This window comes from Ovis canadensis, chromosome 10, assembly GCF_042477335.2.
Source record: "Ovis canadensis isolate MfBH-ARS-UI-01 breed Bighorn chromosome 10, ARS-UI_OviCan_v2, whole genome shotgun sequence".
NCBI lineage: Eukaryota > Metazoa > Chordata > Mammalia > Artiodactyla > Bovidae > Ovis > Ovis canadensis.
In genome coordinates, this window is record NC_091254.1 from 58,363,856 (window position 1) to 59,517,288 (window position 1,153,433).

General features: G+C 36.5%; 1 protein-coding gene and 2 non-coding genes across 4 annotated transcripts; 2 read left to right on the plus strand and 1 right to left on the minus strand.

The window, feature by feature from the left end:
- Positions 1 to 132,051: 132,051 nt before the first annotated feature.
- KLHL1 (kelch like family member 1) lies at positions 132,052 to 682,555 on the minus strand. 2 transcript variants are annotated; one of them, XM_069602311.1, is made up of 11 exons: positions 682,053 to 682,555; positions 459,999 to 460,181; positions 443,163 to 443,299; positions 410,186 to 410,382; positions 332,886 to 333,098; positions 272,607 to 272,793; positions 240,235 to 240,459; positions 183,789 to 183,951; positions 158,599 to 158,811; positions 140,595 to 140,766; positions 132,052 to 132,290 (listed from the first exon to the last, which is right to left on the minus strand). In XM_069602311.1, exons 1-11 carry the CDS (start codon positions 682,553 to 682,555, stop codon positions 132,231 to 132,233), a joined length of 2,253 nt encoding a protein of 750 aa, XP_069458412.1. In that variant the 3' UTR covers positions 132,052 to 132,230. The 2 variants fall into 2 exon arrangements, with proteins under 2 accessions (XP_069458412.1, XP_069458413.1); XM_069602312.1 differs by lacking the exon at positions 459,999 to 460,181.
- A 58,355-nt stretch (positions 682,556 to 740,910) lies between these two features.
- Positions 740,911 to 741,036, plus strand: LOC138447032 (U6atac minor spliceosomal RNA). The gene has a single exon (XR_011259664.1). It is a non-coding gene; the product is annotated as a U6atac minor spliceosomal RNA (small nuclear RNA).
- Positions 741,037 to 1,059,790: 318,754 nt separating this feature from the next.
- On the plus strand, positions 1,059,791 to 1,059,935 carry LOC138447030 (small nucleolar RNA SNORA48). Its single transcript, XR_011259662.1, has one exon. It is a non-coding gene; the product is annotated as a small nucleolar RNA SNORA48 (small nucleolar RNA).
- The last annotated feature ends 93,498 nt before the right edge of the window (positions 1,059,936 to 1,153,433 follow it).

Here is a 1,153,433-nt window from a genome sequence, read left to right on the forward strand (position 1 = left end):
AAAGTTAGTGGAGGTGATGAAATTCTTATTGAGCTACTTCAAATCCTAAAAGATGATGCTGTTAAAATGCTGCACCCAGTATACCAGCAAATTTGGAAAACTCAGCAGTGATCACAGGACTGGAAAAGATCAGTTTTCATTCCAAACCTAAAGAAAGGCAATGACAAAGAATGCTCACATGACCACACAGTTGCACTCATCTCACACACTAGCAAAGTAATGCTCAAATTTCTCCAAGCCAGGCTTCAACTGTACATAAACTGAACTTCCAGATGTTCAAGCTGGATTTTAAAAAGGCAGAAGAACCAGATATCAAATTGCCAACATCTGTTGGATCAAAAAAAAAAAAAAAGAGGCAAGAGAATTCCAGAACAACATTTACTTCTGCTTCATTGACTATACAAAGCCTTTGACTGTGTGAATCACAACAAATTGTGGAAAATTCTTCAAGAGATGGAAATACCTGACCACCTTACCTCCTTGCAGAGAAATCTGTATTCAGGTCAAGAAGCAACACTTGGAAGTGGACATGGAACAATGAATTGACTCCAAATTGGAAAAGGGATATATTAAAGCTGCATATTGTCACCCTGCTTATTTAACTTATATGCAGAGTACATCATGCAAAATGTTGTGCTGGATGACACAAGCTGGAATCAAGATTGCCGGGAGAAATGTCAATAATCTCAGATATGCAGATGACACCACACTTATGGCAGAAAGTGAAGAACTAAAGAGTTTTTTGATGAAAGTGAAAGAGGAGAGTGTAAAAGCTGGCTTAAAACTCAAAATTCAAAATAAGATCATGGCATATGGTCACATCCACTTCATGGCAAATAGATGGGGATACAATGGAAATACTGACAGACTTTATTTTCTTGGGCTCCAAAATCAATGTACACGGTGACTGTAGCCAAGAAATTAAAAGATACTTGCTCCTTGGAAGAAAAGCTATTACCAATCTAGACATCATATTGAAAAGAAGACATATTACTTTGCTGACCAAGGTCCATCTAGTCAAAGGTTTGGTTTTTCCAGTAGTCCTGTATGAATATGAGAGTGCCAAAGAATTGATGTTTTTGAACTGTGACGCTGGAGAACAATCTTGAGAGTCTGTTGGACTGCAAGTCTGATTGACTGCAGATCAAATCAGTCAGTCTGTAGGAGATCATTCCTGAATATTCATTGGAAGGACTGATGCTGAAGCTAAAGGTCCTGATGTGAAGAACTGACTCATTGTAAAAGATGCTGATTCTGGGTAAGATTGAAGGCTGGAGGAGAAGTCTAAATAGCAGTCACAATGAACGTAGGTCTCACTCTAATTCAGTATGATCTCATTGAACTTGATTACATCTGCAGAGACTCTATTTCCAAAAATTCTAATGTTTCCATGGGAATGAATATTGAAGTAACTCTACTAACCCAGAACAGTGCAGGGTGGAATAAGAAGAGAGAAGTCTTTTGTAGAATAGGTATGTGCATATCATTTAGAAAAAGTATCCATAAATAAGTACTATAAAAGTTGGCTAGTTTTTAATATTTAGGAATGTCAATGAAGGGTACTTATTGAGATGGGGAAAACTACTGTGGCCAGTGCCATAGCTGAAAGTAATCTTATCATAGTAAATTTTGAGGGAACTTTTTTTTAATGTCAAGATTATGTTTCTCAGCAAATTGATTTTTATTCATTTTTGAATATGTTATTCATGTTGGATTTGATTTTTGAAATGTAAACTGTATTTACTAACCTGCAAAACTAGTGTAACATCAGCTTACTTATTCTTTAAAGTATAAAATAACTTCAGTTTATAAATTCAACATAAAAATATAAATGACCATAAAAATGCATAATATCAAATAAGACTTCATCTCAAGATGACCAAACATAAAACTTAAGAGTTGCTTATTAAACTTGAAAATGAGTCTACAGACATTTCTGAAACTTTGTCACTTTCCAAAATTTGTTTTCCTCTCCTCAATAATAAACATTCACATTATCCTTTTTGTCAATCTTAAGAACTGACATACCTTACAACCAACATCATGGTTTTTGAATGAAGTAAAATGCTAAATGAAAACTGTTTATGTCATAGAGGTATTAAAAATTCAATCTGTAAATATTCAATCAGTATAAATTATGTGTCATACCTAGGGCTAAATACTTGAAACGTAATAAAAAATTATATAACGTGATAAATAATATAATACAGCCATCAAACATCTTTGATTACTTCCTTCTTCTTCCCTGACTTGCCATATCCTATGTATAGATGGGCTGCTGATTATAGTTAAAAATTTCCTCTCACAATCAGGTTAGCCTTTTTTGTGCAAAAATGTTCATCACTCCAGTTCAGTTCAGTCACTCAGTCATGTCCAACTCTTTGCGACCCCAAGAATCACAGCAGGCCAGGCCTCCCTGTTCATCACCAACTCCCTGAGTTCATTCAGTGATGCCATCCAGCCATCTCATCCTCTATCCTCGTCTTCTCCTCCTGCCCCCAATCCCTCCAAGCATCAGAGTCTTTTCCAAAGAGTCAACTCTTCACATGAGGTGGCCAAAGTATTGGAGTTTCAGCTTTAGCATCAGTCCTTCCAAAGAATACTCATGACTGATCTCCTTAGAATGGACTGGTTGGATCTCTTTGCAATCTAAGAGACTCTCAATAGTCTTCTCCAACACCACAGTTCAAAAGCATCAATTCTTCGGAGCTCAGCATTTTTCACAGTCCAACTCTCACATCCATACATGACCACTGGGAAAACCATAGCCTTGACTAGATGGACCTTTGTTGGCAAACTAATGTCTCTGCTTTTCAATACTCTATCTAGGTTGGTCATAACTTTGCTTCCAAAGAGTAAGCATCTTTTAATTTCATAGCTGCAATGACCATCTGCAGTGATTTTGGAGCCCAAAAAAATAAAGTCTGACACTTTTTCCACTGTTTCCACTGTTTCCCCATCTATTTTCCATGAAGTGATGGGACCAGATGCCATGATCTTAGTTTTCTGAATGTTGAGCTGTAAGCCAACTTTTTCACTCTTCACTTTCACTTTCATCAAGAGGCTTTTTAGTTCATCTTTACTTTCTACCATAAGGGTGGTGTCATCTGCATATCTGAGGTTGTTGATATTTCTGCCGGCAATCTTGATTACAGCTTGTGCTTCTTCCATCCCACCGTTTGTCATGATGTACTCTGCATAGAAGTTAAATAAGCAGGGTGACAATACACAGCCTTGAAGGACTCCTTTTCCTATTTGGAACCAATCTGTTGTTCCATGTCCAGTTCTAACTGTTGCTTCCTGACCTGCATAGAGGTTTCTCAAGAGGGAGGTCAGGCGGTCTGGTATTCCTATCTCTTTCAGAATTTTCCACAGTTGATTGTGATCCACACAGTCAAAGGCTTTGGCATAGTCAATAAAGCAGAAATAGATGTTTTTCTGGAACTCTCTTGCTTTTTCGATGATCCAGTGGATGTTGGTCATTTGATCTCTGGTTCCTCTGCCTTTTCTAAAACCAGCTTGAACATCTGGTAGTTTATGGTTCATGTATTGCTGAAGCCTAGCTTGGAGAATTTTGAGCATTACTTTACTAGCGTGTGGGATGAGAGCATTTGTGCAGTACTTTGAGCATTCTTTGGCATTGCCTTTCTTTGGGATTGGAATGAAAACTGACCTTTTCCAGTTTTATAGCCACTTCTGAATTTTCCAAATTTTTTGGCATATCGAGTGCAGCATTACACAACATCTTCTTCCAGGATTTGAAATAGCTCCACTGAAATTCCATCACATCCACTAGCTTTGTTCATAGTGATGCTTTCTAAGGCCCACTTTACTTCACATTCCAGGATGTCTGGCTCTAGGTGAGTGATCACACCATCATGATTATCTTGGTCATGAAGATCTTTTTTGTACTCATTTATGAACCAAATGATGGGAACTTGAAAAGCATCTGTCTAGTCTTGCCATAAGTATATTAGAGAGCCATACATGAACTTTATTTAAGTTATATTGGGATAGTTCTTTGTAGTAGGTCATTTCCCGGAACACGAAATGGGCAGTGGCTGTGGAATAGTATTTAATTGCTGTTATTTTCCAAGAATGTTTGGCTCAGATAAAATTCAACATTTTCCGGGGAAAGCTAAACCAACAGAAATTTGGGGAATCAACTAATACATGAAAAATAATCTGTCTTTGTTTTTGCTGTTCAGTCACTAGGTCATGAATGACTCATGTCCGATCCCATGGACTGTAGTATGTCAAACTCCACTATCTCCTGGAGTTTGTTGAAATTCATGTCCACTATCTAACCATCTCATCCTCTGGTGCCCTTTTTCCTTTTGTCACAGCATCAGATTCTTGCCTAGAGAACCCCATGGATGGGTAGTATGAAAAGTTAAACTCTTAACTGAACCCTTGGTCTTTAGATAATTAAACTCCATCATCCATTTCAGAAGGTCAACTGCATTGCATGCAATTATTATATTGTTTTATATTCCATGTGATCAAAATGGACATTTTTTCACTTTAATTTTTTTTTCAGTTTTTGTTCTACCGACAATTTACAAAAACATACATCTTGTTACAAAAGTACCATATAAATCAGATTATTAGATATAATGCCTTCCTTAGGAAGAACCAGTGCTTCCCTGGTATTTCAGCTGGTGAAGAATTTGCCTGCAATGCAAGAGGCACTGGTTCAATTCCCTGGTGTGGAAGATCCTCCAGAGAAGGGATAAGCTACCCACTCCAGTATTCTTGGGTTTCCCTGGTATCTCAACTGGTAAAGAATCTGCCAGTAATGTGGGAGACCTGGGTATTCTCCATATTCTTGCCTGGAGAATTCCATGACTGTATAGTCCACAGAGTCACAGAGTTGGACACAACTGAGTGACTTTCACTTCACTCACTAGGAAGCACACCAATCTTAATAGTAAATTCATTAAGTAAAAATTATTTTTTCTGTCTTGAATTCTAAATTCTCTTTCTGTTGGTTAATATAATTTTATGTTCTCTGTGGTTCAACCTGCTTACAGAAAAACACATAAAAGATAACACATACATTACTGCAATTTAATAGTCCAATTTCATCTTTTAAATATCATATTGCTTTTCCCACTATTATTTGCTGAAATTGAGTTATGCATTATGAAAAATTTATATTTAAATGCATTAAAACAAACATTTAATGTCAATTTCCATATTAGATTTAGGAAATATTTTTTTCTAGTCTTATTGTGAGACACGTAACAATTTCTTTCTATGCAGTTCATTAGAATTCATAAATCTTAATGCATTACTTAACCATTGAAAAAAGAGATGGTAATTAAGGCTGAAAAAGAATGAACTCAAATTACACTAAAAGCTATGTGCCCAGAAATAAGTGGTGGGGTCATGATACTTACTACTACACCTTAGCAAAATTCCTGAAGTTGATATTTCCAGAGACCTTTTTCTATATACTTATAGCTGCAAAAAGAATGTAAGAAACTATTTTTTAGACATAAGATTAATTAAAACAAACATACAGGAGATTATTTCATTAAAACCTTGTGTGTATAAAAAAATGCTCACTAGAGATTTAACAACTATGAGAGAAAGAGGTATTTTGACCTATAAGATTTGAGAAAGTTTATAGAAATAAACTTCCCTTTGGCATGGAATAAAAAACTCTTCACCCTTACACCCTTTGGGGATTGGCAATAACCAGTGTAGAATAGTTGCAGTCATAGCTTTGCCAAATGCACTCTATAAGGGGAAGAAAATATATTATAAGTATAAGAATCAACAGTTAAACAAAACTCACAAACAAAACAGCTGGAGGGGAGAGTATAAAGAATAATTCAAACTACATTGTCCATCTGGAAAAAGACTTCAAGGCTCTCAGAAGTCGTCCTTAATGTTTCTAGGTACTTTTTGTTTCTTCCTTGCTTGTGAGTTCAATTTATAGAGTGTCTGCTATTTCCGTTTTATGCTCTGAGGGATGAAAAAGAATGAGATGTGTTACAAAAAATAGTAACTAAAATCAAGACATGAAAATATATTTTTTGAACATGGGAAATAAAACTAAATCTGACCATACTGTCTTCATTTTATATTATTTGATAACACAAAGTTAATAATCAATCTACATTTCTGATATAAATTCTTATTTCTAGTTTAATGTAATTCTTATGTCTAGTGTAACCATGACAACCTTCTAACTACATAGTTTACACACTAGCCTTCATGATATACACTCCTGAAAATCAAGGTGGTTTCTGACATTCTTTCTTGTTTTGCCATGTAAAAAACTGGTTAAATATTGTGATTCTGAAAAGGTACTCAAAAACTGAGCATTTTATGCTCAAAGGGTAAAAAATATGGAAACATATATCCAGAGCTAAGAGTAAATCACGCAAGGCTTTGCGATATTTCTGGGCCATATCTTAGCATATGATCATTCTGGCTACAATTATAAGAGAAGAAAACTTGATTTCAACCAGCTTACAAACAAAAAAGTCACTTCATCAACTGCCTTTATTTTCTGTATTCTTATTCGGTATCACATAGTAGTCCTTGATCAAGTACTACCTATGTCAATAATTCAAGCTTTGGGAAAATCTGAAATGGTTTCAGTTCAGTCAATCAGTTGTGTCTGACTCTTTACGACCCCATGGACTGCAGCACACCAGGATTCCCTGTCCATCAACGACTCCCTGAGGTTACTTAAACTCATGTCCATTGAGTCAGTGATGCCACACAACCATCTTATCCTCATTGACTACAAATAAAATCTTGAATTTGTTTTGATTTCTAAATACCGAAGCTTAGAAATTTTCATTAAGTAACTGGAAAAGCAAAAAATTACAGGTAATGTGAAAAAGAAAGCAACTAAGATTCTAAATTTTTGGATCAATAAAAAAGAAACCAAGAATCACACACTTAACTTGCGAGCCCTGTGACCTAACTTCAGGCATATCAGGCATTACAGATTCAGTTCATTTTTTTTTGGGGGGGGGAAGCAATCTTGATCTTGAAATGATGCATCACTTGGTTGTTTTCAGAAATCAGGGGGAGAACAATAAAGCATGATCACCCATCAGTGTTTTAGTTATTCAAATATACTTTAAAATATATTTGAACCATGCACAGTAGTTGAGTGTATATATATATATAAATATTGTTTATATATATATAATACATATGATAAAGAAGTAAAATAATATTTTACTTTTAAAGTTTTTATTATAGGAAAGATATGTATTTGAACAAAGCTTTTCTTAAGTTTGATTAAACTTGACTACCCTTAGTTTAGACTACCCTTTCAAAATGTGTGCTTTTTAAAATTTTTGCACCCTCTGGCCAGCAGATGAAAGTATAAACATGTGGCAAAGAGTAATGCCACTTCCAAGTAAGAATTCAAATATTTTGCTTTTGATACAAAAGTAAATATTACCTGGAAATCTGTGAGATGCTTCTGTGTTTAAAAGCTTTTGTCCATACAAAAACAAATCTTTTTAGTTGTTAAGGGGAAAAAAACAGCATTGTCAAGATTTGTCTTTTATATTTTAGTACGAGTTTAAATACATCTGCAGCTACTCTATGTATTCTTCAAAATAGACATGAGTTTGCGTTTGTAAAATCATAACCTTAAAGCACTTTATAGATTTAAATTTCTGTAACTTTTAATTACATAATTAGCCTGTGAATTTGAAAGAGTTTCCCACTCGACCAGATGTATGTTTGAAGTTTTATTCATTGCAAAATTCAGACTTAAGAAGAAAAACCACTAGACCATTCAGGTATGACCTAAATTCAATCCCTTATTATACAGTGAAAGGAACAAATAGATTCAAGGGATTAGATTTGAAAGATTGGCTGAAGAACTATGGATGAAGCTTCATGACATTGTACAGGAGGCAGTGATCAAGACAATCCCCAAGAAAAAGAAATGCAAAAAGACAAAATGGTTGTCTGAGGAGCCCTAACAAATAGCTAAGAAAAGAAGAAAACTGAAAGGCAAAGAAGAAAAGGAAAGATTTACCCATCTTAATGCAGAGTTCTGTAGAAGAGCAAGGAGAGATAAGAATGCTTTCCTCAGAGATAAATGCAAAGAAATAGAGGAAAACAATAGAATGGGAAAGGCTAGAGGTCTCTTCAAGAAAATTTGAGATACCAAGGGAATATTTCATGCGAAGATGGACACAATAAAGGGCAGAAATGGTATAGACCTAAGAAAGGCAGACAATATTAAGAAGAGGTGACAAGAATACACAGAACGATATGAAAAAGATCTTCATAACCCAGATTACCATGATAGTGTGATCACTCACCTAGAGCCAGACATCCTGGAATGTGAATTCAAGCAGGCCGTAAGAAGCATCACTACAAACAAAGCTAGTGGAGGTGATGGAATTCCTGTTGAGCTATTTCAAATCCTGAAAGATAACACTGTGAAAGTGCTGCACTCAATATGCCAGCAAATTTTGAAAACTCAGCAGTGGCCAAAGGACTGGAAAATGTCAGTTTTCATTACAATCCAAGAACTTCCAGATAGCCAAGCTGGATTTAGAAAAGACAGAGGCATAAGAGATCAAATTGCCAACATCTATTGGATCATTCATAAAGCAAGAGAGTTCCAGAAAAACATCATCTTCTGCTCCATTGACTATGCCAAAGCCTTTGACTATGTGGATCACAACAAACTTTGGAAAATTCTTCAAGAGATGGGAATACCAGACCACCTTACCTACCTCCTGAGAAATCTGTATGCCAGTCAAGAGGCAACAGTTAGAAGCGGACATGGAACAATGGACTGGCTTCAAAGTGGGAAAGGAGATGTCAAGGCTGTGTATTTTCAGCCTGTATATTTAATTTCTATGCAGAGTACATCATGAAAAATACTGGACTGGATGAAGCACAAGCTGGAATCCAGATTACCAGGAGAAATATCAATAACCTCAGATATGCAGATAACACCACTTTTATGGCAGAAAACAATGAGGAACTAAAGACCTCCTAATGAAACTGAAAGAGGAGAGAGTGAGAAAACTGGCTTAAAACTCAAAATTCAGAATAAGAATATCATGGCATCCTGTCCCATAACTTCACAGCAAATAGATGGGTAAGCAATAGAAACAGTGACACTTTATTTTCTTGGCTTCCAAAATCGCTGGAGATGGTGACTGCAGCCATGAAATCAAAAGACACTTGCTTCTTGGAAGAAAAGCTATGACCAACCTAGAAGGCATATTAAAAAGCAGAGACATTACTTTGCTAACAAAGGTCTGTCTAGTCAAGCTATGGTTTTGTCAGTAATCATGTATGAGTATAAGAGTTAGACTATTAAGAAAGCTGAATGCCAAAGAATTGATGCTTTTGAACTGTGGTGCTGATGAAGATTGTTGAGAGTCCATTGGACTGCAAGGAGACCAACCAGTCAATCCTAAAGAAGATCAGTCCTAAATATTCATTGGAAGGATTGATACTGAAGTTGAAACTCCAATACTTTGGCCACCTGATGGGAAGAACTGACTCATTGAAAAAGACCCTGATGCTGGCAAAGATTGAGGGCAGTAGGAGAAGGGAATGACAGAGGAGGAGATGGTTGGATGACATCACCAATTTGATGCACATGTGTTTGAGCAAGTTCTAGGAGTTGGTGATGGATAGGGAAGTTGGGTTTGTTGTAGTCTATGGATTGCAAAGAGTCAGATACTACTGAATTACTGAAATTAGCTGATTTATATAAAGTGATTTGTATAAAATTTATTTAAAATATGGTATTTTTTCTCTCCTTTTCTAAGGAAATAGTTCAAATATAAATTCCTCCACAAAAATGTAACCTATTAAAACACTGTGAAGATGCATTGTAATTTTAGAAGAAAACACACTTATTTAGCAACTTCTGGTAGAAAGTTGTTTTCACTCATTTTTTCAATTTATTGTATCTCATTCTTTTCATGACAAGGTAAAATGCACAAAAAAATAATTAGGATGGTTGAATATTTTCACCTCAGTCCCAGAGTTTTAGAAAAACTTATCATTGTTGAGTATACTTATTGAGGTCACAAAAGGGACTGAGTCACAAATAGTTACCATTTTTCACTCATTAGAATGCATAGATTTAAAAAGTCTAATAGTGCTGTTGAAGTTGTGAAGGAACTGGAACTTCATACTGCTGGTGAGAGTGGTAAGTGGTACAAACATTTTGGAGAATTGCTTGACATTTTTAATGGTATAACAAAATAGTATATTATTATTACATAAAATATAATTTATGTCTGCATATGGCTCATAAAATACATATATACATATTCATATGTACATAAACATGTATCTTATGAGCCAGAGGTGTATATACATCTTTTAAGCCTGAAATTTCACTTTCACACATTTACCCAAAAAGCAGTGGAAATATATATTCTTAAAAACACTGATAAAAGGATATTTCAATCCAGTTCAATCACTCAGTCATGTCTGACTCTTTGCAGCCCCATGGATTGCAGCATGCTAGGCTTCCTTGTCGATGGAGCTTGTTCAAACTCATGGAGCTTGTTCAAACTCATGTTTATAGAGTCAATGATACCATTCAATCATCTCATCCTATTAGTCCCCTACTCCTCCTACTTTCAGTCTTTCCCAACATCAGGGTCTTTTCCAATGAGTCAGCTCTTCTCTTCAGATGGCCATAGTATTGGAGCTTCAGCCTCAGTTTCAGTCCTTCCAGTGAATCCTCAGGACTGATTTCCTTTAGGACTGACTGGTTTGGTCTTCTTGCTGCCCAAGGGACTCTTAAAGTCTTCTCCAACACCACAATTCAAAAGCACCAATTCTTCAGTGCTCAGCTTTCTTTATGGTCCAACTCTCACATCCATACTAATACTAAAAGTAATTTTAGACCATCCTTATTCATAATAGTCAAAAACATGAAAAAACATTAATGCTCATTAACAGAGAAATTGACAAATTGGATAACGGCTTGTGATATTCTCAAAGAATGCTTTACTTTCTGCCCATAAAAAATGAATACACTCAGTTCAGTTCAGTTCAGTCGCTCACTTGTGTCCGACTCTGCGACCCCATGAATCGCAGCATGCCAGGCCTCCCTGTCCATCACCAACTCTCGGAGTTCACTCAGACTCGCGTCCATCGAGTCAGTGATGCCATCCAGCCATCTCATCCTCTGTCGTCCCCTTCTTCTCCTGCCCCCAATCCCTCCCAGCATCAGAGTCTTTTCCAATGAGTCAACTCTTCGCATGAGGTGGCCGAAGCACTGGAGTTTCAGCTTTAGCATCATTCCTTCCAAAGAAATCCCAGGGCTGATCTCCTTCAGAATGGACAGGTTGGATCTCCTTGCAGTCCAAGGGACTCTCAAGAGTCTTCTCCAACACCGCAGTTCAAAAGCATCAATTCTCCAGTGCTCAGCTTTCTTCACAGTCCAACTCTCACATCCATACATGACTACTGGAAAAACCGTAGGATTGACTAGACCAACCTTAATCGGCAAAGTAATGTCTCTGCTTTTGAATATGCTATCTAGGTTGGTCATAACTTTTCTTCCAAGGAGTAAGTGTCTTTTAATTTCATGGCTGCAATCACCACTTGCAGTGATTTTGGAGCCCCCCAAAAAATGAAGTCTGACACTGTTTCCACTGTTTCCCCATCTATTTCCCATGAAGTGATGGGACCAGATGCCATGATCTCTGTTTTCTGAATGTTGAGCTTTAAGCCAACTTTTTCACTCTCCTTTTTCACTTTCATCAAGAGGCTTTTTACTTCCTCTTCACTTTCTGCCATCAGGGTGGTGTCATCTGCATATCTGAGGTTATTGATATTTCTCTCAGCAATCTTGATTCCAGCTGTGTTTCTTCCAGTCCAGTGTTTCTCACGATGTACTCTACATATAAGTTAAGTAAGCAGGGTGACAATATACAGCCTTGACGTACTCCTTTTCCTATTTGGAACCAGTCTGTTGTTCCATGTCTACTGGTACTCAAAATAACATGGACAATTTTCTTTACTAAAAAATCAGTCTAAGATGTCAGACAGAAAAGAATAAATATTGTATACAATTGACCTTCGAACAACATGGGTTTAAACTGCATAGGTCCACTTGTACATGGATTTCTGTCCCCAACAAATATGCACTCCTGAACTACAGGATCCACAGCTGGTTGAACTCACAGATGCTGAAGAGAGGATGGTGGACATGCAGGGCTGACTCTAAAGTTATATGCAGATTTCCACCCCCTGGGATTTTGCCACCCCATCCTCCCCCAGTATGTTCAAGGGTCAAATGTGTGAGCTTTATGGAACTCAAGTAACAGATAGTCTTTGGTAATAGGAATAAGATGAGTATCTGCAAGGAGGGAGGTGTGAAGGGGTAGGATATGGGAGACAAAAAGTAATTTTAGAGCATGATAAAAATTTTCTATACCTAGCTGAATATGATAGCTACAGGGTTGAGCTACTATGCTAAATACATGTAAAATTGACTGCCTAAGTACAATTCAATTTATTAATATGTTAATTTTACCTCTACAGAAATATGAATCTAAAATATAGCAGCAGCAGTAATAATGATTCCTATTTCTCACAGCACAAGGAATAATATTATATTCTTTATTTAAGAAATCAGATGAAAAGAGAGGATATTTAATAATATATGATGTCTTCATTGAATCTTAAAATATCTATTTGAAATTATAAAAGTAATATATAATCATAGTAAAAATGTGTTTTTATTTATTTTTTTTTTTTTGGTTTTTAGAAGTATAGAGAGGTAAACAGTGAAATAACACCCTTCCTTCATCTTCATTGTTTACTACTAATGCTAAATATATAATGGTAAAGCTTTTTTTTTTTCCTAGAAAAGGAAATTATGTCAAAATTAATTTGAGTACTTGCATGACTGCAAATTTTTATTGTATTCCCATACTGAAGTCTAAATTTAAAACTATTTTCCATGTGCATAAGAAGACACTAATTCATTTTTTCTAGAATGTACATTAGTGCTGGTTAGAAGGAAGATGACAGTCTGATTCTCACTCATTTCAAGGCCACCAAACTACTCTCTTCTTTCCCATTTTTTTGGATAATACTTACTCTTTTCAATCAAAAATTAAAGCACAGCAATATTGATTAGGTTTGTTTTCTCATTTGTCATCTCCTGAATTGTTTCAAAGAATATTTGAAGTATTCAGGTCAGGGGAAATATACTTAGTTCTTAATTTTACCTGATCCACTCTCTCTGTCATTTTTATGACATGGAAATAGAAATTAATGAGATATTCTCTTTCCATTTTATGTGTATTTTTTAATAATAAAAATAGCTGTAAGATAATTTATTAAGCATTTATCAAAAATGAAGCATCTTAAATTCTTTGGATGGATTATTTCATTTAAACCAACAAGCTATTTTATGAGGTAAATATTTTATTTAAACCAATTTTAGAATATTAGAAAGCAGAGTATTTATAAGCATACACAGTATTGTAAAGCAATTATTCTCAAATAAAAATAAATTTTAGAAAAAAAATTATACAAGATGACATGTTCAAAAAATCATAGCATCTTGAAAAGATTAGATGAACTGTACAATCATTAGTCTTTTCCTTTTTTATATATGTAAATTCTCCTAAACTTTATTTTATAATTATCAAATTTGATCATCACTAACTTTTATTATTAATCAGCATTTCCAATGAAATATTTGCTTTATCTTTCTTTATTGAGATATAATTTATACAAATTAAGATGCACAAATGTTAAGCGTACATTTGGTAGCATATGATAAATGTGTATATCCATGAAGCCAAAACCCATTTTAACATACAGAATATTTCTATCACTACAGACATTTCTATCATTCTCATTCCAGTCAGTCACTGGAAGGAGTCACTACCACTGCTGCTGCTGATGATGCTGAGTCGCGTCAGTGGTGTCTGACTCTGTGCGACCCCATAGACGGCAGCCCACCAAGCTCCCCCGTCCCTGGGATTCTCCAGGCAAGAACACTGGAGTGGATTGCCATTTCCTTCTCCAATGCATGAAAGTGAATAGTGAAAGTGAAGTCGCTCATTCGTGTCTGACTCTTAGTGACCCCATGGACTGCAGCCTACCAGGCTCCCCCGCCCATGGGATTTTCCAGGCAAGAGTACTGGAGTAGGTTGCCATTCCTTCTCAGACATCATCTGCTATAGTTCTGTGAAAAAAAAAAAAAAAAAAATATATATATATATATATATATATATATTATTTACATAAGAATTGTGTTGACTCTAAAGATTATTTAGGTTAATAAAGTCATTTAAACAATATTAATTCTTCCAATCAATTAATATTGTATGTCTTTCCATTTGTTTTTGTTGTCTTCAATTACTTTTATCAATGTCTTATAATTTTCTGAGTACAGATATTTTATATCCTTAGGTTTATTCTTGTGTGTTTTATTATTTTGAAGCAGTTGCAAATGGGATTTGTTTTTATTTGCTCTTTATCATTGTTTATTTTTAGTATATAGAAATGCAATAGATTTCTTTATGTTAACTTTATATCCAGCAACTTTACTGAATTTATTTCTTAGCTCTAATGGTATTTTTGGTGATGTCTTTAGATTTTCTCTGTATAGTTTCATTTAATCTGAAACAGTGACAGTTTTACTTCTTTTACAATTTGGATTATTTTTACTGCTATTTCTTGACTGATTGTCTTGGTGAGGGTTTCTGGTACTATGTTAAATAAACGTAGTGTAGGTGACATCCTTGTCTTGCTCCTAATCTCAGAGAAAATGCTTTCAGCTTTTCATCACTAAGTGTAATGTTAACTATATATGTTCTTTATTATGTTGAGGTATATTCTTTCTAAATCCACTTTGTTGAGATATTTTATCATAAATGGATGTTGAATTTTGCTAAAGGCATTTTCTACATCTTTTGAGTTGATCATATGTTTTTTATCCTAAATTTATTATGTAGTATATTACATTGACTGACTTTTGGATACTGAAGTATCTTTGCATCCCTGAAATAATCCCACTTGATCATGCTGTATGAACTTTTTTAATGTATTGTGGAGTACAGTTTGTTTAATATTTTTTGAAAATTTTGTCATCTGTATTCATTAGTGATATTGGTCTGCAGTTTGTTTCTTTGTGATATGATTGTCTGATTTAATATCAGGGTTATGCTGACCTTATAGGATGATTTTGGAAGCATAATACATTCTGCAAATTTTTGAAGCAGTTTGAGAAAGATAGGTGTTATTTTTTCAAATGTTTGGTAGAATTCACCTGTGAAGCTGTCTGATCCTGAGCCTCTGTTGGGAGTTCTTTTATTAACAGATGAATTTCACTTTCAGTAATTGGCCTACACAACTTTACATTTCATCCTGATTAATTTTTGGGAGAATGTACACTTCAAGGAATTTCTTAAGTGATCTATGTTACTGGCATATAATTGTTTGTAATAATTTTTTATTATCCTTTGTGGTCCTGTGGTATGTGTTGTAACTTGTCCTCTTTCATTTCTGATTTTATTTTGGTCCTCTCTCTCTCTTTTTTTTTTTTTCTTGATATGAGAATTGCTAAAGGCTTATCAGTTTTATTTGCTCTTTTAAAGGATCAGCTCTTATTATATTGATCTTTTCTATTGACTTTAAGTATCATTTTTCATTATTTCTGCTCTGAACCTTATGGTTACATTTCTTCTAATAGCTTTGGATTTTATTTATTTTTCCTTCTCTCATTAATTGAGAGGTAAATTTTGATTATTTTAAACTATTCTCATTTTTTAAAGAAGGCTTGTGTTGCTATTAACCACTCTTTTTAAATTTTTTTTGCTGTGCCTCACTTTTGATAATTTTATTTTCATTTTTACTTGTCCACAAGGTTTTTTTTTGTTGTTGTTGTTGTTTTAAATTTACCATTTGATTTATTCAGATTTATTGGTTACTTAGTAGCACATAATTTAAGCTCCAAGTGTTTATTTTTTGAAGTTTTTTATTTTTATTTTTTTTTATTTTTTTTTTAAATTTTAAAATCTTTAATTCTTACATGCATTCCCAAACATGAACCCCCCTCCCACCTCCCTCCCCATAACATCTTTCTGGGTCATCCCCATGCACCAGCCCCAAGCATGCTGCATCCTGCGTCAGACAGAAGTTTTTTTTTTTTGTTATCATTGGTTTGTATGATTAGAAATTGTAAAGTAATTAACCTCCAATTAAAATAAATAAATTTTAAAAAGAAATGATGCTTGATATGATTTCAAATTTAAATTTACTTATACTACTTCTTTATTTTATTTTTGCTAGCTTTTAGTAGAACTCTATAACTTGTGCCAGATGGTTCATCTTCTCCAGTGCTTCTCTCATAATATTCCCTGTCTCCTATTACCTTCTGCGTGCATGTACATGCCAAGTCACTTCAGTTGTGTTTGACTCTTTGCAACTCTATGGACTGTAACTTGGCAGGCTCCTCTGTCTATGGGATACTTTGGGCAAGAATACTGAAGTGGGTTGCCATGCCATCCTCCAGGGAATCTTTCTGACCCAGGGATTGAACCTGCAGCTCCTGCAGCTCCTGCATTGCAGGCAGACTTTTTACCACTGAGCCACCATGGAAATTGTGGCACAAAGCACATTGGTGTGCATCTGCTTGTGCTTTTGTCTCCTCTTATCCAGTAAATACTATCACCAACACTGATTCCTTGTCTTCTCTTCTTACCATTATAATCACAAGTAATAGTATAAATAGGCAAAATATGCTAAGAAATTACCAAGTGTCAGAAATTATTCTAACCTTTTAATATATATTTGTACCTCATTACAACTCTATGTCAGGTACTATAAATGTGGCAATTTAACAGCTCAGGAAATGAAAACACAAAATGTTGAAATTATTTGCTCATGGTCACAAAAACCAAGATAAAAACAGCAGCTTCAGAGCCTGGCCTCTTAATCACTATAAAGCCTGGCTGCTCATAGCTGTTCCAAGTAAATGGTTTTCTAACATTGCAAATATAATTGAAAAAATAATCTATATCTTTGAAATCACACTTTAGTTTCATGAAGCATTATTTTGTTTCAAGTTAGTTTCATAATAAATTGTATATAAAAGAAAAGTCAAATAGGAATTTGAAGAATTATATAATCAATGTAGTTAATGAAGACAACTAAATTGTATGTTTTTTTATTTCCAAGTACTTCAGAATACTAAATAGTTTTAGGAAAATGAGAGAGTTAAATCTTAGGCAGGTTGACAGGCAGTCCAAGGCCCCTTGTGGAGGTAAACATTCCTTTATAGGTTTTTTTTTTTTTCCTTAGAGTAAGACATGTTTCTTTTACACCCTATTCTGATATTGCAACAATGTATCTCACTTGAGACTTGGCCTTTCATTAAGTTGGGAGTTGATGGTTACACACCATGTCTTACTTATGAATATGCTTTTCTTAGGCTCTATGTTAATGATTATAATTGTAACAAATCTTACCTGGGAACCTGTTTCTCAGCAACAGAATACCTCGCCCAGAGACTTGTTGCCTGAAACACTTTCCTTCTGGTTAATCTTGTAGCGAAGTTATCACAGCATGTATGCCTTGGGAAAGGGTTTGGTGGAATTTTTACAACCTGAAGTATTATTTTCATCTTTTCTAGAAGCCAATTGAAAATTACATAATGCCCTATTTAAACTAGTGAGGTGGGTACTCTTTCTATCTCCTTCTGATGTCTATGTCAGATGCTTTCTCTATCCTTTAATAAAATCTTTGTTGCATAAAGCTCTAAGCAACTGAAACTGTGTCTTTGGTACTGGAGTAGAGTGAAATCTTCTCCTTCAGAGGCCACAAACCTGACACCAACCACCATAAGCTATCAAACATGTACTAGACTATAACAGTAAAGTAGGAAATTATAGCATTTATTCAAGATGGGTTGAATGGGAAAACCTCATATTTAACCTTCATTTCACACACTAGAAAGGTAATGATCAAAATCCTTCAAGTTAGATTTCAGCAGTACATGAACAGAGCTTCCAGATGTACAAGCTTGATTTAGAAAAAAGTATAGGACGCAAAGAACAAATTGCTAGTCTCCACTGGATCATAGAAAAAGCAAGATAATTCCAGAAAAAAAAAATCTATTTCTGCTTCATTGACTACAATAAAGCCTTTTACTGTATGAATCACAACAAGTTGTGGAAAATTCTTGGAGATAGGAATACTTGACCACCATACCTGCCTCCTGAGAAACCTGTATGCAGGTCAAAAAGCAACAGATATAACCAGACATGGAACAACACACTGGTTCCAAAATTGGGAAAGGAGTACATCAAGTCTGTATATTGTAACCCTGCTTGTACACATTATGCAAAATCGAGGCTAGATGAATCACAAGCTAGAATCAAGATTTCCAGGAGAAATATCAACAACCTCAGATACACAAATGATTCCACCCTAATAGTAGAAAGCAAAGAGGAACTAAAAGACCTCTTGCTAAACATGAAAGAGGAGAGTGGAAAAGCTGGCTTAAAACTCAACATTCAAAAGACTAAGATCATGGCAACTGGTCTCATCACTTCAAAATAAATAGATGGGGGAAAATGGAAACAACGATAGATTTTATTTTCTTGGGCTCCAAAATCACTGCAGATGATGACTGCAACCACGAAATTAAAAAAAAAAAAATTTGCTCCTTGCAAGATAAAGTATGATAAATCTAAACAGCATATAAAAATTAGAGACAGCATTTTGCTGACAGAGGTCCATAGACTCAAGCTATGGTTTTCTAGTAGTCATGTACAGATGTGAGAGTTGGACCATAAAAATGTCTGAGTGTTGAAGAATTGATCCTTTCAATTTGTGTTGCTGGAGAAGACTCTTGAGGTCTGCTATACAGCAAGGAGATCAAAGCAGTCAATCCTAAAGAAAATCAACCTTGAATATTCATTGAAAGGACTGTTGCTGAAGCTCCAATACTTTGGCTACCTGATGCAAAGAGTCAACTCATTGGAAAGACCCTGATGCTGAAAAGATTGAAAGCAGAAGGAGAATAAAGTGGCAGATGTTGAGATGACTGGATGGCATCATCAACTCAATGGACATGAGTTTGAGCAAACTCTGAGAGATAGTGAAGATAGAGAAGCCTGACATGCTTTAGCCCACGGTTTCACAAAGAGTCAGGCACAAGTTAGTGACTGAACAACAATATATAATGAACATACAAGAAAAGCAAAGCAAACAAAGTAATTCAAATTGACTAAAACACATGAATGGAGAAAAGGAAACTATGAAAACAAACTTCATACATAAGGAAAAGAATCTTGGCAAGTTGGAAACACTAAGAGTGTCAAGAGGAGTGATGGATATAGTTCTAGGGAAGTAGGGGATGTCAGGTTTGGAGATAAATTATGACAAGTATTTTAAGGACTCTTCTAAAGAGTGAGTCTGGTATTTTTCAGAAAGAAAAACCAGAGTTTTCAAGCAGTCTTTACCGACATAGTTTCAATGGCTAGGTTCCTGTAAAAGCTGTCCATACTTTAAAACAAAAAGCATTTAAATATGTATGCTTGGGGGCTGCAAAGGGTCTTTTCTCTTTTTAAAAAATTAAAGTATAGTAGATGTATTATGTTGTATTAATTTTAGATGTACAGCAAAGTATTTTTCAGATTATTTGGCCTTATAGGTTTATTACAAGATACTCAATACATTTCCCTTTGCTATACATTAGGACCTTGATGTTTATTTATTTTATATATAGTAGTGTATATCTGGTAATTCTGATCTTTTAATTTATTTTTTCTCCTTTGATAACCATAAATGTGTTTTCCATGTCCATGAATCTAATTCTTTTTTGTAAATAAATTCATCAGTGGATATTGACAAAGATAGATTTTGACCCTGCTTTGCTTATCTAGTGGTGGATACAAATGGTTACAGCATAATAGAAGAACTAGAAGAGAAGATATTACACCAATTTGAATGGCTGTTATTTTTTCAAATAAAGGAACATATTTTACAGCCCCTAATTTCCAACAATGGAAAGAGTAATAATCTTCTTGTAGTAATAGTTTTAACAGAAAATTAGAATGAACAAATAAAAATTTCTTGTCTAAAATGGGTAGATAAGACCATGAAGGGCTGGTTATGTGCCTTCATGAATGTTCTTACATTCACCATGAACATGGGTAGAATTAAGGGATGTCCACACTAGATAGATTTTTCCATTTTCCTGGAAGATGTGAGGAAGAGGGAGAGGGGAGGATGACAGTGCTCTTCCACAAGTCAACTTTTTTTCCCCCTACTCCATACAATGGTCATATGATCAGGGCTGCAATGGCCAAGGCTGGAAGCAGGGTTTGCACTTAATCAAGAAACTGTTTTTAACTTTTATGTCACAATATCAAACGTCCTGAAAGGGCAGGATATGCCTTCACTCCATCTGCAAAATGAGGCTGATAGTGAAGAATGACTGCTAGTGAAACTGTGTATCCATAAAACTGAATTTCTCTGCTAAGTTTATGATCAACCACACTATCCAAAGCTTTTCCATTTCTTGTCCCCTGGGCTAAATGAACACAATAATGCACCAGAGTCAGATGACTAAAATTGCTGTAGTTTGTAATATCATTACTGTACTAAAATTGCTGGTTTTGATGATATCATGAATGCACAGACTCAGGTTGTTTTTCCAGGAAAAGATGAGCTAACACACCCCAAGGTCATGGGCCACCAGACAGGAGACTTGTAAAGTGTAGACATCCTGACTTCAAAATCTATAATTAAGAAATACCACAAGCAACTATGTTCTGAGATGGACTGCATTTGGCCCATGGAATGTGTCTCTCTCTAAATAGTCCACTTCAACCTAAGAAAAATTCACCTAAGGAAAAATCACTTCACAATGATTAATTTAGCTTCTTTATTCTTCATCTTTAAAAATATCCCCAACTCAAAGACCAGGTTGGAGGAGATCTTAAGTTGTTTTTATTCCACTATTTTGCTTAGTGCCCTGAAACAAATCCTTATTTTACTCTGAATGCTCACTGTCAGAATTTGGCTTTTTGTGCCATAGGAATGCAAGCCCATTCCTCTTCCAATAATTTAATCAATTGCCCTTTTGTAATGAAGCCTCCATAAAATCCCCAAAACAAAAAGTTAGGGTTTCTATGTTGGTGCATAAGTAGAGATTTGGGAGAGTGGCATTCTCAAGGAGCATGAAAGTTTCCCATGAATGATATTTTATACATACTTGCCTTATTCATCTCTTCCATCTGGCTGTTGCTGAATTATCTCCCTTTACACTGGGCACATTTGATGCACAGCTGTCCATCCATAGTGCAGGTAATGACTTGGACTAGTGATTGGCATCTTGAGATGGAGAGGGTCTTAGGGACCTCCAATCTGTAGCTAGTAGGTTAAATGTGCAAATAACCTGGGCTTGTGGTTGACATCTGAAGTGGAGGGCAGTCTTTCAGATTGAGCCTTCCACCTATGGAATGTGATCCTATATCCAGAGAGGTGTGAGGGAAATGTCCCACCCTCTCAAATAGGAATCAGAGGCAGAATGAATTAACTACACAGTATATCCCAATTTCCCAATTTTCAGTGGTTCACAATGTATATTATCATATTCAGAGATCTAAGAAATTCTGAATTAGGTCAACCTATTTATTTCTGTTTACCTCACAGTTTCCTAATATTATTTGCTCCTGAAATACTACCCCCTTCACATCACCAGTAACATCTCACAGAATTCTTAACTATGGACTGTACTTTAGAAGATTGTAATCTTTTCTTCATATGATAGACATTCTTTAGGAATTGTATACCCCTCAAAGTTAATTATATCTTTCAAATGTTTGACTTCACAATCCAGAATCTGTGTTTGGAGAAGAGCTGGATGACTCCAGTATCATTCTTCATTGCAATGTTTGTAAGCAGCCTTTGACATAAAAAAGTTCTTTGCAGGAAAGAATTTTCTGAAAAGGCACTCCTATGTCTTGTCACTAACCTTCAACCAGGCACCTCCATGTTCTACTCATTTCTACTGTTGGCACACCTTTCAAAACTTTTGATCACACAACACTTTGCCTGGCATTTTCTCTCATAGATTGAAGATGTAGAAAGGAAGAATAAGTAATTAACTGATGACCAAATCTCTTTCCTAGCTTCCCCTTCAGTAATCTCACAAAGAAACCATATGAACAAGATAGCATCTAAAGGCAAAGGTCCGTATAGTCAAAGCTATGGTTTTTCCACAGTCATGTACAATGTGAGAGTTGGACAATGAAGGCTGAGCACCAAAGAATTGAGTCTTTTGAATTGCAGTGCTAAAGGAGACTCTTGAGAATCCCTTGGACAGCAAGGAGACAAAACCTGTCAATCTTAAGGAAATCAAACCTGAATATTCATTGGAAGGACTGATATGGAAGCTAAAGCTCAAATATTTTGATCACCTGATGTGAAGAGTCCACTCACTGGAAAAGACACTGATGCTGGGGAAGAATGAGGGCAGGAGCAGAAGAGGAGAACAGATTATCAGATGAATTAATGGCTTCACTGACTCAATGGACAGGAATTTGAGCAAACTCCAGGAGATAGTGAAGGATAGAGAAGCCTGGTGTACTGCAGTTCATGGTGCTATAAAGAGTTGGACATAAGTTAATCACTTTACTTGAACAACAGCAAAGAAATATTATAAAGAGTTGACAAGTCTGCATACAGGTCTACAGACAAAGGGCAATGGTGATGACTCTGACACCCTATCTCAATGATTAATTGAATTACTTCTCTGTTTCTCTTAAAAAACTTTCATGGCCGGGCAGAATCTTTGGGGGTAGTTTTGTGAGAACTCTGAATATGCAATGTCTCCGCAGATTGCCAACAATCTGATAAAAGCACATTTCTTTTCTACCAACATTTTGAGTGTTGATTTTATAAGGGGAAAGTAGCAGAGCCTGATTTAATAATATGTTCATGATATGTGCCCCATGTCTGCTTTCACATGGTTGTGTTCAGTAGTTTAATGGGTACTAAGTCTATTCAATAACCTCAAATATGCAGATGACACCACACTTATAGCAGAAAGTTGAGAAGAACTAAAGAGCCTCTTGATGAAAGTGAAAGAGGAGCATGAAAAAGTTGGCTGAACATTCAGAAAACTAAGATCATGGCATCTGGTCCCATCACTTCATGGTAAATAGATGATGATACAATGGAAACAGTGACAGACTTTATTTTAGGGGGCTCCAATATCACTGCAGATGGTGACTGCAGCCATGAAACTGAAAGATGTTCGCTCCTTAGAAGAAAAGTTATGACCAACCTAGAGAGCATATTAAAAAGCGGAGACATTACTTTGCCAACAAAATTGTCTAGTCAGTTATGGATTTTCCAGTAGTCATGTATGGATGTGAGAGTTGGACTGTAAGGAAACCTGAGCACTTAAGAATTGATGCTTTTTAACAGTGGTGCTGGGGAAGATTCTTGAGAGTCCCTTGGACAGTAAGGAGATCCAACCAGTCCATCCTAAAGGAAATCAGTCCTGAATATTCATTGGAAGGACTGATGCTGAAGCTGAAACTGCAATACTTTGGCCACCTGATATGAAGAACTGACTCACTGGAAAAGACCCGGATGCTGGGAAAGATTGAAGGCAGGAGGAGAAGGGGACAACAGAGAATGAGACGGTTGGATGGCATTGCCAACTCAATGGACATGAGTTTGAGTAAGCTCCAGGAGTTGGTGTTGGACAGGGAAGCTTGGCATGCTGCAGTCCATGGGGTTGCAAAGAGTGAGACACGACTGAGGGACTGAACTGAATTAAATTTAAGTCTGTTCAGGAGATTAGAGAAAGATATGGGTCATGGAGGTAATATTGTCTTCTTCAAATTGAGTAAAACATTTATGTAATTACCTTCTCAACAAGAGGAAGAATAAGAATTAATTATTGTCTACTTTCATGCTTGCTTTGTAATCTCTGTCACATCAAAGGCAGAGCAAGCACATTTAAATAAGAGAGATTGGTACCATGGGTACTTTTTACTGCTCTAGTTTCTAAATGAAAAACAAGTAACACATTTTTAGGACATATGAAAAATAAGGGATTAAGAGAATATCACTACAGAAAAAAAATTTTTATATGAAATAAAATAATTATCAGTTTTCAAAACTACTTTTAAATTATGTAGGCCAACATATATCAGATCCACGGAAAATGAACAAAGAGTATTCCAAGAGAAATGTAGATACAAAACAGAAAGACTTGAATTGTAAACAGTTTAATCAAATATTTTTCTCCAAATGGACTGTTGATTTGTGCATATTAGGCAAAGGGTTCTTTTAAAATATGAGGGAGATGTTTCACCTTTAAAAAAAATTAAATTACTGTTGATTTAATTTTAATCTAGGTTTCTAGATGAATAGTTTCTTAGCTCTCTATACCAAAAACCTGTAAAATAAAAATCTTTAGTGTTCTGCAGCACTAAAACAGCAGATTGGTTCAAAATTGGGAAAGGAGTAAGTCAAGGCTGTATATTGTCACCCTGCTTATTTAACTTATATGCAGAGTACATTATGCAAAATGCTGGGCTGAATGAAGCATAAGCTGGAATCAAGGTGTCACAGAGAAATATCAGTAATCTCAGATATGAAGATGACACCACCCCTATGGAAGAAAGTGAAGAGAAACTAAAGAGCTTCTTGATGAAAGTGAAAGAGGACACTGACGAAGCTAGCTTAAAGCTCAACATTCAAAAAAAGAAGACCATGGCATCTGGTCCCATCACTTCATGGCAAATAGGTGGGGAAACAATGGAAACAGTGACAGATTTTATTTTCATGGACTCTAGAAGCCTCTAGAAAAGAATCCTTCTTCGCTTCTTCCTTCTGATAATTGCTAGAAATCCCTGATATCCTTTGTCTCTTAGTTCCATCTCTTGAATCTCTGTCTGAATCATTCATGGCCTTTTTTCCTGTGTTCTCTTTGTATCCCTATACCCAAATCTCCCTTTCCTTTCTCTATGAAGATATGAGTTAATGAATTGAGGGTTCACTCTGAACCAGTAGGCCCTCATTTTGATTAAATATGGAAAGGCCCAATTTCCAAAGATGAAATTTCTGGTGGACGTGAATTTTGGGGTGGCGTAATGGTGACAATGGTAGAAAGGTTGATATGACACTCTTGACCTTCAGGATCCCTGGATGGCCAACTATGTTTTTCTTAAGGACAAGGTAGTTGAGCAGGCATTGAGTGTATTTATTGGCTCCTATAATAAAGAAACTTAAAATATGGGGAAACAGAAGATTGATGACAATTATCAAAGTGCAAATAACAATTCTTAATCCAGTTTCCAGACCTGAAACATTCCTCATACCTAAGTGCTTTTTATTTAGGAGAGACAAGGGGCTTTTTGAAAAATAGGAATTTAATGCTAAAATATGTATGTCCTAAGTTGCTTCAGTCATGTCCGACTCTTTGCAGTGATATGGACTGTAGCCTGCCAGGCTTCTCTGTTCATGGGATTTTCCAGGCAATACTGAAGTGGGTAGCCATTTCCTACTCCAGAGGATCTTCCTGATACAGGGATAAAACACACATGTCTTACTTCTCCTGAATTGGCAGAATTCTTTACCACCAGCACCACCATAGTAGTAATTATTCAACTATATCTCAAGGATATATTTCAGTTTAGTTCAGTTCAATCACTCAATCATGTCTGACTCTTTGTGACCCCATGGATTGGAGCACACCAGGCTTCCCTGTCCCTCATCAACTCCCAGAGTTTACTCAAACTTGTGTTCATTGGGTTGGTGATGACATCAAATCATCTCATCCTCTGTCATCCCCTTCTCCTGTCACCTTCAATCTTTCCCAGCATCAGGGTCTTTTCAAATGAGTCAGCTCTTCACATCAGGTGGCCAAAGTATTGGAGTTTCAGCTTCAATATCAGTCCATATCAATGTATATTCAGGACTGATTTCCTTTAGGATGGACTAGTTGGATCTCCTTAAAATCTAAGGGACTCTCAGGAGTTTCTCAAACACCACAGTTCAAAAGCATCAATTCTTAAGCGCTCAGCTTTCCTTATAGTCCAACTCTCACATCCATACATGATTACTAGAAACACCATAGCCTTGAGTAGATGGACTGTATCAAAATTATTCATTGGAAAGACTGATGCTAAAGCTGAAGCTCCAATGCTTTGGCCACCTGATGCAATGAGCAAACTCATTAGAAAGATCCTGATGCTGGGAAAGATTGAGGGCAGGAGGAGTAGGAGACAACAGAGGATGAGATGGTTGGATGGCATCACTGACTCAATAGACATGAGTTTGAGCAAATTCTGGGTATACTGAAGGGTAGGAAAGCCTGGCAGGCTTCATTCCATGGGTTCACAAAGAGCTGGACACAACTTAGCGACTGAACAGCAGTCTCAAAGAAATTTATGGCCATTCACCAGAGCAATTGTATACTGGAGAAAGAGAAATACATAAATAGTTCAAGGTTTGATCAGTATACTTTGGGCTGTTATTGACTAGGGACCCTTATTTAGAGTGAAAGTCTTAAATTCCATATAATAAGTGAAGTACTACTCCAAGTCCATCTCACAGTGTGTAAAATGGCCCTTGATACTGTAGTCTACATAACCAAGAGAACAGCTAATCTTACGGAAATTTGGGATGGACACTTAAAGCCATATTTAAAGGCTCATATGATATCTTTGTCATTTGGGAAATGTTTTTTGAGATGAAAAGTATACTAGGGCTCAACAAACAGTACAGGCTGATTCGTCTCATTCCATGGAATAGATAGATTTGGGAGTCCAAGGGGAAGTAGAAGGGACATTTTACAATCATTATCAGAGAATCATATATGGAACATCTATCTTTTCTTTCAGTAAATGTATGCTTTGCTTGCTTAAATGTCCTGATCACTGCAAGTTATTTTTCCTCAAGGGAAAAACAGTAGGTTGAAGCTATGGCTACTGCCTGGTCACTTTGAGATTCTTATGCTAGGAAACCAAAGAGTTACTATCCTACCTGAAGGAACTGATTATTCTATTATATAAAGCATAGAGAAAAACAATGTCTAGAACTCATGAGATTGGTGTCCCCAGTCCCCATGATAACTGAAAATGAATGATTTTATCAGTTATGGCTTCACATGGATAGAAGCTTCAATCCTACGATGGTAGTAACTAAGACCAGCAAAACTACTGGGTGTGGATTAGTGGAGTCTAGGAAAGTTGTGGTAGACATTTCTGCATTTGAACCAAGTTAAGCAGTGAGTATTTTGGACATCTTATAAATGTTCTGCTTTGTTTTGTTTTACGAAAATTGACAAGTCAAAAATTTGAATAATTGTCAGACACAGTGGTCCTGCCACGACGGTTCGGGTGTAAAGAATCCATCAGCAATACAGGAGACAGAGGAGATATGGGTTTGATCCCAGGGTTGGGAAGATCCCCTGGAGGAGGAAATAGAAACCCACACCAGTATTCTTGCCTGAAAAATTCCATGGACATAGGAACCTAGTGGGCTATAGTCCAAAGTGTTGCAAAGAGTTGAACACAGCTGAGCATCCAAGCATACACACACAGAAGGAGAGAGTAAAGTTAACTTGCTATATAAGTAGACATGTGTGATACAACTTGTGCATTTTATAAGACAGGAAAATGTAGCCTTGTTATATTACTTCTAAAGTGATATAAAGAGGAAAAACTCACTGTAATGTTGCTATTATCTAACTACCATTTGGCAACATATGAGATAAATATATTTATGCCAAATATTTGAATATTTCTGAAAGTAGAAGACATGCTAGAAAAGCTCGGAAACACACAATGAATAGAGGTTGCAGAATCGTATATTCTAGGAAAAGAAGGAACAGAAAAATACTCTCCCAAGTTCCTGTAACTCTCAGAGTCTTCAGAAAAAGATGAAATTCTCTAAGAATAACAGCAGCAATGGACCCTTTATGAAGTTAACATTGATTTCCATCTCTTCAGAATACCATTTTGGGGGTAGTGACAAGTAACAAAGACAGCCAGACTAAATCAAACCTATACCCAGACCATTCCACCATTGATATGTGCCTAGTTTTTAAAATCTTTGTCATGCCCTTTTTTTCCTTTCCTGCCCACATCAGAGGAGATGAACCCAGAAGCAGAGGAGAGTAGAACAGAAATACCCACAAAGACAGAGCTCCAATGCACTCATCTCCACTGTAAAGATTGAAAGAACTGATCCTACCTCTTTTTCACTCCAAATTTTTGGGTTTCAAACAATCAATCAGTTGTTGGTTGCAAAAAGCTGATATATGACTTAGATTGATTTTTTTTAATTTTTATTTTTACTTTATTTTACTTTACAATACTGTATTGGTTTTGCCATACACTGACATGAATCCACTACGGGTATACATGAGTTCCCAAACATGAACTCCCCTCCCACCTCCCACCCCATATCATCTCTCTGGATCATCCCCATACACCAGCCCCAAGCATCCTGTATCCTGCATCAGAAATAGACTGGCGATTCGATTCTTACATGATAGTATACATGTGTCAAAAGAAAAATGAATTAAAAGAAATGAGGACAATCTCAGAGACCTCCAGGACAATATGAAATGCTCCAGTATTCAAATTATAGGAGTCCCAGAAGAAGAAGACAAAAAGAAAGACCATGAGAAAATCCTTGAGGAGATAATAGTTGAAAACTTCCCTAAAATGGGGAAGGAAATAATCACCCAAGTCCAAGAAACACAGAGAGTTCCAAACAGGATAAACCCAAGGCGAAACATCCCAAGACACATATTAATCAAATTAACAAAGATCAAACACAAAGAACAAATATTAAAAGCAGCAAGGAAAAAACAATAAATAACACACAAGGGGATTCCCATAAGGATAACAGCTGATCTTTCAATAGAAACTCTTCAGGCCAGGAGGGAATGGGAAGACATACTTAAAGTGATGAAAGAAAATAACTTATATCCCAGATTACTGTACCCAGCAAGTATCTTATTCAAATATGAAGGAGAAATCAAAAGCTTTACAGAGAAGCAAAAGCTGAGAGAATTCAGCACCACCAAACCAGCTCTCCAACAAATGCTAAAGGACATTCTCTAGACAGGAAACACAAAAAGGGTGTATAAACCTGAACCCAAAACAATAAAGTAAATGGCAACAGGATCATACTTATCAATAATTACCTTAAACATAAATGGGTTGAATGCCCCAACCAAAAGGCAAAGACTGGCTGAATGGGTACAAAAACAAGACCCCTATATATGCTGCCTACAAGAGACCCACCTCAAAACTAGACTGAATTTTAACTGGAGATTTAAGTACAAGGCTATCCAGAGATGAATAACAGAAAGTGTATAGAAGATGTCATATACTCTTATAATTAAGGAATTTATTAATCATTATAAAAGTGAGATTATATGTTATCCACTTGGAATTAAATGAAAAAAATTAAGAACCAAAAAATAAAACGTGTTTAAACTTACACATATTTATAAGGGCAATGCCAAAGCTTTTCCAAACTACCACAAAATTTCACTCATTTCACTTGCTAGCAAGGCAATGCTCAAAATCCTTCAAGTTAGGCTCCAGTAGTACATGAACTGAGAACTTCCAAATGTACAAGTTGGATTTAGAAAACAGAGAGGAACCAAAGATCAAAATGCCAATATCCATTGGATCATAGAAAAGCAAGGGAATGCCAGAAAAACATCTACTTCTGTTTCACTGACGACGCTAAAGCCTTTGACTGTGTGAATTGCAACCAACTATGGCAAATGCTTAAAGAGCTGGGAATACCAGACTAGCTTACCTGCCCCCTGAGAAACCTGTATGGAGATCCAGAAGCAACCATTAGAACAAGACATGGAAAAATGGACTGGTTCAAAACTGGGAAACGAGTACGTCAAGGTATGTATATTGTCACCCTGTTTATTTAACTTATAAGCAGAGTATATTATGTGAAATGCTGGGCTGGATGAAGCTCAAGCTGGAATCAAGATTGCCAAGAGAAATATCAGTAATGTCATTTATGCAGATGGCATCACCCTAATGACAGAAAGTGAAAAAGAATTAAAAAAGCAAAGAACACCTTGATGAAGGTGAACGGGGAGAGTGAAAAAGTTGGCTTAAAACTCAACATTCAGAAAACTAAGGTCATGGCATTCAGTATCATCATTTCATGACAAACAGATGGGGAAAAAAAAGTGGAAATAGTGATAGACTTTATTTTCTTGGGCTCCCAAAATCACTGTAGATGGTGACTGCAGCTATGAAATTAAAAGATGCTTGCTCCTTGGAAGAAAAGCCATGATAAACCAAGACAGCGTATCAAAAAGCAGAGACATCATATTGCTGACAAAGGTCAGTTATAATCAAAGCTATGGTTTTTTCAGTATTCATTTATAGATGTGAGAGTTGGTCTGTAAAGAAAGCTGAGCACTGAAGAATTGATACTTTCAAACTGTAGTGATGGAGAAGACTCTTGAGAGTCCCCTGGACAGCAAGGAGGTCAAACCAGTCAATCCTGTAAGAAATCAACCCTGAATATTCACTGGAAAGACTGATGCTGAAGCTGAAGCTCCAATACTTTGGCCAACTGATGTGAAGAGCTGACTCATTGAAAAAGATCCTGATGCTGGTTAAGTTGAGGGCAGGAAGAGATGGGGGTAACAGAAGATGACATGGTTGGATGCCATAATTGACTCAATGGACATGAGTTTGAGCAAACTCTGGGAGATAATGGAGGACAAGGAAGCCTGTCATGCTGCAGTCCATGTGGTCACAAAGAGTTGGACACTACTGAGTCACTGAACAACAACGCAAACACGCTGAATCTGCATTGTTCAATCAGCCAGTCACACACCTAAAATCGAAAAGGCTGTAAAACAGATATCAGAAGACTCTACATCTATTATTTTTATGAGTAAAATTAGTGATAAGTAAGGCATATTTACTTGACTAGTACAAGGTAACCTGCATCACTTGTTAAAGGTTGTCATTATTAGGATTCTCTCAAGACACTATCCTTGGCCCTTCCCTATCCCAGATTACACATTTGCAGATTCAGGCAAGGACTGATGAAAAACATTTTAAAAAGAAAAATCTCAAAAAAAAGAAAAGAAAAGAAAAGAAAAATCTCCAGAAAGCTCCAAAAAGCAAAATTTGCCATAGTTTACATAGCATTTGAATTATACTTACAACTCTTTAGTTAGCATTGTATTAGGTATTATAAGTGACCTGTAGATGATTTGAAATATATGAGAGAATGTCCATACATTATATGCAAATACCTTTTTATTTGAAAACCTTTTTATTTAAAAACTTCAGCCTTTTCAGATTTTGGTGTTCCTTTAAAGCCTAGAACCTATCCCCTGCAGATACTGAGACAACTGTAGTTTAAATGCGAGTAACTTATTGAGAGTTAATCCTGTGTTACAGGAATATGAGCAGTGAGACTTAAAAGGGAAAGAAACCTATTCTCCCACCTTATCCTCCACCCTTTATTTGACACCCAGAGAATTATGGTCAGTTATTTACAACTCTGAAAACTCACTCCATTCTACATTTTCCCTAGTCCTTAAGAAAAAAAAAAAAAAAGGCAAAGAAAAGTGCTAGATATATGGTAAGGGTGGCAGAGTTACGCTGCCTCCTAACAAGTTGTTCTAGTTGTCTACTACTGGTATCAATACATCCCCCAAATTACTGGTTTATAACAAGAAGAGTCTTTTTTTTTTTTTTTTTTTTGCTTACATATCTGCAATTTGATCAGGGCTTTGTGGGAATTCTATCTCTGTTATATTTCTAATCAGCTAGAGTGCCTGGGCTGGGGCTGGAAGATGCATTTTCAAAGAGGCCAATCAACATGACTAGAATGTTGGTGCTGGTCACTAGCTGGGTGCTCAGCTGAAGGACTGGAATGAGTTCCCTGACACAGGAGGGTTTCCATGGAGTTGCCTGGGTTTCACACAGCATGGTAGCTTAGGTTAGCATAACATGACTTCCCTCATATTCCACTGGTCAAAATATTAACACAGTTCTGGGATATTCAGAACTGTAGAAGGAACATAGAACGTCCTGTTTTTGTGGAAGGAGAGAGAGAGATTCTGATACTGCAATAAGCCCAGAGGTAGATGCCCAGTTTTTTTTGTGCTCTCTTTTAAATGAAGGATGAGACCTTAATCTACCTTAGTCCTCAGTGGAGTAACACTTAAGAAGCCCTAAGCAACAATAATTTTTCAACCATTTAAATGTATTTGCCCTAGTTTAAAAGGGACAGAGTCATTTCATGAGCTGTATTAAAAATAATTTCAACTTTATTTGTATGTTTTATCCCTTACAAATCCTTTTGGTCCACATTAGATTCATTGTTTTAAGAAATTTATAATCCTCAGAATTCAATTATCTATAGAAAAAAAAAAGAGGTATAAAAGGAAATATCTTTAAGCTCTCAATATACTTCTTCAGCAAATCAAAATTTTGCTTTATGATGCAGCTATCAGCTAAATCAGACCTATCAGTTTGAATTTCTTCATGCCCTGTTCTTTTCACTTGATTGCCCTGTCTTACTGTGTTTTCAAATCATGACTGATATGTTCCACCTTTTTGACAGCTTCCTTTGTCACTAGTAAGGCTTGAATCTGATATTGAACATAGATATGACCAAGGGGACACTCATTTGTCAAGAAAATACCCTAAATTGGAGTTTTCTTGTTTGTGCACTTAAATATGTTTTATCAGATGGTTTTTCCTGTCTTCTTCCTAGGGAGAGAAATAGCCTTGTGTAGACAAGTCTGTGTCTGAATAAAAGCAGGATTAGTTATAGGGGAAATCATTTGTGTGCTGAAATGAATTCTTCTCTGTAACTTTATTTTGAACTCTATTACCAATATTCCTCACAAATACAAAGTTGGACAGCTGCGTTTCATATCATTTTGATGAAATGGATAAATTCAGTGGGGACTACCACTGGTGCTGAGGATCTCCAAGATAGGAAAGCTTGTGGGTATTTTGAAGAGTTATCAGATAAGAACAAAAGACAAGTCCAAAAGGCAAGCTGATTTCATGTTGGCCTCAGGCATACCAAACATTCATTGTTGATTTACTATTGAATTGTGAAAGTAAAGGCTATAAAAGAAAAAACAATCTTTGTTCTTTCCTCACTGCCCCCCTCCCTCCCCACATTGTGGTTCCTTGATATCCTAAAGTAAATATTATTTGCTATGGATGATGTGAAGAAGAGCTGGTTAGACTTACAGTTCTGGAAAATTTCAACCATTTTATTGTTGTGGACATGAGTGTTAAAAAAAAATCAAACTATCTCTGTGACAAAAGTTGGAAATATTTTTATAAAGACAGGAGAATTGAGTTTCAGTAATCTCTTTCCACTTTAGTGTCATTGTAAAAGCTGTGAAGTTAAGGTAAAACAATAACCCCACAAAATGTTAGTACTGCTATCCTGGCATTTCTTTAGAAGGGCATAGCTTTATGAAACAATAATTGCAATGATCAAAGAGGTAAATAATATTTACATGTTATTTCCTTTCTTCCTGAGAATGAAGATTTTTTTTTCTTTTGAGTGAAATATCCCAATCAATTAACATAAATTGTGAGAAAGTCAAAAATTTAAAGTAGTGTTTCTCTCTCCAAATTGAGTAAAGATTATAATTGTCCTTTCTTTATTGAAAAAAAATGAGAAAAATCATAATATTTTATACTTTATAGCAATTTTACTAAGCTGATATTGCAATTTGCTGTTGTTCAATCAATCATGTCCAACTCTTTACGACTCCATGGACTGTAGAACACCAGGCTTCCCTGTTCTTCAGTATCTCCCAGTTTGCTCAAATTCATGTCCATGGAGTCAGTGATGCCATCCAACTGTCTCATCCTCTGTCACACCCTTCTTCTCCTGCCCTCAATCTTTCCCAGCATCAGGGTCTTATGCAATTGTCTCTTTGCATCAAGTGGCCAAAGTATTGGAACTTCAGCTTCAGCAGCCATCTTTCTGATGAATATTCAGGGTTGGTTTCCTTTAGGATTGACTGGTTTGGTCTCCTCACTGACCAAGGGAATCTCAAGAGTCTTCTCCAGTGCCATGTTGTGAAAATATCAGTTCTTTTGTCCTCAGCCTTCTTTAAGGTCCAATTCTTATATCTGTATATAAATATTGGCAAAACAAAGCTTTGACCTATGCTGCCAAGCTCCTCAGTTCATGGGTTCTCCAGGCAAGAATATTGGAGTGGGTTACTATGCCCTCCTCCAGGGATCTTCCTGACCCAGGGATCAAAACCATGTCCTCTATGTCTCCAGCATAGGCAGACAGGTTCTTTACCACTAGCACCAAAAAGAACCAAGGTCATCCTGCAGAAGCTGCAGGGGATGGTTCCAAGATCCCCTCTGATATAAAAATCTGAGGTTGTTCCTCTGTTACGTAAAACACTATAGTATTTAAATGAAACCCATGCACATCCTTCTACATATTTAAAATCTCTACCTTTATAATCTAAATGCTATATACATTGTTATAAGTTCAATGTAAATATTTACCATCATGTGGCAAATTCAAGCTTTGCTTTTTGGAACTTTCTGGAATTTTTTAAAAGTATTTTCAATTTACAATTGTTTAAAACTGTGGATTGAGAATCCTCAGGTATGGAGGCTGACTGTAGCCTAAAAGCAGTGCCTGAATTGTGACAAGACATGTAAATTTGAAACCACGATCATAAAAGCAAACACAAAATTGTACATACTCACATAGACATCAATATTCCAACAAATACCCCCAATATTTCAGCCTATATAGTCTTTCACTTCATTGTTTTTAGCTGATCTCTGCTGCATGATTTCTATATTTTATGGGTTTAATTTTGTCCGCTCAAAAGATATGTGGAAATTTTAATGGCTGATACTTCTGCATGTAACCTGATTTGGAGATCAGATCTCTGCAGACTTAATTAAGATGAGGTTATACTGAAATTGAGTGAGCCTTTAATTTAATACAAACAATATCCTCATAAGTATGGAGAAGAGACACACAAGGAAAGCTCCATGTGAATACTAAACCAGGTTTGGTAGTGATGCATTTGTAAGCAAAAGAATGGCTAGAATTGCCCTCTGTCACCAGATGCTAGAAATAAGTCAGGGGACAGCCTTTCCATCAGAGCTCTTAGAGAGAAGCAACACTGTCAATCTCTTGATTTCAGATTTCTATCCTACAGAATAATCTTTTTCTGTTGTTTTTAGCCACCAAATTTTTGGTAGCTCTTATAACCGCCCTGAAAACTTACAATATGTGACCCTGGATATATGAAACTTCAGAGAGCTCCATGGTTATAGCTATTTAATCTAATATAATAAAGGATCTGGTTTATTATATTATTTAATTCAAAATGTAGCTATTACATGCTTAAGATAATGTTAAAGTTATTTAGGATTTCTTCTCTTTACCTACTGGGAGAAATATATATTAAAACTTTTTTTCTTATGATGAGAACATCATGTAAATGACTGATAATTTTAGAAACAGTAGGAGCTATAATGTAGGAAAGAATTATCAGATTTTGAGGTCAGTAATATAGGGATCTTAAGCTATCATTGGCCTTTTTCCTTCTCTTCTGCTAATTTAGGTAAATCTTTCTGGGTCTCCAGTTCCTCATGTGACTCATGATATTGTTGATAAGATATATAATTGTTACTGAGTCCAAGCCCTTTCTGCTGGAGGTTGAGCAGTTGGGGCAAGGAATAATGAAGCTGAATCTGGCTTCTGTACCCCAGTTCAGTTCAGTCTCTCAAGTCGTGTCTGACTCTTTCTATCTTTAGGATATGCTTTTGCATTATCACTATGTACATGTGAAAGTCATTCAGTCATGTCACACTCGTTGTGACCCCGTGGACTGCAGCCTGCCAGGATCCTCTGTCCGTGGAATTCTCCAGGCAAGGATATTGGAGTGGGTTGTCATTTCCATCTCCACGATGACTTAATATTTATTTTTTTCCAATCACTGACTCTGCTATAACCACACATATTTTCCCTTCCCCTTTGATGTTTTACAAATATTCTTTCTCCCAGTTTATAGTTTTAGCTCTGGCTATTTGTATTATCAAGAATGTTCTTCACCTATAAAAATAAAAAAAAAATGCTTTTCATATTTTAACTTCTTGATCATGTCTAACTTAACCTCATATCTTAAATTACAATCTAACACATTTTCTCAAAATTTTTGTTCCTCTCAATCTTGTTTCATTCTCTTTTATTTGATATCATTTATGATGTAAGCTATAATTTAGTTGCTTACTATAAGACAGTGATAAATTATTTATTGTCTATTATTAAAATGTAAGCCTCACTTATACAAGAAACTTTCCTATCTTGTTCACTGAATGTATCCTAGTGAAGAGATAAATGTTTGGCATATAATTAGTTGTCAATAAATATTAATTGAAGTAAATATGGCTAAATAAATGAATTCCCTCTACTGAAATTTTCATACATACTTAAAAATTAAAGATACTTTCCTTTTGTCTTTATAATGCAAACCTCATAGATCTAGCACAGTCTTTGTAATCAAGTTTCAGTGAAAAACACAAGCACCCATATTAGCTTTATTTGCAGTAGAATTAATTTTTCCTCAATATAATATACTCAGAATAGCTTGCATTTCCATGTTATTTTGATAAGAGCTTATATAAATAATAGATATTTTAGTGGCCAGGATATTCTAAAGGAGCCTTTATGATGCATATTCTATTTTGTGAAAGATGGTAATTTTGTTTTAAATTTTCTATAGCTGTGAAAATAAAATCAATTTTAATAAATAACTACCTAAGTAGTAATCCAGTTCACTTTGTTAATTTTTATCATAACACTCTTCTGGGAGAACTTAAATCATCCCCAAACACTAATTATCCTAACCTAAATAGAAATATCTCTAAAGATATTAACAAAGAATTTCATTCAGTCATTCAAAAAATCTTCAACAAACATTTATTGAGCTACTGCAATACTATACTACTTACTAGTCTAACCCATGGAAATATATCATTTAAAAAATATGAGTCAACAGCAAATGTTGGCAAAGATGCATAAAATTAATGTATAATGCATATATTGCTAGTGGGAATATAAAATGATACAGCTGGTGGTTTCTTATAAAACTAAATATGCAGCTATCATGTGACATAGAAATTTCATTCTGGGACAATTATCCCACAGTAATGAAAAATGTAAGCTCACACAAAAACTTGTACATGAATCTTCACAGCAGCTTAATAGCCAAAAACTGAAAGGAAAAAAAAAAAAAAAGATTCCCTTCAAAGGAAAAATGGTTCTATCAACTGTCGTACAGTCAGGACAAGAAATACTAATCAGTAATGAAAAACAATGAACATCTATGTACTTAACAACTTGATGAGTCTCCAGAGAGTTATGCTGATTGAAAAAAAAAAAAAAACTCCAAAGATCTCACACTGTATGATATCATTTATATTATGTTTGTGAAGTGACAAAATTGTAGAAATGGATAACAGACCAGTTGTTGTCAAGAATGGGGGTGTGGAAATCAGATGTGGCTTTTCAATGGCAACATAAGGGATCCTTGTTCTGATGGAACTATAGTATTTTTCCTATGTCAAAATCCTGGTTGTAATAGTACACTGTTGGTTTGCAAGATGTCTCCATTGGGGAACTCAGTAAAAAGTACATAGGATATTTCTGCTGTCTTAATTACAATTGCATGTGAATATACAATTTTTTCAAAGAAAAAGTTGGGTTATTATTATATTTTTTAATGGGTCCTTTTGGGCAAAGAATTGGATAATGGTGTTAGTGAAGAGTTATATTCTACAGAAGTTCAAAATGATTGGATAGAATGTTGCAGAAGGATGTGGTCCCTCTCTGCTGCTGTAAAACTGTGGAGCTATTCACCAAACAAAAATATGTCAAGGGGGGAAAGTGATTTCTGAGAAATGATAAACTTTGATTTTGGAGTGCTAAGATTGAATCTCCTGGGATACATTTAAGTAGCTGATTTAGAATACAGATGTAGGTTCAGAGCTCAGGCAAGAGATCAGAGACAGAAACATAACCTTAAAGTTATTATCATATCAGGAGAATAGTCAGGAAGAGATTATCTAGCAGATGTGACCTGAAATCTGGACCTAGGCAGATGGAGGCTCCCCACCTCCTCCCCTATCTTTGGAATGCGTATTGCACACTTGCTTCCCCATTGTCAGAAGCTTCCCCAAGGATATAGTCTTAAGATAGAAACGTGGCATTGAGACTATCTAGATGTAATGAGTTCAGTTCAGTTCAGTTCAGTCACTCAGTCGTGTCCAACTCTGCAACCTCATGAATCACAGCACGCCAGGCCTCCCTGTCCATCACTAACTCCCAGAGTTCATGAAAACTAATGTCTATCGAGTCAGTGATGCCATCCAGCCATCTCATCCTCTGTGGGCCCCTTCTTCTCTTGCCCCGAATCCCTTCCAGGATCAGGGTCTTTTGCAATGAGTCAACCCTTTGCATGCGGTGGCCAAAGTATTAGAGTTTCAGCTTTACCATCAGTCCTTCCAGTGAACACCCAGGACTGATCTCCTTTAGGATGGAATGGTTGGATCTCCTTGCCGTTCAAAGGACTCTTAAGAGTCTTCTCCAAAACCACAGTTCAACAGCATCAACACTTTGGAGCTCAGCTTTCTTCACAGTCTAACTCTCACATCCATACATGACCACTGGAAAAACCATCGCCTTGAATAGACGGACCTTAGTCGGCAAAGGAATGTCTCTGCTTTTCAATATGCTATCTAGGGTGGTCATAACTTTCCTTCCAAGGAGTAAGCGTCTTTTAATTTCATGGCTGCAATCACCACCTGCAGTGATTTTGGAGCCCCCCAAAATAAAATCTGACACTGTTTCCACTGTTTCCCCATCTATCTTCCATGAAGTGATGGGACCAGATGCTATGATGTTCGTTTTCTGAAAGTTGAGCTTTAAGCCAACTTTTTCAATCTCTACTTTCACTTTCATCAAGAGGCTTTTTAGATCCTCTTCACTTTCTGCCATAAGGGTGGTGTCATCTGCATATCTGAGGTTATTGATATTTTTCCTGGCAATCTTGATTCCAGCTTGCGCTTCTTCCAGCCCAGCATTTCTCATGATGTACTCTGCATAGAAGTTAAATAAGCAAGGTGACAATATACAGCCTTGATATACTCGTTTTCCTATTTGGAACTGTCTGTTCCATGTCCAGTACTAACTGTTGCTTCCTGACCTACATACAGGTTTTTCAAGAGGCAGGTCAGGTGGTCTGATATTCCCATCTATTTCAAAATTTTCCACAGTTTATTGTGATCCACACAGTCAAAGGCTTTGGTATAGTCAATAAAGCAGAAATAGATATTTTTCTGGAACTCTCTTGCTTTTTCGATGATACAGCAGGTGTTGGCAATTTGATCTCTTGTTCCTCTGCCTTTTCTAAAACCAGCTTGCACATCTGCAAGTTCATGGTTCACATATTGCTCTTGCCTGGCTTGGAGAATTTTGAGCATTACTTTACTAGCATGTGAGATGAGTGCAATTGTGCGGTAGTTTGAGCATTCTTTGGCATTGCCTTTATTGGTGATTGGAATGAAAATTGATCTTTTCCAGCCCTGAGGCCACTGCTGAATTTTCCAAATTTGCTGGCATATTGAGTGCAGCATTTTCACAGCATTGTCTTTCAGAATTTGAAATAGCTCGACTGGAATGCCATCACCTCCACTAGCTTTGTTCATAGCGATGTTTTCTAAGGCCCACTTGACTTCACATTCCAGGATATCTGGCTCTAGATGAGTGATCACACCATCGTGATTTTCTGGGCCGTGAAGATCTTTTTTTGTACAGTTCTTCTGTGTATTCTTGCCACCTCTTCTAAATATCTTCTTCTTCTGTTAGGGCCATACCATTTCTGTCCTTTATTGAGCCCATTCTTGCATGAAATGTTCCCTGTGTATCTCTAATTTTCTTGAAGAGATCTCTAGTCTTTCCCATTCTCTTGTTTTCCTCTATTTCTTTGCATTGATCGCTGAAGTAGGCTTTCTTATCTCTCCTTGCTATTCTTTGGAACTCTGCATTCAGATGCTTATATCTTTCCTTTTCTCCTTTGTTTTTCACGTCTCTTCTTTTCATAGCTATTTGTAAGTCCTCCTCAGACAGCCATTTTGCTTTTTTGCATTTCTTTTCCATGGGGATGGTCTTGATCCCTGACTCCTGTACAATGTCATGAAACTCCATCCATCATTCATCAGGCACTCTGTCTATCAGATCTAGTTCCTAAAATCTATTTCTCACTTCCAGTGTATAATCATAATGGTTTTGATTTAGATCATATCTGAATTGTCTAGTGGTTTCCCCCACTTTCTTCAGTTTAAGTCTGAATTTGGCAATAAAGTGTTCATGATATGAGCCACAGTCAGCTCCTCGTCTTGTTTTTGCTGACTCTATAGAGCTTCTTCATTTTTGACTGCAAAGAATATAATCAATCTGATTTTGATGTTGACCATCTGGTGACGTCCATGTGTAGAGTCTTCTCTTGTGTTGTTTGATGAGAAGATTGCTATGACCAGTGCTTTCTCTTGGCAAAATTCTATTAGCCTTTGCTCTGCTTCATTCTGTACTCCAAGGCTAAATTTGCCTGTTACTCCAGGTGCTTCTTGACTTCCTACTTTTGCATTCCAGTCCCCTATAATGAAAAGAACATCTTTTTGTATGTTAGTTCTAAAAGTTCTTGTAGGTCTTCATAGAACTGTTCAACTTCAACTTCTTCAGCTTTACTGGTTGGGGCATAGGCTTGGATTACCATGATGTTGAATGGTTTGGCTTGGAAACAAATAGATATCATTCTGTCATTTTTGAGATTGGATCCAAGTACTGCATTTTGGACTCTTTTGTTGATCATGATGGCTGCTCCATTTCTTCTAAGGGCTTCCTGTTCACAGTAGTAGATATAATGGTTATCTGAGTTAAATTAACCCATTCCAGTCCATTTTAGTTTCCTGATTCCTAGAATGTCGATGTTCAGTCTTGCCATCTCCTGCTTGACCACTTACAATTTGCTTTGATTCATGGACATGATATTCTAGGTTCCTATGCAATATTGCTCTTCACAGCATTGGACCTTACTTCTATCACCAGTCACATCCACAACTGAGTATTGTTTTCGCTTTGACTGCATCCCTTCATTCTTCTTGGAGTTATTTCTCCACTGATCTCCAGTAGCATATTGGGCATTTACCAACCCGGGAAATTTCTCTTTCAGTATCCTATCATTTTGCCTTTTCATACTGTTCATGGGATTCTCAAGGCAAGAATACTGAAGTAGTTTGCCATTCCCTTCTCTAGTGGACCACATTCTGTCAGACCCCTCCACCATGACCCATTCGTCTTGGGTCAGTGAATGATTCTAGTTAAAACCTCTAGATAAATTTTAAGATTTGAGTGATAAATGTGGAAAACTACTCATTTTGTGGCCACCCAAAACAAGCTTGTAAGTTTCCCTGCTTTTATGAAACCTGCCACCTACCAGTCTGTAGTCGTCTGCCTCTTCTGTCTCTTCCTGCCCTCAGCACAAGGGGGATTTCAGATCACACATTGGAAGCTTCTGAGGAGTTTTCCACTTACCAAAGTATGTGTGCAAGAAAGATTCTTTATATGTCACTTTTAGAAAGTAGGAGTAAATGAGGAGATACACACACACCCTTCAGTTCCCTATGATGTGTTTGTCCATCTTTGCAATATGGAGCAGAATAAAAATGAGTGCAATAAATATTTATTGAATTTAAATATCCCTACTTTATCTGGCATTGTGTTAAGTATTTTTAATAATAATAAACATATTTTTCTGAACTTTATCAAAATGGATAAATATTTGTCTAGTTTTCCAATTATTCCCATGATATACTCTAATAAATAAAATGCCATAGTCAACGGTATAAACATTTTGAGACTGATATATATTTCCAAATAGATTCTCCCAAATATTTTATCAATTTATATCTCCACTATCTTTTAGTATGCAAGAGCTCTACAAATTTCATTATATATATATTTTTTTTGTTTGTTTGTTTTTAATTAAGCTAATTTGAGGGGCATGTCAATTCTTATGGCCTCTCTAGTTATAATCTAAATTTTTGGATTTCTAAAGGTGGTGAAACTATTTTTTTTCATAGATGTTACTATCTAAGCATTTTAATTTTTAAAAGATTGTCTGTTCATGTCTTTTGATGCAGATTATACTTCTACTGTGAAGAAAATTAAAGAATGCAATATGACTTTCAAATTAAGAAAACGTTCAGCTACCTATTTAGTTAAATAAATAATTATAGTTGTCTACAGTAAGCACTGACATTGAAAATCACAAAATGTCCTGTGTGAATACTATGAAATTTTAAGAGTAAATTAATAATTTATAACTAGGTGGTGAGAATATATATATGCATATGTTTAGAGTTATTCAATATATTTTTAGTGTGGTATGGTAATACTATCTCCTTGTTTATCATCCTTTCCAAATGTTAATTACTAATGTATACAGTAAAATTTAAAATGCATCCATAAATTGAGTTGAAACTGTCAGGCGAGTTTATGCTTCTCAGATCTGTCTCATCACAACAATGATTTGGAGTGACAGACATTAAAGCCCCCTTTGCATATCATAGCTCTCGGGACTTGGACAGTCCGTGTTAGAGCTATCAGGTCTTGAATGGACCATGTTATAGCTCTTAGACAAATCAGTGTTACAGCTCAGTGTTACGGCTCTATTTTATTTAGATAATAGCAGGGAAATCCATCTTCGAGGTGTGAGGGCATGTAGACCCAAAGACATGAAGAGAAGAGTGCCCCAGAGAACGGGAGAGAGAGAGAAAGAGCAAGAGAGCCCCAGCCTTTCGACTCCTCTTTTTATATGTCCCCCTACCCCTACCCCGGGCCTGCCCTATGTAAATTGGGTTAGCCAGGAGTGTTGTTTGTTCTGCCCGAGGTCCTTACTCTGATCCTCGGACTTTCCTTTGTTCTGTTTTCATGAGGTTTTCTCCTCATCTTTTAGCCACCACCATTCTGGACTCCTTTTCCTTATTTTAACGAATAAAACTAAATCTACTTAATTCTGCCTGAAAGATGAAATCATGTGTGATGGCTTTACATTTTGCCTTAGACTTCTACCACACTGCATCACAGTCATGTTTTCTGAAGATAGTATGTGTCATGATTCTCTATGCCACTAGCAATTTCACCATAGAATACTGAACCTAATTCATTCACAATTTGTATACAATTCCATTAATTATGGTGTTTTTATGAAGACTTATTCCCATGTCAGCATTATTTATGCAGCTTTTTTTCTTTGATGTGGAATATTCAACAAAGGATTGTCACAACTACTTTTATTTCTCATATTTTCTGATATATCATATAGGTACATTCATAAAATGAACCAAAAGTAAATCACATTTTATTGGTGTTACCAATTCTCTTCTTAATACAATTATTTTTTTCTCTTCTGTTTTTCTGATTTCTTGCCTTGCCAACTCAAATTGCTCTCTACAAGGGGTTTATTCAATGAATCTAAATTCAAGTAGTAGGAAATGCACTATCCAGTCACTTCTGTTTATTTGTTCTGCATTTTCATACTTGATTACCCAGAAAAACTGAATTTAAACAAAGAAAATTATTTGTATAACGTGATAAAAGTTTGAGGAATCAGGTTGAAAATTTCACTAGTACAATATGTATGAATAAATGCAGATACGTGTGTGTGTGTGCATGTGTGTGTATGGTGTTTGTGTGTGTGTGTGTGTATGGGTAGGTAGATCAATAGTTAGATTTTCCTTTTTACTGGAAATTTACTATTTGCAGTTACCCAACTCTCTTGATTCATGTTTACACTTTGACCATTTTCTCTGTTATATTTTACATAACTATAGCCAAAATAGTAAAAAAAAAAAAAAAAGTATGATTTAATTTTCAAGCCTGTAATTACTAAGAACATCTTTGAACAATTTACTAATATTTGTCTTTAGTCATTCAAAGGATGGGAAAGTATAGAAAATAATAGCATATATAAATCATGAGTGATGAAGAATATCAGTTTATATTTTCTTCATCATAATTTTAATGTCCATTGCAATATTAAACACAGTAACTATTTATAAGCAAAATGAATGATTATTCTTTGAATTCATAAAATTTAGAATCAAGAAACACTCAAAGACAAGTCTGGCTCAGTCTCTATGGGTCTCCTGGTGCACACAACGTTTTGTTTGAGCCCTCTGATCATCTCTGACAGGTATGGGATTTGATTCTAATTGTGATTTTTCACCTCTTACTGTCGTTCTGTGGCTTCTCCTTTGCCCTTGAAGGTGGGTGTCCTTTTTTGGTGAGATCCAAAATTCTCCTGTCAATGGTTATTCAGCAGCAAGTTGTAATTTTGGAGTTCTCACATGAGAAGATCAGCACAAGTCCTTCTACTCTGCCATCTTGTAGTATATCAGTCCATCAGTGGCCTGCTACAGCACAGGGGCTCTGGGTGCAGCAGACTTTGGTATGACATAAGCCCTCTTTGAGGAGGTTGCCATTAACCCCACCATAGATCCACCAGAATTTACACAGGACTGGGGAAACAGACCTTTGGAGGGGACAAACAAAACCTTGTATGCACCAGGACCCAGGAGAAGGGAGCAGTGGTTCAACAAGAGAATGATCCAGACACACCCATGAGTGTCCATGAGTTTCCAGCAGAGGCGTGGGTCAGTGGTGGCATGGTTCAGGGCCGTGGGCACTGAGTACAGCACTGTGTGCATGGGACAGTTTGAAGGAGATCACCATTATCTTAATTACCTCCACCATAGTTTGGCTTCAGGTCAAAAAACAGAAAGGGAACCCAGCCCCAATTGTCAACAGAAAATTGGATTAAAATGTTACTGAGCATCAGTCCAATTCAGTTCAGTCACTCAGTCATGTCTGACTCTGCAACCCCATGAATCACAGCACGCCAGGCCTCCCTGTCCATCACTATCTCCCGGAGTTCACTCAGATTCATGTCCATCGAGTCAGTGATGCCATCCAGCCATCTCATCCTCTGTTGTCCCCTTCTCCTGCCCCCAATCCCTCCTAGCATCAGAGTCTTTTCCAATGAGTCAATTCGTCTCATGAGGTGGCCAAAGTACTGAAGTTTCAGCTTTAGCATCATTCCTTGCAAAGAAATCCCAGAGCTGATCTCATTCAGAATGGACTGGTTGGATCTTGCAGTCCAAGGGACTCTCAAGAGTCTTCTTCAACACCACAGTTCAAAAGCATCAATTCTTCGATGCTCAGCCTTCTTCACAGTCAAACTCTCACATCCATAAATGACTAGTGGAAAAGCCATAGCCTTGACTAGACAGAATTTAGTCAGCAAAGTAATGTCTCTGCTTTTGAATATGCTGTCTATGTTGGTCATGACTTTTCTTCCAAGGAGTAAGTGTCTTTTAATTTCATGGCTGCAGTCACCATCTGCAGTGATTTTGGAGCCCAAAAAATAAAGTCTGACACTGTTTCCACTGTTTCTCCATCTATTTCCCATGAAGTGATGGGACTGGATGCCATGATCTTCATTTTCTGAATGTTGAGATTTAAGCCAACTTTTTTTCTCTCCTCTTCCACTTTCATCAAGAGGCTTTTTAGTTCCTCTTCTCTTTCTGCCATAAGGGTGGTGTCATCTGCATATCTGAGGTTATTGATATTTCTCCTGGCAATTTTGATTCCAGCTTGTGTTTCTTTCAGTCCAGCGTTTCTCATGATGTACTCTGCATATCAGTTAAATAAGCAGGGTGACAATATACAGCCTTGATGTACTCTTTTTCCTTTTTGGAACCAGTCTGTTGTTCTATGTCCAATTCTAACTGTTGCTTCCTGACCTGCACACAGATTTTTCAAGAGGCAGGTCAGGTGGTCTGGTATTCTTATCTCTCTCAGAATTTTCCACAGTTAATAGTTATCCACAGAGTCAAATGCTTTGGCATAGTCAATAAAGCAGAAATAGATGTTATTCTGGAACTCTCTTGCTTTTTCAATGATCCAGTGGATGGTGGCATTTGATCTCTTGTTCCTCTGCCTTTTCTAAAACCAGCTTGAACACGAGAAAGTTCACAGTTCACGTATTGCTGAAGCCTGGATTGGAGAATTTTGAGCATTACTGAGCATGGCCCCACCCATCAGAAAAAGACCCAATTTCCCCCACAGTCAGTCCCATCAGGAAGCTTCCATAAGCCTCTTATCCTTATCCATCAGAGGAGAGACAGACTGAAAACCACAATCACAGAAAACTAATCAAACTGATCACATGAACCACAGCCTCGTATAACCCAAAGCAACTATGAATCATGCCTTGTAGGTCCACCCAATACAGACGGGTCATTTTGGAGGGTTCTGACAAATGTGGTGCTCTGGAGAATGGAATGGCAAACCACTTCAGTATTCTTGTCTTGAGAACCCATGAACAGTATGAAAGGCAAAAATATAGGACACTGAAGAGATGGAAATACCAGACCACCTGATCTGCCTCTTGAGAAATCTGTATGCAGGTCAGGAAGCAACAGTTAGAACTTGACATGGAAAAACAGAGTGGTTCCAGATAGGAAAATGAGTGAGTCAAGGCTGCATATTGTCACCCTGCTTATTTAACTTATATGCAGAGTACCTCAGATATGCAGATGACACCACCCTTATGGCAGAAAGTGAAGAGGAGCTAAAAAGCCTCTTGATGAAAGTGAAAGAGGAGAGTGAAAAAGTTGGCTTAAAGCTCAACATTCAGGAAATGAAGATCATGGCATCTGGTCCCATCACTTCATGGGGGCTCCAAAATCACTGCAGATGGTGATTGCAGCCATGAAATTAAAAGACGCTTACTCCTTGGAAGAAAACTTATGACCAACCTAAATAGCATATTCAAAAGCAGAGACATTACTTTGCCGACTAATGTCTGTCTAGTCAAGGCTATGGTTTCTCCTGTGGTCATGTATGGATGTGTGAGTGGACTGTGAAGAAGGCTGAGCATCGAAGAATTGATGCTTTTGAACTGTGGTGTTGGAGAAGACTCTTGAGCATCACTTGGGCTGCAAGGAGATCCAACCAGTCCATTCTGAAGGAGATCAGCCCTGGGATTTCTTTGGAAGGAATGATGCTAAAGTTGAAACTCCAGTACTTTGGCCACTTCATGCAAAAAGTTGACTCATTGGAAAAGACTTTGATGCTAGGAGGGATTGGGGGCAGGAGGTGAAGGGGACTACAGAAGATGAGATGGCTGGATGGCATCACTGACACGATGGACGTGAGTCTGAGTGAACTCCGGGAGTTGGTGATGGACAGGGAGGCCTGACGTGCTGCGATTCATGGGGTCACAAAGAGTCGGACACGACTGAGAGACTGAACTGAACTGAACTGAAAGATGAACTCCCCAGGCCCCAATACTACTGGTTTAGAGTGGAGAAATAACTCCAGAAAGAATGAAGAGGAGCCAAAGTAAACACAACACACAGTTGTGGATGTGACTGGTGATGGAAGTAAATTCTGATGATGTAAAGAGCGATATTTCATAGGAACCTGGAATGTTAGGTCCATGAATCAAGACAAATTTGAAGTGGTTAAACAGGAAATAACAAGAGTGAATATCAACATTTTAGGAATCAGTGAACTAAGATGGACTAGAATGGGTGAATTTAACTCAGATGTCCATTATATCTAATGCTGTGATTAAAAATCCCTTAAAATAAATGGAGTAGCCATCATAGTCAATAAAAGAGTCTGAAATGCAGTGCTTGGATGCAGTCTCAGAAATGACAATATGATCTGTTTGTTTGCAAGGAAAACCATTCAATATCACAATAATCCAAGTCTATGCCCTGGCCAGTAATGCTGAGGAACCTGAAGTGGAATGGTTCTATGAAGACGTATAAGACCTTCCAGAACTAACACACAAAACAGATGTCCTTTTTATCATAGGGGACTGGAATGCAAAAGTAGGAAGTCAAGAAACACTTGGAGTAACAGGCAAAATTCGCCTTGGATTACAAAAAGAAGCAGGGCAAAGGCTAATAGAGTTTTGCCAAGAAAATGCACTGGAATAGCAAACCCCCTCTTCCAAGAACATAAGAGAAGACTTTACAGATGGACATCACCAGATGGTCAACACCAAAATCAGATTCATTACATTCTTTACAGTCAAAGATGGAGAAGTTCTATACAGTCAGAAGTAAACAAGACTGGCAACTGACTATGGACAAGACCATGAGCCCCTTATTGCAAAATTCAGACATAAACTGAAGAAAGTAGGGAAAACCACTAGACCATTCAGGTATGACCTAAATCAAGTCCCTTATAATTACACAGTGAAGGTGATAGAGGTGACAAACAGATTCAAGGGATTAGATATGATAGAGTGCCTGAAGAAGTATGGACAGAGGTTCATGACTCTATATAGGAGGCAGTGATCAAGACCATCCCCAAGAAAAGGAAATGCAAAAAGGCAAAATGGTTGTCTGAGGAGGCCTGATAAATAGCTGAGAAAAGAAGGGAAGTGAAGGCAAAGGAGAAAAGGAATGAAATATCCATTTAAATGCAGAGTTCCAAATAATAGCAAGGAAAGAATAGAAAGCCTTCCTCAGTGATTGATGCAAAGAACTAGAGGAAAACAATAGAATGGGGAAGATTAAAGACCTCTTCAAGAAAATTAGAGATATCAAGGGTACATTTCATGCAAAGATGGGTACAGTAAAGGACAGAAATGGTATGGCTAAAGATACTAACAATTCGTGGCGAGAATACACAGAAGAACTATAAAATAAAGATCTTCATGTTCCAGACAACCACGATGGTGTGATCACTCACCTAGAGCCAGACATCTTGGAATGCAGTCAAGTGGGCCTTAGGAAGCATCACTACGAACAAAGCTAGTGGAAGTGATGGAACTACAGTTGAGCTGTTTCAAACCCTAAAAGATGACGCTGTGAAAGGGCTGCACTCAGCATGCCAGCAAATTTGGAAAACTCAGCAGTGGCCACAGGACTGGAAAAGGGAAGTTTTCATTCCAATTCTAAAGAAAGGCAATGCCAAAGAATGTTCAAACTACTGCATAACTGCACTCATTTCACAATCTAGCAAAGTTATGCTCAAAATTTTCCAAGCCAGGCTTCAACAGGACATGAACTGTGAACTTTCAGATGTTCAAGCTGGATTTAGAAAAGGCAGAAGAACCAGAGATCAAATTGTCAACATCAGTTGGCTCATCAAAAAAGGAGAGTTCCAGAAAAATGTCTATTTCTGCTTTATTGACTATGCCAAAGCCTTTGACTGTATGGATAACAACAAACAGGAAAAAAACTCCAAAAGATGGGAATACCAGATCACTATCCCTGCCTCATGAGAAATGCATATCCAGGTCAAGATCTGACAGTTAGAACTGGACATGGAACAACAGAGTGGTTCCAAATCAGGAAAGGAGTACATCAAGGGGGTATATTCTCACCCTGCTTATTTAACTTATATGCAGAGTACATAATGGGAAATGCCAGGCTGGATGAAGCACAGGCTGGAAATAAGATTGCTGGTAGAAATATCAGTAACCTCAGATATACAGATAGCACCACCCTATGGCAGAAAGTGAAGAAGAACTAAAGAACCTCTTAATGAAAGTGAAAGAGAGAGTGAAAAATTTGGCTTAAAACTCAACATTCAGAAAACTAAGATCATGGCATCCAGTCTTCACTTCATGGCAAACAGACAGGGATACAACGAAAACAGTGAGAGACTTTATATTCTTAGATTCCACAGTCACTGCTGATGGTGACTGCTGCCATGGAATTAAAAGATGCTTGCTCCTTGGAAGAAAAGCTATGACCAACATAGACAGCATTAAAAGGCAGAGACATTACTTTGTCAACAAAGGTCCATCTAGTCAAAGCTATGGTTTTTCCAGTAGTCATCTATTAATGTGAGAGTTGGACTGTGAAGAAGGCTGAGTGCAGAAGAATTGATGCTTTTGAAGTGTGGTGTTGGAGAAGACTTTTGAGAGTCCCTTCGACTGCACGAATATACAACCTGTCAACTCTACAGGAAATCAGTACTGAATATTCATTGGAAGAACTGATGCTGAAGCTGAAACTCCAATATTTTGGCCACCTGATGCAAAGAGCTGACTCATTTGAAAAGACCCTGATGCTTGGGAAGATTGAAGGCAGGAAGAGAAGGGGACAACAGAAGATGAGATGATTGGATGGCATCACTGACTCGATGTACATGAGTTCATGTAAGCTCCAGGAATTGGTGATAGACAGGGAAGTCTGGCCTGCTGTAGTCCATGAGGACACAAAAATTTGGACATGACTGAGTGACTGAAATCACTGAACTGAGCATCAGGAGAAAGAGAGCAGCTAAAAAAAAGAATGTCTAGTTCTCTAAGGCATCACTAATCCCTGAGTCTCTCTATTCTTTCCTCTTTATTTTTTTAGCCTCACCTCTGACTGTTAGAAGATTTTCAAGATGAGAGTAGAAGTGTTATAAGCATTCTGTTACACAGCCTTAAATTTATTTTGATAGAAGGAAATCACTGCACATAACATTTAATCTCTCTGTTTTCAAGATGATCTTCTTGAAAACCTCATGTTAATGCATGTACATATTACTCTTATTGTAGATCTACTTTATAACCCCTGGAGACTGTTTTCTGCTATCATAGACATACATTATTTTTTTCTGCAAATTTCTGGTCTATTGCACAATTCATTCACAAATCTCATAGGGAAAAATGCCTGACTCAAGCACAGGTAATTCAGGTGCAGAAAAAAAAGAGAGAGAGAGAGTTAGATTTCCTTTCTCCAGCATATTTTTCTTCAAGCAGCAAGATTCCTGGTGGATATTTACTTATTTGTGTCATTCTCATTGTTTTAGAGCACTTATAAAAACAGAGCAGCTGTAGGATCTATATTATATCAATAATTGATAGTGCCATATGGACACTATGAAAGATTTTTGTCTCCAAATGGATGCGCTTGGTGGGGGGGGGGGGGGGCGGGAATCCAGATCTAAGTAGTCTTGTTCAGATCTCTAACCAAGTAAACAAAGGAAAGGAACATAAGACACTGGAGAAAAGCTGATTTCAACAAAGCAATGTTTGAAAAACAAGAGAAGTTCCAATCAAAGATTGTAAATTTATAAGTAACTTCAGAATTCCTTGAATACAGAATTACCTGAATATCTAATAAATATAAATAGAAAACTTTTCTAGATAAAAATATATTTTTGAATGTGAAAATGAAAGTCCGTCTTTGCAACCTCATGGACTATTCAGTTCATGGACTTCTCCAGGCCAGAATACTAGAGTGGGTAGCCTTACCCTTCTCCAGGATATCTTCCTAAACCACAGACCAAACCCAGGCTTCCCCCATTGCAGGCAGATCCTTTACCAGCTGAGCCTCAAGGAAAGCCCTAAAAAATATTTTTAGAACTAAGTATTTCTGCGTTTCAAAAATAAAGTACTACTACATAATTCAGGTCTGAGTACCCCACAGTTTATTTACCTAAATGCAGTCTTTCTCATTTTTATATGCATTTGACTTCTAGTTTGTTTTTTACTGATTTGTCCAATGCTGCAATAAACAATTTAATGTCTACTCATGAATTATTAGGTCTACTAGTTAAAATTAGCAAGCCCCCCCTCCATGGCATATATCTAAGAGTAAAATTACTGATCAAACCAGTCAATCAATCCTAAAGGGAATCAACTCTGCTGCTGCTGCTAAGTTGCTTCAATCGTGTCCATATCTAAATATTTATTAGAAGGACTGATGCTGAAGTGCCAACACTTTGGCCACTTGATGTGAAGAGTTGACTCATTGGAAAGGACCCTGGATGATGAGAAAGATTGAAAGCAAGAAGAGAAGAGGGTGGTAGAGGATGAGATGTTTAGATAGCATCACTGACTCAATGGACATGAATTTGAGCAAATCCTGGGAGAAAGGAACAGGGAAGCCTGTTACACTGAAGTCCATGGGGTCACAAAGAGTGAAACATGACTTTGCAACTGAACACACACACACAAAATTACTGGGACACAGATTTTATACATATATATATATATATATATATATATATATATATACACGTGTGTGTGTGTGTGTGTGTGTGTGTACATACATATCTATTCAATTTCACAAAATGTGTATGAGAGCTATATGGAACAGCATGGATTACTGGCAGAAATATAATGTTTTGTGAAAAACAAACCTGATTGTAGAATAATACACACAAACTTTAATACAATGTTTTACAAAAACACAATAACGCTAAAACTTTCAATAGTAGTGACCTTTGGGGAGAAGAAAGAAAAAATGGGGAAGTTTGCACAGTAAAGTTATTTTCAGGGTTCTAGTTGTGAGATTAAGTGGTTGGATTAGGAGTATTATCTTATTATGTTTTATAGCAAGTGGATTGTGTGTAATACATTTACTTCTTAAAATTAAATTAATTATTATGGTTTATGAATGATTCTTCTGAAATAACATACAAAGAAAATTCCTATAAATAGACGACCAGAAAACTTGAATGAATGAATGTCTAAAATAATATTAATTTAGTAATGTATTTGGGATGGTAAATTAATAAAATCTGTAAAGCGATAAGGACCATAGGAGTATTTGATAATGATAGAAAGTATCTTGCCATCCGTATTTTTTAAGCAATGGATGCTCAGTTGGAAAGAAGCTAAGCATAAAGCCCAGTTACAACTGTTTTTCTGTGGATCCATAGAAAGTAGACGAGAGTGCTCAAAAAGAAAAGATCTATAAAGTTCATTTTCCCTTAAGGATCCACTGCTCCAAACACAGGGCCACCAACAACACCATAGGATCAATTCTATGACCGGCTAGACATCAGTTTACTAGATGAAAGTAGCCAAAAACTAGAAACAGTCAAGCTGAAGAGGGAATACATAGAAAATCTTTGAAGTAGAGTTTCAGCATGTTTGCTTTTTGTAATGGTGATTTCTAAATACTAAAATAATTTATCCAATGTAATCCTTGAATAGTATTTTCTATTGAATTCAGATTTCACCTTAAAAACCTGAGGCTTTGTCATCTCAATGTTTTGAATACCTCATGTACCAAATAAATCTAAGAGAGTTAGAGTTTCTTCTATTTTTGAGCTATAAATACAATAATTAACTACATACTAATTCTGTTACCATAGGCTTTTTTATATATATTCAGCAAATCAACCAAGTGATTATTTCGTAGTTGTTGATATAATAATTTTTTAATAAAAGAAAGCCAAAACTTTACTGAAAATCTTTGAGGTTTAAGAATTTCTCTTCCTTTTACACACACACACACACACACACACACACACACAATTTTACCTCTCAGAATAATATGGTAATTGCAGGTTCAGCTTATCAGTTCAATTCAGTTCAGTCACTCAGTCATGTCCGACTCTTTGCAACCCCATGAACTGTAGCACGCCAGGCCTCCCTGTCCATCACCAACTGCTGGAGTTCACCCAAACTCATATGCTTCGTGTCGGTGATGCCACTCAGCCATCTCATCCTCTGTCGTCCCCTTTTCCTCCTGCCCTCAATTCCTCCTAGCATCAGTCTTTTCCAGTGAGTCAACTCTTCACATGAGGTGGCCAATGTATTGGAGTTTCAGTCTCAGCATCAGTCCTTCCAATGAACACCCAGGACTGGTGTCCTTTAGGATGGACTGTTTGAATGTCCTTGCAGTTCAAGGGACTCTCAAGAGTCTTCTCCAACACCACAGTTCAAAAGCATGAATTCTTCGGCACTCAGTTTTCTTCACAGTCCAACTCTCACATCCATACATGACCACAGGAAAAAACATAGCCTTGACTAGATGGACCTCTGTTGGCAAAGTAATGTCTCTGTTTTTGAATATGCTATCTAGGTTGGTCATAACTTTCCTTCCAAGGACTAAGTGTCTTTTAATTTAATGGCTGCAATCACCATCTGCAGTGATTTTGGAGCCCCCCAAAATAAAGTTTGATACTGCTCTTCCATGAAGTGATGGGACCAGATGCCATGATCTTCGTTTTCTGAATGTTGAGCTTCAAGCCAAGTTTTTCACTCTCCTCTTTGACTGTCATCAAGAGGCTTTTTAGTTCCTCTTCCCTTTCTGCAATAAGGGTGGTGTCATCTGCATATCTGAGGTTATTGAGATTTCTCCCAGCAATCTTGATTCCAGCTTGTGCTTCTTCCAGCCTAGCATTTCTCATGATGTACTCTATATATAAGTTAAATAAACAGGGTGACAATATGTAGCTTTGATGTACTCCTTTTCCTATTTGGAACCAGTCTGTTGTTCCATGTCCAGTTCTAACTGTTGCTTCCTGACCTGCATATAGGTTTCTCAAGAGGCTGGTCAGGTGGTCTGGTATTCCCATCTCTTTCAGAATTATCCACAGTTTATTGTGATCCACACAGTCAAAGGCTTTGGCGTAGTCAATAAAGCAGAAATAGATGCTTTTCTGGAATTCTCTTGCTTTTTTCATGATACAGGGGATGCTGGCAATTTGATCTCTGGTTCCTCTGCCTTTTCTAAAACCAACTTGAACATCAGGAAGTTCACATTTCACGTATTGCTGAAGCCTGGCTTGGAGAATTTTCAGCATTACTTTACTAGCATGTGAGATGAGTGCAATTGTGTGGTAGTTTGAGCATTCTTTGGCATTGCATTTCTTTGGGATTGGAATGAAAACTGACTTGGCCAGTCCTGTGGCCACTGCTGAGTTTTCCAAATTTGCTGGTATAGTGAGTGCAGCACTTTCACAGCAACATCTTTCAGGATTTGAAATAGCTCCACTGGAAATCCATCACCTCCACTAGCTTTGTTTATAGTGATGTTTTCTAAGGCCCATTTGACTTCACATACCTGGATAGTTCAGCTTATAGAAAATATAAAAACTCTGTCTTCAGGGGTAGACATTTCATATATCCTATTAAGATTTTACTTTTGTGCTTTTATTGCTATTCTCTGATGGGAAAAAAAAAAAAAAAGGAAGAAGAAGAAGAGAGAGAGAGTTACTTTCAAAAAGCCAAACTTGCCAAGGTTTTATGGACCTCACTGTGTTGCCTGTTGTTTCAATATCCATGAAATTTTGGAATCTATCCACAAAATGTATAAATAGGAAAAAATAAAACAGAACTTCTAAGATTGGTGTTCAAGAGTTATTCAGTTGCAAATAAACACTATATTAAGAGCTCTATTAAGATGTATCAATGTAAGAGAAAAGCATTTGCTTATAGACTTAGATATTTGACAAAACTATTGAGTGATCATTTTGTTTACTTTGACTTGGGACTTAAATAATAATTATACCTACACAGGTCATATCTTTTCTCTTTATGACACTTTAAAACATACTGAAATTAAAGAATGATTGTATCCTACTTTTTATCATTTGAATTTTTTTCTTTTGCTAATGATTTGAACAATTCCAATAATTAACTTCCCAAAGCATATCTTAGTGTACAATTGAGTTTAAAGCAGTTGCTTCATTATTAAGGTATGTAAGACACCTACATGCCTCAGGAGAAAGAAAGGGGATGAAAAACAATCTTTTCAAAAAAATATTTATATATATCTATATATATATATTTGTTTAATGTGCTGGACAAACATTCTTCTAAATTATGTTTTCCAGGTTTATTGAGATAAAATTGATACACAGTATTGTATGAGTTGTGTCTTTCCCAAGTTTTTGCTCTATTTTTTGGCATAATAGGGCTTTCCTTGTGGCTCAGACAGTAAAGAATCTGCCTGCAATAAGGGAGACTGGGTTCAGTCCCTGGATTGAGAAGATGTTCTGGAGAAGAGAATGGCTACCTACTTCAGTATTCTTGCCTGGAGAACTCCATGGAGAGAGGAGCCTGTTGAGCTATAGTCCATAGTGTTGCAAAGAGTTAAACACGAGTGATCAATTAACACTTCCACTTTCTTTTCACTTTTCATTCACATAATTACAGACTGAAAAGTATATTGTTACAGTGCTTATCTTTTTTTAAGATCCTCATAGATGAGACTAGCAAGCATTTAAAAATCAAACAAACTGCTCACACTGAAGAGAAGAACTGATGCAGAGAAGAACTGATTTTGTGGGGTTTCTCAAGTTAAAAATATAAGACACTAACAGTCTCTATGTTACTTCAAAATAGTGGAATATGATGGTTTTTTGTTACCATCACTTTTCTTTTTAAAAGGGAACACAGATATCATAGAAATTATAGGAAAACTTCCCAACATCTACCCTAATTTTCTCCCAGAGCATACCCTAGAATACATCAAAGCAACTGTTATGTGCACTTCTAGTTAAAGCCAGCTGAGGCTTGACAAGAACAATCTACTTGAAGTGATTTTTCTCTTCTCACATTTTGTATTTATCACTGTCAAGTAGGTATTATCATTGACATGTGGTAAGATGTCAGAATTTATTATGTAGTTTAACACCTGCCATGGTTTAGGCATAAGACTCAGAAGTTTATTAGGAATTGCTCAAATTAATTACTGTTTAATGATTTTATAGTAGTCTTAAGAGCACAGACCACATAATCTATTTTAAGAGTCACATATCACCACAATTAAAATATTTTTCCATGAAATAATAATAATCTATACAATATTCACCATTGTCAAATACTAACACATTTACTTTTCTTATTTCTTTGTAACTAGTTCAGATTTCTGGTCTTCTTACATTTATTTAATTTCTACTACCAAAAGAAGTAGAGGCACAGTCATTAGGAAAATTCCTCAGACAGAACAAAAGTCATGTATGTTGTTATCTAGATTTTTTTTTTTCATTTATTACTCCTTATGTTATAAAATATATTAGCTGAATGAAGAGTGTGACTAAAATAACACAGTTTGTAATATGTGTCAATTGTTCTTAATATTTTACCTACATTGTAGCCATTAGTTTTATGTTTGCAATTTTTTATTCTTCACTGAAACTGAGAATTCACAAGCTTCTGGAGTTCAGCTCCAGCAGCTAGGGAATCAGCCTGAAGGGATGAGCGGTGTCGGTGGACGATGATGTAGCCTCTGACTCATAGTATGGAACTACATCTGCTGAGGATGATGTAGTCTCTGACTCATGGTAGGAAACTACATGTTTATTTCAAGCTTCAGGTTCTCTTTTATACTTTGACAAAAGCATTAGGTCAGAGGTGTGACTTTTTTTGATTTCCCCCACCCAGATTTACTGTACTTAATTTGTGATTACATTGTAACTCATGCTACATTCCTCAGTTTATTTATCTTTCTAAATCCTGTTTGCCCCTAACATCTTAAGATCATTATCTTCTAAAAAGGCTTCTAGCTATTTTTAGTTATTCTTAAACCCTAAACTCAGCAATCTTCTTTTGCCATAAATATTTCCCTCACAAACAAGTCTCAGATAACAGTCCTTCCCATGGCCTCAAGCTGCAGCCTACATGCTCATCCTGGAACATTCTTTGTAAAGATCTTTGAACGAATGTCAACAGTAACTTTATAAATTATTTTCTGGGCACAACTGTAGAAGGCTTTGTGCTTTCTCATGCTTCTCTCAAGCACCATAACATTCTTTCCAGCCAACTCAACCAAAGAAAGGAAAGAAAAAGTCAGAATCACAAGGCCTAACTCCTTCATCCTGGGGCTGTGCCTGCAAGATGAGGAGAGGGGGTTGGGGCTGTGCCTCTATTTTGTCAGTAATGCCTAACACAGCTCCCGACAACAAGCTATTCCATTTTCTTCTCCAAATGTAAATTCAACATATATGGAGTAGATATTTGAGGATTACTGAAAATATACATCTTCCTTAACTTCAGGAATACCAGGGATTATTTAAAGATTTTGGCAATCTTGACTTTTCTTATATTGAAAATCAAAATATCCCTGTAGGATCCTGTTATCTATAGTAATCTTTCTATCTCTAGCAATCAGAATGCTTTTAGTTTATTTACTTTAAATTTCATGATTAATAATTATTCTCTAATGTTTAACTTCATTTGTTAAAATTTTAAAAAAAATTAGGATAATGTTGCTTATTTGGAGTCTTTTGTAATTGCATAAAAAAGAATTAGGATATTTATTTTTTGTGAAAATATGCCATTGGAGGGACTTCCCTGGTGGTCCAGTGATTAAGAATCCACTTTGCAATGTAGGGGATGGGGGTTTCAATTCCTGTTTTGGGAACTAAGATCCCATATGCTATAGGGCAACTAAGCCCTTGCACCACAATTAAAGAAGCCCTTGTGGGCTTCAATGAAGAACTCTTATGCTGCAAATAAGACCTGACACAGTCAAATAAATAAATAAATAAATAAATATTTTTTCAATGTCGTTGAAATTTTTCAAAAATGTTACTGTAATTCTGAAAAGGATTGCATTGCACCTATAGATGTTTTATGTAATATGAACATTTTAACAACATTAATTCTTCCAATCCGTGAAAATGGATGTTTTCCCATTTGCTTGTTTTCTCTAACATTTTTCATCAAAAGTTTGTTTCCATTGTATAGATGTTTCACTTTTGTGATTAAAATCATGACTAATATAATGCATTTATATTATATTATCTTTGCTGGGATTTAATGAGATTGTTTTCTTTATTTTTTTTCAGATACTTTGTTGTTAACATTTAGAAATAAAATTAATTCTATATATTTATATTATATCCTGAATTTTACTAAAATCTTTGATTAAATACAACAGTTGGATGATGGATTCTTTAAGGTTTTCTGTGTATAAGATTATATCCATTGCAAATAGTTACAATTCTACTCCTTCCTTTCCAATTCAGATACCTTTTATTTCTTGGTCTTATCTAATTCTTCTAAATATACTTCTAGTTCTGTGTTGAATAAGAACAGTGAGAGTAGACACCTTTTCTTTGTTTTGTTCCTGATGTTAGAAGAAAACTTTCAACATTTTACTATTGTGTATGATATTCACTGTTGATTTGTTGTATTGAACCCTGAATAGCAAAGCAATACTGAGAAAGAAGGACAAATCAGAGGCATTACACTTCCTGGTTTCAAGCTACATTTCACAGCTATGGTAACTAACAGTATGGTCAGGCATAAAAACACACATAGAACAATGGAACAGAATAGAGAGTCCTAAAATAACCCATGTGTATATGGTCAACTAATATTGGACAAGGGAGTAAAGAGTACACATGGAGAAAGGATACTTCCTTCAATAAATGGTGTTGGAAAGCTGGATAACCACATGGAGAAAAATGAAATCAAACCATCTTGCATCACAAAAGTTAACTTGACATGAAGTAAAAACTTAAACATTAGACATGGTACCTTAAATTTCTGGAGGAAATCATAGGAGAGGAACACTTTGACACTGGTCTTGGTAATGATTTTTTGGATATGACCCCAAAAGGTCAAGGGACAAAAGCAAAAGTCAACAAGTGGAAATACATCAAACTAAAAAGCTTCTGCACAATGAGAAAAACAATCAACAAAATGGAACCTATAAAATGGGAGAAAATATTTATAACCACATGTCAGGTAAAGGGTTAATATCCAAAATATGTAAAGAAGTCCAACAACTCAGTATCAGAAAAATAATCCAATTAAAACATGAGCAAAGAAACTGAATAGACATCTTTTCCAGAGAAGCTATCCAATGGTCAATAGGATCCTGAAAATGGGCTCAATATCAGGAATCATCACGGTAATGCAAGTTAAAATCATGAGATCCTATCATCTCACAGATGTTAGAATGGCTGTCATGAAAAAGATACAAGATAACAAATGTTGGTGAGGATGCAGAGAAAAGGGAACACTTGTGCACTGTTGGGGGGGGGTCATGTATATTGGTTTAGACACTATGGAAATAAAGATGGAGGTTTCTCTGAAAATTAAAAATAAAACTACCATGTGATCTAGCAATTCCATTTCTTGGTATATATCCAAAGGAAATAAAAGCAGGATATTTGTACGTCCATGTTCATTGCAGTGTTATTCACAATACCCAAAATGCAATCTAAGGGTCTGTCAGCAAATGAACTTAAAGGTGAGCATTATTCACCTATGAGAAGGGAATCCTGCCATTTGCAACAACATGGATGGACCTTAAGGGCATAATGCTAGGTGAAGTAAGTCAGAAAGAAAGCTACAAATATTGCATGATAACGGATATAGGTGGAATCTAAAAAAGGCACGTTTGTAGCAACAGAAAGTACAATGGTTGTTAGTAGAGCCTGCAGAATAGGGATATTATGGAGATATTTAAGGGTACAAACTTGTAACTAGAAAATGAAAATAATCCTGGCAATTTAATGAACAGTCAAGTGATTATAATCAAATACTATATTATACACACCAAAATTACTGGGAGTAGATCTTAATTATTATCACCACATAAAAGAAAATAAAATTATGTGAGGTGATAAAGATGCCGGCTAAGGTTATTGTAATAATCATATTGCAAAATGTAAATGTATCAAATCAACTTATTTTATACCTTAAACTTACATAATATTATGCCAATTATATCCTTAAAAATTGAGGAAAGCCAAGGCAAGTTCAATGAACTTTTTTTTGAACTCAGAAAATGGGTTGGATTCAGGTAATTGACTGTAATGAGTGAAAGAATCATAACAAGCAGAGAAACAAGTGTCACTGATTATGGCACATTCTTTATAAACTCTCTTTGAGGTAACCTTTTGTAAAGTTTTTTACCCAATCCGTGTACAGTTTGGCCTGATTGATGAAAATTTCATAAATCTGTGACTTAAGTAACCACAGTTAACAACAGAAAAGGTTTTTGACAGTAGTGCAAATATTTTAAAGCCTTCATGTAGTACTACAGCAATATTTTTATATCCCTGGATATATTTAATCCTGTATATATTAAATTTAAATATCTTTGGTAAAATAACAAAACAAAAAAGAAATATAAACACAATACTTTTCATAGCTTTCTGAATTTTTTAAAAGAATTGTCTAAATGTATCCTCCAAACAATCTATGTAAACAATAGATTTGAATAATGCCAAATTGCTTCAGTTGTGTCTGACTCTATTCGACCCAATAGATGGCAGCCCACTAGGTTCCTCTGTCCCTGGGATTCTCCAGGCAAGAATACTGGAGTGGGTTGCCATTTCCTTCTTCAATGCATAAAAGTGAAAAGTGAAAGTGAAATTATACTCAGTCATGCCTGACTCTTAGCGACCCCATGGACTGCAGCCTACCAGGCTCCTCCGTCCATGGGAATTTCCAGGCAATAGTACTGGAGTGGATTGCTATTGTCTTCTCCGATTTGAATAATAGAGAATGTTTAATCTGAACTCAGCTATATCATATAAATTAAACACCAAGAAAAAACCAATAGAGTAACACTGTTTTGCATTACAAGAAAAGAAAAATTCTCAAAGTTGTGCTTTTCAAGATAAAGATTCACAGTAGCTTTACTTTAGCACACATGGATCTCTGTATAAGGTCAAAACATATATGTGATATTTTTCAAGCTTTTCTTCTAGATTTCCAGCACTTTATCGTATGTCCACATTAAACCTGCTTCCTTCTTTCTCCCTTTCTCTTTCCATTTCTTTCATAATTTAATGTTCTATCTAGTTTTCTATTCACACACGAATAAATAATCATTGTATTTCTATATAGATACATATGCATAACATGGTATTTTTCATATATAACACTATATATTACATATGTATATGAGACATTTATTGTCTACTTCAGTTAAACTACTGAAAACTGAAAGAAAAATTAGACAGAATTAGACACTTCTACTAAATCCAATCTGTCTACCACAAACTAGGTAGCTTATTCTTTAAGAAAACTCCAATTTTTAATAGAAACATTTTTAAAGGAAAATTCTGTCTATTGTGTATAAAAACACTGAAAGAATAAATAGCATTATGAAAGTGAAAAATCCAGAATATTAAATTAATAAAAGAATTTAGAAAAGGCAGAGGAACCAGAGATCAAATTGCCAACGAATGCTGGATCATGGAAAAAAGGAAGAGAGTTCCAGAAAAACATCTATTTCTGCTTTATTGATTATAACAAAGCCTCTGACTATGTGGATCACAATAAACTGTGGAAAATTCTGAAAGAAATGGGAATACCAGACCATCTGACCTGCCTCTTGAGAAACCTATATGCAAGTCAGGAAGCAACAGTTAGAACTGGACATGGAACAACAGACTGGTTCCAAATAGGGAAAGGAGTACGTCAAGGCTGTATATTGTCACCCTGCTAATTTAACTTATATGCAGAGTACATCATGAGAAACATTGGGCAGGAAGAAGCACAAGCTGGAATCAAGGTTGCTGAGAGAAAACTCAATAACCTCAGATATGTAGATGACACCACCCTTATGGCAGAAAGTGAAGAGGAACTAAAAAGCCTCTTGATGAAAGTGAAAGAGGAGAGTGAAAAAATTGGCTTAAAACTCAACATTCAGAAAACGAAGATCATGGCATCTGGTCCCATCATTTCATGGGAAATAGATGGAGAAACAGTGGAAACAGTATCAGACTTTATTTTTTGGGGCTCCAAAATCACTGCAGATGGTGACTGCAGCCATGAAGTTAAAAGACACTCCTTGGAAGGAACGTTATGACCATCCTAGATAGTGCATTGAAAAGCAGAGATATTACTTTGCCAACAAAGGTCCATCTAGTCAAGGCTATGGTTTTTCCAGTGGTCATGTATGGATGTGAGAGTTGGACTGTGAAAAGTGCTGAGCGCCAAAGAATTGATGCTTTTGAACTGTGATGTTGGAGAAGACTCTTGAGAGTCCCTTGGACTGCAAGGAGATCCAACCAGCCCATTCTGAAGGAGATCGGTCCTGGGATTTCTTTGGAAGGAATGATGCTAAAGCTGAAACTCCAGTACTTTGGCCACCTCATGCAAAGAGTTGACTCATTGGAAAAGACTCTGATGCTGGAAGGGATTGGGGGCAGGAGGAGAAGGAGCTGACAGAGGATGGGATGGCTGGATGGCATCACCGACTCGATGGACATGAGTTTGAGTGAAATCCAGGAGTTGGTGATGGACAGGGAGGTCTGGCGTGCTGTGATTCATGGGGTTGCGAAGAGTCGGACACGACTGAACAACTGAACTGAACTGAATATACTTTAATTTGTGTTTGAAATACTACAGTATTTTAAGTAAGAATGATGTTTCTTTGATTCATGCTTAAAATACTGTGGAAAAGAGGATCACCTTTAGAAAAATACAAAATTATATTTGATATGCTCTTTATTAACTCAAGAAAATGCTGCTGTACCTACTAATATGAAGAGATAATTTATTCATGTATTCAATTAAAAGGTGATTATTAGGCATCTGAAATTAAGGTCAAAAGTATAAGTATTCTCATATAATTTTATTTTCAAATAATCCAAAGAACACAGTAGGCTTTTGAACAAATAGAATATAATTACTAGAAAATAAAGACATATACTCATAGCAATGTGGCAGAATCAAAAGCTTCAACATGGTAATAATGAAAAAGGTTAGAAAAACTAAGTGGGCTGTAGATTGTATTCTGTCACAGCTTATGTATACTATCTGTGAAACAAGAAAGCTGATTTAATTTTCCTAGTGTTCTTCTCAACCATTAAAACACTATGGTGTTAAAAATTATTTTTGTGCATTTTTTTGTGTTCAACCATATAGTAATCACCTTAGAAGAATCAAGAATTATGTTTTATAATAATAATACAAGAACCATCAAAATAATAATAGTTCATTCTCAATGTTTATAAACAATATAAATATACATACATACATGGAAATCATATTTATTGTGGTGACAAAGCTAGGCATTTTCCTTGATCTCATAGAGTTTAGAATATTGAGACAAAGTTAATAATAAATACACAATTAAAATTTAATGAAATAGAAGTGAATGTATATAGTAGAATTCTGAGTTTCTAACTTCAATTTGCAAGTGGTGCTATCATTTGTTAAAGTTAGTAAAATAGATTTTTAGCAGGAAAACAGTGATTGCCACATTCTGTTCATTTAGAAATAATGGTGAGTTAACCAATTCATCAAGTAGAAAGCTGGATACATGTGTCTGGTACAAATTATTTAGGTTTTTGATGGAGAAACCTGCATTAATTTGTCACCATACATTTGACATTGAAACCCATGTAACTGATGTTATTAACAAAAATAGCAAAAATAGTGCAGATATAGAAAATGAAAAAAAAAGATTAGGTGTGAATGTCAAAATGGGAATAAGAGATGTAATCAGAAGAGTGATAGAGAGGCAGCATATGAAGCCCACATGCTCCATGAGTCAAAAGCTAGAGAGGAAGAAAGGAGTAAGAAACTTTTTCTTCTATAAGAAAGGAATAGTTAATCCTGTCATGTGCAACTTAGACATTGAGTAGAAATTATTCATTTGGCCGATATTGATTGTGTCCCTTTGCATGCCAGACACAATCATAGGTCCTAGGACACACCAGTGAAGAAATCAGTCCAGGTTCCTCCCTTGTGGAGTCCTCTTTCCCTTCCCTAGTTAGGGGAGAGGGGATAATATAAGTAATAAATGGTAATTATATAAAATCATCAAGTATTTTGGAATTGTAATAAATGCTATAAAAATAAAGTTGACTAGATAAGGTATTTTGTGAGTGTATCAGCCTAGCAAAATATAGTGAAGGATGAGGTTAAAAAAATAATAAATAGTATTTACTATGAGTTTGAGCAGAGGAGTGACATGTTATGAGTTGTATTTAAGAGAATTATTCCTGTAACTCTGCTAAAAACAAGCTCAAAAGGGATGGTGTAGAAGCCATATTTCTAGTTTAGAGATTGGATTACTACAAGAGAACTTTTGGTGATGCCTTTACCAGAGTGCATAAGGATGGTGAAAGGTGCTTGGCTTTAGCAAAGATTTTAAAAGAAGTACCAATAATCTTTTCTCCCCTCCCCACTCTGCTCTCATTCAATAATGAGAATTCAAGGACAGTACTAAGATTTTTGGCCTGAGCAATTAGAAGCATAAGCTGCCATCAACTGAGGTATGACAGTCTGAGGCTACACAAGATTTTGAGCAGTTTCAGAAGTTCAGTTGTAGACTTTTCAAGCTTAAGATGTTGATTAGTCATCCAACTAGAAGCATTGTTGGAAAAAGTTGTCAATATGAGCTGGAGATATAATAATTATGGACATTTTAAATACTTTGATAGCATTTAAAAACATAAGACTGAATGTAATTATCTAGAGAGTGAGTGTAGATAGAAAAGCTATCTGGGACAATGCAAAATCAATATGTGAGGGAGAAACAAAGGAGGTGTCAAAAGATGATGCTTGACTTGGCTACATGTGAAGGGATGATGATTTGTATGTCAGAGACATGTCCTCAGTCACAAAGTAAAAAGCAGGCTATTAAGAATCATAAAGTGAAAACTCAATATATATCACCTCATTAAATTTTCTCAGCATTGCTATTAATGAACTGCATAATTATTTATACTCATTGATTAAGTAACTGTCAAATATTATAGAGTTTCTAACTGCTTTTGTTGTTTATCTGCTAAGTCGTGTCCAATTATTTTGCAACCCCATAGACTGTAGTCCACCAAACTCCTCTGGCCATGGGATTTCCCAGGCAAGAATACCGGAATGGGTTGCCATTTCCTTCTCCAGGGGATCTTTCTAACCTCAGAATCAAACCTGAGCCTCTTACATTGGCAGGTGTGTTGTTTACCACTGAGCCACCAGGGAAGCTCTTTTAACCTGCTGCTGCTGCTAAGTTATTTCAGTCGTGTCTGACTCTGTGCGACCCCATAGATGGCAGCGCACCAGGCTCCCCCGTCCCTGGGATTCTCCAGGCAAGAACACTAGAGTGGGTTGCCATTTCCTTCTCCAATGCATGAAAGTGAAAAGTGAAAGTGAAGTCGCTCGGTCGGTCCTGTCCAACTCTTCGCGATCTCATGGACTACAGCCTACCAGGCTCCTCCGCCCATGCTAGGCTATTACATTGCTCTTGGATTGATCTCGCTTTTAAAAAGAAAATGAAGGAAAAGAAAGAGAAAAAAAATTTTCTACTAAATTATACATTGATTGTGCATTTTCAACTTATTTTTTCAATGAATAAGTATATTATTTGTTAATTGAATAAGACATGTAATACATTATGGTTGGGAATTTAAAAGGATGGCCTGTAACTCTTTGAATCAAATATTGAAAGTTCTAATCAGCTAAATGGGATCTAAATGATCCCATTACTTTAGTTTCTTTTACTCATCTTGCCTTACTCTTCATTATGTTTTCATTTGATTATTCTTTACTAAATAGTAACTTCTGATTTCCACCTTAATTTTCTATACATACTCTTCTTCTCTAGATGTTCTCAGATGCTAAGTTGTCTGACTCTTTTGCTGCCAGATGAATTGTAGCTCACCAGGCTCCTCTGTACATGGAACTTTCCAGGCAAGGATACTGGTGTGGGCTGCCATTTTCTTCTTCAGGAGGTCTTCCATAGCCAGGGATTGAACCCATGTCTCTTGCATTGGCAGGCATGTTCTTTACCACTGGTGCAACCCAGGGGCTTCTCCTCTAGAAAAGCCTTTTCTTTATTTGAAGCAGTTTCCAATACTTCTGAAGTCTCAACTATGTTGTTTATTTATATTCTTTCATCTGATTTGTTACTTTTTAAAAACATTTTATAGAGTAACAAAATAGATGCTAAGACAGACTAGAGACAAACAAATGAACAAGCAAAACTAGGAAAGTAGCAGTATATACATGAGACCAACAGAGAAAGGTAATATAATATGCATTTAATCCTAAATATGAAACTAATTAGATAAAAAGGAAATATTCCAAAATTCTGCTAGGAAATGAATAAACAGATGGCTACAGAACGTGATGCTTGAGAAAATCTCTCCTGAATAAATGACAACTCAGAGTGTTTTTGATCATGTGTATCTATAAGTTTAATTCTTTAGAGTTTTAATTCTGTGGAAAACATGACAGCAATATGCTATATATTTAATGCTTAATTTTAGTCTTAATAATTTTGTTCATGTTTGAACATAGCAGTGTTTTGAACGTCATTTGTTTGTTATTCAAAATGAATGGGTGACCCATTTTTGCCATGAAAATTTACAATCTAATTAATTGAGATAACATTTCTAAATAATTTTTACACTGTAGGACTATAGCAGATGGAAAAATACAAATGGCTTTCCTCCTCATTCGATTCACATCTAATATGTTATGTGGTTTTAAGAAATATGAGTGGGACACAGTGGTATTTTCCACTCTCACTAATTCAATGAAATGAGTAGAGTTTAAATATAAACTTATTCTCTATTAGCTATGTGTTTAAAAGACTTACTGGAAGGAAACACTGAATAACTCCTTACAGTAACTGAATAACTTCACCTGCTTATGAAGGCTCTTAGTTCAAAATATGATGTATCAGATCTCCAAATGGACCAGACCACTCTTTTGTTTTTATCAGAAGACAGAGGAAACAGAGAATCCTTTCTTGCTACTGTCTAGTCTGGGGAGCTAAGTTCTTTTACATGCCTCTGGTGAGTGACGATTTCATCAGCTACCTTTCAGGATCCTGAGGATGACCCAACAACATTCTTTTTAGAATGCTAAAAGTGTAGCCTGCTGGCAAGAACAAACTGACAAGCTGCAAAAATTACAACCTTTTAAAGGCTTTATCTTCTAAAATTTCCATCTATATATCCTTGAATCTTATTCCAGATAATCACTACTTGTTTTTATTTAAAGTAACATTAGTTTAACAACAAAAGAAAAAATTATGTTTCCTCTCTTCTAACGTGTTCTATCTAAACTGGACTTAAAATTATTTTTCAAATTTAAGCTCTATTATTGTACATGAATGACTTAACAAACTTACAAATGACCATGTCACAGCCAGTGTCTGAGATTTTGTTCTTGACAACTAAACACTCTTTATTTACACTTACATTTGGCTAACCATTGCAAGAACACCCAACACCTTGAAAAAATGAGAGTCAAAGTGTTAGTCTCTCAGTCATGTCCCTTTCTTTGCGTAGCCATGGACTATAGCCCACCAGACTCTTGCGTTCATGGAATTATCCAAGAAATAATACTGGAGTAGATAGCCATTCATTTCTCCAGGGGATCTTCCCAACCCTGGGATTGAACCCGGGTCTCCTTAATTGTTGGAGAAGGCACTGGCAACCCAGTCCAGTACTCTTGCCTGGAAAATCCCATGGACTGAAGTGCCTGAAGGCTGCAGTCCATGGAGTGGCTAAGAGTCAGACATGACTGACCGGCTTCCCTTTAACTTTTCACTTTCATGTATTGGAGAAGGAAATGACAATCCACTCCAGTATTCTTGCCTGGAGAACCCCAGGGATGGGGGAGCCAGGTGGGCTTCTGTCTCTGAGTCACACAGAGTTGGACACGACTGAAATTTAAATCAGATGACCATTATATCTACTACTGTGAGCAGGAATCCCTCAGACGAAATGGAGTAGCCATCATGGTCAACAAAAGAGTCTGAAATGCGGTACTTGGATGCAAGCTCAAAAAAGACAGAATGATCTCTGTTCATTTCCAAGGCAAACCATTCAGTATCACAGTAATCTAAGGCTATGCCCCAACCAGTAACGCTGAAGAAGCTGAAGTTGAATGGTTCTATGAAGACCTATAAGACCTTTTAAAACTAATACCCAACAAAGATGTCCTTTTCATTATAGGGGACTGGAATACAAAAGTAGGAAGTCAAGAAACACCTGGAGTAACAGGCAAACTTGGCCTTGGAATGCAGAATGAAGCAGGGCAAAGACTAATAAGAGTTTTGCCAAAAAAAAAAAAAAATCCACTGGTCATAGCAAATACCCTCTTCCAACAACACAAGAGAAGACTCTACACATGGACATCACCAGATGGTCAAGATAGAAATCAGATTGATTATATTCTTTGCAGCCAAAGATGGAGAAGCTTTATACAGTCAACAAAAACAAAACCAGAAGCAGACTGTGGCTCAGATCATGAACTCCTTATTAACAAATTCACACTTAAATTGAAGAAAGTAGGGAAAACCGGTAGACCATTTAGGTATGACCTAAATCAAATCCCTTATGATTATACAGTGGAAGTGAGAAATAGATTTAAGGGCCTAGATCTGATAGATAGAGTGCCTGATGAACTATGGAATGAGGTTTGTGACATTGTATAGGAGTCAGGGATCAAGACTATCCCCATGGAAAAGAAATGCAAAAAAGCAAAATAGCTGTCTGGAGAGGCCTTACAAATAGCTGTGAAAAGAAGAGAAATCAAAAGCAAAGGAGAAAAGGAAAGATTTAAGCATCTGAATGCAGAGTTCCAAAGAATAGCAAGGAGAGATAAGAAAGCCTTCCTCAGCGATCAATGCAAAGAAATAGAGGAAAACAACAGAATGGGAAAGACTAGAGATCTCTTCAAGAAAATTAGAGATACCAAGGGAACATTTCATGCATATGGGCTCAGTAAAGGACAGAAATGGCCTGGACTTAACACAAGCAGAAGATATTAAGAAGAGGTGGCAAGAATACACAGAAGAACAGTACAAAAAAGATCTTCATGACCCTGATAATCATGATGATGTGATCACTAATCTAGAGCCAGACATTTTGGAATGTGAAGTCAGTAAATTATTGCATAGTTACCTCCAAATGTTATCTTTTTGTTTTATAAAAGCAGAACTTTTTACTCAACATATGACTGCTCAGAAAAAAAGAGTATATTTCCCAGTGGCCTTGGAACAAAGTTCTGGTCAATCAGATGAGGTGCAAATTTCACATGGTAGCTTCTGGTAAACTTCTTGTCTTAGACAAATTGTATCAAACAAAGTTCAATAAGCAAGATAGACTTTATTTAAGATTATTGGAATTGTAGAGAGATCTTGGCCTCTATTGTGTTGAAAACAAGGCAGGAGGATGTTTAAACTCTGTGGTGTGTAGTGGAAAATTTGTGGAAGACAGGACAACAGTGGGGGCAAGTTGATAGTGGGGATTTATTGAGCACAGTGAATTATCCCTGAGTTTCCAAATGTTTTTTCTCTGTAATTAGGATCTGTTTTTCCTAATTGACATAAATCAAAGTTAGGCTCCTACACTCCCACAGAAACTGAGAAATAGAAGAACTACCTTTCTCGAAGTTTTCATTTGAAAGCAATGACTCAAGGTGCTTCAGAAAGACATTCTTTGGTTGTGAAACTGGCTAGAGACTGGCAGAATATTTATAACCATTTCAGGGGTTTTGCTAGTGGTCATGTATGGATGTGAGAATTGGACTGTGAAGTAAGCTGAGTGCCAAGGAATGGATGCTTTTGAACTGTGGTGCTGGAGAAGACTCTTGAAAGTCCCTTGGACTGCAAGGAAATCCAACCAGTCCATTCTGAAGGAAATCAGCCCTGAGATTTCTTTGGAAGGAATGATGCTTAAGCTGAAACTCCAGTACTTTGACCACTTCATGTGAAGAGTTGACTCATTGGAAAAGACTCTAATGCTGGGAGGGATTAGGGGCAGGAGGAGAAGGGGACAACAGGGGATGAGATGGCTGGATGGCATCACTAACTCGATGGACGTGAGTCTGAGTGAACTCCAGGAGTTGGTGATGGACAGGGAGGCCTGGCGTGCTGCGATTCATGGGGTCACAAAGAGTCAGACACGACAGAGCAACTGAACTGAATTAGGTTATGAAGAAAAGGGAACCATTGTGCACTGCTGTTGGGAATGTAAATCGGTGCAGTTATTATGTAAAACAGGGTTTAGTTTTCTCAAAGAAAGAAAAATAGACCTAACATAATGCAGTTATTTCCCTTCTGAATTTTGTCTGAAGAAAATAAAAACACTAGCTTAAAAAGATATGTGCCTGCTCTCCATGTTCATTATGGCACTATTCATCATAATGCATTAAAATGATATAATTTCTAATAAATAATAGAATATTTTTCAGCCATGAAAAGGAATAAATCATTACTATTTTCAATAATATGGACCTCAATGACTGAAGTGAAATAAGTCAGACAAAGATGAATATTGTATGTGAAATCTAAACAAAACAAAAATAATGAAAGACAAGATATAGAGAATGATTGCCATAAGTGGGGATGGGGAATTGAAAGAAATGGGTGAACGGGGGTCAATGGTGGAAAAACATTACTTTGTTGGAGTCAGCAGATAATAATAATAATTTGTGGTCCTGGATCACACTGACACCATTTTGAGCCTGAGTCCTATCTCTTCCCTTTGCTGCATGACTGAACTCTAACCTAATCACAAGAAATGCATGCAAGTCAAATAAGTTTCCTATAGTCTTTAACCCTTGACTTTATCTGATATTTAATCCTTTGCTGATGCAGATTGTTAATAGTCCATTAAGAATAATAGTCATGAGATCCCCAGGGAAGGAAAAACTCCTGATTCTCACTGATGTGGATTTGCTTTTTCCTTTTTGGCCAGATTCTACATTTATCCTTGATTCCTTGATTCCTTTAAATTGCCCTATCTCCCTTTCAGGGACAGAGTGTAGCTACAAATGCCTCTGAATCACCATCTAACTGTATATAAGTTACTATAATAAATTTCACAATTAACTTAATTGTGTTGCTTGCTTTGTTTTCTGGTCTCAAAACTCTCAGTTGGAGAGATATTATTCAATATCCCTGCCTCTTAAATAACATTGGCTACCCCCTTCAGTATTCTTGCCTAAAGAATCCCCATGGACACAGTAGCCTGGTGGGCTACAGTCCATGGGATCACAAAGAATAGACTGAGCGACTAAACAACTACTCTTGAAATCTAACTTTTGTAATTGTTAGAGTAACAGCTGCTGCAACAGTTAAGCCACAAAATTCCAGGTGTGGAACACAGCGGGTTTTCCTGGTAGCTGGGCAGATGACCTTCTTTGGTGTGGTAATCCGGGGACCCAGACTCCTCCAAACTTTTGACTCAATCATCTTTTATGTTCTTAAAGCCCTTTGTATGAAGCCAATGGAAGAAGGGAGATTATACAGAGAAAAGACACTCACTTTTCATTTAAATCATCATAGACAACACTAAGATTTTATCTGTTATCTTATTAAAACACACACAATCACACACACACACACATCTACACAATAAGGAACATGGATGTGCATATAAGAATTTGAAAGAGGCAAAAACAAAAAGAACCTACAGCCAACATCATATCTCATGATGAAAGTCTAAATATTCTTCCCCTCATGAATGGGCATATGGTGAGGCTATCTGCTCCTTCTATTTCTCTTCTACAAATTACTGGAGGTTCTAAGCTGTGCAATCAGGCAAATAAAAGAAATTAAGGGTGTAAAAATTGGAAAACAAGATGTAAAACTGCTTTTATTCATTGTTGACATGATTGTATATTTGTAGAGAATCTTAAGGAATCTACAGAAATATAGACAAAAACTAATAAGTGAATTGACAAGGTTGAAAACAACTACTACCTCACAGTAAAAAAGAGGGTCAGAGGCAAAATTTTTAATTACAAGTTAAATGTTTTAACAAAAAAGAGATGAGGGACCTACAGTTAGGAGGAAATTTCTAAAATTTTGGTCAAGCCAAGAAGAACATCAAGGCAGTCTTGGTTATTCTTTAACAACAACAAAAAAAGGTAAGTAACCTTCTCCCCTTATTCATTTCTTTCTCCATCCAGATATCTGAAGTTGCTTTTTTTTTTTTTTTTTGGACTCTGTGAATATGGGTTATAGCCTAAGGATAGCTTAACCCTGAACTGAAGAGATTCAGAATCTGTGAGGACTTTGTGGAGCAGAGATGCTATATCAGCACACTTCCAGATATTTTGACTGTTGAAATCATTGTGGAAGTTGGATGTATTTACTCTCAGTTGAACATAATCCTAATTTTGTCACTTGGTTGTTGAATTTCAGTAAGTCCAAATGGGTTCCCAAATAGTTTCTCTGAACTCCACCAACACATATGAGTGATTTTAACCTTAAAATCTCTACATTTGTTTACTTTCTGTTTTAATTTATTGTATTTTATATACAAATATTTTACTTTCCCAACTTAATTCAAAGCTATGTCTCATTTTGCACACCATTTAGAGGATAATATGATAACTATGAATTTTCGGTCATGTAATATTTGCTGGAATGATTATTTCCTTGTTTTAATTTATTTATTTTTAATTGGAGGATATTACTATATAATGTTGTGCTGGCTTGTGCCATACATCAACATGAATTAGCTATAGGTTTACATATGTTCCCTCCCTTTTAAAAATCCCTCCCACTTCCCACCTCATCCTACCCTTCTAGGTTGTCAGAGACCCTGAATTGACCTTCCTATGTTATATAGCAACTTCCTATTAGCTATTTCACAGGTGGTAATTCATATATTTCAATGCTACCCTTTCAATTCATCACTCTCTCTTACCCCTTCTGTGTCCATGAGTCTGCTTTCTATGTCTGAGTGAGTCTCTATTCCTGCCCTGCAAATAGAGTCATCAGTACCATTTTTCTAGATTCCATATGTATATGTTAATGTATGATATTTGTTTTTCTCTTACTTGTATAACAGGCTCTGGGTTCATCCACCTCACTAGAACTGACTCAAAATCTTTCCTTTTCGTGGCTGAGTGATATCACATAGTACATATATATCACAACTTATTTCTCCATTCATTTGTGAGTGGACATCTAGGTTTCCTCTATGTCCTGGTTATTGTGCTGCAATGAACAGTGGGGTACATGTGTCTTTCAATTATGGTTTTCTCACAGTATACACCAAATATTGGGATTGCTGAGTCATATGATAGTTTTGTTCCTAATACTTTAAAGAAATCTCCATACTGTTCTCCACAGTGGCTGTACCAATTTACATTCTGATCAACAGTGCAAGAATGTTCCCTTTCCTCCACATCCTCTTCAGCATTTATTGTTTTCTTTGATAAAGGAGGCACAAACATACAATAGAGAAAAGATAGACTCTTCAATAAGTGGTGCTGGGAAACTGGACAGCTATATGTTAAAAAAAATGTAATTAGAACACATCCTAAACCATACACAAAGATAAACTCAAAATGGATTAAAGACATAAATATAAAACCAGAAACTATAAAACTCTTAGAGAAAAACATAGGCAGAACACTCTTGGTGTGAATCACAGAAAGATCCTCTATGACTCACCTCCTAGAGCAATGGAAATAGAAACAAAATTAAAATGAGAACTAATTAAACTTAAAAGCTTTTTTCATAGAAAAGGAAACTATAAACTATATGAAAAGACAACTCTCAGAATGGGAAAAAAGAATTGCATATGAAACAATTGACAAAGGATTTATCTCCAAAATATACAAATAACTCATACAGCTCAATACAAGAAAAACAACAACCCAATCAAACAATAGGCAGAAGACCTAAACAGACATTTCTTCAAAGATGTTATTATTGTTCAGTCACTAAGCCATGCTCAGGCTTCCCTGTCCTTTACTATCTCCCAGAGTTTGCTGAGTTTCATGTCCATTGAGTCAGTGATGCTATCATCTAATCTTCTGCCACCTCCCTTCCCTTTCAGCCTTCAGTCTTTCCCAGCTGCAGGATATTTTCGTAAGTCAGTTCTTCACATCAAGTAGCTAAGTATTTGGCACTTCAGCTTCAGCATCAGTTATTCCAGTGAAACTCAGCGTTTCCTTTAGGATTGATTGGTTTAATCTACTTCCTGTCCAAGGGACTCTCAAGTCTTCTCCAGGACCACAGCTCAAAAGCATCAATTATTCAGTGCTCAGTCTTCTTTATGGTCCAACTCTCACATCCACACATGTGATGTGACATTTACATGACATGTAACAGCAAGATGTGTTTATAGAACTCCCTCAGAGCTGGAGGAAATAGAGGCTCCTGGAGGGCACAAACAAAATCTTGTGTGTACCAGGACCCAGGGGAACAGAGCAGTGGCCCCGTAAAAGATTAAGCCAGACTGAGTGTTTGAGGGTCTCCTGCAGAGGTGTGGCTCAGAAGTGGCCTGCCACAGGAGACAGGGAATAATATCTATGCAAAATGTAAAAAGGATATAAAAGAATTTTTCATGCTTTAGAAATCTTTGAAGTTATTTGGCTCAAGTTTTCTTATTTCCTTTCTTCAAATACAATTTTAAATAATTCAATATACAGAGAACATCAAGTTTAAAAATAATAGCCTTTCAAATTTAATAAATAGAATTTTTTCTCATTTTTGTAAGTAATTTAGTGAAACCATTAAAACTAATATAAATGATGTCTAAGCTCAATGAAGAAATGTGGTCTAAATAGATACTAAATAACAAGATAATAATGATAATGATTTTTTCATTGAGGACAGCTTTTGAGTTTTTGATTCACACAAACTGTTAGCTTGAAGCACTAATAGAGTATTGATTTTATACAAGTGCTCTAAATAACAATAAAGAGCTTATCACAAACGAAAAACATCACATGAGAGACTTTCTAATTAAAGTTATAATTTATTATTATAAAAATAAATGTTATTGCTGCAATTTATGATCACTATACCTGAATAACTCTGATTGTGATCAACACATATTGACTAATTGAACTGAGTTTGGTTGCAATATTTTCCATGTATGCAGACCCAGACACATTTGTAAACACCAAAAATGCCTTTCCTTAATAAATACACCCTGCTAGCAAAAATAAAGTAAATATACAATAGAAAAAAACAATTTGACTACCAGCCTGATTATATATGAAACTTAATTCAGATTGTGATGTATATTTACATACCCGAAAGTCAATTTATATATATCAAATAAACTTAACGAAGTAGAATGGGAGAATAGCCTTGAAAAATGTTATCTCAAAATAGATGCAACATTTTAAATGTATTTTTGGTTGATAATGAGAACAATACAGAAAAACCGGTCACTTCCTATTGCTAGATAATGATCAACTTTATTTTCTTTCTTTTTCTTTTTTTTTAAATTTTACTTTATTTTACTTTACAATACTGTATTGGTTTTGTCATATATCAACATGAATACGCCACAGGTGTACATGCGTTCCCAATCCTGAACCCCCTTCCCACCTCCCTCCTCATACCATCTCTCCAGGTCATCCCTGAGCACCAGCCCCAAGCATCCTGTATCCTGCATTAAACCTAGACTGGCGGCCAATTCATTTGTAAATCAGAATAAAGACTTAATTACATTCATATTGCTAATTTTATCTACAAATATGTATGTGTATATATATATGTATATATACACATGTACATATATATATATATATATATATATATATATATCACTCTGTGCTGAGCACTGTTCTAACATGGGGAGGATCCTATGTTTATCATTATCTCAAAATATAACTCAAGACTGTGTGAAAAATAGAGAAGAATAGAACCAGTGCTGTCTTTCAGTTCTCATAGATCAGATGTCACATTTCAGGGCCACTATATGAACTTTGCTATTTAACCTTGGCATGTATCTGCTTCTTTTACTCCAACATTAAAATAATTATAAGAATTTGCTGAGGTGCAATGGCTAAGTGAGGTGACATGAAAAGTATGTTATAGAACCCAACAGACAGCTTAATATAACTAAATAATAAACAATAATTGTAAACCTTTATAAGCACTAACAAAATTTTTTGTTGATCAAAATATGTGAAGATCAACCTTCAGTGTTTCTCATCTCATTTCAGTACAGAACCTGCACTACATACAACATTCCAAAATATGTGTATGTTGTAACTCATATGTTCATGAGATTCCCTATGATAACATCTAGCCAAAACCATTGATAGTCCAACATAGACAACTTCATATGCAGGCAACTATCACTTCCTAAGATAAGTTTAAAGGAAAAGAGATCCCTTTGTTGATACAGTGAGTATCGCTGCCTTAGGTTGATCCAATCACTATTCTTGATGATGCCACAGAGCAATCACTTCACTTTTGATAAATTATTATTTTTTAGCTAATAATACCAACTTCAGAAAAACTTAGGCTGTCGAAAGCTGTGTGGTGGTCATTGGTGAAACTGAAAGAGAGTATCATGACATGTAGACTGCATTCTATCAGAGAATAATCAAAATCCTGCCACTTGCATCTTAAATTTTAGAATTTTCAATGAATTGGTTCTTTTAATTTACAACACTTACTATGAAATTGTCACGTGGGCTTTGTATGTTTGCTAAGTGGCTTCAGTCATGTCTGACTCTTTGCGACCCCTTAGACTGTAGCCCACTGGGCTCTTCTGTCCATGGGATTCTCCAGGCAAGAATACTGGAGTGGGTTGCCATTTCCTCCCCCAGGGGTCTTTCCAACCCAGGGATCGAACCTAGGTCTCTTATATCTCTTGCATTGGTAGTTGGGTTCCTTACCACTAGTGGCACCTAGGAAGCCCAGTAAAGCTAGTGGAGATGATGAGCAGCTGAGCTATTTAAAATACTGAAAGATGATGGTGTTAAAGTGCTTCACTCAATATGTCAGTAAACTTGGAAAACCCAGCAGTGGCCACAGGAATGGAAAAGGTCAGTTTTCACTCCAATTCCAAAGGGCAAGCTAAAGAATGTTCAAACAACTGGAAAATTGAGCTCACTTCCCATATTAGTAAGGTTATGCTCAAAATCCTTCCAGCTGGGCTTCAGCAGTTCTTGAATTGAGAACTTCCAGATGCACAAACTGGGTTTGGAAAAGGCAGAGGCATCAAAGATTAAATTGCTAACATTTGTTGGCTCATAGAAAAAGCAAGGGAATTCTAGAAAGACATCTACTTCTGTTTCATTGACTACTCGAAAACCTTTGAGTGTGTGGATCACAACAAACTGCAAAAAATTCTTAAAGAAATAGGAATACCAGAACTTCTTACCTGTCTCCTGAGAAACCTGTATGTGGGTCAGGAAGCAACACTTAGAACCTTGCATGGCACAACTGACTGGTCCAAAATTGGGAAAGGAGTAAGTCAAGGCTGTATACTGTCATCCAGCTTATTTAACTTATGTGCAGAGTACATCATGCAAAATGCTGGGCTGGATGAATTACAAGCTGAAATAAAGATTGCTGGGAGAAATATCAACAACTTCAGATATACAGACAATACCACTCTAATGACAGGAAATGAAGAGGAACTAAAGAATCTCTTGATGAGGATGAAGGACTAGAGTGAAAAAGCTGGCTTAAAACTCAACATTCAAAAAAACTGATCACAGCATCTGGTATCATCAGTTCATGGCAAAAAAAAAAAAAAAGAGGGAAAAAGTAGGAGCATTGATAGTTTTTTTTTCTCTTCTTGGGCTCCAAAATCACTGTGGATGGTGATTGTAGCCCTGAAATTAGAAGATACTTGCTTCTTGGAAGAAAGGCTATAACAAACCTAGACAGTATATTAAAAAGCAAAGACATCACTTTGCAGACAAAGATCCATATTGTCAAAGCTATGGTCTTTTCAGTAATCATGTATGGATGTGAGATCTGGACCATAAAGAAGACTCAACACCAATGAATTGATGCTTTTGAATTGTGGTGCTGGAGAAGACTCTTAAAATTCCCTTGGACTGCAAGGAGATCTTAATGGAAATCTTAAGAGAAATCAATCCTGAATGCTCATTGGAAGGACTGATGCTGCAGCTGAAGCTCCAATACTTTGGCTACCTGATGTGAAGAGCTGACTCACGGGAAAAGATCTTGTTGCTGGGAAAGATTGAAGCAAAAGGAGAAGAAGGTGGCAGAAGATGAATCACCAATTCAGTGGACATGAACATGGGCAAACTTTGACTATGGTGAGTGACAGGGGAGCCTGGCATGCTGCATTCCATGGGTTATAGAATCAAACAAAATTTAGGGATTGAAAAACAGCAGCTATGAAATTGTATGATTTTCTAATCTACTGTTTAATTTATGTTTCTGACTTCTTAAGTGATATTTATGATTGTTGTTTCTTATCTTCTAATTTCATCAGCTGTGTATGTTGAATGGCATTATTACTGGAATATATATTTTTGAAGTGGTGTCAAATAAATAGTCTCAAGATTTCTGCTAATGAAACATCCAAGACCACAGTATTTTTCCACTTCAGCTAAATGTTGCCTATTTCCCTATTTAAATTTTGAACAATCTGTGTATATTTTGTCAGTGTTTCTCAAAGACTGATACAGAAAACATTAGACCCACAAGATTTTCAGCTAGAATACAAAGTCTTGAAGATAGGCAGTTTTGTCTCTTTTGTTCATTGCTATATTCCTAATGCCTAATAAACTGCCTTGTATTTGCAGATATTGAAAAAAAAATTAAGACTGAGTAAATGAATGAGCAAATGGATGAAAAAATAGAAATTTCTGAGAAAGTATTGAAAACTCTATCCTAACCTTAGAGATTCATGGTACATATTCATGTATTAAAGACTGTGAATGATCATTCATCATATAAAACTATTTACCTAAATTTTTATATTCAATTTCCAACAGCAACTTTTCAAACATGTAAAAATCAATTGGAATATATGTTCTAATGTGTATATTTTTGGAAAACCAAATTGTTTACACAATTTCAACTTACATAAGCTCTTCAAATTGACTAAAACTGATTTTTAAAAACACTATTAATATTGTGGGTTTTGTCATTTAGAACGCCAAATTTCACTTTTAATTTAGATAAATTCATAATTTTATCATTATGAGAAAATATCACTATTTTAAATGGATAAAATTATTTGCTTCTCCCTGACTGCTTTCCTGTCGTCTTTACTTTAAACTGATGAGCTAGACTGAATGTCTTCATTTCTGATCCTAACTTACTTATCTAGAGTTAATTTCCTGGTTATTTCCTTTTAAGAAATGTCATTTCCATTTTCACAAAATTCCTTAATGTTCTTTTAATATACATTTGCTAAGGGTTTCTCGCTTAGTATCCCCAGAAGAGCTAGGAACAGGTACCTGACTCTTTTCGTGTGAGACATCACTTAAAGAGCAGGACCTGGCTCCTAGTTTCTGCTCTTTTTTCTGATTCCTAGTAACCTAACTGGAAATGTTGCACACAAATTGGCATTGACTGACTACTCTGTTAGGCTTCATAATGAACTGCAAAAGGGAGGCATAGTCTCCAGTTCAACTGTTTTCATCTAGAAAAATTAGGGAATTCATTGATCCCACAGGGACAAAATATCAAGCACTCAGAAAATCCAATTCACTTAAAAAATTAAGGTTGCATTGTTTTTCAGTCAAATTTTCATTTTATTTCTAGAGACACCTTAATATTGGACAACTACTCAATACTTTGCAAGCACTTTACTGTAGTAAAAAGGTTTTTGCATTGACAAATTAAGCAATGCTTCCTTTCTTTATTCTATGCCTTTGTCTTCCTTTCACTTGTTCTCTTATTAAAAATGATAATGAAAAGAATAAGCACAGTTAGAGGTAAATATTTTACTTCAACAATTCATGTAAAGATTTCAAAGGCAATCATAAATTACTTTTAAATAGAACAATTTCTCAATACATTTTTTATATGTCAGAAAATTCAAGTGCATTGATTATGTGAACTGCTATATAAGAAGGAGGATTACAGAGCTAGGTCTTGAATATGAGTAGATTTAGTTGCTTACAGGTTGGATGATCTTTCTCAAAATATCTGCTCTTCATCTACATGTCTGAAATGGGAACATTAAAATCTTTACTGGCTTAACAGATTATGCTAATTTAGCTCATGTATGTGTGTATGTTTAAAACAGGATTTTGTAACAAAATGTTTATAGTTAATGTTCTATATATCTGCAATAAAATAAGATTTTAAATTATAATAACACAATTATTTAAAATAATTGAAAAATTATAATAAAATACCAACCAATTTATTTTTCTATCATTAAATTATATCTGTCAATGATTCTCTTAAACGTTATATTCACAATATGTAAGGTATAGGATACTAGAAGGAAGTTGCACCAACATTTTCTATCAAACAATACATAATTTACAATCTAATCAATTATTGTAAATCAATTTTTGCATTTTACTAAAGAAGCAAATTTATAGTAATGCCATTAAGATGATGACATTCACTGAAAAATATAGTTTTAACTCCCTTAGTTCAGTTCGGTTCAGTTTTGTTGCTCAGTTGTGTCCAACTCTGCAACCGCATGGACTGCAGCACTTCAGGCCTCCCTGTCCATTATCAACTCCCAGAATTTACCCAAACTCATGTGCCACTGAGTTTACCCAACTCACTGAGTTGGTGATGCCATCCAAACATCTCATCTTCTGTCGGCCCCTTCTCCTCCTGCCCCCAATCACTCCTAGGATCAGGGGCTTTTCTAATGAGTCAACTCTTTGCATGAGGTGGCCAAAGTACTGGAGTTTCGGCTTTAGCATCAGTCCTTCCAGTGAACACTCAGGACTGATCTCCTTTAGAATGGACTGGTTGGAACTCCTACCAGTCTGAGGGACTCTCAAGAGTCTTCTCAAACATCACAGTTCAAAAGCATCAATTCTTCAGTGCTCAGCTTTTTTTACAGTCCAACTTTCACATCCATACATGACTACTGGGAAAACAAATGCCTTGACTAGATGGACCTTTGTTAATACGTAATGTCTCGGCTTTTTAATATGCTGTTCAGGTATGTCATGACTTTTCTTCAAAGGAGAAAGCATCTTTTAATTTCCCTGGCTGCAGTCACTGTCTGCAGTGATTTTGGAGCCCCCAGAAATAAAATCAGCCACTGTTTCCACTGTTTCCCCATCTATTTGACATGAAGTGATGGGACCAGAAGTCATAATCTTAGTTTTCTGAATGTTGAATTTTAAGTCAACTTTTTCACTTTCCTCTTTCACTTTCATCAAGAGGCTCTTTAGTTCTTCACCTTCTGTCACAAGTGTGGCGGCATCTGCATATGTGAGGTTTCTGATTTCTCCCAGCAATCTTGATTCCAGCTTTAACTCCCTTAACTCTAATATCATTCTCATTAAACATTTGAGGTAACTAAACTATTTTTTGAGCAGTCTCTCAGAGCTATCTGAGATGCTGCCTCCTGTGCCGCAGTCCTCATTTAGCACCAAATAAAACTTAACTCACAATTCTCAAGTTGTACATCTTTTTTTAGTTGACAGTTATGGCGACTGATGAAGCGTCCCAGGATGGACTTCCTTCCTTCGACTGGACTCCATGAGAAACTGGAGCTTTGGTACCAGCAATGGCCTCTTGCACTTACCAGGCTTCTCAGGGAGTACAGGTGAATTTCAGGATATTGTTAAGGATGATTCACTCTTGGCAGTGACTTCTCTTCTTTGTCCTTTGTGAGAGAGATTGGACAAGAATTATTATTTCCATGTTATGGATTTGGAATCAAAGGCATAGGAATCAGAAGCAGAGATGAGATCATCATACTGGGTTGCTCCCCAGTCCAAGACCCTGTCTATCTAACATTTCATGCTCACACTGACCACTTCAAGAGGCAGTTATAATAAACTCTGAATGTAGATGCATTCACCCATCAACAGAAAATTGAATTCAAATTGACTGAGTGTGGCCTTGCCAGTCAGAATAAGACCCAGTTTCCTCCTCAGTCTCTCCCAACAGGAAACTTCCATAAGCCTCTTATCTTTCTTCATCAAAGGCAGGCAAAATGAAAACCATAATCATAGGAAACTAACCAATCTGATCACACAGACCACAGCCTTATCTAATTCAATGAAACTATGAGCCAGGCCATGTAGAGTCACCCAAAATAGAAGGGTCATGGTGGAGAGTTCTGACAAAATGTGGTCCACAGGAGAAGGGAATGGCAAACCACTTCAGTATACTTTTCTTGAAAACCCCATGGATAGCATGAAAAGGCAAAATATAGGACACTGAAAGATGAACTCCACAGGTCGGCAGGTGACCAATATGCTACTGGAGATCAGTGGAGAAATAACTCCAAAAAGACTGAAGAGACTGAACCAAAGCAAACTAAATATCCAGTTGTGGATTTGACTGTCCATAGAAGCAAAGTCTGATGCTATAAGGAGCAATATTGCATAGGAATCTGGAATGCTAGGTCCTTGAATCAAGGCAAATCGGAAGTGGTCAAAAAAGAGATGGCAAGAGTGAACATCGACATTTTAGGAACCGGTAAAATAGAATGGACTGAAATGGGTAAAGTTAACACGGATGACCATTATATCTACTAGTGTGGGTAAGAATCCCATAGAAGAAATAGAGTTGCCCTCATAATCAACAAAAGAGTCCAAAATGCAGTAATGGATGCAATCTCAAAAACGACAGAATGATCTCTCTTTCCAAACCAAACCATTCAATATCATGGTAATTCAGGTCTATGACCCAAACAGTAATGCTGAAAAAGCTGAATTTGAATGGTTCTATGAAGACCTGCAAGACCTTTTAGAACTAACACCCAAAAAAGATGTCCTTTTCATTATAGGGGACTGAAATGCTAAAGAAAGAAGTCAAGAAACACCTGCAGTAACAGGAAAATTTGGCCTTGGAGTACACAATAAAGCAGGGCAAAGACTAATAGAGTTTTGCCAAAAGAATTCGCTGGTCATAGCAAACACCTTCCAATGACACAAGAGAAGATTCTTCACGTGGACATCACCAGATGGTCAACACCGAAATCAGATTGATTATATTCTTTGCAGCCAAAGATGGAGAAGCTCTATACAATCATCAAAAACAAGACTGGGTGCTGACTGTTGCTCAGACCATGAACTTGTTATTGCCAAATACAGGCTTAAATTAAAGAAAGTAGGGAAAACCACTAAACCATTCTGGTACGACCTAAATCAAATCCCTAATGATTAAACAGTGGAAATGAGATATAGATTCAAGGTATTAACTCTGATAAACAGAGTGCCTGATGAACTATGGACAGAGGTTTGTGACACTGTACAGGAAACAGGGATCAACATAATCCTTAAGAAAAATAAATGTGATTTAAAAAATGGCTGGTTATCAGGCCTTACAAAGAGCTAAGAAAGGGTGAGAAGTGAAAAGCAAAGGAGAAAACGAAATACCCATTTGAATGAAGAATTCCAAAGAATAGCAAGGAGAGATAAGAAAGCCTTCCTCAGTGATCAGTGCAAAGAAATTGAGGAAAACAATAGAACTACTGCACAATTGCACTCATCTCATGCGCTAGTAATGTAATGCTCAAAATTCTCCAAGCCAGGCTTCAGCAATACGTGAACCATGAACTGCCTGATGTTCAATCTGGTTTTAAAAATGGCAGAAGAACCAGAGATCAAATTGCCAACATCTGCTGGATCATTGAAAAAGCAAGAGAGTTCCAGAAAAACATCTATTTCTGCTTTATTGCCTTTGCCAAAGCCTTTGACTATGTGGATCACAATAAACTGTGGAAAACTCTAAAAGAGATGGGAATACCAGATCATCTGACCTGCCTCTTGAGAAATCTGTATGCAGGTCAGGAAGCAACAGTTAGAACTGGACATGAAACAACAGACTGCTTCCAAATAGGAAACGGAGTACGTCAAGGTTGTATGTTGTCACCCTGTTTATTTAACTTATATGCAGAGTACATCATGAGAAACGCTGGGCTGGAAGAAGCACAAGCTGGAATCAAGATTGCCGGGAGAAATATCAATAACCTCAGATATGCAGATGACACCACCCTTATGGCAGAAAGTGAAGAGGAACTAAAAAGCCTCTTGATGAAAGTGAAAAAGGAGAGTGAAAAAGTTGGCTTAAAGCTCCACATTAAGAAAACGAAGATCATGGCATCTGGTCCCATCACTTCATGGGAAATAGTTGGGGAAACAGTGGAAACAGTTTCAGACTTTATTTTGGGGGGCTCCAAAATCACTGCAGATGGTGATTGCAGCCATGAAATTAAAAGATGCTTGCTCCTTGGAAGAAAAGTTTTGACCAATCTAGATAGCATATTAGAGATAGCAAAAGCAGAGACATTACTTTGTCGACTAAGGTCAGCCTAGTCAAGGCTGTGATTTTTCCAGTGGTCATGTATGGATGTGAGAGTTGGACTGTGAAGAAAGCTGAGCACCAAAGAATTGATGCTTTTGAACTGTGGTGTTGGAGAAGACTTTTGAGAGTCCCTTGGACTGCAAGGAGATCCAACCAGTCCATTCTGAAGGAGATCAGCCCTGGGATTTCTTTGGAAGGAATGAGGCTAAAGCTGAAACTCCAGTACTTTGGCCACCTCATGCAAAGAGTTGACTCACTGGAAAATACTCTGATGCTGGGAGGGATTGGGGACAGGAGGAGAAGGGGACGACAGAGGATGAGATTGCTGGATGACATCACTGACTCGATGGACGTGAGTCTGAGTGAACTCCGAGAGTTGGTGATGGACAGGGAGGCCTGGCATACTGCAATTCATGGGGTCGCAAAGAGTCAGACACGACTGAGCTACTGAACTGAAATGAACTCAACAGAATGGGAAAGACTAGAGATCTCTTCAAGAAAATCAGAGATACCAAGGAAACATTTCATACAAAGATGGTCTCAATAAAGTACAGAAATTGCATGTACCTAACTGAAGCAAAAGATATTAAGAAAAGGTGGCAAGGGTACACAGAAGAAGTATACAAAAAAAAAAAAAAAGAAGAAGAAGAAGAAGAATCTTCATGACCCAGATAATCACGATGGTATGTTCACTCACCTAGAGCCAGACTTCCTGGAATGAGAAGTGAAGTGGGCCTTAGGAAGCATCACTATAAACAAAACTTGTGGAGGTGATGGAATTCCAGTTGAGCTATTTCAAATCCTAAAAGATGATGCTGTGAAAGTGCTGCACTCAATATGCCAGCAAATTTGGAACACTCAGCAGTGGCCACAGGACTGGAAAAGGTCAGTTTTCATTTCAATCCCTAAGAAAGGCAATGCCAATGAATGCTCAAACTACTGCACAAAGTAGCTCAGCTCCCTGGTAACACTCTCAGGTCTATATGTGCCCTCTCAATGCTTTCTCACATTCAAACCTTCCTGACTACAAGAGGAGACAGAACTTTTGAATGACATATTTTAGACTCCAACCTCAATGATATTCCTTTTAAATCAATGGACTATAACTAATCAGGGAGTCATATCCCATCACATTTACAAATTATTCCTTACTACAAGAGAAAACACAGTGATATGTGAGCATCATATTCACAAAGTATTCCTTAATACTACAGAGCACTGTAAGGCCATCTCTGAATTCTGTCTACCATAATATGTATGTGACGTTTTAAGTCATGAAATATTAGTTATATATGAAGTCTGCAAGCTGGTTTTTACTTTACTGTGGACTATACTTTGCTTGAATTTATACTGGGAGTCACATTCTTATTGGCAGTCAGGTCTTCTTTGTTTTGATTAACAGCAGGCAGAGTAATATTTTGAAAATATACATTAAATCACCAGCCATTTCCTCCACTAAAAATACCTCTATGGCACTATATTTATTAAAATAAGTAATGCCCATTGACCCTAAGGTTGACAAATCCCTATCACAGCAGAACCTCAGCACCTCAAGTCCCACTTGCTCTTACACTTTGGTTTGCTATAAGCTAGGAACAGGCTATGTGTGCTTCCACCACAGAGCATGGTGCATGCAAGTCTCTCTCCTTAGAGAGTTCTCCTAAGTAAATTACATCCATTCTTCATTAAAAAGCATTAGTGTCTCAGACAATTTTTCTCAGACTTCTGTATCTGTCAGATTCTATTGATAGACCTTTACAAATTGCAATTTTCTGTCCATTTGTGCTAGTAAAGTAATGCTCAAAATTCTCCAAGCCAGGCTTCAGCAATAGGTGAACCGTGGATTTCCAGATGTTCAACTTGGTTTTAGAAAAGGCAGAGGAACCAGAGATAAAATTACCAACATCTGCTGGATCATCAAAAAGCCAAGAGAGTTCCATAAAAATATCTACTTCTGCTTTGCTGACTATGTCAAAGCCTTTGACTGTGTGGATCACAATAAACTGTGGAAAATTCTAAAAGAGATAATACCAGACCACATGACCTGCCTCTTGAGAAACCTATATGCAGGTCAAGAATCAAAAGTTAGAACTGGACATGGAACAACAGACTGGTTCCAAATAGGAAAAGGAGTATGTCAAGGCTGTATATTGTCACCCTGCTTATTTAACTTATATGCAGAGAACATCATGAGAAACGCTGGGCTGGAAGAAGCACCAGCTGGAATCAAGATTTCTGGGAGAAATCTCAATCACCTCAGATATGCAAATGACACCACCCTTATGGCAGTAAATGAAGAACTAAAGTGACTCTTGATGAAAGTGAAAGAGGAGTGAGAAAGTTGGCTTAAAGTTCAACATTCAGAAAATTAAGGTCATGGCATCTGGTCCCATCGCTTCATGGCAAATAGTTAGGGAAACAGTGGCTGACTTTATTTGGGGGGGGGGGGGCTCCAAAATCACTGCAGATGGTGATTACAGCCATGAAATTAAAAGGTGCTTACTTCTTGCAAGGAAAGTTGTGACCAAACTAGACAGCATATTAAAGCAGAGACTTGACTTTGCCAACAAAGGTCCATCTAGTCAAGGCTATGGTTTTTCCAGTAGTCACGTATGGATGTGGGAGTTGGACTGTGAAGAAAGCTGAGTGCAGAAGAATTGATGCTTTTGAACTGTGGTGTTGGAGAAGACTCCTGATAGTCGCTTGGACTGCAAGGAGATCCAACCAGTCCATTCTAAAGGTGATCAGTCCTGGGTGTTCATTGTACAGACTGATGTTAAGCTGAAGCTCCAATACTTTGGCCACATGATGCGAAGAGTTGACTCATTGGAAAAGACTCTGATTCTGGGAAAGATGGAGGGCAGGAGGAGAATGGGATGGAGGAGGATGAGATGGTTGGATGGCATCACCAAGTCAATGGACATGAGTTTGGGTGAACTTGGGAGTTGGTGATGGACAAGTAGGCTTGGCAAGCTGCAGTTCATGGGGGTCACAAAAAGTCAGACATGACTGAGACTGAACTGAACTGAACTGTGTTTTTACAGTATGTACTTTGTTTTCAGCACTAGATTGTGTGTTCCAAGAGGGAAGTAGCCTTTATGACTATGGTTTTGTTTTCTTTTTTTACATTATTAAGTTGTAATAATAATTTATATAAATAAAATATTAAAGAAAGTTAAGAAATCAGAGTCTCAAAGATCAAAAATCTTCCCTGGAAAACTTTACATCTATATTTTAAGATATTTCTTTATTAATTACAGTTTAAAGATAATACCAGGAGATAATTCTCACTGGATTTCTGTTTTCTGCATATTTCATGTCTTCTATAGGAAAATAAATATAAGGTATATTAAATGTAGAGAACATATCATTCCCTAGACACATTTCAGAATAGTAAAAAGTCCCCTCTTCTTGCTGAAGAATATTTGCTTGTGTTCTACAGTAATAATAAACTTACACAATCCATCTTCTGAGAGACAACAATTAAATTTCTGGATAATAATCATGAAGCCCTTCTAATTCTCATACGAGGAGATTCATTGATCTTTCTGATTAAGAACGAAGTCTCTTTCCTTTTCTGGAAGAGAAAATGGGTAGGTACACCAGCTGCCCTATGTAAGCACTGCTGCTGCTGCTGCTAAGTTGCTTCAGTTGTGTCCCACTCTGTGTGACCCTATGAATAGCAGCCCTCCAAGCTCCTCTGTCCGCAGGATTCTCCAGGCAAGAATACTGGAGTGGTTTGCCATTTCCTTCTCCCACGTAAGCACTAGGTATTTCAATTTTGGGGTACAACTACTGTGATGTAAACCCACTGCATGCCAAATTAATACCAAATACTGTGTGCAATAAACAAAATTTTTGTATTCCTCTCCAAATTCTTGTTAACATATTAACCACAATGTGAATATTAGAAAGTGGAGCCTTTGGAGGTGATTAAATCAAAAAGGTGGGCCCCTTTATTAGTGTTCTTATAAAAGAAGCCTTGTAGATCTTCCTTTCTGCTTCCATTGTGTGAAGACATAGCAAGGAGACAGCTGTCTATGAACCAGGAAGTGGGCTCTTACGAGACACCTAGTCTGCTAGTAGCACCTTGATCTTGGATTTCTTGGCCTCCACAAGTGTGAGAAACAAAATTTTATTGTTTATAGGCCACCCAGTCTATGATATTCTGTTATAAGAGCCTGAACAGACTAAGCCATTGCATCACCCAATGAGGATTGGGTGTCAAGGAATGGGGATTAAGATGTTTCTCCAGTGTGTTTGATCTAATACATGGTTTGTTTCTCACATCCAGCAATCTACTATTTCTGTCAGAATATACATAAAATTGTATAGACTAACTTAACTTACAAGTAAAACCAAGTATTAGACTTAATGTATACTGCATAAAATATTTTCTTCCACACTTTCTGATTTAACCTGCAATGTGGCATACCTGGGCTTGATCCCTGGTTGGAAAGATCCTCTGGAGAAGGGAGGGGTTACCCACTCCAGTATTATGGCTTAGAGAATTCCATGGACAGAGGAACCTGGTGGGGCTATAGTCCATGGGGTCACAAAGAGACACAACTGAGTGACTTTCACTTTCACTTTTCTGATTAAACATATATTATATAAAATATTCTACCAAAAAAAAAAAAGGTATTTGTACTAAAACAGGATTTATAGCATTTGCAAGCTTCAGTGTCCAGAGTTTTTACTGGAGTTTAATTCAGCTCAGTTCAGTCGTTCAGTCGTGTCTGACTCTTTGTAACTCCATGAAACACAGCACTCCAGGCTTCCCTGTCCATCGCCAACTCCCAGAGTCCACCCAAACCCAAGTCCATTGAGTTGGTGAAGCCATCCAACCATCTCATCCTTTGTCGTCCTCTCCTCCTCTTGCCCTCAATCTTTCCCAACATCAGAGTCTTTTCCAATGAGTCAGCTCTTTGCATCAGGTGGCCAAAGTATTGGAGTTCCAGTTTCAACATCACTTCTACCAATAAACACCCAGGACTGATCTCCTTGAGGATGGACTGGCTGCAGTCCAAGGGACTCTCAAGAGTCTTCTCCAACAACACAGTCAAAAGCATCAATACTTCAGCACTCAGCTTTCTTCACAGTCCAACTCTCCCATCCATACATGACCAGTGGAAATGTCATTCATTTAATGTCAAATGTCAAATGTCATTCATTTAATGTCAAATGTCAAATGTCATTCATTTAATGTCAAATGTCATTCATTTAATGTCAAATGTCAAATGTCTTTCATTTACCGGAAAAACCATAGCCTTGAGGAGATGGACCTTTGTTGGCAAAGTAATGTCTCTGCTTTTTAATATGCTGTCGTTTGGTCATAACTTTCCTTGCAAGGAGTAAGCATCTTTTAATTTTATGGCTGCAATCACCATCTGCAGTAATTTTGGAGCCCAGAAAAATAAAGTCAGCCAATGTTTCCACTGTTTCCCCATATATTTGCCATGAAATGATGGGACCAGATGCCATTTTCTTAGTTTTCTGAATGGTTTCATTAAGTGGGAATAATTAATTGGATCATTGACCAAGAGATTAAACTCAGTCTCCAGCCATCTCCCCTCCAAAAAGATCAAACAGACCCTCTAATTACTTGAGTGGTCCTTTTGAACTGGCTTGTATCCTGAGTCATCTCGGGTTATCATTAACAGTGTAAGGGCTACCATTAGTCACACATCACTAGTAGGATTGTCTGAAAGGTGTACCAGGAGCAGAGATAGGCATATCATGTGGAAATGTCAAGAATTTAGAGGTAAGCTCCCAGGAGCTGGGGGAAAAGGCCAGCTTACTTTATATAAAATAAAGCTTTACGTTATATAAAGTCCAAGTCTTTGTGACTCCATAGACTATACAACCATGGAATTCTCCAGGCCAGAATACTGGAATAGATAGTCTTTCCTTTCTCCAGAGGATCTTCCCAACCCAGGGATTGAACCCATGTCTCCTGTATTGCAAGCAGATTCTTTACCAGCTGAGTTACCAGGGAAGCCCATACTTTATGTACTATGTATATTATTAATAAAATAAACATGGAAATAAATCTATTTGATAGTTTATGTTTAATATGTGTTTCATTAAGTAGTGCCAAGATCTTCTTGAAAAGATGTGGCATGTCCTATAGGAATGTACTTACTTCCAAATCTATTATCTTCTATAAAGAGTCAGGTGTCATCCTATTGTACCAAAATAATAATACCTATTTTAAAAGTATCATTCTGTGTCTATAAATCCAAGAAAATATCAACACTTGAAACATCCAGACAGAAACAGTATAGCTATTATCAGTTAAGATGGTGGGTTAGATAACTTCTAAAATATTTTTTTTTGCTCTTAAGAACATATTATTTTGTAATTTAGGAACATAGTAATGCTGTGTATTGCATTCACTCCAAAAATATGTGCAATATTGATTTCAAAATATGATCCTCTTTCAGTTCTTTCTACCTTAAATGAATGACAGCCATATGTAGTCAGTTTCACCAGCTTATATACCCAAAGAGAAAATTGAAAGTTAGTAGCTCAGTCACTCTTTAAGATCCCATGGGCTATAGCACACTAGGCTCCTTTGTCCATGGAATTGTCCAGGCAAGAATACTGGAGTGGGTTGCCATTTCCTTCTCCAGGTGATCTTCCCAATCCAGGGATTGAACTCCAGTCTCTTCATTGCAGGCAGAATCTTTACTGTTAGAGCCATCAGGGAAGCACACGCATCACTCTTTATTTCTCCCCTACGTATAGAATGCATCACTGAACCCTTTTAATACATGATCAAAAAACAAAACCAATTTGTCCAAACTAACCTTATGCAAGGTACAGTCTTCTCTAGACAACAGAATTACTTCTATCTGAACTCCAAATGTGACGTGACAGTAAAGTTACAACATGAGAAAATACATATTTTGAGCACTAAAGCCAATCGTAGAAAAATAACCGGTGTATACCACTGTGAGTTTTATACCCCAGTGGGGTATAAAATACTTCTTTTAGTATAGGAATTTTATAGCTCCAATGTCTAATCCTTAAAACGGTAATCTAAATCATGGCATCTAATATATCCTAAGCCAAGTTGTGATTCTTTCTTTCTTTTTTTTGTCCTTGATCTGGTTACTGGGGAAGAAAGAGCAGTTTTACGAGAGAAGCAGAAATGACTGTGTGTGACTTCTTAGCAAAAGTCCTTAAGAAGTTAAATCTCTCTTTTTTCAATACTTTAAATTTTCAGATATTTTCAAATTAATGTAATTATTTTCTTTCTCACAGTGGCCCATTTGGATTAGTGAATTCCACTGATAATGATTTTAACAACTGTGACCTCATACATTTTATTAGGAAAAAATACCCTCCAGGAGTGTTTGAGCAATAGCCTTTTAATATTAGTTTTTTGAAGGGCATATATTATCAAAGTCCATCCTGAAATATAAAAAATGACCATGAAACTTGTCAATGGAGTACTTTATCCATCCCAGAAGTCATATGCTTTGTCAAGTTAAAATGATGAGTGTATCCTCCTTCAGTCTCTTCAGGAAATGGCACTATTAAGGAAATGATTGCCCAGTTATGTCATAGTTACTGAGGCAGTGAAGTGAGCTTTATCATTCATATATAATTGAAAGAGTCAGTGAACTGTGTTAAAATTAAATCTACATTTATTTTCTTGAATAGACAAAACAAGAGCAGAAAATCACCTCAGCTAATTCCAATTTTTGGAAAAAAATTCATTACTTCTTTACTGTTTCAAAAATTTTGAAGGTCAAATAAAATTTAGATAAAATTTTTAAAGTGATAAATCAAGTTCATAATTTCTGGGAACACTTTTAAACACCAAATGGAATCTATATAAAAATGTAACAGATATGGCTTGCAATTTTCTTTTTCCTTTTTTTGAATTAATAAAACTTCACAGGATAAAAATTTCATTTTGAAACCTCTCATGATGTTAAGTGTGGTCATGTATCTAAATTTGGGTAATAGGATAAAAACAGAAGTGTCATATTTCAGCTGCTTGGAATTCCTTCAATAGATAGCAAGAATGTTTTCCTACTTTAATTTATTCTTTCCTGGTTTGTTTGTTCTTTTTTTCTGCTTCCTTTATATAAATGTAACGACAAGTGCTGGATTCATTTCCCATACAGAAAACCAGTAGAGTTTAAGTACATCAACAAGGAAGATGAAAAAGCCTAGGTATCTAGGGACTCCAAAAAGGAAAATTGCCACACCAGTCCTGACATGCATAGCTTCAGACTTTACATGAAACAGAAAAAAAAAAATACTTGTAAGAGCTCTTATTTATGACACTTTGATCTTGGAGCTCCCACAATATCTAATCCCAACAGGTACAGTGGCATATCAGTTCAGTTCAGTTCAGTCACTCAGTCATGTCTGACTCCTTGTGATCCCATGGACTGCAGTATGCACAGCTTCTCTGTCCTTCACCAACACTCAAAGCTTGCTCAAACTCATGTCCGTCGAGTTGGTGATGCCATCCAACCATCTCATCCTATGTTGTCCACTTTTCCTCTTCAATCTTTCCCAGCATCAGGGTTTTTTCTAATGAGTCAATTCTTCGCATCAAGTGGCCAAAGGGTTAAAGCTTCAGCGTCAGTCCTTTCAATGGATATTCAGGACTGATTTCCTTTAGGATTGACTGGTTTATTCATGAGTAAATGTTTGATAAATTGCAGGCTTTATTTTTAGAGAGCTAACAGTGACCTATCCATGGTAATAAATATATTCAGTTCAATGTAATAGGCTATACATTATTGATCACAGGTCTTTAACAAAATAAGTACAGAAATGGAAATAAACATTTAGAAATTTTAAGAACAATTAACATTGACATAATGTCTTTACATATTCATCTGCAATAGATTGAAAAAAAATGTAATAAGGATCCTTATTACAGATAATTTGAGACTGCTTATTCAACATATATTATGTATGCGTGTGTGATCATTATTTCCATTTATGAGTGAATATCTGATAAAGTAAATGTTTTATTTGTAGAGAGAATTAAAATTGTTAAACAGATATGAAATCATTCTGTGTCAGTTCTCAGTATCTAATAGCCTTGAAAGATAATCAGGAACTCACTTTATTTACATGTATTTATTTATTTATTTACATATTTATTTATACATTTATAATTATTGCTTCAAATATGTTCCAAAAACACAGACATGGAAGACTGCTAAGGATCAATGTGAATCTTGAGACTCTAAAAGAGATGCTAAGAATATCTCTAAGTGGAAAGCATGGTCCTAGGATCACCAAAGTTCAGGATATGAGCATATAGTGAGAGAACCAACTATGGAGAACAATCTACAGTTCTACAATTTCTTGAATTGGCCAAGAAAAAGATGATGCAAATGATGGTTCTGGAATAACCCAAATGTTTGGAGTTAAAGGTAAAACATTTTCCTAAAATAAGTTGAATGGCATTACTGAGGAATAAAGATGAAGATGGGGGAAGAGAAGAATGGGAAGTGGAAAGAAGAAAAAGAAGAGAGTTCAGTTCAGTTCAGTCACTCACTTGTGTCCAAATCTTTACTACACCAAGGACTGCAGCACTCCAGGCTTCCCTGTCCATCACCAACTCCCAGAGTTTACACAAACTCATGTCCATTGAGTTTGTGATGCAATCCAACCGTCTCATCTTCTGTTGTCCCCTTCTCCTCCAGCCTTTAATCTTTCCCATCATCAGGGTCTTTTCTAATGAGTCAGTTCTTCGCATCAAGTGGCCAAAATCTTGGAGTTTCAGACTCAGCATCAGTCTTTCCAATGAATATTCAGAACTGATTTCCTTTAGGATGGACTGATTGGATCTCCTTGCCATCCAAGGGACTCTCAAAAGTCTTCTCCATCACCACAGTTCAAAAGCATCAATTCTTCAGTGCTTAGCTTTCTTTATGGTTCAACTCTCACATCCATACATGGCCACCAGAAAAACCAATGCGTTGACTAGACGAACCTTTGCTGGCAAAGTAATGTCTCTGTTTTTTAATAGGCTGTTTAGGTTGGTCATAACTTTTCTTCCAAGGAGTAAGTGTCCTTTAATTTCATGGCTGCAGTCATCATTTGCAGTGATTTTGGAGCAAAAAAAATCTGTCACTGTTTCCATTGTTGCCCTATCTACTTGCCATGAAGTGATGGGACCAGATGCCATGATCTTTGTTATCTGAAGGTTGAGCTTTAAGCCAACTTTTTCACTCTCCTCTTTCAATTTGATCAAGAGGCTCTTTGGTTCTTCACTTTCTGCCATAAGGGAGGTGTCATCTGCATATCTGAGGCTATTGATATTTCTCCCAGCAATCTTGATTCCAGCTTGTGTTTCTTCCAGTCCAGTGTTTCTCATGATGTACTCTGCATATAGTTAAATAAGCAGGGTGACAATATACTGCCTTGACATATTTCTTTCCCTATTTGGAACCAGTCTGTTGTTCCATGCCCAGTTCTAACTGTTGCTTCTTGACCTGCATACAGATTTCTCAAGAGGTAAGTCAAATGGTCTGGTATTCCCATCTCTTTCAGAATTTTCCACAGTTTATTGTGATCCAAACAGTCAAAGGCTTTGGCGTAGTCAATAAAGCAGAAGTAGATGCTTTTTTTCTGGAACTCTCTTACTTTTTTGACAATCCAATGGTTGTAGGAAATTTGATCTTTAGTTCCTCTGCCTTTTCAAAATCCAGGTTGAACATCTGGAAGTTCATGGTTCCTATACTGTTGAAGCCTGGCTTGGAAAATTTGGAGCATTACTTTGGTAGCATGTGAGATGAGTGCAATTGTGTGGTAGATTGAGCATTATTTGGAGTTGCCTTAAAAAGAGAGAGAAATTTGCTGTTTCAGAACTTTACTGTTCCTGGGATGTCACATAAGAAGAAGTTTCAGTGGGGATATAGTAAATTTATTAATATTTTGTGTGACACTTTAGCAAAAAGGTGAATAAAACTTAATGATGATCACTGTTTTTCTACAGAAAATATTTTCCCCCAAATAGCCTTTACAATAGAAAAAATAAAAGCAAGTGTTGCATGCTCCAAAAGCAACAGAATTTCCTTCTTCATTGTCTTCCTGATTTTTCAAGCAATGTGCAATTCATTTCAATTTTGTTGCTTTATTTATTGCTCAGTTTTGCGTCTTTCTTATTTGCTATTGAAGGTTGCTTTATAAAGTCTATCAAGTATACAATTTAATGAGGTCTGCAGCCTCTCTTTTTACTGCTGATCATGAACAACACAGGAAAAAATAGAGAGAGAGAAAGAAGCAGTTTTATTACTACCTACGGCCACTTGAAGATAAAATATGGCTCTGTTATTAGAGGGAACTAGATTTCTTTTCCAATAATATATGGAGAGAATATAATTCTTGGGGGTAAATAACATTTAACTAGGAAAAAAGTATAAACATAATTAAATTTTGAATTCTCAAACAAAACAGTGATGCTTCTTCTATAAACAAAATAGACATTTAAACAGCAATGATGTGTAGCTGAGATATTTTTAAGATCAAAATTAAATCAAATTTAATTAAAAATTAAACAATATGTTTATTGTGCTGACTGGATTAATCTAATACAGTTAAAGACTATTCTTTATTATGCTCTCTGTTCCAGGTACTATATTAAATTATATGAATGTAGAAACAATATGTTAATGAGTAATAACCTCATTTCACAGATAGGGGTGCTTGAATCTATTTTACATGGCTTTCAAATAAGCAAGCATATGCTAGGAAAAAAAAAAAAAGAAAGAAAGGGGATAGAACAAATTATTGTTTAAAGCAACAACAACAAAAACAAATTTGAAGGATCCAGAAATGAAAATGTAGGGGAGTGAGATATCTTTCAGCTCTTAGGGTCCCTGGCTAGATCTGAAACTTAAACTGACAAAGACATTAACAGGGGAAAAACATACAAATTGATTTAAGTTTTATGTGACACAGGAGCTCTTAGAAAGAAATTAAGACCCAAAGAAACAGACATGCATACTTTTAGGCTAGGTTTGATGATGAGCAGACAGTTGTGGAAGAATAAGGTAAGGTAAGGAGTGTAAGGTAATTGTAGTAAACTGGGAGAAACTTAACAAGGCCTGTGTGTTAAGACTGTTCTGGGCTTTCATTTGTCTTCTGAGATAAGGATGCTCCTTTCTCCTGGGTATGGGAAAAGCACCTCTCACTTGAAGTTTTCCTAACTTGTTTCAAGAAAAATGGATGAGGGGCTAAAAGAGAATAACTTTCCTCTTTCAGCTCTTTTCTCAAACTTCTTCAGCTTAAAATATTAAATATGCCAAGGTTCCATCTCTTAGGAAAATGTAGCTTGAACCCCTTCAAAAACTAACTTTTTTTCCTAGTGTTAGGTAAATATTGAATACTGGGAGATGTAACAGGGAGGTTTTATTGTAAACTGAAATGCCTCTCTAATGTTGGTACGCATTGAAGCTTCAGTTTTCTCCCAGGCTACTGCTACTGCTGCTAAGTCACTTTAGTCGTGTCCAACTCTGTGTGACCCCATAGATGGCAGCCCACCAGGCTCCCCCGTCCCTGGGATTCTCCAGGCAAGAACACTGGAGTGGGTTGTCATTTCCTTCTCCAATGCATGAAACTGAAAAGTGAAAGGGAAGTCGCTCAGTTGTGTCCGACTCTCCGTGACCCCATGGACTGCAGCCCACCAGGCTCCTCCGTCCATGGGACTTTCCATGCTACTACTATACCTTAAAAAAAAAAAAAAAGTTCAGGGATCTGACAGGATTACCAGAGTTCCAAGTAAACATTATACCACTAACTGGCTTCCATGATGGCTTAGACAGTAATGAATCTGCCTGCAATGCAGGATACCCAGGTTTGACCCTTGGATCAGGAAGATCCCCTGGAGAAAGGCATGTCAATCCACTCTTGTAGTCTTGCCTGGAGAATTCTATGTACAGAGGAGACTGGCGGGCTACAGCCCATAAGGTCGAAAGGAGTCAAACATGATTGAGCAATTATCACACACATTTTAACAAACTGAAAACGTTAAAATACCTTCTTCAATACCAGTATCTCAGTTGTAACAGGGATATCAAGCTTGTTACTCCTTTTAAAGATGATCATAAGAAACAACAAGATGACGAAGTTGGAAATAAGAAAAGAATTTGGAAAATCTACAGTATTTAAAAAAAAGATACTTTGGAAAATACTGCTATATTCAGCCAGTAAATATAGCTATTTCCATAAGAATGCTATTTGAGTTTAAAGTATAAGATTATGTTTAATGCCTTGATAATTTTGAACAATCAACATGACTTTGTCTTCTCTTTTATCTCTATTGTATTAAAAAAGAGATTTTAATAGAGGAAATCTTATTGAGGATTAATACAGGAAGGAAGATGGCAAAAGAATGAGTTTAATTTGTTTGTTAATTAGAAGCAATTAATAAGTGAATGTTGAAAATGGGCTTTCACTGGTCAAATTCAAGGTGTTTAAATTTTGTGGATATTGAAGGAGGCCAGGACATGACCTCCCATTGTCCTTTGAGCTGATAACCAGAGGCTCCTCCCCTTTTCCTCGGTTTCTGGGGTGTATACTTTGCCTACCTTTCTCACAGTGGGAGGTGTTCCAAGGACGTAGTCTTAGGAGAGTTAGATGTTTTAGACCATCTGGACTAAATACTTGACCAAACCCTGTTAAGGTCTCTACATAAACTTTTAAAATTTGGTGGGTGGGTATAGAGATCTACCAGGCTTCCCCAGTGACAGTCGTAAAGAGTCAGCCTGCAGTGCAGGAGTCACAGGATTCAGTCCTTTGGTCAGGAAGATCTCCTGTTGGAGAGCATGGCACCCCACTTCAGTATTCCTGCCTGGAGAATCCCATGGACAGTGTAGCTTGGTGGGGTACAGTCCATAAGGTTGCAAAGAATCAGACATCATTGAAGCAACATAGTATGTGCACATATTGTGTTTACCCAAGATAAGCCTCATAAGTAAATTCTCTTGCTTATTAAAATTGAAATTTACCAATTTGGAGCACTCTGTCTCTGTCTTTGGTATCCCTTCCCTATGTGTAATTTGCAAAACCATATTGGATTAGCTAAAATATTTCAGAAACAATGTGCACACTTGCAAAAGAAACAGTGAAGAATCTATTAAGACCTGCAGACTATATCTAAAAGGTAGTAAATGAGGTTTAACTTTTACAATCCTGTGTTCATTCATTGTTACAAAAATAGTTCTGGTGGTCCAATACTAACAATAAATGTACTGCATTTCTGGCTTCAGAAGCTTGTCTTTCATCTGTTCCAGTTTTCACTCAAGGAATTGGTCACATCTACTAAAAAGACAGGTCAGATCGCTGGACTTCGTTGCCTCTACTGTTAAAAAACAAGACAACAGGCCCCAAATGGAGTTGCTTACACTAAGCCTCACATCCTCAAACCAAGGTCTAATTGCAGATAAGTTTAATTGTAATACATTCCTGACTCTCCTAGGAATGGACTCTTAAACCAGTCAATCAGGAATCACCTGATCAGCACTAGTTAGGTAATCTGTCTGACAGACCCATATTATCCCCTAAAGGAAAGTTGCACTGCAATAAACAACCCACTTTCTTGCCTAGTATAAATTCCCTGTTTCCACTCCCTTCTGCTTATAAAAGTCTTTCATCTTGAACAGCTCCTGGGGACTCCTTTATATTTGCTAAGTTGGAAACTTCCTTATTCAATAGATTTTTACTCAAATAAATCCTTAAAAATTTTAATATGGTTCAGTACATATTTTAACACTGTGTAAAATGTTGGGTGAACTTTGTGTCTGTGTAGATGATATTTCCTTAAGAAACATGTAGTGTATGGAAAAATTCACTTTGAAACTTACTTAGAAAAAAAAGAAAACAGCAAGTGTACAAAATTATGGCTATCAATACTTATCTAACTCAAATTCTCATTTGTCTATCTATCATTATCTAGCCCCTTTCCCCACAGGAAAACCTCTATTAGTCATCATCAAATTAGTAAAGGATAGTTCCCAGGATTTCAATTTAAATAATTTACTTGCTGTTTGATTTTTATAATATTTTTAATTTTTTTTAAATTTTACTTAATTTTACTTTACAATACTGTATTGATTTTGCCGAACATTGACATGAATCCGCCACGGGTATACATGAGTTCCCAATCCTGATTTTTATAATTTTTACTATAAAATTATGAAAACCTAGTTAAATATATAAAAGTGCTAAAATGTATAAGGGAACTGGCCTTTTCATATTTTACTATTTTTACTCCTACCCCTTACAATTCAAGTATAACTAGAGAAAGCAAAATATACTCCCCAAACATGAGATGCCGCTTTTCTAGTTAGCCCCCTTCTAGCTTTCCCTCTTCCTACAAATCCCAATCAAAGGATGCCTCAACCTTTAACTATAGATTTCCCACTTCCCTGCTTATATTTGAGTTCTTCAAAATGCAAGTGATGGAACACCATTGTTTCAGCACTTTCTCACTCTTGTGTGGATAATCATCATTTATGACAGGTGCAATAAGAATCTGTTCTCTGTTTTATCAGGATATGATAAGAAAGATTGATATGCAACCAATGACTTGCCTGAAAGGTCATCAAAGTTGAGTCCCCCTAAAACGGAGTATCCCTGCCTAGTTTGTGATTAACCTCTCTACTCAAAGTTTCATTCTCTTTCTTGTTCCTTCTGATCACAGTCTTATGCCAACTGAACATTAATTAATCAGTCAGATAATTAAGATTGCTATTATCTATAATATCATTATATTATTTATAATATCAAGGACTTCCCTGATGGTCAGACAATAAAGCATCTGCCTACAATGCGGGAGACCTGGGTTCATTCCCTGGGTTGGGAAGATCTCCTGGAGAAAGGAATGGCAATCCACTCCAGTATTCTTCCCTGGAAAATCCCATGGACAGAGGAGCCTGGTAGGCTACAGTCCACGGGGTTGCAAAGAGTTGGACATGACTGAGTGACTTCGTTTTTACTTTCATAATATCATTGGGCTTCCCCATTGTCTCAGTGGTAAAGAAATGGCTTGCAATGCAGCAGTCATGGGAAATGCAGCTTCAATCTCTGGGTTGGGAAGATCCCCTTCAGGAGAGCATGACAACCCACTTCAGTATTCTTGCCTGGAGAATCCCATGGACAGAGGATACTGTCAGGCTACAGTCCATAGAGTGTCAAAGAGTCTTGCAGGACTGAAGAGACTTAGCATGGATGCAGACATGAATAGCATCATTACTGTGTTAAAAATTCTGTTGTTGACAGCACCATTAATATACAAGCTCAGTTTTTTCTCTTTAGAATAAGATGAGATAATTGATCCCTGGTTTATGGACCACAAAACCAGAGACTCATAAAATGCAGGCATCTTGACTTTCAAACCTATGATTAAGAAATGTCACAAGACAATGTTTAAATGGTTAATCCTAGCTTTTTAATTCTTTCCCTTTAAAAAATCAGTAATTCAAGGACCACGTTGGAGTGGGCCTGAGACTTGTGCTCCCTACTCCTTTGCTAGGTGCCCAGCAATAAATCCTTACTTCACTGCTAACACCTGAACTCAAGTTTTGGCTTTCTGCACCTCAGGCACACAAGCCCATTGCTTGAGTTCATCATATCTGAATAAAATACTGACTGCCGGGGTCCAGCCCCGGTGGATCCAGGGTGATTGGAAGGTGGGGGGACGGAGTCGGCGTCTTTGGAAAAATACATATTTAATCACAGATATAGAGAGATTAGAAATGGATAGTGTTGTAGGAAGATTAGTGGAGAAAAGGAGGCTGAATAATTTGGATTACGTGGAATAGCATCCATGCTCCAGATGGGAATTCAGCCAGAAAAACGGGAGCAAGAAAGAAGCGACATGGGGGAATCAGTCTTTCTGGAAACTGATCCGATTTCTTTATTTTTGGGTTTGCTTATATACCTTTTGTTACACATAGGGATGAATACAGAGTCACGCGGGGGTCAGCAGTCCTGACCTTTATCAAAATCAGGTGCTTCACATAAATGTATAAAAAAAGGTACATCATCTTCTGGCCATGAGTGAGACCTGCTGACATTTTATGATCTTTTCTTTCTGATAACCAAAAAACATTTCTTCCAAGGGTGTTTTTTCTTAAACCAGGCACCACCCTCCAAATAAAGTTACATTCCTATAGGGTGAGGGTGTAGTGAGTTACAATCAAGAAAGGAATTTATTTAACCCGAGGTTAACATGATTAGTCTTAAAGGTTAATACTTATTTCTCCTATATGCTTAAAGGTTAATACTTTTTTCTTCCTATATGCTAGTTATATTCATTATAAGGGTAGGGAACATGGAGATTTAGCAGCAAACATCAGCCCAACAAATGAAAATCCTTTCACCAATGCTCCCCTTAAGATCTATTTAGTCTTAAGATATGATAAAGTTACATTCTTACATAGCAGGGACACAGTGATTTATAACAAAATACAGTGATCTATTACCAAAGAGAAAATCCATTAACTCAAAAAGTCTAGTATTGCTAACATCAAAAACTACCATATTTCCTTTGCTATATTCCAAATACATTGATTAATATATTCCCAGGTGCCTAAGGATATGGAGGCCTGGCAGTAATCATTGACTCAACAAGAAGAAAAAGCCCTATGCTAATTAAGACTCTCAAAATACTCCAAAACTCTCTGTGCTATTTATGGTTAAGAGGTAGTAAACAATCATGTGGTAGTGGCAGCAGTATGGATAATCCTGTCACATAAGCTAGTCTGTCAGCAGAGAGGTTTGACCTGAGACATCCTTGTCCCACCCAGAGCAGGGAATTAGCAACAATTATTGACACAACAAATGAAGAACCCTTCACCAATATAATTCCTAACCAACACACTATACTAATAATTTCCAACTCCCCAAAAGAATTTGCCTTTAGTAAGTCTAAAACATCTCGTGCCTCTCATGTTAGGAGGCTGTAGACAATCACATGTAGCCGGACAAACCTATACAGGCAGGCTAGATAACCTTCAGAGGAGTCCGTAAGCTGAAACACTCTTGTCATGCCCAGGAATTTTTATTGCCTTGAAGCTGCACGTTTACTCCTTCTCCGAGAGAAACGGTTATGGGGGAGAGCCACCCGTAAAGTCAGACGTGTAGGTGAGAGCATAAAACAGACTCTGGTTTTGGGGTTAGATGCTCGGGAACAGGGGGTTTCCTGAGGCTTGATCACGCCTTTGCATATGCCAAGCCTCCTTCCTCATGACATTTGCCATGGGCGGAATTCCTCACGCTGGCCCCCGGCAACTGACTTAGTCAGATATGATCAGATACCTTTAAGAAACTAAGACTGAATTTATGGAGCCAGTGCTTACAAAGTTATCTTGTAAAAACTGGTTTGTTACCTGTGTTACAGGATTCCCTCTCTTACATGTGATTAAATAAGTAGGTCTAGGAACATGAAGATATTTTGGCAGTCTTGAAAAGAGAGAATTCAACCAAATTAATAGGTATTTAAATTCTTGGCTTGACTTCCTACTAGACTCACAAGAATTTTAAAAATCCTGTCTGAGAATCTCCAATGTGAGATTCTAGCAAAGCAAATTTTAAAAGACCATGGTAAATTATTCATATTTACTATACCTATGAAAGTAACAGGGCATACCTAAGGATATCAGCCTTATTTTATAATCAATAATAACCATTTAAAATTACTTTTTCTCAAAAGGAAGATGGGAGAGAGTAGAGAAAATTTTAATGTTTCAATGGAAAACAGTCCTCCCAGGTTGTCAGACTCTTTCAGTTCACTGTCTTAAGCTATTTTGCACCATTATATAAATTTCAGAAAACTAATGGATTTGCAAAGGTTTAATTTCACCCTATGGATTTAATTTCACCTCTTTGAAAACTTGAGTGGATCTTTTTAACTTGCTCAGATGTTTAGATCCTCATTTCCTTCAATATCTGGCTAAAACTATCCATGTTATTGTTTGTAGTTTTCTTCTTCCCACTTGATTCACTGTCACTAAAAACTAAAACTTGTTTTTATATCCCTATCAGAATATATCATATCCTGTGAGCTAAACCCTGAAAACCTGATAAAACTCTTGTAAGACTTACCATTTAGAGCAGATCATGCCTTGGCCAAATTTACCCCTGGATAAGTCTCTGTGGGGTGACTAAGGAAGTCTAGCAAAATATTTGCATCCTTTACATGTAACCTTGTTCAAGAGATATCAACGACTGTGCAACCTCACTAAAGGCATTGACATTCTATCTCTTAAGAGCATCAAGAACCTCTAAACAACTGTGTTAAACAGCCAGCTGATTCTGGCCTCCAGAGACAGTCAGAAACAACTAATGTATGTTTGTTTCTTGAAACTTATCTGTCATCTCCGTGGTCAGCAATCATATTTGAAATGCTAATGAAGATATTCACAGAATGTTTACAATTATTCTGACTCTTCCAGTTAAAGAATTTCCTACAGCAACCTCTTAGAATCCACTGGTTTGGTGATGCATAGGATTCAGTTGCTGAATGTTTAATACAAATTTAACTACACACAAATGCACATATTCTTTTTATGCATTCGTCTTTTAAGATGCCTGATATACAGGACTTTAAAACAATTGACCTATGATGTTATCACTGAACAGAGAAGACTGATGAGGTAGCAAAGAGTCAGACACAACTGAGTGACTGAGCATGCAATATAGAAAGTGAGGAAGCTCAGAAATAAAGAAGTTAAGCAATTTGCCCTGAATAAAGGTAGAGCCCAGATACAAGACTGTGTGATCTAAATTCAAATTTAAATCTTAACAGTTAAGAATGCTTTGTGAATGTTTAAGAACCTGATTTCCTTTTATTGGCATTCATGAATGGTCAAAAGACCAATTGAGGAGTGATCAATCCATTGGGAATCAGTAATATATATTTTCAAATTTGCTACTACTTCATAATAGTAGTAGTGAGGAGCTGAACCCTGCCCAGATAAAAGATAGACACCACATATTTCTCATTCTCCAGGTTAAGGAAAGCTTCCTGACTACATATGCACAGACTACACTTGACCTGACTACACACTTGACCTGACTACGCACTTGACAGGTGATGTCAAACAACCCTTAGATTCCTTTGCTAGAATTTGTCTTGGCTAAAACAAACAAGTTACATACTCAGAGACAGGCAAGGCAAGATGATTGGCCAGAGGAAACCGAGAAGAAATGCCTTGTATAGGTGAATCAAATTACCATAAGGACTGGCTCTCTTGGATCCCACCCCCATGTCTACCCACACATATCCTTTTCCCTTCAAATAATTACTTTACTTGTTTCACTACTTCCTGTCTCTTTGTGGAACATCGTTTCTACAAAGCTGATGATCCAGAACCTTGTCATTGGCCCCTGGTACAGTGACTAAGATTCAGCACTCTCATTTCCATGACTTGACTTCAATCCCTGGTCAGGGAACTGAAACTCTGCTTCAAGTCACTGCAGGCCAAGGCTCCCTGAGATCAAGACGTCTGTTGTATTTGGCTTCAATTTGTTGCTACCTCAACCCACTCCAATATTCTTACCTGGAGGATCCCAGGGATAAGGGAGCCTGGTGGGCTGCCGTCTATGGGGTCACACAGAGTTGGACATGACTGAAGCGACTTAGCAGCAGCAGCAGCATCAAATTCTTTTACATCTGGCTCTTAAATCTACCCCAACATTTATTCAGGGTACAGGAGTTATTTGCTCTTAAGTGTGTTCTTTTCACTGTTATGACTATGGAGAACAAATTTGTTGTTTAAAATTATGTCCCCAACATCAACTTATATTCCTAGAGTTATAAAATGGTATCATTGAATATTTGACAAATGAATATGTTGCATTATGAGTATATTGCATTTAATTTATGCTATAAATTATAGATAAAAATATTTTATTATGGATCTTTAATGTGTATATTCTTACATAATGTGAAGCCAATTGAAGAACTGAGATTTTTCAGCAAGTTTCTGAATTGTAATGATAGGTGTTCAGTTCAAAATAATAGCATAGTATATGAATAATAGAATTAGTACACAAATAATGTCACTAAAATAATCTTTTATGACCATAGAGGTAATTTATTCTAGTTGAAATGCATATCAAAGAATGTGATGTTTTTATTAAAGAAATATTTTTATATATGTGCTAAACCACTTTATAAGCAATACATACATAGAAAATTAGACAGTATCTATTGAAACATAAACATTTTGTTTATTGGTGTATCTACTTTCCTGTATCTACTCTTTCTGATAGTAAATAGATGTTGATTTCCTAGGATTTAGAAAACTCAGTGTACCATATTTGAATGTAAAAATAAGACACCTCTTTGACTTTGAAATCACCTTAGCTTTCCTTTTACTATATTCATTGATATTATTTTGCTAGATCGGTTCCCATAGCCAAGCTTTTAGTTTCCATGGTTACTTTTGGAAACGTAATTTGGTGAGAGGATCAGAGTAAAAATCAATCATGGCAGTGCTTGGGCATGCAATTCAGCTATTCTCCCTAATGTGTACACTTCATGATCTGTTTCCTAGAGTCTTTTAGGAATTTTCTTAATTCTTTGACTGATATCAAACTAGCTTCAATCTAATCTCTCTTTTCAATGATTTAAATTAAAAAGAAATTCTCTGTAAGTAGCTTTAGAACTAGTTAATATGTAAATGCTATTTGTGTTAGTTAATTATTACACGTCATTTATGTTTGGTAACAGAAGTGATGGAAAAGGAGATTTTGGACATTTAGAAAAATATAAGCATTCAAATACCTATTATTTTTTAAAGAATATCAACAGATTTGTGCATGAGATATAATTCTGAATTTCTAAAAGCCACATTTTATTTTTCTAAATTATTACTAAGCAAAATAGAAGTATTTGAATTTAGCTTAAATTATCTAACAGAAGTGACTTGTCCAAAGGTGGGGAAAAAATGAAATAGAATACAAATGCACTTATATTAGGTTATGATATTAAGATATAATAACTAAATCATTATCTAAATACAATAAAAACACTTCAAATTTTTTACTGAAAATAATCTAATATCCATAAGTTAGTTTAATTTTTGAGTCAATATGAAGCATTTTCTCAAACACTTATATTTAACAGCATATTTAAAAAATGGATAGTCAGATTTATATCATAAAATATATTTTTAGTTCTATAATGGATAGAGTATAACTCTGAAGGAACTGCTAATTTCAATATGGAGACATTGATGAATTAATAATAGATATGGAATACTGGAAATAAAAGCAAAAATAAACAAATGGGATCTAATTAAAATTAAAAGCTTCTGCACAACAAAGGAAACTATAAGCAAGGTGAAAAGACAGCCTTCTGAATGGGAGAAAATAATAGCAAATGAAACAACTGACAACCAACTAATCTCAAAAATATATAAGCAACATATGCAGCTCAATTCCAGAAAAATAAATGACCCAATCAAAAAATGGGCCAAAGAACTAAATAGACATTTCTCCAAAGGAGACATATGGATGGCTAACAAACACATGAAAAGATGCTCAACACCACTCATTGTCAGAGAAATGCAAATCAAAACCACAATGAGGTACCATTTCACACCAGTCAGAATGGCAGCGATCCAAAAGTCTACAAGCAATAAATGCTGGAGAGGGTGTGGAGGAAAGGGACCCTCTTACACTGTTGGTGGGAATGCAAACTAGTATAGCCACTATGGAGAACAGTGTGGAGATTCCTTAAAAAATTGCAAATAGAACTGCCTTATGACCCAGCAATCCCACTGCTGGGCATACACACCAAGGAAACCAGAGTTGAAAGAGACACGTGTACCCCGATGTTCATCACAGCACTGTTTATAATAGCTAGGGCATGGAAACAACCTAGATGTCCATCAGCAGATGAATGGATAAGAAAGCTGTGGTACATATACACAACGGAGTATTACTCAGCCATTAAAAAGAATACATTTGAATCTGTTCTAATGAGGTGGATGAAACTAGAGTCTATTATACAGAGTGAAGTAAGCCAGAAAGTAAAACACCAATAACAGTATACTAACACATATATATGGAATTTAGAAAGATGGCAATGATGACCCTGTATGCAAGACAGCAAAAGAGACACAGATGTATAGAATGGACTTTTAGACTCTGTGGGAGAGGGAGAGGGTGGGAGGAGTTGGGAGAATGGCATTGAAACACGTATACTATCAGGTAAGAAACGAATCACCAGTCTATGTTCGATACAGGATACAGGATGCTTGGGGCTGGTGCACGGGGATGATCCAGAGAGATGATATGGGTGGAAGGTGGGAGGGGGGTTCAGGATTGGGAACTCATATACACCTGTGGCTGATTCATGTCAATGTATGGCAAAACCAATACAGTATTGTAAAGCAAAATAAAGCAAAAATAAAAATTAAAAAAATAATAATAGATATGGAAATACTTTATAAATATTAAAACTTTTTTTGTTTTTTAAGTTGAAGAAAGATTATTAATAGCTATTATTTACATACAAAAAATCAACTTAATACTAATTCTATAAACAAATCACATTTTCCTTAAGTTTCTAAATTGAACTTTCAGAGTCTTAGCAGTTTTGTTATAAATCTATGAAAATATTAATAATTTTTTAAAGGCTCCTTGATTAATATGTGTGCATATAAATGTAATTACATTAAATTTCCTTTAACAGTCTCATCTATAGCTTATTTAAACTTCCTCTCACATTTTACTCTAAACTAATAAATAGAATATACTTGTATTTTAATTTTGTGAAGAATTTATCCTGATAGGAAACTTTTCAAAACATTAGTCAGCACTAACAAATATAGCATTAAAATTATAAATTCAATTTTTTAATATTCAAATATTGTTTATAAACTTTATTTCACATAAATCTTTTGAAATCTAAAATTAATGTTGTTTACTACATTAAAATGTCAATTAAAATTGAGCTTCTGACACATCAAAATCAATTAATATTGATAATTAAGCAAAGAGGCCATTAGACTGAGGGGGAACCAGTGCATGGGTAGCCTATGAAAGCAAACACAAATCTAAGCCTCTAAATGCCTCAAAGTTATGAAATTAAATGGCTAAAAACAACGAATCAAACCAACTAACTTTAAGCTGTATCCAGTCAAATACTCTTTTTGCTTCTTCACCTCCTCTGTTTACATCTCTCTTCTAGCTCATATAAACCGAGTACCCCTAACTGTTTCCAGTTCCGGGCTGTTTGATTAGAATTAATTTTTTCTTGAATAATCACTTAAATTTTTTAATGTGCTTTTGTTTATCTTTTAACTACACAAACTTTTTCTTTTTAATTGGATCATAATCACTTTAAGATGTTGTATTAGTGTCTGCTGAACAATGAAGTGAGTTTGCCATATGTATAAATATGTCCCTTTCTTCTTGAGCCTCCCTCCCTCCCAAATCACCATCTTACTCCTCTAGGTCATCACAGAACACCAAGCTGATCTCCCTGTACTATACAACAGGTTCTTGCTGGCTATCTATTTCACACATGGTACTCATGGTACTGTATATATGTCAATAATACTCTTTCAGTTTATCCCAGCCTCTCCTTCCTGCCCTGCGTCCAGAATATCATTCTCTATTTCTGTGTCTCTATTCCTTCTCTGCAGATAGGTTTATTAATGCTATTTTCTAGGTTCCATATGTATGTGTTAATATAAAATATTTGTTTTTCTCATTCTGATTTACTTTACTCTGTATAACAGACTCTAGGTTTATCTACATCACTACAATGGACTCCAGAGAAAGCAACGGCACCCCACTCCAGTACTCCTGCCTGGAAAATCCCATGGAAGGAGGAGCCTCATAGGCTGCAGTCCATGGGGTCGCTGACAGTCAGACATGACTGAACGACTTCACATTCACTTTTCACTTTCATGCATTGGAGAAGAAAATGGCAACCCACTCCAGTGTTCTTGTCTGAGAATCCCAGGGATGGGGGAACCTGGTGGGCTGCCATCTATGGGGTCGCACAGAGTTGGACACAACTGAAGCGACTTAGCAGCAGCAGCAGTAATAATGGACTCAATTTCATTCCTTTTCATGGCTGAATAATACTCCATCGATATATGTACCATATTTTCTTTATCCATTCATCTGTTGATTAAGAGCTATATTTCTTCCATGTCCTGGCTCTTTCAAATGTTCTACAATGAACATTGGAGTGCATGTGTCTTTTTAAGTTATGGTTTTCTCTGGGTATATGACAAGTAGTGAGATTGCTGGGTCATGTGCTGCTGCTGCTGCTATGTCACTTCAGTCCTGTCCTACTCTGTGTGACCCCATAGATGGCAGCCCACCAGGTTCCCCCGTCCCTGGGATTCTCCAGGCAAGAACACTGGAGTGGGTTGCCAATTCCTTCTCCAATGCATGAAAAGTGAAAAGTGAAAGGAAAGTTGCTCAGTCGTGTCCGACTCTTCACGACCCCATGGACTGCAGCCCACCAGCCTCCTCCTTCTATGGGATTTTCCAGGCAAGAGTACTGGAGTGCGGTGCCATCACCTTCTCCGAGGTCATATGGTAATTCTATGTTTATCATTTTAAGGAACTTCCATACTGCTCTTCACAATGGCTATATCAATTTACATTCCCAGAAACAGTGTAAAAGGTTCCCCTTTCTCAACACCTTCTCCATTATTTATCATTTGTAGATTTTTTGATGATGGCCATTCTGACTGGTATGAGGTGATACCTCATTATAGTTTTGATTGATATTTCTATAATAATAAGTGATGATGAGCATCTTTTCATGAGCATCTTGGCCATGTTTAGATCTTCTTTGGACAAATCTCTATTTAGATCTTCTGCCCATTTTTTTGTTTGAGTTGTTTCTTTAAATATATTGAGCTACATGAACTCTTTGTATACTATGAAGATTAATCCTCTGTTCATTGTTTCATTTGTAAATATTTTATCCCATTCTGAGGGTTGTCCTTTTGTTTTACTTATGACTTCCTTTGCTGTACAAAAGCTGCTGCTGCTAAGTTGCTTCAGTCGTGTCCGACTCTGTGCGACCCCATAGATGGCAGCCCACCAGGCTCCCCCATCCCTAGGATTCTCCAGGCAAGAACACTGGAGTGGGTTGCCATTTCCTTCTCCAATGCATGAAAGTGAAAAATGAAGTGAAGTCGCTCAGTCGTGTCCAACTCTCAGCGACTCCGTGTACTGCAGCCTTCCAGGCTCCTCTGTCCATGGGATTTTCCAGGCAAGAGTACTGGAGTGGGGTGCCATTTCCTTCTCCAGTACAAAAGCTACTATGTTTAATTAAGTTTCATTTTTTTATTCTTGTTTTTAATTTCATTGCCTGAGGAAGTGGGTTAAAAAAATTCTTGCTGTGATTTTTGTCACAGAGTGGTTTTCCTGCTTTGTCTAATAAGAGTTTTATAGTGTCTTACATTTAAGTCTTTAATTCATTTTGAGTTTATTTTTGTGTATGGTGTTAGGCAGTATGCTAATCTCATTCTTTTACATGTAGCTGTCAGATTTCTTAGGACCACTTATTAAAGAAGATGTATATATTTTTTACATTATATATTCTTATCTCTTTTCTCATAGATATAGATATGAGATTCATATGTTCATAGATAGGTTCATAGAGTAAGTGAACATAGGTGTGTGGATTTATCTCTGGGATTTCTATCCTGTACCATTGGTCCTTATTTCTGCTTTTCAGCTAAGACCATCTGTTTTATTTAATGTCGTGCTGTAGTATAGTTTGAGTTTAGGAGCCTGATTCCTCCAGCTCATTTTTGTTTCTCAAGAATATTTTGGCTCTTCAGGGTCTTTTGTATTTCCAAACAAACTGCAAACTTCTAAACTTTTTGCCCTAATTTTGGGAAGAATGCTATTGATAATGTGGCAGGAATTGCATTGAATCTGAGATTGCTTTCAGTTCAGTCACTCAGTCATGTCCAACTCTTTGTGACCCCATGAATCGCAGCACGCCAGGCCTCCCTGTCCATCACTAACTCCCGGAGTTCACCCAGACTCATGTCCATCAAGTCAATGATGCCATCCAGCCATCTCATCCTCTGTCGTCGCCTTCTCCTCCTGCCCCCAACCCCCTCAGCATCAGTCTTTTTGGAAAACCAATGAGTCAACTCTTCGCATGAGGTGGCCAAAGTACTGGAGTTTCAGCTTTAGCATTACTCCTTCCAAAGAAATCCCAGGGCTGGAGATTACTTTAAGTAGTATATTTGTTTTCACTATATCAATTCTTTCCCATCCAAGAGCATGGTGTATTTCCCCATCTGTTTGTGTCATCTTTGATGTCTTTCAGCTGTGTCTTATAGTTTTGGGCATACAGGTCTTTTGTCTCATTAGATAAATTTATTCCTAGATATTTTATTCTTTTTGATGCAGTAGTGATTGAGATTGTTTCCTTAATTTCTCTTTCTGATTTAGTGTATAGAACAAGAGATTTCTGTGTATTAAATTTGTATTCTGCAGCTTTACCAAATTCATTGATTAGGTTCAATCGTTTTCTGGTGATATCTTTAGGATTTTCTATGTATAATAACATGTCATATGCAAAGAGAGATTGCTTTGCTTATTTTCCAATTTGTATTCCTTTATTTCTTTTTCTTAATTGTCATCATAAGGAATTCCAAAACTATGTTGAATAAGAGTGGTGAGAGTGGGCAACCTTGTCTTGTTCCTGATATTAGGAGACATGATTTCAGTTTTTTATCATTAAGAATGACAGTTTTCATGGGTCTGTCACACATGGCCTTTATTATGTTGAGGTAAGTTCCCTCTATGCCCAGTTTCTGGAGAGTTTTCATTGTAAATCAGTGTTCAATTCTGTCAAAAGCTACTTTTTCTGCATCTGCTGAGTTGATTATATGTTTTTATTCTTCAATTTGTTAACAAAGTGTATCACATCAAATGATTTGTATGTATTGAAGAATCCTTGCATTACTGGGATAAAGTCCACTTGATCATGGTGTATAATCCTTTTAATATGTTCCTGGATTATGTTTGCTAGCATTTTGCTGAAGATTTTTGCACTTATATACTGTCTATAATTTTCTTTCCTTGTGATAGCTTTGTCTTGTTTTGGTATCAGGGTGATGGTGGCCTTGAGAATGAGTTTGCCTCTGCAAACTGCCTCTACAATGTTTTGGAAGAGTCTGATAAAGACGGATGTTAGCTCTTCTCTAAATTTTTGATAGAACCTGTATGTGAGGCCATCTGGTCCTGGACTTTTCTTTGTTGGAAGGTTTTAAATTACAGTTTCAACTGCATTACTTGTGATTGCTTTGTTTAAATTTTCTAATTATTTCTAGTTCCCTCTTGGGAGGCTGTGCCTTTCTAAAAATTCATTCATTTCTTCCAGATTGCCCATTTTGTTTACATATAGTTGCTTGTACTAGTCTCATGATCCTTTATATTTTTTCATTATTGGTTGTAACTTTTTTTATTTCTAATTTGAGTCTTCTCTATTTTTCCTAGACGAGTCTCGCTGAAGGTTTATCACTTTTGCTTACCTTCTCAAAGAACAAAGTTTTAGTTTTATTCATCTTTGTTATTATTTTCTCTGTTTTTATTTCGTTTATTTCTGTTCTGATCTTTATGATTTTTTTTTTCCTGCCTCTGACTGGGTTTTCTTTGTTCTTTCTCTAGTTGCTTTAGGTGTAAGGTTAGATGTTTATTTGACATTATTCTAATTTCCTGAGATTGAATTGCTATAAATTCCCTCTTAGAATTGCTTTTGCTGCATACCATAGGTTTTGGATCGTCTATTTTCATTGTCATTTTTTCTATGTATTTTTAAATTTCCTCTTCATTTTTTCTGTGATCTCTTGGTTATTTAGCAGATAACTGTTTAACCTCCATTTATTTAGGCTCCTTTTTTAATTTTTTATTTTTAAATTGAAAGATATTTCCTTTACAGAATTTTGTTGTTTTCTGTCGTACATCAACAAGAATCTGCCATGGATATACCCATCTCCCCTCCCTCTTGAATCTCCCCCCTATCTTCTTTCCAACCCCATCGTTTCAGATTGTTACAGTGTCCCTGTTTGAATTCCTTGAGTCATGCAGCAAATTCTTATTGTTTATCTATTTTACATATGTTATTATAAGTTTCCATGTTACTCTATCCATACATCTCACCCTCACCCTCCTCCCCTCCTCCTGTGTCCATCTGTTCTCTAAATCTGTTTCTCCATTGCTGCTATGCAAATAAATTCATCAGTACCATCTTTCTAGATTCCACATATATACATTAGTATATGATATTTACATATATCTTTCTGATTTACTTAATTCTGTATAATAGGCTCTAGGATAGTGCACCTCATTAGAACTGACTCAATGTGTTTCTTTTTATGGCTGAGTAATATTCCATTGTATACATGTACTGCAGCTTCTTTATCCTTTCATCTGTCAATGGTCATCTAGTTTGCTTTCAAGTTCTAGCTATTGCAAATAGTGCAGCAATGAATGTTCAGGTACTTGTGTCTTTTTCAATTTTGGTTTCCTCAGGGTAAATGCCTAAGATTGGGATTGCTGGGTCATATGGTGGTTTTATTCCTAGTTTTAAAGGAATCTCCATACCATCTTCCATAGTGGCTGTATCAATTTACATTCCCACCAGCAGTGCAAGAGGGTTCCCTTTTCTCCACACCCTCTCCAGTGTTTATTGTTTTTAGACTTTTTGATGATAGCCATTCTGACCAGCATGAGGTGGTTTCTCATTGTACTTCTGATTTGCATTTTTCTAATAACAAGCAATGTTGAGCATCTTTTCATGTGTTTTTTTTAGAAGTATGTCTTTGGAGAAATATGTGTTTAGATCTTTTCCCTGCTTTGTGATTGGGTTGTGAGTTGTTTGCTTTTAGGTATTGAGTTGCTTGTATATATATTTTGGAAATTAACTCTTTGTCAACTGTTTCCTTTACTATTATTTTGTCTGATTCTGAGGGTTGTCTTTTCACCTTGTTTGTATTTTTCTTTGCTGTGCAAAATATTTTATGTTTACTTAGGTCCCACTTGTTTATTTATCTATTTATTTTATCTCCTTACTGTAAGAGTTGGAGCATAGAGGATCTTGCTTGATTTATGTCACTGAGTGTTCTGCCTGAGTTTTCCTCTAAAAGTTTTATAGTTTCTGGTCTTACTTTTAGGTATTTAATCCATTTTTAGTTTATCTTTGTGAAGTGAAGAGGAGCTAAAAAGCCTCCTGATGGAAGTGAAAGAGGAGATCGAAAAAGTTGGCTTAAAGCTCAACATTCAGAAAACGAAGATCATGGCATCTGGTCCCATCATTTCATGGGAAATAGACCAGGAAACAGTGGAAACACTGTCAAACTTTATTTTTGGGGGCTTCAAAATCACTGCAGATGGTGACTGCAGTCAAGAAATTAAAAGACACTTACTCCTTGGAAGAAAACTTATGACCAACTTAGATAGTATATTCAAAAGCAGAGACATTACTTTGCCGACTAAGGACCGTCTAGTCAAGGTTATGGTTTTTCCTGTGGTCATGTATGGATGTGAGAGTTGGACTGTGAAGAAGGCTGAGCACCGAAGAATTGATGCTTTTGAACTGTGACGTTGGAGAAGACTCTTGAGAGTCCCTTGGACTGCAAGGAGATCCAACCCGTCCATTCTGAAGATCAACCCTGGGATTTCTTTGGAAGGAACGATGCTACAGCTGAAGCTTCAGTACTTTGGCCACCTAATGTGAAGAGTTGACTCATTGGAAAAGACTCTGATGCTGGGAGGGATTGGGGGCAGGAGGAGAAGGGGACGACCAAGGATGAGATGGCTGGATGGCATCACTGACCTGATGGACGTGAATCTGTGTGAACTCCGGGAGATGGTGATGGACAGGAGGACCTGGTCTGCTGTGATTCATGGGGTCGCAAAGAGTCGGACATGACTGAGCGACTGAACTGAACTGAACTGATGGTATTAGGAAGTGTTCTGATTTCATTCTTTTACATGTAGCTGTCCATTTTTCCCAGAACTACTTATTGAAGAGGCTATCTTTGCTCCATTGTATATTCTTACCTCCTTTATAAAAAATAAGGAACCCATAGGTGTGTGAGTTTATCTTTTAGATCCCTATCCTGTTCCATTGGTCTCTATTTCTGTTTTTGTGCCAGTACCACACTGTCTTGAAGACAGTATATTTGTAATAGAGTTTAAAGTCAGGAAAGTTGATTCCTTCATCTTCATTCTTCTTTCTTCAGGCTGGTTTGACTATTTGGGGTCTTTTGTGTTTCCATATAAATTGTGAAATTTTTTGTTATAGTTCTGTGAAAAATGCCATTGGTAATTTGATAGGGATCACATTGAATCTGTAAGATTGCATTTGGTAGTATAGTTATTTTCACAATATTGATTCTTCCCACCTAAGAACAAAGAATATCTCTCCATCTTTTATGCTGCCTTTGACTTCTTTCATCAGGGTCTTATAATTTTCTCTATACAGTTCTCTTATCTCCTTAGGTAGGTGTATTTCTATATATATTATTCTTTTTATTGCAATGGTGGATGGGATTGATTTCTTAATTTTTCTTTCTGATTTTTTTCATTGTTAGTACATAGGAATGCAAATGATTTATGTGTATTGACCTTGTATCCAACGACTTTTCTAAATTCACTGATAAGCTCTTGTAATTTTCTGATAGTTTCTTTTTGGTTTACTATGTATAGTATCATATCATCTGCAAATAGTGAGAGTTTTATTTCTTCTTTTCTGATCTGTATTACTTTTATTTCTTTTTCTTCTCTAAGTGCTGTGGTTAGGACTTTCAAAACTATGTTGAATAAAGTGGTGAGAGTGGATGCCCTTGTCTTGTTCCTGATCTTAGGGGAATGCTTTCAATTTTTCATCACTGAGAATAATGTTTGCTGTGGGCTTATCAAATATTGCCTTTATTATGTCGAGCTGGTTTCCTTCTATACTCATTTTTGAAGCTTTTTTTTTCATAAATGGGTGCTAAAATTTGTCAAAGGTGTTTTCTACATCTATTGAGATGATCATATCGTTCTTATCTTTCAATTTGTTAGTATAATGTGTTACTTTGATTGATTTGCATATATTGAAGAATCCTTGCATCCTTGGAATAAACCTGACTTGATCATGGTGCCTGAGGTTTCTAATGTGTGGTTGAATTCTGTTTGCTAGAATTTTGTTGAGGATTTTTGCCTCTATGCTCATCAGTGTTATTGGTCTGCAATTTTTTTTGTGTGTGTTGTCTTTGCCTGGCTTTGGTATCAGGGTGATTCTGGCCTCACAGGATGAGTTTGGAAGTGTTCCTTCCTCTGAATTTTTTTGGGAAGAGTTCTAGAAAAATAAGCATTAGCTCTTCTCTGAATGTTTGATAGAATTCCCCTGTGAAGTCATCTGGCCCTGGGCTTTTGTTTTTGAGGAGATTTTTGATCCCAGTTTTGATTTCAGTGTTCGCAATTGACTTGTTCATAATTTCTATTTCTTCCTGGTTCAGTCTTTGTAGGTTGAACTTTTCTAAGAATCTGTCCATTTCCTCTAGGTTGTCCATTTTATTAGCATATAGTTGCTCATAATATTGTCTTAGGATCCTTTGTATTTCTGTGTTGTCTGTTTTATGTAACCTCCCCTTTCTCATTTCTAATTTTGCTGATTTGATTTTTCTCCCTTTTTTTCTTGATGAGTCTGTCTAGTGATCTGTAAATTTTGTTTATCTTCTCAAAGAGCCAGTTTTTAGTTTTATTAATCTTGCTATTGCTTCCTTCATCTCTTTTCCAATTGTTTCTGCTCTGATCTTTATGATGTCTTTCCTTCTGTTGACTTTAGGGTATTTTGTTCATCTTTTTCCAGCTGCTTTAGATGTAGAATTAAGTTGTCTATTCGATGCTTTACTTATTTATTGAAGTAGCATTATATTGCTATAAACTTCCCTCTTAGAATCGTTTTTGCTGAATTCCATAGGTTTTGGATGATCATGTTTTCATTGCCTTTTGTTTTTAGAATTTTTTTTTTAATTTCCCTCCTTATTTCTTCAGTAACCTCTTCATTATTTAGTAATGCATTGTTTAATCTTCATGAGTTTGTGTTTTTTTTTGCTTTTTTTTTTTTTCCTGACTCTTTGTTACCCCATGGACCATAACCTGCAGGCTTCTCCATCCGTGAGATTTTCCAGGCAAGAGTACTGGAGTGGGTTGCCATTTCCTTCTCGAATGAAAGTGAAGTTGATCAGTCGTGTCTGACTCTTTGCGATCCCATAAACTGTAGTCTACCAGTCTTCTATGTCCATGAGATTTTTTCCTGTAGTTGATATCTATTCTCATAGCATTGTGATCAGATAAGATACTTGATATGATTTCAATTTTCTTAAATTTACTGAGCTTGGGCTTGACTTGCAGCCCAAGATGTGGTCTATCCTGAAGAATGCTCCATGTGCACTTGAGAAGAACTTTTATCTTCCATATTAAGATGGAAAGTCCTGAAGATATCAATTAGGTCCATTTGGTCTAATATTTCATTTAATGTTTGTGTTTCCTTATTGATTCTTTGTTTTGATAATCTGTCCTTTGGTTAAGTGGGGTGTTAAAGTCCCCTACTATTACTGTGTTACTGTTGATTTCCCTTCTTATGCTTGTTAATGTTTGGCTTATGTATTGAGGTGCTCCTATGCTCGGTGCATAAATATTTACAATTTGTATGTTTTATTCTTGCATTTGTCCCTTGATCTTTATGTAGTGTCCCTCTTTGTCTCTTATAATAGTCTTTATTTTAAAGTTGACTTTGTCTGAAATAAGAATTGCCACTCTGGATTTTTGTTTGTTTGTTTGTTTTTATTTGTAGGGAGTATCTTTTCCCATCCTTTTTGTTTCAGTCTGTATGTTTCTCTAGGTCTGCAGTGCATCTCTCTTTGGCAGCATATATATCAGTCATATTTTTGTATCCATTCAATAAGTCTGTTTCTTTCCATTTGTGCATTTAATCCTTTTACATTTACAATAATTTTGTGTGTGAGTGTGAGTGTGTGTTCCTATTGGCATTTCTAATTTATTTTTTGGTTTCTTTTCATAGGTCTTTCCTTTCTCTTGTGTTTACTGACTATGTAGTCCCTTTAGTATTTGTTGTAAGGCTGGTTTGGTGGAGATAAACTCTGTTAACTTTTCATATCTGTGAAGATTTTTATTTCTCCATCAATTTTGAATGAGATCTTTAATGTGTAAAGTAGTCATGGATGTAGATTTTTTTTTCTTTCAGTACTTTAAATACTTTGTGCCATTCCCTTCTGACTTGCAGATTCACTATTAACTGAATGCATTTTCCCTTGTATGTTACTTGTAGCTTTTCTCTTGCTGCTTTTAATATTATTTTCTTGTGTTTAATCTCTGTTGGCTTTATTAATATGTGTCTCAATGTGTTTCTCTTTGAGTTTATCCTGTAAGGCACTCTCTGTGCTTCTTGGCATTGAGTATTTCCTTTCCCATGTTGAGGAAGTTTTCAACTATAATTTGATCATAAATTTTCTCAGTGCTGTTCTTTTCTTCTTCCTCTGGGATCTCTATAACTCAAATGTTTGTGTGTTTAATATTGTCCCAAACATCTCTGAGGCTATCCTCAATGCTTTTCATTCTTTTTCTTTATTCTGCTCTTCACTAGTTATTTCCACCATTCTATCTTCCAGCTCACTTATCCATTACTCTGCCTCAGCTACTCTGCTATTGATTCCCTGTAGAGTATTAATTTTAGTAATTGTGTTATTCATCTCTATTTGCTTCTTCTTTATTTTTTCTATGTCCTTGATGATTGCATTAACTGTGTTATTTGTTTCTTTCATCTTCTCCATTCTATTTTCAAGTCTTTGGAGCATCTTTACTAGCATTATTCTGAATTATTTTTCAGGTAATTGGCTTATTTCCTCTTCATTTATTTGGTTTTGTGATTTTCTGTCTTTTTCTTTCTTTTGCACTGTATTTCTCTGTCTTTTCATTTTTTTGTTGTTTTCCTAACTTGCTCCAGTTGAGGTCTCCTTTCCCAAGGCTTTATGGTTGTATTCTTTTTTCTTTTTGGTTTTTGTCTTTGGAGGGAAAGGTTTTTTGAGTGCTTTGTGTTGACTTCTTGTTAGGAATGACTTGTGCCTGTGTTCTAGTGGGAGAAGGTCGAGTAGGCAATTACAGAAATAATGGGACATGTACACACACTTCAACACAGAGTTATAACCAAAGTGTTTAAAAGAAAAGAATATAGGAGATTGACTTGGTGAACAAGGGAAACCAAAAGTGATATCAACCAATTAAAGCAGAGCTAATTAACACTCAATCTGGAAAACTGAGCCTGAGAAGGTTGCCAATTGAGGAATACAGCAAAGAGAGCACAACAATTCAACTTACATGGTAAAAAAAGAGAAGGTAAGGAAAGAAAGGAGAAGAAAAATAGAAAGAAAAACAGGAGAGGAGCAATAAAAGAGAAAAGGAGGGGAGAAAGAGAGGTTATAAAAAGAGAGAAAAGAAAAAAATAGAAAAGCAAAGATAAATAGACGTATGTGAAAGAGACTTTTATATATTCAGGAATAGCTACAAGTGGTAAAGAACTAGAAGAAAAGCAGTCAAATATATAAAAAACAAAATCAGAAAAATCACAAACGTGGAAAAAAAAATCTTATTTTTTAAACAAGAAAACCAAAGAGTAAAACACCACAAAAGGCTAATGTGAAGGTAGAAATATGTAGGAGAAATAAACAGTGTGGTTTTTAAGAAAAAAGAAAATGAGAAAAAGTTCTCAAAATCATATTTCTTCTTGGTTGTGGAATCTGCCCCTGTGGATGGGTTTGGGTTAGTGTCCTGTGGGGTGTCTATGGATTTTGTATGTCTTTGAGCAGTCTTTTTAGCTTTGGCAATGTTAGGCATGTCCATTTCTGCAGCCACATGAAAGTGGCCCTCTCAGCATATCCTTACTGCCACCAGCCCCCTACTTGTCCCTGTAATCTTTGCTGGTGCTTCTGTTCCCTGACCGTGCCCTGTACTGCAGGCTGAAGTTTGCTAAGTAAGGACTTGTGTGGATCTTTTCTTGGCTATCAGCCTTGCCCTCAGCATCACAGAGACTTCCGTGGGCTTCCCTTAGCTCTCTGAGCTCACTCTCTGTGTTGCAGGGCTTGTGTGCACTTATTTCAGCTCACTAAGTCTTCCTTCTATGTCCTGGAGCTTGTGTGCATTTGGTTTGGCTCACTGGGCTCACCCTCTATGTTGCAAGGTTTGTGTGTTCTTCTTTCATCTCCCTGGACCTTCTCTCTGCACCACAAGGGTTATGTGTGCTGCAGAGATTTGTATGCCATGCCTCACTTGACACCCTGGCCCACCCTCTGCACCACGGGACTTCTGTGGGCTTCTGTTGGTTCCCTGAGCCTGCCACTTGGTCAGGGCCATCGTCTGTGAGCTGTTTATAGACTGAGGAGTGCAGCTTTCTCTGTTTTTTTGCCCTCTAAGTTCCAGCTTTGCCTGGCTTTCCCAGATTCTGCAACTCCTCTTTGGGGCCCCCTGTGAAGGAGTTGCTCAGTGCACAGGAACTCTTCCTGTTTCACAACTCCCTCCTTCCCTTGGGGCACAACACCCATCCAAAAGTTCTCCATCTTTTCCCTTTCAATGTCTCCATTGTCTCTCCTAGCTTATTCCAGGGAGCTTAGCCTAAGTCCCCTGGAGGCCTGCAGTCTTCTGCTATCACCTAGAGGTTAATTTGTAGGAATTGTTCTGAATCTTGATGAGTTTTTGGAGGTGGATTTTGGAGGTGGCTGGCCATCTCTCCATCTTACTCCTCTGCCATCTTTTTCTGTGCTCTATTTAGGTTTTATTTATTTATTTATTTTCCCCTGTACCTGATTTGTAATCTCATAGCACTGTGCTTTTAAAAGATGCTTCATCCGATTTCAATTTAGTTACATTTTCTGTGCGTTGATTTGTGACCCAAGATGCTGTCTATACTCGAGACGATTCCATGTGCACTTTAGAAGAAAGTTTATTTGAATACTTAAGATTGACTTGTCCTATAACTATCTGTTAAATCTATTTGATCTATTGTGTTATTTAAAACTTGTTTTTCATTATTTATTTTTTGTTTGGATGATCTATTGGTGTAACTAGAGTGTTAAAGTCCCACACTATCATTGTCTTACTGCCAATTTCTCCTTTTATTGTTAGTGTTTGTCTTATGTATTTAGATGTTCCTATACTAAGTGCATAAATATGTATAACCACTATCTCAGCTTCTTGAATTGATCCTTTGATCAATATCCTGTCTTTATCTCTTGTAATAGTTTTTATTTTAATGTCTATTTTATGAGTATTGCTATTTCAGCTTTTTTTAAAATTTCATTTTGCATGGAATATTTTTTTCATGCTCTCACTTTCAGTTTGTATGTGTCCCAAATCTGAAATTGGTTTCTTCTAGGCAGTATATACACAGGTCTTGTTTTTGTATTCATTAAGTCAGTCTGTGTCTTTTGGTTTGGGTATTTAATTTACTTGCATTACTTTAAAGTTTTTATTTCACATGAGAGTATAGCCAAATAACAATGTTGGGATAGTTTCAGGTGGACAGCAAAGGACTTCAGTCATGCACATACATGTATCCATTCTCCTCTAGATTATCTTCCCATCCAGGCTGCCATGAAATATTGAGAAGAGTTCCCTATGCTATACAATAAATGCCTGTTGGCTATACATTTTAACACAGCAGTGTGTACATGTCGGTCCCAGACTTCCTAACTATCCGTTTCCCACATCCTTCCCACCTGACAACCACAAATTTGTTCTCTAAGTCTGTGAGTCATTTATGTTTTTTAGTTAAATTCTTATGCATCATTTTTTTTTTTTTAGATTTTTGCATACAAGGGATGTCATATGGCAATTCTCCTTCTGTCTGACTTACAGTAAAACAATCTACAGGTCTACTCATTTTACTTCAAATGGCATTATTTCATTTTTAATGGCTGAGTATTAGTCCATTGTATATTTGTACCACATATTCTTTATCCATTCCTCTGTCAATGGACATTAAGGTTACTTCCATGTCTTGACCAATTTCAGTGTTGCATTGAATGTTGGGCTGTTTGTATCCTTTTCAATCATATTTCTCTCCAACTATATGCCCAAGAGTGATATTGCAGGGTAATAAGGTAGCACTATTTTTAGTTCTTCTAAGGAATCTCTATACTGTTCTCCATAGTGGCTGTACCAATTTACTTTCATGCCAACGGTGTAAAAGGGTAATCCATTTACATTTAAGGTAATTATTGATATATATATTCCTGTTGCTATTTTCTTAATTATTTTAGGTTTGTTTTTGTGTCTTTTTCTTCTCTTGCATTTCTTGCTTAGAGAAGTTCCTTTAGCATTTGTTGTAAGTCTGGTTTATTGGTGCTGAATTTTCTTAGTGTTGGCTTGTCTGTAAAGCTTCTGATTTATTCATTAAATCTGAATGAGACCCTCGTTACACAGTGTAATCTTGGTTGTAGGTTTTTGCTTTGTGTTTTTTGTTTTTGTTTTTGTTTTTATTTTTTAATTTTCATCACTTTAAATATATCCCAACTCTTCCTTCTGGCCTGAAGGGTTTCCTCTGAAAAATCAGCTGATAATTTTGTGGGGATTCTCTTGCATGTTAGGGCTTTCCAAATGGCACTAGTGGTAAAGAACCCACCTGCCAATCCAGGAGACATGAGAAACATGGGTTCACTTCCTGGGTCAAGAAGATTCACCGGAGGAGGGCATAGTAACCCACTCCAGTATATTGCATGGAGAATCCTATGGACCAAGGAGTCTGGTGGGCTACAGTCCATCGGTTGACAAAGAGTCAGACACAACTGAAGCAACTTAGGGAATGTGTGCACAAACATGCACACACCCCTTGTATGTTACCTTTTGCTTTTCCTTCATTGCTTTTAATATTTTTTTCTTTGAGTTTAATATGTGGTACTATCATTAATATGTGTTTTGTTGTTGCTCTTCTAGGGCTTATTCTGTATGGTCTCTGCTTTCTGACTTGGCTAGTTATTTTATTTCCTCTCCCCATGTTATGGAAGTTTTTGACTATGATCTTTTCAAATTTTCTTAAACCCTTTCTATTTCTCTTACTCTTCTGGGACCAGTATAATTTAAATGTTGATGCATTTAATATTGTATCAGAAGTCTTTGAGACTGTCCTCTATTCTTTACATCTTTCTTGTTTGTTCTGCTCCTCAGCAATTATTTCCACCATCCTATCTTTTAGCTCACTTATCTGTTCATCTGCCTCAGTTATCATGCAATTTATTTCTTTTAGAGTATTTTTAATTTCAGTTATTGTGTTGTTCATCTCTGTTTATTCTTTAGTTCTTTTAGTATGTGGTAGAGGTGGTAGTCACTCAGTCACGTCCAACTCTTTGGTACCCCATGGACTGTAGCCCACAAGTCTCTGTCCTTGGGATTCTCCAGGCAAGAATACTGGAGTGGGTTGCCATTTCCTTCTCCATAGGATCTAACCAACCCAGGGATCAAACCTATGTTTCTTGTGTCTCCTGCATTGCAGGGAGATTGCTTACCCACTTAGCCATGAGAGAAGCTATGTGGCACTAGTGGTAAAGAACTTGCTGGCCAATGCACAGACATAATGAGATGCAGGTTAAATCTCTGGGCCTGGAAGATCCCCTGGAGGAGGGCATAGTAATCCACTTCAGTAGTCTTGCCTCGAGAATCCTATGGACAGAGGAGCCTCAGATCCACAGGGTCGCAAAAAGGCAGACATGACTAGAGCAACTTAATTCTTCCAGGTGTTCATTAAGTGTTTTGTGCATTTTTTTTTCCATTTTATCTCTGCTATTCAGGATCATCTTTACTATCTTTACTATAAATTATTTTCCAATTGAGTTACCTATTTCTTATTCATTGTTTTGGTTTTGGAGGCTTTACCTTGCTTCTCTATCTGTTACATTTTTTTTTTCATTTCATTTATTTCTTTTTTGTTTGGATAGGTGGAATGGTGTTCTTGTATTACAGGTTTTTTGGCCTGAGGTTTCCAGCACTGGTGTTTGAACGTACTTGGTTAGAGCTGTCTCAGTGTTGAGATGTGGATCTCTGAGAGACCTCACTCCAATTAATATTCCCTGGGATCTGAGGTTAGTCCAGTGTTTCAAACTAAGTGCCCTCACCACAGGAGCTCAGCCCAGTCCCTGGCCCTTGAACTGAGATCCCACATGCCACACAGTATGACACAAAGAAAAATAGAGAATGAGAGAAAAGGAGAACAATAACAAAGAATAAAAAATAAAATAAATCTGGAAACTAACAGATGTATTAGAAAAATAAGAAGATATATGAAAACACCATCAAAAGTAAAACAGAATCCCAATAGCAAAGAACAAAAGTAAAGGAAAAACAAACAAAAAACCCAAAAAACAAACCCCGTCCAAGATAATGTCAGGAGAAGTGTTGCCTGTGAGCAGCAGGGCTTAGGTGGGGGCGTGGTCTAGGCTCAGGATCCATGATGCCAGAAAAGTGTCTGGGCAAAGGTCGTTCTGTGTGTGCAGGGGCAAATCCGAGCCTCAGCCTGACTCAGAGGGGCTCTGGAGTACCTCTGACTTTGGATGATGAGAAATCAAGCACAGGCTGCAGCTGAGGAAAGTCAGATGGCAAACCCAACACCCCAAAGTTTAAAGGTCTCTCCCAGTCCATCGGATTCCTCCTCTTCCCTGCTCCAATGGCACCAGGCTCCACACAGGCAAAGGGAGATCAGAGGGCATAGTTCCAGGCCTGGCACTCCAGCAGGCTCTGTTAGCCAAGTGGGTAGAGGAAACACCAGGGATGTTATTCCCAATCCTTCAAGCCTCAAGGGCCCCTCCTTCCCCACTGAGTCACCCTGAGGTAAATCTGCCACTCCAGGCATGTGAACACCCTCCTCTTGCCCAGCTGCCACTCAGATGTGCCAGCCTAAACCCATCTCCATTTCTCCCACTACTTTCTCCCCTGATATCCTACTGCTCACTCGGTGATCCTCCCATCAGCCTCGCTGTTGTGGTCCCTTCACCAGCATCTGGCAAATAGCCTAATTCTGGGGAGATGTGAACTCTGCGTCTTCTCTTCTGCCATCTTGGCTCCCAACACAAACACTTTAATAGTGCCCCTCAGTTTAATACAAAAGATGTTGATGCTGTGGGTTTTATTTTATTCATTATTTATATGAAAGTGAAAATTGTGCAGTCATGTCCAACTCTGCGACCCCATGGACTATACAGTCCACGAAATTATCCAAGCCAGAATACTGGAGTGGATAGCTGTTCCCTTCTCCAGTGGATCATCCCAACCCAGGGATCGAACTCAGGTCTTCCACATTGCAGACAGATTCCTTAGTAACTGAGACACCAGGAAAGCCCAAGAATACTGGAGTGGGTAGCCTATCCCTTCTCCACTGCATCTTCCAGACTCAGGAATCAAACCAGAGTCTCTTGCACTGCAGGTGGATTCCTAATCAACTGAACTAGTATACTAATTCTAAACATAATTTATTTTGAAAATACAAGTTTCTCAGTAGGCAAGGGAAGTGGTTTGCCTTTCTAAGTGTTAAAATGAAGACTGTAGGCCTAAAAAAGTATTACTTGTGCTAAAGTCCGTGATACCAAACATAGATTTAATACTTAACCTAATTGGCATTTTGACTTTCAGAAACGTAATTTTAATCAAGCAGTTCAGAATTTCCTGATCATCACCAATGGAGTAATCTCTCAGGTAAGAGTTTTATCATTCCCAAGGGAAAGAAGAGGCAATCTGCCTAATAAAACCTATGATATTTCCTCCCCCTACCAAAGACAGCATTTTGGCCTAAACATAATTATTTCCTTTCTTTTGCCAATAGCTCCCTTGCCTTACATCCTTCCTATAAAGTGCTTCCATTTTGTATAACCCTCTCTGAGCTTTCCTTTAGTTCCTAAACGGGGTTCCACCCAGTTCACGAATCACTGAATGAAGTTAATTAGGTCTTCAAAATTTATTTGGCTTACTTTTGTTTCTTAACACAAGCAAGCTGATAGTTAGTTCCCAAGCAAACTTGCACTTATCATCTTAGGAGAACGAAGGTGAATAAGAATCGTAAGCCAAATTTGGCTCCTTGAGACCAGGAATTACTTCTGTCCTATCCAGTCTCAGTAAGACTAAAACAGATTATAAATGGTTATAAAAGACTGAACAGATTATAATGGGCATAGAATGAACATACAATTTATCTTGCATATATCTTCGTTTTAAAAAATTGTAAAGTTTTGTAATTGGAATTCTCTGCTTATCATATACACATTTCACCTAGTTAACTTTTGCTGCTTGGGCTTGGAGGGAATCCAATGTATAGCACAATCCTCATCATTTAGTTTTTGAACCCACTGAAAAATTAGACAAAATGAAAGTAGATGAGAAAAAAATTACTTTTATTCCTAATAAAGTTTATCCTGGAGTACATGGATTTCGTATGAGAACTAGACAGGATTACTGACTCCTTAGTTGGTACCTTCATTGAGAAAACTGAGATGGAAATAGAGTTTACAGAGAAATAATGGCTGAAATTGGTGTTCAAATTTAACAAGTCACATTAGTGTTTTTTTTTTGTTTGTTTGTTTTTGTTTTTTAAAGCAACTGCTGGGTAAAGTTAGGATGAACTATGTGACAAATGTTCAGTTCCTCTTACTTAAGAAGTAAATATTGTTTATTTTGAAAAAAAAAAAAAAGTGTCTAATGAGTTGTGTCTGCTTGGCTACAGAAAAGGATGAGCTTTCTATCTTTGCCACCTCCTAGCATGTTATGTGTGATATGTATTACATTCTGGTTTTATGCTTATTAAATAATAAAGGTTTTTTTCTAGTATTTTTGTTGCAAGGTTTTCTGGATTGGAGAAGTTTTTTGTTTATTTATTTTCCCACCACTATCACTAATCTATTGCAATACTACTGGTTCACTATCATTTAGAGGAATAATGAACAGTGAAAAAGACCAAGAGTGTTAGAAAAAAAAATCATATAGCAGTGTAATAGGAAACAAGTATTCTTTTACCATCAAAGTCTTAAGGATTTAGAGATATCACATTCATAAAATAAAGTGAGATGATCATCACCTGTGTGAATGAAAAATTGTCACTCAACATCTTCTTTGACAAGGATGAAGTCCCTTGCCACTGCAGTCACTGAACTTAAAAATCACTCTGAAATATATTTAGGGCAGTGATCATGAATGAGGCATTCTGTGCTTTGGGAAAACCTGACAAAACAGGTCTTTACATAGTTAGATATTTTCAGAAGATTTTCTGAGCCTTTTTTTTTAATCTTCTCATATCTAAAAGCAATACAATCATTAACAAAGCTTATCATTTTAAGTTAAAGACAAAAGAAGATACTGGAGTTGGAGAAGCCACTAGTGGGAGCAGTAAAATCACAATAATTAGGGTAAGGTGGCTAATCAGATTTGCTTTTTCCATTGTTAAAGTCTCTAGATATTTAGTCATCATCCTCTTCCTGTACAGAGAGTGAGATGCCCTTACAAATGGAATTTCTCATGTAAATACAAATGTCTCTAACAGTATGTCTACCTAGTTTTCAGAGATTTTCCTGTGTCTGCTGTTTCTTAAAAAATAGCCAGTTCAAGATAATCCTTATGTCCAAATACCCCAAAAAAGGTGTTTTGGGGATAGCAAATTGTTTCCCTTCTTGCCAAAAAGATGAAATTTGATTCTTATTTCTGTTGTTACTTCTATTGCTACTTTCATGTCTTTTAAAATACTAAAACCACTATGCATAGTTTTTTAAAGTGACATGGATATGTTGAGTTCCCAAAAGCCTCAAAATCTTAAAAATTTTATAGCAACATTTCAATCTAGAAATATGACTAGATATTTCAACATTATGTTTTAGCTTCTATTTAAATGTAATTTTTAAAAGTTATTGTTGTATTATAGATTTTAGCAGATTACTTAAATATTTTATTTTCTAAATAGATTTTTTTGTTTTCTTCAAGCAATACATAAAATAATTAATAATTTAACCTCCTTAGACATTCTCAGCTGATTTCAATAATGCTTCTAGTCTTATTTGGTCTTTGTTGAAGTATCTACCCAGGAGAAACTTACAAATATTATTTTTTATTACATTCAAACTGTAAATTTGTGTTATATTGGGTTTTAATGTGTGACATTAAAAATTTCAGTACTACTATGTATGGACGCTTGAATGTGATTGCATATTTTATAAATAATTTTGAACTATAGTTAACCCTTGAACAACATGGATTCTAACTGCATGGGTTAACTTATATATGGATATTTTTTCAATAAATACAGTACTACACAGTCTGAAGTTGATGGGACCTACAAATGCAAATCATGACTATGGGTCTTAAGCATCTACAAACTACGATACACAGGGGAGGTCCTTGGCCAATGCCCCACGGATATGGTGGGACAATTGTATATTATATATTCCTAGTATCATTAATAGTAATCATTAACATTGAAAATATTTGCAGATTACACAGAGACTTCCTGGTGGTCCAGTGGTTAAGACTATGCACTTCCACTGCAGGGTTTGCAATTTTAATCCCTCATCTGCAGAAATAAGATGCCACATGATATGTGGTGGGACCAGGAAAATTAAAAAATAAAAGAAAACTACTAAATTTGAAGATTAAATAGAGCTACTTATAGAAATAAGTTATGCTTCAGAGACATCAATATTATAAAAAGCCTGAACAGTATATTAGAAAAACTAGCAATGTTGATAGTATATTCTATTAACATGCTTCTTTTCTTTAGGTATACCTTATTAGTTAAACAGCCAAATAGTAAGTCCTGTCTTTAGCAGAAATTTCACCCCAAAGTGGGGTCCTTAACATAGCTGAATTACCAGTTGACAAAGTTAAGTTTCAAGAATCCTGGATTGGAGTCATGGCAGGGTAGATGAGTACATCCTGAAACTCATTTAGCATGTAACTTTGGTGGACAATACATTTTTTAGTAAATGACACAATAATATCCATTCTTCTTATCTCATATAAGCTTTGAGTTTATTATCCAAACTGCTCTTCAACGTCCTTGACTGGTAAATTTGGTGTGCACACTCACAGTATGAAATGCAAGCAGCAGCAAGCTAATATGTTTCACATATTGAAAATATTTGGTTGGATACAGCAAATTTGTTTGGTGGAATATATCTCTTTGGGGAAAAAAATCATTTGTAAAAACATTGATAAATGTATTAACCAAGTTTTAAATATGACTGCCACAAACTTTTAATGGTTGAAAAATAGATATACACCATTTCACTTTCCCCTCTATTATTTAACATTTCAAGTATAAGCTGTCAACTCCAGTTAGCTGATATTATCCACATGTTCTATGTATTGAAGAGAAAGTGAAAGTGAAGTCGCTCAGTCATACCCAACTCTTTGCGACCCTGTGGACTGTAGCCCACCAGGCTCCTCGTCCATGGGATTCTCCAGGCAAGGATACTGGAGTGGGTTGCCATTTCCTTCTCCAGGGGATCTTCCCAACCCAGGGATCAAACCCGGGTCTCCTGCATTGTAGACAGACGCTTTAACCTCTGAACTACCAGGGAAACTGCACAATTTGAAATGGCTAAAATATGCATTTCATGCTATATATCTTTTAACTACAATTAAAAAATCACTGATACTTCCTTAACATCTTGTATTATAATTATGTTATTTTTTGTATGTCCGATAACATTTGATCACATATACATATTGGAAAACATTGGATTTCCTAATATTTCCTTTACACAAACTATCAATATTTTCTTGGTTTCTAGTATTTTTCCTCTACCCAACAATAAAACTCAATTACATGTTTTACACTGACTCAAAATGAGGGACTTCCTATTGATAGTTCTTGCACGATTATCAGCATTTTCATTATGGGATATGAATTTTCTAAGCATTATTGCTAAATGTCTCAAAAAAATCAATAAAGATTCCACTTTGTGTCAGCATAGTATTTAGGAAGAAATAAGCTTATTTTGATGAAAACACATACTCCTTGATTTATGAAATGTCAAGGAACAAAACTTGCCTATTTTTGCAGAATAACTTGTCAAGTTTTTACTGTGTTCTGAATTAAAATTTATTGAAGAAAGGTACACTGATAAAAGCAAATTTTCTATTATTTATTAATTATATTTAACATTTACTTGGATCTATTGAAGACATTGTATAACATTTCCACTATATGCTTTAAACAATTACAAACATTTGGCATAAAATAATGTGCTTATCAATGTAGCAAGTTTGAAAAGTAGGGAATGAGGGTCTGAAGTCTGCCCTCCTTCTGACAATGGCCATTAACACTGCAAATGAATGTATCATAGATTTCTCCCTCAATTCTAAGATGTTTTATGAACAAAATTCTAAAGGACTTCAACATGCAATGGATATATATATATATGTATATGTATATATGCATATATATATATAAACATTCAGAATAACTGGTTTCCATGCTTACACTGAACTCATCATAAGGCAAAAGCCTTTAATTTTATTGATTCTCAGTGTGATCAAAAAGCAAAGCAATATGGGAAGCTTAATGAAAACAATCCTTTGTGTTTGCCAACTTCAAATTGCTAATTCAGTTGCAATAAAATTCAACTATCCTCCTGGATGATATATGCAGCTTTGATTTGTTTTCTGAGTGCAAGAGGCAAGCATGAATCTGTTTCTTTAATTATCTTCATAGTTTAGGAAAATTAGGAAAAAGCATGTTTGTTTAATAAAGCATCATTCCACCTCCTGGTATGACCATATCTGATTAAAAATTAGGGCAGAATCAATGACATTCTGTCAGATGAAATATCATGTCTTCTACTCTTGGCAACCTCTGGAATATCATCACAGATTATAAAACATTGAATGAGCTTTAGTCATGAAATTATCCATGTCACAAATCTTTCTCTCTCCTTTTAACTGACCAAGAAAAACGAGCCTTTGGTAACTCTAGTTATTGTATGCCTCAATACAAAACAAATTACCAATAACCATTCCTGAACTAACATAGGACCAGATAGTGTTCCCACAGCGGTTTGATGTTCTCTTGTTTCCCATAATTCTGTTTCATCTTCTACCTCTTTTGATCTCAGTAGGTAAATCTACCAAAATCTTTTTTCTTGAAGAATTTTCATCTCCAAAAGTTCTCATTCCTGCCCTCTGATATAAAAATAACCACTCCAGCAAATAAAATCTCTCCAAAAATATAAGTCAAGGTTGCTTGATGACTACTACACAGGCACCGGCTCTCCCAATATTCAAGGAAGCCATCTGTTGAAAAAAATGAAATATGATTTAAGAAATATTTTATTGTTATGGAAAATATACAGATTATAATGTACTTAAATCATTCATTCATATCCATGAAAATCATTAATAAATATGATTATCATTTCCCAATGTATCTGCAAGTAATACAATAAACATGGAAACAATGAAAATGGCATGTATATAAAATAATATGAATATTGAAGTATTTAAAATCTATTCTTATTTGTGGAATTTTTGATAAAAGTAATAAATTCTTTCATGATATTTAGTGAAGTGAAGCTTCTATAGGAAAGTTTTTAGCAAAGATTTTTTCTGGAGCTTGCTTGGACACATTTTTGATGAAATTTCAAATTGATAGCTTGGAGTATGTTTTAGATGAAATAGCTGCTTCACTATTCAAGTCACTGGAAAGCCATTTCCAAAGATATTATACTGAATAAAATGTGCTATTAATTCATTCTAAAGAGAGGCATTTAATGATGTGATTTCAATATGCTGTCATCATTAGAACATAATTATAATTGCTACAGGGCTTATTTTAAAATCAATATTATGAGTGTTATTGATGAGATTGAGATTTTTAAAAAATAATCCTGAATATGAAATTGGCTAGAAATATATTGAAAGCAATGATTTTAAAGAATTTGTAATGAAAATTTATTTCATGGAGGTAAGCTAAGAATTTAATAATTTGAACTTTTTAGATCAATGATTTTTAGATACAGTTTTCTAAGACTAATTCATTTACATAAGAATATCAGGTAGACTAGAAATTATAGGATATTATTTCAAACTGAAGATAAAATGAATCAAGTGTAGCAAATGAAGTAGCTGAGAGCAAAATAACTTCAGATCACACACACTATCTTATTGATTGAGAAAGGACACTATCTCACCCTCTACATATGAAAATTACCACCATTATCTAATTACACATTATTTCTTTTAATTGTGCTTATTGTCACCTGCCATCTTTCTATAGATTAAAACAAGTAGAAAATTTTCTCATATCATTTTTATACTTTTCATTTAATACAATATCTTCTTTTAAAAGGTTACTGTTATGTCTCTTGTGTTTTTCACATATATTTGCTCAAAGTGAAAGGCAAAAAGGAGCATGTGATATATTGATAGCATATTGTGTATTAAGAATAATTTTTGTTGATCACCACAGTCACTTTTATAATCCCATCATATGTTGTCATCCCTATATTACAGTGAATGGACTATGAAATGATATAAATCTAGTAACATTTAGGTCTACAATTTGCAATATTTCTGACTTCAAATTGCACACTTTCCATTGTCTCTCTTTTAGTTTCCAAAGATTTTCAAGTGTTGTTTCATGTCAGAGCCATCTAAAGAGCTTTTACAAAATATAAGTACTCAAGGCCTACCATTCAATAGCAATGACATGAGTTCTGAGCAGTATTTTTGAAGAGTTCCCAGACGCTCTCTATTTTCATCCAGCACTGAAAAGTCCTATGCCTAGTTCCAGATGAAGTATACCTCTATCTACTTTTGCATCTATGTCTCTATACATGCTTATATTTGCATGTAAAAATGAATCGCTGCTTCCTCCATCCTCCCCTCCACTGCCCCAAGTTTACTCTTCTTTCTGTTATTTCTTTTATCCTTCTACTCAGTTGCTCAAGACATGAACCTAGAGCATATCTACAGCCTTTAGTTTCATTTCCCTCAACCTGACAGCTGAATAACATCAAGTCTTATAATTATCTCTCCTACCAACTGAATTATACCATTCCTACTATCTTCAACTAGTTCAGATTACAATTTCACCTTGAATGTGAAAGGGGAGTAGAATAACCCACTCCAGGATATGCCACTTTGGCACGTTGATTATTTCTAATTAAAGATACTTGAGTGATACTTCATGCAGAAGGGGCACTGTGACCTTCCTTTGACCCCTTAAAGCAGGAGATAAATGTTTCATGTGAAATGGTACCCTCTCTCTACTAGGAGTGTAAAAAGCATCCTTACCACCAGACATAAGGAATTTAGGGCCAAGAAGGCTGTGTCAGAAAACCTTGTAACTTCTTCATTAATTTACTACCTAATCCCAAACCACTTTGTCTTCTAAATTCTTTATGTATTTATTGTTTTTTTTTGTCTAAAACAGTATAAGAACTTCCTGCTTTTGGCCACTTTTTTGAGTCCATATGGGGTTTCTATATGCCCAAAATTAAATTTTTGTTTTTCTGTTAATTTGTCTTATGTCAATTTAATTGTTAGATTAGAAAAAAAAAAAAAAAAACCTAGAAGGAAAGAAGGAAAAATTCCCACCCATGCAGTGAATTAGCGAAGTATATCCTAATAAATTTCTGATCTTGCTTTCCCCTAATCATATTTCCTATCCTATGAAGTGCAATCATTTTAAAACACAATTCTGATTATTTACTTTCCCTGCCTAAAGTCCTTCATTAACTATCGTTTTGGTTCATGGTAAAGTCAAGATTCTATAACATGGTTTCTTACCTTATGTCATAAAGACCCATTTTCTCTCTCCAAACTTATTCCTCATCACTTTATTTCTTGCTCAATGAAACATGCCATGTGTTCTCTTTCCCATGACTCTAAAAATTCTGTTTCTTAAACCAAACCACTCCCCATATTTTTATGTTTATTATTTATTTGCCATGCCACAGTCTATTTATATAATTTCTTGAAAGAAGATTTCTCTACCTAACACACTTAAGTTCTAGCATAGTGTTAAGTATTTCTCTTATCTCAGCATTTATCATTCTATTTTAAGCATTTGATGTATTGTACATAAGTACATTTTAAATATTTGAGAGGTTTCCCTCTCTTCCCCTTGGTTCAGTTTTATCTTAATACATATTTTGACAATCTGCCCTTTTCTCTCTCCAGCATTATACCTTTCAGTAAACTATGATAATCTAAAAAGGTTGGCATAGTATCAGTTATTAAACAGCAATCCAAGATGCAAATATCTTACCAGATTTCCCTGAAACTCATTCTAAATATCTTATAGATTGATTGTATGCAAATAAACTAAACCCATGTACAACAGAGTAAACTGAGCTGCAAAAATAATTCACAATTTATTCACTTAAGAAAGTTTCACACATCTCTTACCCATGCTAGCAACTATGCCAGTCTTTGGATATATGACTGTAAATGACATATTGTATTTGGTTTTCATAGCTGCAGGTAGATGCAGCATGAGAGCACTTATGACCATGTACCAAAGAAACACATGAAAGGATGATTTTACTCAGGCTAGAGGAAACAAAGTTAAAATTTTCTTTCTATGCTTTAAAGCACACATATTTTATTTCAAATCATATGCAAAAAAAATTAAGTGGCAAAATCAAGTTTATTTATTTATTTATTTATTTATTTTTTGGGAAAATGAATACTTTTTATTAGAAATATATCTTTATGATGATACGGGCTGTATTAAAGGAGTTACAATGAAAAGTGACCCTGTTTATTTACCTCCGTACTTTATTTATTTATTTTTTAATTTAAAAAAAAATTTTTTTTTTAGTTTTTTATTTTTTAAATTTTAAAATCTTTAATTCTTACATGCATTCCCAAACATGCCCCAGGTCAAGTTTATTTAAAACACAAATACACACACTCATGCTAGCATGTATGTGTGTCTTCTGTATGTAACAATGTAAGACATGTATCTGGCAAATGTTCCCTCATGTGTTTTCATTATTTCCAATTGTAGCTAGCTTGGGAAGTTTTTTAAATATACATTTTATATATTTTAATATAATTTGCTTAATGCTTGGCCAGTTGATGGTGTCAATAACAAATGAAACAACTAATTGGTTTTGTCCATCTGTGGAGTAAGTGAAGGGGAAGTGACAGGCAATACACAGCAAATATGAGAACTTTCTCTAGTAGCCTGGAATCCTGAAAATTTTCCAAACTGATTTTGTGTGGGTTTCCTGATGGCCCCTTGAAAGTCTTAAAAATACAAAGAATGAAAAGATATGGTTGTAAAATCTTAATTTACAAATTTTAAAATTAATGTCTATTATATTAAAATAAATTTGTTCTAAAACATTTTAAATATCACTTTGCTATTTGTAAAATAGTAAATGATCCAAAAGAGTATAATAAAGCATAGATGACGGAGAATGGCTGTTGGAAGTTTCTACCCATTAGTACTACATGCATTATTCTGACTTCAATTTTAGAGGAATGATAAGCATAATGGCTCATTACTATAAATATGTAATGAAAATATTATGTCATTTATATGTTCATAAGCCTCCTTTATTTAATATTCATTTGTAAAAGTAGTTCATTTAAGATATGTAACATTGAATTTGTACTTCCTTAGCAAACCAAAAATAATTCATGCATTGCTCCCTTTATAAAACTAGGAACTTGGGAATGTAAGGAGTTAAAATATATCTTCTAAACTCTCAGTGCAATAATTATAGCTTATTGTATGTTTTCTTCTCCCTGAATAAGGAACACTACTTTTTCAGAATTAAAGTTAAACACAGAAAATCACAGAACGTAGTTCTCCAAATTTACACTGGTCTTTCCTCCATTCTACCTGTTTTCTTCCTCCTTTGTCAAATGCATCTATCTTCACTGAAATCAAAGAATTTCCCCTTAGGAAAGAGTGAGAGTCATAAGGCAGATACTTTAGCCTGACCATGATGACTTTGATTTTGTACTTCCAACTAAGTCTATTTAATATTGTAGTTGAACACATATCAAGAAAGAAGTTATATATCTTTAAAAGTAAGAATTTCTTTCAAACATTTACTTCAATCAATGTTCAAGTTCTTCATATAAATTTTAGCCAATCTCTTGTGATCAAAAATAAAGCCCTCTATACATTAAGGAATACAAAGAGACAAGGTTATTATTCTTCTTCAACTAAGTAAGACATTGGAATTTAAATGTACCCATTGGTGCAAAAACTGTTTGTTTGAACTGTTTCTTGATTTTAAGTTTTGATAAAGCAGAGAGATAAGAAATATTGAGAGATTTGGAAAGAAAAAAAAAAAAACTTGAGAGAAACAGTATTAAAGCAAGTCTGAAAACATACCCATTCCCTTCATCACAAGCAAGTCTATAGTAACTGTAAGCATAGGTATTTTCCACCTTACTTAAGGTGTCCTACCCTTATATTTCCCCAACCCAACACACATTCTCCAGATATTTGACTGGTTTGGAAGCTTCTCTGAACATGATCCTGAATCTCTAATTGCTTAACTGAAGGTTAACCTAGTTCAGTTCAGTTCAGTCGCTCAGTCGTGTCCGACTCTTTGTGACCCCATGAATTGTAGCACGCCAGGCCTTCCTGTCCATCACCAACTCCCGGAGTTCACTCAGATTCATGTCCATCAAGTCAGTGATGCCATCCATCCATCTCATTCTCTGTCGTCCCCTTCTCCTCCTGCCTCCAATCCCTCCCAGCATCAGTCTTTTCTAATGAGTCAACACTTCACATGGGATGGCTAAAGTACTGGAGTTTCAGCTCAAGCATCATTCCTTCCAAAGAAATCCCAGGGCTGATCTCCGTCAGAATGGACTGGTTGGTTCTCCTTGCAGTCCAAACGGCTCTCAAGAGTCTTCTCCAACACCACAGTTTAAAAGCATCAATTCTTTGGTACTCAGCCTTCTTCACAGTCCAACTCTCACATTCATACATGACCACAGGAAAAACAATAGCCTTGACTAGATGGACCTTTGTTGGCAAAGTAATGTCTCTGCTTTTGAGCATGCTGTCTAAGTTGGTCATAATTTTCTTTCCCAGGAGTAACCATCTTTTAATTCCATGGCTGCAGTCACCATCTGCAGTGATTTTTGAACCCCCTAAAATAAATTCTGACACTGTTTCCCCATCTGTTTCCCATGAAGTGATGGGACCATATGCCATGATCTTACTTTTCTGAATGTTGAGCTTTAAGCCAACTTTTTCACTCTTCTCTTTCACTTTCATCAAGAGGCTCATTAGTTACTCTTCACTTTTGCCATAAGGGTGGTGTCATCTGCATATCTGAGGTTATTGATATTTCTTCCAGCAATCTTGATTCCAGTTTGTGCTTCTTCGAGCCCAGCATTTCTCACAATGTATTCTGCATATAAGTTAAATAAGCAGGGTGAGAATATACAGCTTTGATGGACTTCTTTTTCCTATTTGGAACCAGTCTGTTGTTCCATGTCCAGTTCTAACTGTTGCTTCCTGACCTGCACACAGATTTCTCAAGAGGCAGGTCAGGTGGTCTGGTATTCCTATCTCTTTCAGAATTTTCCACAGTTTCTTGTGTTCCACACAGTCAAAGGCTTTGGCATAGTCAGTAAAGCAGAAATATATATTTTCCTGGCACCATCTTGCTTTTTTGATGATCCAGCAGATGTTGGCCATTTGATCTCTGGTTCCTCTGCCTTTTTTGAAACCAGCTTGAACATCTGGAAGTCCATGGTTCACGTATTGCTGAAGCCTGTCTTGGAGAATTTTGAGCATTACTTTACTAACATGTGAGATGAGTGCAACTGTGCCGTTGTTTGAGCATTCTTTGGCAATGCCTTTCGTTGGGTTTGGAATGAAAACTGACCTTTTCCAGTCCTGTGGCCACTGCTGAGTTTTCCAAATTTCCTGGCATATTGAGTGCAGCACTTTCACAGCATCATCTTCCAGGATTTGAAATAGCTCAACTAGAATTCCACCGCCTCCACTAGCTTTGTTCATAGTGATGTTTTCTAAGATCCACTTCACATTCCAGGAAATCTGGCTCTAGGTGAGTGATCATACCATCATGATTATCTTGGTCGTGAAGATTTTTTTTGTAAAGTTCTTCTGTGTATGCTTGCCACCCCTTCTTCATATCTTCTGCTTCTGTTAGAGCCATAACATTTATGTCCTTTATCTAGCCGATCTTTGCATGAAATTTTCCCTTGATATCTCTAATTTTCTTGAAGAGATCTCTAGTCTTTACCATTCTGTTGTTTTCCCCTATTTCTTTGCATTGATTGCTGTGTGTTTCTTATCTCTTCTTGCTATTCTTTGAACTCTGCATTCAGATGCTTATATCTTTCCTTTTCTCCTTTGCTTTTCACTTCTCTTCTTTTCACAGCTATTTGTAAGGCCTTCTGAGACAGCCATTTTGTCTGTTTGTATTTTTTTTTCCATGGGGATGGTCTTGATCCCTGTCTCCTGTACAATGTCACAAACCTCCATCCATTGTTCATCAGGCACTCTATCTATCAGATCTAGGCCCTTAAATCTATTTCTCACTTCCACTGTATAATCATAAAGGGTTTGATTTAGGTCATGCTTGAACGGTCTAGTGGTTTTCCCTATTTTCTTCAATTTAAGTCTGAATTTGGCAATAAGGAGTTCATGATCTGAGCCCCAGTCAGCTCCTGGTCTTGTTTTTGTTGCTGTATAGAGTTTCTCCATCTTTGGCTACAAAGAATATAATTAATCTGATTTTGATGTTGACCATCTGGTGATGTCCATGTGTAGTCTTCTCTTGTGTTGTTGGAAGAGGGTGTTTGCTATGACCAGTGCATTTTCTTGGTAAAACTCTATTAGTCTTCGCCCTGGTTCATTCCATATTCCAAGGCCAAATTTACCTGTTACTCCAGGTGTTTCTTGACTTCCTACTTTTGCATTCCAGTCCCCTATAAGGTTAACCTAAGATCAGCCAATTATTTTTCTCCATCTTCTTGAACAAAGTGTTCATCTAGGAATGAATGTGTTATACAACAGACTATTTAGGCCTCTTTGCTATTTGTTCTGGGGGCCTTTTTGAACAAAGTTCTTTTGTTTAATGATTATGGTTGTGAAGAGTTTCATTTGGAGTTTCCAGCAGCACCATCCTATGGAATATTCTTTCTGCCATAGATAGCAAGGAACATAACAAAGACAGTCAAGCAAAAAATGGGAAGCAGAAAGCTAATTTCTACAAGCTTCTATCCACTTGATTTTGTTATCTCTAAAACCAAGTATAGTTAAATTTTTGTGAACAAATATATTTCACTTTTATTTTTTGTTTCAGTTGATTAAAATTCAGTCCCTGTCCCTTGGTATGACTTAAAATGGAAATCCCACTGAAGCATAAATTTCACTTTCTAATATAAATTTTATTGAAGTATAGAATACACAATAGAAAAGTATACAAATGTATATGATTTAATAAACTTTTTATAAAATGAACATGAAAATAAACAAAAATCAGTCACTTTGAGTTCAGAGTATGTATACATCTCCTCCACAGGAAGCAAATGAAAAAAAATAATTTTTATATGTGAAGTAACTTATGCTTGCAACATTTTTACCTGGGTCCATTCATTAGTTTGTGGATCGTAGGATTCCATAGTGTTGAGGTACGTCTGGCCGTCATAGCCACCAACAGCATATAATCTGTCACCAAGGAGACAGACTCCAACAGCATCTCTGGGCATACTCAAAGGAGCCACCATAGTCCATGTGTCTGTTTTGGGATCATACCTAAAATAAAAGGATGATAGGATATAACATTCTAATCACATTCAACTTTACTATTGGATATTAATGATGCACTTTCAAAACAAGCCATGGAAAGAAAACTTAGCTTTTTCCCTAAAGCTCAATTATTTGAACAGATGTTGCAGAGCCAATATCCACAAAGTTGGGCTTTATATTGTTTAAGGTATTTTAAAATATAGCTAAACTCTTAACTAAATTGATCCAGAGTCATCTCACAAAAATGAATATCATTATTTTTCCCAAGAAAGACAGATGAAAATAAATATTTTCTACAGTGGAATGAGGTTCTTTCAAGAGAGTACAAAAAAGTGATGATTATGAAACAGAAGTAATGGTTAAAAATCTGGGAGAATTATAAAATTATTCAGTTTTGAAATCTTCTTTAAACAAGGTATGAAAGTCTATCCTAAATTTGCTAGAAAAAATGAAGATATTTGCACAAAAGATCACAAGTGCTAAAAAAAAAAATCATGGACAGCTTTGAGAAAATTAGGTGTGCAGTGTGTTTAGGATCAAAGGTATAAGAAGAAGCATTGTTTAAAAGATGATATTTGATCAGCTAATAGATTACTTGATTCCCAGAGTATGAAAGTATTTCATGTTTCTTCAATAGAAAAATAAGAAAACTTGAAACTTGAGGAAACACAACATGAATAGAACTATGTTTCAGTGACAGTTATTTGGCATTCACTTGAGGGGAGCAATTGGTAAATCAAGAGATTGAAGCAGAGGGTTCAAGTTGTTATTTTTAATTTTAACCAAATATTCAATTTTCAGATAGTCTGATTCAGTTCAGTTCAGTCACTCAGTCGTGTCCAACTCTTTGTGACCCCACAAATTGCAGCATGCTAGGCCTTCCTGTCCATCACCAACTCCCGGAGACTCAGACTCACATCCATCTAGTCGGTGATGCCATCCAGCCATCTCATCCTCTGTCATCCCTTTTTCCTCCTGGTCTGAATCCCTCACAGCATCAGAGTCTTTTCCAATGAGTCAACTCTTTGCCTGAGGTGGCCAAAGTACTGGAGTTCCAACTTTAGCATCATTCCTTCCAATGAACCTCCAGGACTGATCTCCTTTAGAATGGACTGGTTGGATCTCCTTGCAGTCCAAGGGATTCTCAAGAGTCTTCTCCAACACCACAGTTCAAAAGCATCAGTTCTTCGGCGCTCACTTTTTTCACAGTCCAACTCTCACATCCATACATGACTACTGGAAAAACCATAGCCTTGACTAGATGGACCTTTGTTGCTAAAGTAATGTCTCTGCTTTTGAATATGCTATCTAGGTTGATCATAACTTTCCTTCCAAGGAGTAAGTGTCTTTTAATTTCATGGCTGCAATCACCATCTGCAGTGATTTTGGAGCCCCCAAAAAAAACCATCTGAAACTTTTTCCACTGTTTCCCCATGAAGTGATAGGACTTGATGCCATGAACTTCGTTTTCTGAATGTGGAGGTTTAAGCCAACTTTTTCACTCTCCTCTTTCACCTTCATCTAAAGGCTTTTTAGTTCCTCTTCACTTTCTGCTATAAGGGTGGTGTCATCTGCATATCTGAGGTTATTAATATTTCTCTAGGCAATCTTGCTTGCAGCTTGTGTTTCTTCCAGTCCAGTGTTTCTCATGACATACTCTGCATATATGTTAAATAAGCAGGGTGACAATATACAGCCTTGACGAACTCCTTTTTCTATTTGGAACCAGTCTGTTGTTCCATGTCCAGTTCTAACTCTTTCTTCCTGACCTGCACACAGATTTCTCAAGAGGCAGGTCAGGTGGTCTGGTATTCTCATCTCTTTCAGAATTTTCCACAGTTTATTTATTGTGATCCACACAGTCAAAGGCTTTGGCATAGTCAATAAAGCAGAAATAGATGTTTATCTGGAACTCTCTTGCTGTTTCCATGATCCAGTGGATGTTGGCAATTTGATCTCTGGTTCCTCTGCTTTTTGTAAAACCAGCTTGAACATCTGAAAGTTCGTGGTTCATGTATTGCTGAAGCATGGCTTGGAGAATTTTGAGCATTACTTTACTAGCATGTGAGATGAGTGCAATTGTGTGTTAGTTTGAGCGTTCTTTGGCATTGCCTTTCTTTGGGATGGTCTATTACCATACATTAAATACAAATATTTTATAGGTTAGGTAGTAAAACCACAAAGAATTCCTTGCTTAGCGTGCTTAGCTTCAGTTTAGAAGGAATGGTTAATCCACTTTTTTGCTTTTAACCTACAATTACAAGTTCATATACAAAAACATCTAGTAAGAACCTAGTAGAGTAAGTAAATATAAAAGAAGAATGGATGGAAGTTTTTTTATTTTTATTTTTTTATTTTTTACAAAGCTATAATATATATACAAATATATTCCTAGTTTGTTTTTCTACTCCAGTCTTATTTTGAAATTTTCAAGCTACAGATCCCCAAAACAGACAAAAGAAATAAACAGGCGAAACAAACAAACAAAAAACACAAAAAGCAAAACCTATAATTTATTGAAAATTAAAAAGTCTGTTACAAAATAAATGACTGGGAAGATCCCAAGAATCTAGACTTTGTATTTCACAGAGAATATTTCACCCAGGACATTACATATATTTACACACTATGGTTGGAGAAGTTGTGACAGCCAAGGTAATATACGTGAAATGAGAGATTGATTGAAAGCCTGCAAAACCAGAACCACGTTAAAGCATAGGCTGTTAGGCAAATAACCAAAGTAATCTTACATGTTATACTTAATAAATGTAAAATGTCACAAATAGACACTGGCACACATAGACACAAACACAAATATGCAATCTATGCCAGCAAAATCTTTAAGGTATTTACATTTCTACCATGAGTATTTTGAAATATATAAACATAAAAGTGGAGGAAAGAAAGGAGAAACACCAAGAGGAATCAAATTGGACAATACACAAAGTAAAACATTTTACAGATAACTTGACAATTTTTCAAGAAAAAAAAGTAATAAAATGAATAACTAGAAAGAAGTAGCTGTTATAAATTAAATGTGGTTTTAAAATGTAATGAAATAAACTGAGTGAAACTTACTTGAATTCCAATTTACAGAACTATGAAAAGATGCTTAAGATATTTTGGAAATTTTAATTCTGGGTATCAGTTTTTAATAAGAGATTATTTAAATTTTTTATTAATTGCAATTAAGCTGAAAAAGTAAAGTTGTGATCATATTTCATTGTTTCTGGGATGAATTCAGAAATGCTTTGAGCTAAAATGACATGTTTAAGAAGTACTTTAAAATACTTCAGGAAAAAATACTGTAAATGTGAAAGGATGAAGCAAAAATGGCAAATCAGTGATGGTGGTTGAAGCTGGATAAAGAGTGAATTTTTATCTTATTTATTTTTTTGCCAGGAAGTTTTTGTAGTGAAGATAACCTTAAAAGGAAGAAGTGTAATATATCTTAATTTTAGTGAAATGTGAACATCTTTTATTCCTTCTCCATTAGAAGCTAGTCTGCCTTTTGCCACAATTGCTTCACTTAAATAGCTTTCTCTGAAGTCCTATTTCAGTCCCCATATGATTGGTATTCAGCTCTATAGGATTTTTTTTTTCAACTACTATCTACACAACAGACTTTGTTGATCACGTTGCAGAAAAGGAGAAAAACTGAGGCAAAATCTAACACTAATTGCACTAAAGAATAATAAATGCATTTTTGAAGTCTTCTGAAATTTTAAATAAAGCTCAAATAATGAAGACATTCTCATACACTAATACCACAGGAAAATTAAGAAAACACAAGTATATCTTACGGGGCTTCCCTTGTGGCTCAGCTGGTAAAGAATTCACCTGCAATGAGGGAGACTTGGATTCAATCCCTGTGTTGGGAAAATTCATGGATTTGGACGAGAAGGGAAAGGCTACCAACTCCAGTGTTCTGGCCTAAAGAATTCCATGGCCTATACAGAGGGCTCAGACAAACCTTATGGGCACCAGGACCCAGAGACCCCACAGAGACTGAGACAGAACTGTGTTTGAGTATCTCCTGCAGAGGTACAGGTCAGCAGTGGACTGCTGCAGGGGTAGGGGCTCTGGGTGCAGTAGACCTGGATATGGCATAAACCCTTATGGAGGAGGTCGCCATTAACCCCACCATAGAGCCATCAGAACTTACACAAGACTGGGGAAACAGACTCTTGGAGGACACACACAAAACCTTGAGTGCACCAGAACCCAGAAAGGACCCCACAAGAAACTGACCCAGACTTGCCCCGGAGTGTCCAGGAGTCTACAGTGGAGGCATGGGTTGGAGGAGTCCTGCTGCAAGGTTGGGGGCACTGAGTGCAGCAGTGCATGCATGGGACTTTTTGAAGGAGGTCACCATTATCTTCATTACCTCCACCATAGTTTGGCCTGAGGTCAAATAAGAGGGAGGGAACACAGCACAGCCCATCAACAGAAAATTGGATTAAAGACTTACTGAGCATGTCCCTGACCATGCTCAAGACCCAGTTTCCCTCTCAGTCAGTCTCTTCCTTCAGAAATCTTTCATTGCCTCTTATCTTTCTCCATCAGAGAGCAGAGAGAATGAAAACCACAGTCACAGGATACTAACCAATGTGATCACATGGGCCATGGCCTTATTTAGCGCAATGTAGCTGTGAGCCAAGCCATATAGGACCACACAGGGCAGATGGGTTGTGGTGGAGAGTTCTGATAGGACTTAGTCGACTGGAGAAGGGAATGGCAAACCACTTCAGTATTCTTGCCTTGAGAACTCCATGAATGGTATGAAGAGGCAAAAAGATAGGACACTGAAATATGAACTCCCCATGTCAGCAGGTGCCCCTCATGCTACTGGAGATCAGTTGAGAAATGACTCCAGAAAGAATGGACAGACAGAGCCAAGGCAGAGACAACACCCAGTTGTGGATGTGCCTGGTGATGGAAGTAAAATCCAATGCTATAAAAAACAATATTGCATGGGAACCTTGAGTGTTATGTCCATGAATCAAGGCAAAGTGGAAGTGGTCAAATAGGAGATAGGAAGAGTGAACATACACATTTTAGGAATCAGTGAACTAAAATGGTGGAGAATGGATGAATTTAACTCAGATGACCATTAAATCTACTACTCTGGACAAGAATCCCCTAGAAGAAATGGAGTAGCCCTCATAGTCAAAAAAAGAGCCTGAAATACAGTACTTGGATGCAATCTCAAAAGCAAAAGATTGATCTCAATTTGTTTCCAAGGCAAACTATTCAATATCACAGTAATCCAACTCTATGCCTGAACAGTAACTCTGAGGAAGCTGAAGTTGAACGGTTCTATGAAGACCTACAAGACCTTATAGAATTAACATAGAAGAAAGATGTCCTTTTCATTGCAGGGGGCTGGAATGCAAAAGTGGGAAGTCAAGATATACCTGGAGTAACAGGCAAATTTGGACTTGGAATATAGAAATGAATCAGGACAAAAGCTAACAGATTTTTTTCAAGAAAACACACTGGTCATTGCAAACACCCTTTTCCATCAACACGAGAAAACTCTACACGTGGACATCACCAGATGGTCTATATCAAAGTCAGATTGATTATATTCTTCACATCCAAAGATGGAGAAGCTCTATAGAGCCAGCAAAAGCAAGATCAGGAGCTGACTGTGGCTCAGACCATGAATTCCTTATTGCCAAATTGAAATTTAAATTGAAGAAAATAGGGAAAACCGCTAGACCATTCAGGTATGACCTAAATCAAAACCCTTATGATTATACAGTGGAATGACAAATCCTAAAAGGTGATGCTGTGAAAGTGTTGCACTCAAATGCCAGTAAATTTGGAAAACTCAGCAGTGGCCACAGGACTGGAAAAGGTCAGTTTTCATTTCAATCCCAAAGAAAGGCAATGCCAAAGAATGCTCAAACTACCACACAATTGCACTCCTCTCACCCACTAGCAAAGTAATGCTTAAAATTCTCCAAGCCAGGCTTCAACAGTATGTGAACTGTAAAGTTCCGAACGTTCAAGCTGGTTTTAGGAAAGGCAGAGGAACCAGAGACCAAATTGTCAACATCCATTGGATCATCAAAAAAGTGAGAGAGGTTCAAAAACATCTACTTCTGCTTTATTGACTGTACAAAAGCCTTTGATTGGGTGGATCATGACAAACTGTAGAAAATTCTTCATGAGATGGGAATATCAGACCACCTGACCTGCCTCCTGAGAAATCTGAATGTAGATTAAGAAGCAACAATTAGAACTGGACATAGAACTGCAGACAGGTTCCAAATCAGGAAAGGAGTACAGCAAGGCTGTATATTGTCACCATGTTTAGTTAACTTCTATGCAGAGTACATCATGAGAAATGCTGGGCTGCATGAAGCACAAGGTGGAATCAAGTTTGCTAGGAGAAATATCAATAACCTCAGATATGCAGATGACACCACACTTATTGCGGAAAACAAAGAAGAACTAATGAGCTTTTTCAGGAAAGTTAAAGAGGAGAGTGAAAAATTTGGCTTAAAACTCAACATTCAGAAAACTAAGATCATGGAATCTGGCCCCATCACTTCATGGTAAATAGATGGGAAAACAATGGAAACAGTGACAGATGTTATGTTTTGGAAATCAAAAATCACTGCAGATAGAGACTGCAGCCATGAAATTAAAGGACATTTGCTCCTGGGAAGAAAAGTTATGACCAATCTAGATAGCACATTAATAAGCAGAAACATTAGTTTGCCAACAAAGGTCTGTGTAGTTAAAGATATTGTTTTTCCAGTAGTCATGGATGGCTGTGAGATTTGGACTATAAAGAAAGCTGAATGCGGAAGAATTGATGGTTTTGAACTGTGGTGTTGGACAAGACTCTTGAGAGTCCCTTGGACTGCATGGATATCCAATCAGTCCATCCTCAGGGAAATCATTCCTGAATATTCACTGGAAAGCCTGATGTTGAAGCTGAAACTGTAATACTTTGGCCACCTGTTGTAAAGAACTGACTCATTTGAAAAGATCCTGATGCTGGGAAAGATTGAAGGTGGGAGGAGAAGGGGATGACAGAGGATGAGGTGGTTTGATGGCATCATTCATCAATGGACATGAGTTTGAATACACTCCAGAAATTGGTGATGGACAAGGAGGCCTGGTGTGCTGCAGTTCATGGGGTTGCAAGGAGTCAGACATGACTGAGTGGCTGAACTGAACTGAACTCAAGTGAACTTAATTGAGTACATCTTATATTTAGGTAAAATTTAGAAATAATGTCCTATGCTTAGAAACAGAAATCATTCTTTTCTTATTTTACTAAATTTCTAAGGAAAATTTTAAATATTTAGTGTATTCTCCCAGAAGATCCAGATCTTTGAATTAGGCATATCTGCTTTCATGGATTGGTAATTGTTTAATAGAAATCTTTTCAGTTGCATCAGGCAATTGTGATGGTATTTAAACATATAGAGCTGGAAAATTAAACCAAATCAAGACAAAAAATGTGTCTTAACCCTGATCCCTCTGACATACTTTTTCTTTCCAATAGATATTTTGAAGTAATCACACAAATTTAAAATTAGTCAATAATGTTTATCATTGTTTTCTCATTAATGAATCAAGATTGATTTTTCTGTTTATAGAAGTCCATGGATCCACCTCTTAGCCTGGTGATACATATAATTGTTACCTTTCAAAAGAAAAAAAAAAAAACAAAACAGCTTTTGTTAGCTTAGGAGAAGACCACAGATGTATAAGCACTTTCTGACTATTATGAACAGTGAACTCTATCTTTATCAGTTTATGTTTTTGACAAAATTTTCTTCTAAGCATTTTTTTTTTGCCTCAGATTGCCTGTTTACAGAAAAGAAAAGAAAAAGCACGCAGGGGAACTGTGTTTATGTGTTTAGCTGTCTGCCTTTCCTACATTTCATCTTAGCCTTCATGGTCAGAATGTGAGCTTTGTATCAGGGACTCCGTTGAAGTTTATAGACCACAGGCAAGAGATTCATCAGGAAATAGTGGCTAAAATTGTCTGTAAAATGAAAACTTGCTGAAGGAACATGATAACCACAGAACAAAAGATGTCTGCTCCTTATTTCAACATTTTTTGCTTCAGTTCAGTTCAGTTCAGTTCAGTCGCTCAGTTGTGTCTGACTCTTTGCGACCCGGTGAATCGCAGCACGCCAGGCCTCCCTCTCCATCACCAACTCTTGGAGTTCACTCAGATTCACGTCTATCGAGTCAGTGATGCCATCCAGCCATCTCATCCTCGGCTGACCCCTTCTCTTCCTGCCGCCAATCCCTCCCAGCATCAGAGTCTTTTCCAATGAGTCAACTCTTTGCTTGAAGTGGCCAAAGTACTGGAGTTTCAGCTTTAGCATCATTCCTTCCAAAGAAATTCCAGGGCTGATCTCCTTCAGAATGGACTGGTTGGATCTCCTTGTAGTCCAAGGGACTCTCAAAAAAATATTTTTTTTTAAGTTAATTTCAACTTTTCAATGAAGGTGTAAGAAAAACTCTATTTTGATTTAGGTCATCTTCTCAAATAGAAAAGAATCTGCCTGCAGTTCAGGAGAGCTAAGTTTGATCTGTGGGTAAGGAAGATCCCCTCTAAAAAGGATTGGCTACCCATTCCTGTATTCTTGCTTGGAGATTTCCATGGACAGAGGAGCCTGGTAAGCTATAGTCTATAGGGTTGCAAAGAGTCAGACACAACCAAGTGACTAACATTTTAACGTTCACCTTCATATTCCACTACATCTATTCTTCAAGGTTGTTGTGATTCAGTCACTCAGTCCTGTCTGACTCTTTGCCACCCCATGGACAATGGCATGGCAGTCTTCCTTGTCCTTTACTATCTCCTGGAATTTGCTCAAACTCACATCTAATGAGTCAATATTACCATCCAAACATCTCATCTTCTGCTGCCGAGTTCACTTTCTGCCCTCAATCTTTCTCAGCATCAGGGTCTTTTTCAGTGAGCCAGCTCTTCCTATCAGGTAGCCAAAGTATTGGAGCTTCAGCTTCAGCATCAGTCCTTCCAGTGAGTATTCATGGTTGATTTCCTTAAGATTGACTGATTTGATCTCCTTGCTGTCCAAGAGGTTCTCAAGAGAGAACCAGTTTGAAAACATCAATTCTTCTGTGCTCAACCTCCTTTTTTTTAAAAAAAAAAATTAACTTATTTATTTTAATTGGAGGCTAATTACTTTAAAATATTGTAGTGGTTTTTTCCCATACATTGACATGCATCAGCCATGGGTGTACATGTGTTACCTAGCCTGAACCCCCATCCCACCTCCCATCCCACCCCTCAGTGTCATCTCAATGCACTAGCCCTGGCCAACTGTCTCATACATCGAACCTGGATTGGTGATCTATTTCACAGAAGATAATATACATGTTTTAATGCTATTCTCTCAAATCATCCCACCCTCGCCTTCTCCCACAGAGTCCAAAAGTCTTTTCTTTACATCTGTGTCTCTTTTGCTGTCTCACATATAAGGCTATCATTACCATCTTTCTAAATTGCATATATGCGTTAATATACTGTATTAGTGCTTTTCTTTCTGACTTCACTCTGTTTAATATGTTCCAGTTTCATCCACCTCATTAGAATTGATTCAAATGCATTCTTTTTAATAGCTGAGTAATATCCTACTGTGTATATGTACCACAGCTTTATATACATTCATCTGCCAATGGACATCTAGGTTGTTTCCCTGTCCTGCCTATTGTAAACAGTGCTGCAATGAACATTGGGGTACACGTGTCTCTTTCAATTCTGGTTTCCTCAGTGTGTACGGCCAGCAGTGGGATTTCTGGGTCGTACGGCAGTTCTCTGTACAGTTTTTTAAGGAATCTCCACACTGTTCCCCATAGTGGCTGTACTAGTTTTCGTTCCCACCAACAGTGTAAGAGGGTTCCTTTGTGCTCAGCCTTCTTTGTGGCCACCTGATGCAAAAAACTGACTCATTTGAAAAGATCCTGATGCTGGGAAAGATTGAAGGTGGGAGGAGAAGGGGATGACAGAGGATGAAGTGATTGGATGGCATCACCGACTCAATGGACATAAGTTTGAATAAGCTCCAGGAGTTGATTATGGACAGGGAGGCCTGGCGTGCTGCAGTCCATGGGGTCACAGAATTGGACATGACTGAGAGATTGAACTAAACTGATCTGACACGTCGGGAAGTTCTCGACTCCCATACTGTTGAAATTTTGCTTAAAGGATTTTGAGCATTACCTGAGAACATGTGAAATCAGTGCAATTGTACAGTAGTTTCACCACTGTTTGACATTGCCCTTCTTTGGGATTGGAATGAAACCTGATCTTTTCCAATCCTGTGGCCCCTGCCGAGTCTTCCAAATTTGTTGGCATAGTGAGTGAAGCACTTTCACAGCATCATCTTTTATTTTGAAATTGCTCAACTTGAATTCTCTCATCTACACTAGTTTTGTTTGTAGTAATGCTTCGTAAGGCCTACTTGACTTCATGCTCCAAGATGTCTGACTCTAGGTGAGTGACCACACCATCATTTTTGTTCATAAGATCTTTCCTTCTATAGTTCTGTGTATTCTTGCCACCTTTTCTTAATATTTTCTGTTTATGTTAGCTCATTTCTGTCCTTTATTCTGCTCATCTTTGCATGAAATTTTCCCATAATCTCTAATTTTCTTAAGAGGGAAATAAAGATTCTCTTATTTCTTAAAGAGATGTCTAGTTTTTCCCATTCTGTTCCTTTCCTCCTTTTGTTAGTATTATTTACTTAAGAAAACTTTCTTATCTCTCCTTGCTGTTCTTTGGAACTCTGCATTCAGATAGGTATATCTTTCTTTTCTCCTTGCCTTTACTTCTTTTCATTTCTCAGCTTTTTGTAAGGCTTCCTCAGACAACCATTTTGCCTTTTTGCATTTCTTTTGCTTGAGGATGGTTTTGATCACTGCCTCCTGTACAATGTTATGAACCTCTGTCCATAGTTCTTCACACAGTCTATTAGAGTTAATCCCTTGGATCTATTTGTCACTTTTACTACATAATCATAAGGGATTTGATTGAATGATCTATTGAAGATCTAAAAGATCTTCTACAATTATCACACACAAACACACACAAAAAAGATGTCCTTTTCATCATACGGGACTATAATGCAAAAGTAGGAAGTCAAGAGATACCTGGAGTAACAGGCACATTTGACCTTGGAATACAAAATGAAGCAGGGCAAAGGCTAACAGTCTATTGCCAAGAGAATGCACTGGTCATAGCCAATATCCTCTTTCAACAACACAAAAGATGACTCTGTGAATTGATGTCATCAGATGGTTAATACTGAAGTCAGATTGTTTTTATTCTTTGCAGGTGAAGAAGGAGAAACTGTATACAGTCAGTAAAAAACAAGACCAGGAACTAACTGTGGCTCAAATCATGAACTTCTTATTGCATAATTCATACTTAAATTTAAGAAAGTAGGGAAAACCACTAAGCCATTCAGGTATGAACTAAATCAATTCCCTTCAAGTTGAGGGGAGGTTAACTGAACCAGAGAAAGTAAGGATCTGATAAGTAACTCTTTGACTCCTCTCTGGTGCAGTTTTATTATTAGAGTTTTAACAATTATTTAAGCTATTGTCAATAAACAGAACATATATTATTCTTAGGCAATCTGAATGCTAGTAAAATATAACTTTTAAAATAAATACCTTTAACAGTTCAAAACTAAGAAGAAATAGAGTCTTTTATGTATTGATAATTATTTTATCTGCTCATATAACAGAAAATTATTACTCGTGTTGTGAGCACGCATTATGTATTTTTAAATAGTTGTCTCAACATGAAAATAAATCTTATAGTTTGATACCAAAGTTGATATCCTTCCATCTGTATAAGACATCATATTTTGTATTTTCATGTATGTATACCTTCAAAGCCAGCATTCTAGGCTGAGACAGCAGATTAATCTGTCACTCCCCATGTCCATCTTTTCACTCCAAAGATAACACTGGCCTCACAAACCATTGAGAAAAATATCTAATCACAAACATAAAGTAGTATAGCTATGGCCTAGGTTAATAATTATTGCATCTACATATAAAGTAGGGCCCCTGTTTTTATGTAGGAGGATCTCCATCTATTGTATATATTTCTATAAAAATTTGAACATAATTAGCTATCAAAGAAATAGCAAAGATTATACATGCACAATAATAGAAAAGCGATGGCAAAAAACCCAGTTAGTCTTTTCATGCTATACTCATTTGACTGGCTCCAACAATAATATTTTAAGGAGAATAAAAATTAATACTTATTAAAAAGTGCAAAAGTGTCTACCTAACATTTTAACCTTAAACAATTCAACTAATCACATTTTTGTAAAAAAAATCTCATATATATATACAAATATTAATTAATATATGAATACACCATATAAAGCCTAAGTATAACTAAGCATCCTTAATTAAAATTAAAATAAGTCTCTCCTTTATCATCTATCTTCAGTGCTCAGAAATTCTTGGATCATATCAAAACCAGAAGGTTACAATGAGAAATCAGGAGAATGAAAGAATTCAAAATTCAATTCTTGCTTTACATGTTAATATTTATGGTACTTTTAAAATAATTACTACATGTAAAGACAGCAAATCTTGTTATTTTATTTTTTAACAAAAATCTAAAGATGATACAATATTGTAAAGTAATTAACCTCCAATTAAAATAAATAAATTTATATTTTTAAAAATGTATATAAAGTTAAAAAAAATCGAGTCATAAGATGCCAGTTCCCAGCTCACCTGGGAAGATGAGCTTCCCGGGTGGTGCAAGTGGTAAAGAAACCACCTGTCAGTGCAAGTTAGATATAAGAGACGCTGGCTGGGTCAGGAAGATACCCTGGAAGAGGGCATGGCAACCCACTTCAGTATTCTTGCCTGGAGAATCCCATGGACAGAAGAACTGTGTGGGCTACAGTCCATGGGGTCACACAGAGTTGGACACAACTGAAGTGACTTAGCATTCACACATGCATGATGACAGTAATGAATTCCTATGGACAGAAGAACCAGGCAGGCTACAGTCCATGGGGTCATGAAGAGTTGGGCCTGACTAAGCACATAGCACACTGTTATTTTTTATGACTTTTTCAGTTATTACTGTAGTAGAGTTTGCTAGATTTTGAACAAAAGTTGTATATTCATTATAAGCAATATATCAAAAATTGTGAGCATTGTTAATAGTGTTTGATAAAGTACAATATAATTTTCAACTAATACATGAATAATGCTTACTTAATATTTTCGTCTCATCAAAATTTTTCTATTAAAAGTATGCCTAAAATATACATATAAATCAAGAATCCCCGGCTTATGATGATGGAAATGGCTATTCACATGCAAATAGAGAAATAAAAAGTCAAAATTTATCTACATATATTTCCATCAGTCCATCTAAACAGCCATCCATCCATTTCTTTTAAAATCTATCTTTCCTTCTGACTACCTATTTACAGTATATCTCATGAGATTTTTCCTTGGATAAATTTGAGGGTTTTTTTTTTTTTTAACTTATTGTCTAATGACTCAATAAATGTTTGTTGAGTGCTAAATCAGTGCCAGAAATTGAGCCAAGTGGAATAATATAGGCATAGACAAGATAATCTTGACCAGCACATAGAATCTATTTTAGTGGGAAAATTGTTGCAAAACAAATTAGTTTTTATTATGTTGATACAATTGAAACAAAGGAAAACTCCATTGCACTTCCAGGCCAATTCTGCATCATGAAAATATTCTTCTGGCTACTCTAAGGAGAAAGATTGGAGGAAACAAAGTAGATACTGCAAAGGTGAGTTTAGGAAGTTCCTTTGATCTTGGCACCCCTTTCCTATTATGTTTCATTACTGATATGCAGATTTAAAGGACAAAGATGGTCCTGATCTGTTATTAGCTAGCAATGGTACTCATGTCTTTGAACATATTTTCTGATCCTTTGCTTGATTTCTCAATTTGTTTGTCATCTTAAAGTTATAATTATTCATTTCCTTATCTCTTTATTCTTAAACATTTTAATATCTATCTAGTACAGTGAGAAGTACACACAAAACAATATTTATTGAATAAGTAAATAGATGGATGAATGTGCTCTTTCTAATGAATTGTACTTTCTGAATCTAAATTCTGCTAGAACTTAGTGCATTTTTGGATACTGATTTTGTTCACTAGGACGTTATCACTAGAATGAGGCTTGTCTGCAACATTAGATTTTACTCTTCCATTAACTATTCTAGATTTCCTGTCTTACTCAGTCCCTGCTGTCTTTTCTGTTCTGTTTTGAGATGCCAAGGTTCCTTGCACTTAAGAAAGCCCAATTCTACAATTTTTGATAGAGGTTATATAACTGTACTTTACTAGTTTATAATGTATTTACATTTTTATAAGTAGAGAAGAAAATGGCAACTCACTCCAGTATTTTTATCTGAAAAATTCCGTGGACAGAGAAACCTGGTGAGCTACAGTCCATGGGGTCACAAAGAATTGGATACAAGTGAGCATGCACACATACACACTTCTATAAAAAATCACTGTAAAATAATTTTGGTCTGTGTATCTATTTATTTATCTATAAAACAGCATTTACACTACCTGCTATTCCTGGTTTGTTTGCCTATGGTTATACACTAAGAAACATTCCTTACATTATATGTGCAAAGTAATTCTACCAGAGCAACATTATGTATCCTGATTTATTGGTGATTTACATGTGAAATCATCAATATAGAATATATCTCATAAAAAGTGCAAAAATGTTATCAACCTGACACATGGTATGAGCTTGGATAAGAATAATAATGGTTCTGTGTGCTTCCGCATTACTTAAGCTATTCATTCTTACTGTACTCCTATAACTTAAAATAACTATGCTTATTTAAATATAATTTTGCATGATAAATGTATTCCTAGACTGTATTATTTATGCCTCTGTTCTCAAACATCATTTTAATACATTAGAGAGTAAACTTGGGAAAGAATATGTGTATGCAATATCATTTAATTAGTGGCATTTATATATAAGATATTTGCTGTGAAATTCAAAGCCTTGTCATATTCCTCTTCTTTGTCATTTTTTCCCAATTACAGAGGAAAATGTGAATAAACTGCCATTCTGTTGGCAGTATTTTAAAATAAATGATTATATGTTTGTGTGTATAAAAGTATACATCAGTTAATTTGTATTCTGGTCACCATCCTCGCTGTAGTACCTATAGTTCCCAATTTCACTGGATAAGATAATGGTGGAATGAAACTATGGTGAGCTTAATGCTATTCTTTATCTATATCTATATCTATATCTATATATATATATATATATAGATATCTACAGTCCATTTATAGAGTAACAATATTGTTAGACATGTTTTTGTATTTTATCCAAGAAGTACCTCAAGTCTGAACAGAGCCTGTTTTCTAAAAACTATCTCTTTCCAATGACTTTATTCTCAGTAAAAATGCTCATGTATTTTTAGAAAAAAATCATAAAGGAGAGAGAGGCACCTTCTCTCACTGTCTATTCTACTAACAGACATAAATATAAATGATTTGATCTCCTAATATTAAGATAAAAATTGCTATATTCATCAGCATGATATGCTAGGCATCTCTTGTTCCTCTCCCAGGTACGTCAGATTATGTCTTCCCACAATCTGAAAATTTCGGTGGCCATGAGATTGAGTTGTCAACAAAGCATAAGTAAAGGAGAATTATATTTTTAATATTTGAAGGTTGAATCTTTATGAATGGATGAACATTGTAGTACTACTCTCTAGCTTTTCCCTTCTGACATTGAAACCAATAAGTGCTCGTATTTTATCTTATATCTCATTCTGAGTACCAGAGTAATAAAATCATGGCTCTCATAGATATGCGGCATGAACAAGAAAAAGAGTTTACAGTGTGAAGTCACTGAGAATTTTGAAGTTATTCATTACAGTAGAATTACTTATCCTATTCCAGCTGATTAAAAAAATAATTTCAATATTCTCTAATCTCACTTCTTCATATATGATCATGTTTCCTTATGTAATCAGTTCAGTTGCTCAGTTGTATCTGACTCTTTGAGACCCCATGGACTGCAAGACAGGGTTCCCTTTCCATCGCCAACTCCTGGAGTTAACTCAAACTCATGCCCAATGAGTCGGTGATGCCATCCAACCATCTCATCCTCTGTCGTCCCCTTCTCCTCTGGCCTTCAATCTTTCCCAGCATCAAAGTCTTTTCAAATGAGTCAGACCTTCGCATCAGGTGGCCAAAGTATTGGAGTTTCAGCTTCAGCATTAGCCCTTCCAGTGAGTATTAAGGACTGATTTCCTTTAGAATGGACTGGCTGGATCTCCATGCAGTCCAAGGGACTCTCAAGAGTCTTCTCCAACACCACAGTTCAAAGCATCAATTATCTGGTGCTCAGTTTTCTTCATAGTTCAACTCTCACATCTATACATGACTACCGGAGAAAACCAAAGCTCTGACCAGATGGACTTTTGTTGGCAAGTCTGCTTTTTAATAAGCTGCTAGGTTGGTCATAACTTTTCTTCCAAACAGCAAGAGTCTTTTAATTTCATGTCTGCAGTCACCATCTGCACTGATTTTGGAGACCAAGAAGATAAAGTCTGTCAATGTTTCCATTGTTTCCCCATCTATTTGCCATGAAGTGATGGGACCATATGCCATGATCTTAGTTTTCTGAATGTTGAGCTTTAAGCCAACTTTTTCACTCTCCCCTTTCACTTTCATCAAGAGACACTTTAGTTCTTCACTTTTTGCCATAAGGGTGGTCTCATCTGCATATATGAGTTTATTGATATTTCTCCCAGTAATCTTGATTCTAGCTTGTGCTTCATCCAGCCTAGCATTTCTCATAATGTATTCTGCATATAAGTTAAATAAACAGGGTGACAATATACAGCCTTGATGTACCCCTTTTCCAGTTTGGAACCCGTCTTTCATTCCATGTCCAGTTGAAAATATAAATATCATTAAAAGTCTCTCAAATTCTTACTGCACGTGACATAATAGTGCTAAGTGATGTGCAGCTATGAAAGAGAAATTTGTTATAACCATGCCAGAAGTGTGTCCACTGTTGGACTAAGACTGAAGCCAAGGTGACTTTTCACTCCAACCTCTGCACCTGGCATTTTTAGGAACAGTTAAAAGAGAATCTATATTTCTGTTATACTTCAAGATTATAGAGAATACAGTTTTAATAAATCTGTCTTACATTGCAAAAGGTATGGCATTAAACAAAGCTCATAATTCATCTTTGCAAATTTGAAGTGAGTAGTAGAACTAATAAGACAGGATGAATAAAACAAATAAATGAAATATTCAATTTTTAAAAGAAAATTAACAAGCATTCATACATTTAAAAAGTACTTACAGCTTTATTTTATTTTTTAAAATATAAATTTATTTACTTTAATTGGAGGTTAATTACTTTACAATATTGTATTGGTTTTAAATGAGCTTTTAACATATATTCATGAGAAGTTTAAAGATTACTTTAGGATTATGTGAAAAAAAATTGTAAGGTTTCAAAAAATATTAGTTGAAAAGGTAAGAAAGAAAGAAGGAGGGAAGGAGTGAGGATGATGAAAGAAAAAATAAAACATCATATAGTGTGTGTGTGTGTTTGTGTGATACACAAGCAAGAGAAAGAGAGAGAAGGAGAAAGAAAGAGACTAATGAAACAGCTTTAGGAGTACTTTCTTAGCTTAGGCAGATTGAGCATATTTTGTTGATATGGTCACTTGCATTAAGTATCAATTTAATTCACATTCTGTCTTTCATTTTAACCGTGTATTGGGTTCTCACCTTTCTACATAGTCTAGTAGCCGAGAACAGTGATTTGAAGCAGGAGCATCATGACCTCCTACTGCATAAAGGAAACCATCGCATGTGGCCACTCCTACACCCCCTCTCCGCTTACACATTGGAGCACACATATTCCACTTATTTGTGTGAGGATCATAATATTCCATTGAACTCAAACAGGAGCTTCCGTCACGACCGCCAACTGAATACAACCTAAAAACACAATTGAGAAAACATGATTTAGTATTTCTGTCTATATGACAAATAGAGGAAAGGAAATTCCTTGAAAAATAAAATTTCAACCACAACCTGAGCCTCCAATGTGTTAAAAATGTTGCTTCACATGGAAATTTCTGTTAAAGGTCCTCTATAACTAATTTCCTATACCTGGACTTCCTATGATTCTAATATACTAGATGAAATTAAAACTACTATAGTTTTCTAACTTCTACTATTTCTAGAATATTAGATTAAAACTGTTTTTACATATGTAATTAAGTAATCAATATATTATTTTAATAAATATCAAGGAATGTCTATTTTAAAAGTAATAAGATATTTATCTTCAATTTTTCTTGAGATTGAGGATAATCAGAAAAAAACTCAATTATTTCACTTGTTGTTCAGCAATTGATTTTTCCAGTATGTAGATCATGCTTACTTCTTGTGATCTGTATTCATAGTTTAGAACGCTAAATAAATGAAGTAATTTATACACATATTGTCATACTATCTTAATTAGTGTCTATACTAATAGCTAATGTTTTATCTGGACAGACAAAATGTTATAGGAAAAAAGAGTACAACAATATTAGCCTGAGTAAATATTGCTGAAACTTACTTGATGGACTTATTTTGCTATTTCATTACTGAGAGTCATGATTAGAACCCAGGAAAATAAATATTACAGCATAAATTTTACATGAAATACATTCATAAATACAGAAGTAGAAATACATTGTCTATTCCTAATAAAAATAATTTTTGCTTATTTAATCCTAGTCATGAAGATTGCATCACATTAATATACAGAGTTGTATTTATTTATTTACCCATTTATTCAGCACATGATTTTGAAGGCCTGGTATATGTCACATACCATGCAAAATTTTGTGAATGTATCCATGAACAAAACAAGAAGAAAATTCCCTGCACTCAATTCTACTGGAGGGTATACAGCCAAAATACACACTGTTGACAGAGCAGGAAAGTGAGATCAGGAGTGAAATTGGTGGGAATGGGAATTAGAACTGTAAATATCTATTACAACTGAAATGTGGTCACAATTTTAAACACCAGAAAAGGTCTCATTGGGAAGATGAAGTTTGTCCAAGAATTTCATGAGAATAATAGTGGTTGGAGGAGAGTTCAGGAACTTCTAAGAGGGGAAAATTTGAAGCCAGCTAAGCAGAGGAGGCTGGCAGTCCATGTTGTCATAAAGAGTAGAACATGACTGAACGACGACTAACACTTTCACGTTCAAACAGATGAGTACAAAGTTTCAAGGGCAGCAGAAGTCAGAGCACCAGGAGCAGAGATTATGGGCAGTGTGGCAGATGGGCTGGTGGGTTCAGGTACAGGGACATCACATAGGTGTTTAGATTTTGTCTATCCTCTAAAACAAATGTAGTCATTGATCCTAAGTGAAAGAGGAAGCCATAAGATGATTTAGAGTGGAAAAGGGTTGCGGCTTGATTATGTTTAAATAAGATTAGATGTCATGAATTGTTTGCTTTACTAGTTAACATTATGAATAATATTGGCAAATAGACTCAATTCTATACTTTTCAGGTTCTAATAAAGCAAAAGCATAAAAAGACATTACTTAGTCTATAAAATAGTTTTAGATCATAGATTTAAAAATTCATCCTCTAGTATCCTTTCTAAGTCTAAAATGTGATTTTTAAACTGATTTTAAATCCTGGAGAACTTTAAAAAGATGTTTATGCTGCTCTAAATGCCAGCCATGATGAAATATTTTTGATTGTCCAAGTGTTCTCTTTATGGATATAATGTCTCTTTGCTTGATTACTCAAAAGTTGCCTGGCAGCTCTCAGTCTTACAATATGTTGAAATTAACCAATAGGGGCAATTTAAAGGACAAGTAATGGACAGTTTAGCTAGCAAAAGCATCCAGAAGGGAAATGAGCATTCACTAGAAAGTTTTTATCATCTTAAATGCTTTACAAAATCTGACTTGCATTTCTGTTTCATTTAAATTGAAAATCTAACTCAAAAGAAGTATGCTGTAATACTAAGGTATTATTATTAAAACTTAATTAAATATTGCTTTTGCAGAGATTTTATTTATTGGTAAGTGTCTTCATGAAGGGCACCTAGTATAGTTCTTGGTACATAGTTTATATGTAAGAAAAGTTTCCCACTTTTTCTTTTCCATTGTTTTAGTGGAATAATTGACTTCAAGCTACTCTATTTCTTTATACACATTAAAGTGACAAATTATACTATTGATTTATCTGAATCTAGTGTTGCTCAACCAATTAATAAAATCACTCTATACAATAATTTGTCATAGTTTTGACATTATTAAAGAATGTGAACATATACAAATATATAGCTAAATGCGTATGAAAATGTTGCTGCTTAGTCATTAATTTGTGTCCAACTCTTGTGACCACATGGTCTCTTGCTTGCTAGGTTCCTTTGACTTTGGGATTTCCCAGGCAAGAATACTGGAGTGGGTTGTCATTTCCTTCTCCAGGGAATCTTCCTGACCAAGGGATGGAGCCTGCCTCTCCTGAATTAGAAGGCAGGTTCTTTACCACTGAGCCACCAGGGAAGCTCATATGAAAATAATGATAACATGATAATTAAGCATATTGATCACATTATAGAAATCAAATATAGAGCCTATTAGCATAACCTTGTATTTGGAAATAAAATGTAACTAAAAGTTCACAAGTTATAGCATCATTGACTTTTTAGTGTAATCATGTATGTTATAAACCACTATTCATTCAATCTGTCTTTTATATGAACCCTCTCCTAATAAAACTCAATAACACACAGTCTGTACAAAGAAGTTTATGCAACATTTCAATAAAAATGACATTATATTTGACAACTTCTCTTGTGAATTAAATATTTGATATACAGTAGCTGTTATTTTCGGAGAAGGCAATGGCACCCCACTCCAGTACTCTTGCCTGGAAAATCCCGTGGACGGAGGAGCCTGGTAGGCTGCACTCCATGGGGTCGCTGAGGGTGGGACACGGCTGAGCGACTTCACTTTCACTTTTCACTTTCATGCATTAGAGAAGGAAATGGCAACCCACTCCAGTGTTCTTGCCTGGAGAATCCCAGGGACGGGGCAGCCTGGTGGGCTGCCGTCTATGGGGTCAAACAGAGTCGGACATGACTGAAGCAACTTAGCAGCAGCAGCAGCAGCTGTTATTTTATAATTTACTGAAGTCTAACCTAGGTCATCAGTATTTTATTTCACCTGGTAAAAGCCCATTTTAATGTTCTTTACAGTATTATGTAGTCCACAGATTAACAATGAAATTACTTTTGTTTTGATAATGCAATAAAAATTATTAATACTAGGGCAAAACTGCTGGAAAATAATAAATATACTACATTTTTTCCTTAAAAAATCTTCAAAAAAATGAGAAAATTCTATAGAAAAGATAATAGTGTCATTGTGGGCTGCTTTATTGGTGTCTTTATTAAAACCAACAGATGTATTTCAACACTTGAAAAGATTTTGCAGTTAGAAAACAGTGTAATGCACACACAAAAATTTGTCTGCAATTATCCAAGGTTATCTTCTCAGGTGTCCTCTGACAATCTATTTAATCATAGTTTAGAATGGTTCCCTACTTTATTTCACTGCAATGACAAATTAGATGTTGAGAATATGAAGACCAGAGAGGAATCTGATACTAGAAGTAAAGGCACTGACAACATAAAAAGTGACAGCTGACAGTTTCATATCAAGGAAGGAAACATGACATTTTTAACTTAAGAGTTGAACGATGAGTAGGAATTTGTGAGATGAAGAAATAGGGAAAACTGTTATATACAGGGAAAGCATTATATGTAAAGACAAGGGACATGAAAGGTCATAGCACATGATAAATAAAGAGTGGCAAGTATGTCATATTGGTGGAATGGATTGTAGTAAACAAGGGGAAAGGAGAGATGGCTTCTAGGATGAAAAGGACTGACTGAAAATGAAGAGCATTTTATGCTGTGCAATGGAGTTGGAATTTCATTCAGAGACAATAAGGACAAAAAAAAATAGCATTCTCAGGAGACATTAGTGTCATAAATCAGTTTGCGATGAATATTGATCAGCATGTCCCTCCTTGCATGCAAAAATTTGCAGGAGGTCAAAAATAGCCTTAAGTAAACTCTTCTAGAATTTTGCGGAGAATGAATGAAACTTTCATACCATTTTCCCAGAATTATGTGTTTATTCAGCTTAACAGAAAACTTTTACATAAACTTTAGTAAGCAGGTCTTCCTACTTTGAGATCTAGTTGCCAGGTGCTCATCTCAGTGCCATATATTTTAAATTCTAGTACAGGCATATGTCATTTTATGTATAATTTATGCATTTTTTGCTTTTGATTGTGCTCCACCTTATTGCATTTTTCAGATATTGCATTTTTTTATAAAACAGAGTTCTTTGTCAATTCTGCATTGTCAAATAATACTTTTTAAAATTAAGATATGTAGACTGTTTGTAAAGACATAATGCCATTTCACACTTAATAAACTATGGTTTAGTGTAAATTTGCTGACAAAGGCCTATGTAGTCAAAGCTATGATTTTTCCAGTGGTCAGGTTCTGATGTGAGAGTTGTACCATAAGAAGGCTGAGCACTGAAGAATTGGTGCTTTTGAACCGTGGTTCTGGGGAAGATTTCAGAGTCCTTTGGACAGCAAGCTGATTCAACCAGTTAATCATAAGGGAAATGAACCCTGAATATTCGTTGAAAGGACTGATGCTGAAGCTGAAACTCTAATACTTTGGCTACCTGATGTGAAGAGTGTACTCATGGGAAAATACCCTAATGATGGAAAAGACTGAAGGCAAAAAGAAAAGAAGATGGCAGAGGATGAGATGGTTGGATAGCATCACTGACACAATGGTCATGAATTTGGTTGAACTCTGGGAGATGCTGTGGTATAGGAAACCTGGTGTGCTACAGTCCATGGAGTTGCAAAGAGTCAGGCACGACTTAGCGACTGAACACTAGTGTAAGTATAACTTTCATATGCACTGGGAAACAACAAACAAACAAAAAATGTATGACTCCATTTATTGCAATATATGCTTTATTTGCAGTGGTCTAGAATAAAATCTGCAATGTCTTTGGGCTACGATTGTCCATACAATATGGCAGTTGAAGGAAATAAATTCTGCATTATTTAAAGATATGGGTTCAAATGTAAAGAAGGTTTGCATATATGTTGAGATCCAGGCTGCTTCCAACTTTCAATCTATCATCTGTAGGATGACTTATGCACTAAGCTGTGTGTGACTCTTATCACCCCAAGGACTGTAGTCCACCAGGCTCCTCTGTCCATGGAATTCTCCAAGCAAGAATATTGGAGTGGGTTGCCATTCCTTTCTCCAGGGGATCTTCCTGACCCAGGGATCGAACCTGGGTCGCCTGCATTGCAAGCAGTTTCTTTACTGACAGAGCCACTGGGGAAGCTAGGATAGACCCTTTATCAAGAATTGTGAAAAGTCTGAAGTTCTACCCTACCTGAAAGTTAACAGATTAACCTACTTCAGTGTCATAAATGTTGGTAAAAGGCACAAGATAATGGGACCAGAGAGAAGTGCCATAATTTCTCACGCACAACAGGCAGAATGAGCTCCCTGTTAATGTGAATTCTCCCAGTGCCCCCTAGTCCCACAAGGGTGATGCAGAGAGATTCAGGTAAATAATGTTTACTTGGAGGGCTTTTTTCACATCTGGAGTTTTTAATTATCATCTTTAAAGGGACTGCCAGCAAACTTGTTGCTCTGAAGGGCAATATTGCGTTTATTATTTCAGTCAAAGAAAATCTGCTCTCTGTCCCTCAAAAAGACATTGCTATCTCGCAAAGCTATTCCATTTACAAATAACCTTGAAAATATTTTGAAAAATAAGTTGTCATTTTTTTTTTGCCTTGAAAATGTGTAACAATATTAAAACTTCGTGGAGAATTTTCTACAATTCCTCTTGTCCTGATGGTGGAATTCTAACTATCACAATAGTTCAAACAGAAAGATAGAGGAGAAGTGGAAGAAGGAACATAATTCTTTCCCTTTAAGAATTCATCTTTTAAGCTGCACAACTCACTTTTTATCTCCTGTTGGCCAGAACTTAGCTACATGACGATACCTGATTGATCAGGTACTGGGAAAAATTGTCTTTATTTTAGGTGGTCTCTTGCCTAGCTAACAGTGCTGTGCATACTATCATATAAAAAGGAGTAAATGAGTATTAAGAGGCAATTAGAAGCTTCTGTGATAGCACTAGATACTTTCCAGCCCTGTGTGCCATTGTGGATTCTGTCCTAGGTAACTTGTTATTATATAAAGTAGGTTACTGTTCATTTTTCTCTCATTAATCAGTTAAGGTACGTCTCCACTAGAAAGTCTTTTTTGATCCCATTTTGTTTTCCCCAGAAATCTGTTATTTATAATCTGTATCCTAGGGAAAGTTATTTAATATGTGGCATATTTTATCACTGGCTTCCCTGGCGGCTCAGATTATAAACAATCTGCCTGCAATCTGAGAGACCCAGGTTCAATCCCTGAGTTGGGAAGGTACCCTGGAGAAGGGAATGGCAAGCCAGTCCAGTATTCTTGTATGGAGAATTTCATGGACACCGGAGCCTGGCGAAATACAGTTCATGGGGTGGCAAAGAGTCAGACATGACTGAGAGACTAATACACACACATACTTTATCATAGCTCAATGATACATACATAACTTAAGGGCTGGTTATAGAAATTGTGGTATATATAACATCTTAGAAATAACCGTAAATCCAGAACTTTGTTTGGTCTTTTATTTTTCAGTTGATGGAGAACTATTTCATCTGACCATAGGCTTGTCATACCTGCTACCAGAATACTCCTACATGTGCCTTTTAGTGAGTAATTTCCATGAGAGGTTTTTGAGGAGTGTCTGACAATACAGTGAGAGGGATTTCAGTAAGCTCGCACAATAGGCTGCATGACTGCTTTTATTCCCACTTGAGACAGGCCTAGAATCTGGGATGCTTTGCTGCAATGTGGCGGTGCTTGCACCTGGATATAGCTTGAGTAACAAAATGTAGAGAAACTCTATCAGACTAAAAATAACTGCACACATGTACAGTTAGGACAAATGCTGGACAGAAGATACAAAACAACCTAATTGCCACTTTTGAAGAGCCTGGAGAAAAGCAGGGTATTGTGCATGCCCCTGCTTAAAACTTTGCCTCAGGGGTGGGCAAATAGGTAAACTGCCCCTCTGGCCCATCCCCTGGACTTGGCCCTACCCTCACTCTGTGTAAGGAAAGAGCTTGCCCCCCACTGGGACCAAGCCAGCAAGGGAATTTATTGTTTATTCTTGTTCCCCACTGCTGCAGCAGGAGCCTCAATAAAGCTTTGACTGAATTTTTTGTCTGGCTGCTAATCAATTTCTAATAATTGTAGAAGGCCAAGAACCCTCTTTGGTAATGTTGCCAAATGTTGGTATGTGTGGCAAACTCAATCTCAGATGTTGTTGTGTATTGGTTTACTATAATTTCAAATCCATTTGTTCATCCCCAAAAAGCAAAGTTGTTTCCAGAAGAAAAGTTACTTTGATATAAGAATGAAGTAAGTTGTGTCTGGATGTTATCATCTCATCTGTTCTAACTGTAAACAGTAGCTCAGCTGCTGAGGGAACCTAGCTGGGGGTTTTTCAATAAAAACTGGTGGACAAGCAACTACAGCAAAGGGAACATTTGGACTATAAACACAGAGTTTGTGAGAGTTATCCCAGCGTTTCCTCCTGAACCAAGCCAATCTAGCTCTCCAAAGACCTTGAGCATTAATTTCTGTCACAATAAAGGTGACTATTTTATCAGCAGCAGTGAAAAGTCAGTCAAGAACCCCAGGAATATCAGCCTGCCCTTCAGTACAAACACCATCAGGGTTCCCTGCAAGGTGCTCTAGTAACTGAGGAACATTCCATTTTTCACTGCCCACTGGGCATTAGCTCTTGGTTGGCAAAACTGCCCCAGTGGGCATAGTTGTTGGTTGGCAAAACTACCTCTTCCAGAAACCTAAACTCAGAAAGAATATATTTCAACTAAATTTAGACTGTATTTTTACCTTCTCCCCTTGCCTGGAACAATGGTATATTTAATCTAACATGGGTTTGTTATTTATTTATTAGCTTATTAAGAGATATCACCCTGTATGCTGTCCATTTGTGAATTTCCTACAGGGATCTTGTGTTTAAAATATTGGTAAAGACAATCTCAGTTCCTGAGCATAATTCATTGCCCCAAACATAATGGACTTATTTTTATTATAGCAGATGACTAAGGTAAGCCAGAACACTTACCTTATTTTATTAGAAAGTGGCTATACTTTCAAAAAAAATCTCTGAAGATTATAAACACAGAAATTAATTTAGGTTTATGAGCTACATGCCACAGCCTGATAGAGTTTACTAACTCAAAAGGGGCAGAAACAGTCACTTCAATTTTAATCCCTCAACATTTTCTTACCAAATCTCACTCTATGCCTGTCACAATTCTAAATTTCATTCCTCTTCTATTTGTTATTCCCCATATTAAAAATGTAAGTTCTCTGAGGGTGGGTTCGATTTATTTTCTTTGATATATCATCATAGCAAGTATGTATTTGTAATTTTTAATGAATAAAGCAAAGCACTCATTTCTAATTGAGAAAGAATGATTTACAAATGATGTTTGTCAAAGAAAAGGCACCTGTTTAAGTTCCACTGAAATAAGATATTGACAAATTGCAGAGAAAACTATCAAGCATGTGTCTTAGGAATGCAAAAGATGGAAAGGTTTTATATATATATATATATATATATATATATATATATATATATATATTTAGACATTTAATCTAGTTCCCTATGCTATATAGTAAATCCTCATTGCTTTTATACACACACACACACACACACACACACACACATAACCTTTTTTGGCCACACTGTGAATGTGGGATCTTAGTTCCCTGACCAGGGATTGAACATGTGCTGCTGCACTGGAAGTGCAGAGTCTTAACCACTGGGCCGCCAGGGAAGTCCCTAGAAAAAGATTCTTAAATGAGTGGATTTTAAAAGGGTTCATGGAAAAGGTGTAAATTAAATTAGGTTTTGAATGATGGAGCTATTATAAATGATCTCATTTAGGTTTTATTTAGTTAAGGGTACATTTTAATATATTTCAATGATTTCTTACACTATTGTTCTCAAGTAAAATAAACTGAATCCTATTAGTACCAATCTTGCCACATGGAACTTAATGCATAGAGAGATGCAGAGTTGTGACAGGCTATCAATCGAGAAAATTTCCAAATGTATCCAATGACCAGATGAAAATCTGAGGAGAGAAACTAAGTGGACAGTGGACAGTCACAAATTACTAAGGAAAACATGGAAGGGAAGTTGATGCAGATAAATGAGTATTTGAAAATGCAAAAGAGTGTGAACAATCAAGCAGTTCATTATGCCTTGATGTAGAGTGCTTCTAAGGCAGATGTTTAAGAGTGAAGACTGGAGAAGGAAGGAGAGGTCTATTTCAGGAAACCACTGTATTTCAGATTGAGGAGTTTGGCAGTGGCTGTCAGACTTTATATTTTTGGGCCCCAAAATCACTGCAGATGGTGATTGCAGCCATGAAACTAAAAGACACCTACTCCTTGGAAGAAAAGTTATGACCAACCTAGATAGTGTATAGAGAAGCAGAGACATTACTTTGCCAACAAAGGTCCGTCTAGTCAAGGCTATGGTTTTTCCTGTGGTCATGTATGGATGTGAAAGTTGGACTGTGAAGAAGGCTGAGCACCGAAGAATTAATGCTTTTGAACTGTGGTGTTGGAGAAGACTCTTGAGAGCCGTTTGGACTGCAAGGAGAACCAACCAGTCCATTCTGACGGAGATCAGCCCTGGGATTTCTTTGGAAGGAATGATGCTTGAGCTGAAACTCCAGTACTTTAGCCATCCCATGTGAAGAGTTGACTCATTAGAAAAGACTGATGCTGGGAGGGATTGGAGGCAGGAGGAGAAGGGGACGACAGAGAATGAGATGGATGGATGGCATCACTGACTTGATGGACATGAATCTGAGTGAACTCCGGGAGTTGGTGATGGACAGGAAGGCCTGGCGTGCTACAATTCATGGGGTCACAAAGAGTCGGACACGACTGAGCGACTGAACTGAACTGAACTGATGCTCAAACAGGGAAACAAGGACAAAAAAGGACTGGAAGCTGACTATTGCTCAGATCATGAACTCCTTATTGCCAAATTCAGACTTAAGTTGAAGAAAGTAGGGAAAACTACTAGATCATTCAGGTATGACCTAAATCAAATCCCTTATGATTATACAATGGAAGTGAGAAATAGTTTTAAGGGGCTAGATTTCATAGAAAGAGTGCCTGATGTACTATGGACATAGGGTTGGGACACTGTACAGGAGACAGGGATCAAGAACATCCCCAAGAAAAAGAAATGCAAAGAAAACAAAATGGCTCTCTGAGGAGGTCTTACAAATAGCTGTGAAAGAAGATAAGTGAAAGGCTAAGGAGGAAAGGAAAGATATATCCATTTGAATGCAGAGTTCCAAAGAATAGCAAGAAGAGATAAGAAAGCCTTCCTCAGTGTTCAGTGCAAAGAAATAGAGGAAAACAAAAGGATGGAAAAGACTAGATATCTCTTCAAGAACATTAGAGATAATATCAAGGGAACATTTCATGTAAAGATGGGCTTAATAAAGACCTGAAATGGTAGGGATTTAACAGAAGCAGAAGACACTAAGAAGAGGTGGCAAGAATACACAGAAGAACTGTACAAAAAAGATCTTCATGACCCAGATAATCACAATGGTGTGTTCACTCACCTAGAGCCAGACCTCCTGGAGTATGAAGTCAAGGGGGCCTTAGGAAGCATCATTATGAGGAAAGCTAGTGGAGGTGATGGAATTCCAGTTGAGCTATTTCAATTCCTAAAAGATGATGCTGTGAAAGTGCTGCACTCAATATGCCAACAAATTTGGAAAACCAGCAGTGGCCACAGGACTGGAAAAGGTCAGTTTTCACTTCAATCCCAAAGAAAGGCAATGCCAAAGAATGCTCAAACTACCACACAATTGCACTCATCTCACACACTAGTAAAGTAATGCTCAAAGTTCTCCAAGCCAGGCTTCAATAGTGCATGAACTGTGAACTTCCAGATGTTCAAGCTGGTTTTAGAAAAGGCAGAGGAACCAGAGATCAAATTGCCAACATCCACTGGAACATTGAAAAAGCAAGACAGTTTCAGAAAAACATCTATTTCTGCTTTATTGACTATGCCAAAACCTTTGACTATGTGGCTCACAATAATCTGTGGAAAATTCTTAAAGAGATGAGAATACCAGACCACCTGACCTGCCTCTTGAGAAATATGTATGCAGGTCAGAAGCAACAGTTAGAACTGGATTTGAAATGACAGACTTGTTGAAAATAGGAAAAGGAGTACATCAAGACTGTATATTGTCACCCTGCTTATTTAACTTATATGCAGAGTACATCATGAGAAACACTGGGCTGGAAGAAGCACAAGCTGGAATCAATGTTGCTGGGAGAAATATCAATGACCTTAGATATGCAGATGATACCACCCTTATGGCAGAAAGTGAAGAGGAACTAAAAAGCCTTCTGATGAAAGTGAAAGAGAAGAGTGAAAAAGTTGGCTTAAAATTCAAAATTCAGAAAACTAAGGCATCTGGACTCATCATTTCATAGCAAATAGATGGGGAAACATTGGAAACATTGGCTGATTTTATTTTTTTTTTGGGGGGGGCTCCAAAATCATTGCAGATGGTAATTACAGCCATGGAATTAAAAGATGCTTACTCCTTGGAAGGAAAGTTATGATGAACCTAGACAGCATATTAAAAAACAGAGACATTAATTTGCCAGCAAATATTAGTCTCATCGAGGATGTGGTTTTTCCAATGGTCATGTATGGATGTGAGAGTTGGACTATAAAGAAAGCTGAGCATTGAAGAATTGATGGTTTTGAACTAGAGTGCTGAAGAAGACTCTTGACAGTCACTTGGACTGCAAGGAGGTCCAACCAGTCCCTCCTAAAAGAGATCAGTCCTGAGTGTTCATTGGAAATTGCTGAAGTTGAAACTCCAATACTTTGGCCACCTGATACAAAGAGCTAATGCATTTGAAGACCCTGATGCTGGGAAAGATTGAAGGCAGGAGGAGAAGGGGAGGACCAAGGATAGATTGTTGGATGGCATCACCGACTCAATGGAGATGAGTTTGAATAATCTCTGGGAGTTGGTGATGGACTGGGAGACCTGGTGTTCTGTGGTCCATTGGGTCACAAGGAGTCAGACATGACTGAGCAACTAAACTGGACTGAAATGAACTAAACTGTACTGAACATACATCTGATTATAGGAGACTGTATTATGGAAGACATGTGCAACAGAGCCTGCTTTTATGTAACTTGCAACTGTCAATCAGCCTTAAGTATATGCCAATTTTCATTTTTTTCCTGATTGGTGGTGAGTAGAAGCCCTATTTTGAACAGAGTACAACCAAGAGAAGGAGACAGGAAGTAAAAAGGAAAGACAAGTAGTCATCAGGACTCATTCAGGGTTGCCCCACTCCATGTCTTGGAAGATCTGTCTACTTGAGCTGTAACTGAGCTGTAACTTGTCTCTTGCTTTAAACTTCAGTCTTTTGTTCCAAATCTTTGCTGTGATGAGGCAAGAATAGAGGAAGATAAATAAACTGGCTTGACATTTCCATTCATGTAGAGATAAAAAGTTGCAGAACGGATAATAACATTTGACTTGGAAGTTTACAGGAACATTGCAGCCTGACATCCATGGACAGCTGCAGAAAAAAAGCATGTCAACACTAAGAATTTTGAAACAACAAACCATACCCCTCCTTCACTTTGCTTTTAAAAATGTCTTGCTGAAATCCATCAGGGAATTCAAGGTTTTGGGCTCGGAATGAGCCACCTATCTCCTTGTACAGCCCTGTATTAAACCTTTCTCTCCTCCATATCCAACGTTTTGATTTGGCTTCACTGTGCCTTCAACACATGAACTTGTTTTGTAACATGTATATAGTACAAAATCATTTATAATTTGTGGTTTCATTTTTAAGAAAAATAATACCAAAATTTGGATGCAAAAACAGAAATTGTCTTAGCACCATGTAAGTGACAAGTGCAAGTATGGTGATAGATATTGGACTGTACTGGAAAAACAAGAGACATGATTCATGTTCTCATACTATTTCAAGTTCAAAAAACTTAAGATTGCCCAGAAACAGTAGCTTCCTTATTAACATGAGGTTTTGAATGACTGAGTGAATCAGTTTTGCTGTGGTTTATCATTAAAAAAAAAAAAAAATTCAGGTGTTTTCGTCTGTTTTCCAAATTCTTTAGGGACTGTAGCACACATTCGTTAAAATTTAAGCCTATTTATGGATGCAATTAGGGAGTATGAGTATCTGTTTTATGAGCTAACTCAAGAAGTAAAGAGAAAAAAAAAAAAAAAACAAAAAACAGAAAGTCCTTTCAGCTACAAAACAAAACTTGAAAGAACAAAATTAAGGCAAAGAATAAATAAGAAACAAAAAGAATTATTAGTGTAGACATTATTTGGAGAGCTTGAGGTTTAATATGGTCAACACCCACACCAGAGTGTCTATTCACTGTTTTGTTGTATTTCCTTTATACATCAAATAAGTCTGGGATGGTGCTGGCCTGAGATGTATATCTACCATTTAGCTCAATCCGTCTCATTGGGAGACTGACCAAAATGTTTTATAAAATTGATGTAATTTTGCTCTTGAGTTCATCAAAATATACTAATTAATTTTAAGTGGTGAACCAATGTCATGTTTTTCCACAACAAAGGTTATTAAGAAGACTCTAAACTCAAGAGGGCTACTCACTGACTTTTATTATCCTTATTTGGGAAAATTATTCAAAATAATGTTCAAAGAAGCAGCAGTCAGGTTAGAATGGCACATTTGTCAGATGTGAGACTAAAACAAGAGGGAAAAAAAGCTATGTCATTAGAAGTGAGAGAAAAATAAACTATAGTCAGAGGGTGATATTGAAACAATTTTCTGATATGGGTCTGAAGTAAAGGGCACTTTATAGTGATCATTTTCTTTCTCTGAGTAAAACAGGAAAAACAACCGGACATTAAGAGACAGTCATTAAACAACAGAATTTTGAGACAATTAAATCATATTCAGGAGAATTAAACAAAATAACCCAAATGACATATATGTTAATCTGAGTTAAAAGAGAAAGATTATTTGAAGTAAAATCAAAATCATTTCAAATATTTTCTTAAAATGGGATTAAAATTTGGGAAAATAAACAATTGAAACATAAACAATTTTTAGAATAAAAATTTTAAATACTCTCACACTATGATATTTGATATAAAGAATATTATTAGAGTAAAATAGGACCTTTTGGATATTACATATTGTAGCTGATTTAAAAAAAAAAAAAAACAAGTGAGATAGGGGATAGATGGGCCCCTGAGCTGGACATCTGGTGTGTTTTAAGTGGAATAAAATTCAAGCTTTGTTCTCACCCAGACACTCCAAGGAGAAAGCTAGTGGCAAAAGCTGAGCTCTGCTAAAGTAGAGATAAGATGCCCACTCCTGAGGTCAAGGAAGACTTCCTGGTCTGCATATGGCACAGGAAAGCTTCTTTGGACTCAAAAAGGGAGTGGGGCCCCACCCAATAAAAAATGTGGACATGCACCCATAGGTCTGTGTGGTGGAATCTATCTTAGAAAAAAGTTACAAATGCATCTTGAGGAAGATCCATGAACCTGTCAGATGTGAAGAGAGAAACAAAATAATTGACCAAAGGTAAATAAAGACCGGGAAGGACTGGCCTATGTAAGTGATTTACCTTTAAGATTCATCACCTCTTTGCTGCACTCCTCCTTGCTCAGGATGCCAGTACTCCTCTCCAGGTGTGTGTCTTTGTCTATTTTCTGACTCACTGTGCTCCTCTTCATTAGCGACCAAGTTCATACGCTTTCTCTCTATTTGTGTATTTCTACCTAGCTTCTGACTTAAACAAATTGTTTTTCTGTACACTCTCCTATACACTGTGCTGTGTCTCTAACAATAAACTTTGTACCTTTTTTTTTTTTTTTTTTTTTTTTTACAGTTCTTGCCTCTTTGAAACATTCTTGCTTTCAAACGAGGGAAAGATTCAGGGCCACTTTGCTTCTAGCCTCTAGCCCCTGGTGGTTTAGTGGTTAATATTCCCGGTTTTCATCCAAACTACCTAGGTCCAATCTCTGGGCAGGGAAACAATATCTCTCTTCAGGAGCACTCACTGTTCTTCTTCCAAGATATCAAGGACCACACAAAAACACAAATAATGAATTCCTGTGTAGTCGATTTAAAGGGAAGGAAATTGGATAAAAAATTATTATAATGAAATGTTAAAATTTATGAAAAGGTTATTCATTAAATATTTTATTTATTAACAATTTTATCCCATATATTCCTGATTAAGTTTGGATTTATAATAAAATACACACATACATAGATAGGTAGAGATAGGTAGATAAATGAGAAGACACACATACACACACATAAAGCACACAGATGTCATTTTAAAGTTTAAAGCCCACTTCAGTTTTCTTGCTTGGAGAATCCCATGGACAGAGAGAGGTGCCTTGTGGGCCACACAGTCTATGGGGTTGCAAAGAGTCAGACACACTGAGTGACTAACACTAGATCCTGACCACTAGAAGAAGATAAATAATGTTAAACTTTAAAATGACATCTGTGTGTTTTGTGTGTGCATATGTGTGTCTTCTGCTCAAAGATAAAAGTAACAAATGAATAATATAGTGAAGTGCAGATATTTCTCATCTCAAGCAAAGTTGCTGTGAGATACCTATTTTTTGAAGGATACAAGAAATGAATCTATTATCATCAATGTAAGTGATAAGAAAGTCACTAAATGTGTTCTCAAAAAATTTTTTATAATGTATAGATTTGGAAATATAAGATATTTTTAAGAAAAACACTAAGAGAGCAACCCCAATTGAAGTAAGATGAATATGAGTACAGAAATAGAGATATCAAAAAGTATCACATAAAGAAAAAATGAAAAAAAAATGTGTCTGCATTGGCAACAGTAAAATTCACAAACAAAATGGCAAAAATTAAATATGAAATATGAAATCAATTTCCCAAGTTAAGTGGAAAAGAAATAAAATCACCGGGGAGGAAAGGTGCTTATGGAAAAGAAATCAGTGCTCAAGACTACACATAACCATTAACATAAATACATACTAAAATACATATCCCCAAACCAAAGAACTAGAATAATGGAAAAAGAATCAAACAAACAAAAAATAATCCTCAGTAGATAAAACCTTCCTCAGTCAAATAAAGACATGATTGAGATTGTTCAAATGAATTTCCAAATATTAATTTAAAAGAATGAAAGGCAGCTATCAGGTTATACTCTGGTAAACATTTTAAAATTGGAGAAGAATATGACAGCAGGTAACCTACTATTTCTCAGCCCCACATTCTCTATTCTGTACTCTGCTTTTTGATGTAGGGGCTGAAACTCAGTGAACCGCTTTTCTGTCTTGCCACCTGGTTCCTTCCCTCTTTAAGATGTGACAATGTACAGGTGCTAGAGAGAGATTGAAAGGTGCTAGAGGAGGAAGGGTCTTGCTCCTTTTTGCTTGTTTCCCATTCCTATGAGTGTCTCCCCATCTTTTCCTTTTGCATCCTGTTGCATTCAGTTGCCATTTTTAAAAATTTAATATGAGCCTTATTGAGACTCAGAACTATCAGCAGGAGCAGACTGGCACCACCACCTCCTCAGAGCTCCAGATCACAGGCCAAGGAACCCCTCTTTCACATCAGAGATACTAGTTCTAGCTGAGCAGGGATCTAATCACAAATGTCTGGATTTCAGCTGCACAAGGTTTCTCCTCTGATTTTCTAAATCTTAATAATTACAATCCCCTCTTAATTTTCCAATGCTAGGGACAATAGCTGTTTCCTTTAGTAGGTACATTATGGTATAGTGTTCTCTGAAACAAAGTGAAGTCGCTCAGTTGTGTTCGACTTTTTGTGAGCCCATGGGCTGTAGCCTTCCAGGCTTCTCCTTCTGTGGGATTTTCCAGGTAAGAGTACCAGAGTGGGTTGCCATTTCCTTTTCCAGGGTATCTTCCTGACCCAAGGATCAAACCTGGGTCTCCTGCATTACAGACAGACGCTTTACCCTCTGAGCCAGCAGGAAAGTGCATAGTGTTCTTTAGTTAACTTTTATATCTACTTAACAAATATTTATATTAGATTATCTTTATTTAGAATAACTGATAAGTGACTGCTGTGGTTTCTGTCACTTGACTGTACCTTAACTGATAGAAAAAAATCTCTGTAAGAATGCAAGTCTGAAATTTAAAAACATATTAAAAGTGAAAAACTTTGGACTTATCACACATCTGGCTAATAAAAAATGGCAGCAGATTAGTAATCATTGTTTAATTTTAATAATACATGGCTTTGACATTAAACTAGTCAAACCAATTTACAACAAATGATTGAAAACATAAGAAAGTTTAATATACATATAATGTCTAATAAATTATATAATCAACATATCCCCCCTGGAAAATAGTAGTAGTAGTAATATGCTACTACTAATAAAGTAAGATGCATTTACCCAGAAATAATTTCTAGAACACATGAAGAACTATACAAAGCAAAATGAAAGAAAAAATAAAGAAACTCCTCCCATGGAAACAGGAAAAATACTTAAGCATACATTTTAGTCAGAAAAAATAAACAGATAAGTACATTAAAAAGTGTTCAATCTTAGTCATTAGTTGAATATTATTGACTAGAATAGAACAAACCATAAAAGATAAAACAAGCATTACCAAATCAGTAGGATATGGAGTATCTAGAATACTTATACACTGTTAATACGTACATAAATTAGGAAAAGCACTTTCAAAATTTATTACAGTTAAACACATGTGTACTGGATAAACTAGCAATTGTTGTTCCATGTCCAAACCTAAATTGTATATGCATGCTCACAAAGGACATATATATTTGAAGATGCTCACAGCAGCACTATTATTAATAAGCAACAAGTGGAAACTATTAAAATGACAATTTTGTTATGCTAAGGCAAAACAAACTACAAGACAATTATTAATACTATTTTGTGAAATTCTGAATTTCAAGACAAAATAAATAAAACTAAGCACATGTTAGCAAGATAATGCTCGAAATCCTGTAAGCTAGGCTACAGCAGTATGTGAACTTAGAGATGCCAGATGAACAAGCTGGGTTTAAAAAAGGCAGAAGAACTAGAAATCAAGTTGCCAACATCCATTGGATCATAGAAAAAGCAAGGAAATTACAGAAAAAAAAATCTATTTCTGCTTCACAAAATTCTTCATGTAGATCACAACAAACTAGAAAATTCTTAAAGAGATGGGAATACCAAGCCAGCTTACCTGCCTCCTGAGAAACTTGTATGCAGAACAAGAAACAACAGTTGGAATTGGACATGGAACAACAGATTGGTCCAAAATTGAAAAAGGAGTACATCAAAGCTGTATATTGTCACCCTGCTTATTTACCTTATACACAGAGCACATCATGTGAAATGCTGGGATGGATGAATCACTACCTGGAATCAAGATTGCTGAGATAAACATCAATAGCTTCAGTATGCAGATGATACCATTCTAATGACAGAAAGCAAAGAAGAACTAAAGAGCCTCTTGAAGAGGGTGTTAGAGGAGAGTTTAAGAGCTGCCTTAAAACTCAACATTCAAAAAACTAAGATCATGGCATCTAGTCCCTCTACTTCATGACAAATAGTTGGGGAAAAAGTGAAAACAGTGAGAGATTTTCTTTTCTTGGGCTCCAAGAAAATCACTGTGCATAGTGGCTGCACCCATGAAATTAAAAGATGCTTGCTTCTTGGAAGAAAACTTATGACAAATACAGACAGCTTATGAAAGCAGAGACATTACTTTGCTGACAGAGGTCTGTAGAGTCAAAGCTATGGGTTTTCCATCAGTCATGTATGGATGTGAGAGTTGTACCATAAAGAAAGCTGAGACCATAGAGAACAATTGTGGTGCTCAAGAAGACTCTTGAGAGTCCCTTGGACAGTAAAGAGATCAGACCAGTCAATTTAAAAGGAAATCAACCCTGAATATTCATTGGAAGGACTAACGCTGAAGCTGAAACTCCAATACTTTGGCCACCTAATGCAAAGAGCTGACTCATTGGAAAAGACTATTTCTAGGAAAGACTGAGGGCAGTAGGAGAAGGGGAAGACTGAGGATGAGATGTTTGGATGGCATCACAGACTCAGTGGACATGAATCTGAGCAAACTTCAGGAGCCAGTAAAGGACAGAGAAGCCTGGTGTCTGAGTCCATGGGTTCTCAATGAGTGAGACAGAAACTGAACAACAAACCAAGTTCAAATTAATGAATAAGAAAACAAGAGGGAAAACAAGTAGAGCTTCATTCTATGCACATATTTGTTTAAAAAGAGAAACAAAAACAGAATAATGACACTGAGAAAACCTAAGACAAAATGAATAATAATGTTAACACCTAAATATAAGAAATTAGGAGGATAATAGCAGTACAAAAGTAGATATAACAACACACAATCAATTATTTTATTAGTCATAGAATTGGAAGTAATGAAAACTGCTTTCTTTTAAATATTAGAATCTCAGTAAAATATAATTTTTAAATGGAATATATGTGATTATATATATAATTTTTCTATAATTTCTCATGCTCAAATATTTATACTCCTCATGTTTGTAAAAACATAACAGATATGTTATAGAAAGCCTCTCAATCTATAAGAAAAGCTTCATATCATCATGGAAAATGTTAGGAAACTGATTTTCAAAACGATTAGTTCATGTAGACCAAACAGATTAAAAGTAGACTATAGAATGCAGCAAAATATTAAATGAATAATTAAAAAAGGATGAGTTGGTTTTATTTTGTGCATATAATAATGATTTATAATCATGATATTTATTTAAATTACCATATAATAGAAAAAATAAGAAAACATCTTTTATACATTTTAAGAAAACTTAATAAAACATTATACTAAATATGATATTTTAAGTAAAATTTCCATTAATGAAATTATAGACAATGATAAGATCTGGCCCTTAAAATCACTTGGTATAAGTATCCCAAATAACAATTAATGCTACACAGACACCAAAGTTTTAAAGTTTTCCCAATTAAAAGACAGTTGAGGTCACCTGATATTGATATTTATGTTGTTATTCTAAAAATAAAAGGAATTCATTAAAAAGAAGATAAGCATACATATCAAGAAATAAGAAAAAAATTTCATTTGCATTTAGTTTACCATGTTTATCTTCTTAGAAAATCTATTATTATAAATGGAAAAAATACATATTTTGAATATATTTATAAATTAAAAAATAATATAACTGACATGTTCATTTTAGTAAGGTGGCTTACTATAAACATAAATACTTAAACTTTCTTCTCTACTGCACTATTAATGCATAATTAATACATACAAATATGTAAACCAGAATATATCTGCAATGTTCAAAAATACAAACGAATGCGAATAAAGCTCAGAAAGAATAATATTAAACCTATACTCAAATTAAACCACTAAACTACATTGGGGCTTCCCAGGTGGGACACGTAAAGAATCCTTCTGTCAATGCAGGAGATGCAAAAGAGGTGAATTCTATCCCTGGGTTGGGAAGATCCCCTGAAGTGGGAAATGACAACCCACTCCAGTATTCTTGTCTGGAAAATTTCATGGACAGAAGAGTCTGGCAGGCTACAGCCCATGGGGTCACAAAAAGTAGGACAAAGGTGAGTGACAGAGCATAAACACATGCACAAAATAGAGACTAATTTTTAGAGATAAAAGTAAGGTTGTATTATCAAATGAAAAGATTTCAAATGTATAGATCTAACATTTTCTCTAATTACTCTGGAAATATTTATTTCTAGGCAAATTCCTAAATGGATTCGCAGGAAGTATATATGACATTAAGAATATAATTTTAAGATGTTAGTTGATCAGGCATGTGTGGCTCTGTGACCTCATGGACTCTAGCCCATCAGGCTGCTCTGTCCATGGAATTCTCTAGGCGAGAATATTGGAGTGGGCAGCCATTCACTTCTCCAGAGAATCTTCCCACTCCAGGGATCAAACATGAGTCTCCTGCATTGTAGGCATTTTCTTTACCATTTTTACCAATGGATCTTTACAGTTGCAAGCAGATTCTGTACCAGAAAGTCCTAATTTTAAGTGCACAATAAACCTAAATGAAAACTGACTCCTAAGACTAAGGAAATCACAGATTGATAAATATATAAATATGAAATTTGAAAGTCCAAAATATATGCAATTAAAATCATAAATGGGCATAATATGTTAATATTGATGAAAGTAGAAAATATTGCTATAATTTACAATACATATACACACATTTGATGAAACAGAATGAGTAATTTACTCAAACTTAGCCTCACACTAATAAAAACATTTTGCATTTAAAATGATTATTTTTCAAAGAAAATCATGATATTAAGTTATCAGTCAGGATGCAAGACATTTTTGCATGATACTATTGAAAAAGCATTTTGGTGACTCCTACGAAAGACAGGGCTCCCCAGGCGGTTCTAGTACTGAAGAACTGGTCTGCCAGTGCAAGAGACATAAGAGATATCAGTTCAATCCCTGGGTAGGGAAGATACCCTAGAGAAGGGAATGGTAGCCCATCCAGTATTTTTGCCTGGAGAACCTCATGGACACAGGAGTCTGGTGGGTTACTGTTCCTTGAGGGTCACAAAGAGTTGGACATGACTGAAGCGACAGCATGCATGCATGCATCAAAGACAAAGTTTAAATTAAAATAGTCCTTTGAAGCTAGAAAATATTTCAGTCTCTATTGTCTTGCAATTCATTTTGTAGAAATTCTTCCTAAGGGTACAGTTAGGAAAGTGCCCCAAAGGTTATATCTAATGGTATTCAATGTGTCTTTTCATGTATAATATCTAAATTTGGGGATTGTTTTAGACACACATCACTGTAGATATGTGTTTTAGATATATTTAGATATTTTGGATCAGAGAAGGCAATGGCAACCCACTCCAGTACTCTCGCATGGCAAATACCATGGACACAGGAGTCTGGTAGGCTGCAGTGCATGGGGTCGCTAGGAGTCAGACATGACTGAGTGACTTCACTTTCACTTTTCACTTTCATGCATTGAAGAAGGAAATGGCAACCCACTCCATATTCTTGCGTAGAGGATCCCAGGGATGGGGGAGCTGTCTATGGGGTTGCACAGAGTCAGACACAAATGAAGCAACTTAGCAGCAGCAGCAGCAGATATTTTGGATATTAAAAGTCAGAGACTAGTGTAAATAATTTATAAGCAGAAAACTCAATTAAAGACAACTGAGAGATCGAAATGAGGAGACCTTACACCCTATGATAATAGCAGAGCCCAAAAGGAAGAAAGGCTTCCCACCTGCCAATGAAGGAGATGCAAGAGATAAGGGTTCCATCCCTGAGTTAGGAAGATGCCCTGAAGTAGGAAATTGGCAACCAGATCCATTATTCTTGCCTGGAGAATCCCATGAACAGAGAAGCCTGGCAAGCTACAGTCCATGGGGTTGCAAAGAGTTAGACATGACTCTATACACACACACACATACACAACAGAAAGACTTTTCTTTTTCATGAAAACGACTGAGCCAAGGAAAATACACTTTGTTTACTCTAACCTTCTCAACTTACTTTTTCTCTATAAAAGCTTTCTCTTCCACTTACCCTTTGAGACATGCATATGTTCACCATTATTGTAGATACAAAATTGCAATTCTGTGCCAATTCTGAATAAACCTGCCTTTGCTGGAGTCATATTTGGCAGTCTGCTTATTTCAGATCAGTACTAGTTACTTAAATTTATACTGTTCACTTACATTTATCATGTTTTGTGTGTTTTTGTGGGAATTTTTTGGCATAAAATAAATTACTGTATAGCCATTAAAATATGAATTTCCTAGAGTTTTTAAAGCCAAAGAGTGCATATATGTACAATTTAGCTGAGGGAAGCAGTTTATTTATATTTTAACAGTGGGATATAATAATAACTTTATAGATACATATATTTAGGAAAAATTTGTCAAAGAATTAAATTCTCAAAAGTTATTACTTAATTGGATGTATAATTCTTTCAACACTTATTCAGTAAATAGATTGAATGTGCATTATGCCTAAGGATACAATAATGAATGTTGCAGACAGATATCAAGATTTATTGACCATGTATACCTAGTAAAAATAGAAAACAATAGTGTATGTAATTTTATGAACTGCAAATAATTTGGGATAGTGTGCAGGGTGGTTTATTTTAAATAAGAATAAGAGTAAATAGCTGTGTATGTGGACAGATTTTGAGATGAAATTTGAGCAGTGTTAAAAGGCCAAGCATGTGAAGATTGCAAGAAATAACATTTAGGCAAAAAAAAAAAAAGAGTACTGTCAAAGGGATTGAGTGGAATTAGATTTGCTGTATTTGAAGCAAAGATGAAAGGGCAATTGGGCTGATGTATTGAGGACAAAAATGTAGAGTAGGAAGAAACAAGATCCAGTGGATGATTTTAGGTAGAAATAGGCATTGTATTCTAATTTTAAAATGTTCTTGAAGAGAACTGATATGTTACCTGTATTTGTAAAGCACCTCTGGCTACATTAGCAAATGGACTTTAGGGGGAAGAGAAGGAAGGAGACTGGAAACTTCTGCTGTAGTTCATGTCAGAGGTGTTATTATCTTTGTTTAGGGCAGAGTTTCTCGGGTAGTGAGAAGGAGTGTATTTTGCCAACCGAGAGGATATATTCGGCAATATTTGGAGACTTCTTTTGGTTATCACATTGGGCAGGTGGGTACAGCTGGTATCTAGTGGATAGAAGCCAGTTTGCTGCTAAACATTGTATATGCACAGGGCAGAGCCTCACAGCCAACAAAGAATTATCTGACTCAAAATATCAACAGTGTTGAGTTTGAAAATCCATGACTTAGTGTGATAGGAATAGAAAAGGAGAAATGTAGAGAGATTGATACAATCAGGCAAAAAATATTAAGTACCAAACTTTTGGTAGTCTTTCAAAAGGCTCCTCAGACTATTTCACCAGAAATGGTAAACTATGCAGTTCACATAATTTTCATGAAATATATTTATTACTTTTAAACAAGCAATTAAGATTAAGAAATTTGAGGATTTTTGTTGTATTTCGTTTTCAATTTTTTTTGGCTATTCTTAATTTTTATTTTATGTTGGAGTTCAATCCCTGGGTCAGGAAGATCCCATAGAGAAGGAAATGGCAATCCACTTCATTATTCTTTCCTGGGAAATCCCATGGACAGAGGAGCTTGGTGGGCTACAGTCCATGGTGTCTCAAAAGAGTCAGACACAATTTAGGGACTAAATAACCACAATAGTTAGCAATATTTGTTTCAGGTATGCAAGAAAATGATTCACTTATGCACATACATGTATCTTCTTTTTCAAAATTTTTCCCATTTAGATTATTACAGAGTATTGAGTAGAATTCCTTATTCTATATATTTTTGGGGTTTGGGGGATATTTGGTCATTTTTGTTATTTTTGTTTAGTTTTTCTTTTATGGGAAGTGATAATCGGAAAAATACGTAGTCTTGAACTGTCAATAATCCACGAAGACTAAACTTAAAAAAAAAATTGAAACCTAAAATTTTAAAAAAGAGGTTTTTTTTTTTTTTAAAAAAGCAGTTTGCTAAATGTTATTTTAAGAGAAATTCACTCAAAATCTTTTTTCAGATTAAGAAAAAAAAGAAAGTCTACTCACTTGCCATTCAATGCTGCCACCCCAACTGTGCTTCGGGCAATTGACATGCTAGCTACAAATGTCCACTGCTGACTCTGAGGATCCCACCTCTCCACTGTGTTCAGATAACTCCAGCCATCATGGCCTCCCACAGCATAGATAGGGCCTTCCAGTACCGTCACACCTGCAGTAAAGGAAAGATAAAAAGTGAATGAATCATGACACAGTGAGGTTCTCAAATCAAATTAACAGTAAAAGCTGTTATTTAGCTGTTATGTCATTCAGGATAGCCTCTATCAGTTAACAAATGATTTCACTGAGGTAGAAACTAATCACTATTAATTGAACCATTTCATTCACATGAAAACATAAAGGAATCCATCTAAATATTATGACCTATATGCTTTATGAAGGAAAATATATTTTCTTATTTATGATCATATAAAGATTCAAAATCTAAAAGTCAGAGATGATGCATCTTATGCCTCTACTTTTGAAGACTGTTTTTACACTGCAATTTAAAGTACTTTTTTTTTTCGCATTCAGAAAAATTGCATTAAGCAATGTAATATAATTAGTTTGAATTTCAGGCTAGGGTCCTCTAAGTTTTGGCTCCCCTGTCAAGACATAATAAATGTATCTAAAGCTTAGAGAATACAATATCTCTTTTCTTATAAGCTGAAATTATTAAACACAAGCATTTAAATTATTTATGAGTCATCAATAGATGATATATACAAATTTTACACAGTTTCTTTCCTGTCAATTCACTTCTATATTAGATGAGTTTTCTTAAATGTTAAATAATCACTAAGTATTTAAATATTATGTTTATATTTACTGAATTGGTCTCATTATCTATTAGGGGAATTCTGGTTAATTTTCTACAAGTTTCAAAGCACAATGTCTGATTGTTAAGAACTCTGAATTATCTGTGATTCTTACCCTATTTCCTAGCTGACAAGTTAAACTGTCCCAAATGTATGTATATTGAGAGAAGACACAAGGCTCCTGGGTCATAGAAGAAAGATAGTTATTACCATAACAATGGCAATAGTCAGAGTATCAACTTTTTTCTTTTTTAATCAGTTCTCCAAGCCCCAATTTCCCAGTCTTGGTTATGCCAAGAGAACTTTAACATCTCTTTCATGTTGACCAGACTTGAGACAGGATTCTCCTGCCTCTAGAATCGTGACCTCACCTTCCTTAAAGCACTTACTTTAAACAACTTGTAATTGCAAATTGAAAGTTTTCTGTCCCTTTGAGAAGTTAGTCTTTTAAAATACCTATTGCCAGTGTTACAGCCAAATACTTTCTTTCTCAAGAACCTAGGAATATAATCAGCAAGAAAGTTAGTGTTTATATCTCCCAGTTTCTGTGCAAGAGTAGGAGCTTAACTTCAACTGACACCTTGCTTCAAGTTGTACGTCTACCTCTTGTTTGGAAGATAGTAAATTCAATTTACCTTTATTTAAATAAGGCCAATTTGCAAATGTAGACTACCTATGATCCACCCATGCATTACAGCTCTCAGAAACTCCCTCCTCCCCTTTGTTTTAGTGGAGGTGCATTCAGCCTCAATTCTGGTCTCTTTTCCTTATTGCAATAGTATTGAATAAAGTCTTCCTTGTCTGTTTATCTATTACACTTTTTTTTTTGCTTTGACAATATTTAGATGAGATCTGAACATTCAATAGGTTGTAAGTTAACTTGAAGTTGGAAGCAAATTAATATATAATGGACAACAAACTTATATACCCGTTGCTCCAGAAGGAGACATTCTCTTCATGCTTTTAAGTATGATTGTCTTTTACTATGGAGAAAAGAACTATCTTTATCTTATTATTATTATTCTGTTATAAAAATTTAGAGGAGGGGAAATTACTGTCATTTAAAAGTTGTACAAAATGTGAAAGAATCATGGAGAATTGTATCTCAACACAGATGTGAAAGTAAAATGATACTTTTAACCTATTCATGGATTCATTAACTTATTCAACTAATGTTTATTGAGTGTCTACTATTAGAATTTTTCTTATCGCCAAAGTTCCAAGAACATATAGGTGAATAAGAAAAAGGCCCTGCCCTCATTAAACTTACATAGTCATTAAATACTTAACATAAATGGAATAAGTGTTACAGAACCCAAGGGTCTGTCTGCTTGCTGCTCAAAAGCCATCAAAAAGGCCAGGTTGGTGGAAAGTTTGGTTTATTTGAATGTCAAAACCAAGGGACAGGGTGAGAAGGGCAGGTACCTGTCCAAGTAACCTATTACCCCCATCCTCACAAGAGCTTTTATAGTGGAAGGAGGGAGTTATTTGCTGAATCACCACAGTCAGTTTTGACTGGAGTCTTGAAGTTGGTTACCAGTGGTCTGACCAGCATCATCTTGATTGCTTTAAATATAGTTAGTCTTAAGTTCCAGGGTTGTTCTGTTGCATTTCTTGAGGCCAGTTCTCAGAATTGTGGCAATTTATGTCATGACTACAGTCTGGTCATCATGTAGTTAAATTCTCCACCTGGTGGAGTTTTCAGTATTTCTAAGATAGCTCAAAGATATGGTTCAGAATATTACCTATAGCCCTGCAGAAGGAGGTAAATGTCTTTGATTATGTTTAATGACTATATTTTTATTGGTCTCCTTTGATTGTTTTCCCTTGTTTTGCATGTTTTCACTTATCTGATTAAACTTATTATTTGACAAAAGTCAGGTTGAGGACATGGGAGGGATCAAGGATCATAGGGTCCTACTTCATTTCATAAATACATTATTCACAGCAGCAAAGTCTTGAGTGGCTCCAGTATCAATTATAAGAAAAAAAGGACAAAGAAGACAAAGAGGAAATGTTTTGATGGGTTGGAGAATTTTTCAGAAGCTTCTGGTATCTGAAAATTATGAACAAAGAGTGTTTCTAGGAGGATGGGTCAATTATTTGCCTGCCTATTTCTTACCAAGTCCAAGTTTATATTGGATATGTAAAGAGAGAAGTTGCTGTTGACTTTGAAAGTGGGTTCCATACCAGTACTATAGTTCATTTCGTTTATTTGCTCAGTCATGTCCGACTCTTTGTGACTCCATGAACAGTAGCACTCCAGGCTTCCCTGTTCATCACCAACTTCCAGAGTCCACTCAAATCCATGTTCATTGAGTCAGAAATGCCATCCAACCATCTCATCCTCTGATGTCCCCTTCTCCTGCCCTCAATCTTTCCCAGCATCGAGGTCTTTTCCAACTAGTCAGTTCTTCGCATCAGGTGTCCTAAGTATTGGAGTTTCAGCTTCAACATCAGTCCCTCCAATGAACACATAGGATTGATCTCCTTTAGGATGGATTAGTTGGATCTCAACTAGTCCAAGAGTCTTCACCACAGTTAAAAGCATCAATTCTTTGGCTCTCAGCTTTCTTCACAGTCCAAATCTCACATCCATACATGACCACTGGAAAAACCATAGCCTTGACTACACGGACCTTTTTTGAGAAAGTAATGTCTCTGCTTTTTAATATGCTGTCTAGGTCGGTCATAACTTTCCTCCAAAGGGGTAAGCGTCTTTTAATTTCATGGCTGAAATCATCATCTGCAGTGATTTTGAAGCCCAGAAAAATAAAGTCAGCCACTGTTTCCACTGTTTCCCCATCTATTTGTCATGAAATGATGGGACCAGATGCCATGATCTTAGTTTTCTGAATGTTGAGCTTTAAGCCAACCTTTTCACTTTCCTCTTTCACCTTCATCAACAGGCTGTTTAGTCCTTCACTTTCTGCCATAAGGGTGGTGTCATCTGCATATCTGAGGTTATTGATATTTCTCCCAGCAATCTTGAATCCAGCTTGTGCTTCTTCCAGCCCAATGTTTCTCATGATGTACTCTACATATAGGTTAAATTAGCAGGGTGACAATATACAGCCTTGAAGTACTCCTTTTCCCATTTGGAATCATTCTGTTGTTCCATGTCCAGTCTAACTGTTGTTTCCTGACCTGCATACAGATTTCTTAAGAGGCAGGTCAGGTGGCCTGATATTCCCATTTCTTTCAGAATTTTCCACAGTTTATTGTGATCCACACAATCAAAGGCTTTGGTATAGTCAATAAAGCAGAAATAGATGCTTTTCTGGAACTTGTTTGCTTGTTCAATGATCCAGCAGATGTTGGCAGTTTGATCTCTGGTTCCTCTGTCTTTTCTAAAACCAGCTTGAACATCAGGAAGTTCATGGTTCATGTATTGCTGAAGCCTGGCTTGGAGAATTTTAAGTTTTACTTTACTAGCGGGTGAGGTGAGTGCAATTGCACAGTAGTTTGAGCATTGTTTGGCATTGCCTTTCTTTGGGACTGGAATGAAAACTGACCTTTTCCAGTTCTGTGGCCATTGCTGAGTTTTCCAAATTTGCTAGCATATTGGGTGCAGCACTTTCACAACATAATCTTCCAGGATTTGAAATAGCTCAACTATAATTCCATCACTTCCACTAGCTTTGTTCATAGTGATGCTTCCTAAGGCCCACTTGACTTCCAATTCCAGGATGTCTGGCTCTAGGTGAGTGATCACACCATCGTGATTATCTGGACCGTGAAGATCGTTTTTGTACAGTTCTTCTGTGTATTCTTGCCATCTCTTCTTAATATCTTCTGCTTCTGTTAGGACCTTGCCATTTCTATCCTTTATTAAGCCCATCTTTGCATGAAATGTTCCCTTGGTATCTCTAATTTTCTTGAAGAGATCTCTAGTCTTTCCCTTTCTATTGCTTTCCTCTATTTCTTTGCACTGATTGCTGAGGAAGGCTTTCTTATCTCTCCTTGCCATTCTTTGGAATTCTGCATCCAAATGGGTATATCTTTCCTTTTCTCCTTTGCTTTTTGCTTCCCTTCTTTTCACAGCTATTTGTAAGGCCTCCTCAGACAGCCATTTTGCTTTTTAGCATTTCACTACACAAGTTTTAATTTGTCTGGTGACTATTTATTCAGTTATGCACTCTATAAAAATACTTAATCTGTGATGGTTTTAATTTTGAGGGTACAGTAAGTTCCCTGCATACGAACCTTCAAGTTCATATGTATGAACTTGCCTGGGAAGAATTCTTGCCTGGGAAATCCCTGTAGCCTGCCAGGAATTTTGTATTTTATAATGCTGTTTAGTTGCTCAGTCATGTTCAACTCTTTTGCAACCCTATGGACAACGGAAGAATTTTATAGAAGAGGATATATGAAAGTCCTATGAGCATATAAAATGTTTAATATAGCTGGTAATCAGAATAATCAGGATATAAAAACAAAACATCTTTGAGAGAAAGATTTTGACAACCATACTTTACTATTTTTAAAATTTTAAAAGTGTTTTAATATCAAAAACTCTTATAAACATTGGATCATATATTTTTATGATGAAATTGTCATTTAAGTATACCACTTTGGAAATAAATTTAACAATACTTTGCGAAAGTATTATGATCTAGTTTTTATAAAATTTTAAATGCATTATAATATTTTAATGGGGAATATACACAATAAGTATACAAACATAATTGAATGATTTTATATATTAAAATTCTTTAATTAATCAAGTTATTTTGAGTGAGAATATCAAGGCTAGGTATAGGAAAAAAATATTGTCTTCTCCCTTTCAAGTTATGTTTATAACATTCATTCAGGTTGTTAAGTGAGGCACTCATTTATTATTTTCCATTGCATATACTATTACATTGTATGAATAAGCAACTTTTGTAGGTCCATTTCTTTGTTATCATAAATGTTGATAGAAACAGCAGAAGATATTTGTTGGCAACATTGACAATAGAGGGTAATTGCCTGAGCTCAGATTTCATTCTGTTTCTACCAGCTGTGTGACAATGAAAAAAAAAAAAAAATCCCTTATTTCCTGCATCTCAGTATACTTATCCTTTAAGAGTGCCTCAGTTCAGTTCAGTCATTCAGTTGTGTCCGACTCTTTGCAGCCCCACGTACTGCAGCAATGTCTGGTTTCCTCATCTATCACCATCTCTTGGAGCTTGCTCAGATTCATGTCCATTGAGTTGGTGATGCCATCTTCTGTCATCCCCTTCTCCTCCTGCCTACAATCTTTCCTAGCATCAGGGTCTTTTCCAATGAGTCAGTTCTTGGTGTCAGATGGCCAAAGTATTGGAGTTTCAGCTTCAGCATCAGTCCTTCCAGTGTTTATTGAGGACTGATCTTTAGAACTGATTAGTTTGATCTTTCAGTCCAAAGGACTCTCAAGAGTCTTCTTCAACACCACATTTCAAAACCATCCATTCTTTGATGCTCAGCTTTCTTTATAGTCCATCTCTTACATCTATTCATGACTACAGGAAAAACCATAGCTTTGACTAGATGGACCTTCGTCAGGGAAGTAATATCTCTCTTTTTAATATGCTGTCTAGATTGGTCATAGCTTTCTTCCAAGGAGCAAGCAGCTTTTAGTTTCATGATTACAGTCACCATCTACAGTGATTTTGGAGTGCAACAAAATAAAGTCTGTCACTGTTTCCATTGTTTCCCCATCTATTTGCCATGAAAGGATGGGACCAGATGAAATGATCTTTGTTTTCTGAATACTGAGTGTTAAGCCAACTTTTTTCATTCTCCTCTTTCACTTTCATCAAGACATTCTTTAGTTTTTCCTCAGTTTCTGCCATAAGGGTGATGTCTTCTGTGTATTGTTGATATTTCTCCCAGCAATCTTAATTCCAGCTTGTGTTTCATCCAGGCCAGCATTTCACATGATGCACTTTGTATATAAGTAAAATAAGCAGGGTGTCAATATAGCTTTGACATATTATTCTTACCTTTGAAAATTCTGCAATATAATATTAGAAAATTTTGTGTAATTTTTCTTTAAGATAGTTCAATGAAGGCATCAATTCACTACTAATTATCAGGTAAAACACCACAAGTAAAAGCTGAAAACTTTCTGTATGGGCTTTAGAGCACAGATAAATGCAATGGATATTAAGATCTTTAAATATAAAGAGTGATCTTGGCGGCAGTCACTTTGACAGGTAACTCCTGCAAAAAGTTTAGCTTAAAAGTAAAATCTACTGCTTACATAATTTACCTCAAAATATTTGTTTTACTGTTTTTATATTAATTCAACTGATATATTAATTTGTTCTCTTGAGAAAGAAATCATCTGTCCATGTTACTATTATCCATTCAAAATATTGCTAACTTTATTCTAAATTCTCAGTCCTTCCAATTTAAAGAGAATATATATTCTAATTATGAAAAATAATGAAAATCTTAAAGTACTTTTTAGTATTGTTAAACTTTTATATATTTACCATTATTTACATATTTAAAAATAATGAAATTGTGAAATATGAGATTTCCTTTTGCTTAGGTAGAGAAATTTATTTTTATATGAATAATACCAGTACTTTGGCCACCTCATGCGAAGAGTTGACTCATTGGAAAATACTTTGATTCTGGGAGGGGTTGGGGGCAGGAGGAAAAGGGGACGACCAAGGATGAGATGGCTGGATGGCATCACCAACTCGATTTACATGTGCTTGAGGAAGTTCCGGGAGTTGGTGATGGACAGGGAGGCCCGGTGTGCTGCAATTCATGGGGTCGCAAAGAGTAGGACACAGCTGAGCGACTGAACTGAACTGAACTGAATAGTGCATTTAAATGTACTTTAACTTAATCACTGAGTTGAATAAATATTCCTTAATGGAAGTCACAGAATATATCTAACTCATCAGTGGCTTCATAATATGCATATGACTTTCTGAGCACAAGTTATTTTTTATTTTATTTTCTAAATTCTTTTTTTATAATCATCACCAAAGTTATAGTAGTATCTATTAAATATTTATAACTAACCATTGAAAGTGAAAGTGAAGTCGCTCAGTCGTGTCCGACTGTTTGCGACCCCGTGGACTGTAGCCCAAGCTCTTCTGTCCATTGGATTCTCCAGGCAAGAGTACTGGAGTGGGTTGGCATTTCCTTCTCCAGGGGATCTTCCCAACCCAGGGATGGAATGCAGGTCTCCCCCATTGCGGACAGACGCTTTAACCTCTGAGCCACCAGGCAACTGTCTACCTAACCATTAGAGAGACTTAATTCTGCTATAATTATATACTTTAACTTCATGAGCAATGAATCACTAAGCAATAGCTCATAAGAATGAACATTTTATAGTTGCTCTGTGAAAAGAATTAAAGAAACAAACAAAAAAGCCTTGTGCAATGGGGAATATTGAAATAGATAAGCATATATTTTACTCACATTAGTCTGTAAAAATCTCTTAAAAATATTAAATACCTCTATTTATATATTCATAGAAAAAGAGAAAAAGAGGGAGAGAAAAGAAAAAGGTTGTGAAACTTTTCCCAGTGTTATAAATGTATATAATTATGCAATTTTCACTGTTGTTCAGTCGAGAAGTTGTGTCTGACTCTCCTGTGACCCCATGGGCTGAAAAACCATGCCAGGCTTCTCTGCCCTTGGAACTTTCCAGGAAGGAATACTGGGGCGGGTTTCCATTTCCTTCTTCAAATATATATAATACCCTCTCTATAAATATCTTTATATAATTATGATGTAAAATACACATTGGTTAATGCAAATATATTTTTAAAATGTTGGCCACAGGTAGAAAAAGATGGACTAAGTTACTAGGTATATTTTACATGCACTCTTACAAAATCACTTAGGGTTAAAATATTATTTTCTTGATCCACAAGCAAAAAGAAAAAGCACAATTTGTACTGATGCATTTCACTCTTTCCTTCACTGAGATAGTCTTGACTGTCCATTGAAATCATTTAGAAACTTTCAAAACAAGATATTAGTGTCTGAATTAGCGAGATTCTGATTTCACTGTACTGGGCTTAGGTCTAAACTCAGGTATGTTTAAAAAATTTTTAAACATATGTGTGATTCTTATGGAGAAGGCAATGGCAACCCACTCCAGTACTCTTGCCTGGAAAATCCCATGGACGGAGGAGCCTAGTAGGCTGCAGTCCATGGGGTCGTTAAGAGTCGGACATGATGGAGTGACTTCACTTTCACTTTTCACTGTTATGCATTGGAGAAGGAAATGGCAACCCACTCCACTGTTCTTGCCTGGAGAATCCCAGGGACAGGGGAGCCGGGTGGGCTGCCGTCTATGGGGTCGCACAGAGTTGGACATGACTGAAGCGACTTATCAGTAGCAGCAGCAGTGCTTCTTATGTGCAGTCAAGATAGACTGCCACATTAGAAAGTGACTACTGTACTAGCACTATGGCAGAATGTCTCTCAATAATAATATGCCAAACTTGCAAGTTTCTTAAGATTTTTCACTCATGTCTTGTGTATGTGTGTACTGTGTATTTTATGTAGATATATGAAACTGAGGTTGTCATAGAAGTTTAGCAGTCAGCTAATCACAATTTCACTGTTATACAAGTCCATTTTCTGGATTTATTCACCACCCAAACAGTGACCATGACAGTGACAGTGAAAGTCACTCAGTTGTGTCTCACTCTTTGCAAATCCGTGGACTTGGAATTCTCTAGGACAGAATATTGGAGTGGATAGCCTTTCCCTTCTCCAGGGGATCTTCCCAACCCAGGAATTGATCCTAGGTCTCCCACAATGAAGGTGGATTCTTTACCAGCTGAGCCACAAAGGAAGCCCAAGAATACTGGAATGGGTAGCCTTTCCCTTCTACAAGTATCCTCCCGACCCAGTAATTGAACTGGGGTCTTCTGTATTGCAGGCAGATTGTTTACCAACCGAACTATCAGGGAAGCCCACCGCCCAAACAGCTTTCCAATAATTATGGTATAGCTTCTGTAAGACATATCTGCAATGTACAGTGGGTGGGGAAAGGGGAGGTGTACGTCAAATGGGTACTAACTTAGTAACAGTCTACATGATGAAAGGAATGACTCTTGTCCAAAGTGAACAAGTCATGGTTGGGGGAAGATTAGGATTCATCAGAGGTGAGAAATTCTTCGAAGAAAGAACATTGGTGTAAAGGCTTTACGGCAGGAAGAAGCAGACTATGTCCGAGGAGCTGCAAGGCCAATATGACAAGAAAACTGGAGAATTAAGAAATAGGCAGTAAACATTAATGTTGAAGAATAAAAGTACTACATATCATGGGGCTCTGTGTACAAATAAGTATTTTTTTTAATCCCAAGAAAACTGTGAAGCTACCAAAATGTTTAAATCAGAGATGTGATAAAACGATACTTTTTTTGCTGTACATCTTACTAGATGTAGTATGGAGAAATTAGAATGTGTGAGTCCATGCCAGTGGTATGCAAGAGAAATTACAGAGTCCTGTAGTAATGCGGCAGAAATCGATATGAGAAAAAAAGAAAGACTTAGGAAATATTTTCAAATACTGAGGATGTATTTATAAATCTCTTTTCTTATACCCCTCCTTCAATTATTTCATCAACACATTCTTTTAAATATATATTCCAGTTATGTGAAATATTTCTCTCTTGTGCTTCAATTAACTGATGTGTATACTTGAGCTAGTTATAGTACCTAACATATAGGGCTGTTTCAAGTTCATTATTTAATGAACTAATATATGCAAAGCACTTAGAGAAACATCTGAAACATTTTTAACATTACTCTAAAATCACTGCAGATGGTGACTGCAGCCATGAAATTAAAAGACACTTAGTCCTTGGAAGGAAAGTTATGACCAACCTAGATAGCATATTGAAAAGCAGAGACATTACTTTGCCGACAAAGGTCCATCTAGTCAAAGCTATGGTTTTTCCAGTGGTCATGTATGGTGAGAATTGGACTCTGAAGAAAGTTGAGCTTTGAAAAAATTGATGCTTTCGAACTGTGGTGTTGTACAAGACTCTTGAGAGTCCCTTGGACTGCAAGGAAATCCAACCAGTCCATTCTGAAAGCGATCAGCCCCGGGATTTCTTTGGAAGGAATGATGCTAAAGCTGAAACTCTAGTACTTTGGTCATCTCATGTGAAGAGTTGACTCACTGGAAAAGACTCTGATGCTGGTAGGGATTGGGGAAAGAAGGAAAAGGGGACAACAGAAGATGAGATAGCTGGATGGCATCACCGACTCGATGGATGTGAGTCTGAGTGAACACCAGGAGATGGTGATGGACAGGGAGGCCTGGTGTGCTGCAATTCATGGGGTTGCAGAGAGTCAGACAAGATTGAGCGACTGAACTAAACTGAAGTATTCAATTTGATAAAGATAATGACAGCAATACAATCCGACCTTTGGTTTTCTAATCAAACTTCAACCTGCATTGTCATTTTAGGGGAAATGGAAGAAGTCTTGTGAAGGAGCAAGTTAAAAATTTAAGTATACTCCAGTGTGACACATTGCCTCTACTTCTGAGGACTCCATCTATATTTGATTCATTGAGGCAATTTAAAGTTATGGTACAAAATCTTCCACACAAAAAATGTCCTCTCTTAGTATTTTGCTAAATAAATATATATTTTATCTTATGAAAATCCAAAGAATGATTTATTATAATCCTTAGTTATTATTTTAAATGATATTGTTTAAAAATTGTTTTATTTTCCATTTTAGTTACCTGTTGTCAATCATGGTCTAAAAATATTAAATAGAAAATTCTAAAATTAAACCATTCCTAAGTTGCAAATTGTGTGCATTTTGAGGAACATGATAAAATCTCATGCCATTCCAATCTGTCCTTCCTGAGATCCCTAAAGATAACATAGCCTTCTTCTGACATCCAACCACAAACATCCTTGTGACTCAGTGGGCTACTTTTACATGTAAGAAATGCAATTGTAATAGATTTTGAAGTGCTACTTTTCTAAATGCCAGCTTTCCTGTAGCTATGCATTATTGACTTTTAAAGCAAATATTGCGATTAAGATAAAATAGAGAAGTAATGCAGAGACTATGGATTGCAATTGCATGATCAGAGAAGATATCACAAGAGATAAGATAAGTGAATTAGGATGTAAAGGTTGACTAGAATATTGACAAACAAGAAACAAGACACAAGACAATGTGTGTGTGTGCTCACTTGCTTCAGTCATGTCCGACTCTTTGCAACCCTATGGACTGCAGCCCGCCAGGCTTCTCTGTCCATTGGATTCTTCCAGCAAGAATACTGGAGTGGGTTGCCATGCCCTCCTCCAGGGAATATTCCTGACCCAGCATCTCCTGCATCTCCTGCATTTTGGACAATTTTTTTATTGCTGAGCCACGAGGGAAGCCTGCCAGACAATCTAAGTGAAGGGAACTGTTTGAACAAACCAGAAACAAAAAAACAGGTTAAGTATAAAAAAGAGTGAATACTTTGTGTTTTTTTTAGTTGTTGTATCAACTATAAAAATATTCTACTCATAACTGACTACTTCCTGTTTGGAGAAGACTCTCGAGAGTCCCTTGGACTGAAAGGAGACCCAACCAGTCCATTCTAAAGGAGATCATTCATGGAGGTTCTTTGGAAGGACTGATGGTAAAGCTGAAACTCCAATACTTTTGCCACATCATGCGAACAGTTGACTCATTGGAAAAGACTCTGATGCTGGGAGGGATTGGGGGCAGGAAGAGAAGGGGACGAAAGAGGATGAGATGGATGGATGGCATCACTGACTCGATGGACGTGAGTCTGAGTGAATTCTGGGAGTTAGTGATGGACAGGGAGGCCTGGCATGCTGCAATTCATGGGGTCACAAAGAGTTGGATACAACTGAGCAACTGAACTGAAATGAACTGAACTGTCCCTATCCACCATGGAACTTGCGCCAAGACCACACTTGCTATTGACCACTCTCTGACACTGATTGCATGTGAATGTATTAGTTGCTCAGTTGTGTCCAACTCTTCACAGCCCAGTGGAATGCAGCCTGGCAGACTCCGTTGTCCATGGAATTTTTCAGGCAAGAATATTGGAATGAGTTGCTGTTTCCTCCTATGGGGGTTCTTCCTGACCCAAGGTTCAAACTTGAATCTCCTGCATTTCAGGCAGATTCTTTACCATCTGAGCCACCAGGGAAGCCCTGATTGCACATGGGGCTCCTGGTATTGCAGATTTATCTTTAGGCTTCTGTATTGGCCTGGCCAAATTTTAAAACTGAATCTACTGATAATATAGTCATAAATTATTCAAATCAGTAGTTGCTTCATTGTTAATGAAGTTTTAAAGACTATACCAATCCTTTGATATGAAATAGGGAAAAGAATGAAAAGCAACAGAAAATAAATATCCAGTGAAAACCAAAGAAGCATATTAAAGCTTGCATTAGAATATTTTCTTAGTATCAGAAAGACAAGTTTATCAGTATTTTTTCATGCTGGCCTATACCAAGGTATACCAATGATGTTAAGTGCCATATTCTTTTTTTTTTTCCATTTCTTAAATAAGTACTTCATTTCTATAATACTGAATAAAGTAATTATTTTAAAATAATCATTTCAAAAAAATGTCAAATGACATTTCTGACCTTCAGAAATTAATGTAAAATCAAGAAGAAAGATTCCATAAGTGAAGAATTATGGACAGCTGATTAGCTTTACCTATGTTGCTTTGCTTTTAAACAGATTGGAGTCAGTACATCATTTCAGATATGTATGTAAGACTGTTTACAGTCTTTAATAAGAAGCGTGAAATGAGCAGAAAAATTTTTTTCTAATAATAATATCACTGTAATTATTGGTGTAATAATTAGTGTTTCATCTATGTGACACATATTTTATCTTTCATGACTCTCACGTTTCATACTGTAAAAGGCCTTCCTCTATGGTAGCATATCAAACTTTTACCCATCGTTAAAACTCCACCCAATTATCTAGAGAAAATTTCCCTCTTACTTATAAAGTTTCTGGCTTAAATCTCAACTTTCAAAAAATGAAGATCATGGCATCTAGTCCCATCACTTCATGTCAAATAGATGGAATAGGAACAGTGACTTTATTTTGGGAGGTTTCAAAATCATTGTAGATGGTGACTGCAGCAATGAAATTAATAGATGCTTGCTCCTTGGAAGAAAAACTATCTCTAACTTAGTGTGTTAAAAAGCAGAGACATTACTTTGGTGACAAAGGTCTGTATGGTTTTTCCAGTAATCATGTACAGAAGTGAGAGTTGGACAATAAAAAGTTTGAGTTCTAAAGAATTCATGCCTCAGTCTGTAGTGCTGGAGAAGACTCTTAGGAGTCTCATGGACTACACGGAGATCAAACCATTCCATTCTAAAGGATATCAGTCCTGAATATTCATTGGAAGGACTGATGCTGAAGCTGAAGCTCCAATACATTGGGCATCTGATGAGAAAAACTGACTCATTGGAAAAGACCCTGAAGCTGGGAAAAATAGAAGGCAAAAGGAGAAGGGAACTACAGAAGATGAGATGGTTGGATGGCATCACTGGCTCAGTAATTGTGAGTTTGAGCAAGCTCCAGGAGATGGTGATGGACAGGGAAGCTTGGTGTGCTGTAGTTTATGCAATCACATAGAGTCAGATATGACTGAGTGATTGAACAACACACCAAGTTGCAAATAATGCAACCATGATTTACCAGCTTTTAAAAATGTTTGTATTTATTTCCAGATAGTATTAAAGTAATTTAGAACTTGTATCTGGGAATATACGATCTTTGTTAAAGTAACATTTTTTTTCTGATTAATTATTACATCTCACAGAGCATCTACAACTGTGATATGGCTTTTATGAACACTCAATAAAAGTGTTTTTGCTAGGAGTCTGAGTGTATAAAGCATGGGGAAATAAAGAAAGAAGGACATAACTGATTAATTATGCAAACTAAGGCCTAAATAACAAATTAATTATATTCACTGGTTTGAAATGCAGTATGATACTATGGATACCTAATGGCATAAAAAGTATTGTGTAGTAATCTGAAAGAAAATGAAGATATAAAACTTTAGGAAAACACCTTCTCTGAGAAAATTTTACTGATTCTTGACCACATTAAATTTTAAGGTACAAATACTAAAACATTAAATAAATGTTAATTATTTCAGTTCATTTTAGTTCAGTTGTTCAGTCGTGTCCAACTCTTTGTGACCCAATGAACTGAAGCACTCCAGGCCTCCCTGTCCATCACCAACTCCCAGAGCCTACCCTAACACATATTCATTGAGTTGGTGATGCCATTCAATCATCTGATCCTCTGTCATCCCTTTCTCTCAGCCTCATTCTTTCCAAGCATCAGGGTCTTTTCAAAAAGTCCACTCTTCACATCAGGTGGCCATGGTATTGGAGTTTCAGCTTCAACATCAGTCTTTCCAATGAACATTCAGGATTGATCTTTTAGGATGGACTGGTTGGATCTCCTTGCAATTCAAGGGACTCTCAAGAGTCTTCCCCAACACCACAGTTCCAAAGCATCAATTCTTTGGTGCTCAGCTCTCTTTATACTTCAACTCTCAAATCCACACATGACTACTGTAAAAACCATAGCTTGACTACACAGACCTTTGTTGACAAAGTAATGTCTATGCTTTTTAATATGCTACCTAAGTTGGTCATAACTTTCCTTCCAAGGAGTAAGCGTCTTTAATTTCATGGCTGGAGGCACCATCTGCAGTGATTTTGGAGTTCCCAAAAATAAAGTCAGACACTGTTTCCACTGTATCCCCATCTATTTGCCATGAAGTGATGGGATTGGATACCATGATCTTAGTTTTCTGAATGTTGAATTTTAACCCAATAATTTCATTCTCCCTTTTCTCTTTCATCAAAGGCTCTTTAGTTTTTCTTACCTTTCTGCCATAAGGATGGTGTCATCTGCATATCTGAGGTTATTGATATTTCTCCCGGCAATCTTGATTCCAGCTTGTACTTCCTCCAGCTCAGCCTTTCTCATGATATACTCTGCATATAAGTTAAATAAGCAGGGTGACAATATACAGCCTTGACATACTCTTTTTCTTATTTGGAACCAGTCTGTTGTTCCAGGTCCAGTTCTAACTGTTGCTTCCTGACCTGCATACAGATTTCTCAAGAGGCAGGTCAGGTGGTCTAGTATTCCCATCTCTTTCAGGATTTTCCACAGTTTCTTGTGATCCACATAATCAAAGGCTTTGGCATAGTCAATAAAGCAGAAATAGATGTTTTTTTGGAACTCACTTGCTTTTTTGATGATCCAACAGATGTTGGCAATTTGATTGCTGGTTCCTCTGCTTTTTCTAACACCAGCTAAAACATCTGGAAGTTCACGGTTCACATATTGCTGAAGCCTGGCTTGGAAAATTTTGAGCATTACTTTATAGGTGTGTGAGATGAGTGGAATCATTCAGTAGTCTGAGCATTCTTTGGCATTGCATTTCTTTGGGATTGGAATGAAAACTGACTTTTCCATTCCTGTGGCCACTGCTGAGTTTTCCAAATCTGCCGGCATACTGAATGCAGCACTTTCACAGCATCATATTTTAGGATTTGAAATAGCTAAATTGAAATTCCATCACCTCCACTAGCTTTGTCGTAGTGATGCTTTCTAAGGCCCAGTTTACTTCACATTCCAGGTTATCTGGCTTTAGGTGAGTGATTACACCATCATGATTATCTGGTTCTTGAAGATCTTTTTTGTACAGTTCTTCTGTGTATTCTTGCCACCTCTTCTTAATATCTTCTGCTTCTGTTAGGTCTATACCATTTCTGTCCTTTATTGAGCCCATCTTTGCATGAAATATTCTCTTGGTATCTCCAATTTTCTTGAAGAGATCTCTAGTCTTTCCTTTTTTTTTTTTTTTTTTTTGTTTTCCTCTATCTTTACCTTAGTTGCTGAGGAAGGCTTTCTTATCTCTCCTTGCCATTCTTTGGAACTCTACATTCAAATGGGTATATCTTTCCTTTTCTCCTTGCTTTTCTCTTCTCTTCTTTTCACAGCTATTTGTAAGGCCTCCTCAGACAGCCATTTTGACTTTTTGCATTTCTTTTTCTTAGGGATGGTCTTGATCCCCTTCTCCTGTTCAATGTCACAAACCTCCGTCCATAGTTTATCAGGCACTCTGTCTATCAGATCTAGTCCCTTAAATCTATTTCTCACTTCCACTGTATAATTGTAAGGGATTTGATTTAGGTCATACCTGAATGGTCTAGTGGTTTTCCCTACTTTCTTCAATTTAAGTTTGAATTTGGCAATAAGGAGTTCATGGTCTGATCCACAGTCCGCTTCCGGTCCTTTTTTGCTGACTGTATAAAGCTTCTCCATCTTTGGCTGTAAAGCATATAATCAATCTGATTTTGATGTTGACCATCTGGTGATGTCCATGTGTAGAGTCTACTGTTGTGTTGCGGAAGAGTGTCTTTGCTATGACCAGTGCATTCTCTTAGCATAACATTATTAGCCTTTGCCCTGCTTCATTCTGTATTCCAAGGCCAAATTTGCCTGTTACTCCAGGTGTTTCTTGACTTCCTTCTTTTGTGTTCCAGTCCCCTATAATGAAAAGAACATCTTCTTTTGTGTTAGTTCTAAAAGAGCTTGTAGGTCTTCATAGAACTGTTCAACTTCAGCTTCTTCAGTATTACTGAACAGGGCACAGACTTGGATTACCATGGTTTGCCTTGGAAATGAACAGAGATCATTCTGTCGTTTTTGAGACTGGATCCAAGTACTGCATTTTGGACTCTTTTGTTGACTATAATGGCTACTCCATTTCTTCTAAAGGATTCCTCCCCACAGGACTAGATATAATGGTCATTTAAGTTAAATTCACTCATTCCAGTCCATCTTAGCTTGCTGATTCCTAAAATGTCGATGTTCACTTTTTCCATCTCCTTTTTGACCAATTCCAATTTGCCTTGATTCATGGACCTAACATTCAGGGTTTCTATGCAATATTGCTCTTTACAGCATTAGATCTTGTTTATATCACCACTCACATCCACAACTTGGTGTTGTCTTTGCTTTGGCTGCATTCCTTCATTCTTTTTGGAGTTATTTCTCCACTTATCTCCAGTAGCATGTTGGGCACCTACCGACATGGGGAATTCATTTTTCAGTGTCCTATCTTTTTGCCTTTTCATACTGTTCATGGGGTTCCCAAGGCAAGAGTACTGAAGTGGCTTGCCATTCCCATCTCCAATGGACCACATTCTGTCAGACAGATGACCCATCCGTCTTGGGTGGCCCCACACGGCATGGCTTAGTTTCATTGAGTTAGACAAGCTGTGGTCATTGAGTTAGACAAGGTCAGGGGCAGTGGTCAAGAGGAGTTACCCTGCTTCCAAGATAAGGAGCAGTGGCTGCACTTTGCCAGAGCAGCTGTGAAGAGATACCCCACGTTCAAGGTGAGAGAAACCCAAATAAGATGGTAGGCACTGAGATAGGGCATCAAAGGGCAGACAGAATGAAACCACAAGCACAGTCAACTAACCAATCTGATCACACGGACAACACCTTGTTAATTATTTAATAAATGCTTACAGAATAAACTTCCAAAATATTGAGTAAAGTCACTAAAAATTAGAACTAAATACGTAACGACATTATTTTGATTATGGATCTGTTCAGTTCAGTTCAGTAGCTCAGTCGTGTCCGACTCTTTGTGACCCCATGAATTGCAGCATGCCAGGCAATAAAATTTTCATATTTTTAAAACTGAGAAATGCTTATTTTTCCCATATCCCAGATACAGCAATCTGACTTATTATCAAAGAAAAGGGAAAAAAGAAAAGTAATTTCCATATTAAAAAAAAGTAGTTGGAAAATAAATATTTCAAGTCAATATATTTTGAATTACATGTGAATCACAAAATTTTTCACCAATCATTTTAGGCAATTACAAAGAATGCTCAAACTATCACATAATTGCACTCATCTCTCATGCTAGTAAAGTAATGCTCAAAATTCTCCAAGCCAGGCTTCAACAGTACATGAACTGTGATCTTCCAGATGTTCAACCTGGATTTAGAAAAGGCAGAGGAACCAGAGATCAAATTGCCAACATCCGTTGGATCACTGAAAAATCAAAAGAGTTCTAGAAAACACATCTACTTCTGCTTTATACACTATGCCAAACTCTGACTGTGTGGATCACAACAAAATGTGGGAAATTCTGAAAGAGATGGGAATAACAGAACACCTGACCTGCCTCTTGTGAAATCTGTATACAGATCAGGAAGCAACAGTTAGAACTGGACATGGAACAACAGACTGGTTCCAAATTAGGAAAGGAGTACATCAAGGCTATATATTGACACCCTACTTATTTAACTTATATGCAGAGTACACCATGAGAAACGCTGGGCTGGATGAAGCACAAGCTGAAATCAAGATTGCCGGGAGAAATATCAATAACCTCAGATATGCAGATGATTCCATCCTTATAGCAGAAAGCTAAGAAGAACTAAAGAGCCCCTTCATGAAAGTGAAAAAGGAGAGTGAAAATATTGGGTTAAAATTCAACATTCAGGCAACTAAGATCATGGCAGCTGGTCTCATAAACTTCATGGCAAATAGATGTGGAAATAGTGAAAACAGTGACAGACTTTAATTTGGGGGGCTACAAAATCACTGTAGATGGTGACTGCAGACATGAAATTAAAAGACACTTGCTCCTTGAAAGAAAAGTTATGACCAACCTTCTGCTGCTGCTGCTAGGTCACTTCAGTCGTTTCTGACTCTGTGCGACCCCAGAGATGGCAGCCCACCAGGCTCCCCCGTCCCTGGGATTCTCCAGGCAAGAACACTGGAGTGGGTTGGCATTTCCTTCTCCATATGACCAACCTAGATAGCATATTAAAAAGCAGAGACATTACTTTATCCACAAAGGTCCATGTAGTTAAGGCTATGGTTTTTCCAGTGGTCATGTATGGACGTGAGAGTTGGACTGTGAAGAAAGATGAGCACTGAAGAATTAATGCTTTTAAACTGTGGTGTTCCACCAAGAGTGTAGGAGGGTTCCCTTTTCTCCACATCCTCTCCAGCATTTATTGCTTGTAGATTTTTGGATTGCAGACATTCTGAATGGTGTGAAGTGGTACCTCATTATGGTTTTGATTTGCGTTTCTCTAATAATGAGTGATGTTGAGCATCTTTTCATGTGTTTGTAAGCCATCCATATGTCTTCTTTGGAGAAATGTCTATTTAGTTCTTTGGCCCATTTTTTGACTGGGTCGTTTATTTTTCTGGAATTGAGCTGCATACGTTGCTTGTATATTTTTGAGATTAGTTGTTTGTCAGTTGTTTCATTTGCTATTACTTTCTCCCATTCAGAAGGCTGTCTTTTCACCTTGCTTGTATTTTCCTTTGTTGTGCAGAAGCTTTTAATTTTAATTAGATCCCATTTGTTTATTTTTGCTTTTATTTCCAGAATTCTGGGAGGTGGATCATAGAGGATCCTGCTTTGATTTATGTCTGAGAGTGTTTTGTCTATGTTCTCCTCTAGGAGTTTTATAGTTTCTGGTCTTACATTTAGATCTTTAATCCATTTTCAGTTTATTTTTGTGTGCGGTGTTAGAAAGTGATCTAGTTTCATTCTTTTACAAGTGGTTGACCAGTTTTTCCAGCACCACTTGTTAAAGAGATTGTCTTTACTCCATTGTATATTCTTGCCTCCTTTGTCAAAGATAAGGTGTCCATATGTGTGTGGATTTATCTCTGGGCTTTCTATTTTGTTCCATTGATCTATATTTCTGTCTTTGTGCCAGTACCATACTGTCTTGATGACTGTGGCTTAGTAGTAGAGCCTGAAGTCAGGCAAGCTGATTCCTCCAGTTCCATTTTTCTTTCCCAAGATTGCTTTGGCTATTCGAGGTTTTTTGTATTTCCATACAAATCTTGAAATTATTTGTTCTAGTTATGTGAAAAATATCGCTGGTAGCTTGATAGGGATTGCATTGAATTTGTAAATTGCTTTGGGTAGTATACTCATTTTCACTATATTGATTCTTTAGTACAACCACTATGGAAAACAGTGTGGAGATTCCTATATGCAATCCCACTTCTGGGCATACACACAGAGGAAACCAGAATTGAAAGAGACACATGTATCCCAATGTTCATTGCAGCACTGTTTATAATAGCCAGGCCATGGAAACAACCTAGATGTCCATCAGCAGATGAATGGGTAAGAAAGCTGTGGTACATATACACAATGGAGTATTACTCAGCCATTAAAAAGAATACATTTGAATCAGCTCTGATGAGATGGATGAATCTGGAGCCGATTATACAGAATGAAGTAAGCCAGAAAGAAAAACACCAATACAGTATACTAACACATATATATGGAATTTAGAAAGATGGCAATGATGACCCTGTATGCAAGACAGCAAAAAAGACACAGATGTGTATAGCGGACTTTTGGACTCAGAGTGAGAGGGAGAGGGTGGCATGATTTGGGAGAATGGCATTAAAACATGTATACTATCATGTAAGAATCAAATCGCCAGTCTATGTCCGATGCAGGATACAGCATGCTTGGGGCTGGTGCACAGGTATGACCCAGAGGGATGTTGTGGGGAGGGAGGTGGGAGGGGGGTTCATGTTTGGGAATGCATGTACACCTGTGGAGGATTCATGGCAATGTATGGCAAAACCAATACAGTATTGTAAAGTAAAATAAAGTAAAAATAAAAATAAAAATAATAATAAAAAATAAACTGGTGTTGGAGAAGACTCTTGAGAGTCCCTTAGACTGCAAGGAGATCCAACCAGTCCATTCTGAAGGAGATCAGTCCAGGGTGTTCTTTGGAAGGACTGATGGTAAAGCTGAAACTCCAATACTTTGGCCACCTCATGCGAAGAGTTGACTCATTGGAAAATACTTTGATGCTGGGAGGGATTGGGGGCAAGAGGAGAAGGGGATGACAGAGGATGAGATGGCTGGATGGCATCACTGACTCGATGGACATGAGTTTTAGTGAACTCCAGCAGTTGCTGATGGACCGGAAGGCCTGGCATGCTGCGATTCATGTGGTTGCAAAGAGTCAGACACGACTGAGCGACTGAACTGAACTGAACTAAAGGTTAATTTTCAACACATTTGAACACAGTTTATGTTTTTGTTACACATTTAACTTGAAGTGACATGATTAACAATCCACCTAATAATTTTAATAGCTTCATCAATTAAGATCCTGTCTATACTTTTATGTTTGTTAATTTTTAATTATTTTTTGCTTGATCTGCAATTCCTGAATTTTTTCTAGGTTCTATTGACTATATATATATATATATATATATGTGTATATATATATATATATATATATGTTCACTTGAGCTTCAGGTATATTGATATATGGAAATTAAGCCAGTGTGAGTTTTATCTTAAAAGGAAACTATTTTTTTAAATGGGTCTTTAATGATTTTCTGTGTTCAATCAATAATCTGTTCAATCAATTTTCTGTATTCAATCATCAATTGTGTTCAATCAATGATAGCATCTTCTACACACTTAACCAAGTTCTAATATGATCTGGCAATATTTTAGGAACTTGTAGGCAGTTAAATAAAAATGAACATGACATTGTTTCATTCTCAAAGCTAATTAGCTATGTATGATAATTAAATAAGTGTGATCCATAGTTGTTGGTGACATAATAAAACCACTATGTACCAGGAATGCAGAAAAGAGAACAACAAGCATTGTGAAGGATGGTAAAGGAGGATTTTATGTAGAAAATGACGTTAGACCCATATATTATGATATGAATAAGAATTCGCCAGTCAGGAAATAGAGGAGGAGACTCAGATGGTAAAGAATCTGCCTGAGATGTAGGAGACATGGCTTCAGTTCCTGAGTTAGGAAGATTCCCTGGAGAAGGAAATGGCAGACCACTCCAATATTCTTGCTTGGAGAATTTCATGACCAGAGAAACCTGGTGAGCTAAAATCCATGGGGTCACAAAGAGTTGGACATGACTGAGCAACTAATACTCTCACCCTTTCAGTCTGGGTGGAGGCAACACCTTGTTCACCATAAGCTGTAAAATAGCTGTGTGTTTCCGGCTTGTTAAAATATTTAGTGTTATATATCTCAGAGTCTAATAGTAGAGGGAAGTAGCAGAGTTTATGATAACACTAGGTAAATATTGATGAGCTATGAATGTTATGTTAAAGAGTTTGTTCTTTCTAATTAGATAAATAGATGATCAGATTTGTGTTTTATAGGGTTAACTTTGGTAATAAGGGAGATTAATTGAAGGGTAGAGACTAAGGTAGTTAATATCTCCTGTACAAGAGAAACAGAGAAGGCAATGGCACCCCACTCCAGTACTCTTGCCTGGAAAATCCCGTGGACGGAGGAGCCTGGTAGGCTGCAGTCCATGCAGTTACTACGAGTCAGACATGACTGAGCGACTTCACTTTCACTTTTCACTTTCATGCATTGGAGAAGGAAATGGCAACCCACTACAGTGTTCTTGCCTGGAGAATCCCAGGGATGAGGAAGCCTGGTGGGCTGCCATCTATGGGGTCACACAGAGTCAGACACGACTGAAGTGACTTAGCAGTAGCAGCAACAACAGTACAAGAGAAAAACACATGAGACCTAATTATTTTATTTCTTTCTAGTGGATCCTCGCATAAGTTTGTTATTTATGTTTTACAAGCATGTAGGACATAAACACATAGAAAACGTATAATCTTCAGAATAGTTGTGGGGAAGCTGTAATTGGCTTATCTCACTGCTGTTAAGATTTGGCCCTCAAAACAATGTTGATCAGCTGCCACACATGCCTTCTGGCTTTACCAATCTGTTCCTCACCCCATAGGTCTCCACATCAAGATTCTTCCCCTAATCTACACTAGCTGCACATTCATCTCCTTTGTGTCCTCTTCTGTGTTTTGCAGACTCTTGTTCTGTGTTGCATGTTTTGCATTCCAGCCTGTTCTCTCTAAGCTATCATCTAATTTTGTGTGCTGTTAGCAACTTTCAAAGATAAGAAAAAAGCAAAAACAAACAAACAAACTAAAACAGTCAGGGTCTTTACCTTTTAGAATCTTATAACACTGGTAACATTTTATTTTTAATCTGTTGTCTTCAAAATTGTTGTTAAGCAATGGAAATCAGCTGCCTCAATTTACCTTTAATGAACCACTTGTCTTTACCCTTCCATCTTAAATCTTTTAAGAGGATGCACACAGGTTAATGGGCTTCCCAGGTGGCTCAGTAGAAATGAATATGCCTGCCAATGCAGGAAACATAAGAGGTGTGGGTTTGATCCCTGGGTCTTCCCAAGAAGATTGGGAAGATTCCCCTGAAGGAGAGCATGACAACCGACACTAGGATTATTGCCTGGAGAATCCCACAGACAGAAGTCTGGTGGGATACAATCCATGGGGTCACAAAGAGTCAGATATGACTGAAGTGACTTAACATGAATGCAGATGGGTTAATATACCTCCATAAATTTCTACATGTAACAGCCAAGGGTAGAGATCCACTATAGACATTTCCTCTAAAAACCATTTTCTGACATTTCATGCTAACATATACTAGAGTCAGACATGACTGAGCAAGTAACACTTTCATTGACTTTTGTATACTGGCAGCAATTGACCTTTGTTAGTTCAAATTCATACTAGCTTCTTGTAGTCAAAAACAGGTATAAAAGTCTAAAAATGAAAACTAGATACACTTCTTTGCCAAAGTCTACCTGTAAAAGGATTTGGGTTCATAGCTTCAGATCTTAGGTCTTCCTGAATGCTGAGATAGAGGGTTTATATATTATAAAATAATTTTTCATGAATTCTATTTGACCACAATAAGGCTGTAACATTTCTTTTACTCTTTGATGAAATGGTCACAACTGCAAAACATGTGAATCTAATTGTGGAGCTTGCTTGCCTGCTAAGTCACTTCAGGCATGCTCTACTCTTTGCGACCACATGTTCTGTAGTCCGCCAGGATCCTCTGTTCATGGGATTTCCAAGGCATGAATACTGGACTGGAATGCCATACCCAAGGATCAAACCTATGTCTCCTGTGGCTCTGCATGCAGGCAGATTCTTTACTGCTGAGCCAAATGTGGAGATAAAACTCCAAAAGAGCAAATTGCACTAAGCCTATTTGTATGCTTTTCAACATTGTAAACTTATGAATGAATGTGTAAAGTATATAAAATAATTGCATTAAGATAGGAATCCATCACTTTATTGTGATGGATCTTTAGAGTTTTTTAGAGTTTTTAATACTAGAAATGCTATTTTAAGAGAAGAGAAAAGCATATTGATTTGCTTCTCTCAGTTCTGCTAGTCCTATGTAGCTATATTTAATTAAATGGAAACAAATGTATATAAAAGTAATAAAAGTAAGCAACTGTAGAAGTTGAAAATTACTGCTGACAAATTCCTAAAATGTCGTATCTTCTTGATCCCTGTTTTATTCAATCAGTTAGGGCAAATATCATTCCATTAAAATTTCTTAGGAATTGACTCATTGCATAGGAATATAGTTCTCCTTGATATTTGCAAGGTGGCAGTTCCAGGCCCACCTCCTCTGAGATCAAAATCTGAGGATGATCATGTTCCTTATACAAAATGGCATAATATTTGCATACACCCTAGGCACATCATTCCATATACTTTAAATCATTTTTAGATTGCTTCTAATACCTGGAAAAGGTCAGTTTTCATTCCAATCCCTAAGAAAGACAATGCAAAAGAATGTTCAAACTACCACACAATTGCACTCATCTCACACACTAGCAAAGTAATGTTCAAAATTCTCCAAACCAGGCTTCAACAGTACGTGAATGCTGAGCTTCTGGATGTTCAAGCTGGATTTAGAAAAAGCAGAGGAACCAGAGATCAAATTTCCAACATCTGTTGGATCATCAAAAAAGTAAGAGAGCTTCAGAAAAACAACTGCTACTGTTTTATTGACTATGCCAAAGCTTTGACAGTGTGGGTCACAAAAAACTGTGGAATATTCTTAAAGAGATGTGAATACCAGACCACCTGACCTTCCTCTTGAGAAATCTGTATGCAGATCAGGAAGCAACAGTTAGAACTGGACATGGAACAACAGACTGATTCTGAATTTGGAAAAGAGAGCATCAAGGTTTTATATTGTAACCCTGCTTATTTAGCTTATATGCAGAGTACATCATGAGAAACGCTGGGGGGAAGAAGCACAAGCTGGAATCAAGATTGCTGGGAAAAATATCAATAACCTCAGATATGCAGATGACACCACCCTTATGACTGAAAGTGAAGAAGAATTAAAGAGCTTCTTAATGAAAGTGAAGGAGGAGAGTGAAAAAGTTGGGTTAAAACTCAACATTCAGAAAGCTAAGAACATGGCATCTGATACCATCACTTCATGGCAAATAGATGGAGAAACAATGGAAACAGTGATAGATTTTATTTTTTGGCTCCAAAGTCACTGCAAATGGAGATTGCAGCCATGACATTAAAATATGCATACTCTTTGGGAGAAAAGTTATGACCAACCTAGATAGCATATTCAAAAGCAGAGACATTACTTTGTCAACAAATGTCCATCTAATCAAAGCTTTGCTTTTTTTCCCAGTAGTCATGTATGGATATAAGAGTTGGACTATAAAGAAAGCTGAGTGCCAAAAAATTGATGGCTTTGAACTATGGTGTTGGAGAAGACTCTTGAGAGTCCCTTGCACAGAAAGGATATCCAACCAGTCCATCCTAAAAGAAATCATTCCTGAATATTCATTGGAAGGACTGATGCTGAAGCTAAAACTCCAATGTTTTGGCCACCTGATGCAAGGAATTGACTCGTTTGAAAAGACCCTGATGTTGGGAATGATGGAAGGTGAGAAGAGAAGGGGACAACAAAGGATGAATAGTTGCATGGGATCACTGACTCAGTGGACATGAATCTGAGTAAGCTCGGGGAGTTGGTGATGGACAGGGAGGCCTGACACATTATCCATGGGGTCGAAAAGAGTTGGACAGGACTGAGTGACTGAATTGATCTGAAAACTTAATACAATGTAAATGATATGTAAATCATTGTAAATACAATGTAAATGCTATGTAAATAGTTGACTGCTCATGCAAGTTCAACGTTTGGTTTTGGGAACTTTCTGGAATTTTTGTCAAACATTTTCAGTCCATGGTTGCCTGAATCTGCTGATACAGATCCTGTGTTTATGGAAAGTGCACTCTAGGTGATTGACATGAAGGTGTTTTCCAAACTATAACCCGAGCAGACAATTAATAAAGAGATCACATTAAAGCATGGAATTGGATGCAAAAAGTGTTGAGTGTCTTTACAACAGTAACTCAGTTATTTTATTTGTGTCAGTTTTCTAATCTGCAAAGATAATGTTAATAAAGCTACTTACCTCAAGCAGTTATTGTGGAAGTTAAATAAGAATTAACTTAAATTTCTTTGGCCCATTTTAGCACTTAAAAAAAAAAAAAAAAAGTCTTTCCCTGGTGGCTCAGATGGTAAAGCATCTATCCCTTGGTCGGGAAGATCCCCTGGAGAAGGAAATGGCAATCCGCTCCAGTACTATTGCCTGGATAATCCCATGGACAGAGGAGCCTGGTAGGCTACAGTCCATGGGGTTGCAAAGAGTCGGACATGACTGACCGACTTCACTTCACTTCAAAAATAAATGTAACTTTTAGTTTACTGTGATTTCATATACTGAGGGTCAAAAAACTGGGTAAGGTTAAAACTTTGTCTCAGAAGAAAAAAAGAAATGATCTGGATTCACATTTCAAAATTCAAAGTTCAATTACCTTTTCACCATTTTTCTGTTGTTTCTCTCTTTATCTTAGTTATAAATTCAACATTCAGAAAATGAAGATCATGGAATCTGATCCCATTACTTCATGGGAAATAGATGGGGAAACAGTGGAAACAGTGTCAGACTTAATTTTTTGGGGCTCCAAAATCAATGCAGATGGTGACTGCAGCCATGAAATTAAAAGACGCTTACTCCTTGGAAGAAAAGTTATGACCAACCTAGATAGCATATTCAAAAGCAGAGATATTACTTTGCTGACTAAGGTCCCTCTAGTCAAGGCTATGGTTTTTCCAGTAGTCATGTATGGATGTGAGAGTTGGACTGTGAAGAAGGCTGAGAGTCGAAGAATTGATGCTTTTGAAATGTGATGTTGGAGAAGACTCTTGAGAGTTCCTTGGACTGCAAGGAGATCCAACCAGTCCATTCTGAAGGAGATCAGCCCTGGGATTTCTTTGCAAGGAATGATGCTAAAGCTAAAACTCCAGTACTCTGGCCACCTCATGCGAAGTGTTGACTCATTGGAAAACACTTTGATGTTGGGAGGGATTGGGGGCAGGAGGAGAAGGGGACGACAGAGGATGAGATGGCTGGATGGCATCCCTGACTCGATGGACTTGAGTCTGAGTGAACTCCAGGAGTTGGTGATGGACAGGGAGGCCTGGCGTGCTGCGATTCATGGGGTCGCAAAGAGTCGGACACGACTGACTGACACATTTCTAATGCTTAGCAGTTATTGAGATTCAGCATAAAGTTAGCACTTAAATATGTTGAGTAGTCATATATTTTTATTCATACTGACTTATGGAATAGCCAACTGTTTTGTCATCATCAAAGTAGGAAAAATCAATCTCAATATTTATTTTGATTGTGTTTATTATAATTAACATAATCTTAATGAAATGTAAGTATTTTATGATATGGATAAAAATGATAGGCTGTATTTTAGGATAAAATTAATGGCCATTATTGTTTAAATGATGATAAAAGCACTAAAGAAAAAAATTATATGCCAAAGCATTTTTTTTTTGCTAAAAATATGAGAATCTATATATTTAACATAGATAATATGTTAAAAGAAGTTGTTTTATTCATAAAAGTCTAAAAGTTCTAATTATATTGTCCCTATTGTAGATGATGGTGACATACTGAATATAATGTATTTTAAATTCTTCAGTCTTTATGGAGAGACTCATTAATTAATAGCATAATTATTTTTATCTAAAATAAATATTGGAGAGTAGGCATCAAAGAAGCATGGTTACTTTATTTAAACAACTCTAAATCATAAGTTCAGTTTCAGGTGTAGAATATTACAAGCATATCATTGATTTTAATCCTTCACTATTTTTTCATATAATCAGTAATAGAAATTTTTTGCCACTTAGTAAAATGGGTGGTCTTTAATATACGTGCCTAAGAAGAAATATTATTTTTGCAAACACCTCTGTCCTTATGTCAATATTATCTGATTAAAGAAGAAGGTCATAAATTATACTCATAAAACATTGTTCAGTAACCTGTTCAAAACAAAGGCCTTTTCTTTCAAGAATACGGGTTTTCAGGTATGCCCAAATATGAGAATTCAATAGCCTAGTTTAAATCATAGTTTTAGTTGTATTCCATAACAAGGAGCTGTGCTTGGTTTAGCTTATATATCAGCTGATATGACTAGTTTTGTTTCTGCCTAATTTGCAGAAAAACACCTTATGTGTGCATCAGAATTTGATCCATCAACTTTGACCCCAATCACATAGACAATAAGGTTGCGCTGGCAAAAATTATATTCCACAGCTACTATAGCCTACAGATAGATACTAAAGAAACTCTAAATTTATATATATATAAATTTGTATTCTCCCAGGGACATTCATCATTTTGCATTATTGGCAAGCACACATATTATGTAACACAGTTTTCATAGGAAATTTGTTACTTCTTTTTAAATTTGACAGCACAAAAACCTCAACACTGTAGAGTATTTAATACAGTAATATACACATTTTATTTTTAAGTATAGTATTTCTTTATTTAAGTAAAGCCAAAGAAAAGTTTTCCTAAAATCAAAAGTCAACAGCTACTCCATAGTTTTCTGTTACCTTGCTAAACCCAAAGCAATATAGGAACAGGATTATATTTGTTCACAGTTCTCTCTCTGGCACCCAGGGACGTTCTTGGCAATACATTTGTTGAAAGAATAAAGTCTTGTCTTAAAAAAATCTCAATCTTATATACTAAAGCACCAAGTTGAACTTCAGTTCAGTTCAGTTCAGTCGCTCAGTCATGTCTGACTGTGACCCCATGAATCTGCAGCACGCCAGGCCTCCCTATCCATCACCAACTCCTGGAGTTCACACAAATTCATATGCATCGAGTTGGTGATGCCATCCAGCCATCTCATCCTCTGTTGTCCCCTTCTCCTCCTGCCCCCAATCCCTCCCAGCATCAGGGTCTTTTCCAATGAGTCAACTCTTCACATGAGGTGGCCAAAGTATTGGAGTTTCAGCTTCAGCATCAGCCCTTTCAATGAACACCCGGGACTGCTTTAGGATGAACTGGTTGGATCTCCTTGCAGTCCAAGGGACTCTCAAGAGTCTTCTCCAACACCACAGTTCAAAAGCATCAATTCTTCTTCACTCAACTTTCTTCACAGTCCAACTCTCACATCCATACATGACCACTGGAAAAACCATAGCCTTGATGAGATGAATCTTTGTTGGCAAACTAATGTCTCTGCTTTTTAATATGCTGTCTAGGTTGGTCATAACTTTCCTTCCAAGTAGTAAGTGTCTTTTAATTTCATGGCTGCAATCACCATCTGCAGTGATTTTGGAGCCCCAAAATATAAAGTCTGATACTGTAGCCACTCTTTCCCCATCTATTTCCCATGAAGTGATGGGACTGGATGCCACAATCTTCGTTTTCTGAATGTTGAGCTTTAAGGCAACTTTTTCACTCTCCTCTTTCACTTTCATCAAGAGGCTTTTTAGTTCCTCTTCACTTCTGCCATAAGGGTGGGATAATCTGCGTATCTGAGGTTATTGATATTTCTCCCAGCAATCCTGATTCCAGCTTGTGTTTCTTCCAGTCCAGCATTTCTCATGATGTACTCTGCATATATGTTAAATAAGCAGGGTGACAATATACAGCCTTGACGTAGTCCTTTTCCTCTTTGGAGCCAGTCTGTTGTTCCATGTCCAGTTATAATTGTTGCTTCCTGACCTGCATATAGGTTTTTCAAGAGGCACATCAGGTGGTCTGATATTCCCATGTCTTTCAGAATTTTCCACAGTTTATTGTAATCCACACAGTCAAAGGCTTTGGCATAGTCAATAAAGCAGAAATAGATATTTTTCTAGAACTCTGTTGCTTTTTCGATGATCCAGCAATGTTGGCAATTTGATCTTAAGAACGAGCTTTAACATCTGGAAGTTCACGGTTCACTTATTGCTGAAGCCTGGCTTGGAGAATTTTGAGTATTACTTTACTAGTGTGTGACATGAGTGCAATTGTGTGGAAGACAAAATGACTGTCTGAGGAGGCCTTACATATAGCTGTGAAAAGAAGAGAAGTGAAAAACACAGGAGAAAAGGAAAGATATAAGCATCTGAATGCAGAGTTCCAAAGAATAGAAAGGAGAGATAAGAAAGCCTTCCTCAGTTATTAATGCAAAGAATTAGAGGAAAACAATAGAATGGGAAGGACTAGAGATTTTTCCAGAAAATTAGAGATACCAAGGGAACATGTCATACAAAGATGGGCACAATAAAGGACAGAAATGATATGGACCTAACAGAAGCAGAAGATATTAAGAAGAGGTGACAAGAATACACAGAAGAACAGATAATCACGATGGTGTGATCACTCACCTATAGCCAGACATCCTGAAAGGGAAGTCAAGTGAGCCTTAGAAAGCATCACTACAAACAAATCTAGTGGAGGTGATGGAATTCCAGTTGAGCTATTTCAAATCCTGAAAAATGATGCTGTGAAAATGCTGCAATCAATATGCCAGCAAATTCGGAAATCTCTGCAGTGGCCACAGGACTGGAAAAGGTCAGTTTTCATTCCAATCCCAAAGTGACATGATAGTTTATTATAAGAATAACAAAAATATTAACTATCAAAGATAACTTTTTCCTAAAGCTTTTTATTTTATTTCCCTGTATAATAAAGAAAATACTAATTAAGCACTGAAAAGAATAGCAATAATTCAGCATTATTCCTTTTAACATACATGGGGTCCTAATGATTAGATCATTCTGATTAAAGATAAAAATAATCCTAATGTACTGTTCTTTGTAAAAATATACAGATTTATATAATGTTGCAAGATGCATCAAAATGTCTAATTAAGAAAATTTTATCCAAGTTTGGCCTGAGAGTACAAATATCGAGTTGCGCATATATATAGTGATTCATTTTATTAAAATGTAATATATTGTGCTTTTTCGTGTAGTACCTTAAACTGCTAATTATTCTACATTTTTGTCATTATTTAAGAATGTTAAACAGTTCAGTCTGGCAAAATAATGAAAAAAATTTTCCTTTTTTTCACCCTTCAACCAAGCATAAAATGTTGTATGAGTTAATTTTTGCATTACTTGCTTTAACCCTAAAGTTTAAAGTGCAATGTGACTTTAACTGATTAAAAACATATATACATAGCCTACCTCATTCCATTCAATTGGAACATTAATGCTATAATATTTTCTCACATATTAACTTTTCAGAAACTGCTAGTTCTGAAGAATCACATAACTGAGTACTGATGACTTGTTTCATTTTTAAAGTCACCATTAAAGCCACTTCCAAATTCTATTTGAATTTCCACATTTAAAACTACTTTTTAAATGAAACAGCCAGAGAAGGAAACTTGCTAGGATGTCATTTTTCATCTTTATTGTTTCTTGAATAGAGATTCATGTATTGTGAAAAGGTAAAATGCCTTTGAAATTAGCTTTTGTCTGTATTTAACCTGACAATCTAATCTCTAAAAGAAAAAGAATACAATGGATTTTTGTTTAATATTTTCCTGGTAGTGCTGAATGATGAATTCATCTTATGGAGCTAATAAGTCACTATTAACAGCACAACTAGCTCCTTGAACTTAGCATTGCTAATGCACTCAAGCCTCAATATTTGGTGTCTTAAAATGTTTGAGGTGTTACAGAAACAACACTGAAAAAGGCAGAGTGAATCCACACTGCTGGTCAATTGCCATAACAAAAGATACTAGTAAATAAACATCTATTATGATAATATTAGTCACATAAATAATTAGTTTCCATGTCAATGCCTTCAATTTTATATGATATACTCTGAATTAAGAATAATAATTTATTCAAAAATATTTGGTTTTCTATATGTGTTGAGTGCTTAAGACATCAAACAACAGAAATTCTAGCAATGGTAATTAGAATAAAGAGACAAAGAAGACTGATTTGATCTCATCTAAAAATTTAAAAAATATCATTTCACTTTCATTATAGATTTATTTGGAGTAATTTAAATAAAATATATTTTCTGAATTCCTAATTGATTATAGTAGAAAAATTTAAAATATCCCCTTAATAAAATAGAAAATAGGGGCATTTTCTTAGTGTCAGAACATTAGCTATGATAGTGTTTTTTAAAATAAATATTTGGTCTCATGCTAGCTGTTAGTATTTCACAAATCTCTAGACTTGTATAAACAATGGTTTGACTGATTTAAAAAGTTTAGCAATTTAGTCACTTTAACAAATATTATAAACATGCAAACATGCATATGTCTTAGTATTTTATTAATGAAGTGTATAGGCTACTATGCTTATAGTTTTTGTATATTACATGAAAAAAGAAAACAGTTTTTATAAAATTATTAACTGATATAGTCGTTTTTTAGTTATAGTAAAGCATTATTTTATTTTATTTTTGGTTATCCATTTTTTTTAATTTATATTTATTTATTTTAATTGGCTAATTACTTTACAATATTGTATTGGTTTTGCCATACTTCAACATGAATCCGCCACGGGTATACACATGTTCCCCATCCTGAATCCCCCTCCCACTTCCCTCCCTATACCATCCCTCTGGGTCATCCCAGTGCAACAGCCCCAAGCATCCTGTATCCTGCATTGAACCTGCACTGGTGATTCATTTCTTATATGTTATTATACATGTTTCAATGCCATTCTCCCAAATCATCCCACACTCTCCCTCTCCCACAGAGTCCAAAAGTCTGTTCCATACATCTGTGTCTCTTTTGCTGTCTCGCATTGAGGGTTATCATTACCATCTTTCTAAGTTCCATATATATGCATTAGTATACTGTATTGGTGTTTTTCTTTCTGTCTTACTTCACTCTGTATACTAGGTTCCAGTTTCATACACCTCATTAGAACTGATACAGATGTATTCTTTTTCATGACTGAGTAATATTCCATTGTATCTATGTATCACAGCTTCCTTATCCATTCATCTGCTGATGGACATCTAGGTTGATTCCATGTCCTGGCTATTATAAACAGTGCTGTGATGAACATTGGGGTACATGTGTCTCTTTCAGTTCTGGTTTCCGTGGCCCAGCAGTGGGATTGCTGGGTCATAAGGCAGTTCTATTTCCAGTTTTTTAGGGAATCTCCACACTGTTCTCCATAGTGGCTGTACTAATTTGTATTCCCACGAACAGTGTAAGAGGGTTTCCTTTTCTCCACACCCTCTCCAGCATTTATTGCTTGTAGACTTTTGAATCCCAGCCATTCTGACTGGCATGAAATGGTACCTCATTGTGGTTTTGATTTGCATTTCTCTGATAATGAGTGATGTTGAGCATCTTTTCATATGTTTGTTAGCCATCTGTATGTCTTCTTTGGAGAAATGTCTATATAGTTCTTTGGCCCATTTTTTAATTGGGTCATTTATTTTTCTGGAATTGAGCTACAGGAGTTGATTCATGAACATGGTATATTTCTCCATCTATTAGTGTCCTCTTTGATTTCTTTCACCAGTGTTTTATAGTTTTCTATATATAGGTCTTTAGTTTCTTTAGGTAGGTATATCCCTAAGTATTTTATTCTTTTTATTGCAATGGTGAATGGAATTGTTTCCTTAATTTCTCTATTTTCTCATTATTAGTGTACAGAAATGCAAAGGATTTCTGTGTGTTGGTTTTGTATCCTGCAACTTTACTATATTCATTGATTAGCTCTAGTAATTTTCTGGTGGAGTCTTTAGGGTTTTCTATGTAGAGGATCATGTCATCTGCAAACAGTGAGAGTTTTACTTCTTCTTTTCCAATTTGGATTCCTTTTATTTCTTTTTCTGCTCTGATTGCTCTGGTCAAAACTTCCAAAACTATGTTGAATAGTAGCTGTGAGAGTGGGCACCCTTGTCTTATTCCTGACTTTAGGGGAAATGCTTTCAATTTTTCACCATTGACGATAATGTTTGCTGTGGGTTTGTCATATATAGCTTTTATTATGTTGAGATATGTTCCTTCTATTCCCGCTTTCTGGAGAGTTTTTATCATAAATGGATGTTGAATTTTGTCAAAGGCTTTCTCTGCATCTATTGAGGTAATCATATGGCTTTTAGTTTTCAATTTGTTAATGTGGTGAATTACATTGATTGATTTGCAGATATTGAAGAATCCTTGCATCCCTGGGATAAAGCCCTCTTGGTCATGGTGTATGATCTTTTTCATGTATTGTTGGATTCTGATTGCTAGAATTTTGTTAAGGATTTTTGCATCTATGTTAATCAGTGATATTGGCCTATAGTTTTCTTTTTTTGTGGCATCTTTGTCAGGTTTTGGTATTAGGGTGATGGTGGCCTCATAGAATGAGTTTGGAAGTTTGCCTTCCTCTGCAATTTTCTGGAAGAGTTTGAGTAGGATAAGTGTTAGCTCTTCTCTAAATTTTTGGTAGAATTCAGCTGTGAAGCTGTCTGGACCTGGGCTTTTGTTTGCTGGAAAATATCCATTTACAGTTTCAATTTCTGTGCTTGTGATAGGTTTGTTAAAAGATTTTCAATTTCTTCCTGGTTCAGTTTTGGAAAGTTGTACGTTTCTAAGAATTTGTCCATTTCTTCCAAGTTGTCCATTTTATTGGCATATAATTGCTGATAGTAGTCTCTAATGATCCTTTGTATTTCTGTGTTGTCTGTTGTGATCTCTCCATTTTCATTTCTAATTTTATCGATTTGATTTTTCTCCCTTTGTTTCTTGATGAGTCTGTCTAGTGGTTTGTCAATTTTATTTATCCTTTCAAAGAACCAGCTTTTTGCTTTGTTGATTTTTGCTATGGTCTCTTTTCTTTTGCATTTATTTCTGCCTTAATTTTTAAGATTTCTTTCCTTCTACTAACCCTGGGGTTCTTCATTTCTTCCTTTTCTAGTTGCTTTAGGTGTAGGGTTAGGTTATTTATTTGATTTTTTTCTTATTTCTTGAGGTATGCCTGTATTGCTATGAACTTTCCCCTTAGCACTCCTTTTACAGTGTCCCACAGGTTTGGGGTTGTTGTGTTTTCATTTTCATTTGTTTCTATGCATATTTTTATTTCTTTTTTGATTTCTTCTGTGATTTGTTGGTTATTCAGCAGCATGTTTTTCAGCTTCCATATGTTGAAAAAAAATTTTTTAATTTTAAAATATTTAATTCTTACATGCGTTCCCAAACAATTAATAGTTTTTCTCCTGTAATTGAGATCTAATCTTACTGCATTATGATCAAAAACCCACCTCAAAACAGGGTACGCAATACAGACTGAAAGTGAAAGGCTGAAAAAAGATATTCCATGCAAATAGAGATGAAAAGAAAGCAGGAGTAGGAATACTCATATCAGATAAAATAGACTTTAAAACAAAGGCACAGATGTGTATAATGGACTTTTGGACTCAGAGGGAGAGGGAGAGGGTGGGATGATTTGGGAGAATGACATTCTAACATGTATACTATCATGTAAGAATTGAATCGCCAGTCTATGTCTCACGCAGGATGCAGCATGCTTGGGGCTGGTGCATGGGGATGACCCAGAGAGATGTTATGGGGAGGGAGGTGGGAGGGGGGTTCATGTTTGGGAATGCATGTAAGAATTAAAGATTTTAAAATTTAAAAAATAAAAAACTAAAAAAAATAAAAAATAAAAAAATTTAAAAAAAGAAAAAAATAAAAGAGACAAAGAAGGACACTACATAATTATCAAAGGATCAATCCAAAAAGAAGACTACAACAATTATAAATATATATGCACCCAACATAGGAGCACTGCAATATGTAAGACAAATGTTAACAGGTATGAAAGGGGAAATTAACAATGACATAATAATAGTGGTAGGCTTTAATATCCCACTCACACCTATGGATAGATCAACTAAACAGAAAATTAACAAGGAAACACAAACTTTAAATGACACAATAGACCAGTTAGAGCTAATTGATATCTATAGGACATTTTACTCCAAAACAATGAATATCACCTTTTTCTCAAGCACACACGGAACCTTCTCCAGGATAGATCACATCCTGGACCATAATCTAGCCTTGGTAAATTCAAAAAAATTGAAATCATTCCAAGCATCTTAACTAACATAATCTTGAATGGGCTTCCCTTGTGGCTCAGCAGTAAAGAATCTGTGTCCCAAAGTAGGAGACACAGGTTTGATCCCTGAGTTGAAAGTTCGCTTGGAGAGGGAAATGGCAAGCCACTACAGTATTCTTGCCTGGGAAAACTCATGGACAGAGAAGCTTGGAGGGCTACAGTCCGTGGAGTCACGAGTCACAAAAGACTTAGTGATTAAATAATAACAATACTCTTGAATACGATATGAATTCATATGTAAAATAATGCCATTAGTGATTTCCATAAAAAGAGAAACACATCAACTTATGTATTCACTAAAGCAAAATATAATCTTCGAGTAAATGTTGGTAATATTGCTCATCGAGAAAAGAATTCCTGTGAGGCTGATGAAGCTTAAGGCTTAGCAGTCCTCTCTCACCAGACTCCTTTTGAGGCCCATGAAATGGCTCTAGCAATGTTTTCAGGCAGCTATTATATTTTTATTTCTTAAGAAAAGCCTCATCTTTAAGACTCACAAAACCTTGCTCACCCCTGGACTCATCATACTGCAAAAAATAAACTAGATTTACCCTAGAAATAATAATCTGCAAATAATCAGAATGAAGTAGAAAATCAGTGCAAGTAGCAAAGCAGAATAAAACAAATCCCAAATTCCTGGAGAATTCCAAACCAAACTATTAATAAACTGAATAAACTTCTGCAACCTACTTATTCTTTCTGAACTTGTTTTCTCAAGTGTCAAAATAGCATTCTGAAGTCTCTTAGCCACTCTTTAGATTTAGATATCTATTAAGCTACACCTTTTTTTTTATTTTTTATTTTTTGGTTTTGCTTGCTCTAGTGTCCCATTACTACCAGCATATTGAGATGGAAATTATTAAAAATGAAGACATTTTCTATTAAATGTAATTTTAGCATGCATTTTAAATTGGAACATGGAAAATTCATGTGATCATTCAGGTTGAAGATATTTATGAAAACAGATAAAATATAAAATATGAAAACTTTAAAATAAAATAATCTCCCCAGATAAAGCAAAAGTAAGCAATAAATTAGCTGTTATAATGAAAATAACAAAAACTGAAGTGGTATAGTTTCTGTAGTTGATTTAATACTTTTCCTTTTCTGTTAACAGCTATTTTTCTGTGATTCACCTGAGTGACCAAACTGCACTCATGTTTTCTAAAAATCCCATTTCATTTATTTCCTATTCAACCTGAGAAAAAGATATCAGGTGAATTTATGCCTTTTATTTTTTTGATATCTGAGCTAAATTCAAATATACCAACCCAATGATGCACAAGAAATTACCTCAAAATAAATATTTTGCTATTAAATTTTAAATTCCAATTAAATATTATTATAAGTGAGATTATGGAGATCATATTATGTATGCTCCTACATCTCTTATACAGCAGATTAAACATGAAGACAATTATATTTGTTATATTTTAAAATATATCCATGAGATAATCCAACACCAGAAAATTTGTGTTCAATAACCTTGTGGTTTGCTACTCAAATATTCTATGCTTCTTTTTCACATTGGTATTTTTACATATTTTTTTTTGTTGTTGACTGAACTGTATTTTTTGTCTTCAATTTGCCTGATTATTAATACTCTATAGTTAGTTTCATCATCGCTTTTCTTTAGAATCCTTTTTGACCTACCCATTTTGACTTAAAAGAATATGATCATAATACTCTTACTTATTGTATTAATACTGACAGCAGTTCATTTAAATTGTCTTTTAACATTTTTGGTCTCCTTACTCATATGTAAGATCCTTAAGTATAATATTTCATTGAACTTTTTTATTCTAACATAAGCATGTAGTAGTACAATTTTAATGCTACTTGAATGATGAAATAACTTAATAAATGAACATTCTTACAAACAATTTCTTGGATTTAACTAGACCAGTTCTTCTAGCCTCATCTTTAACTTAATACTTCATCTTATTATTGAAAAATTAAAGTGATTCCAAAAACATGTGAAATAAGGATGGATATATTTTAGTAAAATTAGATGATAGGAAAACAGTCAAAGAAAGATAAAATAGAGCCCAACATGAGATTGCTACAAAAAAATGCATGCATGTTTGTTACATTTAGAATGCAAATTTAATTCTAGACTTTATAACATTTAATTCATAGAGGGAAACATAATTAGCCACATTATCCACAATGTTCTTGAAACAGAAAACTCACCAATTACTCAAAGAGAGAAACTTAAAACTGTGACTCAGATCAAACAAGTACATTTATCAAAGTTTCTCATAATGAAGAAGCTTGGCATTTAGATCTTAGTTTCAAGGGTCAGTGTTCTCACAGCAGTCACCAACCTTAATGGCACCAGGGACAAGTTTCATGAAAGATAGTTTTTCTATGGATTGGTGAGGGGGATCATTTAGGGATGATGCAAGAAGGTTACATTTACTGTGCAATTTATTTCTAGTATTATTACATAAAAGCCTTACTTCAGATTATCAGGAGTTAGATTTGGAGGTTGGGAATACCTGTTCTAGAAAATCTATTAGTCTTTAGCATTTTGTCAGAGTACAGTATAGTAAAAAGAATTCTTCATACTCAGTTCACAAATTTTTTACACTATTGAAAGTTGCTCAGTTGTGTCCAACTCTTTGTGACTATACAGTCCATGGAATTCTCCAGGCCAGAATACTGAAGTGGGTAGCCTTTCCCTTCTCGAGGGGATCTTTCTAACCAGGGATCAAACCCAGGTCTCCCACATTGCAGGAGGATTCTTTACCAGCTAGCCACCAGGGAAGCCCAAGAATACTGGAATGGTAGCCTATCCCTTCTCCAGTGGCTCTTCCTGACCCAGGAATTGAACTGGGGTCTCCTGAATTGCAGGCAGATTTAAGAGATAGGATATATACAAATGGCAGGGGAATTATGTTAAGGACCAGTCAATTTGTGATATAAAATTTTACTGCAGAAATGAGTAATAGAATAAGATATTATATAACAAACCCAACACAGAATCTCTGTGCCTGGATTAATGATTTTTATTTGTAAGAGAGCATTCACAACTAGTATTTACAACTAGTGTGTACAATATTGAAGGTCATTTTCTCTCTTACATATCTCTTTATCCTCAACACTAATTGAATTCTTAGCACAAAAACATCTTCAATAAAAGTTTATTTAAAAAAAAACATAATTCAGTGGAAAGAGATCAGAGAATATCTAAGCTTAGAATTCAACAGCTGATAGGACCACAGAAGACTGAATATATAATGAGGATTTCACTAATATTTAGAGTTTATAAATCACAGTTTATAAGTGCACATTCTGTTGAAAAGGTGTTTGTTGTTATTTCTTGTCTTTTCTTTATCCTTCCCTTCTTTCTTTTCCTTCTTTTTTCCTTGCGTTACTAATGTTCTAGGCATGATATTTCCAAGAGGAACTGCTAAACTAAAAGTTAAAAAAAAAATTAAAGTCTCTAAAATGTTATTTAAAGCTGTATACACATGTCTGTGTCTATATTACATCTGTTGAAGTAATAAGAAAACTGTTGTTATAAGTTTCTGTTTACTCAAACATTAAAGTTTTAAATGAAAATGGTAGCTATTTGCTCTAAAAACTTCTTGTTATATACCATATCATGATTAGAACATTCCCTGTTTTATGAATCAGACATGCATATGTATTTAAAGTTGTGGATCTGTGTACATATTTGTGTACATGCATTTGGGTATATAGTATCAAAAGAGAATTTTTTTTTTTACATTGTCAACTTACTCCATTATATTTATATGTATTTTTTCTTTTCACAATGTCTTTTTAAAAATCTGATATATAAAAGTGAGCTGGCACTTTTGAATTGTATTTACTTGTGAAAATTGCCAAACTTTTAAAGAAATGTAGACACCTCAGTTTTTTGACAAATGTTATTTTTTAAGTAAAAGAGACATGAAGACGACAGATACATACTGATATAATTAAAGCAGCAGAGGCTAAGCTGAAGCAAGTGCTCCTTCTAAGACAATGAAAACTGACAGATTAAAATGAAATTTTCTAGACTAATGGTTCATATCACAAACAAATTCAAGGTTTTATTAGGCTGCTATTTTCTTCAGTCCATTCATTACTTGTTATAAGTATAGATTCTAAAAGTCAGGGTAAACACTGATAATAGATGTCACTTTGGGTTCTTTTTCTTCATACTTATATTCAAGAATTTTATTCAGTTGTATTCATGACATTGTTTTGAAAATTGTTTCTTGATATTTTAATTTTAACTTTACATTTCCCCTGGCTAGTTTATGAAACTTCATTTGGTTTATTCTTTTGGCAGGTGAGCATTTCTGGATGCGTATATGTAGATACCCTGTGCTTTCATCCCAGTTCACCCTCAGTTGTAAATGAAGCATCCTCAGATGGTTTCAGCAATTTTCCTTTAGTCAAGTGTAACAGGCCAGAAGTGGAACCGTACTTCTTAGCAACAAATAGGAGTAAAATCCAGTGTTATATTAGGACTCACTAAGCGTCTGCAGGTGGGAAATAACCCTGTGTTTGCTCTTGGCAAAGAGATCATATGATGAGATATTTCTTCCATGAGATCAAGAACTCTGTGAAAGCACAACTGTTTATCCTCTATCTTTCCTGATAATGAAGGAGATCTTTGAATCCTAAAATTAGATTATTTTTTCTTAAGATGCCTCTTTCTTTTTTCAGTATTAAGTTTTGAGAATAGATTTTGAGGTTCATATCCTTGCTGAAATCAGCAGAATCAAAATGTCTGAAGATGTCTTTTTTTTTTTTTCCTCCTTGCATAGCATGCGGAGTAGTTTGGCGAGACATAAATGAGTTGAAAACCTTTATGCATCAGAAGTTTGAAGAATGCTTTCATTATCTGTGGACAATGCATTGCTATTAAGAAGCCTGACAGCAATTTGGTCATCCTTCCTTTTCTGTGGACTTTGGTATTTTATTGCAGTTATTTCATTGTTATTCATACATGGCTATTGTTCTCATTAGCTTAAGTGTGTTATTTCCCTTTTGGGGAGATATGTAATTATTCCTTTATCTTTGATATTCTGCAATTTGATATAGATAGAGCAAATTTTCTCTTTTTTCACTCATTTTTCTGATTGCCCTCTGGACAACTCGTTCTAGTGGTATGAAAAATTAAATAAATAAAAACCTCAATAAAATAGAATTGAGAGAACAGCAGGGGAAGCTCTCACACCTGGTAACAATAAAGTGAAGAAAGTGAAGTCGCCCAGTGGTGTCCAAATCTTTGCGACCCCGTGGACTGTAGCCCATCAGGCTTCTCCGTCCATGGGATTCTCCAGGCAAGAATAATGGAGTAGGTTGCCATTTCCTTCTCCAAGGGATCTTCCTGACCCAGGGATCGAACCCAGGTTTCCTGCATTGCAGGCAGCTGCTTTAACCTCTGAGCCACCAGGGGAACCGCAAATATTTCTTTGAGCCCCTTTTTTGGGGGGCTGGGGGGTGGCAAGAATACTGGAATGGTTTGCCGTTCCCTTCTCCAGGAGATCTTCCCGACCCAGGGACTGAACCCGGGTTTCCCACACTGTAGGCAGATGCTTTACTGTCTGAACCACCAGGGAAGTCAATAGAGGAGCCCAACAGGAAGACAATCTCTTTCCTGGCAAGGATTCAGCCAATTAAAATTCAATTAGTAGTTTGATAAGAGAAAGCTCTGGTTTGGACTAAATACCAACTCAGTCCTACTAGGAACTCTAAAATTTACAATCTTAATAACAGTACATGCATTAAACAACTGGTCTACTGACAAAATAAGAGTGTTCATGAATCAATATTGGTGGGGAAATTTTTAAAAAGTTACAAACTGTGCCTACCTCACTTGTTTCATCTGTGCAACATACAACCTGGGGAAACCTGTATGTACTGCTCCCAAACTTTTAACTTTCCAATGGACCATTTGAGTTCTGGCAAATGAATTTCATACAACTTCCTCGGTCTTATGGATATAAATATATTTTAGTTGTAGTTTGCATGTGTTCACACTAGACTGAAACCTTCCCTTGCTTACAGACCTTCTTCTACTGCTAAAATCATTTTTTAAAATATTATCCACACCTGGCGGAATGCCTCTCAAACTTCATAGAGAGGAAATCATTTTCTTGGCCAGGTACTTCTATAATTCTGCCCCATTTGGCTTGTTGTGCAACGATTTCACTCTGCTTACCACCCTCAATCCTCTGATTAAGTCCAAAGCATTAACAATATTATGAAGGCTCAACTGGCAAGATTTGTAGAGAACCTCCAAACACCTTGACCAAGAGCATTGCTGTTGGTCCTACTAAACTTCAGATTCACTCCTGTGGGAATTTATAAACTCTCACCCTGTGAGATAATCACAGGAAGTTTAATATACTTGCCTTCTATTTCTTTTAATCCACAACTGATAAAAGATACTCCCGTATTGCAAAAGCATAAATACTTCTATTAAAGATAACCATATTCTGGTACAGAAATACTTTCACAGTGTGCTCACGATGAAGACATTAAGCATTACATCTTGCAACCTGGAAATTTTATTAATTAGAAAATACCAAACTCTCTTTATACTCTCTGGGTACTGCTAACTAACCCTTGTGCCAATAAACTTCAAGGAAAAGGTTCTTTGATTCATATGATACACCTAAAGAAAGTACTGAACACTGACTGGAACTGCACATTATCTGGTACCCTGAAAGTAAACATTTTCTACAACTGAAGCAGAGAACATCTGAGGAGATAACTTCAAGCTATCAAGATGAGGCCTATCATAAATGTGTCTCCCAAACTTATGATGATGATGTAATGCTTCAGATGAGCTCCAATGATGATGATCTTGATAATATATGGACTTAAGACAGAAAGTGATTTCAACTCTTCTTTGTTACGTGAACGTGATCATAATAGTTTTCCAATCAGTGCACTTTCTTCTGACATAAGACAGTACACCTTGGAAAGTCCTTCCTGATGTTAGGGGCAAAAAGTATCTGAAACTAGATGTGAGTCTTGACCAACACTGAATTTAAAAAAAAATTTTTTTTTTTATTAAAGGGGAAAATGTAAAAAAAAAAAAACACACACACCGACAAACAGGAATTTCAATTAGCTAAAATTGGGACACCAGCAAGGGGAGCTCTCAGATTCTGAGACAGTAGCAGAAGGATTCCTCTTCTTTCCTGGCAAAGATCCAGAAAACAAAATGTCATGGACTCTTTACTATAATCCTCCCAACTTCCTTTTCCTCTCCATAAAAAAGTTCTCCTTCATTTGTTATGTGGGAACTTGCACATAGCTCACCATAGCAATTCTTTGTTGGCCCCACTAAACCCATCTTTGTTAGAGAAATATCTGGTTATTTACTTCAGGTCAGCAGAGGCCATGTGTTACACTTTGGAGAAATTCTCTCAGATTATTTCTTATTTTCTCTCTCACTTTCTCAATATTTTTTATAAATTACCCTGAATAAAAATATCATACTGATTATTTCTTTGTCTCATCTGTTTTGCCATAATTTTAATTTATTTCCTCAGCGATTTTTAGAAATTACAATTTTATTTTTTTCAAAATTCTATCTACTATTTCATTTCAACAAACATCTTAAATTAAAATATATATATATATATACTTTTTCCTGTTTTTATATAACTGATTATTTCAAGACTGAATATCTTTGATGACTAGCAAAGAATACCAAATACATTTGTGTTCCTTTTGCTTTTGGTATTTTGTGATTTTTTTTTATTTTTTTAAGTTAAAATTGAACCATGTCTGTGTTTTCAGAGAAGTTGCATTATATATATATCTTTCTCTCTCTCTTTTAATCCCTGAATTATTCCAGGAATTCTTGATGGTTTGTGAATCTGTAGCATCACTGACTCGAGGGATGTGAGTCTGAGTGAACTCCGGGAGTTGATGATGGACAGGGAGGCTTGGCGTGCTGCGATTCATGGAGTCGCAAAGAGTCGGACACGACTGAGCTACTGAACTGAACTGAACTGAATTGAATATTAGGTAGTAAGTTCCTAGAGTCTATATACATAGACGGTTTTTGTGCTAGGAAGGCTAAATGGGATACCAGCCTATAAAACAGATAATCCTTAAATGACAGAACATAGAGACTTTTGGTCCTGATTTATTAATTCAAATTGTATCATTTTAATATATCTAAATCATTGATATGAAAATAACAAACATACCACCATCAGCATTTTCCCTTTTCACTCAGTGAAATTGAGAAATTCATATAAATTAACACAGAACTTTATCTATCTATCTAGTCAATTTCTTTACCTATTCATATACTTATTCATTTGTCTATATCTAAATCTATGTCTGTATTTCAAATCTGAAATACTTGGTTGAATCCTTCCTCAAATTTTTTCTATAGAAATTTTCACAATCAAACATGCTAACAGTTTCAGACACTCAGACACTAAACTGATATTTTTGTGTACATGTCTTTTAATCTGTGTACATAAAATGAGAGAATGAGTCTTAATTAAAAAATAAAATAAAAAAATATATAAATATAATATGAGTATCATATTAGGTGTTAGTTCTAGAAGATATCATAGGTATTCATATAACTCTTCAACTTCATCTTCTTCAGCATTAGTGGTTGGGACATAGACTTGGATTACTGTGATGCTAAATGGTTTGCCTTGGAAATGAAGTAAGATCATTCTGTCATTTCTGAGTTTGTGCCCAACTACTGCATCTTGGACACTTCTGATTATGAGGGCTACTCCATTTCTTCTAAGAGATTCTTGCCCACCATAGTAGACATAATGGTCATCTGAATTAAAATTGCCCATTCCAGTTCATTTTAGGTCACTGATTCCTAAAATGTTGATGTTCATTCTTGCCATCTCCTGCTTGACTGTGCCCAATTTACCTTGATTCATAGACCTAACATTCCAGGTTCCTATGCAATATTGTTTTTGCATCATTGGACTTTGCTTTCACCACCAGACATATCCACACTGAGCAATGTTTCCACTTTAGCCCAGCCACTTCATTCTTTCCTGAGCTGTTCCTGTGCCCTTCCTTAGTAGCATTTTGGACAGCTCCTGACCTAGGGGGTTCACCTTCCAGTGTCATATCTTATTGACTTTTCTTTGCGTTCATGGGGTTCTTGAGTCAAGAATACTGAAGTGATTTGCCACTCTCTTCTCCAGTGGGCCATGTTTTGTCATGCCCTGACTACCAGGGACATGTCCTTCAGCCACTGTTTGTAACTGGACAGACATGTCCTGCACCCTGGTTGTCCAAATGCTGGTCCTTCATTAGCCCTTGGGCATGTAAACCTTCACTCACCACTGGGTGTCAGTCAGTGTGCCACATGGGGGCTGGCCAAAGGACCTGTGGATTTTCTGGGAAGGGGGTACAGGGAAGGCTGGAGTTGAGGTTGGAAGATTATCATGAACTGAGGGCTCCTTGGTCTCACTGTTGATGCTGGCTGTCCTGGGAACTTTCTACCACCCACATGGCCCACCACTGGCCAATGACTGGCCACCATCTTTCCTCTTCTCTGGCTCTTCAGAGTTATTGTCCAGGTCTGACAAGCCCAGCTGCCCCAAGGTGGTGAGAAGTGCTTTATAGCCTCCTGCCCCACCACATTAGAAACTCAGAGCTCTGGTAACTACCCTGCTCCCACCATGGAACTCCACCAAACACCAAAAAGATGTTTTTTTTTAAGAGGAGACTGGAATGTAGAAGCAAGAAGTCAAGAGATACCTGGTAAATTTGGCCTTGGAGTACAAAATGAAGCAGGGAAAAGGCTAACATAGTTTTGTCAAGAGAACATACTGACCATAGCAAATATCCTTTTCCACCAATGCAAGAAATGACTGTGGCTCAGATCATGAACCCCTTATTGCAAAATTCAGACTTAAATTGAAGAAAGTAGGGAAAACCACTAAGACATTGAGGTATGACTTAAATCACATCCCTATGATTATATAGTGGAGGTGTGAACAGATTCAAGGGAGTAGATTGGAGTGACTGAGTGACTGAAGAACTATGGATGGAGGTTCATAATATTGCATGGTGACCAAAACCATATCCCAAGAAGAATAAATGCAAAAAGGCAAAATGGTTGTCTAAGGAGCCCTTGCAAATAGCTGAGAAGAGAAGAGAAGTGAAAGGCAAAAAAGAAAGGGAAAGATATTCCCATATGAATGCAGAGTCCTAGAGAATAGGAAGGTGAGATAAGAATGCTTTCTTAAGTGAACAATGCAAAGAAATAGAAGAAAGCAATAGAATGATTAGACATCACTTCAAGAAAAGTGGCGATACCAAGAGAATATTTCATGTAAAGATGGGACAATAAAGGACAGAAACAATATGGACCTAACAGAAGCAAAAGATGTTAAGAAGAGGAAGCAAGAGTGCATGGAAGAACTGTAAAAAAAAAAAACAAAAACAAAAACAAAAAACCTTAGTGATTGAGATAACCAAGATACTGTGGTCACTCACCTAGAGCTAGACGCCTGAGTGTGAAGTCAAGTGGGCCTTAGGAAGCATTACTATGGGCAAAGAGAGTAGAAATAATGAAATTCCAGGTGAGCTGTTTCAAATCCTAAAAGCTGATACTGTGAAAGTGCTGCACTCAATATGCCAACAAATTTGGAAAACCCGGCAGTGGCCACAGGAATGGGAAAGGTCAGTTTTCATTCCAATCCCAAAGAAAAGCAATGCCAAAGAATTGTCAAACTACTTTACAATTGCACTCATTTCACATGCTAGCAATATTATCCTCAAAATCCTTCAAGTGAGGGATCAGTAGTACATGAGCCAAGAATTTCCAGATGTACAAACTGGATTAAAAAAAAAGGTAGAGAAACAAGATCTAATTTCTGACATCCTCTGGATGATAGAAAACAAGATAATTGGGGGGAAAAATCTATTTCTCTTTCATTGGCTACACTAAAGCCTTTACTATGTGAATCACAACAAACAGTGGAAAATTCTTCAAGAAAAGGGAATACCAGACCACCTCACCTGCTTCTTGAGAAACTTATATGCAGGTCAAGAAGCAACAGTTAGAACCAGACACGGAATAATGGACTGGTTCAAAATTTGGAATGGAGTAGGTCAAGGCTGCTTATTTAACTTATATTCAGAGTTCATCATACAATATTCAGAGTACATCATGTGGGTCTGGATGACTCACAAGCTGTAATCAAGATTACCAGGAAAAATATCAACAGCCTCAGATATGTCACTTTAATGGCAGAAAATGAAGAGGAACTAAAGAGGCTCCTGATGAAGGTGAAGGAGGAGGCTGAAAAATCTGGCTTAAAACTCAACATTCAAAAAACAAAGATCATGGCATCCAGTCTCATCACTTCAAGGAAAATAAATGGGGAAAAAGTGGAAATAGTGGCAGATTTTATTTTCTTGGGTACCAAAATCACTATGGATTGTGACTGTAGCCATGAAATTAAAAGACATTTGCTCCTTGAAAGAAAAGCTATGACAAACCTAGACAGTGAATTGAAAAGCAGAGACATTACTTTGCCTACAAAAGTGATACTTATAGTTAAAGCTGTTTTTTTCCAATACAAATGTAGATATGAGAGTTGGACCATAAAGAAAGTTGAGCACTGAAGTTAATACTTTGAAACTGATGTGGCAAAGACTCTTGAGAGTCCCCTGGACAAGAACAAAATCAAACCAGTCAATCTAAAAGGAAATCAACCCTGAGTATTCATTGGAAGGACTGATGTTGAAGCTGAAACTCCAATACTTTGGCCACCTGATGTGAAGAACAAACTCATTGGAAAGGACCCTGATGCTAGGAAAGATTGAAGGCAGGAGGAAAAGGGGGTAACAGAGGGCAAGATGATTGGATGGCATGACTGACCCAACAGACATGAGTTGAGCAAGCTCTGGGAGATAGTGAAAGGCAGGGAAGCATGGCATGCTGCAATACATAAGGTTGTTCAGAGTCAGACATGACTTAGCAATTGAAAAACAAAAAATATTTGTTATTATTATTAATTTATTGGCAACAGCATGTTATATTAGAAAAAAATGACTTTGGAGCCAAAAAAATAACGAGTATAAATCTTCCTTACAAGGTGGGTGACATAGGGAAAGTTAATTGGCCACTTGGTCCATAATTTTTTAAACCTTAACACTGCAAAAATGTCTAAATTATAAGGTAGTTGTGGTTTGCAAGGAGATCCAACAAGTCCATTCTAAAGGAAATCAGTCCTGAATAGTCATTGGAAAGACTGATGCTGAAACTGAAACTCCAATAATTTGGCCACCTCATGCGAAGAACTGACTCAGTGGAAAAGATCCTGATTCTGGGAAAGATTGAAGGCAGGAGGAGAAGGGGACAACAGAGGATGAGATGGTTGGATGGCATCAGCGACTCAAGGGACATGAGTTTGAGTAAACTTCGGGAGTTGACGATGGACAGGGAGGCCTGGCATGCTGCAGTCCATGGGGTCACAAAGAGTCGGACACGACTGAGCGACTGAACTGAACTGAACTGAACTGAACTGTGAGTATTTAATCAGTTAGTAAATGTCGAGTACAGATTTAACTTTTTTTTTTACACTAACTCTGAATGGGAATATCCTTATTTTAAGAATGTACGCACATGTGATCAGCCATTTGAAGCAGCGTTGTGTACCATGATAGATGACAACAGTTTGAGTTACTTCTTATTCCTGATTAAAAAGCTAAAGTCAGTGACTCAGAGCTATCTCACAGATCTCTAGAGTGAGTAGAAGCAACGATGCCAGTTGGGGCACCAGTACCTTTCCTGGAAGCATTTTTGTCCTTATCAGACTTTCCAAGGGGTATCATTTTTCACTTGAATTAACAAGCCTGTCTCAATTTCAGCCATGTTCCAGGACATCTAATCAATTTCATAAGCTAAACATTATGTTTATTGGTTTTTCAGTTGTTGGTTTTCTTTTGTTTGTGTACAGCCTGAAGTTTCATACATTATGTTTGTCCATTATGCATGTGTCCTTTTAGCTCTCAAAGGAGGCTAACTTCACCATCTATGGGGAAGAGTCATTGTTCACCATCATAGCTGACGAAAGACCAACATCAGTGTTATTCTCATTGCTTTTAAAATGTTTTCCTGTGCTGATGGCTAGACCATATAAGACATCTGTAAAGTTTTAGTAGCAATTATGTTTTCAAAAGACTCCTTTTCTTATGGATTAGCCAGTTCTTTTTCTATTGTACCCACATAAAAACCATCTCTATTGTTGACATCTGCAGCAATGACAAAATAAAAGTATAATGAGAACACTGACAAAATGTTTCAAAATCAGAACTCTGAAGGTGAAATAAAAATATTAAATATTTGAAGAGATTTATTCAAGAAAAAATAAAAACAGCTTAATCTACTTAAGAATAATGAGCTTATTCCAAACACCTTTTCCCTAACTGTGCAGTAATCTTGAAAACCAACAACCTCATGATCAAGGTAGTGATGAAATCTAAAAGCATATCAGCTAATTGAGGGCTCTGGACAGATTTTGGAGAGTCCTCAGAAGTCTCATTCTTAGGAAATTGCTATTATTCTGACGGGTCTGGTAGTTCTCTGGAAACCTACACTTGCAAGAGTTTGTTGTTTCACCTGATTAAGGCTTCTTCTTACTGAGAATGCTCCAGAATGTGTGTCAAGAAAAAGAAAAAAATCAATGGCAATTACTTAATGTCAATGCAGCCTGAGGTGGTGAAAACAGTTAAAGCAAACAAGAAGCTGAAAACAAACACACAAACAAACAAACAAACACAACAATAACAACAACAGAAGAACTGGGGAAAGGATGTCCATGGAGAAATTTGAAAAGATTGACATATTCCTGGTACTCTTAAAGGTCATGTGCACATGCACAGGTAAAATCTGTGAAGGTAATAAGTTTTTATCTCTATCTGACTTTGAGAATTTGTGTAAGCAGGAATGAAAGATAAGTCATGAAGAATCTAGCTCTTTCTAAAAATCTACTTATGATGTTTTAAACTTGATCATAAGCTATTACAAAGGCTTTACCTGGCAGGTCTCATAGGGGAAAGCTATTATCCCAACACCAATCTTGATGTAAAACCAAAGTACTGCAAACTTTCAAGAAAGTGGCAGTGAAGGACTCAGATTATCTAGCTGATCATGATCTTCACATATTTGCATTTCTCTCCCTACCACCTTTCATCCTAAGGTACCCATGTCTGAGTCTTGGCAAGAGGTCGTCTTCAGGCTCTTCTGCCAAGACGTTTATGAGGAAAGGAGAAAGAAAATTTGACTTTGCTTAGGGGCCAGTGTTCATGTTGGGGCAATCCTTCAAAACTTCAGTGGTCAGTTTACAACTCTGCCTTATCAGGAGCTCAGCTGAGCTGGGAGATAGCTGGGTTCAAGAACCTGTAAGTAAGATAAACTCAAAACTAGGCACACATAGGCATATCACAAACTGTTAAAAGTCAAAGTGAGAATCTTATAAGTAGCAAAAGAGTAGCAACTTATCAGGCACAAGGGATTCTCAAAAAGATTAGCAGTTCATTTCTCATCAAGGAAACCAGAAGACATGGTATGGCATATTCAAAATGTTAACATAAAAAGACTATTAAGAATTTTATGTCCGTTAAAAATAAAGGAGAAATGATCATATATCAAATTTTAAAAAATAAACAAAACATAAAGGGAATTTGTTGCTAATAGATCTTCCCTGAAAGGGGTCCTTTGGGTTAGGTGTAGACATTTCTAGATAGCAACATAAATTCACAAGAAGAGTAAAGAACTCTATTAAGGTAATAACTGTATTTTTAATAATTTATAGCACTTTATTTTCTTCTGTCATTATAAAGACATATGCATAAAGTAATAATTTTAGAACTGTATGGAAATGGATGTATAATGTATAAATATGCAATTTGTATGACAATAACATATATGTGGCTATTAAACAGTCCTGCATGGACATCTAGGTTGTTTCAATGTCCTGAAAGTAAGCCAGAAAGAAAAACACCAATACAGTATACTAACACATATATATGGAATTTAGAAAGATGGTAATGATGACACTGTATGCAAGATAGCAAAAGAGTCACAGATGTGTAGAGTGGACTTTTGGACTCTGAGGGAGAGGGAGAGGGTGGGATGATTTGGGAGAATGGCATTGAAACATGTATACTATCATGTAAGAAACGAATCGCCAGTCTATGTTCGATGCAGGATGCAGGATACAGGATGCTTGGGGCTGGTGCACGGGGATGATCCGAAAGAATGATGTGGGGTGGGAGGTGGGAGGGGGGTTCATGTTTGGGAGCTCATGTACACCCGTGGCGGATTCACGTCAATGTATGCCAAAACCAATACAGTATTGTAAAGCAAAATAAAGTAAAAATAAAAATTAAAAAATAAATAAATGAACAGTCCTGTATAAGTCAGAGGGATGAAATTATCCAATTTCAAATCTTATTACAGAGCTACAGTAATCAAGGCAGTGTGGTATTGGTGTCAGTATAGGCAGGGTTATTAATAGAGTATAACTGAATGTCTATAAATAAATCTTCATATTTATGGCCAATACATATTTGATGATGCACCAAGATAACTCAATGGAAAAGAAAGATTTTTTTTCAACAAAGAACAGTGAAACAACATGCAAAAATGATTTTGAACTATTAGCTCACATCATATTAACAATAGATTATGTTTTTAAATTTAAGACCCAAAAGTATAAAATTTCTAAAATATTAGCATAAATTTTATGATCATCAATTAGACAATATTTTCTCTTATACTCCACCGAAAGCAGAAGAAACAGAAGAAAAGAAAATAAATTTAACTTTAGTAAGTCAATAGTTTTTGTGCTTCAAAGGGTCCTATCAAAAAGTTAAATTAGAACCCATAGAATGGGATGAAATATTTGCAGTATTATGTCTGACAGAAAACTCATTGATAAAAGAAAAAATAACCTGAACAAAAGTTATACATATTTATCCAGAGAAGGTACAAATGGTCAATAAGCTCATGAAATATTTCTCAAAATTACTCAGTAGAGAAATTTTTATAAAATCATGAGATACATTGTGATCATTATAATAGAAAAAGAATAAACAGTAACAAGTGTTGTCAAGGATATGGAAAAATTGGCACCCTCATATTTGGCTGAGGAGATGGAAAATGGGACAGCCATTCTGGAAAATAGCTTGGCAGTTCTTCCAAAATTTAAAAATGGAGCTACCGTGTAATTCAACAACTTTTCTCATATGTACATATCCCACAGAATTTAACATATATATTCATACAAAAATACATACATGGATGTTCATTTTAGTTTTATTAATAATAACCAAAAAGTGGAAACAAATCAGAAAACCACACATTATATGATTCTATTTAGATGAATTATCTTGAGTTGGCAATTTCACCAGGACAGAAAATAGTTTAAGTTTTGCTAAGTGGGCCAGGCAGATGGGACAATGGTGAGTGACTGCTATTGATTACAGGGTTTCTTTTTAGGATGATAAAAATATTTTGGAGTTTAATAGTGGTGATGACTACACACTCTGTGAATAGACTCAAAAATAGTCAATTCTACACTTTGACACTTGATTTTATCTCAGTTGAAAACTAAACAAACAAAAACAAATCCTATCATATATTTAACATACAACACAAAGCATGGCATATAGAAAATCCATAATCAACAAAGCTATATTACTATTTTATCAATTTTTCCTAAAACTACTTATTTGCAAATAGTGTATTGTAAGAGTGACTTATTCAATTTTATACAAAATAAATGTTGTGGGAAAGAAGATATGATTTATAGAACTATGTGTTTCACAGATAAAATGCCAAAATAAAAACTCAGCATGTTGAGGCAATTGTGGTCTTAATTAGCTTCATTCCCTAAAGAGATGCATTACTCCCTGATATTACAGACTTAACGTGAATACAGTTTTATTTGCTATTTTATCCAGCAGAAGAATCAGTCTTCATTTATTGATATCTATGAAATGTTTTTGATATCTATGAATGTTTTGACATCTTCAACTTTAACAACCAAAGAACTCATGTGGCTTTCTAATATAATCATGTAAGGATTTTTTTAAAACAAATCTAGGTGGGGGAAAGCTATATAGGCCAACTAAATTATTTTGAGTTTTTATTTTATATTAAAATTTTACTTTAGCTTCTTGTTACTTGGAGTTTAATATGAGATACATGGGCAATATTGTAACCTCACTGCATATCACAAAGCAAGATATTTACCAACAATGACAAATAAAATAAAAATCAGAAAACTGATCGAAGTGGAGGTAAATCAGAACAAAAAGGCAAGTTGTTTTAATTCAGAGCTATTTTAAAGTTTGTCTTAGATGATGGCAGATATGAATTATATTGTAGTGCTGAAGACCTTAAACTAACATTAATTTTTGTTTATTTAAATGCTCTATGATTTTGCTTTCCTATAAAAGTCTGGATCAGTAAATTTGCAATTAGACCTCAATACCTTTCTAATGTATATTTCTAACTGTACTTAGCCAACTATCTGACATATTTCAGGTCTTCAAAAAGTTACTAGGACTTTTTACAATCCACAGGATGAGAAACACAAATTCAGGGTCTATATTATATTACTCTTTTTCAAATATTTGTTGAGGACTTTATAATTTACAAGTGATTTCACATTCATTATCATCATCCAATTTTAATCTAATTCATAACCTTGAATTGGTGGCAAATGAAGAAATGAAGGCTCATAGTTTAACTGTTGGCCCCAAATCAAGCCAATATCCCATGATAGATTGAAAACTCACACCTAGAACTTCTGAATCCAAATACAGTTCACCCCATCTCCAGGTTACTCCCTACTGAAGATCAGTTAAATCCTATGATATTGATTTCTAGTGCCTATTGATGAGTCACTCTTTTCCTAAATCTGTTCTGCTCTCTCCCCATGGGCTTTCAAGATGGCAACAATTAAATGCAAAAATTTGACTATTCACTAATGCTAGAGAAAACCACATTAAATGCTTTCTCAGTTCATATTAACTGTTATTTCTTCCACATTGTATTACTCTGGTCTTTCCATGATAGTTGTGCATTTTCTCTTCATAGTAGATGAATGTTACATGCTGTATGAGTATCAAATTTTGAAAGCTGAGAATAACTTGAGGTCTACTCATCTAGGTATATTTTTTACAAGTCCTTGCCTTTACTTTATTTAAGAAAATGAAGTAAAATTAATACAGCACATTAGTTTCCTATACAAATAATGATGCAATGTTTCTATATTTTGCAGAATGATCACCATAGTAGTTCAGTTAACATCCACCTTGACATGGTTGCAGTTTTTCCCCATGTGATGAGAACTTTCAAGATCTATTCTCCTACTTCTTTCAAATATGCAATACAATATTATTAATTATAGTCACCATGCTGTACATTATATCCCCATGACTTACTCATTTTATAACTGGAAATTTCTAATGTTGAGTTCCTTCACCCATTTCACCCATTGTCAAAACACTGCCTCAGGCAACAACCAATCTTTGCTCCAAATCCATTTTTTTTTTTTTTTCAGATTCCACATGTAAGTGAGGCCATATGGTTATTTTTCTCCATCTAACTTATTTCACTAGGGATAATTCCCTCAAAGCCCATCCATGTTGTTGTAAATGGCAAGATTTCATTATTCTTCATGGCTGAACAATATTTCATCATGTATATGTATCACATTTTCTTTTTCCATTCATCCATTGATGGAAACCAAGGATAGTTCATCTTGGTATATTTAACATCACTCTTTTAACAGTTTAATGAACATTGATCAATACAGAAAAATGCCAAGAATCTATCCATCTATATATATGTTCATATAGATATATATATATCAACACATATATACATCAATATATATACATATATATGTTCCAAATTAGTTCACAGCTTACCTCAAGTTAATGACAATTGATCAAAATAATACTATATTTGAACACACATTCTTACTTTCCCTGGTGGTTCAGACAGTAAAACGTCTGTCTATAATATGGGAAACCTGAGTTCAATCCCTGGGTCAGGAAGATTCTCTGGAGAAGGCAATGGCAACCCACTCCAGTACTCTTGCCTAGAAAATCCCATGGATAGAGGAGCCTGGTGCAGGCTACTGTCCATGGGGTCGCAAATAGATGGACATGGCTGAGCAACTTCACTTTCTTCCACTTTCTTACTTTCAATAAAATACTTTCCAAAAATGATATCAATAAAGAAGAATCTTACCTAGACCATGTCTATGTGTTGACATTGGTGGTAAAACAGTCCAGGTCTTGGTTTTGGGGTTGTAACATTCAACAGTGTTCAATGTCTTCAAGCCATCTCGACCTCCAATTACAAAGAGTTTGTCATCAATAACAGCCACACCAAACTGCAATCTCCTGCCATTCATCATCCCTGCCTGGATCCACAAATTTGTTCTGAGGTCATATTTCTCTATGGTTGTAGCTCCTGATAAAACATAAATCAAAGAGTTGCTGTTCACTATAAATCCAAAAAAGAATCTTCCCGAGACACTGCACAAATTGGGATATGAAAACATTCTTATCACATTCACTTTTCTTGATGAAAAATATGGCAAGAAAACAAAGGGAGTGTTAATTTAAGTGCCTTATTTTCTCTTCTTTCAGAGAAGACATTAATGATTAAAGTAGACACAAATGTTCAGCTTATTTGAATTATATAATGATCTCAAGTTAAACTACTGACTCAATGGAATCATTATTTAGCATGACAGTTTTTTACATTTTATAGCTTCCCTTTATCATTATTTGCTATAAAAAATGTAATATAAGCCTAGCCTAAAAAGGAAATATATTAAAGTCCTTTTAAATAACTAAGTTACACATGCAATCTGTATAATTTCTGAGACTGAAGAGAGGTTAATTTAGCAAATTCTTTGCCAAATTGCTTTAAAACTTGTCTTATGTCTTAAATAACAAAGGTTTTAAAAGTCAGCTTTAAGATAACGCAAACAAATGTTAGCTGTGCTTTAAAAAAAAAAAAAAAGAAACAAAAAAACCTTATTTTTAATAAAATGCATCCAGGGAATAACAATAGAATTTAGAGACATGAAATGATCTCTTATCCTTATTAATTATGTTATAATCTAAATAAAATAGCTTATCTTTCCTAAAAGCCTTTTAATGTATAAGTTTGAGAAATGCAGTGAATCTGACTAGTAAGATTGAAATTGAAAGAATAAGCTTAATCATTGGTGACATATATTTTAAGGGGTCCAGTTAAACATTTCACATTAAAAATATCTACCTTGAGCTAATTCACAAATGTTTAAGTCAGTAAACACTGATCTTGCTTCAGTGTTTCATCATAATGTTTAGACTCATATTTATCAATGTTGCATTTTTAATGATTAAATATCCCTACATTTACAAGTCAATATTTTGTGTACTTTAACTTATGCACTAAAAATTATTTTACTTGTAATATATTACAAGTTTGCAAACTAGGGAAGACATTCTTCAGAGGTCTCATTTACTCATAGAACCTAATAAGCAATGAACTAAACAAATATAAACAACTTGGCAGGAAAAATTCTACTAACTGAAGTAAAAATGGTGTAATTTATGCTCAATTTTTATTCAAAAGTGACAAAGCAGTAATAATATAAATACTGAGCTAGAATGAATTAAATTTGGCTTTCTGATGTTGTTAAATACATGAGCTGAGTTTCATACAGCTAAATATGAAGTATTATAGTACTATTAACATTGTTAGAGTAAAAATGAACTTTAATATTCATGAAAGTCATTTGATACAGTTTGTTAACTTAAAATATTATTGAAATAAATCTGCTTATTTTATGCTTAATGTAATTATTATGAAAGTGAAAGTCTCCCAGTTGTGTCGGACTCTTTGTGACCCCATGGACTATACAGTCCTTGGAATTCTCCAGGCCAGAAGACTGGAGTGGGTAGCCTTTTCCCTTTTCCAGGGGATATTCCTAGCCCAGGGATTGAACCTAGATCTCCTGCATTGTAGGTGGATTCTTTATGTTTTATAATAAAATTTTATTCAAATACATAAAAATTGAAATCCCAAGGTGAACTAAAGTTTTAAACAATTTCAAGGTCATCTGAATTATCAAAGGTTAATAGCATGGGAATGCCATGAATGTCTCAAAACTGAGTTGTATGTTATATGCAAATGCCTCTCTCTTATGACTAACTCTTGACAAATCATGACAGAAGAAACAGTGTAACCTAATTGTAATCAATCCATTGCTAAGAAACATATTTTGCAGATCTAGGTACGCAAGGAAATAAAGGTATGAACAATGATTTTCTTAATCTCTAAAAGAGTGATCAAATTTTCTGCAGGGAATCTAAAGTATAGTCGTCTTTCTAAGAGAAAAATCATTGAAAATATGTGAAGTAAATGGCTTCTGAACAACCAAAGATGATGCTATTCAAAGGGAAAATTGAGAACTTGACTTGAGATTCAAAGTCTCATTCAAACAAACTAGGTATGTCTTAAACCTCAACACATGGCAGGATTCTTAATTCTTACAGTGTTTTTTCTCTAGCTACAGTTTTCAAAGGTGACCTATATATTTTTATTCTAAAGTAAGCATTTAAAAGCAGAGACATTACTTTGCGAACAAGGGTCTGTCTAGTCAAGGCAATGGGTTTTCCACTAGTCATGTATGGATGTGAGAGTTGGACTGTGAATAAAGCTGAGCACCGAAGAACTGATGCTTTTGAACTGTGGTGTTGGAGAAGACTCTTGAGAGTCCCTTGGACTGCAAGGGGATCCAACCAGTCCATTCTCAAGGAGATCAGCCCTGGGATTTCTTTGGAAGGAATGATGCTAAAGCTGAAACTCCAGTACTTTGGCCACCTCATGCAAAGAGTTGACTCACTGGAAAAGACTCTAATGCTGGGAGGGACTGGGGGCAGGAGGAGAAGGGGACGACAGAAGATGAGATGACTGGATGGCATCACCGACTCGATGGATGTGAGTTTGACTGAGCTTCGGGAGTTGGTGATGGACAGGGAGGCCTCAGTTCAGTTCAGTTCAGTCACTCAGTCATGTCCGACTATTTGCGACCCCATGAATCGCAGCACGCCAGGCCTGCTTATTTTACTTATATGCAGTGTACATCATGAGACACGCTGGACTAGAAGAAACACAAGCTGGAATTAAGATTGCAGGGAGAAATATCAATAACCTCAGATATGCAGATGTCACCACCCTTATGGCAGAAAGTGAAGAGGAGCTAAAAAGCCTCTTGATGAAAGTGAAAGAGGAGAGTGAAAAAGTTGGCTTAAAGCTCAACATTCAGAAAATGAAGATCATGGCATCCGGTCCCATCACTTCATGGGAAATAGATGGGGAAACAGTGGAAACAGTGTCAGACTTTATTTTTTTTGGACTCCAAAATCACTGCAGATGGTGACTGCAGCCATGAAATTAAAGGACGCTTACTCCTTTAAAGAATAGTTATGACCAACCTAGATAGCATATTCAAAAGCAGAGACAATACTTTGCCGACTAAGGTCCGTCTAGTCAAGGCTATGGTTTTTCCTGTGGTCATGTATGGATGTGAGAGTTGGACTGTGAAGAAGGCTGAGCGCCGAAGAATTGATGCTTTTGAACTGTGATGTTGGAGAAGACTCTTGAGAGTCCCTTGGACTGCAAGGAGATCCAACCAGTCCATTCTGAAGGAGATCAACCCTGGGATTTCTTTGGAAGGACTGATGCTAAAGCTGAAACTCCAGTACTTTGGACACCTCATGCGAAGAGTTTTCTCATTGGAAAATACTTTGATGCTAGGAGCAATTGGCGGCAGGAGGAGAAGGGGACGACTGAGGATGAGATGGTGGGATGGCATCATGTACCGATGGACGTGAGTCTGAGTGAACTCTGGGAGATGGTGATGAACAGGGAGGCCTGGCGTGCTGCAATTCATGGGGTCACAAAAGTTGGACACGACTGAGCTACTGAATTGAACTGAACTGAACTCTGCATATAAGTTAAATAATCAAGGTGACAATATACAACCTTGACATACTCCCTTTCCTATTTGGAACCAGTCTGTTGTTCCCTGTCCAGTTGTAACTTTTTCTTCCTGACCTGCATACAGATTTCTCAAGGGGCAGGTCAGGGTTCTGGTATTCCCATCTCTTTCAGAATTTTCCACAGTTTATTGTGATCCACACAGTCAAAGGCTTTGGCATAGTCAATAAAGCAGAAATAGATATTTTTCTGGAACTCTCTTGCTTTTTCCATGATCCAATGGATGTTGGCAATTTGATCTCTGGTTCCTCTGCCTTTTCTAAAACCAGCTTGAACATCAGGAAGTTCACTGTTCACTGGCATTCTTCAATTCATGGGATCGCAAAGAGTCGGACACGACTGAGCAACTGAACTGAACTGAGCTGAACTTCATCAGAAATAGGAATGCATCCCTGTATTCATTATGTAAAATTTTAAAGTTGTTTAAATTTACTATGGCTATTGTAAAAAATTATCTCAAATTAGCAGCCTAACAAACACATATTATCTCTTAGTTCTGAAGTTCAGGCGTTCAAACTAGATCTTGTGTTAAAATCAAGGTGTTGGGGGTTCTTTCTTTCAGGAGGCTCTAGTGAAGCGGTGCTTAGGTCTCACATCTTCTTTGTGACCTCTCCTTTGATCTTCAGGTCCTGCAACATAGTGTTTCTCTGACAATAATTCTTGTGATTATAATAGGCTTACCCAATTTAATTTGAGTTAATGGAGAAAAATCTAAGGTCAGCTAATTAGCAACCTTAATTCCCTTCACAACCAGCCCCTTTCCTGCACTTACTATGTAAACTAACATACTCATATCCTGAGGATTAGGTTTTAGACATCTTTACATACATACATAAATGTTAGTCACTCAGTTGTGTCTGACTCTGAGATTTAACAGACTGGAGCCCGCCAGACTTCTCTGTCCATGGGACTCTCTAGGGAAGAATACTGGAGTGGATTTATTCCCTTCTCCAGAGGATCTTCCTGACCCAAGGATCAAATCCAGGTCTCCTGAATTGCAGGCAGATTCTTTACCATCTGAGCTATAAGGAAGTCTCATAGATATCTTTGGGAGGCATTATTTTCCTACCTCAGAAACCAAAGTCTATGTTCACTCTACTCTTCAGTTTTAATTAGTTAAAAAAAAGAAATTTTAGTAATATAAAACAAGTATTTCTTGATTTGTAGAGTTTACTATAAGCTTCCTAGGTGGCTCAGATGGTAAAGTGTCTGCCTGCAATGCGGAAGACCCAGGTTCAATTCCTGGGTCGAGAAGTTAGTAGTCAATAAATTATTTCCTCAGTTAGTCAGCATGTAATATAAATCTTTTATCAATTTTGTAATCGTCATGAAGTTAAAAATATGCCTGTTCTTTTTTAATGAAAGTTATTAATAATAATATTCTGTAAGGAATTTTCTCACCAACATATCTCATTAGTTGTCTGTATAAACTTCTTGTGTTATACTTGTAAAAATTTATCAACTTTTTTTTTCTTTTGAGTCCTGTTGTTTCCTTTTATGTTTCCCCTTAGTGGTTTCCTGAGTCAGAGGAAGGATGAAGCCATTCTGTCTAAGCAATATTACCTTGTGTCATTCCTTAAAGTAAAGACAATGTTTGTCATTACATAAATTAAAAACAGAATATGTATAAGAGTGAACTGCTATGTTCGATCTCTGGATTGTGAAGATCCCCTGGAGAAGGGCAGGGCATGGCAACCCACACCGTTATTCTTGCCTGGAGAATCATCATGAACAGAGGAGCCTTGTGGGGTTGCAAAGAGTCAGAGACGACTGAGCAACTAAGCACAGGAAGTGTTGGTTAGTAATGCATTTGAAAGAAATTAAAAAGGAAATTTTATTTTAAGACATATTTACTCTGGGGTTCCTCTGATTATGAAACCATCGTTGGTTATTTCAAATGCCTGCAAAGTGGAGGCACAACTTTAAAATATGTGACTGCAGGCCAAATAGCAGCCTATTTTTGTAAACTCTCATTTAGTAATCTGTATGACATTGGAAGATGGCTTCCAGCTTCAGATGAGAACACAGCCTTGCCAGCACCTTGCTTTCTAGCCTTTTCAGATCTTGAGCAGAGAAACCAGATATGCCTTCCTGGACCTGTGACCCACTGTGAGCTAAAAGTTGGTACTTGTTTTAAAAAGTATTTATGTCAATGTGTTACAGCAGTAATAGAGTATAGTTTATTTTAATTTGCATTTTAAATGTATATATTTTTCAACTTCAATAACATAACTAGAATATATTAGATACAATACAAACACAAAAGTGTTTTTCTCATGACAAAACAAACAGCAAACTCCTTTCTTAAAATATAAAATTGAGAAAAAGTGCTCAATAAAGTGTGGTTCTAGGTATCTTTGGAATTGTTCATACATACAGTCAAATGTGATTGTAAATTACAAATGGTTTATTTCATATCTATAATTCAAATATTTAGCAATGATACTTATCTTGAACACTGCACAGAATAAAAGTACGGGAGTTTTCTAAAGACAAAATAGATGTCATAAAATATAAAGAAGTTAAAGATTTTCATTCAACTCAATAGAAAGGACTTCAGGTATCACAGAGCGTTTTTACTATAACTGTGTGCCTGCTAAGTTGCTTCAGTCATGTATGACTCTGCGACTCCATGGACTCTAGCCCACCAGGCTTCTCTCTCCTTGGGATTTTGCAGGCAAGAATACTGGAGTGGGTTTACCATTTACTCCTCCAAGGGATCTTCCCTACCCAGGGATCCAATCCAGGTCTCTTGCATCTCCTGCTTTAGCAGGTGGGTTCTTTACCACTAGAGCCACCTGGGAAGCCCACACTGTAATTTTAATATAATATTAATACACTTAGTAATAGGGCTTCTGCAATGGCTCAGTGAAAAAGAATCCACCTGCCATGAGAAACTCAGAAGAAACAGTTTCCATCCCTGCGTCAGGGAAAATTCCCTGGAGGAGGAAATGGCAGACTCGCTCCAGTACCCTTGCTGAATAATGCCATGGATAGTGGAGCTTGGTGGGCTATAGTCAATAGGGTCATAGAGTTGGACATGATTGAGCAGAGAGAGCACAAGCTTAGTTACCTGATTTTCAATACTTTTTACAAACCTGCAAATGAAAATGGTCTAAGACAGTTGAAAATACCAATAGCTGATAGTGAAGGAATAACCAGGGGAAAAATGCATTGTTTTAACTCAGAACAAGCATTTATGGCTATTACAGCAAAATACATTATATAATGACCAAGAACATCATGGCCCAATAATAAGTAATGTATCCTGATGCCATCAAACTTTTGGAAAGGTTAAATTAGTCAGAATATATATATATATATATATATATATATATATATACATATATATATACATTTTTATAGAAAACAATAAATATTAAGAAGCATTTTGGAAAAAATTTAAAGCATTGGATACTTTTAAAGATACTTAAGACCTTAAACTTTTTTAAAAATATCATTATTAAAAATGATATATTTTGAAGTTTTCATATAATAAAAATTTCATGTATCTACATGCTTATGAAAAATATAACTTCAAGAAAACATTCTTATACTTACAAAAAAAGTATTATTGCAGAGAAAATATCTTTCAAGGACAAATGAGTCTTTACTTTTTAGGTAATCCCTTATAAATTTTTAGGATGGCATTGCAAGCATTTCATAATCGCCATAGCACTTTCATATGTACCAAGCAAACAACCAAGGGAATTCTAGGTCCCCCAATATAAATAGTTGTAAAATGATAAGAAACTGACCTGTAGCTATATAAAGACAGTCCCCATCTGTGTTTCAATGGTTTGACTTAATGATTTTTCAGTTTATGATGGTGTGAAAGTGGTATGTATTCAATAGAAATCTTAGGCTGAATTTTAATCTTTTGCCGAGCCAGCAATATGAAGTACAATACTCTCTTGTGAAGCTGGGCAGGGCAGTGAGAAGCAGTTCACATGTGGCCACATCATCACAAAGTTAAACAACTCTTACAACCATTCTACTTTTCACTTTCAGACAGTATTCAATTTCAACACTCTACTGTGAAATAGGCTTTGCATTAGATGGTTTTACCCAATTGTAGGTAGACTGAGCACACTTAAGGTGGGCTAGGCTAAGTTCTGATGTTCTATAGGTTAGTGTATTAAATGCACTTTCAACTTACTATACTTTGGACTTACAATGGATTCAAGAGGTAAATTATAAATTGAGGAAGAGTTGTATAGAGATATAAATATATAGGGGCTTCTCTGGTAGGTCAGATGGTAAAGAATCAGCCTGCAATGTGGAAGATTAAGTTTGATCCCTGTGTTGGAAACATACCTTGGAGAAGGGAATGCAATCCCTTTTATAAAAATCACATAAATTGTATAAAGAACATAACTTATTTAAATAGCACCACTAAAAGTAAGTTATCTAAAAATGAAGTCAGCAAGATAGGTTCCAACTCCAGATGAAAAAACAATAAAAAAAAACTTGATTGAATAATGTTAATTTAAATGAATGGAGAGAATCATATGACTTTTGAATGAGATAGTTTGCTATTATGGAAACCATAATTATCTTAAACTCACAATTTATATAATGATGATATTTGTACAAGGTATTTATAAAATTGTGCTTGTGTTTCTCTGAACATGCAAATGTCAAATATTAGGAAATACATTTTTGAAGGTGAGACAATCTCCAATACAAAGGAATCCTGAGGAAAAATTGGCCTATGAAATATTAAAAACTATTGTATAACCTTAGATAATTTAAAAATGTGGCTATGAAATTTAGAAAGATGGTAACAGTAACCCTGTATGTGAGACAGCAAAAGAGACACAGATGCATAGAACAGTCTTTTGGACTTTGTGGGAGAGGGCGAGGGCAGGATGATATGGGAGAATGGCAGTGAAACATGTAAAATATCATGTGAAACAAATTGCCAATCCAGGTTCGATGTATGATACAGGGTGCCTGGGGCTGATGCACTGGGATGACACAGAGGGATAGGATGGAGATGGAGGTGGGAGGGGGGTTCAGGATGGGGAACACATGTACACCCATGGTGGATTCATGTCAATGTACGGCAAAACCAATACAATATTGTAAAGTATAAAAATAAATGAATAAATAAAACTGAAGAAAAACGTGGCTTTATGATGAAATAATATGGCTATATTAATGAACATGGAAAGAAAGTCAGAAACAACTCTAAAATGTGTGAGTATAACATGATAAATGTGGCTGTTCAAATCATTAAAAAAACATTTTACTATTCAGATGAATAGTGTTGGGGTAATCAATTGTTTGGAGAAAAAGTCATTGAGATTCTTGTCTTACTCTTTTTAGAAAAATGAGGTTTAGGTGTGACGTGGGTTAAAGCACAGCAAAGAGCGATATAGAACTAGCATGTTTACTGTGTGCTTCTCAGAGACATGGTAATTTTTGGTAACCTGCCTTTGGTCACATTCTACTAAAACCTTAAACATCCTAGAAGATGAAAATATAGTTGATGAATGTTCAATTCTAGGTGGGCCTAAGAACAATAATTCATGAGGAAAAACCTCTAGACTTAGAATTTTTTGTCTACATAATCACTAACCACTCAAATAATATAGTTACATCAAAAATAAAGAAACAAATTAAAAACAAAAATAGACTGACAGCAAGACTTAATGAAACAAAATTTTTAAAAAATAGGAAAAACTTTTTACATAAATGTTGGTATATCAAAGCTTTTATAAACTAAGACATTAATTACAAACATTAAAACATCTTTAAATATGTAACTTATGTTTAATATGTTAAGAGAAATATGCTAATGTCATTAGCAGACAATAGAAAAGCAGTATGAATACAACCTGCATATTTAAAGTTTACATAAGCATTTCTAAAATTAAATTATTTTATTAAACTTCCAAAACATTTAGAAAACGTTTAATTTTGATAATTCACATCAAAACACAGTTCAGTTCAATTCAGTCACTCAGTCGTGTCCGACTCGTTCACCCCCATGAATCGCAGCACACCAGGCCTGCGATTCAGCTTTAGCATCATTCCTTCCAAAGAAAGCCCGGGGCTGATCTCCTTCAGAATGGACTGGCTGGATCTCCTTGCAGTCCAAGGGACTCTCAAGAGTCTTCTCCAACACCACAGTTCAAAAGCATCAATTCTTCGGCGCTCAGCCTTCTTTACAGTCCAACTCTCACATCCGTACATGACCACAAGAAAAACAATAGCCTTGACTAGACAGATCTTAGTTGGCAAAGTAATGTCTCTGGTTCTCAATACACTATCTAGGTTGGTCATAACTTTCCTTCCAAGGAGTAAGCATCTTTTAATTTCATGGCTGCAGTCACCATCTGCAGTGATTTTGGAGTCCAAAAAAATAAAGTCTGACACTGTTTCCCCATCTATTTCCCATGCTGGCTGATATTAAATAGATTCAAGTATGTTCTAATAGAAATTATTAAACATTATTTCTTTATTTTTTCATTTTCTTAATAAATGTTCACTGAGCATAAACATTAACCTAGATGTCCATCAGCAGATGAATGGATAAGAAAGCTGTGGTACATATACACAATGGAGTATTACTCAGCTGTAAAAAAGAATTCATTTGAATCAGTTCTGATGAGATGGATGAAACTGGAGCCGATTATACAGAGTGAAGCCAGAAAGAAAAACACCAATACAGTATACTAACACATATATATGGAATTTAGGAAGATGGCAATGACGACCCTGTATGCAAGACAGGGAAAGAGACACAGGTGTGTATAACGGACTTTTGGACTCAGAGGGAGAGGGAGAGGGTGGGATGATTTGGGAGAATGACATTCTAACATGTATACTATCATGTGAATTGAATCGCCAGTCTATGTCTGACGCAGGATGCAGCATGCTTGGGGCTGGTGCATGGGGATGACCCAGAAAGATGTTATGGGGAGGGAGGTGGGAGGGGGGTTCATGTTTGGGAATGCATGTAAGAATTAAAGATTTTAAAATGTAAAAAATAAAAAACTAAAAAAATAAATAAATAAATAAATAAATTTAAAAAAAAAAAAAACCATCACTATGAAAAAGAAATGCAAAAGGCAAAATAGTTGTTTAAGGAGGCCTTACAAATAGTGAGAAAAGAAAAGACATGTAAGACAAGGAGGAAAGGAAAAGATGCACCCATCTGAATGCAGAGTTCCAAAGAAAAAGCAAGGACAAATAAGAAAGCCTTCCTCAGTGATCAATGCAAAGAAATAGAGGAAAGCAATAGAATGGGAAAGACTAGAGATTTCTTCAAGAAAATCAGAGATACCAAGGGAACTTTTCATGCAAAGATGGACACAGTAAAGGAAAGAAATGGTATGGACCTAAGAAAAGCAGAAGATATTAAGAAGAGGTGGCAAGAATACACAGAAGAACTGTACAGAAAAGATCATGATACAGATAACCAAAATGGTGTGATCACCCACCAAGAGCCAGACATCCTGGAATGCAAAGTCAAGTGGGTCTTTAAGGAATTATCACTATGCACAAAGCTAGTGGAGGTGATGGAATTCCAGTTGAGCCATTTCCAGTCCTGAATGATGATGCTGTGAAAGTGCTGCACTCAATATGGCAACAAGTTTGGAAAACTCAGCAGAAGCCACAGGACTTGAAAGGGTCAGTTTTTATTCCATTCCCAAAGAAAGGCAATGCCAAAGAATGCTCAAACTATCACACTATTACATTCATCTCGCACACTAGCAAAGTAATGCTCAAAATCCTTCAAGCCAGGCTTCAACAGTACATGAACCATGAACTTCCAGATACTCGAGCTGGATTTAGAAAAGGCAGAGGAATCAGAGATCAAATTGCCCACACTTGTTGGATCATCAAAAAAGCAAGAGTATTCCAGAAAAACATCTGCTTCTGCTTTATTGACTCTGCCAAAGCCTTTGACTGTGTGGATCACAACAAACTGTGGAAAATTCTTAAAGAGATGGGAATACCAGACCATCTGACCTGTGTTCTGTAAAATCTGTATGCAGGTCAAGAAGCAACAGTTAGAATTGGACATGGGATGACAGAATGGTTCCAGATAAGGAAAGGAGTATGTCAAGGCTATATTGACTTACTTGTATGTACATCACCCTGCTAATGTAACTTATATGAAGAGTACATCATGAGAAATGCTGGGCTTGAGGAAGCACAAGCTGGAATCAAGATTGCCAGGAGAAATATCAGTAACCTCAGCTATGCAGATGACACAACCCTTAAGGCAGAAAGTGAAGAAAAGTTCAAGAGCCTCTTGATGAAAGTGAAAGAGGAGAGTAGAAAAGTTGGCTTAAAACTCAACATTCAGGAAATGAAGGTTATGGCATCTGGTTCCATCAGTTAATGGCAAATAAATGGAGAAACAATGGAAACAGTGACAGAATTTTTTTTTTTTTTTTTTGCTCCAAAATCACTGCAGATGGTGACTGCAGCCGTGAAATTAAAAGACACTTGCTCCTTGAAGAAAGGCTATAACAAATGTAGACAGCATATTGAAAAACAGACATTACTTTGCCAACAATAGTCCATATACTCAAAGCTATGGTTTTCTAGCTGTCATGTATGTATGTGAGAGTTGGACTATAAAGAAAGCTGAGTGCTAAAGAATTGATGGTTTTGAACTGTGGTGTTGGAGAAGACTATTGAGAGTCCCTTGCACTTCAAGGAGATCCAACCAGTCCATTCTAAAGGAAATCAGTCCTCAAAATTCATTGGAAGGACTGAGTTTGAAGTTGAAACTCCAATAATTTGGCCACCTGATTCACAGAACTGACTCATTTGAAAAAGACCCTGATTCTGGAAAAGACTGAAGGTGGGAGAAGGGGATGAAAATGTATGAGATGGTTGGATGGCATCACCGACTCAAAGGACATGAATTTGAGTAGTTTCTGGGAGTTGGTGCTGAAAAGGGAAGCCCGGAGTGCTGCAGTCCATGAGGTCACAAAGAGTCAGACACAACTGCGTGATTGAACTGAACTGAGCATAAAGTCATACTTGAAAGTTTTCCATTAAATATTTATTTTTATAGCTAATGTTTGTCTAATATTAGCCAAGTTTTTGTAATTTATATTGTTATTAAAATGCCCTCTTAGGTAACTTTTTAAAAAAGTTTTAAAGTTTCTTTTTAGAAATGCTTTCCTTATAATCCTTATTAGAAATTTTCTAACCTTTGTTGAAAATGTCAGCACTGATGAATGAAAGGAAACATGGCTATTTGGACAATTGGGTTCTAGTTATAATATTACTGGCTGTATGACACAAATAAAAGTCACTGAAATGCCTTTTCATAAGTGTAATTAAAAATTAAAAAAAAAACACGAGATTTCACTGATCTCCACCTAAATTATAAACTCTTGGAAAGTACGTTTTTATCTTTTTCATTAATGAGCACCTTCCCTTATAAAGATATTTTAATTGAAGGCTCTTTGTGATCTACAATGTTTACTCATTTCAAATTGAGGGTTTACATTAGTACCGCATGAACAGGAAAGCACAATATCTTCTACATATCTCTCAGTCTTTTACTTCTCATTCTCTATGAGTCTTTACCATGGAAGTAAATTGAGTTAGCCCTGCGAGGTCTATTTCCCCTTGTTAGTGAAGAACCACACATTGGAGTATTAAGATCTGGTACATATGAAATGCACACAAACACACACTGGCTTATTCCCACGTGGGTGTCTAAAAAGATACTTGATTTAGAAAAAGGATGCACTTATGTACAGTATATTCACTGGGAGATTGACTAGGAAAATATACCCAGTACTCAAGAATCTATAATTATGATGGCATTTTTTTTAATCACAAAACACTAATTTATTATTCAATCCATATTCTTTGAAAGACCCACACTATGTACAGATAATTGACCCAAATTCTCTGACTACTAAAAGATAAAATAAAGTTTTCAGTAGACTAAATTTGGAAGAATTTAGCTTATAATTTTAACCCTGATCCATCCTCAGAAGAGACTTTAGAAATGACTAAAGCCAAGTAGCAGCAGCAGCATAACCAAGTTAGTCACTAAGCTTTGTCTCTTTCTACTGAAGAGGAGGCTATGAAAGAAAACTTCACCAACAGGTGATTCACTTTTGACCTGAGAGACCCTTCCTTCTCTTGTCATAATGCAACATAGCTTCTGTGGTGTGTGTGTTTGGTTGTATCCAACCCTTTGTGACCTCATGGACTGTAGACTGCCAGGCTCCTCTGTCCATGGGATTGTCCACACAAGAACACTAGAGTGGATAGCCATTTCCTTTTCCAGGGCATCTTCCTGACCCAGGGATTGAACCCACATCTCTTGCATCTCCTGCACTGACAAACAGGTACTTAACCACCAGAACCATTTGGGAAGCCCCAATATTACTTCTAGAAGCTGAAATTCTTTATAGACTCATTGGCAGTTGCATAAAAAAACCAGGATTTAATTTAACACATGAGCATCTTTCCTGACTCTAAAGATTGTTATGAAAGCAGATACCTTGACTTTACATAGTTCTTCCCCTGAGAGTCTTGGAGAAGTATGATGCTCCCCTTAAAATATCTCTTGTGAAAGTGAAAGTCTCTTAGTTACGTCCAACTCTTTGGAACCCCATGGAGTGTACAATTCATGGAATTCACCAGGCCAGAATACTGGGGTGGGTAGCCTTTCCCTTCTCCAGGTGATCTTAGCAACCCAAAGATCAAACCCAGGTCTTCCACATTTCAGGCAGATTCTTTACCAGCTGAGCCACCAGGGAAGTAACAAGAATACTGGAGTGGGTAGCTTATCCCTTCTCCAGTGATCTTCCCAACCTAGGGAATGAACTGGGGTCTCCTGCATTGCAGGTGGATTCTTTACTAACTGAGCCTTATATATCAGGGAAGCCTGGTAATTCAACATCTATCCCCAAAATCAATTCTTTGTTTAAGAAAAACAAAAACAAAACCAGGTTTAGGCTGACACGATGTTATTAGTGATTTTGAGTTGCTTCTACACCTTGATTAAAAACTGATGACAGTGTTTTGCCTATGTTCTCCTCTAGGAGTTTTATAGTTTCTGATCTTACATTTAGATCTTTAATCCATTTTGAGTTTATTTTTGTGTACGGTGTTAGAAAGTGATCTAGTTTCATTCTTTTACAAGTGGTTGACCAGTTTTCCCAGCACCACTTGTTAAAGAGATTGTCTTTACTCCATTGTATATTCTTGCCTCCTTTGTCAAAGATAAGGTGTCCATATGTGTGTGGATTTATCTCTGGGCTTTCTATTTTGTTCCATTGATCTATGTGTCTGTCTTTGTGCCAGTACCATACTGTTGGTGGGAATGCAAATTAGTACAGCCACTATGGAGAACAGTGTGGAGATTCCTTAAAAAATTGCAAATAGAACTACCTTATGACCAGCAATCCCACTGGTGGGCATACACACCAAGGAAACCAGAATTGAAAGAGACACATGTACCTCAATGTTCATCACAGCACTGTTTATAATAGCCAGGACATGGAAACAACCTAGATGTCCATCAGCAGATGAATGGATAAGAAAGCTTATCCATTAAGAAAGCTTATATGTGTGGTACATATTAAGAAAGCTTATATGTGTGGTACATATACACAATGGAGTATTACTCAGCCGTTAAAAAGAATTCATTTGAATCAGTTCTGATGAGATGGATGAAACTGGAGCCAATTATACAGAGTGAAGTAAGCCAGAAAGAAAAACACCAATACAGTATACTAACACATATATATGGAATTTAGGAAGATGGCAATGACGACCCTGTATGCAAGACAGGAAAAAAGACACAGATGTGTATAACGGACTTTTGGACTCAGAGGGAGAGGGAGAGGGTGGGATGATTTGGGAGAATGGGAATTCTAACATGTATACTATCATGTAAGAATTGAATCGCCAGTCCATGTCTGACGTAGGGTGCAGCATGCTTGGGGCTGGTGCATGGGGATGACCCAGAGAGATGTTGTGGGGAGGGAGGTGGGAGAGGGGGTCATGTTTGGGAACGCATGTAAGAATTAAAGATTTTAAAATTAAAAAAAAAAAAAGGAAAGTCGCAATTAAAAAAAAACAAAACAAAACAAACAAACAAAAAAAAACTGATGACAGTGAACTGATAATCTCCATAGATATACTTCAAGTTCATAAAAGGTACTGAAGTGGAACCAAAGTGACCGAATGGAGTTATTGAGGCAGACATCAAGTAGAGCAGTCCTCAAAAGGGTAAAGATGAAATAATAAGCTGTCTTTTATTATATTACTTTTCTTCAGAAAAAGTCATACAGCATTTTAAAGTTATTTCCCCCATCTAACTGCAACTGCTCAGGTTTCTCTGACACAGAATCACAAGTGAGTCATTTTCTTAAAGCTGTATGATGATCACTATTGTGTTAAATGCTTTAGAAATTATACAGCTTCAGAATTTCATTATGAAAAGCTGTTCTTTAAAAGTCCATGATAGTGCAGTCTGTCCAGTTCAAGCCAAGGAAGTAAAAATCAGGTCAAGATGGTTAATTCCACCTATCTATTCAATTTCCATTTTTGTCTCTCAACAATACTGACAATGATGAAAAGTATGATGAGACAAATCCAGAATAAAATGATCTAGCTATGTATTTTGAATATAGAGAGAAAAATATCAGTTTATCCCTGCTGCTGCTGCTAAGTCGCTTCAGTTGTGTCCGACTCTGTGCAACCCCATAGACAGCAGCCCACCAGGCTCCTCTGTCCCTGGAATTCTCCAGGTAAGAATACTGGAGTGGGTTGCCATTTCCTTCTCTAGGTTTATCCCTACAGTTAGATAATTTTAAAATTTTACATATACGAAAATCTAAAGATATATCATAAAACATGCTCAATAATAGGATGATTCAATAAGGAAACTCAAGGAAATTAAGTTTATATTTCATAGTTAATAATTAATGTTTTCTCTCCATTTATGATCTTATCTTTATTAGTTATATTAAGAAATTTGCTTTTCCTTCATATGAAAGATGTTGATCTATCTGATCATGCACCTGGCTGTAAGTGAAAATCAATAACTGACGTGTGGCTGCAAGGAGGTTGTCAACAAGGAGGCAATGCAAACATTTAGAATAAAGGATGGTTTTAATTCTTTCCCCTGTTCACTCAGTCAGTCACAATCTAAGGGAAGAGACTGCTGCTGTGATTTTGACATGTCATCAGCATGCTTGCTATAGCTTTAATAACGAATCATTTGATATTCACTGCTACCATGTATAAGATAAGCAAAACAATGTAATAATGTGATTTTCTTATTCCTTCTATTTTACCTCCAAAATATATCAATTTGAAAGACTATTACCTTTTAATTATTTGTTGATTCTTTCTTTTGAATGTATAGTCTCTCTTTTTAAAAATTTTCTTTATTTTTTAATTGGTGGATAATTACTTTATAATATTATAATGGTTTCTGCCATATATCAACTTGAGTCAGCCATAGGTGTATATATATATATATATATATATATATATATATATATATCCCCTTCTTCTTTAAATTTCCCTCCCATCTCCCTCCCCATCTCACCTCTTTTTGGGTTCCCTGTGTCCTACAGCAAATTTCCACTGGCTAGCTATTTTACACAAGGTAACATGTATGTTTCAATGCTTTTCTCTCAAATAAGCCCAACTTCTCTTTTCTCACTGTATGCAAAAGTCTGTTCTCTATGTCTGCATCTCCATTGCTTCCCTGTACATCAGTTCATCAGTACTTCATTTCTAGGTTCCCTATATATGTGGATACAATATATATAATATATACAATATTGTCTTTCACATTCTGACTTCATTTTGTATAAAAAGCCCTAGGTCTGTCCACCTCATTAGGAACTTGCTCAAACGCATTCCTTTTTATAACTGAGTAATATTCCATTGTGTATATTTGCCACAACTATTCATCTGTCGATGGACGTCTAGGTTGCTTCCATGTCCTAGCTATTGTAAATAATGCTGTAGTGAACACTGAGGTATGTGTGTTGTTTTCAGTTATGCTTTCCTCAGGGTATATGCCCAGTAGTAAGATTGCTGGGTCTTACAGTAGTTTTATTTCTAAGTTTTTAAGGAATCTTCATACTGTTCTCCATGGTGACTGTCTCAATTTACATTCCTACCACCAGTGCAAGAGGATTCCCTTTTCTCCACATCCTTTCCAGCATTTATTGTTTGTAGACATTTTGATGATGGCCATTCTGACTGGTGTGAAGTGATATCTCGTTGTGATTTTTGTCTGCATTTCTTTAATAATAAGCAAGATTGAGCATCTTTTCACCTGTTTATTACCCATCGGTATGTTTTCTTTGGAGAAACATCTGTTTAAGTCTTCTGCTCACTTTTTGATTAGGTTGTTTGTTTTTCTAGTATTAAATTTCATGAGTTACTTGTATATTTTGGAGGTTAATTCTTTGTCAGTTGTTTCATTGGCTATAATTTTATTCCATGCTGAGGGCTGTCTTTTTACCTTGCTTTTATTTTCCTATATTGTTCAAAAGCTTTTAAGTCTCTTAAAATGCCTTAGTCTAAGCCAGAGTGACCTCTGCTTGCCTACTGACAAAGTTGTACAATGGGACTGCTTTGTGTCAAGAAGAGAAGAGTGCCTCTAAGACTTTAACTGAAGCAAAAGAGGGCTTCTTATTTATAAGTTTGTGCCTTTCAGTCTCCTACCCTAACATTCTAGTCCCTTTTCTCTGCAGTATGATTCTGCAATATCTCCTCAAATACAGATAATCCTAGGTTTGCATAATTCTAGCATGAATAAATTTCAGTTATCATGGTTTAGTTAAATAAAACATTTGGCCCCCATGTTTTAGTTAGCATAACAAATTATGAATAACAAGTACAAACTTTGCTACTAGCTCTTCAGTTCCCAAATCACTACTTAATAACAGATATACTTTGTGATCAGTAACAAATCACCTCACCTCTTTCAAACTCTGCAGGTGATTGGTCACTACATTTTTGTTGCTGAATTCACCCACAGGCCCTTGGATGTTTTTATGCCTCCTATGATAAAACCCTGATGGCTCAGATGGTAAAAATTTTGCTTGCAATGCAAGAAATGTGGGTTCAATCCTTGGGTCAAGAAGATCCTTTGGAGAAAGGAATGATAATCCACTTCAGTATTCTTGCCTGGAGAATTCCATGGACAGAGGAGGCTAATGGGCTACAGTCCATGAGGTTGCAAAGAGTCAGACAGAACTGAGTGACTTACACTACGACTACTATGATAAAGCCACAGCCATTTAAAAAAAAAATGATTATTGAAGAGAGAATTTACCAACAAAGATGTAAGTGGAGCATATAAAGAAAAAACCAAGATCATTGGAATTGATATTACAGTAAAATCCCATACTTTCATACCCAGTTAGTTGCGGATGGTTCCTGCAGCTTAGTTTGCAGAGTTGGGCTTCCTATGAAAAGAGCAGGCAGTCTGACCTTGCTCTCAGTACCTCAAAGAATGTTCCTAGGCAGATTAAGCAGGTTGACCAGGAAGATGCTTATGGTGGGACATTGTAAACATATTATAAAAATTGCCCACTCCAGGTGCCAGTAAATTAGAGTTGGGTCAAGTAAATAATACAGTTGGCACCACAAGCATTCTAGAAATATAATCTATAGCTTTACTTTCTTCTATAACAGAGTTTGGAAACCTTTCTTCCATGAAAGGCCAGATAGTAAAAAGCAGATCTTTGTGGGTTTTTCTAAGGGTCTATTTGTTGCAACCATATGGGCATTATAGAGTGAAAGCAGCTGTAAACAACAGATAAACAAAATGAATGAGTCTCAATTAAACTTTATGGACACTGTGATTTGAATTTCACAAAATGAAAATGTTCACTAAATGAATCATAATATATTATTCCTTCTTTGATTACTTTAAAATATTATAATGTAAAAATTGAAACCATGTAAACAAACTGGTCAGTTAGTTTTGGCTTGTAGGCCGTACTTTGCTAGCCCTTACTCTTAAAATACCAATAAAATATAAATATTTGGATAAAAAGAAACATAAAATGTTTATTAATCATAATAAAACAAAGAAATGTTCTTTTTAGGAAAAAATGACTGAATTTCCAGGTATAAGTTTGTATATCAAATTTAATTTATGAATGTGGCCTTCCTCAGCCAACATTAATGAAATAGCAGCACTATTCCCTCATCTTGTTCCTCTGATGTTCTTTTTTTGTTTTTACTTTATATTTCTTGATAACTAATCATCACACATACTAAACTAACTGTATATATTTTTTTGGTCTGTTGAATATAATTTAAATTACCACAGACCAGGGACTTTTGCTGTTTGGTTTACTAGCACCAAGAATAATGACTAGAGATTAAGAAGAACTCAACGAATATTTGCAGCAAATTAGATAATCCAAAAAGGATGAAATTATGATCTGGGAACCCAAAAAATATTGAGGAAATGGCAGTAGAATGGATACAATTGCAACCCAATTTTATAATTAACACTTTCCAATTTGGGAGGCAGAGATTAATTTTTTTTTCCTAATTTGGGGAATGAAACAATATTAACAGAACTATCGAACAGAAAGTCAAACTTTTCTATTCAACATGTGAGCATTTAATAGAATTGCAATTAGACTGCTAACCTTATGAAACCCTTGTTATTCTTTCCCATGGTTCACAGGTAGACCTTGAAAATGGTCACTTTTACAGATTTCTGTAAAGAAGCCACTTGGAGGAAACTGAAATTATGTACAACAATAATGCCTCTAACTAGAATGTTATTGCAACAGACTAAGATTAAGAATAGTATAATATGTGAACATAATTTATTTGTATAACTGGCATAAAGTATAACTGTTTGATTAAAGAATAATAACAGTTTTAAAATTCTTATGTGATAAAGATTAAATTGTACTGACATTGAAATGTTGATAAATAAAAAATGTAGAAAACAATGACTCATATACAAGATTAAATTATATATGTGCAAATCAGATGTGCAAAAGCATAACTATGTATTTTTACACATGTACTCATTTTGTACATAAACTTCCTTTCCAAAGAAACTTTCTCTAAAAATCAAAAGCTTACTAATGACAACACTCTTGGATGGATTTGTTCTGAGAAACATACATGCCTCAATCCCAAAGACTAGATGTTTAAGTGTGAATAAAAATTTCCAGCAATAAATAGTATGTAACAAATCATAAGATTGCATTGCCATCATTTATTGATTTAGGATGCAGTTAAGTTTTACATATATCCTTGTCTAGATATTTCTGAGTATCTCAAAAGAGTATGTGTTATTATTTCCATAATATGTGTCAGGAACACCAACATTTGGAATATTTAATTATCTTGCTAAAGGATACAAGACACACAACTCTAATTGCTTTAATTTTACTAAAATAAGCAATTTTATCAAAATAAAAGGTATCTGGGGTTTCCAATGAGGAATTAGGCCTTAAAACCTGTATGTCAGCCAAAAAAATCTTAATTAAAATTGTTTTATTAAAAATTCTTTATATTTCTATTAAATGCACATTAATATGGACTTAAATTTGCAAAAGATATATATCTATATATATTTTTTAATTTAGGGAGATATCTTTTTTGGGTGTTTCATTGTTATTGATACAAAATAAGGTATTAAGTTTTCTTTTTTTATAGCTTGCTGTCATATAAAATAAAAAGTAAATAATAAAATGCATTACTCTACTCCTTGTACAACACAGACACTGGCATTTTCTGAGGTATCAGCATTTTCATTTCTCCCATTTCTCGCTTAAGCCATGGAAATTGAGGTTGACATCACCCTCATCATTGAAATCATTACCCCTATCTCCCTCGGAATATATGGTTAGATTCCTTGGGTAATATGCATAGTTAATATGACTCAACTGTGATAGAGTAAATTAAATGTGCTTATTCCCTATGGTATTTATTCATGAATTTTGCTCTTGGTATTAAATCACCTCTTGACAGGTATATGATTACGTGTGTAGATCATTATCTTCAAGTCCACATTAGTATTTCTGAAATGTGTTAACGCTTCATGATCTTAAAAGGGTTTTTTAAAAGTTAAGCTATCAAAACTACCTGAGTGTTAAACAGAACTAACATAAAATTCTTAAAAATTTTTGGCATTACATAAAAATACTTCCAATAATTTCAGTATATTTAATATGCAAAAAAAAAATCTCCAAAAGCTCAGGTTGCTACCTAACATGTGACATGTCATTATTAGTAGAATAAAAATCACAAACAAGTAAATAGGTTTAGTAGTGATCAGCCATAGTGAAAACAGCACATTTTTGTGATTTATTTGCTCATATATTTGTATTTTCCTCAAGACACAAGGAGATATTTTTGTGATGCTTTCCACTTGCATTTTTGGAAAATCATATGCTTTATAACATTGGTTTTGTGTCTCTTATACATGAAAGTGCAGTGATCACAAAAAATACTTGTGCATGGCTGCTCACAGAGTTTTATTTATAATAGCTAAAACTGGACATATCCCAGATGTTCATCAAAAGGAAACTGGATAAACAGACTGCTATTAAGGAATTAAAAAAAAAAAAAGAATGAACTATTGATATGTACAATGCCATGGGTATATCACTAAAATATGCTGATTGATAGAAAGTTTAGATAAAGAGATATAAAATGTATGATTGCATTCATATGAAGTTAAAGAACAGGCCAAACTAGTTCAAAAAATTCAGAAAAATAGTTGTCTTAGAGATGTTGAAGCTGGTGACTAACTAGGAAAGGATATGAGGGAACTTTCTTAGGTAATGACAACGTTCTCAATCTTTGTTCTTCAAAGTTTAGACTTAGAATTACTTAGGTAATATATTTGTCAAACATCATTTAAAAGTACACTTAAGATTTCTGGATTTCACTGTATGCTAATATTGCCCCAAAGCTCTAAAAATGTTGAAACTTTGTTAATAATATTCATAAATGTGTCCAGAATTAAGCATATTTATGTCTACAAGTTTGAAATGCATTGAAAATATGAGCCATGAGTAGAAGAATAATAGCTAAATAAATATGTGACAAAGCAAATGAAGCATAATTTTAACTGTATAATATAGGTGAGTATGTGGAATTTAACTATATGATTCTTTTAACTTTGATCTATGTTTAAAAACCTGTATTATTTTCTGCAAATGAAAATTAATGAAAAAAGATGTATTCAATATAATGACTGGTGTAATAAAAATGGCAAACACACATGCTAAGATATTGTAGAACAAGGATCAAATAAGGTTAACTGAGATACCATGGGAGGGAGAATATTACAGTAGGTTTAGACAAGCAAAGAGAAGTATACAATGGAAAAAGATACTAAAGCGTTAGACAATGTATGTGTGTGGGTGGCAGTGCAACCAATATAATGCATCAAATCTGAGGGAGTGAATGATGAAACTTGATCACAGTAAAAGTATCATTTGAGATACTTGTGAATCATTCAAGACATTTGTGATGGACACAAAATAGGAAAAATTTTCTGGTTAAATTTGGAATGACAGGTAATAAAGATATTGCACTTAAGATTCATGTTGATGTATGGCAAAACCAATACAATATTGTAAAGTTATTAACCTCCAATTGAAATAAATAAATTTACATTTTAAGAAAAAAAGAAGAATATTAAGCTCTACCTGGGAGATGGGGGCCTAATGAAGGTTTTTATTGTTTTATTTATATCTTTGTATTTTAAAGATCATGCTAAAAAGTTATGATAAATTAACTCAAAAATAATGAGCTGAATGAGTAGGATTGGAGAGAAACTGGAGGTAAGGAGATAATTCTCTGGTTTATTAATGTTTTGTCAAAAAATGATCCATTTGATAAACACATGCATTTACATGTGTTACATAAACAGAGACATAAGATAATAAAGCTTCAACCAAAGTACGAGAAATGCTGATGTAAATCAGACAATCCCTATAGCTGATTAACTACAGAGGACAGAGTGATTCTAATGACTAAAGTTTGAAGCCAAATTAAATGAAATATTGCTAATAAGATATATTTGAGATATTAATATTATTTTTATAGTAAGAAATATAATGACATTGTGTTGAGCTATAGAACTTTTATTTAATAATTATACTATGTATTTTAGCTGAGAAATTATCTCATAAAAATAGGATTTATACGTTTTATGCCTAAAAGATGACTTTTTCATATGGCTAAAATCACTGCAGATGGTGATTGCAGCCATGAAATTAGAAAACGCTCACTCCTTGGAAGAAGAGTTATGACCAACCTAGATAGCATATTCAAAAGCAGAGACATTACTTTGCCAACTAAGGTCCATTTAGTCAAGGCTATGGTTTTTCCAGTAGTCATGTATGGATGTGACAGTTGGACTGTGAAGAAGGCTGAGCACCAAAGAATTGATGCTTTTGAACTGTGGTATTGGAGAAGACTCTTGAGAGTCCCTTGGACTGCAAGGAGATCCAACCAGTCCATTCTGAAGGAGATCAACCCTGGGATTTCTTTGGAAGGAATGATGCTAAAGCTGAAACTCCAGTACTTTGGACACCTCATGCGAAGACTTGACTCATTGGAAAAGACTCTGATGCTGGGAGGGATTGGGGGCAGGAGAAGAAGGCAACGACCAAGGATGAGATGGCTGGATGGCATCACGGACTGGATGGATGCGAGTCTGAATGAACTCCGGGAGTTGTTGATGGACAAGGAGGCCTGGTGTGCTGCGATTCATGGGGTCGCAAAGAGTCGGACACGACTGAGCGACTGAACTGAACTGAACTGAATTTGTTCTTTGAGGAAATAATATACACATGAAAACTGAACTAAAAAAAAGACTGTTTTAGGACATGTGATAAGATTTTAATTTTCAAAACTGTCCTGAATGTGAGTTTCAGTTCAGTTCAGTCGCTCAGTCGTGTCTGACTCTTTGCGACCCCATGAGTCGCATCAGGCCAGGCCTCCCTGTCCATCACCAACTCCCGGAGTTCACTCAGACTCACATCCATCGAGTCGGTAATGTTATCCAGCCATCTCATCCTCGGTCGTCCCCTCTTCCTCCTGTCCCCAATCCCTCCCAGCATCAGAGTCTTTTCCAATGAGTCAACTCTTCGCATGAGGTGGCCAAAGTACTGGCGCTTCAGCTTTAGCATCATTCCTTCCAAAGAACACCCAGGTCTGGTCTCCTTCAGAATGGACTGGTTGGATCTCCTTGCAGTCCAAGGGACTCTCAAAAGTCTTCTCCAACAGCACAGTTCAAACGCATCAATTCTTCAGCACTCAGCCTTCTTCACAGTTCAACTCTCATAATCTGTATTCAAATATATATATTTTCTCGAGATTTAAGTATATACATTTTATGAGCACTTAAAAGTACTAATTTAATAGTTTTCCATGACTATCCTAAACATAAAATTTGAAAATATATTCTGAATTTTAATGCAATGCCTGTTATATTTCAAAGATATTCTAGAAAGAAGTAAAGCTCATGATAAATTGATCAAATAGAGAATTTAAATTAGGGAACATTTTAAAAATATTTATAATTGTGCATGCTTAAATGTAATTTACAAAACATGAAAGAGAAATAAATATAGAGAGCATTTTCTAATTTTTTCAATTATTGATCCTTTCTGTTTCTTAAAATAAAAAGTTTATTTACCTTTCCTGGGATTATCTGTTAATCCTGTACACTACAGAACTAGTTTCAAACTTCTATAAAATTATAACCAAAAATCACATATTAAGAATTAAATATATGTCAGAATTTTATGCTGATGTTTTAAAAAGTCACTATGTTTACATCTCATCATGAATAGGTTTTAGGTCAGAGAGAAAAATTAGACAAATGTTAACCTCTGTCAAAACCAAAATGTTCTCAAATAAAATTTGTTATACAATGTAAATCGAAAATTTTTATATAGTTGTGCTTGAAAGCTGGTATTTAAAGTAATGATATTGGAGGGGGCAAGATGGCAGAATGAAAAGATCCTAGGTTCCCCTCCTCCCACAAAAACACTAAAATTACAATTACATATACAGAAACTAACTCAGAATGGCAGGAAAACTCACAGACACTTTTTCTGTTGTTGTTTTAACGACTAAGGATGAAAAGAAGCCACGTTGAAATGGGCGGAAGGGTACACATACAGTCTGGCCGGGACTCCAGACACTGGAAACCAGAGGTGAAAGGGACATCACAGCTTTACTAGTTATCCTTGCAGAGCAAAGGTTTTAAACCTTTCATGAGTCTTCTGAGGCCTGGGAACTTGCACTGGGAAGACAAGCTGCCACAGTGTCTGACTATGAAAATAAGTAAGATAGCTGGATGGAAATTAAGAATTTGCTCTTAAAGGAACATGAAAAACTCATTTGCTCTGAAGCCCAATGCAGAAAAAAAGTACCTGCTTCATAATGAAGAAATCCATTGATTAATTTTAAGGTGATATAAGGTGTGTATCTGAGAGACTGGGATTTTTGGAACTTTCTCTGGATATGGAGGAGTGGCAAGTGCCAGTAGTGTTTTTTTTTTTTTTTCCTATCCTCCTCTACTTAGTTGTTTAGTGCCATTTATGACTCTTGCCATGTAACTTACTAGCACAACAACCCACCAAGGTAAGTTCACCTGTGGACATGATGAAGACTATGCGCCTCCAAAGTCGCTACCTACCTATTAACAGCCACCTTTAATTGGCTGTAGACATGATCCAAAGTAGCTCCTTGGACCACCAGTCCAGGCAGGTACACTTGACTGGCAGTAGAGCCAGACCTGGCAGATGCCCTTGACCAGCACTGGTGTTTCCTTGAAGGGGTGCTCACACCAGGACTCAGTCACATACAACAGAGTACATGCAACACTTGTGGCCAGGCCTTTCAGCTATATGAGTGGGGGTCAGTCCCACACATTAGCTGTACTCAGAGAAATCACAGCCCAGCCACAATAGGAGGGTACATACATCCCACATATGGGAAAATCCTGTAGCACTTAGCTCTGGCACTGAGGCAGGACAGTGTTACTGGGTGCAGTAAGACATCTTTCACTCAAAGCCACTATTTCAGAAGATATAGCTGATTTACATAATACATAGAAACGAACGCCAAGAGTTAGACAAAATGAGACAAAGAAATATGTTGCAAATGAAAGAAAAACAGAAAACCTCAGGGGGAAAAAAGCTAAATAAAATGGATATAAGCAATATTATAAATATATATATATATTACTGTTTAAATTTATGGTCATAAAAATCCTCACAGAGCTTAGGAGAAGATGAATGAACACAGTGAAAACTTCACCAAATTGATAAAAACATAAAAAAAGAACCAATTGGAATTGAAGAATATATTAACTGAATGAAAAATACACAGAGAAAATCAACAGCAGATTAACTGATACAGAACAATGGATCAATAATCTGGAAGATAGGCTTAGTGGAAAAGAAAAAGAAACCAAACGATGAGGCTAGCTTAAGAGACTTCTGACACAACACCAGGCATACTAATATTAGCATTATAGACTTCTTAGAAGGAAACAAAAAAAAGGGACAAAAAATACTATCAGAATGAATAATGGTGAAAGCAACCCTGAACTGGTGAAGGAAACAGATATCCGCATCCAGAAAGCACAGAGAGTCCCAGAGATGAACCTATACTAAAACAAAATTACAGTCATCTCAATAGATGCAGACAAATCTTTTGACCAAGTCAACATTCTTCTAAGATATAAAAACTCTCAATGAAATAGGTGTGGAGGGAATATAACTGAACATAATAAAAGTTATATATGACAGTATCATAGACACACCGTACTAAATGATGAAAAGCTAAAAGTATTTCCTCTAATAACAGGAAGAAGATAAGGATGCCCACTCTTGCCACTTCTATTAAACATATTATTGAAAGTCCTAGCCATGCTGGTCACACAAGAAAAAATAAATAAAAAGTATTAAAATTGAAAGGAAGCAAAATTGTCACTGTTTACAGATGACATGATATTATAATTAGAAAACCCTGAAGACTCCACTAAAAATATTAGAACTTATGAATTCACTAAAGTAGCAGGATATAAAATTAATATACAGAAATATGTAGTGTTTCTATGCAGTAATAATTTTGTATCAGAAAGATAAATAAAGAAAACAACTACATTTACAATTGAATCAAGAAGAATAAAATACATAGAAAAAAGTTTAACCAAAAAAGTAAAAGATCTGTACTCTGGACACTGTAAGACACTTATGAATTTAAAAAAAATACAAAAATATAAATATAAACTAATTAATATTGTTAAAATGTCCTTACTACCCAAAGCAATCTATGGACACAATGACATCTCCACCAAAATATCAACAGCATTTTTCACAGAACTAGAATAAGTAAACCTAAAATTTCAAATAATCAAAATAATCCTTAGAAAGAAGAACAAGACTGGAGTATTATGGGCCCTGATTTCAAATTATACTACAAAGTTATAGCCATGAAAACTGCATGACATTGGCATAAAAACAGACACATAGATCAATGGAACTGAGTAGAAAGTCCAGAAATAAGCTTACACATATACGCTCAGTTAATCTATAGCAAAGTAAGCAAGAATATAACTTGTGGAAAAGACAACCTCTCCAATAAATGGGGAAACTGGACAGCTATATGCAAAATAATCAAAGTGGGTCACTTTCCCTTCACCAAATACAAAAACAAACTCAAAATGGATTACAGGCTTAACCTATATGTGAAACCTGAAACCATAAAATCCTAGAAGAAAACATGGGCAGTATTCTTTCAGACATCAATATTAGCAAGATTATATCTATATCTATCTATCTATCTATCTATATAGATGTATATGTCTATATATATACATGTGAAGTGAAATGAAAGTCAGTCATATCAAACTCTTTATGACCTCATGGACTATAGAGTCCATGGAATTCTCCAGGCCAAAATACTGGGTTGGGTAGCCTTTTCCTTCTCCAGGGGATCTTCTCAACCCAGGGATTAAACCCAGGGCTCCTGAATAGCAGGCAGATGCTTTACCAGCTGAGGCACAAGGGAAGCCTATATATATATAGGATATATATATATATCCTCAGACAAAGTAAACTGAAATGAAAATAAACAAAAAAGATTACATCAGAGTGAAAATATTTTGCAAGCTTTTGCACAGGGATGAAAACTATTAAGAAAGCAAAAAACTAATCTATTGAATGAGAGGTGATATTTGCAAATGATATATTCAATAAAGGGGCTTACCAGGTAGCTCAGTGGTAAAGAATCTGCCTGCAATTCAAGAGATGCAGGTTTGATCCCTGGGTTGGGAAGATCCCCTGGAGAAGGTAATGGCAACCCACTCCAGTATTCTTGTCTGGGAAATCCCATGGACAGAAGAGCCTAGCAAGTTACAATCCATGGAGACAAAAAGAGTCAGACACAACTTAGAGACTAAACAGTAACATATTGAACAAGAAGTTAAAATCAAAACTATAGAAACAAAACATAAAGCTCAATATTAAAAACATATATCTTATTAAATAATATGCAGAGAACCTAAATAAATATGTTTCTAAGTAAAATATATTAATGCCCAGGAGACACATGAGACAATGTTCAACATCATCAGGGAAATGCAAATCAGATCAGTGTCCTATCATCGTACACCTGTCAGAATGGCTGTCATTTAAAAGACAACAAATAACACATATTGGTGAGGGTGGAGAGGAAAATGAATCTTTGCACGATGTTCTGGGGAATGTAAACTGGTGCAGCTACAATGAAAAACACTATGAAGTTTCCTTAAAAAATTAAAAATAGAACTTCCTTATTATCTGACAGTTTCACTTCTTGGTATTTACCTGAAAAAAATAATACTTGGTATTTACCTGATTCATGGGGTCTCAAAGAGTTGGACACCACTGAGTGACTGAACTGAATTGAACTGAATGTCTAATTATCCTTTAGATTTCAGCTAAGAACAACAACAACCAACACTTTATCTGTACTTCTCCACTTTCCTAGACTAGACTAAGTTAGCACCCAAGCATTATAGATATTGTACTCACAAACTCATTCTTCTCAAGATCATTTTATTCACAAATATTTTGTTTACTGTTCACTTTCCCGGATTAACTTGGCAGCTCTGTGAGGTAGGGGAGCTTGTGTGCATGCTTAGTCGCTTCAGTTGTGTCTGAGTCTGTGAGACCCTATGGACTATAAACCCACAAAGTTCCTCTATCCATGGGATTCTCCAGGCAAGTATATAGGACCGGGTTGCCATTTCCTCCTCCAAGGGACCTTCCCAAACCAAGGATGGAACCTGCCTCTCTTGTGTCTCCTGCATTGGCATGTGGGTTCTTCACCAGTAACACCACATGAGAAGCCCATGAGGTAGGATTAGTAATTCATAATGTTCAATATGGTACACAAGTTCTTAACGCGGAGCCTGGAACAAAATAGATGTGCAGGAAAATACATCACCGAAGGATCCACGTGCTTCCATGTGAATGTAAGCAGAAAGGAAGGGAAAGGAGAGAAAAATGCTTGGAAGTTTTGCAGTGTTTACAGAAAATCTACAGGGGTTGTACTCATAGCTTACCAATACTGTGGAATATCACCTGAATCCCAGTAATTATGAAACTGAAGAGGAACTCAACAAAATGTTTTTATAGCCTTATAAGGCACAATATAAATATGTAAAAAATTCCAAAAAATATGCTAAGTATTCTATATCATTGTATTCTAACATATTGTGTCATTATGATTGTGTTGCTTAATTTTTCAAATTAGTCATACAAAATAAATTCTAATTTTTGCTACATTTTTTTCTTTTGATTTCTCTGCCTCTTATTACATTTTAATTTCCTTTTCCTCATTCTCTTTCAAGAAAAGAAATAACAATTTTAAGATAAAATCCTAATGGTCATTTAGAGATAACACAAGTTAATAAGGTGTAGAAAACACTCTTTAAGTAGTAAAAGCACGATGCAAATACAATGATTACCTTGAAAATGTCCTAGTTGTTTAAATCTCTTGAAACACTGGCTTCTCTAAGTTTCTGCTACAGCAGGAAAACTAGGTTCTCTGAGATTTGGTATTAAATGTTGGATTTTTTCCTAAGTTTGGGATATATTTAACATCTAATCCCTAGAGGGTTGTGGGTATGGTAAGAATTCCTAAAGTTTCCATCATTTTTTTTTTCCCTGTTTCGTCTCTGACTTAATCAGGAATGCTTTTTTAAACCCTTTGTTTTATCACACTCTTTTAATCCTTTGCACCAGTGATCCCCAACCTTTTTGGCACCAGGGACTGGTTTTGTGAACCAGGATTGGGGGGATGGTTTGGGGATGATGGGAAACAGCTTAACTCAGTGTACTCCCTGTACTCATGCTACTTTATGCTATGGCAATTGTATTTAAACTCACTAAATTTTTAAATTTAAATTAGCCATGTCTTTTGGCTAATTAACAGGATAATAATTTTTATATTAATGTTAATTTGTAAATTGATGTTAATTGTTTACTGTTTAACCCTAGCCACAGGCTTGTTCTTCTTGTCTTTATTTTTAAATGATATGTGCAGAGGTACAAATGGAATTGATCTTATATGGGCATTCTTTCTGTAGAATGCAGTGTTCTTTTAAAGCAAATATCATATATTTGAACTTAAATTTTTATATACATGTATAAAATCACTGCCCATTTATAAAATCTGAGACTTACTATAAAGTGTACCTGCTTCTGTTTTAAGAAATGGAAAAATGTTTCATGTGGAAAAAAAAAAGAAAATTAAACTTGAAAATGATACCTGCCAAGTCAGTACCCTCATTGATAATTGTCTATTTTTCCAGCTTCTGTGCGTGTGTCTGTGCTTTCACTTCAGTCACGTCTGACTTTTTGCAACGCTATGAATGGTAGCCCACCAAGCTCCTCTGGCCTGGGATTCTTCAGGCAGAATATTGGAGTGAGTTATTACCATGCCCTCCTTCAGGGGATCGTCCTAACCCAGGAATGGAAACCAATTCTCTTATGTCTTCTGCGTTGGCAGGCAGGTTCTATACCACCGTGCTACCTGGGAAGCCCTCTGGCTTCTGTAAGAGATTCTAAATTCTTCAAAAGCAGAGAATCTTTTTCATAAATGTTACTCTCAGCAAGCATAGGGCTGACACAATGCATTTAGAAATAGAAATACATTTTACTTTACTTAGACTAGAATAGAATATAAATATACTTACATAGAATAGAAATACATTTTTCAAGATATCCAACAAATCATTTGGTCTGTGCTTTGTAAGTAAGTGCTTTCAATCTCTCTTTTTTTAAAATTTCATATGAAATCTTGTACATAATGCAAAGAGATAAAAGATTTAAAGATGAAAAAAACAGAAGCAGTAACTACTTCTGAAAAAAAAGGAAAAATGAGGCATCATAATTTTTTCCTAAATCTAAAATTTTAATGAGTAAAGCTAAGTTTCTGTGAAGTTTGTTGGTATTACACAAATTACAATAGTAAATTCATGTTATGGTATGATACCAGGTGAATATTATTAAAGATCTGGAACTAAATACCTTTGTTGTTATCCATTCCTCCCACAGCATACAGAGTTCCAACTGTAGATTTTCTAGGTTTAGTTCTTGGACTTTGCATTAAAGTTCTTCTTTCTGGCAACAGATGGTACTTCATTGCTTCTAGAATCAGCTTTTGACATTCCAAATCATTCTTAAATAATGCATGGTTTTCTAGGTCTGCCAATATCTGTGAATAATACATATTCATGTTAATAATGTTTTTTATAGTATGAGCATATCTAATTAGAAAATTAGAAGCTTAGTAACTTTGATATTGCCCTTATACTGACAGGGACGAAAAATATAATAAGAATTGATTACATTGAGAAATAAATATGAGTTAAATGCATGGCTAAGAAAAATAGAAAATATATTATTTTTGATTCCATACTATGTATTATTTATTTTGTCATTCAGAGTATAAAGAAACTTCTAAATATCACTTTTCAGTTTCATTTCCTTTTTATAAAATCTGTTCATAAATCAAATATAGCTGCCTTTTTGGCCATAAAAATTTCTGGTAAAGTAGATTAAAAAAAAATTTTTTTTCAACAAATTAAGCCCTAACAAACCTATCATAAATATTCACATACTTTAATGTATTCCAAGCATACTTTAAAGCTTTTACAGTTTTAAAAGACATCATAATTTAAGATGTTCAAGCATAGTTTAAATCCCTTTCAAATTAAAACAATTCAATAAAAATAGAAAATTATGCTCATAACACCATTTTAATTATGCAAACCATTGAAAAACTCTACTTCAAGTAAAGTAATAGTTTCCAATAGTGAAACTAAAATAAATAAGTAAAAATTACCAAAAATCCAGCACCTGAGGGAGACCAGAATTTTATGTTATATTATTTCTTTTATTTAACTATAAAAAGTTATCATCTCCACAAATTCTTTTTCTGTACATTTCTTTGAATATATCCAAAATATCTTTTATTTTCCTCTTTCTCTGCCTTTCTTTGCATTTTCTTTTTCCTTGACTCTTTCAGTATCATATTCTCTTTTTCTGTTCATGAAACCTATTTTATTCCAAGAGAGTTAAATATGTTGCATGGATTTAGGAAATTTATAAGTAGAAACATTAACGTTGACTCACTGAACTTTTCTTCCCATTGGTAAGACCCTGTTTCACATTGGTACATAAATGCTTATTGAGTGAATAAGTTAATAAATGATGACAATATATAATTTAGAAATTTATTTGAACCATATCAAATAAATTTATCTAACTATTGCAATATATAAATTACTGTTGGAAGTATAAGAGAGAACACAAAAACTTATCAGTTACTTGATTATTCTCCAATTTAAAAAAAAGGTGCTATGAAGTAAAAAAAAAAGTATTAGAATTACTAGGTGCTTTGGAATATACAAAGAAGATGTTTAATTAGAGTCTTGCTTGTACTTTTTGTCTTATATACTAAAACTTTGTTGCCTTCCTACCCATTTCTTAAGGGACTTCTATTTTACTTGTAAAATATTAATAAATAGAAACATTAATGAAATAGATTTGGGGAAATAGCAGAGCCCAAAAGGAAAAAAAAAATAAAAGTAAATAAGATTTAGTTCAAAATTTTTATAAATTTAAAATTATAAAAGAAAATGAAAGGAATTCTGTAAAAATGGAGTTTCAGAGAACAGTCAACTCCGAGTGCCTAGGTTTAAAATACTTTCAAGTGATAATTTCAAATGGGAAATTAATTTCTTAATGTTGATAGATATATCCATAAAAGCATATTATATACTATTTATTTTGAACTATGTCCTAGAACTTGAAAAAGAATACCTATATATTTATAACTGAATTGCTTTGCTGTGCACCCGAAACAAACACATTGTTAGTTGATTATACTCCAATATAAAACAAACAAACAAACAAAAAAACACAAAAAAACTTAATGTCAATAAAAAGAAAAATAAACGAACTCCTTATAGCTAGAACTTAGACCTCAGACTCTCTAGATCTCACTGCATATGTGGTTGCCCATTTAGTTATGAGTAAGGCTTGTCTTAAGTTTCAAATTTTTATTTATGGGCTGACTTCTCCAGATCTCTTCAGTGCCCAAAGGCCTCACCTATCTGCACATATCACAATGGTTCGGAAATAGAGATGAAGCCAACAGATTTAAAACTTTACACAGAGGGCCTGGCAAAAAGATCAGCTGTTAGAAAGAGAGTAAAGTTGGTTTTGGTTTAATGCACCTCTGCTTCATTCTCTCTCCAACTATCCAGGCCACATGTCCTAGGGTTCCTGAGTAAGAAGGGCTGACACTTCCCTGGACATCCTTCATCCCATCATGAGTCTGGCAAGTTTGCTCTGTCACTAATCATATTCACCAACATCTCCCTGTTTTGTTTCTTGGTTCCACCTCCAAATGTAAACTGTCTAACATGATGAATTAAAATGATCTAAATGATCTAAAAGTGAGAAAGCCTTTCTCAGAAAATACATGGTTTACTTAATTCTGGCCTTCTGAAGAAAATATCCCTGTTTTTCTTGTTTCTTTAAATAAATATCAGCTCATAGCAAGTCCAAAGGGGAAAGAAAAAAAATTACCTGAAAGATATACAAAATAAACTTAAAATTTGTACTTTATTTCTAAAAAATGACCAAGATATTTTGTATTTAAATGATATTTTCCATTTTATTAACAAATAATTCTGTAAAATTTCTTAACTTTGGTGTACTCAACCAGTTGACAACATTCTTTATTTGGAAAGAAGTTAAATTCTTCTTAATCACCGTACTGTTTTCAAACTGTTTCAAACTGTAACTTGTAAATATTTCTCGCTTATGGGTACTATATCACTTGGGTCTGTATTTCATATTGCATGACAACAGTTTTTAGGATTATTCCATTCCAAACTCAGGTCCAAATTGAGAGTAATAGGTAGTTAAGCTGCTTCCTAACCTTGAGCTATTTTTAGATTTTTTGAAATGATCCAAGATTAACACAAATTTTACTCCTCCCTATGCAACGGAATTCCAGTTGAGCTATTTGAAATCCTGAAAGATGATGCTGTGAAAATGCTGCACTCAATATGCCAGCAAATTTGGAAAACTCAGCAGTGGCCACAGGACTGGAAAAGTCAGTTTTCATTCCAATCCCAAAGAAAGGCAATGCCAAAGAATGCCCAAACTACCGCACAATTGCACTCATCTCACATGCTAATAAAGTAATGCTCAAAATTCTCCAAGCCAGGCTTCAGCAATACGTGAACCGTGAACTCCCTGATGTTTAAGCTGGTTTTAGAAAAGGCAGAGGAACCAGAGATCAAATTGCCAACATCCGCTGGATCATGGGAAAAGCAAGAGTTCCAGAAAACATCTATTTCTGCTTTATTTACTATGCCAAAGCTTTTGACTGTGAGGATCACAATAAACTGTGGAAAATTCTGAAAGAGATGGGAATACCAGACCACCTGACCTGCCCCTTGAGAAATCTGTATGCAGGTTAGGAAGCAACAGTTAGAACTGGACATGGAACAACAGACTGGTTCCAAATAGGAAAAGGAGAACGTCAAGGCTGTATATTGCCACCCTGCTTATTTAACTTATATGCAGAGTACATCATGAGAAACGCTGGACTGGAAGAAACACAAGCTGCAAGCAAGACTGCCGAGAGAGATATCAATAACCTCAGATATGCAGATGACACCACTGTTATGGCAGAAAGTGAAGAGGAACTAAAAAGCCTCTTGATGAAAGTAAAGGAGGAGAATGAAAAAAATTGGCTTAAAGGTCAACATTCAGAAAACGAAGATCATGGCATCTGGTCCCATCCCTTCATAGGAAATAGATGGGGAAACAGTGGAAACAGTGTCAGACTTTATTTGGGGGGGCTCCAAAATCACTGTAGATAGTAACTGCAGCCATGAAATTAAAAGACACTTATTCCTTGGAAGAAAAGTTATGACCAACCTAGATAGCATATTCAAAAGCAGAGACATTACTTTGCCGACTAAGGTCCATCTAGTCCAGGCTATGGTTTTTCCAGTAGTCATGTATGGATGTGAGAGTTGGACTGTGAAGAAGGCTGAGCGCCGAAGAATTGATGCTTTTGAACCGTGGTGTTGGAGAAGACTCTTGAGAGTCCCTCGGATTGCAAGGAGATCCAACCAATCCATTCTGAAGGAGATCAGCCCTGAGATTTCTTTGGAAGGAATGATGCTAAAGCTGAAACTCCAGTACTTTGGTCACCTCATGTGAAGAGTTGACTCATTGGAAAAGACTCTGATGCTGGGAGGGACTGGGGGCAGGAGGAGAAGGGGACAACAGAGGATGAGATGGCTGGATGGCATCACTGACTCGATGGGGTGAGTCTGAGTGAACTCCGGGAGTTGGTGATGGACAGGGAGGCCTGGCAAGCTGCGATTCATGGGATCTCAAAGAGTCGGACACGACTGAGTGAATGAACTGAACTGAACTGAACTGATGCAATGGAAGTTAGTTTTTTGCATTTTTTAATTTTTGAGAAACTTAACTGCTCTGACATTTCCTTTGCTCTGTCCTATTTAGAAAAATACATCAATATGTTTCAATAATTGTCTACTACTTTGAAACACACTCATGTTTATATATCAGAATTTGTATAGTAATTATCTATAAATCAGAGTTTATTCTTAGGATATTATATAGTAATATTATTTCCAGTCAAAGATAATCATCATTATAACTTTGTTTACAAAAAGTATACTTGGAAGTTTATTAATATCTTTACACTTTACACTTTACAATGTTCTTACACTTAAGGTAACCAATAGCTATGTCCTTATAAATTACTTGGGTATAAACCTCAAGAAAAAAAAGAAAATCCCACTATGTACAAAATAATGTTTTAGAATATGTTATTATGTAGAAGATATGCCAGAGATAAAAAACATCCTGACAATATGAAGGATAGCATAGGGCATATTAACAATTAACATTGTGTGAAATACTAAGAGGTTGTTCCATCCAAAGATCCACATAAGCTAGGCAGCTACTTTGTAAATATGATCTATCTCTCTATAATCTTGGTCATTTTCCTTTGTGAGTAAATAATAACCAGTAAGTTGTAATGTAACCCTATAGCTTCAGAATATAACTGGATTAAGAAACATCCAGGGAAACCTCATGCATGATATTCAGAATTGATTAATATTAAAAACTAGAATAATGTATTCATTAAAGCTAGAGTACTCAATAGTAACTCAGTTAGAAGGTTCCAGTTGCCAGATATGCTATAAACTTTTAATTAGAATAAAGATGCTCATTGCAGTTGTTATATTAAAACAGTATTGCTTTATTTTTCTCAGCTCAAATTTTCACTTTATCACTGATTTTATTTTAATTATGAAAAAACAAAAAAGAAATGGTTATTAAAACAATATTTCTTTCAAATGACCATTACATTTGTTATTAAAATACAATTTGTTAATGTTTCAGAAATTGAACCTCATATTTAGCAACATAAAAATATTTAATATGTTTTAATCTGCATTTTTATACATAGATAATAACTTGAACTGCATTTTCCAAAATTATTTATTGAATTAATTTCAAATGCTTGCCATAAATTAGAAATTATGATTCTGAAAATATTACTCCATTAAAATGAAATGTATTATTCAAGTATCTAGATTTGCACTGTTTTTCCAACCTCTAAATAAGAAAATATTCAAAAATATTGTCTCATTTCTGTATAACTTATAACTTAATGTTTCGAAGAAAATACCCTCTTGGCTAGAATCTTTGTCTTGATTTTCTGCAGTAACTTGCAAGTATAAGTGCTACCTTAAATTGTAACATTGTAACATTTCATGACGGTGGTGGCTTAGTTGTTAAGTCCTGGCTGACTCTTGAGATCCCGTGGACTGTAGCCTGCCAGGCTCCTCTGTCCATGGGATTGTTCAGGCAAGAATACTGGAGTGGGTTGCCAATGCCTTCTCCAAGGGAGCTTCCCAACCCAGAAATTAAACCTGGGTTTCCTGAATTGCAGGCAGGTTTTTCTGAGCTATGAGGGAAGACCCAACATTTCATCATGAGCAAACAAAGTCAAACACACAAATTATTTTTGCTGTACAACCTATTTTTACTACACAGAGAGCATACAACTTTAATTTTTCAGTAAATCAGAAAATATCTACATTACAGAAATATGCATTATATCTAGACTTCTTAAAATATAAAATAAAGATATTAGAGAAATATAAATTATAGCAACACTTTTCTATAATGTTAGTGGCTGGAAGTAAAAACAACTGTATTAAAAGGTATTCTTTAAGTAAGAGTAACATTGTATTGAAAAGCACAGTAACCAACAGAATCTGTAGAAAGCATTGCAAATACACCTTTCTGTACCTTATATCTGACTAAAGATCCATTGGAAAATGGAATGCAATATTGAATAAACAAAGAAAGATAAATTTGCACTTACTGTGGACCAAAGAATGTATTAACTCTTCTAACCCTATATCCTTGGGCTGTCAAAGTTATGAACTTTCTTACATTCATGAAAGTGAAAAAATTTCATATATCTCATATTATTTCACAGTACTTGAAACTCACTTTGCTATTAGGTGTTATGCTAAAATAATCAACTCACAAAATTTGAAACTATGAAACAAAGTTAATTCCTATTAGAAGTGACAGTCCCTACAGAACAAATGACAGCCTCATACATGGTCTTTCAATTTTCTGCTTGACAGAATAAATAAGAAAAGTGGTAAAATAGCATATTCCATAAACTACAGGAAAATTATTTTTACTTCAATGTCTTATAAATAGGGGATGCAAATAAAATACTTTTTTTAATTTTTATGTGGTTTATTTATCTAAGATATTCTACAAGGAAACAATGATTTAGCAGTCACACTGAGAGTGACCTTGAACCTTGAGCCTCTTGTCAATGTATGGCAAAACCAATACAGTATTATAAAGTAAAATAAAGTAAAAATTAAAAGTTAAAAAAAAATGAGTGGAAAGTGCTGGTCAAAGGAGAGACTTTATTTATCACAGAACTTTGTGACATCACAATAAATAAACAGGATTCATAGGAGAGCTCTTAGATAGGGCTGTCCCGCCCCTCAAGGGAAATCAGAAGTTGTTTCATGCCTGGAGAAGTTTTCTATATATTTCCAACCTATTTGATAGATTTTCAAAAAGAGAGAGGAAAACGGACAACCAGGCTCAAACATTGTTTCACTGATTTTTGCAGTCCATCATTAATTACTTCAATATCTGCTTGTGACTGAAACAACCTACGCTTGTGCAAGAAAACTAGATCAACCGTGGCCAGCCTAAAAGTAACATCTGCCTGCAGCTTAAAAGAAACTCACCTATATAAGCAGCCAGACCCACATGTTTCACCTAAAATCCCATTAACATTAGATGAAGAGAATTTTAACAAAGAATAGAATCATGAAATTTTAAGAAAATGAAATATCTTCTAGTTCTTTCCACTGGGACACCAGTGATTCTGAATAAAATGGGAGGATGTTATTTTTATTTTTAACTAAGTGAAGAAAGTAGACATACTAGAGCTTTTTATGTTCTCTTTCAGTGCTATCATGTCAAAATGAAAACACAATTACTAACATGCTAAAATTACTAACATGCTAAAATTACATCTGATATATCCAAATGATACATTTGAATGATTCCTGCTCATGTATTTGGAAGAAACCATTTACAAAATGAGAAGCAGTTTCATTAATGTTATTCTGAACACAGAAATATTTGATTGCTTTAAGATGAAAAGTAATTGGCTAAGCTGACAGTACAAATAGACAAGAATAATGACAGAATCAAAAGAAGCAAAGCTCATAAAAATTAACTCAAATGATAGTTCCTATTAGTGATAAGTGTAAATAGATTTCATGAGTTCATGATTTAGCATTAACTTGCATTTATTTAACATGGATTTGCATTTCTAAAGTGGTTTGAAAGGTCAGCATTTCTAAGGCTCAAAGAAGCAATCCTGTGTTCTGCATGCACTCCACTTTCATCCTGAAAAGTTTTATTGCATCCTATGTAGGCTCCAAACCTTGTATTCATTCATACATTAATTTAGTAAGTAGTTCACACCTATTTATTTAGTGAATGTTTTGTGCCAGGTGCTATGATCCAGATCCTGGATACCTGCAGCTTCTCTTATCACTAATCTATTCTACGCAAGCCCACCCTTCTCTCCACCCCTTAGAACACCTTCATTAATTTACTCTTATCTAGGTTATATTCAAAACCTGCTTTAATTTCTTATTGTTTGCAAGACATTATTCAATATCCTCAGACTAGCAAGCCTTAAATTTTATGCTATAACTTCATTCTAGCTATTCAGCCACTTTCTCTAATAACTTAGGGCACATTATTCTGTATTTAATAATTTAGTTCTTCTGATATCTTCCTCTTATCTGAATATATTTTGGCTTTAGAAAGCAATGATATAATGCCTTTACCTCTGATGCTTTCATTAAAATATTACTCAATCTTCAGAATCTAGCTTAAGTCCTATTACTTCCACAAGGATTTACCTAATTACTCAGGCCACAGTTGACACAATTTGTTTTTAATTGGTCATATTAGACTTTAATCAATTGCCATCTGTGTAGTTGATTAAAGGCTTCATAGTCATACTGACTCATAAACTTATAGAAAATCAAGAAAAATGTGTGGCATCTCTTCTTAGGTGTGATTAACAGGGTTAAAGCTCCTATGAACTGTTCAATAACTATTTAAGTGATTGATAATTTACTATAATTAAGAGTATCTATTAATTTATTTTAAATAATATCTTCAGTACTGAAACTTGAAAACATACAGCACACAGGCAAAAATATATTCACTATCACATCTCAAATTACTTGCATGTCAATCATCTTCACAAATACTTATGGTCTTTCAGAAATATCTTTGCTTATCAACCAACCAAACATATATTTCTAAATGATTTATCCCAGATCCATGCTTATTTCCAGTCATAAAAATGAAAGTTGCTCAGTCATATCTGACTGTTTCAACCCCATGGATTATACAGTCCATGGAATTTTCCAGGCCAGAATACTGGAGTGAGTAGCCGTTCCCTTCTCCAGGGAATCTTCCCAACCCAGGTCTCCCTCATTGCAGGTGGATTCTTTACCAGCTGAACCACGAGGGATGCCCAAGAATGCTAGAGTGGGTAGCCTATCCTTTCTCAACCAGATCTTGTTCACCCAGGAATTGAACCAGGGTCTCCTGCATTGCAGGCAGATTCTTTTCCAACTTATCTGTCAGGGAAGCCCTCTTTCCAATCATGGTTAATAGTAGAATTCTATTACACAAATAATTTGGGATCTTGGACATTATGTTAATGTCATTTTGACTCAATTAAGAAGCATAACTTGAATGTTCCACTAATAATTCAAATCATACATTTATATCTCAACTTGTTTTTTCTTATTATCATTTTCCCATCTGTAATGGCTTATGTCTTCTACTTTTCATTGGTGGTACAGGGTATGTATTTTTGTATCTGTACTTATGTTTTAAGCCACTTCTATTTAATCTGATTTCAACTAATTTGGAAAATATGGTATCAATTAATAAATACTCCTCAAATTTTTCTTCCTGTCTGTGATAGTAGATCCACTGGTAATTCTATTTAGCAAAGTTTCTTATTTTCTCAGTTAACTCCACATCCACAGCATCGTCAGATAATGTACATTATTGTAATATTGCCTAAAACCCTTCTATTTAATTATTCTCTTTCCTTTCCAAAAGTCATTTTACTGGTTGACAGTCTTATTAGTTCTTTTCTGAATATCTGAGAATGATTCATAATTTCAATTGTTGTATATGGTACAAGCAATCATATACAGAATTCATGGTACTCTCACATATTGTCCTAAAATATATATACTCAGAATGTATTGTCTTGCTATCTTGTTTTAATTTCTTACAACTGAAAGTATTTCCTGACGTAATTTAAGTACCTAGTTCAAGCTCATTATACCTCGACCAGCCTTCTACCTTGACAAGTTACTAAAATCATAATCTGATTTCAAACAATTTTGTGTTAAGTAGAATGCTCCTGAAATAATAAAATTAATTGTGATCTTCAGTGTTATCCTGGAATTCTTTAAACTTTCTATAAGAAATTTCTCTGACTGAAGAGGTAACACAGACGAAGAGGTAACACAGACTAACCATAGCCAACAAGTGCAGTCCACTAAGTGTAAGGGTTATTCTCAAATAGCCTTCCTTGACAGGGCTATTGCAGCAGGTTGGCCTACACATTACCATAAGCAACTGAAGAGACTGCATTCATTTATTGCCTGGAAAACTGGATTCCCAAATTTCAATAACAGGAGCCTAGTATTACATTTTTGTTTTGTGCTAGCCCTAACTCAATTTTCTTTAAATAAGAACCTTTCTAACTTTCTCTCACACTAATTATAAGGTAGCAGTCAGTATTTTCCTTTCCTCATTTCACTAAGAGAAGATGGAGAAAGAATTTTAATCATAGCATATTTGCAGATTCCCAGCTTTCTTTAGATTTGCTCTGATCAAAGCCCAACATACCTCTTTTGATCATCATCAGTGAAATAAGTCCCTGTGAAAACATCAAGGTGGATGCATCTTGCAAGTCAATAAGGGATTTAAATAATTCTCCCAAGTAAAGCTAATTCCACTGTGTATACACTCTGTCTGTAGAGTTTCTAAAGTCTAGGTATAAAATGAGTGGTTCAAACATCCTGACTGAACAAACTTCAGGGATAGGGAAGATAGATGCTTATTAATCTTACTACTAAAGGCATTAAAATAATTGAAAAGTGTCAAATAGTATGCCAGACATTTGGTATATAAAGTAATATATCACTGCCTAACTTAATTTATAATAGAATTTGTATTATAATGGAGTAATCTATACTATAATTTATAATATATTATATATTATAATGGAGCATATGGCAATTATTTTCCAGTGCTTATAGTTAAGCAAGTGTATTAAGCTGACAATTTTTTTATCTAACAGTCCAATTTTCAGTTGGTTGACTTTTTCAAAACGGTAATCATTAGACTATTTACTCTTCTGATTTTTACAGATAATCCTCTGGGACTTGCATGACAGTGCCATGTCATTGCAAAAAATTACATTAATCATTTTAATGTGCAGATACATGCTGGAAGAGAATTGTTTAAAGTGATATTCACCAGATTTAGCAATTCCACTTCTGGGCATTTTTCCAAATGAAGTGAAAACACTAACTTGAAAAGATATCTACACCCACATTTTCATTGCAGCATTATCTACAATAGTCAAGAGATGGGAGAAACATAAGCATTAATGATAGATGAATAGATAAGGAAAAGGTGAGATATATATATCTATATACATATTCTCTCTCTATATATATATGTGTGTGTGTGTGTATATATATATGTGTGTGTATATATATATATATATGTATGTATATTTGCTGTTGTCTTTTAATCATGTCTGATTCTGTTGAAATTCTGTGGACTGTAGCCTGCCTCCTCTGTCTATAGGATTTCCCAAGCAAGAATATTGGAACGGGTAGCCATTTCCTCCTCCAGGGTATCTTTCAGACCCAGGGATCGAACCCGTGTCTGTGTCTCTTGCATTGGCAGGCAAATTCTTTACCCCTGAGCCACCTAAGAAAACCCATATACATACATCAACTTTTGCTCATCCTCTGAATTCTGCCAAGAGACTGTACCAGTCATAGCAAACACCCTTTTCAAAAACACAAGAGGCAATGTTACACATGAGCATCACCAAATGGTTAATACAGAAATCAAATTGATTACAGCATTTGTAGCCAAAGATGGAGAAGCTGTATACAGTCAACAAAAACAAGACCTGGTGCTGACTGTGGCTCAGATCATCATCTTTTCATAGCAAAATAATACAGGCCCAAATTAACAAAAGTGTGGAAAACCACTAGGCCAACCAGTTATGACTTAAATCCCCTATGAATATGCAGTAGATGTGAGGAATAGTTTCACGAATTAGATCTAGTAAACAATGGACCTGAAGAACTATGGACAGAAGTCCATAACATTGTACAGGAGGCAGTGAACAAGCCCATCTCAAAGGAAAAGAAAAGGAAGACAGCAAAGTGGTTATCTGAAGAGGCTTTACAAATAGATGAATAAAGAAGAGAAGCAAAAAGCAAGGGAGAAAGGGGAAGATTTAGTTCAGTCACTCAGTTGTGTCTGACTCTTTGGGACTCCATGGACTGCAGTACGTCAGGCTTCCCTGTCCATTATGAACTCTCAGAGCTTACTCAAAGTCAACTAAATGCAGAGTTCCAGAGAATATTGATAACATTCCTTAGGCAGGTTGATAGGTAGTTTCCATGGGCCCAGTTACATAGTCACTCATGTTTTGGAATTTATGGCTGTTTGGAATTTATGGCCAATTACCCACAACAGAAGTGAGACTGGGAAATTGATTAATTGATAATAAAGGCACCATAGGAACAGGCTCCAGGATGACCAAACTTCCTCACAAGATCTAAGGGAAACAAACTGACCTAATGTTAAGTGTGCAATCCTATACAATAGTTATTTTTAGTAACAGGTCAAAAAGTATATAATAAGATGTTTTAAAGGCTGAAGATAGGACTTTCCCTACCCTCTTCTTGTGTCTATACCAGAGACATCTCTGTTACTTCTTAACTCTAAATAAAACTGTTACTTTGCTGCAAAGACATGAGCAACTGTGTTCCTTTGGTCCTGGAGTGAATTCTTTGCTTCAGAGACTATGAACCCATAGCCACATCAAACATTGCTGAACAATAGCAAGAAGAGACAAGAAGTCCTTCTTCAATGAACAGTGCAAAGAAATAGAGGAAAATAACAGAAAAGGAAAGACTAGAGATCTCTTCAGGAAAATTGAAAATATCAAGGAAATATTTTACCCAAAGATGGGCACAATAAAGGACAGAAATGGTAGACCTAGTAGAAGCAGAAGAGATCAAGAAGAGATGGAAAGAATACATAGAAGAACTATACAAAAAGATCCAAATGAACCTGATAATCACAATGGTGTGGTCAGCTGTCCAGACCCAGACATTCTGGAGTGTGAAGTCGTGTGTGACAGCAGGAAGCACTGCTGTCAATAAAGCTAGTGGATGTGATGGAATTCCAGGAGAGCTATTTAAAATCCTAAGAGATGCTACTACCAAAGTGCTGCACTCAGTATGCCAGCAAATCTGGAAAACCCAGCAGTGGACACAGGACTCGAAAAGATCAAACCTAATCCCAGTGCCCAAGAAGGGGAGTACTAAAGAATGCTCAAACCAGTGGACAATTGCACTCATCTCCCATGCTAGTAAGCTCATGCTCAAAATTTTGCATGCTAGGCTGCAACATGACATGAACCAAGAAATCCCAGATGCCCAAGCTGGGTTTAGAAAAGGTAAAGGAACAAGAGATCAAATTGCCAACATTCACTGGATCATAGAGAAAGCAAGGGAATTCCGGAAAAGCATCTACCACTGTTTCATTGATACACTAAAGCTTTTGACTGTGTGGATCATAACAAACTGTGGACAACTCTTAAAGAGATGCGAATACCAGACCATCTAACCTCTCTCCTGAGAAACTTGTATGTGGGTCAAGAAGCAAAAGTTACAACTCTGTATAGGAGAACTGATTGGTGCATGATTGAGAAAGGAGTACAAGGCTATTTTTTGTCACCCTGTTTATTTAACTTATACACTGAGCACATCATGAGGAATACCAGGCGGGATGAGTCAAAATCTGGAAACAAATTGGTGGGAGAAATATCAACAACATCAGATATGTGGATAATACCAATCTTACAGCAGAGAGCAAAGAGGAACTAAAGAATCTCTTGATGAAGACGAAGGAGAAGAGTGAAAAAGCTGGTGCAAAACTAATATTAAAAAAAAAAACAAACTTAAATCATGACATCTGGCTCCATCATTTCATACCAAATAGAAGGGAAAAAAGTGGAAGTAGTGACATATTTTCTCTTATTGGGCTCTAAAATCACTGCAGATTGTAATGGCCACCATGAAACTAGAAGATGGTTGTTTCTGGCAGGAACCCTAGACAGTATGTTGAAAAGCAAATATATCACTTTACTGACTAAAGGTCCATATAGTCAAGGCTATGGTCTTTCCAGTTGTCACATATGGATGTGAGAGTTGGACCATAAAGAAGGCTGAGCACCAAAGAATTGATATATTTGAACTGTGATGCCAGAGAAGACTCTTCAGAGTCTCTTGGGCAAAGAGATCAAACTAGTCAATCTTAAAGGAAATCAACTCTGAATACTCATTGGAAGGACTGATGCTGAATCTGAAACTTCAATATTTTGGTCACCTGATGGGAATGGAAAATACCCTGATGCTGGGAAGTGTTGAAGGCAGAAGGTGAAGAGGGCATCAGAGGATGAGATGGCTGGATGGCATCACCAATGCAATAGACATGAACTTGGACAAACTCCAGGAGATGGTGAGGGACAGGAAGGTCTTGTGTGCTGCAGTCCATGGGGCTGCAAAGAATCGAATAGGACTGGGTGACTGAACAACAACAAATGTATATGTTTATATACATACAACCTTAAAAAAGAAGAAAACTGTGCTATTTATGACAGATGGATGGACCTTGAGAGCATTAGGTTAAGAGAAATAAGTCAGAAGGAGAATAAAGAGATATACTATATGATCCCAATTATATGTGAGTCTAAATAACACACAAGCAAGAAATGAATGCATAGGTCCAAATTACTGATGGTAGTTTCCAAGGCACAGGGGAAAGTGGAGACATGGATGAAGGTGATCAAAAGGTACAAGCTTCCAGTTATGAAATATATAAGTCCTTACAGCAGTAAGAGGAGAAGGCAATGGCAACCCAATCCAGTAATCTTGCCTGGAAAATCCCATGGATGGAGGAGCCCAGTAGGCTGTGGTCCATGGGGTCGCTAAGAGTCGGACACAATTGAACATCTTCACTTTCACTTTTTACTTTCATGCATTGGAGAAGTAAATGGCAACCCACTCCGGTACTCTTGCCTGGAAAACCCATGAACGGAGGAGCCTGGGAGGCTGCAGTCCATGGGGTCGCGAAGAGTCGGTCGAGACTGAACGTCTTCCCTTTCACTCTTCACTTTCATGCATTGGAGAAGGAAATGGCAATCCACTCCAGTGTTCTTGCCTGGGGAATCCCAGGGATGAGGGGGCCTGGTGGGCTGCGGTTTATTGGGTCTCACAGAGTCAGACACGACTGAAACGACTTAGTAGCAGCAGCATTAAGGATGTAACTAAAACTCTTTTACGGTTAGTAGAAGGATGTAATGTAATGCACGGCGACTATAGTTAATAACACTCTATCATATAGTTGAAAGTTTAGAATCCATCAGGACCCAGACTACAGTGGGTGAAAAGAAGCATCTCTATCATTGTAAAGAAATGTAATCATCCTCCTTCAACAGGCACCATCAACGGAAGGAAGAAGATTGGTGTGAGACCCGGTGACAGGAAAAGACTGCCCTGAACAAGAACTTTAAACTTCCAACTGACTGAATAGTCACCTGAAAGTTGTAGTTATGAACCATATAATTTTTTAGCTTTTCTAAATACTAAGTATAAATTATTCTGCCATCACGAGGAATAGAAACAAGTTGACATCAGTTATAAAAATTAAATGACTTCTCTCTTTGTAGAAATGTGAGTTAAAATGATTGCTTCTGACATCCAGGAGAGGCCATTTAATTAACTGATGCAATAAACACTCATCATGTTCATACTGTTTTAGAGACTCTGTCTTAGGAACATAATCATAAATAGAATTATTTTCTGAACTGAAAGATATCGTAATTTACAAAGAAAAATAAATGCAGCAGTAAGAATATAACTAAACCCTTTAAAACTCTTTAGTAAAAGGTTACTAACAGATATAGAAACAAAATACTCTAGGAAACAGGAAGATGCAATGAGTCAGTAGCTATGTGGTAAAGAAATATTTACAATGGTAGGTCTTCCTTAACTGAATCAATACAAATAGATACCTCATTGTCAAACATGAAAAAGCATGAAAGATGTTTCACTAAGAAAACTCATAGACCGGAGGAATGAAGGAAAATCATGTATAACATCTTGTGTACTGAGATGTTATTCTTTATAAAACACACCTCCTCTACCTCTCCCTCATCTCTTTTCTCTCATCTTTATTTATATTTCACTCATCTAACCATTTATCCATCCACTCACCTTAATCCTTATATCTGAAGTTATATAAACACATAACCTGGACATACTATTGCATTCTCTCATTCTACCTTTCAGATCCACAGGACAATACTTTTAATTTGAGCTTAAAAATAGATCCTGAATATATTCACTACTACCACCCAGGGACAGTCTCTCACCATCATCACCTGGAGTATTGTAATACCTTCTAACTAGTAAATCTGCTTCCAGGTTTCCGTCTTAGTGTTGATTATTTCTCATTTGCTTTCCCATTGTTTATTTTGCATTATTATGTCCTTTTCAGTTCTTTAAAATACTGAACCTTCTGAAAATATATCTCCTTGCTGCTTTCGGACTTGCTCTTGTTTGGGTCCAACCAATGGGATTTACAAGCAGAAAGGGGAAGCAAAGATGAGAACATGTCTTCTCTACTTCCTGTGTGGTATGACTATCTCTTTATGAGGAAAGTTAAAGTAGGGGAGCCCCTCTGCCATAGCCCCAGTCACTCTGGACTTTGTAATAAAGTTTCCTCCATCGTCCCCATAATTCAAGGCCTCTGAGTCCTCAATATTCCTTGGTCATTTCTTCAAAACTGGCCACATCTTTGTAAGTAGTGCCTTTATTAATATTTTTCATAAGAATCATCATCAATGAATTTTAACTCATGCTGGAATATTGACTATTTCTATACTATATATTTATTTTTCAGACATTAACTAGAACAATCCTTTAAAGATCTAATTACTCTCTACTTTTGAATCCATTGGAACGTTTCCATAATAAAAATTAAGAAAAAATATAATGCATGTGTGTTCTTCACTTAAAATCCTACAGTATATTTCTTATTAATTAATTAAGAGTTAAAGTATGTATGATTCACTACAAGCCCTATATTATCACTTTCTTGTCACTGCTGACCTCATCTTCTGCGCCCCTGGTACCTTGTCCAAAGAACTCTAGTTATCTTGCCTCTTTGTTGTTGTTGTTCAATCTCTGACTTTCTGGGACCTCATGGACTGTAGCACACCAAGTTCTTCCATTCTATGCTATCTCATGGAGTTTGCTCAAATTCATGTCCATTAAGTCTGTGATGCCATCCAACCATCTCATCCTACGTAGTCCCCTTCTCCTCACACTTTCAGTCTTTGCCAGCATCAGGGTCTTTTCAGATGAGTCAGTTCTTTGCATCAGGTGGCCAAAGTATTGGAGTTTCAGCTTCAGCACCAGTCCTTCCAATGAACATTCAGGACTGATTTCCTTTAGGATGGACTGGTTGGATCTCCTTGCTGTCCAAGGGGCTCTCAAGAGTCTTTTGCAACACCACAATTTGGAAGTATCAATTCCTCAGTGTTCAGCCTTCTTTAAGGTCCAATTCTCACATTCAGACATAAATATTGCAAATATCAAGAAAAATATCAACAACCTGAGATATGCAGATGATACCACTCTAATGGCAGAAAGCAAAGAGTTACTAAAGTGCCTCTTGTTGAAGGTGATATAGAAGAGCAAAAAAGCTGCTTAATCAACATTAAAAATTTAAGATCATGGTATCTGGTCCCATCATTCACAAAAGTATTTGGGGAAAAAGTAGAAAACAGTAACAGATTTTCTTTTCTTGAGCTCCAAAATCACTGAAGACGATGACTGCGGCCATGAAATTAAAAGATTCTTGCTTCTTAGAAGAAAAGCTATGACAAATCTAGACAGTGTATTAAAAAGCAGAGACATCACTTTACTGGCAAAGGTCCATATAGTCAAAGTTATTGTTTTTCCAGTAGTCATATACAGATATGAGAGTTGGACATAAAGAGGGCTGAGTACTGAAAAATAGATGCTTTTGAATTGTGATGCTGGAGAAGACTCCTTGAGAGTCCTTTGAACAACAAGGAGATCAAGCCAGTCAATCCTAAAGGAAATCAACCCTGATTATTCATTGGTAGGGCTGATGCTGAAATTGAAGCTCCAATACTTTTGCCACCTGATGCAAAGGGATGAATAATTGGAAAAGCCCTCAATGCTGGGAAACAGTGAGGTCAGGAGGAGAAGGGGAAAGCACGGGATCAGATGCTTGGATGGCATCACTGACCCAATGGACACAAGTTTGAGAAAACTCCAGAAGAGGGTGAAGGACAGGGAAGCCTGGTGTGCTGCAGTTCTTGGGACCACGAAGGGTCAGGCACACAAATGAAAAACAAAAGGAACTGGAACAACTATAGCTTTGACCATAAGGATACTTGTTGGCAAACTGATGTCTCTGCTTTTCAATGCACTGTCAAGGTTTGTCAAATTTCTTTCCAAAAAGCATGAGTCTTTTAATTTCAAGGCTGTAGTCCATGTCTGCAGTGATTTTGGAGACCAGGAAAATGAAATCTGTTACTGCTTCCACTTTTTTCTCCATCTATTTGACATGAAGTATATGCCAGAAAATTTGGAAAATTTAGCAGTGGCCACAGGACTGGAAAAGGTCAGTTTTCATTCCAATTCCAAAGAAAGGCAATGCTAAAGAATGCTCAAACTACCACACAATTGCACTCATCTCACACGCTAGTAAAGTAATGCTCAAAATTCTCCAAGCCAGGCTTCAGCAATACGCTAACCGTGAAAGTCCAGATGTTCAATCTGGTTTTAGAAAAGGCAGAGGAACCAGAGATCAAATTGCCAACATCCGCTGGATCATGGAAAAAGCAAGAGAGTTCCAGAAAAACATTTATTTCTGCTTTATTGACTATGACAAAGCCTTTGACTGTGTGAATCACAATAAACTGTGGAAAATTCTGAAAGAGATGGGAATACCAGACCACCTGACCTGCCTCTTGAGAAACCTGTATGCAGGTCAGGAAGCAACAGTTAGAACTGGACATGGAACAACAGACTGGTTCCAAATAGGAAAAGGAGTACGTCAAGGCTGTATATTGTCACCCTGCTTATTTAAGTTATATGCAAAGTACATTATGAGAAATGCTGGGCTGGAAGAAACATAAGCTGGAATCAAGATTGCAGGGAGAAATATCAATAACCTCAGATATGCAGATGACACCACCCTTATGGCAGAAAGTAAAGAGGAACTGAAAAGCCTCTTGATGAAAGTGAAAGAGGAGAGTGAAAAAGTTGGCTTAAAGGTCAACATTCAGAAAACTAAGGTCATGGCATCTTGTCCCATCACTCCATGGGAAATAGATGGGGAAACAGTAGAAACAGTGACAGACTTTATTTTTTGGGCTTCAAAATAACTGCAGATGGTGATTACAGCCATGAAATTAAAAGACGCTTTCTCCTTGGAAGGAAAGTTATGACCAACCTAGATAGCATATTGACAAGCAGAGACATTACTTTGCCAACAAAGGTCCGTTTAGTCAAGGCTATGATTTTTCCAGTGGTCATGTATGGATGTGAAATTTGGACTGTGAAGAAAGCTGAGTGCAGAAGAATTGATGCTTTTGAACTGTGGTGTTGGAGAAGACTCTTGAGAGTCCTTTGGACTGCAAGGAGATCCATCCAGGATGGACATCCTAAAGAAGATAAGTCCTGGGTGTTCATTGAAAGGACTAATGCTGAAGCTGAAACTTCAATATTTTGGCCACTCTTATGAAGAGTTGACTCTTTGGAAAAGACTTTGATGCTGGGAAGAATTGAGGGCAGGAGAAGGGGACAACAGAGGATGAGATGGCTGGATGGCATCACCAACTCGATGGACATGAGTTTAGGTAAACTCCAGGAGTTGGTGATGGACAGGGAGGCCTGGTGTGCCTGGTGTGATCCATGGGGTTGCAAAGAATTGGACACAACTGAATGACTGAACTGAACTGAACTGGATGGGATGGGATGCCATGATCTTTGTTTTTTGAATGTGGAGTTTTAAGCCAGCTTTTTCACTCTCCTTTTTCACCTTGATCAAGAGGCTCTTTAGGTCCTCTTCACTTTCACTTTCTGTAATTGACTGGCATCATCTGTATATCTGAGGTTGTTGATATTTCTCCTGGCAATCTTGGTTCCAGCTTGAGATACATTCAGACTGGCATTTCACATGATATACTGTGCTTTCAAGTTAAATAAGCCAGATGACAAACAATATACAGCCCTTGATTCACTCTTTTCTCAATTTTGAACTAGTCAGTTGTTCCATGTCCAGTTCTAACTGTTGCTTCTTGTTCTGCATACAGGTTTCTCAGGAGACAGGTGCTTTCCTCGGTAATAATTTTCCATAGATTGTTTGATGCACACAGTCAAAGGCTTTAGAGTAGTCAGTGAAGTAGAAATCTTTGTTTTCCTGAAATTTTCTTGCTTTCTCCATGAATCCAATGAGTCTTGGCAATTTGATCTCTGGTTACTCTGCCTTTTCTAAACCCAGCCTGTACTTCTGGAATCTCTCAGTTTGCATACTGCTGAAGACGAGCCTGAAGGATTTTGAGCAAAAGCTTACTAGCATTTGAAGTGAGCATAATTGTATCATAGATTGGATATATTGCCCTTGTTTGGAATTGGAATGAAAGCTGATCTTTTCCAGTATTCTGGAGTTTTCCACTACTGCATTTTCCAAACTTGCTAACATGTTGAGTGCAGCACTTTAGCAACAACTGTAAATTGCTGTAAATAGCAGCAACTTTAAGGACTGTAAATATCTTGGTTGGAATTCTGTTACCTCCACTAGCTTTCTATGTAGTAATGCTTCTTAAGGCCTATTTGACTTCACACTCCAGAATGTCTGGCTGTCTGGCTCTAGGCGAGTGACCACACCATCATGATTATCCCAGTCAATAAGAATTTTTTTGTAAAGTTCTTGTCTGTACTCTTGCCACTTCTTGTTAATCTCTTCTGCTTCTGTTAAGTCCTAATAGTTTCTGTCCTTTACATGCAAATTGTTGCATGAAACATTTCTTTTCCCTGATAAAAATCTGTTTTTCTCATTTGATTGTTTAACTCTATTCTGTGGAATTCAGCATTCAGTTAGGTATATCTTTCCCTTTTGCTCTTGTCTTTTGCTTCTCTTCTTACCCAGCTATTTGTAAAGCCCTCTCAGACAACACTTTGCTCTCTTGCATTTCTTTTTCTTCAGGATGATTTTTGGTCACTCCATCCTGAACAACATAACAAACTTCCATCTATAGTTCTTCAAGCTCTTCCTACTTGTGCATTCCACTCATCTATCATGTAAAGGATAATTTTTTTAAATGTTAATTTTGGAAGATATGGTAGGTCTTCATGGACCCATTCAAATTCAGCGTCCTTGGCATCAGTTATTGGGGGCACAGATTGGATTGCTGTGATGTTGAATGATTTGATTTGGAGAAGAACCAAGATCATTATTTCATTTTTGCAAATGCACCCAGGTGCTCATAGTTTTCATTCCAACTCCAAAGAAAGACAATGACAAAGAATGCTCAAACTACCACACAATTGCACTCATCTCACACGCTAGTAAAGTAATGCTCAAAATTCTCCAAACCAAGCTTCAGCAATACATGAACCGTGAACTTTCAGATGTTCAAGCTTGTTTTAGAAAAGGTAGAGGAACAAGAGATCAAATTGCCAACATCTGCTGGATCATGGAAAAAACAAGAGAGTTTCAGAAAGCATCTATTTCCGCTTTATTGACTATGCCAAAACCTTTGACTGTGTGGATCACAATAAACTGAAGAAAATTCTGAAAGAGATGGGAATACCAGACCAGCTGACTTGCCTCTTGAAAAACCTGTACACAGGTCAGGAAGCAACAGTTAGAACTGGACCTGGAACAAAAGACTGGTTCCAAATAGGAAAAGGAGTCTGTCAAGGCTGTATATTGTCACCCTACTTATTTAACCTATATGCAGAGTACATCATGAGAAACGCTGGACTGGAAGAAGCACAAGCTGGAATCAAGATTGCAGGGAGAAATATCAATAACCTCAGATGACACCACTCTTATGGCAGAAAGTGAAGAAGAACTAAAGAGTCCCTTGTTGAAAGTGAAAAAGGAGAGTGAAAATATTTGCTTAAAGCTCAACATTCAGAAAACTCTAAGAGCACGACACCTAGTCAATAAGAAGTCAATTACTTCATGGCAATAGATGGGGAAACAGTGGAAACAGTGGCTAACCTTATTTTTGTGGGCTCCAAAATCACTGTTGATGGTGATTGCAGCCATGAAATTAAAAGACATTTACTCCTTGGAAGGAAAGTTATGACCAACCTAGACAGCATATTAAAACACAGAGACATTACTTTGTCAACAAAGGTCTGTCTTGTCAAGGCTATGGTTTTTCCAGTGGTCATGTGTCGGTGTGAGAGTTGGACTTTAAAGAAAGCTGAGTGTTGAAGAATTGATGCTTTTGAACTGTGGTGTTGGAGAATACTCTTGAAGAGTGCCTTGGACTTCCAACCAGTCCATCCTAAAGTAGATCAGTCCTTGGTGTTCATTGGAAGGACTGATGTTGAAGCTGAAACTCCAGAACTTTAGCCACCTGATGCGAAGAGCTAACTCATTAAAAAAATCCAGATGTTGGGAAAGATTGAAGGCAGGAGGAGAAGGGGACGACAAAGGATGAGATGGTTAGATGGCATTATCGACTCAATGGACATGAGTTTGGGTAAACTCCGGGAGTTGGTGATGGATAGGGAGGCCTGGTGTGCTGTGGTTCATGGTGTCACAGAGAGCTGGACATGACTAAACAACCCAACTGAACTGAATTGAACTACTCCTTGGAGGAAAAATTATGACCAACATAGACAGCATATTGAAAAGCACAGACATTACTTTGTCAGCAAATGTCCATCTAGTCAAGGCTATGGTTTTGTCAGTGGTCACGTATGGATGTGAGAGTTGGAATATAAAGAAAGCTGAGCACTGAAGAATTGATGCTTTTGAACTGTGGTGATGGAGAAGACTCTTGAGAGTCCCTTGGACTGCAAGGAGATCCAATCAGTCCATTCTAAAGGAGATCAGTCCTGGGATTTCTTTGGAAGGAATGATGCTAAAGCTGAAACTCCAGTACTTTGGTCACCTCATGTGAAGAGTTGACTCATTGGAAAAGACCCTGATGATGGGAAAGATTGAGGGCAGGAGAAGAAGGGGACGACAGAGGATGAGATGTTTGGATGGCATGACTGACTCGATGAATGTGAGTCTGAGTGAACTCCGGGAGTTGGTGATGGACAGGGAGGCCTGGTGCACTGTGGTTCATGGGGTCACAAAGAGTCAGACACAACTGAGCAACTGAACTGAACTGAGGATATATAAAAAAGTTATTCAAGATTCTTTTATTCAAAAGTATATTTTCAAAAACAAAGCTTTTTTAACAGTAACATTTTTATGTGTCAAAGTTAATTTTATTGCCATTAAATATTCCTTATGACCATCAGATTATCACAACTCACTAAGGTAAGCATAAACATAAACTCAATACAAAGTGAATTTTTTACATGGTGTTATGGAATAAATTGTACCCTCCCCATATTTATATATTGAAGCTCTAAACATAAAAATGACTTCAGTTGAAGACAGGGAATTTATGAAGATAATTAAAGTTAAATGAAGCTTTCCTTGTGCCTCACCTGGTAAAGGAACTGTCTACAATGTAGGCGACCTGGGTTAGATGACATCATAAAGATGTCATAAACGTTAAATGACATCATAAACATTAAATGACATCATAAAGATGGAGCCCTGACCAGAAAGATCTTTTGTCCTTATGTCTGTAAAAGAAGAGGAAGATACATCAGAGCATATGCAGCCTCCTCCCACTCTCATCCCTCTGCGATAAAAGGCCATGGGGGAACACAACAGGAAGATGATTGACTGTCTGGAAGCCAGGAAGTGATCTCACCAGAATTCCATTTTCTGGTACCTTGATCTTGGACTTATAGCCTCTGGAATTATGAGAAAATAAATTCCTGCTATTTAAGTCACATAGACTGTAGGGTTTTCTTATGGCAGACCAAGCTAAAAGATAAATTTGGATAACAAAAATCAAAGTGAATGAGTGCTGCATTTCACTCATTTTATGTGTATTGTCAGCTACCTTTAAAGATTATTTCCAGCTTTGCAATTTAATTGATAAATGTTTTATTTTATTATTATGAAATTTCTTAATGACTTGCTATCAGGCACATGAAAGTTCTTATTAATTGGTTTTATGCAATTGTGTTACAATTATTCATTTTCTTTGTGTTTTATTTTTCTCTGATGTGTTCCAATTGATAACTCAGAAAAACTGAAAGAATGGGATACTTCATGATTGCATTTGAAAATAAAACTTTTGGAAATATCCTAAACAAAGTTTCAGGCCTAGGAAACAAATAGAAGGGTAGAAAATTATAAATTTGAAAGAAGCTGGGTGCTGGGTGCTTAAAAGATAAGATCATGAACTGTTTATTACCAAGTTCAGAGTTAAATTGAAAAAAAAAAGGTAAAACCACTAGACCATTCAGGTATGAACTAAATGAAATCTCTTATGATTATACAGTGGAAGTGACAAATAGATTCAAGGGATTAGATATGATAGACATAGTGGCCTGAAGAAATATGGATGGAGGTTTTGTGACACTTTACAGGAGGTAGTGATCAAGACCATCTCCAAGAAAAAGAAATGCAAAAAGGCAAAATGGTTGCCTGAAGAGGCCTTACAAAATAGCTATGAAAAGAAGAGAAGTGAAAGGCAAAGGAGAAGAAGAAAGATATATCCATTTGAATGTTGAGTTCCAAAGAATAACAAGGAGAGATAAGAAAGCTTTACTCAGTGATCAGTGCAAAGAAATAGAGGAAAACAATAGAATGGGAAAGACTAGAGATCTCTTCAAGAAAATTAGAGATACCAAGGGAACTTTTCATGAAAGATGGGCACAATAAAGGACAGAAATGGTATGGACCTAAGAGATGCAGAAGATATTAACAAGAGGTGACAAGAATACATAGAAGAACTATACGAAAAAGATTTTCACGGCCCAGATAATCATTATGGCGTGATCACTCACGTAGAGCCAGAGAGACTGGAATATGAAGTCAAGTGGGCCTTAGGTAGCATCATTATGAACAATGTTAGAGGAGGTGATGGAATTCCAGTTTAGCTATTTCAAATCCTAAAAGATGATGCTGTGAAAGTGCTGCACTCAAAATGCCAGCAAATTTGAAAAACTCAGCAGTGGACACAGAACTGGAAAATGTCAGTTTTCATTCCAACCTCAAAGAAAAACAATGACAAAAAATGCTCAAACTACCACACAATTGCACTCATCTCACATGCTAGCAAAGTAATGCTCAAAATTCTCCAAGCCAGGCTTCAAGAGTACATGAACTGTGAACTTCCAGATGTTCAAGCTGGATTTAGAAAAGGTAGTGGAGCCAGAGATCAAATCACCAACATCTGCTGGATTATCGAAAAAGTAAGAGAGTTCCAGAAAAACATCCACTTCTGTTTTATTGACTATGCCGAAGTGTTTGACTATGTGGATCAGCATAAACTGGAAAATTCTGAGAGGTGGGAATGTCAGCCCACCTGACCTGCCTCATGAGAAATCTGTATGCAAGTCAGGAAGCAACAGTTAGAACAGGACATGTAACAAAGACTGGTTACAAATCAGGAAAGGAGTACGTCAAGGCTGTATATTGTCACCCTGCTTATTTAACGCATATGCAGAACACATCACAATAAATTTTGGACTGGATGAAGCACGCCTGGAATCAAGATTGCTGGGAGAAATATCAGTAACCACATATATACAGATGACACCAACATTATGCCAAAAAGCCAAGAAAAAGTAAACAGCCTCTTGATTAAATTTAAAGAGGAGAATGAAATGTTGACTTATAACTCAACGTTCAGTAAAGTAAGATCATGGCATCTGGTCCCACCACTTCATGGCAAATAAATGGAGAAACAGTGATAGACTTTATTTTTGTGGGCTCCAAAATCACTGCTGATGGTGATTGCAGCCATAAAATGAAAAGACACCTACTCTTCAGAAGGAAAGTTATGACCAACCTGGACAGCATATTAAAAAGCAGAGACATTACTTTATCAACAAAGGTCTGTCTAGTCAAGGCTATGGTTTTTCCAGTATTCATGTATGGATGTGAGTGTTGGACTATAAAGAAAGCTGAACACCGAAAAATTGATGCTTTTGAACTGTGGTGTTGGAGAAGACTCTTGAGTTTCCGTTGGACAGAAAGGAGAACCAACCACTGCATCCTGAATATTATTGGAAGGACTGATGTTTAAGCTGAAACCTAATACTTTGGGCACCTGATATGAAGAACTAACTCATTTGAAAAGTCTCTGATGCTGGAAAGATTGAAGGTGGGGGGAGAAGGGGCCAACAGAGTATGAGATGATTGGTTGGCATCTTTGACTCAATGGACATGAGTTTGAGCAAGCTCTGGGTGTTGGTGATTGACAGGGAGGCCTGGAATACTGCAGTTCATGGGGTTGCAAAGAGTCGGACACCACTGAGCAGCTGAACTGAACTGAATATTAAAAGAAAGATAGACAGATGTAAGCAAAATGCAAATTACTGATAGGATATTTCATTTACCTCTTGTTATTCTCTATGGGGAGAATTTGAAGTTGAATGGATGCTGTAAACAAATTACATGGAAAGCTTAAGACGTGACCAAAAAGGAAGGACTCAGCTAAAAAAAAAAGGAGGGGGGGACTTCAATTTGCAGCACTGCTTTGTATTTGAAGTTACAATGTTTATCACATTTTATGATCCCTAAATAAGATAATCTTTATTATCACAGAAATACTAAGTGAATGAATTATCTGATTTTGTTTCAGCTGTCATTTTGACAATGCAAATACTCACATTCCATTTCTTTTTTTTTTTAATTTTTATTTTTACTTTATTTTACTTTACAATACTGTATTGGTTTTGCCATACATTGACATGAATCCACCATGGGTGTACATGCGATCCCAAACATGAACCCCCCCCCCCCCACCACCTCCCTCCCCACAACATCCCTCTGGCCATTTCTATTGAATGATGCAAACACCCACTTTCATTTGTTTTTGCAACACTGGAATTGCCTTTTCCTGCTGATTCCTCTCAGAACATTTTTATTTGAATATTATGCACTCACCTCATCTTAATAGTCAAAAAAGCTTAATGAACAATGCAGTTATGTGTATTAATATTTGTTTCAGTCAAAGGACAGTCATGAAACACTCAAGCATTATCTTGAGTCAATGTTATTATTATTTTAATTTTTTAATTGATTTTTTAAATTGAAATTTTATTTTTTTACAATACTGTATTGGTTTTGCCATGTATTGACATGAATCCACCACAGGTGTACATGAGTTCCCAACCCTGAACCCTCCTCCCACCACCCTCCCCATATCATCTCTCTGGGTCATCCCAGTGCACTAGCCCCACGCATCCTGTATCTTGTATTGAACTTAGACTAGCGATTCATTTCTTACATGATAGTATACATGTTTCAATGCCATTAGCATTCTTTTTCTCAAAAAGTAGTATTATTTTTCTGATATTTTCCTCTTAATCTGTGGACTTTATATATGCAAAGAACATGGTCTTGTGTATGTTAAAAACTGTGAAGATCACAGCAAGGAGAAAATGGATTCCTTCTATTCTTTAAAAAGGAATCATAGAGCTTGATATTCTGTGCTATTAATTATCTGACAGAATAAATTAAAATGCTAGATTAATAAGAAAAACATTAATTATATATGTTCTTTTCATATATAAATATGCTCCTGGACCCAAGGATCAAACCTGCATCTCCTGCAATGCAGCAGACTCTACTGCTGAGTCACCTGGAAACCCATACATATGCATAAAAAAATGAAAATGAAAGTGCTAGTCACTCAGTTGTGTCTGACTCTTTGCAACCCTATGGACTGTAGCCCACCAGGTACCTCTGTTTGTGGGATTCTCCAAGGAAGATACTGGAATGGGCAGCCGTTCCCTTCTCCAGGGAATGTTCCTAACCCAGGAATTGAATCCACTTCTCCAGTATTTCAAGTAAATTCTTTACCATTTGAGCCACCAGAGTAGCCCGTATATCTATTTGTCCATCAACATATGGGCTTCCTATGTAGTGTTAGTGGTAAAGAACCCACCTGCGAATGCAGGAGACATAAGAGATCCTGATTTGATCTCTGAGTCAGGAAGATCCTCTGGAGGAGAGCAAGGCAACTCACTCCATTATTCTCTCTTGGACAATCCCCATGGACAGAGGAGGCAGATAAGATGCAGTCCATAAGGCCTCAAAGAGATGGACATGCCTGAAGCGACTTAGCACACATGCACATCAATACATACATATGCATATATACACACAAGGACTCTCCTTGTTGTTCAGAGGTAAAGAATCTACCTGCAATGTAGGAGACACAGGTTTGATTCCTAGGTTGGCATGATTCCTAGGAGAAGGAAGTGGCAACGCTCGCCATTATTTCTACCTAGGAAATTCCATAGAGAGGATCCTGATGGGTCACAATCCATGGGGACACAATAGTCAGACATGACTTAGCAACTAAATCACCATCACTATATATACATTAAACAACAACAACCAAAAAAAAACCACTGAAATTCCTGTAAAATATGCTAAAATAAAGCCATTTCAAACTGACCAAGTTTTAATTGATTAGCATTCATCATGATGAATTAAGATATATTAATATTTCACTTGTGGTTTATATGTTTTTGAATATTTAAACCTAGCTTTTCATAAAAATTTGATTTTAATTTTTTCAGATACATTTATTGGTTTAAGAAAAGAGTCACACCCAGAAGATAAAGACTAGTTAGTAGGGTTCAGAGTAATCTGTTTAAAATTTGATTATAAAAGACATTAATAAGCAACTATTTAAAAAAATCTTTTGCATTGCAAGAGACAGTGTTTAGGTATCCAATGTGTGTCAGAAACTGAAGATAAAATCTTAAGGAATTTACATGGATTAGGCCACATAAACACATACCTCTAAGTAACCTGAATAAAATGTTACTAGTGCTAGGAATGGAGTTAAAAAGGGGTACTATAAGAGCATCTTAAGGAGCACTCATTTCTAAAAATGAGTAGAAGTCATCAGGGAGGTGCCTCATAGTATATTCAACCCCAAATTGAGTTTTTAATGGTGAAGCAGGTAAGCTAGTCAAGCACATAAATGTCTGAGTATGAGGTTCAGATTATGGATGTAAAGTTAAGAAGGCTTGTCATGTGTTAAACCAGAAAAAAAAAAAAAATTAAAAATATTCTGCTGCTCTGAACTAGTAGACCAGGAACTATAGGAAAGAAGATTGTAACAAAGAATGTAATGCTATGGATAATATATGCTATATATGTATCTGCCGTGTGTGCTCCAAAGCCAACGAATATTGTACTTAAGTTTGTGTTTTAAAACGTTCACTTTGAAAGCATTGTGAAGAATAAATATAAGGCGGGAAGTAGATGGCCCCCTCCTGGTAAAGTGATTACAGATTCATTCCCTGTGAGACAAAACTCATTCATTCCCTGTGAGAATAGCAGGACAATAAGAGAGGAGGCTGGGTCATGCCCAGACCACATATTTCTCATTCTCAAAGTCAGGAGACCTCAGTGACCACACATGTGCCAAAAGACTTTGGAGGTCAAAGGGGAATGATGCTAACTAATGTCAGGCTACCCATAGGCCTTTCCCATAGGATCCATTTTAGCTAAGAGATGCATGTATACACATGAGAGGATCCTGAGATATACCAAACTCAGACTGGGAACTAGGCAAATTAAGTTGATTGGCCAAAGGAAAGCTGGAAGAAATGAGGCATATCAGTAATTCAAACTTTCATGAGGGTTCAACTCAGTGACTTTCTCTCTGAGTCCACCAATGTGTCTATCCACAGGTACTGTACTCTTTTTCTTCCTATAAGTACTTTACTTGTTTCACTACTTTCCCTCTTTGTGGGAATTCTTTCCTGCAAAGCCATAGAGCTAAGACCTTTATCACTGACCATTGGTCTAGTGTCTAGGATCTGCTGCTCTCACTGCTACAATCCAGCCTCAATCTGTGGCTGGGAACCCAAGCTCCATTTCAAGCCTGTGCAGGCTGAGCCCTCTTGAGATCAGGTACACATAGAGAAAGATATCATGGAGTTAAGCAATTAAGATGGAATCCTTTGCAAAAAAAAAAAAAAAAAAAGGTGAAGCATAATCTAAAGACAGTGATAGTATACAGGGAAAGGAGACTGATGGTTTTGTAAAGAAAATGTATGGACTTCCCTGGTGGCTCAGATGGTAAAGAATTCACCTGCAATACAGGAGACCTGGGTTTGATCCCTGGGTTGGGAGAAGGGAATGTCTACCCACTCCAGCATTCTGGCCTGGAGAATCCCATGGACAGGGGAGCCTGGTGGGCTATAATCCATGCTGTTGCAAAGAGTTGTACATGACTGAGTGAGATACCTATATATAAATAAAAAAATCCACTCTCCTAAAAAATTGACCAATAGTGGAAATGGACTTGAATCTTTTAAATAGATCATATTTATTAGCATGAGGTGGAAACCAATGGTCAGAATCAAGTTCATCTTTTCCTCTTGTAGCACATGAATATTATGAGTGACTACTCCCTCAGACCAGATTTCAGGTGTTCATTGTGATTAAATATTCATCACTCTCTAAATCCTTACCATATATTTGCCATCTCTTGTTCTTAACCTCCTCTTAAAAAGAGTACAGCACTCATGATGAATTTGTAGCAAATTGGGAAGTTGTTTAATGGTTTGGAAAACTCCCACAGCTGACTGAACCAAGAACACACTCATTATTATTTATGACTCTATTTCCAGGGTCTCTATAGGTCAGCTTATTGAATTCACTGAATATGCTGCTTTTACAGTTCAGCAAAGCCAATTTAGCAGACTACTTTGTTGTAGACAGACTCATAGAAATGAAAGAAAGCCAATTTCTTTAAATATAAACACAGCTTAGAACACCCTTAATTTAGGATAATTTACTCCAAATGAAAATCCATTTTTTATTGACCTTTGCCCAGTGGCAGATTCATGTTAATGTATGGCAAAACCAATAGAATATTGTAAAGTAAAAAAAAAAAAAAAAAAAAAAAGAATACATAGAAGAACTGTAAAAAGAGAGAGAGAGAGAGAGAGAGAATTCTTAACATTCATAAATAAAACCACTCAGAACAGTGCTTCCCTACATGTTCAGTAGATCATTCTTTCCATGACTTCAATAGGCTTTACTTGAAATAAGTATGCTTCAGAAAAGTCAGTGATTCCATGACAGAATTATGTGACTTTCTTTACTAATGTACTCTTGTGACAATCTTCACTGTTAAATTTTAAAATAGGGATATAGAAAGATGGGTTTACAATTTTTTTTAGCATAAAACATTTTTGTGATATATACCTTTAAATACTATTAGTCCAGGAACAACCACTGGGAAATGCTAGTCTAGAGCGATTCATTGAAAATATTTCAGAGACCCAATGCAGAGGTAATAAGAGGGTTTAATCATAAAAAATGCACCATGTTTTTGTTGCTGTTTTAGTAATTTTGTAATTTCATCCTCAACACCAACAGTTTCCCCCCTCCCCTGTGGGAAATATGGGTTATTTTAGCTTCAAAGATCACATATTTAATTCTTATACTTATTTAATATGTATTTAATCTGGCCAAGTATTCAGTGAGGCTACCCTAGAGGCTCAGACAGTAAAGAATCTGCTGCAATGATGGAGACCTGGATTGGGAAGATGGCAACCCACACCTGTATTCTTGTGTGGAGAATTCCATGGACAGAAGATCCAGGTGGGATACAGTCCATGGGGTCACAAAGAATTGAACATGACTGAGAGACTAATTACACACACAAGTATTAAATAATATGTAACTCTAAGCTGTCTGAGGTACTTGAAAAAAAAAAAAGTGTTAACCATGGAACTGTGAAGGATTTGAATTTTGGAGAAGTACCACATTTGAAATGTATACTATGTTTTATTAAAATCCAAATGGAAACAAAAAAAACAATTAAAGAAACAACACAGCCTATTAAATAATTTTATGTGAAATAACATTTTAAATATTATTGAAAATAAATATGCTTTTAAGTATAGTAGTGCTGGTCAGGAATTCTATAATACATGATAATTTTAAAATAAATAATGAAAATATTAATTTTTTATCTACTTTTTCTTCTGTTTTCACATTTTGTATGTCACTGATTAACTCTCACTGCCTTCTCACACAATCCTGATTTAAGTTATTTTAGCTCCTAATCATAGCAGGAAAATGAGACATATAAATGTAGCCCTGTCCTTTGAACCATAGCAGAAAAGACTTTACTGATAGCCTATAACTTATATAGTATCTATTTTAAAAAGTTATTTTTTCACTTAGGTGATATGATGTTCATTTTTAAAAGTTACTTGGAAGAAAAAGAAATATTTTGCTTTAAAGATAATAATAAAATTTTATTCTTTAAACATCTATTTATTAAATCATTATACCATGCCAAATGTAGATTTGTAGTGGAAAAAAAAAATATATCCTCAGAAGCATACCTGAAATATTTAACTTATCACATTAACATTCTTAGATTATTGTTCTATAATTTTTCTATAATATTGTTCTAAGAATTCTAACATTCTATTAGATTATTGTTCTATAATATACAAATGCATTAAAAAAGTTACTAAATATTTTCCAGGCAGAATCCCTTTTCTACTATACTTGTCTTTGGGTGATTTAATGAAGTTTCAGTTTCCTCAAGTATAAAGTAAATATCTGCAGTATAATAATTAGTATGTGGTGAAACATTTAAGGATATAATATGCATAAAGCATTTAGTATTATGCCAAATACACTGATGGGGAAACAGTAAGAGACTTTATTTTTGGTGGCTCCAAAATCACTGCAGATGGTGATTGCAGCCATGAAATTAAAAGACGCTTATTCCTTGGAAGGAAAGCTATGACCAACCTCGACAGTATATTAAAAAGCAGAAACATTACTTTGCCAACAAATGTTCGTCTAGTCAAGGCTATGGTTTTGCCAGTGGTCATGTATGGATGTGAGAGTTGGACTATAAAGAAAGCTGAGCACCGAAGAACTGATGCTTTTGAACTGTGGTGTTGGAAAATACTCTTGAGAGTCCCTTGGACTGCAAAGAGATCCAACCAGTCCATCCTAAAGATGATCAGTCCTGGGTGTTCATTCGAAGGACTGATGTTGAAGCTGAAACTCCTATACTTTGGCCACCTGATGTGAAGAGTTGACTCATTGGAAAAAACCCCGATGCTGGGAAAAATTGAGGGCAGGAGGAGAAGGGGATGACAAAGGATGAGATGGTTGGATGGCATCACTGACTCAATGGACATGAGTTTGGGTAGGCTCTGAGAGTTGGTGTTGGACAAGGAGTCGCAAAGAGTTGGACACAATTGAGCAACTGAACTGAACTGAACGGATACACTATATTTTAACATTAAATAAATCATAAAATAGACATCATGACTATGGAAAATCTCACTAAAAGTAGACATATACAGATTATATGTTTAAAATGAATGATTGGCAGTTTAAAAGTATAAATATGATGGTATTAATTTTATTAATTATGCAACATGATACATTTAAACATAGCATTTATAGAAATAAATACAATATATGAAAAGATTTAGATAGTTGTAAAGAACATTGAGAAACTGAATAAATAATTATATGATCATAAATTTCAAAAAGCATTTATAAATGACAAAATATTATTTAATTATTCATTTTTTTCTTTGAATTACAATAAAATTAGTCACTGTGTTTTAAATTATCTAGATTTTTTCTTGACCTATAAACAGAAAGTTGAGATATGCAGTATCTGTAATGTCATTTCTGCACTAGTGTCATGATGATAGTTTATACCTCAATTTTTTGTTTGAAACTTTGTTCTCATGGGTGGAAAAAGTATAATTTTAAAATTAGGATTTCTAAATTTCATTTTACACAAATTTATGAGTAGTTAAACTAAAAATATTACCTAAACTGGTTGTCTTTAATCCTCATATCTTAGTTTCTGTTGGCAAAATATTAGAAGACTGGTTTTGAAAGTCTTTAAGACAATAAAAATCAATAAAGGTAAGGAACGAACAGTTTTATTATGGCATTTTGTAATCATTCACATATCTTCCTTGGAAATTGTAAGAAAATTAATTCAGGCTAATTTATATTGGCCTGATAAGGAAGCTAACAACAGGTTGAGTGTTGAAATAAACACAACCTCAAATTTACAAGTTAAAAAAAATCACACAAATATTTCATAAATGATCCTCTGGTTCAAAAAATAAATTCTATTTGATGAAGCTAAGTAACAGAGGAGTAACAAATGTTTCTAATAATAGCCATACATATGAAAAGTAAATAAAATGCCCAGTTTTTAGAAGTTGAATTGGAAAATTTGATGTATATATGAGAAATATTAAATTAACATGTGCTCCATTTTCTTAGTGGTTAAAATATTGAAACTGCACTATAGTCAACACCAATAAGATAATGTTCCTTTATATTTTGGAAAGGGAAATATTGGTTCAATAAAATTTGAATATTGGCCAAGATAATATACAAGTATTTATTATTTTTAACCTTAACAGTGTGTTGTTATTTTAATATTATTAAAGTGATCATTTTTATTTTGGGTGATGTCTAAGTACTTTTCACTTAATTCAAATGAAAAAGAGTGTATGTGCCTAATTCTTTAGATAGTCATCAATGTTAAGTTGCTCTTCTCTAGGGAGTATTTTTTTTTCCATTTTCAGAATCGTTAAAATAATAAACTATTTCATTTATCTGATACTCTTGGAAATTATAATCATAATATACCTACCAGGCTACTCCCTCCATGGGATTCTCCAGGCAAGAGTACTGGAGTGTGTTGCCATTTCCTTCCCCAGTTTCTGTTCTATGTGTTCTCTGTCACGTCTGACTCTTTGCAAGCCCCAAAGTTATAGCCAACTAGGCTCCACTGTCCATGGGATTTTCCGGGCAAGAATAGTGGAGTGGGTTGCATTTCCTTCTCCAGGGAATCTTCCCAATCTACAGACTGAACCCATGTCTTCTGTACTGTCAAACAGATTCCTTACCACTGAGTCAGCACATGTGTGATAAATTCTAATTCATTTGTGGTTTCTTCACATAGTTTAAGTTTGCTTCCTCCCCATTAGGAACACTTTAAATTATTAAGGTTTGCATTGTAATACTAACAGTTTATTTTTTTAAGTTTGGTGTTGTTGTTGTTTTCTTTTGATTATTTAAAAGCTGTAAATGATGACTTAGGGGAAAATGACTACAATGGTGGGCTTCCCAGGTGATGTTAGTGTTAAAGAACCTGTCTGCCAATACAGGAGACATAAGAGACATGGGTTCAATCCCTGGGTCAGGAAGATCCCCTAGAGGGAGAAATGGCAACCAAATTCAGTATCTTTGCCTGTAAAATCCCATGGACAGAGGAGCCTGGCAGGCTACAGACTACAATGGAAGGAATCTATATTTCAAAGAAGATCATTTTTTTTTTTTTGCTGAACAAATGTCATTCTTCAAGTCGTGTTTTGCTTTGCATTAATATACTTTGAATAAATGAAAAGTTCATGAGAGTTTGGAAACATTTTTTTTAACATGGGTAGGAATACATTTCTTAATTCTCTATAAACTTATCTATGTTGCAGAATTTTGAGCAGGCTTTAATTCTTAGGAAATTAAAACCTATTCTCAAGAATACGGTGTGACTCTCAAAAGGGATATTTCCATCTCCTTGCCCTAAAGTGGAAACTAAAGTCTAATGAAATCAAATATACTTTCTATGATCAAACACTGAATTGATGCCAGAGTCAATTTAGGATCCACCATTGCTTGCTCACCTAACGCACTTCTGCATGCCCATGTTTTAACTTTTCATAAATTTCCAATTTGTTTTTCAAAAGCCAATCTTCCCTCTTGTGCATGAAATCATACCTATGGTAGTACATTCAAAGAAAATATTTGGCTAGGGAGGAGGTACCAAAATGACAGAGAAATAGGGAGGGGAGACCAATTTCTCCCCCACAAATTCATCAAAAGATCTTTGAATGTTGAGTAACTCTAAAAAACAACTTCTGAAAGCTGGCTGAGGATACCACCACCCAGAAAGGCAGCCCAATCTCTTCAAAAGGAGGTAGGACAAAAGATAAAAGACAAAAACAGAGAACAAAAGATTTAGGGATGGAGAACCATCCTGGAGAGGGAGTTGTGAAGAAGAAGTTTCCACACAGTAGGAAACCTCTCACAGGTGTGTTTGTGGGGAGTTTTGGAATCACAAAGGGCAACATAATTGGGAGATAAAAACATAAAAATAAACCTCAGAATATGTGCCTAATCACAGCTGCTAGCAGAGAAGTGGCACAGACGCTCACATCCACCACCAGCAAGTGGGGACTGGGCAGGGAGGTGTGAGTTGCATGATTGGTTCTTAGGGTAAGAACTGGGCTTGAAAGCCCTGAAGACAATCTGAAGGAGCTTATGTGAGATAGCAACCCAAACAGTGGGATAGCCAGAGAGACAAAAAGAAAAAAAAAAAAAAAGGAAAAGACCTTTGCTGCAAAAGGCTCTAATGCATCATGATGACCCCTGCTGCACTCTCCCCAGAGTCAGAGAGACAGGCCTGCAACAGCCAGAGACAGAAGGCAAGGGTCTACTGCAATCTTGGCTCCAGAGCCACCAAACTCTGAGCAGTTTCCCAGTTGCTAATCACATCTTCCTGGAATTCTGGACTGTTGACATCTGCCAGGAGTATCACAGCCTGAGATCAGCTCCCCAGGGGAGACATACGGAACACCTAGGTTTGTGATCTCATGGCATACCTGGGAAACCAAGCAGCCAGGACCAGGGAGATGAATAAAATGAATGGCCAACCTAGAACAGCATGCTCGCCAAGCACCCTGAGGTGTTTGGACCTGGGAACAGCACAAAACTCACAGTACACCTGAGTACATGCTCCTGATAGCATCCAAGAACCTGAGTGGCTTAATCCTGGGAACTGGATGAAATGCAGGGCCCACTTGAGACAGCACCCCTGCAGAGCACCCTAGAGACTAAGCAGTGTAGACCAAGGAAGTACATGTTACCTTGGGCTGTGGCAAGCCAGTGTGGTCCATCCACTGCAAGTACTCCCTACACACACCAGCAGTATTTGTTTGTAATGTCCCTTCCTCCCCACAACATAACTGAATGAATGAGCCTAAGTGGCCACCTTCACCCCCTGTATCAGGGTGGAAATTAGACCCTGAAGAGACTGGCAAACAGCGGAAGCTAAAATAAACAAAGAAGGGGGAACTGCTCTGGAAGTGACAGGTGCAACAGATTAAAACCCTGGATTTAATATTGGTTACTGTGTATTTGAGGGGCATCTATAGCCATTGAGAATAAGTGCAAGTGGAAACTAGGGACTATCTGACAATGAACTGGCCCCATACAGTCCACAACAGCTCCAGAGAAGTTCCTATATACATTTTTACGATTATCACTTCTTAATTTCTTATAAAATAATTTAGTTCTTTATTATCCCTTTATCTCTCGACTATTACTATTTTAAAAAACAAATTCCATATATATATATATATATATATTTTATTTTTGTGGTTTATTATGCTTTGTATTTTCTATACTGTATATTTGAGAGTCCAACCTCTATTCCAGGTTTTTAATCTTTGCTTTTTGATACTGGCTATCAATTTTGTACCTCTAAGGATCTAATCTTCACTATCCATTTTCATTTAAGAATTTGATTAATGGCTTGATTGCTCTCTCTCCTTTTGACTCTCCCTTTTCTCCTTCAGGTCACTGCTATCTCCCTCTTCCCTCTTCTCCATATAACTCTGTGAATCTCTCTGGGTGTTCCTGGTTGTGGAGAATTGTTTCACCAATAACCTAGCGGTTTTATCTTCTATGCTGTATGGATGGAGAAATTTGAGACTACTGTAAGAGAAGGACTGAAAGCAAGAGTCAGAGGCTTAACTCCAAAACTTTAGGATATTAGAGAATTTATGACTCCAGAGAACATTAATAGAGAAGAACTCACTCAAATATCACCACACCTACACTGAAATCAAGCTCCACCCAAGAACCAACAAGTTCCAGTGTAAGACACAACATACTAATTCTTCAAAAAACAAGAACACAACTCTGAACATAAAAAGATGGGATCCCCGAAGCCATGCCAAATGCAGAGACACCCCAAAACTAAATACTGAACACTTCAGTGCACTCCAGAGAGAAGAGATCCAGCCCCACCCACCAGAACACAGAAGCAAGGTCCCCCAAACAGGAAACCTTGACAAGCGATTAGTCCAACCCCACCCACAGGGAGCAGACTTCACAATTAAGAACTTCCAGCCTGCAGAAAGGGCACCCCAAACACAGCAATCTAAGCAAAATTAAAAGGCAGAGAAATATTAAGCAGGTGAAGGAACATGGTAAAATCCCATCAAATCAAACAAAAGAGAAGACAGGGATAAATAATTCAGAAAAATGATAGTCAAGATGATCCAAAATCTTGAAAACAAAATGGAGATACAAATAAATAAATGAGAGACAAGTATTGAGAAGATACAAGAAATGGTTAACAAAGAACTAGAAGAAGCAAAGAAGAATCAATTAACAATGAATAAGGCAATAACTGAGATAAAAAGTGCTCTGGAGGGAAACAACAGTACAATAAATGAGGCAGAAGATAGTATTAGTGAGGTGGAAGATAAAATGGTGGAAATAAATGAAGCAGAGAGGAGAAAAGAATTGAAAGAAATGAGAACAATCTAAGAGACCTCTGGGACAATGTTAAATGCTCTAAAATTTGAATCATAGGTGTTCCAAAAGAAGAAGACAAAAAGAAAGGGCATGAGAAAATACCTAAGGAGATAATAATAAAAAATTTCCCTAATATGAGGAAAGAAATAGCCACCCAAGTCCAAGAAACCCAGGGATTTCCAAAACAGGATAAATCCAAGGAAAAACACCCCAAGACACATATTAGTCAAACTAACAAAGGTCAAACACAAACAAAAAATATTAAAAGCATCAAGGGAAAAGCAACAAATAACACACAAGGAGATCCCCATAAAGATAACAGCTGATCTTTCAATAGAAACTCATCAGGTCAGAAGAGAATGGCAGGACATACCTAAAGTGATGAAAGAGAAAAACCTACAACCAATGTTACTATACCCAGTAAGGATCTCATTAAGATATGAAGGAGAAATGAAATGCTTGACAGATAAGCAAAAATTGAGAGAATTTAGCACCACCAAACCAACTCTTCAACAAATGCCAAAGGGTTTTCTCTAGACAGGAAACAAGTAAATGGCAATGTGACCATACTTAGCAATAATTACCTTAAATGTAAATGGGTTAAATGCTCCAGCCAAAAGACAAAGACTGGCTGAATAATACAAAAACAAGACCCTTATATATGCTGTCTAAAATAGACTCACTTAAAACCTAGGGACACATGCAGACTGCAAATGAAACACTGGAAAAAGATATTTCATGAAACCGTGAACCCCCCCAAAAAAAAGCAGGAACAACAATATTCATATCATATAAAATATACTTTGAAATAAAGACCTTGATAAGAGACAAAGAATCACACTACATAATAATAAAAGGATCAATCAAAGAAGAAGATATAAAAATTATAAATATATATGCACCCAACATAGAAGCACCTCAATATGCAAGGCAAAGAGTAACAAGTATGAAAGGGGAAATTAACAGTAACACAATAATAGTGAGGGTCTTTAATACCCCACTCACACCTATAGATAGATCAAACCAAACAGAAAACTAGTAAGGAAACACAAATTATAAATGATACAATGGATCAGTTCTACCTAATTGATATCTGTAGGGCACTTCACCGAAAAACAATGGAATTCATCTTTTTCTCAAGTGTATGTGGAACATTATCCAGGATAGATCACGTTCTGGGACATAAATCTAGCCTTGATACATTTAAAAAAGAAATTGAAATCATTTCAAGCATCTTTTCTGATCACAACACAATAAGATTATTTGTCAACTATAAGGAAAAAAAAACTATTAAAAATACAAACATATGGAGGCTGAACAACACACTTCTGAGTATACAAACAGATCAGAGAAGAAATCAAAAGGCAAATCAAAATATGCCTAGAAACAAAAGGAAATGAAAACAAGACAACAAAACATCTATGGGATTCAGTAAAAGCAGCGCTTCTGCTGCTAAGTCACTTCAGTCGAATCCAACTCTGTGCAACCCCATAGACGGCAGCCCACCAGGCTCCCCCACCACTGGGATTCTCCAGGCAAGAACCCTGGAGTGGGTTGCTATTTCCTTCTCCAATTCGTGAAAGTGAAAGTGAAGTAGCTCAGTCGTGTCCGACTCTTAGCGACCCCATGGACGGCAGCCTGCCAGGCTCCTCCGTCCATGGGATTTTCCAGGCAAGAGAACTGGAAGGCAAGAGAACTTCCATTGCCTTCTCCAAAAAAGCAGTGCTAAGAGGGAGGTTCCTAGCAGTACAAGCCTACCTCACAGAACAAAAAAAGCATCAAAGAAACAACCTAACTTTACACCTAAGGCAACTAGAAAAAAGAAGAACCCAAAAAGTTAGTAGAAGAAAATAAATCATAAAAAACAGAGCAGAAATAAATGAAATATAAGCTACAGAGACTATACCAAAAATCAGCAAAATTAAAGCTGATTCTTTGAGAAGATAAATAAAATAGAAAAACTGTTAGCCAGACTCATCAAGAAGAAAAGGGAGAAGAACAGAATCAATAAAATTAGAAATGAAAATGGGGAAATCACAACAGACAAAACAGAAGTACAAAGGATCATAAGAAACTGCTTATCAGCAACTATATGTCAATAAAATAGGCAGCTTGGAATAAATTGATAAATTCTGTTGTATAACCTTACAAAACTGAACCAGGAAAAAACAGAGAATCTTAACAGACCCATCACAACCACAGAAATGGAAGCTGAAATCAAAAACATTCCAACAAACTAAAGCCCAGGACCAGATGGCTTCACAGGTGAATTCTACCAAAATTTTAGAGAATAGCCAACATCTCCCCTTCTCAAACACTTCCAGAAAATTTCAGAGGAAGGTAAACCCCCAAACTCATTCTATGAGGCCACCATCACCTTAATATCACAACCAGACAAAGATGTCAAAAACAAAGAAAACTATAGGCCAATAACACTGGTGAACATAGATGCAAAAATCCTCAACAAAATTCTAGCAAACAGAATCCAACAGCATATTAAACAGATCATACATCATGACCAAGTTGGCTTTATCCCATGGATGCAAGTACACTTCAATATTCACAAATCAATCAATGTGATACACCACATTAACAAATTGAAAGATAAAAACCATATGAATATCTTAATGGATGCAGAGAAAGACTTTGAAAAAATCACAACCATTTATGATACAAACTGTCCAGAAAGCAGGCATAGAAGGAGCATACCTCAACATGATAAAAGCCCTATATGACAAACCCATAGCAAACACCCTCAATGGCAAAAAATCAAAACCATTTCCTCTAAAATCAGAAACAAGACAAGGGTGCCCTTGGTCACCACTACCTTTCAACACAGTTCTGGAATTCTAAGCCACAGTAATCAGAGAAGAAAAATAAAAGCAATCTAGATTGAAAAGAAGACGTAAAACTCTCGCTGTTTGCAGATGACATGATCCTCTACATAGGAAATCCCTAAAGAAACCATCAGAAAATTATTAGAGCTAATCAATGAATATAGTAAAGTTGCAGGATATAAAATTAATACACAGAAATCCCTTGCATTCCTGTACACTAGCAATGAGAAAACAAAAAGAGAAATTGAGGAAACAATCCCATTCACCATTGCAATGAAAAGAATAAAATACTTAGGAATAAATTTACCTAAAGAAACATCAGACCTATATATAGAAAACTATAAAATACTGATGAAAGAAATCAAATATGACACAAATAGAGGGGGAAATATACCATGTTCGTGGATTGAAAGAATCAATATAGTAAAAATGAGTATACTACCCAAAGCAATTTATAGATTCAAGGCAATCCCTATTAACCTATCAATGGTATTTTTCACAGAACTAGAACAAATAATATCACAATTTTTATGGAAATTTAAAAAAAAAAAACAAACCTCCAATAACCAAAGCAATCATGAAAAAGAAGAATGGAACTGGAGGAATCAACCTGTTTGACTTAGGACTACAGTACAAAACTACAGTCATCAAGATAGTATGGTACTCGCACAAAGATAGAAATACAAAACAATGGAACAAAATAGAAAGCCCAGAGATAAATCCAAGCATCTGTGGACACCTTATCTTTTGCAAATGAGGAAAAAATATACAATGGAGAACAGAAAATTTCTTTAACAAGTGGTGTTGTGAAAGCTGGTCAACCACCTGTGAAAGAAAGAATGAAACTACAACATTTTCTAACACCATACACAAAAATAAACTCAAAATGGATTAAAGACCTAAGTGTAAGATGAGAAACTGTAAAACTCTCAGAGAAAAACATAGGCAGAACACTCTCTGACGTAAATCACAGCAAGACCCTCTATGAACCACCTCCCAGATTAATGGAAATAAAAACAAAAAAAATAAACAAATGGGACCTGATTAAACTTAAAAACTTTTGTGCAACAAAAGAAACTATGAGCAAGGTGAAAAGGCAGTCTTTAGAATGGGACAAAGTAATAGCAAACAAAACAACTGACAAAGACTTAATCTCTAAAATATACAAGCAGCTCATGCAACTCAATATGAGAAAAATAAATGACTCAATTAAAAATGGGCCAAAGAACTAAACAGATATTTATATAAAGAAGACACATGTATGGCTAACAAACACATGAAAGGATGATCACCATCACTCATTATCTGAGAAATGCAAATCACAACCACAATGAGGTACTATCTCACACCAGTCAGAATGGCTGCCATTGCAAAGTCTATAAACAATAAATGCTGGAGAAGGTGTGGAGAAAAGGGAACACTCTTATGTTGGTGGGAATGGAAACTAGTATAACCACTATGGAGAACAGTGTGGAGATTCCTTAAAAAACTGGACATAGAAGTGCCATATGATTCAGCAATCCCAGTGCTGGGAATATACACTGAGGAAACCAGAATTAAGACACATATAACCCAGTGTTCATTGCAGCACTGTTTACAATAGGTTTGACATGGAAGTAACCTAGATGTCTATTGACAGACAAATGGATAAGGAAGTGGTGGTACATATACACAATGGAATATTACTCAGCTATAAAAAAGAACTCATTTGAGTCAGTTCTAATGAGGTGGATGAATCTTGAGCCTATTATACAGAGTGAAATAAGTCAGAAAGAGAAACACCAATACAGTATATTAGCACATATATATGAAATTTAGAAAGACAGTAAGGATGACCATATATGCAAGACAGCACAAGAGACACAGATAAAAAGAACAGACTTTTGGACTATGTGGACAAGGTGAGGGTGGGACGATTTGAGAGAATAACATTGAAAATGTATATTACCATATGTAAAATAGATAACCAATGCAAGTGTGATGCATGAAGCAGGGCACTCAAAGCTGGTGCTCTGGGACAACCCAGAGGGATGAGGTGTGGAGGGAGACAGGAGGAGTTCAGGATGGGGAGATACATGTACACCCATGGTTGGTTCATGTCAATGTATGGTAGAAACTACCACAATATTGTAAAGCAGTTAGCCTCCAATTAAAATAAATTAATTTAAAAAAATTTTAGACAATCCTTCCCTCTCTCATACATCATCAAATTTCCCTCTCTTCTGGATCATACCTGTTAGTATATGAACATGCTTGACTCCACCCCCCCCAGTTTTACAATTAATATCATTTTATTAACCCCTAGTTCCAAAATCATTCTTTTAGGTTATTTTTTTTTAATATCTAGGTCCTTTAAGTAATTTTTCTTTGCCAACCAGCACTAAGTAAGCATTGACATAGAGGACTCAAAAGTGACATTGCAGATTTTGTTTCCTGGTATGAGCCCACTTAGCCACTAAATAACAATAATGTGATGATTTGCCTGCAAGTTCTCCAATAATTGCCTCTTGTAGTGCATGCTGGCCAGAAGAAGTTAGAAACTGCCTCCAAAAGACTCCTCAGGTGATTTTTGCAGTAGGGTGTCTCTTTGGGGACATGTCAGGAAGATTTCTAATAAGTTCTAGAGAACAGGTTTCTCTCTAGTTCTGCCATTATTTTACTAACTTAGTGACTTTTCTACCATCTAGAAAGCCATGTTTGTTTCCTCTTCAAAGAGATCCAGATCTCAGTTCTGGGCATTGGTATTAGCCTTAAAGGTAGTAGTTACTCCTTATATCTGCTATTTCTATATTAGATTTATCTTGATTTCTTACTTTCCTTAGCTAAATATTTGTTATAATTAATGATTATTTATTTAAATTTTTATGTTGAACTTTCAATGTTTGTTTCTTATCAGTTGACCCATGCTGACAATTCCAGCCATTTTTTTGGTTACTTTTTCAGTCCAGTTTTGCAGTTTTAAAGATTCTATGCATTTATACTTTAAACACCAGTTTTTTGATGTTTTCTTAGCTCTATTCCACAGAAAATAATCTTGTCAAAGTCATCAAAGGCCTTCATTTTGTTAAGTTCAAAAATCAATTATTAGGCATCAGTCTATCTGATCTCTGAGCAGTATCCACACTCCTTTCTGATGGTATATTCCCTCGAATTCCAAGACATTAAGCTCCTTTGGTTTTCATTGCATATAATTAGTTTCTTCATTTAAGTCACTAGGCTCTTTCTTCTTTTTGTCTCCACTTTTGTAACACTTCAAGTCCTAGAACATCAGTCTTCTTTGCCTTTTTTTGGTACAGATTTCTTTTGTGAAACCATATCATACCATGTTTTTAAGTTATATTTGTGTCAGCAGTTTCTTAGTTTTTAGCTTCTCTGGTGGCTCAGACAGTAAAGAATCTGTGTGCAATGCAGGAGACCCTGGTTTGACCCCTGGGATGGGAAGATCCCCTGGAGAAAGGAATGGCAACACACCCCAGTATGTGTGTGTGTGTGTGTGTGTCTGTGTAGATTTCCATGAACCAGAGAACCTGCTGGGTTGCTTTCCATGGGGTCACAAAGAGTCAGACACAACTGAGTGACTAACACTTCCTGGTTTTTATCTCCTGGCCATTTCCCCACAACTCCTAAATGATGTATTCAATACCTACTCAACATCTGCACTTATAGGCCCTATAGAAATCTTAATAGTACATCCTTCCTCAGTGCAGATTAAGCCAACAACAACAATAACAAAAACAAATGATAATCTCTCTGATTTCTCTCTTTTTTCACTCTCCCAACTAACTCACTCTATCTTAAAATATATCCAGAATTAAAACGCTTCTATTTTCATTGCTACTAACTCATTACCCTCATCTGACTTCTTCAAAAATTCTCACCTCTAAACTTCTATTACCTGCTAACTGATTTTCTTTTTCTTCTCTTGTTTTCCACTAGTGTGCTCTTATCACAGTAACAAGAGAGAGTCCATTGAACTATGTACATTAGATCAGCCTCTTCACCATTCTGAACTCTGCAACAATTTTCATTATGCTCCAAGGTAATTCCAAAGTTTATAGAACATGTTTCTATACACTTAATGATTTGCTTTAAATTTCCAGATTTGCAGAAAGAACGAAGGGACGGAGCCAAAGCAAAAATAATACCCAGTTCTGGATGTGACTGGTGATAGAAGCAAGGTCTGATGCTGTAAAGAGCAATATTGCATAGGAACCTGGAATGTTAGGTCCATGAATCAAGGCACATTGGAAGTAGTCAAACAGGATTTGGCAAGAGTGAACATCGAAATTCTAGGAATCAACGAGCTAAAATGTACTGGAATGGGTGAATTTAACTCAGATGATCATTGTATCTACTACTGCAGGAAGGAATCCCTTAGAAGAAATGGTGGAGCCATCATGGTCAACAAAAGAGTCTGAAATGCAGTACTTGGATGCAATCTCAAAAATGACAGAATGATCTCTGTTCATTTCCAAGGAAACCATTCAGTATCAAAGTAATCCCAGTCTATGCCCCAACCAGTAACACTGAAGCAGCTGAAGTTGAACGGTTCTATAAAGACCTACAAGAACTTTTATAAATAACACAGAAAAAAGATGTCCTTTTCATTATAGGGGACTGGAAGGCAAAAGTATGAAGTCAAGAAACACCTGGAGTAACAGGCAAATTTGGCCTTGAAATACAGATGAAGCAGGGCAAAGGCTAATAGAGTTTTGCAAAGAAAATTCACTGGTCATAGCAAACACCCTCTTACAACAACAGAAGACTTCTCTACACAGGGACATCACCAGATGGTCAACCCCAAAATCAGATTGATTATATTCTCTGCAGCCAAAGATGGAGAAGCTCTATACAGTCAACAAAAACAAGACCAGGAGCTGACTGTGGCTAAGATCATGAACTCCTTATTGTCAAATTCATTCTTACATTGAAGAAAGTAGGGAAAACCACTAGACCATTCAGATATGACCTAAATCAAATCCCTTATGATTACACAGTGGAAGTGAGAAATAGATTTAAGGGACTAGATCTGATAGATAGAGTGGCTGATGAACTATGGAATGAGGTTCGTGACATTGTACAAGAGACAGGGATCAAGACCTTCCCCGTGGGGGGGGGGTGGACTGCAAAAAAGCAAAATGGCTGTCTGGAGAGGCCTTATAAATAGCTGTGAAAAGAAGAGAAGCAAAAAGCATAGGAGAAAAGGAAAGCCATAAGCATCTGAATGCAAAGTTCCAAAGAATAGCAAGGACAGATAAGAAAACCTTCCTCAGTGATCAGTTCAAAGAAATAGAGAAAAACAGCAAAATGGAAAGACTAGAGATCTCTTCAAGAAAATTAGAGATACCAAGGGGACATTTCATGCAAATATGGGCTCAATAAAGGACAGAAATGGTATGGACCTAAGAGGAGCAGAAAATATTAAGAAGAGATGGCAAAAATACACAAAGATCTTCATGACCAAGATAATCACAGTGGTGTGATCACTCACCTAGAGACAGGCATCCTGGAATGTGAAGTCAGGTGGGCCATAGAGAGCATCACTACAGACAAAGCTAGTGGAGGTGATGGAATTCCAGTTGAGCGATTTCAAATCCTGAAAGATGATGCTGTGAAAGTGCTGCACTCAATATGCCAGCAAATTTGGAAAACTCAGCAGTGGCCACAGAACTGGAAAATGTCAGTTTTCATTCCAATCCCAAAGAAAGGCAATGCCAAAGAATGCTCAAACTACTGCACAATTTCACTCATCTAACATGCTAGTAAAGAAATGCTCAAAATTCTCTAAGCCAGGCTTCAGCAGTATGTGAACCGTGAACTTCCAGATGTTCAAGCTGGTTTTAGAAAAGGCAGAAGAAGCAGAGATCAAATTGTCCACATCCCCTGGATCACAGAGAAAGCAAAAGAGTTCCAGAAAAAAAAGAAAAATCTAATTCTGCTTTATTGACTATGCCAAAGCCTTTGACTGTGTGGATCACAAGAAACTGTGGAAAATTCTGAAAGAGATGGGAATACCAGACCACCTAACCTGCCTCTTGAGAAACCTATATAACAGTGAGGAAACAACAGTTAGAACAGGACATGGAACAATAGAGTGGTTCCAAATAGGAAAAGGAGTCCATCAAGGCTGTGCATTGTCACCTGCTTATTTAACTTATATGCAGAATACATCATGAGAAATGCTGGGCTAGAAGATGCACAAGGTGGAATCAAGTTTGCCAGGAGAAATATCAATAATCTCAGATATGCAGATGACACCACCTTTACGGCAGAAACTGAAGAGGAACTAGAAAGCCTCTTGATGAAAGTGAAAGAGGAGAGTGAAAAAGTTGGCTTACAGCTCAACATTCAGAAAACGAAGATCATGGCATCTGGTCCCATCACTTCATGGGAAATTGATGGGGAAACAGTGGAAATAGTGTCAGACTTTAGTTTTGGGGCTCCAAAATTACTGCAGATGGTGATTGCACCCTTGAAATTAAAAGACGCTTACTCCTTGGAAGGAAACTTATGACCAACCTAGATAGCATATTAAAAAGCAGAGATATTATTTGCCAACAACAGTCCATCTAGTCAAGGCTATGGCTTTTCCTGTGGTCATGTATGGATGTGAGAGTTGGACTGTGAAGAAAGCTGAGCACCGAAGAATTGATGCTTTTGAACTGCGGTGTTGGAGAAGACTCTTGAATGTCCCTTGGACTACAAGGACATCCAACCAATCCATTCTAAAGGAGATCAGTCCTGGGTGTTCTTTAGAAGGCTGATGCTAAAGCTGAAACTCCAATACTTTGGCCATCTCATGTGAAGAGTTGACTCATTGGAAAATATTCTGATGCTGGGAGAAATTGTGGGCAGGAGAAGAAGGGGACGACAGGGGATGAGATGGATAGATGGCATCACTAATCGATGCACATGAGTCTGAGTGAACTCCAGGATTTGGGGATGGACAGGGAGGCCTGGTGTGCTGTAATTCATGGGGTTGCAAAGAGTCGTACACGACTGAGCGACTGAACTGAACTGAATGATTTGCTTTTTCACCTTCTTTGAATTCTGGAAACTCATCAGTTGCATCACCTCTAGGCTGCCTTATTGTTCCTCAAATAGTAACAAGCAAAAAATTTTGTTATAAAAATAACAATGTGGACAAGAGCATGCAGGAATATATCTATTTTATGTATTGCTGTTGTTGTTGTTAACTTGTTCAGTCATGTCCAACTCTTTGTGACCCCATGGACTGCAGCACACCAGCCTTCCCTTTCCATCACCATTTCCTAGAGCTTACTCAAACTCATGACCATTGAGTTGGTAATGCCATCCAACCATTCCATCCTCTGTCTTCCCCTCCTCTTCCTGCCTTCAGTTTTTCTGAGCATCAGGATATTTTCCAAAGAACTGGCTCTTTTCATCAAGTAAGTAAAGTATTGGAGCTTCAGCATCAGTCCTTACACTGAATGTTCAGGATTGATTTCTCCTGGGATTGACTGGTTTGATCTTGCAGACCAAGGAACTCTCAAGTCTTCTCCAACACAACAGTTCAAAGGCATCAGTTCTTCAGCATTTATTCTTTTTTATGGTACAACTCTCATATCCATACATGACTACTGGAAAAATCATAGCTTTGACTAGAGTTTGGAGCCCAAGAAAATAAAATCTATTACTATTTCCATTGTCTCCCCATCTATTTGACAAGAATTGATGGGGCCTGATGCCATGATCTTTGTTTTTTGAATGTTGAGTTTTATGTATATCTCAAACAAATCACTTATCAAAATTAAAGAATAATTCTATAATTGGACCAGTGTAACTTTTCTCTTCATAGGCTATAGCCTTGAAATTTGCTGAAAGTTCAAATGTTCTTAAGTCTAAGGATCCTGTTTTAATCTCCAGATTTCATCTCTATAAACTCTATGTGCTGAAATATTAAGATAGCTTTAATAGTTCATTTAAATTCCTCCAAATCATAAATAAAAATTATTTGAAAAGTTTGAATGATTTAAGTGGCTTATGCTTTATTAAAAATGTTCCACAATTTTTCTTAGTCCTCTTACAAATTAATATATTCAATTTTAATTTTATCATCCTTATATAATAGGCATGAACAGAAAGAGAAATTCTTTTTTTAATGTTTAACTGAGAAAAGTAATTTTTCTTGCACTGTGTGGCCTCTTGATAAATTCTATGTATATTATTTAATATGTACAAAAATGCTTGTGAGGTAGTTTTATATTTAATTTGAGTTTTCCTTTCTTTGTGGAATGAACTTGTCTTGCCGGTTTATTATGCTATACATGAAAATGAAACCAATTTTTCTTAAGACATTTTATTTTTAAATACACAACTAACATGTATTACTCATTTTTATAAATTTATTTTATTAATTTATCTAACAGAATAAAGAGAGAGGTCAGATCCTATTTAAGACTGGCCTCCCATTGTCCAATCAATAACATATTTTTTTAGCAAAATCTGAATCAATATGCTATGATTCCCCTTGATGACAGTTTTCCTAGTATCCACGGTTAGCTTGATGGTAAAAAACTGACACATGGGCTTCTCTGGTGGCTCAGATGGTAAAGAATATGGCTGCAAATCAGGCGACCTGTGTCTGGAATATTCCCTGAAGAATGGAATGGAAAACCACTCCAGTATCCTTGCCTGGTTAATTCCATGTAATTAGCCTGGCAGAGTACAGTCCATGGGATTGCAGAGTTCTACATGACTGAGCAACTAGTACACAACACACAACAATCAAACACAGTGCTTTCTCTCACATTCCAAACAAATCATACAGCAACAGACAGCTAGAATATAGTTCAGTTCAGTCACTCGTGTCTGACTCTTTGTGACTCCATGGACTGCAGCAGGCTAGGCCTCCCTGTCTATCACCAACTCCCAGAGTTTACTCAAACTCACATCCATTGTGTCAGTGATGTCATCCAACCGTCTTATTCTCTGTCGTCCCCTTCTCCTCCCACTTCAATCTTTCCCAGCATCAGGGTCTTTTCAAATGAGTCAGTTCTTTGCATTAGGTGGCCAAAGTATTGGAGTTTCAGCTTCAACATCAGTCCTTCCAATGAATATTCTATAATAAATGAAGCCAAAATTCCTAGGACCTAACATAAACTTTCCATTTGTTGATTCAGCAAATACTTATTGAGTATCAACTATGACAGGTACTTTGTGAACAAGAAACTCAAGTCTGATTTTCTGAAGGGTTATCAGAAAAGAGGTAAAAACAAATAAACTATTACTAAGCAAGAAAGCAATAATGAAAGTGCTAAGAAGACACATTGAAGGTGAGATGTATTTAGATAAAAAAAAAAATGAGTTAGTGATGCCATGATAGGGCGAACATCTTCTAGGCAAACAAGGGCCAGAAAAGGTGTGTGATGGGCAGTTGTACCCAGGAGGTAGGAAGTTATTTCTAGCTTTGCTTAGAATTGTCAAGGTATCACAATGATAAAAGTAGACCAATGTTAAATCAGTTTTATTGTTGCCTTTAATTATCTATAGACTATGCTTCCCCTTTCATTGCTTACCCCTGAGAAAACTGTATCACCACTCTCTTCTATTGGGTACCACAGTTTCTAATCCCCAGAATCAGCTGGTACAACTGTACTAGAGATGAAAGAAACCTCACATGCTCAAGAAACAGAAGATATGTCAGTGTGTCTGTAGTGTCCTGAGAGCTGATAAGATATCAGTTCAGAGGAGTGATCATGGGACAGTTGTAGGGTCTTATAGGGCAGGTATACTAAAATTGTGTTCTAACTATCTAAATCTGTTTTTAAAGTAATTAATTAATTAAATTTGGGCTCTATTGGATTTTCAGTGCTGTGTGTGGGTTTTCTCTACTTGCAGCAAGTGTGGGCTACTCTTCACTGTGATGCACTGGCTTCTCATTGGGGAGCACAGACTCTAGGTGCATAGGCTTCAGTAGTTGCTGTGTGTAGGCTCTGGAGTGTGGGCTCAGTAGTTGTGGTGCATGGGCTTAGTCGCCCCTCAGCATGTGGGATCTTCCAGGATCAGGAATTGAATCCGTGTCCCCGGCATTGGCAGGTGGACTCTTACCCTTTGCACCACCAGGGAAATTCTAAGTGTCTAAATCTTAAGTTCGATATTAATTGATTCATACTGCAAAATTCTGTTTGCTGAATGGAAGTTATGGCAGCAGTTAAGCACAAAAGTTAGAATAATAAAGAGCAGGCTATTTCAAGTGTAGGAGAAAGTCTCTGGTGATGTATTTTAGGGTTTGATTATAGAGATGTATTATACAGATTCAGGATATGGTTTAGAATGAGTGAAAAGGACATCCTGAGGAAATGAATGTTAAATGCAATGCAAAGTAGAGAATTAAAAACGATTCTAGGAGTTAGGTCTGGACAACTAAGTGATTAGTAGTGATATTTACTAAAAATTGGAAGTACAGGGTGGGGGAGACTTGGGAATTTGAAATCTTTCATTTTGGAAATGTGAAGTTTTAAATAACTATTGAATATCTAACTAGAAATGTCAAGTACTTAGTAGGGTATTTGAATCTATCTTTAAGGAAATCTTTAAAGCTAGATATACATAATCAGAATTCATAATTGACTCCCAGATAGTATTTAAAAGTAAAGAAGTAAATGCTATTTTCATGTGATGCCCCAGGTCATTGCAACATCAGAAAGTAAAAAGAATGAGCAATTATTGAGTAAGAGTGGCCAGATAGTGTCAAAGGCTGCTGAAAAGCCAAGTAATATGAAAACACAAATAACAGCACTCTTTGGAGTGATCATGATTATTTCAAAGAACTTTTATAACAGAAAGATGATTCTGACTAAGTAGATTTAGCAACTATAAATGATGACTACATATTTTTGCTGGGGAAAAAAGAACAGGGAACTGGAGTAGTTGGTCAAAGGAGTATGAGATATTTTGTTTTGCTTTAGTATGTCTGAAGCAATGAAAATTTGTAGGTTGCTTGGAATTATCCAACATAGAGTAAAATTCATAGCAGAAAATGTAGAAGGTGTAATTGCAGTAGAGAAGGTTCAGTTTAAGGAAAGATTGGAATAAAACCAGAAGCACTGTGATCAACCCTTTTTTAAGGCAGAAACACTTGATATACCGTAGCAAAAATAAAGGCTTTCAGAATAGGTTACAACTTCGCCTCCATGTATCTTACTTGGCCAAAGGTAGTAACATGAGTGTATGAGTTTGTGCATGTGCAAATACTTTTTTAAATTAACAATATTTTGACTTAAAAGTTGCTGAAATAAAAAGGTCTTGTATTTTCTTAACTTTGTAACTTAAACTGCGAATGCCATAGTAGATCAAATGAAGCTAAATAATATTTAAGATACATCTATTAGATTTCAGATGTATATATTGTTTGTGCATTTCTGCTTTAAAGACACTGTTTGAAAACAGGTATCTTTTGAAGAAGAATAACTTTAATATACAGCTTTTAAAAAAATTCTTATACTCTAGTATTATGGAAAAAAACTATTTCTTTCATAATGACCTTCTATAATCATTAATTAATCATATGGCAAGCAAATCAGAGAGAAAAAATAGGAAAAAATGAAGAAGTAACAAATACTGGTAATCAGTCAGCTCAGTGATCTCTATTCAGTTGCTCAGTAGTATCTGACTTTTTGCAACCCCATGGAGTACAGAATGCCAGGCTTCCCTGACCAGCACCAACTTCCAGAGCTTGTTTACTCATGTCTATCGAGTCAGTAATGCTATCCAATCATCTTATCCTCTATGGTCCCCTTCTCCTCCTACCTTCAATCTTGCCTAGCATCAGAGTCTTTTCCAATGAGTCCGTTTTTTACATTAGGTGGCCAAAATATCGGAGCTTCAGCATCAGTCCTTCCAATGAATACTCAGGACTGATTTCCTTTAGGATTGACTTGTTTGATCTCCTTGCAATCCAAGGGACTCTCAAGAGTCTTCTCCAACACCACAGTTCAAAGGCATCAATTCTTTGCATTCAGCTTTCTTTATGGTCCAACTCTCACATTCATACCGTACATGACTACTGGAAAAGCCATAGCTTTTTGATTTCTTTATAACTACTCTTTTCCCATTGATTCATTCATTGTCATTTTCCTTGCTTTTAATTAGTGTTTTTGTTTTTTTAATTGTGGCTATAATTTTTATAGAAAAACAGTTTTTGTGTTTCTTGTATCTCATCAGTTGTCACACATTCAGTGGGACAAATGGTTGAGGACCTCTCCCCTCTTGTATTGCTGTAACTAACATTAACAAAATATTTTGGAATATATTTCTTATAGCTTTGCATAAAGATAATTAATTTTTATAGGACAGAGGTAATATATGGTTCCTTAAGGTAAACTCTTCTGTCTCCTTGTTATTTTTAAAATTTTAATTTTCTGATTATAAATGATGCTCCTCTAAACCTAGGTCATATTTTGTTATCCACTGCAACCTGTTTGTTTGGTTTTTTTCTTTCACATTTTGCTACAGAAAATAAATATTTATACACATAGACATTACTATTTATTTATGTTAAGAGTCAGTAGGTATGCTTGTTAGAAAGTTTTGAGAAATGATTCTCCTTGTTGCCTCAAAAGAAATAAACAATACCAGTTCTAAGACATGAAACAAAGTCTATCTGTATATCTCCAAACTTTTAAATAATTTCTGACTGTGGTAAAAGTGAATTTACCTGAAGACTTTTGGTGTGATCATACATACAACTGTATTTTTTGAGAGTACCATGCTTCTACTTACTAAAATATCTCATTAGAAAAGAACATATCAAAATGGATACCTCTATGTCTGACGCAGGATGCAGCATGCTTGGGGCTGGTGCATGGGGATGACCCAGAAAGATGTTCTGGGGAGGGAGGTGGGAGGGGGGTTCATGTTTGGGAATGCATGTAAGAATTAAAGATTTTAAAATTTAAAAAAAAAATAAATAAAGTGAATGGAAATCTACACCATAAAAAAATAAAATAAAATAAAATAAAATGCACCTATAACAAATAAATATATATGTACCTATTACAAAGATCCATTCTACTAAATTAGTTAAAACCAGTGGAAGCAATAGTTATAAAATGTTAAAACTTTTTTTTTTCGCTTAGCAACATGTTCTTATATTGTGTTTTTAAAAAAGGAAATATAGAAAAATAAATGAATCAAACTGAGTAGCCTCCTTGTGATATGTATATTGTACACATAATCATCCAATCTTTAAAATGAAATTTCCATATTTTTCCAATTCCTTTGAAATTATAACTCCCCTGAGTATATAAGAAAACATGAAAAATATTATGCAAAATTCTGTTCCTTACTTATTTAAAAAGATAATAGAAGTCATTCACCATTTCTTAAAGTATATCTCAATTATGTATTTCTTTGATTTGGCCTTTTCCTCCTGTTCTTTCTATAGCTAAGTCAATTGAATTTATTTCAGTATTAGCAATTCTACTTCAATAGAGAGTAAAAGAAGCATTATTGCTTCTGAAGTTTTTAAATGTCTTTTCTTCCATTCTTTTCTGAAGCTCATTTTGTCTGCCACTGTTCTCAATTAAGATTCATAGCCTCTACCAAAATTTGCTTCTTCTTTTTGTTTTTCTAATCCAAATTAATATAATTTATACTTCATAATAGCATGCAAAATTTGAATAATAAAGAATATCAGGACATAAGAAATAACTTCTAAAACATTATAGACTTAGTAACAAACGTAAGAATGCAGATTGTGAGACATGAGGAACTGAAATATGGTTAAGTGAATTTGGTTAGTTGCTTCATGACTAATTAATAAAAGCAAACTCTTACTGCAGTCTACATTTATGCTTTGGCTCTAATCAATATTTTAACATGCTTTCTTTTCTGCTAAAACTTCCATCCTTGTGTTTACTTTTCTTTTTACTTTAGAATTTCTGTGTGTGTGTGTGCACTCACTAAATAGAAAAAGAAACTGCTAACTATGTAAAAACTTATAGGTTATTTAGTTTAACTTTACCCTAGAAGGTACATATCCCCCCTTTTTTTTAATTTTAAAGATTGCTAAATCCCCTTTGACCTTGCATTCTTGTCTTGGTCAGTAGTTTATTATGTTTTGCTTAATAATACTATAAGCAGCTCATATCTGGCCTTCCGAATATTGGTCTGTCACTAACATGAAATGTATCATTTAAATCTATAGGAATTATAAAATGATAAGTCAAATTCTTCTCTCAAATCTCCCTGAAGAATCAATCCAAGGACTATTTCTTTTTAAAATAAACCCCTAACACACTAGGAAAATGTAGCTTCTTCTTCCTTTAAATATTTTTAGTATTTTAAAATATTACTTATTATGTAATTTTATGTAAATATATATGTCTAGTGATGAATCTGCCTGCAATTCAGGAGACCCTAGTTTAATTCTTGGTCAGGAAGATCCTCTGCAGAAGGGAATGGTATCCACTCTATCTAGTATTCTTGCCTGGAAAATTCCATGGATAGAGGAGCCTGGCAGACTACAGTCTATGGGGTCACAAAGAGTTGGACATGACTGATTGACTGACACTTTCACTTTCAAATATGTGTATAATATATATAATGTATAATATAAAATGCAGTATAATCACATAAATAATGTAATAAGATACATAGTATATACATACAAGTCAACTGAAGGTTAAAAAAAAAAAAAAACTCCATACGTTAATCACTGTCAGAATTAAGAACAAAATCTGTATTTACTGGTTCTAAAACCCATCAAGAAAAAAGTGTCTTCTGATCAACATATGGCTTTTCTGAAGAACCTTAAGATGTTTAGCAGCTTTGAAAATTCATATAAAGGCTGGAAAAATTTAGATTTAATTCAACTTTTTAAAACTCTGGTTGGACACTGAGGTAAATAGGAAACTAACAGCAGAAATAAACATTGCACTTATTCCCCACCAGAGAGAAAAGAAACAGTATCAAAGGCAACTAGAGTAGTCTGAGTTATACAACTTACTGGAAAGATGATTATCATGTTGATTCTCAATTTACTCATTTGTTAAAAGATAATAATGTTTACTACATAGGGATATTATAGACATTAAATGAGATAAGTTTGGTGACTAAAGAAAGAAAGAAATGTATGTTAGTTCCAATTCCCTCACTCTTCCTTTCCCAGCCTTTTTTATAAGAATCTTCAGAATTGCTATATTCAGAATATTTTAATGATCTTCCAGTTTAGACAGTAAATAAGGAAAGAACATATACTCACAGTAGAAATGTCTCTGTATATGTTCATATCTAGCCAGCCCAGATTTGGAGGAAAACTGGATTTTCACTAGCTCTATGACTTTGAAAAATCACTTAACTTTTTTGAACCTGTTTATCTCTCTGCAGATTATCTTGCAATTGTGCTTTTTAGGATTAGAAATATTGTGTGGAAAGTGCTTATAAAGGCATGTAATTAATTAATATTATTTATGGAAGTGATAAAGTCTCCTATATCTAAAGACACATTTTTTTGTGAAAATAAAATGTTTTACTCTTTCCTCCTGCACATCTGCTGCTTCAAAATATACATAAACTTATGCTTGTAATGCTCCCAGTTTGAGAGATGAGGAATGGAAAGTAGATAAATGATGTATTTATGTCTATCAGGCACTGTGATAAAAGGTGAAAGTCTTTACTAGTTAGTTTTAGGAAAACACAATAATAATTTATTTTCTGATTTTATTAAATATTGCTTCATTAATCAAAGTAAAGCAGTTGTACCAGTCAGAATTAAAAACCTATGTGTAAAGCATAGGCTTAGGAACAAGCCAATAGAATGTACATCTTTGTTCTGACATAACAGTGAAGAAGATATAAAAATATATAGAGATGTAAATGTAGGAGGAACTCCCACTCTTAACGACAAAAGAGTAGACAAGGAGTGTATGAACAAAAGGCATATTGTGAAAAGATGGGACTCTGGTCATGTTTTGGGCCTCCTCTGGTATGTGTCCTATTATATATGATGATTTTTGAGCACCAGTTTGACTCCAAGCTCTATACATTTCAACAAAAAAGCTGAAATGGGTGGGCAGGATCAAAGTTAAGAATTACCACATTATCTATCATAAGTTAATGGCTACCTGCTTGTTTTGGCTACTCGTGATGATTGTCCATTTCTATTCAGAGAGGTGTCCACGCTCTGAGAATATCTGGTATCAGAACCTATCTGGGATTTAGACAAATCCAGTGCATGGCTTCACAATCCATTCTTTATCAAGTTACCAAAATGCCTGTTCAGTTCAGTTCATTCGCTCAGTCGTGTCCGACTCTTTGCAACCCTGTGGATGGCAGCATGTCAGGCCTCCCTGTCCATCACCAACTTCCAGAGTCTATTCAAACTCATGTCCACTGAATCAGTGATGCCATCCAACCATCTCATCCTCTGTCATCCCCTTTTCCTCCCACATTCAATCTTCCCCAGTATCAGGGTCTTTTCAAATGAGTCGGTTATTTGTGTCAGGTCGCCAAATTATTGAAGTTTCAGCTTCAACATCAGTCCTTCCAATGAATATTCAGGACTGATTTTCTTTAGGATGGAATGGTTGGATCTCTTTGCAGTCCAAGGGACTCTCAAGAGTCTTCTCCAACACTATAGTTCAAAACCATCAATTCTTCAGCATTCAGCTTTCTTTATAGTTCAGATCTCGCATCCATACATGACTACTGGAAAAGACAAAGTTTTGGCTAGATGGACCTTTGTTGGCAAAATAATGTCTTTGCTTTTTAATATAATGTTTCTGCTTTTTAATATGCTGTCTAGGTTGGTCATGACTTTCCTTCTGAGGAGTGTCTTTTAATTTCATGACTAAAATCACCATCTGCAGTGGTTTTGGAGCCCCCCAAAATAAAGTCTCTCACTGTTTCCACTCCTTCCCCATCTATTTGCCTTGAAGTGATAGGATTGGATGCCATCATCTTTGTTTTCTGAATGTTGAGCTTTAAGCCAACTTTTTCACTTTCCTCTTTCACTTCATCAAGAGGCTCTTTAATTCTTCTTCACTTTCTGCCATAAAAGTGGTTTCATCTGCATATCTGAGGTTATTGATATTTCTCCCAGCAATCTTGATTCCAGCTTGTGTTTCTTGCAGCCCAGCATTTCTCATGATGTACTCTGCATATAAGTTAAATAAGCAGGGTGACAATATACAGCCTTGACATACTCCTTTTTCTATTTGGAACCAGTCTGTTGTTCCATGTCCAGTTCTAACTGTTGCTTCCTGACCTGCATGCAGATTTCTCAAGGGGCAGTTCAGGTGGTCTGGTATTCCCATCTCTTTCAGAATTTTCCGCAGTTTGTTGTGATCCACACAGTCAAAGGCTTTGGCATAGTCAATAAAGCAGATAAGATAAATTTGCATAATTCATTTAGGTGGGATTTCCATAAATTTTCTCTTTCCTTTTACTTTATTTGAGTAACCAAATGAAATACAATTATTACTTTATTCATAAATGTTCATTTAAATCAAAGTTTTGGCACAATATTTTCTTTTTCTTAACTGTCCATTTTTAATCTGTGACCCTACTTCCCTCTCTCTTCACTTTTTAGTATTATGTGAATTGTTGAAAATGTCGATGGTGATTTGGATTCAAATGGACAGGCTCCTAATAAACCTCATACAAAATGTACATCCCCCCCACACACACAGTTTTATCTATCATTTCAGAGGGCAGAGCCACCTTCAAACTTATATTTGGATGCCCTGAAATGCTAGACTACACTCTGAGTTAACAATGCTATTCATGGATGATTTTTCAGCATTAGAAGTTAATTTACAGACACAAGACTCTGAATCAGGGAAAATTAATTATGCTTTTTCTTATAAGTTGAATGAACTTGAGATTTTATCATATTACCTGTGTCCTGCATAACTCGTCAATAAATTGAGGTGGGTCGTACATTTGGTGTGTGGATTTTCTTTAGCTCCAATTCTAAAGATTTCATAGTCTCAATTGCCAAATGCTGTTTCTTCACAATTCTCTGCCATTCAGTAATATATCTTATCCTTCTGTAAAGGTTTGAAATCCCATGATTTGAGCTTTTAAGAATATTCTAGGGAGATTTATTTTTCAGAAAATGATCATGCTATTGTATCTTACTTAGAAGGCTAGATACTAGACAGACAGGTAGTTAGATCAATCATCAAAACAGGGAAGTGGAGAATTAATAATTGCAATATTCTAAAAATCTTTAAAATATTCTATTGATATTGAGTACTTTACATATATTATCTAATTTGAGCCTCATAAAATTTTTGTGTAGTAGTATAATTTGATTTGATAAAGAAATTAAACCAGAGAAATTAACATTCCTACAGTCATATAGGCATTATTTAGTAAGTGGCAGATTTGGGAATCAGAACCATCACCTATCAAATAATAGTAAAACATTGGCTGTAATATTTAATTTTAGCACAGAATTTTTCAGTCAGTCTTAACTATGAAAACAGCATCTAATTACCTGAGGTGGAAGCAGTGGCAGTCTTATGAAGGCCAGAAGCATACTCAAGTCATTGCATCTCCTCTGCATGTCATATTTGACCCACATCATTAATGCATGGAAGATGGTTTCTTCATCGGGAACATTGACATCATCACTGGCCAGGAGTTTATGGAGCTCCTCAGCTGGAAGCAGTAGAAACTCTTGATTTCTTATAACTTCCATTATGTTTTCCTAGAGGGAGAGACATAGTTTGGCATAAATTTGGCCTCAGTTTTATTTAGCTAGCAAAGCCTCCCAGAAAGAAATGAGAAAAGTAGTCAATAACCTTTGATTTCATTATAACATAATCCTTGAGACGTAATCATTCAAAAGCTAGAAGCTGTTAAGATGAAAGCATTGTAATTGTAATTGAAGTGTAAATGTATCTGAGAGAGCACAGATCTTGTAATAACTGTAGGATTATAACATTGAGCTTTGTTATGCAGGCAGAATATACTAAGTGATTAAATGTTCAAGTTTCAAGTGGACCGCTATGTAAGATTTGGTGAATATGAAAAAAATAGCATTTCAATTTATTAAAAGCTTGACTATATATACATCAATCAGAAAGTGGCAATAAAATTACACAGATCTAACACTATAAGATGCATCACTGTTTACTCAAAAAGGAAAGAAGAGAACAGAGCTTAGAAAGTCACAAAATCCCATATATTTCACCTTCCTAATAGCTCTCAAACCTCTCTCCTAACAGTTTCTCTGACTGAATTTATATTTCCATTTATTTTATAGCAGATTGCTGCCATACTCGCTAATGACTCTGCCTGACTCTATCCTTAGCTTCTCTAGTGGTCCCACTGTATTGTTGTGAGAAGGATATTTCTAAAACATAAATATGCTCTTGACACTATTCTAAACTTTCGTTGTGTGCGTGTGTGTTTTTTTTTTTGTTTTTTTTTTTGCTTCAAATCTTTTGGTTAAGCATATTGGTTCTTTATGACCTGACCTCTTCCTGATTCTAAATATTATGTTTCCAAACTTGTTGGCACTTCTGCCACAAAATTACTCATTAGATTTGCCTTATTCTCACTACATTGCTTAAAATGGCTATTAGCCATCTTTGTTGTCCTAACTGCTTTCATTTTTCAAGATTCAGTTCAAAAACTAAATATGGATATGTATATAACCATATATATATATATATATATATATATATGGATATGGATATCTATATATCTCTCTCTACACACACACACACACACACACACACACACACACACATATATATATATATATATATATATATATATATATATATCAAGAGCTCTCTGTTCACTCCCATTTGATCTGGCTGCCCTATCTTATATGCATGCACAGTGTATGGTGCATGACATATCAGTTACCAAAGTGCTGTGTAATTTTTGGTGTACTTAGGGATCTTATCACAAACTTTGAGTTCCTTGAGACAAAGACTTTAAATTAACCTTTTATATCTAGATTCTGGAACATAGCCAGTGAACAGTATAGATTTATTGAATAGATGTATTTATGATCTTAGAGAAAAATAAATTTTGAGATAGTGAACTTCAGTGCAATGTTTTTCAAACACTTTAAAAACTGCTTGTTGAAAATCTTGCATTTCCTCACAGTGTCTTATGTGTCTAATAAATGTAAGAGAAGACAAAGATTTGACTGTTGGCCTTTACTTTTGTTCCACATTCCTCCATGTCTCCTGAGACAACCCCAAGGAAGATAACTAAGACTTCTCAGATGATAGTGTTAAAGCCACAAAGGTGGCAGAAATCTCAAAAGGATTATTTTTTTAATGTAAAACTTGAATCAGTGCACTTCTCTTCCCCCAAAACCTTGGTGACTTAGTGTCCTGCTAAAACATAGCAGAAGAGGCAGCAAGTGCTGATTCATCTGTTTGTCAGAGCAAATTCAAACCTGTTTGCTCAAGACCTGACACATGTTGTGAATGTGTTCTTAGAATCAAATCCAAGGCTTGAAGGGCCTTCAGCTATCACAAAAGCAAATCAACTTTTACTTTCAGGTCTTTAGCTATTTTTTTCTTACATTTTACCTCACAGAATAGCTGATTTCATGAAGTAATTTTGCTCCCTGTGTTTCCTGTTTGCCTAATACAATACTGTGAAAATTCAAAAATCTTTATAGTAAAAGCTATGTTTTATCCAGCAGTAGTAGTACTGTTAGTGGCTTGATTGTGGCTGACTCTTTGCAACCCTATGGACTGTAGCCCACCAGGCTCCTCAATCCTTGGGATTCTCCAGGCAAGAATACAGGAGTGGGTTGCATTAATATTTGAGAACTGGACCATAAAGAAGGCTGAGAGCTGAAGAACTGATGTTTCTGAAATGTGGTCCTAGAGAAGACTCTTGAGAATCCCTTGGCCAGCAAGGGATCAAACCAGTCAATCCTAAAGGAAATCAATTCTGAATATTCATTGGAAGAAATGATGCTGAAGCAGAGCATACTTTGCCCATCTGATGTGAAGAGTTGACTTATTTGGAAAAGACTCTGAAGCTGGGAAAGATTGAGGACAAAAAGAAAAGAGGATGGCAGAGGATGGCAGAGGATGAGATGATCCGATTCTATCATTGACTTGATGGACATGAGTTTAAGCAAACTCTGGCAGATAGTGAAGGATAGGTAATCCTGGCATACTGCAGTCTGTGAGGTTTCAAAGAGTCAGACACAAGTAAGCAAGTGAACAACAGCAACAAAATAGAACAGAACCACCTGCCAATGCAGGAGACATAAGAGATAAGGGTTTGATTCTTGGGTCAAGAAGATTCCTGGAGGAGGGCAAAGAACCCACTCTAGAATTGTCACTTGGAAAATACCATGGATAGAAGAGTTTGGCAGGCTATAGTCACAAAGAGTCAGAAATGGCTGAAGCAACTTAGCACACACGTATGCACGATACCTATTTACTAAATGAGCCAGCTGTGTGCTCTGAGATTTAATGCTACCAAATTTCTCTAAAGAGCTGCAATAAGATAAATAAATTTCCAAAGAATCTTTGAAAGACTTTTTGTTCATCTATTATTCCAGTTACTTAAAAATCTATGCCTCTTTTAAACTACACATGGAATTGTATAGCTAGACCATCAGTGTATAGTGAGGGGTACCATAAAAATAAGTTCTGTGAAACTTTTAGCAGTGCCTATCATAAAGACATTGTTCAAGGATTTCATTGAACAATTTTATGGTGTACTCTTATGATGACCCTTGGGAGAAATTTCTTTCATATTTTAGTAACAAGAATACTTGCACTTCTCCTATGTAAATTGGTTTGCTTTTATCATGGATGTTGTAAATTGTGAAATTGATCAGATTCATCTTTTTATTTGGCTTCTAAAAAACTTTGAGTCAAATTGAAATCTAGCAGAGAGTAAGGCTATAGCCTTTTATGGTTTGATTTCTTTTTCAGACAGCTCTGGTAATAGCGTCATTTAATATTACTACAGCATATTTTTTTTTTCTTACATCTAATCTAGATTGCATTCTTATAATTTTGTATCTGCATAAATTATACTATATCTTTAGGAAATAAGAAATATTGTTTTTAAATATTGCTATAAATAAACTATACATTGGAAGAAAATATTGGATATTGCTGAATTCATCATACTGACACATAGATTATATTGGTTTTTTTTTATTTTTGTTATATATATATTGGCATTCTGAAGTTCTTTTAGATTTTTTTTCTTTTCTTATCCATCAGGTCTCCCTCCAATGATAGCTTGCCTAATATTTCCTGTGTTGTTTGCAATTTAGCTTCTAGAATCGAATAAACTGTGTCATTAGTTTTTATTCACTAAAGAAGAAAAAATATCTTTTCACACTAGCTTCCTTACATCTTAGCTAACTCTCTGTTGCCTGAGAAGATCAAGTAATGAGAGACATAAGTACATTTTGAGCTGTTTATTTTTTGTATGTTATTTTTATTATAAGTTCACTCAATCATTCATTCTACACAGATTTATTGAACACCTAACATTTATTCCTGGATAATTGTAGTGAGAAGAATGAAATCAATTTTCATAAAATGTTTACCACACATGGGATAGCTAGACAATGTGCAAAGCATGGGAAATGACTGTCCTCGTCTGTAAAAGCTTGTTTTTCAAAAAGACCTGAAATATTAGGTAGGAGCATAAATTAGAAAATGAGAAACAGGAAGAAATATTTTCTGACGGGGGGAGACCATATAAACAAAGGTATAGTAACACATAGATAAAGGGGCAGAGGTAAAAGTCAAGCTGCCAAAAGCCAAGGAATGGTAAGGATTGCCAGCAACCACCAGGAGTTGGAAAAGGCAAGGAAAGATTTTTCCTAAACTTCAGAGAGAGTCGGGCTTTGCCGGCATCTGTATTTCAGAATTTTAGCCTCTAGAATTGCAAGAGAATACATTTTCATTGTTTGAAACTACCCAGTTTTTGGTACTTTGTTATGGGAGCCCTAGGAAAATAACATATAAGAGAAATTCTAAAAACAATTATGCTAAAATCTCTCACATAAACCTGAGAAAACATGGCAATTATTACCAATCTTTTGAATAAACTCTTTATTTTATGGAATGATATCTTTAAGAAATATCAGTTTTCCAAGGGGAAGATCTAACTAGCAATTTCTCCAAAGACATATCACTCGTTATTAGATAGATGCAAATTAAAACTATAATGAGTTGTCACCTCACACTGGTCAGAATGGCCTTCATAAAACAAACAAACAAACAAACAAACAAAATTACACACATTGAATGTTGAGAGGATGTGGAGAAAAGGGAATCCTCCTAAACTGTAGGCAGGAATGTAGATTGGTACATCCACTATGAAGAACAGTATGGAGTTTCCTTTAAAAAACTAAAAATAGAACTACCATGTGATCCAGCAATCCCACTCCTGGGCATTTACCCAGAGAAAACCATAAGTCAAGAGTACACCACACTCTACATTGCAGCATTATGATGATAGCCATGATGATAGACATGGAAGCACCCTAAATATCCATCAACAGAAAAATGGACAAAAAGACATGGTACATATATACAATGGGTAATATTAATATTAATTTGGCCCATAAAAAGGACCAGAATAGTGACATTTGGAGATATGTGGATGGCCCTATAGATTGTCATACAGAGTGAAGTAAGTTAGAGAAAAAATCCTAAAATATCACTTATATGTGGAAACTAGAAAAATGGTTCATATTAACTTATTTGCAAAACAGACAAAGAGAAATAGAGTCAAAGATGTAGATAACTAATTTATGGTTACCAAGAGGGGAAAGAGGGGTGAGATGAATCGGGAGCCTGGGATTCATTTATATATAGATAAATAATGAGAAGCTACTGTTTATTACAAGAAACCCTACTCAATGACCTGTGGTGATCTAAATGGGAGGGAAATTTTATTTATTTTATTTTTTATGTTTTTTAATATAAATTTATTTATTTTAATTGGAGGTTAATTACTTTACAATATTGTATTGGTTTTGCCATACATCAACATGAATCTGCCACAGATATACATGTGTTCCCCATCCTGAACCCCCCTCCTTCCTCCCTCTCCATACCAACCCTCTGAGTCGTCCAAGTGCACCAGCCCCAAGTGTCCAGTATCATGCATCAAACCTGGACTGGCAATTCGTTTCATATATGATATTATACACGTTTCAATGCCATTCTCCCAAATCATCCCACCCTCTCCCTCTCCCACAGAGTCCAAAAGCCTGTTGTATACACCTGTGTCTTTTTTGCTATCTTGCATACAGGGTTATCATTACCATCTTTCTAAATTCCATATATATACATTATTATACTGTATTGGTGTTTTTCTTTCTGGCTTACTTCACTCTGTATAATAGGCTCAAATTTCATCCACCTCATTAGAACTGATTCAAATATATTCTTTTTAATGGCTGAGTAATACTCCATTGTGTATATGTACTACAGCTTTCATACTCTAACCCTAACCCTAAACCTAACCCTAACCCTTCATCTGCTGATGGACATCTACGTTGCTTCCATGTCCTGGCTATTATAAACAGTGCTGCAATGAACATTGGGGTACATGTATATCATTCAGTTTTGGTTTCTTTGGTGGCTATGCCCACCAGTGGGATTGCTGGGTCAGGAAATTTAAAAAAATAAAATAAAAAGGATATATGTATATGTGTAACTGATTCACTTTGCTGTACAGCAGAAACTATCACTACATTATAAAGCAACTGCTGCTGCTGCTGCTAAGTCACTTCAGTCGTGTCTGACTCTGTGTGACCCCATAGACGGCAGCCCACCAGGCTCCACCGTCCCTGGGATTCTCCAGGCAAGAACACTGGGGTGGGTTGCCATTTCCTTCTCCAGTGCATGAAAGTGAAAAGTGAACGTGAAGTCACTCAGTTGTGTCTGACCCTCAGCGACCCCATGGACTGCAGCCTTCCAGGCTCCTCCATCCATGGGATTTTCCAGGCAGGAAAATGGAGTGGCCACACCACTGGAGAGGTGTGCCATAAAGCAACTATATTCCAATAAAATTAATTTCAAATAAAAATGAATAAAACCAGTTAAAAAAAGAGAAATATTAGCTAGCTTTCCCATGACCCAAATGAGTGTCAGGGATAGGAAAAAGTGGTCTGATCTCTGGATCAACTTCTCTTTACATACGTTTCCCCCATCCCCTCTAAAATTTAAACTTTCTAAAAATGCAGAGCAGGGAGAGATAATTCTCTCCCAAGTTATCAGGGGCTAAGAAGTAACACCTTAAAGTTGCCACACTGGTTTTACTGTCAAGACTCTAACCTTTCAGGTTAAAACCAATTTTCCTGGGCTTTTGATTGTTTGGCTTCTGTAAATTTTTAATGCTTGTGTCAAAGTTGCTGCCTAAGCTCTTGAGCACTACCTCGGAGTTCAAAGGGAAGGGATTCATTAGGAGATAGTCACACCTTGTTACTTTACAGATAAGAATCCTGGGGCTCAGAGGCACTCATACATAGTCATACCATTAGTCAAGATAGGGATGAGATTAGGAATTCAGTCTTTCATCTTGTTGTATTACCTGGGCTATGCATCCTTCTGTTATTTCTTCTTCTTCTTCTTCTTGTTCTTTCTGCCCATCTAGTTTAGACTTGCTTACTTACTTAGATCTATGCAATGTTATGCACCCCGATTCCTGAGTGCTTACTTGAATCATGTTTCCAACTCGTTCTTGGTATAACTGGATCCCATAATGTAGCCTGGTAATTAGGGAGACTCAATAGATTAGTATTGACTTAGTAAATTGGTCAGGATTTAGATCCTTACCTGACTATCTGCTGGCTGCACATTAGGAATTTAGGTTTCTTAGCTGTTTTTGTTTATTTGCTAAGTCGTGTGTGATGCTTTTTCAACCCCATGGACTACAGCCTGCCAGGCTCCTCTGTCCATAGGATTTCCCAAGCAAGTTTGGGATATCCTTCTTCAGGGGATTTTCCAGGGGCTGAACCCATGTCTCCTGCTTTGGCAGTGGATTATTTACCACTGAGCCACGTGGGAAGTCCCTTACCTATAAATGAGGATAAAAATAGTAGCACTACTGTGAGGATTAAGTGTGCTAAGTCGCTTCAGTCGTGTCAGATTCTTTTCGACCCCATGGACTATAGCCCACCAGGCTCCTCTGTCCCTGAGATTCTCCAGGCAAGAATACTGGAGTGGGTTGCCATTTCTTTCTCCAGGGTATCTTCTCCAACCATGGATCAAACCGGTGTCTCTTGCATCTCCTGCATTAGCAGGTGGGTTCTTTACCACTAGCACCACCTGGGAAGTCCTGTGAGGATTAAGCTTGGAGATTAATATTTTTCTTAGAAAAATACCTGATACATAGCAAGTATTATATAAGCATTAGCCAGTAGCTGTTCTGCATCAGAGCTTACCCTTCCTTTTAGGCTTTTACTGGAGCTGCATTCAAGTTCATAGTTCTTTATCTTCCCTATTCTCTTTACTAATATTCAGTCAACAAACTTTTATCTTTTTTCTATGCTTAGTATGTGTTTAATACTAAGAATAGAAGGACAAGAAAAATAATAAAGAAAAGGATTCCGCCTCCTAATACACTTACTTTCCAATGAGGAAGACAACATGATGTTGAAAGAGAAGTATATACATTTTATGACAAAAGAACAAAATTGAGAGATTTCATGAAGTCCAGTGGATGAAAATGCACATGAAATAAAGGAGGCCAAGGAGGAATTTGAGTTGGGAGATACATAATTTTTCTCTATGAAATAACAATTCCAAAACAAGGAAATATTTCTCATAGAACCATAGATATGGAGAATACTAAATAATGTTTATGTTATCCAGTCTAATACTCATATCATTACTTAGCAGGGTTAAGAAATAAAAATTTCTGTGACTTCACATCATCTCAAAATGGAAGCAATCTTTGAAGTCACTTAATCTGCACAGTACATAATGTTGTGCAATGCTTGCCCTATGATTATGTTCAGCAGTAGGAAATCTACCACTGGAAGAAAACTTATACTACTGTTGAATAACTGTCAGAAAATTGAACTCATTTTGAAGTAAAATTGTCTTTCTTGCAATTTCTCACATTGTTTCTAGGGCAAATATATTATTATTGTATTGATTATCATTACACATACATGAAGGTTAATATTTAATTCTGATTTACATGTTATAAAGATGAAATAATTATTACTTTTTAATCTCTCTGAATGATTTTAATCCTCAAAATCAGAAAAGTAAGCCAAGGAGAAGACATAATTTTCACTGAATTTTCTCTGAAATATCTGCTTTCATTTCCTTTGTTGTGGTTGTTTAGTCCATAAGTCATGTCCAATTCTTTTCTGACCCCAAGGATTGTAGCCTGCCAGGTTCTTCTGTCCAGGCAAGAATACTGGAGTGGGTTGCCATTTCCTTGTCCAGGGGATCTTTCCTACCCAGGGATCAAACCCATATTATCTATAGTGCAGGCAGATTCTTTGCCACTAAGCCACCAGGAAAGACAACTAAAATGAAAATTTGCGTTTTCATAGTTAATTTTTACCACCCACTAAATATGTCTTGGAGAAGGAAATGGCCACCCACTCCAGTGTTCTTGCCTGGAGAATCCCAGGGATGGGGGAGCCTGGTAAGCTGCCATCTATGGGGTCACACAGAGTCGGACACAACTGAAGCGACTTAGCAGCAAATATGTTTACTTTGTTGATAGAATTTTTTCCCAAAATACTTGAGCAACAAATTTCAAAAGAAGCATTTTATAATAACCCCCAAAATTTATCCAGCATCAAAAATGGTTTCCGATGGTCATCTTTCAAGTTTATAAGTGGGAAAAGATAATTTTGTTATAAGTTCCTTAAGAAATACATGTCTATGACTGGAAGTATTTTCTGAAAAAGTGCTGCTAAAGAGATAAGATGCATTAGAAATTTTGGTGGGAAGATTTTTTTTTTTTTTTTTTGGTAAAAAGAATTGGATAAACCCTCAATTATAATACTTCCTAATCATGATTTTCTAGGCAAAGACATTTAATTGCTCTGATATATCATCTCTTCACCTTGAAAATAGGTTCTATAACAAACACCTACCTAGGAAACTTTTTTAACTTGCTATCAAGCAAATTAGGGCAAAAAAATTAGGAGGAAAAAAATTCCTAAGTCATGCAATACTATGTAAAGTATGTGCAAAATTATTTTGGGGTGATTCTTGAAATTCTTGATTTTGTCTACTTCTGCTTCTGAAGGCATACTATTCAAGAATTGTAATGTGTGATACATATTATCTACTAATTAACTTAAGGAAGTGTTTAGAAATAATTTATAAAACTTTACCACCAAGAAGGAGCTTCCCAAGTAGAGATAGTGGTAAAGAATCTGCCTGCCAATGGAAGAGATGTAAGAGACATGGATTTGATCCCTGGGTCAGGAACATCCCTTGGAGGAGGAAATAGTAACCCACTCCAGTATTCTTGCTGGGAGGACCCCATGGACTGAGGAGCCTGATGCGCTACAGTCCATATTGTCACAAACAGTTGGACATGACTGAGCATTTATGCACACCACTAAGAAAAACAAACCCAGTTAGCTAAACAGGTATACATCCATTTTGTTGGGGAGGGAAAGGTTTGATATTACTATTGTCAAACATGTAATTGCTTTGTAAACTATGTAACACTGCTTGCATAAATTATTAGAGTAATAGTATTGTTTTTTATAATTATTAACATTAGACACATTTACTCCTTAGCAGAGGCCAAACCTGTCTTTTTCCCCCTTCTTCATAAATTGCCCTGCATCAGTATTTGCCAGGTTTCTTTTGGTGTCTTATAGAAATAACTGAGAATGGCAGCAGCAGGAAAAGTTAGGAGGAAAGTAAAAAATCTCTGGACAGTCTTAATGAAAGCCAGATGTTTGTGTCTGTTCTGCAAGAAACAGTATTGTTGCCAAATTAACCATGAGAATTTAGCCTACGTATGTATTCAAACTTTATTTATTTATTTATTTTTTTGGTTTCCATTTTTCCCCCCATTTGTTTGCCATAAAATGATGGGGCCAGATGCCATGATCTTTATTCTTCTTCTTCTTCTTCTTCTTTTTTTTTTTTAAATTTTTGTTTTTACTTTATTTTACTTTACAGTACTGTATTGGTTTTGCCAAACATTGACATGAATCCACCACGGGTGTACATGTGATCCCAAACATGAACCCCCCCACACACCCCTCCCCACAACATCCCTCTGGGTCATCCCCGTGCACCAGCCCCAAGCATGCTGTATCCTGCATCGGACATAGACTGGTGATTCGATTTTTACATGATAGTATACAAGTTTCAATGCCATTCTCCCAAATCATCCCACCCTCTCCCTCTCACTCTGAGTCCAAAAGTCCACTATACACATCTGTGTCTTTTTTGCTGTCTTGCATACAGGGTCATCATTGCCATCTTTCTAAATTCCAAATATATGTGTTAGTATACTGTATTGGTGTTTTTCTTTCTGGCTTACTTCACTCTGTATAATCGGCTCCAGTTTCATCCATCTCACTAGAACTGATTCAAATGTATTCTTTTTAACGGCTGAGTAATACTCCATTGTGTATATGTACCACAGCTTTCTTATCCATTCATCTGCTAATGGACATCTAGGTTGTTTCCATGTCCTGGCTATTATAAACAGTGCTGCGATGAACATTGGGGTACACGTGTCTCTTTCAATTCTGGTTTCCTCTGTGTGTATGCCCAGCAGTGGGATTGCTGAGTCATATGGCAGTTCTATTTGCAATTTTTAAAGGAATCTCCACACTGCTCTCCATAGTGGTTGTACTAGTTTGCATTCCCACCAACAGTGTAAGAGGGTTCCCTTTTCTCCACACCCTCTCCAGCATTTATTGCTTGCAGATTTTTGGATCGCAGCCATTCTGACTGGTGTGAAGTGGTACCTCATTGTGGTTTTGATTTGCATTTCTCTAATAATGAGTAATGTTGAGCATCTTTTCATGTGTTTGTTAGCCATCCATATGTCTTCTTCAGAGAAATGTCTATTTAATGAACCACTCCACTATTCCTGCCTGGAGATTTCCATGGACTGAGGAACCTGGCAGGTGAGGTACATGGGGTCACAAAGAGCAGGATATTATTTACCGACTAACACACACACACACACACACACAAAGGTGTTCAAAGGCATTTCTTTCATTGTAGCAAAGCATCCAGGCCATCTGATCACATAAGTGTTTTCTGCAATAAATTACATTACTTGATGAAAATATAAAAATAATAATCCTCTACAACTTTGAAAGAAAAAGAAATTTTTATTTCTAGATATTTCTGTCTTCGCTCAACTTGCAGCAGGTTGACTTTTAGAATCTACTTTGACACGTAAGGATGTATATAGTCTGGTAGTACATAGTCTGTACTTAGAACAAACTGAAAGAAAGTTTATCCTTTTCAACAGCAAACAGGTTTGTGCTTTTTTTTTTTTTTTTAGGACAAAACAGGATTGTTTTGTCAACCGAGATTTATATAGTCTTTTGTTGTTAAGCCTGTAAGAATAAATGACTATTATATGCATAATCTGAAATACTCAAAAAACTGGGGTAAAAATTATGTGTAGGAAAGAAAGCAATTGGTATGGATTTTGCTTACATAATCACATTATTTAGCAGTGAATATCAGCGTTAGCTTTCCCCATACATTACAGGTTTGCAATATTAAGGTCTAAATTGTCTCTACAGAAGCATGTGAAATTTTAATTGTAATTCTTAATACATGTATGGCTTAATAAAATGATTTAGACTATTTCCATTCTGAAGTATACTAATTCATAATCAATGTTAAAAAAATCACAGCAGAGCAACTTCACTTGTATTAATCTATTTTTAAAAAATTTAAACAGCAGACATAATCATTGTTAAAAAAATCAAGTAAAGTTCAAAGCTATAAAAAATTCTTCCAAAAAACAATGAAATGGAAATTAATGAAAGAGAATACATTACTTTATGCAAAATAATTGGGATAATGAAAGATAATCCTGTTAGTAGTTGTTCATATATGTAATAATTGTCCTCTGATTTTGCCAGATAATAACTTGGCACATGTCATTGATTTACGTCTCAGCAAATAAAATAACCATTAGCTGCATCACAACATATATTGTTACATGCAATCATTAAATATACAAGTTGGTGCCAAGCATAATTCCACAGAATATTATTATAAATGAGATGCAGCAAAGTGAGACAAGAACTGTTGTGAAAAAACAGAAGTTCACACGTCACAGACTATGTGCATTGCCATCCCAGAGAGTTTCAATATGGAAATGGTCATTTGGGGCTGGTGCATGGGGATGACCCAGAGAGATGTTATGGGGAGGGAGGTGGGAGGGGGGTTCTTGTTTGGGAATGCATGTAAGAATTAAAGATTTTAAAATTTAGAAAATAAAAAAACTAAAAAAAAAAAAAGCTGAGGTGAAGAATAGACAGGAAAAAAATAAAGAGTGAATTTCAATTAAAAAATATGGAAATGGTCATTCTTTATTTCTAAAAATACTCTAAATATACATTTTTACATTTAATAAAACTATTAAATAACTATTTTCTGATTATTTAACATAAATTTTTTTTGTATATTTATTTCCTATCACTGCTGTAACAAATTTTTTGGCTTCACAAAAACATCCATTTATTATCTCACAAGGGCTTCCCAGGTGGCTCAGTAGTAAAGAATCCTGCCAATTCAGGAGATGTGGTTTCGATTCCTGGGTTGGAAATATTCCCCTGGAAAAGAAAATGGCTACCCACTCCAGTATTTTTGCCTGGAAAATCCCATGGACAGTGGAGCCTGGCGGGATCGCAAAAGAGTCAAACATGACTTAGCGACTGAAAAACATTACCTGATAGTTCTGGAAGTCAGAAGTCCACGAAAAGTTCAGCTGAGCTGATTCTCTGCTCCAGGTTTCACAAGAGCAAAATTAAAATGTAGACAAGGATCTATATGTTTGGAGTGTTTGAGAATGAATCTATTTAGAAGTTCATTCAGGTTGTGGGAGAATTCAGTCCTATGTGGTTTTGGGATCCAGCTTCCCATTTCCTAGCTGCCTCTTTGCTGGTCATTCTCAGCTTCCTGCTTTGTTTACCTCATACTCCTTCCTCCATCTTTAAACACAGCAAAGGCAGGTTAAGTAAGTAATTAAAGTCACACAGTCATGTCCGACTCTTTGTGACCCTGTGGACTGCAGCCCACCAGGCTCCTCAGTCCATGGGATTCTCCAGGTAAGAATACTGGAGTGGGTTGCCATTTCCTTCTCCAGGGGATCTTCCCGACCCAGGGATCGGACCCAGGGATCGAACCCGGGTCTCCCGCATTGGAGGCAGATGCTTTAACCTCTGAGTCACCAGCGAAGCCCTAATCAAAGGCAAGTTGAGTCTTCACATTGCCAGTCTCTTCTACCTGCCCTCAGCCTCAACTTCATTACTCTGCCACTTCTCTCTGACTCTCCTGGCTTTGTTTTCGTGTTTAGTCACTCATGTCATGATACAATGATCCCAGATAACTCTATCTTAAAGTTGGTTGATTAGTCAACTCAGTTCAATCTGCTAAGTGCCTTCAGAGCAATATCTAGATTAGTGTTTGATTGAATAACCAGGCGATTTTGGCAGAGAAAGGCATTTTTAAAATTCTTCCTACCAGTTTCCCTGTCAGGTTTATCAATTTTTCATGCTTGCTATCTATTTAAGCACTTAGTGGTTAAAGCTGGTGGATGAATCATGACCCTCACCAAATCTGTCATTCAGCTAAATTTACTGCACATCTAAATATATTAAATTATGTATCAGGAAATTAAATATAAAGGTGAAAATATGTGGCCACACCCCCATTCAGTTCAAAATATTGTTGAGGTTTATTATGATTGAAGAAATGAGAAGGAAAATTTGGTTATCTGATCAACAGAAAATTAACATTATCTAGTTGAGTTTAAAGTTCTCAAAGGTGATCATCTATTCATAACTAATTTAATTAGAATTGAATGATAAGACATTATTTAACAAATTGTTTACAGAAAACTTTCAGTTCTTAAGGGGACCACTGATCCCTCTCTTTAGTTAGCCCCTAACTCCCTGGTCAGGGCTTCCCTGGTGGCTCAGATGGTTAAGAATCTATCTGTAATGTAGAAGCCCCATGTTCAATCCTGGGTTGGGAAGATCCTTTGGAGAAGGGAATAACCCACTATAGTATTCTTTCCAGGAGAATTCCATGGACAGAGATGGTTGGAGGGCTATAGTCCATGGTGTTGCAAAATGTTGGACATGGCTAGGTGACTAACACACACACACACACACAGACACAGACACACAGACACACACAAGTCCCTAGTCATACTTACCTGTGAGTCAAATTAGAAACCCCAAAATAGTATTAGAATGCTAGGAAAACAGCCCCTGACTATTCCTCATGGTCCTATGGTAATGAGGCCCCAAACCATTGGATCCTTATACTGGGTTGCATCAAGTTATGCTGTAAGTTAGCTCTAAGCTGTCCCCTGACAAAGACAGACATCCTGTAATGCAGTGAGTAATTAAGGCTTATGACTTTAGTGAAAATGTATGTGGAGCCCTCCAAGATCAATTCATTTTAGAGCCTGAAGAGATCTTTGCTGTTCTTGTTTAGTCGCTTAGTTATGTCCAGCTTTTTGTGACTCCATGGAATACAGCACGACACACTTCCATGTCCTTCACTATCTCCCAGAGTTTGCTCAAACTTATGTCCATTGAGTCAATGATATCATTGGACCATCTCATCCTCTGTTGCCCCTTTTCTTCTTGCCCTCAATTTTTCCAGCATCAGAATCTTTTTCAATGAATTGGTTCTTCCCATAAGGTGGCCAAAGTATTGAAGCTTCAGCTTCAGCATCAGGATTGTTTGCTTTAGGATTGAATGGTTTGATCTTGCTGTCCAAGGCACTCCCAGAGTCTTCTCCAGCATCACAATTCAAAAGGATCAATTCTTCAGCTCTCAGCCTTCTTTATGGTCCAACTCTCACATTGGTACATGATTACTGGAAAAACCAGTCGCTTGAATATAGGGACCTGCTTTGACTATATGGACCAGTTTTAACTATACAAACCTTTGTCAGCAAAGTGATGGCTCTACTTTTTAATACACTGTCAAGGTTTGTCATAGCTTTTCTTCCAAAGAGCAAGCAACCTTATTATAATGGCTACAGTAACTGTCTGCAATGATTCTAGAGCCCAGGAAAATGAAGTCTGTCACTGTTTCCATTTTTTCCAGATCTATTTGTCATGAAGTTATCTGACCAGCTGCCATGATCTTAGTTTTTTGAATGTTGAGTTTAAGTCAGTTTTTTTCAGTCTCTTCTTTCATCTTCATCGAGACTCTTTACTTCCTCTTAAATTTCTTCCATTAGCATGATGTCATCCACATATCTGAAGATAGTGATATTTTACCCAGCAATCTTGATTACAGCTTGTGAGTCATCCAGTTGGGTATTATGCATGTTGTACTCTATAAAATTAAATAAACACGGTGACAATATACAGCCTTGATGTCCTCCTTTCTCAGTTTTGACCAATCCACTGCTTCATTTCCAGTTCTATTACTTCTTGACCTCCATACAGATTTCACATAAGGCAGGTAAGGTGGTCTGGTATTCCCATTCTTTAAGAATTTTCCACAGTTTGTTGTGATCCACACAAAGGCTTTAGCATAGGCAATGAAGCAGAAGTAGATTTTTATTTTTTTCCTGGAATTCTCTTGTTGTTCTTATGATCCAGAATATTGGCAATTTGATCTCTGGTTCTAGCTTGCATATCTGAAAGATCTCAGTTCATGTACTGTTGAAGCCTAGGTTTGACGGATTTTGAGCATTACCATGCTATCATGTGAAATGAGAAAAATTGTGCAGTAGTTTGAACATTCTTTGGCATTGCCTTTCTTTGAGATTGAAATGAAAACTGATCTTTTTCCCAGTCCTGTGGCCTCTGCTGAGTTTTTCACATTTGCTTGAATATTAAGTGCAACACTTTAACAGCATCATCTTTTAGGATTTCAAATAGCTCAACTGGAATTCCATCCCTTCCACTTGATATGATCATAGTAATGTTTCTCAGGTCCACTTTACTTCACACTCCAGGATATCTGGCTCTAGGTGAGTGAACACACCATCATTGTTATCCAGGTCATTAAGACATATTTTGTACAATTTTTTCAGTGTGTTCTTGCCGCCTCTTCTCAATCTCTTCTGCTTCTGTTATATTCTTTCCATTTTTGTTCTTTATTGTTTCCATCGTTGAATGTAACATTCCCTTGGTATCTCTCATTTTCTTGAAGTGATCTCTAGAATTAAATATTTACTGAGCATTGCTTTGGCACAAGAGCAGGACTCAGTTTTATCCATAGCCTGGCTCTTACATCAGGAACCTTGCAGAAGACTCTTATCCTCATCCATCAGAGGGTAGACAGAATGAAAGCACAGTCACCAAAAACTAATAAGAATCCTCATATGGATCATAGCTTTGTTTAACTCAATAAAACAATGAGCTATGTCATGCAGGGCCACCAAAGATGGATGGATCATGGTAGAGAGTTCTGACAAAATGTGATCCACTGGAGAAGGGAGTGGTGAACCACTTCAATATTCTTGCCTTGAGAAACTCATGAACAGTATGAAAAGGCAAAAAGAGATGACACTGAAAAATGAGCCCCCCAGGTTGGTAGGTGTCCAATATGCTACTGGGGAAGAGTGGAGAAATAGCTCTATAAAGAATGAAGAGGCTGAATCGAAGTGGAAACTTATTCTTGCCTGGAGAATCCCATGGACAGAGATGCCTGGTGAGCTACAGTCCATAGTGTCACAAAGAGTCAGACACGACTGAAGCAAATTACCATGCATGCATGGGCAAGAATCCCTTAGAAGAGACGGAGTAGCCTTCATAGTTAACAAGAGTCTGAAATGCCATACTTGGGTGCAATCTCAAAAATGACAGAATGATCTTGGTTCATTTCCAAGGCAAAACATTTAACATCACAGTAATCAAAGTCTATGCCCCAGCCACTAATGCCAAAGAAGCTGAAGTTGAATGGTTCTATGAAGACCTACAAAACCTTCTAACAACAACAACAAAATGATGTCCTTTTCATCATAGGGGACTGGAATGAAAAATTAGGAATTTAAGAGATATCTTCAGTAACAGGCAAGTCTAGCCTTGGAGTACAAAATGAAGCAGGGCAAAAGCTAACAGACTTTTGCAAAGAGAATGCACTGGTCATAGAAAACACTAACTTCCAACAATACAAGAGATGACTCTACACACGGACATCACCAGATGGTCAATACTGAAATCAAACAGATTATATTCTTTGCAACTGAAGATGGAGAAGCTGTATACAGTTAGCACAAACAAGACTTGAAGCTGACTGTGACTCAGATCATGAGCTGTAAAACAGATCCTTACTGTAAAATTCAGACTTAAATTGAAGTAAGGGAAAACCACTAGACCATTCAGGTATGAAAGTGAAAGTGAAAGTGAAGTTGCTCAGCCATGTCTGACTCTTTGTAACCCCATGGACAGTAGCCTGCACCAGGCTCATCCATCCATGGGATTTTCAAGGCAAGAATATTGGAGTGGGTTGTCATTTCCTTCTCCAATAGATCTTCCCGATCTACTTTATTGGTCTTTTGGATAGGAGGGCACAGGTGACTTTGATGCCTGAGTCACCTGTCACCATGATGGGGAAACAGATAATGCTCTCTGGGTTTGAGTCTAAAGCCACAAACCCTGGGAGGGCTCTTGTTCAGTCCTGGCTAAGAGTGGATCCTTTTGAAACTCTCTATCTTTTATTATTATGGATCCTATTAATGAATGCACTATTGGTATGAATGTGTTCTCTATGTGTACTCCTGTTCACCTTTGTTCTCAAGCCTTAATGGGAATTGCTCCAGTTAAGACTGTCTTAGTGGGATATAGGGATGACTACGAACCAATCCAGCTACCAATGTCTAATGACACTGTCTCCCTAAAGCAATAGCAGATGAGGAGGGTAGGAAAGAAATGCCAACTGTTATTTCTGAGCTTAAGGAAACCAAATTCTTCTGTGAGACTATTTCTCCATTCAATAGTCCTATCTGGCCTGCATGAAAGCCTTTAAGATTCACCACTTGTCGAAGGCAATTCAATACTGTAATCAAGACAATAACTGGCATGGAGAGTGTCATAGAAGCTATTGTTCAAGCTGAAAGAATGCAGAAGTTGATGTAAGTGCCTTCATCAGCATGGTTCTGCACCCTGATGATCAAGCTCAGTTTTCCTTTATGTGAAATGGAATTCAAGACAACTTTACCTCTACTAGGCAACTGAAATCCCCTGGCTACTGCCTGCCATCTATTGAGATGTCATGATTTAGAAAAACTATCTGCTCCAAGAGAGAGGATTAGCCTTTCTCTTTATCGGTGACATCTTCCTGGTGAGTTGAGAACAAGGGCCATACCCAGCAGGGGCTGGGAACCCTACTGCCCACATATAGCAAAATAGTTGACATGCACAAGTTTTAAGAACTTTCAACTTAAGTAAAATTCCTGGGTAAAATTTGGGAAGAAGCATGATATTTAGAGGACTAAATAAGACTTTCATTTAGAGGAGAGGACAGCCAAGAATTTGACCCTCTGTCTTGGCAGATGGAAGGGGAATTTGGAGAGAATGGATAGATGTATATGTATGGCTATGCCCTTTTGTTGTTCACCTGAAACTATCACAACATGTTAACTGACTATACCCCAATACAAAATAAAACATTTTAAGAAAAGGAGGCCCAGTGATTGGTAGACCTATTTGGTTATTGAGGCTCTTACATTCCCAATGAAGAAGATCTGATGATACTTATCTCCTGGGTGACTAAAAAGGCCACTGGCTTTGAGTGGGGCCCTGAACAATAGTATACCCTGGAGGCTCTCCATCAAGCTACTTAGTATGTTCTTTTCTGGGATCCTCCCCCCCCCCCCACCCCCCAACTCACATTTGCCATTAGAGTTACAGATCACAGCAACATCTCAGTTTATCAGTTAGAACCTATTACGAGTTGCAAACTACCCTTTAGTCTTCTGGACACATAGGATCCTAGAAGTGGCTAAAAGGTAAACATCTTTTGATAGGCAATTATTGGCCTGTTATTGGGCCTGGTGGCTAGTGACAAGATTCATAGTCTTAAAGTAGTATTGATTTTGGAAATTCCAATCATGTCATGGGTCTGAAAAGAAACTTCAATTTACCTGGTAGAGGAGGCTCAAGTCTTCTCTTAGTTAGTTAGTTAGTTAGTTCAGTCGCTCAGTTGTGTCTGACTCTTTGCGACCCCATGAATCACAGCACACCAGGCCTCCCTGTCCATCACCAACTCCCGGAGTTCCCCTAGACTCAAGTCCATCGAGTCAGTGATGCCATCCAGCCATCTCATCTTTGGCCGTCCCCTTCTTCTCCTGCCCCCAATCCCTCCCAGCATCAGAGTCTTTTCCAATGAGTCAACTCTTGGCATCAGGTGACCAAAGTACTGAGTTTCAGCTTCAGCATCATTCCCTCCAAAGAAATCCCAGGGCTGATCTCCTTCAGAATGAACTGGTTGGATCTCCTTGCAGTCCGAGGGACTCTCAAGAGTCTTATCTAACACCACAAGTCTTCTCTAGTGAAGTGCAAATGGTAATTTCTGGCCCAGCTGCTGTCCCATAGCTCCAAGGGTAGGTCCCAGGAATGCTCCCCTGCCTCCCAAGAGGAGATAATCTCCACTAGTCCAATGGGGATTCAGACACAGTGACTTGTTGAAACCTTGCATGGGACTGATTTACAGATGTCTCTTTCCAGTTAAGAAAGTGTGGCTGTAATCCAATTGGAAAGAGTCCTGTTGGTTGCTGAAGAGAAGTGAAGGAGATGTGGAAAATGGGCAGAGCTTCATGGTTTTCCAGGCCACCACAAAATGTACCATGTTACAGTTTCAAAGAGTGTGGCTAATGGTCTGCTTATTTAGTTGAGATTGGCATCAGAATGGCATATAAGTAAGCCTTGTAACCATTTCTTTGAGGACAAGAGATTTAGGTCAATTTAGGTATTACTAATAAGCTTTTGTGTTAAATCTATAGATGCTCACCTCTCCACTAAAACAGGGAGAATGAAAGAATGAGTAGTGCAGGACTGTCAGCTAAACATGGAGAATGAGTTGTTCTCTTTCTCAGAGTAAATAGATTAATTGGGATCTATGGAGGACAGCCAAGGAAATTCAGATTGCATCCAAACTGGGCCTGTAGACTGCCACTGCTGTCAGAAGGTGCCACAACAGCATGGAAAAGCTATCCCACCTAACAGATAAATCCCATGGGCCTTCTCATCCTATCTGGAGAGGTCCCACTCAACTTTGAGTGTAGTTGATACTTTCTCCCAGTTTGGCTTAACCATTCCTACCTGCACATTCCCCTAACTTAGGCCATAATATCCAAAACATACTTGCTGCTGTTTAGTCACTAAGTCAGGTTTGAATCTTTTGAGAACCCATGGATTATAGCAATAAGGAGTTCATGATCTGAGCCACAGTTAGCTCCTGGTCTTGTTTTTGTTGACTGTAGAGAGTTTCTCCATCTTTGCCTGCAAAGAATATAATCAATCTGTGCCGGGAGCCAGGGTGAGGAATCCCACCAGTGACAAGGTCATGAGGAAGGAAGCTGACATACGGAAGGCATGCTCAGACTTCAGGGGCCCCTCTGGAAATTCCTAAGCATGTACCCCAACAAAAATCTGCCAGTTTTTGTGCTCTGCTTTTCCACTCTTCTGACATTCTCTGGGAAAAGTCAATTCAGGGCTTTAGTCTTCTGCATTTGAAAGAGTGTTTCAATCCAAAAACCCCTTTGATGGCTTTCTAGCCTGCCTGCAGGACTCGTACAGCTGCGCATGTGATTGTTTGAGGCCTCCTGACCTAGGAAGCTTAAAACATCTTAGGAATGTAGGGGCTTCCGAAGAGTCAAAATCTTTAGAATAGGACTGATTAAAAGTTTCATTTGTTGAGTCAAAGCTTGCTGCTAAGTTTTCATATCCTTTATTTGTAGATATAGTTGGTATATAGAAAAACAAGTAGTAGACCTGGTATTAGCAACATTAGATTTTTGAGTTAAGTACCTTCTTTGTTATAACCCACTGCACCTTTGTTCTATAGAGATGTAACTTTAGCGCTTTAAGGAGATGTAGATTAAAGAAAAACACTTCAGGGGAAACAAAATTAACATTCATTAAGGAAGAGAGCCTAAGGAAGAAGTTAACAAGCCTCTTGGCCAGAAGATAATGTAAATCACCTGAGACCTTTTGTATACAAAATGATATACAGAAAGAGTCTGGCTTGCGAACGCTACATAATTTTGTGTTACCCATTGATCTCCATGTTTTATCTAAAGTATAAAAGGCCTTCTGAACAATAAAGGATTGGACCAGTTTCTCGGACTAGTCTCTCGGCCTGGTTTCTTGGGAATCTGGCTCCCTCCATGTCTCTCTCTCTTCTTCTCTCTCTTTCCCTCCCTCTGCTCTTTACTTTAATTTCAGGCTGAATTTCCACCTGGGGCGCGGAGGCCTGCCACGTATACTTACTTGCCCTGGCTGTTAAGACCTGCACAAAAGGGAGCCTAAGGCGAGGCACCCTTAGATATTCAAGCGAGTGCCGGTGGCCCAATGGAGATGGTGCAAATTTCTTGTCTGGAATTTTATTGGTCTTCCAAGTAATCCAAGCTATTCAGCCCTCTTCCTCCACTTAATTCTCCTACTACACTATTTCTTCCTAATCTAATCTTATATCAATCAATAAATAAGTTTTTCTCATGCCAACGCCATCCACCCTTCGAATTCCCTGGATCCACCGGGGCTGGACCCCAGCAAATCTGATTTTGGTGTTGATCATCTGGTGATGTCTATGTGAAGAGTCTTCTCTTGTGTTGTTGGAAGAGGGTGTTTGCTATGACCAGTGCATTTTCTTGGCAAAACTCTATTAGTCTTTGCCCTGCTTCATTCCGCATTGCAAGGCCAAATTTGTCCGTTACTCCAGGTATTTCTTGGCTTCCTACTTTTGCATTCCAGTCCCCTATAATGAAAAGGGCATCTTTTGGGGGTGTTAGTTCTAAAAGGTCTTGTAGGTCTTCATAAAACTGTTCAACTTCAGTTTCTTCAGCGTTACTGGTTGGGGCGTAGACTTGGATTACCATGATATTGAATGGTTTGCCTTGGAAACGAACAGAGATCATTCTGTCGTTTTTGAGATTTCATCCAAGTATTGCATTTTGGACTCTTTCATTGACCATGATGGCTACTCCATTTCTTTTGAGGGATTCCTGCCCACAGTAGTAGATATAATGGTCATCTGAGTTAAATTCACCCATTCCAGTCCATTTTAGTTTGCCGATTCCTAGAATGTTGATGTTCACCCTTGCCATCTCTTGTTTGACCACTTCCAATTTGCCTTGATTCATGGACCTGACATTCCAGGTTCCTATGCAATATTGCTCCAAATTCAGACTTAAATTGAAGAAAGTAGGGAAAACCACTACACCATTCAGGTATGACCTAAATCAAATCCCTTATGATTATACAGTGGAAGTGAGAAATAGATTTAAGGGCCTAGATCTGATAGATAGAGTGGCTGATGAACTATGGAATGAGGTTTGTGACATTGTACAGGAGACAGGGATCAAGACCATCCCCATGGAAAAGAAATGAAAAAAGCAAAATGGCTGCCTGGGGAGGCCTTACAAATAGCTGTGTGCTGGGGTCCAGCCCTGGTGGATCCAGGGAATTCAAAGGGTGGACGGAGTTGGGGAGGAGAACTTATTTATTTATTAATAAAAGATTAGATTAGGAAACAACAGTATAGTAGGAAAATTAAGTAGAGAAAGAGGGCTGAATAACTTGGATTATGTGGGAGACCAATAAAGTTCCAGACAAGGAACTTGCACCATCTACATTAGGCCACCAGCATCTGTTTGAATATTGGAGAGTGCCCTGCCTTGGGTTCTCTCTCTTACGGATCTTAGAAGCCAGGACAAATAAGTAGACATGATGAGCCTCCCTGCTCCAGATGGGAATTCAGCAGTAAAAAGAAAAGAACGACATGGGGAAGCCCAGCATCAGTGCAAGACTGCAAAAACTATTTTTCAAAATCAGCTTATATACCCCAAGTTGTACATAAAAAAATAGAGTTATGCAGGGGCAGTAGTCCTGACCCTCATTGAGACAAGGCTTTCTTTTTTGCATATCCTCCCTTATACAAAATGTCTCAGGTGGTTTACATTATCTTCTGGCCAAGAGGCTTGTTAACATTTTTATGGCTCTCTTCCTGGATAATTGTCCAGCAATATCCTTTCCCCTAGAAGTGTTTTTTCTTCACTCTGCATCAGGCTTAAAGAACAAAAAAGTTACATTCCTATAGAACAAAGTGCAGTGGGTTATAACAAAGAAAGTACTTAACTCAAAGGTCTAGTGTTGCTAATACCAGGTCTACTACCTGTTTTTCTATATACAAACTATACCTAAACATACAAGATATGAAAATTTGGCAGCAAGTATTGGCTCAACAAATGAAACCTTTAATCAGTCCTATTCTAATGATTTTGACTCCTCAGAAGCCTCGACATTCCTAGGATGTTTTAAGCTTCCTATGCCTCCCGCAGCAGTCGGGAGGCCACAAACAATCACATGCGCAGCTGTACGAGTCCTGCAGGCAGGCTAGAAAGCCATCAGAGGGGTTTTTGGATTGAAACACTCGTATTATGCCCAGGAGATTTATTATCTAAAAGCTCTAATTTTTTTCCAGAAAAAGGTGGTGGGGAGACAGCCCCATGTTAATGACATAAGAGTAGGTGGAAAGCATAACATATTAAAGCAGGCAGATTCTGGTCTTTGGGGGTGGATGCTCAGGAATTTCCAAGGGGAATCCCTGAAGCCAAACACGTCCTTGCCTTTTGTCAGGCTTCCTTCCGCATGACCTTGTCACAGGTGGGAACGCTCACGCTGGCTCCCGACAGCTGTGAAAATAAGAGAGGCAAAAAACAAAGGAGAAAAGGAAAGATATAAGCATCTGAAGGCAGAGTTCCAAAGAATAGCAAGAAGAGATAAGAAAGCCTTCTTCAGCAATCAGTGCAAAGAAATAGAGGAAAACAACTAAATAGGGAAGACTAGAGATCTCTTCAAGAAAATTAGAGATACCAAGGGAACATTTCATGCAAAGATGGGCTCGATAAAGGACAGAAATGGTATGGACCTAACAGAAGTAGAAGATATTAAGAAGAGGTGGCAAGAATACACGGAAGAACTATACAAAAAAGATCTTCACGACCCAGATAATCATGATGATGTGATCACTAATCTAGAGCCAGACACCTTGAAACGTGAACTCAAGTGGGCCTTGGAAAGCATCACTATGAACAAAGCCAGTGGAGGTGATGAAATTCCAGTTGAGCTGTTTCAAATCCTGAAAGATAATGTTGTGAAAGTGCTGCACTCAATATGCCAGCAAGTTTGGAAAATTCAGAGTGGCCACAGCATTGGAAAAGGTCAGTTTTCATTCCAATCCCAAAGAAAGGCAATGCTAAAGAATGCTCAAACTACCACACAATTGCACTCATCTCACATTCTAGTAAAGTAATGCTCAAAATTCCCCTCCAAGCCAGGCTTCAGTAATATACGAACTTCTAGATGTTAAAGCTGGTTTTAAAAAAGGCAGAGGAACCAGAGATCAAATTGCCAACATCCGGTGGATCATGGAAAAAGCAAGACAGTTCCAGAAAAACATCTATTTCTGCTTTATTGACTATGCCAAAGCCTTTGACTGTGTGGATCACAATAAACTGTGGGAAATTCTGAAAGAGATGGGAATACCAGACCACCTAACCTGCCTCTTGAGAAACCTGTATGCAGGTCAGGAAGCAACAGTTAGAACTGGACATGGAACAACAGACTGGTTCCAAATAGGAAAAGGAGTAAGTCAAGGCTGTATATTGTCACCCTGCTTATTTAACTTATATGTAGAGTACATCATGAGAAACGCTGGACTGGAAGAAACACAAGCTGGAATCAAGATTGCCAGGAGAAATATCAATAACCTCAGATATGCAGATGACACCACCCTTATGGCAGAAAGTGAAGAGGAACTAAAAAGCCTCTTAATGAAAGTGAAAGAGGAGAGTGAAAAAGTTGGCTTAAAGGTCAACATTCAGAAAACGAAGATCATGGCATCTTGTCCTATCACTTCATGGGAAACAGATGGGGAAAAAGTGGAAACAGTGTCAGACTTTATTTTTTTGGGGCTCCATAATCACTGCAGATGATGACTGCAGCCATGAAATTAAAAGACGCTTACTCCTTTAAAGAAAAGTTTTGACCAACCTAGATAGCATATTCAAAAGCAGAGACATTACGTTGCCAACTAAGGTCCGTTTAGTCAAGGCTATGGTTTTTCCAGTAGTCATGTATGGATGTGAGAGTTGGACTGTGAAGAAGGCTGAGTGCTGAAGAACTGATGCTTTTGAACTATGGTGTTGGAGAAGACTCTTGAGAGTCCCTTGGACTGCAAGGACATCCAACTAGTCCATTCTGAAGGAGATCAGCCATGGGATTTCTTTGGAAGGAATGATGCTAAAGCTGAAACTCTAGTATTCTGGCCACCTCATGAGAAGAGTTGATTCATTGGAAAAGACTCTGATGCTGGGAGGGATCGGGGGCAGGAGGAGAAGGGGACGGCCAAAGATGAGATGGCTGTATGGCATCACAGACTTGATGGACATGAGTCTGAGTGAACTCCGGGAGATGGTGATGGACAGGGAGGCCTGGAGTGCTGCAATTCATGGGGTCGCAAAGAGTCAGACACGACTGAGCGACTGAACTGAACAGAACTGATGGATTATAGCTGCCAGGGTCCTCTGTCCATCGGGTTTCCCAAGCAAGAATACTGAAGTAGGTTACCCTTTCCTTCTCCCATTCTGGGATCGAACACCCATCTTCAGCATTGGAAAGTGGATTCTTTACCACTGAGCCTCTTGGGAAGACCCAAGCCCTAATAGACAATGTTATATCCTGTTCAGCTTCCATTGTTGTTGTTCAGTTAGTCAGTCCTTTCTGGCTCTTTGCAACCCCATGCAATGCAATACACCATTTCCCTGTCCTTCACCATCTCCTGGAGTTTGCTCAAGATGATATCCAGTGAGTCAATAATGCCATCCAAACATCTTGTCCTCTGTCATTCCCTTCTCCTCCTACCTTCAATTGTTTTCAGCATCAGGGTCTTTTCCAATGAGTTGATTCTTCCCATCAGGTGGCCAAAGTATTGGAACTTCAGCTTCAGCATCAGTCCTTTCAATGAATATTCAGGACGGATTTCCTTTAGGATGGAGTGGTTGGATCTCCTTGTAGTCCAAGGGACTCTCAAGAGTCTTCTCCAACACCACAGTTCAAAACCATCAGTTCTTTAGCACTCAGCTTTCTTTATAATCCAATTCTCACATCAATACATGACTGCCGGAAAAACCATGGCTTTGACTTGACAGACTTTTGCAGCAAAGTAATGTCTCTGCTTTTTAATACTGTCTAGATTTGTCATAGCATTTCTTCCAAGGAGCAAATATCTTTTAATTTCACAACTGCAATCACCATCTGCAGTGATTTTGGAGCCCAAGAAAACAAATTCTGTCACTATTTCCCTATCTATTTACCATGAAGTGATGGGACCAGATGCCATGATCTTTGCTTTTTAAATGTTGAGTTTAATCCAGCTTTTTCACTCTGCTTATTTACCTTTATCAAGAAGCTATTTAATTCCACTTCACTTCTGCCATTAGGGAGGTATCATCTGCATATCTGAGGTTATTGATATTTCTCTTGGCAATCTTGATTCCAGCTTATGCTTCATCCAGCCTGACATTTCACATGATGTACTCTACATATAAGTTAAAATAAGCAGGGTGACAATATACTGCCTTGATTTACTCCTTTCCCAATTTTGAGCCAGTCCATTGTTCCATGTCTGGTTCTAAATGTTGGTTCTTGATCTGCATACAGAAGGCAGGTAAGGTGATCTGGTATTCCCATTGCTTTAAGAATTTTCCACTGTTGTGATCCACAAAGTCAAAGGCTTTTGTGTAGTCAATAAAGCAAAAGTACATGTTTTTCTGAAATTCTCTTATTTTTTTTCTATGAGCCAATGGATGTTCGTAATTTGATCTCTGATTCCTCTGCTTTTGGAGAAGGAAATGGCAACGCACTCCAGTATTTTTGCCTGGAGAATCCCAGGGACAGAGGGGCCTGGTGGGCTGCCATCTATGGGATCTCACAGAGTCAGACATGACTCCTCTGCTTTTATAAATCCAGTTTGTACATCTGCAAGTTCTAGGTTCATGTACTGTTGAAACCTAACTTGATGAATTTTGAGCATTACTTTCCTAGCATATGAAATGTGTGCAACTGTGCAGTAGTTTCAAAGTTCTTTGTCTTTGCCCTTCTTTGGGATTGGAATGAAAACTGTCCTTTTCCAGTCTTGTGACCACTGTTAAGTTTTCCAAATTTGCTGGCATATTGAGTGCAGCACTTTCACAGCATCATCTTTTAGGATTTGAATACCTCAGTTGGAATTCCATCACCTCTACTTGCTTTTTTTTGTAATGATGCTTCCTAAAGCCCCATTGAGTTTGCAATCCAGGATATCTGGCTCTAAAGAGGGACCATACCTTCGTGGTTATCTGGGTCATTAAAATATTTTTGTATAGTTCTATGTATTCTTGCCGCCTCTTCTTAATATCTTCCAGGGGCGATTACATCTGATAAAAAACCTAGATCTGTAGCCTACATCAATGGGTCTAATTGGAGCATATGATACACTCAACATGCTGCCTATCATTTCCCAAGCCATGGGGTGAAGGTGGGGGATTCACTGTTTTAATGGAAAATAAAGGATGGGTTCAAGTGGTTTATGGGCAGGGACAAGATAACGGCAGTCACCTTATTTCAAATCCCTGGAGAAGGAAATGACAACCCACTCCAGTACTCTTGACTGGAAAATCCCGTGGAAGGAGGAGCCTGGTAGGCTACAGTCCATGGGGCCGTGAAGAGTCGGACACGACTGAGCAACTTCACTCACTTATTTCAAATAAATGCACTCTTTTTACAACTGCAGATACTTTAGTCTTTACGGAGTTTTCCTGTAAGACTTTTCCATCCACTTCATCCCTGTTCCAAAGATTCAAATAGATTGTCAGTGAGGATGGCTATTAAAATACACGACTTGAAAGAAAATGAAAGTTAAGTCATTCAGTTCTATCCGACTTTGCGACCCCATGGACTGTAACCTACCAGGCTCCTCTGTCCATAAAATTTTCCGGGCAAGAGTACTGAAATGGGTTGCCATTTCCTGCTACAGGAGATCTTCCTGACCCAGCGATTGAACCTGGGTCTCCTGCATTGCAGGCAGACTCTTTATGTCTGAGCCATGAGGGAAGCCACAAGACTTGAGAGACAAAAATCCCCTCCTCCTGAGTGAACCACTCAGATGCAGAAGATGAGTTTTTGCCTATGGTTACCTCCAATTTGACTCACTACCTTGCCACTCTTAGCCCTTCCCATTCTCCTATTCTTTGACCCACCACTCAATAAAGTAGCAGGAGTCTTCTGCTGGAGGTTCCTTGGTAATGAGTGAGAGAAACTTCCCAATCTATGCTGATCCACAGCTGGATCGGTACCTCACCTGGTGCCATTCTGTGGGGGATAGCTGAGAGGAAGCACCACTTTTGGTCTCTTTCTTGCACTGTCAGAGTAAATGAATAAAGACCTTTAAAAATTACTATTGGATAATTGCTTTACAATATTGCATTAATTTCTGCCATACAGTGAAGTGAATCAGCTATATGTACACATAGGTCAGTGGAAACAGTGGCTGACTTTATTTTGGGGGGCTCCAAAATCACTTCAAATGGTGATAGCAACCATCAAATTAAAGGACGCTTGCTCCTTGGAAGGAAAGTCATGACCAATCTAGACAGGATATTAAAAAGCAGAGACATTACCTTGTCAACAAGGTCTGTCTAGTAAAGGCTATGCTTTTTCAGTAGTCATGTATGGAAGTGAGAGTTGGACTATAAAGAAAGCTGATCACTGAAGAATTGATGCTTTTGAACTGTGGTGTTGGAGAAGACTCTTGAGAGTCCCTTGGACTGCAAGGAGATCCAACCAGTCCATCCTAAAGGAAATCGGTCCTGGGTGTTCATTGGAAGGAGTGATGTTGAAGCTGAAACTCCAATACATTGGCCACCCAATGCAAAGAGCTGACTGAAAGATTGAAAGCAGGAGGAGAAGGGGACGACAGAGGATGAGATAGTTGGATGGCATCACCAACTCAATGGACATGAGTTTGGGTAAACTCTGAGAGTTGGTGATGGACAGGGAAGCCTGATGTGCTGTCGTTCATGGGGTCACAAAGTGTCGGACACAACTGACTGAACTGACCTGAAATGAACACATAGATCCCTCCTTCATGGACTCCTCTCCCACCCCTCCCCAAAACCTGCCACACAGAGCATCAAACTGAGCTTCTTGTGCATTGTACCATGTTCCCACTAATTATGTATTTTACACATGATAGTTGTATATATTTTGATCCTAGTCTCCCACTTTGTCCCATCCTCCCTTTCCTTCTCTGTGTCCAAGTGTCTTTTCTCTACTTCTTCATCTTTATACCTGCCTTGGAAACACTTTGTTATTTTCAGTTTTTCTCTTTGTCCTAATTTAATGATCATCTTGAACAAGTCTTTTTTTTTTTTTCCCTTATAATTTAGTGCATTTTTTAAAAAAAATTCCTTCTAACTACTGTATCGGCTTCCCTGGTAGTTCACTGGTAGAGAATCTGCCTGCCAGTGTAGGAGATGTGGGTTAAATCCCTGGGTGGGGAGTGTCCCCCAGAGAAAGAAATGGTAACCCACTCCAGTATTCTTGCCTGGGAAACCCCATGGACAGAGGAACCTGGCAGGCTAAAGTCCATGGGGTTCCAAAAGAGTTGAACACAACTTAGCTACTAATCAGCAAACAAGATACAGTTCTTAATCTTGTGAGTACTCTTATAATAGATTTGGATTATGCAATATACAAAGAAAGTTTTATATTTTTTATGAAGCATTTTTATATAAAGTACTGAAACCAAGCAGTGTCCCGTGGGCATCCCAGGCATGAAAACCTTTCTGTTCTCCATTTCTTATATGCAAAACTCCAGCCATTATAATCTTCAATGAGTAATAAAGGGTGGATTTGATGAACAGGTGGGCATTCCCAAGTGATGCAGTGGTAAAGAATCTGCCTGTCAATCTTGATCCCTGCGTCAGGAAAAAAAAAAAAAAAAAACCTCGAGTATAAAATGGCCCCCTCTAGTATTCTTGACTGGAAAATCCCATGGACAGAGGAATTTAGTGGGCTACAGTCCTTGGGATCTCAAAGAGTTGGACATGGCTAAGCACATATAGTCTTCCCCTCTCTGCTAATCATAGAAGGAGCAGCCAAGAAATCACCCAAGGAAACGTTAAAGGGACAGAGAAGCTCATCAAGGTAAGGAGAACAAGTTCTTTGGGGATGATAATTTTTTGAGGCAGAAGTCCAGTGTCTATCCCTTTGTTGGCAAAGCATTAAAGCTATTATTTTCTATTTCACCCAAGTGTACAGCACACAGGTACAGAGAAACAAAGCTTTTGGGCATCAGATCATATTTTAAATACTTGACATATCCTAATGCTCTTAATTCACAATTGCTATTTTTTATCTTTACTTAGTAACTACCTGTGCATTTCTGTTATTGTGGATTAAAAATAATTGCAAGATGGCTGGCCATATTAGGAACTTGCAGCAATATGAAATGCTTTTGGTTGAATTACTACATCTAAAGGAACTAAAAAGCCTCTTGATGAAAGTGAAAGAGGAGAGTGAAAAAGTTGGCTTAAAGCCCAACTTTCAGAAAACTAAGAACATGGCATCTGGTCCCATCACTTCATGGGAAATAGATGGGGAAACAGTGGAAACAGTGTCAGACTTTATTCTGGGGGGGGGGGTGTCCAAAATCACTGCAAATGGTAATCACAACCATGAAATTAAAAGAGGCTTACTCCTTGGAAGGAAAGTTATGACCAACCTTGGCTCAGAGGTTAAAGCATCTGCCTGCAATGCGGGAGACCTGGGTTCGATCCTTGGGTTGGGAAGTTCCCCTGGAGAAGGAAATGGCAACCCACTCCAGTATTCTTGCCTGGAGAATACCAAGGACGGAGGAGCCTGGTGAGCCCCAGTTCACAGGGTTGCAAAGAGTCCGACACGACTGAGCGACTTCACTTCACTTCACTTAGATAGCATATTCAAAAGCAGAGACATTACTTTGCCAACAAAGGTCCATCTAGTCAAGGCTATGGTTTTTCCAGTGATCATGTACAGAATGTGAGAGTTGAACTGTGAAGAACACTGAGTGCAGAAGAATTGATGCTTTTGAACTGTGGTGTTGGAGAAGACTCTTGAGAGTCCCTTGGACTGCAAGGAGATCCAACAAGTCCGTTCTAAAAGAGATTGGTCTTGGGCGTTCTTTGGAAGGAATGATGCTAAAGCTGAAGTTCCAGTACTTTGGCCACCTCATGCAAAGAGTTGATTCATTGGAAAATACTCTGATGCTGGGAGGGGTTGGGGGCAGGAGGAGAAGCGGACGACAGAGGATGAAATGGCTGGATGGCATCACTGACTTGATGGACATGAGTTTAAGTGAACTCTGGGAGCTGGTGATGGACAAGGAGGCCTGGGGTGCTGCAGTTCATGGGGTTGCAAAGAGTCAGACACGACTGAGCGACTGAACTAAACTGAACTGAAGATTAGCCACTGCAATAGCAAATTCTATTAATAACTCTATTTACAATTTCTAGATCAATGTACATCCACATACCTGAATATGTTAATTTAATGGGGTAATAAGATTCTTTGAAAAGTATATACAATGAATATAGACACAAGTGTATGTAATAAATTTCCCTCTGATTTTACCCCAAAGGGATCTTCAGATTTTGCTAAGAGTAGATGTGTACAGAGAAGAGGTAACCCGACATCATTAAAGACTGTTTGATTTGGGCTGACATCGAAATGCTATGATGGTTCTCTTGTTATAGTGGGACCTTAGAGGCTGCACAATAAAGTGAGTTTCATAATGAAGTTTCATCTCAGTGCAGATACAATGGTTCCATAAACCATCTCTGTGATTATCTCCAGAGAAATTAAAAAATAGCAATAATTGAGATATACTAACAGCTGGCTGAGCTCTCTCTTTGATTCCCTGATGTGTTAGAACAGTGGTTCTCAAATTGTTGCATATCTCAGAATCTCCTGATTCTGGCAAGCTTGGCTACACTTTGTGAGGCATGAAGCAAAGTGAAGATGTACAATCTCTTGTTCAAAGAGAAGGAGAAAAGGCTCTATAAGGTACATACTAAGCTTTTTCTTTTCTATCAGAGCATTTCTTTTAATTTGTCATGGTGCTTTTTCTTTTCTTTTTTTCTTTTTTATTATTTTTTTAAAATAAATTTATTTATTTTAATTGGAGGCTAATTACTTTACAATATTGTATTGGTTTTGCCATACATCCACCGCAGGTATACACCTATTCCCCATCCTGAACCCCTCTCCCTCCTACCTCCCCATACCATCCCTCTGGGTCGTCCCAGTGCACCAGCCCCAAGCACTGGGCTTCCTTCATAAAGAATCTGCCTGCAATGCAGGAGACCTGGGTTTGATTCCTGGGTCAAGAAGATTCCCTGGAGAAGGACATGGAAATCCACTCCAGTATTCTTGCCTGGAAAATCCCATGGACAGAGGAACTTTGCAGGCTTCAGACCATGAGGTTGCAAGAGTTGGACATGACTTAGCAACTAAACCACCACCACCAATGTCATTCTAAATAAAGAAAACTTTCAACTACTAGCATGAATTTGACTCTTCATCTTTATTTTGTATAATGCTAGTTTTAACTGTCAATAGCAGAGAATTTAATTCACATGAAGAAGCATAAAAGTACCGATCTGTTTTCTGTGGCTGCCTTCTGAAGAGTGCCCAGAGCTGGCGAGAAGAAACAGAGGTTTGAAGCTTAGAAGGAGAAAGACTGTATACCCTCAGGCATGGAGCCACCCTAAAGTGGTGCTTCCAGGTATGGGAAGACTCTCACAGTTGCCTGAAGCATTAGTATGTAGCCATGGACATGACAAATGCTTTTCTCTGAATATTCATTACCAAAAAAGAACATAGGAGTTTGTCTTTATATAATAAATGTGGCATTATGCTTTAATAATCTTGGAGCTCTTGTTGCAATGTGATTATATTCTTTGCCCTGATATAGTCTACAGAAACTGGCTTAAAACTCAACATTCAAAAAACAAAAATCATGTCATCTGGTCCTATCACTTCATGACAAATAGATGGGGAAACAATGGAAACAGTGACAAACTTTATTTTCTTGGGCTCCAAAATCATTGCAGATGGTGACTGCAGCCATGAAATTAAAAGACACTCCTTGGAAGAAAAGCTATGACCAACCTACACAGCATATCAAAAACAAAGACATTACTGACAAAGGTTTGTCTAATCAAAGCTATGTTTTTTCTATAGCTTGGGAAAAGTATGGCAAGTATCCATAGAGTCATGTATGAATGTGAGAGTTGGACCATAAAGAAAGCTGAGCACCAAAGAACTGATGCTTTTGAACTGTGGTGGTGGAGAAGACACCTGAGAGTCCCTTGGATAGAGGAGATCAAACCAGTCAATCTTAAAGGAAATCAGTCCTGAATATTCATTGGAAGGACTGATGCTGAAGCTGAATCTCCAATACTTTGGCCACCTGATAAGAACTGACTCATTGAAAAAGACGCTGTTGCTGGGAAAGATTGAAGGCAGGAGGAGAAGGGGATAACAGAGGATGATATGGTTGGATGGCATCACCAGCTCAATGGATATGAGTTAAAGTGAGCTCCAGGAGTTGTTGATGGAAAGGGAAGCCTGGCATGCTGCCGTCCTTGGGGTCACAAAGAGTTGGACATGACTGATTGACTTAAATGAACTGAACTGAGTCTACAAAAACTTTGCTTTCCTGACATTCCATGAGCCATCAAAGAAATCCACTCTATTGATAATATATACATGAAAATTTGCTTTGGTGAACAGGAAGTGGTGGTTATTCTAGATAAATTAGCAAAACACATGTATGTCAGAAGTTGAGACCTGAATCCCTATGAAGTTTTGAGGATCTGCTGCATCTGTAGACTTTTCAATAACCTCATGGTCTAGATTGTAATGGGAGAACCAACCAGCCAGTGAAAATGAGGCACAGAATTTATTAGGTTCCTTTGGATTTTTAAGGCATATCAGAATATGATTCAAATTTATTTATTGTTCAAATCTATTCAGGCTATTGGTTTCTAATGGTGCTAGTGTATGCAAGTCCCAGTTGTTGGGTAAGTTTTCCCTGCCATTTGTGATATAGGATTGAAAATTAGTTCTGGGAGTGGATAAGAATTGGGGGCAGAGAACTAATGGATAAGAATGTGTGGAAGAGAACTAACAAGTGTCAGTGGTTAATACCATTGCTCAAGCTTCTTAAGTTTTATAGGAAAACTACCCTCTGTTAAGGGGGCTTCCTAAGTGGAACTAGTGGTAAAGAACCAGTCTACCAAGGAAGGATATGTAGACGATGCAGGTTCAATCTCTGAGTCAGGAAGATCCTCTGGAGAAGGGCATGGCAACCCACTCCAGTATTCTTGCCTAGAAATCCCATGGACAGAGAAGCCTGGTGGGCTAGAGTCCATAGGGTCACAAAGAGTCAGACATGTCTGAAACAACTTAGCATGTGTTTGTGTGCATGCACACACACACACACACACTCTGTAAATAAGACTTGAGCTAGGTCTGGAAAAAAAAAAAAAAAGCCAACTATCAGAGCACGGTTGGGCTCACGTGGTAACCAAAGTTCTTATCATGGAACATCCAGTGACTGAAAATTGTTTATCCATTGGCTAATGATGTGAAGTAGGCATCTAGCCCAGCCATTGCAATCATTAAATGGAAGCATTGTCTTCTAACAGGTCTAAAAGGCACTGGTAAGTACATTCCTTTACTCAAATGGGGTTCCTTATAATAAATTTATGGGAAAAAAAAAAGGATTGAGTTCTAGTTTAGAAAAGGGTTGGCATGCTATGCTGGTACTAACCAAGACCACGATGAAAGAAAATCCTTGTCATAGTCAAAGCTGTGTATGGTACACTTGGATGTATACTTTGTATGAAGAGAGAGAAGTCTAAATTGTGCATGGCCTTCTGAGCACAGGAAAACAGCTTAGCTGGCTGATAAGAGGCCTGAAAGGAACAATAGGGAAAGATTGGTTGCAAAGAAATCTGGCATAATCTAATGTCAATAGATCCATTGGAGTGACCATAAAATAAGGATCTTTCTTTAATGCTCAGCATATTACATCTGTTACAGAGGAGTCTCTCAATAACCAGGTAGACAGTTACTTGAGTCATGCACAACAGCTATCATCTTTCCTTAGCCATCATGTTCCTACAATGGGACTATAAAGAGATCACCAATATAGCAAGGATGGGAGCTATGCCCAGGCTTGAAACTATGAACTGTTTCTCAACAAATTTGATCTAGCTGTGACTTCCTAATACAGTACAATTCTTTGGGGAAGACCAGCTAATCAGCAGGTGAAAGTGCATTACATAGGTCCCATTCTATGTTGCAGGTGACAGAATTTAATCTTTCCTGAAACAGCAACATATTCTATACTTAGATTTACCTTCTTTCCTTGTCAACATCATTTAATGGTCTAGGGAATTCCTAATTCATTGATATAGTATGATTGACAACATCATGAATAGGCTTTTGAACACAAGATTCATTGGTCTTACTATATCACTGATAACTGTCTGGCCTGAAGAATAGTAAAACAACATATTATGGGTTTGGATGCACCAGCTTTGGACACAGACCATGCGTGTTTGGGGCATGTTTCTCTAAATTATAGTATATGCATTGAATCAATGTTGGTATTTAATCCTGCATTCTCAAGTGCTAGAATTCATGAGCCAAGAAAATAAGAGATACATTTAGGATTGGTCTTTGTCAGTATTATTCTCAATAACTCAATCATGAAAGTGTGCTTTAGTTTTCTACAGCTCAAGAACTGGTTGAGCAAACGATCCTAGATTCCAGTGAAGGGGATGCTTTTGCCAGTAGACATTGGAACAGTTCCACTGAACTACATTCTGGGACTACTAACTGGATAAACAGAGCTGGTTAACACAATTTTGAAGAGACAGAAATAATGTACAGTGGTACAAACTCTGACTCATAAACAGAAGACAAGATGTGTTGACAGATAATCCTTTCTTTTTATCTTCTGGATGAATAGATCTGAGCCACAGTGGTTCTACATGGGCTGTTTTGAAGACATTCCTCATTGTTCAACTACTGATTGTGTTTTGTTGTTAGATTGTTAAGAGCTCAGTAATGCACTACTTTGCATTTTCCTTTCCTGTTTTCTAGCATACTTTTTTTTTCCCCTCAATTTTGAAACCCTGATTGCATATCCCAGTAAAGCCTTGGCCCAAGATCACCACAAATACAAAAAAGAAATTCATGGAACATTTAAATTTGTAAGATACCGTGCATGCAAACAGTTGAGTAGAATGGATATAACATTTACAAATTATTAATTATATGTGGAGGCTTCTTTAGTTGTTTTATATTATGGTGTTTCATTTACATATTTAAATGCCTAACTGAAAACAGAAAAAAAAAAATGAAAGCATGAATCATTAGGAAATTGTGTACAGCAATAAAAATAAGTGCTACTAGGATTTGTCTCACCATGTCAGGCACTTTACTCATATTTTCTTATTTGATCGTATTTATGCACAGAAGTAATGAGACTCATAGAGAATAGGAAATGTATTCAAACACACACACATAGATGTTAATTTAAATCTAGAATTATATATCTTTTAATGACATGAAGCTCCTTTATTTTCTATTGACGTATAGTTGATTAACAATCTTGTGATTGCTTCAAGTGGACAGCAAAGGACTCAACCATTCATGCAGAATGGTATATCTTTAAGCCATTCCTCTTTGCATATAACTTTGTTTCTCGTGATGGTATTAATTTATCAAGGACTAAGAAGAGGTGGAAAGAATACACGGAAGAACTGTACAAAAAATATATTCACGACCCAGATAATCATGATGATGTGATCACTAATCTAGAGCCAGACATCTTGGAATGTGAAGTCAGGTGGGCCTTGGAAAGTGTCACTATGAACAAAGCCAGTGGAGGTGATGGAATTCCAGTTGAGCTGTTTCAAATCCTGAAAGATGATGATGCGAAAGTGTTGCACTCAATATGCCAGCAAGTTTGGAAAACTCAGTAGTGGCCACAGGACAGGAAAAGGTCAGTTTTCATTCCAATCCCAAAGAAAGGCAATGCCAAAGAATGCTCAAACTACCACACAATTGCACATGCTCATCTCACATGCTAGTAAGGTAATGCTCAAAATTCTCCAAGCCAGTCTTCAGCAATACGTGAACCGTGAACTCCCTGATGTTCAAGCTGGTTTTAGAAAAGGCAGAGGAACCAGAGATCAAATTGCCAACATCTGGTGGATCATGGAAAAAGCAAGACAGTTCCAGAAAAACATCTATTTCTGAATTATTGACTATGCCAAAGCCTTTGACTGTGTGGATCACAATAAACTGTGGAAAATTCTGAAAGAGATGGGAATACCAGACCACCTAACCTGCCTCTTGAGAAACCTGTATGCAGGTCAGGAAGCAACAGTTAGAACTGGACATGGAACAACAGACTGGTTCCAAATAGGAAAAGGAGTTCGTCAAGGCTGTATATTGTTACCCTGCTTTTTAAACTTCTATGCAGAGCACATCATGAAAAACGCTGGGCTGGAAGAAACACAAGCTGGAATCAAGATTGCCGGGAGAAATATCAATAACCTCAGATATGCAGATGACACCACCCTTATGGCAGAAAGTGAAGAGGAACTAAAAAACCTTTTGATGAAAGTGAAAGAGGAGAGCAAAAAAGTTGGCTTAAAGCTCAATATTCAGAAAACGAAGATCATGGTATCTGGTCCCATCACGTCATGGGAAATAGATGGGGAAACATTGGAAACAGTGTCAGACTTTATTTTTTTGGGCTCCAAAATCACTGCAGATGATGACTGCAGCCATGAAATTAAAAGACACTTACTTTTTGGAAGAAAAGTCATGACCAACCTAGATAGCATATTCAAAAGCAGAGACATTACTTTTCCGACTAAGGTCATTCTAGTCAAGGCTATGGTTTTTCCTGTGGTCATTTATGCATGTGAGAATTGGACTGTGAAGAAGGCTGAGCACCGAAGAATTGATGCTTTTGAACTGTGGTGTTGGAGCAGACTCGAGAGTCCCTTGGATTGCAAGGAGATCCAACCAGTCCATTCTGAAGGAGATCAGCCCTGGGATTTCTTGGGAAGGAATGATGCTGAAGCTGAAACTCCAGTACTTTGACCACCTCATACAAAGAGTTGACTCATTGGAAAAGATTCTGATGCTGGGAGGGATTGGGGGCAGGAGAAGAAGGGGACGACTGAGGATGAGATGGCTGGATGGCATCATCAACTTGATGGACGTGAATCTGAATGAACTCCGGGAGAGGGTGATGAACAGGAAGGCTTGGCTTGCTGCAATTCATGGGGTCGCAAAGAGTCAGACACAACTGAGTGACTGAACTGAACTGAACTGAAAGTAGGCAAGGACTTTCCTGCTGGCTCAGACGTCTACCTACAATTCGGGAGATCCAGGTACAATCCCTGGTTCAGGAAGATCCCCTAGAGAAGAAAATGGAAACCCACTCCAGTACTCTTACATGGAAAATCCCATGGACAGAGGAGTCTGGTAGGTTATAGTCCATGGAGTCTCAAAGAGTCGGACACAACTGAGCTACTTCACTTTTACTTTCAAAGTAGGCAGACACATTTCCATGAAAGACTTAGCCAATGAATTAACCATAGTGAAAGAACTGCAACAAATTTGAAAGGTAGAATTGTGTATAGAATGCTTGGGATACAATGGTAATTCTGATCAAGGGTAAACAGATGACAAATTTTGGAACACCAAAAGTAAACAAAGTAGACTAAACAGAGTGAGATCAGGTGCAAGTGACTTAATGACAACTTAAATTTGACACCAATTTGCAGTTTGATAGTCAAATAAATTGACAATACCTTTGGCAGAAATGGAGAACATTTAGAAAGACTTAACATCTAACAACGTACAAGTTCTTACATGACTCACTATTGAAGTGATAAAGCACACTATATGGCAAATATTAATATGTGACAGGAAGCTAGAAATGTAAGTGCATGAAAAGGTAAGTCTTGGATAGACAGGATTCGAAGTCATTTTAATTAGAGAATTGAATTTCTTTTGTGGTTTGGCCAATATGGCTGATCTAAGGAAAAGGAAGAAAAGATATATCTATGAGACAGCATATTAGAAAGCAGAAACATTACTTTGCTGACTAGTAGGTCAGTCAGCAAATGTCTGTCTAGTTAAAGCTATGGTTTTTCCAATAGTCATGTATGGATATGAGAGTTGGAATAAAAAGAAAGCTGAGTACCAAGGAATTGATGCTTTTGAACTGTGATATTGGAGAAGACTCTTTAGATTCCCTTAGACTCCAAGGATATCAAACTGGTCAATCTTAAAAGAAATCAGTCTTGAATATTCATTGGAAGGACTGATGCTAAAGCTAAAGTTCCAATACTTTGGCCAACTGTTATGAAGAGCTGACTCAGAAAAGACCCTGATGCTGGGAAAGATTGAAGGCAGAAGAAGGGGATGACAGAGGATGAGATGGTTCCATGAACATTAGTCCAAGAAAGCTCCAGGAGTTGGTGATGGACAGAAATGCATGGCATGCTGCAGTCCATGGGGTTGCAAAGAGTCAGACATGACTAAGCGACTGAACTGAACTGAAGAGTCAGAGAGGCAAATGAAAGAAAATTTTAAGGAGAGTTTAATTAGGAAAACTAAAAATTACAGTAAGTTCAAAGGGAATGAAAACAGAAAGCCCCATAGATTTGTTGTTAGTTTCCTTAAAAAGCATTTCCAGTCAATTGGTGGGTAAAAAACCTGACTGTAGAAATTGAAAGCATGAATAATATAATGCTAGCAGAAACAAATTATGTTTTGGAGAACTACAACACTGGAAAGAGAGAATTCAATACCATAATTTTATAATATTTATTGTTTGCAAAGTTAAGACTCATCCTTGACTCCTTGATAATTATTTTAAAGCCTGGAACAACCTAGGTACTCAAAATATTTCTTAGAATAAATGCATATAATGACCCTCTTCCTAAGCAGATGGAAGAGTCTTTGAGAAGAAACTGAATGCAATCATGAAAAGAAAACTCAAATGGGGGTAATGAAAGTGCAGAAGCAAATGAAAGACTGTAAAATAAAATGCTTCCTACACAAGAAAGATTAATAGTGATAACTGTAAGCAAAAGTTCAAAAAACTAATCAATATGTTAAAACAGTTCCCTGGATTTTAGTTTTGAGAATTTATTACTAGACATATATAGAACTGTAAAGGATGGAGGGTGAAAAAATATGAACGTACACAGACCAACACAAATAAAATTGAGAGAAGTAAGATACAGATAACATAATATAAAGAGGATATAGATCATATATGAAAATGTACAGCCGAAACATAATGTTTTGTTATCAATGATCATGATATTATGTTTTTAATGTTCTTATTCATTTAAAGGAATGCTTAACACATGTTCCATGTGTTTGAAGAAAAATACTCAAAATTATCAGCAATACCATATTTAGTTTAGATTTAATAAAATAAATGTAACATCTACATAGTCTTAGATTTTGATGTACAGGACAGAGATTTTTCATTTTTTAAACTGAACACTAAAAAAGGTCTTAGAAGAAATTTATGAAAAATTTAAGAAAATTAATGACATTTATAAAAAATAAATTTTATTATCATTATTTCATGAGAAAAATGCGTTAAGATTAGAGTTTTGAACTTTGCTGAAATCAAGAAATATGAAACTCAAGCAACTCTTGACAAAGTTACCTTGCTTAAATTTTATTTTATGAGTCTCAACTAGGGTATTTTTAGGTATAGGTAAAATTATCATTGTGAAGATTCTCACCTTGAGAATAATACAATATGAATGTTAGAAGAAATGTACATACAAAAATGCGATGTGTATTTAAACTGTATTTCTATTGTGTGAACCTCTTTGCAACATCCTTACAAATCTTCAACATAGTCATTTTTCCCATCAGTGAGAACTTTCTACCAATTGAAGAAGGTGATATTATTAAAATAAAAAAAAATTCTTTATACTCAATTCAAAGCATTCTTCTTGCATCTTATTCCCATTGGTCCTGGTACCATATGAGGACAGAACTCCATATAACAATTAAAGAACCCACAATAGAAAAAATAGTAGAAAAGAAGAAAATCCAGAAACCTGTTCGAACATCTATATTTGCCATTTGAGGAAACTCGAGCAAAGAGAATTTAAGTAAATAGTCCATGCTTATGCAACTTTATGTGATTGAGAAGAGCAACCAAGGATTTTAAATCTGGCTCTAGCATTCACTATATCTGGCTCCACGCTGAACTATATTGGGTTTGATATGATCATGATCAATTATCATGATATGATTTTTACATTTATTGGAAGATTTACAACCTATGATTTTTAGTTAATGTGTTCTCTATGATAGCTCCCATAACTATACTTCCTACAGTAACGGAATGCCTTACTAAAATAGCTACAGTAAATAAAACTGGCTATATCACGGTTATCCTGAAAAAAATAAATTGACAAGGCAGTTAAAATTGCTATCCTTACTTTTCTTCCGTTTTGAGTAAATTCACTTTGTTTGCAACCTCTAAATTGTTTAGAGCATACAAACACTTGTCTGGATTGGTTTAATTCCAACTTTGTACAGATTACTCTCAACATAAGCCCTGAAGCAATGAGGCTGACTAACTCGACAGAATATAAACATGAACAAAAGTTGGTTCCTCAAATGTGATGTGAAAATAATGTGCCTACATGCAATAACAATGTTGATAATATGGCAAATCTATTTGATGAATTTCAATCACTTCTTCTTAATTCTGAACTCAACTCTTAAAATTACATGACAAACAGAACAGCATATACTGTAGCTTGGGACCTTTCCTTTTCATGCTCTAAATTAATCAAATTCTTGAACTAGTATCATTTATAGCTATTGATATTGAAAATTAGACGATGATTTCTCCTTTTGACCAATATTTAAACATTTATTTATAATTCACTCTATGACAAGCCTTTATGTCAAATTCTGGGCATCAGAGAGGAGGTAAATGTTTTGATTTCAATCCCATGGATGGAGGAGCCTGGTGGGCTTCAGTCCATGGGGTCGCTAAGAGTCGGACAAGACTGAAGGACTTCACTTTCACTTTTCACTTTCATGTATTGGAGAAGGAAATATCAACCCACTCCAGTGTTCTTGCCTGGAGAATCCCAGGGACAGGGGAGCCTGGTGGGCTGCCATCCATGGGGTTGCACAGAGTCGGACATGACTGAAACGACTCAGCAGCAGCAGCAGCATACACAATCTTGAGCTTCCCTGGTGGTTTAGATAGTAAAGAATCTGCCTGCAATGCGGGAGGCCTGGGTTCGAACCCTGGGTTGGGAAGATTCCCTGGAGAAAGGCATGGCAACCCATTCCAGTGTTCTTGTCAGAATGCCTGGTGGGCTGCAGTCCATGTGGTCACAAAGAATCAGACAACTGAATGACTAAGCACAGTACAGCACATACAAAATCTTAAATTCCAGCCAATTCAGTATCATTTGAAATAATTGCAACTATGTAAGTAATACAGTTGTGACTTCATCCTTTAAATTTCTAAGATATTAAATATGCTATTTAATATTTACAACTCAATGAGGTAGATAGTATAATCATACCCCTTTTAAAGGTAAGTAAAGTGAGTCACAATGAAGTTGCTTGGCTTGATTGGCTTTCCAAAGTGGTCATATTAAAAATGCAAGCAGTTGGAGTGTCCCTGGTAGCTCAGCGGTGAAAAATTGACCTGCCAATGTGGGAGACATGGGTTGGATTCCTGGTCCTGGAAGATTCCCACATGCAGCTGAGCAACTAAGCCTGTGCTGCAACTACTGAAGCCCATGTACCCTAGAGCCTGTGCTCTGCAAAAGAAGTTACAGCAATGAGAAGCCCATGAGCCACAACTAGAGAGTAGCCCTGCTCTCCACACTAGAGAAAAAGCAACTGCAGCAAAAAGACTTAACACAGCCATTAATTAAATATATAGTTAATATCAAGCAGTCTGCTTCCAAAGTCCTGTTATTAATCCCGTGCCACACTATCTCCTTGCCAAAATAATCCCTGATAAGTGGCTGGGTGCAAAACACTGGACTAAGTAAGTTGAAGTTTTACAAATGTATACTGTCACAGTGCCCCCAGAAAATTATTAAACAAGATTGCCACACTAATCAATTAATGTCCCCAGATTAACCCAGTGTATCAAAATCTCCCAGGAAACAAAAGTAACTGGCATAAGAATCTTGATTAGTAAAGTGGCTTCACATAGTGAATTTTTAGTAGGTAAATAAAGTATGTGTTTTCTTTCCTTGTTAACATCCTACGAGAGTCACCACTTATTAAACAGTCACTGAGGTTACGCAGGATTCAGTTAATAAGTATTTTACAGGACTGGACATTTTAATTACAGAAATGAGGCTAATTCTATGACTCAAGATTCCTTGGAGAACTTTCATTAACTACAAACTATCAGAACAATTATGGAGCCCAGTCTTTGATTTTATTCAGCAACGCAATGAAAAGGGGACTCACAAAGTAGTTTTACAGGGGCACTTGTGAGAAAATGCTGTTTTTATTGTCACTTCAAGGCCCACTTGATCAAAATATGGTCTGTATTTTAATAATATTTAGACAAACAGGGCTGGAACAAAATATTTTAATATTAAAATTGTCTTATACTGGTGAAAATTTTAGTGTTTTTCTTTGATTTTTTTCTTAGTTTGAGGTTTTCCAAATTTCCTGTAATTAGTCTTTTTTATATAAGATAACTTATAATCTCAAAATTATATTTTTTATAATCTTAATTTTATCTTGAATACAAAGCCTTTGTGAATATGGTTTAGTTCTCATTCAATCATTCTCTTTGGTACTAGAAAAGAATTTTTCTAAGGAAAGAGGCAATTTCTATCTTGATTTTCATACATGACACTTCTTCATTTGTAATGAAAATTTATTTGACTGTAATTACTACACATGCTATTACCATTCTGTTCCATCTTGTCAAGACTACTTAAGTAGTCTTACTTTCAAGGGACTAGAAAAATTATATTCATTTGGATTTCAGCTTATATTAGCAAACTTTCTCAATTGTTAAGAATATTACTGTATTACCATATTTTGGTAACATCTTGTTATTCTGCAAGAAATTAGCTTTTATTGTTCTGATTTAAATATTTATTTTCACATTCAAAATACCATCTGATTTTCAAACTTTCATTAAATCTCAAAAGGATAAAACATTTTTGCAATCTTTATCATCTATTTCTTCAGAGTTCTGCCATAATCTTTACCTCATTGAAAACAAACCAACAAACAACAAAAACAAGAAAAGAACAATTGATAGATTTTCAGTGTTGGTCCATTGGGGACCAAAATTTTGGGGTAGACTTCTAAAACACAGTTTTTAATATTTACCTGATAATATTTCAATTAAAAAAATTGACCATTTGAACATGTAAATAAGTATACTTTACACATAGATTCATCATGGTTACTAAAGCTATAGTGTGCTATGCCTGCATGCCTGCTAAGTTGCTTCAGCCATGTCTAGTTCTTTGTGAGGGTTTGTAGCCCCTCAGGTTCTTCTACTCATAGGAGAATAGGCTCATGCCTATTCTCTAGGCAAGAATATCGGAATGGGTTGCCATTTCCTCCTCCAAGGACTCTTCCCAACACAGGGATAAATCCCGCAATGCAGGCATTCCACTGAGCCACCCGGGAAGCCCAAATTGTGCTATATTGATGATTGAAATATAATACTATGAACAACATTGACACAGACACTGCAAGTTTCTGATATGGCAAATATCCATGGTCATGTCCAATGCAGTAGGTATTTACAATCTTCCTTCTATTCATATGATAGTTGTCTTTGAAAAATTCCTAGAAAATTTAAATGTATATAAAATGTCAAATATATTTTGTGTTTTATGTAAATTTTGCTTTTACTTTCAGATAATTCTGAATATCTGTTTATTTACTTGAATGCCTGACTAGATATTTGAAAATCATAGGTAGACATGAGTGATTCTTTATTGTGCAGGACTAGCAATGCAGCAAGAAAGTTAATTGCAATTTAGGTAGCATATTCTGTGGGAAAAATTGGAGAGGATAGAGGACATAGATATAACCAGAAATATGAATTAAACAAAATAAAGCATTGCTAAAGAGTGCTTTGGGAGATTTGTAGGGAGTTGGGGCTTTATGTTATAAAGAATTTAAATCAATTTGAGGTTTCTACATAAAAGAAGATTATATTAGTAGGATGCAGGGTAGATTAGAATGAAGTAATATGGAGACAGAAATTTTTAAGGCATTTGAAAATAAGAATTTTCATACATGGAAGTTAAACACTAGGAATAAAGAAGGAAGAATCTGTTTCTACCATGAGTTTAATAACCTATGTTACCTTGTAGATAGTGAACCATTATGCTCAAACTACCACACAATTGCACTCATATCATATGCTAGTAAAGTAATGCTCAAAATTCTCCAAGCCAGGCTTCAGCAATACGTGAACTGTGAACTTCCAGATGTTCAAGCTGGTTTAAGAAAAGGCAGAGGAACCAGAGATCAAATTGCGAAAATCCACTGGATCATTGAAAAAGCAAGAGAAGTTCAGACAAAATCTATTTCTGCTTTATTGACTGTGCCAAAGACATTGACTGTGTGGATCACAAAAAAACTGTGGAAAATTCTCAAAGAAATGGGCATATAGGACCACCTGACCTGCCTCTTGAAAAACTTGTATACAAGTCAGGAAGCAACAGTTAGACCTGGACATGGAACAACAGACTGGTTCCATGTAGGAAAAGGAGTATGTCAAAGCTGTATATTGTTACCCTGCTTATTTAACTTATACGCAGAGTACATCATATAAAATGTTGGGCTAGAAGAAGCACAAGCTGGAATCAAGTTTGCCGGGATAAATATCAATAACTTCAGATATGCAGATGACACACCCTTATGGCAGAAAGGGAAGAAGAACTAAAGGGCTTCTTGATGAAAGTGAAAGAGGAGAGTGAAAAAGTTGACCTAAAGCTGAACATTCAGAAAACTAAGATCATGGCATCTGGTCCCATCACTTTATGGCAAATAGATGGGAAAACAGTGGAAACAGTGGCCGACTTTCTTTGGGGGGCTCCAAAATCACTGCAGATGGTGATTGTAGCCAGGAAATTAAAAGACACATGACCCTTGGAAGGAAAGTTATGACCAACCTAGACAGCATATTAAAAAGCAGAGACATCACTTTGTAAACAAAGGTCCATGTAGTCAAGGCTATGATTTTTCCAGTAGTCATGTGTGGATGTGAGTTGGACTATAAAGAAAGCTGAGTGCAGAAGACTTGATGTCTTTGAACTGTGGTGCTGGAGAAGACTCTTGAGAGTCCCTTGGATTGCAAGGAGATTCAACCAGCCCATTCTAAAAAAGGTCAGCCTTGGGTGTTCATTGGAAGGACTGATGTTGAAGCTGAAACTCCAATACTTTGGCCACCTCATGTGAAGAGCTGACTCATTTGAAAAGACCCTGATGCTGGGAAAGATTGACGGTGGGAGCAGAAGAGGATATCAGAGGATGAGATGGTTGGATGGCATCATCGACTCAATGGACATGAGTTTTGGTAAGCTCCAGGAGTTGGTGATGGATAGGGAGGCCTGACATGCTGTGGTTCATGGGGTCACAAAGAGTCGGACATGACTCAGTGACTGAACTAAACTGAAAAGTGCAAGAGTATATGTTAGAAAATATAATTAGTTTAATTCCAACACAGCAGCTATCAGTGGGCTTCCATAGTATCTCAGAGAGTAAAGGATCTGCCTGCACTGCAGGAGACCAGGTTGATCCCTGGGTCAGAAAGATCCCCTGGAGAAGGGAATGGCTACCCACTCCAGTATTCTTGACTGCAGAATTCCATGGACAGAGGAGTGTGGTGGGCTATAGGTCCATAGCGTCTCAAAAAGTTGGAGACCACTGAGCGACTAACACAAACAACTATCAACAGTTATACACAGAGATTGAGAACTGAGCTCTGGAACTGAGAAGTGAGGTCTCAGTTTAATAATAATTATTGAAGCCATAAGTGATGGATATATTGGGAGACAGTATAGATAAGTAAGAGAATAGGGCAAAGACAAGAACCCTGCTGTCAGGGGATGTTCAGCTTTAAGGGATCCAATATGTTCTTCTTTTTTGTGCTGTTTCTCAAGGACTCTATTCCTTATCAGTTCCTGGAAAACAAAAGTGAGCAGAGCTGCACGCAGTTCTCAGGACTGAGATCCTGAGAAAGGACACCTGCTTGGATTCCTTTCAGTGACTCCCTTCAGTGTCCTTACTTAAATGTAATCAATTCAGTTATGCCCCTCTTACTCATGATATGGAATACTTTCTGGCCCTTTGAAGACTGTTATTTGCTTGGCTTTGTTTTTGCTCAATATTTTTACTGCCTAAAGCTGCCTTGTATGAAGATATATAAACATGCATTTCTGCAAATAAAGCACCCTTGTTTCACTTGAGACTTGGGTCCTAGCCTTCTTCACAGTCCAACTCTCACATCCATACATGACCACAGGAAAAACCATAGCCTTGACTAAATGGAACTTAGTCAGCAAAGTAATGTCTCTGCTTTTAGTGTTATAATATAAGCAGTTATTAGTGTTATAATTTAAATCTGAATATGGTAAAGAAAGGAGAAGGAAATGGAAACCCACTCCAATAATCTTGCCTGGAAAATCCCATGGACAGAGGAGCCTGGCAGGCTACAGTACATGGGGTTGCAAGAGTTGGACATGAATTAGCAGCTAAAGAGAGAGAGAGATGGTAAGGAAATGGTATAAGAGAAGGGTTTACAGACTAATTTGTTCCTTGGGTAGCTATTCTTTCTTCCTATGATATGATTCAACATTTCAATTGGTATATAAACTGGGAAGTTACACAGTTTCACAGTTCTTTTCTTCCTTAAATTTATAGTGTAAGAATTTGAGGAGGAAATTGTAAAAAAATACTTTTATTAAATAGACAATTTTTTGTTGATAAAATGAAATATGTCATACATGTAATTTATGAATTACTCATTTTCAAGCTGTATAGCTTATACAATTATACATGAATCAAAAGTGATAGCTATACATTATACTAACTAATTTAGACACTAGTTTATAAAGATATAGATGGTGTTAGTTTATTTTATTTATATTTGTTTCTTTTAGCATATTTAGACTTTTCAGTCACTATGATTATTTTTCTGATGGTGAGAATTAGAAAGAAAACCTTAATGTACAGAGGCTTCTTCATTAAAGCCAAAATACTTCTCTAATAGTTTATCAAATAAAAATGACGTATATTGATAAAATTATATTAGCCATTGAATGGATGATTTGGGGGTTTTCCTAAAAATTACTTAAATAATTTTTAGGTTTTTTTTTAAATGAAAGATAAATCTTCATAGTTTAGGACATAGCTATGTGATGAGGAAGACTCACAAAATTGTATTTTTTTTTTCAATTTGACCAGTATAATAAAAGATAAAATATTTATCAATATTTTTTCTGAATTGATCAGCTAATATAAAGCTAATTACAGAATGTGCCTATCATTTTACAGTATTAAAATAGAGTATTTGCTATTTTTTGCACTATTATAAATTAAATATTATTAATATTTAAATTAAATGTTAAAATATTTTGAAAAATAATCTTCAGTATTAATGTCTTAATGTGCTATATGTGATGTTGTTTAGTCACTAAAGTTATGTCTGACTCTGTGACCCCATGGACTATAGCCTGCCAGGCTCCTCTGTACATTGGGCTTCCCAGGCAAAAATACTGGAGTAGGTTGCCATATCCTTCTCTAACTACACATGATACATATTGCTAATTTAAAATTACTTATTCCATTTAAATATTCATTCTAAAATTAAGTTTCTAAATATAACACCATATAATTTATGACAATTTCTAATTACTACATTAAATAATAAAATTATATGCATATGATACACAAGCATACATACACACACTATATATATGTGTGCCAATGAAATAGGGGAATAATTTACTGAATGTTCAAGATAGAAGGAGAAAGAAAAGTGAATAAAGTTGCAAGTTGATGCTTGCTTGACACATTTTAGCCCAGAGGAAATTTTAACTGCCTCTGCTTTATGATGAGACTTGTGCAGAATAAGCATACTTTTACATGCAGAGAGAATTTATCCCAAATGTATCTCAGTCAGTTCAGTCAGTTCAGTCACTCAGTCGTGTCTGACTCTTTGCGACCCCATGAACTGCAGCACGCCAGGCCCCCCTGTCCATCACCAACTCCTGGAGTTCACTCAGACTCACATCCATCGAGTCAGTGATGCCATCCAGCCATCTCATCCTCCGTCGTCCCCTTCTGCTCCTGCCTCCAATCCCTCCCAGCATCAGAGTCTTTTCCAATGAGTCAACTCTTTGAATGAGGTGGCCAAACTACTGGAGTTTCAGCTTCAGCATCATTCCCTCCAAAGAAATCCTAGGGCTGATCTCCTTCAGAATGAACTGGTTGGATCTCCTTGCAGTCCAAGGGACTCTCAAGAGTCTTCTCCAACATCACAGTTCAAAAGCATCAATTCTTCAGCACTCAGCTTTCTTTACAGTCCAACTCTCACATCCATACACGATCACTGGAAAAATCATAGCCTTGACTAGACAGACCATTGTTGGCAAAATAATGTCTCTGCTTTTCATATAAATAGTTTTTCTAGAGTGAAAATATCACCTTGTTGTAAAATAGTTTACATACTATTATTCTAAGGAATTTTCTTCAAAAATTGGAGTTTGAGGGAGGGTAAAACAGCAAATATCTAAGGTAAAGGAAATAAAGTACACAAAATATCAATAAACAACATCATTATTGAGCAATTCAGAGCAAAATATATTCAGATTTGGCAGTCATTATTGTTTTTATGGTGGAGAGAATTAAAAAGAAAATCTTATCTTAATCTCCAGATGTATTCTCATTATCACCAAACTATTTTCCCTATAGTTGACCAAATAGCAATTTATCAGATATTTATCAAATATCAATAAAATTATATTGGTCACTGCATGAATGACTTTTTGGGTTTGGGGAGTAATTTTTAGTTTTTTCTTTTTAATTGAAAATAAATCTTAATAGTTTAGGATATAGCTAATAATGAGCATAACTCACAAACTGTATTTTTAAACACTGAGTTAATAAATAACGTTATGAAGCTAGTAAAAGCAGTGTATTAACCTGATATTATCAGTAATTAATTCTTATTATATTCTTCATTTGTTGCTATTCTTCTTTTCTTCTTCCCTTTCCTTCCCTTCTGTTCTCTTTTCCTAGTCTCAGATCAAGCATTAAGTTATCTGTGGTTTTCCTTAAGTTCCTCAGAGTCAACGGTCCTTTATTTTGTGAGTCCCAAATAGTCTGTCAAATTTCACAACACTGAAAACTTTATGCAGTAAATACTAATAAATATTGTCAAATTCACTGTTATATCATCAGCTATAACAAGGTACCTGGATTAGCAAGGTCTTAAAGTATATTTATCACAGCACCCTGGCCTCCAAAACTTAAGATATTTTCAGATATTTTTCATGCTTTTGTAAAACATGTGATGTATGGTCAATAAACCACCGATAAATAATTTTCTGCAAAGTTAAATACAATACATTAAAAGATTCATTGAATAATTTAGATAACAATGAAATATAACATTTAAAGAAATAGGTGAAAAATAATAATTTGATATCAGTGAGGAACAGCAACATGAATCATGCAGAATTTGGGATCGAAGTCGACCTAAAGGACCCAATTATTTCATGCAGATATGAAGTAATTTAATTTCATTTACTGCACACCATTTGGCCAAGCCTAAAGCTTGCCCCACCCTTAGTCTTTTCAGTTATATGAACCAACTTTCAAATGGGTATTTCTTTCCTTTCACCAAAATATAGCCTGCTTCTTTTGGAACCAAAATTTTGCTAATATCTCACTCTAATTTTTTCTTGAGATGTTGTTTTACTCTCAATAAGTTTCAGATTGGATGTATAAATTCCTTGGCAAATAGTATCACTGGCGTCTACTTTTCTATGAGTGAAGAATGAAGCACTGTAAATTTAGTTTCAACTTATTTTAAGATAATTTTTTTTTCAATTTAAAAGTTTCCTGGGACTTCCCCGGTAGTCTAGTGGTTTAGAATCTGCCTCCCAATGCAGGGTTCAAGAATTTGATCCCTCATCTGGGAAGTTCACACATGCCATGGAGGATCTAAGTCCCATGTGCCAGAACTACTGAGCCAGTGCTCTGGAGCCCATAAGCCACAACCACTGGGCCCCTGAGCTGCAACTGCTGAAGCCCATGCACCTGAAGCCTGTGTTCTGTAACAAGAGAAACCACTGAAATAAGAAGCCCATGCATCGCGATTAGCACCCCCCACCTGCCCCCCGCCGATAGCCACAATTAAAGTCTGTGCACAGCAATGAAGACCAAGCAGAACCAAAAATAAACAAATGAATCTTTTAAAGAATTAAAATATCCCTGACTGATTTTACATAGCATTTCCATGCCAGTTATGCACCAGGTGCCACCATCTTGGGAAGTACTAAATGGCTGGGTCTAGGAAAGCAAGTGAAGTGAAGTTGCTCAGTCGTGTCCGACTCTTTGCGACCCCATGGACACCAGGCTCCTCCATTCATGGGATTTTCTAGGCAAGGGTACTGGAGTGGGTTGCCATTTCCTTCTCCAGGGAAATTCCCAACCCAGGGATAGAACCCAGGTCTCCCACATTGTAGACAGATGCTCTACCATCTGAGCCACCAGGGAAGTCCAGGAGTATCAAATCTCTCTGGGTTTTCCAAGTGATTCAGTGGTAAAGAATATGCCTGGCAAGCAGAAAACATGGGCTTGATTTTTGGGTTGAGAAGATCCCCTGGAGAAGGGCATGACAACCACCTCCAACATTCTTGCCTGGAGAATTCCGTCGGCAGAGGAACTTGGCAGGCTACAATCCATGGGATGACACAAGAGTTAGACATGACTTAGGGACTTAATGTTAGTCATGTCCAACTCTTTGTGACCCCACGAGCTATAGCCCACCAGGCTCCTCTGTCCATGGAGTTCTCCAGGCAAGAATACTGGAGTGGGTTGCCATTTCCTTCTTCAATAAAGGGCTCAGGAAAGAAACAAAAATGCTTCTCTTATGCAAGATACTTTATTATTAAGGTAGTAATAATGTGTTAGTAGGAGGAGAAAGAGTATATTCAAAAGACTAAGGGACTAAACAACAACAAAAATTATATCTCCCTAATCCACAGCATCCAGTCTCTGATGCTGTAGGATTCCCTGCCTTCTTGCTTTTCTTTCCTTCAGCTGCTATTTACTGTGGCAGCCCCTTGGCTTATTCCTCGAGGAACTTCAAGCTCCTTTAGGACCTCTGTGAGGCTACCAACTTGCTGTGTAATCTCCCTCCAAAGGGAGTAGCCTTCTTCAACAGAACCATGTGCTTACTGGTCTTGATTAATTTATTATTTAAATTAATTAAGACTGACAGTGGCTGATTGGGAAATTTGACTGTGGCTGTAGGTAAACAAGATGTGCTACAAGCTCAGGATCTTTTCTTGGCCTCAACATTCTTGTCATCAGTGAGCAGGTCATCTAAGATCAGCAGCTAGTCCCTAGTGAGGATAATGCATTTAACAGACTGGGCCCTAGTATTTCTTCACCCCACTGCACTTTTGGACCTCACAGTGACCATATGACATCAGAGATTTGATGTAGATGAAGATCTTGTCAAACTGCATGTTGTCCTTTATCTCCCTCATGGTTCAAGTCCCTGCCCCCACCCCATCCTGTCCCTAACCTGAGGTGGCATCCAAATCTAAGAAAAAGCTTGATGTTTCATACACAGTCAGCCACTTTTTCAGCCAGCTTCCTAGACAGGGCTCAGTACTGCTCAAGGTCAAGGAGGCCAATGTGCTTTTCCAGCCACAAATGTTACTTTGGCTGGAGACCAGTCTCCAAGCCAACCAGTGTTATCCAGGTCCATAAGAAACAGCATGAAGGGCAACTTGCTGACCCAGGCGGTGGGGAGAGGTCCATGTCTGGATAGTTCTGGGGACATGGGAGCTCTATGAGCCAGATGGGAAGAAAGGGGGCCACTTAGGAAGAGAAGGTGAGCCAAAAATGCACTCCAGGTCTGTTGTTTAATTCAGTTTTGTTTTTCCATATGGTTTTACCATGTTTTTTTTTTTTAATTTGTGGACTTGTCTATAAAAATACTTTGTAGATATGGCTTATATTATTGAGCAATGGTTTTGTTAAAACTGTTAAATATTTCCTCCCTAAATGTTGTGTTCACTTTATCTTATATAGCATGAACTTTTAGATACAGACTGTTCATTTTTGTGTGATCATGAAATTGAATGTTGTAGGAGAAAGAAAACAGTGGATGACTTCCCCCTTCTTGCTTATCTTTCTTTCTTTGCTGTGTGCTGTGCTTAGTTCCTCAGTCATGTCTGACTCTTTGTGACCCCATGAACTGCAACCCACCAGGCTCCTCTGTCCTAGAACTTCATGAAAGGCTATCTCATGCTGGTGCTGCTAACTCGCTTCAGTCGTGTCTGACTTTGTGTGACCCCATAGACGACAGCCCATCAGGCTCCCTGTGCCTGGGATTCTTTAGGCAAGAATACTGGACTGGGTTGACATTTCCTTCTCCAATGCAGGAAAGTGAAAAGTGAAAGTGAAGTTGCTCAGTCGTGTCTGACTCCTAGTAACCCCACTGATTGCAGCCTACCAGGCTCCTCCGTCCACGTCCATGGGATTTTCCAGGCAAGAGCATTGGAGCGGGTTGCCATTGCCTTCTCCATTATAATAGCTAGTTACATTTTTTTTTTATAATTGAATATGTTTCATCAAAGCACAAGCTTAATATAGCTTAGAGTCGACCACAAAAGCACAGCTCAAAGATCAGGCTCAGTGGGATTTAGTTTTCTATTTTCATCAACTGTTTTTGCCTCTGCAACATTTGTTTCATACTCAGCCTATCTGTTAGAGTCTAGATGCAACTGTTTCATAAAGAACAGTATTGCAATGGCCTACAGCAGTTCTTCTGGTTTCTAGTGTGTGTCCTTCCTTTAATCAATTAACTATTACCTCCTCTCCATCATCTTTGTAAAGCACAGTTGTGTCATTCTCCTACATAAAAGCTTTTCAATATTCCCATTTAATTATAGGAAAAATATGCAAAGTATTTATTATGATGTTAGAGTCCCTTCACATTGATCATATCCTAATTTTCCAGCTATTTATTCAGACACTACTTCTCACATGCCTTGTGATCAAACATATAAGCTATTCACAATTTTCATCAATATTTTGTGCCTCTAGGAATTTCTGAAATATAGTTTAAAAGTCTTGGTAACATATGCTTGAAATATGAATAAGTGTGTCTTTCACCATCATGAACTAATCTGGCATGAGCAACCAGTTGAGAGCTGGTTATTTTACCTTTTGGAGAAGGAAATGGCAATCTACTTCAGTATTCTTGCCTGTGAAATTCCATGAACAGAGGAGCCTGGCAGGCTACAAAGAGTCGGGCACGACTGAGCGACTTCACTTTTACTTTATTTAACCTTTAATTGTTTTACTCAATGAAAAGAGCTCGGGAAATTATATTTTCTTTCTTATACTAAATAGGATATTCTTTCAAAGAATCTACATATTTTACACACATATGCATTTCCTCAATTTATCTGTAGAATATATGCTTGTTGTTAAAGATGATGATAATATTGATGAGTTTGATGGTTATTATTAAAAGTAAACATTTGTATCTAGAACTCCTAGATACCCAGGATAGATGCTGCAGATATTCCTAAACTGGAACCTCTTTTTCACCTCACATAGCTTGAATTTTATTGAGTTTAAATTGGGTGAAAGTGAAAGTGAAGTCACTCAGTCGTGTCCAACTCTTTGCAACCCCATGGACAGTAGCCTACCAGGTCCCCGGTCCATGGGATTTTCCAGGCAATAGTACTGGAGTGGGCTACCATTTCCTTCTCCAGGGGATCTTCCCAACCCAGGGGTCGAACCAAGGTCTCCTGTGTTGCAGATAGATGCTTTACCATCTGAACCACCTTAAACTGGGTACTTAGATGTTAATTTGTGCTGGTTTTTTCAGGTGTGAAGTTTCTTGGGTGGGAAAATAAAAATAAATAAAATAAAGCAAGTTTTAGAAAAAGGCATGCTGAGTATGTTAATGCCACAAATTTTCTCTACAAAGAGATGGAATCCCCTATCACAAAGGCAGAGTCAGCCCTGAAGGAAAGTCTAATAATATATATGTCAAATTGGTGCTTCCCTTTTTATTTTTTGGCTAAATTTACTTATTTGGCAAATTTTGTCCTTCACAATTTACATTATTGACTTAATAATTATCTAATTCAAATATGGGCACATTTCTTCTTAATTTCTATTTTCATCCATTCATTTCAAAGAATTTTATAAAAGGGGCTGTGAAAAGAGTGCTTACTGCTTATCATCTTTATCAGAATTCCCCTTCATTTAAACCATATGTGAGATTGTCAACTGCCCAACATCTGACTCCTAGATTAACATCATTTTAAAAGAAAATTAGGGTAGTTAAATAAATATTAAAAGTTATAAAGCATTAGTCCATTTGTAGTTGACAATGTTACTTTAACAGATAATCAGGCAGTACTCATGAAATGGTTATAATAAAAGTGACATTTCTAAGTCAATGTCACCATGTGGACTCCTACATTCAAAGTTACTTCACACCTATCAGAAAGAAAGAGAAGGCAAAAATTAAAGTAAAGTTATTGAACTAATAACAAATAAGATGGCTAAATTGATGAGTAATAAGTAAGACATAACTAGGTTTTCTTGAGCTTTTGTTTGACACGTCCTTAAGAATATTAGATTTTACATACATTTATGAAAGCCTAGAGCTCTTTATCTTATGGAAACATACCTTTTCATACTAAAAATAGTCACAGAACAAAGTCTAATGATGAATGTAAAGATTCTTTTTCATTTGAATTTTTCATTTTAACATATTCTTTAGGGAAAAAGAGAGAGGTCAGCAAACATGTTTTTGTCCATATATTATCTCTGACACAAAATCCTCACAAACATTAATTCTCTTCTGTATGAAGTCATAAAGTAAAGGCTGCACAGGAAATGAACAGAAACATTAAAAATACAAATGCATAAACAGTCATAAATGTTAAATCCTATGTCATTTTAGCATATTCATAAAGTCCATTTATGCATAACAATTAATGGCTCATGCTGTTTTAGCACCAACTTGGCAGATAACTAGAGGGCTTTTGTATTTTAAAATGTAAATGAACTTACTGATCAAATAACTGGGAGCATATATTTTTCTGCCATAAGAAAACCTAGTCAATGAAGAACTAAAACAGAGCTGCAATTACAGTAACATTTCCTTTGGAAAAAGCTGAAGACATCTTCCTTCAGTGAAAAGAAACTTTATCAAATACCTAACTAGTAATCTGATAATGTAAGGTGCAGAGCAAAATAAATCACTTCCATTGTCTGCAAATTTACAGGCAAACCTAGGTGTGGTGATAAAAATATTATGTTTTCCATTAGCCTTGAAATGTATACTTCTGATGCACTTTACATATTTGGCTCATGTTTGATATTTATCTGGCTTCCCTGGTGCCACAGTGGTAAAGAATCCACTTGCCAATGCAGGAAATGCAAGAGACTTGAGTTCAATCCCTGAGTCAGAATGATCCCCTGCAGTAGGGATGGCTACTCACTCCAGGACAATCCATGGGGTCACAAAAGAATTGGACAAGACCTAGTGACTAAACAACAATGACAACAACAATTGATATTTATGGCTTTTCTGATGGCTCAGATGGTAAAGAATCTGCTCTGCAATGCAGGATACCCAGATTCAATCTCTTGGTTGGGAAGACCTGCAGGAGAAGGGAATGGCAACCCACTCCAGGATTCTTGCCTGGGGAAATCCCATGGACAGAGGAGACTGGTGGACTACAGTCCATGGAGTTGCAAAGAGTCAGACATGACTGAACGACTAACATTTTCACTTTTCTTTTCCACATTATTTAACCTTAAACTAAGGCCCATGTATCTGTTTTCTTTGTTGCTTTTTTTAAAAAAAAATCACTTTTGAAAAAAATTACCTTAAATTTTGGATGATATATTCTTTCCAGTAAAGTGATATTTATCAGTTTAATCTAAGGCAGTGGACAAAATGGTTCATACTTGTGTTCAAAAATTCAAAATTCAAGATCTACAATTCATTCACTGGGTGACTTTGTGCAAGACATTTAATCTTATTGTGTCTTCAATTTCTCATCTGTAAAATAAGAACAATATTTTACCTATTTCATAGGGATGCTGTACTAATGTGTGTAAAAACACCTAAGTCAAACCCAGGGAAAGGCCTCAAGAAATGTTAACAAGAAATGTTATTCTGTGTTAGGTCCTTGGCATTTCAGAAATTGTGCAAATACTTCCTTTATCTGTGATAGATTGATAGCTGAAGATATTGAATACTATAAACATAAATTAAGCATATAATTATAAAAAAGTTGTTTTATTAAATGAATCATAAAATTTTTGTATACATATATGTGTATCAAAATAATATATATTTGACATATACTGCTATCAAGAGAATAATTATTATGCTAAATGGTTATTATGCTAAATTCTTATTATGCTATATTATCATCATTTGGCTAAAATGATGATAAAAAATTTTATTTTTCTGCCTAAAATCTTTATTTTGGTAGTTTTGCTATAGGAAACAATTCCTTCTTTTTCTTCACATGTTTTAATAATAAACAGTAGTTTCTAAATACAATTTGTGTTACTTTTACAATGAAGTATTTGAGTGCTCTAGTCTTTCTAAAGATTTACATTGAAAAAAAAGAAGCAAAAATATAAAACACACTGGTGCATTCTTTATGGTCTAACCCTCATATCCATACATAACTACTAGAAAACTATAGCTTTAACTATTTGGACCTTTATTAGCAAAGTGATGTCTCTGCTTTTTAATACACTGTCTATGTTTGTCATAGCTTTTCTTCCATAGGAAATTTGTTCTCCTTTAAATCTATATAATATTTCATATATTATCAAAATATAGATATAATATTTCACATAGTATACAGATTTAAGGAGAACAAAATTTTTCTATAGATACCTACTTGAAAAGATGCCCACCATTTTTTTTAGAGAATGAATACATGTATTATTTAACTGTCTTGTCACACCAATTAATATTTTTTGATTAGTTCTTGTTCATCAACTCCAGTGTGTTTTATATGTTTGCTTCTTTCTTTCAAATCAATAACTAATCAAAATCTATATATATATCTATAATGTCTATAATATATGGAATATTATATTCATACTTGTCCTATGGAAGAAAAGCTCTGACAAACCTGGACTGTGTATTAAGAAGCAGAGACATCACTTTGACAGAAAAATTCCATATAGTCAAAGCTATGTTTTTTTCAGTAGTCATGTATGGATGTGAGAGTTGGACCATAAAGAAGGCTGAGTGCTGAAGAATTGATGTTTTTGAACTGTGGTGCTGGAAAAGACTCTTGAGAATCCCTTGAACATAAAGGAAATCAACTCAAACTTAACGGAAATCAACTCTGCATATTCATTGGAAGGACTGATGCTGAAGCTGAAGCTCCAGCATTTTGGCCAACTGATGTGAAGAGACAACTCATTGGAAAAGACTCGGATGCAGGGAAAGATTGAGTGCAAGAGGAGAAGGAGGTGACAGAGAATGAGATGGTTGGATGGCATCATCAGCTCAATGGTCAAACTCAAGGAGATAGTGAAGGAAAGAGAAGCCTGGCATGCTGCAATTCATGGGGTCACAAAGAATTGGACATGTCTTAGAGACCAAACAACAACAATATTCCATAAGTTGTAAATAAAAAATGAATATACATTTTAATTTAATTTTTTAGCAATTAAAGCAACTATTAATAATGGTAGACATTTAGTTTAATTTTGGGACATGCTTTTCACCATCTTAGACACATATTTCCCATGGTGTGATTGAACTCCAAATTCCAGGGGTGGCATATTTCTCACACCTAACCAATGGTAGTTTTGAGTTAAAACAGCTAAAAACTAATATTTGCAGGGAATTATGTATGTTTAAAATCTAATTCTAGTGTACATTATATTGGCTTTTTCTAAGTAACCAAAGGATACTCCAGATTGCTATATCAGTTTTTGGTTTTATGATCAGTAAGATACATTTATTTTCTCAGCCATGAAATTAAAAGAGGCTTACTCCTTGGAAGGAAAGTTATGACCAATCTAGATAGTATATTGAAAAGCAGAGATATTACTTTGCCAACAAAGGTCCATCTAGCCAAAGCTATGGTTTTTCCAGTGACGATGTACAGATGTAAGTGTTGGACTGTGAAAAAAGCTGAGCACCAAAGAATTGATGCTTTTGAGCTGTGGTGTTGGAGAAGATTATTGAGTCCCTTGGACTGCAAGGAGATCCAACCAGTCCATCCTAAAGGAGATTAGTCCTGGGTGTTCAGTGGAAAGACTGATGCTGAGGCTGAAACTTCAATACTTTGGCCACCTCATGCAAAGAGTTGACTCATTGGAAAAGACCCTGATGTTGGGAGGGATTGGGGGCAGGAGGAGAAGGGGACAATAGAGGATGAGATGGCTGGATGGCACCACTGACTAGATGGACATGAGTTTGAGTAAACTCTGGGTGTTGGTGATGGACAGGGAGGCCTAGTGTGATGTGAGTCATGGGGTCACAAAGAGTAGGACACGACTGAGCAACTGAATTGAACTGAATGTTTAACATTGAGGAATATCACTGAATGAAGAGTTTATGGTTGTACTCTATTATGCTCTTCACCCAAACTGAATCTTGGAGTCAGTAAGTTTTTCATCTGTTGATCTATTAGAATTTTCTTTTTTTTAATTTTGGCATGAAAACTGAAGATTCATCAATTTCCAGTTCCATGGCCTCAGCTATCAAAAGATGAATATACTATTAGTAGTTTGTAAATTTTGTTCTTGTTTAGCTTAAGTTATGTTTATTACCAAGTTTTATTTCTACTAAGCTGGGATATATCACTCATATTTATGCCATCTTGAAAAAAATAAGGCAGTAATTCTCAGAGCATTTCATGATTTTAAAAGAAGAAAAAGAGAGTGTCAATTTACTGTGATAGATTTCAAGTGAGTTCATCAGACTGTCCATTTTTCAGCCTAAATTCTCTAGTAAAATAATATTCTTTCCTATGCCAAGTGATGCTTAAATCTACTCACAACCAAACCATCACAAATCACTAAAGGCTTTGAAACAGTCTGTTAAATATATACCAAGTGGTTGGATAGCTACAAACCAAGGTTTAGAGTTTTGGACAGTATTGAGACTTTCAAATTTTTAATATTTAATGAACAGTATGAAAAGGCAATATGATAGGATACCAAAAAAAGAACTCCCCAGGTCATTAGGTGCCCAACAGGCTACTGGGAATCAGGGGAGAAATAACTACAGAAAGAACAAAGGGATGGAGCCAAAGCAAAAACAATACCCAGCTGTGGATGTGACTGGTGACAGAAGCAAGATCCAATGCTGTAAAGAACAATATTGCATAGGAACCTGGAATGTCAGGTCCATGAATCAAGGCAAATTGGAAGTGGTCAAACAAGAGATGGCAAGGGTGAATGTCAACATTCTAGGAATCAGCAAACTAAAATGGACTGGAATGGGTGAATTTAACTCAGATGACCATTATATCTACTACTGCTGGCAGGAATCTCTCAGAAGAAATGGAGTAGCCATCATGGTCAACAAAAGAGTCCGAAATGCAATACTTGGATGCAATCTCAAAAATGACAGAATGATCTCTGTTCATCTCCAAGGCAAACCATTCAATATCACAGTTATCCAAGTCTATGCCCCAACCAGTAATGCTGAAGAAGCTGAGGTTGAATGGTTTTATGAAGACTTACAAGACCTTTTAGAACTAACACCCAAAAAAGATGTCCTTTTCATTATAGGGGACTGGAATGCAAAAGTAGGAAGTCAAGAAACACCTGGAGTAACAGGCAAATTTGGCCTTGGAATGCAGAATGAAGCAGGGCAAAGACTAATAGAGTTTTGCAAAGAAAATGCAATGGTCATAGCAAACACCCTCTTCCAACAACACAAGAGAAGACTCTACACATGGACATCACCAGGTGGTCAACACCGAAATCAGATTGATTATATTCTTTGCAGCAAAAGATGGAGAAACTCTATACAGTCAACAAAAACAAGACCAGGAGCTGACTGTGGCTCAGATCATGAACTCCTTATTACCAAATTCAGACTTAAATTGAAGAAAGTAGGGAAAACCACTAGACCATTCAGGTATGACCTAAAACAAATCCCTTATGATTACACAGTGGAAGTGAGAAATAGATTTAAGGGCCTAGATCTGATAGATAGAGTGGCTGATGAACTATGGAATGAGGTTCTTGACATTGTGCAGGAGACAGGGATCAAGACCATCCTCATGGAAAAGAAATGCAAAAAAGCAAAATGGCTGTCTGGGGAGGCCTTACAAATAGCTGTGAAAAGAAGAGAGGCAAAAAGCAAAGGAGAAAAGGAAAGATATAAGCATATAAATGCAGGGTTCCAAAGAATAGCAAGAAGAGATAAGAAAGGCTTCTTCAGGGATCAATGCAAAGGAATAGAGGAAAACAACAGATTGGGAAAGACTAGAGATCTCTTCAAGAAAATTAGAGATACCAAGGGAACATTTCATGAAAAGATGGGCTCGATAAAGGACAGAAATTGTCTGGACCTAACAGAAGCAGAAGATATTAAGAAGAGGTGGCAAGAATACACGGAAGAACTGTACAAAAAAGATCTTCACGACTCAGATAGTCATAATGATGTGATCACTAATCTAGAACCAGACATCTTGGAATGTGAAGTCAAGTGGGCCTTAGAAAGCATCACTACAAACAAAGCTAGTGGAGGTGACGGAATTCCAATTGAGCTGCTTCAAATCCTGAAAGATAATGCTGTGAAAGCGCTGCACTCAATATGCCAGCAAATTTGGAAAACTGAGCAGTGGCCACAGGACTGGAAAAGGTCAGTTTTCATTCCAATTCCAAAGAAAAGCAATGCCAAAGAATGCTCAAACTACCGCACAATTGCATTCATCTCACATGCTAGTAAAGTAATGCTCAAAATTCTGCAAGCCAGGCTTCAGCAATACATGAACCATGAATTCCCTGATGTTCAAGCTGGTTGTAGAAAAGGCAGAGGAAACAGAGATCAAATTGCCAACATCTGCGGCATCATGGATAAAGCAAGAGAGTTCTAGAGAAACATCTATTTCTGCTTTATTGACTATGCCGAAGCCTTTGACTGGGTGGATCACAATAAACTGTAGAAATTTCTGAAAGAGATGGGAATACCAGAGCACCTGACCTGCCTCTTGAGAAATCTGTATGCAGGTTAGGAAGCAACAGTTAGAACTGGACATGGAGCAACAGACTGGTTCCAAATAGGAAAAGGAGTACATCAAGGCTGTATATTGTCACCCTGCTTATTTAACTTCTGTGCAGAGTACATCATGAGAAACGCTGGACTGGAAGAAGCACAAGCTTGAATCAAGATTGCTGGGAGAAATATCAATAACCTCAGACATGCAGATGACACCACCCTTATGGCAGAAAGTGAAGAGGAGCTAAAAAGCCTCTTGATGAAAGTGAAAGAGGAGAGCGAAAAAGTTGGCCTAAAGCCCAACATTCAGAAAATGAAGATCATGGCATCCCGTCCCATCACTTCATGGGAAATAGATGGGGAAACAGTGGAAACAGTGTTAGACTTTATCTTTTGGGCTCCAGAATCACTGCAGATGTTGCTTGCAGCCATGAAATTAAAAGATGCTTACTCCTTGGAAGGAAAGTTATGACCAACCTAGATGGCATATTCAAAAGCAGAGACATTACTTTGCCAACTAAGGCCCGTCTAGTCAAGGGTATGGTTTTTCCAGTAGTCATGTATGGATGTGAGAGTTGGACTGTGAAGAAGGCTGATCACTGAAGAATTGATGCTTTTGAACTGTGTTGCTCGAGAAGACTCTTGAGTGTCCCTTGGACTGCAAGAAGTTCCAATCAGTCCATTCTGAAGGAGATCAACCCTGTGATTTCTTTGGAAGGAATGATGCTGAAGCTGAAACTCCAGTACTCTGGCCACCTCATGAGAAAAGTTGACTCATTGGAAAAAACTCTGATCCTGGGAGAGATTAGGGGCAGGAGGAGAAGTGGACGACTGAGGATGAGATGGCCGTATGGCATCATTGATTCGATGGACTTGAGTCTGAGTGAACTCCGGGAGATAGTGATGAACAGGGAGGCCTGGCGTGTTGTGGTTCATGGGGTGGAAAGAGTCGGACATGACTGAGCGACTGAACTGAACGGAACTGAATGTCAACTTTTCCCAAGTCTTTCTGAATAATTAAGAAAATAGAATTTTCCACATTATTGTTTCAAAGAAAAATAAGTTCATTACTACATCCTCAAATGATATCTGTGGCACATATGACAGGGCAAGCCTAACTAATGAAGATGATATCCTAATTATTTTTTATATTTTTATGCTTCTTTTAGTCATTTGTCTGAAATGTAAATTTTTTAATATAAAAAATATTATGATAATGGTGATGATGATATATGTTATATGTGTAGTAAATGTCACTATCTGAAGCCATATAAACAAGAATTATTACAGAGTTTACTACTTAAAATACAACCTTTCTTCTGATTAATATTTGCAATGGTATTAAAGATATGTATTTGTATATATAAATGGATTCATATATCTTAATCACTACATATAATAAATCTAATTTTAGCTTCATCAATTTTCTTCTATTTCAATTACAATACATTTCTTTTGAAAAGTATGTACTTTTTCTAAATTTCCTTTAATCCTGTCTTTTTGTCTCTTAGTTATCTTCATTTATTATTTTCCCTATGCCAGAAGTAAAAATAGAAACAATGCTTCATACATTAATAATCAGGTCAGTTTCCTTTCAAATAGAACTGGAGAAGAAATGAATTCCATCTATACCCATATGTTTACAATCTCTTCTTTTCCCTCTAACTCCAATTAAACTGCAAATCGTATTTAACAAATGTTTAGAGTAGTATATCTGGCTTTAGTAATCTGAGTCTTTAAACAAATCTACTTTGATTTAGGATAGAATAAATAGTCCATTTTGTTTAAAAATGTTTAAACTTCATAATTTTTCAGAAAGCTTTTTACTAATTATAAATTATATAACTCTAACAAAACTAAAATAGGTTTTTTGTTGTTCAAGTAAAGATTGTAGGAGGGTTCAGGAGTGGGAACTTATGTACACCTGTGGTGGATTCATGTTGATGTATGGCAAAACCAATACAGTATTGTAAAGTAACAAAAAAATAAACAATTAAAATTAAAAAAAATACAATAGGACACTTATTGGAATAAAACTCATCATCTAAAGTAAACTATTTATTTAATTTATTTAGGTCAGGATTTTAATCTCCTTTATTAAATCTTTGTAATTTCAGCTTTCTGTCATCTGGAAACTTTTAATTATGTATTATTTTATATAATTAGCTATCATATGTGACAATTGGATACACTTGGCCTACTATTTTTAGTAGTACAATTCTTTCTTTGTAGTACATATTTTTTTCTATTTTTTGTAGTACATATTCTTTCTATTAAATCACAAGATTTTATATGTATTTATGGATATCAAGAGGATCTTCAATAAAATTAAATTTAAATGAACATTTTTTATTATAAATAATAAAAAATATTGAATATAGACCTTGAATATGAAATAGGTCCACTGAAAACTCAATTAAAAAATATACATACACAGTAGGTGGAACAAAAAATGTTACTTATTAAAACGTTTAGAAATTATTGATTAAAAACACAGCTAACGAACTTTGAGATCATGATACATTCTATAAGCATTTACTATTTATTTATTTATACATATTTTTAATAAAGAGATATGAAAAGTAAATTTGCTGCTGCTGCTGCTAAGTCGCTTCAGTCGTGTCAGCACCATATAAATATTTTTTATTATTGCTGGTAAGAGTGCTGTTGCTTAATACTGAGTTATGTCTTTGCAACCCCCGTGGACCAGTCTCCTCTGTCCACAGGATTTCCCAGGCAGCAATACTGGTGTGGGTAGCCATTTTCTTCTGCAGGGGATCTTTTCCACAAGGGGGTCTAACACACATCTCCTGCTTGGCAGACGGTTTCTTTACCACTGAGTCACCTGGAAAGCTCAGAGATAATATGTATCACTTCAAATTATTAACATTCATATTTAATTTAAGTTGGCAAATTTTAATAGTATTTCAAATTATTAATATGTGGAAGAACTCATTTATTCTTTCAAACATCATTTATTGTGTGTCTACAATGAGAAAGATGCTATCCTAAGAATTAAGAGTATAGCAGTGAACAAGTCAGATGTAGTTTGTGCCTCATGGAATATTAAGTCCACCTCTGTGCAGAAAATTTAACATATTTAGAGTAACTTGGGGTCTGGGAGGAACATCCAGTTCTCTATTAGAAGCTATTTTTTGTTGAGTTGTGTCTAGTTTTACATTTCTGAAAGTATTATTTTAAGGTAATGATCAGCCCCAGCTCTATGCTGCCTTGTGTACAAAGGGCAGCCTGGGCTTCCCCTCTGGCAAGGATTGATTTAGCATGTTTCTTGTGAACAATAATCGATCCCTCTTCCTTTTATTACTCTTTTAAAAAGTACTATTAAAGATCTTTAAGCACATGTGTAGTCCTTAACAGAAGTGACATTGAAAGCAAAATCTAAATGGAAGCGTAAAAAGAAATTAGTTCCCTGGTGAGTAATTCATTAACTCATCAGAAAATATAAATATTCTATAACATTAGTTCATAGGTGCAAATTTTTGTAATAACGTGAAACTTTCATATGCATAGAAAATCAGGTTTTCATAGGCATGTAAAAATTCAGAAGAAAAGCAAGTTATTTATTTCATTGTTGAAGAACTGATTTGCAAAATGAAAGGCACTATAGCCAAAAAGTTCCTGGCTTTTCCTTCTTCTGATGTCACCTAGCAAGCCCTTTTAGAATTATTCTAACAAAGTAGAAATATTATTTTTCATAGAATGAAATTCTATGGATTAAATAATTCAAATAATTAAATACTACTTACAAGTGACTCTGAAAATCCTTTAGATTTGGGTTTATAGGAATTTTTTTTTGACATTAATGTTCCTTCTTGGAATTTCATTCATTGTATTGTTCCACAGAATCAATTCATGATATAGCAACTCAACAAAGATTTAAATCTGGTAGATAACCCTATGGACCATAGGCCACCAAGCTTCTCTTTCCATAGGATTCTCTAGGCAAGAATACTGGAGTGAGTTGCCATGCCTACCTCCAGGGATCTTCCCAACCTAGTGATCAAACCTGCCTCTCCTGTGTCTCCTTTGCAGGAGGATTCTTTTATCAGTATAGCCACCTGGGAAGCCCCAAATAACTTAATACATTTTAATAATTTTAATAGTAGATTTTGCTTGTGTGTGTGTGTGTGTGCAAGTGGTGTGACTTTATACAGCTGTGTGCCAAATCATTGTATTTTAGAAATAGCTCAGTAAAATAAATGAAAATAAAATCAGAGTATGCAAATGAAAGAATTCCTACAATGAATGGAGTGTTTTTCAAGTAGGTGAATATTATCATCTTCACCATTATCAACAACAAAGCAGAAGGATGTATTTCTTAAAATAGAATATCTTCCATTTGAATATGAAAACCTAAAATAGAAACATATTCAAAGAGCATCTGAATAGAAGAAATGGACTTTGTCTGAAATGAATCCTTAAAAAGTTTACAATTTTCCTTGGGTCCTCTTTGAGTATGCTTAATTAGTCTTTGAAATGGTCATAAATGGACATTTTAGTGTGGTTATTTTCTAGAATCCTAACAATTAAAAAATTTATATAGTCAAAGCTGCAATTGCATAAGTGAATATTTATTTATTATATTACTATTTATTATACATTTCTGTCAGTTTATCTGGTATAATCTGAATATCCTCTTTGTGCACAACACTAAGCAATTTAAAGACAATTTTTTAAAATTCTTCCACTCAAATCAACTTCCAGTTGTAGGCAATAGACTAAAATTTTACTAATGACTGTGAGTAATAACTCAAACTAAAACTACCTGTGAAGAGTTGTCAGTCTAATTTAGGGGCAAAGCAAGTAGAGGAAAGCATAAACAAAACAAGATGAGAGGAGGTTCCTTTCTATAGAGGCCTCTGCATGCTTCTCACTGTTTGTGAGGATTAAATATCGGTGGTGGTCGTCCTTCAAGCAACTTATTACACTCACTCAACACCTTCACTTCAATTTACAAAGAAATTCTGAAAATCAAATTTGGCTAAGCTTCAGGTTGATATTTACATACTGATTTAAACTCATTATTCATACCATGTTTGTAAATGAGATATTCAAAGGGACTAACACAAAGCAATGAATGAAAAACAGACAGAAAAAAAGTTCACAGCAAATTTTAGTACTAATACATCACATAGGAGTCCTGAGGAGAATATGGATGAAGTGAACTTTATTTTGACAATGTAGGAAAACAAAGACATTTAAATTCCATTTGCTCTCTAAAAGCAAATTCTAGTTTATGTTTATTTGTTGGACTTTTGGTAAAGATTAAAAAAAAATGCTGCTGATTAGAAATCATGAGAAATGTCAGATATTTCAAAACCATAAACAGAAACCATATCAATAAAGTTTATTTTCTCTGGCATTACTTTTACAGCTCTAAAGGACACGTGAACTACGTACAAGAGCTTTTGGGTTCTGGCCTTTGAAAGGGCTGCTGTTCTTATACTGAGTTTGGAAGGCTTCATGCTCCATCTGTGAAACACCTGGTTTTTGAAGCTACTGACTGATCATAGCAGCCTTCAATTGGTTTTACTGAAACTGCTTCTGCTTCTAGGGTAAACATTGTGGAATCTTTCAAGGCATGATGGTAGCGCTGGGTAGAAAGTAAGGGTGAAGCAAACAGGGAAATGATAAAACTGAGGAGCAAAATCTTAATGGAATTCTTTGATCTCATCCATGCTTCAGGTTTATAGTGTCCATTTGTCTCAAGTAATCTATGCCTTGTAATATTCTGGATATCAGGAATCCAACTTGATGTTCTGGTAATATGTAAATTAATTAGCACATTAAATAGAGCTTTGAGTTTGTAGTAAGACACTGTCATATTTAAATCTCCATTCTAGCATGTTTCACTATTCTTGAGTAGGTTATTTAGCCTCCCTAAACCTTCAGTTTAGTTCAGTTAAGTTGCTCAGTCGTGTCCTACTCTTTGCAACCCCATGAACCACAGCATGCCAGGCCTCTCTGTCCACCAACAACTCCCGGAGTTTACTCAAACTCATGTCCATGAAGTTGGTGATGCCATTCAACCATCTTATCCTCTGTCATCCCCTTCTCCTGCCCTCAATCTTTCCCAGCATCAGCGTCTTTTCCAATGAATCAGCTCTTCACATCAGGTAGCCAAAGTATTGAAGTTTCAGCTTTAACATAAGTCCTTCCAATGAACACCCAGGACTGATCTCCTTTAAGATGGACTGGTTGGATCTCCTTGCAGTACAAGGGACTCTCAAGAGTCTTCTCCAGCACCACAGTTCAAAACCATCAATTCTTCGGCACTCAGCTTGCTTTATAATCCAACTCTCACATCCATACATGACCAATGGAAAACCATAGCCTTTACTAGATGGACCTTTGTTTGCAAAGTAATGTCTCTGCTTTTTAATATGCTATCTAGGTTGTTCATAAATTTCTTTCCAAGGAGTAAGCATCTTTTAATTTCATTTTAGAATGAATATAACACATACTTTGCCAGAGTTGTGAAAAGATTAAATTTTAAAAGTTTGTTTAACATGTAGAACAATGCTTGATATATTGTTGTTGTTCAATTGCTTAGTAATGTCTGACTCTTTGTGATACCGTGGACTGCAGTACACCAAGCTTCCCCCTGGCCTTCACTATCTCCCAGAGCTTGCTCAAACTCATGTCCACTGAGGTGGTGATGCCATCCAACCAATTCATCGTCTGTCATCCCATTCTCTTCCTTCTTTCAATCTTTCCCAGCATTGGAGGCCTTTTCTGAGTCATCTCTTCACATCAGGTGGCCAAAATATTGGAGTTTCAGCTTCATCTTCAGTCCTTCCAATGAATATTCAGAATTGATTTCCTTTAGGATTGACTCGATCTCCTTGCAGTCAAAGGGACTCTCAAAAGTCTTCTGTAGAACCATAGTTCAAAAGCATCAATTCTTCAGCTCTCAGCCTTCTTTATGGTCCAATGCTCACATCTATACATGACTACTGGAAAAATCATAACTTTGACTCTACAGACCTTTTTTGGCAAAGTAACATCTCTGCTTGTTAATATGCGGCCAAGCAAGTAAAGGGAAACATAGAAAAAAAAAGTCTGGTATATACTATGTATTTAACTTTTGCACCACCAATACCAGTAGAGATAAGCATTGCCATCAGGCAAAATGTCAGGAGCTACCTGAGTTTCTCTTTTTCTTTCTCACTCACCCAGTATATGTAAATATACATATTTTTATATATAATATAATCTTATGAAGTACTAACCTTATTCTTGGTCTTCTTCTTGCCTTCTCCTCAGGCCAATCTGAAGATTAGTCTTAAAATTAAATCTTGGCTCTCACTTGCTCAGAAATGTTCAATGCTATATCCTTGTTTTAATATAACATCACAAATCTTTAACAAAGTCTCCTTAATCCTGCAAAATTTTGCACTGTCAAAGCTTTTCCTCTTTTGATCTCCTATATCATCCTACAATTTCATTGGAAAAGACCCTGATGTTAGAAAATATTGAAGGCAAAAGGAAAAGGGGGCAGCAGAGGATGAGATAGTTAGCATCACTAACTCAATGGATATGAATTTGAGAAAACCCCTGAAGATAGTGAAGGACAGGGGAGCCTGGAGCACTAAAGTCCATGGGGTTACAAAGAGATGGATACAATCTAGTGACTGAATAACAAAGGCAACATATGTTTATTTTGGTCAACATTGTATCTTTCTACAGCTCCTGGTACAAAGTAGTCAACAGTAACTTCCCCTTTCAACAAGGAATGCTATGAAGAGACATCTATCTAGGTTTCCAAGCTATAGGAAGTTAAATAGATGCTATCTAGGAGATACCATATTATGGTGGAAGTGAACAACAACAACCCTTAACAAAACATTAATGATACGAAACAAGAATGCTGCTGCTGCTGCTGCTAAGTCACTTCAGTCATGTCCGACTCTGTGCGACTCCATAGATGGCAGCCCACCAGGCTCCCCTGTCCCTGGGATTCTCCAGGAAAGAACACTGGAGTGGGTTGCCATTTCCTTCTCCAATGCATGAAAGTGAAAAGAGAAAGTGAAGTCGCTCAGTTGTGTCCGACTCTTAGCGACTTCATTGACTGCAGCCTACCAAGCTCCTCCGTCCATGGGATTTTCCAGGCAAGAGTACTGGAGTGGGGTGCCAAAAGTACACTAAAGGATAGAAAACCATTTAAGGAAAGAGAGACTTTTGAAAGTAATGTCACATTTAATAGGATATTCAGAGAAGAGATTTCTGTCTAAGTGACATTTGAGCAGAATGCTGAATAAGGCAGAGAAAAGATATAAATATTTGGTAGAAGAGCATTTCCAGCAGAATTAAAAAGAACAACACAAAGTTCATCTGGTGATAGTACGCTTGCTGTAGTCAAAAAATAGCAAGAAGAACAGTGTGGCTGGAACTGTGTGAATAAGAAAATAATGATAGGATATATCATTAGAAGTTAGAGGAAAAACATGGATAGTCTTGCTGAATAACTGAATTTGGGAGATCTGAGAATAGTAATTCTAAATATCCATGGGAACTATCAGTTCAGTTCAGTTCAGTCACTCAGTTGTGTCCGACTCTTTGCAACCCCATGAATCACAGCACACCAGGCTTCCCTGTTCATCACTGTCTCCCAGAGTTCACTTAGACTCACGTCCATCGAGTCCATGATGCCATCCACCCATCTCATCCTCGGCTGTCCCCTTCTCCTCCTGCCCCCAATCCCTCCCAGCATCAGAGCCTTTTCCAATGAGTCAACTCTTCTCATGTGGTGGCCAGAGTACTGGAGTTTCAGCTTTAGCATCATTCCTTCCAAAGAAATCCCAGGGCTGATCTCCTTCAGAATGGACTGGTTGGATCTCCTTGCAGTCTGAGGGACTCTCAAGAGTCTTCTCCAACACCACAGTTCAAAAGAATCAAATCTTCAGCGCTCAGCCTTCTTCAAAGTCAAACTCTCACATCCATACATGACCACAGGAAAAACCATAGCCTTGACTAGACGGAACTTAGTTGGCAAAGTAATGTCTCTGCTTTTGAATATACTATCTTGGTTGGTCATAACTTTCCTTCCAAGGAGTAAGCGTCTTTTAACTTCATGGCTGCAATCACCATCTGCAGTGATTTTGGAGCCCCCCAAAATAAAGTCTGACACTGTTTCCACTGTTTCTCCATCTATTTCCCATGGAGTGATGGGATCGGATGCCATGATCTTCATTTTCTGAATGTTGAGATTTAAGCCAATATTCATGACTTAAATCAAATGGAAACTATAGGAATTAGTTAATATATTACACATGCAGGTAAATACAAATCTCAATGGAGATTTTTTGGGAAAAACAAATCTCAGTGGAAAGACCTTTTCTCTGTCACAAAGAAGTTACAACGTAGTTGTGAAGTCAGTCATAAAGACATAAGGGATAATTAACTGCATAAGAAAATGTATGGTGACACCATATAGTGCTAACAAAAGGAATATTAAGAATTTAAATAAGACAGAGACTGCCATGAAAAATTTTAAAATAATACTTAGGCATGGGTGAACTTCAACTGGGAAGTGAGGGTGGTTATTTAGAATTAGATACTAGGGATTCCAGATAAAAGAACTATCATGAGTAAAGAACAAGTGAAAGGAAGTCATGGACATACTGAGAAGTGGTAAAATTAATTCAATTTATTTTTTTAGGAAAAATGCCCAGGCAGTTATTCAGAAGTTAGGTGGGGAGAATTACATCTATCAAAATGTGGAGTTTAAATCTGCTATTTGGGGGTATGTGTTTAAGACATTGTTCAATTAAAAAACAAACAAACAAACAAACATGTTTTCTACGTAAAATAGATTTTGGATAGGGAATTGGGGACCTAAATATCTGTTGAAAGAGCTGTGGAAATGAAGGTCAGGGAACTTTCTGCTAATGATCTCTACCTCTATTCAATATGAACTGTTCTGACAAGTACTCCACAAATGCACTGAACTCAAGAACCTCCAGAAATCTCCAATCAACTGTCTCAGTCTACAGCAATGAAGCCAATTGCTTTCAAGTGCTCACTTAGAAGTTACTTCATGTTTCCATTCATCCACATATTTGCCTGCATCTACATGTGCAGAAATAATGGATTCTCCTTCATTTCCACTTTCTATACCTTGCATAAATGTTTTTAATTGTCAAAGTCTAAACCAGAACCATATGGAGAGAATTTCTTAAAAATGAAGATCCAGGAGTCTCCTCTAAAGTCAGAGCTGATCTTGGTAGGAAGTGATGTTGATGATTAGTAGAAATAGACAAGCAGCAGAGAAAGAAAAATCACAAGATGGAAGGAGACTCCAAACCCTTCATCTATCATCACACAAGCACTTCAACTCCAATATTATTCTTTCCTATGATATTTAAGTTGAAAGAAGTTTACGTTTATACTACTAAAATTAAAAACGGATTAGAAAACACAAACGGTGATGTTTCAAACAAAAACTCATTCTATCAAATACACAAAGATATCTATTTCCATGCCCTGATATTAGTCAGCCAAAGGAACCAAATCTTTTAAATTTTTCTTTATATTTCATGGTTATAAAATTTTGCTATTATAAATTCTCATCTACTTCTGTTTGTTGCTCTCTAATTTTTTTTAAAATGAGATGCCCAGAATTAACAACAGCTTTCATTTTGAACTGTAATAAAGTAAAAGGAACTATTTTCTTCAATTTTCTTGTTGGTATCTGCATATTCATGCACCCAAAATGTAAATTAATGTTTCAGAATTTATTTCACACTTCTGTCTAATATTGGCCTCGTAATCAAAATTTTCCAATATTTCTCACATGAACCACTGCCAAGCAAAGTCACTTTCCCTGAATAGATTTGAGAATCACACAAAATCAATAGCTGAATTAAAATAAGTGAAATTTCCAAAGGGAATAGCAAAACATATAGAAAGCAAAGGCATACACTCAGCAAATTAAGATCTGAATGTTGAAAGATCAAGTTCATATCTAAAATATTTTGATAAGGAAATTGAATTAAAACAAGAATGCCATGTATAAAAGAAGCAAAGAAGGTATATTTATAACCAATAAATATATTAATTTAGTACCGGAGTTTACTCAGTAGAAACCCTGAGATGTTTTGCTACTGAATGAGTTACAAAGAAGAAGAAGAAGGGGAAAAAAAAGCTTAATAAGTTTGTTCTTTAAGCATAAATTAAATAGATTACATGAGGAGATATGCAAGACTAAACATGGATCAGAGGCTAATATATGGTAAAAAATTATAATATCAGATACATTCATTTTAAAGCATTAGAACTGAGGCAAAATAATACTCTAGGAAGACAACTGGTCAGAAAATGTTTTCCAGTAAAAGAGTAACCCATGAGCATCTGGAGCACACTGGACCTTCATGTTTCCAACAGAAATTGAAATCATTTTGACAAGCATAACGCAACACATGATCAATCCATAGTCTAAAAAATAAGTTAAGATAGAGTTGTTTAGAATGTTGAGTATCTTAGCCAGGACATTCCTATTTCTTTTTACATGTGTATTTTACTGCAAAGAATATTTTTAATGTGTTTAAAAACTATATTGATACTATTGTGTCATAAATTCTAGATCAGTTCAAGCAGCTGCAAGGTAAACATTTTGATTATTAAATTAATAATTTCAAACCAGACCAGAAGGGACCATTATCCCACTGGATATGGAGGCATATTGTTCTTTGGCTTAGCTAAGCCAGGAACTCCGACGTGTAATGAAATGTGCATAATTAAATGACAGCAGTTGGGTTTTGATGTTTTGGTAGATGAAGTATTTGTTTACATTATATGGTTCATATAATTTGAATAGTAATACTGTGCCCTGTCATAGAATATTTCAGAAAAAGAATTTGACAATAGAAGTACAAAGCATGCATCTTCTTTCTTTATTTCTACATTTTATTTAATTTACTAATCTGCTTAAAGGATTAAAGAAGAGAATTAAAATAACATTGAGATTCTCTCTAAGAATAACAATAAGGAGACTTAAATGGCTGATAGTCATTAGTAATTTTAAAAGGTGCTAAATCCCAAAATAAGAGTTTCTAAGTAAATAGCAACTATAAAGCTTAATGAGATTTATTTCATATAAATTACTCCTTTCAGTTGCAAAGAGAGTTATATACTTTAGAGTTGGTTGTTCCAGTGATAAAAATCAAATCATTAATAATATTAATAATAATAGTAAAAACAGTTAACATTTTATATAGTGCTTGCTATATTCTAGGCACTCTATTAAGCATTTTTAGAATGATTGTTTTTAGGATATAAAATGATCAGTATGAAAATGTTCTAACTGACTATTCAATTCTAAAATGAAGATAACTTTTAAAGAACATACTATAAAGTCTACCCATTTAAAGTGTACACTTTAAATGATTTTAATCCTTCTGTTAAAATATCTACATATATAATATGTCTATAAATACAGCAATAAATCAAAGAGAAAAATATAAAATAGGCTTATAGTATTACAGGATTATTTACTGACTGATAATCAATTTACACCTTTTATGAAAAATGGTACAGAAAGACAAATTTAAAAAACAAACAAACAAACATCATTTGATTTACATACCTAAATATTTTCCCTTTTAGTATAAAAGTTCCCAGGAATACTGAAATCCAATATTCACTATCCCAATAAATACTTTAAAATATACTATCACTATATTTTTTTCTCCATAAATCATACAGACAAATGCATACCTAATATATCATGCTATGATAAAAAGTTTACTAGATATCTCAGGCTTCCATAACAAAATACTGAAGACTAGGTGACTTAGACAACAGGAATTTATTTCTTATTGTTTAGTAGGATGAAAAGTTTAATATTAAAATATAGTGTTACTGGGTTCTCTAAGGACTCTCTTCTGAGCTGTCAGATGGCTATCTTTTCACTGTGTCCTCACATGAAAAAGAGAGAGGGGAAGCAAATTCTACAGTGTCTCTTCTCATAAGGGCATCCTGAGGGGCCTGTTATGATGACCTCACCTCCAAAGCTTCCATCTCCAAACACCCATCACATTTGGGGTAGGATTTCAACACTGAATTTTGGTTAATACACCTCAGTCCATGGGCTTTCCAGGTGGTGCTAGCGGTAAAGAACCTGCCTGCCAGTGCAGAAGACTTAAGAGTCACAGGTTCAGTTCCTAGGTCGGGAAGATCTCCTGGAGGAGGGCATGGCAACACACTCCAGTATTGCCTGGAGAATCCCCATGGACAGAGAAGCCCGATGGGCTACTGTCCATAGCATTGCAAAGAATCAGACATGACTGAAGCAACTTAGCATGCACAAACCTGAGTCCATGGTAGAGAGGTTGTTTGAAAAATGCAAAAGAAAAATTTTTGTGACAGAAGCTGCTAGCTCTTAACTAGAAAGAAAAGGTGGGGAAAGGCAACTGTGGAAGGAGACGTAAAAGATAGATATCCTGGGAGAAATTAAGAAAAAATTATTTTAAGAACCATTTAAAATCCCAAGCAGTCAATATCTATATCTATATTGTCTATAAAATGTAAATGGAGCCATAATAAAACCATTGTGTGATGTCTTTTTCTACTTTGAGGTTCTTAAATACTATACAGTACATTGTGTCTCATGATAAAAATGTGCCACTGATTCAAAACAAATTTTGGGTTTTAATTTTGAATGCAATGGCTGTAATTATTTTAACCTCTGACAATACAGTTATGTTGCTATTATTAAAAAATTACATTTCCTTACCATCGTGTAGCTATGGGCCACCTTCATTAATTCAATGCATCCTTGAGCATCTGCAAATGCTCGGATTCCTAAACAGTTTGATGGATGCAAGAGCTTCATGAGGAAATGGCAGCACACTTCCACTACTTGAGGAAGCTGAAGAAGGCAAGCTGCTGCAAGAAGGTTTTCAATGGTTTCTTCCTTTAATTCCAAGCAACCTAAATGTTAAAAGAATTATGAAACTGTTTAAAGCATGAAATAATATGTACCAGTCTATTATTCAAAACATTAGGCCAACCTTCTAGAAATGATTGAACCTAAATTGATAATCCACATAAATATAACTCATGAAAGGTCAGTAATTGCTTCCAGCATCTTGCATTTCTTAATTTGTATTATATTCAAAATCATCCAAACACAAACAGAGCTTCCTCTGAAATACATGTATCCTATTGAACAGGAATTATGGTTGTTCCTTCAGCTGTGAATTAAGTAATTAAAAAAAAAAAAAGAAAGAAAAGCTAGAGAGAGAGAGAAATATTTTACAACACATGTCTTTCCAGGAGGCTCTAGTAGTAAAGAACCACCCTGCCAATGCAGGAGACACAACAGAAGAGGGTTCAATCCCTGAGTCAGGAAGATACCCTAGAGGAGGAAATGGCAATCCACTCTAGCATTCTTTCCTGGAGAATCCTGTGGACAGAGACACCTGGTGGGTTATAGTCCATAGAGTGACAAAGTGTTGGGCACAACTGAGGCATCTTAGCATGCATGCACACACACACTTTTATAAGCTTAGGAGAGCAAAGATGCACTAAGTTTCTGACAATATATACACTGTTTATATGAATATGGAATATTTATGTGACTTTAATTAACATCTGTATATATATTTATAACCACACAGGTTGTGTGTTTGCTAATATTGTATTTAACTCACTGTGTCTATAATTTCCTATAATATTTCTTTCTTTATGGTCGGTGTTGTGTGTCTCAGTCATGTCCAACTCTTTGCGACCACATAAACTGTAGCCCGCCAGGCTCCTCCATCCATGGGTTTCTCCAGGCAAGAATACTGAAGAGGGTAGCCATTCCCTTCTCCAGGGGATCTTCCTAACCAGGGAACAAACCTGGGTCTTCTGCATTGCAGGCAGATTCTTTGCCATCTGAGCCACCAGGGGAGGAACTTTCCTTTTCTTTCTGGTCGGTTAACCTCAAAATTGAGCTCTTCAGTGTTTCTTTTCTTTTCTTTCTTTCTTTTTTTTTCCTAACTACTGGTATAACTTGTTAAATAGTGGAGCTATTTCTGGAGTGTTTATAAATTTCATCTGTGTAAATATCTAGGCTTAACTATTTAGGTTTTCTTTCATGTAACAATTCAGCACATCTTTAGTAGTTTAGTTCCATTCAGGTTTTCTATTGCTATTGGGTGAGGTTTTCTAGGTCATGTAGTCTCAGAAATGATTTATATCATCTTAACTTTTGTGATATGCATGACTACCCTTCACTAGAAATATCTGCACTAATTTTTCCTGAACATGGAGTCAAGTCACATATTAACATCATGACACATGTCATGGATGTGTGTTGCTACCACATCAACATTTATGATATGACTGTGCCTCACCCCTACACTTTCTTTTCTACCAGCTAAGTGTGCTTTGTGCTCAATCACTCAGTTGTGTCCAACACTTTGTGACCTCATGAACTGAAGGCAGCCAGCCTCCTCTGTCCATGGAATTTTCCAGGCTAGAATGCTGAAGTGGGGTGCCATTTCCTGCTTCAAGGGATCTTCCCAACCTAGGAATCCAACTCACATTTCTTGTATCTCCTGCCTTGGCAGATAGATTCCTTATTTCTGTGCCACCTGGGAAGCCCACAGGCTAACTAAGGCCTACATAAAAGCCCCAGTGGATGAAAGCTACATGGGAAGCAAGAAGCCTAAGCTCTGAATCCACACTCAGAATTATTAGCTTCAAACAACAACATGCAATATATAAACTATTAATACTCCAAAAATAAATTAAAACTTATACTTGAATTGAAAGCTGTCTCAAGTGTCTAAATTGAACCTCAAGTGTAAAACCATAGGGAATATAATTGATTAATGCTTATATTATTATGTTGCTACCTAATTAAAATTTAGAAAGATATTCTTGCAAGCTGGAATACGTTTTTTAACTTGGTGATGATAGTGTAACTTTTTTTTTCCTTAGATGAATCTTTATTTCATAATCAATATTCGTTTTTATCACATTCTAAGAGAAGTTGTTTACTTTCAAAAATTCAGCTTTTAAGGACAGGATACTTATTAAGGAAACTCTTCATAAACAGAATGCCTTTATTTTTTTCCCACATCAAAAAATTTATTCTGAATTTTTTAAATTTCAATACTTTACAATAATAATACAATAAGCACTTAAGTACCTTTTCCTTAACTTCTCTAAGAAAAACACAATCACAAAGTGTTAACATTTTCCTATATTTATGTATATGTTTGTGCGTTTATGCTATAGTTGATGAATTATTTTATAGTACTTCTAATCAACACATATTTCACTTCTGAATACTTCAGTGTGCCTCTCTTTAAAAACAACAGCATTCTTTAAATAGCCACTTATGAATTTAATTTTTTACACTCAAGAACAATAGTATTTGCCCTAATGTAGATTTCCACCTCTTGATAAACCTATAAGCAAGTCAGGAAGCAACAGTTAGAACTGGACATGGAACAACAGACTGGTTCCAAATAGGAAAAGGAGTATATCAAGGCTGTATATTGTCACCCTGCTTATTTAACTTCTATGCGGAGTACATCATGAGAAACGCTGGGCTGGAAGAAGCACAAGCTTGAATCAAGATTGCCGGGAGAAATATCAATAACCTCGGATATGCAGATGACACCACCTTTATGGCAGAAAGTGAAGAGGAGCTAAAAAGCCTCTTGATGAAAGTGAAAGAGGAGAGTGAAAAAGTTGGCTTAAAGGTCAACATTCAGAAAACGAAGATCATCGCATCTGGTCTCATCACTTCATGGGAAATAGATGGGCAAACAGTAGAAACAGTTTCAGACTTTATTTTTGGGGGCTCCAAAATCACTGCAGATGGTGACTGCCATGAAATTAAAAGACGCTTACTCCTTGGAAAAAAAGTTATGACCAACCTAGATAGCATATTCAAAAGCAGAGACATTACTTTGCCAACAAAGATCTGTCTAGTCAAGGCTATGGTTTTTCCAGTGGTCATGTATGGATGTGAGAGTTGGACTCTGAAGAAAGCTGAGCACCGAAGAATTGATGCTTTTGAACTGTGGTGTTGGAGAAGACTCTTGAGAGTCCCTTGGACTGCAAGGAGATCCAACCAGTCCATTCTGAAGGAGATCAGCCCTGGGATTTCTTTGGAAGGAATGATGAGGAAACTGAAACTTCAGTACTCTGGCTACCTCATGTGAAGAGTTGACTCATTGGAAAAGACTCTGATGCTGAGAGGGATTGAGGGTAGGAGAAGAAGAGGATGACAGAGGACGAGATGGCTGGATGGCATCACTGACTGAAAGGACATGAGTGTGAGTGAACTCTGGGAGTTGGTGATGGACAGGGAGGCCTGGTGTTCTGCGATTCATGGGGTCGCAGAGTCGGACACGACTGAGCAACTGAACTGAACTGAACTGAACTGAACTGATTTTATTCAGCATCTAATCAAGGGCTTCCCAGTTGGTGCAGTGATAAAGAATCATCCTGCAAATGCAGGAAAGCAGGAGATGCAGGTTCAGTTCCTGGGTTGGGAAGATCGCCTGGAGTAGAAAATGTCAACCAGCTCCAATATTCTTGCCTGGAAAATCCCACGGACAGAGGAACGTATGGGCTACCTATGGGGGTTGCACAGAGTCAGACACGACTAAGTGCGTGCGTGCCCATGCACACATGAACGCACACACAATGAAGTCTTATACATAATTTAGTTGCTACATCTCTTTAGTCTTCTTTAATCTGGAACAGTTTGCCAGCTATTTTGTCATTCATGACATTTATATTAGGGCAGTTCAGACAAGATGTTTTGTAGAATTCCTTGATGTGAATTAGTCATATTTTCCCTCCATTATTAGATTTAGCCAACACCTTTTGGTAGGGAGACAATACAAGTGATGTTTTTCATTCCATGTATACAGAGTGAGTGATAATGGCAGTATATCCCACTCTTGCTGGTGTTAAATTTGGTATCTTGTTTAAAATAGTGTCTGCCAGATACTTTTATTTTAAAGAAACTTAAATTTCTACAGAAATATTTCCCTTTATAATTAATAAGTCATATGTTGTAGAGGGATAATTTCACTTTAAAATGTGACATTTCATCCATAACTTAACATGTTTAATAGATGAAAAGCATTATGTTTCATTTATGAGTTTCATTGAAAGGATGAAAGCAACGAAATCTAAAGCCTGCTTCCCAGTATAGCAAGGGATTTGATGAAGAAAAGAGAGAGGTAAATTCTATTTACCTTGGGATATAAATTCAAAGGAAATTAAAATCATTTTATTGCATATTAATTGCTAATTAAATTAACTACCTAAATTTTAGCTTGGTATAAAAGAGGGACATTATCAATAATAAAAGTTATAAACAAATTTTCAACATTTTAATAAATGCACAAGGACCCACTTCAGATACTATCAACTAGTACAATATTGAATATCATGATCAATTTGACAGAGGACACATTTGCCAATAGCGATAAAATTTTTGAGGTGTTTATATTTCACATTATCAGTAACATTGTCATTCAATAATAATGTCAAACAACCAGTCTAAATGACTTTGACTAATTATATTAGTGTAATTATACATATATATGTTAAAGCTTATGGAATATTCAGTTCAGTTTAGTCGCTCAGTCATGTTTGACTCTTTGCGACCCCATGAATAGTAGCACGCCTGGCCTCCCTGTCCAAATATACTATGGAATATTAATAAACATCAAAATAAATATTCTAAAAATTGTAGAAACCTATATTTTATGTAGATTTCATATGCTTTATTAAATATGTACCCATACACTTATATCAATAAAAATATAAAATATAAGGAAGATAAAATGTGTACAATAAAATCTGTTATTATTTACAATTGATTATAAGACCAACAATTATATATACATATATATGTATGTGTTTAAAATTTTGTCATGATTTTATATCTTTGGAGGAAATATATCTAAAATATTTCAATAAGATTCTTAAAAATGTGCTTGTTTTTTTTTTAACATTGATCATGTGAAATCAGTTTAAAAAGGATACATTCAGATGGTATGATCTTTATAGATTCTATTTTTATTGTGACTTCAGACCATTAGGAGAGTGACTTTAATTTTAATTGATTATTGTTCTCAGTAGCATATGTGCAGAAAGAATTAACAAATTAACACAGCAAGTCTGAATTGCTCTTATTGAAAAGGCATGCCCACAAGATTTGCCCTTGATTGGTATCTGAAAGCTTAGATTTCAGGAGGGTTCCCACTATTCAGTAGTATATATGGCTCACTGTGCTTAAACTATTTATGTAAACATTATGGCTTGTGCTTAACAACTGCTTTCCTTCTTGGAGTCTTGAATTTTGGTATATACTAAGCAAAAGCTGCGTCAATAAAAACTCTCCCTTGTTGACAACAACTCACAGACTTTGTCACAACTCTTTGCAGAGGAAATTAAGTGTACCCTGTGCTTTTCCATTTGAAATGCCAACCTTGGAAGCTTGCTCCTGATTTCCCCAAGACTATGCCCTGTACAATATTTCCCTTTCCTCATTATGCTCTGAATCTTTTTGATAAATCAGTGCCATTGGTTTTATGCTCAGTCCTGTGAGTCATCCTCTCATGAATCATGAAACCTGGAGTGTCTGTCTTGAGGATATCGCAATACAGCTTTCTAATTAGAACAGTTGAGGTGTTGGGTGAAGTTTAAGATATACTGTGTCCACAAGCTGGAAGATACAATATTATCAGGATTGAAACTGACCCCAAATTAATCTATAGTTTTATTATGATTTTATTCAATACCCAAGCAGACATTTTGTAGAAATTGCAAAAGTGATTCTAAAGTTCACACGTATATGCAACAACCAAGAATGTTCTTTGAAAAAGAACAAATGTAGAAATAATGACACTATAGATCTTAAGACATTTTACACAGCTGTAGTGATTAAAATGTATGGCTATCAGTCTAAATATAGACAAATAGATCAATAGAACAGAATGGATTCTAAAAATACAACCAATCATATATAAAGTTTTGCAAAGGTGCAAAAACAATTCAATTGAAAATGCACAGTCTTTGAATAATGAGTACAAGCAGATATCCATGTACTAAAACTTATGTTTTAGTCTACACAATACATAAAATTTACTCAAAATGGACCATAGTCCTAAATTTAAAACTTAAAATTACAAACCTTCTCTAAGAAAACATAGAAGTCTCTATAACTTTAAGTTAATTAATTATTTCTTAGATAAAATGTCAAAAGGCATAATCTACAGAAAAAAAAATGTTAAAAGTCACTAAGTGACAGTAGTAAAGGAAAAAAAATGAACCATGAACTAGGAAAAAATGTTTGCAAAATCATATATCTGATAAAGTACTTGTGTGTAGAATACATAAAGGACTTTCACACTCAATAATAATAAAAATCTTATTATATAAAGCTTATATAAAAATGCTTGTAAAAAATGGGTAAGTGATCTAAGCAGACAGTGCACAAAAGAAGATACATGACTCTAAAATGCTCAACATAATTAGTATTTAAGAGAATGCAAGGTGAAAAGCACAGTGAAATACCACTACACATGCATTAGGACTGCTGATGGGAATGTGAAATGGTATAACCATTTTGGAAAGTAGTTTTATACAATTTTGCTTTTAAATGACTTAGCCATCCCACTCTTAACTATTTACCCAGGAGAAATAAAAAAATATGTTAATATAAATCATTTTGCATGAATGCTTATAGTAGATCTATCTTGTAATGACCAAACCCTGAAAACAACCTAGATGTTCAACAACAAGTGAATGGAAAAACAAATTATAATCTATTCATTTACAGGAATACTGTTCAGTAATAATTTAGAACTATTGATATGTGCAATATCTTGGTTAATTATGCTAAGTGCAAAATTATGCTGAATGTATAAAATCAGACAAAGAAAAATTTATGATCCAGTTTAATTAAAATTCTTAAACATATAAACTTATCAATTATGAGTGACACAAATCAGATCATTAGTACCTGAGCATGGGGAGGGATAAGGAGATGCAACAAAATGGATCATGAAAAGAGGTGACAGATATATTCCTTATCCTGATTTTGGTGATGGTTTTACATGTTTGTGTGTTACCCACTCAGTCATATCTGACTCTTGATGATCCCATGGACTGTGGCCCACCAGGCTGCTCTATCCATGAAGTTTCCCAGGCAAGAATACTGGAGTGGGTGGCTATTTCCTTGTCCAGGGAATCCTCCCCACCCAGGGATCGAATTTTTAAAATGCTTTACCATCTGAGCTACTAGGGAAGCCTTTCTACATGTATACACATGTCAAAGTATCACATTATACATCTTATGTATGTGTAGCTCATTGAATGTTAATTATTCATTAATAAAACTTTAAAAAAGAATACTCAAATGTTAACCAAGATAATTTGAGTTGACTACTAACTGTAAATACTTTCAGATGGTTTTAATTCAAACTTTACTAACAAAATCACAAAGATAGGATATGACAACTTAGAGAAATTATGGTTATATGTTCTTATTTCTTTTTTCTTAAGCTTACAATATATAGATCATATTATTATGATCATGGAAACTTCATATAACCTATTGCCAATTTAAAATGCTTGACCAAAGTACTGTATAAAAAATCTTATAAATGTAAGCCTAACATATAAAATGGTGTATGTGTGAGTGTGAACATGTTAGTATATTTACCTCCCCAAATCAAACTGTTTCATAGATATTATACATTGAAATAAGTTACAGGGTATATAATAAAAATAATTACTCAATCCAAATTCAAATGCTGGCTCTAACATTGTACTTTAAAATAATTTAGGTAAAATATTAGCAGGGCATCTCACCATTCTTTCTTGTTAAAAAAAGAAAAGAAAGGGAGAAACTAAATTTTCACAGGTTATCTGTAGACTAATTTTTAAAAGTTACTTAGTGATAAATTTGGGTGTAAATTTGGAGGATCAAAGTATTGTTTGTTTCAAAGAGTTAAAAATATTCTATTTTTTTCAACTTGGAATATATCCAATGAAAGGATACATTTGTAAAAGCCAGAAGGCATAAATGGAATATAGTTAGTGTTGAGCTTGAATGCACATAAATTGAGTTATCTCATGCATGATCTACTTTATATCTATAAACTGGCTATTTCGCTGGCAGATTTAGATGGTAGAAAGGTATTTGACTTAAAAGTGAACCTAAAAAAGATACAACTGGCGTTAATGGGGCGGGGTGGGGGGGGGGAAGAAAGCAATTCTGTACATTCACTAAGTCAACTTTTAAGGCATTAATGTTCACAAAGGGCTTTAACATTTATTGAGAGGTAAAGTCTGTATGCCAACAAATTTGGAAAACTCAGCAGTGGCCACAGGACTGGAAAAGGTCAGTTTTCATTCCAATCCCAAAGAAAGGCAATGTCAAAAAATGCTCAAACTACCACACAATTGCACTCATCTCACACGCTAGTAAAGTAATGCTCAAAATTCTCCAAGCCAGGCTTCAACAATACGTGAACTGTGAACTTCCTGATGTTCAAGCTGGTTTTAGAAAAGGCAGAGGAACCAGAGATCAAATTGCCAACACCCACTGAATCATGGAAAAAGCAAGAGAATTTCAGAAAAACATCTATTCTGCCTTATTGACTATGCCAAAGCCTTTGACTGTGTGTATCACAATAAACTGTGGAAAATTCTGAAAGAGAGGGGAATACCACACCACCTGACCTGTCTCTTGAGAAATGTGTATGCAGGCCAGGAGGCAACAGTTAGAACTGGACATGGAACAACAGACTGGTTCCAAATAGGAAAAGGAGTACATCAAGGCTGTATATTGTCACCCTGCTTATTTAACTTACATGCAGAGAAACACGGTACTGGAAGAAACATAAGCTGGAATCAAGATTGCAGGAAGAAATACCAACAACCTCAGATATGCAGATGACACCACCCTTATGGCAGAAAGTGAAGAGGAACTAAAAAGCCTCTTGATGAAAGTGAAAGAGGAAAGTGAAAAGTTGGCTTAAAGCTCAACATTCAGAAAATGAAGATCATGGCATCTGGTCCCATCACTTCATGGGAAATAGATGGTGAAACAGTGGAAACAGTGTCAGATTTTATTTTTTTGGGCTCCAAAATCACTGCAGATGGTGACTACAGCCATGAAATTAAAAGATGCTTGCTCCTTGGAAGAAAAGTTATGAGCAACCTAGGTAGTGTATTCGAAAGCAGAGACATTACTTTGCCGACTAAGGTCCATCTAGTCAAGGTTATGGTTTTTCCAGTAGTCATGTATGGATGTGAGTGTTGGACTGTGAAGAAGGCTGAGCACTGAAGAATTGATGCTTTTGAACTGTGGTGTTGGAAAAGACTCTTGAGAGTCCCTTGGATGCAAGGAGATCCAACCAGTCCATTCTGAAGGAGATCAGCCCTGGGCTTTCTTTGGAAAGAATGATGCTAAAGCTGAAACTCCAGTACTTTGGCCACATCATGCGAAGAGTTGACTCATTGGAAAAGACTCTTATGCTGGGAGGAACTGGGGGCAGAGGAAGAAGGGGACAACAGAGGATGAGATGGCTGGATGGCATCACTGACTCGATGGACGCAAGTCTGAGTAAACTCCAGGAGTTGGTGATGGACAGGGAGGCTTGGCGTGCTGCGATTCATGGGGTCGCAAAGAGTCAGACATGACTGAGCGACTGAACTGAACTGAACTGAAAGACTGTATGATTTTAGTTTAGGTGCCACTTAAAATTAGCTTAAAATATCTGATAGGCAAATTAAATTTTAGATAATTAAGAAGCTGATAACTATAGCAGTAGAAAACCATGAGAATTTTTACTTAAATAATAAGGAAACATTTATAATCTTTCTTGACAAGTCCAAAGGATGAGAGCTGATTAATTGATAAAGCTCAACACATCATCAGGAAACTGCCATCTTCTCAAGAGCCTTGCTATTTCTCTCACGGTTGTATAGTTTTAAGCTTCAAATTCAGACAAGAAAACACCCATCAGAAGAGAAAGTATCCCTTCATGTAGAGTTCTTTTGTGTCAGTGAAGATAACTTTACTAAAACTTCCCCAAAGCGCTTCTTTATGTTACCTAAGAAAAAATTTTATGATGTGATCATAAAATGATCAGCAATATTTAACCAATAATTACCAATGAGGTAAAACCCCAGTTACTGACTTTAACCCTACACAAATTGCATCAATAGAATCACTCTCTGTTTAGTCGACTGGTGGAGTAAGAAGGTACTAAGTTTTGAATAGAGTGCCTCCAATGTGTGCTACCTTTCAGTTCAGTTCAGTTGCTCAGTTGTGTTCGACTCTGTGACTCCATGAATTTCAGCACGCCAGGCCTCCCTGTCCATCACCAACTCCCGGAGTTCACTCAAATTCATATGCATCAAGTCAGTGGTGCCATCTAGGCATCTCATCCTCTGTTGTCCACTTCTCCTCCTGCCCCCAAATCCCTCCCAGCATAAGAGTCTTTTCCAATGAGTCAACTCTTCACATGAGGTGGCCAAAGGACTGGAGTTTCAGCTTTAGCATCATTCCTTCCAAAAAAATCCCAGGGCTGATCTCCTTCAGAATGGACTGGTTGGATCTCCTTGCATCCAAGGGACTCTCAAGAGTCTTCTCCAACACCACAGTCCAAAAGCATCAATTCTTCGACACTCAGCTTTCTTCACAGTCCAAGTCTCACATCCATACATGACCACAGGAAAAACCATAGCCTTGACTAGATGGACCTTTATTGGAAAAGTAATCTCTCTGCTTTTCAATATGCTATCTAGGTTGGTCATAACTTTCCTTCCAAGGAGTAAGCATCTTTTAATTTCATGGCTGCAGTCACCATCTGCAGTGATTTTGGAGCCCCAAAACAGAAAGTCTGACACTGTTTCCACTGTTTCCCCATCTGTTTCCCATGAAGTGATGGGACCAGATACCATGATCTTAGTGTTCTGAATGTTGAGCTTTAAGCCAACTTTTTCAGTCTCCTCTTTCACTTTCATCAAGAGGCTTTTTAATTCCTCTTCACTTTCTTCCATAAGGGTGGTGTCATCTGCATATCTGAGGTTATTGATATTTCTCCCAGCAGTCTTGATTCCAGTTTGTGCTTCTTCCAGCCCAGCGTTTCTCAAGATGTACTCTTCATATAGGGTAACAATATACAGCCTTGACATACTCCTTTTTCTATTTGGAACCAGTTTGTTGTTCCATGTCCAGTGCAACCTTTACCTCACATTAAATAAATGCTAAAGCTACTGACTAATCCAACACATACAAGTAGACTCAAATTCTGATTTCCTGAAAGGAAATATAGTTAAATTTATGCTGTAGTCTAGTGAAAATATGTAAAATATAATGGGAAAAAATTGACTGTTATAGAAGAATATGAATCTATGTTGTTTACATTTTTGATAGACAAGCTGTATTCTAACAACTATGCTGTACAACCATATTTCATCCATTAAGTCAGTTATTTTGAAAAAAATAATACATTTTACCTTGGAAGGGCAAGAATTGCCTATAAAATACATAAAGTAAATTAAAATAATCTATCCACCTCTCATCTGTCTCCATGTTTCTTCATTGAAAAAATATAATGTCATTGCTACGTTAGAATTAAAACAAAGTATAAAAATGACAGTTTAGAAATTTATAGAGGATTAAAGAATAACTTTTTTCCTAAAATACTTTAGATTTACATAAAATTTGCAAAGGTAGCACAGACATTTTTCATATAGCATATGCTAGTTTTTCCTAGTTAATATTATATGATCCATGTTATTAAATAAAGTTCATTCTTTACTCACATATGCTTTTTTTTTTTTTACCTATTATCCTTTTTTTCTGTTCCAAGATCCCATGTAGGATACCATATTTCATTTAGTCATTATATTTCCTTAGGAAACCCTTGGCTGTGACAGGTTTTGTTTTGTTTTGTTTTGTTTTTTTTGTATAGTGTCTTAAGTTTTGTCTGACCCTTTCTCGACCCTATAGACTACAGCCTGCTAGACTTCTCTGTCGGTGGGATTTTCCAGGCAAGAACTCTGGAGGTGATGGTCTCTTAGACTTTTCTTATTTTTAATGACTTTGACAGTTTTGAAGTACTATTTAAGTATTTTGTAGACCGTCTTTCAATTGGGATTTTTAAAATTATGATTACACTGAGATTATGGGTTTTGGGGCTTATCACTTCATATCAAGTGTGCAAATTATCAACATGACATCACTGTTGATGTCAATTTTTATTACTTGGGAGAAGTAGTGTTGTCAGGTTTCTGAATGCTGAAGAACTCTTCCCCTCTCTGGAAGAAAGATATAATGCACAGCCACACTTAAGGAACAGGGAGTTATGCTCTATCTCTTTGAGAGCAGATTAATTATGTAAACGATTTAGAATTTGCTTATTTATATCAATAAATTCCTAGGGTTGTTTCTTTTTTTATTTTAAGGCAAGAGAGCTAAGGTAATGTTGGTTTACATCATTTTATTACATTCAGTAGGTTTACATATATTTTAAACAATTACCAAAAGAAATTGATTTTTACTGAAGTTTAGACTTTTGCTGCCATTAGTTACTCCTTAATCTAATATGCACCACATTACTGGCACCCTAGTCTCCTCTCTGTTTCTCTCTCTTTCACTTTTTTCTCTCTTCCTCTCATCTGGAGGAAAATCTTGTCACCTGAAAATTGCAGCAAATACATTTTGTAAAAAAATGACAATACATACTTCAGAAATTTTATGACCTTAGAATTTATTAATTAATAAATAACATCTTTCATGCATTCTAGCCACAAGACAAGAGCTGATTATGCTCTTGAGTACTAAATATACTTCAGAATTCAAGGACTCACTGTTAGAAAAATTAGAGAAATATCTGCTCGAGGATCAGTGAAAAAGTTATGACAACAAAAAGCACAATTTTTCCATTTTTTCTCTAGGGAGTACACCAGGATTGAGGACAGAACCAAAAATGTCAATAGTTCTAATTTATTTGATGCTGCTACTGCTTTCACTTCAGCCATGTCTGACTATGAGTGACGCTATGGACTGTAGCCTGCCAGGGTCCTCTGTCTATGGAATTCTCTAGGCAAGGGTACCAGAGTGGGTTGCTATGCCCTTCTGCAGTGAATTTTTCAGACCAGAGGATGGAACCCAGGTCTCCTGCATTGCAGACAGATTCTTTACCACTGAGCCACCACGGAAGCCCCTCATTTACTTAAATTGCATTAAATCTACTATTCTTACATATCCATCATTTGGACGAACAAGAACTTGTTTGCTGAGTAAAAACCTTGACTTCGGATATTTCCAGATCCATGTACAGGTGTTTAAACTCCTTGAATTGAAGGGTAAAGTGTCATCACTCATTTTTAATATTGTCATTGTTCAGTATCTCAGTCCTCTCTGACTCTTTGTGATCCCCATGGCCTGCAGTACTCCAGGCTTCCCTGTCATTGACCATCTTCTGGAGCTTGTTCAAACTCATGTCCATTGAGTTTGTGATGCCATCCAAGCATCTTGTACTCTATCATCCCCTTCCTCTCCTACTTTCAACCTTTCCCTGCATCAGTCTTTCCCAATAAATTGGCTTGCATTGGGTGACCAAAGTATTGGAGCTTCAGCTTCAGCTTCAGCAACAGTTCTTCCAATACATATTCAGGGTTTATTTCCTTTAGGATTGATTTGAATTCCATGCAGTTCAAGACTTTCAAGAGTCTTCTTAAAAACCACAGTTCAAAAACATCAGTTCTTTGGTACTCAGCCTTCTTTACAGTTCAACTCACATTCATGCATGACTCCTGGAAAAACCATAGCTTTGACTATATGAGCCTTGGTTGGCAAAGTTTTGTCTCTGCTTTTTAATATGCTTTACAGCTTGGTCATAGCTTTTCTTAAAAGGAGCAAGTGTTTTTAATTGCATGGCTGCAATCACCATCCACAGTGATTTTGGAGTCCAAGAAAATAAAGTCTGTTACTGTTTCCATTGTTTCCCCATCTGTTTGCCATGAAGTGATGGGGCCAGATGCCAGAATCTTAGCTTTTTAAAAAAAAAAAAAATATTTGTTAATTGAAGTATAATTGCTTTACAGATTTTTGTTGGTTTCTGCCAAATATCAACATGAATCAGCCATAGCTATATATGTTTTTGAATGCTGAGTCTTAAGCTGGTTTTTTTCATTCTCCTCTTTCACCCTCAAAAGAGACTCTTTAATTCCTCTTCACTTTCTGCCATAAGGGTGGTAGTATCTGCATATCAGAGGTTATTGATATTTCTCCTGGCAATCTTGATTCCAGCTTGTGATTCATCCAGCCAGCATTTCACAAGATGCAATTTGCATAGAAGCTGTATAAGCAGGATGACATTATACAGGCTTGACATACTCCTTTCCCAATTTTGAACTAATCCATAGCCCCATGTCCAGTTCTAACTGATGCTTCTTGACCTGCATACAGGTTTCTAAGGAGAAAAATAAATTCACTTTAGTTGCTCAATCATGTCAGACTCTTTGTGACCCTAGGGACTGCAGCACGCTAGGCTTTCCTGTCTATCACCAAATGCCAGAGCTTACTCAAACTCATGTCCATCGAGTCAGTGATACCACCCATCCATCTCATCCTCTGTTGTCCCCTTCTCCTACCACCTTCAGTCTTTCCCAGCATCAGAGTCCTTTAAATGAGTTAGTTCTTCATATCAGGTGGCCACAGTATTGAAGTTTCAGCTTCAGCATCAGTCCTTCCAATGAATATTCAGGACTGATTTCCATTAAGATTGACTGGTTGGATTTCCTTGCAGTCCAAGGGACTCTCAAGAGTCTTCTCTGACACCACAGTTCAAAAGCATCAATTCTTCAGCACTCAGGTTTCTTTATAGTCCAACTCTGACATCCATACATGGCTACTGGAAAAACCATAGCTTTGACTAGATGGACCTTTGTTGGTAAAGTAATGTCTCTGCTTTTTAATATGCTGTATAGCTTGGTCATTACTTTTCTTCCAAGGAGCAAGCATCTTTTGATTTCATGGCTGCAGTCACAATCTACAGTGATTTTGGAGCCCCCCAAAATAAAATATGTCACTGTTTCCATTGTTTCCCCACCTATTTGCAATGAAGTGATGGGATGGGTTGCCATGATTTTAGTTTCCTGAATGCTGAGTTTTAAGCCAACTTTTCCACTGTCTTCTTTCAGTTTCATCAAGAGGCTCTTTAGTTCTTGTTCACTTTCTTCCATAAGGGTGATGTCATCTGAATATCTGAGGTGGTTTATATTTCTCGTGGCAATCTTGATTCCAGCTTGTGCTTCATCCAGCCCAGCATTTCTCATGATGTACTCTGTATATAAGTTAAATAAGCAGGGTGACAATATACAGCCTTAATGTACTCCTTTACTGATTTGGAACCAGGAAATACAACCAGAAAACAACCAGTCTGTTGTTCTGGTTCTAACAGTTCTAACTGTTGCTTCTTGACCTGCATGCATACAGACTTCTCAGCAGGGATGTCAGGTGGTCTGATATTCCCATCTCTTTAAGGATTTTCCAGAGTTTGTTGTGATCCACCCAGTCAAAGGCTTTGGTGTAATCAATAAAGCAGAAGTAGATATTTTTCTGGAACATTTTGTGTTTTTTGATGATCCAACAGATATTGGAATTTGATCTCTGGCTCCTCTGCCTTTTCTAAATCCAGGTTGTACATCTGGAAATTCTCAGTTCATATACTGTTGAAACATAGCTTGTAGGATTTTGAGCATTACCTTGCTAACGTGTGAAATGAGTCAATTGTGCGGCAGTTTGAACATTCTTTGTCATTGCCTTTCTCTGGGATTGGAATGAAAACTTGCCGTTTCCAGTCCTATGTCCACTGCTGAGTTTTCCAAAGTTGCTAGCATACTGAGTGAAGCATTTTAATAGCACCAGTTTTTAGGATTTGAAATAACTCAGCTGGAATTCTATCACCTCCACTAGCTTTGTCCATAGTGATGCTTCCCAAGGCCCACTGACTTAACACTCCAGAATGTCTGGCTCTAGGTGAGCGATCACACATCTTGGTTGTTTGAAACATTAAGATCTTTTTTGTGTAATTCTTCCGTGTATTTTTGCCACCTCTGTCACTAATAAACTACATAGAGTTATTTCCCACTACAAGGACTTGCTATAGAGCTTAACCTAAAGCAGTCTGCCACTCAATACTCAAGCAAATTTTGGCTATGAGCAAAACAAATATATATATATATATATATATATATATATATATATATATACACACACATACATATATATATATAAAAGATCAACTCATTGTTATACAAGTTATCCAATCATCTACTTTAGGCAACATAATTTGGCAACCTGTATATGTCAAGCCTATCATATATATGTTCATTTGGCCACTGCAAAGTTTAATAATTTAGAACATCTTTACATGGAAAGTGTACACTTAATTTCAGCATAGGTAACAGCAACCAACCTAGATAGCATATTAAAAAGCAGAGACATTACTTTGCCAATAAAGGTCCATCTATCAAGGCTATAGATTTTGCAGTAGTCATGTATGGATGTGACAGTTGGACTGTGAAGAAAACTGAGTGCTGAAGAATTGATGTTTTTGAACTGTGGTGCTGGGGAAAACTCTTGAGAGTCCCTTGGACTGCAAGGAGATCCAACAAGTCCATCCTAAAGGAGACCAGTCCTGGGTGTTCATTGGAAGGACTGATGCTTAGGCTGAAACTCCAATACTTTGGCAACCTCATGCAAAGAGCTAACTCATTGTCAAAAACCCTGATGCTGGGAGGGATTGGGGGCAGGAGGAGAAGGGGACAACAGAGGATGAGATGGCTGAATGGCATCACTGACTCGATGCACATGAGTTTGGGTGCACTCTGGGAGCTGGTGATGGACAGGCAGCCCTGGTGTGCTGCGATTCATGGGGTCACAAAGAGTCAGATATGACTGAGTGACCGAACTGAACTGAACAATCTCTTCAAATTAAATGTTTTTTGAGCCCAAGAGAGTTTGATCCAAGGATTTTAATAACTGTTTTATACTGAAATTATTAATAATCTGTGCTTCTGGACATTATGCTTTGAATTCAAATCAGACAACAGAAAAAAAAATAACAGTTATGTAATGCATTATAATATCTACTCCTGGCACATTAGTGAAGATGTCTGAAGTACACCATTCTGGTTTTCAAGTATTCAAATACACAAAAATATTTCTCTCAGATATTAATATCAGTAAGCTTTATTTATGTTGAGTAAATATTAATTTTGATTTTAATAGCATAACTATTAGCCTTTTTTCTTTGTCTTAGTGACTGAGAAGTTAAAACAAAATATTGGTATGTAATTTCTATGAATGCAAACTGAATTTTAAGACACTTAGGATGCAAATCATTCCATGAAAAAGACCATGATGCTGGGAAAGACTGGAGGCAGGAGGGGAAGAGGGCAATAGAGGTTGGCATAGTTGGATGACATCATTGATATAATGTGCACGAACTTGAGCAAACTCCAGGAGACAGTGGAATGACAGAGAACCCGACACGCTGCAGTCCATGGGGCCACAAAAAAAACAAACACAGCTTAGCGACTGAACAACAAATGTCCTTTTTTGAAAGTGACTATACTACCCAAGGTAATCTACAGATTCAGTACAATATCTATCACATCACCAATGACGTTTTTCACAGAATTAGGGCAAAGAGTTGTGCAGTTTGTATGAAAATACAGAAGAGTCTGATTAGACAAGGCAATCTTGAGAAAGAAAAATGGAGCTGGAGGAATCAGGCTCCCTGACTTCAGACTACACTGCAGTGTCATAGTAATCAAAGCAGCATGGTACTGGAACAGAAACAGATCTATTGACCAGTGGAACAGGATAGAAAGTCCAAAGATTATCCCAGGCATCTATGGTCACCTAATCTATGACAAAGGAAACAAAAACATACAATGTAGATAAGACAAGGCTCTTTAATAAGTGGGGCTGGGAAATTTGGGCACTGATATGCTTACAAATGAAATTAGAACATTCCCTAGCACCATACACAAAAATAAACTCAAAATGAATTAAAGAGATTACTATAAGGCCAAAAACTATAAAATTCTTAAAGGAAAATAGGCATAACATTCTTTGACATAAATCATAGAATATCTTTTTTTGATCATATATATAAACAAAAATAAACAAATGTGATCTAATGAAATGCATAAGTTTTCCCACAGCAAAGAAAATCATAAGCAAAACAGAACAACCCTCAAAGGGGGAAAAAAAAAAATCCAAAAAAAAAAAAAAAAAGCAAACAAAACAATGAGTAAGGAGTTAATCTCTAAAATATTCATAGAGCTCATGCAGCTCAATATGAAAAAAGCAACCTAATCAAAAAATGCACAGAAGATTTAAGTAGACATTTCTCCAAAGAAGATATACAGATGATCTTATTTAACTATTTTAGTTTGAAGTCATTTTGTGAAATAGAAAATTTAAATTAAATAAGTATAAGAAGCAATGTTTGTACTTCAGGTTTAAATATGCTTAATTTAATTTGATAAATAAAATAATCTACCCCAAAATACAAAAAACCATATTTTATAAAAAATGTCCATTTATCATAGACTACATTGCCCAGAAAAACTTGTAATAATTAATGACATATATTTCAAAGTATTGCTACTCTTCACGGACATGAATGCATAAAAAAATAAAAGATGTTACATATTAAGTAAAATGTAAAGTGATCTTTTGGAGTATCCCATGGACAGATGAGCCTGGTGAGCTACAGTTCATCAAGTTGCAGAGAGCTGGACATAACTGAAGTAACAACATACATGCATAAAGTGATTTTTTATAACTCTTCTCACAGGATTATATTTCCATTACTAGTCTAGATTTTCTTTATTAATTTTTTTTTCTATTCTGCTTTAACATTTCTCCAAAGAAGAAATAATGGAGTTGGAACATGCATCAGACATCAGATTCACATCAACACCATCTGGATAGTGTTTTCTCTGGCTGAGGAATGTAACGGGAGTTCAGAGGTAGCAACAATGTGTCTGAGAAGAGAGTTTAAGCACACAATCTAAAGGGTCAGAGATAAGATGCTCCTTTGGGATATTTTGAGCAGGCAATCTACTTTATGGCTGAAATTTGTTTTTCTTACAGGAAGACCTTACCATCTGTTATCTGAACAAGAAAAAGCATTTAAAATTAAAGTGCTTAGGATTCTCATTATAAATTTCTTTTCTTGAGCATGCAAAGGAAGTAAGTCCTCATAAAGATGGTGAACCATACACAATGGTAATTTATAGAAATTGAAAAAGGGTGCAGTAAAGTTTCAGTTTTTTTTTTCTTCTTCTTGTTTTTGTTCCTTTATTGTTTTTAATTGTGTTTAGTTGTTTTTGGATACAGTCTACAAAGAGTATCAGCTGTTTAAATTTTGAAATGCCAAGTATTGAGCCATAGTCAAAATTCAACAAAAAGAGTACTTTAAAAGATATGTATTATTTAGAAACATACAAAGCTGGTGTTACAGCTTTCCCAGTGTCAAAATAAACTTGAGTATCATGAGACATAACTAAGATGTGTGTGAAACATCCTAAAACAGTAAATATTAAAATGTGCAGTATTTTTTAATAATAATATTTAGATACGATAATAAAATAAAGTTTTACCTAAAATTGCAAAATTCTGAAAGTGAAGCCTTAGCCTCTCCTGTCCAAGCCTTAGGATAATTTCAGTTCAGTTCAGTCACTCAATCGTGTTCAACTCTGCAACCCCATGAATCGCAGCATGCCAGTCCTCCCTGTCCATCACCAACTCCCGGAGTTCACTCAGACTCACGTCCATTGAGTCAGTGATGCCATCCAGCCATCTCATCCTCTGTCTTCTTCTTCTCCTCCTGCCCCCAATCCCTCCCAGCATCAGAGTCTTTTCCAATGAGTCAACTCTTTGCATGAGGTGGCCAAAGTACTGGAGTTTCAGCTTTAGCATCATTCCTTCCAAAGAAATCCCAGGGCTGATCTCCTTCAGAATGGATTGGTTGGATCTTCTTGAAGTCCAAGGGACTCTCAAGAGTCTTCTGCAACACCACAGTTCAAAAGAATCAAATCTTCAGCGCTCAGCCTTCTTCAAAGTCCAACTCTCACATCCATACATGACTACTGGAAAAACCATAACCTTGACTAGAATGACCTTAGTCGCCAAAGTAATGTCTCTGTTTTTGAATATGCTATCTAGGTTGGTTATAACTATTCTTCCAAGGAGTAAGCGTCTTTTAATTTCATGGCTGCAGTCACCATCTGCAGTGATCTTGGAGCCCAAATAAATAAAGTCTGACACTGTTTCCATTGTTTCCCCATCTATTTCCCATGAAGTGATGTCATTATCTTCGTTTTCTGAATGTTGAGATTTAAGCCAACTTTTTCACTCTCCTCTTTCAATTTCATCAAGAGGCTTTTTAGTTCCTCTTCACTTTCTGCCATAAGGGTGATGTCATCTGCGTATCTGAGGTTGTTGATATTTCTCCCAGCCATCTTGATTCCAGCTTGTGTTTCTTCCAGTCCAGCATTTTTCATGATGTACTCTGCATATAAGTTAAATAAGCAGGGTGACAATATACAGCCTTGATGTACTCCTTTACTTATTTAGAACCAGTCTGTTTTTCCATGTCCATAGTGCTAAATAAACAATCAGTTTTTCCCATTGGGGTGGCATCTACTTTCTTTCTAAAGTATGTAACCTACATGCTATAAAGCATATACATAATTATTAAAACATGTATTAGTTTCAGGTATATAGCTAAGTGATTCAGTTATACATACAGATGTATCTATTCTTTTTCAAATTATTTCCCCATTTAGCTTGCTATATAATATTGAGTAGAGTTCCCTGTGCTATAAAGTAGGTCTTTGTTGTCTATCCATTTTAAATATTGCAGTGTGTACATGAAAATAACCTTCCACAGAAAGGAAAAAAAAATTGTATTTTATGCCAGTTGATGTTAAGGCAATGGAAGTTCACATTATTCACACTATGTGGACATTACATAAGTACATATAAACAACATTCCCGCTCATATTAATCAGCCATAGTGTTCAATAACTTTGCTGCTGCTGCTGCTGCTAACTCGCTTCAGTCATGTCCGACTCTGTGCGACCCCATAGATGGCAGCCCACCAGGCTCCCCTGTTCCTGGGATTCTCCAGGCAAGAACACTGGAGTCGGTTGCCATTTCCTTCTCCAAATCTTGAAAGTGAAAAGGGAAAGGGAACTAACTCAGTCGTGTCCGACTCTTAGTGACCCCAAGGACTGCGGCCGACCAGGCTCCCCTGTCCATGGGATTTCCAGGCAAGAGTGCTGGAGTGTAATGCCATTGCCTTCTCGGTCAGTAACTTTCATTTCAGTTCAGTATAGTTACTCAGTCGTGTCCGACTCTTTGCAACCCAGTGAATCGCAGCACGCCAGGACTCCCAGTCCATCACCATCTCCCGGAGTTTACTCAAACTCAGGTCCATCGAGATGGTGATGCCATGCAGCCATCTCATACTGTGGTCCCCTTCTCCTCTGCCCCTAATCCTTCCCAGCATCAGGGTCTTTTCCAATGAGTCAACTCTTCGCATGAGGATGCCAAAGTATTGCAGTTTCAGCTTTAACATCAGTCCTTCCAATGAACACCCAGGACTGATCTCCTTTAGGACGGACTGGTTGGATCTCCTTGCAGTCCAAGGGACTCTCAAGAGACTTCTCCAGCACCGCAGTTGAAAAGCATCAATTCTTTGGCTCTCAGCTTTCTCCACAGTCCAACTCTCACAGTCTTACATGACCACCGGAAAACCATAGCCTTAATTAGATGGACTGTTGTTGGCAAAGTAATATCTCTGCTTTGAATATACTATCTATGTTGGTCATAACTTTCCTTCCAAGGAATAAGCGTCTTTTAATTTCAGGGCTGCAATCACCATCTGCAGTGATTTTGGAGCCCCCCAAAATAAAGTCTGACACTGTTTCCACTGTTTCCACTGTTTCCCCATCTATTTCCCATGAAACAATGGGACCAGATGCCATGATCTGTGTTTTCTGAGTGTAGTGTTGAGCCAACTTTTTCAATCTCCACTTTTACTGTCTTCAAGAGGCTTTTTACTTTCACTTCACTTTCTGCCATAAGGGTGGTGTCATCTGCATATCTGAAGTTATTGATATTTCTCCCACCAATCATGATTCCAGCTTGTGCTTCTTCCAGCCCAGCATATCTCATGATATACTCTGCATATAAGTTAAATAAGCAGGGTGACAATATACAGTCTTGACATACTCCTTTTCCTATTTGGAACCAGTCTGTTGTTCCATGTCCAGTTCTAACTGTTGCATCCTGACCTGCATATAGGTTTCTCAAGAGGCAGGTTAGGTGGTCTGGTATTACCATCTCTTTCCGAATTTTCCATAGTTTATTGTGATCCACACGGTCAAAGGCTTTGGCATAGTCAATAAAGCAGAAATAGATGTTTTACTCAAACTCTCTTGTTCTTTTGACAATCTAGTGGATGTTGGCAATTTGATCTCTGGTTCCTCTGCCTTTTTTAAAACCAGCTTGAACATCTAGAAGTTCATATATTACTGAAGCCTGGCTTGGAGGGGAATTTTGAGCATTACTTTACTAGCGTGTGAGATGAGTGCAATTGTGCGGTAGTTTGAGCATTCTTTGGTATTGCCTTTCCTTGGAATTGGAATGAAAACTGACCTTTTCCAGTCCTATGGCCACTGCTGAGTTTTCCAAACTTGCTGGCATATTGAGTGTAGCACTTTCACAGCATCATCTTTCAGAATTTGAAACAGCTCAACTGGAATTCCATCACCTCCACTAGCTTCGTTCGTATGATGCTTTCTAAGGCCCACTTGACTTCACATTCCAGGATGTCTGGCTCTAGGTGAGTGATCACACCATCATGATTATCTGGGCCATGAAGCTCTTTTTTGTACCGTTCTTCTGTGTATTCTTGCCACCTCTTCTTAATATCTTCTGCTTCTGTTAGGTCCATACCATTTCTGTCCTTTATCAAGCCCATCTTTGCATGGAATGTTCCCTTGGTATTTCTAATTTTCTTGAAGAGATCCCTAGTCTTTCCCATTCTGTTGTTTTCCTCTATATCTTTGCATTGATCACTGAAGAAGGCTTTCTTATCTCTCCTTGCTCTTCTTGGAACTCTGCATTCAAATGCTGATATCTTTCCTTTTCTCTTTTGCTTTTCACTTCTCTTCTTTTCACAGCTATTTATAAGGCTTCCCCAGACAGCCATTTTGCTTTTTTGCTTTTCTGTCCCATGGGGATGGTCTTGATCCTTGTCTCCTGTACAGTGTCACAAACCTCCGTTCTTAGTTCATCAGGCACTCTATCTATCAGATGTAGTCCCTTAAATCTACTTCTCACTTTCACTGTAGAGTCATAAGGGATTTATTTAGGTCATATCTGAATGGTCTAGCAGTTTTCCCCACTTTCTTCAACATAAGTCTGAATCTGGCAATAAGGAGTTCAAGATCTGAGCCACAGTAACTTTAGATGTGGTTAAAAAAAAAAAAAAAAAGCAAATTTGGAAAACTCAGCAGTGGCCATAGGACTGGAAAAGGTCAGTTTTCATTTCATATCCAAAGAAAGGCAATGCCAAAGAATGCTCGAACTACCACACATTGCACTCATCTCACATGCTAGTAAAGTAATGCTCAAAATTCTCCAAGACAGGCTTCAGCAATATGTGAACATGAACTCCCTGATGTTCAAGCTGGTTTTAGAAAAGGCAGAGGAACCAGAGATCAGATTGCCAACATCTGCTGGATCATGGAAAAAGCAAGAGAGTTTCAGAAAAACATCTATTTGTGCTTCATTGACTGTGCCAAAGCCTTGACTGTGTGGATCACAATCAACTGTGGAAAATTCTGAAAGAGATGGGAATAACAGACCACCTGACCTGCCTCTTAAGAAATCTGTATGCAGGACAGGAAGCAACAGTTAGAACTGGACATGGAACAACAGACTGGTTCCAAATAGGAAACAGAGTATGTCAAGGCTGTATATTGTCACCCTGCTTATTTAACTTATATGCAGAGTACATCATGAGAAACGCTGGACTGGAAGAAACACAAGCTGGAATCAAGATTGCCGGGAGAAATATCAATAACCTCAGATATGCAGATGACACCACCCTTATGGCAGTAAGTGAAGAGGAGCTAAAAAGCCTCTTGATGAAAGTGAAAGAGGAGAGTGAAAAAGTTGGCTTAAAGCTCAACATTCAGAAAATGAAGATCATGACATCTGGTCCCATCACTTCATGGAAAACAGATGGGGAAACAGTGGAAACAGTGTCAGACTTTATTTTTGGGGGCTCCAAAATCACTGCAGATGGTGACTGCAGCCATGAAATTAAAAGATGCTTACTCCTTGGAAGAAAAGTTATGAGCAACCTAGATAGAGTATTCAAAATCACAGGCATTAGTTGGCCGACTAAGTTCATTCTACTCAAGGCTATGGTTTTTCCTGTGGTCATGTATGGATGTGAGAGTTGGACTGCGAAGAAAGCTGACCACCAAAGAATTGATGCTTTTGGACTGTGGTGTTGGAGAAGACTCTTGAGAGTCCCTTGGATGCAAGGAGATCCAACCAGTCCATTCTGAAGGAGATCAACCCTGGGATATCTTTGGAAGGAATGATGCTAAAGCTGAAGCTCCAGTACTTTGGCCACCTCATGCAAAGAGTTGACTCATTGGAAAAGACTCTGATGCTGGGAGGGATTTAGGGGCAGGAGGAGAAGGAGCCAACAGAGGATGAGTTGGCTGGATGGCATCATGGACTCGATGGACCTGGGTCTGAGTGAACTCCAGGAGATGGTGATGGACAGGGAGCCCTGGCATGTTGTGATTCATGGGGTCAGGGAGCGTCAGTCATGACTGAGTGACTGAATTGAACTGAACAAAAAAAAAAAAGCAACTATGAACTGTCATTGGAGACTAGATTGTGGCTTTACCTCTGTGCTATTTTGATGACCTCTGGGTTTTGTGTTTATATTTCTGAATCTGACAGTAAAATTTGATTAATTATCATCTCAGAATGTTACAGTGTGAATCAGATAAGATAAGATAATAAATGTAATACATAATACAAACACACCTCAAATACATAAGGTAGCAAAATTGCAAGTCAGTGGGTGTAATAAAACATGTAGCACTAAAAATGTACATAAAATCATACATATTAAATATAAATCATATTGTATACTGAAGCATATAATAAATTGGATTCAAAAGTTATGAATGTTTGTTAAAAAATGATTATTCTTTCCCCAGTTCTTAGCCTTTATATTCATTTTTTAATGGCAGATTATGCCAGAGATTTGAAAAAAAACATAAAACATTTGAAAAACATCATGTACAGTCATCATTATTGAGTGCATACAATATGCTAAGTGTTATGATAAACTTATTTTATTTTATTAGTTTATTTATTTCTTACAAGAATCCTCTCAGACATCATCATTTTTCCCTTCTTATAGTTGAGTTATTTTAAGACTCTATGAAGTTAAGAAATTTGACTAATATCCTTAACTGTACAATGAGGGAGACCAAAGGCTATAATCTACATTTTTAAGGGGGAGTAAGCGATAGGCAGTGCTAATTAGAATAAATGCCCAACAATCTAATGAACATTGGATTGCCCACATCATGATGAATCTTGGTAGAAGTGGTCCTAGGTAAAGACAAACTCAGTTATTTCTGACATTAAATTCAACATATTACACTATATGGAGCCACTGCCCTTCAAATACAACAGAATCAAGGGTACAAATATTTGGGGATTAGAGTGAAGGTAAAATAATTCTGAGAAAATTTAACCAAATATAATGTTAATGGTATAAAAATACATAGCATGGACACGGCCCAGTTGGTATAGTGGCTTATGATTTAGTTCATACCTTCCCAATATCCAAAGCAGAGGAAAATGTAGAGAATTATAAAACTGAAAACAACAGTAAAAATCAAAGCAGGTATTTTTTAAAGAAAATTAAAGCTGATTACAAGACGAGACGTGAGAGATTTCCCCTATTTGGAAATTCAGAAATTAAGTGTGAGTTACAGTACAGAAGAGACAAAACCTTTCCTGTCTAGCTGGTAAATATTGAATTTCATATTGCCTTTTCATTTTTAGTCTATTTATGGAATCCCATAGCATAAAGCAAAAGTGTATTTCAATAATAGCAACCAAAATTACACAATATATATATAAACTATGCATCATTTTAAATTATCTATTTGATACAATAGTGTTCCCCCAATTAATTTCATATTATTTAGTGTTGCATGAATGCACAGATGTGCACACATATACACACACACACATACAAAATTTCCTGGTAACATAGTGGAAAGGTAGGAGTATGATGGCAATACACAACTGATCTGTTTTGCTATTTTTACTTTTTTCTTACTGATTTCTACAGGTTATTTCAACATCTTATGATAATTATTCTCAATATTTTTAACAAATTGGTAATAGCAATATATAAAACCAGTATTTTAAGGCTCAATTTCTTAAAATGGGAAGATAATTTTCTCATCTAGCAAAAGCCATAAGTTTAAAAATAATATTGCATATTCATACCACTTGAATTAAACCAGTAATAAAAATAAGACAATAATTTTACCATAAAAATTCAGAAGGGAATTTAGAATATTTAGCCCAGGCTGTGTATATTGATGTATATCTTTTAATATTAAGGCAGAACAGTAAACTTGTTAGCTCCTGTGTATGTATATTTTCATACCATTCATGGTATTTTATTCAAATGTTTGGTACTAAGCAGAAACTATCCTACCATTCCTTAGCATGTACTAAGGCTTTAATTAACTTCAATGGCACACAAACCTTTTTTGTTGTCTTTTAAGGAAGTTAACTCTTCAATATGATTAAAATTTTGCCACTTGGCAGTTTAATTTTCTGCCCTTCTTTTTAATATCACTACTAGATGGACAGTTTCCTTTATTTAAACCTTGTCCTTATCAGTTCTCTACAGGACCTGATACTTTGTTAGTAACCCTGCAATCCAATCACCTATATTTGTTGAAAATTTATTTTCTTATGCATCAATGAACACAGTATATTTTCAAGTATGTCAGGATAAACTGGAAGGATATTTCTATCAGTCTGATGGCAACTTTAAACTACAGTGAATCCCAAAGCATCCTTTTCAAATATATTAAACTTCCTCTTTCATATTCACAATGTGATCATTTATTTCTGGCTAAAACTGATATTCACACAATCAGTATAGTAACCTTCAAAATTCGCTTTACACCATTCTCTAATGAGGAAACACTAGGCTGTGTATATTGAAAAGTATGTTTATAGTGAAAATTAGCTATTTGAAACTCAAAATTGGAAAGACCCTTAAAAAGTAGAGAATGTGTATAAATCAGTATATTGTCTTCCAGAACTCATCATAGGGCACGGCACATAGTGGGCCTTATAGTAAAAATTCAGAGGCATTCAGTTCATTCACAAGGCAAGAACTGTCAGGCATTCATGTGCTGAAGCTGTCAGGTATCACGGGTTCCTGCAGGGAACCACCACTAGTTTGGGAGGAAGTATGACTCAAGCCTGCACTGAGCCATTGTCTAGTTACCTGGGAGTGGATTTAAGCTACCTAAACTATTGTGAGGGCAAGATAGTCACTAGTTAACTAGCACTCTACAAAAAGATATTGTTCAGTAGGGATAATACCATTCAATTTGTGCTTTGACATTTTACTCTAGCAGTAGATTCAACAGCTGACTATGGATTTTATCAAGTTACTTTAGCTCACTAACTTGGCTGCAGTAATAAATTCAGACTCTATAAAGAATTGAAAAAAAAAATAAAAAAAGCTCTCCCTTAATACTGGGCTTCGCAGGTGATGCTAGTGGTGAAGAAATCTCCTGCTAATGCATGAGACATAAGAGACTTGTGTTCTGATCCCTGGATCAGGAAGATCCCTTGGAGGAGGGCATGACAACTCATTCCAATATTTTTACATGGAAAATTCCTTGAACAGATGAGTCTAGCAGGATATAGTCCATGGGTTGGCAGAGTTGGACACAACTAAGGTGATTTATGATGCATGCATGCATCCCTTAATATTAATTCAAAGGAGACCAACAAATTTCTGATCTATGTTATGATGATTTTGTCAATGCTTAAGATAGCAAATATGTAATCCTCAAAAAATTTGTTCTGTTGCCTCTGCTTTGTATCACATTCTTTTAGCTATAGAAAAATTAGTGAAATTCATAACGCTCAAGAAAGAATTTCTACAGTTCTATAGATCTCTGTTTCTAAGGAATTTGAAAGTACGATAATGAGAAAATATAAATATATGTTTTGCTCTCTGATATCATCCTTTGAAAGACATTCTATACAATAGTTTCAGAACAGCCTTGACTTCATTTTCCCAAACCATAGGCTTTACTGTAGATTAAACAAGTAATACCCCATATCTCTTTTCTAGATGAGTACAAGTATAGAATGAAAGCTCCATTACATGAGGGAACATGTTTAAAAAAATTTTTTTATATTCATTTGATGCTATACAACTGAGAATGCCAGTAAGCGAATGGTGATACACAGATCTTACCAGTTTCAAGAACAAAAGTAAAGAGCTGCTTCACTCCAATAAATGTATCAGTTACCAAACTTGTTTAAAGGTTTATATCATTTTAGTGTTTCAACTTATGTTTCATTTTGTAGTCCCTAATGTGACCAGCTTCAGACAATAAGTGCTCAAATATTTTTAACCAAGTTATCATTTGATTTTGAAAAACATATTATTAGCTTGCAGAATTACATACTCTCTGGATTTAATTAAATATTCAAACTTTAAATTTAAGACACTGCTTAAAGGGCATTTATAACATACACAGTTACTAAATAGTCTTTTGTTCTGTATAAATGACTAAGATCACACTCATATTTCTTAATTTTAAAAAATAAATAAAATTCAATAGAAAGTTTTAAAAAGAAGAAATCAAAGTTAATCAAGAATTTAGAAAGGCAACTTTAGAAAGTCTCTTGTTAGGTATATAATTATTTCTAACACTGATATAAATTTCATTTCCTTTTTATTCCTGAACTATTATAGATGTTAAAAAAATAACCTTATTGTGAATTTTATTTTAAGTAGCTAGTTTTGATACTGTAATAATTAGTTGTTATTTTTATAATTTATATCTTTACCTTTCATATTTTCAACAGCATTTTCTTTAACGTCAACACAAAGACTTATTGGCTTTTTTTATTCTATCTTACATATTGCTAGTATTAACCTTTATATTATTATATATTTTCCCTTTAGAATAAAATTCTAATTTCATTTGAGCTATTATCCAGCATCCACTTATTTATTTATCCAGGTCACTCTTTCTAATCACTAGGGGAAAAGAAAAATCTCTAAATATTTGCTTTGGTTCTTAATGAAACGCTACCACACTCCTGATCCCATTCCTTCTAATTCTAATTTGATGGAGTCGGAAAAAAGAAAGGTAAATAGAGAGAATGTCTTCTACTTCTTACAAATTTTACCACATTAATTCTTTAAAGAATGCTTCCTCTTTGTTCAAGTCAAAAATTATTGAACTCTATAATCATTGAAGCTTATCTCAGTTAATTCTTCCAAGGAAGTTTACCTATTCACTCATAAATTTTTAATGAGATTATACAAATAGCTATATACAGTTCTTTCAAACCTTAAAGACTCTCAAGACCTCAAGGAAATTTTATCTGTTTAAACCATTTTAAGGTACTCTTACCCATCTCTACTAGATGCAGAACTAGACAGCTGATAATTAACTGTCAATTCTTGAGACAGTTGAACCTCCTTAGTTTTTCTGAGGCTGCCCAAACTTCAGAATTCAAGAAAATATTACCAATTGGATGACCCTTTAAGGATCTCACTGCTCATTCATTATTTCTCCTTTTCTGAGATGTGTTCATTTTTAGCCTTCTACAAAGGAAAGCCTTAGAGATCAGCTAGTTGGCTAGCTAAATAGACACACACACAGATACCTCTCAGTCTTTCTTTTCTGTATCATTATTTACTTGATCTCTACTGTTGTTATAATTTCTTACATTGTATATATATTTTTAAAAAATGTACACACTTTCTATTATGACTAACTCCCAATATTGCACAATATTATAATGCAAATTATTAGCTCATCTAGCACATTTCTATAACAACTGGAAATTTATCAACCATGAGGTAGGTATGGATATATTAATATGAGCAAAGGCCAGAGTGGCAGAGGTAACCAAAAGGCAGCTTTGTATCTGGTCTGCCTTCTACAAAGCAGTGCCAAATCCGGGTCATTCATCAGGAAGCTTTGAAACACCTTCCAACTTTCTGTTGCACAATGATAAGTGTCTTTTGACCTAGTTTTTCACTCGAGGAATGCAAGGCTGCCAAGAGCCATAGAGGCTGTAAGTGTTGGATCTATGTCTTTGTGTTTGTAGAAGGATTCCTAAAATGCTAGCTTCATGATTCTTCTCTTTCTAGGAAACAGTAGTGTGATTATGTTATTTATCTCTTGTTTGGAAAGTCAGAAATATTTTGTATCATTATATCAAACTGCTTGCAATTTGAAATCAAAAAAGATGGTCTTAAAGTCCCCTCAGCTTTACTAAAATTTAGACAGGCTACTTCTTGACTCGAGGCCTTTGATCTCCCTTTTCTTGGAGCATTTGCTTTAGAAAACTTGTAATTATAAATCTTCCTCTACCCCTTTGAGATGCAAATTATTAAAAAGAAAAAAAAAATAAACTGGCTTCTTGCCAGTTATACAACAGGAAGATTTTTCTCAAGGACCTGAAAGCCATCTCTTTGAAAATACAACATTAAGGGAAATAGCACTTGCATATCTCTATTTTCGAAATGGAAAGAGCAGAATTTGAGTGGGCACCTTGCTTCAAGTTGTGAAACTACCTTCTGTTACAAAGACGAAAAAGTTTACTTTTCCTCTAGGTAAAGTCAATAAGCAATGGCCTGTGTTCTCTTTTAGCCCAGAACTTAAAAATACTCCCCTAACCCTTTGTTTCAGCAAAATTAAGTCTGAATTCTTATCTCACTCCCCTGTTGCAACAGCCTTGAAAACAGATGTGCTTACCTGATTAACTTTGTCCATTGCAATATTTCCTTTGACAAAATGTAATTTAAAAGTTACTGAGGCTGGAAAATGTTTAAGTGTTTCCATCACATTGCTGCCTTGAGATTCAAGTACCTGGAACATGTGTATTTTTCTTTCCAAAGTGGTTTCTTTTACTGAGTAAGTATAACATTAGTGTAGTAAACTTCTCTTTGTGAGAAGCTAAATTCTCTAAGAGAACAGATTCTTACTAGTTCCATAGCGTCTGGTTCTAGTGGCTAATCTTCATAATGTAGTGGTTTATTCACTAAATCGTGTGTGACTCTTTTGTAGCACCATGGACTGTAGCCCGCCAAGCTCTTCTGTCCATGGGATTTCCCGGGTAAGATTACTGGAATGGATTGCCATTTCCTTCTCTGGGGATTTTCCTGACCCAGAGATCAAGTTTGTATTGTTGGCGAATTCTTTGCCAATGAGCCACCAGGAAAGTCTGATCTTCACAACGCCATTTCTCATTTCCCTGTAACCGGAAGTACTGCAAAAATACAGCTCCTTAAATTAGGGTCTTGCTGCTTTGGTAATCAGGCTTGAACTTCTCTTTCTTTCTTCATTTCACACTATGATCAAGAGTTAGGGCAAAATGAACTACCTGTTACTTCTAAAAATATTACACCAATCCATACTATTTGCCTTTGCTTCTATCACAAGATTTTAATATAATGTATCTCCTTCTCTTACTAACCTTGAAAGTTATTAAAATGTTTTAAACAAATGTGAGTCATAATAATGCTCTAAATAGCAGGTTTTATGCCCTCTAATTTCCTATTAACATTTGAAATTCTATCATATTTATCCCTTGCCTAACTTTTTGACTCCACTTGGACTCGGAGCTTCTGGAGGGCAAAGACATGGTTTATTCATTAGTTTATTCCCCAGAGGTACAGCTAATACTTGTACATTGAGTAGCATGTAACAGTTATTTGCTAAATTATTTGTGCTAAATATAATATGGTGCAAAGGCCAACAAAAGAACATAATAGATCAGAAAAAAGAAAAAAATGCTTAAAAATTAGCCATTTTCAAAATTCTAAGTGTCTTCATTTTCCTTTTTAAGCTAAGTTTGTCAAGTCCACATTAAATTGTCTGTGAAGGTTTTAATACTGAAATAAACATATTACAAGGATAAAATAATTATTTGAACCCATAATTTCCTAAAAGAAAGAAATTATAGCTTTTCTTCCTAATGCTCTGTTTGAACATAAACAAACTCATATTTAATAATTAACGATCTTTTTCCTGTCTTCCAAACTCATTCCATTGACTATTATTATAAACCAGTTTAAATTATTTGTGGAAGGGAGTAGAGAATTTATATGTAATTTACATTGGTGATTTTGTTGACAAAGAAAAATGTGGTCTGATTTTTCTCTGTTAGTGTCTCAACTGAGAAAAGAAGACTGATACAAGCTAAGCAGTTTTTCTTTTTTAGTTTTAAAACATATATTAAAATTCTAAAATTCACAAGATATTAACATAAAATTCTAATCCTTTTACTGTACCTGTATATGCAAACTGGACAAGGTCCCAGAGAGCATTGGGGTCTATGCCTTCCATCTTGATCTCCTCTTGCTTGGCTTCACAAACATCACTTGTAAACATGGCAGCAAAATAGTCAGAGACTGAGCTCAGAACAAGCCTGAAAGAGTCACAGGATCTTATTTAGGCCATAAATGTGTCAACAAGAATGCAATGAAGGACACTATCTGTCTATCCATCCATCCATCCATCTGCCTATCATCCATCCATTATGTATATATACATATGTATGCATCTGTCTATATTGCCTTATGAAGTGTACTTTAAAAAACTGATTTAGAAAATTCTGCTCCAACCTTTGGTCACAGAGTATTGTCTTACATTTTCTTCCATATTTTTTTTTCTTTCAAATTTAAGTCATTCACCCTTTCGGATAGGATTCCAATTTTATTTTTCTCTATATACTTGTCCATGTTCCATGAAATTACTAAAGAATTTCATTTGTCCCCGTGAATTAATGGTGCCAACTATATTTTAAATTCAAGTCCTGAATGTATTGTGATCTGTCACTGACTTTTTTCCCCTTATTTTCCTGTCCTTGTGCTAATAAAATACATTATAGAAAAAAAGCTATGATTCTAAATAGTATTTATAAGCAGTGAAAGAAATCCTCCCTTTTTATTTTTACTTTCATTTAACTATTAGTGGCGTTTTACTTTTCATATAAATTTAATGCAATCTCTTCAAACAAATTAAATGGAATTTTAATTAAAATGCATTGAATTTCTACTCTTTGCAACCCCATGAATTGCAGCACGCCAGGCCTCCCTGTCCGTCACCAACTCCCGGAGTTCACCCAAACTCATGTCCATTGAGTCGATGATGCCATCCAGCCATCTCATCCTCTGTTGTACCCTTCTCCTCCTGCCCCTAAATCCCTCCCAGCATCAGAGTCTTTTCCAATGAGTCAACTCTTTGCATGAAGTGGCCAAAGTACTGGAGTTTCAGCTTTAACATCAGTCCTTCCAATGAACACCCAGGACTGATTTCTTTTAGAATGGACTGTTTGGATCTCCTTGCAGTCCAAGGGACTCTCAAGAGTCTTTTCCAACACCACAGTTCAAAAGTATCAGTTCTTCGGCACTCAGCTTTCCTCACAGTCCAACTCTCACATCCATACATGACCACTGGAAAAACCATAGCCTTGACTAGACTAGACATTACTTTGTTGGCAATGTTTTTGAATATGCTGTCTATGTTGGTCATAACTTTCCTTCATAGGAGTAAGCGTCTTTTAATTTCACGGCTGAAATTACCATCTGCAGTGATTTTGGAGCCCCCAAAAATAAAGTCTGACACTGTTTCCACTGTTTCCCCATCTATTTCCCATAACACTTTCACTCAGCCCAATTGCTGAGCTGGCCATCATAATATAATTAACTTTTCAACTCACATTACCCTCTGAAGATGCCTTATGAGTTGATCCCAAATTAAAAAAAAAAACAAAAAAAACTTTGTTTCAAAGTGTTGTCTTCTCTTATTCTCTGCAATAACAATGAATCATTTCTTGATTGGATTGTGACATGAGTTGAAAAGTTAATTATATTATGACAATGAGCTCAGCAATTGGACTGAGTGAAAGTGTTTGCTGTTCACTTAAGTTCTAATCTTTGCAATCCCATAGACTGAAGCTTGCCAAGCTTCTCTGTCCATCAAATTCTCCAGGCAAGAACACTGGTGTGGGGAGTCATTTCCTTCTCAGGGAGTCTTCCCTACCCAGGGATTGAACTCAGTTTCCTGCACTACAGGCAGACTTTTTACCATTTGAGCCACTTGGAATTCCCTGGTTACACCAAAAAGAAGCTCCAAAGCATTTCCGAAAGTCAAACTTGCACCAAAAAAAAAAAAAAAAGTCATGGTCACTGTTTGCTGCTGGTCTGATCCACTACAGCTTTCTGAATCTTAGTGAAACTATTACATTTGACAAGTATGCTCAGAAAATTGATGAGATGCACTGAAAACTGTAATAGCTACAGTTGGCATTGGTTAACAGAAAGGGCCTGATTCATCTCCAAAACAATGCCTGACCGCGTGTCACACAATCAAGCTTTAAAATTGAAGAAATTGAGCTATGAAGTTTTGCCTCATCAGCCATATTCATCTGACCTCTCTCACCAATCAACTACCATTTCTGCAAGCATCTGGACAACTTTTTGCAGGTAAAATGCTTCCAAACCAGCAGGGGGCATAAAATACTTTGCAAGAGTTTGTGGAATCCTGAAGCATGGATTTTTACCCTACAGGGATAAACAAACATCTCTCATTGGCAAAAATGTGTTGATTGTAATGGTTCTTATTTTGATTAATAAAGATGTGTTTAAGCCTAGTTATATTGATTTATCATTCCCTGCATTTCCTTTTGTACCAACCTAATGTTTCATGAACATTGCAAGAACCTTGCAACAGCATAATTTTTCTTAGTCCAACTCCTTACTTTCTTCTTGCTCAGCCAAGAATCATTTTAAAGAATATATGAAAGTGAAAGTGAAAGTCACTCAGTTGTGTCCGACTCTTTGTGACCCAAGGACTGTACAATTCGTGGAATTCACCAGGCCAAAATACTGGGGTGGGTAGCCTTTCCCTTCTCCAGGGAATCTTTCCAACCCAGGGATCGAACCCAAGTCTCCTGCATTGCAGGTGGGTTCTTTATCAGCTGAGCCATGAGGGAAGCTAAGAATACTGGGATGGGTAGCCTGTCCCTTCTCCAGTTGATCTTCCCAATGCCAAAATCAAATTGGGGTCTCCTTCACTGTAGGTGGATTCTTTACTAACTGACCTATCAGGGAAGCCCAAAGAATATATGTGTGAAAGTAAAAATGACTGAATTTTGTTCTAAAGAAAGATAAAGATACTGAAGGATACCCTTCAGTACCCTTCAGTACTGAAGGATACCCTTCAAGTGAAAGAAACTTCTTTAGTTGTTCTTGTAAAGAATGTCTAATGATAATAAATTCTGCCAGTTTTCATTTATATAAAAATATCTTAATTTAGCTGCATTGAAAATATAAAGTTATTTCACTTGATATAGAATTCTAGATTGAGAGAAAAAAATATTTTGAGCTAGAAAACTAATATTCTATTATAATCAAGACTCTATTGTTTCTAATAGAAATTATTTTTCATTCTTATAATTGTTTCCCTGTTTTACTATGTCCTTTATCTCTAATTGTTTTAGTTTTCTTCAGTTTATTTTAAGATTTAGAGTTGGCCTATTATGGCTAAAGTTATATAGATGTGGTTACTTTGTTATTCTTCTTACCATTTTCTGTGCTTCCTGGAGAGGTGGATGGATATTTTTCATCAAATTTAGAAAATTATCTGTTAATTGTACCTCATTTTTTCACCCAATTAGTCTTCTAACTCTTCTTTGGACTTTAATTCTATGTATGTTCTGATAATTGAGAGTATCTTACATGTTGTTGAGTGAGCTCAGTTTACACTCAATCTTTCTTTTGCTTTGTGTTTTATTGCAGAAGGCTTCTAGTGAGTCAACATTTTTTCCAAATTTCTGTTAGTATCAACTTACATTATTTATCATATTTATCTTTTTCTATAGATATTTTCAGAGAAGGCAAGGCAGCCCACTCCAGTACTCTTGCTTGAAAAATCAAATGGGCGAAGGTGCCTGTTGGGCTACAGTCCATGGGGTAGCGAAGAGTTGGGCACGACTGAGCAACTTCACTTTCACTTTTCACTTTCATGCACTGGAGAAGGAAATGGCAACCCACTCCAGTGTTCTTGCCTGGAGAATTCCAGGGACGGGGGAGCCTGGTGTGTTGCCATCTATGGGGTCACACAGAGTCGGAACGACTGAAGTGACCTAGCAGCAACAGCCGTATAGATATTTTAAATTATCTTTCATACTTGCTTTAATGGCCTTGTTTCCAGGTTGAGTTGACTGATTTTGCTCTTGACTGTAGATTTACATTCTCCAGGCTTTCTCCCATGTATCATTAAGTCTTACTTGTAAAATGGACATTATGGTCAACTCACACCATTAAAATAAAAGTAGAAGCTAAGAAGAGAATATTACTTTAGTTTTTAGTTATTTTTAATTTTTATTGTTTTGCCACAACTTTTTGATAGCTTTAAAAACATGCAGCTATTTCAATTTTCTGATGATTTATTGTTGTTTTAATGATTATTAAGATTTTTATATATTTTAAAATCCTAAGTAGGAATATATTTTAAGATGAATGAGTAAAATATTTGACATGTTATGAATAGAGAATTGTTAAAAAAAAATTGATACCTGAATTGTAGTTAAGATGTGTTTTAATCAGTTGTCTGAATTATTTCTGAAGCTCTTCTGTTTAAATAGGATTGAAAGTAGTGGTATCAGTATAGCTTTATGATTTATAGTGTTTATGATTCATAAGTTTATGACTTTTTTCAACTGGAAAAAAGCCTTAGTACATACTTCATGAATTTAGGCATGTGATTCATGATTTTAGCTATTAATATTAATAGCCTAATTGGTAACATGTTAGATATATTTAAAGTTATCAGTTTTCTTAATGGACAGTTAGTACTTAAACATGTCAACTCTTTATATTCCCATAGGTGACAAAATAATTGAGGTACAGATAGCTTTAAATATTTGTTATACACTAATTAGATAAATCAGTGTTAATCAGTTTTATCAAAAGAACTAAATATAACTGAAAACCGAAGTAAATTATCATAAGCCACAGATATATATATGTACATTTTTTTTTGAGCATAAGAAATATACTGACATAAAGTTAGCCAGTTAACCAGTTTAAGTATATAAGGGCTTTATTTGCAACCAGGCAACATCCATGTAGAGGAAAATATTACAAAACCTACAGAATTTATCTTAAATAATGATATGAAATCTTCTCCATCAGCTATAAAATACAAAATACTGCTAACTCAGTAAGAGAAGTACAGAAAAGTTTATACTGCATTTAGATTTAGTGGCACATAAAATTTGAATTAGATGTTAAAAAAGGAGTGCAATGCATAACAGAGAGTAATATCGTCATAGGTGAGTATATAGCTTCTATTAATGCAAGAGAAGCAGAAGCAAAAACTGCATAAATAAGTGAATGCTTGCAGTCACTCTGGAAAAGTCTCTTATTGAGGTTACTACAAATTTATTTCCTTACAAAGCTATTAAACCTGTCTAAGTCCTACTCCAGGTTATTTTGGAGTTTGACGCTGTGGACTTCCCACGCCTTCTCTAAATCCCATTTTAGCTAAGGCAGTGCAGACTTCCTTAGCCTGGTTTTCCTCAAATTCTTTGACTTTTCTTACTCTTACTTCTTGACCCTTTCACTGCCCCCAGGTTTTGTGTGTGTGTGTGTGTGTGTGTGTGTGTGTCTAAATTTTGGCCTTAACACTCACTGTTTCAGAACCATGTTTGAGCATGGCCTTAATTATAACATTTATTGTGGTTTTAATCTAGCAACTTATCTAGAATGCCTGTAGAAACTGCTCACTAGATATTCCAGTAGCATTCTGGTATGCTCTCAACTAAACTCAGAGTATTCACTTGGAAGGGCTCTTTTATTTTTACTTCCCTAATTCTACTTGGTGTATCACAAATATATTGAATTTTCACAGTATTATGAAGTCATCACTTATGTCTTCTGGCGTTGTTGTCTGTATAAATATGACACAGTATCCACCTTTCCTCTTGAATTGGACTGTATGGTTCCTGTGCCCAGACCCCTTTTATGAGGTACACCTTTGTTTGCAGCACCAGTGATATTGACACCTAACTGCTTCCAGTTGCCCTTTCTGTGTAGACCAATTGCACTTGGTCTAACAGAGGCTCCCTCACTCCATGTGCTCTGGCTACTCTTATCTCATCTCCAAAATTCTACAGCCTTCCCAACTCTCAGCTTGTGAGTGGGTCCAACAATGATGATAAATAGAACCAAGGTGTGAAGGCTGTCCCTTTTCCTCAGGGTATGACTAGGAGTTAAAGATGAAGCGACGGACCTGCTGAGACTACATCCTGGATTTTCTCCTTCTTCTACCCTATCCTGCTCTTCTTCTGAAAATACTTTATAAATAAACCTTGCATATCTGAATTCCAGTCTCTACACTGCATCCAAAGATCCTGACTAATGACACTGTTCAAAGTATTTCTCAATTCATCTCTCTTTCAGTGTTTACATGGTCCTCATTTCATGCCTGGATTAAGTATAACAGCTTCCTGGGGCAGTAGCTAGTTTTTGCTCTGCCCGTCTTTTGTACATTTTCTAAATAAGAGTTGTGTCTGACTCTTTGCGACCCCATGGACTGTAGCCTACCAGGCTCCTCTGTCCATGGGATTTTCCAGGCAAGAGTACCGAAGTGGGTTGCCATTTCCTTCTCCAGGGTATCTTCCCAACCCAGGGATCAAACCTGGGTCTCCTGCATTGCAAGCAGACACTTTACCATCTGAGCCACAAGGGAAGACTTTCCTACATTTTCTAAACCTGTGCTATTTTTCAGACTGTCTTTGTAAATTATGCTAAGCAGACTATTGTAGTCATTACAGCATTACTTCTATAGCCAGACAGCCTGGCTTTGAATTTATTTCCACCACCTATGAAGTGCATAATTTGGGTGAATTCCTAATTTCTCCACTTTCTATTCTATGAGAGAAAAAGTGGAAAAATAATTTTGTTCCTTTTCAGGACAAAGTGGGTTAGTATATGAGATACACTTCAAATAGGATTTGGCAGATAAGCAATAGAGTGAGTGTTAACTAGTATTATTGAAAGTGAATGTGTTAGTCTCTCAGTAGTGTCTGACTCTTTGCAACTCCATGTAGCCCACCAGGCTCCTCTGTCTATGGGATTTTCCAGGCAAGAATACTGGATTGGAGTGTCATTTCCTTTGCCAGGGTATCTTCCCTACCCAGGGATCAAATCTGGGTCTTCCACATTGCAGGCAGGTTTTTAACCATCAGAGCCTCCAGGGAAGCTATTATTATTACTGATTTGATTAGCTCAGCTGGTAAACAATCCACCTGCAATGCAGGAGACCCCAGTTCCATTCCTGGGTGGGGAAGATCCTCTGGTGAAGGGATAGTCTATCTATATCAGTTTTCTTGGGCCTCCCTGGGGTTCAGTTGGTAAAGACTCCACCTGCAATGTGAGAGTCCTGGGTTTGATCCCTGGGTGGGAAGATCCTCTGGAGCAGGGCATGCCAAACCACTCCAGTCTTTTTGCCTGGAAAATCCCCAGGGACAGAGAAGCCTGGTGGGCCACAGCACGTGGGGTATCAAAGAATCAGACATGATTGAATGACTAAACACGGCATTAATTTGACTATGTTACTCCCCTATTCAAGAACCTATGTGAACTTTTAATTGTACACATAATTTCAATGCAAACCTCTCTACCAGATATCAAGGTTTATCATAATCACATTTGCCTTAAAGTTGTAGCTTACTTTCTGTATTGCTCCACGTTAGCTAAGCTGGTACATCATAATTTTCAAAACTGCAAATTACTTACTTCTCTTTTTTCCATACTATTCTATCTAAAATAGCATATTTGTTCTCTTTCATTAGGCTGATCTCAATTTCTCCTAAAAAAAAACTTTCATAATACTCTCATATAGTACTCATTTCTTTCATCATCTCTTGTATTTGGAATCAAAGCCATATATTTCAGTTGTAGTTATTTACAAACACAAGTACATTGTCTTATGGGTTATTCTTTCCTCTTCAAGATAGCTGGAAGCTTCACAAGGAAAATGAGCATGTTTTATAATTCTTTTGCATCACCAGCAGGGTAGACCAATGCTATAATATGTTTGATAAACATCTGTTTTAATTAATACAAGGAAAGATGCTTCACTGGTTGCTGTATATTCACAGTAAGAATAAAGAGGATATTTAAGTGATATCTAAACAATGGGGAGAAAAACAAAAGTTTACAGCTTCTCTTATCTCCCCTAGCTTAGTTTTGTTGAGATATTGTTGATATGTGCTGTTCTGTGCTTAGTCTCTCAGTCATGTTCGACTCTTTGTGACCACATGGACTGCAGCCAACCAGGCTCTTCTGTCCATGGGAATTCTCCAGGCAAGAATACTTGAGTGGGTTGCCATGCCCTCTTCCAGGAGATCTTCCTACCCTGGATCGAATCCAGGTCTCTTGCATTGGAGGCAGATTTTTTTACCATTTGAGCCACCAGGCAAGCTCAAGAATAATGGAGTGGGTAGCCTATCCCTTCTGCAGGGAATCTTCCAAACCGAGGAGTCAAACAAGATTCTCCTGCATTGTAGGTGGTTTCTTTACCAGCTGAGCTACCTATGAAGCCCACTGTTGTTATACAATGTGTGAATGTGATACATATATATATATATATATATATATATATATATATATATACTGTGAAAGCATTACAATAATACTTTTAAAATTGTCATATTCTATTGATGAATTGACACTTCTATCAATATATAGTGACTATATTTGTTTCTTGTTACGATTTTTGGCTTAAAGTCTATTCTGTCTGAAATAAACATAGCTACTTTGATCTCTTTTTATTTTCATCTTCTTGGAATAACTTTTTCTATCCATTTACTTTGAGACTATGTGTTTTCTTAAAGCTGAGTCTCTTGTAGACAGAATATAATTGAGTCTTAGTTTTTAAGTCATTTAGCCACTGTATGCCTTTGTATTAAAGAGTTGAATCCAATGATATTTAGAATAATTACTGATAATACCCAAAAAAGATGTCCTGTTCATTATAGGGGATAGGAATGCAAAAGTAGGAAGTAAAGTAACACCTGGAGTAACAGGCAAATTTGGCCTTGGAGTACAAAATGAAGCAGGGCAAAGGCTGATAGAGTTTTGTCAAGAGAACACACTGGTCACAGCAAACACACTCTTCCAACAACACAAGAGAACTCTACACATGGACATCACCAGATAGTCAACACCAAAATCAGATTAATTATATTCTTTGCAGCCAAAGATGGACAGGGTCTATACAGTCAGCAAAAACAAGACCAGGAGCTGACTGTGGCTCAGATCATTTACTCCTTATTGCCAAATTCAGACATAAATTGAAGAAAGTAGGTAAAACCAATAGACCATTCAGGTATGACCTAAATAAAATCCCTTATGACTAAACAGTGGAAGTGAGAAATAGATTTAAGGGACTAGATCTGATAGATAGAGTACCTGATGAAGTATGGACGGAGGTTTGTGACATTGTACAGGAGACAGGGATCAAGACCATCCCCATGGAAAAGAAATGCAAAAAAGCAACATGGCTGTCTGGGGAGGCCTTACAAATAGCTTTGAAAAGAAGAGAAGCAAAAAAGCAAAAGAGGAAAGGAAAGAGATAAGCATCTGAATGCAGAGTTCCAAAGAATAGCATGAAGAGATAAGAAAGCCTTCCTCAGCAATCAAGGCAAAGAAATAGAGGAAAACAACAGAATGGTAAAGACTAGAGATTTCTTCAAGAAAATCAGAGATACCAAGAGAACATTTCATGCAAAGATGGGCTCGATAAAGGACAGAAATTGTATGGACCTAACAGAAGCAGATGGAGAAGGCAATGGTAACCCACTCCAGTACTCTTGCCTGGAAAATCCCATGGATGGAGGAACCTGCTGTTAAGTCGCTTCAGTCGTGTCCAACTCTGTACAACCCCATAGATGGCAGCCCACCAGGCTCCTCCATCCCTGGGATTCTCCAGGCAAGAACACTGGAGTGGGTTGCCAGTTCCTTCCGGCCTGGTAGGCTGCAATCCATGGGGTCGCTAAGAGTTGGGCACGACTGAGCAACTTCACTTTCACTTTTCACTTTCATGCATTCGAGAAGGATATGGCAACCCACTTCAGTGTTCTTGCCTGGAGAATCCCAGGGACAGCGGAGCCTGGTGGGCTGCAGTCTATGGAGTCACACAGAGTCGGACACGACTGAAGTGACTTAGCAGCAGCAAAAGAAGCAGAAGATATTAAGAAGAAGTGGCAATAATACACATAAGAACTGTACAAAAAAGATCTTCACAACCAAGATAATCACGATGGTGCGACCACTCACCTAGAGCCAGACATCCTGGAATGTGAAGTCAAGTGGGCCCTAGAAAGCATCATACGAACAAAGCTAGTGGAGGTGATGGAATTCCAGTTGAGCTGTTTCAAATTCAGAAAGATGATGCTGTGAAAGTGCTGCACTCAATATGCCAACAAATTTGGAAAACTCAGCAGTGGCCACAGGACTGGAAAAGGTCAGTTTTCATTCCAATTCCAAAGAAAGGCAATGCCAAAGAATTCTCAGACCACCACACAATTGCACTCATCTCACATGCTATTAAACTAATGCTCACAATTCTCCAATACAGGCGTCAGCAATACATGACCCATGAATTTTCAGATGTTCAAGCTGGTTTTAGAAAAGAAAGAGGAACCAAAGATAAAATTGCCGACATCCACTGGATCATCAAAAAAGCAAGAGAGTTCCAGAAAAACATCTATTTCTGCTTCATTGACTATGCCAAAGCCTTTGACTGTGTGGATCACAATAAACTGTGGAAAATTCAGAAAGAGAGGGAAATATCAGAGCACCTGACCTGCCTCTTGAGAAACCTATATGCAGGTCAGGAAGCAACAGTTAGAACTGGACATGGAACAACAGACTGTTTCCAAATAGGAAAAGGAGTATGTCAAGGCTGTATATTGTCACCCCACTTATTTAATGTCTATGCAGAGCACATCATGAGAAAAGCTGTGCTGGAAGAAGCATAAGCTTGAATCAAGATTGCCGGGAGAAATATCAATAACCTCAGATATGCAGATGACACCACTCTTATGGCAGAAAGTGAAGAGGAGCTAAAAAGCCTCTTGATGAAAGTGAAAGAGGAGAGTGAAAAAGTTGGCTTAAAGCTCAACATTCAGAAAATGAAGATAATGGCCTCTGGTCCCATCACTTCATGGGAAATCGATGCGGAAACTGTGGAAACAGTTTCAGACTTTTTTTGGGGGGGGCTCCAAAATCACTGCAAATGGTGATTGCAGCCATTAAATTAAAAGACGCTTAGTCCTTGGAAGGAAGTTATGACCAACCTAGATAGCATATTGAAAACCAGAGACATTACTTTGCCAACAAAGGTCCATCTAGTCAAGGCTATGGTTTTTCCAGTGGTCATGTATGGATGTGATAGTTGGACTGTAAAGAAAGCTGAGTGCTGAAGAATTGATGCCTTTGAACTGTGGTGTTGGAGAAGACTCTTGAGAGTTCCTTGGACTGCCAGGAGATCCAACCAGTCCATTCTAAAGGAGATTAGTCCTGGATATTCATTGGAAGGAATGATGCTAAAGCTGAAACTACAGTACTTTGGCCACCTCATGCAAAGAGTTGACTCATTGGAAAAGACTCTAATGCTGAGAGGGATTAGGGGCAGGAGGACAAGTGGACGACAGAGGACGAGATGGCTGGATGGCATGACCAACATGATGGACAGGAGTCTGAGTGAACTCCAGGAGTTGGTGATGGACAGGGAGGCCTGGCATGCTGTGATTCTTGGGTTTGCAAAGAGTCAGACACGACTGAGCAACTGAACTGAACTGAACTGAAGGATTTATAATGTCATTGTATTTTTTTCTGACTGTTTTACTGATTCCTTGTTTCTTCCTTCTTTTTTTGCTATTGTTACTTGGGGATTGATGGTTTTCTAGTGTTGCGCTTTAATTCCTTTCTTTTTTACTTTTGTGTATCTGTTGTAATTTTGCTTTAAGATTATCATTAAATTTGTATAAAATATTCTATAAAAATAAGTCTATTTTATGCTGATAATGTCATTCTCATAGGAGTACTCTAACCTTTTACTCCCAGTTTCCCATCCACCCATATTTTGTTTTGATGTCACAATTCACCTGTTGTTACACTGTGTACACTGTGTATTTATTAACTAATTATTGTAGCTGTAGTTATTTTGAACTTTTTTGTCTTCTAACATATATATTAAAGTGATTAGTTCACCAGCATATTGTTGTATTGGATTATTATTGTGGCTGGCGTGGCAATAGAGTAAGCCTTGAACTTGGAACCACCAGAGTTTGCTTGTAAGGTGAAAACTTTCAGGCCAGTCTGAGGGTTTGTTCTGCCAGAGCAAGTTTCTGTTGCAGAGACAGCAGACAGCCTGGATCCAAGGGCAAGTGAAAGTGAGAGTTGCTCAGTGGTATCCGACTCTTCACATCCCCATGAACTATAGAGTCCATGGAATTCTCCAGGCCAGAATACTGGAGTGCATGGCCTTTCACTTTTCCAGGGGATCTTCCTAACCCATGGATCAAACTCAGGTCTCCTGCATTGCAGGAGAATTATTTACCTGCTGAGCCCAGGAAGCCCATATCCATGGGAACCAACTTAAATTTTGGATCCACAGGGGCAAGCCTGGCACTGGAACTTGGCGGCACAAGTGGATGGCCCGACACTGGGAAGGATAAAAGCCTGGATCTCTGGTAGTTGGCCTGGTTGGGTCAACCAGAAGCCTGGGTTCAAGGAACCCAGTCTGGATTGAGGGGGCCTCATAGGCATACTGTGTCCACAGGAGCACTTCCAGAGCCTAGTGCAATGGGAGTTGCCTAGAGTTACTGATGCCAGCAGGCACAGGGATCTTTCTTTTTTTTTCTTCTGAAGTTTGTACAGAACTATTATAATTTATTCTGCTCCCATCAAAGAATATCTATAAACTAACTTTCCATCAGTAGAGATAAACATTACTGTTTGCCTACTCTTGAGTATTAATGTCTAAGTTACTTGTGAAATTAAATGTTTCTAAATATAGCAATTCCTCCTTTTAGCCTCAACTATTTCCATAATACTAGTGCTTAATAAAGAATATTAGAGTAATAAATATATTCTTGAAATAAATAAATACACTGTCAAAGTGCTAGTCACTCAGTTGTGTCCTGCTCTTTGCAAGCCCATGGACTGTAGCTGTCAGGCTCCTCTGTCCATGGACTTCTACAGGCAAGAATACAGGAGTGGGTTGCCACTCCCTTCTTCAGGGTATCTTCCCAACCCAGAACCTGGGTCTTTCACATTTTGGCAGATTCTTTACCATCTGAGCCACCAGGGAAGCCCCTGCAGGAAAATGAAAATAGAATATGTTGCATCCTGAGATACCCAATGTTTTGGTCTATAGAGCAAAATCCTTTCTTCTCTATCATATATCATTTTATTTTTCACTTAAGAATTTATTTGATCTTGAAATGTTCATACTAAGAAGTTTAAAACTTATACATGTTTATACATTAAAAATAATTCCAGTGCCTTCTTTATCGTGTCTAGGAGCCTTGCTTCCTAAGAACAAAGATTGTTGACTGTGTTTTAGATTCTTCCACACTTTTTCTATGCACATAAAATTAAAAGCACCATTATTTTCAACTCACAGGAAGTCAGCTATTTAAGATTTTCTCATTTACTTGTATCCAAGGCACTTATTCTTAATGATGGCTAAAGGGAGAAAAAAAAACTTTCAAAATCTTAACTGTATTTCATTATATACTTGTATATAATGAGAGAGTAAGCCATGAAAACTCCTTAATTCTTTTACTATTGAAAATTTGACTGTCTAAATTATTTTTAATATAAATTTATTTATTTTAATTGGAGGTTAATTACTTTACAATATTGTATTGGTTTTGCCATACATCAACATGTATCTGCCACAGGTATACACGTATTCCCCATCCTGAACCCCCCTCCCTCTTCCCTCCCCATATCATCCCTCTGGGTCATCCCAGTGCACCAGCCCCAAGCATCCAGTATCATGCATTGAACCTGGGCTGGCAACTCGTTTCATATACGATATTATACATGTTTCAATGCCATTCTCCAAAATCATCCCACCCTCTCCCTCTCCCACTGAGTCCAAAAGACTGTTCTATACATCTGTGTCTCTTTTGCTGTCTCGCATACAGGGTTTGCCAGTCTAATTTTCAGTATCTGACGTCCTTAATTATATGCAGCCTACCTAAGAAAAATCCCTATATTTAGAATTTGGAGTTTTACCTTCAAATGTTTTGCTTTGGTAGTTGTTAACCAATTAATCTGGACCATTTAAAAGAAGTCTGTATTTTAAAATTTCTTTGAGAAACTAAAGCACAGATAAAATCAAGATTTTTATTATTTTTAATTCTGAAAATATATTAATAGTTATCTTAAATACTGTTAGCCTTTCAGAGCTAATCTACTTAAAAATATGCCTAACAATAATCTGAATATATCTATAAATACATGATCTTTCATTAATAAATAGTTGTGACTTACATCAGGTTAAATGTATATATGCAATATAGCCATCATATAAGCTAAAGATTTTATGGGAAGTCAGTAATGGTCATAATCTGTTAACTTAAATGGGAATTGATTTCAAAGTTTCAAATGACAAGACAATTAATATGAAAGAAAACACACATGATCTTTGTAAATGACTATGACATTTAACTTGCAATGTCTTTTCAGGCAGAATAGATCTTAATGCAAATTGTTTGTTTTTCCATGATTTGAACTTACCTTACTAGTCCCATATTATTCACTGGTAATAACTGAGACATTATATATATTTTGTCCAAAGACAATATTCAATTGTGCTAATCAAAATATAACAGTATAACTTAAAAATCCATTCATTTGTTACTACTACTAAGATTATTATTTTTTAAGCATAGGTTTGATTTTGCATTGATAATAGTCATTTTCTTTTGCAAAAGTATAAACAAGGAGGTGCAATCTACTTGCAATTATTAAAAACAGTGCTTGCCTTTTTCAAGCTTCCCATAAATATTTTCCCACATATTTGTTAATATATGTTTAACTTAGATATCTACTCACTGAAAGGGTAGTACTAAAGTTTTAAACTATAGAGTGAGAAAATATAAATCCTAATTTAAATAAATTTAGTGAGTAGGGTAAAATTTTCTTATATTAAGAAAAATGCAGATAACTGACAATAATATATCAAATTTCATATCTGCTAAGTACATAAAATATTTAAATGTTCAGAATATTAATCACATAAATAATATATTGCTAAAATATATTTTAAAGTAATCTAAACCAATAAACAAACATGTTTTGGTCATATTTGTTATAAAATAAATGCATAATTTACCAAATTATTTAGAAAATATTATTAACAGTCTAGATAAGAAGAGTAATATGGAAAACAATAGAATATAATTAATATGGGGGATTGCCAGATATACTGGTTAAAATTGCTTCAAATGAGAAATACTAAATTAGTACCAATAAAAGTCTATAAAATAAGATTATTAAAATTATATAAAACTCTGTTTCAAAAAAATTAATGAGAATTTATTCTGTTAACATATTTTTGAGGTGATTCCCTCTGTCTTCTTGAACAAATATATATATGTATATATATATATTAAACTAGTGGGTAATTAAAATAAACTTAGCTACATTATGAAATTAAAATCACTTGTTAACAGAATTTTTATCTAGATGCTATTTAGATGATAGGTTAGAATAGTCTACATATTTGTCACACATTGCAACTCTGTCTCAATAATAATGATAATACAATTGTTCTATTGCTAATGATAATGTAATTTCATAAAATTGTTTGCAAAATAAGTGTGAATATTGTATTATTGGAGAAGGAAATGGCAACCCACTCCAGTATGTTTGTCTGGAGAAATCCATGGACAGAGGAGCCTGGCATGCGTTAGTCCTTGGGGTCTCAAAGGATTGGACACAGTTTAGTGACTATCACTATTATATTATTAGAATTGCTGTCATAGTTAGTTGATGAATTAGATCTAGATTAATTATTTAGTGTCAAATGTTCTTCCCTATGCATTTTTAGTGTATTGGTTTAAATGCAATGTCCATGATTTAACATTCTTATCATAATAGAAATATAGCCTTATATTTTGGAATTATTTTAATAGTTTGCACTTAGGTGCATATATATTATCTAGATAATGCAATATAAGTTTAAAAATATGGGAAAGAGAGGTACATTGTGAATATTTATTTTATAGTTTTTTGTTTTCTATTTATTCATCAGTATTAATGGTATTAAATGGCATACATCAAGGTAGCCTAAAGTGATTTGTCCATATATTCAACTATTTAAAATAATCAGTATCAAAAATTAAATTTAAATTGTTTTCTCATAAAAATTTCAAAAAATAAATAGAAAAATTGAGGAAAAAAAATCAACATCAAATGTAATGAATTTTCAAAAATAAACTAATAGTATATCAATAGGACACAAATAATCAGATATCTAGTTCATGTTACTTAGAATTGTTATTTATAAGTAATAAGGAATATTTAAAAATGCATTAATGTTTGAATATATTGGGCCTTAGAATAATATCAGTACATCACAAATTAAGGAACCTTTAATATATTTAAAATAAAGATATCACTATGAATTTCCTGTGATATCACATTGAATTTCCTAGTTGAAATAAACAGTGTATGCAAAAAATAACCTGACTTTCTTTCAATTTTGACAGAAAAGCATATCTCATTTCAGAGCTTAGGTACATACTCCTAAGTCAGAATTGATTCGCAATTAGTATGACTCAGTAATGAATCAATAAAATGGGATATTTTTCAACCTTATTGGAAGAGTTATTTCTGAACTATTTACATTTGCTTTACTTCTTAAAAAGGTGACTTAACATGGCATTATAACTCTCACCAAGAAAATTACCCAGACATCCTTAAAAACATGGATTCTTATCTCTCTACTTGTAGAGTATTTTGAACTCTATATACCAGACCATCATTATAAATATATGCATTCATATTTCTTATAAAGGCAGATTACTATACCTATGTGCAGGTATTTTTCGGTTCCCAACAATCAGGATAACATCACAGAGTTGCTGTTGCTTCAAATAACTTTCCATTTTTCTGAATGTTTGCTCAGCATGGTGCACAGCCTGATAGAATTCTTCAGAGCTACCAGAGTCCATATCACTTTGAGGTGTCAGCAAATGGCTAGTTTCTGACAGTCTGCAAACCACACACAAAAAGCACAAAAATATGGGGTTTATAAAGTGCCACCAATTGTTCAGAACTACATACAAAGTTTAGTTTTAAATTTAAGCTTCTCTCCTTATGTCCATTATTAATATGTCAGAAAAATACATTTGGGGTTAAATGATTTGTTTTAAGAAGCAATAAATGAATTGTAAATTTTTCTTACTTTAAAGAAATTTAAAAGATAGGTTATCTGTATTTATTAGGAGATAATAAACTTGAAAACAGTGAGAAATGGTAAATTACAAGCATAACCTCCCTAAAATGAATTACTATTTAAATGTTAATTTAATCAATTTGACATTGAGTTTGACCATTTAATGATATATTTCTAAATTACTATTCTTGTGAGGTTTTAGTAAATGTTTTATATAAGTAGGTGATTTTTACTGTGAGAAATTGTATAATGTCATTTGCAAAAAGACTGACAAAAATTTGAAAGTAGATTGCTGACTCATATTCTGTACCCAACTGATTAAACAAAAACATACATATATAATTATGTAAAAAACTCAGTTCAGTCGCTCAGTCATGTCTGACTCTTTGCGACCCCATGGACCACAAGCACACCAGGCCTTCCTGTCCATCACTGACTCCAGGAGTTTACCCAAACTCATGTCCATTGAGTCCGTGATGCCATCTAACCATCTCATCCTCTGTCATCCCCTTCTCCTCCTGCCCTCAATCTTTCCCAGGATCAGGGTCTTTTCCAATGAGTCAACTCTTTGCATCAAGTGGCCAAAGTATTGGAGTTTCAGCTTCAATTAATCCTGCAAATAAACACTCAGGACTGATCTCCTTTAGGATGGACTGGTTGGATTTCCTTGCAGTCCAAGGGACCCTCAAGAGTCTTCTCCAACACCACAGTTCAAAAGCATCAATTCTTCAGTGCTCAGCTTTCTTTATAGTCCAACTCTCACATCCATACTTGACTACTGGAAAAACCGTAGCCTTGACTAGATGGACATTTGTTAGCAAACTAATGTCTCTGCTTTTTAATATGCTGTATAGGTTGTTCATAAGTTTTTTTCCAAGGAGTAAGCATCTTTTAATTTCATGGCTGTAGTCACCATCTGCAGTGATATTGAAGCCCCAAAAAATAAAGTCAGCTACTGTTTCCACTGTTTCCCCATTTATTTTCCATGAAGTGATGGGATGGGATGCCATGATCTTCGTTTTCTGAATGTTGAGCTTTAAGCCAACTTTTTCACTCTCCTCTTTCACATTCTTCAAGTAGCTCTTTAGTTCTTCTTCACTTTCTGCCATAAAGGTGGCGTCATCTGCATATCTGAGGCTATTGATATTTCTCCCAGTTATCTTGATTCCAACTTGTGCTTCATCAGGTTTTAGGATTTCATAAAATCCATGATACTTAATTTTGGCTCTTATATCTAATATTATTATAGGCTGTTTCATAATAAAAACATTACGATATATATTTTATGTATAGAACACTCTCAATATACATGCATGATAGGACCAGCAGGCTCAATTAGGTGCTCTGATAATAAACTCTTAAAAAAACTTAAAAAATGACACTGTATTAGATGCATAACATTAATAAGGAAATAAATGATATATTTCAAGATAGAAAGTAACATGGAGTATTTTACTTCCATTTACAATGTAATAACTTGTTGCTAACTAAATCCCTCACCAAGAACACCAGGAAAAAGTTGCATAAAATATCAAAATAACTACTGGAATATACCTATAGCTTCTAAGGCAGCTAGAATCTGAAAGAATAAGATCCTAGAATAAAGGTAAACTCATGAAAGTCAGCTCAAACTTAACACAGTGTTTTCCTTCCTCCTCGAGGTTTCTACCAACTATAAGCAACATCTAGTAGGAGTCTGAGAACCTAAAAGGCTAATAATGTGGGAACTAAGCAGAACTTCTGCTGGTACCATATGGCTTGGTGGAAGAATGGATATTGTTCCCAAAAGTAGTCAAAACTGTAGGGCAAATGTGGGACCATAAGGCAGGAAAGTTCAGGCATGGCCACTATTGTGTGCCACTTTTCCCTTAGTGGTTATTTGCTGATTCCTAAATGTGCTCATCAAGGCTATGGTTTTTCCAGTGGTTATGTATGGATGTGAAAGTTGGACTATAAAGAAAGCTGAGCGCTGAAGAATTGATGCTTTTGAACTGTGGTGTTGGAGAAGACTCTTGAGAGTGCCTTGGACTGCAAGGAGATCCAACCAGTCCACTCTAAAGGATATTTGTCCTGAGTGTTCATTGGAAGGACTGATGCTAAAGCCAAAACTCCAATGCTTTGGCCGCCTCATTCAAAGAGTTGACTCATTGGAAAAGACTCTGATGCTAGGAGGGATTGGGGGCAGGAGGAGAAAGAGACCACAGAGAATGAGATGGCTGGATGGCATCACCGACTCGATGGACATTAGTTTGAGTGAACTCCGGGAGTTGGTGATGGACAGGGAGGCCTGACATGCTTCGATTCATGGGGTAGCAAAGAGTCAGACACGACTGAGCAACTGAACTGAACTGACCTGAAATGTGCTAGGTGAGTAGAAAATAGTTATAGTATGTTTAGAAGTTAAACAAGGAACTTTGGCAAAGTAATGAACTCTCAACTGAACTTCTGAAGAACTATATCCTAGAAGTTAGAGAAACTGGAAATAGACAAGATGATACAAAGGCTGAAACCTAGATATGAATCAGTGAAACCTCCAATTGAATTAAGTTGATTTTCTAATGTAAATGCCAACAAACTGTCAAAATAAATTATCACTAGAAAGAGATAACCTTAGATTCTTTGATTTCTTGTGTATGTGCATACAGCACTTGACATTAAAGAAAAGTAGCAAACTTATAAAGAAGTTACAGGGAGAAAAACAAACATTAGAAACAGGTCACCAAGCACTACAGATATTTTTAGATGGATGGATCACAGCTAGGTATTTAGTAGATGTGAAAATAACCATTAATATTAATATTCTTTAACATAACAATGATTTGAAAACATAAGTAGAAATATTTGAACTAAAATAAAAAAACTATCACCAGAGAATGGAAAAAGAGATCATGTCTTCCAAGAATTTTAATGAGGTAAATATAACATTGATACAAAACCTGGAAAGGATGATGCAGGGAAGGAAAATTAATGGTCATTGTCTCTCTTAAAGGTATTTACATAAATTGTAAGAAAATATTAGCAACAAAATATAGAAAAGTATGTGAAAGAGAAATGAATAAAAAAAATAAAAGTATCAAATATATGGTTGGTAATGCATCAAAACTAAGTTGGACTTAAAGGAAAACTTTTAATTATATAAACTACTTCATTCATTCATACAGCAAATATCAAATTTTGTTGAATCCTTTTCACCTTGAAATTAACAACAAAATCTACTAGTACTACTTCTATTCAACATTTTTCTATAGGGCCTTGCCAGTGTAATGTTAGCAAATTAAAAAAAAAAAAAAGGCCATTAGAGTTAGATAAGAAAAAACACATTTGGTATTATTTCCAGAAGATGTTTTTGTATATGTCAAACACCCAAAGAATATACAGACAAGCTTATGAATCTAAATCCATTAAAATTATGTGTATTCTCTGTTATCTGTAGTATTTTCCTTTGTAACATTGTTATTTTCATCAGAATTTGCATGTTTTCTTTTAAATATTTAAAATATTTAATAGCAATAATGAATATTCAAAATAGTTAATAGAAAAATTGCTATAGTATTTGTCTTCTTTTCACAAGTTTGCAAATTAGAACCCCATAATATGGTATTTTCCAGCATATATTTTAGAAATTCAGGCTGAGGTATATGCGACAAGAATAACAGAATTATTTCAAACATCAACACACTGAACAGAAAAGTCTCAAAATTCCCTGAATGAGACATCTTTAAATCAAGAATGAGCATATTATTGACTCTCATTTAACTATGGAGAACAGAGTCAGAACTATAAGTTGCCAATTAGATCAAGAATGTCCCTTTAAGACCCTGATATTTCTGGTCTGGTATCAGACTGGTACTGATAATGACATGAAAAATGTCTAAAAGTCAAGATATTAGAGACAGCCCTGCAAAATGGCTCCAGATAGGTTTCCAGGAAGTTTGGGATAGATTCAGATCATTATTTTAACTTTCTACAAGTTAAATAATGTACTTAGGGCAGAAAGTTTTATACCTCATTAAGAATTTCATAGCTTGGGAAATGTTATTGGAAAAATGATCTAGTATATTTTATTTTCAAATCACTCAAGTTGTGATGGATGCAATAGTAGAGGAGATAGGGGAAATATAATTTATTTTGCTTTCAATTTTAGAGATTGGTGAGACCATAGACATAAAATGAAATAGGGCATACATAGAATTTGACAAGATCTAGCAAAGTAAAACAGCTAATTACTGTCAAGGTAGTCTTTTTTTTTTTTTTTTACATAACCTAGGTATATTAGCAAATGTTTATGACAGGAACTTGAGCCTTTTCTGAAGAATTTGAAAATATTTGAGAATAAGTCTTAAAAGAACAGAGTGAAAAACAAGCCTCAAAAATTATTTTTTCAGAGTTCATCACTGCAGATGGTGATTGCAGTCATTAAATTAAAAGACACTTACTTCTTGGAAGGAAAGTTATGACCAACCTAGATAGCATATTAAAAAGCAGAGGCATTACTTTGCCAACAAAGGTCAATCTAGTCAAGGCTATGGTTCTTCCAGTGGTCATGTATGGATGTGAGAGTTGGACTGTGAAGAAAGCTGAGCATTGAAGAATTGATGCTTTTGAACTGTGGTGTTGGAGAAGACTCTTGAGAGTCCCTTGGACTGCAAGGAGATCCGACCAGTCCATTCTGTAGGAGATCAGCCCTGGGATTTCTTTGGAAGGAATGATGCTAAAGCTGAAACTCCAGTACTTTGGCCACCTCACGCGAAGAGTTGACTCACTGGAAAAGACCCTGACTCTGGGAGGGATTGGGGGCAGGAGGAGAAGGGGATGATAGAGGATGAGATGGCTGGATGGCATCACTGACTCGATGGACATGAATTTAAGTAAACTCCAGGAGTTGGTGATGGACAGGGAGGCCTGGAGTGCTGCAATCATGGGGTCGCAAAGAGTTGGACACTGCTGAGCAACTGAACTGAATTGAACTGATATTCATTCCTAGATTTCTGTCCTAAAATTTCTAATGCTTTGTTTTTTCATGTTATCTATGAAAACAAGTTACTTTTCCTGAAGAGAAGTTGAATTGTGAGAGAAACAGTTATGTTGGTTTGATGCTATTTTCTCCTTATAAAGTAAGTCACTGTCACAGTTCTTACACATTTCCTCTTAAATCATTTCCTGATCTCAGACTTGAGTAAGTCTTGTTGTTCTTAAATTTTGGCTCAAGATATAAAAAGCAGTTTCAGGATGCTTATTAATTTTAAGCTAAAGTTCACTGTATAATGAAGACTTAATATACACCTAGGCTTATTATTTTAATAAATGTAATCTTAAAATTTTAAGATATAAATGTCATATCTTTACAATGTTTTCTATATCTAAAATGCCAGAAAAATCTGACATTGGATTATTGAATTTTATGTCTTCAAACTAGATAAACTTTATAGTCTCTTTCTAATCTGAGAGTCTAACATCTGTTGTGATATGACATAGTAATTTTTATTTTTATTGTTATTTATCCTTTTATTTTATTCTTATTTATCCAATAATATAAAGCCTTTAGCATAGGGGATCTAGTTCCCTGACCAGGGATCAAATCTGGGCCCTCTACATTGAGAGAGCAGAGTCTTAGCCACAGAACCACAAGGGAAGTCTCTAAAGCCTCTATTTTTAAGAAATACAATTTTAGAAGTCTAATATGACTTCTTCCCATTAAAATTTAAACATATTTAAGATTTCCTGAACCTAAAGTATTAAAACAATAAAAAGAAAACAAATTATTTTTGACCTTCTGAAAAGAACTCTGTTATTAAACAGTGGTGGCTACAGGACTGGAAAAGGTGTTTTCAATTCCAATCCAAAAGAAGGGCAATGCCAAAGAATATTCAAACTACCACACAAATACACTCATCTCACATGCTAAGAAAATAATACTCAAAATTCTCCAAGATAGGCTTCAACAGTATGTGAACTGAGAACTTCCAGATGTACAAGCTGGATTTAGAAAAGCCAGAGAAACTAGATATAAAATTCCCAACGTCTGTTGTATCATAGAAAAAACAAGGGAATTCCAGGGGAAACAACAACAACAACAAAAACAACTACCTCTGCTTCATAGACTGCACTAAAGCCTCTCTCTGTGTGTGTGTGTGTGTGTGTGTGTGTGTGTGTGTGTTGCTCAGTCATGTCCAAATCTTTGAGATCCCATGGACTGTAGCCCACGAGGTTCCTCTGTCCATGGTATTCTCCAAGTAAGGATACTGAAATGGGTTTTCATTTCCTCCTCCAGTTTGACTTTGTGGACCAAAACAAACTGGAAAATTCTTAAAGAGATGGGAATATCAGACCACCTTACCTGCCTCCTGAGAAACCTGTGTGTAGATCAAGAAGCAAAAGTTAGAACCGTACATGGAAAAATAAACTGGCTCAAAATGCAAAAAGGATTACATGAAGACTGTATATTGTCACCATGCTTATTTAACTTACATGCAGAGTACATCAGGCAAAATGCTGGCCTGGATGAATCACAAGATGGAATTAAGATTGCCAGGAGAAACATCAATAATCTCAGATATGCAGATGACACCACCCTTACGGAAGCAAGTGAAGAGGAACTAAAGAGCCCTCTTAATGAAAGTGAAAGAGGAGAGTGAAAAAGCTGGCTTAAAACTCATCATGCAAAAGACTAAGATCATGGCATCTGGTCCCATCATTTCATGGCATAAAATTGATCTGGCCACAACAGTGAGTTTTTGAAATTCCAAAATTGTTCTTTTTGCATGTATAACTAGAAGCTAAGAGGTCTGAAACTAAGCAAATAGAGAGGGAAGCCTATTTCAATTGATTTACTGAAGTCTCCCAATAAACTCATGAAACCCAAAAGGTCTGTGAATCAAACATTACTTCACGTTCAGATACTGTTTCTAAGTTCCTTCCTACAAATAAAAATCTGTGCCTCATTCCCTGGATTTGATCCCTGGAATGGGAAGATCACCTGGAGAAGGAAATGTCAACCCACTTCAGTATTCTTGTTTGGGAAATCCCATGGACAGAGGATGCTGGCGGGCTACAGTCCATGGGGTGACAGGGGATGAAATGGTTGGATAGCACTGACTTAACGGACCTGAGTTTAAGTAAACTCCAGCAGACAGTGAAGGAAACAGATGTCTGGTGTGCTGTAGTTGACGGGGCTGCAGAGTCAGACACGTTTTAGTGACTGAAGAAAAACAGACCCTAGTAAATCTTTGCCTCCCTTGAGGCAAAACCTTCTCAGATCTGAAGCCCTAGAAAAAAATGTGTCCCCTTGCCAAGGCATACCCCTAAAGGGGCCTCATAATCCCATGACCAAGTCCTTGTAACACATCAGTCCTTCCCATACACAAACTTCATAATGCAGGCAGCCATTTCATTCAAAATCTTTGAGCCATAAACAATATAGTAATACCACATCTCCCTGTGGTCCCCATCCCTCCTACTCTTCTCAAGTTAATCCTTCCAAACATGTAGTGTTTTTATGTGTGTGTTTGATCAATCATGTCTGACTGTTCGCAACCGCATGGACTGTAGCTCTCCAGGCTCCTCAGTCCATGAAATTCTCCAAGAATACTGAAGTGGGTTGCCATGCCCTCCTCCAGGGGATCTTTTCAACCCAGGGATTGAACCCCAATCTCCCACATTTTGGGCAGATCCTTTACCATTTGAGCCACCAGGGAAGTCCACAGCTTTTAACAGTTAGAGATTTATGTAGTGCTTTCTTCAGCATTTCTATACATCCAGATGATCAGTACCTGTTTGCCTTTATGTGGGTAAGATGTCAGTTTACTTTGTGTCTCAGAGCATCATGGAAAGCCCTACTTATTTTTCACAGATATTGAACTAAGATTTGGCCCATGTATATTTTGCTAATGACTCTGCTTCATGCCAATATGTTGACAAACATTTGCTATGTTCTCCCATTGAGGAAGCAAGCCTCAGGGACAACCTACACCTCCTCACTCACTAGCATACTAAGGACATGAGGTCCTAAGGGATAAACTCCAATTTGTCAAAACTCAAGTAAAATACTGGGCTTTGTTAGGGGCCAAAGAGCTATCCTGCAGTCCCTCAAGAAACCATAATGGGGATACTGATAAAAAATATTTGGGGAAAACAATACTTTTGGAAACCTCCCACAACAGCAGCCAAAACATGTTAGAGGTGTCAGATCTGAGTTAGGTATAACGTAGGAAAGCTTATTCATACTCCTCAAGACCACTTTCTTTGATTCCAGGTGCCTTTGCTATCTGCCAACTGTATTTTATCCAGCTGTCTTCCTCTCAAGGATACAAATATATTCGGGGGATGATTTGCACAAATTCCCAATGCATGGAAGCCTTTTCTTGCAGATTAGTCACTTGGCAGTGGGTTAGAAATATGATTGGGAAAGATTATTCTTACTTAGGAAATTCCCTTAGAATTACATAGTGTCAAAGGTAGCCATTTCACTGGACAAATTTCAAATGTTGTTTGTGAAATCTGGCATATTATACGGCATTTCCATTGTGCCTATTAGCCTCAATTTTCTGGTCTAGTAGAAAGAATCAGCGTCATTATCAAAACTCAATTGGTAAAACTTCTGAGGCTTTCAATCTTTTATTTTTGGCCTCAATTCCTAAAAGTTGTTCTATTAAATGTAAGATCTACACATTTTGGAAAACAAATAGTCACCCTTAGAAATAAACACTAGAAATCCATGAGTTTTGGCTCAGGGTTAGATGAGCTCCTTCTAGTCAAGGGATATTTTTTATATTATTGTTAAATTCTCATTAAGCCTGTAAAGCAAAATGAGTACCTGACAAAAATCTTTACACAGTGAGTTCCCAGGAGACAATATAAAGTACCACAATTAACAGCCAGGGGACTATGTTTATTGGAAAAGATAGCTTGCAAAGGATGCCTTACAGCCCAGATGGAAGAGATCCTATCAGGTACTTCCAAACAAACTTTATGATACTAAATATAAAGTTATTACCTCTTAGAATCATATTTACCCTTTAAAAAAAAGATGCTTCCCTACCTGATTGGGCCTCTGAATTACCTTGAGACCTAGAACTGAAACTGACTCTGACGTGAAGCTAATGGTATGTCATGCAGACAACCCTTCCAAGACTCTGGACCAGGCCAGTAGTCAGCATGGTCCCTGAGTAAATCTGATTAAATCTCTCTCATTACCTTTGTTCTAATTGCTGTCATCAGGGAATTGCTATATCTTCTTCATTATGTAATATCTGATGATGCATCAGCTTGCCACTCTTTCTTCTTACTTTCCTTCTTATAGGCAAAATTTTCAATGAGTGAAAACTTTTATGATGAATTTATGCCTGGAATGAAAGTTTAGAAGACATGACTCTGGTCCTTTGGTCCTTTGATTTTAACTATGAAGAACCAGATTTTTAAAGTTTTGGGACTCCTCAGTGTAGCTATGGATTTATTAATGTTCTTTGCCCTACATAGAGTGAGCATCCTTCATTAGTGGTAAGTCTATGAAAACCATACATCTTGTCTTAACTCTGCTGAGAGTAAGTCTCTGGCTTCAGTTCTTGGTCACTTAATTAATCTGTTTGGCTTAAAATTCTTTCACTAACCAGAGCCAGGAGCCATTCTCAGTTCAGTTCAGACACTCAGTCATGTCTGACTCTGTGAACCCATGGACTATAGCCTGCCAGGCTCCTCTGTCCAGGGATTCTTCAGACAAGATTACTGGAGTGGGTTGCCATTTCCTTCTCTAGTATTATCATTATCTCTCTCAAAATCTATCCTGACCCCATATGCCTGGGAAAATAATGCCATCATCTACATTTCCCAAATTCTAGCCACTGGAGGAAATCTAACAGACATTTGGACCCCAATCAATGCTCCAGATTACTGATTGAATACTGGGAACCTTTTGCCTTGGCTATCTTTGATCTTTCTATCATCCCTCTACTATGTCTTATTCAGAATTCATCTACTGTCCCAGAATATCCTATTAATTTACTGTGCTACAGCTGCCTTTTCTTCTTTGTCAAAAGAACCAGATAATACCAGCAGCCCCCAACAGTTTTCTAGAAATGTTTCTTCCAACAGTACCTGGCAATTACCTGGAAACACTGGATTCAACTTCCAAACACCTACCTTTACCTCACTATGTAACAATAAAACATATTGTTATGATAAGCCTTTTGTATTCAACAAACCAGGCTTCTAGTCTACTTAAGTATTAACAGACCATGATTTAATTTCACCTCTAACACCTTTCCCTGTGTTCTACCTGGTGGCTCAGAGGTTAAAGCGTCTGCCTGCAATGCGGGAGACCTTGGTTTGATCCCTGGGTCAGGAAGATCCCCTGGAGAAGGAAATGGAAACCCACTCCAGTATTCTTGCCTGCAGAATCCCATGGACGGAGGAGCCTGGTGGGCTACAGTCCACGGGGTCGCAAAGAGTGGAACACGACTGAGTGACTTCACTTTCCCTGTGCTCCACCCAACTGTGTCTTTATTTGTAATTGGAGGATTGTCCCCAGGGGATGTCCTCCAGTGGTATATAATTCTGTTTCCCTCCAGAATTTGTGATCTCACTTTGAAATTCTAAGAGCCCAAGTAAGCTGTCTTTTTGCCTCTTCATGATTTGTGGTCCTGTCAGTAACTTCTTGAATTACTCCAGCCATAGATGTTCCTTTCTACTTCCTTTCCCAACCATGTCTTGAAGGTATTGTCTGTACCCTTTATCTTAACCCCTGACTTCCTGAGTGCTCCTCAATCCACTGAAATCCTACTTCTCCAACCACCCAAATAATGAAACTGCTTTTCTCAAGGGCATTACTGTCTTTTCTACAGGCATTATTATTGTTCATTTCTTTTTTTTTTTAATTTCTTTTTTTTTAAAATTGTTCATTTCTTAATGGTGGAGAGCTGACCAACATGCAATTCTGTCCCAATGCTAAACAATTCAGGCCTAAACATCATTTACTTTCCCTCTTTCAAACAAACCTGATAAAAAGCATATATTTTTCCAAACAATATATGGATTAGGCAAAAATAACAGCTCATGGAATAGGACACAGTTACATTTGGAAGATTAAACTGCGGAAAAGAGTTTGCCTACTATGAAGGAGATCTTGGTTCAATCCTTGAGCTGATAAGATGTCCTGGAGAGGGAAATGGCTATCCACTCCAGTATTCTGACCTGGAGAATTCCATGGACTGGAGAAAATCATGGTGGGCTACAATCCATGAGGTCACAAAGAGTCAGACAACATTGTTGAGTAACTTACATAACACTAACTTTAAAAAAGTTAACTCCTCCAAATTACCCATCTCTTTTCCCTTTAAGATGCCTACCTACAGGCCAATCCAAAACTATTACATCATAAATTCTACACACTGCCAAGCAGCTCTCAGTGTTTATTGCCTCCTTGGTTCAAATAACAGATCACATGTTATAAGTACCTATCTGATCTGATACTTCAACTTTTAATACTCTTCAGCTCAATCTTTAATTCTAGGAATACTAATTCTACTTCCTGCTATGTATTAGATTTCTTTCCTCTAAAGCTTTCACACACAATTTTTTTATTTACCTGAAACTTGCATAAAACATTGAGATTCTCATGAATAACTTTACTCCTTCAGAGATCAGTTTAAATATAATTTTTTTTCCAAAAGATATATTTTAATTTTCATTGCTTATGAGGTTGCAGTTTACCCTGATATGCTAACTACCTAGAATGATTTAAATACACCTCTGGCATATAGATATTTTAGGAGTTCATTAACTATTTGTGAAATAAATCAGCTACTTTATGTTTATTTGTTTCATAGAATGAAGGAATATATTTTTTGGTAAAAGCATTTATATTTCAAAAGCCAACAGAAATGCCTGGCACACAGAAATAGTTGTTAAATGTTTTAGTGAATTGCTATTGCTAATTTTTCAATAGCTCCAAGTTCAGTAGAAAAAAAAATGCAACTAGTAATTTACTCCCGTGTATTCTTTCATAGTGCATTTACATATGCTGTGAAAATACTAAAGAGTAAACTAAATATAATGTAGTAAGTACTTAAAAAATAATCTAAACAGGTATTTTGATATATTTATTTCAAACAAGAAACCCTGACAAAGACTAGATCTCAGCATTGTTGGACTTCCCAGGTGGCACTAGTGGTAAAGAACATGCCTGCCAATGTAGGAGACATAAGAGACACAGGTTTGATCCCTGAGTCAGGAAGATTCCTTGGAAAAGGGCATAGCAACTCACCCCAGTATTCTTGCCTGGAGAATTCCCATAGACAGAGGGGCCTGGTGGGCTACAGTTCACAGTGTTGTGCAGAGTTAGACATGGCTGAACCAACTGAGAATGCATGCCTTACATTTTAATGCCAATGATTAAGAGTAGAACTAAAATTGCAAGATGAATTTGCAAGAAATATTTTGTTTATCTTGAGAAATTAGTTAGCTGTGGTCTTGTGAGAATAATTTCAAAAACATTTCTAAAACAATATTAAAAATATTACTCATGTATAGTTCTTGGGGAAGGCCTGTAATTAGTAAAAGATTATTTTACTTAAATAACAAAATAACCATTTTAGATCTGCAAATTTAGTATACACTGAAGAAAATGTACATTGCTTTATATTATGTTTTCATTAAGATAATTATTTTAACTTAAAAAACAGTTTTTCATGAAAATTTAAAAGTTTGTCATATTCCTCCTTTGTTGCATTTCTTAAATATTTTAGATAAGCACATTTATTTCAATTTTAAAACTATAAATATATTATTACAAATAATTTCAAAGTTCAAAAATTGATAAAATATTGACAGTAAAAGCAAATATTGCACATATATTTAACTCCAGAAGTCCTCCATTTAGAGTTATTGCTTTGTTATTTTAAAAAAGAAGAGGGAAAACATTTAAATAAATTCATCTTTAAAAATCAACTTTGTATTTTAATACTAGAGTATGAAACATCATCTTCATATATTGGTATAGAAGAGTAAATTAATGATAAAAATAAATATCTGGTTATTTTAAACACACTAATTTAAAAATCTTTCAATTATCCCCAGGAGAGAGGCTCAGATGCAGGAAATATAATGGATAAAGTTCACACCATCTGCTACTATTTAGAAACAAGAAAAAAAATTAATATAGTCATTATGTTTCTTCTGGATAAACTGTCTCATAAGATAATTATAATAGAATTTTAAGTAAGGATTCTTATCAGAAGTGTTGAAACAACACACACACAAGCACACCACAAACATTGGTAAGATGGAACAATAAAAAGGAATAGCTTAGGAGTCAGGGAAAAGTGAATATATATATGTGTGTGTGCATGTGTGTCTATGAATTCTGAATCTCTATTTGTCTGTAAATTGAATTACCGTTAACAAACTTTCTCACAGATGTTTGTGTAAATAAATGTCTATATTTAAATTTGCTTAGTCACTTAAGCTCTTATGCATATTTCAAAAAAAAATCCAAATGTGGAAATGTGACCAGTAGTATTTGTGAAATTGAAAGAGTATTTTTGTGAATTAGATGCATATCAGTACAGTGAAGTATGTTGCTTGAAAAATCTTACCTACTTTAAACAATAAATAGATATATAAAACAAATACAAAACAAATAATAAATTTGTGGTTTACTTGTTTTAAATTTTTAAATGCCTAGTTCATGCATATATATATATGTATGTATAATATATTTTAAAAATATATTTTAGATGTGTGAAATCAGAAGATGTGAAATGATATATTTTAAAGAACATTAAATTCAGTATAAGGAAAATTGTGCTTCAGGCCATGATCTAATGGTTAATGAGTAAATCACATTTAGATTCTGAAAATTCTCAGCACTCAAAAAGGAAAAATCCAAGAAGATAATTTAGAGAGAAAGATTCATGCAATATGAAATGGTATAGACTCTGTAAGTGCTCTTAATATGAAATGCAGTTGGAAATTGACATGAATGATAAAATAACCCAAATTCTGCCTTGAGAAGATACATCACACACTAAAATTATTACAATAAGATGCTAATTTGTATAGACAGGGATCTGAGAAACATTAATAGTAAAAGATTTAGAAAGTATCAGGTTAAAGTTGGCCTGTGTAAAATGAATTTATGTGGCTTCAGAGAATTCAGAAGAGTGGTTACAACATCAGTTATGGGCTAAAGGAAGTCTGAAGTAACAGAAATCCTACAATCTGTAATGTCAACATTTCTCAGTCATACTAAAGAAGAAAGAAAAATACTTATGAATATATAATTTTGTATTATTTTATCTTATTTATATCATTCCACTGTGCTTATGAGTGCATGTATGCCACTTTATTTCGGTTGTGTCTGACTCTTTGCAAACTTATGGATCCCACCAGGCTTCTCTGTCCATGGGATTCTCCAGGCAAGAATACTGGTGTTGGTTGCCATGCCCTCTTCTAGGGTATCTTCCTGACCCAGGGATTAAATCTGCATCTCTTATGCCTTCTACATTGGGAGTCAGGTTGTTTACCACTAGCACCACCTGAGAAGCCCAGGTAGCATACTTTGTATGGATTTATATATGGAATGATACAGGAGATCTATTATGGTCAACATATTTAACCATAACTATTGGATGTTCTAGTGAATATTCTTTCACCATCAAGAAATTTACTGGCACAGGGATCAATAGCATGTTTTTAAAGCTCTCTGGAATGGAAACTATAGATTCTGATGATGCAAATTGTAGTCAATGACAGTACCTATGAATACAAGAAAATATGGTTGTTTTGTCTTTATCCAGTTTTCCAATCAAGCTTGCCACCTGTTTTGGTAAATACGGTTTTACTGGAACATAGCCACACCTGTTAGATTTTGTGTTCTCTAAGGCTACTTTCTTGCCACAGCAGCAAATTAATTAGTTGCTACAGAGACCGTATGCCCCACGAAGCTAAAAATTTTGACTGTTCAGTATAGTTCAGTTCAGTTGCTCAGTCGTATCCTACTCTTTGCAACCCCATGAATCGCAGCACGCCAGGCCTCCCTGTCCCTCACCATCTCCCAGAGTTCACTCAGACTCACGTCCATCGAGTCCGTGATGCCATCCAGCCATCTCATCCTCTGTCGTCCCCTTCTCCTCCTGCCCTCAATCCCTCCTAGCATCAGAGTTTTTTCCAAAGAGTCAACACTTCACATGAGGTGGCCAAAGTACTGGAGCTTCAGCTTTAGCATCATTCCTTCCAAAGAAATCCCAGGGTTGATCTCCTTCAAAATGGACTGGTTGGATCTCCTTGCAGTCCAAGGGACCCTTAAGAGTCTTTTCCAACACCATAGTTCAAACGCATCAATTCTTTGGCTCTCAGCCTCCTTCACAGTCCAACTCTCACATCCATACATGACCACAGGAAATACTATAGCCTTGACTAGACGACCTTAGTCGGCAAAGTAATGTCTCTGCTTTTGAATATGCCATCTAGGTTGGTCATAACTTTTCTTCCAAGGAGTAAGTGTCTTTTAATTTCATGGCTGCAGTCACCATCTGCAGTGATTTTGGAGCCCCCCAAAATAAAATCTGACACTGTTTCTACCCATGAAGTGATGGGACCAGACGCCATGATCTTCGTTTTCTGAATGTTGAGCTTTAGGTCAACATTTTTGCTCTCCTCTTTCACTTTCATCAAGAGGATTTTTAGCTCTTCTTCACTTTCTGCCATAAGGGTGGTGTCATCTGCATATCTGAGGTTGTTGATATTTCTCCCGGCAATCTTGATTCCAGCTTGTGTTTCTTCCAGTCCAGCGTTTCTCATGATGTACTCTGCATAGAAGTTAAATAAGCAGGGTGACAATATACAGCCTTGACATACTCTTTTTCCTATTTGGAACCAGTCTTTTGGTCCATGTCCAGTTCTAACTGTTGCTTCCTGACCTGCATACAGATTTCTCAAGAGGCAGGTCAGGTGCTCTGGTATTCCCATCTCTTTCAGAATCTTCTACAGTTTATTGTGATCCACACAGTCAAAGGCTTTGGCATAGTCAATGAAGCAGAAATAGATGTTTTTCTGGAACTCTCTTGCTTTTTCCATGATCCAATGGATGTTGGCAATTTTATCTCTGGTTCCTCTGCCTTTTCTAAAACCAGGTTGAACATCAGAGAGTTCACGGGTCACGTATTGCTGAAGCCTGGCTTGGAGAATTTTGAGCATTACCTTACTAGCATGTGAGATGAGTGCAATGTGTGGCAGTTTGAGCATTCTTTGGCATTGCCTTTCTTTGGAATTGGAATGAAAACTGATCTTTTCCTGTCCTGTGGCCACTGCTGAGTGTTCCAAATTTGCTGGCATATTCAGTGCAGCATTTTCACAGCATCATCTTTCAGGATTTGAAATAACTCCACTGGAATTCCATCACCTCCACTAGCTTTGTTCACTAAGGCCCACTTGACTTCACATTCCAAGATGTCTGGCTCTAGATTAGTGATCACATCATCATGATTATCTGGGTTGTGAAGATCTTTTTCGTACAGTTCTTCCATGCATTCTTACCAAAGCTTCTGAGATAGACATCAGAAAGGGGATGAAGAGTGCCCCTTTCCCACCCTGCTAGTCTTAGAAAAGGAGTTATATGCTTTTTAAATTGATTATTACAGTAAATCTAAAGAATGTCTCAAGGTTGTAAAGATCTTACTAGATCCACCCCCACAATGTACATTTTAAGATAAATTGAAAGTGAACTCACTCAGTCGTGTCCGACTCTTTGTGACCCCATGGATCATAGCCTACTATGTTCCTCCATCAATGGGATTTTCAGGCAAGGGTAAAATTTGACTAGTGATCAAGGGAATGAAATTGTGATTAGTAGATTTTAGTTATCTAAAAAAGTTTCTGGGTGGGGGGCAGAGCGGTGGGGGGGGTGGGGAGGTGGTTTTATATATATATATAAGAAGGTACTTGTGTGAAATAGATAGTTCATCCACCAATTTTTACTTGGTCTATTTAATCAGGGGAAAAAAAAAAGTGATTTATTTTGTGAAAAATCTGAGTTCATTTATCATGGGGTGATTTTTATGTCTTCTCCCTAAGTTATGAGAAAGTCAGTTCCTGGGCAGGTTGATAAGAAGTCCAGGGTCCCTGAGGAGAAGAAGGGGTCTGGGGCTCTTGAAGATGCAAAAGGGGTCTGAATTCTCAAGGAGGAGGAAAGGACAAATGTTTTCTTGTCTACATTCCTTAGTCTTAAATCACATAAAACTTTTTTTTTTTTTCCTTTAAGCCCAGAGCTGATGATTATACAAGGAAACAACTCAGTTTAAACTCTGTGATAAGGATTATATAACAACAAATTATCCTGCTTGAGGACAGTTTCTCCTTCTTGAAAACCTGACTAATCCTGATATCTTAAAATGTATATTGTGGGAGTAGGTCAAGTAAAATCTTTCTATTGTTAGTTAAAATATTGTTATCTTAAAAATGCTCCTCTGGTTGCTCAGAAGGTAAAGCCTCTGCCTACAGTGCCAGAGACTTGGGTTTGATTCCCTGGGTCTGGAAGATCCTCTGGAGAAGGAAATGGCAACCCACTCTAGTACCCTGGCCTGGAAAATCCCACTGATGGAGGAACATGGCAGGCTATGCTCCATGGGGTCACAAAGAGTTGGACACGACTGAGTGAGTTCACTTTCAATTTATCTTAAAATGTACATTGTGGAGGTGGATCTAGTAAGATCTTTACAACCTTGAGACATTCTTTAGACTTATTGTAATAATCAATTTAAAGAGCATATAACTCCTTTTCTAAGACTAATGGGGTGGGGAGGGGCCACTTTTCGTCCCCTTTCTGATGTCTATCTCAGAAGCTTTCTCTGTCCTTTTTTATACTTTAATAAAACTCTGCTACACTAAAACTCTTGAGTGATCAAGCCAGGTCCTTGGTCCTGAAGCTAAATCTTCTTCAGAGATTACAAATCCAACATCGTTCACCATAAGCTATCATCTTGGGGGCTTGTCCGGGATATTCAGGACAAGATAAGAATACTCTATGTGTTCAGAGAGTGATAGCCTCTCTGTTTTCTCAGTATACACGTTTTCTGCTTTACTTTACTAACTCTTCTCTGCGCCTGTGTGAATGAATGACACACTCTGCATGAAGCAAGTGATGATCCCTGCTTTGCAGTTCTGCAGTGCCTCATGGTAATGACTGAAGGTAGCCCCCAAAAGGGGAGTCTTGTCAGGGTTTAAACCAACCTGTCAATGCCAAGAGACACCCAAGTTCCCTGCAAGGGGAGCAACCAGAAATGGGCTAGCGGGTGGGCCAAACTTTCCTATCTTGGTCAGCTTTTCCTGGTCTCTGACCATTTCATAATTATGTGGAGAGTTAGAACTACTAACCTAATCTGTCAGATCATAGACTTTCAAGGGACTTATGATTCATGCCATTAACTATGTACTTTTACTTATACCCCAAGCTTGGTACAAATTTTCTAAGGTAATGTTTAAGAACTAAGTGGAACTAGTGAGTCCTTGTCATAGCTGTGCTTCCAAACAATATGAAAGTGCTGTTAGTGAGTGTGAGGACATAGGGCAGGAATCCCAGTTTGGGAGTACAGTGGGCTTCTTCCTTGGGTAGTACTAGCTCTTAGCAGACTAGATAAAACTCTCCAGTGTTTTACTGATGTGGCAATGACTCATCACTTCTACTGCAGTCAGGACTGTACTCAGGAATGTCAATGGGCACATGGAAGACTGATGCTTTCTCTAGTAGTACTAGCTTGGGAAACTTTCTGGGAAACTACTCTGGCAAATTAAGCAAAGGTTGTGGTGGTATGGAACTAGAAATAAATTTGGGATGCCATCAGGTGTACTCCTGGTGCATCTCCATCCCTCCTTGGTGATAGAACCAGGAGGGATGAGTAAGGCACTTGTGTCAGTAAGGAACAGACTTAGTCTGACCAGGGAAGGAAAGCTTCAGTGGAAAGTCTGCCTATATCCTCATCTAGAGCAATGAGGGATGCCTCTGATAGAAAGAAGCCATGGCTGTCGATGCCATATTTTTCTCTCTTACAGATGTGAGCTAGCAGTTCCAGAACCACTCCTTTAAAGTGTGTTTCAAAACTGTGACAAGGTCCCCCAAATTTAAAAAAGACACATCTGGTCTTCCATAGTATCCTTTGGAAGGCGGGGAATGCTGGCCTGTTGAAGGGTCTCTTAAGGGTTTCTTAATCATGATACTATTTTACAACTAGACCCATTATGTAGAAGACAAGGAAAATGGGTAGAAGTGCCATGTGTTGCTCTTTATCTCTCTGTGAGACATGTCAGACTTATGTCCTAAAGGTGCATACTTGGGTGTGAAACCTTCAGCTCCCTCCTATCCTCTTACTTTGCCCCTGTATCTGTGGCTCCCAACTGAACAGGCTGAGAATCAGGGCACCCTTCTGGGAGGGGTTGTTTCAATCTTTGTAAAAATTCAAACAGTACTAACTGCGGTCAAACTATTTAAAGGATCCAAAAAGTGTATAGAAGCTTTTATGGAACTAACTTTACTTTATGAGCTTACTTGGAGAGATGTAACATGTCTTGAAACAGTTGCTGACCCCTGACTCAAAAAACTTTAGTTTGGGGGGAAGCTACAACTTTTGGAGACAAATGGCTTGAATGTGAGACAAAGGGAAAGAGGGAACATGAAATAGCCCTCCTTCCTACTGGGAGTCAAGCAGCTCCCATTATGGTGCCAGATTGACATGATAACACAGCTAAAGGAAGGTGGAATCGCAGCCACTTTGCGGGATGTATTCTTCAAAGACTCAAGTGAGCACATGCTAAGGTTTTAAGCTATGCTAAGTTGACTGATGGAACAGGAAGGGAAGGAAACCCCTGATAAATTCCTAGATAGACTATGAGCGGCTCTCCACAAGTTTAGTGACATTGATCACCAAAATATGGAGAGAAATGTTCTTAAAATTTCTCACTCAGTCACCTCCAGATATCTGTTGTAAGTTACAAAAACAGACATTTGGACCAAATGAGTCTTTAAAAAACTGTTACAGTTGACTCAGATGGTATATTATGGAAGAGAATACAAGGAGGAAAATAGGAGGAAAAAAGATCCAGGCAACCAATAATGGCTGTTAGATCTGCTCTGAAACAGCCTGAGGAAAAATGCCCAGAGGAACCAAGGTGAAAAGGGATGGACTTCTTAATACTGTGTGAAGGCAAGGCATCTCAAGCAGGATTACAGTCAAGCATCTATGCCAATCCTAGCTCAATATCCAGTCTGCAAAGGACCATACTAGAGAAGAGACTGCCCTCCAAGATGTAGGCCCCAGGGGTCAGACTTTCAAGACAATCCAGATGTAAGGTGCCCAGGGGTCCCAACACAAGCTCATATCCTAATTACACCTGAAGAATCCTGAGTAGTAATAACTGTGGCAGTGGGGCGGTGGGGGTAGGGGAGGCAGGGGCATGGGCAATCGTTGGTTTTCTTTTGGATGGGCGCTGGGGAAACTTTCTCTATGCTAACTGAAGCTCCTGGTCAACTTCCCTCCCAATCCACTACTGTAATGGGCTATCTGGATGAGTCAAATGCTATTATTTCAGTCATCCTTTAAGTGGCAACTGGGACTCTGTGCTATTTTCTCACAATGTTTTAATCATGCCAGAGACTCCCTCACCCCTTCTGGGGAGGAATATAGTGAACAAGATCCAGGCCTCTGATTTCACGACTATGGAACCCACTATTTTTAATTGCACGAAATGTAACTCTTAGTGTGGGCTGATGAAAAACTGGGTTGAACACAAAGTGCTGCTCCTTATCAAGCTCAAAGACCCTCAACTATTTCCACATCAAAGCAGTATCCATTAAAGCCCGAGGTAAAGGAATGGTTAAAACCCATCATTGAAAATTTAAAGGAACAAGGACTGTTAATTCCTTGTAACAGTCCATACAGCACTCCTATATTGGGTGTAAAGAAGTCAAATGATAAAAGGAGACTAATTCAAGATATATGAATAATAAGTGCCTAATCTTTATACATTATTATCTGAAATTCCTGAATGAGACATATATTTTTAATTCATTGACTTGAAGGATACTTTCTAGAGTTAAACCTATACTAAATCATCCTCTGCCTATGACATGAAGACAACTGAGAGGATTCTTGGGCATTACAGGCTATTTCTCCTTTGGGTTCCAGGTTATGGGGAATTGCATGTTTTTTTACATAAACTTACAACTGAGACTTAGCAAACTAAAAAGCTGGCATGGTCCCCAGAGACTCAAAAGGCTTTTAAGTCTCTTCAAACTGCTACCCTGAGGGTCCAACTCTGAGCTTGCCCACAGGATCAGAGTTTAGTTACTTACTTAAAACAAAGCTATGGCCACATGAAGTTTTGTCATTTAGTGGTGTCTGACTCTTTGCAGCCCCGTGAACTGCAGCACGCCAGGACTCCCACCCATCACCAACACCTGGAGTATACCCAAACTCATGTCCATTGAGTTGGTGATGCAATCCAATCATCTCATCCTCTGTCATCCCCTTCTCCTTCTGCCCTCAACCTTTTCCAGCATCAGGGTCTTTTCCAATGAATCAACTCTTCACATCAGGTGGCCAAAGTATTGAAGTTTCAGATTAAACATCAGTCCTTCCAATGAACACTCAGGATTGATCTCCTTTAAGATGGACTGATTGGATCTCCCTGCAGTCCAAGGGACTCCCAAAAGTCTTTTCCAAAACCACAGTTCAAAAGCATCAATTCTTCTGCTCTCAGCATTCTTTATAGTTCAACTCTCAAATTCATACATGACCACTGGAAAAACCATAGCCTCGACTAGATGACATTTGTTGATAAAGTAATGTCTCTGCTTTTTAAGGTGCTGTCTAGGATGGTCACATCTTTTCTTCCAATAGTAAGCACTTTTTAATTTCATGGCTGCAGTCACCATCTGCAGTGATTTTGGAACCCAAAAAAATAAAGTCTGACACTGTTTCCACTGTTTCCCCATCTATTTCCCATGAAGTGATGGGACCGGATGCCATGACCTTCGTTTTCTGAATGTTGAGCTTCAAGCCAATATTTTCACTCTCCTCTTTCACTTTCATCAAGAGGCTCTTTAGTTCTTCTTCCCTTTCTGCCTTAAGGGTGGTGTCATCTGCATATCTGAGGTTATCTATATTTCTCCGGGCAATCGTGATTCTAGCTTGTGTTTCTTCCAACCCAGCGTTTCTCATGATATACTGTGTATATAAGTTAAATAAGCAGGGTGACAATATACAACCTTGACATACTCCTTTTCCTATTTGGAACAAGTCTGTTGTTCCATATCCAGTTCTAACTGTTGCTTCCTGACCTGCATATAGGTTTCTCAAGAGGCAGGTCAGGTGGTCTGGTATTCCCATCTCTCTTAGAATTTTCCACAGTTTATTGCGATCTACATAGACTGTGGCTCAAATCATGAACTTCTTATTACCAAATTCAGACTTAAATTGAAGAAAGTAGGGAAAACCACTAGACCATTCAGGTATGACTTAAATCAAATACCTTATGATTATACAGTGGAAGTGAGAAATAGATTTAAAGGACTAGATCTGATAGATAGAGTGCCTGAAGAACTATGTAATGAGGTTCGTGACATTGTACAGGAGACAGGGATTAAGACCATCCGCATGGAAAAGAAATGCAAAAAAACAAAATGGCTGTCTGGGGAGGCCTTACAAATAGATGTTAAAAGAAGAGAGGTGAAAAGCAAAGGAGAAAAGGACAGATATAAGTATCTGAATGCAGAGTTTCAAAGAATAGCAAGAAGAGATAAGAAAGCCTTCTTCAGCAATCAATGCAAAGAAATAGAGGAAAACAACAGAATGGGAAAGACTAGAGATCTCTTCAAGAAAATTAGAGATACCAAGGAACATTTCATGCAAAGATGGGCTCGATAAAGGACAAAAATGGTCTGGACTGAAGAGAAGCAGAAGATATTAAGAATAGGTGGCAAGAATACACAGAACAACTATGCAAAAAAGATCTTCATGATCTGGATAATCACGATAATGTGAACACTCATCTAGAGCCAGACATCCTGGAATGTGAAGTCAAGTGGGCCTTAGGAAGCATCACTAAAAACAAAGTGATGGAATTCCAGGGGAGCTATTTCAAATTCTGAGCTATTTCAAATAGCTATTTCAAATTCTGAAAGATGATGCTGTTAAAGTGCTGAACTCAATATGCCAGGAAATTTGGAAAACTCAGCAGTGGCCACAGGACTGGAAAAGTCAGTTTTCATTCCAATCCCAAAGAAAGATAATTCCTAAGAATGCACAAACTACAGCACAATTGCATTCATCTCACATGCTAGTAAAGTAATGCTCAAAATTCTCCAAGCCAGGCTTCAGCAATACGTGAACTGTGAACTCCCTGATGTTCAAGCTGGTTTTAGAAAAGGCAGAGAAACCAGAGATCAAATAGCTAATATCTGCTGGATTTCTGAAAAAGCAAGAGAGTTCCAGAAAAACATCTATTTATGCTTTATTGACTATGCCAAAGCCTTTGACTGTGTGGATCACAATAAACTGTGGAAGATTCTGAGGGAGGTTGGGAATACCAGAGCACCTGACCTGCCTCTTGAGAAATCTGTATGCAGGTCAGGAAGCAACAGTTAGAACTGGACATGGAACAACAGACTGGTTCCAAATATGAAAAGGAGTATGTCAAGGTTGTATATTGTCACCCTGCTTATTTAACTTACATGCAGAGTACATCATGAGAAATTCTGGACTGGAAGAAACACAAGCTGCAATCAAGATTGCCAGGAGAAATATCAACAACCTCAGATATGCAGATGACACCACCCTTATGGCAGAAAGTGAAGAGGAACTAAGAACCCTTTGATGAAAGTGAAAGAGGAGAGTGAAAAAGTTGGCTTAAAGCTCAACATTCAGAAAACGAAGATCATGGCATCTGGTCCCATCACTTCATGGGAAATAGATGGGGAAACAGTGGAAACAGTGTCAGACTTTATTTTGGGGGGCTCCAAAATCACTGCAGATGGTGACTGCAGCCATGAAATTAAACGACCCTTATGCCTTGGAAAAACAGTTACCAACCTAGATAAGATATTCAAAAGCAGATACATTACTTTGCTGACTAAGGTCCGTCTAGTCAAGGCTATGGTTTTTCCAGTAGTCACATATGGATGTGCGAGTTGGACTGTAAAGAAAGTTGAGTGCTGAAGAATTGATGCTTTTGAACTGTGGTGTTGGAGAAGACTCTTGAGAGTCCCTTGGAGTGCAAGGAGATCCAACCAGTCCATTCTGCAGGAGATCAGCCATGGGATTTCTTTGGAAGGAATGATGCTAAAGCATAAACTCCAGTACTTTGGCCACCTCATATGAAGAGTTAACTCATTGGAAAAGTCTCTGATGCTGGGAGGGATTGAGTGCAGGAGGAGAAGGGGACGACAGAGGATGAGATGGCTCGATGGCATCACTAACCCGATGAAGGTGAATGTGAGTGAACTCTGGGAGTTGGTGATGGACCGTGAGGCCCGGCGTGCTGTGATTCTTGGGGTCTCAAAGAGTCGGACACGACTGAGCGACTGAACTGAACTGAACACAGTCAAAGGCTTTGGCATAGTCAATAAAGCAGAAATAGATGTTTTTCTGGAACTCTCTTGCTTTTTCAGAAATCCAGCAGATGTTAGCTATTTGATCTCTGGTTTCTCTGCCTTTTCTAAAACCAGCTTGAACATCAGGAAGTTCACTTTTCACATATTGCTGAACCCTGGCTTGGAGAATTTTGAGCATTTCTTTACTAGCGTGTGAGATGAGTGCAATTCTGCATTGGTTTGAACATTCTTTGCCTTTGCCTTTGTTTGGGATTGTAATGAAAACTGATATTATCCAGTCCTGTGGCCACTGCTGAGTTTTCCAAATTGGTGGCATATTGAGTGCAGCACTTTCACAGCATCATCTTTCAGGGTTTGAAATAGCCCAACTGAAATTCCATCACCTCCACTAGCTTTGTTCGCAGTGATACTTTCTAAGGACCACTTGACTTCACTTTCCAGGATGTCTAGCTCTAGGTGAGTGATCACAGCATCGTGATTATCTGGGTCTTGAAGATCTTTTTTGTACAGTTCTTCTTTGTATTCTTGCCACTTTTTGACCATGGCTCAGATCATGAGGTCCTTATTGCCCAATTCAGACTTAAATTGAAGAAAGTGGGGAAAACCACTAGACCATTCAGGTATGACCTACATCCAATCCCTTATGACTACACAGTGGAAGTGAGAAATACATTTAAGGTACTAGATCTGATAGACAGAGTGCCTGATGTACTATGGACAGAGGTTTGTGACATTGTACAGGAGACAGCTATTAAGACCATCCTCAAGAAAAAGAAGTGCCCAAAAGCCAAATGGCCCTGTGAGGAGGCCTTACAAATAACTGTGAAAAGAAGAGAAGAGAAAAGCAAAGGAGAAAAGGAAAGATATACCCATTTGATGTACTCTGCATATATGTTAAATAAGCAGGGTGCCAATATACAGCCTTGTCATTGAATGACATATTAAAGGGATTATGAACTATCTTTTTTTGAGGCATTATTTAGTTTCTTGATTAGTTAATATATGAACCATGTGGCAACAGCAAGACAAACCAACATTATTTTTTTCCCTTAATGAGACAAAGCCTCGTAAACTTACTCAAAATTGTCAAAACTCAATATAAGCTGAAGAAAAGTTCTAATTACATTGAAAATCTGTTTAAACTTAATGGCAACTTCTTTACCCGCATCTTTTGTAGTGTCAAATTAGAATAATATTAATATTTTCATGCTAACTTAACATGAGATCATTTGAGGGGAGAAATGTTTGTTAGGAATATTTGGAGTAGAGGTGGAATAAGCTAAGTTGAATATTCACAGCCAAACAGTGAAATTCTGCTGAATTTGATTATATACTTCCCTAAAGTTCAGATATAATTAAAAATTGGAGTAATTGTATTGGTTTGTGAAGGCATTTCTTAGGATGAATGTATAAATACTAAATTTCCAAATAAACAACTTTAAAAATGAAACATGCTTATTGGACCATGTATCCCCACTTTTAGTTTGGAATAAAATAGACTCCTTAACTGCATTGAATTCTGTGAGCAAAGAGGGCTCTATAACTATGATGCAGAATTTTTTTTTTCTTTTTTGATCAAGCCCTTTTGGTCCAAAATGTTTAGTCTTTCTTACAATAAAGGTGAGAAAATTAATAGTTGAATATTTACAATATTTTCCTAAACATTTTTATGTTGAGAACAAATATCACCAGTCTCAAATATCACAATGCTCTTCCCTAAAGGCACAGATTTCTTCTAGAGCAGTGCTGCTAAATAAAGCCTGATTATTAGAATCACTGGGAAGTTTTTATGGTTCCCAGGACTCAGGCTGCACTTTGCAAATGTGCTCAGCTGCTAAGTCTTTGCGATCCCATGAACTGTAGTGTCTCCTCACCGTGCCCGGGGCTCCTCTATGCACATGGTTCTCCAGGCAAGTGTACTGGAATGGGCTACCATTTCTTCCTCCACTATAAACAATCTTTTAAGCTGCATCCAAATTTTCTGAAATACTTTTAGCATGAGATCAAAATAAAAATGATCAATTTGAAGATAATGCCCCATTTACTGCCTCCCTTTAGAGATTCTTATTATACTTAAAACCAACAAAGGATGTGAAAATAAATAAAATAACTTTAATTTGTTTAGCTCTGTTCACTCGAATACATATATCTTTGAAACAATTTAATTTTTGTTATATGTGTTGATTTTTTAAGGAGAATTACACAAAGGATAACCCTTATTAATATGTTATGGAGCTTGAGCACCACTTTGGAAAGAGTGGTTTTAAGTAATCAGCCATTTAAAAGCCAGGGAGTGAGAAAATTGGATATATGCATCAGAAAGAGGAGAGATTGCAGACAGGAGACTATTGTATTAATAGTATTCAAGAGAGAAGACTATATAGATCTGGACCAGATAAGATTTAATACAGGGAGTTTTAAGAGAATAGATATAGATTGAGGAGACATAATGCAAATAAAACCTACAAAACCACTTGAAGGTCAAGGCCTGTATTTGGATAAACCCATTTCTAGGTATTAAAGCATATCCAAAAGCTTTTGTGCACTGGTACTGATTTACACATGCTTATTATAAATTTAACTTGGGGTCTACTTTTAAGGCCACTTGGCAACCCACTCCAGTACTCTTGCCTAGAAAATTCCATGTATGGAGGAACCTGGTGGGCTACAGTCCATGGGGTCACAAAGAGTCGGACATGACTGAGTGACTTCACAAATGGCCCATATGTGGTGTATGTGAGAAGTTTTAAAACGTTATTCTAAACAGGAATTTATTACCCAGTTTTTTGTTAATGGAAATGGAATTCCATAAGTGAGAGGCTGGGAATAGAAAAAGTTTAGAAATGGTGAAACTATTACTTGTATAGATCTGACAGATAGGAAAATGTCAGATCAGATAATAAAGACTCCCATGACAAATGACAATATACACACATTTGACTAATCAATGAAATGACCTCTGATTCCTTGGTGGCTCAGATGGTAAAGAATCTTCCTGCCATGAAGGAGACCCAGGTTTGATCCTTGAGCCAGGAAGATCCCCTGGAGAGGGAAATGGCCACCAACTCCAATGCTCTTGCCTGGAGAATTCCATGGACAGAGGAGCATGGGAATGAGATGCTAAGCATTCAAAATTATGTTGCTTTAACTTTTGTCCTGGCCCTTTTTGCATCACAGAAAAGCACTTAGAAGGTTACATTTTAGCTGTATAGTAATTGTGTTTTCATTTGAGGATATTAAAATTGATAGGTTTTTATCTTGTCAAGTTCACGTTTTCTTTGTTTTATTACTATCTTGTTGATGATCTAATGCAATTAATAACATTAATATTTATTTCACCATCACATCATTATGTGTACCAAGACCTTATAAGACATATTCAAAATTACCCAATTGCTGTTAAGGAAAAAATATCTCAGTGATAATAGCTCTGTTAAAATATTATAATTGTTCTCCGCTTTTCACTTCTCAGATAATTTTATTGTATGAAATAAAATATTGTGCTGGGGTAAGCAAAATAAAGTTACTGTAGTAGCTAAAATACTGTTAATTAAAAAACACTAAATTTGATAATCATTTTGATAATTAAATTTATAATTAAAATCACTGCAAATAGCTTTTACTTTATTACTTTTGCATATACATATATTCCAAATATATTCAAGTAAGAAAGAAAAGATAGTGAATGCAATGTCTTAGAATATAATTTCTGCTGTGCAGGTTTTTAAAGAGTAATAATGTGATTGAAACATTCTTTGAAGGTGAGAGGCTTATCCATGCTTTTGGAGAAGGAAATGGCAACCCATCCCAGTACTCTTGCCTAGAGAGTTCCATGGACAGAAGAGCCCGGTGGGCTGCTGTCCATGGGGTCACATAAAGTCACACATGACTGAAGCGACTTAGCCTGCACGCATGCATGCATCTATGCTTTAATGTATCTGCAATGTATCATCATGAAGAAGTTGCAAAATTCATTACTAAATCTACATATCATATAATGTCCTATGCATATTTTCAGTATTTTTGAGAAAATCAATCCAGAGAAATATTCTATATACAGATGTATCAAATAACTGAAGCTAGAAATCCAGTTGAGCTAATTTTTTTCAAACATGGGAAATAAAAGTGTTGATGTCTATGCTATGGAAGAATATGTGTCTATCCTGCAAATAATGCCAAATGCTAACACACGCACTAAACACAATTGTACAAAAGTGACTTTAAGAATACATATAAATTAAATTAGATTCTTACTAAACAGGCTTAGGACAATATAAATACTTATTTCTAAAATAAATAACCAAAATGATTTCAGTAATTCAGAATACAAATTCTAAAGAGAATTTGAGAATTAGAGACTTTGCCTGATCAACAGTAAAAAACACAGAATTATTTACTGAAGTTAAATTTATTGAAATAAATATCATTTTTTAATATTCTAAAAAGCAATTCATTTTAGATAAAAACTGATTAATCTACTATTAGTCATATGCAACATTTAAACAAATTATGTTTTAGTGATTAAAAACAAATGTTTTATTATAATTTGACTAAAATATTTTACATTTTATATGAAAAAATACCTGGAAATAGCAAGAGAATTTATAGAAAAGAATAATAATTAATGGAGCATTGCTTTATTGGCATCAAAATAGTTTCCAAGGTGTTTCAGTAATATCAACTTAGTATTGACATTTATTTCTAGCTTCTCATCTGACTATGCCTCAGACTATTTTAATTGTTATAAATACATTTTATACTGTGTGCATAACACCCTATGAAGGGTTAATGCATCCATAATAGGGAAAGTGGAGATGTGCCCACAGGTGGCTCTCTCTGCGTGGGCTGAACATGCTTGCAAGCAAGGTGTTCTGCCAAGGAGTCTGGACACAGCCTTGAGTTTAATGGTCCCTTGCAAATGAGGGAACATTCCCTTCTTGTGATAAGAAGAAAGAGGAAGGCTCTGGACAGACTCTGCAGTAAGCAGAAATTTCACTCCCTTTTGCTACACGATAACATTTATGCACATGCGCTATACTGAAAAGGCTTGGTCATACTGTCTGGAATTCTGCCCAGGGGGGGGCTATATAAATGTAAACCGCAAGACTGCTTGCTTGCAGTTATTACGTTTCCTCTGGCCAGAGTGGTGTCTGTCTCATGTGTGTGTCTTGTCTTTTATGTCATTTCACTCGTAATCTCCAACAACCCTATTCTTTTTCAAAACTTCCTTGGCTAACTATAGATGAACTGGAAACTCAGCTTAATTCTATAATAAAGTATGGTGGAATATTAGAATTGTGGGGCCCTAATTGAGAAACCTTAAAAAAGATGGGAAACTAAGAGGGTGCCTGGCGGAAGAGATAGAGGTGTGGTCTATGTTACAGTTTTTGATTGGCTCTCTTGATTTCCATGCACGTGGACAGCGTGTGATCACCATAGACTTCTGTTACAATGAAGGTGCATGACGATTTGACCTTTAACATGACTGGTGCAACTATGGCATATTACGATTTGACCTTTAACGTGATTGGTGCAACTGTAAAAAGTCCCTCGCAAAACCCCCTTGCTTGCCTATATAAACCAAGAGTTTGTGGCAATAAAGTGGAACTGCTTAGATGGAAGCCCTGTCGCGTCTGATTGTCTCTCACTCGCCGAGGGGCTGGGTTGGAGGACAGCAGGCTCACCTCTCCTCGGGACCCCTTGGCTTTGCTGAGGGAAGTTCCATTGCCTCTCTCTGCGGAGCGGCCCCCGCAAGAATTGCCATCAGTACACTATTAAACTTTCTAAAACACTCAAAGATATGCATAAATAAGGGCACATACAGAATAGAACAGAAATAATAATAGTATTTTGCAGTTTCTCTTTTCTACATCTATGGCTCACAAGCTATATGCAATGCAGAATGGTCAACAGATCTACTAATTGTCAACAGAATTCTCAGGTATTCATGATGGTTTTAAAATGAGAATTGAAAAAGTATTAAATTCTGGAATGGCTAAGGTTCATCCACAAAATAAATACAAAAGTAAGCTAAAAATTTTCATAATTTGAACCCTGATTGTCACTTAGAATTTACCACATGCTGATGTTTCCCACATCAATAATTACAATTTATCTTTCAGAATTTCATGGTATTAATACTTCCTGGTTCCTGCTTATGGGTATTCCTATCTGTAAAATAACTCATATTTCCATCTCTCTACCATATATATTTGCACATCTTTTGAGTCTTAGTTCAAAACTCATCATTTTCTTAAAGACTCTCCTGAATCTCTAAAAGCACTGTGGACCACACCTTAGGCATTTCTACTTGATTACATACAAATACCTAGTATTGAACTTCAGTTATTTTGTGCACACATTTAAAAAGAAAACAAAACAAGTTTTTCAAACATTACTACTTATCTAATTCTGGTTTAAATTATGCAACATTAAAGCTGACTCTCAAATTTTGTTATTATATCAAAATATCTCTTTTTTTTACTTTTAATGTAAGCAATATGCTTGTCATAATATCTAGCAGTGGATAAGTTTTAGAGATAAGTTATGGTGCACAATTAGAATTACTTTTGAGATCAGAAATTATCCACAATCATCTTTACTTTGCCACTGAATTTTAATATGAAAAATTCAGTGGAGACCAATAAGTCTTGATAATTCACAAGAGTGAGTGGAGGGAGCCATTAAAAAAGTTATTACATGTGGATGCTATTGATTTAATTTGATTTAATGTTTAACCTTGGAGAATACTAATGCATAAATAAATCTTTATCCAGGTTAATATGCATTTAAAGTATTATGAAAAAATGAACATCTTGAAGATACATAAAGTTTGAAGGGATATTTATGCTTGTTAAGTAACTGAAAATAAAATTTATTATAGCCATAAAATCAAATATCCTTTAGAAATAGCTGATACAAATGGTTTTTTCTATTGTACTTGAATTTAATCCATATCTACATCAACAGTTTTCCATTTTCGTTCTCATAAATTGTCCACAAATAAGATAAATGTCCACAAAATATTACAAAAATGCTTATTTTACTGCATGTTAACTGACGCAGTGAATTCAGCAATAGATTTAAAGTATTTCTTTTATAAACAGTGCTGCGATGAACATTGGGGTACATGTGTCTCTTTCAATTCTGGTTTCCTCGGTGTGTATGCCCAGAAGTGGGATTGCTGGGTCATAAGGTAGTTCTATTTGCAATTTTTTAAGGAATCTCCACACTGTTCTCCATAGTGGCTGTACTAGTTTGCATTCCCACCAACAGTGTAGGAGGGTTCCCTTTTCTCCACACCCTCTCCAGCATTTATTGCTTGCAGATTTTTGGATCGCAGCCATTCTGACTGGTGTGAAGTGGTACCTCATTGTGGTTTTGATTTGCATTTCTCTAATAATGAGTGATGTTGAGCATCTTTTCATGTGTTTGTTAGCCATCCGTATGTCTTCTTTGGAGAAATGTCTATTTAGTTCTTTGGCCCATTTTTTGATAGGGTCGTTTATTTTTCTGGAGTTGAGCTGCAGAAGTTGCTTGTATATTTTTGAGATTAGTTGTTTGTCAGTTGCTTCATTAGCTATTATTTTCTCCCATTCAGAAGGCTGTCTTTTCACCTTGCTTATATTTTCCTTTGTTGTGCAGAAGCTTTTAATTTTAATTAGATCCCATTTGTTTATTTTTGCTTTTATTTCCAGCATTCTGGGAGGTGGATCATAGAGGATCCTGCTGTGATTTATGTCTGAGAGTGTTTTGCCTATGTTCTCCTCTAGGAGTTTTATAGTTTCTGATCTTACATTTAGATCTTTAATCCATTTTGAGTTTATTTTTGTGTGCGGCGTTAGAAAGTGATCTAGTTTCATTCTTTTACAAGTGGTTGACCAGTTTTCCCAGCACCACTTGTTAAAGAGATTGTCTTTACTCCATTGTATATTCTTGCCTCCTTTGTCAAATGTAAGGTGTCCATATGTGTGTGGATTTATCTCTGGGCTTTCTATTTTGTTCCATTGATCTATATGTCTGTCTTTGTGCCAGTACCATACTGTCTTGATGACTGTGGCTTTGTAGTAGAGCCTGAAGTCAGGCAAGTTGATTCCTCCAGTTCCATTCTTCTTTCTCAAGATTGCTTTGGCTATTCGAGGTTTTTTGTATTTCCATACAAATCTTGAAATTATTTGTTCTAGTTCTGTGAAAAATGTGGCTGGTAGCTTGATAGGGATTGCATTGAATTTGTAAATTGCTTTGGGTAGCCTAGATGTCCATCAGCAGATGAATGGATAAGAAAGCTGTGGTACATATACACAATGGAGTATTACTCAGCGGTTAAAAAGAATTCATTTGAATCAGTTCTGATGAGATGGATGAAACTGGAGCCGATTATACAGAGTGAAGTAAGCCAGAAAGAAAAACACCAATACAGTATACTAACACATATATATGGAATTTAGGAAGATGGCAATGACGACCCTGTATGCAAGACAGGGAAAGAGACACAGATGTGTATAACGGACTTTTGGACTCAGAGGAAGAGGGAGAGGGTGGGATGATTTGGGAGAATGACATTCTAACATGTATACTATCATGTGAATTGAATCGCCAGTCTATGTCAGACGCAGGATGCAGCATGCTTGGGGCTGGTGCATGGGGATGACCCAGAAAGATGTTATGGGGAGGGAGGTGGGAGGGGGGTTCATGTTTGGGAATGCATGTAAGAATTAAAGATTTTAAAATGTAAAAAATAAAAAACTAAAACTAAAAAAAAAAAAATAAATAAAGTATTTCTTTTATGGCTAGTAATCATAGAAAATGTTTTATTAAGAAGTTAAAAATTGAGGAATTTTTCTGTGCTATAATTAAAGATGAATTCATTTTTAACCAAGGAAATTATATTTAATAATTTAGGGAATATATCAATAAAGTATATGTTACTGAAATTGTGCCATCCTTTTCTTCAGATGTTTCATATACTCCTTCTCCTCTATTTTAATTTTTGGTCCATATCCACCCTACCAATACTACGATTTTTTTTTTTAAGTGTCTATTTGTCTTTACCAGGAACAATGGAAATTCTGTTATAACAATATAAAATTTTAATGTAATTTGAATAAAATTTGTTTAAATGAATAAATGAATTAATTTTAATGTACAATAAAAAAGATTTTTTTAACGTACAAAAAAATTTTCGCACTCTTGTTTTGTCTTAAATGAAGTGATAAGAGGTGGAAAACATGATTGGTATTCCAAGTATTTTGATTGGTATACCAGGTATTTAGCCCAGTGTCATGAAATCTGTAAGAACTCTATTCCACAAATGTTGAATTAATCTAACCTGAAGAATATTACATGTTTGCTCTGCTTAATTACTGCATTCAGTAGTTTCAATGAACTGCCTTATTTTATATGAAAAGACTCTTTTCTTTTACCATTTATATATTTGTAATTCTCCTATGGAGACAGTGACCTTATCCTAAACTCTATTTATATTAGTTTATTGAGATAGATGCTTTTTTACCCCTTGCATCAGTGCATGCTAAGTCATTTCAGTCAGGTCTGACTCTCTGTGACCCTATGTACCATAATCTGCCAGGCTTCTCTGTCCATAAGATTCTCTAGGCAAGAATACTGGAGTGGGTTGCCATGCCCTTCTCCAGGAGATCTTCCTGACCTAGGGATCAAACCTGCATCTATTACATCTCCTGCACTGGCAGGCAGGTTCTTTACCACCAGCAGCTCCACCTGGGAAGCCCCTAGTGTCTGTCATTGATGGGGAAAAAGACTCTCACTCCCTAGGTCAATTATTTTTCCAGAAGCTGAATTGAATGTGTGTGTGTGTGTGTGTGTGTGTGATCTTGAAAAAAATGATTAATTGCATTCAAGGTCAGTAGTAATGAATCTAAACCTTATATATTGAATGAGTAGGCACAATAATCCTTAGACCTTAAGTTCTTTTTTTAAATTTATACTTTATGCCAAATAATCGGATTTTCAATTCATGCAAGTTTGAGAGACTGGATAACAGTGTCTAAAGTGAGTGCCCTCTCCACTTTTTCCCTTTTCTCACAACCATCCCACAAGGAACCTCTGTCTTTTTAAATACTTTTTTTTTTTTTCTTCTGAAGTCTCAATCTGTCTTGCCCCATAATCCTTCTTTCAAAATTTAGCAAGTACAAGTTTCTTCTTATATCTTGTCATTATTGATTACTTTATTGTTATGTATAAGTAAAGATATTCCCTCTCCTCATTTCTTTGCTTCTGGGGAGAGAAGAAAAGATATGTTTCTTTGACTGAATTATAGAGGGAATAGGGATCATACTTTTTTCTTGGTGGGGTAGGTTTATTACCACTGATTTTTGGCTTCCTTCTTCTGTCCCTAAGTCTTTTATTTTTTATACAACTGGAGACAAAAAAAAAAAAAAGAGAATAACTATATTCTGAAGTTGACAGTCACCCTAATTTCTATGTTCCACTTCCAGTTTTGAACAAATGTCTTCTGCTAACTTTATTCTGAAGTTGACAGTCACCCTAATTTCTATGCTCCACTTCCAGTTTTGAACAAATGTCTTCTGCTAACTTTATTCAGCACAGATGCATTATTGATAATGGGAAAATCAACACTCTATTATTTTAAAAGGAGCAAAGACTCTAGAAAAATTGCTGGAGTATGACCTTGGAGATTGAAGTTAAAATAGTTAAGACAGTATGTATTGGAAGAAGTGAGGAGGCCTAGTATAATAGATATTTTTAAAAATTGAAATGAGATACATTTTCAGATATCAAAGAATATTTATAAGCTAATGGATTAAAGCTTGTCTTAAAGGTTAGATTGTGAAGTTCTATCTTTAATGTATTTACTTTTTAATACAAGGCAACTTCTTAGCTTGCTTAAAGTCCAACTATAGTAAAGTATTTACAACTCCTTCCCTTTGTAAAATAAAGTTTGCACATATTAAACTAGTTCTTTGGAGAAGTGATTGGAACCAACATAAGATTTGCAGTGGTTTTGCATATGAGTGTTTTGTTTGGGTTGCTCAAAGTAGTAGTGAGCATATACATAGGCTCTTGCTGCAGCTGCTGCTGTTGCTTCAGCCATGTCCAACTCTGTGCGACTCCACAGACGGCAGCCCACCAAGCTCCTCCATCCCTGGGCTTCTCCAGGCAAGAATACTGGAGTGGGTTAGTAGTGCCTTATTCACCAGTGACAGATAATATAGTCCAGTCATATAAGCATTACTTGAATGTTAACTAATAATGAACAGATCCACCTGTAGATGACAACTGAGCTAAAGGAACAGGAAAATTGATAGGCTTGCCATGAATTCCCTTGTCCAACAAGAGGAGAAACACATTCTGTATATTTTAATGGTAGTTAGATTTGGTATCTACTTGGATGTGTGGAAAGCATGATAGCTACAAATTAAAATTAAGTCATTAGGGAGGAAGACATAACTTTAAAAAAAGGAAACATTTCCTCAGCCAGTTTGTCCTGCTTAATATCAAGAGTAATGTCATGTTTTGGAATGTAACTTAGATATTGTGTGACATTACCTCTTAGATCTTTCTCCCCAAAACTGATAATCCAAGTTTAGCTCTGAGAAAAGAATCTATTAAATTCTAATATCAGTTCAGTTCAGTCACTGAGTCATGTCCAACCCTTTGTGACCCCATGGACTGTAGCAGGCCAGGCTTCCTTGTCCTCCACTATCTCCTGGAGTTGGCTCAAATTCATGTTGGTGATGCCATCCAACCATTTCATACTCTGCTGCCCCCTCTCCTCCTAACTTCAATCTTTCCTGGCACCAGGACCTTTTCCAATGAGTCAGCTCTTCGAATCGGTAGGCCAAAGTACTGGAGCTTCAGCTTAAGCATCATCCTTCCAATGAGTATTCAGGATTGATTTCCTTTAGGATTGACTGGTTTTATTTCCTTGCTGTTTTATTTCCTTGAGTTTCAAGGAACTCTCAAGAGTCTTCTCCAGCAACACAGTTAGAAGTCATCAATTCTCTGGTGCTTAGCCTTCTATATGGTTCAAATCTCACATCCATATATGATTACTGGAAGAGCCATAAATTTGACTATATGGACATTTGACGTCAAGGTAATTTCTCTGCTTGTTAATATGCTGTCTAGTTTGGTCATAGCTTTTCTTCTAAGGAGCATCTTTTAATTTCATGGCTGCAGTCACCATCTGCAGTGATTTTGGAGCCCAAGAGAACAAAGTCTATCACTTTTCCATTGTTTCCCAATCTATTTGCCTTGAAGTGATGGGATGAGAAGCCATGATCTTCATTTTTTGAATGTTGAGTTTTAAATCAGCTTTAACACTCTCCTCTCTGACCTTTAGGAGGCTCTTTAGTTCCTCTCCACGTCCTTCCATTAGGATGGTGTCATATGTATATCTGAGGTTGTTGATATTTCTCCTTGCAGTCTGGATTCCAGCTTGTGATTCATCTAGCCTGGTATTTCACATGATGTACTCTGCATTTAAATTAAATAAGCAGGGTGACAATATGGAGCCAAACATCTTCCTTTTCCAATTTTGAACCAGTCAGTTGTTCCATCTCTGGGTCTAACTGCTGCTTCTTGAACTGCATACAGGTGTCAGAGGATGTGCATAAAGTGGAATGGTATTCACCTCTTCAAGAATTTTCCACAGTTGGTTGTGATCCACACAGTCAAAAGCTTAAGTGTAGTCAATGAAGCAGAAGTTGATTTTTTACTGGAATTCTCTTCCTTTTTCTATGATCCTGTGGATGTTGGCAATTTGACCTCTGCTTCCTCTGCCTTTTCTAAATCCAGCTTGTACATCTGGAAAATTGTCTGTTCGCATATTCCTGAGGCATAGCTTGAAGGATTTTAAGCGTGACATTTCTAGCATGTGAGATAGTGTAATTGTTCAGTAATTTGAGCATTCTTTGGGACTGCCCTTTTTTAGATGAGTGAAAATTGATGTTTTCCAGTCCTGTGGCCAATGCCAGGTCACTAAGACCATTTTTGTATAGTTATTCTGCAAATTCTTGCCACCTCTTCTAATTTCTTCTGCTTCTATTAGGTTCATACCATTTCTGTCCTTTATTGCATGCATCTTTTTATGAATTATAAAACTATATATAAACATACAGCAGTATATAGCTACTGATTTATATTTTGAATAAATGAATATTTTTAGAAACATCTGAATTAAATAATATTAGAGAAGTAAAAAAATATCCAACTGAATTCAGAATTTTAGAGAAAATAAGGGAACTGTTAGAAGGACTCTTTGAATAAACAATGAAAAGAAATAGAAGAAAACAACAGAATGGGAATGACTAGAGATGTCTTAGAAGCAGCAGAGATTAAGAAGAGGTGTAAATAATACACAGAAAAACTATACCAAAAATATCTTAATGACCCAGATAACTATGATAGTATGGTCACTCACTTAGTACCAGGTATTGTAGAGTGTGAAGTCAGGTGAGCCTTAAGAAGCATTACTCAAACAAAGCTGGTGGAGGTCATGGAAATCAAGTGAGCTACCTAAATACTAAAATGTGATGATGTTAAAAAGCTGCACTCAAAATGCCAGGATATTTGGACAACTCAACAGTGGCCACAAGACTGGAAAATGTCAGTTTTCATTCCAATCTCAAAGAAGCACAATGCTAAACAATGTTCAAACTATTGTACAACTGCACTCATTTCACGTGCTAGCAAGGTTATGATCAAAATCCTTCAAGCTTAGCTTCAACAGTACATGAACCGAGAACTTCCATATGCACAAGCTGAATTTAGAAAAGGCAGGGGAACCAGAGATCAAATTGCCCACATCCACTGGATCATAGAAAAAGCAAGAGAGTTTCAGAAAAACATCTGTTTCACTGACTACTATAAAACCTTTGAGTACGTGGATCACACAAACTGCGGAAAATTCTTTAAAAGGTGCGAATACCAGATCTCTTTATCTGTCTTCTGAGAAAACTGTATGCAAGTCAAGAAGCAACAGTTAGAACCGGAGATGGAACAACAGACTGGTAAAAAATTGGGAAAGAAGTGTGTCAAAGCTGTATATTGTCTCCCTGTTTATTTAACTTATATGCAGAGTACATCATGTGAAATGCTGAACTGGATGTATCACAAGCTAGAATTAAGATTGCTGGTAGACATATCAATAACTTCAAATATGCAGATGACACAGGAGGAAAAGGGGACAACAGAGGATGAGATGGTTGGATGGCATCACCGACTCAATGGACATGGATTTCGGTGAACTCCGGGAGTTGGTGATGGACAGGGAGGCCTGGAATTCTGCTGTTCAAGGGGTCGCAAAGAATCAGACACGACTGAGTGACAGAACTGAACTGAATTGAACCACCCTTATACAGAAAGTGAGAAGCAGTTAAAGAGCTTCTTGATGAAAGTGAAAGAAGAGAATGAAAAAGCTGGGTTAAACCCAATAGTCAAAAAACTAAGATTATGGTATCCAGTCCCATCACTTTATGGCATACAGATGGGGATCAACAGAAACAGTGAAAGACTTAATTCTTGTTGAGCTCCAAAATCACTGTGGATCGTGACTGCAGCCATGAAATTAAAAGATACTTGCTTCTTGGAAGTAAAGCTATGACCAATCTAGACAGCTTATTAAAGAGCAGAGACATTACTTTGCTGACAAAGTCCATATAGTCAAAGCTATGTTTTTTCCAGTAGTCATGTATGGATGTGAGAGTTGGACTGTAAAGAAATTTGAGCACCGAAGAATCAATGCTTCTGAACTGTGATGTTTGAGAAGACTCATCAAACCAGTCAATCCTAAAGGAAAGCTCCAATACTTCGGCCACCTGATGCAAGGAGCCTACTCACAAGAAAAGATCCTGGTACTGAAAAGTTTGAACGCAAATGTAGAAGGGGTCAGCAAAGGATGAGATGGTTAGATCACATCACTGACTCCACGAACATGAATTTAAACAAACTCTGGGAGATAGTGAATGACAGGGAAGCCTGGCATGCTGCGGTCATTGAGGTTGCAAACAGTTGGACCAGACTTGGCAAAGAACAAAACCAATTGTACACATAGGAACTTCTGCTTCAATGAAGAGAGTTAATTTATTTCATTCCACTCAATAATTATTTCATTATATTGAATTTTAAGTTTATAGTATTAGTTTTTATCAAGAGATACTCTAAATGGCAATATTTTAGAAACTGTGCTGTTTCTATAGCAATACTCTTGAGGATATTAATCATTTTTTCAATGTTTCTTACACAAAGCCTCCTTACTTTTATAGTAAGTACCAGAATAAACTTTGCTCCCTTTAGGTTTGTTAGACTTGGGAGACCGACAAGCTCATATGCAGGATATAATTAGAGCAAAAAATTATTTTCAAATATTTTTTAAATAAATATATAAAAGAATCTGGGTTGCCTGTCTAGGAAATTTTTCTGACTGAATATATTTCCTTAAGTATTTATATTAATAATTAGGCTAATAAACAGTAATAAACTATGTGGTACGTCACTCAGTCATGTCCACTCTTTGTGATCCCATGGACTGTCGCCTGCACAGCTTCATTGTCCATAGGATTTTCAAGGCAAGAATATTGGAGTGGGTTGCCATTTCCTTCTTCAGGGGATCATGCTAGGGATTGAATGTATGTCTCCTTCATCTCCTACACTGGTAGACAGATTATCTTTGAGATGTCTGGATAGCCCCAATAAACTATAACTACTGTTTACTAATTTGACACTCTTACAGCCTATTAGTATGAATGTATAAATATCTAGTTTCAAACAGTATTTCACCTGTGCTTTAGAAGATCTTGTCTGTTCAGGTCTAACAACTGGTTAGCTAAAATTTAGTGTATTTTTTTTTTATCAAATTGTAAATTTATTTTAAAGAAAATAGCTGTTCCATGAAAATGTTAATATGTTTAAATATTTTAAAGTATAATTTGCACTCTTTTTATTTTGATATGCATTTATATCTATAGCAAATGCACAGCAATTATTAAATATGGTGGCTTGTAACAACTTTTTCTACAAATATAATAAAGTTGACATGTAGTCAAATGGGAATATTTGTGATGTATTAATTGGAGAAGGAAATAACAACCCACTCCATTGTTCTTGCCTGGAGAATCCCAGGAATGGGGGAGCCTGGTGGGCTGCCGTCTCTGGGGTCACACAGAGTCGGACACGACTGAAGCGACTTAGCAACAGTAGCAGCAGCAGCAAATTTCAGATGGTTTATCGTAGAAAAGACTCATAGGACTCTGCAATAATCTGAATCATCACATTAATTAGATTGATCTGAGCAATCATTTATTTCCAATTAATCTTACATAGGGCTCCCTTGGTAACTAAGCTGATAAAGGGTCTGTCTGCGATGAAGAAGACCCTGGTTCAGTTCCTGGATTGGGAAGATCCCCTGGAGAAAGGATAGGTTACCCACTCCAGTATTCATGGGCTTTCCTGGTAGCTCGGATGGTAAAGAATTTGCCTGCAATGTGGAAGACATTGGTTTGATCCGTGGCATATAGCCTGGAGGAGGACATGGCAACCCACTCCAGTCTTCTGGACTCCCCATGGACAAAGAAGCCTGGCAGGTTACAATCCATAGGGTATCAACCAGTCAGACAAGACTGAGCAACTAAAAAAGAAGCACAATCTTACATACTTACAAATTCCTCTTCTTTTAGCTTTTTAAATAAAAATACATTAACATATTATATTTAGTTAATAAATATCATTAGCATTACAAATGATAACCATAAGAGTTATGACTCTATTGTTAAAATGTAGATTAAGAAAGTTATCTGATTGCAATTATGAGTATAGTGTTTTCTCGGATATCATAGGTATTAAAGGAAATACTGCTAATAATTTAATGTATAAATAATATGTGAATTGATCTACAAGCCCTATGATACTAATTAGATTGGGAAAATAGACTTGAAACATTATACTGCAGTGAATCAAATATGTGCACTTGATTCTAAAAAATATCTACTTCTAAGATTCATAATAAAATTATAGAAGTTAGACTTCATTATGTTTTTTCTGATATTATTCTGCTCAAAAATTAACTTTTCCCAGAAATCACTCATACACAAAGGCACATATACACATCTATGTAAGGACATATTGATGTACTCATTACTTAAGTGAATCTTACATTCCAAGTTGCTGATATATACATGGGAAATATCTATTTTAAAAACAGTATAGCTTAGAATAAATGATAATCAGATTAAAGTTGACATATTTTTGAATAATACAAAGGGAAACACAAAATATAAGCACTTACATCTTTTTAAATTCATCTGGGAGTGTGGAGATGGAGTTGTCTTTCTTATTTAAACTTTGTTGAAATTCTTTGCTATGACATACTTCACCTATAAATTATTTAAGCTTTGTTGGTGGACTATTAAGTAGCAAAGAATCTCAACTTGTCTAGTACTTCCTAACTTTACACATTAAAATAATAAAAAAACATAATATATACTGGTCATAATCATTTATTAGAACACATAATAAAACAAGCACAGACACAGATGTATCCACTAACTATGAGAATTCAAAGACTATGAAGAGTCCTGTGAGTCCCTTAAAAATTTTGTTTCTATTACTGTAGAGAGTGCAACATGTTATTTGTTTCTTCAGCTGTTTATAAGAATGTATTTCTAACTATGAAAAAGAAAGTCTATACTCTGGACATATGACAATTCAAGTAATGAACAGAGTAAGAGAAAAGGCAGCACAAAAGATTGAAAAAAATAAATAAAATGTGACTTTTGTTCATTTCAATAAATATGAATAAAACAAGCAGGTTTGACTTCCCACTCGGAGAATGCATGCTCAAATACAAGAGTTGGCCAGAATAAGCTCTCTGGTTCCTCTGATGGACTCAGTTCCTCAAATTTTTCTCTGGGAGAGAATATGTTACATAAGCTGTGATACATACTTCTTATGCCACCTGACTCCTTACTATAGATTAGCTGAGAAGTCTGATGTCGAAAAAGCAGACACAAAAACTAAGCTTTCTGTTTTGAAGAAAAATCAGATAGTTTCAGACCCACTGAGAAAAGGCAAGCTAATCTCCATTGTAATGCTTTCTTAAGAGAGACTGATACGTATTTCTAATGGTACAGTTTTTTGACACATACATTACTAGTTAAGATTAAAACCTACCCTTATACAACTATTCTTTACTTACTACAATAATAAATATGATACAATAAAACAACTGGTTTATAGGTAGGAAATACTATCTGAAAATCAATAAGTGCTTTTTTTCAACCACGTGCCAGATGATACATAAAGTGTACAATGTTTAGGGTTCCATGTTGAAAATTAACATAGTGTGGCATTAATATGTATTGGTTTATTCTGATTTGGTGTCCCTTGCTATCTTGTTTCCCTGAGTATCATGCCATATTTCTCCTGTAAGAGTTTTAGCTTTAAATTTTCCAACTTCATAATCTCCAGAAGTATTTATTTTAAAGTATCATTTTCTGAAGGGCCTATTACACAGCTCAATCATATTTGCAATTTACTGCACTGAAAATTAGGTTGTCATGATTGTTTTATAGGCTTCATTTTGAATATTTATTCAAAAATAAATATTCAGAGGCTTCTTTGACTCAGAGGGAATCCATCATCTCAGGAAAAAGGCTTATGAGAAATGTCAAGTTGTTTAATTCATTTGAGAACATGCACTTGTATCTCCTAGCTAGCTTTCACATCTAGGGCCCTATCTTTTCAAAGTTGTAAAGATTTTTGTCATTTTTGTGGATGTAGAAGAATGTGTATATTTTCTGTGTCTGGAGATATGGTCCCCATATTTGGATACACCTATGTGCATGACTGGCTATGCACTCAAATAAGCATGTATATAACTATATGCATTAAAAATCTATTGGGAACAGCAAAATTAGTCATTTATTTTAATATGTCCCCAATATTTTCTGTAATTATCTCACCAATAATTATATGGTTCTCATTTATATTAACGATTATTCTCCTTACAGTACTTTCCTCTTTTTTCATACACAGATGCTAATGATAATAATGGATTATCATTATTTTTTTTTTTTTAGTGACTTGAAGACAAAATTCTATCGAGTATTTGAACTGCACCAAATCTATGTGGCAAAAGTTTTCCCCGGTTGCACAGCTGGTAGATAACGTACCTGCCAATGCAGGCAAGAGACATGGATTAAATCCCTGAGTCAGGAAGATTCCCTAGAGAAGGAAATGGCAGCTCACTACCCTGAAGAATATCATGGACAGAGGAGCCTGGTGGGTTATAGTCCATGGAGTTGCAGAGTTGGACACAACTGACCAAGCATGTACACTTGTGCACTAAAGCTTTTGAACTGTGGTGCTGGAGAAGACTCTTGAGAGAATCCCTTAGATTGCAAGGAGATCAAACCAGTCAATCCTAAAGGAAATCAGTCCTGAGTAGGGAAGGACTGATGTTGAAGCTGAAACTCCAATACTTTGGCCACCTAATGCAAAGAACTGACTCATTAGAAAAGACCCTGATGCTGGGAAAGATTGAAGGCAGCAGAAGAAGGGGCCAAGAGAGGATGAGATGGCTGGATGGCATCACTGACCCGATGGACATGAGTTTGAGCAAGCTCCAGCAGTTGGCGATGGACAGGGAGGCCTGGCATGCTCCAGTCCATGGGGTCATTAAGAGTCGAACACAACTGAGTGTCTCAACTGAACTCAACTGACCAAACATGCACACTTATGCATTTATGTGCCAAAAGAGATATAAATTTAATTTTTCACTAGTATAAATCTCCCATTATGATGTAATCAGATTAATTAGTTCTTATTGACTTAGGAGGGCTGAGAGGAGCTACTCCACATTCAAGGTCAGGAGGGGCAGCTGTGAAGAGATACCCCTCATCCAAGTTAAGGAGCAGTGGCTGTGCTTTGCTGAAGCAGCTGTGGAGAGATACCCCACGTCCAAGGTAAGAGAAACCCAGGTGAGATGGTAGGTGTTGCAAGAGGGCATCAGAGGGCAGACACACTGAAACCATAATCAAAGAAAACTAGCCAATCTGATCACAAGGACTATAGCCTTGTCTAACTCAATGAAACTAAGCCATGTCGTGTGGGGCCACCCAGGACGGGCAGGTCATGGTGGAGAGGTCTGACAGAATGTGGTCCGCTGGAGAAGGGAATGGCAAACCACTTCAGTATTCTTGCCTTGAGAACCCCATGAACAGTATGAAAGGACAAATTGATAGGATTCTGAAAGAGGAACTCCCTGGGTCGATAAGGTACCCAATATGTTACTGGAGATAAGTGGAGAAATGACTCCAGAAAGAAAGAAGAGATGGAGCCAAAGCAAAGGCAATACCCAGTTGTGGATGTGACTGGCAATAGAATCAAGGTCTGGTGCTGTCAACAGCAATATTGCATAGGAACCTGGAATATCAGGTCCATGAATCAAGGCAAACTGGAAGTGGTCAAACCGGAAATGACAAGAGTGAACGTCGACATTCTAGGAATTAGCGAACTAAAATGGACCGGAATGGGTGAATTTAACTCAGATGACCATTATATCTACTACTGTGGGCAGGAATCCCTTAGAAGAAATGGAGTAGCTATCATGGGCAACAAAAGAGTCCAAAATGCAGTACTTGGATGCAGTCTCAAAAATGACGGAATGATCTCTGTTAGTTACCAAGGCAAACCATTCAACATCACAGTAATAGAAATCTATGCCTGAACCAGTAATGCTGAAGAAGCTAAAGCTGAACGATTCTATGAAGACCTACAAGACGTTTTAGAACTAACACCCCTCCCTCCCCCACCCCAAAATGCCCTTTTCCTTACAGGGAACTGGAATGCAAAAGTTCAAATTCAAGAAACACCTGGAGTAACAGGCAAATTTGGCCTTGGAATACGGAATGAAGCAGGGAAAAGGCTAGTAGAGTTTTGCCAAGAGAACACACTGGTCATTGAAAACACTCTCTTCCAACAACATGAGAGAAGACTCTACACATGGACATCACCAGATGGTCAACATCAAAATCAGATTGATTATATTTTTTGCAGCCAAAGATGGAGAAGTTCTATACAGTCAACAAAAACAAGACCAATAGCTGACTGTGGCTCAGATCATGAACTCCTTATTGCCAAATTCACACTTAAATTGAAGAAAGTAGGGAAAACCACTAGATCATTCAGGTATGACCTAAATCCAATCATCTATGACTATGCAGTGGAAGTGAAAGATAGATTTAGGGACTAGATCTGATAGAATGCCTGATGAACTATGGATGGAGAGTCATGACATTGTAGAGGAAACAAGGGTCAAGACCATCCCCAAGGAAAATAAATGCAAAAAAGCAACCTGGCTGTCTGGGGAGGCCTTACAAACAGCTGTGCAAAAAAGAAAAGTGAAAAGCAGAGGAGAAAAAGAAAGATAGAGGCATCTGAACTCAGAGTTCCAAAGAACTGCAAGGAGAGATAAGAAAGCTTTCCTCAGTGATCAATGCAAACAAGTAGAGAAAAACAACAGAATGGGAAAGACTAGAGATCTCTTCAGGAAAATTAGAGATACCAAGGGCACATTTCATGCAAAAATGGTCTCAATAAAGGACAGAAATGGTATGGACCTAACAGAAGCAGAAGATATTAAGAAGAGGTGGCAAGAATACACAGGACAACTGTACAAAAAAAGAGTTTCATGACCCAGATAATCACGATGGTGTGATCACTCACCTAAAGCCAGACATCCTGGAATGCAAAGTCAAGTGGGCCTTAGAAAGCATCACTACGAACAAAGCTAGTGGAGGTGATGGAATTCCAGTCAAGCTATTTCAAATCCTGAAACATGCTGCTGTGAAAGTGCTGCACTCAATATGTCAGCAAATTTAGAAATAGCAGTGGCCACAGGACTGGAAAAGGTCAGTTTTCATTCCAATCCCAAAGAAAAGCAATGGCAAAGAATGCTTAAACTACCACAAAAATTTGCACTCATCTCACACGCTAATAAAGTAACGCTGAAAATTCTAAAGCCAGGCTTCAGTAATATGTGAACTTCCAGATGATCAAGCTGGTTTTGGAAAAAGCAGAGGAACCAGAAATCAAATTGCCAACATCCGCTGGATCATGGAAAAAGCAAGAGAGTTCCAGAAAAACATCTATTTCTAATTTAATGACTATGCCAAAGCGTTGACTGTGTGGATCACAATAAACTGTGGAAAATTCTGAAAGAGATGGGAATACCAGACCACCTGATCTGCCTCTTGAGAAACCTGTATGCAGGTCAGGAAGCAACAGTTAGAACTGGGCATGGAACAACAGACTGGTTCCAAATAGGAAAAGGAGTACTTCAAGGCTGTATATTGTCACCCTGCTTATTTAACTTATATGCAGAGTACATCATGAGAAACGCTGGGCTGGAAGAAACACAAGCTGGAATCAAGATTGCCGGGAGAAATATTAATAACCTCAGATATGTAGATGACACCACCCACATGGCAGAAAGTGAAGAGGAACTAAAAAGCCTCTTTATGAAAGTGAAAGAGGAGAGTGAAAACATTGGCTTAAAGCTCAGCATTCAGGAAAATAAGATCATGGTATCTATTCTCATCACTTCATGGGAAACAGATGGGGAAACAGTGTTAGGCTTTACTTTTGGGGGGCTTCAAAATCACTGCAGATGGTGATTGCAGCCATGAAATTAAAAGATGCTTACTCCTTGGAAGGAAAGTTATGACCAAACTAGATAGCATTTTCAAAAGCAGAGACATTACTTCGCCAACAAAGGTCCATCTAATCAAGGCTATCGTTTTTCTAATAGTCATGTATAGATGTGAGAGTTGGACTGTGAAGAAAGCTGGGTACCGAAGAATTGATGCTTTTGAACTGTGGTGTTGGAAAAGAGTCTTGAGAGTCCCTTGGACTGCAAGGAGATCCAACTTGCAAGGAGTCCATTCTAAAGGAGATCAGTCCTGGGTGCTCTTTGGAAGGATTGATGCTAAAGCTGAAAATCCAGTACTTCGGCCACCTCATGCTAAGAGTTGACTCACTTAAAAATACCCTGATGCTGGGAGGTGTTGGGGGCAGGAGGAGATGGGGACAACAGAGGGTGAGATGGCTGGATGGCATCACTCACTCGATGGACGTGAGTTTGAGTGAACTCCTGGAGTTGGCGTTGGACAGGGAGGCCTGGCGTGCTGTGATTCATGGGGTCACAAAGAGTCGAACACGGTTGAGCAACTGAACTGAAATGAACTGAATGAAGATAAGCATTTGCAATATTCTTCAAAGGTACTGCTGATAGATTGTATAGTTAGAATGGATGTCAAGTATGAAGGTAAAAAAGGTAGAAAAAGAAACACAGGATTATGTACAGGTTTTTTACCTTAACAATTCAGGGGCTGATTTTGAACCATATATAATTGGAAAAAAAAAAACAGGAGAAATGAATATAAACAAGAATTCAGTGCCAGAGTAAATCCAAGTGGCAATGTCAAGTAGGCTATTGGATAGTGGATAAAATTCTTTAGTGCTAGTGAAGTTAGGAGGTTGAATAATGCATTTGGCTGCCATATTTTTTATTGACAATATTTAAAACCATGCCACTGATGCAGATCGTATACACAATGGCCACATGTAGTAAAGGTAGAAAGTTTAAGAATGAAGTCCTCAGAATAACCAACAAATAAAGCCGCGAAGAACTTGCAAAGAAAAGTTAAAGATGAAAATCAAAGACAAACAACTGAAAGGTATTAGTATCTCAAAATGCCAAGTAAAGAAAGTATGATACGATGAAGCTTATCAGGGGACTTCCCTGGTGGTCCAGTGGTTAAAAATCTACCTTGCTGTGCAGAGGATGTGGGCTTGATCCTTGGTTAGGGAACTAAAAATGCCACACACAGCAGAGTAGCTAAACCAATGGACCACAACTACTGAAACCTGCAGACTCTGTAGCCAGTGTGCCTCAACTAGAGAATACATAAATTGCAATGAAAGATCCCACATGATGTAATGAAGACCTTGCATGCTGCAGCAGAGATACAATGCAGCCAAGCAAATAATAAATAAACAAATATTTTTTTTAAATGAAATTCATTAAATACTTTTGATAGAACCTTGAAGACAATAATGAGGATGGAAATTGCCAATATTTTTATTTCATTCATTAAATAAATAAAAAAAAAAATTGTATCCATCTGATAAATGGTTCCTTTTACTCTCTCCATTATGTACTTCACTGAATTCCCAGAGACATTTCATTGAGGAAAAAATAGGTAATCTACAATGTTAAAAGCTAGTTTCTCTAGTATTTCTAAAGTATTCTTTTTATGTTGCCTTTTAAAATGTTTCTCATAATCAAAATATATCATATTAATAATAATATTTTCAGCAACATGTCTGAAATTAAGCAGTGTGTCTTAAATATTAATTAAATTGTTATATTTTCAGAAATGTGTCTACTAGTGTGTGTCAAAAGATATTGTCATAATCCCTTCACTAGCTAATATGGATTTCATAATGTGAAAACACAAATAGATTAAAGGATTAGATCTGATAGACAGAGTGCCTGGAAAACTATGGACAGAGGTTTTAACACTGTACAGTCGGTGGTCATCAAAACCATCCCCAAGAAAAAGAAATGAAAAAAGGCAAAATGATTGTCTTGGAGGTCTTACAAATAGCTGAGAAAAGAAGAAAAGTGAAAGGCAAAGGAGACAAGCAAAGATACACCCATTTGAATACAAAGTTCCAAAGAATAGTAGAGAGATAAGGAAGTATTTTAAGTGAATAATGCAAAGAATAGGGGAAAACAATAAAATTAGATCTCTTCAAGAAAATTGGAGATAGCAAGGGAAATTTTCATTCAAAGATAGGACAATAAAGGACAGACATGATATGGATCTAATGGAGCAATATGAAAGAATATGGCAAGAATACAAAGGAGAACTATACCAAAAAAAAAAAAAAAAAAAGAAAGAAAATGACCCAGATAACCACAATGGTGTGATCACTCATCTAGAGCCAGACATCTTGGAACATGAAGTCAAGTGGGCCTTAAGAAGCATCACTACAAACAAAGCTAGTGGAAGCGATAGAATTCCACCTGAGCTATTTCAAATCCTAAAAGACAATGCTGTTAAAGTGCTGCACTCAATAGTCCAGCAAATTTGGAAAACTCAGCAGTGGCCATAGGGCTGGAAAACATCAGTTTTCACACCTATCCTAAAGAAGGGTAATGCCAAAGAATGTTCAAACTACCACACAGTTGCACTCATTTTACATGCTAGCAAAGAAATCTCAAAATCCTTCAAGCTAGGCTTTAGCAGTATGTGTCCAAGAACTTCCAGACGTAAAAACTGTATTTAGGAAATGTAGAGGAACCAGAGATCAAATTGCCAACTTTGTTGGACCCAGGTGAGAATTCCAGAAAAATATCTACTACTGCTTCATTGACTGTGCAGAATTCTCTGACTGTGGGTATCACAATGAAGTGTGAAAAATTCTTAAAGAGATGAGAATATCAGACCACCTTACCTGCTTCCCGAGAAACCTGTTTGCAGTCAGGAAGTAACAGTTAGAACCTGACATGGAATAATGGACTGGTTCAAAATTGGGAAAGGAGTAGGGCAAGGCTTTATATTGTCACCTTGCTTATTTAACTTATATGCAGAGTACATCATGAAAAAATGCTGGGCTGGATGAAGCCCAAGCTGGAATCAAGATTGTCGGCAGAAATATCAATAACCTCAGACATGCTGATGACACCACCATTATGGCAGAAAGTGAAATACTCAACTCTTGAGTTTTACCTCTTGAAGAAGGTAAAAAAGGAGAGTGAAAAAGTTGGTTTAAAACTCAACATTCAAATAACAAAGATCATGGCATCTGGTCCCATCACTTCATGACAAATAGATGGTGAAACAAAAGAAACAGTTACAGATTTTATTTTCTTGGAATCACTGTGGATGGTGACTGCAGCCTTGAAACTAAAAGATGCTTGCTTCTTGATTAAAAAAATATGATAAACCTAGACAGTGTATTAAAAAGCAGAGACATTACTTTGCTTAACAAAGGTCCATATAGTCAAGCTATGATTTTTCCAGTAGTCATGTATGGATATGAGGGCAGGAAAATAAAAAAGAATGAACACTGAAGAACTGATGCTTTTGAACTGTGGTGCTGGAGAAGACTCTTGTGAGTCCCTTGAACAGCAAGGAGATCAAATCAGTCAATCCTAAAGAAAATCAACCCTGAATATTCATTGGCAGGACTGATGTTCCAATACGTTGGGCACCTGATCAAAGACCCAGCTCACTGGAAAAGATTCTGATGCTGGGAAAGATTGACAGCAGAAGGAGAAGGGTATGACAGAGGATGAGTTCTTTCGACAGCATCCCTGAATCAGTGGACATGTGGTTGAGCAAAGTCTGAGCAATGGTGAAGGACAGGGAAGCCTGGGGTGCTGCAGTTCATGAGGTTGCAAAGAGTCAGACAAGAATGAGTGACTGATCAACAAAATGTGAACCCCCCTCCCATCTCCCACCCCATACCATCCCTCTGAATCATCTCAGTGCACCAGCCCCAAGCATTCTGTATCATGCATTGACCCTGGACTGGTGATTCGTTTCATATATGATATAATACATGTTTCAATGCCATTCTCCCAAATCATCCCACCTTCTTCCTCTCCCACAGAGTCCAAAAGAGTGTTCTATATATCTGTGTCTTTTTTGCTGTCTTGCATACAGGGTTATCATTACCATCTTTCTAAATTCCATATGTATGCATTAGTATACTCTATTGGTGTTTTTCTTTCTGGCTTACTTCACTCTGTATAATCGGCTCCAGTTTCATCCACCTCATTAGAATGGATTCAGATGTATTCTTTTTAATGGTTGATTAATACTCCATTGTGTATATGTACCACAGCTTTCTTAACCATTCATTGGCTGATGGACATCTAGGTTGCTTCCTGTATAAGCAAACCAGCACATTTAATAATACACTTTCATTTTAAAAATTTTATTTATTCTTTAACACCAAAATTTGTTTTATTGGAGTATAGGTGATTAATAATGTTGTGTTAATTTCAGGTGAATAGCAAAGGGATTTAGCCATACATATATATGCATCCATTCTCCCCCAAACCCCCCCTCCCATCCAGGCTGGCACATAACCTTGAGCAGAATTCCATGTGCTATATAATAGACTTTTTCTGATTATTCATTTTAAGTATAGTAGTGTGTACATGACCTTTCCAATTTTCTTAATTATACCTTTGCCCTGGCAACAGTGAGTTCATTTTCTGAATCGGTGAGTCTCTAACTGTGGAAGTAAGTCCATTTGCACCAGTTCTTTTTAGATTCAAGATATTAAATGTCATATGATAGTTCTCATCTGTCTGATTTATTTTACTCAGTATGACACTCTCTAGGCACATCCATGTTACAGCAAATGACCTTATTTGATTATTTTAAATGTCTGAGTAATATTCCATTGTACCTATGTACCACAACTTCTTTATCCATTCCTCTGTCAGTAGACACTTAGGTTGTTTCCATGTCTTGGCTGTTGTGAACATTGCTGCAATGAACACTTGAGTGCATGTTACTTTTCAGGCCTTTGTTTGTTTGTTTGTTTGTTTGTTTTTAAATCCCTTTGAATATCTTGAAAAAGAGATACAGAACTGGAGGAATTATACACCCTGGCTTCAGACTATACTACAAAGCTACAGTCAATAAACAGTGTGGTACTGGCACAGAAATAGAAATATAGATCAATGGAACAGGATAGATAACCCAGAAACAAGCCCATACACCTGTAGTCAACTAATCTATGACAAAGGAGGCAAGTCTACACAATGTTGGAAAGACAGTCTCTTCAACAAATGGTGTTGGTAAAACTGGGCAGCCACATGTACATAAATGAAATTAAATCATTCCTTGACTCCATACACAAAAATAAGCTCAAAATGGATTAAAGACCTAAATGGTAGATCAGACACTATAAGATGCTTGGAGGAAAATATAGGCAGAACACTCTCTGACATAAAATCACAACATCATCTTTTTCAATTTAACTCTTAGATTAATGGAAATAAAAGCAAAAATTAGTAAACAGGACCTACTTAAACTGAAAAGTTTTGCACAGCAAAGGAATCAATGGACAAAATGAAAAGATAATCCACAGATTGAGAGAAAATATTTGCAAATGATGTGACTAGTCAGGGATTAGTCTCCAAAATTTAAAAACAGCTTATGATACTTAATAGCATTAAAAACGCGCACGCACACACACACACACACACAGAAAAAAAAAAACCTCACTCAAAAAAAATGGGCAGAATAGCTGAATAGACATTTCTCTGAAGAGGACATATAGATGGCCAATAAGCACGTAAGATGTTCGACATCAGTAGTTATTCAGTTCAGTTCAGTTCAGTTGCTCAGTCGTGTCTGACTCTTTGTGACCCCAAGAATCACAGCACGCCAGGCCTCCCTGTCCATCACCAACTCCCTGAGTTCACTCAGACTCAAGTCCATTGAGTCAATGATGCCATCCAGCCCTCCCATCCTCTGTTGTCCCCTTCTCCTCCTGCCCCCAATCCCTCCCAGCATCAGAGTCTTTTCCAATGAGTCAATTCTTCTCATGAGGTGGCCAAAGTACTGGAGTTTCAGCTTTAGCATCATTTCTTCCAAAGAAATCCCAGGGCTGATCTCCTTTAGGATGGACTGGTTGGATCTCCTTGCAGTCCAAGGGACTCTCCAGAGTCTTCTCCAACACCACGGTTCAAAAGCATCAATTCCTCAGCGTTCAGCTTTCTTCACAGTCTAAATCTCACATCCATACATGACCACTGGAAAAACCATAACCTTGACTAGATGGACATTTTTTGGCAAAGTAATGTCTCTGCTTTTGAATATGCTATCTAGGTTGGTCATAACTTTCCTTTCAAGGAGTAAGCGTCTTTTAATTTCATGGCTGCAGTCACCATCTGCAGTGATTTTAAATGCAAATCAAAACTGCCATGATATTTCACCTCACACTGGTCAGAATGGCTATCAACAAAAAATCCACAAGTAACAGAACCTGGAGAGAGTGTGGAGAGAAGGGAACCCTCCTGAACTGTTGGTGGGAATGTAAATTGGTATACCAACTATGGAGAACAGTATAAAGGTTCTAAACTAAACTAAAAATAGAGCTCCCAAATGACCATGTAAAATATTATTTTCTATATGCTTAGAAAGTACATATAAATCAAATTTAGTCTATAATATAAGTTAATGTAAAATTTATTTTTATATAAATCTCATGAGTCAAAATGTTATTGGAGTGCCAGATAATTTTTTTTTAATTAAAGTTTCTAGAAAATGGTATCTTTGATGCAACTTACATGCAGTGAAAATACAGATGATTTGTGAAGATTTTTGTCATTCAAAAATCTTTTTTTTTCTTCTCTGGACCTATATCTCAATGATATTATCACTTAACTAGACAATACACTTTGCCTAGTTTATGTTTTTGTTTGTTTGTTTTTCCATTCATAGATAAGTACTAATCGACATTTTTACCTTGGCTATACCAACTTAAATATAGTCCTCAGAGAATAATGTTTTTTTTGTTTGTTTGTTTGTTTTTCATCCTTAAGTAGTAGGTTCACAACTAAACCTGGATAATGACAATCAAAAAAAAAAAAAAAAAAAAGTCACACAAACTGCTGGATCAACTTCACCCACCAGGGACAGAGAACAAAAGCAAGAAGAACTATGACACTATAGTCTGGGAAAGGAGATCTCAAACACAGTAGGTTAGACAAAGTTGAAAGAAATAAAACTATTACGCAGATGAAGAAACAAGATAAAAAGCTAAAAGGCCAAGTAAATGAAGAGGAAATAGGCAAACCACCTGAAGAATAATTCAGAACAATGGTAGTAAAGATAATATAAAATCTCAAAAATAGGAAAAAAAATACAAGAATCCTCTAACACATTTAATAAAGATCTAGAAGAAATAAAGAGTAAACAAATAGTGGCAAACATCACAATTATTGAAATTAAAAGTACTCTAAAAGGAATCAATAGCAGAGTAAATGAGGCAGACAAATAGATAAGTAAGCTGGAAGATAGAATGTTGGAAATAATAGCTGGAGGGCAGAATGAAAGATAAAAAAATTAAAAGAATTGAGGTTAGTCTCAAAGACCCCTGCAACAACGTTAAACTTGTGAACATTTGAAATATAGGGTTCTCAGAAGAGGAAGAGAAAGACTTTGAGAAAATTTTTGAAGAGATTAGAGTAGAAAACTTCCCTAACATGGGAAAGGAGATAGTCAATTGAATTCAAGAAACACAGAAAGTCCCATACAGGATAAACCCAAGGAGAAATATTAGCATACACATATCAATCAAACTAACAAAGGTTAGTAGTAATAGTAGTTTAATCGCTAAGTCATGTCTGACTCTTGAAACCCCATGGACAGTAGCCTGCCAGGCTCCTCTGTCCATGGGATTCTCCAGGCAAGAATACTGAAGTGGATTTCCATTTCCTTCTCCAACAAAGGTTAAACACACACACACACACACACACACACACACACACACACACAACAATAAAGGAGTAAAGAAAAAGCAACAAGTAACACAACAAAAATCCCATAAAACCAATGGCTAACATTTCATCAGAAACTCTGTAAGATGGAAGGGAGTGACAGGATGTATTTAAAATAGTGAAGGGGAAAAAACCTACAACCTAGATTATTCTACCCAGAGGAAGTATCTCATTCAAAATTGATGGAGAAATCAAAAATTTTACAGACAAGCAGAAGTTAAAAGAATTCAGCACAACCAAACCAGCTTAACAACAAACTCTAAAGAGATTTATCTAAGAAAGAAACACAAGGGAAGGAAAAAAGCTACAAAAACAAACACAAAACAATTAAGAAAATAAAAAAGGTTTTATATATATATATATATATATATATATATATATATATAATCTCTTTAAATGTAAATAGACTAAACGTTCCAGCCAAAAGACACAGATGGGCTAAATGGATACACAAACAAGACCCATATATGTGCTATTTACAAGGGACCCACTTCAGACCTAGAAACACATACTCACTGAAACTGAGAGGATGAAAAAGATATTCCATACAAATGGAAATCAAAAGAAAGTAAGAATGACAAAACCCATGTGAGACAAAATAGACTTTAAAATAAAAAGTATTACAAGAGACAAAGAGGGATACTATATAATGATCAAGAGATCTATCAAAAAAGTCACATCACTTGTAAATATTTATGCACTCAACATGCTGCTGCGGCTGCTAAGTCACTTCAGTCGTGTCTGACTCTCTTCGACCCCAGATGGCAGCCCACCAGGCTCCCCCATCCCTGAAATTCTCCAGGCAAAAACACTGAAGTGGGTTGCCATTTCCTTCTCCAATGCATGAAAGTGAAAAGTGAAAGTGAAGTTGCTCAATTGTGTCCGACTCCTAGCGACCCCATGGACTGCAGCCCACCAGGCTCTTCCCTCCATGGCATTTTCCAGGCAAGAGTACTGGAATGGGTTGCCATTGCCTTCTCCATATGCACTCAACATAGGAGTACTTCAATACATAAGGAAAACACAGACGTAAAAGGGGAGCTTAACAGTAACACAGCAATAGTAGGGAATTTTAACACCACACCTGCACCCAATACACCTGCATGTAGAGAGAAAATTAATAAGGAAACAAGTTTTATATGTTACATTAAACCTGGTGGACCTAATTGATATCTAATGCCATTCCATCCTAAAAAAGCAGAATACATGTTTTTCTCAAGAGCACACAGAACATTCACCAGGATAGATCATATCTTGGGGCACAAATCAAGCCTCAGTAACTTTAAGAAAATTGAAATCATATCAAACATCTTTTATAACTTCAATGCTATAAGATTACATACCAACTATAGTGGAAAATATATAAAAACCATGAACACATGGAGATTAAACAATATGCTTCTGAATGACCAAGAGGTCGCTGAATAAATCAAGGAGGAAATAAAAAATATATGACACATAAAAAAAAACCTCGAAACAAATTACAATGAAAATATGACAACTTAAAACCTATGGGATACAGCAAAAGCAGTTCTCAAAGAGGGAATTTTATACAAGTAGCAATACAATCCTACTTCAAGAAACAAGGAAAACATCAAATAGAAGACCTAAATATACACTAAAACAATTATAAAAAGAAGAACAAAAACACCCGAAGTTAGTAGAAAGAAATGAACTGTGAAGATCAGAACAGAAATAAATGAAAAAATAAATGAAGGAAACAATAGCAAAGATCAATAAAACTAAAAATTTGTTTCTTGAGAACAAACCAAAATTGACAAACCATTAGCCAGACTCATTAAGAAAAAAGGGAGAAAATCTCAAATCAACAAAATTAGAAATTAAAAAGGAGAGGTTACACACAGACAATATAGAAATACAAAAGATCAAAAATGGACAACCTGGAAGAAATGGACAAATCCTTAGAAAAGTATAACCTTTTATAGTATGTGTGTTTGTTTTAAGTCACTTGAGCCATGTCTGACTCTTGGCAGCTTTATGCATTGTAGGCCACCAGGCTCCTCTCTCCATGGGAATCTGTAGGCAAGAATACTGGAGTGGATTGCCATGCCCTCCTTCAGGGGATCTTCCAGACCCAGAGATTGAATTTACAAATTTTATGTCTCCTGCATTGGTGGGTGGGTTCTTTACCACTAGTGCCCTTGGGAAGCCCTTTTTAGACTATACATTTATATAAAGCATAATATTCTATAATAACTAAATCAGGAAGGAATAGAAATTATGAACAGAAATAGAAATTGTGATCAAAAGTCTTCCAGGAAGCAAAAACCCAGGGCCAGATGTATTTACAGGTGAATTCTACCAAATGTTTAAAGATGAGCTAATGCCTATCCTTCTCAAATTCTTTCAAAAATTTTCAGAGGGAAGAACACTTTCAAACTTATTCTATAAGGTCACCATCTCCTGATGCCAAAATCAGGCAACAAAAATACTGGAAACTATAAAACTCAAAGGAAAACACAGGTAGAACACCCTTTGATATAAGTAACAGCGAGATCCTCTTTGACACACCTTCTTAATGGAAATAAAAACAAATATAAACAAATTGGATCTAATTAAACTTAAAACCTTTTGCACAGCAAAGGAAACTAAAGAAAAAAGATAAAAAGACAATCCTCAAAATGGAAGAAACTAATTGCAAATGAAGCAACTAACAAAGGATAAACCTCCAAAATATACAAATAGTTCATGCAACCCAATATCAGAAAAATAAACAACTGAATCAAAAAATGGGAAAAAAAAGATCTAAACAGACATTTCTCCAAAGAAGACAGACACATGGCTAATAAATACATGAAAAAATACTCAACAAAGCAAAGCCATCATAATGTATCATCTGACATCAATCAGAATGGCTTTCATCAAAAAGTCTAAGAACAAAAATGCTAGAGAGTATGCGGAGAAAAAGGAATCCTGTTGCGCTGTTAATGGAAATACAAATGATACATCCACTATGGAGAACAGTATGGAGAGGTTTGTTGGTTTTTTTGTTTTTTTGGTTTTTTTTTTTTTTTTAATATAAAACTACCATGTGTGTGTGTTAAGTCACTTCGATAGTGTTTGACTCTTTGTGAGCCCATGGACTTTAGCCTGCCAGGCTCCTCTGTCCTTGGGATTTCCCAGGCAAGAATATTGGAGTGAATTGCCATTTCCTCCTCTAGGGTTTCTTTCTGACTCAGGGATCAAACCGCATCTCCCGTGTCTCCTGCATTGAAGGCAGATTCTTTACCATCAAGCCACCAGGGAAACTACCATATAACCCAGCTACCTCATTACTGGGCATATACCCTGAGAAAATAATACTTAAAAAAAAAATATGTACCTCAGTATTCATTGCTGCAGTATTTACAATAGCCAGGACATGGACTCAACCTAGGTGTCCACTGATAGATGAATGGATAAAGAAGACATGGTACATATATATAATAGAATATCACTCAGCCATATATAGGAACAAATTTGAGTCAGTTTTAGTGAGGTCTATGAACCTAGATCCTGTTATACAGAGTGAAGTAAATCTGAAAAAGAAAAGCATATACCATATATTAACATGTATATATGGAATCTAGAACAATAGTACTGATAAACATGTTTACAGGGCAGGAATAGATACACAAATACAGAAAACAGATTTGCAGATATAGCAGAGGAAGGAAAGGATGAGATGAATTGAGATAATAGTATGGAAACATATACACTACCATATGTAAAATAGAGGAGTAGGAAATGGCAACCCACTCCAGGTATTTTTTATGGAAAATCCCATAGGCAGAGAAGCCTGGGGGCTATAGTCCATGGCACTGCAGAGTCAGACAAGACTGAGTGCCTAAGCAGCAGCGGCATGTGAAATGCACAGTTAGTCTGAAGTTTCTGTATAAAATAGGGAGCTCAACGTGGTGCTCTGTGACAACCTAGAGTGGTGGGATGATTGGGGGATTGGAGAGAGGTTCAACAGGACGGTGATACTTAGGGCCAATTCACATTATTATATTGCAGAAATAAACCCAACACTGTTAAGCAATTATCCTCTTATTAATAATAATAAGGAAATTAGGACTGCAACTACTAACTAAAACTCTGAATTTATGCTCTACATACAGCATTACTAAGACAACACTTGTATATCCTATTCATATCTTTTATTTTTGGAACCAAGGCAGAGCTTTGTTGCTGTTCTTTAGTCACTAAGTTGTCTCAGACTCTTTCGTGACCCCATGGACTGTAGCTCAGTAAGTTCCTCTGTCTGTGGGATTTTCCACCTAAGAATGCTGGAATGGATTGGCATTTCCTTCTCCAGGGATCTTCACAATTCAGGGATCAGATTCTCATCCCATGCATTGGCAGGCAGTCTTTAAAACTTCCATGGGCGGACAGTGCAGAGCTCACATATTTCCTAAACATCCCTGGATCAAAATAAGCTGCAGCTTACTTTTGGACTATGAGACAAAAAACGTTGCAATATTTTACAGTGCATTTGCACAAATTTGATATGTATGATCACTAACCTTTGGCAGATTAATAGATAAAACTATTGAATAATCATCTCAAGGAAAGAAAAGTTTAAAACCTCTAGTCATTCTATTCTTCAAGGTTGGTTTTTTTTTAATAAAAATTTTCAACTAATAGCATTTCCTTCAAATGCACTTATTGTGTTAAATTATGTGGAAAATAAAATATATTTATGAAATAAAGATGTCCACCCTATCACATTTATTTAACTATCCAAATGAATCCAGGAGATTGTGAATAACGATCACTGATTTCTGGAGTTTGCAAATTCTTGAAATTCTTTGATCCATTCTTCCATCATTGATAACAAACATTGAAATATAGGCTGAAATCTATCTCCCCTTTTGGAAACAACATATTTGCTTTTCTCTATTCTAATGGATTCTTTTATGATTCTTAACATCCGCTGGATCATGGAAAAAGCAAGAGAGTTCCAGAAAAACATGTATTTCTGCTTTATTGACTATGCCAAAGCCTTTGACTGTGTGGATCACAAGAAACTGTGGAAAATTCTGAAAGAGATGGGAATACCAGACCACCTGACTTGCCTCTTGAAAAATCTGTATGCAGGACAGGAAGCAACAGTTAGAACTGGACATGGAACAACAGACTGGTTCCAAATAGGAAAAGGAGTACTTCAAGGCTGTATATTGTCACCCTGCTTATTTAACTTCTATGCAGAGCACATCATGAGAAACACTGGACTGGAAGAAACACAAGCTGGAATCAAGATTGCCGGGAGAAATATCAACAACCTCAGATATGCAGATGACACCACCCTTATGGCAGAAAGTGAAGAGGAGCTACAAAGCCTCTTGATGAAAGTGAAAGAAGAGAGTGAAAAAGTTGGCCTAAAGCTCAACATTCAGAAAACGAAGATCATGGCATCTGGTCCCATCACTTCATGGGAAATAGATGGGGAAACAGTGGAAACAGTGTCAGACTTTATTTTTTTGGGTTCCAAAATCACTGCAGAGGGTGACTGCAGCCATGAAATTAAAAGACGCTTACTCCTTGGAAGAAAAGTTATGACCAACCTAGATAGCATATTCAAAAGCAGAGACATTACTTTGCTGACTAAGGTCCATCTAGTCAAGGCTATGTTTTTTCCTGTGGTCATGTACGGATGTGAGCGTTGGACTGTGAAGAAGACTGAGCGCTGAAGAATTCATGCTTTTGAACTGTGGTGTTGGAGAAGACTCTGGAGAGTCCCTTGGACTGCAAGGACATCCAACTAGTCCATTCTGAAGGAGATCAACCCTGGGATTTCTTTGGAGGGAATGATACTGAAGCTGAAACTCCAGTACTTTGGCCACCTCATGCGAACAGTTGACTCTTTGGAAAGACTCTGATGCTGGGAGGATTGGGGGCAGGAGAAGGAGACGACAGAAGATGAGATGGCTGGATGGCATCATGGACTCGATGGACATGAGTCTGAGTGAACTCCGGGTGATGGTGATGGACAGGGAGGCCTAGCGTGCTGCGATTCATGGGGTCACAAAGAGTCAGACATGACTGAGCTACTGAACTGAATATGTTCAAAAGATTTGGGGGGGTGGTCACAAGATAGCAGAAGGATAAGATGGGGAGACCACTTTCTCCCCAAAGGTTTCATCAAAAGATCATTTGAATGTTGAGCACAAAACAACTTTTTTTTTAAAATTAAATTTAATTTTTTTAAATTTTTATTTTTACTTTATTTTACTTTACAATACTGTATTGGTTTTGCCATACATTGACATGAATCCACCATGGGTGTACATGCAATCCCAAACATGTACCCCCCTCCCACCTCCCTCCCCACAACATCCCTCTGGGTCATCCCCATGCACCACCCCCAAGCATGCTGTATTCTGCATCAGACATAGACTGATGATTCGATTCTTACACGATAGTATACATGTTTCAATGCCATTCTCCCAAATCATCCCACCCTCTCCCTCTCCCTCTGAGTCCAAAGTCTGCTGTACACATCTGTGACATTTTTGCTGTCTTGCATACAGGGTCATCATTGCCATCTTTCTAAATTCCATATATATGTGTTAGTATACTGTATTGGTGTTTTTCTTTCTGGCTTACTTCACTCTGTATAATTGGCTCCAGTTTCATCCATCTCATCAGAACTTATTAAAATGTATTCTTTTTAATGGCTGAGTAATACTCCATTGTGTATATGTACCACAGCTTTCTTATCCATTCATCTGCTGATGGAATCTTGGTTGTTACCATGTCCTGGCTATTATAAACAGTGCTGTGATGAACATTGGGGTACATGTGTCTCTTTCAATTCTGGTTTCCTCGATGTGTATGCCCAGCAAAACTCAACATCCATTTATGATAAAAACTCTCCAGAAAGCAGGAATAGAAGGAACATACCTCAACATAATAAAAGCTATATATGACAAACCCACAGCAAACATTATCCTCAATGGTGAAAAATTGAAAGCATTTCCCCTAAAGTCAGGAAAAAGACAAGGGTGCCCACTTTCACTGCTACTATTCAACATAATTCTGAAAGTTTTGGCCACAGCAATCAGAGCAGAAAAAGAAATAAAAGGAATCCAAATTGGAAAAGAAGAAGTAAAACTCTCACTGTTTGTAGATAACATATTCCTCTACATAGAAAACCCTAAAGACTCCACCAGAAAATTACTAGAGCTAATCAATGAATATAGTAATGTTTCAGGATATAAAATGAACACACAGAAATCCCTTGCATTCCTATACACTAATAATGAGAAAGTAGAAAAAGAAATTAAGGAAACAATTTCATTCACCATTGCAAAGAAAAGAATAAAATACTTAGGAATATATCTACCTAAAGAAACTAAAGACCTATATATAGAAAACTATAAAACACTGAAGAAAGAAATCAAAGAGGACACTACTAGATGGAGAAATATACCATGTTCATGGATCAGAAGAATTAATATAGTGAAAATGAGTGTACTACCCAAAGCAATTTACAAATTCAACGCAATCCCTATCAAGCTACCAACAGTATTTTTCACAGAACTAGAACAAATATTTTCAAGATTTGTATGGAAATGCAAAAAACCTCAAATAGCCAAAGCAATCTTGAGAAAGAATGGAACTGGAGGAATCAATTCGCTTGACTTCAGGCTCTGCTACAAAGCCACAGTCATCAAGACAGTATGGTACTGGCACAAAGACAGAAATATAGATCAATGGAATAAAATAGAAAGCCTAGAGTTAAATCCACACACATATGGACACCTTATCTTTGACAAAGGAGGCAAGAATATAGAATGGAGTGAAGAGAAGACAACTTTTGATCACTGTCAGAGGACATCAGCATCCCAGAAAGGCATATCATTCTCTTCAAAGGAAGTAGGACAAAATATAGAAAACAATAAGAGACACAAAATAGTTAGGGATGGAGACCCATCCTGCAGAGGGAGTCGTGAAGGAGAAGTTTCCAAATAACAAGAAACCCTCTCACTGGCAGGTCTGTGGGGAGTTTTGGAATATCAGAGGGCAACATAACCAGGAAAAAAAAAAAAAAAAAAAACAGACAACAAACAAACAAACAAAAAAAAAAAACAAAAAACACACAGATTATGTGCCTAACCACAACTCCCAGGGGAGAAGTAGCCCAGACACTTGAGTCCACCACTGGAGGGGCTGGACAGGGAAGCATGTGTTGCATCCTTAGGGTAAGGACTGAGCCTGAATGCCCTGAGGACAATCTGAAGAAGCTAATGTGAGATAGAAACCCAAACTGTAGGATAGCCAGAGAGGGAAAAAAAGAAGAGAGAGAGAGAGAGAGAGAGAGAGAGAGAGAGAGAGAGAGAGAAATATCCCACAAAAGGCTCTAATGTGCAGCCTGACCCATTCACAGAACAAAGGACTGAGCAAATACCAAAGAAGAGCTAGCTGGCTGTGGACAGGACCCTCCGCACTACCAGAGGCAGAGAGGCAGACGTGCAACAGCCAGAGCCAGAAGGCAAGGAGCAACCTCTGTCCAAGAGACTTGTATTCTCCACCAAACTGTGAGCATGCTCCCAGTTGCCAACTGCATCTTCATGGGATCCTGGATGGTTGACATCTGCCGGGAGGGTTGCAGCCTGAGATCAGCTCCTCAGAGGAGACATATGGCACACCTGAGACGGTGCTCTCACAGTGCACCCAGGAAAAGGAGTGGCCACGACCAGGGAGGTGATTAAGAAACCCAGTCCACCTGGGACAGTACACTTGTGAAGTACCTGGTCACCTGAGCTGCTCAGACCAGGGAAGGACACCAAACACACCCCCAACTGAGTCTGTGCCTTTGCTGAGTACTTGAGAAACTGAACCTGAGCAGCTTAGATCTGGGAATTGTAAGAAATGCAGGGCCTGCTTTGGACAGTACCCCTGCAGAGCAACCTGGAGCCTGAGCAGTGTAGAGCCAGAAAATACACAGTGCTGTGAGCTGGGGCAAACCCAGTGTGGTCCATACACTGTGAACACACCCCACACATGCCAGCAATATTTGTTTGCAGTATTCCTCCCTCCCCAAACACAGCAGAACAAATGAGCCTAAATAAGTGGCCACCTTCACCCCCTTGTGTCAGGGCAGAAATTAGACACTGAAGAGACTTGAAAACAGAGGAAACCAAAATAAACAAAGAAGAGGGAACTTCTCTCAAAGTGACAAGTGCAACAAATCAAAAGCCTGTAGTTAACATTAACTAAGTACTGGAAGGGGCCTATAGACCTTGAGAACTACAAGCTGGAACAAGGAGCTATCTGAAACTGAACTGACCCCACAATGCCCACAACAGCTCCAGAGAAATTCCTAGATATATTTTTACTATTATCATTTTTATTTTTTTAAGTTCTTTATTACTCCTTTAATTTTCATTTTATAGCCTACCATTGCCTTGCAAAAAAAGAGTTTATTTTTAAAGCAAATTTCATATATATATATAATTGATTTGGTTTTATATTTTTAATATTGTATTTTGAGAGTCTAACTTCTATTCTAGATTTTTAATCTTTGATTTTTGGTATTTGTTATCAATTTCATACTTTTAAGAATCTAGTCTTCAGTCTTCATTTTCACTTAGGGCTGTGATTACTGGCTTAATTTCTCTCTCCCCTTTTGACTCTCCCTTTTCTCCCGCAAGTCAACTCTATCTCCTCCATCCCCCTTCTCTTCTCTGCTTAACTCTGTGAATCTCTCTGGGTGTTCCAGAATGTGGAGAACTGTTAGGGAACCGATTACTGGCTAGACTGGTCTCTCCTCTTTTGACTCCCTCTCTTCTCTTCCTGGTCACCGCTATCTCCCTCCTCCCTCTTCTCTTCTCCATATAACTTTGTGAACCCTTCTGGGTTTCCTTCATTGTGGAGAGTTGTTTCACCATTAACATAGATGTTATATCATGTGTGCTGTATGGATGGAGAAGTCTTGAGGCTACTGCAAGAACAAGACTGAAAGCCAGAGGAACGAGGCTTAAATCCAAAACTTGAGAACACCAGAGAACTCCTTATTCCATGGAACATTAATAGATACGAGTTCATCCAAAAGTCTCCATATCCAAACTGAAACCAAACTCCACCTAAGAACTGACAAGTTCGGGTCAAGACATATCATGCTAATTCTCCAACAAAGAAGGAACACAGCCCTAAGCATTAAAATACAGGCTGGCCAAAGCCATGCCAAACTCATGCTGCTAAGTCACTTCAGTCTTGTCTGACTCTGTGCGACCCCATAGATGGCAGCCCACCAGGGCCCCCCGTCCCTGGGATTCTCGAGGCAAGAACACTGGAGCAGGTTGCCATTTCCTTCTCCAATCCATGAAAGTGAAAAGTGAAAGTGAAGTTGCTCAGTTGTGTCCAACCTTCAGTGACCCCATGGACTACATCCTTCCAGGCTCCTCCGTCCATGGGATTTTCCAGGTAAGAGTACTGGAGTGGGGTGCCATTGCCTTCTCCGTGCCAAACTCATAGACACCCCAAAACTCATTACTGGGCACATCATTGCACTCCAGAGAGGAGATCTAGCTCTACCCACCAGAACACAGAAGCAAGCTCCCCTAACCAGGAAACCTTGATAAGCCACTCTTCGAACCCCACCCACAGGGAGCAAGCTCCACAATAAAGAGAAACTACAAACTTCCAGACTACAGAAAGGCCACCCCAAACATAGCAAACTAAATAAAAGGAGAAGGTAGAGAAATATTCAGCAGGTAAAAGAACATGATAAATTTCCAAAAAAACAAAACAAAGGGGAGGAGATAGGGAGTCTGCCTGAAAAAGAATTCAGAATAATGATAGTAAAGATGATCCAAAATGAAAGCAAAATGGAGTTACAGATAAATACAAGGTTTGAGAAGACGTAAGAAATGCTTTACAAGAACCTAGAATAAATAAAGAAGAATCAATCAATAATGAATAATACAACATCTGAGATCAAAAGCCCTCTGGAGGGAACCAACAGTAGAGTAACTGAGACAGAAGATAGGATAAGTGAGGTGGAAGATAGAATGGTGGAAATGAATGAAGGAGAGAGGAAAGAAGAAAAAAGAATTAAACTAAATTAGGACAACCTCAGAAACCGCTGGTACATTGTTAGATAGCCTAACATTTGAATCATAGGAGTCCCAGAAGAAGAAGACAAAAAGAAATGACATGAGAAAATACTTGAAGAGATAATATTTGAAAACTTCCCTAAAATGGGGAAGGAAATAGCCACCCAAATACAAGAAACCCAGAGACTTCCAAATGGGATAAACCCAAGGTGAAACACCCCAAGACACATATGAATCAAATTAATGAAGATAAAATGAAAAGAGCAAACATTAAAAGCAGCAAGGGAAAAGCAACAAATAACATACCAGTGATCCCCATAAGGATAACAGTTGTTCTTTCAATAGGAACACTTCAGGCCAGAAGATAATGGCAGGACATTCTAAAAGTGATGAAAGAGAAAAACCTGCAACCCAGATTCCTATACCCAGCAGGGATCTCATTCAAATATGAAAAAGACATCAAAAGTTTTACCAATAAGCAAAAACTGAGTGAATTCAGTGCCAGTAAAGCAGCTCTTAAAAATAACGCTAAAGGATCTTCTCTAGACAGGAAACACAGAAAAGGCTTATAAATTCGAACCCAAAACAACAAAGTAAATGGAAATGAGATCATACTTATCAGTAATTACTTTAAGTGTAAATGGGTTTAATGACTAAACCAAAAGACAAAGAGTGGCTGAATGCATAGAAAAACAAGACTGCAATATCATTGGAAGGACTGATATTGAAGCTGAAACTCCAATACTCTGGCCACCTGATGCAAAGAGCTGACTAATTGGAGAAAGCCCCTGATGCTGGGAAAGATTGAGGTCAGGAGGAGAAAGGGACAGCAGAGGATGAGATGGTTGGATGGCATCACTGACTCAATAGACATCAGTTTGGGTAGACTCCAGTAGTTGGTGATGGACACAGAGGCCTGATGTGCTGTCTGACCGAGCTAATGAACTGAATGGAAGCTGAAAAGAGACCCGCCTCAAATCAAGGGACACATACAGTTGAAAGAAAGGCTGGAAAATGATATTTTATGCAAATGGAGACCAAAAGAAAGCAAGAGTAGCAATACTAATATCAGATAAAATAGACTTTGAAATAAAGACCCTGAAAAAAGACAAAGAAGGACACTACATAATGATCAAAGGATCAATCCAAGAAGATAACAATTATAAGTATATATGCACCCAACATAGGAGCAACGAAATATGTAAGGCAAATGCTAACAAGTATGAAAGGGGAAATTAACAGTAACACAATAATAGTGGGAGACCTTAATACCCCACTCACATCTATGGAGATCAACCAAACAGAAAATTAGCAAGGAAACATAAGCTTTAAATGATACAATGGACCTGTTAGACCTAATTGATAACTATAGGACATTTCACTCCAAAACAATGAATTTCACCTTTTCCTCCTGTGCACATGGAACATTCTCCAGGATAGATCACATCCTAGGCCATAAATCTAGTAAATACAAAAAGCTGAAATCATTTCAAGCATTTTTTTTTTCTGATCACAATGTGGTAAGATTAAATGTCAGCTACAGAGAAATAAAAACAAAAGCCCAAACATATGAAGACTAAACAACACTCTTCTGAGTAAACAACAAATCACAGAAGAAATCAAAAGAGAAATCAAAATATGTATAGAAACAAATGAAAATGAATACATGACAACCCAACAACCCAAAACATATGGGATTCAGTAAAATCAGTGCCCATTAACTTTTGTTGTTGTTGTTCATAGCAATACAAGCTTACCTCAAGAAACAAGAGTAAAATCAAATAAATTATCTAATTTTACATAAAGTAACTAGAAAAAGAAGAAATGAAGACTCCCAGGGTTAGAAGAAGGAAAGAAATCATAAAAATTAGAGGAGAAATAAATGAAAAAGAAACAAAGGAGCCTATAACAAAAATCAACAAAACTAAAAGCTGGTTCTTTGAAAAGATAAATAAAATAGATAAACCATTAGGCAGACTCCTCAAGAAAAAAAGGGAGAAGAATAAAATCAATTAAATTAAAAATGAAAATGGAGAAATCACAACAGATGACACAGAAATACAAAGGCTCATAAGAGACTACTATCAGCAACTATATGCCAATAAAATGGACAACCTGGAAGAAATGGACAAATTCTTAGAAAAGTATAACCTTCCAAAACAGAAGCAGAAAGAAATAGAAAATCTTAACAGACCCATCACAAGCACGGGAACTGAAACTGTAATCAAAATCTTTCAAAAAAACAAAAGCCCAGGACCAAATGGCTTCACAGGTGAATTCTACCCAAAAATTTAGAGAAGAGCTAACACCTATCCTACTCAAACTCTTCCAGAAAATTGCAGAGGAAGTTAAACTGCCAAACTCATATTATAAGGCAAAAATTACCCTAATACCAAAACCAGGCAAAGATGCCCCAAAAAAAGAAAACTACAGAGCAGTATCACTGATGAACATAGACGCAAAATTCTCAACAAAACTCTAACAAACAAAATCCAACAACATATTAAAATGATCATACATCATGACCAAGTGGGCTTTATCCTAGGGATGCAAGAATTCTTCAATATTTGCAAATCAATGTGGTACATCACATTAACAAACTGAAAGTTAAAAGACATTTGATTATCTCAGTGGATGCAGATAAAGTTTTTGAAAAAATTCAACATCCATTTATGATTAAAAACCCTCAATAAAGTAGGCATAGAAGAAACATACCTCAACATAATGAAATGCATATATGTTAAACCCATAGCAAACATTATCCTCAATGGTGAAAAATTGAAAGCATTTCCCCTAAAGTCAGGAACAAGACCAGGATGCCCACTCTCACCACTACTATTCAACGTAGTTTTGGAAGTTTTAGATACACCAATCAGAGAAGAAAAAGAAACAAAAGGAAGCTAGAATGGAAAAGAAGAAATAAAATTCTCATTATTTGTAGATGACATTATTCTCTACATAGAAAACACTAAAGACACCACCAGAAAATTACTAGAGCTAATCAATGAGTATCATAAAGTTGCAGGATATAAAATTAATACACAGAAATCTCTTGCACTCCTATACACTAACAATGAGGAAACAGAAAGAGAAATTAAGGAAACAATTCCAATCACCATTGAGATGAAAATAATAAAATACTTAGGAATAAACCTATCTAAAGAAACAAAATACCTATTTATAGAAATCTATAAAACACTGATGAAAGAAATCAAAGATGAAACAAATAGATGGATAAATATGCCATGTTTATGGATTGGAAGAATCAATATAATGAAAATGAGTACACTACCCAAAACAATCCCTAGATTCAATGCAATATATAGATCTATGCAATAATAATTCAATAATTCATTGCAATAATATAGATTCAATGGAAACTCTATCAAGCTACCAAGGATATTTTTCATCAAGCTAGAACAAATAATTTCACAATTTGTATGGAAATACAAAAAAACTCAAATAGCCAAAGCAATCTTGAGAAAGAAGAATGGAACTGAAGGAATCAACCTGCCTGACTTCACGTTATACTGCAAAGCTACAGTCATCAAGACAGTGTGGTACTGGCAGAAAGAAAGAAATATAGATCAATGGAAAAAAATAGAAAGCCCAGAGATAAATCCACACACCTATGGACACCTTATCTTTGACAAAGGAGGCAAGAATATACAATGGAGAAAAGACAATCTCTTTAACAAGTGGTGCTGGAAAAACTGGTCAACCACCTGTTAAAGAATGAAACTAGAACACTTTTTAACACCACACACAAAAAATAAACTCAAAATGTATTAAAGATCTAAATGTAACACCAGAAACTATAAAACTGCTAGAGGAAAGCATAGGCAAAACACTTTCTGACATAAATCACAGTAAGATCCTCTATGATCCACCTCCCAGAGTACTGGAAATAAAAGCAAAAATAAGGAAACAGGACCTAATGAAATTTACCAGCTTTTGTACAATGAAGGAAACTATAAGTAAGGTGAAAAGATAGCATTCAAATGGGAGAAAATAACAGCAAACAAAGAAACTGACAAAGAATTAATAACAAAAATATACAAGCAGCTCATGCAGCACAATACCAGGAAAATAAACGACCCAATTAAAAAATGGGCCAAATTACTAAACAGACATTTCTCCAAAGAAGACATACAGATGGATAACAAATAAATGAAACATTGCTCAATATCACTCATTATTGGAGAAATACAAATCAACATGACAATGAGGTACCATCTCATGCTGGTCAGAATGGCTGCTATGAAAAAGTCTACAAGTAACAAATGCTGGAGAGGGTGAGGTGAAAAAGGATCCTCTTACACTGCTGGTGGGAATGCCCTCTACTGCAGCCACTATGGAGAACAGTATGGAGCTTCCTTAAAAAACTGAAATAGAACTGCCATACGACCCAGCAATCCTACTACTGGACATACACACCAAAGAAACCAGAATTGAAAAAGACATGTGTACCCCAATATTCATCACAGCCCTGTTTATAATAGCCAGGACATGGAAGCAACCTAGAGGTCCATCAGCAGATGAATGGATAAGAAAGCTGTGGTACATATACACAATAGAATATTACTCAGATATTAAAAAGACATATTTGAATCAATTCTAATGAGGTGGATGAAACTGGAGCCTATTATACAGAGTGAAGTAAGTCAGAAAGAAAAACACCAATACTATATATTAACGCATATATATGGAATTTAGAAAGATGGTAATGATGACCCTATATGTGAGACAGCAAAAGAGACACATATAAAAACAGACTTTTGGACTCTGTGGGAGAAGGCAAGGGTGGGATGATTTGAGAGAATAGCCTTGAAACATGTATATTACCATGACCAGTCCAAGTTCAATGCATGAAACAGGGCACTCAAAGCTGGTGCACTGGTACCACCCTGAGGAATGGGATGCGGAAAGAGGTGGGAGGGGCATTCAAGATGGGGGACACATGTACACGCATGGCTGATTCGTGTCAATGTATGGCAAAAACCACCACAATATTGTAAAGTAATTAGTTTCTAATTAATATAAATAAATTAATTTTTTAAAATATGCAGAGAACCTCTTTTGAGTGCTTTGAATTTTAGTATAAAATATCTAGACCAGATATTAAACATAGTTTAAATGTTTATTTATACACTTTCTTTCTTTGCTGTTATTTTATTTCCCTTAGTCAATGACTTTTCTGCCCTCTCCATTTTGGAGGGTAAGAAAATCTAGCTCTTGAAAATGTTCACTTTCCCCTTAAAAAATGTGTTACTCTTTTCAGGCAATATTTATTTGCATTTTAGCACTTCTTACTATTGAACTTGTTTACAGCACTTTTGAAGGCTGTTTATATTTTCCTAAATGTAAAGAGCAAACTTTTGCCCTTGAAAGTAATATAATACATGAACTACTGGTAGAGTCTTAATGAATTTTGTCATTATGGGGCAGAGTTACATTTTTAGAGTTTTAAATTTTATTCATAAATTTCCACTATTTTCCAGGAAAATTGAATGGTTGTGAGACTTTCCATATTTTTAAAAAAATTTTGCTTAATTGTCCTATTTTGTATAATTACATACATCTTCCTTTGTCATTTAGGAGTAAAAGGTTTGACTGTATTTAGCATTTGTCTTCTTTCCCAACAGTTTTTATTTTTACTGTTTTCCATTTTATTTCATTAAGTTCATATTCTCTTAAATATTTCACCCTTTACTTTCTATATATAGAGTGTAAAGATCCCAGAGAAGTATAAAGAACAGAAAATAGAATCATGAGTATAATTTGCTGTCTTACTTGTTCCCCAGGAAGAGAGGGTATCACATATGTGAAATATTGCTGAGAGATCAAGGATCATAGCATAAACTACAGACTTTTTGTTTGGAAACAGATAGACTAGATAGATAGATAGATAGATAGATAGATAGATAGATAGATAGATAGATAGATATAGAGAGACAGTATGGTTACAATGCACAAGTTTGTTTAGTTGGAATGTTGGACTTTAAATAACATTACTATGGATGCTACCAACAACATACAAAACAAAATGGCATTCAAAAGCAAGTGTATTAGGAGTAAAAGTCCAGGCTCCTAACCATGAGACAAACGCTTTCCTATACTGCCAGATTCTGTCCCATTATGTACACAATTAATTTAGACTGTCAGTTTTGATCTCTGTCTAAATAACTGTGAGAATTTGTACATGCTGCTCTTTTAAAGGATACTTTTTCTCTTCTCTTCCTTGAATATTATTTCAAGCATGTATGCTGAGTCACAGTCAGTCATGTCTGACTGCGAGACCCTAAAGACTGTAGCCTGCCAGTTTCCATGGGATTCTCCAGGCAAGAATACTGGAGTGGGTTGCCGTACCCTCCTCCAGGGGATCTTCCTGACCCAGGGATGGAACCCAGATCTTCTGTCTAAGGCATTGGCAGGTGGGTTCTTTACTACTAGTGCCGCCTGCCTATTATTGAAAAGTCAACTAAAACACCACCTCTCTTGAATCTCCTGTACTATTAATTTTGTCCTCAAATATTATTTTTCTATGGCCTTCCCAGGTGTCACTTTCCAGGTTCATCTTTCAGTGTCATATCTTTTTGCCTTTTCATACTATTCATGGGATTCTCAAGGAAAGAACACTGAAGTGGTTCGCCATTTCTTTCTCTAGTAGACCACGTCTTGTCAGAACTCACCACCATGACCCATCCATCTTGGATGGCCCCATACAGCATGGCTCATAGTTTCACTGAGGTAGGCAAGGTTGTAGTCCATGTAATCTGCTTGTTTAGTTTACTGTGAATGTGCAATGTAACAATAGTGCAGTATTCTTATATTAATTTTATTAGACTGGAAGCTACCTCATAGATTTGAAGCATTACTGTCTGTATTGCATAAATATAACTTTTTAAAATCTCTAATAATATGGGTTTTCTTCCAAATAGGTGAAAAAATAATGTTACATAGTTTTATATAGGAATTCAGCATCATATTTGCATTGTAACTATTATAAAATATTTAAAATTTGTTGGAATTTTGAAAGCTGTTAAAAAGTTGAATTTCTAGAATATTTTTGCACTGGTAGGGTAGAAAATTTTTTATCAGATGCCTATAATGCAGCTTGAACTATAATAAAGAACAGATTTCATATCCATAAAATATGTTTCTGCAGGTGGTAAATTCCAGATTTAATAAAACAAGCCATTTTATTGCTACTTGTCATAGGCATCAAAAGCAGTGATTTGAAATGAGTTTATGGTATATAACCTAAGGTTTATAACTGCAACATAACATATACACAAAATATATACACATTTCTTTGATGGCTAATAATATATAGAGAGATGGAAAATAAATTTAAGGAGAGAAAATATATTCACTACTATGTTGGCTCTAGGGATATATATAAATTGGCTCGCCTATATATATATATATATACATATATATATATACATATATATATATGTGTGTGTGTGTGTGTGAGAGAGAGAATGCCTATAGTCTATATATATATATATATTTATTTATCCCCCCAAAAAATGCCAATAAAATACATTGATAAACAATATCCAATAATAAAATATGCCTTCTTTCAGATGCTTATGTGAATCCATATATTTGAATGAGAAAGATAAATGATTTTATCCTGACAAACTGAGAAAAAAAAATTAGCTGAAAAGGATTCTTATTTCTAATGTTAATATTAATTTTCTGTTTAATAATAGGAATGTAAATCAGTCTTACAATAATCAAAGTTAACAACAAATTATATTAGGAAAAATTAGAGTGGATGCTGAAATTAAAATGAGTGCCCAACTTTATAATAAAGCAATAATTTTATGTGGCTATAATATTCATTTTTTGTTTTTGAAAAATATCAGAATACTCTGGTGCAGTTTTAATCAGAATTTTAATAACATTTATTAAATGGCAAATAGTTAAGAGGAAAAATGTATAAATGTTATATTTTGAGCATGACAGCGAAGAAAATCATCACTGAATCTGTCAAACTGAAAGCTAGTGAAAGAGATAAGGAAATGCAAAATAAAGTCAGGGTGTTTTCCATGCTGTTTATACCATCATTCATGCATTTATAATGAGAATCTCTAAGATTCAAAATGTTACTCCAATTGCTATGGAGCTTTTATAAATATCAATGTGCTTAAAGCATTGTGAAGTTGAACAAAAATGTAGTATGCATAATGATAATGTTAGTCATTTATGAATTTTCAGTTAGCTTGCAGAGCTAAATATATAGGAGGGCTAAAAAAAGAAAGATAGTCAAAACACATTTGCTTTCATGGCAAAAAGATTTACTGGTAAACATGGTATGTTACTTTATTTTTTTATTTAGTTGGAATAGATTTCTAGAGTATTTATTTTTCTTTCACAGTATTTTAAACAGTTTTAAAGCAATACACATAGTACTACAATGAGTACTGAATTACTTCTGAAAAAGGCGCACTAAAAAGTATTTTTAAAACTTCAGTTTAAAGTAATATATATTAATAAGGGATTCACAAACATGATCAGAATTTATCGTGGAAGTGGAAGTTATAGGGTATACGCACACACACACACACACACGTACATATTATAGAATTGAAATACAGTATTACCATTAACATTCTTGAATATATTAGCATTCCTTCAAGAAGCACTTTCTCATATACATGGCATGTTTGTGTCATCCGTGTTCAATATATCCTTAAATATTAAATACTTTAATTTTAGAGATGAATAAAAATAAGCTGCAGAAATGTTAAGTGAATACTTACATGTTTTGATGAAGATATCAGTTTTAGAACTCAAAACTTTTCTAAGTTTTATATAAATTTTATATAAAAAAGAACATCCTCAAAAATTCAGGTCGGTACTGATTCTACTCTGACTTCTAAAAATGAAATACCACTTCACCCCAGAAAACTCTCTTATTATAGTATTCTGAAATTAACCTAGCTATCTATGACAGAACACACACACAGGCATATACACACACAAACACACCTATGACTATTAAATCCTAAGGTTGAAAAAAATTAACATAAACAGAGTTGAAAGTATGGAAATAAAAAACAATATTATGGAAGGCTCAAGTATAATGTTGTGACTGAATCTCAAAGTGTTTTCTGGGGAGGAGCAAGAAATAACAGAAATAAATGTAGGGTAAATCATAAAATGATTTATGTGAAAATTTTTTTAAAGTTTTATATTTGCCTTGAAAGCTATGAGTGAAAAATTTATTGATAGCTAAGGTAGCAACTAATCCTTACACAGAATTTACTTTATATCAGACAGGAGTTTTACATGTTAACACAGTTATTACAATAATCCCTAGATATAGATGTTATGACTATCCTCACTTTATAAATTCAGAGGTTGAGGAATGGTTATAAATGTCACATAGCTGTAAAGTGGAAGCAGCAAGAATTGAATTCAGACAGTGGGAATGTAGAGACCACTCCTTTACCCATCACGCTGTCCTAATTTTCAAGGCTAATTAATTAGTCACTTCAGCAGTACAAGCCAAAAATAATGAAGACTTCACCTAAGAGGATGAAGGGGTAAATTCTGTGGGGATTAGTGTAATATTTTAGAAAGTGACAGAGAACTTTCAAGTGATTCTGAAGTTTGAGCTTAGGTAATTTGTGAGACGTGGAGAAGAGAATGGCAACCCACTCCAGTATTCTTGTCTGGAGAATCCTGTGCACAGAGGAGCCTGGTGGGCTGCTGTCCATGGGGTCACACGGAGTCAGACATGACTGAAGCAACTTAGCATGCATTGGAGAAGGAAATGGCAACCCACTCCAGTATTCTTGCCTGGAGAATCTCAGGCACAGGGGAGCCTAGAGGGCTGCAGTCTATGGGGTCACACAGAGTTGGACATGACTGAAGCAACTTAGCAGCAGCAGCAGCAATTTGTGGGATGACTGCCATTTCACGAGATTGGAAGCAAGGAAAAGAAGTAGATTAGAAAAACACACTTAGTTCACTTGTTGAATTGTGGAGCTGAAGGTACATATAGGTAATCCAAACAGAATAAAAGTTTTGATAATTTAAAGGGAGGTTGGAAGAGAAAAATAGATACTTAAGACTTGGTAGTGCATAGGAGTTAGAATGAATGCTTAGAATGTGGTCAATTTCTAACAGGATATACTGCAAAGTGAAAAAAAAGGAAGGCCTTTGGTGTCACCAATAATAAAAAAGATGAGAAAGCATTGAAGTCAGAAGGGTAGGAGAAAAACAGAAGAGACTGCTACCACTAAAGCAAACAAATGGGTGAGAGAATTAAGAAAAAAAAAAAAAACAGATAAAAGATAACTGCCAGTTAAATGCTGCAGTAGTTGATGAAACACTTGAAATATTCATTAGAAAATTTTTTGTCATTCATAAATTAAAGGCAATTTATCAATGGAATGCAATGACTCAAAGTTCAATTCCAAGAAATGATACTTGAGAATGGACCACTCCTGCTTAACTTAAGTCATAAAGAAATTCTCTGAAGGCTAGAAGGAAAGAAACATCAAATCTAAGAAGGTTATTTGTTTTAGTGTTTTGAGACAGAAGAAACATGAGGTGTTTAAATGTAGATAGAAGAGAACCAGTAAGAAAGGAACGTGTTGAAAAAACAAAAGGAAAGAATGGAGTAAGGTTGGAGAAAGGAACGAAAGGAAGATATAGTATCCAGAATATTGAAGAAAGAGTTTTGAAGCATTGAGGAAGCCACTGAGATTTAAGGAAGGTCCAAACTCAGGCATTTAGTATACAGAACCTGAGAAGAGTGTTTCCTTACCAGCTGACTTCACTTTTCTCAGTGAAGTATGAGGTACTGGTATTTTTAAGGAGCAGGGACTAGTAGAGATAGTGAAAAAAAACAATAATGAATTGATACATTGAAAACTTAGTTCATGTAAAATGGTACACTAAATATTTTACAAATATTATGTTTTTAAATTTCACAACTATTTATAGAAATAGGTGCTTTATTTTACAAATGATGGAATAGCACCAAATAGTGATGAATAACTTGCCCAAATAGTTTGTAAATGATGCTGGTATGAATTTGAGAAATTTCATTTTCTGCCTTCAACTACTGTATTACACACTCTACTGATAAGAACTAAAGAACCTCTTAATGAAAGTGAAAGAGGAGAGTGAAAATATTGACTTAAAGCTCAACATTCAGAAAACTAAGATCATGGCATCCGGTCCCATCAATTCAGTTCAGTTCAGTTCAGTTGAGTTGCTCAGTCATGTCTGACTCTTTGCGACCCCACGAATTGCAGCACGCCAGGCCTTCACTGTCACCAACTCCCAGAGCTCACTCAGACTCACGTCCATCAAGTCAGTGATGCCATCCACCCATCTCATCCTCTTTTGTCCCCTTCTCCTCCTGCCCCTAATCCCTCCCAGCTCAGAGTCTTTTCCAGTGAGTCAACTCTTCGCATGTGGTGACCAAAGTACTGGAGTTTCACCTTTAGCATCATTCCTTCCAAAGAAATCCCAGGGATGATCTCCTTCAGAATGGACTGGTTGGATCTCCTTGCAGTCCAAGGGATTCTCAAGAGTTTTCTCCAACACCACAGTTCAAAAGCATTAATTCTTCTGCACTCAGCTTTCTTCACAGTCCAACTTTCACATCCATACATGACAATGGAAATACCATAGCCTTGACTAGATGGAACTTTTTTGGCAAAGTAATGTCACTGCTTTTGAATATGCTATCTAGGTTGATCATAACTTTTCTTCCAAGGAGTAAGCGTCTTTTAATTTCATGGCTGCAATCACCATCTGCAGTGATTTTGGAGCCCCCAAAATAAAATCTGACACTGTTTCCACTGTTTCCCCATCTATTTCCCATGAAGTGATGGGACCAGATGCCATGATTTTCGCTTTCTAAATGTTGAGCTTTTAGCCAACATTTTCAGTTTCCTCTTTCATTTCATCATGGAACTTTTTTGTTCCTCTTCACTTTCTGCCATAAGGGTGGTGTCATCTGCATATCTGAGGTTACTGATATTTCTCCCAGCAATCTTGATTCCAGCTTGTACTTCATGGTAAATAAATGTGGAAACAGTGGAAACAGTGACTGACTTTATTTTTCTGAGTTCCAAAATCACTGCAGATGTTGATTGCAGCCATGAAATTAAAAGACACTCCTTGGAAAGAAAGTTATGACCAACCTAGATAGCATATTCAAAAGCACAGACATTACTTTGCCAAAAAAGTTCTGTCTACTCATGGCTATGGTATTTCCAGTGATCATATATGGATGTGAGATTTGGACTATAAAGAAAGCTGAGTGCTGAAGAATTGATGCTTTTGAACTGTGGTGTTGGAGAAGACTCTTGAGAATCCCTTGGACTACAAAGAGATCCAAGCAGTCCATCCTAAAGGAAATCAGTCCTGGGTGTTCATTGGAAGGAGTGATGTTGAAGCTGAAACTCCAATACTTTGGCCACCCGATGCAAAGAGCTTACTCATTTGAAAAGACCCTGATACTGGGAGGGGTTAGGGGAGGGAGGGGAAGGGCACGACAGGGAGTGAGATGGCTGTATGGCATCACTGACTCGATGGACATGAGTTTGGGTGAACTCCGGTAGTTGGTCATGGACAGGGAGGCCTGGCGTACTGCAGTTCATGGAGTCGCAAAGAGTCGAACACGACTGAGCACCTGAACTGAATTGAACTGAACTATTAAAATTCTGTAAAGTTTAAATAAAGAAATATCTCTTTGAAGAAAACTTAAATTATTTTTCAGCAACATCAGTAGTTAAACTGAAGTTTAAGACAAATAACTGTCTTGGTACCAGTATGCAAAATGTTATGACTTCTCCAGAGTGATTCACTAGGTGAGGTGGCTTAAAGAAATATCATATATATATTTTTAACCTTCTTCTTTCTTTACTTTAATGTTTTTACATTAGTCCTTCAAGACTGAAAGAATCAAACTCCCTTTTTTATGATCCTCCTAGTCTATCTGTTCTTAAAATCGGGTTTGAGCATTTTTCTCAGTGTGTAGAACCATGGATGAGATTTATCACACTTACCTATGTTCTCATTTTTAGTTAACTTGATTGTTTCACTCTATTCTGAGACTACCTTGGAGAAGCAGGAGATGTACCTTTAATCTCTGGACTCTTGTTGTTCAGTAGCTCAGTCATGTCCAACTCTTTGTGACCCCATGGACTGCAGCACACCAGGCTACCATGTCCTTCACCATCTTCCAGAGCATGCTCAAACTCATGTTCATTGAGTCAGTGATGCCATCCAACCATCTCATCCTCTGTTATCCCATTCTCCTCGTTCCTTCAATCTTTCCCAGCATTAGAGTCTTTTCTAATGAGTCAGCTCTTCTCATCAGGTGGCCAAAGTATTGGAGCTTCAGCCTCAGCATCAGTCCTTCTAATGAATATTCAGAATTGATTTCCATTAGGATTTACTGGTTTGATTTCCTTTCAGTCCAAGGGACTCTCAAGAGTCTTCTCCAGCACCACACTTCAAAAGCATCAATTCTTCAGTGCTTAGCCTTCTTTATTGTCCAACTCTCACATCAATAAGTGAGTACTGTAAAAGCCATTGTTTTGATTATAGGGACATTTTTTGGCAAAGTAATGTCTCTGATTTTAATACGCTGTCTAGGTTTGTCATAACTTTCTTCCAAGGAGCAAGTGTATTTTAATTTTGTGGCTGTAGTCACCATATGCAATGATTTTTAAGCCCAAGAAGTGAAGTTTGCAATTATTTCCTCATGTATTTGCAATGAAGTGATGAGATGGGATGCCATCATCTTAGGGTTTTTTTTTTAATATAAATTTATTTATTTTAATTGGGAATTAATTACTTTACAATATTGTATTGGTTTTGCCATACATCACCATGAATCTGCCACAGGTATACATGCATTCCCCATCCTGAACCCCCCTCCCTCCTCCCTCCCTGTAGCATCCCTCTGGGTGGTCCCAGTGCACCATCCCCAAGCACTGAGTATCATGCATCAAACCTGGAGTGGTGATTCATTTCATATATGATATTATACATGTTTCAATGTCATTATCCCAAATCATTCCACCTTCTCCCTTTCCCACAGAGTCCAAAAGACTGTTTTATACATCTGTGTCTCTTTTGCTGTCTCGCATACAGAGTTATTGTTACCATCTTTCTAAATTCCATATATATGTGTTAGTATACTGTATTGGTGTTTTTCTTTCTGGCTTGCTTCACTCTGTATAATAGGCTCCAGTTTCATCCACCTAATTAGAATGGATTCAAATGTATTCTTTTCAATGGCTGAGTAATACTCCATTGTGTATATGTACCACAGCTTTCTTATCTATTCATCTGCTGATGGACATCTAGGGTGCTTCCATGTCCTGGCTACTATAAACAGTGCTGCAATGAACATTGGGGTACATGTGTCTCTTTCAATTCTGGTTGCCTCTGTGTGTATGCCCAGCAGTGGGATTGCTGGGTCATAAGGCTCTATTTCCAGTTTTTTAAGGAATCTCCACACTTTTCTCCACAGTGGCTGTACTAGTTTGCATTCCTGCCATCTTAGTTTTTTAATGTTGAGTTTTAAACCAGCTTTTTCATTCTCCTCTTTCACTGTCATCAAGAGACTCTTTTGTTTCTCTTCCTTTTCTACCGTAAGCTTGGTGTCATCTGCATATCTGAGGTTATTTATACTTCTTTCAGCAATCTTGATTCCAGGTTGGGCTTTATCAGCCCAGTATTTTACATGAAGTACTCTGCATATCATTTAAGTAAGCACGGTGACAATATAGAGCCTTGATGTACTCCTTTCCCGATTTTGAACCAGTCGGTTGTTCTTTGTCCAATTCTAACAGTTGTTTCTTGACCTGCATACAGATTTTGCAGGAGGCAGGTAAAATGGTCAGGTATTCCCATCTGTTTAAGAATTTTCCACAGTTTGTTGTGATCCACACAGTCAAAGTCTTTAGTGTAGTCAATGAAGCAGAAGTAGATGTTTTTCTGGAATTCTCTTGCTTTTTCAGTGACTCAATGGATGGGCAATTTGATCTCTGATTCCTCTACATTTTTAAAGTTCAGCTTGAACACCAGGAAGTTTTCTGTTCATGTACTGCTGAAGTCTAGCTTGGAGAATTTTGAGCATTATTTTGCTAACATGTGAAATGGGTACAATTGTGTGGTAGTTTGACCTTTCTTTTGGCATTACCTTTCTTTGGTATTGGAATGATAACTGACCTTTTCCAGTCCTGTAGCCACTGCTGTGTTTTCCAAGTTTGCTGACAGATTGAGTGTAGCACTTTAACAGAATCATCTTTTATGATCTGAAATAACTCAGCTGGAATTTCATCACTTCCACTAGTTTTGTTTGTAGTCATACTTCTTAAGGCCCACATGACTTTGCACTCCAAGATGTCTGACTCTAGATGGGTGATCACATCATCATGATTATCTGATATCCACGGGTATCTGATATCCATTATAGTAACATGCAGATTAGTTTCACTGAGCTAGAAAACCTCTGTGACCTTTCTATCCATCTCCTCCTCCTCACATTCTGGCAAGTACTGATCTTTTGGGATTACATGTATAAGAAAGATCATGTTGTGTTTGTCTTTCTCTGACTTACTTCAATTAGTTTAATGCTCTCAAGATCCATATACGTTGCTGCAAATGGCACAATTTCATTCTTTTTGTGGGTAAATGTGTGTTTATGTATGTATGTGTGTGTGTGTTAGTTGCTCTGTTGTGTTCAAGTCTTTGTGACTCTATGGACTATGGCCCACCAGTCTCCTCTGTCCATGGAATTCTCCAAGCAAGAATACTGAAGTGGGCTGCCATTCCTTCCTCCATCTCCATCTCACTTCTTTATTCATTCGTTCATCCATGGACATTTACATCATTTCCATATATTGGCTACTGTAAACAAAGCAGCAACAAACATAAGGGAATATATATCTTTTCAAATTCGTGTTTTTATTTTCTTTAGTTGAATATAAAAAGTATAATTGATGGGTTGTATGGTAGTTCTATTTGTAATCCTATAAGAACCTCCATACTCTTTTTCCACAGAGGTTGCAACCAATTTATGTTTCCATTGTTAACTAGTCATTCCCCTTCTCTACATCTTCACAAACACATCATTTCTTGTCTTTTTGATACTAGTTATTCTAAAAGGTGTGAATTGATACCTCACTGTAGTTTTGCATTGTATTTATCTTCTAATTAATGATGTCAAGAATATTTTCATGTATCTACTGGCCATGTCCTCCTTGGGAAAATGTCAATTAATATCTCCTGCCCACCATTTAATAAATATTTTTTTTTGCTATTGAGTTGTATAAGATCTTGATATATTTTGAATATGAACCCATATCAATAAATGATATGCACATGGTTTATTGCACTCAGTAGGTAGTCTTTCGTTTCATTCATAATTTTCTTTGCTATGTAGAATCTTTCTATTTTAATGTAGCTACACTTATTTGTTTTTGCTTTAATTACTTATGCTTTGGTATCATAGCCAAAAAAATCATTCCCAAGACAAATGTCAAGGATATACTTTCCTATATTTTCCTCCAGAATTTTTATGTTTTCAGAATTTGTATGATCAGATTTTTAGTCCATTTCGAGTTAATCTTTGTCTATGGTAAAAACAATAGTGGTCCAGTTTCATTCTTTGGCATTTAGTTGTCTAGTTTTCCCAATATATTTACTGAAGACACTAGATTTTATCTATTGCACATTCTTGGCTTCTCTGTCATAAGTTGACAATAAATATATTTTTGGGGGGAGAAGTGCTCTCTATTCTGTTCTGTTGATCAATGTATTTGCTTTTACATCAATACCACACTATTTTTATAAGTTTGAAATATAGTTTAAAACCAACAAATATGCTTCCAGCTTTGTTCTTTTAAAAAATTGTTTTGGCTATTTTGTGATATCAAGCAATTTTTAAGTTTATTATCTCTATTTCTTTAAAACAAATAGAACTTTTATCAAAATTGTATTGAATCTGTAGATTGAGTAGTATGAACATTTTACATATTGATTCTTCCAATCCATGAGCACAGAATATCTTTCCATTTATTTTGTCTTCTTCAATTTCTTTTATTAATGTCTTGTAAGTTTCAATACATAGATCTTTCACATTTATTCTTAGATATTTTATTATTTTTGATGCAATTTAAAATATTCTATTAATTTCTCTTTAATCTGTCATTGCAACATATTTATGTCTATTGATTTTGTATTATGCAACTTCACTGAGTTATTAGGTGTAACAGTTCTTGTTGGAGTATTAAGGGTTTTCTATATATAATATTATCTTATCTACAAATGGTGACAGTTTATTTTTTCCCCTTTCTGATTTAGATTCATTTTGTTTCTATTTATTGCCTAATTGCTCTGACTAGAAATTCTAACATACTATGTTGAACAGAAGTGGCAAGACTGATGATTCATTTCTTGCTATCAAACTTAGAGCAAAGGTTTCAGCTTTTCATATTGAGAATAATGTTAGCAGTGGGTTTGTCATTCATTGTTTTATTTGAGGATATTTTCTCTATACCAACTTTGTTGAAAACTTTTTATGCCAAATGGATTTTAAATTTTATCAAATGCTTTTTCTATACCTATATTAAGATGATCACATGATTTTTATTTTTCAATTTGTTAAGATGGTGTATCACATTGACAAATCTGTCCATGTTGAACCAGCCTGCTATCCCTGCAATAAATCCCACTTGATCATGATCTATTAATCTTTTGATGTATTTTTGCATTCTGTTTGGTAATATTTTATTGCATACATATTCATCAGAGATACTTGCCTGTAGTTTTCTTTCCCTTTGACATTTTTGTCTGATTTTTATATCAAGATAACTCTGGCAGCATAAAATTAATTGTGAATATTTCCTTCTCCTCTTTTTTTTTAATTAATAGTGCATGAAAAGAATTGGTATTAATTCTTCCTTGAATATTTGGTAGAATTTACCAATAAATCTGTCTGGCCCTGGCCTTTGGTTTGGAAGATTTTTAGCTACTGATTCAATATCCTTGCTAATATTCTTGCTGTTCATATTTTAGATTTATCCATTTCTAGGTTTTCCAATTTGTTGGTGTGTAATCATTCAGAGTCAGAGAAGGCAATGGTACCCCACTTCAGCACTCTTGCCTGGAAAATCCCGTGGACGGAGGAGCCTGGTGGGCTGCAGTCCATGAGGTCGCTAAGAGTCGGACAGGACTGAATGACTTCACTTTCACTTTTCACTTTCATGCATTGGAGAAGGAAATGGCAACCCACTCCAGTGTTCTTGCCTGGAGAATCCCAGGGACGGGGGAGCCTTATGGGCTGCCGTCTATGTGGTCGCACAGAGTCGGACACGACTGAAGTGACTTAGCAGCAGTAGCAGCAGCAATCACCCAGATTAACCTTTTAGGATCCCTTTTTTTTTTTTCTTTTTTAATCTCTGGGAATAAAGTTTTAGTATCTCTGTTTTTATTGCTAACTATTTATTAGAATCCTCCTTCTTTTTTCTTGGTGAATATAACTAAATGCCCATTAACTTTGTTTCTCTTTTCAAAAATTAGCACTTAGTTTCATTTAGATCTTCTCTAATGTCTTTTTTATCATTATTTCATCTCTAATCTTTATTTCCTTCCTTCTAAAATACTACTTGAGTCTTGTACATTGTTCTCTTTCAGTTTCTTGAGGTGTAAACTAAGGTTATTTATTTGAGAACTTTCTTGTTTGCTGAGGTAAATACTTTGCTATGAACTTTCCTTTTATAACAGACTTTGTAGCATCTCACATACTATGTTACATTTCTATTTTCAATTTTCTTTAATGTAAATTTTACTTTCTCTTTTGATTTACTCTTTAACCCATTGGTTGTTTCATAGCATGCTGTCTTATCTCCTTCTGTTGGGAAGATCCCACAGAGGAGGGAATGGCTAACTCACTCCAGTATTCTTGCCGGAACAATTCCATGGACAGAGGAGCCTGGCTCTGTCCATGGAGTCTCTCTGGACAGACTGGTTACATGGGGTCACGAAGAGTTGGACATGCCTAAGTGACCAACACTTTAGCTTTCACTTGTTTACTGATCGAACATGGTCTACCCTTGAAAATGTTCCATGTGCATTTGAGAAGAAAAATGCACATTCTTTTGATTTTGGGTGAATTATTTATATGTCTATTATGTTTATCTGATATAACTGACATTTAAAGCCAATGTGTCCTTTTTTATTTTCTGTCTGGTTGCTCTAAACATTGATGTGTTTGGGAGTATTAAAATCCTCTGCTAGTACTGTAGTACTGTCCATTTCTCCCTTTACATCTGCTAATGTTTACTTTATATATTTAGGTGATCCTGTGTCAGGTATATGAATATTTGCAATGCTATATCCTCTCCTTGGATTGGTCTATTAATATTTATGTTACATCCATCTTTACCTTCTATTAAAGTCTTACATAAAATCTATTTTGTCAGATATAGGTATAGCTACTCTAGGTTTCTTAGGTTTTTGTTTACATGGAATATCTTTTTTTTTTTTCATTGTTCCCTTCTAGTCTATCTTTACATCTAAAGTAAACCTCTTGTAGGCCACAGATAGATGTCTTCTTAAAAAATATATTCATCTACTCTATGTATTTGATTGAAGATTTAGTTCATTTACATTTAAATTATTAGTAGGTATGCACTTTTTTCAATATTGTTAATTGTTTACTGGCTGTTTTTGTAATCTTTTCTTTTTCTTTTTGACTTTTGTGTATTTACTATAGAGTTTTACTTTGCGATTTTTACGAGGGCTATATATAACAACTTATATCACTTTGTTTTTGTTCAGTTGCTCATTTGCGTCTGATTCTTTGCAATGCCATGGACTGCAGTATGCCAGGCTTCCCTGTCCTTTACTATCTTTGGGAGTTTGCTGGAAACTCATGTCCATTGAGTTGATAATGCTATCCAACCATCTCATAAGAATGCATTTTAAGTTTGTAACAACTTATGTGATCCCTTCTAAAGCCTAGCATTTTTACTCTTCCCTCTTCATATTTTGTTTCTGATGCCATATTTCACTTGAATATCCCTTAACTAAATATTGTAATCATAATTATTTTTACTGTTTTTTTTTTTAACCTTCATACTCACTTTGTTAGTGATTAATTCAATGCTTATACGATATATACTCCTTTCCAATGAGATTTCTTCTTTCATGTTTCCTTGGTACTAATTAGCACCCTTCCTTTTCAGCTTAAAGAGGTGCCTTTAACACTTCTTATAAGGCTAGTTTAGTAGTAATGAACCCTTTTAGCTTTTCTTTGTCTGGAAACCTCTTAAAACTCTCTTCCAATTCTGAAAAATAACTTTGCTAGGTATAATATTCTTTGTTTGATAACTTTTTTTTTTTCTTTCAGCACTTAGAATATATTCTGCCACTATTTTCAGGCCTACAAATTTTCTGTTGAAAAATCTGCTGATAATCATATGTTTACAGCACCCTTGTACACAACAAGTTGTTTTTCTCTTTCTGTTTTTAGCATTGTCTCCTTGGATTTGAATTTTGACATTTTAATTATGATATATATTACTGATTTCTCTTTGATTTCATTTTATTTGGCAATTGGTGGGCTTTCTGTATCTGTATGTCTGTTTCTTTCCCCAAATTAAAGACATTTTCAGCCATGCTTCAAACAGCATTTCTTCCCCTTTCTTTCTTTCTCTCCTTCTGAGGCCCCTGTAAGTGTTTGTTACTACATTTATTTTGTCTTCAGTTGAGTTCTGTTCAGTCACTCAGTCGTGTCCGATTTTTTGCGACCCCATGAATTGCAGCACACCAGGCTTCCCTGTCCATCACCAACTCCCAGAGCTTACCCACACTCATGTCCATCGAGTCAGCGATGCCATCCAGCCATCTCATCCTCTGTCATCCCCTTCTCCTCCTACCCCCAATCCCTTCCAGCATCAGGGTCTTTTCCAATGAGTCAACGCTTCGCATGAGGTGGCCAAAGTACTGGAGTTTCAACTTCAGCATCACTCTTTCCAATGAACACCCAGGACTTATCTCCTTTAGGATGGACTGGTTGGATCTTCTTGCAGTTCAAGGGACTCTCAAAAGTCTTCTCCAACATCACAGTTCAAAAGCATCAATTCTTTGGCGCTCAGCTTTCTTCACAGTCCAACTCTCACATCCATACATGGTCACTGGAAAAACTATACTCGACTAGATGGACCTTTGTTGGCAAAATAATGTCTCTGCTTTTCAATATGTGATCTAGGTTGGTCATAACTTTCCTTCCAAGGAGTAAGTGTCTTTTAATTTCATGGCTACAATCACCATCTTCAGTGATTTTGGAGCCCCCAAAAATAAACTCTGACAGTGTTTCCACTGTTTCCCCATCTATTCCCCATGAAGTGATGGTACCAGATGCCATGATCTTAGTTTTCTGAATGTAACCCTATTAAACTTTTTCTTCCCACATTTTTTTTCATTTATGTTTCTTTTTGCTTCTCTGATTGCATTAATTCAGCTGCCTTGTCTTGGAGTTGATGGATCTTTTAATTGCCTCACCTAATACAATGTTAAACCCCTCTTATGTACTTTTTCATTTCAGTTATTAAGTTTTTCAGCTGCTGCTGCTAAGTTGTCCAGTAGTGTCCAACTCTGTGTGACCCCATGGATGGCAGCCCACCAGGCTCCCCTGTCCCTGGGATTCTCCAGTCAAGAACACTGGATGTGACATCTGTTTGGTACTTTCTTATATTTTCTCTCTTTTTGCATTCATCTCAGTTTGGTGAATATCATTATGATCATTACTTTGAACCCTTTATCAGGTAAATTACTTATTACCATGTCACTGAGTTCTTTTTTTTTCCCTAAAGTTTTACCTTGTTCTTTTATATAGAACATATTTCACTGTTTCATTTTATTTTGTTTTGTTATTTTCATTTGCCTTGACTCTCTGTGTTTATTTCTATAATGTAGATAAAACAACCACCTCTCCCAGACTTGAAGTAATTGCCTTGTGTAAGAGAGAAACTTGGTAGTCCAACGTTGCGCCAACTCTTTTGTCATCTTTCAAATAGTTTTGCTTTCCAAGCAGCTTATTATACATTTACTAGTTAGTTCCCAGTACTGAGGATGTGCCAAGACCTGTCAGTGTCCCTAAGAGGAGTAGCTCAGCACCTAGATTAAGTCTATTTGATAGCCAGACCCCAGGGTGCAACATCTTCTAAAAATATACAAATATATTAATCTGTGGGATTGCAAGCACAACCCATCCACAACCTTAACCAGGTAATCTGGCAGTGTCTCCAGTGTGAGAGTCATAAAAATCAAATGTCCAAAAAAGTGTATAAGTTCTTTTATAGGAGGTACTGGCAAGCTGGAGCAAGACAGATGGACAGCACCAAAACTGGTGTCTATAGCCTTCCTTCTTGAGAGCAGCTTCATAGTTCTCTAAATGTAAGCCAAACCTGAAGGCTACCTTTAAGACTGAAGCACCATAATAAGACAAGACTTCTTTACAAGAATACAGGAAATATACCATAATTTTGCACAGTGACCTGTTGGAGGCAGACTCCCTTGATGGCCACTGTCCTATGTGACTCAGAAATGTGAATCTTCTAGACCACAAGAATCAGGTAATTAAGGGCAGCATTTGCATGGCATCTTCAAAAACTGGGGCACCAGATATAAAAACCAGGGTACCAGCCACCTGCAATGTTGCCTCCAGAAGGTACTTGTGCTCTGAAGGACTACAGAAGAGTGCCCCACATATCTCCAGAAAGAATTAGTCAGCCTTCCTTAGATGCATGGTTAATTAGAAGCCTGCCTCTCAGGTTGCAGGCATGATGATTAGCTAATAGGTCTCCTTCACAGAAAGTCCTGTCTCCAGGGTCTGATGCATCTTGCTGTTCCCCGGGGAAATTTGCATTTCTTTGATGATATATGATCTAGAGTGTCTTTCTACAGGCTTATTTGCAACTGAGGTATCAGTTAAGGCTTTGGCTTATTTCTTTAACTTGGGTTGTTTGTTTCGTTTATTGTTGAGTTTTAAAAGTTCTTTATATATTTTAGATAATAGCCCTTTACTGCATATGTTATTTTCAAGTATATACTCCATTGTGTGGCTTGTCTTTTCATTCTCTTAACAGTGTAATTAGCAGAAAAGTAATGTTTAATTTTAATGAACTCCAGCTTAACAATTATTTCCTTTACAAGTTGTGCCTATAGTGCTGTATCTAAAAAGTTATCTAAATACCAAAGGTCACCTAGATTTTTTCCTATGTTTTTCTCTAGGAGTTTTATAATTCTGCACTTTACATTTAGATTTGTGATCCAATCTGAGTTAATATTAATGAAGGGTGAGGTTCAGTGTTGATTGATTTCTTTTTTTGCATGTGGCTGTCTAGTTGTTTCAACATCATCTGTTAAAAAGCTTATCTTTTCCCCATTGGATTGTCTTTGTTACTTTCTCAAAGATCAGGCTGTCTCAGATATATATATATATATATAATATATATATATATATTTCTGTCACCACTATAATGACATTTACTTGCTTAGTGGGAGCAGATTAAATGGAGGTATATACACAGTATACATCAAAATATTCTGTGTCAATCTGGGTTTACAGACATATTATGAAAAATTAATATAAAGCACTGACAAAATATCAATTATTATTCATGTTTATCCTAAAATTAGTATGCAAGATTTTAAGGTATGTTATAGATAATGAATAGAAGCAAAAATCCTTGATTTTTATGTATGCAAACTAGTAGACTAGACAATGAGGTTGGATGAATTTAGCAAAACACAGAACTACTTATATTATAGCATCTGAAATGGACAGATATGAAGGTATTCTCTCAGCATATGTTGAAGCTTAAGCTTTTTTATGCTTTAATTTCATGCTTTCCTTGATGCATAGTTTATAAAGCAAGCAATCTGGCAAACTGTAACTGTATTAACAGTTCTCAAGTAAGATAAAATCTATACTGAATAACAGTATATCACAAAGCCCGGAACAACATGATGGTTTATTTATGTTGAATTTTGAATTATGTTTTCCATATGGATAATACATCTATGCCATCTTAACAGTCCCTTTGTTTAAAGAGTGCTCTTGAATGTTTTTGTTCACATATCTTTGTTCACTATACTTTTAGAATGTTAGAGTGGTTACATATATCATTTCCACCAGCTTTTAATCTAGAAGATGTCACACTTATCAGATTCATCAAATCTATAAAAAGTTGAAAAAGTACTATATTCATATATCCTTCACTAGATTTATTATTAAAATTCTTTCATGTATGCTATCACTCTTCAGTTCTCCTACATTCACTGGCTGTGTGTCCTATCCTCTGTGCAGATGCATGCACACACACACGCACACACATACAGATACACTTGTAATTCCTCAAAATACTTGAAAGTACATTGAGAATATCAAAACACTTCATATCAAAATACCTAAGTATGGATTTCATAAGAATAAACACATTGCATAACAAATTTAATACCATTTCATGACCTATAAATTAAAAATCATACCATAACATCAGTTCAGTTCAATTCAATCACTCAGTCGTGTCCAACTCTCTGGGACTCCATGGACTGCAGCATGCCAGGCTTCTCTGTGTATCACCAACACCTGGGGCTTACTCAAACTCATATCCATAGGGTTGATGATGCCATTCAACCATCTCATCTGTCGTCCCCTTCTCCTCTTGCCTTCAATATTTCCCAGCATCAGGGTCTTTTCAAATGAGTCAGTTCTTCACATCAGGTGGCCAAAGTATTGGAGTTTCAGCTTCAGTATTGGTCCTTCAATGAATATTCAGTACTGATTACCTTTAGGGTAAACTGAATGGGTCTCCTTGCATTCCAAGGGACTCTCAAAAGTCTTCCTCAACACCGCAGTTCAAAAGCATCTGTTCTTTGGCACTGAGCTTACTTTATATTCCAACTCTCACATCCATAGGTGACTACTGGAAAAAAAACATAGCTTTGAACAGATGGACTTTCGTTGGCAAAGTAATGTCTCTGTTTTTTATTATGCTGTCTAGATTGGTCGTAGCTTTTCTTCCAAGGAGCAAGCATCTTCTAATTTCGTGACTGTAGTCAATATCTGCAGTGATTTTGGAGCCCCCCAAAAGAAATTATCTCATTGTTTGCATTTTTTCCCCATCGTTTTGCCATGAAGTAATGGGACTGGATGCCATGATCTTAGTTTTCTGAATGTTGAGTTTTAAACCAACTTTTTCACTCACCTCTTTCACTTTCATCAAGAGGTATTTTTGTTCTTCTTTGTTTTCTGCCATAACGGTGGTGTCATCTGCATATCTGAGGTTATTGACATTTCTCCCAGCAATCCTGATTCCAGCCTGGGCTTTATCCAGCCCAGCACTTTTCATGATGTTCTCTGCATATAAGTTAAATAAGCAAGGTGACAATATACAGCCTTGATGTACTCCTTTTCCCAATTTGGAACCAGTCTCTGGTTGCATGTCCAGTTCTAACTGTTACTTCTTGACCCTGATGCAGATTTCTCAGGAGGCAGGTCAGGTGGTCTGATATTCCCATCTCTTTAAGAATTTTCCACAGTTTGCTGTGATCCACATGGTCAAAGTCTTTGGTATAGTCAATAAAGGAGAAGTAGATGTTTTTCTGGAACTCTATTGCTTTTCTAATAATGCAACAAATGTAGGCAATTTGATCTCTGGTTCCTCTGTCTTTTCTAAATCCAGCTTGAACATCTGGAAGTTCACGGTTCATGTACTGCTGAAGCCTGACTTGGAGAATTTTAACCATTACTATGTTAGCGTGTGAGATGACTGCAATTGTACAGAAGTTTGAGCATTCCTTGGCATTGCCTTTCTTTGAGATTGGAATGAAAATTTTCCAGTCATGTGGCCACTGCTGAGTTTTCCAAATTTGCTGGCATATTGAGTTCAGCACTTTAACACATCATCTTTTAGGATTTGAAATAGCTCAACTGGAATTCCATCACCTCCATTAGCTTTGTTCATAGGGATGCTTCTTAAGGCCTACTTGACTTCACATTTTAGGATGTCTGGCTCCCGGATAGTGATCACATCATCGTGGTTATCTGGGTCATGAAGATCTTTTTTTGTATAGTTCTGTGTTTTCTTGCCACCACTTCTTAACATCTTCTGCTTCTGTTACATCCATACCATTTCTGTCCTTTATTGTGCCCATCTTTGCATGAAAAGTTCCCTTGATAGCTCTAATTTCTTGAAGAGATCTCTAGTCTTTCCCATTCCATTCTATTGTTTTTCTCTATTTCTTTACACTGATCATTGAGGAAGGCTTTCTTGTCTCTCCTTGCGATTCTTTGGAACTCTGAATTCAAATGGGTATATCTTTCCTTTTTTCCTTTGCCTTTCACATCTTTTCTTTTCTCAGGTATTTTTAAGGCCTCCTCAGACAACCATTTTGCCTTTTTGTATTTCTTTTTAATGGGGATGGTCTCAATCACAGCTTCCTGTACAATGTCTCGAACCTCTGTCCATAGTTCTTCAGGCACTCTATCAGATCTAATCCTTTGAATCTATCTGTTTCTTTCACTGTATAATCATAAGGGTTTTGATTTAGGTCATACCTCAATGATCTAATGGTTTTCCCTACTTTTTTCAATTTAAGTCTGAATTTGGCAATAAAGAGTTCATGATGGGAATCACAGTTAGCTCCCAGTCTTGTTTTTTTCCTAACTGTATAGAGCTTCTCCATCTTTGGCAGCAAAGAATATAATCAATCTGATTTCAGTGTTGGCCATCTGGTGATGTCCATGTATAAAGTCTTCTCTTGTGTTGTTTGAAGAGAGTATTTGCTATGATCAGTGCATTCTCTTGGAAAAACTATTTGCATTTGACTTGCTTCGTTTTGTATTCCAAGGTAAAATTTGCCTGTTACTCCAGGTATCTCTTGATTTCTTATTATTGCATTCAAGTCCCCTATAATGAAAATTACATCTTTATAGGTGTAAAACCGTGAACTTCCAGATGTTCAAGCTGGTTTTAGAAAAGGCAGAGGAACTAGAAATCAAATTGTCACATCTGCTGGATCATTGAAAAAGCAAGAGAGTTCTAGAAAAACATCTATTTCTGCTTTATTGACAATGCCAAAGCCTTTGACTGTGTGGATCACAAGAAACTGTGGAAAATTCTGAAAGATATGGGAATACCAGAGCACCTGACCTGCCTCTTGAGAAACCTATATGCAGGTCAGGAAGCAACAGTTAGAACTGGACATGGAACAACATACTGGTTCCAAATAGGAAAAGTAGTACGTCAAGGCTGTATATTGTCACCCTGCTTATTTAACATATATGCAGAGTATATCATGAGAAACGCTGGACTGGAAGAAACACAAGCTGGAATCAAGATTGCCAGGAGAAATATCAATAAACTCAGATATGCAGATGACACTACCCTTATGACAGAAAGTGAAAAGGAACTAAAAAGCCTCTTGATGAAAGTGAAAGAAGACAGTGAAAAAGTTGGCTTAGAGCTCAACATTCAGAAAACGAAGATTATGGCATCCGTTCCCATCTCTTTATGGGAAATAGATGGGGAAACAGTGGAAACAGTGTCAGACTTTATTTTTCTGGGCTCCAAAATCACTGCAGATGGTGACTGCAGCCATGAAATTAAAGGACGCCTACTCCTTGGAAGAAAAGTTATGACCAACTTAGATAGCATATTGAAAAGCAGAGCCATTACTATGCCGACTAAGCTCCGTCTAGTCAAGGCTATGGTTTTTCCTGTGGTCATGTATGGATGTGGGAGTTGGACTGTGAAGAAGGCTGAGCACTGAAGAATTGTTGCTTTTGAACTGTGGTGTTGGAGAAGACTCTTGAGAGTCCCTTGGACTGCAAGGAGATCCAACCAGTCCATTCTGAAGGAGATCAACCCTGGGATTTCTTTGGAAGGAATGATGCGGAAGCTGAAACTCCGATACTTTGGCCACCTCATGCAAAGTGTTGACTCATTGAAAAAGACTTTGATGCTGGGAGGGATTTGGGGCAGAAGGAGAAGTGGATGACCAAGGATGAGATGGCTGGATGGCATCACGGACTGGATGGATGCAAGTCTGAGTGAACTCCGGGAGTTCGTGATGGACAGGGATCCCTGGCACGCTGCGATTCACGGGGTCGCAAAGAGTTGGATACGACTGAACGACTGAACTGAACTGAAGTACTCATTTATTTTTCATCTTTAAAAATTCTAGGACATGTTCTTTAAAGAAGTTTAGTCTTATTTTATTTGTTTTCAAATATTCCTATTATTGACCAGACCATCTGGAAAATAATTTGCATATTTAAGTAGTAGCTCCTGGGGTAAATAATTATGTATCTTGAGAATGCTACCCATGCTACATCTGCACAATCAACTTCTGTATGTGTATAAGTAAAGAAAAAGTAAACTGGAAAGATGTCATTTGAATTCAGATCAAAAACCCCATTATAAATATATGAACTTTCCAAACTAATTTTGAGGGTTTTTTTTGACTTTTTTAAAGCCTGCTTAAATGTTCATATGCAAACTTTTTCTGATTGTCTTCATCCTAGCCATAGACTGTCCGGTATGTTAAAATAACAGAGACAGAGCACTCTCAGCAGCAGCTCCAAAGCTAATAAAGCATCAGTCCCAAAAGCACTGAATCAGGTAAAACGTTTTGGAAGTTCAGAAAAGGCAGATAAATTCAGCTAAGTCTCATCACATTGGCCTTCCTCTTGAAATCATCCAAAAAGGACCTGCTCACTGCAGAAACATCCTGGAGTTAGAGGCAAAAAGCATATCCTTTTTGGTATTATTTTCATGGTAAAAGAGCTCCTTTGTTAAAAGACACACACACACACACACACACACACACACACAGAGGATCAGCAATAAACAAATAATCTAATGAATGAATAAGTGACAGAACCAAAGTTACACATGGAAATTTAAGATAGTAACAAGTCATTATTGTTTCAACATGTTATAAGAATACATGTATAACTAAAACAAAAACAGAAAAATGCAAAAATACCTCCCTGCCTGATTTAAAGTTCAGTAGCTCATATAGATTGTTTCTAGACAGGACTATTTGATCAATAAAATATTACTACATATAGTTAAGTTCAAAATGATGAGGCATTTTTTTTTTCCAGAAATTCAGTTTTAGGGATTCAGAAATAGTTTGCAATGTTCTTATATTTATAAGTATTATAGTTATCCATGTATATTACACATAAAGGAACACTAAATTGAGAGCTAGTATATTTGGATTCTTACCCAGCTATTGTTAATAGTTGACTATCATATTGAATATGTCACTTAGCCAATTTGAGCACACATTCCTTCATGGGTAAATATAACAACCCAAATTTATAAGACACCTAATGCAGTCTAAGAACTGTGCAGTTGTTAGAAATTTAATGATGACTTTAAAAGAGTTGTTAACATTTAAAAACTCAGAGGAATTTATGTATGTGTGTGTGTGTTGTGAAATTATGCAGTGTGGGTATCAGAGAGAGAGGGCACAACTCATGACAATAAAATATTATGTGAGTTGTGCATTGAAATGTTAGTTATTGAAAAGAAAGTAAACTACAATTTAAAAAATGAGATATGGTAGAAATAAATGTAGAGTTGTTGGAAAATCATATAGTTGGACTAAATTTCTACGAATCATCCTTCTTACAAAATGTGTGATTCCCTTCAATTTCATGGTCAAAAGAGTTCTAAATAACAATAGTTACTGAGTTCATGCTGTTGATTGCGCATATATCAAGTACCTCATAATGTGAATAAAATTTGTAGCTTAGAGTGATTTTAATGAAAGAATATTCTCAAATACAATAGTGAATATGAAAGAGTAAGTGATGAAAAAGAAACACATGGTGTGGGATGTTTGTTTTCATTTTAAAAGACTACCATAGTGTTTTGACTATTTTATAAAAAATATATACTTTTAAAATGTAAAAAATAAAATTCCTTCTCATTTGCAAACTTGATATTCCTGACTGCTAATCTAGAAAAACAAAGATAAAGTAAGAAGGCACAGAGATACAGCAACTGCTTTGGCGTCCAAAAATGCCTATAGATACTGATGGATGGAGCATAAATCACTTCTAGTTAAAAGTAAACATTGCTCTTTTCTTTTCCTCCATGGCTCCCAACAAAGCCCACATTTATTGAGGACAGAACTTTGCAGTTACAAAACCAGACAAGATATGAATGCATATATTAGTTTTCTGTTGTAGCTGTCTGAAGTGACTGCATTTCCCAGAATAGGAAGGGGAAAACTATACCAAAAAGCAATATTGCAATCCTACCATGACAGTTACTACTCTCTCAAAGGCCTATTAATGTCACCTAAGACAGAACATTTTTCAAAGTGCACAATATAAAGTTTTTTATGTTGTTAAATAGCTTTATCACTGCAACACATGACTAAAGATAGCAAAGAATCTGGGATTCATTTAGGATTAATTTGGTAGACAGTGAGGAATCCATTTATAGAGATTAGAATAGAGCCATGTTATATAATGATGAAACACTTGGTAAACCTACTGACCAAGAATATTTGAGAGGCAGAAAGTAAACTTAATGAATGTATGGATCTCACCAAAGAAATTTCTAGAAAAAGGTTACTGGAAGGACTTGTGTTTTGTTTACTGCATTTATGAAGGCAGGGGTCTCCAATCCCCATACCAGCCCATGACCTGTTAAGAATCAGGCCATACAACAGGAGGTAAGTGGGGGATACAATAAATGTAGGGTGCTTGAATCATCCCATTAAAACCAACCCTCTCCCCAGTACTCGGAAACCAGTCCTTGGTGCCAAAAAGGTTGGGGACCACTGGGATAAGATATTGCAAGGAGTAGGTGGGGTCAGGAAAACAAATTATCACATTTAAATTTGTGAAGAAAGAAGGAAATAATACAGAAACGTCAGAACTTGAATTGATATGAAAGGAAACAATTGCCTCTCTTTTACCAGTTAAATATAAAACTCAGATATAATTTGAGTCTTGAGACACCATAAGATATTTGTTAAGAATCCTGATTGGACAAATGGCCATAGCAAGTTCTTTTCAGTTCAGTTCAGTCGCTCAGTCGTGTCCGACTCTTTGCGACCCCATGAATCGCAGCACACCAGACCTCCCTGTCCATAACCATCTCCCGGAGTTCACTCAAATTCACGTCCATCAAGTTGATGATGCCAATCAGCCATTTCATCCTCTGTCGTCCCCTTTTCCTCCTGCCCCCAATCCCTCCAGCATCAGAGTCTTTTTCAATGAGTCAGCTCTTCAGATCAGGTGGCCAAAGTGCTGGAGTTTCAGCTTTAGCATCATTCCTTCCAAAGAAATCCCAGGCCTGATCTCCTTCAGAATGGACTGGTTGGATCTCCTTGCAGTCCAAGGGACTCTCAAGAGTCTTCTCTAACACCACAGTTCAAAAGTATCAATTATTCAGTGCTCGGCTTTCTTCACAGTCCAACTCTCACATCCATACATGACCACAGGAAAAACCATAGCCTTGACTAGATAGACCTTGGTTGGAAAAGTAATGTCTCTACTTTTGAATAGGCTGTCTATGTTGGTCATAACTTTTCTTCCAAGGAGTAAGTGTCCTTTAATTTCATGGCTGCAGTCACCATTTGCAGTGACTTTGGAGACCCCAAAAATAAAGTCTGACACTATTTCCACTGTTTCCCCATCTATTTCCCATGAAGTGATGTGACCAGATGCCATGATCATTGTTTTCTGAATGTTGAATTTAAGCCAACTTTTTCACTCTCCTCTTTCACTTTCATCAAGAGGCTTTTTAGTTCCTCTTCACGTTGTGCCATAAGGGTGGTGTCATCTGCATATCTGAGGTTATTGATATTTCTCCCGGCAATCTTGATTGCAGCCTGTGCTTCTTCCAGCCCAGCATTTCTCATGATGTACTCTGCATAGAAGTTAAATAAGCAGGGTGACAATATACAGCCTTGATGTACTCCTTTGCCTATTTGATGTCCAGTTTTAGCTGTTGCTTCCTGACCTGCATATAGCTTTCTTAAGAGGCTGGTCAGATGGCCTGTTATTCTGATGTCTTTCAGAATTTTCCGCAGTTTCTTGTGATCCATACAGTCAAAGGCTTTGGCATAATCAGCAAAGCAGAAATAGAAGTTTTTCTGGAACTCTTTTTTTTTTTTTTTTGATGATCATGCAGATGTTGGCAATTTGACCTCTGGTTCCTTTGCCTTTTCTAAAACCAGATTGAACATCTGGGAATTCTGGTTTCATGTACTGCTGAAGCCTGGCTTGGAGAATTATCAGCATTACTTTACTAGCGTGTTGGATTAGTGCAATTGTGTGGTAGTTTGAGCATTCTTTGGCATTGCCTTTCTTTGGGATTGGAATGGAAACTGACCTTTTCCAGTCCTGTGGCCACTGCTATTTCTAAATTTTCTGACATATTGAGTGCACCACTTTCACAGCAGCATGTTTCAGGATTTGAAATAGCTTGACTGGAATTCCATCACCTCCACTAGCTTTGTTCGTAGTGATGCTTTCTAAGGCCCACTTGACTTTGCATTCCAGGATGTCTGGCTCTAGGTGAGTGATCACACCATCGTGATTATCTGGGTCATGAAACCCTTTTTTGTACAGTTCTCCTGTGTATTCTTGCCACCTCTTCTTAATATCTTCTGCTTCTGTTAGGTCCATACCATTTCTGTCCTTTACTGAGCCCATCTTTGCATGAAATGTGCCCTTGGTATCTGTAATTTTCCTGAAGAGATCTCTAGTCTTTCCAATTCTGATGTTTTCCTCTATTTCTTTGCATTGATTGCTGAGGAAGGCTTTCTTATCTCTCCTTACTGTTCTTTGGAACTCTGCATTCAGATGCTTATATCTTTCCTTTTCTCCTTTGCTTTTTGCTTCTCTTCTTTTCACAGCTATTTGTAAGGCCTCCACAGACAGCCATTTTGCATTTCTTGCAGTAATCCAAGTCTATGTCCCAACCAGTAACGCTGACGATGTTGAAGTTGAATGGTTCTATGAAGACCTACAAGACCTTTTAGAACTAACACCCAAATACTATATCCTTTTCATTATAGGGGACTGGAATGCAAAAGTGGAAGTCAAGAAACACCTGGAGTAACAGGCAAATTTGGCCTTGGAATGCAGAATGAAGCAGGGCAAAGACTAATAGAGTTTTGCCAAGAGAACGCAGTGGTCATAGCAAACACCCTCTTCCAACAACACAAGAAAGACTCTACAGATGGACATCACAAAATGGTCAAAACTGAAATCAGATAGATTATATTCTTTGCAACCAAAGATGGAGAAGTTCCATACAGTCAGCAAAAACAAGCTGGGAGCTGACTGTGGCTCAGATCACGAACTCATTGCCAAATTCAAACTTAAATTGAAGTAGGGAAAATCACTAGACCATGCAGGTATGACTTAAATCAAATCCCTTATGATTATACAGTGGAAGTGATTGGGGATGGTCTTGAACCTTGTCTCTTGTATAACGTCAGGAACCTCATTCCATAGTTCATCAAGCATTCTGTCTATCAGATCTAGTCCCTTAAATCTATTTCTCACTTCCACTGTATAATCATAAGGGATTTGATTTAAGTCATACCTGCATGGTCTAGTGATTTTCCCTACTTTCTTCAATTTAAGTTTGAATTTGGCAATGAGTTCGTGATCTGAACCACAGTCAGCTCCCAGCTTGTTTTTGCTGACTGTATGGAACTTCTCCATCTTTGGCTGCAAAGAATATAATCTATCTGATTTCAGTTTTGACCATTTTGTGATGTCCATCTGTAGAGTCTTTCTTGTGTTGTTGGAAGAGGGTGTTTGCTATGACCACTGCGTTCTCTTGGCAAAACTCTATTAGTCTTTGCCCTGCTTCATTCTGCATTCCAAGGCCAAATTTGCCTGTTACTCCAGGTGTTTCTTGACTTCCACTTTTGCATTCCAGTCCCCTATAATGAAAAGGATATAGTATTTGGGTGTTAGTTCTAAAAGGTCTTGTAGGTCTTCATAGAACCATTCAACTTCAACATCGTCAGCATTACTGGTTGGGACATAGACTTGGATTACTGTGACATTGAATGGTTTGAGTTGGGCCAAATAATTCCATGAAAAGAAATAAGGTTGAAGTCCATGGATGACTGATAATCTCAAAGTACTTGTCACTGAATTTATAAATAGCAGTATAATTGTTGAATAAAGTTGGTATGATTATATGGAACTGAATGGATTAGATTATTTACTTCTTCCCCCCTTTGGGGAGGGCATCTGAAATAAAGGAGACAATGATAATTCAACACATTAAATGTTTTTTTTTTTTTTAAGTTTTTATGGACAGGAAGCAGTCTAAGCACTTTAGTGAAAAGAAATGCATAATTCCCAGTTCTATCATAAAAGATGGTCAAGGTTGATAAAGGGATAGGAAGGTTGTCCCAAAGGTGGATCCATGAATTATGCTGAAAACTCAGTCTCTGTGAAATGGTGCTGAATCAAACCACAGAGACAGAATTTTGGGTGAAATAGAAATAATAGCTTTATTACTTTGGCAGGCAAAGGGGGCTGCAGTGGGCTCATGCCTCAAAAACTGTATCCCAATTGAAGGGGATTAGGTGAGGTGTTTTAAAGCAATGGCTCAGGGGGGAGACAGAAAAAGATGGCGGAGGAATAGGACGGGAAGATCACGTTCTCCCTCACAAATTCCTCAAAAGAACATTTCAACGCCGAGCAAACTCCACAAAACAACTTCTGTAGGCTGGCAGAGGACATCAGGCAACCAGAAAAGCAGACCATTGTCTTCAAAAACAGGTAGGAAAAAATATAAAAGACGAAAAAGGAGACAAAGGAGGTGGGGAGGGAGCTCCGTCCCGGGAAGGGAAGCCCGTCCCGGGAAGGGAATTTTAAGAAGAGAGGTTTCCAAACACCAGGAAACACTCTCCCTGCCGAGTCTGTGGCGAGCCTTGGAAACACAGAGGGCAACATAACAGGAAGGAAAAATAGATAAATAATTAAAACCAAGAGATTACAAGCCCACCAGTAACTCCCCCAGCAGAAAAGCAGCACAGACGCCTGCATCCGCCATTGGGAAGTGGGGGCAGGGCAGGGACGCGCGGGAGGCGCGGGCTGCAGAGCTTTGCAAGAATCGGGCAGGAACGCCCCAAGCGCAACCAGAACGATCTAACTTGGGCTAGCAAACCAGACTGTGGGATAGCTACCACGCGAAAAGCTCGAACATAAGACACCGCCAGGACTGAGCACAGAACAAAGGACGGAGCGGAAAAAGCCGGCTGCAGACCATTCCCCGCCGGGGACAGGCAGCCAGAGCCGTAAGGACTGGAAAGGGGCAATTGCAGACCCGGAGAGACTTTACTTACCTAACTGCAAGCAGGCTCCTTTGCTAAGACTTCTGGGGGTGCTGGACAGTCACAGTCTGCCTCACGGGGTGCGCCAGCGGTCCACCCAGAGAGCTGAGCGGTAGCGGCGGAAAAGGTGACAAGCCCCGGCGATCGCGCTCGCCAAACTCCTGAGCTACTCGGACCTGGGAAGGGCACAAAGCGCAGTCCCAGCCGCATTTGTGCCTCTGAGGGCTGCCTGAGGGCCGAACCTGAGCGGCTTGGACCGGGGAAGTGCACGCAGCCTAGGGCCGGCCCCAGACGGTTCCCGGCTGAGCATCGTAGAGCCGGAGCGGTTTGTACGCCGCGAGAAAGGACAGGTCAAGCGGGGCAGAGATACTGTGTACACACGGCAGTGCTATTTGTTTGCAGCATCCCCCCTCCCCACAGCGCGACTGAACTAGTGAGCCTAAAAACCAGCAAACAGAAGAAGTTAAACAGAGGGAACCACCTTGGAAGTGAGCCCACATGGCCCATAACATCAGAGAAGAGCCAGATATATTTTTAATTTTTAAATATTTTTAAAATCATTCTTTTTTTTTTGCCTTTTGCTTTTTTTTTCTTTTTTTTCCGAGCTTTTTTTTAATTGTTAAGTCTTCTATTTCTCCTCTAATTTTTATTTCTATAACCTAGTATTACTATTTTTTAAAAAAAAAGACTTTTTTTTTTTTAAGGCAAACACCATATATACTCTTTGGATGGTTGTTGGTGTTTTGTTTTTTTGTTTGTTTGTTTGTTTTTTAATAATTCTTTTTTTTTCTTTCTTCCTTTTTCCTTCTGCTTTTCTTTAATATTGTATCTTTGAAAATCCAACCTCTACTCCAGATTTTTAATCTTTGTTGTCAATTTTGTACATTTAAAAACCCAAACTTCACTACCCAAGTTTACCTGAGAGCGAGATTACTGACTTGTCCACTCTCTCCTCCTCTGGCCTCTCCTCTTTCTCCACCAGGTGGCCTCTGTCTCTTTTCTCCCCCATCTCTTCTCTATCCAACTCTGTGAATCTCTGTGTGTTCCAGACGGTAGAGAACACCTAAGGAACTGGTTACTGGCAGGATTTGTCTCTCTCCTACTCATTCCTCTCTCTTATCCTCCTGGTCACCTCTGTCTACTTCCTCCCTCTCCTCTTCCCCGTATAACTCTGTAAATACCTCTGAGCGGTCCAGACTATAGAGCGCACATAAGGAAGTGACTACTGGCTAGCTTGCTCTCTCCTCTCTTGATCTCACCGCATCTCATTCCAGTTACCTCTAACTACCCCCTCCATCTTCTCTTCTCCTTGTAACTCAGTGAACCTCTCTGAGTGTCCCTCAAGGTGGAGAAACTTTTCATCTTTAACCTAGATGTTTTATCATCGGTGCTGTATAGATGGAGAAGTCTAGAGGCTACTGTGAAAATAAAACTGAAAACCAGAAGCAGGAAGCTTAAACCCAAAGCCTGAAAACATTAGAGAACTCTTGAATTCAGGGAACATTAAGCAATAGGAGCTCATCAAATGCCTTCATACCTACACTGAAACCAAGCTCCACCCAAGGGCCAACAAGTTCCAAAACAAGACATACCACGCAAATTCTCCAGCAACACAGGAACACTCCCCTGAGCCTCAATATACAGGCAGCTCAAAATTATCCCAAAACCTTTGATGTCTCATAACCCATTACGGGTCACTCCATTGCACTCCAGAGAGAAGAAACCCAGCTCCACCCACCAAAACTCCAACGCAAGCCTCCCTAACCAGGAAACCTTGACAAGCCACTGATAGAACCCCACCCAAAGTTAGGAAGCTCCATAATAAAGAGAACTCCACAAATTATCAGAATATAAAAAGGCCACCCCAAACGCAGCAATATAACCAAGATGAAGAGACAGAGGAATACTCAGCAGGTAAAGGAACAGGAGAGTTGCCCACCAAACCAAACAAAAGAGGAAGAAGTAGGGAATCTACCGGAGAAGGAATTCCGAATATTGATAGTGAAAATGATCCAAAATCTTGAAATCAAAATGGAATCACAGATAAATAGCCTAGAGACAAGGATTGAGAAGATGCAAGAAAGGTTTAACAAGGACCTAGAAGAAATAAAAAAGAGTCAAAATATAATGAATAACACAATAAATGAGATCAGAAACACTCTGGAGGCAACAAATAGTAGAATAACGGAGGCAGAAGATAGGATTAGTGAAATAGAAGATAGAATGGTAGAAATAAATGAATCAGAGAGGAAACAAGAAAAACGAATTAAAAGAAACGAGGACAATCTCAGAGACCTCCAGGACAATATGAAACGCTCCAACATTCGAATTATAGGAGTCCCAGAAGAAGAAGACAGAAAGAAAGATCATGAGAAAATCCTTGAGGAGATAATAGTTGAAAACTTCCCTAAAATGGGGAAGGAAATAATCACCCAAGTCCAAGAAACACAGAGAGTCCCCAATAGGATAAACCCAAGGCGAAACACCCCAAGACACATATTAATCAAATTAACAAAGATCAAACACAAAGAACAAATATTAAAAGCAGCAAGGGAAAAACAACAAATAACACACAAGGGGATTCCCATAAGGATAACAGCTGATCTGTCAATAGAAACTCTTCAGGCCAGGAGGGAATGGCAAGACATACTTAAAGTGATGAAAGACAATAACCTACAGCCCAGATTACTGTACCCAGCAAGGATCTCATTCAAATACGAAGGAGAAATCAAAAGCTTTGCAGACAAGCAAAAGCTGAGAGAATTCAGCACCACCAAACCAGCTCTCCAACAAATTCTAAAGGATATCCTCTAGACAGGAAACACGAAAAGGGTGTATAAACCCGAACCCAAAACAATAAAGTAAATGGCAACGGGATCATACTTATCAATAATTACCTTAAACGTAAATGGGTTGAACGCCCCAACCAAAAGACAAAGACTGGCCGAATGGATACAAAAACAAGACCCCTCTATATGCTGCTTACAAGAGACCCACCTCAAAACAAGGGACACATACAGACTGAAAGTGAAGGGCTGGAAAAAGATATACCACGCGAATAGAGACCAAAAGAAAGCAGGAGTGGCAATACTCATATCCGATAAAATAGACTTTAAAACAAAGGCTGTGAAAAGAGACAAAGAAGGCCACTACATAATGATCAAAGGAACAATCCAAGAAGAAGATATAACAATTATAAATATATATGCACCCAATATAGGAGCACCGCAATATGTAAGACAAATGCTAACAAGTATGAAAGGGGAAATCAACAATAACACAATAATAGTGGGAGACTTTAATACCCCACTCACACCTATGGACAGATCAACTAAACAGAAAATTAACAAAGAAACGCAAACTTTAAATGATACATTACATCAGTTAGACCTAATTGATATCTATAGGACATTTCACCCCCAAACAACGAATTTCACCTTTTTTTCAAGTGCTCATGGAACCTTCTCCAGGATAGATCACATCCTGGGCCATAAATCTAAACTTGATAAATTCAAAAAAATCGAAATCATTCCAAGCATCTTTTCTGACCATAATGCATTAAGATTAGATCTCAATTACAGGAGAAAAACTATTAAAAATTCTAACATATGGAGGTTGAACAACACACTTCTGAATAACCAACAAATCACAGAAGAAATCAAAAAAGAAATCAAAATATGCATAGAAACTAATGAAAATGAAAACACAACAACCCAAAACCTGTGGGACACTATAAAAGCAGTGCTAAGAGGAAAGTTCATAGCAATACAGGCATACCTCAAGAAACAAGAAAAAAGTCAAATAAATAACCTAACTCTACAACTAAAGCAACTAGAAAAGGAAGAGTTGGAGAACCCCAGAGTTAGTAGAAGGAAAGAAATCTTAAAAATTAGGGCAGAAATAAATGCAAAAGAAACAAAAGAGACCATAGCAAAAATCAACAAAGCCAAAAGCTGGTTCTTTGAAAGGATAAATAAAATTGACAAACCATTAGCCAGACTCATCAAGAAGCAAAGAGAGAAAAATCAAATCAATAAAATTAGAAATGAAAATGGAGCGATCACAACAGACAACACAGAAATACAAAGGATCATAAGAGACTACTATCAGCAGTTGTATGCCAATAAAATGGACAACGTGGAAGACATGGACAAATTCTTAGAAAAGTACAATTTTCCAAAACTGAACCAGGAAGAAATAGAAAATCTTAACAGACCCATCACAAGCACGGAAATTGATACTGTAATCAGAAATCTTCCAGCAAACAAAAGCCCAGGTCCAGATGGCTTCACAGCTGAATTCTACCAAAAATTTCGAGAAGAGCTAACACCTATCCTCCTCAAACTCTTCCAGAAAATTGCAGAGGAAGGTAAACTTCCAAACTCATTCTATGAGGCCACCATCACCCTAATACCAAAACCTGACAAAGATGTCACAAAAAAAGAAAACTACAGGCCAATATCTCTGATGAACATAGATGCAAAAATCCTCAACAAAATTCTAGCAATCAGAATCCAACAACACATTAAAAAGATCATACATCATGACCAAGTGGGCTTTATCCCAGGGATGCAAGGATTCTTCAATATCCGCAAATCAATCAATGTAATTCACCACATTAATAAATTGAAAAATAAAAACCATATGATTATCTCAATAGATGCAGAGAAGGCCTTTGACAAAATTCAACATCCATTTATGATAAAAACTCTGCAGAAAGCAGGAATAGAAGGAACATATCTCAACATAATAAAAGCTATTTATGACAAACCCACAGCAAACATTATCCTCAATGGTGAAAAATTGAAAGCATTTCCCCTAAAGTCAGGAACAAGACAAGGGTGTCCACTTTCACCGCTACTATTCAACATAGTTCTGGAAGTTTTGGCCACAGCAATCAGAGCAGAAAAAGAAATAAAAGGAATCCAAATTGGAAAAGAAGAAGTAAAACTCTCACTGTTTGCAGATGACATGATCCTCTACATGGAAAACCCTAAAGACTCCACCAGAAAATTACTAGAGCTAATCAATGAATATAGTAAAGTTGCAGGATATAAAATCAACACACAGAAATCCCTTGCATTCCTATACACGAATAATGAGAAAGTAGAAAAAGAAATTAAGGAAACAATTCCATTCACCATTGCAACGAAAAGAATAAAATACTTAGGAATATATCTACCTAAAGAAACTAAAGACCTATATATAGAAAACTATAAAACACTGATGAAAGAAATCAAAGAGGACACTAATAGATGGAGAAATATACCATGTTCATGGATTGGAAGAATCAATATAGTGAAAATGAGTATACTACCCAAAGCAATTTACAAATTCAATGCAATCCCTATCAAGCTACCAGCCACATTTTTCACAGAACTAGAACAAATAATTTCAAGCTTTGTATGGAAATACAAAAAACCTCGAATAGCCAAAGCAATCTTGAGAAAGAAGAATGGAACTGGAGGAATCAACTTGCCTGACTTCAGGCTCTACTACAAAGCCACAGTCATCAAGACAGTATGGTACTGGCACAAAGACAGACATATAGATCAATGGAACAAAATAGAAAGCCCAGAGATAAATCCACACACATATGGACACCTTATCTTTGACAAAGGAGGCAAGAATATACAATGGAGTAAAGACAATCTCTTTAACAAGTGGTGCTGGGAAAACTGGTCAACCACTTGTAAAAGAATGAAACTAGATCACTTTCTAACACCGCACACAAAAATAAACTCAAAATGGATTAAAGATCTAAATGTAAGATCAGAAACTATAAAACTCTTAGAGGAGAACATAGGCAAAACACTCTCAGACATAAATCACAGCAGGATCCTCTATGATCCACCTCCCAGAATGCTGGAAATAAAAGCAAAAATAAACAAATGGGATCTAATTAAAATTAAAAGCTTCTGCACAACAAAGGAAAATATAAGCAAGGTGAAAAGACAGCCATCTGAATGGGAGAAAATAATAGCAAATGAAGCAACTGACAAACAACTAATCTCAAAAATATACAAGCAACTTCTGCAGCTCAACTCCAGAAAAATAAACGACCCAATCAAAAAATGGGCCAAAGAACTAAATAGACATTTCTCCAAAGAAGACATACGGATGGCTAACAAACACATGAAAAGATGCTCAACATCACTCATTATTAGAGAAATGCAAATCAAAACCACAATGAGGTACCACTTCACACCAGTCAGAATGGCTGCGATCCAAAAATCTGCAAGCAATAAATGCTGGAGAGGGTGTGGAGAAAAGGGAACCCTCCTACACTGTTGATGGGAATGCAAACTAGTACAGCCACTATGGAGAACAGTGTGGAGATTCCTTAAAAAATTGCAAATAGAACTACCTTATGACCCAGCAATCCCACTTCTGGGCATACACACCGAGGAAACCAGAATTGAAAGAGACACATGTACCCCAATGTTCATTGCAGCACTGTTTATAATAGCCAGGACATGGAAACAACCTAGATGTCCATCAGCAGATGAATGGATAAGAAAGCTGTGGTACATATACACAATGGAGTATTACTCAGCCGTTAAAAAGAATTCATTTGAATCAGTTCTGATGAGATGGATGAAACTGGAGCCGATTATACAGAGTGAAGTAAGCCAGAAAGAAAAACACCAATACAGTATACTAACACATATATATGGAATTTAGGAAGATGGCAATGACGACCCTGTATGCAAGACAGGGAAAGAGACACAGATGTGTATAACGGACTTTTGGACTCAGAGGGAGAGGGAGAGGGTGGGATGATTTGGGAGAATGACATTCTAACATGTATACTATCATGTGAATTGAATCGCCAGTCTATGTCTGACGCAGGATGCAGCATGCTTGGGGCTGGTGCATGGGGATGACCCAGAAAGATGTTCTGGGGAGGGAGGTGGGAGGGGGGTTCATGTTTGGGAATGCATGTAAGAATTAAAGATTTTAAAATTTAAAAAATAAAAAACTAAAAATTAAAAAAAAAAATAAAAAAAAAAAATAAAGCAATGGCTCAAAGTCTGAGTTGCTGATAATAATCTGGGTATGTGCAGGGCCTGAATTTTTTTTTTTTTTTCATAATGTGACCAAGGTGGTCTCCTCCCTTGTCTCTGATCTTCTCCCTTTACTGATTAGTAACTGTTTGCATCTGCTCTTTGGAACTCAGGGAAGATCATGGAAGCTCATGGAAGTAGGTATCTATTTGTTGTAAACAAGAAAAAGGGGACATAGAAATGATTCTGAGCCAAGAACACTACAGAGTCTGACTGAGTTCCAAAAGTCATAGCTAAGACAACAAATTCCTGGGAGCAATAGTGGAGCCTAATCAAAGAACACTGCCATCTTGGTTGGGAAGATTTTTCAATATTAGCCTAACAGTATTTTAGGATTGTCATAATAAGCATTGCTATTAGTTACCCATTCCCTCCCTGTTTGAATGTGAGTGTTTACTGCAGTTATTTTGTCTCTATGTCAGTCATATGTGTGCATGTGTATAAGGAGGGGACTGCTAATAACTCACATCTGGACCAATCTATAGGCCATCAGGAAATACTGTGCTTTGAGCCTGATACTCTGTTGGGATGAGAATTTCAATGTGTCTTCCGTGGGGAGAGATGAACTTGTGTTGTATGTGGAAAAAGGGATAGGAATGTGACCAAAAAAGTGGACCATAGTGGAAATTACTATTAGTTAGCAAATACCGACTTTCTACTTTTATATCCCAACCTGATGGAGTGAAGCAGAGTGATTGAAATTTTAGGTGTTGACTTTTATCCAGTAGATTTCTTCTGCCAATAGAGTGAAAGAAGAAGTGTTGCAGTTCTATTCAAAGGGCTTTAACATGCATTAAAAATACGATCCAGCTCTCCTGAGCTCTTGCCCTCCAACAGGAGTGCAGCATATTTCAGGTAGAATGTGCTCTTTAAGCTTGGAATCCAGGACCTGAAGACACATGAAACTGACCGGAATATAACTCACATCCTGGCACAGAAGCACCTGTGTCACTGGGGAAAGTTAGTGATATTTGGAAGCTGTTTTTACTCTAAATTAGTGACAACAGTTAATTCACATATAACCAAAGGGTCTAGAAAAAAAAAATATTTTTTTCTCTTTCCTTTCAGTCAGTTCAGTTCAGTTCACTTGCTCAGTTGTGTCCGACTCTGCGACCCCATGAATCGCAGCACCCCAGGCCTCCCTGTCCATCACCAACTCCCGAAGTTCACTCAGACTCACGTCCATCGAGTCAGTGATGCCATCCAGCCATCTCATCCTCTGTCATCACCTTCTCCTCCTGCCCCCAATCTCTCCCAGCATCAGAGTCTTTTCCAATGAGTCAACTCTTTGCATGAGGTGGCCAAAGTACTGGAGTTTATGCTTTAGCATCATTCCTTCCAAAGAAATCCCAGGGTTGATCTCCTTCAGAATGGACTGGTTGGATCTCCTTGCAGTCCAAGGGACTCTCAAGAGTCTTCTCCAACACCACAGTTCAAACGCATCGACTCTTTGGTGCTCAGCCTTCTTCACAGTCCAACTCTCAAATCCATACATGACTACTGGAAAAACCATAGCCTTGACTAGATGGACCTTAGTCGGCAAAGTAATATCTCTGCTTTTGAGTATGCTATCTAGTTTGGTCATAACTTTCCTTCCAAGGAGCAAGCATCTTTTAATTTCATGGCTGTGGTCACCATCTGCAGTAATTTTGGAGACACCCCCCCAAAAAAAAATAAAGTCTGACACTGTTTCCACTGTTTCCCCATCTATTTCCCATGAAGTGATGGGACCGGATACCATGATGTTCATTTTCTGAATGTTGAATTTAAGCCAACTTTTTCACTCTCTTCTTTCACTTTCAAGAGGCTTTTTAGTTCCTCTTCACTTTCTGCCATAAGGGTGGTGTCATCTGCATATCTGAGGTTATTTATATTTCTCCTGGAAATATTGATTTCAGCTTGTGTTTCTTCCAGTCCAGCGTTTCTCAGGATGTACTCTGCATAGAAGTTAAATAAGCAGGGTGACAATACACAGCCTTGACGTATTCCTTTTCCTACTTGGAACCAGTATGTTGTTCCATGTCCAGTTCTAACTGTTGCTTCCTGATCTGCATACAGATTTCTCAAGAGGCAGGTCAGGTGGTCTGATGTTCCCTTCTTTTTCAGAATTTTCCACAGTTTCTTGTGATCCACACAGCCAAAGCCTTTGGCATAGTCAATAAAGCAGAAATAGATGTTTTTCTGGAACTCTGTTGCTTTTTCGATGATCCAGCGGATGTTGGCAATTTGACCTCTGGTTCCTCTGCCTTTTCTAAAACCAGCTAGAACATCAGGATGTTCATGGTTCACGTATTGCTGAAGCCTGGCTTGGAGAATTGTCAGCATTACTTTACTAGCGTGTGGGATTAGTGCAATTTTGCGGTAGTTTGAGCATTCTTTGGCATTGCCTTTCTTTGGGATTGGAATGGTAACTGACCTTTTCCAGTCCTGTGGCCACTGCTGAGTTTTCCAAATTTGCTGGCATATTGAGTGCAGCACTTTCACAGCATCATCTTTCAGGATTTGAAATAGCTCAACTGGAATTCCATCACTTCCACTAGCTTTGTCTGTAGTGATGCTTTCTAAGGCCCACTTGACTTCACTTTCCAGGATGTCTGGCTCTAGAGGAGTGATCACACCATCGTGATTATCCAGGTCGTGAAGGTCTTTTTTGTACAAATCTTCTGTGTATTCTTGCCACCTCTTCTTTAGGCAGGATCTAAGACATTGTTTAGAAAGCAGAAGCATCACTTGGCAGACAAAGGTCCATATTGTCAAAAGCACGGTTTTTGCGATAGTCATGGGACCATATAGAAGACTGAGCTACCAAAGAACTGAAGCTTTCAAATTTTGGGGCTGGCGAAGACTCTTGAGATTTTCTTGAATTGCAAGGAGAGCAAACGAATCAATCCTATAGCAAATCAATCCTGAATATTCATTGAAAGTACTGATACTGAAGATGTAGCTCCAATGCTTTGACCACCTGATGCAATGAGCCAGATCATTAGAAAAGATTGTGAATCTGGAAAGGTTGAAGGTGAAAGGATAAGGGGGCCACCGAGAATGAGATGAAAGATACAACCAACTCAATTCACATGAATCTGAACAAACTCTGGGAGCTTATGTAGGACAGAAGAGCCTGGTGTATTTCAGTCCATGGGATTGCAAAGAGTCAGATATGACTAGCAACTGAACAACACAACAGCAAGACACTTTTAAAGAATAAATGCCATCAAATATACTGTTCCAGAATATCAGCTATGGACAGATTGCAGTCTTTTGCACTCTCTGCAAATTGATGATGGATAATCAATGAGGACCCTGAGCTAGATAGGAACTGGCTGCTCTAAGTAGTCAATTCCTAAGAGAGGCATACATTCCTTACAGATAGGAAGGTCTTTTGATTAGAAGCTATATGTTTTTCAGTTGTTCTAGATGGTTGTAAACTATTTCATGTATGTCTTGCATTGAAGGTGAATTCTTTACTGCTGAACCACCAGGGAAGCCCTAGAATGTGTTACTGAAAACATAAATATTACAGATAATGAAAAGGGAAAAGTTAATTGAAAATAGAAGAGCCAAAATTATCATAAAATTTAAAAGAACAGAAAGATATTTTATAGAAAGAGAGAGGATAAGTTTTAGAATATGAATGACCAGGGAATGAATCCTGATTATACCATTAACATATAGCATAGACTTGGGCAAATTAATTTAACTTATATGGACTTTAATATCACAGTCTAGAAAGTATAGCTTTGTTTGTTTCTCTAAAGGTTTATCATAAACATCTGTAAATATATTTTAAGTCTTGTGCTAAGCATAGGATGGAGCACAATAATAGAGGCTATGATGATCAAGTGGTGGAATGGGGTAAGAAGGTGAAGACGGAATGGATGGGAGAAAGTAATAATTGATATAATGACTTGCAAAATATACAAGATTTCCAAAGTTTGAAAGCATGAGTAGGATAAATGGTTTTTTCACTACCAAAGGAAAAAAGATTTGAAACCAACGTGCTTAAATATTAACTAGTAGAATCTGATAACATTTTATTACACTTTATTTCAGGAAAATACAGGAGAAAATACAATGACAGGGGAACTTAAAGAAATGAATATAGTAGACTCTAGTTTCATAGAAATGAAACATGGAAAATACCATGCAAAATTGTATGGATCTCTGGCAATAAGCTTAATAAAATTTCCCAGTGAGTTTTCAGTACTTTGTTCTTAGGTGCTGTGTTGTGCTTAGTCGCTCAGTTGTGTCTGACTCTTTTCAACCCCATGGACTGTAGCTAACCAGGCTCCTCTGTCCATGGGGATTTTCCAGGCAAGAAGACTGGAGTGATTTGCCAGGCCCTCCTCCACAGGATCTTTCCAACCCAGGGATCAAACCCAGGTCTCTCACATTGCAGGCAGATTCTTCACTGTCTGAGCCACCAGGGAATTAGGTATACTGGATATAGGTATACTGAATACTGAAGTAGGTAGCCTATCCCTTCTCCACAGAATCTTCCTGACCCAGGAATCAAACCAGAATCTCCAGCATTGCCGGCAGATTCTTTACTAGCTGAGCTACCAGGGAAGCCCAACCTTGTTCTTATGCATAGCTTCAATTAAAAAAAAAAAAAATCTTAAGACTCCATGACCATTAAATAGCTTTGTTTTTCATTTTAAAAATAGAGTTTTCAAAAATTACTCAAAATATTGAAAGTGAAAGACTTTCTGCCGTGTCCAACTCTTTGCAACCCCATGGACTATACAGTCCATGGAATTCTCCAGGCCAGAATACTGGAGTGAGTAGCCTTTCCTTTCTCCAGAGGATCTTCCCAACCTAGGAATCAAACCCAGGTAAAATTCTTAGATACTGTTTATATGCATGTGGAATGTGCCACATATATGTATGAAAAAAATACGTTGATTTGAATTCCACTCAAACACGGACTAAAATACATTTTTTCAAATATATCATCTAAACTTTAGATTTTTTTTCAGTTAGTATTCTCTTTAAGATCATAAAATGCCATGAGCATATTTAATTTACTTAATTATCATTTGGAGGTTTTATTTTTAAACATAGATATTACCTCTGGAATTTGTGAAACTGCTTGCTACTGGTACTTCTCAATCTGAATCTACAAATGTAATTTTGTAAGCTGATATGTATTAAAATGCACACCATTATATTTTATTTTTTTTCTTTTTTTTTAATTTTAAAATCTTTAATTCTTACATGCATTCCCAATATATTTTAATTATTTTGTTTTATCCTTAAATATTCTCCTTCTGAGCTGACCTGTGCTGGAAGAAAAAGTTTAACTCTCTTTATCTAAGTAGGTATTGAGGGGAAAATCTTGTTTGCAGCTTTCTCTCAACTACTCTTAAACTTCACATAGAGGTTGTTCCCAAACTACCAGTGAATGTTGTTTGAGTAAAACTCAGGCATTAAGCCCTGATACTGACAATATCAAACCTTCAGGTATACTTTTTTACCCCCCAAACTTATTTATTTTCAATTGAAGGAAAATCACTTCACAATTTTGTGTTGGTCTCTGCCATATATCAACGTGAGTCAGCCATAGGTATACATGTCTTCTTTCCCTCTTTAACCTACCTCCCACTTCCCACCCCTCTAGGTTTTTACAGATCCCTGGTTTGAGTTCCCTAAGTCATACAGCAAAATCCCATTGGTTATCTGTTTTACACATGGTAGTGTATATGCTTCCATGTTACTCTCTCCGTTCATCCCAGCTACTCATTCCTCCCCCCAACTCATGTCCATAGTTTGTTCTCTATGTCTGCATCTCCACTGTTGCCCTGTAAATAGGTTCATCAGTACCATCATTCTATATTCCATGTATATGTGTTAATACACAATATTTGGTTTTCTGTTTCTGACTTACTTTACTCTGTATAATAGGCTCTGAGTTCATCCACCTAGTTAGAATTGACTCAAATGCATTCCTTTTTATGGTTGAATAATATTCCATTGCATATATATACTACAGCTGATGATGGACATCTAAGTTGCTTCTAGTCCTAGCTATTGTAAACAGTGCTGCAATTAACATTGGGTACTTATGCCTTTTTTGATTTTGGTTTTTCAGGTATACTATTATAGGGGAGGAAAAATAAAATTTTCTCCACATTCTAGGCTTTTTGGCTGAAACCCCCTAAAATAAAAGACTGATTAACAGGAGAGAAATAGAAGTTTAACATAATATATATCTCCTGTACAATGACAGAAACCCAGAAAAGCTGAGTAACCCCCTAAAATGGCCCAATCTCTCACCTTAAATACCATTTCCAGCTAAAGATAAAAGATGATGTGGGAGAGGAAGGGAGATTATTAAAACACACACACACACACACACACATCAAGTTTATTATGGTTGCTATATAGATTTAAGCCTGTGGACTTTTCCTTTGATAAGAGTTTCTAGACATTTAATCATCCTCAACTTCCTGGACTGCAAGGAAATAAAACAAGTCAATCTTAAGCTAAATCGGACCTAAATATTCATTGGAAGGACTGATGCTGAAGCTCCAATACTTTGGCCACATAATGTGAAAAGCTAACTCATTGGGAAAGGCCTGATGCTGGGAAAGATTGATGGTAAAAGAAAAGGGCAGCAGAGGGTGAGATGGCTAGATAACATCACCAACTCAATGGATATGAATTTGAGCAAACTGCAGGAGATAGTGGAGGACAGAGGAGCCTGGTGTGCTGCAATCCATGGGGTCTCAAAGAGTTGGATACGACTTAGTGACTGAACGACAGCAACAAAAAAGACATCTTCCTCAGACAGCAAGTAAGACACCCTTACAAATAAATATTTTCTTTGAAAATATAAATTTCTCTTAGAGTAACTTCTACTTGATTTTCAGTGCTTTTATTTTGTTTGCTTTTAAAAATTAGCCTAAAATAATATACATGCCACAGAGACATTTTGGAAATTCATTCACTTTTGCCCTCATTTCCTGGAGAAGGAAATGGCAACCCACTCCAGTACTCTTGCCTGGAGAATCCCATGGAAGGAGGAGCTTGTTAGGCTACTAGTCCATGGGGTCGCAAAGAGTTGGACATGACTGAGCGACTTCACTTTTCACTTTGCCCTCATTCACTTCTTTTTATTCAGATACATTATAAGATATTTTTAAGAACCATAACATTTCCTTAAAATACAGACACAAAATAATAGTATTTTAGTTTTAAATATTAATAATCACATAAAGTGCTCCAATAATATTTGCAGCTTGTTTTAGAAAATTTTCTAGAATTTTCACATCATTAATTTTCAAATCTTGCATAATTTTACTATCCTGTCTCATTCTAAGAATACACATAGATTCTAAATGAGTTGTCGCTGCTATCTTATAGAACATTTGAATAATGCTTTACTACAAAATCTTTCACACATAAAAGGCTAAAGATGTTGCATGTAGAAAGCAACCTACTCTTAGCTTTGATTACAATAAATCTATTTTCTGTTGTAAAATGGGTTCTTCAGATCAGAAGAATCTGAAAAAAAAAAAAAAAAAGGATATAAACCTGGGCTCTCCATCTGCCTGCTGAACAGGGACTCGGCAGATAGTATGATATGGGTTTGCTTTAAGTTTGTGAAAAAGTTGTCATGACAATTATATTTCTATGTATTGCTGATCCTATGGGATCAGGAGTAGGACTGTGAACAAATTTCCCTTGTCAGAAACAGGATCACAGATGAGTAAAATTTTGCAGTTGTACTTACTAAAAAAAGAATGTATAGGTATATTTCCTTAAAATAGCATAGTAACTTAGTAAAATACTATTTACTGGTAATATTAATTTGAATTACAATTATACACCAAACAAACAGAAAATTACTTTTATCAGTAAGTCTTTAAAGAGAATATCTTGGTAAATACTAAATGAAGTGTCTTTTGTTTATAAGAAAACCTTTTTATGAAGGTTTGAAGACAGGCCTAGAAACTGTTTGACTCTAAATCAAGTGAGAGATTTAGAAAATTAGGGATAGGAGGCTGGTACATTTTTGAGAATCTAGCAAAGAGGAGCTCTTGAGAAACTTGAGTTCAGTGAAGGAAGGGCAAAAAATTTGATGTGAAACTATCATTTTATGGTTATCAAGTGAGGTGATAACTTTATCAAATCTAGTATGGAATTAAATGATGGATAATACTAAAGGAATAAATGTTTCTAAACCTTTAGCTAAGACCATATCTAGTTTGTAGGTTAGAGTACACAGAAAAAAAAAAGAACTCAATAAGAAATATTTGGAAAATATTCAATTGCTTTAGCAATTATGCAGTAAAATTTCATTTAATCATGATCAGGCTTCAAAGCATCAGTATTTCAATAATAAATATCAATGTATTAATAAACCCAGAGATTAAAAGTTTTTTCTTTTAGAAATACAATTTATGTTTCTAAACTAGGAATAAAAAAAAAAAGTTAAAATGAAAGACTTCAGTCATATCTGACTCTTTGTGATCCCATGGACTGTAGCCCACCAGGCTTCTCTGTCCACAGAATTCTCCAGGCAAGAATACTGGAGTGTGTATTCCCTTCTCCAGGAGATCTTGCCAACTCAGGGATCAAATCTGGGTCTCCTGTATTGTAAGCAAACTTTTTTACCATCTGACCCAGTTATAGTGTCCATTTATTTTGTTTTATAATTTTACTTTATCTGGGAATAATGTACTGAACTGACTGTCAATACTGATAAATACCAGTTGTATCTAGAAAGGGTATTTGTGAAAAGAGCTTTATTTATCACCTTTTTTGAGTGATAGTATCACTGGATATAACCCTAGATGTACCCACCTATTTTTTAATTCAATAACTGCTTTGAATATATAATTCTCAAGTAGTTTGAATTTTACTGTTCCATTTGAGAATTTAGTATCACTGTTGGGGTTCTGTTGTGTGAATTTAAGTGAGCTTCTGATTTTCTTTCTGTATTTGATTCAGTTCAGTTCAGTTCAGTTCAGTTCAGATGCTCAGTCGTGTCCGACTCTTTGCGACCCCATGAATTGCAGCATGCCAGGCCTCCCTGTCCATCACCATCTCCCGGAGTTCACTCAGACTCACGTTCATCGAGTCCGTGATGCCATCCAGCCATCTCATCCTCTGTCGTCCCCTTCTCCTCCTGCCCCCAATCCCTCCCAGCATCAGAGTTTTTTCCAATGAGTCAACAATTCTCATGAGGTGGCCAAAGTACTGGAGTTTCAGTTTTAGTATCATTCCCTCCAAAGAAATCCCAGGTTTGATCTCCTTCAAAATGGACTGGTTGGATCTCCTTGCAGTCCAAGGGACTCTCAAGAGTCTTCTCCAACACCACAGTTCAAAAGCATCAATTCTTTGGCACTCAGCCTTCTTCACAGTCCAACTCTCACATCCATACATGACCACAGGAAAAACCATAGCCTTGACTAGATGGACCTTAGTTGGCAAAGTAATGTCTCTGCTTTTGAATATGCTATCTAGGTTGATCATAACTTTTCTTCCAAGGAGTAAGCGTCTTTCAATTTCATGGCTGCAGTCACCATCTGCAGTGATTTTGGAACCCAAAAAAATGAAGTCTGACACTGTTTCCACTGTTTCCCCATCTATTTCCCATGAAGTGATGGGACCGGATGCCATGATCTTCGTTTTCTGAATGTTGAGTTTTAGGCCAACTTTTTCATTGTCTTCTTTCACTTTCATCAAGAGGTTTTTTAGCTCCTCTTCACTTCCTGCCATAAGGGTGGTGTCATCTGCATATCTGAGGTTATTGATTTTTCTCCCGGCAATCTTGATTCCAGCTTGTGTTTCTTCCAGTCCAGCGTTTCTCATGATGTACTCTGCATAGGAGTTAAATAAGCAGGGTGACAATATACAACCTTGACGTACTCCTTTTCCTATTTGGAATCAGTCTGTTGTTCCATGTCCAGTTCCATATAATTGTGCTTTGTTTCAACATGGGCTTCTTTGTATTTATATTACTTATAACTTAGTGTCTAAAAGCTAGGAATACATGTGTTTTATTATTTCTAACTCTTTACATGTAAATCTTTGTATTATCCTCTTATTCTGTATTTATTTTTTGATCTTTCAATCTGATTTAAAGTTAGAACTTCTCCTATTCTTAATACCTTTTCTTTAGCATTTCTTTAAACTCTCTGTCTTCCCCTGTTATGTAAATAGATTTGTAACTGCCTCCATTTATGAACTTTCTTTTCTTTTTTCCTTTTTAATTAATTATTTTCATTGGAGGGTAATTTACAATAGTGTGGTGGGGTTTGCCATACACTGACATGAATCAACCACAGATATACATGTGTCTCCCCATTTCAAACCGCCCTCCTACCTTCCTCACTATCCCTCCCTATCCCTCCCTCTGGGTTGTCCCAGTGCACCAGCTTTGAATGCCCTGTTTCATTCATTGAACTTGGACTGTTCATCTATTTCACATAAGGTAATATAAACGTTTCAGTGCTATTCTTTCAAATCATCCCACCCTCGCCTTCCCCCACAGAGTCCAAAAGTCTATTCTTTATATCTGTGTCTCTTTTGCTGCCTACATATAGGGTCATCATTACCATCTTTCTAAATTCCATGTATACACATTAATATATTGTATTGGTGTTTTTCTTTCTGACTTACTTCACTCTGTATAATAGGCTCCAGTTTCATCCACCTCATTAGAACTGATTCAAATGTGTTCTTTTTAATAGCTGAGTAATACTCCATTGTTTACATGTACCACAACTTTCTTATTCATTTGTCTGCTGATGAGTATCTAGGTTGTTTCCATGTCCTAGCTAATGTAAATAGTGTTGTGATGAATTTTGGGGTACACCTGTCTCTTTCAATTCTGCTTTCCTCAGTGTGAATGCCCAGCAGTGATATTGTTGGGTCATATGGCAGTTCTACTTCCAGTTTTTTAAATAATGTCCAAACTGTTTTACATAGAGGCTGTACTAGTTTGCATTCCAACCAACAGTGTAAGAGTGTTCCCTTTCTCCACACCCTCTCCAGCATTTATTGTTTGTAGACTTCTGGATAGCAGCTATTCTGACCGGTATGATATGGTACCTCATTGGGGTTTTGATTTGCATTTCTCTGACAATGCGTGATATTGATCAACTTTTCACTTATTTTTTAGCCATCTGTATTTCTTCTTTAGAGAAATGTCTATTTAGTTTTTTGGCCTTTTTTGATTGGATCATTTATTTTTCTGGAATTGAGCTGCAGGAGTTGCTTGTATATTTTTGAGATTAATTTTCCATCAGCTGCTTCACTTGATATTATCTTCTCCCATTCTGAAGGCTGCCTTTTCACCTTGTTTATAGTTCCCTTCATTGTGCAAAAGCTTTTAAGTTTCATTAGGTCCTATTTGTTTATTTTGGTTTTATTTCCATTACCCTGGGAGGTGGATTATAGAGGATCTTGCTGTGATTTATGTCAGAGTGTGTTTTGTTTATGTTTTCCTCTAAGATTTTATAGTTTCTGGTCTAACATTCAGATCTTTAATCCATTTTGAGTTTAATTTTTGTATGATTTTAGAAAGTGTTCTAGTTTCATTCTTTTACAGGTAGTTACAGCACCATTTGTTAAAAAGATTGCCTTTTAACCTTTGCATATTTTTGCCTCCGTTCTCAAGGATAAGGTGTCCATAGGTGCATGGATTAATCTCTGAGCTTTGCATTTTGTTCCACTGATGTGTATGTCTGTCTTTGTGCAAGTACCATACTGTCTAGGTGACTGTAGCTTTGTACTATAGTCTGAAGTCAAGCGAGTTGATTCCTTCAGTTCCATTCTTCTTTCTCAAGATTGCTTTGGCTATTCAAGGTTTTATGTATTTCCATACACATAAATAGGAAAAGGAGTAGGTCAAGGCTGTATATTGTCACCCTGCTTATTTAACTTATATGCAGAGTACATCATGAGAAACATTGGGCTGGAAGAAGAACAAGCTGGAATCAATATTACCAGGAGAAATATCAATAACCTCAGATATGCAGATGACACACACCCTTATGGTAGAAAGTGAGGAGGAACTTAAAAGCCTCTTGATGAAAGTGAAAGAGGAGAGTGAAAAAGTTGGCTTAAACTCAACATTCAGAAAACAAAGATCATGTCATCTGGTCCCATCACTTCATGGGAAATAGATGGGGAAACGGTGGAAACAGTGTCAGACTTTATGTTTTTGGGCTCCAAAATCACTGCAGATGGTGACTGCAGCCATGAAATTAAAAGACGTTTTCTCCTTGGAAGGAAAGTTATGACCAACCTAGATAGCATATTAAAAACCAGAGACATTACTTTGCCGACTAAGGTCCGTCTAGTCAAGGCTATGGTTTTTCCAGTAGTCATGTATGGATGTGAGAGTTGGACTGTGAAGAAAGCTGAGTGCCGAAGAATTGATGCTTTTGAACTGTGGTGTTGGAGAAGACTCTTGGAGGTCCCATGGACTACAAGGAGATCCAACCAGTCCATTCTGAAGGAGACCTGTCCTGGGTATTCTTTGGAAGGAATGATGCTAAAGCTGAAACTCCAGTACTTTGGCCACCTCATGTGAAGAGTTGACTCATTGGAAAAGCCTCTGATGCTGGGAGAGATTGGAGGCAGGAGGAGAAGGGGAAGACAGAGGATGAAATAACTGAATGGCATCACTGACTCGATGAATGTGAGTTTGAGTAAACTCTTGGAGTTGGTGATGGACAGGGTCACCTGGAGTGCTGTGATTCTTGGGGTCGCTAAGAGTCAGATATGACTGAGCGACTGAACTGAACTGATACATATTGTGAATTTATATGTCTTCAGTTCAGCTAAGTTGACAAATATGAATCTGGTCCTGGGCTTTTATTTGTTGAAAGATATTTTATTACAGTTTTGATTTCCATGCTTTTGATAGGTCTGCTAAGATTTTTTGTCTCTTGGTTCAGTTTTGGATGGTTATCCTTTTCTAAGAATTCATCCATTTCTTTTTTTTTTTTTTTTAGTTTTTTTATTTTTTAAATTTTAAAATCTTTAATTCTTACATGCATTCCCAAACATGAACCCCCCTCCCACCTCCCTCCCCATAACATCTTTCTGGGTCATCCCCATGCACCAGCCCCAAGCATGCTGCATCCTTCTTTTAAGCTGTCCATTTTGTTGGCATATAGTTGCTGATAGTAGTCTGTTATGATCATTTGCATTTCTGTGTTGTCTGTTGTGATTTTTCTATTTTCATTTCTAATTTGGTTGATTTGATTCTTATCTCTCTCTCTTTTTTTTTTTTTTTTTCATGAGTGTGGCTAATGGTTTTGCTATTTTATGTATCTTCCCAAAGAACTAGCTTTTAGGGTTTTTTTAAAATATATATATAATATATATATATATTTTTAATATAAATTTATTTATTTTAATTGGAGGTTAATTACTTTACAATATTGTATTGATTTTGCCATATATCAACATGAATCCACCACAGGTATACACGTGTTCCCCATCCTGAACACCCCTCCCTCCTCCCTCCCCGTACCGTCCCTCTGGGTTGTCTCAGAGCACCAACCCCAAGTATCCAGTATCATGCATTGAACCTGGACTGGCAATTCGTTTTACATATGATATTATACATGTTTCAATGCCAAATCATCCCACCCTCTCCCTCTCAAGTTTTTTTATTATTATTTTTGCTGTAGGCTCATTTATTTCTTTTTCAATTATTTCTGCTCTAATTTTTAAGATTTTTTTCCTTCTGCTAACCCTGGGATTCTTCATTTCTTCTTTTTCTAGTGGCTGTAGGTATATTGTTAGATTTCTTTTTTTTTTTAATTTTTCTCTTCTTTCTTGAGGTAAGCGTGTATTGCTATGAACCTTCCCATTAGCACTGCTTTTATTTAATCCCATAGGATTTGCATTATCATTCTTTTCATTTTCATTTGTTTCTATGCATATTTTTATTTCCATTTTGATTTATTCCATGATTTGTTGGTTATTCAGAAGCATGCTGTTTAGCCTCCATACGTTTTTGTTTTTAATATTTTTTCCCCCTGTAGTTGACATCTTATCTTACCATATTGTGATCAGAAAAGATGTTTGAAATTATTTCAATTTCTTTGAATTTACCAAGGTTACATTGGTTGCCCAGGATGTGTTCTACACTGGAGAATGTTCCATGTGCACTTTAGAAAAAAGGTGAAAGTCATTGTTTTGGGTGAAATATCCTATATATATCAATTAGGTCTAACTGGTCCATTGTATCATTTAAAGTTTGTGTTTCCTTGCTAACTTTCTGTTTGGTTCATCTATCAAGAGGTGTGAGCCAGATATTTAAGTCTCCCACTATTATTCTGTTACTATTAATTTCCCCTTTCAAAGTTGTTAGTATGTGCCTTATGTATTGAAGTGCTCCTATGTTGGGTGCATATATATTAATAATTGTTATATCTTCTTCTTGGATTATTTGATCATTATGTAGTGTCCTTCTTTGTCTCTTTTCATGGCCTTTATTTCAAAGTCTATATTTTCTGATGTGAGTATTGCCACTCTTGCTTTCTCTTGGTCTTTATTTTCATGAAATATCTTTTTCCAGCCTTTCACTTTCAGTCTGTATGTGTCCCTTGGTTTGAGGTAGGTCTCTTGTAGACAACATATATAGGGGTCTTGTTTTTGTATCCATTCAGCCACACTTTGTCTTTTGATTGGGGCATTCAACCCATTTACATTTAAGGTAATTATTGAAAAGTATTATTTCATTGCTACTTATTTTGTTAGTTTGGCTTGAGTTTATAAACCTTTCCTATGTTTCCTGCCTAGAGAAGATCCTTTAGCATTTGTTGAAGAGCTGCTTTGCTGGTGCTAAATTCACTCAGACTTTGCTTGTCAGGAAAGCTTTTGATGTCTCCTTCATAACTAAATAAGATCTTTGCTGTTTATTGTAATCTGGGTTGTAGGTTTTTTCTCTTTCATCACTTTTAGGATGTCCTGCCATTCCCTTCTGGCCTGAAGAGTATCTATTGAAAGATCAGCTGTTATCCTTATGGGGAACCCTTTGTGTGTTATGTTTTGCTTTCCATTGCTGCCTTTAATATTTACTCTTTGTGTTTGATCTTTGTTAATTTGATTAACATGTGCCTTGAGGTGTTTCACCTTGAGTTTATCCTGTTTGGGACTCTGGGTTTCTTGGGCTTAGGTGGCTATTTTCTTCCCCATTTTAGGGAAGTTTTCAACTATTATCTCTTCAAGTATTTTCTCATGCCCTTTCTTTTTGTCTTCTTTTTCTGGGACATATATGATTCAAATGTTGGGATGTTTAACATTGTCCCAGAGGTCTCTGCTGCTGCTGCTGCTGCTAAGTCACTTCAGTCGTGTCTGACTCTGTGCGACCCCATAGATGGCAACCCACTAGGGCTCCTCCGTCCCTGGGATTCTCCAGGCAAGAATACTGGAGTGGGTTGCCATTTTCTTCTCCAATGCATGAAAGTAAAAAATAAAAATGAAGTAACTCAGTCGTGCCCAACTCTTCCCAACCCCATGGACTGCAGCCTACCAGGCTCCTCCATCCATGGGATTTTCCAGGCAAGAGTACTGGAGCAGGGTGCCATTGCCTTCTCTGAGAGGTCTCTGAGGTTGTCCTAATTTCTTTTAATTCTCTTTTCTTTTTTCCTCTCTGCCTCATTTATTTCCACCATTCTATCTTGCATCTCACTTATCTTATCATGTGTCATTTATTCTATCTGTTGGTTTCCTCCAGAGGGCTTTTGATCTCAGTTATTGCATTATTCATTATTGATCGACATTTTTATTTCTTCTAGAGCCTTCTTAAACATTTCTTGCATCTTCTCAATCCTTGTCTCCAGTCTATTTATCTGTAACTCCATTTTTCTTTCATTTTGGATCATCTTTACTATCATTATTCTGAATTATTTTTCAGGTAGACTCCCTATCTCCCCCTCTTTTGTTTGCTTTGGTGGACATTTATCATGTTTATTTACCTGCTATATATTTCTCTACCTTTTCCATTTGTGTAGGTTGCTGTGTTTGGGGTGGCCTTTCTACAGGCTGGAAGTTTGTGGTGCCTCTTTGTGATTTTGGACTAGTAGTTTTCCAAAGTTTCCTAGTTACGGGTACTTGCATCTGTGTTCTGATGGGTAGAGACTGATCTCTACTCTCTAAAGTGCAGTGAAGTGTTCAGTAGTGAGTTTTGGGGTGTCTAAGGGTTTGACATGGCCTTGGCAGCCTGTATTTTAATGCTCAGGGCTGTGTTCCTGCTTTGCTTGAGAATTAGCATGGTATGTTTTGCTCTGGAACTTGCTGGCTTTTGAGTGGAGCTCTGTTTCCATGTAGGAGTGGAGGATTTTGGGCGAACTCTTGTCTATTAATATTTCTTGGAATCACGAGTTCTCTGATGTTCTCAAGTTTTGGAGTTGAGTCCTGCTTCTGGCTTTCAGTCTTATTCTTACAGTAGCCTCAAGACTTCTCCATCCATACAGTACACATGATAAAACATCTAGGTTAATGGTGAAACAGTTCTCCTCAGTGAGGGGCACCCAGAGATGTTCACAGAGTTACATGGAGAAGAGAAGTGGGAGGTGGAAAAGAGAGGTGACCACAAGGAGAAGAGGGGGAGTCAGAAGGGGAGAGGCCAATCTAGCCAGTAATCAGTTCCCTAAGTGTTCTCCACAGCCTGAAATAACCAGAGAGATTCACAGAATTAAGTAGAGAGAAGGGGAAGGAGGAGATAGAGGTGCCCTCGGGGAGGAAAAGAAGAGTCAAAAGGTGAGACAGCAATCACGCCAGTATTCACACCCCTAAGTGAAAATGGATACTGAAGACTAGATTCTTAAAGGTACAAAATTGATAACAAATACCAAAAAGCAAAGATTAAAAATCTAGAGTAAAGGTTAGACTCTTAAAACTGTAATATTAAAAATAGAAAACATTCTTCCAGCAAACAAAAGCCCAGGTCCAGACGGCTTCACAGCTGAATTCTACCAAAAATTTCGAGAAGAGCTAACGCCTATCCTCCTCAAACTCTTCCAGAAAATTGCAGAGGAAGGTAAACTTCCAAACTCATTCTATGAGGCCACCATCACCCTAATACCAAAACCTGACAAAGATGTCACAAAAAAAGAAAACTACAGGCCAATATCACTGATGAACATAGATGCAAAAATCCTCAACAAAATTCTAGCAATCAGAATCTAACAACACATTAAAAAGATCATACACCATGACCAAGTGGGCTTTATCCCAGGGATGCAAGGATTCTTCAATATCTGCAAATCAATCAATGTAATTCACCACATTAACAAATTGAAAAATAAAAACCATATGATTATCTCAATAGATGCAGAGAAGGCCTTTGACAAAATTCAACATCCATTTATGATAAAAACTCTCCAGAAAGCAGGAATAGAAGGAACATACCTCAACATAATAAAAGCTATATATGACAAACCCACAGCAAACATTATCCTCAATGGTGAAAAATTGAAAGCATTTCCCCTAAAGTCAGGAACAAGACAAGGGTGTCCAGTTTCACCGCTACTATTTAACATAGTTCTGGAAGTTTTGGCCACAGCAATCAGAACAGAAAAAGAAATAAAAGGAATCCAAATTGGAAAAGAAGAAGTAAAACTATCACTGTTTGCAGATGACATGATCCTCTACATGGAAAACCCTAAAGACTCCACCAGAAAATTACTAGAGCTAATCAATGAATATAGTAAAGCTGCAGGATATAAAATCAACACACAGAAATCCCTTGCATTCCTATACACGAATAATGAGAAAGTAGAAAAAGAAATTAAGGAAACAATTCCATTTACCATTGCAACGAAAAGAATAAAATACTTAGGAATATATCTACCTAAAGAAACTAAAGACCTATATATAGAAAACTATAAAACACTGATGAAAGAAATCAAAGAGGACACTAATAGATGGAGAAATATACCATGTTCATGGATCGGAAGAATCAATATAGTGAAAATGAGTATAGTACCCAAAGCAATTTACAAATTCAATGCAATCCCTGTCAAGCTACCAGCCACATTTTTCACAGAACTAGAACAAATAATTTCAAGATGTGTATGGAAATACAAAAAACCTCGAATAGCCAAAGCAATCTTGAGAAAGAAGAATGGAATGGGAGGAATCAACTTGCCTGACTTCAGGCTCTACTACAAAGCCACAGTCATCAAGACAGTATGGTACTGGCACAAAGACAGACATATAGATCAATGGAACAAAATAGAAAGCCCAGAGATAAATCCACACACATATGGACACCTTACATTTGACAAAGGAGGCAAGAATATACAATGGAGTAAAGACAATCTCTTTAACAAGTGGTGCTGGGAAAACTGGTCAACCACTTGTAAAAGAATGAAACTAGATCACTTTCTAACACCCCACACAAAAATAAACTCAAAATGGATTAAAGATCTAAATGTAAGATCAGAAACTATAAAACTCCTAGAGGAGAATATAGGCAAAACACTCTCAGAAATAAATCACAGCAGGATCCTCTATGATCCACCTCCCAGAATTCTGGAAATAAAAGCAAAAATAAACAAATGGGATCTAATTAAAATTAAAAGCTTCTGCACAACAAAGGAAAATATAAGCAAGGTGAAAAGACAGCCTTCTGAATGGGAGAAAATAATAGCAAATGAAGCAACTGACAAACAACTAATCTCAAAAATATACAAGCAACTTATGCAGCTCAACTCCAGAAAAATAAATGACCCAATCAAAAAATGGGCCAAAGAACTAAATAGACATTTCTCCAAAGAAGACATACGGATGACTAACAAACACATGAAAAGATGCTCAACATCACTCATTATTAGAGAAATGCAAATCAAAACCACAATGAGGTACCACTTCACACCAGTCAGAATGGCTGCGATCCAAAAATCTGCAAGCAATAAATGCTGGAGAGGGTGTGGAGAAAAGGGAACCCTCCTACACTGTTGGTGGGAATGCAAACTAGTACAGCCACTATGGAGAACAGTGTGGAGATTCCTTAAAAAATTGCAAATAGAACTACCTTATGACCTAGCAATCCCACTTCTGGGCATACACACCGAGGAAACCAGAATTGAAAGAGACACATGTACCCCAATGTTCATCGCAGCACTGTTTATAATAGCCAGGACATGGAAACAACCTAGATGTCCATCAGCAGATGAATGGATAAGAAAGCTGTGGTACATATACACAATGGAGTATTACTCAGCCATTAAAAAGAATTCATTTGAATCAGTTCTGATGAGATGGATGAAACTGGAGCCAATTATACAGAGTGAAGTAAGCCAGAAAGAAAAACACCAATACAGTATACTAACACATATATATGGAATTTAGGAAGATGGCAATGATGACCCTGTATGCAAGACAGGAAAAAAGACACAGATGTGTATAACGGACTTTTGGACTCAGAGGGAGAGGGAGAGGGTGGGATGATTTGGGAGAATGGGAATTCTAACATGTATACTATCATGTCAGAATTGAATCGCCAGTCCATGTCTGACATAGGGTGCAGCATGCTTGGGGCTGGTGCATGGGGATGACCCAGAGAGATGTTGTGGGGAGGGAGGTGGGAGGGGGGGGTCATGTTTGAGAACGCATGTAAGAATTAAAGATTTTAAAATTAAAAAAATAAAATAAAATAAAAATAGAAAACAAAATCAATCACAAAATTATAATATGAATATGCTTTAAAAATAGGGTAATTTTTGGCAAGGTAATAGTAGGTTATAAAAATAAAAATTAAAGGAGTAATAAAGAACTTAATTTAAAAAAATAAAAATTAAAAAGTGATAATAGTAAAAATACATCTAGGAATTTCTCTGGAGTTGTTGTGGGCAGTGTGGGGTCAGTTCAGTTTCAGATAGCTCCTTGTTCTAGATTGTACTTGTCCTCAATGTCTATAGGCCCCTCCAGTGTTTAGTCAAGGCTAACTACAGAGTTTTAATCTATTTCCCCTGTCACTTCCAGAGCAGTTCCCTCTTCTTTATTTTGACTTCCTCTGTTTGTAAGTCCCTTCAGTGTCTAACTTTTGCTCTGACACAGGGGCCAAAGAAGGTCACTTATTTAGGCTCACTTGTTCAGTTGTGTTATGGGGAGGGAAGGACACTGCAAACAAATATCGCTGGCTTGTGTGGGGAGTGCTCACAGTGTATGAACCACACTGAGTTTGTCCCAGCTCAAGACAGTGTATGCTTCCCGGGTCTACACTGCTCAGGCTCCAGGTTGCTCTGCAGGGGTACTGTCCAAAGAAGGCCCTGTGTTTTGTGCACTACCCAGGTCTAAGCCACTCAGTTTCTTGGGTACTCCACAAGGGCACATACTCAGTTGCTTGTGCATTTTGTGCCCTGCCCAGGTCCAAGCAGCTCAGGGGACCAGGTGCTTGGTGAGCACACTGTCCCCGGTGGGCCATGAATCTTAATCACCTCCCCAGCTGGGCTTCTCAGTTTCTCAGGTGCACCGTGAGAGCATGGTCTCAGGTTTGCCATGTGTCTGCTCTGGGGAGCTGATCTCAGGCTGCGACCCTCCTGGCCTATGTCAGCCATCCAGGATCCCAGGAAGATGTGGTTAGCAATTGGTAACCTGCTCAGTTTGGTGGAGGATGCTGGTCTCTGGGGCCGAGAATGTAGCATCCCATTGCCTTCTGGCTCTGGCTATTGCACGTGTGACTCTCTGCCTCTGGTGTGGGAGAGGGGCCTGTACACAGCCAGCTAGCTCTCCTTTGTTATTCTCTCAATCCTTTGTTCTGTGAGTGGACCAGGCTGTGCATTAGAGCCTTTTGCGGGAAAGTTCTCTCTTTTTTATTCTTTTCCAGGGACCCCACAGTTTGAGTTGCTATCTTACGTTTGCTTCCTCAGATTGTCCTCTAGGCATTCAGGCCCAGTCTTTACCCTAAGCATTGATTATGCAGTCCACACCTCCCTGTTCAGCCCCCGCTTGCTGGTGGCAGAAGCGAGCGTCTGGGGCACTTCTCCACTGTTAGTTGCAGTTGGGCGTCTATTCTGCAATTTTTTGTTGTTGTTGTTTTCCCCTCCTGGTTATGTTGCCATCTGAGATTCCAAAACTCCCCACAGACCTGCCTGTGGGCAGAGGGTTTCCCGCTGTGTGGAAACTTCTCCTTCAAGACACCCTCCTCAGGATGGATCTCAGCCTCTAACTCTTTTGTCCTTCTTTTTGTCTTTTACATTTTGTCCTACCTCCTTTCAAAGTGAATGGACTGCCTTTCTGGGTGCCTGGTGTCCTCTGCCAGTGTTCAGAAGTTGTTTTGTGGAAGTTCCTCAGCATTCAAATGATTCTTTGATGAATTTGTGAGGGATAAAGTCGTCTCCCTGTCCTATTTCTCTGCCGCCTTGGGAAATCTTCTGAATTTTTTTTTCAATACTAAATGTTATTTAATACAATAACTGGGCTTTCTAAATTTGCTTATTATTTTATTCAGTTCTTAAAATTTGTGTAGCATTATGCATTCCTAACTGCAGTTTAGGATAGATTTAAATATCTTCTTTGCTAGTATTTAATGATGTCTTTTGTATTAATATGGATTGCTTATTGATTTCTAACATATTCCACAGTGATAAGAAAACAGACTCAGGATTTCAATACCTTTAGACAATGAAATTTGTTATGTTCCTGGATATGCTCCAGTGTCTCCTGGTTTATAGTCTATGGTAACTTGAATAGGTTTTGCATCCCGCTATTGTATGAAAACTGAATACATCTTAATTATGTTGAATTGGTTCATAGAGCTTTTCAGGTCTACTATATTCTATTTTTCTATTCATTCTATTAATTTTTTAGAATTTAATATTGAAACTCCAACTAAAAATCTTCTTATCTATTTAAAAAGTAATTGTAATATACAGTAGAACTATAAGTTACTTTCTTCTGTATTTTCCAAATCTCCAGCAAATGTGTTAACATACTTTTATAATTTAAAAATTTAAAAACAGAAATATTAATTAAAACATTATGTAGCATTATCTCATTATTGTCTTAATTTCTATTTCTTTAATGGAAAGTAAGGTTGAAATATTTTCATGTAATTGACATTTGTATATTCTCTTTGCTAAATATTGCTTCATTTCTTTGTATGGTTTTTAATTGGATCATTTGAGTATTTTCATGATTGAGCTTTGAAGTTATTTAAATATTCTAGATATGAACCTTCTGGCACATATAACCTTCAGTTCAGTTCAGTCCCTTAGTCGTTCCCAACTCTTTGCGACCCCATGAATCGCAGCACACCAGGCCTCCCTGTCCATCACCATCTCCCGGAGTTCACTCAGACTCACGTCCATCAAGTCGGTAATGCCATCCAGCCGTCTCAGCCTCTGTTGTCCCCTTCTCCTCCTGCCTCCAATCCTTCCCAGCATCAAAGTCTTTTCCAATGAGTCAACACTTCGCATGAGGTAGCCAAAGTACTGGAGTTTCAGCTTTAGCATCACTCCTTCCAAAGAACACCCAGGACTGATCTCCTTTAGAGTGGACTGGTTGGATCTCCTTGCAGTCCAAGGGACTCTCAAGAGTCTTCTCTAACACCACAGTTCAAAAGCATCAATTCTTCAGGACTCAGCTTTCTTCACAGTCCAACTCTCGCATCCATACATGACCACTGGAAAAAACGCTACATATAACCTTAGTAAAGATTTTATCCCACATTTAGTTTTTTGTTGTTGTTGTTGTTCATCTTTTTAACAGTCAGTACCTGTCAAAAATCAATATCGAATGCTTGTTTGACAGTTCTTTTCTTTCAGTACTTAAAAAATATTTTACCACTTCCTTATGACCTCCATGATTTTTGATGAGCAATTCACTGTCATTCAAATTGTTTTTGTCTTATAGGCAACACTTTGTTTTCTCTGTTTTCAAAGTTTAGTTTTCAAAATTTCATTATGATGTGATATGTATTTTGGGATCCCTGGGTTGGGAATATCTCCTGGAGAAGAAAATGGCAACCCACTTGAGTATTCATGGGAATTCCATGGGATTTTCCAGGAGGAGCATGGTAGGCTACAGTCCATGGGGTTGCAAAGAGTCAGACACCACTGAGTGACTTCACTTCACTTCACCATGTATTTTGGGGTACTTTATTCTATTTGGGGTTTATTTATTTATTTTTTTAAGGACTTGGCTTTATTTATTTTTTAAATATAAATTTATTTGTTTTAATTGGAGGCTAATTACTTTACAATATTGTATTGATTTGGTCATACATCAACATAAATTCGTATATGAAATGAATCGCCAGTCCAGGTTTGATGCATGATACTGGATGCTTGGGGATGATGCACTGGAACGACCCAGATGGATGGTATGGGGAGGGAGGAGGGAGGGTGATTCAGGATGGGGAACACGTGTATACCTGTGGGTTTATTCTTATTCAGTCTGTGAGTCTACGTTTGGTATTGTCTTTTTCTGTTGTGTTTTCTCTGTCAAATTTAGGGAGTTTTTAGCCATTATTATGTGAATACATTTAAGTCTCACCCTATATTCTCCTTGTCAACTTTAATTACACAAGAGATTGATATTTTGTTACAGTTCACATGGCACTGAGGCTATCTTTTTTTTTTCTTTCTTTTTCCAGTCTTCTTTTTCCTCGTTGTTCAGTTTGTATAGAAGAACTTCTATAAATCTATCGAGCTAAAAAGTTATTTCCTCTGATCTTTTCATTCTGTTATTGAAATCATTATTTGAGTTTTATTTTAATTAATGTATTGTTTTAATTCTATAATTTCCATCTGACTCTTCATTATATTTTCTATGCATTTGTTGAAGCTTTCTATTTCTATTTCTATAGTGCTTGTGTACTCAGTTGCTTAGTAATGTCCAATTATTTGCAAAACCAGGGACTGCAGTAGCCCACCAGGCTCCTCTGTTCATGGGATTTTACAGGTAAGAATACTGGAATGAGTTGCTATTTTCCTACTCCAAGTCATCTTCCTGACACAGGGATCAAACTAGGGCCTCCTGCAAGGCAGATGGATTCTTTACCACTGAGCCACCTGCATGTTTATAGTGCTCCTTTATGTATATATATATATATATATATATATATATATATATATATATATATATATATATATATGTATATATATATATAGGCTGCTTTAAAATCTTTGGAAATAATTTAACACTTGAGTCATCTCAGTGTTGTCTTTTGTTGTCTTTTTTCATCATACTTGGATCCTCCTAATTTTCATGTAATGAGTGTAATTAGACATTTTGTATTTTCTGTTATAATACTATAAGTCTTCTTTAAATTTTGTACTTTAGAGTCTTCTGACAGTGCTCTTATCATGAGGAAGGGCACAGCCTCATTATTTTTCAAGTTAATATGTAAGTCTAGGTTCTCTACTCAGTTTCAGTGGGTTGGGGCTGAAAGGTTCTTTCTGCTACTACTGGGTATAGAAGAAATGGGAGGTCAGTCTCCCCTTTAAGTCCCTACTGATATCACTCTGACTAGGAGTGCTTCCTACTTGGCTTCCACTGACACTGTGGAGAAGTGGCCTTAGTGATAATGAGTGATGGTGAAATCCCTGGATGCATTAGTATTTCTCTCCTCTTCCAACATTAGCCTAGTGAGGAAAGGTGTTTTGTTACACTTTGGTGGTTTCGTCGCTAAGTTGTGTCCCACACTTGCGATCCCATAGACTGTATCCTGCAAGGCTCCTCTGTCCATGGTATTTCCCAGGCAAGAATACTGGAATGAGTTGGCATTTCCTTATCCAGAGGATCTCCCCTGGCCCAGGAATTGAACTCAGGCAGATTCTTTATTGACCTGAGCTATGAGAGAAAACCATATAGTATGCCTAGAAATTGAGACTCCCAACATGGTCTCCACTGATGCAGTTGGAGAGAGGGTTTTAGGAGAGGGCCTTGTTGTTACCATGTGAGGATGAAACACCACTCTCTGGATGTTATTTAAATCATGTGCCTCAGCACGTCTTCTATGACATTGCTCTGATGAGTTCAGGGAGCACTGGCTCATTATTTCCCTGTTGAACTTCTCTGAGGCCACCACAATAGAAAGAAAGAAAGTGAAGTCAGTCACTGAGGTCTGACTCTTTGTGACCCCTTGGACTGTAGCCTACTAGGCTCCTCTGTCCATGGGACTCTCCAGGCAAGAATACTGGAATGGGTTGATATTTCCTTCCCCAGGGAATCTTCCCAACCCAGAGATCTAACTCAGGTGTCCCAAGTTGCAGGTAGACACTACCCTCTGAGCCACCAGGGAACCACCAGGAAGCCTCCACAGTGGACCCTTCTTATACATCACCAGGATGGGTATCTATGCTTCCTACTCAGGATTTGCTGGTAGAAGTGAGAATGAAGTTGCATTTTTGTTGTTGTTGTTTGTTTGTTTCCTTCTGTATCTGACTGAAGTAGTCATAGGCGGTATATATCTAAAAGATTTCTGTGTAAACCTTTCTGTTGTTTTAGACCACCCCTTTGTAGTATTTGGCTAAAGAGCAGATTTCTGGTGGGCTGTAGTCCATGGGGTCACAAAGAGTTGGGCATGGCTGAGCAACAAACACTTTTTCTCTTCAATTGGTATTTCCAGGTTGCTGATTTGATACTCCAAACTAGGCTATATATGGTGAAAATGAAACCTGGAAAAATCACCGCTGTGCTATTCCCAGTGGGTCCTAAAGTATAAAAACAGTATGACTTCATTTCTATACATTTTATCTTATTATATAATATAATAATATAATATATAATATATATAATAAGATAAAATGTATAGAGATGAAGTCATACTTTTTATATATATATATATATATGTATAAAATCTACCCTATTTCTCTAAGTAAATGAAAAACCCAAGATATCTTTACTGGATTTATGTATCTTTTACTTATATCGATTGTAAGTATATATTCCCACGTGGCACTGATGGTAAAGAACCTTCCTGCCAATGGAGGAGAGCTAACGGACACAGGTTCAATCCCTGGGTGGGAAAGATACCCTGGAGGAGGGCATGAAAACCTATTACAGTATTCTTCCATGGAGAATCCCATGGACAGAGGAGTTTGGCGAGCTAAGTCCATAGGGTTTCACAGGGTCAGCCATGACTGAAGCGACACACACACACACACACACACATATAAATATATATATAAATATAAATATATATATATAATTATTTATTTAGCCAGAGGAATTGGGAAGAGTCCATCTACCCCATCTTCCTAAAAGCAAAAGTCTTAAAATACAATCAGTCTCTCAGTGCTTCTACCAATTCTATCCTGATACATCATCTCTCACCTTCACTTCTGCAATTTCTTCCTAATTGGTATATATCTGCAATTCTTGCTCACCTTTTTCATACACAAACTTGTGTTATGGCAGCAGCAATCTATATAAAAAGTCCCTCACATCATCTATACAACATTCTCCAGCAACTTCTCATTGTACTCAGAATTAAATTCTAACTCCGCACTCTGACCTATAAGGCTCTATGTAGCCTACTCTCTCCTTCCCCACTTATTTTTTCTCTTCAAATTTTTCCCCAGGGCTCAATCCTGATTGGTATTCTGAAGTCTGTTTATATTCCTAGAACATTCCACATTTGCTCCCTCCTAGAGGCACTTAACTTGCTCTGTCTTACAACACAACCACTACAGTTTTTGATATGGCTCACTCCTTCATTGCATTTAGATCTCTGCTCAAATGAAATCTTCTGGAGAGATTTCTTATCAATCTGTCTAGAATAATACCATCATTTTTGTAACTTACTGTCCCCTCATCTTGTTTTATTTATTAAAACAAAAAAAAGTGTAATAATAGGACCCAAACACATATTAGTTGAACTAAATTATTTATATTGAAAAGATAAATTCATAATAAATTATAAATCAAGATCATTATATATTACATATAGTTTATTGTGAATTTGTCTATTTATTTAATATAAATAATTATATATACATGTATATATCTTTCCTTTTTAGTTTTATATAACATTTTCAAATACCTGGTTTTGAGATACATCCCTGGGTGTAAGCTACATTATTATTAATTTTTAAACAAATAACACTTAAATTTCCAAATATCTAAATACGTGGTCTTTGGATTGGTTTGAATGAAAAAAATGGAATTCCTTTCTATATATTCCCTTAATGAGATTTGTTGTTGTTCAGTCACTCAATCATATCCAGCTCTTTGCAAACCCATGAACAAGAGTACTCCAGAATTCCTTGTCCTTCATCATCTCCCAGATCTTGCTCAAACTCATCTCCATTGAGTTGGTGATGCCATCCAACCATCTCATCCTCTGTCATCCCCTTCTGCCCTTGTCTTCTCTCTTTTCTAGTATCAGAATCTTTTCTAATGAGTTGGCTGTTTGCATCAGATGGCAAAATTGTTGGGAGCTTCAGCTTCAGCATCAGTCCTTCCAATGAATATTCGGGTTGATTTTCTTCAGAATTAAATGGTTTTATCTCTTTGAGGTCCAAGGGACTCTCAAGAGTCTTCTCTAACACTATAGTTCAAAAGTATCAATTCTGCATCACTCAGCCTTCTTTATGGTCCATCTCTCACATCTATACATGAATACTGGTAAAACCATAGCTTTGACTAGACAGATCTTTATCAGCAAAGTAATGTCTCTGCTTTTTTATATGCTGTCTAAGTTTATCATTGCATTTCTTCCAAGGAGCAAGCATCTTTTAATTTCATGCAGCAGTCACCATGCACAGTGATTTTGGAGCCCAAGAAAAGAAAGTCTTTCGTTGTTTCCTCATGTATATGACATGAAGTGATGAGACTAGATGCCAGTATCTTATGTTTTTGAATGTTGAATTTTAAGCCAGCTTTTACACTCTCCTCTTTCATTTTTATCAAGAGGTTCTTTAATTCCTCTTCACTTTCTGCCATAAAGGTGGTGTCTTCTGCATATTTGAGGTTATTGACATTTCTCCTGGAAATCTTGATCCCACATTGTGCTTCATCCAGCCTGGCATTTTGCATGATGTACTCTACATATTAGTTAAATAAGCCAGGTGATAATATACAACCTTGACACACTCCTTTTCCAATTTTGAACCAAAAATTGAACCCATTCTAACTGCATACAGTTTTCTCAGAAGGCAGTTAATTTGGTCTGGTATTCCCACCTGTTTAAGAATTTTCCAGAGTTTGTTGTGATCCACTCAGTCAAAGACTTTAGCATAATCAATGAAGCAGAAGTAGATGTTTCTTCTGGAATTCTATTGCTTTTCCTATTATCCAATGGATATTGGTAATTTGATCTCTGGTTCCTCTGTCTTTTCTAAATCCAGCTTGAACATCTGGCAGTTCTTGGTTCATGTGCTGCTGAAGCCTAACTTGGAGGATGTTGAGAATGACCTTGCTAGTATGTGAAATGACTGCAATTGTGTGGTAGTTTGAACATTTTTTGGCATTGCCCTTCTTTGGAATTGGAATGAAAACTGATTTTTCCCAGCCCTGTGGCCACTGGTGAGATGTCCAAATTGGCTGGCATTTTGAGTGAAGCACTTCAACAGCTTAATCTTTTAAGATTTGAAATAGCTCAGATGGTGCTGTTTCAAATCACCTCCACTAGTTTTGTTTGCAGTGATGCTTCCCAAGGCCACTTGACTTCACACTCCAAGAAGTCTGGCTCTAGATGAATGATCACACCATCATGGTTATCTGGGTCATTAAGACTTTTTTCTTTTTATTTGTATAGTTCTTCTGTGTATTCTTGTTACCTATGTTTAATATCCTCTGCTTCTCTCATACCATTAATGAGATTATTGGTAATATTTTGAAAATTAATAAAACTTCTCTTAATTCTCAATTTATAATCATATTTGAGGATTAAAAAAATTAGATATTTTACTACAATTGTTAAAAAGAAATGTTACTATGTCTCTGAACCCCTAAACAACACAGTCAATCTGTCCATTTTTACATATTTAGCATACAAGATTAACTGAACTGAACAGGCCTCCAACGCCTATTTCCAGTCTTGATTATCACTCATTGGGAAACCTTGGGAAAGTCACATTGCCTTCTGAGACCAAGTTTTGTTGTTATAAAAAGGAAAAAGTCACACTTAACTCTTACAAGTGTTATGTACAGAAATTCTTATTTGAAATCATTTTGTCAACATTTGAACTGCAATCCCAAATTCAATGCACAGCTGAAAGAGTGAAGTCTTGATTCTACTAACCATCATCTAAAAGTCTGAGAGTTCTTTCTCTAAGGTGATCTTTCCAAAAGAAAACTTGAATTACTCTAAAATCATTAAACAAACATTATAATCAGGACCAAAATAATGTATGATTAAATCTACTAATGCAAACAAACAAAAGCCCTTTTATGCTTGATCTTAATTTTTAAACCTTATTTTGTTAGGTACGAATCCTCAATTGCAAGTAATTCTCTTTATCATTAGCAAATATCCTATAAAGACAGTGTTTTTTTTCTTATGGTATTCTCAAAACAAAACCATCTTATTCTGATGACATATTTATGAAATATTTACCATCTGTTAGGTAAATCACAAGTAGGGAGTGGTACATAGATATTTGGCAAGCAGCAGAGTGGTAAAAAGAGTTAATAAATAAATATAATAATTTGAACTTCATTGAAAAGTTAAAACTCAAATAACAGAAACAAGAAATCCCCTTCAGATTTCTAAAAGTAACCAGGTACAACATGTTTAAATGTTTGAAACATTTTTGGATTACTCTTAAAAATAAATATCTAGTTTAAGGAAAATATATTCTCCAAATGACAATTGGTCATGCCCATGAAACATCTCTTAATTTGGCAAAATAAAATATTTCATGATAGTTCTTTCAAGTTAGGTAATACTGCTTTCCTCTCAAACATAAGGACAAAAAAATTGATGTTTAGTTTTCAAATTAGCAGAGAAATTTTCTCGTACCAGTTTAGTAATTTTTTTAAATTAAATTTTTTGCCTTAAAACTGCCTCATCCCAGTAAATCTCTCTTTCATTCAATCAAACCTTCAACTGACTTCTTTAAGGGAATATTTTCTAGTTAAGTTGTTCTTTTCATACTTTCTCTGCTCTCTTTTGTCTAAGATAAAGAGGTGACTTACATTGAATCTCTTTTTGGTAGCAGGTAAGCTTAATTAAAAAAAGATTTGATTTGTCTATCAAGCCAGCAAACTGGAAGATTATAGACAGAGAATACAACCAATGAAAAAGACATACAAAGTAATGAAAATACTTGTTTTTGGTGGTAGGGGCTTGAGTATGAACAAAAGGGTCACATAGAATAATGTGGGAAACAATGTCAAGACCACAGTGGCAGATTTTGAGAGATGTTTTACATTCATTATTACATTTAATCCTCACACAATCTCTGGAAACTAAAGATGATCGTCCCCATTTTACAAATGAAGAACATACCTCTCAGAGAAAATAAATCACACACTAAGATCCCAAAGGTACATAGTGACAGATTCTAGACTTGGACCCAGGTTTATCTGCCTTCCTAGCCCATATTTTTCTATCTTACCATACTAAGCACTAAAGCTACAACTGTTGATTATCTTTGTCTTGTAATAAGGCATTTGTTTTTCTAGAAATTATTGACTTTAGTTTTTTTTCCCTGTATAGTAACAAATTTAGGTTGCATTGACTGTCCTATTTTTTGTAACTCTAAATAGACATTTCTCCAAGGAAGACATACAGATGGCCAACAGACACATAAAAGATGCTCAACATCACTCATTATTAGAGAAATGCAAATCAAACTAAAATGAGGTATCACCTCACATTGGTCAGAATGGCCATTATTAAAGTATCTGCAAACAATGAATGCTGAAGAGGATATGGAGAAAAGGGAACCCTATTGCTTTGTTGGTGGGAATGAAAAATGACACAGCTACTATGGTAAACTGTATGAAGATTCCTTTAAAAACTTGGACTAAAGCTACCATATGACATTGACTGTTTTTTAATAAATTCATTCAGTGAAAACTTATCCTATGTTAGGGATTATAAATAGTGTAGTAATTAAATGCTTATCGTCTATGGAGCTTGCAACCAAACCATCTAAACATGTACACATGGAAACAACCTAGATGTCCATCAGCAGATGAATGGATAAGAAAGCTGTGGTACATATACACAATGGAGTATTACTCAGCCGTTAAAAAGAATTCATTTGAATCAGTTCTGATGAGATGGATGAAACTGGAGCCAATTATACAGAGTGAAGTAAGCCAGAAAGAAAAACACCAATACAGTATACTAACACATATATATGGAATTTAGGAAGATGGCAATGACGACCCTGTATGCAAGTCAGGAAAAAAGACACAGATGGGTATAACGGACTTTTGGTCTCAGAGGGAGAGGGAGAGGGTGGGATGATTTGGGAGAATGGGAATTCTAACATGTATACTATCATGTAAGAATTGAATCGCCAGTCCATGTCTGACGTAGGGTGCAGCATGCTTGGGGCTGGTACATGGGGATGACCCAGAGAGATGTTGTGGGGAGGGAGGTGGGAGGGGGGGTCATGTTTGGGAACGCATGTAAGAATTAAAGATTTTAAAATTTAAAAAAAAAAAAAAAAAAAAGACTATATAGACTGACCAATGGGGAGGGGGGGGAACAAGAATAGATCAGAATTTGAGATGTTTGTGCAATAGTAAATCATTTCAAAAAAATACATTTATCATAGATATAAGACATAACAAAAAAATAAGAAATTTAACTTGACCAGTATAATTTTAGAAGAAAAGCTCCTCTGCCCATGGAATTTTCCAGGCAAGAATACTTAAGGGGGTTGCCACTTCCTGTTCCAGGGGATCACTCTAACATGGGAATCAAACCTGAGTCTCATGCATCTCCTGCATTGCCAGGCAAATTCTTTCTACTGTGACACTTGGGAAGCCCATACATATCAACTTTAAAAAATGTACAATGTGAATTTTGTGAGGTAAGCTTTATTGGGGGGAAAATGAGGACTATAGCTTGGGAGACAGCTTTTCAGATAGTTCTGATAAATTGCTCCAAAGAATTCAGGGGAAAGGTCAGTATATAAGTGATTTTGTTGAAGCAGAATTACATGCAATCATGCACATCTTTTTTTTTTTTTTTTTTTTCCAGAAGGTTTCTGCTAGTCTTTAGGAGCAGTCCCTTGTCACCATGAAAGATTTTATTGCTTTTCTAGATATGAGGTAATACAAAAATTGAGTTCTTAAAATTGGCTCCTGAAAATATCTATCTGAAAACGTATTCTGACAGTTTTTTTTTTAGAGGACAGAGTACTTCATTTTTGCTTTCTACTTTGAATTATTTTCAAGGATTGTTGAATATCAGCAACTGTGGCAGTATCTAATTTAATCCTTGTAGAAGTAGATGGCCAGTGCCAGTGGCAAGTGTCAATTTGTAGTTGACATATATATAGTATCTATGCATACATATGGTATATGGGTTTCCCAGGTGGTGCGAGTGGAACCCACCTGCCAATGCAGGAGACATCAGGGACGTGGGTTTGACCCCTCGGTCAGGAAGAATCCATGGAGAAGGGCATGACAACTCATTCCAGTATTCTTGCATGGAGAATCCCATGGATAGAGGAGCCTGATAGGCTACAGTACATAGGGCCACAAAGAGCTGGACACTACTGAAGTGACTTAGCACACACATAGTGTATGTGTGTGTGTATATATATATATATATATATATGTATATATTCATATAGGAATGAATTTTGCTCCATGTAGTACAATTTATAAAGGTTGTGCTCTTTAGAGACACATTATTTCACACATTAATTGCTTCTGAATAATAATATAAGGAATTCATTCATTAAATACAAAAATTTGACCTATTAAAAGAGAAATTCTTCTAACCTCTAGGCAATATTCTGCATCTCATGTTTTAGTGATTTCAATTTAGCAAAACAAATTCCCAACAAACTGCTTTAAAAACAGAGCTAAATATATGAATTGAAATATATTAGAAACTAAATTCTTAACTTCAAAATGTAAATTTTCATCTGATGTGGATTTTTTAACTATATTCTACTTTTTCTCTGGCTGCTTCTAGATTTCCAGGCATAAGCAGAACAATATTTAAAAGTAGAATGGAAAAACTACCTCCTGTGAAGCTGGGGGCCAGTCTTGATATTTTCAGTGGTCAGTTTTATAACCCTACACTCCATCTCTGAACTTGAATTCCTCCTCACATCTTAGTGGACGTCCTCAAGTAAGTTATTGATGAGATCTCTTCAGAGTCTGAGACAAGTTTTCATTCCTTTTAAGGGAGACACTTCAGTTCTTTTATTACTGGCATATATCACTCCACAGTTTGGCACACTGTCTCTAAGAAAATCTTAGAAAAAGAAATGCGGGACTATTACACAGTTACATTTTCCAGGAATTTAATAAAAGTATATATTCTTTGGAGTTTCAATAAAGCTGATTGGTCTGACAAGACATAGGCACTTGGGAAACTCAGAACCTGATGATATGCAATTATCCTCCTACCACACGTTAGTGAATTACTACCTAAATTCAGTGTATATTTCAGAAAGCGATTTAAGGTTCAGTTTTAATTTTGCGATTATTTCTAGATTTATCTTTAAGCATTTTAAATGATAAAGACAGTTCAGCTCGTTCAGTCACTCAGTCATGTCCGACTCTTTGCCACCCTATGGACTGCAGTACGCCAGGCCTCTCCGTCCATCACCAACTCCTGGAGCTTGCTCAAACTCATGTCCATCAAGTCAGTGATGCCATCCGATCATCTCCTTGTCTGTCGTCCCCTTCTCCTCCTGCCTTCAATCTTTCCCAGCATCAGGATCTTTTCCAGTGAATCAGTTCTTCACATCAGGTGGCCAAAGTATTGGAGTTTCAGCATCAGTCCTTCCAATGAATATTCACGACTGATTTCCTTTAGGATTGACTGGTTGAATCTCCTTGCTGTTCACGGGACTCTCAAGAGTCTTCTCCAACACCACAGTTCAAAAGCGTCCATTCTTAAGCACTCAGCTTTCTTTGTGGTCCAACTCTCACATCCATACATTACTACTGGAAAAGCCATAGCTTTTACTAGACAGACCTCTGTTGGCAAAGTAATGTCTCTGCTTTTTAATATGCTGTCTAGGCTGGTCACAGGTATTCTTCCAAGGAGCAAATGTCTTTTAATTTCATGGTTGCAGGCACCATCTACGGTGATTTTTGGGCCCCAAGAAAATAAAGTCTGTCACTGTTTCCATTGTTTTCCCATCTATTTACCATGAAGTGATGGGACTGGATGCCATGATCTTCATTTTTTGAATGATGTGTTTTAAGCCAGCTTTTTCACTCTCTGTTTTCACTTTCATCAAGAGACTCTTTGGTTTAATTCATATTCTTTGATAAACAAGAAGGTTATTAAAAAAATAGGTAAATATTGTTGCATCAACTTTATCTGATAAGGCAGTGAACTAAAAGTATTTTGAAACCTAAGAATGGTATCTAAAAGGGAGAAAACATAGAGAAAATAAACCCAGTTACAAAATCATTTTATTTACTTTTGTTTTGAAATTGGCTTATGTTGTTTGGATAATTGGCTTCCCAGTTGGCTCAGATGGTAAAGAATCTGCCCTCAATGCAGGAAACCCAGATTCAATGCCAGTGTCAGGAAGATACACTGGAGAAAAATGCCTACCCACTCCAGTATTCTTGCCTAGACAATTCCATGGACAGAGGAGACTGGTGGGCTACAGTTCATGGGTTTGCAGAGTTAGACATGATTAAGTGACTAACAGTGTACTTCTTCACTTTCAGTTCATTGGGATAAACCCATTTTCTCTTAAAGAGTAATTCATTTGTTACCACTTGAACCTGTCTTATTGAATGTGATATCTTTGGTACTAATAATAAAGATTCGATTAGCAGTATACTTTAGGAAGTATTTTCTTAATCATTTTTCAATTTTATATTTTCTTTAATATTTTCTTCCAGAATGAAAATACTAAAACCCAGTTTATAAAAGCTATGGAAAATCAAGACCAAAATAGTGCAGATTAGGATCAACTGTAGAGATTAAATGACAAAATCAATTGTCCTATCAGTAACTGAACTCCATTCATTTATTTCTTTTTGTCACTAAGGTGAAGAAATATTAGTTCTTGATAAACTTACATTTTTCCTTTTGAAAGTGCCTTTATCTATATTTTGAAATACATAGGCCACAGTTTATCATATTTCAGAGTTATTTTAGCAATAACTACTTGACCTTGGTCTGAATTACTAGTGAAAAGAAAAAAAAATGAGCCCCTAAATCATTACACAAATGAACTGCAGTTTTTCTGCTGGTTTTCTCACCATCTGCTGAAGTGTAATAATCATTGCCATCAACATAAGCATTTGTAAATTATTACATGCTAATAACACTACTTTAAGGTCTGTAAACTTTTAGTAGTTTATTTACACATGATTTTATGATTTTCAGTGTATTTTTATATACAGGATCTTAAAGCATATCTTTTCAGAATGTTAAATAAAAAAAAAAATAGTACTATAAGTGATCAATTTAGTGTCTTAAGTTTTTACTGAAAATATACTGCTACCTTTAATTCGCCATTTAAATGGATGAGGTAAAAATATTAAAAATTCTTTTAATTTTATCACTTTAATATTAGTAATAGAATCCATCTAAAGTTTTAAAGTAATTTTTTGATGTTCTATCTGTCATGAAAAGGAGGCCTTTTGATGAAAACTGACTTGTGTTACATGAAATATTCACACATGACTCTGGAGCCTTCTTACTTCTTAAGGAACCTTTCCATAAAACCTTCAGAAGCCAGACTCTATCTCTGTATTAAACTTTTATCTAGAGAGTTAAAGTTTTATAAGGTTTAAGATTATAAAATATTAAAATGAAGTTTGAGGTTCTGATATCTTCAGTTAAAGGAAGTGAGCCGAGGTTTTCCTTTATTTCTTATCTTTTGCTTATAAAGAGCATAGAAACTGAACTACAGTTTACTTCAGAAATTCCCTAAAGGATGATGGTGATTGATTAATTCCTCTTTCATGTGTTACAACTGATATTCTAAGGCTCAATTAAAATACATATTAGTCTCCCTGGTTACTAGACTGATTTGAATTACTTACGTTTTCTTAGTTTTATTATGGTGATACAAATAATCTTCTCTAGACTATGGCACATTATAAAAATAATTTTAACCATGATAGAAGAAAAACATTAATCTGGTATTTGATAACCATCCAGCTCTAAATATTTTTAATGAGAAGAATTTCATAATAAAGCATATTAGTATAATCATCTTTGTGACATTTTTCCATTTTGAAAATGTTTTTATATTCATTAGTTAGTTTTGTGGTAATATTATTATCCCTAGGAAAATGAATACTATATTTTCCATAACTGACTAGAGCAGATAAATAAATATTTCTCTAACATCATCCTTAGAATAGAATTGTAAATGGAAATCAATACTGGTTAATATACAGAAGTTAGTCATACTCTCAAATTATTAGTTGGAATATAACATATGGCAGTAGGAAAGATATTAGACACGTCTAAGTCACAAATTTCTATAAAAATGGACGTGTGGAGTGGGATGTTAGAGTGTTCTACAAAATGATCATTAAGATATTTTCTCATGTAAAAATATAGGGCTTCATACATTTTCCTTAATGTTGCATAAATATGGCATGTAGTAGAAATTTTATAGCATTTAGTTAATCAGTAATACCATGCTCCTGAAATCAAAATATCATACAGCAAATGCTTGATATTCACTGGGGAGAACACATAGACATATCTTTCTAAAAGACAAGTATTTTATGCGGACACTCTTGAATCAAAGTTAACTCAATAAGAGGAAGACAATTAAACACTGACAACATTTAAATGCTCAGCAATGGGGCATCTGATAAAGGTATTGTTAAAGTTTCTTGAAGTAGATGAGTGGAGATCTCCCTGATATGAGGGGTACATCCCACATGTGATTTATGATTCTCTCTGCCTTTGCTGACATTATTAACTATCTGCCAGTTTGTTCTACTGACATTTCAGAGATGCAGGTAAATTGCTAAGAAAATCTATGTCTGTTTTTCTTTTGTGTGCTTTTGTGTTTGGGGATTGGGGGTGCAAGAATAAAAATCCTAACTTAAAAAAATAGAAATAAAGGTATTTTTTTCCTTATTTTTAGTTTTGTAGAGAGGTTATTTTTGCTTGTTTTGATTTGTCAATTTCTAGTAAGCTATTTTTTACAGACTAATTTTTATTCTTATGTATAACAAATATTTCCAATATTTTAAACATATTTTATATTATCATTGATCTCTACTTTCTTAAAGCTGCATAGTACACTGAATTTCAATTCAGTTGATACTGCGATCCAAGTTTCCAGTAAGTAGCAAAAATCCCAGTGCACAGAAAATGTGTATGCTCAATCAACAGTGGAATTCAAAGTTAATGAAACCATAATGAAATATAAGTTATGCTTCTTTTTAATGCAGTATATTTGGCATCACTATTTTAGGACTGCATATTACCCCTTAACCATGAAACACAAAAACAAAATCAACACACTTGTTCTATGGGAACTGGTTAGAAAGATAAGGTATAGTACTGAGGAATGTTTACATAATTTCTCACTTTCCTCTGGTGATCGTGAAAAATATTTTGGCATTATTGTTATTAATATTTAGCTGCTAAGTCATGTTTGACTGTTTTACGACCACATGGACTGTAACTCACCAGGCGCCTCCGTCCATATTCTATATTCTAAAGAAAGATGTTAGCTAAACTGCAAAAAAAAAAAAAAACAAAAACAGAACAACTTAATATCTTTCAAAGGCATTATTTAATTGAGGGGTTTCCCTGGTGGCTTAGCAGTAAAGCACCTGTCCACCATTGCAGGAGATGCAGATTAAATCCCTGAGTGAGAAAGATCCCCTGGAGAAGGAAATGGCAACTCACTTCAGTATTCTTGCTGGAAAATCCCATGGATAAAGGAGCCTGACAGGCTACTCTTTGAGAGTCCATGGGGGTCACAAAGAGTTGGACATGACTTAGTGACTAAATAGCAACAAAAATCTAACAGAGGCTTTACCATATTTGAAGTCATTACTTAAAATTTGAACTTAATAAAGTTGGTTAAAACTCAGCATTCAGAAAATTAAGATCATGACATCTGGTCCCATCACTTCATGGCAAATAAATGGGGAAACAATGGAAACAGTGAGAGACTTTATTGTTTTGGGCTTGCAAATCACTGTAGATGGTGATTGCAGCCATGAAATTAAAATACACTTGCTCTGCAGAGAAAAAGCTATGACCAACCTAGAGGAGAAGGAGACAACAGAGGACGAAGTGGTTGGATTGCATCACTGACCTGATGGACATGAGTTTGAGTAAACTCTGGGAGCTCGTGATGGACAGGGAAGCCTGATGTGCTGCAGTCTATGAGGTCACAAAGTATTGGACACAACTGAGTGAATGAACTGGACTGAACTGAACTGAGCAATGTTTTCAAACCATAACACATTTGAATATGTTACTCTTCAATATATTTTAATAACAAACTATTTTAGTAACAAACTATTAATAGAGTTATTAAAAGCAAGTTATTTTGTATTTCCTTTAAAAAAAGGGAAAAAATCTAACTTGAATTTTCTGTTTGTTTGTTTGTTTACTAACACTGAAACAGGCTCTCCTCTCTCTCCCATGCACATGAATTAAATTCAGTTCGATCACCCAGGGTGGGGAAGAAACCAATTGGCTGCTAGGACCTGCTATTGAATATTGAGAAATAAGGTGATGAATTATACATGCTTCTTGATCCACATGAGCATATGCTTGAGTGAGAAAAACATAAGTACACAGTTTACAGAAACAAATGCAAGGTAGAAAGAGATTATTGAAATAAATATACTAAGCAAACTGCTATGAGTACAGGAAAAAAAAAACAGTTAATTTAGATTGAGAAGACAGAGAAGCTACATGTAAATGGTAAAATTAGACTGTAGTCTTGAAGAAAAATACAGAATTTCAAAAGGTACGACATAGAAGGATAAAGAGTATTGCACATTCTATGATTTAAACGCAGAAAGATAATTACAAGACTTTTCCATGAGGTATCACATTTAGGATAGTGGCTACTTTAATATCTAAGGTCACTAGAAAATATAAATGGTAGCTGAGGGCTAGATTTTGGACAGCATTTTACTTAGCACTAAGTTTATTCTTTATGGTTAAGCAGCGGCAGGCACAAAGCTCTGTGAAAAAGTGAAAATAGCATACATTTTGATAAGAAGTATAATTTATAGAACTTTGTGAAGGGTGTGCATATCCATCAAGTCAGTAATGCCATCCAGCCATCTCATCCTCTGTCGTCCCCTTCTCCTCCTGCCCACAATCCCTCCTAGCATCAGAGTCTTTTCCAATGAGTCAACTCTTCGCATGAGGTGGCCAAAGTACAGGAGTTTCAGCTTTAGCATCATTTCTTCCAAAGAAATCCCAGATCTCTTTCAGAATGGACTGATTGGATCTCTTTGCAGTCCAAGGGACTCTCAAGAGTCTTCTCCAACACCACAGTTCAAAAGCATCAATTCTTCGGTGCTCAGCTTTCTTTATAGTCCAACTCTCACATCCATACATGACCACTGGCAAAACCATAGCCTTGACTAGATGGACCTTTGTTGACAAAGTAATGTCTCTGCTTTTTAACATGCTGTCTATGATGATCATAACTTTCCTTCCAAGAAGTAAGCGTCTTTTAATTTCATGGCTGTAATAATTGTCTGCAGTGATTTTAGAGCCCAGAAAATTAAAGTCAGCCACTGTTTCCATTGTTTCCCCATCTATGCCATGAAGTGATGGGACTGGATGCCATGATCTTAATTTTCTGAATGTTGAGCTTTAAGCCAACTTTTTCACTCTCCCCTTTCACTTTCATGAAAAGGCTCTTTTTTCTTCACTTTTCTTCCTTAAGGGTGGTGTTATCTGTGTATCTGAGGTTATTGACATTTCTCCCAGCAATCTTGATTTCAGCTTGTGCTTCCTCCAGCCCAGTGTTTCTCATGATCTAAATATGTTAAATTTGAGAATAAGCAGAAAATCCATATCTATATAGAACCATCTGTCTTAAACTGATGAGAAATTTTGGAGAAATTTTGAGGTGCTCATGAACATTTATAATGTGAGCTATATTCCTCAAAATTTGTCAGCATAAACCATTTAAATGATTTTGATGTGAAAGTAAACTGTGTGATATCTAAACAGAATATTGTATTACATGAATCACTTAGGTTGTAGAAAAGTATTGAAACAGAAATTTAGATCAAAAGTCCTTAATGCAAGATAACGTTTTTCCTATTCTATTTGAACTGAATATGTTTACCTTTAATCAATGTAAAATAAAAACTCTCATTGAGTATAAATAAGTTAATTGATTAGTAAGTGAATACAGCACTCATTCATGCCTGTCTTATTTTGCTTATTTTTTAAATATATTTGTTTTAGTTGGAGGGTAATGACTTTATAATATTGTAGTGGTTTTGGCCATACACTGATATGAATCAGCCATGGATTTATATGTGGTCCCTATCCTGAACCTCCTTCCCACATCCCTCTGGGTCATCCCAGTGCACCAGCTCTGAGCACCTTGTCTCACGCATCGAACCTGGACTGGCTTTATTTTTTTTTAATGTTTTGAAATTGCATTTGTTTTAGTAATTCCATCCCAATTCACATTTATGTAACAAAATTATAATCAATTATACAAACACAAAGTTTGTTAAAAAATAACAAGTTTAAAGAATTTTAAAAATATTAAATGAATTTGCCTTTTCAGTTATCAATTTTTCTCTTCTGTTCAAAGGTGTTTGATATTTTCCTTGATCTTCTTTTTACCTTAAATTAATAAAGAACTTTATTTTCTCCTTTATATGTCCTTTTTCATTTTAGCTTTCCCAGTCACATCATGGTTGATTCCTGCAGATACTTAGTACTGTTCAATTTGATACTTAGTACATGGAAATAGATGGGGAAACAGTGGAAACAGTGTCAGACTTTATTTTTGGGGACTCCAAAATCACTGCAGATGGGGAGTGCAGCCATGAAAGTGAAAGACGCTTACTCCTTGGAAGGAAAGTTATGACCAACCTATACAGCATATTAAAAAGCAGAGATATTACTTTGCCAAAAAGGTCCGTCTAGTCAAGGCTATGGTTTTTGCAGTGGTCATGTATGAATGTGAGAGTTGGACTGTGAAGAAAGCTGAGTGATGAAGAATTGATGCTTTTGAACTGTGGTGTTGGAGAAGACTCTTGAGAGTCCCTTGGAGTACAAGGAGATCCAACCAGTCCATTCTAAACGAAATCAGTCCTGGGTGTTCATTGGAAGGACTGATGCTGAAGCTGAAATTCCAATACTTTGCCCACCTCATGCAAAGCATTGACTCATTGGAAAAAACTCTGATGCTGGGAGAGTTTGGGGGCAGGAGGAAAAGGGGACGGCAGAGGATGAGATGACTGGATGGCATCACTGACTCGATGGACATGAGTTTGAGTAAACTCCAGGAGTTGGTGATGGACAGGGAGGCCTGGAGTGCTGCGATTCATGGGGTTGCAAATAATCGAGCAAAACTGAGCAACTGAACTGACTGACTGTTAAATTTGGCCACAGATTCTTTCTCTATGGCAATGCAGCTAAGTTGCATTAAGTTAGCAATGGAGATAAGTTCTGAAAACAACTTAGTTTTAATTCATCAGTCATCCCAAGCTTTCGTCTAAAATTCAGGTTCATTTCTCTCTTTTTTTTTCCTTTCTGGAGGCTGCTATCTGTGGGATACATAAGTCCCTTGAGAGATGGACTCAAGTGTCTTCTTTATACCAATACTACATTTTTCTAAGAAGTATGGTTTTATCTTTTGAATCAGCCACTCCAGGACAGCATAAATAATAACTGCACAGTTTTTAACAATAAGGATACATTATTTTTAAAAATGGCAGTCGTAGCTTTTATGGATTTGAAAAGGTAATGCGTTTAGTAACATTTCTCTGGCATTATTAAGTGATCTGATTTGACCATTATAACTAATGAACTGTTAATTACAATAATTTTTATATTGACACTTTCACTCATACTCTCATAACCCCTTTACCACTTTGTCATTAAAAAGTTATCATTTATAAACTTAAATGAAAATAGGAAATATAAAGGAAATGAAAATTCAAATTCACAACCTAACAAGAATAGTGATATTCATCCACTTAATAGAATACTTAATCGGAAATATCAGTGTAAATAAAATAGAAATCGGCTTTGCAAAATTCCTTATTTTACAAAATGTAACCTCATCATTCCACTTAAAAATACCAAAGAAGAGGATAATACTGAGATAATTTTGAGTACATTTGAATTTGGAAAAGAAAGAATATGAAAATAATCAGTTTTCTGTTGTCAGTAGAACAGCCTGGCAAGTTACCCCACAATTCAATATTTTGCATGAATGCTTGTTTTGCTGTGTGTGAGACATGTTTCCTTGGAGAATAAATTTTGAAAAATATTGAGTTTCAGCTTAAATTTTATTTATGGGTGGGTTTATACAACAGGATGATTTCCTTTCTACCTAGGGTCTGAACGATTTTTAAACTTAGCAAGTTTAACTCAAAACAGACAGAACATCAATATTATGAAATGCTTTCTTTGAGAAAATATCCATCAAAATATTAAATGAATAATTTAGTTTATAAAAATACCTGTCCTGATAATTGATTGATTATGAAGCTCTAGGTAGAAGACTAATTAAAGGACACGGGTGCAGTCTGAACAAAGCAGCAGGTATCTATGAGGATTACTCAATCAGTATGCAAAGAGAATTAACAAAGCAGCAAAACCTACTTTGGTCAGCTGCACCCAAAATGTGTTCAGTTCAGTTCAGTTTAGTTGCTCAGTCATGTCCGACTCTTTGCAGCCCCATGAATCGCATCACGCCAGGCCTCCCTATCCATCACCAACACCCGGAGTTCACTCAGACTCACGTCCATCGAGTCAGTGGTGCCATCCAGCCATCTCATCCTCTGTCATCCCCTTCTCCTCCTGCCCCCAAACTCTCCCAGCATCAGAGTCTTTTCTAATGAGTCAACTATTCGCATGAGGTGGCCAAAGTGCTGGAGTTTCAGTTTTAGCACCATTCCTTTCAAAGAAATCCCAGGGCTGATCTCCTTCGGAATGGACTGGTTGGATCTCCTTGCAGTCCAAGGGACTCTCAAGAGTCTTCTCCAACACCACAGTTCAAAAGCATCAATTATTCAGCACTCAGCCTTCTTCACAGTCCAACTCTCACATACATACATGATCACAGGAAAAACCATAGCCTTGACTAGATGGATCTTTATTGGCAAAGTAATGTCTCTGCTTTTCAATACACTGTCTAGGTTGGTCATAACTTTCCTTCCAAGAAGTAAGCGTCTTTTAATTTCATGGCTGCAGTCACCATCTGCAGTGATTTTGGAGCCCCCCCAAAATAAAGTCTGACACTGTTTCCATTGTTTCTCCATCTATTTTCCATTAAGTGATGGGACCAGATGCCATAATCTTCGTTTTTTGAATGTTGAACTTTAAGCCAACTTTTTCACTCTCCTCTTTCACTATCATCAAGAGGCTTCTTAGCTCCTCTTCACTTTCTGCCATAAGGGTGGTGTCATCTGTATATCTGAGGTTATTGACATTTCTTCCAGCAATCTTGATTCCAGCTTGTGCTTCTTTCAGCCCAGCGTTTCTCATGATGTACTCTGCATAGAAGTTAAATAAGCAGGGTGACAATATACAGCCTTGACAGACTCCTTTTCCTATTTGGAACGAGTCTGTTGTTCCATGTCCAGTTCTAACTGTTGCTTCCTGACCTGCATATAGGTTTCTCAAGAGGCAGGCCAGGTGGTCTGGGATTCCCATGTCATTCAGAATTTTCCACACTTTATTGTAATCCACACAGTCAAAGGCTTTGGCATAGTCAATAAAACAGAAATATATGTTTTTTCTGGAACTCTCTTGCTTTTTCCATGATCCAGTGGATGTTGGCAATTTGATCTCTGTTTCCTCTGCCTTTTCTAAAACCAGCTTGAGTATCTGGAAGTTCACGGTTCAAGTATCACTGAAGCCTGGCTTGGAGAATTTTCAGCATTACTTTACTAGTGTGTGAGATGAGTGCAATTTTGTGTGGTAGTTTGAGCATTCTTTGGCATTGCCTTTCTTTGGGATTAGATGAACGTTAAATAGTATAGAAATGCCTTAGTGTTTTTCATGTTAATGTGTAGAAGGGTGTTAAAACTTGTCATTTAGAAGCTGATGCTCAACATTTGTCCACACAACTGTTATGAAAGTTCTCTGTATGGTTGTTTTATTCCATATTTTCAATTATATGGTTAATATTCAATTAACTATCAGCTTACAAGGTTAGAGACAATTGCCCACCATTGTATATTTAATGCTTCTTAATTCTAAAGAGTAAATATATCTTGAATAAAAGGAGAAATTTAATAAATAACCTGGCCACCTGCCAATTCTAGTATACAGACTTGTGCTACCATACTTGTGTTTACCTATATCAAACAGTGTAAGAGAAACTGACTCCAATGTATCGTCCCCTTGACATTGTTACCTGGAGCTTTCAGTTCAAGTCTGATTATCTAATTTCTTTTAATTCATTTTGAGATGTATTTTCAATACTACAAAATACACACAGAGGAAACATAGTTTGTCCAGTTTTGGCCAATGTGTACATGTGTGAAAACATGATCTCATCTTAATTACATTTGGTTTCCCTCATCCAAGAAAGTTTCATTATAATGCTTTGCAGTCAAATTCCCATCAAATCTTTTGATCAGATCAAGACATCTAATTTTTATCACTGTGGATAACTTTGGCCTCTCATAGGACAGCATATGAATAGGATTAGAAAGCACATACTCTTTGTAACTAGATACTTGTGCTTAGCAATTTTTTTGAAATTCATCTTTCTTAAATAACTCACTAGTATTCTATTGCATAAATATAACATTTTATTTATTTATTTATTGTTTCTCTTTTTTTAAATTTTACTTTATTTTACTTTATAATACTGTATTTGTTTTGCCATACATCAACATGAATCCACCATAGGTGTACATGAGTTCCCAATCCTGAACCCCCTCCCACCTCCCTCCCCATACCATCTCTCTGGATCATCCCAGTGCACCAGCCCCAAGCATCCTGTATCCTGCATTGAACCTAGACTGTGATTCATTTCTTACATGATATTATACATTTTTCAATGCCATTCTCCCAAGTCATCCCACTCTCTCCCTCTCCCACAGGGTCCAAAAGTCTGTTCTATACATCTGTGTCTCTTTTGCTGTCTTGCATACAGGGTTATCGTTACCATCTTTCTAAATTCTATATATATGCGTTAGTATACTGTATTAGTGAAGTAAGCCATATATTTTTTTAATGTTTATTCCCTTGTTGGAATATTTCCAAATTTTAACCTTAAATAAATCTGCTGGTTTCCTGACTTTGGTTTATATCCCTTTGAATTTTAATCACCAAATAATCCAATCTATGGTGTCACTGATATCTGAAAATTTGAAAAGGTTTTCGTTTGTGCCTATGGCTACCCACTCCAGTATTCTTGCCTGGGGAATTCCATGGACAGAATAGCTTGGCGGGCTACAGTCAATGGGGTAGCAAAGAAACAGACACTACTGAACAACTAACACACAAATACAGGGAAAAATAGTTCATACTTTTCATTCTCAAAGACAGTTGGCCCCAAATAAATGAAAATTTTTGACTCTGTTTGCTTCGTTTGTTCTATTAATAAAACACACCACAAATCTTGGGACCCTGACTGCTCAAATGTGCAATGGTTAATTCCTGACCCAAAGTCAATTCTTTCCACATCAGTTCTTCTTTCTGAACCAGAGACATTCTTTTAATACCAACATGTTATGATGGGGAATGAGGCATCAAATTAGGGGAAGTAAGGAGAAAATAAACATTAATTGCTAAGCGTTGGGACTGAGTGACTTCACTTACGCTTTCACTTTCATGCATTGGAGAAGGAAATGGCAACCCACTCCAGTACTCTTGCCTGGAGAATCCCAGAGACAGAGGAACCTAGTGGGCTGCCGTCTATGGGGTCGCACAGAGTTGGACACGACTGAAGCCACTTAGCAGCAGCAGCAGCAGCAGAAGCTATCTTTATTGTCACATTACTTCTGATATTACTTTAAAATTTCCTTTAAACAAACAAATTTATTAGTTTTAATTGGAGATTAATCACTTTACAATATTGTATTGGTTTTGCCATACATCAACATGACCATTAGCTAAATATTACTCAGAAAGTACCCCAAATCTGAGAGACAGTTTGTTATGACCGCAAGTTTCTTGTTGAAGAGACTTATATTCTTCCATAGATATATTATTAAATAACGAAAGCACAACTGTCATTTGATTAAAGTTAGGAAAAGTACAATTATAAAAATGAATCAGTGTTTAAAAGGATGGAGAGGATGATTTTGGCAAGCACATATGGTAGTCAATGCTCCCTATACCTTGAACCATATTAAGAAGAAGATAATAGATTGGGCAGAGGTGGGAGTTATCTAACAAGAATGAAAGGTTGAATATTGAGGTGTTTTCCTATTCCTACTACAATCAGTAAGAAGAAAGAATTCATCTTTTAATGCATTGTTCATTAACACTGGGAAAAAAAATGCACTTTGCGGCAATAAATACTGTGTAAATAAAATTCTAAGAACAGTGGAAGGTTTTTAGAGACCATAATATTTTCTCTTAGATTTTATTTTTTTAAATCTTTGTGTTTAGGGGGAAATAAGCTTGGCAAAGGAAGTTATTTAAACTTATTATAACTAGAATTTTTTAGATTTATTTTTATCTTAGAAGCAATGCCTTTGTTCAATAGCACCTAAGCATCAGTTGAAGTAAAGCCTTAGCAGGTGGATCAGACAGATGGTAATCAGAATTCCCAGGTTTACCACTAACATTCATTGTTTCATCAAAACCGAGGTAAGGCAAATAAATAAATAAATAAATAAATAAAATAAATAAAGAGAGGCTAAGCATATATCAACTCCTATTATGGAGACCAGTGTTTGAAATTTGGCATTCCACAGTGATTATCCAGGGGAAATTAAAGCATTAGCTAAAGACATTGATAAATATTTCTATCAATTTGTTCAAACAAAAATGTTTTTTAAACTACAGACTATAGCATAATTATTCAAAATAAACAGTAATTAACGGAACCAAATCAAGCATTACAAGGGTTTGCAAATTTGCCCTGTGGTTTACCAGCTGTGCTTTTTACAGTCTGCACTGTGAATTTACACTCAAGCTTTTCATTCTCAAGAGGTGGTAGAAAATTGAAGCACATTTTAAAAGCATGTTAAGTAAGGGTAAAATTACCAATTTAGTTAGACTAAATCATATGGCAATGAGAGATTTATTTATTTTTTAATCTTTATGAAGCAAAATTAACAAGCCTCTATTGAACACCTACTCTATCACAGTTGTGTGAAGCCTAAGAATATAGACAAATAAGCCATTTAGGGTATAAATTGTATATAGACATGATCAAAAATATTTTAATGAACAGTTTAACTCCAGGTTACAAAAAAGATCTTCACAACAAAGATAATCCCGATGGTGTGATCACTCACCTAGAGCCAGACATCCTGCAATGTGAAGTCAAGTGAGCCTTAGAAAGTATCACTACAAACAAAGCTAGTGGAGGTGATGGAATTCCAGTTGAGCTATCTCAAATCCTGAAAGATGATGCTATGAAAGCGCTGTGCTCAATATGCCAGCAAATTTGGAAAACTCAGCAGTGGCCACAAGACTGGAAAAGGTCACTTTTCATTCCAATCCCAAAGAAAAGCAATACCAAAGAATGCTCAAACTATCGCACAATTGCATTCATCTCACATGCTAGTAAAGTAATGCTCAAAGTTCTCCAAGCCAGGCTTCAGCAATACATGAACCCTGAACTTCTAGATGTTCAAGCTTGTTTTAGAAAAGGCAGAGGAACCAGAGATCAAATTGCCAACATCTACTGGATCATGGAAAAAGCAAGAGAGTTCCAGAGAAACATCTATTTCTGCTTTATTGACTATGCCAAAGCCTTTGACTGTATTGATCACAATAAAGTATGGAAAATTCTAAAAAAGATGGGAATACCAGACCACGTGACCTGCCTCTTGAGAAACCTATATACAGGTCAGGAAGCAACAGTTAGAACTGGGCATGGAACAACAGACTCGTTCCAAATAGGAAAAGGAGTACATCAAGGCTGTATATTGTCACCCTGCTTATTTAACTTCTATGCAGAGTACATCAAGAGAAATGCTGGGCTGGAAGAAGCACAAGCTGGAATCAAGATTGCCAGGAGAAATGTCAATAACCTCAGATATACAGATGACACCACCCTTATGGCAGAAAGTGAAGAAGAATTAAAGAGCCTCTTGATGAAAGTGAAAGAGGAGAGTGAAAAAGTTGGCTTAAAACTCAACATTCAGAAAACTAAGATCATAGCATCCGGCCCTATCACTTCATGGCAAAAAAGATGGGAAACAATGGAAACAGTGAGAGACTTCATTTTGGCGGGCTCCAAAATCACTGCTGATGGTGACTGCAGCTGTGAAATTAAAAGACGCTTGCTCCTTGGAAGACAAGCTATGACCAAACTAGACAGCATATTGAAAAGCAGAGACATTACTTTACCAACAAAGGTCTATTTAGTTAAAGCTATGGTTTTTCCAGTAGTCATGTTTGGATGTGAGAGCTAGACTATAAAGAAAGCTGAGCGATGAAGAATTGATACTTTTGAACTGTGGTGTTGGAGAAGATTCTTGAGAGTCCCTTGGACTGAAAGGTGATTCATCCAGCTCATCCTAAAGGAAATCAGCCCTGAATATTCATTGGAAGGGCTAATGCTGAAGCTGAAACTCCAATACTTTGGCCACCTGATGTGAAGAATTGACTCAGTTGAAAAGACCCTGATGCTGAGAAAGACTCAGGGCAGGAGGAGAAGGGGACAACAGAGGATGAGATTTTTGGATGGCATCACTGACTCAATGGACATGAGTTTGAGTAAGCTCCAGGAGTTGTTGATGGACAGGGAAGCATGGCATGCTGCAGTACTTGGAGTCGCAGAGTCAGAAAAGACTGAGCAACTGAACTAAACTGAACTGAACTGATAGTTGCAGATAAGCGAAATAAATAATAGTCATATAAACAAATGGAGAGAAGAACTGGAAATACGCTGTCATAAGGTACCTATTATAAGGTATTCTCATAAGGTAACTATAGAGCTGTAGGAGATTTCTATTACACATATTTAAAACTCAAAGACAGTCACTAAGAATTTTTAAAAGAAGTATATAACATATGCTGAGAGGAGAGGAGATTGAATAATATAATGTTTTCCAAACAAAAGAAGGTAGAAAATGTGAAAGTAAAATGAAAAAAAAAAGACAATATATAGAAAACAGATAAAATAGATACAATTGCAACAGTAAATATAAATTCTACTATTAATAATCACTTTAAATGTGAATGGTCGAAATAAAACAAGAGACAGAGAAGCTCAGAGAACAAAAGAAGAAAAAAAGACCCATATATATGTTGTCTAAGAGAAATTCACTTTAAATATAAAGGCAGATAATTTGGAAGTAAAGGTTTGGAGAAAACTATGCCACGCTAAGACTATTCAAAGGAAAGTAGGAAAAGTTATATTATTTTTAGGAACAGCTATATTACTTTCAGGCAGAGCCAACTTCAGGGCAATAAGAGTTATAAAATGGAGCATGATATAATGATAAGAGGATCAATTATTCAAAAAAAACAATAATCTTTAATATCTATGTGCCTAATAACAGTGTCAAAACATATGAGACAAAACTGATAGAACTGCAAAGAGAACTAGATGAATTTGCTATTATGTTTGGAGAGTTCAACACTCTCCTATCAGTTGAAGACAGATACAGCAGGGAAAAATCAGTAAGAATGTAGCTGAACTAAACAGGACCATGAATCAACTGGATCTAATTGACATTTATAGAATACTTCATCAAGTACCAGCAGAATACACATTCTTCTCAAGCTCACATGGAACATTCACCAAGGTAAATGATATTCTAGGCCATAAAAATCATCTTAATAAATTTAAAAGAACAAACATCATATAAAGTATGCTGCTACTGCTAAGTCACTTCAGTTGTGTCTGACTCTGTGTGACCCCATAGATGGCAGCCCACTAGGATCCATCATCCCTGGGATTCTCCAGGCAAAAACACTGGAGTGAGTTGCCATTTCCTTCTCCAATGCATGAAAGTGAAAAGTGAAATGAAGTTGCTCAGTCATGCCCGACTCTTAGCGACCCCATGGACTGCAGCCTACCAGGCTCCTTCGTCCATGGGATTTTCCAGGCAAGAGTACTGGAGTGGGTTGCCATTGCCTCTCCAATAAAGTATGCTAGTAGGTGAAAATTAAATTTAACTAGAAATCAATAACTGAAGGATACCTGGAAAATTCAAAAAAATATCTGCAGATTTTGAGACTTCTCAATAATATGTAGATCAATATGAGGTTTCAAGGGAAAATTTAAGATAGTTTGAATTAAATGAAAATGAAACCACAACCTATCAATGTATGTTATATGCATCAAAAGCAGTAGAGTGAAATTAGCATTGGAACCATAAATTTTAAGTTATCTAAAATTAATAATCTATGCTTCTACCTTCAGAAACTAGGAAACAAGAGCAAATTCATTTCAAAGTAAAAAAAAATACATAAAAATAAAATAAATAAAAAGTAAAATAATAAAGATCGGAGCAGGAATCAATATAATTGAAACTAAAAAAAAATAGAGGAAAGTAAAGCAAACAAACTCCAATTCTTTGGAAAGATTAATAAAATTGATAAACTCCACTCAGACTAGCCAAGAAAAAAAGAGAAAAGGCACAAATTGCTAATATCAAAAATAAAAGAAGGACTGGTGGTAAGTCGCTTCAGTTCTGTTCAACTCTTCGCAACCCCATGGACTGTACTCTGCCAGACTCTTCTATCCACGGGATTCCCCAAGGCTAGAATACTGGAGTAGGTTGTCATGCCCTTCTCCAGGGAAAAGAAAAGCTAGTGCTATTGAACTCATGAACATTTAATCAAAAAATGTTATGAACAACTATATGCTTACAAATTTGGTAAGTTAGATGGAATGAATCAATTTGTTGAAAGACACAATCTATCAAAATTCATGCAAGAAGAAGCAGATAACCTTTAAAGATACTGAATCAAATAAATAACATTTTAAAAGAGAAGGCAAAATGCCCAGATGTTTTCACAGGTAAATTCTACCAATCTTTTAAGGAAGAAACAATGTCAGTTCTTTACAATCTATTCCAGAATAAAGCCAGTTCCAAACAAAGACATTACAAGAAAGATATTATTACAGATCAGTATCTCTCACAAGTATGCAAAAATCTTCAACTTAATATTAGCAAATTAAACACAACAATGTATAAAAATGATTATATATAGGATAACCAAGTGGAATTTATCTCAGGTATGTAAGACTGCATTAACATTCAAAAATAACTTAATAAAATCCATTATAAAAGCAAACTAAAGAAAAATCACAAGACCATATCAATAGATGCAGATACAAAGGCATTTGCTAATATAAAACACTCATTTATGATAAAAACTCTGAGTAAACAAGGAAAGTGAAAATTTCTCAGTCATGTTTGACTCTTTGCAACCCCATGGACTGAACCTGCAAGGTTTCTCTGTCCACGTGATTCTCCAAGCCAGAATACTGGAGTGTGTAACCATTCCCTTCTCCAGGGGACCTTCCGAACCCAGGGATCCAACACAGGTCTCCTGCATTGTGGGCAGATTCTTTATGGTCTGAGCCACCAGAAAAGCCCATACAAGGAAAAGAGGAGATCGAAAAAATGTAGAGCTAACCTCATACTAATAATGATAAGAAACTAGATGTTTTCCTCCTAAGATCAGGTACAAAGAAAGGATACCATCTTTCACCACTTACAGTCAACATTGTACAGGATATTCTGCTTAACACAATAAGTCAAGAAACAAAATAGATGGTACAAATATTGGAAAGGAAGACATAAAATTGTCCCTTTTGTTTGAAAATGACATGGTTGTCTATGTGGAAAATCTCACCAAAATCCAACAAAAACAACTGAAATTAATAAACAGTACTATATATATTTAACGTTTAAAATACAACGCTATTTACATAGCATAAAAATGTTTAGGTAAAAATTTGACAAAATGTATACACGGCCTACATGAGGAATACTTTAAGACTTGATGAGAGAAATCAAAGTTCTAAATAAATGCAGCTGCTGCTGCTGCTGCTGCTGCTGCTGCTAAGTTGCTTCAGTCGTGTCTGACTCTGTGCGATCCCATAGACGGCAGCCTACCATGCTCCCCTGTCCCTGGGATTTTCCAGGCAAGAACACTGGAGTGGGCTGCCATTTCCTTCTCCAATGTATGAAAGTGAAAAATGAAAGTGAAATCGCTCAGTCGTGTCCAACTCTTAGCCACCCCATGGAGAGCAGCGCACCAGGCTCCTCTGTCCATGGGATTTTTCAGGCAAGAGTACTGGAGTGCGGTGCCATTGCCTTCTCCAAAATAAATGCAGAGATAGTCAATATTCATAGATAGGAAGAACAATACTGTTAAAATGTCATTTCTTCACAATTTGATCTGTAGAATCAATGCAATGCCAATCAGAATCTCAGCAAGTTACTTTTTGGAAGTTGGCAAACTAGTTCTAAAGCTAGTAAAATGTGAAACTATAAAGCTTCAATAAGATAACAGGGATGAAAATCTATGTGACCTCAGGATTGACAATGATTTTTCAGACTAAGACCAAAAGACCAATAAATGAAAGAAAAAAATTCATAAATTGGACTTTATTAAAATTAAACACTTCTGTTCTGCAAAATTTTCTCTTCAGGGAATGAAAAGACGAGTCATAGAGTTGGAGAAATTTTTTACCAGTAGAACTGTATTCAAAACACAGAAAAACTCTCAAAACTTAAAAATAAGGGAAAAAATGCAGGTAAATCTTTGAAGAGAAACCTTGCCAAAATATATACAGGAATATATATATATGTGTCAAAGTGAAAGTCACTCAGTCGTGTCAGACTCTTTGCGACCCCGTGCCCTATACAGTCTATGGAATTCTCCAGGCCAGAATCCTGGAATGGGTAGCCTTTCCCTTCTACAGGAGATCTTCCCAACCCAGGGATCAAACTCAGGTTTCCCTCATTGTAGGCAGATTCTTTACCAGCTGAGCCACAAGGGAAGCCCATATATATTTGTATATATATGTATATGTATATATATATATGTCCAATAAAGATAGAAAAATGTTCAATATCACATTATTAAGAAACTTCATATTAAAATAATGATTATGTACCACCATATACCTATTAGAAATGTCAAAATCCAAACTACTGAAGATACAGAATGCTGATGGAAATATAAAGAAACAAGTACCATCATTCATTGTTGGCCGAATTACAAAATGGTGCTGCCACTTTGGAAGACAGTTCAGCAGTTTCTTAAACACCTAACCATATTCTTATGATATAATACAGCAGTTGTGCTCTTAAGCCTTTATCAAATATAGTGGAAGCTTATATTCATACAAAATCCTCCAAGTAAATATTTAGAGAGGTTTTATTTATAATTTCAAAAAATGGAAGCAACCAAAATTTCATTTAATAGTTGAATTGGATAAACAATGGTATGTGTGGCCATAAAATGAAATATTGTTCATTAATTTTTTTAAAAAAATCAAGCCACCAGCAGTCACAAAGATCTTTAAATGTGTGTCACTAGGTGAATGAAACCAATCTGAAAAGACTACGCATTGTACGACATTGTGTATATGTCATGTCAGCTACATGACATTCTAAACAATGGAAGACTACACAGATGAAAAAAATAATTTCTGAAGGTTTGGTTGTAGAAATAAATGTGTCTAGGACAGGGAATTTTCAAGGTAGTGATAATATTTTGGGCTTCCTAGGTGGCACAGTAGTAAAGAATCCACTTGCAATGTAAGAAGTGCAAGAGATGTGGGTTCCATCCCTAGGTTGGGGAGATCCCTGGGCCACAAAGAATGGGACACAACTGAGCACAATAATACTTTGTATGATACTTGTATGGTAGGTGTATAACCTTATACTAAAATTTGGCAAAATTCATAGAAACCAACAACAGAAAGAATTCATCTTAATGTATTCAATGGGCTTGTGTTAAAAATAATATATCAACGTAGGTTCATCAGTTGTACTAAATGTTCCACACTGATGCAAGCTGTTAATAGGGAAAATGGGGTCGCAGGTAGGCAGTGGGAAGTTTATGGAAACTATCTATATTATTTCACAATTTTCCTGTTACTTAAACTGCTCTAAAATAAAATCTTAATTAAAAATGATTTTAAGCTAAAAATATTAGGAATTACATCATAAGCGCTAAAGGTTAAGGAAAAAAAGTAATATTTTATCCAATGAAATAGAAGCCACGCAAGCTCTGCACATGTTCTGTGCCCTTTCAGTGATATTTATCTTTTTAGGTTTCATGTTTTCTTTTTGTCAAAGACTTTCCTCTCATTAAATAAAAGGTCAAGTATGATTCAGTCCATATTTATTATTCTTTTAAAAATTTTGTACTGGAAAAGTTTCTGTTATTAACCTGTTTTTTACAGGTGCCCTTATAGATGGCCATTCTTTATCTAGCAGAGGCTGCATCTGTTTGGCTTGGTCTAAACTGAGATGGGAATGATTTACAAAGCTGGCATAGTTCAGCTCTGTATGGTTTCCTAGCATGCTCTAATGAAGGTAATTAACTCAATCTGGGTAAAGGAGAAAAAAAAAAAATCAGAGAATATTCTTAGATCATGTAAGCACCAGCCAACAGTCTTCTTGCTACAACATTTACAGTAGAAGAAAGTAGATTCAATGTCATCTGTGTATATTTAAAAGGTCATATTAAATAGGATCCTCATTCACAGACAAAAACATATTTGGGATTAGCAAATTAATGATGTTCAAAGAGTTATTTAAATTCCCCCATTAAACTTTCAACAACACATTTAATCATAAAAATTTTATTTATATAACTTCCAAACCTTCTCCCCAAATATTAATAAAAATACAACAAAAACAGCAAAAATGCAAATGCAGTATTACATGAAGGGCAAAGAGCTTAGTGAAAGATATTGGCTTTGCAGTCAGACAAATAGTGTTCTAACACTTGGAAAGCCACTAATGAGATCTGGGACCTTGTAAAGGTCAATTAACATTTGAGAGCCTTAGCCTCCTCGCCTTCTCATCTATGAAATGAGAATGTGAGTCCAGCTAATCAAGATCACTGCCAACTTTACTGTTCCTTTAATGTCACCACTCTATTCAATGTACTGGCACAAATGTGCTTTTTGAAATTATAAGGGCTTTACAACTGGAATTATTTCACCAAAAAAATAAACCTATACATATACAAAATAAGAACCATTATATATTTATAAAAATCATGAAACATTTTATGTTGAAATGAATTGATTTAAATAATCAATTCTATAAAAGGACCTATCTAAAGATATGCTCATTGGGTTTTCTCATTATCATTCAGCTGTCAGGTCTTCCACTTGACAAGCTGCACAGTTTGATGGCCAGAAGAGAAATTAAACAATTTTATAACATTTAATACAAATAAAGACAGAATGCTCTTGAGAATATGATAGAAATACAGACTTGGCATTTATCAACCATGTCATACATGTTGCAGTTTTAATAGGCTCTCCAAGCCTTCTTTGAACTTAGGCCAGGGACAAGGCAGGGTCAATCACTTAACTAAATCTCTTCTATATCGGTGATATCTATACCAGGTTGATCCTAAGAGCCACTTAGAAGCTTCTTAACTATCCTTTTTCCCTGAACCCATACCACATTCAGTTCAGTCAGTTCAGTTCAATCGTTCAGTCATGACTGACTCTTGCAACCCTAGTGACTGCAGCAGGCCAGGCTTCCCTGTCCATCACTAACTCCCCAAGTTTGCTCAAACTCATGTACATCGAGTCAGTGATGTCACCCAACTATCTCATCCTCTGCCGCCTCCTTATCCACCTGCCTTCAATCTTGTCCAGAATCAGAGTCTTTTCAAATAAGTCGGTTCTTCACATTAGGTGGCCAAAGTACTGGAGTTTAAGCTTCAGTATTAATCTTTCCAATGAATATTCAGGATTGATTTCCTTTAGAATTGACTCATTTGATCTCCCGCAGTCCAAGGAACCCTCAAGAGTCTCCAACACCACAGTTCAAAAGCATCAATTCTTCCGTGCTCAGCTTTCTTTATTGTCCAACTCTAACACCCATACATGACTACTGGAAAAACATTAGCCTTGACTAGATGGACATTTGTTGGTAAAGTAATGTCTCTGCTTTTTAATATGCTGTCTAGGTAGGTTATAGCTTTTCTTCCAAGGAGCAACCATCTTTTAATTTCATGGCTGCAGTCACCTTCTGCAGTGATTTTGGGGTCCAAGAAAATAAAGTCTGTCACTGTCTCCATTGTTCACATCCATTTGCCAAGAAGTGATGGGACTAGATGCCATGATCTTTTATTTTTGAATACCAAGTTTTAAGTCAGCTTTTTCATGCTCCTCTTTCAATTTCATCAAGAGGCTCTTGGGTTCTTCTTTGCTTTCTGCCATTAGAGTGGTGTCATCTGCATATCTAAGGTCATTGATATTTCTCCTGGCAATCCCAGTTCCAGCTTGTGCTTCATCTGGCCCAGCATCTCACATGAAGTATTCTGCATATAAGTTAAATAAGCAGGGTGACAATATAAGACTTGACATACTCCTTTCCAAATTTGGAATCAGTCCATTTTTCCATGTATAATTCTCACTGTTGCTTCTTAACCTACATACAGATTTCTCAGAAGGCAGGTAAGGTAGTCTGGTATTCTCATCTCTTGAAGAATTTTCCACAGCTTACTGTGGTCCACATAGCCAAAGGCTTTGGCATAGTCAATAAAGTAGAAGAAGATATTCTGGAACTCTCTTTCTTTTTTGATGATCCAATGAATGTTGGACATTTGATCTCTGGTTTCTCTGCCTTTTCTAAATTCAGCTTGAACATCTGGATTTCATGGTTCATGTACTGTTGAAGCCTGGTGGGTGAATTTTGAGCATTACTTTTTGATAGCTTATGAAATGAGTACAACTGTGTGGTAGTTTGAGCATTGTTTGGCATTGCCTTTCTTTGGGATTGGAATGAAAACTGACATTTTCCAGTCCTGAGGCCACTGCTGAGTTTTCCAAATTTGCTGGCATATTGAATGCAGTACTTTCACAGCTTCACTTTTAGGATTTGAAATAGCTTAACTGGAATTCCATTACCTCCACTAGCTTTGTTTGTAGTGATGCTTCCTAAGGCCCACTTGACTTCACATTCCAGGATGTCTGGCTCTATGTGAGTGATCACACCATCCTGGTTATCTGGGTCATTGAGATCTTCTTTGTATAGTTTTTCTGTGTATTCTTGGCACCTTTTCTGAATATCTTCTGCTTCCATTAAGTCCATACCATTTCTGTCCTTTATTGGGCCCTTCTTTGTGTGAAATGTTCCCTTGGTATCTCTAATTTTCCTGAAGAGATCTTTAGTCTTTCCCATTCTATTGTTTTCCTCTATTATTCTGCATTGATCACTGAGGAAGGCTTTCTTATCTCTCCTTGCTATTCTTTGAAACTCTGCATTCAAATGGGTATATCTTTTCTTTTTCTCATTTGCCTTTAGCTTCTCTTTTTTCCTCAGGTATTTGTAAGGCCTCCTCAGACAACCATTTTGCCTTTTTGCATTTATTTTTTATGGAGACGGGTCTTGATCTCTGCCTCCTGTACAATGTCACAAACCTCGTCCATAGTTCTTCAGGCACTCTGTCTATCAGATCTAATCCCTTTAATCTGTCTTTTACTTCTATTGTATATCACATTCACTGAATCACAGTCTCTCAGGTTGAGTGGACTTAATGTGTGTTGTTCAAATACTTCTACGTATACTGACATTTATGGTTCATTTCATATATTCTATGATAGAAGCTCAGTAAAGTAACAGGACACATAACTTTCTAACTCTCTTCATGATGTCTGTGTAATCTGTACTATTTTACTTTTACTTCCTCATGTCTAAAAAATCATTTCATTTTCTTAATGTCCCACCTAATCAAGGATCCACACATCTTTTAGTTTCATCAGCACAAAAGAATAATAAAAGTAATATGTTTTATGAGAATTTATATTCCTATAGTCTCAATATTTTCAATAGCAGAATAATAGTATTAGTAATAGCAAACATTTATATGATGATTATATAAGCGCTAGTTTAAGTGGTTTAATAATATTAACTCTTTGTAACAAAACAACCAAGTGGGTAATATGATATATCATTTTGCAAATTGCTTACAGAAGAAAAGGCTTTGAGACACTAAGTAATTTGTCCATGGTTACACCTCTAGGTAGGTGTTAGAGCTGGGATTTGAACTCAGGATATTGAGGTCTTAATTCATATTCTATGTGATTAATTTATTTCACTCTCTTAGAATTTTTTTAAATGGGTCCATAGCAGATCTCCAGGGCATGTGGACACCAGGACATGACAGTATATTCCATAATTCTTGATAGTTTATTCCATCTTGGCTCACTAGGTGAAAAGAGGGATTTGTGGACAGGTACCAAGATACTGCCACTAATATGGCAGCCTGTTCATCACTCAACATGCAGTCTGGGTAAAAGCTGGCAGAATCTGAAAGAATACATGTTGGCATTGGCCTCAGACTGCCTTTGTGTGTCTGCTAGTCTGAGTGCTGCCTGATTGGACCAGGGAATGAATCTGAAGAGCGTGCCAGCACAGCTTGGCTCTTATTTCAAACACCCTTCAACACTTGGCAAGGGTCTCGAGTGTATAAGTGTTAAGTGACCACAGAATCATTTTACTTCCCAAAAGGAAATCATAAATGCAGAAAGAAGTATGATAATTGGAGGAAAGAGTTTTAAAATTAAATCACTTCTAATATATTGCTAAAACAAAGTCATTTTGTGTCTTTCAGATATACCTAGAAATTAATATTGTTTCTTTACCTTGTTGTATCACCTCATTAGAACATCTGCTCATCTTGGTTTTATAAATAGGCTGACAGACTGATAGACTGGCCAATCACAATCATGCCAAATTTGTTTTTTTTTTTCAACCTTCATTTTATTTATTTATGTGCAGATTGATACAAGTTTAATTCAAACGCAGGAATAGAATCTGTTGAAAATCATAAGTACAAGGACAATTTTAGGACAATCTTTTTTTCTAGGCCATTTCCCTCTTTTCTTCCTATTCAGTAGTACTTTATGGAAGTTCCTCTAATCAACCAATATAATGCTGATTCATTATGTTGGTGGCCTCCTAAGATTCCACAGTGTCACTACACTATTGATGCTTTGGTTGCCTTTTTTTTTTTTTTTTAGCTAATCTGCTTCTATAATAATGCAACAAAAACTTTTAAGAGGTTAACTTAAAACTATGGTTCTAACCATGGGCAATTTCGTCCTCCACAGAACATTGAATAAGGTCCAGAGACAATTTAAGCTTACATACTGGGGAGTGTGAGTGCAAGCCAGAGATGCTCTAAATATCCTACAAATATCCTACAGCACAGATTCCACCACAAACAAAGACCTAGCCAGAATATCAACTGTGCCAAAATTAGAAGCTCTCATTTTTTAAAATATCTATATTTGTAATATTCATAACTGTCTTCAGAATATTCCTCCAATGATACAACACTTCACAATTCTGCCAAAAACATTAAAGAGGAGTCCATTTGTTTTTTTTTTTTTTTAAACTCCAACCTTAATCTGTGTAACAGGTCTTTAAGTGATTATTTTCTTTTTCTTTTTTGCTAAACTGATGAATGCAAATGAGATTTGTTTTTTTATCTTTGTTTGTTTTTTCATAAACTGTTACTAAATTTGAGGAAATTTCTTTTATTTGAACACTATTTTAATTTGTTTATTATTATTATATGACCATATACTTCATGCCAATTTTTCACAATTATCATCATATCAAATGATTTTTACAGATCATTGTCTTCACTTGCCTTTGGATGGGATATTTTTGGCTACTAAAATGTTGTAAATTTCATGTAATTAAATGTGTCTATCTTTTTACTTCTGAGTATCCTGTTTTAGTTATTACTATATTTCCAACTGATATATATTTTTTTCTTTTGACAATCATGGATAGCATGACTCAACCCAATATAAATAGAGAACATTACTATTAACCAGAAGTGTCCTTAAAGACAGTTTTTTCCCATTCTGTAGCTTACACATTTACTTCTTAATACTGTCTTTTGATTAGTAAATACTTTAAGTTTTGGGATTCAAATAGGAAAAGGTGTATGTTAAGGCTGTATATTGTCACTCTGCTTATATAACTTATATGCAGAGTACGTCATGAGAAACACTGGACTGGAAGAAACACAAGCGGGAATCAAGATTACCAGGAAAAATAACAATAACCTCAGATATCCAAATGACACTACCCTTATGGCAGAAAGTGAAGAGGAACTAAAAAGCCTCTTGATGAAAGTGAAAGAGGAGAGTAAAAAAGTTGTCTTAAAGCTCAACATTGAGAAAATGAAGATCATAGCATTTGATCCCATCACTTCATGGGAAATAGATGGGGAAACAGTGGAAACAGTGTCAGACTTTAGTTTTGGGGGCTCCAAAATCACTGCAGATGGTGACTGCAGCCACGAAATTAAAAGACGCTTACTCCTTGGAAGAAAAGTTATGACCAACCTAGATAGCATATTCAAAAGCAGAGACATTACTTTGCCGACTAGGGTCTGTCTAGTCAAGGCTATAGTTTCTCCTGTGTTCATGTATGGATGTGAGAGTGGGACTGTGAAGAAAGCTGAGTGCTGGAGAATTGATGCTTTTGAATTGTGGTGTTGGAGAAGACTCTTGAGAGTCCCTTGGACTGCAAAGAGATCCAATCAGTCCATTCTGAAGGAGATCAGCCCTAGGATTTCTTTGGAAGGAATGATGCTAAAGCTGAAACTCCAATACTTTGGCCACCTCATGCGAAGAGTTGACTCATTGGAAAAGACTCTGATGCTGGGAGGGATTGGGAACAGGAGGAGAAGGGGATGACAGAGCATGAGATGGTGCGAATCTGAGTGACCTCCGGGAGTTGGTGATGGACAGGGAGGCTTGGCGTGCTGCCATTCATGGGGTCGCAAAGAGTCGGACATGACTGAGTGACTGACCTGAACTGAACTAAGTTTTGGGTAACTTCAATTTATCACTTTTATTCTTCCAAATTCACTGCTTTTTACTTCTTCTCTGAAAACATATTTGGCTGCATTAATGTTATTAGGGCTTTCCTGGTGGTTCAGTGATACAGAATCTGTCTGCCAATGCATGAGATACAGATCTGATGCTTGGGTCAGGAAGATCTCCTGGAGGAAAAAAATGGAAACTCACTCCAATCACTCCAAGATTCCTGCCTGTGAAATCCTTTGGGCAGAGGAGCTTGGTGGGCTATATATAGTCCATGGGGTTGCAAAAGAGTCAGACATGACTTAGCAACTAAACAACAACAAAAAATGCAATCAAAATATTTTACTATATTTTCTTCTAAAAAGTTTGTGATTGTAGCTTTTAAGTCTGTAATCTCTGTGAAATTAGCTTCTGTGTACAGAGTAGGGTAGAATTTGAAGTCTGACTTGCCCTGTACCAAGTTTTGGTACCTCTAAGCACAATTTGTTAAAAATAACTTTTCTTTCCTCATTGACTTGGAATCTTAATTGGCTATTAGTCAATCATAAATGTGTCATAGTTTATTTCAGAATTTTCTATTATCTTGGTTCATTTGCTGCATTTTGTATACTAACACCACAATTTTATTCTGATTACTACAGTGTTATGACAAGCCCTGAAATCAGAAGGTATAGGTCCTAAAATATTCATCTTTTTCAAAAATTTTATGGTTGTTTTAGATCCTTTGCATTTCCACACAGATTTTAAAATTAACTTATCAGTTTTGTCAACAAAACTATCTGGGGTTTGGGTTCCAAAGTCATTAAATCTATAGATAAGTTTTAATAGAATGGACAAAATAATGACAGTGTCTTCCAATTTATGCATTCATTTTTTTAGATCTTACTGATCTTCATTCAACAACTTTTTGTATGTTTCATTGTGGAAAACTTGCACATTTTTCATTAGATTTATTCTTAAGTATATGATGATTTTTTTATTCCATTGTAAATCATATAATTCACTTTCAGATTACTGCTACTAGTATGCAGAAATACAATTGCTTTTTAAATTGATTTTGCTCAGCTGCTGATTTTGTTAAATGTTCAAATGTTTGACTATTCTAAAAAATTACTGACTGGTTTTAACATTATTTTTAGGAGTATAGCACACTTGTTTAAATTCAACCACTACATTCAGGGACTTTCTTTTTCCAGAAATACTACAAAGCACATGTCATGAAAAGTTTATTATTTATATAGTAATTTTGCAAAAATTATACCAAGTAAACTTTATTTTTTAAAATTTGTTTATTTTAATTGGAGGCTAATACTTTACACTTTAAAATGCACATTGCTGCTGCTGCTGCTAAGTTGCCTCAGTCGTGTCTGACTCAGTGCGACCCCAGAGACGGTAGCCAACCAGGCTCCTCTGTGCCTGGGATTCTCCAGGCAGGAACACTGGAGTGGGTTGCCAGTTCCTTCTCCAATGCATTAGACCCAATCAAAAAGTAAGGGCATTTTAGGAAAACCAGTGTGCCCCAGCTTGCTCAAGGATGTCTAGGATTTAAAACGTATCTTGGGAAGTATGTCAGTTCTGGGTAACTGCCACAGCGGTATATTAATTTTCTATTGCTTTATAATATTTCATCAATTTTCACAGCTTAAAACTATGCATATATTTACTATCTCTCAATTTTCTTGGGTCTATATGAAAAACTCACAAGCCTGCCATCAAAGTGTTATCTGGGCTACTTTTACATCTGGAAGAACAAACTGGAGAAGAATGTGCTTCCAAACTTATTCTGGTGGTTGACCAAATTCATCTCCTTACTGCCAAAGTCTTTCAGCAGATATAGGCCATGTGGATTTTTCTATAGGTCCTTTCACAATATGGTGTCTCACTTCCTCTAAGCCAACAAGGAAAGAATCTTAAGAGTTTTGTATATACTGCAGGTGTAGTCATATATAAATATAGATCTACAGCTATCATCTTATTTCCTTTGCATTATAATCTAACTTAATCATAGGAAGTAAATACCATCATCTTTGATATTGTTACAAGGAAGTCACAAGCCCCATTCATACTTGAGCAAAGGATATTATACAAGGTGTGAATATCAAGGGCATGGTCTAAAGTCTGTCTGTGATAGTTCAGCCTTTAACTCCCATGATTCATGTCTCTCCAAACTGCAAAATACATTTGCTCCTCTCCTGAAATTTCTAAGAGATTCATCCTGTTACACTGTTGCTTGAAAATCCCAAGATACCATTATTTAAATTAGGTTCATGTGTACATGAGACTCCTGCATGTGGTTTATTTAGTTATTATTTATTTAGTTAGTTAATTATATAATTTATTTAGTTATTTAGTACAGACTACTGCAGTATTCCTTTTCATCTGAAGATCTGTAAAAGTAGGGACAAAATATCTATCATAAATGCTTCCTACATATCATGCTTTGAGAAGCATAGGAGAACAATTATATACATTTCTGGTTCAAAAAGGGAGGAAATGGAAAGTACAAAAGAATCAGTGGTCTGCGGCAGTACTGTAAACTATCTCCTGAATCCAGCCTTCCTGTAGCTATTCACATCTTGGCTTGTCGTGAATTTTTTCTTGAATTTTAGCTGTGCTCGTATTGTTATACTAATTCTATATGCTCTGTTTAAGCACTTAGGTAACACCGGTTTGGCTATTGCTCTTAGAAGATTTATTTTTGTTATTACCTTGCTGTTTTTAATGGATTAAGGAAGTACTCCACAGAATACATAGTATAATAAGAAAATATATCTGATAAAAGGTTAATAAGATAAATATAAACTTAAATATTGTAGGCCAACTGTTTGACCAGCCTACACAATTTGACTTTTTTAATATAAATTTATTTATTTTAATTGGAGGTTAATTACTTTACAATATTGTATCAGTTTTGTCATATATCAACATGAATCCGCCACGGGTATACACGTGTTCCCCATCCTGAATCCCCCTCCCTCCTCCCTCCTTGTACCAATGGAACAAAATAGAAAGCCCAGAGATAATCCACGCACTAATGGACGCCTTATCTTTGACAAAGGAGGCAAGAATATACAATGGAGAAAAGACAGTCTCTTTAACAAGTGGTGCTGGGAAAACTGGTCAACCACTTGTAAAAGAATGAAACTAGAACACTTTCTAACACCATATGCAAAAATAAACTCAAAATGGATTAAAGATCTAAATGTAAGACCAGAAACTATAAAACTCCTAGAGGAGAACATAGGCAAAGCACTCTCTGATATAAATCACAGCAAGATCCTCTATGACCCAATTTGACTTTGATCTTATTGGCAAAGATAAAATAAACACCTCTGGGTCATTAAAATAGCTTAACCTACTCAAGAAAACACTCGAATTTTATTGATTCTTCATTAAAATATAGTGAATAACATATATAAAATAAAAGAAGACTCTTGAGAGTCCCTTGGACTGCAAGGAGATCTAACCAGTCCATTCTGAAGGAGATCAACCCTGGGATTTCTTTGGAAGAAATGATGCTAAAGCTGAAACTCCAGTACTTTGGCCACCTCATGTGAAGTGTTGACTCATTGGAAAAGACTCTGATGGTGGGAGGGATTGGGGGCAGGAGGAGAAGGGGATGAAAGAGGATGAGGTGGCTGGATGACATCACTGACTCGATGGGCATGAATCTGAGTGAACTCCAGGAGTTGGTGATGGACAGGGAGGCCTGGTGTGCTGTGATTCATGGGGTCACAAAGAGTCAGACACGACTGAGTGACTGAACTGAACTGAACATACTATAGAAAATATAAAAAAAATCTAGTGATATAGGTCTATTGATTATCCTAAAGTGTTCATATGAATCTAACTTTTATGGATTCAATGCACGATTTTCTAAAACATAAGCTTTTGGTTTTTTAATTGTTGACTTTGGTACATGAATTTTAGGTATACACCATCGTGATTGATATTTTTATAGATTATGCACCATTTAAGTTATGATAATACTATTGACAATATTTTATGTGCTTTACATCTGTGGTTTACTTATTTTATAATTGATAATTTGTACCTTTAATTCCTTTCAACTAGTTCATTTCTCATTTCACTGCTTCTCTTCTGGCAAACACTAGTTTTTCTCTGTATCTGTGATTCTACTTTTGTTTTGTTATATTTCTTTATCTAGTTTGTTTTTTAGAGGCTCAGAGGTTAAAGCATCTGCCTGGAATGAGGGAGAACCGGGTTCAATCCCTGGGTTGGGACAATCCCCTGGAGAAGGAAATGGCAACCCACTCCAGTAATCTTGCCTGGAAAATTCCATGGACTAAGGAGCCTGGTAGGCTACAGTCTATGGGGTCACAAAGAGTCAAACACGACCGAGTGACTGGGTAGATAGATGTAAAAATACACAGTATTTGTTTTCCTCTACCTTATTTGACTTAGCATAATCCTCTCTAGGTCCACACGTTTTCATAAATGACAAAATTTAATTATTTGTTGTGGCTGAGTGATAGTATATACACCACATCTTCCTTATTCATTCACCTGTTGATAGACACTAAAGCTATTTCCACATTTTGGCTATTGCTCATTATTCTGCAATGAATATTCAGGTTCATATATCTTTTCAAATTTCTGTTTTCATTTTTCTCAGATTAATATTCAGGAGTGAAATTGCTGGATCATTGGAAAGTTTTTAATGTTTTGAACGTCAATACTGACTATATCAATCTACATCCTATGAAAGTTTACAAGAGTTCCCTTTTCTTTACATTTTTGCCAATATTTGTTCTTCCTTGTCTTTTTGATGATAGTTATTCTGACAGATATGAGGTGATAGCTCATTATTTTGATTTGTATTTCCCTGTTAGTGATGTTGAACTGTGTTTCATGTGCCTGTTGGCATCTATTTCTCGTCTTTGGAAAAATTCATTTTCTCCTTTTCCTGCACATTAAAAAATTGTTTTGTATTGGGGTATAGTTGATTAACAATGCTGTGATAATTTCAGGTGAAAAGTAAGAGGACTCAACTATACATATACATGTATCCAGTGTCCTCCAAATTCCAGCAATCCTCCTGCCCATCTTAATGGAATTATTGTTTATTTAATCTTTTTGGTATTCAGATTTAGTTGTATGTATTCTTTATATATTTTCCTTTAAAGAGACAATGGAGATAGTTTGAAAATATCTTCTTAGTGGAGACCACCTAACCTGCCTCTTGAGAAATCTGTATGTAGGCCAGGAAGCAACAGTTAGAACTGGACATGGAACAACAGACTCGTTCCAAATAGGAAAAGGAGTATGTCAAGGCTGTATATTGTTACCCTGCTTATTTAACTTATATGCAGAGTACATCATGAGAAACACTGGACCGGAAGAAGCACAAGCTGGAATCAAGACTGCCGGGTGAAATCTCAATAACCTCAGATATGCAGATGACACTACGCTTATGGCAGAAAGTGAAGTGGAACTAAAAAGCCTCTTGATGAAAGTGAAAGAGGAGAGCGAAAAAGTTGGCTTAAAGCTCAACATTAAGAAAACGAAGATCATGGCATCCGGTCCCATCACTTCATGGGAAATAGATGGGGAAACAGTGGAAACAGTGTCAGACTTCGTTTTTTTGCGCTCCAAAATCACTGCAGATGGTGACTGCAGCCATGAAATTAAAAGACGCTTTCTCCTTGGAAGAAAAGTTATGATCAACATAGATAGCATATTGAAAAGCAGAGACATTACTTTGCCGACTAAGATCCGTCTAGTCAAGGCTATGGTTTTTCCTGTGGTCATGTATGGATGTGAGATTTGGACTGTGAAGAAGACTGAGCACTGAAGAATTGATGCTTTTGAACTGTGGTGTTGGAGAAGACTCTTGAGAGTCCCTTGGACTGCAAGGAGATCCAACCCGTCCATTCTGAAGGAGATCAGCCCTGGGATTTCTTTGGAAGGAATGATGCTAGAGCTGAAACTCCAGTATTTTGGCCACCTCATGCGAAGGGTTGACTCATTAGAAAAGATTTTGATGCTAGGAGGGATTGGGGGCAGGAGGAGAAGGGGACAACAGAGGATGAGATGGCTGGATGGCATCACTGACTCAATGGAAGCAAGTCTGAGTGAACTTCGGGAGTTGTTGATGGACAGGGAGGCCTGGCGTGCTGCGATTCATGGGGTCGCAAAGAGTCAGACACAACTGAGTGACTGAACTGAACTGAACTGAGAGGAGATATAATTTCAAAAATCTTCTTACTGCAGAATACTTTGAAAATATCTTCTTATGTTCATCAGTCTGATTTTTTTGCTTTGTTCATATTCTCCTTGACTGTGAAAAAGGTTTTTAGTTTGATTTGGTTGCATTTGCTTGTTTTGCTTTTATTTCCACTGCCTAAAGAAACATTTAAAACAATATTGCTAAACCCAAAAAGTGTCCTCTATATATTATTTTTATTTTAAAACTTCTGGTCTTACATTTAACTCTTTAATCCATTTTGAGTTTATTTTTGTATCTGGTATGAGAAAGTGTATAGTTTTAATTTTTATGTGCAGCTGTGAAAATATCTGATAAAATGTGGTCCAGTGGAAATGGCAATGAGAAACCACACTTGTATTCTTGCTACAACAACTCCATGAACAGTACAATAAAACAAAAGGATATGACACTAGAAGATGAGTCTCCCAGGTCAGAAGGTGTCCTATATGCTACTGGGGAAGAGCAGAGGGCAATCACTAATAATTCTAAACGACTGATGCAGCTGGACCAAAGCAGAAATGGCAATCAGCTCTGAATGTATCTGGTGGTGAAAGTAAAGTCCAGTGCCGTAAAGAGCAATATTGCAAAAGAAACTGGAATATTAGGTCCTTAATCAAGGTAAATTGGATATGGTCAAGCAGCAGATGACAACAGTAAAAATAGACATTTAGGATGTCTGTTTTGTCAAGAAAACACACTGGTCAGAGCAAAAACCCTTTTTCAACAACCCAGGAGATGACTCTACACATGAACCTCATCAAATGCTTAATACTGAAACCAGATTAATTATGTTCTTTGCATCTGAAGATAGAGAAACAGAATATAGTTAGTAAAAACAAGATCTGGACCTGACTGTAGCTCATATCATTAGCTGCTTATTGCAAAATCCACACTTAAACAGAAGAAAGTAGGGAAAATCCTAGGCCATACAAATATGACCTAAATTAAATCACTCATTATTATACAGTAGGGGTGACAAATATATTCCAGGGATTAGATCAGATAGACAGAGTGTCTGAAGAACTATGGACAGAGGTTTGTAACATTGTAGAGGAGACAGTGAACAACAACATCCCAAAGAAAAAGAAATGCAAGAAGGCAAAGTACTTGTCTGAGGAGGACTTAAAAATAGTTGAGGAAGGAAGAGAAGCAAAAGGCAAGGGAGAAAAGAAAGTTTGTACCCAGATGAATGAAGAGTTCCAGAGAATAACAAGGTGACATTTAAAAAAGCCTTCTTAAATGAACAATGCAAAGAAATGGAAAACAATAGAATGGGAATGAGTAGCGATCTCTTCAAGAAATTTAGAGATACCAAGGGATTATTTCATGCAGAATGGGTGTGATAAAGGACACAAATGGTAGAGATATAACAGAATCAGAAGAGGTTAAGAAGAGGTGGCAAGAATACACAGAAGAACTATGCCAAAAAAAAAAAAAAAAAGACCTAATGACCCGGAAAACCAAAATGATGTGGTCACTCACCTAGAGCCAGACATCCTGTACTGTGAAGTCGAGTGGGCCTCAGGACACATTGCTACGAAAAACTAATGGAGGTGATGGAATTCCAGCTGAGCTATTTCAAATCCTAAAAGATGATGCTGTGAAAGTGCTTCACTCAATATGCCAGCACATTTGGAAAACACAGCAGAGGCCACAGGACTGGAAAATTCAGACCCAAAAAAAGGCAATGCCAAAGAATGATCAAACTACCATACAGTTGTGCTCATTTCACTTGCTCCGATGGTTATGCTCAAATTCCTTCAAGCTAGGCATCAGCAGTACATAAACCAAGAACTTCTAAATGTGCAAGCTGGGTTTAAAAAAGGCAGAGGTAATGGAAATCAAATTGTAAACACTCATTGGATCATGGAGGAAGCAAGGGAATTCCAGAAAAAGATCAAGTTTTGCTTCATTGATTGTGTGAAAGCCTTTGACTGTGTGGATCACAATAAACTGTGGAAAATTCTTAAAGTGGTGTGAATACCAGATCACTACTGTATCCTAAGAAACCTGTATGCAGTTCAAGATGCAACAGAACCAGACGTGGAAAAACTGACTGGTCCAAAACTGGGAGATGAATATGACAAGGCTCACTATTGTCACCTGCTTATTTGATTGGTATGTGGAGTACATTATGCAAAATGTCGTGCTGCAGGAACCACAAGCTGGAATCAAGATAGCCAGGAGAAAAAGCTGCAAACTCGGACTTGCAGATGATATTCTAAACTAAGGAAATGAAGAGGGAAAAAATAGTCCCTTTGAGGTGAAAGAAGAGAGTGAAAAAGCTGGCTTGAAATGCAACATGGAAAAAAACTAAGATCATGGCATACCATTGGATCACTTCATGGCAAATAGAAAGGGGAAAAGTGAAAGAAGTGACAGATTTTATTTTCTTGGGCCCCAAAAACACTATAGATGGTGACTGCAACCATGAAATTAAAAGATGCTTGCTCCTTGGAAGGAAAGCTATGATAAACCTAGGCAGTACATTAAAAAGTAGAGACATCACTATGTTAACAAAGGTACATATAATCAAAGCTATGGTTTTTTCAGTAGTCATCAGTCAGTCAGTTCAGTCACTCAATCGTGTCTGACTCTTTGCAACCCCATGAACTGCAGCATGCCAAGTTTCCCTGGCCATCACCAACCCCCAGAGCTTATTCAAACTCATGTCCAGTGAGTCAGTGATGCCATCCAACCATCTCATTCTCTGTCATCCCCTTCTCCTCCTGCCTTCAATCTTTCCCAGAATCAGGGACTTTTCCAATGAGTCAGTTATTTGTGTCAGGTAGCCAAAGTATTGGAGTTTTAGTTACAGCATGAGTCCTTCCAATGAACATTCAGGACTGATTTCCTTCAGGATTGACTGGTTTGATCTCCTTGCAATTCAAGGAACTCTCAAGAGTCTTCTCTGGTAGTCATGGAAGTCCATATATTGTCAAGTTTGTACATGTCACCCTGCTTATTTAACTTATATGCAGAGTACATCACGTGAAATGCCAGGCTGGATGAAGTACAAACTGGAATCAAGATAGCCAGGAGAAATATCAATAGCCTCAGATATGCAGATGATACCACACTTATGGCAGAAAGCAAAGAAGAACTAAAGAACCTCTTGATGAAGTGAAAGGGGAGAGTGAAAAAGATGATTTAAAATTCAACATTCAGAAATGAAGATCTTGGCATCCGGTCCCATCAATTCAAGGCAAATAGATGGGGAAATCTTGGGCTCCAAATCACTGCAGAGAGATGGTTTGATGACATTACTCACTCAGTGGACATGAGTTTGAGCAAGCTCTGGGAGATGTTGAAGGGCAGAGAAGCCTGGGGTGTTGCAGTCCATGGGGCTACAAAGAGTAGGGTATGACTGAGTGAGTGAACAGCAAATGTTAGTCTGATCACCAAAAAAATTGATGCTTTTTAATTGTGGTGCTACAGAAGACTCTTAAAAGTCCCTTGGAGTATGAAGTGATCAAAAGAGTCAATTCTAAAGGAAATCAAATGGCATTGAAACATGTATACTATCAGGTAAGAAATGAATTGCCAGTCTATGTTCGATACAGGATACAGGATGCTTGGGGCTGGTGTATGGGGATGATCCAGAGAGATGATATGGGGTGGGAGGTGGGAGGGGGATTCAGGATTGGGAACTCATGAGCACCTGTGGCTGATTCATGTCAAGGTATGGCAAAACCAATACAGTACTGTAAAGCAAAATAAAGTAAAAATAAGAATAAAAACAAAACAAAACAAAACAAAAATGAAATAAAATAAAAAATGAAGGAAATCAACCCTAAATATGACTGATGCTGAAGCTGAAGCTCCAGTGCTTTGTCCTTCTGGTGTGAAGAGCTGATTCATTGGAAAACACCCTGATGCTGCGAAATATTAAAGGCAAAAGAATAAGGGTGAGGCAGATAATGAGCTAGTTAAATAGTATCATTGACTCAATGGGTATGAATTTGAGCAAACTCTGGAGACAGTGGATACAGAGAAGCCTGGCATGCTCTGGGTCACAAAGAGTTTGACATCACTTTTCAATGAACAACAGCAAGAATCATGTTTTCTAGTACCCCTTATGAAACAGTTTCCCCAATCCCATTTTATTGTCTTTTCTATTATTTCAGATTATTTGACTGTATGTGCATGGCTTTATCTCTATGCCTTCCCTATTCCATTGATCTGTGTGTTTGTTTTTGTGCAGGTACCATACCATTCTGATTACCATAGTTTTGTGATATAATTTTAATTCAGATAGCATTATATATCTAGCTTTCCTTTTATTTCCTAAGGTTGCTTTAGATATTCAGGGTCTTTTGTAGTTCCATACATGTTTTATGATTATTTGTTTTAGTTCTATGAAAAATGTCATGCATATTTTAATAGGAATTACTTTGAACTTGTAAATTGTTCTGGGTAATATAGATTTTTTTTTTACCAATATTATTCATCTTGTCTGTGAACTCAGTATATCTTTTTATTTATTGCCATGTATATTTTAATAGGAATTACATTGAATCTGTAAATTCCTTTGGGTAGTATAGATATTTTTAACAGTGCTATTCATCCTCTTCATAAACTCACTATATATTTTTATTTCATATATGTGTTGTCTTCAATCTCTCTTATGAGTGTCTTATAGTCTTCAGGGTATACTCTTTTTTCTCTCTTTTACCTTATTGGTTAAATTTGTTGTAGGACACAACATTACTACAGAGAACTCCATTTGTTTCTAAACACTAGTATTGAACTATCAGAAAAATCAAGAAAAAAATAACATTTATAACTACATCAAAAAAAAAAAAAAAAACTTCCAGCAACAAATTTTTAAAGTTTTTAGATGGAGTTTTTAATGTTTTCTATCATAGATTCTGTCTTCTCTTGTGGCTCAGGGATCTGCCTGCCAAGAATCTGCCTGTCAATTTTGGAGATGCAATAGATGAGGGTTTGATTCCTGGGTTGGGAAGATTCCCTGGAGAAGGCAATGGCAACCCACTCCAGGATTCTTGCCAGGAAAACCCATGGACAGAGGAACCTGGTAGTCCATGGGATCACAAAGTGTTGTATATAACTTAGTGACTGAACAACAGTTCAAGTACCAGGCCATCTGTAAATAGCGACTGGTTTACTTCTTGTTTTCTAATTTGGATTCATTTATAAATGATTTTTTTAAAGATATCTTCCTTCCATACTCAATTGGTTGAGAGTTTTTGTTATGAATAAATGGTGAATTTTGTCAAATGTTTTTCTGCATCTATTGATATGATCATGTGGTTTTTATACTTTAATTGATGTGGTATATCATATTGATTGATTTGTGGTATAGAGCCATCCTTCCATTTTTGGAATATATTCCACTTCGTCATAATATATGATCCCTTCAACGCTTAAAAATTCAGCTTGCTAGTAATTCATTGAATATTTTTGCATCTATGTTCATTAGCAATATTGGCCTATGATTATATTTTGTGTATGGTCCTCTCCTGGTTTTGGCATCACATTATTAACCTTGTAGAAAAAGTGTGGAAACATTCCCTTCTCTTTAATATTTTGGAGTAATTTGAGGATAGATAATAACTATTTTAAAAAATATTTTGCAGAATTCCTTTGTGAAACCATATCATCTTGGACTTCTGTTTCCTGGAAATTTTTTTGTTGCTGATTCAATTTCATTTTCAGTAATTATTATCTTCATATTTTCTATTTATTTCTGACTCAGTTTTGAAAGATTGTATGTTTCTGGGAATTTATCCATTTCTTCTAGGTTGTCCACTTTGTTGATGCATAGTTATTCTTACTATTCTCTTGTGAGAACTATCTTCATTTTTTTTAAGTTGGAAATGCATAAAAAGCATGATTTATTAGCACCCAATATACAGAAGAACATTTTCATTTCTATTTAAAGCAAGGATTTTCAAGTAAAGAATATTTAAGTGACAACTTTATTCCTTCAGTTAAACTATTTTTTAAATTTAAATTTATTTATTTTAATTGGAGGCTAATTACTTTACAATATTGTATTGGTTCTACCACACATCAACATGAATCTGCCACGGGCATACACGTGTTCCCCATCCTGAACCCCCCTCCCTCCTCCCCCCCCCCGTACCATCCCTCTGGGCCATCCCAGTGTTCTTTTTGTTTTTGCTGTTCTGCTTGAGTGATATTCAATATTCTGTATTTCAGGTCACTTATGCATTCTTCTATATCACCTAATCTGTTGTTAATCTCTTTTTTTTAATTTTAATTTTTACATTATTTTACTTTACAATACTGTATTGGTTTTGCCATGCATTGACATGAATCCACCACGGGTGTACATGCGTTCCCAAACATGAATCCCCCTCCTACCTCCCTCCCCATAACATCTCTCTGGGTCATCCCCATGCACCAGCCCCAAGCATCCTGTATCCTGCATCAGACATAGACTGGCGATTCGTTTCTTACATGATAGCATACATGTTTCAATGCCATTCTCCCAAATCATCCCACCCTCTCCCTCTCCCTCTGAGTCCAAAATTCTAGTGCATTCTTCATTTGATATTGTATTCTTCAGCTCTATTTCATTTGTACATTTTTGTAGTTTTTGGTTGACATTCACATTGTGTTCCTCTTTTTCCAGTTTTAATGATCATTTTTATTACTGTTGCTTTGAACTCTCTATAGGATAAATTACTTATTTCTGTTTGATTCTGTTTTCTTAGCATTTCATCTTGTTCTTTCATTTGGAATAGATTTCTTTCATCTCATATTTCATTACTTTCTGTGTGGGTCTCTGTGAATTAGGCAAAACAGTTATTTCTTCTGGTCTTGAAGGCATGGCCTTTTGTAGAATGATCTAATCAGGCTACCTGTGCCTAGTGGCTGTGACAAGAGGAGCTGGAGCCAACGTTGGCCTTGGTTGGGGCTTTTGCCAGAATTGACTGGAGGCCACTGCCTTGGTAAGGTTGACTGATGCCAGAGCCTGGTGCAGGTCACAGCTCCTTCCAGGATTCACCAAAATCCACTGCCATGGTGAGAGGACCTGTAGTCAAACCCAATTCCTGGCCAAGGCTTCTGCTGAAGGTTTCCAAGGGCTACCACCTTGGTGGCACAGGGGTTTGGGACCAGAGCCTGGCATAGCTGGAGGTTGTGTTCTGGAGCAATCTTGGAAGCCTAGTTAAAGTGCTTGAAGTATTTTAATCAGCTGTCTCTGCTTTGGAACTCAAAAGGAGTAAGTTTTGGTGTGTGGCCTTTAACTGGAATTTAGGTTTCTTACAATCCTTCAATTCTCTGGTTATTTGTCCTGCTAGTTTTTAAACCCATTAAGAGGATTCATGGGCTTCCCCTGTGGCTCAGCTGGTAAAGAATCCACCTGCAGTGTGGGAGATCTGGATTTGATCCCTGGGTTGGGAAGATCCCCAGGAGAAGGGAAAGGCTACCCACTCCAGTATTCTGGCCTGGAGAATTTCATGGACTGTATCATCCATGAGGTCACAGGGTTGGACACAGGTGAGAGATTTTCACTTTCACAAGAGGGTTCATATATCTGGTGCTGATAACCTGGGCTGGGGCATCCAATATAGGACTCAGTCTCTTGCCTCCTTAGCAAGGACTCTGACATTTGTGATATACCCTTCCACTTTTGGTTTTCCCTCCAGAGGTATAGAACTTGAATAGATCATGTCTGTGTCTCATCTTTCCACATTGATATGTTTCTTTATATAATTAGTTGTAGAAGAGCTATTGTGATATTCTTGAGGTCTTTCTCAAAAAAGAGTTGCTCGATATGTGGCGGTAATTTTGGCTTTGCTGTGGGGGGCCTTTCTACTCTGTCAACCTGATCCTGATTACCTTAAATTACATAGCATGATCAAGACAAAACTGGAACCCAGGTCTTTTGATTTGGCATTCATATAGGTCCTGTAAGATTAAATACTTTCTATAACTCATAAAAAATTCAGAATCTGTAAGAGCTACTCATGTGGCTACATTCTATCTGGTCAACAAATATAGAAAGACCTACTTAAAAAGGGAAATTTAGAAATACAATACATTCAATAATTTTCACAGATGGTCTCTTTTCCTTTTTTCATAGAAATATATATTGCTCAGATAGTTGATACATTTCATGGAGACAGACTATCCATCCTCACTCATTAAATTGTGATTGGGGCCATTTTCTCAATGTTTGCTTTGTAAGACAAAATTCAAATTGTTATCATTGACTAGATATATAAATTTTCTTCTGTTAAAGTGGAAAGAAAATTTTTGTTACTAGAGTTACACACACACACACACATATTACAAGCCTTTGTGAATATCTGATTTATAATCTTATATGCGTTAATATTGGGCTTTGTGGTATAGCTGTCTCTCTATTTTCTCATTTGAAGAATGAAAATAGCAATGTTATTTATTCCTATAGAGGCTAGTTGAGACTCAAACAAAAATAACTGATAGAAAAGGCTTAGTATAGTGTCTGGCACATAGTGAGCATTTAACAAATTATAGCTTTTTTATTAAAAAACATGTAATTTAGTTAAAATTTTGGTTAATATCTAATTATAATAGGGTATGTCAGCAAGAACGCTGACTGGTATAAATATATACTTCTTCCAATTCAAAATTCTTTTTTTTCTCTTTTTTTAAATTTAAATTTATTTATTTTAATTGGAGGCTAATTACTTTAAAAATAGAAAAATCAGAAAATATAGGTGATGGGGTTTCTTCTACCACTAATGAAACCAACTGAATTCAAAATAAAGTTACTTATTTTTTGGTAACAGAAAGTCAAAGGCTAGGAATAGAAGAGTTGCAAAAATGGAATTGCACTTTGTCTTATTCATGTGAATACTAATGTTTAATTCTCCTTTCAAATTTCAAGAAAGAAAACTGGCAGTTAAAAACTGAACAAGACATATTTAGGTAATACTTTTTAAAAAAATCTAAAGAAAACAACAAACATGGCATAGGGCCTAAGTTATCAGTGGCATATATAATATTAGCACATTTTCTGAAATCTGGTAGTCACAATCAGTCTTGAATTAACTTTTAATTAAAAAGAACTGCTTGATACTTTTTTCATTTTATTATAGCTTTCTTTCATTTCATTTGAACTTCACTATTTTGTGCCATATTCAATATTATTCTAAAAATATTCACACAATAGTCTTCTGTTTGGTCTGAGGTCTTACCACGTTAGTTTTCATTGAATTGAGCATCATCTTCAGGTTTAATGTCTTCACTGATTCCATTGACCTCATTCTGAGTGTTGCTTTCTTTCAACTCATTAAATCCTTACTTCACATTATTTATCTATTTTTCTTCTTATGTTTTAATCACTAGATTTCTTCTTGTCTTTATCCTTGGATATTATTTTTCTCTATTCCAACTTTTGTTTCTGGCTTGCATGACGTTCCATATTAACTTGTTAATCATATTCTATACTCATATTTTTCTCATCTATTCTGGCATCTGCTTCTTCCTGTATCTGCTTCACCTTCATGCTCCACTTCATGATCTTTTTTGTGATTCTGAGATCTGTTGCCTCTTCATTCAGAAGTTCAGCTTGTGTATATATTTCATGAGCAACTTTCTTATTTCTCCATCACAAACCCTTTCTTTTTCTCTTTCTCCCTCTCATCTTCTTTTCCATGTATGTGTGCATGATTAGTCAGTTCAGTTGTGCCTGACTCTTTGCAACCCTATAGACTGTAGCCTACCAGTCTCCTCTGTATATGGGATTTTATGGGCAAGAATACTAGAATGGGTTGCTATTCCCTTCTCCAGGGAATCTTCCCAATCCAGGAATCAAACCCACATTCGTGTCTTCTGTATTGCAAGCAGATTCTTTAATGCTGAACCACCGGGTGAGTTCACCTTCTTTTCCACAGTCTTTGTTTATATTTCTCACCAAATCATTTTCTCTTTCTCCTTGTTCTTGCTCCTCATTTTTAATCACTCTTTATGACTGGAATGTTAATTTTTCTTTTCTTTCATTCATAAAAAAATCCACAGGAGTTCTAGTTTTTTCAAAGTCCAAATATTATTTTTTCAAAAATGGCTTTCTGTCCAGATTGAGACTATCCTACTATCAAGAGTCCACTAACTTCCCACTTCACAAACTTCTATTTGTTTGACCAGGGAAGCAATGCTTTCAATCATCAAGGTTGTAGATCTAAGAAATATCTATCTTTTTTAAACTATTTAACTAATTTCATCATTTTCTTAGGACTCCTTTACCTTCTTTTCAGATCCTAATTATTTGATCTGCTTATTATCTTAAATATTCAATCAACTATTCAATCTGCTCCTGTAGCACATTTATTTTATTTGTTAGAATCTGAATTTTTAACTATTATTATTATTTTCCCCTAAGACAAGCTGCTTCAGAGGATTGTTTAAATTTGGTCTTAATTCTTTGTGACAGTTTTACAAGCAAACTCTGGAAAAGTGTTGTAAAAAATCTCTTACAGTCAACTTTCATAAAACAAGGACTCATACTCTTTCTGCCTCATTTCATCATAATTTATTTTTATGTGTACCTATAGATATTTCTCTGGAAATGTTTGTTTGCCTTAGAGAACAATACTCTGTCTGGTAAGAAAAAAAATCTAGCTGTATACATTTTGTGCTTCCACATCCTGAGCCTGTACCTAATTTTGCTGATCAAGCACTCAATTCTATTTAATATTCCATTCCACAAGCTTGGTTCACTTATTTGTTGAGTTTATTGCTACTCTTCCATTTGATTAATATCTTTCAAAAATATTTTGACATCTGAAATTGTGCCTCCTCTTCCATTTACAGCAAGGTCAGAATAAGCATTTGTGCACAATTCCACAGGTCACAAACTACTGAGATGGTATTTTCAAATGCTCTTGTTGTCTCACTGCACATAATTGTGCTTTTTTTGTGGGGTAGGATTTTGGTTCCAGTCTATTTATTCAAAGAACAATTGTATGGCTGAACTCATGATGCTTTGTTTGGATGGTTGCTACCACCTGTCCTGATACATGCCAAAGAAAATGTTGGCAACACAGCTGTCAACACTTTTAGCCGGTTCTCAGGTGGAAAAGCCTTTTCTAAAGAGGAGTCCATAAGGCAAAATGGCTGGCATGGGAACAGCTTCCCACCATGCTGTGAATGTAGGATACACCCAGGCCTGGCCTACAGTCCTTTTTATTGTAGATTTTAATATGGTTTTTCAACTTTTATTTGGCTTGTCCTATGTAGTTTTGAACAAATGTTCTCATAAATTGTTGTATATGATTAATACAATTTTATCTCATTCCATCTACAGCTATGATTTTTATATGATATATATGATATATACATATATGTATATGTATATGTATATATATATATACACATCATATATATAATCTAGGCATCAACACATTCTTTCATTATGTCCAAAGATCCTTATACCTCAAACTTCAGGAATATGAAAAATATCTATACATGAGAAGATTTTATAAATACCAATTTTCTTTCAGTAAAATTATTTTATTTTCTTTTTTAAAATTTTTTAATTTAAATTTATTTATTTTAATTGGAGGCTAATTAATTTACAATATTGTATTGGTTTTGCCATACATCAACATGAATGGTTTAAGATATAAATCACACACCATGCAATTTACCTATTTAGTGTATAAATCAATGTTTTTCCTATATTCACAGTTGTTCACGTATCATGACATTTAGGTTTTGAGATTTTAATTATCTTCCACAAAGACACCTGAACCCATTAGAAAATCCTTCCCCAATCTTCTAAGTGTAAGCAACCACTAATCTGTTTCTTATATTTAAGTACTTGGAACTATTGATAAAATACTTTTTAATATGTTTTAATCTTGAAAGAAATTGCACCATAGATATTTTAACATTTTACCTTAGGGAATATATGTCTTCTATTTTGTTTGTCATTCCTGTTTACTTTGTTAACCTGTTTTCCTCTCTCCAGTTACAGATGTATGGTTGACATGCTTGACACCTGTACCACTGCTCATACTTCTATGAAAAACAGAATCAGTGTTCTCATTCTCTTTAGCTTCCTTAGTTAATGCACTGGCTTTCTCAAACTACAGAATTTGGCACTCAAATGTAGGGCTTCATTGCCTGATACCTGTCTGTAGTAAGGCAAGGTGTTTTTAAATAATTGATCTACTGGATTTAGTTCTATCAAAACAAAGTAAACAAACAAACAACAACAACAAAAAAAAAAAACCCTCTGATTTTATTCCCTCAGTTTAGTGAGAACATGAGTCTCTTCATTGCATACCATAACTTCTGTCTGCAAAGTACATCTTTTTAACTTAAAATATACGGTGTTTAACTGAAAAATATATGATGTCCAATTAAGTCTAATACACACCATAGCTAAATCCTGGTTAGATTTTTGTGCTTGACACAACCTAAGGTGATCTCTAATGAGTTTTAGTTAGTTAGTTAGTTCAGTCGCTCAGTTGTGTCTGACTCTTTGCGACCCCATGAATCACAGCACACCAGGCCTCCCTGTCCATCACCAACTCCCGGAGTTCACTCATATTCACGTCCATCTAGTCAGTGATGCCATCCAGCCATCTCATCCTCGGTCGTTCCCTTCTCCTTCTGCCCCCAATCCCTCCCAGCTCAGAGTCTTTTCCAATGAGTCAACTCTTCGCATGAGGTGGCCAAAGGACTGGAGCTTCAGCTTTAGCATCATTCCTTCCAAAGAAATCCCAGGGCTGATCTCCTTCAGAATGGACTGGTTGGATCTCCTTGCACTCCAAGGGACTCTCAAGAGTCTTCTCCAACACCACACTTCAAAAGCATCAATTCTTCAGCATTCAGCCTTCTTCACAGTCCAACTCTCACATCCATACATGACCACAGGAAAAACCATAGCCTTGACTAGATGGACCTTAGTCAGCAAAGTATTGTCTCTGTTTTTGAATATGCTATCTAGGTTGATCATAACTTTTCTTCCAAAGAGTAAGCGTCTTTTAATTTCATGACTGCAGTCACCATCTGCAGTGATTTTGGAGCCCAAAAATAATAAAGTCTGACACTGTTTCCACTGTTTCCCCATCTATTTCCCATGAAGTGATGGGACCAGATGCCATGATCTTCGTTTTCTGAATGTTGAGCTTTAAGCCAACTTTTTCACTCTCCTCTTTCAGTTTCATCAAGAGGCTTTTTAGTTCCTCTTCACTTTCTGCCATAAGGGTGGTGTCATCTGCATATTTTACCCGTAATATAATCCCTTTTCCTTGAGTGCAGGTAGGATCTGTGACTTTCTTTTAACCAAAAGAATGTGACATAGGAGATAGGATACAGATATCTTAAGTTACATTATATGAGACTCCATTGCAGGAGACTCTAGAGATAAATTTTACCCTTGGCTTTAACAATGTGTGAATTTCCTATGGAGAAGATAACGTTGTAGGGAACAGTGGGTGTCCTCCAGAACCTCACAGTGGCTTCCAACTGACAGTAGGAAGCTGGAGCCTTCAGTCGAATATCAACAAAAAGAATTGTGACAAGGACCTGATTGAACCTGGGAACAATCTTCCCCAGTCAAACCTGTGGATAGAAAGAATCTCAACTTTTACTTTGATTTCAGGCTTATGAGGCGCAACAGAGAATACAACTAAGAACACAACTAAGAACAACAGAGAACACACCTAAGCCATGTCCCTACTCCTAACTCAGGGAAATTGCAAGAATAATTGTTTGTTGTTTCAAGCTACTAATTTTGTGGTAACTGGTACAAAGTATTAAAAAACTAATATAACTTTCTAATCTTTTCTTCAATCCGAATCTATTACTGTTATCTTCAACTATCACTTATTATTTCTATATTTGATTTTACATATATATATATATATATATATATATAACTTTGTCCATATTGTTTCCTCTACTTAGAATCTTTGCTTACCTAGTATATCCTTGCCTAGAATCTCATTTATTCTTTAAAATGAAATAATAATTCTTATCTTCACTTATGTGTAATAGACAAAATTATAAGCATATATATCATAAAATAATGAATGATTTTGCCTATTTTTGTAAGCATAGAGCTTGCATAATTTTAATTAATGAAAAATCATAATGGTGGTTAAAATAATGACTTGTGGAATGTAAAGCATTCAATAGATTATAAGTACAAAATTTTTCAATCACAGCTTTATCTTTATGAACTGAATTATCCCTTTCTTAGTTCCACCATGATTTTATAGTACCCTGAAAATATAGAAAAGTTACTCATATTTTTCATGATAAGACTGTGGTATTCCAATATGGTAGCAACTAGCTACATGCTATTGTTTACATATATATTTAGAATAATTAAAATTAAACAAATTTTAAGATTCAACTTTCCATTTAGACTAACCATATTTCAAGTGCTCAGTTGTCATGTGTAGATAATATATATAATATTAGACTGTGCTTCCCTGATAGCTCAGTTGGCAAAGAATCTCCCTACAATGCAGGAGATTCTGCTTTGATTCCTAGGCTGAGAAGTCCCCTGGAGAAAGGAAGAGCTACCCACTCCAATATTCTGGCCTGGAGAATTTCATGGACTGTATAGTCCATGGGTCTGCAAAGAGTTGGACACGACTGAGTGACAGTCACTTTATCTTTCGTTGGACTGTGCATACATAGAATGATAGAATGGTTTCTGCATCACATCTAAACTGTAGTATAATATTTATGAGACTTTATACCCAAAATATGTTAATACATTTTAAATATAACCTTGAAATCTAATTTTATTTTTTTCAGTGTCACTGGATAAAAATAGGAAAACTCCTTTTTTTTTTTTTTGTCAGCACTACAAATGTTTCTCCTTCTAGGAACTTCTTAAGAAAGTTATATATCAAGTTGCATGTTTCTTCTTTTCCACAAGAAAGCTGCATGGTACAATAAAATGAAAATAAATTATAGGATACATCTTTTGAAGAACTCTATAATTATCTATACTTGAATACCTTGGATGCATTGAAAATAAGATTGGGGAAAGATAGAGACAGAAATACTGAGAGAGATAATAAAGAGAAAGCAGGCAGAGATGGAGAGATGAAGGAAGGGAATAGCAGAGGACATTTCTGATCCCACAATTATATTAGAGAAAATAAATTCTGCCTGTCAGGCTCAGAGATGCTAATCCACAAGAGTGTACACATCCTCTACCATCATATGACCAAGACCACATGAAATAAACTGGATCTAAAACCATAAGTCAATTTGATAACCAAAAGCATTTACCTTTCAGAAAGATAATGAAATGGGGGTAGTGTAAAATCTAGGTATCCCTAAATACTGGAATTATATGTCCCTGCCCCCCAAATGGAGCAGCAATTTCCTATTTTTCTGATTTTTTCCCTCCTGAAATATCTGCCTCATTGTAAGAAAAATGTTTTGACACAGAAAACACATGTGGGAAGGCATTACTTAATTTGGTAGATTTTAAAATATTTTTTAAAATTTCCAAATTGAAGTTTGTACTTGACATTAGTCTGATTTTAACAAAGTATTTGTTTTCTCATGGGATTTTGAACCAATTAAATCATACACAAAGAACTTTGCTGCCAATGGATTGATCATTCTTGAAGGATCAAAGAGTGGTATATGAAGGATAAGTTATAAAAGCTAAGTGACTATTAGACTTGCAGTCTATATTATAAACTAGTATATACACTTTATCAAGTATATAAAAATATATATGAAGTTATTCGATATGCTTGAATAATTAATAGACTTTCTCTTGTGACATTATTTGAGAATAACACTCATATCTGATTTTGGAGTTACATATTTTACTAAAACATGATAAAAGGCTATGTTTAATTTTACCAATCATGAGAACTAATTTTATTTTTTAATTACCAGTGGTTCTTTTTAATATGAGAAAATTGGATTCTTTAAGTAAGATACTGAAGGTAGGAACAGAAGGGGACAACAAAGGATGAGATAGTTGGATGGCATTGCAGATTCGATGGGCATGAGTTTGAGCAAGCTCCGGGAGTTGGTGATGGACAAGGAAGCCTGGCATGCTGCAGTCCATGGGGCTGCAAAGAGTCAGACATCACTGAGTGAATGTGATGACCTGACTGATAGACTAAAATAGAAAATTCTCATTAGTTCATTTCAGAAAGTTTTTGGATAGATTGTGCTTCATTTCAGTTCAGTTCAGTTCACTTCTCCTCCTGCCTTCAATCTTTCCCAGTATCAGAATCTCTTCCAAGGAGTCTGTTCTTTGCATGAGGTGGCCAAAGAATTGGAGTTTCAGCTTCAACATCAGTCCTTCAGGACTGATTTCCTTTAGGATTGACAGATTTGATCTCCTTGCAGTCCAAGGGACTCTCAAGTCTTCTTCGACACCACAGTTCAAAAGCATCAATTCTTCGGTGCTCAGCTTTCTTTATAGTCCAATTCACACATCCATACATGACTACTGGAAAAGCCATAGCTTTGATTAGATGAAGCTTTGTTGGCAAAGTAATGTATCTGCTTTTCAATATGCTGTCTAGATTTGCCATAGTTTTTCTTCTAAGGAGCAAGCATGTTTTAATTTCATGGCTGCAATCATCATCTGCAGTGATTTTGGAGCCCAATAAAATAAAGTCTGTCACTGTTTCCATTGTTTCCCCAGCTATATGCCATGAAGTGATGGGACCAGATGCCATGATCTTTGTTTTTCTGAAAGCTGAGGTTTAAGCCAACTTTTTTTTGTATTGATTTTGTTTAATTGGAGGCTAATTACTTTACAATATTGTATTGGTTAAGCCAACTTTTTCACTCTCCTCTTTCACTTTCATCAAGAGGTTCTTTAGCTCTTCTTCCCTTTGTGCCATAAGGTTGGTGTCATCTGCATATCTGAGGTTATTGATATTTCTCCAATCTTGATTTCAGCTTGTGCTTCATTCAGCCTGGCATTTTGCATGATGCACTCTGCATATAAGTTAAATAAGCAGGGTGACAATATACAGCCTTGAGGTACCCCTTTTCCAATTTGGAACCAGTCAGTTGTTCCATGTCCAGTTCTAACTGTTGCTTCTTGACCTACATACAGATTTCGCAGGTAAGGTGGTCTGGTATTCCCATCTCTTTAAGAGTTTTCCACAAATTGTTGTGATCCACACAGTCAAAGGCTTTGGTGTAGTCAACAAAAAAGAAATAGTTGTTTTTCTGGAACTCTCTTGCTTTTTTGATAATCTAATGGATGTTGGCAATTTAATCTCTGCTTCCTCTAGGCTGTGTTTAGAAAGGTTTAAGTTAAGTTGTGAGATGCTATAGTGCAGTTCTCTATCTAAAGTAGAAGGAATCATTTTACTCTGTATGCACTTTGACTTATCTGTGAAAACACTAGAGGATTGCCATATATATGTGACAACCTGAGTGGCTTCTTTAGCTGACCAGGTGAGTTAAGGTCACCCTTTGACCTCTATCATTACCTCTACTGCCTTTTTCATTGCAAACCCATAACTGCAGACTTCTTTTTTTTTTCTTTTTCTATCTTCCAATCTAGTTTTCTTCTCATACTGTTCCAAATAAACAAAGTTAGAAGTTGTATGTCTTTATCTCCAATTAATGCAGTTATCCAAGAAAATTAATCAGAAGAAATGTGGGAATAGAGTTAATTGAATACAGCTAAATGACCATGCCTTCTACCAAATCCCCATTTCTACTAAAAATAGTTTCTTCCTTTTGTCTATACCTAGATATGTTGCTTTTCAAGCTTCTGTTATGCTGACTCTGATATAACATTGATAGTCAGATTGATACACACAGAGTGATTGTGTGCTAACTCACTTCAGTCATGTCTGACTCTTTGCGATCCTATGGACTGTAGCCTTCCAGGCTCCTCTGTCCATGGGATTTTTCAGGCAAGAACACTGGAATGGGTTGCCATGCCCTTCTCCAGGGGATCTTCCCAAACCAGGGATCGAATCCACATTTCTTCTGTCTCTGGCATTGGCAGGTGAGTTATTTACTACTATGCCAAAAATTAAGTACCCTTCCAAATAATAAGTATTGTTTCTGTCATTAATCTACTCAACATAGTCAATGGAATCAGTTGTATTTAAGTGAAATTTGGGAAGGTCCTGGGATTTGGGTACTCATTTTGAGAAAGGTGGAGAAGGCAATGGCAACCTACTCCAGGACTCTTGCTTGGAAAATCCCACGGACGGAGGAGCCTGGAAGGGCTCCATGGGGTCGCCGAGGGTCGGGTCGGACACAACTGAGCGACTTCACTTTCACTTTTCACTTTCATGCATTGGAGAAGGAAATGGCAACCAATTCCAGTGTTCTTGCCTGGAGAATCCCAGGGACAGGGGAGCCTGGTGGACTGCCGTCTATGGGGTCACACAGAGTCGGACATGACTGAAGTGACTTAGCAGCAGTTTGAGAAAGGTTATTGCAATAATTTTTAAATAAAATCTTTTACAGTGATTGTCAGATTTGTCAAGAGGAAAACTAAAGATACAGAAAGAAATCTGTATCTGTATAAATCTTTTCTTTCTGTACCAAGAAAGAAAAGCACTTGTTCTAGTTGCATTCTCAGGACTATTACAAATGAATGACATAATTGTGAGACTCAATGGAAAATCAAGGTTCTTTATTTAATATCATTAGGAGTTTTAAGAGGGATATCATTTTTCTGGTGGCTCAGCAGTAGAGACTCTGCCTGCAATGCAGAAGACGCAGGACACACAGGTTTGATCCTTGGGTTGGGAATATACCCTGGAGGAGGAAATGGCAACCCACTCCAGTATTCTTGCAGGGAAAATCCAATGGACAGAGGAGAGTGGCAGGCTATAGTCTACAGGGTCACAAAAAAATAGGACATGACTAAACACACACACACAAGAGGGAAATATTAGAGCATTAAACCAAACGTGGGATACTTCCAAGCACAGATTTGTGAGACTGGGCAGATTACATGCCATGAAGTTGACTCTACGGGAATATGTTAAATTGCTCATTTCCCCAATGCTGTATACAATGACTTCCAGATTCCAATGCCATTAATGTTATTGAGGAGAGGGAAAGTGATTCTCTTCTGTAATTTCAAGCTGGAAACTTTAAAGACATTCCCGATGAGGTGATTCAGTTCTAGTGTAATTAACATACATTATGGGAATTTTGATTACTTCCTACTGGTGTTCTTAGGAAAAAATTCAAAACAACCTCTCAAACAACTCCACTTTGGGAACTGGTAAGGGTTTCTACTTAACAAGTAGATACATGATTTCTACTTCTTAATATGACTCCTGAAAATTATTTGCTGTGAGAATAGACTTAGAAATAAAACTTCAAATCAGAGGAAAAGTTCCTTGCTTTGTGTACTATAACTTGACTTCACATTCCAAGTAAAAGAGAAACATGATTAGCAGAATAGATTTACCAGCAAAGAGTGTCTTCTCAAGGAAATGGAATAAAAAGGAGAATTAATTGCCATATTATCTCATCTGAAGACAACTCCTGATTCAAATTATTAAAGTAACAATTAGCTAAATGAGAATACTCTATGTGTAATTATTAGCTTCAGGGCAAGCTGATATTTTGAAAGACAGAGCCAGAGTTAGACTTGCAAGCATATTGCTTCTCTGAAAGAAAAAGACTGAAAATATTGATATGGTACATCAAAAATTAGGAGAAACATTCAAAGAATCATTTAAAAGAACAACTGTATGTTTGAGTTGTTTTTCTTTTCCTTTCCTTCCTTCCTTCCTTCTTTCTTAAAAACAAAAGCCAATGAATCATTGTGGAGAACACTGTCAGGTTATTATGTAATAGTGATTTCAAGGTTAGATGCTTTACTAATGAAGTTCTATATAAAAATTCTCTAGAAAATTACACAGGGCAATATTCAAGCCTAGATAAAGCTTTGTCCAAATGGAAAAAGTGACATGTTGCAAGTGTTTTCAATATAGTTTCATTAAGCCTAGTATTATGGAGCCAAGTACTGATATTACTGGCTTGTCTATTATGATGTATTGTGTTAAAGTCTCCAAGTGTTTTCAGATGCTCAGTCATGATTTCCTCAATAAATATGCATGTCAGGTGAGTAAGGCAGACATGGAAGCCTCATGCAACTCAGGAAGGCACAGACTTATGAGTAGCCAGCTATTTTTTTTTCCTTCTAATAATCTAGACTCCATAAATTTGACTTGTATGATTTGGAAATGTGATCATTTTAAAATATAAAATTTCATTTGAAATATACATCATACTCTTTTAACATTATACTTATACTTAATATTATTGTCATTGTTGTTTAGTCACTAAGTCGTATCTGACTCTTGCGACCCCATTGACCATAGCCACCAGGCTCCTTTGTCCATAGGATTTTCCAGGCAAGAATACTGGAGTGGATTGTCATTTTTTTCCCATGTATACTATTAACTAGTGGAAATGATTATACTTTATGAGGTACATGCATGCACAGTCACTCAGTTGTGCCCAACTCTTTGTGACCCTAAGAACTGTAGCCTGCCAGGCTCCTCTGTTTGGGATTCTCCAGGTAAGAATACTGGAAGTGGGTTGCCATTTCCTCCTCCAGGAGATCTACGCAACCCAGGGGTTTATTTGCATCTCCTGTGTCTCCTGCGTTGGCAGGAGGATTCTTTACCACTGCACCATCTAGGAAGCCATATTTTATGAGGTAGGCACTATGAATTCTCTTTCTATTATTTTGGAACAACATCTAAGTAAATTTTTATAACATTTGAAAAATTGGAGAGCAAAATCATCAAAATGGTGACATATGTTGTTCTCAATTTCAGTCCCTACCACAAGAAGACCAACTGTCAACTACCCATAGGTAAATCAAAATTGTGGAAATCTCAGAAAGTTTGGATAAAGTTTAGGCCCCCTCCTGGATCACGAGGACTGAAAAGGACCTCATTAGAAGGATGAGAAGAGCAGTTTCACTTTGATAACATTACCTATATTCCAGGTTGTCATAACAGGGCACCAGGAGGGCCCCCTTGGGACCATGGTTTCTCAGTGTGAAAAGAAAGCCAAAGTGGATACCCACACCTCATTTCTAAATGGTAACAAGGGGAAATCTGCAGATTTAACCACTGCAAATCCAAAGAGACAGAGAAGAGCCAAGGTTACCAGCAACCAGTGCTCAGATCTTAGCCAGCTGGGTTCCTGCTTAAAGGAGTTGTCAAGCAAGAATCCAGCCAGTAGCCCTGCTCATCTTCAGAGCTGAGCTGAGGCCCCATCTTGTCAGGAATTTCCATTAGCAGTTCTGCTTGATTGCAGTTCTCAGCCAACAGGCTGTACTATCTTTGAAGCCATTCTGGACAGGTAAGCAGGCTCAAAGTTCTACATAACTTCTAAACTGCTAAAGCATTCTGTAGCTCATCAGGGTAGAAAAACAAATTCGCAGCCCCACTAATTGCTGATCATAGGCCCTAGTCTCACACACTAGGAAGCCTGGCCAGAGAATCCTGGCAGACCTGGAGACCACCCTACAGACCTGTGCTGGCAGGGAACCAAGCCAGAAGCCCTGCTTAACTGTTGAGCATAAAGAGTGATCCTGGGCATCCTGGTAGCCTGGCTAACTGGACCACCAAGCCTACAACTCCACCAAGCAGCACAGCCCAGCCTATGGCCCCCTCAATTGTTGGACACAGACTAGCAGGGAACCTAGCTAGTGCCCCTATGAGAATACAGACTGCAGCCCCACACAACCATGATCCGACAACATAGACAGTGTCCTGCCACACAACAGAACACAGTCTGCAACCCCACCCAACTGTACTCAGTACAATATAGTTGGAGGCTTTGCCCAACCAGAGAGTGAAGATAGTTATCTCACACATGGAGAAGCATAACCATGGCCTAGCCAATCATCAAGCCCACTCTATGGACCTAATTAATTTTAGGGGCTATCTAACAGTGGATGTGATGAAATTGCAGCAGAAATATTCAAATCCCTAAGGGATGATGCCATCAAGGTTTTGTATTCATTTTGTCAGCAAATCTGGAAGACCCAGCAGTGACCACAAGACTGGAAAGGGTCAATCCTCATTCCAATTCCCAAGAATTGGTATCAAAGAATGTGTTAACCATCAGACAGTTGCACTCATTTCTCATGCTAGTAAGGACATGCTTAAAATCTTGTATGCTAGGCTTCAGCATTATGTGAACCAAGAACTTCCAAATGTCCAAGCTGGATTTAGAAAAGGAAGAGGAACTAGAGATCAAATTGCCAAGATTCACTGAATTATGGAGAAAGCAAGCGAATTTCAGAAAAAAAATCATCTATCTCTGTTTCATCGACTACGCTAAAGCCTTTGACTGTGTGGATCATGACAAACTGTGAAAAGCTTTTAGAGACATGCAGATACCAGACCATTTCACCTGTCTTCTGAGAAACATGTATGCAGGTTAAGAAGCAACAGATGGAACCCTGGATGGAACAACTGATTGGTTCAAGATTGAGAAAGGAGTATGTCAGTGCTTTCTGCAGTCACCTGTTTGTTTAATCTGTGTGCTGAGCACATCATGAGAAATGCCAGGCTGGATGAATTACAAGCTGGAATCAAGAGAAGCAGGAAAAACATCAACAACTTTGGCTATGTGGATGATACCACTCTAGTGGCAGAAAGTAAAGAGGAACTAAAGAGCCTCTTGATGAGAGTGAAGGAGGAGAGTGAAAGATCTGGCTTAAAACTAAATATTAAAAAAAAAAAAAAACAAAACACCTGTGATCATAGTATCTGGCCCCATTACTGCATGCCAAATAGAAGGGAAAAAGGTGAAAATAGTGACCGACTTCCTCTTCTTGAGCTCAAAAATCACTGTGAATAATAACTGCCACCATGAAATCAGAAGATGATTGATTACAGCAGAAAAGTGATGACAATCCTAGACAGTGTGTTGAAAAGCAGGGACAGTACTCTGCTGAAAAAGGTCCATATAGTCAAGACTATGTTCTTCCCAGTGGTCATGTACAGTTGTGAGAGCTGGACTGGAAAGAAGGCAGAACGTCAAAGAATTGATGCCTTTGAACTGTAGTGCTGGAGAAGACTCCTGAATGTCCCTTGGACAGCAAGATCAAACCAGTCAATCTTAAGGGAATCAACCCTGAATATTCACTGAAAATACTGATGCTAAAGCTGAAGCTCCTGTATTTTGGTCATCTGATGCAAACAGAGAACTCACTGGGAAGGTCCCTGATGCTGGGAAAGATTGAGGGCAGAAGGAGAAGAGGGTGTCAGAGCATGAGATGGCTGGATGGCATCACCAATGCAATGAACATGAACTTGGGCAAACTCTGGGAGATGGTGAGGGACAGGGAGGCCTGATGAGCTGCAGTCCATGGGGTCACAAACAGTTGGACATGACTGGGCAACTGAACAACAAGTGGTACCTCACTTGACCAGAAGCAATTGCAGAGCCCAACCTACAGACTTGTACAATTACAGAGTCTAAATAGTAGCCTCACTGCCAGGGAACATAACCTGAGACCTCATTCACCCATAAGTGACCACAGGGCCCAGCTATTGATTCCTTGCCCACAGAGTGCATTCAACCAACCAGGAGGCCCATCCAGCAGCTCCACCTGAATGTTGAACCCAACCAGAAGGCCAACCCAATTGTGGAACTCAACTGATGATCTCTCACTCCCAATCTCAGAAAACTGTCGTGGCCTTGCCCAACCAAAATCTTTGATAGAAAGCCCTGCTTGTCTGTCAATACCAGCTGATTGGTCCAGCGCCCATGCTGACTGGACTAGTGAAGGCCTTTCCCTGCCAAAGGGAATGTGTAAAGTCTGAAAGAGAGATCACTTACTCAAATGCAGATGCCAATACAAAGAAACAAGAGTAACAAAGAATCAGATAAACATGACACCACCAACAGAAGCCAATAAAGTTTTAATAACTGATCTTAAAGAAATAGAGATTTTTGAACTGAATAAGAAATCAGAATAATTATTTTAAAATGAGTTCAGTAAATTACAACAGCACATAGACAACTAAACTAAATTAATAAAGCAGTGCATAAAGAAAATGATAAATTTAATAATGATAAACTATTAGAAAAAATTAAAGAACACTTTCAAATTCATTTTATAAGGCCAGCATCACACTGGTAATGTGGTATACACTGAATACAATGAATAGAAAAAAAAATTATTCCATGGTGAATGTTGATATCTTAGAACATTTTAATGGCCTTATTTGTCTACTATATTATATAGTTTTTGGACTTCCCAAGTGGCACTAGTAGTAAAAAAAAGCCAAGTTGCCAATGTAGGAGACATAGGAGATGTGGGTTCAACTCCTGAGTTGAAAAGATCCCCTGGGGAAGTAAACGATAACCCACTACAGTGTGTTGAATTTGGAGAATTTCATGGGTTCTTGCCTGGAGAATTCCATGGACAGAGGATGATGGCAGGCTATAGTCCATAGGGTCACAAAGAGTCAGATACAACTGAAGCGACAGCAAGCAGGCATGCACACATGTCACTTTAATTTGAATAAATGACCAGTAGATAGCAATATTGCTTTTTAACACCTGTTAGGAATTTACCAAATTTTGACCACAATTATATGCATTGCTTTTAAAGCAAATATTTGCTAAATTAAAAATTTTACAAGCTTTTCTTAGTTTAATCTTTTTTTAAAAAATATAATTGTAATAAAGTTCAATGTATCACATCAAGAACATAGAAAAAGCCAATACAATATTGTAAAGCAATTGACCTCCAATTAAAATAAACATATTTATATTAAAAAATAATCTTATAATTTTCTGGAAACAAAAGTAAAAATGTGGTATCTGACTTCCATGTTATTTTCTCTGACCTTGTTTTATTCTTTGTTTTAATATATAATGTGATCATACACACTATTTTACATGTCTCACACAAATTTTGACAAATTACTTTATGCACTGAATCCAAGCGTTATCCAACACATTCAACATTTATTCATTCTTTTTCAACTTCTGTATATTTTGTTGTTGTTGTTCAGTAGCCAAGTCACGTCTGTCTCTTTGAGACTCCATGGACTGCAATGTGCCAGGCTTCCCTGTCCCTCACCATCTCCTGCAGTTTGCCCAAGCTCATGCCTATTTGCATCCATGATGCCATACAATGATCTCATCCCCTGTTGCCCTCTTCCAACTGATTAGAAGAGACACTGATGCTGGGAAAGATTGAAGGCAGAAGGAGAAAAGGGAGACAGAGGAAATATTTTGCATTTTGTAATGTATATTTTGCATGAAGGATATAAAATGATTTTTTGTCATACTTCTATCAATGAGGAAATGTGGGATATGGGTGTTCCTTAACTTACAGTGCTTTTATGTCTGAAGGATATAATCTCAAAATTTGTATTACTGATTAAAAGACTTTTATATTTTTTTACCAATAAATATTGCCCCATGCCCCTCCCTCCCAAATACAGCAAATTGCATTCCCATCAACAATAAAATATTTCTGATTATTTCTTACCTAGGTATCATAAACATATAAATTTAAGCCATTTACCTAATTTACAGTGACTTGAGAATTATGATGCAATTTCTGCTTCCAATATATTTGCTATTTGAAAGAGGTTAACCTTTTCATCATAAAGTTTTTATAATTTCAAGGAGTTAGAAATGTACATTTGTAATTCTTCCTTTCTTCTGAATTGTGACTGCCAAAGTTTTTCTGTTTAAAGACAGCAAAGCCCCAAATAACTGTCAATTTACTTTAATGTACTAAATGAAATGTATTTGTACTTTTAAATAAAATATAACACTAAAAAGAGCTATTATATTTAACATCATACTATAAGATAATGGTAGTCAATAAGGACTAAGAAGAAGGCTACTTCCTGAGATTGTGCCAATCACTGATTTTTCAGAAGTGATTATACTTCTTTGATATTCTTATGTATATAAGTTCATGATATTACATCAGCTTACTCTGGTACACTTCTCTTTGTGCTAATTCTTAAGCCAATGAAATTCTCCAGGTCAGTGAAACATTGGATAAAACTGTGTGAAATATAAAATTACTCATAAATTGTTTTTTTTCTAAAGAATATAAGAATAATTTTATTTGCATAAACTCAACATAGAGATAGAAATTTTATTCATTGAATTCAACATAAAAAATTATAAGCATGTGTGTGAGTACTGAAAATCTATTTTGAAGTAGTTTTAAATTTCCACAGGCCCAAGCATTTGATATTATCTCTTTGGTTCCAATAGCTTTTCTTTCCATTGAAATAATGTGATGGCTATTTCAGAAGCACTGTATAATCTGTGGAAGTTGTTTACTACCTCAAGTTAATAAATTAAAAAGAAGCATATTTTAGTATTTTAAAACTGCTTTGTATCTAAATTTATATGTAATATATATACATTTGTGTGTACGTATGTGTGCGTGTGTTTGTGTGTGTGCTCAGTCGCATCCAACTCTTTGCGGCCTCATGGACTATAGCCAGCCAGGTTCCTCTGCCCATGGAATTTTCCAGGCAAGAATACTGAATTGAGTTGTCATTTCCTACTCCAGGGGATTTTCCTGACCAAGGGCTCAAATCCAAGTCTCTTCTGTCTCTTGCACTGGCAGGCAGATTGTTTACCACTACCTCCACCAGGAAGCCCAATGTATCCATTCACAAACAAATTAAACTACATCTATGATGAGTTTCACCAAATAAAATTTATATATGAATTCAACTGAGGTGTTTCCATTGATATACCTCATATTGATTTTTTATGCCTCTCTTCGTTGAAGACATTCAGTTCAGTCGCTTAGTCGTGTCCGACGCTTTGCGACCCCATGAATCGCAGCATGCCAGGCCTCCCTGTTGATCACCAACTCCAGAAGTTCACTCAGACTCACGTCCATCAAGTCAGTGATGCCATCCAACCATCTCATCCTCTGTTTTCCCCTTCTCCTCCTACCCCCAATCCCTCCCAGCATCAGAGTCTTGTCCAATTAGTCAACTCTTCGCATGAGATGGCCAAAGTACTGGAGTTTCATTACTTCCAAAGAAATCCCAGGGCTGATCTCCTTCAGAATGGATTGGTTGGATTTCCTTGCAGTCCAAGACTCTCAAGAGTCTTCTCCAACATCACAGTTCAAAAGCATCAATTCTTCAGTGCCCAGCTTGCTTTATAGTCCATCTCTCACACCCATACATGACCACTGGAAAAACCATAGCCTTGACTAGACAGACCTTTGTTGGCAAAGTAATGTCTCTGCTTTTCAATACGCTATCTAGGTTGGTCATAACTTTCCTTTCAAGGAGTAAATGTCTTTTAATTTCATGGCTGCAGTCACCATCTACAGTGATTTTGGAGCCCAAAAACATAAAGTCTGACTCTGTTTACACTGTTTCGCCATCTATTTCCCATGAAGTGATGGGACCAGATGCCATGATCTTCGTTTTCTGAATGTTGAGCCTTAAGCCAACTTTTTCACTCTCCTCTTTCACTTTCATCAAGAGGCTTGTAAGTTCCTCTTCACTTTCTGCCATAAGGGTGGTGTTATCTGCATATCTGACGTTATTGATATTTCTCCCGGCAGTCTTGATTGCAGCTCGTGCTTCTTCCAACCCAGTGTATCTCTTGATGTACTCTGCATATAAGTTAAATAAGCAGGGTGACAATATACAGCCTTGATGTATTCCTTTTCTTATTTGGAACCAGTCTGTTGGTCCATGTCCAGTTCTAAATGTTGCTTCCTGACCTGCATATAGGTTTCTCAAGAGGCAGGTCAGGTGGTCTGGTATTCCCATCTCTTTCAGAATTTTCCATAGTTTATTGTGATCAATACAGTCAAAGGCTTTGGCATAGACAATAAAGCAGAAATAGATGTTTTTCTGGAACGCTGTTGCTTTTTTGATGATCCAGCGGATGTTGGCAATTTGATCTCTGGTTCCTCTGCCTTCTCTAAAACCAACTTGAACATCTGGAAGTTCACAGTTCATGTATTGCTGAAGCCAGGTTTTGAGAATTTTGAGCATTACTTTACTAGCATGTGAGATGAGTGCAATTGTGCTGTAGTTTGAGCATTCTTTGTCATTGCCTTTCTTTGGGATTGAAATGAAAACTAACCTTTTTCAGTCCTGTGGACACTGCTGAGTTTTCCAAGTTTGCTGGCATATTGCGTACAGCACTTTCACAGCATCATCTCTCAGGATTTGAAATTGCTCAACGGGAATTCCATCACCTCCATTAGCTTTGTTTGTAGTGATGCTTTCTAAGGCCCACTTGACTTCACATTGCAGGATGTCTGGCTCTAGGTGAGTGACCACACCATTGTGATTATTTTGGTTGTGAAAATCTTTTTTGCACAGTTCTGTGTATTCTTGCCACCTCTTCTTAATATATTCTGCTTCTGTTAGGTCCACACCACATTGAGATCCCTCAAATTCAACTATATTTCTGGACATATTTAATCTTCTATAGATGATTCACCAAGCAATGTAAGTTCTGCTTCCAGTGCCTTGAATTCCACATCTTTATCCCAACTTCAGTTCAGTTCAGTTCAGTCGCTCAGTCGTGTCCAACTCTTTGCGACCCCATGAATCACAGCACTCCAGGCCTCCCTGTCCATCATCAACTCCCGGAGTATCCCAACTTACTCATTCTCATAACCACATATTTCATGTTGTCACTATTCAGGTCTATTTTTCAAGTGAAATCTGAAGTCCCAGCATATTCTAAAATTTAATTCTTGTAATCCCTTTACCGCATCACCCCAATACAGTTCTTCCAAATGGACTAAAAAAATTACAGTAGTTATGTCAGCTGCTTATTGGACTCATATTGTTCAAACAAAAAATGTTTTCCTCCTTCTAGCCTCCAGCACTGTCCACTTTGTAGAACAAGAACAAATCCATTCATTTCCCCACCAAGATGTAGAAATCTTATCTCTCTCTATCTTTCACAATTGAAGCTTAAATTAATGGGACAATTGAGGCATTTTTTCCATATTTTCTTTCTTCTGTTTCTTCTTATTAATAATAGTGTCTCAGTAGATTTTTGTTTTAGAATTTTCATATGTCTCTCTATTTTTAGTTTCGTCCATTTTTCTCTAGTCCATATCACATATTGCAACAGAAAAAATTTCTAAAGTTTGATTTTCATCAGCTAAATTGATTGTTTCACAGTCACCATAAGTTAAATACAAAGTTTTAATGTAATCCAGAAGATTTCAATAGGCATTTTCCAAAATAGAAATACAAAGGCTGAAAGGCACATGAAAAAATATTCAATTGTTAGAGTAATGCAAATAAAAACTGTAATAATCAACTACCTCATGACAGTGAGAATGGCCAGCATTAAAAAGTCTCCAAATAACAAATGCTAGAGCAGATATCCCTAGATCTAGCCCTGGGTCTAGGGCTTTCTAGGTGGCACTAGAACAATCTAGTGTCATAAAGAACAATCTTGCCAATACAGGAGACATAAGAGATGCAAATTCGATCCCTGGGTCAAGTAGATCCCCTGGAAATGGAAATGGCAACCCATTCCAGTATTCTTGCCTGGAGAATCCCATGGACAGAGAGGTTTGATGGGCTACAGTCCATAGGGTTTAAAAGAGTCAGACACAACTGAAGTGACTAATCCTGGAGAGGGTATGGGGAAAAGGGAACCCTTGTATACTGTTGGTGGGAATGTAAGCTGGTGCAGCCACTATGGAAAACAGCATGGAAAATAAAATTAAAAAGAAAATTACCATATCATCCAGCAATCCTACTCCTGGGCATATATTCAGTCAAAATTATAATTCAAAAAGATACATAAAACTCTCTGTTCATTGCCCCATAGTTCACAATAGCCAAGACATGGAAACAACCTAAATGTCTCAGATGTGGCACATGTATACAATATTACTCAGCTTAAAAAATATAAATAAAATAATGCCACTTACAATAATATGTATGTAGCTAGAAATTATCATACTAAGTGAGGTCAGAAAGAGAAAGACAAATACCATATATCAGTTATATACAAAATCTAAAATATAACACAAATGGAACTACTATGAAATAGAAACAGACTCAGACACAAAGAACAGTCTTGTGGTTGCCAAGAGGGAGGAGTAGGACTGAGTGGGAGTTTGAAGTTAGCAGATGCAAATTATTTTATATTGACTAGATAAACAATAAGGTTCTACTATATGGCACAGTGGACAATATTCAACATCCTTATCCATTATGATGAATTATAATGGAAAATAATATAAAAAAGAATGTATATATACATATTTATAACTGAATTACTTTGTTGTAGAATATAAATTAACATATTGTAAATCAACTACACCTCAATTTTTAAAAAGAAATAATTTTGTGTTCTTTGATAAGCTCTTTAATAATATAAATTTAGTTTTAAAATTGAAAACATTTTCTTCTAATAAGAAATCTATTTAAAGTCACAGACCATTATTAAGGAGAATAATTGCAGGTAAATATTTTATAACTGTTCGGGCAAGAGCTAGAGAGGAGCATGAACTTCTGTTTTTCCTCTGTGAGAAAATATGTTTAGTGATCCTTCCAAATCATCTGGTAAAATACAAAGAAGAATCAGAGATGAGGACAGCACAGCATTTCCTTTCTGTGTCCTTAAGGGAAAGCTCAGAATTGTACTGATGCTCCTCTAGTATTAGAAATGGGGATTGTTCCCATTGCCTCAAGATAAAAGTCCTTGTGGGCACACAGCAAGAATTTCTGAGCTTTCTTTGCAGAAATGTCTGCTATAAAACTATTCAGCCTTCTCTTCTTTCTCATCTACTGCCAAGAAGAAGGAAACAAAAAAACTTAATGTGAATAATTTCATAATGGAGTTCTGCAAGGCAAATATCAATAAATGATTCCTGGAACCATGTATTCAAATTCAGTCAGTCTTTCACTCCAATATATGATTCAAGGAAAATTACGATCAAATTATTTTTCAAAATATGAATAATCAGTGTATATATGACTTACAGTAGATAAATATTAAAAGAAATATACCATACAATTGAGTTTCTTTAGCTCATCATATTTTTTTCATTCAATTATAAGTGTTTAATGACCAGTTGCTTATTCTTTTTTATGGTGTGAAGTATTACTCTATTTGGCTGTGTGTGTTAGTCAGTTGTGTCTGACTCTTCGACCCCATGGACTGTAGCCAGCCAGGCTCCTCTGTCCATGGTATTCTCCAGGCAAGAAAACTGGAGTGGGTTACCATGCCCTTCTCCAGGGGATCTTCCCAACCCAGGTATAGAATCCAAATCTCTGGCATTTCAGGCAGATTGTTTACTATCTGAGCCACCAGGGAAGCCATGCTCAATATGGCTGTTATAAAAACATTTAATTATTCTCCATTAATCTATATATTGTGAACTTGATACTATACTATTTAAAGTAGGTTAATTTCAAGTTTTGCCTTTCTATAGCTTCTTTGAATATTTCAGTGGGTTTTAGAATAAACCTGTCAACCTGTTCAAAGAAATCAAGAAAAGATTTTCTTTGAGGATGTATACTATCTATAAATCAACTGGAGAAGAATTAACATATCAGTAATAGTAAGTTTTCTGAACCATGAACATAATATGTTTTTCCATTTTTAGGACTTTAATTTCTATCTTCCTAGTTTTATTGTTTTGAGCTTATGAGTCCCTTTCATCTTTTATTGTATGCATTTACATGTATTCAAAATTTACTGATGTTACTATTTTTGTAATTTCAACTTCTAGGTATTCCTTGGTGGTATATAGAAATGCAGTTGGATTTTGTATACTGATTCTGTATCCCAAACCATAAAAACTTCATCTTTTTGTAGATTCCATAATTTTTTCTAATAAACAAACATATCTGCAAACAAAGCCATAGTGTTTATTTATTACTCTATGATGATCTATTTTGTACAAATGAAAACATTATTTTTTCCTTTCCAATATAGGTGCTTTTTATTTATTTTTGTTTCCTTATGGAACTGAATATCATCTCCAATACAATGTTGAGCAAAAGTTGTGAGAGAAGACATTCTCATTCTTTTCCAGATCTTAGAGGAAACACATTTAATCTTTCAACATTTTGATGTTGCCTCCAGGGTATTTTTAATAGATTCTTTTTATCAGATTGATATTCTTTCTTCTGAGAGATGCTTTGTTTAATATTTTTATATATTAATTCAGCTTTCTTTTGATTAGTCTTAGCATGCTTTGTATTGTTTCTATCTTTTCCTTTTTATCCAGTGTTTGTGTTTATATTTAAAGTGTATTTCTTCTAGGGCTTTTTATACAATGACAATTTCTGTCTTTATATTATGGATGTATTTACCAATTACTTTAATGTAATTCTTGATATAGTAAGATTTCAGATTATATATGCTGTGCATTTACTATCTGTCCTATCTTTGCTCTCATTTTTTTCAATTAATAGAATAATTCTTTTTTTTTATTAAAGATTTAATTTTATTGAAATATGACACTTCTTTAGTGTTCTTGTTACAGCTAACTTGGGTTTCTGTGAGAGGCTTGATATTTGAGTCAGAATAATTCTTAAAACAGCATTTTATCTTTGCTGGATGACCAGCTATTTTGTTTTGTTACTTTATTATTGTTTAGTTACTTTAGTGGTTATTTTAGGATTTAAAATATACTTCTGAGATGGCTTTCAAATGATACATCTCTTTACATTTAGTATAAAGAAGCTTGCAATATTATACTTTTATTTCTTCCCTTAATGCTATAGCAGTTATAAGTATAGGTTACACATATGGCAAAACCCTCATATTTTCATGGTTTTTGTTTGTTTAATGACTATTTATGTTCCAGATGTTCCAGATTTATATAATCAAGAATAATCTTTATCTTTTTACCTATGCAGTTAACATTTCTGGTGGTTTTTCATTCCTTTGTGCCAACTGGTATATTTTTCCTTTTCTTTAATGAATTTTAATATTTGTAGAGCATGTCTCCTTCTGATGAATTTTTGCAACTATTCTAAGTCTGAAAAAATATTATATCACTCTCATTTTGAAAAATATTTTGGATATATATAGTATTTCAGATGGGTAGTTTTTTTTTTTTTTTCCTTATACTCTCAAAAGATGATGTTCTACTTTTCATTAGCATCATTTTCATTGAAAATAAAATGATCCATCATTCTTTATTTTATATCACTCTACACAACATGTGTTTTCTCTGGAAGTTTTGATATTTTAATATTTATTCTTGGTTTTGAGAATTTGATTAAAATGTGACTTATGGCAGTTTTCATGTTTCTTGTGATTAGAATTCATTCAGTTCAGTTCAGTTCAGTTCAGTCGCTCAGTTGTGTCTAACTCTTTGCGACCCCATGAATTGCAGCACGCCAGGCCTCCCTGTCCATTACCAACTCCTGGAGTTCACCCAGCCTCACATCCATCGAGTCAGGAATGCCATCCAGCCATCTCATCCTCGGTCGTCCCCTTCTCCTGCCCCCAATCCCTCTCAGTATCAGAGTCTTTTCCAATGAGTCAACTCTTCACATGAGGTGCCAAAGTATTGGAGTTTCAGCTTTAGCATCATTCCTTCCAAAGAAATCTCAGGGCTGATCTCCTTCAGAATGGACTGGTTGGGTCTCCTTGCAGTCTAAGGGACTCTCAAGAGTCTTCTCCAACAACACAGTTCAAAAGCATCAATTCTTCGGCACTAAGCCTCCTTCACAGTCCAACTCTCACATCCATACATGACCACAGGAAAAACCATAGCCTTGACTAGACGCACCTTAGTCGGCAAAGTAATGTCTCTGCTTTTGAATATGCTCTCTAGGTTGCTCATAACTTTTCTTCCAAGGAGTAAATGTCTTTTAATTTCATGGCTGCAGTCACCATCTGCAGTGATTTTGGAGCCCAAAAACATAAAGTCTGACACTGTTTCCACTGTTTTCTTAATGTTGAGCTTTAAGCCAACTTTTTCACTCTCTTCTTTCACTTTCATCAAGAGGCTTTTTTGCTCCTCTTCACTTTCTGCCATAAGGGTGGTGTTATCTGGATATCTGAGGTTATTGATATTTCTCCCAGCAATCTTGATTCCAGCTTGTGTTCATTAGGATTACTAAAAACATGAGTTTATATTTTTCATAAAGTTTGGAAAGTTCTCCATTATTTCTTTAATTTTTTTGCTTTCTTCATTTTTCTCTTTCCTTTGGGAATTCTAAGTATATATTTATTAAGTTTTTTAAAATTATCAAATCTTTCTTTCCTTGTTTCATTTTGGATAGTTTCATTGCTATGTGTTCACAATCATTATGTTTTTCTGCTTCTTGCTCTGTCACTAATTTCATTCAATATATATTTTTTTCATCTCAGGCATTGTGTTGTCTTTTGGTCTAGAGGTTTGATATTGATTTTTTCATATCTACCATGGCTGAGTTAACTATTTGAGCATATGGAATATTGCTTTAACTGCTTTAAAGACTTTTCTAGAGTTTGGGGTCAGTTTGGTTGGTTGATATGTCTCCTCATTATGGTTCATATGTTTCCACTTCTTTATTGCCTAGGTATCTTCAATTCAACGTCAGACACTGAAATATTTGCCTTCTTTGGTACTAAACATTTATTAATATATGAATTATTTTTCAACTCTGTTCTGGAGGACAATTACAATACTTGGAAGCACTTTGATGCTTTGGGGATTTCCTGTTAAGATTTGTTAAATGGAACAACGGAAGTGTTTACTCCAAGGCTAGTTATTTCCTATTACTAAGTGATTAATACCCTTCCACATACTTTATCTAGTACCAGGATTCATTAGGTTTTCCATTGTAATTTTTAAGAACAGGTACCAACCCTGTTAAGAAAAATATCAAAAACCTCAGATATGCAGATGATACTACCCTATGTCAGAAAGCGAAGAGGAACAAAGAGCCTCTTGATGAGGGTGAAAGAGGAGAGTGAAAACCTGGCTTAAAACTCAATATTAAAAGAAAAAACAACAACAACAACAATAACTAAGATCATGGAATCTGGTCTCATCAGTTCAACTCAGTCGCTGAGTCATGTTTGACTCTTTGTAGCCCCATGGACTACAGCACACCAGCACCCCAGGCCTTCTTGTCTTTCACCAACTCCCAGATTTTACTCAGACTCATTTCCATTGAGTTGCTGATGCCACCCAATCATCTCACCCTCTGCTGTCCCCTTCTCCTCCAACCTTCAATCTTTCCCAGCATCAGAGTCTTTTCAATTGAGTAAGTTCTTTACATCAGGTGGCCAAAGTATTTGAATTTCAGCTTCACTGTCAGGTCCTGAAATGAATATTCAGGACTGATTTCCTTTAGGATGGACTGGTTGGATCTCCTTGCTGTCCATGGGAATCTCAAGAGTCTTCTCTAACACCACAGTTCAAAAGCATCAATTCTTTGGCACTCAGCTTTCTTTATAGTCCAACTATCAAGTCCATACATGACTACTGAAAAAACAATAATTTGACCAGATGGACCTTTGTTGGCAAATTAATGTCTTTGCTTTTTAATATGCTGTCTAGGTTGGCCATAACTTTTCTTCCAAGGAGCAAGTGTCTTTTAATTTTAAAGCTGCAGTCAACATCGACATTGATTTTGGAGCCCAAAAAAATAAAGTCAGACACTGTTTCCACTGTTTCCCCATCTATTTGCCATGAAGTGATGGGATCAGATGCCATGATCTTCGTTTTCTGAATGTTGAGTTTTAAGCTGAAATTTTCACTCTCCTCTTTCATTTTCATCAAGAGGCTCTTTAGTTCTTGACTTTCTGCCATAAGTATGGTGTCATCTGTGTATCTGAGGTTGTTGATATTTCTCCCAGCATTCTTGATTCCAGCTTGTGCTTCCTCCAGCCCAGCATTTCTCATGATGTACTCTGCATATACGTTAAATAAACAAGGTGACAATATACAGCCTTGATGTACTCCTTTCCTGATTTGGAACCAGTCTGTATTCCATGTACAGTTCTAACTGTTGCTTCTCGACCTGCATAAAGTTTTCTCACAAGGCAGGTGAGGTGATCTGGTATTCCTATCTTTTCAAGAATTTTCTGCAGATTGTTGTGACCTGCACAGTCAAAGCCTTTTGTCCCATCACATGAAATAGAAGAAGAAAAGTAGAAGCAGTGGCATATTTCCTCTGCTTGGGCTCTAAAATCACTGCAGATGGTGACTGCAGCCATGTAATTAAAAGATGATTGCTCCTTGGCAGGAAAGCTATGACAAACATAGACAGTGCATTAAAAGGCAGACATATCACTTTGCAAACAAAGGTACATGTAGTCAAGGCTATGGTCTTTTTGGGCTTCCCTGATAGCTCAGCCAGTAAAGAATCAGCCTGCAATGCAGGAGATCCTAATTCAATTCCTGGGTCAGGAAGATCTGCTGGAGAATGGATAGGCTGCCCACTCCAGTATTCTTGAGCTCCCCTGGTGGCTTAGCTTGTAAAGAATCCCCCTGCAATGTGGGAGTCCTGGGTTCAATCCCTGTGTTGGGAAGATCACCTGGAGAAAGTAACAGCTATCCACTCCAGTGTTCTGGCTTGGAGAATTCCATAGATTGTATAGTCTGTGGGGTTGCAAAGAGTCAGACAGGATTGAGTGACTTTCACTTCACTTTACTTCACAGTCCTTCTAGTAGCCATGTACAGATGTAAGAAGAGAGCCATAAAGAAGGCAGAGCACCAAATAACTGATGTTTTTGAACTTTAGTGCTGAAGAAGACTCTTGAGAGTCCCTAGAACTGCAAGAAGAGTGAACCAGCCAATCTTAAAGGAAACAAATCCTGAATACTCATTTGGAGGACTGACGCTGAAGCTGAAGCTCCAATACTCTGACCAACTGATGTGAAGCACCAACTCATTGGAAAAGACCCTGATGCCAGGATAGATTGAAGGCAGAAGGAGAAGGGGACAACAGAGGATGAGATGATAAGGTGGCATCATTGATTCAATGGACATAAATTTGGGCAAACTCCAGAAGATGGTGAGGGACAGGGAAGCCTGCCATGCTATAGTTCATGGGGTTGCAAGGAGTCAGACATGATTTGGCAACTGAACAACAACAACCATCCCTGTAATTCTGACATGGCTTTTTCCCAGAACTTGGGTGGTTTCCTTAAACATGTGTAACTATCATCAGTCTACTGAATACTGACCTGCTGAATACTTAAGTGGCACCTCTACAGACTTCTGGAGCTTTCTAATTATTGCAGATTTCTTTTATGACACTGTCATTTGAGGTCTCACTACTTTGGTCTTCCTGGCCACTTAGCTCCATCTCTTCAATCCAGGGTGGTTTGCACAGTCTTCTTCCTTTTTCCTTCCCTGTAACAATGCCTGGAATCTCTGAAGGCAGTGAGCTTGGACAATTAGTGTTCATTCCATTTGTTTTTCATATCTCAGGAATTATTCTCCTGCAGTGTCTGATGTCCAGTGACTTGAATATTTTGTTTCATATATTTCTTCTTTCTTATTTTTTTATTTTTCTTTATTTTCTTACTTCCTTCTTTCCTTTCTTCCTTTCATTCATTTTTTCTCTGTATTCTTTTCTTCTTTCCTTCTTTGTTTTTATTTTAGATGCACACATAAGCCTAGTGCCTTTTATTCTAACTCAGCCAGAAGCAGAGATATCAGTTCTTTTATCCTGACTTAAAGAAAATGATTTGATTATTTGATCTATGATTATTTTAACATTGACTGCTTTTCCAAATTTTCTTATTCTTAGGCAGATTAATATGGGCATATTCTTATTGCTAATAAGAATTTTCTAACCAAAGCCACTATAACTAACCACTAACAAAGCTAGTGATTGAGTGAGTGAAGTCGCTTAGTCGTGTCCAACTCTTTGCAACCCCATGGACTGTAGCCTACCAGGCTCTTCTGTCCATGGGATTTTCCAGGCAAGAATACTGGAGTGGGTTGACATTTCCTTCTCCAGGAGATCTTCCCAACCCAGGGATTGAACCCAGGTGTCCCACATTTAAGGCAGATATTTAAACCACCAGGGAAGTCTAAGATAACTAAGCTAGCCACTAACCAAAACTGCTGTAAGCCACAGTCATAAAGAAATTAAAATGCAAAATTCCATGCATTTTAAGAAAAAATTGCACAAGTAAATGTTTAAATATCATCAATAGATCACCGAAGACCAAATACCTAGCTACTAATGTATGTAAACCTCTCTACTGAAATTACATATTATCACATCTAAGGTAAGGTAACTGAAAAAGTAGAAGTCATAGTTAAATTTTACTGTGAATGATAAACTACTCCAACTTATTTTCAGCATTGTAGAGTTCAAAGATGAATCTCAGGATTAGAAAGTCAGGATATTTTTATATCCATAAAGTTGAAGATATAAATTCAAAACAGTTTTTCTTTCCAAGGGTAATTTTCTGTCTACTCTGAAGCTGATACTTATGAATATTAGCCTAAAGAGACATCTCAGACATTTTAAAGTAATTGGAATCTATTAAAGAAATAAATCAAACCAAACCATATGTTTATTGTAGATATAAAGAGATTTTTGTATTTACCTCTTTAAAACTATAAAATAGTTGAATTATCCTACCTTTGTAATATAAAACCCCCTAATTTTATGTTTTAATTTTTAAAGTTATCCCATCACATTTCAGCCAAGATGAAAATGCTGATTTACATGACTAAGTACCTATCAACATCATTAAGAATAAAGGGGCCCAAATGATCTACTGAGACAGTGTTACAAACAAGTATGAGAAGAAATTAAATTGAAAGATTTCCCATGAAAAATTATAAAAGTTTGATTTATGCTGCCTAAGGAATGAGAAAATCTGAATTTAGAATTAAATCAATTGATTCCACTCTTTACCTTTACCAAAGACTGTCAGATCATTTTCAAGTACTAGTTCTGTGACATGATCTTCAGTCAAAATGACCTGCCTTGTTGGCTTACCATTCGCAGGATTTTAAAATCATACCATACATTCTATCAATCAAGCTAAACTGTGTAATGCTTTCATAAGTTCTTATACCAATCTGTTTCCAAATCCTGGCCAGAAAGTGAGAAAAGGTAATAGCACCAAACCTATTTATATATTGTGGACAGAATTTTTACCTATAATTGAATTACAACACTTTCAAATATTTGATTCTGCTCACACTATCTGTTTCTATATCATGTTTTCCTCAAAGTTTTGAATAATCTTATCTTAAATGCAGAAAGATGAATCAAGTTTATCTGGTCTAAACTAATATGTACATTCCAGAGAATTTGTTTTTACAGCTACTACCAAAATACAGACAGTTATTTTGGATGTTAAAATAAAATCAATAGTCTCATTACTGTGAGACTCCATTTAAAATGTAGTACATTTTCATGTTCTTAAACTTGATATAATTTTAAAATATCCTGCAGATCTAAAATTTCTGTAAATTCTTAGTCAAAAGCAATGAAATTTGACTTAACATGTACATGTTAGAAATATATCATCTTTTAGATATACAAATTATCTTTTGATACTTATAGAAGAAATCACAAATTAAAATAACTTATCAATATTATATTCTATATTAATCAAGTGTTGAATAAGGAGATTTTCCTTATTTTTTAAACATTTAAACTGATGCCTTGAAGTGGTTAATGATATAGTTTACAAAGTATTCATTAGAAATTTCAAAGAAAGCCAGAATATTATTTTTCAACTAGTGTAGAGGTTTTATGGTTTGTTACAACTAAGAGTTCTATCTATTTCATCTTGCATTTGTTTTTACATCTTTCTCTTAGATAGCTCTGGAGTTTTGAGTACTTTTGAGTACTTTCAAACCAACCTAGTGATCTTATTACTTTTTCCTTTATGATCGTCTTATTTGCCTGAAGCAAATGTACTCAGAGGAGATGGCATCTGGAAACTGTAGACTCATTTGCAAACAACACAATATATTGGTAAATGCATCCTAAAATAAGTAACAAAAAAAAAAAAACTTTCTCAGAGAAACTATTGTTTTTTGCTAATTCTAACTTAAATTTTAATAGTCTGTATAATAGCCAAGTGTAGAAATTTTAACAAGGAAGACATAAAATTGAATAAAATAACGCCATACACTTTTTCACCACAAGATTGAGGTCATGGAGAAAATATGAATATTATTTATTTTAGAGTTCCATATAAGAATGTTTTGAGAGCTATATTCCTGAAGAAATAGCACTTCGTGTCATTTTCCTTTCCTTTGGACTGAAACAAGGCTGATTTCTTTCCATTCTAAATAAATTCCACAAACTTCTATGAGATTCTAATGGTATATGTTCTTTTCTGTGACACATCTCTGTATCAATTGTTCTGTACTTCAGAAGGAGATTTTCCATCCTCATGCTCTCTTTTGGATTCCAAACTCATTATTTTTTTTATGTCTAGGTTATTTCCTTATACTTTGATTTAACTAAAAAGTAAAATGCACTGAATAAGCAACACTTCAGAAAGCAATTTGATGTTTTTTAACTTGGGCTAAGTCCTCTCTGACTGAACCTTTTCAGGAGTTGTCCATCACTATCATTTAAAATAGTTTATTTAAACATTGAGACACAAGCATAATTTCCACCAGAAAGATAAGAATTCTTTCAGTATAATCTTGGCTGGAGCCTCTTTTCTTCTGCTCTGTTTGTTTGTTTAAGTAGACTGAGTGAAGAGTTGGCAAAGTGGCATAGAATATGGTGTCAGGAGTCAGAGAATCAAGATTAAACATCCAGTTGTACTCCTTACAGTCCTGCGATTTGGGGGAAGTTAATCACCTGTCTATATCTCAGTCTTCTTATAATCATAAAATGATTATGTAATCATTTAACAAAGGGATCCATAATTATATCAGAATCAAAGGGCTGTTCTAAATATTAAATTCCACAGTATAAATATTCAGATGCTACCTGTCAAATAGAAAGTTCTTAATCAATGTCACTTATTATGATTATGACAAATATGTTTTCATTCAACAATATTTATTGAGTAACTATATGCTCTATGATAAGTATAAAATAATGAGCAAACAGAAACATTCTGTCCATGAGGCAAACAGAGTTAGATAAATTTAAAAAAATGTAGCACATATATTATTATATAATTATAATAAGAAACTCAAGACAGAGACCAGTTACTCTAAAAACATAAAATAAGGGAATAAAATAAGGGAATAAAATAAATTAAAATTTTTAAAGTGACTTTTGCTGGAAGATCAATGAATGCTTCTTCAAGAAAGCTACAAGGATTTTATTTAAGACATTTCAATAATGAATAGTAATGAATTCAGAAAAGGGTGAATTGAGAGAAGGAGAATCACTATGTAATCAGGAAAGGAATTAACTTTTTGAGGCCCAGAGGCAGGGAAAAGCAATACAGAAGAACATTGCCCCTGGAAGACAGGGGAGGAGCATGGGGATCTTGTGAGGGAAAGGCCTAGATGGGAGACAAGGTTCAGCTCTTTCAGGGCATCACTGTCCACAGAATGGATCGTGGTCAGAGTGGTGGAAATGCTTTGAAAAATAGGAGAATCAGGATCTGGCAAAATAGTTCAAATTTTTATTTCATAAATTTTCTTTGACTCTAGTATGGAGGAAGATTACAGGTGGCAAGGTTAATAAAGAAAGAGAATGTAGATGGGAGTTACAGAAGTTTACATAAAAGACGACAGTATTTTTAAATGAAGTGCAGTTGGTGGAGATGGAGAGATGTGGGACAGATACAGGGGAAAGGACAGTTTTGAAAGAAAAGTGACAGAACTTGGTGGAATATTGAAAATCAAGAGAGAGAGGATTTTGACAAATATGATCCTGGATTTCTAGCTTGCACAACCTAACGCATGGAATGCTCTTCTCTGAGATAGAGAAAAAGGAAACTAAGCAAGAGAGAAGGGAGCTTATGAGCTCAATTTTGTATGTGCTGTATTCTATTGTATCTGCGATATCCACCAGAGAGATCAAATGGATGTGTGAGACCAGAGGTCAGGGTAGGGGTAAATAAGAGGGTTGAGTGTGGGGAGGTGGAGTCTGAGTTTTCAAATGCAACTAAAATACAATTTGGTGACTCAGTGGTAAAGAATCCTCCTGCCAATGCAGGAGAGGCAAGAGATGCGGATTCATTTTACTGGGTTAAGAAGATCTCCTGGAGAAGGAATGGCAACCTATTCCAGTATTCTTGCCTAGAAAATCCCATGGGCAGAGGAGCCTCGCTGGCTACAGTCCACGGGGTCACAGAGTTCAACTAAACTGAGTACATATGCAACTGAAGCCATGAAAATAGAAGCCTCCACTCTGTGAGAACTGAAAAAACTAAAAAAGCAATTAGTTAAACATGACGTATTTTCTCCTATTCACATTACTATGAACTTCAAGAATAGGTCTTTGTTTTTTTAGTTTACTACATAGAGAATCTAGTATAAAAAATTAAACATATCAAAAATATGTAATGATCTGCTGGTTAGGAAATGATACACTGGCCAACAACTAAGTTCAGACAGTAAAAAAGAGAAAATAAATGAATAATAGCACAGGGCAAGAGCCTATTACTGTAAGAGTTAGGATTCTTAGTGGTGTCACGGGTAAGGTAGAATACTGAGATTTGTTTATGTATGTCTGATAACGTGGGATAAGATAAAGACTGGGTTTCAGCAGTAAATCGATTTATTATGTCTTCTTGCTACCTTTATGTTTCAACTCCATGATAATCGAGCTTTCCAGAATTCTGAGATTATGAGCTGCTTTCTGCTGAGCAACTTCCAGCTGCTGTTTGAACAACAAATAAAACTGAGCCACTTATATAAAAACAATGTTCTTAACTAGTATGAGAACAAATAAATAAAGAGAAATGAAGAAAGAGAAAAAGGGCCAACTCTTTCTTTACACATGTAGATTAGCTTAATATAGTGCTCAGAATTGATGAAGCAAAATGCTAAATATCAAATGTGACAGCATAGAATAGCAATAAAGTAATGACTCAAGTAATCAAAAAGATCATGCAGGTTTATATGGTTTATGTGTCCATTGGTCATTATGAACCCCATGTAGATTGCCTGCATGGGTTATGATAGAAAACAAAGTAAATCCATATTACAGAATGATCTTACATATTGTTTTTCATTTTGTATTTAACATATTGGAAATGTTGTCCTTCCTAGGAAATGGACATTATTCTTACCACATATTATAATAATATATATTGATAACAACTAATTGCTAAGTTTAGTAGCTTGCTGTCAATCAATCATGAACATAGAACCAGTAATCTATGAATGTTTAGGAACATATAAAATCCACTAGATACTATCAGTGCTGACTAATTTGTCCAGCAAGAAACTAAAATTTAACTAAAGGATTTAAGCATAAGAATTTTAAAATAAAATTAGACCTTAATTTCAACAGTTTACACATACAAACTCTTATAAGAAGCCCTCATATCAAAAGTAAAGATGATTTGAAGTGGCACTTGACTTGTTTTCAGAATTGTTTTCATATACAACTCTTAATGAGTAAAAACACTGATGTATATTCAAAAGCGAGGGACTGGAAGTAAATCTGATGGGTGTTTTATCTTTAACCTAGACTATTAGTTTTATTTCTTTAATTTATTATAAATTCTTAAGCCAGTACTCCATAAGAATTTCCAAATTATCCAACTTACATAAAATTTTTCTGAAATTACTTATGCCAAATATGCCTTATATACTTGATATATTTTTATAAAGCAAATTGGTTTTTACAACTATCAAACATAAATATTCCCAGAAGGTCAGGTGTTGAGCTGATGAGAAGACTTTACAAAACTGAAAAAAAAAAAAATCTATGTTTTTTTTCTAAACTGTCTGAGACACATAAGTACCAGTTTCAATATAACAGTAATTGGTAAATATTTAACCTAACTGGTTTTCTTTTAAACATATAAGGTGAAATACTAGATCTTTAGAAATGATTACCCAAAAATTAAAACAAAAATAAAATTAAAATTTCTCAGTTAAAGGGGCTAAAGCCCAATGTATTTTATTTTTTAATAAATCCATAACTGTAGGTTACCAATGAATACATAAATCAAATAATGTCACAGTAGTAATGATACCCAAAGTCATGACTATTTTTGTAAAGTATCTTAATTAAACTGAATAATAGATAAATTTATATTTTAGGTCTCCTATACATAGAAAAAACTTTCTCATAGTTGAAAATAGTAAATTAAATCTCTTTATAAAATAATAAACTTCCATTATATTATATTTGCATATAAGATTATGTTCAAGGTTCTTAAAATTTAAATTCAAATCCACATAATTGAAAAATTTTAAGGATTGTTTTTGTATCTTTAACTTCACATTTGTCCATATAAAGAACATCTATAGTATTTTGTTTTTATGTGTTCTTTCATGACAACTTGAAATGTTGATTCAATGAAGCAGAAGTTTAAACATTGCATCTGTTTCTAATTTACTTACTGAAAGGTAAATTTTATTATTAATCATTTCCCCATAATTTTCCTATGGCTCCTCTGTATTTCTTCTTCATAATATATTCTCATATATGAATTAAAATGCAAACCTTTTCAGATCCCTTCACTATATGCCTAAAGTAGTAATGATCTAGTGTAGAATGAGTTAATTCTCTGAAAATATCAAACTCAGAATGAGGTCATATGTGAGAGAGTTTTTCTACATCTTGACAGTAGAAAAACTGTACTCAAAGATGTAATATTAGAAATAAATAGGAAATTGGCATTGACCTGCTTACTAAGAATACACAGTCCATACTGAGCCAATGAATCAGGGTAGAATAATGCAAAGGGCATTAGTAAGAGTTTAATTCTAAGACATTGAACAAAACAAAGGTGATCATGAAGTAGAATAAAAAGGCAAGTTGGGATAGAGCAGAGTAACAGAGAGTATAGTCTTTCATGGAGGAGAAAGAGAGAAGATAATGTTGTCCAGAACCTCCTTCTGTCCACCTCATTACTCCTGGAATATAGATTCAAGCCCCAAGGATCCTAGATAATCTGCCAAGCCAGTTACTAGGCCAGTATACGAGATGCATTTGAATATGAAGTTTCTCCTCACATTAGATAACTGGGAGATTCACACATGTCATTTAGTGACAGAAAATGACAGAAAAATACTGTAACCTCAGAAATATGAGAACCACTCTACCTGGAGAGTTAGCAAAATGCATATATATTCAATTTGTGATTACAACTCCAAAAGAAAAGCAATATGTAGGAGCTAATAGAAATTAACGAGGAAACTTTTAATGAGATTACAATTTGAGTAATAAAAACCAGGTTGGCATCTCTTAATCAAAATTTTCAACCTGAAACTTATACTTAGTAACTACCAGGGCACACCGGGTGGGATGGGAACAAGTGGAAATTGAGGGCTGCTTGGTTGTCCCCTGGGGTCTTACTGTACCTGTGTCCACACCCTTCACCTGTTGCTTGGCTCGACTTGGCTGGCTCCACTTTGAACTCCTGTGGGACAAGCCCTTTGCCGTGTGGTTCAGGGAAGTCCATTCCGGGCACCTCCTCCTCCTCTAAGGACTCCACGTAGAAGAGAGTCCTGGCAGGCTGGTGGATTCCCTGCCTGGGCGCCCCTGGCTGCAGCCTCGTAGCCACTGGCAAGAGGGTGCCATTCAGAGGGCTGAAGGAAGAGGCAGAAGAGGACGGGGAGGCAGGCGAAGAAGAGGAGGCAGAAGAGGAAGGCTTCTTCCAGAAAGTGCTCACTCCGCCCTTCTCTTGGCTTTTGAGCAGGCGGTTCTGGCTGGGTCCCCAGTGCTCGAAGCTGCTGCTGCCGTCCTGTTGCAGGCAGCTGCCCCCGGCCGGGCCGCCGGCCGACGGCGACGGGTGGCTGAAGAGTTTCCAGCGGAGTCGCAGGATGTGCTTCACATCGAAGTCTTTTCGCCCAGAGCCTGACATGCTTGACAAAAGGAAGGCGAAGGGACCTCAGCTGATGCAGGAGTAGATGGGTTGGGGAGGCAGGCCAACGGAGCCCCGGGTTAGAGGAGGGTACGGGAGGCTCCCTATGAACCCCGGGAACAGACGGGACCGGACGGCTGAGCTCCCTGCCAGGCGACGACCGGAGCGCGAACAGCAAAGCCGTGCGGCTCAGCTGCGGTCAGGACCTCAGGACCCGCGCGTGGGGAACTCAACGGCTGGGTGCACAGTCAGGAACTTGACGCAGAGGGCTGAGAATCCCCGATCTCCTTGCGGAGTCCCGCGGTGACCGCGGTGAGGGACGGCCCTGATGCCGGAGACGCGCGAGGGAGGGAGGTCTACGCGCTCAGAGCTCTGGAGGCGAAGGCAGCTGGATACACCTCCCTAGCATGCAGGGCGGCAGAGCCTCAGTCGAGAAGCTGTCGGCTCTCCTGTTCTTGCAGCTTAGAGTTCAGTGCCTGGAGACTGCAGAGAGAAAGATCCCCAAGTCGCGGAAGAAGCACACCCCCCCCCTCCAGCCTTCTCGATGCACCTGCGCCCCTGTCCCTGCTCTCTAGGAAGATGCTCTGAGAACTGCGGGTATCTCTGAGAAAGTCAAAATGCCTTCTGCAAGGCGAGAAGGGGTGGTTTTATCTAGTCAGTTTGTAAGAGAGAGAGAGAGAGAGAGAGAGAGAGAGAGAGAGAGAGAGAGAAAATATATATATCCAGCAAATACAGGAGGGCAGAAGGAAAGCCCGCGCCGTGAAGCTGTCAAGGTCCTCACAGTACAATTTTCTCTCTGCCTCGGCGCCTCCTCCTCCCCAGTAAGTGACGCAGATGTGCACTGAGGCCTTAACGGAGAGATGGAGAGAGGGAGGGAAGGCTTCAATCTTCTTTATGCAAGTGAGTCTGCTGCTCTTATTGTCCCCTTGTGTGGGTCCTGTCACCTTTTTTTTATTCTCCTTCCTTACTACATTACTATGTAGCAATAAAAGTAAAGCAAACAGGCAATATGCTTTAGCATCAGTAAACACCAAATGTGAATCATGGCAGCATAAACTTAATAGGCTGCCATCGCTTTGCAGGTTGCAGGTTAATGGCTTGAATTATTTAATAAACCGCATCCTTTAACCTTTAGCCTTAGTTTCTCTGTAGTGAGAAGAAAGAAACAGGATGCTGGCTTCAAAGTGTGACGATGCCACCATTCTGACAATTACATTGTGATTCTGCCAATAACGCACTCAGGCAGTGCTTCACCCTGGGGGCCAGAGGCACACGGTAGAAATTTGAAGATGGGCATCTGAGCGCAGGGGAAGAGTTTTGCAAAATCAGTGCATTTAATGAGTTGCCATAGAATGAAAGCTGTTCTCAGTGTAAAGGAAGAAATGGAATAAAATGATAAAACATAATTTCAAGACATAACCTTCTAGTACAAAAATCGTGATATAAAATGTATGGAAGAGGTTAGGGGGGAAAGACTGAGTATACCCAAAGGCTACTATTCTGCAGAAATCTCTTGTTTGAAGAAAAAAACATGTGTTTTTCCTTATATTTAGAATGAGAATATTTATGATCCCTTTCTAGCTATGACCAGGTAGAGATTTTTCAGCTTTTCCTTTAATGAGCCTTTAAAATAGAACCAAAATCATTTTTGCCAACGTCAAACAGATCAGAGAAGTTGCAGTTTCCCTAGCTCAACAAGGAATATGGTTGTTTGATTAAATGAAATTCACAGAAATTTATGAAAGTCATAGCTTCATCAACCTCCAACAGAACACAGGAATCAAAGATTAAAGCACAGTTATATTATTATTATATTACCCCATTGTTGAGCAGTAAAGTTAAACAGAAACTGAAGCTACATTTGAAGCCTTTCCTAGACAAAGTTAGATGTATTCATAAAACAAGAAATTAAGCACATAAAATCCCTACTTTCAGAAGGAGAAAAATCACTATTCCACATTTAAATATTGATTTATTCCACAACAGCTGGACTACAGTCCCCTGTGCCTTGATTTTTTTTTCTTTCAGTATTCAGAGTTAAAAAAGAAAAGGAAAAAAAAAAAAAAGCCCTTTAAAGCAAACAATGGTGACAGATCATTTTTATCCAAGAACTGAATCAAGTATTTCTCTTTGGGGAGAAAGCAGTGTATGAAATCACACATTATAAGCAAGACAAAAAGACTTTCCAGCAGAGGTAATACAGAAATATGAGTGCATATAACTAACTTACATTTTAAGAAATTGATTGCATCATGGATTTTCCAACTTCATTTAATTTAAACTTAATTTAAATAATATAAAATATATAATATAAAATAATATAAATAAGGTTTGCTCTAGTTTCCTTCTTCATACCTGAAACATTCAAAACTGTAATTCAGTACTCATTTCCACTGCTATTTTGAAATTCTATTACACTTTTACTTTGCAATATCAATATGATTATTATGCAGCTTAAAAGTTATCTGTTCAAATTTATATGACCCAAATTAATGTAATTTGAGTTTTAATATAAAGAAATATTAATTAAATTCTTTAGATATTGATTATATTTATTTAGCTTTAGTGTTATATTTTATTATTGAAGTAGAAGAAGGAAGGAGGGAAAAAAATGAATAAGAGAAGGAAGGAGGAGAGAAAGGAAAATGAATGAGAAAGAAAGTCAAAAAGAAAGAGAAAAAGAAGGAAAGAAAGAGAGGAAATGAAAGAATAAATTTACTAAGATATCATGACTTACATTTATATATTAGAAAACTCATTGAAAAAATATGCCTTGTTAAGTATCCAGTATTCAAACTAAAAAATAATAATAATAATAATTTAGCACTTAGAACACATTAGGTCCAATGGCAAGAAATAGCAGATATGAAAGAATTAAGTTCCTAGAAACTGGCTGTAAGCACTAACAAAGGATGATTGCTTAGCCAGTTATAAATTATTAACTATCTTTACTTTATCTATTGTAATCTACTTTTGAGTCAAATAAATTACGGATTAAGATAACCATACTCATAAGGAAGAGGACAAAAACATAATAGACACTTTTGAAGAATCCCAAAAATCACATTACATTTTCTTTTAAACAAGAATATCAACTCAATTTTTCTAATCCTATTATTTAATTAAATTGATCTGTCATTTCAATCAGGGTCTTTCAAATGAATGTTCATAATATTGCCATAATTTCCTGACAAAAGTTTAGCAAAAAAATCCAGAGGATGCTCATTTACTTCTATACACATGAATAAAACTCTCCAAATAATAATTAAATTCAATATGAACATTAAATACACCTAGCTGAAAGTTCCTGCAACTCAAACATTTAACCAAAAAGAAAAACTGAATGTGAATCCAAGCATTTTATTGGTGGAAAATTTTCTCGTTTAGCAATCATTTTCTAAACAATTCAAGTAAATGTGTATTTGCTCCAAGTGAATTCTGATCCTTCTGAATCTTTTAGACAGTACTTCTACAATGTCTAGTAATTTGCCTCAACATAATAATACTCAACAAAAGCACTTGAACAGCTAATTATTATCCAATTTAAAAGTTCAAGATGTTAAAAATTCCTGTATTTTAGTTTGTCTTTTTTTTGTTCATATATGTTTTATTTTAATGAAATATATCTATGGACATAACTAGAAAATATTTAAAATGAGTGGAAGTGGAAATTACAGTAGTTCTGTAATTATATTTTCTTTCTTAATATGAAAGAAATAATGACATATAGCACTAATATTAAGTGAGTTCATATATAGTATCAAGGGCTTATTCTTCTTAAATCAAATAAACATTACCTGTTCAAAGTCTATTAATCTTCATTACAGTACATGTATAGTTTAGTTAAGTAGCAATTAAATGACTGCTTACTAAACATTTGTAGGTGTTAATTGATCCTGAGGGACCATTTTAATCCACTCTACCTCTTTGGTTTATTTGACCTTTTTGATTTGAATCAGGCATTAAATGTATATGCTTGAGAAGTTCTCATACATATATGTCTGAGTTAACTGTATGAGTGTTGGAATTCAAAATAATACTAAAAGAGTGCATTCATATTAACGATGACCGAGGTTTCATTTAATTATCTTTTTATTCTCAAAATTGTGTGCAGGATGTCCAAGGTGAAAATACACTATTTTGACATTTGAAGTAGGTGCTCTGGTTATAGTCACATTGCTCAGAACAATATGGTATGATTAATGACGACCCTGTATGCAAGACAGGAAAAAAGACACAGATGTGTATAACGGACTTTTGGACTCAGAGGGAGAGGGAGAAGGTGGGATGATTTGGGAGAATGGCATTCTAGCATGTATACTATCATGTAAGAATTGAATCGCCAGTCTATGTCTGACGCAGGATACAGCATGCTTGGGGCTGGTGCATGGGGATGACCCAGAGAGATGTTATGGGGAGGGAGGTGGCAGGGGGGTTCATGTTAGGGAACGCATGTAAGAATTAAAGATTTTAAAATTTAAAAAATAAAAAACTAAAAAAAAAACCCTTACTTTTTTAAAGGAAATATTTTTAAAAATGTATAAATATATAGACAATATATCAATATAGATAGAGAGAAAACTGTTTCACTAATACTTTATATTTCCAAAAGTATTAAGATTTACATGGAATAAAGTAATTTCATTATTTTTCATGTCAAATTTAAATTTTTCATTATCTCTGTGAGGTAACCTGTGTGTCCTCTGGAATTTTTACCATTAAGGACAAAATAAAATAGTAAGATTATAGTATATACAATACCGACTTAGAAAAGAGTTTACGATGTCAATATAAACAGGAAAATAACAACACAAAATTTAAATATTAGCTTCAACATAGTTGCAATTACCATTCCTGCTTAGGATACCTGAAAATTGAAGCCAACCCAGAATGAACTTTGAGAATGATATTTTATTGTCTTGTGTCTCATATGGACATGGGCTCTTGAAAATGTTTTTAAGATTTTCTCATGTCAGGTTTCTATACCTCCATCTTTCTATCTGGAGGAACATCTGCCAAGCTCTTACGTTTACGTTCATCTGCTTTGTTACCAGATCTGTTAAAAATCTATAATCAGAAAGCCTGTCTTAAGAAACTAAGATTCCATTTTCCTTATCACAATTTTGACTAGGTATATAACATAAATTATAGACTGTTTACAAATGCTCCTTTTCCCAGAAGTCCATGTGTTAAGTAACATGTGAACATATAAGAGTTGAGAGCAATATTTCATGCATAACCTGTTTTGGAAATAATACTATAACTTATTTCAAGTAAATTGTGTATTCAAAGAGCCTCAAGAAGATTATTCTGAGGAATCAAATTCTTTTGAGCATTAATACAAGTAAATAAGTTTCTAATTTTTAGTGTGAATATCAAAGCTCAAGGTATTTAGTATATTTTCATGACTTTTACTACCAATCAAGATGTCTTTTGGTCCCCAGTCCAAAAGAAGACTACTTGTCAGCCTTGTAGGAGGCTAACTAATGAATCTCTAGACTGAATACATGTTTCCTTTATTTACAGGGACCTTTCTCTTCCTATGCTACACTAATTATTAGCCAAAATGAAAGATGGCAAGGTTCTATAGGGAAGGTTCTCCTCTATAGAACAGAGGAAATATGACATGTGTTGAATACAAGTGTACTATAAAGGATGAAAAATAGAGTGATAAATCTGAAAATCATAACACCACATAAATTTCATGAGATTTTAGCCTACTTAAGTTGTGTGTAGAGTTTGGGCTTCCCTGGTGCTCAGTAATAAAGAGTCCGCCTGCAATGCAGGAGACATGAGAGACGCAGGTTCAATTTCTGGGTCAAGAAGATCCCCTAGAGAAGGAAATGACAACCCACTCCAGTATTCTTGCTTGGAAAACTCCATGGACAGAGGAGCCTGGTGAGTTACCGTCTATGGGATCCCAAAGAGTCGGACACAACTGAGAGATTAACACTTTCACTTTTCTAAAACAACATTATAAATAAAGATGACAGTGGGAAACAGATACAATTGTAGATTATAATACATTCTTTAAATCTATTCATACTAGATAGACTCTCAGATTAAATATGGAACCTTTTCTCCAAAGTTAAAGTTATAAAAATGTTAATGATATTATACTTTATTTTTATATAGTGATCTAGGCAACTAAAATGGAGAGTATAATTTTATAACACCTTTCTAAATTCCAGACAACTATTTCATTTAATCTTTATAAAAATCTTACTAGCTAGATGTTATAAAAGACTTAGTGTAAGAAAAATAAATTTAAAACTCCACTTGCCACATCACAGGTATTTTCTTTTATTATCTAGCTCAGACAGTTTTCCACAGGTATATTTTTCCTCCTGCTAAGTACAAGAGTGCATTTTTTAAAAAAGACACACTTCTTATGACATTTCAATATCCTTTCATAAACTGTGATTCAGAGTTTGGAGGTTCATAATTATCTATACATTTGCTCTGCTCTAAGAAAAGAGATATTTTTAGCATTTTCAAAAGTGAACTTTTCAATATTAGTGTGTATTTGCATGTGTATGTGTGTGTGTGTGTGGGTGTGGGTGTGGGTGTGTGTTTAGACAAGAACAAATATAGTATCTCCTTTGAGACAATAATTTCTGGAAAACACAGAGATTATTTTACTATGCTATAATGGTTCTAGAGGGCAGAGAACATACCTTATTTAATACTGAATTCACAGTTCCTAGCACAGCTTTCCTGGTGGATCAGAGGTAAAGAAGCTGCCTGAAAATGCAGGAGACTCAGGTTTGACCCCTAGGTTGGGAAGACCCCCTGCAGAAAGAAATGGCAACCCACTGCTATAGTCTTCCCTGTGAAATCCTATGGACAGAGGAGGTTGGCAGGCTATAGTTCATGGAGTCACAAAAGAGCCTGACATGACTTAGCAACTATACAACAACAATAACATAGTGCCTATATGGCATGATAAATTAATATATAATTTTTGAATTAATAATAGTGACCAGTTTGGGGGATGGGGTAGAATGGGCTCCTATAGGAGAGAGCAGGAAAAAAATTAAACAAAAGTATGATAAAACATTCTGTCTGGAATTATTTTGTGTAAGAGCAAATAGAATTATAAAAAAGTGTGTTCTGGAATACTTCAGTCATATTGCTAAATGATTCTAAAACATTTTAAAAAATCAGCTTATATTCTGTGTTCCTTTCTAGAAAGAGGCAATGCAATGTGTAATGTATTTAGACAATTTTTCATTGTTAATATTAAAATTTTTTAAGTCTTTACATTTAAATTTATAAACTTTAGTTACATTAGAAACACATATTTAATTCACTCATGCATTACTGCATGTATTCAAACACATTTCTTTTTTATTGAGCATCTACTATGTGCCAGGCCCTATTCAAAGTGATAGGAATGAGGCAATTAAGAAAAAAGGTAAACCAAAATCCATGTCCTCATTGAACTTACATCTTCGAAGTGAGTGATATAAATTAAAGGTCAATAAATAAATAAATACCAGATGATGAAGATGTCTATGGAGATAGTATCAAAGAAAGAAAGTAAAAGTTTTGAAGGGAAATAGGTTGAAATTTAAGTAGTCTGAAAGAGCAAATCTCACTGGGAGATGGACACTTCAGCTCTGTCCAGAAGGAAGTGAAAGCAGATTTTATTCATGTAAATGGAACAGTACCCCAAACAGATCGCATAGACAAGCAAGGACCTTGGGAAAGGATACATTTTGGAATATTTAAGGAGTCATATCAACTAGAGCTGAGTCACCAAAGGGAAACTAGAAGATGAACTCGCAGTGGGGTGGAGGGGAAGGGGGATGGTTCAGTCGCTAAGTCGTGTTTGATGCTTGCAACCCCATGGACTGTATCCTCCCAGGCTCCTCTGTCCATGGGATCCTCCAGGCAAGAATACTGGAATGGGTTGCCATTCCCTTCTCCAGGGGATCTTCCCAACCCAGGAATTGAACTTGGGTTTCCTGAATTGCAGGCACATTCTTTATCAACTGAGTTATAAGGTAACTCAGCGTGGGGTGAGGGTCAGTATGGTGGCTTAAAGGATCTTCCAGGTGAGTGGATAGGAAGGTTTGCTTCTATTCTGAATCAGATGAGAAGCCATTGGAGTGTGTCGAGCATTGGTGTGATAGCATCTGACTTTAATTTTCTAAGAACATCTTGGCTGCCAGGTTAAAAATAAAGAGAAGAAAGCAAGGTACGGACAAGAAAACATTAGAATGCTATGGTAATAGAGGAGATAAAAGATGATAGAAGTATGGGAAGTTTTGGGAAGGTGTAGCATTTCTAGGGAATTGATTTTTCAAGCTCACAGCCTTTTTCTTTCCTCTCTATACTATCAATGTTAGATAAAGTTTAATTCTGTTTTTGTTTCCCAAAGGTAATCTCTTTCTCCATTTTTTGGCGGGGGATCTTATTCATTGATGTCAGATGCTCACATAACTTAAGCCATGTTCAGGTAGTAATTTGTAATTTCAGCCTACAAAATAATTTATATTTCATTGAGATTTAGCAAATGAAACTGTAAACCAAGATATATTCAAAGTTCTTTATCATTCTTTAGGGATTGCCAAAAATGTTAAAGGCAGCACCTGCAATCACAGCCTAGGGTGGACTGCCCAGCTTGAATAAAGACAATCTTGTTTTTATCTGTTTTATAAACTGGGCTTCTGCATGAAGCTAGGTATATGAATAGCTTCTACTGTTCGAAATTCTTTTGTAAAACAACTATCATAATCTGAATTTGAACGTAATTTAGGAAATTTCAGGCCTGTTAGCAAAACAAAATATGAGTTATTTCTGAGTTGAATGGATCCTTTTATTGTTTTAATCTCTTTCACCATGCCACCTGATATTACTGAAAGTCAAAGTTGCTCAGTTGTGTCCACCACTTTGCAATCTTATGGACTGTAGCCTGATAGGTTCTTCTGTCCATGGAAATTTCCAAGCAAGAATACTGGAGTGGGTAGACATTCCCTTCTCCAAAAGATCTCCCTGACCCAGATATCAAAACAGGTCTCCTCACAGATGTGTATAACGGACTTTTGGATTCAGAGGGAGAGGGAAAGGGTGGGATGATTTGGGAGAATGACATTCTAACATGCATACTATCATGTGAATTGAATCACCAGTCTATGTCTGACGCAGGATGCAGCATGCTTGGGGCTGGTGCATGGGGATGACCCAGAGAGATGTTTTGGGGAGGGAGGTGGGAGGGGGGTTCATGTTTGGGAATGCATGTAAGAATTAAAGATTTTAAAATTAAAAAACAAACAAACAAACAAAAAAAAAACAGGTCTCCTGCATTACAGGAAGATTTTTTACTGTCTATGCCACTTGGGAAGCCCATTTGTAGTACAAATTTAGTTAAATGTAGAATTGTTTGCTAGTCAACATTCTGGCTCTGCATATGAATATTAGCTCAGTTCAGTTCAGTTGCTCAGTCATTTCCGACTCTTTGCAAGCCCATGGACTGCAGCATGCCAGGCCTCCCTGTCCATCACCAACTCCCAGAGTTTACTCAAATTCATGTCCATTGAGTTGGTCAAGCCATGCAACCATCTCACCCTCTGTTATCCCCTTCTCCTCCTGCCTTCAATGTTTCCCAGCACCAGGGTCTCTTCAAATGAGTCAGTTCTTCGCATTAGGTGGCCAACGTATTAAAGTTTCAACTTCAGTGTCAGTACTTCCAATAAATATTCAGGACTGATTTCCTTTAGGATGGACTGGTTGGATCTCCTTGCAGTCTAAGGGACTCCCAAGGGTCTTCTCCACCACCACAGTTGAAAAGCATCAATTATTCAGTGCTTGGCTTTCTTTATGGTCTAAATCTCACATCCATACATGACTATTGGAAAAACCATAGCTTTGACTAGACAGACCTTTGTTGGCAAAGTAATATCTCTGCTTTTTAATATGCTGTCTAGGTTGGTCATAGATTTTCTTCCAAGGAGCAAGCATCTTTTAATTTCATGGCTGCAGTCAACATCTGCAGTGATTTTGAAGCCCAAAAGAATAAAGTCTGTCACTGTTTCCCCATCTATTTGCTGTGAAATGATGTGACCAGATGCCATGATCTTAGTTTTCTGAATGTTGAGTTTTTTTATTAGCTATATTTTGTCAAAATATAAAAATTTTAATTTTCATTATAAAAACACATTTTCAGTAATTGAATATGTCTCCATTTATTAATGCTGATTTTTGTGAAAATAATAGACTACCAGAACAAGTTATACTACAGGATAGACTTCAAATTTTCTCTTTCCAGATTCCTGACTGGAGAATCTAAGATTGACACTTCCATCCAAAAGAATGAGCTTTCTAGAAGGTTCATTCATTATTTCTGATCTTCTGCCATAAATCTATACTTCTGTGTCAGCACTGAAAACCCAGACTATGGATTTCTGACTTACAAAAATGTCAAGCCATGCAGAAATAATTGAAACCACAGGAGATTTCAATCAATCAATTTAGTATTGAGAATTACCTGTGTCCTCAGTCTTGTGCTGTGAAGAAAATAGGGACCTATTCTGGTACATAACATATACAAACAAGAAGATTTTAAATTATGAGTTATCCACACCATACAATGCCCTGAATATTTTTCTAATTCTTATTGGAAAATAATTTTCTAATAATTATAATTCTTATTAGATTGAGAATTTTTCTGATTCTTACATACAGATTTTGCAGGTGATTTTTCATAATTATTTCTCATGCCTGTTTCCCAAAGATGCAAATATGAAGTATGGAGAAGCTAAAGTACCAATCACAGAGTACCTTAGACCTAATAAGCCACTCCTGAGTCAATTTCTTTGGTTAATAAGAGAACTTTACAGGTTATTGAAATGCAAAATTTTAATTTTCATATGGAACATAACTTCTAACATCATATACTTCTTTACAAATGTTTGTGCTTCACTAACCTTTTGAAAACCTCTTTTCCTTTGCTGTGGGTATCATTCCCCAGTTGAAGCCATAGACTAAAGCAGTTAGTGCAGTACGAATGTACTGTTTTCTATTCAGATACATATTATGCATAAACATATGTGGGTATATGTAAGTTTATATGCACATGCACATACATAAAGTTTGAAAGGGAATCAAATCATAGGGAACAATACAGTCAAAACAGTAAAGGAGAAACACATAATTTGACATTTATTTATTTTTGAGAGATTAATTCAGTTTATATGGTAGATATCATTTCCTGGATATTTAAAAAAAAAAAACATTTTCAAAACTTTAAATGGAGACAGTTCACAGAAGATATTGAGTTCCACACAGCTGCAATATTGTAATTGTCTTTCTATTATTGCTACCTAGAGTCTGTCATTCTGGGCATGTCATTGAACATAAAACCTCTGCTATGTCTCCTTTCAGTAATGCATTCCAAGAGAAGACAACGGAGAAGGGAATTTTACGATGATACTGGTAATTGTTTTCAAAAATCAGAAAGATCTAGGAGAATTACAGTTTAAAAGTGAATTTATCAATAAGGAAAGACTTATTTATGGTCTTCAATAAAATAAGAATTTTAACTAATCTGCTATTTAGTTAAAAAAATCCAGTCCAATATTGAAATATCTGATTTCCTAATAATGATTTAGACGGTGAGGCAGAAATGATTAACTGTTGGACTTGGTGTCATAAAATTGTTGAAATCTGTTCAATCATAGAACAAATATCTATTTCTGAGTGAATGGATCCTTGTTATGTACTTATAACATGAAAAGTAAAGAGGGGCTTCTCATTATCCACACAGAACTGACATTTTCTATGGGGACAAAAGCTAGAAAACATCTAAACAAACCAAAAATAAACCCAAACATTTCGGTGTTATAAAGTGCGAAGAGATGAGACAGCAGAAGGCACTTCACTGTTCTCCATTTTATGTAGAATCCTTAGAAAATTGTATTCTATAAAGTTGACCTTATAACCCATTTGAAAGATAGCAATATATGTGTGTGTGTGTGTGTGTGTGTGAAAAACAGAGGGATAAAGAGATGAGAAGAAGGAGATAAAATACAAAAATAAAAGAAAACAATCCGCACAACAACAGGAGAAAGACCACCAAAGAATGGCCACTGAAAGCCACTTAGCAAAGAGAATGGTATATTGGAGGAATACAAAGGCCACTCTTAAGGATTACATAAGGAGAAGGCTGAGATGACATTATTCCATAATTTGCAGGGTAGAGTTCTTTTTAAAAATTGTATCTACAATGGAAAATTAAGCAGTTAATTTAAAGGGTTTTAAGCAGTGAAGTAAAGGTCCGTCTAGTCAAAGGTATGGTTTTTCCAGTAGTCATGTATGGATGTGAGAGTTGGACTATAAAGAAAGCTGAGCACCAGAGAATTGATGCTTTTGAACTGTGGTGTTAAAGAAGACTCTTGAGAGTCCCTTAGACGGCATGGAGATCAAACCAGTCAATCCTAAAGGAAATTAGTCCTGAATATTCATTGGAAGGACTGATACTGAAGCTGAAACTCCAATACTTTGGCCACCTGATGTGAAGAACTGACTCATTAGAAAAGACCCTGATGCTGGGTAAGATTGAAGGCAAGAAGAGAAGGGGACAACAGAAGATGGGATGGTTGAATGGCATCACCAACGAGATGGACATGAGTTTGAGTAGGCTCTGGAAGTTGGTGATATACAGAGAAGCCTGGTATGCTGCAGTCCATGGGGTCACACAGAGTCAGACATGACTGTTTTTTAACTTGGGTCAATTAGATTGGAAAAGTGCAAGGATCCAAAGAAAGAAATACATCATCAGGAATATTTTCTCTTCCATCAGGAAACTCAATCATTTAACCTAGGATCATTCCATAATAAGTTTCAAAAATAAGCTGGGTAGTATTAGTGCTTGCTCTCATATAGAGGTGCTATCTTAATTTAATTTAAGGATTTAGTACCAGGATTAGTGTTTAGTAAATGGATATAACTTACAGTGCTAGGTTTTTATTTTTAAAAGCACTTTGCCATATGTTATCTCACTTTATAAACTGTATTGGTTCTCAAGGGGAAATCAGGACTCTGGAGATGGATTACAAAGCAGGGACTTGATGGATAAGGAGAACATAGAAAAAGCAAGAAGGAAAAGAAATGTTATATACAAAGATCCTGGGTCAGGAAAGAGCTTAGAGTAGTTAATATTGTGGGAAATCCTTTTGAAAACAGGAGAGGTAGCATTTATTTTTCTAGATTATTAACCTAAAGATCAAAACAATGATGTAACCTGTACAAATTTCTTATTATTCTTCAGCATTTTCAGTTGTGCCTGACTCTTTGCAGACCCCATGAACTGTAGTCCACCAGGCTCCTCTGTCCATGGAATTCTTTCTCCAAGAATATTGGAGTGGGTTGCCATTTCTTCTTCTACTAGGGGATCCTACCTTAAGGGGATCAAACCCATGCTTCTTATGTCTCCTACATTGGCATGGGCTTTTTACCACTAGCATTACCTGGGAAGTGGAAGTGATAGTCACCTACTATCAATGTAGGTGGTCAGTTGACATATAGACCAGGAATTTCATCTTGATAATCTTTAAATATTAATCTTCCTCCAGTCTATCTACAGTTACTCTAAAGATAAACTCAATTTTCATGTTTCCTGCTCATTTAGTATTCTGCATTTAACCTGCAACTTCAACTTCATGAGTGCAAAGTTTCAACTTTTCTAACACTTTGGCCACCTCATGAGAAGAGTTAACTCATTGGAAAAGACTCTGATGCTGGGAGGGATTTAAGGGCAGGAAGAAAAGGGGACGACAGAGGATGAGATGACTGGATGGCATCACCAACTCGATGGACATGAGTTTGAGTAAACTCCAGGGTTTGGTAACGGACAGGGAGGCCTGGTGTGCTGCAATTCATGGGGTCGCAAAGAGCTGGACACAACTAAGTGACTGAACTGAACTGAACTGAACTGAACACTGAAATATTAGTAGTCCATTTTATCCTATGATTTAACTTCAGAGTTACACAGTTCCAAATAAAACATGATTGTAAATACCCATGGATTCTTTAAAATTAAGTGAATAAAACATTTACTATCATCTATTCTATTTCTGAAACAGGGAGATATATATATATATATTATATATTATATATATATATATAATATATATATAAGAAAAAATTATGAAGAAATAGGAACTCTCCATAAATCAAAAATGACATTTTAGTGTGCATAATGAAAAATAAGTTATATGCACATTTTAATAAAACTGTGATATCTATCCTTGCTCCTCCCAGATGACACAGTGGTAAAGAATCCATGTGCCAAAGCAGGAGACTTAGGAGAGGTGGGTTCAACTCCTGGATCAGGAAGATCACGTGAAGCAGGAAATGGCAGCCCACTCCAGTATTCTTTCCTAGAAAACGCCATGGACAGAGAAGCCTGGTGGTCTATAGTCAATGAAGTTGTAAAGATTCAGATGCAACTGAGCACATACACAACAAATGTATCTTATAAATCGTATATAGAAATAAATAATAGAATTGGAAGAAATAATTGAATAAAAAAAGCCCAGAAAGAAAAAAACTGAAACAATAAGAAAGCAATGAGAGACATCAAGAAGAGAATTATATTGCTGAGTCTTCAATCTTGACTAAATAAGACGGGCCTTGTCCAACATCTACCAATATCTACCAGAATTTAAAATGATACAGATAGGGCTTACTCTGGGTACAATGACTTGGATTTTAATTCCATTTCTGATACTAATTAACTGTTTTACCTTGAAATATTTTCCAGACTCCTCAGAGACTTTGTTTCCTAATCTATAAAACAGAGGCTATAATGTTTCAAAAAATGTTGAAGGAAAAAAAAAAAAAACTAACTAAATTACATCTTTCAGCATAGGGGACAGCATATAGAAGTTACTCAACAAATAGCAATCTCTGTCTTTCTACATCCTGTTTCTAAATTGAAATGGTTAACAATAAATACATAGTTAGTATGCAAATTTGGAGAGGGCAATGGCAACCCACTCTGGTACTCTTGCCTGGAAAATCCCATGAACAGAGAAGCCTGGTGGGCTGCAGTCCATGGGGTCGCTAAGAGTCAGACATGACTGAGAGACTTTCCTTTCACTTTTGACTTTCATGCATTGGAGAAGGAACTGGCAACCCACTCCAGTGTTCTTGCCTGGAGAATCCTGTGGACAGAGGAGCCTGGTGGGCTGCTGTCTATGGGGTCACACAGTGTCGAACCCTACTGAAGCAACTTAGCATGCATGCATGTGTTGGAGAAGGAAATGTCAACCCACTCCAGTATTCTTGCCTGGAAAATTCCAGGGAGGGAGGAGCCTGGAGGCTTCTGTCTATGGGGTCGCACAGAGTCGGACAGGACTGAAACCACTTAGCAGCAGCAAATTACGAAACTCAGTTAATAGGTTATGAAATTTAAATATTATAGATAGAAAGTATTACTGCAGTTTAAATGTTAAAATAATGCTTTGATGCCCATAAATTATAAAGAATAAATAGAACTTTTTGAAGTTTACTTTAAAAAATAGTTATGTAGTTCAGTAATAAGGTCTTTGATAGCAATTTCAGGTTATTACACAGATTAATGGTGACAAAGTGTGATGAGATTTACATTATCAAAATTTTCATTCATTGATCACAGCTATCAGAAAGTGATTGTGAGGAATATTCAAAGTTCCATTTACTGTTAAAAATATTACCAGTTTTTAGTGAAGCAGCCCTCTATTCACTTTATATGACCAGACCATAAGGAATCATCCTGGGAAGGCAGTGGCCTGAGGGTGAGACCCCCTACAAATGTCACTCTTTCATACTAGAGGAAGTTTAAAGATGTCACTCATTGGTACCATTCCCAAGGTCTGCCATCCAGAAGCAAATAGCAACCACTGGGTAATGTAAGCAATTTAAAGTATATTATGTCAAACCAGTAAGAATTTATTATTAAGTAATAAGGAATATACATCAAAAAAGGAAACCTACAGAGAAAAAAGTTATTTGTACTTAGAAAATCCTCCTAACAATATTTTACTGTGCCTCAAGCTGTCACCAAAGATCTCACATTATTGAATTCTTGTATTTATTTAAGATCATAATATATAAAACATATACAACTCAGGTTATCCGTAATTTCAAATTGCTGAAATATCATCTGAGTATGTTAAAGACAAGACGTAGGCTTTTGAAAATGAGATTTTCTTTGATAAAATACAAACAGAATTGGATTTAATTTGTTAATTTGGTTTGTAAGAATTATATTCAGAGACAATGTTAAATCTAATGGAAAGCATTTGCTATTGAATTTCATATGTCATTTTTGTTCATATTCTTCCCTTAACACTTAGAGAAAATATAAATAACATATTTCTCCTCTATGATTTTCTGCTTTTGCACATTAGCAAGTAACCATCATTTTCCAAAGAAACACTGATGGGGTGTCTTAGCTCTTTCTTTTCCAAGTCATTAAATAATTAATAGTGTTTCTTGTTTCATACTAGTGTCAAACCCTGTTCTGGATGTTTCAGCAGAGGTTGCATCCTAGTGGGAAAAGACAAACAAGCAAATAAATAGTTAAATAATGTCATGGGGATTTAATTATTATGTAGAAAAATTAAGCAAGGGGAGAACTAGAGAATTCTGAGGGAGCTGCAACAATTATTTTAGATAATATGGTTAGAGACGTTCTCTCTGATAAAATGACATTTGAGAAGAGATTTGAATAAAGCAGTGGGAGGGTGAAAGGGAGACTTGCAGTTACCAGGGCAATAGTCATTGGGGCAGGAAAAAAAAAAAAAAGTGGAAAGGCTCAGAGGCATATGTTTGGCATACTAGAGCAATAATAAATGGGGTAGAAAGATAATTAAATTGATAACTCAATTAACTGTTACCCCAAGTAATAGAAAATTCCAGCAACACTCAGTATCCTTGCTTTTTGGTTTGTTTTTGTTGGTGGGAATGTTTTCCCCCTACAATTTGCCTCTCCCTAAGCCTCACTATCTCATTCAGGACTTATTACCATTGATGAGTTGAAACTATATGGTTGCCAAATGCCATCTGATGCTAATAATTATCTAACTTTAAAAAAATGTTCACTTGATTTCTTGTTACTATGCTTTTAACATGTAGTGTGGTTGATGATAAAACAAGTTCATATATATATATGAAACAAGTTCATATATGTATATATATATGTATATACACACATATATTTTTACTTGTACAGCTAGTAATTTATTTAATTTCCTTTAAGGCATTTTTGAATGTCTTATTTATTCTCTGTGATGAAATATTCTTCTGCAATAGAATAATTGGACTTTTCCAGATTTTTTAAAGAATTCATTCTACATATGCATTCAGTACTCTGGAATTTTGAGTTTTTCTTCAGTTCTATGCTGTATTTGTTTCTACATATATTTTCTTCTCATCTCTTAGAACATCAGTTAGAGAAAGTTGTAAATTATGCTTCATTCAAGGCTAAACTATTAAGGTACAGCACGCCATATTACCCTAATTTTCTCAAACTGTCTTTCTAATTCATTAAATTGTTTGTTATATTATCCTCTGCTTTTCTGCTGATGTAAGAAATATACAAAAAATAAAGAGAAGAACAAAGTTTCACGTACTACCCATAATTGAATTTCATGGTCAATTCATGTATCTTTTTTCATCTCCACTTCTATCCACATCAATTATCCACTCTCCCGTGGATTATTCTGAAGCAAATCCTAGATATTTTATAATTTTCATGTATAAATATATTAACATAAACTCAAAGAATGAGACATTTTATTTAAAAAGTGAGCACAATACCATTAATAAGCAAAACTCCCAATAATTCCATAACACCGCCAAATTTTCAAATGATATTTTAATTTCCCCAATGCACTCATGTATCCCCAGATTTTTTTAAATCTAAATCAACACTCCATGAAGATTCATAGCCTATTGAATATTAAGTATTGATGCTTTTGTTTTAAATTTCTAGGGTCCTTATTTTACAAGAGTTGGACATTACTTTCATTTACTAATCCAATTATTCTTTTTGTTTCCTTAAAAATTTGTTTTACAGTTGAATTTTTTCTTTTAGATGGTGACAATTTTTCTGAAATGTTTGTTTATACCTGGTTCTCTGCTTATTTTGGTGTGAGAATCTCTGTTTGTGTCTCTGTTAATCACTTGCAGGTATTGAATCTAGAAGTATCTCCACTAATGTGGTGTCAGGTGGGTGTGCTGCTTTTCAGCATGTGCAGGATTTGATTTAGTCAATCCCAGATAAGGAGAACAGTTTGGACTTAAAAATTCATAAGAAACTACAGGCAGTACAGATTGAGAGAACGCACAATTCGTATGTAATGTGTTGTCTTCTCTTAAAGATATCTGTACATAAGGGACTTCTGACCATTTTCCCCTCCTGTTTACAAAAAAGAGCTAACTGTAAAATGGTGTTTTAATTAAGCATGCCCTCAAAGGGCCATCTTTCACCATCAAATAGATTATATTGAGGCCATGCCTTGGAGAAGAAAAAGACCAAGTATTTCTTCTGTAGGGTTTGAGGGTCAAATTGTTCCCAATTATTTAGGATACATGCTAGACGTGTCTGCTTTGAGCTGGTTTATGGACTCAAAGAGATTGCTCCCATCTGAATAAGAGAGAAGACCGGTGTCTAGTGCTTTTTGTCTTTTCTCTAGTTTTTCCTGTCAAGAGGGCATTGATACATGAATGATTTTGTATTGCTCTCTTATGGCACAACAGAAGGCTACACACATACATTCCTTCTGATTCATGGTAAGACCAATGGCAGAGTGTTCAATCTGGTATGTTAATTCAATACATTGTTCAATTATTTCCAGTCTTAAACTGCATTGTTGCACTAAATTATATAAATATATATTCTCTAAATTATACAGATGTACATTTATATAATTGGAGAAGGTCATAGCAACACACTCCAGTATTCTTGCTGGAGAATCCTATGGACAGAGGAGCCTGGTGGGCTATGGAGTCACAAAGAGTCAGACATGACTGAAGCAAATTCACACAGGCATGCATATTTATATAATTACTGAACAAATAATCCATATACTCTATTTATAGAGAGAGCAAGTTTAAGATCTAAGACTGAAATTAGAAAAAGTAATCATAATTATATAATTATTTAATAATTCATTTATTTTTACTTAATTCTATCAATTAAATATGTATTGACCCTTAATATAGTGATAATCTGATGAGAAAAATTGTTAAAAGTAGGAGATATAGATCTTATTAACCTTGTCATTTAAGTGAGAATTTTGTTAGCTGCTCTTTAATAAGTGAAGTCTAAACACTTAGTGTGAAGGTTTCAAGTCACAGTAAAAAAATTGATATATTTTAATCCAGTCTCAATAATTAAATTATCATGGACAAAGGCACATATTACATTGTAAATGTAAATAGCTAAAATAAATTAGCTTTGTATTCTAGAAATAAACATACAGAATTATATGGCTATTGAGTTATGAGCATGATTTCTATGATCATTCATTACATGAAAGGAATGCTTTGAATCATTATAAATATTTACATTAGAAAACTGATGAAAAAGAGAAAGCTCTGACATCATCTCTCCCAAACATATACTTGCACTAAATATCTAAAGCCAGTAATATAAAAAATCAATATGACAGTTGCCTTGTTTCACAGAGTAAGTTGAATTTTTGTGGAAGTGTTTAAAGAGTGCACATTTCAAGTAATTAATAACAGGAACTCATTAAGAGCAAGACTCTCTAATAAGGAACTCTTTTTTATTAAGTGTGAATGAATGTTGGTTTTCAGAATTACCCAGGCAGAGGCTAAATAGTTACCAATTTGCATAACTGTAGATAGAGATTGTATTTAGGAAGGTATTTAGTAATTGTCATTAATAACTCTACCTGTTTTGAGACACTTTGATTTTTATAAGGCATTGGGACCCCACTCCAATACTCTTGCTTGAAAAATCAAATGGGCGGAGGTGCCTGGTGGGCTGCAGTCCATGGGGTCATGAAGAGTTGGACACAACTGAGCAACTTCACTTTCACTTTTCACTTTCATGCACTGGAGAAGGAAATGGCAACCCACTCCAGTGTTCTTGCCTGGAGAATCCCAGGGACGGGTTAGCCTGGTGATCTACCATCTATGGGGTCGTACAGATAGACATGACTGAAGCAACTTAGCAGTAGCAGCATAATTTATTAATTAGATAAAAAATTATCCTAGAGGCAAGTTCATATTAAAATGTTTACATGAGGTTTACATTGAGAAATTGCCTATAATCCTATTTTTATTTAAAAGTTATCTGACAGTTTTTTTTTTTTTAACAGATACAACATTAATTGCTTTGTTGCCTGTTCTAATGGTCATTAAGAGAAAGCAAGCATCTGGAGTAACAGCTGGGATCCACTTTATCAAGATCCTTTTTAGCAGTTGAGAAGCTACATGATACTTACACCCACTGTTCTCTCTGAACCTTAGTGCTCCATAACTGTCTTTTACAGTGTAATTCATTTACTTCCTTCACTCAACTACTGAAGGAACGTTATGACTTAAGCTAAATCTTTACACTGGGGGAGAGGGTAGCTGGTGATGGTAGGGAGGAGAAACAACTTACTTTAGAAAATTTATGGGCCCATTGAATCTGTATTGACTTGAACACAAAAAAAGCAAGAAGCTTAGTAATAAATTTCAAAGGTTCAGAACTATTAATTCAATAGTAATTCATAAATTAAATGGCTAACATTTATGCAATACAACGTGTTAACCATTGGCATGTCATTTTCCATGATGTAAAAGTTCACTGTTGTGAGTATTGTTTCTTCACTATACTATAAAGATTTTCTTTCTCAATACCCTGTAAGTCTGTATGTATATACATATACAGACATACAGTCCATATACATATGGACACGCATGTATATACAGACATACATATGTATATATTATTTTTCCATGTATATAGTACATTTACAAGGGCTTCACAGGTGCCTCACTGGTAAAGAATCTGCCTGCCTATGCAGGAGACACGTTTGATCCCTGGGTCTGGAAGACACTCTGAAGAAGGAAACGGCAACACACTCCAGTATTCTTACTTGGGATATTGCATGGTCAGAGAAGCCTAGCAGGCTACAGTCCATGGGTTGCAAAAGAGTTGAACATGGCTTAAATACTGAACAACAATAAATGGCATTTGTGTTTGAAATACTGCTCTAAATGGCAGATTTGCCCCCCCCCCAAAATACCTTAGACATATTTAGATTATTCTTTTCCCTGAATCAGGAAGTTATGTTTTAGGAAGCCAAATGCATTGGATATGCCAACATAATTGCCATATATTATTTATTTAAAATGTATTAGAGCTTTCCAAAATAAAGGTTTGCTTGAGGGATAAGTAGGTTGTTAGTACATTAAAATATCTATCACACTTGGATTACAAATTGTTATATTAAAAATAAAATTAATATTTGTGACTTACTCTGTGTGTATGAATGTGAATGTGCCTGTGTATGTGTGTGTGTGTGTGTGTGTAATGCACTTTCACTAAACGGGAAGCTTGCCAGCATTTCTTTCTTAGGTACAAAAGGATGTTTTGTTCTGACACTGTTTCCTGTATGCAAGACATTTTTTTCCTTTACTAAATGTGTCTAATATAAATTCAGTTCAGTTCAGTTCAGTCACTCAGTCGTGTCTGACTCTTTGTGACCCCATGAATTGCAGCATGCCAGGCCTCCCTGTCCATCACCATCTCCCAGAGTTCACTCAGATTCACTTCCATCGAGTCCTTGATGCCATCTAGCCATCTCATCTTGGGTTGTCCCCTTCTCCTCCTGCCCTCAATCTCTCCCAGCATCAGAGTCTTTTCCAATGAATCAACCCTTTGCATGAGGTGTCCAAAGTACTGGAGCTTCAGCTTTAGTATCATTCCTTTTAAAGAGATCCCAGGGTTGATCTCCTTCAGAATGGACTGGTTGGATCTCTTTGCAGTCCAAGGGACTCTCAAGAGTCTTCTCCAACACCACAGTTCAAAAGCATCAATTCTTCGGCACTCAGCATTCTTCACAGTCCAACTCTCACATCCATACATGACCACAGGAAAAACCATAGCCTTGACTAGACGGACCTTAGCCGGCAAAGTAATATCTCTGCTTTTGAATATGCTATCTAGGTTGGTCATGACTTTTCTTCCAAGGAGTAAGCATCTTTTAATTTCATGGCTGCAGTCACCATCTGCAGTGATTTTGGAGCCCCGCAAAATGAAGTCTGACACTGTTTCCACTGTTTCCCCATCTATTTCCCATGAAGTGATGGGACCAGATGCCGTGATCTTCATTTTCTGAATGTTGAGCTTTAAGCCAACTTTTTCACTCTCCTCTTTCACTTTCATCAAGAGGCTTTTTAGTTCCTCTTCACTTTCTGCCATAAGGGTGGTGTCATCTGCATATCTGAACATAGATTAATGGAATATAATTTTAATTGCTAGGATTTAACTTTTTCAAATTCCTTTATCTGAGGAAACCTATAATCATATTACTATTTCACAAGTTAATAGTGCATACAGGTATTTGATTTTTAAAGTATATTCAGAGTGTTCTTATTATTAGAATCATCTTTAGTCATATAGTCAGACTGGCAAAATATTTTCTGTCTGTCTCTTTATGTCTTCCCAAAACTTTCTCTCCACTTTAATCACAGCAGCTTTGCAACCTCCCCATCAACGCCAAAATTCCTAGATAGATGTGTGTATAAATGGTTGAAGTGCTGAGAGTAGAGTGAATCAGAATCAAGCTGGGAACAAGGGATATTAAGATATTGAACTCAAATGTAATGGCAAGGTAGAATATCATTAATGCCTGCTTGCTCAGTCGTGTCTGACTCTTTGTGACCCCATGGATTGCAGCCTAAGAGGCTCCTCTGTCCAAGGAATTTTCCAGGCAAGAATACTGGAGTGGGTTGCCATTTCCTTCCCCGGGTGATCTTCCCCACCCGGGGATCATATCCGGGTCTCCCGCATTGTGGGCAGATGCTTTACCACCTGAGCCACCAGGGAAGTCACACAGAAAAGAAAGATACAGTGGATTAATCACATATATTTGATTCATGAACAGTGATCAAATCTAGAATGTGCTGGAAAAATACATTTATAAGTTAGCACTTAAGTTCTGTGTATGGACCACAGATTTCTTCTCAATTTGCTTAAAAGTATCCAAACTTCACTAAGTATCCAGATATTATTTCGTGAAGAAAAAAGACATCTTAAAGGGAAAAAGGTATTAACAGATGTGAATGTCCACTAAACATGTTTTTCTTTTTTTATTACATGTAATTCTGAATATGGTTTAGACTCTCAGTTTTCCCAGCTTTGAATCATTACTATGGTTTGGGGAGAACAGCCAAGAACAAACAGGTCTTTGTTTAACTTTAACTTTCAAATGAGAATTTACTTTCTGTGTATGTGGAAATATTAATGTTGAAATTCAGGTTTTATACAAATAAGCAAAAAACTTCAAATGCCAAAAGATTTATTGTTGTTGTTTGTTTTGTTTACATATTAAGAACAAGGCTTGGGGAGAATAAAGTACTTTTGGAGGAACAGAGTATAAACTTTGTTCTGACAGAGTCTTTTGTAGGATTGATATGTATATATAATAGAGAAATGCATGGTATGATGCAAGGGAAGTCCCTCCTCACAAAAAAGAGCAAACAGTATTGAGATACTGAGGATGGGTATGAGTTGGGGGAGAGATGGGTAAAAGATCTGGAGAAGCAAATTTTGGGCTTCTTATTTGCTATTCAAAGGATGTCATTAAAACATGTATCATTACCATGTATAAAATAGATAGTGGGACATTGCTGTATAATGCAGGGAGTTCAGCCTGATGCTCTGTGACAAACTCAAGGGGTGGAATACAGGTGGGAGGGAGGCTCAAAAAGGAGGTGACATATGTATGTGAGTGTTGGTCACTCAGTCAAGTCCAGCTCTTTGTGACTCCGTGGACTGTAGCCCACCAGACTCCTATGTCTATGGAATTCTCCAGGCAAGAGTACTGGAGTGGATTGCCATTCCCTTCTCCAGAGGAATCTTCCCAACCCAGGGATTGAACTCAAGTCTCCTACACTGCAGGCAGATTCTTTACAGCCTGAGATACCAGAGAATATGTATCCTTATGGCTGATTCATGTGGTTGTACAACAGAAACCAGCAAATATTGTAAAACAAGTATCCTCCAATTAAAAAAAAAAAGGTTATTATTAACAGTGCTGAGATGAACATTGGGAGCAACCTAGATGTCCATATACACAATGGAGTATTACTCAGCCATTAAAAAGAATACATTTGAATCAGTTCTAATGAGGTGGATGAAAGTGGAGCCTATTATACAGAATGAAGTAAGCCAGAAAAAAAAACACCAATACAGTATACTAACACATATATAGAGAATTTAGAATGATGGTAATGATAACCCTGTATGTAAGACAACAAAAGAGACACAGATGTATAGAACAGTCTTTTGGACTCTGTGAGAGAGGGAGAGGGTGGGATGATTTGGGAAAATGGCACTGAAACATGTATAATATCATATATGAAACGAATCGCCAGTCCAGGTTCAATGCGTGATACTGGATGCTTGGGGCTTGTGCACTGGGCCGACCCAGAGGGATGGTATGGGGAAGGAGGAGGGAGGGGTGTTCAGGATGGGGAACACGTGTATACCTGTGGCGGATTCATGTTGATGTATGGCAAAACCAATCAATATTGTAAAGTAATTAACCTCCAATTAAAATAAATAAATTTATATTAAAAAATGGTTAGATAGATTTGGGGTAACCAAGACTACTGACATCAAGTGTTCTGTTTCCACAATACTAAAACAGGCTTCACCTCAGAGTACACTCTTGGTATTTCAGTGACCAGACAGAGTGAAGGACAACTTGTTGAAGACATAGGGAAAACAGCACAGCACACAAATAATTCTTCCCTTGCCAGAGAGAGTGGATCTAGCCTTCACATTTCAACAATGGAGAGAAGAAGGGAAGAATATACATTATGACAGAGGGGAAATAGCAGAGTTGCATGTGAATTGATTGAATTTCCCTCCAACTAATTAGGAGGTGAAACTAAGTTGTAATGGATATTCATTGACAAGTTTTCTCTTATCCCTAATCGATATCATTTCTTACTTTCCCCAGAAAGGCGTAGACACAGATATGCCTTAAGGTGGAATGGTGTTTTAAGTAAAGGCAATATATAGTAGAGGAAACAGTAAAATGTTTTTGCATGTGTATATTCTATGGTTTGCATGCAGCACATCCTAAATACTTCTCAGATTATTTACTTCTCTCATTTTCCCAAACTGCTAGTCTAAGATTGAAAACTGAAATACTACAGCTGTTTCCAAAATTATTTGCCTGGATCAATTTTTCTCTCTACAAATTGTAGGCAGAATTATATTTTCATTTTGCAAATATGACCATATATATTTTTTTTTAGTATGGAAAACAAAATCCCTAACATAGACTGCAGTTTCCTGCCACTTCTGTCCCCTACTTTTCTTCTCATTTCACACATTTTTCACAAGCTCTCTACACTCCTAGAATTTATCCTTTTTTTTTTTTTCCAGGATCTTTGGACCTCTTGTTGCCTCTGCATAAACCACTTTCCACCAGTCACTTTTTGTTTCAGTTAATTCTTACTGAACATTAAACACTCAGTGAAAGATGTTACTTTCTTATGGGAACATTCTCAGCTCAATACAGGCTAGATCACATTTCTTGATCTATATTTTTATATCTGCCTCTGCATTTCATTCATAACACTCTGACAGTATGTAATTATGCACCTGTATCACCATTTATTATTTCCTCCCATATTCTGTAAACTCAGTGCAAGCTGAAACCTGCCTATTTGCTTTGCTATGCTACACCTAAATCCAAGCAGAGAGTATTAAACTTAGGCACCAAAGCACTGTGTGAATGCATAATTGAATGAACACATTAATATAAATTTGCTGGTCTAAACATGTTTCTACAGCACATACATATGTAGAATTTCCCATCAAATAGCCTGTAGAATGATAATTAACCTTTACCAGACAATGTCTTGCAATTATTTTGCTTTTAAGATATTTGAATGTCAGTCATCTTAAGAAATCCATAAACTTGGTTATTTTTATTGTCTTTGTTGTTCAGTTGCTCAGTCTTGTCCAACTGTTCGCGACACCATGGACTGCAGCATGCCAGACTTCCCTGTCCTTCATTATCTCCCTGAGTTTGCTCAAACTCATGTCCATTGACTCAGTGATGCCACAAAAGTGATATCATTTTTATTGTGCATTGAAAACAGTTGGGACTTAATCATTAATTGCAAGTCTTTTCACCTTAAAAATATTGTCCAATGAAACTGATAGTATATACTAAGTCTTGAGAGAAAATGAGCTATATGAAGATAACAACACTTCATTGTGGATTAAGACGTTTTTATACATATTATATATTTTTGTCCTTTATTGTTAGACATAATATTAGAGGATCCAGTAACAACACTGAGAGTAGAACCTTTTCTTACTGTACATGTGCATGTCTGTTAAGGTAGTCTCTCTGCGACTCATTGACTTAACAATGAAAATTTATTTTTCATGCGTGCAAATTCCTGTGTTGAGATTTGTGGAAGCTCTCCCCTGAATGTGACTCAGTGACCCAAGTGAATTCCCTATATGGAAGCCACATATTCAAATGTTGCCTCTAAAATCTCAGCAGACAGGGATGGGATTTGTATGTAGCTCTTTGGCTAATAGTCCACTGACCTAGCTGAGGCTCACTCAATCCCCTAGCTCAGGCCCATTCAAAAAGAGCTGGGATATGTAGTTTCCAGATGTTTTAGAAATGGAAGGTAGGAATATAAGTTGCAACATAGTAAGTCTTGGCTTTTTAATTGCAGTTATAATAGTATAAATAGTGTCTCCCAAAAGAAACTTGAAGTCCTAACCCCCAGTACCTGGGAATGTGATATAACTTTGAAATAGGGTCTTTGCAGAGAATGAAGTTAAGATGATATCTTACAGGATTAGGGTAGGTCCTAGTCTGATATAAGTGGTGGCCTAAAAGAAGAGAAAACAGAAACACAAGAAGGAAAAGACCATGGAAAGTTAGACAAACATCAGGGAGCAAAGATGGCCCTATGAAGATGAGGCAGAGATTGAAGTGAGGCTGTCATAAACCAAGGGATACCTGAACTATCAGAAGCTGGAAAAGACAAGGAAGTTTCCTCATTTAGAGCTTTAGAAAGAAGCATGGCCATGCTAAAACTTTGATTCTGGGCAACTAACTTCCACAACTTAAAGACCATAAATTCACCTTGTTTTAAGTCACCCAGTTTATGGTTTTTGTTATCTCAGGACTAAGAGATTTTTGCTAAAGAGAAACAAAGAATAAAGTTGAAAGCTAATCATATTTTAAAAAAATAAAACAAATTAGGAGGTGAGATCACATGAGGTGAGATCACATTTTACTTATTGGACTCAAGATAAATCTGGCTGATTTTTTTGCTGTTCTAGATATTTGCAGAACAATAACAGCAACATTTTTCTTTTGTCTGACATTTAAAAAGAGAATGAACTAGAGAGCAGAATTATGGCCATTTAGGGTATGAGTTTACTAACAAAAGCTTATATATTGGAATGGAGAAACAAATGAATAACTTTTGGCTGTCAGCTATGTATTTTACCTAACTATGTGAATTTTGCAAAACGTAGATGATAGAGCTTTGGGTCAAATGAGACATTAAAGATTCAAAGGGCTCTTCATGGTAAGTATTTCTTTACATCTTTATAGTCACATACTTTCTTGTCCTTGCTATATTAAGCAACTCCACATTTTGCTTCAGAGATAATGCAGATTTGCCTCTAGTAATGTCCCTTCTCTTGTTTCAGTCTCTCCCACTCCAGCCTTTTCTTTCCCTCTGTTTATCATCTTAATACATTATCCTCAATAATAAATAATATTCCTCAGTTTTACTCATTGTTTATGTGAATACACTAGTTTCTCCTTCTCTTGGTACCTAACGTCTTCCAAATTCCTCATGCTTTGAGTAACTTCAGAAACAAAATTTTATTCCCCAAAGCATTGAAATATAGTTTCTTTCCAAACCATGTCCTAAAATTTAGGAAACCAGTTAACTGCTAACCCCTTTACTACTTTTTAATTTTTTTTCTACTTGAAATTATTGGACAATCTCTAGTTAAGAAAATGTTATTGTTCTCATTTTGCATATGAGAAGAGCAATCCTAATATTTTCCCTATGTAGAGGAAAACTAGGTAACACATTAAAAAAAACAAACAAACAAAAAAAATTGTGTTCAGGGGTGATAGATGACTGGTCAAAGAATGGAACACTGATGTCTCAGTCCCTTGGAGAAGGTGATCTTTGTAGGCTTGGGTGCTCACAGGCAGGTACAGAATGAGGCACATGTATTTTGGTCTTTATAGAAAGGAATATAGACCAGGGAACCAAGCAGAGGTTACAGATTCACACAGTCCATTCATTCTCATTCTCCTTTCCGTTGTCAGATCTCTCCTTTATTGTAGTTCAAATACTCTTGAAATTCACCAGAGAGAATTTCTGTGCTTCTGTGCAAGTTACAAAAGTCCAGAGGGAAGAAGTTGGCCCCACCTTCTCCATAATCCATCAGGTCTTTGGCTGAGATTTGTCAACACTATTTCTCAAATTCTTTTATAAACTCCAATTTTTGTTTCTATGGCACCATATTTTTTCCCTATCTGACTGAAAACATGGTTAATGTTCTTCTCATTGATTATTGTGCCTTTTACTTAAATTGTTCTTTCCTTGTGATTTTAGCTTCCTATTCTACATCACCCTTTTTCATGAAACTATCTATTTTACAGCTTAATCTGCCAAATGAACTGATTACATCTACAGTTCCATTCCTAATACCATTTCTTCCCTATGGACTTATGCTTCAGTTTTCTACTAAGAACTTCTAGGGACACCTCTAACTTACCAATATTTTAATTGCAACATTGCTCATTTTCCCCCTTATAATCCTAGCCTTCATAACATGATTTTGATATACACTATATAAAAATTAAGTGATAGGTAATTCAGAACAAAATCATCTTTGTTACTTCCATGGGTGTCCTACTGTTAAGATCTTTCTGCTACTTATTTTTTTATAATAAATTTATACTTACTCAGTAGATACTGTATATGTTGCTGCTACTGCTGCTAAGTCGCTTCAGTTGTGTCCGACTCTGTGCGACCCCATAGACAGTAGCCTACCAGGTTCCCCCATCCCTGGGATTCTCCAGGCAAGAACACTGGAGTGGGTTGCCATTTCCTTTTCCAGTGCGTGAAAGTGAAAAGTGAAAGTGAAGTTGCTTAGTCGTGTCCAACTCTTCACGACCCCATGGACTGCAGCCTACCAGGCACATCTGCGCATGGGATTTTCCAGGCAAGAGTACTAGAGTTGGGTGCCATTGCCTTCTCCAGATACTATATATAATGTAAGACAAAATTGAATTAATCTTCTCAATAGCAAAACAAAGCAAGCAAAAGTACAAAGGGTAAATAGATGACTCACAAATACTGCATTACGTTTAAAAACTGTCTTCCAAACTCCAGATACAAACTTTAAATTTTATATCTATAGCTTCACTACATTACATGCAATTTGTAACCTATTATTTCTTACTCTTTCACTTCAAAGAGTTCACACAACTCATTTGCCTAGGATAAACCATATCATTCTAGTCCTTTCTTTTCCTTGTGCTGCGTGTGTGTGTTTGTGTGTGCACACTTATTCAGTTATATCTGACATTTTTCAACCCCCTTGACTGTAGCCTGCCATGTTCCTCTGTCCAGAGAATTTTCCAGGCAGTAATACTGAATTGAATTGTCATTTCCTACTCCAAGGGAATCTTCTCAATTCAGGTATCAAACCTGTGTCTTTTGTGTTTTCTGCATTAGCAGGCAGATTGTTTACCACTGCACTTCCTTGCCGGGAGCCAGCGTGAGGAACTCCGCCAGTGGCAAAGGTCATGGGGAAGGAGGCGCGGCATACACAAAGGCAGGATCGAGCCTCAGGAAACCTCCTGTTCCCAAGCATCTACCCCCAAAACCAGAGTCTGCCTACTTTACTGCTTTATGCTCTCACCTATACCTCTGACTTTATGGGGGGGCTATCTCCCACCACCTCTCTCGGAGAAGGAGTTAACCTACAGCTCAAGTTAATAAAAATTCCTGGGTGTGACAAGAGTGTTTCAACTTACAGACTCCTCTGAAGGTTATCTACCCTGCCTGAACAGGTTTGTCCGGCCACATGTGAATTTTTTACAGCCTTCCCACCATGAGAGGCATGAGATGTTTTTCAACTTTCTAAAGACAGATTCTTTGGGGAAGTTAGAAATTATTAGTATAGTGGGTTGACTAGGAATTATATTGGTGAAGGGTTTTTCATTTATTGGGTCAATGTTTGTTGCTAAATCTGCTGCCCTTATACATGTTAATGAATATATAACTAGCATATAAGAGAAATAAGTACTAACCTTTAAGATTAATCATGTTAAACCTTAGGCTAAGTAAATTCCTTCCTTAATTGTAACCCACTACACCCTCACACTATAGGAATGTAACTTTATCCGGTACCTTCGGAGGGTGGTGCCTGGTTTGAGAAAAAATCACCCCTGGAAAAAATAAGTTTTCTGGTTGACTGACCATTATCAGAAAGAAAGGGTCATAAAATGTTAGTAGGCCCCCTGGCCAGAAGATGATGCAAAACCCCTAAGATCTTTTATATGAAGCACCTGATTTTGATAAAGTTCAGGTCTGCTGACTCCGCATGACTCTGTATTCATCCCTATGTATAACAAAAAGTATATACGTGAACCTGAAAAATAAAGAAAATGGACCAGTTCCTGGAAAGATTGGTTTCCCCCGTGTGGTCTTTTCTCATTCTCTTCTTTTCTGGCTGAATTCCCATCTGGAGCATGGAGGCTTGCCATGTCTACTTACTTGCCCTGGCTTCTAAGACCCATGTGAGAGGGAGCCCAAGGTGGGGCACCCTCCGCTATTCAAGCGGGCGCTGGTGGCCTACGTAGATGGTGCAAATTCCTTGTCTTGGAGTTTTATTAGTATTCTGCATAAACCAAGTTATTCAGCCTCTTTTTCTCCACTAATTTTCCTACTACACTATTCTTTCCTAATCTCTCTTTATATTTCTAATTAAATAGTTCTTTCTTAGGACGCCAACTCCGTCTCCCCTTCAAATTCCCTGGATCCACCAGGGCTGGACCCTGGCACTTCCTGGGAGGTCCTTTTCCCTAATCACTTCATATTAAGAAAATCAATAAGACCACAGCAAGAGAATTACCTTACAATCCCACAACTTCTATCTGTAGACTCCCATTGTCAGGAATATAGAGAGTTTTATTTTTTTTCAAACCAAAGTTATCTTGACAGTTTCTTCTGCTTGTAGTCTTAATTCTAATCAATGATTAAACCACACTTAATTCAACATATCATATTATTCAATTAAAGTTAACAAAATAGAATCATTTATGTTACAAAAATGTACAAAAATAAGTTTGTATAGTTCAGTTCCATTCAGTCACTCAGTCGTGTCCGACTCTTTACAACCCCATGAACCACAGTACCCCAGGCCTCCCTGTCCATCACCAACTCCTGGAGTCTACCCAAAACCATGTCCAATGAGTCGGTGATGCCATCCAACCATCTCATCCTCTGTCGTCTCTGTCGTCCCCTTCTCCTCCTGCCCTCAATCTTTCCCAGTATCAGGGTCTTTTCAAATGAGTCAGCTGTTTGCATCAGGTGGCCAAAATATTGGAGTTTCAGCTTCAAAATCAGTCCTACCAATGAACACCCAGGACTGATCTCCCTTAGGATGGACTGGGTGGATCTCCTTGCAGTCCAAGGGATTCTCAAGAGTCTTCTCCAACACCACAGTTCAAAAGCATCAATTCTTCAGTGCTCAGCTTTCTTTATAGTCCAACTCTCACATCCATACATGACCATATGGAAAAACCATAGCCTTGACTAGATGGACCTTTGTTGGCAAAGTAATGTCTCTACTTTGTAATATGCTGTCTAAGTTGGGTATAACCTTACTTCCAAGGAGTAAGCCTCTTTCAATTTCATGGCTGCGGTCACCATCTGCAGTGATTTTGGAGTAGAACTATTTAAAAAATCAGAACCGCAAGACTACTTGACTATATTTTGTTCTGATTAAGACAAACATGGATGTTCTAGTAGTGACGTCAGCTAGAAGCAGGAACCCATTCTAGATGTGATCATTGATAAACCTATATAGAGCATTAAAAATCAGAGATGTTACTTTGCTGATGAAGGTTCGTATAGTCAGAGCTATGGCTTTTCCAGTAGTGGTGTATGGATGTGACAGTTGGGCCGTAAAGAAGGCTGAGAACTGAAGAATTGAGGCTTTCAAACAGTGGTATCAGAGAAGACTCTTGAGGGTCCCTTGGACTGCAAGGAGATCAAACCAGTCAATCCTAAGGAAATCAATCCTGAATATTTATTTGAAGGACTGATGCTGAAGCTGAAGCTCCAATATGTTGGTCACCTAATGTGAAGAGATGACTCATTGGAAAATTCCGGATGTTGGGAAAGACTGAAAACAGGAGGAAAAGGGAATTACAGAGGAGGAGACAATTAGATGGCATCACCAATTCAATGGACATGAGTTTGGGCAAATTCCAGGAGATGGTGAAGGAAAGGGAAGCCTGACATGAGGCAGTCGGTAGGATTGCAAAGAGTTGGATACAACTGAGCGACTGAACAGCAATTCATGAATCCACTGTCAGTCAGGCATTGTAGTTTGAAGAATTCATCAGGCCAAACTCGAAGCTCTTGTAATTTAGAATACCCAGAACATTTTCCAAGTTAGAACTAGCAAATGTCAGTCAGTACAAAACACTAATATTTAGTATTCACTGGCAGCTTTTTTAAAAAAAAATCTGATTTTTAAAAAAAGGAAATTCAGTGGATCTCTGCTAGTGCAATTAAAATATTGAGCAGATTCATTTGTAGTATCTGTCTTAACACTTATGCATTTCCAGAATCAAGTGCCACAATCATGACTATATTTTGCATAAAAATCCTCAGTATGTCTATATGAAATATTGCATATTGGTTCAGTTTATTCTAATAAACTGGTTATATTTGATGCCGTTATTTGTTATGAAGGCATGGGTACATTTTTAAAGCTTTTTATTTATTTTTCATTCATACAGGTCCTTCTAGTTTGGCAAAGTTAAATGAACTTTTTAATTTATCTTGTATTTGACAAACGACAAAATCAGGTGAACAGATATAATTAAAATTTGTCTACTTTTAGAAATTTTTTTTGAATTTGTGCTACTCTGGGTGATTTACATCTTTTGAATATATTGTTAATTCTAAAATGAAGAAGTGTGTCATCAATGACACGGCTTATTCAGTTCTAGGATTGAAAGATTTATTATTTGTTTTGAAGCAGGCTTAATGAGGGCCCTGAGAATTAGTTCAATAGTTGTTATGTTTGCAATTAAATATTATAAAATATCTATCTTAAATTTTGCAAAGTCTTCCTATTATACTACATGGTGTTTAGGAGCACTGAAATTTTCCACTTTGCTCTACCATCCAAGTTGTTTGTTGTGCTTTAAACTGATATTTCAGATTGGATAGCTCTGATTCAGAGTATAAGATCAGATTCAAGTTTGTTTTTATCATCAAACCATTAAATCTAAATTTAATATTTTAAATTGTTCTCATGTTTGTGTGATGTTTTTCCATTTGAAGCTGGAAATTTTGCAAATTTAAAATACATTTTCTGCTTTTTATTTCTTTTAATCTATATTCTATAAACTTACAGGATGACATTATTGATTCAGAAAACATTTACTGAGTGTCCAGGCATAGCTCTAGGTTTTAGTGATTCATCAAAAAACACAACAGACACAAATATTTGACAGATTTTTCCAGCAAACAGGAATACACATTATTTAAATATTTAAAAATTGATTGTTAATATGTTACGAGTTCAAGAGTTAGAGGAAAGAATGGAAAGAAAATGGACATAAATCAGATTTTATTTCAATACCAATCCACACTTTGCCTACTTATATACATTTTGCACAACTGTTACTTATAGAAATAACATTTTGAATTTTTAAGAGTAATTTATATAATTGATGCATGTGTGTTCAGTCGGTAAGTTGAGCCTGACTCTTTGCAACCCCATGGACTGTAACCCCCAGGATCCTCTGTTCATGGAATTTTCCAGGCAAGAATACTAGTATGGGTTGCCATTTTCTTCCCCAAGGTATATTCCCCACGCAGGGACTGAACCCATATTTCCTCCATTGGCAGGTGGATTCTTTCACACTGAATCACCTGGTAAGCCTGTGTATAATTGTTACCTAACCATTATAGTGGAAGAGTCATTCATTGAAGTTTTGAAAGATTTATGGGGATCCATAACTGTAATTTAGTGGCTCTACCACTATTACATACCTTACTCTCTTCCCAAGTACTGATATTCATGAAGTCAATGTTAATTTTGCTACTTACATGTTCAAAATGTGGGCTGCTTACCCAGTATTCTTTTTCATACATAGTATTTTTAATACCTATATTAAATCATAGCATCTAATTATTACTTTGAACTGAAAGTAGTAGAAATGGAAAAATTAGTATACTGTTGTTGTTTGGTCACTCAGTCATGTCCAATTCTTTGGGACCCCATGGAGTGCAGCATACCAGGCTTCCCTGTCCTTCACTATTTCCCAGAGCTTGCTCAAACTCATGTCCATTGAATCAATGATGCCATCCAATCATCTTATACTCTATCATGCCTGTCTCCTCCTGCCTTCAATCTTTCCAGCTACGATCTTTTCTAATGAGTCAACTCTTTGCAACAGGTAGCCAAAGTATTGGAGCTTTAGCTTCAGCATCAGTCCTTCCAATAAATATTCACAATTGATTTCCCTTAGGATTGACTAGCTTGATATCCTTGCAGTCCAAGGGACTCTCAAGAGTCTTCTCCAACAGCACAGTTCAAAAGCATCAGTTGTTTGTGCTTAGATTTCTTTATGGTCCAACACTCATATCCACACCTGACTACTGAAAAAGCCATAGCTTTGACTAGATGGATGTTTGTCAGCAAAGTTATGTCTCTGCTTTTTAAATATGCTGTCTAGGTTTGTCAAAGAATACTCAAACTACTGCACAATTGCACTCATCTCACGTGCTAGTAAAGTAATGCTCAAAATTCTTCAAGCCAGACTTCAGCAATATGTGAACCATGAACTTCCTGATGTTCAAGCTGGTTTTAGAAAAGGCAAAGGAACCAGAGACTAAATTGCCAACATCCTCTGGATCATGGAAAAAGCAAGAGAGTTCCAGAAAAACATTTATTTCTGCTGTTTTGACTATGCCAAAGCCTTTGACTGTGTGGATCACAATCAACTGTGGAAAATTCTTCAGGAGATGGGAACACTAGACCACCTGACCTGCCTCTTGAGAAATCTGTATGCAGGTCAAGAAGCAACAGTTACAACTGGGCATGGAACAACAGACTGGTTCCAAATAGGAAAAGGAGTATGTCAAGGCTGTATATTGTCACCCTGCTTATTTATCTTCCATGCAGAGTGCATCATGAGAAACGCTGGACTGGAAGAAGCACAAGCTGCAATCAAGATTGCCGGGAGAAATATCAATAACCTCAGATAAGCAGATGACACCACCCTTATGGCAGAAAGTGAAGAGGAACTAAAAAGCCTCTTGATGAAAGTGAAAGTGGAGAGTGAAAAAGTTGGCTTAAAGCTCAACATTCAGAAAACAAAGATCATGGCATCTGGTCCCATCACTTCATGGGAAATAGATGGGGAAACAGTGGAAACAGTGTCAGACTTTATTTGGGGGGGCTCCAAAATCACTGTAGATGTTGACTGCAGCCATGAAATTAAAAGATGCTTACTCCTTGGAAGAAAAGTTATGACCAACCTAGACAGCATATTCAAAAGCAGAGATATTACATTGCCGACTAAGGTCCATCTAGTCAAGGTTATGGTTTTTCCTGTGGTCATGTATGGATGTGACAGTTGGACTGTGAAGAAGGCTGAGCGCGGAAGAATTGATGCTTTTGAACTGTGGTGTTGAAGACTCTTGAGCATCCCTTGGCCTGCAAGGAGATCCACCCAGTCCATTCTGAAGGAGATCAACCCTGGGATTTCTTTGGAGTGAATGATGCTAAAGCTGAAACTCCGGTACTTTGGCCCCCTCATGTGAAGAGTTGACTCATTGGGAAAGACACTGATGCTGAGAGGGATTGGGGGCAGGAGGAGAAGGGAACGGCATAGGATGAGATGGCTAGATGGCATCACTGACTCGATGGACGTGAATCTGAGTGAACTCCTGGAGTTGGTGATGGACATGGAGGCCTGCCGTGCTGCGATTCACGGGGTCGCAAAGAGTCAGAAACGACTGAGTGACTGAACTGAACTAAACTGAGGTTTGTCATAACTTTTCTTACAAAGAGCAAGCGTCATTCAATTTCATGGTTACAGTCACCATCTGCAGTGATTTTGGAGCACAAGAAAATAAAGTCTGTCAGTTTCCATTGCTTCCTATCTATTTTCCTTGTAGTGACTGGACCACAAGCCATGATCTCAGTTTTTTTGAATGTTGAGTTTTAAGACAGCTTTTTAACTCATCTCTTTCACATTGATCACCGGGCTGTTTAGCTCCTCTTCACTTTCTGCCATAATGGTGGACTTGTACTTCATCCCGCCCAGTATTCTGCATGATGTACTCTGCATATCACTTAAACAGACTGACAATATACAACCCTGACATACCCCTTTCCCTATTTTCACAGTTCATTGTTCCATGTCTGGTTCTAACTGTTGCTTATTGACCTGCATACATTTTTGCAGGAGGCAGGTAAGGTGGTCTGGTATTCCCAACACTTAAAAAAATTTCCACATTATGTTGTGATCCACACAGCAAAAGAATTTAGCATAGTCAGTGAAGCAGTCAGTTCAGTTCAGTTCAGTCGCTCAGTCATGTACGACTCTTTGCAACCCCATGAATTGCAGCACGCCAGGCTTCCCTGTCCAACATCAATTCCCAGAGTTCACTCAAACTCAGGTGCGTCAAGTCGGTGATGCCATCCAGCCATCTCACCCTCTGTCATCCCCTTCTCCTCCTGCTCCCAATCCCTCTCAGCATCAGAGTCTTTTCCAGTGAGTCAACTCTTCACATGAGGTGGCCAAAACAAAGTATTGGAGTTTCAGCTTTAGTATCGGTCCTTCCAAAGAACACCCAGGACTGATCTCCTTTAGAATGGACTGGCTGGATCTCCTTACTCTCCAAGGGACTCTCAAGCGTCTTCCCCATAGCACAGTTCAAAAGCATCAATTCTTCGGTGTTCAGCTTTCTTCACAGTCCAACTTTCACATCCATACATGACCACTGGAAAAACTATAGCCTTGACTAGACAGACCTTTGTTGGCAAAGTAATGTCTCTGCTTTTGAATATGCTATCTAGGTTGGTTATAACTTTCCTTCCAAGGAGTAGCATCTTTTAATTTCATGGCTGCAATAAAGCTCAATATTCAGAAAACTAAGATCATGGCATCTGGCCCCATCACTTCATGGGAGATGGGGAAACAGTGTCAATGAAGCAGAGGTAGATGTTTTTCTGAAATTCTCTTGCCTTTTCTGTGATGCAATGGATGTTGGAAATTTGTCTTTGTTTCTTCTGCTTTTTAAAATCCAGGTTGTACATCTGGGATTTATTGGTTCATATACTGTTGAAGCATGGCTTGAAAAATTTTGAGTATTACATTGCTAGCATGTAAAGTGAGTACAATCTTGTAGTTTGAACATACTTGGCCACAATGACATGAAGAACTGACTCATTGGAAAAGATTCTGATGCTGGGAAATATTGAAGGCAGGTAGAGAAGGGGACGACAGAGAATAAGATGGTTGGATGGCATCACCAGCTCAATGGATATGAGTTTGAGTAAACTCCAGGAGTTGGTTATGGGCAGGGAAGCCTGGCATGCTCTGGTCCATGGGGTTGCAAACAGTAGGACAAGACTGAGTGACTGAACTGAACATTCTTTGGTGTTTCTTTTCTTTGGGGATGGAGTGAAACTGACCTTTTCCCGTCCTGTGGCCATTGATGAGTTTTCCAAGTTTGTTGTCATATTGAGTGCAACACTTTAACAGTATCATTTTTTAGGATTTGAAATAACTCAACTGAAATTCAATCATCTCCAGTAGCTTTGTTCATGGTGATGCTTCCTAAGCCCGCTTGACTTGGCATTCTAGGATGTCTGGCTCTATGTGAGTAATGGTGTGAAACACCATTGTGGTTATCTGGGTCATTAAGATATTTTTTGTATAGTTCTGAGTATTCTTGCCACCTCTTAATATCTTCTGCTTCTGTTAAGTCCTTACTGTTTCAGTCCTTTACTGTGCCCTCTTTGCATGAAATGTTGACTTCAGTTCAGTTCAGTCACTCAGTTGTTTCCAACTCTTTGCAAACCCATGGACTATAGCACTCCAAGCTTTCCTGTCTATAACCAACTTCAAGAATTTGCTCAAACTCTTTGTCGATCAAGTTGGTGATGCCATCCAGCCATCTCATTCTTTGTTGTCCCCTTCTCCTCCTGCCTTCCATCTTTCCCAGCATCAGGGTCTTTTCCAATGAGTCAGTTCTTTGCTTCAGGTGGCCAAAGCATTAGTCCTTCCAAATGAACTTTCAGGACTGACTTCCTTTAGGACTGACTCATCGGAATTTCTTATAGTCCAGGGGACTCTCAAGAGTCTTCTCCAATACCACAGTTCAAAAGCATCAGTTCTTTGGTGCTCAGCTTTCTTTATGGCCCAGCACTCATATCCATACATGACTATTGGAAAACCCACAGCATTGACTAGACAAACCTTTTTTGGTAAAGTAATATCTCTGCTTTTTAGTATACTGTCTAGGTTTGTCATAGCTTTTCTTCCAAGGAGCACACATCTTTTAATTTCATGGCTGCAGTGACCAGCTGCAATGATTTTGAAGCCCAAGAAAATAGTCTGACACTGTTTCTATTGTTTCCCCATTTATTTTCCATGAAGTGATGGGATCACATGCCATGATCTTAATTTTTTGAATGTTGAGTTTTAAACCAGTTTTTTCATTCCACTCTTTCACTTTTATCAAGAGACTCTTGTTCCTCTTCACTTTCTGCCATAAGCGTGGTTTCATCCACATATCTGAGGTTTTTGATATTTTTCGCAGGAATCTTTCTTCCATCTTCTGCTTCATCTAAGCCAGTATTTTTTTTTGCATAATATAACTACATATAAGTTAAATAAGCAAGATGACAACATTCAGCCTTGATATACTCCTTTCACAATTTGGAACCGGTCCATTGTGCCATGTCAGCTTCTAACTGATTCTTCTTGACCTGCCTACAGGTTTCATAGGAGGCAGGTAAGGTGGTCTGGTAGTCTAAACACTTTAAGAATTTTCCGCAGTTTGTTGTGATCCATACAAAGAATTTAGCATAGGCAATTAAGAGGAAATAGGTGTTTTCTGGAATTCTCTTGCTTTTTCTATGATCCAAGGATATTCACAGTTTGATATCTGGTCCCTTTGCCCTTTCTAAATAAAGCTTGAATATATTTAAGTTCTTGGTTCATTTACTGTTGAAGCCTCGCTTGGATAATTTTGAGCATTAGTTTGGTAGCTTGTGAGATGAGTGCAACTGTGTGGTAGTTTAAACATTCTTGGCATTGCCTTTCTTTGAAAATGGAATGAATGCTGACCCTCTCCACTCTGGTGACCACTGCTGAGTTTTCCAAATTTGCCAACAAATTGAGTGCAACACTTTAACAGCATCATCTTTCACGATTTGAAATAACTCAGATGGAATTCCATAATCTCCACTAGCTTTGTTCATGGTAATGCTTCCTAGGCCCACTTGTCTTCTCATTCCAAGATGTTAGGCTCTAGCTAAGTGATCACACCATCATGATTATCGGCATCATTAAGATCTTTTCTGTATAGTTATTCTGCATGCCACAACTTAGTATTTTCTGCTTCTATTATGTCCTTGCTGTTCCTGTTCCTAATTGTGCCCATCTTTGCATGAAATATTCCTTTGGTATCTCTAGTTTTCTTGAAGAAACCTCTGAATTTCCCTTTCTTTTGTTTTCCTCCATTTATTTGCATTGATTGCTTAGGAAGACTTTCATATCTCTCCTTGCCATTCTTTAGAACTCTGCATTTAGATGGATATATGTATGGATGTGAGAGTTGGACTGTGAAGAAAGCTGAGCACCGAAGAATTGATGCTTTTGAACTGTGGTGTTGGAGAAGACTCTTGAGAGTCCCTTGGACTGCAAGGAGATCCAACCAGTCCATTCTAAAGGGGATCATCCCTGGGTGTTCTTTGGAAGGAATGACGCTCAAGCTGAAACTCCAGTATTTTGGCCACCTCATGCGAAGAGTTGACTCATTGTAAAACACACTTATGCTGGGAGGGATTTGGGGCAGGAGGAAAATGGGATGACAGAGGATGAGATGGATGGATGGCATCACTGCCTTGATGGATGTGAGCGTGAATGAACTTTGGGGGTTGGTGATGGACAGGGAGGCCTGGCGTGCTGCAACTCATGGGATTACAAAGAGTCAGACATGACTGAGCGACTGAACTGAACTGATCTTTCCTTTTCTATTTTTCACTTGTCTTCTTTTCTCAGCTATTTGTAAGGCTTCCTTAGAAAATGATTTTTTTTTTGAATTATTTTTGCATTTCTTTTTCTTGGGGGTGGTTTTGATTACCCCCTCCTGTATAGTGTTATGAACTTCTGTCCATAGTTCATCAAGCACTCTATCAAATCTGATCCCTTGAATCTATTTATCACTCCCACTGTCAGGGATTTGATTTAAGTCATACCTGAATGGTCTAGTAGCTTTCCCTTCAGTTCAGTTCAGTCACTCAGTCATGTCTGACTCTTTGCGACCACATGAATCTCAGCGCACCAGGCTTTCCCGTCCATCACCAACTCCCAAAGTTCCCTCAAACTCATGTCCAACGAGTCAGTGATGCCATCCAGCCATCTCATCCTCTGTCATCCCTTTCTCCTCCTTCCCCCAATCCCTCCCAGCATCAAAGTCTTTTCCAATGAGTCAACTCTTTGCATGAGGTGGCCAAAGTACTGGAGTTTCAGCTTTAGCATCATTCATTCCAAAGAAATCCCAGGGTTGATCTCCTTCAGAATGAACTGGGTGGATCTCCTTGCAGTCTAAGGAATTCTCAAGAGTCTTCTCCAACACCACAGTTCAAAAGCATCAATTCTTCCACGCTCAGCCTTCTTCACAGTCCAACTCTCACATCCATACATGACCACAGGAAAAACCATAACCTTGACTAGACAGACCTTAGTTGGCAAAGTAATGTCTCTGCTTTCCAATATGCTATCTACGTTGATCATAACGTTTCTTCCAAGGAGTGTCTTTTAATATCATGGCTGCAGTCACCATCTGCAGTGATTTTGGAGCCCCCCAAAATAAAGTCTGACACTGTTTCCACTGTTTCCCCATCTATTTCCCATGAAGTGATGGGACCAGATGCCATGATCTTCGTTTTCTGAATGTTGAGCTTTAAGCCAACTTTTTCACTCTCCTCTTTCACTTTCATCAAGAGGCTTTTTAGTTCCTCTTCACTTTCTGCCATAAGGGTGATGTCATCTGCATATCTGAGGTTATTGATATTTCTCCCGGCAATCTTGATTCCAGCTTGTGCTTCTTCCAGACCAGCATTTCTCATGATGTACTCTGCACATAAGTTAAATAAGCAGGGTGACAATATACAGCCTTGACATACTCCTTTTCCTATTTGGAACCAGTCTGTTGTTCCATGCTTCCTGACCTGCATACAGATTTCTCAAGGGGCAGGTCAGATGGTCTGGTATTTCCATCTCAATTTTGCAATAAAGAGTTCCTGATCTGAGTCACAGACAGTTCCTGGTCTTGTTTTTCCTGACTGTATAGAGTTTCTCCATATTTTGCTGCAAATAATATAATCAATCTAACTGTGGTATTGACCATCTGGTGATGTGCATGTGTAGAGTTGTCTCGTGTTGTTGGAAGAGGATAGTTGCTATGATCAGTGCGTTCTCTTGCACAACTCTATTAGCTCCTGTCGTGCCTCATTTTGTACTTCAAGGCCAAACCTCCCTGTAACTCATGGCATCTCCTTACTTCCTACTTCATTCCATTTACCTATGGTGAAAAGGACATACTTTTTTTGGTGTTAGCTCTAGAAGTTCTTGTACGTCATCATAGAACCATTCAACCTCAGCTTCTTCTGCATTAGTTTTGAGGCATAGACTTGGATTACTGTGATATTACTGTGATATTGAACTGTTTGCCTTGGAAACAAACAAGGATCATTCTACTGTTTTTGAGATTGCACCCAAACTCTGCATTTTTTACTCTCTTCTTGACTATGAGGAAAACTTCAGTTCTTCTAAAAGATGCTTGCCCACAGTAGTAAATATAATGGTTGTCTGAATTCAATTCGCCCATTCAGGTACATTTTAGTTCACTGATTCCAAAAATGTTAATATTCACTTTTGCTATCTACTGTTTGGCCACTTTCAATTTGCCTTCATTCATGGACCTAACATTCCAGGTTCCTATGCAGAATTGTCCTTTACATTATTGGACTTTACATCCTCAGCTGGGTGTCATTTTTGCTTTGTCTCAGCCTCTTCATTTTCTCTGGAGCTATTTGTCTACTCTTCTCCAGTAACATATTGTGTACCTACCGACCTGGAGATTTCATCTTTCAGTGTCATATCTTTTTTTCTCTTTATACTGTTCATTGGGTTCTCAAGGCTAGAATATGAAGTGTTTTTTCCATTCCCTTCTCCAGTAGACCATATTTTGTCAGAACTCTCCACCATGACCTGTTCTTCTTGGTTGGTTCTACAAGGTGGCTCATAGTTTCATGGAGTTAGTCAAGACCTTGATCCAACTGATCAGTTTGGTTATTTTTCTTTAACTGTGGTTTCTATTCTCTCTGCCCTCTAATGGATAAGGATAAGAGGTTTGTGGAAGCTTCCTGATGGGAGGATCTGGCTGTAGGGGAATCTGGGTCTTGCTCTGATACACAGAGCCATGTTTAGTAAATCTTTAATCCAATTTTCTGTTGATGAGTGGGGCTATGTTTCCTCTGTGTAGTTTGGTCTGAGATCAAACTATGGTAGGGGTAATGGCTGTTATGTGTGACTTCGTTCAAAAAGACTTAGGCCAGGAATGTTGTATTCAGTGTCCCTGACCCCACAGTAGGCCACTGTTGATCCATGCCTCTGCCAGAGACTTCAGGACACTCACAAGCAAGTCTGGCTCAATCTCTTGTTGGGGTCACTGCTTCTTTCTCCTGGGTCTTGGTGCACACAAAGCTTTGTTTGTGCCCTACAAGAGTCTCTAAAATTACCCTCCAAAATTATCTAATTTTCGTGACAAGATCTCTAATCTTTACCATTCTATTGTTTTCCTCTATTTCTTTGGATTTTTCACTTAGGAAGGCTTTTCCTATCTCTCCTTGCTTATATTTGCAACTTTGTATTCAGATAGTTATATATTTCTGTTTCTCTCTTGCCATTCACTTCTCTTCTTTTCTCAGCTATTTGTAAGGCCCCCTCAGACAACCATTTGTATATGATAAGTGCATATTGATTCTGTACTACATACTACACACAAACATACATTGTGGTGACATAAAAAACTCTATATTAGTTGTTTTGAAATTATCATTTCCATTTTGAAACTATATTGTTCACCAAGTTACAAGACTAAAATGTCCCTCTATCATACCTTAACCTCTTTATTTTTGCATTATGTGTTATCTTACCTGGTTCGTAGAATAAATGGTATGAATGGTACCTTTTTACATGTTGTGTAAATTGAAACTTGCTCAACTATATTAGGCAGCTTTAAAGATTTTTACCATATTTTGTTTTTCCTTATATGATATTTGGTTATTATAAAATATTATAACTGAAAAATATTTTACTTTTTCAAATTTGTTCTTGAAGCACTATTATTTTTAACTGTATGGAAGTTATTTTTAGGAGAATACAAGAGGATGCAATGTTTATTAAACAAAGAAAACTGTAGTATCTTAACCCATTTTGTTTGCTATGACCAGTGCATTTTCTTGGCAAAACTCTATTAGTATTTGCCCTGCTTCATTCCTCATTTCAAGGTTAAATTTGCCTGTTACTCCAGGTGTTTCTTGACTTTCTACTTTTGCGTTCCACTCCCCTATAATGAAAAGGACATCGTTTTGGGGTGCTAGTTCTAAAAGGTCTTGTAGGTCTTCATAGAACCGTTCAGCTTCAGCTTCTTCAGTGTTACTGGTTGGGGCATAGACTTGGATTACTGTGATATTGAATGGTTTGCTTTGGAAAGGAACAGAGATCATTCTGTCGTTTTTGAGATTGCATCCAAGTACTGTATTTTGGACTCTTTTGTTGACCATGATGGCTACTCCATTTCTTCTGAGGGATTCCTGCCTGCAGTAGTAGATATAATGGTCATCTGTGTTAAATTCACCCATTCCAGTCCATTTTAGTTCCCTGATTCCTAAAATGTCGACGTTCACTCTTGCCATCTCTTCTTTGACCACTTCCAATTTGCCTTGATTCATGGACCTGACATTCCAGGTTCCTATGCAATATTGCTCTTTACAGCATCGGACTTGCTTCTGTCACCGGTCACATCCACAGCTGGGTACTGTTTTTGCTTTGGCTCCATCCCTTGATTCTTTCTGGAGTTATTTCTCCGCTGATCTCCAGTAGCATATTGGGCACCTACCCACCTGGGGAGTTCATCTTTCAGTATCCTATCATTTTGCCTTTTGATACTGTTCATGGGATTCTCAAGGCAAGAATACTGAAGTGGTTTGCCATTCCCTTCTCCACTGGACCACATTCTGTCAGACCTCTCCACCATGATCCACCCATCATGGGTGGCCCCCCGGGCATGGCTTAGTTTCATTGAGTTAAAGAAATGAAAAAAAAAAAAAAATGGCTGTCTGGGGAGGCTTTACAAATAGCTGTGAAAAGAAGAGAGGCAAAAAAACAAAGGAGAAAAGGAAAGATATAAGGATCTGAATGCAGAGTTCCAAAGAATAGCAAAAAGAGATAAGAAAGCCTTCTTCAGCGATAACTGCTAAGAAATAGAGGAAAACAAAAGAATGGGAAAGACTAGAGATCTCTTCAAGAAACTTAGAGATACCAAGGGAACATTTCATGCAAAAATGGGCTCGATAAAGGGCAGAAATGGGATGGACCTAACAGAAGCAGAAGATATTAAGAAGAGGTGGCAAGAATACACAGAAGAACTGTACAAAAAAGATCTTCATGACCTGGATAATTACGATGGTAAGATCACTCATCTAGAGCCAGATATCCTGGAATGTGAAGTCAAGTGGGCCTTAGAAAGCATCACTAAGAACAAAACTAGTGGAAGTGATGACATTTCAGTTGAGCTATTTTAAATCCTGAAAGATGATGCTGTGAAAGTGCTACACTCAATATGCCAGATAACTTGGAAAAATCAGAATTGATCACAGGACTGGAGATGGTAAGTTTTCCTTCCAATCCCAAAGAAAGACAATGCCAAAGAATGCTCAAACTACCACACAATTGCACTCATCTCACATGCCAGTAAAGTAATGCTCAAAATTCTCCAAGCCAGACTTCAGCAATATGTGAACCATGAACTTCCTGATGTTCAAGCTGGTTTTTTAAAAAGGCAGAGGAACCAGTTATCAAATTGTCAACATCTGCTGGATCATGGAAAAAGCAAGAGAGTTCCATAAAAACATCTATTTCTGCTTTATTGACTATGCCAAAGCTTTTGACTGTATCATAATAAATTGTGGAAAATTCTGAAAGAGATGGGAACACCAGACCACCTTACCTGCCTCTTGAAAAATCTGTATGCAGGTCAGGAAGCAACAGTTAGAACTGGACATGGAACAACAGACTGGTTTCAAATAGGAAAAGGAGTATGTCAAGGCTGTATATTGTCACCCTGCTTATTTAACTTATGTGCAGAGTATATCATGAGAAACGCTGGACTGGAAGAAACACAAGCTGGAATCAAGATTGCCAGGACAAATATCAATAACCTCAGATAAGCAGATGACACCACCATTATGGCAGAAAGTGAAGAGGAACTAAAAAGCCTCTTGAAGAAAGTGAAAGAGGAGAGTGAACATTTTGGCTTAAAGGTCAACATTCAGGAAACGAAGATCATGGCATCTGATCCCATCACTTCATGGGAAATAGATGGGGAAACAGTGGAAACAGTGTCAGACTTTATGTTTTTAGGCTCCAAAATCACTGCAGATGTTGACCACAGCCATGAAATTAAAAGACCCTTACGCCTTGGAAGAAAAGTTATGATCAACCTAGATAGCCTATTCAAATGCAGAGATATTACTTTGCCGACTAAGGTCCGTCTAGTCAAGGCTATGGTTTCTCCAGTAGTCATGTATGGATGTGACAGTTGGACTGTGAAGAAAGCTGAGCACTGAAGAATTGATGCTTTTGAACTGCGGTGTTGGAAAAGACTCTTGAGTGTTCCTTGGATTGCAAGGAGATCCAATCAGTCCATTCTGAAGGAGATTAGCCCTGGGATTTCTTTGGAAGGAATGATGCTAAAGCTGAAACTCCAGTACTTTGGCCACTTCAAGCAAAGAGTTGACTCATTGGAAAAGACTCTGATGCTGGGAGGGATTGGGGGCATGAGGAGAAGGGGACGGCATAAGATGAGATGGCTAGATGGCATCACTGACTCGATGGACGTGAGTCTGAGTGAACTTCGGGAGTTGGTGATGGACAGGGAGGCCTGGCGTGCTGCGATTCTTGGGGTCACAAAGAGTCAGACACGACAGAGTGATTGAACTGAACTGAACCCATTCTGAAAAAAAAATATACACATATTATATGCCTTAGTAGATACTTTAAACATCACTATATATATATATATATATATATATATATATATATATATATCACTCTCTTAACATTATAATATTATTTTATTCTACCTCAAAGAGAAAAGTGGTTATAATACTTTCATTCATTCACCAAAATAGCTCCTATTATGTTCCAAGGATTGCTGTAGATTTTGGAAATACAGTAGTAAAAACATTAGGCACACCATCTTCTCTCATAAAGGTTATCATCTAGTGGAAGAAAATAAAAGCAAATAAATTTGAAAATTTCTATATGATTCCATTGTGTAATAGCTCTAAAAACAAGTATAGAAAGTATCATATGCAGTACCAAAATTCTGGATTGGTCAGTTCAAGGAGTTAGATGTCAGGAAATGTTCTGTAAGCTGAGCCTAGAGGCCTTGGAGTTGAGAAGTCTTATGAAAGAGTCATTCTTTATATAGGAAACATTGGTTTTTAACTGTATGCAAATGGGATATTTCAGAGGATCAGTGTATCTAAATCCTTAGCAGTGCTGAAGGTCTTTTATTTTTAATTATTTAAAATTTAATTTAGCATCTGCAGAATACAGATGTTTGTGTAGGAATAGTATGTATGTATGTGTACAGAAGAAATCAGAAGAAAATCTTATGGTATGTTAATTTGTTTATAACTTAGGGTTATGTATTCACTGGGCTTGCAGCTAAAATCTTCCCTTCCATGGTTCTTATTTAATTTCCATTTATTGGTTTTGATTACTTATCTTTAAAGAGAAGTTACTGTCATACTCTTCTTATACTGTTGAATTTAATTAATTCAAAATCTGTCCTTCAGGGAGTAGGATCTGGAAGATTTTCTTTGTGGCATCCTCATTAGACTCAAGCTTTGCCATTGCATACAAAGGTGCTTTAATACTTTATATGAGCTTCAAATCTTGTATGTTCCTTCATGACTTAATCTCTGTATTTAGGGGTAACCACCACTAGACAGTGAGTGCTGTTAACTAATTAGATAGCATAGCTTTCAAGAGAAAAGGAGGTCTGTTAGCAATCTGGACCAGTCTTTCCAATTTATGCTTTTTAAATGATCATGATATCATGCTTTCATTTTTAAAGGGAATAAATATGAAGTGATACTATACTGTAATATAAATGAATACATTTATATAGTAATGTTCAATATGTAGAGTGTTTTCCATGTTACTCTAATTCAATCTCAAAAGATAATTTACCAATTTGAGAAGAAGTGATTAAAGCCATTAACATTTGAAAGATTAGACTTGGGTTGTCTATTTACATGCTTCTTTTTAACATTACTTGATAAATTTCAAAGGTGATCCCTGTGTCTCACTCCTTCTTTCTCCCTCTGTTCCTCCTTCTTCCTCTCTCTGGAATATTTGTAGCTCTTAAGCATAACACAGAGGGCTTTGCCTAGTGCCCTTGAAGTTCTTTTTAAATTCAAAGTGTCAACAATAAATGTGAAACAGCAAAGGCAGTGTATTAGTTTCAATTAACTAATAATTATAAGCTTATTTTTCTTATCTTTGCTTCTGTCCTCTGTTAAAACCAAATGAAAAAAAAAAGTTGTTTTTTTTTTTTCAATGTTCATGCCTTAAGCTTCCTGAAAACTTAAGATGAGTTTGTGGATAAGTGTGGTGAATTTCCTCTTCTCGAGTCCAATGTATGCATAGCTTAGTCATAAAGAATTCAGTTTAAGCTTATCAGTACCTCTTACCTGCCTTCTTTCCTCTAGGCACACATGTTTTGGGCTACATATTGCAGAAAATATGTCATACAGACATGTTTTGGAATCTATAAAGATTTTTTCACAGCAGAAATTAATTTTAGTTATTGTGCGAGCATGAGTTGTAAGTAGCTTTAGTCTTATCTGACTCTTTGTGATCCCATGGACTGTCACCTGCCAGACTCCTCTGTCCATGGAATTCTCCGGATAAGAATACTGGAGTGGGTTGTTGTGCCCTCCTCCAGGGGATTTTGCCAACCCGGGGATGTAACCTGCATCTCCTGCATTGGCAGGCAGGTTCTTTACCACTAACACCACCTGGGAAGTCCTTTTAAGTGTAGCTGTTATTCAGTCATCCAGTTGTGTTCAACTCTGCAACCCCAAGGACTGCAACATGCCTGGCCTCCCTGTCCCTCATCATCCCCCAAAGTTTGTCCAAGGTCATGTCCATTGCATTGGTGATGCTATCCAGCCATTTAATCCTCTGATGCACTCTTTTCTTTCTGCCTTCAATCTTTTCCAGCATCAGCGACTTTTTCAATGAGTCAATTGTTCACATCAGATGATCAAAATACTGGAGTTTCAGCTTTAGCATCAGTCCTTCCTATGACTATTCAGAGTTGATTTCCCTTAGGATTGACTGGTTTGATCTCCTTGCTCTCCAAGACTTTCAGGAGTCTTCTCCAGCAGCACAGTTCAGAGGTGTCAATTCTTCAGTGGTCTACCTTCTTTACTGTCCAACTCTCACAACTGTATGTGACCAGAGGAAAGACCATAGTCTTGACTATATGAACACTTGTCGGCAAAGTAATGTCTCTGGTTTGCAACACATTGTCTAGGTTTGTCATAACTTTCCTGCCAAGAAGCAAATGTCTTCAGATTTCAAGGCTGTACTCACCATCTGCAGTGATTTTAGAGCCCAAGAAGAGGAAATCTGTCACTACTTCCACTTTCCCCCCTCTATTTGCAATGAAGTAATGGGGCCAGATGCCATGATCTTAGTTTGTTTGTTTGTTTGTTTGTTTTTAGTTTTAAACAAGCTCTTTCACTCTCTCCCTTCATCCCCATCAAGAGGCTCTATAGTTCCCCCTTTGCTTTCTGCCATTAGAGTGGTATCACCTGTATATCTGAGGTTTTAAGTGCGAGATATCTCTAAAAGCCAGTCTATGTCTGACGCAGGATGCAGCATGCTTGGGGCTGGTGCATGGGGATGACCCAGAAAGATGTTCTGGGGAGGGAGGTGGGAGGGGGGGTCATGTTTGGGAATGCATGTAAGAATTAAAGATTTTAAAATTTAAAAAATAAAAAACTAAAAATTAAAAAAAAAAAAGTAAGTTTATGTATTGAAGTTTTCTAATTGTTTAATAGTACTTAAAATTAGTTACTTTACATAGCATGTTGACATGAATCTTTAATAGCTGTCTTTTAAATTTAATGACATATTGAAAGATTAAAATAATTATTGCTCCTCAATTCCATCCTTATGTGCAGCAAGTTGGGATGTAAATTAAAAGTTTAGGTCACTTGATTCTATGTCTCCACTGTTTCTTGTAAGGAAATAATATAGGCCCAGAATGGAATTATGGAGACAAACTGGGGCCTGGCAAAATAAGAATTTGATCAATGTCCATGTTTATTATTCATATTTTTATAACCCAGAAATATGTCTTTGTTTGGTTTATTTTGGAGAAGGAAATGGCATCCCTCTCCAGTACACTTGCCTGGAGAATTTCATGGACAGGGGAGCCTGGCCAAGTACAGTTATGAGGTTACAAAGAGTCAGACATGACTGAGTGATTAACACACAAATACACACACATACACAAGCCAGAGCTGTTTATTTTCATTTTCACTTTTCCTCTTTCTATTGTCAAGTGGCTTATATTTGTACTACCCTTTATAAAGTATAATTTTCTCCACATGGTTACATTTCCAGTGAGTGAAATTCACCCAGTAATGTCCAGCTCTTTATAACCCATGGACTACACAGTCCATGGAATTCTCCAGGCCATAATATTAGAGTGGCAGCCTTGCCAGACTCCAGAGGATCTTCCCAACCAAGGGATTGAACCCACGTCTCCCACATTGCTGGCAGATTCTTTACCAGCTGAGCAACAAAGGAAGCCCAAGAATACTGGAGTGGGTAGCCTATCCTTTTTCCAGTGGACCTTCCCGACCCAGCAATCCAACTGGGGTCTCTTGCACTAGAGGTGGATTCTTTCCCAGCTGAACTATCAGTGGCTATCTTCTATTTTATGTCTGTTGATAACCTAGGAATCTAGTTTCTTTGTGTGGTTCTTAACATCCCATCATTCTTCCTGTGAACTTCTATAGCATTTTATGTAAGCTATTGTTTCATAACAACTTAAATAATTAGTTCTCTAATTTTTCCTCCTAATAGAGGATTCAATATATCCATTTATTTTCATAGCCAAAAACATGATGTAGATTTTGATATGCAATGTTCTCATAGTGAGCAATTATTGAATGCAACCAATTATTGAATAAACCAGTGTACAGTTAAAATCTTTCCACATATTAAAGTCAAAATAAGTGATGATATAGTGCATGTGATCAGTTGCCCAGTTGTGTCAGACTCTTTGCAGCCCTTTGGACTGTAGCTGGTCAGACTGTTCTGTCCGTGGGATTTTTCAGCGAAAACTAGTGGAGTGCGTTACCATTTCCTCCTCCAGAGGATCTTCCCAAAACAGAGACTGAAACTACATCTCCTACATTGCAGGTGGATTAAAGGATAATTGAAATGGGAAAGTTACTGGAGTTTTACTTTTTTTTTTTTTTCGCTGCTTCTACTGTCTAGTTTTAGCAAATAAAAAAGATAATCAGCTATCTTTGTTTGCCTGAATGGGAGGATCCTGGGTCATGGGACTTTCAGGAGTGTCCAGGGCTGTTTGGGAGGCTGTTGTTTACAGTTACATATTCTATATAAATGCAAAGATGTCTACTGCTACATTTACAGAAGATGGAAGTATAATTTATGTGACCTCAACATCTTTAACAAAGATTAGACAGATATTATAATTTGATATGTTTCAAGATAGCCAAATTTTGGACATATATTATCAGTTCATTTCAGTCGCTCTGTAGTGTCCCACTCTTTGTGACCCCATGAATTGCAGCATGCCAAGACTCCCTGTCATTCACCAACTCCTGGAGTTCACTCAGACACATCCATCAAGTCAGTGATGCCATCTAGGCATCTCATCCTCATTCATCCCCTTCTCCTCCTGCCCCCAATCCCTCCCAGCATCAGAGTCTTTTCCAATGAGTCAACCCTTCACATGAGGTAGCCAAAGGACTGGAGTTTCCACTTTAGCATCATTCCTTCCAAAGAAATCCCACGGTTGATCTCCTTCAGAATGGACTGGTTGGATCTCCTTGCAGTCCAAGGGAGTCTCAAGAGTCTTCTTCAACACCACAGTTCAAAAGCATCAATTCTTTGGTGCTCAGCCTTCTTCACAGTCCAACTCTCACATCCGTACATGACTACTGGAAAAACCATAGCCTTGACTAGACAGAGCTTAGTCGGCCAAGTAATATCTCTGCTTTTCAATATGCTATCTAGGTTGGTCATAACTTTCCTTCCAAGGAGTAAGTGTCTTTTAATTTCATGGCTGCAGTTACCATCTGCAGTGATTTTGGAGTCCCCCAAAATAAAGTCTGACACTGTTTCCACTGTTTCTCCATCTATTTCCCATGGAGTGATGGGACTGGATGCCATGATCTTTGCTTTCTGAATGTTGAACTTTAAGCCAACATTTTCACTCTCTTCTAATATCCAAATATATGTTCATACTTCATATAAGTTTTTTTCCTTAGTTCCTTGTTTACAATCACATACTTGTTTCTGAATATTTTACCTAAAATATAATATATGATATAAATAATACATGAAGCATTTTCTATAGATTTAAAAATAAAGATTTTCAAGTTAAAAAAAATTGACAGGAAGCTTTCCTCAGAAATGATGAAAGGCCTTAAAATAATTTTTGGTCTGGCTATGATATTTTATAACATATTCAAATATTAAATGTCAAACAGTCTTATTTTCGGTATTTGATTAGAATGGATTATTTCCTTTAAAAAATGTTTCAATTAAAACTTGATTATTTGTCAGATTGTTCAATCATTTTCAGTGCAGCTTCACAGGCAATGTAACATAATAATCAAGGCCATAGACAATAGAATCAGTCTGGATTCATATCTCAGTCCTGGGATGTACTGAGTGAGCTTCAAAAAATTACCCAGCAAACAGTCCATCTGTTTTCTCATTCATAAAGTACAGATGATAATGATGATGATAACTAACTATACCTTCATGTAAAAGGTTGCTGTGAAAATGAAAGGGTTGGTTGACTGACTGAGAGAAAGTACTCTTTGTTTAGTATTTTACAGTTTATGCAAATAGATGAATCTTCTTGCCCCATCCATCCTACTTTCAATTATGTAATAAAGAAGTTCTTCTTTTTCATGTCATATTTTCAAATATAAATACTGAGTTACAAAATGTACATTCGTGCTGAAGAATGTCTGGCCTTAAAAAATAACAATCTAGTATAAGTTTTCTGAACTATATAGTCTCTGAAACCTTTTATTACTGTGTCTTTGGAACCAAATCTTCAGTAACTATTGACTTTTGGACATTTGACATTATTATTTTTTTTAGGTTTGATTTAAAAAGGTTCTAATGTAACTATGAGTTTTAAAAATATAAATTGTTATAGATAGATAAACATATACCTATATGTAATTATATCCTTAATATTCAGTGAATGTTTTTTAGTAGACACAAAAAAATTTTGGAGGAAATATGTCTACTAGTTGGAAACTGTATTAGTACTCTCTCTGGTCTACAAAGAAAACAGTGTATTATAAGTAACCCAAGAACAACACAATCATCTGAAGGTGGTAGTTAGTCTGCAAAGTATATCTCAAACATATTTCTATTTATCCTGAATTAAAATTAATATTATTACCTTGAAGTAAATATACTTAGTTTTTAATTTTGCAGTCTAGGATAACCATTTTATCATGTAGTTTAGAGTAACTGTATTTAAAAAGGATTGTTTTGTAAATTTAGAATGAACTATAAATTTCCTTTTATTTTCCTGAAAATTGATGGAGACTTAAACCCCACAAAATCAATGTGCAAGTCTACCTCAGACTATATAATATTGTGCTTTATTTTCCTTATGTAGATTTGTAAAACAAAACAAAGCAAAATTAAACAATAAGCAAACCTTATTTTTTGTCTGATCTAATTATTTCCATGTCAAATTGCCACACCTTGTTTAAAAAAATGATAAACATGATTTATCTTTAGATTAGTAAAACATATTTATTACATCTAAAACATAGACTTTCCAATGATTTGTCAAACAGAATTGAACTGCTACCTACCTACAAAAGGAGTCCAAAAGAGTGAAAATGAACAGATGAAAATAATGTGGAGGCTATACTGACCCCCGGTTTCCAAAAAATATTTTAGGTCTAGAACAAAAATATTATTCAATATTTTAAAACTAATATTAGTTTACTAATTACACTCCAAGGAGAAGGCAATGGCACCCCACTCTAGTACTCTTGCCTGGAAAGTTCCATGGATGGAGGAGCCTGGTAGGCTGGAGTCCATGGGGTCGCTAAGAGTCGGGCATGACTGAGCAACTTCAATTTCGCTTTTCACTTTCATGCATTGAAGGAGATGGCACTCCACTCCAGTATTCTTGCCTGGAGAATCCCAGAGACAGAGGAGCCTGGTGGGCTGCCGTCTATGGGGTCGCACAAAGTCGGACACGACTGAAGTTATTTAGCAGCAGCAATAAAACTCCAAGTGACAAGAAATTAAGAAGAAATGTCAAAATCTTAGAGAAAAGATGACGGACTAATTGGATTTTTCAGTTTTTTTTTTTTTTCCTTAGTTTTAAATCTGGATAAAGTGTGACGAATTTTGAATCTGTTGGAAAATATAATTCAACCCAATTATGTTGGCTTAACCATGTTCATGATATAGACAGAATGTATGACACTTCCCCCAATGTTGTCTTCTTGCCATTCCTGATTTACATATCATGAGTGACGAAAATTGGGCTGAATGAATTTCCAGTTAGGAGGAAAGAAGTTGTTGTGTAGACAGTGTCCACACATCTGAATAAAACAGAATCTTTTATTTATTCTTCCTTATGTTTCAAACACAGAGTTATCACTGATCTTGATTTTCAATATAGCAATATATCACATTTCAGTGAAATTAATTACTAATTATTTTCCCTCTTTTAAAATTATTTTCTTTTTGTTTTATAATTTGAAATTTTATAGCCAAGATTTTGAAACTTAAATTGACATTTTAAGAGAATTTTCTGGATAAGTAGCTTGAAACTCCAGCAAGTATATGTACATAATTTTATTATTAAAAATGTGAAATAAAATATATGATTTTCTAAATTGCCTATGTGGGCTTCCCAGGTGGCACAGTGGTAAAAAAAAAAATCTGCCTGCCAATGCAGGAGAAGTAGGTTCCATCTCTGGGTCAGGAAGATTCCCTGAAATAGGAAATGGTAACCTACTCCAGTATTCTTGCCTGGAAAACTCCATGGACAGAGGAAGCTGGTGGGTTATAGTCCATAGGGTCACAGAAGTGTCAGATATATCTGAGTATACACACACATACATAGACAGAGTGCCTGTGTAATATTTAATTCTATGAATAGAGAAAATAGTTTCAAAAAGGCCTATAAAATATGCATAGCAAAAATATATATTTAATGCTAACAGAAATATCTTTAAGTGAATTATATCATATACGTATGTATTATCTCTATGTGATTGTACATATGTAGAAAATTTATAAAAAGATAAAACTAAAGTGATTAATTTTTGTTACACCAAGTTGGATTGTTTATAAGACTTTAGAAATATTTATCATACCTGGTGCATAGTTTGAATTTTTTTTTTATTTTTTTTTATTTTATTTTTATTTTTAATTTTTAGTTTTTTATTTTTTAAATTTTAAAATCTTTAATTCTTACATGCATTCCCAAACATGAACCCCCCTCCCACCTCCCTCCCCATAACATCTTTCTGGGTCATCCCCATGCACCAGCCCCAAGCATGCTGCATCCTGCGTCAGACATAGACTGGCGATTCAATTCACATGATAGTATACATGTTAGAATGTCATTCTCCCAAATCATCCCACCCTCTCCCTCTCCCTCTGAGTCCAAAAGTCCGTTATACACATCTGTGTCTCTTTCCCTGTCTTGCATACAGGGTCGTCATTGCCATCTTCCTAAATTCCATATATATGTGTTAGTATACTGTATTGGTGTTTTTCTTTCTGGCTTACTTCACTCTGTATAATCGGCTCCAGTTTCATCCATCTCATCAGAACTGATTCAAATGAATTCTTTTTAACGGCTGAGTAATACTCCATTGTGTATATGTACCACAGCTTTCTTATCCATTCATCTGCTGATGGACATCTAGGTTGTTTCCATGTCCTGGCTATTATAAACAGTGCTGCGATGAACATTGGGGTACATGTGTCTCTTTCAATTCTGGTTTCCTCGGTGTGTATGCCCAGAAGTGGGATTGCTGGGTCATAAGGTAGTTCTATTTGCAATTTTTTTAAGGAATATTTAAGATGTTTTCTGTTCAGTTCAGTCACTCAATCATGTCCGAGTCTTTGCGACCCCGTGAATCGCAGCACGCCAGGTCTCCCTGTCCATCACCAACTCCTGGAGTTCACTCAGATTCACATCCATCAAGTCAGTGATGCCATCCAGCCATCTCATCCTCTGTCATCCCCTTCTCCTCCTGCCCCCAATCCCTCCCAGCATCAAAGTATTTTCCAATGAGTCAACTCTTCGCATGAGGTGGCCAAAGTACTGGAGTTTCAGCTTCAGCATCATTCCTTCCAAAGAAATCCCAGGGCTGATCTCCTTCAGAATGGACTGGTTGGATCTCCTTGCAGCCCAAGGGACTCTCAAGAGTCTTCTCCAACACCACAGTTCAAAAGCATCAATTCTTTGGTGCTCAGCCTTCTTCACAGTCCAACTCTCACATCCATACACGAGTACTTGAAAAACCATAGCCTTGACTAAATGGACCTTAGTCGACAAAGTAATGTCTCTGCTTTTGAATATGCTATCTAGGTTGGTCATAACTTTGCTTCCAAGGAGTAAGTGTCTAGGCATTTATTTTTTTAATTTAACTTAAAAATGGCTTTAAGCAGGACTGATTTTGTTCTGTCTCAGAATTACACAAGTTTGAATCTTGTTTTTGATAGAAACACTTAATGTATGGTATAAAATATTCATCTCAACTAATAAACATATTTTCATCAGATACCTTCCTTCAAGAATATAAAAAAATCCTCACTGAAGTAGAGACACTTCACTTAATCCTTATGTCACTGAATGAATAATTCAGTGGAAGTTAATATCAATGGCTTGTAATAATTAAAAAATTTTAAAAATCATTACATTTCATCTAAAAATATATTGGGACAGGCTTCCCAGTGGCTCGGTGGTAAAGAATCTGCCTGCCAAGCAAAGATGTAGATTCAATCCCTGGGTCAGAAAGATTCCCTGGAGAAAGAAATGGCAAACCACTCCAGTATTCTTGCCTGGGAAATCTCATGGACAGAGAACTCCATGAAGTCTGCAAAGAGTCAGACAAGATTTAGTGACTCAACAACAGCAGCACAGGTATTGTGATAAAATTAAATTATATTCTTATTTTGAATCTTTGTATTAAATACAACTTTGGCAAAATTGCTCATCATTAAATTATGCTTAGTTAGACATTGATACTAATTAATATTAAACATAGAAACTAAAATCAATAAAGCAAGATTAAAGAAGAATTTTTTCCTAGCATCTTTTTTTTTATACATAATAAAAAAATATATATAGAAATATTGATTTCACAAACGTGATAAATATAGCCGAACAGCCAGGAGACATTCACTTGAAATAGATATTTACTACACCACTATTGTCATAACCCATAATAGATTATCCATAGGCATTCTAGGATCATATACAGGCCATTTGGGAAAAAACTAGAACTTTCTTCTAAAACTGGGAGATATTATCTCACCAAATTGGCACACAGGAATCAGTTATTTATTTCAATGAAAACAGTCACTGTGGGTATCAGTGAGGGTCTAGAGCACATAAAAACAAGACACTGGGGGGGGGTGCTTTGGGAGAATTTTACTTATGTGAATGATAAAAACAGACAGGCAGAAAAGGAAGGGAAGAAGCATGGAAGGATGGAAGGAAAGAAGAAAATGAGAAAGAAAGAAACACACTGATTTAGAATACCTGAATTAAATCAACTTTTTCACCCACTCATAGTCAGCTTTCCAGGGCTGCCTTGTCTTCCTTTGATGTAAAGGAACAGAGAAGAATGAATTTGAGCATTCTCAGATAAGTTCCCAAGAAAAAGAAGAGTTGAAGGGGCAGAGTCAACTGCCTGGCTTTTTTTACCCAGACTCAGCTATAGTAAAGGCTCTCCTGCTGTGCCTTGAGTGTTATATGAAAGGAGACAAGGTTAGCACTCCCCTTGACAAAGATGGACGAGGCTCTCAGGTCTGACAACATGCATACAGTTAAGACATTGTCAACTACTTTGTGGCATCTAACCACTGTTTAGGCTTCCCTCATGGCTCAGATGGTTAAGAATCTGCCTACTATGCAGGAGACCCAGGTTTGATCCTTGGGCCCGGAAGAAGGAAATGGCTACCCTCTCTAGTATTTTTTGCTAGGAGAATTCCATGATAGAGAAGCCTGGAAGGCTATACTTCATGGGGTCACAAAGAGTCAGAGATGACAGAATGACTAACACTTTCACATGCCATGAGTAAAGGAGCTGACAGACAAGGGTCAGACTACAATATTAACGTGTGACTCTGCCCACGGAGGAAAATATCAGGGGTGGAGGAAGTGTTTCCCTCAATATCTTCTCTGTTTTGGGAAAGTGCATGCCAAGGGTTTTATGAGGACAATGATGAACCTTGTTTGGAACCACGATGGTGACAGTTACCTAAGGATATATGATAGTTTATGTCAGGGAAAGCTCTGTGAGCTGCCCAGTTTTCACTATCTGTAGTTGAAGCGGTTGGACAGGAAAGATATTCTTGCTTATTCTGTGTAGGATATGAAACTCGGAAACTGGAAATGTAAGGAGGTAGACTCAGCTTCCACTGTCAGGTATATGTATCCCACAGATGCTAAGGCATAAACAGACATTCTTTCTGTCTGAAATGCCTTTAAATCCATTTGCTCTAAAAACTCCTATCTTCATCAAAGCCTAGGCATGCCTCCTTCATAAAGCCATCTCTGATCCCTCCTGGAGATACTTAGAGTTTGCCTTGTGAGGTCACATAGACAGTATATATACAATTTTACCGTAGGGATTATCAAGTTATACCATTGCATGATACATCTTTCATTTGGATAAAGCATTATGCTTTTCAGTGCCACATGTGCCAAAACTTGTATTATGCATCCTACTTTAAAAATGAGAGAGAGAGAGATGCCTAGCAGAAGGCATTCCATTTGACAACTCTGTATACATGTTTGGCTGATTAATTGATCAAATTACAACACAAAGAGGGGGAAGGACACAGAATCTGGCTTGAGTTGGTCAAAGAAGATTTTGTGGACACCAGAAGTGGTATTAGGATTACATTTTTTGTGCATAGAGAGAATTTGACCCCACAGAGAAGAATAATAGTGTAAGAGCACAGTAAACTGCTTGAGGGAAATGATGGGAAGGAATAATTGCAAGAATATAGCAAATGTGGAAGAGTTCAAGTTGGTAGCTAAATTGTGATATAAGACTAGGCAGGAACTCAAAATAGAGAGCTTTGAATGTCAAGTCAAAGAATAGCGTAACACAACCTTTAGTTAATGAAGAGTTACTGAATAGGAAATAGAGATGATCAAAGCTGTACTTTAACAAGAATATAAATTTGAGAGGTCTTTTAAAAGTCTCCTATAATAGTCCAGGTGAGAAGTAATAAGCTCTGGGATTAGTGAATTTATTAGAACTGTGGGAGTAGTGGCCACAGGAAGGGAGAATATAGAACCACTCTGAGAGATATTACTGAATTAAAATCAGTAAATGTGACATTGATTGATCATTTCATTCAGCAGTTTAAAACTCTTCAATAGCTGTCATCTTTTGCACTTAGCATAAATTTCAGAATCTTTATCTTGACCTACAAATCTTTAATGATTTGACTTTTTCTTACATTTTAATCTCCATCATCTTGTATCACTTTTTTTCACCCTTTCTGCACTTGCTTCATCCATAAAAATTTTCCTGAAGCTTCTGGTTCTTTTCTCTAAGTGATTTCACGCAGACAATAAATTCTCTTAAAATGTTCCTGCTTGTCTGTACCTAACTCTTACATGTACATACTTAAAGTCTATGTTCTAGACCATTTTTTTTCCCTTTTGGGCCTTTCAATGAAATCTTGATCAGGTCTCATTTATTTTCTAGCCCATGCCAATCACAAGCAGAATTTTACTTTGGTAATTAAATAATACATTTTTAGTGTTCAAACTTTATTTTAAAATCAATTTAAAGTTTCTTCCCAATTGCAATTCAGTTCCGCTTTTGGTTATAAAGCTTACATTTGGAAAAGGTGGTCTCTTTTCCCTTCTCATCTTCTCCTAGCCAAATCTGCATCTGTTATTTTGGACCCCTCTGGACTGAAAACAGATGGAGTTTGGGAGAACAAGGAACAATATATGCTGGACAGTTATTATCTGACTGATGGATATGTCTTTTGGTGCTGGTACCCTCTTCATGGCAAATATATTAGTTGTGCTTTTCAATTTTGATTGAATGGTAAATTGCGTGATATTATAGCACAATGATTCCTGTGGCTGACAACTTTCTGCTGTGCTCTCATCCCTCAGACCTCTAGAAATCTGTCCATCTTTAAAAGTGAGAAGTCCTTTAGATGTCCTTTAGGCTAATCTTAGAAAGATATACTTGTTCAATTTTGTGTAGTCTACGAGAAATATACTTGTTATAGAACACAGACTTAGCATCCTTAGGGTCTTCTCTCCATTGCCAGAAAATGGCAGTCCCATCTCCAACTTCTTTTATAGTAAGACTTCTCTTCACAGGAGTCAAATAGTATCTCAGTTTCCTTTGAACTTCAGAAAACACATAGCAAACTATGCAGATATAGTAAAACTTAAACTTCCTTACTTTTTTTTTAAGCTTATTTTTGCTTAGTCACAAATTACTGTCTGATTCTTTTGTGACCCTATGGACTGTAGCATATCAGGTTCCTCTTCCATGGGATTTCCCAGGCAAGAATACTGGAATGGGTTTCATTTCCTTCTCCAAGGAATCTTCCCAACCCAGGGATCAAACCCACACAGGTGGATTCCTTACCACTGAGCCACCTGGGAAAGAAGAAGTACCTTTCTCCATTCCAAGAAGAGTACTGAAGCCTGAAGTACTGAATCTGAAATCCTTTCTCCCAACTGGATTTTTCAACTTCTGATTCTTATGCAGACCAGAAGTCACAGAACCCACTTCATAACGAAATATGCCTTTAGTACACAGAAATTTCTTTAGTAGAGGGTCTGAGCGTACTTTGCATTTGTTAAATTTTCTTTGACTTTTGAGGCATTAGCCAAAACTGAGACTGAAAAAAAATCCAATTTTAACTTTCTGTCTTATATTGTGCAACCAGGAAAGAAAAAAATCAATTATCTTGTCAATTCTTGCAGTCCCTATTTTCCTGTTTCTCTCCCTTACATAAATACTCTCCTATGCTATTTTAAATTCTGTTTGAGTCTTGCTCTATATGTACTTATGATTTTGATTTTCCCTGTCAATACAATATATAGGTTGCATATTTTCAAATATAGTAATATTTTAACTAACAATATTGAATTGATTTCACTAATTATATACATAGAAAGTAGATCATTGATTTTTATATTTTCCAGATATATTGCCTGGTTTATGTAATATACAAGAATTATTTCTTACTACCTATAACTAAATTGAACTCTTCGCTTTTTTACTTTTCTTTCAAAGGCAAAGTGTGTGAAGACATATGAGTGCATATTTGATGAAATTGCTTTCTTTGTTGTTGTTCACTCAGATGTGTCCGATTCTCTGTGACCCCATGAACTGCAGCTCTCCAGGCTTCCTTGTCCTTCATTATCTTCCAGAGTTTTCCCAAACTCAGGTCCATTGAGTCAGTGAAGCCATCCAACCATCTCATTGTCAGTCACACACTTCTCCTAACTTAGATAATTTTTGTGCCTGTAAGTGCTCCCCTGGACTAGAAATACAGTCGATCCAGTCTGCCAGTCCCCAAATATGGAGTCAGATATGTCTAAACATTTTTCTTGTTCTTTTTTCCCTAAAAAGATTGACTTTGTAGCCTCAGCCAATCAGATATTCTCTACTTTTATCTTTGTTTTTCTTTTTACTCTTTATTCTGTACAAGCATCTCTCTTTTTGCTCCATTTTTAAGTTCTCTAGTTCCTTCATAACAGAAACTGTCTACTAAATGAGGTGCTAAATAAAGTTTGTTGATACTACATAAATTGTTTTCTTTACTCATTTTTGACACAATTGATGATTGATGACAAATGAGATAAAGCTGAGCATTGCGGCCTGGGGAACAAAAAGAAGCACAGGCAATGTACCTGGTATTTCTCTCAGTTTTTCATATTAACAGTGGCTATAGTCATGCTCATAACTGAGCTTCACTCCCCTTTCATCCACACCTTCATTTCAAGCAAAATTTATTTTAAAATGTTATATATTACATATATAGTGCTATATAATATATAAACAATGATAATATGCTTTTAAATATTATAAATAATATATATTATATAATGTTTAAAATAATATAACTGACATATTAGACTTAACTCTAAGTCTCCAAGGCCATAATAAGAATGGGTTCAATTAAAACTAGGTTACTTGACAATCTCAAGAAAGTTTTCATGTAATGAGATACACTCTAAAATACCACAAATCCACAACAAAGTTAACTAAGTGGCAGATCCTCTTAGGTATTAGTTTGGTCCTGAGAAAAACAAAGCTAAAAAAAAAAAAATTAGAATCCTGAAGTTTTAAAGAATTAAGTTCATCTTCTTTTTGACACATGCTATTTATTTTATGTCTAAAAACTGTGGTCCTAAAAGCTATAAATACCTATTAAAATAGCAAAATCTTAGGTACTAGTTAGACAAGATCATCCATTAAATTGCACTTAAAAGCAAGGATTCCCAGGCCTAATAAACAGAATAGGATACTTATTTTAATTGTTATGCAGAACACTCCAAAAGGCTTCAAGTTTCCAATATAGCTTTATTGAAAGATACATTGGAAAATGCTAATGGAAAATTAAAAGCATAGTTTAGTTCAGTTGCTCATTCATGTCTGACTCTTTGCAACCCCATGGACTGCAGCACACCAGGCTTCCCTGTCCACCATCAACACTCAGAAACAGCTCAAACTCATGTCTATTGAGTCGGTGATGCCATCCAACCATCTCATCCTCTGTTGTCCCCTTTTCCTCTTGCCTTTAAACTTTCCCAGCATCAGGGTCTTTCCCAGTGAGTCATTTCTTTCCATCAGGTGGTCAAAGTATTGGAGTTTCACTTTCACCATCATCCTTCCAAAGAATATTCAAGACTGATTTCCTTTGGAATGGACTGGTTGGATCTTCTTACAGTCCAAGGGTCTCTCAAGAGTCTTCACCAACACCACAGCTCAAAAGCAGCAAGTCTTCACTATTCAGCTTTCTTTATGGTCCAAGTCTCACATCCATAGATAATTACTGGAAAAATCATAGCTTTGATTAGACGGACATTTGTTGGCAAAGTAATGTCTCTACTTTTTAACATGCTGTCTAGTTTGGTCATATCTTTTCTTCCAAGGAGCAAGCAACTTTAATTACATGGCTGAAGTCACCATTTGCAGTGATGTTGAAGCCCAAAATAATTAAGTATGTCCCTGTTTCCATTATTTTCCATCTATTTGCCATGAAGTGATAGGTCTTCATTTAATGATCTTTGCATTTTTTTTTAATTTTATTTATTTTTATTATTATTATTGTTTTACTTTACAATACTGTATTGGTTTTGACATACATTGACATGAATCCGCCGCAGGTGTACATGAGTTCCCAATCCTGAACCTCCCTCCCGATATCATCTCTCTGGGTCATCCCAGTGTACCAGCCCCAAGCATCCTGTAACCTGTATCGAACCTATACTGGCAATTTGTTTCTTACATGATAGTATACATATTTCAATGACATTCTCCCAAATCATCCCACCCTCTCCCTCCCCCACAGAGTCCAAAAGTTTGTTCTATACATCTATGTCTCTTTTGCTGTCTCGCATACAGGGTTATCATTACCATCTTTCTAAATTCCATATATATGTGTTAGTATACTGTATTGGTGTTTTTCTTTCTGGGTTACTTCACTCTGTATAACCGACTCCAGTTTGATCCACCTCATTAGAACTGATTCAAATGTATTCTTTTTAATGGCTGAGTAATACTCCATTGTGTATATGTACCACAGATTTTTTATCCATTCATCTGCTGATGGACATCTAGGATGCTTCCATGTCCTGGCTATCATAAACAGTGCTGCAATGAACATTGGGGTACATGTGTCTCTTTCAATTCTGGTTTCCTTGGTGTGTATGCCCAGCAGTGGGATTGCTGGGTCATAAGGCAGTTATATTTCCAGTTTTTTAAGGAATGTCCACACTGTTCTCCATAGTGGCTGTACTAGTTTATATTCCCACCAACAGTGTAAGAGGGTTCCCTTTTCTCCACACCCTCTCCAGCGTTTATTGCTTGTAGTCTTTTGGATCCCAGCCATTCTGACTGGTGTGAAATGGTTCCTCATTGTGGTTTTGATTTGTATTTCTCTGATAATGAGTGATGTTGAGCATCTTTTCATGTGTTTGTTAGCCATCTGTATGTCTTCTTGGAGAAATGTCTATTTAGTTCTTATGCAGTTCTTTGTCCCATTTTTTGAAATTGAGCTGCATAAGTTGCTTGTATATTTTTGCAATTAGTTGTTTGTCAGTTACTTCATTTGCTATTATTTTCTCCCATTCTGAAGGCAGTCTTTTCACTTTGCTTATAGTTTCCTTTGTTGTGCAGAAGCTTTTAATTTTAATTACATCCCATTTGTTTAATTTTGCTTTTATTTCCAGTATTCTGGGAGGTGGATCATAGAGGATCCTGCTGTGATTTATTTCTGAGAGTGTTTTGCCTATGTTCTCCTTAAGGAGTTTTATAGTTTCTGGTCTTACATTTAGATCTTTAATCCATTTTGAGTTTATTTTTGTGCATGGTGTTAGAAAGTGTTCTAGTTTCATTCTTTTACAAGTGGTTGACCAGTTTTCCCAGCACCACTTGTTAAAGAGATTGTCTTTACTCCATTGTATATTCTTGCCCTCTTTGTCAAAGATAAGGTGTCCATAGGTGTGTGGATTTATCTCTGGGCTTTCTATTTTGTTCCATTGATCTACATTGCTGTCTTTGTGCCAGTACCATACGGTCTTAATGACTGTGGCTTTGTAGTAGAGCCTGAAGTCAGGCAAGTTGATTCCTCCAGTTCCATTCTTCTTTCTCAAGATTGCTTTGGCTATTCGAGGTTTTTTGTATTTCCATACAAATTTTGAAATTATTTGTTCTAGTTCTGTGAAAAATACCGCTGGTAGCTTGATAGGGATTGCATTGAATTTATAGATTGCTTTGGGTAGTATACTCATTTTTTCTATATTGATTATTCTGATCCACGAACATGGTATATTTATTCATCTATTAGTGCCCTCTTTGATTTTTTTCACCAATGTTTTATAGTTTTCTATATATAGGTCTTTGTATTTTTGAATGCTGAGTTTTAAGTCAACTTTTTCACTCACCTCTTTCACTTTCATCAAGAGGCTCCTTAGTTCTTCTTAGCTTTCTTCCATAAGGGTGATATCATCTGCATATCTGAGGTTACTGATATTTCTCCTGGCAATCTTGATTTCAGCTTGTGATTCATCCAGCCCCACATTTCACATGATGCACTATGCATATAAATTAAATAGGCTGGGTGACAATATAGAGCCTTGACATTCTCCTTTCCCACTTTTGAACCAGTCCATTGTTCCATGTTCAGTTCTAACTGTTGCTTATTGATCTGCATAAATATTTCTCAGGAAGCAGGTAAGGTGGTCTGATTTTTTCCATCTCTTGAAGAATTTTTCAGTTTGTTGTGATACAAACACAAGTGTTTGGGTGGACTCTGGGAGTTGGTGGTGGACAGGGAGGCCTTGCGTGCTGCAGTTCATGGAATTGCAAAGAGTCGGACATGACTGAGCAGCTGAAATGAACTGAACTGAACTGACATAGTCAAAGCTTTGAAGCAGATGTTTTTCTGGAACTCTCTTGTTTTTTCAATGATCCAACGGATGTTGGTTCCTCTGCCTTTTCTAAATCCACCTTAAATAACTGGACATTCAGGGTTGACGTATTGTTAAAATTTCTGGCTTGGAGAATTTTGACCATTACTTTGCTAGAGTGTAAGATGAGTGTAAATGTGAGGTAGTTTGAACATTCTTTAGCATTGCCTTCCTTTGAGATTGGAATGAAAACTGACCTTTTCCAGTCCTGTGACCTCTGCTGTGTTTTCCAAATGTGCTGGAATATTGAGTGCAGCACTTTAACGACCTCATCTTTTAGGATTTAAAATAGCTCAACTGGAATTCCAGAGAAGGAAATGGCAACCCACTCCATTACTCTTGCTTGAAAAATCCCATGGATGGAGGAGCCTGGTAGGCTACAGTCCATGGGGTCGCGAAGAGTCAGACGTGACTGAGAGACTTCACTTTCACTTTTCACTTTCATGCATTGGAGAAGAAAATGTCAACCCACTCCATTGTTTTTCCTGGAGAATCCTAGGGACATTGGAGCTTGGTGGGCTACCGTCTATGGGGTCACACAGAGTCAGACACGACTGAAGTGACTTAGCATCAACAGCACCTGGAATTCCATCACATGCCTTAGATTTGTTTGTAGTGATGCTTCCTAAGATCCACTTGACTTTGTATTCCAGGATGTTTGGCTCCAGGTGAGTGATCCCACCATCATGCTTATCTGTGTCATTAAGATCTTTTTTGTATATTTCTTGTGTATTCTGCCACCTCTTAATATCTTCTGCTTCTATTAGGTCCATACCATTTCTGCTTTATTGTGCCTATTGCATGAAATGTTCCCTTGGTATCTCTAATTTTCTGAAGAGATCTCTAGTCTCTCCCACTCTATTGTTTTCTTCTTTTTCTCTCCATTGATCCCTGAAGAAGGCTTTTGTATCTCTCCTTGCTACTCTTTTGAACTCTACATTCAAATGAGTATATCTTTCTTTTTCTCCTTTGCTTTTGGCTTCTCTTCTTTTCAGCTATTTTGAGGCCTCCTCAGACAACCATTTTGCCTTTTTGCATTTCTTTTTCTTGGGGATGGTCTTGATCATTGCCTCCTGTATAATGCCACAAACCTCCAACCATGATTCTTCAAGCACTCTGTCTATCAGATCTAATCCCTTGAATCTATTTGTCACTTCTACTGTATAATCATAAAAGATTTTATTTAGATCATACCTAAATGGTCTAGTGGTTTTCTGTACTTTCTTCACTCTAAGTCTGATTTTTGCAATATGGAGTTCATGACCTGACACAAAAGGTATCTAAAATAGACACAAGAGGTACCTAAAATAAAAGAATCTAAGACAGACTCTCAGTAGTCTCAGTCTAATTATCCTGTATCTTAATTGCCTTTCCACTCTGAAGAAACCATACACCGTTAAAAATCCATCAAGTTATTGGATATCAACTGCAATACCTCTGAAGTTAGACACCCAAGAAAACACCCAGACCTCCTTGGGTCCATCCTTCTCAAAGCTCCAAGATCAGAACAGTGGTCAAGAAATCCGTGACTGGTTTGCAATCAACCAGGACACTTGAAAAAACTGTTTTCAAAGAATTTGTCAAATATATCACAAAACCTGAAATGCCTCCACATTCACCCTCAAAGACCCCTACAAAGGTTGATGGGACACAAGGATTCTCTGGTAAATTGCTATGTGCTGTGCTCATACAACTCTAGAAAGAATAAGGAGATGAAGCCGAAGAAAAAAACAATGCCCAGTTGTTGATGTAACTGGTGATTGAAGTAAAGGCAGATGTTGGAAAGAATATTGCATAGGAAACTGGAATGAATCAAATTCATGAACCATTTGAAACTTGATTCATGTCCATGAATCAAAGGGAATTGGTAGTGGCCAAACAGGAGATGGCAAGATTGAACATCAACATTTTAGGAATCAGTGAACTAAAATGGACTGGAATGGGCACATTAAATTCAGATTACCTTTATATCTCCTACTGAGGGCAAGAATCACTTAGAAGAAATGGAGTAGCCATCATAGGCAACAAAAGAATCCAAAATGCTGTACTTGGGTGTAATGACAGAATGATCTGTTTGTTTCCACGGCAAACCATTCAGTATCACAATATTCCAAGTCTATGCCCTGACCAGTAATGCAGAAGAAGCTGAATTTGAACATTTCTATGAAGACCTACAAGTTCTAGAGCTAACACCCCAAAAAGATGGCTGTTTCATTATGGAGCAATGGAAATTCAAAAGTAGAAAGTAAAGAAATGCCTGGATAACAGGCAAGTTTGGCCTTGGAGTACAGAATGAAGCAGGGTAAAAGTTAACAGTTTTTCCAAGATAACACACTGGTCATAGCAAACACCCTCTTCCAACAGCACAAGAGAAGACTGTACACATGGACATCACCAGATGGTCAATATTGAAATCAGATTGCTTGTATTCTTTACAGACAAAGATTGGGAAGCTCTATACAGTCAGTAAAAACAAGACTGGGAGCTGACTGTGGCTCATATCATGAACTCTTTATTGCAAAATTCAGACTTAAATTGAAGAAAGTAGGAAAAACCACTAGGTCATTCAGGTATGATTATACAGTGGATGTGACAAATGATTCAAGGGATTAGATCTGATAGACAGAGTTCCTGAAGAACTATGGACAGAGGTTCTAACATTGTACAGGGGGTTATGATCAAAACCATTCCCAAGAAAAAATAAATGCCAAAAGGCAACATTGTCTGAAGAGGCCTTACAAATACCTGGCAAAGAGCAGAAATGAAAGACAAAGAAGAAAAGGAAAGATATATCCATCTGAATGCAGAGTTGCAAAGAATAGTAAGAAGAAATAAGAAAGCCTTTCTCTCAATGCAAAGAATAGAGGAAAACAACAGAATGGGAAAGACAGAGATCTCTTCAAGAAATTATAGATACCAAGGAATATTTCATTCGAAGATAGGCACAATTATGGACAGAAGTGGTATGGACTTAACAGAGGCAAAATACATTAAGAAGAGGTACCAAGAATACACAAAACTATACCAAAAAAAAAAAAAAAATCTTAATGACCCAGATAAGCATGATGGTGTGATCATTCACCTAATGTCAGACATTTTGGAATACAAAGTCAAATAGTCCTTAGGAAGCATCACTATGAACAGAGCTAGTGGAGGTGATGGAATTCGAGCTAAGCTATTTTAAATTCTAAAAGATTTTCTCTTAAAGGGCTGCACACAATATTACACCAAATTTGGAAAACTCAGCAATGGCCACAGGACTGGCAAAGGTCAGTTTTCCTTCCAGTCCCAAAGAAAGTTAATGCCAAAGAATGTCCAAACTTCCACATAGCTGCACTCATCTCACATGCTGGCAAAAGTATTGCTTAAAATTCTCCAAGATAGGTTTCAACAGTATGTGAACTTAGAAATTCCAGATGTACAAACTGGATTTAGAAAAGGGAGAGAAACCAGAGATCAAATTGCCAACCTCCTTTGGATCATAGAAAAAACAAGAGAATTTCAGAAAAACCTCTGTTTCTGCTTCATTGTTTATGCTAAAGCCTTTGGCTGTTTGGATCACAACAAAAGAGAAAATTGTTAAAGGGATGGGGGAATACCGGACCACCTTACCTGTCTTCTGATAAATCTGTATGCAGATCAAGAAGCAACAGTTAGAGCTGAACATGGAACAATGGACTGGTTCATAATTCATAAAGGAGAGCTTCAAGGCTGAGTATTGTTTTCCTGCTTATTTAACTTATGTGTAGACTACATTATGTGAAATGCCAGGCTGGATGAAGCACAAGCTGGATTCAAGATTGCTGGGAGAAATATCACTAACCTCAGATATGCAGATGGCACCCCTCCTTTAGCAGAAAGTGAAGAGGTACTAAAGGACCTCTTGATGATAGTGACAGATTAGAGTGAAAAAGTTGGCTTAAAACTGAACATTTGTAAAACAAAGATCATGGCATCCAATTCCATCACTTCATGGAAAATAGATGGGGAAAAAATGGAAACTGGGAAAGACTTTATTTTCTTGGATTCCAAAATCACTGCAAATAGTGACAGCAACCTTGAAATTTTATTCCTTGGAAGAAATACTATGACCAACATAGACAGCATGTTAAAAAGCAGAGACATTACTTTACCAACAAAGGTTCATCTAGTCAAATATGTGGCTTTTCCAGTACTCACATATGGATGTGAGAGTTGCACTATAAAGAAAGTTGAGTGCCAAAGAACTGATACTTTTGAACTGTGGTGTTGGAGAAGACTCTTGAGAGTCCCTTGGACTGCATGGAAATCCAACCAGTCAATCCTAAAGGAAATCAGTCCTGAATATTCATTGGAAGGACTGATGCTGAAGCCGAAGTTCCAATATCCTTTGGCTACCTGATGTGAAGAACTGACTCATTGGAAAAGACCCTAATGCTGGGAAAGATTGAAGGCAAAAGAAGATGGGGATGACAGAGAATCATGTGGTTGGATTGCATCACTGACTTGATGGGCATGAGTTTGAGCAAGTCCCAGTAGTTGGTGTTGATCGTGGTAGCCTGATGTGTCGCAGTCCATGGGGTCACAAAGAGTTGGACACTGCTGAGCAACTGAGCTGTGTAGGGAACTAGGTTTAAAGAAGGTTGAGAAGTGCTTGCAAACGAGACTCTCAACCAGGGCTGAACATTCTTGCAAACGAGATGTTCAGCTAAGAATCCTGTTTGTTCCCATGGGAAAAGAACATTGCTTGCACACAAGGATGTTTCTCTGATTCCTCAAAAGGAACAGACCTTGGGACAAAATGGATTCTAAGTTGATAAGGAAGTTCCCCAAAACAAAGTCTTAGCTGCAGTAATTAAGCCAAGGTAAATGTTATCTCGCCCTGCGCCTGTGCACTGTATAGTCTTTGAATCATAGTGCTTGGCAGCTTGCCCTGTAGGTTGTTGTGCAAGGGATATAAAATTAAAGCAGCTGTAAGAAGCAAGGGTTAAAAATATAAAGATTTAAACCACTCTGCAGTGTTGGTGTCTCATTCCGTCGCCAGCAGAACTGAATTGAATTGTATTTAGCTACTCAGTTGTGTCTGACTCTTTGTAGCCCATCAGACTCTAACCTGGCATGCTCCTCTGTCCATGGAATTTTCCAGGCAAGAATAATGCTGCAGGTTGTCAATTCCTTTTTCAGGTGATCTTCCTTAACCAAATTCTTCTGCCTTGCATATGGATTTCTTACTGACTGAGCCACCAGGGAGAACTTTTTGACTAGATAAGACCTGACAAAAATACAGATTGCACTCCATTTGTAGATAAGGTCCTATGAATGATTTCAGCTCTCAGGAAATTATCCAAGTCTTTAATTCCTTTGACTTTCTTTGGGAGAAGTGCAGAAATTTGGGAGGGGAATATCCTTTGCACCCTGTATTGGGATGCCTTTTGTGTCTGTGGAGTTGCTGCCAGTAGCATCTATTTGTCCTGGCTAAAATCTGATGATATATATATTTTTTAAATATAAATTTATTTTAAAGGATTTTTTAAGTAATTCTATGGCCAAAGGAATCAGATATTTAAAGCCAGTAGAAATTGTTTGTCTTTGTTTGATTGATTGATTGTCTTTTTAAAGATTGTTTCCATTAGCTTAATAAAACTGTGTATCCAGAGAAATATTCCAATGAAAAGGACTCTAAATTCAGAATATAGAAATCTTATGATATCTATGGCAAATGAAGTTTTTCTCTCTGATCTAAAGATAATGAGGTTAGATGGGTGAGTCTTTCCCTTAACTTCATTTAGATTGCAACCCAATTTGGGGGGAATTAACAATAATTGTCCTATGAATGAGGAAAACATAGACAAATCATGTTACAATTTGAGTCTACACAAGAATAGAGAAAGTTTACTCATCCATTTTGCCAATTCACAAACTTCTTTCATTGTCTCAGAAGACTCATAGTTACTGTAAAAATTCTCGACTTAGTACACAAAGGTATTTCTTGGGGGAGCTTGCCTTCTTTTTCTGTGTCAACAAGATACAAGCGTTCCTCCAAGCCTTTTCCAGAACTAGAGGTCATCTGTTTGAAATACAAACTTCAGAGAGGCAATTTTATCAAAACCAAAAAATAAATAAATAAATAAATAAATAAATTGGAGGGGTAGATTATAGAGGTTGGAGCCTTAATTTATTCCATCTGCCACAGTACAATTTGGATCCACCTATTCTTTTGTAAGATAATGAGTTTAATATAACTCCCATCTCATAGCTAAAATTTTAAAAGGAAAACTAAGATCTCTGCATGTATGTATGTTTATGTATACATGTGCATTTATGCCATTAATAATGTGTAATTTTTTTCTACCTTTGCATTATACAAAGAATTTATAGGGAATTTCCTGGTGGTCCGGTGGTTAGGACTTCTGTGCTTTCACTTCCCAGAGCCTGGGTTCAATCCCTGAAGAAGTATGATTTCCACAAGCCAAGAAAAAAGAAAAGAAAAGAAAATTAAGTGTTCATATAAATCACATATTTTCCCCAAAATATAGAAAATAACCCAAATGTTTTTCAAGTTCATATAATCTAAGGTAATTAGGGGGAGAAAAACTTAGTTTCAGTTTGTGGCCTTAATTAAAGCAGGCATGATTTTAGAGTTATCAGTATTAAATATAATGCAGATCTACCTGCACATGGTGACTGCAGCCATGAAATTAAAAGATGCTTACTCCTTGGAAGAAAAGTTATGACCAACCTAGATAGCATATTCAAAAGCAGAGACATTACTTTGCTGACTAAGGTCTGTCTAGTCAAGTCTATGGTTTTTCCAGTGGTCATGTATAGATGTGAGAGTTGGACTGTGAAGAAAGCTGAGTGCCGAAGAATTGATGCTTTTGAACTATGGTGTTGGAGAAGACTCTTGAGAGTCCCTTGGACTGCAAGGAGATCCAACCAGTCCATTCTGAAGGAGATCAGCCCTGGGGTTTCTTTGGAAGGAATGATGCTAAAGCTGAAACTCCAGTACTTTGGCCACCTCATGCGAAGAGTTGACTCATTGGAAAAGACTTTGACGTTGGGAGGGATTGGGGACAGGAGGAGAAGGGGACGACAGAGGATGAGATGGCTGGATGGCATCACTGACTCGATGGACGTGAGTCTGAGTGAACTCCGGGAGATGGTGACGGACAGGGAGGCCTGACATGCTGCTATTCATGGGGTCCCAAAGAGTCAGACACGACTGAGCAACTGAGCTGAATTGAACTGATAGCAGTTATTCCACCAAAGTTTACTAAGTCAAATAAACTCATATGTTATCTCTGTTAAAGAATTTGTCAGCAAGAAAGGTAGGTTAAGATGGTGGTTAGCCATTTAATGACTCACAAAACTTTCATGTATAATCTAAGCATAATTTCTGAAACAAATAAATTAGAGTGATGTAAGTACCACAAGAGTATGTAAATTTTTAACAGTAATTATGGTTTTTGATATGTCTACTTAAAAGTAGTAGTGTTAAATTATTTAGAATTATTTGATAATTTAAATTACCAAGGAAGCCTTGTCCAATAAGAATATGTGTTTGGCTTTCTTAAGTTTTATTTGTATGGTATATTTTTTTTATTGTAAGTGTTCCAGAAATTGTATAAAATTCCTACAAATCTGATATATTCTGTGATGTTTATGAGTCATAATTTCAGCTATCATCTTAAAATGTTGTATATCATAGAAATAACCAAATTTCCTTGTCAATTCCATTGCAATTAACTCTCATCAGATTTTTACCAATGGACATTTTAAAATCTTTTACTGTTATGCATTTGCAGAACTGAGATATGTAGAAAAGACTATACCGAACTCTCTTGACCATTGACATCAATGCCATATTACAAGGCATCAAATACTGGCTGCAGATTTCACAATTGAAGATAATTCTACATGACATCTGATCCTATATAAGCTCAGTAACCTTAAAATCAAATTGACTAGGAAGAAAAGTAGCTGATGTTGAAGTGGCTGCTTCTTCCCATCATGTCTGATCTAGAACATTTATTTCTATTCTTTCTTCCACTTCTGACCATCTTTTATCTAAATCTAAAACTATGAAGGTCTGTATGATTTAAAAAAATAATTTTGTATATTTTGGCTGTACTGAGTCTTCATTGCTTTGCACAGACTTTTTCTAGTTGTGGCAAATGAGACACTTTATTGTGGTGTGTGGACTTCTCACTGCAATGGCTTCTCTTGTTGTGGAGCTCAGGCTCTAGGCCTGTGGGCTTTAGTAGTCTCAGTAGCTGTGGCCCTTGGGCTTAGTTTCTCTGAGACGTGTAGAATCTTCCCAAAGGACAGATCAAATCTGTTCCCCGGCATTGCAAGTGGATTTTTAGCCTTGGCACCACAAGAGAAGTCCTATTTATGATTCTTTCTTCCCCATATTTTTCTTGCCTTGGCTTGAGAAAAATAATACCAAGGTTCACATACCTAAAGCCATTGCAAAGGAATCCAACTTGATTGATTGTTGATGTTTGCTATGGTGCTGGCGGTCCTTTAGTTCTTTCTGCTCATCACTCACTACTCCCTGAATTCCACTGCCTTCAAATGGTTGCATAAACACTTCTGGGAAGTAGAAATACAGTCATAGGAAATCTTAGCTGATTTGAGTCATGAGGACTTTGGCTCAGGGGTGCTCTCCAAAGCATGGGCTCTGTTATGTTGCTAATAATTATTAATATCTCCCTAATTCCATCAAGGTGTTGCATTCAATATGTCAGCATATCTGGATGACCCAGAAGCGGTCACAGGACTGGAAAAGGTCAATCCTCATCCCAATTCCCCAAAAGGGTAGTAACTAAAGAATTTGCTAACCATCAGGCAGGTACACTCATTTTCCATGATGTAAGGTCATGCTTAAAATCTTGAATGCTAGGCTTCACCATTATGTGAACCAAGAACTTGCAGATGTCCAATCTGGGTTTAGACAAGAAAGAGGAGCCAGAAAACAAAATGTCAACATTCACTGTATCATAGAAAAAGCTAGAGAATTCCAGAAAAGCATTTACATCTCTTAGCATTAGACTCTGTGGAGAATCACAAGCTGTGAAAAGCTCTTAATCTTTAAGATAGGGATGCCAGACCAACTTATCTGTCTCCCAAGAAACCTATATGTGGGTCAAGAAGCAACAGAACCCTGTATGGAAAAGCTGATTGATTAAAGATTGAGAAAAATATATGACAGGGCTGTCTACTGTTACCCTGTTTGTTTAACATATACACTGAGCACATCATGAGAAATGCCAGTCTGGATGAGTTACAAGCTGGAATCAAGATAAGCGGGAGAAATTCCAAAAACTTCAGATATGCAGGTGATAGTGTTCTGATGACAGAAAGCAAAGAGGAACTAAAGAGCCTCTTGGTGAAGGTGAAGGAAGAGAGTGAAAGAACCAGCTTAAAATTAAATATTAATTAAAAAAAAAAAAAAGACTAAGCTCATGGGAACTGACCCCACTGCTTCATGGCAAATAAAAGGGGAAAAGGTGGAAGTAGTGACAGATTTCCTCTTCTTGGCCTCCAAAATCACTGCAGATGGTAAGTGCATTCATGAAATCAGAAGACAACTGCTTCTTGGCAGGAAATCTATGACAAACATAGACAGTGTGTTGAGAAGCAGAGACATTACTCTGCCTACAAAGTCCATATAATCAAGGCTATTGTCTTCCCAGTTTTCACATACGGTTGTGAGAGCTGGACCATAAAGAAGGCAGAATGTCAAAGAACTGATGCCTTTGAACTGTGGTGTTGGAGAAGACTCCTGAAAGTCCCTTGGACTGTAAGGAGATAAAACCAGTCAAACTTAAGGGAAATCAACCCTGAATACTCACTGGGAGAACTGATGCTGAAGCTGGAACTTCAGTATTCTGGTCATCTGATGTGAACTGCTGACTCAGTGGAAAAGTGAGTCCCTGATGCTGGCAAAGATTGAGAGCATAAGAAAAAGAGTGCATCAGAGGATGAGATGGCTGGATGGCATCACTGATGCAATGGACATGAACTTGGGCAAACTCTGGGGATGGTGAGGGATGGGGAGTCCTGGCATGCTGCAGTTCATGGAGTTGCAAAGAGTTAGACACAACTGGGTGGCTGAACAACAACAACAAAAATAACAACAGTACACTTTGTTCTGAAAAATTTTAAATGTACGTGTAGCCATTGACCAGCCAGCCAACAGATAGTTTTTCTCTGACTGGAACAACAAAAGACTACAGAAGAACCTAATCTATTCTCAATAATGTGAGCCTGACATCCCCTATTGTGAACACGACACTGAGACTGAAAAAGCAACGATAACTGAGAATCACTCCAAACCTTATTTTTTATCAAGTCTCTTAAATGGTCAAGAGGATGATTCAAAGTGGAGACTTTTGAAACAATTTCCATGCACAAGATGGTGCTTCTCCTGCCCAAGGTACCACACTGGCAAACCAAAGCTTAGAAAACTTTCTTGTTTAGTCGCTAAGCCATGTCCAATGCTTTGCAACCTCATGGATTGTAGCACACCAGGTTCCTCTGTCCATGGAATTTCCCAAGCAAGGATATTGGAGTAGGTTGACACTGTTACTTTCTCTACCTGTAGTTACTTTGCCTGACCAGAGATATCATTTATCCAAGTAAAACAATCTCAATACTGAGTCAGTTCTGGGCTCTGTATTTTTTCCCTTGTTCCTTCTCATTCCAAACAGGATGACTATGTAGGCTCAGCTAGTCAGATATTTTGTATTTCTTTCTTCCTTGTTCTTATTTTTCAATACTGTGAAAGCTTCCTGTCTTCTACCTCTAGGCTCTTGGGAACATACTCTTGCTTTACAAAGTGTTAACGTTTGTTTGTATCACCTAGTTTGCCATCTTTTATTCATTTTTGTGTGAGTACAAGTGAATGTATTTTAGTTAATAAACTTTCTAAGTAATTTATTCTATTTTATATTTTATATACCAGTTGGTTTAAGAAGTAATGTGGAAATTGATCACAGATTTTATGGGGCTTTAGTCACTAAACTAAATTTTATATTCAAATTATTTTACTTTTATTCCATATAGTGTAAAATTAAAGATTTCTGAATATTTAAACTGTAAGAAATGTGTTTTTATCATTTTATGAAATTGATACATGCTAAGTAATTTTGTTTATAATCATTTATCTTCTTAGGAGAAAAATTTCTCAAGTATATGTGATAAATTATCCTTAATTAATCATTTGTGATAAGTCTCTTCCATTTCCAGTTCTAATTCAGTCGCTCATTTATGTGTGACTCTTTGCAAGCCCATGAACCTGAGCACGCCAGGCCTCCCTGTCCATCACCAATTACCGGAGTCTACCCAAATTCATGTCCATCGAGTCAGTGATACCATCCAATCATCTCATCCTCTCATCCCCATTTCCTTCCGCCCTCAACCTTTCCCAGAATCAGGGTCTTTTCCAATGAGTCAGCTCTTTGCATCAGGTGGCCAAAGTATTGGAATTTCAACTTCAACATCAGTCCTTCCAATGAACACCAGGACTGATCTCCTTTAGGATGGACTGGTTGCATCTCCTTGCAGTCCAAGGGACTCTCAAGAGTCTTCTCCAATACCACAGTTCAAAAGCATCAATTCTTTGGCACTCAACTTTCTTTGTAGTCCAATTCTCACATCCATACATGACTACTGGAAAAACTATAGCCTTGACTAGACGGACCTTTATTGGCAAAGTAATGTCTCTTCTTTTAAATATACTGTCTAGATTGGTCATAATTTTCCTTCCAAGAGTAAGCGTCTTTTAATTTCATGGCTGTAGTCACCATCTGCAGTGATTTTGGAGCCCAAGAAAATAAAGTCAGCAACTGTTTCTACTGTTTCCTCACCTATTTGCCATGAAGTGATGGGACCAGATGCCAGGATCTTAGTTTTCTGAATGATGAGCTTTAAGTTAACTTTTTAACTTTTCTCTTTCACTTTCGTCAAGAGGCTATTTAGTTCTTCTTCACTTTCTTCCGTAAAGGTGGTGTCATCTGCATATCTGAGGCTATTGATGCTTCTCCCGGCAATCTTGATTCCAGCTTATGTTTCCTCCAGCCCAGCATTTCTCATAATGTACTCTGCATATAAGTTAAATAAGCAGGGTGACAATATACAGCTTTGCCCAATTATTTGCGACCCTGTGTACCATAGACTGCCAGGCTCTTCTGTCCATGGGGTTTTCCAGGCAAGAATACTAAAGTGGGTTGCCATGCCTTCCTCCAGTGGATCTCTCTGACCAAAAGATTGAAACCACATCTCTCTCTAATGTCTTTTATGTCTCCTGCATTGGCAGGTCGGTTCTTTACCACTAATGTTATCTGGGAAGCCCAATTATTCATAACATTGGTTATTTCTTGTTTAAAACACAAGAGTCAGTGAAATAAATGTCATTACTATACCATAAATGTGACAGATTCTAGTCTCATTATTCTTTGTATAAGATCATGAGTTCTTATATACTATCTTAATAAGCAGATCATTAGTGAAAAAGGATATACCACACTGTCATATTAGCTCCAAGTTTTTATTTTCATGGTCTTAAATATTCTTAATTTGATTCACTAATAATCTATTTCTTTTCACTTTCCAAAATCCAAATGAATTTCTATCACAAGTCATAGAGGTTTTAAAACCAGGTTGTTGACAATGCATTATGATGCCCTTTATGTGCCACATCATCTCTAATGACTAATCAATGCAGCATGGTTTTTAGACACTCTTTCAAATAAGAAAACAATACAGAATAGAAATAAAAAGCAAAGTAGGAGCAAAAGAATTGACCCTTCTATGAGTCAATCAACTCCTTTGGTTGATTTTTCTAAATGTATTCACATTGATTTTTGATTAGAGCCTCACAAAAACATTTAAAAACTTTTGGAACAAATTCAAATATATTTTTGCTATATTGTAAATAGAGATAACAGAAATAAAGGAAACATGTTATGTGAACTATATCCTTTATTAAAATCAATTTTTAATCTAAGGAAGCAGATTTTTTCTTTCTATTTAGTCACAATTTATTACATGAAAATAGAGATTAACGTCAACTAGAAGTAGAAGCGCACAGGGAAGATATCAGGAAAAGTATCACATGAAGAGCTTCTGTCTTCTTCTCCCTACAAAATGAAGACAGGATTGCTTTTGTATAATTCATGTTGACAATACACATGGAGTACATACTGCTGACCAAGAAGGCATCTTAACATTTGGTTTTCCGAGATTTGGGAAAATCAATCACATCCTGCCTACCTGACTGATTTTTTATCTTCAGCCCTTCCCTGAGGTTAGGAATGATATCTTTTGTTTCCATTTCCTACTGGAGGTAAAGATGGTAGTGCATGGCTCAAATGAATTAAATCCATCATGAATTTAATTGTTAATCTAGTGGCCAAAGAATCCAGACAAGAATATCTGGAATTATAGTCCAAGAACCTAGAGATCACCTTGTGGTAGTTTCAGCAAAGACCAGTCCTCTCTTTGGTTAAAGTTATTTCTTTACTATACAAGCCACATCCTGGTCTTTAGCCAAGGTTCTCTGACAGCAAAGTGATCATAATTATCTGAGCATCTACATTTAGCATAGCATCTATATGACAGACACAGCACTAGTATTAGTGTGAATATGTCTGTCATTTCAAGGAAACAAGTGTGAGTTAGGGACATATTTAAAGAAACCACAAATTCATCTTGTAAGTTTGTTATATACACTTTGATATTTTTGTGCTAATTTAATCATCCTTTCCCATTTTGACGTACTGCTATTAGTGCCATGTGATAAACCTGTACAGAATTATTTAGCATAGAAACTAGCTGATGGTTAACTAAATCTAGTTCTTCTAGCTGACCATTTTATTAGAGCCTGAGGAGTCTTTAAATATATTTTAAGGAAAAATTTTTGAGAAACAGATAGGAGGATTTCCTTTTATTTAAAAATATTTTAAAGAGTATATATTTTTTAAGTCTAGAAAGTAGTCAAAGTGTAAAATCCTAAGGAAGTAAATTCAAATTTAGACTAATTTTTAACAAGAGTATATCATATATATAAATAAAAACTCTAAATTGCAACTAGATTAAGAAAAACAAAAGAATTGATTGGGTTCACACCACTTAAATGTCCAGATGTTTGCCTATTCCAAGCACATCTCATACCAGGCATTTAAGCAACTCTATTCATTTCCTCCCTTTATTTTCCTACTCTAAGCACTTCTTTCTGAGTGTCAGAATGATTCTCTCCTTCTTATATAACTGATAATATACATGGGGAATAATGCACATGGACCATTTTCTACTGGTCTCAGACCCAACATCTTAGGGAAAAAGAAAAAAAAAAATCTGGTGTATATTTCCAACACATTGGCTCCATTTGGCCTAACAATCAATGATTAACCACATAGAATAAGGGAATCATGGATCCTCAAACAAAAGCTACTGGGAAGACAAAAGAAATGTTTGCATAAAATAAACTTTGTTGTGGCTGCAAAGTATGATTTAAATATTTCAATTAAAATTGCCCTGAAATGAGCTTGCAAAAATTATTAGAGCCATGAGATTCCATTCAGTATGCAAAATGTGCATTAAACCCAACTGCATTTAAAATGCGATAAAAGAATTACATTGTCTGATATTGCCAGCTTTTCTAAATAAGAGACTGTGGTTAAAACCACTAGTAGTAATCTCATAAAGGCTTCAGTCAATTCAGTCAGTCGTGTCCGACTCTTTGCAAAGCCATGGACTGCAGCATGCCAGGCTTCCCTGTCCATCACCAACTCCCGGAGCTTGCTCAAACTCATGTCCATCAAGTCAGTGATGCCATCCAACCATCTCATCTTCTGTCATCTCCTTCTGTCATCTACTGTACTTTTATTTAAGGTAGAAGAGCAGAAAACACGTAATGCATATTAAGTCACTTCAGTTGTGCCCAACTCTTTGTGACCCTATGGACTGTAGACCACAAGACTTCTCTGTCCATGGGATCCTCCAGGCAAGAATACTGGAGTAGATTGCCATGCCCTTCTCCAGGAGATCTTTCCAACCCAGGGATTAAACCCTGTTTTCTTTTTTTCCTAACTTAGCAGGCAGTTTCTTTACCACTATTGCCACATGGGACACTCAAATATCTGAGTCTCTGCTGTTTCAGCCCTTGTTAGAAGAATATGCTTAGACAAGCAATGAGACCTCCTTTGCCATGTACTGTAAAAGCTAGGTCAGGAAATCTTTTTTCTGTAAAGGGCCAGATAGTAAATACTTTCAGAACTCTAGGCCAAATAGTCTCTCTTAACTATTAGCAGAATGGAAGAAGCCATAAGCAACACAGAAGCACATGAGCATAGTTTTATTTTAATAAAACATTGTTATGGCCATTGGAATTTCAATTTTATACATTATTCACACGTCTTGGAAAATATTCATCCTTTGATTTTTTTCCCCCGATTATTTAAAAATGTAAAGAAAACATCATACTTATCTTGTGGGCTCTGCAATCAGTAGAGGGACAAATTTGGACCATGGGCAGTAGTTCGAGGCCCCCTGTGTTAGTATATCAGAGAAGGCAATGGCAACCCACTCCAGTACTCTTGCCTGGAGAATCCCATGGATGGGTGAGCCTGGTGGGCTGCAGTCCATGGGGTCGGTACTAGTCGGACACGACTGAGCGACTTATCTTACACTTTTCACTTTCATGCATTGGAGAAGGAAATGGCAACACACTCCAGTGTTCTTGCCTGCAGAATCCCAGGGATGGCAGAGCCTGGTGGGCTGCCATCTAAAGGGCTGCACAGGGTTGGACACGACTGAAGCAATTTAGCAGCAGCAGCAGCAGCAGTGTTAGTATATGTGCTGTGGAAGCAAGCATTGCTGAGTAGTAAAGGACTCGAGATCTCAAGTCTTTGATTAATGCATGAAACAAATGGGTTAAAGTGTAATTTAAAATATTTCACTTTGACTATATGTATTAATAAATGTATTTATTTAAATAAAAATGTATTATAAAATATTGTATGTTTGCATGTTTCCTCACTATCTAACATTGTCAGGCTCATAGTAAATGGTCAAAAACCATTGTGAATAAAAGTAAGATTTTTTTTTCTCAATAATAATTGAGAATAAGTTGATATTCTTTCAGATTACCATGCCATAATTCAGATTAACATCAGTTAGCTGCAAAAATGTGAAACAGAGGTAAATTTGAAGAATTAAAAGATCATAAATGTAAATATATTTTACTAAGCTCTGGCACGTAATCATAGCTAAATTATTCACGCTATTCTTTACTTACCTTAAACTATTTTGTGTTATTTCTTACATTCTCTCCTTTAAGCTCTGAATTTTAGAGAGAAGCCTTTATAAAGGCAATCTTGACTTGAACAGTCAAGTTCTGTCCAATATCAACAAGAATTTTCTCAGTTCTTATTGTCACATGGTAGCCTAATATTTCTAGAGATAATTGTTAAGTGAGAAATTTTTATCTAGGCCACTTCAAAGCTTTGTTCACTTCACATAGGATTTTAGTTTTAATAAAGAGATTTGGAAATAAGCTGTAAGTATGATGAAATAAAATGCAATCCTTCATTATTGCATATTCCACCAAGGAGAAAATTCCTATTCCTTCTAGCTTCATGCTTTATTCTGTGTGGATATCCAGTAATTTATTTCATTTACTCAAGTTTAAAATCTACTTGTTAGATGCTATTATACTTTCAGTTCAGATCAGTTCAGTCTCTCAGTCATGTCCGACTCTTTGTGATCCCATGAAACAGAGCACACCAGGCCTCACTGTCCATCACCAACTCCTGGAGTTCATTCAACCTCATGCTCATCGAGTTGGTGATGCCATCCAAACATCTCATCCTCTGTCATCCCCTTTTCCTCCTGCCCCCAATCCCTCCCAGCATCAGAGTCTTTTCCAATGAGTCAACTCTTCGCATGAGGTGGCCAAAGTATTGGAGTTTCAACTTTAGCATCAGTCCTTCCAATGTACACCCAGGACTGATCTCCTTTAGAATGGACTGGTTGGATTTCCTTGCAGTCCAAGGGATTCCCAAGAGTCTTCTCCAACACCACAGTTCAAAAGCATCAATTCTTCAGTGCTAAGCTTTCTTCACAGTCCAATTCTCACATCCATACATGACCACTGGAAAAACCATAGCCTTGACTAGACGGACCTCTGTTGGCAAAATAATGTCTCTGCTTTTGAATATGCTGTCTAGGGTGGTCATAACTTTTCTTCCAAGGATAAGCGTCTTTCAATTTCATGGCTGCAATCACCATTTGCAGTGATTTTGGAGCCCCCTAAAATAAAGTCCGACACTGTTTCCACTATTTCCCCATCTATTTCCCATGAAGTGATGAGATCAGATGCCATGATCTTCGTTTTCTGAAAGCTGAGCTTTAAGCCAACTTTTTCACTCTCCTCTTTTACTTTCATCAAGAGGCTTTTTAGTTCCTCTTCACTTTTTGCCATAAGAGTGGTGTCATCTGCATTTCTGACATTATTGATATTTCTCCTGGCAATCTTGAGTCCAGCTTGTGCTTCTTCTAGCCCAGTGTTTCTCATGATGTACTCTGCATATAAGTTAAATAAGCAGGGTGACAATATACAGACTTGACATAATCCTTTTCCTATTTGGAACCAGTCTGTTGTTCCATGTCCAGTTCTAACTGTTGCTTCCTGACCTGCATATAGGTTTCTCAAGAGGCAAGTCAGGTGGTCTGGTATCCCCATCTCTTTCAGAATTTTCCACAGTTGATTGTGATCCACACAGTCAAAGGCTTTGGCATAGTCAATAAAGCAGAAATACATGTTTTTCTGAAACTCTCTTGCTTTTTCCATGATCCAGCGGATGTTGGCAATTTGATCTCTGGTTCCTCTGCCTTTTCTAAAACTAGCTTGAACATCTGAAAGTTCACGGTTCACGTATTGGTGAAGCCTGGCTTGGAGAATTTTGAGTATTACTTTCCTAGCTTGTGAGATGAGTGCAATTGTGTGGTAGTTTGATTCTACTTTAGCATATTTCAGATTTCTGCAAGTTATTGCTTTAAGTTTGTTTCTTTTAACTCTCTCCCTCTCTTTCTTTCAACTTTTTATTAAACATGCAAAATAAATTCATTTAAGAGGTAAGACTTTCTCAGTATCTCCTTTTAATTTTCTGCATGTATAGTCATGTCATCTGCAAAAATAAAACTTTTATTTTATTTCCAATATTTATACTTGTTAGAACTCGCTAGGACACTATTTTACAGAAGTACTACAGGCAGATTTTGTCTCACTGGCAGGATGGATTTTCATGAATTCTCCTATTAATATCATGTTTGTTTTACTTTTTTCTCTTCTACCAGATTAAAGAATATTCCTGACTTCTTTATTTATGAATGATATTAGTTATTTTTTATGAATGGTATTAGTTTTATTAGGTATTATTTATGAATGGTATTAGGTTTTTTTATACATACCATACACTTTATATATTTTTGTGTATGGTTCTGTGGGTTTTAGCTATTCTATACATTTATGTAAATACTAGCATAATCAGGATACAGAAGTGTCATATAACACCAGAAATCATTATGTTTTGTTTGTAGTCAACAATTTCCTCCCACCTCAAACCCTGGCAACAACTAATTTGTCCTTGGTTCCTATAATTTTGCTTTTCTAAAATGTCATGTAAATGAAATCATACAGCATATAACTTTTTGAGAGTGGCTTCGTTCTTCATTAAAATACACATGAAATATATGTATATTATGGCTATCAGTAGTTTATTCTTTATTCTTACATAGAAACATTAAATTATATGACTATGCAGAGCTTATTTATTGGTGAACAATGGGTTGTTTCCAATTTTGGTCAATTATGAATAGAGTCACTATAAATAAACAAATACCAGAGAAGGCAATGGCAAGCCACTCCAGTACTCTTGCCTAGAAAATCTCATGGACGGAGGAGCTTGGCAGGCTGCAGTCCATGGGGTCGGTACTAGTTGGACAGGACTGAGTGACTTCACTTTCACTTTTCACTTTCACACATTGGAGAAGGAAATGGCAACCTAGTCCAGTGTTCTTGCCTGGAGAATCCCAGGGATGGCGGAGTCTGGTGGGCTGCTGTCTACGGGGTTGCACAGAGTCGGACACGACTGAAGCGACTTAGCAGCAGCAGCTTTTTATGTGAATACAATTGTCATTTCCTCAGGTTAAAAACCTGCAGTGACTGTTGGGTTGTATGATAAGCATATATTTAATTTAATATGAAAGTGACAAACAGTGTGACTGTACCACTTTGCATTCCCTCCAGCAGTGAATGAAAGTTACAATCACCTTGCCTCCTTGCTAGCACTTGGTATTAATGATGCATTGTATTTTTAATGTAATATATACATATATATTATTGTTACATGTTTTTATAGCAAGTCATCATTTTGTAATTTTATATATTTGATTTATAGTTTTCATTATATCTCATTGTGCTTCTAAGTTGTCATATTCAAGGGTTTTATAAGTTGAGCATCAAAAAGAGTTTTATGATTTTGGTTTTATAATTTTTTGAATACAATCAAATGATTATTTTGTATTTATGAAGAAAATATCATTTTTCCACTTCTTTAACTTAATATCTTTAATTGTATCATAATTTTTTAAATGCAAAAATAATCTTGTATCTCTGCTTACTTGATTGCTTTTTTACACATTTGCTACTACTTGTTTTAGAGTTTTGCATCTATGATTATATGAGAAATCAATCCATAACTTCCTCTTTTTTGTAATATCCCTGTCAAGTTTTTATTTCAAAGTTATGCTGATCTTAGAAAATAGGTTTGAGAGTAGACAACATTTTTTTATTATCTGGAATAATTTGTATAAGATTGGAATTATTTTTTTGTTAAAAGTTTAGGGAAAAGCCCCAATCTAAACTAGTGCTTGGGGCTTGTGCATGGGGATGATCCAGAGAGCTGATATGGGGTGGGAGGTGGGAGGGGGGTTCATGTTTGGGAACTCATGTACACCCGTGGTGGATTCATGTCAATGTATGGCAAAACCAATACAGTATTGTAAAGTAAAATAAAGTAAAAATAAAAATTAAAAAAAGAAAAAAATAAATAAACTAGTGCTTTCTTTAAGGAAAAATAAAAGGAAAATATATCAGATTCAAAGTCCTTACTATGTATAGAGACCTTTCCTATTTTCCATTATCTTTTGAATCAAAAATGTTCCTCTTAAACTAAATTGATAAATCCATTGTAAAATTGATCATGATGATTTTTAAAAAATGTTTTGTCCATATATATATACAGTGTTGTACCATTTCATACTTTCTTGCTTTTGGTGGTGGTAGTGGTGGTGGTGGTGGTGCTGGTGGTGTTTAGTTGCTATGTCCTGTTAGACTATTTTAGGAACTCTTGAACTATAGCCTGTCATGATCTTCTGCCCATAAGATTCCCCAGGCAAAAATACTGAACTGGGTAGCCATTTGCTTCTCCAGGGGATCTTTCCAACCCAGGGCTCAAACCTGCATCTCCTGAATTGGCACAGTTTATTTACTAAAATTGTGAGCTGGAAGATTTTTGGTTCCAAATTTGGGAGAAGGGATATATATATATATATATATATATATATATATATATATATATGATAAAAAGGCAATATCTATATACAATAAAAATGATAAAAAATGATAAAAACATCATTCCCTTATTTACTCCTCCTCAATTCCTAGTATAATTTTGCCCCTTCTAACTCTAGTTGAATTTTTATTCTTCTCAAGATTAATATCTTCTCTAAAAGATATTCATTCTTACATTGATGTTCTATCTATAAATTTCAAATAACACTCTCTTTTTCTATTTCTCATCAATCAGATGGGATTCCAAGGAAGGAAAAATAATTAATGCTATGTTTGAAATAAATTGATATGGGTGGTCTGGGTATAAATTAAGTCTACCTCCTGGTCTTAATTTGATGTCCCAGAGCAGAAAGAATGAAGAAATTAAAAAATTGATCCTTTTGAACTGTGGTGTTGGAGAAGAGGAGCTACCCCATGCCCGAGGTCAGGGGTTGTGGTCGAGAGGAGCAGCAGCTGCACTTTGCTAGAGCAGCTGTGAAGAGAGAGCCCACGTCCAATGTAAGTGAAACCCAAGTAAGACGGTAGGCACTGAGAGAAGGGAGCAGAGGGCAGACAGACTGAAACTACAATCATTGACAAGTAGCCAATCTGATCACATGGACCACAGTCTTGTCTAACTAAGTGAAACTAAGCCATGCCCTTTGGGGCCACCCAAGGACAGGTCATGGTGGAAAGGTCTGACAGAATGTGGTCCACTGGAGAAGGGGATGGAAAACCACTTCAGTAGTCTTGCTTTGAGAACACCATGAACAGTATGAAAAGGCAAAAAGATAGGACACTGAAAGATGAACTCCCCAGGTTGGTAGGTGCCCAATATGTTACTGGAGATCTGTGGAGAAATAACTCCAGAAAGAATGAAGGGATGGAGCCAAAGCAAACACAACACCCAGTTGTGAATGGGACTGGTGATAGAAGCAAATTTTGATGCTGTAAAGAGTAATATTGCATAGGAACATGAAATGTCAGGTCCATGAATCAAGGCAAATTGGAAGTAGTCAAACAGGAGATGGCAAGAGTGAATTTCGACATTCTAGGAATCAGCGAACTAAAATAGACTGGAATGGGTGAATTTAACTCAGATGACCATTATATCTACTACTGTGGGCATGAATTCCTTAGAAAAAATGGAGTAGCCATCATAGTTAACAAAAGAGATTGAAATGCAGTACTTGGATGCAGTCTCAAAAACGACAGAATGATCTCTGTTCATTTCCAAGGCAAACCATTCAATATCACAGTAATCCAAGTCTATGCCCTGATCAGTAATGCTGAAGAAGCTGAGGTTGAACAGTTCTATGAAGACCTACAAGACCTTCTAGAACTAACATCAAAAAGATGTCCGTTTCATTATAGGGTACGGGAATGCAAAAGTAGGAAGTCAAGAGACACATGGAATAACAGGGAAATTTGGCCTTGGAGTGCAGAATGAAGCAGGGCAAAGGCTAATAGAGTTCAGCCAAGAGAACTCACTGGTCATAGCAAACACCCTCTTTCAACTACACAAGAGAAGAATCTACACATGGACATCACCAGACGGTCGACACTGAAATCAGATTGATTATATTCTTTGCAGCCCCAGATAGAGAAGCTATATACAGTCGGCAAAAACAAGACTGGGAGCTGACTATGGCTTTGATCATGAACTCCTTATTCCCAAATTCAGACTGAAATAGAAGTGGAGAAAACCACTAGACCATTTAGGTATGACCTAATCCAAATCTCTTATGACTATAAAGTGGAAGTGAGAAATAGATTTAAGGGACTAGATCTGATAGACAGAGTGCCGATGAACTATGGACAGAGGTAAATGACATTGTACAGGAGACAGGAATCAAGAAAATCCCCAAGAAAAAGAAGTGCTAAAAAGCCAAATGGCTGTTTGAAGAGACCTTACAAATAGCTGTGAAAAGAAGAGAAGCAAAAAGCAAAGGAGAAAAGGAAAGCATTACCTATTTGAATGCAGAGTTCCAAAGAATAGCAAGGAGAGATAAAAAAGCCTTCCTCAGGGATCAATTCAAAGAAATAGAGGAAAACAGTAGAATAGGAAAGACTAGAGATCTCTTCAAGAAATTAGAGATACCAAGGGAACATGTCATGCAAGGATGGGCTCAATAAAGAAAAAAAATTATAGAGACCAAACAGAAACAGAAGATATTAAGAAGAGGTAGCAAGAATACACAGAAGAACTGTACAAAAAAGATCTTTACAACCCAGATAATCACAAAGGTGTCATCACTCACCTAGAGCCAGACATCCTGGAATGTGAAGTCAAGTGGGCCTTAGGAAGCATCACTATGAACAAAGCTAGTGGAGGTGATGGAATTCCAGTTGAGCTGTTTCAAATCCTGAAAGATGATGCTGTCAGTGTTCTGCACTCAAGTTGCCAGCAAATTTGGAAAACTCAGCAGTGGCCACAAGACTGGAAAAGGTCAGTTTTCATTCCAATCCAAAAAAGGGCAATGCCAAAGAATGCTCAAACTACTGTACAATTGCACACATCTCACACGCTAGTAAAGTAACGCTTAAAATTCTCCAAGCCAGGCTTCAGCAGTATGTGAACTGTGAACTTCCAAATGTTCGAGCTGGTTTTAGGAAAGGCAGAGGAACCAGAGATAAAATTGCCAACATCTGTTGAATCATGGAAAAAGCAAGAGAGTTCCAGAAAAACATGTATTTCTGCTTTATTGACTATGCCAAAGCCTTTGACTGTGTGGATCACAACAAACTGTGGAAAATTCTGAAAGAGATGGGAATACCAGACCACCTGACCTGCCTCTTGAGAAACCTATATGCAGGTCAGGAAGCAACCGTTAGAACTGGACATGGAACAACAGACTGGTTCCAAATAAGAAAAGGAGTATGTCAAGTCTGTATATTGTCACCCTGCGCCTCACCCTGACCCTCCCTCTAGGTCATCCCAGTGTACCCAAGGATCCTGTATAGAACCAGGTCTGGTTATCCATTTCTTATATGATATTATACATCTATGATAATAATTGATCTAATTTTGTTTTTCCAGGAATAAATTTCTATTTTAAGTCAGAGTAGACTGGATAAATATATGGGTATAATTATATATCTGTGGAACCTAAGATAATAAAATTTAAAAGTAATTCAGTAGAATGATTAGTTATCTAATTATCAGACAAAAATTAATAGTTCTTCTTCACTGAAAAATCTTGTAGGAAATATGATAGAAGAAATATTTTCTTTAGTAGTAGTGACAAAACTATAGCATGCATGTAAATAATTTTACTATTAATGGGAAATATTAAATCTTTTTTTTTCATGAAAAGGCATTTTTTTTAAAAAATACAGCAGCTTGTACATATTAATCTCAGACTCCAAATCTATCCTCCTTGGGAAATTTCACCCCTGGTAACCATAAATTCATTTTCTAAGTCTGTGAGTCTGTTTCTGTTTTGTAAATAAGTTCATTTGTATCATTTTATTTCTCTTTTTTTAGATTCTGGATGTAAGCAAGACTATAGTATGTTTGTCTTTTCTTTATGATTTGCTTCACATAACATGGTAATCTCCAGGTCTATTCATGTTGTTGCAAATAGCATTGCTTCATTCTTTTAAATGGCTGACTAATATTCCATTGTATATATGTACCTCATCTTCTTTATTCATTCACCTGTCAAAGGACATTTAGTGCTATAATGAACATTGAGGTGCATGTACCCTTTCAAACCATGTTTTTCTCTGAATGACATGCCCAAGTGTGCGATTTCTAGATTTTATGGTAGCTCAATTATTTTGATTTTCAAGAAACCTCCATACTGTTCTCTGGTACTTCCCAAGTTTCTCAGTGATTAAAAAAAAAAAAAAAATGGCTGAGTAATACTCCATTGTGTATATGTACCACAGCTTTCTTATCCATTCATCTACTGATGGACATCTAGGTTTCTTCCATGTCCCGGCTTTTATAAACAGTGCTGTGATGAACATTGACCCAGAGGGATGGTACAGGGAGGAAGGTGGGAGGGGCGTTCAGGATTGGGAACATGTGTACACCCATGGTGGATTCATGTTGATGTATGGCAAAACCAATACAATATATAAAGTAAAAAAAAAATAAAATAAAATAATAATAATAAATAAAATAAAATAATCACACACACAAAAAAAAATCTGCCTACCAATGCAAGGAAATGCAGGAGACACAGGTTTGATCCCTGAGCTGATAAGATTCCCTGAAGAAGGAAATGATAATCCACTTCAGTGTCCTTGCCTGGAGAATCCCATGGACAGAGGAGCCTGTCAGGCTACCATTCATGGAGTCTCATGCCGTCAGATACAACTAAGCACACACATCCTATACTGTCCTCTGCTGCTGCTGCTGCTAAGTCGCGTCAGTCGTGTCTGACTCTGTGCGACCCCATAGATGGCAGCCCAAGAGGCTCCTCTGTCCCTGGGATTCTCCAGGCAAGAACACTGGAGTGGGTTGCCGTTTCCTTCTCCAATGCATGAAAGTGAAAAGTGAAAGAGAAGTCGCTCAGTCGTGTCCGACTCTTAGCGACCCCATGGACTGTAGCCTACCAGGCTCCTCCATCCATGAGATTCTCCAGGCAAGAGTACTGGAGTTGCCATTGCCTTCTCCACTAGATTGTACCAATTTACATTCCCACCAACAGCGCAGTAGAATTCCCTTTCTCCACACCCTCTCCCACATTTATTGTTTGATTTTTTGATGATGGTTACTCTGTTTGGTGTGAGATGATATCTCATTGTAGTTTTGATTTGTATTTCTCCCACAGTTAGCAATGCTGAGCATCTTTTCATGTGACTCTAAAGAGACATTTCTCCAGATAAGACATACAGATGGGAAACATTCAGTCTTCAAGAGATTACTGTTACGAATAGTGGATCTGTCTGGATGCTCCCTTCAGAGCAAACACACCAATTTCACTTGTTGTTAAAAAATATCAGTAGTTGAATGTTTACAGGTGTCTCTCACTGCGACTTGACCCAGACCACAGGCAAATATCTCCCCAAACATGGAGGAGAGAAAGAAGTTTTAATTGGCCCTCTTTAGGCCCTGGCTAATTTTAAAAATTAGTTATAATGACAGATTAATAGAAGGAAAGCATATATATTATACTGAATTTTTACATGTACATGGGAACTTTCCCAAGAGAATGAAAACCTGAAGTGAACAGAGCAGGAATTGTTGATACCTTTTAGACAAAAGAAAAAAAAAAAATTACATTTGACATCAACTGCCAAGACAAAGGGATTTGGGCAGAGAGTAGTAAATGGTGAAGAAGTAACTAGAAAGATGGGATAGTTTTAAAAGGTTTGTTTTTACAGATATCTTGGCCCTAAATTTCCTATCTGTAGTGAAAATAATGTTTCCCTTCCTTTTGGTACCAGAAGGCTATGTTTTGCATAGAAGACTATCTCCTGCATTCAGGAAAGATGGGTAAAAGTTGAGGAAGGTCAGAGTGAACTTCTTGCTTCTGCCTTTGCTCAAACTCCCTCAGTGAAAGATTTTCAAGCCAGAGTTTAGGATAGCATGTCCTGAACCACATCAACTGGCTGATATAAGGATGGGCAAGCCCTGTCTTCATGCCACAATTTGGGACAATAATAAAAGGCCATCCCGGTGTCATAGCACCTTGTAGGATTATCTGTGCCGTTACTTGCAAACTCATTTTGAGTAGTTTTCCATACCTTTCACTGCTCTTTTGTGTGTACTTGAGATTAACATTCCTTATACTCAGGTTGAAGCTGTGGAAACAGGGCCTTTACCTGTAGGTGTTCCTGCCTTAACATCATCCAAGGATACCAGAAGTTTCTTACATTCAGAGATTGTGACATGCTTGTCTGGATCAGTAAAGTTATTTGCTTTTCCTCTTTTGATGTTGGGGAGACCCACATCAGAAGACCCAGAATTCCAAATGCCATCCAGAATTTTGAACATATGCAAGTGAGTTTGCATAGAAAAATGTAACTGAGGTGTCTTCAGGCTTTTAAACATCCCAGAGTCTCTATTCCTCTCAGGTCCAAATAAAATGACTTATGTCTGAGAATATCTGGAAAGTGTTTATGTAGTACACATTTTCTGAGGTAGAATTAAGAATTACGCTGTTGGAACATAGACAAGAAAGCAATACTTTCTGCTTTGAGAATAGTGCATCACAAAAGAAAACACATAAATTAGATCCTGAAGGAATGTAGAAAAATAAACAATGTTTCATACTGGTGTTTATGCTTAGAAACTTCAGCCAGTTTAGTATCTCATGGGCAAATGGCAAACCATATTTTTATTTCAAACTCTAGAAATATTTTGTAAGGGAAAATAATATAATTTAATTGTGTAAGAAAATATTTAAACTTAATATTTAAACGTAATTTAGCATAATTTAAATATAAGAATAATATTATTTATGAAATAACATTGATTTAATCTTTGTTATGTATAAAATATGCAAATTTTATACATCTTAGCATTAATTCATATATCAAAAAAAGAAATCAGAGAGTATATCCAGAATCATTTTGAGAAATATATAGCCTTAATGAAAATTCCAAGTATTATTATTGTTATTTCTTAAATATATGTTATTATTGTCGACACCATCACTATTCCAGCATACTTGTGACCTACAGTTAAGAGAAGTCAATTACTTAAAAAGAAATTAAAAGTCTGAAACTTCCTTGAGGATAAGGTGGTCCTATTTTACTCTTTATGTTCTCTATGAATATATTCCATGACTGGAATGTATTAATTCTTGACTGGCTTCTCCAGAGAAACAAAATCAGTAATCTGCAGTATGGAAACTGGAGACACAGGAAAGTCAGTGGTGTCATTCAGTTTGAGTCAAGAGACCTGAGAATCAGGGGAACTGTTGGAGAGGAAAAGAGAATAGGAGGTGTTTGGCTTCCATCAGTGAGGCAGGAAAATAGGGATGAATCCCTCTTTCCTCTGCCTTTTGTTCTATTCATATTTTCAATTGCCTGAGAATGCAGATATGCAGCTACAACTGGGAGGGCAATTTATGGGATCTACCTATGTGTGTGCTGACTCCTACCATGTCCGACTCCTTGACTTTATGGACTGTAGCTTGCCAGGCCCCTCTGCTCATGGGATTCTCCAGGGAAGAATATTAGAATGTGTTACCATGCACTTCTCACTTCTCCAGCAGATCTTCCTGACCCAGGGATTGAACCCATGTCTCTTGAGTCTCCTGCATTGGCAGAGGGATTCTTTACCATTAGGGCCACCTGGGAAGATCATGGAGTCTACCTATGCAAATACTAATCTCATCAAGAAACGCTTTCACAGACATTTCCAGAAACAATGTTTAATCAAGCATCCATGGCTCAATCAAGTTGAGATATAAAATTAACTATCACAGCTACACTAAAAAATCAGATAGAGATATATAATAATACATATTCGATATAAAATAAAAAACATAAAGAATGTAAAAATATATACTGATAGTTATGAAACATCAAGCATTTATATAGACATATAATATAGTAAGTAATATATCTAGTGAAAATATGACAAATAACAATTCTGAAGATTTTAAAAATATGAACAATTATGAAACTATTTATTTTAATATATTGTTCTTAAAGCTAATTTGAATATATGTTGTTGTTGTTGTTTAGAAGCTAAGTTGTGTCTAACTCTTTTGTGTTCCCATGGACTGTAGCCTACCATGCTCCTCTGTCCCTGGGATTTCCCAGGCAAGAATACTGGAATGGGTTGCCATTGCCTTCTAAAGGGTATCTTCCTGACATAGGGATTAAATCTGCATATCCTGCATTGCAGGTGGATTCTTCACTGCTGAGCCACTAGGGAAGACTTAGCAAGTTAATAAAGGCCTTGTACTCATGAAAAGCTAATTTCATTTAAAAGGGGACACTGAATGGCATACAGTATCCATACGCCTCTGCCAGTATTCCTTAGTATCAACCTATGTCTTCTTTGCTAATCAGCACTAGCTTATTCCAAAAGAGTTCATGCTAATGAAAAATGCCAAACTCCCTTGACCTTAAAAGAAAATTTAGTCCAGGGTCCATCGCCCTCATTACCCCAGTGGGGTATAAGATTAGTATAAAGCCCACAGTATAACAGTGTATTGCTTTATTGAAGCGGTATGGTTGTGAGAGGAGATGTCATGGTGAGGAAGGAATCAATTAAAATAACACAAACATAGGAAATAATGTTAAAATATGAATGTGTATGCTAAGTCTCTTCAGTCGTGTCTGACACTTTGCAACCCCATGGACTGTCACACGCCAAATTCCTCTGTCCTTGGGATTCTTCAGGTAAGAATACTGGAGTGGGTTGCCATACCCTTCTCCATAAAATATAAATACACGAATGGATAACTTCAAATATTTTCTTAGAGTATATATGCATGTGTCTTCAGTTGCTTCGCTTCAGTTGTGTCAAACTCTTAGCGACCCTATGGATTGTAGACCACCAGTGTCTCCTGTATCTCTTGTACTGTAGGTGGATTCTTTAATGCTGAGCCACTGGGGAAGCTCTGTATGTATATGTGTGTGTGTGTATATATATATATATGTTTCTGTTTGCATTGATATATTTAACATGGCTTCCACGAGCATTTTAGACCTTTAATGCATTGTGTTCCATTTGACTATAGTGACAATTATGATTTATAACACATTTTTAAGTGTATTTTAATTAAAGAAACAATGAATGATTGAAAGAGCCAGAGCAGATAACATAATATTTTTTCATTTCTCTTAATGAAAATGCAGGAAACTAAAAATACTAAGGCTTATAATCAACATTAAATCATACATATTGAATATACATTGTATAATTAGGCATTAAATAAAATTTGCCTTTATCTTGCAAAGGCAGATTCTCACAATGTATCTATTTTGGCATGAGAGATAGAAACTTTGGAAATCATTGTAATATTAATACTTACAAGTCATTGAATTTTGTATATTACCCTGGTATATTAGTGAAAATGTAAAATATCTCAAGGTATGATTTAAAGGAATAAATAATTTTTGGTTTTTATGCCAATCATATACCGAGAAACCACTTCATGTATGATATCATGCTGCATATTGGGGACATACTAATTACAAAAACTGAAGTAGTGTTTTACTCAAGACACTTCATGTTAGTTCCATAGTGTAATCTCAAGACACTTCAGGCTAGCGCAACAATGTAATCATCTAAGTAATGCAATTCAAACTGATTAGACATTGGTCTACGTATAGCGGAATATGTTGATGGATATTAGTGTCAGGGGAGTGTACAGTTTCCACTAGAGCAGTTTCGACTATAGAGGATGCTAGGAGTAACAGGAAAGAAGGGGGAAGGAGTCAAAAACTTATATTATTTATCCGAGGGAATGCTATATCAGGGGCTCCAATTATCAGAGGGACCAGTCAGTTGCCGAATCCTCCAATTATAATAGGCATTACTATAAAGAAAATTATTGCGAATGCATGTGCGGTTACAACTACGTTGTAGATTTGGTCATCTCCAAGCAGAATTCCGGGTTGACCTAGTTCAGTGCGAATTAGCAAGCTTAAGGCGGTTCCTACTATGCCAGCTCAGGCACCAAATAGGAGGTATAGGGTACCAATATCTTTATGGTTAGTTGAAAATAATCAGCGGTTGATGAACATGGGTAAAATGGCTGAGTAAAGCAATAGACTGTAAATCTAAGAACAGAGATTTGACTCCTCTTTTTACCAGGTCCTGTAGTGAAGTAACATATTGAATTGCAAATTCAAAGAAGCAGCTTCAACTCTGCCGGGGCTTCTCCCGCCTTTTTTTCTTCGCGGCGGGAGAAGTAGATTGAAGCCAGTTGTTTAGGGTGTTTAGCTGTTAACTAAAGTTTCGTGGGGGCGGAGCCCACCAATCTAGTGAGGATTTAGCTTAATTAAAATGGTTGATTTGCATTCAATTGATGTAAGATATGATCTTGCAGTCCTTATCAGGAATTAAGTAAATTATACTTGCTTAGGGCTTTGAAGGCTCTCGGTCTGTTTAACCTAAATTCCTATTCTAGAATTGAAAGGATTGGTGTGAGTGGTAATAGTATGGTGGATAGTACAATTATTGTTGGTAAGAGGGTTATCCGTTTTGTGGTCGAGAATTGTCCTTTTATTTTTATATTGTTTGTGGAGGGAAATATTGTGAGTGCGGTGGAGTATGTAAGTCGCATGTAGAAATATAGATTTAGTAGTGCTGTAATTGCTATAAAGGTGGGTAAAATAATGCTGTTATTTTTTGTTATTTCTTGAATAATTATTCATTTTGGTATAAATCCTGATAGTGGAGGGAGTCCTCCTATTGATAGGAGGGTGACGAGGACCAGGACTGTTATGATAGGTGCTTTGTTTCATGTACGTGATAGTGACAGGGTGGTTGTGGTTGAGTTGGCTATGAATAGTGTAAACATGGTGGAGGTTATAATGATATAAATGATTAGGTTCAGTAATGTTATGGTGGGATTATATAGTAAAACTGCTGTTATTCAGCCTATGTGGGCGATTGATGAGTAGGCTATGATTTTTCGTAGTTGGGTCTGGTTTAGTCCTCCTCAGCCTCCGATTATGATAGATAGAATTGATAGGGTTAGGATTAGGTTTAGGTTGATGGATGGGGAGATTTGGTAAAGTACTGATATGGGTGCTAGTTTTTGTCATGTAAGTAAGATTAGGCCTGAGGATAGGGGGATGCCTTGCATTACTTCTGGGACTCGGAATGGAGCTATTCCTAATTTTATAGTGAGGGCTATTGTTATGAGTATAGAGGCTGTTGGGTTAAATAATTTTATTACGGTTCATTGGCCTGAGAATATTGTTAATAATAACAGCTATTATTAATAACATTGAGGCTGTTGATTGAGTTAGGAAATACTTGGTTGATGCTTCTGTGGCTTGTGGATTATGTTTTTTTATTACAATAGGGATAATGGCGAGTATATTTATTTCGAATCTGATTCAGATAAGTAGTCAGTGGGAGCTAATCATAACGATAATGATTCCAAGTATAACAGTTGTTAGGATAATAATAAAGATGATTGGGTTTATTAGTACGGGAAGGATATAAACCAACATTTTCGGGGTATGGGCCCGATAGCTTAATTAGCTGACCTTACTATTAGAATTTGGTATAATTGGGAGCACGAAGAGTTCTGGGTTCTTAGTAGTAGGTTCAATTCCTATAGTTCTAGAAATAAGAGGGTTTAAACCTCTATTATTTATTCTATCAAAGTAACTCTTTTGACAGATTTGAAGTGGTGGACCAGTTTTACAGCTTGGTTACAGTTCAGTTTTATTTGGCAAGCAAAGGAAAATACAACCTAGAGGCATTAGGTGGGCCGACCTAAAAGAGGAGAGGGGCTTAATTTTGGCTCCTCTTTTTGTATGTTTTTTTTCTCCTCTCCTTTAGCTTGTCCTATGTCAATTGGGATAACCAGGAGGGTTTTTTGTTTCACCTGAGGTTCTCACTCTGGTCTTCGGATTTTCTTTTGTTCCATTTTTATGAGATTTTTCCTTTCTTTGTCTTTTAGCCACCACCATTTTGGACTCCTTTTCCCTACTCTAACTACTTAGCATTAGCATAAGAATAATTTAATTCACAATTGATTCAGTCTATTAAAGCATTCTGTGAAATTTAAGTTGAGTTTATCTCTTTGGCCACAGGAAAAAAAGCAGGCTATTATTGATTGCTTACTAATGAAAATATTACAAAGAACTTGGTTTTCCATTTATAAATAGCCAATAATTAACCAAAAGCATGACAGTCTTGCTCATTACATTTAGGTTGACAGCAGTCAAGGTATTGCTCATAATACAGCATGAAGCCTCTGTTCCTGGGACCCAAGTCATGGATTCCTTTGTTCTGTCATGTGAAGTGTACATCAGACCTTCAAAGTAATGCAATGGTTGCTGTACAGATTGAGTGTTGATTTTTCAGCTGTTGTTGCTCCCCTGTGTATCCACTTTCATTTTCTGTTAGAAATTGGAAGACAGATTTTACAAACGGCAGTTCTCCTTTGGCAGATCGCTAGAGGGAGATGGGAAAGTAAGAAGAGACAGAAAGAACCTACTCCTTCTGTTCAGTTGTTTCTCTGTCAGTGTCATCTTAACAGCAATTTGTCATCTATGGTAGCTTTCAGAGACAAACTGAGCAGCATTTTTACTCTCATGTCTGAGTTTCAGTTTGGAAGAGACCCTGCTTTGAGTTCCTGAGATGCCAGCTCTAGATGAGTTATGTCTCATTTTCTGAGGCTGAAGTTCCTTTGGGAGTTTCTCCTTCAATGTTCTAGGCTCTAATAAACCCCAACCTAGACAGTGGCTGCTTCTGTTAAATAATTCCTTTTTTTCCCCTTCCACCTTTCTGTCCTCTAATTACTCTCAATTTTTATATTAATTTTTCAAGTTAAAACAATGGTTTCTTTTTGTGTGTCTAGATCCCAACAAATATGGTTACCTATAGATTATTTAGGGGAGCTATCAGGCATTAGGAAAAAAAAAAGAGAGAGAGAGATTAGGATATAGGGCATACATGCTAAGTCACCTTGGTCGTGTCTGACTCCTTGTGACCATATAGACTGTAGCCCACCAGCTCCTCTGTCTATGGAATTCTTCAGGCAAGAACACTGGAGTGGGTTTTCGTGCCCTCCTCCAGGGGAATTTACCGACCTATGGATTGACCCTGAGTCTCTACGTCTCCTGCATTGGCAGGTGGATACTTTACTACTAGCACCACCAGGGGGCCCAGGATATATGGCTGAGGATTTATTCACTTTTTGTACTAAAGAAAATATTTTACAGGTCTTTTCTGCCTAGAAACCAGTCTTTTCAGTTTACCTTAGCAGGGAAAGACATGCACAGCTGATTTTCTAAAGCATACATATTTATATGAGAATCATATATGAATTATTAAATTTATATTATATATGAGCAGTAGTGAATTAGAAAAACTAAAAGCCAAAACTAGAGAAATGTGGTTACTGACATTTCTGCAACTTAATATTTGAGCCTTGAGCAATTGCAGATACTGAGGAGTCTCAGGGCCTGCACAAAGGGGTTATTCATCAAATTATATGAGAAAAAAATCTGGCCTGAGGTTTTGAAGTCAATTTTTGAGACAAAACCAAACGGCAAAAGCATATGTTCTCGACAAAGATCAAACAAGAGTGAGTGTAAGGGATTATTGACTATTCTAAGGACATATCATTATTAGCTATCTATTAATATATTGTTTAGCAGTTATTTCTCTACTGTAGTAATTGAGTTACAAAGAATATTGAAATATATTTGAATGTATGCAAGGCACCACATTTTCAAAAGCAAACAATTTATTATTCTTTACCTCAGAAAACTTCTAAAAAGAGATATGATCACCTTTGAGGAGTATGTACATATTTACACATGGAAATAGTACTTAAAAATGTAATGTTCATAAACATTATAGAGAAGTTGGTGGTCAGTTTTGTCTGGGTGGAGAAAGGGCTTTTTCGCATAAGAGATGAAGTCCCAAACAGAATAAATGGATTTAGTTAAATTCAGTCTCTTTATTATGAACCATGAGCTTCAGTGGCTGGAAAAGGAAGTTTGTTAAGTAGATGAAGGGAAAAGAGCATACTGGGAGGAGAAAGTTTTAAACAGTGTACCATAAATGCAAACCACAAAGCTGTCTGGTATTAGTTTAGGATGTAATGCCTCAGGAAGGGGAGAGTTGAACATATATAATCTGAAAAGTTTGAAAGTATTTTAAAGATGAATAGAAATCACCGAAGGATAAAAGTATAGCAATAAAACAATCAAGCTGGTTTTAGAAAAGGCAGAAGATCCAGAGATCAAATTGCCAACATTCATTGGATCATTGAAAAAGCAGGAGAGTTCCAGAAAAACAACTATTTCTGCTTTGATGACTGCACCAAAGCCTTTGACTGTGTGGATCAGAACCATCTGTGGGAAATTCTTAAAGAGATGGGAATACCAGACCACTTGATCTGACTCTTGAGAAATCTCTATGCAGGTCAGGAAGCAATAGTTAAAAGTGGATATGGAAAAACAGGCTGGTTCCAACTAGGGAAAGGAGTACGTCAGGGCTGTCTATTGTCACCCTGCTTATTTAACTATATGCAGAGTACATCATGAGAAATTCTGGGCTGGAGGAAGCACAAGCTGGAATCAAGATTGCCAGGAGAAATATCAATCACCTCAGATATTCAGATGATGCCACCATTATTGGAGAAAGTGAAGAAGAACTAAAGAGCCTCTTGAAGAAAGTGAAAGAGGAGAGTGAAAAAGTTGGCTTAAAGGTCAACATTCAGAAAATGAAGATCATGGCATCCGGTCCCATCACTTCATGGGAAATAGATGGGGAAACAGTGTCAGACTTTATTTTTCTGGGCTCCAAAATCACTGCAGATGTTGACTGCAGCCATGAAATTAAAAGACACTTACTCCTTGGAAGGAAAGTTATGTCCAACCCCGATATCATATTAAAAAGCAAAGACATTACTTTTCCAACAAAGTTCCATCTAGTCAAGGCTATGGTTATTCCAGTGGTCATGTATGGATGTGAGAGTTGGACTATAAAGAAAACTGAGTGCAGAAAAATTGATGCTTTTGAACTGCGGTGGTGGAGAAGACTCTTGAAAGTCCCTTGGACTGCAAAGAGTTCCAACCAATCCATCCTAAAGGAAATCAGTCCTGGGTGTTCATTGGAAGGACTGATGTTGATGTTGAAACTCCAATGTTTTGGCCACCTGATGTGAAGAGCTGACTCATTTGAAAAGACCCTGATGTTGGAAAGATTGAGGGCAGGAGGAGAAGGGGATGACAGAGGGTGAGATAGTTGGATGGCATCACCGACTCAATGGACATCAGTTTGGGTGAATTCCTGGAGTTGGTGATGGACAGGGAGGCCTGGCATGCTGCGATTCATGGGGTCACAAAGAGTTGGACACAACTGAGCTGAACTGAAAACAATCATAATAGCGTCTTCATGAAGAAGTAAAGATGAGGGCCGAAAATTTTGCAATCAGATCAAGAGTTCAGCTGAGAGATGAAACTGTTGTAAAGAAGAATCATAGAGGTGAAGTAAGGACATTTTGCAGAGGTATTAATGGTCACCAAAGGCAATGGCTGTTAAAATGGAGTGAAAGAGAAGAGTTTGGAAGACACTGCAGCTCTCTTGCTTAGATAAGTGGGTGTTATCAGTCAAAGTAGGAAATTTAGTGGAAGGTTCTGTATTGGAGAAATGACAGGAGGCAGATAGTCTTGGTGTTCAATGTATTATCTTTTTTAGCTCCTGTATCTCAAATGCAGAAACACTCCAGGAAATCATGAGTTATTCATGTCTACAAAGAGCAGATGATGTAATAAAGCATCTCTTCTAAAAATATATGCACAATTTTCACCACCCCCACTTCTATATGCCCAGTCTAAACCATCAACACATCTGGGTGGGTGGTTGCCATTATTTGCCAAAGTAGTTTGCCTCCCCCCATTACTGTTCATATTGAGAATTTATTCTGCATACAGCAGCCAGGGTGCTATTTTAAAATTATGATTCAGACTATGTTACTTCTTAAAACAAAATCTAAACGCTTATCTCACATTATTATGCCTTTCATAATTTGGCCTTTGACCCCATATTTGAATTTGACCCATTCCAACCTCCCCTTTGTTGAGTCTGTACCAGGGCTATCTATCACTTTGCAGATCTTTAAGTATTCCAAGCTTACTCCTATGCAAGTCCTTTTTGTTGATTTTTTTTTTTCCTTCTTGAAATATTCTTCTCTATGTCTTCTAGGAATTGATCCCTGGATTCCCAGAATAGTATTATTTCTTCAGAGATTACCTACCTGACAATCTGATAATGTCTTAACTTTTACTCTGTGTCATTTGCCTGTATAGACTTTAGTAACTGAGATATTATAATGAGTAAATTTATGTGTATTTGCATATGTTGTTTTATGCCTTATTATACCTTATCATAATGGAAGCTTTATGAGAGGGGGATCTTTTTGGGTTCATCCCTGATAACTTAGATCCATCAAATCTGAGTTGGATAGCTGTTGCCCCACCTCTGGCACCACATGGCTTGTAGGAATTTTCCAGACTGGGGATTGAATTTGTACTCTCAGCAGTGAAAGAATGGAATCTTAACTACTGGACAGCCAGGGAATTCCCTGGGTAGATGTTTTCCATGTGTTTTTATTTATTTTTTTTAAGTTTCACAGATGGAGTGGTGATTCCGCTCAGAAAATCTTCATCAGTTAATATTTTTGATAAAAAAGAACACATACTCAGGTTTTTAACTTAGCAATTAAGTTTAGCATTTTGGTCATGTTGTTGATATTTCGCCTCTCTTCATCAGTACCAAATAGAAACACAGAGACAGAGTTTTGGGTGAAGTAGAAAATAGTAGCTCTTATTGCTTTGACGGGCAAGTGGGTCACAGTGGACTAATGCTCTCAAGACTGTGTGACCTATTCTGGAGAAGATGGTGAGAAGTTTTACAGTGTTTGAGGATCAGGGCATAATCAGCTCATGGATAATTCTCAGATTGCTTGGTATCAAGATGAAGTTTCAGCAAACTGATTTCAACCAGTCTAGGGTCTACATTCCAGTTCTCACTGGAGGGTTCTGCTTCCTATAAAAACCACTTAATAATGTGGTGTCAAGCATTTATCTCTGTCTTTCAGGGAATGGGAGTTTGGTGATTGTGCTATGTGGCAGAATTATATTCTAAATAGTTACCAGTTCCTCAACTCAATAGCTATTCTTTGTTCCTACATCTTCACACTTCCCAGTCACTAAATCTTGAGTCAGCATTTTACTTCAAAGACAAAGACAAAAGGATTTGTATATGGTTTCAGTCAATTATTATGCAAAGATATGAAATTAATTTTGAATTAAAACTATCAGTAAAATATGAAGCTTATAAAGTATTTATAATTATGAACTCTAGTATCATATTGGAGAAACAGTTCTGCAGATTTAACATCATGTATTTTGATTTTCATTTTATATTCATGGAAATCTATGCTATAGCATATTCATAGCATCTAACAATGAATTTTAATGAATAATTAGAAATACGATTCACAAATAGTCATTAAAAATGCATGACTATTTTGGAGTGTTACAAAAAGCAGCAAATGTTATGGCTTAGCTTCTCTTTAAAATTTTTTTTTTGTTTAGATTTTAAGTCTGAACTCTTCTAAAAGTATCTCATTAGTATAACAGAAAAAAAAAATTAAGGTTATGGTCAAGTTGCTTACAAATAAATTTAAGCATTACTGTATTAAGCCTAAAGTCTCTTTTATGTGACAAAATAATAACATACACAAAATCTACTTCATAAATAAACATTTTGAATAAGCCAGGAAGCTATAAATGCTAGCTTTCTCAATCATTTCACGTAATGGAATGATCTACAACATTCAATAGAAACATGCAGAGAGCTGGTTCAGATATGGTACAACTCAAAATAGCCCCTGAAATTGTCTGTCTTACTTTTCCTTGTCCTATGAACGAATAGTGACACCAAGCACTAGTTAATGAAGGGAAGTCTCCACTTCTTTAATGATGAGGTAATACAGGTAAATCATGAAGAGTCAACCAAGGTGGAATTTTATAGCACTGAAGGGTTGAACTGGAAGACAATTAATGACAAAATTTAATTGGTTTATAATTAGAAAGCAGATGGAACTGGATTGGAGGTTCAGTGCTTGCTACATAGCCTTTACCTCATGACAGTCTGAGAAGACAGACAAAATCATGACTTTCCATTCCTTACTATTGTATTTTCCACAACCAGGGAGAAATTGAAAATTCTAGAGAAAAAATAGGTGGGTTAAACCAGTTATAAAACAGGTGAAAGCATATTTGTAGCCTGCAAATATCTAATCGAGACAAAAAAAAAAAAAGGTGTTTGGTAGAAATTTAGTCTGTGTGGTTACCGTTTCTTTTCTTTTCCTTTTTTTTTTTTTAAAGAAAAATAAAAAATTTTGGATATGAGACCAAGGGTGGACTAAATGTCTCTGCAATATCATTGTTTAACAGGACTACTATTTACCATCTTCAAGAGCCTAAACTCTGTTATCATCTGTTTACTTGTATATTTTTACCAATAAAGATAAAAATTATTCTGTTTGGTAGAGAAGATAACTTCAAAGATGTCTGTTTTGCATATAATCAGATAGTAAACAATGTCATTCCTATCTTAGTGAGCTTCTGTAGCATGCAATCCTTAATTGATTATGTAAATTTCCCTTCTTCAAATCCTCTATCAGGCTTACTATTTGGCTGATTTCCTCATTACTATTAGCACATTCTATATTTGTAACTATCATGGTGGAGAAAGTAGGATACTATTTCAGTGGACTATGGACTCTCTAAGTTTCTGCTATAAATGAGGGTGTGGATAGAGAGCAGTGTGCTTATATTTATTTAATGGGAACTTAACTCCCATTTAGATTTCCCTGCCTGCCTATATAATCTGGTTTGCAAGGATCAAAAGTTATCTTACAAACAATTCCCTTAAAATCTCTTATTCTTTTATTTTCCATTCCAGCAAAACTGGAGTCCAAGATGAACTCAACCAACTGCCCTTTTCATACCTGTTACAGAAATAGCCCTATGCCACTGTGTATCTTTAAAAGAGTGAGTAGATAGCCACCAATATACATTTATGGTTACCTCAATAAGTGGAGTAGAAATCTTACTATGCTTCTACAATAAGTCTGTTTTCCATATCTTAATAATTCTCAGCAGGTGACCATGTCTTCCACTGAAGGAAAGAAACAATGGGATAGAAATTTTCTCTACTTCTTTATATAAAAATATAAAACATATAAATATATAAATTTGCCTGCCTTTCCTGAAACTTCACTATCCTTTGACATTCAGTAATAGGTAACTGATTAATAGAGTTTGCTTTCCATTTAGCATGCAGATTTAGGAATACATATTGAGATATAGGTGTATTTGATAATCAAATCAGGATACAAAAGTATATGGTAGGAGTCAACTTTGTTTAAAGTTGTATATAGAAATATTGGGCTTCCCTGGTAGCTCAGCTGGTAAAGAATCTGCCTGCAATGCAGGAGATCCTGGTTCAATTCCTGGGTTGAGATGATTCCCTGGAGGAGGGCATGGCAACCCACTCCAGTATTCTTGCCTGAAGAATCCCTATGGTCAGAGGAGCCTCATGGGCTACAGTTCATGTGGCCCAAAGAATTGGGCACGACTGACTAAGCATAGCACACAGCACAGCATAGAAATAATGCATAGGAAGTAATCAAAAGTAAACAAACATACAAATATTCAAAATTATTTTCTGTCTGTGTGAGGTTTTTTCATTGTTTCAGTTTTCTTGGTTATGTTTATGTGCTTCAAGTTCTAGCTTTCTCAGTTCAGTTCAGTCGCTTAGTCATGTCTGACTCTCTGCAACCCATGAATCACAGCACACCAGACCTCCCTGTCCATCACCAACTCCCGGAGTTCACTCAGATTCATGTCCATTGAGTTGGTGATGCCATCCAGCTATCTCATCTTCTGTTGTCCCCTTCTCCTTCTGCCCACAATCTCTCCCAGCATCAGAGTCTTTTCCAATGAGTCAACTCTTGACATGAGGTGGCCAAAGTATTGGAGTTTCAGCTTTAGCATCAGTCCTTCCAATGAACACCCAGAATCCTTCCAAAAGTATATTGGATATACCTAGTCAGTGACTAGATTTAGTAGGAAGACTTTATCATGTTTCCTTAATATCTATGTGGAATATCTTCTCTTTAACTAAGTTCAAGGTGATTTTTTTGTTTCTTTGTTGTTGTTGTTGTTGTTGTTTTCTTTGTTGTTTTGTTTGGTTGAAGAATGAAAATCTTTTGCTAAGCTTTCCACATAGCTGTCTCAAATTTAACAAAAAAAGTGATCACTGATAAAAGACAAATTTCTTTTCTAGGAATATTAAGCTCACTATATGTAAAATTTTTACCTGTTTTCAAGTATCTTAACTCAATGATCTATGACATACAGATTCTATACAATGTCACATGACAGATATGTGAAATGATCAACTAAGAGTTGTTTACTTTTATAACCAAGTTAATACTTCCCAGAGAGTTATACTGAGGTGGTGACTTCTTAATTTTACATGCAATGTGATACTGGGGATAGGTAATATATAAATGTCCTCATTTGTGAATATTATGCATTCTGTGCAAGGCAGCCAGAAAAAAAAAAAAAAAGTAAATAGTGTTTTAAATTATCCACACTCATGAGTTAACAGATTTTCATAGTAACTAATCTTTCCAATGTATCTATTCTAACATTAGTTAAACAAAGAACACTTGGCAGGATTTTTATTTTAGGGTGTGATGTCTGAATGCTAGCAATAAATATTTTAGTAGTTAATGAATGCTTCAAGAATTAAAACATATATTTCAGCTTGAAATATAACTACTATTTCTAACTTCTTCATATAGATAATTTTATATATAAAGAAATGAGGCTAAATAGGTTAACAATATTTTAAATCAACCAGAATTAATGGAACAGAAAAAAAAAAATAAAGAAGGAGAAAACAATTCAGAGAATCAGCAAAAGAAAAAAAAAATTCCAAGCTTATGGAGATTAAAGTGAATTGGCAAGCTACTATGTTATCTTTGCTTCATTGAATTTAAATGATACATTTCTCCATATGTATTGAATATAAAGATGTTACAAAGTGGAATTTTAAAATAATAAGTTTATAAAATGAGATTCAAGAAATCCTAAAATGTTTGGATTCTATGTGGTAATTTCATGTACTGTGTAATTCTCTACTTCTAGTGATTAGAGTAAATAAAAAGAAACAAATATTGAGTTTAATAATTGATTCAGCAGCATTCATTAAGCACATATTATGTCTACTGTGTTATATGTTCCAAAGGCTGATGGTATGATAGTATGTGAAATATATAATAATATATTGAAACTGCAAAAAGTACTTTTAAACAAAAATGAAAAATAATTTGATAAATAAAAATGAAAAATTTACTAGGACATTTAAAAAATTATGCCATTAGTAAAAACATTATTGCCTGATAGGTAAAATTGTGAAGTATTAATTTAGTAATTCGTAAATTCATAGTTTGCCATTGTTGTTGCAATCACTCAGTCGTACCAACTCTTTGCAACACCATGGACTACAGCACACCAGACTTCCCTGTCCATAGTTAGCCATATGTGGATTAAAATGTTATAGTACAAACATAGTCTTGACTGTGTGTGTGTGTGTATGTGTGTGTGTGCATGTGCACTCAGTAGCCTCTGACTCTCTGTGACCCCAAGGACTGTAGCCTAACAGCTTCCTCTATCTATGGAATCTTGCAGGCAAGACTATTTGAGTGGGTTGCTATTTCCTACTTCAGGAGATTCTCCTGAATGAGGGACCTAAGCCATATCTCTTGTGTCTCCTGCATTGACAAGTGGGTTCTTTCCCATTGTGCCACTTGCGAAGTCCTAATCTTGGTGTGCATGCATGCTAAATTGCTTCAGTTGTGTCCAAATCTTTGCATGAGAGTTATGTCTCTTACGTCTCCTGCATTGGCACTGATCTGCAACAAGTAAGTGTTCAGATCAGTTCAGTTGCTCAGTCGTGTCCGACTCTTTGCCACCACTTGGACTGCAGCATGCCAGGTCTCCCTGTCCATCACTAACTCCCAGAGTTTACGCTGCACTCATTTCCACTGAGTGATGCTTTCCAGCCATCTCATCCTCTGTCATCTCCTCCTCCTGCCTTCAGTCTTTCCCAGCATCAGGGTGTTTTCCATTGAGTCAATTCTCACATCAGGTGGCCAAAGTATTGGAGCTTCAGCTTTGGCATCAGTCCTTCCAATGAATATTTAGGACTGATTTCCTTTAGAATGGACTCATTGGATCTCCTTGCAGTGCAAAGGACTCTCAAGAGTCTTCTTCAACACCACTGTTTTAAAAGCATCAATTCGTCAGTGATCAGCTTTCTTTATAGTCCAACTCTCGTGTCCATACGTGACTATTGGAAAAATCATAGCCTTGACTAGGCGGACCTTTGTGGGCAAAATAATGTTTCTGCTTTTTAATATGCTGTTTAGGTTGGTCATAACTTTCCTTCCAAGGAGTGTCTTTTAATTTCATGCAGATAATGTGTCGTATGGATACTCAATACCTACTCTGCAAACATTGTTCAATCTATCTTTAATATATCCAAAAACTTATCATGTTTTCTATATTTTATACTATAACTTTTTTCATAGGCATTTTTTTAAAGCTTGGATTAAAGTTAGATTTGTAGAAAATTTGCAAAGATAACACGAAGAGTTTCCATATGGAATTCTCTGGTAATGTTACCATACCTTTGATACATTTGTCAAGCCAAGAAATTTTTACTGACACATTACTAATAAGTAAACTCCAGACTATGCTTAAATTTCATTTGTTTTTCTATCAAAGTCTATTTTGTGTTTGCAGGTTCTATTCTGGATACCATGTTGTGTCTTGATTATATTTATTTTCTTATTATCCTCTTATGTGAATTTCTTAACGTTTGAATTTCATGACTTTGACAGTTTTGATGAAGGCTGGTATAGTATTTTATAGCTTATGATGAATGGTGCAGGATTCATGATGTCCGAAGAAGATTTAACTTTGGGACCAGAGACCAGACTTGAACATTCACGAGTTTTTGTATAGCAGAGTTTTATTAAATTAAAAAGGGACAGAGAAAGCTTCTGACATGGACATCAGAAGGGGGAGGAGAGTGCCTCACTCACTATTCTTTAGCAAGGGAATTATATATTTTTTTAATTAGTTATTACTATAAATCAAAAAAATGTCTCAAGGTTGTAAAAATTTTACCAAACCCACAATTTACATTTTAATATAACAAGATTAGAATTTAACAATAGAAAGATCCTTCCAGACCCACTCCCAAAATCTGCATTCTCTCAGAAGGTTTTCAGGAAGGAGAAACTGTTCTCAAGTAGGATACATTGTTGCTATATAATCCTTAGTACAGAGTTTAAAGTAATAAAATAAAATAAAATAAAATCTGAAAAAAAAAACTGAGTTGTTTGTTGTGTAACCATCAGTTCTGGGCTTATAGGAAAAACAAAACAAAACAAAACAAAAAACAAACCTTCAATGTGAGTAAGACTAAGGAATGGAGAGGGGGAAAAAAAAAGTGTCCTTTCCTCCTCCTTGAGAATTCCAGACCCCGATTCCCTTGGGGACCTCTGGACTTCTTATCAATCTGCCTAGGACTTGACTCCCATATTTTCTAAAAATGTGTCATATTTTGGATTTACCTGGTGTTTTTCTCATAATTGGACTGGAATTATGGTTTGGGGAAAAGAATGTCACAGAGGTTGAATACCCTTCTTACCATGTCATAGCACAGGTAAGTAATAGACACACAACATTATCAATAATTTTAATTTTGATCACTTAATTAAGTTAGTGTGTTCTAGCTTTCTCCCTTGTAAAGCTACTATTTTATTTTTCCCTTTTCTACTTTATTTTTTGAAATCAAGTCTCTAAATTCATCCCCACTTAGGGTAAGAGAAGATTAAGTTCCAACCCTGGAAGATGCAGTGTCTACTGATATTATCTAGAAATCTGACATTAAGAAGCCAGCCTCTTATTGTCTATCATTTATGACTTATTTTTAAACTCTTAAATAAAGATATTAATAGCTCAGAATTGCTAACCTATCCTTCTGTGGGAAAAAAGTCAAATAGACCATGTTGTTTATTCATAGTTCTTTTTGCTGTTAACCTTAACGTTTCTAGTCAAAATATTGATTACCTATGTTAAAAAAGTCAGCACAGTTCAGCTCTTATTCACTTCATCCTCTTCAGTAAGGTTATGTGATATATTCGTAATACGGGTTAGATTCATTCTTCACAGTTCGGATTTCATCATGACATGCTGGTTGACTTTTTTTTTTTTTGGTATTCATACATTAAAGTTTACCACTTGTGATATATATATATATATATATATATATATATATATATATATATATATATAAAGATTTGGAAACCTACGTAGGATGAGGTACCCAGTACCTCAGTATCATAAAGCACATCACCCTAAAATATGCTTTGTATGTCTCTTTTTCATAAGACTGCATTTCATTCTTCCAAATCCTATTAACCACTGACCTTTCACTGTTCTTATAGATTTGCCTTTCCAGCATGTTATATTAGAATGCAGTATTACAATCAATATTCTTTTGAGTTCTGCTTTCTTCCACATGGCAAAAGGCATTTAGATTCAGCCATGCCTTTGTATTAATTAATGCACCCTGCTTTTCATTGTTGAATAGATATTCCATTGTTAAAAGTATCAGTTTGTCCAGTCATTCACCTGTCGATACACCGCTTGATTTGCTTTCAATTTCTGAATAAAGCTGCTACAAACATCCATGTGCAGATGTTTGTATGAATATGAGTTTTCAATTTATTTGAATCAATATCCCACTTTGGGAAGATCCCCTGGAGGAGGACATGGCAACCCACTCTAGTATTCTTGCCTTGGAGAATCCCCATGGACAGGGGAGCCTGGAGGGCTACAGCCAATGGGATCACAAAGAGTTGGACATGACTGAGCAACTAAGCACAGCACAGTATCCATGGACAGGATAACTGAGTTTATGAAAAAGTGTGTAAAAATTTCAAAACTGTCTTCAAAATGGGCTCTTCTATTCAGTATTTCCATCAGAAATGAATGAATGTTCTTTTCATTCTGCATTTATGTCTTTTTAAATTATTTTCAACATTGATTCTACCATATTCATCTCTCTATTAAAGAACTCTGTATGGTGTTTGTCATTTGCTAATAATACTAGAACTTTTACTAACATCAATGGTGTTTGTTGACTGTTTACTAAGTAATAACCACTTTGTTCAACCCTGAAAATACACAAATTTTAAAAATAGCATGCAAATTACATTACATAAATTGTGCATAATTAGTCTCAAAATAATTCTACAAGTGGGTGTTATTCTCAGTATTATTGTTTTATTACTGTTATAATAAGTTTCCAGTTAGAGCATAAGAGTCAGGGACATACAAAGCAAACTGCCCACAAAATTAAGAGTCCCTTGGACTGCAAGGAGATCCAATCAGTCCATTCTGAAGGAGGTCAGCCCTGGGATTTCTTTGGAGGGAATGATGCTGAAGCTGAAACTCCAGTCCTTTGGCCACCTCATGCGAAGAGTTGACTCATTGGAAAAGACTCTGATGCTGGGAGGGATTGGGGGCCGGAGGAGAAGGGGATGACAGAGGATGAGATGGCTGGATGACATCACTGACTTGATGGACATGAGTCTGAGTCAACTCCGGGAGTTGGTGATGGACAGGGAGGCCTGGCGTGCTGCAATTCATAGGGTCTCAAAGAGTCGGACACCACTGAGTGACTGAACTGAACTGAAATGAACTGAACTGAGACTTAACTTTAACTAGATTAGACAGGTAACTGTAGATCTTCATATAAATAAAACTGCATTATCTTATCAGCTTAACTTAAAGAATATCTTAGAAATATTATATACATACTATCTTTACAAATTATTAATGAAATCTGGATCCCAAAGAATTCAGAACAATAATTGAGGAGAGTAGTGAAGGTGTCTGCAGAAGAATCTTTCCAGCTCTGCTAAGTCACTTCAGTCGTGTCCAACTCTGTGCAACCCCATAGACGGCAGCCCACCAGGCTCACCCGTCCCTGGGATTCTCCAGGCAAGAACATTGGAGTGGGCTGCCATTTCCTTCTCCAATGCATGAAAGTGAAAAGTGAAAGTGAAGTCGCTCAGTCGTGTCCGACTCTTTGCGACCCCATGGACTTCAGCCTACCAGGCTCCCCCATCCATGGGATTTTCCAGGCAAGGGTGCTGGAGTAGACTTAGAATTTTGCAATCATGAACATGTCATAGGAGCTCTCTCTACCTCCCTTTCACCACTGAAAAACAGCACTGATAACATTTATGTTGTAAGGTCTATAGAACTATGCCTCAAATTTGGTAGTATATAATAAATTTCACCTCTTAACATTAGTATTTGCTAGCAATTACACTTAAGAAAATGGCTTACCAGATGGAATGGTGGTAATGAATCCTCCTGCCAATATAGGAGATGCAAGAGATGGGGGTTTGACCTCTGGGTCAGGATGATCTCCTGGGGTAGGAAATGTCAATCCACACCAGTAATCTAGCCTGGAAAAATCCATGGACAGAGGAGTTTGGTAGACTAAGGTCCATGGCATTGCAAAAAGTTGGACACTACTGAGCACACACACACACACACACTTACATATACTTCATATTACAGAGGAAAGTGTGTTGTTGATCAGTCATTGTCTCCAACTCTTTGTGACCCCAGGACTGTAGCACACAAGGCTCCTCTGTCTTACACTATCTCCTACAGTTTGCTCAAATTCATGTCCATTGAGTCAATGATGCTATCTAATCAGTTCATCTTCTGGTCACCACTTTCTCCTTTTGCCTTCAATCTTTCCCAGCATCAGGGTCTCTTCCAATGAGTCAGTACTTTGCATCAGATGGCCAAAGTTTTGGAGCTTCAGCTTTGGCATCAATCTTTCCAATGAATATTCAGGACTGATTTCCTTTAGGACTGACTGGTTTGATCTCCTTGCAAATCAAGGGACTCTCAAGAGTCTTCTCCAGCACCACAGCTTGAAAGTATCATTTCTTTGGCACTCAACCTTCTTAATGGTCTAACTCTCATATCCATACATGACTACTGGAAAAGCCATAGTTTTGACTATATGGACCTTTGTTGGCAAAGTGATGTCTCTGCTTTTTCCTTCTAAGGAATGGTGTCTTTTAATTTCATGGCTGCAGTCACCATCTGCAGTGATTTTGGAGCCCAAAATTTATTTTCTTATAAATTCTGTCACTCCTTCTTTTTTCCCTTCTATTTGTCACAAAGTGATGAGACTGGATGTCATGATCTTAGTTTTTTGTTTTTTTTTTTTTTTTCTTGTGGAGTTTTCAGCCAGATTTTTTCACTCTCCTTTTTCACCCTCAAGAGGCTCTTTAGGTCCTCTTCATTTTCTGCCATTAGACTGGTACCTGAGGTTGCTGACATTTCTCCCAGCAACCCTGATTCCAGCTTGTAAGTCATCCAGCCCACGTTTTCACATGATGCAATCGGCATATAAGTTGTGTAATCAAGATAACAACATATAGATTTATCATGCTCCTTTTCCAATTTTGAAACAGTTCATTGTTCCATGTCCAGTTCTGTCACTTCTTGACCTGTATATAGGTTTCTTAGGAGGCAGGTAAGGTGTCTCGTATTCCGATCTCTTTAAGAATTTTCCAGTTTGTTGTGACCCACACAATCAAAGGATTTATAGTAGTCAATAAGCAGAAACAGATATTTTCCTTGAATTCCCTTGCTTTCACTATGATCCAAGAAATGTTGGCAATTTGATCTCTAGTTTCTTTGCTTTTTCTATATACAGCTTGTATATCTGGAAGTTTTCAGTTAATATACTGCTGAGGCCTAGCTTGAAGGATTTTGAGCATAACCTTAGTATTAATATCATATGAGATGAGTGCAATGGTACAGTAATTTGAACATTATTTGGCATTGTTCTTCTTAGGGATTGGAATAAAAACTGACCTTTTCCAATCCTGTTGCCACTGTTGAGTTTGCCAGATTTGCTGACATATTGAATGAAGCATAGTCCAAGATTTGAAATAGCTCAGAGGGAATTCCATCATTTCCACTAGCTTTGATTGCAGTAATACTTCCTAAGGTCCATTTGACCTCATACTCCAGGAGGTCTGAGTGTAGGTGAGTGACCAGACCATCATGGTTATCTGGGTCATTAAGACCTTTTTTGCATGATACTTCTGTATGTTCTCGCCACCTCTCCTTAATCTCTTATACTAGGTCCCTATTGTTTCTGTCCTTTATTATGCCCATCCTTATGTGAAGCGTTTCCTTCATTTCTCTGGTTTTCTTAAAGAGATCTCTAGTCTTTCATATTCTATTTTTTCCTCTATTTCTTTGCATTGTCCCCTCTACTTCTTCCATTCTTGTTTAAGATATTCTTGTCTTTCTTTGTTATTCTATGTAACTCTACATTCAGTGGTAGAGTTATATCTTTCACTTTCTCCCTTGCTTTTTGTTTCTCTTCTTTCCTCAGCTATTTTTAAAGTCTTTTCAGACAGTCACTTTACTTTCTTTCATTTCTTTTTTTTTTTTTGAATGGTTTTTGTTAGTGCCTCTCATACAATGTTATGAACCACCATCTATATTTCTTCAGGAACTCTATCTACCATATCTAATCCCTTGAATCTATTCATCACTTCCACTGGTATAATCATAAGAGATGTGATTTAGGTCCTTTCCCTTTTCCAGGGGATCTCCCCAACCCAGGGATCAAGCACAAGTTTCCCACATTGCAGGCTGATTCTTTACCAGCTGACCCACAAGGGAAGCCCAGGAATACTGGAGTGGGTACCCTATCCCTTCTCCAGGGATCTTCCCAACCCAGGAATCAAACCAAGGTCTCCTTCATTGCAGGTGGATTCTTTACCAACTGAACTATCAGGGAAGCTCATGGTATAATTATAAAGGGTGTGATTTAGGTCATACATGGATGGCCCAGTGGTTTTTCCAAATTTCTTCAATTTAAGCCTGAATTGTGCAAAAAGGAGCTCATAATCTGAGCCACAGTTAGCTCCAGGTTTTGTTTTTGCTGACTGTACTCCATCTTCAGCTGCAAAGATCATAATCAATCTGATTTGGATATTGACCATACCTACCTTGAAGTAATGAAAGGTAGAAAATACACATAACTTAAATTTTGATATGACTGTTGCTGCAATTTATTAATACATTTCAGTTATAAAGACTGTGGAGAGAGTACTGTTTGCATTATGGAACTGCTTTGTTCAATCTTATTTTTGAGATTAACTTCACATCTGCATCTTTTTTTTTGACATGTAAAATTCAAATTAAACTCTTAAAAAGCTGTAAATTCAGGTTACTGACATTTACTGAAAGTGCAAAAATATACTAAATAGTTTATGACATGAAGGCAGGTGATGCTTCAGTTAACATAGTTCAAATCCCTCTAAATCTAGAAATCGTACCTTAGAATAATATGAATGTCATATTATCTAATTTTATATTAAACATTTTAGTAATCATCACATAGACAGCAGAATATTTATAATAAAGATAAATTTTTCAAGTAATAGTACTGTTAAATGATCCACCTACCAATGCAGGAAATGTGGGCTTGATCCCTGGGTCAAGAGAATCCCCTTGGAGTAGGAAACGGCAACCCACTCCAGTATTCTTGCCTGAAAAATTCCATAGACAGAGGAGCCTGGCAAGCTACAGTCCAGGGGATTTCAAAGAGTTGGACACGACTAAACACAACAGCAATAATTTTGAAATCTGTACTATGCCCTAGAGAACATGATATTCAGCATAGTAGATAATTATAAGTATGCTTTAAAATATCGTATCTGAAAAAATTACCCTAAAGATGAACCTGAAATAAAAACTATTGTAATACTTGAGCTACCTTGATTTTCAGTTCCTTGGACATTTAGAAATGTGAAAGTGTAATCACTTTTCAGAATCTATAATATATTCATCCCTAGGCACACTGGAGCATCTGCCCTTTATTTGGGATTTGATTCATCCACTTTAAGTTAATCAAGCTGCTGAACATACATTTCTTTGGTACCTTATTAATTTCAACTACATTTTGTTGAGTTGCAGAAGACTGTCATAGTTCAGAAATTCCAAATAATACCAGTTATCAGGTTATACTGCAGACATTCAACCTCCTTTACCTAGAATTTTGCCAGTTATTTTCTCTGCCAGTTGAAGTCAATTACCTGTCAGTATAAAAAGCTATTTGGAAAGAATTTTGGGTTCCACTTGAATAAATATTCTTATGGTAAATGTAGCAAAACAAACAAAAAAATAATTCCAACATTTATTTTTTGCAGCTCTCTACTATTTTCCCTTTTGAAACCCTTTCCTAGAACACAGTGGAGGTAACTGAAAAAAGTTATGCTAAGATACATGATATCATATAAGTCTAGCTATACCTCTAGTTTATTTATTTATTTTAAAATTATAATTCTGGAGTGAAATGAGTTAGGAGTTGACCTAGTCATAAGTCCTTTGTGCCCTTCCTAGCCTATGCTATCTACCAGAAAGAGTCAATAGGCAATTTTATTCTAGATTATTTCTCTGCTTCCAGTGGTACCCTGATATATTTTCCAATATTTCACATTAATTTAAATGTGTTTTTTTCCAAGATAATAAATTTTAAAAAAACTTGATAGTACTGTCATGTCACAATTAAAATAATTTCCAGTCAACCACGAATAAGCTTACAATGAAATTATTATAGAACTTCTGACAGTGTCCAATATTAATTCTATGGGTACACATAAATCTTTAGCTTGGATATCTACCTGAATTTTAAGAAGCTGGTTTCAAAATGAAAGACCTTCTAAAATATTTAATTCCTGAACATTTCTCTGTCAATACTACAGACTCATGGCAAAAATCTTAGGTTCTCTAAATTACAATATAAGTTTTAATTATGTTTTCTAGAAATGTTTCCAGACTGGTTTGCTCTTTGCAAGTTCAGCTACTGTTTAACTTTGAGTTAGTGTTTTGTATGTTTTCCTCTTTTGTGTTTGTTTGTGCTAACAGCAATGCAATGAACATAGAGCATATTGTATATTTAATAAAATTTGATAGGACAGAATAAAAAATGAATGTGAGTAAATTATATAACTTTAGTTCCAAATGGACACAAATTTAAGTAAAATATGCACAATTTTCAATTTGAGGTAAATAAATGTAGATTATCCTTACATAAATCCAAAATTATTCATGAATCCCCAGTTGACAAGCATACTGATTTCTTAAAGTTTTCTTGTAAAGTTGCTTTCTGGGGAGAGAAAATTAGTGTTTCCATAGAATTGCAGTAATAATTATACTGGTTGGTTTCCCAGGCTGCAGTTTAAACTGTATCACATAAGTTAATAGGTTTTTGTGGCCAGGGATAACACTCTATTGTTTAATTATGAAGTTCTATTTGGGTATTGAGATTTTGAAAATATCCAGCTCCTTGTATTTTCCTTTCTCCTCTGCCTAGTGTTCTGATCACCATTGTTCAAATCCCTAACCATCCATCTGAAAACACAAATACACACATACAGAAAGATAGACAGGGAGTGAGGAAAATATATTTATTTTGGGTAATTAGCTCACACATATACAGAAATTTTTCAAGTCAAAATCAACCAATCGGTCAGGTAGACCAGAAGTCTGGATGCTTAGGGAAACATTGTAGTGCCAAGTCCAAAGTCATTCTGGTAGCAGAATTCTTTCCTGTTTGGAGGGGGTCAGTAATTTTCTATCAAGGCCTTCTGCTGATTGGGTGAATCCACCCACATTACCCTAAAGGATAATTATGCCTTCCAAAAATAATCTTCACAGAAATATCCAGAATAAAGTTTGACCATGGCCCATATGAGTTGATTCATGAAATTAAACACCAACATTCACTACCATTTAAAACTGGAATTTAGTATTTCTTATGATATGGAAATACATATAGACACTAACCAAAGAATCTACTTTTTTTTTTTTATTTAAGTAAAGGTGATTTGCAATGTGTTAATTTCTTATATATAGCAAAGTGATGTGCACATGTTCTTTTTATAATCTTTTCCATTATAATTCTTCACAAGATATTGAAAACAGTTCCCTGTGCTATTCAGTAGGAACTTGTTGTTTACCCATTCTATATAAATTAGTTCCATCTGATTATCCAAAATTCCTAATCCATTCATCCTTAACCCCTCTTCTCTGTGAGTCTCTCTGTTTGCAGATAAGTTCATTTGTGTCTTATTTTAGATTCCACAAATAAATGACATCATATAGTATTTGTCTTTGACATCACTTTACTACTAGAACTTGGTTTGTCATTTTGGATCTCAGAATTGAATGCATTTAAACCTTCCAATGCTCACATTGGCAGAATTTTAATTTTTCCTTTTGAAAATATTTACGCTTTTGGTTAATGAGAGCCTGATAATGAAATAAGGATTGAAAATGCATTCAAAGGAAAGGCAATAGTTATGTGTGAAATACTGCTCTAAAAATTGTAACAATATCTACCCCAAAAAGATATTATTATGTGCATGAATAAATAGATATATAGTTATTGGTATAAGCATGTATACTAACTTATAGTGATAACATATTTTAAGGACCGTTTCTATATTAGAGTATTTTCAACTAGCTGGAGAGAGTTAATACTAACAAATCCTAGGAAGTTCATCAAATGTTAAATTTTACTTATAGTGTCATTATTTTAAAGAACAAAATAATGGTGTTAATTGAAGATAAAGAGCACTAAATATGAAGTATTGGCACAGATGCTAAAATTCTGTGCTCTTTTTAGAGCTAATCTTCATTATAGTTTTGATTTTATTTTTAATGTTATAATTATAATTATAATAATTACTTTAAACATGAGTTTCTATTGTAATTTGATCTCAAGAAATGCAGATCTGAACATTAGCATCTATATGTAATATCAGAGAACACACCTAAATTATGTGGTTAAATATGAATTAAATATAATATATAATGCTAAAAATATAGATCAATCTAGGCAAAATTATGAACAAAACATTTTAATAATTATGTTAAATCCCTCCTTTCTCTTCCTTTTTCTTCTTCATATTTAGTTTAGGTCACTCATCAATGTGTTCACAGCCTCTCTCTTCTACTGAAAATTATTTTCTAAAAGCTTCTTGGGTGTAGAATACCTAAGCAAACTCATGAACTGTGACTTGGAAGTTAGCCAAGTACAGATGGTAAGAAGGCATTAAAGCCTAGGGAGCAGTATGTGCAAAGGGACAGAGGTATAAGAAAGCATGACCTAATCAGGAAAATGACATTAGTCAGGCTGTCACAACCTAAAGTTTTTTAAAAAAGAACAGGCTTTATTTTCATGACAGAGTTAATGACTATATGCTGCTGCTGCTAAGTCGCTTCAGTCGTGTCCGACTCTGTGCGACCCCATAGGACAGCAGCCCATGAGGCTCCTCCGTCCCTGGGATTCTCCAGGCAAGAACACTGGAGTGGGTTGCCATTTCCTTCTCCAATACATGAAAGTGAAAAGTGAAAGTGAAGTCGCTCTGTCGTGTCCGACTCTTAGCGACCCCATGGACTGCTGCCCACCAGGCTCTTCTGTCCATGGGATTTTCCAGGCAAGAGTGCTGGAGTTGGGTGCCATTGCCTTCTCCATAATAACTATATAACTTACAGCAAAGGATACAACTATAGTAAAATGCATTGAAAGTTGAAATTATACTAGTATCAGTGCTGTTACCATTATTATTGCTGTGTTTGGGAAGATGCAGTTTAAAATCAGGGAGGATTTTCATATGAACATCATTTTGTAGTGATTATTCTGGAGAGGTTAGTGCGCGCACACACACACACACACACACATCTCTGGTGGATAGATTTCTAACCTTGATTCCAAGACAGCCATGAGTTAATGAATTTTGGGGTGAGGTGAGTGTTTTATTGAACCAGATTCCTAGTAGGATAGGCATCCTGCCTGTCAACAAGTGTTCTCCCCTAATTCCAGTCAATCTGTACAAAAGTTCTGGAGATATAATCAATCATTCATTAACTTATTGACTAAAATATTTGTTAGAAGTAGTGCTGGGAACTATTTTCCTTTTGAACATATAATCCTCAGTTCAGTTCAGTTCAGTCACTCAGTCGTGTCTGACTCTTTGCGATCCCATATACTGCAGCATGCCAGGCCTCCCTGTCATTCACCAACTCCCGGAGTTCACTCAGACTTGCGTCCATCGAGTCAGTGATGCCATCCAGCCATCTCACCCTCTGTCGTCCCCTTCTTCTCCTGCCCCCAATCCCTGCCAGCATCAAAGTCTTTTCCAATGAGTCAACTCTTCGCATGAGGTGGCCAAAGTACTGGAGTTTCAGCTTTAGCATCATTCCTTTCAAAGAAATCCCAGGGCTGATTTCCTTCAGAATGGACTGGTTGGATCTCCTTGCAGTCCAAGGGACTCTCAAGAGTCTTCTCCAACACCACAGTTCAAAAGCATCAGTTCTTCAGCACTCAGCCTTCGTCACAGTCCAACTCTCACATCCATATATGGCTACTGGAAAAACCCTAGACTGGACTAGACAGATCTTAGTTGGCAAAGTAATGTCTCCACTTTTGAATATGCTATCTAGGTTGGTCATAACTTTTCTTCAAAGGAGTAAGTGTCTTTTAATTTCATGGCTGCAGTCACCATTTGCAGTGATTTTGGAGCCCCAGAAAATAACGTCTGACACTGTTTCCACTGTTTCTCCATCTATTTCCCATGGAGTGATGGGACCAGATGCCATGATCTTCATTTTCTGAATGTTGAGCTTTAAGCCAACTTTTTCACTCTCCACTTTCACTTCCATCAAGATGCTTTTTAGTTCCTGTTCACTTTCTGCCATAAGGGTGGTGTCATTTGCATATCTGAGGTTATTGATATTTCTCCCAGCAATCTTGATTCCAGCTTGTGTTTCTTCCAGTCCAGCATTTCTCATGATGTACTCTGCATATAATCCTCACTGAACAAGAAATTAAAGGGCATACCTTCATGGGGCTTCTGTTCTAGTGACTTATATTCCAGGATTTATGACTGTGATGCACTTTGTCCCAGTTGTTTTAGTCTAAAATTTCTACTTCTTTGGTGTTATGTGTGGGTTCAGTCTTTGTTATAGATGGTACATACCACCTCCTTGGGACACTCTCCTAGAATACTGTTGTGTGTTCCCATTGCTCAGAGAATTAACACATATTCCTCAGTCTCTCACTTCACGACACCATTCCTACACATAATGAACTTTGTCAGTGGTTCTTTTCCACCACATCAGCATGTGCATAATCAAATCAATTGGTTTTTGATTTAAGCAAAGTCAGGAAGAGTTTTGACCAAATGTTGCAGCTGCTCCTCACCTTACTAATGCCACTAAAGTAGGAAATTGCAAAGTTTCTCTACCTGAAAAGGAAAACTGAGAAAAAATACATAAGCTGTTGCAAAATGAAAATCTTTCAAAATTATCCTGCCATAAAGTTAAGACAAATATTACTCTTACTTTTTATAGAGTAGTCCTAAACTGCTGTGACATGATAATGTAAAATTTTTATATAATGTATTAACATTCTAATCAGTAAAAGGAAAAGGTTAGTTATTGGACAGGAAAGATGGGACCCAAATGTGATTGGTGGGAGTTTATGGTACTTGCCCTCAGTTGCAGATACTTGTAAGCCACTTTGGGCCAAGGCAGTGACCACTGTTAAGAAGATGGTGAAGTTCAAAGAAGTGGTGAATCAGAGATGAAAGAGTCACCTGAAGGAGCCAAAACACAGGTATTTCTAGCGGGTTACTAGAGCTTAATCATATCTAAAATTGGGTGTATAAAGAGGTTATAAGGATAATAGTGATAGTGCAAAAGATTTAATCATGATATGAACATTTTTGGGGGGTGTTCCAGTACTTATCTGTGGAAAGGAAAGCTGATGAAATAATACTAGCTAACGTTTCTACAACACGACTGTGTGATAAGCAGTGTTCTCACTATTTCACACGTATTTAACCAATTTAACCCTCATAACACCATGAGGGAGAGACTGCTATGTCCATTTTTCAGTTGAAGTAGATAAAGTACAGTTATATGAAGTAGATATTCTGTAATATAGTTAGCAAATGACAAATGCAATAGTCGATCAAACCCAGCAGTGTGGTTCAAGAGTACATACTTTTAACCACTAGACTGGGGAAAGGGACTGCTTGGGACTCAAAGCTTGGTAAAGATAAAGTAAAAAAAAAAAACATTCCTTGAAAGCCGGGGCGGGGTGGGGGGGGGAGACTATGGTGCTATTCAGTAAAAAATAAGCAAATTCACAGAATATTAGCATCAGATAGTGTTAATCAGTGACCATGAGAGAGTCAAAGAAAATAAGACCACTCTGTAATACTGATCAAATAGAATAATGTCTATAAATATGAATACACAAATAATGTTTAATCCACAAAAAGACGAGACATACTCCTATCCTGGCTAAGGAAAGTGGCAGATGCTTCTATACTAATTACCATTTTGCTTCTGTCCAATCTTGCTTCCATCTAGGTAAGCCTAAGTAGGAATCAATTGTCCCTGCTTCCTGAAAACACCCAGAGTAAAACTGATTGGCTTTTGCTTGATTTCCTGCTACCTTGAACTCACCTTAAATATACCTAATATAAGCCCCAAATTTTATGATGGATTTTTTCTAACACCCTCATACTGCGCCTCCTCATGGTATGTGTTCTTCCTTTTGCAATGATTATCAAACCCAACATGTGCAACTACAAGTGTATGTCTACTAGTCTTTGTCTGGGGAAATTATAATATTTTAAATTGCTACTTTGGCATTCAAAGTGATGGCATTTGATACTAACAAGTGAAGTGAGATAGAGTGGCTATACAGAAGCATAAAAAAATAGAAAGAAAGAAAGAAAAAGAAGAGAAGGGACATATAGAAGAGGGAATAGAGATAAAGACAGGTAGAGGTGAAAGGGAATGAAAGAGAAACAACATAAGACTATTGGTTATAGACTTTAAAAAGCAAATCATTGCCTCCCCAGTTTTAATATGGATAAATGTGTATTAGAAAACTTGACTTTTAGGTAGGGTGCCATCACTTCCAGTAACATACTTTAACATTTCTCCCTTAATGGTAGCTGTGCTTAGTTGATCAGTCATGTTCAGCTCTTTGTGACACCATGGACTGTAGTCCACCAGACTGTTCTGTCCATGGGGATTCTCCATTCAAGAATACTGGAGTGGGTTGCCATTCCTTCCTCCAGGGGATCTTCCCAATCCAGGGATGAAACCCAGGTCTCCTTCATTTCAGGCAGACTCTTTACCATCCAAGCTACCAGGGAAGCTCTTCTAATGGTAGAGTGAAACACAGATAATGGTAGAGTGAACGATATTCAGCAAGCAGATAAAAGGGGCATATTTGGGTACAGGAGATTTGTTATTGATCCATCCAAATGCCACACAAACACAGTCAATTCTGACAATGTATGACACAAACCTTAAGCAACAAAAAATTAAATACTAAATAAACAAATTTAAAAATATATTTTTATCTGTGTTATAATTTGGTAAGAAAACACTATTTCAGAGGTAGCTTAAATGATGCCAGAGATTAAAACCTCACTTTAAAATGGTGATATATATGCCTATTTCCCAGCAAAATTATGCTTGAAGTATCTTAGATATAGCTCAAGGTTAAAGAATAAAAAAGGCTGATCATAATTAACACATGCATAAATTATATCTGTATGACTTATTTCACATTATGTATCTTACTGTGGTATAAGGAAACGTATGCGCAAAAAGTTCACAGTTGCTCATTCTTCATTAGGAAACAGTGTTACCCATAGATCTTATTTGAAAGTGATGACCTTGAGGTTTTCTCTTAGCCTAGCTCCCCAGCAATGAGCTCATAAGGTCAACTCATTGTCACCTTAGATAAAAGTCAAACTAAAACTTTAATGGAATTTGATCCACTGCATTTTTCATTAAACATAGTCTTTCTACATCCTTGTGCATTTTTAAACAGGTGAAAGGTGTACTGTATTGCCCTTTGTTTTTCAAGTTCAATACATCAGAGGAAGTAAACTAAACTTTTCTAAAAATGCATTGGTCACAGATAGTATCTGTCTCAATACAAAACACTATAATTATGTCTAAGTTTTGAATTTGAAGTCTGCTAAAAATAATCCACATGAACTGGGAAACTAAACTAAATCAAGTAAATATTAGAAACCAACTCCTCCTTCCTCTGTAACATTTGAGAGAAACGAATTCCAAGGAAATCAAATCATATGGTTCTCCATCTACTATGGCATACAGAGATGCAGCAGTACAAAAAAACAGAACTTTGTTCTTCTAACTTTTAAGTCAGCGCTTCTTCTACCACTTTTGTGTGTCTGTGTGCCAGTGCATATATACACACAGTCAAATGTTTTGCTTGGATTTTTAAACAAAAGAATTTAATATGACTGAATTACATATGATTTCTCTGGCATATGATACACACTAAAAATACAAATTTCCCAATGATAATTATAAACTATATTCATTTACATGAAAGGAAAACTCATATAGACAGGTTATACAGATTATAAAGTGCTAATTTCAGTGAAGACAGAAAACGTGGAGTATTGTCCAGAAGAGTTTATAAAGAAAATGAATTGAACAAATGTAGGAGGTTAGAACTAACTCAACTTCCTTAAGATTATACAGTAAAGTGAGAAATCGATTTAAGGGACTAGACCTGATACACAGACTGCCTGATTAACTGTGGACAGAGGTTCATGACATTGTATAGGAAATAGGAATCAAGATCATCCCCAAAGGGAAAAAAATGCAAAAAAGCAAAATGGCTGTCTGAGGAGGCCTTACAATTAGTTGCAAACAGAAGAGAAGCAAAAAGCAAAGGAGAAAAGGAAAGATAAATCCATTTAAATGTAGAGTTCCAAAGAATAGCAAGGAGAGATAAGAAACCCTTCCTCGGTGATCAAGGCAAAGATAAAGAGGAAAACAGTAGAACGGGAAAGACTAGAGATCTCTCCAAGAAAATTACAGATACCAAAGGAAAATTTCATGCAAAGATGGGCTCAATAAAGGACAGAAATGGTATGGACCTAAGAGAAGCAGAAGATATTAAGAAGAGGTGGCAAGAATACACAGAAGAACTGTACAAAAAAGATCTTCATGGACCAGATAATCATGATGGTGTGATCACTCACACTCACCTAGAGCCAGACATCTGGGAATGTGAAGTCAAGTGAGCCTTAGGAAACATCACTAAGCATCCCTGCGAACAAAGCTAGTAGAGATAATGGAATTTCAGTTGAGCTACTTCAAATCCTGAAAGATGATGCCATGAAAATGCTTCACTCAATATGCCAGCAAATTTGGAAAACTCAGTAGTGGCCACAGGACTGGAAAAGGTCAGTTTTCACTCCAATCCCAAAGAAAGGCAATGCTGAAGAATGTTCAAAATTTCACAATTGCACTCATATCACATGCAAGTAAAGTAATGCTCAAAATTCTCCAAGCCAGGCTTCAGCAATATGTGAACCGTGAACTTCCAGATGTTCAAGCTGGCTTTAGAAGAGGAAGAGGAACCTGAGATCAAGTTGCCAACATCCACTGGATCAACAAAAAAGCAAGAAATTTCCAGAAAAAAAACATCTATTTCTGCTTTATTGACTATGCCAAAGTCTTTGACTGTGTGGATCACAATAAACTGTGGAAAATTCTTAAACAGATGGGAATAAAAGACCACCTGACCTGTCTCTTGAGAAACCTGTATGCAGGTCAGGAAGCAGCAGTTAGAACTGGACATGGAACAACAGACTGGTTCCAAATAGGAAACGGAGTATGTTAAGGCTGTATATTGTCACCCTGCTTATTTAAGTATATGCAGGGTACATCATGAGAAATTTTGGGCTGGAGGAAGCACAAGCTGGAATCAAGATTGCCAGGAGAAATAACAATAATCTCAGATATGCAGATGACACCATCCCTATGGCAGAAAGCAAAGAAGAACTAAAAAGCCTCTTGAGGAAAGTGAAAGAGGAGAGTGAAAGAGTTGGTTCAAAGTTCAACATTCAGAAAACTAAGATCATGGCATCCAGTCTGATCACTTTATGGGAAATAGATGAGGAAACAGTGGAAACAGTGGCAGACTTTATTTTGAGTCTCCAAAACACTGCAGATTGTGATTGCAGCCATGTAATTAAAAGACGCTTACTCCTTGGAAGGAAAGTTATGACCAACCTTGATAGCATATTAAAAAGCTGAGACATTACTTTGTCAACAAAGGTCCGTCTAGTCAAGGCTATTGTTTTCCAATTAGTCATGTATGGATGTGAGAATTGGACTATAAAGAAAGCTGGGCACTGAAGAATTGATGCTTTTGAGCTGTGGTGCTGGAGAAGACTCTCAAGAATCCCTTGGACTGCAAGGAGATCCAACCAGTCCATCCTAAAAGAGATCAGTCCTGGGTGTTCATTGGAAGGACTGATGTTGAAGCTGAAACTGCAATACTTTGGCCACCTCGTGCAAAGAGCTGACTCACTGAAAAAGACCCTGATGCTGGGAGGGATTGGGGGCAGGAGGAGGAGAAAAGGATGACAGAGGATGAGATATCTGGATGACATCACTGACTCAATGGAAATGGGTTTGGGTGGACTCTGGGAGTTGGTGATGGACAGGGTGGCCTGGTGTACTGCATTTTGTGGGGTCAGAAAGATTCGGACACGACTGAGCGACCGAACTGAACTGAAATGAATCTGGAAAAGCCCCTGATGCTGGGAAAGTTTGAGGGCAGGGGAAGAAGGGGATGACAGAGGATGAGCTGGTTGGATGTCATCATCAACGTGATGGACATGAACTTGGGCAAACTCTAAAAGATGGTGAGGGACAGGAAAACCTGATGTGCTGCATCATAGAGTCGCAAAGAGTCAGACATGACTGAGCAACTGAACTGAGGAGGTTAATCAGGAGAAGTAAACAGCAAAGATATGATACATTTTTATTTAACCTAAATTTAATCTTCCCTTGTTTTATAATCAGTTTAACACCAAAAACCTACACTGTTATCAATATTCACATGCATTTTGCATTTCGATATAGTTGGTACAAGTTTCAAATATAAGACAAAAGATGTATTTTACAGGACACGACTGAGCGACTGAACTGAACTGAACTGATGGAAAGATGTGCTAGCACTCTTTTATTATTATTATTATTATTATTAGCCATTGAACTATTAATTGATATTTTTATATGCATTCTTGTGTTACCAGTGAGGCTGTCAATAATAAAGTTAACTAAATATAACTTTCATATAGGTTTTTAAAATTTATTTATTTTAATTGGAGGCTAATTACTTTACATTATTGTATTGGTTTTGTCATACATAAACATGAATCCGCCACGGGTGTACACGTGTTCCCCATCCTGAAGGCCTCCCCCTCCCTCCCTGTACCGTCCCTCTGGTTCATCCCAGTGCACCAGCCCCAAGCACCCTGTATCCTTCATTGAACCTGGACTAGCGATTTGTTTCTTATATGATATTATTGTAGCTCTTTTAAAGTAATAGCTTACTTTTCTTTGACTGCTCTAAAAGTTTCCCATTATCTCTGATTTTAGGAGGCTCTTGATATTATTATCTTTCTCCAGTTAGGATCAGCTACTCCTCTGCAAATCAGAGAACATAGTGCCTACTCATCTTAATAAAACAGGAATTGATCTTGACTCAAGGGTGAGTAAGATTCAGTTTAAATCTAGTAGTTGTGTGACCCTCTGCTTTGCAAATGAAAACTATGTTTTAGTATAAATAAAAGTATAGGTTTGTGTTTATATGTACATATGTGTTGCAAATAGTAGTGAGGGTTAGAATATGAAAGTAAGAAAACAAAAGAGTGATGTGATAAGGAATATATTAAGAAAATAATATTTAAAATTTTCAGTTTATTCTACAAGAAGGCAATATTCTTTTTAGTCTTGACTGGCAGATGTTTCTTAGTCTTACACTAGAACCAATAGACATACAGTCAAATTCTATTCTGGATAAAACCTGATTAAGCATAATTTGTAAAAGTATAGGAAAGAATAATATTAAGAATTTTATATGCAAGATTGGTATATTTTCCAAAACATATAAGTTGATGTTGTTAATTTGTTTTTTAAGAATGTTGGGTATGCTTAGATTTGCATGTGTGCAAGCTCAGTCTTGTTGACTCTTTATAACCCCATGGACTGTAGCCCACCAAGCCTCTCTGTGCATAGGATTTTCCAGGCAAGAACACTGGAGTAGGTTGCCATTTCCTCTTCCAGGGGGTCTTTCTGACCCAGAGATCAAACCTTGCTTGTGCTTCTTGCAGCTTCTGCATCGGTAGGTGGATTCTTTACCATTGAGCCTTCTGAAAAGCTCAAGCAGTGAAAAACTGTTATGGGAAGCACACTGATTGAAACCACTCATCCTGGCCAGGCACCATAGTAACCATCTGCCTGAGTTATTTTTACAACAGGAGGTCCTGTTAAGGAACACACAACATATAAGACATCACTAACAAGAAGAGTTTAGGAAAGGTTAAAAGGTGACACCTTTTGTGCTACCACCTCCAAGAATACTTTTCACTGGCATCCATCTTGACTGATCAATGCATACACCACTAGGAAGGACTCTGAATCAGTATGATTGGTGAAAGACAGCCAGGAAACTAATTCTATCACCATAAAACCTGAGACTGGGACCCACGTGATACAGCAGTTCTCCTGGGTTCCCTAACCCTACTGCTCTCCACATGTGTGACCTTTTCCAAAAATGTCTCTTGCTTTGTCAGTATATGTGTCTCCTTTGACAATTCATTTCTGAGTGTTAGACATGAACATACTTTGGACCTTGGAAGGGATCCCCTTTCTTGCAACAAAACCAGAACTGACAACATTTACATTTGCAGGATTTTAATTTATAGAAGTGTGTTTTTTTTTTTTTTTTTTTTTTTTTTTTTTTTTTTTTTTTTACTTTATTTTACTTTACAATACTGTATTGGTTTTGCCATATATTGATATGAATCCACCATGGGTGTACATGTGTTCCCAGTTCTGAACCCCACTCCCACCTCCCTCTGCATATCATCTCTCTGGGTCATCCCCGTGCACCAGCCCCTAGCATCTTGTATCCTGCATCAAACCTAGACTGGCGATTCGTTTCTTATATGATATAATACATGTTCCAATGCCATTCTCCCAAATCATCCCACCCTCTCCCTCTCCCACAGAGTCCAAAAGACTGTTTTTACATCTGTGTCTCTTTTGCTGTCTCACATACAGGGTCATCATTACCATCTTTCTAAATTCCATATATATGTGTTAGTATACTGTATTGGTGTTTTTCTTTCTGGCTTACTTCACTCTGTATAATTAGCTCCAGTTTCATCCACCTCATTAGAACTGATTCAAATGCATTCTTTTTAATGGCTGAGTAATACTCCATTGTGTATATGTACCACACTTTCTTATCCATTCATCTGCTGATGGACATCTAGGTTGCTTCCATGTCCTGGCAATTAGACACAGTGCTGCAATGAACATTGGGGTACACATGTCTCTTTCAATTCTGGTTTCCTTGGTGTGTATGCCAAGCAGTGGGATTGCTGGGTCATAAGGCAGTTCTATTTCCAGTGTTTTAAGGAATCTCCATACTGTTCTCCATAGTGGCTGTACTAGTTTGCATTCCCACCAACAGTATAAGAGGGTTCCATTTTCTCCACACCCTCTCCAGCATTTATTGCTTGTAGACTTTTGGATCGCAGCCATTCTGACTGGTGTGAAATGGTACCTCATTGTGGTTTCAATTTGCATTTCTCTGATGAGTGATGTTGAGCATCTTAATCTGTAACCTACTGACAAGTTTTCCTAATTATTTCTCTCTTTGGGTCCATTGTTATGAACAACTGTTTTGCTTACTCTAACATTATCAAAGAAATTTGATATCCTTTATACTCATACATTAATCCTGCAATAACTGCATTCCTTAAAGGTTTTGTCTAATCCTTAAATATACTTTCTTCCTCTTATTTGCTTCTTGTCTTTTTTTATTTCTTTTTTCTGTAGTTTTCTGTAGTTGTTCTGTAGTTTTCTGTGTCTTTTTAAAATGTCAGTGTGTTCTAGAAAGTTCAATTTTTTTTAATTAAAAGATTTCATGAAACTTCTGTACTTCAAAAACAGAAAGCATGTATCAGTGTTACTCTTTATTCTTTTCTACTTGTATTCTTATTTAATTACCAATCAGCATTCATTTGCAAAGACAGCAATAAAAATATATTAAATATTTATGACTCTGATGAAGAGAAGTTAGTTCTTATTTATGGTTCTAAAGTCTACAGTTCAATTTATGGTTCTATTACAAAATAAGTCATCAACTAGGAAAGCCCATTTGCAAAAATTAGTGCTTACTATTTAAGAAAATGCACATTAACTAAAAAGTGCATTACTCAGGCATGTTACTTATTTCAGTTAACATGTTTGAAAAAAAATTTGTAAAGGAGTTTTATTTTTTTATTTAAATTTATTTATTTTAATTGGAGGCTAGTTACTTTACAATATTGTACTGGTTTTGCCATACATTAGCATGAATCCGCCACGGGTGTACATGTGTTCCCCATCCTGAAACCCCCTCCCACTTCCCTCCCCATAACTTTTCTCTATGTGACATTCTGAATGTCTTTCATGCCCCCACCACTGTTAGAATGAAATATGATAAAAATAAAGGATGAGTTTTGCATTAGAGGAATCTTATTCAAGTGAGAATCAGAGCATTTTCAATACCTATAAAATATATTCAATGTTGATTTCAAAAACTTAAATAAATGAAAACTTTATTTGTATAGATGACTCAATAGTCATAACTGGAGAGCTATTTGTCAAAATATTATTAGTTAGAATGAGTTGTTGATAATGGAATAATAATCATTTTTAATTGAAAGTTTAAGATTTACCTCAATTAAGAAAAGATGAAGAAGAGTAGATGCTTACATTTGGAAGCTAAAGTCAATGCTCCTTTTTCTAAGCACAATTTCATGTATACAGTTATTTACTTTTTTATTACGGGTTGCATTCTCTAGATACATTTTCAAAAGTTCATATTATTTCCCATTAAAACTCAGGCAAAAATGTTTTAATTTTCTTAAGCCTGGATGGTTTGATAAACTCTCTAAATTATTAAGTTCTATTCAGGAGTGTATCATAATGCATAAAATAAACTTAATAAGGTGGATAATACAGGAAAAAGTGGTTTTTTAATAGTTTTTATGAACATATGAAATAAAAGTTTTATATTAATGTAACAGGAAAAGTTCTATATTTCTGTAAGACAAACATAAAAACTAATTAGTGGATGCAATAAATGGAGCTGAAACCAATATTTATAAGCATTTTGTATTAAGTATACATAGTAAATAGTTTTGTTTTATTCTTCCTTTACTACAGAAGGGACTTCCCTAGGATCTTTCTTTTTCATGTACAATATACTGAGGATAATATAAAATAGAAATATTTGATTATTTTAAGTGTTAGACTCTCTAAAATATATTCATTTATGATAGTCTGCCAACATTTGTTAGTAACAGTTAAAACTATCATCATTTGCTCACATATCTGTTATGCTTTAATATCATGAGAATAATTGTATGTATGAGCATCTTCATTATACTGTTTAAATTTTACTTCCTTAGAATTGTTGTTGTTCAGTCACTCAGTCATGTCCAACTTCCTATGACCCCATGGACTGCAGCACACCAAGATTCCTTGTCTGTCACATTCTCCCAGAATTTGCTCAAATTCATGTCCATCGAATCAATGATGACATCCAACCATCTTAACCTTGGTCTCCTCCTTCTCCTCGTGCCCTCAGTCTTTCCCAGCAGCAGGGTCTTTTTCAATGAGTCAGCTATTCACATCAGGTGATCAAAATATTGGAGTTTCAGCTTCAGCATCAGTCATTCCAATGAGTATTCAAGGTTGATTTCCATTAGGATTGACAGTACCAAAAATGAGAAGAAGAATAAAATCTATTTATTTTAAGCTGATAAAAATGTATTATATTAAATCACAGTTTTATATTTTTTCAGATCAGTTCATTTCAGTTCAGTCGCTCAATCCTGTCTGACTCTTCGTGACCCCATGGATTGCAGCATGCCAGGCATCAATGTCCATCAGCAACTCCTGGAGTTTACTCAAACTTATGTCCATTAAGTCCATGTTGCCATCCAACCATCTCATCTTCTGTCATCCCCTTCTCCTCTTGCCTTCAATCTTCCCCAGCATCAGGGCCTTTTCCAATGAGTCAGCTCTTCACATCAGGTGGCCAAAGTATCAGCGTTTCAGCATCAGTCCTTCCAACAAATATTCAGGACTGATTTCCTTTAGGATGGAGTGGTTGGATCTCCTTTCAGTCCAAGGGACTCTCAAGCATCTTCTCCAACACCACAGTCCAAAAGCGTCAACTCTTTGGTACTCAGCTTTCTTTATAGTCCAACTTTCACATCCATACATGATTAATGTAATAACAGTAGCTTTGACTATATGGACCTTTGTTGGGAAACTAATGTCTCTGCTTTTTAATATGATGTCTAGCTTGGTCATAATTTTTCTTCCAAGGAGTAAGCGTCTTTTAATTTCATGGCTGCAATCACCATCTGTAGTAATTTTGGAGCCCCCTCACACACCCAAAATAAAATCTGCTACTGTTTCCACTGTTTCCCTGTCTATTTGCCTTGAAGTGATCAGACCAGATGCCATGATCTTAGTTTTCTGAATGTTGAGTTTAAGCCAACTTTTTCACTCTCCTCTTTCACTTTCTTCAAGTAGCTCTTTAGTTCTTCACTTTCTGCCATAAAGGTGGTGTCATTTGATTACAGTTTGTGCTTCATCCAGCCCAGTGTTTCTCATGATGTACTCTGCATATAAGTTAAATAAGCAGGGTGACAATATACAGCCTTGACTTACTCCTTTGCCTATTTGAAACCAGTCTGTTGTTCCATGTTCAATTCTAACTGTTGCTTCTTGACCTGCATACAGATTTCTCAAGAGTCAGGTCAGGTGGTCTGATATTTCTATCTCTTTAAGAATTTTCCACAGTCTGTGGCTACCCAAGGCAAATTTGGCCTTGGAGTAAGGAATGAAGCAGGGCAAAGGTTAATAAAATTTTACCAAAAGAACACCCTAGTTGTAGCAAACACCCTCTTCCAACAACACAAGAAAAGACTCTACACATGGAAATCACCAGATGGTCAATACTGAAATCAGATTGCTTGTCTTCTTTGCAGCCAAGGATGGAAAAGCTCTATAGAGTCAAAAAAACAAGACCAAGACCTGACTGTGCCTCAAATCATGAACTCTTTATTGCCAAATTCACACTTCAGTTGAAGAAAGTAGGGAAAACCACTAGACTTCAGATATGACCTAAATCAAATCCCTTATGATTATTAGGTGGAAGTGAAAACTAGATTTACGGGACTAGATCTGAAAGATAGAGTGCCTGATGAACTATGGACAGAGGTTTGTGACATTGTATAGGAGGCAGTGATCAACACCATCCCTATGAAAAAGAAATGTAAAAAGGCAAAATGGTTGTCTGAGGAGGCCTCCAAACAGCTATGAAAAGCAGAGAGGTGAAAGGCAAAGGAAAAAAGGAAATATGTACCCATTTGAATGCAGAGTTCCAAAGAATAGCAAGGATAGATAAGAAAGCCTTCCTCAGTGATCAAGGCAAAGAAGTAGAGGAAAATAATAGAATGGGAAAGACTAGAGATCTCTTTCAGAAAATAAGAGATACCAAGGGAATGTTTAATGCAAAATGGGCTCAATAAAAGACAGAAATGGTATGGACCTAACAGAAGCAGAAAATATAAAGAGGTGGCAAGAATACACAGGAGAACTATACAGAAAAGATCTTCATGACCCAGATAATCATGATGGTATGATCATGCACCTAGAGCCAGACATCCTGGAATGTAAAGTCAAGTTGGCCTTAGGAAGCATCACTATGAACAAAGCTAGTAGAAGTGATGGAATGCCAGTTGAGCTATTTCAAATCCTAAAAGATAGTGTTGTGAAAGTGCTGCACTCAGTATGCCAGCAAATTTGGAAAACTCAGCAGTGGCCAGAGAATTGGAAAAAAGTCAGTTTTAATTCTAATCCCAAAGAAAGGCAATGACAACAAATGTGCAAATTACTGCACAGTTTTACTCATCTCACATGCTAACAAAGTAATGTTCAAAATTCTCAACGCCAGGCTTCAACAGTACATGAACCATGAACTTCCAGATGTTCAAGCTCTTTTTTTTTTTCAGATCAGAAGTATATAAAATAATTTTACATTTGAAAAATAATTTGCAAGCTTAAATGTTTATTGATTATTCAGAGCTAAGTTTGTTGTCAGTTATTGACTTCTTAGTAGATGCCAGAAGCTATGCTTTAAGTGGTATTATATAATATAAGTACCTGATTTAAGTGGTATTATATAAGCACCTGCTTTAAGTGGTATTATATAGTATAAATATCTGCTTTAAGTGGTATTATATAATATAAATACCACTTAAAGCATAGCTTCTGGCATATACTAAGAACTTAATAACTGACAGCAAACTTAGCCCTGAATCATCAATAAATATTTAAGCTTGCAAATTATTTTCTCAAATGTAAAATTATTTTATATACTTCTGATCTGAAGAGAAAAATGCCAGAAGCTATGCTTTAAGTGTTTTATATAATATAAATGTGTGATTCCCTGGTGGCTCAAATGGTAAAGCATCTGTCTGCAATGTGGAAAACTTGGGTTCAGTCCGTAGGTTGGGAATATCCCCTGGAGAAGGAAATGGCAACCCAATCCAGTACTCTTCTCCAGAAAATCCCATGGATGGAGGATCCTGGTGGGCTACAGTCCATGGGGTCACAAAGAGTCGGACATGACTGAGTGACTTCACGACTTCATGATAATATAAATAGTGTGCAGATTCTTTTATGTCTGAGCCACCAGACAAGCATCAACACTCTAGGACTGAGAATGTTATTTTCTTGGATTATCAATATTACAGAGCCAATGATTTAAAGTCAAGGGCTTCAAAATTCATGCTTCATAGTAGCCTGTACTTGTTCAAACTTGCGTTAAGCTGAATTTTCCAAGCTACATTGTAAATTACTCTGAGTACATCAAGGCTGTATATTGTCACCCTGCTTATTTAACTTATATGCAGAGTACATCATGAGAAACACTGGACTGGAAGAAAAACAAGATGGAATCAAGATTGCCGGGAGAAATATCAATAACCTCAGATATGCAGATGACACCACCCTTATGGCAGAAAGTGAAGAGGAACTAAAAAGCCTCTTGATGAAAGTGAAAGTGGAGAGTGAAAAAGTTGGCTTAAAGCTCAACATTCAGAAAACAAAGATCATGGCATCTGGTCCCATCACTTCATGGGAAATAGATGGGGAAACAGTGGAAACAGTGTCAAACTTTATTTTTTTGGGCTCCAAAATCATTGCAGATGGTGACTGCAGCCATGAGATTAAAAGACGCTTACTCCTTGGAAGAAAAGTTATGGCCAACCTAGGTAGCGTATTGAAAAGTAGAGACATTATTTTGCCGACTTAAGTCTATCTAGTCAAGGCTACGGTTTTTGCAGTAGTCATGTATGGATGTGACAGTTGGACTGTGAAGAAGTCTGAGTGCCAAAGAATTGATGCTTTTGAACTGTGGTGTTGGAGAAGACTCCTGAGAGTCCCTTGGACTGCAAGGAGATCCAACCAGTGCATTCTGAAGGAGATCAGCCCTGGAATTTCTTTGAAAGGAATGATGCTAAAGCTGAAACTCCAGTACTTTGACCACCTCATGAGAAGTGTTGACTCATTGGAAAAGACTGATGCTGGGAAGGATTGGGGGCAGGAGGAGAAGGGGACAACAGAGGATGAGATTGCTGGATGGCATCACTGACTCGATGGACATGAATCTGAGTGAACTCTGGGAGATGTTGATGGACAGGGAGGCCTGGTGTGCTGCGATTCATGGGGTCACAAAGAGTTGGACATGACTGAGCGACTGAACTGAACTGAACTGAACTACGTAGTTATTTTTTTTTTAAATCAAATTCCAAGTTTTTATACTTTAGGTATTTGTTTGTGTCCTTATAACTTAGTCCTCACTCACATCAAACTATCAAGAATTATTTTTACCATGTTATTGTTCTACTCAGGTACTTTGGGAATTAGATGTCTCAACTGTCATGCATATCATAGTACCTTTTCTATGTGTTTTATAATAGTTGAGAAAGCAAAAAGTCAATAATGACTTGTGTCACAATTTTTATCATTTGGAAAACGATTCTCACATGTCTAAAATATCAAATTAAAATGAAATCTTACTAAGATTTCTATGATAGTGGCAGTTTAATCCATTCAGTACCAGTAAGTTAAGTAGTCATGATTTCTAGGGAAGAATAAGGTATGGACAGAAATAACTAAAATCGTGTTATCTCACTTCCTTTTACATACAGTGAGAATCTGGTATCCTGCATGGCTCATTCCTGGGGGAAGTACCATAAGAGTATGACTGAGAAAGAGTCTGGCTTATACTGATCCTTGATCCAAGAAAGATACATAGAAACATACATGCATGGATCAAGTCCTCTCAAATCTCAAAGACCAAAACAAACACCCAAATTTAAGATTGGTGAGTAAATATACTTTTTTCTTGTTACCTTCATAAAGGATTGAAAACCTTCCTGCTATTATATACGATCAGCTGGGCTTAGACCATGTCTGAAGTGCTTTCTAGGTCACCTAGCCAGTTATCCTGAACTCCTATGAATTCAGATCAACAAGTAATATACTCCTAATCCTGGTAATATATATAATCTTTTTAAAAAGAAAATAAAACCCAACTGAAATGTGTACAATTGATAATAAACATTATTTTCAATAAGTCAGTGACTTTTAAAAATAAAGTAAGGAAAATTTAAAAATAAAGTAAGTATCATACTGGTGGTAAACCTGGAAATTAAAAGGCAAATTATCTGAAATAGGACTGGTCCTAACACTATTTAGAGGACTTGAAGCTATAAGTATGAACACCTAAGGATTGCTATAAAATTACTCATGAATAATATGTTAAAATATTGATGAACACAGCACAGCATTATAAAACATGTTAAAATATTGGTTGTGATAATGAATAAACAATTTTTATAAGGTATACATCTAAAATATAACAGAAAATATTGTAAATTGAATTGCATTACACAGGATAAAGCTACCCAAATAGTTGTAAGTCACAGAAAGATTACTCAAGCTCTCTGGTTATTAGAAAAATCCCAATTGAAATTCATATGAAATAGTATTTTACAAATATCAAACTTGCAGAAGTTAGAATGGAATAGCAGTGAGATGGAACAATAGGCATTCTCACATGCTGCCGGTCAGAATGTATTTGGTATAAGTACTTTATAGTGAAATCTGGCCAGCAATATCTAGTAAAGTTGAAATTGCCCATATTCTGTAACCAAGCAATTGCCCTTTAAGGTATAATCTCCTAGCGAATGTCTCATAGATGTACCTAAGGATACATTTAGAAAATATTCATTGCAAATATATTTATACTAGCAGAACCCTGGAAGCAATCTAAATTTGTATATTATTCTGGTATGGAGGCATTATGTTGTCAACAAAGTTCTATCTAGTTAAAGCTATGGTTTTTCCAAAAGTCATGTATGGACATGGGAGTTGGACTATAAAGAAAGCTGAGTGCCAAAGACTGTGGTGTTGGAGAAAGACTCTTGAGAGTCCTTTGAACTTCAAGGAGATCCAACCAGTCCATCCTAAAGGAGATCAGTCCTGGGTGTTCATTGGAAGGACTGATGCTGAAGCTGAAACTCCAATACTTTGGCCACCTGATGCGAAGAGCTGACTCATTTGAAAAGACCCTGATGCTGGGAAAGATTAAAGGCAGAAGGAGAAGGGAACGACAGAGGATGAGATGGTTGGATGGAAACACTGGCAATGGACATGAGTTTGAGTAAACTCCAGGAGTTGGTGATGGACAGGGAGGCCTAGCATGCTGTAGTCCATGGGGTTGCAAAGAGTCAGACACAACTGAGTGACTGAATTGAACTGAAACTCAAATGGTGAAAAGGTTGAAATTACTGAAACTGGAATGATATGCATTGACATACATAAACCTCAGGCTCCAAAAAAATTTGGCAATGATGTTTACAATGTGGTAAATACACATACATACAATGAAAAAATAAACTAAAGGAGAATATATATTATTTGGGATCATTAGTTATTTAATAAAATTATTTCACAAAATACACAAATGATAAACTTCAAATTTAGAAATTATTTTTCCTGTACTTTTGGACAAAAGATGAGGCTTAAGACAAAATATGAAAGTAGAATATTTATGTCTATTCTTTAAAAGAAAATCAAGATCTGAAATAAACATGACAAACACTTGAAAATGTGTAATGATGATGCAGTTAGTCATTGTATTAGACTTTATAAAATTTGATGCTTTTTTATCATTTTCATAAAGTAAATCATACCAACACGATATAATCCTGTAGCGAGAAAGCTCAAGAAGATTAAGAATCTTTATTAAAGATGAAGTCTCTTGTGCCTTTTCCAGGGGAGAACTTCAACAAATGAAGGAAAAAGCACTCAATATTGAAGTCTAATACACTAAGAAGTTTCTCTGGACCTCAAAAAAAAAAAAAAAATCCATCTTTCACAGAGAAGATAGTCACTAGCAATAGTTAAATTAGATGGCTGGAGGAAAAAAGCAGTAAAAGTAGTCAGGAAAAAAAAAAAAAAAAAGAAAACTGACATTTGAAAAAGTAAGTAATAAACCCAAATGCTTAGCTTTGTTGCTGCTGCTAAGTCGCTTCAGTCGTGTCCGACTCTGTGCGACCCCATAGATGGCAACCCACCAGGCTCCCCCGTCCCTGGGATTCTCCAGGCAAGAACAAGGGAATGGGTTGCCATTTCCTTCTCCAATGCATGAAAGTGAAAAGTGAAAGTGAAGTCGCTCAGTCGTGTCCGACTCTTTGCGACCCCATGGACTGCAGCCTACCAGGCTCCCCCGTCCATGGGATTTTCCAGGCAAGAGTACTGCAGTGGGGTGCCATCGCTTTCTCTGATATAATAGCAATTCCATCAAGAGGCAAGGAAATGGATGACAGAGAAACAAATACTCTGCAAATAGTAGAAGATACCCTGGAGCTGAAGAAAGACTTGAGTCTGCAGGTTGAAAGGATTCATCTCATGCTAGAAGGAATTGAAGAAAAAAAGACACAAATCTTGGCAGATCTTAGAAAAATTCCTGACCTGGAAGAATTTTAAAGAGTAAAATGTCCTGCTGTTGGAGAATTAGGATAAAGTGCTTTACACATTGTTGATTGATAGATAAAATTGTTGTAGCATCTGTAAAGCAGTCTGTCAAGGTCATTTAGAAATAAGATGCACATACTTATTCTTTCTAGCATCTTTCACCTGGGAATCTATCAGGAAGAATTAAAAAAATATATATATATATAAAAATATATATACAAACAGTTAAGGATATAAATAAAATGTGTTTATTGTGATACTATTTCTATTTTGTTGTTTTGTTGCTAAGTCATGTCCTACTCTTTGTGACCTCATGAACTGTAACATGCCAGGCTTTCCGGGAGTTTGCTCAAACTCACATTGATCCAATCAATGGTGCCATCCAACCATCTCATCCTCTGTTGCTCCCATCTCCTCTTGACTTCAATCTTTCCCAGCATCAGGGTTTTTTTCCACTAAGCTGGCTCTCCACATCCAGTAGCCAAAGTATTGGAGCTTCAGCTTTATCAACTAGTCTTTCCAGTGAATATTCAGGGTTGATTTTCTTCAGGATTCACTGATTTGATCTCCTTGCTGCCCAAGGGACTCTCAAGATTCTTCTCCAGAACCACAGTTTAAAACATCAGTCCTTTGGTGCTCAGCCTTCTCTCATATTCGTACATGACTACTGGAAAAGCCATATCTTTGACTATACAGACCTTTATCAGGAAAGTTGTGTCTCTGCTTTTTAATATACTGTCTATGTTTTTCATGGTTTTTCTTCTAAAGAGCAAGTGTCTTTTAATTTCATGTCTGCAGACCCTGTCCAGGGTCATTTTAGAGCCCAAGATAATAAAATATGCCACTGTTTCTATATTTTCTCATCTATTTGCCATGAAGTGATGGGACCGGATGTAATCTTGTTTTGTGTTAAGACAGGTTTTTCACCCTTTCACCCTCATCAAGGTGCTCTTTAGTTTCTCCTCATTTTCTGTCATTAAAGTGGCATCATCTGCATATCTGAGGTTTTTGATATTTCTCCCAGCATTCTTAATTCCTGCCGGGCGTTTCACATGATATACTACTGCAGATAAGTTAAATAAGCAGTATGAAAATATACAGCTTTGACATACTTCTTTCTAAATTTTGAACTAGTCTGTTGCTTCATATCCCATTAAATCCATCCTCAGAGGAAAGACTGAAAATACATGGTACATCCACTCAATGGGATATTATGCAACCATTAAAAATAATTAGTTAAAAAAATTAGTCAAAATATACCAGCTGACTGCAAAAAATTGTCCAAGATATATTAAGCTGGAAAAAAGTAAGATGATAAATTTGTGTCATGTATATTTTATTTTGAGAAGGTAATTAATGACCTATAACCTTCTATATTAATATATATGTGCTTATGTTATGTCAATATATGTTTAAAATGTATACATATTATTCATATAGGAAAATGACAAAAAAAGTGAAAGGAGGTACACTTAATGCTAATCTGAATTGTGAGTGACAATGGATTTAGAAAACTAAAATGATTGAATGAATGGTAGTTACAGAGGGGAAAAATGCCTTTGGAAAGAAAATATGCATGATATACTTTCAATGTATAATTATATGTATCAAGAAATATAAAATCATATAAATAATATTTAGCATTTATATGATTATAAGTGAAGAAATCTGAGAAAAAATATTTGGATCTAAATCTATTGCCACTTAAGGGTATTGATATTCTGTCAACAAAAAGATGGCATAAAATAATGGTTTTATTTCAATAAAATGAGAAACAAATGAAAATAACCAGTTGATGAACATCATGATTGTATATATTTGCATTAGCAAGGATAAACTCAGGACAAAAACATGAGTTACCACCAGGTAAGATAAGGTGGGGACTCCTCCGGTGGCTCAGTTATACAGAATCTGCCTGCACTGCAGGAGCCACAGGAGATGTGGGTTCAATTGCTAGATTGGGAAGATCTCCTGAAGGAGGGAATAGCAACCCACTGCAGTATTCTTGCCTGGAGAATCCCATGGATGAGGGATCTTGGGTGGCTATAGTGCACAGAGTCACCAAGAGTGGGACATGACTGAAGTGACATAGCACACATGCAGGCAAGATAAGGTAGACCAGTAATGACTGGTTAGTTCTGTCATTATTCATCTTGTTATTAGATTCTCAAGCATTGAAAAATCGTTTATCTCTTTTATAATTTGAAAAGCCTTATTAACATAATTAAAATTACTCAACATGTCATTTGAAGAGCTTTAACACAAATGTTTTCAAATTCCATTGCAAAATTAGTTTAATTCATTTAAAATGTGAGTATTGCAAGTGCAAAATCCTGGGAGGTCTTATGGCACAATGATTCTGTATTCAGGATTTAAGGTCCAAGAAGCTGGGGTCAGATATGCTTTCTGTCTAATCTGGGAAAATTATCTAAAGTCTTCATGTACCAGTTCTCCTGTCTGTAAAGTACAAATAGCAGTAGGAAAAATGAAGATAATGCAAGATAAATATTAGTATTTCTGAAAATAACACACATAAGGCTCTCAAACAGCCTGACACACATTAAACACCAAATATAGGTTAATTATTTTAATTACAGCGAAAAAGAATTGTTATGCCCAGAGTCCAAGTCCCCAAAACTGAGAGAATAAGACGTCCACAGCAATGCAAAAGCATAAAGGGGTTTATTACTAGCTCGAGCCAGGGCCCAGGTTTCATCCAGCACAGTGGAATCTGACAAGAGCCCCGAGAGTTCTGAATCACATATACTTTTATACAGACTGTTCTTTGTTTCTGTAACAGCATAGCTGATTGGTTAAACCGTAGGCATGCGCGGGACTTTTAAACCTCGCATCCCTACCTAGATTGGCTCGGGTCTGGCGTGGGCATGGGGCTACCGGGATTTTTTCTGATTGGTCTAGCTACACTGCCTGCTGGCCTGCCCCTTAGAGCCTGTCCTGGCTTCAGTTTGGTCCTAATAGAATCTTCAGTGGGAATAAAAAAGATGGATAAGTAACACAAACTCAGTCATTAGTACTTGTGTACTACAAAGAAGATTTATATATATCTTTTCTAGGATTTTCACAATTAGTTTGCCATCTCAAATAGATGTGATATTAATATCATTTCATAAGAAAAAAATACAGAAAGCCTGAGTGATTTAGCAAATTGTGATGTACAGTATCTATCTCAAAATTCAGATTTTTCAATTATTGGTCTAATGACCATGTGCCTGTGTGATCAGTTGCTCAGTCATGGCTGATTCTTTGCGACTCTATGGACTGTAGCTCTCCAGGCTCCTCTGTCCATGGGATTCCCCAGGTGAGAATACTGGAGTGGGTTGCTTTTTCCTCCTCCAGGGGATTTTTCCTGAATAACCACACCTAGAATGTTTTGAAAACCCTTTAGAAAGTTAATTACTGATATATTTCTGAATGTTTATTGTAAAATGTCTTCAACATATTTTTAATTGAAAGACAACTGCCTTACAGTGTTGTATTGGTTTCTGACCTACATCAACACAAATCAGTCATATCTCTCTGTCTGTTATATATATCCTCTCCCTCTTGAGCCTCCATCCCACTATCCCCATCCAGCCCTTTGAGGTTGTCACAGAGCACTAAGCTGGGCTTCCTGTGTTATATTAGCAGTTTCCTGCTACTGCTAAGTCGCTTCAGGCATGTCCGACTCTGTGAGACCCCATAGACGGCAGCCCACCAGGCTCCGCCATCCCTGGGATTCTCCAGGCCAGAATACTGGAGTGGGTTGCCATTTCCTTTTCCAATGCATGAAAGCGAAAAGTGAAAGTGAAGTCTCTCAGTCGTGTCCGAGACTCTTAGTGACCCCATGGACTGTAGCCTACCAGGCTCCTCTGTCCATGGGATTCTCCAGACGAGAGTACTGGAGTTGGTTGCCATTGCCTTCTCCTAGCAGTTTCCTACTAGCTATCTATTTTACACATGGTAGTATATATATATATATATCAGTGCTACTTTCTCTCTTCTGTACATCTAAATAAAGCAGTTTAAAAAATAAATTTGGGCTTAATTTCAAAAATTCTTTGTATGGATAGCTAAAAAGAAATTTAAATAATAATTAAATAATTATTAAATAATAATTCTATAGTTTATCATTTGCTTATGGTAGCTGTTTTATAACTTTTTATATACTGTTTTATATACTTTTATTGAATGATTTTATTGATTTTATACAGTATTATCTTCATAAACATAGATTGTTTTCAAATATTGGCTATAATAATAACTTGTCAAAGCAGTTCTATAACAATTGGGAAAATAAATATATATTTGGCTTTGCTCATGTTTTTCATTTTATCTAGGTAAGGCAAATACAACCTGATTTAATGCTTAATCTTGTATAAATCTACTCTGGTCACACAGAAGAGATCCAGGTCCTTTTTTTCATGCCCTCAGCTAACATTTCTGTGGTTGTGCTGGTTCTTTTGTGTCTTAATCTCTGTAGCACTTAAACCTCTGATACAAATTCTACCTATGTTAGAATCTAATTATAAACTGACCCATGAGTTTTTATAATTCTATGTAAAACATTTAATCTTAATCAAGTAGTAGGAATTATTTCTTTTATTTCCTTCAGATCTCCTCAGTTTAGAACACATTACATGATAAAATAGTTTTTATATTGTAACTTAAAGGGGAAAAAATTGTCCTTTAGATGCATACATTCTAGTTAAATTCAAAACTGATGCTGGTATTATAACCACATCTAGAAAATGTGCTTTTTTCTTTCTTTGCATTTAGGCAAAAACAAACAAACTACTAAATAATCAGGAAATTGTTTTAAGAGTCTTAATCAAGTGTAGTTAATATAAAGATACAGGAAAAGCAAGAGATTCACAGCATGTAGAATGTCCCAGTTTCAAAATACTAGAGGAAAAAATAAAAGACATTCTTAGACTTGCAATTAAATTGTAAGTCTTTGGGGATCTATTACAATTTCCTATTTAGCTCACAATGACTAGAAATTATGATTTTTTTCTATATCTAAGGGAAAATGCTACGCTTTAACCTTTCTCCACTCCTTTCTTAATGCCAGCAAACCTGGCATAATTACAGGAGAAAATTCAGCATGAACAGCTGAGCCATTTGAAACTGCGTTTATCATGAAGTGCTTTTGGTGACATCACAATATCCTAATTTACCAATCGCTTGAGTGCAACAGCTCTGAGATTACTTATAGATAGTTATAGATAGAGTGTTTCTTTTCTTTCTTTTTCTTTTCCTTTTTTTTTTTCAGAAAACCCCTGTCATATATGCATCTGGACATACATAGAGGTCAGGGGACTGAAGCATAGAGTCCTATTGACATTGATTACCACTGTGTGGTCTACCTTTTTCTTTTTCTCTGTCTTTCTCAAAATAGGGAGCTATGCACCATCCAATTTTAGTCATGACAATAAATATAATACAGGAATAGTAGCTGATATGTTTTTAGTATTTACCATTTTAAAAATTCCTTGCAATGTATTAAGTTATTCATGTCTCTATCCTTCAACTTGTATGCTAGATCATTTAGAATATCTCCCAATTAATATTCTGTTCTATCTCTACATCAATCCTTCTTTGTCTAATATAACATCACATAAGAACATGTTGGTTCTCTCTTCAAAAGTATTGTTTTCTTGAGACCTTTAAACTCCATATCTATGGGCACATTTCTTTGTTACACTTGACAACAAAATGCCTTAACAAGATAGATAGATAGATAGATAGATAGATAGATAATCATATGTCTCCCTTTTTATCTCTTTGCTCAAATGATCTTCATTGTATATTTAAAAATAATGAACAGTTTGCTTTTTTTTTTTTTTAACTAGACTCTCATCAGCATTTATCCTTGATGCACATTTTTCACTTGGCTGCTAGGACACTGCACTCTACTGGTTTGCCTCTGGCCCATCTGTTTGCTTCTTCTCAGTGTCTTTTGCCAATTTTCCCTCCTCATCTTCCAGAACAATAAATATTACCAAACCTCCTTCGCTTTTTACACTCATTCTTTCATTGTATTGTGATCTCTTCCAGCCTCATGGGTTTAATAACATATATAAGCTCTCAATATTATTCCCAGATCAGGTCTTTCTTAAAATCTGGACTGATTCTATATGGATTTGATAATCATGAACAAATAGGTAGAAAGGAAGATGTGATAAGTGGAAGAGTGAACTGCATTTGCAGCATCATGCTTCTGTTTATCTCTCCCAACCCTGACTCATCAGTCTCACCTATCTCTCCAAACCCCATCTTATCACTCTCACCCTTGTTCACCACATTCTGGTTGCCTCTAAGAATACAATTCAGAACCTTTGCAAAGACTATGCCTCTCAGAGCAAGTTCTCTGTCCTCGACCACCACTAACATGTACCTGGATCTTTCAGGTCACTTTCACAAGACCCTCTTTAAAAATGCTGTCTCTGATTACCCTAAATATGTTCTATGTTATCCTGTCATCACAACAGTATTATTTTATCATTGTATCACAATATATTTCATATATCTATTTACTTATTTTATTTTATTTTTCTACCTCAGTAGGGTATAAGTTCAATGAGGACAGAAAACATGACTGCCTCATTCACAAAGTACACCCAGCTCTAGGAATGGAGCAATGGTAAAAATATATATTTTTACTGTCTGAATGACATAGAGACATGAACAAAATGTGTATTTAGTTGTTTTTCAAAAAAGAAGAAGAAAAGCCAAATTAGGAAATAGAAAAACCAAGAGATATGTTATTGTATTATGGAAAATAAAAGTTTTAAGAGAGACAAAGTTGTTAAAAATGGTATATGCTGCATAGTTAAGGAAAAGTAAAAAATGATGTGTCCCATGGCTATGGTGACAAAGAATTCAAAGTGCCACTTTCAAGGCAATATTTTAATTTTTAATTTTCCAGGGTCTTCAGAAGTTAATGAAAGAAAATAAAGTGCAGAAAAAAAATAGAGTATAGAAAACTTTTTGAATTTTTTTATTTTTATTTTTCTTTGCTAGTTTGCACATGAAGTTGAGGACCAAATTAGAACAGAGAGTAATAGCTGAAAAGGGATGTGGTGATCACAAAAGGTTTTGTTCCGTTTAATCATTTTAAGGTAATAAGTACTTCAGTTCAGTTCAGTTCAGTCGCTCAGTCATGTCCGACTCTTTCCGACCCCATGAATCGCAGCACGCCAGGTCTCCCTGCCCATCATCAACTCCCGGAGTTCACTCAAATTTGTGTCCATCGAGTCAGTGATGCCATCCAGCTATCTCATCCTCTGTCATCCCCTTCTCCTCCTGCCCCCAATTCCTCCCAGCATCTGGGTCTTTTCCAATGAGTCAACTCTTCGCATGAGGTGGCCAAAGTATTGGAGTTTCAGCTTTAGCATCATTTCTTCCAGTGTACACCCAGGACTGATCTCCTTTAGAATGGACTGGTTGGATCTCCTTGCAGTCCAAGGGACTCTCGAGAGTCTTCTCCAACACCACAGTTCAAAAGCATCAATTCTTCGGTGCTCAGCTTTCCTCACAGTCCAACTCTGACATCCATACATGACCACTGGAAAAACCATAGCCTTAACTAGACAGACCTTTGTTGGCAAAGTAATGTCTCTGCTTTTCAATATGCTATCTAGGTTGGTCATAACTTTTCTTCCAAGGGTTAAGCGTCTTTTAATTTCATGGCTGCAGTCACCATCTGCAGTCATTTTGGAGCCCAAAAAAAAGAAGTCTGACACTGTTTCCACTGTTTCCCCATCTATTTCCCATGAAGTGATGGGACTGGATGGCATGATCTTTGTTTTCTGAATGTTGAGCTTTAAGGCAACTTTTGCATTCTCCTCTTTCACTTACATCAATTGGCTTTTTAGTTCCTCTTCACTTGCTGCCACAGAGGTGGTGTCATCTGTATATCTGAGGTTAGTGATATTTCTCCCGGCAATTTTGATTCCAGCTTGTGTTTCTTCCAGTCCAGCGTTTCTCATGATGTACTCTGCATATAAGTTAAATAAGCAGGGTGACAATATACAGCGTTGTCGTATTCATTTTTCTATTTGGAACCAGTCTGTTGTTCCATGTCCACTTCTAACTGCTGCTTCCTGACCTGCATGTAGGTTTCTCAAGAGGAAGGTCAGGTGGTCTTGTACTCCCATCTCTTTCAGAATTTTCCACAGTTTATTGTGATCCACACAGACAAAGGCTTTGGAAACATCAATAAAGCAGAAATAGATATTTTCTGGAACTCTCTTGCTTTTTCCATGATCCAGCAGGTGTGGGCAATTTGATCTCTGGTTCCTCTGCCTTTTTGAATACCAGCTTGAACATCTGAAAGTTCACGGTTCATGTATTGCTGAAGCCTGGCTTGGAGTTTTTTGAGCGTTACTTTACTAGCGTATGAGATGAGTGCAATTGTGCAGTAGTTTGAGCATTCTTTGACATTGCCTTTCTTTGGGATTGGAATGAAAATTGACCTTTTCCAGTCCTGTGGCCACTGCTGAGTTTTCCAAATTTGCTGGCAAATTAGGTACAGTACTTTCACAGCATCATCTTTCAGGATTTGAAATAGCTCAACTGATATTCCATCACCTCCACTTTGTTTGTAGCGATGCTTTCTAAGGCCTACTTGACTTCACTTTCCAGGATGTCTGGCTCTAGGTGAATGATAGTACCATCGTGATTATCTTGGTTGTGAAGATCTTTTTAGTACTGTTCTTCTGTGTATTCTTGCCACCTCTTCTTAATATCTTCTGATTCAGTTAGGTCCATACCATTTCTGTCTTTTATTGAACCCATATTTGCATGAAAAGTTACCTTGGTATCTGTAATTTTCTTGAAGAGATCTCTAGTCTTTCCCATTCTGTTGTTTTCCTCTGTTTCTTTGCATTGATCACTGAGGAAGGCTTTCTTATCTCTTCTTGGTATTCTTTGGAACTTTGCATTCAGATGTTTATATCTTTCCTTTTCTACTTTACTTTTCACTTCTCTTCTTTTCATAGCTGTTTGTAAGGCCTCCCCAAACAGCCATTTTGCTTTTTGCATTTCTTTTCCATGAGAATGGTCTTGATCCCTGTATCCTGTATAATGTCACAAACTTCCATCCATAGTTCATCAGGCACTCTATCAGATCTAGTCCCTTAAATCTATTTCTCACTTTCACTATATAATCATAAGGGATTTGATTTAGGTCATACCTGAATGGTCTACTGGCTTTCCCTATTTTCTTCAATTTAAGTTTGAATTTGGTAATAAGGAGTTTATGATCTGAGCCACAGTCAGCTCCCAGTCTTGTTTTTGCTGACTATATAGAGCTTCTCCATCTTTGGCTGCAAAGATGATTATATTGAATATAATCAATATGATTTCGGTGTTGACCATCTGGTAATGCCCATGTGTAGAGTCTTCTCTTGTGCTTTTGGAAGAGGGTGTTTTCTATGACCAGTTTGTTCTCTTGACAAAACTCTATTAGCCTTTGCCCTGGTTTATTCCGTATTCCAAGGCCAAATTTGCCTGTTACTCCAGGTGTTTCTTACCTTCCTACTTTTGCATTCCACTCCCCTATAATGAAAAAGACATCTTTTTGGGGTGTTAATTCTAAAAGGTCTTGTAGGTCTTCATAGAACTGTTCAACTTCAGCTTCTTCAGTGTTACTGGTTGGGGCATAGATTTGGATTACTGTGATATTGAATGGTTTGCCTTGGACCACTTATACTTAGACCACTTGTACTTAGACCACTATTATTTTGAGCTTATTTGTTATCATCTGGGTAGAATTGTAACAGTCAGTTGGAGGAAGAAAGCAAGTTCCTAATAAATGTTATTTAATTTTATGACACAGGAATATTTCTAGTTTTTGTTATATAATAAATTAAATTTTAAGTTTATATTGCTATATAGTTAATTAACAGTGTTGCATTACTTTCAAGTGTAAGGCAAAGTAATTCAGATATCTATCTATCTATCTAACTATCTATCTATCTATCTATCTATATATATATATATATATAAAACTTATTTTCAAGTTCTTTTCCCATTGATGTTGTTACAGAATACTGGACACAGCTTTCTGTGCTATATAGTAGGTCTTGGTTGGTTATCCATTTTAAGTAATACAGGCATGTTTCAAATAATGTTATGATTATAAATTCTTTTAGGTAGAATAGCATATTTCAAATACATAAATTTTGCCTGAACTTTGTAAATAGAAAGTTTATGTGATCCTCTAGCTTATAACAAGGTTTAGAAAAGATTTTTCAGTTACATAAGTTAGTGGTAATGCTTGGTTTTAATATTAAATTAAAAAAATTAAAAAATCATACTTTTCTTTCTTTAAATTTAACTATTTGTTGTGATAATTTAAGATGTATACATAGATTATTGCCTTTTCAACCTTTCTTTTCTGATGTTTCCTATGTAGGTTAGTCATTCAGTTGTGTCCAACTCTTTGAGAATTCATGAACTGTAGGAGACTCCTGCCAGGCTTCTCTGTCCATAGAATTCTGCAGGCAAGAATATTGGAATAAATAGCCATTCCTTTTTCCAGGGGATTTTCCTGACCCAGAGATTGAACTCAAATCTCCAGCATCTCAGGCAGATTCTTTACCATTTGAGCTACCAGAGGAGCGCATAAAATAAATACCAAATATGGAGGATACTGTGCTATAGTGAAGAGATGATAAAAGTTCTGTTTAAAAGTCCATGCAAAAGTTTTTGAATAGAGAGTAAAACTATGCGGAGTCAAAATAGTGGTAGCAGGAATATTAATTTAAAATCCCCAAGCAAATTAAATCTTGCTAGAAAACAAAAAGTGCTTTGAAACACAGTTTCACTAAGACTTTCATTTAAAGTCAAACAGAAACAGGCACAGTTTTATGAAAGTAAAATTTCGTTATTTTAAAAATTAAAGATTATTTTTATATGTTTAAAAAATTAGATTTAATTAACTATTTCTAAAATAAGCTGTATTGATCCCTAGAATCAATTTTTAGATGCAAGAATATTAATTGAGAAGTCTTAAAATTTGGAAATAAATTATATACCCAAATCTAATAAAGATAAGTATACTTACTTATTTTAGGCAATAAGTATATATATATATATGTATATATATATATATATATAATGTGTATTTATCACTTGGTATATGCTAGGCAATGTTCTATGCACGGTTAATTTTACTAGCACTTAATTTATGGTTGCCTTGACTTTATTCTCCTATACCTCAGAACAGTTATTGCATAAATTGAACATTTCCTGGGCACACCAAGTATAATTTCTGCTTTGTTCTTGTAAAGAAATGTATTAACAATAAAAGGAGATACATGGTATCAGTTCATTATCTATTCTTCTTGTGTTTATTGCACATCTTTCCTTATATCCATGAAAGTCTTCTCTAGACAGGAAATACAAAAAGTGTGTATTAACTCAAACCCAAAACAATAAAGTAAATGGCAACAGGATCATACTTATACATAATTACCTTAAATGTAAATGGGTTGAAAAATTATTTCAACCAAGCTAATAGCAAGGAAAAAAGTTTTAATAATATTCTGGGAACTATCTGTAAATTCAAACATGCACAATGCCTGCTGTGTGAAAATGAGTACAGACATTGCTTACTGCAAAGACAGAAAAATTATCTGTACTCACCAGGAAAAAAATAGTATTTGCCAGGTAAGATAGAATTTGAATAATTATATACACTGATAGCAACACAGTAGCATAAAACTAGAAATTAATTACAAAGGAAAAGTGAAAAATTCACAAATATATTGAGATTAAACAACATGTGACTGAATAATCAATAGATCAAAAAAGAAATCAAAAGAGAATCCCCTGGAAAAAGTGAAAATGCAACATACTAAAGTTTACGGAATATATCAAAGGAAGTTCTAAAAGGGAGGTTCATACTGATAAATACGAACCTTAAGACCTTAACATTTTTAAATAAACAACCTAATTTCACACCTCAAAGAACTAGAAAAAGTAAGTAGAACAAATGAAGCCCAAATTTAGTGGAAGAAAAGAAATAACAAAGATTAAAGCAGAAGTAAATATAATAGAGACTAAAAAGACGATAGAAAAGATCAACAAGTCTATACTCACTGAGCCATCGGGGATTCCTCTCAGTTCCCTATGTCTGTGTGTGTGTGTGTGTGTGTGTGTGTGTGTGCATGTGAGTGTGTGTGTGTGTTAGTCACTCAGTCATGTCTGACTCTTTGCAGCCCCATAAACTGTAGCCTGCCATGCTCCTCTGTCCATGGAATTCACCAAGCAAGAATACTGCAGTAGGTTGCCATCGTCTTCTCCAGGGGATCTTCTCAACCCAGGGATCAAACCCTGGTCTCCTGCATTGCAGGTAGACTCTTTACCATCTGAGTTCCCAGGAAAGCCCCTCAGTTCCCTGATCAGGGATTAAACTATGGCCATGGTGGTCAAAGTGCCAAATCTTAACTATTAGAACACCAGGGGCTGTGGCTGGTAGCAGAACCTTGGCTCTTGTTTGCTTTGAAGAAAGAATTTAGCATAGATGAAAAGCAGTGAGGCAAGGAAAATATTTATAAGGAGAGGAGATATGTGTGGAGAAAGCACACGTGTGGTTGGAGAGAGAGTCACACACTTTTGGTGTGGTTTACATAACTCATATAAGAGCAGTTCTTCCAGTTTCCTCTGGCCAATCATTTTGCTTTGTTGGTCTTTGAGTCCATATTTTACCTGGCTCAGGGCAATCACTGTGTGTGCACATGCACCTTTGAGCCAAGACAGATTCCTCCCCCTCCCCTGAGGATCCTTTCTGCACATGTGTATCTTGGAGGGATGAAGGGGTCTCCTTTACTTCAAAAGAGAAGTATGTGGTCACCATATCTTTTACCTAAGCAGGGCTTAGTCCCTCCATATTCCTGCTGTTCCCATTATCTTGAGGTCCACAGGAGACAGAGTCCAGCTACTTATTCTGTTCCATTTATTATTTTTATTTTTGAAGCATAAATAAGGGGCTAGCTGTAAATATCTGACCTGGGACCCATCTATTGCCTGCCTCAGGTTTTGTTGATACTTCAATACCAGAGACTTACAAATCTAAATTTCACTTCTACTCATATGTCTCAGTGTTAACTGAAATCCATGTCCAAAAAATGCAGTTTTAATTCCCTCACAATTTTTCTTAGCAGAGTGAATAGCACCAACATAAAATATGATAATTGAGTCCAAAATAAAAGGTTCTTAAGCTCTAACAAGCATTCTAATTACTAATTGTGTCTTCATCATATGTTGTATACATCCTACTCTGTATACATCATTGTATTATTAATATTAATAATTATTAATATTATAGTTATAGAAAATAGAATCACAGACTTCACAAAGAGGTATCAAAGTCCAATGTTTGACTCTAAAATATCATACAGTTTGATTTAATTTATAATCAGTTCCCTCCAGACAGGATGATGGATAACGTTCTTGTGTTTACCTCCCTGCTTTTGATAAAGTTAAGATTATTCTGTGGGAAAAAGCAGACTTCTCTCCTTATCCTGTATTTTGTAGGTTACATCAGTACCTCACAGAAAGAACCAAGTTGTCCAACACCACACTGGTCATGGCTCCCATTAAATCTTTGCTTCTTCTATGCTTCACTTGAGAGCAGAAACTCTCTGTAGGAACTGTCCACGGATCTATCTGCCCAGTTACGTTTATACATTCATTTTCTCTCCAGGTGCCTGATATTTCTCAGGTAGTACTGGCAAGTTGTCTAAAAAAGCCTCATCTCCTTCACTTTTCTCTTCTGCCCTCCTACTTAGGATAGTTACTTTCTGGTAATGAAGTGAGTGGTGTCACATCCACACACTGATTCTGCCAGAGATTTTTGTCATATACCTTGGGTCATCTTTCTTTAACCTATTCTGCAAGAACATTAAACTTCTTAAAGGGTTTAGATGTTTAAAGTGAAAGCCAGAAACATATTATGGCTATCTCTGCTTTATGTCTTTTCACTGTTTCCTTTTAAAGGGAAACAGAGCTGCTGCTGATTAAATAGGAAAAATTGAAAAATTAAATAATAAGAAAAAAACCCTCAACAAGTATGTCAAATATTATCTCACCATGCCATATTTTTAAATTTCTGGCATATGGTCTGCATTTCAAATTAGTTCAAAACTCAGTGAAAGCAAGAACCACATATTACTCTTTGCCTATATACCCCTTTTGATGCCAATGTCAAAAATATTAAGGATGAAAATATATATTTATGAACAATATTAATGAATACTGATTATAGGAAATGCCTACCTGTCTTCTTCTTCATATGCAGACACAATTCCCATGAGTGGCTGTGGCAAAATTGCTTATGCCTATAGGTAAATAAAGACTAGAATTCAGATCAAAAATAAAGAGGGGCATTGCTCTGATTCAAAACTCTTCGTAAAGATTATCAAATCTCTTGGAGTTACATTAAAAAAAAGAAACATTATTCAGAGTTCAGATTTACATTCAAATGAGAAGTTTTAGGAAACTAACAATCAAAAGCAGAGTAGGCAGCTATCTTAATATCCTCCAGAGGCCTTTGGCTTGTTTTATTGCAGATTTAATCTTTTGGTTGTGTTATTGGGTAGGAACCAAAGCCAAACATGTTTAACTAGAACAGCTTTGCAGTTATTTCAGAATTGCTCAATTGAATGTGTTATTACAGTTACAAAATGATGTTTTAACTCTGCTAATGTGAGTGCATTTTTTTTCTTAGAAACCATATACATATTTATAATTATAAAGCACAATATTTATATTTGAATAAGAAAATTAGTTGCTAGATCTAGCTTCAGAACACAAATTTTTATATTTAATATTTCATGGGTCACTTCATGGTTATAATACCCTCGAAAGCTAAACTCTTCGATTTTTATTTATTTTTTGGTAGATAATATTTTGGACTGCTGCTGCTGCTGCTGCTGCTGCTGCTGCTGCTGCTGTTGCTGCTAAGTCGCTTCAGTCGTGTCCAGCTCTGTGTGACCCTACAGATGGCAGCCCACCAAGCTCCCCTGTCCCTGGGATTCTCCAGGCAAGAACACTGGAATGGGTTGCCATTTCCTTCTCCAATGCATGAAAGTGAAAAGTGAAAGTGAAGTCGCTCAGTCATGTCCGACTCTTTGCAAATATTCTGGACTACCTACATTAAAACTTTACTGATTCATTTTCAATATTAAATATTAAATGCATATTCCAAAGACTGCTATAATGTTTTCAGTGGTGTGTGACAGGCTGTTGCCTCATTTATTTAATAAATAGCTATTATATGCCTAGTCTATGGAACTCAGAATAAAAATAATTACTGTACCTCTTTGAAACATCCATATAGTTATTATCTAGCCATCTCTCATTTGTTTTCTTAAGTATTAAATGCTAAACTAATTAAGTGATACTGAGTGAAAAAATTTTTTCTTGGTTTGTTACCTCTTTGCAATAAATTACCTAGGAATAGTATAGGGGTAGACATAGTACAGCCTATAGGTCAGGTATAGCCGGCACTTGCTTTTTTAACATAAATTTTATTCTTTATCATTTAAAATTTGAGATATAATTAATATATACCATTGTGTAATTTGAGATGTACAGTGTTTTGGTTTGATAGATTTGTATACTGTATTTATATATTGCAATACAATTATTCCAGAAGGGTTAGCTAACCCCTTCATCATGTCACATAATTACTATTTCTTTCTTTGTTATTGAGAACAGTTGAGATCTAGTCTGTTAGAAATTTTGAAGCGTATAATAGGGTATTTTGTTGACTATAATTATTATGTTTCTGCCTTATATCTCCAGAAGTTATATATCTATTAGTTGCAGATCTGTACTCTTATACAGTATATCCCCAATTCCCCTATCCCCAGCTTCTGGTAACCACCATTCTACCACCATTTTTCTTAACAATTTCAATCTTTTTTTTTTTCCTTTTGAATTCTACATATTAGTGACATCATCCAATATTTGTCCTTTTCTTTACTTATCTCACTTAGCATAGTGGCCTCAAGTTTCATCCTTGTCATTAAAAATGACACATGTCCTTTCTCACTGCTGAATAATATTAATATTCCATTGTTTGTGTGTATTGTTTACCTATCTTTCTACTATCTATCCGTAAGTCACAAGTCACAACTTCTCAATTCATTCACCCTTTGATGAACACTTCTTTTTTAAATAAACCTGCAGTGAACTTGGGAATGCAGTCATCTCTTGGAGACACTGATTTCACATCCTTCAGATATATACCCAAGAGTGGGATTGCTAGATCATATGATAGTTCAATTTTAAATTTATCTTAGAATTAAGCCATAAAAGCCTTCTTTATGTGTTGTTTACGGCTGCTTTTGAGTTACAATTACAGAGTTGAATAGATGCAACAGGAACAATCTGGCTCATGAGCCTAAAATATTCACTAATTGGTTCTTTAAAAATTTTTCCAACCCCTGCTCCAACAGCATAATCAATTTTAAAATACAAATTTGCATGTTCCTGTGTAATGTTTTCCTTGTTGTAAGTAGAACAATCAATGTATATTGTCACATGTTTTCTAAAAGAGGGCATGGAAAGACCAGAGATATGAAAGGAAAACGGAGGTGGAGGGAGGAGTTACTGGCAAGAGGAGGAATCCTGAAGAGAAATGAACACTCCGTGTAAATATAGGTAAAGATTACAGAGGAAGAAAGCAGGAGAATTATTTTATTTGTAGAGATTCAGAAGGAAGATTTCTACAAAAGTAAATTGAAATTTAGGTCTATGTGTATTTTGTGGCCATATTGCAAAAGTGAGATATGCCCCTCTCACATAACCAAAATGGGGTCAAACATAAAGACTGATGATGGCCAAGAAGATGGGAACAGTTGTACTACTGACATAATGAGGCTCATGGGAGAAAGCAAACACTCTCTAAAGCTGATCCATGGGATTTCCCCGGTAGCTCAGCTGGTAAAGCTGATCCACAGGAATTGAGTAGAGAAGGTTAGGAGAATAGCTTGGGTTTTATTGTGATAAGGGGGTGGAGCTTGGAGAATCCATGACTAGAGTGACACTTCACCACACCAAAGGAAAGAACGCCAGGAATTGCTTTATACTTTGTCTATATGTGGGACAGATGGGGAGGGAGTGGACCATTTGAAAGCCAACCTCTGGCAAACAACAAAAATGGAATTGTTTTCAGTGTTTTTCAGGAAATCACACTAGAATATAAAATGGGAGTTTTGATTCTCAGTTTTGTTTAAATAATTGGTATTTGTTCAAGTCGTTTAACCTGAGAAAAATGGAAATAATAAAACAAGGTCTCCTCATCTCATAAAACTATTGTGATATTCTGATGAAATATTTGTAGAAGAAAACTGACAACTTAAAAGTACAGGGAAAGAGAAGTGTGCTATTATAAGTTAGAATTTTCTACTGTGTGTCTGGGGTTGCTTGTTTAAATATGCCATCTGAATGAAAAAAATTGGAGTATGATTATTTGAGTGAAACTTTGCATTTTTGAAAGCAATTGCAAGCTTGCTTTTATTTCATTTTAGCAGCAATTTTTCTGTAAGAAAAGAAAATGCTATTTTGAAATTACCTAGGTCATCACCTCAGCAGGGAGAAAGAAAGGATGGTGTCATAACTTCCTGGTTTCATTTTGGCACAGTTATACCATAAAATTCTTTTTTTTTTAATTTTAGTTTTTTATTTTTTTAATTTTAAAATCTTTAATTCTTACATGCATTCCCAAACATGAAGCCCCCTCCCACCTCCCTCCCCATAACATCTTTCTGGGTCATCCCCATGCACCAGCCCCAAGCATGCTGCATCCTGCGTCCGCTGTGGTACATATACACAATGGAGTATTACTCAGCAGTTAAAAAGAATTCATTTGAATCAGTTCTGATGAGATGGATGAAACTGGAGCCGATTATACAGAGTGAAGTAAGCCAGAAAGAAAAACACCAATACAGTATACTAACACATATATATGGAATTTAGGAAGATGGCAATGACGACCCTGTATGCAAGACAGGGAAAGAGACACAGATGTGTATAACGGGAGAATGACATAAAATTCTTAAACAACAATAAATTATTAAGACTGTATCTGTTGCCGAAGTCAAGCAGACACCGTTAAAAAAAAATCTTAACAGGAATGCCTTGCTATTTTCAGGTGGAAATATTATAAATATCTTCTTCTTTTTTAATATAAATTTATTTTAATTGGAGGTTAATTACTTTACAATATTGTATTGGTTTTGCCATACATCAACATAAATCTGACACAGGTATATATAATTGAAACACTTTGAAGATATTCTTATACTTTAACTTATGACTGAAAATATGCATTTCAACAGCACCCCACTTGACATTTACAAGTTGAGAAAGGATCTACCTTTCTAGCTTCTTCTGGTTATAAAAATGACAATAATAAGAGTGACTAAGAATTCTCTGCAACCAAATGTTGACCTCCAGGCTTACAAAAATGAAACCAAAGAGATTCTCAGTAGTAAATCATCACAATGGATTTTTTGCATATATTAAAAAGAAATGAGTTGATGAGTTTAAAATTGATGAGTTTAAAAAATTAGTCGAGTGCACTAAATTCTATGTTGTAAGGAATTAAATGATTAATAGAAAGCAGGGAACACTGAAAATAGGCTGTTATAATAGAGTTACTAAATATAACATACTGCCACCTGTCCCTAAGGTATTCTTGGCAGGCATTGTTAATTGATCATAGCATTCTGCTAAAATTCCAATCATAACCTTGCAACTTTCAGCACAATAATTCATACAGTATTTGTAAATCAAAAAGAGCTTAACAGCCGGTCATGCTTTTCACAGTCTGATAAAATATTTTCACCCAAAGTCTAGAAATAATATTACATTTTTCTGAAAGAAAGAAAGGAAACAAAATAGGAAGGAAGGAAGGAAGAAAACAAGTTTAGTTTTCCCATTTCAGGCAATTATTTTTCCTTTCTGTAATTTGTCTTCAACATGTAGGATTTCTAAATTTAACCAGCAAAGTTACACTATTGTATTAGTGTAACAATCTTTTTAACCTTAGTTTTATGTATCAGTTAAGTTCAGTTCAGTCGCTCGGTCGTGTCTGACTCTTTGTGATCCCATGAATCGCAGCATGCCAGGCCTCCCTGTCCATCACCATCTCCCGGAGTTCACTCAGACTCACGTCCAACGAGTCCATGATGTCATCCGGTCATTTCCTCCTCGGTCATCCCCTTCTCCTCCTGTCCCCAATCCCTCCCAGCATCAAAGCCTTTCCCAATGAGTCAACCCTTCACATGAGGTGGCCAAAGTACTGGAGCTTCAGTTTTAGCATCATTCCTTCCCAAAAAATCCCAAGGCTGATCTCCTTCAGAATGGACTGGTTGGATCTCCATGCAGTCCAAGGGACTCTCAAGAGTCTTCTCCAACACCACAGTTCAAAAGCATCAATGCTTCAGAGCTCTGCCTTCTTCACAGTCCAACTCTCACATCCATACATGACTACCGGAAAAACCATAGCCTTGACTAGATGGACCTAAGTCAGCAAAGTAATGTCTCTGCTTTTGAATATGCTATCTAGGTTGGTCATAACTTTTCTTCCAAGGAGTAAACGTATTTTAATTTCATGGCTGCAGTCACCATCTGCAGTCATTTTGGAGCCCACAAAAATAGTCTGACACTGTTTCCACTGTTCCCCATCTATTTCCCATGAAGTGATGGGACCAGATGCCATGATCTTCATTTTCTGAATGTTGAGCTTTAAGCCAACTTTTTCACTCTCCTCTTTCACTTTCAAGAGACCTTTGAGTTCCTCTTCACTTTCTGCCATAAGGGTGGTGTCATTTGCATATCTGAGGTTATTGATATTTCTCCCAGCAATCTTAATTCCAGCTGTGCTTCTTCCAGCCCAGGGTTTCTCATGATGTACACTGCATATAAGTTAAATAAGCAGGGTGACAATACACAACCTTGTCGTACTCCTTTTCCTATTTGGAACCAGTCGGTGTTCCATGTCCAGTTCTAACTGTTGCTTCCTGACTTGCATACAGATTTCTCAAGAGGCAGGTTAAGTCGTCTGGTATTCTCATCTCTTTCAGAATTTTCCACAGTTCCTTGTGATCCATACAGTCAAAGGCTTTGGCATAGTCAATAAAGTAGAAATAGATGTTTTTCTGGAACTCCCTTGCTTTTTCCATGATCCAGCGGACGTAAGCAATTTGATCTCTGGTTCCTCTTCCTTTTCTAGAACCAGCTTGAACATCTGGAAGTTCACGGTTCACATATTGCTGAAGTTTGGCTTGGAAAACTTTGAGCATTACTTTACTAGCATGTGAGATGCAATTGTGTGGTAGTTTGAGCATTCTTTGGCATTGGTTTTCTTTGGGATTGGAATGAAAACTGACCTTTTCCAGTCCTGTGGCCACTGCTGAGTTTTCCAAATTTGCTGGCATATTGAATGCAGCACTTTCACAGCATCATCTTTCAGGATTTGAAACAGCTCAACAGGAATTCCATCACCTCCACTAGCTTTGTTTTATGTATGAGGATAAGAATTGCAGCCATCTGACTGGGTTGTATTGAGGCACAAATTAAAAAAAAAATGTATGTAAAAACTCAAAGTTTGCCTCATAGTAAGTACATTCTATCAGATGCACTTTTTTAAAATATAAAATAATTTGAGTTTATATTAATTTACATATATTTCTATGGGCACAAGTTCGATAAAGGACAGAAGTGGTATGGATCTAACAGATGCAGAAGATATTAAGAAAAGATGGCAAGAATACACAGAAGAATTCTACAAAAAAGTTGTTCACAACCTGGATAATCATGATGGTGTGATCACTCATCTACCAGACATCCTGGAACGTGAAGTCAAGTGAGGCTTAGAAAATATCACTAAGAACAAAGCTAGCGGAGGTGACGGAATTCAAGTTGAGCTATTTCAAATCCCAAAAGATGATGCTGTGAAAGTGCTGCACTCAATATGCCAACAAATTTGGAAAAGTCAGCAGTGGCCATAGGACTGGAAAAGGTCAGTTTCATTTCCAATCCCAAAGAAAGCCAATGCCAAAGAATTCTCAAACTACCGCACAATTGTACTCATCTCACACGCTAGTAAAGTAATGCTCAAAATTCTCCAGGCCAGGCTTCAGCAATACGTGAACCACGACCTTCCAGATGTTCAAGCTGGTTTTAGAAAAAGCAGAGGAACCAGAGATCAAATTGCCAACATCTGCTGGATCATGGAAAACACAAGAGAGTTCCAGAAAAACATCTATTTCTGCTTTATTGACTATGCCAAAGCCTTTGACAGTGTGGATCACAATGAACTGTGGAAAATTCTGAAAGAGATGGGAATATCAGACGTGCCTCTTGAGAAATCTGTATGCAGGTCAGGAAGCAACAGTTAGAACTGGACATGGAACACAGACTGGTTCCACATAGGAAAAGGAGTACGTCAAGGCTGTGTATTTTCACCCTGCTTATTTAACTTATTTGCAGAGTACATCATGAGAAATGCTGGACTGGAAGAAACACAAGCTGGAATCAAGATTGCCGGGAGAAACATCAATAACCTCAGATATGTAGATGACACCACCCTTATGGCAGCAAGTGAAGAGGAACTAAAAAGCCTCTTGATGAAAGTGAAAGAGGAGAGTGAAAAAGTTGGCTTAAAGGTCAACATTCAGAAAACGAAGATCATGGCATCTATCTCATCACTTCATGGGAAATAGATGGGGAAACAGTGGAAACAGTGTCAGACTTTATTTTTGTGGGCTCCAAAATGACTGCAGATGGTGACTGCAGCCATGAAATTAAAAGACGCTTACTCCTTGGAAGAAAAGTTATGACCAACCTAGGTAGTATATTCAAAAGCAGAGACATTACTTTGCCAACAGGTCCATCTAGTCAAGGCTATGGTTTTTCCGGTAGTCATGTATGGATGTGAGAATTGGACTATGAAGAAGACAGAGCACTGAAGAATTGATGCTTTTGAGCTGTGGTGTTTGAGAAGACTCTTGAGAGTCACTTGGACTGCAAGGACATCCAACCAATCCATTCTGAAGGAGATCAGCCCTGGGATTTTTTGGGAAGGAATGATACTAAAGCTGAAGCTCCAGTACTTTGACTACCTCGTGCAAAGAATTGACTCGTTGGGAAAGACTTTGATGCTGGGAGGGATTGGGGGCAGGAGGTGAAGGGGACAACCGAGGATGAAATGGCTGGATGGGTCATGGACTCGATGGATGTGAGTCTGAGTGAACTCTGGGGTTTGTTGATCGACAGGGAGGCCTGGCGTGCTGCAATTCATGGGGTCGCAAAGAGTCATACACGACTGAGCAACTGAAATGAACTGACACTTATATAAATATAAATGTTTTTATATTGATATAGGTGAACAGTATTATCTAGCTCTGTCCTCTGGGAGGTCGAGAAACAGGGACACCAAAAGAACACTGAGCACACTCAGTGGCTATACTTGGTTTCTTTTTTTTATTATTATTATTTCTATTATTTTTTAAATATAAATTTATTTATTTTATTTGAAGGTTAATTACTTTACAATATTGTATTGGTTTTGCCATACATCAACATGAATCTGCCACAGGTATATTCTTGATTCCTAAATGTAATTTCTAAATAAAAGGAACAAAGGCTACTACTGAAATGGCTGATTGTGAAGCATGAACAACAACAACAAAAAAAGGACAATAAAAGCCTGGGACAGGTTGTATTGGCAAAAAGTAAGTTCCAATCATTCATAGAAGAGATCATTTTGATCTTTTGGGCATTTTAAAGTGAGAAGAATGGAGATGGGCCACTCCATGCAGGAGAAGGGTGAAAAATAATTGAGTGGGAAGGAGAGTTTGTGCAAAGTAACAGAATGTAGAAAAAGACTAAATACAACAAATGGATGTCTCTTGTAACATCATTTATGTAAGTTAAAAGTGGAAAATGATGCTGGAAAAAGCTATTTCTCCTTCTCTTCTATTACTATTTTTTTTATTAGATTTGCCTGTTAATGTTTTAGAATATACAAGATTTTGTGAGTCTAACTATTTAAGACTTGCAAAACTGTATGAGAAAATGACTTTAAATATTTAGTAAATAATATTTTGGAAATATTCCTAAAATATTTAGGAAAGAAAAAATTTGAATAAATTCGGGCGATTATACACAATTTGCAAAAATTTTAAGTGAGATTCAGGCTCACGTCCTCAGTCCAGTGATTTCTGTTGATTGTAAATGACAACGTTCAGGTTAGATAGAGATTTGAACACCAGATTTTTGAATTTTTCTCTGTGGGAAAAATGCACTTATTTGGAGAGAAATCTGGAATATGGACTATAAGAGTTACTCAATAGAGAATTTCAGAAGCCAGGTTTAGGTAGGAACAGTTGAGAACTCTTGCCTGGAGAATCCCATAGACGGAGGAGCCTGGTAGGCTACAGTCCATGGGGTCGCTAAGAGTCAGACACGACTGAGCGACTTCACTTTCACTTTTTACTTTCATACATTGGAGAAGGAAATGTCAACCCACTCCAGTATTCTTGCCTGGAGAATCCCAGGGACAGAGGAGCCTGTTTGGCTATCGTCTATGGGGTTGCACAGTGTTGGACATGACTGATGCAACTTAGCAGCAGCAGCAGTTGAGAAGAAAAAAAAAAAGTTGTTAGAATATTGGGCACAATTCATTACCTGGAAATAGTTTTGATTCAAACAAATGATCTAAGATGATAAAAACTTGGATGCCATGGAGAATTGTGACATTAATGGAAATATACCTGTTATCAAAGCAAGTTCTATGATTCACGTCCTAGAATAATGGAAATAAAAACAAAAATAAACAAGTGGGACCTAATTAAACTTAAAAGATTTTGCACAGCAAAGGAAACTACAAACAAGGTGAAAAGACAACTCTCAGAATCGGATAAAATAATAGCAAAGGTAGCAACTGGCAAAGAATTCATTTCCAAAATATACAAGCAGGTCATACAACTCAATACCAGAACAACAAACAACCCAATCAAAGAGTGGGGAAAAGACTTAAACAGGCATTTCTCCAAAGAAGGCATACAGATGGCTAGCAAACACATAAAAAGATGCTCAACGTTGCTCATTATTAGAGAAATTCAAATCAAAACTACAATGAGATACCACCTCACACCAGTCATAATGGCCATCATCAAAAACTCTATAAACAATAAATGCTGGAGAGGCTGTAGAGAAAAGGGAACCCTCCTGCATTGCTGGTGGGAATGTAAATTAATACAGCCATATGGAAGATCGATACAGCGATATGAAGATAGTGTGGAGAATCCTTAAAAAACTAGAATTAAAACCACCATATGACCTAGCAACCCCACTACTAGGCATATACCCTGAGGAAACAAAAATTGGAAAAGACACATGTACCCCAATGTTCATTCCAGCACTATTTATAATAGCTAGAACATAGAAGCAACCTAGATGTCCATCAACAGATGAATGGATAAATAAGCAGTGGTACGTATATACAATTGAATACTATTCAGCCATGAAAAGGAGTGCATTTAACTCACTTCTAATTAGGTGGATGAACCTAGAGCCTATTATACAGAGTGAAGTAAGTCAGAAAGAGAAATATAATATTATATACTGATGCATATATATGGAATCTATAAAGATGGTACTGATGAATTTACTTTAAGGGCAGCAGCGGAGAAACAGACATAGAGAACAGACTTTTGAGCATGGGGAAACAGAATGGAGAGGGTGAGATGTATGGAGAGAGTAGCATGGAAACTTACAATACCATATGTAAAATAGAAAGCCAATGAGAATTTGCCGAATGACTCAGGGAACTCAAACAGGGGCTCTGTAACAACCTAGAAGGGTGGGATGGGGTGGAAGATGGCAGTGAGGTTCAGGAGGGAAGGAACATTGGTGTACCTATGGCTGATTTTTGTTGACAATTGATAGAAAAACAAAATTCTATAAAGCAATTGTCATTCAATTAAAAAATTAAAATGGCAAAAAAATGTCTTACAGACATCTATTCATACTTTTGGGAATGTGCATGAGAGCAGCAGATGGTTGTTGGTGACCACAGATATTTCCTATGGGGCATATTAGCACATATTTGGGATGACTTCAGACATGAGACACCACTTTTTAAAATATTCTAACAGATAATAATTAATCTAATTTTGGAAAGTTAAATATTCTTGGCAAAACAGCAGCTGCATGATGAAGTTGTTGTTCAGTTGTTTAGATCTGTCCTACCCTTTGCAACACATGAACTGCAGCACCCCAGGCTTCCCTATCTTTCACTATCTCCCAGAATTTGCTCAAACTCATGTCCATTGAGTTAATGATACCACCCAACCATCTCATCCTCTTTTTCCCCCCTTCTCCATTTGCCCTCATTCTCTTCTATCATCAGAGTCTTTTCCATTGAGTCCACCCTTTGCATCAAGTGGCCAAAGTGTTGAAACTTTAGCATCAGTCCTTCCAATGAATATTCAGGGCTGATTTCCTTTAAGACTGGTTTCATATCCTTGCTATCCAAGGGATGCTCAAGAGTCTTTTTCAGTGCCACTGATAGAAAACATCAGTTCTTCAGCACTCAGCCTTCTTTATGGTCCAAATCTCACATCCATACGAGATAAATGGAAAAACCATAGCTTTGACTAGAAGGACCTTTGTTGGTAAAGTGATGTCTGTGCTTTTTAACATGCTGTCTAGGTTTGACTTTTATAGCTTTTCTTCCAAGGAGCAATGTCTTTTAATTACATGGCTGTAATCACCATTCATAGTGATTTTGGAACCAAAGAAAATAAAATCTGTCATTCTTTCCATTCTTTCTCCAGCTATTTGCCATGAAATGATGGGTCTGGGTGCCATGACTTTTATTTTTTGAATGGTGAGATACAATGTGAAAAAGGGAAAGGAGGCAGAATAGGCAGAATAGACAGAATAAAGCTCACTGAAGACACTCCAAGGCAAATTTTCAGACATGAGGTGTCTTTGAGGAAACCGAGGCACTTGGTCTTCAAGAGATGATCCACCTTCTATAGCACAAAGGACAGTGCCATTACCACAATCTTCACTCATCCTCAAATTGTAATTTCATCCATCTCTACAGTTTCATTTTCACAAAATAAGACTGAAGCCTCAGAGAACCAGAGAGCTTATCTAGAAATTTCTGCATTACTTTTAGTGTCTTATGATTAGCTATTATATATGTCAAGAATGGGAGAAGGCAGTGGCACCTCACTCCAGTACTCTTGCCTGGGAAATCCCATGGACGGAGGAGCCTGGTAGGCTACAGTTCATGGGATCACAAAGAGTCGGATACGACTGAGCAACTTCACTTTCACTTTTCACTTTCATGCATTGGAGATGGAAATGGCAACCCACTTCAGTGTTCTTGCCTGGAGAATCCCAGGGATGGGGGAGCCTGGTGGGCTGCCGTCTATGGGGTTGCACAGAGTAGGACACGACTGATGCAACTTAGCAGCAGCAGCAGTATATCAAGAATACTGAGATGTAAGTGGATATATATGGATGGGTTATTCAAATATTAATACTTTAAATTATATGAAATTATTTTTCAATTAAAAAAACCTATATAAGGTAAAAATTATTCCCACAGCACATAATGGGTTTTTCTGCTATTTTTATGCAGAAAATAGTGAAATTTTTATTGGTGACTCAATGTAATCAAAATATTACTGTCCTGATAAACACAGAGAAATGCAGAAATGTAACTTTTACTTCTTTTATCTATGTCACTTGTCAACTAGAAACTCTTTCTTCCCCTGATGTCAGTATTTATGGGCTCTGAAATCTCCACCACACTGTAATTTATTATTCATTTATTCAATAGCAATATAAGCAGACAATAGTGACAAAAACATATATTAAACTATTTTTAATATTTAGCAGCATAAGTGAATTAAGAGTAAGTTGTAAGAGTGTCTTATAGTGTGCATTTTATTTTGCTTTTAAGTTCAAAAGAGTAAAACCCTATACATGTAATGAAAAGGTTTCTGCTAACAAGAGAGATTCAGTTTAAACCTGATACATTTTCAGCACTATAGCTAGAAAAGCTTAAACAGTAATAAACATTAAACAGGAAGTAATGAAATTTGCTATGTTTGGATGTTCTTGCATTTAGTGGTCATTACATATTTGTAGATATACAGATAGATATAGAAAAAGGAACCTACTTGGAATTACACTTAGAAGCTGAGAATTAATCTTTAATCTAACACACATCTTAGCTGTTTTATTAATAAAAAGGAGTGTGCTTCTTGTACATAATTATTAATCAAGTCATAAGACATACCCATCTTTGTTTTAATCAGCTACGCTATAACAAAGTGAGCCATTTTTGATACCAAAGTACAACACCACTATCCATTTGGTGGCTATTTATTAAAGATAGAAACATGATAGCACATCAAACAGCCTCTAGAACCCTGATGTTGCAAACTTAACAACTACTAATACATAACTTAATTGCAACAACAACAAATTGTTTCATTGTTATTAATGAATCTGAATTTATCTTTAAACATAGTGAATGGGCATTGGAATTTAATTGTATTTAAGAAATAGTACACCCATAATGTCAAAAGTATTGTTTATACAACATTGTGTAACAAACATACATTAAATGCAGTTCCTCACACAAAATAAGACAGTTTACTAAGTGCTCAGCTAACTGAAATATGATGGAAATGTGATATATGCCAAGAGAAAAGCAAAAATAAGGTACCATAGGAATGTAAAGACTGAGAGATATACTCCTTTGCCAGGGAAATGGTTCTTAGCTAGGGACAATTTTGCACACCAACACTCCCATATAAAATAAATATTTGGCAATTTCTGGATATATTTTTATGTTTCAAAATTATAGAAGGGGTTATGCCATATAGAGAGTAGAAGATAAGGATGTTGCAAGTATTCTACAATGCACAAGACAGTCCTTACAACAAATAATTACCTGCTTCAAAATATATATATTTCCAAGCTTGAGAAATTCTGTTGCAATGTGAAAAGCTCCCTCAAAGAGATCACATATGAGTTTACTTTTAAAAAAATTAATAGGATTTCAAAAGGCAGAATTGGGTTAAAAATATACTGAAACTGAGTGGTCAGTGTGGGCAAAAGCCATTATTTGTAAATTAAAGGTATAAAGGAATAAACAATGAATACTTAGTTAACAACTGGAATGCAATGTACATAAGATATAGGAGAGGGAAAATTGGGAAACTGAGTTAAGAGACTTTGAAGGGCATGCCAAAACTTTGTATACATGTGCAATCTATGTGTATATGTGTATAACAGAAACAACGTTTCATTTGGTAGCAAAATGGCATCTGGTCCCATCAGTTCAGTTCAGTTCAGTCCCTCAGTCGTGTCCGACTCCTTGAGATCCCATGAATTGCAGCACCCCAGACCTACCTGTCCATCAACAACTCCTGGAGTACACTCAAACTCACGTCCATCGAGTCTGTGATACCATCCAGCCATCTCATCCTCTGTCGTCCCTTTCTTCTCCTGCCCCCAATCCCTCCCAGCATCAGAGTCTTTTCCAATGAGTCAACTCTTTGCATGGGGTGGCCAAAGTACTGGAATTTCAGCTTTAGCATCATTCCTTCCAAAGAAATCCCAGGGCTGATCTCCTTCAGAATGGACTGGTTAGATCTCCTTGCAGTCCAAGGGACTCTCAAGAGTCTTCTCCAACACCACAGCTCAAAAGCATCAATTCTTCAGTGCTCTGCCTTCTTCACTGTCCAACTCTCACATCCATACATGACGACTGGAAAAACCATAGACTTGATTACACGGACCTTAGTCAGCAAAGTAATGTCTCTGCTTTTGAATATGCTATCTAGGTTGGTCATAACTTTTCTTCCAAGAAGTAAGGGTCTTTTAATTTCATGGCTGCAATCACCATCTGGTCCTATCACTTCATGGCAAATAGATGGGGAAACAGTGGAAACAGTGTCAGACTATTTTGGGAGGCTCCAAAATCACTGCAGATGGTGACTGCAGCCATGAAATGAAAAGACACTTACTCCTTGGAAGGAAAGTTATGACCAACCTAGATAGCATATTCAAAAGCAGAGACATTACTTTGCCAACAAAGGTCCATCTAGTCAAGGCTATGGTTTTTCCAGTGGTCATGTATGGATGTGAAAGTTGGACTGTAAAGAAAGCTTAGTGCCCAAGAACTGATGCTTTTGAGCTGTGGTGTTGGAGGACTCTTGAGAGTTCCTTGGATTGCAAGGAGATCCAAACAGTCCATTCTAAAGGAGATCAGTCCTGGGTGTTCTTTGGAGGGAATGATGCTAAAGCTGAAATTCCAGTACTTTGGCCACCTCATGCGAAGAGTTGACTCATTGGAAAAGACTCTAATCCTGGGAGGGATTGGGGGCAGGAGGAGAAGGGGATGACAGAGGATGAGATGGCTGGATGTCATCATCAACTCAATGGACATGAGTTTGAGTGAACTACAGGAGTTGGTGAACGGACAGGGAGTCCTGGCTTGCTGCAATTCATGGGGTCTCAAAGAGTTGGACATGACTGAGGGACTGAACTGAACTGAATTGAACCTTCATAACAACTAGAAAGTGAATTAAAGTGTAATTGTCACTAAAAGGTTGATATCAAAATAATATTTAAAACATAAACATAAATTCATAAACATTCAGAGTTCCTTTGGCAAGTTAATATCAACAAATGAATCCTAAATCATAAGTAATGTAGATTATTAGGCTTAGTAGAAAAAAGGGGAGTACTCTCATTCATAAACAACACAAGTACTGTACTTACCATTCAAAAGTGAAATGAAATTTTATATATTATATTTATACCTTTAAATTGTATATATGAAAATTTATTATGTAATTTATAATTATAGTCCAAAATATAATGTATATAGACTTTAAATGTTTAAACTTAAAATACTCATAATTGTTATATATGTGTGTATATATATATATATATACTTATATATATACACATGAATTTGATATTTGTTGGGTAAAGCACAAAGTACAAAACATCTATCTCTGCAAAATACTTCGGAGTTAGAGTGTAATGTAAATAGACATGGTAGCAGAGACAACAGAAATCCAGAAGATAGATCTTTCAGTTAACTCACACATTTTAACACAGGCTCATCTGTAAGACATAATTTGTGAGGGTTGCTTGCTTTTCTTTGCCTGTCTCAGTACCTGTTCTCTCTTAGATTTAGATAGAAAAGTATAACAATCCATCCAAGTTATTTTCATATGATTTCTTGGTTTTCTGAATCAGGAAGAAGAAAAAGTGAATCTACAGGGTGTTTTCTTTGAAGCCCTTTTATGTTTATTGGTTCTTTCAATCCCCTTTCTTCTGAGTCCCAGAGATTCATAAATGACTCATTTAGCAGATAACTGCATGCTTTTTAATAACAAATTTAGTTTCTTGAGAACCTTCGCAGTTAGTTTCACTGACAAGCTCTGAGAACAATTTTTCAGATCTATTTCTATTAAAGTCACTTAATATAATGACACATTTATTAAAAATGAAAACAGTCTAGTTTTCTTCAAACAAAAAGTAAGCTATGGATAATTTCATTTTAAGACTCACTCCCATCATTAATCTCATTTACATATGTAGGAGATTTCTGGAGATTACGAGTGAAATGACATAAAACAACAAGACACACATACAAGAGCCAGACACACTCTGGCCAGGGGGAAAATAATAACTGCTGTGCCAGCAAGCAGGCTCGCAGTTTATTTTTATATAGCCCCCCTGGGCAGAATTCCAGACTGTATGACCAAACTTGTTCAGTACAGCGCATGTGCATAAATGTTATCGTACAGCAAAAGGGAGTGAAATTCTGGCCTATTGCAGAGTCTGTCCAGAGCCCTTATCACAAGAAGGGTCCCTTATTTGCAAGGGACCATTAATCTCAAGGCTGTGTCCATCTTCTTGGCAGAACATCTTGTTTGCAAGCAGTACATCTCCACTTTCCCTATTGTGGCCACATTAACCCTTTAACATATGCCTCAGGGTTGTTGAGAAATTCTCTCTATGCCACATCACTTCTCTTTGCCAAGGGAACAACAGCAAGAATTGCTTCATTAGCTAAATACTATGCATTTACTGACGTTTATATTGCACAGCACATAGCCATATATAGAGATGCATCTTCCTTGCACTGACAGTCTTCCTCAAATAACACTACATAACATTTTTAAAGGTACTTATAATACATTCATTCAATATTCACGAATGATAAGGGTTGTCTAGAAGATCATGGCACCCCACTCCAGTACTCTTGCCTGGAAAATCCCATGGATGGAAGAGCCTGGTAGGCTGCAGTCCATGGGGTCGCTAAGTCGGACATGACTGAGCAACTTCACTTTCACTTTTCACTTTCATGCATTGGAGAAGGAAATGGCAACCCACTCCAGTATTCTTGCCTGGAGAATCCCAGGGACGGGGGAGCCTGGTGGGCTACTGTCTATGGGGTCGCACAGAGTCGGACATGACTGAAGCGACTAAGCACCAGCAGCAGCAGAAGTTCATAAATTACCCTTCATGTATTTTTTTTTCTCCCTGTTTAGACATATGCACCCTCTAGAATTGGCTTCTCATCATTTCTGTATATTCTGCATTTCTTTACCTGCAACCAAAAGATTGAAAAAAGATTAAAATGATAAAATTTAGAACATTAATTACTAGCCACCTTACCCCCAAAAAAGCACAGAGTATTAAGATTATAGTAATATAGTATAATTCTCAATGTATAAACTGATGTTAATTTCAATGATCAATATTTATTAGGAATTTATCTTTTTTGTTGTTGTTGTTTAGTTTGTTACTATGGTGAATTCTTAATAATCCCCTTACGTGCCATTTTACTGAATAGACTAAAAGAAGAATGTTTTAGAAAAGTAGTATTAAACCCTGTTGCACATTTAGGAAACTCTGTTGCACATTTAGAAATGACTCAAGGCTTTCCTTCTCAGAGCTCCACAGCCATCTTCATTGGATGTTTCATAAAGAATAGCAGATCATAATCTTAAGATTTTTGTTTTGTGTGTTTTGCCCCCACCTTTTTTTTTTTTTTTTTTGGATTTCCTCAACAGAAGAACGTTTGATAACCAGAGTTAACACTGGTGGGGAATAAGAAAAAAGCCTTTGACTCAATTTAGTTACTGTGTTTCAGAAGCTCTTTCCTTCTTCAAGACTTATAATGTATTCCATTCAAAGAAGTAGCTAGAGGTTCATGCAATAAAATAAAATTTTCAAAAACCTCCATCCTGGCATGCCAAGTGTGAGCCTTGAGATTGCTTAAAATAGTAAGTTGCAAAAAAAAAAAAAAATAAATAATAATAATAAAATAAGTAGAAAACAATAATAACAAAATATTTAATTGACTTACTAAATTTTACAGATTGGGAATGAGCAACAGAGTTTTAACTCCTGTTCTACCTACAGACAGAAGCCAATATGTAACATGTCAGCTTTATTTTCCCAATATGTTACATTGGAATAATATTCTTCTTTATACTAAGTGATATAATAAAGTCTCTGCAAACATGGGAAACAAAAAAGGAGAGAAAAGTGCTTTGCCTCAGCTACCATTGTTGAAAGTGAAAGTATTAACAGTTCAGTCTTGTCCAACTCTTTGTGACCCTATGGAGTGTAACCCGCCAGGCTCCTCTGTCCGTGGAATTTTCCAGGCAAGAATGCTGGAATGAGTTGCCAAGCCTTTCTCCAGGGGATAGTCCCAACCCAGGGATTGAACCCCAGCCTCCTGCATTGCAGGCAGATTCTTTACAGTCTGAACCAGCAGCTGTTGATTACCATTGTAGTGAAAGTCACTCAGTCATGTCCAACTCTTTGCAACCCCATGGTCATGGAATACTGTCCATGGAATTCTCTAGGCCAGAATACTGGAGTGAATAGCCTTTCCCTTCTCCAGGTGACTTTCCCAACACAGAGATAAAATCCTGCTCTCCCACATTGCTGGCAGATTCCTTACCTGATGAGCCACAAGGAAACCCAAGAATACTGGATTCGGTAGCCTATCCCTTCTCCAATGAATCTTCCCAACCCAGGAATCAACCTGGGGTTTCCTGCACTGAAGGCGGATTCTTTACCAATTGACCTATCAGGGAACCCCAAGCTGGAAAATGCAGGCATCCATCCTGCTACCTCTTGCAGGCTAAGTGAGCACTCAACCATTTAAGCTAATTCTGCACCCCCATTGTAATGCAAGAGCTATTTATGGAGGAGGGACGTGATGAAATATTCAGATTCAGACCTGGAAAAAGGTAGAAATTAATGGACAGAAAGAAAAAGTTCCCCAAAGAAGATCTGTATATTTATTTCTCAAAATAGAATAGTCTATTGAGGAAAGGTAATTGTGGCAAAGTTACCTGTTTTCCACTCCATTTCTTTTCGGTAACTCAAATATTGGGGAAGCACTGTGGAATGGTCCTAAAATGTCACTAGCATTGATACAAACAACAACATTTCCTGAAGCTTTTGTCCTGGACACACACAACTTTTTGTTATTGTCTTCATCCTCTGTTGAAAAGTTGCTTACTGCATATTATCAAAACGAATGTTAGGAATAGCCAACAATCCTATTGAAACCATTAAGCTAGAATTTTGATGACAAATAGAGGTCTAATGAAAGCGACTTTCTGCCTTTTAAAACTGAGAGATGAGGACTGCTAGAAATAAGCAGCTAGTAATAATAAATATACATTTCATACAGTTCATGAGGTTCTCACAGCAAGTATATTGGACTGGTTTGCTATTCCCTCCTCCAGTGGTTCACATTTTGTCTGAACTCTCTGCTATGACCCGTCCATCTTGATGACCCTGCATGGCATGGCTCATAGCTTCTCATAACTCAATTTGAGTTACTCAAGCCCCTTCACCATGACACGGCAGTGATCCTTGAAGGGGGAACTGCATATTTATTATCACTCCTCTCTCATGCTAACAAGGTCAGACTTGTATTCTTGCATGCTAAGTTTCAGCATTATGCTAACCAAGAAGTTCCAGATGTCCAAGCTGGGTTTAGAAAAGGAAAAGGAACTGGAGATCAAATTGCCAACATTTGAGAAAGCAAAGGAATTTCAGAAAAAAAAATAATAAATAAATAAATAAATAAATATATATATATATATATATATATATGAACCATATATATATATATGGTTCATGAACTGGGGTAAAGCCTTTGACTTTAACCAAAGTCATGACAAAATGTGGAAAGTTTTTAGAAAGATAGGAACACCAGACCATCTTTTCTGTCTCCTGTATGCAGATCAAGAATCAACAGTTAGAATCCTGTATGGAACAACTGATTGGTTCAAGATTAAGAATGGAGTATGACAGGGGTGTCTGTTCTCACTCTGTTTGTTTAACCTATATACTGAGCACATCATAAGAAATGTCAAGCTGGATGAGTTACAGGCTGGAATCAAGATAGGCGAGAGAAAGGGCAGCAACCTCAGACATGTGGATGATACCAGTCTAATGGCAGAAAGCAAAGAGGAAGGAACTAAAGAGCCTCTTGATGAGGTTGAAGGAGGAGAATGAAAGAATCTGCTTAAGTTAACTATTAAAAACAAAAACAAAAACAGATTATGGTATCTGCCCCCATTATTGCATGGCAGCTAAAGGGAAAAATGTGGAAGTAGTGGCAGATTTCCTCTTCTTGGGCTCCTAAGTCACTGTGGATGGTGACTGCAGCCATGAAATGAGAAGACAATCGCTTCTTGGCAGGAAAGAAATAACAAACCTGGACAGTGTGTTGAAAAGCAGAGACATTACTCTGTTGACAAAGATCTTTATAGTGAAGGCTATTGTCTTCCCAGTGGTCATGTACGGTTGTGAGATCTGGACTGTAAAGAAAGCAGAATACCAAATAATTGATGCCTTCAAACTGTGCTGCTGGAGACAGAAAGGAGATCAAATCAGTCAATCTTAAGGGAGATAAAACCTGAATATTCGCTGGAAGGACTGATGCTGAAACTGAAGCACAAACTGAAGCTGAAACTGATGCGAACAGATCACTCACTGGAAAATTCTCTGATCCTGGGAAAGACTGAAAGCAGAAAGAGAAGAGGGCATTAGAGTATGAGGTTGCTGGACAGCATCACCGATACAATGAACGTGAACTTGGACAAATTCTGGAGATGGTGAGGGACAGGGAGGCGTGGAGTGCTGCAGTCCACAGGCTCACAGAGTTGGACACCATTGGGTGACTGAACAATGACAATAATAAATAATCTTGCTAGTTATAAGCAATCATTAAGATTCATAAGGAGCTAAACAATGCCTGAGATAAAGCATATAAGCTTTTCATATTAAATTCAATATTTTAAAGTTTACTTCTAATTTTAAAAAAAGTGTGTAGTATTTCCAAGATACCTGAATTAGCCCTTATATACACACAAACACACTCACTCACACATACATGAGAGAGAGGATATATATATATATATATTTTTTTTTTTTAATTAGAGGCTAATTACAATATTGGTTTTTTTGGCATACATTGACATGAATCAGCCGTGGGTGTACATGTGTCCCCCATCCTGAACCCCTCTCCCACCTCCCTCCCCATCCCACCTCTCAGGGTTGTCCCAGTACACCGGCTTTGAATGCCCTGTTTCATGCTTTTAATTTGGATTAGTGATCTATTTCACATATGGTAATATACATGTTTCAACGTTATTCTGTCAAATCATCCTACCCTCGCCTTCTCCCACAGAGTCCAAAAGTCTGTTCTTTATATCTGTGTCTCTTTTGCTGTCTTGCATATAGGGTCATCATTGCCATCTTTCTAAATTATACATGTATGTGCATTGATATACTATATTGTTTTTCTTTCTGACTTACTTCACTCTGCATAATAGGCTCCAGTTTCATCCACCTCATTAGAACTGATTCAAATGTGTCCCTTTTAATAGCTGAATAATATTCATTGTGTATATGTACCACAGCTTTCTTATCCCTTTGTCTGTTGATGGACATCTAGGCTGCTTCCACATCCTAGCTATTGTAAACATTGCTGTGATAAACATTGGGTTACACGTGTCTCTTTCAATTCTGGTTTCCTCAGTGTATATGTCCAGTACTGGAATTGCTGGGTGGTATGGCAGTTCTATTTCCAGTTTTTAAAGGAATCTCCACTCTTCTCCATATTCTGAATTATTTTCCATTTCCTAACTTATCTACCTAGTACATGTTAACTTGTTGTAAATGGCAGAGTAGAAGGACATGTGTTTATCTTTTCCTGTGAGAACTCCAAAATTACAACTTGCTGCTGAACAACTATCAACAGAAGAATATTGGATCCCACCAAAAAAAAGATACTTCAAGTCCAAGGGCAAAGGCAAAGAACCAGCAAGATGGTAGGAGGGGCAAAATCGCTTTTAGAATCAAACCTCATACCCACCAGAGATGTTCAGAGGGCTCAAACAAAACTTTGTGCACACCATAACCCAGAGATCCCACAGAGACTGAGCCAAACCTGCCTTTGATTATCTGAGTATCTCCTGTGGAGGTACAGGTGAGCAGTGTCCTGCCACAGGGGCAAGGACTCTGGATGTGGCAGAACTGGGTCACACAATGTGTGGCATAAGCCCTCTTAGAGGGGCCCCTATTAACCCCACCACAGAGCCACTAATTAGATGAACCACAAACTGTAGAACAATAATACCAAATAAATTCTCACACTCTTAAAAAAGTTCTGGGACCCACAACAGATTTCCCAACCTGAGGATCTGGCAAAAGGACTGAGAACACCCAGGGAATTTGACTTTGGAGGCCAGTGGGATTTTATTACAGAACTTGCACAGGATTGGAGAAACAGATTCTTAGAGGGCACAAAGTAAACCTTGTGTGCACCAGGACCCAGGAAAAAGGAACAGTGACCCTAAAGGAGATTGAACCAGACTTTCCTCTGAATGTCCAGAAGTCTCCAGCAGAGGCATGGTTTGGCTGTGGCCTGCTGAGGATTGGGGGCACTGAGTGAGGCAATGCAAGCATGGGACATTTTGAAGGATATTAACATAATCTTCATTATCTCCATCATAATTTGGTCTCAGTTCAAACAACAGTGAGGAGAACACAGCCCCATCCATAAACAGAAAACTGGATTAAATATTTACTGAGTATGACCCCACCCATTAGAAAAGACCCAGTTTCCCCCAGAGTCAACCTCTCCCCTTTGGAAGCCTCCATAAGCCTCTTACCCTTATCTGTCAGAGGGCAGAAAGATGAAAACCACAATCACAGAAAACTAATTAAAATGATCACATGGACCACAGCCTTGTCTAACTCAAAGAAACTATGAGCCATGTCATGTAGGGTGAACCAAGATGGATAGGACATGGTGAAAATTTCTGACAAAATGTGGTCCACTAGAGAATAGAATGGCAAACCACTTCAGGATTCTTGCCTTGAGGACCCCATGAATAGTATGAAAAGGCAAAAGGATATAAAACTGAACTCCCCAGGTTGGTAGGTGCCCAATATGCTACTGGAGAAGAGTGGAGAAATAACTCCAGAAAGAATGAAGAGGCAGTGCCAAAGTGAGAACACTGCACAGTTATATTTACTTTATTTCATTTTTAATTTTGAAAAATTTTATTTAAGTTTGGCTGAGTTACAATATTAGTTCAGGTTTACAATACAGTGTTAGATGTGACTGGAGATGGGAGTAAGGTCTGATGCTGTGAAGAACAATACCGCATAGGAACCTGGAATGTGAGGTCCATGAATCAAAGTAAATTAGAAATGGTCAAACAAGAGAGGGCAAAAGTGAACATCAACATTTTAGAAATCACTGAACTAAAATGGACTTGAATGGGCAAATTTAATTCAGATGTCAATTATATCTACTACTATGGACAAGAATCCCTTAGAAGAAATGGAGTAGCCATCATAGTCAACAAAAGAGTCCAAAATGCAATACTCGAGTGGATACAATCTCAATAATGACAGAATGACCTCTGTTTGTTTCCAAGGCAAACCATGAAATATCCCAGTAATCCAAGTCTATGCCCTGACCAGTAATGCTGAAGAAACTGAAGTTGAATAGCTATATGAAGACCTACAGGACATTCCAGAGTTAACACCCTCAAAAATGTTGTTTTCATCATAGGGCCTGGAATGCAAAGTAGGAAGTCAAGAAATGCCTGGAATAACAGGCAAATTTTGCCTTGGAGTATAAAATGAAGCAGGGCCAAGGTCAACAGAGTTTTGCCAAGATAACAAACTGGTGGTCATAGCAAACACCCTCTTCCAACAATATAAGAGAAGACTCTACACATGGACATCACCAGATGGTCAATAGCGATATCAGATTATTTATTTTCTTTTGCAGTCAAAGCTCTATACAGTCAGCAAAAACAAGACTGGGAGCTGACTGTGGCTCACATCATGAACGACTTATTGCAAAACTCAGAAATTCAGACTTCAGTTGAAGAAAGTAGGGAAAACCATTAGACCATTCAGATTGACCTAAATCAAATCCCTTATGATTATAGTGTGGAAGTGAGAAATGATTCAAAATATTAGATCTGATAGACAGAGTGCCTGAAAAACTATAGATGGAGGTTCAGACATTGTTCAGGAGACAGTATTCATGATCATCCCTAAGAAAAAGGAATGCAAAAAAGGCAAAATATTTGTCTGAGGAGGCCTTACAAATACCTGAGAGAATAAGAGAAGCTAAAAGCAAAAGAGAAAAGGAAAGATATTCCCTTTTGAATGCAGAGCTCCAAGGAGAAATAAGAAAGCCTTCCTCAGTGATCAATGCAAAGAAATAGAGGAAAACAATAGAATGGGAAAGACTAGAGATCTCTTCAAGAAAATTACAGATACCAAGGGGAAATTTCACGCAAAGATGAACACAATAAAGGACAGAAACAGTATGGACCAGCAGAAGCAGAAGGTATTAAGAAAATGTAGCAAGAATACTCAGATTTAACTACATAAAAAAAGTTCTTAATTACCCAGATAACCACGATGATGTGATCACTTACCTGGAGCCAACCATCCTGGAATATGAAGTCAACTGTGCCTTAGGAAGCATCACTAAGAATATAGATGGGGGGGTGGGGGGGGAGAGTCCTAAGATGGCTGAGGAATAGGATGGGGAGAACACTTTCTCCCTCACAAATTCATTGAAAGAACATTTGAACACTGGGCAAATTCCACAAAACAACTTCTGAATGCTGGCAGAGGACTTCAGGCACCCATAAAGGCAACCCATTGTCTTTGAAAGGAGGTAGGAGAAAATATAAAAGATCAAAAGAGAGACAAAAGAGGTAGGGATGGAGATCTGTCCCGAGAAGGGAGTCTTAAAAGAGGAGAGGTTTTGAAACACCAGGAAACACTCTGACCAGTGGGTCTGTGGGGACTTTTGGAATCTTGGAGGGCAACATAACTGGGAGGAAAAATAAATAAATAAAACCCACAGATTATGTGTGTAGGCAACTCCCAGAACTCACAGCCACCACCAGCAAGTGGGGGCTGAACAGGGAGGTGCGGGCTGCATTGTTTAGGGTAAGGACCAGGACCAAAATCCCTGAGCACAATCTGAGGGAACTATCGTGAGATTGCAAGCCAAACTGTGGGAGAGCCATAGAAAGAGAGAAAGACAAAAAAAAAGAGAGAGAGAACTATTCCACAAAAAGCCCTAACCTAAGGCACTGCCAGGCCTCCTCACAGAACAAAGGACTGAGCAAATAAAAGAAGAGAGCTAGCAGGCTGTAGACTGGCCCATCCTCCACTGAAGACAGGCAGGCGGGGGCCGCCAGAGCCCCAAAGGGGCAATCTCGGCCCCAGAGAGGCATCCTCTACTAAACTGCAACCAGGCTCCATTGCTAACCAAGAATTCTTGGGATTCTGGACGGTTGATATCCGTTGGGAGGGTTGCAGCCAGAGATCAGTTTCCCAGAAGAGGCACACGGCACACCTGAGAGGGGCGCACCAGCAACCACCTAGAAAACCAAGCATTTGGGACAGGGGAGGTGATAAGATGCAACCCCCACCTGAGGGAGACTGCACTCACTAGCACCTGGTCTTCTGAGCTGCTTGGACATGGGAAGGGCACAAAACACAGGCCCAAACGAGTCTGTACCTTTGTGGAGTACCCGAGAACCTGAACCTGAGCAGCTTAGGCCTGGGAAGTGCACACAACCCACAGCCTGACTCAGACAGTTCCCTGGCAGAGCAACCTAGAACCTAAGAAGTGTAGACCATGAAAGCCCACATGCCCTGAGTGGGGGCAAACCCATTGCAGCCGAGACACTGTGAGCACTCCCCACACATTCCAGTGATATTTGTTTGCAGTGTTCCTCCCTCCTCACAGTGGTACTTAACAAAGGAGCCTAAATAACCAACCACCTTTGCCCCCTTGTGTCAGGGCATAATTAGACACTGAAGAGGCCAGCAAACAGAAGAAGCTAAAATAAACAGTGGGAACTGCTTTGGGAGTGACCGGTGCAACAGATTAAAACCCTGTAGTTAGCACTGACTATATGGGAACAGGCCTATAGATCTTGAGAAGTATAAGCCAGATCAAGGAACTATCCACAACTGAACTGACCCCACACTGTCTGCAAAAGCTCCAGAGAAATTCCTAGATATATTTTTGCTATTATCATTTTTATTTTATATTTTAAAATTTTAAGTCCTCTATTCCTCCTTTAATTTTTATTTTTATAACCTACTATTACCTTGCAAAAACAAAAAGACCCTATTTTTAAAGGAAACTTCATATATATATTTTATAATTTTTGTGACTTTTTTTTTTTTTTTTTATGAACATCTCTGGGTTTCCAGACTGTGGAGAGCACATAGGGAATTGATTACTGGCTAGCTTTCTCTCTCCATTTTTGATTCCCCCTCTTCTCCTTCTAGGCAACTCTATCTCCCTCCTCCCTCTTATCTTCTCCATGAAATTCTGTGAACCTCTCTGGGGGTCTCTCACTGGGGAGAAACTTTCCATCATTAACCTAGATGTTTTATCATCAGTGCTGTATAGATGGAGAAGTCTTGAGGTTACTGTAAGAATAAGACTGAAAACCAGAAGCAGGAGACTTAAGTCCAAATTCTGAGAACACAAGAGAACTCCTGATTCCAGGGAACATTAATAGATAAGAGCTCATCTAAAAGCCTCCATACCTACACTAAAACCAAGCACCACTCAAGAGCCAACAATTTCCAGAGCAAGACATATCACATAAATTCTCCAGCAATGCAGGAACATAGCCCTGAGCTTCAATATACAGGCTGTCCAAAGTCACACCATCCCATAGACATCTCAAAACTCACTGCTGGACACTGCATGGCACTCCAGAGAGAAGAAATCCAGCTCCACCCACCAGAGCACCCACACAAGCTTCCCTAACCAGGAAACCTTGACAAGCCACCCATACAATCCCACTCACTGTGAGGAACCACCACAATAAATAGGAACCACAAATGGCCAGAATATGGAAAGGCCACCCCATACACAGCAATCTAAACAAGATGAAAAGACAGAAAAATACTCAGCAGGTAAAGGAACAGGATAAATGCCCACCAAACCAAACAAAAGATGAAGAGATAGGGAGTCGACCTGAAAAATAATTCAGAATAATAGTAAAAATGGTTCAAAATCTTGAAAACAAAATGGAGTTACAGATAAATATCCAGGAGACAAGGATTGAGAAGATGCAAGAAATGTTTAACAAGGACCTAGAAGAAATAAAAAAAGTTAATATATAATGAATAATGCAATAAATGAGATAAAAAACACTCTGGAGGGAAACAACAGTAGAATAATGGAGGCAGAAGATAGCATGAGTAAGGTAGAAGATAGAATGATAGAAATAAATGAAGCAGAGAGGAAAAAAAGAACAAATAATTAAAAGAAATGAGGACAACCTCTGAGACCTCTGGGACAATGTTAAATGCCCTAATATTCGAATCATAGGAGTTCCAGAAGAAGACAAAAAGAAAGACCATGAGAAAACACTTGAGGAGATAATAGTTTAAACTTCCCTAAAATGGGGAAGGAAATAGTCACCCAAATCCAAGAAACCCAGAGAGTCTCAAACAGGATAACCCAAGGTGAAACACCCCAAGACACATGTTAATCAAATTAACAAAGGTAAAACACAAAGAGTAAATATTAAAAGCAGCAAGGGAAAAACAACAAATAACACACAAGGGGATTCTCATAAGGATAACAGCTGATCTTTCAATAGAAACTCTTCAGGCCAGAAGGGAATGGAAGGACATACTTAAAGTGATGAAAGAGAAAAACCTACAACCCAGATTACTGTATCCAGTAAGGATCTCATTCAAATATGAAGGATAAATCATAGCTTTACAGACAAGCAAAAGCTGAGGGAATTCAGCACCACCAAACCAGTTTTCCAACAAATACTAAAGGATCTCCTCTAGACAGGAAACACAGAAAGGGTATATAAATTCAAACCCCAAACAACAAAATAAATGGCAATGGGATCATACTTATCATAATTACCTTAAATGTAAATGGATTGAATGTCCCAACCAAAAGACAAAGACTGGCTGAATGGATACAAAACCAGATTCCTATATATGTCATCTACAAGAGACTCACCTCAAAACAAAGGACACGTACAGACTGAAAGTGAAAGGCTGGAAAAAGATATCCCACACAAATAGAGACTAAAAGAAAGCAGGAATAGCAATAATCATATCAGATAAAACAGACTTTAAAATAAAGATTGTGAAAAGAGACAAAGAAGAAAACTACATAATGATCAAAGGATCAATCCAAGAGGAAGATATAACAATTATAAATATATATGCATCCAACATAGGAGCACCGCAATATGTAAGACAAATGGTAACAAGTATGAAAGGGGAAATTAACAATAACACAATAATAGTGAGAGACTTTAATACCCCACTCACACCTATGGACAGATCAACTAAACAGAAAATTAACAAGGAAACACAAACTCTAAATGATACAATGGACCAATTAGATCTAATTGATACCTATAGGACATTTCACCTCAAAACAATGAATATCACCTTTTTCTCAAGTGCACATGGAACCTCCTCCAGGATAGATCATATCCTGGGCCAAAATCTAGCCTTGCTAAATTCAAAAAAAATTGAAATCATTCCAAGCATCTTTTCTAATCAAAATGCAGTAAGATTAGACATCAATTACAGGAGAAAAACTATTAAAAATTCCAACATATGGAGGCTGAATAACCAACAAATCACTGAGGAAATAAAAAAAGAAATCAAAATATGCATAGAAATGAATGAAAATGAAAACACAGCAGCCCCAAACCTATGGAACATGTAAAAGCAGTGCTAAGGGGAAGGTTCATAGCAACACAGGCTTACCTCAAGAAAAAAGTCAAATAAATAACCTAACTCTACACCTAAAGCAACTAGAAAAGAAAAAATTAAGAACCCCAGGGTTAGTAGAAGGAGAGAAATCTTAAAAATTAAGGCAGAAATAAATGTAAAAGAAACAAAAGAGACCATAGCAAAAATCAACAAAGCTAAAAGCTGGTTCTTTGTGAAGATAAATAAAGTTGACAAACCATTAGCCAGACTCATCAAGAAACAAAGGGAGAGGAATAAAATCAACAAAATTAGAAATGAAAATGGAGAAATCACAGCAGACAACACAGAAAAACAAAGGATCATAAGAGACTACTATCAGCAACTATATGCCAATAAAATGGACAATGTGGAAGAAATGGACAAATTCTTAGAAAAGTACAACTTTCCAAAACTGAACCAGGAAGAAATAGAAAATTTTAACAGACCCATCACAAGCACAGAAATGGAAACCGTAATCAGAACAAACAAAAGCCCAGGACCAAATGGCTTCACAGCTGAATTCTACCAAAAATTTAGAGAAGAGCTAACACCTATCCTACTCAAACTCTTCCAGAAAATTGCAGAGGAAGATAAACTTTCAAACTCATTCTATGAGGCCACCATCACCCTAATACCAAAACCAGACAAAGATGCCACAAAAAAAGAAAACTATATGCCAATATCACTGAAGAACATAGATGCAAAAATCCTTAACAAAATTCTAGCAAACAGGATCCAACAACATATTAAAAAGATCATACATCGTGACCAAATGGGCTTTAACCCAGGGATGCAAGGATTCTTCAATATCTGCAAATCAATCAATGAGATACACCACATTAACAAACTGAAAGATAAAAATGATATGATTATCTCAATAGATGCAGAGAAAGCCTTTGACAAATTTAACATTCATTTATGATAAAAACTCTCCAGAAAGCAGGCATAGAAGGAACATACCTCAACATAATAAAAGCTATATATGGCAAACCCACAGCAAACATTATCCTCAATAGTGAAAAATTGAAAGCATTTCCCTTAAAATCAGGAACAAGACAAGGGTGCCCACTCTCACCACTACTATTCAACATAGTTCTGGAAGTTTTGGCCACAGCAATCAGAGCAGAAAAAGAAATAAAAGGAATCCAGATTGGAAAAGAAGAATTAAACTCTCACTGTTTGCAGATGGCATGATCCTCTACATAGAAAACCCTAAAGAAATCACCAGAAAATTACCAGGGCTAATCAATGAATATGGTAAAGTTGCAAGAAATAACATTAACACACAGAAATCCCTTGCATTCCTATATAATAACAATGAAAAAACAGAAAGAGAAATTAAGGAAACAATTCCACTAACCATTGCAATGAAAAGAATAAAATACTTAGGAATATATCTACCTAAAGAAACAAAAGACCTATATATTGAAAACTATAAAACACTAATGAAGGAAATCAAAAAGGACACAAATAGATGGAAAAAATATGGTGTTCATGGATTGGAAAAATCAATATAGTGAAAATGAGTATACTACCCAAAGCAATCTATAGATTCAATGCAATTCCTATCAAGCTACCAACGGTATTTTTCACAGAACTAGAACAATAAATTTCACAATTTGTATAGAAATACAAAAAAACCTCGAATAGCCAAAGCAATCTTGAGAAAGAAGAATGGAACTGGAAGAATCAATCTGTCTGACTTCAGGCTCTACTACAAAGCCACAGTCATCAAGACATTATGGTACTAGTGCAAAGATAGAAATATATATTTTAAAAAAAAAGAAAGCTCAGAGATAAATCCATGCACCTATGGACACCTTATCTTTGACAAAGGAGGCAAAAATATACAATGGAGAAAAGACAATCTCGTTAACAAGTGGTGCTGGGAAAACTGGTCAACCACTTGTAAAAGAATGAAACTAGATCACTTTCTAACACCATACACAGAAATAAATTCAAAATGGATTAAAGATCTAAACATAAGACCAGACACTATAAAACTCCTAGAGGAAAACTTAGGCAAAACACTCTCTGACATAAATCACAGAAAGATCCTCTATGACTCACCTCTCAGAGTAACGGAAATAAAAGCAAAAATAAACAAATGGGGCCTAATTAAACTTAAAAGTTTTTGCGCAACGAAGGTAACTATAAGCAAGGTAAAAGACAGCCTTCAGAATGGGAGAAAATAACAACAAATGAAGCAACTAACAAATAATTAATCTCAAAAATATAGAAGCAAATCCTGCAGCTCATTCCAGAAAAATAATGGACCCAATCAAAAAATGGGCCAAAGAACTAAACAGACATTTCTCAAAAGAAGACATACAGATGGCTAACAAATACATGAAAAGATGCTGAATATCACTCATTATCAGAGAAATGCAAATCAAAACCACAATGAGGTACCATTTCATGCCAGTCAGAATGACAGCTATCCAGAAGTCTTCAAACAATAAATGCTGGAGAGAGTGTAGAGAAAAGGGAACTCTCTTACACTGTTGGTGGGAATGCAAACTAGTACAGCCACTATGGAGAACAGTGTGGAGATTCCTTTAAAAACTGGAAATAGAACTGCCATATGACCCAGCAATCCCACTGTTGGGCATACACACCAAGGAAACCAGAATTGAAAGAGATACGTGTACCCCAATGTTCATCACAGCACTGTTTATAATAGCCAGGACATGGAAGCAACCTAGATGTCCATCAGCAGAAGAATGGATAATAAAGCTGTGATACCTATACACAATGAAATATTACTCAGCCATTAGAAAGAATACATTTGAATCAGTTCTAATGAAGTGAATAAAACTGGAGACTATTATAGAGAGTGAAGTAAGCCAGAAAGAAAAACACCAATAAAGTATACTAATGCCTATATATGGAATTTAGAAAAATGGGAACGATAACCCTGTATGCGAGACAGTAAAGAGACACAGATGTATAGAACAGTCTTTTGGACTCTGTGGGAAAAGGGGAAGGTGGGATGATTTGAGAGAATAGCAAAGAAACATGTATATCATCATATGTGAAACAGATCACCAGTCCAGGTTCGATGCATGAGACAGAGTGCTCAGGACTAGTGTACTGGGATGACCAGAGGGATGGGGTGGGGAGGGAGGTAGGAGAGGGACTCAGGATGGGGAACACATGTACACCCATGGCTGATTCATGTCAATGTATGGCAAAACCACTACAATATTATAAAGTAAGTAGCGTCCATTTAAAATAAATAAATTTTTAAAAAATGAATAGATAGAGGAGGTGATGGAATTCCAGTAGAGCTATCTGAAATCGTAAAACATGATGCTGTTAAGCTGCTGCACTGAATATGCCAGCAAATTTGGAAAACTCAGCAGTGGCCACAGGACTGGAAAAGGTCAAATTTCATTTCAATCACAAAGAAAAGCAAGCCAAATAATGCTCAAACTACCACACAATTGCACTCATCTAACATGCTAGTAAAGTAATGCTCAAAATTCTCCAATCCAGGCTTCAACAGTATGTGAACCAAGAACTTTCAGATGTTCAAGACAGAGAAATCAGAGATCAAATTGCCAACATCATAGAAAAAAAAAAAAGAGAGAGAGAGAGAGAGAGAATTTAAAAAAAAAATCTACTTCCACTTTATTGACTATACCAAAGCCTTTGTGTGGATCACAACAAATTGGGGAAAATTCTTAGAAATGGAAGAGCAAACCACCTTATCTGTCTCCTGAGAAATCTGTATGCAGGTCAAGAAGCAATAGTTTGAACTGGAAATGAAACAACAGACTGGTTCCAAATAGGGAAAGGAGTACATCAAGGCTGTATATTGTCATCCTGCTTATTTAATTTATATGCAGTGTACATCATCCAAAATGCCGAGCTGGATGAAGCACAAGCTGAAATCAAGATTTCCGGGAGAAAGTTCAAAAACCTCAGATATGCAGATAACATCACCCATATGACAGAAAGCAAAGAAGACTGAAAGAGCTTCTTGATGAAAGTGAAAGAGGAGAGTGAAAAAGTTAGCTTAATACTTAACATTAAAAAAAAAATCTAAGATCATGGCATCTGACCCTATCACTTCATGGCAAATAGGTGGGAAAACAATGGAAACAGTGAGAGACTTTATTTTTGGGGGCTCCAAAATTGCTGCAGACAGTGACTGCAGCCATGAAAGTAAAAGATACTTGCTCCTTGAAAGAAAAGCTATGACCAAACTAGGCAGCATATTAAAAAGCAGTCATTACTTTGTCAACAAAGTTCCATCTCATCAAAAGCATGGGTTTCTCAGTAGTCATGTATGGATGAGAGTTGGACTGTAAAGAAAGCTGAGCACTGAAGAATCGTTGCTTTTGAACTGTGGCCTTAGAAAAGACTCCTGAAAGTCCCTTGGACTACAAGGAGATCAAACTAGTCAATACTGAAAGAAATCACTCCTGAATATTCTTTGGAAGGACTGATGCTGAACCTGAAACATCAATACTTCGGCCACCTGATGCAAATAACTGACTTATTGGAATAGACCCTGATTCTGGGAAGGATTGAAGGCAGGAGGAGAAGGGCAGGACAGAGGATAAAATGGTTGAATGGCATCACCATCTTGGACATAAGTTTCATCAAGCTCTGTGAGCTGGTGATGGACAGGGAAGCCTGGCACGCTGCTGTTGATGGAGTTGCAAAAAGTCGGATACAACTGAATGACTGTACTGAACATGTTTACTTTGTTTATATTTTTATTCAAAGCACTGAATCTGTTTACTCATCTATGTAAAATATTTTCAAAGCTCGATGTCACCATTTTTGTTTATAGAAAGTTCTGTTTCTAAACCTAGAAATTTTATTAAAATATTTTAATTACAATCTTTTACTGTAAGGTTTCCATATGCAGCTGCATCTTATTTACCTCAATGGCTTTAATCAGTCATAATATACATTGTGATTTTTATCAATGACAATAGTTGCACGTATATTCTTTATATTGCAATTAATGTCAAGGCCTGCAGCATGTATTTATGTATACTTTGTTTTATAATTATTTATACATTATTACAATATCATATTTCAGTGTCATAGTACTAAATAAAACATATGCACATATTCATTTTCAAGATATTACATATTTTAAAAATATATATTATTATACTACTGATTGTCTTGGTATATTTAAAGCTCAGTAGATTTTAAGGTAAGAAACCATCAGTTAAGAGGACAATAGAAACAGTAAATGGACACATTCTCCAAGGACATAGAATTGATAAAAGAGTAAATTTATTAATCTGGAAGATCACAAACTGATAAAATCTCTGCTTGAAGAATAATCTGTTGTACATAGTAATGAAACTGATAACTGTCTTATGAGTCACCATTCAGCTAAAAAATTGCAGGTGGATTATTTACTAGCTGAGTCATAAAGGAAGCCCTCAGCTAAAATAATCTGAGTCAAAATTAATATTACTGTTCAGAAAGTCATTGGCTTATAATGGTTCAACTTAAAATTTTGTACATTATAATGATGTAAAATTAATACACATTTAGTAGAAACCATACTTTGAATTTTGAATTTTATCAATGATCTTTTCCTGCAACTGATATGCAGCTACAAGTTCTAGTAGAACTAAAAAAGTTAATTACTATTACAATTTATTGTATTGCTAAACAAGAAGTGCAAATTAAATACCAAGATAATATAAGCAGCCATGACAATCAGTTCAGTTCAGTCACTCAGTTGTGCCTGACTCTGCAACCCCATGGACTAGAACATGCCAGATCTCCCTGTCCATCACCAACTCCCAGAGCTTGCACAAACTCAGGTCCATCAGTCAGTGATGCTATCCAATCACCTCATTCTCTGTCATACCCTTCTCCTGCCTTCAATCTTTCCCAGCATCAGGGTCTTATTTTTGCCATGAGTAAGACCTCAGATTCTTCTTTGTGTCCTTACTAAGAACTGAGGAAGAGTCCTTTTCAGTTCTCCCTATCTGTTATCAATTCTCCCTATTTCCCTATCTCTCTATCATTGGGCAAAATGATTGGTTATAATTAGAATATAGAACCTTTTTTCATTTTGCTCAAATTTATTGAAGGAAATCTATAGTGATCATTGTAATAATATGTATAATGGATATCTTTGTAATCATAAAATTGGAAATCTACAGAAGCCTTTAATGGAAAATAATATTACCTATGAGGTAAAGATCAAAGTACATTTACATGTTCATTTAAAAGTGAGCCTACTTCAAATGCACCAAGTTCATTCATCTGAAAGTTACTTCAAATTGCAAAAAAAATAGAGTGACATTATTTAATGAATTCCCTCACTATTTATATTCTAAAATTATTTCAGGTGATACAATATAAATGAGATTTGTTTTTTTCTTTCATAAGAGTTCACATCTCCCTGTTTTCTTTGCTTCAAGGTGCTGAAATAGGCAAAAGACAATGAAATACTGAGTGTGGCAAAGAATCTAAAATAAAGTACTCGGCTTTGAACAATAACAAGAGATACTGACAATACAAAAAACATGCACTCATGGCATTTGTTTTATATTTCTTTTCTTTTTTTTTTTTTTTGTTCAGTTCAGTTTAGTTGCTCAGTCGTGTCCACCTCTTTGCAACCCCATGAATCACAGCACGCCAGGCCTCCCTGTCCATCACCAACTCCCAGAGATCACTCAAACTCACATCCATCGAGTCAGTGATGCCATCCAGCTATCTCATTCTCTGTCGTCCCCTTCTCCTCCTGCCCCCAATTCCTCCCAGCATCAGAGTATTTTCCAATGAGTCAACTCTTCACATGAGGTGGCCAAAGTACTGGAGTTTCAGCTTTAACATCATTCCTTTCAAAGAAATCCCAGGGCTGATCTTCAGAACGGACTGTTTGGATCTCCTTGCAGTCCAAGGGACTCTCAAGAGTCTTCTCAAACACCACAGTTCAAAAGCATCAATTCTTCAGTGCTCAGCCTTCTTCACAGTCCAACTCTCACGTCCATGCATGACCACAGGAAAAACCATAGCCTTGACTAGACGGACCTTAGTTGGCAAAGTAATGTCTCTGCTTTTGAATATGTTATCTAGGTTGATCATAACTTTTCTTCCAAGGAGTAAGCGTCTTTTAATTTCATGGCTGCAATCACCATCTGCAGTGATTTTGGAGCCTAAAAAAATAGTCTGACACTGTTTCCACTGTTTCCCCATCTATTTCCCATGAAGTGATGGGACCGGATTCCATGATCTTCATTTTCTGAATGTTGAGCTTTAAGCCAACTTTTTCACTCTCCTCTTTCACTTTCATCAAGAGGCTTTTTAGTTTCTCTTCACTTTCTGCCATAAGGGTGTTGTCATCTACATATCTGAGGTTATTGATATTTCTCCCAGCAATCTTGATTCCAGCTTGTGTTTCTTCCAGTCCAGCATTTCTCTTCATGTACTCTGCATATAAGATAAATAAGCAGGGTGACAATATACAGCCTTGATGTACTCCTTTTCCTATTTGGAACCAGTCTGTGTTCCATGTCCAGTTCTAACTGTTGCTTCCTGACCTGCATTCGGATTTCTCAAGAGGCACGTCAGGTGGTCTGGTATTCCCATCTCTTTCAGAATTTTCCTCAGTTTACTGTGATCCACACAGTCAAAGCCTTTGGCATAGTCAATAATGCAGAAATAGATGTTTTTCTGGAACTCTCTTGCTTTTTCCATGATCCAGCAGATGTTGGCAATTTGATCTCTGGTTCCTCTGCCTTTTCTAAAACCAGCTTGAACATCAGGAAGTTCATGGTTCACGTATTGCTGAAGCCTGGCTTGGAGAATTTTGAGCATTACTTTACTAGAATGTGAGATGAGTGCAATTGTGCAGTAGTTGGAAACAAAAAGAAAGTTGATGAATTTGCTTTCCCTTTGATGAAATTGATAGACATAATTCTAGATTGCATTTTTGGTTTCTAAGTAAAACCTATAAATGCAAAGTTGGTAATGTCAATCCTAAAAGAAACCAACCCTAAATATTTATTGGAAGGACTGAAACTGAAGCTCAAGCTCCAATACTTTGGCCACCTGATGGGAAGAGCTGACTCTGGAAAAGACACTGATGCTAGGAAAGATTGAAGGTAACACGAGAAGGGGCAGCAGATGAGATGGTTATATAGCATCACCAACTAAATGGACAAGAATTTGAGCAAACTCCAGAAGATAGTGAAGGACAGGGAAGCGTAGCATGCTGCAGTCCATGGGGTTGCAAAAAGTTGGACACAGTGACTGAACAATAACAACAATGTCACTCCACCATAGCAAGATATGCAGCATCAATATGAGACCTATAGTGTTTAAGTTCATAAGCTATAATCATATGTTTTTGTTTTGTTCAGTCTCTAGCATTTCATTAATTGCATGATTTCATGGCTAGTGTTTATAAGATATAATGTTTTGTACACCAAATTTGTTTGTAGGGTAATTTTAAATAAAATTTAAATTAAGTATTTAATCAATAATAAATTTATATTTATTCAATATTATTTAATAAATAATAAAATATCATAAACATTTCTTTGAAAATAATTGGCATTTTAAAATATTTCAGTAGATATTCATGATTCTATAGTAACTTAAAAAGTTTATCTGTGGGAACTTTTGAGTATACTTAACTCATTCAAGTGTGCAAAATCATTTGGTACATGCACATGAATAACAGTATTTGAGAAGTACATGTATAGGCAAATCTACCATGTCTGTAAATATATATGTATATATAAAAATTATATAACTGTGTCTTATAAATATAAAGAAAAAAATCAGCATATTTCAGAAAGTCATTCAAGAATGTAAAACTTTGTTTTTATGGTTTTGAAGAGTAAAGAAATAAATTGGTTTCTAAACTGATTAAGTGAAGTTAATTTCGTTTTGCTCTGCTGAGAACTGATATTGAACCATCTTAAATAGCTTTTAAAAATATGAAAAATATGTTAACATTTATCTATTTATATATAATAAGGATAATATGGACACATGTAATTGCACAGAAATATTATGAAAAATGATTTATACATAGGAATGATGCTGATTCATTATGTTCCTTCTAAAAGTGAGAGACTCACTTTGCTTCTTTCTTCTTTTGTAATATCTTGGGTAATATTTTACACAAGTATCATATCTGCTTTATGTGAGTTACAGGCATAATGAACTCCTATGGATCCATAATCCAACTTAAGTACTAGAACACCAAGAATACTTTGCACCTACTCACATGCTCTCCTTTTCATGCCATTCCTCTGCCACCTCTACCCCAAGAAGCAAGCGTTATTATAAAATCCCATAGCATCCATCAGCTTTTCTTTAATAAGAAATCACAAAATTTGAGTGGAAAATAGTATTTATTTCTTACTCAATTCTGTGATGAAAATGGAGCAGCTTCGCTTTGAGCTAAGTTTCATTTAGGTTCTTTCCACACTTGTCGTTTCCAAGGCTCATGGAGAAGGTCAGAAGGAAAAATGTTATGGCATCTTACCGTTTCCACTCACAGTCCCACTGGGCAATCAAGTCACATGGCCAAATCCAACATCACAGGCATGTGTGTTGGAGATAGTGTGTGTATGTGTGTGGGGGGGATGGAGGGTTTTGCATAGTTGGTGAACAATAATTTAATCTATTATATATGTATTGATCATTTATTTGATTCTTCCCTCAAATTATGAGCATTATCTTATGGTATTAAAATCCAAAGGGAGGGAAGAAAGACCCTCAGAGATTACTGGTATTGTAAGACAGCAGGGCCAATAGAACCCTTCTCTTCATGTATTTTATGTTTATTTAGGAAGTATATAGTAGGGCTTCCATTGTGGCTCAGGTTGGGAAGATTCCCTGGAAAAAGAAATGGCAACCCACTCCAGTATCTTTTTCTGGAGAATTCCATGAACAGGAAGAGCCTGGCAGACTAGAATTCAAAGGATCTATCACTCAGTTTATGACTGAGTGACTAACACCGCTACAGTAATACTATCATTTAAGTATAATATTTCATTTTGTTGTATTCAAAATAAATATAAAAATTAAAAAAGAATAACTGTTATATAGCATAACTAGTTGATGTTATCATATTTATTTAGTAATAATAGATAACACCAAGTCAAAATATACAGTAATGATAAATTGTGTTCAATGAATTTTTGTACCTTTAAATTATTTTAATGGAGTAAAGATTATAATAATTAAATTATGCTTACCACTTAAATAAATAAACCAAACAATTGATTTTGTCTATTAGGTTGTGATATTTTATGGATAATGCTATGTAAAAAGGTCTCTTAATAAAATGACAGAATTAATTTAGCAATAGAAAGTTTGTTTATCCAAGAGGGCTAGAGATTAAACTGCTGATTAAACACATCAGCATTTCATTTTTGTTACCAAATTAGTTAGTAAGATGAAATTTAAAGTTTATTCCTTATTACTTTGTTCTGTTTCAGGTGGAATAAGTTTCTTTTGTAAATGAGGGTAAGTAGTTTGGGCTTTTTTTGCACAAAACATAACTTTTCAGAAAATGTTTACAGAGGTAGATTTATCATGGTATTATTAGACTCCTTAAGAACAAATATTCAAATTTAGGGATTTTCACTAATTATACCAGACCATCTGACCTGCCTCTTGAGAAACCTTTATGCAGGTCAGGAAGCAGCAGTTAGAACTGGACATGGAACAATAGACTGGTTTCAAATAGGAAAAGGATTACGTCGAGGCTATATATTATCACCCTGCTTATTTAACTTATATGAAGAGTACATCATGAGAAATGATTGACTGGAATAAACACAAGCTGAAACTAAGATTGCCAGGAGAAATATCAATAACCTCAGATATGCAGATGACACCACCCTTATGGTAGAAAGCGAAGAGGAACTAAAAAGCCTCTTGATAAAAGTGAAAGAGGAGAGTGAAAAAGTTGGCTTAAAGCTCAACATTCAGAAAGCAAAGATCATGGCATCTGGTCCCATCACTTCATGGGAAATAGATGGGGAAACAGTGGAAACAGTGTCAGACTTTATTTTGGGGGGCTTCAAAATCACTGCAGATGGAGATTGCAGCCATAAAATTAAAAGACGCTTAACCCTTGGAAGAAAAGTTATGACCAACCTAGATAGCATATTCAAAAGCACAGACGTTACTTTGCCGACTAAGGTCCGTCTAGTCAAGGCTATGGTTTTTCCTGTGGTCATTCATAGATGTGAAAGTTGGACTGTGAAGAAAGCTGAGTGCCGAAGAATTGATGCTTTTTTTTTTTTTTCTTTTTTTTATTTTTTTATTTTTAGTTTTTTATTTTTTAAATTTTAAAATCTTTAATTCTTACATGCATTCCCAAACATGAACCCCCCTCCCACCTCCCTCCCCATAACATCTTTCTGGGTCATCCCCATGCACCAGCCCCAAGCATGCTGCATCCTGCGTCAGACATAGACTGGCGATTCAATTCACATGATAGTATACATGTTAGAATGTCATTCTCCCAAATCATCCCACCCTCTCCCTCTCCCATCTGTGTCTCTTTCCCTGTCTTGCATACAGGGTCGTCATTGCCATCTTCCTAAATTCCATATATATGTGTTAGTATACTGTATTGGTGTTTTTCTTTCTGGCTTACTTCACTCTGTATAATCAGCTCCAGTTTCATCCATCTCATCAGAACTGATTCAAATGAATTCTTTTTAACAGCTGAGTAATACTCCATTGTGTATATGTACCACAGCTTTCTTATCCATTCATCTGCTGATGGACATCTAGGTTGTTTCCATGTCCTGGCTATTATAAACAGTGCTGCGATGAACATTGGGGTACATGTGTCTCTTTCAATTCTGGTTTCCTCGGTGTGTATGCCCAGCAGTGGGATTGCTGGGTCATAAGGTAGTTCTATTTGCAATTTTTTAAGGAATCTCCACACTGTTCTCCATAGTGGCTGTACTAGTTTGCATTCCCACCAACAGTGTAGGAGGGTTCCCTTTTCTCCACACCATCTCCAGCATTGATTGCTTGCAGATTTTTGGATCACAGCCATTCTGACTGGTGTGAAGTGGTACCTCATTGTGGTTTTGATTTGCATTTCTCTAATAATGAGTGATGTTGAGCATCTTTTCATGTGTTTGTTAGCCATCTGTATGTCTTCTTTGGAGAAATGTCTATTTAGTTCTTTGGCCCATTTTTTGATTGGGTCGTTTATTTTTCTGGAGTTGAGCTGCAGAAGTTGCTTGTATATTTTTGAGATTAGTTGTTTGTCAGTTGCTTCATTTGCTATTATTTTCTCCCATTCAGAAGGCTGTCTTTTCACCTTGCTTATAGTTTCCTTTGTTGTGCAGAAGCTTTTAATTTTAATTAGATCCCATTTGTTTATTTTTGCTTTTATTTCCAGAATTCTGGGAGGTGGATCATAGAGGATCCTGCTGTGATTTATGTCTGAGAGTGTTTTGCCTATGTTCTCCTCTAGGAGTTTTATAGTTTCTGATCTTACATTTAGATCTTTAATCCATTTTGAGTTTATTTTTGTGTGTGGTGTTAGAAAGTGATCTAGTTTCATTCTTTTACAAGTGGTTGACCAGTTTTCCCAGCACCACTTGTTAAAGAGATTGTCTTTACTCCATTGTATATTCTTGCCTCCTTTGTCAAAGATAAGGTGTCCATATGTGTGTGGATTTATCTCTGGGCTTTCTATTTTGTTCCATTGATCTATATGTCTGTCTTTGTGCCAGTACCATACTGTCTTGATGACTGTGGCTTTGTAGTAGAGCCTGAAGTCAGGCAAGTTGATTCCTCCAGTTCCATTCTTCTTTCTCAAGATTGCTTTGGCTATTCGAGGTTTTTTGTATTTCCATACAAATCTTGAAATTATTTGTTCTAGTTCTGTGAAAAATGTGGCTGGTAGCTTGATAGGGATTGCATTGAATTTGTAAATTGCTTTGGGTAGTATACTCATTTTCACTATATTGGTTCTTCCAATCCATGAACATGGTATATTTCTCCATCTATTAGTGTCCTCTTTGATTTCTTTCATCAGAGTTTTATAGTTTTCTATATATAGGTCTTTAGTTTCTTTAGGTAGATATATTCCTAAGTATTTTATTCTTTTCGTTGCAATGGTGAATGGAATTGTTTCCTTAATTTCTTTTTCTACTTTCTCATTATTCGTGTATAGGAATGCAAGGGATTTCTGTGTGTTGATTTTATATCCTGCAACTTTACTATATTCATTGATTAGCTCTAGTAATTTTCTGGTGGAGTCTTTAGGGTTTTCCATGTAGAGGATCATGTCATCTGCAAACAGTGAGAGTTTTACTTCTTCTTTTCCAATTTGGATTCCTTTTATTTCTTTTTCTGCTCTGATTGCTGTGGCCAAAACTTCCAGAACTATGTTGAATAGTAGCGGTGAAAGTGGACACCCTTGTCTTGTTCCTGACTTTAGGGGAAATGCTTTCAATTTTTCACCATTGAGGATAATGTTGGAGAAGACTCTTGAGAGTCCCTTGAACTGCAAGGAGATCAGCCCTGGGATTTCTTTGGAGGAAATGATGCTGAAGCTGAAACTCCAGTACCTTGGCCACCTCATGCGAAGAGTTGACTTATTGGAAAAGACTCTGATGCTTGGCGGGATTGGGGGCAGGAGGAGAAGGCGACGAATACAATAATTCAAGAGGACTGTAAATAAGAAAATATTGGAGATACACTCAATAATAGAATGCATTGTATGTCTGGATCATGGAAGGTTTTAAAAAGATAGAGATATTCAGACAGGTTATATATTTAATTTGTTACCCATGATAAACTACTACCAAGGACCTTCTCTTAGAGGTCTGGGTTTCTTGCTATTCTCTGTATTTCGAACTTTGGAGGAAACAAATGATTTCCCCGTTTTAGGGCTGTTTCTGTTGCTATTACTATCTTCTCAGAACTCTGATTCTTTTAGCTACGGAAGATCAGAGAGGAATTCCCCAGTAGACCACCTCTTTCTCAAGCAAAACAACAAAGCAATATAAATAGCAGGCAGAAGGAATTTAATGTGATCGGGGCAAACATTTAATGAGTAAATTTTACTGAGAATAAAGTGAAAGTGAAAGTCGCTCAGTCGTGGCAGACTCTTTGCAACCCCCACGAACTGTACAGTCCATGGAATTCTCCAGGCTAAAATACGAGAGTGGGTTGCGTTTCCCTACTCTAGGGGATTTTTTCAACCCAAGGATTGAACCCAGGTCTCCTGCATTGCAGACAGATTCTTCAGCAGCTGAGCCTCAAGGGAAGCCCAAGAATGCTGAATTGGGTAGCCTGTGCCTTCTCCAGCCGGTCTTCCAACCCAGGAATCCAAAAGGGATCTCCAGCACTGCAGGCAGATTCTTTACCAACTGAGCTATCAGGGAAGCTGAATTTTCCTGAAAAATTTACTAAATTTTACAGAAACAAGACACAAAAGAACCACAGTTTTCACACTTCTGTTCAGTCTAGTGACCACGTTCTCAGGCCTCAAAAAGCAGATTGCTATTTTGAAAAATGAATCTACCAGAATAATCTATGTGCACTCAAAAACTCTAGGTGTTCTGCCTGATTTCTCTTAGGCTCTCCCTCATTTCCTTTAGACATTATACTCATAACCACATAGCTAGGACATGGTATATATTGAGTTGTAAGTTTCGGTATTTGGGATGGGAGGAGTTAGAGGTAACTCACTGAAGAATTTTAATACTGAGTAGTTGCCAGAGGCTTGCAGAACATTGCAGATCATCCAACTATGAATGATTTTAATAAATATTGTGAAGATGCCAATAAGTTTCCAGAACTCTGAACTGAAAAATGGGGGATATAAAGGAATATTTGACTGTTAAGTCCCCAGTAGCAAAAAAAAAAAAAAAAAAAAGAGAGAGAGAAAGAATGCTTTTGAAAGAATTAGATATTTTAAACGACTACAGATGATGAATCTATCACATAAAAATCAAAGACTCTAAAAGAACTTGGTTAGGAAGTAATGAATGTTCTAGTCCCATTGTGGTTATAATTTTTTATTCTTTTTTTCAATATTTAAAGTACAGTAGACATTCTGGAACAATGACCAGAATGAAAACATAAGATAAAAGATTACTTCTAAAGATGGGGACAGGGGCACACTCCCTAAAGAGAAGTGGGATATATTTTTTCCAGTTTGAATAAACAAAATATAAGCATAAATACAGGTAATCTAAACACTGTCCATGTTTTAATGATAGGATTATATTTTAATGATAAAAATATTAAGATGCTGCTATTTATTTTTTGAAATATTGATGATCAACAATCATATTGATAACTGTAAAATTATTTAACCTTCAATTACAAATGATTTTTCATTTGAACTCTAGAAAATATCATCCCTTCTAAGCACAAATAGGAGCACAATAAATGATGCTTAATTTTAGAAATGTTTTATCATATTTGAAAAAAATATTACAGTCAGGTGATGTAATTGATTTGAAATGTGATTTACCATTCTAAAACCCAGGTTAGTCACATTGTATAAGTGAATGATATTTACATGTTATCTTACCTTTCATGAAAATCAAACTATTTTCCCAAATATTTTCCTTGTACCTTTCATTAATCTGAATTTTTAAATGTTTATGGATGATTTCCATGGTGTTTCTCTTGGAAAAATTGATGGTTTCTCTTTATAAAAGAAAAATGTCTATTCTTTAAATCAAACCCTAAATTAGAATTAAGTACTAATACACATTTCTCAAAAGGAACTTTTTATTGAAGCATTGATTTGAGAAATTAACTGTTTGGTTTAAATAATAATAAACTCGTTTTTTTTTTTTTTTTGGTACCAAAGCATTTGTTCTTTATGCACACTCTAAATATAAAATCAGCACCAGTAGTAACTATGAAGAAAGACTTAAATCGGAGGGTGCCATATGAAGTGAGTGCTAATAGTTGCATTCATATTGATTATATGTAATTTCTAGCATGCCTCTTAACTTTATAAAATAATATGATACCTAGATGTTTTTACTTTTCTACATGATATATCATCTAATAGAAGTGCTATGGAAAAGTTATTCAAATTTAAATGATTATTTCCACTACATTTAAAAATATCCTGTTCGATATTTTAAGAATCAATCAACAGATAGTCCAGCACTGCAATTAGTTTTTATGATCATTCCTTGTTCTGTGAAAGCAAATCAACACAACTGAATTGTAAAATTTAAGGTATATTTCTTAAAGATCTACTGATACTATGATTACTAACTTTTAAGCTTTTAAAAAATCTGTATTAATGAGGGTTATCATTATCAGATTTTTAATAAAATATGACTTTTGAGCCTCTATAAATTATACCTATGTCTTTCTTTTGAATGTTTATCCTCTTGTTGTTTTGTAATTTGAAGATTATGGATATTATATAATCTCTCAACTGAAAGATATTCCATTTTTAATTCAAAATTTATCTGTATAGGATCCTCACACTGCCACAATAATATCCATGTACTCATTAGTTTGGTGCTGATACATTTGGAGAAGGCGATGGCACCCCACTCCAGTACTCTTGCCTGGAAAATCCCATGGATGGAGAAGCCTGGTAGGCTGCAGTCCATGGGGTCACGAAGAGTCAGACACGACTGAGCAACTTCCCTTTCACTTTTCACTTTCATGCATTGAAGAAGGAAATGGCAACCCACTCCAGTGTTCTTGCCTGGAGAGTCCCAGGGACGGGGGAGCCTGGTGGGCTGCTGTCTATGGGATCGCACAGAGTCGGACATGACTGAAGTGACTTAGCAGCAGCAGCTGATAAACTTGTTGGAATTTTATGAAAAAAAAAATATATAAGGTTTTTTAAAAAACTATTTGAAGATTTCTAAGATATCTATAATTTATTCAGAATGTGCATTCCCATTATGAGGAAATTGATAGTTGTTCATTCCCATATAACATTTTAAAAAGAGTATTTTTAATATGCTTTTCACTTTCCCCAATGATTTTTTCTCTTAGATAACAAATTTACAGTTTTATTTCTTTCTGTGAAGTTTTCAGGCTCATTTATGTATAAAATCTTATTATATATAGATTGTGATTTCTTTTATTCTACATAAAAGCAAAACACATTGCCCTTTATGAATAACATTTTAAAAACATTAATTAAAATATTCTTATTTGAAAAATGTACATTTTATTGTCTCTATTAATGATGCTTTGGCCAGTACAAATTCCAGAGATATGATGGCACCAAATTAAAACATGAGAGAACCTCTCAAATCTACATATCTATCTTCACATATTATAATGGCTCAACATTCAAAATATTTTAATTCTCTTTCAGTTACTGCATGATAACATTTCCATGTATTCCTTTAAAATAAAAGCAATTAATGCTAAATACAATATGCTTCTGAAACAGAAGCTTACTATAAAAGAGAACTTTTTAAAAATGTCTGTATAAAGATATCAGCCTGAAAAGAAATAAATCAACTACACTATCAGCAGTTGAAGAACAATATGCAGTTAATTGGACCACATGAGCATCAAGCTTCTGATATTGGCTACAGTAGCACATAGACAAACAACAAAGATTGTCTCAAATGCTTGAACTCAGGGCATGCCATTGATAAGCTGTACTTGCTGCCTTCCTCCAGAAAGGCAGTGAAAGTCTGTTATTTCAGATTCAATAGAAAATGCTGTCATGTGATAGATTTGGATTATTTATTCTTAACAAACTAAAAATAGGAAGTGTCATTACTGCTGCCACAGATGAACATAGAAACTTGTAACATATGACATGTTAGACAAGATTGTGATTGCAAAATACTGGAAAGAAAATTGTTGAGCTGTGTCTTATTCCCAATTCTGCTACAATCTAACTATACAATTGGTGGACCTTGATTGTTTCCTAAAATAGCAGTGTTGAACTACAAAATCATTAATATACCTCTAAAATTTCTAGTATGTTTATCCTATTCCAAATTATGTATTAATTTCTTATCAACTTCCCCTGTATAAATATAATCCCTATATGCAAGCAATCATCAAATATAAATATATTGTGGATAATTATTACAAATATACAATATTTATATGGAAAACAATACATAGTAAATAATACATCATAGGTTTTTGGTAAATACAACTAAATATTCAGAGACTTGAATACTGCTTATTTAATCAAGGGGGTAATAATATCTATATAAGAAGATTGACATGGAAAAAATTATCACAAAGTGAAGGTCCTAGGCTTTTACTGATCACAAATTTTAGAACTGTAGGGCAGAAAACTGGTTCCTAATTAAAAAAATTAGTATAAATATATTTTATGGTTGACAGTAATCATAGCAGCAACATAAGATCATGTATATTAGTTGACTGGAGAGGTGAGTTATGTGGCTAGATGTGTTAGTTGTCCCCTTCGTGGATCACAACCTTGTCATGGCAAAGGGGCTTGCAAAACTCACTGAAACTATGAGCCATGACATACAGGGCCACCTAAAATAAGCAAGTCATAGTGAAGAGATCTGACAAAATATAGTTCACTGGAGGAGGAAAGGGTAATATACTCCAGTATTCTTGCCTTGAGAATCACATGAACAGTATGAAAAGGCAAAAAGTTACGATACTGGAAGATTCCACAACCCCCCTCCCTTCCCACAGGTCAGAAGGTGTGCAATATGTTACTGGGGAAGAGACGAGGGTAATTACTGATAGCTTCAAAAGAATGAAGCGACAGGGCCAAAGTGGAAATGATGCTCAGATGTGGATATGTCTGGCAGAGAAAGTAAAGTCTGATGATGTAAGGAAAAACACTGCATAGGGAAGGAGAATGTTAGATCTATGAATCAAGGTAAATTGGACATGGTCAAGGAGAAGATGTCAAGATTAAGCACAAACATCTTAGGAATCAGTGAACTAAAATGGATGGGAATGGCAAATAATTCATGACCATTATATCTACTATGGACAAGAATCTCTTAGGAGAAATGGAGCAGCCCTCAGAGTCAGCAAAAGAGTTAAAAATGTCATTGCTAAGTCGCTTCAGTCGTGTCCGACTGTGTGACTCCATAGATGGCAGACCACCAGGCTCCCTCGTCCCTGGGATCCTCCAGGCAAGAACACTGGAGTGGGTTGCCATTTCCTTCTCCAATGCATAAAAGTGAAAAGTGAAATTGAAGTCACTCAGTCATGTCCGACTTAGCGACCCCATGGACTGCAGCCTTCCAGGCTCCTTCATCCATGGGATTTTCCAGGCAAGAGTACTGAAGTGGGTTGCCATTGCCTTCTCCTAAGGGTGTAATCTCAATAATGACAGAATGATCTCAATTTGTTTCCAAGGCAAGCCATTCAACATCACAGTTATTTAAGTCTATGCTCCAAACACTGATGCCAAAAAAGCCAAAGTTGACAAATTCTATGAAGATCTACAACACCTTCTAGAACAAACACCAATCATAAGGGATTGGAATGCAAAAGTAGGAAGTCAGGAGATACTCAGAACAACAGTCAAGTTTTTCCTTGGAGTACAAAATGAAGCAAGGTAAAAACTAACAAAATGTTGTCAAAAGAACATGCTGGTCATAGCAAACACACATTTCCTACAACCCCAGATATACATGAATATCACCAGATGATCAATACTGAAATCATATTGATTATGTTTTTTGCAGCCAGAGATAGAGAAGTTCTATATAATCAGCAAAAAACAAGACCTGGAGCTGACTGTGACTCAGAACATGAGCTCCTTATTGCAAAATTCACGTTTAAGTTGAAGAAAGTAGGGGAAACCACTAGTCCATTCAGGTATGACCTAAATCAAATACCTTATGTGGAAATGATACAGTGGAAATGGTGAATAGATTCAAGGGATTAGATTTGGTAGTCCCTGAACAAGTATGGGTGGAGGTTTGTAATATTGGACAGGAGGTGTTGACCGAAACCATCTCAAAGAAAAAGAAATGCAAGAAAGCAAAGTGGTTCTCTGAGTAGGCTTCATAAATAGCTGAGGAAAGAAAAGAAGTGAAAGACAAGGGGAAAAGATACAGATTTACACAACTGAATGCAGAGTCCCAGAGAATAGCTAGGAAAGATAATAAAGCCTTTTTAAGTGAATAAAGCAAAGAAATAGAGTAAAATAGTAGAATGGTAAAGATTAGAGATCTCTTCAAGATAACTTGAGATAGAAGCAGAGAAGATTAAGAAGAGGTGGCAAGAAAACACAGAAGAACTATACAAGAAAGGTTTTAATGTCCTGGAGATCCACGATGGTGCAGTCATTCACCAGATGGTGCCAGACATTCTGGAGTGTGAAGTCAAGTGGGCCTTAAGAAGTATTACTATGGACAAAGCTATGGAGGTGATGGAATTCCAGATAAGATACTTAAAAATGTATAAGATGATGCTACCAAATTTAGAAAACTCAGCAGTAGTCACAGGGCTGGAAAAAGGTCAGTTTTCATTCCAATTCCAAAGAAGAGCAATGGCAAAGGATATTCAAACTACTATATAATTGCACTCATTTTGCAGGCTAGCAAGGTAATCCTCAAAATCCTTCAAGCTAGACTTCAATAGTTCATGAATGGCAAACTTTCAGAGATACAAGCTGGGTTTGTAAATGACAGAGGAATCAGAAATTATGTTGCCAACATTTGTTGAATCACAGAGGAAGCAAAGGAATTCCAGAAAAAAACTACTTCTGTTTAATAGACTACACTAAATTATTTGACTGTGTGAATCACAATAAATTGGCAACAATTCTTAAAGAGATGGGATATCAGACAACCTTACCTATCTCTCAAGGAACATGTATGCAGGTCTAGAAGCAACAATTAGAATTGGACATGGAACAACAAATTGGTAGAAAAAGGGAAAGGATTATGACAAGCCTCTATATTGTTACTCTGCTTACTTTATTTAATGCAGAGTACGTCATACAAAATACTGGGCTAGATAAACCACAAGCTGGAATTGCCAGGAGAAAAACCAACAGCCTCAGAGATACAGATGATATGACTCTAATGGCAGAAAGTGAACAGGAAGGAAAGAGCCTCCTGATGAGAGTGAAACAAAAGAGTGAAAAAAAAAAACTGGCTTAAAACTCAACATTCAAAAAGCTAAGATTGTGGATCCTATGAAGTAATGGGTCCCATTACTTTATGGCAAATAGATGGATAAAAAGTGGAAGCAATGACAGATTTGATCTCCTTGGGCTCCAAAATTACTGCAGATAGTGACTGCAGCCATGAAATTTAAAAAATGCTGCTCTTTGGAAGGAAAGCCAGGAAAAATTTAGACAGCATATTAAAAAGCAAAGACAACACTTTGCCAACAAATGTCCATATAGTCAAAGCTATGGTTTTTCCAGTGATCATATATAGAAAGTTGAATGCTGAAGAATTGATGCTTTGAAATTGTGCTGGAGAAGACTCTCAAGAGTACATTGAATGTCAAGGAGACCAAACCAGTCAACCATAAAGGAAATCAACCATACAATTCATTGAAAGGACTGATGCTGAAGCTCCAATACTTTGGCTACTTGATGTGAAGAGATGACTCACTGGAAAAGATCCTGATGCTGGGAAATATTAAAGGTAAAAGGAAAAAGAGGTGCAGAGGATGAGATGGTTAGATATCACTGACTCAATTGACATGCATCTGAGCAAACTCCAGGTGATAGTGGAGGATAGAAGAGCCTGGTGGGCTGCAGTCCATGGAATAACAAAGAGTCAGACTCAATTTAGTGACTGAACAACAACAAATATTTGTTGTATTAGTTGTGAATCTGTGTGGAAACTCACAGATCAGAACAGGTGACTGTTTCCATGGGTGATAAAATTTAGAATGACTAAATGAGTAATTGCAGGACAAATTCTGGTGTGTTGTTCCACATATTCAAAGAAGTTTCAAAGCAGAATTGTTTTGGAAGAAACCCAGGTCAATTTATTTAAAATATCATAGGCATATCTGTCTAATGACATTCAAAGATGTTAAATAGTACAATATATACATTGCTTAAGAATCATGGGATCATTCTTATGTCTAGTCAAGTAGCTGAGAAATTTCAATCATGTGGAAAGATCATACCTGGGTCTTGACTTGGAGCTCCATTGGTGATTTCTCTAACCTCAACAGAAAAAATAATAATAATAATAATAATTGCCAGGTAGATGGAAGGTGGAATTATCTTCTTTATTGCCTTACTACCTTTATGTAATGCAAATGTATTTTAGGTCAAGGTAGAGAATTGAACTGTTATTGAAATGATGTTATATTTAAACCATAACTCTAAAGAGGTTGTTAACCATTTGACATGCACTCATGATTTAGAATTTAAAAGAATAGAAGTATAGTTATATCATGATATATTCCCTTATATAACAAGTGACAATAATTAGAAAAATACCAATTAAATTATTTTTGTCCAAGGTCACACAGCAACCTCATTGGTCAAGGGCAAACATTTGAACTCAATTCAGGGATATTATTTAATGATACTAAGTCTTATTAATAGCTTTCCTGGACCTACTTGCCAGGATTAAATTTAGAAAATGCATTTATGAAGCACATGTGGAAAATTTTTTTCAACAAGGAAAATTAGGAAAAAATATGAAATCATTAAGATATTTTAATTTGTCTAGGGATGTAAATTTTAAACAAGAGGGAATTTCTTATGACTCTAAATTTAATAATTAAATGACATTTAAAACAGCAGTGGTGTCTTAACACAGTTTTATCCAGTAAAATACCTACAATCAAACATCTAAGGATACATTTCTGATGATAAAGATATGCAAATATGTATATCTATAGAATAGAAAAATCATATTTTTCTCCACTATAAAACCTATTTCACAATGCAAAAGACACATTATTCATGTAAAACTATTCAAAGTATTTTTGCACTTTTGTACACATATTCCCTGAATCTTTTTGGTGGTTCTCTGAATATACTAGCAGTCCATGTACAAGAGCTGTGCATAAGAGCTTGATAGGTGATTTACATGTTTACATACGGCTTGCTATTTAATGACTGCCAGAGCCAGAGTAGCAGAAACTAACTTCTATTATTATCTTTTATTCTAGGTCTGATTATAAATATCTGAATAGTTTATTGATTTTACGTGTGATCCCAGTATTCTTATTGTGCTACTTATTAAAATGCTTTTTTTTCAAAACAAGTGACAATTAAATATGTTGTTCACATACTACCACATTCATTATTATTTTAATACAAATTTGCAAAAGATTTAAGACTTTCTAAAGATCTATGACTCCTTCCCATCTTTACACATTGTAAATTTTTTTCATGTCCATTTGCCTAAATTGAAAATACAGTTTTACTTTTGAGTATTTTTTTCCATCTAATGACTTTTTATTATGCCAATATTACAGCAGTATCAAAGCTTTGAGTAGAATGCATCCAATATTTTGCTGTAAGTTCAAACATATACAAACATATACACACTATTTTCAATGAGACAGCCCTTTGCAAATAAGAAAGAATCTAAGATAAAGTAAAATCAGCCTAAAAAGAAATCATGCTCTGGGTCATATTAGATCATTAGTAAGAATGAAAATATCACCTGAAGGGTTATTTCCCTGTATCATCAAGCTCCTAAATTTCAGTGCCATCAAGTAAATCATACTAATGACATTTTGCCATGAATATTTCTGGGATGCTAAAAATAGTTTCTATCAGATTGATTTTTAAGTTTCATCAGTGAAGCAAATCATCACTACAAATTACCAGATAATTGTGTCTACATAAATGAGTATTTTCTGGCTATCTTGAATACATATGAGATAAGGCTCACCAGTGCAGCTGACTTGTTTTTCATAGCTGGTATCAATTGTGAGTGATCAGCGTGTCCCTTTTATTGGTCTCTGCTTTGTAGTGCTGGTTGTGAAATATATTTAATGTAAGCCCCAAATATATGATATTAAATGGCTAAATGTAAATATTTAAATATTTGCCTTCTTGACCAATAGAATATTGTAAAGCCAATAAAGTTTTGAATATTTATTTGAATCTAAATTGTAACCAAGTGAAAGTAAAAGTCACTCAGTCCTGCCAACTCCTTATGACCCATGGACTGTCACCCTCCAGGCTTCTCTGTCTGTGGGATTCTCCAGGCAAGAATACTGGAGAGGGTTGCCATGCCTTTCTCCAAGGAATCTTCCCCTCCCAGGATCGAAGTCACATCTCCTGCATTGTAGGCAGGTAACCAAGTATCTTTTATATGATCAATCACAAAATATTTCAAAGGAAATATTTTGATCAATTATTTCTCTTTTGCATGAAGAATTTACATGCACATTTTTATCTCAGCTGTCAACACATACTTTTTTTTATTTCCATTTTATCATTGGAATATATGTGTGTGTGTGTGTGTATATATATATATATATGTATATATATATATATATATATATATATATATATATAATGGAGACAGAGATGAAAAAAGAACATGAAGATAAAAGATTAATTTAAAAGTAATGCATCTCATAAAGTAGTATTGTACTGTATTACTCATAGATTGAGAATACTTTAATTCTACTCAGCTGACTCTTGCACATCATTTTAACTCTATCTAGTAATATGCAAAATATTTTCAGATTTCCTAATCTTTTTCATGTAACAGAGTGCCTTTTATCATGAAGCATTCAACAACAGGATGATAATCAAGATATCTGACTTTTCTCATTCCCTAGACACATTCCAACATACTGGTTCCAAATAGGAAAAGGGGTACATCAAGGCTGTATATTGTCACCTTGCTTATTTAACTTATATGCAGAGTACATCATGAGAAATGCTGGGCTGGAAGAAGCACAAGCTGGAATCAAGATTGCCAGGAGAAATATCAGTAACCTCAGATATGCAGATGACACCACTCTTATGGCAGAAAGTGAAGAAGAACTAAAGAGCCTCTTGAAGAAAGTGAAAGAGGAGAGTGAAAAAGTTGACTTAAAGCTCAACATTCAGAAAACGAAGATCATGGCATCTGATCCTATCACTTCATGGGAAATAGATGGGGAAACAGTGTAAACAGTGTCAGACTTTATTTTTCTGGGGACCAAAATCACTGAAGATGGTGATTGCTGCCATGAAATTAAAAGACACTTACTCCTTGGAAGGAAAGTTATGACCAACCTAGACAGCAAATTAATAAGCAGAGATATTACTTTGCCAACAAAGGTCCATCTAGTCAAGGTTATGATTTTTCCAGTAGTCATGTATGGCTGTGAGAGTTGGACTGTGAAGAAGGCTGAATGCTGAAGAATTGATGCTTTCAAACTGTGGTGTTGGAGAGGACTCTTGACAGTCCCTTATAAAGGAGATCAGTCCTAGGTGTTCATTGGAAGGACTGATATTGAGGCTAAATTCCAATACTTTGGCCACCTAATGTGAAGAGCTGACTCATTGGAAAAGACCCTGAGGCTGGGAAAGACTGAGGGCAGGAGGAGAATGGGATGACAGAGGATGAGATGGTTGGAGGGCATCTCCAACTCGATGGACATGGGTTTGGGTGGACTCTGGGAGTTGGTGTTGGACAGGGAGGCCTGGCATGTTGCGATTGATTCATGGGGTCACAAAGAGTTGGACATGACTGAGCGACTGAACTGAACTGAATTGAAAACACATTCCATGAGCACCTCAGCATTTTGAAAAGTCTCCTACCAATGGACTCAAAAGCATTTCTGATTCTCTTTCCCTTTCCATCGTCTCCTCTTGGCACATACATTTTAGAAAGTCAGATTGGTAATTATATGTGACTGTCCCAATAAGAGATCTCCTTTTGGCCAATATGTGGTTAGCAATGAGGACAAAATGGATAGAGGCTATAGAGAATTTTAGAGAATGTAGAATTCTGCCTGGAGCATTTCTGGATTACACTTCTTTTTTTAAGACCCACCCCAGTCCAGCCTGATTGCTACAATCTCCAGGTGTCACCAAGGTAAAGTATGACCCTAGAGGATTCAACTTAATTCTGGATCAGCTGTATAGATTACATTCTTGAGTTGACAGGACCCCAATCATAAGGATATTGACCACTGAGTTGACTACATTGTCAACTAGGCCTGTTCTAGTATCCAATGTAGGTAAACTTGTGGGCCATAAAGGCTTTCTGTATGTACAACATACACTTTCATCCCTCTTGCATCTGACCATTCCAAATTAAAGAGGTGGGTCTGAGGTGAATTTTTAAAGATAATATTAGTTTTCCTATAATGAGAAAATTTTTGTGATATTAATAGTATAGGACAATAAAAGCTTTGGCACCTGGAAAAGTAATATCACAAAAATTTAAAGAAATGGGAGGATTTGTTCTCAGTAATAATCTATCTTTTCTCAACAGCTCCCTGAAACCTTCTTTTTTTTTTAATTTTAGTTTTTTATTTTTTAAATTTTAAAATCTTTAATTCTTACATGCATTCCCAAACATGAACCCCCCTCCCACCTCCCTCCCCATAACATCTTTCTGGGTCATCCCCATGCACCAGCCCCAAGCATGCTGCATCCTGCGTCAGACATAGACTGGCGATTCAATTCACATGATAGTATACATGTTAGAATGTCATTCTCCCAAATCATCCCACTCTCTCCCTCTCCCTCTGAGTCCAAAAGTCCGTTATACACATCTGTGTCTCTTTCCCTGTCTTGCATACAGGGTCGTCATTGCCATCTTCCTAAATTCCATATATATGTGTTAGTATACTGTATTGGTGTTTTTCTTTCTGGCTTACTTCACTCTGTATAATCAGCTCCAGTTTCATCCATCTCATCAGAACTGATTCAAATGAATTCTTTTTAACAGCTGAGTAATACTCCATTGTGTATATGTACCACAGCTTTCTTATCCATTCATCTGCTGATGGACATCTAGGTTGTTTCCATGTCCTGGCTATTATAAACAGTGCTGCGATGAACATTGGGGTACATGTGTCTCTTTCAATTCTGGTTTCCTCGGTGTGTATGCCCAGCAGTGGGATTGCTGGGTCATAAGGTAGTTCTATTTGCAATTTTTTAAGGAATCTCCACACTGTTCTCCATAGTGGCTGTACTAGTTTGCATTCCCACCAACAGTGTAGGAGGGTTCCCTTTTCTCCACACCATCTCCAGCATTGATTGCTTGCAGATTTTTGGATCGCAGCCATTCTGACTGGTGTGAAGTGGTACCTCATTGTGGTTTTGATTTGCATTTCTCTAATAATGAGTGATGTTGAGCATCTTTTCATGTGTTTGTTAGCCATCTGTATGTCTTCTTTGGAGAAATGTCTATTTAGTTCTTTGGCCCATTTTTTGATAGGGTCATTTATTTTTCTGGAGTTGAGCTGCATAAGTTGCTTGTATATTTTTGAGATTAGTTGTTTGTCAGTTGCTTCATTTGCTATTATTTTCTCCCATTCCGAAGGCTGTCTTTTCACCTGGCTTATAGTTTCCTTTGTTGTGCAGAAGCTTTTAATTTTAATTAGATCCCATTTGTTTATTTTTGCTTTTATTTCCAGAATTCTGGGAGGTGGATCATAGAGGATCCTGCTGTGATTTATGTCTGAGAGTGTTTTGCCTATGTTCTCCTCTAGGAGTTTTATAGTTTCTGATCTTACATTTAGATCTTTAATCCATTTTGAGTTTATTTTTGTGTGTGGTGTTAGAAAGTTGAAACCTTCTTAATGAACAAAAAAGCTCTGTTGATTCCTCCACCTAACCCAGTGATGTGTGTGGTCAGGGGCCTATCTAGATTCTAACTCCAGTTCCTGGAGAAGAGTAGTGGGGACAGAGGTGTGGGCTGATGGTATGGAGAGGGAAGCACAACAATCACCAGGAAATAGCCGCCCTGTCTTCATCCTCTTTCTCCATAACCCTCAGCATGACCTTAAAGCCTTACCCTGCCCTCCCTCACTCCCAATTTCATTGTCTTAGCCAAAATTCTGGGCTTCCCTGGTGGCTCAGATGGTAAAAAAAAAAAAAAAAAAAAAAAAAAAAAATTCCTTCATATGGGATATCTAGGTTTGAAAGATCCCCTGGAGGAGGACATGGCAACCCACTCCGGTATCCTTGCCTGGAGAATCCCCATGGACAGAGGAGCCTGACAGTCTACAGTTCATGGGTCGCAAAGAATCAGACACAACTGATCAACTAAGCACAGCACACAGGATATAATACAAATGAACTTTTTTACAAAATAGAAGTAGAGTCACAGATGTAGAAAGCAAACTTATGGTTACTAGAGTATAAGAAGAGGAACAACATGGGAGCTTGGGATTGACATATGTATACTTCTATATATAAAAAGTTGCCCCTGCTAAATTTCTTCAGTCATGTCTGACTCTTTGCAACCCCATGGACTATAGCCCACTATGCTCCTCTGTCCATGGAATTCTCCAGGCAAAAAAATACTGGAGTGAGTTTCCATTTCCTCTCATGGTATCTTCCCAACCCAGGGATTGAACCCAGGTCCTTCAGCTACTGCATTGCGGGTGGCTTCTTTACTGCTCGGTCAGCAGGGAAGCCCTTATACAAAATAGGTTAATGATAAGAACCTACTGTATAGCACGGAGAACTCTACTCAACACTCTGTAATGGTCTATAAAAGGAAATAATTTTGGTTATACATATATGTATATGTATAACTGAGTAATTTTGTTGCACACATGAAACTTATGCATTGTAAATCAACTATACTCCAGTAATATTTTTAATACTCTATTGCAGATGTCCTAAAATATTATAGAAACCTTGAATTCAGTACTTCTGTGTTGGCCATCACTGACCAGACAGGTCTCATCATGATTTGATTGTCATTCTTCTCATCCCTAAGTAGAAATCTACCAAAAAGAGCTACTGAAGAACCCAGACACTGCAGTTCCAACAAAAACACATGTAAGTACCTTTTCATATTCCTAAGTCTCCATTTCTGAAAGCATTAGTTAGATTTTCTTTGAGGCAGAAGAATTGTTCCCAGTTGGTAGTATACACTAACTCTACAGATTATGCTGTATCCCTTAACTAAGTCTCCTCAAAAACAAAGACTAGAATCAATTATTCAAATTTAATATGAAACCCTAAAGTTTATGTCAAGGTCACCTTGATTAATATAAGTCACATTTGGAAATTCCCAACAATTTTAACAGCATTTTTTCCCCCTATAACTGACAGATGTACCATTGGAAGTTATACTTTCTGTGCAGAAGCCAGATATTAATCTAGTCTTGAAAACACAGTAACTTATACATTAGAGTTTATAAGTGATTTTCAAGTATATAAGTTACTGCCACCAGTAAATCATGTAAACATCAGATGAATACAGACATTACTTTAAAATGAAGCTACCCTTTGTTACTCAGAGGAACTTCTGGAGGTATACCTGACTCATTATTTCTGTGCACATTTTAGGCAGATATTTCAAGAATGGAAGCCATGCAAAAAGAAAGGCAATTACAAAATTTGTCCAGACCCAATCTGAAAAAAGATATTGCTACTATCTCAGATCATTCATGTCAGCTTTAACTCACTGACCAGGTCTGTTATAGAGGATGGAATTGTTCTAGTCTTTCTCCTTGTGAGTCAAGATGTAGTAGGTAAAATTGTTAATAATTCCTACTATAAGTAGGCTAATTCCTGGGAGCAACTACAATACAGAACAACTGCAACTACAATACAAGCACAATACAGAAACTTAAGGGGAAAGTCACCTAAACCTTGACAGTCTATTGGATTTAAACAGGAGGCTGATTCCAAGAGCACAGTTGATATCAATATTTGAACCTGCCTAATAACATTGTTTGGTGTCTTATTGCTAGTGGTTTTAATTAGCATTGTATGAGAGAAATTTAATGGTTTTGTACATTGTTTTCAGTCAGTTAACCGGAGTGAACAAGATAAGTAAGCCTTCGTCAGAGATCAATGCAAATAAATAAAGGAACACAATAGAATGGGAAAGACTAGAGAGATCTCTTCAGGAAAATTAGGGATACCAAGGGAACATTTCATGCAAAGAAGGGCTTGAGAAAGGACAGAAATGGTATGGACCTAACAGAAGCAGAAAATATTAAGAAGAGGTGGCAAGAATACTCAAAGAACTACGCAAATAAGATCTTCATGACCCAGATAACCATGAAGTTGTGATCACTCACCTAGAGTCAGACATCCTAGAATGTGAAGAAAAGTGGGCCTTAGGAAGCATCACTATGAGAAACAGCTGGTGGAGGCAATGAAATTCCAGTTGAGCTATTTCAAATCCTAAAAGATGCTGTGAAAGTGCTACACTCCATATGCCAGCAAATTTGGAAAACTCAGCAGTGGCCACAGGACTGGAAAAGGTCAGTTTTTATTCCAATCCCAAAGAAAGGCAATGCCAAAGAATGTTCAAACTACTGCACAATTGCACTCATCTCACACACTAGCAAATGCTAGTGTAATGCTCAAAATTCTCCAAGTCAGTCTTCAACAGTATATCAACTGTGAACTTCCAGATGTTCAAGCTGGTTTTAGAAAAGGCAGAAGAACCAGAGATCAAATTACCAACATCTGCTGGATCATCAAAAAAGCAGGAGAGTTCCAGAGAAACATCTACTTTTGTTTAATTAACTACGCCTTTGACTGTGTGGATCACAACAAACAGTGGAAAATTCTTAAAGAGATGGGAATACCAGACCACTTTACCTGCCTCCTGAGAAATCAGGATGCAGATGAAGAAGCAACAGTTAGAACTGGATATGGAACAATAGACTGGTTACAAATCAGGTAAGGAGTACATCAAAGCTGTATATTGTCACCCTGCTTATTTAACTTACATGCAGAGCACATGATGGGAAATGCCAGGATGGATGAAACACAAGCTGGAATCAAGATTACCAAGAAAAATATCAATAATCTCAGATACACAGATGACACCATCCTTGCGGCAGAAAGCAAAGAACTAAAGAGCCTCTTGATGTAAGTGAAAGAGGTGAGTGAAAAAGTTGGGTTAAAACTCAGCATTCAGAAAACCAAGACCATGGCTTCTGGTCCCATCATTTCATGGCAAATAGATGGGGAAACAATGGAAACAGTGAGTGACATTATTTTGGTGGACTCCAAAATCACTGCAAATGGTGACTGCAGCCATGACATTAAAAGACACTTGCAGCTTGAAAGAAAAGCCATAACAAACCCAGACACCCAGACAGTGTATTAAAAAGAAGAGACACTATATTACTTGCCAAAAAATGTCCATCTAGTCAAAGCTATGGTTTTTCCAGTAGTCATGTAGGAATGTGAGAGTTGAATCATATAGAAGGCTGAGTGCTGAAGAATTGATGCTTTCATATTCTGTTGCTGGAGAAGACTCTTGAGAGTCCTTGGACAATAAGGAGATTAAACCAGTCAATCCCAAAGGAAATAAGCCCTGAATATTCATTGGAAGGACTTATGCTGAAGGTGATGCTCTGACGCTTTGGCTACCTGACGCCAAGTGCCCACTCATTGGAAAAGACCCTGCTGCTGGGAAAGACTGAAGGCAAGACAAGTAGGGGGCAACAGAGGATGCAATGATTGAATGGCATCAGTGATTGAAAGGACCAGAGTTCAAGAAAACTCTGGGACACAGCCAAGGACAGGGAAGCCTGGAGTGCTGCAGTTCATGGGGTCACAAAGAGTTGGACATGACTTAGCGACTGAACAACAACTTAAGAAAAATCTCATTTTTCCCTCTAAATGAATATTTCATAAATTAAGATAAACAGTTGATTATATTAATATATAATTCTATATCTTCAATGGAATTGGAAAAGGTATGTGACTGCAAGGAGATTCAACCAGTCCATTCTGAAGGAGATCAGCCCTGGGATTTCTTTGGAAGGAATGATACTAAAGCTGAAACTGCAGTACTTTGGCCACCTCATGCAAGGAGTTGATGCACTGGAAAAGACTCTGATGCTGGGAGGGATTGGGGGCAGGAGGAGAAGGGGACGACAGATGATGAGATGGCTGGATGGCATCACTGACTCGATGGATGTGAATCTGAGTGAACTCCAGGAGCTGGTGATGGACAGGGAGGCCTGGGGTGCTGCAGTTCATGGGGTCGCAAGGAGTCAGACACGACTGAGTGATTGAACTGAACTGTACCAAAACATGATTATATGTGTGCATATATTTACTTCATATATTAATTTTTATAGAAAAACAAATATAGCTAAATATCAGTGTGAAAGCTGTTTTTAATGTTACATTCTAAAAGTTGCCACTCATTTTATGGTATATTTTTAAAAACAGGTGTACCCCAATGTTCATCGCAGCACTGTTTATAATAGCCAGGACATGGAAGCAACCCAGACGTCCATCAGCAGATGAATGGATAAGAAAGCTGTGGTACATATACACAATGGAGTATTACTCAGCCATCAGAAAGAATACTTTTGAATCAGTTCTAATGAGGTGGATGAAACTGGAGCCAATTATAGAGTGAAGTAAGCCAGAAAGAAAAACACCAATACAGTATACTAACACATATGTATGGAATTTAGAAAGACGGTAATGATAACCTGTGTGAAAGACAGCAAAAGAGACGCAGATGTACAGAACAGACTTTTTGACTCTGTGGGATAGGGAGAGGGTGGGATGATTTGGGAGAATGGCATTGAAACATGTATAATGTTATTTAAGAAACGAATCGCCAGTCTAGGTTCGATGCAGGATACAGGATACTTGGGGTTGGTGCACTGGGATAACCCAGAGGGGTGGTATGGGGAGGGAGGTGGGAGGGGGGTTCAGGAGTGGGAACTTATGTACATCCGTGGCAGATTCATGTTGATGTATGGCAAAACCAATACAGTATTGTAAAGTAAAAAAAAAAATTAAAAAAAATAAAACCCCAAAACTTGGAAACTTAGATCAGCAATTGAATAATGTCTCACAGTTATCACATTTATAATAATATACAAATTTTCTTGCCTCAACTAGATGCTGGGAGTCAGGTCTCTCACATGAGTACAATCAGATATTGAGTGGGAAGTAAACCTTCAGAAAACATTCTTAGATAAGAAAGTCACTCGTTTCTAGGCAAGAAAACTGGGGAAGAAAATTAAGGAGGTGGAGAAGAAGTCATCTGTGGTTTATCTTTTTATTTCCTGAACGGTGTTTTTTGAAGTAAAAACTAATATGATGAGGCATTGTTTGTCAAATTTTTTTCTATAGATCATGATTTTGGTGTCTTATCAAAACCTTTTTGCACAATCCAAGGTCACAAAGATTTTCTGCTATCATTTCTTCTAAAATATAGCTACTTTAAGCTCCGATTGAGGTGTATGACTTATTTGAAGTTAATTTTTTGTATGGTATGAGGTAAGGGTGCGAATTTATCTTTTGCAGCTAGATATATTTCTTGAAAAGACTATCTGGTTTGTTTTTTTTTTTTCCAATTAAGTTGCCTTACCAATGGCTAATTTTCATACAAATTTTGCTTCTATATATTTTTTGCATTTTGACTTTCAAATACAAATTATCTTCCTGTTTCTGTATGCTTTGCTTAGTCTCCAGGATATCCAGATTGCTGTTTTTCTAAAATACTTTTTTTTTTTTAAAGTAAAGTTGGTCCTGTTCAACTCTCACCTCTTTGTTTGAAGCAGATCCTCATATTCATAGTTCTGATGGATATTGCCATTATTGCCAGTGGCATCATCTCAACCAATCATGGGCCTGAAGTGCTTCTGCTTACATGCTTTCACTACACATCATATTACTGACTGGACAAATCTTACCATCGTTGCTAACATATTTAAGCATTGTAAATCACAAAATTTTGCTGTGGCATATTATATAACTGATTAGAATCTTTTCTCCCCAATTGTATTCACATCAATTAGGATAAGGTCAAAAATGTTTTCACATATTTGACTTTTTTTGTCTATCAATAATTTCTATGTTGTGTTCATTAGGAGGATGAAACCACGCAGGATAAGAGTAGGGAAAAATCAAAGTAAAAGGAAATACATTGAATTCAGAACGACCATTTCTTCCAAAATTTCGTGTTTTCTTTTTTTGTATTCAGCAGAGCTTACTTACAAACTTCCTTCCATCAGAAAAAATTGCTTCCTAGCTACCTATTCTATAAAAAGACTCCCAGAGGACCTAGATATTTCCTATTATCACCTGTTGAGAAAGATATTGTTAAATCCAGGGCTATATAACAATACAGAATTGTATGTGAGTAAAGATGACAATAAAATTTTAAAACAGATAAATTATATAAATATATATACAAATAAATTAATATTGATTTCATCTTGTGATAATATTGAAATATTATATTTAAATTTTCATTATGCTTTCTAATTTTTCTATGATAGTTATTGCTACAAAAATCATGAAAAATGTTTAAAAATCACAGTGATATATTTGATGCTGTTTGTGTTTTTAAGTCCTTAAGTCTTGTCTAACTTTGCGACCCAATGGACTGCAGCATGCCAGGCTCCTCTGTCCTCCACTATCTCCTGGAATTTGTAAAAGCATGTCTACTGAGTCAATGATGTTTTCTTATCATCTCAAACTCTACCTCTCCTTCTCCTTTTGCCTTCAATCTTTTCCAGCATCAGGGTCTTTTCCAACAAGACAGTTCTTGAGAAGGAAATGATAACTGACATCAGTATTCTTCCCAAAGAACAGCATGGACAGTAAGAAAAAGCAGTAATACATGGATGAACATATAAGATAAAGGAAATATTCACTCATCAGTTCAGTCTCTCAATCATGTCCGACTCTTTGTGACCCCATGGACTGAGGCACATCAGGCTTCCCTGTCCATCACCAACACCCAGAGCTTGACCAACCTCATGCCCATCAAGTCAGTGATGCCATCCTACCATGTCATCCTCTGTTATCCCCATCTTCTCCTGCCTTCAGTCTTTTCCAGTGAGTCAGTCCTTTACATCAGGTGGCCAAAATATGGAGCTTCAGCTTCAGCATCAATCCTTCCAATGAATATTCAGGATTGATTTCTGTTAGGATGAACTGGTTTGATTATCTTGCACTCCAAGGGACTTTCAAGAGTCTTCTCGAACATCACAGTTCAAAAGCACCAATTCTTAAGGGCTCAATTTTCTTTATGGTCCAACTATCACATCCATACATGACTACTGGAAAAAACATCAGTTCATTCCAGTTCAGTTCAATCACTCAGTTGTGTCCAACTCTTTGCAGCCCCATGAATCACAAGATGCCAGGCCTCCCTGTCCATCACCAACACCCAGAGTTTACCCAAACTCATGTCCATTGAGTTGGTCATGCCATCCAGCCATCTCACCCTCTGTCGTCCCCTTCTCCTCCTGCCCCCAATCCTTCCCAGCATCAGGGTCTTTTCCAATGAGTCCACTCTTTGCATGAGGTGGAAAAGTATTGGAGTTTCAGCTTCAATATCAGTCCTTCCAATGGACATTCAGGACTGATCTTTTTTAGGATGGACTGGTTGGATCTCCTTGCAGTCCAAGGGACTCTTGAGAGTCTTCTCCAGCATCACGGCTCAAAAGCAGCAATTCTTTGGTGCTCAGCTTTCTTCACAGTCCAACTCAAATATCCATACATGACCAGTGGAAAAACCATAGCCTTCACTAGATGGACCTTTGTTGGCAAAGGAATGTGTCTGCTTTTTAATATGCTGCCTAGGTTGGTAATAACTTTCCTTCCAAGGAGTAAGCACCTTTTAATTTCATGGCTGCATTCACCATCTGCAGTGATTTGGGGCCCAAAAAAGTAAAGTCTGACACTTTTCCCACTGTTTCCCCATCTATTTCCCATGAAGTGATGGGATCGGATGCCATGATCTTCGTTTTCTGAATGTTGAGCTTTAAGCCAACTTTTTCACTCTCCTCTTTCACTTTCATCAAGAAGCTTTTTAGCTCCTCTTCACTTTCTGCCATAAGGGTGGTGTCATCTGCATATCTGAGGTTATTGATATTTCTCCCAGCAATCTTGATTCCAGCTTGTGCTTCTTCCAGCCCAGCGTTTCTCATGATGTACTCTGCATAGAAGTTAAATAAGCAGGGTGACAATATACAGCCTTGATGTACTCCTTTTCCTATTTGGAACCAGTCTATTGTTCCATGTCCAGTTCTAACTGTTGCTTTCTGACCTGCATATAGGTTTCTCAAGAGGCAGGTTGGGTGGTCTGGCATTCCCATCTCTTTCAGAATTTTCCACATTTTATTGTGATCCACACAGTCAAAGGCTTTGACATAGTCAGTAAAGCAGAAGTAGATGTTTTTATGAAACTCTCTTGCTTTTTTGATGATCCAGTGTATGTTGGCAATTTGATCTCTGGTTCCTCTGCCTTTTCTAAAACCAGCATGAGTATCTGGTAGTTCATGGTTCATGTATTGCTGAAGCCTGGCTTTGAGAATTTTGAGCATTACTGTAGTAGCGTGTGAGATGAATGCAATTGTGTGATAGTTTGAGCATTCTTTGACATTGCCTTTCTTTGGAATTGGAATGAAAACTGACCTTTTCCAGTCCTGTGGCCACTGCTGAGTTTTCCAAATGTGCTGGCCTATTGAGTGCAGCACTTTCACATCTTTCATGGTTATCTGGGTCGTGAAGATCTTTTTTGTACAGTTCTTCCGTGTATTCTTGCCACCTCTTCTTAATATCTTCTGCTTCTTTTAGGTCCATACCATTTCTGTCCTTTATTGAACTCATCTTTGTATGAAGTTTTCCCTTGGTATCTCTAATTTTCCTAATGAGTTCTCTTGTCTTTCCCATTCTATTGTTTCCCTCCCTGCATTGATCACTGAGGAAGGCTTTCTTATCTTGCCTTGTTATTGTTTGGAAATTTGCTTTCAAATGGGTATATCTTTTCTTTTCTCCTTTGCCTTTTACTTCTTTTCTTTTCTCAGATATTTGTAAGCCCTCCTCTGATAAGCATTTTGCCTTTTTGCATTTCTTTTTCTTGTGAATGGACTTGATCACTGCCTCCTATAAACTGTCATGAACTTCCATCCGAAGTTCTTCCAGCATTCTGTCTATCAAATCTCATCCCTTGAATCTCTTTGTCACTTCCACTGTATAATCATAAGGGATTTGATTTAGATCATACCTGAATGGCCTAGTGGTTTTCCTTACTTTCTTCAATTTAAGTCTGAATTTGGCAATAAAGAGTTCATGATCTGAGCCACAGTCAGCTTCCATTCTTGTGTTTTCTGACTGTATAGAGCTTCTCATCTTCAGCTGCAAAGAATATAATTAATCATATTTTTACTATTGACCATCAGATGATGTCCATTTGTAGCATTGTCTCGTGTTTTTGGAAGAGAGTGCTTGCTATGACAAATGTGTTATCTTGGCAAAACTTTGTTAGCTTTTGTTTTGCTTCATTTTGTACTCAAAGTTTAAGTTTGCTTGTTATTCCAGGTATCTCTTGATTCCTACTTTCATTTCTATCCCCTATGATGAAACTAACATCTTTTTTTGGTGTTAGTTGTAGAAGTTCTTGTAGCGCATCATAGAACCATTCAGTTTCAGCTTCTTCGGCATTAGTTCTTGGGGCATAGACTTGGATTACTGTGATATTGAATGATTTTCCTAGGAAACAAAGAGATCAGTCTGTCGATTTGAGAATGCACTGAGTACTGCTTTTCAGACTCTTCTGTTGACTATGAGGCCTACTCCATTTCTTCTACCGGGTTCTTGCCCACACTAGTAGACATAACGGTCAACTGAATTAAATTAACCCATTCTGGTCTATTTTATTTGAATGATTCTTAAAATGTTGATATTCACTCTTGCCATCTCCTGTTTTGACCACTTCCAATTTACCTTGATTCGTGGGCCTACCATTCCAGGTTCCTATGCAATATTGTTCTTTACAACATCAGACTTTACTTCCATCACCAGTTATATCCACCTCTGTGCATTGTTTTAGCTTTGGCTCCATCTCTACTTTTTTTCTGGAGTTATTTCTCTACTCTTTTCCAGTAGCATTTTGCTCACCTACCAATCTGGGGAGTTCATATTTCAGTGTCATATTTCTTTGCCTTTTCAGGCTGTTCATGGCGGGGGCGGGGATGAGGTGGGGATTGGGGGTTTCTCAAGGAAAGAACACTATATTGGTTTGCCATTCCCTTCTTCAATGGACCACATTTTGCCAGAACTCTCCATCATGACCCACTCATCTTGAGTGGCCCTACATGGCATGGATCATAGTTTCATTGAGTTAGAGAAGGCTGTGATCCGTGTGATCATTTTGGTTAGCTTTCTGGATTGTTGTTTTCATCCTATCTGTCCTCTGATGGATACAGATAAGAGCCTGTGGAAACTTCCTGAATGAGAGACAACATTCAGACTTGGTTAAACAGCAAGTAGTCAGTTAGAAAAAACCCAAATGTCTGAAATAAAGAACAAAAAGTTATACTGGCCTCATTTCAAAATGTCACAAGAAAAAGAAAAAAATAATAATGATAATAGATTAAGTGAGGCCATATTTTCTAAATCTTTTACCATAAATGTTCAACAAAAGTACATTTAGTAGGTCTGACCTAATCTAATTCCTCAACAATTGTCTACTTTCTATAAAGAACAATTAAAGGCCAGAAAATTTATCCTATTGTTAATCTAACAAGTTAGTCAGTATCCACCATGGATACTGCAGATAACAGGACAAACTTTGGTCACAGCACTGCAGGCAACATGAACTTCATCTTGTCATTAGTTTCCTTTTCAGTTCAGTTCAGTTGCTCAGTCATGTCCGACTCTTTGCGACCCTGTGAATCACAGTGCGCCAGGCCTCCCTGTCCATCACCAACTCCCAGAGTTCACTCAGACTAACATCCATCGAGTCAGTGATGCCATCCAGCCATCTCATCCTCTGTCGTACCCTTCTCTTCCTGCACCCCAAACCTCCCAGCATCAGAGTATTTTCCAATGAGTCAACTCTTCGCATGAGGTGGCCAAAATACTGGAGTTTCAGCTTTAGTATCATTCCTTCCAAAGAAATCCCAGGGCTGATCTCCTTCAGAATGGACTGGTTGAATCTCCCTGCAGTCCAAGGGACTCTCAAGAGTCTTCTCAAACACCACAGTTCAAAAGTATCAATCCTTCGGCACTCAGCTTTCTTCACAATCCAACTCTCACATCCATACCTGACCAATGGAAAAACCATAGCCTTGACTAGATGGACCTTAGTCAGAAAAGTAATGTCTCTGCTTTTGAATATTCTATCCAGGTTTTTCATAACTTTTCCTCCAAGGAGTAAGCATCTTTTAATTTCACGGCTGCAATCACCATCTGCAGTGATTTTGGAGCTCCAAAAAATAAAGTCTTACATTGTTTCCACTGTTTCCCCATCTATTTCCCATGAAATGATGGGACCAGATGCCATGATCTTCGTTTTCTGAATGTTGAGCTTTAAGCCAACTTTTTCACTCTCCACTTTCACTTTCATCAAGATGCTTTTTAGTTCCTCTTCACTTTCTGCCATTAGGGTGGTGTCATCTGCATATCTGAGGTTATTGATATTTCTCCTGGCAATCTTGATTCCACCTTGTGTTTCTTCCAGTCCAACGTTTCTCAAGATGTACTCTGCATATAAGTGAAGTAAACAAGGTGACAATATGCAGCCTTGATGTACTTCTTTTCCTATTTAAAACCTACATGAAACCTGTTGTTCCATGTCCAGTTCTAACTGCTGCTTCCTGACCTGCATACAGATTTCTCAAGAGGCAGGTCAAGTGGTCTGGTGTTCCCATCTCTTTCAGAATTTTCCACAGTTATTGTGATCCACACAATTAAAGGCTTGGCATAGTCGATAAACGAGAAATAGATGTTTTTCTGGAACTGTCTTGATTTTTCCATGATCCTGCGGATGTTGGCAATTTGATCTCTGGTTCCGCTGCCTTATCTAAAACCAGCTCAAACATCAGGAAGTTCACGGTACACGTATTGCTGAAGCCTGGCTTAGAGAATTTTGAGCATTACTTTACTAGCATGTGAGATGAGTGCAATTGTGTGGTAGTTTGAGAATTCTTTGACATTGCCTTTCTTTGAGATTGAAATAAAAACTGACCTTTTCCAGTCCTGTGGCCACTGCTGAGTTTTCCAAATTTGCTGGCATATTGAGTGCAGCACTTTCACAGCATCATCTTTCAGGATTTGAAATAGCTCAACTGGGATTCCATCACCTCCACTAGCTTTGTTCGTAGTGATTCTTTCTAAGGCTCACTTGACTTCACATTCCAGGATGTCTGACTCTAGGTGAGTGATCACACAATCGTAATTATCTGGTCATGGAGATCTTTTTTGTACAGTTCTTCTGTGTATTCTTCCCACCTCTTCTTAATATATTTTGTTTCTGTTAGGTCCATACCATTTCTGTCCTTTATCTAGTCCATCTTTGCATGAAATATTCCCTTGGCATCTCTAATTTTCTTGAATAAATATCTAGTCTTACACGTTCTGTTCCTTTCCTCTATTTCTTTGCATTGATCGCTGAAGAAGGCTTTCTTATCTCTTCTTGATATTCTTTGGAACTCTGGATTCAGATGCTTATATCTTTCTTTTTCTGCTTTGTTTTTCCCCTCTCTTCTTTTCTCAGCTATTTGTAAGGCCTCCCAAGACAGCCCTTCTGCTTTTTGCATTTCTTTTCTTGGGGATGGTCTTGATCCCTGTCTCCTATACAATGTGTCGAACCTCATTCCATAGTTCATCAGGCACTCTATCTATCAGATCTAGGCCCTTAAATTTATTTCTCACTTCCACTGTATAGTCATAAGTGATTTGATTTAGATCATACCTGAATGGTCTAGCGGTTTTCCCTGCATTCTTTAATTTAAATCTGAATTTGGTAATAAGGTGTTCATGATCTGAGCCACAGTCAGCTCCTGGTCTTGTTTTTGTTGACTGTATAGAGCTTCTCCATCTTTGGCTGCAAAGAATATAATCAATCTGATTTCGGTGTTGACCATCTGGTGATGTCCACGTGTGGAGTCTTCTCTTGTGTTGTTGAAGGGGGTGTTTGCTATGACCGGTGCATTTTCTTGGCAAAACTCTATTAGTCTTTTCCCTGCTTCATTCCGTATTCCAAGGCCAAATTTGCACTTTACATCAAGTCAAATAAAAGCAATGCATAGAAATCTGGATACAGACTGTGCTCAGGATCAATTCAGTTCAGTTCAGTCGCTCAGTCATGTCCCACTCATTGCAACCCCATGAATCGCAACACACCAGGCCTCCCTCTCCATCACCAACTCCCAGAGTTCACTCAGACTCACGTCCATCTAGTCAGTGATGCCCATCCAGCCATCTCATCCTCTGTCGTCCCCTTCTTCTCCTGCCCCTAATCCCTCCGAGCAATAGAGTCTTTTCCAATGAGTCAACTGTTCACATGAGGTGGCCAAAGTACTGGAGTTTCAGCTTCAGTAACATTCCCTCCAAAGAAATCCCAGGGCTGATCTCCTTCAGAATGTATCTCCTTGCAATCTAAAGGACTCTTAAGAGTCTTCTCCAACACCGTAGTTCAAAAGCATCAATTTTTGAGCGCTCAGCTTTCTTTACATTCCAACTCTCACATCCATACATGACCACTGGAAAAACCAAAGCCTTGACTAGATGGACCTTTGTTGGCAAAGTAATGTCTTTTGATTATACAGTGGAAGTGAAAAATAGATTTAAGGGACTAGATCTGATAGAGTGCCTGATGAACTATGGAATGAGGTTCGACACATTGTACAGGAGACAGGGATCAAGACCATCCCCATGGAAAAGAAATGCAAAAAAAGCAAAATGGCTGTCTGAGGAGGCCTTACAAATACCTGTGAAAAGAAGAGAGGTGAAGAGCAAAGGAGTAAAGGAAAGATACAAGCTTCTGAATGCGGCATTCCAAAGAATAGCAAGAAAAGATAAGAAAGCCTTCCTCAATGATCAATGCAAAGAAATAGAGGAAAACAACAGAAAGCAAAAGACTATAGATCTATTCAAGAAAATTAGAGATACCAAGGAAACATTTCATGCAAAGATGGGCTTGATAAAGGAAAGAAATAGTATGGACTTAACAGAAGCAGAAGATATTAAGAAGAGGTGGCAAGAACACACAGAGGAACTGTACAAAAACGTTCTTCACTATCTGGATAATCACGATGGTGTGATCACTTATATAGAGCCAGACATCCTAGAAAGTGAAGTAGAGTGGGCCTTAGAAAGCATCACTACGAACAAAGCTAGTGGAGGTGATGGAATTCCAGCTGAGCTATTTCAAATCCTCAAAAATGATGCTATGAAAGTGCTGCACTCAATATGCCAGCAAATTTTGAAAACTAAGCAGTGGCCACAGGACTGGAAAAGGTCAGTTTTCATTCCAATCCCAAAGAAAGGCAATACCAAAGAATGCTTGAACTACCGCACAATTGCACTCATCTCACATGCTAGTAAGGTAATGCTCAAAATTCTCCGAGCCAGGCTTCAGCAATACATGAACCATGAACTTCCAGATGTTCAAGCTGGTTTTAGAAAAGGCAGAGGAACCAGAGATCAAATTGCCAACATCCACTGCATCTTAGAAAAAGCAAGAGAGTGCACAGAGTAGGACTGCATAAAACTAAACAATCATAAATTTAGGAAACCCCCGTATTTTATGATAGGATGTAAATTAAGCCTGCCCAAACTTTGTCCCAGAGGAAGAGTTTATTTATTTATTTATTTTTGTTAATATGAACAGCAAATGAAGTCTGCCACCTATGCAACAGAGCAAAACAATTCTAAAAGGGAAGTTTATAATACAGTCTTACTCCAAGAAAAAAGAAAAACCTCAAAACAACAACCTATCCTTATAACTAAAGCAACTAGAGAAAAATAAGAAAAACCCAAATTTAGAAGAAGAAAATAAATTATAAAGTTCAGAAATAGATAAAATAGACAAAAGAAAACAAAAGCAAAGATTAATGAAGCTAAAAGCTGGTTCTAGGAGATAAATACAATTGATGATTCTTTAACCAGACCAATCAAGAAAAAAAGTGAAAAGACTCAATAAAATTAGAAATGAAAAAGGAAAAGTTACAATGGATACCATGAAAGATCATAAGAGACTACTACAAACAACTGTATGCCAATAAAATGTGTACAATCTAGAAGAAAAGGACAGCTTCTTAGAAAGTTACCTTTCAAGATTGAACGAGGAAGAAATAGAAAATATGAACAGACCAATCATAAGCACTAAAACTAAAAACTGTGTTTAAAAATCTAACAAACAAAAGTCCAGGACAAGATGGTTTCACAGGCAAATCTATTGAACATTTAGAAGATAGTTAATATCTACCATTCTGAAAATCTAACCAAAATTTGTAGAGGTAGAAATTTCCCACGCTCACCCTATGAAGCCTCCCTCACTGTGAAACTAAAACCAGAGGAAGATATCACACACATACAAAGAGAATATTACAGGCAAATATCACTAGTGAACATAAATGCAAAAATCCTCAACATGTTAAATCTAATAACACCTTAAAAGGATCATACACCACAATCAAGTTGGATTTATCCCAGGAATGCAGGGGTTTTTCAATATTTGCAAATCAGTCAATGTGATAAGTTATACACTACTTGAAAAAATTATAGAATAAAAACCACACAATCATCTCAGTAGATACAGAAAGAGCTTTTAACAAAATTCAACACTGCTTTAATATAAGATAAAAAACAAATAAACAAACAAAAAAAACTACTGAAGACACAGAGAACAAACTTGTGGAAACAGCAGGAAAAGGAGAAGGTGGGAATAATTGAGAGAGTAGCATTGAAATACATACACTAGCATGTAAAATAGCTAATGGAAAGTTGCTATATAACATAACACAGTGAATCAGCCTGGTGATCTGTAGTGACCTAGAGAGGTGAAATAGAGGGTGGGAGGGAGGCTCAAGAAAGAGCTGATATATGTATACTCATGTTTGATCCATGTTGTCTTATGGCAGAAGCCAACATATCATAGTAAAACAATTACCTTACAATTAAAAAAAAACTGCAGAAAGTGTGCATAACAGGAGACAATCTCAACATATAAAGGGAGTATATGACAAAACCACAGCAAACATCATTATCAATAGTGAAAAGCTGAAAATATTTCCTCTAAGATCAGGGATAAGATAAGTACATCCACTCTTACTCTTATTCAACATAGTTTTGGAAGTCCAAGCCACGGAAATCAGAGAAAAAACACAGTGAAAGAAGCCCATGTTGTAGATGAAGAAATTAAACTGTAACTGTTTGCAGATAACATGATATTATACACAGAAAGCCCTGAAGACACTACCAGAAAGCTACTATAGATCATCAATGAATTTCATGAAGTTGCAGGACTCAAAATTAATATACAGAAATCTTTTGAATTACTATAAACTGACCAAAAAAAATCAGAAGGAGAAATTAAGGAAACAATCCCATTTACTGTCACATCAAAAAGAATAAAACACTTAGGAATAAGCCTACCTAAGGAGGCAAAAGATTTGTACTCAGAAAATTGTAAGATACTGAAGAAAGAAATCAAACATGATCCAAAAGGATGGAAAAATACAATGTTCTTGGATTGGAAGAATCTGTATTGTGAAAATGGTTATACTATCCAAAGTAATCTGCAGAATCAGTGGAGTTCCTATTAAATTACCAAGAGCATTTTTTCACAGAATTAGAACAACAACAAATCCTATAATTTTTATGGAAACACAAAAGACTCTGAATAGCTCATGTAATCTTGGAAAAGATAAATGGAGTTGGAGAAATCAGGCTTGCTGGCTTCACCTTCAGACACTACTACACAGGTGCAGTAATCAAAGCAGAGTGGTCCTTGCACGAAAACAGAAATATAGATCAACAGAACAGGATAGAAGATCTGGAGATAAACCCATGCGCCTATGGTGACCTAATCTATGACAAGAAGGTAAGAATATACAGTAGAGAAAAGGCAGCCTTTTCAATCAGTGGTGCTGGAAAAATTGGAGAGCTACATATAAAAGAATGAAATTAGAACATTCCCCAACATTGTATACAAAAATAAACCCCAAATGAATTAAAGATCTACATGTAAGGCTGGATAAAATAAACAGTTAAAGGAAAACACAAGCAAAACACTCTTTGACATAAATTTTTGAAAGATCTTTAACTATCCACCTTTTAGAATAATAAAAATAAAAATAAATAAACAAGTAAGACCTAATTAAACCTAAAAACTTTTGCACACCAATAAATAAGATGAAAAATAAAATTATCAGAATGAGATAAAATATTTGCAAACGAAGCAACTGACAATGGATAATCTCCAAATATATAAACAGTGCATGTAGCTCAGAATTTTTTAAAAACTCCAATTAAAAATGGGTAGATGGAAGATCCCAATAGACATTTCTCAAGAGAAGACATATAGATGTCCAAAAGGCACATGAAAAAAATGCTCAGCAGCACTAATGGCTGGGGAAATGCAAATCAAAACTATAATTAAGTATCACCTCACACCGGTCAGAATAAGCACTTTCAAAATCTATTAAAAAAAATAAATGTGGATAGGGCATGGAGAAAATGGAGCCCTCTTGTGCTGTTGGTGGGAATGTAAACTAGTACAGCCTCTATGTAAAATAGTTAGAGGTTTCTTAAAAATACTAAAAATAGAGATACTATATATCCAGCAATGCCAGGCTATATTGCCAAAAAGAACCATAATTTGAAAGGATACAAGCACCCCAATGTTCATTTAAGCACTATTAAAAATGGCTAGGACATGGAAGCAACCTAAATTTCCATCAACAGAGAAGTGAATAAAGAAAATGTGGTGCATATACAATGGAATACTACTCAGCCATATAAAAGAACAAAATAATGCCATTTGTAACAACTTAGAGATTGTAATATTGAGTTATGCAAGTCAGATAGAGAAAAACAAACATCATATGATATCATTTATATGCAAAATCTAAATATAAGTACAAATGAACTAATCTACAAGGCAGAAATAGAATTACAGATGTAGTAAATAAAACTTATGGTTACCAACACATAAGATGGGGGGATAAATTTGAAGATAAACTGACATATACACACTACTGTAAAATAGGTAACTGATAAAGACCTACTCAGTAGCACAGGGAAACTCTGTCCAATACTATGTAATGGCTTATCTGAGAAAATAATCTACAAAAGAGAAAAACAAATAACCAAAAAAGTTACTCTCTGGAACAATGAATATTTTATTAAACTAAAGAGTCATAAAGTTAAGATAAACATTTACCAGAAGTAAATATAAAGAGACTGGAAAGTCAAAACAGTAATTAGTAAACAAATGAGTAATGAGCTCATAAGAAAACGGGTGATCAGATCAGTATAATTATTATTTTTTCCTGAAGTATAAGATAGAATCAAATGTATACTTTTATAAATATTTATCATAATAAATGACATAAATATATATATATGAAATAATAATCAAAACATTCTAATTTTGGTGTTTTATTGCCATAAAAATGTTCTATCATTTATTCATTCAAAATAATTCATTAAAGACTAATTGAAATTTTAAATCCTAAAGTAATAAATGAAAACACAGTTATATGAAAGAAGAAAGGAAACAGGTTTAAACTAACAAAAGTAATTAGATTCACTTCAGTTCTCAAGAAGTCTCATGGCACCTGGTTTTACACAAACTTACTGCTACCTTCCATCTCCAACCACATGGCTAACAATACAGATTTCCTAGAGATTTCTATGTTCATTCCAAGTGTTCACTGGAGTAATATAACTCTAAGAAGAATATAACTAGCACCATGGTGCATTTTCTTTTGAATAGTAACCAAACTGGCTTTAGTCTGTTTTTCCCTCTCAAAAATTTGTAGACACAAAGAAAAGTAATCATATGCTTGCCATTCAGCTGGTTCAGTGAAAAGAAAAATGCTCTCCATGAAACATTTATTTTCAATTGGTAGCCATAAAGTATCCATTCATTTTATTGTGCTATAGAACTAACACAACATGAAGTTTCATAGCAGATAAAGATAGATGTGCAACGTTGCAAGCCCACTAAAAAGTTATGGTGACAGATTCATACAAAAGAATCATATATTGTGGTTGACAAATGGGTCCTATAACAGTATTTTTTATAGAGTAAGCTTGATTTCTCATCTACCCATTTTCCAAATGTAAAAGGACATGCTCAATCTTCATGGATAAATGATATGTATGATAAAGTGCAATAGTATGGCTACCAAATGAGAAGTGCTATGTTTATTCTACGTAGTACTTCATGTGAATGACATTCATTGTTAGTTAAATTCAAGCTACTTTACAATTTTCCCATCCATCTGTTCCCTTAAAGGGAATTAGGACATATGCAAATGTATTTATATCTCCTTCAACAATGAGAATTTTAATTTCAGTAAATATGAACTGTCAGTCAACTTTTGAAGTAGGAACCGGGTTATACATAGAAATAGAAACTAAGACATAAGACTAAGAAAAAGAAGAAAATTTTCTCTGCTTAAATGCAGGCAAACAATGGATGGATTAAAAATTAAGGTCCATATAGAAAATAATATTCAGAATATCAATGCAAAAAATATATACAATGTAGAAACATTTATTGAAAGAGAGAGAGATAGTCATCCAGTTTTAAAAGTAGGATATAATAAATAGGAGGGTTAGTTAGAAAATAAATAATTTACAAGATAGGATAATGAGAACAATAACAAAGAATACTAGCAGAATTGAGGAAACATGGAATGTAATAGTTTGAACTATATCAATTATTTTGAATGTTTTTTTTTAGCAAATGCAGATTGTATTTCAGCAAAACAACAGTATTCACTCTATTTAATTAACAATGTAAATGCACATGGTATAAGGTCAAAGTTATGCTAATAGTTAAGATATACATTTCTGTGTAATTTTAAGTAACACTGTGATAAAAATATTAATGATCACTGGATATCCATCAATTGACTTTTTTTAAAGAAATACTGACTTGGTCATTGTACTGGAATATAACAATGAAGCGGCGTTTCTGGTTTAAAATTTTGCCTGAAAAACTTCACACAATTGAGTAGAATCATATACTGCTTAATGAAACAGTTTAAACTTCTTGCCAAGTAATATTAGCTATAATATATAAGTACACATTGTTCTTCCCCTGTGACTCAGTGGTAAAGGATCCATCTGTAATGCAGGAAGTTAGGGTTTGATAATTGGATTGGGAAGATCCCCTGGAGGAAGGCATGGCAAGCCACTCCTGTCTTCATGCCTGGAGAATCCCATGGACAGAGGAGCTTGTTAGGCTACAGTCCATAGGGTTGCTAAGAGTTGCACATAACTGAAGTGAAAGAGCTCGCACATACAAGTATAAATTAGCCTTTAAATCCTACAATTGCATTAATTTCTACTGTAGATTAGAAGGATATCTATGCTGAGTCTATTTTTTACTGTTTTTACAATTCAATTTTGCAACAAAGATGGAATTTCTACCAAAAAAAAAAAAAAAACTACAGATAATTACTAATTTTGCCAGCTGAATACTGCAAGCCTTGCTGCTGAAGCTGAAGCTCCAATACTTTGGCCACCTGATGCGAATAGATGACTCATCGGAAAATACCCTGATGATAACTAAGAAAGACTGAAGACAGAAGGAGAAGGGGGAGGCAGAGGCTGAGATAGTATCACTGACTCAATGGATATGAATTTGAGCAAACTCCAAGAGGTAATGGAAGACAGAAGAACCTGGTATGCTACAATCCATGGGGTCACAAAGAGTTGCACATGACAATGACTGAACAAGAACAGCAGCAACATACTATCAGGTTAAGCAATGTGCTGACATCAGTGTCTTCTATGCCAGATATATAGCATCAAAAAAATAAAAAGCTATCTAGGAAGATGCGTTTGGAAACCACCAAATGGAGAGCTTTTACAGACTTTGACATGAAAGGGAGCTTGTAGTTTTTCAAATATCATAAGAGCGATTGCAGTTCTATTGTTGTTTAGTCTCTAAGTAGTGTTTGACTCTTGTGATCCCATGGACTGTAGCCAGCCAAGCTTCTCTGTCCATAGGATCTCTGTCCAAGAATATTGGAGTGGGCTGCCATTTCCTTCCCCACACAAGGGTGGAATCCATGTTGCCTTTCCTGGCAGGTGGGTTCTTTACCACTGAGCCATCAGGGAAGTTCAAATTGCACTTTTAAGGGCAATGTAACTTTGAAACTGAGACCAAAGTTTAGGAGTTACAAGGAAGCAGAGAATGAAGAACTTATTAAGGAAATAAGTTTTTGGTTAAGTGACATGTTCCCCTGATTGGTACAAACACAGTTATAATGCTCCCACTCAAGTTACATCAGAAAAGAACTTTCTCTCCAAAGAAATAACTTGAACTAAAAGTTCATAAGAACGCCTAGAATTGTACATATTAAATTTCTCTATGGGGAACTGTAACTGGAGGAGACATAAAGTTCTGAGACAGAGACATTAAATTCTTGGCAAGAGTTACATGCTAATAAGTGAAATCCTTGTCTTTTTGTAGGTTGTCTCTATAGTTTAACCCTGAAAACATTCCCAGTGATTTCATTTACTATCAAACATTAATGATGTTGCAATAGTATTGGCATTTAAAATTTAGGAGATCATTAACTCTATAGCTCATCTGAATTAATATTTTTAAAAGTCCTCATTAAGTCATGTCACTGTTTGCCATGAATTCTTCGTAGTTTTTCTAACATTCTTTCCCAACTCCACTAAGTCCTTTATATACATTATTTGCCTGTCCTTTATAAGTTTTATCTGGTGGCTCAGATGGTAAAGAATCTTTCTTCAATTCAGGAGACCAGGGTTTGATTCCTGAGTCGGGAAGATTCCCTGAAGAAGGAAATGGCAACCCACTCCAGTATTCTTGCCTGGAGAATTCTATGGACAAAAGAGTGTGGCAAGCTACAGCCCATGGGATCACAAATTCTCTGACATGACTGAGAGACTAACACAACACTGTAAGATTTATCATCGTTTCATTATTTTAAATTCCAATTTTTCATGTGTGTGCTTGTGCCTAGTCGCTCAGTCATGTCCAACTCGTGACCCCATGTACTGCAGCCCTCCAGGCTCCTCTGTCCGTAGGGATTCTCCAGGTAAGCATACTGGAGTGCATTGTCAGGCCCTCCTCCAGGAGTTCTTGCCAACCCAGGTATCAAACCCAGGTCTCCCACACTGCAAGCAGATTCTTTACCATCTCAGCCACCAGGGAAGCCCCAAAAAAGTCTTTTTTGCACGTTTCTTGTTTTATTAATATTTCTTATGACTATCTTATATTTATTTCACTTGGAAAATCATCTCTACTAATATTTTCCTTTTAATTCCTTAGTGTTTAATTCCATTTACTTGAACTACTTTTTCAGTTCAGTTCAGTTCAGTCACTCAGTCGTGTCCGACTCTTTGCGACCCCATGAATCACAGCACACCAGCGTGAAGAGGAACTAAAAAGCCTCTTGATGAAAGTGAAAGAGGAGAGTGAAAAAGTTGGCTTAAAGCTCAACATTCAGAAAACGAAGATCATGGCATCTGGTCCCACCACTTCATGGGAAATAGATGGGGAAACAGTGGAAATACTTTTTAAAGAAACCTAAATATCCAATAATGTGAGAAGTAGAATATATATACACTAAGCCTCAGGTTAATAGAATAACTCATGAAAAATGATCTAATATTTAAGATTTATAGATTTAAATCTTAAGATTTAAGTTTGATAAAATGTCAATGTAGTAAAGTACAGTAATAAAGATTTGTGTTTGGACTATGATTACTCTAGGTAAACTCACATAGCAGATTGATTATTGTCAGTGTGGCATTGTCTCCATTCATGTTCTTCCCTGGAGGGAAACCTAAAACTCCTTTCCCAGAAAAGAATAGGAGAAGCTATTATTCTCTCTTGTCAGCTGTGGGCAGCCAGCTGAGATCATTGTAGATGACTTCCTCCAGTTCCCAGATGTCCTTCAGTGGATTACACACTGCAGGGCTGTAAGCTTCAAGAACCACCATGGTAGTTTTCAGCTGGAATTGCAAGATTAACAAATTAAAATACAGTGCAATCAGTTGAATTTGAATAGCAGAAAAACAACGAATGCTTTCTAATGTAGATGTGTTCTATGCAATGTTTGGGACATAGTTAGTCAAAGAAAAATGTTGTAAATCTGAAATTCAATTTTAACGAGGCATATTGTGTTTTCTCTGGCAACAGAACCTCCAGGACCTCTGGGTATGCTCTTGAAAATGATTTGTTTTGGTTCTCAGAGGCAGCTGGGATCACTGGTGGCTGCTTCATGCAATCCCTGGGGTCCTGCACTTTCATATTTCCTAAAAACATTTTTCCTGAATTTCTTTCAGCCTATTTTTTAAGTCTGTAACTATCTGTGATAAACCAGCAAACTTTTTTCTTTTTGAAACAGTTTATACATTCTGCTCCTTAACTGAATGCAGACAGATACTACTCAACAGACAGATAATAGATAGATAGATAGATAGATAGATAGATAGATAGATAGATAGATAGATAGATAGATAATGGGGAGATATCTTCTAAATCTATTTCATGTCTTAGATTTAAAAAAAAGACATAAATTTAGATATTGCATATGGGTCATTTGCTTTTCAAAATTGTCTTCATTTTTATGTTTTTGATATGTTAATATAGTACACCAAAATGTCCTTAAATATGTGGCTTAAAGGTACATAAACTGTTATGTTCTTTGTCAACTCTTTTATTCGTACACAAAATCTAATTATTTGAGTCAAGTAGTCTGCAAATTCTCAGCTTTCTTTATTTCTGTTTAAGCTGTGATTCATGATAAGTACTAAATCTAAAAGGATTCTATAGTAACAAATAGTTATAGAACAAAAGATCTTCATAGCACATTGTATTATGCTTTTATTGATCCCTTACTGACAATTAAATTACATCTTAGGGAAATTCCCAATAAAAGTATAAACCTATTAGGTTGGATCACAATATGAAATGTAATTATTGTTAGACCTATAAAAAAGAAAATTATCTCTAAAAAGGCAATGCTAAATGAAATTAATTCATTTCTTCAAATGTGACAAAGCTTTTTTTCTTTTTTTAATTTTTATTTTTACTTTATTTTACTTTACAATACTGTGTTGGTTTTGCCATATATTGACATGAATCTGCCACGGGTGTATACGAGCTCCCAATCCTGAATCCCCCTCCCACCTCCCACCCCATGATGATCTCTCTGGATCATCCCCGTGCACCAGCCCCAAGCATCCTGTATCCTGCATCGAACATAAACTGGTAATTCACTTCCTATATGGTAGTATACATGTTTCAATGCCATTCTCGCAAATCATCCCACCCTCTCCCTCTCCCTCACAGTCCAAAAGTCCGTTTTATACATCTGTGTCTCTTTTGCTGTCTCGCATACAGGGTCATCATTACCTTCTTTCTAAATTCCATATATATGTGTCAGTATACTGTATTGGTGTTTTTCTTTCTGGCTTACTTCACTCTGTATAATCAGCTCCAGTTTCATCCATCTCATTAGAACTGATTCAAATGTATTTTTTTAAATGGCTGAGTAATACTCCATTGTGTATATGTACCACAGCTTTCTTATCCATTCATCTGCTGATGGACATCTAGGTTGTTTCCATGTCCTGGCTATTATAAACAGTGCTGCAATGAACATTGGGGTACATGTGTCTCTTTCATTTCTGATTTCCTCAGTGTGTATGCCCAGCAGTGGGATTCCTGGGTCATAAGGCAGTTCTATTTGCAATTTTTTAAGGAATCTCCACACTGTTTTCCATAGTGGATGTACTAGTTTGCATTCCCATCAACAGTGTAAGAGGGTTCCCTTTTCTCCACACATTCTCCAGCATTTATTGCTTGTAGACTTTTGGATCACAGCCATTCTGACTGGTGTGAAATGGTACCTCATTGTAGTCTTGATTTCCATTTCTCTGATAATGAGTGATGCTGAGCATCTTTTCATGTGTTTGTTAGCCATCCGTGTGTCTTCTTTGGAGAAATGTCTATTTAGTTCTTTGGCCCATTTTTTGATTGGGTCGTTTATTTTTCTGGAATTGAGCTGCAGGAGTTGCTTGTATATTTTTGAGATTAGTTGTTTGTCAGTTGCTTCATTTGCTATTGTTTTCTCCCATTCAGAAGGCGGTCTTTTCACCTTACTTAGAGTTTCCTTTGTTTACCTCAACATAATAAAAGCTATCTATGACAAACCCACAGCGAACAATATCCTCAATGGTGAAAAATTAAAAGCATTTCCTCTAAAGTCAGGAACAAGACAAGGGTGTCCACTTTCACTGCTACTATTCAACATAGTTCTTGAAGTTTTGGCCACAGCAATCAGAGCAGAAAAGGAAATAAAAGGAATCTGAATTGGAAAAGAAGAAGTAAAACTCTCACTGTTTGCAGACGACATGATCCTTTACATAGAAAACCCTAAAGACTCCACCAGGAAATTACTAGAGCTAATCAATGAATATAGTAAAGTTGCAGAATATAAAATCGACACACAGAAATCCCTTTCATTCCTATACACTAATAATGAGAAAGTATAAAAAGAAATAAGGAAACAATTTCATTCACCATCGCAATGAAAATAATAAAATACTTAGGAATATACCTACCTAAAGAAACTGAAGACCTATATATCGAAAACTATAAAACACTGATGAAAGAAATCAAAGAGGACACTGATAGATGGAGAAATATACCATGTTCATGGATCGGAAGAATCAATATAGTGAAAATGAGTATACTACCCAAAGCAATCTATAAATTCAATGCAATCCCTATCAAGCTACCAGTGGTATTTTTCACAGAACTAGAACAAATAATTTCAAGATTTGTATGGAAATACAAAAAACCTCAAATAGCCAAAGCAATCTTGAGAAAGAAGAATGGAACGGGAGGAATCAACTTGCCTGACTTCAGGCTCTACTACAAAGCCACAGTCATTAAGACAGTATGGTACTGGCACAAAGACAGACATATAGATCAATGGAACAAAATAGAAAGCCCAGAGATAAATCCACACACATATGGACACCTTATCTTTGACAAAGGAGGCAAGAATATACAATGGAGTAAAGACAATCTCTTTAACAAGTGGTGCTGGGAAAACTGGTCAACCACTTGTAAAAGAATGAAACTAGATCACTTTCTAACACCATACACAAAAATAAACTCAAAATGGATTAAAGATCTAAATGTAAGACCAGAAACTATAAAAGTCCTAGAGGAGAATATAGGCAAAACACTCTCTGACACAAATCACAGCAGGATCCTCTATGATCCACCTCCCAGAATACTGTATATTAAAGCAAAAATAAATAGATGGGACAAAGCTTTTTTGAATCAAATATTTTAAATAGAATATATGGTGTGTGCATTGTTCAAAGAACTAAACTGGGACAGTAATCCATATAATTCAGTACATCAATATTTTTCAAGGAGTTGACAGCTCTAGGTATAACCTTTTAAAATAGCTTAAAAGAAATGCAGATGGCCAACATGCATATGAAAAGATGTTCAACATTGCTAATCATCAGGGAAATGCAAATCAAAGTCAGAATGAGATACGACCTCACTTCATATATATGTGTCTGTGTGTGTACATGTATTTATGGCTTCCCAGGTGGCATAGTAGTAAAGAATCCACCTGCCAATGCAGGAGACACAGGAGATGTGGGTATTATCCCTGGGTCACAAAGGTCCCATGGAGGAGGAAATGCAACCCACCCCAGCATTCTTGATTGGAAAAAAATTTCCTGTGTGGAGAGGCCTGGTAGGCTATAGTCCATGGGATTGCAAGGGAGTCAGACACAAATCCCATGGATGGAGGAGCCTGGAAGGCTGCAGTCCATGGGGTCGTGAAGAATGGGACATGACTGAGTGACTTCACTTTCACTTTGCACTTTCATGCATTGCAGAAGAAAATGGCAACCCACTCCAGTGTTCTTGCCTGGAGAATCCCAGGGATGGGGGAGCCCGGTGGGCTGCCATCTATGGGGTCGCACAGAGTTGAACATGACTGAAGTGACTTAGCAGCAGGCACAACTTAGCAACTTAGTGAATACACATACACATGTATATCAGTTCAGTTCAGTTTAGTCGCTCAGTCGTGTCCGACTCTTTGCGACCCCATGAATCGCAGCACGCCAGGCCTTCCTGTCCATCACCATCTCCCGGAGTTCACTCAAACTCACTTCCATTGAGTCCGTGATGCCATCCAGCCATCTCATCCTCGGTCGTCCCCTTCTCCTCCTGCCCCCAATCCTTCCCAGTATCAGAGTCTTTACCAATGAGTCAACTCTTCGCATGAGGTGGCCAAAGTACTGGAGTTTCAGCTTCAACATCATTCCCTCCAAAGAAATCCCAGGGTTGATCTCCTTCAGAATGGACTGGTTGGATCTCCTTGCAGTCCAAGGGACTCTCAAGAGTCTTCTCCAACATCACAGTTCAAAAGCATCAATTCTTCGGTGCTCAGCCTTCTTCACAGTCCAACTCTCACATCCATACATGACCACAGGAAAAACCATAGCCTTGACTAGACGGACCTTAGTCGGCAAAGTAATGTCCCTGCTTTTGAATATGCTATCTAGGTTGGTCATAACTTTTCTTCCAAGGAGTAAGCGTCTTTTAATTTCATGGCTGCAGTCACCATCTGCGGTGATATACACACACATATATACCCTACTCAGGGCTTCCCAGGAGGAGCTAATGGTAAGGAATCTGCCTGCCAATTCAGATGAAGGTTCAATCTCTGGATCTAGAAGATTGCTTAGAATTTTAAGATGATAATTCCAAATGAATTATCATCTAAGATCATGAAATTATCAGATAAGATCATGAAAAAAACACATGGTCACAGATATTATGTGAATCATCCTGAAAACATATAATGTAGTATCATTTATGAATTACTATTGAAAAATGAACATGAAATTTCCTAGAGAAGGAACCATTAATTTCTGTGAGAATAAAAAAGTAAATTACATGGTATCACAGGGAAGCAATCACCAGAATTCACTACAGTACTAAAAATTAAACTTCTTTTAATAAACATGATGAGGAAGAAACAAAGGAAAAAAAGAAAGACAGAGAGTATATGTTTTCTAGGACTTCCCTAACAAAGTGCCACATTCCTGTGGCTTAACAAAGAGAAAATTACTTCATCAGAGTTCTAGAGATAGCCATACTGAATTAGTGTCCAGGCCAATGACTTCATTTTATGTTAAAAGTGTGTGTTCAGTCATGACTCACTGTTTGCTGCACCATGCACTGTAACCTGCTGGGCTCTTTTGTCCATGGAATTTTCCAGGCAAGAGGAATGGAGTGGGTTGCCACTCCTACTCCAGAGGATCATCCCAACCCAGGGATTGAACCTGCATCTCTTGTGTCTCCTGCATTGGCAGGTGGATTATTTACCAAGGCATCACACAGGAAGCCTGGTTAACTACGTCTTTAAAGCCCCATCTCCAACTACAGTGGACATTCAGAGTTATTGTGAGTCAGGATTTCAACATACAAGTAAGTGTAGGCTTCCCAGGTGGCTCAGTAGTAAAAAATCCACCTGTAATGCAGGAGTTGTGGGTTCAGTCTCTGGGTTTGAAAGATCCCCTGGAGGAGGAAATGACAATTCTCTCCAGTATTCTTGCTTGCATAATCCTAAAGACAAATATTAAACTGCATATAGTTCAATTCTTAAAGAAAAAAAGAAAACCAACTTCACACAAACAGTGAAAAAGAATGATGGCTGCCAGGACTTGGAGGGAAGGGGAAATGGGGAGATATAGGTCAAAGGATACAAAATTTTAGTTGTCAGAATAAATTTTGAGGATCTGATGTATAACACATTGCACTAGTTAACAATGTATATTGTGTACTTGAAATTGCTAAGAATGGATCTTTTAATCATTCCTTAATGTGCATATACATATATAATCAAATCATCACATTATACATTTTGAATATATACTAATTTTCAATTATTTCTCAATAATGTTGGGGGAGGAATTCCACTTGTCTCATTTTGGTATAATGTTAAAGGTGACTATACAAGATTATTTAAGAATGCTGTTTCATTTCTTCCTTTTCCAACTACATTTATGTGTGTGTGTGAGTAGGGATATATTTCTACACAAATTTTCATTAAAACAACAGATAGCAACATTTTGAATGCAATGCAAGATGTAAGAAACAGCAGTCTTTTATCACACAAAATATTAAGGAGATCTGCAAAAATGTAAAGGAATACTATGCTCTTTTCACTTTTAATGGAGAAATACCATTCTTTTTTCATTAAAGATGTGGAATTTGTGTTAAAATGAACTTTTTACTATTGTTTTTAAATGAATTAAAGCATAGTAAAACTAATTTCTTAGTTTTAATTTATGATAAATATCAACAGATAGCATAATAAGGCAAGAGATTCTTGTAAATGTCAATATGTTTAAGAGTATACAGATTCCCTGAGACCAAATAATTTGAATGCTACCACAGGAGACAATCAGACACATGTACAATTTAACTAAGTATTTAAATATTATTGAGAAGTTATTGTTAAATATCTTAAGCAAAATAATATTATTGAGAAAAACTGTTGATATTTGAGTCAGATCATTTAAAAATAGATATTAAAGTATTCATATGAAATAATTTGATATCTGGGATTTTGTTAAAAATGACCTAGAATAGTGTTGTGTTGTGCAATGTAGAGAACTGACACGAAATAAGACAGTCAGTAATTTTCCAAATACTGAAGCAAGGTGATGTATCCTTGGGATTTTAATACAGTGCTATCCTTACTTTTGCATAATGTCAGATATTTCTAAGCATACTATAATTCTCACATTCTGATTATTTCAGCTTTTTATTGCTTCATAGCTTCTACTTATCATTTGTGTTGATTGACTTTAATTTTTGGTGTTTACTTTCTAATACTGTTATCTATGTATTCTCAGGAAGTGTCTGTTGAATGTGAAACCAACTAATGTCTCTTCCAAACTACTCTGCATATATGTCACTCTCCACTTCATAGTCCACCCATCTACCTTTCATTCATATCTTTTATACAAAGTCTCTGAGTGAGAAAAGTCCTGGTTTTGCCAACTTTAACTCAGTTAACTGTTTATCTATCAGAAAATATTGACATCTGTTTGTCTTTCAAGACTCTGCACTTCCTTTTATTTTTTTATATAAGTTATCTTTTAACAAGTTATCTGTGTCCAGTCTAATCACTTATGGGCCATGCAGGGCAGAGTGACCCAGTATGTCATGAGTAAACTGTTACATGTCTGAGACACTGAGTCAACTTGAAAGATATACTGTATAATCTGGTGGGGCCTTTGCTTATTGATGAAGATAATTGTATTTAAGTTTGCATTTAGAGTGTCAAAGGTGGACTTATATGTCTTCAGGATCCCTAAGAAAGACTTCTCAACTCCAAAATATGATGTGTCAGTTCATTTTAACAAGTTTTTCCATTCTATAACTAAAGATGTGGCTTAATGTATAAACCTCCTCAGGAGTAGTTAAATAGTAATTCATATTAAGAATAAGTATGTGGTATTGATTATTTCCTGAAGACATATTTAACCAAGGAAAAATAAAAGAGCACCAGATAATTGTAAATATAAGGAAATGCAGAGTCTTGAAAGACAAGAACTACAAGAGTACAGTCACACTTTCAGCACAAACTTTTATCCTAAAATCAAAGATGATAGAAATCTATAAATATTGCATTTAGTAAAATATCTTTGAGAAAAGTATTTCTAGATCTTTGGCATTCTGTTCACTTAGCTAGATATTGTTTCCCTTAAAAACAGTTAAATTTATTTCTATGAAATTCCTCTAGAAAATAAAAATAAAAATCTGATATTACTGACTGCAGGCATCATCATTCAAAAATCTTATGGACAAAACAATATCATCATTCATCAAGGGTTGTGTTATCTCATAGACTTCATCGTAGCATTGTCAGCACCACTGAGTATATCATCAATCTTCTCACTTTCTTTCTCTCTCTCTCTCCTTTTTTTTTTTTATAAGCTGCTTCTGTAACATTTTTGAATGAAAAGAATTACTTTGTTTATTCTGCTGGGATGAAGAATAAAAGGACCTTTCTTGGAAGCTAAGACATGAGCACTGTGGAATGTAATGGATGCTGTGCTATTGGATTCTATTTCATTTTCATTAGCTCATCTGTTAAATATATTCTGAGAATTAATTATGTTGCATCATAGTATTTGTATTACTTTACTAGGGCTGTCACAAACAAACAATACAGACTGGGTGGCTCCAACAACATAAATTTACTTTCTAACAGTTCTAGAGGTTAGATGTTTGAGATAAAGTTGTCAGTGGGGTTGGTTTCTCTGAAGAGATATCTCCTTGGCTTCCAGATGGCTCCTTTCTTGCTGTATTCTCACATGTCTTTTTTACTGTACGTGTGCTTCCCTGGTATCTCTGCATTCAAATCCCCTCAGTCATATGCAATTAGGGTCCATCCAATGGGTTCTTGTTATTTATTTTTAATTGAAGTATAGTTGAATTACAATATTGTATTAGTCTTAGGTGTACAGCAAAGTGATTCAGTTGTGTGTGTGTGTGTGTGTGTGTGTGTGTATGATACTGTGTTTGTATCTGACTCACTTGACTTAGATGACAATCTTTAGGTCTATCTGTGTTACTGCACATGGCATTATTTAATTGTTTTATGGCTATATAATAGTCCATTGTATACATATACCACATCTTCTTTATCCATTCATCTGTCAGTGAACATTTAGGCTGCTTTCATGACTTGGCTATTGTAAATAGTGCTGCTATGAATATAGGGGTGTATGTATCTTTTTGAATTAGAGTTTTTGTATTTCTCCAGATATATGCCCCAGAGTGGGACCACTGAATCATATGGAAGCTCTATTTTTAGTTTTAAAGGAAACTCCATACTGTTTTCTATAGTGGCTGCACCAATTTAGACTTCCACCAATGGCATAGGAAAGTTCCATTTTCTCCTCACCATTCCAACATCTATTATTTTTAGACTTTTTGATGATGACCATTGTGATCTCACTGTGCTTTCGGTGTGTATTTCTGTAATAATTAGTGTGAATATCTTTTCTTGTGCCTTTGGCCATCTGCATATTTTCTTTAGAAAATGCCTATTTAGATTTTCTGTTAATTTTTTTGATTGGGTTGTTTTGTTTTGTTTTTCTTTATGTTGAATTGTATGAACTGTTTATATATTTTGAATATTGACACATCATTAGTAAGTATTTTCTACCATTCTGTAGGCCATTCAGCCATTTTGTTGATAGTTTCCTTTGCTATGCAAAATCTTTCAAGTTGGAGTAATTCTCCTTTGTTTACTTCTGCATTTATTATTTTGCCCTAGGAAACTGATCTATGAAAATATAGCTATTATTGATGTCCAAGAGTGTTGCCTATGTTATCTTCTAGGACTTTTGTGGTGTCATGTTTTATCTGTAGGTCTTTAAACCATTTTGTGCATATTTTTTATATGGTTTGAAAGAGAATTCTAATTTCATTGCCTTGCATATAGCTGTACAACTTTCCCACTTGCTTAAGAAACTGTCTTTTTGCCATTGTATATCATTGCAATGACCTATTTTAAAGGTAATCATTTATTCAAATTAGTGACATTCTGAGGTACTGGGTCTAGTGACCCCCTTTAATCTGTAAGTCACAGTATTTCAGGAAAGAGGCAAGTTAATGCCTGAATTTCCATTCAAAGAATATAATCAAGAGAGTGCATATTGTAGTCCTCTACCATGCTTAAAATCAAGACTGTCAGCACCTCTGATATGGACACCTCGAATATGTCTAGGGAGGCCTTACAAATAGCTGTGAAAAGAAGAGAGGCGAAAAGCAAAGGAGAAAAGGAAAGATATAAGCATCTGAATGCAGAGTACCAAAGAATAGCAAGGAGACATAAGAAAGCCTTTAGCAATCAGTGCAAAGAAATAGAGGAAAACAACAGAATGGGAAAGACTAGAGATCTATTCAAGAAAACTAGAGATAACAAGGGAACATTTCATGCAAAGAAGGGCTTGATAAAGGACAGAAATGGTATGGACCTAACAGAAGCAGAAGATATTAAGAAGAGTTGGCAAGAATACACAGAAGAACTATACATAAAAGATCTTCCCGACCCAGATAATCACGATGATGTGTTCACTCATCTAGAGCCAGACATCCTGGAATATGAAGTCAAGTGGGCCTTAGAAAGCATCACTCCCAATAAAGCTAGTGGAGGTGACGGAATTTCAGTTGAGCTATTTCAAATCCTGAAAGATGATGCTGTGAAAGTGGTGCACTCAAAATGCCAGCACATTTGGAAAACTCAGCAGTGGCCACAGGACTGGAAAAGGTCAGTCTTCATTCCCATCCCAAAGAAAGTTGATGCCAAAGAATGTTCAAACTACTGCACAATTACACTCATCTCACATGCTAATAAAGTAATGCTAAAAATTCTCCAAGCCAGGCTTCAGCAATACGTGAACCATGAACTTCCTGATGTTCAAGCTGGTTTTAGAAATGGCAAAGGAACCAGAGATCAAATTGCCAACATCCACTGGATCATGGAAAAAGCAAGAGAGTTCCAGAAAAATATCTATTTTTGCTTTATTGACTATGCCAAAACCTTTGACTATGTGGATCACAATAACTGTGGAAAATTATTCAAGACATGGGCATACCAGACCACCTGACCTGCCTCTTGAGAAATCTGTATGCAGGTAAGGAAGCAACAGTTAGAACTGGACATGGAACAACAGACTGGTTCCCAATAGAAAAAGGAGTTCGTCAAGGCTGTATATTGTCACCCTGCTTATTTAACTTATATGCAAAGTACATCATGAGAAACGCTGGACTGGAAGAAACACAAGCTGGAATCAAGATTGCCGGGAGAAATATCAATAACCTCAGATATGCAGATGACACAACCCTTATGGCAGAAAGTGAAGAGGAACTAAAGAGCCTCTTGAAGAAAGTGAAAGAGGAGAGTGAAAAAGTTGGCTTAAAGCTCAACATTCAGAAAATGATGATCATGGCATTGGGTCCCATCACTTCATGGGAAATAGATGGGGAAACAGTGGAAACAGTGTCAGACTTTATTTTTGGGGCTCCAAAATCACTGCAGATGGTGATTGCAGCCATGAAATTAGAAGATGCTTACTCCTTGGAAGAAAAGTTATGACCAACCTAGACAGCATATTCCAAAGCAGAGACATTACTTTGCCGACTAAGGTCTGTCTAGTCAGGCTATGGTTTTTCCTGTGGTCATGTATGGATGCGACAGTTGGACTCTGAAGAAGGCTGAGAGCCAAAGAATTGATGCTTTTGAACTGTGGTGTTGGAGAAGACTCTTGAGAGTCCCTTGGACGGCAAGGAGATCCAACCGGTCCATTCTGAAGGAGATCAGCCCTGGGATTTCTTTGGAAGTAATGATGCTAAAGCTGAAACTCCAGTACTTTGGCCACCTCATGCGAAGAGTTGACTCATTGGAAAAGACTCTGATGCTGGGAAGGATTGGGGGCAGGAGGAGAAGGGGACGACCGAGGGTGAGATGGCTGGAAGGCATCACTGACTCGATGGATGTGAGTCTGAATGAAGTTCGGGAGTTGGTGATGGACAGGGAGGCCTGACGTCCTGCGATTCATGGGGTCTCAGAGTCGGATACGACTGAGCGACTGAACTGAACTGAACTGAATATGGACATATGGCAGATATGTCTAAGAATTTCAAATTTATTTAAAATAATTGAGCCTAATTTTTGTTCTTAGAGACACCATTGAGAAAAAAACAGGTCAAAATTGTCCCCTTGTCCATTCTATCCTACACATGAAATGACTGAGTGATAAGTAGGAGAATGGGAGTGGGTAAATCAAGATGTGGCAGCAAGTGTTTCTTGAGGAGTGTATTAGAGCTGGGGGCAAGCCCTGTTTTTTTTTTTTTCTTTTTTTTTTTTTAATAAAATTCTCAATAAAGTTAAGAAAGGAACAATGATATCATGGTGAGGACTTTCTGAGAGGTAATGGGCAACCAACATCTTCTTTAACTTAAAATAATCATGACTGTATCAGATAAAAATGACAGAGAAGGAAGAGCCTGAGTTCAGTTACTCCCATGAGCACAACAAAATTGCAAATATTTACTGCACTACTATCTCTGAAAATAACCTGAAGATGTGGAGAAGATTATTTCATAATTAATGATATAAATAAAGAGACACATGCAACATCTAGAGGGATGAGGAAACCAAGGGCACTTTGATCTTCTCAGATTGGGGGTCCTTCCTTGGGAAGACAAGCCCCCAAAACTGTTTACATCAATCACAGAGGTGGGGGCCACCAAGCCTCAGATCTTAAAAGGCATACACAAATTTCACATGTTCTGAGTCCCACACAGAAGCAGTCATTTGAAAAGTTCCTAGATCAAACTCATTTGCTGACCTTGGAGAGCCTTCAAAAGAAGCAGAGGCAGTTGGGATTCTCACTGGGGACTGAGATGCTGGCAGCTACCATCTTTGTGATCTCATTCTATTATGATGACTCCAGCACTGTCAGGTACCATGTTGGAATCCTCCTTCTAATCAATTAGTTCTGGGGACCATCAGCATGTACACAGCAGTCACAAACTGCCAGATCTTGTAGGCGGGGACCTATTTCACCCATGAAAGCACCATTAGAAATCACTTACAGACAGAGTTCACAGCCAGAGGCTTGTCCTGCCCACCAGTGCACTGGCTGCAGCTGCACAAAGTAGGACTTCACAGGCTAATTGGCCAAGGGCCTGCCTCACCTACCAGTGCACCTGCAGTAATTAGCCATGATACAACAGAAGAGTGTACACAACCCCCATAGAAAACACCAATGGAGCATATAGCTCTCTTGACCAGTGGGCAGCATTTTGCTGGGCCACACAATACATCTGCTTTAGGACGCTTTTCCAAGATTGAGAGACATATGGATTTATCTAACACAAAGAAATAAAGACAAAAAATTAGTCATTGTGAGGAAACAGAAATGTATTCCAAATGAAGGAATAAGACAAAATTTCAGAAAGGTAAATAAACAAAATGGAGATAGGCAATTTACTTGATAAAAAGTTCAAGGTAATAAGCATAAAGGTGTTCATCAAACTTGGGAGAATAATGGATAAAGACAGAAAGAACTTTAACAGAAAGAGTTAGAAAACATGAGAAAGACCCAATTACACCTGAAGAATACAACATCTAAAATAAAATAAACCCTAGAAAGAATTAACAATCAAGGTAGATTAGATGATGAAAAGAATGGATTAATGATCTGAAAATCAGAGTAGTGGAAATCACACAAACTTAACTGAAAAAAAAAAAAAAAACCATGAAGATAGTTTAATGGCTATCTGGGAAAACAACAAATGTGCTAACATTCACACTATAGGGGTCACAAAAGGAGAAACAGGAGAAGGAGGCAAAGTATTTAAGAAATAATATATTTGAAAACTTTCCTAACCTGAGAAATAAAACATATCCAGGTCCAGGAGGCACAGATGGTTCCAAATAAGATGAACTCAAAGAAGACCACACCAAGACACATTGTAACTAACTGCCAAAAATTAAACATAAACAGAGAATCCTAAAAGCAGCAAGAAATGCAACTAGTTATGTATAAGGGAACTCGTAAAAGATTATCACCTGACTTTTCTGCAGAAACTCTGTAGAGAGTGACAAGATATATTCAAAGAGCGTAAATGGGAAATGCCTACCACCAAGAATAGTCTAGATACCATGGTTATTAACAAGAATTGAGAGATAAAAACTTTCATGGTTAAGTAAAGCTAAAGGAGTGCATGACCACTAAACAAGACTTAAAAGAAATGTCAAAGGGGCTTCTCTAAGTAGAAACAAAGAGTCACAAACAAATTAAAATTAGGAGAGAAAATAATCTCACTGGTAAAGGCAAGTATATTACTTTCAGCCACCTGCAAAACTAATAAGAAGATTAAAAGAGAAAAGAAACAAAATCATTTGTATCTACAATTAGTTAATAAATATACAAAATAAAAAATGTAATGTATAACATAATACTAAATGTATAACATAATACTAAAGCTAATAAGAAGGTTAAAATAAAAAAGAAACAAAATCATTTGTATCTACAATTAGTTAATAAATATACAAAATAAAAAATGTATAACATAATAACATAAAAATGTGAGTGAACATCAACTTAACATATATACCTGTACATATAAGTTGTTATATATGAACCTCAAGATAAACACAAATAAAAAATAAAAGTAAATACACACACACACACACAAAGAGGAAGGAAGCCCAAAATAACATTAAGGATATCACCATATCACATGAGAAGTGATCAAGAGAAGAAAGTAATAGAAATGAACTGCAAAACTACCAGAAAACCACAAAATAACAATAAATAGATATTCATCAATAATTACTCTAAATGTAAACGGATTAAATGCTATAAGCAAAAGACATAGAAAGATTGAATGGCTAAAATTAACAAGATATTAACATGTATGCTGTCTACAAAGGATTCACTTCAGATATAAAGATATATAAAAATTAAATGAAGAGATAGAAAAAGATATCCCATATCCACAAAAACAAAAATAATCTGAGGTGCAGTTCAGTTCAGCTCAGTTCAGTTGCTCAGTCATGTCTGACTCTTTCTGACCCCATGAATTGCAACACACCAGGCCTCCCTGTCCATCACCAACTCCTGGAGTTCACCCAAACTCATGTCCATCGAGTTGGTGATGCCATCCAGCCATCTCATCCTCTGTCTTCCCCTTCTCCTCCTGCCCCCAATCCCTCCCAGCATCAGAGTCTTTTCCAATGAGTCAACACTTCTCATGAGGTGGCCAAAGTACTGGAGTTTCAGCTTTAGCATCATTCCTTCCAAAGAACACCCAGGACCAATCTCCTTTAGAATGGACTGGCTGGATCTCTTTGCAGTTCAAAGGACTCTCAAGATTCTTCTCCAACACCACAGTTCAAAAGCATCAATTCTTTGGTGCTCAGCCTTCTTCACAGTCCAACTTTCACATCCATATATGACCACTGGAAAAACCATAGCCTTGACTAGAGGGACCTTTGTTGGCAAAGTAATGTATGCTTTTTAATATGCTATCTAGGTTGGTCATAACTTTCAATCCAAGGGGTGAGTGTCTTTTAATTTCATGGCTGCAATCACCATCTGCAGTGATTTTCGAGCCTCCCATAATGAAGTCTGACACTGTTTCCACTGTTTCCCCATCTATTTCCCATGAAGTGATGGGACCCAATGCCATGATCTTCGTTTTCTGAATGTTGAGCTTTAAGCCAACTTTTTCACTCTCTTCTTTCACTTTCATCAAGAGGCTTTTTAGTCCCTCTTCATTTTCTCCCATAAAGGTGGTGTCATCTGCATATCTGAGATTACTGATATTTCTCCCGGCAATCTTGATTCCAGCTTGTGTTTCTTCCAGTCCAGCATTTCTCATGAGGTACTCTGCATATAAGTTAAATAAGCAGGGTGTTAAATAAGTTAATAAGTTAAATAACATCACTTATATCAGACAAGCTCACCAAGAATATATAACTTTTGTAAATATATATGTACCAAACAGAAGAACACCTAAATACACACGGTGAATATTAATAGCCATCAAGAGAGAAATTGAGAATAGCTTAATAATAGTAGGCAAAATTAATACTCCTACTTGTATCAATGTATAGATCATCAAGACAGAAAGCAATAGGGGAACATTGGACTTAAATGACATATTAGATCATATGAACTTGAAAAATACAAGGAGAACACTTCATCAGAAAACAGCAGAATATACATTATTTTCAAATACACATGTAACATTCTTCAGGACAAATCATGTTACACCACAAATAAAATCTCAGCAAATTTAGAATAAAATCAGATTTTTTTTTTTTACCACAAAATGTGAGACTAGAAATAAGCTAACTGGAAAAAAAAGCCCACAGACATATTCAATCTAAACAAAATGCTCTTAGACAACCAAAGGGTCTATGAAAAAAGTAAAGATAAAAAAAGAAAAAGAAAATTCTATAAATGTATACTCTTCCAATGCTGAAACAAGAAAAGTAGAAAATCTGAACAAACCAATTGCTGGTAATGAAACTGAATTAGTAATTTAAAAACTCATAAATTACAGAAGTCTAGGATGAGACAGTTTCACACGGAAATTGCACAAAGGTTTATAAAAGAGTTAATTCCTACACTATTAACTCCTACACTGTATTCCTTCTCAAACTATTCCAAAATGCTGAGGTCCAAAAAACATCTCTGAACTCATTCTAGTAGGCTGGAATTACCATGATATCAAAATGAGACAAAGCACTACAAAGAAAAAGAAAATTTTGATCAATATACCTGATGATTACAGATGTAAAAACCCTCAACAAAATATTATAAGATCAAATTGAACAATAAAATTTAAGGATTATACATCATGATTAAGTAGGGTTTAACCCAGCTATACAAGGATTGTTCAATATCTGCAAATCAGTGTGATATATCACATTCACATTAACAAATTAAGAACAAAAAATATATGATCACTTCAATTGATGTAGATAAAGATTTTATCAAAATTCACCATTCATGTATGATAAAAAACAAAAATACACTTATCAAATAGGTATAAAAGGAATGTACTATAACATAATAATGGCCATGTATCACAAACTCACCATTAACATCATATTCAATAGTAAAAAACTGAAATCATTTCTTGTACGATATCTAAGATTAGGAACAAGACAAGAAAGTCCATTCTTACCACTTTCATTCAACATGATATTAGAAATACTAGCCCAGCAATTGTTAATAGAACAAAAATAATAAATAAAGAAATACAGATTGAAAAAGAAATTCAACTGTCACTGTTTGAGAAGACATAATTTTATACATATTAAAAAAACATAAATTGTCCACAAAAAACAAAACTAATAAATGAATACAGTAAAGTTTTAGGATACAAAATTATTATACATAATCTTACTGCATTTTTATCCACTGATGAAAATTTATCAGAAAGAGAAATTAAGAAAACAATCACATTTACAATTGCATCAAAAGAATAAAATATCTAGAAATAAATTCAACCATGGAATGATGGTTCTGGTTTAGTTGATCACTCATGTCCAACTCTTTGCTGTCCCATGGATTATAGCCCACCAGGACCCTCTGTCCATGGGGTTTTCTGGGCAAGAATACTGGATTGGGTTGCCATTTCCTTCTCCAAGGGAAATTCCTGAACCAGGGATCAAACCTGGATCTCCTGCATTGAAGCTGGATTCCTTATCAACTGAGCTATCAGGGATTAGAAAGACCTTATTCTGAAAACTATAAGACGTGATGGAAGCAGCTGAAGATGACACAAATAAATGTAAAGATACAGAGTCCTCTGTATATAAAGAATTCATATTAATAAAATGTTTATGTAATCCAAGGCAAACTACAGATTTGATACAATCTGTATAAAAATACGAATGGCATTTTCCATAGAACTAGAATAAATAATCAAAAACTTTATATGGAATCACCCAACACCTGGAATAGACAAAGCAATCTTGAGAAAGAACAACAAAGCTGAAAGAATCACAGTCCCTCATTTCAAACTATACCACAAAGCAAAACAGTAGGGTACTGGCACAAAAACAGACAAAGGATCAATGTAATAAAATAAATAAATATTTATATAGTAAAGATGAATTTACTATATCTTTTTAGAAATAAACCCATATTTATATAATAAATTAATCTAGAAAAAAAGAAGGTGAAAATATACAATAGGAAAATCTTCTTAATAAATGATGTTGGGGAAACCATAAATTTACATGCAAAAGAATGTAACTTGGACACTTTTTTACGCTATATATAAAGAATCAACCCAAAACATTCTAAAGTCTTAAATGTAAGTCATAAAATTATAGATTAAAACATTGGTTTTAGCAATATATTTTTGCTTCTGTCTCCCCAGACAAGGGCAACAAAGCAAGATAAACAAATGGAATCATATCAAATTGAAAAATGTTTTGTATAAGGAAGGACAGCATCAACAAAATGAAAAGCCAACTTACTGAATAGGAGAATATATTTGCAAACTGTATAGCCAATAATGAGGTAACATCTAAAATACACAAAGAATTCACAAAGCAATATTAAAAAAAAAACCCTAAACAATTCAATTAAAAAATATACAGAGTCGTTAAATAGACATTTTTCCAATAAAGATATAGAGATGGCCAACTGACATATTAAAAGATACTGAACATCACTAATCATCTGGGAACTGCAAATTAAAACACAGTGAGATATCACTTCACTTCTGTCATATGTCTATCATCCAAAAGACAAGAAATAGAAAGTGTTGGTTAGGAGCATGTGTAGCGAAGGGAACTGCCATCTACTGTTGATGGGAATATAAATTGGTCCAACCATTATGAAAAAAATCTATGGAGGTTTTTCAAAAAAATAAAAATAGAACTACCATGTGGTCCAGCAACTCCATCTCTGAGTATTTACCCAGAGAAAAGCTGGTATATCTGTGACAAAAACACATGTTCCCTTATGTTCTTTGCATCATTATTTACAATAGCCAAAATATGAAGGCAATCTAATTGTTTGTCAATAGATAAGTGAATAAAATAAAAGTGGTATATATATATATATAGATATAGATATATAGATATATAGATATATATGTTATGGTTTGTAAATTATACCTCAATAAAGCTTTTTTTTAAAATCCATGGAACAACAACAATAACAAATATATATATATATATGTGTGTGTGTGTGCGTGTGTGTGTTTATATATATATATGTATATATATATATACTCTGAAACATATATATCTGTATACTGAAACATATATATATGTATATTTGTCCATTTGCCATAATGTGCATGGACCTAAGGAGCATTATGCTAAATCAAACATATCAATCCGACAGAGAAAAACAAATGCTGTATGATCTTAGTTACATGTGGTGTCTAGAAAATGAAACAAATGAACAAATAAAGCTAAAACAGACTCAGATTTAGGAAAAAAAAAAAAAAAAAACTTGTGGTTGCCAGAGGGTGAGAGGTTGGAGATTGGGCAAAATAAGTAAGAGGTATTAAGAGATACACTATTCTAGTTATGGAATAAATAAGTCATCAGGATTATAACATACAGCATAAGATATGTGGTCAATAATACCATAATAATTTTGAATAAGTATAGATGATTACTAAACTTATCATGTTGATCATTTTGTAATATATTCAAATGTTGTATCATCATGTTGTAGACCCTGAAATAAATACAACATTGTACATAACTGCATTTCTGTTTTTTTGTTTTTTTGTTTTTTCTTTTTACTGGAGGACAATTCCTTTACAATATTTGTGATGGTTTTTGCTGAACATCATCATGAATTGGCCACAGGTATACATTTGTCCCTTCCCATTTGAACCACTCTCCCACCTCTCTCCCAATCCCATCCCTCTAGGTTTTTATAGAGCACAGGAACACAGGCTTTGGGGCCCCTGCATCATACATCTAACTCCCACTGGCTATCTATTTTACATATAGTAATGTATATATTCAATGCTAATCTCTCAAATCATCCCATCCTCTCCTCCTCCCAATGTGTCCAGAAGTTTGTTCTTTATCTTTGCTGCCCTGCACATAGGATCATTTGTACTATCCTTCTAGATCCCATATATATACCTTAATATATGATATTTTCCTTTCTCTTTCTGATTTACTTCACTCTGGATAATAGGTCATCCACGTCATTAGAACTGAATCAAATCTGTTCTTTTTATAGCTGAGTAATATTCCATTATCTATATGTACCACAACTGTCTTATACATTCATCTGTTGATGGACATCTAGGTTATTTCCATGTCCCAGCTAGTGTAAATAGTGTTGCAATGAACACTTGTTTCCATGTATCTTTTTCAATTGTGGTTTCCTCAGGATATATGTTCAGTAGTGAGATTGCTGGGTCGTATGGTAGTTTTATTCCTGGTTTTTAAAGGAAGCTCCATACTGTTTTCTATAGTGGCTTTATCAATTTGCATTCCCACAAAGAGAAAACACAATATTAAAAAAAAAAAACAAAAACAAAAAAACAAAAAAACAATGTGATTGAAACCATCTCGGAGAACTATATAAAGATATCTTCTTCATAGAAAGGGCTCCAGTGGTGATTTTCAAAGGGAAAGAATATTAATTTCCTTCATTTCACATAAGAATCTTATAAGAAAGATTTGGGGTCCCTTATATTCTTCCAAGAATCTAAGGTATTTCTTAAATAATTGCTAAGATTTTGGCTCATACTCCATCAGCACAAAGCCAGTACACTCCATCCCAATAGCTGCGACTTCCCCTATATTTCAATCACATCTTACTCATACACAAGCTTTTAGTCTGAAATGGATAGGTGCAAGAGGGACAAAGGTATTTTTTAAATTTACATAAAATCTATGTCCCTACTTTGGCTTTACTGTTGGCTAATATAGAGATATTTGGCAGGTAGTGACTTGATCAAGTGGTCATCTCATACTTATGACCTAGTAATACATTAATTCAATAAGAGAATTCATGTTGCTGAAATATATTTATATTTAAAGCTTCTGGATCCCTTTCTGGAAAACTGCCATCTAGGTATGTACTAACTGACCTGGTATAGAGTTGTAGTTAGGAGAAAGAAAGAAGCACCATGCCTAGTAATTATCAGGGTCAAATCCCAAGTTTTTAGAATATAGATATATGTATCTTTCTATCGATTTCATACTGCTCGTGAACCAAGAAGTGGACATGAGTAAATGACCCCTTACTCAAAATAGCCACACTCAGTGTGTGTGTGTCTGTGTGTGTGTGTGTTGACAACTTCAGTAGCAATGGTAGAGATAACCTCTGTGGATATTATTTTATAAAGGAGATATAAAGTTAATACAATGATCATTTGTAAGTCAGGAGCTGATTCCATTTTAAAATACACTTGTGTAAAGGTTCAGAGTGTCCCAGGGGAGAATGTTGGAAGATTTTATAATATTTCCAAGTCTTCAGAAAATAGGTCATTGGCAGAGAAGTTCACTGAGGAGTAGATCAGGGATATAATTCATGTTAGCATTTAAAATATAAATTTGCATGTAATAATGCTTTCTGAGTAAATAATTCAAATGATCTATCTGGTTGTGAATAAGAATAAGATGTGGTTGCCCTGCCTTTCAAGCCAGATATAATGAAATACTTTATGAAGAGCTAAACAATAAATATTTATTAATTTTGAAGAAGATATTTAACATGTGTATGGAGATTCAAGGACAAATACTGTAACGTCTCTGATCATTTATGGATGAAACTGACTTTCAAGAAAGATAAATGAACACTGAATACTCTATGTAGTGTTAGATAAATTAAACTCCAAAATTAAGAAATACTATCATGTTTAAGAGGCAAAATTAATTAATATTTTGTTAATAGGTGTGTAGTATTATGTAATCAATTAACAGAAGTATTCTGTATTTGGTTTCATTTATACAAAAAAGTGAAACTATCCAGTAGTGCAAAATATACCATGACCTCTATTTGACAAGATTCTCTGAGAATATTTCTGGCTACCTTTTGCGATTCAATTTCTGTTATGTTTTCACTATGTTAATATTACTTGACACACAATGTTCTGATACAGATGGAGTGATGAGTAGGACAAATGTGCTTCCATCTTTTTGGTTATACTAAATCAGGAATAAAAAGCTGTAAATTATTTGAGAGTCAACCCTTCAAATGAGGTATGAAGTTTCAGAAATATACCTCCCTGATGGTTTCCCAAAACTGGGAACAACTTAACTTCAATATAGAAATTTTACTGACTAAAAGATCTACATAAATTAATTTACAGGGGTAATTAATCAAGAAAAAGCAAAGCATATGAGGTCCAAAAGCTCCCAGGCAAACAAAGAGGGAAAAGAAAGGGAAATGAGATGAGGTATCAGATACTGAAACAGAAGAGAATCCATGTGGATCTAGGGAAAGGAAAAGAAGGCTGTAAATTTACTAGAAAGGGTGATCAAACAAGACAGAATTCACCTCTGTACTACATAATACCCTGAGGGATTAGTAGCATGAAATGAAGGTAATGAAAAGGTAAATGTTAAAGAGATTGTTTTGCTAGGGAATTATTTTCCTATGAAACAAACTGATCATCTAGATTCTTTAACTGAAGCAACTATAATACTAACAACCACAATACTAAAATATCTGTTAATTCCTCATTGTGATTGTCCCTATTCTCTCATCTATAGCACCAGAATTAAGTTACAATGTATTTTTGAAGATATAATTTGTCTTGATCTGTTTTCTTACAAAGATCTTCTCCACTCTTGATAGTCCCTTGGACTGCAGGGAAATCCAACCAGTCCATCCTAAAGGAGATCAGTCATGGGTGTTCATTGGAAAGACTGATGGTGAGGCTGAAACTCCAATACTTTGGCCACATGATGCGAAGAGCTGACTCATTGGAAAAGACCCTGAGGCTAGGAAAGATTGAGGGCAGGAGGAGAAGGGGATGACAGAGGATGAGATGGTTAGATGGCATCATTGACTCAATGGACATGGGTCTGGGTGGACTCCAGAGGTTGGTGATGGACAGGGAGGCCTGGCATGCTGCAGTTCATGGGTTTGCAAAGAGTCAGACATGACTGAGTGACTGAACTGAACTGAACCACTTGTAAATTTTCTACTCCAAATAGAATAGGTTTCATGAAAAAGTTCTTGAACTCTCTCAAGGAAAGTTCTTTTTTATTTATTTATATTTTTCATGCCCTTTTAGTAATGGTTTGAGCTGTTAGAGTAGTCAGTTCAGTTCAGTCGCTCAGTCGTGTCTGACTCTGCGATCCCATGAATCGCAGCACACCAGAGCTCCCTGTTCATCACCATCTCCCGAACTTCACTCAGACTCACCTCCATTGAGTCCATGATGCCATCTAGCCATCTCATCCTCGGTCGTCCCCTTCTCCTCCTGCCCCCAATCCCTCCCAGCATGAAAGTCTTTCCCAATGAGTCAACAGTTCGCATGAGATCGCCAAAGTACTGCAGTTTCAGCTTTAGCATCATTCCTTCCAAAGAAATCCCAGGGCTGATCTCCTTCAGAATGGACTGCTTGGATCTCCTTACAGTCCAAGGGACTCTCAAGAGTCTTCTCCAACACCACAGTTCAAAAGCATCAATTCTTCGGTGCTCATCCTTCTTCACAGTACAACTCTCACATCCATACATGACCACAAGAAAAGCCATAGCCTTGACTAGACAGACATTAGTCGGAAAAGTAATGTCTCTGCTTTTGAATATACTATCTAGGTTGGTCATAACTTTTCTTCCAAGGAGTAAGTGTCTTTTAATTTCATGGCTGAAGTCAACATCTGCAGTGATTTTGGAGCCCAAAAAAATAAAGTCTGACACTGTTTCCACTGTTTCCCCATCTATTTCCCATGAAGTGATGGGACCCAATGCCATGATCATCATTTTCTGAATGTTGAGCTTTAAGCCAACTTTTTCACTCTCCTCTTTCACTTTCATCAAGATGCTTTTTAGTTCCTCTTCACTTTCTGCCATAAGGGTGGTATCATCTGCATATCTGAGGTTATTGATATTTCTCCCAGCAATCTTGATTCCAGCTTGTGTTTCTTCCAGTCCAGCGTTTCTCATGATGTACTCTGCATATAAGTTAAGTAAGCAGGGTGACAATATACAGCCTTGATGTACTCCTTTTCCTATTTGGAACCAGTCTGTTGTTCCATGTCCAGTTCTAACTGTTGCTGCCTGACCTGCATACAGATTTCTCAAGAGGCAGGTTAGGTGGTCTGGTAGTCCCATCTCTTTCAGAATTTTCCACATTTTATTGTGATCCACACAGTCAAAGGCTTTGACATCGTCAATAAAGCAAAAATAGATATTTTTCTGGAACCCTCTTGCTTTTTCCATGATCCAGAGGATGTTGGCAATTTGATCTCTGGTTCCTCTGCCTTTTCCAAAACCAGCTTGAACATCAGGGAGTTCATGTTTCACTTATTGCTGAAGCTTGGTTTGGAGAATTTTGAGCATTACTTTGCTAGCATGGTGAGATGCAATTGTGTGTTAGTTTGAGCATTCTTTGGCATTGCCTTTCTTTGGAATTGGAATGAAAACTGACCTTTTCCAGTCCTGTGGCCACTGCTGAGTTTTCCAAATTTGCTGGCATATTGAGCCCAGCACTTTCACAGCATCATCTTTCAGGATTTGAAACAGCTCAACTGGAATTCCATCACCTCCACTAGCTTTATTCAGAGTGATGCTTTCTAAGGCCCACTTGACTTGACTTTCCAAGATGTCTGGCTCTATATTAGTGATCACATCATCATGATTATCTGGGTCATAAAGATATTTTTTGTACAGTTCTTCCGTGTATTCTTGCCACCTCTTCTTAATATCTTCTGCTTCTGTTAGGTCCATACCATTTCTGTCCTTTATTAAGCCCATCCTTGCATGAAATATCCTTTTAGTAATGGTTTGAGCTGTTAGAGTGCTAGCCATATGGTATTCTAATTTATTTACATTTATTTTCCATCCCTCACAGTACAAACACCACAAACATATTATGTGTATAGTCTAATGCCTGGCATATGACACATATTACAGAAATGAAAATTATCAAATGAAATTTTTCTTCCTGAATTATTGTATGTGGGGAAATAAATGGATATTTTTTATAAGGCATACCAAGACAGCTTTTGTGGGGAACAGCATTTGGCAGAGCAGAATTATCAGATTCTCTGAAATTGTACTATAGCATATCTAGAGGAAGAAAAAAATTCCTTCTCTTTGCCCAGTCTAGTTACTATATATGTTGTCACTGAAGTAGGATCTTGGTTCACATGAAAACATAATTGTTGATCAGAACCAATGACTGAGTGTGGAGTTCCCCCTGCTGGACTTTTACTTATTCTCTCATCACTGCCTTCCTAGAAATCAAGAAACCCTGGCCACCAGTTGATTCTTTGAGATATTTAGGGCTATTCAATTTGTAAATCTCTAATCAATACTTCTTATTTTTTAATCTCTAAGAATCATTCAATGTGTTACTACTGATTATGTCACATACTTAAGAGTGTAGAAATTATACAGCTAAAGATCCACAGGGAATATAAAACATTTAATTATGCAACTGTAGTTGAAAATGACTTCAGTATTTTAAAATCAGCTTTCTTGTCTGTGGGCAAAAAAAGTGCAGAGTGTCCATGAACTCATTAGATCTGTGCACAGATACATTCCACTCTCGTCTTTCCTGGCATGTGAATGTGGGTGGTACTTCCTTGGTTCTCTGAAGTTAAGCCTAACCATTTGGTTGTCTTTTGTAAATGAAATGCTAGTGTAAACTAAGGGCTAGTCACTTAGGGTGGAAGCCTTTAAGTTACAATGTTGATTGGCAGACACTTTTCTCCCTTTGTGTTCACAAGTGCCAAGAATTTTCTCCTTACAGAGAGGCTAGGTCAGCTTGGCTCACAGAATAAGAATGATGTCAGTCACAACCCCTATGTTCCCACTCCCTCTCCATGAACACCAACCTGAAATAGACACAAACTGAGCAAAATATAAACATGCATTGTATGAAGTCCCTGAGATTTTTGTCTCATTACCTCTGCAACTCAGCCTGGGTTATCTCAATTTACACAGTACCAGATATTAAAATGAAAATAGCCACTTTGTCTGTGCTACATTCCATTTCTTTATCACAATCACATAATATTGTGAGAAGTAAATGAGGTTACTAGTCCCCAGGAATATGAGTGACTGTTAGTTTTCATTCATTCTGCTTTCCTCAAATCATGAGTAAACATTATTTCTACCAAGGGAAAAATAATTGGATCTGCATAGAATCAAGAATATTAGTTTATGACACCTTCAGGGGAGAATTAAATATGTTTAGAGGCATATTTTCCTTGTATGTATTATTCAAGTGACCCACTCAAGCATCCCAATGAATTGAGGTAGAAGCTGTGTATGAGTAAAGTGAAATTATTTACACAGTCACTGTATCATTCATTGTCCCCAAAACCTGCTGCCAGGAATTTTTGTCTTGAATTTTCAAAATATTTTCTTTATTTGATTATGCTAGTGGGAAAATAAATAGTAAACATGCTAATAAAAAATGAAAAAAATAATGAAAATCACTGAATGTCATACAATTAAAGAAACTTGAATGTTATCTAGAAAAAAAAAAAACTGACAAAGTCAAATAGCTAGTTGATTAGAGAACTGTTACAGGTGATAAAGATGAAGGCCCCATGGAAAATAGGAAATACACACCACTGGTAAAAAGATATAAAACAATGATATACTGAGGATATGACACTGTAGACTTTTATGATTGTCTAAAATTCACTTCAGTTCAATTGCACAGTCGTGTCCAACTCTTTGCAACCATATGGACTGCAGCAAACCAGGCATCTCTGTCTATCATTAACTCCCAGAGTTTATTCAAATCATGTCCATTGAGTCAGTGATGTCATCCAACCATCTCATCCTCTGTTGTCCCCTTCTCCTCCCACCTTCAATTTTTCCCAGCATGAAAGTCTTTTCAAATGAGTCAGTTCTTTGGATCAGGTGGCCAAAGTATTGGGGTTTCAGCTTCAGCATCAGTCCCTTCAATGAGTATTCAGGACTGATTTCCTGATTGATTGGATCTCCCTGCAGTCCAAGGGACTCTCAAGAGTCTTCTCCAACACCACAGTTCAAAAGCATTAATCTTTGGTGCTCAGCTTTCTTTTTAGTCCAACTCTCACATCCATACATGACTACTGACTAGACAGATCTTTGTCAGGAAAGTAATGTCTCTGTTTTTCAATATGTGGTCTAGGTTGGTCATAACTTTTCTGCCAAGGAGTGAGTGTCTATTAATTTCATGGCTACAGTCACCATCTGCAGTGATTTTGGAGCCCAACAAACTAAAATATGTTACTGTTACTGTTTCCCCATCTATTTCCTATGAAGTGATGGGACCAGAAGTCATGATTTTAGTTTTCAAAAACTAAGGAGAGTTAGAGTGTGTGGTTGTATTCTGCTTCCAAAAAACTTCATCACCATCTTGTGATAAAATGTCAAATAGCACCCACTTGAATGTAAAAGGTCATGGTTTGTCTATATTTCCCTAGCAAAAAAAAATGGTATTCTCCAAGTTCATGCTCATTTCTGAAATAAACTCCCATTTCCCATATGGTTATTTCAAATTTCTCCGCTTTCCAAAGCTCAATTTTAATTCAGTTCAGCTCACTTGCTCAGTTGTGTCCGACTCTGCAACCCCATTGACAGCAGCAGAAGAGGCTTCCCTGTCCATCACCAACTTCCAGAGTTTACTCAAACTCATGTCCATTGAGTCAGTGATACCAGCCAACCATCTCATCCTCTGTTGTCCCCTTCTCCTCCCACCTTCAGTCTTTCCCAGAATCAAGGTCTTTTCCAGTGGTAAGGTCTTTGCATCTGGTGGCCAAAATACTGGAGTTTCTGCTTCAGTATCAGTCCTTCCTTTAGGATAGACTGGTTGGATCTCCTTGAAGTCCAAGGTACTCTCAAGAGTCTTCTCCAACACCACAGTTCAAAAGCATCAATCCTTTGGCACTCAGCTTTCTTTAAAGTCCAATTCTCACATTGATACATAACAACTGGAAAAAACATAGCTTTCATAAGATGGACCTTTGTCAGCAAAGTCATGTCTTTGCTTTTTAATATGCTGTCTAGGTTGGTGATAGCTTTTCTCCCAAGAAGCAAGCTTCTTTTAATTGAATGGTTGCAGTCACCATCTGCAGTGATTTTGGAGCCACAAAAAATACAATCTGTCATTGTTTCCATTGTTTCCCATCTTGTTGCATGAAGTGAAGGGACCGGATCCATGATGTTAGTTTTCTGAACGCTGAGTTTTAAGCCATCTTTTTCACTCTCTGCTTTTACGTTCAACAAGAGGCTCTTTCATTCGTCTTCACTTTCTGCCATAAGGGTGATATCATCTGCATATCTGAGGTTATTGATATTTCTCCCAGCAACCTTGATTCGAGCTTGTGCTTCATTTAGCCCGGCATTTCATATGATGTACTCTGCGCATAAGTTAAATAAACCAGGTGCCAATATGCAGCCTTGACTTATCCCTTTCCCAATGTGGAAAAATTCTGTTGTTCCGTGTCTGGTTTTAACTGCTGCTTCTTGACCTACATAACTAAGGTGATCTGGTATTCCCATCTCTTTCAAAATTTTCCACGGTTTGTTGCAATCCCCACAGTTAAAGTCGTTGGCATAGTCAAAATAGCTTTTCTGGAACTCTCTTGGGTTTTTGATGATGCCAACAGATGTTAGCAATTTGATCTCTAGTTCTTCTGCCTTTTCTAAATCCAGCTTGAACATCTGGAAGCTCACAGTTCATAAACTGTTGAAGCCTGGATTGGAGAATTTTGAGAATTACTTAGTTTGTGAGATGAGTGCAATTGTGCAATAGTTTGAACATTCTTTAGTATTGCCTTTCTCTGGGATTGGAAAACTGACCTTTCCAGTCCAGTGGCCACTGCTGTGGTTTCCAAATTTGCTGGCATATCGAGTGTAGCAGTTTAACAGCATCATTTTTTTTAATTTTTATTTTTTTTAGAATTTGAAATAGATTAACTGGAATTTTATCACCTTCACTAGCTTTGTTCATAGGGATGCCTCCTAAGGCCCACTTGCCTTCACATTCCAGGATAAATGGCTCTAGGTGAGTGATCACACCATCATGGTTATCTGGATTATGAAGACTTTCCCTGTATTCTTGCCACCTCTTCTTAATATTTTCTGCTTCTGTTAGGTCCATAATATTTTTGTCCTTTATCGTGCCCAACTTTGAAGGAAATATTCCCTTGGTATCTCTAATTTTCTTGAAGAGATTGCTAGTCTTTCCCATTCTACTTTTTTCCTCTATTTCTTTGCATGGATCACCAACAAAGGCTTTCTTATTTCTTCCTGCTATTCTTTGGAACTCTGCATTCAAATGGATTTATCTTTCCATTTCTCCTTTTCCTTTAATTTCTCTTCTTTTCTCAGCTATTTGTAAGGTCTCTTCATACAACAATTTTGCCTTTTTGCATTTAATTTTCTTGGAGATGGTCTTAATCACTGCTTCCTCTACAATGTTAGGAACCTCTGTCCATAGTTGTTCAGGCACTCTGTCTATTAGATCTAATCTCTTGAATCTATTTGTCACTTCCACTGTATAATTGTAAGGGATTTGACTTAGGTCATGGTGGCTCAGAGGTTAAAGCGTCTGCCTGGAATGTGGGAAATCCAGGTTTGATCCCTGGGTCGGGAAGATCCCTTGGAGAAGGAAATGGAAACCCACTCCAGTACACTTGCCTGGAGAGTCCCATGGAGGGAGGAGCCTGGTAGGCTACAGTCCATGGGGTCGCAAAGAGCCAGACATGACTGAGAGACTTCACTTTCCTTTCTTTCTTTATTTGAATGGTCTAGTGGTTTTCCCTACTTTCTTCAATTTAAGTCTGAATTTGGCAATAAGGAGTTCTTGATGTGAGCCACAGTCTGCTTCCAGTCTCGTTTTTACTGACTGTATAGAGCTTCTCCATATTTGGCTGCAAAGAATATAATCAATCTTATTTCAGTATTGACTATCTGGTGACATCCATGGTAGAGTCTTTTCTTGTGTTGTCAGAAGATGGTGTTTTCCATGACCAGTGCATTCTCTTGGCAAAACTCTTTCAGCCTTTTCCCAGTTTCATTTTGTACCCCAAGGCAAAATTTGCCTGTTATTCCAGGTATCTCTTGACTTCCTTCTTTTCCATTCCAGACCCCTATAATGAATAGGACCATGTTTTTTGGTGTTAGTTTTAGAAGGTGTTGTAGCTCTTCATAGTACCGTTCAACTTCATCTTCTTCAGCATTACTGGTTGGGACATGGACTTGGATTACTGTGATATTGAATGGTTTGCTTTGGAAATGAACAGAGATCATTCTGTTGTTTTTGAGACTGCACCTACTCACGTATTGCATTGTGGACTCTTTGTTGACTATGAAGGCTACTCCATTTCTTCTAAGTGATTCTTGCCCACAGTAGTAGATATAATTGTCATCTAAATTAAATTCACCCATTCCAGTCCATTTAGTTCACTGATTCCTAAAATATCGATGTTTACTCTTGCCATCTCCTGTTTGATCAATTCCAATTTACCTTGATTCACGGACCTAGAATTCCAGATTCCTATGCAGTATTTTCCTTTATAGCATAGGGCTTACTTCCGTCACCAGTCACATTCACAACTGGGTGTTGTTTTGCTTTGGCTCCATCTCTTCATTCTTTCTGGAATTATTTCTCCAGTCTTCCAATAGAATATTTGGCACATACTGACCTGGGGAATTCATCATTAAGTGTCCTATCTTTTTCCCTCTTCATACTATTCATGTGATTCTCAAGGCAAGAATACTGAAGCAGTTTGCCATTTCCTTCTCCAATGGACCACATTTTTCAGAACTCTCCACCACAGAATTTTAATAGCCTCACAGAAAACTGAGAACCACCTGAGGAGTTGGGGGAAGTATATTTTCCTTTTTTGCCTTTCTTTTGTTTGTTTTTATATTTCCTAAATCATTATCCATAGTTTGATAATTAATGATCATTTCACCCAGTAAATATTTTATTACATTCAAGAAAGGAAGATGAATTATATAATTCTCCAACACCTGCAAAACACACACATACAAACACACATATGAATGAGAAGCTAGAGGTGATGCTTTAATTCACTCATATATTGTCATTCACACATTTATGCAGAAGCACAGAGGTCTTCAGGTCAACTGCAGAGATAAGCCCCTTTCTTCATAGGGTATCTTGGGCTCTAAGCATTGGTGAGCACAAGAGCCGCATTACTCTAAGTTTATGATATTTCAGTGCTGTGGAAAATATAATTTTGAAATTTTGACTCCAGAAAAAGTCCAAGAAAATAATAAAATGATTTTATCAAGCACAGCTAAGTTAATTAGCAAAACTTATCACTGTAAAGATGGACATCACTATAACAAAGGTTTGGTAGTTCTGAAAAAGGGCTGGTGAGAAAAACATATGTATAAAGTTTTGATGTCTGTACTCAAATAGTTTAATGGAAGTCTTTAAATTAGCCAAAGAATATCTTAAAAATCAGATTTTAGTATGTAAACCAGTTGTTGCTGGAAACACCACAATAAGAAAAATAAACTTGCGATGTTACTGGGTTCAAGCTCATAGTGCTTGCCACATGACAGGCCAATAAATGAAGCAACAAGTTGTTAGAGAAAGTAGTAGTGACTTTATTTGGAAAGCCAACACTAAGAATGGTGGACTAGTGTCCCAAAGAATCATCTTTGGTTTGGATGGTTGGAAGCTAGTTTTTTTATATAACAAAGATGGGGAGTTGAGGAGGTAAAGTAAAAACAAACAAACAAACAATAACAACAACAACAAACAGTGAAACATTGTTACAAATATTTCCTGGTTCCAGCCATACTCTGAAAGCGTTGTGTTAATTTCTTCTTACCTGAAGTCATTTACAGGTGGGCTATTTCAAATCCTGAAAGATGATGCTGTGAAAACGCTACACTCAATATGTCAGCAAATTTGGAAAACTCAGCAGTGGCCACAGGACTGGAAATGTCGGTTTTCATTCCTATCCCAAAGAAAGGCAATGCCAAAGAATGCTCAAACTCCTGCACAATTGCACTCATCCCACACACTAGTAAAGTAATGCTCAAAATTCTCCAAGCCAGGCTTCAGCAATACATGAACTGTGAACTCCCAGATGTTCAAGCTGGTTTTAGAAAAGGCAGAGGAACCAGAGATCAAATTGCCAACATCCACTGGATCATGGAAAAAGCAAGAGAGTTCCAGAAAAATATGTATTTTTGCTTTATTAACTATGCCAAAGCCTTTGACTGTGTGGATCACAAGGAACTGTGGAAAATTCTGAAAGAGATGGGCATACCAGACCCTCTGGCCTGCCTCTTGAGAAATCTATATGCAGGTAAGGAAGCAACAGTTAGAAATGGACACAGAACAACAAACTGGTTCCAAATATGAGAATGAGTATGTCAAGGCTGTATATTGTCACCATGCTTGTTTAACTTCTATGCAGAGTACATCATGAGAAATACTGGGCTAGAAGAAGCACAAGCTGGAATCAAGATTGCCGGGAGAAATATCAATAACCTCAGGTATGCAGATGACACCACCCTTACAGCAGAAAGTGAAGAGGAACTAAAGAGCCTCTTGATGAAAGTGAAAAAGGAGAATGAAAAAGTTGGCTTAAAGCTCAACATTCAGAAAACTAAGATCATAGCTTCTGGTCCCAACACTTCATGTGATATAGATGGGGAAACAGTGGAAACAGTGTCAGACTTTATTTTGGGGGGCTCCAAAATCACTGCAGATGGTGATTGCAGCTATGAAATTAAAAGACGCTAACTCCTTGGAAGAAAAGTTATGTCCAACCTAGACAGAATATTGAAAAGCAGAGATATTTTTTTTGCCAACAAAGGTTTGTCTAGCCAAGGCTATGTTTTTTCCAGTGGTCACATATAGATGTGAGAGTCGTACTGTGAAGAAAGCTGAGTGCTGAAGAATTGATGCTTTTGAACTGTGGTGTTGGAGAAGACTCTTGAGAGTCCCTTGGACTGCAAGGAGATCCAACCAGTCCATCCTAAAGGAGATCAGTCCTGGGTGTTCATTAGAAGGATTGATGCTAAAGCTGAAACTCCAATACTTTGGCCACCTCATGCAGAGTTGACTCATTGAGAAATACCCTGATGCTGGGAGGGAATGGGGGCAGGAGGAGAAGGGGACAACAGAGGATGAGGTGGCTAGATGTCATCACCAACTCGATGGATGTGAGTTTAAGTGAACTCCGGGAGTTGGTGATGGACAGGGAGGTCTGGCGTGCTGCGATTCATGGGGTTGAAAGAGTCCGACATGACTGAGCGACTGAACTGAACTGAAGTAAACTGGTCAAGGTATTTTCTGAGAGCTTAAACAAAAGCAATTTAGCTTAATGCTCAGACTTGGGAGGCAAGGTTCCAGAAGATGGACCATTATGTACACTTTAAATTATAGGAAACTAGTGGTTAACTTGTAGCAAAAAAAATTAGAATATGATGATTAAAGTAAAAGTGATCCAATATGGAGTCAAATTTGTTCTTCCCTATTACACACAAAGAATATATTTTGTTCACAGTACTAATTAATGTCTGTATCTTTTAAAAATAATTTTAATACTGTCAGATTTATAGAAATATAACATTTAAGTCTGGTACATAATGTTTGATTTGATGTGAACATTCAGATTGAGAGTTTGGTTTCTCTTCTAAGAACCACCTGTATTCCCACACCCTTCCCCTATAGTTTCTTGTTAAGGAGGTCTGGAGCCATATCCTGAAGTTCGACCTTAATAATTGTACTAAGTGAATCATTTAATTTTGTAAATTTAAGTAATTCTGTCATAGATTTCAAGTAATTTTTTGATACTGCTGAATCTCTTAATAGAGTTTACTTATTAGTTTTATTTTATTTTTCTCCACTGTCAGTCAGGATAATGGGAGAAAAGAGAAGACATAATTCTAAATAATTTTTAAGCAAAATGAAAAGAATTAGGAGATCAAGGGAGATTAAGTAGATCCTACTACTGGTCCTTCCCCAACTAAAAGTTCTAGCTCATTAGATTTTATTTAATCTTTCCTTATACTCTTTGGGCTTCCCTTGCGGCTCAGATGGTAAAGCATCTGCCTACAATGCAGGAGACCCATGTTCAATCCCTGGGTTGGGAAGATCCCCTGGAGAAGGAAATGGCAACCCACTCCAGTACTCTTGCCTGGAAAATCCCATGGACTGAGGAGCCTGGTAGGCTGCAGTACATGGGGTCGCAAAGAGTTGGACATGACAGAATGACTTCAGTTCACTATACTCTTTGAGGATATATGGGGGTCAGATGTTAGCAAAACTATGCTATTGTCTAATTATTGAAAATATTGGGAAGATGAACAAATTCTGGACCTTAAAATATGTTTGACCTAGAATCTAATCTGCTCATAGTTTTAAAGGACCAGCCTTTCTAAACTCCTGAAATGATGGATCATTATAAGTAATGAGAACAACAACATAAAATTCTATTCTTTTTTGAATTCTGAAATGTACTTTGAGCTTTGGGTTATTTATTAATTATTAACTGTCCCTATCTTAAAGGAAACATATACTATCTCTGCTTCCCAATGAGTCTCTACATTTGTGATATGGATTCATTTAAAAGTTAATCCATGAAGTTTTATAGTAAAATGATTAACTATATATAAAATAATCCTATAATTATCCAAAAGTTGCTAATAATAAACAGTTCTTGTATTTAAAGGTAATGGTTGCAATAAAGTATGTATATTAATGCAAAATTTTTCATGGGACTTGAATAACAGGCAGTTTATGCCATGCTGTGTTAAATTTTAGCATGAAATTTTTGAGTATTATATAGATACAAAGAACTGTTATTAATTCTTATAAGCTCCTTGTTAAAAAAAAAAGATGAGATAACGTTCAAATATTCTTCTAAGTTAAAGATGTGTTTTTCATGTGCTTGTCAGTCTCATATCTAATTGAATATATTTCTTATACACCTGATTTGTAATGTATGCTGTGTTTTTTGCAAAAAAAACGTGAAAGGATATTTAACATCAAGTTAATAGAGATCATTTAGGTAGGCGTGATACAGAGGTGTTTTCCATTTGTTATCAACACACACTGAAACACATCAGGTGTGAAATCCATAATTTAAAGCTCAAGTCAGATTGGCCTCAATCATACACATTTTGTTGTCAGTTTAATATTAAATTTCCATAAACATGACTTATTAGTATTAGGCAAAACACAAATTGAAGTCACCAGCATTATCTCATATTAGTAAAAAATATGTTTATGTTGATGTCTCAGCATTTTGCTGATAAAAGTTAAATTCATTAAATGAACAATTAATAATAATATTAAGCATAATTTAGGTGGTTATTTGATTTTCTTAAGTAATTTTTTTTGTTGTTTTTTAAGTTTTGGTTTATAGAAAAAAAGTGAAAATAGGGAATTTCCATACATGACATATCAAACTTCCCTATTAACCTCATAGGAATATGGTACATTTTATTAATTTTTATTTTAATTTTGAGATTTAAAGATTATTTTCATGTTCTGGATATAATCCTTTATCAGATATGTATTTTGGAAATGATATAACCCAATCTGTTCATTGTATTTTATTATTTTAACAGTGTATTTGGCAAAACAGAATTACTTCATTTTAATAAATTCCAAATTGCCTTTTTTTGTATCTTTTATGGATCACGCTTTTGGTATTGTCTCTTATATGGATTATCAAATCAAAACTCATAAATTTTCTTCTATATGTTTTATAGTCTTGCATTTTGCATTTAAATATATGGTCCATTTTGAGCAAATTGTTGTGACATGTGTAAGGACAGAGTCTGTGTCATTTATTTTGCAAATGGTCATCCAATTTTTCCAGGGCTATTTGTTGCAAAGACAGTCCTTTATCCAGGAAATTGTCTTTGCTTTTTTGGCAAAGATCTGTTTATTATGTTTTCAAACTTTCAGTTATGCTCCATTAATGGAGTCTGGCTTATTAATCTACAGGTATGTTCTTTCAACAACACCACACTGTGTTAATTATTGTCATCTTGAAATTATAATGTATAAGTGCTCTGTATTTATTTATCTTTTTTAATATTGTGTGGGCTATTCCGTATTTTGTCATTCCACATAAATTTAAGTCATATTTCTGATCATAAAATAGCTTTCTGTGATTTTTTTTTTTGATTGTGTTGAATCCACAGATGAAGTTGAGAATATTGGCATCTTAAAAATATTGCTTCTTAAAATTAATTAACATGAATATTTCTCTGTTTATACAGGAGTTTGATTTCATTCATTAGCATTTAGTCGGAGAAGGCAATGGCACCCACTCCAGTATTCTTGCCTGGAAAATCCCATGGACAGAGGAGCCTGGTGGGCTGAAGTCCATGGGATAGCTAACAGTCAGACACGACTGAGTGACTTCACTTTCAATTTTCACTTTTCATTTTTATGCATTGGAGAAGGGAATGGCAACCCACTCCAGTGTTCTTGCCTGGAGAATCCCAGGGATGAGGGAACCTGGTGGGCTGCCGTCTATGGGGTCACACAGGGTCGGACACAACTGAAGTGACTTAGCAGCATTTAGTAGTCTTTCACATACAGATTTCATATGCATTTTACTAGCTTTATAATGAACTATTTTATTTTTAGTGCTACTGTATATGATAATTTATTTTAATTCTCAAGATCTAATTATTCACTACTTGTATATAGAAAAACAATTGACAAAAAATTAATTTGTTTGTTTTAATTGGAGGCTAATTACTTTACAATATTGCAGTGGGTTTGCCATATTTTGACATGAATCAGCCATGGGGGTACATGTGTCCCTCATCCTGAACCCCCTCCCATCTTCCTCCCCATCCCATCCCTCAGGGTTGTCCCAGTGCACTGGCTTTGAGTGCTGTGTTTCATGCATCGAACTTGGACTAGTGATCTGTTTCATACATGGTAATATAAATGTTTCAACCCTATTCTCTTAAATCATCCCACCCTCTCCTTCTCCCACAGAATCCAAAAGTCTGTTCTTTACATCTGTGACTCTTTTGCTCTCTAGCATATAGTATATGCTATATATGCTATATATATATATATGCTATATACTCACATACAGTAACATCTTTCTAAATTCCACATGTAAGCATTAATATACTGTATTGGTGTTTTTCTTTCTGACTTACTTCACTCTGTATAATAGGCTCCAGTTTCATCCACCTCATTAGAACTGATTCAAATACATTCTTTTTAATAGCTGAGTAATATTCCATTTTGTATATGTACCCTGGCTTTCCTATCCAGTTGTCTGCTGATGGGCATCTAGGTTGCTTCCGTGTCCTAGCTAAACAGTGCCATGATGAACACGGGTACATGTGTCTCTTTCAATTCTGGTTTCCTCAGTGTGTATGCCCAGCAGTGGGATTGCTGGGTCGTATGGCAGTTCTATTTCCAGTTTTTTTAAGGAATCTCCACACCATTCTCCATAGTGGCTATAGTAGTTTGGATTCCCACCAACAGTGTAAGAGGGTTCCCTTTTCCTCACACCCTTTCCAGCATTTATTGCTTTTAGACTTTTTAATAACACCCAGTCTGACCAGCATGAGATAGAAATTCATTGTGGTTTTGATTTGCATTTCTCTGATAATGAGTGATGTTGAGCATCTTTTCATGTGTTTGTTAGCCATCTGTATGTCTTTGGAGAAATGTCTGTTTAGTTTTGGGGCCCATGTTTTGATTGAGTCACTTATTTTTCTGGTATTGAGCTGCATGAGCTGCTTGTATATTTTTGAGATTAATTATTTGTCAGTTTCTTCATTTGCTTTATTTTCTCCCACTCTGAAGACTGCCTTTTCACCTTGCTTATAGTTTCTTTCATGGCCAAATCCTTTTAAGTTTCATTAGATCCCATTTGTTTATTTTTGCTTTTATTTCCATTACTCTGGGAGGTGGGTCATAGAGGATCTTGCTGAGATTTATGTCAGAAAGTGTTTTGCCTATGTTTTCCTCTAGGAGATTTATAATTTCTAGTCTTACATTTAGATCTTTAATCCATTTTGAGTTTATTTTGGGGTATGGTGTTAGAAAGTGTTCTAGTTTCATTCTTTTACAAGTAGTTGGCCAGTTTTCCCAGCACCACTTGTTAAAGAGATTGTCTTTTCTCCATTGTATATTCTTGCCTCCTTTGTCAAAGATAAGGTGTCCATATGTGCGTGGATTTATCTCTGGGCTTTCTATTTGGTTCCATTGATCTATATTTCTGTCTTCATGCCAGTACCATACTGCCTTGATGATCATAGCTTGTAGTATAATCTGAAGTCAGGCAGATTGATTCCTCCAGTTCCATTCTTCTTTCTCAATATAGCCTTGGCTATTAGAGATTTTACTGTATTCCCACACAAATTGTGAGATTATTTACTCTAGTTCTGTGAAAAATACCGTTGGTAGCTTGTTAGGGATTGTATTGAATCTATAGATTGCTTTGGGTAGTATACTCATTTTCAATATTTTGATTCTTCTGATCCATGAACATGGTATATTTTGCCATCCTGATGCATCATCTTTGATTTCTTCCGTCAGTGTTTTATAGCTTTCTACATATAGTTCTTTTGTTTCTCTAGGTAGATTTATACCTAAGTGTTTTATTCTTTTCATTGCAATGGTGGTTGGAATTGTTTCCTTAATTTCTCTTTCTGTTTTCTCATTGTTAGTGTATAGGAATGCAAGGGATTTTGGTGTGTTAATTTTATATCCTGCAACCTTACTATATTCATTGATTAGCTCTGGTAATTTTCTGGTGGTTTCTTTAGGGTTTTCTATGTAGAGGATCATGTCATCTGCAAACAGTGGGAGTTTTAATTCTTCTTTTCCAATCTGGATTCGTTATGTTTCTTTTTCTTCTCTGATTGCTGTGGATAAAACTTCCCAAACTCTGTTGAGTAGTAGTAGTGAGAGTGGGCACCCTTGTCTTGTTCCTGACTTTAGGGGAAATGCTTTCAATTTTTCCACACTGAGAATAATGTTTGCTGTGGGTTTATCATACATAGCTTTTATTGTGTTGACATATGTTCCTTCTATGCCTGCTTTCTGGAGGGTTTTTATCATAAATGGGTGTTGAATTTTGTCAAGGCCTTTCTCTGCAGCTATTGAGATAATCATATGGTTTTTATCTTTCAATTTGTTAATGTGGTGTATTTCATTGATTGATTTGTGAATAGTGAAGAATCCTTGTATCACTGGAATAAAGCCCACTTGGTCATAATGTATGGTGTCTTTAATATACTGTTGGATTCTGATTGCTAGAATTTGGTTGAGGATTTTGCATCTATGGTCATCAGTGATATCAGCCTGTAGTTTTCTTTTTTTGTGGCATCCTTGTCTGGTTTTGGTAGTAGGGTAATGGTGGTCTCACAGAATGAGTTTGGGGGCTTACATTCCTCTGCAAATTTCTGGAAGAGTTTGAGTAGGATAGGTATTAGCTTTTCTCTAAATTTTTGTTAGAATCCACCTGTGAAGCCATTTGGTCCTGGGTTTTTATTTGTTTGAAGATTTTTTATTACAGTTTCAATTCCCGTGCTTGTGATAGATCTGTTAAGATTTTTATTTCTTCCTGGTTTAGTTTTGGAAGGTAATACTTTTCTAAGAATTTGTCCATTTCTTCCAAGTTGTCCATTTTATTGTCATATAGTTTCTGATAGGTCTCTTATGATCCTTTGTATTTCTATGCTGTCTGCTGTGATTTCTCCATTTTCATTTCTAATTGTGTTGATATGATTCTTCTCCCTTTTTTTCTTGATGAATGTGGCTAACGGGTTGACTATTTTATTTATCTTCTCAAAGAACCAGCTTTTAGTTTTGGTGATTTTTGCTATAGTCTCTTTTGTTTCCTTTCAATTTATTTCTGCCCTAATTTTTATGATTTCTTTCCTCTACTAACCATGTGGTTTCTTCTTTTTTCTAGTTGCTTTAGATGTAAGGTTAGGTTAATTATTTGATTTTTTCTCTTGTTTCTTGAGGTAAACTTGTATTGCTATGAACAACAACAAAAAAAAATGTTGCTTAGCACTGCTTTTACTGAATCCAATAGGTTTTGGGTTGTTGGGTTATCATGTTTTCATTTTCATTTGTTTCTATGCATTTTTTGATTTCTTTGTTATTTGTTGTTTATTCAGAAGCATGTTGTTTAGCCTCCATATGTTTGTATGTTTAATAGGTTTTTTTTTTCCTTTAGTTGACATCTTATCTTACCACATTGTGACCAGAAAAAAACGTTTAAAATTATTTCAAATTTCGAATTTATCAAGGATAGATTTATGGCCCAGGATGTGATCTATCCTAGTGAAGGTTCTGTGTGCACTTAAGAAAAAGGTGAAATTCATTATTTTGGGTTGAAATGTCCTATAGATATCAATTAGGTCTAACTGGTCCATTGTATCATTTAAAGTTTGTATCTCCTTCCTAATTTTTGTTTGGTTGATCTATTCATAGGTGTGAGTGAGATATTGACTTTGACCACTGTTATTGTGTTACTGTTCATTTCCCCTTTCATACTTGTTACATATTGTGGTGCTCTCATGTTAGATGCATATATATTTATACTTGTTATATCTTCCCCTTGGATTGATCATTTGACCATTATGTAGTGTCCTTTGTCTCTTTTTATGGTCTTTATTTCAAAGTCTATTTTGTCTGATGTAAGTATTGCTATTCCTGCTTTCTTTTGGTCTCCATTTGCTTGAAATATCTTTTTCCAGACCTTCACTTTCAGCCTGTATGTGTGCCTTGGTTTAAGGTTGGTCTCTTATAGAGACCTGCCATTCCCTTCTGGCCTGAAGCATTTCTATTGAAAGATCAGCTGTTATCCTTATGGGGTTCCCCTTGTGTGTTATTTGTTGTTTTTCCCTTGCTACATCCAATATTTGCTCTTTGTGTTTGACCTTTGTTAATTTGATTAATATGTGTATTGGAGTGTTTCAACTTGGGTTTATCCTCTTTGTGACTCTCTGGGTTTCTTGGACTTGGATGGCTATTTCCTTCCCCATTTTAGGGAAATTTTGAACTATTAGCTCCTTAAGTATTTTCTAGTACCTTCTTTTTGTCTTCTTTTGAAATTCCTATAATTCAAATATTGGGGCATTTAATTGTCCCAGAAGTTTCTGAGTTTGTCCTCATTTCTTTTAATTCTTTTTGTTTTTCATTTTTCCTTTCTGCTTCATTTATTTCCACCATTCTATCCTCCATCTCATTTATCCTATCTTCTGCCTACCTCAGTTATTCTACTGTTGATTCACTCTAGAGTGCTTTTGATCTCAGTTGCATTATTCATTATTGGTTGGCTCTTTTTTATTTCTTCTAGGTCCTTGTTAAACATTTCTTGTATCTTCTCAATCCTTGTCTCTAGTCTATTTACCTGTAACTTCATTTTGTTTTCAAGATTTTGGATCATCTTTACTATCATTAATCTTAGTTTTTTTTCAAGTAGACTCCCTATCTCCTCCGTTTTTGCTTGGTTGAGTCGGCATTTATCATATTACTTTACATGTTGAATATTTCTCTGCCTTTTCATTTTGTTTAGATTGCTCTCTTTGGGGTGGCCTTTCTGTAGGCTGGACATTTGTGGTTCCTCTTTATTGTGGAGGTTGCTCCCTGTGGGTGGGGTTGGACGAGTGGCTTGTCAAGGTTTCCTGGTTAGGGAAGCTTGCATCTGTGAACAATTGACTTTTTTATTTTAACCTTGCATCCTATCACTTTACTGTATTGTTTCACTAGTACCTAAAGTTTTTTTTTTTGTTTTGTTTTTATTGATTCCTTGAAATTTTCTACATGAAAAATCATGTTATCTGTAAATAAAAATAGGTTTATTTCTTTCTTTTCTATTTTTAAACATTTTTATTTCTGTTTATTATCTTATTCAACCAACCACAACTTCCTATACAATCAATGTTAAATTGTAGTGATCAGAGATGAAATCTTTTTCTTTTCCTTATCTTAATATGTATTGCTGACCCTGCTCAAAGTGCCAGTTATCTCACTGGTCACATTATGTGCACTGTTTCTTGAATCCATGGTAGGCAAAGCCCAAGCTAAGAGACTGAAAGAAGACTTGAGAAGTCATAAGAACTGCAGACACATTTATTCTCTCCTGGCTGACATAGCACCTGGTGCAGCAGCCATAGCATAACTTAACAAAACACAACCTCTCTCCAGGCTAGTGCAGCAGCCATGGCAGTATTCCCTCCTGGCTGACACAGAGCCCTAGCAGCAGGCATACCATATTCTCTACTCTCATGGGTGACAGAAATGGACAAAGCCGTGATGCAGCAGTAATGCCGCTGCTTTCTAAGTGGAGCTCATGAATCTGTACAGCACAAAGTAGCTTGTGACCAAGTGAGTACATCCTGACATGCATGCACAATGCTACAAGTGATCTCAGCTGTTACATAAACCTCATGATAGGCATGCATAGTGCTATAAATGATCTCAGCAGTTATATAGTCATTATTTACAAAATGTGGATGAGAGAGCCTGAACACACCATCTTGGCTAAATTGCTCACTCCCCACACTCTACCCCTTCAGGTTCTCTCACCTAACATTCTTTGCACAGTCCATCTTCTGTGTTATTCTCTTATTAAGTAACACTGACCCTTGGATTTACATCTTGCAACAGCAGTAACTGTTATAACAACAAACAGTTCCATCCTCAATACATAGCAAAACTCAATACCAGATATCACTCATGTTGCAGTCCTTGCCCTCAAGGGGCTAGTAGAGCCAGCCACTGCAGGTGGAGTGTGTTTATCTTTCATGGCCAAATCCTTTACACAGTCTGTCCTTGCAAAATTGCAAGAAAGCCTCCATAGGCACAACTCCACCCCTGTGGGGTTTTTTATTAAGAATCTGAATACCCCACCAATAGGTTCAAGGCCCACCCCTTCAAGGAAGTGATTTTTATGGCATTCACAGCCCACCCACAAGATTCCAAATGCTTTCACACTGTTCTAAATCTGCAAGAGAATCAGCGGTTAGTACAGCATCACAGTACACAGCCTTTACAGCATACTTCACACAGATCAGGCCACATTTGCATCCACATAACCTGGATGGGACCCCTGTCAGCTTAGGCCCCCTTTGGGGCCTTCACTCTTTTAAAAGGACATTTTGCATGCTGCCCCTCTACTTCTCTCAGTAAGGACCCATAATACTGCCACAGGCACCAAGCCCACCCCTGTGTCCCAGAGACACAAAAGCCAAGCTGCCAAGGTTTCTTCTTGCTTTTGCCAAAACTACTTACCCAAGTTGACCACTCCACCTGAGTATATGGTCGATAAGCTGTGAACTCAGTCACATTGGCGATCTCTTGTGGATACCCTCCCTTGGCCATAAGCTGCTCATGCTTCACTTTCTGCTGTACAATAAGCCTCACTGCCAAGTGATGAACCACAGTCTCATAATGTTCATCATCACCATCTCATCTTCACTGATTGCTTCACTGTCAGAGATGCTGGGTTCTTCAGGGCCCCAGGGTCCTTGCTCTAATGCAAGTGTACGTTGCTCTAGCTCTATCCAAGCGTCTTTACACATTGCACACCAGCATGGTATCATGTAGGGCCTGATCCATATTCACCTTCACCATATGATGATAGCGACAGTCCATGCCACCTTGTTCAGCAAACGGGAACTCACTGCCTATAACGCTTTTTCAGTGCTATACCATGAACCATCCACCTCCTCCCATTCTTCCACTGGAGCCCATGCCAAGAAGGTTGCAGCCACATGACACCACATGTTATATGGTGGCCATGGGCTTCCTCCATCCAGTGGAGTATCAGGCTCTTCCACCTGCTGAGTATCCTATCAACTATGCCAACTGTATCCCTGATTCTGCTCACAGTGTCAATTGCCTTACATGTCACACTGCGCACACTGTTCATTGAACCCATGAAAGGTAAAGTGTGAGCTAAGAGGCTGGAAGAAGACGCAGAGCCATAGGAACTGCAGACACATTCATTCTCTCCTGACTGATGCAATAGCTGTAACAATATTTTCTCCTGGTTGATGCAGAAGCCTTGGCAGTAGACAAGCTATATTCTCTCCTCTAATGGCTTTGTCTCTCACAGACAAAGACACGATTTAGCTGTAATGCCACCACTTTCTAGGTGGAGTTCATATATCTGTACAGCACAAAGTAGCCCGTGACCAAGCAAGTACTTCATGACATACATGCATAGTGCTACACATGATCTCAGCTGTTACATAAACCTCATGACATGGATGCATAGTGCTATAAATGATCTCAGCTGTTAATACTCAATATTTACAAAATATGGAGCATGAGAGCCTAAACATACCATCTTGGCTAATTTGCTCTCTCCCGACATAAGGATAACCCATCTACTTCCTCACCATTATATATGATATCATCTGCAGGTAACTGTAGATGTTCTTCATCAAGTTTAAAGTTGAAGAAATGTTTTCCACTCCTATCTTGCTAATCATTTTTTTACTCTTTTAACCAAGATTATGAGTGTGAATGAGTTGGATTTTTTTTTCTGTGATTGATCATTTGTCAATTTGATCATTAGTCAATTGATCATACAATTGTCTTCTTTAGCCTGTTGATATGCTGAATTACAGTGATTTATTTTTGAGCATTAAACCAGTATTTCACACCAAAAATAAATCCGACTGGGCATGGGGAATTACATTTTTTACACATGAATAGATTCAATTCACTAAAAAGTTTGAGGTTAATGCACTTAGATTCATGAGAAATATTTGCCTGTAGTATCCCTCTCGGAATATTTTTATATGGTTTAGAATTAAGGTAAGGTTAACTTCATAGAAGGTGTTAGGAAGAGATATTTTTGCTTCTATTTTCAGGAAAAGACTTAGGAAAATTGGTAACATTTATTATACATGTGATAGAATATCTCGGTTAAACCATCTTCAATATGGAGCTTTCTTTATCAGTTTAGTACAGTCACTCAGTTGTGTCTGACTCTTTGCAACCTCATGGACTGCAGCACACCACACTTCCCTGTCCATCAGTAACTCCCAGAGTTTACTCAAACTCATGTCCATTGAGTCAGTGATGCTATCCAACCATCTCGTCTTCTATCATCCCCTTCTTCTCCAGCCTTCAATCTTTCCCAGTATCAGGGTCTTTTCAAATGAGTCAGTTCTTCACATCAGTGCAGTTCAGTCACTCAGTTTAAAACTGTACATTATTCCAAGTTTGTGTGTGTGTGTGTGTGTGTGTGTATATATATATATTCAGTTAAGTTGCTCACTTGTGTCTGATTCTTTGTGAGCCCATAGACTGAAGCACTCCAGGCTTCCCTGCCCATTACCAACTCTCAGAGCTTGCTCAAACTCATGTCCATCAGGTATGTGATGTCATCCAGGCATTAAATCCTCTGTCATCCCTTTCTCCTCCTGCCTTCAATATTTCTCAGTATCAGAATCTTTTCAAATGAGTCAGTTCTTCACAGCAGACGGCCAAAGTATTGGAGTTTCAACTTCAGCATCTGTCCTTCTAAAAAATATTCAGGACTGATTTACTTTAGGATGGGCTGTTTAGATCTCCTTGCAGTCTAAGGGACTCTCAAGAGTCTTCTCCAACACCACAATTCAAAAACAAATTCTTTGGTGTTCAGCTTTCTTTATAGTCCAATTCTCACATCCATACATAACTACTGGAAAAACATAGCTTTGACTAGATGGACCTTTGTTGGCAAAATAATGTCTCTGCTTTTTAATATGGTGTCTAGTTTGGTCATAACTTTCCTTCCATGGAGCAAGTGTCTTTTAATTTCATGGCTACAGTCACCATCTGCAGTGATTTTGGAACCCAAAATAACAAAGTCTCTCACTGTTTCCCCATCTATTTGCTATGAAGTGATGAGACCAGCTGCCATCATCTTACTTTTCTGAATGTTGAATTTTAACCCAACCTTTTCGCTCTCCTCTTTCACTTTCATCAAAAGGCTCTTTAGTTCTTTTTTACTTTTGGCCATAAGGGTCGTGTCATCTGCATATCTAAGGTTATTGATATTTCTCCTGGCAATCTTGATTTCAGCTTGTACTTCATCCAGCCCAGAATTTCTCATGATGTACACTTCATATAAGTTAAATAAGCAGGGTGACAATATACAGCCTTAACGACCTCTTTTCTCTATTTGGGACCAGTCTGTTGTTCCATGTCCAGTTCTAACTGTTGCTTCTTGACCTGCATACAGATTTCTCAAGAGGCAGATCAGATGGTCTGGTATTCCCATCTCTTTCAGAATTTTGCAGTTTGTTGTGATCCACAGGCTTTGGCCTAGTCAATAAAGCAGAAGTAGTTTTTTGTTTGTTTGTTTGTTTTTCTGGAACTCTCTTGCTTTTTCAATGATCCAGTGGATGTTAGCAATTTGTTTTGTGGTTCCTCAGCCTTTTCTAAATCCAGCTTGAACATGTGCAAGTTCACCAGTTCATGTGCTGTCGAAGCCTGGCTTGTAGAATTTTGACCATTACTTTGCAAGTGTGTGAAATGAGTGCAATTGTGTGGTAGTCTGAGCATTCTTTGGCATTCCCTTTCTTTGGGATTGCAATGAAAACTGACCTTTTTCAGTCCTGTGGCCACTGCTGAGTTTTCCAAGCTTGCTGGCATACTGAGTGAAGCACTTTCACAGCATCATCTTTAAGATTTAAAATCACTCAACTGGAATTACATCACCTCCACTAGCATGTTCTGACAAAACATGATTCACTGGAGAAGGAAATGGCAAATCATTTCAGTTTCATGCCTTGTGAACCCCATAAATAAGATGAAAGGCAAAAAGGACACTGAAAGATGAACTCCCCAAGTTGATAGGTGCCCAATATGCTACTGGAGATCAGTGGAGAAATAGCTCCAAAAGAATGAAGAGACAGAGCCAAAGCAAAAACAACACACAGTTGTGGAAATGACTGGTGATGAAAGTAAAGTCAGATGCTGTAAAGAACAATATTGCATAAGTACCTGGAATGTTAGGTCCATGAATCAAGGCAAATTGGAAGTGGTCATACAGGAGATGACAAGAGTAAACATTGACATTCTAGGAATAAGTGAACTGAAATGGACTGGAATGGGTGAATTTAACTCAGATGAAAATTATATCTACTACTGTGGGCAAGAATCCCTTAGAAGAAATGGAGTAGCCCTCATAGTCAACAAAAGAGTCCAAAATGCAGTACTTGGGTGCAGTCTAAAAAATGACAGAATGATCTCTGTGCATTTCCAAGGCAACCATTCAATATCACAATAATCCAAATCTATTCCCTGACCAGTAATCCTGAAGAAGCTGAAGTTTAACAGTTCTATGAAAACCTACAAGATCTTCTAGAACTAACACCCCAAAAGATGTCCTTTTCATTATAGGGGACTGGAAAATGGGAGGGGGGTTCATATTTGGGAACGCATGTAAGAATTAAAGATTTTAAAATTTAAAAAATAAAAAACTAAAAAAAAAAAAGTAGGAAGTCAAGAAACACCTGGAGTAACAGGCAAATTTGGCCTTGAAGTACAGAAGGAAGCAGGATAAAGGCTAACAGAGTTTTGCCAAGAGAACACACTGTTCATAGCAAACAGCTTCTTAGCAACAACACAAGAGAAGACTCTACACATGTACATCACCAGATGGTCAATACTGAAATTAGATTGCTTATATTCTTTGCAGCCAAAAATGGAGAAGCTCTATAAATTCAGCATAAACAAGATTGGGAGCCAACTGTGGCTCAAATTATTAATTCCTTATTAGGAAATTCAGACTTAAATGGAAGAAAGCAGGGAAAATCAATAGACCATTCACGTATGACCTTAGTCAAATCCCTTATGTTTCTACAGTCAAAGTGAGAAACAGATTCCTGGAATTAGATCTGATAGAGTGCCTGAAGGACTATGGACAGAGGTTCATGACATTGTACAGGAGGCAGTGATCAATACCATCTCCATGAAAATGAAATGCAAAAAGGCAAAATTGTTGTCTGAGAAGACCTTATACATAGCTACAATACGAAGAGAAGTAAAAAGCAAAGGAGTAAATGAAAGATATACCCATTAGAATGCAGAGCTCCAAAGAATAGCAAGGAGGGATATGAAAGCCTCCCTCAGTGATCAGTGCAAAGAAATAGAGGAAAACAATAGAATGGGAAAGACGAGAGATCTCTTCAAGCATATTAGAGATACCAAGGGAACATTTCATGCCAAGATGGGAACACTAAAGAACAGAAATGTTATAGACCTAACAGAAGCAGACAGTATTAAGAGGTCGCAAGAATACACAGAAAAACTGTACAAAAAAGATCTTCACGACCCAGATAATCATGATGATCATTGAGCCAGACATCCTGGAATGCAACGTCAAGTGGGCCTTAGGAAGCATCACTACATACGAAGCTAGTAGAGGTGATGAAATTCCAGTTGAGCCTTCTTTATAGAAGATTATTAATTATTGGGCCAATTTCTATAATAGATAGAGGCCTGTACAGATTATGTATTTATTTCTCCTTATATGAATTTTAGTTGTTTGTATGTTTAAAGAAACTGGTCCATTTTATCCAAGGTATCAGTTTGCAGGCATAGAGCTGTTTATAGTATTCTTTATGATTCTTTCAATGTTCATATGATAAACAGCAATGATTATTTTATTTCTGAAGTTGATATTTTGCGTATCCTCTCTGTTTTATTGATTAACCTTCCTAGAGGTTTAATCATTTTTATTGATCTTATAAAATAACCAACTTTTGATTTTGTTAAACCTCTCCATTGTTTTACTGTTTATCGTTTCATTGACTGTGCTCTACTTATTATTATTTCATATTTCTCTGTTTACTGTAGTCTTAACTTCTCTTTTTTTATAGTTTCCAAAAGGTTATGACTTAATTTGTTGATTTTTGATATATCTTTTTCCTCTTTTATGCATTTATTATGATAAATTTCTCCCTAAACACTGCTTTTGCAGTGTTCCATCAATGTTAAAAACATTTCTATGCTGAAGTGAGTCTTGATTAGCCAGAATTCAGAACTCAGTTACAAATACCAATTAATGAATCTGGGATTACACAATTGGATTGATAAACTATTTTGTAAACATTCATTTAGTAAATATTTCAATTTTGCAACCAAATTATCTTTGTTATATCAACACTGATGTTGTAGCACAAAAGCAATCATATCAAAACATAAATGGGTGAATGTTCTATGATCCAACAAAATTTTATTTGTGGACACTTGAATTGTATACCATTTTTATGTGTCATGAAATGTTATTATTTTTCTAACATGTTTAAGCATATAAAAATGCTATAAACATTCTTACCTCCTGGGCCTTACAAAATCAAGCAGTTGACCAGATTTGCCAGCATCTGTTAGAGAGAATGACAAGGATATAAGTAGTCAGTAGTAATTTTTCATTTATTTTCTCCTTGCATTTTTATAGTGATATAGGTAAGGTTAGTAATAATAAGTTCTCACTTAGTTTCTCCTGATGTGTATGATATTAGTTCCAAATAATTGTTTAAACTCTCAAATATGAATTTTCTCCTCTTACAATTTTTTAAAATATAATTTATCTATATGTTCACTCTTTGGATATAATTTTTGTTAGTCTCTTTCTGGGATAGTTTTTCACTTAAAAGTTGTTACTACTAAAAAGTTAGTTAGTTTTTGTCAAACTGAAAATCTCTACCCTCTTTCTTAAGTGAAAGATTTTTCTGGCAAACAAAAAGAATTGACACATTTTTCTTCAGGACTTTGAAGAAGTTACTATATTCTCTTCTGTTAAAGTAAATAAATTTTGACCTTTGCAAAGGATGTAAAATAACCATAAAATAACCCTCTCACTGTGGAACCATATATCATGTTAATCCAAAAACTACGGTCACAAGAGCCTCTTCAGTAACCACAAGTGTAGAAGAAGTTTTTGTTGCTCTGGAAAAATGGTTCCCAGCATAAGTCTTAGAAAATAAATTAAAAACAACCTTGAGATACAGTGAGTTTGGTGACAATTATTAACAAGGACAGGTATCTAAAGACCTTTCTATGGACTTCTTAAAGGTGCAAATTTAAACTAAATATAAAAATATGAGAGTTTTCTCTTGGTAATATTGTGAGAAGAATTATATTTCTTGTAACAGTAGGGAATGTTAGATTCTTGTAACCAGAAAGAAAACCTCTAGCTGTCTATACTGGAACTGTAAGGAGCCTGATTGTCATTATTCCTTAATTCATCCTGCTGCACTAAAGAAAAGGTTCTGAAATAAAGACAGAATATCTTGCTAAGGAGTAAAACTAGCTACAGTGCTTTATGGTCTCATAAGCCCTTCTGCTTGCAGTGAGGATTTACATGTGAGGAATTCAAGTATGAAAATATAACATAAATCTGAGAATAAAGATCATCAGAATACAGTCCCTGAAGGGGGGGGGAGGAAATTATATATATATATATATATATATATATATATATATATATATATATATATATATATATATATATATATATGTTTGGTGGTTAAAAGGGCATATTTCTAAAGCACATGTCATCGATTCATATATATCCTAATGCCAGGTACTATTACCCTTTTAGTTATAAAAACATTATTTTGCTTTCAATAACCCTTACAGTATTCAAAGGAACAAATATGGGCAAAACTTGTCTGGTCCTATCCTCACTAGGCCTATATTAAAGGACTGAGTTTAGGAGCCATATTTCCCAGACACTTAAGATACCTTTCAAACAAGATAGGCAGAGAAACCAGTTGGTAGTGAAATCAAATACTGTCCCTACAATTCTTGCATGGTAGCCTCATATATAATAGCTTCATGTAGTAAATGTCTTCCTACCTTTCAAACAAGATAGGCAGAGAAATCAGTTGGTAGTGAAATCAAATACTGTCCCTACAGTTCTTGCACGGTAGCCTCATATATAATAGCTTCATGCAGTAAATATCTTCCTTTTGAACAGATAAGAGTATGCGATGAATACAGCAGAGTGTTAGTTGTAGACTGTGACTGTATTTTGCAACTATCACAGTTATATTAAAATTTTTCAAGCAGTAAAAATGGGCACACTTAATTTTATGATTAGAGTTTAAATAATTTTTAGAAGTTTCTTTATTCACCATACTTTGCTGTTAGAAATAGTGGTTTGATTCTTAAGGGATTTTACTACCCAGTAGCCTTACCCTTAATAGATATTGATTGTCCTACTGCTAAATAATTACAAACTATTTTTATAGATTTATTCCTTTGTCTGCTTTATACTTTGTCTATTTATTGCTTTACTTTTAGTTTAGTTCATTTTCAAGAAAACTTCGATTCCACTGAAGAGAGAAGGCAGAAACTCCAAGGAGCTATAAAACTTTGCCTATTTTTTCCCCAACAGATACTTTCCAAACAAGATTATTTTCAACTATCATGGTTTCTGTGATGCAACTAAGTTAGTTTTATAGCATGATGCAATAACAAACATACTGAGAGAAAAATATTGGATGTCTCTGTAAGGAGAAACTAGAAAACATGTAATAATATTACAGGATTTGGATATTTGTTAGGTGAGTCGGAAAGGGTCCAAGAAAATGTAGTTTTGCTTTTGAGCTGATGCTGTCAAGAAGGGTAAATCTCTGACTGAGCATCTTCATTTATCTGTCTACAAGGTTTGAAGAACAGATGCAGATTAAAGCTTTAATTGGGCTTTCCTGGTGGCTCAGATGGTAAAGATTTTGCCTGCATTGAAGGAGACCTAGGTTCGATCCCTGGGTTGGGAAGATCCCCTGGATTAGGACATGGCAACACACTCTAGTATTCTTGCTTGGAGAATGCCCATAGACGGAGAATGCCCATAGACAGAGAATCCTGGTGGGCTACAGTCCAGGGGGTCGCAAAGAGCTGGACATGACTGAGCAACTAAGAACAAAACTTTAATTAGGGTTTCCCAGGTAGTGCTAACAGTAAAGAACCTGCTTGAAAATGCAGGAGACTTGAAATGTGGGTTCCATCCTTGGGTTGGGAAGATCCCCTGGAGAAGAGCATGGCAACACACTTCTCTGGTATTCTTGCCTGGAGAATCCCTTGGACAGAGAAAACTGGTGTCTATACAATCCATGAGGTCTCAAAGGGTCAGATAGAACTCAGTGACTTAGAACACACACAAAGCTTTAATTAATAAACATTTGCTCATATAAACTGAGATTTGGAGCTATTAATATTTTTGTGATTGGTACAATAACCTCATTTTGCTTGTTTATTATTATTTTCACTTTATCTTAGTCCTTTCCCTACTTCCTCTGATCAACAGAAGTTATCAGGCCAGATTCTAGACATCATGGACTGTGTTTATCTTTCTCAATCCCTGCCACTCTCTTTTTCCTACCTCCACCTCACTTTTAAGTCAAGGGCTGGTGAAATTAAGCACACTAACATTAGTTCACGACATCCTGATTTTCACCATTGTCAAAAGTTGCTGATTAGTTTGTTCAGAGAAGGTTGTCTGGAGCTAGACCAGGATCAACTTTTCCTTTTGTTCTGAGTTGTCAATTCTTCAAAGATGGCAATGGCTACACAGTAGCATTTAAGACTCTGAACATGATACATTAGCCACCTGGAACAGGCAGAGTTACCAGAAACAAGAAAATACTTAACTAGTTTTTGTAATGAGCATTGAGAAAAGAAGAGAGGAAAAAAAAAAAAAAAAAAAGCAAAGGAGACAGGGAAAGATATAACCAACTGAATGCAGAGTTCCAAAGAATAACAAGGAGAGATAAATGTTCTTAAGAGAATAATGCAAATAAATAAAGGAAACTAATAGAACCAGAAAGACTAAACATATTATAAAAAAAAAATTAGAGATACCAAGGGAACATTTCATGAAAAGATGGGAACAATAAAGGACAGAAACAAGTACCCAAGAGAAGCAGAAGAGATTTAAAAGAGATGGCAAGAACACACAGAAGAACTGTACAGAAAAAGTCTTAATGATCCAGATAACCAACATCATGTGGTCACTTACCTAGAACCAGCCATCCTGGAGTCTGAAGTCAAGTGGGCCTTAGGAAGCATTACTACAAACAAAGCTAGTGGAAGTGATGGAATTCCAGCTGAGCTATTTCAAATCCTGAAAGATGATGCTGTTAAGGTGCTTCACTTAATATGCCAGCAAATTTGGAAAGCACAGCAGTGGCCACAGAGCTGGAAAATATCAGTTTTCACTCCAGTCTCAAAGAAGGGCAATGCCAAAGAATGTTCAAACTACCACAAAATGGCACTCATTTCACATGCTAGCAAGGTAATACTCAAAATCCTACAAGCTAGTCTTCAATAGCACTTGAACTGAGAATTTTCAGATGTAAAAACGATTTAGAAAATGTAGAGGAACAAAAGATCAAATTGCCAACTTCTGTTGGATCATAGAAAAAGCAAAAGAATTACAGAAGAACACCTGCTTCTGCTTTATTGACTACACTAAAACCTTTGACTGTGTGAATCATAACAAACTGTGGAAAATTCTTAAAGAGATGGGAATACCAGACCACCTCACCTGCCTCATGAGAAACCTGTATGTGAGTCAAGAAGCAACAGTTAGAACTGGACATGGAACAACTTACTGGTTCAAAATTGAGACAGGAGTAACATTAAGGCTGTATATTGTCACCCTGTGTATTTAACTTATATTTGGAATGCACCATGCCAGGCTGGATGATTCACAAGCTGGAATGAAGATTGTTGGGAGAACTATAAACATCCTCAGATATGCAGAAAATACCATTGTAATGACAGAAAGCAACGAGGAGCTAAAGAGTTTCTTAATAAAGGTGAAAGAGAAGAGTGAAGAAACTGGCTTAAAGCTTCAGTTCAGTTCAGTTCATTTCAGTCACTCAGTCGTGTCTGACCCTTTGCGACCCCATGAATCGCAGCAGGCCAGGCCTCCCTGTCCATCACCAACTCCCGGAATTCACTCAGATTCACATCTATCAAGTCAGTGATTCCATCCAGCCATCTCATCCTCTGTCGTCCCCTTCTCCTCCTGCCCCCAATCCCTCCAGGCATCAAAGTCCTTTCCAATGAGTCAACTCTTCTCATGAGGTGGCCAAAGTACTGGAGTTTCAGCTTTAGCATCATTCCTTCCAAAGAAATCCCAGGGCTGATCTCCTTCAGAATGGGCTGGAGCTTAACACTCAAAAAAATGAAGATCATGGCATCCACTCCCATCACTTTATGGCAAATAGATGGGGACACAGTGGAATGACAAATTTTATTTTCTTTGACTCAAAACTCACTGTGAACAGCAACTGCAACCATGAAATTAAGATACTTGCTCCATGGAAGGAAGGTTATGGCAAAACTACACAGCATATTAAAAAGCAGAGGCATCACTTTGTGGACAAAGGTCTGTATAGTAAAAGCTCTAGTTTTTCCAATATTTGTGTATGGATGTGAGAGTTGGACCATAAAGAAGGTTGAGAACCGAAGAATTGATGCTTTTGGACTATAGTGCTGGAGAAAACTCTGAGATTCCCCTGGACAGCAAGAGGGTCAAACCAGTCAATCATAAAGGAAATCATCCATGACTATTAATTGGAAAGACTGATGTTTAAGCTGAAACTTCAATACTTAATCTGCCTGATTCAAAGAGTCATCTCATTGGAAAAGACCTTAATGCCAGGAAAGATTTAAGGCAGGAAGAGAAGGAGATGACAGAGGCTGAAATGTTTGGTTGGACCTGAGTTTGAGCAAGTTACCGGAGATAGTGAAGCACAGGGTAGCCTGGTGTGCTGCTGTCCGTGGGGTCACAAAGAGTTGGACATGACTCAGTGAGTGAACAACAGCAAATATGAATATTGGATCCTGGGCCCTATATAGTAAATCACAGACAATGAAAAGATAGTTGGTTGGTCTGTCTGTTTGGTTTAACCTACTCATAAACTACTTTAATTGCTCTGTAGTATGTAGGCATGGGCTTCTCTGATAGTTCATGGGGTCACAAAAGAGTCACGTAGATATGCCAAGAGGAGTTTGTTACAGTAGAAACCACTGCTTGTCTGGCTAAAATAGTTTATTTTTGAGCACCAAATTTTAATAATGATATTAAGTAAGTATCCATGTAGAATAAAATAGTTATTCTAAGTTTTCTATCCAGTAGTCATCTCTTGTGTCTGGAAAAAAGAAACATTGATTATTTTGGTTAAATGTAATAATTAATATAAATTACTACTTATACTAGGTACAAACATTTCAGAAAAATATGAATTTAGAAGTAAAAAAAGTAATGTTCACTACCTTTTTATTAAAATTGTTCTTATGATTTATTCAGATGGACATTTTAATATGAGATATATCTGATTTTATTTAATATAGTATTTTATTTTTTATTTTTTTGAACTACTGAACTCAAATGAATTTATTGTTTTAGTTTAATTTGTTAAATTTTTATTTACTTTACAATATTGGATTGGTTTTGCCATACATCAACATGAATCTGCCACAGGTGTACACGTGTTCCCCATCCTGAACCCCCCTCCCACATCCCTCCCCGTACCATCCCTCTGGTTCATCCCAGTGCACCAGCCCCAAGCATCCTGTATCCTGCATTGAACCTGAACTGGCGATTCATTTCTTATATGATATTATACATGTTTCAATGCCAACTGGAGCCTATAATACAGACTGAAGTAAACCAGAAAGAAAAACACCAATATAGTAAGTATTATATTTTAAAACTTTACATTATTACAGTTGATATACTTATGTATTTGAGCATGCCGAAACATACATTTAAAGTAATAATTATGAATTTTTTATAGAAAATTGTTATATGAATAATGTAAGATCAGAATCTGTGGTCATTTTTTTCTGTAAAATTACTGAATTATTGTTTGCTCAGATTACTAGAGCTTTATTTTGTCACCAAATTATTGTTAATTCTCCATGCTTTTTTTTCAATGTTTATTTTATTATTTTTTTAATTTCCTTAACATTATTTTTAATATAAATTTATTTATTTTAATTGGAGGTTAATTACTTTACAATATTGTATTGGTTTTGCCATACATCATGCTTTTTAATATACTTTCAATATATTAAAAATTAACTTTTATTATATGGGTTAAATTCATAATAATTATTGTTTCTATATTTTTTATAATTACTTGGAATTATTTATAATTTTATATACTTCTAAGTTATATTTCTTATAGAAGTTATAACTTCTAAATTATATATATGTGGGCTTCCCTTGTGGCTCAGCTGGTAAAATATCCACCTGCAATATGGGAGACTTGGGTTCGATCCCTCTGTTAGGAAAATCCTCTGGAGAAGGGAAAAGCTACCCACTCTAGTATTCTGGCCTCGGACACAACTGAGCGCTTTCACTTTCACTTTCAAGTTATATTTTATTTTCTCTAACACCTGTACTTGATTCTGTCTTTATCAAGTTCTTAATAATAAGATTGTTAAGATCTCTTATGTTAAATTTATATTTTGGTTTCCTAAAAAGGTCATCAAGTAACCCTGAGATTTGTTTCATCACTATATTAAAAACGAGGAAAATAGGAGTAATTATATTTATTAAAAATTATTCAGATTAAAATTAAATGCAAAACTGTTATGAAAGTGTTTGACTAACAAATTTAGAATAAAGAACACCTGGAAAAACAAAATAATTTATCTTTGTAAACAATCATTAGTATAGTGTAATATGCTAATATTAATATCTGTCAACAATGTACATACTTTTAGGTATACTCATGTGTAAATACAAAGGCTATTAACAATATCTATCTCCTAAACATTTATTTCCCCAGAATTCTAAATTAGAACACAACAAGAACTAAGGCCAAATCAAGAACATGACTCATAGGTCTTTCTAAAAAGAGCTTTGACTTGAATAAAGTGACCTTAGTACATCTTTTCAGTTAAATAAAATAGGTCAAGTAAAGGAACCATAAATTGTAATCCCAGGAAAGCCTTATAAGTTAAAAATTTCAATAATTAAATTGACATAATGAAAGAAAGATGTGGCTATGTACAGATGATGCTGAGAGAAATGAAACAAGCACCAATGCATTTTCAAAGGCTCTATTATGAAAAATGCCTTCAGTTTGGGTTAAAAGAGTCCTTGACTCAAACAGATGTAAAATGACTTACAGAGTGCAAATATCTTTGGCAGGAAGCAAACAGGAAAAGCAGAATGGCTGCCAAGAAAGGTATATTCCCTAACTCCCATTTCAAATCTGGTCAGGGAGGATAATGAAACAGGAGGACTTTATGTGAGGAACCAAATCCAGTGAAGAATATAAGAGAGTATCAAACCCTAGAGGGTAGAGCCAAGGCCCAATCAAAAACTGTGTCTTAACTGAAGAATAGGATGACCTTGCAACATCTGTTCTCCTGGCTGAATTTCAAAACTCTCAGGAACCAGAGATGGCCTAAGTGCTTTCCATTTGTCACCTGTAATCTATTGTAATAATTTTAGCCCTCTTTTCACCGTGGGGTGTGTTCTGCATGTGTGTGAAGCAGATGACCTGTTTTTGTCTTAGTTCGTTTTCTGAATCAAGAGACATCAGTTCCAGAAATGAATTAGATCCAGACTTGACTTTAACCTTGATTTAAGCTTGACACAATGATTGGATAAGAACTTAGATGTTTTGAAAAGGGATAAATACACTTACTGTGCAGGAAGTAAGAAACATTTAAGCACAGTGGACTGTGGTGGGTTGTAATATTCACTTACAATTTTAATTTCGTTCCTATTTTTGCCATACTTATCTCATCTCATGGACTCTGTGCTGGGTCATATGATCTACTTAGGCCAATAAAATGTAAGCATACATGAATGTGGGAGTTTTAAGTGGAAGCTGGAAACTTTGTTTATATTTTTGGACCACTCCCTACTCCTTCTCTTCACTGTAAGAGCAGTGACTACCAGTTTAAGTTCTTAATGCTTCTATTTATATAAATAGTATTATGAAATATCTATATAAATAATATTCAGAAACATAAAGATTCTGGATCAAGGACAGATGATTTGTACTTACAACAATAATTGCAATAATTCACCACTTCCCAGTTCCTCTTCTTTCTGGGGCAGTATAATGAATGCCAGATGGTTAGGCTAGCACATACAGATGGGTTTCTTGCACCACAGGAATGGAACCCTGAATTTATGCATATGGTAGTTTACATGGTAATGGGACAGCTGTCCTCTCTACCTCTCTGACAAGGGAGAAAACCCCCAGATCTCCAGTCATTTATAATCATTTGGAATATAAACCACTGGCCCCAGGCTTCTGAGATTCAACCCCCCTCTTCCTAGAAATGTAAACTCACACTTGAAGGAAGAAATGTCCTCACTACTTATTCAGACATTATTTAAGCTCCATGGCTTGTCTTTTACTAGAAGTCAATTGGTGGCTCAGATGATAAACAATCTGCCTACAATGGAGGAGACGTGGGTTTGATTCCTGGGTCAAGAAGATCCCCTGGAGTAGGAAATGTCAACCCACTCCAGTATTCTTGCCTGAAGAATTCCATGGACAGAGGAGTCTGGCAGGTTACAGTCCATGGGGTCACAAAGAATGGGGCATGATTGAGCAACTAATACATACATAATCATGAGTTCTATAAGGATTAACTAAGCAGAATCACAATTTATTTTATTTCTACATGTATTCCTGCATCCTGGGTTTGAACATAGACATAGGGAGATGTTTGAGGCCAAGTCAAACCCAGTTGAGCACAGCAGATCGACTGTTGTCCACAAATCTCACATTGCCTGCACAAGAAATAACTATTTGTTGTTTGAATGCCTTGAGATCTTGAGGTTGCTTTTTATGCATGATAAAACTATCAAAGCTGAAAGTGTGCCTTTTCAAAATCTTTCCTCGCTCTTCAAAACTCTGATTGTGGTTGAGCTCTGTTGAGGAAAACTAGAGCTAGACAATAGTTAAAGAGTTTAAATGGGACTCAATTGCAAATTGAAGGAAAGTGGGGATTTATGGTCAAAGAAAATGATGTAGAGATTGATAAAAGGAAAATCACTTGCTAGTTTTGGTAAAGAATTGGTAGAAAGACTCTTTGCTAAATTGACCTAAATGGTTCTTGCTAATGATAGACCAGGGTGGTCAGATATCTTCTGTGGGAGTGATGAAGAGAATTTGTCCATATATTAAGGATGATGAGATACTGAAGGTGGGAAATTCTAAGTTAAACCAACTTACAGGAATTTTTGCTAAAACTAGGCAAAACCAAGACTGACACAGAAATTGAAAAACCTAGACCTGTTGGGAAGATGATTCAGAAGAGCTTGATTAAAGTTTAACCAAGGAGAGACTTTGACATTTATTTAGATATTTCCATGATTATAGAGTCCCTTTCCTCTAGTATTGATCTAGAATAATGTGTTTATTGCTTGAAGCAGATTGCATCAAAAGTATCGAAATATCTAAGTGGGATCAGTAAATAAACATTTGACTGTGCATCTAAATTTTGCTGTAGCAAAGACTTAGAAAAGTTGTACATGAAAGGTAGACAGTTTTAATTTTTACTGTTAATAAAATAATTGTTTCTAAAATTATTATATATTTTAATATCCTTGCCTAAGACCTTAAAACAAAGCTTGCCATGTAGGAAGTAAAAAATAACTGATAGGGAGCAGAGAGAAGGGATTTCTCTGCATCTGTTCTGCTTGACAGTCCACTCCCATATGACACATTCACTTCATTTTTCAAACAGGAATGATCTGTTTTCTCTTGAGATACTATTTCCTGGGAATGATCAGTCAAGAAGAGGACAGCTTGAAGTCTGCTTATCTTTTAGTATGAGCAGGTGAATGATGGAAATTCTTAGTTTAAGCTAAAGAGAAATGAACACAATTTAGAAGATTGTTTTGAGACAACAAGAATAAAAGGGAGAAGAAATTAGATAAACTCCTATCTGTCTATAATGAGAAACATTATTAAGCTCAAAAGAAGCAAAAAATTCAGTCAAAAATTGAGTTTCAAATTCTAACTTATTGCCATTTTAATAACAATTTATGTACCTATTCTAAACATTGATTTTATATCTCTAAAAACGGAGGTGATTATTTTTAAGGTTTTTCCTGGAATTATGTGGGACTATACATCTTAAAATGTCTTGAAAAAAGTGCCAAATGATTATTAATCTACTTTCATATAGTTTTCTCCAATTATCACCTTCAAATTTTTCTATTGTGTTACCTAAGCCAACATTAATTTGTTTTAAATTGTGCTATATTGCCTCAAAGCATCTGCTTTTATGTCAACTGGAATAACAATATGTAATGGAGATGGTGTTGGACAGATTTCTACTCCTGATTTTAGAATTTTTCTATTGTATTTCTGAACAATTTACTCAAATTATCTAAACTTTAGTCTTTTAAACAATACAATGTTGAGGTACCATTAAATACTGACATAAAGTAATCAGCTCTAATATGAGTATGGACAAAGTAACAAATTCAAAACTAAAACAAAAACTAAACCTGGAGAAGAAAATTAGATCCAACCAACAGAATTTAGTGAATGGGGGTGGGAGGAAGCAAAGAAACACTGCTATTAAAAAATATAATATAACTTGCTTGACTGATTCTTAATAAAGCATGTTGAATACACAGATAAAAACAATAACTTTTTTAGGTTAAAAGAAGCACTTCAAAAAATGTCAAAATATATGAAATGATATACTTGTAATATTAATAAGTATAAATCTGAGCTAGTATTTGTAAGATCAGTCAAAATATAATTTGGGGATAATTACCACAGGTAACAAAAGTGAATTATCTATACTAATAAAAAAGATTGATTGTGTTTCTTTTAAAATATATCAATCTTGGAACATATTTACACTTAAAATTAATAGATTTATACACACAAATTTAAATACTATAAAATTCAACTGTTTAAAGTGTATCAGTTCAGTTCAGTTCAGTTCAGTCTCTCAGTCATGTCCGACTCTTTGCAACCCCAAGGACTGCACCATGCCAGGCCTCCCTGTTCATTACTGACTCTCGGAGTTTACTCAAACTCATGTCCATTGAATCAGTGATACCATCCAGCTATCTCATACTCTATCATCCCCTTCTCCTGCCTTCAATCTTTCCCGCCATCAGGGTCTTTTCAAATGAGTCAGCTCTTCTCATCAGATGGCCAAAATATTTGAGTTTCAGCTTCAACATCAGTACTTCCAATGAACATTCAGGACTGATTTCCAGTCCAAGGGACTCTCAAGAGTCTTCTCCAACAACACATTTCAAAAGCATCAATTCTTCAGTGCTCAGCTTTCTTTATAGTCCAAATCTCACACCCATACATGACTACTGGAAAAACCATAGCCTTGACTAGATGGACCTTTGTTGGCAAAGTAATGTCTCTGTTTTTTAATATGGTGTCTAGATTGGTCATAACTTTTCTTTCAAGAAGCAAGCATCTTTTTATTTCATGGCTGCAGTCACCATCTGCACTGATTTGGGAGGCCAATAAGATAAATTCTGCTACTGTTTCTCCATCTATTTGTCATAAAGTGAAGGGATTGAATGCCATGATCTTTGTTTTCTGAATGTTGATCTTTAAGCCAACTTTTTCACTCTCCTCTTTCACTTTCAAGAGGATCTTTAGTTCTTCTTCACTTTCTGCCATAAGGGTGGTGTCATCTTCATTTCTGAGGTTATTGATATTTCTCCCAGTAATCTCAATTCCAGCCTGTGCTTCCACCAACCCAGCCTTTCTCATGATGTACATTGCATATAAGTTAAATAAGCAGGGTGACAATATACAGCCTTGACATAATCCTTTTCCTATTTGGAGCCAGTCTGTTGTTCCATGTCGAGTTCTAACTGTTGCTTCCTGACCTGCATATAGGTTTCTCAAGAGGCAGGTCATGTGGTCTGGTATTCCCATCTCTTTATGAATTTTCCACAGTTTCTGGTGATCCCCACAAGCAAAGGCTTTGGTATCCTCAAAGCAGAAATAGATGTTTTTCTGGAACTCTCTTGTTTTTTCAGTGATCCAGCAGATGTTGGCAATATGATCTCAGGTTTATCTTTCCTTGGAAGTACAGAATGGTGCATGCATGCATACGAAGTTGTTTCAGTTATGTTCAACTCTGTGTGACCCCATTGACTGTAGCCTGCTAAGATGCTCTATCCATGGTATTCTCCAGGCAAGAATACTGGAGTGGGTTGCCATGCCTTCTCCAAGGGATCTTCCTGACCAGCCTTCCATAAATCTAACTTTAGAACATTTTCATCAACCTCCCAAAAATGATGGGCCTAATAAATACTATCTAATGGCATTGAAACATGTATAAGATCATATAAGAAACGAATCACCAGTCTAGGTTCGATGCAGGATACAGGATGCTTGGGGCTGGTGCACTGGAATGACCCACAGAGATGGTATGGGGAGGGAGGTAGGAGGGAGATTCAGAATTGGGAACATGTGTAAACCCGTGGCAGATTCATGTTGATGTATGGCAAAACCAATACAGTATTGTAAAGTAAAACAAGCAAAAAAATATATATAATAAAAAAATAAATAAATAAAGTTTATAAAGTAAATCTGACAGAACTAAAATTTCCTCATATGATATTTCTCTCAATTAAACATTGAAGTATAGGACATTTAAAAGATTGATAAATAATATCAATGTAAAAAATTAACTCTAGGAATCAAAAGAAATTCTTTTAAAATAATCATCTAATCTATACTTAAAATCCTAAATGACCTCAAGCCACTGAAATAGAATATTTTATAATAATCTCAGTCTTCTTTTAAAGTAACTCAGACCAATTTTTAGATTCTCCAAAATAAATACAAAACAATAAAAATTCTAGATTATAACATATGTGTGTGCTTTCATGATTTCCTTAAGAGATTACAAAAAGCACTCATTATTGCAGAAGTGGTTGAGAAGCTAGATTAATAAAACTGAGAATTTATCAAAAAGTACTCTTATAGTAAAAAAGCAAATCCAAAGAGTGGCAGAGATATTTGTAATATACTGGCATTATGTTGGCAATATGTTTGTAATATATTTGAATCCAGAGATAAGTACAAGAAAAGACAGACAGCACTAAAACAAAATAAGCAAATGACTTAACAAGGTACTTTACAAAAGAGGATATACACATGGTCAACAAATACATCAAAAATTTATACTTGCTTGTCATCATAGAAATACAGATGAAGACCTCAGTAAGTTTGCTCACTACACAGCAAAAAAAAAAAAAAAAAAAGACTACAGTTTTAAAAATATCAAATATTATCAAAGATTTTGAGAAACTGAATTTCTTGCACACTGCTTATGAGGGAGTAAATAAGAAAAAAAGGAAAAGAAAAACTACTATTAAAAATTGTTTGTCACCATTGATTAAACCTTAAGATATCCACAATCTGTGACCCTCCTTCTTTACTCTAAGGAAAATCTGGTAAATCTTAGCACCAATACAAGTTATTCATAACTATACTATACTTAAAAGTCACTGCATTGAAACCTGACAAATATTCATCAACAGTAGAGTGAATAAATATTGTGAACACTGTTGGAACAATGGTTTGACTCCTGGCTTGGGAAGATCTGCTGCAGAAAAGATAGACTACCCACTCCAGTATTCTCAGGTTTCTCTTCACAAGCCAAGAGAAAGCTGGTGAAAAATCTGCCTGCAATGTGGGAGACCGGAGTTCCATCCCTGGGTTGGGAAGATCTCCTAGAGGAGGGCATGGCAACCGACTCTAGTATTCTGGCCTTGAGAATGTCATGGACTATATAGTCCATGGAGTTCAGAGACGGACATGACCGAGAGACTTTCACTTTCTAAGTAAGTTTCCAAATGTCTCCAAATAAGAAAAGCTAATCTCCTGGAAATCAAACAGGTCATAAGTGGGGAAGATTGTGGAACCATTTACTGAGTTTGTATGAGGAAGCTTCTGGAATGCCCATGCTACTTCCCTGGATCATGGTGAATTTGCACATGTATGTTTGCTTTAAGACCACTTGTATATTTCTATTTTCATGATTTGTTATTTCCTTATGTACTTTTGACTTCAACAAAAACTTTATTTTAAAAATAAAACTTAGAAAATTTCCAAGGGTTCGTTTACCCCTATCAAAGCATGCAATTCACAGGAAATAGATTCTCATCAAGAGTTCCTGAAGTAATTTAATAGTTTAATATAGGGTACATTCCTACTCTTGTATATGACTTCAGTATCAATTCTGGCTGTGAAGAACTCCATTCAGAAATGCCACATAAGATCTGGATTGCAGTGTTATTTCAGGCAGGAATAATTAACAAAAGCAGTAAGAAACCTCTAGCTAGTTTAAGGTTTAAAGAGATGTGCATAAACTTCTAGGATCCTCTTCACTTTAATACATATTTCACTGTAAGACAGGTATGACTCATTATGTTTTCCCTGGATGATAGGAGAGTCTTTTTGTGGTGTTACTTCTTTAAGTAAGTATCTGGAAATATTTGAGTAAAAAAAAAAAATGCTCTATTAATCCACATTACTTTTCAATTTAGCTTGAGAAAGAGGGACAGAATCCTTTCAGACCTAAATAAATAAAAATCCACTTTATGTTTTCAAGGTGACACTTTAGTTATTTTCTCCTTTTCAGAATGAAAAAGTAATATTTATAATTTTAATGCAGAATAACTTCCAATTGCATTTTGCTTGAGTAAGATACTATGTTGACTCATTGGAAAAGACTCTGACGCTGGGAGGGATTGGGGGCAGGAGGAGAAGGGGATGACAGAGGATGAGATGGCTGAATGGCATCACGGACTCGATGGATGTGACTCTGAGTGAACTCCGGGAGATGGTGATGGACAAGGAGGCCTGGCGTGCTGCGATTCATGGGGTCGCAAAGAGTCGGACACGACTGAGCGACTGAATTAAACTGAGCTGAAGATACTATGTGGCAAACCATTTTGTCAAGAACTATCAGTCGCTCAGTTGTGTCTTTGCGACCCCATGAATTGCAGCACCCCAGGCCTCCCTGTCCATCACCAACTCCCGGAATTCACTCAAACTCACGTCCGTCGAGTAGTTGATGCCATCCAGCCATCTCATCCTCTGTCTTCCCCTTCTCCTGCTGCTTCCAATCCCTCCCAGCATCAGAGTTCTTTCCAAAGAGTCAACTCTTCGCATGAGGTGGCCAAAGTACTGGAGCTTCAGCTTTAGCATCATTCCTTCCAAAGAAATCCCAGGGCTGATCTCCTTCAGAATGGACTGGTTGGATCTCCATGCAGTCCAAGGGACTCTCAAGAGTCTTCTCCAACATCACAGTTCAAAAGCATCAATTCTTTGATGCTCAGCTTTCTTCACAGTCCAACTCTCACATCCATACATGACCACTGGAAAAACCATAGCCTTGACTAGAGGGACCTTAGTCCGCAAAGTAATATCTCTGCTTTTGAATAGGCTATCTAGGTTGGTCATAACTTTTCTTCCAAGGAGTAAGTGTCTTTTAATTTCATGGCTGCAGTCAACATCTGCAGTAATTTTGGAGCCCCAAAAATAAAGTCTGACACTGTTTCCACTCTTTCCCCATCTATTTGCCATGAAGTGATGGGACCAGATGCCATGATCTTCGTTTTCTGAATGTTGAGCTTTAAGCCAACTTTTTCACTCTCCTCTTTCACTTTCATCAAGAGGCTTTTTAGCTCGTCTTCACTTTCTGCCATAAGAGTGGTGTCATCTGCATATCTGAGGTTATTGATATTTCTCCTGGCAGTCTTGATTCCAGCTTGTGCTTCCTCCAGCCCAGCATTTCTCATGATGTACTCTTCATATAAGTTAAATAAGCAGGGTGACAATATACAGCCTTGACATACTCATTTTCCTATTTGGAACCAGTCTGTTGTTCCATGTCCAGTTCTTACTGTTGCTTTCTGACCTGCATATAGGTTTCTCAAGAGGCAGGACAGGTATGAGTTAAAACAAAAAGTACTTGACATCACTAGGGAGCCACTGAATGTAGACAGAATCTAGAGATATTTACGATTTAACAAGGGAAAAGTACTGAGTGAATTTCCTATCTTAATAGCATCTAGCCTAAACACTGGCCACAGTCTAAAGTCTGTACCATACCACATGGTTACAGTTTTTGTTAAAATATATATATATATATATATATATATATATATACATATACATATATATATATATATAGTAGTATTTGTATCCTGAAGAACAAGAGGAAAAAATTCAGATCAAACACAGCCTCTGCAAATTGGAAGAACAAGGAGTTCAAAAAGGAGATAGCCATAGCAAATGGGTCTAAAATTATATATATATATATATATATATATATATATATATATATATAAATTCTGTCCAAATCCAGAAAACCTGACTGGACTCTGTAAAATGAATGTGTGGCTTCAAGCAACCCATCTATGAATCAAAGAACTGAATTGAGATTTGATCTACTACTCAACATCTACTGGTTGCTTGAATCCTACCCATCTGAGCACTTTCGGAAACAAGAGAGAAGAAACAGGAAAGGGGGAGAGAGAGAGAGAGGAAGAGAGAGAGAGAGAAAGAGAAGGGAGAAAGGAAGGAAGGGGAAGGAGAAAGGGATGAAGGAAAGACTTTTTGAAGTAGTATCAGCAGAAATTAGGATTGCCAAATATACCCTCACAATATCCATGATATAATACAAAATTAATCAATATCTAAAGAATGGAAACAAGTGACAAATTCTTAAGAAGAGTGATCTGTGGAGACTGAGCTTGTGATGAGTCAGTTATTGGAATTAGTGGATCAGTTACTATAATATACTCAAAGGAAAAAAATAAAATAGTACATAAATGAAAAGATTAAGAAATACAGAGAAATAGGAAATGAAAATGGAAATTCTGGAGGGTAAACTCCAATTTCTGTTATAAAATCATTCACTGGATAAGCTAGACAACAGAATGGTGATTATAGCGGAGGAAATAATCAATAAAAATGTAGCTATATTAAAAAATATGATAACTATAAAGAACCTCAGTAACTTATGCAAACTGTTATAGATACATGTACACATATCAGTTCAGTTCTGTCACTCAGTCATGTCCATCTCTTTGTGACCCATGGACTGCAGCATGGCTTCCCTTTCCACCACCAACTCCTGGAGTTACTCATATATACTCAGAGATGGATAGCTGATGGAGAGATACTGGTGAAAAATAACTTTTAAAATATAAAAGAGAATTTTCCAATATGATGAAGACATAATTTACATTTTTTGATGCTCAGTGAGTCCTAAGCAGGATAAAAACAAAGAAAACCACGCTTATGCATGTCATGGTTAAACTACAGAAACTCAAAAGTTAAGAAAAATTAACCAGAGTAAGATTCATTTATGCAAGAGAATGGTATTATGAATACTTAAATACTGTTGACTTCTGCTCAGAAATGTGGAGGACATAAAACAGTGAAAGAACTTTAAGTGCTGAAAGGAATTAAAGTTGTTAATCCAGATTTTTTTTTCCGAAAAATAATCTTTAAAGAATAAATACAAAATAAAAACATTTCAGGTAAAAAAAGGTAATGAGAATTCACTAAACAAAATACTTCAAGTTCTCTAGGTTGACAGTATAAAATAGGAGGAAATGATAAATATTGGTGAAAGATATAAAATTCTAATCCTCAACTATTTTGAATAAGGACTACATTTTTGTGTGTGGGTGATCAGTTGTGTCTGATTCTTTGTGACCCCATGAACTATAGCCTGCCAGGTTTCTCTGCCCATGGAGTTTTCCAGGCAAGAATACTGGAGGGATTAGCCATTCCCTTCTGCAGGGGATCTTCCTGACCCAGGGATAGAACATGGGTCTCCCTCATTGCAGGCAGATTCCTAACCTTCTAAGCCACCTGGGAACTCTTTTGTAGTAATTTGCAAATACAATGGAAATTTAGTAGCTGATTAGTCATTCAGCTGGTTGTTGTTTAGAATTTAACATAAATTAAAGATATAACTTCATGTCTCCCACTGGTAGGAAAGGTTACTTTAATGATAGAAACTGTTGTAATTTATCTGTGTGTCTCCCAGTATGTTGCACAGTTTTTGGTACATACCTACATTTAATAAATGTTTGCTAAAATTTTGACATTTTACAGTCTCATAATATGTTAATACAAATTCTCTTATTTTGTTATTACAATAATCAAGGCCAGTCATTATTTCTTCCCATGCTTCAGAGATGAATAATTGGAGACATACACAAAGTAACATGCCCAAGCTCACTCTAGGTAAAGTACTTGTAATGTTTCTACCTATCTGTTATACACATTTAAGAGAATACATATTCTAGATGTTTTCAGATCTAAAATCAGTGCACAGCTCAATTAACAGCCGTGAATTATTATTATTATTTACACCAAGATGATTTTTTTTGTTTGAAAAAAAAAAACATTTATTCAATAGTTAATGGCTTAACATAATATATGATTTTTTTTTTAACTGATAAACTATCAATGTTTTTCCATGTCCAGTTCTAACTGTTGTTTCTTGATCTGGATCCAGATTTCTCAAGAGGCAGGTCAGGTGGTCTGGTATTCCCATCTCTTTCAGATTTCTCCACAGTTTATTGCGATCCACACAGTCAAAGGCTTTGGCAGAGTCAATAAAGTAGAAATAGATGTGTTTCTGGAACTCTCTTGCTCTTTTGATAATCCAGCGGATGTTGGCAATTTGATCTCTGGTTCCACTGCCTTTTCTAAAACCAGCTTGAACATCAGGAAGTTCACAGTTCACGAATTGCTGAACCTGGCTTGGAGAATTTTGAGCATTACTTTACTAGCATGTGTGATGAGTGCAATTGTGTGGTAGTTGGAGTGTTCTTTGGCATTGCCTTTCTTTGGGATTGGAATGAAAACTGACCTTTTCCAGTCCTGTGACCATTGCTGAGTTTTCCAAATTTGCTGGCATATTGAGTGCAGCACTGTCATAGCATCATCTTTCAGGATTTAAAATAGCTGAACTGGAATTCCATCACCTCCACTAGCTTTGTTTTTAGTGATGCTTCCTAAGGCCCACTTGACTTCACATTCCAGGATGTCTGGCTCTATGTGAGTGATCACACCATTGTGATTATCTGGGTCATGAAGATCTTTTTTGTACATTTCTGTGCATTCTTGCCACCTCTTCTTAATATCTTCTGCTCCTGTTAGACTGGTTCCAAATAGGAAAAAAGAGTATGTCAAGGCTGTATATTGTCACCATGCTTATTTAACTTATATGCAGAGTACATCATGAAAAATGCTGGGCTGGAAGAAGCACAAGCTGGAATCAAGATTGCTAGGAGAAATATCAATAAACTCAGATATGCAGATGACACCACTCTTATGGCAGAAAGTGAAGAAGAAATAAAGAGCCTCTTGATGAAAGTGAAAGAGGAGAATGAAAAAGATGGCTTAAAGCTCAACATTCAGAAAACGAAGATCATGGCATCTGGTCCCATCACTTCATTGGAAATAGAGGGGGAAGCAGTGGCTGACTTTATTTTTCTGGGCTCCAAAATCACTTCATATGATGATTGCAGCCATGAAATTAAAAGATGCTTACTCCTTGGAAGAAAAGTTATGACCAATCTAGATAGCATATTAAAAAGCAGAGACATTACTTTGACAACAATGGTCCGTCCAGTCAAGGCTATGTTTTTTCCAGTGGTCATGTATGGATGTGAGAGTTGGATTGTGAAGAGAGCTGAGCGCCAAAGAATTGATGCTTTTTAACTGTGGTGTTGGAGAAGACTCTTGAGAGTCCCTTGGACTGCAAGGAGATCCAACCAGTCCATCCTAAAGGAGATCAGTCCTGGGTATTCATTGGAAGTCCTGATGTTGAAGCTGAAACTCCAGTACTCTTGCCACTTGATGTGGAGAGCTGACTCTTTGGAAAAGACCCAGATTCTGGGATTGATTGTGGGCAAGAGAAGAAGGGGATGACAGAGGATGAGATGGTTGGATGGCATCACCGACCTGATGGACATGTGTTTGGGTGGACTCTGGGAGCTTGTGATAGACAGGGAGGCCTGGTATGCTGTGGTTCATGGGGTGGAAAAGAGTCAGACAAGACTGAGCGACTGAGCTGAACTGAACTATCAGTGATTTCATGGTAGTAACTATGTATCATAGTTAACAAATTTTGACCACTTTAATTTGTTTTGCTTATCCCAAATACATGGAAATGGCCCTTCCACTTTGTATTCTCTTTCTTTTCTTTATGTTGTTCTCCTAATATATTTAAACATGTCCTAAATGTGATTAAAACACTTTTGATGATGCTTTTCTTCAAATATTAATATAGATACATTATTAACAGGGAAGGAAATATCTGTTTTTCATATTTGTAGTCTCACATAAAAATTAAATCTGTTAAAGGGATTCTTGGTAAGATGCACAGTTCTTTACATTGACAAACACAGTGTCACTCTGTCTTTGCTCAGTTTTAGGTAGTTGGTGGTGGTAGTGGTTTAGTTGCTAAGTCACAGACAACTCTTGCAACCCATGGATTGTAGCCCACCAGGCACGTCTGTCAATGGGATTTCCTAGGCAAGAATACTTGAGAGGATTGCCACTTCCTTTTCCAACAGACCTTCCTGACCCTGCATTGCAGGCAGTGAGTTACTGAAAGTCATTCAGTTGTGTCCAACTCTATGGGACTCCATGGACTGTTTAGTCCATGGAATTCTCCAGGCTGGAATACTGGAGTGGGTAGCCTTTTGCTTCTCCAGGGAATCTTCCCAACCCAGGAATCAGACCCAGGTCTCATGCATTGCAGGCAGATTCTTTGCCAGCTGAGTCACAAGGGATTCTTTATTAACTGAGCCACCTTGGGGCTCTTTTTATTCTCTCACTCTAAAATTTGTCTCAAGAACCTAGGAAATGTAAAACATATAGGAAAATTAAAAGAAAAGATCAGTTTCTTTCTTGTAGCATATGGATAACTGGCTTTTTATTATCCATTGATATACTTAATACTCTATAGCACTGATTAAAAAGAAGTTGTTTTAACTAAGGTATAATTGCTTTACAGTTTTCTATTTGTTTCTGCTGTATAACAAAGTGAATCAGCTATATTCCAACTAAAATAAAATGCAGAAGCAAGAAAAAAGCAGTTATTAATAAGATAAGAATTCAAAATATTTTGTAATTGCTCACATGCTAATTGATACCTGAAGTAACTTTTTTACACCATCTGATATTCATCAACATTCATTTACATATTCCAGAAACTATCCCAAGGAGATGATTACTATCAACTTGGATGTCAAATTTCATGATCATGAAACAATTCCAACTCTAGAAATTTCCATAGAAATATGCAGAGCATTTTTATTTTCAATGATTTGTGATTGATAGTTTATAACTATTTTGTGTAATCCTATTTAATCTGATATAAAATGTTAGTGTGTCTTTCTCTGCAGTGAATATGTTTGTTCATCAAGGAGGCAGCAATGCGATGGTTGTAACCTCAGGAGATAAATGACTTTGTTATCATGTGGGTTGCCTTGCTTATCAAAATGAAAACCAGACAGACAGATGATGTATTAAAGATGAGCCCACGGGCATAGATTAGTCTGATTGTCCATTCTCTCAGACATCTTTTTAAAGCATTTGTAAAGATTTTTAAAGAGGAGGAGAAAACTGTAGCATCTTATGCACACCAAAAAACAGCTACACAAATTCAGCTACTTATGTTGATAACAGCAACTTTTTAAGAAATAGAGGCAAAACTACTCTAATATTTAATTATACTCCCAATAATATCCTATTATAGATGTGAGAGAAAGTACAAAAAAATGTAAATTGATGTATCTTTCCTCTGAATCCCCAAAAGGCATGCTGTTAGTGTTATTTTGCAGTGAGAAAAGAGCATTTTATATGTAGAATAACGTTTAAAAATAATAGCTAAATATCAGCTGTGACAATCTACATTATCATTTTGGAAAAAAAGCTGACTTCATGCAGCTACCATAAATACATGCTTTAAAAATAAATTGTATGCAGATTTCCAGAAATAGCCTTACCTGTGAAATTATAGCGTGCATGTTTTTGTGCTAATAAACAAATTTGCCTTTGACATATATGCAATCTGTATTTATTATGTATTTTTTAGCTTTATGACCGAAAAAGTATGCATCTTTTTTATAACCAACAGAAAATAATTTGAGAGAGTTATAGAGTGTATCTGGCAGTTAAAAATAAGAACTCTCTTTTTTTTTCATATTTCATATCAGTTTATTTTGACAGCTGTAGTAACAGAGTCAAAGGTTTGATCACAGCTGTGTGGGTTGCATCCATCGTTTCTGCCTCCCAGTGGATTTAGTGTCATTTCAATCTAAAAAGTACCCCCAGACAAATGCAGTAATAAAGTGGTGATATAATTTTCAGCCTTTTCTTCTATCAAGATGAACCTGAAATAGTTGAAAAGTGAGAAAATAGAAATTATAATGAAAGGAAATGAAAGTAAGCATCTTCTACCTGCTAGAAATCAGTAGCCCATCTCCCCTACAGTTGTGACAACCAAAAATACATTTACACATTGCCAAACATTCCCTGGTGAAAAAAATTGCCCTTAGTTGTGAATCACAAAGGCAAATATATTCCTCCTAGATGGTGACTGCAGCCATGAAATTAAAAGACGCTTACTCCTTGGAAGAAAAGTTTTACCAACCTAGATAGCATATTCAAAAGCAGAGACATTATTTTGCCGACTAAGGTCTGTCTAGTCAAGGCTATGGTTTTTCCTGTGGTCATGCATGGATGTGAGAGTTGGACTGTGAAGAAGTCTGAGCACAGAAGAACTGATGCTTTTGAGCTGTGGTGTTGGAGAAGACTCTTGAGAGTCCCTTGGACTGCAAGGAGATCCAAACAGTCCGTTCTGAAGGAGATTAGCCTTGGGATTTCTTTGGAAGGAATGGTGCTAAAGCTGAAACTCCAGTACTTTGGCTACCTCATAAGAAGAGTTGACTCATTGGAAAAGATTCTGATGCTGGGAGGGACTAGGGGCGGGAGGAGAAAGGGATGACAGAGGATGAGATGGCTGGATAGCATCACTGACTTGATGGCCATGAATCTGAGTGAACTCCAGGAGTTGGTGATGGACAGGGAGGCCTGGGGAGCTGCGATTCATGGGGTCGCAAAGAGAGAGACACGACTGAGTTACTGAACTGAAATGAACTGATATAAATCCACATACACAACATGCGTCCACATAACATTCCCTCTTATTTCCATGAACCCTTAGACACCCACATACATACATATCAACACCTTCTGTGTTTATATCCACATAGTCATGCACACAATGGCACATGGCAACACTTGCACATCCATGTATACACACCTCACTTCACAAGTATGGCCCTATATATATATACGCACACATCCCTATGTACATGATACACATTATAAACTTATACAGTAGTATATAATACAATTTTAAGACATGTATAAATACATGTTTCTTACCTTGAAAAAACTATTGCTATAAACAAAGTCTTGATTTTTTTGTTTTCTCTTATGACCTGGGCATCCAGTTTTTTAAACAACAAAAGTAAATCTTAATATATATTCACAGAATAAACTAACCATTTGTTTGTCTGATGTTGTAAAGAGAAATATTACATAGGAACCTGGAATGTTAGGGCCATGTATCAAGGCAAATTGGAAGTGGTCATACAAGAGGTGGCAAGAGTGAACATCAACATTTTAGGAATCAGCAAACTAAAATGGACTGGAATGGGTGAATTTAACACAGATGACCATTATATCTACTACTGTGGGCAATAATCCCTTAGAAGAAATGGGTTAACCATCATAGTCAAAAAAAGAGTCTGAAATGCAGTACTTGGGTGCAATCTCAAAAACGACAGACTGATCTCTGCTCATTTCCAAGGTAAACCATTCAATTGCATGGTAATCCAAGTCTATACCCTGACCAGTAATGCTGAAGAAGCTGAAGTTGAATAGTTCTGTGAAGACCTACCACACCTTTTAGAACAAACACCCAAAAAAGATGTCCTTTTCATTATAGGGAATTGGAATGAAAAAGTAGTAAGTCAAGAAACATCTGGAGTAACAGGCACATTTGGCTTTGGAGTACAGAATGAAGCAGGGCAAATGCTAATAGTGTAATGCCAAGAGAATGCACTGGTCATAGCAAACACCCTCTTCCAGCAACATACACATGGACATCACCAGATGGTCAACACTGAAATCTGATTGATTATATTCTTTGCAGCCAAAGATGGAGAAGCTCTATACAGTTAGCAAAAACAAGATCAAGAGCTGACTGTGGCTAAGATCATTAACTCTTTATTGCCAAATTCAGACTTATATTGAAGAAAATAGGGAAAACCACTAGACCATTCATATGAGCTAAATCAAATCCCTAATGATTATACAGTAGAAGTGATAAGTAGATGTAAGGGAATAGATCTGGTAGAGTTCCTGATGAACTATGGATGAAGTTAGTGACATTGTACAGGAGACAGGGATCAAGACCATCTCTAAGAAAAAGAAAACCAAAAAAGCAAAACGGCTGTCTGAAGCTGCCTTATAAATAACTGAAAACAAGAGAAGCAAAAAGCAAAGAGAAAAAGGAAAGATATTCCCATTTGAATGCAGAGTTCCAAAGAATAGCAAGGAGAGATAAGAAAGCCTTCCTCAGCGATGAAGGCAAAGAAATAAAGGAAAACAATAGAATGGGAAAGATCAGAGGTCTATTCAAGAAAATTGAAGACACCAAGGGAAGCAGAAGACATTGAGAAGAGGTACCAAGAATACACAGAAGAACTGTACAAAAAAGATCTTCATGACCCAGATAATCACGATGGTGTGATCACTCACATAGAGCCAGACATCCTGGAATGTGAAGTCAAGTGGGCCTTAGGAAGCATCACTACAAACAAATCTAGTGGAAGTGATGGAATTCCAGTTGAGCTACTTCAAATTTTAAAAGATGATGCTATGAAAGTGCTACACTCAAAACACCAGCAAATTTGGAAAACTCAGCAGTGGCCACTGGACTGGAAAGGTCAGTTTTCATTCCAATCCCAAAGAAAGGCAATGCCAAAGAATGCTCAAGCTACTACAAAATTGCACTCATCTCACACGTTAGTAAAGTAAATGCTCAAAATTCTCTAAGACAAGCTTCAACAGTATATGAAGCGTGAACTACCAGATGTTCAAGCTAGTTTTAGAAAAGGCAGAGGAATCAGAGATCAAATTGCAAACATCCACTGGATCATTGAAAAACAAGAGAGTTCCAGAAAAACATCTATTTCTGATTTATTGACTATGTCAAAGCCTTTGACTGTGTGGATCACAATAAACTGTGGAAAATTCTGAAAGAGATGGGAATACCAGACCACCTGACCTGCCTCTTGAGAAATCTGTATTCAGGTCAGGAAGCAATAGTTGAACACACTGGTTCCAGACAGGAAAGAGTATCTCAAGTCTCTATATTGTCACCCTGCTTATTTAACTTATATGAAGAGTACATCATGAGAAATGCTGGGCTGGATGAAGCACAAGCTGGAATCAAGATTGCTGGGAGAAATATCAATAACCTCAGATATTCAGTTGACACCACCCTTAAGACAGAAACCACAGAAGAATGAAAGAGCCTCTTGATGAAAGTGAAAGAGGAGAGTGAAAATGTTGCTTAAAGCTCAAGATTCAGGAAACTAAGACCATGACATCAGTTCACATCTCTTCATGGCAAATGGATGGGAAAACTGTGGAAGCAGTGGCAAACTTTATTTTTGGGGGGTTCCAAAATCACTGCAGATGGTGACTGCAGTCATGAAATTAAAAGATACTTGCTCCTTGATACGAAAGTTATGACCAACCTAGACAGAATATTTAATAGCAGAGACATTACTTAGCTAACAAAGGTCAGTCTAGTCAAGTCTATGATTTTTCCAGTAGCCATGTATGGATGTGAGAGTTGTACAGTAAAGAAAGCTAGTGCCAAAGAATTGATGCTTTTGAACTGTGGTCTTGGAAAAGACTCTTGAGAGTGCCTTGGACAGCAAGGAGATCCAACCAGTCCATCCTAAGGGAGATCAATCCTGAATGTTCATTGGAAGGACTAATGTTGAGGTTGAAACTCCAATACTTTGGCCACCTGATCAGAAGAGCTGACTCGTTAGAAAAGACCCTGATGCTGAGAAAGATTGAAGGCGGGGGAAGAAGAGCATGATAGATGATGAGATGGTTGGATGGCATCACCAATTGAATGGACATCGAGTTTGGGTAAACTCCAGGAGTTGGTGATGGAAAGGGAGGCCTGGCTTGTTGCAGTCAATCTGGTCACAAAGATTCAGACATGACTGAGCAACTGAACTGAACTTGCCTTATGTTGATAGAACCTAGATCATACTTTTATATTCCTAATCTTTTATTACTAAAGGCACACAGAGCCTTTTACAGTCTTAACTCAAACATGTCTTCTAAGTTATTCTATTTTTCTTCAAATGAATACTGTACAAGGATGTTGACTGAAGCAACAAGTGTGAAAATGATATATCAAAATACACCATTATCAATTTGAATTTGAGTAGGCATAAAAGATACGTGGTGTCCTTTTTGAAAGAAACTGCATATGTAGTTCAATATTTATTTTATTATGAATAGAAAAAAATCACAAAAATGTGTGTTCTTAAAGAAATATTATTGAAGTTAGATTTGCTAGTATAATAGAATTTTAAAATAGAGTCCATTCACATGCTTTTCCTCAGGCTTAGGAATTATTGAACAACTTTTTAATCCATTGAAGACATGCTCTCCACTTGCATTCTCCACTTTGTCAATTATAGGAACCAAAAATAAAATTAGATAGAAAAGGAGCCCTGAATATTTTTTAAGATTTGATTTTTATGTTGAAATCAGTTAATTTGGTCATTTAAAATTATTTCTTCCATTCAGTGAGCTCAGTGTTGCCTTGGTCAAAATGTAATACAAGCTACAAGTTTATGTCCTCAGAGACTTCACGATTTATTGGTACCATGACATAATATGTGACTCAGATATAAGAAATATGCTGACTAGTTACAAACACCATCATAAAATAACAATAAATAAGGCTGTATATTGTATAGTTAGACTGAATATTGTGTCATACTGGTATATTTCAAAAAAAAGAAGTATATTCTGTGAAGGAAATAAAATGCTATGGCTATGTACAAGATGTGATATATGATTAAATATTATAAATTTAAATTTTCTTCTCTGTCTTGAATTAGAACATGAGTATACATATTCCAAATAAGATTGGTGTTTGTAATATCATTTCTTTATTACATTACTGCACTACTGATTTAAATGTCAGAATTCAGACTAATCAATGATCTTAATAAGACTCTTTGACAAAAGAATCAAACATTGTTTATGTACAAACAAATAGGCTCAATCATCAAATTGTTAGTTAACAATTTGCTTCTTTTTGGGAGAATATGTATTATATTACTTCTGAAGCTTATTTTTTAATATCTTTAGTACTTATATTTTGTTCACTCAACAGTATTCTTGCCTGGAGAATCTCATGGACAGAGGAGCCTGGTGGGCTACAGTCCACGGGGTCACAAAGAGTTGGACACGACTGAGCGACTTCACACACACACACACACACAAAAGTATATACCATGTTGGCATACTATAAATAGAATTTCAATAAGTAATTGTTTTTCATTGTATAACTGTATGGTAATGACTGTTCTAACAGTATATTTAAAGATTTTACATTAAAATTTTGCTAACAGTATATTTAAAGATTTTCTAACAGTATGTTTAAAGATTTTATACTAAACTATTCCTGACTGTTTTCAGGTGGTATTTTTGCTTATTATGCATAAAGACAATCAAAGTATAAATGTTCAAATGAAAAAAAATAGACAATGCAAATTTATGGAGAGATATATCATGTTCTTGGATTGAAAGTATCAATATGGTAAAAATGATTATACTAACCAAAGCAATCTACAGATTCAAGGGAATCCCTATCAAATTATCAAAGGCATTTTTCACAGAACTAGGACAAAAACCTCTGCAATTTGCATAGAAACACAAAAGACCCCAAACAATTAAAGCAATCTTAAGAAAGAAAAAAGGGAAGCTGGAGAAATCAACCTTCTTGACTTCAGACTATACTACGAAGCTATAGTTAACAAGAGAGTATGGTACTGGCACAAAAAATAAAACAGAAATATAGACCAATGGAATAAGATAAAAAGCCCAGAGATAAGCCCATGCACCTTTGGGCACTTCACTTTGACAAAGGAGGCAAAAATATACAATGGAGAAGAGACAACCTCTTCAATAAATGGTGCTAGAAAAACTGGACAGCTACATGTGAAAGAATGAAAGTGAAAGAATGAAAGTAGAACACTTCCTAACAATATACATAAAAATAAATTCAAATGGGATTAAAGACTTAAATATAAGGTCAGAAATAATAAACTCTTACAGGAAAACATAAGTAGTACGTTCCTTGACATAAATCACAGTAAAATCCTCTATGATCCACATCTTAGAATAATGGAAATAAAAACAAAAATAAGCAAGTAGGATCTAATTAAACTTAAAAGCTCTTGCACAGCAAAGGAAATTATGAGAAAAGGGAAAAGATAACCCTCTAAATGGGAGAAAACAATAGAACCTGAAACTACTGCCAAAAATTAATCTCCAAAATATACAAGCTGCTCATGCAGATCAATACCAGAAAAATAAATAACCAAAAAGGGACAGAAGACCTAAACAGATATTTCTCCAAAGAAGACATACAGATGGTTAATAAACACAAAAGATGCTCAATATCACTCATTATTACAGAAATGCAATCAAAACTACAATGAGGTATCACCTCATACAGATCAGAATGACCATTATCAAAAAGTCAATAAAAAGCAAACAATAAACTCTGGAGAGGGTGTGGAGAAAGCGAATTCTCTTGGATTGTTGGTGGGAATATAAATTGTTACAGTCACTATAGAAAACAATATGATTTCTTAAAAAAGAAAGGAAAAACAAAACAAAAACTAGGTGAAAAACTACCATATGACCCAGTGATCATACCACCAGTCATATGCCCTGAGGAAACCATAATTGAAAAAGATACGTGTATCCCAATGTTCATAGCAGCAATATTTACAGCAGCTAGTACATGGAAGCAACCTAGATGTCCATTGACAGATGAATGCATAAACAAGCTAATATATATATATATATATACATATACATATACATATATATATATATATATATATATATATATACACAAAAAATAGAATACTACTCAACCAAAAAATGGAGCATATTTGAGTCAGTTCTAACGTGGTGGATGAACCTAGAACCTATTATACAGAGTGAAGTAGGTTAGAAAGAGAAAAACAAATATCATATATTAACACATATATATGAATCTAGAAAGATGGCACTGATGAATCTATTTTCAGAGCAACAATAGAAACACAAACATAGAGAACATGCTTGTAGACACAGTAGGGGCAGGAGCAAGAGAGATGAATTGAGAGAGTAGCATTACACATATTCATTTCCGTATATAAAATAGATAGTGGGAATTTGCTATATGACATACGGAGCTCAAACTTGGGGCTCTGTGACAACCTAGAGGGATGGGCTGGGTGGGAGGTGGGAGGAAGGTTCAAGAGGGAGGGAACACATGCATACCTGTGACTGATTCATGTTGATGTATGGCAGAAACCAACACAACATAGGAAAGCAATTATCCTCCAATTAAAAATAAATGTAGAAAATGAAATGAAAAGGAAAACATAGGGAAAATACCAGTAGTAATGCTTACTTTTAATATTTAAATAGCATTTCGTTTTTCTAGTACTTTTTATTATGACTCTTAGAGATGTTTCTAAGGGATTCCCTGATACCTCAGTGAGTAAAGAATCTGCCTGCAGTACAGGAGACCTCGGTTCAATCCCTGGATTGGGAAGATTCCCTGGAGAAGGAAATGTCAACCCACTCCAGTATTCTTGCCTGGAAAATCCCATGGGCAGAAGAACCTGGCAGGCTACATTTCATGGGGTTGCAAGAGTCAGACACAACTTAGCGACTAAATCATCAAAAGAGATGTTTAAGTCTAGTAAATCTAGACTGGTACAAAAGTACTTGTGGTTTCAGACTGTGAAATTTAAATAATTATAACTACACTCAAGCATATCTTTAATAATCAAAATAGGAGCCATTACAATTAATATCCATCTGAACAGGTATATACCCATCTGAAAGCAGAGTTCCAAAGAAGAGCAAGGAGAGATAAGATAGCCTTCGTATGTGAACAATGCAAAGCAACAGAGAAAAACAATAGAGTGGGAAAGAGTAGAGATCTCTTCAATAAAACTGGAGCTACCAAGGGAACATCTTATGTAAAGATGGACAGCATACAGGACAAAAACAGTAGGAACCTAACACAAGTAGAAGATATCAAGAAGAGGTGGCAAGAACATAGAGAACTGTACAGAAAAGGCCTTAAGACCCAAACAACCACTATGGTGTGATCACTAACTTAGAGACAGACATCCTTGGCTCTATGTGAAATCAAGTGGGCCTTCCAAAGCATTACTACAAACAAAGCCAGTGGAGATAATTAAATTCCAGCTGAGCTATTTTAAATCCTAAAGAATGATGCTTTTTAAGTGTTGCATTCAATAAGCCAGAAAATCTGGAAAACTCAGCTGTGGCCACAGGCCTGGAAAATGTCAGTTTTCATTCCAATCTCAAAGAAGGGTGATGCCAAAGAATGTTCAAACTACCTCACAACTGCATGCATTTCACAGGCTAGCAAGTTTATGCTCAAAATCCTACAATGCAGGCTTCAACAGTAGGTGAATCTGAGAATTTCTAGAGGTAAAACCTGGATTTAGAAAAGGCAGAGGAACCAGACATCAAATTGCCAACATCCACTGGATCATAGAAAAAAGTTAGAGAGTTCCAGAAAAACATCTACTTCTGCTTTATTGACTATATTAGAGCCTTTTTGTGGATCAAAATAAACTGTGGAAAACCATTAGCGATGAGAATGCCAAACAACCTTATCTGTCTCCTGAGAAACCTGTATGCTAGATAAGAAGCAACATTTAGTACCAGAATTGGAATAATGGATGGGTTCAAAATTGGGAAAGGGGTACGGTACGTCAAGGCTGTATACTGTCACTCTGCTTATTTAAATTATGTGCATAGTACATCAAAACAAAATGCCAGGCTGGACGGAACACAAGCTAGAATCAATGTTGCCAGAAGAATTATTAATAACCTTAGATATTCACATGACAGCAATTTAATGACAGAAAGCAAAGAGGAGATGCTTGATCAAGGTGAAAGAGGAGAGTGAAAAATCTGCCTTAAAACTCAGTGTTCAAAAAACTAAGATCAGTCACATCACTTCATGGAAAGAGATGAGGGGAAACTGGAAACAGTGAGAGCCTTTATTTTCATTGGCTCCCAAATCACTGCAGATGGTGACTCCAGCCATGAAATTGAAACATGCTTGCTCCTTGGACAGAAAGAAATGACAAACCTAGACAGCATATAAAAAAGCAGAGACATCACTTTGCAACAAAGGTCCTCCTTAGTTCAGTTCAGTTCAGTCACTCTGTCATATCCAAATCTTTGCAACCTCATGGACTGCAGCACACCAGGCCTCCCTGTCCATCAGCAACTCCCAGAGTTTACTCAAACTCATATCCATTGAGTCAGTGATGCCATGCAACCATCTCATCCTCTGTCGTCCTCTTCTCCTCCCACCTTCAATCTTCCCCAGCATCAGGGTCTTTTTAAATGAGTCACTCCTTTGCATCTTCTGGCCAGAGTACTACTGGAGTTTCAGCTTCAGCATCAGTCCTTCCAATGAATATTCAAGACTGATTTCCTTTAAGATGGACTAGTTGGATCTCCTTGCTGTCCAAGGGACTCTCAAGAGTCTTCTAAAACACCACAGTTCAAAAGCATCAATTCTTCAGCACTCAGCTTTCTTTATAGTCCAACTCTCACATCCATACATGACTACTGGAAAAACAATCTACTCAACCTATGCTTCTTCCAGTAGTCATGTATGGATGTGAGAGTTGGAACATAAACAAAACTGAACTTCAAAGTATTGATACTTTTGAACTGTGATGCTGGAGAATCTCAAGAGTCTATTGGACAGCAAGGAATCAAACAAGTCCATCCTAAAGGTATTCAGTCTTGAATATTCATTGGAAGGACTAATGCTGAAGCTTAAGGTCTAATATTTTGGCCACCTGATGTTAATAACTGACTCGTTGGAAAAGATCCTGATGCTGGGAAAGATTAAAGACAAGAGGAGAAGGGGATGGCAGAGGATGAAGTTGGATAGATGGCATCACCGAATCAATGGATATGAGTTTGAGTGCACACCAGGAGATAGTGAAGGACAGGGAAAGCTGGAGTGCTGCACTCCATGGGGTTGCAAAGAATTGGACATGACTATGTGACTGAACAACAGCTATCAATATACTTTTGCCAATGAGAAATATGTTTGCTTATTCCTGTAGTGTAAGTCTTTGCTGCTGGATTCAACAAATTCCTAGAAAGCATTTTCTGCCTCTTTTTTTTTTTTTTTTCTTTTCCTGTGTCCCTTTAATTTAAAAAAAATTACTGGGCATACACACCGAGGAAACCAGAATTGAAAGAGACACATGTACCCCAATGTTCATCGCAGCACTGTTTCTAATAGCCAGGACATGGAAACAACCTAGATGTCCATCAGCAGATGAATGGATAAGAAAGCTGTGGTACATATACACAATGGAGTATTACTCAGCCATTAAAAAGAATTCATTTGAATCAGTTCTGTTGAGATGGATGAAACTGGAGCCGATTATACAGAGTGAAGTAAGCCAGAAAGAAAAACACCAATACAGTATACTAACACATATATATGGAATTTAGGAAGATGGCAATGACGACCCTGTATGCAAGACAGGGAAAGAGACACAGATGTGTATAACGGACTTTTGGACTCAGAGGGAGAGGGAGAGGGTGGGATGATTTGGGAGAATGCCATTCTAACATGTATACTATCATGTGAATTGAATCGCCAGTCTATGTCTGACGCAGGATGCAGCATGCTTGGGGCTGGTGCATGGGGATGACCCAGAAAGATGTTATGGGGAGGGAGGTGGGAGTGGGGTTCATGTTTGGGAATGCATGTAAGAATTAAAGATTTTAAAATTAAACAAAAAAAAAGGAAAACCTAATGAATGGAAAAAAATAAAATAAAATTAAAAAAATAAAAAAAAATAAAAAAATTTCTTATTTATACTGAAGAATAATTGCTTTACAGAATTTTGTTGTTTTCTGTCAAACCTCAACTTTTTGGTTGTGGAAGCATTTTCACTGCAAAAAGTTGTGGAGGTACTTGAAGAAGTGGTAATCAGTTGCCAAAGGTCAGGTGAATATGGTAGATGAGGCAAAATTTTAAAAAAATAGTCAATTTTTGAATAAAAATTCATTCAATTTTTGAAGTATTGGTTTGCGAGTTGTGGTTGGGGACTGTTTTAGAGAAGAATTTGGCTCAATCTGTTGAGCAATGCCAGCTGCAGGCGTTGCATTTTGGGTGCATCTCATTAATATCCTTAGTATACTTCTCAGATGTAGTGGTTCGCTGGGATTCAGAAAGCTGTAATATATCAGAACAGCAGTAGACCACCAAACAGTTACCATGACCTTTTTATTCGGTTCAATTTTGTCTTTCGAACGTGATTTGGAGCTTCTTCTCTGTATAACCACTGAGCTTGTTGTCACGGTTCTCATATGAAATCCACTTCTCATCACGTATCACCATCTGATACAGAAACAGTTCATTGTTGCTGTGTAGAATAAAAGAAAACACTTCAAAATGATGATTTTGTTTGTTTTGCAGTCAGCTCATGAGGTACCCGCTTATCAAGCTTTTTCACCTGTCCAATTAGATTCAAATGCCAAATGACCATAGAATGGTTGACACTAAGTTCTTCAGCAAATTCTCGTGTAGCTGATAAGAGGATCAGCTTTGATGATGCTCTCAGTTGGTCATTCTCAACTTCTGATGACCAGCCACTAAACTCCTCATTTCAAGTCTCTTATCTCCTTTGCACAACTTCTTGAACTACCTCTGCACTGTACATTTGTTAGCAATTCCTGGACCAAATGTGCTGTTTGTGTTGTGAGTTGTTGCTGCTGCTTTATGACACATTTTGTACTAAAAAAAAAAAAAAAATCACTCATTAGCAAAGCAACATAAAGTGAGAAATGCCTATCAAAATGATGTATAACATAACCACATTTTACAATGTATTACAATATCAAATGGCAAAGTTCAATAATGCAAAACTGCATTTACTTTTGCACCAAGCAAAGAGTAGAGTTGGAAACATTTTTTTTACTATGCGTTACTCTGTATGGTAGACGAAATAATGACTCCCTCTATGTCAATATACTAATATCTAGAAGCTGTCATTATGTTACCTTAAATGGCAAAGAGACTTTGAAGATGTGATTGAGTTCGAAATCTTGAAACCAGTAGTTATTCTGGATGATAATAGGTGATCCAGATGTAGTCACAAGTATTATTGTAAGATAGAAAGCAATGTAAACACAGAATCAAACAGATCTGAAGATTCTATGCCACTGGCTTATAAGATGAAGAAATGTGGTGTGCGTCAGCCATGGAATAAAAAGAATCAATTCAGTTCAATTCAGTTCCATAGCTTCAGTCATGTACAACTCTTTGCCAGCCCATGGACTGCAGCAAAACAGGCTTCCCTGTCCATCACCCACTCCCAGAGCTTGTTCAAACTCATGTTCATCGAGTGGATGATGCCTTCCAACCATCTCATCTTCTGTCGTCCCTTTCTCCTCCTGCCTTCAATCTTTCCCAGCATCAGGGTCTTTTCGAATAAGTCAGTTCTTTGCATCAGGTGGCCAAAATATTGGAGTTTCAGCTTCAACAACAGTGTTTCTAATGAATATTCAGACTGATTTAATTTAAGACTAATGGTTTGATCTCCTTGTGGTCCAAGGGACTTTCAAGAGTCTTCTCCAACACCACAGTTCAAAAGCATTAATTTGTTTGCACGTAGCTTTCTTTATAGCCCAACTCTCACATCCATGCATGACTACTGGAAAAACCATAGCTTTGACTAGATAGATGGTTGTTAGCATAGTAATGTTTCTGCTTTCTAATATGCTGTTTAGGTTGGTCATAATTTTTCTTCCAAGGAGCAAGCATATTTTAATTTCATGGCTGTAGTCAACATCTCAGTGATTTTGGAGCCCCCAAAATCAAGTTTGTCACTCTTTCCAATGTTTCCACCTCTATTTGCAATGAAGTGATGGGACCAAATGCTATGATCTTAGTTTTTTGAATGTTGAGATTTAAGCCAACTTTTTCGCTCTCCTCTTTCATTTCCATCAAGAGGCTCTTTAGTTCTTCTTTGTTTTATGCCATAAGTGTGGTGTCATCTACATATAAGAGGTTATTGATATTATTCCTGGCAATCTTGATTCCAGCTTGTGCTTCATCCATCCCAGCATTTACCATGATGTACACTGAATATAAGTTAAATAAACAGGGTGACAATATACTGTCTTATGTACTTTTTTCCTGATTTGGAGCCAGTCTATCTTTCCAGGTCCAGTTCTAACTGTAGCTTCTTGACCTGCATCCAGATTTCTCAAGGCACAGGTCAGGTGGTCTGGTATTCCCATATCTCTGAATTTTCCAATTTGCTGTGGTCTACACAATGAAATGCTTTGGCATAATCAATAAAACAGAAGTAGATGCTTTACTAGAATTTTTTTTGTTTTTTCTGTGACCCAAAGAAAAATTTGGCAATTTGAACTCTGATTCTTCTGCCTTTTCTAAATACAGCTTGCACACCTGGAAGTTCACAGTTCATGTACTGGGGAAGCCTGGCTTGGAGATTTTTTAGCATTACTTTGCTAGAGTGTGAGATGACTGCAATGGTGCAATGATTTGAGCATTCTTTGACATTGCCTTTCTTTGGGATTGGAATAAAAACTGACCTCTTCCAGTCCTGTGGCCACTGTTGAGTTTTCCAAGTTTGCTGGCATATTGAGTGCAGTAGTTTAACAGCATTATCTTTTAGGATTTGAAATAGCTTAACTGGAATTTCACCACCTCCACTAGCTTTGTTCATAGTGATGCTTCCTAAGGCCTACTTGACTTCATATTACAGGATGTATGGCTCTAGGTGAGTAATCACACCAATGTGGTTATCTGGGTCATGAGATCTTCTGTGTATTCTTGCCACCTCTTTTTAACACCTTTTGCTTTTTTTAGTTCCATAACATTTCTGTCATTTATTGTGCCCATCTTTGCATGAAATGTTCCCTTGGTATCTCTAATATTTTTGAAGAGATCTATAGTCTTTCCTTTTCTATTGTTTTCCTCTATTTCATTTCATTGATAACAAAGGAATGCTTTCTTATCTCTTCCTGCTATCCTTTGAAAGTCTGCATTCAAACGTGTATATCGTTCCTTTTTCTCCTTTCCTTTCACTTCTCTTCTCTTCTCTTCTCTTCTCAGCTATTTGTAAGCCCTCCTCAAACAACCATTTTACCTTTGTGCATTACTTTTTCATGGAGATGATCTTGATCACTGCCTGTAAAATATCAGGAACCTCTGCCCAAAGTTCTTCAGGCACTCTGTCTATCAGATCTAATCCCTTGAATCATTTCTCTCTTCCACTATATAATCGTAAGGGATTTGATTTAAGTCATACCTGAACATTCGAGTGGTTTTCCCTACTTCCTTCAACTTAAGTCTGAATTTTGCAATAAGGCAGTCATAATCCAAGTAACAGTCAGCTCCAAGTCTTGTTTGTGCTGACTATAAAGCTTCACCATCTTTGGCGGTAAAGAATATAATCAATCTGATTTCGGTATTGACCATCTGGTTACGTCCTTGTGCGGAGTCTTCTCTTGTATGGTTGGAAGAGAGTGTTTGTTATGACCAGTGCATTCTCTTGGCAAAACTCTGTTAGCCTTTGCCCTGCTTCATTTTGTACTCCAGGGCAAAATTTGCCTGTTACTCCAGGTATCTCTTGACTTCCTACTTTTGGATTCCATTTCCCAATAATGAAAAGGACAACTTTTTTGGTGTTAGTTCTAGAAGGTGTTGTAGCTCTTTATAGAACCATTCAACTTTAGTTTTTTCAGCATTATTGGTTGGGGCATAGACTTGGATTGCCATGCATTTGAATGGTTTACCTTGGAAATGAGCAGAGCTCAGTCTTTTTTGAGATTGCACCCAAGTACTGCATTTCAGACTCTTTTGTTGACTATGATGGCTACTCCATTCCTTCTAAGGGATTCCTGCCCACAGTAGTAGATATAATGGTCATCTGAATTAAATTTGCCCATTCCAGTACATTTTCATTCACTGATTTCTAAAACTCTGATTTTCATTCTTGCCATCTCCTGTTTGACCAATTCCAACTTACCTTGATTTATGGACCTAACATTCCAGGTTCCTATGTAATATTGTTCTTTACAGCATCGAATTTAACTTCCATCAGCATTCACATCAACAATTGGGCCTTGTTTTTTCTTTGGCAATATCTTTTAATTCTTTCTTGAATTATTTCTCCATTCTTCCCCAGTAGCATATTGGGCACATACCAACCTGGTGGCTCAGATGATAAAGTGTCTGTCTACAATGTAGGAGCACAAGGTGGCTCAGAGGTTAAAGCATCTGCCTGGAATGCAGGAGATCTGGGAATGCAGGAGACCCGGGTTCGATCCCTGGGTTGGGAAGATACCCTGGAGAAGGAAATGGCAACCACTCTAATACTCTTGCCTGGAGAACCCCATGGAGGGAGGAGCCTGGTAGGCTACAGTCCATGGGGTCGCAAAGAGTCAGACATGACTGAGCAACTTCACTCACTCACTCACTCTACGATGCAGGAGACCTGGGTTCGATCCCTGGGTGGGGAAGATCTACTGAAGAAGGAAATGGCAACCCACCCCAGTATTCTTGCCTGGAAAATCCCATGGACAGAGAAGCCTGGTAGGCTACATTCCATGGGGTCGAAAAGAGTCGGACATGACTGAGCGACTTCACTTTCACGTTCACCAACCTGGGGAGTTCATCATTCAGTGTACTATCTTTTTGCCTTTTTGTATGGTTCATTGGGTTCTCAAGGCAAGAATAGTGAAGTGGTTTGCCATTCCCTTTTCCATTGGACCACACTCTGTCAGAACTTGATTTCATTATCTGAACATTTTGTTAGATAAAAGGAATAGAGCTCTACATATTGTATCATATCCCTTATATGAATCTGAAAAGTAATAATAAAAGCTTGCTTATTTACAAAACAGAAACAGATTCACATACATAATTCTACTTCTGGCGGACCTAATTCACTCATCCTGAAAATCTATAGGGTCATCCATGTTGCTGCAAATGATATTATTTCATTCTTTTTAGTCACTGAGTAATACTCTATTATCTATATGTACCATACTTTCTGTGTCTATTCCTATGTTGATGGACATTTAGTTTGTTTCCATGTCTGGACTATTGAAAACAGTACGATAATGAACTTTTGGGTGTATGTATTTTTTTGGACAGTGTTTTCTCTGGATATATTCTCAAGGGTGGGACTGCAGGGTCATATAGTAGCTCTATTTTTAGTATTTTAAGGAACCTCCATGCGGTTCTCCTTAGTGGCGGTACCAATTTATTTTCTGACCAATAGTGTAGGAGGGTTCCCTTCTCTCCACATTCTCTTCAGCATGTATTGTTTGTAGATTTTTTTGATGATGGCCATTCTGACTGGTATGAGGTGAAGCCTCATTGCAGTCTTGATTTGCATTTTTCTAATAATAAGTGATGTTGAGCATTTTTTCATGTGCTTTTAGACAATATATGTTCCATATAATTAGTGAAAGTCGGTGTCTTTCTTTTTTTCTTGCTTATATAAAAGTGCAAGTAATCAGTGTCAGATTTTTTATAAAATTTAGTAATTTAAAGTTGATCCATAAAATATAGTCTTAACGATAGCTGTTGCCTTCAGAGAGATGAGAAAGGGTTTTTAAAATTCACTTATTTTTTTAGAATAAATATATTTTCAAATTCAGAAAATACATACATGAATAAATCTTTCTCCCTGAAACTCAAATCACATAAAATTAGCTTAGACTCAGCTAATATATTTAGTGTCAAATACATTATTGCATTAGGTAGTTAATTAGACAGAGAAGGGATTCATAATGAAATCAAGTGATTGACTTTCCCTTAATAGTTTAAGAACAAAAGCAAGAGCCCATTCTTTAATTAAAAAGGTTTTTCTTTACACACAATTCTTTTGTGTGTGTGTGTGTGATACTCCTGCTTGTTAGTGATTCTCTCTACATCCAGTTTCTGTTTTGACAGGTATATATCTAAAGCCTGTAGCATAGATTTATACTAGCCTGTCAATTTGAAACACTGCACTTCTATTTCCATGGTCATCACCTTTTAAAACTTAATGAGTTTCCAGTTTTATTAGCCTCACTTCTTTCTTAGGTCATGCGAATCTGTTGAACTCTAGACTGTTGTTGAATATATATGCAGTGCTGCAATTTTTAGCTGATAAAACACTTGGGATTGTTATATATCCTACATTATTTTATGAGGAAAATAAGTTTCAGTTGATAGATTATATGAAGATTTTGGTTTATTATGTGTATATCTACATATCTGTTGCTTAGTATTCACATATATTTATATGCACACCTGTTTTTTTTTTCTTATTTTCTAAATTATTTGAGTATACCTATGTGTTCAATTTCGTTTTATTTTCTGAAAATAACACAGTCCCATTTTGGAGCTTCCATGGTAGTTCAATGGTAACGAATCCCCCTGCAGTTCAGGAGACACAGGAGAAGCAGGTTCAATCCCTCGGTCAGGAAGAACCCCTTGAGGAGGGCATGGCAATCCATTCCAGTATTCTTGCCTGGATAATCCCATGGACAGAGGAGCCTGGAAGTTTACAATTCACGGGGTTGCAAAGAGTCAGATACGACTTAAGTGACTGAGCACAGACTCACACATATGTATAAATATATATTTCCATATATATATATATTTATATATACATAAATAATATCCTGTGGTTCTTTGTAGATGAATTTCTTTGATGAAACTAATAGATAGAGAAGTCATCAAAATTTTCTAGATTAACTTCTATTGATAACTATTATCTCTAAAATAATGTAAGTTAATCTTGAAAGCTAAATAATCAATTACTAATGATTTTCAACATGTATGGTATAAATCAATATGTGATTTTTTTTTAGCTGGTCAATAGTGGAATTAAGGAATCATATGGTAGTTCTATTTTTAATTTTTTGAAGAAACTTCATACTGTCGTCCATATTGACTGCATAATTATGTCCCCGCCAACAGTGCACAAGGGTCCTCTTTTCTCCAAATACTCACCCACATGTGTTTTTTCTGTCTTCTTGATAACAGCCATTGTAACAGATGTGAGGTGGTATTTCATTGTGCTTTTGATTCATATATTGCTAATAAGTAGAAATGTGAGCACCTTTTCATGCACTTATTGATCATTTATATGTCTTCTTTGGACATGACCTTTTTTATTCTTAATTTTATGTGTGTTTATTAGCACTTTATCAATAATTCTTTGGGTAAGAACTATGGTTTTATAGGCATTGCACCAAATATTTTCATGGGAGAATAAAAATAATATAATAATTTAAATATCCATTTAATCAAGAATTTCACATTTTGTAAGTTTTGGTAACAAAATTAAATTTCATTATTTACAGAGTTCAAAGGAAAAATTAAAATATAATGTCCAAAAATATCTTCTCACTCATTTGCCTACCATTAGTCAGTTATCAATAACTCAATCTTGAATATGTTGTGTGTCAAAAATATTCTAAAGGGACCCATAGTGTGTCATCCTCTACCCTTAACTAATGGTGGAACCTGGACTTGCTTCTCCACAATAGAATACAGCAAAGGTGATGAGATGATTGATTCCATTCCATTTTATTACACTCTGCCCTAGCAGATTTTCCTTTTAGTATTGAAAAGAAAGTCAGCCATATTAGGAAATGCTGTTGGTGAGGACCACATGACATGAGGGAAGTATTCAACCCACAGTCAGAATATAAGACCACTGGATTTACAACCACAGGGAAATGGATTCTGCAAAACAATTTGAATAAACGTGGAAGAGGATTATTCTCTGGTTTACTCTTCCGGTGAGATCATACTCCAGTCAACACTTTGATGGCAGACTTGTGAGACCCTAAGCAGAGAACTCAGATAGGCCATGCCCAGACTCCTGACCTGTGAAAATTCACTTAATAAATGCAAGTTTTTTAAAGTCATTATTTATGTGATAATGTGTTATGTAAAAGCAAACAAATATGCTTGGCCTAGTAGTTTTATTACTGTAATCATTCTGTAGTCACAATTTAAATCATTCTACCCTAGTAAATTTGCCTCTTGCATCTCTAGACAATTCCTTCTGGTTTGGCATCACCTACAATTCTCTAATTATATTAGATTGTACCAACGATTGCTTCTAGTCACTCTTCTCTATTGCTAAACATCTTCAAAATTTCACTTCCTTCTTTGTCCATTTGGATTCCATGGCTAATCTTTATAATCATACATTTCCCTCAATTCCCTTAAGCCATTCTCACTTCATCATATAGGTCCATTAAAACTCCAATTTTGAATGAATTGCTTACAAGTGAAATCTTCTTATAATATTTTCTAATTTTTAGAAATCAGTTCCATCCGTACAGTAGAACTGATCAAAAAAAAAAAGTTTGTGATAATTTTTCACTGCAGACTTTCATATTGCATACCCAAATCCATAAGCAAGACCAGTGAATTTTGAAATATACCTAGAGGAAAGAAAAATTGCTCTAGATGTCTGCAGTTCTAAATCTTAGTATATGTCTGCTACAATATGACTTTCCTCATAAAGTACACCTGGAGAAAAAGTAGACACCCAATCTAGTCCTCTCTCATCCCATAGGACTCAGAGGAAGTAAGGGGTTCTCACTGTTTCAGATGAAACTATAGATTTAGAGGGCTAACAGTAAGAGTTAAGATTAAAACATGCCACAAAACTGATACACTAAATTTTGCTCACTTTCGTTAGATAGGAAGAAAAAGTTATTATGACAATGGGACAGCAATCCCCACTCTCCCGCTGGCAAGCAATGTATCTCTGGCTAATGAGGAGCCATGTGCAGAAGTAGTTGAAAGCTGGAGGCAACAGAGATGAGAGCAAATGAGCCCCGAGTTTCTGAGTTGTGGCAGAAACCATCTGGTACACAGCAGAGGAGACAGGGCTGTCTCTGAAGCAAAAAGCCAAAAGATAAAAACCTCCCTGATAATTCCCTACAGGCTAGATTCCCCTGCATTCCTAATAGGTCTGCACTCCCCTTGGGAGGAGTGTTAGACTTCTTTGTGTTCCTGTAGAAGAAAACACATAGGTGCCTGAAAATACACATGTGTATGTGTGCACAAACACACACAAATTATATGGTTTATAAAAGTCACTTTATTGTGACTTTGTCAGTGTCAAATCAATGTACTGATAGTGGGAAATGTGTAATTGGCATTCATGCTTTTTACCTGTTTGTTCTTTTAGTTCTCATAAACTATCAAAGGAGATTCTCCCATTTAGAGACTGCTGCATATTGAGAATGATTCTTGTTTTTTTCCTATGGGGTCCAACAAAAACAATATAGAATCCCAAGAGGTGAAAGGAAAATCACAATCCTGATTAAGGAATTAAAGTCAGCAGAAGTAATGAAAGATGGACTATCTACAGCAGCCTTGCATGGCCAGGGGAAAGGGTTACAAGATCTGGAGTCTTCTATAGAGTGGAAATAGCATCAGTGTTAGCTCCTGTAGCCCCAGCTCTTCCAGACAAAGTGATGACACGTGTGGTGCATGCGTGCATGCTAAGTTGCTTTAGTCATGTCCAACTCTTTGCAGCTCTATGGACTGAAGCCTGCCAGACTCTTCTGTCCATAGGATTCTCCAGAAATCCATCACAAGGACTGAAGATGCATGATATGCTGTTGAGATATTACCAACATTTTTTTTTCCTATTCTACTCACACTTAAGAAACAGTACTGTATCTGTCATATTCATTTGAAAAGGCCCCCAGAGAACATCTGCAATGCTCCCCTATGGATATTTAAACTTCTCTGGGATTGGTCACTACTGAGGGTTCATGATATGGCACAAAAGCCTGTACTCTCTGAATCCAAAGATTTTACCACATAGACTAGCTCCAGTTGGTGGCCAAGTTGGAAACCTCAGTCTCCATATAAATGTAGTATTATCATATCTCAAATAAAAGCGGAGCTCAATAAACCCCGACACAAATCAGGTTCCTACTCACCAAGCACAGGTTTTTGAACATTTGAAAATTCCTCTGTTACATCATTGGCCTTCTGGCACCAAAAGGAGGATAATCACCATATAAATTCTTTAAGTATTCCAGACAATGCATGCCTCACATAGACATTTTACTTGAACCTTCATTTGGATTAACCAGAAATCAGGGGTTTTAGCTTGGGGCCAGAGTTACTCACCTATGGGGGAAGTTGAACTCAGTTGTGAGTCTCTGTACTTTTAAGATCCCACAAAATTATCACCCCCTTAGATATGCACCTCTAATTACAGCCTCTGGCAATAGAAGGCCAACTCCACCCAGAGGCATCCTGAGGGGTTCCATGCATTGCACACACAGCCACCAGGCAAATCCCTTTTGTAAAGCAGTTACTAGCCCACTCCTGATCTTTCCATAAAGCTGAATGTTTGACCCATGAACAGCCTGTGGCTCTCTGGTCTGGTATCACTATTTTGAGATGGGTTAACTCTGACTAAAGGCTAACAATATATGAAGGATCCAGCCAAGCTCACTTTTCAAAAGAAAATTCAAGAGTATAAATGGCCCTAGTGCCATTTTAATTTTGTATTATGGGATGGCAGCTATCCCTTTGAAGGAAATCTTATGTCACATTTTACCACCTGAAGAAGAGGCACTGGTTCTATGTAAGCCTTGATTGACACAGGTTTTCCTAAATATCTGCCCCAAATTCACTGTTAATTTTGCAAGTTAAAACTAGATAGTGGCTATCGTGATTCCACTGTTGTTCAACCTGGATGTCAACCATGTCAGACAAATATCTGGCATGATTGTTCTGGTCACTTGTCAGAAATAAAGGGAATTCTCTTAACCATGATCACTGTTGCCACTGATGAACTCTATTACATTTTTACTGACCTAGATTATTTCCAATGTCTAGTCTGCCACATTAAATACTATGGACTAGCAAATTAAAGATATCTTGTTTGAGGGTCGCAAACTTAAATAATATTGTTGAGGCTACTGATTGCAGAGTCTGGATCACTCATATAGATGCCCATGATAAAGGCCCCTCCTCTGAGGACACTAACTGAAATCAGGCTGCTTATCAATTCAGCACTGATCATGTCATGGCATGACACCTAGGTGCTCATTGGACTAAATGTGACAGTGCAAGGCACCCAGTAAAGGACTACAAGTTATTATACAGAAGCCACCACTGCATGCAATCATGACTGCTGTCGAAGTTTGCCCTGTTTGCCTCTATGAAGAAAACCACATTATATGAGGTGTAGCTCCTCTCTTCCCTGGCGAATTGGCTACATCAGACTTTGGCCTCCTTCCAGGGACTACTAATAGTGCCTCACCACTTTTGACATCTGCCAGGAGCCAGCACAGGAGATCCCACCCATGGCAAAGGTCATGAGGAAGAGACCTGACAGACAAAGGCAAATCAGGACTCGAGGGACCCCTGCACCTGCTTGAGCATCTACCCCCAAACCAGAATCTGTCTGTCTTACTATTTCATGCCTCTCACCAACTCCTCCAACATTAACGGGGGGCTATCCCTGACCACCTTTCTCTAAAGAAAATCAACTTAGAGCTTTAGTTAATAAGTCTCCTGGACATAATAGAGTGTTCCAATCCAAATCCCCCTGATGGCTTTCTAGCCTGCCTGACAGGTTTGTTCAGACTCCTGCAGCTAAGCATGTGATTGTTTACAGCCTCCCAACCGTGAGAGGCATGGGAAGCCTAAAACATTCCAAAAATATAGGGCTTTTGGGGAGTTAAAAAATTGTTAGAATAGCACTGGTGGAGGGTTTCATTGTTGAGCCAATATTGCTGCTAAAGTTTCCATATCCCTTACCCATTGTGTCCCTGATAATTTATTATTAATATAGCTGGTATGTGGGGAAAATAGCTAGTAGCCTTTGATTTTACCACATTAGACCTTGAGTTAATAAATTCTTTCCATGCTATAGCCCACTACACCCTTACCCTATAGGAATGCAACCTTATCTAGTGCTTTCAGAGAGTGGCACCTGACTTTAGAAAAATCACCTTTGGAGAAAACAAGTTTTCTGGTTGACTAATCATTATCAGAAAGGGTCATAAACCATTAGCAGGCCTCCTAGCCAGAAGATTATGTAAATCAACCAAGACCTTTGTATACTGGAAAAAATGCAGAAAGAACACCTTGTCTCAATAAGTGTCAGGACTGCTGACCCTGCGTGACTCTGCATCTTCCATTATTTTCTATGTACAGCTTAAGGTATATAAGGTCCTTTGGAAAATAAAGTTGTGGGCCTTGCTCACTGAAGCTTGGTCTCCCCGTGTCATTCTTTCCTTCCTCCTCTTTCTTTTCAGGCTGACTCCCTGGAGCGCAGGGGCCCTCTGAGTTCACTTCTCTGCCTGGGCTTCTAAGACTCACTTGAGAAGGTGCCCAAGGTGGGGCACCTTCAGCAATTCCGGAGGGCACCTGTGGCCTATGTGAACAGTGCAAGTCCCATGCTGGGGCTTTATTGGCTTTCTGTGTAAACCAAGTAATATCAGCCTTTTTCTCTCCTCTATTTTCTTAACTGCAACATTCATTCTTTCTTTCTCTCATTATCTCTTTATCTCTCTCTCGCCAACGCCGTCACTCTGAGGATAACCCTGGATCCAAACGGGGCTGGACCCCGGTAGACATCTTTTTGAATTATGCTATTGCATTTCTTTCTTGTTGTGCATAATAAATTATCACAAATAAAATGTATACCCAATGATCAGTCCTGAGTTCTGCAAGTTGTAAGTCTAGCTTTAATGTGGGTGAATTCTCTACTCAGAGTATTCCCAGCCAAGATGTTGGACAAGATGGGTTGTGGAAGAAAATTCACTTCCAATCATATTTTTGATACATTCCTATCTAGAGGTTAAAAGACTGAAGTCCCTATTTCCTGGCTGTCTGTCAGTATGAGACTGCTCTCAGTTCCTAGAACCTACCCATATTTCATGTCAAATGACCCCTTCCAATTTCGAGCCAGTCATGGCATTTGGAATCCATCTCATGCTTTAAATCTGTGACTTCCTATTTTGCCACCCAGAGGAGAAGACTCTGAGTTTAATGGGATCATGTGATTAATTTGAAAATATTCCTATTTTGAGCTGAATTGTAGAGAATGTAACATTATGTTATGAAGTGAAACCCTGTTTAAACTACTAGGAATTACACAGAAGAGGGCAGGACAGTGTAGGAAATCTTGAAAGTTATTTTAGAATTCTGCCTAGCACAACTGTTACTACCCCAGTCCAATCATTTTGCTCTTAAAACAACATCATAGTGGTGTCCTGAAATTAATTTGGGTTTTGTATTCATCTTTTTAGACCATCTACAGTCTGACAATGAGATTATTTTATTGAAAACAATAGAGAGCTTTGGACTGGTAATAAGGATATTTGATGGATATTCCACATTCCCTCTTATCTTTAAACATCTGGTATTTTTCATTTGAAATGACCATTAAAAATAATCAAATTTACAGAGACGGAAAATAAAATAACAATTGCCACGGAAATGGGAGGATGGGTTGAACACGGCATTATGTTTAATGGATACAGAGCTTTAGTCAGAGATAAGAAAAAGTTCTGGATATGAATAATGATGACAGCTGCATAACAATGGATTGATAACATTAGTGAATGCACTTATGTCATTAAAATGAATTGGACATTTAAAATTATTAAAATGGTAAATTTTTTTTATATGTACCATAGCTTTCTTTTTTTTTGAATTTTTATTTTTACTTTATTTTACTTTACAATACTGTATTGGTTTTGCCATACATTTACATGAATCCACCATGGGTGTACATGCGTTCCCAAACACGAACCCCCCTCCCACCTCCCTCCCCATAAGATCTCTCTGGGTCATCACCGTGCACCAGCCCCAAGAATGCTGTATCCTTTATCGGACATAGACTGATGATTCAATTCTTCCATGATAGTATACATGTTTCAATGCCATTCTCCAAAATCATCCCACCCTCTCCCTCTCCCACAGTCCAAAAGTCCATTATACACAACTGTGTGTTTTTTGCTGTCTTGCATACAGGGTCGTCATTGTCATCTTTCTAAATTCCATATATATGTGTTAGTATACTGTATTGGTGTTTTTCTTTCTGGCTTACTTCACTCTGTATAATCGGCTCCAGTTTCATCCATCTCATCAGAACTGATTCAGATGAATTCTTTTTAATGGCTGAGTAATACTCCATTGTGTATATGTACCACAGCTTGCTTATCCATTCATCTGCTGATGGACATCTAGGTTGTTTCCATGTCCTGGCTATTATAAACAGTGCTGCGATGAACATTGGGGTACATGTGTCTCTTTCCATTCTGGTTTCCTCAGTGTGTATGCCCAGCGGTGGGATTGCTGGGGCATAAGGTAGTTATATTTGCAATTTTTGTAAGGAATCTCCACACTGTTCTCCATAGTGGCTGTACTCGGTTGCATTCCCACCAACAGTGTAGGAGGGTTCCCTTTTCTCCACACCCTCTCCAGCATTTATTGCTTGCAGATTTTTGGATCGCAGACATTCTGACTGGTGTGAAGAGGTACCTCATTGTCGTTTTGATTTACATTTCTCTAATAATGAGTGATGTTGAGTATCTTTTCGTGTGTTTGTTAGCCATCCATATGTCTTCTTTGGAGAAATGTCTATTTAGTTCTTTGGCCCATTTTTTGATTGGATCGCTTATTTTTGTGGAATTGAGCTGCAGGAGTAGCTTGTATATTTTTGAGATTAGTTGTTTGTCAGTTGCTTCATTTGCTATTGTTTTCTCCCATTCAGAAGGCTGTCTTTTCACCTTGCTTATATTTTCCTTTGTTGTGCAGAAGCTTTTGATTTTAATTAGATCCCATTTGTTTATTTTTGCTTTTATTTCCAGAATTCTGGGAGGTGGATCATAGAGGATCCTGCTGTGATTTATGTCAGAGAGTGTTTTGCCTATGTTCTCCTCTAGGAGTTTTATAGTTTCTGGTCTTACATTTAGATCTTTAATCCATTTTGAGTTTATTTTTGTGTGGGGTGTTAGAAAGTGATCTAGTTTCATTCTTTTACAAGTGGTTGACCAGTTTTCCCAGCACCACTTGTTAAAGAGATTGTCTTTACTCCATTGTGTATTCTTGCCTCCTTTGTCAAAGATAAGGTGTCCATATGTGTGTGGATTTATCTCTGGGCTTTCTATTTTGTTCCATTGATCTATATTTCTGTCTTTGTGCCAATACCATACTGTCTTGATGACTGTGGCTTTGTAGTAGAGCCTGAAGTCGGGCAAGTTGATTCCTCCTGTTCCAATCTTCTTTCTCAAGATTGCTTTGCCTATTCGAGTTTTTTTGTATTTCCATACAAATCTTGAAATTATTTGTTCTAGTTCTGTGAAAAATATCACTGGTGGCTTGATAGGGATTGCATTGAATTTGTAAATTGCTTTGGGTAGTATACTCATTTTCATTATATTGGTTCTTCCAATCCATGAACATGGTATATTTCTCCATCTATTAGTGTCCTCTTTGATTTCTTTCATCAGTGTTTTATAGTTTTCTATATATAGGTCTTTAGTTTCTTTAGGTAGATATATTCTAAGTATTTTATTCTTTTCATTGCAATGGTGAATGGAATTGTTTCCTTAATTTCTTTTTCTACTTTCTCATTATTCGTGTATAGGAATGCAAGGGATTTCTGAGTGTTGATTTTATATCCTGCAACTTTACTAAAATGGTAAATGTTTTCTGTATATTTTAACCACAATAAAAAGAAAATTCAACTTGAAAGTTTTTTGACTTTGCTTCTCTCATCTCTCCTGTGCCATACTTCAGTAAGCCAGTTTGGTTAATAAGGATGGCCTTCCCCACAATGATATCATCTCAGTTGGGCCACTCCCTGAGTAATACTTGCTATGAAAAGATGGCAGATTTTATGGGATAATATAGATGATTATCACTTGGTTGAGACCAGAAACTAGAATTAAAATGTATTTAACTTTACAATCAATATTAGAAAGTATGCATAAAACCTGTAAAGCAGTTGCTCAGTCATGTCCGACTCTTTGCAACCCCATGGACTGTAGCCTACCAGGCTCCTCTGTCCATGGGATTTCCCAGGCAAGAATATTGAAGTGGGTTGCCATTTCCTTCTCCAGGGGCTCTTCCTGACCCAGAGATTGAACCTGGGTCTCCAGCGTTGCAGGCAAATGCTTTACTATCTGAGCCACCAGGGAAAGTACATATGTTTATATATAAATATTTCACACATTCCACTAAACAATTACATTAACTAGGTACTTCATGATCCTCAGAATAAAGATAAAAATTCATAAGCCTGGCATGTTGTCAATTAGAAAATATTCGGAAAACCTGCTTCTTGAACACTATACCATATAACTGTAAAAAAAAATTATGTCTTATTTGAAAAAGATGTATATATCAGAAAAAGTATTAAAGTGAATTTATATTTCAACCCTAAAATTAAACAAAATCTTGACATGAGTTTTATTGAAATTGAGTATACTACACAAACTATTCAATAACACAACATCTCAACACAGTTAACTTTAAAATTTAACTTTAGTCTTTGGACAAACACCTGAAAATAATCTGAAGATATTTTTTTCAAAAGAAAATTATTTTATCATTTGAAGTAATTGAAAGTTTAAGGAATATGACTAAAATGTGATTTAGAAAAATGATTCACTTGTAATCCTAACACAGGAGCTAGTGATATAATATCACCTTTTGTGTTTGATAATAAATAACATAATTGATCTTTGAAATATTAATACAATAATATTCATATGGAAAAGGTCAGTTTTCATTCCAATTCCAAAGAAAGGCAATGCAAAAAAATGCTTAAACTACTGCACAATTGCACTCATCTCACATGCTAGTAAAATAATGCTCAAAATTCTCCAAGCCAGGCTTCAGCAATACGTGAACCATGAACTCCCTGATGTTCAAGCTGGTTTTAGAAAAGGCAGAGGAACCAGAGATCAAATTGCCAGCATCGGCTGGATCATGGAAAAAGCAGGAGAGTTCCAGAAAAACATCTATTTCTGCTTTATTGACTATGCCAAATCCTTTGACTGTGTGGATCACGGTAAACTGAGGAAAATTCTGAAAGAGATGGAATAACAGACCAACTAACCTGCCTCTTGAGAAATCTGTATGCAGGTCAGGAAGCAACAGTTAGAACTGGACACGGAACAACAGACTGGTTCCCAATAGGAAAAGCAGTACGTCAAGTCTGTATGTTGTCACCTGCTTATTTAACTTCTATGCAGAGTACATCATGAGAAACGCTGGACTGGAAGAAACACAAGCTGGAATCAAGATTGCCAGGAGAAATATCAAGAACCTCAGATATGCAGATGACACCACCCTATGGCAGAAAGTGAAGAGGAGCTAAAAAGCCTCTTGATGAAAGTGAAAGAGGAGAGTGAAAAAGTTGGCTTAAAGCTCAACATTCAGAAAACAAAGATCATGACATGCAGTCCCATCACTTCATGGGAAATAGATGGGGAAACAGTGGAAACAGTGTCATACTTTATTTTTGGGGGCTCCAAAATCACTGCAGATGGTGACTGCAGCCATGCAATTAAAAGATGCTTACTCCTTGAAAGAAAATTTATGACCAACCTAGATAGTATATTCAAAAGCAGAGACATTACTTTGCCGACTAAGGTCCGTCTAGTCAAGGTATGGTTTTTCCTGTGGTCATGTATGGATGTGAGAGTTGGACTCTGAAGAAGGCTGAGCACCGAAGAATTGACGCTTTTGAACTGTGGTGTTGGAGAAGACTCTTGAGAGTCCCTTGGACTGCAAGGAGATCCAACCAGTCCATTCTGAATGAGATCAACCCTGCGATTTATTTGGAAAGAATGATGCTAAAGCTGAAACTCCAGTACTTTGGCCACCTCACGCAAAAAGTTGACTCATTGGAAAAGACTCTCATGCTGGGAGGGATTGGGGGCAGGAAGAGAAGGGGACAACTGAGGATGAGATGGCTGGATGGCCTCATGGACTTGATGGATGTGAATCTGAGTGAACTCCGGGAGATGGTGATGGACAGGGAGGCCTGGCGTGCTGCGATTCATGGGGTTGCAAAGAGTTGACACCACTGAGTGACTGAACTGAACTGAACTGATTCATATAGAGAGTAGGAAAAGTTAATGCATAGAAGCTTCCTGATTAGTAACAATGCCATCAATGGTTTTTTAAAAAGGTAAAAATCACTCTCACAGAAATGATGGCACTGGTTAGTCCAACAGTCCTGAAGGGACAAAGGGAAGTAATTGTCATCTGACAAGGAGACACTGAAACTTAAAGTAGTTGAGTGATTTACCTATGGCTGCAGAGCTGCATAATTTTATATCCTCAAGTACAACTTCCATGTCACACTGATGTTTCTGACATAGCATGCAGATCCATACAATACTGTTTTCAGTAACTTTCAGGTCAAACTGAAAATAGTTAATTATTGGAAACATACTTGAAGAAAGAAGTTAAGCTGTAGCCTAACTTCAGTTCAAGATATTTTGGATACTGATAAACGACCATTGGTAAATGTCAATGTTTCCTCATCATCGCCCTATGTCACCTCCATCTCCCTTTTTCTCCAGGGTAAATATATTTTCCTTCAAGAGTCAAAAGTGAGACTAAATCAATTAAATTTCTTTGTTGTAGAAAAAAGATCATTTTTCAGTTTCCACAACATTTAAAATTAGACGAGAATTTTTAGTTTAATTCTAAAGGGAAAGGATAAGGATATTTTCCTATATGACTCAGTGCATTAGTAGACATAATTTTTCATGAGATAAATGGTTAGTATGAGAAATCGTCTTTTAAATTGGAGTGAATGGATTAAGAATTCTGTCTTCTGGTTCTAAAAGAATGACTATTTGATATTATTTCTTTGTTTGATCATTTACAACTAACCATCTACCAAAAATGTGCTTAGCCCTAAAAAGAATTGCAATGGTGACATTCTATACTCTTTTCCATCTTTACTCCATGAGTAACATGGTTATCAAGCCCATGTCATAACTTCTTACCTTCTTAAACACTTTTATTCTTACACTGTGTGTTACATAGAATAGTATACACTTTCAAAGGTGTTCATGACTTAATTTTTGGAACCTGTGAATATGCTTTATTATAAATAGAAAAAGGACTTTGAAATGTGACTAAGTTTAGGGTTTTGAGAGAGGAAGATAGTCCTATATCATCTTTGTAGGCTCAATGTAAGCAAAAGATCCTTAAAAGATGGAAGAAGAAGGCAGTAAAGGCAGAGTGTGACTCAAAGAAGAAGATGTGATAACTGATGCAGAGGTACAAGCAATGCAATTACCAGAAAGGGGCCCAGAACCAAGGAATAAGTTCAGTCTCTATCAGCTAGAAAAAGGTAAAGTGAATTCTCTTCTAGAGTCTTAAGAAGGGACATAACCTTGGGAAAACCTTCATTTTAATTGACTAACAGCTACTTCATATGTCTTACATCTAGAACTGGAAGATAACAAATTTATGTTATTTTGAACCACTAAATTTGTGGTAATTTGTTGCAACATCAACAATAACAACAAAAATATATATATTCTTGATTTAAGTGTTTTAAAATATACATCAACTATCTTAAAATAGCAAAAAAAAAACCCACCTTATTATGCTAACACAAATAAAATATTTTTTATGAAAAAATCTATATTCCTGTAAATTTGTTAAGAGTGGTATTATCTTATGGTTTTGCAAATCTTTCAATATCTGACGTAACAAAGAAAGCTGAATTTTCATATCTGTTTTCACCAATCTATTGTGATATGCATGTTGGTTGGCATACATGATGAAAATCCACCCTACATACATATTTATATAGTTGGAAATGGAAATACATTTGAATCATGTAACAGAAAATATCCCCCAGCCAGGAGATGCAAATATAGAAATGCAAGATATTTATTAAAAGAGATGTCTATGAGAGATAAAAAAGAAAGAGAGAAAGATAAGCCAGAGAGGACTTGCAGACTTTGATACTGGGCAGGAAGAAAAGAGAAAGTGAAGGAAAAAGGATCTGGGAGGAAGATCTCAGAAGTCAGTGTAGCTTTTAAGAGTTTTGGCTAAATGAATGAGGAGCACCAAAGTAAAAACTGACAATTAGTGGAGTTCCATCTCAGACAAAATGGTACAGCTCTGGTATCTACACTCCTCAGTCACTGATGGGGAGCAACTGGTATAGAGCAATGCTTACACCTTCAGCCTTGTTGAAGTGAATCTCAGAGATTTTAGCATTTGAAGGCTCCTTTACACTTCATTTTTGTTCTTTTCTTGAAGATTGATTGAAGTGATGTACCTCTGCAACTGTTCCATTATTCTTTTCTGATGACTAGAGATATTCTTTGACACTGTGCCCAAACTCAACAAGTGATAATTTCTTAAAAATTAGATGTGATATATTATCTGAAACTATTAAGTTATTTGATATTTGGCTTCATTAAAAACCATTGGTCTATCTTGCACTTTGAATAGAGGTTTTATTCTTGCATGATTTTGTAACATCATGAGTTGCTCATTTGGAAAATATTGGTTCACTGAATTATACATATTTTCAAGGTTGACATTTTATTATAACATATACTTTAAAAGATCATAAATGTTAATGTCTCCATCAATCTCATCAGAAAATTCTAAGCATTGAGAAGCTGTCAAGGTCACAATAGTGAATACAAGATTTTTAGAGTTCTGCTTTTAGAAACTTCATTAGGCAACGGACAGAGAGTATCTAGATAATACAAATTAGCTATGAATATTACCATAAAAATGATTGCCATTGACAATGAGCACTGTTAGTTCTATCTTTTTCCTTCAAGTGTCAGATTCACTTCATTCCTGTTTTGAAAAACTGCTAGATGCCAAGGCCCAAATCATTATAGTTGGTAAATTGTTTTTTCAAACAAAAATGTTATTTCATGGAAAAAACAGTTGAGATTGAAACTCAGACTATTTTACAAGTGTGTTTTAGAGAAAAATTGGCAACCCACTCCAGTATTCTTGCCTGGTAAATTTCACGGACAGCAGAACCTGGCGGGCTATGGTTCATGGGGCTACAAAGAGTTAGAATGAGCAACTAAAACTCATTCTAGAGAAAGTCATGGTACTGGTATGTATACAGAAGAACTGAGCTATACAGAATTCTATTTATGGCACACATAATATTATAAAGATGACATTCAAAAGTCAATGTTTAATAACATTAATAATTTTATATTGCTGTTTAATCAACAACAGTCTTAGATAAGAGTTTTTGTTGTTTTTCCTTTGACTGTGTGGTAGTGAAGAATTCAGTATGATTCAGTATGATTTTGGTACCATATTTTGAAGCTTGAAAAAGCATGTACTGTTACACAACACTGTTTTTTCCACCATGAGTGCAAATGTCAATATAATTTCAAAGAGCAAATAATTTCTTAGTATTTTTCCTAAACCTGGAAGACACTTGAGAACATATCAGGGGTCCCTAGGGATCTGTGGACTACACTTTGAAAATCAATGGTCCACCACCCATTTTCATCAAATTCAATATTAGTACTCATGTTAACATTAACACAGCCTAGAGCTGGTTTCACCTAATACAAGATCCTTACTTTCCCTCTGAATCATAGAGAAAAGATTCTACCAACCCTATTTTCTTTTAGAACTTCCTTTATGTCATTTTTTCTTTTCCCTCTAATCTATGTATTGTTAAAATTGTAAAATTTCTCGATTGGTCAATTTTCTATCTTGCTGTCTACAGTTAAAATATTTTTTGGGGGGAGGGAAAGATGGCGGAGGAATAGGATGGGAAGACCACTTTCTCCCTCACAAATTCCTCAAAAGAACATTTCAACGCCGAGCAAACTCCACAAAACAACTTCTGTAGGCTGGCAGAGGACATCAGGCAACCAGAAAAGCAGACCATTGTCTTCAAAAACAGGTAGGAAAAAATATAAAAGACGAGAAAGGAAACAAAGGAGGTGGGGAGGGACCTCCGTCCCGGAAAGGGAAGCCCGTCCCGGGAAGGGAATTTTAAGAAGAGAGGTTGCCAAACACCAGGAAACACTCTCCCTGCCGAGTCTGTGGCGAGCCTTGGAAACACAGAGGGCAACATAACAGGAAGAAAAAATAGATAAATAATTAAAACCAAGAGATTACAAGCCCAACAGTAACTCCCCCAGCGGAAAAGCAGCACAGACGCCTGCATCCGCCATTGGGAAGTGGGGGCAGGGCAGGGACGCGCGGGAGGCGTGGGCTGCAGTGCTTTGTAAGAATTGGGCAGGAACGCCCCACGCACAACCAGAACGATCTAACTTGGGCTAGCAAACCAGACTGTGGGATAGCTACCACGCGAAAAGCTCGAACATAAGACACCGCCAGGACCGAGCACAGAACAAAGGATGGAACGGAAAAAGCCTGCTGCAGACCATCCCCCGCCGGGGACAGGCAGCCAGAGCCGTAAGGACTGGATAGGGGCAATTGCAGACCCGGAGAAACTTTACTTACCTAACTGCAAGCAGGCTCCTTTGCTAAGACTTCTGGGTGTGCTGGACAGTCACAATCTGCCTCACGGGGTGTGCCAGTGGTCCACCCAGAAAGCTGAGCAGCAGCGGCAGAAAAGGTGACAAGCCGCGGCGATTGTGCTCGCCAAACTCCTGAGCTACTCGGACCTGGGAAGGGCACAAAGTGCAGTCCCAGCCGCATTTGTGCCTCTGAGGGCTGCCTGAGCGCCGAACCTGAGCGGCTTGGACCGGGGAAGTGCACGCAGCCTAGGGCCGGCCCCAGACGGTTCCCGGCTGAGCATCGTAGAGCCCGAGCAGTTTGTGCCCTGCAAGAAAGGACAGGTCAAGCGGGGCAGAGATACTGTGTGCACACGACAGTGCTATTTGTTTGCAGCATCTCCCCTCCCCACAGGGCGACTGAACTAGTGAGCCTAAAAAACCAGCAAACAGAAGAAGTTAAACAGAGGGAACCACCTTGGAAGTGATCTCACATGGCCCATAACATCAGAGAAGGGCCAGATATATTTTTAGTATTTTTAAATTCATTCCTATTTTTTTTTTTGCTTTTTTGCTTTTTTGTTTTTTGTTTTGTTTTTTCTTTTTTTCTAACTTTTTTTAAATTGTTAAGTCTTCTATTTCTCCTCTAATTTTTATTTCTATAACCTATTATTACTATTTAAAAAAAAAACTTTTTTTTTTTTAAGGCAAACACCATATATAGTCTTTGGATGGTTGTTGGTGGTTTTTTTTTGTTTGTTTGTTTTTTAATAATTCTTTTTTTTCTTTCTTCCTTTTTCCTTCTGCTTTTCTTTAATATTGTATCTTTGAAAATCCAACCTCTACTCTAGATTTTTAATGTTTGCTCTTTGGTTTCTGTTGTCAATTTTGTACATTTAAAAACCCAAACTTCACTACCCAAGTTTACCTGAGAGCGAGATTACGGGCTTGACCACTCTCTCCTCCTCTGGACTCTCCTTTTTCTCCACCAGGTGCCCTCTGTCTCTTTTCTCCCCCATCTCTCCTCTATCCAACTCTGTGAATCTCTGTGTGTTCCAGATGGTGGAGAACACCTAAGGAACTGGTTACTGGCAGGATTTGTCTCTCTCCTACTCATTCCTCTCTCTTATCCTCCTGGTCACCTCTGTATTCTTCCTCCCTCTCCTCCTCCCCATATAACTCTGTAAATACCTCTGAGTGGTCCAGACTATAGAGCGCACATAAGGAAGTGACTACTGGCTAGCTTGCTCTCTCCTCTTTTGATCTCACCCCATCTCATTCCAGTTACCTCTAACTACCCCCTCCATCTTCTCTTCTCCTTGTAACTCAGTGAACCTCTCTGAGTGTCCCTCAATGTGGAGAAACTTTTCATCTTTAACCTAGATGTTTTATCATCAGTGCTGTACAGATGGAGAAGTCTAGAGGCTACTGTAAAAATAAAACTGAAAACCAGAAGCAGGAGGCTTAAATCCAAAGCCTGAAAACATTAGAGAACTCTTGAATTCAGGGAACATTAAGCAATAGGAGCTCATCAAATGCCTTCATACCTACACTGAAACCAAGCTCTACCCAAGGGCCAACAAGTTCCAAAACAAGACATACCACGCAAATTCTCCAGCAACACAGGAACACTCCCCTGAGCTTCAATATACAGGCAGCTCAAAATTATTCCAAAACCTTTGATGTCTCATAACCCATTAAGGGTCACTCCACTGCACTCCAGAGAGAAGAAACCCAGCTCCACCCATCAAAACTCCAACACAAGCCTCCCTAACCAGGAAACCTTGACAAGCCACTGACAGAACCCCACCCACAGTGAGGAAGCTCCATAAAAAAGAGAACTCCACAAATTACCAGAATATAAAGAGGCCACCCCAAACGCAGCAATATAACCAAGATGAAGAGACAGAGGAATACCCAGCAGGTAAAGGAACAGGAGAGTTTCCCACCAAACCAATCAAAAGAGGAAGACGTAGGGAATCTACCGGAGAAGGAATTCCAAATATTGATAGTGAAAATGATCCAAAATCTTGAAATCAAAATGGAATCACAGATAAATAGCCTAGAGACAAGGATTGAGAAGATGCAAGAAAGGTTTAACAAGGACCTAGAAGAAATAAAAAAGAGTCAAAATATAATGAATAACGCAATAAATGAGATCAGAAACACTCTGGAGGCAACAAATAGTAGAATAACGGAGGCAGAAGATAGGATTAGTGAAATAGAAGATAGAATGGTAGAAATAAATGAATCAGAGAGGAAACAAGAAAAACGAATTAAAAGAAACAAGGACAATCTCAGAGACCTCCAGGACAATATGAAACGCTCCAACATTCGAATTATAGGAGTCCCAGAAGAAGAAGACAGAAAGAAAGATCATGAGAAAATCCTTGAGGAGATAATAGTTGAAAACTTCCCTAAAATGGGGAAGGAAATAATCACTCAAGTCCAAGAAACACAGAGAGTTCCAAATAAGATAAACCCAAGGCGAAACACCCCAAGACACATATTAATCAAATTAACAAAGATCAAACACAAAGAACAAATATTAAAAGCAGCAAGCGAAAAACAACAAATAACACACAAGGGGATTCCCATAAGGATAACAGCTGATCTTTCAATAGAAACTCTTCAAGCCAGGAGGGAATGGCAAGACATACTTAAAGTGATGAAAGACAATAACCTACAGCCCAGATTACTGTACCCAGCAAGGATCTCATTCAATAACGAAGGAGAATTCAAAAGCTTTACAGACAAGCAAAAGCTGAGAGAAATCAGCACCACCAAACCAGCTCTCCAACAAATTCTAAAGGATATTCTCTAGACAGGAAACACAAAAAGGGTGTATAAACCCGAACCCAAAACAGTAAAGTAAATGGTAATGGGATCATACTTATCAATAATTACCTTAAACATAAATGGGTTGAACGCCCCAACCAAAAGACAAAGACTGGCCGGATGGATACAAAAACAAGACCCCTCTATATGCTGCTTACAAGAGACCCACCTCAAAACAAGGGACACATACAGACTGAAAGTGAAGGGCTGGAAAAACATATACCACGCAAATAGAGATCAAAAGAAAGCAGGAGTGGCAATACTCATATCCAATAAAATAGACTTTAAAACAAAGGCTGTGAAAAGAGACAAAGAAGGCCACCACATAATGATCAAAGGAACGATCCAAGAAGAAGATATAACAATTATAAATATATATGCACCCAATATAGGAGCACCGCAACATGTAAGACAAATGTTAACAAGTATGAAAGGGGAAATCAACAATAACACAATAACAGTGGGAGACTTTAATACCCCACTCACACCTATGGACAGATCAACTAAGCAGAAAATTAACAAAGAAACTCAAACTTTAAATGATACATTAGATCAGTTAGACCTAATTGATATCTACAGGACATTTCACCCCAAAACAATGAATTTCACCTTTTTTTCAAGTGCTCATGGAACCTTCTCCAGGATAGATCACATCCTGGGCCATAAATCTAAACTTGATAAATTAAAAAAAATTGAAATCATTCCAAGCATCTTTTCTGACCATAATGCATTAAGATTAGATCTCAATTACAGGAGAAAAACTATCAAAAATTCCAACATATGGAGGTTGAACAACACACTTCTGAATAACCAACAAATCACAGAAGAAATCACAAAAGAAATCAAAATATGCATAGAAACTAATGAAAATGAAAACACAACAACCCAAAACCTGTGGGACACTATAAAAGCAGTGCTAAGAGGAAAGTTCATAGCAATACAGGCATACCTCAAGAAATAAGAAAAAAGTCAAATAAATAACCTAACCCTACAATTAAAGCAACTAGAAAAGGAAGAATTGGAGAACCCCAGAGTTAGTAGAAGGAAAGAAATCTTAAAAATTAGGGCAGAAATAAATGCAAAAGAAACAAGAGACCATAGCAAAAATCAACAAAGCCAAAAGCTGGTTCTTTGAAAGGATAAATAAAATTGACAAACCATTAGCCAGACTCATCAAGAAGCAAAGAGAGAAAAATCAAATCAATAAAATTAGAAATGAAAATGGAGAGATCACAACAGACAACACAGAAATACAAAGGATCATAAGAGACTACTATCAGCAATTGTATGCCAATAAAATGGACAACGTGGAAGAAATGGACAAATTCTTAGAAAAGTACAATTTTCCAAAACTGAACCAGGAAGAAATAGAAAATCTTAACAGACCCATCACAAGCACGGAAATTGAAACGGTAATCAGAAATCTTCCAGCAAACAAAAGCCCAGGTCCAGATGGCTTCACAGCTGAATTCTACCAAAAATTTCGAGAAGAGCTAACACCTATCCTACTCAAACTCTTCCAGAAAATTGCAGAGGAAGGTAAACTTCCAAACTCATTCTATGAGGCCACCATCACCCTAATACCAAAACCTGACAAAGATGTCACAAAAAAAGAAAACTACAGGCCAATATCACTGATGAACATAGATGCAAAAATACTTAACAAAATTCTAGCAATCAGGATCCAACACATTAAAAAGATCATACACCATGACCAAGTGGGCTTTATCCCAGGGATGCAAGGATTCTTCAATATCTGCAAATCAATCAATGTAATTCACCACATTAACAAATTGAAAAAATAGAAACCATATGATTATCTCAATAGATGCAGAGAAGGCCTTTGACAAAATTCAACATCCATTTATGATAAAAACTCTCCAGAAAGCAGGAATAGAAGGAACATACCTCAACATAATAAAAGCTATCTATGACAAACCCACAGCAAACACCATCCTCAATGGTGAAAAATTGAAAGCATTTCCCCTAAAGTCAGGAACAAAACAAGGGTGTCCACTTTCACCGCTACTATTCAACATAGTTCTGGAAGTTTTGGCCACAGCAATCAGAGCAGAAAAAGAAATAAAAGGAATCCAAATTGGAAAAGAAGAAGTAAAACTCTCACTGTTTGCAGATGACATGATCCTCTACAGGGAAAACCCTAAAGACTCCACCAGAAAATTACTAGAGCTAATCAATGAATATAGTAAAGTTGCAGGATATAAAATCAACACACAGAAATCCCTTGCATTCCTATACACTAATAATGAGAAAGTAGAAAAATAAATTAAGGACACAATTGCATTCACCATTGCAACGAAAAGAATAAAATACTTAGGAATATATCTACCTAAAGAAACTAAAGACTTATATATAGAAAACTATAAAACACTGATGAAAGAAATCAAAGAGGACACTAATAGATGGAGAAATATACCATGGTCATGGATCGGAAGAATCAATATAGTGAAAATGAGTATAGTACCCAAAGCAATTTACAAATTCAATGCAATCCCTATCAAGCTACCAGCCACATTTTTCACAGAACTAGAACAAATAATTTCAAGATTTGTATGGAAATACAAAAAACCTCAAATAGCCAAAGCAATCTTGAGAAAGAATAATGGAACAGGAGGAATCAACTTGCCTGACTTCAGGCTCTACTACAAAGCCACAGTCATCAAGACAGTATGGTACTGGCACAAAGACAGAAATATAGATCAATGGAACAAAATAGAAAGCCCAGAGATAAATCCACACACATATGGACACCTTATCTTTGACAAAGGAGGCAAGAATACACAATGGAGTAAAGACAATCTCTTTAACAAGTGGTGCTGGGAAAACTGGTCAACCACTTGTAAAAGAATGAAACTAGATCACTTTCTAACACCGCACACAAAAATAAACTCAAAATGGATTAAAGATCTAAATGTAAGATCAGAAACTATAAAACTCCTAGAGGAGAACATAGGCAAAACACTCTCAGACATAAATCACAGCAGGATCCTCTATGATCCACCTCCCAGAATTCTGGAAATAAAAGCAAAAATAAACAAATGGGATCTAATTAAAATTAAAAGCTTCTGCACAACAAAGGAAAATATAAGCAAGGTGAAAAGACAGCCTTCTGAATGGGAGAAAATAATAGCAAATGAAGCAACTGACAAACAACTAATCTCAAAAACATACAAGCAACTTATGCAGCTCAATTCCAGAAAAATAAACGACCCAATCAAAAAATGGGCCAAAGAACTAAATAGACATTTCTCCAAAGAAGACATACGGATGGCTAACAAACACATGAAAAGATGCTCAACATCACTCATTATTAGAGAAATGCAAATCAAAACCACAATGAGGTACCACTTCACACCAGTCAGAATGTCTGTGATCCAAAAATCTGCAAGCAATAAATGCTGGAGAGGGTGTGGAGAAAAGGGAACCCTCATACACTGTTGGTGGGAATGCAAACTAGTACAGCCACTATGGACAACAGTGTGGAGATTCCTTAAAAAATTGCAAATAGAACTGCCTTATGACCCAGGAATCCCACCGCTGGGCATACACACCGAGGAAACCAGAATGGAAAGAGACACATGTACCCCAATGTTCATCGCAGCACTGTTTATAATAGCCAGGACATGGAAACAACCTAGATGTCCATCAGCAGATGAATGGATAAGAAAGCTGTGGTACATATACACAATGGAGTATTACTCAGCGGTTAAAAAGAATTCATTTGAATCAGTTCTGATGAGATGGATGAAACTGGAGCCGATTATACAGAGTGAAGTAAGCCAGAAAGAAAAACACCAATACAATATACTAACACATATATATGGAATTTAGAAAGATGGCAACGACAACCTTGTATGCAAGATAGGAAAAAAGACACAGATGTGTATAACAGACTTTTGGACTCAGAGGGAGAGGGAGAGGGTGGGATGATTTGGGAGAATGGCATTCTAACATGTATACTATCATGTAAGAATTGAATCGCCAGTCTATGTCTGACGCAGGATACAGCATGCTTGGGTCTGGTGCATAGGGATGACCCAGAGAGATGTTATGGGGAGGGAGGTGGGAGAGGGATTCATTTTTGGGAACGCATGTAAAAATTAAAGATTTTAAAATTTAAAAAAATAATAATAATAAAATAAAATAATAATAAAATAAAATAAAATATTTTTGAGTTATACATTTTTTTTCTCTAAATAAAGCTTGGCTTTAGTGATTATCATATTTTGCATATTTGGAAATTTTATTTGTGAAGTCCAAAGTTAAACATTCATCTTCTCTTTTCCTTTTAATAACTTTCATAATACTCTGAATCTCTCTAAAGCAAATATCTGTATCTGTCTGCATGGGAAGAAATCACATAGAAGTAGACCTAAATAGATTAGCACAATAATATATTTGTAAACAATAGAATCCCGGCCACACAAGCAAATCCCATGCCACACCATAGCAAATAATAGAAAAACTTTTACTTTAGTCCTTACATGATTATTTAGGCCAAATAAATAGAGGTTTTTTCACTCCTACTTTCTTTCACTTGATAGTTTCCATCGTATCCCTTTAGATATCCTGATCATTTTTGTCTCAAACTTTAACAGTGCCCTTTACTTTTTGCGAGGCTGTTACACCTGTTGCCTACTTCCACGTTAACTTTTCTTTCCCTGATCACCTTGTTCTTAAGCTTTTTTGTTTGTTTGTTTGTTTTGTTTTTTTTAAATTTCCTTCTCTAGGACAACTCAGGGACACGTTTCACTCTGCTACCCTGGTGGCTCAGACAGTAAAGCATCTGCGTGCAATGTGGGAAATCCGGGTTCCACAGCTGTCAGGAAGATCCTCTGGAGAAGGAAATGGTAACCCACTCCAGTACTCTTGGCTAGAAAATCCCATGGATGGAAGAGACTGGTAGGTTACAGTCCATGGGGCTGCAAAGAGTCCAGTACCCCTGATCATCTTCACTTTCCTTTCCTCTAGGACAATGTATTAAAAGTGAGATGGAGTATGGAGTGTTTTTTACAGAGTATTCTAAAAATCATTTTTAAAATATGTGTTCTAATTTATCATCTCTGCTTCTTGAGAAACCTATGTGTAGGTCAGGAAGCAACAGTTAGAACTGGACATGGAACAACAGACTGGTTCCAAATAGGAAAAAGAGTATGTCAAGGCTGTATATTGTCACCCTGCTTATTTAACTTATATGCAGAGTACATCATGAGAAACCCTGGCTGGAAGAAACACAAGCTGGAATCAAGATTGCCAGGAGAAATACCAATAACTTCAGATATGCAGATGACACCACCTTTATGGCAGCAATTGAAGAGGAAATAAAAAGCCTGTTGATGAAACTGAAAGAGGAGAGTGAAAAAGTTGGCTTAAAGCTCAACATTCAGAAAACAAAGATCATGGCATCTGGTCCCATCACTTCATGGGAAATAGATGGGGAAACAGTGGAAACAGTGTCAGACTTTATTTTGGGGGGCTCAAAAATCACTGCAGATGGTGATTGCAGCCATGAAATTAAAAGACGCTTACTCCTTGGAAGGAAAGTTATAACCAACCTAGACAGCATATTGAAAAGCAGAGACATTTCTTTGCCGACTAAGGTCCATCCAGTCAAGGCTATGGTTTTTCTAGTAGTCATGTATGGATGTGAGAGTTGGACTGTGAAAAAGCTGAGTGCCAAAGAATTGATGCATTTGAACTATGGTGTTGGAGATGACTCTTGATAGTCCCTTGGACTGCAAGGAGATCCAACCAGTTCATTTTAAAGGATATCAGTCCTGGGTGTTCTTTGGAAGGAATGATGCTAAAGCTGAAACTCCAATACTTTGGCCACCTCATGAGAAGAGTTGACTCATTGGAGAAGACTCTGATGCTGAGAGGGATTGGGGGCAGGAGGAGAAGGGGACAACAGAGAATGAGATGACTGGATGGCATCACCGACTCAATAGACATGAGTTTGAGTGAACTCTGGGAGTTGGTGATGGACAGGGAGGCCTGTGTCATGCTGCAATTCATGGGGTCGCAAACAGTCGGAGACGACTGAGCGACTGAACTGAACTGAACTGAAGTTATCATCCTTCCCACTAATCCTTTTACTTTCAGGAATAAATACAAAGACTCCTAAGTTTAGATATTAAGTCTTGTCAAAGTTTTTTTTTTTTTTCCTTCCCCGTTCTGTAGCTATTGTCTCAGAGAGAAACAGTTAAAGCGTAGCTCATGTTGATTTTTGTTTCAAAAGGGAAATGCCCAACCAGTAGAGAAGCATTTGTATTTTAGTATTCAGGCAAGCCCAATAAATGTGTTGTCATTTCCTTTTTAAACTCAGATATTTTATGCAATTATTTTATAGTAAAATCTAATGGATTTTATACCCACAACTCAATTATTTATCTATGCGACACACTCAATTTCTGGAGAATTTCATCAAGAATAAAATAAGAGCAGTTAAAACTTTTATTGATTTTTCATTGCCTTTGACTCTGTGGGCAGAAACTGTTTACTACCTAATCTATACTAACTCAATAGAAAATGTTAGCTAGTAATATATGCCTCAGTCTTGAATTTTAATAATGCTTCAAGACTCAGGGATAAGAAAGAAACTGATCTTAACACTGATCCTGAACAATCAAATGAAAATCTTAGTGGGGAAAAGAGATGCCAGATACCCACCAATCTATTTCCCTTCTGTCCATATTATTTTAAATCACTTTTGACCCCACAAGCATAGCATATTCTTACATTCATGAACTGCAAATCTTCTCAAATAAAAACGAGTGACTGGCTACTGTATCGAAGAAAGAATGTTAACATTGTTTACTACATAAAACAATAAATTATCCTTCAAAATATACTTTGATATGGAGTTCAAGTCTGATTGCCTTATACAGTAAAATTTCTGTTTGTTGTTTTTTTAGTTATTATGATACTCACTTTTATTCCATATATTCTAGGATACGTAGCATTAAGTAAAAAATTCTTTCTCTAAATTTCCCATTTAAATAGTGCAATGCTGAAAATCTGCTGTAGTACAGGTAGAGAGTTAATGGCAACTTTCATAAGAAAATTCCAGACTGAAACTATTTTGGCTCCAGGCTATCATGTAAAATTTGTGGACTGTATGAAAGTTTATATTTTTATTGATGTAAATCATGACTTTTTTCCTTGAGGAGAGATGCTTATTTTGTTTACTTTTATATGGAGACAATGAAGTTTATAACCTTCTTTGATACCTGATATTTAAGGAAAAACACTCATATGTATTCACAAGCACAACTTAGTATTGCAAGGTGTCTAAAGTACAGTTAACTACTATCACTGAATAACAAAATTTGAGTAACTCTTATTGTGGCCCCTTATGTGGCTCAGATGGTGAAGGGTCTTCTTGCAAGAGGACCCTTTCAGGAGATTGGGGTTTGATCCCTGGGTTAAGAAGATCCCCTGGACAAGGAAATGGCAACCCACTCCTGTATTCTTGCCTGAAGAATTCCAGGAACAAAGAAGCCTGGCAGGCTACAGTCCATGGGGTCACAAAGAGTGGAACATGACTTAGTGACTAACACTTTAACTTTCACACTTTCAACAACTCTTCTTAGAGTCAGGCTTAAATCCTCTGCTAAACAATTGTCATCTAAAAACTCTTGTGAGAAATGACAAATGAAATGCCAGCTATGGTCTTGGACTATATTGCTATGTGTTAATTTAAATCCTCTCAGAAAGTATATTTATTGTGTTGCATTTAAACATTGTTACTTCAACTTTTATAAAAAGACACTTAGAAAATTTCCAACATTATGTGTTTTAGAAGAAACGCTCTTGGCTTTTTTAATATTATTTTTCTAATCACAACATAAACTTTTTAAGTCATAAATTAACCCAAGAAGATCCATAATAAGTAAAAACAGAAACATAAAATAATCTTTGGTAATCCCAAACTTTATTATGCTCATTTATAATAAAGAGAATCATATAATAAAAATAATAATAGAAACAGTTAAAATAATCAATATTGTCAGATTGTAATTTATATACTTTAAAATTTTTACAGTTCTATGGGCTAGGAATTTTTGCATGAGAAGGTAGAATTTCTGATAAAGAAACTATTTTAAAACACTGAAGTTTCCACTTACTTTTGTCCTCTCTTATTACTAGAAAAAGCTGTCCTATATTTAAAGTCAGCCATAGCAGCCATTGATTCCTTATTACCTGAGTATTTTATAATAATAAAGATATTGCTTTTATTAAACAATAGACATTGTTATTAGCTCCTTGTGTATGTTACCTTACTAAATTCTCACTATAAACTTTGGGACTTTTAAAATTAGGAAACTTGCCCAAGTCATATACAAATCCAGTTTTAAAGCTGAGATTTGATCCCAGACAATCAGTTTTGAGTCTTTCCCTTAATCATTAGCAACATTCCCTTTGTTACTTATGGTTTTCTTCATTCGGTATTTTTATCCATATTTTCCAGATCAAATTCCTGTTTTGTTTATTAACATTTTCCTTTATATTTTTTCCTTGAGTCCACTTCATATCTAAGTTAGATTATCACTATATTACATCTAGATTTAGGTGGATAAAAGGTGATAAAATAGATGGATAGATAAGCTAAATCTGTGAATTTTATAATACAATACAATGTGTTTAAACTCACATTATATTCTTAATATCTCTAATTCATATATATGTTTTATATATGCTCCAAGAATATAAACTTTGCTTAGTTAGAGGAAAAATTGCTTTCATTGTTGAGTATACATAGTTCCATACATTCATCTAACAACTGGGCAATTGACAAATTGGGCATATATGTACAGTTCCACTCTGTTTTTTTCTTTAAAATTTTTTCTAATTTAAGAAGATGAAGATTGCAATTCTTAAAGAAATCATTTTGCCAACTAGCATACCTCTTGCCGCTGACAACATTGATAAGACATTTGAATGCTGATGTAAAATTCAGGAGTGAATAGCTATTATCCAAACCTATTACTTTTTCAGATTGCCACATAGATTATAGTTTGTGAAGCCTTGGGTGTTTCAGAAAAACAAAAACAAATAAAAGAATTTTGCAACTATCTTTCAGATGATTCACAAGAAAAGGTGAAAAAAATGATATCTGTCTAATAGTTCAGTCATTATAAAATTAGAAGACTGATGCTGCCAGATGTTAGAAAATTTGAAAGTGGAAGGTAATTATAAATAAAGAAATTTTCTGTAAAAGACGGTTAGCTGCCTCTCTGACTGTCTAGGAAATTAGATTTTAGACATTGTTCAGTGCAATTCTCCACTTAACCTTAGACATTTTGATAATGGACAACTTAGGGCACTATTCTTCATGTGCACCCATACAACTTAAGTTTCCTGACTATAGAATTTATCTGACTTCAAACAATATTGACTACTAGAAAATGCTTTTGCTAATTACTGCTTGAGGTGAGATTACAGAAGTGTAAGACCTCAGACCTTTGGTTGTGCTCCATTCATAATATCTAGTTGTTGAAACAAATATGTCTAACATTAATTCTTACACTGTAAATTAAAAAGAAAAAAATGGTCTAGGTGATAGCACTGAAGTGAACTGGAGAAAGAGAATGCCTTGTTTGCTGAATTCAAGTCTTCATATCTTATCGTTTTACCATCAAGACTTATCAGATTTAATCTCTCAAGTTTTATATTTACCTAGATAAATTTCAAAGATCACATCAAAAAATTCATACTTTAATGAGTAATCTCCTTGGATGAGTAATATCCTTCCAATTCAAGATAACGTGATTTTACCAGAGAAGTAAAAAAAATGAAGGATTCTTGTATGAAAATCTAATAATTGCTAACTATTTCCATTCAATTTTAAAATTCATTACAGTTAAGTTGGGTACAAATCTGTTTTAGTACCACAGACTAAGATATTATCTTCCCAGTGCATAAGAATGAAAACAAAACAAAATGAACAAACAAACAAACAAAAAATACATGTTTCTGTAGACCTTATATTAATGGTATTTAATGGTTAGTGTTTGAAATATAAAAACTATAGCATCACTTGAGAAATAGGGTCAATTTACTCTTCTGTACTAACTAGAAATGAAATGTTGGTAAGAATAAAGTAATTGGAGTATCGATTTACTTTTTATTATTATTAACCATTGACCATGTTGAAAGTTGACTCTAATAGCTATTCATATACATGGCTACTTGTTATGATTTTGTTTCCCCTCTAATGGGCTCTTCCATTATCCATGTTTGAGTGATTCCTCTACACACTTTATTCAGAGGAGTTACTGTATTTATTTCTTTATTTTTTGCTTATGTATCATTCTCTATTGCTAAAAAATAAAGCCCCATGAGAGAGACCATGAGTAAATAGCCTAGTAGCTGGTGTGGCATATTAAAGTTTCAGAAGTTGTCAGCTAAATGAATTAATAATGTAAATACAGAAATATATTATTATATATTTCATAGTACACTGTTACTAGTTTATTGTGAAAATTAAAGGTTGCATAATGTTATTAGTGGATTATTTGACATATAGGAAGGAGTCAAAAACAGTTGTTTAATAAAAAAATTAAGACACTGTATTTTTATCTTTAAAAAAATGTACAACATAATTTCATGCTGGAATATACAAAAGGCAGATGAATTTTTAGAGCACCAACCACAGGACAGATATTATCCTGAATAATTCCACATATTAAACTCATGTTGAGTTCATAAATAAAAAGAAATCAATGATAATAGAACCAAATGACTAGCAAAGTATGGTGGATTGGGTGTATATATGGCAATGAGAACAAACTAGAAGGACAAAAATGTTTTGCTGGTGGTTTATGCTAGTTGATATGGTTTTAGAATATTAACTGATTGTATTAAGGATCTTTAAAACAGACATCCTGATATATTATGCATTTTAAAAAGTTAATTTTATATATCAATTTTCAAAAGAATGCTTTTAACAATTTCCAATTTTCATAGATATAAGCTATAAATGAATGATTGGGTAAATACAAATAAACTGAAATTACTCAAATGAGAAAATACCAGCTATATGTTAATTAGGAAAATTCGTGTTGCTAGTCATGAAAAAAATTAAGCTTTGTAGGAGAGGCTTTTCCTGATCTTGTCTTGAGTTACACTGAAATATACTTTTAGATTCTGGAAATAGGATGGAAAAAAAATTGTATTATGTGTCTTCTGCAAAACTCTTAAAATCTAACAATAGATTATGAGTCTGCTCACTCAGCCATAAAGTAGTGGTGTGTCAATCAGTTGTAAGCTTTGTGTAACCAACATAGGAGATAGTCCTACATAACTCATCAGGAACACAGGAAATTTGAAAATGTCGTGTGGGATCAGTTCAGTTATGGGTGAAATGAGAAGACTGAAGCAAAATGTGAAAGGCAGTGTATTGGGAACTGGAGCAGGAAAGGGAACTGATAAATACCAAACGTTATTTTCCAATGTGTTTTTAATCTCTTTGACTCTCCTCTTGGGTGCATGTGTGCTAAATTGCTTCAGTTGTGTCCAAACCCTCTGTGACCCAATGTAGCCTGCCAGGCTCCTCAGTCCATGGGGATTCTTGAAGCAAGAATACTGAAATGGGTTGCCATGCCTTCCTCCAGGGGATCTTGCTGACCCAGGGATCAAACCCCATCTCTGATGTCTCCTACAGTGGTAGGGGGTTTCTTTACCACTAGTGCTACCTGGGAAGCCCTAAGGGCTTAATTTGTGTTAGTTTAAAACATTAATGTGCATTTTCTCAGAAAACATCTTCAAATGTTTTGAAGTGAAATATCAGGGTTATGTCCAAGTATTATGTTGAAAGCCCACAAGATTTGAACCAGGATAGATGCAGAAGGCCCTGTACAGCCTCCCTGTTTAGTACTTACTCTGTGCTACCTCCAGAAATCATTTAACCTCTCTAATGTTTGAATTTTTCTATTTCTAAAACAGTGATGTCATTCATTTGTCATAAGACTATTTTGAGACTAAATAATAGGATGTATTCCAGCTCAAGAAACTTTGTTTCTAAAGAACCATGTTAATTACTGCTGAATTCATTATAACATTTATTTATCTGTTACATGGAAAAGTCAGTTCTTAAGCTTAAAAAAAATGTTTTAGAAGTTTTTTTTTTTTTTAGAAGTTTTTATTTTAATCAAAAAAGTATCTTTTCTTTTTTTTAAAGTATCTTTTCTTGAAATATGTATGATAAATGCTTATATATAAATCAGTATTTCCTTGAGAGGATAAAGTTAAACCTAGTTTTATCTATCTAATCACAGATTTCAGAGTAAGGAATTTGCATTAATCATATTTAACTGTTTTGAATTTAAATAAAGGCTTATGCAAAGTCATGAGCTCAAAGTTGTTTAAAATAACTAATTTGATGATATTAATGTTTACTTCCCAGACATTTTGTGACACTGCTGTTCCAAGAACTCATACACCTTAAAATTTATTCATGCATATTTTCAACTCTGCAGTTTACTGAAATGGGTATGCTAAATTAAGTTATTTCCATCCTAAGGATTGCTCTGTGAAATGAATATGGTGCATAATTATGGAAATGACACTGGTAATTAGCTCAAAGTAGCAGCAGAGCCTACATAAGTTATTTTTTAATACGTGGTTCATTCAAAGAATGTTTTCAGTAACACTTCAATATTTATTTCCCTATTCATTATAATATTAAAGTGGACAAAATGGTCTGTACCGTCATTATATTATAACTAATTTACTAATCCTAAAGACAAATAAGCAAAGTTAAAAAAAAAACAACCTTAACAACCATTATAGTCAACAATTTCTGAAGTGTTGTACCTTTCAGAGAATTATTCAAGCTACCTGTGTATAATTGACTTTATTAAGTAGCACATTTTTGTTTGGTGATTAATACAACACATAGCAGATATAATTGAGTGTGGGTAAATGATATTAAAATATCATAATCTAATAATTTAATGATTTTCTCTGGGGCAACTATATTTCCTTTAACAAGGTCTCAATGTGTGTTTACCCTTTTCAATTTTGTTTTTCAAATCCTGTAATAGTGGAATTTATTTTCTAATTAAAATCTACACTGCCTAATTAGTTTTTTCTAATACTTCTCTGTGAAGGACACTATTTTTTGCTGGGTTAATCATTGCTCTAGGATTAATAAATCCAATGATACTAGAAGAGCATCCATTTTGCATTTCATATTTTTCTACTTAGATTACAAATTATAGATTTTTTAGCAAGTAAATAACATATAAAAAACAATTCTTAGATTTTTTATTAGATTTACCTTCAAGGAATCATAGAAAGATCAAAAATTTAATACTAAGGAAAGCCTTATATAAAATCACAAATGTAAAAATCAACATAATAGTTTTCACAAATTGCTTTAAAATCACTATATCATGTGCAAAAGTTTGCCAAATTTCTTGAATTATAGCAGCTTCAAAAGTTAAGATAATTTATTGGTTTTTTTTTTTTTTTTACTTTATTTTACTTTACAATACTGTATTGGTTTTGCCATACATTAACATGAATCCACCACAGGTGTATATATTTTTATATGAAGTCTATAATTATTGAAAGTCTACAGATTGCCTCGAGAAAGTCCATGAAATCCCTGGACATTATTTCTAAAACTGTGCTGCAATGTGCACATGTGGATTTTGAGAACAAGATTCCATAGTTTTTCTAAGATTTTTAGAGAGTTTTATGATCTATAAAGGGTAAGAACAATGGATCTGCAAGGCTACTTCTAAATCTGTGTATCTGTAACTATCTGAGTTTTTGCTTTAAGTACATAATATATTTTACTCTTCTATTTTTATTCTAGATTAACAATGCATTCAAATGAGAGAAATTAATATATTCTTGATTTGAATGACATCCAAGGTAACTATTCATAGCAATTTCTCATGTTGTCATCTTTATAGGATGAAGAATTGCTGCTAGATTTTTCAATCTGCTGATGTCACAGAAGACAATATGAGCATCAGCCAATATTTCTTAGAAAAATATCCATTCACAGTGTGAAATTTTTATACTAGTTAATACCACCAGCAGCAAAAGGTACACCCTAAAGGGAAGGGAGAGCAACCCAGAAACCTCACATCTTACTCAAATGTGTTTTCCTCCTTCATTAGGTGAGTTACACAATGCAGAGGAGTCATACCTATGTCAGTGTTAAGTTTCCTACTACTGATCATCAAGATAAACTGATATCATTATCACCATCATCATTAATGTTTCATAAATCATTTATTATGTTCAACCAATATTTTTGGTAACGTTTAAAGTTTTCAGTTCAGTTCAGTTTCTTGGTATCTGAATCTTTGAAACACCATGGAATCCAGCACACCAGGCCTCCCTGTCCGTCACCGACTCCCAGAGTTTATTCAAACTCGTGTCCATCGAGTTGGTGATACCATCCAACCATCTTATCCTCTGTTGTCCCCTTCTCTTCCCACCTTCAATCTTTCCCAGCATCAGGGTCTTTTCTAATGAGTCAGTTCTTCACATCAGGTGGCCAAAGTACTGGAGTTTCAGCTTCAGCATTAATTAATATTAAGAACTGATTTCCTTTAGAATGGACTGGTTGGATCTCCTTGTTGTCCAAAGGACTCTCAAGAGTCTTCTCCAACACCACAGTTCAAAGGCATCAGTTTTTCAGCACTCAGTTTTCTTTATAGTCCAGCTCTCACATCCATACACGACTGCTGGAAAAACCATAGCTTTGACTAGACAGACCTTCATTGGCAAAGTAATGCCTCTGCCTTTTAATATGCTCTCTAAGTTGGTCATAACTTTTCTTCTAAGGAGCAAGAGTCTTTTAATTTCATGAATGCAGCCACCGTCTACAGTGATTTTGGAGCCCCGCAAAACTAAAGTCAGCCACTGTTTCCACTGTTACCGTATATATTTGCCATGAAGTAATGGGAAAGTGAAAGAGAGTGAAAAAGTTGGCTTAAAGCTCAACATTCAGAAAACAAAGATCATGGCATCCAGTCCCATCATTTCTTGGGAAATAGATGGGGAAACAGTGGAAACAGTGTCAGACTTTATTTTGGGGGGCTCCAAAATCACTGCAGATGGTGACTGCAGCCATAAAATTAAAAGACGCTTACTCCTTGGAAGAAAAGTTATGACCAACCTAGATAGCATATTCAAAATCAGAGACATAACTTTGCCAACTAAGGTCCGTCTAGTCAAGGCTATTGTTTTTCCTGTGGTCATGTATGGATGTGAGAGTTGGACTCTGAAGAAGGCTGAGCACCGAAGAATTGATGTATTTGAACTGCGGTGTTGGAGAAGACTCTTGAGAGTCCCTTGGACTGCAAGGAGATTCAACCAGTCCATTCTGAAGGAGATCAGCCCTGGGATTTCTTTGGAAAGAATGATGCTAAAGCTGAAACTCCAATACTTTGGCCACCTCATGCGAAGAGCTGACTCATTGGAAAAGACTCTGATGCTGGGAGGGATTGGAAGCAGGAGGAGAAGGGGACGACAGAGGATGAGATGGCTGGATGGCTTCATTGACTCGATGGATGTGAGTCTGAGTGAACTCTGGGAGTTGGTGATGGACAGGGAGGCCTGGCGTGCTGCAATTCATGGGGTCACATAGAGTCAGACATGATTGAGTGAGTGAACTGAACTGAACTGAATGAGACCAGATGCCTTAATCTTAGTTTTCCAAATGTTGAGCTTTAAGCCAACTTTTTCACTCTCCTCTTTCACTTTCATCAAGAGTCTCTTTAGTTCTTCACTTTATGCCATAAGGATGATGTCATCTGCATATCTGAGGTTTATGATATTCTCCTGACATTCTTGATTCCGACTTATGCTTCATCCAATCCAGCGTTTCTCATGATGTACTCTGCATATAAGCTAAATAAGCATATAAATTTAAAGCCTTAGGTACTTCAAATTTAGTTATTATGAACTCTAGATTTTCCCTACATCAGATTTTATGCAACTTTGTTTCATTCTTTTCTAAATGGTGATTATGTATTTTAATATTTATATTTTTACAACTTTATATATATATATATGCATTTGAAAATAAGAAAAATATTCTTTAGCCATGGATTAAAAATAAAAAGAAGCAACGCATGGGATAGTTGCATTTTGCTATATAAAAACTATAAATTTATATACAGGTAGCTTACATATACTTATAATTTAAATAAAAATAACACTCTACATGCTATTATATATCACAAATGGTTTTGGGGACTAAGATAGAATTGTTTAATCCTAAAGAGGCAGTAGACACACATGAGAAGAATGTCATGGGAAGATTAGCACAAGCCAAGGAACTACCTGGAAGTTGGCAAAAAGCCTGGAGCAGATGATTCTCCAGCTCCTTCAGAGGGAGCATAGCCCTATCAACACCTGGATACAAACCTTTGGCCTCCAGAACTGTAAAACAAAACATTTCTATTATTCTAAGTTTCCCAGTTTATGGCACTCCATTATAGCAGCCCTCACACATTAATATACTCATTTATTTACTGTACCTTATTTTTCTTATTCTAAATAATAATAATAAAAAAATCTCCTAGGTATGCCAATGTACAAACAGAAAAAAAATCACTATAATTACTACAATATAAAATAAATGAAAAATAAAATAAATGTTACATTCTAATTGTGACAAGTGATCTTGACATTTTTGACTAACTTAAAACAGTAAATATTGCAATCACATTTATCTGCATAGTTCCCAACTTTATAATTGTGTGTATGCTAAGTCATTTCAGTTGTGTATGACTCTTTGTGACCCTGTGGACTGTAGCCCACCAGGCTCCTCTGTCCATGGGATTCTCTAGGCAAGAGTACTGGAGTGGGTTGCCATGCCCGCCTCCAGGGGATCTTCATGACCCAGGGATCAAACCCATGTCTCTGACACTTCCTGCATTGGCAGGCAGTTTCTTTACCACTAGCACCACCTGGGCAGCCTCGCTTTGTAACTGTAGAACATTGTAAGTCCAATGCTCTATAGAGTTAAATTTAAATATTGAATGATCTTTTATTGCTAATCATATCATTGGCTCATATCTATTAAGCAGCTAGTTGACTGTTCTCAGCTATTATTATGTGAAACTGCTACCTAGATTGAGCTGTCATACCATTTCTTAACTCAAAGATTATAGCAACTACTAATCAGTACAGGATATATTATAAAAGAATGACAATTCAACACACACATTCACATTCATTCATTAAACAAATGTTACTTACAGCAGGGTTCTTTCTTAAATATAGTTATTTAAAATATGACCAAACTAATTTATTTAGCACATTGAGAATAACATAGCATATAGATTAAAATATCAATAAATTATAAATTGTGTTTTATTTTTAGTCAATCTGATATGGTTCTCTAAGTGAGTCTCAGTATTTTTTTTTCTTGCAAATGAGGATAGAGATTATCATTTCTAACACAAATGCTGAGATTTCAGTGATCAAGGAAAAGACATCGGTAGAAAAATAAGTAGATTTCAGGTTCTAAGACAATTTTAAAAATATCAGTTTAAAGGGTAAAGTTTCTTTACCATAGTTGATGATGTGATTGAAAACATGACCATGTGACATTTCAGTTCCTCCAAAAACTCACATCTGTCTGCATCTCCTGCATTGCAGGCAGATTCTTTACCCACTGAGCCACCTGGGAAGCTGATTGTTAGAATGAGGTGGAAGTAACTTTAAGCAAGTTCCTCATCCAAGCCTCCAAAAGCTTAAACATTTTCTCTCTTTTTGCTTTGGGAACCCATTCACACATGAACGTGTTTGACCTAGTCTTCTGGGTAATAAGCAGCATAAGTGTAATTGCCACTGTCATCCCAGATAACTTCCACACATAGCAATGAGATCACAAGGGACAATTTACCATCAGTCAACATGTCAGTCATTAGTAGACACAGTTCAGATTATCTAAACTTGGTCTAGACCAGCTTGGGGGTTTCTCTGGTGGCTCAGACCGTATGTAATCTCCCTGAAAAGTGGGAGACCTGGGTTTGATATCAAAAAGATCCTCTGAAGAAGGGTATGACTACTCACATCAGTATTCTTGCCTGGAAAATGCTACAGACAGTGGAACCTGTCGGGCTATAGTCCATAAGGTCTCAAAGAGTTGGACAGGACTGAGAGACTAATACATTCACTTTAGACCAGATTAACACAATAACAGCAGCTCTGTGATCCAAATAAATAGCTATTGTTTCGGGTCATTCAGACTGATATGATTGATGCAATTCCTGGAAGTGGAATGCTGTTGTTAAAAATAGAAAAACAATCATGCATTTCCATTGGGAGGAGGTGATAGCACTCCACTTTCTATTTTACTAAACAGTTTCCTAATTCACGGCTCCTTCAGCCTCTGATACCATTAGTTCTCTTTATGCTTTTCCAGTTTCTGCCTCCACATTCTATATAGTAGTGAAAATACAAATGGCCAAACACTCATGTGTGATAACTTGGACAGTAAGAAATGTATCCAATGAATTTTTAGATTTGTATACAGGAATGACTGGAACTAAAGTTGTGAGTGTCCATTTGGTTGTATTAGCTGTGATTGATAAATAGCTACAAGGGAGGGAAGAGATAAACAATGTACCCTTTAACAAGCAGAATTGAGGGATACGGTAGAGGAGAAAGGCTTCCCTGGTGGCTCAGAGGTTAAAGTGTCTGCCTGCAATGTGGGAGACCTGGGCTTGAGCCCTGGGTCGGGAAGATCCCCTGGAAAAGGAAATAGCAACCCACTCCAGTATTCTTGCCTGGAGAATCCCATGGACAGAGAAGCCTGGTGGGTTACAGTCCACAGGGTTGCAAAGAGTCAGACACGACTAAATGACTTAACTAATTAACTAACCATAGAGGAGAAATAGCAATAACCTCAGATATGCAGATGACTCCACCCTTATGGGAGAAAATGAAGAGGAACTAAAAAGCCTCTTGATGAAAGTGAAAGAGGAGAGTGAAAAAGTTGGCCTAAAGCTCAACATTCAGAAAGCAAAGGTCCTGGCATCTGGTCCCATTACTTCATGGCAAATAGATGGAGAAACAGTAGAAATGGTGGTAGAATTTAATTTTGCGGGGGGGGGGGGGGGGGCTCTAAAATCACTGCAGATGTGAATACAGCCATGACATTAACAGACACTTACTCCTTGGAAGAAAACTTATGACCAACGTAGAGAGCATATTAAAAGGCAGAGACATTACTTTGCCAGTGAAGGTCTGTCTAGTCAAAGCTATGGTTTTTCCAGCAGTCATGTATGGCTGTGAGAGTTGGATTATGAAGAAAGCTGAGTGCCGAAGAATTGATGCCTTTGAACTGTGGTGTTGGAGAAGACCCCTGAGAGTCCCTTGGACTGCAAAGAAATCCAACCAGTCCATCCTAAAGGAAATCAGTCCTGAATGTACATAGGAAGAACTGATGTTGAAGCTGAAACTCCAATACATTGGCCACCTGATGTGAAGAACTGACTCATTAGAAAAGACCCTGATGCTGGGAAAGATTGAAGGAGAGAGAAGAAGGGGATGACAGAGGATGAGATGGCTGGATAGCATCACTGACTAAATAGATATGAATTTGAGTAAACTCTGGATGTTGCTGGTGGACAGGGAGGCTTGGTGTGCTGCAGTCCATTGGATCACAAAGAGTCAGACATTACTGAGCACTGAACTGACTGATAGAGGAGAAAGGACTTGCTAGGTTGGAAGAACAAAACTGCATCTCATCTCCAGTCTTCTCAGTTAGTAAAAAAATTCTCAAAGTGATATGAGACCTGGGGTAAAAAATCAAATGAAGAGTGTGGCTGTAAGACCCTTCAGTTCAGTTCAGTTCAGTTCAGTTCAGTCACTCAGTCGTGTCCGATTCTTTGCGACCCCATGAATCGCAGCATGCCAGGCCTCCAGGTCCATCACCATCTCCCGGAGTACACTCAGACTCACGTCCATCGAGTCCGTGATGCTATCATGCCATCTCATCCTCTGTCATCCTCTTCTCCTGCCCTCAATCCCTCCCACCATGAGTCTTTTCCAATGAGTCAGCTCTTCGCATGAAGTGGCTAAAGTACTGGAGTTTCAGCTTTAGCATCATTCCTTCCAAAGAACACCCAGGGTTGATCTCCATCAGAATGAACTGGTTGGATCTCCTTGCAATCCAAGGGACTCTCAAGAGTCTTCTACAACACCACAGTTCAAAAACATCAGTTCTTCGGGGCTCAGCTTTCTTTACAGTCCAACTCTCACATCCATACATAACCACAAGAAAAACCATAGCCTTGACTAGACGGACCTTAGTCGGCAAAGTAATATCTCTGCTTTTGAATATGCTATCTAAGTTGGTCATAACTTTTCTTCCTAGGAGTAAGCGTCTTTAAATTTCATGGCTGCAATCACCATCTGCAGTGATTTTGGAGCTGCAAAAAATAAAGTCCAAAACGGTTTTCACTGTTTCCCCATCTATTTCCAATGAAGTGATGGGACCAGATGCCATGATCTTCGTTTTCTGAATGTTGAGCTTTAGGCCAATGTTTTCACTCTCCTCTTTCACTTTCATCAAAAGGATTTTTAGCTCCTCTTCACTTTCTGCCATAAGGGTGGTGTCATCTGCATATCTGAGGTTCTTGATATTTCTCCTGGCAATCTTGATTCCACCTTGTGTTTCTTCCAGTCCAGCGTTTCTCATGATGTATTCTGCATATAAGTTAAATAAGCAGGGTGACAATATATAGCTTTGACGTACTCCTTTTCCTATTTGGAACCAGTCTGTTGTTCCATGTCCAGTTCTAACTGTTGCTTCCTGACCTGCATACAGATTTCTCAAGAGGCAGGTCAGGTGGTCTGGTAGTCCCATCTCTTTCAGAATTTTCCACAGTTGATTGTGATCCACACAGTCAAAGGCTTTGGCATAGTCAATAAAGCAGAAATAGATGTTTTTTCTGGAATTTTCTTGCTTTTCCAATGATCCAGTGGATGTTGGCAATTTGATCTGTGGTTCTTCTGCCTTTTCTAAAACCAGCTTGAACATCTGGAATTTCACAGGTCATGTATTGCTGAAGTCTGGCTTGGAGAATTTTGAGCATTCCTTTACTAGCGTGGGAGATGAGTGCAATTATGTGGTAGTTTGAGCATTCTTTGGCATTGACTTTCTTTGGAATTGGAATGAAAACTGACCTTTTCCAGTCCTGTGGCCACTGCTGAGTTTCCAAATTTGCTGGCATATTGAGTGCACCACTTTCACAGCATCATCTTTCAGGATTTCAAACAGCTCAATTGGAATTCCACCACCTCCACTAGCTTTGTTCGTAGTGATGCTTTCTAAGGCCCACTTCACATTCCAAGATGTCTGGTTCTAGATTAGTGGTCACATCATCATGATTATCTGGGTCATGTAGATCTTTTTAGTACAGTTCTTCTGTGTATTCTTGCCAACTCTTCTTAATATCTTCTGCTTCTGTTAGGTCCAGACCATTTTTGTCCTTTATCAAGCCCATCTTTGCATGAAATGTTCCCTTGGTATCTAATTTTCTTGAAGAGATCTCTAGTCTTTCCCATTCTGTTGTTTTCCTCTATTTCTTTGCATTGATCGCTGAAGAAGGCTTTCTTATCTCTTCTTGCTATTCTTTGGAACTCTGCATTTAGATGCCTATATCTTTCCTTTTCTCCTTTGCTTTTCACCTCTCTTCTTTTGACAGCTATTTGTAAGGTCTCCCCAGACAGCCATTTTGCTTTTTTGCGTTTCTTCTCCATGGGGATGGTCTTGATCCCTGTCTCCTGTACAATGTCATGAACCTCATTCCATAGTTCATCAGGCACTCTATCTATCAGATCTAGGCCCTTCAATCTATTTCTCACTTCCACTGTATAATCATAAGGGATTTGATTTAGGTCAAACCTGAATGGTCTAGTTGTTTTCCCTACTTTCTTCAATTTAAGTCTGAATTTGGTAATAAGGAGTTCATGATCTCATCCACAGTCAGATCCTTGTCTTGTTTTTTTGACTGTATAGAGCTTCTCCATCTTTGGCTGCAAAGAATATAATCAATCTGATTTCAGTGTTGACCATCTGGTGATGCCCATGTGTAGAGTTTTCTCTTGTGTTGTTGGAAGATGGTGTTTGCTATGACCAGTGCATTTTCTTGGCAAAATTCTATTAGTCTTTGCCCTGCTTCATTCCGCATTCCAAGGCCAAATTTGCCTGTTACTCCAGGTGTTTCTTGACTTCCTACTTTTGCATTCCAGTCCCCTATAATGAAAAGGACATCTTTTTTTGGGGTTAGTTCTAAGAGGTCTTGTAGATCTTCATAAAACCATTCACATCAGTTGGGGCATAGACTGGATAACTGTGATATTAAATGGTTTGCCTTGGAGACGAAGAGAGATCATTCTGTCATTTTTTGAGATTGCATCCAAGTACTGCATTTCAGACTCTTTTGTTGACCATGATGGCTAGTCCATTTCTTCTGAGGGATTCCTGCCTGCAGTAGTAGATATAATGGTCATCTGAGTTAAATTCACCCATTCCAGTCCATTTTAGTTCACTGATTCCTAGAATGTCGACGTTCACTCTTGCCATCTCTTGTTTGACCACTTCCAATTTGCCTTGATTCATGGACCTGATATTCCAGGTTCCTATGCAATATTGCTCTTTACAGCATCGGATCTTGCTTCTATCACCAGTCACATCCAACAAGGATTGTGTAATAGTTGTATCTAAAAAACAAAACAAAACAAAACAAAACAAAAAAAAAAACCACCAACTTGAGCTAAGAGGAATTGCAGTAGCTGTATAGGCTAGGAAGTGTATTTTCCTTCAATTATGAGACATCTCTTATACAAAAGAAAGGGTCCTTCAGAGAGCAAACCAAAATCTAAGAGAAATGGGGCAAGGCAGAGAGAGGACAGAGTAATGGGGAAGAACTCTTAGAAAGCAGAATCAGACGCTATTGAAGACTCATTTCCTTTCTCAGAGAGGACCTAAGAATATTTACTCTTTGAGACTAGTGGTTGTGGTGTGCCTAACTTCTCTCTCTCTCTCTCTCTCTCTCTGTTTTTTTTCAGTTGGAGTATAAGGTTGGTACAAAAATATTTACAATTTTGGACTGTGAATTTTAAATAATTGTAACTAGGCTCAAACACATCTTCATTAATCAAAATAGGTACCATTACAACCAACACATGTTTTCCAATGAGAAATAAGTTTATTTATTCCTGTAGCATAAAAACCCATGCTTTAGAATTCAACAAAATCTCAGAAAGCGTTTTCTGTTTCCTGCTGATTGTGGAAACATTTTCCCTGTAAAAAAGTTGTCTAGGTGCTAGAAGAGGTGGTTGTTTATTGGAAAGGTCAGGGGAATATGGTGAATGAGGCAAAACTCTGTAGCCCAATTCGTTCAATTTTTGAAGCCTTAGTTGTGTGATATGCAGTCAGGCGTGGTCTTGGAAAAGACTTGAACCTTTCTGTTGACCAATGCTGGCTTCACGTGTTGCAGTTTTCGGTGCATCTCATCAATTTGCTGAGTGTAATTTTCAGATATTGTGGTTTCACTGTGATTTAGAAAACTGTAGTGGATCAGACCAGCGGCAGACCACCAAACAGTGCCATTTTTTTTGGTGCAAGTTTGGTTTTGAGTATTGCTTTTTTTTTTTTGGGGGGGGGGTGGGGTGGGGTGGGAGGTATTGCTTTTGAGCTTCTTCCTGGTCCAACCACTGAGCTAGTCACTGCCAGTTGTCATACAAAATCCACATTTCATAGCACATCTCAATCTAGTCAATAGCTGTTTGGTTGTTGTTGCATACAATAAAAGATGACACTTCAAAATGATTATTTTTTTTTTTAAATTTGCAAACATGAGGCACCCACTTATCAAACTTTTTCACCTTTTCAAAAACTGAGTGACCATAGAATGGTTGACATGGAGTTCTTGGGCAAATTTTGTGTAGTTGTCAGAGGATTAGCTTTGATAATCCTCTCAATTGGACGTTGCCAAATTTCAATTGCCTGCCACTGTGCTCCTCATTTTTAAGACTCTTTTCTCCTTGAACCACTACTGCACTGTACATTCATCAGCAGTTTCTGAGCCAGATGCATTGTGGATGTTGCAAGTTGTCTCTCTTGCTTTAAACCCATTTTGAACTCAAATTAAAAAATTGCTCAAATTTACTTTTTGTCTAACATCAATCCTACAGTCTAAAATAAGTATAAAATAAACAACAACTAATAAGTCATTAGCAAAAAAAGAAGCATAAAGTGAGAAATATATATTAAAATGATGTAAAACATAACCAGTGTTATGTTGGATTCCAATATCAAATGGCAAAATCCAACAATGCAAAACTACAATACTTTAATTACTTTACAAGGTTGTGTTAGTTTCTGCTGTACAACAAAGTGATTAAGGTCTCTCTTCTCTCTCTATATATAAATATATATATATAGAGAGAGGTGCCTCCCTCTTGCACATCCCTCCCTCCCTCATCCCACCAAAATAGGCCCCCACAGAGTACTGAGCAGAGCTCCCTTGCTACACAGAAGGTTCCCACTAGCTATCAATTTTACACATGTATGTGTCAATCCTTATCTCCCAATTCAACTTCACTCCACTCCCCACCTCATGCCCACATGCTTATTCACTATGTGTGCATCTCTACTCCTGCTCTTCAGATGGATTTGTCTGTATAATTTTTCTAGATTCCACATTTTGTTGCTGTTGTTCTTCAGTCACCCAGTCATGGCTGACTTTTTGCAACCCCATGGACTGCAGCATACCAGGCCTTCCTGTCCCTCATCATCTCCCAGAGTTTGCCCAAGTTTTTGTTTATTGCATTGGTGATGTTATCCAGATATCTCATCCCTTGATGCCCTCTTCTCCTTCTGCCCTTGATCTTTCCCAGCATCAGGGATTTTCCAGTGAGTTGTCTTTTCACATCAGATGGCCACAATACTGGAGATTCAGCTTCAGCATCAGCCCTTCCAGTGAATATTCAGGGTTGATTACCCTTAAAATTGACTGGTTTGATCTCCTTGCTGTCCAAAGGACTTTCCAAAGTCTTATCCAGCACCCCCACAGTTGAAAGGCATCAATTCTTTGATGTTCTGCCTTCTTTATGACCCAAATATTACAACCATACTTGATCACTGGGAAGACAATAGCCTTGACTATATGGACTTTTGTAGGCAGAGCAATGTTTCTGCTTTACAACACATTCTCTGTATTTGGCATTGCTTTCCTGCCAAGAAGCAATTGTCTTCTGATTTCATGGCTCACTACAGTGATTTTGGAGCCCAAGAAGAAAAAAGTGGTCATTATTTCCATATTTTCCCCTTCTATTTGCCACGCAGTAACGGGGCCAGATGCCATGATCTTAATTTTTAAATACTTGGTCTTAAGCTGGTTCTTTCACTCTCCTCCTTCATCCTCATCAAGAGGCTCTTTACCTCTTCTTCACTTTCTGCCATTAGAGCAGTATCTTCTGCATATCAGAGGTTGTTGATGCTTCTCCTGCCTATCTTGATTCCGGCTTGTATCTCAGCCAGCCTGGCATTTCTCATGACTTACTCAATGTATAGATTAAACAAACAGGGTGACAGCAGACAGCCCTGTTGTACTCCTTTCTTATTTTGAACCAATTAGTTGTTCCATACAGGATTTTAACTATTGTTTTTTGACCTGCATACAGGTTTCTCAAGAAACATGTAAGATGGTCTGGTATTCCCATCTCTTTAAGAGCTTTCCACAGTTTGTAATGATCCACACAGTCAAAGGCTTCAGCATAGTCAATGAAACATAGATAGATGCTTTTCTGAAATTCCCTTGCTTCCGCTATAATCCAGCGAACATTGGCAATTTGATCTCTAGTTCCTCTTCCTTTTCTAAACCAGCTTAGATGTCTGAAATTTGTTGATTTGCTGAAGACTAGCATGAAAAGGCAATGGCAATCCACTCCAGTGTTCTTGCCTGGAAAATCCCAGGGATGAGGGAGCCTGGTGGGCTGCCAACCATGGGGTCACACAGAGTTGGACATGACTGAAGGAACTTAGCAGCAGCAGCAGCAGCATGAAGAAGACTAGCTGAAGACTAGCATGATGACATGCTGAAGACTAGCATGATGAAGACATACTGACCACTAGCTGATGTTGAAGACTGGCATGCAATATTGTATCAAATTCATTACATTCTTTGTAGCTGAAGATGAAGAAGCTGTATCCAGTCAGCAGAAACAAGACCTGGAGCTGACTGTGGCTTAGATCATCACCTTCTTATATCAAAATCCAGGCTTAAACTAAAGAATACCAGAAAAACAGTAGGCCAGCCAGGTACTACTTAAATAAAATCCCATATGAATTTGCAATAGAGGTAACAGATAGATTCAAAGGACTAGATCTAGATAGCAGTGTGCCTGAAGAATTATGGACAAAAGTCCATAATATTGTACAGGAGGCTGAACAAAACCATCCCAAAGGGGGAAAAAAAATCAAGAAGATAAAGTGGTTATCTGAGAAGTCTTTATGAATAGCAGAATGAAGAGAAGTGAAAAGTAAGGGAGAGAGGGAAAGATACATCCAATTAAACACAGAATTTCAAAGAATAGTTAAAAGAGACAAGAAGGCCTTCTTCAATGAACAATGTTTAATAATAGAATAAAACAACAAAAGGGAAAAGACTAGAGATCCCTTCAGGAAAATTGGAAACATAAAGTGAGCATTCTGCCCAAAGATCAGCACAATTAATGGTAAAAATGGTAGAGACCAAGTAGATGCTGAAGAAATAAAGAAGAGATGCAAAGAATGCATGGAAGAACTGTAAAAAATAGATCTTAATGAACCAGATTACTATGATGGTGTGATGAGTCACCCAGAGTCAAATTCTGGAGTGAAAAGTCAAATAGGCCTTAAGAAACTCTGTTGTTAAAAGAGCTAGTGAATGCGATGAAATTCCAGTGGAACTATTCAAATCCCCAAAGAGGATGTCATCAAGGTTTTGCATTCATTATTGAGCATATCTGGAAGACCCAGCAGTGGCCACAGGACTGAAAAAAATAAATTCTCATTCCAGTTTCCAAGAAGTGTACCATCAAAGAATGTGCTAATCATCAGACAACTGTACTCATCTCCCATGCTAGATTTCATATATATGTGTTAATATACAGTGCTTTCTTTTTTCTTTCTGACTTACTTCACTCTGTATGACAGACTCCTAGTCCATCCACATTTCTACAAATGATCTAATTTTACTCCTTTTTATGACTGAGTAGTATTTTGCTGTATACTTATATCTTCTTTATTCATCCATCTGACATTAGACATAGTGTTAACATGAGTTTGGTCTATGGTAGCCCTATAGTGATATCCAGTAATGTCTGGGACTCTAGTATTTACTTTAGTTCAAAATAGGAATGAAATCTACTTGAAAGTGACATTCCAATTTGCTGTTTGAGCTCTAAACATTTCTGTCTTCGAGGCATGGGTATTCAACTTCACTACTGAAAACATTAACCCTTTGTTTGACTGGTTATTGTGCAGAGTTTTAGACATCTTACCAGTAGGCTATAAAATATTATTCAGTACACTTGAGCCTTGGCTTCCATAGCTAGTGTATCTCAGACTAATGTTGGCAGTTCACTGTTCAAAGACAAAACACATTTTCTACAAAAGAAAAGTTTTAGAAGTTGTTCTGGGGCATTGAGACCTCTCTGTGTTTGCCTGAGCATCCTTTCTCCTGTGAATCATATTCTTCATCTTTATTAAGAGCCTCATGTGAATATACATTGTAGAATTTCAGTAATTCCTGCAAACTTGCATATACAAATTTTGCTGCTATTGTCTTACCATTATATTTGAATGTAAAGACATATAACTTGTCTTTTTTCAGTTTATAGGTCTTATTCAAATGAAGACATTAATGAACATTAATAAGAGTATATTATTAGGATAATCTGAATATGTCGTGTCCTCTTCATGCATAGGAAGAAATAACTCAGATTCTAAACATACTCAGAAGTTAGCAGCACCACATAAAAGGAATTGTATTCCAAACTCTAACCCATCTGTAGTCAGAATTATTACATACAGTATTTCTATTTTTTAAAGATATAATTTCAATATATTCAGTGTTTAATGGTTTCATTCCTGACAGGCTGGTACTAAATAAGCTTTATTAACCTCTTCCAAAATGTATTAAAATTTTTATTTGACCCAGCAATTTCAATTTGAGTATTATCTACAGAAAATTAAACTCTAACTTGAAAAACTATATGCACCCATGTTCATTGAAGCACTGTTTACAATAGTCAAGATATGGAAACTACCTAAGTGTCCATCAAGGGAAGAATGAACAAAGGAGTTGTGATATATATATCATGCTGAGTGAAATAAACCAGACAGAGAAAGACAAGTACTGTTTGCTTTCTCTTATATGTGAAAACTAAAAGAAACACAAGACAAGCCCATAGATATGGAAAATATATCAGTAATGGTCAGAGATATAGGGTGCAAGAAATGTGTGAAAGGCATCAAAAGGTTAAAAAGGAAGAAAAAAAAAAGTTTAAACTTGACAAGGGTCAGGAAAGTATGTAACTGGGAAATGAGGATGAAAGAGTGTAGCCCCTGAAGGGAAGTTCAAGCCTCAGCAATGAGTTCAGGTTTTGTGAGCACTTGAAGTTAGAATACGGGATCCTGGAACAAAGACAAATCAAATAAATATACTTTAAAGAATAATTTGTTAATCAGTTTGTACCTATTGGTCGAAAATATTGATTAGTACTACTTAGGAACTAAGGCTATACTGTATCAAGAAAATAAGTTTGCTTTTCTGGGTAATAAAGCCAATCAAAACCTTATTTTCCATTTAATTAGTAAAGGGAGACTAACCAAGATGATATTTTGAAATCAGAATCAAGCCAACATATAGGTTTGCTGCTGCAAAGAATTTAATGGAGGGAATTCTGGGAAACTCAACCTGCTGAGGGAAAAATATTTTCAAGTGCCAGGAAAGACTCAGAAGTGTATATCCCAACAAACGTTTTAATGCTATACACTTTGGAAGTGAATCGGGGAGCAAGGACAGCAAGTGGGGGTACCTGTGAACCACTGGGCAAAGAAACGTTGTATCCAGGAAAATACAAACGATATTTTTGTAAAGGGTAAAAACTCGAAGCGTCCAAAACAGAATCTGGATCAAAATGAACAACCATGCTCTGAAGGCAAATTTGAAGTCAAGAAACTAGGAATTGTGAAGATCTAGAGACAGTTATGAGTGGCAAGGAGAAAAGATCACATCAACATCAAAATATACCTCACTTTAGTATTAATACCTAGAGAACTGGATTCGTCTCTTGGCCCTTCTATTTCAGCTTTATGTCATCACTAATCCCAATAAATTTATAATGATTTTGATTTGCAGGGAACAAATTTAAATATAGACTATAGAATGGAGGACATACTGCCAATACAATTGCTATTAGTAAGCACTTAGGTATTCATTGTAATGATATCTAAAATCCAATGGAAAAAATCATGAGATCCAAGTTTAAGAATATCTCCATAATGTTAGATAAGATGTACTTGCTCTAACCAGAGTGTTAGGGTTCTCTGTTCTGCCTTAAACACCTCTGAGGGCTTCTAGTGTACTTTGTTGTCTCACCAGAATTTGAAATCAACTATAGCAAGGAAAGATAAGAAAACCTTCCTCAGTGATGAATACAAAGAAATAGAGGAAAACAATAGAATGGGAAAGACTAGCGTTCTCTTCAAGAAAATTAGAGATACCAAGGGAACATTTCATGCAAAGACAAGCACAATAAATGACAGAAACAATATGCACCTAAAAGAAGCGGAAGATATTAAGAAGAGGTGGCAAGAGTAAACAGAAGAACTATACAAAAAAAGATCTTTGTGACCCAGATAACCACGGTGGTGTGATCATTCACCTAGAGCCAGATCTCCTGGAATGTGAAGTCAAGTGGGCCTTAGGAAGCATGACTACAAAGAAAGCTAGTAGAGGTGATGGAATTCCAGTTGAGCTATTTCAATTCGGAAAGATGATGCTGTAAAACTACTGCACTCAATATGCCAGCAAATTTGGTAAATTCAGAAGTGGCCACAGGACTGGAAAAGGTCAATTTTCATGCCAATCCCAAAGAATGTTCAAACTACCACATAATTGTACTCATCTCACACACTAGCAAAGTAATGCTCAAAATTCTCCAAGCCAGGCTTCAACAGTATGTGAACTGTGGACTTCCAGATGTTCAAGCTGGATTTAGAAAAGGCAGAGGAACCAGAGACCAAATTGCCAAAATTCACTGGATCATAGAAACTGCAAGAGAGTTACAGAAAAACATCTACTTCTGCTTCATTGATTATGCCAAAGCCTTTAACTGTGTAGATCACAACAAACATTGGAAAATTCATCAAGAGATGGGAATAAAGACAACCTTACCTGCCTCCTGAGAAATCTGTATGCAGGTCAAGAAGCAACAGTTGAAAGCAAACATAGAACAAAAGACTATTTCCAAATTGAGAATGGAGTACATCAAGGCTGTAATATTGACACCTTGCTTATTTAACTTATATGTAGGGTATATCATGTGAAATGTCAGGGTGGGTGAAGCACAAGCTGGAATCAAGATTGCTGGAGAAGTATCAATAACCTCAGATATGCAAATGACACCACCCTTATGGCAAAAAGTGAAGAACTGAAGAGTCTCTTGATGAAAGTGAGAGAGGAGAGTGAAAAAGTTGGCTTAAAAGTCAACATTCAAAAAACTAAGATCATGGTATCTGGTTCCATCACTTCATGGCAAATAGATAGGGTGGAAACAGTGACAGACTTTATTTTCTTGCACTCCAAAATCACTGCAGCTGTTAACTGCAGCCATGAAATTAAAAGACACTTCCTCCTGGGAAGAAAAGCTATTATCAAACTAGATAACATATTAAAAAGCAGAGACATTACTTTGCCAACAAAGGTCCATCTAGTCAAAACTTCAGTTTTTCCAGTAGTCATGTATGAATGTAAGAGCTGTACTATAAAGAAAGCTGAGTGCCATAATATTAATGCCTCTGAGCTTTGGTGTTGGAGAAGACTCTTGAGAGTCCCTTGGACTGCAAGAAGATCCAACTAGTCCATCCTAAAGGAAATCAGTCCTAAATATTCATTGGAAGGACTGATGCTGAAGCTGAAACTCCAAAATTTTCACCACCTGATGTGTAGAACTGACTCTGGAAATGACCCTGATTCTGGGAAAGGTTGAAGGCAGGAGGAGAAGGGGATGATGGAGGATGAGATGGTTGGATAGCATCACCGACTCAATGGACATGTTTGAGCAAGCTCTGGGAGTTTTTGATGGACAGGGAAACCTGATGTGCTGCAGTCCAAGGCGTCTCAAAGAGTCAGAAATGACTGAGTGACTGAGCTGATAGTCTTATTAAGCTAGTTTAAAATGCCAGCCTTTGGGATATGGTGTCATGATGACAAAGTAAGGAGATCCTGGTGTCACATCCTCTCAGGGACACACCAAAACTACAACTGTATATGGAACAAATCTGGAAATAACCTGAAGGGGAGCAGAACAGCTCTTCTAAAACTCAGGATATAACTTAGAAAACATATTAAGATGAATAGGAGAAGTAGAAACTCAGTCTACATAGTACCCGCACCTAAACGCAGTTACACTTTCTCCCCCCAAAACAGAAATACCATAAACGTGAAGGTCCTCCCTAAGGAGTTATGGGTTCAAGCCCCACATTGGGCACACCATCCCTAAGAACCTGCACTGGGAATACAATCACCCATAACAATTAGCTCTGAAATCTATCAGGGCTTACTCCCTGGACAGCTGGCAGTGAGAGGAGGGAGTGAGTGTGCTGTAGCAAACCAAGACGTAACTTTTAAAAGGCTAGTGTAAAAACTCACTCTCTGAGTCTCAGTGCAAAGTCAGTGAAAAGCCCCCGGGCCAAATATGAGGCAGATTCATTGACTAATTTTATAGCCAGTGCTGAAAAGGCAGAGGTCTGTTGGAAGCACTGTTGGGCTCCATATTAAAAATGAAAAAAATAATTCTGCCTCTACTTAATTGGCCAGGCACTGTTGGGTATCATTTTTTACACTGGTCATCTACCTTGATAGTACCATTTACATTGCTCCAGCCAGGTGCCCAATCAAAGTGGCTCTCAACTGAACACAAATAAGCAGATACACTATGCTCATGTTTGGAGGAATTAATATTGTTAAAATACCCATAACACCTAAAGCAGTATACCTATTCATTGTAATACCCCTGAAAACATCAAAAACATTTTTTTTTTATAGAACTGGAACACATAATCTTAAAATATGTATGAAATCATGAAAGACACTGGATAGGCAAAGTTACCTTGAAAAAGAATGAGGCTGGAAATGTCATGTTTCTTGATGTCAAACTATATTATAAAACCATAGTAATCAGACAGTGTAGTACTGGCACAAAAACAGACACATAGACCAATCGGACAGAAAAGAGAGCTCAGAAATAAACCCATGCACACATGGTCAATTAATCTATGACAAAGGCGGCAAAAATTAAAATGTGGCATTCATCTTCAATAAATGATGTTGGAAAAATTTGGCAGGTTCCATAAAATAATAAATATGAACCACTATTTTACAGCTGATACAAAAACAAACAAACAAAACAACAACAACAATAACAAACCTTTCAAACATGTATACTATCATGTGAATTGAATCGCCAGTCTATGTCTGACGCAGGATGCAGCATGCTTGGGGCTGGTGCATGGGGATGACCCAGAAAGATGTTATGGGGAGGGAGGTGGGAGGGGGGTTCATGTTTGGGAATGCATGTAAGAATTAAAGATTTTAAAATGTAAAAAATAAAAAACTAAAAAAACAAAAAAACAAAAAAAAAAAACAAAAAAAAAAAACAAAAGGAAAAAAAAATAAAAATAAAAAATTCAGGAAAATTTTTAAAGTCATTATATTGTTGAAACAATAAAGATGATGAATGATACCATAGTATCTCTGACACTTTCACAGAAGGATGAAAGAAAGAGTCTGATAAAACACCTTCTTGACTTAAAAAAAAAACCCATCCTCAGTAAATGGAGAAATAGTATTTGACATGGAAATTGGCTCTGCCCTTAAAGTGTTTTGCCCTATGAACCCTTCATTAGATGAAGGCACACTCCTCTATGATGTCACAGCCATCACTACATCCACCTCCCAATGGGACTTTTGGTGGAGACCAATCACCAAAGCATGGCTGATTCCTTTCTCTTTCTCATGCTGTGTGACAAGCCAAGTTCCAAGATTCCTGTTGACTTAAAAGGAAGATGTGCTCCAAGATGAGCACCACAGGGGAAAAAGTCAGTGCTAAAAAAAGTTCCCAAAGGAAGACAAACTCTTCAAAGTATCCTAAACTTATATTTCTTGCAAACAGTTAATCGAAAAAGTTAAAATGTTGCTTTACCTAAGGTTCACAATAATGGTTTGAAGGGTTATCATTTTTTATTTTTGAATCCACAGGCATAGTTTATTGCACTTTTCCATAAAGCATCAACAGGGCTCAGGGTAACTTAGACGAGATTCAGTCTCTAACAATGTACAGTTTTCTCCACCGCTTCACTGAAAGAAGTTGAATGTGCTCTTGACAAATCATGTTTTAGCAATGCAGATATTTTTGAGGCACTGCTTGGGGAAAACATACACACACACACAGAAAGAATTTTATATAAAGAATATTAAATATATCAATCTAAATATCTAATGGGAATGTAATCTCAACTAGAAGCTGTAGTGAATTTGTTTTGTGAACTTAAAATTAGTGAATTAAAAAATAAATTATCAAAAAAAAAAAAAAACTTAAATGTGAGAACTAAAGCCATAAAATTCTTAGAAGAAAATTTAGGCAGTCAGCTCTTTGACATTGATCCATAGCAATATTCTTAATCTCCTCAGGCAAGGGCAAAGAAAAGCAAAACTAAGCAAATGGGACCAAATCAAACTAAAAATATTTTGTACAATTTTGCACATTAAAGGAAACTATCAACAAAATGAAAAAGCAACCTATTGAATGGGAGATGATATTTTCAAATCATATATCTGATAAAGAATTAGTATTCAGAATACATAAATAACTCATATAACTCAATATCAAGCAAATAAGCAACCAAAAAATCCTATTAAAAATGGTAAGAGGTTCCTGACAATGGGCAAAGAGGCACCTGATTGGTGGTGTTTCTCTTATATCAGTCAAGGGCAAAGCAGATGTCTAGTCCTTTGTTCATCCTAGCTTGATGCCTGGATTGGTGGCCAGAGCTATTTCATGCCTGGGGTACATTAAAAAAACAAATTAGTAAGAGGATCTGAATAGGCAAGTTTTTCCCCCCAAAGACATAGAGACAGTGAACAGAAACATGAAAAAATGCTCAATATCACTAATCATCAGAGAAATGCAAAACAAAACCACAATGAAATATCACTTCATATGTGTCAAAATGACTTTATCAAAAAGCCAAATAAAAACAAGTGGTGGGAGGTATATGGAGAAAAAGGAATCCCTTATGCATCATTGGTGGAAATGTATAACACATTAGTGCAGCCACTATAAAAAACAGCATTCAGGTTCCTCAAAAAATTAAAATAGGACTATGATACAATTCAGCAATTCCATTTCTTGTTATTTTTCTGAAGAAAACAAAAACACTAAGATATATACAACTGTATATTCATTGCAGCATTGTTTACAACAGTAAATATGTAAAGATATGGAGCAAAAAATGTGTCCATGGATAGACAAATGGAAAAAGAATGCATAGTATATATACATATATATGTGTATATATATGTATATATATATATCTGAATAACAGAATATTACTCAGCCATAAAACATAATAATACTTTGCCCTTGGTGACAAGAATATGTTATGCTAACGATATAAGTCAGTCAGAGAAAGGCAAGTGTGATATTTCACATATTGTGTGTGTGGCATCTAAAAAACAAGCAAATAAACAAACAAAATAGACACAGATTCATATCCAGAACAAACTGATAGTTGCTACAGGGTAGAGGTGTGGAAGATGGTTGAAATAGATGAAAGAGATTAAGAGGCACAAACTTTCAGTTATAAAATAAATAATTCATAAAGTAAGTAAGTAAGTAAGTAAAGTCGCTCAGTCATGTCCGACTCTTTGCGACCCCGTGGACTGTAGCCTACCAGGCTCCTCCGTCCATGGGATTCTCCAGGCAAGAGTACTGGAGTGGGTTGCCATTCCCTTCTCCAGGGGATCTTCCTGACCCAGGGATCGAACCCGGGTCTCCTGCATTTCCAGGTCTCCTGCATTCCAGGCAGACACTTTAACCTCTGAGCCATGAGGGAAGCCCTAAGTATAAGCCATAATATATATAAGTAATATATATATATAAATAAGTCATAAGTATATAATATACAGAATATGGGATATAGTCAATAATATTGTAATAACTTTAAATGATAACAGATGATAACTAGACTTACCACAGTGATCATCTTGTGTATAAATGCTGAATCACTATACTGCATAACTGAAACTGGGATGCCCAGGTGATTTGGTAGTAAAGAATCCAATGCCAATTCAGGAGATGTGGGTTCAATCCTTGGGTTGGGAAGACTCTCTCCAGTAGGGAACAGCAACTTGCTCCAGTATTCTTGCCTGGGAAATCCCATGGCATAGGCAGAGGAGTCTGGCAGTCTACAATCTATGGAGTCATAAAGAATTGGACATGAATTAGCAAATGAAAACAAAAACAGCAACAAAAATTCCAGAACTTTGTCTAATACAGAAACATGAAACCATTGATTTCAATACTAGAAGGGTATGGAAATACTGCCTTTACCAAAGTATAAACAAAAATTAATAAGCCTCTGCATGAGTCCTTAAAAAATCTCAGTAATAATTGGCATTGCAAGATTTCTCCATTAAATCTTATTTAAGTGGTAGTATCAGCTACCAGAAAGCAGAATTCTGATGTAACATTCAACTGCCAGAGACAAGGTAGTGTTGATAATTATAATGAGCACATGATTAAAGCATAACCAGATTGATGTTACTTTCAGGATATTTGGCAGTAGGGAACTTATCATTGCCTCCCTAGGACTGAACTAGAAAGACAGTCTGCTGTAGTTCTTACTTGCACTTCCGAACTGGGAGGGAAAAAAAACAAACTGATATTAGGAATTAAAAATACTAAAGATAAAATACCATGAAATTAAAAAACGCTTATTCCTTGGAAGAAAAGTTACCACCAAACTAGATAGTATATTCAAAAGCAGAGACATTGCTTTGCCGACTAAGGTCCGTCTAGTCAAGGCTATGGTTTTTCCTGTGGTCATGTATGGATGTGAGAGTTAGACTGTGAAGAAAGCTGAGCATCGAAGATTTGATGCTTTTGAACTGTGGTGTTGGAGAAGACTCTTGAGAGTCCCTTGGACTGTAAGGAGATCCAAACAGTCCATTCTGAAGATTAACCCTGGGATTTCTGTGGAAGGAATGATGCTAAAGCTGAAGCTCCAGTGCTTTGGCCACCTCATGGGAAGAGTTGACTCATTGGAATAGACTTTGATGGTGGGAGGGATTGGGGGCAGGAGGAGAAGGGGATGACCGAGGATGAGATGGTTGGATGACATCACAGACTCGATAGACGTGAGTCTGAGTGAACTCTGGGAGATGGTGAAGGACAGGGAGGCCTGGCATGCTGCGACTCATGGGGTCCCAAAGAGTCAGACACGACTGAGTGACTGAACTTACTTATTTACTTACTTATGAATGACATTCTATCAATAAATTTGAAACTTTTTAAAAAATTTTCTGAAAAAGTAAAAATTAATTGAAATAAAATTTAGAATATTTTATGAACATAGGGTACAGGAGAGTTCCTTAAGCAATACTTTTTCCTTAGGACTTCAAATAGCCTGTAGATACATGAAACTATTTCAACTTAGGAGTAAAGATATGGAAAAAAAAAAAAAAAAAACCACACACACACACACACACAACAACAAAAAAGGTTATGACTTCTATTATATATGTTTATATATTTCTATGTGCATAGACAAACTTATTTCTTTCTCTCTCTCTCTCTCTAAATATATATATATATATATATATATATATATATAACGTTTTATGTATGGATGTGTATACACACATAGAAAGCACATAGTAACAAAAGAAAGTTATAAATATTCAGGGTAAGGTAGTTAAGGAAGATGTAAATAAATTTATCATTTCAGAATCCAGATTGTTACATGTAGCAAATAAAAAATTCATAAATAAGAAAAATATGAATTAGAAAATGGTGCCAATATCATGAATAGCTCTCAGTTCAGTTCAGTTCAGTCGCTCAGTCGTGTCCGACTCTTTGCAACCCCATGAATCGCAGCACGCCAGGCCTTCCTATCCATCACCATCTCCCGGAGTTCACTCAGACTCACGTCCATCAAGTCCGTGAGGCCATCCAGCCATCTCATCCTCTGTTGTCCCCTTCTCCTCCTGCCCCCAATTCCTCCCAGCATCAGAGTCTTTTCCAATGAGTCAACACTTCGTATGAGGTGGCCAAAGTACTGGAGTTTCAGCTTTAGCATCATTCCTTCCACAGAAATCCCAGGGTTAATCTCCTTCAGAATGGACTGGTTGGATATCCTTGCAGTCCAAGGGACTCTCAAGAGTCTTCTCCAACACCACAGTTCAAAAGCATCAATTCTTCGGCACTCCGCCTTCTTCCCAGTCCAACTCTCACATCCATACATGACCAGAGGAAAAACCATAGCCTTGACTAGACGGACCTTAGCCAGCAAAGTAATGTCTCTGTTTTTGAATATACTATCTAGGTTGGTCATAAGTTCTCTTCCAAGGAGTAAGCATCTTTTAATCTCATGGCTGCAGTCACCATCTGCAGTGATTTTGGAGCCCCCCAAAAATAAAAAGTCTGACACTGTTTCCCCATCTATTTCCAATGAAGTGATGGGACCAGATGCCATGATCTTCGTTTTCTGAATGTTGAGCTTTAAGCCAACTTTTTCGCTGTCCACTTTCACCTTCATCAACAGGCTTTTGAGTTCCTCTTCACTTTCTGCCATAAGGGTGGTGTCATCTGCATATCTGAGGTTATTGATATTTCTCCCGGCAATCTTGATTCCAGCTTGTGTTTCTTCCAGTCCAGTGTTTCTCATGATGTACTCTGCATATAAGTTAAATAAGCAGGGTGACAATATACAGCCTTGACGTACTCCTTTTCCTATTTGGAACCAGTCTGGTGTTCCATGCCCAGTTCTAAATGTTACTTTCTGACCTGCATACAGATTTCTCAAGAGGCAGGTCAGGTGGTCTGGCAGTCCCATCTCTTTCAGAATTTTCCACAGTTGATTGTGATCCACACAGTCAAAGGCTTTGGCATAGTCAATAAAGCAGAAATAGATGTTTTTTCTGGAACTTTCTTGCTTTTTCCATGACCCAGCAGATGTCGGTAATTTGATCTGTGGTTCCTCTGCCTTTTCTAAAACCAGCTTGAACATCAGTGAGTTCACGGTTCACTTATTGCTGAAGCCTGGCTTGGTGAATTTTGAGCATTACTTTACTAGCATGTGAGATGAGTGCAATTGTGTGGTAGTTTGAGCATTCTTTGGCATTGCCTCTCTTTGGAATTGGAATGAAAACTGACCTTTTCCAGTCCCGTGGCCATTGCTGAGTTTTCCAAATTTGCTGGCATATTGAGTGCAGCACTTTCACAGCATCATCTTTCAGGATTTGAAACAGCTCAATTGGAATTCCACCACCTCCACTAGCTTTGTTCGTAGTGATGCTTTCTAAGGCCCACTTAACTTCACATTCCAAGATGTCTGGTTCTAGAATAGTGATCACATCAGCATGATTATCTGGGTAGTGAAGATCTTTTTTTACAGTTTCCGTATATTCTTGCCTCCTCTTCTTAATATCTTCTGCTTCTGTTAGGTCCATACTATTTCTGTCCTTCATTGAGCCCATCTTTGCATGAAATGTTCCCTTGGTATCTCTAATTTTCTTGAAGACATCGCTAGTCTTTCCCATTCTGTTGTTTTCCTCTATTTCTTTGCATTGCTCACTGAAGAATGCTTTCTTATCTCTTCTTGCTATTCTTTGGAACTCTGCATTCAGATGCCTATATCTTTCCTATTCTCCTTTGCTTTCCACCTCTCTTCTTTTCACAGCTATTTGTAAGGCCTCCCCAGACAGCCATTTTGCTTTCTTGCATTTCTTTTCCATGAGGATGGTCTTGATCCCTGTCTCCTGTACAATGTCACAAACCTCATTCCATAGTTCATCAGGCACTCTATCTATCAGATCTAGGCCCTTCAATCTATTTCTCACTTCCACTGTATAATCACAGGGATTTGATTTAGGTCATACCTGAATGGTCTAGCAATTTTCCCTACTTTCTTTAATTTGAGTCTGAATTTGAAATAAGGAGTTCATGATCTGAGCTACAGTCAGCTCCTCGTCTTGTTTTTATTGACTGTATAGAGTTTCTCCATCTTTGGCTGCAAAGAATATAATCAGTCTGATTTCGGTGTTGACCATCTGGTGATGTCCATGTGTAGAGTCTTCTCTTGTGTTGTTGGAAGAGGGTGTTTGCTATGACCAGTGCATTTTCTTGGCAAAACTCTATTAGTCTTTGCCTTGCTCCATTCTGCATTCCAAGGCCAAATTTGCCTGTCACTCCAGGTGTTTCTTGACTTCCTACTTTTGCATTCTAGTCCCCTATAATGAAAAAGACATCTTTTTTGGGTGTTAGTTCTAAGAGGTCTTGTAGATCTTCATAAAACCATTCAAATTCACTTTATTCAGCGTTACTGGTTGGGGCATAGACTTGGATAACTGATATTGAATGGTTTGCTTTGGAGATGAACAGAGATCATTCTGTCATTTTTGAGATTGCATCCAAGTACTGCATTTCAGACTCTTTTGTTGACCATGATGGCTACTCCAGTTCTTCTGAGGGATTCCTGCCTGCAGTAGTAGATATAATGGTCATCTGAGTTAAATTCACCCATTCCAGTCCATTTTAGTTCTCTGACTGCTAGAATGTCGACGTTCACCCTTGCCATCTCTTGTTTGACCACTTCCAATTTGCCTTGATTCATGGACCTGATATTCCAGGTTCCTATGCAATATTGCTCTTTACAGCATCGGATCTTGCTTCTATCACCAGTCACATCCAAAACTGGGTATTGTTTTTGCTTTGGCTCCATCCCTTCATTCTTTCTGGAGTTACTTCTCCACTGATCTCCAGTAGCATATTGGGCACCTAATGACCTGGGAAGTTCCTCTCTTGGTATCTTACCAATTTGCCTTTTCATACTGTTCATGGGGTTCTCAAGGCAAGAATAGCTCTACTATATCTTTTAATACTTCTACTTTTTCTAAAAGAAATCAGGCATTCATTTGTTGTCATATCATATACTTGCTTAATTGATTAATTTCATTTTGAAAGTAAAGTTGTTCAGTTAGTAAAAGAATTTTCTGTTTAAAAATGCTAATTCTATTACTTGGGCTTCAATCATGACCCAGAAAAAAGGAGATGGCTAAGATATTTTAGTATAATTGAAAACACCTTTCCTTCATTTATTCCTTCAATTAAGTACAAATTTGTTCTTGCTCAGTTTCCTTTATGAAAAATAAACCTGATTTTTCTATAGAATAATATGACATAAATCTGACATAAGTGCACTGGATATACTTTTCACTATGTACATAATTAAATTTGATTTAGTAAGTAAGCACATTTTGGTTGAACAATTATGATAGAATTGTATGTCTGCATAGAAATGAGTTGAGTTTTATTATTTAATAAGCACCAATTTATTGCCCACAAATGAAACTTTAGCTAAAAATTATAACATAAAATATTTTATATACATTTTACATGTTTTAATTGTGGCTAAGTACATATTATGCATAAATTCTAAAAACTGATCTCCCATATATCTTCCAAGGCAATACTTGAGAGTTCAATCAGAGACACACTATTTAGGAATATAAATTGTAAGTGAACATAAAATTTACATCAGGGTTAAACTACCATCTACTTTATACATACAAATATATATTCTTGTTTGCATATGCTCAAATTAATTGAAAATAAAATTACCTAACTTTCAAAAGCTACTCAATTTATATAACAAAGATACATGAAGCTTCTATTTATCTAAATACAAATAAAATTTATCTAGGAATAAAAATTCTATGTAACTTTTTAATGGAGCAAAACAGAACTTTTATTAAGTGCACTTCAACATTTTTTGTGCATATCGTGAAAAATATCTTCATAAAATTAGAAAGTAGAGGCTTGACTATGTCAAATTATAGAAGTAACAACGGTATATAGTTGGAGAAATATAGACCTTAGTTTGTGGATATCAATTAGTAAAGTAACAAAGGAATTATTGGTGTAGGATAGCTCAACATTCTATTTTTAGATTTATTAAAAGTAATACTCATATCCTACTCATGGATCACAGCTTTGTCATGGTGAAGGGGCTTGTGTTACTCAAAGAAGACAACTATATATAATACAGTGGGCAAGAATCCATTGGGTGAAATGGAATAGCCCTCACAGTCAACAAGAGTCTGAAATGCAGTACCTGGGTGCAATCTCAAAAGATATCTTAAAATCTCTAAAGATCTCTTCAAGAAAATTGGAGATATCAAGGGAACTATTTATGCTGGGATGGAAATTTTCATAAATGAAAATGGTAAGGACCTAACAGAAGCAGAAGGGATTAAGAAGACATGGCAAAAATGCACAGGAGAACTACACAAAAAGATCTTAATGACCTGGATAACCACGATGGTGTGGTCACTCACCTAGACCTGTGAAGTCAACTGGGTCTTAGGAAGCATTACTAAGATCAAGTGGAGGTGATGGAATTCCAGCCGAGCAACTTAAAATCCTAAAAGGTGATGCTGTTAAAGTGCTGCACTCAATATGTCAGCAAATTTGGAAAACTCAGCAGTGGCCACAGGACTGGAATAAGTCAGTTTTCATTCCATCCCAAAGAAAGGCAATGTCAAAGAATATTCAAACTGCTATATAATTGGGCTTGTTTCACATACTAGCAAGGTTATGTTCAAAATTCTTCAAGCTAGGCTTCAGCAATACATGAACCAAGAACTTCCATATGTACAAGCTGGATTTAGAAAAGGCAGAGGAAGCAGAGATCAAATTGCCAACATTCATTGAATCATGAATAAAGCAGGAGAGTTCAGGAAAAAAACATCTACTTCTACTTCACTGACTATGCTAAAGCTTTTGACTGTGGATCACAACAAACTGTGGAAAATTCTAACAGAGATGGAGTACCAGAGCACCATACCTGTCTCCTGAGAAACATGTGTGCAGGTCAAGAAGCAAAAGTTAAAACTGGACATGATGAACAACAGTTGGGAAAGGAGTACATCAAAGCTGTATATAGTTACCCTGTTTATTTAATTTATATTCAGAGTACATCATGTGAAATGCTGGGCTGGATGAATCACAAACTAGAATAAGGTTGCTGGAAGAAATATTAACAACCTTAGATATGCAAATAATACCACTCTAAGAGCAGAAAGTGAAGAGGAACTACAGGACCTCTTGAGAATAAAAGAGTACAGTGAAAAAGCTAATTTTAAACTTAATGTTAAAAAAACTAAGATCATGACATCCAGTTTCATCATTTCTTTTTTTAATTTTTTAATATAAATATATTTATTTTAATTGGAGGCTAATTACTTTACAATATTGTATTGGTTTGCCATACATCAACATGAATCCACCACAGGTGTACACGTGTTTCCCATCCTGAAACCCCTTCCCACCTCCCTCCCCATACCATCACTTCTTGGTAAATAGAAGGGGGGGAAATTGAATCAATGATAGGTTACATTTATTTGGTTTCCAAAATCACTGTGGAAGGTGACTGTAGCCATGAAATTAAAAGACCTTTGCTCCTTGGAAGGAAAACCATAATAAACCTACAGGTGCAGTAAGAAGCAGAAACATCACTTTGCCAACAAAGGTGCATATAATCACAGCTACATTTTTGTCCAGTATGGATGAGTTGGACCATAAAAAAGGCTGAGCACTGAAATATTGATGCTTTTGAGCTATGGTGCTGGGGACCACTATTAAGAGTCCCTTAAACTACAAGGAGATCAAACCAGACAGTCCTAAAGGAAATCAACCCTGAATGAATATTCATTGGAAGGACTGTTGCTAAGGCTGAAGCTCCAATAATTTGGCCACCTGATGAAAAGAGATGAATTACTGGAAATGACTCTGATGCTGAGAAACACTGAAGGCAAAAGGAAAAGAGGGAAGCAGAGGATGAGATGGTTTGATGGCATCATTGACCCAATAGGCCTGAATTGAGCAAATTTGCAGATAATGAAGGATAGCAGAGCCTGCATGCTGCAGTCCATGGGGTCCCAAAGAGTCGGATACAACTTAGCAACTAAACAACACTAGCAACAACTATGGTCATAAGCATTGTAAATATATGTTAGAAAATTACACTTATCCACAGAATTTACATTATCTATTTAGAAAATTGTTTACATATATTTCCACAAATTAATCTACAAATATGGAAATTTTCCTAAAAGGTAAAAATATAGACACATGTTTTATAAGAAATTTAGATATCAAGAAAGGAGGCATGTGAGAGAGAAATGGTGCTGTGTTTCTTCTCTGTCTGTTATTAAAAACGCTGAAATGTGTTAGCTTATGGACATAAATAATCACTCTGATAAGTATATAATCACCATAATATACATGGTATAGCATAAACAGAATTTCCCTGTTTTATTATTCCTAAATTATTGAAAAGTGAAAGTGAAAGTTGGTCAGTCATGTCCGACTCTTTGAGACCCCATGGACTGTGGCTCATCCATCTCTTCTGTCCAAGGGATTCCCCAAGCGAGAAAACTGGAGTGTGTTGACATGCCCTTCTCCAGGTGATCTTCTCGACCCACGGATCGAACTTGGGTCTCCTGCATTGCAGGCAGATTCTTTACCTTGTGAAAATTATAAGTGCATTTTTTAATATTTCCAGATCTTATATGGATATGGAGAAAAGACAACAAAAATTGTGAAAATGAGCTTTTTTTTTTTTTTTAAAGCATGTCAGTTACATTGGGAATGACCCACTTTTGACCATTTCTCACATTTGGTGAATAATTTGGTACTTATTCCCTTGGAATTTGTCGGAGAACATCTAAGGTATTTGAACATACAATAAGAGTTTTCACATTTGAACTTGAGGAATTCTCAGCCCTCAAAAATTTTTCTATACTGGTAGTCCCATTAAATAATAGAGAAGCAACAATTATGTGTAACTATTATAGTACATAATAATATAGCCTAAGAACTGGCTTCTACTTCAACATTCCAGGCTTACTTAGCAAACTGGAAGCTCAACATCTGTTGTTGCTATTCAGCTGCTCAGTCGTGTCTGACTCTGCAACCCCATGGATTGAAACACAACAGGCTTCCCTGTCCTTCACTCTCTCCCAGAGTTTGCTCAAACTCATGTCCATTGAGTCGATGATGTCATCCAACCATTGCATCCTCTGAAGGCCCTTTCTCTTTTTGCCTTCAATCTTTCCCAACATCAGGGTCTTTTCCAATCAATTGTCTCTTCACAACAGGTTGCCAAAGTACTGGAGCTTCAGCTTTAGCAAAAGTTCTTCCAAAGAATATTGAGGGTTGATTTCCTTTTGGATTGACTGGCTTGACCTCTTTGCTGTTCAAGAGGCTCTCAAGAGTCTTCTCCAGCAGTATAGTTTGAAAGCATCTATTCTTCAGTGCTAAGATCTCTCCATACAAGACTACTGGAAAAAATCATAATTATGACTATATGGACCTTTGTGGGGAAAGTGATGTCTCTGCTTTTTAATATGCTCTCTAGGTTTGTCATAGCTTTTCTTCCAAGGAGCAAGCATCTTCTAATTATTGCTTGGCTGCCATCACTGTCAACAGTGATTTTGGAGCCAGGAAAATAAAGTCTGTGACTGTTTCCATTTTTCCCCCTCATATTTGTCATGAAGAGATGGGAGCAGATGTCATGATCTTAGTTTTTTCAATGTTGAATTTTAAGCCAGCTTTTTCACTCTCCTGTTTCACCTTCATCAAGGAACCATTTATTTCCTTTTTAGCTTCTGCCATAAGGGTGGTGTCATCTGTATATCTAAGGTTATTGATATTTCTCCTGGCAATCTTGATTTCAACTTGTGTTTTATCCAGCCTGACATTTCACATGATGTACTCTGCATATAAGTTAAACAAGCAGGGTGACAATATGCAGCCTTGACATACTCCTTTCCCATTTTAAACTAGCCTGTTGTTCCATGTCTGGTTCTGTATCTTTTTGACCTATACACAGGTTTCTCAGGAGACAGGAAAGGTGGTCTGGTATTCCCATCTCTTCCTGAGTTTTCCACAGTTTGCTGTGATCCACACAGTCAACATCTGTGTTTGGATTAAAATAGACATCTTAACATAGAATATGTAAATAATTTCAACTATGACTTTCTGTCGAGCCTCCATATCTTGATCAACATTTCCTTCCCTCCACTCTTTATAACTAAGTCTACCTTTCTGTGCTTGGAACAAGTGGTTACTTGTAGTTATTCTTGAATCTCCTACAGTATGTTAAGTCAAAAAAATAAACCTGTTGATTTTTTAATTTATTCCCAAAGCAGTCACTACTGATAGCTTATATCACTTCCATCAGGTCCTCTCATGCTATTTTTAAAAATCTGATTCTTAAATTTAATAGCTTGTACTTTTCCTTGTGGTTTGCCCTTAAATCTGTTCTCCATATAATTTTCTAGTATGTCACTAAATTGTAAGTTGTATCATGTTATAGCTCCACTCAATACCTTCTAATAATTTTGAATGTCACTCACAGTAAATTTTGAATCCCTTTTCACATCTTTAAGAAATTTTATGAGCTACAAATTGATATTCATCTAGGCTCCCTCACTCACTACATTTCAAACACTGTCTTCTCTGTAATGTCACAAGTTCAAAAAGCCTACTTCATATCTTTGAGTATTTTCAACTGCTCTCCTCTCACATACAATGTACTCTATTAAATAAGCACATGCTATCTCCAACATTTATGTCAGAATCTACTCAGTGTCACATTACTGCAGAAGTATGTTGACTACCATATATAAAGGAGCAGTATTTTTATTATCATACTCATTATCCTTGTCCAAATTTAAAGTACTAATCACTAATACAACATATGTATGAATTTGCTTACCATTTGACTTTTCTCACCTAAAATGTAAGTATCAATGGATCATAAATTTGTCAATAACAGGGTTTTATCTGTAAAAGAACCTCACATATTTTAGTTGAATAAAGTAAATTTGGGGATATAAAGATGAATGCTATACACTCCCTGTTGTCAACATGACTACATGAAATTTAGAAATTACTTTTCCTCTGTTACTTCCTCATTTGATCATCTGACTAACTGAACCAGCCAATGTACAAAACACAAGTACAGAAATAACTACAATTCACTCAATAATTTAATGTCTCTTAAAGAAATGCTTGTTGCTACGTGCCATGCAAAGTAGCAAATATTGTATTACTCAAAGATAATCTAAATATATGCATCTTAGATAATTTGTATCCATTCATAAATGCTAGATAAGTTGCGATAGAGTAGAAGCTTCATATTCAGGGAAGCAATTACTATTTACCCTTCGGGTAGATGACAAGCCTTTAAGAAAAAAAAAAGCAATTTTAAAGGTACTTTAAAATTAGTACTTTCAAAAAAAAATTAGTACTTTCAATGAGACAGAGTGGTTCAAATACAAATAAGTGTCTATGTTCCTTTAATTCCATCATAAAGAAGAAAAAATTAGGCATACGTATACAAAAATAAGACAAATGGAGATCAGAAAAAAGGAACAGAAGAGAAGATAGATGAAGGAATAGTAGCTTTCTTAATAAAATGATGTAAACAAAAAGCTAATTATTGAGTGGAGGTAGTAGGCCCAGCTACAGAACAGCTACAAGAAGAAAGACAACATTTACCAACAAAAAACAAGTATGTGTGCAACTGAAATCCAAACAGAAAAATTGACCATTCTTCTCTATTGAACTGATTAAATAATTAACATTCTATTAAGTTAATTAAATTTGAAGACAGCAGGCATATTTGTTGGTTAAAGTATTGAACTAAAATATATGAATCTGATGACATTTTACACAGTTGATAGTGAAATCCCAGTTTGTAAAACAGCTCAAATATAAGAATGTGGTCACCAGGCTTCTTTATTTACTGGAATAATGTATTAAGGCTTTCTCTTTGGGGAAAACCAACAAGATAAAGGGAAAAGAACTGCAGTTATTCTCAGTGAATAATGTGCCAATGAAAGAAGTGAATCAGCTCATAGTGGCATTCACTAGTGGTTTATCAACTACAAATAGTTAACGATTTGAGTTATAGTAAGTAGATCATTCTTAAATATAAGAAGAGTATCAAAATTCATCTGACTTTTGAGGAAACCCTCCATGACAAAAGGAAAAAGTCAAACAAACAAACAAAATAACCCAGAGAAAAGTGAGTCAGAGATAAGAAGGAAGATGTCTCTGAAAATGAGGAGGAAAAGTACAAAACAATAAATGTACTCAGAGCTGAAAGAAGATATTCAGAATAGTAAATCATAGCAAGAACAAGAAATAGGTCATGCAAACTAAATAAATTAAAAATAAATTTTTATAGAATGTTCCAGAATATAGAAAGACAAGGTTATGGAAAAGAGGTACAGAGAGAGTGTGGGAGAGAAGAGGTGAAAAAAGAAGACAAAAATGAAAGAAGAGAGAATTAAGAATAATTCCAGGAAGTCTAGCAAAGTAAATTTCAGAATAGCAAGAATAAAACAGTATGTATACTTTGGGATGTTCTATTTTTACTTAAGAAACTTTTTACATTTATTTTTTAAGTGTATGAAATTTTAATGTTACTTCCCATTTACAGTTATTGAAAACTATTGACTATAATCCCCGTGTTGAACACTGTATCCTAGAGCCTATCTTGCATCCAGTAATTTGTACCTCCCACTCCTTCATGCTGTGTTGCCTGCACCCCCATCACTGGTAACCACTAGTATCTTCTCTACATCTGTATCTGCTTTTTCGTTACATTCACTGGTTTTTATATTTTTTAGATTCCACGTGTCATTGATATCACACAATATTATCTTTCTCTGGAATGCTTTTATTTATCAACATGGGGTAAAAGAGTAGAGAATAACACATCAGCATCTTTCAAATGATTTAATGGATTTCAAGTCAAACTGTCTATACAGAAAACCACTGTGCTTTCAAAATTTTTGGTCAGTTTTCTGCAATATAAATTACTTTTTAATTACATATTTAAAGTTATAAGTGTGTCAATTTAATTTAAATTAATTTAAATGGTCATAAGCCTGTTAAGCAAATTTGTAAAACTCAGCAGTGGCCACAGGACTGGAAAAGGTCAGTCTTCATTTCAATTCCAAAGAAAGGCAATGCCAAAGAATGTTCAAACTACCCAACAATTGCGCTCATCTCACAAGCTGGTAAAGTAATGCTCAAAATTCTTCAAGTCAGGCTTCAACAATATGCAAACCATGAACTTCCAGATGTTCAAGCTGGTTTTAGAAAAGGCAGAGGAACCATAAATCAAATTGCCAACATCTGCTGGATCATCCAAAAAGCAAGAGTTCCAGAAAAACATGTATTTCTGTTTTATTGACTATGCCAAAGCCTTTGACTGTGTGGATCTAAGAAACTGTGGAAAATTCTTAAAGGGATGGGAATACCAGACCGCCTGACTTGCCTCTTGAGAAATATGTATGCAGGTCAGGAAGCAACAGTTAGAACTGGACATGGAACAACAGACTGGCTTAGAATTGTGAAAGGAATATATCAAGGCTGTATATTGTCACCCTGCTTATTTAACTTATACACAGAGTACATCATGAAAAACTCTGGGCTGGATAAAGCACAAGGTTAGGTCAAGATTGCTGGGAGAAATATCAATAACCTCAAATATGCATATAACACCATCCTATGGCAGAAAGTAAAGAAGAACTAAAGAGCCTCTTGATGAAAGTGAAAGAGGAGAGTGAAAAAGTTGACTTAAATCTCAAAATTCAGAAAAGAAAGGTCAGAGCATCCAGGCCATCACTTTATGGCAAATAGATGAGGAAGCAATGGAAACAGTGACAGACTCTATTTTGGGGTCCCCAAAATCTGACTCACTGCAGATGATGACTGCAGCCATGAAATTAAAAGATGCTTACTCCTTGGAAGGAAAGTTATGACCAACCTAGACATCATATTAAAAAGCAGAGACATTACTTTGTCAGCAAAGGTCCATCTCATCAAAGCTATGGTTTTTCCAGTAGCCATGGATGGATGTGAGAGTTGGATTATAAAGAAAGCTGAATGCCAAAGAATCAGTGCTTTTGTTTTTTGTGTTTTTTTTTTAGTTTTTTATTTTTTAAATTTTAAAATCTTTAATTCTTACATGCGTTCCCAAACATGAACCCCCCTCCCACCTCCCTCCCCAGAACATCTTTCTGGGTCATCCCCATGCACCAGCCCCAAGCATGCTGCATCCTGCGTCAGACATAGACTGGCGATTCAATTCACATGATAGTATACATGTTAGAATGTCATTCTCCCAAATCATCCCACCCTCTCCCTCTCCCTCTGAGTCCAAAAGTCCGTTATACACATCTGTGTCTCTTTCCCTGTCTTGCATACAGGGTCGTCATTGCCATCTTCCTAAATTCCATATATATGTGTTAGTATACTGTATTGGTGTTTTTCTTTCTGGCTTACTTCACTCTGTATAATCGGCTCCAGTTTCATCCATCTCATCAGAACTGAGAATCAGTGCTTTTGAACTGTGGTGTTGGAGACGACTCTCGAGAGTCCCTTGGACAGCAAGGAGATCCAACCAGTCCATCCTAAAGGAAATCAGTCCTGAATACTCATTTGAAGGACTGATGCTGAAGCTGAAACTCCAACACTTTGGCCACCTGATGCGAAGAACTGACCCATTGGAAAAGACCCTGATGCTCAGAAAGACTGAAGGCAGTAGGAGAAGGGCACGACAGAGGATGAGATGATTGGATGGCATCACTGACTCAGTGGACATGAGTTTGAGTAAACTCTAGGAGTTGGTGATGGGCAGGGAAGCCTGTTATGCTGCAGTCCAAGGGGTCTCAAAGAATCAGACACAACTGAGCAACTGAACTGAAATATTTTAAAAGGTAAATGTGATATCTAGGCAACTCCTTGAAATGCTTTAAGTTTTCTGTCATTATGCTTTAGGATCGAACTGAAGTCTCCTGTGTCTCCCTTATTGCAGAAAGATTCTTTACTGCTGAGCCACTAAGGAAGCCCTCTGTCATTCTATCTTCCCCATTTTTTAAATTTTACTGCTGACTTATTTTTTTTTTCCAGATCAAAAATAATATATTAAATACAAGAACACAAGTTAAAAGTTAAAACTCTTCTATATTTTATTAAACTTCCTAGGTAGTTCAGTGTAAAGAACTGCCTTCCAATGTAAGAAACTTGGGTTCAGCCCCTGGAGAAAGATGTGGCAGCCCACTCCAGTATTTGTGAGCTTCCCTGATGGCTCAGATGGTAAAGAGTCTGCCTGCAATGTAGGAGACCCAGGTTCCATCCCTGGATGGGGAATTTCTCCTGCAAAAGGAAATGACAACTGGCGCCAATATGCTTGCCTGGAGAATCCCATGGACAGAAGAACCTGGTGAACCCCAGTTCTTGGATCACAAAGATTCTGACACAACTGAGCAACTAACACTTTCAACACTTCCAGTATTCTTGTGGGAGGATATCCTATGGACAGGGGAGGCTGGCAGGCTACAGTCAATGGGGTTGCAAAAGAGTTGGATACAACTTAGCCATTAAGCAGCAACAACAAATATTTTCATCTTCAAATTAGATCTGAATAGTTTGCTACAGTTGTTAGAACATGGAAATTTCTTATGCAAAGTGTCTTCCCTCCTTTTCACCCATTTCTGCTTAGGTTACAATCAGAAAAATGCTCCTACAATGTTTAGCTAATGATAAATCTCTAATTAGTCGAAAGCTCACAGGGAGCTTCACTTTGGCTGAGACCAAGGCCTACATAATTATGCAGTTTGTGTCTTACGCAGAAGCATCTCAGTCATGGGTCCCCTTGGAATGAAATTAAATCCTATTCACTTCTCCAGGTGCTTCACATTGGCTTGGAAGTGTACATCAATTTGGAGGCCTTTTTTCTGATTTTTCTGACTAAATGGTATGAGTTCAGAGGAGGCATTTTTTTTTTAATCTATATTATCCAAGCAACTCTGGCTGAAACATTTCCGAAACAGCTTTTTAAAAATCTTTCAAATTATTTTTGATGATTAAACAGTTTTTATTTTTTGTAACTATTGATAAATGTCTCTATTCTTGCATAATTTGTAATAATTTATATAATTAAGAGGTATTTCGGGTTCCATTACTTCTATTCTGGATAATAACTGCAACAACAAAGAATAGACAGAAGAGACAGATAACATAAAAGAGAATAGGAAGATGCAATGGGAAATTAATATTTATAGACCACTTCAAGTACTTTAAATATTTTATCTAATACATTGGAAAGTAGGAAACCTACAATTTGACTATGAATATTAGAAATCCATTCAGGAATATGCTAGATAAATGTAAAGTGTATAATTAAACTAACGAGAGAATAATCAACTACCAATAATTTCTAAAGTAGATAATCAGTAAAAAAAAAAAGAGAGAGTAAATCAAAGTTTAAGTCCTTATCTATAGATATTAGATTATTTATTCCCTATAAACTCATCTCTTTCCTTTATTAACACTGTTAGAAAATCTCTAGCATCATCTGTTCACATCAGTGTTGCTAAAGGAAAGCAGAAATATCAAGGCATCATCACTTAGGATAAACTAACTGTATCTTGGAGAATTTTTAAAAGAATTTTAAAGCATTTTATGATAAATATAAATGAAGAAAAAAGTTAGTTATGGCAATTCATGAAATCAATATGGCATTATAACCAGTGATTTAATGATTATCTTTTTCTATATGTACTTAGCTATAGCTAGTAATGTAGTAATCTTATATTTGACAACTTATAGTAGATTTTCCATCAATATTTGAAGATAATACTGATACCTATTTAAATGTAACTGTAGAATGTGACATAATAGCTTAATTTCAAATAAATCACATAAGTTCTAATGTGCATAATACTCTCATAAATTAAATTTCTTTAAATCTTTATTCTCCTTTTGTTATTCTATAAATACACATCTTGGTTTTGACTTCTTTACAGCTATCAAATTTATAAGAAATAAAATTATCTACCAAGAGTGTTCCTCTCACTTGGCATGCTAAGTGTTTTATACAGATTATACCTAATCTCCAAACAACCATGAAAAATAATACTCTTTCTACTTAAAGCTCAACATTCAGAAAACAAAGATCATGGCATCTGGTTCCAACACTTCATGGGAAATAGATGGGGAAACAGTGGAAACAATGTCAGAATTTATTTTGGCGGGCTCCAAATCACTGCAGATGGTGACTGCAGCCATGAAATTAAAAGACACTTACTCCTTGGAAGAAAGGTTATGACCAACCTAGATAGTATACTGAAAAGCAGAGACCTTACTTTGCCAACAAAGGCTCATCTAGTCAAGGCAATGGTTTTTCCAGTGGCCATGTATGGATGTGAGAGTTGGACTGTGAAGAAAGTTGAGCGCTGAAGAATTGATGCTTTTGAACTGTGGTCTTGGAGAAGACTCTTGAGAGTCCCTTGGACTGCAAGGAGATCCAACCAGTGCATTCTGAAGGAGATCAGCCCTGGGATTTGTTTGGAGGGAATGATGCTAAAGTTGAAACTCCAGTACTTTGGCCACCTCATGCAAAGAGTTGACTCAATGGAAAGGACTGTGATGCTGGGAGGGATTGGAGGCAGGAGGAAAAGGGGACAACAGAGGATGAGATGGCTGGATGGCATCACTGACTCGATAGACATAAGTCTGAGTGAACTCTCAGAGTTGGTGATGGACAGGGAGGCCTGGCATGCTGTGATTCATGGGGTCGCAGAGTCAGACACAACTAAGTGACTGAACTGAACTGAGTTACAATAATAAAGCTAAATCTTGGATAGCTTGTGTGACTTGTTAGATGTTAGTCATTTGATAATTGGAAAAGTCAAAATTTTAGCACAAGATTGTTAACTATAGATTTGTTTTTTCCCTACTAATACTTAAATACATAGTCATAATTGTTACCTATCTTGACTATGTATAAATTAGCATAGGGCATGTAAATTATTGATTTCTTTAGGTATGTGGCATATTTTCCAAATAATACTGTAAATTATATAATTATGTATTTGTATTTTCCTTATACTTTATATGGATCATAGCCTTGCCAGGTTAAAGGGGTTTTTGTAATTCAATGAAGTTATGAGCCATGCCATGTCCAACCAAGATGGACAGGTCATGGTGAAGAGTTCTGACAAAAAATGGTCCACTGGAAGAAGAAACAGCAACCACTCCAGTATGCTTGTCAGAACTCCATAAACAGTATGAAAAGGCAAAAAGATATGACACCAGAAGATGAGATCTAGTTCAGAAGGTGTCTAATATGCTACTGGGGGAATGAAAGTGGAAGTGTTAGTCACTCAGTCATGTCTGACTCTTTGCAAACCTGTGGACTATAACCTAACACGTTCCTCTGTCCATTGAATTCTCCAAGCAAGAATATGGGAATTACTAGCCATTCCCTTCTCCAGGGGATCTTCTGGATTCTGAGCTCAAAGTCAGGTCTCCTGCATTGCAAGAAAATTATTTATCATCTGAGCCACATAGAAGCAGAGAGCAATTATCAATAGCTCCAGAAAGATTGAAGCAGTTGAGCCAAAATGGAAACAATGCTCAGTTGTGGTTGTGACTGAGGGTGAAAATAAAGTTTAATGCTATAAAGACCAGTATCACATAAGAACCTGGAATATTAGGTTCATGAATCAAGGTAAACAATGTGGTAAAGCAGGAAATGGCAAGCTTGAATACTAACAACTTAGGAATCAGAGAACTAAGGTGGACAGGAATGAGCAAATTTAATTCAAATGACTGTTGCATCTATTACTTACTTCATTGAGCACACTAAAGACTTTGACTGTGTAAATCACAATAAACTATGGAAAATTCTTAAAGAGATTGCAATATCAGATTATGGTAGATTTGATGGTCAAAAATCTGCCTTCAATGTGGGAGACCCAGATTCAATCCAAAGGCCAGGAAGATCTACTGGAGAAGGGAATGGTTACCCACTCCAGCATTCTTGCCTGGAAAATTCCATGGACAGAGGAGCCTGGCAGGCTACAGTCCATGGGGTCACAAAGAGGTGAAGACAACTGAACAACTAGCACTACCTTCCTCCTGAGAAATCTGTATGCAGTGAAGCAGCAGCAATTAAAACCAGCAATTGTACATTTGACTTTTTCAAAATTTGGAAAGGAGTTCAACAAGGCTGTATACTGTCAGCTTGCTTATTTAAATTATATGAAGGGTACATCATGTGAAATATCAAGCTGGGTGATTCACACACGAGAATCAAGATTGTCAGGGGAAATATCAACAACCTCAGAAATGCGGATGATACAACTTTAATGGCAGAAAATGAAGAGGAACTAAAGAACTTCTTGATGAAGGTGAAAGAGGAGAATGAAAAAGCTGGCTTAAAAGTCAACATTAAAAAAAACCTAAGATCATGGCATCTAGTCCCATCACTTCATGGCAAATAGAAGGGGGAAAAAATTGAAACAGCGACAGATCTTCTCTTATTGGGCTCCAATTGCAGATGGTGACTAAAGCCATGAAATTAAGAAGCTGCCTCCTTGGAAAGTAAGCTATGACAAACTAGACAGAGTATTAAAAAGCATAGATATCAATTTACTGACAAAAATCTATGTAGTCAAAGCTATGGTTTTTCCAGTAGTCATGTATGGATGTAAGAGTTGGACCATAAGGAAAGCTGCGTGCTGAAGAATTGATGCTTTCAAACTATGGTGCTGGAGAAGACTTTTGAGAGTCCCTTGGACAGCAAAGAGACTAAGCCAGTCAATCCTAAAGGAAATCAACCCTGAATATTCATTGGAAGGACTGTTGCTAAAGCTGAAGCTCCAATACTTTGGCCAGCTGATGCAAACAGCTGTTGCTGGGAAATATTGAAGGCAAAAAAGAGGAGGAGGACACAGAGGATGAGATGGTTAGATAACACCATTGACTAAATTGAAATGAATTTGAAACAATCTCTGTGAGACAGAGAACAGAGAAGACTGTTTTTTTGTAGTCCATGGGGCTGGAAAGAGTTGGACATGACTTAACCAAATAAAAACAACAACAACACATCTTTATGAAGCCAAATATTCTTTTTTAAGAAATACTTATTAATTACCACAACAATAACTATGTAACTACTAACAAATGTCTTCCACTGAATGTGTATTTATAGATATATTCAGTTTTCAATACACTCATAGATAGTAAGTGCCATTATTATTTACCATATTTTGTAGATGAATAAACAGAAGGATGAAGATGCCAATTACAGAATATTGAATACAGAGTATATTATGTCACTAGCTGTCTTGTTCTGCAAGGATTGTTGCACTGCAGTCACTGACCTCCATCCTGAAATAAACTTAGGTTGGAGATGAGGAATGATGCATTGTGTGCTCTGGAAAAACTTACAGAACAGGTCTTCTGATAGCTAGATATTTCAGGAAAAAATGTTATGGACCCCATTTTTTTTCCACCTTCCCAATCTTAGACAAGCATTAAATTTATTATCAGAGACATTTGTTTCTCTTGACTAAGAGTAATCTTTTACCAAACTGTGTACTTAACTGCATGTTCAGTTCGGTTTAGTTCAGTCGCTCAGTTGTTTCCAACTCTTTGTGACCTCATGAATTGCAGCACACCAAGCCTCCCTGTCCATCACCAACTCCAGAGTTCACCCAAACTCATGTCCATAGAGTCAGTGATGCCATCCAGCCATCTCATCCTCTGTCGTCCCCTTCTCCTCCTGCCCCCAATCGCTCCCAGCATCATAGTCTTTTCCAATGAGTCAACTCTTCACATGAGGTGGCCAAAGTATTGGAGTTTGAGCTTTAGCATCAGTCTTTCCAAAGAACACCCAGGACTGATCTCCTTTAGAAAGGACTAGTTGGATCTCCTTGCAGTCCAAGGGACTCTCAAGAGTCTTCTCCAACACCACAGTTCAAAAGCATCAATTCTTCAGCGCTCAGCTTTCTTCACAGTCCAGCTTTCACATCCATACATGACCATTGGAAAAACCATAGCCTTAACTAGACGGACCTTTGTTGGCAAAGTAAGGTCTCTGCTTTTGAATATGCTATCTGGATTGGTTATAACTTTCCTTCCAAGGAGTAAACGTCTTTTAATTTCATGTCTGCAATTACCATCTGCAGTGATTTTGGAGCCCAAACGGTAAAGTCTGACACAGTTTCCACTGTTCCCCATCTATTTCCCGTGAAGTGATGGGACCGGATGCCATGATCTTCGTTTTCTGAATGTTGAGCTTTAAGCCAACTTTTTCACTCTCCTGTTTCACTTTCATCAACAGACTTTTTAGTTTGTCTTCACTTTCTGCCATAAGAGTGGTGTCATCTGCATATCTGAGGTTATTGATATTTCTCCTGGCAATCTTGATTCCAGCTTGTGCTTCTTCTAGCCCAGCATTTCTCATGATGTACTCTGCATATAAGTTAAATAAGCAGGGTGACAATATACAGCCTTGTGATACTCCTTTTCATATTTGGAACCAGTCTGCTGTTTACATATGTGGGAGACCTGGATTCGATCCCTGGGTCAGGAAGATCCCCTAGAGAAGGAAATGGCAACCCACTACAGTATTCTTGCCTGAAAAATCCCATGGATGGAGGAGCCTGGTGGGCTACAGTCCATGGGGTCTCAAAGAATTGGACACGACTGAGTGAAGTGAAGTCAGTGAAGTATCTTGTTGTTACATGTCCAGTTCTTTTTTTTTTTTTTACATGTCCATTTCTAACTGTTGATTCCTGACCTGCATATAGATTTCTCAAGAGGCAAGTCAGATGATCTGGTATTCCCATCTCTTTAAGAATTTTCCACAGTTTCTTGTGATCCACACAGTCAGTCTTTGGCATAGTCAATGAAGCAAGAATAGATGTTTTAACTGCACATACCTACTCAAAAACCATATATACATATACTGACCTTTCCCCTCCTATAACTTCTTCAGAGTAGTTCCCCAGAGCTATTTGAGAGACTGTCTGACAGGCTGCAGTCCTCAGTAAATCCACAAATAAAACTGTAACTAACAATTGTCACTTTGTGTGCTTTTATTTCCATCAGCAATTTTGGTGAACATGAAGGAAATCAGAATAGACTTCTCTCCCCCTTAACTATGGAAATCTAGAGCCTTTGTACCAGCTAGGTCCCCTTGTGCCCATGTACTTCCTCACTGAGTTTAGATAAATTTAGGTGAGACTCTGCTGGTCTTGGGATCTCATAAATATTGGTTGCAAAAATATAAATGCAAAGAAATAGAGGAAAATAATAGAATGGGTCAGACTAGAAAGCTCTTCAAGAAAATTACAGATACCGAGGGAACTTTTCATGAAAAAATGGGCACAGTAAAGGACAGAAATGGTTTGGACCTAACAGAAGCAGAAGGTATTAAGAATAGGTGATAAGAACACACAGAATAAATATACAAAAAAAAAAAAAATCCTCTTGTCCCAGATAACCACAATGGTGCGATCATTCACCTAGAGCCAGACATTCTGGAATGTAAAGTCAAGTGGGCCTTAGGAAGCATCACTATGAACAAAGCTAGTGGATGTGATGGCATTCCAATTGAGCTAATTCAAATCGTGAAAGATGATGCTGTGAAACTACTGTACTGTACTCAATATGCCAGTAAATGTGGAGAACTCAGCAGTGGCCACAGGACTGGAAAAGGTCAGTTTTCATGCCAATCCCAAAGAAAGACAATGCCAAAGAATGCTCAAACTAGTACACAATTGTAATCATCTCACACGCTCGTAAAATAATTCTCAAAATTCTCTAAGTCAGGCTTCAACAGTACATGAACCATGAACTTCCAGATGTTCAAGCTGGATTTAGAAAAGGCAGAGGAACCAGAGATCGAACTGCCAACATCCGTTGGGTCATTAAAAAAGCAAAAGAATTCCAGAAAAACATCTATTTCTGCTTTATTGACTATGTCAAAGCCTTTAATTTTGTGGATCACAATAAACATTGGGAAATTCTTAAAAAGATGGGAATAACAGACCATCTGACCTGCCTCTTGAGAAACCTATATGCAGATCAGGAAGCAACAGTTAGAACTGGACATGAAACAGCATACTAGTTCCAAATAGGAAAAGGAGTACATCAAGGCTGTATATTGTCGCCTTGCTTATTTAACTTATATGCAGAGTACATCATGAGAAACACTGGGCTGGAAGAAGCACAAGCTGGAATCAAGATTGCCGGGAGAAATATCAATAACCTCAGATATGCAGATGACACCACCCTTATGGTAGAAAGTGAAGACAAACTAAAAAGCCTGTTGATGAAAGTGAAACAGGAGAGTGAAAAAGTTGGCTTAAAGCTCAACATTCAGAAAACGAAGATCATGGCATCCGGTCCCATCACTTCATGGGAAATAGATGGGGAAACAGTGGAAACAGTGGCTCACTTAATTTTGGGGGGCTCCAAAATCATTGCAGATGATGACTGCAGCCATGAAATTAAAAGACACTTGCTTTGTGGAAGAAAAGTTATCACTAAACTAGACATCATATTAAAACACAGAGACATTACTTTGCCAACAAAGGTTCGTCAAGTCAAAGCTGTTTTTTCCAGTAGTCATGTATGGATGTAGGAGTTGGACCAGAAAGAAAGTTGAGTGCCGAAGAACTGATGCTTTTGAGCTATGGTCTTTGAGGAGACTCTTGAGAGTCCTTTGGACTGCAAGGAGATCCAACCCCATCAATCCTAAAGGAAATCAGTCCTGAATATACATTGGAAGGACTGATGCTGAAGCTGTAGCTCCAATACTTTGGCCACCTGATGTGAAGAACTGACTCATTGGAAAAGGGCCTGATGTTGGGAAAGACTGAAGGCCGGAGAAGAAGGGGAGACAGAAGATGAGGTGGTTGAATGGTATCACTGACTCAATGGACATGAGTTTGAATGAGCTCCAGTAGTTTGTGATGGACAGGGAAGTCTGGCATTTTGTGGTCCATGGGGTCACAAAAAGTCAGACACAACTGAGTGTCTGAACTGAACTGAAGTATTTGTTGATGATCCTGAGATCTTTATGGCAGTGAATAACAGGTACCTAGACTTTCCTGGTGGCTCAGAAGGTAAAGAAACTACCCACAATGCAGGAGACTCAGGTTCAATCCCTGGGTCTGGAAAATCCCCTGGAGAAGGGAATGGCAACCCACTCCAGTTCTTGCCTGGAGAATTCCTTGGACAGAGGAGCCTGGCAGGCCACAGTCCATTAGATCATAAAGAGTCAGACATGACTGAGCTGCTAGCACTTTCAGTTTCAACAAGTACCTAGGGAGGCTGGGTGAAAGACCCTAGGGTAAAGTATCCCCTACAGTTGAAAGATACTAAGAAGTCGGGACTGAGAAATTAATTTGGAGGCTGGCTTAATGCTTTTCCACAATTAGGCTAAATGAAGGGTTTTAGAAAACCAACCTCCAACTAAGACCCTAGCCATGTTTATGTATGTATGGAACTGATACTTACAAGTACTTAATTGGAGAGTAAAAGAAATCTCACCTTGAAAATGGACAACACAAGGCTCTTCTGACATTCCGAAATGGTTTTTATGCACACAGTTAAAGAAAGTCAGCTTGATAAAACATTTTTTCAGATTGCTGACCCTAAAGAATAAGTCTTTCTATTGTACAAGGAGCTTGCACTTCTCATCCTGTGTCTTGAGATCTAAGTGTTATATCAGAACTCTCAGGAAATCGTACTCTTATCTAGACTATCTCCCATTCATGAAATTAAAAATAAAACGTCAGGAAAGAGGTCTTCTGAAACTTAAACAAGTAAACTTAACTTAGTCCCACTGTTATTTTTAAACTAATGCAATACCTGACTCATGACTAAGTATTGATAATAAAGTTATGAGATCCCTGTGTGTGCTTGCCTGTATGTCTTGTATGTACATTACAGATAAAATATATATCTTCCTTCAGATAGTATTACTAAATTAATTTGTAAATAATATACGTTTAATTGGCTTAAAGCAAATTAAGCACTTATATAAATGATCAGAAACATACTAACCTAAATGAATTTCAGGTTCATGTCATCTGAAAAATATTAATATTTGATATTATAGTTAATCTATTGATTTAATTAGTATAAATATGTCTTTTGAGTCATTAACATTTCGTATAATATGTTTGTTATATCTAGGTTTAGTGGAAGTTCTAAGACCTTATTATTTCTGCTATAAAAACTTTGTTAGAAAAAACCTTGGTATGATAAAGTTTTTATAGGTAAATTAAATTTAGTATGTGTTTTTAGTTAAAATTTAGAAATAATTATGATTTTAGGAATATTCACCTAAAAATGAATTTCCCCAGTTATTTGGTAGCTTGAAACGTCAGAGTTGTGCTAAATAGAATTAAATAATGGAGGGCTACTGGAATACCTTGATCATTTCCAAATAAAATAAGATATTGAAACATTAACTTCTGAATATAGGCTTCCTTTTACAAGGACACTAAAGATATTTATCACTGTTAATAAATATGTTTGGTGTCACAATGAGACATTTTCTATTAGCATATGCTTTCAGAAATTATAAATAGCTTATAAATATAAATCTATGTTAATATAATCTATAATATCTATATATAATATAGAAATATATATACATAATATATAACTATATTTATATATTATTTTATATATGTATAATATATATTTTAAGATATATAAATTATAAATATAATATAAAACTATATATAAATAGTATTTATTTTGTCAATATATAAATTTCTAGTGTATAATTGCTTACGTCTTAGTTTTTTACTAGAAATTAAAGCTTTTAAGAATTAAGAATTCTAATTAAAATGCAATTAAAACTGCTAAGGAAAACAATTTTGTATGTATGGAAAAATCTAAAGGTGAAAAAGGAAGTCATAGAAGGTTGTGAAAAAGAAACTAAGAAAAAGATTCTGTACATGAACAGGTCTCTTGCATTTATATTTTTCACTTAGAAAAGATCTTGGGGCTTCCCTGATGGCACAGTGATAAAGAATCTGCCTACAATGCAGGAGAAGGGTGTTCAAGTTCCTGGAGTGCGAAGATCCCCTAGAGAAGGAATGGCAACCCACTCCAGTATTCTTGCTTGGAAAATCCCATAGACAGGGAAGCCTGATGGGCCACAGTCCAAAGGTAGCAAAGACAGAGCATGTGTGCACATAGAAAGTACCTCTGCATCATATTGGTCTATACAGAGGCTGCTGATCTCAAACTCACCTTAAAACAGTGCTCAAACAGAGGAGAAACAATGTCTGGATGAGAAGATAACATTAGAAATAGACAAAATGCCTACATGTATACATGTTTTCTTAATTTGTTATAGTTTTGCATATGAATCAAACCTTTGTATTCTAGTATGAGCCCACTCATATACAGTTTTAAAACAAATCCAATTATCTGAGTTTATGATCAATTATCCACATCCAGTACTTCAGGGTTACCATAGTAGATTTCTCCTCTCCAAGGTTCTAAGTGGATGGCCTGTAGTAAAGTTATTCTAGAAGAAAGAAATGATTGTTCTGTTTGGTCCACCATTACTATTAATACTATTAGATGGGATGACCCCCTCCCCACCTTACTTGGCCAAGCAATCATACTTTTTCCAAACATGGCTATAAATAAAAATCTTCTTCATGTTTACTTAAACTCTGTCAGAACAGTAAGTTGAATCCCTGCCAAATACCATAATCTCCCATTATTAGGAAGAACCTCATGCAATTATGGATATGTATATATAAGGTTAGATCCTCTCAAGTGGCATTAGTGATAAAGAACCTGCCTGCCAATGCACGAGAAGTAAGAGATTTGGGTTCAATCCCTGGGCCAAGAAGATTCTCTGGAGGAGGAAATGGCAACTCACTCCAAGATTTTTGTCTGGAGAATCCCATGAACAGTAGAGCCTTGTGAGAGTCCATGGGGTCACAAAGAGTTGAACATGGCTGAAATGACTTAGCATGAATGAATATAAGGTTAACATCAAGCTACAATCACTGAAGTTTAAAAGCCTCCTTATGTTGGTAACAAACCATAACAAGGATAATCAGCATAATAATACTAGGAAATTGGGCTGAACTTTTATGAATAAAAGATCAATATATACCTTTAGGACAGTAGTTCATGTGGGGCAGATTGTATCAGATGACCTAGAGACAGACTGAACCACATCTAAAGGAAATTCTTGGCTTTAAGTCTTACTTATGACCCAGTTAATGCTATTATCAATATTACTTGCATTCTATGCATTTTAAAAGATTGTTTCTTGCATTACCAAATATATAACTATGCACCCAATAAAAATAATGATGACTAGGTGACTTAAAATGATTGACCAAATATTTAGCTCTAAATGAGATAAATGATTATAGTAGTATAACACTAGAAATTGAAAGATGAGACAGAAAAGAAACTTTCTTGGGCCATAACAGACTAGTTAAACAGGTGGTCCCCTGGCATTTGGCCACAATTAATAGGGCTTAGTCTACTCATAGCACACTGATTGACATATCAACAAAATCCTGGCCTGATGTAGAAGTGAGGATTCTTAGTATCATGGGACAAAATGGTCATGAAATGCCTCCTAAACCTTGGTTGAATTTATTACCATGAGGGAACACTGCCAACTAAAGAATGTTGCTCGCCATCTGTTGCTACAAGGATTGAGGCACTGCAGTCTCTGACCTTCACCACACACTGAAAAGAATTCAGGATGAAGATCAGGAATGATGAATCAGCGATCTGGGGAAACGGGCAGAATAGGCCTTTGAATAGTTACATATTTTCAGAAGAAAATTTTGTGAGCCCCAATTACTATATCGTCTCATACTTAGAAAAGCACAAAAATCATTAATGGATTCCTCTCAACTAACAGTAACCTGCCAAGATACGTGCTTGAATGCATGTACTCCTTTTCCAAAATCACATATATACTGACCACCCCCCCCCCCCCAACCTCTTCAGAGCAGCTCCACAGAGCTGAGAGGCCAATTTTCAGGTTATGGTCCTAATAAGAACCTAATTTAAACTGAAATGCACAGCTCTCATGTTGTGCACTTTAATTTTGGTTGAGCAATTAAGCTTTATATAAGTTGAGAGCTTAAATAAAGTACCCAAAGACATATGCTTAGCAAGTTATAGGGTCAGAAATTAAATGAAGCTGTTCTTGCTATAGACTTCCCAGGTGGCACTAATGGTAAAGAACCTTCTGCCAATGCAGGAGACTTTAGAGATGGGAGTTCCATCTCTGGATTGGGGAGATTCCCCAGAAGAAGAGCATGGCAACCCACTCCAGTATTCTTGCCTGGAGAATCTCATGACAGTGGAACCTGGTGGGCTGCAGTCCACTGGGTCTCATAGAGTCAGACATGACTGAAGAGAATACTTTGGTGAAAGAGTTAAGTATTTACTACTAGAATTAATGCAGTGCATAAATTCCTTTTAAGGGGTATTTTAATTAAAATTTTAGATGCTATATTACATTCTTCCCTATAAATTTTAAGAAAAATAAATCCCATACTGTCATTACTATCCTCGACACTTATCCAAAATATCTCTGCTTTAGTATATACAGGAGATTGCTGAAATAGTGAATGAGTGTAGGCAATGAAATGGTCCTGAAGAAAACAAAAGAGACTATATTAGAAAATATGAAACAAAAAATTGTTTTAGTGTTAAGATTAATGACACATAATGTGACGAGTTGAAACTAAAGAAAAAGAAAACTTAGATTACAAGGTCACTGAATATATAACAAAGTAAATTATAACTTTTGAAAACTGTGGAATAGGGGAATATCTTCAAGTATATTTGGTAATAAAGAAGCTTCAGTATCAACATTTTGGATTTAGTAGAACATTGAAAAATAGAATCATACATAGTAAATAAATTACCTGAGTAAACAGAATTAAAACAATTGTAAAAAAAATAAGTTATATATTTGTGATCATAAAACATAAATGGTTAATATTTAAAATTCAAAATGTGGCATTTACTAGCACCTGTAGATTCTATTAATGCAGAACTAAATGAAGGATAATTATAAAAATACCCAAATAATCTTTTTTCTCCCAAGATAAATAAATTTGTACAGATGAGGTTATGTGACCTTCTATAGAAATGCAGATATTATCTTCAAAGCACCTATTAAACAATATAGAATTAAAGGCAAAAGATAAAGACATTTTTTATTTTCAAGTTCCTACTATCTCCAAAGAAAGAGATAGTAGAACAGGCAGAGTTGTAAACATGGACAAACGGATGTAATTAGATGAAAGAGGAGGCTTTTAGGAAGTGTTGTATATTCAATGGGAAATAACAGGACATGTGATTTATACTTATCAGAGCTTCTGAGACAAAATTCTTTTTAGAACTATTTTGAAATCTTACTTTGAGAATCACTTGAAGAGTCTTTGCACTTCCTTGGTTTCTCAGACAGGGAAAAGTCTCACTGCAATGCAGGAGACCCGAGTTTGATCCCTGGGTTGAGAAGATCCCCTGGAGAAGGGCATGGCTAGGCACTCCAGCATGGTTGCCTGAATTATTACAGGGACAGAGGAACCTGGCAGGCTGCAGTCCATGGAATCCCACAGGAGTGAGTGATTAACATATTCATTTTTCTTTCTTTCTTTAAGGACCGCTGAGACATGATTTCTAAGAAAAGAAGAAATTATAGGTAAGAAAACATAAGAAAGGGTATGTAGGTATTGAACACCTACATTGTTCCAAGCACTTTACAAGAAGTGAAAGTGAAAGTCATTCAGTCATGTCCAACTCTTTACGACCCCATGGACTGTCCATGGATTTCTCTAGGCCAGAATACTGGAGTGGGTAGCCTTTCCCTTCTCCAGGGGGTCTTCTCAACCCAGGAATCAAACTGGGGTTTCCTGTATTGCAGGCGGATTCTTTACCAACTGAGCTATTAGGGAAGCCCTCCTATAGTAACTTAATCTACCTTTGTTTAATCAACATGAAAACCCTAGACATCATTATCCCTTTCTATAATTGTTCTGTCACTGCCATGTCTGGCTCTTTGTGATTAAATGGACTGCAGCACGCCAGGCTTCCCTGTCCTTCATTATCTCTCAGACTTTGTTCAAACTCAGGTCCATTGAGTCAGTGATGTTAACTAACCATCTCTTCCTCTGTTATTCCTTTCTCCTTTTGCCTTCAGTCTTTCCCAGATCATAGTCTTTTATTTGCATTAGGTAGCCAAATTATTGGAGTGTCAGCTTCAGCATCTGAATATTCAGGACTGATTTCCTTTAGGATTGATTGGTTTGATCTCCTTGCTGTCCAAGGAACTCTCAAGAGTCCACTCCAGCACAACAGTTCAAAAACATCAATTCTTCAGTGCTCAGCTTTCTTTATGGTCCTACTCTCACAGCTGTACATGACTATTGGAAAAACCATAGCTTTGACTATAGGGACATTTGTCAGCAAAGTGATGTCTCTACTTCTTAATATGCAGTCTAGATTTGTCATAGCCTTTCTTCCAAGGAACAAGCAACTTTTAATTTCATGGCTGCAGTCACCATCCACGGTGATCTATAATTTTAGTTAGTACAATTAGAAAAGCTGTACAATCACACTGCAAGTTATCAGAGTGTCAGGGTTTGATTTGCTATAAATAAGTTTTAAAAAAATGTATTTTTCACTAAAAGACTTATATGGCGCCAATCTTTACAGTGTTTTGAAGTGCAAAAAAAACAAAATGAAAGCTATTGTAGAGTATATTTTAAATGTAATAAAGATGAATTTTTGAGATCAATAAGCTTTTCTCTTTTTTTGTCTTACAAACTGTAATTCTGAGGATAAGGTGTGGTTTTCTAAAGGTGGTAGGGAGACTTTTACAGTCACATTTGGGACTGATTATAAGGGAGTAAGAAGGAGAAACAGCTGAGCTATTCTGAGTCAGTGGTTTTCATAAATTAGCACATATCATAAACACCTTGAGCCTAAATTTGCATTTTTAACTGGTACCTGGATGAGCTGAGGCTGCTGGCCTAGGAACCTCACTTTGAGAACCACTGCTCTAGGCAACGAGACACCTACATTCAGAGAGACATGGCATAATAACACTCATCTGGGTTTTCTACTGTCTTGTGACTCCTTAGACAAAGGAATAAGATTTGTGTGATACTATCTTATTATTGATTATAACATAGTTAATCATGTTAAGATTCTAACATTTTAATTAAATTTCAAAGCTGAGAATCCAATTTACTATATGGAATCTGCATTAATATACAAAGGCCTGCTTTAAATTCCTGAAAATATTAAGAATAAAATAACTATATTACCAGTAAACAAAAGGAACAGAGTGAAGTAAGCCAGAAAGAAAAACACCAATACAGTATGCTAAGTCGCTTCAGTCCTGTCGGACTCTCTGCAACCCCATAGACAGCAGCCCAACAGACTCCTCTGTCCCTGGGATTCTCCAGGCAAGAATACTGGAATGGGTTGCCATTTCCTTCTCCAATGCATGAAAGTGAAAAGTGAAAGGGAAGCCGCTCAGTCATTTCCGACTCTTAGCGATCCCATGGTCTGCAGTCTACCAGGCTCCTCCGTTCATGGGATTTTCCAGGCAAGAGTACTGGAGTGGGGTACCCAATATAGTATACTAACACACATATATGGAATTTAGAAAGATGGTAACAATAACCCTGTATGCGAGACAGCAAAAGAGACACAGATGTATAGAACAGTCTTTTGGACTCTGTGGGAGAGGGAGAGGGTGGGATGATTTGGGAGAATGGCATTGAAACATATGTAATGTCATATAAGAAACGAATCGCCAGTCTAGGTTCGATGCAGGATACAGGATACTTGGGGCTGGTGCACTGGGATGACCCAGAGAGATGGTATGGGGAGGAAGGTGGGAGGGGGGTTCAGGATGGGGAACACGTGTACTTCCGTGGTGGATTCATGTTGATGTATGCCAAAACCAATACAATATTGTAAAGTAAAAAAATAAATAAATAAAATAAAATAAAATCTGAAAAAAAAAAAGCCTTCATGTCACTGCTGTGTGAAATGCTCTCACTACCTTCAGTGAAGAATAAAAATGGTATGAATAATTTAGAAAAATAATTTTGTGTTTTGATTTTGAATATGCATCTTTGTATGATTTGAATGCATTTAGGAATTTTAAATAAATATAACCACACATTTTACTTTATTCTGTATTCCCTTAGACAGATATCTTACTTTTATGCATTATAGGAAGGAATACAGGGCAGATGGAAGAAAGCCTTCGTTTTTTTTGTTTTCTCTCCTTTATACTTTATGTTTGTCCAATAAATAATGCATATGATGAATTATAGAGTTTAGCAAACTAAATATTTTTAGTAAATTAAAGCAATTCACTTTATATATTGATCATGATATAATATTTTCTCCAAAATTGGATCCTTTAAATAATTTTAAACAATAAGTATGAAAGCATTTATTGTTTCACATTGTCAAGGTATGTAATCTAATATAATAAAATGCTGTCAAATAGAATTTTCTTTAATTTTCAAAATGCTAAATGAATATTCAAAATGTACATATTCTTAAAGAAATGATTAAATCTAAAATATTCCCATAATTGCCATATTGACTTGAAAAAATAGAAATAGCATTGCAATTATTATATTTACCTAAACAGAAAGGAACATTTTATTGCACCGAGCCACAATAATTCTGTGTTTAAATAATTCTTTAAATAAAGTATTTCTGTTGTGTTACATAGTTCACACCGTTAGAAAACAGGATGGCATTCAAAGGAGGTAAATGTTGCTTTCTAATATGATTTTCTAAATTAACGGTTTCATCTTTAGAAAGATGTTAGGGTTGGGGATTTCTGGCTGGAAAGTATATTTCTGAATGTCAGGTTCATGGTATTCAAGCTCTCCTGCTTTAAATGTCAGTGCTGTTCGCCTGTATCAAGCACTGGACTTATAAAAGCAGTCAGGGAAATAGAAAACAGAAATGAAATCAAATATGACATATGGAAGGACAGAGAAGAGTATTGGGAAAACTCATATCCTTTGTTTGAAAAGAAACAGAAATTAAATTTCTGAAAATGGGTTAGGTTGTTTTTGCATTTTATATTCATCACGAGAAAATAATAAAGATAAAATAGACTGTACAATCTGATTTAAAAGAATGGAACTGTTTTTTTCATTGTGTAACCACAAGTTAAAAATATGTGTTTTCTAGGAAGGATATTTGTAGGAAGAACATGACTCAGTGACTGAACAACAGGAAAGATATACACAAAAATTTTTCTTTCACTTAACTATGATTTTTCTTACTTGTTGAATTCAACTGCTTATTTGAACATAAGAAATATTAACAATTAGTTTGTCCACCTTTTGTGAGATGAGAACATATATCACATACTGCTGTTTGATGTTTTTCTTCAGGGGAAAAAGATCACAGAATGTTTGTCCATTATATACTGTCACTTTAAGTAGAATGTAAATCTAAATTGACATAAAATGCAGTTTATACATTCAAGAATTTGTATGTGTTTATATTTTAGGTGTCACATCACACTGTTGATCTTTAATACATGTTTTGTTTTGGTTGATGGCAGAATAACATGTAAGATAGTGCTAAATTTTTTTTTTAAAGTGAAAGGCACATGAAAAAGAATGTGACAATATACTCTATGGACACATGGGTGATAAAAAGGGAATAGGAACACTTTCATTTACTTTAGAAGAATATAGAATTTCAACAATACTTCTCTATACTTCTATATCCCCTTACATAAAGAAGGTGTATTATTCTCATTTTACACATGAGGCCCCTCAGGTTTTGGCATTTTCAGTATTGCATTTGGATTTTACAGAGCAAAGTATGCTTAATTTAAAAATATTTACTATAGCAGCTAGATAATAAAATTTACTAAACATAGTTAATATATTAATAGTAACAACATATCTCAAAATATAGCAAATTATTTGAAATAAATTTCCTTGGCTACTCTATTATATGGATAATAAAGGAAAGTCGAACTAGAATCAAATATTTCTTCAAGTAAGACAAGTTGCTTATTGCACATTCCTTTTTTATCCTTTCTGGTTCTTTTCTGTAGAACAGATTAGCATATGCTTTTGAGAGATTATTAAATAAATAAAAGTGCCACAGCAATTTCATCTATGTTTCTTTAACTTTAATGGTGATCTATTGAAGCTGTATAAAAGTTGAGGATTTAGTTAACTGCCTAGCCTTGTCCCCTCTCTTGCCTTTAAATATTTAAAGGTATTATTAATCTTCCACTATTTACTTTTGAATAACATGTATAAGGCTTATTTAGTTTTCTCTTTTCTATAATTCTCTATAATGTAGATTGTACTTTTTTTAAAAAAACAGAGAAACTTTAAATTATCCTAAATATAATACAAATTAACTTCTTTGTCTATCCCTTAAAATCTATCCAGTTCCATCTTATCTCAAAAGAGATTTAAAGTATGTAAAAAATTTAAGTTAACCTCTTTTTCTTTCATCTCTTTATTTTCTTGCTTCTTGAAGCTCAGTCCTCATATCAGCAATATTGGCATTAACTGAGAGCACATTAAAGATTTAGAAGTTCAGCCTCTTTCCCACATATGCTGATGTGAAGACTGAAGATTTACAAGATCCTTGGGAGACACCTGAGTGCCCTGTATTCTGAGAAATCCTAAATAATATACATGCTACAAAACTAATGAAAACCTAATAAAGCTGATGTGTGAGGAAATGAAAAAAAAAAAAAAAACTAATAAGACTTTTAAAAGACCATCTAAAACAAGGGTCCCCAACCCCCTGGACCAGGAACCATGGCCTTAAAAACTGGGCCAAAGGACAGGAAATGAGCAGTGAGTAAGCCAGTGAAGCCTCACCTGTACTTAAAACCATACCCATCACTTGCATTACCACCTGTACTCTGCCTCCTGTCAGATCAGTTGCAACTTGGATTCCCATAGGAGAGTAAACCCTACCATCAACTGTGCATGCAAAGGATCTAAGTTTTCATTCCTTATGAGAATCTACTACCTGATGGCCTGAGGTGGAGCTGAGGTGGAGCTGAGGTGGTGATTCTAGCTCTGGGGAGTGGTTGTCACTGTCTCTTGTCACTACCAAACGGGACTGTCTAGTTGTGGGACAAGCTCAGGGCTCCCACTGATTCTGCATTATGGTGAGCTATATGATTATTTCATTATCTATCACAATATAATAATAATATAACAGAAATAAAGTCCACAGTAAGTGTATTGCACTTGAATCTTCATGAAACATTCCCCCTCTCCCTGGTCCATGGAAAAATTATCTTACATGAAACTAATCCTTGGTCCCAGAAAGATTGCGGACCATTGGTCTAAAGTGTGGGTTATTTTTGTTTGTAGTTGTGCTGATTTTATGTATGCAACTGCTGTTACATTACACACTTTTATGTTATCTTATAGAAAATCTCCCCTAAAATGGTGAAGTGATACTCAAAGTAAATATCACATTGTGGAAAGTGAATTCCAGTGCTCTTTCTCTCTCTCTTTCTTTTTTTTTTTTTTTGGTGGGGGAGGCAGATGAGCCAGTTCCAGTGTACAAGTCAATAGCTACATGCTGTCTTTTTCTAATATTAGTTTATTCTGTCATTTAGTTCCATTTAGTGTCACGCTGTGTTAGAATTGTTAGAGTACACATACACCAGTTCAAGGAAATAATGGTCATTCTTTGGAAATAATTGACAGAATAATAAACCTTTTACTACTCTATTTTGCAAGAAAGTCAAGACATAGCAATAGTTACATCACTTCTCCTGTAGTCCTTCTGAAGTCTGTATGGAATGCTATAGATGAATAGGTGACTTATCATATTTATTGAGAGAAAAGTAAAATGCTTTTGAAAGATGAATGTGAATATATTATTTATTGTTAAGGTAAATTTAACAGTCTGTTTTTTTCCTTGTTCCTTAAACTCAACAAACTAATTAAGTAAACACGTTATAAATATCTTTCGAGACTAAAGTAATATGCTGGGGGCTTCCTAGAAAGATAAATAAGATGCTTTTACTTTATCAAAGAGTTAACAATTTGGTAGGAGGACATGAGGTATAAACTGAAGAAAGTTCAGTGGACATTAAGGTGGTCATTTGGAGAAGGCAATGGCAACCCAATCTAGAACTCTTGCCTGGAAAATCCCATGGATGGAGGAGCCTGGTAGGCTGCAGTCCATAGGGTCAATAGGAGTTGGACACGACTGAGCAACTTCACTTTCACTTTTCACTTTCATGCACTGACGAAGGAAATGGCAACCCACTCAAGTATTCTTGCCTGGAGAATCTCAGGGATGGGGGAGCCTGGTGGGCTGCCATCTATGGGGTCACACAGAGTTGGACACAACTGAAGCAACTTAGCAGCAGTAGCAGCAAGGTGTCATTAAAGAATATCAGTGAATAAAAAAGAAAAAAAAAGATGGGGGGAGAGATAATGTCATTTAGCTTTTAAATCAAAAGGAAATTCACGAAGAAAAGATAAAATGTGGTCAGTTGCTAAAGACATCAGTCAGATTTGGCACCTGGTGAATAGTATCACATTGGAAAACCATGATGACAGGAAACAACAGAAGTGGTTTATCTGGATGATTACATAGGAAACTGGAGGGGAGAACAGCTAAAAATGACATCTTGAGTGGGGCCAAATAGGGAAAGGAAAAATTATATGCAGCGTGTCTGGAAAGTTTTTGACTAAGTGAATAACAAAAGCAGTGATCTATTTTAATAAACTACAACATTGCACAGCTAAGTTGGAGAAAAGTAGAGTTATTTACAAGGTCTTCAGTAATCATGTTAAGAGAATAATCAGAATGGAAAGAAGGCATTATATATAGATGATGTAGTGGAAGTAGTTGCTCCACCAATTTGACAATAATTGGATAAAGAGAAATTCCTGAAGAATCAAAGATCACCCAAAGGAACTTAGCAAATTTAAGAAATAGTCTCATTTGTATAGTAAGGGGAAAGAGACACAGATGTGTATAACGGACCTTTGGACTCAGAGGGAGAGGGAGAGGGTGGGATGATTTGGGAGAATGACATTCTAACATGTATACTATCATGTAAGAATTGAATCGCCAGTCTATGTCTGACGCAGGATGCAGCATGCTTGGGGCTGGTGCATGGGGATGACCCAGAGAGATGTTATGGGGAGGGAGGTGGGAGGGGGTTTCATGTTTGGGAATGCATGTAAGAATTAAAGATATTAAAATTTAAAAAATAAAAAACTAAAAAAAAAAAAGAAAAGAAAAAAATGTCTCTGAAAATAAAAGACAAAAAAAAAAGAATTGATTTCATTAAGAAAGGGGTTTAGGACATGCCAAATTTATGATGCTAGTAGAAAATCTAGGGAGAAATGTAAAACAAGCAGATGAAATGCTTGTCTAGAGTTCAGAGTAAAAATTAAAGACATAACAATTTAATTTGGTTTTCATTAATTCTGTAGTATGGATAATATGTAAATAGTTACAAGAGGTAATAAAGATGTAGAAGGGCATGAGGGCAAGGAAACATATTTGAAAAGCATACAAAAAACCAAGAAGTAAATTAGAGAACACAGATTAAGGAGACATAGGTGTAAAGAATAGAAAGTAGGGAATAAAATAGAAAAAAAAAAATGAGTTCCAGAATAAGAGTCAGGGTAAATACAATGAAACCAAAGAAGAGAAGAATTGCAGCATTTATCAATTACAATTAACAATTGTAGAAATCAATTTACAATTTAAGAAATCAAAGGAACTAAAAAAAAAAAGAGATTATTACTGAATACAAACTTAAGCATCAGGCATGTTTGGACTTTCCAGATAGTATCTCCAGGATAATTTTCCTAAAATCTGGGACAACCTTTCAATTTTAATGTCAGTTGATCTAATCAGCAACTTGTTTCCATAAGCAAAATCTTTTCTCTTCAGTACTTAGATCTGTGCTTCATTGAATATTGAAGGTATGTAAATCTTAGGAAAGCCATCCTTAGAATTCTACTTAACCACAACTGGCATCTTCTTCTTCCAGGTCTATGCAACTGTTTCTGCACATCTTATTTTCCACATTTCATGTCTAGTGCTAGGCAGCCAATTTCATGTTTCAGTTACCTCATTCTCAGTTTTTAAGCGACCTTAAGGTCTTCTAAGTGAACATAGAGTATTGTAAACTGTACTTAGTACTGAAATGCTAAGGAGGGTGCCATAATTTTTTTTTTTTTTTTTCTGCATCCAGTATAAACCTATGGTTACGGTGTTCAAAGGCAGAGCTTTAGCCACAAAAAAGATCGTGGCATCCGGTTCCATCACTTCATAGGAAATAGATGGGGAAACAGTGGAAACAGTGGAAACAGTGTCAGACTTTATTTTTTGGGGCTCCAAAATCACTGCAGATGGTGACTGCAGCCATGAAATTAGAAGATGCTTACTCCTAGGAAGAAAAGTTATGACCAACCTAGATAGCATATTCAAAAGCAGAGACGTTACCTTGCCGACTAAGGTCCGTCTAGTCAAGGCTATGTTTTTTCCTGTGGTCATGTATGGATGTGAGAGTTGGACTGTGAAGAAGGCTGAGTGCTGAAGAATTGATGCTTTTGAACTGTGGTGTTGGAGAAGACTCTTGAGAGTCCCTTGGATTGCAAGAAGATCCAACCAGTCCATTCTGAAGGAGATCAGCCCTGGGATTTCTTTGGAGGGAATGATGCTAAAGCTGAAGCTCCAGTACTTTGGCCACCTCATGCGAAGAGTTGACTCATTGGAAAAGACTTTGATGCTGGGAGGGATTGGGGGCAGGAGGAGAAGGGGACAACAGAGGATGAGATGGCTGGATGACATCACTGACTTGATGGATGTGAGTCTGGGTGAACGAACTCTGGGAGCTGGTGATGGACAGGGAGGCCTGGCGTGCTGCGATTCATGGGGTGGCAAAGAGTCGGACACGACTGAGCGACTGAACTGAACTGAAGATTTTCATTTAAGTATCTGTTGTGCTCTTGGTTTCACTTATTACTTTGTCCCAAAACTCAACTTTATCTCAATAGTCACTATATGACCAATTCCTCTACCTGTCCAAATAATTATTTCTGTTTACAAACAGACAGTCTCATATTCTAACATGATAAGCAGAAATTTTACTCTACTTTATTTCACAGTGAGGTTAGAAAAGCTAGGCTTAAAGGACATGATTAAACCACAGCATATTCTCATAATGAAGTTGAGGCCATAAACCATGGGAAAAATATTGGTTAAAAATTCAGATATTTTGTCTGGCATCTGTAGGCTAAAATTGAAAGACAATGAAGAATGAAGTAATGTTTGTAAGGAAAGTATTTTCCTTAATGCAGCAGGTAGTTTTTGATTACTTATTATGTCAAGACACTGTGTGTGTGTGTGCTCAGTCACTTCAATTGTGTCCTACTCTTTGTGACTCTATGGACTGTAGACCATAAGGCTCCTTTGTCCATGGAATTTTCCAGACAAAAATACTAGAAAGGGTTGCCATTTCCTCCTCCAAGGGATCTTCCCAACCCAGGGATTGAACCCAGATTTCCTGTGTCTTCTGCACTGGCAGGCAGAATTTTTACCACTGAGCCACCTGGTAGGTTTCAGACACTCTGAGGCACACTTAGATCTAAAATGCTACCCTTACCAACAAGCAGCTCAGGATAGCTGTTGAGAAATTAAAAAGAAATAATTCATGGATAATTAATAAGGAGCCAAATTAGGAAAAGTGAAAAGTGAAATAATAGTAAAATTTGATGGGAATCACAAGGAGGGAAGAAGGTTCTGGTATAATACAAATCATTTCTTCCATAAATATACCTTTGAGGGCTCCTGCTAAGTCATCAACATCCTTTCCAGCATCTCCCCTTCTGCAAGTCCTCTTGCGATAATGAAAATTAGATAAATGTGTTAAGATAGAAAGGAAAATTGAATACCTCAGTGCAGAAAGAAAATTCCAGAGAAATAGAGGTTTCAAATGTCGACTGACAAAGGCGTTTGAAATTTTCAATGACGATTTTTATTTTTTACTTTTTTCTCTTTATTTTTCTTGTTTCCCAATGAAGATATTTTCCAATCTAAATTATTGATCTGTTGTGAAGGTCAAAATTAAATATATACAAGGTGCAAAGCTATGTCCAGACAGTATTATTAAAGTTATTCCTCTTTGTTGATAAACCTAAAAAAATGTTTTAATAAATTCAAATTAGCAAACAAAATAGATTATTAATTTCATATTAAGCAAAATAGCTATGACATAATTCTGGCACACCAGTTCATGAAATTTGGTCTCTTGATAATACGATTGATGTAATTTTTTTTCTATATATTTATGATTTATTGCAAGTCAACTTTAAAAATTATTAGATGCAACTGATTGATGTAATTAGACCATGAAAATGAATGAAATCTTCTGATGTATTAGGCAGTAACTCATTTAAATGAGGTGGCTAATTTGATAGATTCCAAAATTAGAGCAGTAATTTATATTACTGAATTATATTCTAATTTATGAAGACAAAAGTATTAAGAACTGTATGGTCTATTGAGGGACTGCCAAAAAAATCATGGATTTTATTGCTGAGAAGGTTAAGTGTATAAATGTTTAATGACTTGAACCCACAAGCAAACATTTTTAACTGCAATAAAAATAAATGATAGATTTCCAAAGCAGTGCAATTGCTAATTTATGAACTATTAAACCTTACCAGCTGGGCTAGGTACTGCCAGGTACAGTCTTTTAATGAAAGTCTTTTGCAAGCCAATAATATAACTATAATTTACTTCTAATAATGTATTCTAATAGAATTTGTACCAAGAATTTGAAATGTCATTTTCATTGGTAATGAATGGAGTGTTGGTGTATAACTGAACTACAGAGATCTATTTATAACCACTTAACCACTCACTGAGGCTTGAGGATATGTATGGATGTTTTTTATGCAAAATAAAGATATTCCAAGTGAGAATGATTTGTCACTTAGTTGAGACACTGTCTCAAGGTGCAAACAGTGCAGAGCATATTTTTCTCATTGTTCATCAAGAGAGAAGCTGGAATCTAATTTGGAATGCAGTACCTTTCTCAGTTGGAATGAAAGCATTTTGCAGCCTATGAAACAAAGTTGCAGATTGCTTTCTTTTTGTAATATGTTTTTATAGTTTCACAGTCAAACTCCAAGAAACAGGGACATATACATACAAAAAGGTACCAAGGGTTTTTTAAAGAAATACTTTAGATATAGGATATTAGTTTTATAATGGAAATAATTAGTTTCTACCCATGTCAAACTGAGCTTTAATGTCCCACAATTCAAATTCCTTTATGTGTAAATCATCTTTTAACTAGATGTAAAAGCTTATTATATATCTATCTATGGTGACCCAAGAACTAAAGAGCAGATAAAACCAAAGAGGGTCTTGGAATGCAAGAATGGAAAAACCAGACCCTTATCATCTTTCTCTTCCCATGTTGTAACTGTTAATGGATTTCAGGTTCTCCTGAACAGTATAACCTGCCTCCCCTCCTACTCCACAGGCTGAAGGCATTTGCCTTACTCTTCCCCCACACAGGATACATGCCTCATCCAATCGATAAATAACCCACAAGGCCCTTAGCCCACTCCTTAAAAGTGGACTAAGGACTCTTTGAGCTGGCCTGCTGTTCTAACAGTGTCTCCCACTCTAATAAACTTTATTTTCCTCTCATTCTGTTTCATGTCTGGAAATTCTTTTCCAACCCACACCCAGACCACAACACTAGCCACCCCCACTGAAGATCAAATACCTATTATATTTCAGATATTGTTCTAAGCCATTGAAATACTCTGATTTACAACTACTAAATTCAACATTTCCAACTTCAGAAATTATTGTTTTATAGTAAGTTCCAAAAAGGAAATAAAAGCCTGAATAGTACTCATTGTTTATAGGAAATATCATCTCTAATAGCAGAATTATATTGAAAACAAATTTTAATTTTACACAGTAACAGGCCAATAAACATAAATCTTCAAGATGTGCCTTTATGGGGATCATGATCTATCAACTACTGCAAATGACCTTGAAAACCCAAAATATCATCAAACCATGCAAATATTATTGGATTTCTGTCGAGTATAAAACATTTAAAGAAAAATAATAGAAGATCATCAGAAGTTGCAAAGCAGTATGTAAGAACATTTGTCAGATCTTAGATTAACAATGTTGAAATTCTATCTGTACAAGCATAAATTAGTCAACACAGTCTATGGCAATTTCTAGGACATTTAAATAAGAATGTGGAACAAAGACACATTTTCACTTAGGAAAGTTATATGTAAGAAGTAAATATTTCAAGGTAAAGTGTAAAGGCTGTTTAGTCTGTCAAATACATTTTTGTTCCTATATTTTTTTATTGTGCTACCTAATAATTATGTTGTAGGTTGCCTAAAACAGTCTTTCCTAGGACACTGCTGACTAAAAACTTTCAGATGCATTTATTTTCTCCAAAAGAACACCATTCCTGTTTACAGTGATAGAAGATAAACTTCATTTTTTAAATTTGCTATGTAACTTATGGCTGCAAAAATTTTAATGCTAAATTTTGTCATATTAATATAAATGTTTATAAATTGTATAAAAAAGAGAAATAAATGGAGCTTATTTCATCTGGGAGGGATATTATATATCATTTATGGATAAAAGTGAATGCACATATATCTATCTGTTCAGTGTGTAAATGAGAACTATGAGAGACTAAATCAATAAGTCAATTAAGCATAAGAAGACAAAGGACTTTTTGATATGAATTGCTGTTTTCCAAAAATTTCTAATAAAAGTTCATTATGGATAGCTGCGTCATATGAGTGTTTGTAGTAGGGAGAGAGGTGAGGGATTCAAGAAGAAAAGATAACTCTGAATGTGATGGCTTTGTAAAGTATAAAACTGACTAGCCTGAATTGTACTTCTTTATTATTAATAATTAATAGCAATTAATTATTAATATTATTAATACTTGTAATTATTATTTTCTTGTATGTTTCCACTTAGGATGGGTCACGGGGGGATTCTTAGGGGAACTGGAGGGCACGAAGGAAGAAGCAGCCATTTTTTAACTCATATCCAATGACTCCCATCTGCTGACTCACACTGCTGACATGAGGCAACAACTAGGGCTGCACCTTCTTTATCTTCCCTAGGATTCTCTGGCTTTTCTAACTCCTGGGCCACAGATGTGTGTTCAGTTTCATGATGAAGGACCCTGGTTTCTGAAAAACACCTTCATCATCAAATGAGATGGAACAAGAACAGAAAATGTGTCAGTTCATCCTCTGAAAATCCAACTTGTTTTTGAATGTTTCAGACTGCCTTGATCTTCCCCATTTTCCACAAGCGGCTCATACCCATGGCTGTCAAGCTCCACATCATATGCAGAAATAACAGACTTACAGACACAGGTTACCCAGCTCACATGATTCCATTATTGTATATGGCTACTTCATTATAACAAATCTATCTACCTATCTGTCTGTCTGTCTATCTCAGTAATGGCCACAGGACTGGGAAAGTTTAGTTTTCATTCCAGTCTTAAATAAAGGCTTTGCAAAAGATTGTTCAAACTACCATACAATTGTGCTCATTTCACAAACTAGCAAGGTTATGCTCAAAATCCTTCAAGCTATGCTTCAGCAATATGTGAACCAAGAAATTTCAGATTTACAAGCTGAGCTTCAGAGAGGCAGAGGAACCAATGATCAAATTGCCAACATCCTTTAGATCATGGAGAAAGCAAGGGAGTTCCAGAAAAACATCTATTTCTGCTTCACTGACTATACTAAAGCCTTTGACGGTGTGGGTTACAACAACTTGTGGAAAATTATTCAAGTGATAGGAGTACCAGACCACCTTTCTTGTCCTCTGAGAAACCTGTATGCAAGTCAAGAAGGAGCAGTTAGAACTAGACATGAAACAATTGACAGGTTCAAAATTGGGAAAGAAGTAAAACAAGGCTATTGATTTGAGCTATATGAAGAGGGTGGGCTATGTGTCATATCCAGATCTTTGGGAACCCATGTGCTGAAGCCCGCAGGCTTCCTCTGCCCATAAGATTTCCCAGGCAAGGATACTTGAGTGGGTTGCCATTTTCTCCTCCAGGAGATATTCCCAATGCAGAGAATGTCCTTACATCTGCCCTTGAATTCATGCATTTACTGGTGGATTCTTTATCATTGAGCCATCTGGGAAGCCTAGAGCATATCATGTGAAATGCCAGGCTGGATGAATATAGGCTGAAATCAAGATTGCTGGGAAAAATATCAATAACCTCAGATATGCAGATAATACCACTCTAATGGCAAAGAATCAATGAAAAGAAAGAGAAAAAAAAAACAATGGAATAAAACAATAGAATGGGAAAGTCTAGAGATCTCTTCAAGAAAATTAGAGATACCAAGGGAACATTTCATACAAAGATGGGCTCAATAAAGGACAGAAATAGTATGGATCTAACAGAAGCAGAAGATATTAAGAAGAGGTGGCAAGAATACACAGAAGAACTATGCAAAAGAGATCTTAATGACCCAGATAAACACAATGGTGTGATCACTCACCTAGAACCAGTCATCCTGAAGTGGGAAGTCAATTGGGCCCTGGGAAGCATCACTATGAACAAAGCCAGTGGAGGTCATGGAATTCCAGCTGAGCTATTGCCAATCCTAAAAGATAATGCTATGAAAGTGTTACACTCATATGGCAGCAAATTTGGAAAACACAGCAGTGGCCACAGGACAGGAAAAGGTCAGTTTTCATTCCAATTTTGAAGAAAGTCAATACCCAAAATGGTTCAAACTACCACACAATTGCACTCATCTTGCAAGCTAGCAAAGTAATGCTCAAAATTCTCTAAGTTAGGCTTCAACAGTGTGTTAACCAAGAACTTCTAAATGTTCAAGGTGAATTTAGAAAAGACAGAAGAACCAGAGAACAAATTGCCAACATCCATTGCATTAGAGAAAAAGCAAGAGAATTCCAGAAAAACATCTACTTCTGTTTCATTGGGCTTCCCTGGTGGCTCAGAGGTTAAAGCGTCTGCCTGCAATGCAAGAGACCTGGGTTCGATCCCTGGGTCAGGAAGATTTCCTGGAAAAGGAAATGGCAACCCACTCCAGTATTCTTGCCTGGAGAATCCCATGGACAGAGGAGCCTGGAGAGCTACAGTCCACGGGGTCGCAAAGAGTTGGACATGACTGAGTGACTTCACTTTTACTTTCACTTTCTGCTTCATTGAAGATGCTAAAACCTACATGTGGATCACAACAAACAGTGGAAAATTCTTCAAGAGACAGGAATATCAGACAACCTTACCTGCATTCTGAGAAACCTATATGCAGGTCAAGAAGCAACAGTTAGAACCAGACATGTAACTACAGACTGTTTCCAAATTGGAAAGTACATCAAGGCTGTTTATTGTTACCCTACTTAATTAACTTATATGCAGAGTATGTCATGTGAAATGCCAGGCTGGATGAAGCACAAGCTGGAATCAAGACTGCCAGGAGAAATATCAATAACCTCATATATGTTAATGACACCACCTTTATGGCAGAAATCAAAGAGAAACTAAAGAGCCTCTTGATGAAGGTGAAAGAAGAGAATGAAAAAGGTGGCTTAGAACTCAACATTCAAAAAACTAAGATCATGGCATCCAGGTTCATCACTTCATGACAAATAGATGGGGAAACAATGGAAACAGTGGCAGATTTTATTGTCTTGGGCTCCAGAGTCACTACAGATGGTGATTGCAGCCATGAAATTGAAAGAAGCTTACTCCATGGAAGAAAAGCTATGACAGACCTAGAGAGCATATTAAAAAACAGAGACATTACTTTGCCAGCAAAGTTCCATATAGTCAAAGCTATGGTTTTTCCAGGAGTCATATATGGATGTGAGAGTTGGACCATAGAGAAAGCTGAGCACCAAAGAACTGATGCTTTTGAACGGTGGTTTTAGAGAAGACTCTTGAGAATCTCTGGGACTGCAAGGGTCAAACTAATCAATTCTAAAGGAAATTAATCCTGACTATTCATTGGAGGGACTGATGCTGATGCTGAAGCTGAAGCTCTAATACTCTGGTCACCTTATGTGAAGATCTGATTCATTAGAAAAAATCCTGATGGTGGGAAAGATTGAAGGCAGGAGGAGAAGGGGCAAGCAGAGAATGAGATGGTTTGAAGGTACCACCAACTCAATGGACATGAGTTAGCACAAGCTCCAGGAGATGATGAAGGGCAGGGAAGCCTCGCATGCTGCAGTCCATAGGGTCACAAAGATTTGAACACAACCGAGGGGTTAAACAGCAATAATGATGAAATGACTAATTTTTTCAGTATCAAGACAGGAATGAAAAATCAGCCATAGGATATAGAAATGATAATGACAATTTAGTAGATGCAAAAATCAGAGCCCAGAGAATCTAAGAGAAATTTTAACCCACAGAAATTCTCAGGGTGCTTTTAGGATTGTTAAGATACTTTAAGTAACCTAGACAGAAATATGAGTTTCATTCCTCACTGTAAGCTTTCTTCAAGTTCTTCTTCTGCCTTGCTTATTTAAAAATCCATTTTCCACAGAACTTTCTATTAAAAAAAATACAAGTCTGATGTCAGTCATATACATAAATGACTTCCTTTTCCAATAAGATATAGTCCAAGCATTGTAATATAACATTCCCATTTATTTAAGATATAAACACTATTTCAACATTGTTTATGTAATAGGAAATCTGTCAGGATTTAAGGATAGCCAGACAAGTATCTTAATCCCTTGGATGTTGCTTTCTATTTATTTTGAGGAATGGACTTCCCTGCTGGTCCAATGCATAAGACTCCATGCTCCTAATGGAGAGGGCCATGGTTCAATCCCTGGTCAGGTATCTAGATTCCATGTGCTTCAACTAAAGATTCTGCATGCCTCAACAAAACTGAAGATTCCACATGCTGCAAATAGACCTTGCAAATCCAAGTAAAATGAATAAATAAATAGATATTTTAATATATATATATATATAAGTAAATGTTATTTTGATGATTATGTTCAGAAAATCAGATTATATACAGAAAATAAAACAAAAAGTTATGGTTTCATACCTGTCTTTTCCTATGAAATAGTCTAACAATGATATCTTTCTCCAGAAAAAAAAATTATTTTGCTTCATTTCAAGCAGAGTTAAGGTAAACCCTTTTGTTATATTAATATTTTTTAAAAGCCCCTGGCTTTTCTTTTCTTTTCTATCTTTTTAATGTTTTTCATTAATAAAAGTCATCATCTGTAATGCTGTTTGATTCTCTACACTGTCATTTTTGGTTGTCTAAAGTTGACAATAAAAAGGCTTTACTTTTCCCTGTTGAAAGTGAAAGGTTTTCCTCCCTTTCTTTTTTCAGAGCATTTACCTTAGAAAACCGTTAAATAATTGTTTTCTCAATCTCTTTGAAATGTATACAAATACTTTCAAAGACTAGATTGGCCTTTAATAGGCTGGACTTTTGTTAATTTTCTGAAACCAGGAATATCTTGAGAACCTGAGAATCTTCTCTTTGAAACAACAGCATCAAGGGAGAGAGCAATCAGATTTCCCAGTGCCTGTATTTTGAAAGAATTGTGGTGTTGCAGAAGACTATTGAGAATCCCTTGGAGTGCAAGGAAATAAAACCAGTTAATCCTAAAGAAAATCAACCAAGAATATTCAATGGAAGGACTGATGCTGAAGCTGAAACTCCAATACTTTGGCCACCTGATGCAAAGAGCTGACTCATTGAAAAAGACCCTGATGCTGGGAAAGACTAAAGGCAGGGGGAGAAGGGGATGACAGAGGATGAGATGATTGGATGGCATCACCGACTCGATGGACATGAGTTTGAGCAAGAGCCAGGTAAGCTTGGTGTGCAGCAGTCCATGGGGTCGCAAAGAGTTGAACAGACACAATTGAGCAATTGAACTGAACTGATATATGGAAAGAAACCTAGCTTCAGTTCAGTTCAGTTCAGTCGCTCAGTCATGTCCGACTATTTGCGACCCCATGAATCGCAGCACGCCAGGCCTCTCTGTCCATCACCATCTCCCCGAGTTGACTCAGACTCATGTCCATCGAGTCATGCCATCCAGCCATCTCATCCTCTGTCGTCCCCTTCTCCTGCCCCCAATCCCTCCCAGCATCAGAGTCCTCTCCAATGAGTCAACTCTTCGCATGAGGTGGCCAAAGTACTGGAGTTTCAGCTTCAGCATCATTCCTTCCAAAGAAATCCCAGGGTTGATCTCCTTCAGAATGGACTGGTTGGATCTCCTTGCAGTCCAAGGGACTCTCAAGAGTCTTCTCCAACACCACAGTTCAAAAGCATCAATTCTTCGGCGCTCAGCCTTCTTCACAGCCCAACTCTCACATCCATACATTACCACAGGAAAAACCATAGCCTTGACTAGACGGACCTTAGTCGGCAAAGTAATGTCTCTGCTTTTGAATATGCTATCTAGGTTGGTCATAACTTTTCTTCCAAGGAGTAAGCGTCTTTTAATTTCACGGCTGCAATCACCATCTGCAGTGATTTTGGAGCCCCAAAAAATAAAGTCTGATACTGTTCCCACTGTTTCCCTATGTATTCCCCATGCTTAGGTGGCTCTTATTCCAACTGACAAAAATACCTCTTGTCATCAAGAGATGAGAAGTAGCTTTTTGTTCCTCCAGATAAAGTCAATTTGCCAGCATAAATGGTCACCCTGCTGCTGCTGCTAAGTTGCTTCAGTCGTGTCCAACTCTATGCAACCACATGTACTGCAGCCCACCAGGCTCCCCCTGTCCCTGGGATTCTCCAGGCAAGAACACGGAGTGGGTTGCCATTTCCTTCTCCAATGCATGAAAGTGAAAAGTGAACGTAAAGTTGCTCAGTCGTGTCCGACTCTTCATGACCCCATGGACTGCAGCCTACCAGGCTCCTCCGTCCACAGATTTTCCAGGCAAGAGTACTGGAGTGGGGTGCCATTGCCTTCTCTGAATTGTCACCCTAATTACCAAGTAAAGCTAGAATACCCTATGAGTGATAAACAATGTTGTCAAGTCCTCTGACTTAAGAAGTGATTACAATTCATCTTGAAAACATGTATGTAATGGGTTGTATCTGCTTAAATGTCTAAAAGGCTGATGATTCCTTCTGTTTTTGGAACATTTTTAGCAGATTGCCCACAATGTACATGACATTCAGATTTAATGCTAATTCCATAACACTTTCCTTTGCTTCCTTTGTGGATAAATTTTCCAGATTAGAAGATTATTTAAAAAAAAAGATTTCCCTACAAAACTCAGAAACTGTTTTCCTGGGGATATATTTGTTCAAGTTTTCCTTGAGAATTTATTTTTTTTTTCTTCTTAAAATATTTCATCTTTAATGACCTTTATAATGAGCTTAAGACTTTTTTTTGGCTGAAAATGTGAAAACATCTTTTTCTAAAGTATATGTATATATGTGTGTGTGTGTGTTTATAACACTGTCCTTTTAAGAAAACTAAAATGATCTGCTTGTGCCTTTAACGCTATATTAAATTTAAAGAAGTTTCTCTAGTACTGTCTCAAGTAGATGTTTTTCTTTCTGAGGCATGACTGACATGTAAAAAGCTTTATATATTTAATGTACACAACAAAATGTGTTTGGTCATAAACCATACCCACCATTCAGTCCATAAACATATTCATTACCTCCAAAAATTTCTTCACATGTCTTTTATTAATATTGGTGTGTGTTTCTGGGTGAGTGTGTGTGTGTGTGTGTGGTAAGGACAGTTAACATAGGATTTACCCTCTTGGTACATTTTAAGTATACAACGTAGTATTGAAAGCTATGGGCAAAAAAAAAAAAAAAGAAAGAAAGAAAGAAAGCTATGGGCATTATGCTGTAGAGAAGATCTTCAGAATTTTATCTTATACAAATGAAACTTTGTACCCTTTGAACATCAAATTCCTTCCTCAATTTCCCCTTTCTGTAGATCCTGGCAATCACAAACTCTGCTTCTGTGAGTTTGGCTATTTTAAATAAGCCACAGAAATAAGATCATAGGATATTTGTCTTATTATACATAGGATTTCACATCATAATATGACAGGTTCATCTATGTTGTCACAAGGGCAGAATTTTCTTATTTTTTTTAACTCAAGAATATTCCATGGTATGTGTATACCATATTATCTTTATTTTTTATCCATTGATGGACATTTAGATTGCTTCTATGTCTTTGTTATTGTGAATAACTTCAGTAAATGTGGGAGTACAGATCTCTCTCTAGATCTTGATGTAAAATCCTTTGGATAAATACCTAGAAGTAGAATTTCTGAATCATATTGTAGTTCTGCTGTGTTTTTTTGCTTGTTTGTTTGTTTAGGAACCTCCATGTCATTTTCTATTGTGCCTGAACCAATTTATATTTCCTACAACAGCATATGAAAGTTGCCTTCTCTCCATATCCTTTCCATTTGCTTTTTTTATGATGTACATTCACTGTCATTTTGATTTGCACTTTCCTGATGATTAGTGATGTTTACCACATTTTCATTTACTTGTTGGCCTTTTTTATCTCTCCTATAGAAAAATATCTATTCAAGACCTATGCTCATTTTGGTGGGAGTTATTTTTTCTTGCTACTGAATTACATTTTTAAAAATATATTTTGGCTATTAATCTATTACCTGGTAGGTGATTTGCAAATATTTTCTCACATTCTGCAGTTATCTTTTCATTTTGTTGACAGCACCCTTTGCTGTGCAGAAGCTCTTGTTCTTAGTTGCTCAGTCATGTCCAACTCTTTGCAACCCCATGGACTACAGCGCACCAGTCTCCTGTGTCCATGGGGATTCTCCAGGCAAGACTACTGGAGTGGGTTACCATGCCTTTCTCCAGGGGATCCTTCCTAAGTCAGTTTATCGAACCCAGGTCTCCCACATTGCAGGTAGCTTCTTTACTGAGTGAGCAATCAGGGAATCCCAGTTAGAAACTCACTTTTTTTTTTTCTTTTGTTACCTGTGCTTTTGGTGTTATATCGAAAACTTAACCTGGACAAATACCATGGCTCTCTCTGCATTCTCACCAATGTGGCTGTCCAAGGAGGCAAGAAGGACCTAAACTACATCCAGGTCAACTGGACGACCTTCACTGTTCGTATGCTTGAGCAGTGGTTTAGGGATCCTGGTCTTCCCTCACAACAAGTTTGAGAGGCAGGAGCCAGGAAGAACACAGGGATCAAAGAGTACCACAGGCTTTCATGTCAGTTTTGAAATGTGCAATAAGATCTATGCGAATGGGGATAACAGCCCACCTTCTGTGGAAGTGAATGAAGTCCAACTCAAAGTGAAGTGCCTGGTGGGAAATGCCATCAAATGGAACTTTCCCAAGTTCCTCATTGACAAAAGCACTGTGTGGTGACATGGTGTGGTCCCATGGAAGAGCCCCTGATAGAGAAGTACCTGCACACTACCTATATCCCCACAAATGTGCTCCCATTGGAATCTGCTGCCTGTGCCCCTTGTAGCCTTCAAACCAGTGCCCATGATGGTCTGCTTATAAACCAACCGCTGATGGTGTATACCCGGGGAACACAGAGTGCAACCCTGCTCCAAAAAGTTCCTCCACCAAGCTCAGGGCTCGCAGTCCTACCCTAGGCTGTTCTGTGGGAATAAAAATGTTTCAAAAAAAAAAAAAAACAGTAAAGCTAACATCAACTAATTTTCCCCATATGTTTTCATCTAGAAGTTTTATGATTTTAGACATTCAGTTGACTTCAGTTCAGTTGCTCAGTCATGTCCGACTCTGAGATCTCATGGACTGCAGCATGCCAGGCCTCCTTGTCCATAACAAACTTCAGGGGTTTACCCAAACTCATGTTCATTGAGTCAGTGATGCCACCCAACAATTTCATCCTCTGTTATCCGCTTTTCCTCCTGCCCTCAATCTTTCCCAGCATCAGGGTCTTTTCCAAAGAGTCACTTCTTTGCATTAGGTAGCCAAAGTATTGGAGTTTGAGTTTCAGCATCAGTCCTTCCACTAAACATTCAGGACTGATTTCCATTAGGATGGATTGGTTGGATCTCCTTGCAGTCCAAGGGACTCTCAAGAGTCTTCTCCAACACCACAGTTCAAAAGCATCAATTCTTCAGTGCTCAGCTTTATTTATAGTTCAACTCTCACATCCATACATGACTACTGGAAAAAAAAAATAGCCTTGACTAGACAGATCTTTTTTGGTGAAGTAATGTCTCTGTTTTTTAGTATGCTCTCTAGGTTGGACATAACTTTTCTTCCAAGGAGTAAGCACCTTTTTATTTCACAGCTGCAGTCACCATGTGCAGTGATTTTGAAGCCCAAAAAAATAAAGTCAGCTACTGTTTCCACTGTTTCCCCATCTATTTGCTGTGAAGTGACAGAACTGGATGCCATGATCTTTGTTTTCAGAATGTTGAGCTTTAAGTCAACTTTTCCACTCTTGTCTTTCATTTTCATCAAGAGACTGTTCAGTTCTTCTTCGCTTTCTGCCATAAGGATGGAGTCATCTGCCTATCTGAGGTTATTGATATTTCTCCCAGCAATCTTGATTCCAGCAAGCTTGTGCTTCATCCAGCCCAGTGGTTCTCATGATATACTGTGTATATAAGTTAAATAAGCAAGGTGACAATATACAGCCTTGACATACTCATTTCCCTATTTAGAACCAGACTGTTGTTCCACGTCCAGTTCTAACTGTTGTTTCCTGACCTGCATACAGATTTCTCAAGAGGCAGGTCAGGTGGTCTGGTATTCCCATCTCTTTCAGAATTTTACACAATTTACTGTGATCCACATAGTCAAAGGCTTTGTTTGGCATAGTCAATAAAGCAGAAGTAGATGTTTTCCTGGAACTCTCTTGCCTTTTCAATGATCTAGCAGATGTTGGCCACTTTATCTCTGGTTCCTCTGCCTTTTCTAAAACCAGTTTGAACATCTGGAAGTTCATTCTTCACGTATTGGTGAAGCCCGGAGTATAATTGTGTATTAGTTTGAGCATTCTTTGGCATTGCCTTTCTTGGGCATTGGAATGAAAACTGACCTTTTCCAGTCCTTTGGCCACTGCTGAGTTTTCTAAATTTGCTGGTATATTGAGTGCAGCACTTTCACAGCATCATTTTAGGATTTGAAATAGCTCAACTGGAATTCCATCACCCCCACTAGCTTTGTTCATAGTGATGCTTCCTAAGGCCCACTTGACTTCATATTCCAGGATGTCTAGCTTTAGGTAAGTGACCACACCATCATGATTATCTGGGTCATGAAGATCTTTTTTGTACAGTTCTTCTGTGTATTCTTGCCACCTCTTCTTAATATCTTCTGCTTCTGTTGGGTCCATCCCATTTCTGCCCTTTATCGAGCCCATCTTTGCATGAAATGTTCTCTTTATCTGTAATTTCCTTGAAGTGATATCTAGTCTTTCCCATTCTATTGTTTTCCTCTATTTCTTTGCAATGATCACTCAGGAAGGCTTTCTTATCTCTCCTTGCTATTCTTTGGAACTCTGCATTCAAAAAGGTATAACTCTTCTTTTCTCCTTTGCTTTTGGCTTCTCTTCTTTTCATAGCTCTTTGTATGACCTCCTCAGACAGCCATTTTGCCTTTTTGCATTTCTTTTTCTTGGGGACAGTCTTACTCCCTGACTCCTTTACAATGTCATGAACCTCTGTCCTTAGTTCATCAGGCACTCTGTCTATCAGATCTAGTCCCTTAAATCTATTTCTCACTTCCAATGTATAATCTCCCTTCCACTGTATATGGATTTTAGGCCTTACCTTTAAATTATTAATCCATTTTGAGTTGATTTGGTGTAACATATGGGTCTAATTTTACTTTTATTTACATGTGATTATCCAGTTTTCCAGGCACCATTTGTTGAAGAATTCATTCTTTTCCTATTTTGCATTCTTGGCACACTTGTGTAAGATTAGTGGGCCATATATGCCTGTGTTTATTTCTAAGGTCTCTATTTCTTTCCTTCGTTCTAAGGGTCTGTTTTTTATACCAGTATCATACTATATTGATTAACATAGCTTCATAATATAATTTAAAATAAAAAAGTTTATGCCTCTAGATTTACTTTTTTGTGTTCAAGTTTGCTTTAGCTATTCAGCATCTTTTTTGATTCCATATAAATTTTAGGATTTCTTTTTAACTTGTGTGAAAAGTCCCATTGGAATTTTGATAGGGATTCCACTTACTTTGTTGATCACTTTGAATGAATGCTCACTATATCATTTATTCTAATCCATGAACACAGGATATGTTTCCAATTATTTGTGTCTTCTTTAAATGAAACATCAGTCATTTGTATGTTGGGCCAAAAAACTTACTTAAGGGTATAGCTTTCATGTTTGTGAGTTGTTAGCTGGCTCAAGAAAAGCATACCTGTTGTGTAGGGTTTAGGGAAATTCAGATGTTGAATTAAAGAAAAGATATGAAAGTGGACTTAGGTTTCTTGCAAATCTAAGGAAGATACTTGAAGCTGATAATTAACAATATATTTACAGGCATTCATTGTTTTCTGTCAGTCCTTTAGTTTATAATTTATCTTAACTTAAGCTTTATGGAATTATGGTAGGAAACTATTTTAAACCCTGATTAATTATATTTCAGCATAAATAAACATACACAAACTCTGTAAACCTTGATTTTAAAAAACAGAATAAGGAAGTATATTGTGATAATAAGCATAATTTATATTCAAAATTAAATAACCAATTAACCAATTTGTATATGGTCAGGTTGGACATGTGTTAATGTGAGAAAATTTAAAGATTTAATACTCACAGAAAACTGTTAGCTTTGTTTTACTTTTCTTTATACACTGAAACCTAGCTAACCAATTCACAAATATATAACATTATGAAAAAAATGTTAGGGTGTGAGAAAATGGCTAGATCTTCACAAGTTCATGCTCCATAATCAGTTATAAACAAAAAAAATATGTGAAATTAGAAGTCTTCTTGCTAAATATTTGCTAATGTAAAATCTTCTAGGTTGAGATGAACATATGAGAGATACAGACTTAGGAAACATTGCTTTATAATTACATTAATTCTAATTTCTTTTCCCAGTGTATTTTGAGTTAATAAAGTTAAAACCCTTGGGCTGGACGATTTGAAGGAATACTTTAAGAAGTTGGAATATATACTGGAATTGAGCAAAATTTACCATGTAATCTTTGGATGAGGATGGAGATTGTAAGGCAGGAATTTTGAAGCCAGTCTTGATAAGCTGGAACTTTATTAGTTTAGTCCTAAGGAAGAAGCTGTGGTCTTGGTAAGGAAGCAAGTTTGAATATTTCATAAGTTATCTTACTGGAACAAGTGCTTCCTGAAGAAAATAGTTATTTTTTGCTTGGTTTCACATACTGCAGAATTTAATGCTTGATTTCAGTTCAAAGAATAAAAGATAATTTAGAACAAAGTATGTAAGCATACAAGATGCCAACATTTGCACAGCATTTTATATGAATGCTTTCCTTCTTGAGTTATAGAAAAAGGAATGACTACCAAGAAAAATCACTTCCAATTTTGCAGATTGCTGGCTTAAATGTTTCTTTCAAAACATATTGTAAGCTGATAAACAAGAAGCACACACAAAAAGAGAATTATACTGAGTTTCAGTACCACTACCAGGCGTAAAGTAAAAGGGCAAGAGTTTCATTCCAGTTAAACTCCATAGTTGCAGATAAGAGTCCAATATAATCACTATAAACAACAGGATTTCTTACAGTGCATTATTTGGCCTACAAAATTTCTAGAAGACCAGATAAGTAAGGTTTGATGCTATGTTGCTAGTAATGAAGTCCACCCCACAAGTCTTCAAAGCAAATTTATATGAACTAGTAAAATATTTTCCTCTGAACAGAAACAACAACTCTGTAAATAACGAGCCTGGCAAAGGCATGTGGCCTGAATCATAGCATAGTGTGAAGCATGTGCAACAATGCAACAACACTGGAATGACCTAGTCAAGAAAATACCTAGATATAACTGGGATTTTTCCAGTGGAAATCTTACAAAAGTAATGCCTATTACCTGAGGCCTAGAGCATCAGAGACAGAAAAACAGTTTGTTAGAACTGCTTTAAGAGAAACTGATGCTTGTACCACATCTTCACATTTACAGCCACCACACCACATTAATCATTTTTGCCAAGTCTTATGTGGATGCATCTACCTGGCTTAACTGTGGTCACTTGCTGAGTCTTTGATGTGAAAGAATCGGACATATTTCTTTTGAGAGTTCAGTTGCAATAGTAAAGGAACACTAAGTTGAAGGAGACTGGATTGTGTTCAGTTCAGTTAAGTTCAGTTACTCAGTCATGTACTTTTCGTGACCCCATGAACTGCAGCATGCCAGGCCTCCCTGTCCATAGCCACTGCCAGAGTCTACCCAAACCCATGTCCATTGAGTCAGTGATACCATCCAACCATCTCATCCTCTGTCGTCCATTTCTCCTCTTGCCCTCAATCTTTCCCAGCATCAAGGTCTTTTCAAATGAGTCAACTCTTAGCATAGGATGGCCAAAGTATTGGAGTTTCAGCTTCAGCATCAGTCTTTCCACTGAACACCCAGGACTGATCTCCTTCAGGATGGACTGATTGGATCTCCTTGCAGTCCAAGGGACTCTCAAGAGTCTCCTTCAACACCACAGTTCAAAAGCATCAATTCTGTCCTCAGCTTTCTTTATACACCAACTCTCACATTCATAATGACTACGGGAAAAACCATAGCCTTGACTAGATGGACCTTTGTTGAAAAGTAATGTTTCTGCTTTTTAGTATGCTGTCTAGGTTGGTCATAACTTTCCTTCCAAGGAGTAACTGTCTTTTAATTTCATGGCTGCAAACACCATCTGCAGTGATTTTTGAGCCAAAAAAAAAAAAAAAAGATAGCCACTGTTTCCACTGTTTCCCCAAATATTTGCTATGAAATGATGGGATCAGATGCCATGATCTTAGTTTTCTGAATATTGAGCTTTAAGCCAACTTTTTCACTCTCCTCTCATTTTCATGAAGAGGCTTTTTAGTTCCTCTTCACTTTCTGCCATAAAGGTGGTGTCACCTGCATATCTGAGGTTGTTGATATTTCTCCCGGCAATCTTGATTCCAGCTTGTGCTTCCTCCAGCTGGGGATTTCTCATGAACTACTCTGCATATAAGGTAAATAAGCAGGGTGACAATATACAGCCTTGACATACTCCTTTTCCTATTTGGAATCAGTCTGTTGTTCCATGACCAGTTTGAACTGTTGTTTCCTGACCTGCATACAGATTTCTCAAAAGGCAGGTCAGGTGGTCTGGTAGTCCCATCTCTTTCAGAATTTTCCACAGTTTATTGTGATCCACACAGTCAAAGGCTTTGGCATAGTCAATAAAGCAGAAATAGATGTTTTTCTGGGACTCTCTTGCTTTTTCAATGATCCAGCGGATGTTGGCAATTTGATCTCTGGTTCTTCTGCCTATTCTGAAACCAGCTTGAACATCTGGAAGTTCACGTTTCACATATTGCTGAATCCTCACCCTTATGGCAGAAAGTGAAGAGGACTAAAAAGCCTCTTGATGAAAGTGAAAGAGGAGAGTGAAATGTTGGCTTAAAGCTCAACATTCAGAAAACAAAGATCATGGCATCTGGTCCTATCACTTCACAGGAAATAGATGGGAATACAGTGGAAACAGCGTCAGACTTTCTTTTGGGGGCTCCAGAATCACCACAGATGGTGATTGCAGCCATGAAATTAAAAGATGATTACTCTTCGGAAGGAAAGTTATGACCAACCTAGATAGCATATTCAAAAGCAGAGACATTACTTTGCAGATAAAGGCCCATCTAGTCAAGGCTATGGTGTTTCTAGTGGTCATGTATGGATGTGAGTTGGACTGTGAAGAAAGCTTAACGCTGAAGAATTGATGCCTTTGAACTGTGGTGTTCAAGAAGACTCTTGAAAGTCGCTTGGATTGCAAGGAAATCCAACCAGTCCATCCTAAAGGAGATCATTCCTGGGTGTTCATTGGAAAGACTAATGCTAAAGCTGAAACTCCAATACTTTGCCCACCTCATGCGAAGAGTTGACTCATTGGAAAAGACTCTGATGCTGGGAGGGATTGGGGGCAGGAGGAGAAGGGGACGACAGAGGATGAGATGGCTGGATGGCATCACGGACTCGATGGATGTGAGTCTGAGTGAACTCCGGGAGTTGGTGATGGACAGGAGGCCTGGCGTGCTGCGATTCATGGAGTCTCAAAGAGTCAAACACAACTGAGTGACTGAACTGAAATGAACTGAAGCAGGGTGACAATATACAGCCTTGATGTACTCCTTTTTCTATTTGGAAACAGTCTGTTGTTCCATGTCCAGTTGTAATCGTTGCTTCCTGACCAGCATACAGGTTTCTCAAGAAGCGGGTCAAGTACTCTGGTATTCCCATCTCTTTCAGAATTTTCCATAGTTTATTGTGATCCACATAGTCAAAGGCTTTGGCATAATCAATAAAGCAGAAATAGATATTTTTCTGGAACTCTTTTGCTTTTTCAATGATCCAGCAGACGTTGGCAATTTGATCTCTGATTCCTCTGCCTTTTCTAAAACCTGCTTGAACATCTGGAAGTTCATGCTTCACCTATTGTTGAAGCCTGGATTGGATAATTTTGAGCATTACTTTACTAGCATGTGAGATAAGTGCAATTATGAGGTACTTTGACCATTCTTTGGCATTGCCTTTCTTTTGTATTGGAATGAAAACTGACCTTTTCCAGCCCCATGACCACTGCTGATTTTCCAAATTTGCTGACATATTGAGTGCAGCGCTTTCACAGCATCACCTTTCAGGATTGTGTTCAAAGTGAGCTAATTTGCAGAATACAAGTGAAAGTGAAAGACACTCAGTCATGTCTGACTCTTTGCGACCCCATGGGCCATACAGTTCATCGAATTCTCCAGGCCAGAATACTGGATTGGGTAGCCTTTCCCTTCTCCAGGGGATCTTCCCAACCCTGGGATTAAACCCAGGTCTCCCGAATTGCAGGCAGATTCTTTACCAGTTGAGCCACAAGGTAAGCTCAAAAAATGCTGGAGTGGATAGCTTATCCCTTCTCCAGTGGATTTTCCTTACCCAGGAAAAGAACTGGGATCTCCTTCATTGCAGACAGATTCTTTACCAACTGAGCTATGAGGGAAGAATCCAACATAAGTTTTATTTAGAAAATAACCATTTAATGAGTCTGCTAGAATTCAATTATTGTACTTGAAAAGCTCAAAGCCACATCTATTATACCAAAAACAAATAAACAAAAATGCTAACGAAGGGGATCTTCGTTGAGTTCTAAGCAGTTGGGAAGATCTGCTGAAGAAGTCTACCCACTCCACTGTTCTCAGGCTTCCCTTGTGGCTCAGCTGGTAAAGAATATGCCTGCAGTGTGGGAGAACTGGTTTTGATCCTTGCATTGGGAAGATCCCTTGGTGAAGAAAAAGGCTACCCACTCCAAAGAGTCAGACATCACTGAGCGATTTTCACTTTCTATCTGAGTTATTTAACTACATGTTTACATTTGACAAAATAATTATCACAATGTTTACAGAAATGTTGCATTTAGTCACTTTTCTCACACATAGCTTAATATAATAATGGTAAATATGTTAAGAAAGTTACCAGAATTTTACGGTTGACTCCTGATTGTATACACAAATTTTATTTTCCCTTTTTTCAAAAGTTTCTGTCCTAACTTATTACTTACTTCAGTTAATATCTTACTCTTAAAGGATTCCATCTCTCCATGTGAGCATATAGTTAAGCATTAATTTTTTAAAATGAGATTTAACAACATGGGTGTTAGTGCACACAATAGTGGCATGCCCTTAATGATCTTATCAGACTTTTCCTTTTCCTCATTCTAATCTTGTACTCCCATATTTCCTTGAGTCAATTCACTTATTTATTCTATCATTTTACTTATACATATAAATATTCCATGAAATTACAAAGAAAATTTTAAAATATCTTGAATTTTGGAATTGCTTTAATTTGTACAAGATTTCATCTACCTTAAAAATTTGCAATGAATACTCACAGAAACACTAATAGTAAAAAGTTACAAATTAAGATCTTGATTTTTTGTAAGTACTTGCTCTTAATAATCCAAATCTCACAGATAATGACCTCTTTGGACAGTTACACATTAGAAACCTACTATTAATAAACAGACATCTGGAATTACAGTATTTCAGTTTTCAATAATTTCATTTTGCTTCTATAGCTTAAAGAAAATAGTTGTGTTTGAGAGCAGAAATCAGAAGTTAAATCAAACAACTATTGTTTGTTGTTGTTGTTGAGTTGCTAAGTTGTGTCTGACTCTTTCAGACCCCATGGACTGCAGCATACCAAGATCCCCTGTCCTTCACTACCTCCTAGGACTTGCACAGATTTATGTCCATAGACACTATCTAACCATCTCATCCTTTGTAACAACTCTAACAACAATATAGTCCTAAATAAAAAATTCTAAGATATTCTAAACTTCTTGCATATTTTTAAATAACAAAATTTAAAAGTATAACATCAAATGATTTGTTTTAGCTTTTTTCTTTAATTATACACTACTTTTTCATGTTATCATTCAGTTTTTAAATGTGCACCAACTATGCAGGACCAAGAAAAACATTTGGTGTTTAAACTTTATAGAAATATATTGATCTCAGACATAATGTCTATCCTTGAATGTCAGCTTGCCTTACATTTTTCAGTTTCTTCATACTACACCGATTCTTTCCTCCGTTTATGTCTTGGTTAAAATAATCTGATTTGTTCTACTTTGAAATGGTGACCATTAAAATATTTCTGAAAAGGTCTACAATAAAACACATATATTTCTTAAGTCTAACACTAGTGTCATGTGAATGTGTTCACAAGTTAAAAGTACAAACATAACTAGAAAATTATTACCACTTTTCTGACTACCCTAATTATATTGCTTTATAACTAAAAACAATTATAACTGTATAAATTTTCTTTAAACACACATACAAACACAAGGGGAACTTTTTGTTTTTATTTTCAGTATTAAACTCTTTGGGCCACTTTCTTAAGAACATAACCAAGATGTCTTGTTCCTGGAGACGCAAAAATCGACAGCCTGTACTGGGAGGTGTTATTGTAGACTCATGGTTAAGAAAATAGTCTACGGAGTTAAGCAAGTTTCAATTAAATTTTGATATTTGGTGGAATTTTTTCTAACCTCATTTTTTCTTTGGCTACATATTCCTTATTAGTCAAAATTAACATCCTTCTTTTTAGAATAGTAATAATAGAATTAATAAGCTTCCCTTGTGGCTCAGCTGGTAAACAATTTGCCTGCCATGCAGAAGACCTGGGTTCGATCCCTGGGTTGGGAAGATCTCCTGGAGAAGGAAAAGGCTACACACTCCAGTATTCTGGCCTAGAGAATTCCATGGACTGTATACTGGAATTATCAAAACTCATAAAACTGTAGTTAACATCTTAAAATAAACTGGTTTAAAAATACTTTGGAAAAGTATCAGAGGGAACAAAAAGTAAGAGATCCATAAAGATAAAGCAAGAGAAAGCATTCAGAAATTTAATGGGAACAATAATAAAGCATATAGAATCATGATAGTTTAATATGACAGTAATTGCATTTTTACTTATTTCATTTGTTTTTAAATTCTGCCACGAGGGAAATAATTACTGATGTTAAGTAATGGATATGTGCATATGTTATATCTTGCATTATTGAGATCATTCCATCTATGCTATTTTATGCACTCATTTTCTATTTATTTTTGTAACTGAATCTTTTGCTAAATATTATTTTTCAATAATATATTTCCAATAATCACATAATTTACTTAAGTATTCTCATTTTGTTAAATTGCAGCCTGATTCCAATTGATGAATTCAAGGGAATGCTATATTTATCTAATTTTTCCTTGATATTATATCCTTACAATAGACTTCTTATCAGTAGCTATACTGAGCCAGTTTATGAATGTTTTAAAGGCATTAGCTTACAGTATCAAATATTTTTAAAAGCACTGTGGCAGGTTTTCATTTGAATTAGCAATATAAGTGAGTTTCTCAGTCAGAGAATATTCTCATCAGCCTCATCTACAGTTTCCTTCAAAATAATTAGTGAATAAATAGCATTATTTTTGACTTTCGCTTTTTAACATAGTTGAAATATCTGCTTCTACTTTTATTGGCCATTTGCCTTTAGTCCTTCAATTATCTTTTAATTTCCTTGTCTTTAAAAAGTTATCAAATTCATTGATGAGCTCTAGTAGTTTTCTGGCAGTATCTTTAGGATTTTCTATGTAGGTTGTACTGTGTCACTCAGTCTTGTCTGACTCTTTGCGCTATGGACGGTACACTGCCAGGCTCCTCTATTCATGGGGATTTTCCAAACAAGAATAATGGACTGGGTTGCCATGCCCTCCTCCAGGGGTTCTTCCCAAGTCAGGGGTCGAACCCAGGTCTCCCACATTGTGGGCGGATTCTTTACCATCTGAGCCAGCAGGGAAGCCCAAGAATAATGGAGTAGGTAGACTATCCCTTCTCCAGGGGATCTTCCCAGCCCAGGAATTTAACTGGAGTCTCTTACATTGCAGGTGGATTCTTTACGAGCTGAGCTAACATGAAAGTCCCCTTTTTATGTATAGTATCATGATAAGTAGCATGCTATCTCTAAACAGTAACAGTTTTACTTTTCCCAAGTTAGATTTCTGTTATTTCCATATATATATATATATATATATATATATATATTTATTTATTTATTTATTTTAACTCGAGGTTAATTACTTTACAATATTGTATTGGTTTTGCCATACATCAACATGAATCCACCACAGGTATACACATGTTCCCCATCCTGAACCCCCCTCCCTCCTCCCTTCCCCTACCATCCCTCTGGGTCATCTCAGTGCACCAGCCCCAAGCATCCAGTATCATGCATCTCTCATTTCTGTGTCTAGACCTTCCAAATGTATGTTTACTAAAATTGGCAAAAGTTGTCATACTTGTTTTGTTCCGGATCTTAAGGGAAATGTTTTCAGCTTTTCCCCATTAAATATGATGTTAAGATGTGGTATATTTATACAGTGAAATATTGTTATTGCTTAGTCACTAAGTTGTGTCTGACTGTTTTGCAACCCCATGGAGTGTAGTCCGCCAGGCTCCTCTGTTCATGGGATTCCCAGGCAAGAATACTGGTACTTCTATGGTAGATTCATGTTGACATTTGGCAGAAACCAACACAATGCTATAAACAATTATCCTTCAATTTAAAAGAAATTAATTATTAAAAAAAAAAAAAAAGAATACTGGTTCTGGAGTTGGTTGCCATTTCCTTCCCCAGAGGATCTTCCTGATCTAGGAAATATTCTTTACCACTGAGCCACCAGGGAAGCCCACAGTGCAGTATTACTTAATCATAAAAAATAAAATAATGCCATTTGTAGCAACATAGATGGACCTAGAGATTATCATACTAAGTAAACCAGACAAAGAAAAATGTCATATGATATCATTTATATGTGAAATCTAAAAAAAAGAGAGATACAAACGAGCTTATACACAAAATAGAAGTAGACCCATAGACATAGAAGAAAAACATGGTTACCAAGTGAGAAAGAGGGCAAATAAATTAGGAGTTGGAATTAGCATATACACACTACTGTATTTAAAATAAATAACCATCAAGGACCTAGTGTATAGCAAAGGAAATTATGCTCAATACTTTGTAACAACTTATAAGCAAAAAGAATAAGAATAAGACATATATATATATGCATATATGTATGTATGAAATTTCTTTACTGTACACCTAACACTATCACAACATTATAAATCAACTATACTTAAATTTTAAAAACAGTTACTTTGCTGATATTTAATTAATTAATTAGTTAAGTCATAGCTATCATTTACATACAAATGTTTTCCCAATTTGAGTTTTACCTTATATTTTTATGTATTTTATTTAAAAAAACTCTTCAAAAAGTATTTTTAGCTAGCTATTTTCCACTTCTCTGTGCCTTCATGAGTAATAGTTAACAAATAAAGGACAGTCTAAATTGGCATTAGGCAACTGATACATGTAATAAAAGTAAGACATTAGAAAGTAGTTTGGAAGTAATAATATGCAATTTGGAATATTTCAATAATATTTAATAATTGAAAAGATTTAAAAATTATAAGGCAAAATGCAAGACTCTGAAACATAGAAAGAAGGAACACTATTTAAGGATCTGGGGATTCCAGAAACATGAAAGTGCTTTTGTTTTTGGTTTCTGTTTTTGGTTCATATAACTGAGTTCTGAAAGCCTAGCAACTTGGAAATGCCGACAGGCCCAGATAAAATTTTCCCAGCAAAAGTTATTTTCTCCTAGCTGAAGGGCCAGGAAAGAGCTTAGCAACACATAAAACCTAAGTAATAACTGTTCTAATTCAGTCAAACAGCACAGGAAAAAAAAAAAAACAACAACAACCTATGATTCTACCCTCATCCACAGCTGCAAACAGTGAGTATGGAGCCAAGACTTCCACACTAATGAGACTATAACAAAATTATCCAAACTCCTCAAGGGTGGTGTGAGGAAAGGTCAAGTAGAAAGTGGGAAATTTTATCCCTCCCAACTGGTGATGAGCTTCATCAGTGTGATAGCAGTTGTCTTCATGGGAAGTTGGGCTTCCTCTCCTTTTGTCAGTAATGAGACACTCTTCCTCTTTACTAGGGTTGTCAGAAGTCTAGTGGAAAGTCAGGACTCTTTTCATCACTTGACATTAACAAAATTGCCTCCATCCTAGGGACAATAAGAGTACTAGGAATTGTACCCTTGTCAATAGTAGAAGGTGTTCTGTTAACTTCAATGACAATGGAGGTCTAGTGGGGAACCTGAACTATGCTCTCCAACTGGAAGAAACATTCCTTTTCCCTTCCAGAGTGGTGTCAGAAGAGTCCAGTGAAAACAGAAGTTTAAATAAGGTCCAGTCTCACAACAAAATGCCCACAGTGTATAGATTTCAATAGAAAATCACTCATCATACCACGAACTAGTAAGATACAAACTAAATGGAAAAAGATAATCAATAGATGCCATCAATGAATGATTGAAATGTTAGATTTATCTGATAATGATTTTAGACATGTTAAAACTGTGGCAATGAGCAATTAAACCACACTTGAAATGAACGTAAAAATAGAGTCTTAACATAGAAAGAAGACATACAGAAGAACTAAATTAAAAATTTATAACTGAAAAGTACCATAACTGAAATTTGAAAACAAACAAACAAACAAAAAATCAGTGGGTAGGCTCGAAAAGAACTGAGTAGACAGAAGAAAGGATCTCTCTCTTTATCTCTCTCTCTCTCTCTCTCTCTCTCTCTCTCTATATATATATATATATATATATATATATACATATTTCAATATATAAGAAATGGAATGATAAACTTTATACAACTGAAATAACAGAAGGACCATACACACACAAAATGACAGTGACTCATGGGTTTGTGAAGCTGTAAAAATATACCTAACGTTTATATGAATGATGTCCTAGGAGGAGAGTAAGAGAAAAGGGCTGAAAAAGAAGAAATAATGGCCAACCTTGAAGAAATAATGGTTAAAACCTCTGCAAATTTGGCTTAATAAATAAACATAGATTCAAGGAGTTGAACTGAATCAAAATAGGATAATCTGAAGTAAAAACATGTTAACACACATGATATTTATACTTCTGAAAATAAAAAAATAACAAACAAAAAATCTTGAAAACTGCCAGACAAAATCATCATCTAGTCTATAAAGAAAAATACAATTAAAATGGCAGAGTTTTTCTCATCAGAAATCACTGTGACTAGAGAAAATAGCACAATATAATCAAGTTCTGATTGAAATCACAAAATCAAATAAAAAACCAAACCTATCAAAATAGACATTTATAGACAGTAAAAGTAAACTTCAGTAATACAGAGGAGCTCAAGACTTTCTCAAATGAATGAAAACTAGTAGGATTTTTTAATTGCAAATCAGTTCTAAAAAATGGCAAAATGAAGGCCTCCAATAAGCAAGAAAATAAATCATTTCTTGAAAATTAGAGTTTTTAAAGTTTATTTTTAATTGGAGGATAATTGCTTTACACTATTGTGTTGACTTCCTCCACACAACATAAATCAGCCATAAATATTCATATATCCCTTCTTTCTTGAACCTCTCCCCACCTCATCCCACCCCTCTAGTTTGTCACAGAGCACCTATTTGAGCTCCCTGTGACTAGGCAGCAGCTTCCCACTGGCTATCTATTTTACACATGGTAGTGTATATATGTCAATGCTACTCTAAATTTGTTCCGTCCTCTCCTTCCCTCACTATGTCCAAAATCTGTTTTCTATGTCTGCATCTCTATAGCTGTCCTACAAATATATTCATTAGCACCATTTTTCTAGATTCCATATATATATATATATATATATATATATACACACATATATGCATCAATATACAAAATTAATTTTTTTCTCTTTTTGACTTATTTCACTCTGTATAGCAGGCTCTAGGTTCATCCACCTCACTAGAACTCAAATGTGTTCCTTTTAATGGCTGACTAAAAAGTCTGCTGTACATAGGTATAACTTATTTACCCATTCATCTACCAATAGCCATCTAGATTGCTTCCATGTCCTAGCTATTATAAATAGTGCTTCTATGAACATTGGGCTACATGTGTGTTTTTCAGTTATGGTTTTCTAAGGGTATATGCCCAATAGAGGAGTTGCTGGGTCTTTGTTGTTGCCATTCAGTAGCCTAGTCATGTCTGATTCTTTGTGACCCTATGGACTGCAGCATACAAGGCCTCCCTGTCCCTCTCCATCTCCTGGAGTTTGCCCAAGTTCATTTTCATTGCATCAGTGATGCCATCCAATCATCTCATCCTGTGACACCCTCTTCTCCTTCTGTCCTCTATCTTTCCCAGCATCAGGGACTTTTCCAATGATGTCTGTTCACATCAGATGTCCAAAACACTGGAGCTTCAGCTTCAGCATCAGTCCTTTCAGTGAATATTCAGGATTGATCTCCCTTAAGATTGACTGGTTTGATCTCGTTGCTGTCCAAGATACTTTCAAGAGTCTTCTCCAGCACTACTGTTCAATGCCAATTCTTTGGCATTCTGCCTACTTTACAGTTCAGGTCTGCCAACTGTACACAACCACTGGGAAGACCATACACTTGACAATACAGACCTTTGTCAGCAGAGTAATGTCTCTGCTTTTCAACATACTGTCTAGATTTCCTGCCAAGAAGCAATCATCTTCTGGTTTCATGACTACAGTCACTGTCCACAGTGATTTTGGAACCCAAGAAAAGAAAATCAGTCACTGCTCCCACCTTTTCCCCTTCTATTGGCCACACAATAATGGGGATGGATGCCATGTTCTTAGTCTTTTATATATATATATATATTTAGTCTTCAGCTGACTCTTTCACTCTCCTCCTTCATCCTCATTAAGAGGCTCTTTAGATTATTTTTGCTTTCTGCTATTAAAGTGGTATAATCTGCATATCTGAGGTTATTGATGCTTCTCTCGCCTGTCTTGATCCTGGCTTGTAAAACATCCAGCCCAGCATTTTTCATGATGTGCTTAGAGTATAGGTTAAACAATATGGAGTAACAGCAGACAGCCCTGTCACACTCCTTTCTCCATCTTGAGCCAATCAGTTGTTCCATACAGAGTTCTAACTGTTGCCTTCTAACCCACATGCAGATTTTTCAGGAGACAGGTAAGATGGTCTGGTATTCCCATTTCTCTAAGAACTTTCCACAGTTTGTCAGGATCCACACAGTCAAAGGCTTTAGCATAGTCGATGAAACAGAGATAAATGTTTTACTGAAATTCTCTTGCTTTTTCTATAATCCAGTGAACGTTGGCAATTTGATCTCTAGTTCCTCTTCATTTTCTAAACCCAGCTTGGACATCTGGATTTGCATAATGCTGAAGCCTAGCATGCAAGATTTTAAGCATGGCCTTACTAGCATGGGAGATGAGTGTGATTGTCTAATGGTTAGCACATTCTTCAGTACTACCCTTCTTGGAAATTGAGATGAGGATTGAACTTTTCCAGTACTGTGGGCACTGCTGGGTCTTCCAGATTTGCTGACATAATGAATACAAAACCTTGATGGCATCCTCCTTTAAGGATTTAAATAGTTCTGCTGGAATTTCATTGCATCCACTAGCTTTAAAAACAGCAGTATTTCTTAAGGACCATTTGATTTTGCACTCCAGAATGTCTGGCTCTGGGTGACTAACCACCCCATAGTAATAATCCAGTTCATTAAGATTTTTTTTTAATATGTTCTTCTGTGTATTATCTTTCCATCTCTTCTTTATCTCTTCAGTATCTATTAGGTCTCAACCATATTTATCCTTTATTGTGTCCATCTTTGGTCAGAATACTCCCTTGATGTTTCCAGTTTTCCTGAAGGCATCTCTACTCTTTCCCTTTTTGCTGTTTTCTTCTATTATTACACACTGTTCATTGAAGAAGGCCTTCTTGTCTCTTCCAGCTATACTGTGAAACTCTGCATTTAACTGGATGCACCTTTCCCTCTCTCCCTTGCATTTCACTTTGCTTTGTTCTTCCACTATTTGTAAAGCCTCCTCAGATAACCACTTTGCCTTCTAGCTTTTCTTTTTTCTTTGGGATGGTTTGTTCACAGCCTCCTGTGCAATGTTACAGACCTCTATCCATAGTTCTTCAGGCACATTGTTATCTAGATCTAGTCCCTTGAATCTATCCATTGCTACTACTACTGTGAATTCATATAGGCTTTCATTTAAGTCATACATGGCTAGACTAGTGTTTTTTCCCAGCATTCTTTATTTTAAGCCTGAATTTTGCTGTAAGAAGCTGATGATCTGAGCCAGTCAGCTCCAGGTCTCATTTTACCTGATTTTATGCAGCTTCTCCATTTTTGGCTACAAAGAGTGTAACAAATTTGATTTCAGTATTGACCATTTGATGATGTCCATATGTAAAGTCTCTTGCATTGTTGAAAAAGAGCATTTGCTATGACTAGTGTGTTCTGTTGGCAGAAATCAGTTAGCCTTTGCCCTGCTTCATTTTGTAATCCAAGGCCAAACTTTCCTGTTACTGCAGGTATACCTTGACTTCCTGCTTTTGCCTTCCAATCCCCGATGGTGAATAGAACATCTTTTAAAGTGTTAAGTCTTGGAAATCTAGGTCATCCTACAACTGATCAATTTCAGCTTCTTCGTCATTGGTGGTAACAGAGGGATAAACTTGGATTATTGTGATGTTGAATGGCTTGCCTTGGAAATGAACTGAGATCATTCTGTCATTTTTGAGGTTGTACCTAAGTACTTTTATTTCAGACTCTTTTGTTGATTATGAGGCTACTCTGTTTCATCTATGGGATACTTGCCCACAGTAGTAAATATAACAGTCATCTGAATTAAAAATTTGTCCATTTCAGTCCGTTTTAATTCGCTGATTCTTAGGATGTCAATGTTTACTCTTATCATCTCCTGCTTGACCAGGCCCAATTTTCCTTGATTCATGGACCTAACATTCCAGGTTCCCATAGAATACTGTTTTTTCAACATCATATTTTACTTTTGTCATGTCACTTCAAAAACTAAGCCTTGTATCTTTTTTGGTCCAGCTGCTTCATTCATTCTGGGGCTATTGGTAATTCTCCTCTGCTCTTCCCCAGTAGCATATTGGACACCATCAGAGCAGGGGTACTCCTGTGTCATATATATATATATATATATATATATATATATATATATATATATATATATATTTGGTCTTTTATACATTTCATGAGGTTCTTATGGCAAGTATACTGGCATAGTTTGCCATTCCCTTCTCCAGTGGATAATGTTTATCAGAACTCTCTGCTATGACCATTCAGTCTTGAATGGCTCTGCACAACGTGGCTCAGAGCTTCACTGAGTTATGCAAGCCCCTTTACCACGACAAGGTAGCAATCCATAAAGGGCTTGCTCCATCGTATTGTAGTTTTATTTCTAGCTTTTAAGGAATCTTCATACTATTCTTCATAGTGGCTGTATCAATTTACATCCACAAGTGCAAGAAGGTACTTTTAATCAAATGGATTAAAGACTTAAATATAAGGTCAAAAACTATAAAACTTTTAGAGGAGAACGTAGGCAAAACACTCTATGACATAAATCAAAGCAGTATTCTATTTGATTCACCTCCTAGAGTAATAGAAATAAAAGCAAAAATAAACAAATAGACATTCACATTCTTCACATTCTCTTCAGCATTTGTTGTTTGTAGGTTTTTGATGATGACCATTGTGACTGGTGTGAGTTAATACCTTATTGTAATATTGATTTGTATTTCTCTAATAATGAGTAATTTTGAGCAATTTTCCATGTGTTTGTTGGCCATCTTTATGTCTTCTTTGGAGGAATGTCTCTTTAAATCTTCCTCCTACTTTCTGATTAGGTTGTTTGTTTTTCTGGTATTAAGCTGAATGAACTTCTTGTATATTTTGGAGAATATGCTTTGTCAGATGTTTCATTTGAAATTGTTTTCTGCCGTTTTGAAAGTTGTCTTTTCATCTTGTTTATATCAGTAGTTTTTTGTGCTGTGCAAAAGTTCTTAAGTTTAAACAAGGCCACTTGTTTATTTTTGCTTTTATTTCTATTACTCTAGGAGGTGAATCAAATAGAATCTTGCTTTGATTTATGTCAAAGAGTGTTTTGCCTACATTCTTCTCTAAAAGTTTTATAGTTTTTGACCTTACATTTAAGTCTTTAATCCATTTGAGATTATTTTTGTGTACAGTGTTAGGCAGTGTTCTAATTTCACTATTTTACACATAGCTGTCCTGTTTACCCAGCACCACTTATGAAAGAGGCTGTCTTTTCTCCATTGTTTATTATTGCCCCCTTTGTCAAAAGGTGCTCATAGGTGTGTGGGTTTACCTCTGGGCTTTCTATCTTGTTCTATTGGTCTATAGTTATATTTTTGTGGCAATATCATTCTGTCTCAATTATCAAGTTTTGTAGTATAGTCTTAAGTCAGGAAAGCTTGATTCCTTCAGCTCCGTTTTTCTTTCTCAAGATTGCTTTGGGTATTTGTGGTCGTTTGTGTTTCCATACAAATTGTGAAACTTTTTGTTCTAATTCTGTGAGAAACACCATTGGAAATTTGATAGAAATTTCATTTAATCTGCAGATTGCTTTGGGCAGTAAGATTATTTTCATAATATTCATTCTTCTTATCCAAGAACATAAATATATATTGCCAGGATAATAAATAAATATAAAAGTATTTTTTGAAAACACCAATAGCTTTAGAGAAGCAGGTTTATGTTGACATAAAAGTGGCTAATATTGATTTAACCATTAAAATAATAATGATGCACATGGCCACCTTATTGGACATATTTGAATGTCCAGGGCAGTTCAGGTTTAATGGGTCACTTACTAGTAGTAAATTGTTCAATTGGGCGGACATTTTAATCATTCCACTGCACTAGGGCCCCAATGTTGAATTAATTTACAAATAAATGGCAAGTTTACTAAATTCCATAGGACTTAAGATTACAGCCTTACAGTGTATGAAATGGAAGCTTCTAAACAATGTGGAACTTAATGTTTTGGTTAGGACAATAAGGACTTGAAACTTAGTAAATGCTATTCAAAAAAATCTTATTCTAAATATTTATAATAAATATAATGCAATCATTTATTTTTAGTAACTGTCTAGAATTATTTTCCCTGCATTTCTATATTATTTGTTTTCTTTATTAAATACTCACTGGATATATAGAATTTAAACATTTAAATTAATTGCCATTTATTGACATAAACTCATCTTGTAATATGAGACTCTCATATTTTGAAGAAAATAATTTTAAATAAAGTTTTTAAAATAATTTTTTCCACATCTTTTTATTAATCACAAATAAACTGAAATGGCTTTCTTTAAGGTAGATCAGTCTAGGCAAAACTGTGACTTAGTAAGAACTTATCATGGTTTATGTCAGACAACCTATATCCAGCCTATAGAATTTCAAGTTACTCAACGGCAATAAGTACAACATTCAGTTTTTACCAGGTTCCAACAGTTGTCAATCACCATGGTGAGTTCTTCACACATAATTTATTTAGTCCTCACAATCACATGACACATTAATTATACTAGTCACATTTTACAGGAAAAAATAAAAATCAAAAAGACTGACACTCAGATTAAATAATTTACCTAATGGCATCTGTCTTAAAGTGATAGAGCCAGTAATCTAATCAAGACTATATAAATGCAAAACTTGTCCTGTAGTTTTACTGTTTCTATATTTTATTTCTGCAAATCTTACTCAAATTTCTAATTTAAAACTAAAACACTAGATGATGTTTCAAGACATATTCGAAAAATGAATTAAGGACTTATACTTTTTCTTGACTTGGTCTACTTTGTATCATTCTCCTGATTATAATACCCTATATCCATTTACTCTGTGAAAGTCTATGCAGTTTGAATGTTTGATAAAGCCACTTCTTAAATGAAAAATAAATTTTTTCACTGAACTCTTTGCCAGTAATTTATTATAGTATCATGATGCTGTGCCAATAACTATGCATTTATAAATTTGTTTTCCAAGGGATCCTAAAACGTATGGCTGCTACTTTGTGTTTAACTGTGTCCTGAACACCAGATAGATGGATGAGCGAAATAACTGAATCAATCCCAGATCCAATTAACCAAGCTATGGAGATTAGAAAGAACAAATGGTGATTTTGTGCTTGGATAAAGGGGCTTTTTCACAGTAGCTCTGACTAAAGGGTTTAGGATGAAAAACATTGATTTCTGGGATATCCCACTGAAACTGCTATAAGGTGAAACCAAAACTGCAGAATCATATAACCTAAAGGTTAGGAAAATATGTATTGAATGACATTTAATCAATGGAGAAATTCTTCAGAACAAAAAATATCTTTGAACCTCTGACCAAGTAAGTTATAATCTAGGGACTAGCTACTGACAACTATTATGAAATTAGTGTTGAAAATTTCAGTTAAAAATGCTTTAAAAGTGATGATGTGATGTGTGTGTCCCCCAACAAAACATCAAAATGCAGAATTGCAAAAACAATGAACTGGTCGTTATGAATATCACTGTCAGAGATTTAACAAACAAACAGAACAAAGTTAGAACATTGTTGTTTGGTACCTAGTCAAGAACCAATACATGCTAACAGATTTTCTTCTGCCATTATGACAAATTAAAGACAGTCATTACAAACATAAGAGCATTAACATTTTGCCTTGATGGTTTAGATGTAATTTGGTACATTGCCAAGCAAATTAATGAATTATTTGCCAAGTTTTGACATTATTATGCCAATTGTAACTCTTTTAATATAAAGAAGTTCTTGACAGAGGAAAGAAAAATAAAGTTAATTTCAAGGAAATTTTTAAGGAAATATAAATGTTCATTGAGTTTTATGAATAGCACTTAAAATATGTTACTGTCTTCAACAATTTTATAAATATATATTAATAATAAAAAGCCTGCATTAAAATAAATTATAAGTCCCAGATAATTTGTTAACTGCAAAACCTTTTAGAAATAACACCTCTCAAATTTATTTAAATTTATGATGATTAATAATTATTATTTAAGGCAAAAATTGTTTAAGAATACCATGGAATAGAAGGCTTATTAAAGAATCATCTCTGTACTGGTAAAATGATGATAAGGAAGAAAATAAAGTATTAAATAAATATGGCACGAGGAGGTTAAAAAATATAGTTGTTTTTAGGCCAAATGTGAAGCTGTTGTTTGACATATAAGCTAATGACCCAAGCTGACTTTGGAGTCTGATTCAATATCATCTTGTCAGCATTCTCCTCTCCTGCCAATACAAGAAACAAAGCAACTCTCTAAGGAAGGAATAAAAATGAACAATTTATTTCCTTCGTCAAATGTTGCATTGTCGTCAGGTCTCCATGGTTCAAAGTAAAACAGACAATTGATACAAAGTTCTGAAGGACAAGAAAGATTTTGTAATAAGTCATGCCAGTGACACAAATGACAGGGAGTTCAACAGTGAAGGATATTGGACTTTACGAACAAAATAAGGTTTCAAAATATGCATAGTCTAAGTAATAATCAAGTTTTTCCAAATGAACTATGATAATATATCTTTCAATTTTAATGTAATAAGAAACATCAAAAATTATTGTGATTAAAATTATGGCAGGAGAAGAAATGTTACTTGATTTAGGAATATTTAGCACTAGAATTTCACCAAGGAAATACCTTGGTGAAATCTACATTCACCAAAGCTGAACAATTCAAAGCTCAATTTTCCAAACTTTAAGGTTTCATGTAAATTTACAAGATCGTTGCCTATATTCTTTCATTTAACTCAGATGAACATTATATCTACTACTGCAGGCAGGAATCCCTCAGAAGAAATGGAGTAGCCATCATGGTCAACAAGAGTCTGAAATGCAGAACTTGGATGCAGTCTCAAAATCAACAGAATGATCTCTGTTCCTTTCCAAGGCAAACCATTCAATATCACAGTAATCCAAGTCTATGCCCCAACCAGTAACACTGAAGAAGCTGAAGTTGAACAGTTCTGTGAAGACATACAGGACCTTTTAGAACTAACACCCAAAAAAGATATCCTTTTCATTATACGGGACTGGAATGAAAAAGTAGGAAGTCAAGAAACACCTGGAGTAACAGGCAAATTTGGCCTTGGAATGCAGAACGAAGCAGGGCAAAGACAAAGAGTTTCTCCAAGAAAATGCACTGGTCATAGCAAACACCCTCTTCCAACAACACAAGAGAAGACTCTACACATGGACATCACCAGATAGATGGTCAACACCGAAATCAGATTGATTATATTCTTTGCAGCCAAAGATGGAGAAGTTCTAAAAACAAGACCAGGAGCTGACTGTGGATGAGATCATGAACTCCTTATTACCAAATTCAGACTTAAATTAAAGACAGTAGGGAAAACCACTAGATCATTCAGGTATGACCTAAATCAAATCCCTTATCATTATACAGTGGAAATGAGAAATAGATTTAAGGGCCTAGATCTGATAGATAGAGTGCCAGATGAACTATGGAATGAGGTTCGTGACATTGTACAGGAGAAAGGGATCAAGACCATCCCCATGGAGAAGAAATGCAAAAAAGCAAAATGACTGTCTGGGGAGGCCTTACAAATAGCTATGAAAAGAAGAGAGGTGAAAAGCCAAGAGGAAAGGAAAGATATAAGCATGTGAATGCAGAGTTCCAAAGAATAGCAAGAAGAGATAAGAAAGCCTTCCTCAACGATCAATGCAAAAAAAAAAAAAAAGGAAAAGAACAGAATGGGAAAGACTAGAGATCTCTTCAAGAAAATTAGAGATAGCAAGGAAACATTTCATGCAAAGATGGGCTCAATAAAGGACAGAAATGGTCTGGACTTAACAGAAGCAGAAGATATTAAGAAGAGGTGGCAAGAATACACAGAAGAACTGTACAAAAAAGATCTTCATGACCCAGATAATCACAATGGTGTGATCACTCACCTAGAGCTGGACATCTTGAAATGTGAAGTCAAATGGGCCTTAGAAAGCATCACTACGAACAAAGCTAGTGGAGGTGATGACATTCCAGTTGAGCTGTTTGAAATCCTGAAAGATGATGCTGTGAAAGTGCTGCACTCAATATGCCAGCAAATTTGTAAAACTCAGCAGTGGCCACAGGACTGGAAAAGGTCAGTTTTCATTCCAATCCCAAAGAAAGGCAATGCCAAAGAATGCTCAAACTACCGCACAATTGAACTCATCTCACATGTTAGTAAAGTAATGCTCAAAATTCTTCAAGCCAGGCTTCAGCAATACATGAACCATGAACTTCCAGATGTTCAAGCTGGTTTTAGAAAAGGCAGAGGAACCAGAGATCAAATTGCCAACATCCACTGGATCATGGAAAAAGCAAGAGATTTCCATAAAAACATCTATTTCTGCTTTATTGACTATGCCAAAGCCTTTGACTGTGTGGATCACAGTAAACTGTGGAAAATTTTAAAAGAGATGGGAATACTAGAGCACCTGACTTGCCTCTTGAGAAACCTATATGCAGGTCAGGAAGCAACAGTTAGAACTGGACATGGAACGACAGACTGGTTCCAAATAGGAAAAGGAGTATGTCAAGGCTGTATACTGTCACCTTGCTTGTTTAACTTATATGCAGAGTACATCATGAGAAATGCTGGGCTGGAAGAAGCACAAGCTGGAATCAAGATTGCCAGGAGAAATATCAATAACTTCAGATATGCATATGACTCCATCCTGATGGTAAAAAGTGAAGAGGAACTAAAAAACCTCTTGATAATAGTGAAAGAGGAGAATTTAAAAAGTTGGCTTAAGGCTCAACATTCAGAAAACCAAGATCATGGCATCTGGTCCCATCACTTCATGGGAAATAGGTGGGGAAACAGTGGAAACAGTGTCAGACTTTATTTTTTTGGGGCTCCAAAATCACTGCAGATGGTGACTGCAGCCATGAAATTAAAAGACACTTACTCCTTGGAAGGAAAGTTATGAACGACCTAGATAGCATATTCAAAAGCAGAGACATTACTTTGCCAACAAAGGTCCCTCTAGTCAAGGCTATGGTTTTTCCAGTGGTCATGTATGAATGTGAGAGTTGGACTCTGAAGAAATCTGGGGGCTGAAGAATTGATGCTTTTGAACTGTGGTTTTGGAGAAGACTCTTGAGAGTCCCTTGGACTGCAAGGAGATCCAACCAGTGCATTCTAAAGGAGATCAGCCCTGGGATTTCTTTGGAGGGAATGATGCTGAAGCTGAAACTCCAGTACTTTGGCTACCTCATGTGAAGAGTTGACTCATTGGAAAAGATTGTGATGCTGGGAGGAATTGGGGGCAGGAGGAGAAGGGGACGATAGAGGATGAGATGGCTGGATGGCATCACTGACTCGATGGACGTGAGTCTGAGTGAACTCCAGGAGTTGGTGATTGACAGGGAGGCCTGGCATGCTGCAATTCATGGGGTCAGAAAGAGTCAGACACGACTGAGCGACTGAACTGAACTGAACTGAACAGTAACCTAAGCAGTGGATGAAAAAGTGTTAGATTAACATGTTAGCAGTAAAGGGAGTGAGAAGTACTCAGATGTGCAATATATAGTGAATAGGGTATTGTATAGTGGAAGATCCAGCTATCAGGAATTGTCTATGGTCTGGCTAAGATATTAGAAAGAATGGAAGAAGGTGCATCTTTTATCCTGATTCTTCCTAAAATGAGGAAATTTAGGCAAGGAACAGGTGTTCAGGATAATATTTTGTAAGTGCCATCAACACTTGCCCTTCTGCTCAACATTGCACAGAAAATGATTAAGTAAGCACAAAATAATGTTATCAGGATGGAATTTACAATAGGGATACTGTGTATGTGCTCAGTCAGTCATGCCTGACTGTGCAACCCCAGGAACTGCAGCCCACAAGACTTCTCTGTCCATCAGATTATCCCAGCAATACTGGAGTGAGTTGCCATTTTCTCCTCCAGGGGATCTTCCTAACCCAGGGATCAAACCTACATCTTCTGTCTTTCCTGCATTGGGAGGCAAATTCTTTACCACTGAACCACCTGGGAAGTCCAGAAAGGCATACTAGTATTTAACAATAGACTGATTAACAGGTAATGACCAACAAAAATAATAAAGAATAACTGGAGGAGAGGAGTTACATAAATTAAACATAAAGTCCAAGGATTCCTCTTTGAAGAAATCAAATTTTATCTTAACTTTAGCCAGGGAATAATGGAAGAACGGTTAGGAATGAAGGCTGTGAGTTAGCAAAGAACATGACTACAGAATCGCAAGTATAGAGGAGGAGGACAAACAGCACTATCAGTGGGATAAAGTCAGAGAAATTCATTACATGTGCTTTATGCAGGCATATTTAAGATAAAATGTATATATGAGTATGTACACTGCGTTGTAGAAGAAATTGCAGCAGCAACTCTGTATTCTCTAAGTCAATGTACCTCTACTTTATTTTAAAAAAAAGAACTTTAAACAGTTTCTTTGAAAATTAGCTTAAATACATTTCTTGTTTAAAACTCACCATTGTTTCTTTCCTTTATTATCTGCTAGCTAGCTACATGTCTACTATATTTAAACGATAAATTATAATATCATGATCATTCATGTATTCTAGATACAGTAACCCAGCATGAAAGACTAAATAAGCTCTTTCACGTGGGCTCCTCTAATCTGCCTTGCCACAATCAAGTGCTAGACAAAAGAAGGATTACCTAAAAGTAATTAAACAAAGATTTGTATATATTCTTGGTTCTGTGTATGTGCTTCTGAGTTGTGTATTTTACCAATATGTATTATTATTACCAACCTAGGTAGCATATTTAAAAGCAGAAGCATTACTTTGCCAACAAAAGTTCATCTAGTCAAGGCTATGGTTTTTCCAGTGGTCATGTATGGATGTGAGAGTTGGACTGTGAAGAAAGCTGAGCACTGAAGAATTGATGCTTTTGAACTGTGGTGTTGGAGAAGACTCTTTTTTTTTATTTTTTATTATTATTATTTTTTTTTACTTTACAATATTGTATTGGTTTAGCCATACATGAACATGAATCCGCCACAGGTGTACATGAGTTCCCAGTCCTGAACCCCTCCCTCCCACCTCCCTCCCCATATTATTTCTCTGGGTCATCCCAGTGCACCAGCCTCAAGCATCCTGTATCCTGTATTGAACCTAGACTGGAGAAGACTCTTGAGAGTCCCTTGGACTGCAAGGAGATCCAACCAGTCCATTCTGAAGGAGATCAGCCCTGGGATTTCTTTGGAAGGAATGATGCTGAATCTGAAACTCCAGTACTTTGGCCACCTCACATGAAGAGTTAACTCATTGGAAAAGACTCTGATGCTGGGAGGGATTGGGGGCAGGAGGAGAAGGGGGACGACAGAGGATGAGATGGCTGGATGGCATCACTGACTCGATGGACGTGGGTCTGAGTGAACTCTGGGAGTTGGTGATGGACAGGGAGGCCTGGCGTGCTGTGATTCATGGGGTCACAAAGAGTCAGACACGACTGAGCGACTGAACTGAACTGAACTGATTATTATTACTTGCAATATCTTAAATCTGAAGTTTTGATAAAATTTTGTGATATGTTTTCTATAGGGTGCATCTGCTTCTCCTAATTGCAACAGTATCAAATCTAGGCAGGCAAAAGTAACCTGGATGTATTTTTAAAGTACTCTAGCAAATACACCCTTAAACAGGATGTGTAGGAAAAGTCAGCTCTTACGTAACATCTTTCAGTTGCTGACACTTTACAGCCATTTTGCTCATTATACCTTAAGTTAAAGCTCTTGAAGTCAAGACAAAGTCAAGACCACTTGAAGCATAGAAAAAGTATCAGGCAAGTTCCTATTTACTGAAAATATTTCATTTACAGAGCTTGACTTGGACAATGAAGACACAGTTTAAAGGTGTTGCTGAGAATATAGTTGGTATTGTTCAGGAGGTAAAGCCTCCGTAAAGATAAAATCTTTCCTTCTGGTTGGTTCAAGAATCTTCTTGTTTTACTCCACTCCTCACCTCAGATTATGTAAATTATATGTTTTGCACTTCATATATAACATTTGTTTTTCAGAAACAGCAGATTCTTGGTGCTATCCAGGTTTCCACATAGGGATGAAATATCACTACCCTAGTGATTCTTCAGTTCAGTCAGTTCAGTTGCTCAGTCATGTCTGACTCTTTGTGACCCCATGAATTGTAGCGTGCCAGGCTTGCCTGTCCATCTCCAACTCCCGGAGTTTACTCAGACTAACGTCCATCGAGTTGGTGATGCCCTCCAGCCATCTCATCCTCTGTCGCCCCCTTCTCCTCCTGCCCCCAATCCCTCCCAGCATCAGAGTGTTTTCCAATGAGTCAACTCTTCTCATGAGGTGGCCAAAGTACTGGAGTTTCAGCTTTAGCATCAATCCTTCCAAAGAACGCCCAGGACTGATCTCCTTTATTATTATTTTTTTTTAATTTTTATTTTTACTTTATTTTACTTTACAATACTGTATTGGTTTTGCCATACATTGACATGAATCCACCACGGGTGTACATGCGATCTGATTATACTGAGTGAAGTAAGCCAGAAAGAAAAACACCAATACAGTATACTAACACATATATATGATCTCCTTTAGAATGGACTGGTTGGATCTTCTTGCAGTCCAAGGGACTCTCAAGGGTCTTCTCCAACACCACAGTTCAAAAGCATCAATTCTTCGGCACCCAGCTTTCTTCATAGTTCATCTCTCACATCCATAATGACTACTGGAAAAACCATAGCCTTGACTAGGTGGACCTTTGTTGGCCAAGTAATGTCTCTGCTTTTGAATATGCTATCTAGGTTGGTCATAACTTTCCTTCCAAGGAGTAAGCGTCTTTTAATTTCATGGCTGCAGTCACCATCTGCAATGATTTTAGAGCCCAAAAAAATAAAGTCTGACACTGTTTCCCCATCTATTTGCCATGAAGTGATGGGACCAGATGCTATGATCTTAGTTTTCTGAATGTTGAGCTTTAAGCCAACTTTTTCACTCTCCTCTTTCACTTTCATCAAGAGGCTTTTTAGTTCCTCTTCACTTTCTGCCATGATTCTTAGTAAGCAATAATAGTTCAAATCTCCATGTTCACCAGCATCTGCACAAGGAGATGTATCGATCTATCTACCTACTTAATTATCTACATATCTACTCATATTTTCAAGCAGAGATCCCTCTCATCAAGGATTCTAGGAAGAAATTTCAATAAAATTCTAAAGATTTTGCATTACAGAACTAATAAACAAATCTAATTTCAAGTAGGTTATAATAAAAGTTAGAATCTAATGGAAAAGCTGTCCTCAAAGATATTCAGATTCTTCTGTGTGCTCAATGGTTTCTTTTGATTCTGAATACAAAATCTTTCACAATTCGGGCCATGAGATAAACAACAAAAATAACTTAGCATATTTCTTTTCTTCAGAGACAACTTAATTTAGGGAAATCTGTGGACACTGATTATGTTAACTTAAACATTGGACGATTCCATGCTTTCTATGAATAGAAAAACCCCTTTTCTTTGTGTGTGTGTTGATTCTCTAAGAGTTTAGTTTCTCTTGCCTTAATGCATTGACTAGGAATTGCAGTGTGATGTTGAATCTACACAATGAGGAAGGATACTATTATCTTGCTCTCTATCTTGTTGACAAAGCATTCTATCTTTATCACTACTATTATAAGTGTAGATTTGATTCTGTTCCCAGTTTACTTAGATTTTTATCAGGTGTGAATGTTACATTTCATCAAATTATTTTTATTATATCTTGAAATGATCATATTTTTCTTTAGTCTGTTAATATGATGATTACAATAATTGATTTTCAAATTATTTTGGACTACATTTGTTTTCAGTTAAATTTACTTTACTTTCTACTAGTTTCTTAGAAGTTTTGATTTAGTAATTTGAGATCTTTAGATTTTCTGATTTTAACCATATTTATAGCATTTATGCTTTAAATTTATGCATAAGCACTGATAATGTTCCATCCTCTCAATTTTGATACTGTGTATTTTTACTTTCATTTAGATCAAAATATTTTTTTTTTCTTGAGATTTTCCTTGACATTTTCTTTTTAACTCAAAGAATAACTAGAAGTGTATGCTTAAATTTCCAAATAGTTTAGGATTTTCAACTTTTCTATTATACTCAGTTTAATTCAATTATTTCAGAAAATATTTTCATATGATTTTGTTGTTTAATATTTTAAGTATGAATTTTTTAGACTATGATCTATCTTCGTATATTTTTAGATTATGATCTATCTTGATTTTATGTGTCCTTAAAAAAGATTGTTAAATATATTCTTGAAAAAGTGTTAAGTGAACTCTCCTATATATTAATTAGATTATAGAGTTTGATAATTTTTACAGGTCTTCTATGTATACATTAATTTTCTACCTTCTTGTTCAATCAACTACTGAAAGAAGTGCATTGAAAGTCTCTGTTAAAGTTGTGGATTTGGCTATTTTACCTTTCAATTCTAAGAGTTTTTGTTTTATGAATTTTTAATATTAAGCAAATGCTCCTCCTTAGGATTGCTGTGTCTTCTTAGAGATTGTGTTCCTTTGTTGTTATTTAGTTCCTCCTTCCATCCTTCATAATATTAATGATTCTGAAGTCTACTTTTCCTGATACTAATGTAGATACTCCAGCTTTATTTTGGCTAATGTTGGTATGGTATATATTTCTCCATTCTTTTTCTTTTCCAACTTTTCATTGTGACAAATGTATCTAACTTAAAATGTAACATCTTCACCATTTTAAGTGAGTTTCAGTGATATTTAACACATTCATAAGATTGCATAGCTATCACCATCAGCCACCTCCATGATTCATTCATCTTATGAAGCTGAAACTCTGTACCCATTATCTAATGTCTTCACATTCCCCCATCTCCCATCATTCTCCTTTCTTCTTATAATCTTGATTACTGGAAATACTTCATATCATCCTTTTAGTTTGACCTATCTTTATATTTAAGTAAAATTTCTTTTATACAGTGTATAATTAGATCTTGCTTTTTTTTAATCAAATCTGGCAATCACTATATTTTAATTGATTCATTTGTCCTACTTAAAGTTCATACAGGTATGATTATATTGAAATCTACCACCTTGCTAGCTATTTTTTTTTAATTTCTTCTGTTTTTAAAACTTTTTAATGCCTTTTAGTAGTTTGAACATTTTATTTTTAATTTTTATTTTTACTTTATTTTACTTTACAATACTGTATTGGCTTTGCCATACATTGACATGAATCCACCATGGGTGTACATGCATTACCAAACATGAAGCCCCCTCCCACCTCCCTCCCCACAACATCCCTCATTCAATTTTATCTTCACTAAAGACTTACTGTATGTATTCTTTAATATGTATATAATAAATATATAATACTGTATATCTTCTTTAAATATATGTTTTTAATCACTGTCCTAGAGTTTAGAATATATTTTTAAATTCATCAATGTCTATCTAAAAATAATATTATACCCCTTGATACATAGTATAAACACCATACAACAATATATTCTCAATTCCTACCTCTTATGTGTTGTGTTAGGTTTGTCCTATATTTTTATTTTTACAAATGCTACAAATTTGCAATAAGTTGCTAAAGATTTTGCTTTAGACAGTCATTTATCTTCAAGAGTGATTCAAATTAAACATCTTTATCTTATTTATTTTGTTTCCAGTGTTCTTCATTTCATGTTTATCCAAGATTCTGTCCTGGTTTTATAATTCCTTTTCATAAAAATCTTTCTATTAACATTCTTCTAACACTTCATTATCTCAGATGTTATTGGCTCCAGACAGACTTAACTTTTCCTTCATTTTTATAAATATGTTTATTTCTGGGTATGCTAAATCCATGGTGTTTGTTTTTTATTTTTCCTTTCATCATTTTAAGGACAACATGCTATGATTTCATGGCTGCCATGTTTTTAGAGAGAGGAAAAAAAAGGAAGTCTACTTGTCATTATTTTCTTTGTCTGTTTGTAACTTGCATTTTTTTTCCCCTGTGAGATTTCAAGATTTTCTCTTGTTGGTTGTTGATTGTTCAGTCACTAAATTGTGTTCAACTCTTTGGGATCTCATGTACTGTAGCTTAACAGGCTTCTCTGTCCTCCACTATCTCCCTGAGTTTGCTCAAATTAATGTCCATTGAGTTGGCGATGCTATCTAACCATCTCACCCTCTGCCGCTCCCTTCTCCTTTTGACTTCAGTCTTTCCTGGCATCAGGGTAGTTTCCAATGAGTAGGCTCTTAACATAAGTTGGCCAAATTATTGGAGCTTCAGCTTCAGCATCAGCCCCTGCAATGAATATTCACACTTGATTCCCTTTAGGATAGACTGATTTGACCTCCTTGTAGTCCAAAGGACTCTCAAGATTCTTCTCCAACACTGCTGCTGCTAAGTCGCTTCAGTTGTGTCTGACTCTGTGCGACCCCATAGATGGCAGCCCACCGGGATCCTCCGACACTACACTTTGTTTAAGGCAAATTTAATATTATATACCTTGATGTTTTCTGTTGTTGTGATGATGATCCTTCTAAGTATTCTTCTGTTTATCTGATTTGTATGAATTCTCTGTCCTTATTTTTGTAAAATTCTTAACTCTTATATTTCAGTATTTCTGCCTCAGTCTTTCTTTCTTGTACCATCTCTTGTGGAATTTCAGTTACATGATCTTAGACTGCTTTATATTGTTCCACACCTATTAGGTTGTCTCTCTTTTAGTTTTTATTTAAATTCTTTTTTCCTCATCCTGTTTCAATTTGGTATATACCTACTGACTTTTAAAATTTGACTGATTCTTTCTTAGGCTAAGTCAAACCAACTAAGGGAGCCATTGAAGGCATTCTTCACCTCTGTTATTATGGTTTTTGTTTTTGCATTTCTGTTAGGTTCATTCTAATGGTTTTCATCCCTCTGTCAATTTATCCATCTGATCTTTCATGCTGCTCATTTTATGCATTTGTGTTTAACATATTAATCATAGTTGCTTAAAATTCTGTTTGTTCCAAAATCTGCTTTGTATGTGAGCAGATGTGCTAATTGCCTCATCTCTTGGAAGTAGATTTTCTTGCCTTTGAATGTGTTTTGTCATTTATGTTTTAAACTGGGCATCTGGTGGAGAAAAGAAGAGACTAACATAAATAAACTTTATGCTCAGTAAAGGACATTTCATTCTTCCACCAGGACTTTAGTCGTGAGGTTTGGAATTCATCTGGTAAGATATGTGACTGGAAATTAGGTTTGTTTCTGATATCTTAATGGTTATCCTCAGCAGAGCACAGATTTTACTTTCCCCTGTTTAGCCATTAATTTAGGTTATGAGTATATTTTCCAGGAAGTTTTTCTCAATTATTTTCATCTTCAGCTTTAAATATTTAGTCCATTGTGTGCACCAAGGAGGTTGGCCCATGCTCTTGCAATTCTAATGGCAGTGTTGTACTCTTACCTGTACTTTGGAGCTTTTACTTTGAAAGGATGAATGATTCTCTGATATTACGATCAGGCTTCATACTTAGGCAGCCATTAAGATCCTTCTTAGTGGCCTTGAACCTTCCTGAGCTACACTTCTGGGTCCAGTATATGTCCCTGATTTATCCTCCGGGCTAAAAGTTTCTTCCATTTGTTTTTCTCAGCTGCAATATTTTTTCACCAGACTCCTAAGAGCAGCAAGGTATATTTTCTTTATAGATTAAGAATTGTGTTCCTCAGGGGTGTGTCAAAATTGAAAAATCTGAAACTGTACCCTACTCCGAGCTAACAAGTTGCATTGCTTCACTTCCTGGATGCTGGCAGAAAATGTGAGAATCCTGGGTCAGACAAAAAACAGTTTTGATCACAACAGAACAAGCAAAATGAACTTCCCATTCACACTAATTTTCTTTATTCCCTTTCCCTCAAGTTTCATGGGATGGCACAGTAAGTGTCTCAAGTAAGAAACTCCCAAAACTCAGAAGCTATAGTTACTTATGAGGAGCAAAAAGCAAACCTTCCTAGTCTTTGCCCCAGTAGAAATGTTTTCTTGTTACATGGATAGCAAACATATCCACTCTCTGCTCTTGAGGGAGACACTGTGCCTATCTTCCAGAGCTGTTGGCTATATAGTTATAACTGACAAAATAATTCAGAACAAAATGCTTTCTGTTCCTCTACTTGCAAGATGTGTGAGAACAGAGAAACTGGTAGAAAACAGCTTCCCAGCAACAAGAAGATGAAGGAGAAAGATGTGGGCCTGAGCCACAATCTCTTCCCTGGCAGCTCCTGTTCCCTTCCCCAAAGACCATGAAGGGAGCTTTCTTAAGAATCTTACCAAGGGAAACTTGTGTCAAAAAAGCCTCCAGAAAGGTATGCACATCCTTTTATATTTGCAGCCTCTAGAGAATCCACACTCCTTCACTAGTCTACAAAAAGTTTCTGTCAACTTGTTCGGTCTATTCTTGCTGAAGCTTCCTTACTGGTCTTTGTCTGATCATTTCAACCCAAAGGAAGCAAACATTCACATCTTTTGTCTCCTTTCATGTGACTCCCTCTGGAATTCATGCTAGTTGATTGCCCTGCAACCTTGGTTTTTTGAAGACCTAAAGAAAATTTGTGAACTTGCAAATTTTATGACTGATTTGTCCAAATTATGCTACATCAAGACTTTATCACTTGCATTAAGCAAAATAAGTAAAATGCCATGAAAAAATTCACTTTATTTGCCTTTGTCATATGTATCATATTACCACATAAAGAAATGAATATAAAATGTAACAGTATACCTCTCATAGCTATTTACAGTCATCAAGAAAAGCAATATTTTAACATTGGGAAGAAGAGTATAGAGTTTCTTCAAAAAATTAAAAATAGAACTACAACATGTGCATGTATGCTGAGTCACTTCAGTCATATCCAACTCTTTGCCACCTTGTGGGCTGTAGGCCATCAGTCTCCTCTGTCCATGGAATTCTCCAGGCAAGAATACTGAAGTGGATTGATATGCCCTGTTCCAGGGGATCTTCCTGACCCAGGGATCAAAATTGTATCTCTTATGTCTCCTGCACTGGAAGACAGTTTCTTTACCATTAGTGCCACCTGGGAAGCCCATCCATATATACATATATATGGATGGACCTAGATATTATGCTTAGTGAAATAAGGCATAGGAAAATAATACTGTATGATATCAGTTATATATGGAATTTGAAAGATAATACAAACAAATATATGCAGAAAAACAGAAATGGATTCACAGGTATAGAAAATAAACTAGTGGTTACCAGTGCAAAGAGCAAAGGAGGGGTATAAGATTAAGAGATGAAAACTGTTATGTGTAAAGCAGACAAGCAACAAGCACAGAGAATCATAGCCATTATAATAACTTTTAATGGAGTGTCATCTGTAAAACTACTACATCAATATACTGTACACCTCAAACTAATATAATATTGTAAATCAACTGTACCTCAATATTACAAATTGCTGTTTTGTTCTTATTGTAAAGAGAGACACACTCTTGTCAGTTGTTTTCATCAACAAGTAGAAATTTCAGTTCCACTTAGTTCAGAATATTTTGGTAGCATTTGGTTAAATCTATACAGAAACAGTGGAAACAGTGTCAGACTTTATTTTTTTGGGCTCCAAAATCACTGCAGATGGCTACTGGAGCCTTGAAATTAAAAGATGCTTACTCCTTGGAAGAAAAGTTATGACCAACCTAGATAGCATTTTGAAAAGCAGAGACATGACTTTGCCGACTAAGGTCCGTCTAGTCAAAGCTATGGTTTTTCCAGTGGTCATGTATGGTTGTGAGAGTTGGACTGTGAAGAAAGCTGAGCCCCAAAGAATTGATGCTTTTGAACTGTGGTGTTGGAAAAGACTCTTGAGAGTCCCTTGGACTGCAAGGAGATCCAACCAGTCCATTCTGAAGGAGATCAGCCCTGGGATTTCTGTGGAAGGAATGATGCTAAAGCTAAAGCTCCAGTACTTTGGCCACCTCATGCGAAGAGTTGACTCATTGGAAAAGACTCTGATGCTGGGAAGGATTAGGGACAGGAGGAGAAGGGGATGACAGAGGATGAGATGGCTGAATGTCATCACGACTCAATGGACGTGAGTCTGAGTGAACTCTGGGAGTTGGTGATGGACAGGGAGGCCTGGCGTGCTGCGATTCATGGGGTCGCAAAGAGTCGGACACTACTGCGACTGAACTGAACTGAACTGATACAGTCTCTATCCCACTGACAAAGTATTTTCAAAGAACACTGAAAGTGAAAATCTACCATTAAGAATTTAGCTTTTTAAATAGTGCTACATGTTGGTAATGTCCAAAGATTGTTATAATAGTATTTTGAAGAGGAGTTTTTAAGCCTATTATCAAACCTAGGCATTATCCTATTTATAACACTTCACATTTCTTTATTATTTAGTAAATGGGCTTCCTGTGTGGCTCAATGGTAAATAATTTGCCTGTCAAAGCAGGAAACACAGGAGACATGAGTTCAGTTCGATCCCTGGTTTGGGAAGATCCCCTGGAGTAGGAAATCGCAATCCATTCTGGTAGTCTTGCCTGGAGAATCCCATGGACAGAGAAGCTTGACAGACTACAGTCAGTGGGGTCATAAAGAGTGGATAAGACTGAGCAACTAAGTGTACACCATTCAATACAGTAGTAATAGTTGCTTGGAACCCAGGCTATGTTTTGTCATACAAACAGGGTGATACTGTGAAATCAAATTAATGATAGCGTATCAACTTAGAGTTATTTTTGTCTCTAGATAATTGACTACTTCACATGTTGGACATTTATGTAGTTCCCCCCCCCCCATTCTATCTCATCAACTTCACTGAAGAGTTTTCTTGAAGCCTCATTGTTTTCACAGTGAAAGAAGCAGAATCTGGGAGTCCAGCCAAGGGAATCAGACAGAACACAGGGTAGTTCTTGGTCCTATGCCCACCATTGACTGCTTGAGAAGTCTTAATTTCATTTGTGACAGTTCACACTCAAGGTAAAAGGTGAACTGGGAGAAACCTGGATGTAGGTGAGGTGCTTTAAAATATATATCGAATGTAGAATCTTATCATTGCATGTCCATGGACAGATAATTTAATGATTCACTATATATGAAAATGAAATTGAAAAGTATAGAGCATTTTTGCATCTATGTTCATCAGTGATATTGGCCTGTAGTTTTCTTTTTTTGTGACATCTTTGTCAGGTTTTGGTATTAGGGTGATGGTGGCCTCATAGAATGAGTTTGGAAGTTTACCTTCCTCTGCAATTTTCTGGAAGAGTTTGAGGAGGATAGGTGTTAGCTCTTCTCGAAATTTTTGGTAGAATTCAGCTGTGAAGCCATCTGGACCTGGGCTTTTGTTTGCTGGAAGATTTCTGATTACAGTTTCAATTTCCGTGCTTGTGATGGGTCTGTTAAGGTTTTCTATTTCTTCCTGGTTCAGTTTTGGAAAATTGTACTTTTCTAAGAATTTGTCCATTTCTTCCACGTTGTCCATTTTATTGGCATACAACTGCTGATAGTAGTCTCTTATGATCCTTTGTATTTCTGTGTTGTCTGTTGTGATCTCTCCATTTTCATTTCTAATTTTATTGATTTGATTTTTCTCTCTTTGCTTCTTGATGAGTCTGGCTAATGGTTTGTCAATTTTATTTATCCTTTCAAAGAACCAGCTTTTGGCCTTGTTGATTTTTGCTATGGTCTCTTTTGTTTCTTTAGCATTTATTTCTGCCCTAATTTTTAAGATTTCTTTCCTTCTACTCACTCTGGGGTTCTCCAACTCTTCCTTTTCTAGTTGCTTTAGTTGTAGAGTTAGGTTGTTTATTTGACTTTTTTCTTGTTTCTTGAGGTATGCCTGTATTGCTATGAACTTTCCTCTTAGCACTGCTTTTATAGTGTCCCACAGGTTTTGGGTTGTTGTGTTTTCATTTTCATTAGTTTCTATGCATATTTTGATTTCTTTTTTGATTTCTTCTGTGATTTGTTGGTTATTCAGAAGTGTGTTGTTCAACCTCCATATGTTGGAATTTTTAATAGTTTTTCTCCTGTAATTGAGATCTAACCTTAATGCATTATGGTCAGAAAAGATGCTTGGAATGATTTCGATTTTTTTGAATTCATCAAGTTTAGATTTATGGCCCAGGATGTGATCTATCCTGGAGAAGGTTCCATGAGCACTTGAAAAAAAGGTGAAATTCATCAATCAGAATCCAACAACACATTAAAAAGATCATACACCATGACCAAGTGGGCTTTATCCCAGGGATGCAAGGATTCTTCAATATCCGCAAATCAATCAATGTAATTCACCACATTAACAAATTGAAAAATAAAAACCATATGATTATCTCAATAGATTCAGAGAAGGCCTTTGACAAAATTCAACATCCATTTATGATAAAAACTCTCCAGAAAGCAGGAATAGAAGGAACATACCTCAACATAATAAAAAGCTATATATGACAAACCCACAGCAAACATTATCCTCAATGGCGAAAAATTGAAAGCATTTCCCCTAAAGTCAGGAACAAGACAAGGGTGTCCACTTTCACCGCTACTATTCAACATAGTTCTGGAAGTTTTGGCCACAGCAATCAGAGCAGAAAAAGAAATAAAAGGAATCCAAATTGGAAAAGAAGAAGTAAAACTATCACTGTTTGCAGATGACATGATCCTCTACATGGAAAACCCTAAAGACTCCACCAGAAAATTACTAGAGATCATCAATGAATATAGTAAAGTTGTAGGATATAAAATCAACACACAGAAATCCCTTGCATTCCTATACACGAATAATGAGAAAGTAGAAAAAGAAATTAAGGAAACAATTCCATTTACCATTGCAACGAAAAGAATAAAATACTTAGGAATATATCTACCTAAAGAAACTAAAGACCTATATATAGAAAACTATAAAACACTGGTGAAAGAAATCAAAGAGGACACTAATAGATGGAGAAATATACCATGTTCATGGATCGGAAGAATCAATATAGTGAAAATGAGTATACTACCCAAAGCAATTTACAAATTCAATGCAATCCCTGTCAAGCTACCAGCCACATTTTTCACAGAACTAGAACAAATAATTTCAAGATTTGTATGGAAATACAAAAAGCCTCGAATAGCCAAAGCAATCTTGAGAAAGAAGAATGGAACGGGAGGAATCAACTTGCCTGACTTCAGACTCTACTACAAAGCCACAGTCATCAAGACAGTATGGTACTGGCACAAAGACAGACATATAGATCAATGGAACAAAATAGAAAGCCCAGAGATAAATCCACACACATATGGACACCTTATCTTTGACAAAGGAGGCAAGAATATACAATGGAGTAAAGACAATCTCTTTAACAAGTGATGCTGGGAAAACTGGTCAACCACTTGTAAAAGAATGAAACTAGATCACTTTCTAACACCGTACACAAAAATAAACTCAAAATGGATTAAAGATCTAAATGTAAGATCAGAAACTATAAAACTCCTAGAGGAGAATATAGGCAAAACACTCTCAGAAATAAATCACAGCATGATCCTCTATGATCCACCTCCCAGAATTCTGGAAATAAAAGCAAAAATAAACAAATGGGATCTAATTAAAATTAAAAGCTTCTGCACAACAAAGGAAACTATAAGCAAGGTGAAAAGACAGCCTTCTGAATGGGAGAAAATAATAGCAAATGAAGCAACTGACAAACAACTAATCTCAAAAATATACAAGCAACTTCTGCAGCTCAACTCCAGAAAAATAAACGACCCAATCAAAAAATGGGCCAAAGAACTAAATAGACATTTCTCCAAAGAAGACATATGGATGGCTAACAAACACATGAAAAGATGCTCAACATCACTCATTATTAGAGAAATGCAAATCAAAACCACAATGAGGTACCACTTCACACCAGTCAGAATGGCTGCGATCCAAAAATCTGCAAGCAATCAATGCTGGAGAGGGTGTGGAGAAAAGGGAACCCTCCTACACTGTTGGTGGGAATGCAAACTAGTACAGCCACTATGGAGAACAGTGTGGAGATTCCTTAAAAAATTGCAAATAGAACTACCTTATGACCCAGCAATCCCACTTCTGGGCATACACACCGAGGAAACCAGAATTGAAAGAGACACATGTACCCCAATGTTCATCGCAGCACTGTTTATAATAGCCAGGACATGGAAACAACCTAGATGTCCATCAGCAGATGAATGGATAAGAAAGCTGTGGTACATATACACAATGGAGTATTACTCAGCCGTTAAAAAGAATTCATTTGAATCAGTTCTGATGAGATGGATCAAACTGGAGCCAATTATACAGAGTGAAGTAAGCCAGAAAGAAAAACACCAATACAGTATACTAACACATATATATGGAATTTAGGAAGATGGCAATGACGACCCTGTATGCAAGTCAGGAAAAAAGACACAGATGTGTATAACGGACTTTTGGACTCAGAGGGAGAGGGAGAGGGTTGGATGATTTGGGAGAATGGGAATTCTAACATGTATAATATCATGTGGGAATTGAATTGCCAGTCCATGTCTGACGTAGGGTGCAGCATGCTTGGGGCTGGTGCATGGGGATGCCCCAGAGAGATATTGTGGGGAGGG

What these genes read in the sequence shown, in the direction of transcription:
- KLHL1 (XM_069602311.1), bottom strand. Translation starts at nt 682,555, where the DNA reads ATGTCAGGCTCTGGGCGAAAAGACTTCGATGTGAAGCACATCCTGCGA. An exon ending in TGCCACTGCTTCCACCTCAG is followed by an intron (nt 272,794 to 332,885) that starts GTAATTAGATGC and finishes TATTATTCACAG; the next exon opens with ATATTGGCAGACCTAGAAAA. An exon ending in AACACATAGACATGGTCTAG is followed by an intron (nt 183,952 to 240,234) that starts GTAAGATTCTTC and finishes CCTTTACTGCAG; the next exon opens with GTGTGACGGTACTGGAAGGC.